This window comes from Camelus ferus, chromosome 6 (genome assembly GCF_009834535.1).
Source record: "Camelus ferus isolate YT-003-E chromosome 6, BCGSAC_Cfer_1.0, whole genome shotgun sequence".
In the NCBI taxonomy this organism is placed as follows: domain Eukaryota; kingdom Metazoa; phylum Chordata; class Mammalia; order Artiodactyla; family Camelidae; genus Camelus; species Camelus ferus.
The window spans coordinates 60,626,759-61,594,238 of NC_045701.1; the positions used below are offsets into that span (position 1 = coordinate 60,626,759).

A 967,480-nucleotide genomic window follows, 5' to 3' on the forward strand; every position below is an offset into this window, starting at 1 on the left:
GACATCAAACGTTGACATTCTCCAGGATGCGTCGTGGCTCCAGTGAGCCTGAAACCCAGCCTCTGCCTTTGCAACATGTAACGTTCACAGAATTTTACAAATTGTTAATACCTCTTGGTCAGTCACTGTGTTTTACATCCTGGCTGTACTGTCTTCTCTGACAACCCGAACTCTTTTCTTTTCATGTAATGCATTATTTAAGTTGAAACTCCCATCTGGTTAAGTGAAAATGCTTCCCTGATAAGCCACTGAATTGATTAAATTGATAGTCCCCTATGGACCATGGAACTGGAGATTTCTCAAAAGCCTGCCTATCCTTTTGCAGCAGAGGGCTTAGTACATGAAAATCAGGAAAGAGAGTAGGAAAGGATTATTTGTAGACGACATAAAACCAAAGGTGGGCATAGCCTTTAATGATAAAGAAACAGGACTAAGAGCTATCTCCTTTTACACTTGAGGAAGCTGTGGCTAAAGAACAGTCCATTCTGCTTGATCCACAGTACAAGCAAATGATAGATAATCTTGAAATGGCAAAAGTGTTTTTTACTATATTAAAAATCATATGTTCCAAAGGAAAAAGCAAAGCAAAACTATAGAACAAAGTATATAGCACGGGTGTGGAAGAATTAAAGAATAAAGAAATACGCTTGATAACTTCAAACATCTACTGCATATATGCAAGAAAAGTGAACACGTATAAACCAAAAGAGATTACCCATTAAACCATTTGAGATTAATTAGCCATCATTTTTCACAACTTGTGGAATTTTGGGAAATATTTAAAGCTGGGGAAATGAAATTGATCTAACACAACTCAGAGAAGTTGGCACAGGCTGTAGTCTCAGCCTGGATTGGGGTGCTGCTCTGCCTAGTGTGTGGCCTTATGAGAGTCACTTAACCAGACTGTTCCCCTGTTTATTCAGTTGGAAAATGGGAATAATGCCTACCTCAACAGGTTTTTTTTTTAATGAAATAAAAGCATAGAGATTGGCATGTAGTAACCATTCAATATTCTCTCCTCACAATCACAATTAAAAAAGAAAAATGCATTTAGAGTCATTTCTCTTTCTAGTGAAAATAAAAGTAATACTAGAGAAAAAGTAAGAACAGTTCTCAGATATTTTAATAAGGCTGAGCATATGAAGCTAGTCTGAATTTGGGGCAACCTAATCGAGATAAGCCTGGTATGTGGAGGAAATGGAGTCTTAATAAATTCCCAATAAGGTATAATAACCAAATCTTGTCTTTTATCCACCTTGGTTCATGGACAGAATTCTTTTTTTTTTTTTTTTTGGCTTATATATTCATTTTATATCCTTAGAGGTAAAAATTTTTAAATGATCTAGTCAGCTATCAAAACTTACCTAACTGTTCAACTGAGACGTAATATTTAGGGCCAATTATTTATTAGTTTCCTTTCAGAGGTCATAACGAAAGGAATTCTATGAGGGTTGATACTAACTCCTTTTTAAAATGGCTTTGAAGAGTGACTTGATGTAAGAGAAAACGTGTTCAGTTGTCCTCCAGTGTTCAAACCTTAAGAGGAGAGTTTCCTGAGAACTGAGAATAGCCTTTGTGGACATTTGATCTGAGAAAGTGGTCAGCAGCAGTCCTCCTCACGTGGTGGGTAACCAGGTGCCATGAACCAGTCATGCGTTACTTCTGGTTTTAAACTGAGGGAGGTTCTGGGATGGGGAAGTGTGAGGTCTCATTCCCGACGTTGCCAAATTGCCAAAGTGCTGACTCAAGTTCTAGGATGCTCAGTTCAGGAGCAACATGAAGCTGGAGAAGAATCACTTAGCTTAGGGGTTTCGGCTGGGAATAACTCAGCATGTAGGGAAGTTAAAGGGGTTGAGTGGGTGTGGAGAAGGCTGAGGAGTGATTTCTAGAAACAGTTATCCAGAACGTAAAGAGCTCTTACCAAGAGGATGACTAACTCCCTTTCTTCTTGACTATGTTGGCAGAGTCAGAGCTTCCACCTAAATCAAGTCAAGAGAGTTTAACTTAGATCTGAAGGGGGTTTTGCATTAGTTTACAATGTGTCTAGCACCATGCTCTTTGGGGTGGCATAGAACTTACAATCTTTTTGGAGGGCTATGACTATACTTTAGAGCACTTATTCACAATAAAAACAATGCTTATCAGCATACAGTTGTCCAGTTAGTCTGCTCATGTACCATAGCAAGTCAAGCTCCCTGTTGTGAGTTACTGAAAATAGGTGAAACATACTCATTTGATTTATTGGAGAAAACACCTGGGAAGCCCGGGACTTGGAGTTGGCCGTGGTCACATTGCAGGGGGAGTCGCCAAGCGAGATCACAGAGTCATCAACGTTGGAAGTCTTTTAAAATAGAAACGTCTGCATGAGCTGTGGGTTCTAACTGCAGGAGAACGGCAGGGCATCCAGGAAGTCAGCCTTTATAAAGTTCCGTCTAAGGCTGATATTTTACATGTAACCTCCAAACAGGATCAACAATAACAGCCCTCCAGGCCTGCCCTCTTCCCCTTTGGACATTTTCCACATTGCTTTTTCTCTGCATCATAGGCTTTCTCCGGCCAGCGGGGCTTTGTTTAGGTGACTTTGGGGATGCCTGCAGGCTCCAGGTAAGTTTCCTCTGGCGTGGTGCTTTGACTGTTTTTGTTTCCCTCGGGTCACAAAGCAGTATCCTAGACACCCAGACAATCATCAGCTATATTTATAGCCACTGTGGAACCTGTGAAACAGCTGGAGGCTTTACAGAAACAACTCAGAGGCAGGCATGGAGGCCGATGGAAACTCATAGAATAAAACCACGCTACCTGCTCTCCATTGCTCGCTGATGCTGCCCTTAGGTGTCTCCATGGGAGATTTTACATCATGCCTTTGGGTGACAGTGTTACCAAGTCTATTTTGAAGATGGTGAGGAGGCTGTCTTCCCATTGGTATCACCATATTTATGCTGTATTTTTGTTTACTTCACTTTCCCCTTCAAGTATCTACTTGCTCTCTTTTATTGTTTTAGTTTATATAAAATTTATTCATTCAAACAATGTTAAGTATCTTATGTCCTAGACTCTGGGCTACGGGCTGGAGAAGGACAGATGAATAAAACATCTTAAGCTCAACAATCATTTTTGTTTCTAAATATATATATACATTTTTTTTTTTACTGGATTCTGCTAAGAACTCTAGGCAAACAGTAAGATCTTTTATTATCCTTTAATTGTTGGGTATCTTCCCCCGTCCCTTCCTCCCCCCTTGAAAGGGAGAGAATTTAAGGAAAGTGAGTTACTACTCTGACTCTAGTTAAGAAATAAATACACTTGTCAGTCTATGCTTCCCTTCAAAATAAATGGGTATGTTTTGCCTCTGAAGGAAGAAATACAGCGTTCCATTCCAGTAATGTAATGAATTATAGCATGAAATAGAAGTTGGGTATTTAATATATTTTATTTATAGAATTGAATATTGAATGCCCTTTGCAAGGAAGTAAGTTAGACCCTGGAATGCTAGGTCTATACAAACAGATGTGACACAGTTCTTCTAAGCTCAGTGTTTTAATAGTTGAAAGGCATTGCTACGTTTTACCATTTTGAAAAAGTGAGCTGGAGACAGTAGCAGCTAGATAAAGGGGTGATGGTGTGAACAAAGATCCCTGCTTACTTCTCTGTTTCTTTTGATTAAAACGCGTCTTAGATACTATACACTAAACACATTTGGGGCATCCTATGAAATGGGTTAAGGTCAACAGTGGGGGTGTCCCTACCTTGGCAGGTAGGCCAATAATTGTGTCTTCTAGTCTCAAACAATTTAAAATCATGTGAATCTAACTCTCAATGCCTTCAATTTTGTAACAGGAGGCAAAAATGGGGTTTTTTTCCCAGCAGACTTAATACTTCTAATTCTTAACAGCATAAAACTTCTCTCACATACCTACTACACATGTTCCAATCCATGTGAGTTAAATGAAGTCAGAATGTTTGGTGGCCTAAAAATTCTTACTGAAGACAGAGTGTTGTCCAGTTGATGGCCCATAATAAAAAACATTAGCATGTCTTATTTGGTAAAGACCTTGATATTTGGAAAAAGATATCAGAAGGCTGCTAATAAAAAGTCTACTTGGTGAGGAACTTGTACACTAAAATAATATTTCCACGTAAGTTTTTTCTATATTCACATTCTAAGTCTGCACGTCTCTCAAGAGTTTCTTGGTCAAGTTCTTTATAGTTGGCACCTCCTGCAAATTTTACTAATGTTGCCACATTCCCTTGTGGACTGTGATAATGTTTATTAATTTACAGCTACCTCAAAATATAATGCTCTTTTATTATGCCACTATACTAATGCAGCTAGGAATTATTTTTTATTGTTATAGAACAGTCTTTTCTAGTATTTTAAATGTAGTTTTATTGAAGATTCTATTATTTTAAGTCTGTGAATAAGAAGTTAGTATTTGCATACTTTACAGTAACTGAGAAATTTCTGTAGTATTTTTTGGAATAAGATTTGACCTCTATTTTCAGGAAAAAACATGATGGTCTTTGTGCTCTATTTATTTTTAAAGAGATAAACTTAATTTTTAAAGCAATTTCAGGATTCAAAGCAGAACAGGGCAGAAAGTGTATAGTTCCTTTATATCCTCTTCCCCCATGCTTGTAAGACCCCCCCCCCCCGCCACTATCCCCATCCCCCACCTGCGTGGGTACAACTGTTACTATGGGTGAACTTGTATTGACACATCATTACCACCCAAAGTCCGTAGTTTACATTAAGATCCATTCTTGGTGTGTCACTACCTTAAAAGTCCTTTCATGAACCTATTCATCCCTGCCTGCTAACCCTTGGCAACCAGTGATCTTTTTACTGTTTCTGTAATTCTGCCTTTTCCAGAATGGCATATAGTTGGAATGATCCAGTGTGTGGTCTTTTCAGATTGGCTTCTTTCATTTAGTAATATGGATTTGTTTCCTCCATGGCTTTTCATGGCTTGATAGCTCATTTCTTCTTAGCGCCGAATAGTAATATACCATTGTCTGGACGTACCAGTTTGTTTATCCTCTTTTTGCTTCTATTTGCGGTTCTAATTGCTACGTTACATTTTGTTAATGTGCCTGATCTCAAGGAACATAGTTGGGTTGATTCCCGTGATTCATCAAATAAAATGTAGCACCTTGCAGTCTGGAATCAGTTTCACCTATGTGATACTGAGCTGATTTTACATTTGGAGAGAAGAAACAAAATCACATACTATTATCATTTATGTTAACGTATCTAAACCTTGTCTCCCCTCCACTGGAATCTAAGCAGAGAAAGTTCCGAAGGCTGTGAGGATGTGATTACCAAATTTAGCGACTCTGTGGTGTTTTCTGTTGTTGAGCAATGATTTAAATATACATCGACAAAAAGTGCTAATTCCATTATTACTAATTCATGACAGAAAACCACCTTCTGTTACTAGTTTATATGGCTTTGCATTTACCACTGCTGCCAAGAGAAAGGAAGCTTTGTCATTGTGCCCTGTCATAGTCAGTTGTACAAATTAGCTGAAAGGGGTATGTATGCAAGCATCCAGATCGTACAGGAGGTCTGAAATCTGAACAGAAGGATGACCCGTGATAATGCGGAGGCTGACTGAGCAGGTAGCGGATGTTAGGGTGATAAAACTGATAATCACCTGGGTGAATGGGGAGGCCTGACTGATGATGGATATCTGGTAAACATTTGATACTGTTTATACGTGTACTGACTGCCCTTTGCTTTGTAGCTGCAAGAACTGGGCATTATTGCAGAGACGAAGTTGTGGTTGTAGAAAGGATATTGGATTAGATTAAAATTAATGAGTTCTGTGTTCTAGTGCCGAGTCTTACCCTAAAGAGCTCTAAAGTGAATGGCAGGTTCCAAGGTCTCTAAGCCTTCGTTTTTGCATCTGTCAGATGGGAACAGTAATACTCAATTTACTTATTTTCATCAGGTTGTTATAAGAATAAGAGTCATTCATTCCTTCATTAATATAACAAACACTCTGAATCCCCACCATGTACCAGGACCATAGGCCTGACAGAGTAATAGATGAAAAAACACCTTGCAGAGTTAAGAGTTTTGACAATTGTTAGATATTATTTTTATTTTATTAATTCTTTATGTCAATATATGAAAGTAATTGACACTTTATATCTCAGCCAATCATTGAACTATATTCACAGAATGTTAGATTTTGACTGAAAGTTGAAGTTGGAATGATCTTTAGCCATTCTGCCTCTGAGAAGATAAAGTATTAGGTTTTGATTCTTTTGCTCAGGCACCCTGACCACAGAATATATTACAACTATCTGTCTTTTCAGTAGGCTTCCCAGTCTTTGAGTTGAACAGATCTTTCTTTTTAGAACATTTTACTTCAAGGACAAGAAAACTATTAAATTGAATAGCATTTTTTCCCCACAAAATGGGATTTGAATACAGTATTTAGAAAGATGCTTCTTCCACTAAAAAAGTCCTTCAATCTACATTATCATTTTTTTGAAGAATCAGTCTTTTCCATATCTCCTTTCTCAAATGACTGTCCTCATCCACATAATCATTTTTTTCCTAAATAGCATTTATTATCTCCTAGAAAAAAAGTAAAGATTAAAAGAAGTATTTTTAAGGCACACTCAAGATTTCATAGCAATATTTTGTATTCACAGTGCAAGATAAATCTGACTCTCAATTTTTTGTTTTTTTTTTTGGTCTTCATATGGCATCCGAAACAGTTGTTCAAATTCACACATTCATGTTTTACCATATGCATACTGTGTGCAACTCTCTTGTTTTAAAATATTTTATTGGTTTTCCTTTTTATCTCAACTTTTGATGGGTGTCCTTGAAGAACTTGCATGGAAAAAAATATATAAATGTGAATGATTCATTCATTTTGAACATAAGTAACTATTTTGGGAAGATCTTACCCTGCATGGAGCACACTGTTCTTAGCAGGGGGTGCGCTTTGTGTTTCTGCTCTAGCCACAGCTGGATGCTGGAGTGGTGGTGATGTTGGAAACCTGTACCGTTACTCTCCCATGTTTACTTTAACGAGTTACTTATTTGTACTAGACTGTCCTGAGGCTTTGGCGGTTGTGAATGCTGGTCAGTAGTTTCATGGATTTCTGTTGTGGAGACAGTTTAGTATGACATGGTCTAACAGAAAAGCTAGTCTTCCTGTAGATTCCCAAGCCACTAGCAGGTGTTCCTGGGCCAATTCGATGTGCAAGGTCAGGCTCGTGAGTGGTAAGGTGGGAGCTGCCCCAGACCTCTCCCCCTGCCGCATGGGCCCTTTCAGACCCAGCTGCTGTCATCTTACTTTCTCCTCCAGACTTCCCAGCAGAGAATCAATCTCTAGGTGGTTCAGAGAAAAACGAAAAGTGTCTTTCCCTCCAAAGGGCTGGACTCCCATATTAGAAACTTCTGAAAATCTTCGGAACATTCCATACAGGTGTCCTTGTGTTTCTCACAGCCTGACTTACTGACTTACGGCGTCTCGCATTTAAGAAGCATGAATGTATCTCTAGCTGTGACCAGAACAAACAGCTATAGAATGTGATGACCCACCCCGTTTCTAAAATTACTAAATTCTGTCAGTCAATAGTGTATAGTAAAAGGTTTGGAATTTTTTTTTAACTTAAACTGAAAAACTGGAATACCTTTCTACCTTTTGGAATGTTCACGATTTCATAACAATGACTTTAATGTATTACTCTTGTGCTCTGTCTCGTGTTTTAACTGGGCAAGTCAGTGAAATATTCAACACCGATACTCAATTCAGTATTAGTATCCTTGTATTAGAAACACCCTTTGAAAATATCTTAGAAAATGTAAAATTATTTACCAGTGATAAAGAATAAGTTGGTGATTGGAACAATTACACTGTTTTTCTTGTACGAATAATGCACAAGACAGATGTTCAGTCTCACAGTGATGTTGGAAGCATATTTTATGCAGCCTAAAAACTATTTCTGTATTAGATATTTAAATGCATGAGGATAAACTCTAATTGCTTTTTGTTTAAAACAGAAACATAGAAGCATTAGCTCTACCTAGTTCGTGCAAAATGTCTGCTGCACCTGAACTCGTGTTAGTTCAAGACTGAAAATCATTCCAATTTTGTAAAACTGCTGCTACTGGTTTTATCAATAAAGTTTAAGCAGATGGCTTATATGTATACATGTGAAATGTTTTGATGTTAAAAAAGATACAGTTGTGCAGCATCAACATGCAAATTATATGGGCCTGAATGATATTGCTTATTTTAGTATGTACAGAAATCATTAACTCCCAAAGCATACCAATTGAAGACATATATATTAGAACTCTAAGCATTACATTTATGCCCCATATAATTTGTTTTGGTTTTAGGGTGCTGTAGACTTTTATGATGAACGCATATACAAATCAATGTATGTCAACTCAAATGCTAGTTTAAAGTGTTGAATTTAAGTTAAGAATATTAGGTAAGTAAGGAGCTATATAGGTAAAGATCACCTGAAATAACTTAATTTCATCTGAGAAGGATTCTGAGAAGGCAAAGTGTAGGCATTTCTGTACAGAAGTATAGCTAATTACTCATCAGAAAGGCTTTTGTCCAGAGTCCTATACCTTCTAATAAGTTTACAAAGCTCAGATGCAGCAAGCTGAAAGTAAAAGGAGCAGGGCTGTTATGAACAGATACCTTCACAGCAGTAAAAACATGACTGACATCACCAAAACAAAACAAGAAAATAGAAAAAAAATCCATAGATATTTCAGGGAAGATCTATTTTTACCTTTTTGCAGATTGCATTAGTTGAGGTAATTAATGCTATGTATTATAATAAACCTAAACGTCAGTGAGTTAGTGTAAGAAAGTTTATTTCTCACCAAAATGGTCTTGCCCATGCAGCTTGCTTTTCTAGCATCTGAGGGATTGGAGGCTATCTCAGAATCCTTGGGGCCTCTGAAGGAATATGTAGTCATGCAAAAACAGGGGGAAGAATCGGCCTGAAAAGTAAATACATGTTTAAAGAGCCATGTTTAGAGGTGGCAGTCTCTACTTCTGTATGTCCATTGGCCAGAACTGGTCCCTTGGCCACCTACATTTAAGAGAGCTGTAGTTTATTTGTGCATCCAGGAAAATGAAATAGTTTGCTGAGAATCTTCTAGACAGTATCTAGAACACATATTTTTTCCTTCTCTTAAAAAAATTTAAAAATTACCTTTTCTCAAATGTTGTGGTAGTGGTGATTATTTAGGGGAAACTTGCTAATTGCAAGCTTGTTTCTTATGTTGCTTAAGTGCTTCCTAACCCATGGTGGCACTAGAACGTTACCAGCTGATTAAGAATTCCACCTGTTCGCCCTTGTCGTCATAGAGCATTTCAGCACTGTTTTGGGTGGTGGTGGTGGGTGGGGGATTGCAAATAAAAATGATTTGAGTTCACGTTTCTAACACCACAGGGCAGAGTTTGAGCTGACAGACTGAGTATAGCTGAGCATTTCCACATGTGTCTGCGCACTGCATACATATGTGGTATTTTTAAAACACCAAAGAAAATATATAAAATTGTGAGCCAAAGCAGAATATTGCAGAGGGAACAGATTTTTAAAGTAAATCATCTGCAGAACCCAAAACTTGACAAGTGATAGCGGTCTTCTGACATTCCTTCAGTAGAGACTTAAATATTCTTAAATGTTAATTGAGACAGCCATCTATGACTGTGGTTCTTAGAATCTTTTGTAGTAATTAAAAAAAAACTTAACTCTCTTGAGTAACATTTTATTGATGAATCAAATCACATTATACGTCTTGTAAACTTTATAGTCTCTTTATAGTTTCCCTAGGGTTTCTCCAGGGAGATTCAGAGACATGGCTCAAGAGGAAGCTTGGGTGACAATTCAGAGCTCTGATGAATTTTAACGTGCATTCTACTACATGATAAAACAACTTACTCTTTCAGCAAACAGATAAGGAGTAGGAGACAGGATTAGCATTGTAGCTATGGTCTTCTCAAGGAGGGACAAGATGCAGTGGTAAGAAGATTAGAATTTAGATGAATTCTAAGGTGGATTGTATGGTATTTTAATATTAATTTTAGAATCCAAATTGTTTAGTGAAAGATATACTCTAATCACTTACCAGGAGAAGTGAAGAATTCATAGTCCGGTAAAGGTTAAACACTTATACCTGCATTCTGCTTCTGACTTTGCCACCAAGCAACTCTGTAATCTTGAGATTAACTTGACCTTTCTTTCAGGTCTTCAAACATTTGTTATTTTTCTTGAGGTGGTCCCAGATGAAGAGGAAATTTGGCAATAATTTGGTGAGTTATATTGACAATAGAGAAGATGAGTTCCTGGTCTATTCTAATAAAATATACTGGAAGTGCTGTCCATGTTGGTCAAGTTAGATAGCTGCTTCCAAATAGATTTTTTTTTTCCTCCACAGAGATGCAGCATGTGATGATGGTGGCTGTTTTTACCTGAGGTGGAGGAGAATTTTAAGGAAAGATGAAACAGTTCAGCTCAGAGGACTCAAACCTACTTTGGAGGACACAGAGAGAAGAGAAGTAGGGAAATAGATAAAGAACTTTTACTTCCCAATGCCATTAAAATCCAGGTAGTGACCTGTATAAAATGATCTGAGAAGGAAAATAAGTTGGTGTATCAACACAACGTCTCATTAAGGGCAGAAAACAGTTTTCCATGTAATGGGCTTTTCTTCCTCTCCTTCACTTAACAAAAAGGAAAGCGACTAGTAGCTGCCCTCCTGGCTTCTGTAAGTTCTGAATAGCTAAATAGCTAAGGTGAGCCTACACCAAGACATAATAGAATGAAAATAGCCGAAGTCAAAGTCAAAGAGAGGATTCTAAAGGTGGCAAGGGAAAAACAAGCTATAAGTTGATTTCTCTACAGAAACGTTCTTAGCCAGAAGGGAGTGGCAAGATACATTTAAAGCCCTGAAAGAGAAAAATCTGCAACCTAGGATAGTCTACCCAGTAAGGTAATTATTTAGAATAGAAGGAGAAAGAAAGAATTTTTCAGACAAGCAAAAACTTAAAAGGATACAGCAATACTAAACCTATCCTAAAATAAATATTGAAAGGTCTTCTCTAAATAGAAAAGAAGCAAGAATCTATAAAAAAGAGAAAAATCACATTTAGAAATGCAGTAACTACAATGAACAACAAAAGAATAAGCTTGGAAATGTAAAAGAGGACATCAAAATCATAAAATGTGGGGAAGGGGAGTAAGAAAATGTAGATTTTTTTCTTTCTTTTTAGAATGTGTTTGAGCCTATATGGCTGCCAACCTAAAGCAAGTAGATATAGTAATGGGTTAACATACCTGAAAAACAGTAACCACAAATCAAAAACATGCAATAGAGTCACAAAAACCAAAAAGAAAAGAACTCAAGCATAATACACAGGTAAGGTGAAAACAGAAACCTTGAACCAGGCAGGGTGGCTCCATCCACTCACATGTGCTTGTGACTATCTTTGATGTACCAGGTGCTGTGTGCTAGGTCCCAAGGGCACAGTAAAAACAAGGTGAAACTAACTAAAAGCCTGGGGTGATGGCTTTTGTGAAATCGGATCAGTAGGATGATTTGGGAATGTAGTTAGCAGGCTAATCTGGTTGGTGGGAGGCTCCAAGGGAAAGCCACACTGAAGAAGTGGTAGTTAAGCTGAGACTTGGAGGCTGAGTAGGAGTAAACCAGGTGAAAGGGAGGCATGTTAAGAAGAAACAGAATGTGCCAAATACCTGGGACAAAAAAAAAAAAAGGACCTTGAAGAGCAAAGGGGAGAGCCTTCTGACATAAGCTAGCCAAGAAGACAAGGCTGATTGAGATATCAACGCCTTTTCTCCCTGACAGTGAAAAAGAAGTAGCAGTGGTGCAATTCTGGCTGTGGCTGTCGGCCAGGTTTGAGATGTGCCAGTCTCAGTGCCCCCTTCATACCTTACAGCTGAACTGTGGTCATCTGATCTTCAACCCACTGATTCTTCTAGACAATTAGATTTTAAGTTATCAGCTACCCCCCCCCAGCTTTATAGAGGTACAACTGACAAATCTGTAGGATGTTTAAAGCGTACAACATGATGATTTGATATACATATGGAGTATGATAGGTTGTCTAAAATCGAGTTCATTATTAACACAAGGTTATCAGCTTTTAAATCTTCGGGCTAACAAACTATTAACTCTACATTTTGTTACAGGTGTTAAGTTGGTACTGGGTGCCTGAGGGAGCAGGGGCCCCTGAGATTTGTAAGGCCTCTTTGTGTAGCCCCTTCAGCCTTGCAGAACGTCTGCCACCGCCGGAGTCAACGTGACACTGCATGCCAGCTCTGCCCTGGCCCCAAAGACAGCAACTTTTCTTTTTAATTGCTTCCCAGTGATGCTTTCTTCCTTCCAGGCCCTGGTCTGATCCAGGGAGCCCTGGTAGGGAGCCAAGGGAGTGGTGTATCCCCTTCTTCAATGAGATTCCTCCTCAGAGAATAGCATTGGGCAAAATTTCTGTTACGTTTTTTTGTCTTCCCTTCTTTAATTTGACTCACTGGCTACCCAAAGTTGCCTACTTTGATATTCTCAACATCCCCCCTCCATCCAAGAACAACCCCATTGAACAACAACAAAGAGAAGAAACGATAAAAAGTTAAAACATAGCTTGAGTAATATAATACAGAGACAATACAATTTTGGGGGTGAAATTATACTAAAGTATAAATGACTGAAATGTGCATACCTTCTCCTGTCTCCTGTGTGGAAAGTATCTTTTCTTTTGTATGTTGTTATTTTAACGAAGTTTGCATAGTAGCCTGAGGTTTTAATTAGCCATTGGATCAAAATGAAGTCTTTCTAACTGCATTAAGTATCTTAGACCACAAGGTCATTTCTCTGAAACCTTTGGCACCATACCAGTAGGCAGCCACAGATAGTGCCAAAAGGAATTAGACTCTCGTCTGATTTTCATATATTACTTGTTTTTTCCATCTCAAAATCTATCAACTGCTCAAACCTGCAGATACAAACAGGAACACGCTGGGGAGAAGAGTCCCAGAGGGCGCTTCAAAGATACTCTACTCCTCATCCTATGCGCCTCACCCCACTTCACACACACACTCCTCCATGTCTCCCCTTGTCGGAGACCTACCCCAAGGTGAACAGCATCCCAGTAAGTCTAAAGGCACTGACTGCTTCCTCAGCCGCTGGATGTGCCAACCCACTCCCATCCCCAAACCCGACCCTTCCACCGGACACTCGTTTGGGTCCTACAGAGGGTGAACCTGTCGCAGGAGGCACGACTAGCATCACCTGGCCAGGTCCACGGAGCAGGGCCCTAAGCCTGGGGAGCAGAGCTGCAGCCATCACCCACCCGCAGCTTCACAGCCGGCTCTCCAGGACCCAGCTTAGGCGAGCGCAGGACCCCCTGTTTGGGGCTCTTTGTTCCCCGCCCTCCTGGTTCCTGCTCTCAAACCTTCCTCCCAGCAGCCCCCACCGGAGCACCCAACCTACAGGAAAGTTGCTCCCGAGCTGTGGAGGGGCGTCATCGCCTCCTAGCAACGCTCCTAGCAACCGGGTAACATCTGCTCCCTCTGGTCCAATGCGAGCCGAGAACAGCTGCGCGCCCGCCTCGCGTTCAGAACCCGGAGCGAGAGGCGCTTCAGAGACTGGAGGGCCGGACCTGCAGGAGCCAGGGCTGCCCGCCGAGCTGCAGTTGCCGCTGCTGCCGCCGTCGCGCTGCTGCCGCCGTTGCTGTCAGCACCCTCTGAAGAGTGACAGCACCGCAAAAACGGGAGGGAGCACTGAACCCCGCGCCTTTATGAAACAGGTGGATGCGCCCATCTCCTGGTGAGTGGACCCAGCTCGCAAGGTACGTCTGGACTCATCCAGGCAGGTGCCCTCTTTTGAGACTCAGATGAGACTCGTTTCATTGAAGGTGTGGATAGGGACGTGTTTGGGGATCCCCACTGAATAACCTGATTTGATTTTTTTTTTTTTTTTAATCTTGTGGTCTTGAGGATTCCTCTGCCTGTCACTGCTAGGTTTGTATTGGGAAGTTTTCGGTCCTCCCTGTTTTCCCTTTGACTTCGCAGCCTGTGTGCAGCTAGGAGGGCTGGAAGCAGTGAGCTCCCATAGAAAGCTTGCCGTTAAGGCAAAAATGACAACAGTGTCGTCTCGACTAATTGAATCAACACCTATGGAGAACAACATTCTTTTTAGGTCCTGCTCTGGAAAAGGTCCATTTGGCCAGGAGCAGCCAGTTCACTGTTACTCAATCTCCTGAAAAGTAACCATAGTAACTCACCTCTCTTTTAATGGGATCCTCCTCATTGGCTGCCTATCTTCCTTTGGAAAGCTCATCTCTCTAAATATAGAAGATGATGAGATCTGTAAGCATACATTCCATGTAGAAAAGGTGCAGTTAAACATGGCTCTTTAAAGAAAAACTGTCTTCAAAGAAAAAGTACCATTTGGCTATTTCAAATCTTGTGAGAAATAGTGTATATTCCAGTGAATTATTGAGTTAGTCTGTTTTGAGTTAACTGCTGGATTGTTACTTTAGAGAGAATGTTTCTTGATATAATACAAAATCTGGTACTTAGAAACAAATTAAGTATATTTTCTCTGTTTTAAAAAAAAAAAAAAACCTACTGATCTCACCAAAATAATCTCCCAGTAAATGGTTGGTGAGATCTATTATTCACTTATTTCCACATTTCTTAGGATACTTAAAATTCCTATATTTACAATTAAATCTGAAGAACATTAAAATAATTGTGTGTGTTTGAAGGTTTATCTATTTATCTACTGGGTCCAGATCAACCCCACCTCAAACATCTTAGTGTCTTCCCACTGCATGCTTTCCCCTGACTTGATAACCAGTTCAAGTCAGTGCAGTTCTGACTCTTCCAATGTTACTTGTGTCTGTCTCCTTGTTTCAAAATCTCAGGTAGCCATTCATGAGCCTGAGGCTGTGAGAAATGCTTGCTGTGCAAAGGGGAACTCTCACCAGATTTTCTGAAGCTGTCCTAGAAATACACTTTTCAGATTGATTCAGCATTACCAGGTAATCACTAACTTAAAAGAAATCACTGTTTAAATATGTATCCAGAGAAATAAATGCTAATGTAGCATTGCCATAACTTACAAGATCAATATAAGAGGTTGCTTATATAGAGGGTTGCTGGGTAGAAGTCAATAGAGATTTTCTGTAGAAAGGACATTTGTGGGCTGGCAGATTTTCGTAAGACCCAAGTGAATAGGGCGGGACAAGTTAGGTAGCCTGGCTTGAGGGAAAATATTAAGCAGAAACCTTATGAGCACACGGGTGCATGTGTGAAATGAAGGCAATGCAGAGAGCTCCCCAAGTTGCAGGAAGAAATTGTGGTGATTTTTAAAATTTAACTTGTATTGAGGTCATAGTGATAGAAACCCATGAGTGGTAAGCATTTTAAACTCAGTTTTCAAGATATAATACAGTCTCTTAATGTGTGTTCAGCCCTCCAGGGTTGTATAACTTTCACATGTACTGAGCTATCAGTGTCCAGTTCCTATAAGTAACCAGCCTGGCAAATTACAATCAAACTCAAGAAAATATACCATGTCATATTTCTTCCTTTCCCTTCCCTTCCCTCTCTTTGTAAAAATAAATAATTGAACAACTTTACTTAGAAATCTATTTGAAAATGTATTCTGGTCTAGTTTATTTTTATAGTTTTTATAGATATCATGGGACTTTAAAGTTGCTACTCTCCATAGTCACTCACTGAAATATCTATAGCTTAATTATTTCAAGCATTAAAGATGACTGACTGACACAACATTGTAAATTGATGCTTCAATTAAAAAATAAATGAATAAAATTTTAAAATAAATAAAAATTTAAAAAATAAAGCGATGCCCTCATAGAGCATATTCGTTGTAAAATTAAATGATATTTCCTTGTCTCATCTGTTAAAAAAAAAAACTAAACTTGGAAAGAAGACCAAAAACAAAAGATGACTATCTGAACCATCAAAATATTATTTTCACTAGTCTTTAATACCTCCCACCCTTTTTCCTTACTCCGTCATAATTACTGCATTTTATGGTGAGAAACAAATCCAAAGAGACCAGTAAGATTTACTGTCGCCTGTCCTGAGATGCATGCAGAGCTCTAGCCATGCTATCAATCTGAGGAAAGTTTGAGTAAAGCAGCCACAAGTATTGGCTCATGTATATGCATTGGTGTTGTGCATTAGTAATTTATACACATCCTATCTCTTTGTAATATGCATAGAAGTTTAAAATCATTCAGTGCCCTTTAATTTATGTGAATGAGTCTGCCATTTCATTGAGACCACTGTCACAATCAAAAGGTCAAGTGAAAGGGGTTCTTAAATTTTAATTTTGATTCTATCATGAATGTATAATGTGTGGGATATTTACTGTGAAATTTTGATGAACATATTCTGTTTAAACAAATTCATCAGAAAAAGTTATGGAATTTTGTTTCAAAAAAATAAATCAAGTAAATCAGTATAATGTAAGCCTTTAATCCTAGAGACATTGGTAGATCCTAAGTTAGAGCATGAAATAAATTCCACCAATTTGTGGTTAAGGATCTGTCCCTCTTGTCAATGGGAACACCAGCTGTACTTGTACATATCATAGTGTACAAAGAGGGGTGTATTTAGGGTCATAAGATTTAGATAAGGCTGAGATTTAAGCAGGTTAAAACTGCAATCGAGTTCTAATTCCAGCTTTTTCCTCATATACTCTATTTGGAAGTTTTTAGGTGTTTAGGAACATTCCATGCTCAGTTTTGTGTCATATGACTTTCATGAGATTTAGCAGATGCTTTGAAACATGGAGAAATGCTGAAAGGTTTGATCAAGATGCTGAGGCCCTTGCCTCTACATCTGGGCTCTCCACAGAGGCCTCGTGCCAGCTGGCTTTAGCTGTCAAAACACTGGCATCCCAACAATAGCTTAGGTATAAAAGCCAAGGTATAACCAGCTCAGGTTGTTCTGTCAAAGCAGTCTGCTTCAGAAACCCAGAAAAGGCTAAAGTAAAGTAATGATTTCAGAAACAGAGGATAAATTGACCATAACACTGCAGCACTAAAACTTAGGAAGAAGTACACCTTCAGGTACCAGGAGGCACTAATCCTTGTCAACTCTCCCCACCCTCAGCTTTATTTTTAATAAGTTGTCTGTCTAAATAGTCTCAATACTTTACTGTTTCCCCTTTTTAGTCTAACACAATTATTTTTTATTTTTTCCTGGCTAAATATATTCTATCAGGCTAAAAACAGAGCCACCTAGTTTGCTGCAGTAATTCTCAGTGGGGTGTAGGATTTTAAAGAGTACTTAGGGTTTGCTAGTGTTATGTTTGGTAATGTAGTATAATTTAATATTTAGAAAAACTTAAACCTTTTTCATGTGATAAGTTACAGAAAGTAAAATGCAATAAGAAAAACCTTGGTGGGTAGAGATACAAGAGTCTTCTAAGTATCAGTGATGATTAGGAAGGAAGGAGCAGAGATTTAAAGCTGGGAAATCCCCTCTGCGGTGATACATCAGAGTTTGTGTTAAATATTAAATGCTTATTAAAAGGCAATGTGGGTTAAGTCATCACGAGAGGCTGGAGATACTGCAAGGAGATTCAGGACTCAGGAGCCTGGGGTCTCAGGTCTGTCCCCATGTGCTACTCATTTTACTGCTTTATGGCTCAGTTCCTCCATGTCTAACATGGGGGATAAGATCATCTCTTGGGTGGCATGCTTGAGTTGACACAATGCAGTTTAATGAAGCACCTACCGCTCTTTAGAATAAAGGTGCCTTGTGAATGAAGAACATTTCACTATTAGAACACCTCCAGGTGGCAACACCAATCGGACACCATATGAGTGAGGGCAGAGGATCAACCAACTCCAGAGCAAATTCTTATACAGTCAGCCCTCGGCGTCTGCAGACGCGGAACCCGCGGATACAGAGACGAATGCTCCATAAGGGGCTTGATCATCTGCAGATTTCGGTATCCGTGGGGGGTCCTGGAACCAATGCCCCGATACTGAGGGACGACTGTATATTCTTGGTAAAGGTAATGATTGGTTCCATTTTATGTTTTTGTACTACCTTTCTGGGATATCAGGCTAAATGTTTTGGTGATATACCCAAACTTGACAGTGGTGTCAAAGTGGAATGGCAGTGAGGGTGACACAGATGAGGTACTTCTCAAAAGACCACTGCTGTGCGCATATCAGGGATTAAAAACCCTTCTGAGGGGCGGTAGATCACAGGGTTCCCCTGCAAAACCCACTGCACTTGGTCTCTCTCCTTAATGGGGCCAGATCGTGACAGAGGTGAGGCTTCCGTGCAGCATCACGGGGAATTTCATGATTACATGGCTGGTCATATCCCATATAATGATATTCTCTTTGGTTCATAAACCATCACCACTGGAACAAGATGCGCATGTGGAACTGGTGGTCTTGTCTTTAGCATTCCACGTCTGTGCTTGGGGCTATCCCCAGTGCTGCTGGTTTCTTGAGAAACATGTTTAACTCTCTGGCTGTCAGTAGCCCTGGAAGTTCCCAAGAAAGTTTTCCAGGAGCTGCAACTTTTGGTCATTCTGTGCTGCCGGTGGAGTCAATCATGTGCTTTGCATGGATGATAATCTGAAGGAATAGATTACTCCATTGATTCAGAGCTAAAAACTGGCACTGAGTTCTGTTCCTCTAGAGCATATTATCCAGAAGGGTGCCAGGCAAGGGGTCATGAGGGGGAAGGCTGATGGCACATTGCTAAATATCAACAAAGCTGAAGGTCTGCAGAAGGCACAGCCTTCCAGCCTTGAATGTTGCATGTGTCTGCCTTCTTGAATGTACTCATGTATTTTTCATGCAACCTGGGCTCACCACTAAAGAGAGGACAAACGTCTCCTGTACAGCATAGCGCTGCCGAGTAGCATTTAGATGTATGACTTCCAAAATAAGGCCACTGCAATAACTATACCTAATATTTATTGAGCAGAAAATACGTGGATATATGAAGGCACTTAGTAAGTGCTTTTTAAATGTCATCTTATTTCATCCACATACAATTCAATGAGTTCGATATTTGGCCTGAATTAATCGATGAGGAAACTCAAGCTTTTTGAGATTAAGCGCTTTGTCCAAAGTCACTAAGAAAATAAATTGTAGACCTGGGATTTGAACCAGTGCCATGGGACGGCCCTAGAAGGTGATGCTGAAATAGTTGAAACCATGCAGCAAGGTGGTGGAATGTGGTTCACAGTGACAGATGGAATAACTCTTTCTAAACAAAAGTGCCCATGGTCCTTCAGGGAGGATTTCGGTAGCTTTGCAGTGAGCACAGCATTATTTAGATAGGAAAGGATAAAGGCTTTTTAAGGCTCGTGCCAGGCTAACACCACGCAAAGAGAAATGAACGAGAGACAGGAAGCCGGGGCCCTTGAGTTGCCTACATCATGAGTCAGTTGTTGATCTGAGACCAGAACCATCTTATTTTCCCCATTGATCAAACTCTTCTTTTGTCTTTGGCTACAGATGCACACATCCAATAGGAAGGTCTCAATTCTGGTTTCGCAGTGTGTTGATTAAGGTGTTGTAGGGAAGAAAATGAAAACCAAAATTAAGATACGTTGACCATCTCTCTGGCTCTTCATGGTCTTGGACAAAGAATGGGTTACTATGGCAGGAGTTGTTCCTTTATTACCGTCTGTACTCTCGAAGTGTTTGTAAACTAATCTGTGGATGATATTTCCTTAATGTACTGCCCGTGGGCTGTGCACCAAATGAAATCACTTTTGTACGATAATAAGATTTCAGTTGTCTGGGGGCAGAAGCAGAAGAAGAAGGAAGAGCCTTTGACCAATCATTTGTAATTACATTTAAAACATTTATTTAAAGAAATAGGTATAAATTGTACCATCAGAACTCTGATGACAGGGATGGTCATTCGGTTCTGTGACTTCTAATTTGTTGTTTGTTGAAGTCTTGGACTAGGAAACCCAGTGAGGGTGGCACAGATATTTTATGTGCCCAGAGGTTAGAGCATTACAAACAATCTGAATGTTCAAGCCAGCATTAGCCATTTTACTTTCAGAGATAAATTTAGGCTCAGCCTAATTCAGTTTTATAATTTATATGCTCAGGATGCTGACTATGAAGATTTAAGGTCATTTTACTTTTTCTGGTCTATTTCATCAGCTTTATTTGAATAACAGGCTGGTCTGAGTTTGGCTTTTTAATGGTGGGAGAATTATAGGAATAGGTTTACATATGTTTACTGGGTCATAACAGAGTGACCTTCTTTGGAAATTCAGAGTGACTTTAATTAATTCTCCAAATGACTATCTGGATGTTTTTTAAAAAGTTACATTTCCTTCACCCAAAATGTACGACCAGCGACAATAAATCCAGAAGCAGTTTCTTGGAGCTGTTAGAGAACCTGTACTATTTTCAACCTGACCATTTGAAATATTCTTTTGCAGTGTTTTAACTTTCTAATCATAATCTAGTATCTCTAGGAGGCAGGGTGGTGGAAAGAGTCTCAGGTCAGAGCTGGGAGGCCAGTCTGGGATCTGCTTCTGGGATAGGTCTGTGCCTCTTGGCACTGAGAAGAGCTAGGATTGATTGAGTGCTCACTATATGCTAGGCACAGTGCCAGTCACTTTCCACGAATTATTTCAGTGATCCTGTGAGCCAGTATTATTTCTATCCCCACTTTACAAATGAAATTTGTAAAGAATTTATGTATTTTTCTCAAGGTCACACAACTAAGAAATGTATGAGCTAGACCACTTCCATCTGACTTCAAAACCCAAACTCTTAGCCACACACCAGTTTGGAAATCATTGAACCCTTCTGGGCCACAGTTTCCTCATCTGTAAACCTTGTAGGCTGAACCATGTGATCAATAAATAGTTTCCAGTTCTGAATTTTTTGATTTTTCATCCAGCCAAGAAAACAGATGTAGGAACTTATGTTTGCTATATATTTTAGCCTCAAAGTGGCTAAAGGCATCCTCCAAAATGGGATGCTGAAAACATTGCAAATAGCTAAACAGCATGTGAGGAAGTAATTGTCAAGCTGATACCAGCTGTGAGAGCTTTTCAGCATTTCAACAACCCATGGCGGTATTTTTTAAGAGCAATAAACTAAGTGGCTAAGTGTGTTGCCTATGGAGCTGAGACACAAATCCAGACCCCTGAGAATTTACTGTGTTTCCAGGCTCTAATGTATTCTCTATCTTACGGTAACTGCCTGAATATAGCAGACAGAATCTCTATAAACCTTGGAGCTGCTGGTGTAAATTTTGGTCTTGATGTTAAATAAAAAATATCTTTTCCAGATCATCACTTGGTTTATTTGACATTTGGTTCTCCACACTGCCACCTGCCCTCCCTTGTGTCATTCATTCAGTGGTTTTTAATTAATGGTCATAAATGCTCTAGACATTGCATTACCTTGTAAAATAAAATGAACAGACATAGGTAGATAGATAGATAGATAGATAGATAGATAGATAGATAGATAGATAGATAGATAGATAGATAATATATACATTTCCAAATTTTTCCTCACCCTTTCCTGCACTATAGTAATTCATTGAACCTTGTTAACAAAAAATCAGTGACCTGTCCAGCTATTATGCTAATAAGTCATCGATCCTTCTCAACGTGAACCCAGGAATTTATGTTGAAAAGTGACCTCATTCTTCGCTGTTTAGTTAAAATGGAGTCTGGCTTTACTCATGACGCTAAAGCTTCTAAGCCAAGGTAGCCCATGTCACAATAGCAGTAAGAAAACCAAAAACAAAAATCAATCAAGCCGATTGCCTGGCATTCTGATGATCAGGCAATCAGGTGATTGGCTGAACGTTCTGTTTTTCAACTTTTTGTCAGTGTTACTACTACACTTGCTTAATGCTATGACACAGAGGCTCTCAAAATGCAGTCCCCAGACCTGCACCATCAGCTCCACCCGGAAATTTGTTAGAAATATAAACTCTCTACTGCTAGCCGACACCTACAGAATTGGAAATCTGGGGGTGGGACCCAGCAGTCTGCATCTTTAGGAGCTCTCTAGATGATTCTGTCACTCACTGACTTTTGAGAACCACTGCGGCATCAACTAAGCAGTTTGAAAAGAAATCAGTAACAATACTTAACTGTCATCACAGAACAACTCAAAGCTTTACCTACTTATTTGACTAAATCCTTAAAAAATACACCTAAGCAGATGTAGTTTACTGAAAACAGCCCCTGAGAAAACTGGGCTCAGCGATGCTTCCTTTGTTTTCATCACAATCGATTTTATTGTCCTTTTTCCTACTCTTTTGAAATACGTAAAAAAAAACAAAAAACAAAACCCAAACCATACAAACTGAGATATGCTTATTGAATTCAGGAATTGTATACAGTATAGCAATTATTGACTTTCTTTCAACTGTAGACGGTCATTTACACATTTGTCTCTTTTTAGGTCAGACACACCAGTGGTTTAAAATTCTTATTTCCCTTACAAAACATGCCAACTCTAATTTAAGGCTCTCTTGGGTTTATAGTTCACAGTGGAATGCTTTCGGTGTGATCTTTGTAGCTTCTCCTGCTGGTTCAGGAAAAACAACCAGCTATGAAAAACTGCAGGAAATGTTGCACAGATGCCACCGAGTGGAGGAAGAACTTAGAAGAGGCATGTTCGTGAAGAGCACATATTTAAGATTCAAAAAATTTAAAATGTTAGAGGAAGAACAGCAGATGTGTTCACTGTGAATTTCTTTAACCAGCACATTAATAAACTACTCATTTTGTGACTCAAATGGTTTTAATACCTAGAAATATTTCAGGCTGTGTTTAGGGGTCAAATTCATGATGCTTAAGTATGAACTTTCTTTCTGATCTGGCCCACTGAGGTTGAATGAGTAAATACCACTTGAATTCCAGATTTGGTGTTTTCACTATATCTATCTTCAGCTTCTGAGGCAGAACTTGACTCTTTTCTGTGATTTGAGCACCACCTAGCGGACACACTAAAAACTCCCTTTCAACCAAACCTGAAAATCTTTCAGAACAGTGTTTTTCCTTAAACAAGTCAGAACTCATAACAATAATATTTTAAAAGAGGGAATAAAAATTTTCACTTTCAGAAATTATACCAAGGTCAAGTTTTCTAGTCATTACGTTGTATAAACCTTTTATTTACTTACAGTTAACATCTATTAAGCAACTGTGTTATGAGGATGGTTATACCATGACCATGTCTTAGTGTTTGTCTGTAGACACGCAGTTATTTCTTTAAAGGATTAATTGGGTCACCAACCATTTTAAACAAATTTAGTGCCTAGCAACATTAAATGCCCTCTGTAATGAGGCAGTTGAACTAAAAGAATGATGAAAAATAACATCTCCTTTCATTGCATTTTGGGCATCAACTTCAAACCTGGGTATGTTTTGACATTCAATGGCATGGAATTAAATAGAGGATTGGTAAGTATGCACTTTATTTCTGAGGGGCTGCATAAGGAAATAACTATAATTCTCTGATGTAGTACATCTATTTTGGGTCTGAATAGTGTTATTTGCCTGCAAACAGGCTTTTCAGCCACGGGACAGTTGAGACTGTCTGCTTCACTACATTGTCTAGTAAATGAAGAGAGAATGTTAATTTCTGGGGTCACCAGTTTCTTTTCACCAGTAGAACTTACACTCTTTGCTACAGTAGAATCTGACTTTTCTCCAATTATTTTATTTTGTTTAGCTTATCCAACAAAAGTATTAACATATACATTAACAACGTCGAAAGTAGCCTACTTTAAGAGAAAATATGCAGAAGAAGAAGATTTACATCAAGATTACCATGGGTATTTTCCAAAAGTAAGGGTTTACTTATTACCTTTTTTTTTTTTTTTTCATTTTTCTGAGTCTGGTCAATAGCAAAGGCTCTTGTTTTCACTTTTCTAAAATGTAGATTTAATGATGTGTTTGTTTTCCAGCACCTGATATTACCCGAGGACAGGACTTGCATTCTTAAACTCTCTCTGGAGAAGCTCAGGTTTCTTGAAGACCCAGAAACCTACTTAAGAAGGTCTGTGTTAATTAACAATTTGCTGAGGAAGATCCATCTAGAGACGGAGAAGGAGAGCTATGAATACTTTAAAGAAGCTCCCTGTTATAAGACTGCTTATTCTGATACAAGAAAACGGCTGAAGTTTATGGTACAGGAATGCTGTTCTCAGTCTCTCTATTATGAAGAGCTGCATTCGTATCATATTGTGCCTTATGCGTCGGAGAATGCCATCTATGGAATGGGCTACACTAGTAGCCACTTGGAGCAAAATTCTCAGTTGCTTATTTATAAAATGAATTAAAGTAACTGTTACAGTCCATTGATACCTTGTTTCTAAATGCCTGAACTGTTTATAGTGACGATGTTAACATAAGGCACTGATTACCAGTGCCCTTGAGATCAAAGATGAGATGCATGCTGAACTGACTGGAGAGAACCCTGGTTACTATTCAGCAGTCCTTAGTATCATCCAGCCAAACTGAAAATATGTCCACATATTATAAAGCAGAGAATAAGTGCTTTAGAAGCAAACAATTTTTAAAGATAAGGTGTGTAGGAAAGGGGACCTATATCAAGTTTTAACACAGACTCAAACATTTCAAGCCCCCTATTTCCAAATTCTATCACTCTTAGTGGAAAGTAACAAAAAGTAACAGACTCAGATTGAACAGATATGTCTTGTCCCTGAGGATTAAGGATGGAACGAATTTAATTTTCTGTAAATGATGAGAGGAAGGGTAGGTTCTTTCTGAAAGGCTCTGGCTTGTCAAGCATCATGCCAAATAAGTGGTTGACACCATTCTCCTTTTACCGTTAGTGGCAATTCAAGACGGGGGCAAACATACTGCAATTTAACTGCTGAATGTAACAACCAGAACACTCCACACTGATCCATTTTACCTTTTTTTTTTTTTTTTGGCTTGGTAGATTTTTCTTTTTAAAAGTGAAATTTAAGAAAATAGCCTTGCAGGTGGGCTTACCTGTAAGTTCTAGAGGTCAGTTAAAATTTGTGGTGGGCCTTTAGTTCAGTTTAATTTTATTTGTAATGTCATTCTTACAGGCTGTGAAGCTCAGGAAAAGGGTAGGCAGATAACATTTGATTTTAACAGGCAGATAATTTAAAAAATCTTATCTGCAAAAAATTGATGAGGACAACAGAAATTCTACATGATGTTATTTCTTCATCTAAGAGTTGATTTAAGGCTGTCTGGATGAAACTTTGCACTGATTTTTGTATAATAGTCGACCATTCACTATTTGACAAAATGTTTCAGAATGCCTTGATGGTGAAGTTTAGATACGTTCCTATATTTTGCAATTTTAAAGATAATTCTTTAACAAGTTGGATAGATCCTGAAATGTTTGAAATGGTTCATAATGTTCTTTGAGGTTTGAGTAAGGTGTCTGATTTCAGTGTCTGGAGTTATGTTCTGTGGCGTATATCATTTTAAGAATTGTCATTAACTGATAAAACAGATTGGAAAACTAGGTGCCAAAGGTATATTCAAGAAAATACCAAAGACCCAAAGATGAGTATTGGAGAGACTAGGATAATGATCAGAATCTAAAGCCAGGGTTGCACGGGGCATAGAAAAATATTGTTAATGTTAAAGGGTTTGGAACGAGTTGCTTACTAATTCTGTGCTTTCAGAGCACTTTATACTTATTGCTAATCAAGGGCACTGCCTGGACCTTCAGTGATCACACGTTTTCGCAAACCTAAATATGGTGACTTGTCAACGTTGTATCTTTCCTTGTTGAATGCCGTCTTGTAACCAAGAAGGCTTTTATCTCTTCAAGAGAATTTTGTTTTTAGTTTTGATTCACTATTTGCTCCCTCTGATAAATTATCTGGGTGATTAACATAGATGCTTTTGGTATAAAGAATATTGATGCCCTAATTAGCATGCATTGTTAAAAGATACATAATTGATAGAAGTATCAGGTTTATATTTAATTGCTCAATCAGAGTCCGGAAAAACTGCTTTAGAACAAATAGAAAAATTATAATTGAGGCTAATTTTTAAGGAAATTCAGTATGAATGGTGAGATAGCTTTGACACACAAATACAGATATTTAAAAATTAATTTAAGGACAAAATTTGTCAGCAAAGTTCAAAAACTTAATTTTACTGTTTAGGCCATACCTTATTTCTCAGAATGCACCTATTAAAACATAGATTTCTTAAACAATGGGGCTCTTAATTGAATAAACTCCAAATTTGATGGAATAATTATGTTATTATATACTTTTTAAAAAATAGAATTAGCTCTCTAATATTTTAAAACTTTTTACCAAAAGGGGCAGTTGGCTTGGGTTAGGACAGTATCAGTAAGGAAAACACACCAGTGTGAGTGGATGTGACTTACAGAAATGCCACCTACTGAAATTGCTTGAGGATAGAAATGCATATATTTCGGTATAGAAAGAGAGGGAGAGAAAAAATTACCAAGAAAGTGTAAAATTGTAATATTTATCATACGTCAGTAATCTTAAAGCAAGAACTCTTGGGCAGTGAACCTGTAACAGACATAAAGTCTGTTTCATTTGGGGACATCAGTATCCGAACTCTGTGAATCTTACATTTCTCTGCAGAGAAGGAACTATCTTAGAAACCGGTGGTATTTGTGAATATACTTTTTTTTAAAGTATATGTTGATTTCAAAACAGGTGAACACATCTTTTAGAGCATTTAATTTCTTTTCCAGTAAACAATTCATAGATAAGGAGTTGACTAACGTTATCTTGACTTATTAAAAATAATCATTTGTATTTAAAGTATGTAAACTTCTCTGAGTTATCCAGTAAGATGGCTGTCACTTTACCACAGCAAACTGATAAACAGGGAGACCCTAAACATACCTGCTCTGCTGACTCCGTCCTGCACGATCTGTTATGGGAGATGAAAGGTAGGAGACCAGTGATGACTTTTTTGAACCTGGACATCCTTTCTTTGGTGACAAGAGCCATGCTTAGAGTAAGGAAGATAGGATGGGCAATCTGATTGCCTTTTGTAATATTGATCAATCTTGTGGGTGCCCAAACAGCCTAAAGACCTGATAAAGAAGAAGAAAACGAAACGGAGAGGGAAAGTGAAGATAAGAGGAAGGAAAAAAAGGAGGCACAGAGAAATAAGGAACAGGATTACTGAGGGAAAGTGGCTTCATGTGAGGGGGTTCCTTGTCTGCTTGCTGAAGTCAGTTGTTCTTTCCTGTGTCTGCTGTGTACCCCGCACCCAGGTAGCCTCAATGTACTGATCTTTTCTTTCATTCGCCAGTGATACAGAAGATCAGATTCTATTCAGCATAGTATTGTTTGATGTGTGGCATTACTATGAAATATGCCTGAAATGGAGCCCCTTGGATAGATGAGAAAAGAAAAAATAGGAATTAAATGGGAAAGAAGACTAAAGCCTTTGTGCAAGTGGTTAAGTTCAAACACATGACCGGATTTCAATGTACATCCCAAGATTTAATAAGGTCATTGCTAGATAAGATGGAAATAAGTGCAGTTCCCCACCATTTGTTAAACAACTGCTATGAGCCGGGCACTGTGCCAGGGTTGAGGATGCACAGATGAATGATGCACAGTGCCTTTGTCCAGCCAGTTCACTGATGAGGAGGAACTAGGAGATGCTTGGTTTTGTTTTTTTAAATGTAGGAATGCTTTAACTGGAAGTTCTCTTTTCTACATTTCTATTTTGCAAATTATGGGATGGTTATCAAAGATGTGTCTCCAAAGGTGTTTGCAGCTAAGAAGGTGAACTTGGAGAAGAGAGAGTCTACTGAGCTAGATTTTAGAGCAGAAGGGGAGTACATTCTGCTTTGCAGCATGTTTTATACTTGGAAATATGACAGAAAACCAGTGTTGCAGAAGGGAAGCGTCGCTGGCCTCAGCTCATCCCTGGGGCACAGGAGATTGCAGGGGAGGTAGAGAAACAAGTGTACGTGCAGAGCAGTGCCTCCTCCCTGACCTCTCTACTTTGATGTTCATTTACAGGGCAAACCAGGTTAATATTAATGTCAAGGAGAGCCTTAAAGGAAAAGCGGAATCAGAAAATCACAGCCTGAGAGTTGTACGTAGTGTGTGCAAGGTTAGAAGGGCAGCTTTCTTTCATTTGCCTTGTGTCGGTGAATTGCTAAGATGAACCTTGGGATTTCTCACACCAGCTACTGGAGCCATGCTCCTTCTCTTCCATTGGCTTCCTCCCTGAACCACAGCCCCACCCCTGTCTGCAGTCCGCTGGACATGGAGGTCATGGTTCTAATTCTTTCTCCTCTCGCCTTCCCTCCATCACTGATACTGATTTGCTCAAAAGTACTTGGAAGAAAGCAACAATTTGCAGTACTGGTTGAACTCCTTTGGGAAAAGTTTCCCAGAGTATCTCAAACTAGAATTCATCACAGTTTCTTGATACAATTCTTTTTATAATTACTGTACTTAGTCATTAAATAATTGTTTACTAAGCTTAATCTTAATGTTTCTAGAGTTCAATGTAATAGTGATCAGTTCTACATGTTTTGCTAAAGACAATACCTTAGGTTGGAGACAAGGGAAGATCATGTGTAATTAATTCAAGCAGTCCATGAGTGTTTATTAATATTTGGAATTTAAATTTATGTTCCCCCCACCCCACCCCACCCCTTTCTCAAACTTCATTGCTACACGTCAGCATTGGGTCATGTTTCAGGACTTTAATTTCCTTATTAAGTGGACCATGTCTAAATTTGTTGTTACATTTGTAGTTAAACCTTTCAGGCATAATTTCCCCATTAAAGTTTCTGTCTTTCCATAAGGATTACTGTATAGTTGGATGGATAAAGAACATTCCTCTACATTAGCACTTCTCTACTCTTCTTGTGCATATAAGTTACTGGATACCATGTTAAAATACAAACTCTTTTTTAGTAGGGCTCGGATGGGGTCTGAGAGTCTGCATTTCTCAAGTCTCCTAGGTGATTTGGGTGCTGCTGGTCCGCAGACCACACTTTGGGGAGTGAGGCTGTACATCACTTTGAGGATGGAAATACACACTCGAGCCTGTAGTCTTACTGCTTTCAAAGAAAATGCATTCTTGTCTGCTTTCCATAGAAATTTTTTTCTTTAAAGAAATGAAAGGCAAAAAGTAAGTATCATAGTTTTCCAAATTGGCCACAAATATTACAATATTTTGCTTGGTAAAATACCTAGAAAAATGATTTCTTTTACAGATTTTATCCACATCAAGTGCAGAAGGGGAACATGGATGTAGTGCTGTACCATTCTTAATCAGTCCAGAAGTAACACGTGGTAAATTTCTTTTCTTGATTTTTTTCCCCTTGATTTTATACCCAGAAAAGGGAGGGTGCTCCATTTGGAAACATTAGACTAAGGATGAAAATTTTTTTCACAGTTAATAAGAATTTGGCAAATTCTTGCTTGGCCAAACCTGAGAAAATCTTATAAAAACATTCTATATTAAATTCAGACTTACAAGTGTCTGCATAGGCAGAAGAATTTGGTAAACTTGAGCTGAAAAATGGTACCTGGAACTTCAACTTCTTGTTTTGAATGCCTTCTTGAGCTTTATTCCCTGAGAGACCGCTTCCCCCCTTGCTGTGGGCCTTCCTCTCTTCAGCTGGCATCTGAGTAAGGTGTGGAGGATTGGTGTACACGAGGGAGTCATGTAAATTGTCTAACTTGAGCATGCCAAGTGGTTTTTGTCAGGCTCCCCTGCGGTCATAAATTGTTGGTTTAGCTATTGTGAAATATAGTGTCATAAGTTTGTTGCAAACCATTAATGGAAGGAGAAAAGCAGACATTTAATTTTGCGGGAACACACCCAAATATCAAGCAGATGGTGTTCTACAACATTTATTTGGGGAAATGTGTATCTGTTACATAATCTAAAATATGTCTTTTTCACATTTAAAAAATATTTGGGTCATGATTTAGAGTTTTTATTGGATTGTTTTTTAAACTGAGAGGGAGAAGAAAGGGCACTGTATTTTAAAACATATTTGACATGTTGCTAATAAAATTTTATTTCTGGTGAAATATAGGTGTCTTTATTAAGTAGGGGAGGGAGGAGGATCATGAACTTTGGCATTTGCTTTATGTCCCTTGATTCCAGAAGTCTCATTTTAAAGGCACATGGTTATATTTCTTTCAACAGTTCATTTTCAACACAAATTTTGCTCAAGTATTTAGAAGACATTTCCAGTCTCCTGGTGAATTTTTTCACTATAATTGACCCTGAAATGCTTTTTAGGTGGCATGAGTCGTGAGAACACATGATGGAACTCACTCCATTTAGGCCTTGTTCAAACACAAGATAGTTAATCTCAAAGATGATTTCTCTCCCCACAGAACAGCAGAGGCACCCGTTGGTCCTCCACAGATTTGTTAGGCAAAAGGCAGGTGGGACACACCGGGAAGTTAGATTCCTTCTCTTTCTCGTAGGAGTTGGTGTTTATTATCAATTTTGTGAGCCAGGTGGTTGTGAAGTCTCCCACAATCCATTGACTTACGTGGAACATCAATGCCCAACTCTAAGGTATTTCCAAGTAACATTTTTCTGTGTATATTCAGCAAGACAAAGACTTGATTAATTTTACAGTCATTTAAGCAATTCAGGAACAATTAACCAGTATAAATTACAGGGACTTTCATGGATGTGTTAGTAGAAACTTAAACATATATGGATGAACACATCTAAGATGGTAACACAAGGAGCCAGTTGGTCTCTGGAAGTCAAAAAAATGACCTTATGTGTCATGCAAGTGCCTTGGACAGTGCCTGAGATGTATTTTGTGGTAATAAATCATGTTGTCCAAGTGACTCTTGGTTTTTTCTGTTATAAGTAAATACACTTTTTTTTTTCCATCTGTGCTCTATTTTGGAGTCCAAAAGAAGGTGGTTATGATTTTCTTTTCTGTGTAAAGTTTTATGGAATGCACACACACACACACACCCCCTACACACACCCTGAGAAACCCCAGGTTACACGTGGCTTTTTAAAATCTATTATTATTAAGAAGTAAAAGAAAGGGTGAATACTTTAGGTTGCTTCTCTCAAGAAGCCTGGAATCTACATAAGAATTTCAAGCCACACTGAGAAGCTTAAATATAATAGAGTTGTTGAGTTGGTGGTAGTAAAGACAACCTCAAACAAAGATCCACCACAAAAAAAAAAAAGGCTTTTATGGTCTCTTTGTCTTGTTTCCACTCCCCCAGCATTACTTCCCCACATCCTTCCACCCCCAGCCCTGGCCCAAGCCCTCTATTTGTGACCTGATTACTGTCACTGAAATTAATAGTCTTGGCAAGCTCTGCTGGGGCAGATCTTTACAAAACTGCTTAAATCATCACAGTTCTTCCTTCCTATTGTGGCGGTTTTCTTAAAATTGTTTGATAGGAGTCCATTGAATTAAATATGTTCAGCAGTCTGAGGGCCACCCCAAAGGTATTTTTACTGTTGCCCCATGGATTTTATAGTGAGAATTGTTTGTCAGCAGTGCTGTATAAACACATGTTATGCTGAATTATCATCACTCCTCTCAAAGTAAAAGAAAACGTACAGCAAATAAACTATTAGTCCATTTGTACAACTAGAATGTAACACCACTTCGACCAATTAACAGTCATAGTATTTCTATAGTTTATGAGGAAGCCAAATACAGAAGTTCTATTGGTATGTTTCATATTCCCTTTTTCATCAATTTGTGATACAAACTAGGTCACCAGTTCTAAATTATCAAAGTAAAATGATTTCATCTTCACTGGACCTCATTGGCAGGGAGTCCAGTCTTTCTTCTGGGAAAGCCTTTCCCAAGGTGCCGTGGAGCCGTTTCCGCTGGTCACAAGCCAGCTTCAGCCTAAGACGAGAAAGGGGGACCTCCTTAAGGCATCTCATCTCACCACCAGAGGCAGCAGTGGCTCGTGTTGGTCTTGTGGTGTCATCGTGGGGACCAATCCCAGGCAGGGCTAGACCTTCCTGCTTGCGGTTGCCGTGGGATGGGGAAATGGCTCCTTGCAATGGGGCCTTACCCTGATGGCCCTATTTTTATAAAAACACTCATAGGATAAACTCCTTCTTAGGTTAAACTCCCCACGGAAACTTCTGCTGTTGGCATTAAATAATCAGGAGACCTAAATAAACCAGCAACTGTTGTCTCTGTTTAGCTTTCAGAAGACATCAGCTCTAAAAACTCGTCACCCTGCTGTAGTTGGTAGGCCACTAGGAACTGGAAAAAAGTCTAAAACACTAAGTAGTTCACTGTCTTTAGTTTGGATTATGCCCACTTTCCTAGATCTCTGCATAATTGAATGGAACTCAGCTGATGCAGTCAGCAAGGTGGAGAGAGCTTCCTGCCTGGGGATAAGATGCAGTCATGCTGCGGGAGGCAGAATCATAGAAACAACCTGGACAGTAGGTACAAATGCACCAGGGACTTAAATACCTATTTCCATATTTAGAAGAAAAGGGCCCTGGGTGTGGGTCCAAAACTTAGTGTTGTTTCGCCTGCTTTGAATTTGCGTTAAGGGTATGAGTGCATTTCAGACAGGTGGCTGAAATGATTGCTCCTCTCACTTGTGTACTTCACAGTCTATTTTCATTGATTTGGTTTCATCTGAAGAAACTTTTATATTTCTTTGCATACTACTGGCCCACTGCTTTGTAAACTTGGGCTCTATCATCTTGGAACAAAGACCCAAGAATGGCCCTGGATGTAGAGTTTGGTATTACCTGGGAGAATTCAGGTGCTATCCTCAGCCAGAATCAAAATACAGTATCGGAAAAATACTCCTTGACATGGTGATGAAGCTTATATTTTATATCTGAATTATAATATGACAACACTTCAGTAATGGTTCCAGCCCTTTCTCTAATGTCTAGTACTTCCCAAAATAACTCTGCCTAGAAAACACATCCTCAAAGACAGTTTCTAGGCTAAGTGTTGACTTTGAATCTTGGCTTCCCAGGTAAAGTTTATAGGAAAAACATCACATTAAATGTTTTGCCTTTGGGGTATTTCTTGTCGCCTGAATAATGAAAAGCTATTTTAAAATGTTGGTTTCCTTGTTGGCACCTTCAAAGCGGTCCAGCACTCTGACTGGACCTGGGACCACCACAGCCCTGGCCCTGACCTGTGCATATCTTCTTCTTGGGTTGATCCCTTGATCATTATGTACTATCCTTCTTTGTCTCTTGTTATAGTCTTTTTCCTGGGGATAGTGCTGGCTCACTGGTGGGGTGGACCCCAGCCACGGGGTCTCTGGGTGCTGGGCCCTGGAGGGAGCCAGAGTTGGTGTGTAGGCTGGCTGGTGGGTGGGGCTGAGGTCTAGGGGATCCTGAGGCTGTGCTCGTCCACTAGAGGGTGGAGTTGTGTGCTGGAGTCTTTGGTTGCAGGGCTTTTGAGGCCCTGGGGCTAGTGCCTGTGCATGGGTGTGTGGGGCAGATCTTGGGCCCTCTGGTGGACAGGGTCATGTCCTAGGGTGGTTGTGAGATCAGGAGGTCTTCAGGCAGCCTGTCTGCTGGTGGGTAGGGCTGTGTCTCTGCCTGCCTAGTTGTTTGGCCTGAGGCATCTCAGTTCTGGTGCTGACAAGCTGATTGGTGATGCTGGGTCCCTATGCTAATGAGCTAGAGGGAGGATTCCAAAATGGCAGTTGCCAGAACCAGTGTTCATATGGCAGGATGAGCTCCCCAAAATGGCTGTCACCAATGTCTGTGTCCCCATAGTGATCTCCAGTTGCTCCTGAATTTCCAAGAGAATCTCTAAGATCAGCAGGTGGGTTTGACCCAGGCTCCTTTCAAATTGCTGCCTCTACCCTGGGTCTCAGAGTATGTGAGATTTTGTGCACTCGGTTTAAGAGTGGAATCTCTGTTTTCCAAGCTCTCCGGGTCTCCTGAAAGTAAAGCTCATTGGCCTTCAAAGTGAAACATTCTGGGGGTTCATCTTCCTGGTGTAAGACCCCCAGGCTGGGGAACCCAATGTCGATCTCAGACCCATTGCTCCTCGTGGGAAACCTTTGCAGTTGTTAATATTCACCTGTTTGTGGGTTGCCTACCTGGGGTATGGGTCTTGACTATATGGCAACTCTGCCTCTCCTACCTATCTCATTATGGTTCCTTCTTTATGTCTTTAATTGTAGAAAGTCTTTTCTGATACATTCCAGTCTTTCTGATGAATAGTTGCTCTGTATATAGTTGTAATTTTGGTGTGCTCATGAGAGGAGGTAAGCTCACAATCTCCCTACTCTGCCATCTTGGGGGACAAGCTTTTCATTTAGAATTGAAGAAGAGATAAAGAACTTCTTAGATAAGGGAAAACTAAGGGAGTCTCTCAATACTAAACCTACCCTAAAAGAAATGTTAAATGGTCTTTAAGTGGAAAAAGAAAAAGCTACAACAAGAAGTCATAATCTATCAGAAAGGGAAAAATCCCAATAGTAAAGGGAAACATACAGTAAAGGCTGTGGGTCAACCACTAAAATAAGCTAGTGCAAGTATTAAAAGACAAAAAATTGTAAAATTAACTATAACTACAACAAATAGTGAAGGTATAAACATGAGATGTAAAATACAGCATCAAAAACACAAAGCATGGAGTATAGGAGTAAAAAAAAGTGATCTTTTATAATGTATTTGAATGTAAATGACTCTTGGTTCAAAACAAGAATTCATAGTTACAGGCCAACATGTTTGAACCCCCTGGTAACCACAAATCAAAAACCTATAATTGACACATAAAAACTAGAGAGAAAGGAATACAAGCATACCACTAAAGAAAATTATCAAACCACAGAAGAAGAACTGAAATAAGGAGAGAACAGATAAGAACTACAAAAAAAAAAAAAAAAAAAAAAATCACCAAACCACAAGGGAAGAACCAAAACAAGGAAAGAACAGAGAACAATGACAAACTGGAAAACAAGTAGCAAAATGGCAGAAAGTACACAGCTATCAATAATCACTTTAAATATTAATGGATGAAATGTTCCAATCAAAAGCCCTAGGGTGATTGGATTAAAAAAAAAAAAAAACGGGACCTATGTATATGGTACTTACACAACACTCACTTCAGATCTAAAGGCATATACAGACTGAAAGTGTGGAGATGGAAAAGGATATTTCATGCAAATGGAAATAAAAGGAAAGCTGCAGTAACAATACCCATATTGGACAAAATGGTTTTTAAAGCAAATTCTATAACAAAAGATAGAGAAAGTCATTATACAATGATAAAGGGATAAATACGAAGAAAGTATATAATATTTGCTGACATATATGTATCTAATATAGGCACATCTAAATATATAAAGTAAATATTAACTGACAAAAGGGAGAAATTGACATTACAAATAATAATAGGGGATGTTAGCACCCCACTTTTATCAATGGACAGATCATCCAGACAGAAAATAAAGAAACATTGGTCCTAAGTAACACATTAGACTAGTTGTATGTAACCGATATCTACAGGATATTCCCTCACACATTCTTTCAAATACACATGGAATTTTCTCCAGAATAGATTGTATGCTAGGCCACAAATCAAGTCCCAACAAATTTAAAAAGCTGGAAATTATATCAAGATTTTTTTCCCAACCACAGCAGTATGAAACTAGAAGTCAATCACAGGAATAACAATGGGAAAAACACAAACATGCAAAGACTAAACAATATGCTATTAAAAAACCAATGAGTCAATGAAGAAATGAAAGAAGATATCAGAGAATACCTTGAGACAAATGAAAACAAAAACATAACTTTCCAAAATCTATGGGATACAGCAAAAGCAGTTCAAAGAAGGAAATTTATAGTGGTACAGTCCTACTTCAAGAAGCAAGAATAATATCAAATAAACAACCTAACCTACCATCTAAAGGAATAAGAAAAAAAAGACCAAAGCCCAAAGTCATCAAAAGGAAGGAAATAAAGATTAGAGCGAAAACAATTAAAAAAGAAACAATGGGGGAAAAATCAGTGAAACCAAGAGATGTGTTTTTCAAAAGACAGACAAAATTGATAACCCTTTAGACAGGCTTAACAAGAAAAAAAGAGAGAGGCTCCAATAAACAAAATAAGAAATGAAAGAGGAGAAATAACCAATATCACAGAGATTTTTTAAAATGAGAGAATATTACAGTTTTATGCCAACAAATTGGACAACCTAGAAGAAATGGATACATTTCTAGAAACATACAGTCTTCCAAGACTCAACCAGGAAGAACAGACAATCTGAACAGACCAAAAACTAGTAGTGAAATTGAACTATATACAAAAATAAACTCAAAATGGATTAAAGACCTAAATGTAAGACTAGAAACCATGAAACTCCTAGAAGAAAACAGGCAAAACACTCTGACATAAATCAAAGCAGGAGGTTTTTGATACTGTCTCCTAAGGCAGAGGAAACAAAACCAAAGTTAAGCAAATGACTTAAAAGCTTTTTCACAGAAAAGGAAACCACTGAACTGATTGGGAGAAAATATTTGCAAATGAAATGACTGATAAGGGATTCATATCTACATTATATACACTGCTCACGCAACTCAATATCAAAGAAAAATATAACCAGATTATAAAATGGGCAGAGAACCTAAATAGACATTTTTTCCAAAGAAGATCTACAGATAGCCAACAGGCACATGAAAAGATGCTCAACATTGTTAATTAGTAGAAAAATGCAAATCAAAACCACAATGAGTTATTACTCCACACCTGTCAGAATGGTTATTATCCAAAAGGCCACAAATATCCAATATTGGTGAGTATGTGGAGAAAGGGGAAACCTTGTACACTGTTGTGGGAATATAAATGGTTTCCACTATGGAAACCATTATGGAGTTTCCTCAAAAAATTAAAAATATGATCCAGCAATTCCACTCTGGGGCATATGTCTGAAGAAAACAAAAATATTAACTCAAAAAGATACATGCATTCTAATATTCATAGCAGCACTATAATAGCCAACATATGGATGTAATCTAAGTGTCCATCAGCAGATGAATGGATACAGAAGTGATACATATGTATACAATGGAATACTCAGCCATAAAAAAGAACAACATTCTGCTATTGGCAGCAACGTGGATGGACCTAGAGGGTAATAGGCTTAGTGAAATAAGTCAGACAAGAAAGACAAATACTGTATGTTGTTACTTACATGTGAAATCTAAGAAATAGAACTAGTGAATGAACATAACAAAATATAAACAGACTCACAGATAAAGAGATCAAATTATTGGCTACCAGCAGGGAGTGGGAAGAGGTATGAGGCAAGATAGGGGTAGGGGATTAAGAAGCACAAACTACTATGTACAAAACAAATAAGCTACAAGGATGTATTGTACAGCACAAGGAATATTGCCAATATTTTATAATAACTTTAAATGGAATATAATCTATAAAAATCACTATTGAATCATTATGTTGTATACCTGAAACTAATATATTATTGTAAGTCAACTCTAGTTCAATAAAAAAAAGTTTGTTTCCCATACTTTTGCTCACTCCCACCATGGAGCTCAGAGATTTGCTTCTTTTAGCTATCTACTTGTAGATTCAGGAAACCAGTTGAGTGCTGCCTGGGATACCGGGATTTTAAAGACACTATCCTGGCCCACAGGCTAAACTCAGGAGAGATAAGAAAAAATGGTTCCAGGCACTTTCAGTGTAAGCTTCTATGCTCTAGACATCTTTGCTGCTGCATTTTTGCTACATACATATTCCCTGCATGACTAATTGTCCATAAGACACTTTTGCCATACAAGATAAAATAACTAATTAGCAGTTCAGTTTGACATATACAAAATCATGACAGATGATGATGATCTGCCCTGAGAGTTGGTTTCTTATTTTGAAACCCACTACATTGGAGGAGAAAGGCACAGAGGTGGATCCACAGTTCCCATGGAACTTTGGAACATCTATCAATGGACATGTCACAATATATCAAGAACAAACAATAGTGTAGAAGATTTTCACAATGCAGTCCAAAGTTCAGTTTACCAATATGCATCATAGTATTTGGAAATTGATACCTCTCTTAATGGAGAAAGAGATTTTAGCAAAAATGAAAAAAATGTGATACCAAACAAGGAGACAAATCAGTAAGCAAATAAATGAATAGTTAGTTAAAATAAATAAAAAGTATAAAGTCTTGTGAAGGAAAGACTTGAAAGACAAGTGCTTAGGTAAAAACCACAAAATAAAATCAGTTATTTGCACAGTATTGCTATGAGTTTATACACATTTGAAATGTATTCAAATGTTTTGTATTTTGAATAGGTCTTTTTGTGTTATTAATTTCTCGTGTTTCATTATGTCCTTTTTAATGTCCCTCTTTTCTTTTTCTTTTTTTTATCTTTTACAGCAAAATTGCCTTAGAACCAATTAGTTGTGTGGAGAAAATGTTTGTGGTTAAAGTGCTTGTGGCACAGATGATTATGGCAAAAATACCAGACACGAAGAAAAATATACACAAGATTCTAAATCGAGATAGATTTGCTTAAATTGCATGAGACATACAGGACGGTACTATGAAAGAATGAAGAAAGTCTGTCTAGTTAGGAAGAACAGGCAAGTATTAATGAAAAAGTGAGTTCAACAACAACTCTGAAGAAATGGTAACAATTTAATAAGCAGAAAAGGGGATAAGTGACCAAAGGAACAGAGCTGAGAATGTAGAAGTAAGTGGGGAACAACCTGTAGTCTGGATTAGCTGAAGGAGAGTGTTTGGAGGGGAAAAATGAAAAAAATAAGGCTGTAAAATGTGATTGGGGGCACTTTGCAGAGGTCGCTGAACACTAGGGTGAGGTATTTGAATGATTTTTAGAAGGTAATTGGGAGCCGTTGTTGGTTTCTTGGTAGCACATTGGGAAAGCTAGTCTTGCAGTAGTATATTTGATAGATTAGAACAAGGAAACACATAGATGGGGGACCTGTAAGGTAATTAAAATACTTGGTAGATGTAGAAATAATGTAGTTAATGGAAATGGCAAGAGAGTTTTAAGAAACATAGCAAGGATGTGGTCAATATTTTGATATGGAGCGTGAGAAAGAGTAAAAGGTAATTCTAAGGTCTAGACTTGCATTGTTTAATATGACAGCCACTAGCCACATGTAGCTATTAAGCATTTGAACCATGGCTGGTCTAAATTGAGGTGTACTGTAAATGTAAAACAATGGATTTCTAAGAGATTTTCACCAAAGAAGGTAAATATCTCATCTTTTAAATTATAAGGTACTGAATATAGTTCCCTGTGCTATACAGTAGGTCCTTGTTATTTATTAATTTTATATATAGTTGTGTGTATATGTTAATTCCAAACTCCTAATCTATCCATTCTCCACCCCTCAACTTACCACTTGCCCCATTGGTAATCATAAGTTTGTTTTCTGTGTCTTTGAGTTAATTTCTGTTTTGTAAATAAGTTTGTTTATATCATTTCTTTAGATTCTACATATAAGTGATATCATATGATATTTGTCTTTATCTGACTTACTTCACTTAGTGTGATAATCTCTAGCTCCATCCATGTTTTTGGAAATGGTATTATTTCATTATTTTTTATGGCTGAGTAATATTCCTCTCTGTGTGTGTGTGTGTGTGTGTGTGTGTGTGTGTGTGTGTGTGTACAGACACAAATCTCACAACTTCTTTATTCTTTCTTCTGTCAATGGACAGTTAGGCTGCTTCCATGTCTTGGCTATTGTAAATATTGCTGCTATGAACATTGGAGTGCATGTATCTTTTTCAATTAGAGTTTTTCCAGATATATTAATTTTTATATTACTTACTGTTAATTATAATATTTTAAGTATTAAGTTAAATATGATATTTAAGAATTAATTTAACTTTAAACCATTTTAAATATGTCTACTAGAAAACTTTAAGTTTTATGTGTGACTCATATTATATTTCTGTTAGACAGTGTTGTTTAAACTCTCAAAGAACTGGGACCATTGTGGACCATCAATGGACCTAAAGAAGAGGGAGCAGGAACTAGCTGAGGGAGAGAAATCACCAACACAAAATTTTAACACTTGAGCTTAGAGTAAAATATTAAAGTGAGCTATTAAGCATCTGAAACTATAAATCTGGAGCTAAGAGAGGGTTGAATGGGAGAACAGTTATAAAGACAATGGCTAAATCTTCCAGAACTACTGATAATGACTCAAACATATTATTTTGAGTGTATGAGAAATCATTTTTCTAGCATGCCTCTGATGAATCAATACTGCATATGTGGATCTCTTTGATTTTCCATATGGTCCTTTATTATTACAATATTCTCTTTAGTTTCGAATTCCCATATATACAATTAACTACAAAAGTGCTGGAGACGTGGGGTGGGGTGGGAGGCAAGGGTGCAGGGAGCTGCCACATCTGGGACCAAGCTAATTTGGTTTGGTAATCTGAGCATTAACATTAAGAAAACCCTCCACATATGTCTTTGGGGTATTTGGGAGGAAACAAAGAAGCTCTTCATGATCATATAATCTGATTTGTGAACATAAAACACCTCTAGACTGTGAAATTTCCCTCTTGATTTCAGTATGTTGAACTATACCCTGTAATTATAGGTGTTCCATACATTTTTGACTGAATGTTGTCTCTTTCATTGAAGTATCTTGGATTATGCCAACTTGTATATACTGTTTTTTATTTGAGATTCTCTCTCTCTGTTTTAAATCATTGTCTGCCTTGTATTGAATTATTTATTTACATATCTCTCTTCTCTCCCCTAAACTGTATAGTCCCTGAGTACAGACATCACATATTTATCTTTGTCTTCTCTGAAGTGCTCAATTTGCTTTCATTCAGTAAGTGCTATGCTGAATGAATAAGAATTAAAACAGCTACCATCTGTTGAGCATTTACTGTATTCCAGGCACTGAACTAAGTGCTTTGTTCATAGTTATGCTTCTGACCAATTATATGGGTTACATTTTAATATTTCCCAATTTTAAGATGAGGAAACTGAGGCACCAAGAATTTAAGAAACTTCTCCAGTGCCATCTAGCTGGTAAGTGGTGGAGCCAAAGTTGGAATCTCTGTGGTCTGTCTCCAGAGACTTCACTATGAGATAGAGTATATGGTAGTTCTTAGGAGAAGAATTTTCAGAGCCAGCCAGACCCAATTTCAAGTCTTGGTTCCATTACCTACAACTGTAGGGCTTTCTGGAAATTCCTCTGTAAGCTTCTTTAAACATTGATTTTCTTATGTCTAGAGTAAGGGAAATGATTTCAGCTACCTTGAGGTTTATTATGTAAATCACAGGAGTTAATGCACGTGCAGCATTTATTACCATGCCCAACTTAAGCTCTACAGTCAAAAATTTTTAGCCATGTGAAATAAATAACAATGTAGGAAAAGTGCCAATCCATTAAACCAATTAAGTAAATTTCTGTTATTAATTCAGAAATAATAATAAATCTTTAGTTTTCCAATTATCCTGGGTTCCCCACTTCTTCCAAAGGGCCTAGTATAAAATGGCTCCCAACAAATAATTCTGATGCTTCTCATGAAAGTTGCCAAACATGAAATATTTCTTCTCTATAAAAGATGCTTTGTTCTACCCTGCCATGTATATATTAATAATCTCTGTTGGGGGGTGGTTCAAAATAAGAGGAAACTGTCTTTCCTGCCAAAGACAATCTGAAGAAGCCTAAGATGAATATGCATACAACACCGTAAATGAATTGAAGGCAACAGATCCTGGGAGACAAAGAGTAAACATGGCTACAACATTCCCCTTTGTGTATTTTCCAGCCACGTTCTTCTGAACTAAGTGATGTCTACAACCACAACTACAGGCTTCCCAAACACAAAGTCTCCTCCCAACAAAGGACTCTAATCACACAGAGAATCTGAGTAAATACTTGGATCCAGAAGCCTGAATAACAGCCCTTCCCCAAGCTTGGCAGTGGGTGCAAATACACTCAATGGCCATTGATCTGATTCAAAGGAATGTGGTATGGCAACCAATGATGTGTCCAATTTTTAATTCCACCTCCCATAGTTCATCTTGAGAGGAGATACACTCAGCTAGGCAAGTTGGCAGCAAATTGGAACTTCAAAGCTGCTTGTTTAAAAGTACATTATTGAGAGGTTGCAGTTTGGACTAGTAGAAGAGCTTCTTCTCTAGCCTTATTTACTATGCGGTTAACATTACTGTAAACAAGTTATAAAGAATGTAAGAGTTCAGCCCCCATATTAAGCGTGTTTGAAAAAGCATGTTTCTCTTTGTGTAATCAATGATTTATGTCTTTCTCCCTCTCTATACTGTGAGATCCCCAAGAGATGGTGTCCTTTGCTTTTCTCTTTATCCTCAAGAACTAAATAAATGTTTCTCGAATGAATAAATGAATAGATATAAACCTGTCTGTGACATTCCCTTTACAGGGCACTTCACATATAGTGAAACTCAACTTGGCCCATACTTAATTGTTAGGATGAGAGTGAAAGTAGGTCCTTGGAACAAACCACACAATTCCTATTTGCTAGATGCTTGCATTCAAAGAGAATCAATATTGCAAATGAAAAGCTAACATAGAAATGAAACTACTGTGTAAAAGACCTGCTAAATAAATGTGGGTGCTGAAATGGAGCACAATGACAAATGGATGTGCTGCTAGGGAAAGTGCTTTCAGGACAGGGTAAACAGATCTGATTTCTCATCTCTGTAGGCATTGTCACGGAGAACACCTGGTGCACATGTGGTCAAACAAAATCTTCAGACAGGAAAATAAAAGAAATAGCACACCAAAATTCAATGAGTAAGGGAGGTAAGTGTATTATATGCTCATTTTTGAGTATATTGCAAAAGATCGTATTAATAGATGGAAGGATTAGGATTAAGACTGTGTGTTTATCCAGAGCCTGGAAAGGCTTCAAAAAAAAAAAAAAAAAAGATGAGGTTAAGGTGCAATCCATTAAAATAGAAGCAGCAAATGATTGTTCAACCTTATGTTGAACATCAGTCATAAGTAAATATACCATCTGAGGCTTTAAATTTTAAACCCAGGGCTCAGTTCACTACCCTCGCATGTAGAGTCTGGCATTGTACGCTTGGCGCTTGAGGCTAGAGCTTAGCATATTTAAAAAAGCAATTTATTGATAAGGATTAATTTCGTGTTGTGTGACAGAAACCCAGCTAGTTTAGACAAAAAGGGAAAAGCATCAGGCAGAACTAATTCTGGATGTTTAAAGAGACACTGTTGGATTCATAGAACTCCTCTCTCCAATGCCTGGTTCTAGCAACTGAAGATTATTGTTTCTACTTATAGTCTTTTAGAAAGTTTGATTTGAAAGTCATGTTGGACAATTTCTTTGTTGTTCTTGGCTCTATCTTTCTTCTGAAGCATCGGATGCCTCAGCCTCAGTGTGTGGTGCAAGAATTTTTGAAAATGAAAACTACATGTGGTCATGTTTCAGAACTATTATCTTATTACACTGATTGGTGACAGACTTGGGTTTCTGCTGACATTTGTAAGTCAAAATGGAACAGGAATGTTCTTCTAGTAGTAATTAGTATTCATGAAATATGAGTAGTTTCAGTAACTTCAACGTAAATTAATAGTATTTAACTTAAGCGTGTAAAATACTAACCCTCTCTTCATCCTCTTCCATCTGATACCAGTTGAGGTTGAATGTATGTGTATCTTCCCCTTGGACATGTCAAGTAATCATCTACTTCAAGAGCTTGTAGATAATGGGTAATCTCAACAATTTCTTAACACATTTACCCAAGCTTATATGAATAATAAAAGTGAATTTTGAGGAAACAGTGGGGGGGGGTGGATAGAAACTTCAGGGTTGAAATATACATGTCAAGAGTTCCTTGACTTAGTTCCTGCTTCCCACTATAGTGTCCTCTCTAAAGACACACTCAAGCTTCCTTTCCCTAAAACTCCCCTGACCCTGCCACATACACAAAGACCAAGAACTCAAAATAACTTTAAAACTAAACTGCAGCTTATCTATTTCCAGCTTCTGGGAATATTTTCTTTGTCTAAGACAAATGGGGCTGAAATAATTGTTGACATCTGCTTCGCCACCTGAAACTTAATGAAACCATCATCATCTCTCTCTCACTGTTGCTTTCTGACTGGGGACTTTATTCGCCTATCTGAGTACTGTTCCCCTCTCCTCCTATTTCCACCTGCCTCATTAGTACTCATTTTAATACATTAATTTGGGCACTGAAACTTCCACAGAACAACAGGACAAGAAATGAGAATTTGGCTGGGGAGGTGGCAAAGAGTTTTCCTTTGTTTTATTGGAGATAAAGTTCCCATAGATAAAAAGCCTGTTGGTGAGGGCAGAAACATGAATAGCCTTAATTCTCCAGTGGTTCACAACCTCAGAGAATCAAATGGCGGAAATAGGAGGGTGATTAATGATTTCACTGAAATCCAGCAGAGCCATAATAGAGGAATATCTGCAAGCCCTGGAATTGAGTTAGATGCCATGTGTACCACTATGCCTTCCAGTTATAATGAGTTGTACCAAAGCTAAGCCACAGTCCCTGTGTGTTGGAAAACATTGAGTCTGGATTATTTTTCCCTCATCCCATGAGGAGTAAACTGATAAAAAAGAACAGACATCAACAACAGCTGGGGTGTTGCTCAACTTGTAAAACGATTTCAGAATAAAAGAAATATTACGTAATTGTTACAACTCAAAAAATAGAAATCTCTTTAAACAAGTAATCCCTGGAATTAGAAAAAAGTTGAGAAAAAAATTAGTGTCCACAGTAACATATGTAAAGATTTGGCACCTATAAAACAGGAGTAGAAAGCAATGAAAAAAGAGTAAGTTGCAAAGAAAAAAAATGAACAGATAAACTCAAAAGTCTACAGTTAAAAGTGAAGATGGAGTTGAGTGGATCAGAAAGGATTACATAGCAGTTAATAATATAAAGCAGATTGAAATCAATATTGGCAACAGAGTGGAATATCAATATAAAATTAACAATGGGAATAGTAATATGGAGGCAAATTTAATGATTTCTCCCATAATGCAAAGGCGAAAGTTAAACAGTTTTAAATATTAGGAAAAAGAGTGCTTATAGAGGAAATACAACAAAGAGGAACTTTGAAAACTAGATATTTATGAGGAATAAACAGTTGAAACAGAAGTGACATTAAGAGATATAGCTAAGGAAAGCACTTCTTAGCATACAGATTAAAAGGGCTTACTATGTTTGAGGAAAAGTTGACAAAATGCCAAATCATGGAAATATATTTTAATTGTAAAGGTAAATAAAAAATATCAAAGGTTTCAGACATTAAATATAAAGACATATAAAGGACTACAAATCAGCAAATTATAATGCAGAAGATAATAGAGCAATATATACAGAATGTTGAGAGAAGAACTTTGTTAGTGAAGAATTTGAAATGTGAGTTTGGTTAATGGCCAAGTAATAAAGAGGCATAAATATATTATTCTTAAGTATATAAAGTCTTAGAAAATGTCACTCATTTATCTTTTGTATCAGTTAGTGATTGCTGTTCAATAAATCATCCTAAAATTTAGTCCCTTAAAGCCTCAAGCATTAATTATTCCTTATAACTCTACTGCTCAGCTGGGCAGTTCTGTGGAGTTGGGCTTGTCTTAGCTGATTGGTTAGACTGGCTCATGCATCGACAGTCAGCTAATGGGTTGGCTGAGGAGTAGGATGTCTAGCTGACTGACAATTGACTGGCTATGAGGTAATACCTTTGTGGTGAGGGACCCACATATATTTCATCGTTCAGCAGCCTACTTTGGCTTATTCAACTGGTGGTTTTTGGGTTCCAAGAGTGGAAGTACACAGACCTTTTGAGGCCTAGGCTTAGACTGACACATCGCTTCTACCATATTGAGTTGGTTAGAGCAAGTCACAAGGCTCAAGGGTAGGGAGATAGATAGGGAAGACCTGCAAAATTGCAGGAGTCACAGATATAGGGAAGGCATGAAAAATTGAGGGCATTTTTGAAATCTATTCCACATACATTCTTACAAAAAAAGTACTTGGAGAAATTTTGATACACACTTAAGAAATCAAGAATGGGGGGAGGAGTATAAAGAACTGGCAGTAAGCATTGAACTCCATTTAACTATAAATGAATGTCAAATATGGTTGTGAAACTGGATAAAATATAAAAATCATTCTTAAAGAGAAAGTATGTACTATGAAAGACTCAAGCTCTGTATTATCCTTTAAAATTGTTTTGGAAACATAACTTTCATAGATCACTGTGGATAGTCAAGGAAAGAGAAATAAGACTCATTTAAGACAATGGAGTATAGGAGCTAGGAGGAGACAAGTTATATGAGAGAACCTCATGTTCTCCCTTAGTTTGATGGGCTTCAACCATCTCCTAGAGCATGTATGTCTTTATGGCCTCAGAACACTCTCCTTCCTCTACCCTCTCACCTTTGCATCAGTGAAAATGGCATATATCAGGTCAAGAGTGGTCCGGGAAAGTCCTCAGCAACAGCTGTGATGTTGCTCAACATGAACAGAGCTCTCTGTAAATTTAATCAGATCTCTATAGGGAATGATCATGGGAAGCTGGTAATCAAGGATGGCTTGAGAGCTAGTGGGGCACCAAACTATAAATTGCATGCTTCACTTGGTGTTGAGGTGGCAAAGGCAAAGGCAGCATGGGCGTAATTGAGAATTAGATAACCCAGCACAACAGACAGCAGAAAGTGTGTTTCCCTAATGAGGGTGACATTTAACCAACTGAATGCGTGTCATCTCTGTTAGCATACTCTGCTATGGGCAATCTTTTATAACAGAATTCTGAGTAGTTGTGACTGCAGCAAATGTGGTCAAAGGGAAGTGGATACGGAGATTGATTTGGAATTCTGGCAGTTCAATATTCAGGGCATTATTAAATTTGAGGAAATAAGTAACAGTATATATGATCTCGCTAATTAGGCTGGGTCTTAGCCTGGTTCTTCTAAAAATGAAGAAGCTAAGTTAAGGATTGAAAGGACCAATATTTTATTTGGGAAACACAAGCCAAGGATAGGAGATCAAGGAAAAGCTGAAGTGAAGCAAGGAAAGAAGCAAAGCAAAGCAGGGGTTGTAGCTTCACAAAGAGTGAGAGGAGACATAGCAGGTCATAGAACAAGGTGTTACCTTGGCAGACAGGTATTATTTGAAAGGTCGGAAAAGAGGAGCTGCACTTTGGATAGTCCATGGAAGGGAGAAGGGAGAGAGAACATATCTGCTAAGCTCCCTCCTGCTCCTTGTTTCCCATTGGCCAAGGCTCAGCTATGCTTCCAGGATTCACCATCCTGCAGGTAAATACTCAGGAAGCTAAGGTACCATACCTGTGGCATGTCATTTCATCTGAGTCCAGAAATAGACCATATGGCATTTATGGCATGGATAAGCTCAGGAAGGCAGGAAGCACCACTGGAAGAAAGGAAACAGCCAAAGGAATCTAAGGAATGCCTACAAGGTTTCAGCCCACTCGTGTGGTTAGGGTTAGTGTCATGTGGACACTTAATACTAGGGTTTCAAGTGACCTCATAGATAACCTTCTGACCCACTGCAGTGGCAGGGTCAGAGTGCTACAGGATGGTGGCAACGATGATGGAGGGATAGGGGTTGACCACATCTGTGGGAACCTGAACGACTAGGAAACAGAGAATTCCTACTTTGACTTCTTATCATTATCAGTATCATCACCAATATCAGAACTAGATCTGTCCCTCCAGCTGGAAAACCAAGAAGCTTGCAGACCTGTCCTCTGGTCAGAGTTTTTTTAGTCCAGTCAAGATTAGCATCAGTGATTTTGCTGCCAGGAGTATAGTGTTCCCAGGCCTAGCTTCTGCCATGTCTTCCTTGCCAGTGATGAGAAGCTATTAATGAAAGGGCTTCTAGGTCTCCTGTTTTCACCAATAAGCATGAGGCTTTGGGCTGCGAACTTACGTTGTCAGGCAGTACTCTCCTGACAAGACCACCCTTTCCTGATTCTTAACATAATGCAGGTATAGATATTAAAGTATAAATCCTTCAGCATTTATCAAATCCAGTCTTTATTAGTAATTTCTTGACTTCTGGCACCAGATTTCCTTTTCTGCTTTTAAGTTAATCTAAGTAGAATAAACAAAAGAAAAGAAAAGAAAAGAAAAGAAAAGAAAGAAAAGAAAAGAAAAGAAAAGAAAAGAAAAAGAAAAGAAAAGAAAACCCTGACAATTCTAATTGTTGGGAGTCAGGGGTGTAGTTGTGGTGAGTTTTCCTTCACCTGCTTACGCTGTGGTCTTCTTCAGAAGTCCCCCCACCCCCGCCCAAGGTATTCTGTCCTATCATTTGAAATACAACTTTTACCTTGAATTAAATTCCTATGTATATGAGGGTCTGTTCTTGAAATCTCTACTCTGTCCCACTGATATGCTTCCTCATTCTTATGCCATCGCTTCACCATCTTATGATAGTTTTAATGGAAATTTCAGTATCCTGTAGGGTAAGTCACCACTTGTTGTTGTTTATTCACATAACAAAAAGTTCTTCATATTCTTGCTCAGAATGTTGGGAATCAGATGTCAAGTTCAATGATCAATACAGACTAATTGGAGAGACGTTATACTTTTACAATAGTAAATCTGTCCATACAGGGAAAATTGTTGGAGGAGGTCGTCTAGGGGATGTGAGCCCCTGTTGACTGGTGAGCTGCCCCAGGGCAATCGAAGTCTCCTCACCTCCTTCCCTGTCCTTAGATTGTAATTCTTCCCACCATTCCCACGCTAGGAGCTGTTCCAAGGACCTAGTCTTGAGAGAGTAAGGTGTTCTTGAGACCATTTGGTCTGAATATGTGACTGAACCTAGTCAAAGCCTCTGTATAAACTCAAGATTCTGGCAGGCAGGTGTGGAAATATACTTATCTGTGGCCACCTAGCACAAATCTCACATGTAAGTTCCCTTGCTTTTTAAACTTGCCACCTACCAATCCGGAGGAGTCTGCCTCGTTCTTTAGTCTCTCCTTGCCCTCCATGTTCGGGGGCCAATTTGTGAACCAACAGACACATTATGTCCCTTTGTTTATTCAAGTTTTCTTTTATATCCTCAAGTGGGGTTTTGCAGTTCATTTCCCTAAGGCTTTGCACATTCGTGTTAGCTTTCTGCCTAATTAGTTCCTGGGCTTTGTTGCTATAGTGAATTGGATCTTTTTTAAAAATTAAATTTGCTAATCTATCATTGTTGGGTTATAAGAAATCTGTTGATATTTTTTGTTGGTGATCTTATCTGGCCATTTTACTAATACTTTTCTACTTGATTTACCTCACTTACCTAGGTCAAAGATTGTCTTCAAAGATGGTCGTTTCATCACTTATTTTTTTAATGATCATTTTAACTTTTACTTACAGATTTTTCCTTGGACCTGCAATTAGTGTTGACTAATAATAGTTCTAATGGGCATCCTTGTCTTGTTCCTTGTGGAGATACTTTTAATATTATACAACTAAGTTTACAATTTCCTGTAGGTTTCTTGTTGGTGGCCTTTAACAAATTAGGCTAGTTTTCTTCAGTTAGCTTATTAAAGGTTTTCATTAGGAAGTGCGTGAAATTTTATTGAATTTTTTGGGGCATCTGTTGACAAGATGCTTTGATTGGCTTCACCTTTTTATTTTTTAGATTTCCTAATGACAAACAATTCTTAACATTCATAAGATACATGCTATTCAGTTGTAAAGTCATTTTCTCTTAATTCTCTTTTGAATTTGATTTGTTGAGGTCTTGTTTAGGAGTTTTGTTTCTCTGTTTATAAGAAAATGATTTTTTTTCTTCTGTTTTGGTATTAGGATTATGGTAACTTTGAACTGTTACACTGGAAAAGGTAAAGCAAAGGAAACACACAAATGTAGGCAAAATACATTATCAAATAAGTAAGAAATCAAAATCTGAAAGCGTAATACTTTATGGCTGAATTAACCAATATGAACTTGACATAATAAAAGCAAATGACTGTATTAGAGGAAAAAAGTACAGATGATTTTAAAATAAAGAGCACATTATATATGTATATGTATAATACATATAAAGTGATGTGCTATGGTGGAGCATATGCTCAGAGAAATATTTACAGTCATATGTGTTATTATCATTTGAAAACAGCAAGTGAAAACAGATGAATAAGGCATTCAATTCAAGAAGTTGGAATATGATGGTAAAACAAACATGAAAAAAGTAGAATTATAATTAATATAAATGCAGAAGTTAATGAATTGTAAAACAGAAAATTTGTAGCATTGGTAAGTAATTTAAGAGTTAGTTTTCAGAGAAACAAAAACATGAAATAGAAACATCACTGCCAGTTAGTTTAAGAAAAATAGACAAAAAGTCAAAATTAAAAAGAGTGCTCTAATGCCAGAAATGGGCAACTTAAAAAATTATGAGGTTTGTACAACTTTCTTTATGCCCATAAATATGAAAATCTAGTTAAAATGGATAATTTTCTGAGAAATTATGTATAACCAAAGCCAAATAACATGAAATTGATAAGCTGAAGATATATCTAAGAAAAAACTTTAAAAAATTATCAAACAAGTGACAAAAACAAAAACACTGTAGGTTTAGATGTTCTTAACAACTTGAATTATTTCAAACTTTGAAGATATGAACTGTTACACAATATAGAAAAAAGTGAAAAGCTCTCCAATTCACTTTTAAATCTAAGAAAACCCTAACAAATTCAGTAAAATATAACATAAGAAGGAAAAGAGAACAAACTCACTTTGTTTTAAATACTAAATTTACCAGTAAACTAGAATAATTTACCAAGATCAAATTAATTTTATTTTGGGCATATAAGGATGATTTGATTTAAAAACTAGTAATAAAGCATATTACATTAATAAATTAAAGGAAGAAAATTTAATATTTCAAGTTTCTGATTAGAATGAGTCTCTGAGTAAACTAGAAGTGCAAGAACTTTTTAAAGGATGATAATGAATATTATTCTGTAAAACTCTATGTCATATACTTAATGAAATCCCAGAAGCACTTTTGTTATAATCAGGAGTGAGCTAATAATGTCTACTATTAACCACTTTTATTTAATGTTGCCCTAGAACTTCTAGGTATAGGTACAGAAAAAAATAGGCATTATTATTTTTAGATGGTATTTTTTTTCTACAGACATAATACAAGATAATCCATTAAAAAGCCATTAGCAGTAGTGAAAAAATTTAAATGACTGTTAACAAATAGCATTTTTATTAACTAGTAACTATCAGATAGAAAAAAATATAAAAAAGATACCATTCAGACAAATGCCGGAGAGGCTGTGGAGAAAAGGGAACCCTCCTACACTGCTGGTGGGAATGCAGTTTGGTGCAGCCACTGTGGAAAACAGTATGGAGATTCCTCAAAAGACTAGGAATAGACTTACCATATATGACCCAGGAATCCTGCTCCTGGGCATATATCCAGAAGGAACCCTACTTCAGGATGACACCTGCACCCCAATGTTCATAGCAGCACTATTTACAATAGCCAAGACGTGGAGACAGCCTAAATGTCCATCAACGGATGACTGGATAAAGCTGTGGGTTTTGAGGTCCCACCCGACTATGGGTCTCTGCACCAGGGATGGGGTTTCTGGTAGATTGTGTCCCAGCCTCTCCTATCTGCCTGGATGTGGGCCTTCTGTGGTTCACCTGAGGTGATGCATAGGAATCACTGAGCCAGTTTTTAGGGGTTTTTTTTTTCCTCCAGAAAAAGTTGTTCCATATTTAGCTGTTGATTTGGTGTGTTTGTTGGGGGAGGTGAGGTCAGGATCCTCTTACATTGCCATCTTGAACAGGAACCCAAAACCCACATAAAAGAATATTTTAGCAGTATGATTCTAACACCTTTCTGAATAAACAAAAATACAGGGATAGATAATAAAGTTTTGAAGTGGGAGCATGGAGGAAATACTTGCTGATCCAGACGGTGAATATTATTATAAAGTCACAATAATTAGAAATAGGATGCTGAGTGATATACAACTGTAAATAAATATATTTGTTTTATATATTATAGATATTATTTATGTATCATATGATATTATATACATATGTATGCACATACATACACACAAATAATAAAGGTGGCTTCATAAAGGAAGGATTACTCAGTAAATCGTATTAAGGGCATAGCACAGTATACAATAAATGGGAACTGAAAGAAAAGAAAAGAAAACAAAGGTGGACCAGCCGTGTCACTGCAGGGAAGGGCACGCACTTTCAGGAAGACCTGCACTGGGAAGGTGAGTACAGAGTCAGAGGCGTTTGCACAGATGGGGGAGTTGAGAGGCACACATTTCTAAGTAGGAGAGTTGCTCCATAGTCAGGGAGAAGAGGTGTCAGGATTCAGAACCCCGCCCCGGGCTTGGAAATAATAAGTGATTGACAGTTTAGTCAGAGCAGAAACTGAGGCATAGAAGGCTTGGTATTGGGGATTAGAACTTGTTTCTTCACGGCTCATTAATACATTCACCAGTGTAGTTTAAGACACCTCTGGCTTAAATCTCTGCTCTGCTATTTACTGATGATAACATGGTTGAGTTACTCAGTCACTCTGAGCTTCAGTTTCCTTATGTGCAAGGTGACAATGACTCATACACACACAGAGAGAGACACGTATTCCTTAAACAATGCCTGGCAAATAGTGAGTTCTCTATAAATATTAGTTAATAGTGTTCACCATCATCATCGTTATTACTAATATTGAGCTCCTTCTATGGGGCAGGTATGGCAACTATGGAGATGTAGTCCTTAAGCAGCTCGCATTCTGGTGTGGGAAGATGGGTTCTTTCAGTTCCCTGTGCAGAATGCTATTGTGTCAGCATTCTGTGTGAGCCCAGGGACTACTTGTTTTGGAGGTGACATGTGAGCTGGGTCTTGTGATAGGACCTGAAGAAAAAAGTGGTGCTGGGAGATGGGGAAGGAGGTGATTTCAACAAGAGAGGGAATTCTGGACCCGCACTGGTGGTCAAAGAGCACGGTGAGTTCAAGAACAGTAATGTTTAAAACAAGATTGTACTGTGTAGCACAGGGAAATATATACAGGATCTTGTGGTGGCTCACGGCGAAAGAGAATGTGACAATGAATGTATATATGTTCATGTATAACTGGAAAATTGTGCTCTACACTGGAATTTGACACAACATTGTAATATGACTATAACTCAATTAAAAAATATTAAAAAAAAAAAAGAACAGTGATGTTTCTTGTTGCGAGGAGCCAGAGAAAATAAACTTGGACAGATTTTTTTTCAAGGTTCTTAGTGACAAGGGAGAGGAGTCTATGCCTGAGGTGACAGATGGTGGGGAGTCACTGCAGCTTCTTGGGCAAGGGATGAGGATGACAATAATTTTCTTCAAGATGCTTATTCTGACAGTAGTGTACAACATGCACTGGGCTGAAGAAAAATGATGGTCAGGGGAACCACGAGAGCATCGCTTAACAATCTCGGAGTCAAATGCTGAGGAAAAGAAACGGCACGAGCCTTTGCAGAGGAAGCAACTGCTGGGTAAGTATAGACTGACTAGACTCAAAGAAGAGAAAAGAATCTAGAGTGGATCCAAAGCTGCTAGGAGATGAGAAAGGTAGATTTTTATTAAGTGAATTGGAAGTGGTTGGGAAGGCACATTGAGCCAAAGGTAGATTTCTCCAAATCAAACAGATGGAAAGCGGGGGAGATGTGGTTTTTCAAAATGAAGAGATATTTCCACTACTGAGAAGAAGGGAGGCTGGGAAGGGAAAAGTAATAGGATGAGTTTTGAAGAAGAAAGAGCCCCCACTGTGGTTGGACCACATATTGGAACTTATAAAGAAAATGTCTCTGTTAGATCGTGGCCATCTGGGTCTGTGTGCTCAGCTGAAGGAGATGATCTTAGCAGCTCACACATCCTAGGTGAGAGCCAGGGGGCTGAACCGATGGGAGACCCTGACTTTGAGGAAGAGCAGGTGGCCATGAGGACACATAGTTCCTAGCACAAGTCACAGGCTACTGCTTGGAATGAAAGCTCCCTCTAGCCAAGCACTCCCACCCCTGCGTTTGTAAGTATCCCTGCCTTGGCCACCTGCTCTCTGCTTCCTCCACCCCGTGAACGGGGTGGATTGTTGTCGGGGTTTCTTCCAGCCCTAGGACATCTTGAGCCCATGAGGTTGACATGAGAGAGGTGATACTAAAGTAGAAAATACCTGATAAGTGGAACGATTCTAAACCTATCCAAAGGGGCTGTATTTTGTGGCATAAGAGACCAGATCTGATCCTGCAGCCGCGGGGCTCTTTTCGGTTAGCTGGGACCAAGTGTATGACTAGACTCTATGCCCTCTGGTTTTGCGGTAACTGGCTCTGCTTGGTGTGTGAGGAACACAAGGACCAACACTGCCAAGGGAGGATAGGTGTGTGCCTCTGTGATTGCTCCTCTCGACATCAGTGTGACCTCACTGGTCCTTGGATTTGGGCTTTTGGCTGGAGATTTTTAGTCTTTTAAGGCATTTTCTGTGTGATTTTAGAAAACCAGTTACAGGAGAAACCTGTGCTATTTTCCCTCTGTCAAATGAAAACTATTACCTTTGTGAAATGTACTCTCAACTTTATTCCCTCCACTTTGCAGGGTGTAACAGAACATCCTCTGAAGTGACAGAAGGAAACGAATCTCACTAATGGCTCCTTGTGCCTCAGGGAACTGACTTGCCTGTCTCTGTCTTCTTTTAAATTCTGGAAGGGTTTTCTTCTCTTAACAGCAAACTGCCTCGTTTTGTGTGTGTGTGTGTGTGTGTGTGTATGGACCAGATACTTCAGTTATATGCCAAGTGAATTTTTTTTTACATCCTGGAAGAAAGAAGCTGTATTTTTATTTATTCAATTAACAAATTATACAGTTTTTAAAGCTTATTTTCCATTTACAGTTATTACAAAATATTGGCTACACTCCCCATGTTGTACAAGGAAAATATATTTTTAAATAAGGTTATTGTAACTGTTGCTTGAATGTAGCGATGGAGGTTTTTTTGGCAACATGTATATTTATAATGCACATTTAGGAAGAAATAAGGAGATGAACTATAAACTAGCAGTACACACGATCACGCTGTTAACAGAGATTGTGTCGATTATCAGCAGCTGCCCAGCTAACTAGTGGGCAGCCCAGCCCAGACCTAGTTTGCTGTCTGGTTAGCTGCAGTTTCCCCTCCCTTACTTAGTCTGGTGAACTAGACACTTCAGAAAACGGCATGTTGAGTTTCACTTACCTGCTCAGACACTTTCACACAATCCAAACAGGGAAAAGATGGGGGCTCAAGTGATACACAAGTGCTGGAATTCTAGCTGGTTTGGGGGGAAACTGATGCAGGCTCAGACAACCTCTCAGACACCAGTGTTGGTGCCCCACAGGCTTCCCCTGTGCCGCCCCCGCTCACCAACCCCAGTTAGAACGGCTGCCCCGCTACGTGTAAGGGCCATGCTTTGGGAGTTGCCAAGCACTAAGCATCAGTTGTAAACTGACTGGCCAATATATCTGGCATATAAGTATAGGGGAGAATAAACATCTCCATTCCAGGTATTCAGTTAGGATAAGCTGATGAGCACATTTTCAGAAAACTGTGAAGAGGAGAGATTTCCCTTGGACTTGGAAGGGGAATAGAGGTCTATGTAACCAGAAAAGGGCAGGCGGGGATGCCCTGCTGGGGTGTAGTGTGTGGGGGTCAGGACTGAGGAGACTTTCCTGTGCCAAATGTGTCTACACCCTGAATCAGCTGGAGCTGAAGGGGTCACCCAGGCTGGGGCAGTGCTCGTCTCCACTGTGACCAGAGTGTACTCCCTGCATCTTGTTACGATGGAGACCCAGAACCACTTTGGTACAACTGTGTGTGTTCCCATGGATGACTGAGGTTGAATTCTCTCCCTATGGTATTATTTTGGGTGTAAGATGGGAGCTTAGAGTTGCAGTGAACTTGTTTGTGCTCATAAACACTTTGTCAGATTAGTGCTTTTGTTTCTATTAGAAGAACATAAACAACTCAGTGATAATATTGATGTTTCTGTTGAAAAACCTGAAACATACAGGTTAGGAAAAAGAACCCAGTTTAAAAAAATCACATTTAGTCCATCGTTCAGAGATAACTACCACCTGTATTTCCATAGAGATCAGTCTCTCTCCTTTGTCTCTGTATCTCTGTCTTTCTCCCTCTTTCCCAAGAGTAAGATGATACCAGATATACCATTTTTTTAAACCTGACTTTTACACACACACACACACATACACACTTGCACACATACACTATAGTTTATAAAAATGTTTTTAAGTCATTAACTACTTTTCCATAATATTAATTTTTAGTGATTGTAAATTGTTTCACAATTTAACAAAACCTCTATTGTTGGACATGGTTATTGCTTCAATTCTTTTGTTGTTACAAACATCCCTCTGATAATAAATGTATAAATCTTTGTGTGCATCCATTATTTAATTTTTAAGATCATTTCACAGACTTTAGTATTTATAGGCCAGTAATGTCTCTAATGATTTCTGGTGATTTGTTGACCTCAGCTTGTGAATAAATGTCTTTGAATAAATTCCTGAAAGGTGGCATTTTCACTTCAAAGGAGACCCAAGAAATAAGCCTTTTCCCGTTACTCCACATGGTCACTTTGCTCTTTACAGGGTTATAAACTGCGGTTCTGGGATTCTGTGGTCAGATTCTCTTTCAGGTGACATGCTGCAGTGTGGGCTCTTCTCCTCTAGATGGCGATGTTTCATCACGTTAAAATCCTGGTCTGCCGCACACACGGAAGGGATAAGGCTAGTTTTTGAAATTGTACACGAACACGAATCCGATAAAAGAGGAGAGACAACAGTGGGGACGTGGTCACATAAACTTTGTCTCTAAAGCATTTATTCAAAGCCAAGACTCCACAAACTCTATCGTGGCATTAGCTCTTTGTGACATGCCTCTGGGGAAGAGGGTAAATATTTACAAGGGTGCAGTGAAGATGCAGATCTTGCCGCTTGAAAAGATGGAAATATGTTCCCATCCACAAAGTTGTTGTTTTAACCCTTCACCCAACCACATTTACTCTATGTTCTCAGGGCACCTTGGCAGTGGACCACCTGACATTTCCTCCTTATGCCCAACTACGGGTCTCCAGGCAATCTTCTCTCTCCGGGTTCTTCCTCATCTGCAGGTGTCAGAATCTCCACTTCTCTGCAGACAGGATTGATGGTGTGCCCGACTCACTCACCTGCTTCTCTCTTTGTGGCAGCCTCTCTCCTGCATGAACAGAGCAGAAATGGAATTTTAATATGAAAATTTCTGGATGGACGGCCACCCTCCAGGACAACCTGAGCCTTTTTTTTTTTTTTTAATGCTTTGGACAGGAGAATTGGGTAAGAACCTCGCCACTCTTTGGGGACAATCACTGAGACAATCACCTAGTAAATTCTTTGCATCTTTCAACACTCCACTCAAATATCTCATCCTTGGCACAGCTTCTCTTGGTCCCTCTAGGTCCAGAGATAGTTAGCTGTCTCCTTTGTGCTGCCAAACACATTCATTCATTCTTCTTTGAAAAATATTTACTGAATGCTAACTACTGTTGAGGTTCACAAAAAACAAGATACACATGGTTTCTGCTTTTCAGAGCTTGGTAGTAAATTAAATGTCATTTGATTATTAATGATATTTTGAAAAATATCATAAAGGACAAGATTTATAAATACATTCTTACAGAATTCAAAACAATTTAGTTTGGGAAGCCAAGAAATACTAGGAGTTAGTTTGGTGAAGGGAGCAGGGTAAGGGAGTCAGGGAATGAGGAAAGCAGTGCATGGGGCCCCAGGGGAGAGGGAACTGAGAGTGGGTCCAGGATGGTTGGTGCCCGTTGGGGAGTGGCATGAGATGAGATGGGGGGGAATCTCCTACCACCTATCAGCCATACTATGGACTTTGAATTTATCTGAGAGCATTCGGAGAACTATGTGAAGGTTTAAAATAAGAAAATAATAAGAGCATAATGGGATCAAATTTGCTTTAGAGAAGATCATTGGCAGATATGGAGAATAGCTCAATGCATGAATAATGGGGGACAAGGTAGGAAGCTGTGCAATCTTCCAGACAAAAGGTTTTGGTGGTGGTGAGGATGAAGGCAGTGGATTTGAGAGCTAGGTAAGAGGTGGAAGAGTCAGGAGTTAGTAACTGATTACATGGGGAGTGAGGGAGGGAGTAATCAAGGATGGCATCCAAGTGTCTGACTTTGGCAAGTAGTTGAGTTTATTAAGACATAGATAACTGGAAGAGAAACAAATGCGGATGCTAGATTATGACATCAGGTTTAGACAAGTAGCATCTACAATGCCTGGGAAATATTCAAATAGTATTGTTAAATACATAGATGTGGAGTCCAGAGGAGTCAGATAGGACAGCGATCCTCAGATACGATTCCCAGATCAGCAGCATCGCCTGGGAACTTAGTAGAAACACAAATTCTTGGGCTCCACTGCAGACCAGGTGAATCAGAAACTCTGAGGGTGGAGCCCAGAAATCTGTTTTTAACAAATCTCCCAGGTAATTCTGATTTACACAAAAGTTCGAGAACTACTAGAATATATTTCCAACATTTAGCAGTTTTGTAGAGGAGGATGCGTAAGCAAAGGATCCAAAGAATGACAAGAGTTGTAGCAAGAACATTGGAAAAGTATGGAGTCGTAGAAGCTAAACAGGGGAGAGGTCAAATCGGTGGAATGCTTCCCAGAGGTCATATAAAACTAGAAATGTGTTGAATCCATTGGCTTAACATCATGAGTGTCAGTGGTGATGGTAGCTGGATTGATCGTAAGGGAATTATGGGGCAAGTAGCTTGATGAGTGTGGATTAAGGACTGAGTGGAAGATGGAGGATTGGGGGTGGGGATGGGGATGGGGATGGGGAGGAACTGTCCGCAGTCTTAAGTGAGTAGGCCCTGGGACCCAGGTCAAAGTTCACAATAACCTCCATGTGTATGAGGTAAGAAATAAATGTACGCATGCGCTAATAGCATGAGTCAGCATTATGAACAACACGCATGTGCAGGCATTATAAAAGGACAAGTGCATACACCTGCGCATGCCACCCACTTGTACTGTGATAAAGTACTGTTTTGCTCCATGCGGGCTCCTCGCGCCTTCTTCCAGTTGGGTAGCTCACCTCCTGGAATCCCTCTTCAGCCTCCCTCGGCTGACAGGCACATTCCTCTTTGATAAGCTCGGCTTAGAACGGGAAGTGAACGATGGATGGTAGTTGATGGGGAATGTGAAGTTGAGGTTTTTTAAAATTGTATTTTTAGCATATGTATGGGAAGGTAGACACGTTACAAGTACTTGGCTCAACTCAGACGAGAGGTGAGCAAACTCAGTTGTTTTTGGTCATAGAAAGGGCGGACGACCCGGAATGACACCCTTGCCCTGGAGCACACCTGCGCTCTGCATACAGCTACAGGAGCCCAAGCCTGCTCTCCACAGGATGGCGTTCACCGGAGCCCTTCACCCAAAAGGTACCTCTTTCCTCCAGGCAGCCTGTGAGGCAGCAACTCCAGGGAGGGATTCCAATTAGTTTAAATGAATCACGGGAATAGCGTTCTCCTTGCCAGTGACTGGTCCAGTATCTGGGCCTTGGCCAATCAGAGCACGTTTTACTGGTAAAAAGGGTAGGGCTAGCAAACTAAGTTGATCCAATCAGGTTCAAGGAAAGGCTTTGGTCCCCGGTTCAGGTGACGGCTGTTCAGTCTCTTTGCCTGGAAGGAAGCGGGAACGCCGGTTGCTTCTGTTGCTGCTGGCGTCTTCTTTCAGTAGTGCGGGACCTCAGCCTGAAGACGGAACCTACCTACCGAGGACGGCAAAGCGAGAGAATTGTAGAGAGATGGTGCTGGAGCCCTGATTGTACTTCGCTCGGCGTCCTCACGACCTCTGCATTTCCTGCTGCACCAGGTAAGCGTCATGATGATTTTGGTTACTTCGGTTCAAATTTTCTGTTGCTTGGAGCTGACTGCGTCGCGACACAGATATCATTGCTTTCCTTGAGTGCTGAATGAGGAAACTAAGGCTCCTAGAAGAGGTGAAATGCCTTGTTTCCGGTCATGCACCTAGCCATTTGAACCCCCACGTGCTTGAACCCCCAGTAAGCTCCTGAACTACACGGCTCTAGCTGGTATTTATCAGGAGCACGGCAGGAGACGGATGACACAGAGCGGAAAAAATGGGGCGGGGAACCGACATGGGGGAGACTGCACGCACGGAACCTCCCGCTTCCCGCCGGTTTCCCTGACTCGCCCAGTGTTGCAGACTGGTTAACCTGGGAGTGGACTCGAGAAGAGTAGCTTGCAGCATATTCAGTATGAAGTGTTTTTGCAGTTACTATCCATGGGAGAAAGTGAAGGAAGAAGAATTGGGCAGAGAGAAATGCGATGCAGTGTAGTTCCAAAGAATGCTTCAGCCAAACACACGGGGAACTCTGGGCTGGGGGTCCCTCCAGGATCCCCCTGAGTTTGGGGCAAGGGGCCTAGTCATGTTTTACCCGTGTGTTGATCAGTGGATGCCGGCTCTTTGAGTATCCAAATGTTGCTGTCAACTCAGACCCTTTGTCCAGAGTCCTTAAAACGTTTGGTTTTCCCTGTCTCAAGTGTACAGTTCCTTGAATCAATTGCCTGGTCTCTGGGAGAAGATTGGGGTGAATCATTTCTCGATATGTGCCTCAGTGTGCCTGGGTTCCTCCTCCTGGAGACCTGGCATCTCTCAGTGAGTTCTGCTTCAGAAACCTTGCTCAGGTTTAGAAACTGATAAAGGAATCATGGCTTTGTATTGAGGTGACTGCCCTCTGACTCTTAATTAACCCTCTTGGATTTCTTTTAATCATGCAGATTGAAAAGCCTCCTTGTTGACTGCCTATCTAGTTCACCCCTAACAAAGCTCTTTTCCATTAATCATCTCCATAATCTCCACCTGGTCAGCCCTCCTGCTGCCACGTTGACCTTGCCACTCATCACAAGGCTTGCGTCCAGCTGGCTTCTGCTGGTTAAGTGCTGACATAGGGGCTTGCTTGTTTCTGAGAGCGCTCTCATTGTTAACAGACGTGAGCCCATGACTGCATTCCCTATCATCCTCCCTGGCCTTTGTAGGGGAATCGCCACCAAGCTTTTAGTGATGTCTTTGCTCCTTTCAGGCCTTGTTGCTTTGGGAAATGCTATATCCTCTAGCTCTCCTGTGCAACAAAGTGGTCTGGTGGATTTTCTGGTTTTATGTAGTATATCCACATGGACATAACCACTTCTCTACGTCTTTTAATCCCTTTTCCATGGTCTGGCACAGTAATTCTGCTGTTCCACTTAGTTTGGGCCATCATCTTTCTCATGTTTTTAGAGGCTTCTAGCTGTGCTTGCATCATTTCCAGGGTTTCTTGCCAGATGGCTAATTGTTGTGTCATGAAGGACTACTCCAATATCAATGCTTTCATCCAAATTTGTTTTACCCACTTTGGTCCAGCACACTCAGAATCCAGTTCTGTTACACTTTTCTAGCTGCAGCTGCACCTGCCGTTATTTTGGGCTGTCAGCCCTCTACTACCAGCATGTGTCCAACTGAATTACATTGTGAGTTTACCATAGTTACTGGTCAAGTGGGCAGGAGGGAGAATCGGGGCAGATCCTGAGCTGGCACATGTGTTTTCCCCATGGGTGAGACCTTCAAGCGAGAGAAGAGAGCTAACCCTTCACTGAGAGGACTGGGCCACTCCCACAGGCTTACAGCCTTTGCCGCAGTGCAGTGGTTGAAGATGTTTGAATCCACCAACCTAGACGCCCCCATCCCATGTGGCAACATCCCATCCCTTTCGAAGCAGGGCCCTGACTGTGACATGGCTGATTTGCCTCAGTTGGGAGTTTATTGCATGAAACTCCACAGCTTTCTCTGCTGAAAAGATAAGAACCACTTCATTTGAGACCAAGGAAGTACTCGGCCTCTTATGCTTAGCCTTTAACTGCCAATTGTCTCTCAGCTTTTTGTTACTTTTATCCAGAGCATCAGCAGATGGCAACAGCCACCCTACTTCGTTGTCTTTATACTTGATATTTCCCCCATTTTCCCTCAAAATTTAGATAATGCCGTTCCTTCCACCAGTTCTTATTTACCACCTGTAAAAGCCTCAACAGTTGCACGGTTACCCTGTGCCAGGGGCTGTCTGTGCTGCTCCAATCCTCAGGGATGGGTCTGCATTGCCAGCAGGTGCGCAGGTGATCCGGTTTGAAATTCTCGCCTTGGCCTTTGTTTTCTCACTCCTGATACAAACTGTGTTTGCCAGTTGGGTTCCCTGGGAAGCCAAGTGTAAGAAGCAGAGAAAGGCATATAGGAGGATTATTACTGCCTGTGCTTGGTCACGCTCTTGGGACCAGTTCTTAAGACTTGAGGCAGAAGGGATTAGTTGAGCCCCAACATAGAGCCACGAAGTCCTCTGCTGACCTCACAGAGCTCCACAGCTGGCATGTCTCTTGTCCTAAGCTGTCATATGAATCGGTCTCCAACTATGGGCTGCCCCAGAGGGAGGTCTGACTTCAGGTGAAGCAGTTTTCTTCAGCCAGTTCAGCTCTCTAAAGCGGATCCACAGCTGCTCTCCCAGCGGCTGAGGAAATAAGTCCTTCCTTATTTTGTTTTCATTTCATGGAGCTGTAATTGACGTAGAACAGTGTGTAAGTTTGAGGTGTGCCAGATGTTGATTTGATACACTTGCATATTGCAAAATGACTGTCACTGTGGCATAAGCTAACATCTCCATCTCGCCACGTTAATTACCACTTCTTTTTTGTGGTCAGGACACTTAAGATTTACTCTTAGCAACATTCAGATAGACAACACAGTGTTGTTAAACTGTAGTCACCAGGCTGTATATTAGATCTCCAGAACTTGCTTATCTTACAACTGGGAGTTTATGCCCAATGACCATTTCTTTATCCTTGAAGGAGGCTCTGGGTGGCCTGTTAGAGTGTGTTCCACATCCACTTATAGTATGTCTAGCTGTCAGGTTGAACAAGCTGAAGCCAGGATGACAAAAATGACCCTGAAATGTGAGCAACACGAGGGCAGTGATTTTTGTTTTGGACCTTTCTCTCTCCTTGGCACCAGGAACACTGCCTGCCCTAGAGTATGGTCTCCAGAAGTATTTGATGAGTAAATGTTTGTTGTTCTTAAATCAGTGGACGCTGACACAGTATGTAGTGTCCCTTCCCACCCTTTTAGGGCAGAACTACTTCTAAATAAGATACGTTTCCATTGGCATAGTCTGGCCATCAGTTTCGATCCATTATATATTGATGTTAAGGAACTAGTACTTATCAACTGATGTTAAAGTGGGGGAAAAAAACCTGGCTTTTTTTTTTTTCCTGTTTTCTGAAATTCATCATCCAGATGACTGAGTCATAGTGTTAGTCCTCTTCTTTTTTTTTTTTACTTTAAGATTATTGGGCAACTTAAAATTCATTTGTATGCATGTGGCTAAGTTTTCCTTTGGTTTTTAGGGCTAATGATCCACCCACAATGGAAAATCTAACTTGTGTTAGCCTTTACCTGACCTCTTTAGAAATTTCTTGGGTTAGACAGCCAAATGGTAACACTCATTTTATATAAGGAGGGAACAAATAACACAAACTGACATAAAAGGGATTGTCAAACTAATTAGGAAATGTAGTAAAAGTGAATCCTTTAGAAAGTAACATTAAAAAAATTTATTCATAAACAGCTATCATTTAACAAAAATCACACTCACTCATCCCCTATTTTTCTTTAAACTGTGAATAGTTGCTGCAGATAGAAATATACATGTATGTGTATATGTACCATACAAAATATAATGTGGTCTATGAGTTTATTATGACAATTTGTATAGATTTGTAGATTTAAGTTCTTTTGAAATATTACCAGATAATTTCCCTTTACTCATTGTGTTCACTCACACTCTTGTCCTGTAGAATTAAATGTCTTAATACCCAAATTCATCAGTACCACAGTATAATTTTAGTTAACCTCCAAATAACAGCTGTAAGTGACAGTGATGGCGCCTGGTCTTAAGTAGTTTTGTGCCAGGCATTGTGACTCCAAAGGCCACATTCCTAACCTCAGCCCCATGTCCCCTTCCAGTGGCTTGTCTCGAGGGCCACGATTCTTCACTGCGTCAGCTCACTGAATTCACTGACAGCTACCGCCGGGGATGGTCTTGAAAAGAGCCTTTAAGTTCGGTGCTTGTACTCTTTCACGTGATGTGAATTCATTGAGACCGTTCTAGGACGTTGATTGTTGTCCATTAAGGTTCAACCAAAGAGGAAATAGGAAAAGGTTGAGGATGGTCACAGGAGTTTAGTTTAGAAGAGATTTGCTTCTGCCTTTGGATCTCTGTACACAGTGTTCCTTTAGCTGAACGTGGTTTGCCTTGTCCTCTCCATTGCTGACGTGACAGAAGTCTTCCCACCCTTCAAGTTGGGGTTCAGACATTCCTTCCTGTTTCTGCGATACCTCCTGAGTTTCCTAGGCTAACAGAGACTCTTACCTGTGCTCTCATTTCACTTGTTCATCCTCTCCCTCCTTCTTCTGTGTGTGTGTGTGTGTATATGCTTATATATAAATATATATATATACACACATATATGACAGGAATACTTTTCTTTTTAAAATGGAATTATTTGAGCGGAGGGTATAGCTCAGTGGTAGAGCACATGCTTAGCATGCATGAAGTCCTGGGTTCAATCCCCAGTACCTCCAGTAAAAAAATAAAATAAAAAATCAAGGGTTCCCCAAAATAAAGTGGTTTAAAAACATAAAATGGAAGTATTTGTAGAGCTGTCTATTAGATTATGAGGCATTTTAGGGTGTGTTCTGGATATTTTAATCCTTTCTAGCATTTTGGACAGTATCTTGCCCAATAGTTGGTTAAATGAGTAAATGTAAGAACAGATTAAAGCTCAGAGAATGCTAGGCCTAAAGGGACATTTAGGGTAAAACAGCCATCCCAGGGGCAAAAATACAGGGCATGTGGCTTAGTTATTAGTGCACAAAACCGAATATGCCATGAAAACCTTCGTTCTCCACCCCAGGGAGGAGGGCTCGCAGCTGCTTGATGCTTGCTTCTCTGGATTGGAACGGGCATCTCTTTTCTCCAGCAGCTCACACGCATCGTGTGCCAGACAGCATGACTCTCTTACACTGACCTCTCCTTTGGTCGACTAAATTAACTTCACTGTGAGCTTAGAAACATCACCTCATTGTAGAATTGTTCATTTAATGCCAACTGTTAAAGACAGAGCAGAACATTCTTTCTTAATTTTCTAGTATCTTGGTAAAATATTTTACTAAAGGTGCTCTTCCACTTTGGGGTTCTGTCAGGCCTTTGGTAGCTGCTGGCCTGTTCTCCTCCTCCTGCTGTGAAACACATGCCCACATGGAGGAGGAGCAGCTTGTGATGACCTTTCAGGCCCTTGTACTATGTGGGTCTCGAAGGAAAATCAGTACCAGACCCCTTCTCTAATTCCTTGTAGGATGAAATTACTTTGGAAATTTTTCTATGAATAAGAGACAGTAACTGGGAGATGAGGAAGAATAGGATGTTGGAAAGAATCTTGAAAAAAGTGGGCTCTAAAAAAGAGGAAAACTCCAGGGACCCGGTGGGGTCCCATCCCTCTCACCATCCTTGTGGCGTCACAGTTGAGCTTCTGCCGGGAGATGATGCGTAAGTAGCCGTGTTAATTAATGAGATGGAGAGAGAAGTTCACAAAGCTCTTCTTGTTCTTCCACGAACATTTTTTTCCCTCATCTTTCCTCTGTGCTCTCTGAAAGAAACAGCGTTGGATGTGGGAGTCTGAGTCTCCCTTTGTCTTGACCTCTGACGACCACACTGTGACACGTGACACCTCTGCCCGATGTGTCGGGGCTGAGGGGCAGGCTCTGAGCGATTCATCTGTGATGTGCAGGACAGTTATGCAGGTGATTAACTGGGCTCTAGGTCAGAGAGAAACGCTAGCCTGAGACCCCCTCAGTCCCACACAGGTCAAGGGCGTTCACCAGTCAAGTTGGATTGAGCAGTTCATGTGGGGATGCTTTCCACCTCACGCTATCAAATTGGGAATTCTTGCTCAGTCTAAGTTGACACCGGGTTTTTCTGTTTCCTGCATGATTTTAAATGAACATGAAGCAGGATGACCTGTCCTCGTGATGCCACATCAGCTCCTCTTTATGAGGAAAGTGAGGACTTTATGCCTGCCATTTCCCCCCATTCCCAGTAACTGCCTTCATTAGAAACATTGCCAGGGCCATGACAAATATTCTAATACAAAATTTAATACAGAACCGTATTAGGAGTCAGGGTGAAGGTGATAACGTGGTAGGTGACTCTTTGAGAAATAATACGTGGGTAATGTCAGTAGAATTGGGAATAAATCTGTCCTCCTTTGACGGAGCTGAGAAGGGGGCTTCTTCCTTTATTTGGTATAAAAAGCAGTGTCAGGACAAATTGTCAAGCCATTAACACAGAGTCTGAAGCTATGAAGTCGATGTTCTTTGGGCACTAATCTTGATTTCTTTTCCAGTCATGTCGATGACCAGCTTCTGTGATGCTCACTGGGTCAGAGATTCACTGTTTCTAACTGGTGCATAGAGATTTGTTTATCAGTTAGATAACTTAAACATTGCATTGGGACTTAGAAACGTAGCCAATGAAAGGCAAGTATAACATGCATATTCAAGAGGGACTTGTTTTAGGCATCTTTTTAAATTTAAAGGGATTATTTTAAACTTGGGATTTTATGAAGACCATATAAGTGATGAACTGAGGTTGAAAGAGACCTTTATGTTCATTTTATTTAATAGGTTTAAATGTACCCAGAAGACACATTATAAATAACACACAGCTACAACTACCTCTACAATATGTTCCTTCCTCACTAAAGTCTGGGAAAAGCCTTCATCCAGAGGAAGTGTCTCATTCCCAGTTCTCTGTGCATCTCCTTCCTTAGTCAGGGCTGTTCTGTTCCTGCCCTGATTCTCTCCTGCTTTGCCTTCTGGTCTGAGGTCCTTCACCTTCAATAGGTCACCTGCTAGGATCAGTTTACCAGCTCCAGAGCATGTTCAGTTTCCCTGTCTGCAATAGTTCAAAGCTTAAACTTTAAATTGGATTTCTACCAACTGTGCTTCTCTGTATCAGGTCACAAAGCTGGGGATTGCAAGGCACCTCCTCTCTGATTCTATAAAATGCTTGTTGTAGCTACTGCTGACAAAATACATCTGTAGCAGAGGTGGGCAGACTTTATAAGCCTCTTGTTTTTGGCAGAGGAGGGAATCACTTTCAGCCAGAGCACGTCTAGAATGATCTCTCCCACTGCTGAAGCCTCACGCTGGAGTTTATTTCTGTTTCGCTCTGTCAGTTTCCTTAACTGCCATCAGCAGTTAAAATGACCCATTTGCTACTTCATGGGGTTTTGCTCCTTAACCCGTTCACATATGCTATGCTGGTGATTCACAAACTCTCAAGATAGAGACCTCTCAAGGGGCAAGTGGTAGAGCATGGTATGGAGGTTATTCTAGGCTACAGACAGTGCTATATGACAGTACTGCAGGTTCCAGCATCCACTTGAGCATTGGTTAATATGAGGAAGTCACTGAACCCGCAGTAGAAATTTTGGTTCATTCCCTGATCATCTGATTATAGGTCCATGACAGAATGGGGCTCAAGGGAACTATACGTACAGGCAGGCACAAGCGTAATTACTTGAGTGTATATTATGTTTCAGACACTCTTCTAACTGCTTGACATATTTTAATTCCTCTAATTGTCTGATTATTTCCATCAGGATAACAATAATTATTAGTCCTGCCCCTTAAACTTTCAGTGTTCTCCCTTCTGAGGTCGGTGATACTATCATTATTTTACAAGCAAGGACTTAGGCACAGGAAGTTAAGTAATTTGCCTAAGGCTACATTATTACTAAAAGTTGAAACCAGGGTTGGCACCCAGGCAGTCAAGTTCAAGTTCATGTCTTAAAGCCTGCACTGATCAGCTCCACAGTCCAGTTTGGGAAACCCTCTCAGTTCAGTCCCAGCATCAGCAGTTGAGATAACAAAACAAAACCCAAAGCAAAAGCAAAAACCTATTTGCTGCCTCATGGATTTTGCTCTTTAACCCGTTAATAGTTTGCTCGCTCTGTTCTGCTTCTCTTGCTTCTTCCCTCTCCTCCTCCAAGCCCTTTACTATAAGTGTACTTGGGAAGAATTTAATATTATAATTTAGAAGTAATTTTCTAAGATCAATTCCCCCCACTTACTCTGAGACCCCTGGGTACCTATGTGTGATGGTAACAAGACAAAAGGCAGGGGTCAGAAGGAAAGTAGAAGCTAGAAGTCAGACTTAAGATAACCCCTAGGATTAGTCTCTGCACATTCATTGTCTAAACGGACAATGAGAAACTACTAGAACATGCATCTTCCTTGGGAAACTCCTAATCATTTCAGCATATCAAGGGACAGGCTTTTTTTGTGTGTATGTGTGTGGAAGATACAAAGATGCATTACCCAGTATCTCTGCCCTCTGTCCTCTAGATTTAAACTCATAAGGGCAGGAGTCTCATCTTAATCATCTTGTTATCTACCCCCTGGCTTAGAGTGCAGCAGGTTCACGGTAAGTGCTTGTTGAATGAATGCTTCAAATAATAGCTCTGTAGGTCATCACTGGTATGAGTTGAAGAGTCTGGGTCCCTGAAGACATCCTAAAGCTCGCGAATGCTTTAAGTCTGGCTGCTTTGAGTCTGGCTGCTGTTCTCTCACTGTCAGGGACTCACTTTCACCAGAAGGGGGCAGCAAACCTTTGCTTTTTGCTCCCCTCCAGAGTGCAAGTGTCTCAGCCAAATTTTAAGGCTCACTAGTGTCTTTATCTACACTATTTGATGCCTTTTGGATCTAGTGTGCTAAGAAATTCCTCTCTCCATACATGGTATTGTCAACCAGCACCCCCTTCCAGGGAAATTAGATTTTGGAAGAAGGGCTTAAATATGAATTAAAATGAGCCACCTTACGTGGCCAGTTGTTGCCCTGGTAGGTTCTGTATGCCAGGGTTGGTGGCCACCTGGGGAGGTGCCACAGGGGAGGACACTCTGGACAGAGCCCCCATTGGGAAAGTGCTGCTCCTACAGATGGGTTGTTGGCCTCCCCTGCCTGTTAGAAACCTGACTTGCAGAGAAGGCAACTCAAAGATACTACACGGTGACCATCCATTGAGGTGGCCTAGGACAGTCGGTTTTATGTCTGAATGTCCCAACTTATTTATGAATAACGCTCTCTTAATTTATCAGAGCGTCCTTGTTTGGATGGTACATTTTATGGTCGTGAGTGGTCTTCAGCTGGATCATCAGCTGGGAGTGAGAAGGGGGTTGGAAGAACACGAAGGTGAGTGGGGAGAGGTGGAAGTATGAACATGAGATTCTGGAATAGAGGCGAACTTTGGGGCTTGAGGAAACTGTTTTTCTTGCCTTGTCTTCAAAGTTGGATGGGTTTGTGGCAAAACTGTGAAGAAGGCGTGTTTGCCCTGTCCTCCAGGGTGCCCGCCCTCTGCCAGCGTTCCCCACTGCTTCCTGTTTCCTTCTCCTGAAGCCCTCCAGTGTATCCTCACTTGAAGTCTAAAGGAAAGTGCTTTCTAATGGGGACAGTCTAGCCATCGGGTGACCTTTAGGAAAGGGCATTGTTGACACTGGTTAGATCATGTGTAGAATCTTCCATGGTAAATTGACAGAGGATGCTGGAGATGGGCAGCAGTGTGTGGGGACTGGATGTGGGTCATGCGGACAGGGATCTACTTTTGGTAGGAACCTGAGCTAGCTGCAGGACCCTAAATAAATCCAGCCATCCAAGGAGGGTGATGTGGTTCCAAGAGGTGCTGTAGCATGGTGGTCAAGAGGGCCACTTTGAAGATAGAGTGACCTGGATTCAGACTCTGCCACTTACTAGGTAATGTACGTGGATAAATAACTGCGTGCTTGCTTGTCCATATTCAGTTATTCATTCAGTTACTCCTGAACCGTAATTTCTAAAATGGGGTAAGCAACATTCTTAGCGCAGTGCTTTACATGTGGTAAATGCTGAATAAGTTGTAGCTGTTATTGATAAGGCTGATTCCATAGGAAAACTATGATCAATGATGTCAGTGTTTTTCATTTTTACGTGTGTGTGAAATCAAGAGTCTTTATATGTATTTAATTTTGGGGGGGCGTATAGCTCAGTAGTAGAGAGCATGCTTAGCATGCATGTGGTCCTGGGTTCAACTCTCAGTGCCTGCATTAGAAAAAAAAAGCACTTGAATTTTTACTGAAGGCATATCGTTCTTAGCAACTTCAATAATTAATAATTAAATTGAGAAGTGTTAAAATCTAGGAGCTGGAACTTGGGCATTGGTCCCGGCTCTGCCGTGAACTAGTTACGTCACCTTTTCCAAGTCCCTGAACTTCTCCAGGCTCTAGTCCTTTACCTGCAGAGAAGTGTAGGGTCTGACAGTTGCTTCTGTACCATTTGGCACGAACAGCCTATGTTTCCCATGAGATGCCCTCACATGGTGCAGTGGGGGTGCGCTGCCCGCTACAGTGGCTGGCTGGTTGAGGCTCTGAGAGCCTGGAGTTGGAGAGGCTGAGATCCTAGGCTTGATTGCTCTGTGGCTCAGCTTATTTCCTTTTTCAAGGAAAATTTTCAAAATTTACTCTTTCAAGGTTGTCTCTCTGACCTCAGCCAGATGCCTTATAAGCACAAAGAAAAGCGCTTCCAGAAGTGTGGGGTAATCAGCCATGCCACCATGGCTGATGGAAAAGGAAAGAAAGATGGAAACGGGGCATCACCTAATGCTGAAGGGTTAGCCCATCAGATTGCCCAGGTGTGAGAAGGAGAGTGCCATCTTCCAGGGACCGCTTACCGTGGTGCTCACTGCCTTCTCATCACTGTCTGCTTCTTAGTAATTTGCTAAACTAAGCGGTGGGGGAATTTGATTAAATCTCAGGATTCTGAATTGGCTCAAAATAATTCATTCATTAAAGGCAAGAAATTTGCTAGCTAGAAAAGGAAAGTACATCAGAGATATGATTTCTGACTACCTGGGAAATCTGTTTTAAAATATAAGAAAGGCAGGTGAGGGGGGCTCCAGCTCAAGGGGTGATTTACACGTTACTAGAACGCAGAGGTGGTGTGTGTCCGGGCCTGGACCCGGACTCTCAGCAGCTCCGTGTGGGTGGGCTTTTAGTTAGCACTAGAAGCAGTCTTTGAACAGATACTTTATGTAGACAGGAAGCTGGTTGCTGGAGGTATTGATTCTTGCGCTGAGCATCCAGCCCTGGAGGGCTTGCGAGAGACCTAAACTAGGGTGTTTAATGAGCCAGAGGCCTTTTGCCAGACACCATTTCCTACTGAAAGATCTATGTTCCTCTGAATATAGTAGTTGTTTTCTTCTTTAATGAGGAAAATCTGATTTTCCAAAAAGCAGTAAATCAGGACAAAAAGGTGAGACTTTCTGCCTTCAAAATTAATGAACCAAAAGGTTGGCATGTGTGCACATCCTTCTGACCCCAGTGGCCTACAGGGGAAGATGGAGCAGCCTCCACATTTGGGGTAATAGTTTTACTTTTATCTAGGACCAGAATGGGAATTTTTAGAGTCCCCAAGCTCTGAAAGGATTTTAGTACCCACTCCTGTCATGTAATTCGATATAATGGAGGAAAATTCTAAACCAAAATACAAGAAGGTTAAGCAAGATAAACTAGTTAAGATTTCCTATAAGACTATTTTCATAATTTTTTTAAATGTCAAAAATAAAAGTCTTCGATGTTTATCCTCATCCTCCCCTCCACCCTTGTGCCCCTGCTCTGCTGGTACGCTGCTGGGCAGATGTTCCTAACCTGCCTGTTTGGTAACACAGCACTTCCCTCCTGAGAGTGGTATTTCTCCAAACGCGGTACTTGGGTCCCTGCATCAGATCATGTGATGTATGAAGAGTCCAGGGGACTTCAACTCACTAAAATACCTGGGGCTGGAATCTGTGTCTTACAGAGCTCCCCAGGGGATGGTTATATACACTAAAATAAATCTTAAGCACGCTTAGAATGTTCTAATACAGAAATTCAGTGGCCCTCGTAATCACTGGGAGCTTCTTAAAAAATGCAGACGTCCCTCACGTGTCCTGCTGATTCATGTGCCCTGGGAGAGAGCTCTTAAATGTTGAGATGGGAAAAGCTCCGTGATTGTGATTCTGTTGAGAATCAGACACTGGACTGGTGCAGTTCAACAGTATTATGTTTCTATAATTCTAGCTGCATCTTTGTTTCTACTTTTTTCTAGTAGCCACATTAAAAAGTAAAGTGAAACAGGTGAAATTAATTTTTAAAATATTTTTACTTATATCCCAAATAATGTTATTTCAACATGTAAGCAATATCGAAAATTATTGAGATAATTTACATTGTTTTTTTTTCACATCAGATCTTTGAAATTTGGTGTGTGGATTACACTTACAACACATCTCAGTTTAGATGAGCTGTATTTCAAGTGCTGAATGGGCACATGTGGTCACTGGCTACTCTCTTACGTGGGGAAATTCTAGACAATCTCTTCCTTAACTTGGGAAGTGCTGACACCGAGATGTTTCAAATAAGCTATTTTGCCTGTAATTCAGAGTCACCCTTAATTTCTAAACATTCTTCTTATAAACTTCTTGCGTTACAAATTTTTAAAATTAGTATCCTACTTCGTTCCTCCCCCAGCGCTTCCATCTTAGTTCAGGCTTCCCTCAGTTCAGGCATTGAGAAACTTCTCCCCACCTCTACTTTGTCTTCTTTCCAAGTCAACTTGCCTTATAAATGTTCCTTGTTCATTCAACATAATTCTCATCGTGACACTTTTTTGGATCCCAACACTACCAATATATAACCAAGAAATTGAAAGTTGGAATGGAGTTTGGTAACATTCACTGATACTGACTATAATGTATTAAATTTTTGCAAAGTAGATTCCCACATTGCGTGTACTTTGAACATCCAATCACCCTGTGAGCTATGTACCTTTTTGCTCATTGTACAGATGATAAAATGAGGCTCATGATGATAACCACAAGGTAACAACAGCAGTGAGAGGCAGAGCTGCTCTCAAACCCAGGTCTTGGACTCCATCCACATTCAGAGCTCCTCTGCATTACCCTCTCTCTCGGATCATCCCGTCCTGCATTTCCTAATACAGGGCAGAAAACCTCCAGTTGCTCACCCCTAATAGATCTAGTTAGCTGACATACCTGTAATGATGGAAGGACATTACATTAAGAGCAGTCCTTTCTGCTACTGATAACTGATTTTTAGAGAGCTCTGTGTCATTAAAGTTCATACTTTGCAGACTGATTCTCAGTGCTGTCCATTATCTGGCACTAACTTGCAGTTTCAACCATATTGCCTACTTCTTCTCCAGCTACAAGGCATGTTTTGCACTCTGACCCACATTCTGTCATTTTCCTGGCCATACCACTCACTTTGGTTGCTTGCTTTCTCTCCCTAGCATAGGATTCCACCTGTCCTCCAAAGACCAGCTTTGAGCCCTCTCTGTCTGCAGGAGAGCCCTCCCTCCTCTGAATCTGGTGTCATTTCGGCTCCTCCCTGACATTGGTTATGTATAATATGTTCTTGGATTTTTTTTTTTTCCTATTCTTAGTGAAGGAGCTAATTCTTCTAGGTATTAATGGTGAAAATTCCCTCCACGTTCATCAGAAGCTGAGACGTTGGACAGTATCTTTACAACCTACAATATTCCTTTACCTAGCAAAACCTAGCAAAATTCCTTTAGGTATTTGCATTAATGTGTCTACATTTTTCCCCTAAAGGAGGCCACCCCAAACTGCTTAAATCATTGCTCTGCAGGTGAGCTAGTTTCCGTGAGCCTGGATGGAATTGTGAGGATGAAAATATCTGAGGAGACTGGAACCTGGTACAAATTTCAGTGTGGGATACTTGCACAGATCACCAAGTCATTGTGCACCATGGGAGGTGTTTCACACAAGGGAGCTTGCTGGATGACTGTCAGGAGTGGCTGAAGTAGAGATCAATAAGTAATAAATGAGTTCCAAGAATAGCTCCCTCTGTCTGCAGAAATCTTCAGCACAGCAATTAGAAACAGGGTTTGCCCTCCTCCTTCAGAGAAAGTGTAGAAACAATAAGATTTGTTACACCCCAACAGACAACTGGTTCACTTGACAAAGAGTGCCTCTGGAAATAGTCAAGCATTTTCTCTTGAGAACAAAGTGGGAATCACTAAACCAGGGGTTTCAAAGGAAAGAAACAAAACAAAACATTGGGAAGCCTTTTATTAGTCCTCTGTTCTCTCTTCCCAGCCATGTAATTAAATCATATTAAATCAGTAGACTTTTACTCTACATTGACTATGAGGAGACGTTATGGGAAATACTGAAAAAGAATGTCCTGTACCTGCCCACATGAGGCTTATGGAATAGTTGTATATGGAGACAGAACTATCCAAATACCATGGAGAAGATGGTATCAGGAGGGTAAGGAAGGGTCAGTGGAGTTTGGAAGAATTCAGATTGAGGTAGGCAGGAATTTGTAGATGTGGAAATCTTAGAATGGTTCGTAGTGGACTCATTTATCTTCCAGGTAACTCATCTGAGTTTCAAAAGCGGATCTTGAAGACAGAGAGAGAAGGCAACAGAAGTTGTGAGTGTGCTTGTTCTGTCTAGAGACAACAGAAGAAAAAGTAGGAATGCTTCTAGCTTGAATGCCCTTTACCTGCTTGCCTGCCCTGTAGACCAAGAATAAAGGGGACTTTGCACTCCACTTAGGGCCTTTGTGTGAATCACAAAGGCTGGCACATTCTTCCAGGTGAAGAAGCTGCCTCTGCCCTCTTTGAAAGTCTCTTTTAAGCTTGAGTGTTCTTACATTTCCCTATTCCATTGAGCACCAAAACCCACAATCTGGTTCCAGCCATGAAAAATGTACCCACCAGTATTTTGCACTTGCTCTTGTCAGTTGATAGCCCTGATTCATTCCGTTTCTTCAAACCCTGATTTCTACCCACTGCTCAGCTCTTTAAGGAGGAACTCCTGAGTGATGGCATCCATGTGGATGATTGTGGTGAAAATTCTCTACGGGTGAGACAAAGGCAGGGCATTCTTGGTGTGTCTGTATCTACAAATCTTTCACCCCACAAGCTCATTAAGTTTCTTGTTTCTCAGGTTGCTAGAAAACAACAAGTTTGCCTTGAAATTGGATTTATGGTGGCTGTGGATAAACTCCATGGACTGGAAAGTATTCTTCTTTTATTACCTATTCTGAAAATCTTAAACTAGAGCTCATCTTCTCTACCAAACCCTACCAGATACTGGAGAATAACTGCCTCTCTGAACTCCGTAATATTTTATGGAGAATCACAGTTGTCAGTAAGACCACTTAGATTCTAGTGGCAACACCCTTTCTCTTCCCTCAGTTCACTCTGGATGCTCCTGACTTCTCTTCTGATCCTTCGTAGTGCCTAGAATTTTCTTTCCACGTAGAGGAAGCCCTGGTGAAGCTGAGAGAGCTGTGGATAAGCAGTTAGGAGATGAGTTCTAATCCTGACATCAGCATCACAAAGCATTCTCACCTCAGGTAAGTTATATTCATCTGTGTGTATTTCCCCACTAACAAGTTGATACCATTTCTGCAGTGCAATTCCATAACTCCGTGTCGTTACTTTCACATCTGTTTGGTTATGATTTTAGATGTGAGTGACGTGAAACTAATGGCTAGTAGTGTAACTATATTAAAGAGAAATTGGGAGGCAGTTAAGTGTAGGGTTTAAGGGTGTAGGCTCTGGAGTCAGACTGCCTGGGTTGAGATCCTGGTACCACCATTGACTTGATAAATAACTTCTCTATTTGTCAGTCATTCAACTTTCCTTCTTCAGAAAGTGGAGGTAATCTCATTGTAGAGTAAGAATTGACTGCATTTTTTGGGTTACACATTTTGAATGGTGTCCAGCACATGATGTGCCATTAAACCTTAACTGTGAGCATTGTGATGATGATTTCTCCCAGAGTCTGAGAATTAGGGAAGGTTGCTCCTCCAAGATGTGGCATGACATTTAGTTTCCTAGATGTACATGGGAGTCACCTGTCTGGGTGGTAAGCCCACAGTATGCTCATTAGTGTGTTCCAGTTTGTGTGCCTCCTCTTAACAGCAAAGGAGATGCTTCAAACTCCCAAGACTTGTATCGTTATATGTGAGAAACCTCCCATCCCTTGGTGGTCACTGGCTCATTTACAAGTCTCCAAACAGAATGTGCTGCATGATGAATATTCTGTTCGCCCATCCAGATTTCCCTTCATCCTTCTCCGCCTGATTTTTGCCCTAGAGGCTGACCTCCATGGATCCCCTAGCTCCTGTGTCTTCCCTTTTCTCGTTGGGTTTAGCCAAAAGGACGAAGCAGCAGGATGAGAGAACGATGACAGTACTCATTCCTCCTCCCTGACTGCCCGTACCCTCCTCTCCTCCCTTTCAGCTGGACTGCAGTCAGGAAGAGGCTGTCTTCCTCTACTAAATGCCACGGCTCCTCTCAAGGGGCCCTTCTCCTACAGCTAATTGCTGTGTTCCTGTGTCTGGTTCAGGTCTGCAGGACTCCTCACTGTTGCTAGTTCTAGGTACTGTTTCCTATTATTCCCTTAACCTTTGACACATCTTGGTATCACCCCTTTACTGAATGCTCTTCAACTCCCTCTGTTGAGGGAGGTGGTTCACACTGATAAGGTTGATACTTCCCTACCTACTTGCAGGTGGGAAGTAATGGGAATTTTTTAACCTGACCCTATAATCCCAAGGATCAGATTCAGCCCTTTCAGAGTCCAGCTCCATAGGATGTGGAGAACACTGCTTGAAGAGCAGGAGATGGATTTACCAGATGGTTAATATACTATTCTCTCCAATGTAGAAACTCAAGAGGTAAAAGAGGAACTAAATGAATTGGGGTGAACACAAGTTTTATTATGACTCTTAAAATTCCCTTTATAACCCAGGGTATTCTGAATATTAATTCTGTTGATTGACAAACATTCAGTACCCATTGGATGAGAGGGTCAGGAGTGAAATGTCTGGTCTGGGCCAGCGGTGGTGTTCTGGTCCTCGTGGCCAGGGGACAGGCTGGAGAGAGAGATGACAATGGTCTACCACTGGGAGGACAGTGATTTAAGTACTCCAGACTAGCTGCTTTTGATAGGTTCTTGGGAAAAATTTGGTCAGTGAGGAAGTTTGAATGACTCGAGTGCTCTGATTCAATAAATATTTAGAAGAAGGCAATGTATAACATTGGTAGCCAAAGAAAAGAGGGCAGTGGTTTGTAAGAGCTCGGCTCTGGCTGTCACCTGAGAGATAGGGAAACATAAATCTTTCAGTCAGATGCTTTTATGGGAAGCACTTTCCTTGATGGATTAGTTTATATGAAATCTCCAGTGAAGAATATCACAGAAACCTCTGCATGTGTTTGGTTTTACTGTTAGAATTTGATTAACTGGTTCAAGATTGAACTGGTCCAAGCAGGATGTACTTGTGAGGTTAAAGTCAAATGTGGTTTATTCACTTTTGGCAATTTTTCAACTTGGGGTCTGTATTTCAGACCCTGAGACTAAATCTCTCTTCTGTTTGTAGATGTCTCTGGACTCCACCCCTAGAATTAGCATCATGGTTCCCATGGCAACTAATGTACTTTGAAGAAGGGGAAAAAAAGGAAAGGGACTAAATAAAAAAGGACAGAGCTGCTCCTGAAAAACAGGAATTACTTATGAACTTGAACATGGGCTCATACAGTGAGTGGTTGGGGAGAGAGGTGTTAAGCATATACGTGTTTTTGGTTTGAGACCTCTGACTTATCCACTGCTCTATTGCTTTTGGTTTACTGAGCTGCTTCAAACTCACTGCTAGTCTTCTCTCTTCCTGCTGCCCTCCTCTCAGATTCAGTAGAGGCCACGGCCAGGACTGTCTATGGTTCAGGAAAGAGCTTACCTCTCCAGGGTACATTGTATGAGCTCTCCCCAAAGTCATGTGAACCCTTGGTTACCTTCCAAACAGGATATCTAGACTTCTGTTTAGAGGCTATATCTGATTTCTTATCACTTACTTTACTTTGCCTTATCCAGGAATAGTAAAAGTAGGGTTAATTCTGTTCAGAGCAAGGTTTATGTATTTCCTCCTGAGAACTTTGCCAAATTCTTTCTTCCTTAGTCTCTTCTCAAATGTAGATGAAGACCCGACAGTAAGAACTGACCACTACTGATGAGGGCATTTTGAGATCCTAAAGGAAAATATGTCATTCATCTCAATGTGCCTGTGATACAATCAAGTCTTAACTCAGACTTGAGAATCAACCAACAAAATAGGGAGAGCTGACGCAATGATTTTGCACTTGCGGCCTGTCAGCCTGATTTTCCTACTATGTCAACACCTATTAATCTGAGATTTAATAGCTCTCCTTTTCTTCCAAGGCGTGTTATACCTGCCAGCTCAGCCTGTGCATCTTCCTCATTCTTTCTAGTGTAGAATCCCTAAGCCTGTAGTGATCAAATGCAAGTAAAATTTCCAAAACAATTTGGGGACTGACATAGGGCTTGTAGCTTTTAAGTTTGCAAAAGAAGGACATCAAAAGGGAAATCAACTATTTACCAATACTATACTCCAGTGCTTGCTTCGGCAGCGCTTACATTAATACTATACTTCATAAAAGCCCTTTTTAATACCAAAAAAGGAGGGACTAAGAATAAAGAAGAATTCTTCCAAGGAGGCTGCCTTACCCAACTCTGCACCCCACATCCCCCCAACCTCACCCGCCCTACACTCACATCTGATTTTTTTCATTTTACTGTGGCCTGGGAAATTTGGTCCGGAATCAGTAGCAGACCAAATTAATCTATTTGGAATACTCTGCTCCATCTTGCTTTCTTTAATGTGGTCCTGCTTAAGATAGTTCACTTTGTTTAAGTCAGTTTGGGGAGAAAATCCAAAATAAGAACTCTTATTACCATAAGCCCTAATTCTTAACACAGTGCCTGGTACACAGTAGGTACTCAAATAATTCTTGTTTAATAAATGAGTGAATGGGCTCATTAAGACTGTCTCCTTTCTTCTTAACTCTGGCCAGCTCATGACTTAGTGCTTCAGTTTATCTGTGGTTATCCTATGGGAACTAAGAAGAAATGAATTCTGCTTTGGTTGAAAGCCGCACTGTATCACTGTATCTGTGTTAATGGGTATCGTAGTCAGTTTGGGCTGTTATAACAAAATGCCACAGATTGGGTAGCTTATAAACAAAATCCGCCCCCCCCCCCGCCCCCAGTTCTGGAGGTTGGAAGTTTGAGATCAGGGTGTCAGCATGGTTGGATGGGGGCCTCTTCTGTGTTGCAGACTTCTCATTGTATCTTCACACGGTGGAAGGGGCTAGGGATCTCTGGAGCCGTATTTATAAAGTCTTACAATCATGAGAGGTCCACCCTTCTGTCCTAATCACCTCCCCTGAAGTCCCCACCTTCTAACACTGTCACATTGAGCATTAGGATTCCAACATAAGAATTCTCAGGGGGGACACATACATTCAGACCATAGTACTGAGAAGACATTCTTCTGGCAGATGCAAGCCTTACTGTAGGTAATACCCACACTTCCACTGCCACCTCTGCTTGGCTCGCATTCAGACTTGGGCTCCAGATTTGTCAGCTGACCTGGGTCTTATTTATTGATTTTCTGTCCCAGATGACTCCAGTTCCAAAATGACTAATCCCTTAGAGTAATAGATATGGACAAATTGCATGATATGGATAAAATTGCTAAGCTACCCTCTAGTCTACTGGGTTTAGAGAAGAGAAGAGAAGAGAATTATAAATCATGGCTTGATGTTGTTCTTATTGGTACGTTTAATTAATCAACTTTTACAAATGATTTAGCATTTAGCTTTTCAGATTTTTTTCTTGGGTTAATAATGATGCTAAATTGCTCTAAAATGGTTTGGTCCATTTTTCATCCTACTCACATTTATATATATTTTTTTAACTTCAAGATTGCTTAACGTATGTAGTGGGTGATGATAACTTGGGATAAGTGATGAACATAGAAGAGTAAAGTTTCAGACCTAGAAGAGACCAGAGGTGATTGAGTTCAGTGGTCCCCAAGCCATCTGAACGTGGGCAAAAGTCTTTCCTGATGATAGAAGAGCAGCCTTATTGTATTATCACTAAATTGGACCAAGAAGCCATTGTAAAGATGAGGAAACTGGGATCCAGTTTCCTCAGTAAGTGGCCCCCTCTTTGCCAGCTTTCCTAAGGTAGCTGTGGGGAGGGCTAGACTGCAGGTAAGACCAGATACTGTGTGCGAGCTGCTTAGCCTCCTGTTTTCCGCTTCCATCAAGAGGAGCTTTCCATCCACTCCTGGCCTCTCTCCCTGCCCTCACGTACTTCTGTTACCTGTTGGGTAAGCTGAGGCAGGAGCTGTGTGCGTCCAAGTGTTGTGTGTGTTGCCATCCCTCCCTCCTGTGACGTCTAACAGGGACCTGCCTGCCTGTGTGAGCAGACAACCCAGTGTGCTCCTCCCTGCCACGGGCTCGCTGGGCGCCTCCAGCACGACCTGCCGTTTCAGAGCTGCCTGCATCTCACTGCCTGTGATGCTCAGAGCTGTCTAATTTGGGATTCAGTGTCAAGAAGCTCAGTCTTGCCACACCTAAGGAATGTTCTCCGACAGTTCTATCAGAAATAAAGCTGGCATTTTGCTTTTCATTTTGATAGCTTCTAAGTCCCTCTGGGTTTTACACTCAGGCAAGGAAAAGGGATACTATGACTTGGATCTCCATAAACCCTAAACATAAATTGCTGTCTTTTCGAGGGGCAGTAATCCTCCTCATGTTGGCTACAGAAAGACACCCCAGGTGCCCCAAATGTCAGCATCAGAGGATCGACCAGAGACAGCTGTGACTCCCCCCCCCCCCATTTCTACACTTCTGGGCAGCTTCACAGGCCACCAGCATGCTGAGAAGAGATTCCTGCTTTGAAAGCTCTGGGCTCACCTGATGCTCCACCATCAGAGAATGCTGTAGTGTGCAAAGGCTGTTGGGGGTGGGTACTGGAGAAGCCCCTGTCTTGGGTGTGTTGCTGTCTCCAGCTGAGGGCTCCTGGAGTTCATTTGCCTGATTGTAACCCTTCTGCAGTGGACCTTTTAGAGAAGGTTTTGCACATGCACACACACACTTGCATATACATTTGTGCACATATATACACGCGAATGTAAGTACACGGATAGCTTATCTACAGAGATAGTGAAATCTAGCCTAGTTGTCGTGCTTTTCAGGTTTTGATGCCATACGATCTCCCATCCCCGTTTGCTTAGAAACTCAATCTGAAAGCCAGGAAGTGTGGTTATTGCAAACAAACAATTCCAACAATCAAATGAATCAGAATTGGACAAAAAGTAGAGTGTCGTGTCTGCCAATTTCAAAATAAGGCTATTTTTTCGAGCTCTTTTTCAAGTTACGAGGCACACCCAATCATTTTAAAATTCCCCAAGTCTGAAGGAACATTCAGACCTTTAAAATAGCTTTGTTATTTTGTGAGTTTAAAGATGTGTTGACTGAAAATCAGAAAATGCATCAGCATGAAGCAAATAAAGACAATCAATGACTACCACACAGAGATAATCGCTGGCGATGTCTTGCTGTATTTTTCTAGACTATTTTGCTATGCACGTAAGTACTCATTTGGAAGGACTTACCCCATATAGACCATTTTGTAACCTCCTTTTCCTGTGACCTAATTTTAATGCTTATCCTGATCGACAACCTCAAGCGCATTTCAGTGTATCAAGATACAGCTGGAAATAGGCAGCCCCAGAATTAATGTTTCTTGAAAAGAGGCTCAGCCTCTGGTGTTTGCCGCCCACTCACAGTGTCAGGTGACAGGGGAGTTAAGTCTCAGGATGAGAATCACCAAAGCAAATACTAATTTGGACAAGATAAAGGGGTGTTGTCAGAGGGACTGCCTTCTCAGAGATAATTAAATCTTTCCAGAGGTTAATCTGGCCAACCAGCATAGTACCTGGAGATGGAAAACCTTTCTTTCATTGTCACTGAACAGCCGTCAGAGTGATAAGAAGGTGGAGGAAAATGAGTGATAATGGGAGTTTGAGGATCTGCATTGTAAGTTTCAGTGACAGTGTTGGCATTATTCTGGAATTCCCTTGTCAGCAAAGGGGATCTTTCTGTAAGCATACCAATCATTTTGCTTTCTGCAGCCCTCAGCCCAAGCATGGCGCCCCACAAGGCTAGGGGCCCCCAGTTCTGGCTGCTTCAGAACCCCTCCGGAATTGTACCCTAGACTGAAAAATGTCAGACCCAATCCAAGCAGAGGAGAATTTTCATAAATAGATGGTGGTTTCTTCCCACTTAACTACTGATTGATAAAAGGAAGAATATACAATTGTTTTGTGAAAACAGTATCAGTTATATTTGTCCTAATTCTTTAGAAGTATGTGAAGTAACTGGAGACTTATCTGACATATATATGTATGTATTTTCCAAAGGATTACTTTCTATTATATCTAGAAATACATGGACTCAGTCCTTTTAATTGACATTCAAACTACAAGTATGACATCTGTACATGGTAAAGATTCAGTGTGTTGAGGGGGTGTATGAAATAAAAAGTAATCCGTTCCCTTCCTCTGTGATCACAAGCCACTCTCCACAGAGAAGCACTATTGTTTCTCATGCACTTAAAAAAAAACTTACTACAATATTTTACATTGTTTTTAAAAATTTTAATACCACTTTAGATGTTTATCTTTGGCCCAAATCAGTATAACTTTCTACATACTGCTTCATATTTCTAAGTGTACTTGTTGTGGGGGTAGAAATTGGACACATCCCTCCCTCCCCCCACCCAACCACTATCTTTAACAAGCTCTGTAGCCTCTCTTTTCTGATATCTTGGCCAAATCCTATAGTTTTGATCATTTTAATTGTAAGAATGGTCTCCTTTTGGTCACTATGACTTGGTTTCAACAGTTAAAATTCTTACCAAGTCTAAATAAAACTTTTTGAATCTCACATCTAATTCCTTGCTGTTTTTCTTCCTTCCAGTCTCGGGCCACACTCACAGCTGGACCCACAGAAGAGAGAGGGCAGGGTCACTGTCTTCAGTTTCCCTGTATTTCCTCTACTTCCCATTTCAGTTTTTGGAGGGGAGATGAGATTAGATGCAAGAGGCCAGATCTTTTCTCTTACCGTTTTTCTTATCTTTTTATTTTCCCCCTTCATTAAGGTTCTTTCTTGACCATTTGCTGAATGACACCCTCTGTGGCATGCGTCCAGGCGCGAGTTCTTTGTGAGCTCCATCTTTGGGGCCCTTACACCAGAGCTCTGACACGGGTGATGCATGTTCTGGCTAAGATGGCCTGCGTCCCTGTGCCTTGTCCTGCCTCTACTCCTGCCTCTGGTGGTACCCCTAGGAGTTCTCTTTTCTAGTATTTAGCCTTCTGTCACCTGGAGGTGTGTAGTGAGGTGATGATCTCTGCAGATTTGTATTAGTTGTGCAGACACGTGCTTAGCAGCTCTTCCTTAGAATGTCCTAATTGACTATTACTTTCAATATTGGGTCTTTAGCAAAATTGTTAGATGGTAAGAAAAGTCCCATTCAAATACCAAATTTAGTAAGTACCTTTGAGGTCAGATAAACCTGAGTTCCTATCTGCAAACTTGGGCAGGTACTTCATCTCTTTTGGCCTTTGTTTTCTTATTTGTAAAATGGGGATAATGACAATTACCTCAAAGGGCTGTTGTGGGGATTACGCTGCAATGCCTGGTACTTAGTGAGACTGCAGCCCCATGTGGCTAGCTGCGATGTTGATTATTATGCAAAGGATGCGAGTGATGAAGAATAACCATGGAGTGAATTACTCTGATATGGGAATAGTCAGGTATCAAAAATGTTATCAAATTGCTATGTAAGAATATGTATTTGAAGTAAGGTAGAAAAAGCACTGGTGTCAGATCCCAAAGGAACTCAGCTCTAGGACAGAGTCCAAAGTTTTTCTTCTGCCAGTGGCTGATATGAAGAGGAAATGACAGAATTTTTCCCCTTGGGATTTAGGGGTAGCATATAGCATCTGATTTTCTTCTTAGTTATTACATAATGGCAATTTTAAAAAGTTAGAATAATCTTTCTTTTAAAATTTTTGAAGTTTTTTAAATTTTTAAAAAATTTACAGTGTTGTATTAGTTTCTGGTATACAGCGTGGTGATTCTTTTTCACGTGGAATGACCTTTCTTAGACTGCTAAAAATAGCATTCCCATGCATTTGTGTGAGGGAAATAACGTGACTGCATTTAGGAGATAAAAGAAAAATAGAGGGTTAGCAATAACTGAGATGGTGGTTGTCTGTCTTTTCTCTGCTTCATACAATGTCTTATAACTATGTTAGAAGTGCTTCACCTGAGACAACTTTACCACCAGCCCTAATCCCAAACATCTATTTTACTTCTAAGAGGTCTCATTGTTTGGAAAGGACAGGAGTTGTTTGGTAGCTTTGGAAAAAGAGCAATTGAACAAATCACAGGAAGTGTTATCTCTGGAAGATGAAAATGCACTTTGACGGGACACTCTAAGTCCTCATCTGCTAAGTGCATGAAAGATTAGAGACAACTCCGCATCCAAGTGGCGGTTGTTAGAACAAAAGGAAGACTAAAAGAGACTATCTTCAATAAAGCTTTTCTGATCCCACCTTACCCCACCCACCTCCTCCAGATGTACCTCTCCTGTAGCAATTCACACCTCTCTTAGGCACTTAATTATAGTCTGTCTAGAGTAGTTATTTGTCCTTTGCTAAGCCCTTGAAGACATGGTATTTGTCTTACCCATTTTCTTTTTTGTAACCTGTATATTCTAGGTCTCACCAGCACACAACTGCAAAATAAGGTCACAGAGTTCTGTTTTTCCACAGAGCAAAACTTTGTTTTATTCCGTGGTGTTTATGACAATAAAACTGAAGAATTCAAGTTAAATTATTCTAGCATATTCCTATTAGGAAAAAAAAAAAAAAGAAAGGTCTTTAGTAATCAAACTGAGAACACTATTGTTGAAATATATTCTTGAGACCTCAGAGCCATTCTTTTGAAAGAAGGGGCCATGTTCAGAGACAAAATGATACTACAAGTGCCAGTGGGCCACCTTTCTTCCCTAGCTGGAATTGGTGGGAGTTATCCTTAAAAATGGGTTCAGAGTCAGATGCCTCAACATCCCTTTCTTCGTTCCTCAATGAATTCATCCAATACATAGTTCTGGAGGATTCATAATGTGCCATCTGTTAATCCACTCCTGTCCCCTCCCTCAGTGGACATGGGATACTCTTCCTTGAGAATCCATCACGTTCACAGCGATCTTTGGTTGCACAAAGGGAGATGCAGGTTTTACTTTCTTTCTCTCAGTGTTGACTCCCCACTGTTGGTCATCCACCATGGAGAAGATTCTGTGCCCATGAACCTTTGTCTGGCTGCCACGTGCAGCATATATCAGTTATTCAGTCCCGTTAATATTTCCTGAGAACAAGGTCAGAGCCTGAGAAGGGCAATACAGAGCTAAGCAAGACATGCTTCCTGCCTCAAGGATTGAGGGGGGTTGAGTCTCTAGCATCAGACTGTGTGTGTGTGTGTGTGTGTATATGTGAAATTTGTTGTTGGTCTTCCTCACTCTGTTAGACTTTCAGCCCTTGGAGAACAGTCTATATTTAAACATTTTTATTTTTTAGGTTACCATGCTGTAAAATTGACTTTTTTGGGGTATACAGTTCTATGAATTTTAATGCATAGGTAGATTTATATAACTCAGTTACAATTATGATACATAAAACTTCTGTCTGCAAAATGCTCATGTTGCTCCTTTGTAGTCAAACTCTCCTCTCACCCCTAACTCCTGGCAACCGGTGATCTGTTGTCTCTATATAAAGGTGTTATTTTCCCAGAATGGTATATATATAGAGTCATATAGTAGGCAACTTTTAGATCCTGGCTTCTTTCATTCAGCATAATGCCTTTAAGACTCATCCATATTGTTGCATGCACATGTTGAGTACTATTGTATTGTATAGGCATAATGCAGTGTGTTTATCCATTCAACTATTGAAAGACATTTGTTTACTTTTATGCTATGGTGACTGTGAACAGAGTTGTTATAAACATTTCCGTGCAGGTTTTAGTGTGAATGTAAGTTTTGATTTCTCTACAGTGACCACCTAGGAGTGAACTGCTGGGTCATATATAGATGTATATTTATCTTCATAAGAAACTATCAAACTGTTGTCCAGTTTGTAACATTGTGCCTTTTCTTGGGCAATGTATGAGGGTTCCTATTGCTCTGTATTCTTGTCAGCACTTGGAGTTGTCAGGATCTTTCACTTAAGCCATTATGGTTAGTATAGAATTATATTTCATCAAGGTTTTAATTTGCTTTCCCAGTATGGCTAATGCTAAATGTATTTTTATGGGCTTATTTGCTTCTGTATATGATCTTTTGTGAAGTCTCTTGCCCATTTTTAAATAGGGTTGTTTTCTTATTGTGCTTTCAGAGTTCTTTTTTTCTTGTATATCTGCATTTTTATCAAAGTATAGTCAGTTTACAATGTTGTGTCAGTTTCTGGTGTACAGCATAATGCTTCAGTCATACATGAACATACATATATTCATTTTAATATTCTTTTTCACCATAAGTTATTATAAGATACTGAATATAGTTCCCTGTGCTGTACAATATGAACTTGTTTATCTATTTTATATATATTAGTATCTGCAAATCTCGAACTCCCAATTTATCCCTTCCCACCCTCTTCCTCCTCTCCCAGTAACGTTTGTTTTCTATGTCTATGAGTCTATGTCTATGAGTCTTTCTCTTTTGTAAATAAGTTCATTTGTCTTTTTTTTTTTTTTTTAGATTCCATATATAAGTGATATCATATAGTATTTTTCTTTCTCTTTCTGGCTTACTTCACTTAGAATGATGATCTCCAGGTCCATCCATGTTGCTGCAAATGGCATTATTTTACTCTTTTATGGCTAAGTAGTATTCCATTGTATAAATATACCATAATTTCTTTATTGAGTCATCTGTCAGTGGACATTTAGGTTGTTTCCATGTCTTGGCTATTGTAAATAGTGCCACTGTGAACATTGGGGTGCATGTATCTTTTTGAAATAAGTTTCCTTCTGGATATATGTCTAGGAGTGGGTTTGCTGGATCATATGGTAAGTCTATTTTTAGTCTTTTGAGGAATCTCCATACTGTTTTCCATAATGGCTGTGCCAAACTACATTCCCACCAACAGTGTAAGAGGGTTCCCTTTTCTCCACACCCTCTCCAGCATTTATCCTTTGTGGACTTTTGAATGATGGCCATTCTGACTGACGTGAGGTGATACTTCATTGTAGTTTTGATTGGTGTTTCTCTAATAATTAGCCATTTTGAGCATCTTTTCATGTGCCTGTTGGCCATCTGGATGTCTTCTTAGGAGTGATGTCTGTTAGGTCTTCTGCTCATTTTTGATTGGGTTTTTTTTTTAATATTAAGTTGTATGAGCTGTTTATATATTCTGGAAATTAAGCCCTTGTTAGTCACATCATTTGCAAATATTTTCTCCCCTTACGTAGGCTGTCTTTTTGTTTATGGTTTCCTTTGTTGTGCAAAAGCTTTTAAGTTTAATTAGGTCCCATTTGTTTATTTTTGCTTTTATTTCCATTACCCTAGGAACTGGTTCAAAAAAATATTGCTGCAATTTATATCAGAGTGTTCTACCTGTTCTCCTCTAGGAGTTTTATAATATTTGGCCTTACATTTATGTATTTAATTCATTTTGAGTTTATTTTTGTATATGGTGTTAGAGAATGCTCTGATTTCATTCTTTTACATGTTGCTGTCACTTATTGAAGAGATTGTCTTTTCTCCATTGTATATTCCTGCCCTCTTTGTAGTTGATTAATTGACCATAAGTGTGTGGGTTTATTTCTGGACTTTCTATCCTGCTCTGTTGATCTATGTGCCTCTTTTTGTGTCAGTACCATACTGTTTTGATTACTGTAGCTTTGTATAGTTTGAAGTCAGGGAGTTTGTTTCCCCCACTGTTCTTAAGATTGTTTTGTCTATTTGCTGTCTTTTGTGTTTCCATACAAATTTTAACATTTTAAAATTCCAGCTCTGTGAAAAATATCATTGGTAATTTGATAGGGATTGCACTGAATCTGTATATTGCCTTGGATAGTATGGTCATTTTAACAATATTGATTGGTATACCTTTCCATCTGTGTCACCTTCAATTTCTTTCATCAGTTTTTTATAGTTTTCAGAGTGCAGGTCCTTTGCCTCCTTAGGTAGGTTTATTCCTAGTTATTTTATTCTTTTTGGTGTGATGGTAAATAGGATTGTTTCCTTAATTTCTTCTTCTGATATTTTGTTGTTAGTGTATAGAAATGCAGCGGATTTCTTTATGATAATTTTGTATGCTGCAACTTTACCAAATTCATTGATGAGCTCTAGGAGTTTTCTGATAGCATCTTTAGGATTTTCTATGAATAGTGTCATGTCATCTACAAACAGTGACAGTTTTACTTCTTTTCCAATTTGGATTCCTTTTATTTCCTTTCCTTTTCTGATTGCTGTGGCTAAGACTTCCAAAACTGTTGAATAAAAGTGGTGAGAGTGGGTATCCTTGTCTTGTTCCTGGTCTTAGAGGAAATGCTTTTCACCATTGAGTATGATGTTAGCTGTGGGTTTGTCATATATGGCCTTTATTATGTTGAGGTATGTTCCATCTCTGCCCACTTTCTGGAGAGGTTTTTTTTTTTTTTTAATTGTAAGTCGATGTTGAATTTTATCAAAAGCTTTTTCTGCATCTATTGAGATGACCATATGGTTTTTATCCTTTGTTAGTGTGATGTATCACATTGACTAATTTGTGGATATTGAAAAATTCTTGCATCCCTAGGATAAAATCCGCTTGATCATGGTGTATGATCCTTTTAATGCATTGTTGGAATCAATTTGCTAGTATTTTGTTGAGGATTTTTGCATCTATATGCATAAATAATATTGGCCTGTAATTTTCTTTTTTTTGTGATATCTTTGTCTGGTTTTGGTATCAGGGTGATGGTGGCCTCATAGAATGAGTTTGGAAGTGTTCCTTTCTCTGCAACTTTTTTGAAATAGTTTGAGAAGCATAGGTGTTAACTCTTTTCTAAGTGTTTGGTAAAATTCCCCTGTGAAGCCATCTGGTCCTGGACTTTTGTTTATTGGAAGTTTTTAAATTACTGATTCGATTTCAGTACTGGTAATTGGTCTATTCAAATTTTCTAATTCTTCCTGGGTCAGTCTTGGTACATGGTACCTTTCTAAGAAATTGTCCATTTCTTCTAGGGTGTCCTTTTTTTTTTTTTTCTTTTCTTTTTTTGCATATAGTTGCTCATAGTAGCTTCTTATGATTCCTTATATTTCTGTGGTGTCAGGTGTAACGTCTTTTTCATTTCTTATTTTATTAATTTGGGCCCTCGTTTTTGCTTGAGGAGTCTGGCTACAGGTTTATGAATTTTGTCTATCTTTTTAAAGAACCAGTTTTTAGTTTCATTGATCTTTTCTATTTTTTTCATTCTCTGTTTCAGTTATTTCTGCTCTAATCTTTATGGTTTCTTTTCTTCTACTAACTTGGGGTTTTGTTCTTTCTCTAGCTACTTTAGTTGTAAGTAGGGTTTTTTACTTGAGATTTTTCTTGTTTCCTGAGGTAAGCTTGTATCGCTATAAAATTCCCTCTTAGAACTGCTTTTGTTGTGTCCCAGATGTTTTGGATAACCGTATTTTTGTTTTCATTTTGTCTCTAAGTATTTTTTGATTTCTATTTTGATTTCTCCAGGGATCCATTGGTTGTTTAGTAGCATATTGTTTAGTCTCCATGTGTTTGCAGTTTTTGCAGTTTCTTTCTTGTAGTTAATTTGTAATCTCATAGTGTTGTGATCAGAAAGGTACCTAATATGATTTCAACTTTCTTAAATTACCAAGGCTTGTTTTGCGGGCCAGCATGTGATCAATTCTGGAGAATTTTTTTTGTGCACTTGAGAAGAAAGTGTATTCTGCTGCTTTCAAGTGGAATGCTCTATAAATATCAATTAAGTTCATCTGCTCTGATGTGTCATCTAAGTCCTGTATTTCCTTAGTGATTTTCTGTCTGGATGATCTGTCCTTTGATGTAAGTGGGGTTCTAAAGTCCCCCACTATTACTATGTTACTGTCAATTTCTCCTTTTGTGTCTGTTAACAGTTGCCTTTTATATTGAGTTGCTCCTATGTTGGGTATGTAGATATTCACAATTGTTACATCTTCTTGGCTTGATCCCTTGAGCATTATGTAGTGTCTTTCTTAGACTTTAAAAATAAAAACTGTTACAAAAGACGATTTTGTTGATATAAGTTTTGCTACCTCAGCTTTCTTTTGGTTTCCATTTACGTGAAATACCTTTGTCCATCCCCTTTCAGCCTGTGTGTCTCTAGCTCTGAAGTGGGTCTCTTGTAGACAGCATATATATGGATCTTGTTTTTGTATCTATTCAGCCAGTCTATGTCATGGTTGGAGCACTTAATCAATTTATGTATAAGGTAATTATTGATACATAGTTCTTACTGCTATTTTGTTAATTGTTTTGGATTTGTTTTTGTAAGTCTTTTTCCCCCCTTTCTTCTTTTTGTTCTCTTTTGTCATCTGAAGACCATAGAGTTACATTCGGATTCCTCTTATTTGTGTGTGTGTGTATCTATTACAGATTTTTGGTTTATGGTTACCATGAGGTTTGGTGTAGAAGTCTATATACATACATGATTATTTTAAATTGCTAATTTCTTAATTTCAGGTGCATTTTAGATACCTTGCATTTGTACCCTCCTCCCCTCACAGTTACTGGTTTTGCTGTCATATATTTTACATCTCGTTGTTTTATGTATCCTTTAACTGCCTATTGTGGACACAGATGATTTTACTACTTTTGTCTTTTAACTTCTGTATTAGTTTGTGTGTGAATGGTTTCCTACCTTTACTTTATGTTTGCCTTTACTGGTGAGTGTTTTCCATTTTGTAATTTTCTTGTTTCTAGTTGTGGCCTTTTGTTTTCTACCTAGAGAAGTTCTTTAGCATTTGCTATAATGCTGGTTTGGTAGTGTTGAATTCTTCTAGCTTTCGCTTATCTGTGAAGCTTTTGATTTCTCTGTCAAATCTGAATGAGAGCTTGGCTAGGTAGAGTATTCTTGGTTGCAGGTTTTCCCTCTCATCAGTTTAAATGTATTGTGCCACTCCCTTCTGGCCTGTAGAGTTTCTGCTGAAAAATCAGCTGATAACCTCATGGGAGTTCCCTTGTGTGTTTTTTGTTGCTTTTCTCTTGCTGCTTTTAATATTTTCTCCTTATCTAATTTTTGTCATTTTGATTACTGTGTGCCCCAGCATGTTCCTCTTTGGGTTAATCCTGTTTGGGATGGACTCTCTGTACTTCCTGGACTTGGGTGATTTTCCTTTCCCAAGTTAGGGAAGTTTTTAACTATTATCTCTTCAAATATTTTCTCAGTTCCTTTCTCTCTCTCTTCTCTTTCTGGGACCCTTATAATGTGAATATTAGTGTGCTTAATGTTGTCCCAGAGGTCTCTTAAACTATCCTCATTTCTTTTCGTTCTTTTTTCTTTTTTTCTGTTCTGCAGTAGTGATTTCCACTACTGTCTTCGAGCTCACTGATCTGTTCTTTTGCCTTATTTAGTCTATTCTTGGTTCCTTCTAGTGTATTATTCATTTCAGTAATTGTATTCTTCCACTCTGATTGTTTATATTTTCCAACTCTTTACTAAAAACTTCACTCTGTTCATCTGTTCTCCCAAGGTCCCTGATCATCTTCACAGTCATTACTCTGAACTCTTTCTCGGGTAGATTGCCTAGCTCCTCATCACTTATTTCTTCTTTTGAGATTTTTATCTTGTGCCTTTTTCTGGAATATATTTCCTCTGAGACCTCATTTGTTCTAAATTTCTACTTGCATTTTTATGTAGCTTAGTTATGTTTCTTGACCTTGGAGAAGTGGCCTTCTGCAAGATATTCTATGCATCCTAACAGTGCACTCCCTTCTTGTCATCCAAGGGCCAGGCTCCATTTGGTTCCAGGGTAGAGTCTGGCTTGTGTTGCAGACTCCTTCCACAGGCTGTGGAATTATTTTTTTCTTGCTTCTGGTGACTGCCCTCTGGTAGATGAGGCTGGGTCTTGGCCCTTTGGTGGGCAGGGCCATGTCCAGGGCTGTGTCTAGAGGCAGCTATGGGCTCAGAAACTTTGCCGGTGGGTGAGGCTGTCTTCCCACCTGGTATGTTGTTTGGTGTCCCAGCACTTGAGACTACAGGCTATTGGGTGGGGCCAGGTCTTGGCACAAACGACCCAAGTAAGATGTCAGTCTCCAGGAAAGCACATGTAGATGAATGCTCCATGAATGTCCACCACCAGCTTTTATGTTTCCAGGGTGAGCCACAGCTGCTCCTCCACCTCCCCAAGAGACCTTCCAAGACCAGCAAGCAGGTCTGGCCCAGGTTCATATGAAATCACTGCATCTGCCCTTGGTCCTGGCACATGCAAGGTTCTGTGTGTACTTCCCAAGAACGTGAAGTCTGTTTCCCCCAGTCATGTGGGTCTTCTGCAATTAAGTCATGCTGGCCCTTAAAACCAAATGCTATGGGGATTCCTCCTCCTGATGTCAGAACTCTGGGCGGGGGAGCCTGACATGGAGCTCAGAACTGTTGTTCTTGTGGTAGGGCCTCTGCAAATAATTTTTCTCCAGCTTGTGGGTCACCCACCCGGAGGGTATGGGATTCAGTTATATCTGGAGCACGCCCCTCCTACCATCCCACTGTGGTTCCTTCTTCTGTTTCAGTTGAATAAGATCTTTTCCAGTCTCTTTTTAAAATTTAATTAATGGTTGTTTAGCCGTCAGTTGTGGTTTTGTCATGATTGTGAGAGCAGGCTGAGCTCATGATCCTATTATGCCATCTTGACCAGAAATCTGCTCCTCCCTCTCCTCCCCTCCTTTTCCTTCCTGTGGGGTTTTATACTTAGCAAATCATATCATCTGTGAATGGAGAGAGCTTGCTTTCTTTCTTTTCAATCTGGATGGCCCCTTCTTCCCTTCCTTGTCTTTTTGGTTTGACTAGAATCTTGAGTGTAGTGTTGAATAGAAGTGTAAGAATTGACATTACTGCCCTTTTCTGGATATCAGGGGGAAAGCATTTGTTATTTTACCCTTAAGGATGATAGCTGTAGGTTTTTGTACATGCCTTTTACTTGTAGTTTGTGGAGTTTTTTTTTTTTTTTTTTTTTTTTTTTTAGCGTAAGTACGTACTGGATTTTGTCAGACACTTTTTCTGTATTAATTGATGGGATTATTTGGTTTTTCTTCTCTAGACATCAATGTAATGGATTCTATTGATTGAGTTTTGTATATTGAACGAGCTGTGCATTTCAGAATAAATAAGGATTGGTCATAATTTATTATTTTCTTTATATATTGCTAGATTTAATTTGCTATTTTGGGGGAATTTTTACATACATGTTTATGAGGGATATTGGTCTATAGTTTGCTTATACTGTTGTTGTATGGTTTTTGTATCAGGAATATCCTGGCCTCATGATGTGAGTTGGTAAGCGTTTCCTCTTCCTATATTTTCTGTAAGAGTTTGTACAGAATTGGGGTTAATTCTTCCTTAAATGTTTGGTAGAATTCTCCATTAAAATAATTTGGTCTTGGAGATTATTTTTTGTGGGAGCTTTTAAATTATGGATTCAATTTATTTAATAGTTGTGGGAATTTTCAGGTTGTATTTAATCTTAGAGTTACTGGTTAGTAGTTTCTGATTCTTAAGGAATTGTAAATTGTGTATTCCCTTATTGTCCTTTTAATGCCTGTAGAATCTGTAATGATACTTTCTTTTATTCCTGATACTGGTAATTGTCTAAGTGCATTTGAAAAGAATGTGTATTTTTCTCTTATTGTGGAGTGTTTTGCAAGTATAAGTTAAGTTCAGTTGGTTGGTAGTGTTGTTTAGTTTTTAAGTATCCTTGAAGATTTTCTGTCTAGTAATACTATATTACTAAGACAGGGAGACTGCAATCTCCAACTGTAATTATAGATTTGTCCATTGCTCTTTTGGTTTCTATCACGTTCTGATTCATGTACTTTAAAGCTTTGCTGTTAGGTGCTACACATTTTGGAATGTTATATCTTCTCTGTGAATTGGCCCTTTATCGTTTGATATCTCTTTTTATCCCTGGTCTCTGAAATCTGTTTTGTTTGTTATTAAAATAACTACTCAACTTTTCTTTTGATTAGTGCTCACATATGTTTTTTCATCCTTTTCATTTGCTTTTATCATTATATTTGAAATATGTTTCTTGTAGACAGTATATAGTTGTATTTTTTTTTATTACATTCTGGCTATCTCTGCCATTCAGCTGGTATGTTAGATAATTTATGTTTAATAACATTCTTGGCATGTTTGGATTTAGGTCTAGCATTTTAATGTTTGCTTTCTTTTTTCCTCCTGTTATTTGTTCCCCATCATGTTTTCTCCTTTCTTTTGAGTTACTTGAACTCTTCTTATCATTCCATTTTAATTTTTCTGTGTGACAGTATCACACACAATTTGATCTACAGATTAAATAGATACTTGACTTTATATAATACACTTAGAATCAATATTTTACCACTTCAAGTGGTGTGTAAAAAGCTTACACATCATACAGGGTCCTTTAACCTTCCCACTTTATGTTGTAGCTTTCTTTTGAATCGTTTCTATAAACAATGAAAATTAAGTCAATGTTTTAATTTTTTCTTGGAAACATCAAACATATTTTTTAGAATCCAAGAAAAGAATTGTCTTCTGTATTAACCCAGATAACTACCATTTATTTTGCTATTTTCCATTTCCTAAGCTCCACTTTTCTTCATCCTATCATTTCACTTGTGTTTGAGGAACTTCCTTTAATAATTCAGTTGGAACAGATCTGCTGGCAACCAATTCCTTCATCGTCCTTCATTGGAGGAGCCCTTTATTTCACCTTAATTTCTGAGGGATATTTTTGCTGGCTGTATAATTCTGGTTTGACAGTTATTTTCTTTAAGCCTATAATAATGTTCTACTTCTTTCTGGCCTCCATTATTTCTGATGAGAAATCTTAATCATTTAATTAATTGTTTCCATACAGGTAATGCATCATTTTTCCTTGGCTTTCACTACTATTTTTATTTTTTTTTTAGTTTTCAGCAGTTTATTACATGTTTGGGTAGATATTTCTTGGGGTTTATCTTTTGGGAGTTTTGCTGAATATTAATCCTTTTGGTATTGTCTCTCAGATCCGTGAACCCTGATAATTATCCTCTAAATCTTCTTTCCACTTTTCAGATTGGATAGTTTCTATGGTCCTGTCATCAAGTTTACTCTTTCCTCTATTTATCATAATTCTGCTATTGAAACCATCCAGTGACTTAAATTTTTTTTTTTTTTTAACTTTTTTTCAATTTTCCTTCTGTTTCTTATTTGTACATTTTGGATTTTTTGGTAAGACTTTCTATATTTCCATCCAACTTAAGAGTTTTACCCTTATTTTTTAGGAATACTTTTATAATTGCTATCCTACTTATTGTCATCTCACTGATGGCATCTGTGGATTTTATTTTCTCAAATGAGTTGAGATTTCCCTGGTTCTTCATCTGCCAAGTAAGTTTGGATTGTATCCAGGACATTTTGGATGAGACGCTGGGTCTTATTTAAGTCCCACAGAAAATGTTTGTTTTTGTTTCAGCATCCTTTTGACCCAGTTTATTTCAGACAAATCTTCTGTAGCTGGTGATTTTAATGAAAGTTTTGTTTTCAGATTCCCATATGGGTACACCCAGTGACCAGTTTTAGACTCAGGAGGTGGCTTTTCACTTAGTTCACTTCTTAATGTCTTTGGTGGGCTTTTAAGGATCAGACCCACACATGCACTGCTCAGGAGTGAGCAGAAAATTAACAGATAATTTTATGGGATCATTATTCTGATCTCTTCCCTCTCTGTGGTCTCTGTGGTACTTTTTGCCTGCCACAATCCTTTGAGTCCGTGGACAGAAAACTGGGGCTTTATTCACTATGGTCTACCACATGCTTCCTTTGGGAGAATGGAGAAAGAAAAAAGCTGATAGGGATTTAGTATACCCTCTTGGGGCCACAGTTCCTCTGATCAAGTTGAAACATTCCCCTGCATTTTAGGCACCTGCATGCCTCTACTTCTGCCACTGTCAAAGCTGCCCCTCCCATGGAAGTGTCTTGGGACTGGAGGGTAAGACAATGGAGGACAAAAAGCCCCAGAGATCTCTTCCACTCTCTCTGAGAATTAGGAAACCACTTCCCCATTCTTCTAGGCAGAACTAGAGAGCTTATTTGGGAATTGTTTATATTTGCGTCTATAGTCACTTTGGGGATTTGGGCCACTTTGAATTCAGGCTGGGGAATCATGGGGGGAAATTAGTAAACTCACTGTCAGTGCACGAGTACTTCAGATTCTGGTGTCCTGTTCCTAACTACCTACTACTATTTTTTTTTTTTTCTTTTAAAGACTTTATTTTTCAGATAAGTTTAGGTTAACCACAAAATGGAACGTACAGAGATTTCCTGTGTACCCTCTGCCCTGACACATGTATAGCTTCCTCCATTATCAACATCACTTACCAAAGTGGTACATTTGTTAAAATTGATGAACCTGCATGGACATATCATAATTGGGAATCGTAATTCCCGAAGTCCACAGTTTACCTTAGGGTTCACTCCTGATGTGTACGTTCTGTCGATTTCAACCAATGTACATGGCATGCATCCATTGCTGTGGTATCATACAGAGTATTTTCACTGTCCTAAATATCCACTGTGCTCAACCTATTCATACCTCCACCTCAACCCCTGACAATCACTAATCTTTCTTTTTTTTTTTTTTACTATCTTCATAGATTTGCTTTTTCCAGAATATCATAAACATTTGACCCTTGAACAACACAAATTTGAGCTACATGGATCCACTTATACGTAGAGTTTTTTCAATAGTAAATACTACAGTACTACATGATCTTCAGCTGGTTGGATCCATGGATATGGAGGAAGAACCAAGGGTAGGGTGGGCTAATTGAAAGTTATACATGGATTTTCAACTGTGAGGAAGGTTGGTGCTCTTAACCCCTGGGATGATCAAGAGTCAACTGCAGTTGGTATAATACAGTATATAGGTTTTTCAGATTGGCTTCTTTTACTTAGAATATGCATTTGAGGTTATCCATGCTTGATAGCTCACTTCTTTTTAGTGCTGAATAATATTCCAGTATACATATACCACTGATTAATTTTCCATTCACCTACTGAAGGAAATTTTTGTTGCTTCCAAGTTTTGACAATTATGAATAAACTTGCTATAAACAGGCTTTTGGTTGGACACATTTCAGCATCATTGGGTATGTACTAAGGAGTGCAATTGCTGGATTGTATCGTAAGAGTATGTTTAGTTTTGTAAGACATCAACAAACTGTCTTGCAGAGTAGTTGTATCATTTGTATTTCCATCAACAATGTGTGATAGTTTCTATTTCCTCACATTCTTGTCAGCATTTGGTGGTGTGAGTGCCTGGATTTTGGCCATTCTAATAGGTGTGTAGTGGTATCTCATTGTTTTAATTTGCATTTCCCTGATGACATATAATGAGGAACATCTTCCCATATGCTTATTTGCCATCTGAATATCTTCTTTGATGAGGTGTCTGTTAAAGTCTTTGGCCCATTTTAAAAATTGGATTGTTTTTCTTACTGTTGAGTTTTGAGAGTTCTTTGTATATTTTGGATAACCATCCTTTATCAGATGAATCTTTTGCAAATTTTTTTTCCCACTCTGTGGCTTGTGTTCTCATTCTCTTCTTCTCACTTTTGTTTACAAAGCAAAAGTTTTCAATTTGAATGAAATAAGTTTGTCAATTATTTCTTTTATGGATCATGTCTTTGGTGTTATATCTAAAATTTACTGGCATACCCAAGGTCATAGGTTTTCTCCTATGTTTTCTTCTAGGAGATTTATAGCTTTGTGTTTTATGAACTTTATGATCCATTTTGAGTTAATTTTTGTGAGAGATATAAGGCCTATGTATAGTTTTATTTTGTTTTAATGTGGATGTCCAGTTGTTCTAGCACCATTTATTGAAAGGACTATCTTTGTTTCATTGTGTTGCCTTTGTTCCTTTGTCAAAGATCAGTTGACTATATTTCAGTGTCTGTTTCTGGGCTCTCTATTCTGTTCCTTTGATCTGTCTATTATTTTGCCAATACCACACTGTCTTGATTATTGTATATTTAAAGTCCTGAAGTCAAGTAGCATCAGTCCTCCAACTTTATTCTTATTCAAATCATGTTGGTTATCTGGTCTTCTACTTCTCCATATAAACTTTGGAATCAATATATTGATATCTACAAAATAACTTTCTAGGATTTTGGTTAAGATACTTACTCACTTTTCAGACTCCTCAAATAGTTACTTTATACTTTTTTGTAGATATTTATAGCACTATTCACTGGAAGAGACAGAATAAACATACTCTATCATACCCAGAATCACCTTTCCAGACTTATATTTCAGTCAGAAAAAAAGAATAGAAATAATATAAAAACAAATGTTTACCCACCTACTCTATGAAGAAAGAAAATATTATGAGTATTGATGTCCCTCGCACTTAATTGGTAAACTTAAATGTTTATGATGCTCTACTATGGAAAGTGAGCCATTATTGAAAAGCTTTTCTCTATTCTTCTTTAAAAAAATCTTTATTGAGCTATACCACATACCATTATAATTTACTCAGTTAAAGGATACAATTGAATGGTTTTTCATGTATTCCCAGATGCAAGCAACCATGACCACAGTAAATTTTAGAACATTGTCATCACCCTAAGAGAAACCCTGTATCCTTTATCTATTACTCTCTATCTCCCTGTCTTCCCCAAAGGCTTAAGAAACCACCAGTCTACTTTCTGTATCTATGAATTGGTCTATTCTGGACTTTCAAATGAATGGACTCATTCATATGTGGTCTTCTGTGACTGACTTCTTTCATTTGCATAAACAATGAAAATATTATGCTAAGTTGTATCATATAGCAATAATTTATATCTTTTATGGCTGAATAATATTATATTGTATGAATATGCCTCATTTTGCTTACCTATTCTTCAGTTGATGGCTATCTGTCTTCTGGCTATTTTCATGAATAAACCTGCTATAAACATTTGTGTACAAGTTTAGATTTTTTCATTTTTCTTGGGTATATACCTAGGGGTGGAATTGCTTAATAATATGGTAACTTTGGGTAGTACCTGACTCTTTCCCAAAGCAGCTGTACCATTTTATATTCCACCAGCAGTGTATGAGGATTCTGACTTCTTCACATCCTCACCAACACTTATTGTCTTATGACTTTTTGATTCTAGCTATCCAGGTAGGTGTGAATAGTATTTCATTGTGGTTTTTATTTACATTTCCTGATGACTAATAATATCAAGTATTTTTTCATCTGTTTATTGAAGAAATGTTGATCACATCGTTTTTTTCCCCAGTTTTAAATTGGCTTAATTATCTTTTTAGTTGTGAGATTTCTTTATATATTCTAGATACAAGTCTCTTATCAGATACATGATTTGCAGGTATTTCCTCCATTCTATGGGTTGTCTTTTCACTTTCTTGATGCTGTCCTTTGTAGCACAAAGTTTTAAATTTCAAATTAAAGAATCCTTTGCTAAATCCAAGGTCATATAAATTTACTCCTATGTTTTCTTTTAAGAATTCTGTAGTTTTAATTCTTACACTCAGGCCTTTGATTCATGTTAAGTTAATTTTTATATATGGCTTGAGATAAAATCCTATTTCATTATTTTGCGGGTAGAAATCTCGATGTCTCAGCACCGTTTGTTGAAGAGACTCTTCAGTTTCCATTGAAGGGTGATGGAAACCCTGTTGAAAATCAGTTGACCATAGATGGATGGGTTTATTTCTGGATTCTGAATTCTATCCTATTGATCTTTATATCTCTCTCTAAAACATTACTTGGGTTTTACCTCACATGTACTTATGAAAAAATGTTTCTTTTGCTAACCTACTCTGTCCCGTTTGTTTTGCTGCCCTACTGCATCCTTGGCTGCAGGACACCCTACTGTGATGGCAGCTCCTTTGAGCATATCTGTCTTTCAGTAACTGTCTTCCTAACCTGCCAGTCTCACTTTAAAATCTACATGCTAACCTTTCAGCACCAATCTCAGGTTCTTACTGGGCTGGTTTTCTTTCTTTTTACTTCAAGATAATTCCAGAGTGGATATCCATTACTACTTCAATTACTACTTCATGGAAAAGAGCCAAACTTTAAACACAGCATATGGCCTGGTTCTGTAGCCCTGTTAAATCGATCACTAAGCAGTCTGACATTGTTCATTCCTAGTGTACATACCTTTCTAAGGAACACTTTTCCTGTCTTTTGTAAATAGTTTTCTTTTATAAAACCATCCTTTCATGAAAGTCACCAGGAATGGTGGCTTAGAGGAGTGTGGAGTAGTTATCTTCAAATTCAAGATGCCATCTGTCAGCTGGGCTCAGGCAGAAAAGGCCACCTACCCCCAAGTTCTCCTCTCATTGATGAAATAGTAGGTAGATTGTCTTAATTTGTCTTGCCCCATGTTGGTCTGTCCTTGGTATGTGAGTGCCACCGGAGGACAGCTTTTCAGCAGTTGGCTGTTTGCTGCTTAGCTGCAGAACTCTAATCTGTGGTAGTGGTCAGCTTATTTCAGCTCCTTGTATGGCATGCAGGCATTATATTGAGGTTTGTGCTTTCTGTCATTACCCTGAGCTGAGCAGTGACTCACAAGTGAGCTTCCTTACTTGAATCTCTTAGTTTGACTGCACACTAAGCAAGGGTCTTCATGTCTTAACCCTCTTCAACTTTCTGATGTAGAATTAACAGGTGGTCAATACTTCATCACAAATACTTAAAAAGAAAAAAAAAGGGTCATGAGTGTTGGGTTGCTCAGCTAATGACTTCACCCCCAGGTGCATTTTAGGAGTGAGGCAGAAATGTAACATGCTATTATATACTCATAGCACCTTCTATCTCACCTTTAATAATACTCGTTGACTCCGGGTTGGGTCTCTCTGGAAGAAAGCCTGAACTTTGGATCCCGGCTAACTGAACATCACAATAAGCAATTGCCTCCCAAAGTCTCTTGATTTTTCTGAGTATTCTAGTGGGAAATCTGTTTCTTGAGCAGCATTTCTCTTGTAACACCTGAGTGGTTTGGAATGATTGTGATGCTTGGTGGGTTAAGTTTGTGCACAGAGGGGAAAGCAATCTGTTCCCACAAACGTGCTTCCAGTTTGTGTTACCCAGCCCCCAGGGACTACGGTTTAATAAATATTAATTATAAGGGGTTTGCCAGGTTAATTTCAAGATAAACTGCCTGATTGACAGTTTCCTGTGAAAAATCTGCCATTATTCATTTTAGACCCCTCTTCCAGAGGAAAAACAAAGTCACACAGGCCTTCAGGAGCAAACCCAGGGTTTATACTGATGTGCCATTCATAGTTCTTCCTGTCAGTCTCCATTCTTGGAGACTTCACTAACCTTGTGAAGTTCAGGGCATGCTCATTGTCCCCCTCCTGCTACTTGAATCTCATTTACAGACCACTCTCTGTATCTTTCTCCTCCATTCTTAGTTGTCAAAATCCTGAATTTCCTTCAAACCTCAGTTCTTTGATGCATCTCCTGATCGGGGCCAGGGCATTGTGTGAATCTAAGTAAAAGAGAATGACCACTATCAGAAGTATTCTTAACCCTCTACTTTTTTGTCTTGACCTCAAATCCAGTTAACTCCATGTCCCTTAAATAAATGTAAGGAGAAACTAAAAGTGAGCTCAACTATGATTCATCTATATTTCTATTACAATTTATCTTTTCTCCACTAGATAATAATCCTCAAAGGTGTTCATCTTCAATCACCCAAAACAACTTTCTCAAGCAGCTCCAATGCCCGAATACTTAATGTTCATTGATTTCGGTCAATATCAGAAATGAAGAAAGTTTAGGCATACTATCTCAAATTGGCTTAGAAATCATGTTTCTGGACATTTCAGGAAGAACTAGATGTACTTGGTTAATTTAGGCTCAGTAAATATTTGTTGAATAAATGAAAAACAGTAAGAAATTATTTCATATGGCATGGATGAACATAGAACAAGTCATGTTTTTACATCTAAGACATGTTTTCTGGTTTCTCATCTTGTGATCTATCCTCAGATTCCTAGCTTTTGGAGTCATCTGTAGCTGAATGAACCAGGAATTGGTATTTTTGGATTTTGTTAGAAGGTTTTCTTTTTTATTAACTATTAAGAACTCTCTGGAGATAAGAGTCAGTTTCTTAGTAAATGAAACATTTTGTAATCCTCCTTGGGGCCTTTCTTTTGTAGTGCATTTTCAGCGCACTATTTGAACTAATCAGTATCAATAAATTAGGTGCGTAAAAGTAATAATCTTTGCACTGTGTTCACGTAAGTGAACTATGATGAAATTTACAAGGGTGGATGGAATTATTTCTATATAATTGGGTAATTTATTAGGAGATAGCCACAGTGAGTTCAAATGATTCCTAAAACTTCTAGATTCTGAAGTTCTGTACAACTCTAATTTTAACAAAGGGGATAAATTTACTTACATAATTTACAGAAATAGATGTTGGGTGAATAAGGGAAATTTTATAACTCTGAGCAATTTTACCCTTTAATCTTATATTTATATTTGAAATTCAGTATTAAAAAATGTGGGATGGTTCAAACTTTGTGCTTACTATGTTCCAGTAAAATGTAAAGGGTTGTAACAATTTTTTAAAAAGGTAAAAAAAAAAGGGATACCTCTGTTTCCATTTGGTCAATAATTCCAACCTTCAGGAAAAGTCAATTGATTTAAAGTCTAAATTTAGCCTTCCACTCAGTATGTAAGATTTATGAGTGAATTCTACTGTCAGCAAGATGTGTGCTCTCTTTCCTGCTGACTTTACAAGCTGCATCTGCTTTTGGATACCATGAAAGCAACAACATAAAAACAATTTTATCAAGCCTTTAAAATGGGGGCAATAGAGACAAGTAAATATGTAGTTTGCAGATAATGATAATTATGCTGGATTGTGTGAGGGCCTTCTCATGCTTTTCCTTTCCAGGGCCTAGTGTTCTGTAGGAAGTCTAATAGCAAAAGCATTAAAGGGGAGAAATGTGGGCAGGAGAAAAATAGTTTCAGATTTGATATCTTTTCTGGTGGGGAATAGAAAGAAACTAACTTTTCTTTCTTTTTCTGTATATATATATATATATTTTTTTTATTGAAGTATAGTCAGTTTACAATGTTGTGTCAATTTCTGGTGTACAGCATAACGCTTCAGTCATATATGAACATGTACATATTCATTTTTGTATTCTTTTTCACCATGTTACTACAAGATACTGAATGTAGTTCCCTGGGCTATATAATATAAACTTATTGTTTATTTATTATATAAATATTAATTAGTATCTGCAAATCTCAAACTCCCAATTTATCCCTTCCCACCCCTTTTCCCCCCTGGTAACCATAGTTGTGGTGTATTTATACAATAGAATACTATTCAGCCATAAAAATAATAAAATAATGCTATTTGCAGCAACATGGATGGACCTGGAGATTGTCATTCTAAGTGAAGTAAGCCAGAAAGAGAGAGAAAAATACCATATATCACTTATATGTGGAACCTAAAAAAAAAGAAAAGAAAAGAAAAGACAGATGAACTTGTTTACAAAACAGAAGTAGACTTGGAACTAACTTTTCTTTTGGTAAATACTCCTTATTGTCTCTCCAACTAAATTCAGCTGCTACCCATTTAGTTTTCCTCCAAAAGGACTAAAAAAGCTGGTTGATCAATGAAACGAGTATAGATTTGGAGGTGGCCAAAATATACTTGAATTCTAGTGTGGCCATTAACCATTAGTATGAGTTTTGGGTAGGTTTTAGCCATTTGGTGCCTCAGTTTCCTTGTATGTAAAATGAGGGTGAACTCATCACCTTACCCGCCCCTAAATTTGCTCAAATGGACCCTATCTGGGATATTGGCGATGCCATTTACCTCATAGGCCAAGACTCCTCTACTCTTCTCCCTTAAGTCCAGTTAACCCCTAGGAACTCTTGGTTCACACTGCTCATGTCTTCATTCCTCTTCGAGTCACTCAGTGCTTGGACTCCTCTACGATAGGCTTCTCCTGGTCAATCCAGTTGCCTCAAGGAAGCCCGCCTGTGATCTCCCCAGATAATTTGCTCTTCCCTCTGGCTGTGTCTGCAGCTTACATGAGCATCTCTTAGAGTCCACTCTGTTCTCATTAACGTCTGTTACCGTAGTCACTTTTGCACCCTAGCTCAGCGCCTGGAACCCAGTGGGAGTCCTGTAAATATTTGTTGAATATGTGAATGAATAAATGATTTTGCATGGTTGTTGTGAAAGTAATAAAGGCTAAAGACAGGCATTAAATAAATGATATTTATTATTAATGATTACTAATTCTCTAAAAACATCTTTAAGTGCACAGCATGTTTTCACATGGCTTGATGATAATTATTAAAGATGTTCTATTAATCCAGATATCAGTGCCACTGATTAGTAAATCAATCTTCTACATTGGGATTCTCAGAGGGGTTCATTGCTTTCTGCATCCTGGCAGATGTCAAATAATTTGCAAGGGATCATCCATCCTTTGTTAGAGTAAACACAGGAAACTTTGGAATTTTCCAGATTTTTCCTTTTTTTCCCTCCTTATACAGCCTATGGTAGAGAAAATTCTTAGTGGACACAATTTACTTATGGGCTTACTTTGGAAGTAGTCTTATTTGTATTCTCCTGGGACTCGCAGGCTGCATGAAACTTAACTCAGAACAAATCCAATGCTTCTATAAAATTAAGGACAACTCTAAGTCAAGGAAGAATGGGCCTAAAGTGGTTATATGGCAAATTCCTGCCATCATGGTGGTGGTGGTGGTGAGAAATCTTTGATAACGGGCAGCAGAAGTTCTTTTGCAGAACATAAACCAAGAGAGAAGGGACCTTGGATAAGGAAAGACTACAGCTGCAGATGTGTGTCATTGGAAACTCTGAACTTGAGCAATTGAATACAGAGGGAAGAAAAATTCATGTAAATTGGTGTAAAAATTTTTTTGATCTAAGAAAAAGTCCTTTCCAACTGAGATCAGAATGGAGAGGCAGAAGTGAAGGGGACACAGCTGATGAAAGTAAAACCAGGATGAGGAACAAAGGAGGATCCAGATGGGGTCTGGGTAGAGACAGTTATTAGTCACAGTTGATAAGGGGTTTTTACCAGTTCCTTGGTAAGGAAGAGCCCAAGCTAATTTCACAACTGCCCTTATATTATGTAACAGTGAGAGTAAGAATAAACAAATTCATAGCTTAGAAAGATTCATATGGTATATTTTACAGGGTAGAATCAATCATTTGCAGGAAATTTTTTGTTATGAAGCCTAGAGTATGGGTACCCATTCCAGGATCATTAACTTTAATAGATCAACTGACATATGCAGCCAATATTCTGATGTTCAGAGAGGAAGGATTGAGAGAGAGCATTGTCCTGTACAGTCTGTCTGCAAAAGACAGATCCCTTTCTTGAAGTGCCAGTCATATGACTCCCAGACAGAGGATTCGATCCCTCCCACCCCTCTGATATGTACTTTGTACATGTAAACCGACAGGAGGGGTGCAGTGCTGAGGGGAATCTAGAGATTTCAACAATCTGAAGTGTGGGCTTCTAATCTCAGTTGTTTCTCTTCCCTGAATATTGCTGAGCTTTTGACATTCCTATTTTTACATTCTCTTTATCCAACTTAGAAGAAATCTGAAAAGCTCAGAAAAAGTGTTTTTGTAACTCTGATTTGGCCAGGAACACCTTTTTTTAAAAGTTGTTAGTGAATATCGGCAGTCACCTCTCTTTCCCGCGTGCAGTACCTCCTGTGTAGGATGGTGTGCTCCTCTGATGAGGGTGAATCTTGCAGACTTGCACTCTGACCACTAAGGCTCTTTGGTAGTAAGACAACGATGAAGGCAGAGAAGGAGATGGGGATGAAACCAGTGACTTCAGGATGTTCTGTGTGTTTCCTTTGAAAACAAATTTCCTCACTTTATCTTGTTTTCTTGTCATTTGTCTCCTTATGAAGGAAGAGAAAAAAATAATTTCCTTAACACAAAGTCTTTGCTGCTGGTTCATCACTATTTCGCTGGAATGATTCCTGGCCTTCAGTGATACTGAGAAAGTCAAGGGATGATTTTAAACAAAAGGTCAATTTTCAGGGTATTATCAGAACCCGTAATTTTTAATTAATGTAGAGTATTATAATTATACACTTAGTTTAATTGCATATTCAATGTCCTTAATAATGCTTTGATGAACATCTTTATGTATAAAGCTTATTCTTTAAGATAGTTTAAGACAATCCCAGAATTAAAATTATTGAATCAAAGGGTGTGAAAATTGTGATATTCTTGAGTCATTCTGGCAAAGGCCATTCCAAAATGGTAGAATTCACTCTACCATCACTTCGACTAGCGGTGGATAAACCTGTGTAGTTTACCGTATTTCCTGCAACATTAAGCGTTCTCACTATTGAAGAAAAAATTATTGGTACGTTCATTGAAGAGCCAGAATGTTTTAATTGGGATTATGGGTGTTTTATTCTTTTGGCTTTAGTCTTTATCTTAAAAAATGTTTATTTTGAAGGTGTATATTTTTCCAATCATAAGAAGGAAGACATTTAAAAAATAATTCCACCTCCAAACTTAAAAGCAGTGGGTGTGCTTGAACTGAGGTGTTCTTACACTAGAGTTGTTCCCACTTAGCTTTGCAGGATGAGTCTCATCATTCCTGATCGGCTGTGTGTGCCTGAGGTTTTAGGGATTCGTTTCCAACAGTGGGAGAGAGAGGCTGCAGAGCGGTGAGGAGCACAGGTGCTGGATCCAGTTTGCCATGTATAACATCTTGACCCTCGGCAAGTCATTTAATCTCTGTGCCTCAGTATCATTAATAAAATAAGAGTGACTTTGTATTTTTATTATAGGGTTGTGTTGAGAATTACATGCGTTGATACATGTAACGTGCTTAGAAGAGTGTCTGACACACAGAACTACTCGAGTGCTGCTGTAGTTGCTAAGAGGAAGCTTCCTCTGAAAGCTGTGCTTGGAGGAAATCAGGGAAGGCACCCGCCATGTTTCCCCGTCCCTAGTCCTGCTCAGTTTCTGCCTTGAAGGCCGCTGGGCAGAAGTGGGGCATAGCTGAAGTAGCTACCAGGTCCCTTGAGGCTCAGGGGTCTTCCTGCTGACCTCTCCCAAGTAGTTGGGAAGTTTGAATGTTACAGATGGAAAGGTTTTCCTGCTTTTGGTCGGGGCAGGGGGTGCGAGGAGAGCAGGGAAGCAAACCGTTAAGAGCAGTCGATGCCACTGAGAAACTTGAAACCCCTTTTGCTTTGAAAAAGTGACATGTAAATAAGGTGGTATTAGCAAGACATATTTTTGTTTGTGTGACAGTCTGAACCATACTGAAATCCATGGTAGTCAATTAATTGAAAATTACTCACTATAATCCATAAACTTGGAGTATGAAGACTGCTGGCTTCCCACGGAGGAAGAAGTTGTGGATAAGCCTGGCCAGAATCACGGCGCTGCCTGGCACACAGGTGTGCTTGCAGGCCCTCTCTCTCGCTGTGTGTGTATGTCTTTAGCCACAAGGGGCCTCGAGAATGATGACAAATACCTTTTTCCCTCTGGAGAGAAGTGTTGAGAAAATGAAGCTCTGTTGGCAGGTGTGAGCAAAATCATGAGGGGGAGATGTGTTCCTTCCCAACACCTGTAATTCTTTCAGGATGAATCCCTCTCCCTCCCTCCACATCTCACCTTCTCTGCACCCTTAGAGTTGTCCTCATGTCATGTCTGTTCGAGGCCCCCTGCCATAGCTCCTTAATAAGGCCTGCCCCTCCAGACACAGCTTTATGCTCTGCATTTCTTCTGTGTTCTTCTCCATTTTTAGCATTTCCCCATTCTGTGTCCTGTTCTCTCAGAACCCTCCATAACACCTATTTGAAATCAGATTTAACAAATAAAAATTCAGTATGCCCAGTTACATCTGAATTTCAGTTAAACAATAATTTTTAAATTTAAGTGTGTCCCATGCCATATTTGGGACATACTTGGAGCAAACATTATTCATGGTTTGTCTGAAATTTGAATCCAGCTGGGTATTATTGGAGACTGAAGTAAAGGGGATCCTTGTTACACATACAGTAAAAGAAAATTCAGCTGAGTTGTATCCTGTTGTTACATGAAAGGCAGAACGTTGCAAGTGATACACTTGAATATTTAGCTGAGATCTCTTAAGAAGAAGTGTTGAAAGGATAGCCTGGTCTCTTTCTTGCTGCTTACAGTAAAATGTGAGAGGAAAGAGGTGGATTGAGGGAAGAACTCTAAGCAAAAAAGAGCCAAGACTTGATGCTTTTGAAAACTCTCAGCCTATTCAGATTGCAGAGATGCTACAATTAGGAGATCTACTGACGGGAAAGCACGTTCTGGAGGAAAAACCAAGAGTGTGGCTCAGCAACATTTTGCTAATTCCTTGGAGGGATCAGAAGGTCCAAGTACTCAATCAGCAGAGGTCCCTTTGAAGAGATTATGCGTGACTCATGGATCCCTTCAGTCATCTCTGGAGAAGTCGAAAATAGAGATGAAATTATTTGGAAGCATCTGAGGAGGAGCCATATTTAATGGAGTGAATCCCTGAGACATAAATGGGAGACTCTCAATGTTCTTGAAGATGTTATACTATCAGAAATACTATTGCCAGCTTGGATTATAAGACACAGAGGAGGAAATGAAAGAAAGCGGTCAGACTCTGAAAATCCTACATGCAGGAAATGTGCTTAAAAATTAGCTGCAAATATGTTCTATCCTTCATGAAAAGAAAAGGATGACACATGGTGAAGCTAAGGGCAGAGCCTCATGCCCAGAGGGTGGAATTAAGGACCCAGAGGACAGCTGTGAATCATAGAGGGTTATTCTCAGACCTTGAAATCTAATGAGTTTTCTCAGCTAGATCTTAATATTGCTTAGAACCAGTGATTCTTTGTTCCATTCCCCCATCTCAATTTTTGAATGGAAATGACTAACTCATCCTACGTCTGTCCCACCACTGTATTTTAGGATCATGTAGCTTGTTTTTTTGTTTTTTTTTTTTTTTCATAGATCCACAGACAGAAGAATTTTGCTTCAAATGAATCATACTTAGAGTTATGACCCAAACATGTTTTAAAGAATGAGATTTAGGACTTTTGGGTTGATGATATTTAAATGAGATTTCAAAATTGAATTGATGCTGTAATACGTCATGACTTTTAGAGATGTTGCAATTGGGTGAATTTATTTTGCATAAGAGATGGATGTGAAGCTTTGGGAGCCAGAGGGTGGATTGTAGTAGGCTGAACAGTAGCCTCCAAAGTTGTCCAAGTCCCAACCCCCAGAGTGTGTGAATATGTTACCTCCTATGGCAGAAGGGACTTTGCAGACTTGAGTAAGTTAAGAATCTCGAAATGAGATTTTCTTGAATTATCTTGGGTGGACTAGATTATCACAAGGGTCATCATAAGGAAGAAGATGTGAGAATGGAAGCAGGGACAAAGAGCAGAGAAGATGCTTTGCTGCTGGCTTTAACGGTGGAGGAAGAGGCTGCGAGCCAAGGAATGCAGGTGGCCTTAGAAGCTAGACATGGCGAGGAAACAGATTCTCCCCTTGGGTTTCCAGAGGTAACACAACCCTGTAGTTACATTTTAGACTTCTAACCTCCAGAATTGTAAGATAATGTATTTGTGTTGTTTCCAGTCACTAGGTTTGTGGTAGTTTGTTACAGAAGCCCTGGGAAATGAATAGACTTGGTGTCCTGTGTTTCACCTGGCAGCCCTAGTTCTGGCAAGAACTAATCTTGTTAGACTCGTGGTGTGAGTCAGAAGCCTTATATATATTAGCACACTTAATTCTTTTAACAACTTTGAAGTAGTAACTACTTCACAGATAAGAAGAATGAAGTTCAGAGTTGTAGTAGCAGAATTTAATTTGAACCCAGGTTTGAGGGACTGGAAAGTCCAGTTGGTTTCTTCCTCTTTCTTCCTTTCTTCTCCACTTCCTCCTCCTTCTCATTATTATTATTAATATTATTACCACCACGGTGTTGTCTATGAAGAATCTATTTCTCGGGCAAAGTAGAGCCCTCATCCAAGAGTTGGATGCCTCCTTCCCCTCTGTCTCTATGTACAAGGACACCTCTTTTTATAGAATAAATATTTTATGGATTTCCATCCAAAAGACATTCTACTTTAAACTAATGAGCTTCTGAATGAATAAATTTTTCACTGTAGTGAAAATGCATATTCAAAGGGCAATAGACTTCACAGATCAAATATACCTTCAGTGCCGAAATGTTCTGGCCTGCTCTGCAAGCAAAGAAAAGGATCCAGATATTATAAATTTCAACAAATGAGCCTAAACAATCAGTTTCCTTAGACAATTAAATAAGATGATAAGTGGCCAAAAACACTCTACAGTCAGGTTGGTAGAGTAGCAGAATTCACCATTGTTATTAGCAGCTTGCTTGCAGATTTTTACTTGAACAATGAACATCCTAATAGCTCAGGGGGAAAACAAGCCAAGTGCTGCAGGCTCAGACCCCTGCTAACCAAGGAGCTGGTGTTTAATTGGGGATGGCCAGCTGCACATACTGCTTCTCTTCATTTTCAACCTGAAGTCATTCCACCACCCTCTCCCTGCCCTCCAGTCCTCAACTAAAATCCTGTAAGTGCTGTGTTGGAAGAACATCCCACAGAGAGCTTCCAGCCGACTGAAGGTGTTATCTGTTCGTGTTTCTTCCAGTTGACCAGCAAAGAACATCTGGCAGGCCAGCGGGAGGGGTGTCACATGCAAGGTGGTTGGGGGCCGGGAATTGCTTCCTAGATACCCAGGGGAAGGCCCTTGACAACTGGTAAATTGCATACTATACATTTCACCAGGCCACATTTGCTGTGAACTCAGTTGTCATTTTTCAAAGATGAGCAGCGTTCCCCCTTCTTCCTGGTTCCTTTCACTGTAACAGTGAGGAACGCACTGAGTGCAGGGCTTCAGAATTAAGTGCTCCGTGGATGCCAGTTATTATTGCTTTTTGCTGTGTTGTTATTAGAACAAGACTGTTCCCTTGACACGTGGTCACTGAATGTCCCAGAGGCCAGTTGCGTGGCTGGACTGTGAGCTTTTGTGGGAGGTCAATGGACTGGGTATTTCTTGAGTCACCTAGTCTTTATGCTTTTTTAGTGACTCAGACAACACATGTTGTTTGGAATAACATGCACTAGGAATAAAAAGAGCTCTCCGTGGTGACAGTCCAATGAAGGAGGAAGGAGGAATTTGCATCTGGCAGGTGTGTTCATGGTACTTCAAACAGTTGATCTCCAGATCACAGATCACTAGGACAGCTCCTGCTGGGACAAGGACAAGTTCTTTTCCTTCCCTGGAAAGTGTTAACTTTTCCATCCTAAACGAGTGATTAAAAGAACCATTGCAGACATGGAGATGTGGGGATAATTACAAAGTTAATGTTTTCTTTCCTAATGGAAGCTGTCTGGATAAACGGGAGCCATGGGACTCCCTTCAGCCTGCACCTTCCACAGACTCGGTGCTTTTACATGAGTTACATGTGGTATTTGTAAAAGGCAAGTCAAGCAGTGCTGGTTTTTTTTTTGTTTGTTTGTTTTTTTAAGTTTTTTAATTTGATGTTCTGAAATCTGCTGGGAGCACTTCAGGTACCTGTTAAGGATGTGTAAAAACAATACAAAACTGGGAAGGTATGACCTGCAACCATGGCTCCTGACTTTGGGATGCATGAGAACTGGAGTTTGGGAACAACGTGTACATGTGGGGATATTTGTTAAAAATGAAGGTTCCTAGGCTCCACTCCAGAAAGTCTGATTTTCCATTTGGGGTGGGGCACTAGGAATTGCACTTGAATATACAGACTCAGAAGGAGATAGTGGGCCTGTGGGACTGTGAGCACTTGTGGAAATGGCTTGCTTGACATGGGTAGAGTTTGTTGCTAGGAAATAAATTGGTATAAAATCCTGGTACCTGAAGGGAAATCATTTGTTTAATGTGTTGTTGAACAAGCACCCCTTTGCCCTGGTTGTAAAGCAGAGTGGTTAGGAGCCCCTGTTCCTCAGTGCGCATCGTAGACTCTGGGTTCAATTCCCAGGCCCGCCATTTACTAACTGTGCAGCTTGGGCTCAGTGTCCCTTATCTGCACAGTGAGGAGAATCGTAGCATAACAAACCTCAGTGTTGTTAATGGATTAATAATTGCTAACAATTATAGAGATTATAATACTTAGGGAGAAACTGTGTGAGCTACTGTTATTAAGCACTTTACATATATTAGCTTATTTAATACCCACAAGACCCTATCAGGTATATAATGTTATTCTCATTGGGCAAATGAGGCAAACAATTGCTCTAAGCCACGTGGTGAGAGAGACCCCAGGTTGGGGCTCAGCTCCAGTGGGCTGACCCAGTGTGTACCTACATCACCTCCCCTGCTCCCCAGTCTCTCCAATAAAGCTCTAGCTCCTCTTCCTCCTCCACCCTCTCCCCTCCTAGCTTTTAACTCCAGATGAATACGGCTTAGTTCCTTTGAAGTAAAATCATTTTGTTAACTGGATGCATCGCCGCTTGCAGGGGCCCAGGAGATTGTGCAGGAGAAAGCTGCTTGTGGCTCTGAAGCAGGCAGCTCTCAGCTGGGCTCTTTGCATTTCTAAGGGTTGCAGAAGGGTCCAGAGTCTGCTGTCAGATGGGAGGGCACAAACTGATGGAGGCTTAGTTTAACCATTTCTACCAGTTTTCCAGTTTTCCTGGGCTTAGCTTTTTCAGGAGGGAAGGGGCTGGGTTTGCCTCCCTCCAGCAGGCAAGAAGACGAGTTCTGCATAGCCTTGCTGGGACTTGCTAGCACGGTCCTTCCTGGAGGTGTTCCCTGGGCGCCCTGGAGGTGTTCCCTGGGCGCCCTGGAGCTGAGTGGGGTGAGGCCGAGGGCCACACTGCAATAACTAGTAGAGCTACTAATTACTGAGCGTTCTGGGATGTCCCTCTAGCTTCTTGCCTTGTGTCTCTGCTCTCAGACTGGTCTGTGGCCTTGAGGCCTTTGCCTGCTCCCTTGCCCTGCCCCGGTCCCCCAGCAGCACTTGTGCCTTGCTGGGCAGGAGCAGCTTCTCCTGAATGCTTGCTGGAAGGATCAGGACTCGGCTTGCTGAGCTGAGCTGTGCCTTTTTTTTTTTTTTTTTTTTTTTTTTGCTTGCCTGCTTTTCTGTCACCAGATTGCTCTGGGAGCAGTGATGCTCTTAATTAAGCTGAGATCTGAGGTGCTTAAAATGCAAAATTCACAGGCAAGCTGGCTGATGCCTGAGGCTGTTCTTCACTTCCAGAACCTTAACTGTATCACACTGTAAAGGTTCCTTCCTTCCAGTGGGGCCGGCTCATGGGGCCAAAGAATGAGACTCATCCCAAGAGACAGGAGCTTGTGAGGGGCTCGACTCCTCTGCATCTCCTCTGTGCCAGCTGGGAGCTCAGGGGCTGCATTCAGCAATGAGAGAAACCGCGTAGGGCCACCTCCTGCCAGGTGGGGGTAGCCCCAGGCTCATGAGACGATAAATCCCTGAGTTCACAAAGAAATCCCCAAGCAGAATAATTCTGGTTTTCAGAAAGGATGGGAGACAGAGAGCCCAGGTGTGGACCCAGGGGTCACAAGTAAATAGAAAATTTGCATCCAGCCCTGAGGAAACCTAAGAATGGGGCAGAGATGACCTTTAGTACTTGAACCCACTCCCTTTGCTTAACACATAAGTTCTGCCAACTGCCCTTCAACCTCTCACTTCCCAACACGAGACAAAAGAACATGACCTTCTTAGAGGTGGGGCCATCACTTAGCCTTTTCCAACCGAGTCCCCACCCCAGTGCACCTCTCAACTGAACAGGTTTCTGGAAGTATGCACACGACATCTGCCCTGCTTTCTCTTCCTTGCTCCCGGGGCATGTTGTGTGTGTGCATTCTCAGCCACCTGTGTCTAGTCTCGGAGCTATTTACACTAAACTCATGCATGACCACCGGATGTTGACTAGACCTTGGGCCTCTCTTTGTTGGTCTTCCTGAGACAGTGACCCCGCTGTTGTGTGATCAAAGCAGAGACTCTTGAGTTGAGTGAGAGGTCTGTAGGAGTGAAAAGCAGGAATTGTGGGTGCGCTGTGGATGGGCTCCAGGTACCCCTCAGCTTTCTATTTTGCTACTACTCGCACCCAGTTAAACTGGACGTGGCGTGGCCTCTGCTAAGATAAGGGTACCCCTGCTTAGTGGGCCAGTGATTTTAAAAAGTCACCCAGTTTGGGCAGCCCAGTTAGGAAATGGTTCCCCTTCTGGAATTGGCACAGTTCTGCCTAATTGCTTGACTTGCAGAGAATTGGGTTCTCACTCAAGCTCACTTGGACTGGGTGTCCTTGTGCAGGACACAACCTGTGCAACAGTTCAGAGCAGCCCTGGCTCCTGGCCTGAGTGAAAGGGGAAGCACTTACAACTTTAAGTCTTCTATTTGTTTTTCCTTTCCCCTGCAGCATCTGTGTCCTGAATCCCTCAGCTTCTCTTCATTTTTAGCTAAACTGAAGGCTTTTTACTCCTCATGTGCTGGAGCCCAAATCCATACTTGGTCATTTTGAAAGTTCTGGTTTCTGGGTAGCTTTCATCCATTAGTCAGATGATGAGAATGTGGCTGGGATACAGATCTTTTACATTTATTGTGTCCAGAACCTGACTGTATGAGCAGGAGTTAAACCATCAACAGCATCTCAATGACTTACTTGTGCTGTTTATGGGACAATTCCAGTCAGGGCATGCAGCCAGTGGGAATGTGGCTTATCATTCCATGGAGCCAGAACATGGAGTCGCCGACCAGTTCTGAGTAATTTCAGGCCTGAGTTCTGGTCTGGCCATGCACTGCTGATCAGCCTGATACCAGAGCATCGCGCCTTCTCCTGGCTGTTAGATTTTTTTCCCAGGCATCATGAGTGCTGGTCCGGTAGCCTTTGACCCCCCTCACCCGAATAATTCTTTTTTTAAAAAAAAGACACTGGTAAAGCAGCACTTCTCTCTCCTGATAAACCTGTTTCTTGAGTAGAAACTGCTTATTATTTCCCATGCCCTGGATACACCCACAGCTCTGCCCTCTCCTGGTGACACAGCCAGGCTGGGAAGACCGGGAAGGACATAATGTGGGTCTTCCGGGCCTCGCTCACTCTTAGAGGGGTTGTGCTTTTTTCGTCTCCTAGGACAGCTCTCCTTTCCCCCGGCACTAGTCTGAGTCCTGTTCTTAGCTTTACTGGTGAGTGAACTAGAGAATTACTGCATAAATCAAGTGTTAGCTAGAATGACTTAAGGTTTACCTCCCTACAGGGTGCAGGCATTTTAAAACAGGGACTTGCCCCAGATGAATGAGGTTATTATCATCGAAGAAGAGGTGGTGGTCTTTTGGCACTTCCCCAAAATCTGAGTGCCTGTGTTCTCTAGGCTTAATTTTCGGTACTTAAAAATTACCAGTGACTTTCCGGGAAAAGGTGGACTTTCCAGGAGGCCAAGAGACCCAGAGGCCAGCCGGTTTGTACCTAATGATAATTCACTCTCTGTTGAGAGCTGTGCACGCCATTCACACAGTTCTGCATACCTTTTAGATCTTCGCCACCAACTGTGCATTACCGTCCTGTTCACATCTGAGCAGATCTTGCCCCCCCAAATGCTGGGCGTTGGTGGATAAGGAGGGTTTGCCCACAGTCACCCGTCACCCTGTGCTCTGGGTCTCTCTCTGCACTCCCCTGATGGGGATGCGGTGGGCCGTGAGGATGGTGTGTGGGTCCCATCTTCAGCAGCTGTAACTGCTGACTTCCTTCGTTCCTGAGCACATTTAACAGTGGGCTGGCACAGATTTGAACTGAAATTTCTCACAGAAAATTGGTGGTATTACATCTTCCTTTTTTTTTTTTTTTGGTGCAGTGATGGAGACTGGTATTTCTGAAGTAGATGGGTTAATCAGATCTTGATAAATGTTCCTTAGGTTTCAGAATAATACTTAAGTCACTATTATTTCTATGTTTATTTTTTGTCTCTAAGAGCAATAATTCACTAAACATTTTAGTTGTTAAGGGGAGATTACAAAAAAGTGAATTCAACTAAGTGTCTCCTAAAATGAATAGAGTCTCTTTGATCGGAACAGGCATCTCTGCCAAACATTCTTTATTCAACAATATATACATGTTTTTATTTATTAAATTGAAAGTCTACAATTTGCGAAGTCATGTGCTATAAACTGAGGTTGTAAGGATGGAGACAATGCGTTTTCTTCTCCCAAGGTCCTTGCCCTGTAGTGCAAAAGACAGAGTTCTAGAAAGTCTGGGCTTCAGTTTCTGCAGCTATAAAGTGGGGATAATAGTGGAGTGCTGTCAGGATTGAGATAATATTACAAAGCCATGAGGACACTGCCTGGCACATAGTGCTATATGAGTGTTTCAACAAGATAACTAAACTAGAGGACATTGCTGTGTGATAAGGACACAGTATGAGAATGTGGATGTAAACGTGGGTATAAATGAAGCTCCAGAAACCTGCAGTAAGCCGACTTCAGTGGGGGGAGGGAAATGGTTGGGAGCGGCTTCACTGAGGAGGTAAGACTAAACCTGGGTCTTGAATGATGAGTTAGAGTTCTGTTGGTGTGGAGAGAAATTGGAAAGGACATTTCCAGAAATGGGAACAGCACCAGCTGTCCTGTAACTCGAAGAGCTTAATCATTCTGTCTAGAAATCTTTCCTGACACTAGCCCACTCCACTGGGCCAGATGTGGCCAGGCCACCGCCTCTGCAGCATGTGGTACGTGCCTCTTATTTAGCATTGGCTTATCATTTTGCAGCTGTTTCCCTCTAATGTTCAGCATGTGTTGAATGCTGCCTTGGCGTCAGTCTTCCTGATGGATGTAGTCTGTGCCCTCAGAGAAAGTCCTGGAAAAATGAGGTGCTCTCTCTGGCATCAGTGGGTTCCCATAGCACACTTCCTGGTCCTTTCTAGTTCAAAAATACCCTTGAAAGAATTTGTGTATATATAAGTAAAGTAATCCTTTTCATCCCCTGGTTTTTGATACCTGAGAAATTGTCTTTGTGAGAAAGAGGCAAAAAAAGGGTCTGTGATTTCTGTTTCTATATTCAAAGAGTTGATTTTTATAAAAAGCTCAGAGCATTTCAAAGGAGAGAGAATCATTGAATATTATTGATATCAGTTTAGGAGGACTGTCCTTAAGGATGTCGGTTTAACTGAACAATTACACATTGTAGCTGTTTGGAGTCTAGCATTTGAAGACTGCACATTTTTTCCTTGCTTCTGTTTGTTCCAATATTGGGTTCACTGTCTGTATTTTGAATATGAGAGACTCTGAAGTGAGACTGGAAGATGGAGCAGGGGTTGAGGTCAATACAAGCGGGTCACAAAACTGCCGGGCGATTTTCAATCCTAGAAATACTGTGTTGGGGGAAAAATCAGCCTGGCAACTGCCCTTTAAAACAGTTCAGAATTTCTCATTTTGCCCTGTTGTGGTGAAGATGAGTTTTATTCACAGCGATCTCAGCTACAGCAGAACACCATGATCTTTAAAATCAGATCATAAAGAAAGAGTGGTGGTCACATGTCACATGATGAGAGGTGTATTTTCTAAAGACCTCTGACAGAGATGAGGAAGGTGATGGGGGTGGGGAGGCAGGTGGACGGAGATGAACATCGGCGGCAAGGAGACCAACAAGGAGACAGTGTAGTAATTTGCCCAGGAAGTTATAAGGATGTGCAGTGGTGGAAATGAAGAGAAGGAAAGGCACACGAGAGATTTTGATTATTTTCTGATAGAACTGGCAGGATCCAGTGGCTGAGCTGGGGAGAGAGTGGGGAGGGGGCTGTGAGGACTCTAAGGTTTCTGGCTTGGGTAATGTGACGTGGTATTCATGGCGAGAGGATGAGAGGTGGAGGAACCGGTTTGAAAGGAAAGTTGATTTTCAGTTTGGGATGTGTTGAGTTTGAAATACCTGTGGGATGTGCATGGAGAGACGTTTATAAGGTGTTTGAATAAACTGACTCAGAAAGAAAAGGGCTGAAAACATGGAACTAGAAGGGGACAGCACTTAAGTCCTGTTGGTATCTGGACCAAGAGGAGATGAATGAGACTTAGGCAGTGATTTTGTGTATCAATTCATAATACCTTTTGAATATTTATGAGACTATTATAAATACATGGGCAAATAAGGAAAAAGTCTTTTGGGGCTATTTGTTTTGAGTTTTGGTTCAGAATATGTGGTCCACGATGACAAATGACATCTCAAGGTCCCTCCCCACCGGATGGTTCTGTGAGGCCAGGGTGAACAAAGGGAGGCATTTTTAAGTGAAGCTCTATTTTACAATTACAACTGTAGGACAGCAGAGAAATCAGACTTTGAGCTGAGATAGCATTTTCCCCTCCCCTCCAATTTAAGCTTTCATTGAATTTGGAAATCATATCTTTCTTTATCTGGGTCAAGGACTTGAGAAGAAAAGACTGAGTGAGGTTAGTGCAGAACAGCATGTTCAGATGTTTGCATTAATCCCCGTAAACTCCTCACCCAGAGAAGGTGGAAGGGAAGAAAAAAGACAGGAATAAAGAAACATTTTTAACAGATGGTTATCTGTTTTTTTTTCCTTCCCTATTTACTTTAAACTTGGCTACTACACTCATTTTGAAACCACATCATGCTTCTTTGGTAAGTCGGTAACCGTATTAACTGCTTTTGTTGTCATAGCTATTTTTTCCACCCAAATCTAAGCTCTTTGTGGAAAATATGGAGTATTCTCAGGATTTCAGTTTCATTTAGTTGTTCAAAACCTAGTAAATGTACCGTAAGTACAACAATCTTTTAAGAACATATAAGCCAAGTGATAGGGCTGTTTGATTAATAAATAATAATTATGTTTAATTTTATGAAAATCTTACATTTCTAACAGATCAGCATAGGACATGCACATTCATTTTCAGAAAAAAAAATGCAAATTAGAATATAGGAAAGCGTCTTCCATAACAGTAATCAGAGACCTAAAATATAAACAAAATTTAAGGTACATTTAAAATCTCATTCAATTTTTTTTTTTAATATATAAAACTCAGTTCTGGAAGGTATGCAATGATTGTTTCCCCATTATACTCAGTTGCAGTGGAAGTTGGCCCAATGGTTTTATAAGTAGCAAAATACTACAGAGTAAAAAATTTTTTCACGCTGTTTCCATTTAGTTCTGAAATTTTTAAACAAAATATTCTAAAAGAAAAATAAAATCTATATACTCAAAATTTCCATTGTAGTGTTATCTATTGAGGGCAATTGGAAAGAATTAAAATGTCCCAAATGATTTGCTTCAGCAAATTATGAATCTTGACTCAATATAATATTAAAATGATTAAAATTGGCAATTATTAAGACTGTGGAAATAGGAACACTGGTTGATAGACACTTCAGGAAGAGGGAATCAAAGAAATATAAAGAAAACTTTATTTTATACTTTGTTGTAATTTCAACCACAAGGAAAATGTTCTGCTTGTCATGTTTCTCTTTGGCCCGAAGTGAGCTCTTCACAGGTAGCAAGTCTGTCTTCATCATCATTATTTCTCCAGTGCTCAGTAAATGTTTGCTGAATTGAACCTAGTCTGTGCAAATGTGATATGCACAAATGAAATGGTTGGGGAATTTAAACAAACTTTTAACTTAATTTTTAACTTTGATTTTTAAATTCCCTACTGTCATTTTCCACGCTATATGTAAGACACAAAGTTGTGGAAGATACATCTCAGTTTTCCAAAGATAGATAATTTTGCAAAAAGAATTACATTTCATGATACTGTCATAAAAATATAGGGGAATTACATTATTTGTTTATATATGATGCTTTATATTGCAGTCCAGGTGAACAGTCATATGTTCTGGATGTGACATGATATTATAGATATTATTCTTCTACTAATCCTGAAAAAAAATAAATTTATATAGTTAAAAAGAAATATATTCACTATGTATTAGGTAATAATAGGCAACAAACCCAGTATGTTAACTGGCAAATGAAGTTCCATAATATATATGGGGTTCTATAAAAACAAAGATTGGTAGTGCATTGCAGAATTAAGATGGGTAATTAAAAAAAAAAAACCAAGCTAAGTTATGTAAACACGTTTAATGAACTCCTTATCACATATCACATAGAGTCAAAACTAATATATCACTAAGATTGGTATAAAGTAAGTTGGCACAGATAATCAATTTGAGTGAATTCTTACACAGCAGCCCTCAGTGCTATTGACATTTTGGACTGGATGATTGTGCTGTGGGGTGGGGGTGGGGCCCTTCAGTACACTGTGGGATGTGTAGCAGCATCACTGATCTCTGTCGACTAGATTCCAGCAGCACCCACCCTGAGGTGTGACAACTAAAAGTGTCCCCAGACTTTGCCAAATGTCCCCAGGAAAGGGGGAGGAAAATGACTCCCCGGACAAATACTAAATATTTCAGTAAAAATTAACGTATGCGTATGTGTAACCATACATAACAAATAACAGAAAAAGTTTAATCTGGATAGAGATATAGCAAGACCTCCATTGCTTTTGACTCATGAATTATGACAGGAACAGACTTGGATCTCGTATGTTCCAGGTATAACCTAATCTCCATCTCAGGTCAGATGGTGGACTCTGGTTTTCGTTAAGAAAATTACTGCTTACGTGAACTCCACGGTGGTGATGCTTTGTGCTTTACTTTGAGTTTATTGTAGTTCTGGCCTCAAGTACTTGCCCTCCATTCAAAACAACAGCTCAGTTGATGCAAGGTAAATTTTGAATTCTTCTCTCTCCCTCCCCATCCTCTTTTTCTATTCCTTTGTGGAATAAAAGCATTTTATATTCTGAAAAATATTATAATTGTTGAAATGTGATGAAAAGATATGAACCTATATGCTTCCTACCTCCAGACTGTGCACAGAGATGCTCTTCTGCCTGTGTACACAGGAGCATCTTTCTCCCAGACCCTCAGCCCTCAGAGAGCTTCTAGCCTGTGGAGGTCATAGCACTGTAAAAGAACATAGACTTTGGAATCACATAGACATGTACTGAAACTCTGTTTCTGAAATAAATCAGCCAAGTATCCTTAGAAAGCTTCTTAATATCTAGAACTCACTTATTTTAAAAATGAGCTTAATAATGTCACATTTTAGGGTTTTGGGAGAGCTAAAAGGGTGATTCTTGTGAAAAACCTAGCACTGTACCCAGGTATATAGTAGGCAATCCCAGTAGTTTCTTTTACATCTTTTTAATATGAAATATACTTCATTGGAGGAAGCACCAATGTCTTCTAAAGCAGCCCATGCCCATCTAGGTTAGCTTGCTTGGGCTGCCATAAAAAAGTACCACAGAGTAGATGGCTTAAACCACAGAAATTTATTTAGTCACAGTTCTGAAGGCTTGAAGTCCAAGATCAAGGTGTCAGAAATGGTCGTTCCTTCTGAGCCTCTCTCCTTGGTGTGCATATGGCTGCCTTCTCCTTGTGTCTTCATGTAGCTTTTCCTCTGTGCATTATCTGTGTGTATTATTTCCCTTCTTGTAAGGATACCAGTCATACAGGAATAGGACAGTTCTAATCAGCTCATTTATAACTGTATTACCTCTTTAAAGGCTTCATCTCCAAATATCACATCCTGAGGTACTGGGGGTTTGGATTTCAATGTACTCATTTTCACGGGGACACAATTTAGCCCATGCCCTCCCTTTCCTCTTCAGTTGGATTTCAGAGAATTTCAAGGAGAAGCTCTGCTAAGATCCCTGCCAAACCCACATTGACAGTACCTCATCATTCACTATTATCTACACTGTTTCTTTTTATGTGTTCTAAATGTTTTGGCAGTAGTTGCAAAATCACACACACACATAAAAAGAAAATTCAGAGTTGACATGTATTTAGTGAATGTGCTGTTGAACATACTATTTATTCTTTAAATCTTTGACACACACATTGACTTGGTCTGTTCACAAATATCTATTGAGCATTCACCATGTCCTAGCCATTGCTCTGAACTTTTGGAGATGAGAGTGACACATAATGTTTGCTTTTGGGAGTTGAGAGTCAAGAAGGAGAGGAGGGAGCTGGAGAAAGAGAGACTCATAGATAATTCTGAAACAATGTAGTTGTGTAAGAGGAAGGTAAGTACAAGATAGTACATCAAATTTAAACAATGACAGTATTACTCTAATATTAGAAATGTGATTGGAAAATTTCCGACGCAGAGTGAAGCTGAGAGATAAGGGTTACATCTTGAGAACTACAGTTTAGCCACCTCTTACCCACATCCTAAAACAGACCTAACCTAGAGTACTAGCTTGCTGATTGGAAGAATAATAATCTGAAATTTATCTAATCTAAAAATTGGATTAATCTCCATGCCTGCTAAATTAACTGACTCCTTTTATTTATAATGAAATGATTTATACTTGTAAATTTATCTTAAATTTACAGGGAGCAGAACTTTAGATGCAGGATCTTATAATCTTGAGTCCATTCATCAAATACTGAAGTTCTAAAATACCAAAAAAAAAAAATACTAAATACTAAATATAATACTAAAAACATGCTAAGGATATCAGGAGATAGGGAATAGTAAGAGTGCTGGAAGGCAGCAATGATAAGGTCAACACTGAATCTTATATTATGAGTTAGCTGGACCATACACACAGTTTTGATTCCATGAGCTTTAGATGGGTGGGGTATTGAGGGGATCTGGTTGAGAGGTATCAGGTATGTAAGCATTGTGGGTCTTCTTTCAGGGTACACTGGGAAAGAGCAGCCCTAAGACTCAAAAAAGTGAGCTACAGTGGCTCCTGTAGGATCATAGGTGAGACCACTGGAGTAACCAGGAGCACACATCCCTGGGTGTGTTTGCAGGGAACGGAGTCGTTGTCTTCTATAGCCACTTGTCCTCAGTGGCTTCTCTGAAGACAATGGGCATGGGTAAGAATTAATTTTTCAATGGAATTTATTTTTTAGGGCAGTATTAGGTTCATAGCACAATTGACAGGAAGACATAGAGACTTCCTATGTACCCCTTGGCCCCTGCACAGACAGCCTCCCCCATTATTAACATCACTCACCAGAGTGGTACATATGTTACAATTAATGAACCTGCATTGACACATCATCATCACTCAGAATACTTAGTTTACATTAGGGTTCACTCCTGGTGTTAGACATTCTATGGATTGAGACAAATTTATAATGACATGATCTACCGTTGTATCACATAGAGTAGTTTCACTGCCCTAAAAGTCCTGTGTGCTCTACCTACTTGTGTCTCCCCACCAACTTGGCAGTCCCTGGTCTTTTTACAGTCTCCATAGTTTTGCATTTTCCAGAATGTCATATAATGGGAATCATACAGTATGTAGCTTTTAAAGATTGGCTTCTTTCAGTTAGTAATACATATTTAAATTTCCTCCATATCTTTTAGTGGTTTGACAGCTCACTTTTTTCGTGCTGAGTAATAGTCTGTTGTCTGGATGTACCATAGGTTATTTATCCATTTACCTACCGAAGGATGTCTTGGTTGCTTTCAAGTTTTGGCAATTTTGAATAAAGCTGCTGTAAACATCTGTATGCAAGTTTTTGTGTGGCATCAGCTCCTTTGGGTAAATAAAAAAGAGTGAGATTGCTGGATCATATTCTCAAAATAGGTTTAATTTTGAATGAAACTGCCAAACTTTCTTCCAAAGTGGTTGTACCATTTTGCATTCCTACCAGAAATGTATGAGAATTCCTGTTGCTCCATATCCTCACCAGCATTTGATGTGTCAGTGTTCTGGATTTTGGCCTTTCTAAAAGGTGTGTAGTAGTATCTTATTTTTAAAATTCACATTTCCCTGATGACATATGATGTGGAGCATCTTTTCATATGCTCCTTTGCTGTCAAGATTCAATTCTGAGTGAGTTTTTAAGAGCTCTGTTTTACCATGTCATGGACTAGAGACTGCCAGTCATTTCCTCCAAGACCTGGAAAGCTCCAGGGAATTGTGGATGCCCCTGGAAGCAGTAGCTATTTGCAAACACCATAATTATCAGTGAGTAATTGTTATCTATAGAGCTAGCTGTAGCTTGTTCCAGCTGAAAATGTTCTTAAGCTCACCTCTTGAATCAGTCTATTCCTGAGTGACAGCCAGAGATGCCTAGGTTTGCTCTTTTACTTTTCATGAGAAGTCCCAAGTCGGGAAATCAGTTTCTACTTTAGCACAGGATCTGGGAACAGGCTGATGTATGGGAGGGTAGAGGGGGAGGTTAGGGATAAGGAAGGCTTTGGCTGGCTTGCTACACAATTTGATTATTAGGGCCATAGAGTTTTATTCTTATGGAAAGGTGCAAACATCGTTATTTGTTTAATCATGATGTTCTGAAGCTGACTGGTTGTTTGCAAAATACCTTGAGCACTTTTAAAAAGTGGCATTATTTGTGTACAAGATACTACTAAATGTGCTGTTTGCCAAATAATTCACAGAAAGGTTCAGCTGACTTTCTTTGCTTTGCTGATGTAGAAGCTTTTTCTTCAAAGTAGAGGTAATGATTCTTTTAGTTAAATGTAGCTCTGGGCACAGTTACAAAGTTTCAGCATGTTTTTGCCCTCTAATGCTTCACATCAGCCATTCAAAATTTGGCATTTTTTTTGTTGTTTGTTTTCCCTAATACAAAATGCTATTTGTTCAATGTTCTTCTTGCTCGTAGTAAAATATGGTTACTTTGAATAGTGTTTGTGCTGCTAGAGGTAAATGGAAAACAGCTTTGCTGATATCTAAGTAGTTGAGTCGGGGGAGCTGATATTTTGCATTTTTATGAACATTAGTTGGATAAACACAAAAAGCAAGGAGCAGGGGGATTTCCTCTCCTGGCTCTGGAAATGTTACAGACCCTGTTTGTACTTGCCTTTGGTAACATGTTACCCTTAATGGCGGTAATACACAGTTTATATTCTGCACCATAAACTACAGAGCATTTCAGCCTCTCTCCTTCCCTCTACTTTGCCTCTCTCCTTAGTTTCCACAGATACTTTCTGAGTACCAGTTGTGTGCCAGATACACACTGGTATCACGGTATCATTCAGACAGTGCTTGCTGTTTTTATGAGCTATATATGACCATCTGTTTTTAAAATACGGAAACTCAGATTTCATGGTTGAATCACTTGCCCAGGGTCAATAGTTATTGAACGTTTACTGTATATCACTCTGATAATATTCTAAAGGCATAAGATATTTCAGATATGGATCTTAAGGAGATTTATAATCTTAATGGAAAGCCATAAAATGCCATTAATGTATCCATAAAGAAGCCCAGAGATGGGTAGATCAGTGCAGCAAATGCAGTGTGATAGAGAAGACTGACACCGACTCCTCCACTTGAGTGATTCTTCTAAGGATGAAAATGTCAAATTCCTTATTTCAGGATCCAGGTGGTAGTTTTTAATTATTTCAAGATTAAGTGATTTATTTTTAAACATTTATTTGCTCCTGCACTCACAATATTTTTGGGTACCCCCCTCATTAAAATCTCCATAAAATAGGAATATCATGTGTCATATGTATGTACATACATATCATATGTATCATATGACATAAAATATGTCACCTGATACAATTTATCAAATGCCTACCCACCTACAAACGGACTGTCCTGTATATCATGTGAAGTACCCCAGATCAACAGTATGTCTCCTCTTCTTATCTAAATGCTTACATTTCTTTTACATTCCACTCTTAATAATATGATTTTTAAGATATTTCCAAGAAATGTTTAGGGTATGAAAGCATAACCTTTTCTACCTCAGAATCTTATAATTTTATATATATATATATAATATATATATATTATATATATATAGTGTGTGTAAAATATATATATGAAAAAAATATGAACTCAACTAGGATGCAGTGCTGTGTTTGATCTGTGTGGAGGATAATAAAGTCTTTGATTTCAAAGAGCTTTGGACTAATGTGGGAGACCAGGACCTATACATTTTAGAGGCTAAGTCATTCTGAGTAAAAATAACTCTATGTAGCCTTGAGACAAGAGGTGTCTCAAGGCAGGATATGTTTGTCAAAAGAGTCATCCAGAGTGGACTATAACAGCTCAGAGCTGAGAAGGGCACCTCACTGTGAACTGTCAGTGGGAGGTGAGAATTCTTGTGACCCTTAGAGAATACCTATTGTAGGAATAGGTTCAGAGGAGTGGGGACTTTTTGGGTAGAGTGAATAGTATCAGCAGAATTGAGCAAGGTTTGAACATTAGCCAAATGAGGAGAAACCATTAGCTGGTGGAGGTGAGGAGGGAGAAGGTGAAACACAGGTGACAACCAGATAGAGGAGGACCTTAGGCAAGAAGGGAGCATTGTCTTTATTCTATCAGTACCAGACAATCTGAGTAATGATTATGAACAGGTGAGTGGCCAGCCACAAAGTGCAGGCTTTTGTAACAAAAGGTTTTTTTTTCCCCTTGTTAAAAGCAAGCTTAAAATAATAGCTAGCTTTTCAACTTTTCATCTCTGTGTTGCAAAAGATGCCAATACAGTGTGTACTTCCCAGACTATGGTACCATAGGCACTGCACGGTTTTCATTGTTCTAGGATAGTTCCTGTTTGCCTCTGCTCTGTGGCAGGGTAGCGCAATGGGGCTAGGGAGAAAGGGCCAAAGATCCTGGTTTCTTCCAGCTCTTCTAAGTTTAAATTCTGTGAAGAGGTTCATCGGCTCCAAGAAGATGCAGTTATCCACCAGCTTCATCCAATTTAAGGATAAGCTCCAACTTAACCATCCTCTGACATTGAAGCTAAGAACTAATACAGATAGGAGGAGCCATGTGTCCAGGAATTGATCTACCTAAAGATGATTCATGATGCTGTCTGTTCATTCTTCACTTCATTCATTCATGCATGAGTCTACTGTTTATGTATGCTGTGTGGCATATAACTGGGTCATGGCTAGGCTTATTCCTAAATATTAATGAGGGACTTGTGATTCAGTGCTTCAGAGTAATTTCTAAAAATATAACGACTAAGTATACATGCTATCCTTGGAAACTTTTAATATGCACACCCAAATGAAGTTGAGGAGAGGGGAGAAGATGGCTTATTGACAGTGGCTTATGAGAAATCTTGAAAAGGGACTGATAGTGATGCTTTTTCAGTGTGTTTCCTGGGATTGTGTGCAGGCTGGCTGTCAGCGTTCCATTGTCCTGCCACACTCACCTTGGTATCCCTAGAACATAGCCAGAGTACACACTGCAGGGACACTGGATGTTTGCTGAACCAAAGTAATATGAGAGAGAGGTGAATTAGGCTAGCAAGATTGAAAATTCTTGCTCAGGAGGCCCCCTGCACACGTTAAGCACTGGGAGTAATGCACAAAAAGTCCTAAATCAAGTTTCTAACTGAGGGATGGAAATGTTGCCATGGTAATTGGATGCTGGTGAGCATTTGCTTCCCTTTAGCCTAAAAGCTAAAGCATGTAGTGCATATGATTTCTAAAAGGATGAAATCCATGCATAACTAACCATACTACTAAATAAAAGGCTATTTAATTCTAATGCATCTGTCATGCATCATGAATTGTTTCTTCTCTTTCACCCTACTTCCCGCATCTCCTCCTGTCTCTCAGAGATAACAGCTGTGGATAACAGCAGCTGTGATGACAGCCTCTGTGAGCCTGGAAGTTGGCTAGCACACCACTGGGCTGGTGGGAGGTGGGAACACTGCCACCATGGCCATGAATAACACTGCTTTTGGGAGAGAGGGTGCATCTAGAACTGGTCACTTCTCATGACCATCATGACTATCCTCACCTACTTCAAGTTTGGAAGGTAGTTTGAGTCCAGAGTGCATCATTTCCTGAAGATCTTTTTGACTTGACTTTGAGATTAAACATGAGAATGGAAATTTAGGAAAAAAAAACTTGATATTTGTGGGGATTGGGCTGATAGGAATCACACAGAGACAATCACGTGTGTTCCGACACAAAGGTGATTTATTGATAACATCGCTATATAACCTTGGACTAAAATGCCCCAGGGGAAGTATAGCTCCTTTATACGGACAGAGATTAGAGATGGTGCAGGTAACTTCTAAGCCTTTTATCTCCATAAGTTACCTCCATCTAGACTTTTGGCACAGAAGTGATACGCCTGCATTCCCAGGGCAAGAAGGGACTTCATCTCTGTTACTGTTTGCTTTGAATTCCTGTCTTTTTTTTTTTTAACCATCTTATGGCCTTTTCGATTAAAATCTCCACATAAGATGGTCATGCTATCTACTCACTTTCCCTAGAGTAAAACACTGAACGGCACAGAAACTCATCCGGTTGTGCTAGATTGTTTAGACACTCTACTTAAGATTGGAGCATGGAGCAACTTCTCTTGGCTCCACCTCACCTTTTCTGCAAATTGTGGGGGCTTGATCAACTTCAGAATAACATCACAAATTTAACTTATTATTTTATAAAGTGATTCCCAAGGATCCAGCTTTTTAAGCTGCCCCTCTGCTATGGCAATTCTCTAGACTCCAGCTGAGAGATGCCAGGAAGAAGGAAGAATCCAAAGGGAGGCTCTTGATCTTGGTCCTTACCTTTTAAGATAGAGAAACCCATTTGTCTTTTATTTAATCCCTTTAATTTGGCAGAGATTGGTCAGGAACAGTGAAGAGAAAAGCCAGAATGCTCTGAGTTGAGATGCTTGAATGGAAAGCCCCCCTCCACCCCCCAATAAAATGATCTCAGAATTGGTGTACTAGTTTACTAGGGTCGCTATGATAAAATGCCAGAGACTGGGGGGCTTGAACAGAAATGTATTTTCTCACATTTATGGAGCCTGGAAGTCCAAGACCGAAGTGTCAGAGGTTTGACTTCTACTGAGGTGTCTCTCCTTGGCTTGCAGACAGCTGCCCGCACACTGTGTCCTCACATGGTCATCCCTTTGTGTTTCTGTGTGCACGGCCTTCTCTCTGTGCTAACATCCCTGATGTCTCCTCCTCTTTGCAAAAGGACACCAGGCATATTAAATTAAGGCCCCATCTTTATGATTTCATTTGACATTAATGACCTCTTTAAAGAACCTGTCTCTAATTACAGTCACATTCTGGGATATTGGGGGTTAAGGCTTCAACATATGAATTTTGGGGGGACACAAGTTCATAACAGTTGGCCATATACAATTTTCCTTGTACATAATCTACAGTGAACAGTGAGGTAGACCATCAAAAATTTTGGTTCTAGATGTGGAGCCTTAACTATTGTTCTGTTTCTCAAACAGAACCTTTACTCATTTTAGACTTACCCTGAACTATAAATATATAGGCCATAAATAAAATCTCATTATTATTTTATAAAGAACCAGGGAGTATTTTTATCTTATGTACCATCCCACTTCAATCTTCAAGAGTGCTTTTTGCAAATTGACCTCCTTTCACACTTCACATAAAACTCTCCGCTGTGAAGCGGGGAAGCTAAAAGCCTTAATTTGTCATTAGTCCCACAGTGCCTAACCTATGAAGGGGCCTGGCAAACAAGTGAGTCTAGGCCTCGAGGAAATTACCCCTTAAAAAACAATGGAAGTATACATTGTTGCTTTAAGCTATTTTAAAAAAGTATTGCCATTAGACATACCAGGTATTGGTAACTTCAGGTAGTACCTAACATTTTTACTATTTACTATTTACTAACATTTTTACTATTTATTGAAATTTCTACAGGCTGATTGAGAACATAAATTATATTTCTAAGTCCAAAAAAGTTTTCAGTAAAACTGTTTTTCATAGATTTCTCCTAAGACTACCAGAAGTGGTCGTAGCTATCAAGCAGTAATGGTGATACATCTGTGCTTCAAAGTGTTTGTTATCGATTTTTAAAAATATTTTTCATTGAGTAATAGTCATTTTACAATGTTATGTCAAATTCCAGTGTAGAGCACAATTTTTCAGTTCTACGTGAACGAACATATATTCATTGTCATTTTTTTTTCACTATGAGCTACCACAAGAGTTTGCTATTAACTGATATTTCCCAAGGTTGGTTAGTTGCAATTTGTTCTAATTTGTACTGTGTATTTTTCACCAAATATGTGAATACTATTTATCATTCCAATAATGTATTAAAAACTGAGCTGTGATATCTGGTTATTGAACACCTGTTTTCTAGAATGCATCTGGTGATAGAAAGTGACAACTCATTGTCTTTGCAGACAGCAGAGTCCCTTCACCGTTTCCATTCAGATCATTCAATGTGCATTGTAAAGTCATAATGGAGAGGTTTATTTCAGTAACTCCAAGAATACAGTCCTTTTGAATTCAAGATTGTAAAGTCCTGACTTGAATATGTATACTAAGATAACTCAAGCAATATATTCTAATTTAATTTTAACTCAGTATTCAGGATTTGCTATTCATGAAATACTAACGATTTTGAAAAAAAATCAATGAATTTGATCATATCTTGGAACCTCATTTCATTCTCCCTGGAGTTGTCATGGCAACAGAGAAACCAGGGTGCTATGGGGAGCCGGGAATTCAGACTTCTGCCGCAGTTATTCCTGTGTGTGGTCCAGACAGAGAATAATGTGGTGACTGCTTTATTCAAAAAATTGCACTTGATATGCGTTACGTTCATACAGCAGTCATGGAGAACTCAGATGCTGTAAGATGCCTGGCCTTGCCACTTTACCTAGTAGGTGGGTTCGGGTTTTCTTTTTCCTGTTTAAGTTCCTGTTCAGTGACTGGTAGAACTATTTTTGATAGTACAGTATCTAGTTAGAGGTATTCTTGGCTCTTGAAACAAAGAAGATGGAAAATACAGAATTCAAATAGTTGAATTTACTAAATGTTTAAGTGAGGCATTTGAATTAAGTACAAACCTGTTATATAAATGAGAAGTTAACTTTGATTACAAATCCTGCTCCACTGATGATCTGGGCAGCTCACTGTCTTAACCCATATTGTTAAGACCCCTGAGTCTGCCTGACGGTTGCTCATGCCGGTTATATGATGTCACAGCTTTCCCCCTCTGCCTGCGGAGCCTCCTAATACACTTTTCCTTGCTCCTTTATTTGATTTTCTTTTTCCTTCCTCTCTCCCTCCATCTTCTTTCTTCCTTCCCCACTTCCTTCTGTTTCTGTCTCCTTCCCACTTCCCCGCCTTGCTTGCCTCCCTCCCCCTTTCCTCACTTCTTCCCTCATTCCTTCCTCAGAGGCTTTACCTTGCACATTCATTGCATAGAATTTACCTGCCGTTCTGCACTGTCCCCCACTCCAGGCTGCTGCCATTCTGCTAAATAAGCTCAATTATCTTCCCTCTGTTGCCACCTCACTCTCTCACCTTCACCCTCCGCTTGCACTGAACTCAGACTCACAGGTCTACGTGTCCAGTGGTCGCTTGCTTGCTAATGTTAGGTCTCTGCTCAAAGTAAATGCAGTTCTTGTGGAATTTTGTGAAGAAACTAAGTATATGCAGTAGAACCGTATTCAAAAGTTAGAGTCAGAGAACAACAGGAAAAATTAAACTCTGTAAGGGTGAACAGAAATCACGAAGAAGGTTTTAGTCATTACAGAGAGAACTGGTAGCGCTGAGTCAGTAATGTATAAATTTCCAAACGGGCAGGGAACTCCGACCATCTGGGTTATATACAATTTAGATTTAAGATATTAGATATTAGATATTTTAACACATTTTAAACAAAGGTGTACCAGGGCACCAAGGGGTGGGCTTACAAATGCATCTTTGTAATATAAGTATTTTAGAAATATACCATATTGTTTTAAAAAATTTTATTAAAGTTAGGTGACTTATTAGTTTCATGTATACAACATAGTTATTCGATATTTTTATAGATCATACTCTAAAGTTATAAAATATTGGCTATGTTTCCTGTGCTGTATAATATATCCTTAGATTATTTATTTTATATGTAATAGTTTGTACTTAATTCCCTACCCTATCCTGTCCTTGCCTCTCTCCTCTCCCCACTGGTAACCACTGGTTGGCTTTCTATATCTGTGAGTCTGTTTCTGTTTTGCTATATACAGTAGTTTGTTTTATGTTTTAGATTCTATGTGTAAGTGATATCATACAGTATTTGTCTTTCTCTGACTTATTTCACTAAGCATAATATTCTCTAGATCTATTCACATTGCTCCAAATGGCAGAAGTTAATCCTTTTTATGGTTGAGTAATATTCTATTCTATGTGTGTGTATGTGTGTGTAGAGATATATACTTTTTCTTTTTTTTTAATTTTTTTTTATCCATTTGTTGATGGATGTTGGATTACTTCCATATCTTGGCTACTGTAAATAGTACTGCTGTGAACATTGGGGTATGTACATCTTTTCAAGTTAGTGCTTTCATTTTCTTTGGCTATGTACTGTGAAGTGGAATTGCTGGATCATATGGTAATTCTATTTTTAGTTTTTTGATGAGCCTCCATGTTTTGTTTTTTTCTGTAGCAGCTGTGCCAATTTATATTCACACCAACAGTGTACAAGGGTTCCGTTTACTCCATCACTCACAACATTTGTAATTTGTGGTCTTTTTGATGATAACCATTCTGACAAGTATGAAATTGATATCTCATTGTGGTTTCAATTTGTATTTTTTTGATGATCAGTGATGTTGAATATCTTTCAATGGGCCTTATCTATCTCTTTTTTGGAAAAATACCTACTCAGGTCTTCCAACATGAAAAAAAATTTTTATTGAAGTATAGTCAGTTGACAATGTTGTGTCAGTTTCTGGTGTACAGCATAATGTTTCAGTCATACATACATATATTTTCATATTCTTTTTCATTATAGGTTAATAAAAGATATTGAATATAGTTCCCTGTGCTATACAGTAGAAACTTATTTTATACATAATAGTATCTGCAAATCTCAAACTCCCTATTTATCCCTTCCCACCTCCATTCCTCCAGTAACCATAAGTTTGTTTTTTAATGTCTGTGAGTCTCTTTCTGTTTTGTAAATAAGTATCTTGTCATATATTTAAGTCTTTGATCCATTTTGAGTTGATTTTTGTGTGAGGGAGTGTTCTAGCTTCTTTGATTTAGATGCTGCTGTCCAGTTTTCCCAACACTGTTTGCTGAAGAGACTGTCTTTATTCCATTGTATGTTCCTGCCTCCTTTGTCAAAGATTGGTTGACCAAAAGTTTGTGGGTTCATTTCTGGGCTCTCTATTTTGTTCCATTGGTCCATGTGTTTGTTTTTGTACAAATACCATGCTGTTTTGATTACTTTAGCATTGTAGTATTCTCTGAAATCTGGGAGGGTTATTCCTCCAGCCTCTTTCTTTTTCTTCAGTAATGTTTTGGCAGTTATGGGTCTTTTGTGATTCCATATAAATTTAATTATGATTTGTTCTAGTTCTGTGAAATATGTCCTGGGTAATTTGACAGGGATTGCATTAAATCTGTAGATTGCCTTGGGCAGTGTGACCATTTTAACAATATTGATTCTTCCAATCCAGGAGCATGGGATATCTTTCAATTTTTTAGGTCTTTAATTTCCTTAATCAGTGTTTTATAGTTTTCCGTGTATAAGTCTTTTACCTCCTTGGTTAGATTTATTCCTAGGTATTTTATTACTTTGGGTGCTATTTTAAAAGGGGTTGTTTCTTTACTTTCTTTTCCTGTTGAATCATCATTAGTGTAAAGAAATGCAACTGATTTTTGTACATTAATCTTGTAACCTCCTACTTTGCTGAATTATTTTATTAGTTCTAGTAGTTTGTATGTGGACCTTTTAGGGTTTTCTATATATAGTATCATGTCATCTGCATATAGTGACAATTTTACCTCTTCTTTTCCAATTTGAATCCGTTTTATTTCTTTCTCTTGCCTAATTGCTGTGGCTAAGACTTCCATGACTATGTTGAATAGGAGTGGTGAGAGTGGACAGCCTTGTCTTGTCCCAGATTTTAGTGGGAAGGTTTTCAGGTTTTCACCATTGAGTACTATGCTGGCTGTAGGTTTGTCATATATAGCTTTCATTATGTTCCCTCTATACCCACTTTGGTGAGAGTTTTTATCATAAATGGGTGTTGAATTTCATCAAATGTGTTTTTCTGCATATATTGAGATGATCATGTGGTTTTTGTCCTTGCTCTTACTGATGTGACGTATTACATTGATTGATTTGCATATGTTGAACCATCCTTGTGTCCCTGGGATGAACCCAAATTGATCATGGTGTATAATCTTTTTTATGTGCTGTTGGATTCTTTTTGCTAATATTTTGTTGAGGATTTTTGCATCTATGTTGATTAGTGATACTGGTCTGTAATTTTCTTTTTTGGCTGTGTCCTTGTCTGGTTTTGGTATCGTCCTTGTCTGGTTTTGGTATCAGGGTGATGGTGGCTTTATAGAGTGAGCTTGGGAGTATTCCCTCCTTTTCAATCTTCTGGAAGAGTTTGAGAAGGACTGGTATGAGTTCTTCTTTGTATGTTTGGTAGAATTCCCCAGTGAAGCCGTCCAGTCCTGGACTTTTATTTGTAGGGTGGTTTTTTATTGCTAATATGATTTTCATTTCTAGTAATTGGCTTGTTCAAGTGGTCAGTTTCTTTTTGATTCAGTCTTGGTGGACTGTATGTTTCCAGAAGCTTGTCCATTTCTTCTAGGTTATCCATTTTGGTTGCATATAGTTTATTTTACCTATTTCTTCTGATTTTTATTGTTCCCTTCCTTCTGCAGACTTGGGACTTTCAGTAATTTTCTAATTACTTTAGATTGTAGGTTAGGTTGTTTATTTGAGTTTTTTATTTCTTGAGGTAAACCTGTATTGCTATAAATGTCTATCTCAGAGCTACTTTTAGTGCATCCCACAGAGTTTGGAAAGTTGTGTCCTTATTTTCATTTTCCTCAAGATATTATCTGATTCTTTTTTATTTTTTCATCAACCCTCTGATTTTTAGTAGTATGTTATTTAGTGTCCATATGTTTGTGTTTTTCCTATTTTGCTTCCTGTAATTGATTTCTAGTTTCATATTGTTGTGGTTGGAAAAAATGCTTGATATAATTTCTATCCTTTTAAATTTGTTGGGACTTTTCTTGTGCCCTATCATGTGATATCCTAGGGAATGTTCCATGTACACTTGGAAAAACATGTATTATGCTATTTTAGCCTTGGGTATCCTGTGGATACCTATTAAATCCAACTGGTCTAATGTGTCATTTAAGACCATTGTTTCCTTATTGATTTTTCCTGTTTGGATGATCTGTTCATTGATGTAAGTGGGATGTTAACATCCCTTACTATTATTGTGAATTTCTCCCTTTATGCTTAGTAGTATTTACTTTATATATTTAGGTGCCCATGTATTATGCCCATATATGATAAGGAGTATAATATTCTCTTTGTGTATTGATCCCTTTATTATTATATAATGCCTTCCTTTATCTTTTGTCAAAGACTGTTTAATGTCTGCTTCATCTGATATGAGTAATGCTACCTTACCCCTGTTTACTTATTGTTTCCACTTGAATGATATCTGTTTTTTATCCTCTTACTTTCAGTCTGTTTATTAGTTGTTTTTTCAATTTTTTTTCTACTTCTTTCATTTGGGACAAATTCTTCTGTCTTCTCATTTTGCTTAACTTTCTCTTTCTCTCTGAACTTGAGTGGAACAGTTATCCACCCCAAACCTGAATGTGTGTCCTTGTGTGGGAGTATTCCTATGCAGTCTGTGTGTGCCCAGTGGCTTTGTCAAAGAGCTGGATATAAAGTGAGCACAGGTCACCACTTCGACCAGGGTGTGCTGGCAGCTATCACTTTGGTGGGAGAGGCAGGCCTGCAGGTGCTGGGGCTAGTGGCAGATCCAGGTGGGAGGTGGGACTTCTATATTCAGTGGCTGTCACCACCCTAGTGGGGGCAAGATCAGGGTCATATCCCAAGGTGCCAGAGCAGAAGTTCTGAGAGTTGGGCCTGAGCTTAGTTCTGTTCCCTCTATGTGTGTGCTCTCCCCACTCACAGAAATTGCACTTTCACCCCAGAGAGGAGCAGTGCTAGAGCAAGAGGTCCTGGAGTGGGTGCTTGGTGGGCCAGGGCATGTGCTGGGGTGGTTGCTGCAAATTACCAGAGTCACAGGCAATTTCAATCTGCTTTCTCCACTTTGTTTCCAGGAGTAAGCAAGCATGTGTCTGTTCTTCATGAGTAGAATCTAGCTTTTTTTTTTTTTTTTTTTTTTTTTACCACCTCTTGTTAATCCCACTGTTTTTTAAACCAGCCTTTAAACCAGCCTGGGGTGACCAATACAGGGCTTTAACTGCTTAGTCCCCAGGGATGGTCTCTGGGCCCTTGTAATCTCACTCCTCTTCTGTGTCCCCTCCTAAAGCATAGGTCCTGACCTGATTGCTTCTCTTCCTTTCATACTCAACTCCCTGTGGGTCTTTTTATACGGCCTTGGTTGTATAAGTCTTTCTTCCAGGCTTCAGTTTGTTTTTGGCAAGAATTGCTCCACATGTAGATGTACTTTTGATGTGTTCATTGGGGGACATGGGCTCAGCATCCTCCTATCCTGCCATCTTGATCTCCCAAGAATTCTCTTTATTCAACTCAAAACTAAAACAGTTACATACATTGCTTCCTTGGGAGTGTTTGTCCCATTAAGGCTAATTCAGAGTCCAAAACTATCATAAATTAGGGCAGAAGAAAAAAGAAATAGATACATTTTGTTGGTATGTGATAATGTTTAGTGTTCATAGATCAAGGTCCAGATCATTTCTAGTATAAGTCATTAAAGAAGTCATAATTTGGATCATAAGAGTGTCAGGCATACTAGGCATTTATTGGAAAGATTTGTTTCCTTATTTTCCTGTTTAAATAAAGCACAGTCCATTGTTGACTCTTAACTATTGAAGAAATCTTGTGTTTTTAATGAATGCCTAATATATGCCTATGTAGAGCATTTGGAAGGACATAACGCCACAATAGATTTAGATACTATTTAGTTTAACCCGTACTGCAAAATGCACTGAATGGTAAAGATGTTTTCACTAATACAGAGAATGTGAAAAATTTAAGGTGATTAAAAGGCTTGAATCAATGATAAACTCAATATGCTGATATAGTTAGGTCTGAGCTTCAGATACACTGAAAAATGACAAGCTTTTCTAATTAGCACTTTTAAACTCATAATAGCTTTTTACTATGAAAAGAATTAAGGCAACTTCTAAAATAAAAGTACTTTGCTCTAGTCAACCCTGGTTTGCTAGATGGAATAATGGACAGTGTTCTGGTATCTGCTTCTGGTGGATAAGGCTGGCCTAGAGGCTTATGCAGGTTCCCTGGCAGGGTGAAGCTTGGTCCTGGACCTCTGGTGGGTAGGGCCTGTGTCTAGAGGCCTTTGTGGCTCCGGAGGTCTGCTGATGGGTGGGGCTGTGTTCCCACCCTGTATGTTGTTTGGCCTAAGGCTTCCCTACAGGCTGTTTGGTGGGGCTAAGTCTTAGTGCTAATGATCCAATGAATTTGTCAGCCTCCAGGAAGGCTCATGTAGATGAACACTCTTGGAATGTCCACCACCAGCGTTTATGTCCCATGAGTGAGCCACAGCCATCCCGACTTTCCAAAACCAGCAGGCAAGCCTGGCCCAGTTTCCTATGAAACCACTTCCTTTGGACCTGACACACGTCAGATTATGTGTATACTTCCTAAGAGAGTGAAGTCTCTGCCCCAGTCCCATGGGGCTCCTGGAGCTTAGCCCCACTGGCCTTCAGAACTAGACGTCCATGGTGTCTCCTCCTCCTCCCAACGTCAGAACCCTGGGCTGGGGAGCCTGGTGTGCGGCTTAGAACTCCCACTCCTGTGGGACGGCCTCTGAGACTTTATTCAGTTTGTGGGTCATGGGGCCCAATTATATTGTGAGAACACTCCTCCTACCATTCTACTGTGATTTCCTCTTTGTTTCCAGTTGAAGATCTTTTTCTTTGCCAGGTTCCAATTTTTTTTTTAATGATTGTTTACCAGTCAGTTGTGGTTTCACTGTAGTTGCCAGGAGAGGCAAGGTCATGATCCCACCATTCTATCCTCTTGACCGGAAATTGAATTAAATTATTTCAATTTCAGACTGAATCTTCCCCTGTCTACCGTTTTAAATGTATTTGGCAGAATTTGCTAGGTAGGCTTTGCATTATTTTAAAAGAAATTCTATAATTAGGGTTTCTAGTTTTTCTTTCATCTGAGTTTTTTAATAGGAAATTTCTCAAGTTTTTTTCTTTTGTTGACAATTTTAAACTTTATTGTAATGTGATCAGAGATCATTGCTTATATTACTACTTTATGGTATTTATTGCTGTTTTCTGTGTGACCTGATACATGATCAATTTTTGTAAATGTGCTTTTATTAGAGCATAAAATTTGATATGTATTAAGATTCATCCTGTTGATTATGTGATTTAATCTTATGTCCTTCCTTTCTGTCCACTTGATTTGTCCTATATTGGGAGTGATACGCTACTGTACTCCTTGGAAGTCACTATGTGCAGATGTGAAGTGAGCAGACTTAAGCAGTATGGAGTACCCTTCTTCCTTTAGGATAGATTATCTACCTAAATTATTTGGAATTCTTCTGTGCATAGTCTCTCTGCCCCTGTTTATTTACATTGCTGTGGAATCAAGGGTCATTATTTTATACCTTGGTTTATAATCCAATACTACTTTATTTTGTTGTTCAGATTGTTCCAAGTTTAGCTATTGGGCATTTTGCAGTTGGTTCCTACATCCCTTTGACATACCTTTATTTTTTTTAGCACTTACTTTTTTGCCACTACTATATGCTCCAAGTTCATCTTGTATAGTTTGCCTACCCTGGTTCTAGAATTAGTCATTTCTCCAAGGAGATTTGGTTCCCTTAATTGGGGAATGATATCAGAAATCAAGGTGTAAGCACTTGGTGTACTCATTGCTATTGGGAGTCGTTGCTTCTAGACCCTCTCAGCTGACAGAGATAAATGTGCATACTAACCAGTGAATATTCACGTATCTCCTTCCTCTAAGTATTAACTTCACTTAATTACTTTTTCTCACATCTGCATTCCATCCTTGGATTCGTTATCTCCTAACTTATTTTTTTGTTCTGTGAGGTTAGTATGAATGTGCACCATGGCATTAATCAGCCCTTCCATCAGAACTTCCAGTTTGAACTGAAGAGGAAGGAGATGGGAAGGAATGACCTATAATGTAATTCAGAGATCATCTGTGCTGCCTTACTGGTTTTAAGAGGGGGGAAATTTCAACAGGCCTGAAGACCTCTGTGCAAAGCTGACCAAAGCAGTGGAGGCAGGCTCTCCAGGCAGAGCCCTGAGGGTGACCCCCTTGCCTAACAGAGCTGTAGGGGCAGGAAACCCCAGGGGATTCAGAAGGCAGAGCATAAAGACAAAGAGGATTGTTCTCAAGTCTTTGGGTATAGCGTAGTTTTCCCTGTTAATTTTGGGACTTGTTTGAGAACTGTCACCCGTTTTATTCTTTCCTGTTTCTATCCCTTTCTATCCTTTGCCTGTCCCACCATTGTATTTTAAAAGCACATAACTTGTTTGGTTTCACAGATTCCCTCACTTTCCCTCCTCAGTCAGCTGCCACATTCTGTAGGTTTGTTTTTCACCATGTCTTCAAGATGTCCTTAAGTTGGTCCTATGGCTATTACTCTGACTCAGGCTCCTAGTATCTCTTATACGAAATACTATAATACAATTGGCCTTAATAGCACTGATGTTCTCTAACTCTGCAAGAATGTTTATGGTTGTCAAAAGTAGTCACTTCTTTGCTGTGTATCCACCTATTGGCTCGAGGAAAGTTAAGACTCATACTGTATCAAAATATTTTTATATATGCCTGCCGTTATTCTAAGTGCTTTACAAATATTAACTCAATGCTTACTGTTATCCTACTTTTTATATAGAAAACTGTGGCATAGAGATAAGTCATTTGTCCAAGGTGTCTAGCTCGTACCACAACTTAATTTAACCCAAGCTGTCTAACTGTAACAGGAAAAACAGAGCTCGCACCCGGTTGAAACTCCCCCCTCATTTTTTAGCCTATGTAGTCTATTGCTTTAGCATTGCACATCAAGGGTTAAACATTAAAGTAGTGTTGCTTGTGCCTAAATAGCGCATTAAGTTCCCATCTCAAAGTCCCAGGTGAGTTGTGGTGATTATTTGGTGTAGATGAGTGTGCTTAGTCACAAGGTTTCTAGACTGAAAGCAGAGATAAGAATGGTCAAGTAAAAATAACTGCTAACAACTTGAAGTTTTCTAGGAGCCTTGTGATCCAGCCCATGTAAGCCATGTAAGCAAGCAGAAGAATAAAGAAATGTTGTTGGAGGCACCTGGCCTTGAAGGGAAGCTTAAGTCTGCAATTTGCCTTTTCTCTTTCATCTTGAACCCTCATACTTCCATTTTTCCTTTAGCATAAAGTAAGCTTGAATTCTATTCTGTGTTCAGATGGTTCTTTAGGACAAGTCACTATTCTTTGCTCCAATGCCTAGTCTCTCGACTTACTGGTCTGTTGTTGGGCTTTCAGTATGAGCTTAGACTCAGTAACATAACTTCAGAGACTTTCAGAACCTCTCTAATTCATCTTAATTATTATCTAATTGTCTCCTCTTAAAAGATATTCATAAATATTCAACAAGTTGTGCTTAAGGTGGTAAGAATAATTTGCGTCTTATTTTCCACTTTTAAATACTGTTACTTGGGCAGGCTTGTTTTCTCTACTTCAGTAGTGATGTATCTTTGGATACTAGTGCTATTAGTGATTTCTGCATCCAATCTATGCCAGTTATTATTAAAAGCTAATTGTTCACGATATAATAATGAGCCTTCAAAGGGAATAAAATTAAGACTATTATAGAGGCAGGACTTCTGGCTTCCAGTTCCATATGTGAGAAAGTTGGAAGTTGCCACTCCACTCTAATAAAAACTAGAAAACAGAAGAGACTAGAAGATCAACAACTCTTACTGGATCTGTAAGAGAAGTGGGTGGAGATATGGCAAATTGCTGCCCCCAAGATGGGAGAGACAGACAGGTGAAGACAGATTATCACAGTTTACCAGAGTAGACTCCTGAACTGAAACTGCCATGGGAACCAGTGCTGGAGTAGGAAAACTGGACTTACAGTGGATTAATTGCTGGGGACTCAGTGTGGACAACTCTGAGACTTAAAAACTCCAGGGCAACTCAGTCATGAGGGGAGGCACAATAATTGTGAGACATTTATTGTGGGAAAATGGTCTAGTTCCAGGAAGTATATCAGAACAATTTTCCTTGCACTTCTGGCAGGGGGAAGGACAAAGAAACCATTTTATGCTACAGCACCATGTTATTAACAAGGTCTGCCCTTATGGGAAATTAACCAGAGCCTAAATAACTGGGTAAAGGGAAATAAATACCCATTCTAGCCCTCCTGTCCCACCTCAGGGGGGAGAAAAAAACTGAGATAGGAGAGAAAATGAAATCATATAAAATGCTCAAAACAAGAAAGGAAGAATTAGTGGAAGACAAAAACAGGAACAAAGACCAAAGGCAACAAATATATAGTTCGATTAATAATATCATAATAACTGGGAATGTTAATGATCTAAATGCACCAAATAAGAGATAGGAATTGTCAGATTGGATCAGAAAATAAGCCAAACTAATGCTACATTTAATCTATGTATGTTTTTATATTTAAACTGGGTTTTTTGCAAATAGGTGGAGAAATATACACTAATTTCAAGACAAAATTTCAAAGCAAGGAATGTTATCAGATATATGTAACGATAAAGAGATGAATTCTCCAAGAAGACAGAACAATTCTTTAAGTATATGTGCCTAGCCAACAGTGCACCAAAATATGTGAGCAAAAACCTATCAGAAATAAATGAGAACTAGAAAAATCCACTATTATAGAGAATTCAACACCCTTCTATCAGAAATGGACAGATGCTGCAAATCCGTAAGGACATAACTGAACTCAACACCATCTATCAACTGGATACAAAGGCTAACCATTGATTACTTCATCCAATAACAGCAATAGACAAATTCTTTTCAAGATCACATGGAACATTTACCAGGATAGAGCACAATCTGGGCCATAAAACAATGTCTGCTTACAGACTACAATGGAATTAAACTAAAAATGAGCAACAGAAAGATACCCAGAAAAATGTGAAAATATATGAAAATTAAAATGCTTCTAAATGCCATATATAGATCAAAGAAGAAATCTCAAGAGGTATTAAAATAAATGAAAACAAAACTTACCAAAATTTTGGGATGCAGTGAAAGCAGTTCTTTGATGGAAGTTTATAGCATTGGATGCATATATTAGAAAAGAAGAAAGATTTAAAATCAATGATCTAAGTTTAGTAATCTAGAAAATGAACAGCAGAACAAAATAAATAAATAAAAATTATAGTGGAAATCAATGTGATTAAAAGTAAGCAATCAATAGAGAAAATCTTTGAAAAGATCAATAAAAGCAACAAGTCTTTAGCCAGGATAAGAAAAGAAGGGAGAGGACATCAATTATTATTACCCAAAATGAAAGAGGGGGTACCTTTTCAGATTTCATAGATAGTAAAATAATAAAGGAATACTCTGAACAATTCTGTGCCCACAAACTTGATAAAATGGACCAATTCTTGGAAAGTCAGTCTTCCAAAGCCCATGTAAGAACAAAGACAAATCTAAATGAGCCTATATGTATTAAAGAAGCAAACAATAATTACCTTCTAAAACAGGAAGCACCAGGTCCAAAAGGGGTTCACTGGTGACTTCTACCAAACATTTAAGGGAGGTGGTATACCAATTCTCTACAATCTCTTTTAGGAAACAGCAGGGAGAATATTTCCAAACTCACTCTATGAGGCCAGCAATCATCCCAATACCAAACCTGACAAAAACATTACAAGAAAAGAAAACTATGGCCAATATTTCTTATGAATATAGATGTGAAAATCAACAAAATCAAATTCAACAGTGTATAAAAAGAATTGTACAACATGACCAAGTGGTATTTAATCTCACATATGCAAAGTTAGTTCAATGTTTGAAAATCAACTAATGTAATTCATCAAACAAGCTAAAGAAGAAAAATTACTTCATTATATATCAGTAGATGCAGAAAAAGCTTTTGACAAAATCTAATTACCTTTTCATGATAAGAAGACTCAAACTAGGAATAGAGGGGAACTTCAACTTGATGAAGAAGATTTATGAAATACCTACAGCTGACATACTTAAAAGTGAGAAACTGGAGGCATTCCCTTAAGATTAGGAGGAAGGCAAGTTTGTCTCTTCTCAGTACTTCTTTTCAACATCATATTTATAATAAGACAAAAGGAAATAAGGTACACTATTTGGGAAAGAAGAAATGAAACTGTCTTTGTTCATAGGTGGCATGATTGTTATGTAGAAAACATGAAAGAATTGACAAAATCCTCTTGGAGCTAGTAAGCAGTTATAGCAAGGTTGTGAGATACAAGGTCAATGTTTAAATGTCACTTTCTTTCCTGTATAGCACCAATGAACAAGTGTAATTTGAAGTTAAAAACAGTAATATTAGCTCCCTCAAAAAAAATTAGTGCAATTCATATATATATATATACACATACACACACAAGATTAGTATAAGGAAAACTACAGAACTCTGAAAGAAATCAAAGAAGAAATAAATGGAGAGATTCCATGTTCATGAACAGGAAGTCTTAATATTGTTGAGATATAACTTCGTCTCAACTTGATCTATAGATTCAATTCAGTCCCAATCAAAATCCCAGAAAATTTTGTAGATATCAACAAACTGATTATAAAGTTTACCGTGGATAGGCAGAAGACTCAGAATAGCCAATAGAATATTGAAGAACAAAATTGGAGGAATGACACTACCCCATCATGAGGGTTTTTATAAAGCTACAGTAATCAAGACAGTGTGGTATTGGTAAAAGAATAGACAACACCAAAGGCATGTATATATGATCCATGAGAGAAAGAACTGTGATAAGCTGGACTGCACTGAATTTTTTTAAATGTTATGCAAAAGATATTATCAAGAGAATTAAAAGCCACAGATTGGGGGAAATATTTGTAAGAGACAAACCTGATAAAAGGCTCTCATTTAAAATATACAAAGAGATAAGAGGAGATAGCGGAGTAGGAGGATACAGAACTCACCTCTCCCCGTGAACACATCGAAAATACATCTATATATGGAACATTTTCACTGAGAATTAACTGGAGTCTGGTAGAAAGACTCCTATATAACCAAGGCTACAAGAAAGAGCCACATGGAATTTTTATGTTTAGGAAGGGAAGAGAAGCAGTCAGATTGGGATCTGCTCAGAAGAAAAGGTGGAGATCCTCCCTAGGGAGTGAGTTGTTTCAGACACACATTGGGCACCCAGCCTTGGGGCCTGGTACAGGGACGATGAGTCCCCTTGGCAGGTTCGAGGCCCAGTGGGACTAATAGGAGGGCTGTAGGAAGCCTCAACTCTGTTTCTGAGGATCTCACAGATTCTTACCTGCTCCTGAAGCAGAGTGATTTGGGCCGATTGAAAATTTCACAAATGGCTGGTTTGTTTCCCATGACCAGCCCGGCATAAGCCCCAGCCTGAACTAAGCAAATGCTCCAGCCTCACGTGTTTCACATCACAGCTCCATACTGGGATGGGGGCCACCATGCCCAAGGAGAGAACTCAGCTGTGAGACACAGAGGTGGCTCAGACCTGAAGCAGCTTCTGGGCAGGGTTGGGGCAGCCATTCTGGCACTTACACAGTCAGCACTTCAGAAGCAGCTCCCATCTATGTCTGGACTTCTACAGCCTGTACCCTGACCCACGCTGAGACCCCACTCAGGCCCCGCCTGTCCCTTTGGGAAAGGGGGCTTAGATTCAAAGCAGCATCTGAGCAGCCATTATTGGCACTGACACAGGCATCATATCAGAAGCAGTTCGTTCTCTGACCCTGGCTGGACCTCTACAGTCCATGTCATGACATGTGCTGAGTACCCACACCAGCCTCTCTTGTTCCCATATTGCTCCCCTCTGGGGCAAGGGTGCTAGTACTCAGAGGGGAGAGAGCCAGCTCAGACCCAACCCTTATGCCTTCTGCTTCAGCAACTTGAGACCTGACCCCATCCCTGGTAGGGCAGTGATGGCCAGTGAGCCTCACTCACATCTGACTCCTGCCCTAGACACTGCATCTCCTACCAAGGTGATAGCTCCCAGCACACCTTGGGGGGAAAAAGTGACTTGTGTTTACACCAAATACACCCAACAAAGCTACTAGGCACACACAGTATAGGAATGCTCCAGCATAAGAATATCCCTTCAAGACCACAAAAGGCAAGTTTCTGTATCTCTATGAAATTAGGTGAAAGTTAAGCAAAATGAAAATACAGATGAATTTTTCTCAATTGAAAGTGAAAACCACAGGAAAAAACTAATGAAAAAGAAAGAAACAATTTACCAAAGACTTCAAAGCAGTAGTAATAAGAATGGTAACTGAATTAGGGAGAATAGATGAGCACAATGAGATTTTTGACAAATATAAAAATATAAAAAGAACCAGCCAGAAATGGAGACTACAGTAACTGAAATGAAAAACACACGAGAAGGAATTAACAGCAGACTATGTGATACAGAAGAATACATAAGTAATCTGAAAATAGAATGATGGAAGTCACCCACTTGGAACAGAAAACAGAAAGTATACCAACATTCACATGATAAAGGTCCCAGAAGGAATTCAACAATACATAAAATGGATCATACAACTTAATCAAATGGGATTTATTTCAGGGATACAAAGATGGTTAAATATTTGCCAATCAATGTGATATACAATATTAACAAAAGGAAGGATAAAAATCACATTATCAATAGATGCAGAAAAAGCATTTGACAAAATTCAACATCTATTCATGATGAAAAATCTCATCATAGTTGGTATAGAGGGAGCATGCCTCAACACAATAAAGGCCATTTATGATAAACCCACAGCTTACATCATAGTTGATGGTGAAAACCTGAAAATCTTTCTTCCAAAGTCAGGACCAAAGCAAGGATGCCCCCTCTCACCACTTCTTAAACATAGCATTGTAAGTCCTAGGCATCCAAATTGGAAGGGAACAAGTAAAACTGCCATGATTTGCTGATGACAAAGATATATGATATATAGAAAACCCACAAATCTCTACACAAAAACTACTAGAATAACTGAGTTTAGTAGTTTCAGTGTACAAGATTAACACAGAGAAACCTGTTACTTTTCTATAGACTATTAGCTATCAAAACGAGAAAGCAAGAAAATTAGAATAAAATACCTAGGAATTCTTAAGAAAATACCTAGGAAACCAAAGAGGTGAAAGACCTATACTCTGAAAACTGTCAGACATTGATGAAGGAAACTGAAGACAATGCAAAGAAGTGTAAAAATACCCTATGTTCATGGATTGGAAGAATTAATATTGTTAAAATGTCCTTCCCAGCACAATGTAAAGATTTAATGCAACCCCTATCAAAATACCCATAATTTTTTTTTAACAGAACTAGAACAAATAATTCTAAAATGTATCTGGAACTACAAAAGACCCTGAATGGCCAAAGCAGTGTTGAGAAAAAAGAACAAAGCTGGAGATATCACCCTCCCAGGCTCCATACCATACAACAGTTACAACAATCAAAACAGCATGGTACTGGCACAAAAATAGTCACATAAATCAGTGGGATAGAATAGAGCCCAGAAATAAACCCATGCACTTGTAGTCAATTAATCCTCATGAAGGCGTCAAGAGTGTATGACAGAGAAGAAACAATTTCTTCAATAAATGGTGCTTGGAAAACTGGACCAATACAGGGAAAAGAATGAGATTAGAACGTTCTTTCACACCATATTGAAAAATAAACTCAAAATGGAGTAAAGACCTAAATATTAAGGCCTTAACTAAACTTAAGTTCTGAAACCATAAAACTAAAAGTAAACTCTTTGACGTCAACTGTAGCATTATGTTTTGGATCTACCTCCTAAGGCAAAAGAAACAAATGGGACCTAATTAAACTTAAAAGCTCTCACACAGCAAAGGAAACAATTGAATAAATGAAAAGACAACCTACTGAATGGAAAAAAAAAACTTGTAAATGATGACTGATAAGGGGTTAATATACAAAATATAAAACAGATCAAACAATTCAGTATCAGAAAACATACAACCCATTTAAAAAATGGATAGAAGACTTGAGTTGACATTTTTTCAACAATGATGTACAAATGACCAACAGGCACATAAAAAATGGTCATCACTAATAACGAGAGAAATGCTAATCAAAACCACAGTATGACCTCAGGACACCTGTCAAAATGGCTATCATCAAAAAGTCTACAAATAAACAATGTTGTTGAGGTTATGGAGAAGAAGGGGACCTGTGTACCCTTGGTAGGTGGGATTGTAAATTGGTGCAGTCATTAGGAAGTGGTATGGAGATTCCTCAAAACCTGAAAATAAAACTACCATATGATCCAGCAACTCCACTGCTGGGTATATATCCCAAAGAAAACAAAAACATTAATTCAAAAAGATGTGCATCCAAATGTTCATAGGAGAATTATTTTCAATAGTCAGATACAGTAGCAACCTCATTATCCATCAAAACATGAATGAATAAAGATGTGACACACACACACACACAATGGACTAATAAGCCATAATAAAGAATGAAATTCTGTCATGTGCCAATGTGGATGGACCTAGAATGTGTTATACGTGTGAAATAAATAAGATGGAGAAAGATAAATACTGTTATCACTTATGTGAAATTAAAAAAAAAACATGAATATATATAACAAAACAGACTCACAGATATAGAGAATTGGTGGCTATTGGTGGGGAGAGGAAGTGGAGAAGGGCAAGATAGATGTAGGTGATTGAGTGATATGAACGACTGTGTTTAGAATAGATAAGCAACAGGATATATTGTACAGCATAGGGAAATACAGCCATTATTTTGTGATAATTTTAAATGGAGTATAATCTGTAAAAATATTAGCTCACTATGTTGTACATTTGAACCTAATATTGTAAATCAATTATCCTTCAATCAAAAAAGAAAAACTAAGTCCAGGTTTTTATATAAAATCTCAAATTTTAAATGTTGACAACTAGTTCAAAAGTTGTAACTATTATGTAAGGAAAACAAATCACATCTTCTGTCACGATCCTTATTGTGAATCTCTTAAGTCCATGATCTGACCAAAAGATAAATAAATGTATTTGAAGTTACATCTCATGTCTGTGAATGAGAAACTGAGCTAAAAAAGAATTACAAAAGCCACACTTTCCATTTAAATTGCTTCTTTTAGGATTTCACAATTTCCTTTTGCTCATGGGCTTTTACCATTCCCTTATAAAGAGTCTACTCATATGTGACAAGGATGTAAGCTTGGCATTATTTTGCTTGTTTTAGATTTGTTTTATTCATCTATTGAAAAATTTTGGAATCATTTGGCCAGGGACTTCTCTGCCTGTTCATGAAATGTTGAATAGTAAGAAACTATCTAAAGAAACAGCCTCAAGAGAGAAAACATAATGGGTTTCAGAATTGGAGGAAATATTAAAAAAGAGTAAAAAGGAGAAATAGGAAAGAATAAAATGGATCAAGGTGAAGCAACTCTACTGGGAAAACAGAGAAGTTATTCAAGTGCTGAGACTTGAAAAAACTGGTGCATAAAATAAGGATATGTTTCCCTAGAGAGTCATAGATGAGAGCAAAGACTAAGTTATGGAAAATCAAGTTGCTGAATTATAAAACTCCCATCATAAGACCATCATGACTCTTGTGTAACATACATTAATCACATTAAAGCTGGTGGTTGCTTTAAAAAGTAAATAGTAAAGAAATGGCTTTTCAATGAGAATCAAAATGTTCAAACTCTACCAGTTTGCTGATCTGCTACTTAACAGAAGTCAGGTCAGTATTGCCTAAACATAAATGAATGTAATAGAACTTCTAAACACTAAAATCATGATAGATTTTGGACATTATCAACCTATGTGTAAAAAGGAGATTAATTACAATGAAGTGCGATTGTATCAAATGATATTTATATAATATTGTTATGTATACTAGGTTATATGACATCACAGAGCTACAGTATTGTGTGATTGAGGGTGAGAGTGTGGGGAGAAGGGCTTCTGCCCAGGCTGGATAGGACAGTAACTTCAGAAGGTAGAGTTGTAATGACTGAGAAACTTGGGGTTAAACCAAGAGACACCTAGGAGGAATAGTTATTTGAATCACTTGAACAACGGTTGATATAAGAAGAGACATACAGATCAAAATGACAGTGGGAAGGGAACGCACATGAAAGAACAGTGGACAGGCGTGACAGAGACTGAATAAAATACATGATGGAGAATTGGCCGGCATGTGGGCGGGGGACAACTAGAACCAGAGAAACAGAGGACATTTATTTCTGTATTAGGAAGCATCAGTTTGCTTTGTCTTATGACTGCACACAATTTTCAACCGAGTTCAAAATCAGTGAACCACAATTTGGTGCCCACTCAGAATGTACAAAATTGCAAAGAATGTGCCGGTAACCTAATAATGAGCAAAGTATGGAGAAAATAAATTCATACCTTTCCTTAAATTCATCAAAAAGCTGGTATCACAAGGTAATCAACTATCCTGAAATCCTAAAATGGCCAAACCCTTTCAAGAAGAAAACTGGATCCCAAAACTGCCTCATCTGTGACAAATACAAGAGGAAGAGGCACTTGATAAAAATGGTAAACCGGCTGTCACATGCAACCTCCTTCTCCGAAGGCTCAGTTAGGTGCTCAGGATAATGACTAGTGTCAAGTCAGGAGTAGTAAAAAAAAAAAAAAAAAAAAAAAAAAAAATACCATGGCGGTGCGAGCCTGTAGAGGTTATTGGCTACAGGGAAGGGTGAAGCAGGCACAAGGGCTTATTTTGCATATTCTATACATCAAGGAAAAGCCTTATGTAACTGGAGGAGGGGCAGCAAGGCCAATCATATACAGTACACACAGGCAAAGACACACTGAAGCTAGATAAGGATTCAAAAGTTGTCTCTTCACTCTTGGAAGAGATAAGAGACCATCATGGTCTGAAATCCTGTAGGTAATTCCATTTAGAGATCTTCTAATGCAGTGGAAGGGCCAAATAACTCCCAAGCAAGACCAATAGTGGATAGAAGGCAGAGTTTTGCTGACTCCAGTTTGCTAATATTTCTTAGACTTTTGGCAACTATATTCATGAGGAATAACTTTTTTTTTCTTACGATGTGTTTGTCTAACTTTGATGTTAGGGTAATACTGACTTCTAATGCTAAGTCCTATATTGTCCTCTATGGTAGAGGATTAGTATTATTTTTTAAAATCATTTTTGTACTACTAGTTCTATCAATTGCTGAGAAGAATGTTGAAGTCCAACTATAATTGTAGAACTTTATATTTCCTTTTAAGTTCTATCAGTTTTTGCCTCATGTATTTTGAAGATTTGTTGTTAGATATTTACCATAGTTGTTTTGATAAGTTGATCTCTTCATTATCATGTAATGTCCCTATTTATCCCTGTAATATTTGCTCTGAAGTCTACATTATCAGATATTAATACAGGCACTCTGGTTCAAGTATATTAGTGGGGGTTTTGGTATATTTTCTATCCTTTTATCTTTAAACCATCTATATCTTTGTATTTAGAGAGAGTCCAGCAAGATTGAAACTATTATACAGTGTGATCACACGGGATTTATCCCAGGATTGCAAGGTTGGTTTAAAAAAATTAATGTAATACTAGATATTAATGAAGTAAAAGATAAAACCACATAATCATTTCAATAGATACAGAAAAATTTTTTGGCAAAATCCAACACCCATTTATGATAAAAACTCTTACCATACTAGAAATATAAGTATAGCAAGATAAGAATCCCCTTGTGGTTTTCTGCTTTACAATACACTAACCAAAAAATAGGAGCAATATTAACTCGTATACTTACTAGTTCTCATATTTTTCTTTGAATATTTGCCCTCTCCCTGGAAGTGTTTCTCCTACTTCTAATTCACTTCATAAATCTCATTTTCTTCAAAACAAGATTTATTCACATCTCATGCCTTACAAAGAAACTTCCCTGATTGACCTCAGGTTACTTTTATCTAGTTTTTACTGAATTGATTGCTATTTAAAAATTACTTATATTATCTGAATGTTGTAAACCTCTCTCCACACCATCACCCTCAAATCTACACAGTTAAATTCCAAGAAATAAAATGTGCTTTGCTTATAGTAGTTGCTTGACAAATTCGTGCTAGATAAATGAATGTGCTCATATTTATAAACATCTCAACAAAGATAAGTGGAATGTGGTGAACCACCTCTAATTTATCATATATATATGTGTGTGTGTGTGTGTGTGTGTATATATATATATCTTTTTCTCTAACAACCTACAATCTAGCATCTAACCCCCATTACTCTGCTATAACAACTCCTAAATCAACAGTGATTTCAATTAGCAAATTCAATTTCTCAATTCACTTTGCAGAATTTGACATGGCTATTTTCCTTCTTAAATTCTTCTCACTTAACTTCTATAGCTCTGTATTCTCCTATGTCTTGTCCTAATGCCCAACGTGGTCTTTCTCCATTTGCTTTTCCCCTTTCCTTCAGCCATTCTTTAAAAGTGTGGGTCCCCCAGGAGCTATCCTTGGTACTCTCTTCTCCCACTACCCGGTTCCCTTAGGAAATTTATGACGCACAGAACTTCACATGTACTACTTGGACGAATTAAAGACTCAACTTTCCAACTTACTCTTGGGCATTTTCACACATAGCATAGCATTGAATAATAAAATTTAGAAGCATACCTAATCACATTATTTTAAAATAAAGAAATAGAGGAAAAATACTCTACAACAGTGATGCTGCTGGCAAGAAGGCCATGTAATGACATTTTCAGTGTGTTAAAGTAAAACAATTTTGAGATTCAAGGTATAGATTCAAACAGTAAATTAAATGCAAGCAACAACAGTCTCAGTCAAATAAGTTCTCAAAAGGTCTACTTCACAAGAGTCTTCTTTACAGACATTCTTAGTAGCAATTCTCCAGGGAGGGAGAAATAAATCCATGAACACACCCTGAGATGCATTATTAAAAGAAAGCTGAATAAATAGCTTGGTGAATTTTACTTTTCTAAATAAGTAAACCTCCTCATGTTATACAGTATTGGCCAGGCTCTGCTATGATAGTAAATTAGCCCTGGCCAGTCAGTGGTTTAATTTAGCAAGTCTGTCTTCACACTATATGGACATATAATGTAATACACAACAGAAAATCTTTGTTCTTTTTGAACTTATATGGAATATTTTTTAAATGACCAAATTTAGGCCACAAATAAGTCTTTTATAACTATCTTAAAGTCAACAACATAGGGATTGTGAAATCATCACAATGCACTAAAATTAGAAATATAACAAAGTGATAATAAAAATATCCTATATTTCTGAAAGCTTAAAAACAAAGAACTCTGAACAAAATCTGTTTTAGAAAAATAAAAACTGTAAAATTTCAGGGGTTTTCTGAATTACAAAAGAAATACTAAAAAAAAAAAAATGAAGGTATATATGAGGCTATATGGTATGCAGAATTCTGTAAAGTTCCCCCAAATCCTACCCCCTTTCATAATTTCCTCCCCTGAGTGTGGGTGGCACTGTGACTATGACAGGACAGTCACTCTCTTGATTGGGTTACAGTGTATGGCAAAGGTGAAGGTATTTTGTATATTTAATTAAAGCACCTAATCAGTAGACTTTGAGTTAATCCGAAGAGGAGTTATCCCTGGTAGACCTGACCTAATTAGGTAAGCACTCCCTGCTGGTTTTGAAGAAGCAAGATGCAATGCTGTGAGAAGGCCAGGTGGATGGGGCATGGTCTCTAGGAGCCTCTTAGGGGTAACGTCCCAGGCCAACAACCAGCAAGAAAATAAACAGGGATCTTGACATGCAACTAACAGCTTGAATCTAGCCAACAGCTTGAGGGAGACAGAAAGCAGATCTTTCCCTGGTCAAGCCTGCAGATGAGGATTCAACTGGCCCACACCTTCATTTTAGTGTCTGTGAAGCTGCAGAAGGCCCAGCTGAAATATGCCAGACTTCCCAACCCAGAGACTGTGATACAATAAATACATTTGTTTTAAACCTCCAAGTTTATGGTAATTTTTTATACAGCAATAGGAAACTAATACAGGCTGATAAACTTTGATCCCCAAATCAAATAAGCAGAAATATCTGTATCTTTCTATATCCCCACTTTACTTAAGTACATAGATGCAAAAACCCTAATGTTAGTTACCTGAATTCAACAATGTTTACAAAATAATACATCACTGGGTTTTTTTAGCAAAGGCTACTTCAATCATTTTTGTCTTTTATACTCCCGATTCCAAATCCCACTCATCTGCTTCTGAGTAAACAAGCCCCAGGAGCCAGCACAAAATGAGATTGCATGAGTGTAGGAGGAGAATCATTGTGGATCTCTACTCTCCAGGGTACACAATTGCTGGGGTAGAAGAAATGATCATGGATCCTGAAGATACATGAACACCCTCCACTCCCCTCCAGGGAGTGGCTCCTCATGAATACACCTGTTTTCCTTGGTCTTTAGGAGCTGAGAAAGAACTAAACTGATGTGAGCTGAGTCCACTCCATCTTCAAGGCTTAGAGAAAGCAAGGATATTATAAAGCAGAGAGCCATCCCTCTCATCCATATTGACAGAGACTTACCAAACTTTCCTAAATTCCCAGGATGCTTCCACTGCCAGATACAATAAGTGAACAAAGAAAAACTACAACCCTTTTAGGGAGCACCACATCCAGAGAGCAAAAGACCAAGAACATAGCCCAACAAAATGCCTAAATTCTAAGGACAAAACCAAAATCTGACAAACTTCCAAATAGAAATGTCATTTACAAAGGAAAAATAATCAGAGAGCTTCAGACTTCTGGTTAGCACTAGATTATTTCCCACTTCTACTTATATTTTCTGGGTGTTACACAACTACCCTCCCCCCCCCCCCCACTGTAACACACTTAAATCTGTAAAGTTAATTTTCAAGCAATGAGATTGTATCACTATATTCTGGCACCTACAGCTTTGCTAGACTTATAGTGGGTGCTTAGTAATTAGAATTTAAACAAGTGCTTACTCCCAACCCCAAACACGATAGAGAAAAATATGTAAGTGTAAAAGAAAGATATTCACAGATAATGTAAGCATTGAAAGAAGCCATCAGCTGTATAATCTGAGCAAAATACTTGAGAAGCAACATATGCATCAGGGCAGAGATCTCAAGAAAGGACACTGCTGAGCAAAGAACATTGCAATGCATACAAAATTAAAGCAATAATATGTAGTAAGCTGTCTAGGAATATGTAACTTAGTAATTTTTTAAAATACAAGGGGCCCACTGTAAATAAAATATCAATATTACTCAGCTGTATCAGCAAAACTTAGCATATGGAAGAGAGGATGAGTGGCGTTTTAAAAGACCATGTAAAAGATCTCATCTATGTCAGGGAGGAGGAGAATGGAGAGGAAAAATATGTAAAAGTAGCAATAATTACCAGAAACACATTGGTTGGAAATGTTTTGGAAATCTTGATTGTATATAATAGGAAAGAAATACATGACTGATAAAGAGTATTGAGAAAAAGAACACAATAATTAATGAAATGGAAAATTTAATGAAACTCTCATATCACGAAAAGAAAAAGGAAATATTTTCTCCCATTCCATAGGTTGTCATATTGCAGAAAATATTTGCAAAATGATACGACTGACAAAGGTTTAATTACCAGAATATGTAAACAGCTCATACAACTTAATAACCAAAAAAAAAAATCCAAAAATGGGCAGAAGCAATTTTCCAGTGAAGACATACAAATGGCCAACAGGCACATGAAAAAATGCTCAGTATCACTATCAGAGAAATGCAAATCAAAACCACAATGAGATATCACCTCATACAAGTCAGAATGGCCATCATTCAAAAGTCCACAGACAGTAAGTGCTGGAGAGGGTGTGGAGAAAAGGGAATCTTCCTACATGTTGCTGGGAATGTAGTTTGGTGCAGCCATTATGGAAAACAGAATGGGGAGTCCTCAGAAAACTAAAAATAGACTTACCAAATGATCCAGCAATCCCACTCCTGGGCATTTATCTGGAGAGAACTCTAATTCAAAAAGATACATGCACCCCAGTGTTCACAGCAGCACTATTTACACTAGCCAAGACATGGAAACAACCTAAATGTCCATCAACAGATGACTAAAGAAGTTGTGGTATATTTATACAATGGAATACTACTCAGCCATAAAAAAGAATGAAACACTGCCATTTGCAGCACCATGGATGGACCTAGAGATCATCATTCTAAATGAAGTAAGCCAGAAAGAGAAAGAAAAATACTATATGATATCACTTATATGTGGAATCTAAAAAGAAAAGAGAAGACACTAATGAACTTATCTAGAAAATAGAAACAGACTTGCAGACATAGTAAACAGCTTTATGGTTACCAGGGGAAAGGGGTGGAAAGAGATAAATTTGGGGGTTTGAGATTTGCAAATATTAGCCACTATATATAAAAATAGATAAAAAACAAGTTTCTTCTGTATAGTACATATAACTATATTCAATATTTTGTAATAACTTAATGAAAAAGAATATGAAAATGAATGTATGTATAAGCATGATTGGGACATTGTGCTGTAAGCTACAAATTGACAAATTGTAACTGACTGTACGTCAATAAAAAAATAAAGATAATTTTAAAAAAAGGAAAAGGAAACAACTATATGATCAAACAAACATATAGGGAAAAGAAAAACCATGAACCAACATAAAATGAAAAATGACTATTAATACATAGTAACTCGTTATTTGAACATCTAGTTGTAACAGTCCTGGCAAATAGGATCAATGTTCCTAGTGAGGACTACTTAAACAACTTGACAAAAGTTGCCTTCTAAAAAGTTCAGAGACCTAACAAGAGATGGAAAAACTGCCAGATTGAGAAGAGGAAGGAAACTACACTTCAGAGTTGAGCAGAACCATTTTTGCCTCAGGGGCAAATGCCCATCTAGAAAAGGCAGCTCAGAGACAGTTTCTGGTGAAGGGCAAGAGATGTAGGGTGTATGGGTCTAAGGCTGAGCTTATGGGGATTCAGAGAGGGTGGAAGAACTTCTGTTTATAGTACTCTCTGCCACCCAGGGCTTTTGCCCTGAGATCATTTTCTGATTTTGGGGAAGTTGCTGAAAGGCTGAGTATCTTGGTGTTTTTGTGACGCTGAAGAAGTGAGGTTTGGAGTTTTGTGCCCACCAACAGCAGAAACCCCAGTGTGACAGTCCTGCTCTGAACTGGAACTCTGGAGGGCTAATTTTTTGAAATGGTGGTACAGACTATGCTTTGGCTAGTCATCTAGTTGAACTAGAAAATTCTCAGCCCGTGGTCCTAAGAATACTACTGCTGTTAAATGCCCTGCAGAAATAGGCAAACTCCTCCCTCAAAAAAGCCATCATCATCCTAGATTTGAAATTATTTCTGAAAATGTTTTTCTAATAATATACTCAGAAAATACTATAAATCATACCTGGTGACAAAATCATCCAGAAACAAGAGAAGATACGTAGAGACTTCAGATAATAAAATGATCAGATATAGACTGTAAAACACTTCTGTCTATTTCTAAGATAAAAGTCATACTTGAAAAAGGTCAGCAAAGAACTGGAAACCAATACAAGTAACACTAAAGCACTAAAAAAGAACCAAGTAGAAATGATCGAAATAACAATAAAAATGAATGAATGGATTTAACAACAGACTGATAAGCTGAAGATATATCTGTGAACTCGAAGGCAGGTTAAGAGAAACTATTTACAATTAAGCACTGAAAGTAAGGATGAAAAATATGGAAGAATGGTTAAGTGCCATATTTGACAACAGTTAGAAGGTCTAAGATGCATTTAATTTGAGTCCAGGTAAATGAGGAGAGAGAGAATGCAGAAGCAATCTTTGAAGAGATAGTGATTAAGAATTTTCAGTAACTGATGAATACATCAATTCATAGATTTGAGGAAGATATATTTTTAAACACATATGTGCGTTCGTGCATGTGTGCACACAGTACACAGAGACATATTGGAGTAAAACTTTAGAAAATCAGACAGTGAAAAATCTTAAAAGCAATTAGAAGAAAAGATAAGTTGCCCTCAAAGATATGACAAACTGATAACTAACTTCTACTACTACCATTGGAAGCCTGAAGATAATAGAAAAATACCTTTAAACTAATAGAAAGTAATTAATTAGCTAGAATTCTCTACCCAGTGATTATACCCTTAAAGAATTAAATAAAAATAGATATTTTCAGATTAAAAAGCAAAATAAACAAATACTGGGACTATGTCACCAGCAGACCCAAAGTGAAAATTCTTAAGGTGATTAGGCAAAAGGAAAATGATCCCACATAGAAACTCTGGTATGGTAGATAACTTCTAAAACTTTTTATTTGTGTAAATTAAAATCTTACTTTTAATAATAAAGATAGAGATAAATGTGACAAATTATAAAATTTTTATTTGATCAGGTAAAATTTTAAAATGCATATTTAGATGTTAAATATTTGAAATCTCATTTGATTAAGATTTATATGTTGAAAATTCCTAAAAGTGAGAAATGGCGTGAGTTACAGACATGACAGTATTGGGGGAAGAGTGATGTCACTGTTGATCACATCCATACCTGCTCTAGATCCCCTTGTCCTTGACTGTTTGAGGGGAGGAAGGAGGAATTTTAGGAGCTGAAGAGATCTTGGATTACCAGAATAGTTTCCATTACCCAACTTTCCTCACAGTTTAACTTTAGCTAAATATATATTTGATTTTGAGTTTGAATGTGGGACACCCAGGACAGGAATCTTTGGGACATCTGTTTCACCAATGTAATTTCAGAAACTAAAAGCTGAGATATCTTTAAAAATTGTAAAATTCTATACATGCTTTCAATCGTCTAAATTAGAATATCTAAAGATAGGGCCCAGAAATCTGTCTTTCTAAAAAAATCTCTCAATCCAGCACTAAACTGAGAGCAGGTACTTGGAAAACACCCATCTCTAACAAATTTGCTTGGGGCTCTGATTAGTTCAGAGCAAGGTACGATAAATAAGCAGCAAACAAGACTGTTACTCTAAAGGATCTTACAGTCTCATTTGGAGAAAAAGGTATAGAATAAGTTATATACTTATAAAGGCCATGACAAATGGAAGCACAGCCTAGGGGAAAGTCAGGTAGAGTCAAGGATGGCTGCATGGAGGAGACAGCACCTGATAAAAAGGGGTTGAGTGAGAAGGACGGACCACAAAAAATTCTGAGCTGGATTTTCCAGGCAAGGGGAACAGTATATAAAATCCATGTTATCTTTTTAAAAAATCTTAATAGTATTTTTATAGGCCCTTAAACCTGGGAGTGAACCAACTTCCCCCAAGGGAGACCCTGAGAGCTTCTATTTATAATCAAACAATTAACTCATATTAAGAATTCATGAAATTCTATGCATTAGGCTCTTTGTGATTAATATACACTTTGCGGCATTCTCAAGTGGAATCCTTTGTTTAAGTATTCCCTTTCCATCCCTCTTGCAAGTACTCTCTTTTGATTACAGCCAACTCGAGGACCAAGAGAGATTTTCAAGCTCAAAGGTCTTGAAAGAGTACTTGGGGTGGTGGTGGTGGTGGTGGTGATGATGGGAAAGATCTCACACATGAACAACATTGCCACCTGTTGCTACTCTGTCTAGAGTCTGGATACAGAACCAGAGGGATGTGAGGAACTTGGCGAGGTGGTGGAATGGGCACACAATACCATCTGATGAGTCCCTAAAACACAGATACCATGGATTAACACTGAGTGAAGACTCAAGAGGGAGACTGTCAGCCTTCATTCTTTAAATTATTTAAATGATTTACTTTATTAAATGATTTATGTATCTATTTAAAAAATAAAATAAATTCTCTCATGTTGGTTTAAATGGAGCGATGGCACCAGGGACTTGCAATTTCAGTGCTATGAGGGAGGCTGTGGCTGTTGCTATGGCTTCCATGATGTGGATGCTATAAACCCATGAAACTGCACCAATACACAATTACACAACTCTACTATAGCACATCGGAATTATTTTTCCTGTATTTTCTTTTTTTTTTCTTCTCACTTTGAGCACCAGAAAAGCCTAAACCCATAAGTCACAAATCAATGAAACTATAATAACAAAATAACGTCCTTGATTCCTATATTCTGATTACAATTTTCTATCTATTTTAGGAGGGAGTTATAAAACTTAATATACTACCAAGGTACATATTTTCATGTGTTCTACATCTTCTTTGATTCAGCATTCATTTACTGTGCCCACTTCAGGGTGCATACATTTTAATAGCAAGGAGAATGTTAGCGATATTTTATATTCTGTTGGAATTTCACCAGATATGATTCTTCATTGTAACATAAAACATGTTTGAGTACGTTATGTTCTTCCTAATAGAAATAGAGGTATAATAAATTGAAGCTTTAAATCAATACTAGTTTTGCCAATAATTCAGTAAAGTTTGACACTAATAATTAAGCAATTAAGAGTAAGAGTTCTGGTTTCCATTCTTTTTCTGAACGTTTAAATGAGTATAACATTTGTGTTGTCTGTCACTACCTTATTTCATTTGCCATAAAAGTAACTCTTAGAGAAATAAAATAGATCCATATACAGTAGCTCAGTTGTGCTGATAGTATTAATCACTATTTAGTATTGTGACACATTCCTAGTAAATAGCCTAGGTGTTTAGGCAAATACTCATTCAAGAGAAATAATTTTAAGTACATGTCATGGCTTCCTTTTAAAGTTATATTCATATACTCACATTTATGATGTTTCTAGTATCTATATTATTTCTTTGCAGCTTCCCAGTAGAATTAATCCTTAACATTTGTGTAATTTAATTCATTGGGGATCTTTAAAGAAGCTCTTAAGGAAATCATTTATTACTGGGTGCTCTAGAGCACATAAACACATGCACATATAACATAATCTATTCAGCACTATATACAACAGCCAAGACACATGGATGCAACCTAAATGTACATTGACAGATGACTGGATAAAGAAGTTGTAGTGTATTTATACATTGGAATATGACTCAGCCATGAAAAATAAAATAATGCCATTTGCAGAAACATAGACCTAGAGATCATCATTCTAAGTGAAGTAAGCCAGAAAGAGAAAGAAAAATACCATATGCTATCACTCATATGTGGAATCTAAAAAAAGAAAGACAACACCAATAAACTCATCTACCAAATGGAAGACAGACATAGTAAACATCTACAAAACAGACTCACAGACATAGTAAACCTTATGGTTACTGGGGGGAAGAGGGTGGGAAGGGATAACTTTGGGAGTTTGAGATTTACAAATGTTAGCCACTATTTATAAAAATAGATTAAAAAAAACCAAATTCCTTCTGTATAGCATAGGGAACTATATTCAATATCTTGTAATAATCTTTAATGAAAAATAATATGAAAAATATATATATAATGCATGGCTGGAACATTGTGCTGTACACCAGAAATTGATATATAACTGATTGTACTTCAGTAAAAATTATGAAAATAAATTTTCTAGCCTTATGTATCATGCACTATGTTGAGGTTACTGCTCAAATGCTGCATTTAGATAGTTCCTAGAGAATTGAGAAGAAAAGGCAATGATTTGGGAACTCATGGGTTCATGATAACAGGTCATTCTTTTTTCCTTCTCAATGTTCATCCATTGTTCTTCCACTCTTGTGAGTCCATCATCTCAAACTTTCAAAATGTCTCAGAGAAAAAAGGAGTCTCTAGACAGACTTTTAATAATCTTAATTTTTCTCTTATGTTGACAACAATGTGTACTAAGATGCTTGAGTCATCTGTTGGTTGTCTGGTCTACTGAAGCCAATATGACTTGCTTCTGAGTACAAAGCTTTAGGAGGACAGTAGGTTGCTATCTCATGCTCTGACATCTCCTTCTAGCCCTGTAGCCCTCAGTCTAGATGTCCCTCTATGTGGCATAATCAGGTATATTTCTCTACAGGTTGGGGCAACCAGTCCGCAATAAAGCACACAATCCAATCTCTTAGTTACCCCTTTTCTATTAAAACATGTTGTTAGCTGTAGTGTTTATAAAAATAGAAGTATGGGTCAATTTATCATTCTCCACTATAATTTAAGAAAGTTAATAATGTGCCCTTCATTGACATCCAGTACTACTGCAATCTTGAATTCCTGACTTCCACAGGATCTTTACATCCAGAAACTTAGTAAACCATACTGACTGTGATATTGCTCCTGACCTAATAAATGCTTGAGGTATCATAACTCTTAAGTATCAAATTCATATTAGCACAAGGCAAATTGGTCTCTCTTCTCTGGTTTTAAGGATGGCCCAGATCACATTTTATAAGGAATAACTCCTCTGTCCTTGAATATGTCAGAATGGTAAACACCTGTTTTATTTATTTGTTTTCGTGGAGTTTTTATTGCCAGCATCACTTAAGCCCCTTTAGTAACGTTTGGCTTAAGTGCCCTTCCTTTATTTCATGTGATATTAATGGAGTTATAAGTTAACATACTCCACCAACCAGCCTCTATAGGAATTAGTATATAAATCAAACCTAGCAAGTAAGATTTCTGCCTTGATACTGATATATAAGCAAGTAGCCGTACTTCCATTCCAGTATAGTTATTAAACTGCATTGGATGTTGTGATTATATGGATTTGGGGCATCCAATGGTCATTCTCATCACTAATACAAGGAAAGGCAAAATTAACATATGGAGAGAGGGGAAGAGAGCCAGATGATACTACTTGGGTCCCTGGAACCAGCTTTCCCAGATGATAGATCCACTCCTCTCTTCCACTGTGATGAGTCAAAGCATTCCTTTTTCTGCTTAGGCTAGTTTAAATGGGTATCCATTATCCATAAATGGGTATCCAAAAATGGATATCCATTTAAACTAGCCTAAAGTATGGATAATAGTTCTAAGAAATTTATCTACCAGGATTAGTAACAGCCCTACTATTTCCTGTTATTTAAAAACTCTCAATAGAGAAATTGTTTCCTCATGTCTTCTGTCCTGGGGCTATGGCTTGAATTTATATTTTACAAAATCTGGCAACACATCTTTCACTAAATAATATAATGTCAGCTGATTTTGGGATAAGGCATGGGAGAATTATTTTCTCACATTATAAAAGCTCCAGCATTACTGGTCATTTAATAATAAGCTCTATAATTTGTCTTCTAATAGAGCTACCCTATATTTGGCTTAAAGAGAATCATTTTACTCATACATACCTTGACCTTGAACATTGCTGAACATTGCTTTTACCACATACAAATAGGACTAGTGATACTTAGGAGATAGAGTGCTAAATAGAGAAGGGGGCACTTCCAGTTTCTTCACTGACCTTCTCGAATTCAAATTGCCTATACTCCTCCACTGACAATTTTTTTCTGGAAGAAATGCCTCAAAGCTGCCAGAAAAAATCCATTGCTCCTCCGTCCCTTCGATTAAAAACTAAAAAAGAATGCCTCACTGAGAAAAACCTGAAATTTCAGTCCTGCCCACGTTGTCAAGATGGCATCACACATAGAAATCATCTAATGTGCCTCAAAGATGATTACATTCAGATTGTTGAACACACATTATGATCCATTCCTCTGTCACTAATAAAAACTATCTAGCTGAGCTATCAGTAAGCAAGAGGAGGTTCTGTTGTGCCCCGTTCTCTGGCTTGTCACCCTGAAATGCTGTTATCAGTGAAAACACTCCAGTTTCAGTTGAATTGTTCTTTATGCATAACTGACTTTTTGTGGGGAATTAAAGACAGTCTAGTAAGCCAACATCAGAGTGCACAGCCTGAGTATGTATGGCCTCATTGTGCCAGCAGGCCATGTTGGGAGACTGGAATAATTTAGATTGTCATAATTCCTGGAGTATCTACTTTCCGGCTTCCTTTGGCAGCTAAGGGGCAGAATAAAAGCCAGGGTTGGGATAGTGTTCTAGGCATGACTGAATTTATATTCATGCCATTACATAAAGATCAATTTGTTCTTTATTGTTTAACGAGGGCAGCAATTAGGAAAAGCTAGAATCTCTATGAACCTCATCAGAAGATATATTAAATAATGCATTAGGATAGCCTTTCTGTATTCATAAGAGGCTTCAAACCTCATACATTGTTCTTAAAATAAACTGAAGTCATTAGTTATATAAGCATCCGTCTGAAAAAATTATGGAGCCCATAAAGCGTTCTCAGCACAGCACTGGTTGTTTTTATGTTCCTGGTTATCGAGGGGCTTACAGCTTCAGCGGTTAAGTAGCACTGATCCTCCTCAAACAAGACTTGAATTTGTATAGGAGTAGATACCAAAAAGGAGGAAGTCAGTGAGTTAGAGGCAAGAGAAGAGTGAAATTCAGTGATGAAAATGCTGTTATAAATAAGCTATAGAGACCCCCAAAATGTAATAAAATTAGATTGCAGAGAATTTAGAAAGATTGCTTTTCAAAATGGAAATCCACAAATTGGAATAAGGGCAATGAACTTTAATGAATGGTCAGTATAGTGAAGCAGTTAAGACAGTGGATTCAGGAAGCATATGCAGGGGTTAAACATCTACTTCTATCATGCAGACAAGTTAATTAGCCTCTCTGTACCCAAGGGTCATCATCTCTAACATTACCAATTTTACAGAAAATCATTGTGAGGATCAACTGAATTAAAATGCAGAGTGTGTAGAAGAGTACCGGCTCAGAATAAGTTTTCAGAAAATGTTAGTTGTTTTTAATATTGATTGAGCACTTACTTTGTGCCTGTCATAACTTGAGCAACTTACATGTTTTATCTCATTTAATACTCACAAAGACCCTAAGAGGTTTAGAAGAAACAAGAATAGAGAGACAAAGCAACTTTCCCAAAGTTACTAAAGTGTAGGTGTCTAATACTTTGAGGCAGCTTGAATCCAGAGTCCATGCTCTTAACTGCTACACCACACTGTCCAAGTTTTCTTAACTGTATCCCTTCTTCCTGCCAAGTACCATTCTTTCCTAAGAACAGTATAGCTGCAAAATACGAAGCTATTAGTTCTTACAGATGCAATCATTATTGATGGTTACCTTGTCAAAACAACTACTTGTATGGCTAGATTTCTGTTGGCTACGTGGATATACATGTTGCAAACTATCCTGCTTGGGATTAAGTCCACACTTGTCCAAATCTAGTTAGGGTAGATAGGCTGTCATATAAAAATTGGAGTGATCCATTTTTGTAAAAGGTAAATATTTAAATATCTACATATTGCCTATATTTTATAAAGAAGAAGCTCTTAAATATCTGTCACATTGGGAAAAAAAATTTTGGCCAGAACAAATCAGGATAGAAGTTCACCTAGACATAAGGGATCTGTAACAGCTCTAGCCAAAGAGGTCAGAGGTCACATCCAAGGGAGCCAAAGGGAAAAGTAAACATATTTTGAGGTTCAAGTAGGAGCTATAGTCAGTAGGTTAGCCAAAGCAGGTGTGGACAGAATTACTACTGAGTCCATGAAGAGAATCCACAAACACTGTTCAGAGTCCAAAAAAGCAGATGTAAGAACTGAAGACAGAGGGGAAAAGGATTAGAAGATCGGTAGCAAAGTTGATAAATAATCAAATTTAGCAAGACAAGCTGATAAATAATCAAATTTAGCAAGACCAAAGCTCCAAACTCTGAACAACAATGTCATACTCTAGCCAAATGGTGAGTAAAAGGCAAGCCATCACTGACTGGACTAGCATGAGGAATAAAGAGGCAGATAGAACCCATGATCCTGATGGGGCTAAGTAGCACAAAGTCACTGCCTGTAATTCCATCTACCAGGGATTCCAACGTGAATATACTGAAGAAGAAGATTAAAGTACATGGGGAACATACTTCAGTGAGGTGAGAGGTACTAAAGAAAGCAAATGAAAGCATATATTGAAATATAGGAGATTAAAAAAACAGATTATGATGCAGCATTTTCACAATTATGTTGACATTCAAATAGCCTGCGGTTTTGTGTCTGGTATTTGTAAAAGACTCTTCACATGCCAGATCTTTGCTTTTCCCATCCCTGGTTTTGGGCTCTCCCACGATGGCCAGGGCTGCCTCCAAATAGTTCAGTTTTGGAATCTTCACTATTTTGTTTGTTCAGCGATGATAGTGCAGCTGATGATTATCCTGCATTTTGATCTTTTTAATTTAAAAAAGTAGAAAAATAAAATGTTTGATACTAGAAATTAAACCTCTAGATGTCATGAATTTATTATATGTGGTAGAAAGATAGAAAAATCATTAGGTATATTAGAAGTGGCAAAACTTCAATTTCATTTGAAGGCACCTTGGACTTCAAACAGTAAAATAAGAGAACATGAATGCAGTGTTGGAAATATATCCTTGATGATTGTATCTATTTAAGAACTGAGAAAAAATTAAGGATTTTTTTCATTTTTCAGATGGAACATCCTTAGCCCCTCTCCAATCATCCCTATCCTGTGCCCCCTCCCCAAACACATATGCACAATCAAGTTGACTTTCTCACATTCCAAGAATGGTATGGAATATTTAAAATACATTTTGTATAAAAGTTAGGGATGGTCTATAATTCAACCAATGAACACACACAATAAGATTATGTGAGGACCATTAACAGTTGTCCCCACCCCAACCCTGAGTCATAAGAATAAATTTATACATGAGCTTCAAAATGTATCCTTATCAGTAATAAACTACTTTAATCAGAGATCTCTTATGTAATTTGATATGATCCATTATATTTGCTTGAGAGTATTTCTCCAAAATAAATTTTCCATAATCATTTGAATAGGCCATTTATCTACCCCTATTGTTGGCTCTCTGAGAATAAACAGAGCACTATGATTATCTTTAATTATATTTTTCAAAAAATAAATAGTAATTCTATTTTGTCAGGCATAAGGTCTCTCCCCTTTTTATAAATAGAAAGATAACTGGGAAAGATCAGTAAGCACTCAGACTTTGAAATTCAGTTGTGGTAGGAAGTCAGAAGAATTAGAAGAGTTTGACTTCATTTGAATCAGATAAATGCAACCTTTGAATCTGCCAGTGGAAAGGGTAGTGTTGTAAACCTGCTTAGTTTTAATTCGTTTGGAATTGCTAGGGGTATTTTTAACTCTTAGCTAGCCCTTTCTTGTTAGATTATGGTGAGCCAAAACCACTGAAGCTAAGTAATACAGAGTTATAAAGATCTGAATATGGCAAAGGTTCTAGCCAGTTGAGTCAACCTGCCTGATGGAAAATCAAAGGACTCATGAGCCATTCCTGTTATTGACTCCAGAGCTAGTTTCTCACTTAGTGACAATAACCTGAAGCCAAATAAAGTAATCAGTTTCATTACTGATATTAAAAATTCATTGGAGGCTGTGAAAAAATTTCTAGTTGTGACACTCCTACACCAAAAAAATAAATCAGTATTCAGTCTAAGAATATAACATATATATGACACTTGCATATCTAAATTTAAAAGGTTTTCCATGAAGCTAACGTTGAGCCTTTACTTCTTATTTTGAGGCATAAGCTTGCCATAATAATTTATTATATATTCTCTAGTTCTCACATTTCTAATGGTGGGAACTGAGATGTGTCTGCAATTTTCCTTGTTTACTTTTGGTTAAGCAACAGAAACTTAAAAAATCTAAACATGTGTTAATAATATCATTATAATATAAATTAAAATAATAGTAGCTAATGTTTTTAGACCTCACTATGAACAAACATTGTTCTAGGAATTTTAACCCTAGAGATAAATATTGTTATTATTATGATCATTTTACAGAGGAAAAAACTAAGACATATGTAAATAACTTGCCCAAAAGGATGCAATTAGTAAACTGAAAACCAGGATTTCAACTTAGGAAATTCAGCTCCTGAGATAAAGTGTCTTACTCACTGTGATAAACTGCGTTAAGGAACGCAGGCTTCTTTATATTCTACCTAAATCAAATCTCAACATGGCTGAACTCAGCTTCCAAGGGATACACTTACCCAAAGCCATGGCTCCCTCACCTTCACTAGTCTTTATCTCAACGATCTACCCCTTTAGCTGTCTTCTCTCATGACTACACCCTAGACGTAATCCTCACCTAGAACCGCTGCACTTCTACCCTCCTAATCTAAACACAATATTCCTCAATCACAGTCTCTGTTGGTTTCTTGTACTACACCATTTCTTTAACCAATCCTGGTTTTTATGCTGTTCCCCTGTTTATTTCCTTTCTATTAGTGTATTTCTTTCCCTCATTCATCTTATCCTTCATGGTCTGCCACCTCAAACACTTTCTTTCCCCCTTTTCTTCCCATCGTTCTCCTATTAGAACCTTGATTGTAGACCAGTGCAACCTTGCTCTGGTTCTGCATTGAACTACTGAGAACACCTGAAGCTTTTTCCTTGGATTCTTTGAGCTTACAGTCTTCTGATATTTCTTGTCTATTTGCTCCTTCTGTCTCCCTCACAGGTTCATCTTCCTCTTGTCATCCTTAATATGCTGTTGAATATGGTTTGTATTTTGTTAAGGATTTTTGCATCTGTGTTCATCAGAGATATTGGCATGTTATTTTCTTTTCTTGTAGTGTCCTTGTCTGTCTTTGGTATCAGGGTAATGCTGGCCTCCTACAATGAGCTTGGGGGTCTTCCCTTCTCTTCAGTTTTAGAAGAATTTGATAATTGGTCTTAATTTTTAAATTTTGGTACAGTATCTCTATAAAGCCATCTGCTCCTGGGAATTTATTAGAAGATTTTTTATTATTTCTTTAGTTTTATTACTCATTATTAGTCTGCTCAGATTTTCTATTTCTTCATAATTTAGACTTGGTAGGTTATGTGTTTCTAGGAATTTATCCATTTCTTCCAGGTTATCCAACTTGTTGCATATAATTCTTCATAGTAGTCTTTTACTATCCTTTTAATTTCTGGGGTATCATTTATAATGTCTTATGTTTCTGATTTTACTCATTTTTTTCTTATCTCTTTTTTGGTTAGTCTAGCTAATAGTTTTCAATTTTGTTATCTTTTCAAAAAAACAGCTATTAAATTTATTGATCTGTTGTTTTCTAGTCTCTATTTCCATTTATTTCTGCTCAGTTCTTTGGTATTTCCTTCCTTCTGCTAATATTGGATTTAGTTTTTTCTTTTTCTACTTTTTTGAGGTGTAAAGTCAGGTGGGTTTTTTTTTTTGAAATCTTTTTTTTTTTTAATTAATGTAGGTGGTCATTGCTATAAATTTCCCTTTTAGAACTGCTTTTACTGCATCTTCTAAGTTTTGGTGTGTTGTATTTCCCTTTTTGCTTGATTCAAGATGTTTTTTATTTCCATTTTTATCTCTTTAACTCATTAGTGATTTAAGAATGCATTGATTTCCATGTATTTGTGAATTTTCCAGTTTTCCCTTTATTATTAATTGCTACTTTCAAACCATTGTGGTCAGAAAAAATATTTGTGGATTTCAACCTTCTTAAACTTGTTTAAGACTTGTTTTGTGACTAAACACAAGATCTATCCTGGAGAATGTTTCATCTGTTCTGGAGGAAAATGTATATTCTGCTGACATTGGGTGCAGTGTTCTATATATGTGTGTTAGGCCCATTTATTCCAAACTATAGATCAAATCCAATGTTTCCTTATTGATTTTCTCTATGGATGTTAAATCCTTTGTTGAAAGTGAGGTATTGGTGTCCCCTACTATTACTGCCCCACTATCTATTTCTCCTTTCAGATCTGTTAGTAATTGCTTAATATATTTAGGTACTCCAATTTGGGTGTACATATTTATAATCATCATATCTTCTTGATGAATTGAACTCTTTTTACAGTTTTTGACTTAAGGACTATTTTGTATGATATAAGTATAGCTACCCCTGGCTCTCTTATGGTTTCCATTTGCATAGAATGTATTTTTACATTTATTTTGAGACTATATATGTCCTGAAAGCTGAAATGAGTTTCTTCTAGGCAGTTGGGTCTTGCTTTTTCACTCACTTGGCCACTGTATGTCTTTTGATTGGAGAATTAAATCCATTTACATTTAAGGTGATTATTGATACATAAGGACTTACTATTACCATCTTATTGTTTTCTGTCTGTTCTGTAGTTCCCTTGTTTCTCTCTCCTCTATTGCTATCTTTGTGACCTAATCATTTTCCATGCTAGTATGTTTTGATTCCTTTCTCTTTATCTTTTGTGGATCTAGTATAGGTTTTTGCTTTGTGGTTACCATGAGGCTTACATAAAACATCATATGGTTATAACAATCTATTTTATTGATTGCATATAAAAACTACTTTTTTACTCTTTGCATGTATTTTATGTTTTTGATGTCATAATTTACATCCTTTTATATTGTATATTTATTTACAAGTTTTTGTAGTTACAGTTACTTATAATTTTTGTCTTAATCTATATAATGCATTTAAGAGATTTACACACCACCATTATAGTGTCAGAATATTTTGAATTTGACTATATACTTAACCTCTACCAATTAGTTTGTATTTTCATGTTTTCATGTTACCAATGATCATGTTTTCATTTTAGCTTAAAGCAGGTCTAGTGGTGATAAACTCCTTCAGCTTTTGTTTGATTAGGAAAGTCTTGATCTCTCCTTCATTTCTGAAGGAGAGCTCTGTTGGGCAAAATATTCTTGGTTGGCAGTTTTTTTTTTTCTTTCAACACTTTGAATATATAATCTCACTCTCTCCTAGCCTGCAGTGTTTCTGCTGAGAAGTCCACTGACAGCCTGTGGGGGCTCCCTTGTACATGAAGAGTTTCTTTTCTCTTGCTGCTTTCAAAAAATTCTGATTTTTGATAGTTTTAATTATGTGTCTTGGTGAAAATCTCTGGGTTGAATCTGGGGACCTATGAATTTTATGTACCTGAACGTTCATATCTCTCCCCATATTTGTAAAGTTTTCAGCCATTATTTCTTTAAATGAGCTTTCTGTCCTCTTTCTATCCTCTCCTAGGACTCCCATAATGTGTATCTTATTTTATTTGATGGAGTGCCATACTTCATGTAGTCGTCCTCCATTATTTTTCTTTTGTTCTCTGACTAGATAATTTCAAATGACCTGTCTCTGAGTTTGCTTATTTTTTCTTCTAATTAATAAAGTCTGCCATTGATGCTCTGCATTGCATTTGTTCTGTTCTTTAGCTTTAATATTTCTGTTTGTTTCTTTCTCATAATAACCTGTCTCTTTATTAAGCTTGTTTTGTCCATGTATTATTTTCCTTATTTTGTTGAATTTTTTTTTTGTTTCTTTTCACTGAACTTTCCTAAAAATAACTATTATGATTTTTTATCACATAAATTGTAGCTCTCCATTTTTGATGGGTCAGTTCTTGGAAAATTATTGTGTTCCTTTGGTGGTGTCAGTTTGCTTAATTTTTTCCTATTCCTTGAAGTCTTGTGTTGCTGTCTGCATTTCAAGAAGCAATTACTTTCTCCAGTCTTTACTGACTGGCTTTGGGAAAGAAATGCCTTCAACAATCATTCTTATTATGTATTGTGGGACTTTTCAGATCTCTTCTGTGGGTTTTCCTAACATTTCTTGTTCCTTCTTTGGTGGGAATTCTTATGATTGTATGCAATCATCAATCCTGCAAAACCAGGCTAAGGGCTGACGGCTTCCTATTTTCTTTCCCTAGGGCAGTGTCCTGAAATGCTCAAGTTTGTGTACTTTCTCCCAATCTGGCAAAACTGGATCAACTTTCTTTTCATGCTCACCAGCCAACTGCACAAGCTTGTACTTGCTGCCCATGGGGTTACAGATAGATAGCTGGTCATGCTGGGAGTGTGTTGATGAGATTCAAGGAGCACTGGAGATGTCCATGGCCAGTTGAGAGACTCCACGGCTGAGGCACCCCCAGAAGCTTATGGGTAGGCTTTTTGATGCAGTCTTAAAAGTAGTTAGTAGGATCCACATATCTTTTATGATTTCCCAGTCCTGACTGTTGTGCTCTTAACCTCTACCAGACCCTGAGTCATGTAGATAACCTCAGTATTCTGGGTGGAGAATAAAATAAATGGGCCTCTTTTGCAGTGTCCTACACAGCTGGAGAAGCTAGGTACTCACCCACTCACTATGCTCTTACTTTTCCTCATGGGAGAAATTGGGGGGCCAAGGGAGTTTCTTGGCATTGAGCTGTACCTCTTTGGTGGTGGGGTGATGCAAGTATAGTGAAACTGTTCTTACTCTCTTCAGTGCATCTAGTATCAGATTTTTTACTCCAGTGGTGTGCTGGAACCTCTCTGCTGGGATTCCAGACTCCCACAGAGGTACTCTCATCTGTGAGTAATTGTCAAAATCAATGTTTTGTTGGGATTATAATACAAAACTTCTATTTCCTCACCTTGCTGATGTCACTTCTCAGTTCTACTTCTTAACCAGTGCTAAGCTTATTCTATAGTGAAATGATTGCCATAGCATTCTAACTGGTTTCTCTGACTTGTCTTTCCCTGTTCTGCTTGCCCTATTGCAAATGACCTTTGTAGCGTAACAATCTGATTTTGCCATTCACATCCTTAAAAACCATTAATAGTTCCACATTTCCCTCAGGATAAAGTCCAGACTCCTTAACTTGAACCCTTATTAATCCTCTCAGAGGCTCACTTAGCTGTTTCTAACAGATGGGGCAAGGACCAGATCTGATTAGCTCACCTTTGTAGCAGCGGTACCTAGTACCACACCTGGCTTAATAAATACTTGTTAAAGAAATGAAGAAAAGTTATTCAAAATGTTTTCTCTGGCTTTCATGCCTTGATGAGTTCATTCATTTGTATTTCTATAATAGCGCTTGCCTACTCTCCTAATTGTACTTGGCATATATAATTGCCTGTGTGTTTGGCTCCCTTACTTGAGCTTTAATTCCTTAAAATCAGGAACAGGGTCATTTATACTACATGATGAAAATAAAGTAATAGTTTCCTACATCCAGTAGGTTTTCAGATATTGAGTAAATGAATGAGTTGTTCTAGCTAAAAGTCAGAAAGAAAATCTAGAATGTTTTTGTTGAATATAGCTTATAATTGATTTTAGTCTTGTATGTAGAGAATCTTATTCATCACAATTGCAAAGGACATCAATCCTCAAGAGAAAAGCTGATTATCTAAGGAACTGATCTTCTTAGGGGTTGCAGATGGCTTAGTCATGTGTAAGGATTTTGTGTGCAAGTAATATGATGTAGAGAAAGTTTAAATGAATGGGGAGTAGTATGATTGCAGGGATGCTGCATATGGCTGGGCAGGTGGTACATGGCACAATTCCAGAAGGAATTTTTCACACGGATAATGACGTGCACATACCTTCTGGAACTATGTAGTTTGGCAGTCCTACCTGTAAAAGAACTCCATGGAGAAAATCAAAGATTCTTATTGGAAGCCATGGATGGGATATTGTGGGGAAAGAAATATCTAGAGTATTTTAAGGAACTCCTGTTACATGATGTACTATGTAAAACTCTTGTGACACTCTTCAGGATATAGTAAAATTCTGTAATATTCTCCACAGCTTTCATAATCAGACATATATTTCTTTAAGTGTAATATACTGACAATGGGCCATTGTAGCTCTGGCATTTATGTGGCATTTATACTTGCCTGGACTATTAACAATAAGCATTTGAATAAATGCTACAAAGATAGTTTGAAATGTCATATTTTTATTCTTAAAAATGTATAAATTTCATCTTATTAGAAAAAAAATCTACCTAAAATGGTTTACTCACACACTTATCCATTCACTAAACATGTGTTTAGTGATACATATATATATCCATATATATACACATACATATCCATATATATACACATACATATCCATATATATACACATACATATATATATATATATATGGCAGTATACTTGATGCTTTGAGGAATTAGATGGTAGGTTAGAGATGGTTATGTTGCTAAAGGACTTTATAATCTACTGAGCGAAATTCTGCATGTTTACAAATAACCATATTATAATTTAGATCAGGATGGGTGCCATAAGGGATGGATAAACCAATATTAGGGGAATTCAGCAGATGAAAAAAGTAGTTATGGTCAGAGTGAGAAGGTTTTATAAAGGAGATAAAATACAAGATTTGTCTTAATGAACAAATGGAATTAGTGTAGGCAGAAATAGGACAGAGGTATAGTTCAGGATTCCTGACTCATATGGTCAGACAACTTGCCACCACAGGGAGTGAAAATTGACCTCCACTGAGATCTTAATAACTTGTCTTTGCTGCAAAAAACCAACTGTTCTTTCATCAACCACATGCCATTATCCACTGGTAAATTATCCAAAATATAGGACACAAAGTACAGAATAAAATCCAAACTATCCAAAATATAGTATAGAAAACATAGCCTTATTTTTTCAGAAGAATGTTTAAGCTACCTGATTATCCACATTTTAGAGAACTGAAAACAAAAAAATGAGATTGCCTGGGATTCCTAATACAAAAAAATTAAATGAAACCTGCTCTAAAGAAGACACAAGCACTAGAAAAAATGCATTAGAGTGTGTTTTATCTATTGTATCTTTAAATCTTGTAACCAAAAGAGGAATGAAATAAATCATAGTGCACCTCTAAGCAAGACAAATAAAAAATGAAAAATTTGTTGTTATAAAATACTTTCTCTGCTTTACAATTCCAACTGGAAAATAAAAACTTTGAACCAATGAAATTCAGCATCTTTCTAAATGTATAGAGAAACATACAGAAGCTCAAATCTGTGGTAAAATTTGATAATAGTGCTATGAAGAGATTTCATCTCAAAGAAAAGTAAAAAAAAAAATACACACCTCTAAATATATAAAAAATGAGAGATCCAGCAGCTAGATTGAATATAGGAAAAAATATTGTCAGAGTGAATCAATATCATGTTTTATAGAATGCATGTATATTTTGTTAGTTGATACCATTAAAATGTTCCACCTGAATGATGGGAAATAGGGAGATCATGGGTCTGTCTAACACAGAGATCACTTGAAATATTATGTGCTCATTTGTTTTATATATTTTCCAGAGTGCTGATCAACTAGCAAAACTTATTGAAGTAACCACCTTATTCATCGTAGGGTACCTTTCTACTGACTGCAGAGTAGCAGGCAGAAAACAGCCAGAATCTAATAATCAGCGTATGATATCCTTGAGGGCACACTAACATTTTTTTCACTTTGAAGATAACAGTGGTAGTCATAAGATATTCTGAGTCTAAGCAGTTTCAGGAAGGCCTTTTTTACTCTTTGAAACTTGTAAAAATATTACTCTCCAATCTCTGTTTGAGAAAGCAGGGTGCTTATAAAAAGAGGTTGTATATCCATTAGTGAGAAAAATCAGGTAGCAGGAGAGAGCTAGAGCCATTCTGTGTTTAGTTTGTTTTCAAGTATCCCCCTTTTCAAAGTTTGCTTTAGTGAAGTATGATTTACATAAATAAACACACAAAGTGTACAGTCAAGTGCCCTGAGGAATGTGAAGTCTTCTGAGCAATTGCTTTTAATCATTGACCGTCTGCAGTTGGTGCCTCTAGGTTTATACTGACAGCAAGAGTGTGGAAGGAAACTGAAATTTACTGAACACATAATTCTTATTTTATGGCTTCACATTTATTATTTCACATCCTCCTCAGAACAGTCTTGTGGAAGCAGTATTTTTATTCTCATTTTAATCTGTTAAAAAAACAAATGGAGTCGAAGAATACATGAATAACTTGTCCAAGTTAGACAGATAGTAAAGCAAGACATAGCATAATTTGAATCTAGACCTGTTCAGGTTTAAGACCATTGATTTTTGTTTATGCTATATTACCCACTGATGACAACTTGGTCACCGCATCCACCCACACTCACTCTCCCCAGTTCTCACAGGAGCCAAATTTTCAAAGGGTTGAAGCAGTGAGTGTGGGCAAGACAATGGTAATACCTTGGTGAAATGGTTTAGGAAAAGGGAATGTGGGAAAATGGAGCTGAGAATGTGGGACTGAGCCTAGGGAGTCAGTGGTCCAGTAGGGTGGCAGTGGTATTATAAGTGATGTGTGGCAAAGAATGCTGGCATGAGTGATAGCCTTATTTAATTTAATTTAATTGAGGTAGAGCTAGGATTCTTGAGCCTGCTAGCGAGGGCAAGGAGTGGAATTTTTTAGTACTATAAGTCCTTGGGGCAGAACTCCCTCAGAAATAAGGTAGAATCATGTTCAAGTCTTTCATATTTTGGTGCTAAATAGATGACTGTGTCAGAGCACCAAATAGATAAGCTGAATGTATTCTCTTTAACCCATTACTCAGTTATCCTATACCAATGAAAGGTGAGTTAGTGTAATATGTCAAAGAAAAATTGTTTAAGAAATGTAAAACTTGAGAAGCCTTTGGCTAGACTAACAGAGAAGAAAAAAAGAGGGCTCAAATAAATAAAATCAGAAATGGAAGAGGAGACATTACATCTGACACTACAGAAATACAAGAAATCAGAGAATATAGAAAACCTGAAAAGACCAGTTACTAGTAAGGAGATTGAATCATTAATGAAGAATCCCTCAACAAATAAATTCCAAGACCACACTGCTTCAATGATGAGTTCTTCCAAACACTTAAAGAAGATTTAATATCTATCATTCTCAAACCCTTTCAAAAAATGGAAGAGGAGTGAACACTTCCGAAGACCACAGATGTAAAAATCTTCAACAAAATATTAGCAAACTGAATTCAATTATAAGGATCATACACCACAATCAAGTGGGATTTATTCCAGGGATGAAAAGATGGTTCAATATCCACACATCAGTCAATATGCTACAGCATCTTAACAAAATGAAGGATAAAAATCATATGATTATCTCAATAGATGCAGAAAAAGCATTTGACAACATCCATTTATGATAAAAATTCTCAATTAAGTGGGTACAGAGGGAATGTACCTCAACATAATAAAGTCCATATATGAAAAACCCACAGCTAACATCATATTCAATGATAAAAAGCTGAAAGCTTTTTTTCTAAGATCAGGAGCAAGTCAAAGATGCCCATTCTTGCCACCTTTATTCAACATAGCACTGAAAGTCCTAGACTCAGCAATTAGGCAAGAAAAATAAATAAAAGGCATCTAAATCAGAAAGGAAGATGACATTGCAAATGTTATTGACATTACAGAGAAAAATCTAAAGACTCCAACAAAAAAGAAATTGTTGGAACTAACAAATGAATTTAGTAAGTCACAGGACGAAAAATCAGTATCTAGAAATCTGTGGCATTTCTATACATAAATGATAAACTAATGGAAAAAATGATGAAACCAATACAATTTATAATTGCAACAAAAATAATAAAATATCTATAAATAAATTTAACCAAGGAAATGAAAGACCTATACACTAAAAATGATAAGACACTAATGAAAGAAATTGAGGAAGACAGAAATAAATAGAATGATACTTTGTGCTGATGGATTAGAATTACTATTGTTAAAATATCCATACTAGCCAAAGCAATCTTCAACACAATCCCTATCAAAATTCCATGGCATATTTCACAGAACTAGAGCAAATAATTGTAAAACTTGTATGGAACCACAAAAGATCCAAAATAACTGAAAAACCCATGAAAAAGAACAAAGCTGAAAGTATCACGCTCCCTGATTTTAATCTATATTACAAAGTTATAGTAATTGAAACAATGTCATACTGGTACAAAAACAGGTCCATAGATGAATGGAACAGAATTGAAAGCCCAGAAATAAATCAGCTAATTTATGACAAAGGAGCCAAGAACATACAGAGAAAGGCAGTCTCTTCAATGAATGGTGTTGGGGAAACGGGACAGCCACATGCAAAAGAATGAAACAAGACCATACTCTTACACCATAAACAAAAATTAACTTAAAACGAATTAAATACTTGAATATAAGACATGAAACCACAAAATTCCTAGAAGAAAACATAGGCAGTGACCTCACTGATATCAATCTTAGAATTATTTTTGTGGATCTGACTCCAAAGGAAAGGGAAACAAAAGCAAAAATAAACAAGTGGAACTACATCAAACTAAAAAGCTTTTGCACAGTGAAGAAGACTATAATAAAAATGAAAAGGCCACCTACTGAATGGGAGAAGCTATTCGCAAATCATATATTTGATAAGGGATTAATATCCAAAATATATAAAGAACTCATACAACTCAACAAAAAAGCAAACAACATGATTAAAAAATTGGCACAAGATCTAAATAGACATTTTCTCAAAGATATATTGATGACCAAACAGCACATGGAAAGATGTTACATATCACTAATTATTAGGGAAATATAAATCAAAACCATAGTAAGATATCACCTCACCAGTGAGAATGGGTATTATCAAAAAGACAAGTAGTAACAAGTGCTGGAGAGAATGTAGAGAATAGGGAACCCTCATATACTGTTAGTGGGAATGTAAAATGGTGTAGCCACTATGAAAAACATCATGGAGATTCCTCAAAAAAAATTAAGAACAGAATTATCATATGCTATTCAACTATTCAACTTCTAGGTATTTATCCAATGAGTACAAAAACATTAATTAACAATATTCATTGTAGCATTATATACAATAACTAAGATACAGAAACAGCCTAATTTTCCACTGATGGATAAAGATATGGTATATGTACACAAAGGAATGCTAGTCAGCCATAAAAAAGGGAAATCTTGTAATTTGTGGTAACATGAATTGATCTTGGGGGAGTTATGTGAAATAAATTAGAAGGAAAAAGACAAGTATATGATTTTCCTCATAAGTAGAATCTAAAAACAAACAAAAACAAACTCATAGATACAGAGAACAGATCAGCAGTTTACAGATAGGAAGGTGGCTGGGGGTAAGTCAAAATGCTGAAAGGGATCAACAGTATGGTGACAGATGGTAACTAGACTTTAGGATTTGATCACTATGTAGTGTATACAGATGTAACTATAGTGTTGTACACCTGAAACTTACTTAGGAAAAAAGAAATATAAAACTCACTGACATTAGAATATAAAGATTTTAATTCATTCATGTTTTAATGTAAATCTTGGATTTAACATATTAAGCATGTGTCTAAAATGAACTTAGATTTCATTTCTCTTTAGTAATATTTTATATTAATTAGTATAAAATATTTTAGCAGACTTTCAGTCAATTCTGTATTATATGTTAAATTAATAACTGTATGACATGTCCATGTGGGTAGTTATGTAGTTACTAATAGAATACTAAGAATTTGGATCAAGAGACTTTGATTTTATTCTATAACTTACTAATATAATATACAGGGGAATATTATCCCTCTAAGATTACATAAACAGTTCAGACCTTTAGTTGTATTTCATCTCCAGGCTTCCTATCAATTTTAGGTAGAATGGAAACCCAAATTTTAGGTCTTCAATGAAGACAAGCAGAACACAATTTTGTTTATCTTACTATTCTATTACCAAATAGTTTAGCTACTTCCTAGGCCTAGATAACTATGTCTCCAATTTATTTTCAACCAACACTCCTAAAGTCTGTCTGTCTTCATTTATCTAATACAATACGGTATGGACTTTCAAAAATACTGAGTTGATTTCAGCTGGAAGTAAAATGATCAGTTTGCAGATTACATGATCTAAAGATTCCACAAAAACAACAAATTTAGTTAAGTTGTAAGATTCAAGATATTAAAACTACTCACAAAATTCATTTGTATTTCTATACAGTAACAATTAACTATCTGAAAAGGAAATTAAGAAAAAAATCCCCTTTAAATAGCATCAAGAATAAAATGTTTGAGAATAAATATAATTAAAGAGGTGAAAAACTTGTACACTGAGCAACACACTGATGAAGGAAATGAAAGAAGATGCAAATAAATGGAAAGCCATTTCATTTTCACAGATTTGAAGACTTAATATTGTTAAAATAGCCAAAATATCCAAAGTGATTTACAGATTCAACACCATCATCATCAAAATCCCAATGGTATTTTTTTATAGAAATAGGAAAATGTCCTAAAATTCATATGGAACCACAAAAGACTCTGAATAGCCAAAGTGACCATGAGAAAGAACAAAGCTGGAGGCATCCCAAGTCATAATTTCAAAATATATTATAAAGTACAGTAATTAAAACAGTATGGTACTGGCATAAACAAAGACATAGAGACCAGTGGAATACAATGGAGAGCACAGGAATAAATCCACCCACATCTAATCAGCTGATTTTCTCAAAGTGCCAAGAACACAGTGGGGAAAAGAGTCTCTACAAAAATGGCATTGGGAGAAATAGATATTCACATGCAAAAGAACAAAATTGGACCCTAATCTTACATGATACACAAAAATAAACTCTAAATGGATTAAACACTTAAAAACTTGAAATTGTAAAACTCCTAGGAGAAAATATAGGGGAATTTTTTTTGACATTTAGCTTAGCAATGATTTTTTTGGATGTGACACCAAAAGTACAGACAATGAAATTAAAAATAAACAAGTGAAATTATTTCAAACTTAAAAGCTGCACACAGCAAAGGAAACAATCAACAAAATGAAAAGGCAACCCTTGTGCTAGAAGGAAATATTTGAAAACCCTATATATGATAAGGAATTAATATCCAAAATACATAAAGAACTCCTATAGCTCAGTAGCAAAAACCCCCAAATAACCCAATTAAAAATGGACAAAAAACTTGAGTATACATTTCTCCAAAGAAGACATACAAATTGCCAAGTATAAAAAATGATGCTCAATATCACTAACCATCAGGATAATACAAATCAAAGCCATAAAATACCATCTTATACCTGTTTGGATGGCTATTATAAAAAATTTTTTAAGACAAGTGTTACTAAGGATATGGAGAAAGGGGAAGCCTTGTGCATTGTTCATGGGAATATATAATAGTGCAGTTACTATAAAGTAAAGTATCAAGTTTCTTCAAAAGAATAAAAGACAGAATGACCCAGAAATCCCACTTCTGAATATATATCCAGAAGAACAGAGATCAAGATCTTGAAGGAATATCTAAACTAACATATTACACACAGCATTTTCACAATAACCAAGATATGAAACAATTTAAATGTCTATTGATGGGTAAATGTGGTTTATATGTACAATGGAATATTACCCAGCCTTTAAAAAGGAGGAAGTGCTACCATATGTGACAATAATGTAAGAACCTGGAGGACATTATTCTAAGTGAAACAAGCTAGACACAGAAAGACAAATACTGAATGATTCCACCTACCTAAGATATTTTAAACAGTTAAAGTCACAGAATCAGAGAGTAAGATGGGAGTTGGCAAGGGTGGGAAGTAGGGGGAAATGGGAGTTGTTTTTCAATTGTTATAAAATTTCAGTTATGCACAATGAATAAACTCTAGAGATCTGCTGTACGACATAGTGTATAAAGATAATAATGTATTGTACACTTAAAAATTTGTTAAATCTCAAGTGTTTTTACTACAATAAAAAATTAAAGAAAAAAGAAAAACATAGTGCTCTTAGTGTAAATTAAAAATCTAATTCTGGCTTTCATGGCAGAGGAAACAGCAAAAAGGCCAAGACAGGAGCACATGTAGCTGGTTTCAGGAATGATAAGGAGGTCCTGGGGCTAAACCAAAGGGAAATGATGACTGAAAAGAATCAAATTTTTATAAGGTTCTCAAGATGAGGAAGCCAGAAAAAGTCATCAGTTATGAAGTAAAATGAAAACTAGCAACCCCACTGAAAGAAGTATATACATCATTGATATAAACTTCATAGTTCACTCAAATAAAAAATACCATCAGATGAAGGTATGAGAATACAAGATGAAACGCAGACTTTAATTAATACATACTGCATAGGAGAGAGATCAATCAAGATGGTGGAGTCAGAGGATGTGGAGCTCAATTTCTCCTACAAACACATCAAAAGTACACATATATGTGGAACAATTCTCACTGAAAACGAACTGGGAACTCGCAGAAGGACTTTTATACGACCAAAGCTGTAAGAAAGATATATACATAATCAAGAAGGAAGGGAAGAAAAGCAATTGGGCTGGGACCTGTGCCCCTGGGAGGGGACTGAGGTAAAGGGAGAAGACACAAGTGGACACAAACCTAGAGAGATCTGCAGATTGTGTGCTCCAGTCCTGAGCTACTACATGGGTAAGACAAGCCCTTTGGATTCTTGGAGGATCACTGGGATGAACATGAGGTCTAGGGAAAGCATGGACTCTGCTCATGAGTGTGAGTGTGCTGACTTGCCCTGAGGCATGATGGAGAAAAGACTGCTCTAGTTTTCCACAACCACCTTAGCAGGTGTCCTAGCCCAAGCTAAGCAAATGCTCTGGCCCTACTCACTCCATGTCACAGCAAGGCACTGGATCTGTCTTTTCCTCTGTCCACAACAGAGGAAAAGACAGCTGTGGGACACAGAGGTGACCCAGTCCCAGGGCAGAACCTGGGTTGGAGTGGTGGCGGCCATTGTTGTCAGTTACTCAAGAAGTGCATCTGAAGCAGCATAGATCTCTGAAGGCAGCTGCTCCAGCACAGTTTTCATGTTGATACATGCCGAGAGTCCATGGGGGTCTTCCCTGCCCTGTGATGGGCTCCACAACAGGGCAAGAGTGTGATTAGCTGTGAGGGACAAAGGCATCTTGCACCTGAGTAGAAGGGAAATAACTGCAGACAACAGAAAAAGCAGTGCATTGAAGAAGGCTCAGACCTGTTTGCAGCTGACAAGAGCAGAGCCCACACAGGCTCTCCTTGATTCAGCAATTCTCCGCCCCACCACACTCTGGGGCAAGACTTCTAGTACAGGGACAGGGGGAAACACACTCAAAGGGAACAGAGCCAGCTTGGGCCCAACACTCAGGGCTTCTGCTCCAATGACTTGGGATCACCCACTCTTGATAAGGTGGTGATGGCCACAGAACAGAGAAGAAGTCTCATCTCTCACCTAGCTTCAGCTCGAGCCCCTTGATATCCAGTCTCATTCCCTACCAAGGTTATAGCTGCACCATACCCTGAGGAAAGAGTGACTTGCATCCTTGTCAAATCCAGCTCTCCCATCAAAGGCATTGGACACACACAGTCTGTATAGGGATGCTCCCATGTAAGAAACCCTTTCAAAACCACAATAGGTAAATGTTTCACCTAAATTCATAAAGGCAGAAAAAGTTAAGCAAAGTGAAAAAGCAGAGGAACTGTTCTCAATTGAAAGAGCAAGAGAAAACTCCACCAAAATAAATAATGAAACAGAAATAAAAATTTTACCAAATAAATAAGTGAAAGCATTAGTAATAAAAATGTTAACTGAATTAAGAAAAAGAATAAATGAACATAGTGAAAGTTTTAACAAGGAACTAGAAAATATTTTAAAAGATCCAATCAAAATTAATTGAATAACTGAAATAAAAAACATACTAGAAGGAATGACTAAGCAGACTAATTAATGCAAAATAATGCATAAGTGATCTGGAAGAATAATGAAAATCACCCAATCAGAACAGATAAAAGAAAAAAAATTAAAAATGAAAATAGTTTGAGATCTTTGGGATAACAGTAAACACATCAACATTTACATTATAAGGGTCCCAAGAGGAGAAGAAGAGAGGAGGTCAAAATATATGTACTTGGGGAAATTATGTCTGAAAATTTTCTAAACCTGAAAAAGGAAACATATCCATGCACAAGAAGCAGAGGGTCTCAAATAAGGTGAACCCAAACAAACCCACACCAAGACATATAACTAAAATGACAAAAGTTAAAGATAATAAGAGAATTCTAAAGGCAACAGAGGGTCATATGCAAGGAAATCCCATAAGACTATCAGCTGATTTCTCTGCAGAAACAAAACAAAACCCTAAAGTCTTTACCAAAAAACTATTAGTACTAATAGTAAAGTTTCAGTATACAAGATTAATATACAGAAATCTGTTGCTATTTCACACACTAATACTGAAATATTAGAAAGTTAAAAAAAAAAAAAACTTTTAAAATCACATCCAAAAGAATAAAATACCTAGGAATAAACTTAACCAAGGAAGTGAAAGATCTATATTCTGAAAACTATAAAACATTGATAAAGGAATTTGAATATTATATAAAGAAATAGAAAGATCCTGTGCTTTTGGATTAGAAGAATTAGTACTGTTAAAATGCCCATACTAACCAAAGCAACCTACAGATTCTATGCAATCTGTATCAAAATACTCATTGCGTTTTTCACAGAACTAGAACAAATTATCCTAAAATTTATATAGAACCACAAAACACCCTAAATTGACAAAGCAATCTTGAAGAAAAAAGAACAAAGCTGGAAGTATCACTCTTCCAGACTTCAGACTATATTACAAAGCTACAGTCATCAAAACAACATGATACTTGCATAGAAACAGACACACAGATCAATGGACCAGAATAGAAATCCCAGAAATAAACCCACACTATAATGATCAATTAATCTATGACAAGGGAGGCAAGAATACACAAAGGAAAATAGACTGTCTCTTCAATAAATAATGCTGGAAAAACTGGACAGCTACATGTAAAAGAATGAGATTAGAGTATCTCCTCACACCATACAAAAATAAAATCAAAATGGAATAAATTCCCTGAAACCATAAAACTCCTAGAAAAGAACACAATCAGAACATTCTTTGACATAAATTGTAGCAAAATTGTTTTGGATCTGTCTCCTAAGGCAAAAGAAATAAAAGCCAAAATAACAAATGGGACCTAATTAAACTTAAAAGCTTTTGCCTAGCAAAAGATACCACAGGGAAAACCAAAAGAAAACCTACAGACAAGTAGAAAATATTTATAAATGATATGCCTTATGTGGTTTTAATACTCAAATTATATAAAGAACTCATACAACTCAATATAAAAAACAGCAAACAACTTGTTTTATAAATGGGCAGAAAGCCTGTGAAGATATTTTTCCAAAGAAGACATACAGATGGCTGATAGGCACATGAGAAGATGATCAACATCACTAATTATTAGAGAAATGCAAATCAACACAGCAATGAGATATGACACCTGTCAGAATGGCTATCACCAAAAAGTTTACAAATATTGGTGAGGATGTGGAGAAGAGGGAATGTTGGTGTAGTCACTATGGAAAACAGAATGGAGGTTTCTCAAGAAACTAAAAATAGAACTACTTTATGACCCAGTAATTCCCTCTGGGGTATGTATTAAGAAAAATTGAAAACACTAAAACACTAATTCAAAAAGATACACTCACCCAATATTCATAGCAGCACTATATACAATAGCTAAAATATGGAGACAAGTGTTCATCCAAAGAGAAATGCACAAAGAAGTTGTGGGGTGTGTGCACACACAGTGGACTACTACTCAACCATAAAAAAGAATGAAATTCCGCCATTTGCAGCAATGTAGATGGACCTGGAGAATATTATGCTCTGTGAAATAAGTCAGACAAAGACAAATACTGTATGCTATCACTTTTGTATGAAAGCTAAAAAATAAAACAAATGAATGTATATAGCGGAACAGAAACAGACTCACAGATATGGAAACCAAACTAGTGGTTACCAGTGGCTAGATGGAAGAGAGGAAGGGCAAGATAGGTATATGGATTAAGAGATACAAACTACTATATACAAAATAAGTAACAAGGATGTATTGCACAGCACAGGGAATTATATCCATTATCTTGTAACAATCTTTAATGAAGTACAGTCTATAAAAGTACTGAATCGCTGTGCTATATACCTGAAACTAATATAATATTGTAAATCAACTGTACTTCAGTAAAAAGTTCAATTCTCTTATAAAACTAAACATACAAGTATCATATGACCTAGCAGTTACATTCTTGGGCATTTAATCCAAATAAATGAAATCTTATGTTCACACATATGCATACACGAACTGTATAAGAATGTTCATAGTGGTTTTATTTGTAATAGCCTAAACCGTGAATTAGCCCAGATGCCCTTCAACATGTGGAACAGCTGTAGTATATCAAAAGCAAGGACTACTACTTAACTACTAAAGGTACGTGCAACAGCTTGATGCCTTTCCAGGGTATTCCTGTTGAGCTGGGAAAAAGAATCTTTGAATGGTACATACTGTATGATTCCCTTTATATAGCACTTCAAAATGGCATCATTTTAGAAATAGAGGAAAGATTAGCAGTTGATAGGGTTTATGGATGAAGGGCAAACAGGAGGGAGGTGGGTGTGGTCATAAAAGGGCAATAGGTGGGATTTTGTGGTGTGGGAACTGTTCAGTATTTTTACATGTAGTGGATACAGGAATCTACAAGGGTGATACAATTGTATATGACCACACCCACACTACTGCCCCTCCCCAACAAGTACTGAGAAAACTGTGGAAATTTGAATAAAATCAATGTTTCATTATCCTGGTTGTGATATTATACCATACTTATAGTTATGTAGTGTTATAGAACTAACTATAGTGTTATAACTGGTGTCATTCTGGTTGTGATACTATACTATAGTTTTGCAAAATGCTGAGAAAACTCAGAAAGCATACAGGAATCTCTCTGTATTATTTCTTACAACTATGTGTGACTCCACAATTATTCTGATAAAAATTTCAATAAAAAATCCAGTTCTTTTTTTCAATAAGTCTGGGTGACTCATCTGTCTCCCTGTCCTAATTACGAGCCATACCTACCCTCACTGTCCCTAGTCCTACCCTAATCTTTACTTCTTCACTTGCATGAGTCCCTTCATCACAAAGGAGCTTTGAAAATTTTGTTTTCTTGAAAAGGATTATTTTGCTCTGTCAAACTGTGAATCAATTTAAAACAGAGCACCATCTCTTAACCTGGATTCTGTATCCATGACTTACTTTTGCCTAGAGAGATACTTAAATGTAGTGTGGATTATGCAAATCACGGTCATTAATTTTACCAGTAAGATACTCCAGTGGTTAGAATTTGTCAGGAAAAAAAAAATATTTCTTCGACGTTGTTTTCAATTGTATTATACATTTTGCAAGTTTAATAATTAAGCTCCACTCAGGTTGCTGTAAACCTTTCTTTCTAAATATAAGTACCAAACATAAACGCAATGATCAGAGGGGGTAAAAGACAGGTTTTTTCCATTACACATCCTGGGTTTCACTGGCATGTTACATGTTTTCTAATGATATCACTGTGAATTAAAAGTTCTTGTAATTTTAAATAACAATAGCCACTCCAGATGTTTTTCTTGGCTTCATGGTAAAGCAGTGTCCCTAATGATACCAGAATTTTTTTTTCCTGTACATATGTCTGTGGAGAAGTGGATGGTCTTTGTTCCATAACAATGATTTTGAAATAACGTCATTAAAGCTAGCCCATAAATCTCAGAAGCTGCGATTCTGATGATTGAGAAAAGAAATGTGAGAAAGAGAAGATCGTCTAGTAAATACAAGAGAAATAACAGACCTGAATCTTAAAGTCTGCTAGCCTGATAGGCTTTTTCAGAGAATTTTGGAATGCAGACCAAAATATTTACTGAAGGGAAGGACTGCATTCTGCTGGAGGGACTCAGAAAATATATCAGCTAATTGTGAAACAAGTCTACTCTTGTCAAGGAAAGGGCCTTCTGTGCCTTCAGCCAACCCTATTCATAAAAGTGGTGTTTAAAATACTTCAAGCTGCAGTTTTGCATGGATGAGAAGGATGTCCTTGAAAACTAAGAGGAGCACTCCTTCCTGTTCAAACTGTAAATTCTTTTCTGTGTGGTGAATTCTGAAAACCGGAGCAACAAGCCAAGTGTTTCTGTACAGTCTTCTAGTTTTATGAGAGAAAGGTATCTTGAGTCTTACTTTTAAAAAAGTACTGTGTTTAGCTTCTTTCCATCCTGATTAAAAGGCAGGAAGTCATTTTATGCCTGCCCTTCGTTTAGGCTAGAATTTATTATTTCCCCCCATACTGGTACAACTTCAAACCTGCGCCCAGGTAACCTACATTGCAGTACTGGGTTGTTCAGCATTGGACATTACTTGCCATCCACTGGTTCATCTGAAAATAAAAAGCAGCAGTGCTCCAGTTTTCTGTGGTGTTAACTGTGTGGGTGATGGATGCTATGGTTTATCCTGGCCTATGGGGTGGGATTGGACAACCTCCTCCAAAAATAAAACCCTGGGAGACAGGCAGAGTTCATAAAGTCCTCTTTATAGAACCACCTGGGGTCTGCGTGACTGACTAAAGCTCCTATGGAGCATACAAAGTTTTTTATGGCTTTAATAAAGTAATAAAATATATCAGCTTCTGTCAACAACAACAAAAAAAAACCCAAGTTAGACAACGTTAGAAATCCCCACATGCAACAAAATAATTCTGTCCATAGCATCTCTGTGGGGTTTCCTAGTGCCTGCTCCCAGCATGCCAGCTCAGCCTGAGATCCTGTTGGTTTGCTTTGCTTATTCAGCTCATCCTCGTGAAGCTATGTGACCAAAGCATACGTACCTCCAAAATGGCATCATTAATTGGACTTCGTAGCATCCTTCTGACATAGCCTAGTAAGAATAAGCCTTTGGGTCTTCATGCATGCAGTTATGCTGAAAAGTCTTAGGCTCTTTTTAATGAATGAAATATTAGCTTTGAAATCCATCCTTTCAGGGCAATAGGGAAGCAGCTTTCATGGGCAATTTTTAGAAGGTTTTTTGGTTTTTATTTTTTAAATTTTTTTCATTTAAACATGCTGTGCCAAAGGTTTGGGCTGCAAACCAGGTAGTCCTGGGCTTTCTTTTCCTTCTCTGGGGGTCTGGTCCTCTACACATGTAAATTCCTGAGGACAGGAATCATGTATGTTTTATCCACCGTTGCAGTCCCAGCACTCATCACAGTGCCCAGTGCCCAGAAAGTGCACCATCAGTACTAACCAAATGGGAGTTTCTTTGGGGGAGGTTTAATTTTTTAAAATTTTATTCCATTTTGTTTGTTTATTTTCATCAAAATTCCCATTTCAGACTGGCTGGTTGGTAATGGTTGGTTCTCTTTGTTGTCCAAGATGACATGAGAATTTTAAGATAAGGAAGATACAAGTGACTCTGTCAGGGTCACCAATTACATGTTGGGAAAAACAACGCCATTTCATTTGTCAGCCTCTTTCTTCCTATTTGGCTGGTGACCTTCAGGATCTCTTTCGTTAGTACACTATTTTCATAAACTAAAGCAATAAAATTGTTGTGGGCCAGAACAATATTGACATATTGGCCACTTGAGCTGTCTAGTCCCTAGAAGCAGGCTGTGCATATGTTACGATTCTGTACTTCTGAAAAAATCCTTAATTAGTGTTCTATGCCTAGCCTCACTCACATGCTCTTCAACTGGACCTGAAATTTGTTAAATTGCAGAATATACTTGACATGTCATTTTTCCATCTGGCTTTTAAAATTGCATTTTGGAGGGAGGAACATCTGTTATCACACATCTGAGTCTTTTACAGTTAGATCATCTGACCAATGTTGGGATGTTTTCTTTCTTGGACTCATCTTCTGTCCCGGGAACCCTTACAGCTTTTCTAATCAGCTATATAAGCTGTTCTGCTGGAAGCGGCGTTCTGCCAAGGGTAAATGAACTGGGCCCACAAAGTTTGGTGCTTAATTAAAAAATTTTTTTTAGCTCATGAATTATTGCAGCTTCTAAACTTAGCAAAATGTCTTTCTTGAAACCCAGTGTGAATATTAATGTGAAACAGACTAAGATTGCCAAAGCAACTGAGGGTGGGTCAGGTACTTAACAGACACTGAAAAACTTGAAGGCGTATCTGTTGAGCTATGAAATGCCTTCACGTAAATTTCCTGCCATAGCATTTTATTAAAAGGAAAAAGAATGTATATCTGCATTGGCTAAATCACATGTGGGCCAAGATGTGTATTTTGGAGAACCATCCAAAGAGTGGCTTTATATGATGCAAATTACAAGAACATATACAGGGAGACCACACTGAGGACAATCCAACATTATATAATAGATAAGCAACTCATTTAACAAATATTTATTAAGACTCTCCTATGATGGAGGAGGATAAAAAAAAAACAATCACAATCCCTGCCTTCTTTTAGCTCTACTCTTGAAGGGGAAAATAGGCATTAAGTGGTCACATAAGTATATCATTATGAACAGTGATACTTGAATGGCAAAGCTTAGTAGTTGCTTATTCTCTATCCATCTTCAATGTCTTCCTATGTAACAGGTCCCTGCACTATCAGGGCAGCAATATACTCTGTTTCAAAAACTGTATTTTTAGTTTGTAGGGAGAGATGGCTAAAACCCCCTTGCAGAGATGCCTGAAAGCAGTAAGTAGAAGTCACTGGGTGGTGTTTCTGGGAAAGTTCTTTAAAGTGAGGGTGGTTTAGCAGGGAGGCTTTTGCCTGTGCCTCTTTCCTTCCTATTACCTGCAATAGGCACAAGAAGGCTAGAGCTGCTTGAGCTGTTTCATGATGATGTGTTGACCCTGAGGATGGATGGCATATACCAAGGGTGATACAGCAGATAAAAGGAGCCTGGGACCCTGATGGCCATGGAGTTGCCACTTCTGCCTTGGGCTGCTTGCTTCTGACTTTTTTTTTTTTTTTTTAATGTAAGGGAAAAATAATACTATCTTGTTATGCTACCCTTAAAAAATTTTAATGAAACAATTTACTTTGGAATCTGTAAATATGACATATTTGGAAATAGGATCTTTGCAGACTTAGTCAACTTAAGATGAACTCTAAATCCAATATGACTGGTCCTTCTAAGAAGAAGGGCATATGGACACAGAGACTTACAGGGAAAATGGCCATTCAGAGATGCAGGCAGAGATTGGATTTATGCTGCCACAAGCCAAAAAACACCAAATATTGCTGGCAACCACCAGAAGATAGAAGGGGCATGGGAAAATTCTTCTCTAGAGCTTTTGAAGGGAGTGTGGTTCTGCTGACACCTTAGTTTCTGATTTCTACCCTCTAGAACTATAAGAAAGTACATCTGTTATTTAAAGCCACCTATTTTGTGGCAATTTGTTACTGCAGTCCTCGGAAACTAAAATACGAAGTGTAAAGCTTCATTCCACAGTAATAAAGGGGATAACTAACCAAGAGGATGTAACAATCCCACGTGACTATACACTGCATAACAGCTTCAAAAATACATGAAGTAAAAATTGATACAACTGAAAGAAGAGATACAGGAATCCATCCTCGGGTTTCTCATGGTCTAAAATGGCTGCTGAAACTCCAGCAATCATGTCCAAGTTTTGAAAATGGAGGAAAAGGCAACAAAAAATAACAAAAGGATGCTACTCCTAACTAGCAAAAGCCCTTTTCAGTGCCCTTCCCGGAATCTTCACCTCAAAACTTTTGCTTACATCTCATTGAACACCCCTAGCTGCATGGGAGATGAGGAAATACAGGCTTAGCTTTCTGGAGGATACTGGGATTAGGCTGATTAGGAAGACAAGGAGAATGGGTGGTGGAGTGGCAGCTAGAAGTTATTTCCACATATGAGAGGAAGGAAAGCCTAATGTTTAAGCAGGGTGGCTGTAGTCAGATTACTTAGCTTAACACCTAGGTTGCTCTACCACCTGCTAGTTGTATGATCTACAGCACGGTATATAACATTTCTGTAAATTATCTCTATCTATCCATATTTATAACTATATCTCAAAGGGTTATTTGGAGAATTAAATAAAAACAAAAAATGTTTGCAAATATGTACAAAAAATCAGCTATATTATTATATACTAGCAATCACTTTGGGAAACTTTAACATTAGCTACTGAGTATGTTCATACCTTAAATCTGAACAATTCCTCTCTTAGATATTTACCCAACAGCATCTCTGTACTGAGACATGTATTCAAATGTTCGCAGCAGCATCTTTGGTCATAGCCTAAAACCAGAAACTATCTGACTGCCTTAAATAGAATACATAAAAAAACAGGAGTATAGTCAAATGGAATATTATACCACAGTGAAAATGGATGCTTCTAACTGTACTCAACAACATTAATGCATCTCATAAAAGAACAGATCTATAAAAACTTCAAAACAAGCGTAACAAAATTATAGTGTTGGACCTAAGGATGGTGGTTACCTTTTGTAGTGATTTGGAAAATTAAAGAAAGCTTCCCCAAAAGTGGCAATGTTATATTTCCTGACTTGTGTGGGAGCTACACAATTGTTATTTCAGGATTATTTAGTGAGTCATGCATTTATGTCTTTTTTCACTCTTCTTTACGTATATATAACTTAGTATGACTCTGTAGTTAGTCATCCAAACTTACACACCTTTGATAGTAAAGTGGGTGGGCACTTTTACATGAAGACAGCAGGCATAACCTGGGACTGTCCTAGCAAACCAGGACATAGGATCACCTTTGTTAAATGTAATAATAAAGAAGTCACTGAAAGAAAGGAAGGATGGGGGGAAGGAAGGTAAGGTAAGGAAAGGAAAGGAAAAAGGAGATAAATGGAAGAAAAGGAAAGACTGAGGGAAGGAAGAAGAAAAAACAGGGAAGGGAGGAAAGAGGAAAAAAGGAAGGAAGTTTGAAAGAGGGAGAGGAGGGAGAATGGAATGAGGAAGGGAGGAGGGCAGGAAGGAAGAGAAGAAGCTGGCCCTGACCTAGAGCACATATCCCCTCTACTTCCAAATCCTGGGGTGTGAGGAGGATAATAAAACAGACCCCACCCCTCTCTTGAGGGAAGTTTTGCCTAGGTATGGGGGGATAGAGTGGAGAGGGAGTTTTAAGTAAAATGTGAAATTAAAGGCTTTAAATTGCTTGACCAAAATGTTTTAAAAAATCTTTGAAAATGTTTAAAGGCTCTGCCTTTCAAAAGAGCTAACTGGCTTCACAAAGTTGGGAGCAGTCTTTGGGGAAAAAAGTAACTTATTTCCATGTATATACACTTCCAAGTTGAAAACTGCTCACTCAAGAGTCTCCACTGTCTCCTTCCGCTGTGGAAGTATTCCTTCCCTTTGTCCTGCAGCAGGCACTGTGTGCTCGCCCGCCCCACTGAGAGCACAGACACTGGTCATGGGTTCCAGTCACCGGGCTCTGTCCCTCTGGAATCCCCCTGTGACTCGCCCAGCCTCTGGCCATGAGGTTGTGTACGCCGCCCTGCTCCCTCCTGGACCTGACCACCGGATTTTCAGACATGCCATTTCTTCCTAGCCCTCTGTGCCTTTCCCAGGAGAACGGAAAAGATGCCACTGTATACCCACGTCTTCCCGAAGCAGTAGGAGACACCTAGGTCAGCAAGGTCTCACTCTTCCCCTAAAAACGTGGCAGCCTTTTAATCGTCCTCGCGCTGAGACTTGAGAGACTTTGGTGAGGCTGCTTTTTAGCAGAGATCCAATGAGCCTGGAGAGACATAGGACTCCCCTACTTTCAGATCCTCAACGAGTAGTTTTTTTTTTTTTTTTTTTCCTTCCTGTGTCTCCTTCCATCAGAACTCTCCCAAGGGAGTGAGGGCAGACATCACAGTGAACTCCTGCTTTTCTCTCCCAGCTCTCCTTCACCCTTCCCCAGCTCATAGGTTTCTATCTATTCTGGGTGATGGGTATGGTGTGGACTGTTCTATTCTTCTTCCTAAATTTGTCTTTCAAGTGAATTCTTAAAATTTATTATAGGTGCCAGCAGTGTATAATCCTAACTCTCCCCTGAGATGAATGGCGATGTCCCATTTTTCAGTACAAATGAAAGATGCTTGAGGATGGAAGTATGAGAGCACACCTATTATTATTACCCTGACAGAGCTAGGACACTCATCAGAAATTTCTACAATAGTTCAGACAGTTGTTCCCTGTCTGAGAATAGTAGTATTCTAGAGACCTGAAACAGTTAATAACCCTAACAAAGGCCAAGCTTACATGTAGGGATAATTACAGGCAATGTGTAAAGCATGTGTAAAATTGCGAACGGATCGTTCCCATGTAGAGAGAACCTCACATTCAGCAATCTAGCAAAAGACCGTGTTTAAATCTGAGCGACAGAACCAAGCGAGAATGCCCTTTGTCTCCGTGGCATGCCTCATAGTCTCTCAACACACTTCAGACAGACCTTGCATGACTATATCCCCCTTCAGGGACTAATTTCTCCTTATAAACTCATCACCCTTATTTATAACTTATGATATTATAATTACATTAAAGGGAATCCACATCTCAGTCTCAAATCACTTAGTCATCCAAACCAAGTACATCCCCCTTTTTAAAAACTGATCCTAAAAATTAACTCAGCTAGAATTCCAGTAATTTTTTCTGTGCCAAAAATATTTGCCTTTTTTTTTTTTAAAGAAAAACATTTATGTATGTAAAGTTGAAATACTGAACATATTTGATGTCTTTAATACTGTTCTTTTTTCATGGACAATGCCTGTTAACTTTAGAAACACTTTTATGTGAATGAAATATCCTATCTACAAACAATGAACTTTAAACCCAGTTTTGATCTAATAGCATTATATTGGTGAAATAAATCTCCTGTGTATGTGTGGTTCCCTGTAATGTGATTGTGCTTATGGTTGTTGTTGTGCTCCAGGGGAGTGATGGATGGTGATGAGGCTTAACCTGATTTTACATCAAGTTCTTGCTAATCTCATACCACCCCTTCATAAATCTGAATAATTTGCTGTTGCTCTGCAACCCTTGTGTGAGCTCTAGAATGGTTTCGGCCTGAAATTATGTATTATTGCAACCTCCTTTGAAAATGGTAAGAGCTTTTATTGTTTCCATAACTGAATTATGTTTCCATGCCTTTTACACTCCCGTAGTGGGTATTGCTTAGCAACAAGTCTGCAAGGGCACGGGAGGGAGCATTCCTCATTAACATAATATGCTAATCTCTGGGTTCTTGCTACCACCTGGGTGAATTCACTGCTGGCCCCTCTGACTTGCCCAGCCCAACAGACTGATTCTTTTTCACCTTCTAAAGTTTGTATTTCTTTACAATGAAACGTATGACATGGCAGTAAATATTAAATATTAAGTAGTAAAGATCATCCAACAAGGACCTAATGTACATGAAAAGTGTTTTTACATGAAGATTGATCTATTTTAACTTTTAAAACAAATGCCACTTAATGCGGCAAACCCACCCCACATCATTGCATTTTGTTGCCCTTTGTTTAAAAAGGGAACACAAGTGATATCCTACAAATAGAAAGTGTTCACTGTAGGAATGGCTCATACTGAGAAATGCATGCTATTTTTCCTAGCTTGCTTTGGGAGTACAGTTTTGGGAGATACTAGAATTTAGGGTAAGCCCAGGGCAAAGGAACTTTCTGCCCTCCAAAATTAACAACTGCCTCTATGTAGTTTGAGTAAGTGACTTTGGTCTTGTTAGAATAGACAGAAATGTTCCTAAGAATACCACCAAGATTTACAGCTCCCTTTAAAAACAATTCTGAATCAACCAGAAGTTGTGTAGGACAAGCGTACAATGTGGACCTTACCCACTAAGAATTTAGCTCACAAGCTGTGCAAACCTATTATGATAATTTCTTAGCATTAGTTTCAGTTATTTTTATCTTGTTTGGTTCAGACTTCATGTGGCTCTCTGGAGGATTCCTTACTCAGTCCACCCTGTTGGCCTCTTGTGTGACAGGAATGGAGGCAATCTGTAATTTTCTCATGGGTTTAATTTTTAAAAGTGGGTTAATGTGCTTTAAAATCTGTTCATCAGAGAAGGAAAGAGTTGTGTAAGACATTATGCAGAAGCATGACATTCTCAATGGAATGTGAGAACATTTCCAAGTCTGAAGGCATCACTCTTTTGAATTAGCCAACTTCTTTTGAGAAATTTTGTTAAATAAGACATCAGCACCCATAGATCCTAATTCTATTTTTCTCTTCTTTCAAAGTACCAAATTCCTAACTTTAAAGTGGTTACCGTCCTTACAGAAATTGACATTCAACCATCATCATTACACAGAGCAAATATTAAAACAACAAAAAAGACAGTAAGTTGCCTTAAGCAATTGGAATCTGAAAGTTAAGTTTAAAAGACCCTTAAATCTTGAGATAAATAAAACTGCAGAAGCAAAGCAAAGATTAGTTAAAACTAAAATGTGAAATGTCGTAAAATATAGCTATATCAGACTGGTATAATTTCTGATAGTCTAATAAAATTTTTAATAGAAATCAAATATATCCAGTGTTGGCTTCCTACATTAAATTATATGTACAGATCCACTCTGAGGAAATGTAATTGCGCCAAAGCTCTCGGATCCTGCCATCCATAATGTATAATATATTGTGGCATGCTTTTATAAAGTTAAATGTTTCTTTTGATGAGAAACATTTATCACCTAAAAACACTTGAGGTTTTGCTTTCTTTCCCCCACTTTGTCTTCATTTAAATTTTTTTCCTGGCCTTTTCTGGTTACTCCAATTTCTGTTGTTAACTCTGTAGGGTTGAATGATAGATGATCTGACCACTGAATGGAATTTCGTTTATTTTATTCTGACATTGACTCTACAATAGCTCTACAAGCCTATATGAATATTAAGATTTCCTCAAGAAGAAGATTTAAAACTCCAAAAGCCCAGTCATACAGTTCTCTTTCCTTTTCCCTCAATCCTCAAAGACTCTTTACTATTTTTAGAAAGTCTCTATCTACCGAAGAACAGTCTTAATGACACAATGTCATAGTAACCATGTGCATTATCTGAAATAAAGACAGATAAGGGAGTAGAATAGAATATAATGAATAAAGAGATGAAACAGTATTTTTTTTTCTCTCAGAGAATGGTCTCCATTTTGAAATGTTAACAAAAAAAAATTATGTGGAAGGAATTAAAGTCCACTGTAGATAAAGAGATTGTAAAAGAATATTTACAAACACTAAACTGAACAAGGACAGATTATATCCTGTGGTAATGGTAATAATAACAGGATATAGTTAAACAATTTGATACATCATCTTGTGCATTAGCCATGTAAACACACCAGCCGGATATCCTGCCACAAGGAGCACGGCTAACGGATGGCCCCAGCTATCACTCCTCTGGAGTCCCATCTACGTTCATGCTAAGGCCACTCAGTGTCCAGTGAGTGAAGAGAACATCATTTTGAGTGGAATATGGATAGTTCCTAGCCTAAGCGGACAGCTCAATTGCTAAAAATTCCACTGCTGGTGACCTAGGAAAACATCCTAGTGCCAATGCTTTTTCCAGGTGAGATGGGTCAGGTATTTGAAGGATATGTGAGGGGAGGGCACTGGGCAATGCAGACTTAGTTGGTTAATACAATGTTGTATTTTCCTCTACAGATAGATGATGAGAAACTGAGGTCCATTAACGAGCAGCTGATCTCTAACAAGAGAGCCCCTTTGGTAGCCTACAAAGATTTGATCTCCTCTGGTAGAAGAGCAGACACTGCTCAGTAGCTGACTAAAGATCTAATGGAGTGACATAAACAAAGACATTTGAATACTCAGTGAAGGTGGATCTGCAATGCCAAGGGGAGGGTCCTGGCTGGGAAAACCCAGAACCCTGAAACTTGGGATGGGAATATTTGGGTGGACATCCCTGAGGAGGTTGGCTCTGCAGAACTCACAGGCTTACAGAGGGGGGTCCACCCTTCCCTAGTAAGAGCTAGTATTTCTCCTCCATTAGACAAGGCTACAGAGGCCTTGCCCTGCAAAGCAAGAGTTGTGCCCCTCAAGAGCTACCTCCATCTGCTCTCTAGCTAGGACAATAATTGGGTTAAATCCTAGCATGCTTGAGTTGTATTGAGCCTGATAAAGGAGGAAAAAACTACACACTAAAAGAGAGTGTAAGAATTAGGTAGTATACACTGGAAGGACCCAGGCGAGTACCATTGGGATTGGATTTTGATGGACCTTGATCAACAGATCCAGAATGTAAGATAGGATAAGCAAGTTAATTGACTTTAAGACAGTTCTCAGGGCCTTGCCTGTGCAGGGGTCACAGGGGATTAAGCAAACACATGGAAAAAGCAAAGGCTAATGTGGAGATGACTGGGTTGCCCTGTCATAGTGAAGGGAAGAATAAAGTGGCTGAGGGACATGGGCATGCTGGGATGAATAAAGTGCAAAACCAGAAGACCCAGCAGAAGACTGTGTTCCATGGAAGAATACAGAAGACACACCACTCACCAAGGCCATTTGGATTCTGGAGAAAGTCAGACAATTATATGCTTTTTGGGGAGTAGTTCCTGGTATGTTAGTTTGGCTCTGGTAGAGATGAAATGGTTTACTATGGGGCTGTCCATCATTAGCTGGGTTTGTTAGACCCCTGAAATCATAAAACTGCATAGTCCTGGAGTAAGTTTTTCATAAGATGGAAATGTACACCTCAAATTGAGCCCAAGGAGGAACCAGAGGGCATGAGTAAACTAAACAAATGGGTAGCCAGGCTCCCATATCACCTGCACAGATGGACTAAAACCCTTTCCCCAACTCATATTTGGCCAAGTTGGTTGGGCAAGGTGGTCTCATAATACTAGCTGAAGGGAAAGGAGGAAAAGCCCAAGCTTAGTTTAGAGTAACTTGGCTTAGTTAAGTGGGTACAAGCTAAAAATGGACAGTGGTTGCATTAAAGCCACCTTCAGGGGAGGTCTTGAAAGACTGGAGATGAAAGTCTCTCCAAAGGACAGAGCCACAAACAGGACACTTGGTCATCCATGTTGTATGGAAGAAGTGGCCCTACATGAAACTGTGGACTGATTTCTGGTCAATGGCCAATGGCCTGGCTGAATGGTCGGAGGCCTGGAAGGGAAAAGACTAGATGATCAGAGACAAGAAGTTCTGCAGTATAGGCATGTGGGTAGACACATGGGATTGGGCACTAAGTTATCAACATCCACCAGGAGGTATATACCATTGAAGATGTACTGAGCAACGATGTAGTCAGTATCTTGGACCACTGATGCTAGCTTTTGTTATTGGTCACATTAGAAGTGCCACTATAGGCACATGTAAGTAGTAGCCATGGTAGCAGAGACAGCCTACGTGTGAAGCCAACAGTAAGGACTTCTACTTGACAAAGCAAATCCAGCTCCTGGTGCCTGTGAATATTATACCTGTCATTAATAGAGACCAATGCTGACCTTCCAATATTATGGCAAAATTCCTGAAGCAGATAAACCAGCAACCTGTTGCAAATTGACTCTATTGGGCTTCTTCCATCCCAGAGAGGCCAATGGTTCATCTTAACAGGAAAAGGTAAGTACTCTAGGCATGTATTTTCCTTTCCTGTCCACAAAGACTCAGCTAGGTGTTTATAAAACGCCTGGTTCACAGGCATAGAATCCACACAGCACAGCATCCAATCAAGGGACCTATTTTACACAGAAGGAGATGTGGGTGTTGGCCATCATAGGATCATATCCATCATAGGATCCACTGTTTATACCACATACTATACAACCTAGTAGCAGCAAATCTAGAACTCTGTAAAGACCTTCCAAAAGCATAGCTGTATTATTAGCACAGAGGCAGCACTCCTAAAGGATGAAATGCCATCCTTCAGGATGCAGCACAAGCATCATAGACCTCTACCGGGTGCTGTGTCCTTCATGGGAAAATACATGCATGGGGGAACCAAGGGGTCAAGTAATGGATATTTCATCTCTAGAAGTTTTATTTAGATTTTTATTTTATTCTTTCATATCGTTCTTTAATGTGTTTATGATTTTCTTAACCTTCTTGGACATTAGGGACGTTGTTATAACAGTTTTAATGTTTTTTTCCCCTCTTTTTGCAGTTCTAGAGTTTATTTTTGTTTCTCTTAAAAATATGTATCACTTTTTATAGTTTCTATTTGTCTGTCAAAATTTTTTAACTTTGCTTTTATGTATATGTACATAGTAAGAGCACTTGTTTTACAATCTATGCCTTACAATTTCAATACCTCTAATTGTGGTGGTTAATTTTATGTGTTAACTTGACTGGGCTAAGCGATATCCAGATAGCTGGTAAAACATTATTTCTGGGTGTGTCTGTGAGGATGTTTTGGAACAGATTAGAATTTGAATTGCTAATCAAACAAAACAGATGGTCCTTCCCAATGTGAGTGGGTATCATTCAATCTGTTGAGGGCCTGAATAGGAAAAAAAAAAAAAAAAAAAAAGGTGGAGGAAGGACAAATTTGCTCTCTCTGCTTGAGCTGAAGCGTCCATCTTCTCCTGTTCTCAGACATTGGTGCTCCCAGTTTGGGGACTTTCAGACACAGATTGGGATTTACACATTCAACTCCCTATTCTCAGACTCGAGACTGGAACTCAATTACACCACTGGCTTTTCTGGTTCTTTAACTTGCAGATGGCAGATTGTGGGACTCGTCGGCCTCCAGAGCCAATTTCTGTAACAAATCTCCTTGTATAAGCAAAGAGAATCAGTAGGATATGTACACATATTTTGTTTGTCTGGGGACCCCAGATGCACTATATTTCTCTTGTTTATCTTATGTTTCCTTCTCATGTTGACTTATCTCATGCTTCTAGTTATTTTTAATTTGTCATTGGATGCTATATTTACAAAATTATTTGTAGAAATAACTTGATTTCTAAGATGATAATATTTTCCTCCAGGGAATATTTTTCATTTGCTTCAGTCAGATGCTGGAAGGCAGTCCACAACAATCTTCATACAACTCTAAGTTTTAAGATTTTCTAGATCACTTGGGATGACGTGCAGCTTGGCTGCGTACCATTCTGGGGCTTGTTATTCCCAGGCCGCACTTACTCTTACAGGATAGGTCTTTAGGACTAGCAGAGGACATTTATCAGAATCTGCACCACTGGTGAGTCCCAGATACTACTGAGTTTTGTTTCCCTGCACCTTTGAGGTCACCAGAAGCACAGCTCAATGTCTTGACTGTCTCTTATACATGGACAAGTGGCCCCAGGGCAAAATTTGCCCAAATACCTCTTCTTTCTATCTCTATAGGTCCTCAGTCTCTGATTTAATCATTTTTGATGTCTTTTGGAAAATGCTTTAATTTTTTTCTCCAAAATTTATAGTTGTTTTCAGGGGCAAGTTTGGTCGTAATTACCTAATCCAACATTGGCAAAAGTGGAAGCTCCATGATACATTAATTCTGGGAAACTAAATTATATCAATAACATTTAAAAGAGAAGGGAATGTATGGTTTTATAATATGAGACAGGCATGTTTACTGATATCAGTTGAAAGTTGAAGAGCTATAATGGGAAAAAGAATCTACACTTTTAAGAGGCTTCAGAAGCTAGAATGTAGAGAAACACTCTAAATTTCAAGGAAATAAAAATTTGAAGCAAAACTTGTTAACGCTTAGATGGTCAAAATGAGAAAGATTGCTTTAAGGGCTACTGAGGTGCCTAATCCTGGATAGATTCAGGTAACTAAACAATGATTTGTCAAAGGCTCATCCATAGGCCATGAATTGAACTCATTGACCTCTAGGGTCCCTAATAAGTGAGATTCCAAGATTCTTTTTTTTTTTGGTGGAGTATATAGTCAGTTACAATGTGTCAGTCTTGGGTGTACAGCATAATGTCCCAGTCATATATATATATATATACACACACACACACATATATATACACATATTCATTTTCATATTTTCATTAAAGGTTATTACAAAATATTGAATATAGTTCCCTGTGCTATACAGAAGAAATTTGGCTTTTTATCTATTTTTGTATATAGTAGTTAATACTTGCAAATCTTGAACTCCCAAATTTATCCCTTCCCACCAGTAACCATAAGATTGTTTACTATGTCTGTGAGCCTGTTTATTTTGTAGATGAGTTCATTAGGGTCTTTTTTCTTTTTCTTAGATTCCACATATGAGTGATATCATATAGTATTTTCTTTCTCTTTCTAGCTTACTTCACTTAGAATAACCACTTCTAGTCCATCCATGTTGCTGTAAATGGCACTATTTTATTCTTTTTTATGGCTGAGTAGTATTCCATTGTATAAATATACCACAACTTCTTTATCCAGTCATTTGCTAATGGACATTTAGGTTACTTCTATGTCTTAGCTACTGTATATAGTGCTGTTATGAACATTGGGGTGCATGCATTTTTTCCAATTAGAGTTCCCTCCAGATATATGCCCAGGAGTGGGAATGCTAGATCATGTGGTAAGATCATGTCTATTTTTAGTTTTTTGAGGACTCTCCATACAGTTTTCCATAATGGCTGCACCAAACTACATTCCCACCAACAGTGTAGGAGGGTTCCCCTTTCTCCACACCCTCTAGCATTTATCATTTATGGACTTTTGAATGATAGCCATTCTGACTGGTGTGAGGTGATACCTCATGGTAGTTTTGATCTGCGTTTCTCGGATACTTAGAGATGTGGAGCATTTTTTCATATGCCTATTGGCCATCTGTATGTCTTCATTGGAGAATTGCTGGTTTATGTCTTCTGTCCATTTTTGGATTGGGTTGTTTGGTTTTTGTTGTTGCTGTTGTTACTAAGTTGAATGAGCTGTTTATATATTCTGGCAATTAAGTCCTTGTCCATCACATCATTTGCAAATATTTTCTCCCAATTCTGTAGGTTGTCACTTTGTTTTGCTTATGGTTTTGTTTGTTATGCAAAAGCTTATAAGTTTAATTAGGTCCCACTTGTTTATTTTTGCTTTTATTTGTATTGCTTGGGTAGACTTCCCTAGGAGAACATTGCTAAAATTTATATCAGAAAATGTTTTGCCTATCTTTTCTTCTAGGAGGTTTATAGTGTCTTGTCTTATGTTTAAGTCTTTAGGATATTTTGGGTTTATTTTTGTGTATGGTGTGAAGGAGTGTTCTAATTTCACTGATTTACATGCAGCTGACCAGTTTTCTCAACACCACTTGCTGAAGAGACTGTCTTTACTCAACTGTATATTCTTGCCTCCTTTGTCAAAGATTAATTGACCATAGGTCTGTGGGTTTATTTCTGGGCTCTCTATTCTGTTCCATTGATCTATATGTCTGTTTTTGTACCAATACCATGCTGTTTTGATTACATAGCTCTGAAGTATTGTCTGAAGTCTGGGAGGGTTATTCCTCCAGCTTCGTTCTTTTTCTTCAGTATTGCTTTGGCATTTCTGGGTCTTTTGTGCTTTCATATAAATTTTAGGAGAATAAAAGTCCAGGACCAGATGGCATCACTGGGGAATTCTACCAAGCATACAAAGAAGAACTCATACTGATTCTTTTCATACTCTTTCAAAACACTGAAGAAGAGGGAATACTCCCAAACTCATTCTAGGAAGCCATCATCACCCTGATACCAAAACCAGACAAAAACATTACCAAAAAAGAAAATTACAGGCTAATATCATTGATGAACATAGATGCAAAAATCCTCAACAAAATATTAGCAAACAGAATCCAACAGCACATCATAAAGATCATACACCATAATCAAGTTGGATTCATCCCAGGGACACGAGGATGGTTCAACATACACAAATCAATCAATATGATACACCATATCAACAAAAGAAAGGACAAAATTCACATGATCATCACAATTGATGGAGAAAAGGCATTTGATAAAATTCAACACCCAATTATGATAAAAACTCTAACCAAAATGGGTATAGAGGGAACATATCATAACATAATAAAAGCTATTTATGACAAACCTACAGCCAACATAATACTCAATGGTGAAAAACTAAAGTCTTCCCACTAAAATCTGGAACAAGACAAGGATGCCCACTCTCACCACTTCTATTCAACATAGTCTTGGAAGTCCTAGCCACAGAAATCAGGCAAGAAAAAGAAATAAAAGGGATCCAAATTGGAAGAGAAGAGGTAAAATTGTCACTATATGCAGATTACATGATACTACATATAGAAAACCCTAAAAGCGCCACACAAAAACTACTAGAGCTGATAAAAGAATTTGGCAAGGTAGCAGGATACAGGATTAACATACAGAAATCAGTTGCATTTCTTCACACTAACAATGAAATATCAGAAAGAGAGAGTAAAGAAACAATTCCTTTTAAAATTGCATACAAAACAATACTCAGAAATAAATTTGACCAAGGAGGTGAAAGACTTATACATGGAGAACTACAAAACGTTGATTAAGGAAATTAAAGATGACTTAAAGAAATGGAAAGATACCCCATGCTCTTGGATTGGAAGAATCAATATTGTTAAAATGGCCATAGTGCCCAGAGCAATCTACAGATTTAAAGTAACCCCGAGATTCTTTAATTCCAAGAGAATATGGAGATGACCTCTGAGTTATGTCTGTAGTGTAGGAAACTGAATTATTTTATAAGGAATAACTCATCCTAGGCTCAGACTTCTAAAGGCTCATTTCTTGTGCAATCTCTCTGATTGAAATGTCTCACCAGCAGAATTCCAGAAATGGAATGTATTCTTTCTCTGCTCTGTGAACATTAATTTTTATGTATATTTGTTATAGTTCATAATCTGGGATAATGCCCTGTAAACAGGGAGTTGCTATTAGCACATTAATTAGGATTCCCTTTATGGTCCTATTGAGAAATATAATTATTTGTTAGATAAAATCCTTTGCTTTGAGAATCCCAATTTTCATGTTGAGTAAGAGACCCTGTTAAAACCACAGAAGACAATTCATAGAAAAGCACATTTTCACATACCTTCTGTATTTAAGCACTGTCTTTCTAACTTAGAAGTACAAATGACTGTAAAGAATGAAAGCACCTTAAATTCATGCTAAGTGATTCTTTGTGTTGGCAATAGGAGTGTAAACATGACCCAAGTTAACAAATTTTCTAAGAGCTACTATTCCATGTCTAAGTGCTTGAAAGCAAATCATTTTATTTCCTCTTCAAGTCTGTACAAGCCAGAGCTTTTTCTAAACTGTTGATTCCCTCAGATGCTGTTAACAGAAATAGGGGAAATGAAAATTTTTTATATCCTAAATTAGAATGTACATGATGAAATATTATGCCCTAAAGTTATCTTAATGGGCAGGGTCATCCAGAGAGAATTCTTATATCTTTATTCAATCCATGCTTCTGTGGACACACGTGTTAACTTTATATCTATCTATACTTTTAAGAAAATAAGCTGCTGCGAGTTTATCTCCGTTGGGCAGGTTTACCTAGCCAATCGGATAGGAATGTTTTGGGTTGTCATTCAGCTTTCCAAGAATGCAGCTGCCCATTATAGAGGTGTAAGAATCGGTGTAGTGCACTTTTCTAGGTGAAGCGTTGCCAGCGTGAATGGTAAAGCCCTGCTAGTTCTGTGCGGTTCTCCTATTGATGTGCTACTCGCGAGCAGAGCTGAGAAATGCATCACCACCCAGTCCTCATTATCTTTCCCTTACCATTGTTTTTCTAGCAAGAGAGACCTCCCAGGTGCTATGGATATGGTTTTGTCCTTGTCCAACAAGAAGAAAAGATTGTCTAGATGACTGACTACAACTAGTAACTTATAAAACAAACTTAGTACCTATAAGGACATGCAATGAAAACAGGTAGACATGAAAGATACAGGGAAAAGATTTTTAGGCATTGTAGATGCGCTAAGATCCTTATAGCCAATGGCTCTCCCAAGAAAGGAAGAAAGTAACAAAAAGGTTATCATTTGTTATTTATTTAGAATTTTACCTTCTGTTAGGCATTGTACTAGGTAATTTAAAAAACAATTTTTTATCTTTATGGCAGTTTTTCAAATTAAGTGATATTATTCCCACCTTATAGAGAAAGAAACTTCTCCAGAAAGATTAAATGATGGTGCCAGTCACACAACCAGATAGGGAGGGTATCTGAGCCCAGCTCCTGTATACTCAAGATTCCGCCCATCAATTTCTGTTTCAGTTCCCCCTCATATTTCATTCTACACAAGTACCAGTGAAGTAAGAGACAGAAAGAGATCTGAAAATCTAACCATCAGCAACAAATAAAAACACATAAATCTTATCAACCATGCTGTTGAGGTTATAAGGAGACTTCTTATAGGGGATATTATTATAAGAAAGAAGGTGCAAGAGAAGTAGACTCACCACGTAGATAAAACTAGGAGTAAGCACTAATAATTAAGAGTCACTTGCCCAATGGCTTCTACTTTCTATCCTCCTAAGTGGAAATTTGCCAACTGTAGACTTCCAGCATCTTATGCCACATTAGGTTTAGAGAATTCTCCATCATGTGAATCTTGTGGAAAGCACCAGTGCCTCTCACCATAGAAACTGCAAAAGGTAGATACTGTATTGCCAGTTTTCCTTGCACTAGACTTGGATTTAGGCATTGGTACATCCTGATAGAACTTATTTTTTTCCAGCTTTACTGAGCTGTAACTGACATAATATTTTGCAAGTTTAAGGTATACATTGTAATGATTTGATACATGGATATAATGTGAAATGATTACCGTAACAGGGTTAGTTAACATTTCCATCACCTCACATAATTACTTTAGTGTGTGTGTGTGGTGAGAACATTTAAGATCTACCCTCTTAGTAACTCTCAAGTATTGTTTACTATAGCCACCATGTTATACATTAGATTCCCAGAACTGACTTATCCTGTAACTGGAAGTTTGTACCCTTTGACCAATATCTATTTCCCCCACCCCCAGCCCTGACAACCACTATTCTACTTTCTGTTTTAATGCATTTGACCTTTTTTTTTTTTTTTTTTTTTTTTTTAGATTCTACATAGAAGTGAGATTTGTCTCTCTGTGTGGCTTATTTCACCTAGCATAACACCGTGAAGTTCCATCCATGTTGTCACAAATGAGAGGATTTCATTCTTTCTTATGGCTAAATTTCACCCATAGAGGGACACTTAGGGTGTTTCCATATCTTTGTTATTGTGAATATGCTACAGTGAACGTGGGGTGCATATATCTTTTTGTGATCCTGATTGCATTTCCTTGGGTACACACCCAGAAGTGCAATTGCTGGATAATATGATAGTTCTATTTTTAATTTTCTGAGGAACTTTCATACTGTTTTCCATAAGTGGCTGCACCAATTTACATTTCCCTCAACAGTGCACAAGGATTCCCTTTTTTTTTTCCAAGTTCTTGGTAACACTTATCTCTTGTCTTTTTGATGATGGCTATTCTAACAGGTATGATGTGATATCTCATTCTGGTTTAAATTTTGAATGAAGAAGTTTGAGTATCTTTTCACGTGTACGTTTGTCGTTTGTACGTCTTCTTTGGAAAAATATCTAATTTGGGTAGGTCTTCCACCCATTTTGAAATCAGATTTTTTTTTTTGCATTGAATTATATGAGTTCATTATATTTTTGGATATTAACTCCTTACCAGATGGTTTGCAAATATTTTCTCCCATTAAGTAGATTGCCTGTTCATTTTGTTGATTGTTTATTTTGCTGTGCAGAAGCTTTTTTTAGTTTTATATAGTCCCACTGATTTATTTTTTTGCTTACGTTGCTTGTGCTTTTGGTGTTAAATCCAAAAAAAAAAAAAAAATTATTGCCAAGACCAGAGTTTTCTTCTAGGAATTTTACAGTTTCAGGTTTTATGTTTAAATTTTAATCCATTTCTAGTCTATTTTTGTGAGTGACATAAGGTAGGAGTCCAATTTAATTCTTCTGCATATGGATATCCAGTTTTCCCAACACTATTTATTGACTAACTTTTACCCAATGTATATTTTTGTCTCTCTTGTCCAATATTAGCTGATTGTATATGCGAGGGCTTATTTCTGGGCTTTCAAATCTGTTCCATTGATCTACAAGACAGTTTTTATACCAGTATCACATTGCTTTGATTGCTATAGCTTTGTAATACAGTTTATTAATTTTTTTGGATTTAATATTCATCTTTTTTTAAATTGAAATATAGTCAGCTTATAGTGTGTCAATTTCTGGTATACAGCATATGTTTCAGTGTAGACACATATATACATATATTCCTTTTCATTTTCTTTTTCATTATAGGTTACTATAAGATACTAAATATAGTTCCCTGTGCTATACAGAAGAAATTTGTTTATCTGTTTTTTTATTGAAGCATAGTCAGTTTACAATGTTGTGTCAACTTCTGATGAACAGCACAGTAGTTCAGTCATACATATACATACATATATTCATTTTCATATTCTTCATTTATAGGTTACTAGAAGATATTGAATATAGTTCCCTGTGCTGTACAGTATAAACTTGTTTATCTATTTTTTATATAGTAGTTAGTATCTGCAAATCTTGAACTCACAATTTATCCCTTCCCACTCCCTTCCCCCCGGTAACTATAAGTTTGTTTTCTATGTATGCAAGGCTTTATCTGTTTTGTAAATAAATTCATTTGTCTTTTTTTTAGATTCTACATATAAGTGATACCATATGGTATTTTTCTTTCTCTTTCTGGCTTACTTCACTTAGAATGACAATCTCCAGGTCCATCCATGTTGGATAGCTTAAAAGACTTAAACATAAGAGACTATAAACCTCTTAGAAAAACACAAACATAGGCAAAACATTTTCTGATATAAATCTTAGCAATGCTCTCCTAGGGAAGTCTACCCAAGCAATACAAATAAAAGCAAAAATAAACAAATGGGACCTAATTAAACTTACAAGCTTTTGCACAGCAAAGGAAACCATAAGCAAAACAAAATGATAACCTATGGAATGGGAGAAAATATTTCAAAATGATGCAACTGACAAAGATTTAAAAGCTTATTCAACTTAATAAGAACAAAAACAACAATTAAAAAACCAAACAATCCAATCCAAAAATGGGCAGAAGACCTAAACAAGGAATTCTTCAGTAAGACACAGAAATGGCCAATAGGTACATGAAAAAATGGTCCATATCTCTAAGTATCAGAGAAATGCAAATCAAAACTACAATGAGGTATCACTTCACATCAGTCAGGATGGCCATCGTTCAAAAGTCCACTAACGATAAATGCTTGGTGAGAGAGCGTGTGGAGAAAGGGGAACCCTCCTACACTGCTGGTTGGAATGTAGTTTGGTGCAGCCATTATGGAAAAACAGTATGGAGACTACTCAAAAAACTGAAAATAGATTTATGATATGATCCAGCAGTCCCACTCCTGGGCATACATACAGAGGCAACTCTAATTTGAAAAGATACACTGCACCCTAATGTTTATAACAGCACTATATACAATAGCAAAGACATGGAAACAACCCAATGTCCATCTACAGACAAGTAGATAAAGAAGTTGTAGTATATTTATACAAGGGAATAGTACTCAGCAATAAAAAATAAAATAATGCCATTTGCAGCAAAATGGATGGATCTGGAGGTTGTCATTCTAAGTGAAGTAAGCTAGAAAGAGAAAGAAAAATATCACTCATATGTGGAATCTAAAAAAAAAAAAAGGAAAAAGAGGACACTAACGAACTCATCTACAAAACAGAAACAGACTCACAGACATAGTAAACAATCTTATGGTTATTGAGGGAAAGCGGTGGGAAGGGATAAATTTAGGAGTTTGAGATTTGTAAATGTTAACCAATATATATAAAAATAGATAAAAAACAAAGTTCTTCTGTATAGCACAGCGAACCATATTCAGTATCATATAATAACCTTTAATGAAAAAGAATATATGATATGTATGTATATATTATATGTATGACTGGGACACTATACTGTACAGCAGAAATTGACACATAGTAACTGACTATACTTCCATTAAAAAAATCTGAGATACTTGTTAAATATAGAGTTTACTTGAAATATATATATATCATGAGCCAAAAATTCTTACATATTTTGTTCTTTAATTACCTAAAGAAAAAACTCTTAGCAAACTAAAATGTCTATCTTCCAAATATTTTTCCTATGTTTTGATGACACTCTGTTGTCTAAGGAGGACTGGATGAGTATATGACCATTTGTCAAAGTCTTTATTCTTTATTTACTTGTTCCTTTTACGTGAGTCCTTATCACTTTTTTTTTTTTTTTTTTACTCCCAACAAAAGAAACAGTAATAGAAAATCAGCTTGCTTTCTTTCTACCCTGGAAATGATTCCATCTATCTATGTGTCTATACGCCATCCTTGATCAATATACTCTGTTAAGATGGAGAGGGGCTATATTCAGGAGCAAGTTCTTGATTGGGATTCCACCAGAAGCCCCACTTCCTCACTGAGAAACAACACAGATGCCATAACCTTTCCTTAGTAACATAACTTTGCACCTGGTTTGGCTGAGTTGAAAGGTATTCATGTTTTAAGTTTTTATGCCTGTTGTCATGTGTACTTCCTGCAAGCAATTTTGCCCACTTGAACATTTTACTTTATTCTATTTATTCCTTTGCTTCCTTCATCCTCAGTGGAAAAAATAAATTGTATGTGTAAATGAGTTTATATTGTTCCAACTTCAGTCATCAATTCAATCTTTTTAATCTTGTGCCTTCTAGATAAATGATGTTTTTTATGGGTTCTAGATACTAAAAGAGGAATTACAGATGGGGTACTGCAGCATGAAAGGTCTCAAAGGTAGTTTCATTCATGTCATGATTTTGACTAAAGATGGTTTGAAATTCTTATCTTTATTCTCTGAGGTTTTCAAGTTAACCCCATATCTTGGGCTCTAATGTGCTCCTTGCAGACAGCTTAATTTGATCTCTTTCTTCTCTCTGTTCTTCAGTACCATTTTGGATTTTACAAAAAAAAAAAAAAAAAACAAACAAACTGGGAGAGATTTCAAAGGAATACTTCTAAGACTATGACTTATGCCCTTATGGTAATACATAATTTAATATATTATACTTTCTTATTCATTCGGAACAGGAAATTCTGGTTCATGAAGTGCTGGACACATTAATCTACTGTTGACTTGACATGTGTGAGAGCTAAGAAAATGTACATGGCACCTCACTATCTAGGGCAGTATGGTGCTTGTCATCTCTTGTTCCCTAGATCCAGAAATATATGCTTCTGTCTGGAAGGATATCTAAACCTGCAAACAGCCACACCCCATAAAGCCCTGTCTCTCCTCGTGTCACGTGGTCACTTGGATAGTATTCCAGTGACCTTTCAGGGAGCACATCTGCATCCTTATGTGACCCACAGGCTTGCTCTTGCTCCAGAGGCAATCAGACTGGGTCTGCACATAACAACATCAGAACCTTTAGAAGAAACTGAATATACTTTATTCATCACTTTTCCCTCTTTGCTTTTTTTCTTCTGCAAAACATTATTTTACTTGCTAAGTTGATAAAGCCTTCTTTTTCCATGTTTCAGTTTTTACAATACTGTATAGAAGACTTTTTCTATATAGAAATTGACTGAGAATGGAGACAGTGATGTCTTTCTTGCTCTTCCTTTCCTGTCTCCAGTTCCTATTAAGAGTTATCTGTTCCTACCTCATCTCATATCCCATTCAAAATAGTTCTCATTCTCATGTTTCCTCTTTCAATGATTTCTCTAAAATTAGGGAAGCTGTATGTCTATCTTTTCAAAATCTCTGGCCCCTTAAGACTTTTAACTATGTTTGATCGCTGGAAAAAAAGTGACATTGTGGAGGAAAAGGAACTTGCCTCTAATACATAGAAAGGCAAGTCTGTCTCTTCAGTGTTCAGCTTCACCTGGAGTCTAGTCCAGTCCGACTATCACATGGAAAGAAATAGAGAATAAGTTCTTTGGCAAGTTCAATGGTTCTAAAGCACATGATGTTCGGCTTGAGGTACACAAGGGCTTTAAAAAAAAGAATCACTCTTGCCTGTGCTAATATCTTAAGAATTACAAGATGTAATTCCTAATCCTATGTTCTTTTTTACCCACTGCCCAGCTGCACATTTGTTTTGGTCTTTGTATATCTGGTTTGACCACTAAAGCAGTCAGTCAAAAGTAGTCCTTTAATTTTATCTGCATACATATTTATCAATATCTTTGTGAGGAAAAAGTTTCAGTGCATGCCACGAGGCATGCTGTCACCAAAAATGCATTGCTTGTACATGCTTAGACTTCTCCATGAAATTCAAATTCAGGTTGCTTTATTTCAGACTATTTTTCTGTATGTAGACATAGATTTGTGACAGACAGGTGGAAAGGAGGGAGAGAGAAAAGAAGATGAAAGGGACAGCAAGTGAAGATCTAAAGTGTCCTTATTACTATGCGATGTAGATAGGTTTTGATTGACACCTTAGATTACAGAATTTTAAGATCGAATGTGGGAAACAGAATATTAGTGAAGATTAGCCTTGATTTATATTTGTGCTCCAAGGTCAAGAGCATACAGAAACGCAGTAAAACAATCCCCCTTGTCTCTAAGAGGTTACCCAAACCCACTGACAAATTAGTTTTCCTAAAACCCTGAGGATAAAACTGCCCTGTGGTGTTAGAGCACTCATTGTGTTAGTCATTGCCCCTGTGGAAGCAACTCAAACCTGCTTAAAGGAAAAGGAGAAAGCACTAGTTCACTAAGCCAGCGTGGGTGGGTATAGCAGGAAAAGACCGGAACGAGGGACTTGCCAACTTTTCTCTCCCAGCCTCTCATCTCTACTTTATCTTCTTACAGACATTCTCTCTTGTTACAGAGCAGCTTCAATAGGTGATACTTAAAAGCTCAAAAAAAAAAAAAAAAATTGTTTGTTCCAAAAAAATTCTGTTGTTTCCAAATTGGTATTCCTATACCAATGAAATCCTGTACATTCTAAGGTAAATAAAAACTTTAAATGAGTATTAAAAAACTGCCTCAATATGCTTGCTTTAGAGCCCTTGAGTAATTAATATTATGAACAACTTACACAAGAACAAGTGTACTTAATGAAACAAGAACATTTTCCTGCTGGTTCCCCACACCAACATTTAAAACTACTATTAATTAAACTTCACTCTTACCCAGTGCACAAAACAGAAGCTAAGACTTACTGAGTGCTTATTTTTCTGGTTACTTGTATCATCTGATTTAATCATCACAACAACTCTATGATATAATATTTCCATTTTACAGATGAGAAGTTGCAGCACAAAGAGGTTCAGTATCTTTCTTGAGGACATACTGCAGACCAGGCACAGAGCTCAGTAAGTAAAAGGCATTCTGCACAGAAAGTGGTCAGCGCGAAATGTCATAAATATAGGGTATTTCTAGTCACTTGCTATCCCATCAGAAGTTACTTTATATTTTCCTTCACCTTCGAGTCATACTCTTTGATTCTAGAATGCTGACCTTAAGATGACAAAATCAGTGGGGCATGCCCAAAATAGATGTTACACATTTAACACTGTTCCCACCTTTAAAAATAGTACAATATTGAACAAATAAATAAAGAGATAGATATGTCCCAGTGGCTATCATAATTGCAACGTCAGATTAAGAAATACACTGAGAATTTGTATCTTGCACTGGTATCTTTCATGCATGTTAACAAGACGGATACAGTACATCAAAAGGACAACTGGCCCAAGAAGTGAGTTGTTTACTTGTCAGTCACTAAATAGCAGAAACAAACTGACCCTCTCTCAGCCCCAAACGTGCCACTTTCCTAAGGACTGACCATATGTGCTGATTATGTACAAAATGGCAAAACAAAACAAAGGGAGAGATTTACTTTAACCCTGACAAGCTAGAAAGTGGAAAAAGTAATAATTTTTCCACTGATTCTTTCCCTAATCTCTAGTGGTCGTCATGTTATAGTGGGAAAATATCTTTAGTTGATTTTCTCAGTATTAAAAATGAATAAAGCTCCTAAAGTAATATATTAATGTTCAGTATGACTATGATAAAGTAACTACAGGAGAGGCTACCAGAGGGAAGATTTTTCCCACTTTAACTGTACTCTTCCATTCTTCACTCTGTCAAAATATTTTGCCATACAACGGTATTTCTTTTGTGAATCACTATTTTTTTTCCTCTTAGCTTATCACACAGAAGGAGTTTCAATTAATAAAACAGCCGCCTTCCATTTGCCAATGAAGTGATTCAAGCTGATGCCACCAGCAGAGCAGGAGTGCCACGGGACCAAGCGCGACATGATTTAACAAAGTGTTGTAATTAGAAGTGTATCGTTTGGGGAAATTACCTAGGATACGCTTGTGAACTGGCAACCACCTTTGCTGTCACCAGCGCAAATGAAAATTTAACACGTATAATAACTTGTGCATGCAAATTTAGAGTGCATTATTCAAAACTCACGGAAATGAATCATATGCCATTATTTAATCTACAATGATTACTTTTCTTATTTTGCATCCTCTTACGCAGTCAAAGTGATTTAATATAGTTCTAAGTAGTTTTAAATGAGTTTGAATGAAGGTTATGAACTTAAAAGTTTACACATATTTGTATGTAGCCACCTTGAAATAATTTTTGTGAAACTTTCCATTTATAGGCACTAGCTAGCACCTCTTCCTTTCAGCCAGGTCCACATTTAGTAATCTCTTGAACCCTCATCCTTTAGTAACGCTTTTAATAAAATTCAAAATCAAAGGTAAAATAATGCAAACATTGTATTTGTGTAAGTCTTAACTAATTTTACTTAGGTCTGCCATTTTTAAAACTAGCATTATGTGGACCAATTCATACATAAGTCTTTCATATGTGTTTCAAAGGGGGCTCTTTCTGTAGACAGAGGCAGCAAATGCATCATTTGGCCCTTCTAGGGGACACATGAACAAGCTGTACAGGGATGTGCCCAGTAGAGCTTGTATGTGCATCTGTGCATATCTGTGTGCACCTACCCTCTTGTGTGAGTGCACAGGGAAGGGCAAGAAACAACTTGAACCTGATGAACCCTTCTCTCATTCTGCACCAGGTGATAAGATATGGATGATCAGCAGAAGTCTTGCTAAAAGAATCTGAGCTTCTGTCCTGTCATGAATACCTGACTCTGATGTGAACAGTTGGAATCAGACAATCAAACAAAATAATCACAGGTCCTGAATTTACCTGACTGGTTTAAATATTGCTTGATATAGGCATCTGATTTCCCCAAGAATATGTATTTAAAAAATCTTGTAAGCATTCTGTCATAAGACACATTAGGCAGAACTTTCATTTGCTCTGATAAAGTGGAAGTTGTTTCAGAGCAAAATACCAGCAGCAAATCTGAGCCATTTCCAGTAATTACCAGTAACCTGAGTAATTTCTTAGAAAATGCTCCTGGGAATCGAAAAAGCTAAAACCAATAATGGAAATCCAGAATCTGAGTATCTTTGAATCACGGTTTAGAGTTATTTTGAAATACGTTCCTCAGATCTCTGAACAGATGGCACTTCTGTAAAATCTTCAAAAACCTGCTCATTTTGTTTTCATAAATTTTCTAAAATAAAAACATAAAATTAACTTCAAAAAATCTGCATCTCAGTCTTTTTTTTTTAACTGATTAATCAATTATGGGCTCCAATAGAGTAATAAAAGCATCTTTTCAGTAATATTAAGCCTTTGATGCATAATTCTTAGAGTGATGCAGAAGACTTAACTGGTCAAGTCTAGGACATTTTATTGTTAATATTTAAAAACTTAGTAGAGATATGATATTTATATGTAAATCTTGATAAAAGTTGGGTATCCATTATCAAGATTTTTTCTGAGTAAAAAAATATAAACTCTGGCTGTTACAAACTCAACTGAAAAAAGTAGAATATAAATAAAAGTTTCCCCAAAGACATCTTTAATGCTAATATTGGCATTTACAGATCCAATCAAGGTGAGTTATTTTCATTACAAAAAAAGTTTTTTTTCTTAAACAAAATATTTAATGCAGATTTCCTTCCTTTGCATAAATGAGGATTTATTTTCAGATAATAACACAAAAAATAACAAAGGCACTTAGATATCAAAGTTTGGAAGTCACTACCAAGGAAACAAAGTGAGAAATCTAGGGCATAAAAGCATTTTATCATGCAAATCAGTTAAAAAAAAAAATGCTGAGTTAAGCATACAAAAATCCTTTGATATCCCTGGGCTGAATAAGAGCCCAGCAAACACCATTTCTGGAGGACATTATAGTGACAGGCATCAAAAGTGTTTAAAATGTTTTACCCCTTGACCCAGTAAATCCTCTTCTATGAATTTATCTTAAGAAAACATAAAACAAACGAACAGACAGATGTTCACTGATCTTTATTACAGGGTCATTTGACAACAACCCAAATTCCCCAGAATAGGGAAATAACTAAAGTACAGTAGACACACACAGTACAACTCTACAAACCACTGACGGCGATAATGTAGATATTGGTGATGCATGCAGCTTATGTGGGAAGATGCTAATGATGTAATGAGTGAAAAAGCAGGTTGTACAACCGTATATAAAATATACGTAATAAGTGTGTGTCTATTTATCAGACACATACTTACATAGGTAAAGGACTGGAAGATAGATTTGGAGCAGATTTGGCTGGTTTCAATTTTGTTTATGGGTTTTTTTTTCTAATTTTACATAATACATATGACAAGTTTAATAAAGGTATTTTTTTCTTTTAAATATGTGGTAAGATGCTCTTTCTGGGATGGTTTAAGGGGCATCACTGACATGCTATCAGATTGTGTGCTTTAGTTTCTTTTAAAGAATGTCAAGGAATCATATGATGATTTTCTGGTCTTTAACTTTTTAAATTAGCATCATAATCTGTCATCGTGGTGTGGTTTTTCACGTCTCACTTCTCTAGCTAAAATATTTGTATTTCCATGTAAATAATTTGTGCAGTATTTAAATTTTACTGTAAATTTTATTATTCTAATATGTTAAGCTGATTAATTTTATTTATGATAATGAGCATAATTAAGAAAGAGTTTCTTCTCGTCCTTTAATCTGCAATTATTTCAATAATATAAAAAGTTTCCTCTCAGTATTAGACACTCTGGATGTTAATTTTGCATACAAATGAATAGAAATACTAGAAAGAAACATTCCAGAAAACAAAGAATTGAAAGAATAAAGATATCAATATGTCTTAGACCATTTACGTACCAGTAAACAGTACATCTCTTTTAATTTTAAATTATTTTTTCAGCCTACAGACCCTTTCATTTGTGCAATCTGTTTCAAAGCATGAAAGTCTGGAATGACAGAATGAAGATGTTTAAAATTTTAGAAATATCCTAGTTGAAAGGTGAAGAATTATTTTTCATGGAAATTATGCAAGGATTATACTGTAAAAGTGATATATAAAAGACATCGTGGTAGAAATAAATCCCACAGACTGTCTTTTTCTCCCAGCATGACCCTTGAGAAATGAGGACCCCGAAAGGTTGCACACTCATGTCACATGTCACTTTTGATGCTCTTCCTGCTGCTGGATACACGAGTGTAAGCATTCTTCTCACTTCTACCTAATGTCCATTTCACAGTGGGTCGCACTGTGCTGCCACTGAAGATGGATACACAGATTTTGGTCTTAACTAATATTCTACTAACTTCTCACTTTATTCTTCTAAGCAGGAATAGACAGGATCTCTTCTCTCTTCCTCTATCTTTCCTGTGTTAACAATATATACCTTGTACTGTATAAAGTACATTTTCTTGCTAGAGGTTGCTTTCTAGAGTTATCCCTAGAGCATATGGGGTCCCAGGAAAACATTTTTGCGGAGTCCAAGCAGGTCCTCGTGAGGTATAGTGATTTATTCTAGAATAATTGAGAAATAGTTCTTATGTATGTGCGTATTATCCAGTCAGTGCACATGGAGATTCTTTTTAGTGTACAGGTACCATCTCTTTCTGTTCAGGTCCAGGAACCATTTCTCCATTTTTTTTTTTTATTCAAGGTGCTGTTCCCAACTAATTTCTTATCTCCCTCCACAAGAAAAAGATAGTAATGTTATTAACTTATGAAGCCATGGCTTTGAGAAACTGTTCTGAAAAAAAGAAATAGATTCTCTTTCCTTCGTAAGCATCTCATACCATTTTAGCTAACACTGGTAACATCATTAATCATAAAGATTCCCTCATTTTATCATGCCATCCATGGAGACTGGTTTCCAACGGCTCTTTCAAAGGTTGTTACTTACATTCATTGATGAAACCACAAATGCAAATCTTACCAAGAATATGTAGGAGAATGTGAAGGATAACTTGTTTTCTGATGTTAAACTTGCCATTTAGAATTTTATAGCATAAAGTTAGAAAAAGACATATTCCAGCCATGTCTTCTCTTAAACACTTTAGCCATAACCACTATATTCCAAGAATATAATCTTTCCCAATATTTAACACCTGTGCTTTCTGCACACTGCTACCCGAGGGAAGGAGAGATAAGAGAAGAGACAGGTGGTCCCATCTGCTCAAGAAAAGCCTTTCCCTCAACTGCATCTGGCAAGGATTACAACCCCCTAGGGGAGCACAGTGTCATCAAACAGCCTGGAGATAAGAAGGGGCCCACTGATGTCATAGAGCAAAGCCCCTAAGACAGCTGGTCACTTTAGGAGTTGAAGACAGAGAGTTGGAGAGCTTCTTAACACATGGGTCCTAGGCTGGGCTGGGATCCCCTGCATGGAGAGCACTGCTGGCCAAGGCCAGTCCAAGGTGCCAGAGGGGACTCAGAAGGAGGAAGGCACCCCTGAGTCCTGGGGCTGCGGCTGGGGCCAGCTTGCCCACGGCTAAGGGTGGCACTGCTCTCTACTTCAGAGCTCTGTGAAGAAGAACCCAGAACATATTTTGGTAACTCTTATTCAGCTAGCTAGAATTGGTGAAGCATGTACTGCCCCATAAGTTCTCTGCGTTTTGCTCGCCAGCCTAGTACAGCCAGTACGAACTGCACTGGTGGCCACTTAAAAGTTACGAAATTGTAACAGTCTGATTCCATGTTTGATGTTTGCCTGCAGGCACCTCTCAAATCCCCCTGGTCCCCACTCCTCTTCTGCCCTGCATCTAGGCAGGTTGATAAAGTTCAAATGCTCTCCCTCTTTGGCCTTGATGGGAAGTTCAAGTCAACCAATCCCTGTTTTACATCCAAGAGCCTCAGCTCAATATCCTAGCTACAAGTAACAACCCAGCCCGTCTCCTGTCCCTGATCTCTCAAGCCATTTCCGAAGCTACTTGGGAGCCTGACCTATCTCCCTCCAGAAACCCTCATATGAGAGTAATAAATATTTTCATACCCTCTTAGGGTAATGTGTGGGCATCAGTCCCAACACCCATTATTAAACCTTCGGTCAGTGGAAGTCCCTCCCAACTGTGAGGTGAGTGCTCACAAAAAATAATTTAACCTTCTGGCCTTTGCAAAGCCAAGAAAGAGATGCATCCTAACTGTGGAGAGCCTGGGCTGTGACAATTAACCAGATTTAGCAGTTAGAGCCCCTCTGCCTTTGAGACGCAGACTCATCTTACAGTGAATTTTAAGTACAACTAAATTTTGATCCACAGTAAACCTGCTCCCTACAACAACTTACTAGCAACCCTGGTGGCCTTTTGGGAGGTAATGTAAGAGGCCCTAGTTCTAACAAATTCTAGCCTGAAACAACGGCACCGCTTCAGCTACATTTGTACCAGCTGACTGCTTTAAGAAAGGAAACTGCAGAAATTAAAACCTGTCAGATAGTTTCATGTGCTTTCCGCCTGCTTCCATAGCCAGAATGGATTCTGAACTTTAACCAGAGATTCTGTAAGTGCAGTATAAATACTGACATCATCAGCATCCCAAATGATGCATCTTGAGGGCTTGGTACTATTTTTTTGAACTAGCAAAATCCACACTCTTACAAACTGTATCGTATATTGAACAGATCAGAGTACCAGGATTCTGACATGTCCTAGTCCTTTTTTTCTTTTCTCCCTGCTAAAAGTTAGGCAAACTTGGAAGCATAATTTAACATTTTTATAAGAGGATCAATAATGTCTCTTCCATATGCAAAAATCTGCCATCTATTGTCTTCAAAAACATAAAATTAGCCACAGGAAATGTGCAAGAGAGAACAGAGTATCACTGTAGTATAATAAACACAAATGTTGGCTATACATCAGTGGAAATCATAGGTCATTCAAATTTTGGTTGAAAGAAGCAGCCACATAATGTCTCTCCTCCAATATTCTAGAGAGTGCAACTGCTCAAAATCCCCCTTCTGAATAAATGTAAACCAGAATTGTTTCCTGATACACTGACTGTTAGAAAAATCACTTACGAATATGGGTCTTATCTTACAAGACGGGTCCTAAGACGTCTTCCTTTACTGTCTTTGCAGATTTATCGCAATGAGTCACGCAAGTACTATTTCGTGTGTGTCCGATTGTTAGAAGTACTAGGAAATAGGACATCAGAATGGTTCAAAAAACATGGAAATTATCTGGATCTTAGAAGATATAAATCACAAAATTATTTTGGACAAGTGCTTCTCTAAGTTGATTGTTAAAATAGTTTTTTAAAGAAAAAGGTTACTGAAAATATTGCAAAGTAACATAGTTCTTCACTGAAGGTCTGCATAAAAAGGCAACACAGTGATTCTACAGAGTGCTTTATACAGATGAACTTCCCTGCCATGAAAAGGTGCTCAACATTGTTAATCCTCAGAGAAATGCAAATCAAAACAACGAGATATCACCTCACACCTGCCAGAATGGCTATCATTGAAAACAAATAACCTGTGTTGGTGAGGATGTAGAGAAAATGGAACCATAGTGCAGTGTTGCTGGTAATGTAAATTGGCGCAGCCACCATGGAACAAAGTATAGAGTTTGCTCAAAAACTAAAAGTAGAACTATTATATGATCAAGCCATCCCATGGCTAGGTCTATATCCAAAGAAATTAAAAACACTAATTTGAAAAGATACACGCACCCCAATGTTTTTATCAGCATTATTTATAATAGACAAGATATAGAGGCAACCTCAACAGATGAATGGATAAAGATGTGATATATGTACAGAATGGAATATTACTCAGCCATAAAAAGAAAATTATGCCTTTTGCAACAACATGGATGGACTAGAGGGTATTATGCATAATGAAATAAAATAAACAGACAGAGAAAGAAAATACTCTGTTATTACTTACATGTGGAAAATTTTCAAACAAAGAAATGTTTATAGCAAAACACAAACATACAGATATAGGGAACAAATAGTGGTTACCAGTGGGAAGAAAGGGGGAGGAGCAATATAGGTGTAGGGAATTAAGAGGTACAAATTATGATGTATGAAATAAACAACAAGGATATACAGCACAGGGAAATACAGCCACCAACTTAATAAACTTTATGGTGTATAATCTATAAAGATACTGAATCACTATGTTGTATATCTGAAACTGGTATGTTGTAAACTGTATTTCATTAAAAAATAAGTTAAAATAAATAAGTAAATGCAGGCAGCAAGCCAGATCCTGCCTGAGAGCAGTAGTTTGCTCTCTTCAGATATATAGGAATAAGAATGAATAATTTAGAGTCATGTCAAGTATATATATGGATCTCACACACAGCTGAGCAAAGTAAAATACAACACAGTAAAAATATAAGTATATACAATGTAATTCAATTTATATGCACTATAAAAACCATCAAAATCACTCCATCCTGATCTAATTACTGATTAAGAAATACAATTATAGAAACATGTTCCTGTAAATTTTTTCTCCTCCTCCTAGTAATGAGTCTAAATTTAGTCTATTTTAATGGCTATAATTTTTCATATTACTCTTCTTTTAAATTTGAGGTTTTTTCCTATGTCTAGAGAGGGAATGCGATATTTGTCTCTTACTGGGACTTGAGCTGTGTTCTTAGAGATTATGTAGGGATGATTGTTTAAATATTCTAGACCCAAATGAGAGAAGAAGAAACTGGTTTAAGTTTCCTTAAGTTTCACTTGATGGATCAGAGTTCTTCCTCTTCAGGAGACTGCAACACGAAACCACTGGAAGCATTGTGAGCAAGAGAAAGGACTAACCAGAACTGAGCAAGATAGTTATGAAGAGAAGTGTGCAGGATGAGATGCCCTGGAGGGAGATAGAGGTTGGGAGACCCTTACGAGGCTACTGCAGTGGTCCCAATGAGACAATAGGGGATTGACCTAAAGCACTAGAAGTGAGATTGGAGAAGAGACTAGAAAGCAACTGAAGAGGCAGAATTGACAGACTCTCTACTAACAGTAATACCACCTAAGTAAAATGACTGGTCAATGAATCAAAGTGTATGTGTGACCAAAATCTGTCATTTAGAAAATTGCTCCCAGTTCTTTTTGTGATTACTGCACTTCTGGAGGTGAGGAAAACGGTGTTGTCTTTTAGGTATCACAGGTGACAGGCCAGTAAAAGCGCCTGTCTTTTGTTTTGCTAAGCAAGATACATAATTTGAACCAATTAAAAGTTGTTTCTACTTCAAATGCACAGGTCTTAGGGTTAAATCAGCCAGTAAGAAATAAGTTCTTATATAAAACAAAATCGGAGAGAAGGGCTGGTAAGGATCAGGCTTTTTGTTTTGTTCTGGATACTTATTACTAACCAAACAACAAACAAATTTAGTGATATAAACCAACTACCATTTTATTCCTTTCACAGTTTCTGTAGGTCAAGAATTTGGACAGGAGAGTATGTTAATGACTTGTTTCTTCTTCATGATGTATGGAGTCTCACGTGGGAAGACCCGAATGCCTAGGAATGAAGCAGATAGCTGGGAATAGAAATCATTCGAAGGTTTTCTCACTCCTATGTCTGGAAACTGGGTGGAATACCTCAAAGTTTGGACTTTTACCAAGAGGATCTACCACTGCTCTCTCCATGTGGCTCAGGTTGGTCTCAGAATGACAGATGGGTTCCAAGAAAAGGCATCTAGAGAGAGTATCTGTAGACTTAGCATTCAAAGAAACTAAAGCATAAACTGCAAAGCTTTTCTAACCCAGCCTAGAAAGTCATGCAGCATCACTTTCACTGCATTCAACAGCTAACAAGTTTGCCACTGAAGCCAGATCAGATTCAAGCAGAAGGGAATTAGAGTCTACCTTATGATGGAGAAGTGGCAAAGTTATATTGCAGAAAAAAATGGTTCAATGAATGGAAGAAATTATTGTAGTCATCTTAGAAAACATGAGCTTCTATAGACTGCAAGAAAAAGAATGGTCAGAAATGATTATAATGGTTACTGGCCATAGTCATGGCGTTGGGATGCTGAAGAAGCACCTGATTTGTTGAGGTGACACACCTGATATTGACTCAACTCTTTGTCTTGACTTTGTTCACATTTACAAGTCATTACTATCCCATCCGGTGTCTTTGGCCTTTATGCTACAGGGAGCATGCAGACTGTAGGAATGCCCTGCTACTGCAACTCAAGGCAGGAGATGGCGCAGGCGTTGCGTCTATTAGTTCTTTCTCTAAGCACTGAGTCCCACAAAGTTCTCCTCTACTGTTTAACATAATGAGCACTGTTCAATTCCTCTGGACCATGTGGTCAAATAGAAAATATTCAGATAAGCACTTTGTGACTTCCACTGCAATAAATTGGCAGATCCCAAGAAACCAGGTTTTATAATTTTAAACTTAATTATTTTTACATGATATAACACTATCACTTCAGGGACATGTATGTGGGTTAGGTAGGAAGTGTAGAGGAAAGAGTACTCCAAGATTATAACCAGAACTATTAGAAGCATCATGATTACAAAAACAAAAAAGGGAAACAGAAGAATGCATAGCAATGGTAATAGTCTCAACTTCAGCTGATGGCAGCTTTCATTTAAAGGAAAATTTTTATGCAAATACAGTTGACTTGAAACAGTTTAATTAGTATATGGAATAAGAAATCCAATCTCTCAGTCCATTGAACATAATCCCAACCATGGATCTGTTAATGCACATCAAAGTTAAAATACGTTTACATGAGGACAAAGATAGACATTAGCAGTAACCCTCGGGAACTCTGCTGCTCTTTATAACTGGTGCATTAATCTGTTTATTTAGAAGAGAACACAGCCTGATTTAAGAGAAAGCCAATGTAATGGAGCATCATGACAGCAGTAAAGGTCCCCCTCCTATTCAAAGGGTCAGAGTAATGCTGAACTCGGCAGATAATTAGAAGGAATGATGGTGACCTGATAATATTCTTCTCTACCAATAATGTTTACTGTATTCAGTATAGTTAATAATATACTTTATCTCCTTGGTCAAAGGATTTTCCATTATATCTTATTCCATTTAATGAAAAAGTTGTTGAGTTGTGTTCCTAATGTTGTTTGATAACCACTTCTCCTACCACCCCAACATCTTAGAAATAATGGGAAGCCTATGTATAAATGAGATTCCTGGTTCATCAGACGACAATAGAAATAAAATATCGTGTCCTTTATGTTCATGTCCTTTATGAATTAGTTAATGTCTTATGAGCGTCATTTATTAAGTTTTGGATATTTTAGGCAGTTATTGAATTTCATAGCCTGAGTAGCAGGACTGACTGACCTAGATTTAAATCCTGGGCCCTACCTATGTCTTCTTATGTAACCATGGGAAAATTACTCCATATTTCTGAGCCAGAAGATTCTTGTCTGTCATTTATAATAGGATATTAACCTCATCATACTATTTTTGAAGGAAGCATTGAATGGTATACTACAACAGCCTCCTCCCCCCTCAAAAAAGAACCTGGCTAAATTACAAAATCACAACTTTTCTTGAACTCATAAGAGATCAAAAGTTTAAAAGTAACAAAGTAGAGTCAAATCCAAGGAAAACCAGGCTCCACCAGGAAGCGATGTGACGTGAGCACTGACTCACCTGTTGCAGAACATTGGAGAGCTCTGGGTACCATGCAAGCAGGCGGGAAGAACCAGCTTAAAATGTTAATGAATTGCTCAAGGCTGCATGTATGTGTGAGTGACAGTATAAAAACTCTGGGAATCAAAGTCAAGAGGACAGGTGCCATCACTGTGGCTTTTTCTATATATGTCTTTTGGACACATATGGAAAATATTAGAGGCAGACAGCCTCCCTTTGTCATGAAGACCTCCATAAGGAGAGTGTGTTTTGAAACACAGGAGAGTGTTTCACAAAAAAACAGAGAATGGAGAATTCATTGCTTTGAGATTTGTGCTTTAAGAAATTTTAGTGAAAAATTTTCAGCCAGTAGGAGAATTATACCAGGCAGGAATATGGATCTACAAAAAGATTTAAAGAGTTCCAACAATGGTTAAAATAAAATAAGAAATATGTTTTTCATGTTTACCTTTAAGTGTTTTAAAAGATAATTGACTAAGGAAAAAATAGCAATGTGTTGTAGACTTACAGCACATACAAAAACAAAATGTGTAACAATAATGCCAAAGGACTGCATAAATGAATTAAAAGTACACTGTTGCAGGCTCTTATACTATACATAAAGAAGTATAATATTTAAATGTAAACTGTGATATTAAAAATGTGTACTGTAAACCATGTAACTACTAAAATTATTTTTCTAAAGAGGTCTAAATAATAACAATCAACAGTGGAGTTAAATTGAAATCATAAAAAACGTACAATTAGTTTGAAATCAGTCAGAGAAAAAGAAAATAACAAAGAAAAGAGCAAAGTGACACAGAGTAGTCAGCAATATGGTGAAATCCAACCATATCAACAATTATAAATATTAGTTGTCTATGCTAATGATTCTGAAAGACAGAAACTGTCAAATTGAATAAAAAAGCCAGACTCATTATAGTGCATCTACATAAATAGGTTAAAAGTGCTGAGATGGAAATACATGTACCATTCCAACACCAATGAAAATGAAATCTGGGTGGCTATAATAATATTAGACATACTAAATTGCAGAATTAAAAATATTATCATGTATAATGTGAAACATATAATATACGAAAGTTTGTATTTACAAAAAACAACAGAATTTCAAATGAAGTGAAAACTGTTAGAACTGAAAGGAGAAATAGAAAAATCTACAATTATACTTCTGGATGTAAAAAGTCCTCTCAGTAATGGGTAGAATAAGTATAAAGAAAATCATTAAGGATAGAAAAAATGTGGGCAAAATTATAACCAAATAGACTTTACTGACACTAATAGAAAGCTGAGTACAACAGGAACAAAACAAATATTCCATAGTGGAATTAAATTAGGAATCAATAGAAACTAATTCAACTAGAAATCAAAAGATAACTGGAAAATCCATAAATATTTGGAAACTCAATAATACAGATCTAGATAATTCAACAGCTCAAAGCAAAAGACTCAAAGAATTTTAAAAATACATTGAATCAAATGAAATATACAATATATCAAATTTTGTATGATGCAGCCTAGAGAAATTTATATTAAATGTGTATATTGTATAACAAGATAGATCTAAAATCAATAACTTAAGTTTATACTTATGAAATGAGAGAAAGAAGAGCAATTAAACCTAAACAAGTAAAAGGAAGGAAATAATAAAATTTCAAAATATATCAATAAAATAAAAAATGGAAAATCAATGAAACTAAAATCTTGTTCTTTGAAAAGTTCAATAAAATTTCTCAACTTCTATCCAGGCTAAGAAACAATTACCAATACCATAAATGAAAGAGGAGACATTATTATTGATCCTACAGAAATTAAAAAGATAAGGGAATAATACAAATAGCTCTATGCTGATAAATAATTTAGATGAACGAGACTATTTCTGTTCTATCTGAATTCACTCAGAATGAAATAAATAATCCATACAATTATATGTAGATGGAATAAATTGAATGTATAGGTATGTATCTTCCAAAAAAGAAAACTAGAGGCACAGATGGTTTTACTGACACATTCTTTCTAACATTTAAGCAAGAAATAATATCAATTCTACAAATAACTCCCATAAAATAGGAGAAAACACTTCCTCATTTTATCAGGCTAGGATCATCCTGATACTAAAGCCAAAGACATTGTAAGAAAATTAAACTAATGACCAATATCACTCATAAATTCAGACACAATGATTCTCAACAACCTACTAGCCAATCAGAGGCAGCATTATATAAAAATGATAGAGCATTTTGACAAAGTGGGGTATATCCCCAAAATGCAAATTCTAAAAATTTCTATATTCTAAAAGTCAAAGTAATTAACTATGTTAATAGACTAAACAAAGAAACCACATAACAATATCAATAGATGCAGAAAAAGCATTTCTTAAAATACTTAATTCTTTCTTAATAATCTCTCAGCAAAATAAGAATACATGGACATCTCCTTAGACCAAAAAGGGCTAAAAATTAAAAACCTACAGATAATATCATATTGAGTGGTTTGATACTGAATGTCTTCCCCCTAAGTTTAGGAAAAGACAAGGATGTTTGTTTTCACCAACTTTCTTCAATACTATACAGGAAGTCCCAAAGGTCAACGAGACAAAAAAATAAAATGCATATTGATTAGAAAGGAAGAAATAAAAGTCTCTTCTTTTCCAGAAAATGTCATTTTCTACTTAGAAAATTCCAAAAACCTACAAAAAATCTCCTAGAACCTGTAACTTAATTAGCAAGAACACAGGATACAAAGTCATATTCCTATGTAGCTGCAATGGAAAACTGTAATAAATTTTAAAATTTAAAAACTACCATGTGGATATATTAATATTTGGCAATAAAAGCACCAAAGAAAATTAAGTACTTAGGAATAAATCTATTAAAATTTGCATACAATTTGTATGAACACTGCAAAACACTAATGAAATAAATAAAAGGTTTTCCAAAGGAATGGAAATATGTATCATATTCATGGCTGTGAAGTCTCATTATTAATATGTTAATTCTCCCCAATTTGAGAATATATCAAATGCAATCCTGATCAAAATCTCTGCAAATTTTTTGTAGATATCAATAATCTGATTCTAAAATCTATTTGGGAAGCCAAAGGAACTAGATAGGCAATACAATTCTGAAAAAAAAAAAAAAAAAAAAAGAACAGCATGGGAAGAATAACCATAATCTACTACAACACTTAATAATAGACCTCACAGTAATCAAGAAAGTATGCTGATCAAGTCTGCCCACCAGTGGGCAGTCACTAGCCCTGGGACTGGCCCAAGTCACCAGTTTGCAGACACCAACCCTGGGACCAAGATGGCCCCCTAGGAGCCATATCTGGACCCAATTAACCCACCAGCATGACAACATCTTCCCTGGAACTATATGGTCCCCAGACTGGCCCACCAGCAGACCACAGTCAGCTCCAGGACCAACAGGGCCCTGCAGCCGAAGATCCCAGTACTTGGCTATGCCCATCAGTCGGTGGGAGCCAACCCCAAGACCCACTGGGCACTGGCTACCAGCAACTCAACACCAACTACAGGACCCCAGGGCCCTAAAGCCAGAGACTTAGGACCTAGTTCTGCACACTGCCAGATGGACATCTGTCCCAGGACACCTTGGCCCTTCAGTCAGTGGCCTGGGATCTGGCCCCATCCACCATCACATAAAAACCAGCCCCAGGATCCTACTGGGTGATCAGCAGGCCAACTAGCTCTGGGACCCTGAGCTCCACAGCTTTCCACCCAGGGACCTAGCTCCACATATCACTGGGTCAGCACTAGCTATAGGACTCCCTGGGCCAGGAAGTCAGCCACTTCATGACCTGGCCCTGCCCAACAGCAGGCCAGCATCAGGACTTAGACTTTACTAGCTGTGCAGCTAGCTGTGCCAGGACCCAACCCCTCCCGCCAGTAGCGAGTAGTCTCTGACAAGGCAGGTTTGGCAACTAACTGGACGTGGGGCTAGCCACACCTACAAGTGTACCCACAGTAGTCAGAGTGCCATAATAGAAGGACCCATGCAGCCCTCATAGAAGGTAACCTTAGAGCATACAGCTCTGGTCGCCAGATGAGAGTGCACTGCTGGGCCACATAGGACATCTCCTACATAAGGCCACTTCTCCAAGACTGGGAAATATGACCAACTTACCAAATACATAGAAATAAAAAAAGGGGGGGGGGCAAAATGAGGTGATCGAGAAATAAGTTCCAAATGAAGAAACAAGATAAAACCACCAAAGAAAAACTAAGTGAAGTGCAGATAAACACCTATCCAATAAAGAATTCAAGGTAAGGATCACAAAGACAAAGAATTCAGGAAAAGAATGGAAGAATAGAATGAGAACTTTAACAGAGTTAGAAAATATAAAGAAGAACCAATCAGATTTGAAGAATACAGTAAGTAAAATTTTAAAAATACATAAAAAGAATCAACAGTAGATTAGATGATACAGAGAAATTGATCAGTGAGCTGGAAGACAGTAGTACAAATCACTGAAGTTGAACAGAAAGAAGAATAAAAAGAGATGAGGACAGCTTAAGAGACTTCTGTAACATCAAACATACTAACATTCACACTATGGGGGTCCCAGAAAGAGAAGAGAGAGAAAGGGCAGAGTATATATTTGAAGATATAATAGCTGAAAAATTCTCTAATCTGGGAAAGGAAACAGACATCCAGGTCCAGGAAGCACATGAAGTCCCAAACAGGATCTCCCAAAGAAGACCACACCAAGAAACACTGTAATTAAAATGGCAAAAATAAAAGATAAAGAGAAAATATTAAAAACAGCAAGGAAAAAGCAACAAGTCACATCCAAGGGAACTCCCACAAGGCTATCAACTGACTTTTCAGCAGAAAGTCTGCGAGCTAGAAAGGAGAGGGGCAACATATTTGAAGTGCTGAAAGGAAAAAATTTACAACCAAGAATACTCTACCTGGCAAGGCTTTCATTCCAATTTGATGGAGATATCAAACGTTTTTACAGACAAGCAAAGGCTAAGAGTTCAGCACCGTTAAACCAGCTTTACAATAAATGTCAAAGGGACTTATTTAAGAGAAAAAGAAAAAGCCACAACTGGAAATATGAAAATTGCAAAAGGTAAGATCTCATTGGTAAAGACTTTTGTAAAATTGATAAAAATATACAGTGATGGTAATAGATCAATCACATATAAAGCTAGCAGGAAGGTTCAAAAAAAAGTAGTAAATCATCTATATCCACAATGAGTAGTTAAGAGACACACAGAACAAAAAGATGTAAAACATGATGTCAAAAATAGCAAATTTGGGGGGAGGAGTAAAAATGCAGTGCTGTTAAAATGCATTTGAACTTCAGAGATCAGTAACTTAAAGTAATCATGCATACTGATATCTATCTACACCCAGAGATATAGACACCTACGTATCATGTCTATATTTATATATAAACCTCATGGTGACCACAAACCAAAAATCTATAATAGATACATACACACCCAAGAGAAAGGAATCCAAGCATAACACTAAAGATAGTCCTCAAAGCACTAAGCAAGAGAATAAAAGGAGAGCAGAACAAAAAAGAACTACAAAAGTAATCCCAAAACAATGAGCAAAATGGCAATAAGTACATACTTATCTATAATTACTTGAACTGCAAATTGACTAAATGCTCCAATAAAAAGACAGAGTAACTGAATGCATACAAAAATAAGACTCATATACTTGGTGCCTACAAAAGACTCACTTTAGATCTTAAAACACAGAATAAAAGTAGTACCTAAATACAAAAAGGAAATATCAACAGATATGAAGGGAGAAATTTGCAGTAACACAGTAATAGGAGATTTTAATAATCCACTTATATCAATGGAAAGAACATACAGACAGAAAATCACAAGAAAACAGTGGCCTTGCACAACATATTAGACCAGGTGATCTTAATAGATATACATAGAACATTCCATTCAAAAGCTGGAGAATACATATTATTTTCAGGTAAAACATGGAATATTCTCCAGTATAGATGACAAGCTAGGCCCAAAGGTAAGTCTTAGAAAATTTGAGGGGATTAAAAGCATATCAAGCTCATTTTTTGAACACAAGGTTCTAAGCCTAGATATCAGTTCCAAGAAAAAACTGCAAAGAACACAAACACATGGAGGCTAACAATATGCTACTAAACAAACAATAGGTCACTGAAGAAATCAAAGAGGAAACTAAAAAATACCTGGAAAGCGATGAATTTGAAAACACAATGATCCAAACCTCCAGGACACAGAAAAAGCAGTTCTAAGGGGAAAGCTTATAGTGATACAAACCTACGTCAGGAAACACAAAAATCTCAAATAAACCATCTAACCTTACACCTAAAGCAACAGAGAAAAAAGAACAAACAAAACCTATAGTACAAGGAAATAAATTGTAAAGATTAGAGCAGAAATAAGTGAAATAGAAGCTAAAAATAATTAAAAAAAAAAAAAACAAAGAAACTAAGAGCTGGTTCCCTGAAAAGTTAAATGAAATTGAAAAAACCTTTAGCTAGACTCATCAAGATAAAAGAGGACCCAAAACAATAAAATCAGAAATAAAAAGTTCTAACCAACACTGCAGAAATACAAAGAATCGTAAGGGATTACTGTGAATAATTATATGCCAATGAAATGGATGACCTAGAAGAAAAGGGAAAATTCCTAGAAATGTACACTCTCCCAAGACTAACCCAGGAAGAAATAGGATATGTGACTAGATCAATTATCAGTAGTGAAATTGAATCAGTAAGAGAAAAAAAAAAAACTTCCAATAAACAAAAATCCAGGACCAGATGGCTTCACAGGTGAATTCTACCAAACATTTACAGAAGAGTTAACACCTATCTCTCTCAAAATATTCTGAAAAATTACAGAGGAAGGAACACTTCCAAACTCATTCTAGGAGGCCAGCATCACCCTGATACCAAAATCAGACACATATCATGCAAAAAAAAAGAAAATTACAGACCAACATCACTGATAAACAAAGATGTAAAAATCTTCAGCAAAGTATTAGCAAACTGAATTCAACAGTACATTAAAAGGAACATGATCAAGTGGAATTTTCCCTGGGATTTAAGGATGATTCAGTATCTGCACATGAATCCATGTAATACGCCACATTAAACTGGAGAATAAAAATACGATCATCTCAATACATGAAGAAAAAGCTTTTGACATAATTCAAAATCTATCATAAAATCTCTCAAAAAAGTTCGTAAAAAGGGAACATACCTCAACATGATGAAGGCCACATATGACCAACCCACAGCTACCATCATATGCAAAGGTGAGAAACTGAAATCGTTCCCTACAAGATCAGGAAAAGAAACGGCCGCGCACTCTCACCACTGTTCCTCAACATGGTGCAGGAAGCTCTAGCCACAGACGAGGAAGCCGTAAGACAGGAAGCAGAAACAGAAGGAATCCAAATTGCAAAGAAAGATATAAAACGGTCACTATTTGCAGATGCTTTGATACTGTACACACATAGACAATCCTACAGACACCACCAAAAAACTACTAGAACTCAATGAACTCAGTAAAGTTGCACGATACAAAATTAACATACAGAAATCTGTTGCATCTCTACACTAACAGTGAATTATCAGAAAGAAATTAATGTTAAAATCTCATTTAAAATCATATCATAAAGAATCAAATACTTGGGACTAAATTTAACTAAGGAAGCTCTAAGACACTGGTCAAGAGACTGAAGACAACCCAAATAGTTGGAAGAGATACAGCGCTCATAGATTCAAATAATATTGTTAAAATGACCATACTACCCAAAGCAATCTATGGATTCAGACAATTCCTTTCAAACTACCAATGGCATTTTTCACAGAACTAGAACAGATAATTCTAAAATTTGTATGGAAATACAAGAGACCCTGAATAGCAAAAACAATCTTGAGAAAGAACAACAAAGCTAAAGGTGTCATGGTCCCTGATTTCAAACTATTCTATAATGCTATAGTGATCAAAGCAGCATGGTGCTGGTGTGAACACAGACACGTAGGTCAATGGAACAGAAAGAAGAGCTCAGAAATGAACCCGCACTTATATGGGTACTTAATCTATGACACAGGAGGCAAGAATATACAATGGGGGAAAGCCTCTTTAATAAATTATGTTGGGATAACTGGACAGCTGCATTCAGAAGACTCAAACTGGAACTACTTTTTATACTATATACAAACAAACTCAAAATGGATTAAAGACTTAAATGTAGCACATGAAACCATAAAATATATAGAAGAAAGCAGGCAGTAATCTCTTTGATATTGATCTTAGTAATATTATTTTAGATATGTCTCATCAGGCAAGGGAAATAAAAGCAAAAATAGACAAAATAAACAAATAGAACTAAAGCAAACTAAAAAGATTTTGCACAATAATAGAAACTATCAACAGAAGGAAAAGGTCACCTACCGAATGGTAGAAATATTTGCAAGCGGTGTATCTGATAAGGGTGTTAATATCCAAAATACACAAAGAATTCATACAACGCAACATCAAAAAACAAATAATCTGATTAAAAAATGGGCAATCTGAATAAATGTTTTGCCAAAGACGACATACAGATAGCCAATAGGCACATGAAAAGATGCTCAGCATCACTAATCATCAGAGAAATGGAACTCAAAATTACAATGAGATATGATCTCACACCTCTCAGAATGGCTGTTATAAAAAGACAACAGATAGCAAGTGTTGGAGAGAATGTGGAGAGAAGAGAACCCTGGTGCACTGTTGGTGGGGTGCAAGTTGGAGCAACCACTGTGGAAAACATGGACACTCCTCAAAAAATTAAAAATACAACTGCCATATGATTGAGCAATTCGATTTTTGAGTATTTATCTGAAGAAAACAAAAACACATTCAAAAAAAATGTGCATCCCCCATGTTCACTGCAGCATTATTTGAGCAGCTAAAATATGGAAGCAACCTGAATGTCCATGGACACATGGGTGAATGGATAAAGATGTGATGTGTATTTATGTATGTGTGTGTGTATGTGTAGACACACACACACAGACAGGAATATTAGCCATAAAAAAGAATGAAACTTTGCCATTTGCAACAACAGGGATGGACCTTGGGAATATTATGCTAAGTGAAATAGGTCCCACAGAGAAAGAGAAATACTGTATAATTTCACTTGTATGTGGAATCCATAACCAAACAAAAACAATCATAGTGTAGAAGACAAACCAGTGTTTGCCTGCAGGGAAGGGAGTGAAGAGAGAGAAATAGATGAGAGGGATTAAGAGGTACAAACTTTCAGTTACAAAATAAATGAGTCACAGGAATGAGATGTAGAGTGTGGAGAACATAGTTAATAATTATGTAATATCTTTGTATGGTAATAGACTTATTGTGATCGTTTTGAATTGTACACAAATATCAGATGATTGTGTAGTGTGGCAGAAAATAACATAATGTTGTAGTTTAATTATACTTCAAAACCAAACAAATTCATAGAAAAAGATTAGATTTGTGCTTACCAGAGATGTGGTTGGGAGGAGAGCAGGGGAACTGGATGAAGGTAGTCAAAATGTACAAACTTTCAGTTATAAGATAAGTAAGTACAACATGATAAATATAATGAATACTTCTGTGTGTCATATATGAAAGTTGTTAAGAGGGTAAATCCTGAGTTCTCATCACAAGAAAAAAATTTTAAAATTTCTTTAATCATCTATATGAGATGATGGATGTTCACTAAACTTATTGTGATAATCATTTCAATATCTACGTATGTCAAGTCATTATGCTGAACACTTGAAACTTAAATAGTGCTGTATATCAATTTTATCTCAATAAAACTGGAAAAAATAGTAATAATATCCCAGTAATACTGCATTTAAAAATTCTCAGCACTTTATATAGTCTATCTCATTTGATTTTCACAATAAACTTGGGAAAGTGGGAGGGGGGTGGAAGAAATGACACAACCAGACTTCTGTAGGCATATCATCAACGGATTCAAGATGAACTCAAATACTCTGCCTTACAGTTTTAATTTCCCATTTCTCTTCATGTGAAAAAAACATTTATATTAGCTTTTTAAATTACTAGCATATTTTAATTACTAAGCATATTTTAACTTTAAAAATTCTCTCTTGTGTGAATTTTCTTTTCAGCTTTATTAAGGTATAATTGACAAAATGGTATGGCATTTAAATATTAAAAAAGTGAGGTAAAAGTGTAGTGTTGACAACAGGTTAGAATTATCAATGGACAAGTATACAGAGTCCAAAAATACATTCACATAGATATCAACTTATTTTTGACAGAGGTGCAAAGGCAACTTAGTTAAGAATGGTCTTCTCAACAAATTTTACTGTAACAATTGGATATAATATACAAAAACAAAAACCCTCAACATGTACATTACATCTTGCACAAATTAGCTCAAAATGGATCACATGTCTAAATGGAGGAGTTTAAATTATAAATTCTAGTTGAGAACGTAGGAAAAAAAATTTGTGAGCTTGGGTTTGGTGATGAATTTTTAGATACAAGAAAAGCATAATCCATAAAAATTTAACTTGCACTTTATTAAACTAAAAAATTTACCATGAAAAACAATTAAAAGAATGAAAAAAAACAATCCACAGATAGAGAGGTAATATTTGGAAATCACATATCTGATAGGGGACTTGCATTCCAAAATTATATAGAGAACCCTTATAACTCAACCATAAGAAAAACAAACAACTCAATAACATTATGAGCAAATGATATGATCAGACACTTCACCAAAGAAGATTCTATTAATAGCCAATAAACACTTGAAAATATGCTCAACATCATTAGCCACAGAGAAATGCAAATTAAAACCACAGTGAGATACCACTACACGCTTATTCAAATAGCTAAAGTTAAAAGACAGATCATACAAAGTTTGATGAGGATGTAGAGGACCTAGGACTCCCTTACACTGATGGAAAACAGCTTGGCAGTTTCTTACAAAAGCTGAACACACACTTAACTTATGATCTAGCCATTCTACTCCCAAGAATTTACCCCATGGAAATTAAAGTATATCTCCATTTTAAGATAGTGTATGAACATTCAAATAAGCTTTATCGGTAATAGTTAAAATCCAAATATCCATCAACAAGTGAATATTAATAGATTAACTACAGCACATCCATACAATGGGATTCTGTGTAGCAATAAAAAGAGGTGCACTGTTAATACACTCAACAGTATGGATGATTCTCAAAATAGTTATGCTGGATTTTAAAAAAGCCAGATGTATACATAGTTTATGATTTTGCTTATATGCAAATCTGGAAAGTATAAACTGATTTTTCAGAAAATAGATTAGTGAGTGGCTACCTGAGGATGTGGGACAGGGGAGGGAAGGGTGGCATTAATGGAGGCACAGGGAAATATTTTTGGATGCTGTTTGTATTTGCTGTCTTGACAATGGTAATGGTTTCAAGGGTGTATGCATATGTCGCAATTTGTCATATTGTGCAATTTAAACATGTGCAGTTTATAATATCTCAATTATGCCTCAATAAAACTATTAAAAGAGAAATATCAACAATTCTGAACTTAGTGAGATTAAACAAACTGAGTAGAAATTCTCCACCCAAAAATTCACTGAGATTTGGATGTTCACAGACCCGTGAAATACAGATTTAACTTCCTAATCAGCACCATCTCTTAAAACTTTGATTTTTTTTTTTTTTTTTTTTGGTAACATGGGAAGCTCAGAACAAAAGCAGCCATTCCTTGCTATCAGTCAGGCTTTGTCTTTAATATTTAATTAAGGTTGAAAAGAAGGAATCATTTGCTTCTTCACCCCCATCAATTATTTTTGCTTCAAACTGAGCGAGAGATAATGTACTTCAGAATTGGACACTGTTAATTAAAGCACTTAAATATGGAACAATTCACACCTACTTTCCGTAATCATTGCCTGTACTTGGTTCGCAGCTTACACAGTGGGAAGTGCGGGAGGAAGAAGACTGCTCTGCAACACAGAGGCAGCAGATAGCATTGGAAAGAGGCTTTACACAGACACCCTTATTATGCCGCAATACACGGGAGTCATTTGTATTTAATAATCGCTTATATTTATTACATACTGTATGTGCCAGACACTGTGCTAAGCATTTCAACTGCATACTCTTTTTATAAAACCTGTTTCTACTCTTTGAGCTTTTTTTTTAAATTAGGATCATAATCAGCATTTTATATGTAAGAAGTTTAGACTCAGAGGGCTCAAGATATGTGCCTAAAACCATAGAACTTATAAATAAAGCATGAGTCACATTTCAAACCCACATCTGTTTTGATTCTAAAATGGGTGGGCTGAACTACTATGCAGTACGGCCTCCCCAATTAGAGCCTACTCTGTTCTTTGGAGGGTCTCGCCAATAAATTTCAGCCGGGGGGAGAATCCTAGGTAAAACAGAAGGAGAAGAGACAAAGTACACTTTGGTGAGAAGAATATGAACTCTGTGAGTAAGGTATTCACATCTGTCTTTTGCAAACCCTTGTCTTGAGCTGGTAGTCTTCTGCCTGACATATATTAGGCACTTAATATTTGCTGCATTGAATGGCTGAAGTGGAGCGATTTCTTTATCCTCTTAACTTTTCTGAACTACTCATTCTTCATTTAAAGCCATGAGTATGCGACTCTCTTTATGGGAGAAGCAGGCATGTGCAAAATATGTCATTCTTAAATATACATACAATAGATATTGCAGTGGATGGCCAACTGGCAGCGGTGCAGATCCCCAGGGATGTGTCTATATTTGGGGAAGGTGGTACTTAAGGACCACGAGTGTGGCTACAACATAGCCAATTAAGTGGCCCTACTGAAATAACAATTCAGTCAAGTTAGTGGGCCCCTGTTACAGTGATTCATTTGATCACACAGTCAGTTCAGTTAGAAAGCAGATGTTCTGCCCACGTAGAAACACAGAGGAGACCCTTCCCTGCCAGGGTCATTGCTCACCCTAGCACCCCTTGCCCTGCTGCCTCTGAGTCACTGCTCAGTGTTGGCCCTTTCACAAATAGGGAAGAAACAGCTTTCATCTGCCATTAGTCTGGCACAGTAAGTGCTCAATCATTTTCAATTAATGTCGGATCAGTTCTTATGCCACTAAGCACTGGAGGTTTGCAGGATGGCTCATCACAGGGAGATGCCCAAAAAGGATCCTGTGGGTTAATATCTGCCTGTGGTAGAAAGAGTTCCAATTTGCACTGGTTGCTAGAGAACTGGCTTCTGCAAGAAAATCCCAGGACGATGCCGGTTGACCCACAGGCTATAGCATTGACAGGCTTCCAAAAAAAAAAATGGTCTGATTCATGTGCATCTCATTGTCACTATGGCAGTGGATATGAGCGAGCCCTAGGCCAGGGAACTCAAATTACTGATTTACTGCACTTGGAGATTAAATTCACAGACTCATTAACCAACAAATACCACTGAGGGCTTTCTATCCAACCACCCCTGTGAAGGATTCTGTAGTAAGGGAAAGGAAAATGGTAGTATTGTCGTGGAAAGAACATTCATTTCCTTCTGAATCAGACGAGGGTTTGCAACCTGAATCTACTGCTTAGTAGCCGTGGGGCAAAGCATCTAACCTCCTTCGAGTCTCAGCTCTCTTATTTACACAATGGGAATACTAATAATGACCTTATAGAAGTGTTAAAAAAATTACATTCATTAATGAACTAAAGTATCTGCTATTTAAAGTCTTAATAAATAGGAGTTCGAATTTTTTTAATTCATGTAAAGTATATGTAAAAGCTATGGATTCATTCTCAAGAAACTTTCAGTCTATCCGGAGAGATAATATTAGAGATTATCAGGAGTATGAAACCAAGTGCTAAGGAGAGTTACCTTTTACCTTATCTTTGTAAATTACCAATAATATTTTTACATTTGCCTTTTTTGTTTCTTAATCAGTCTTTATTTTCTCCACATGTTCTATGTTCTAAGCAACTGCTTAGTTTACAAAGTATTTAACACCTTTATAAACCCGGAACTAGATTTGAAAATATTTCAGATGTTTCGTTCAATTCAGCTATCACTGAAGATTTCTTTTGGCTGAAGTACTCACATCTGCCCATTAGCCCTCCAGGAATGTTTCTCTTGAATTTTCTATACCTTTTGATTGTTTAAGTAATTTGTCTTGGTGTAAGGTATGTGTTATGGCTTATATATACTGTAATAAATCTATCTTATCTTTCAGTCCTTCCATCTTTTCAATGCAAATGAACTTTCACATTGTATTATTTATTTCATGATTAAAATTATATATACCATGTAGTGGGTTGGAAAATAATAATCTGTATAATCTGTGTTGACCTGTTCTTAAACTATTTTGAAATAATTACAGATTCATAAGAAATTACAAAAAAAAAAAGTACAAGGAGGCCCTGGGCACACTTAACCTAACTTTTATCAATAACAATATCTACAGCACAATATAAAACCCAGGACACTCACATTGGCACGATCCACCAATCTTATTCAGACTTCAACATGCACCCATTTCTGTAACTTTGTCACATGTGTAGCTTTGCATACCCACCACCACAATCAAGATACAGAATTATTTCATCATACAAAGCTCCTTTCTGTTATTCTTTTATGGCCACACCAACCTCTCACCCTCATTCCTAATATCTGGCAACTACTAACATGTTCTTCACCTCCATAATTTTTAAAAATTTCAGTAATGGTATATGAATGGAATCGCATGGTGTATAGCCGTTTGAGAGTGGCTTTTTTCATTCAGTATAATCCTTTGGAGGTTGATCTAGGTTGTTGCATCTATCAATAATTCATTCATTGTCACTGCTGCACAATATTCCATGGAATGGATATCCTCCAGTTTAACCATTCACAGGTTGAAGGACATTAAAAGTTCTTCCTAGTTTTGGCTATTGTGAATAAAGCTGCTATGAGTATTCAGATACAGGTCTTTATGTGAACATAAGCTTTAATTTCTTTGAGAGAAATACCTCAGAGTACAGTTGCTGAATCATGTGGTAAATGCATGTTTAGTTTTGTAAGAAACTGCAGGACTGTTTTCCAAAACGACTGTATCATTTTACAAATGACTATGATTTTATATTTCCATCAGCAGTGTATGGGGGAATCCAGTTTTTCCAAATTCTTGCATTTGGTGTCATTTGATGGCATCACACCTTTTCATTTTCGCCATCTAATAGATGTGTAGCGATGGCTCATCATAATTTCAATTTGCATTTACCTAACGGCTAATAATGTTGGACACCTTTTTATGTGCTAATTTGTTTGCATGCCCTTTAGTGAAATGTCTGTTCGTATCTTTTGCCCATTTTCTAGTAAAATTTTTTTACTGTTGAGTTTTTAGAATTCTTTATGGTCTAGATATTTAAGATCTTCATTGGATGTGTGATTTAAAAATATTTTGAGTCCATACCTTATTTCTTTATCCTCTTTAAAACTTTCATGGAACAAAAGTTTCATTTTGACTAGGTCCAACTTGTCAATTTTCCTTTCATAGACTGTTCTTCCGAGTCAAGTATGAAAATTCTCTGGCAAGCCTGAGTGCCTTAAGGTTATCCTATTTTTTCTATAAATTTTTTTAGCTTTGCATTTTACATTTTAGCCCATGATCAATTTTGAGTTAATTTTCATATAAGACATGACGTTTAAGAATAGGTTTATTTTTTTGCCTATGGATATGATTGCTCCAGCATCAGTTTTTGAAAAAGCTATCCTTATTCTATCGTGGTGCTTTTGAGTCTTTGTTTAAAAAAAAACTCAGTTGGAGATATTTGTGTGAATCTGAGTTCTCTATTCTATTTTATTGATCTATGTATCTGTCCCTCCAGCCAGTACGCAATCTCTTTTGTCTTTCCATAAATTTTAGGATAAGCTTGTTCTACGTCTAAAAAATCCTTCCTGGGAGTTTAATAGAAATTACATAAATCCATAAATCAATCTATGTTGAGTCTTCCAATCCTGAATTTGGGAAACTTTAAAGCTCTACCTCCCAGTGGACTTGGTGACTCCAGTTCCACTCAGAGATATGAACAGCTGAAAAGAGCACTGCTCCTATACATGTAACACATAAAAAGCTGGCCAAACTGCTAATTAACAACATGTTTTGATCACATTAGAGAATTGACATCACAGATCAAACAACTCAGCAAAAATCTGGGGAAACATAGACATCTGTAGGAGAAACAGGACCTATGCATTTTTCACCCGGGGTACATACACCCTAACACCATGTAAATCAGGAAGAAGAATTCACAGGCAAAATGTTAAATGAGTAACTACAGGCCAGTTGTGAAAGCAGGAAGCTCTGGGAGCCACAGGTATAGGGGGATTAACACTCACTTGCAGGCTTACCTTTCACGAACCCCACAAAACTCTCAAAGGGAAAATATGGGAGAATGCTGGGAAAGCTTCCCTCCTGGGGTTGGCTGAGGAAGGAAAACGGCAACCTCTGATGACACGTTTCCCAGACCAGTCCCTCTCATCCCCTCTGTGGGACAAAAGCCTTAGTCTACAGGGGGTAACGGCAATAAACGCTGTCATATTAGGGCACTGTGGAAGCCCAGGGAAGCTGGAGGAAGAGAATAGAAGAGGAAAAGCTCAAGCATTGGGGAAGGGATAGGAATACATGCCAAACCGGGACTAGATCTGGCGGAGTTGGGAACACTTGTGAAGGCAAAACTCCAGAAACTCAAGGAAATGGTGATTGCAGGGGCCACAGGCATAACCAGAACATCAGAGAAGCCTCCCTTTGTTCTAACTCCTACCAGCAGGCTAACAAACACGAAGTACGAGTAATAGTGGGATACAGATGGGAGGACAGCAAGAGACAGATTCTCTGCAGGGCACAGTCCAAGGAGAAGACACAAAGGGTAAGTAGATATTGAGAAAATAATCCCTTGCAAAGCAGCCCACAGCCTGAACACAAGTGTCATGAGAAATTTGAAGTCTGTGGTAACCATAGCAACAAAACCCCTCAAATCCAGATTAACCCCTGTCAAGATTAACACAACCCTCTTACTAAATTCTAGCAGAAGAGAAGGTACACTCATGTCCAGGCATAAAAAATATTTACCTCAGTATCTCCTTCCTTATACAAGATGCCCAGCTTTCAACAAAAAATTATGACATGCATGGAAAAGCAAGAAAAACACATCACTAAGAGACAAAATAATCACCTGAATAGGCCTCAGATATGACACAGATGTTGTAATGATCAAACAGGGGATGTGAATTAACTATGATTACAATGTTGAAAGGTCTAATGAAAAGAAAGACAACATGCAATGTATCGTGTGGGTAATTCCAGCAGAGTGATGGAAACGGAGACAATCAAATGGAATTACTAGAAATGAAAAAGAAACTGACAGAAATAAATGTCTTTGAAGGCTCAGGAGTAGAATAAATAGTCAAGACAGAATCAGTGAACCTGAAAATCGGTCAACAGAAATTACTGAAACTGAAATAAAAAGAGGAAAGAAGAGAGTTTAAAAAAAACTGAATAGAACAGTCTAGAGCTGTGGGACAATAGCAAAAGGTCTAATATAAATGCAATTGGAATCCCACGAAGAGCAGAGAGAGAACAAGTCAGGGGAAATATTTGAAGAGGTAGTAGCCAAGAGTCTTCCAAAATTAATGATTTATATCAAACAGCAGATCCAAGAAGCTCAGATAATACCAAAAACAGAAATATTCAAACTTCTGAAAACCAAAGACAAAGAAATAATCAAACTTGTGAAAACCAAAGACAAAGAGAAAACCTTGATGGCAACCATAAAACAATGATATATTTCCTACAGAGGAACAAGCATTTAGGGTTACAGTGGATTTATTGTTTTATTGTCTGATACCACACAGTCAAAAAGACAAGAGAAGTAAGGGGCTCTTTCAAGTGCTTTTAAAGGAAAAGAAATCTGTCAACTCAGAATTCTAGACCAGCAAAAATATATATATAAAAAATAAATGAGAAATAAAAACTTACTCAGCAAAACAAAGACTAAGGGAATTTGTTGACAACAGACCTACTCTCCAAGAAATATTAAAATCATTTCTTCAGCCAAAGAACTTGGATCAGTCAAAAATATGGATCTTCACAAAGAAATAAGAAACACTGGAACTGGGATGAATAAAAATCATTTAAAATGTATAGTTGCTCTAAAAGAACTGATTAAATAAAAGTTATAATGTATGATTATAGCATATGTAAAGGTAATATATATATATGGAATGACAGCACAAAGGATGAGAGGGAGAAATTGGGAATACACCCTTAGAGGACAGAGTCAGATTAATTTAAAGTGCATATTATAAACCCTCAGGCAACCACTAAATTAATTTCAAAAAGAGGCAAAAATCATAAGTTTATAAAGGAGATAAAATTGAGTTATAAACAGTGCTCGGGTATGCCAAGACAGAAAAAGAACAGGTAGAGTAAATAGAAAATAGCAAAACAGCTGGCAATATAATATATTTTAATCCAAACATATCAATAATTATTCTAAATTTGAATGGTTCTAAATACATCAATTATAAGAAAAATCTTGTCAAATTGGATTTAGAAAGCAAGACCCAGCCATATGCTCTTTAAAAGAAACCCACAAAGGTATACATAGGTTAAAAGTTAAAGGATGAAGATACACCACGCAAACACTACCAGAAATAAAAAAGCCGAAATATTTATGTTAGTATCAAAGTAGTCCTCAGACATTAGACACTGGTTAAAGCAGGGAGAAGAGAGTCATGGCAATGTGACTGTGATGGTTTTCACCCTGGCACTTGCCAGGACTGACTCAGTTGGACTGGGTAGCTAAACGGGTGCTCTTACTACTACTTGGTAAGGGGAAACACCTTTCCAGGTAGGGGCACACTTTTTTTTTTCTTTTCTTTGATCTAGCTTGTCTGATAAGCCTGATGAAATAGAATTGTCCAAGAATCACCCTGTAAGAGAACCTGGATGCCCTGGACAAAAAGTTAAGAGTCTGGATTGTCCTTGCTTCCAGTCTGAGAGTCTTCACCCAAACTCAGTTTTCCATAGGACTGGAGTCTCCCTTCTTTCTGAAAAGGATTACAATTTCCATGGGCCTCCAAAGTCTCTTCCTGTAAAACTCAGTACCCCAGACTCAGACGTCTTACATCTAGCAGCCTTCGCGCTTTCCAACATGGTTGCTATTCTTCTTGCACATTGTGGTTGGCGCGGAGGGGGGAGGGAGGTCTCACTGCATGGAGCAGACCCACAGATCAGGATCCACAGAGCCCCGGTTTCAGCGTATCTCACTGTGAGATGAGTAGAATAGAGAAGGGCTTGTATTTTTCTCCGGCTTACACTTGATTCACGAGTTTCTGCTTTACCAATAAAACCTATTTTCAGCCCATAGCCAGTTAAGTTGTGCAGTACTTTCTGAATCCGGGTGCACAATAGATGGACTAGCCTTGCATGAAAACCCTGGATGAAATTCTACTGAATTAGTCACTTACTGCCTACAATGAATGGGACTTTAGGAGACAGTGTTTAACAGGCTCCAAGCTCACTGAGAGTATTGTATAAATGCATCAGAAGTCATTGGATGTGTCTAATGTGGAACTTCCCTGAGTTTATAGTGGGATTGGGAGTCCCTGGCAGTTAAATTATATGGCAATCAGGCAAAAAGAAAAAGCCCTCCAGAGATGTGAAGGGCAAAGAAATTCAATTTTATTTATATTTCACAGTTCAGTTTCGAAGACGTCCCTGGTTAAAAATAACTCATTATGGCCATGTGAGAAACTTATTTATATTCCTTTTTCACTTAAAGACCAGTAGTAGCAGATATAAATACTAGAAAGAAGGCTGAGCAATTTCAGATTTGTATTGGATATTATAGCCTTTGAACTTGAGAGCGTTCCTATCACCCCCAGAGAATGATGTGCGAACATTCACGTTGACTCCATTTCCATAAATCCTAACAGAGAGCAGTTGCCTTACAAAGGCCATCTGGCCAGGCTAAGAATCACTCACTATAAAGCATCAAAATTAATGACCACAACTTTGCTACTATTCCCACTTACTTCTTTTAAACCAAGATGATTTTGGTTCATAAAGGCCCTAACTAAAATCACCTCCATTCCTCCAACTGCGTAAAATGAGGAAGAGTGTGGTGGGGCAAGAAAAATTTAAGCTAAACAGGTTTTCCTTCTGTGAATTCCAGTAAATCCAAAGTCAAGCATATTAATAACATATAATCAAGATGGATTTGGGTACAGCCAGGCTGAAGCTGTGAAAAACTCTGAACTTTAAATACATCAAATTTAAACTGTTTTATAATGTCATTGTTTTCACACAAGTAGGCAAACACTGAAGTTCCAAGTTAAGAGCTAGCTGAGTTTGGTTCTTCCTGAAAGCAGACCTGAGACCAGGACTTGGGTAACATTAGGTTTGGGGGGAACTGATCCCAGGGAAGGAGGGAGGATGCCAGGAGAATAAGACCAGAGAGGACGAGGAGGGGACTCCCTGCCCACCACCCCCCCAACTTCAGGAAGGTTGTTCTGCAGCAAGTATGAAAATGCACCAAGCACTCAGGGTGGGAGGCTGTCAACATGAAGTTAAAGCAAACACACGCTGAGGCTGCAACTGGAGGTGCGCTGAGGGGCTGTAACTGGGGACCAGAGGCGTCTGCTCCAGAGCCTTATGGATATGATTTAATGGCTGATGAGACCAAGCATTCTGAATACCTGTAAGTATTCCAGTTGCTGGAAAGGTTTTTCATAAGGCAGTTGACTGTGTTAATCACCCTTTGAGCTGCATGTTTATAATTGAGTGTGCAAAGATGCAATCATCACACACTCCAGACCACTGAAGTTCGAATTAATAATACTTTGTTACTTCTGGATTCAATGGGTTTAATACGTTTACTAGATCATCTAAGCCAGGTTCTTTGTCAGAAGGCTTTCTTTAATGGGAACATTAAATCTCTGGACTTTTTAATTGGTGTTATGAAAAATCAAGGGGTTAATTTTGCAGGCAATAGGAATCCAACAAAATGAAAACCCCGAAATGCATTCTATTTGTTTGCCAATGGTATCAGCATAGAGAAAAGTGAGCGCAGGCCCTGCAGGTTCAGGTCCACGGGTACCGTGGCCTTACCTTCTGAGAGTGAGGTGAAGGATGCTCTCTTCTCCCCCGAGACCAAGTGAGATGCTCCTCTTACATTCTCCCAGAGCGCACTGTTCATCACCCCTGCTCCTAACTTTCATCACAGTAGTGTAGGAACAAGGAGATGGGGACTTTGCATGCCAGTGTTGTTCATTATTGTTCATGGACAGCACGGAGCCTGCCCCAAAATACTCAATACATATTTGTCTAAGAAACTGTAGGAATTACAGAAACTATGTTTAACAGAAATTGTCTTTTTGGTCCTCATAGTTTGCACTGGGATGTTCAGAGGTAAGAGGTACTTCACGAGAGCGGGTCGCAATGGGTCTTGCCCTCACTCAGGAGAGGTGATCCAGTCAACCAAGCTTGTAGCAAACAATGCATTTCCCCTAAGACTTCAGAAAAACCTCAGGTATAAAGTAATTATGAAAGCTAAGGAAAAACAGAACCAACTTCTTATAAGTAGGTGTCAAAGGATATCACAAAATTGTACTACACCATGTATTTATATAAACAATACTGTACCAGAATATTAAAAATACATTTGATTAAAGAGATACTGGTATTGTAGATTGCGGGCATTTTATTTCTGGAGGTATTATAAAATTCAAACAATAAAACATTTAAAAATGGAAATAACCTTACCCACGGCACCAAGGATATAAACACACATCAGGATTTGACAATCTTTTACAAATACAGACAGCAAATAAATGGCATTGAAAACTTAGCATGAACGTTTTCAACTCTTTCAGCACCTTAAAATAAGCATGAAGAGCACACTAATAGAATAAAAAAGGAAAGTCTCTGGTATCCTTGGTACAAATCTGAGCCCATTTCACCTTAACAGTCTGAAATTCCAGGAGCAGATGGTCCAGTGATGCCAACAGTAATCATTTTATCATCAGCATATGGAAAGGAGGCCCTCACAGCGTTCAGCCACAGTATTACCATTTCTGAGCCGGGCATGGGAATAAAACAAATTCCAACTTTTAAAACTGATTGCGTCAGACTCTGCTTCTTAGAATAACTCACTGGATGCTATTTCTCTGCCTTGACAAGAGATTTAAGTGAAGGCTCACCCTTTATTCTAATTGCTGGAAATTAATCAGGAGTGATTGAAGCTGTGTGCTACCATAGTAACCTAGGTCTTACAGAGTAGCTCTTCTTCATTTCAAAGAATTAAATTACTCCGTTAATAAATTAACGCTGAAGTCATCATCTTCCCACCCCCGACCATCCCTGGTCCCTCTGGCCCACCCAGCCCAGCCACTATTCTAAATTGCATGAAACAAAAATAACTCACAAGCTATCCCTCTGGCATTGGCAAATAGGCAGAAAATAAGTGATTGAGGGATTTACTTCCAGAATTCCATCACCTTTTCTAAACAAAGCAGGGCTTTTCAACCTTAGCACTACTGACGTTTTGGGCTGGATAGTTCCTCGTTGGGAGGAGGGTGTCCTGTGCATTGTAAAATCTCTGGCCTCTAGCTCTCAGAAGTTACTAGTAACCCCTACTCCTCCATCTCCCAATCTGCTGTCATAACCAAAAACGTCTTTCTTTAGAAATTGCCTTATGTCCCCTGGGGAGCAAAATCAGCTCTGGATGCGAACCCCTGAAATAAAGCAAACTCCAAGGTGTGAGGCACCAGCTTTAAAAATATGGACTACGGACACATCTGAGTGAACACATTACGATCCTACTAAGTAGTTGGTGAGTTACATGTTCATTTATACCAAACATGTGACTTGTTTTCTGACCACTGAGACTGCCTACCTCTTAAGCTCAAGGCTAACTTGATCAAGGTCCAATCTATTTGTACACGCTACATTTCCTTGAATTAAAAAAAGCTTTGTAAAGAAATTAGAATCCAGATTAAGCTTTAGAACGCATCTATTAGATGTCAAGGTCCCGGAAAACAGAGATGGTGTCTTGTTCATTTTGTATTTGCTCACTTGTGTTTATATTACGCTCACCGTGGTGCTTCATGTATAACACCTGGCAGAACATTTTGAAAGGGCTTTAGATCAAAAACAAGACAGCACCCAAAATAACCTTATGGCCCTGCAGATCAAACAGGTGGCCCAATTCCCAACCAACCGCCTATTGACAGGGACACTTGTAGATATTGTAAACCAAAGGGACACTAAAAAAAGAGATTGTTCCATCTGACAGAAGAAAAAACAAACCAAAACAAAAGCCCTCCATTGCTATCAGTGAGGGTGCTCCAAGAATGAAAACCATCCAATATTCTTCCTAACACTTTAAATACCTCGAGTGAGTTAACTGTGAATACAGATGGTCAGCCTCCTCAATTTCTCTTAGATAAAACTGCTACTCTACACCAAACTCTAATATTGCTGCTCAACCTGTCTAGGAGTTAACATACCAAACAGGTGGCAGGTATTTCAAATCACCCACAGGTTTTCTCTACTGCCCAGCCCTTCACTCGAACCCTTGGGCTCTAGATTGAAAAACATTCCTTCCTGCTTTGTGATTCCACCCCTGCAAATTTCGTAGGGAGAGACATACTTTGCAAATAGAATTTAATAGTAAATGCACATCAAAGGGACTATTTCTAGAGTTCAGAGGACTCATTCATTCTTAATCAAGTTGTGTCTCCTCTGGACACAACTTTGCCTGCTCCGTTACATTTGATGCACATCCAAAATAAAGGTCTTGGCACCATACCTCACGCTATGTGCTAAACATTCCACTGAAATAGGAAACCTAATTAGAGAAGAACCCATTAAAATTCACATAGATCCCACCAACTTGCTACATAAGCTTCCCCAGTATTCCTTGAAGCCAGAAGCAAAGGAAGGACTCACCTACAGCTGAAGGCCTCATGTCCTACAGTCTTTTCAGACCCTGCACTAGTTCTTATAACATTCCTATTCTGCAAGTAAGGAAACCAAAGGGATGAGAACAATTTTTCGAGATCTCAGGCCATCAACTAAATTATTATTCCTCAATCCCCAGTGGTACCTAACCCAAATAAGCATCTGTCGCCAACTCCACCTGAAGCCACTTGCTTACTGCAGTTAGTTGATCTTTGCTGTGTGTGCCCCTAAACCAGAAAAGTCAACACCTTTTCTTCCTTCACCAAGAGAAGACAAAAATACACCTGGACAGCATGCCCCAGGGGTTCACTGAAGCCCCCTCCTAGGTCCTCAAATGAGACTTACATGCTATCTAAATTTCCTTTGTAATTTAGTTTGATACAATATGTAGATGGATCTCTCTGTTCAGGAGAAAAAAAGCCTGTAACAAGAATTCCATTTACTTGCTCTCAGCCATAACAGAAAAAAGACAGTGTTTCAAAAGATAAATCACAATTTTGTCAAAACTCAATCTAGGATTCCAGACATAACCCACTTAAGGTAGAGAATCACTCTCTCCTAATAGACTCAAGATACCCAAACTTTTCCTAGACCTCTTGCAAAACAGCAACTGAGAGGATTTCTAGGCTTAACTAGATTTTGCAGCCAGTGGGGACCAAGTTTTCTGAGGTAGCAACACCTCTTTATTAATTGACTAAATCCTTAGTAAGAGACCCTCTGCTCTGGAATCCCAAATGTTAACAGGCCTTCTAAAACCTGAGGAAGGCTTTTCAGCAGCTTCCTTCCCTAGACACCCCGAGTGCTAAAGCCCTTTTGTTTACTTGTGCCTGAGCAATCTGGACAAGCTGTTGTGCGCATAGCTCATAAGAACCATCAAAAATCCGACAACACTTAACAGAGCCTCACCCTTGATCCAGCGGCAAAGGCGTCAGCCCCTTGTCTTAGAGCGATAGCTTCTGCTGTAAAAGTTGTTGATGCTTTGGTTGAGCTTGTTCTAGGCTCCTCCCTTGACCTAATGGCTCTTCTTGCAGTGCAGGCATCACTACTGATTGAGGGCGCACAGCAATTTCATCAAGCCAACTGACCTCATGTGAGATTCTGTTATTCTCTTTTTACATACAACCCACTGCCTGAAAATGCTGAATCCTGCCATTCTCCTGTCCCCACCAGAGGGAGAGAACCTAATGGTTATCTTGTTATTTAGGGAGCTGTTGGCAGCCTTAAATGAGCAGGCCAAGGGGCCCAGGCCAAAGTTCACAACAGCTCGCACCTGGTAAGGGGTAAATGTACGCGTGCGCCAGCAGCATGAGTCAGCACTATGAGCACTACGCATGCGCCACTAGCTTGCTAAAAGGACAAGTGCGTACACCTGAGGGTCGCCTGCCGCCTGCGCCGCACCGCAGTGAACTGCTGTTTTGCTCCGTGTCTGCTCCTCGCACTTTCTTCCAGTTGGGCAGCTCACCTCCTCGAATCCCTCTTCAGCCTCCTTCGGCTGACAGGAACTTTCTGTAATTTCCTCTGACTGTTTAGAGACTCATGTTTTGAATCCTGACCTAATACTACTTGCTGTTGGCTCATGCCTCAAAACTGAAACGAGGTTATCCGGCAGCTATGCTGTCACTGTTTTCCCTTAAAGTATAGACCGGAGGTAAAATCAGCCCAAATAGCAGAACTTTCTGCACTTACTCGAGCTTTTCAACTAAAAACCAAAGAGTAAACATATATACAGATAACAGGTATGATTTTGGAGCAGTACATGACTTTGGCAGACTTTGGAAATAAACCCATAAAAAAACATACCAGCTAAGGAAATTTTAAGCTGTACTCTTACTTCCTAGAGAGATGGCTATTATAAAAGTTGAGACCAATGCAAAGAGAGGTAATATGGAAACTAAAAGAAAACGCTAGCAGATGACTGTACCAAAGGCAGATTACCCAAGGTTTTGATTCTAACTGAATTCGCAAAGGATAAATCCAAGAAGAGATTCAAAGATTTAGGTTCCTGATTGTAAAAAGGAAGAGTGGAAAAAAATGTGATTGTATCTTTCACTCACCATCTCTGGGGCTCCCAAGATGATCACGTGGTGACGACAGATGATCCTGATGAACTTCAGCTAAATTCCTTTGTGAAACTGCTCATAATGGCAGCACAATCACTGTCTTAACTCAGCACTGCTGGGGGAGTTTTAAGGTTATTTTTTCAGGTAAGGAACCACCTGTCAACAATATAATCTGCAAAAACTGTAGATTTGGGGCAGGCACTGCAAAAGGCCCTTTAAATACCTTCCGATGGTAAAAAATACCTTTTTTTTAATCCAGCTTCCATCTTCCTAAATATGTTCTTGTGTTTTTTTGTTTGTTTGTTTTTTGTCTCCTTCTTGTCCAAGAGCTACAGCCTTATACTCACTAAAATTCTGATTGATTTCTTGTTTCCAACCTGAAGCATACTAGCTTTTATGTTAAGTGAGTAAGGCTCATACTTTATAGGAACTATCATAAAAGAACTCTAGTATTTTACCCCTTACTCAAAAACTACACTCCCTTTATCAATCATAATCTTCTAAAAAGTTTGAAAGAACCCATAGCATCCTTAAATTAAAATTAGGCAACTCTCAGAAACCCTTAAGTTCTCCCATTACCCCTATCGGCCCTCAGAGACTTTCGGTTATCTGCCTATGAGGTGGTAACTGGAAGTCCCACATGTTCCAATCACCTCCTATTCACCCCTTGGTTGAAGGAGGGAGCCCCCACCCTAAAAAGTATGAGATGACCAAACACATAACACCCGACACCAAACAGATGAGACTTGCAGCAGCTTATTAGTTACATAAACTCACAGTCTGGAGAAGGAAGATATCACATTCCATGCAGGGCCAATATGGGGGCTGCACTTGGGAAGAGAGTGAGCCATCAGGGGGCCACAGGAGGCAGGCTTCATCATGGTGAGCAGGGTAGGTGACCCTTGGTTCCTGCAGGAGGATGTGATTGGTTTAAATAATTTCACAGGCTGTCATGTGGCTGGCTTGTTTGAATAATTACACAGGCTGTAACATGATTGGCTTTGAGTAATTTCACAGGCTGTCAGGGAGGTGAAATTCATTCAGCTGAATACTGATGGCTGCAGCCCTTTCAGCTGATGGGGGCTGGCTGGGTGGAGAGCCTTTCCCACCACATGGAGGGGCGTATTTGGCAAGATCAGGGCAACTCACAGCTAGGCCTTTGGGGCTCTATGACCCCCAAAGATATCAAGGAGCAAATAAAATTTTAGATCTTATAATAAATCATATGTTTACGGAATTTTCTTCTGATACTGGACTCTTTCCTGCTGCACACAAACATAGCAAAAAATTGCCAGGGACTTATGTACTTACCCATTCCTATTACCAACAAATTAAGACCACCTACACATCTTCCTAAACAGCCTCTGTATTGTCTTTAGTCATGAGATTTCATCCGAGAGATGTCGGAAAAAAACCTCTCTCAAACCTTGTTGGAAGTTCTGTTAACAACAATATGGCAGTGAAACTCTGGAGAGTCAATCCTTGAATTCATGTTTCACAACTAAAGAAACAATACAGGAATCCACACAATTGGAAGACTATTCCAACAGAGAATTCAAATTCAGGATTCTTAGAGATCTTCTAGAGGCAATCTGACCTTCAAAAGTAGATTTTCGAAACAAGCAGAAAGTGGTCAGCTTCCAATACATCAGACTAAGATCCCCATCTAAATCCTGCTTTCTTCTTCATCTGCTTATAGTCACTCGTATTTTACAGTTGTTGTCCACCCATATCGAGTGACCTTTTTTATCTCTCCTCTTTATTTTAATGGTTAGAATCAGAACATATTCATTCTAATGCCTCTTAGATGACTTAAAACAGTGGCATTGATAATTTACCATCTTCTGGGGATGTCATTCATCACCAGACTCCAATTATAAAAAACCTCTGGGTAATCGTAGTCTCATCAAATTAAACCGTAGGGAATCGTAGTTGATAGTATTTCCACTCGCACCTACATGGACAAATGACCTTAAAAATTAATCTGTGGCTTTGTTAGTATCTGCCTCTCTTGGAAAAGGAATCAGTTATTACAATCTATTGATCATACCATAGGTGATTCTAATTTGAACTTAACTTTCAACGGGCAATAAGCCAATTGCTTGCCACCAAGAAAAGACTATTGGAGATTCAAATATGGAATCCAGCTAAGGCAAGACTTCGGTTCTGACTTCATGTCATGAACAACTACTGTTTTTCCTGATTTTCCGTGGAACTATCAGATGCTACTTCCTTTATAACCAGGATGCCTGGTTCTGTTTTCCCCAGACTAACACTTCATGCAGTTTAGGAGGAATATTTTAAGACTTGTCTGTATACAGAAGTCCTCATTCTATACATCACCAAGGCTGGAAATTCCAACTCAGACACAAATTCCAAAACAGGACCATCCTTGATTATTCAGGCATTCAACTTGGGGGAATTGCTCACTCATTGTTTATGCAAACAATCACAGCGGTGTTACCAACAGTAGGAATCATAAAAAGAGAGAAAAAAACCTCTAAGAAACATATCACTAACTCTGGTCAAAGTTACTAATATCACTTCTTCCCTAGATGGACTACAGATAGTTCCAATTCATTGATATAAGTAGCGATGGACAGTCACAATGCTCTGGATTTCTCCTTAGGTAGTAATGATGGCATCTATCCCGTTGCAAATATTTCTTGCTGTATTTGTATCAATAAAATAGATACGGTAGAGCAGGCTATACATCTTAAGGAAAGCACTGCTTGACTTGAGTTGACTCTCACATCCTACCAAATTTGTCCTCTTGGCCTACATTGAGAAATTATAGAGTCCCTGGTTCTGAAGCATCTTATAGGGACTTGTTTTGTTTTTATTATAGTGGTCTGCTGCATTCTTCCCACAATCTGCAATGCTTCTGTGCAGCCACTCTTCACTTACCATAATGGTGACACAAGAAAAACAACAAATCAGGAAGACCTCACAATACAGCTGACCCTGGAGAAAACTGAACAATTCCTGAGTGGTGAATATCTGAATCTCTGCCATTCCCTGAATTGGTCAACCTCTCACAAGTGAGACAATGACCAAAGAGGGAACTGAGGGACTAAATATACAGCCAACGGCCAAACAATATAGGACAACAGAACTCTGTCCACAGTCTCTTCAGCAACCAACTTGGGAAGCTAAACTACTACCTCTATTGCAACAGACCCCAAACAGTCAGGATAATCTCTCTATCTTCTTGTCCCTGCTTCCAACTCAGGATGAACCAGAGAAAGTCAAACGTGCTCCCCAGTTATATAAGAAGCCCCATGATGATGTACTGAAAGGAGAAAATATTTACAAATCATATATCTGATAAGGTGTTAATATTCAAAATACATAAAAACTTACACAACTCAATAACAAAAACAAAATAGCCTGATTAAGAAATGGGCAGAGGACCTGAATAGATATTTTATCAAAGATATACTGATGGCCAACAGGCACATGAAAAGATGCTCAACATCACTAATCATTAGGGGAATGCAAATCAAAACTGCAATGATTGTAATTTTTCCATTTTCCTTTCTTCTTTTGTTTATTTGTGTTCTCTCTCTTTTCTTCTTGGTGAGCCTGGCCAGAGGTTTGTCAATTTTGTTTACATTTTCAAAAAACCAGCTCTTGGTTTGCCTGATTTTTTTCTATTGTTTTTTAATCTCTATTTTATTTATTTCCCCCCGATCTTTATTATTTCCTTCCTTCTGCAGACTTGAGATTTGCCAATGTTAGCTACTATATATAAAAATAGATTAAAAGAAAAAAAAAGTTTCTTCTGTATAGCACAGGGAACTATATTCAATATGTTGTAATAACCTTTAATGAAAAAGAATATGAAAATGAATATATGTATATGCATGACTGGGACATTGTGCTGTACACCAGAAGTTGACATGTTGTAACTGACAGTACTTCAATTAAAAACAAAAACAAAAAATCCCAAAGAGATGTCTCCTCACATCTGTTAGAATGGCTATTATTGAAAAAGCAAGAGATAAACAGGGGTGAGGATATGGAGATGTTCATAGCAGCATTATTTACAATAGCCAAGACTTGGAAACAACCTAAATGTCCATCAACAGATGAATGGATAAAGAAGATATGGATAAAGAAGATATATAAAGCAGTGGAATATTACTCAGCTGTAAAAAAAGAAATGGCTTTTTTTAAAAACTGTGTTTTTTGTGTGGCTTTTTAATCATAAATGTTTGTTGAACTATGTCAAATGCTTTCTCTGCCTCTATTAAAAAATTTTAATTTTTTATTCTGTGTGTGTGTGAACTACATTAGTTTGTTTTTCAAACATTAATCTTATATTTATGGGATATGCATCACTTATTAATAATATACTTTTTGTGTATTTTTAATTAAATTTCTAATATTTTAATGAAAATGTTGAAGCTATGTTTTTAAGGAATATTGGTTTGCAATTTTTTCCAGTTATTGTCTGCCTTTGGTATCAGGATAAATACTGGAATTTGATTCCTCTTCCTCTATGTACTAAAACATTTTGTGTAAGTTGGCTTTATTTATTCCCTAAATATTAAATAGAATTCCCCATTGAGGCCAACTAAGCCTGATGTTCTTTTTATTTTTTATTTCGAATTTTTGTGAGAGGACAGGGGTTGTCATAGTTTTAAAATTAAATTCTAGTACTTTTGTGCTAAAAAAATTGCCCATTTCATCTAAGTTGTTGAATTTTTTGATACAAAGCTAACATATTTGTTAGTAAGAGTAGTAGTAGTAGTGCTAGTAATTTTAGTCTGTAGGGTTGTGTTGATTCTCCCCCAATTTTATTGGTGATTTTGGAAACATATGTCTTCTCCCCTATCTTTTCTTTTTCAGTAAATCAAGCTAGTGATTTATTTTTGTTTCTTTTCAAAGAAGCTGCATTTGTTCTTTCTGATTTTCTCTCTTCTTTTCTGTTTGCTTTTTTATTGATTATGCTCTTATTATTCTCCTCTATTTACTTCAGCTTTTATTTTGTCTTTTTTCTAGATTCTTACTGTAGAAGCTTAAATGACTGACTTAGAACTTTTAAAAAAATTTTTAACATACATATTTAAAATAATACATTTTCCTCTGCATTTCCTGCCTGCCTCTTCCAGAACCCTACACCCCACTCCAGGACTCCAATTATGCATATATTAGACCTATTGATATTATCTCACGTATCACTGAAACTGTCATTTTTTTCTGATGCTTTTCTCTGTGTACTTCAGTTTTGATAGATCCTTTTGCTGTTTTCAAGTTAACTGTATTCCTACAATAATAATCTGCCATTAAACCCATCAGTAAAAAATTCATTTCAGATACTAGGTGTTTTAGCCTTGTATCTCCATTTTTATAGTTTTTGCTTTATTTCTCGTGCTCATGTTTTTCTTTATATTATTGAACATATTAATAATACTTAGCCTTTGTTTGCTAATTTTATCATCTTAGCATTTTGGCTTTAATCTCGATTGAACTCTCTCCTGGTAATGGGTTATATTTTCCCACGTCTTTGCATGTCTGTCTGTTTTGTTAGATGCTAAACAGTGTAGATATTACCTTGTTGCATGTCTGTCTTTAATCCCTGGTGCATCTCAAAAACCTTTGGGCAGAAAGCCAGGTTGATTATATAGCTCACCTTGCTACCTCCCTTCTTTTAGGAGTCATAGTCCTGTAATCTCTGTTGTTCAATGTCTGTAAACTATTATTAAACAAATTTTGTCCAGTATTTTGGTTAGTTTTGTCAAAAGGGCTAGAATAGTACATATTATACTATCATGCTCTTAGTAGAAGTATGCATTTACTTTTGTAACTAATTTTTTTACCAAATAGTTGGACTTAATTTTGTGTTTAATGGCTTTTATTTTTCACATCAATATTTCATAGCATCCAAGTTCTTTTTCTCTCATTGGCTTGGGTATATTTTCAAACAGTATGTGCAATATTTTCTGAGAATATATTCTTGTTGCCTTAACAAGAAAGACAATTGACGTTATGCTAAGTGAAATAAGTCAGAGAAAGACAAATACTGTTTGATCTCACTTACACATGGAGTCTAAAAAAATCTAGCTCATAGAAATGGAAAACAGAGTGATGGCTGCCAGAGTCTGGGGCGGGGTGGGATAAATGGGGAGATGTTGGTCAAAATTACAGACTCCCAGTTATAAGGTGAGTAAGTTCTGGGGATATAATTTATAGCATGGTGACTATAGTTAATTATACTGTATATACTTTAAAGTTCCTAAGAAAGTAGATCCTTAATGTTCTCATTACACACACAAAAAGATAATTATGTGAGCTGATGGAGGTGTTAACTAACCCTATTGTGGTAGTAATTTTGTAATATTTATGTGTATCAAATTATCACATTGTATGTGTTAGACTTACACAATGTTATATAATTATATCTCAATAAAGCTGGGAAACATTTAATTGGGTATACAAACTTTGAAAGCAACTAGTACTGGATATATTTGTGTATATATGTATTTGTATATATTATTTTAAGTTTTGTTGTCTGAAGTTTATGATTTTTAGTTGCATAATTTTAACAGGGGTCTCAAAGTATTGATGCTGACAGATATTAAAAGTTTTGCTGATCTGTGCACCTACCAGAAAATTCACAGAATTTTTTCTGATATTGTTTAGAAGATAAAATCTAATATAGTAGAATAAAATTAGAAGTGTTATTAAAAGTAGAAGAAATTGAAGGGAAAAACTTTTTCAAGGGTTACATAAAGTGATAAATCACATCACTCCAGAGTGTTTACATTTAGGCAACTGTAAGGTAGAAATGAGCCAATGATAGTTGCAGCTGCTTTATACATTTGAATCTGACAGAATCTGAACTTAATGGGTTTTTCTGGTTGTGTCAATGGTATAATGAAAAAATCCATGTACAAATAAGAAATAGTAATTAGAGATAGATTAGCATGTATTGTAAATAACCTGCCCTTAAGAATTAGGGGATGGTCTGATCAGGTATTTGGGAAAGGTCTGGGTAATGGAGGGAGAATGAGATCACAAGGAGTCTTGGTAATCTGTGAATTGTTAAAATGCTTCTGTACTGTTGGAACAAAGCTCCTGCCTTGTGCATCTGTCTCAAGGTGCATCCTTGGACTGACCCATGATCCAGTAATGGAAGGGCAAACTCTTACACAGCAGTCTTCTAGCTCTCTGATCCAGCATTAGAACCTGCATCCATTTTGATCGGTATCAGTGCCTTTGTCCAAAATTATACTGTCCAAGGGGATAGACTTGGGTTGCGAGTGAGGGCAATTATATTTGAGAAATTTTTGGGCTTGGGAGACAGATATTATTTCCAAATGACATGATCATAGTGTATAAATAAATTAGGCACTAGTGCATTTACATTTTCTCTTCTCTTTTACCTGATAAACATGGCTTTAAGGGTGAAAACCAAGCATTAGGAAATGATAGAGCTAATATTCCTGGTTGGAGTGGCTTTTGTAAATTGGATTGGGTTACTAGGCATTAAGGCAGAGACCCAGATCACTCTGCCTGCCACTTGTCGTCACCAAGAAAAGCTGAGCCCACCTAAAAGGAATGGGAGAAGTAGAAGTGGGAGTCAACAAGGATGACATACATTTTTTTTTTTTGATTCCCAGCAGGACAAATCAGCAGGAGCATGTCATGTGCCAGTTATAGGAAGAGCTGATTTTATTTTTCTCCCAACATTTTTTACGTGTTTAGATGGCATATGGTGAGTGCCTTTTCACAAAGTTTATTCAAGGTGAAGTTTCCTAGTTTTGAATACTAACTCCTGTTGGAAAATTGTTCTCAGATCATTGTAATAAAATTGCCTGTCAGTCTAAGAGATTATTGAGGGTAGCCAGGAAGAGAGGAAGGCATGTTACTGAAAAAAGATACAGCATTAACGACTTTTGTTAATGTTGTTTTTCTGAGATATAAATTGCAACAGAAAAATATCAGAGCAGGAAAATCACTGTAGTACATTAAAATAAAGCTTTCTCCCTAAACTACCAATCTGTGATAGAAATGAAATGAGCACCATAATTTCTTCAACAGAAACATATGTTAGGTACTTACTTGACTGTGGGAGTACAGAGAAAATGATTCTATTTCATCTCTAATGCAAACTGGATAAAGTAAATATAGGTCTGTTGTTGGGGAATCTATTGGAGAGATTAACAAGCTGGCAAATTACATTTTCTCCACTCGTATAGAATTTAAATTGGGAAGATATAAACGAAGTTCTAATTAGCTGCATCAATCCTTAACTGCGTACCCAGGAGTGTCTTGGTCTCATGCGTGCACATGCCTGCCTCCACACGTACACCCACAGCCAATCTAGCAATATCTACTGAGGCTGAGAAGCATGGCATCAATTTTTATCACTTACATCAAAAAGCGACTTTTGAATTTAATATCTTGGTGGAATAGTCAGACCTATATTTAGGTTTGAGATCCAGTTGGAAAGACAGCATCACCCAAAATGCTGGATTTCCTAGGTTACTCTTCCTTCTTTCCAAGGATAGGAAAATCATTGCGGATGAAATAAGACTCAGAGTTTGCCAGATGATCTAATCAATATTTTCCCCTCAGCCTCAGTGCACTTCCCTACTAGTAATCAGTACAAAGAAAACATTCCACAAATGTGGAAAAGTGATAAACAACTCTGGAGGCCCACGTTCTAATATTGCTTCAGAATTCGACTGCTGGAGTGACAATGCTGAGTGATTTACCTCTTAGCCTTTTCCCCTCATCAGCCTAAGATTCCTACAATATTGAAACGCCATGGAATTTTCTGAAGCTTTTTTTTTTTAACTTGTAAAATGCCTGTTCCTAGTCAAACTTCACCATATCCAATTTATAACTGAGGTTACTTTTTTACGCCGGTCTCCGCTGGCTCCAGCGTCATACATTTGCAAGTGAGCAGTACCGTCTTCCTTCAATTTCTATGATCATAACGCGAGCAAGAAAACTCAGGTCGGTATTAACAACAGAATTTTAACAAGAATGACACCTCCTATGTGTATTAAGCACTTTCTAACTGTACTACACCAAATGTCGCTTCATCCTCACGTCATCTCTGTGAGAAGGGTCTGATTAATTATCACCCCCATGTTGCTTCAGAGGAGTGATGTGCTTTGCCCAAGATCGCTCTGCTGGTAAGGGAAGAAAACTTGTCCAATCCCAGTACTTGCTTTTGCCCCTCCTGCTCTACTGTGCTGGCTGAGCACAACTCTCCCTCTCTGCAGCTCACAGTACTGCTCCAGCAGTAAAGCATTTATGAGCCTTTCGAGGATTTCCCCCACTATTCTTCTATCCGAATGCAAAACGTCCATTTTGACGCAAATATTTGGAGTGATTCTTGCCTGTATCATTTCTCCTCCCATTCTGTCCCTCAAACCTACAAACACGCTTAAATCTCTCCGGTTCTAAAAGATCGCATTCAACCCTCCTCCCCTCCTCCAGCGCCAGCTCCCATGGCTCGCCGCTCTTCCCCACTGTGGTTCTCATAAGGCAAGTCACGGTGCTGGGCATCCCACTCTGCATTATCTACTTGCTCCTTACTCCTTGGCAGGCAGGCTTCTGCTTCTTCCACTTTATGGGAAGCGCTCTGTGGAGCATGACTGATGATCTTCAAATTTAACGGCCTTTTCGCAGTCCTTATTCTTCCTGACCTTTTCCCCAACATGATTTAATCCCTCTCATTCTTTTCGAAATTCTCTTTTGAGATCCTGTATTATCATGGCTCTCCTGTCTAAATCAAACTGTGACCCATGGGACAAATTTGGCCCTCTACCTGTTTTTTAGGTAAACTGTTCTTGGAACATAGCTGTGTGTGTGCAGCGTCTAGGGCTGATTTCACACTACAGTGGCAGACAGTAGTTGTAACAGAAGGCTGTATGAGCAACTAAGCCAAAAATATCTTCTAAATTATTTCTGGCCATTTACAGAACAGGTTTGCCACTTCCTGCTCTAAATTGTCATTTTATGCTTTTCTATACCCTTTCTTATGCCATAAATGTATACAGACCAAAGAGAATCATTTTGGGGTTTTTTTCTTTTTTCTATACCAGGTCCCACAGAGAAATCTTTTATTTTCCTAATTCCATCCCAAGTTTTCTACAGTTACTATCCAAAACTCCCTCTAGTTCTAGGTACTCCCTGAAGCTCCAGACCTACATCATGTTTTTATCTGCTTTAAGGACACTACCACGTGGGTATTTTACTAATACCTGACACTGAAATGTGTACACAACCTTCCCCATGAGGAAGGAACCTCCTGACTTCCTGTCAAGTCCACTAGTGTTTATTAATGATGCCATTAATAATTCATTTGTACCACACTTTGTAGTTTACGAAACACATTCCCATTCACAATTTTATCTCAGCCCTCCTCATTGTTCAATCTTATCCCCTCTGCCCTCGTCTCTTCTCCTAGATTCTCACATTTATTAAATCCCTCATGCCTTGTTCTTATACCCACCCTTTCTTTTTCATTCCCGTGCCCTTATAACCTCTCCTCTGAGATGGCAGCTTCTGTCTCCCTCCAGTGCTTGCCTCAACACCGCAGAGTTAATCACTTCACTAAGGGTGGTTGTGATTGGATCTTTTTCCTGGTCAACCAGCATCAGTTTCTTTGTGTTGCTTATCAAATTCAGTACTGCACTCCTGAGCCTACCATGCACCTGTACTCACAGGACACTTCCAGCTTCATGCCTCTTTCTCTGGGTACACTTTATGCTCCTATTTGGCTGGACTATCCCATCTCCCCAGACCACACCTTGTGTGTGTGTCCATCCTGCACCGTTGTCCAGATTGTGCCTTCTATCTACAATGCCATTCTCTAATCCATTCAGATGCAATTCCTTTAAGGCCCTTTTTGAACATAGGCTACTCTATGAAAGTTTTGCTAAACTCCCCCAAAGGAATGAGATCTGTTCTTGCTCTGAACCCCTACAGCATTGGGATTATTATTTTGTTTGATCCTTGCATATTCTTTCCCTATTACGAATGTATTTATTTCCCTTACTACCCTCGAGGCCCTGCACTTGGGGATCGGGTCTCAATTATCAAGAAGCTCCATTTTAACCTGGTACGCAAATATAGATAATTCCAAAGGAAGTCACATTAAATTTTTTTCTGGAACATAATTCAAAAATAGAAATAAATAAAATATAAATCCAATGTATCTGGAGAACAAGTGCTTTTGAAAAAAGTAAGTTCTTTCACTTTTTAAATGTTCCTTATCATTGTGTGAGTATAATCTGTAAGGTTACACAATAAAACCATGTTCTCAAAATGGCCTCACATGATTAGCAATGTTTAGGCTTCATTAATATGCCAGAAATGTGGTCAACTGACCAGAGCTTGAGACTCAGGAGTCCCACTGATGGATGTGAGAAATACAGATACCACCCACACGCAGTGTATCACCAGGCCCCCCTCTGTTTATATTATGTCAATATCAGTGCTTTCACTCTTAGGTTTTTCTCATGCTTTCATTTCACCATTGTCATTATGTCTACTATGCTTATGAAAGCTAAAAATATAAATATCATTAAAAAAAACATTTGCCAGTAGATCTGCTTCATCATATTGGATAAACATATGATTGCGTGCCTTTATATTTCCAATTAATTACTAAAGCCTTCACCTACCCTTCATGGAAAGAAGTCACTCTGGAAGATTGAGTTGTCCAAAAATAATTAAGATGGGGCGTAACAGAAATAACATTCTAATCAGTCTGTTTACAACTGCTGTTGCTTCTCACGCCACGTGGTTCCACTGTAGAAACCTGGCCCGTTATAACTAACTCTGCAGCCATGCCCTTGTTGGTTCAAGGCTCTCTCGATTTCATGCGTATTCCACTCTTGGGCTGAGGCACCATTTCCCAAAGTTCAGCAACACCTCCTGGTGTCAGGATGGTAAAATCCTTTCGCATCTGAACCATATTCTATAAATATATTGTATCTGAAGTAGTTTTCCCCCAACACATTCAGGTCACCACACCCTCCTTTTTGCAAGTGGAGGTAGAGTCAGCATATCCAGAAGCTATCAAGAAATGTAGGCCAAATCTGGAGAAGGCAGGGAAAGTTAGGCAAAGTTTAGAGCAGAGGTACGCTGTGAGGGCTCTATGTATAGTGGATATGTTGGGTATTTTACTAAGCTGGGGTCAGATGGATCTATGGGAGCCCATCTCTGCTTGGGAGAACTATCCATAGATGGTTGCCTGGATTACTCCTTTCTCATTCATCTCATTCTCATTATTCTCATCTCTCACATTTAGGTGTGAAATATGAACTCGCTTTTTTTGATAAACTGCATCTACTAATAATAAGAGTCTATAATAAGGATTTCCTAAGTTTCAGGTGCTGTGTCAATTTTTTTATATGCGTGATCAAATTTAATCCTTAGAACTACCCTATAAGTTAGACCTTATCTCCACTTTACAAATGGAGAAACGGAGACTTGGTGAAGTGTGCTGACTCACCCAAGTTACAAGCTATTAATAGGCTGCAGACCTGTGTGAACCAAACACTGTCCTAGTTTAGAGTTTTTGTTTTTACTTTTCAAAAAAAATCTTCAATTTGTGTTGTACTTTGTTCAGAACACTCAAGTTCAAGGGAGAGAAGGACTGTGACCTCCCTTCCAGGCACCAAACTGGGATGGTAACTTCATTAATATAAGCATTCAGGGACTGCCTTTAAGCAGTTCTCATTAGGGACCTAATTAAGTGTTTGATCAGTCCCTGTAGTTGACAGTGCTGTCCCTTATTCAATAGTGTAATTGATGGTGGCTGGGCTCAGATGAATCAGCCTTCCTCATTGCTCCTACAAGTTTACTATAAGCTCATTAGTGTCCAGTTTGATGTGGGTTTAAACAATGCCTCATCCTCCACTACAATGCCACAGAGAGGAAATGGACTTCAAGGAAGTGTGCCCTTCAGAAGAGTTTTGCAGAGCAGGATGACAACCAGGGCCACTCTCATGACAGTGTGGAGGTGCACACTCCTTGGTGGCTGCGGGGAAAGCACACTGAATACTTGGCTGTGATCAAAAGAGTGACTTTCAAAGCAGAGAAACAATAAATTTCAGAATGAATTTGTAGGGTGGCAATTAGAGGAGGCCACACTGTGGCCATCAAGTTAGGAAGTACAGAGGTAATATAAAAGTGTAGAGGTAGAAAAGAAAATACTGAAAAAAGGAAAGCCTTTGGTATGCATTAGGATTTAGTCTTGTTTTCAAATCCAAAGAATATGTTTATTTTTGAACACTTAAGTAATGGAAGGAATGGCAAGGATATGAGTAGAATAAGGGTGCTTAGTATAAAGGTTGAGAACGAAAAGTATTTGAAGCAGAATCCTATGGTAAGTAAATGGGTTTTGTCAATAATATCAGACTATAGGACTGGGCTATCTCTAGCATGCAAGATTCTCTCTCAGTCCATCTTTCAGATAAGGAAGGGCAAAAAAATCTTAGCCCCATTTTAAATGGAAAATGAAAAAATGAAGAGACTGGGACTGAGGTGGGGTAGAATGATTTGCCTTAGGTCATATGTCTATTCTTATAATACTTCTTAAGACACTGTGGTTCAGTATTTCATTTTTTCCCCCAAATATCCAAGGAATTTTATTTTCTGTTGCTGTTAATGGAGTCCACCTCCCTTCACCAATGCAAATCCACACAGATAACTGGGAACCTAAACAGAACAAGGAGAGAGTTAAAGTCTGTGATCAAATGTGAAAGCAAAGATTAGCTGGACTGGGAATTTAAATACTCAAAACCCATAATCTAAAGTAACATGCTCAACATAGTTTCTTCCACACTGTGGTGAAATAACATATACAAGTGTCAGCTTGGCTAAATTTGTTTAATACAGGAGGTCATTAACTAGTTCACAAAAATGCCTTTTCGTGTTGTTGTAAAAATGTTAGATTGTAATGAGATTGCAATTCTTTAGGTTTTTCTATGTGGAAGTACAATCTAAAACTTATTAAATAGCACCCCCACCTTTTTTTTTTTTCTCCTGGGCAAGACGTTTTATTGTCCTTTGTATCTTTGGGCATATCCGTTAAAGGGGAACAGCAAGCTTCCTTTACAACCTGGCTAGAGATTGTGGCAGTAAGTAGAGTTGGGACAGAGTCAAGTCTAACCAGGGCTCCTCAGGACTCCAACTGGGGAGCCAGGCTTACAGGCAGCCTGTGGAAGTTCAGATGCTCACAGTCATGTTTACCTGCTGTGTACCTCCCTCCCCAAAGGTTTAGTGTGTCCTGTGTCCTAGAGGCTACTGTAGTGAGTAATTCCCAGGTGATATGAATTACTTCAAAGTAAAATGCTGGGCTCTGACAGGACTCTTCTGTCCTCAAAATTGTCTTGAAGTTTCCAGAAGCAAGAAGGGGTATTGAGAGATAAAGAGAGAATGCAGGAGGATCTAGAGGGAGGGACTGAATGGTAGGATTTAGAGCTAAGTCCTGGCCATGAGATGGGGCTGCAATCTGCCTAAGAAACTCTTAACGTGACAACATCTGCCATGCCTTTGGGTAAATGACATCTTTTTTTCCCCTGTTAATGTTGAACTCAAGGCAAGGAAAATAACAAATCAAAGTCTGACTGATATGATATTTCTGGTAGTGCTTATCAATGTTGCCCTGTCTTCACATATTTAAAGGGAATTCATGCAAGCCATTTCCAAAGCAGGAGTGACTCAACTTAACAGAACCTCTAGAAATCTCTGCCTCATCACGGAATGTTTTTTTTTTTTCCCTACAGAGGACATTACTATTTTGGCTTCATGTCTCTGTCTTAGCATTTTAATTCTGATCCTGATTCCATTTGGCAGGTCCTGAGTCCAGTTCTATGTTCTGTTTTGTGTCCTGAATATGTTTGACACTTGCTGGTGTTGTTATTGTTAATGAAAAACATAATGGAGATGTGTTTGGACAGAGAGTCTCAGCTATCTTCTACCCAGAATCATCCAATTAATGAGCTAAGGAACTGGAGTGCAGGAGATGGTGGGGGTGACAGACACAGTGGTTGAAGGGGAAAATATGTAAATGTGCCTGAGGGGAGGCGAAAGAGCCCTACCTGAGATGTTCCTTATGCAGGCAGTTATAAGAGCAGCCTGGGATTTCGCCAAGTTAGAGCTGGAATTGCTACGGTGTTTTTATTTCAAATTGGAAAATTTTACACGTGCAAGTTCAAAAGTGGTCTATCTGGTTCAGTTTTTTCTTACCAATACAGATGACAACATTTTAAAATGACAAAAGTGGAAGGCGGTGTTTCATCATCAAGAGCAAGATCTCAGTCCTCTTTAGGTTAGTTAGCTTCTGCGGCAATTGCACGTGATTTTTGTCTTGTTGGTTCAAAACACCAACAGATGTGACGAGGTCAGAGATGCTCTACGTGGGTATCTCATTGTCGTGGTTGGAGGTTGTATGGCAGTCTTTCAAGAGCTCTTTGATAACTAAAGTGGCTCTATTCTTGTTTCTTCTTCGTTTGCAATTTCCATTAACCTGAAGCCCTTGTGGAACTGTCCATGGTCCTGATGAAGGGTTATTTATGCAGAAAGTGCTCAGTGGAGTCCCCTCTTCCCACCCTGTCCCCTCCCCCCACCATCACACACACAGTGAAGGAGTATGTTAAAGGGACATGGAGGCCACCTAAAAAATCTCCCAGTGGTCAAATTGGGAAAATTTGAACAACAACGGAAAGTAGTATTAGAATATATAACCCAAGTATAAAATATCCATGAGTTCATACTGATATCAACAAATGATTGAATAAATAAACAAATAGGGGAGAATAGGCAAAGCTCTCCTGCAGAAGACTTATGAATAATTTATGTACATGCTTTGCCCTCAAGGACATAACTCCCTGCTCCTTAGGTATTGACTCTACAGTCTTCCAAAGAATACAGTGTAGAAAGGGAGAAAAAGAATAAGTCTGCACTAGAGAAACCTGATAAATACCAGCTTAGCTACATGAACAAGGTTCATATCAACAATAACATGTCATGCTGATAGTATATTCCCTTGATATGATGTAATGAGAATGGCACTATACCGCTGGGGTCCTGCTTTCAAAAACCCAGTCTAATCATGAGGGAAACATCAGAGAAATCCCAAATGTGGGAAATTATACAAAAGACTGACCAGTACTAATCAAAACTATTAAAGTCATCTAAAATAAGAACTACTAGATGATCCAGCCATTCCATTCCTGGATTAATATCCCAAGAAAATGAAAGCACTAATTCAAAAAGAGACATGCACCCCAATGTTCACAGCAGCATTTTTTTTTTTTTGCAATAGCCAAGATATTGGAAGCATATCCATCAGCAAACGAATGGATAAAGAAGATATGGCATTTAAATATAATAGATTACTTCACAGCCATAGAAGAGAATGAAATTTTTCCATTGCAACAATGTGGATAGGCCTGGAGGTATTCTGCTTGATGAAATAAGTCAGACAGAGAAAGATAAATACTGTTATGTATCACTTATATATGGAATCGGAAAGAAAACAAACAAATGAATACATCATAACAGAAACAGACTCACAGATATAGAGAACTAATTACTGATTACCAGTGGGAAGAGAGAAAAGGAGAGGAGCAAGATAGAGGTAGGGCATTAAGAGGTACAATAATATACAGGGAATATAGCCAATATTTTACAACAAGTTTAAAAAAGTATATCCATTAAATATTGAATCACTATGTTGTACACCTGAAACTAATAGAATACTGTTAACCAACTATACTCCAATTAAAAAAAAAAGTAAAATAAAAAAAAGAAAGTTTCAGTAACTTAGGTGGGCTGCTGTAAATTAAAATATTTTACACAGAGGTGAATTGTTTCATTTTTATTGTCTTATTTCTAAGACACATGGTTTTAAAGGACTCTACAGATAACAACTATTAGAATTAAAAACTATCTATATACCTTCCACATACCTGAAGATAAGAGCAAGTAAATAATAATCCACATAGCAAAAGTGGAAAAGAAAATGACCATCAAGTTTTAAAGAGAGTAACAGAGCGACAACATAACTGTGGAAGTTTAACTATCAGTTATACCAGCTATCACTTGCAACAATGAATGAAAATGATTTTGGTTATGACATAAAAATTTTGAAGTTAATTATTCCAAATGATATCTGAAATACATATACAATAAAAGCAGGAGAAAAACTTCATTTGTGCAGTACGCTCACATTTTATTGTAGTACTCTTTCTCTTTGTTAAAAGATCTCCCACGAAATGTAACCTGGCTAACTGGAGAATAAGACTGTAAGCAATTATTTTCTTTATATTTTCCTATGGTGACTATTTTTATAAATATGAAAGACAACAAGAACTGTGGTGATATTAAATGCACTTCCTTTTTGCAAAGGACAGCACTGTAGCAAATATGGAAATGCATTTTCACATCTGAGATATAAACAATTTCGCCACATAGAAATAGAATTTTTTCTTTTGCATATAAAAAAGAAAGAACTTTCAAATTTGGAATTTAAAGCATTATCAAAATTTGTTTTTCTAGTGTTAAATGTCAGGAAGAGCAATTTAGAAAACCCTGCCTCTATAGTTGTGAAAGAACACAGGAACCTAGCTGCGCTAAATAAGTTACCCTATGTTTGCTATACGTGCTTCTGATTCTCATACCTCCTTCATCTCTTCTTCCCTGTTGGAAGTCAAATACCTTTTTCTAAAAGTACTTTGCCACCACAGCTTCTTATCACAGGAAGAGGTCTGTTTTAAAATGTAGAGTAACTTCATAGCAGCAAAGAAAGGTAGAGGTCTTCCTGAAATTAAGCAGTAACTCTATTTCATTAAAGGATAGTAGTAGGCAGTTAATTTCTCTTTAGGAATGCACTAAGCCCATTAAGAGCTTCTCTCATTGTGGGAATTGATTAGAATGCTTTTGAGCATTCTGGATACATTGATAGTCAGAAGGCAGCAGGATAAAGGTTAAATGTGAAGCTGATACACATTTATGCCTATAGCTAAAGGAAAGATGTTCCATGGTCATATTTAAATATTATGATTTTATAGATAGTTATATTAATATCTTAAAGCTATATTCCCCCCGCATCAACACATTAAGTGTGATAGGAACTTTCCTGTATTAAAGGCAGAAAATTAACTCTACTTTCCTTCTCCTGATGTTTAAAATTATTTACTAACATTCCCCCTTTTGATGTTTCAACTTTTTAAATGTGGTAATAGAAAGAGGGGAAAAGAAAAGAAAGACTTGAACAGAAATGGTACAAAGATCACCAGAGGTTTAAAGTTCAAGATAGCTTGCTTAGAACACTCTTTATCTTCCCAAAAAACTACTAAAATGGCAAAAGGAATATAAGCAATAAAAATAAAATCCTACCATTTCAGAAAGCTAATATAGTGGTACCACTGCCAAACAGATCATAATATTACAAATTGCAGGAAGGTATAACAAAGATAAAGAAAAAAATGATAATGTAAAACCACAGGGCTGGGGAGAAAAGCCCATAACCCGTGTCAAAAGAGAACAACAACAAAAAGAAAAGTTCAGGCATAATCCTAGAGTAAGTACAAGCCCAGAAACATCTGCCCCAAGCACTGTTAACCCACACCTGCAGGAGGACAAGTCACATAAGGGTGCACCAACATCCACTTTTCTCTAATGAATCATCAGGTGAATCTCCCATCACACCTTACATTCCTATCTGCCTCATCACATCCAAAAATCTCCTTTACCCAGGTCATCTGCTAACTCTAACCCCACACTGCAGCGTCAGTGTCCACACCCTAAAGGGCTGACTCAACAACAACCTAGAGTCCCTCCAACTTCTCACTGTGTCTCTTGCTGTTCCTGATCTAAAATAAGCAAACTCTCCCATTACCCATGGACACAAAAATGAAAAATATGAAAGAACAGATAACAGAAGATAAATACAGAAATTCCAATAATTATTATCTTTCCATAAGTCAACCACAGGAAAAACAAGGGAAAGAAGTAACATAAGAAAACATCTCTAAGCTAAACTAAAAGTCACATATTCAGATTTAAAGGGACTATTAACAGATATTCGTGAACAATGGAAGGTATGAAAGTTAGAAACACCCCAGCAAAATGTCAGCATTCCAAATATAAAAAGAAGATACTAAACTCACCTAGAGAAAAACTGTTTACCCATACAGGAACAAAAATCAGATTGATGTTAAGTCACGTAAAAATTAATAAACAGAAATATTAATTAAATACAGTCAGGAGACAAGAAATGGAATCTCTTACTTCCTATGATAATAGTAGATCCTGATAGGAAGAAGAGAGTCTCCTTTTCTGTGGCAAGGACTCAGCCAGTGAAAATACATGAACCCTGTGTTTACTACAGCCCTCCCAACTTCTTCTTCCCCGCAATAAAAGTGTTCTCCTTCCCTTTCTGGGGAGGAACTTGCATGTGGTCCACCATGATTGAAGACCCTGAATTGCAATTCTCCCTTGATACTGAATAAACTCATCATTTCTAGAGAAATATATAGCAGTCTATTTGTTTCAGGTCAATAGTCATCTTATTTGGAGAAAAAAAAATGCTGGAAGACAATGAGCCAATGTCTTCCAAATACTGAGATAAAATAGTAGGAGGCAGCCCATAAGATGGCCCCCAATGATCCCCACCTGCTGGTAGGCGTGCCCCTCTGCAATTCCCCTTTCGTTGACTGTGAACTGGACTTAGTGAGTAACTTCAAACACATAGAATACAAAAGTGACAGGATGTCACTTCTAAGATTATGTTAAAGACTTTGCCTTCTGTTTTAGGGATAGACTCTTTCCTTCTCACGTTCCCTAGCTCTTAGAGAAGCCAGCTTTCATGCTAAGAGATGCCCTATGGAAAAGCTCACTTAGCAAGGGGAAAAAGGAGGCCTCCAGCCAAGAGCCAGTACTGAACTGAGTCCTGCCAACAATCACATCATTGAGCTTGAAGTTGGATTGTTTCCTTAGTGATGTCTTTAGATGTAACCACAGCCCAAGCTGCCAGTTTCATTACAGCCTCTTGAGTGACTCTGAGCCAGAGGCAACCAGTAAAATTGCACCCAGATTCCTAACTCACAGAAATTGTGAAAAGCAAACATTTGTGTTTTAAGCCATTAAGTTTAGTGGTGGTTTGTTATGGAACAATAAATAACTAATAAGCATTCAAGTGTATTTGCAAAATGAAAACATTTTAGAAACAAGAATTCAAAACCACAAATCCTTCTGAAAGAATTACTGAGGTTGTGTTCCAGTCAAATAAAAAATTAATCTAAGGAAGACATAAGAAACTAATATATATATAATAATGAATATAATAATGAATTTTTAAACAATAAAAGATATATAATTCTAAACAACTGTCTAAAACACAGTTATGAAACCTAATTGTTAAGAAATGATTAAGCAGAAATACATAACAGGAAAAAGATCAATTATATCAGGTATTGCAAGTGATTATAGTAAATGAGTAGTATTCAAAGGCAGTAATTCTTGGATTGGATTTTTTACATTATCTATATGGTTTTTACAAAAAATACCCCAAAGTGATATGAAACAAAAACATCTTTGTGGGTGAGAATGGGTGATGGTCAAAGACGTACCTGTCAAAGGGTAACAAAAATAATCGAGTGGCAATATAAAAAAACAGATATAGTTTGAAGTAAAAAGTCTTTATACAGACAAAAAGGGTTATTTCACACAGATAAAGAAGATGTGCCACTAAACAGTATGCATCTAATAGCATAGCATTGACATACACAAAGCAAAATCTGTTACAAACGCAAAGAGAAATGAAAAATCCACAAGCATAGTGGAAGACTTAAATGAACCTCAATCAATACTACTAAAATTTTGGATTTTCTTGTCTAAAAAACAGAGATTACACATTTTTTTCTAAAATGGTCTTAACATTTACTGAAATTAGCTATGCATTAGTCCAGAAAGAATAACAGTATTTTTCTCACTGCAAAATAAGAATATATTAAATTAACAAAAAAATTGAACACAAAAATCTACCCAATGGGAAACTGAAAGGTGAAATCAGTATAGAAATTATACACTATAGAAAAATTAAAGATAATATGTTATCCATAGGTTAAAATCTAGGTTGCACCTTAGTGCAAAAGAAATTATACAGACAATGTAATTGTTAGAAATTAAGAAAGATCAAAAGTAAATAAAATATTCAATTAAAAAACCTGGAATATGGACAACTAAATACGTGTTAATAAGTAGAAGGAAGTAACAAAAATAAAAGCAGAAATTGATCATATTCAATGTTGACCAGGGTAGGAAGAAATAGGATTATACACTTTCAAGGCTTCAGATTGTTAGACTTTTGGGAGGCCAACTTAGAAAAATCTATTAAAATTTCCAATTTATATACTTATGATTTTTGGAAATCATCCTATATTCTTAGGCATCTCTGTCCCCACATATATAATGGAAGTCTTCTCATTCCAACATTATTTTTAATAAGAACGTTTAGAAAAGATATTAATACCCATCAATAGCAGCCTGATTAAATAAACTGTTATATTCATGTATAAAATATTCTATAACAATCAAAAGAATGATTGCTCTCTGATCTAACAGAAATATCAGGAATTTATTATTAAATGAAAAAAACAAGATTCAACAAAACAGTATTTGCAATATGCTGCCATTTTAAATGTTTTAAATTACATCTCTGATAAGCATTTCAAAGTATCTTCATATAAAAATCTAGACGAATATCTACTAAACTGTAAATAGGTGTTACTCGTGAGATACGGAATTAGGAGATGTACAGGCATACCTCGGAGATACTGAGGGACTGGTTCCAGGACTTTGCAATGAAGTGAATATTACAATAAAGCAAGCCACATAAATTCTGGGTTTCCCAGTGCATATAGAAGCTATGTTGACACTATCCTGTAGTCTATTAACTGCACAATAGCATTATGTCTATAAAAACAATGTACATACCCTAATTTTAAAAAATGATGCTATTAGAAAAATGACACTGATAGACTTGCTTGATGCAGGGTGGCCACAAACCTTCAATTTGTTAAAAACGCAATGTCTGTGAAGCACAATAAAGCAAAACACAATAGGAGAGGTAGGCCTATATTGAAGTAAATGAATCGTTCAACCACAAACTATACTTAGTTTTTATAATTAAAAAAAAAATCATCAGTGTTAGCTCTTTCTTGATATTCAAAAGGTCTGGGCTCCTGTCCCATCTCTACTGATTTCTTAGCATGTAACGTTTAGTGTCTCAAACTCTGAATCTCAAGTTTCTCATTCGTTAAATAGGGATAATGTGAGCTGTCCTATCTACCAAGCAGAGTCATTGGGAAGGATAAATGGAATAACGAATGGTAACATGCTTTCAAAAGCCACAAAACACTGTACAAACTCCAGGAATACAGGACAGTAAAGTAAAAACAGACATGAAATGCCTTCCGAAGAAATGGAAAATACTACAGCATGCCTTCTACAATTTTCTTCTTGGAGATGGAGACACTGATGCTTCTGACAACTGGAAGCATCATAAAGAAATGTCTCAGACAAGAGGTTGAAGAAGCTGTCAACCCTGAGAAGCAGGCTGAAGGAGGAGAAGGCCAGGACGCAGTCTTAGGGAGGCCACCGGGAAGGAGACTGGAGGATTTAACTCCTGCAGAAGTCAACCAATCAACCCTTTTTTAAGAGCCAGTCCCTCTCGAGTAAGAGTACTGTTTTAAGTCACCAAACTACCTTTGCAAGTGTTTGTCTTCACTCTTAAAATGCTTTGGTCTTAAGAGGTTAAAAGAGGACACCAAATAGCAATTCATTGGCCTATTTGATATTTGTTGGTGAGATTAAATTCATTTTTGCAGAGTAATCAGATTCCAGAAAACAACAAAGAAATGAGTTGTATAAAGATTACTCAATTTATGTGCAAATTTTCCTTAAAACTTCTACCTTAGAGAAATACTCCACGAGTGTCTCGCTAGCTCACAGCAATACGTACATACAGAAGATAAATATCCTGAGCAAGAGTAAGTAATTTTAAAGCTATATATGTTGATTAATACTTCTGTTTTAAAATGACCTTGTTATACTTGGCTTTAGGGCATTAAACTTTCAGGAACAAAGAGAGACAATAACATTTAATAGAATGCAAGCCTACAAGGCAAAAACTATGATCATTTTCCATTCACTGTATCACCTCCAGGCCAGTGGTGCTAAAGCAATGTTAAATTATTGTAAAACTTGGTTTTAAAGGAAAGGCCTGTGAAAGGGAGAATAGATCATCCTGTAAACCTTCACAGGAGCATTTACAAGTCTTCTGGTGGTTAGTGCAAGCATTTGAATAAAATGAAAACGCAAAAGCTTCCCTGGTGGTAAGACTGACCCCAGTTCTTGAGCCAAAGTTTTAGATCTCCAGTTGTGGGGGCTATGCCCATGTCTTTATTGTGCCCTGCTGGATCTCCCAGGGCTCGTGTAATATCTGGCACATGACTGGCTCTCAATAAATACTTGTTAAATTAATGTATAAAGAATTCTAAAGGGCATGGATTTTTCCCTCTTCTCACTATTGATATCAGGGTGTGAATTCATTCTCATAGCTTACTAAAACTCTGATCTTTCTTTTTTAACTGATTATTTATTCCAAATGTGAAGGTGACAGCCAGGAAATGAATTAAATGATGGAAAAGATGCATGAAAATTGATAACTGGTTGTTTTCATCTCTGATAATGCCTTGGGATGTTAGTGGTGAGCCATCACTACCTAATATCTTATTTAGATGATAATTTTTACAAGCAAAAGTTTTCAGGTGTTAGACACTGGCTAAGCAGGTCAGAGGAGAATGGGGCATCCAAAGGAAAGAGAACGGAAGTTACGAGAGAGGTGAGGAAGGACCAAACATAGGCTCTGTCACAGAGTTCAACATATCTAAAATGAATTCATCAGTGGTCGCTTGTAGTTGAGCAAACTCTTCAGACAACTCCAACTTCATTCCTTCTCTACTTGTCTTCATGTCTCCATTATGTTCCCCTTCACCCTGACTCACTGAGACATCAGCATTATCTTTGACTTTGACTTTCCCTTTCCTTGTGCTTATTCAGTCCTTCATCTTTTGAGCATCTGCCATCAGCCAGGCTTCATGTTGTGTTTTAGAGAGTGCGCAAACATGCCCTGTATGCTCAAAAAACTCACAGTCTAGCCCCCAACATATTCTTCACCTGAAGCCCTAACAATTGCAGTGGTCTCATGGCTACATTTTCTCATTCTGATATATCTGCATCTAACCCATTATTCACCAATAGCAGAGTTATCCTTCCCTTCACAGGATTATGTGCATGTATATACACTTTATATTTCATGATCTAGATATTTATAGCAGGCAGGCAATACTAGATATCCATCCGTTATGCATTATTAATGGAACCTCGACTTTGTTTTCAGCAGCTAGCCTCACACAATTCCTAGCTTTCACTGCAGCTGAAGTAGCCATGGAACACTTTCTGACCAAGGATGTACGAGCAGAAGTGACTGGGTAGGACTTCCATGAGAGCTCTTTAAAAAGGAGAAGACTCTGCTGAAGTACGTGTTTTACCCTTTATCCCTCCTCCATCTTACCATCTGGAATGTGGACCTGATGTTGTAGGTATTTGTTGATATAACCATGAGACAAGAAGGCTATGAACTAAACACACGTCCCAGGGATAGCTAAGCAGAAACACAGAACAAGCTTCAGTCCCTGATGGCACTGTGAGGAGGCTACACCAGTCCCAGGCAGCCGATCTCCAGGTTCCTCATGCACGTGTCTTTACTCTAAACCACTGTTTAGTCAGATTTCTGTTACTCCCAGCCAAACACAATCCTAACTGACACACACATCCTCCTTCCCAACCACCACTTCTGTTTCCCTCCTGCAGTAGCCCCTTCCACTGCCAAGCTCATCTACTTACTGTCACCAGAATGAACCAAGAATTTCATGCCTTTGATTCTTTTTTCCCTCCTACTGGATATAAGCTCTCTCCCCTTCCTTTCTAGACATCCAACTCCTACCCTCTTGCGTAAGGGTAAGGTTACAAGTAGAAAAAACCAGGCTGGCCTAGGTTTAAGTCTTATCTCCCCTGCTAACAAACATGATGATCCTGGATCTTAACCTCCATTCCCCTCAGTCTCTTCCTCTGTAAGATGGAGATGACAATGTTTTGCCTCAGAGGGTAGCTTTGAGCAAGGGTCGGCAAGCCACAGGCTATGTGCCAAATCTGGTTCATGGCCTGTTTCGTAAATAAATTTTTACCTGAATACAGAAATGTCCATTTATTTATGTATTGTCTATAACTACCTTCATGATACAATAGTAGACTTGAATAGTTATAATAGAGACTCTGGCCTGGAGAGCCAACAACATTCACACTCTGACCTTCAGTGTTGAGTTCAAAGGACAAAATAAATATTGAGAGCCTAGCACAGCACTGGATGGAGAGGCATACTCAGTAAATGGCAATGGTGAGGCCATGGATGTGGGGGGCATGTGGCGGGAAAAGTGCTGTCTGGAAGACTGATGGACTATCTCCTGCTAGGTCTTCCAGGAAGTCACTACAAATCGGGAGTCAGGTTCGGAGCTTTCCAGGTCCAGAGACAATTTGGCCAGTGCCTGAAAATAGGATCTTACAGCAGATAAAAAAAAAAAAAAACAGCAAAGCTGACAAGAGACTAATGGGTAAAACAGTGTAAACTTACTACAGGAAACACTTGGAATTCTGGGAAAGATTTTTTTTTTTAACCAATTGGAAGTTACTCCACTTAAGAGATAGTAACATATCATTGTTTTTGTTAAGAAGTGAATGTGCACCCCCTGAGTGTACAGAAATGAGATACTCAGCTAGTGAAGAAGCCTACGAAGCACCTGTGCACGCCTCGCTGAGACTTGCCACCACCTAGTTGGTAAATCCTGGCTTGTAATGCGGTAGAGACTTCATTTCTAAGTGAAAAAAATGTTCCTGCTCCCCTAAAATAAACATAAAAACAAACAGAAACCCCAACTGATCATGCTGAGAAAGAAGTAAAAAGAAAGTGAATGAGAAATCAAGTAAAGGGGGAGTTTCTTAGTCAAAATAAGAAAGTTTTCAGTGACCTGAAGAGTGGAACTTTCTCATATGTGGACTCATCCTACTTTTTCTAGTGGGGAAAACTATCAAGTATACATAAGGGAAAAGTACTATATTTTATAAGAAATAACAATGTGCTATAAGGTTATTTACAAACTTGAGAACTCAGGAAGGGAAGGAAGAGAGAGAAGGGAGGGGGTCAAGGAGGAGGATAAAGAGAGAGTGGTGAGAGCGAGGGGGAGAGAGAAGAAAAGTAGGGGAGAGGAAGGAAGAAAGGAAAGAAGGGTGGCATGGAGGGGAGAGAAAGCAAGAAGGGGGAGGGAGGGAGGGAAGAACTCCTAACAAATACCTGGAGGGCAGGTTCTGGTGAAGTGTCTCCCAAAATCATTTCATTAAATCGTAATCTTAAAATACGGCCCACCAAACACAAACCGACAAACAGAAAGATCTCATGGTCAAATACATTTGGGAAATACTTAATATTCATCCTCTCTTGGAGAATCACCATAAATATCAGCATTTCTAATGCTCTGAAAGGCCTGTAGGAAAAGGAAAACTCACACACTTGATTTGACCTATCATTTTTTCCAAACTTACTTCACGTCAACTGAAAAAAGCTCACACAGCATAAAAGCTGTGAGTTTGTTCAGTGTCTTACCAAGAACCATAGCCTGGAAACAGCCTCTCAGAGGGCTGAGAAACCGTTCCAAAGAGGCGCGGTGGGGGAGGTCTGTACACAGGTATGGGTCTGGTGAAGGGGGAGGCATGCCGCCAAGCACACACCTCAGCAGAAGTTTGCTGCTCGCCACAATACAGTCGCTGCTAGCAGATGTCTCCGTTAATGACTTTAGTGCTTTTCTAGGTATGAGAAAAGGCAAGAAATTGGTCTTACAAAATTTTCTCCTGAAAATATCTGACTATCTGAAGGCTGGTTCCAGCAGTTTTTCCCAGAACACAGAGTGCCTCATTCCTGATCTCCACCTGGCATTCCTCACGGGGCGTGCTGGAGGTCAGCCGCTGCAGTGACTAGTGACCGGGTCCTTGGCGAGCCTGCAGGCAAGCCACAGTCTTTGGCTGGCTTTCACCACAACGGCCTTTTAAACCAACCAACACCCAAAGCAAGGTTCATCTGAGTGCTTTTAATTAAAATATACCAACAACAGAATCTGAAACAAAATGTATCCAGAATTCCATGTGCTTTTAAAACCTGTGTTCTTGTCCACAAGTGATCAGGCTTGAGTCCCATGAACAGCCAGTGGAGGCTTGAGTTTTGCCATCATCAGCCAATACACTTAACACATCACAACCCAGTCTCAACTAAATAAAGTTTTTAAAACTATGCTTGTCATTTTTGTCTTTCCATTTCTTCTCATTTTTCATGAAGTGGTAAGAACAGATGAAACAAAATAGTCAAACCTTGCTCAAACATTTCTAGGCTGAAACAGTACCATTTCATAAATTGAAATGTTAGCAGTACACATTGGCCTATTTGTTTGTAACTGATGAAAATGTGTCTCTCAAAAGTCAAACATGCCAACATGGAGAACCTCTTATGTAAGGTAAAGGAGGAACTCAATTAAGATGTGGTCAGTGCTTCCTGGATATCAGAAGAGACTCCAGTGAAAAGATACACCTTGGTCTAGTATTGAAAGACAAGCCACTAATTCCCAGAGGAACAGGGAGATGAGAGGAGGGATTGGAGGCAGTACGAATAAAGGCAAGGGTCACAAAGCAGCTGGATGCTTTTAAGAAACTGCTCGATCAGTACAAAGTATAGCTCATATTAATTGTTCCAGATTGAGATTATTAAGTTAACACTTGATGTCAGAACATTTGATGGCCCTTATGCACAATTAAAACCTAGCATAGGCAATGTGACATTGTGATTTGTAACAAAAAAAATAGGAGCTCCCTCCCATTTCTGGCACAGAGCTCCTAAAACCCTTGAAATTTCCTCCGTGATGAAAGCCATAAAATTGTCTTTTGTTATGTTAATGAGGTGACTTTTGAATGGCACCTAAGGATGGGGGCTAGTTGCCAAGGAGTCAACTAGAGGTTGGAACTTTCAGTTTTACCCCCTGACCTCCCAGGAGGGAAGAGGGGCTGGAGGTTGAATCCATATCCAACGACAAATGATTTAACTAATCACGCCTATATAATGAAGCCTCCATAAAAACACAGAAAGGACAGGGTTCGGAGAGCTTCCAGGTGGTGAACACACGGTGGTGCTGGGAGAGTGGCATGTTCAAGAAGACATGGAAAGGTCCTTTCCTCAGACCTTGTCCAGCATCTCTTCCATCTGACTATTTCAGTTATATCCTCCTATAACACACCTGTGATCTAGTAAGTAGAATCTTTCTCTGAGTTCTGTGAGCCCCACTCTAACAAATCAGTTGAACCCAAGGAGGATATTTGGTGACCTCTGACTTATAGCCAGATGGTTAGAAATATAGGTAAGTACCTGGTTTGTGATTGGCATCTTGAGTTGGAGGGGGTTCCTAGTTAGAAGCACAGTTGACAACCTGGGCTTGTGACTGGCATCTGAAATGGGGTTGGGGGGGGCAGTCTTGTAGAACTGAGCCCTCTACCTGTGGAATCTGATGCTACCCCTGGATAGACAGTGTCAGAATTGATTTGAATTGTAGGACACCCAGATGGTGTCTGAAAATTGCTTATTGTACATATGGGGACTCACTTCCCAAAATGTTGAAATTGGGTCCAGGAACCCACATACCAGACATACATTTTGCATCTCAGATAAGTTCACGTTCATGTTTCATTCTGAAACTGCCCCTCTCCCAGGCTTTTAAACCCTGAGTCACTGCTGTGTTAGATCTACTCCTAAATCTCCTGAAACGGACTCCATCCCTTCTGGGCACACCGCCCTGCGGCCACCTGCCTTAGAGCTGCTGTCCTAAATGTCCCTGGCTCTCTGCACAGAAGGTTCCCCAAGGCCCAGACTGGTCATCTCATGTGGGAACAGAGCGTTTACATTTTCCAGGTCTTATCATCTGCCCAGTATAACCAGGGTTTCCCAAGTCACTAAGTGGGATAAAAATTAAGAGTATACATAGTCAATACATTTGCTGTAGCTCTGCTTGCAGAACTGTAATTGGACTTTGACTTCCATTCCAAACCTCCACTCACCTTTCCTTATTCCTCAACGAGTGGCTCTTCCCAGTTCTCTAAGGAGCCCCTCCTACTGCCCTAAAACAGTCCCTTCAAATAGCACATGGGATATGCTCTTCCCCCTGTTACCCCATCTCCCCATGGTAAAGCCCATTCCTGGCAAGGCACTAGGAAGGCCGTGTCAAAGTGACTTCCTGCTGCAGACAAAGCACTCACGTCAGTGCCAAAGCCTCTATCTCCAAAGCAGTGCCATTTGCCTGTGTTGGGGAATCTTTCCATATCCAAGAATTCAAACAATATTTTTCTAGGTATTACTGCCCTGATGGTAATACATTAAATTCAGTATCATCCCGTTATTTCCTCCAAATCTGGGGCATTATTCATGAATAGAGTGACCATGCATCCTGGCTTGCCCCAAACAGTTGTTTACGCCTGTTCTTTTTGCTTAATTACACATAGTGGCTCATTCTTAGAAGTGCCTTGGTTTGGGTGAGAAATTACACAGTTACTCTATCTACTCACCAGTCCTGTACATCTCATTCTCTCACCCTCCTAGCTCCCTCATTTAAATGGGCCCAAGCTAAAGTACTTCTGTATTCTGCATGTAACTTCTATAAATGTACGTCAGGGTGCAAAACTGGGCACCAGTTACATTAATGTTACAGAAACATTACTATTAGCTATTTAAATGCCAGTATTAAATTATTTAATTTATTTAGGCTTATATATTCTTAATTCAAATAATTTGGGTGGTCTAAAAATGGCAATATAAAATAATATTCAACTACGCAGTATGACTGACTTATTTTATTCAAATTTTCAGAGTAGGTAAAGAGTAAAATTCTAGCAATGACACTCGAATGACTGGTTTTCCCATGAGGTTTTCTCAAATCTGCACTCCACTCTTTCACACATCACAGTAGCAGTCATAAAATCGTAATTAAAAGGTAGTAATAATCTAAGATTGTATAAGTATACATGGCTTTGATGGCTGTGTTGACTTCCTATGAAATCAACCACCAATGCAAAACACACATTGAAAATACCTTTGAAATATCCCACTGGATTAAATATGTCTATAGGGTTTAGTGAGATATTTGCCTAAGACATAGTTTCTCAATCTGGGCACTACTGACATTTTGGGCCGGATAATACACTGTTGCTGGAGGCTGTCCTGCACACTCTAGGATATTTACAGCATTCCTGGCCTCTAACAATGTACCAGTCTCACACTTCCCACCACATCCCTGAGTTGTGGCAATCACATATATCTCCAGCTATAGCCAAAAATCTTCTGGAAGACTAAATGGTTCCCAGTTGACGGCCACAGGGATAGGTAGCTGCAGGGCAGAACTGAGCCCTGACTCGTCATTCAAAGAGCTGCAGAATTCTGTTAAATCTATAATATCTCCTTAGGTAAGAATTAATGTATTTCAAATCAGCAGATGTCCACCAAGCACCTATTGTGTACAAGGTGCTTTTCTAATACTGCAAGGGATTAAAAAAAAAAATCTGAAATACGGTTCCTCTCATCAAAAACCTCAAAAGATGAGATACCTCTGAAGGAATCAACATATTTCTATGTTTATTTAAGATCTTTGGCGGAATTTGGCAACATATATACTAAACACCTAAGCCTATCTAGGGAGCAATATGTTAGCAAACACTCTAAACAGAATGATCTGAAAGAACACAGCAACAGCCCAGAAGTGACACACAGCAGTCCATTAGCAAAGACTGGGCGAATGAATAGAGAAACCCATACAAACTACTAAAAGGAAGGCTTCAGAAGTGTTTCAGAGGAGATGAATTTTCTTCTGGGATAAATAAAACACATGGCAGAGAAATGCTGGTCCTCTTCTGGGGATCATGAAAGGGCTTACTGAAAAGCTTGCACTTCGGCTTGGAATTTATGATATTTGTCTTTGGAGCTTGGGATATTAAACTTGCAAAAGTTGGAGAGATCTGACGCAAAGCCTGAGGATAACTATGTGGATTGGTTGAAATCTGGTCTTTGAGCCCAAGGGCCAGAGAAGTACCGTTCTGGGCCCAGCACGGATAACACATCTAACAGAAGAGAACTGGCCCGGAAGGCAGGAGACCTTGGTTCTAAAGTGATACTGAGACTAATCTGCAGTCTGTTTTTTTTTTTTTTTTTTTAAGGTTATCTGAAATCTAAATGCACCCTCTCTGTATAAAATGAGAATCATTTCTTCTCAGTCTGTCTCAAATTAAATTCTTTAAATAAAAATAGGAACCAAAATTGGCTATATAAGCAGAAGCTGTTAATGATCTATAAAATTGAATGATTGTACTGAATGTCTTCTCAGGTTTTTATTCCAGCTCTAAAAAATCTATAGTGTTACCATACAGCTTGTTCAAATCTCCAAAATATATGTGTATTTATGAAAGAATAACACATAGGTATTAGCTTCCTAAGATTCACTCATCAATTTCCCTAAGCAAATAGACTGAGATCTAAATAAAATTGTCAGATGACTGGTATCTTTTTAAAGGACAAAAGGAACATATATCAGCTGACCCAGGGAAAATCCCCACTTGAATTTCAACATTTAGGAGGAAAATGCATCCCTAAATTTATTTTTACTCTAACTTCTCAACATTAATTGTTTGTAAAGAATCATAAACCCAGACCTTGATGCCCTGAGTTTAGAACGGACCACAAAGTGCATTTCATCTCTTCTAACTAAACTCTACCTTCATCTAACGGAGAAACTTAGATTTTCCCACTGAGATCCAACTAGCCAAAACACTCCAGAGTCTGACTTTCCACTGGTGCTGTCCATGCCCACCAAACATCCCAACATTTCTTCTTCAGGTAGTAAAAGATTTCTTGTTCAGGGAAGAGGAAGCCACTAGTCCTAGGCCTAAATAGAGCAAAGACAGCATATTTACAGAACAAAACGGTCAAGATGTGATTGACTTCACATTCTCAGGAAACATACTAATGGTAGCAATAGTATCACTGTCATCTGTGTCGTAATTTACAGTATCCTGACATACTTCACGTTCATCATCATTTCCAATAAATGATTGAACTCACTTGGAAAAACTGATTTTTACTTAATATATACATTGCTATTCATTAAAAGGAGCCCCTCACCTTTGTGATTTTCTCTTTCAGTTTCTCCTGAGAGAAGACAGTCTACTCAAACAAAAACATCAGAAGCTGGTGAAATATCGGTAAGAGACTTTAAAAATTATTCCCAAGGCTGGATTCCATCTCAGTCAAAATCAGTTCCCCATGGCCATCTGTTCTTCAAGATTCATGGGAAGCAGGGATGCCAGTTGGATTAGAAAGTTCTAGTGTAAAATGAAATTTTCTTCCTAAAAACCCAGACTGCGTAGCCTGTCAGCAAACATAAGGTTTAGATATTTTGTGCAAATATTCCCTCAAAATAGCCCGTGCTATGCTGCTTGGGAAATGTTTAAGGAGGCAGAATTCAGTCAGAGAAGTCTGTGATCATGGAAGACAAGATGCTCTTTAGAAGTTTCTGATTTGCCAGACCTCGTTCCCATCACGAGCATTTCCTCTCTCCTTTCCGATGCAGCAGCTCTTTGTGGGGGAGCATCTATATTTAGTATTTCTTTTGTATAAATGGGGAACCTGTAATCTCCTCTTACTTGGCAGGGATGATTCACTTCGTTGTTTTCTTACTGTTGTTGCTAATTGGAGAATCACCTCACTGCAGCTCTGTGCACAAACTGTGCTTCCACTCCAGGCTGAATTTTCATTAGGTAAGGAAGATGGTAATAAAGACCATTCCAATGCCACAATATTTTAACTCAAAGTACTCAGTGGTGAAACTCTACCATTTGATGATTTTTATGGAAGTTTTTCAAAACACAATAATGAACAACTAAAGAAAAACATTAAGCCCAAGCTTATTTTTAAGTATGGTTATTATGTGCCCATTTGGGCAGTAATTTTACAGATGGGTGAAAAGCAACACCAACAAATATTATTGAGTTCCCATTTGCCAAAGAAGTGTTTGCTGGGGGATGAAGTAGTATCTGTCCACAAAGTGCTACCTGGTAATGGAGTGAGTCATACAGCCTGAAGAGTTTAATATAAATGCAAGAATTGAATAGTAAATTAATCAAAATGATTAGAGTGCCTAAAACATTAATTGAGGAATTTCCACAGTTGAGTTCAGGAAAAGATGAATTCATTAGGGCCAAATGTCTGTATGGAACATAGAACAGCTTCATAAAAGATAGATTAAAACCTGAGGCTTAAAGTTGGCTAGACTTTGTCCTGGTAGAGGAGAAAGACAGCCCCATCTGAGAAGGGTTTTCCTATCAGTCTAATTCCAATGAATCAGTACTGTACTCTGTGCCACATCCTCCTTTAGGGCACAGGCCCACAACGATGGGCAGAACAGATATGATCCCTGCCCTGGGGGAGTTGGTCGTCTGGTCCCATAAAGCATAGCCAAGGCAAGAGCTGGGAACAGTGAACAGATCAGCAAACAAAAGTAGAAAAGTCCTGTAAGGACAGGGTAGGGACTGAAAATTAATGAGTGTAATGGGATGAGATGGGAGAAAGTCTGGTGAAAAAATGTTCCCAAGGGTCATAGGGTCAAGCAAAACTCTATACATGCCAATCCTGCTTTGATCCTGACCCCTCAAGCATGTCACACAGATGAAAGCAAGTGAAAATGAACAAGAACAGGTAAGAAGTTGGGAAGGAATTATAAAAGCGCACTCCAACTGGGGCAGGGAGGTACAGAGTTGGCACAATTTCCAAACTCTGGTTTAAACATCGTTTAACCTCAGCCAGCAGTCCTTTTCTTACTTTTCTTACTTTCTTACTCCCAGCTGTCCTTCCGCTCCACACTGAAGTGGAATCAAGTTGATCACCCTGGAATCCCTGTTCCTACTAGCTGTGTTAACACACTGTGTTCACTGAGCCTCAGTTCCTCCTTTGTAAATTGACATAAAGATACAGCAGTTGAAAGAATGAAATAAGACAATGGATGTAATGAGCACCCGCAGAAGCACAGGGCTCTGTGAGTGTTTGCTCCTCTCCTTCCCCTCCCTCCACCTCTAAGGACGATCTGGCCCCACCATGCTGATGCCAGAATAACTGTCCAGGTTCACAAAGCCCTACAAAATATTCCAGCTCTGACAGCCGAACTGCTGCACTTGAACTACTGCTTTACAGACGAGAGAGAGCAATCACACACTTGTGAGCACAGGTCTGATTTACTTCCCCTCGTTCCCATTTGGGCATTTCTAATATAGCTGTTCCATCAGAGGGTGCAGAGCACAAGGAAGGGATGGTAAAGACAGTTCTGAACCTCCTGAGCCAATCTGTTGGTGTCATAGGTATGAGGTGTAGGCAGTTAAACAGCAGGTCCTACTGTAAAAGTGGGGTCAGAATTCAGAACCACAGTCAACTGGTTTTGAGGCTCCCCGACTCTGCCCACCCCCGATGCCATACCACTTGCTTGAAAACGGATCTCCAAGTATGCCTTTAATCTGTCACTGTCTTACCATTCTCAGACTATCTGCACTTAGGACACTATCTTTAACTATAAAATGAGTTTGTTTGTGAAAAAAAAATTCAAGGGTTATGAGAAATATGGAGGTATTTTTTGATAAGTGAGAGAAACTATACAGAGTCGCCCTGAAGTCAGAGTTTATTTGGGCAAGGGGGTAGTGTGAGCAGGGAGTTCCCGGGCCAAGGGTAACGACTGCCCTGGAGGCACGCCGGAGGGTACAGGTTTTGTGTACAACATTCCTGGGAAGTCTGCTCCCCAGTCTCCAGCAGTGCTATCCTCAAGCAGTGTAGACCACTGAGAATTGCTGCGGAAAATAACTCCTTATCCTGAATCGATGAAAAGCACATCAGTAGATTAGACAGTAACTGGGGAAAAAAAAAAGCTATCATTTTCATAAAATCTAATGATAGCTTTTGTTGACTTCAGGTACAATGCACACAAGTGGCCACAAATCTCAAAGTAGCCACCCCTGCTGATCCTGAACTCGGAACAGACCCCAGGGATAAGATAAGCTTGGAATCTTGTCCGTTTTTTCCTTAGAAATCAACCAAAAATGATTAACTAAGGAGTTGTGATACATTTGAAGCATAAAAAAAATACTGCAATCTAATGCTATTCTCTATACTTCCTGCTCTTTATTAAGTTTCAACAGACTGTAAGAAATAATCAAGAAATTTCAATGAAGTAGGATCAGGAAAGCAGAAGGGGCAGCTCCCGGCTCTCGTGCCCTGTGGCCAAAGTGGAGCCCAGCTGGAGGAAGACAGACTCCTTTCCTGGTGGCAGAGACTGAGCCAATGAAAAGCCGTGGGCTCTTAGTTTGCCGTAGCCCGCCCAGCTTCCTTCTCCCCGCTGTAAAAGGGTTCTCTCTCCTTGCTGTGTGGGGGACTGCATGTAGCTGGCCAGGGTTACAGACTTCAAGTTGTGATTCTTTGCTGATCCTGAATAAACCCATTTTGCTGGGAGAAATAGCTGACAGTCTGCTTGTTTTAGGTCAACAAGACAATAAGTACTTTTTAAAAATGAAGACATGTACGTATATATTTATTTATTTATCTCAGAATTGTAGGACATAAAGTAAAAAAAAAAAGTTTAAGTAAAAATATAACAGTGCTTCAGATTTTTAAAAATTAAGATATTAATGTCTATTAGTCCTAAACCATGGTTAAAAGAGCCATGTGTAAGTCACAGGCCAGGTACTGTAAAAATTTCTTCTGGGGCACATTTGCATTATGACTTAAACTGTGGTTGTTGTTCATTATCACATCCCAATGGAGGGGAAGGAAGAGGTTCTTTTTTGCCACCCACATAATGAAATTTATTAAAAAAATTAAAGCTAAAGTAGAGCTAGACTAGTGGTGGTCTTTATGTTAAGACGCTGGCAAAACTGTCTTATGCAGCAAAACTCAAATAAAGACACACAGCCACCCAGCCTGCCGCCAGGGAGCAGCCACTTAATATTACTTGTGAAGTACTTTTGAAGAAGCCCTTGGCCACAAATTATCTGTAGGCTTCAGTGAGGTGGAGGAGGACGGGGGGCAGGGAGCAGAGTGGTGGGAAGAAAAGTACACTGTGGACTCACTGGATCTGGACCAAAGTCCCTATCTGATTGAGTGTCCTATCTGTGTGACCTTGGGTGAGTCATTCAGCTTCTCTGAAACTGGTGTCTCCTCTCTGACATGGGAGGACTGGATAAGAGCTGATGGCCCCCAGAGCTGTGTGAGTCTGTGGGCTTCGGAGGGACAAGGCAGAGAATCCTGCTGACTGGCATGTGGGAGGAGAGGGTACGTACCACCAGTATGCACTTGCTATCGTGCAGGCACCAGGCTCCCCTGTGCTAACTGCCATGGAAGCACCTTGAATCTGACAGGCACGGTCCCCACCATCAGAGAACTCAGTCTAGAAGGGAAGACCCAGAAACATCGGCAGGCAGGATGAACACCAGCAGAAGGGTGTTTTCATCAATGCTGTGGGACACAGAGGTGAAGTACGTATCCTGGGAAATAAAAGCAGACCATTGAGAAGTGACTATGAAGCTGAGCCTGGAGTATGTGTGGTCAAAGGTCCACCAACTTTCAATAAAACAGAATTTCTGGGGGGACAAGTGATCTCTGTATCAAGAGGGTGAGAATTTGTAGTAAGCAGAGCCAACAAACCATAGTATAAGAAAATAAGGCGTGTTCAGGTTAAAAACAAATATAAAACTTAAAAACAAAATCTAGGCATTCTAGTATTATTTTGGCTTCTCTCCTTTTTTTATCTTCACTCTCCAGAGTCCCTACGTGGTGGTGGGGATGAGGAGGCAGGGCTTTGAGGGAGGATGGAGGATGGGACACGGGGCAGAGGGATTTGAGGACCACAGCAGATTAGGAGAAAGCCAGCAATGGAATGTCAGTTTCTTACAGATGTGGCTCCTCCTGTTTCAGGTTTGGGAAAGCATCAATTTATCATCAAGGGTTTGAGGGTGTTTAATTAACATTGCTTAGTAATTAATAGGGCTTTTGAATGTACCTTTTCAATGTAGGGACTGCATTTAGAAAGAGTAGAACCTAAAAATCCCCATGCTCCTCAGGAGAGATGTGAAAACGCGGGACAGTATTGTTTTTCCACATGTGAGCAAAGAGGACAGAGGGTGTGATGGAAAGAATGGAAGGAACTGATGGTTTAAGGAGTGTCATGGAGGATGCTTTGCTAATACAGACATACAGAATGGCCCTTAAAGATCACCCCATTCACTGATTTTTTAACCTGTGCTCAAACAAAGGTTTAATAAGAGCCCCCAAATCCAAATCCAATTCAATAAGAAGAGTTGTAGGATGGACCTGGAATTGTCCAAAATCCAACCTCCCACCTCCACCCTCCAAGCTTCCCCTGAGACATGACCCCAGAATTCTAGGGTCAGCAGAATTCAATTTGATAAACAATCACCTCATTTATCTCTCCTTTTGAACAAAGCTCTGTATCACCTTTATTTTTAAATTTAATTTATACACTTCATTTCATTTTTAAGAAGTTGAGCTTTAGTTTTCCTAAAAATCAACTATACTAGTGAAATTTAATATGGCTATAAAAATATCAACATTTCTGAAACAATGAGCACATTGTCAAATTCTTCCTCTTTACCCAGAGAAGTAATCTGACTAAGATAATGAGAGAGACAGGCATGGAATCTAGGTCTCCTGGCTCAGGCCACTCTGCTCTGTTGCTTCTGCCAAGAACATAAACCAACTATGCATTGTACATAGTCTAATCTTTTTTTTCCTACCTTGTAGATTCTTTGAATTGAGAATTAGAGGGTTTCAGGCAAGATTTATTCACCTTTTCTAGTTGCAGTTCAAGACTCGGGGGGGAAAATGAATAAGCAGTAAACAATGACACACTGCTCACATATACTTCTGAGAAGAGAGCTCATTCTCCTGAAAGAAGACAGGGCATTATATCAAGTGGTATCTTTTTCTACTGCATCTGTCAGGAACAGAGACCTCAGATCCCTACAGTTAGAGTTCTTGACTGGTCAGTTTGTGCTTGTATGTAAAAGAAAGAACTCTACTGTCTAAATCTAAAAAAGGTATTTACTAAAAAAAAGTGGATATAAGATTCAGGATGACCCAGCTTAGAAACAAGCAGGAACCAGAGATAAGTCAAGATAGGGATGTTCACCACTGCTGGATGCTTCCCGAATTCTAGTCTTCCCTAGCCCTTCTCCTTGTGCTACCCACTCAAGATTCATGCTTCCAAGTTAGAAACATCTAATTGGCTAAGCTTCGTGCATATGCCCATCCTTGCCGCCATGAAACAAGGAGAGGTTTCCTGGCCTCTCACTCATAGCTACACAACGGGGGATTCCCCAGAGTCAATAAGGAGATTCAGATGCGAGGCATCCAAGAGAATGGCAATTGTCCACCCTCACATTCTCCAAATGATACAAGTCAAAATTTTGCATTATAGTCATCTAAAGTATAGACGAAGGTAAGAAAGAGGAGTAGAACTTTCATTTCCAGAGTGAAAATTCTCAGACCATAGAGAACAAGAGGAAGGATGTTTTAAGGCTTTAGTACATTCATTCTGTAGAACAATTTTATCCAAAGGGTGCCCTATAAAATACACTCTGTTCCATGAGATATGTATCATGTATCTCCATTTTGGAGACTCAAAATTCCAGCTAGCATATTAAAGATTCTAAAGGCTTATTTCATTTTGCATTTCCCAAACTTCTCCACTGAGCCCTCCGCATTCACAGAATCAGTTTTCCAAGGAGTGCACTTTAAGAAATGATGCTTCTGATGACCCTTCCATTCTATGAACCATTTAAGGTCATTTCATGAGTGTCAAGACTTTTCTGGCTATGGAGAGGATACTCAGTCCTTGAAATAACTGATGATCATTCTCCAGTCTTTGAAACCATGGACATGATAGCTTCTTGGCCTAAATCAGATTACAGAGCTCTCCCAAATGTAAGGGCAGGTCAGAACTTTGATTCTACTTTGAGGGCCATCTCTAATGGCCAGTGGGTAAGTGGTGACTCTTCTCCCCCAACTCAATTAGCAGAACTTGATAGAACAACAGACGCCCCATTGAAAAGGAGATGGAAATTACAAGGGGGCTTTTGGCTGGATGTGAAAGTCCTTTTCTTCATTCCCTTGTCTGTAGGAGCCCTGGGTCCTTCTTTCAATAGCCCACAGCCCATGTGCCCTACATCCAAACAGTTCTGCCAAACTTCATGCCATCTATTTTTTTGTAATCAAGAACATGACAGCTGAGAGCATAAGACACCACTGAAATCACTTCCTTTCATTTTTACCCCCTTTAATTAATTGGAGATGAAAAAAAAAATCCTTAGCAAGGACAGAGTCTGAGAGTAAGGAGTATCAAGTGTTTTATCATCCTACCCTGCCGGCGACTCTGTACTTGGCTTTGTATCCAGGCAGCAGATTATTGCAGCTTACCCGACAAACATGATTAATAACTCAGCCAGAGCTTTTGTACTAGATGCAGTGTTTGCCAAAAATGGCCGAACTCAATGGTGAAGGGGGCACTGCAGTGACAGTTACTTCCCTGCCACATGACACTTCTTTGTAATTAAAAACCAAACTCAATTATGTAGCAAACGTTCAATGACATAAGTCTTCTCCTCCCTTTAAGGGATGGTTGCTGACACTGAGATTATTTTCACAGCTCTAAAATAAAGCCAAAGGACACATGATGATCTCTCAAAATGTAGTTTCCACATTCAGTGTTTTCAGTCTCAGAGCCCTGTCAGGCTAGGGACCTTTATCGCTGTGCACGGGAGATGCAGGACTCTAAGTACCTTTGTTGGGAAGCGGAGAAGACGTGAATCTGTGCTCTGTGTCCCCTTTACCTGATACCATTTGAAAACTTGCTGTGGCAGCAGTTAAAGAAAACCCTGAAGTCACGCTAGCCCAGACGCTCTCCAGATGAGGAGGCTTGTCAGAGGCACAGTCCAGGTTCAGTAGCTGTGTCTGCTGCTGAACAGTTTGGCCTGCTGTACCGTTTTTTCCCACTTCGGCGCAGTTTGTTCCTTACTGTTTAGTGTGGTTTCTTCCCTGCTGTGGCGGCTTCCAAACAGCAGCTGGGATGCCACCCCCCAGCATCCCAACAATGTCAACCAACCAAGTAAACAGGTTGTGCGAGCTCACCCCTCCCACACACATGTGCAGGGACATGCTCAGGACATGCCCGAGGATGCAGATTTCAGCCGGAGGATGCGTTGGAGGGAGCAGCAGATCCATAAGAGGGAGGCTAAATCCTGCTTGGTTTGATTTTGAGGGAATAATCACTTTGTTTATAAAGTTCCCCTCCTACCGTTGCCCTGGAAAGCAGTCACAATGGTGACTAGATAAGAATGTTAATTAAGACATCATAAGCCCCCCTGAAGACAGCTTAAGCATAAAAATAAAGGAGGAATTTGCAAAAGTGGGGTTTCAAAAGGGTTGCTTACAGAGAAATAAAACAAAAGAGAGAGAGATACTTGGAGAGCAGAGGGCCTCAATTCCAGAGAAAGCACCAAGGCAACAGCACTGCAGCCCCCCAGGATGTCCACCAGCAAGGTGGGAGCTGGAAAAAGAAGCCCAGACTGGTGTTGTATCGCACATGTGACTGTCCTGCTACTGCCTGCCGTGTCTCTTGAAAGAGTGAATCAATAGCACATTGACACGGATGGGTCTGAATGCGCCATTATTTCCTCTAAAAGTCAGTTGGATTAACCAGGAGAATCCATTTCATTATTTGCATGACTCTGCGTAAAAAAGAAATTAGTGTCTAATTTACACTCTAAAATCTCAAGCTGTGGTTTTTTAATTCTAAGCTTGTAATCATCCCTTCCATTCTTCAAGGATTGTGGTGATTTCCCAGCAGAAAGATAAAATCAGTCAAATCTATAATGAGGTCTACAGTAGAAGATATTTAATAAAACTATGAATTCATATGTACCTACAAACATATGCAATTTAGTTTTTTCTTGTCCTGACTCATTAATATCAGATCCCTTAAAACATGATCCATTATGTAAAGAAGTGATAAAAAGTAAAACATCCTAGAACAAATTGCCATCCATCACTGCCCCTTAACTTTTACTTCCCTCAAATAAAGCAATGAATCGTGTTTCAAGTTCTTCTGAAAATAAGAAATTATGCCACAATTTTACTTAAGATAGCTACAGATTTTCAGAGTTATTATGCATCGCATCATGCATTGGGGGCAGTTCACCAAGAGTAATGGTTAGAAGAAAAGTAAACAAAAATCTTAATGATTTTTATGAATTTGTAGCATACACAGAAAAATGGGCTTCATTAAGACATATGAATGCACAACAGCCTCTTCATCTGATTTGACCTATTCTAGGCACCTATATCTTGGTGCTAATTATCATATTAGAGCTACCTTGTCTATACAAAGAAACTAGAGCGATTTTAACAGGGATTTAATGAGAAATGTAAGGCTAATTATATGCACTTTACATACAGTGACCTAAAACACTTCAGAATAGACTCAAATATCAGAGCGTAGCTCATCTTCACTCAGAGACTGTGGCCAGGGTGACCGTCTCTAAATTGATCCAACTTGTGTGTTTCTCATTATTCTTGTCCCAAGTGAGCTCTGATCTTTGTTGAGACGCCAGTTTCTTATGTTAGAGCACCCATAACTACATGCACATCTCTGCTTATGGGCTGACTTGGTGGACAATCCTGAATGACTGAGTGATTAAGACTGAAAACGCCTGTGTAGAACTGGGCTTGTGCCTTTTGTCTGCAATCCCTCTGCTTGGGTGGAGATCAGCATCTTGTGATTCTGGTGGCTGCCACTGCTCCAAGTGCCCTGCCTGAGAGGGAACTTGGAAGGAAGGAAGAACCTGTGTAGAGGCCTCAGTGAAGAGGTACCCTCTCACTAACCCCACAGGCGTGCCCTTCACGACCATGTTGTGAAAGTGAATCATGACCAGTGTGACCAAGACTGGGTGTGATTAAATGAGAACCATGAGGCTGTTTTTGCTACTACTTAAACAGAGAGGACTTAGTCTTAGAGAAAATAGACCTCAATGAGGCAAACTTGATCAAAGAAAGCAAACCCAAAATGTGGCTCACATTTTTTATTTTTAATTGAAGTATAGTCAGTTTACAATGTTGTATTAATTTGGGGGGTACAGCATAGTGATTTAGTTATGTATATATTCCTTTTTATATTCTTTCATTATTGGCTACTGTAAGGTACTGAATATAGTTCCTTGTGCCTACAGTAGGACCTTGCTGTTTAGCCATTTTATATATAGTAGTTAGTATCTGCAAGTTCCAAACTCCCTCATCCCCTTTCCCACCTGGTAACCATGTTTGTTCTCTGTGTCTGTGAGTCTGTGAGTCTGTTTCTATTTTGTAAACAAGTTCACTTGTGTCATTTTTTTTTTTTTCAGATTCCACATATAAGTGATACTATACAGTATTTTCTTTCCCTTTCTGGCCCACTTTGCTTAGTATGACAATCTCCAGGTCCATCCATGTTGCTCCAAATGGCATTATTTCACTCTTTTTATGGCTCACGGTTTTGTATCATGTATATGTGTATTACCAACAAGCAAACAGAAAAGGCATTCATTTATGTAGGATTTCTTTTGGTGGAGAAGGGGCCTGTGATCAACACCCTACATAAAGTTAAAAATTAAGTTCATTCGAAGTTTTCCCCTAATATCTGAATTTACTGACTTCAAAAAAGAAGGTAATTTTTAATATAAAAGCCTAATCTTGTCTTTTTTTTAACTTACTGTGATTTCTGCCAATATTCACTATTAGACTCAACAGTGATAGGTTTTATATAAAACTGTGAGGCTAATAACAAAAACTACATCTAAAAATCAACCTCATGATTTTAAATTCATATCTTATTGCAATGGATCATTCTTAGCTACTTGAAAGTTATGGGTTTTATGGATATAAGTATAATATTAATAATATAGTTATGATAATCAGCAAAGAGAATATTGCCTTTTGTAGTACTACTCCAAATCTCATAGATGCAAAAAAAGCTATTTTGAGCTCCTACTCTGTGCTAGCACACTTGCTCAGTGCTGAGAAAACCAGTGAGCAAGACACAGTCCTTTATCTCAAAATACTCACACACTAGTCATAGAACCAAAGAATGAGCAGTGATGAAAAACACAACAATGGGAACATTACTGATCAGAAAGGTATTTGGCAACAAGTAACCTAAAACTCAATTCACAGTGGCTTCAAGAGGAAGGAATTTAGTTGCCAACTTTAACAAGAAATCTGAGAACAGTCAACCCAGGGCTGATTCCGCGGCTTAATCATGGGATAAGGGACCTGGGGTCTTTCTATCTTTTCACAACATCTTCCTTTGGATGTGAGTTTCAATCTCATGGTTATGAAACGGCATCATTAGCACCATACATTATATTCACACTTCAAGAAAAAGAAGGAAGCAACAAAGGACAAAGAGAAGCATACAGTGGATCTGCCCCTTTTATAAAGGTTTCCCAGAAGTTTTACCCAGAAATTTCTACATTTCAGTGGCCAGAAATGGTTCGGTCACATATCAGTGAGACTGTATGGGAAGATAAGTACCTTAGTTGTGCCATGTTTTCTAATAAACGAGGAAGAAGTGCAGAGGTGCCACTGCGGAGACAACTAGCAGTGTCTATCACAGGCACCATGGAAATGCCAAAGGATTGGCTGGCATAGACCAGGGAAGTTTTCCCAAAGGAAAGGACAATTAAGTGTAGTACTGAACTTCTTTCAAGAGCAAGTGAGGGGTGCACACTGAGAGGAAGTCTTGGAAGAAAGGGGCGCGGGGGTAGGAAGGGCATTCCAAGCAAAGGACACAGAGGTATTCCTAGTGCTGCAAGAGGTTCAGTATGACTGGAACACAGAGTTCACGTCGGGGAGTGGACAAAGTGAGACTGGAGGTGCGTAAAAAGACTAGAGACGGCTAGATATGTGCAGCGTTTTAAAGAGCCTTGTGGGCTATGCCATACTAAGCCATTCCGGCTTCAAGGTGAAGTCTTAAAAGATGCCATCACAGCTGCCTTGTAGCTGGTGTCATGAGCCTCACCTCACCTCATCCTGCGGAGGGGCCTCTGGTAGGAAAACATTCCTCGTTCACATTCTCTCTCTCTCTCTCTCTTCTGAGCCAGCCTGCTCCTCCATGTGGCACTTTTACAGAGGCAAGCTCTGCCTTCGTGAAGGAGACCTGAAGTCATCCAGTCACTGCCCATGACCAGGACAGTAAATCTAATTCTAAGGCACAGTGAGAGGAAGCTCATTACAGCCTCATATCAAAGCCAACTTCTTCAGCCCTGTTCTACCAGTAGTAGTGGTGATATTTTAGTTTTTTGCTGTCTGATGCTTCTGACAGTTGGTTCTGAAGCTGATCCTCTAAAACCTCAACAGTCAGTGACTTCCTATTTCCCAGCCCAGTGTCTCTCAGTCATGCGAGCTCATACCCTTACTCTAGGGTTTGTCCTCAGCCACTCTGCTCTTCCCCAGCCTCAGTGAGCACACAGGTGCAGGGAGACCTGAAACCTCTCCAGCATGATGGATGAATTCTGCAATGCTCTGCCTGATGGTTACATGGCAGGCACTCCTCTGGGGAGCACTTTGTATGCCTGGTTGTTGATTTTTCATTAGAAATAAATTTGGTTGGGAACTCTGTGCCTGGCACTCTCGTCCTGCAGAATTTTGGCCAGAGCTCTCTAATGTTTCCAAAACAAAGCTCTGCCTTAATTGCCTCTGGCAAAATATTTGAAAATAAAATCCAAAAAGCAAGGGAAGTATATTGCTGACACTGACAGTACCTAAATTGACACATTTGCCTGGTTAAAGAACTTACGTCAAAAAATAATGAAAACAGAAATTTAAGCCAACGAGCCTTACCTGGGCATGTTCTCTGGATTTGTGCAGAAAGCTCATTAGTATATTCCCTGTCCTCTCTCAATTGGAAAACACAGGGTACAGCTGTACAAATATTGCTCAAACAGCTTCCAAGAATATCAGCAGAGAATGGCGATGTCAAATAGCAGCTTTAATAAAAGCATTGCTGCTCAGAGATAGGAAACTTGCAAATGTTGGGTGTGGGGTAGAAAATCACATAGAGTCACATAGAAATGAATGCTGAAGAATCAAGACAAAGGTTGAGATGGACCTATTTCACCCCCGGGATAGAAAACAAGTAGAACCACCTCTTCACCTCACCCTGTGCATAAATAAAGAACATATAGATATTCTTGGAAAATTTTCCAACCAATGAATTACAATTTAACTATAAATTATTTTTTAACATCAGAATCATGAGCGTTCCTATTAATTGGAATGATAAATGAGCTTGCAAATCGGCTGCAGCTCTGGTATTCTCATTTGTTCCTTTGTCATGCCATGCAGGCATTTTACTGTCATGATAGACAGCTAGAGAGAAATATTTCCTCGTCATCTCTGATTCTTATAGAAGACAGGATACATAAGCGGAGGATACTAGAAAAGGAAACCTAATGGAGGTGCCTAATTATTTCTATTGAATTTGCTATGCCATTTGTTCATTCACATGAATACAGTAATCCCCCCCCTTACCCACGGTTTCATGTTCCATGGTTTCAGTTACCTGCAGTCAACTGGGTCCGAAAATATTAAATGGAAAATCTGAGACATAAACAATTCATAAGTTTAAAATTGCGCACTGTTCTGAATAGTATGATGAAATCTTGCACCATCTGGTCAAGATGTGAGTCATCCTTTTGTCCAGTGTATCCTGTTTGTTAGGCACTGAGTAGCCGTCTAGGTTGTCAGATGGACTGTTGCAGTATCACAGCGCTGTGTTCAAGGAACTTTCATTTTACTTAATAATGGCCCCAAAGCACAAGAGTAGTGATGCTGGCAATTTGGATATGCCAAAGAGAAGCCGAAAAGTGCTCCCTGTAAGTCAATAGGTAAAAGTTCTCAGCATAAGAAAAAGAATAAAATATGCTGAGATTGCCAAGATCTATGATAACAACAATTCTATCCATGAAATTATAAAGAAAGAAAGAGAAATTCATGCTTTCATGCTAGTTTTGCTGTCACATCTCAAAATGCAAAAGTTGTGGCCACAGTGTGTGACAAGTGCTTAAGCTGGAAAGGCATTCAATTTATACAATAAGATATTGTGAGAGAAAGAGAGGGACCACATTCGCTTAACTTTCATTACAATATATTGTTTTAATTGTTGTATTTTATTAATTATTCATATTATGGTACTTTGTTCACAGTACTTGCATTGTAAACCTTATTTTGTATTGGAATGAAGAAAAGATTAGGCAGAGAAATATTTGGTGGGGGTGAGAAAGTAGGCTATGCTACTTAAATATAAAGCTAAATTAAAATATCAAATAAGACCTATGCTAAACCAATGTTTTGGAGTTTGTGATGAATATAGCTGGGAAAGATTTTCGAAAGGCATGGAGCACATTTTAGGTCCAAGCAATACTCTGTGACTTGACCACCTGCCGGGTTTTCCAGGGTGCCTTAAGATGCCCACAAAGACCACAGTAAATTAGGTCCTATTTGTTTATTTTGCTTTATTTATTTTGCCTTGGGAGACAGATTATTTTAAATGTTGCTATGATTTATGTCAAAGAGTGTTCTGCTTATAGCTTCTTCAAGGTTTTATGGTTTCAGGTCTTACATTTAGGTTTTAATCCATTTTGAGTTTATTTTTGTATATGGTGTAAAAAACTTCTAATCTTATTCTTTTACATGGAGAAGTCCAACTTTCCAGCACCTAATTAAACTTAAAAGCTTTTGCACAGCAAATTAAACCATCAACAAAATGAAAAACAACCTACCAAATGGGAGAAAATATTTGCAAATGATATGACCAATGAGGGGTCAGTATGTAAAATTTATAAACAGCTCATACAAGTCAGTATCAAAAAAGAACCCAATTTAAAAATGAGTAGAAGACCCAAATAGACACTTTTCCAAACAAGATATACAGATGGCCAACAGGCACATGAAAAGATGCTCAACATCACTAATCAGAGAAATGCAAATTAAAATCACAGTGAGATGTCACCTCATACCAGTCAGAACAGCTATCATCAAAAAGAACACAAATAACAAATGTTGTCAACGACGTGGAGAAAAGGGAACCCTCATACACTACTGATGGGATTTAAAATTGGTGCAGCTACCATGGAAAACAGTAAGCAGTTTCCTTAAAAAACTAAAAATGAACCATCATATGACCCAGCAATTTCACTCCTGGGCATATATCCTAAGAAAACAAAAATACTAATTAGTAAAGATACATGCACCCCAATGTTCATAGCAGCACTATTTGCAATAGCCAAAACATGGAAACAACATAAATGTCCATTGAAAAATGACTGGATAAAGGAGATGTGGTATACTTATACAATGGAATACTACTCAGCCATAAAAAATAATAAAATAATACCATTTGCAGCAGTAGGCATGGACCTAGAGACTGTCATTCTAAGTGAAATAAGACAGAAAGAGAAAGAAAAATACCATATGGTATCACTCATACGTGGAATCTAAAAAAAGAAAGACAAATGAATTTATTTATAAAACAGAAACAGACTCACAGACATAGAAAACAAACTTATGGTTACCAGGCGGGAAGCAGGTAGGAGTGGATAAATTGGGAGTTCAAGATTTGCTGACAATAACTACTATATATAAAATAGATAAACAACAAGTTTCTGTTGTATAGGATTGGGAACTATATTCAATATCTTGTAGTAACTTACGGTGAAAAAGAATATAAAAATGAATATATGTATGTTCACTTATGACTGAAGCATTATACTGTACACCAGAAATTGACACAACATTGTAAACTGACTATACTTCGATAAAAAATATATATATCTATATACAAAAAAAAAGAAATGATAGAAAAAAGGCAAAAACAAAACCAAGCAATAAAAGATATGGTATATACATACAATGGGATTTTAATCACCATAAAAAAGATTGAGCTTCTGCCATTTGCCACAACGCAGGTGGACCTAGAGGGTATTATGCTTAGTGAAATAAGTCAGACAGAGAAAGGCAAATACTCTATATTATCACATGCATATACGTGGAATTTAAAAAGTAAAAACAAACAAATGAATATAACGTAACAGACTCACAGATATAGAGAAGAAACTAGCGGTTACCAGTGGGAAGAGGGGAGTGGGTAGGGGAGACAGAAGTATGGGATTAAGAGACACTAAGTACTATGTATAAAACAAATAAGCAACAAGGATAGACTGTATAGCACTGGGAAACATAGCCATTATTTTATAGTAACTTTAAATGGAGTTTAAGCTATAAAAATATTCAATCACTATATTATGCACCTGAAACTAATATAATATTGTACATCAACTGTACTTCAAAAACAAGGCCAGGGTTAAAAGGCAAACATCCCAAGGTCTGGCCACATTTTAGCTGGCTCTAAAGCTGTCAAGTCAGTGTAATACATTTTTCACAATTATTTAAAAGATTTCTTTAAAAAAATTTAAGAAATAATACTTACTGAGACCATCGCCCTGCACACAGTAGGTGCTCAGTAAATGTAGAAGGGAGTCCGTTCTGATTGATGCCCTCCAAGTCAGAAAGGAAAACTAAGGGCCTTGGAAAAGAGTCAACACCTTAATGAAAAAGATTTCAGGGATTTTTTTTTTTAACTAGAAAAATATCATGAACATTGGTTTTTGACTGCAAAAAAAAAAAAAAATTGAGATGTTTCGGTTCTATAGAAACAGTAAGCTTTGCCTTTGGCAAACTCACAAAATTTCGTAATTCCACCAGAGGCAAAGTGTCAGAGTTTTCCTCATAGGAGCTACATTCCCAGTTGGAAAGGTGAAATCTTAGCTCAGAAAGATATCTGGGCATGTTTTGCAAAGAGCTAAAACTGATTGTCTTATTTTGATTCTGGGTGAGGCCAAACCATCTCATGTGGGTAAGTAATGATGAAGGACAAGGAGGAGATAAGGTCTGGAATCAGAAGCGGAAGAAGGGATGGGGAATGGAAAGAGCAGGCCAGAGATCCTGAGAAAGATCAGAAAGGACAGGAGATGATGATAGATGTGCTGTAATCTTATAGAATTTAGGAGCTTAGCGAATTGTTTAAAGACCAGGTTCAGTGTATCAAATCCCCTAACCAAGACCCTAAGACCAGGACTTCTTTTCATGGACTCTCTTTCTACCAAGTTCAACCTTTTCTCTCTGTGCTTGCCTTTGGTATTTTCCTTTGATGAAAACGGTGCCAGGTTTTATTATATAATTTCAAAGAGAAAGGATTTTCTATTGTATTTGGACTGAATTTTCAAGATGTAATTTCCTAAAACAATCTTTGGAGAAGAGCATGAAAGTAAAACTTTAAGATGTTTCACAAACATCTGATCCTTTTCCTAAAGGACTGCAAAGCCTCATAAATCTTCAGCTTTGTTCTGTGGACTCCAGCTCTTTGCCTACAGAATTCTCAATCTATATGGTGTATAAGACACAGAAACTGAACTGGGAAGGGTTGTGAAATGTGGAAATTTAAATATACGGTTTTAACTCCATTAATTAAGTTCTGTTATTGCATGTGGGCTGGAGACCATAAAATAAAGTACAAAAAAAAAACGATTTCTTCATTAAATAAGCTAGGTCTTCCACTACCCCTGCAGACCCTTTGTATCTTCATTCATTTTCTAACCCAGCCAGTGTTGTCTATTTCATTCTTCAGACAGAAGACATAATGCAAAGACTTTTAAACATCAGAAGATTCAAAGGTTTACTTTGAGTACGTGTAACCTTTTCTGGCAACAGATCAAAATAAGAACCCACAATAATTACAGCTTCTCTTGTTAGAATTGAACTACCCCTGATATCAGGAAGACTGGGCTCATTCAGTTTACCTCCACCATCAAACGCAAACTACCCATCCTAAACCAATAGGAAGCAAATCTGTGTATATAGGACATATAGTGGCATATGGCATATAGTTCTGGCATGTGGGACATTTCAGGATGCAGAGAGAATGCATGCACATGAAGACAGAAGATCATTCACTCAGAGTCAGGCAATGGGGAAACATTCACCTGGAGGTCAAAAATTAAGACATTGTCCCATCTCACAGTCCCATAAAGCTATCAGATAAATGCTCAACTACTTGGAACAATAAATCATTCAAGAAACACTGATGGTGAAGGTACCATATTCCACACCCTGAATTAGACGAAAAGGAATGAGAACTTAAACAGGAATGTCAAGCTCTGCTCCAGTTTGTAAGTAATTGTTTAAAAAATTCCTCGTAGTGGAGAACCTTGGGTTATTTCTTCCTTAGGAGGCATTTCATTAATGAGGAAGAGTTGACCATAGAGTTTGAGGAAATGGAAACTTTTACATACATGGTATGTAGTAAACGGAAAGGGAGATTCTCACATTATTCAATGTCATTAGCAACACTCAGAGAAATCGAACATGTGGCAAGATAGAGTAACGTGAGACTGGGTGAGTAGGAAGTCCTGTAATCCAGAGGGTACTCATCTAAAGGACTTTTTCAAGAGCAACTGAGCACAGATTTACTAGTAAGTCACTGAGGAAATTGGATAAAAGAAAGTGAGCTAATGAGTGAGAAATGCCAGGGACAGATCTACTGAAAACAGGAGACCATGGAGAACTGACGATGAGCAAAGAGAGGTGAGTCTTCTGAAGAACGGGTTCGGTAGATATTAATTCAGCCCTCTGGCCACCTGACATTATCCTCAGTGTTTCTCAAGCTTAATTGCGCATATGAATCACCTGAAGAATCTTGCTAAAATGCAGATTCTGATTCAGGACTTCCGGGGGAGATGTCAGAGATTTTGCTTCCAGGCGATGCTGATGCCACTAATCCCTGGACCACACATTGGATATCAAAGTACCTACAGCTGAATCTCACCAGATCAGTGAAATCACCCCCAACCAATATATGTAATACCTGCAGATACTTGAAGGATAACGGGACAGCCTGGTCTCTGGAGCATCTGGCTCACTTTCTGTCTACACGACTTGCTTCTCTTCTTGCAGGGTATACAACTGAAAGAGTGTGATGAAGGTGGCATCCAAATTTTCATTTGAACTGCATCCCCTCCATTTTCTTTACTTTCATAGACTTCACAATCTAAGACAAATTGTCTGAGCCTGAGTCCTCTAAAATGGTAATGATTATGCAATCCTCAATCATGCTATTTTAAGGATCAAAAATGAATTATGTAAGTAAAGCATAAAACAAGAACTCAACAAATATCAGTCCTTTCTTATTAGGTTAAATAAAAAGCAGTGCTATTACCACTGATACAGCTGACAATGGACAAAGCACTTTCACTGACACCTCTGTCCTTTCAAAATCCATCAACAAGATCTATATTATCACTAAGATGAGGAAACTGAAGCTTAGAGAGATTTAGTGGAGTAACCAGGAGCCTAAGGTTTCAATTCAGCACACCTCAGCTTACATTCTTAATCTATCTTAGCCTTGATAGAAACCTTATCATTTATAGAGTGGTACCTACCTTAAGTAAAATAATACATGTGAAATGCCTATCAGAACTTCCTGTTAAATACAGGTTTGCTCTGCTCCTTCCTGAAAGGCTACTGTAATGATGGAAAATAATTTGTCATTGCAGTAGCATACTAGCACTGCCATAACCAAGTACCACAGACTAGGGATGCTTAAACAGGAGAAATTATGTCATCTCACAGTTTCAGAGGCTACAAGCCCAAAACGGAGGTGTCACCAGGTTAGCCCCTTTTGATGACTGTGAGTGAAGGGCCCATTCTAGGCTTCTTTCCTTGGCTTGTAGGTGCCGTCTTCTCCCTCTGTGTCTTCATGCTGTACTGCTTGTAAGTGTGTGCCTGTGCCCAGATTTCTTCTTTTTATGAGGACACTAGTCATATTGTCCACCCTGATGACCTCATTTTAAATAATTGCCTCTGATCTCCAAATAAGGTCACATTTTGAGGTACTGGATTTATGACTTCAACATATGAATTTTAGGGAGACACAATTCCACCCATAAATCCAACCCACAAAGACAATCCATTGGAAACAAAAGTCAGAGCTTTGCAAGATGAAAATATGAACAGAAGAATAGAAGATCTAAGAAATCTGAATGCCAAGTGCACATGGGCTAGTGGTGGGGGGCAAGAGATACAAACAAGAAATGAGGCATTTCATAACACTGAACACCAGGAAATCTCTGGAAATGGTGGTAATTCATTCTCCCAAAGCGGGATCAGAAGCAAAGGGTTGAAACAAGATATTTATTTGAAAATGCATATTAGGAAGTAGTTATATCCCCTAGGTGTTCTCTGGTGCAGAAACAGGAGGTGACTTGGTGGAGAAGTTGAACCATGAATATTCTAACCACAGGGAGAATTGAGGTAGAGGAGGTATCCTATTGAAAATAGGCAGATTAAGTTAAAGTTGGCATACTGAATGACAAAACCTCCGACTCTTCACTATATCGTGTTGTACGGAATACTGACAGCCAGGCAAATACTGCCTCATGTGGGTAATTAGTAGTTTGTCCTCTGGAATAATTGAATAGATCCAGGAGGGAAAAATGATTAATAAATATTAACATGCAGGGTCCCCTTAGGAAACTTCTAGATCCCTGCCCATTAGATCTTCCGTGAAGGCTACAAGTTGTCCAGTTTTGACAATGAACATATAATTTCCAAATGTTTTTGGTTTTTGTTTTTTTTAGTTCTTCATTCTTTTTTAAAGCTGTTTTCTTGTAAAATATACAGAACGGTGCCTAAAACATAAGTTAAATGTACTCAGTGAAGTATCACATAGTAAACACCTATGTATCCAACAGACAAGCTAAGAAATAAAAACACTTGCAGCAACCTGGAAACCCCCACCCACCCACAGCCTTCCCAAGGACGATTCCTGCCCCTCCTCTCGAAGATAACTACTATTCTGTATTCTAATACCATGGTTTAGTTTGGGAACTTTACCTAAATGGATGTATTTAACACATATATTCTTTTTCTGTCTGGCTTCTTTCCCCCAATATTATGCTTGAGTGATTGATTCATGAATTTGGAAGCATCTAGAATTTGGATTTTTTACTGCCATATAATATTCTTGGATGACAATGCTACAATTTAATATCCATTCTACTCTCATCTCTTATATCCTTTTTCAGCATTCTACTTGTGAAATTTATCCATCTTGTTGCAGCAACTATAGTTCATTATCCATATTGTTGCAGTTAACTAGCCCAGATTTTTCAATGCTGTATAACGTTCCACTGTAAAAACAAAATTTTATCAAGTCTACTAAGAGACATGCCATTTTTTCCCATTTTCTACATATGAAGAATATTGATTCATATCATATCATAAGAATGTCATATTTGGACCCTCTTGCATGTATGTCTTTATGCACATGTTCAAGGATCTCTGTGGGATTTTTTACCTAAGGGTGAAAGCACTGGGTCATAAGGTTTGCAGTATTTTCAACTTTACGTGGAAGTGATTTTTCCTAGTTATTTTGTATCAATTTACGTACCCCAAAATAGTGTAGTAAACCTCTTGTTCCTTATTCTTACCAACACTCGGCAATTACAATCTTTTGAAATTTAGAGTGTTTTACTTCTTAAATCAGAGAGTAGAACCAAGATCAACAGCTATCTGAGGGAAATCTCCAATGACAAAAGATAATGACAGAGAAAAGCAAAAATGAAAACAGAGATTTTAAAATGAATAGACAATAAACAGATAAAAACATTTTAAAAAAATTTCAGTAGCCTTTAGAGAGATGAAACAGTATTAATTCCATATAAAAATAATTTTTACTGATTTAGAGAATAAGAAAATACTAAAACTCAATAGAAGGATTAAAAGATAAATTTAAGGATTTCTCCCAAAAGAAATGAAAAAAATTTTAAAAACCCCAAGATGTCCCACTACAATTTTACAGGGATTCTAGGAAGAAAATAAAACAAAACAAAAAATCAGAAAACAGAGGGGGGGGGGAAATTATCAAAGAACAGTTATAGGAAAAATTCGTAGCGCTAAAGAACAGGCGTTTCCAGATTAAAGGGGCTCATCCAAGTGCTCAGTACGTGAAATGACACAAACCACACCAAGCCACATTGTCAATTAATTTCAGAACACCAGGGATGAAAGGAGATCCTAAAAGATTCAGAACATAAATCACAGACTGTATACAAAGGAAGTGGAATTTTATAATGTCAGTAGGGCTCCACAAGAACAATATCAGAGTAAGAAGATAATAGCAGAAAAAAACCTTCAAAATTGGTAGGTGAATGAGCCAGCTATCTAAGCAAAAAGGAAGAGATCAAAAGCTCACACAGTAAAAAGCACATGTGGTTTTATCACACTGATCCACTGAGGTAAAAGTATGTAGGTGGGTGTGTGACTTTAAGAATGTATGTGTGCTTGTGTGTGTGTTATGAAATATGTAATAAAATATTTTAAAATATTCTGAGAATAATTATTTTCAACTGAGAATTTTCTCCTTGGCCAAGAGATTTATTACACATAAAGAGATTTACGTATGAGGGTAGAACAAAGAGCTTTTCAGATGGCCAGCATCTCAAACGGCGTCCCACGTACACTTTCTCAGGCAGTTACATCAGGAAAGGCTCAAACCAAAGAGGAAGACAGTGAACCCAAGAAACCAAAAAAATGGAGGTCCTGAGAGAATGCATGTGCTCTAGGTCAAGACGACAATCAGTCAAGGATTAAAGAAGACAGAAAATTCTAGAAGTATATTCCTAAGAAGAAAATAAAACCTGATCCATTAGCTGGTTTGTTGATTTTGTAGGGAACATAATTCCATGAGGTTTTACAATTCTGTTAGGGAATTTGTGAAAAATTAATGATAGGTACATAGAAAACAAAGTATACCAATGTGAGAGAGATGTACAAAGGAGAGAAAACCACTTTATAGCTTCAGGGGGAAAAGTTGTTAAAAAAAAAAAAAGAAGACATAATCAGAGTCACCTATTTGAGCAGACAACTATCTGTGTATAGTTATGATATTGATACAATTATCCATGGATAATTGGATAATTATATCAATAACTGGGATAGATCCACATTGGGTGGCAAGGAAGTGCTAGAGGAAGAGAGGAGAGGAGGAAAAGTAGATGCACCAAAATAAAAGTCTCCAACTAATGTATCCAGTGTATAAATCAAATATTTAGACATATAATAATAGAAACCAGAAGAAACAACTTAAGTTGAAAGCTTTTGCCTCTAAGGAGTAGAATGGAGTTTGGTGGGATGCAGGCAAGAGATTTTTGCTGCTGTTGAATGTCTTACTGTATTTTGACTTTTTAAACTACATAAATAAATTACTCGGATAGATTTTTAGTAAAGAGAAGTAAGAATTAAAGTTAAATGCTTAGCACAGTACATCAAACAAAGCGAGCATCGATGATGTCGATAACATCCATCATTAGCCAGATACTGCACCCTATGCATTTCTTGAATTATCTAATTTAATGCTTTCAACATCTTGCCATTTTATAGATAAGAAAACAGGGCCACTGAAAGGTTTTGTTACTTTACTCAGATGACACATCTAGTAGATGGAAGAACCAAGAGTTCTTAACTGTCAAGCTATAATGCACACAAAAATGACAGTGCCCATCATGGCAGAACTAAAAGTCTTACTAAGAAGTGACACAGTAAAGTCTTCTAATTCTAAATCCTAAGCTCATGCCAGAATACCCTATTTTATTAGGAAGCTCACATTTTATTTTCAAATCAGCTCAAGTCAATTTGGAAATGAAACATATCATTTTCAACAGAAATATTTGCTAGAACCGAGCTAGACACAAAAAATGTTTTGCATTTGACAACTGGAAATTTCTTCTCAGGAAATCCTTACTCGTTTGCTATACCTAGAATGTCTCTGTCAGCTTCCTTCAATCAGAAATCTTCATCACCCAACCGAGATAACTTAGCTGTCCAACGCAGCACCAGACAACCTGCTACTGCTGGTTAGCCTCCCCCTCACCCCCAAAACAGAAAGGGAAAGAGGAGTACTTAGAATGCTGGTACCAGAATTTAAAGCAGGCTTTTTCTCTCGAAGCATCCACTAAGACTGAGCACCATTTAGGAACTGAAGCAGGTAATTAAGCAGGTTGTACAAATAAAAAAAATGAAAAATAATTCAGTCCTTTCAACTACCACAATTTTGACTGACATTATGATTTAAAGGAATTCACTAATTTACAAAGTTCATGTGATCTGGCCTCTGCTACGTCTGCCCTCACCAGATAATGCCCCTCCCCCACCTTGTTTTTCCTCAGGTGCAGCAGAATGGCTCCCACCTCATAGCCTTCACACTTGACTTTCCTTTTGCCTGGAACACACATCCCTCAGATCCTTGTGTGACTCACTCATCACCCAGTGGTCAGCTCAGATACCACCTCTTCAAGTAAGACTTCCTGGACCATTATCTATCAATGAGACCACTTGAGATCAGTACATGTCTCTCACGGTACCCTGCTCTATTTTCTTCAGAATATTTAACGCTATTTTAAACTTTGTTTCTCTGCTCAGTTTTTCATTGTTTCTGTCCTCCCCTAGAATATAAGGTTCATAATTTTGTCCACCCTGTTCTCTCAAGAATCCGCAGAGCCTGGCATAGAGTAAGTGGTAAATACTTTTATTTGAAGAAAGGAGGAAAGGAACAAGCAGGGAGGGAGGGAAAGGAAGGTATCTACCCTTTTCAGTATTTCCCAAGGCGGGACCCAGCCAGTTCATACATGAGGGCATTTGCCCATGTCACAGCGAGCACGTTCCAGACCTGCCCTGACATCCATGTGGCCGGAAGTGAGACTTAGACCTGCAAAACACCCAGTGAGAAGAGGGGGCCCAGAGACCTATTAGCAACAGAGAAGCAAATGAAAATGGTGCTCATTATGTGTTGGTACTGAGCACAAAAGATATTTAAAGAAGGAACATCTCGTGTCTTCTAAAACAAATCAAGAGAACTTAGAAAGTAGAAAAATAGTAGTTAGAAACCAGCGACCATTTGGAAACTAGAATTTGAGGCTCAGCTTTCTGATGCTAGTGCCTAGAAATAGAGCTGATGTCTATTTTAAGAAGTAGAACTGTCAGTGAAGGGATCCAGAGCAGTAATTTAATAATAGTAGTTTGGATGAGAGGAGCTATAAAATCACAAATTTCTCTGAAGAATTCCAAGGCTTGATTTATATACGGCACCTTAAAAGGTCTAAGTCCAAATTAGAAAGGCCTACAGTAACTCCTTCCAAAACGAAGGCAAGTTTTCCTAAGTGAAGAAGTTTATTCATTTCAGCCCAGCCGAGAATACTTGGATTCAGCAGAGACCGGCAAAATCCTTTAAACTTCAACTCAAGCACTAAGTGGCAGTGAAATTTGGAGGCAGTCTGTTAAAGGTGGGGCTAGGAGAAGAGTTGCATGTCCCTCAGCTCCTATGACAGGCAGAGGATGCTCTGCCTTCTCACTGTCCCCCAAAGCTCAGTAATATCCCCACTGATGCAAACAAGACCACGTAGACTAAGAACTCTATGAGGACTGTACATAAACTTCCTTCTCTCAGGGGACTGGAAGAGCCAAATGAAAGCTGGGGAAATTAGAAAAAACCAGATGCTAGCATTGGTTAAATCATCCCTCCAAAGTTAAGCTTAAGGAATGTCAGTTCTCCCTTCTATGTGCATTTTTGTACTTAAGCTGGAACAGTGCAACATTAGGTAAAATCATCCAATGCAGCAGTACTAAATGGTCCCCAGCAGGGCTAAGTTGGCTTACTTTTAATTTCACATTTTTGGTTTGGTGATATATCCTTTGAGGCCGTGAGCTTTCCCACTCTCCCATGGACATGTTATTAGTCAGTGCAGTGGTTTTTACACAGTGTGGTCCCCATAACAGCAATAACAGTGTCACTAGGAATTTTTTTCAAAGTGAAAATTTTCAAACTCTGCCGCCCCAAGACCTGCAGAACTTCAAACTCTAAATATGTTTCTTGCAAATAGGATGATACTTATAATTCCATCTAAAACCCTTATTATGTGTCACGAAAATATATTAAGTTGTAAGTGTTTATAATCTTATCACCATCTTCTTTGGTGGGAAAGGAAAATTCTTTGTTTTTGTAATTATCGGACTTTCATTGTCTTGAGTGGGCTGAGAGATGAAGAGGAGAAATAAGGGAGCTAAAAAAGCTAAATTATTCTACCTGAGGAAAAAACAACCTGATACCAGGATGGGGGGGGGAATAAAGGTTAGAAGACAGAGGCTGGGGGGCCTGGAAAGGTGACAGTAGAGAGAAGCAAAGAAAGAAGGTGGGGAAAGGGTGAGAGATGTGAGAACAGCCTTAGAGAATGGGATTTGGGGCAGGTTTGAAAGGGTTTACTGGGAAGCATTGCTCTGTGAAACTTAACCTCCATCTTTAGAAAAAAAATCTGTTCAGGAAATATGCATCATTCTTTGGGAGTTTGTTTGAGGTGACTCCTTTTGTTTACTTTTATTAAACTTTATGAAATCACTGCTTTTTTGATAAAAAAACGTTTAATCATCAGCAGTTTCATGTGAGCTAATATTTTTAGTTAACTATAATTGTTGCAATTCAATTTCATGGCAAGAGAAAGAGGGTTCCCAATATTTGAGATACATCTAGCACCTAAGAATCTAAGGAAAGCTAGGTGGGAACATGCGTCCTAAGACAAGCGCCCAGAGGTCTTCTCACCCGCCAGCTGAAATCCAAATTCTATCCTATGCCAGGTACACAGAAGGAACAAACTAGAAATAAGGGTCCTAGGTCGGCTTCAAGAGCCAACATACCCTTGTTCCTCCTGACACACATAAGAGGGACATGGAGAGAGTGTCCCACTATGTTACTCTAGTAACATGGGATAAAGGAAGGAGAAATGAGCATGCTCACGTGCTGTCTAACACCTAGGGGATTCAGTGGAATCTGAGGGAGCAGATGAATGAATTTTTCTTCCATTTGAGGATGTGAACAATGAAGACGCAGCTAGAAGATGGCCTCCTTTGGTGGCCCTGGCCTGCAAATGCTCCTATGCATTGAGCAGAAGTACCAGGCAGTATGCTAAGCACTCTACATATGTCCATTCATTCATTTATCCACTCAGATAATGTTTCGAGCACCCATTTCATAGTATGTTCCACACTCCATCATCACATCTCATCTTCACAAAATCCCTATAAAGAAGGAAGGAATTATTCCCCCATTTATTGACAAAAACCTGGGCCATAGGGCAGTGAGTGAATTGTTCTCAGTTAGTAAGGAGCTTAGTTGGGATCTGAAATTACATCTGCTGTAAACCCCGTTCTCATCACCACAGCAAAGCAGTGCATGTTTTAACGTTTTCCAACTTAAGTCTACGACGTGCCCGCTCCTCTGCCAGCTCGCACTGTGTTCCGCGTCACGGGGTAGCTGGAAGAACGACACCGTGACGGCTGAGATGCTGCCAGAACACACTCGGGAGGAGACACTGCTGTTCTCCCCTCCGAGCCCGTGATGGTTCAAAGCTCCAGGATCTTGCTTCATTAATGCAGAACCACGGGAGTTAACAAATCCCAATTTCTATTCATTGTCCTTCTCTAGCTCCCTAGATTGACACCAGGGGGGGGAATAAGACTGAATAATGAATTTAAATAATAGGTCAGAGGATATCATCTAATCCAAGTCTTCAAGTGGAAGAGAGAGAGCCAAAAGCCACAGGAGAGGCAAGGAGAATGAACAGCAAAAACTACACAAGGAGAGATGCTTACCTCTCCCTCCATGGCCTCTTATCCTCCCTAAGGAAGTTTCAAAACCCTCCATTAATAGACCTACAGATCCTTCTAGAAGAGTATCTATCTGGTGAGCAAACCAAAAATAAATAGAGCCTCACAATGAGAGGTATGAAAAATAATAGCATTATTTCTGCAGCTAATCCTTTTATAATAAAGTTTCCCTCATCCCTGTGGCTCTTCCTTAGAGCCTTGGTTGTACAGGAATCTTTCTGCTAGTTTCCAGTCAGTTTTCAGTGAGAATTGGTCTGCATGCAGATGTATTTTTGATGTGTTCATTGGGGGAGGTGAGTTCCACATCCTCTTACTCCACCATCATGATCTTCTATCCTGGACTTCTTTTTTTTTCTTTAAAATGTGTAAGGCCTGCACTATTGGGCAATATTTTGACATGGCAACATCAAATTGGCTGTGGTTCCACAGCAAATGCCCCGTTTCAACGGGACATGGAAATCTAGCTTCACATAGTCGTCACAGCTCGTCACTGTCTCTCACTCCTGTTACGGGGCTGTGTCCTGAAGCATTTGAGATGATAGCTATTACCTTAGAGATTGGCCTCCAATAAAGGCACATGCAGTTTCAACAGCTAAAGAATCAATCAAAACAAATGATTGTCTAACTTCCCTTCAGGTGCTTGTAATTTAAAACAGATTATATATATACAAGATCTTGTGGTAGCTCACAGCGAAAAACAAAGTGACAATGAATATATGTATGTTCGTGGATAACTGAAAAATTGTGTCCTACACTGGAATTTGACACAACATTGTAAAATGACTATAATTCAATAAAAAGATGTTAAAAAAAAAACAAACAGATGAGACTCTCACTGTCTAAATTCACCTATTACTTGCTCCCATCTCATACAACTTCTCCTCAGTACTATACTTAGGGTGATCTTAAATCATCATCCAAACCAAAATATTATGAGCATAAACAGAAACACTATCAATAATTTATTAGGACTACAATTGGACAGTAAGACTGTCCTGCTCAGACCATAACCTATGGTCATGCTGGTTATATCCTTCAACAGGATCCTCATCAGTGAGCTTACAAAACTATCTCTAACTCCATCTTATCACTTAAATTTCCAACTACCTGTAGCTTCTACTCAAAATGTTTATTCACTTATTCTTTTAAGAAGTATTTTGCCCTTGGTTTTATTCTAGTTTCTGATGAGATAGGAAACACAACAAAAAATTCCCTACCCTTATAGAACTTATATCTTGTTTACAGATTTTTTTTTAAAAAAGATGCAATGCAAAGCAATACCATAAGAATAAGATCTATGAATGAAAATGAAAGAAGTTAAAGGATGGAAAGTAATATACGGTTCTATTTTACATAAGGTTGTTAAATAAAACCTTGCTAAGGAGGTGTTACTGGGACAGAGTCCTGAAAAAAAAACGGGAAAGTGAAGCCTTCCAATGTTTGGGGGAGCACTTGACATCTTCAAAGAACAGCTAGTAGCCCAGTGAGGCTACTACAGACATCAGGGGGATGAATATTAGAGAATGAGGCCAAAGATACGATGTATCAAATCAAACAAAGAGACCAGAGGAATGGATGTTGGGCTACCTCTGCCATTTGAGCTTCCCCCTGTCTCGACAGAGTAGGAAGACAGCACCAACAGGGCTTACGCTGAAACACTGCTGCCTCCGGACCACGCAGTTCTCTGGGCATTGCTGCCCTAATTCAGGCTTTCTGGGTCTGAATTTTAGACCTCATGTTTCCTCTGGCCTCCTCTGCGCTCCAGGCAACTGACTGGCTCCCAGACCTCTGGCCCTTTCCCAAAAACTCGTTACAACAGACTGCCTCCTTGATCTCTAAAATTTAGTCCTCAACCTTCCAGTTCTTAAATGGACCCTATTATCTGGACTTTGCATATGGTTGTGTTTTGTCCTGGTTTCCCAGCTGCTTTGATCTCTGGTTGAAGATGGCCTCCTGTGACTGCTCAGGCTGTTCAGCTTCAGCGTCTTCTCTTTACTACCTGCCTTTCTCAATCCTTAGTTTGACATAACAGCTCCATACCTGCTCTTTGGCCCTGATCCTGATACCGGAGTTCAGTCTCTGGTGCCGTGAACCCCTATCGTATAATTGACTTTATTAAAGTGGATAATTGATTTAAGAACACATAACACTTGAAAGACAACTACTCCCAGGGTCATGCCTGAACTTGATGCCTACTGAGGTCACGCTGGTTTCTTGCCAACAAAAACCACGTATTATACTGTCAATAAAAACAAATAGCACAGAAGATTTTTAAAGTTTCTCTTCACATACAAATGGATAATAATTTTTTTCTTCATAACGTTTTGCTATTCATAAGAAAATGATTCAAGTCAACAGCATGACTTACTCCTATGCCACAAAGGAATGCTTCTCAACCATTCTCACATTTTGGCCCATGTAGGAAATATTTGTAGATTACATTGAGGTGACTGGATGTGACTACATGATGGCCCCAAGAAGTCAACTCCTCAGCACATCTGTTAAGCATATTTGTATCCAGATCTGCATCCAGAGAGTTATTTTGTGCAGGTGTTTTTTTTTTTTTTCTTCCCCTCAGAATTAGCCTAACTATGTCTAAAATTCAATTAGTCACAGATATTTCTACTTATAATAAACTGATGCCCCCAGCTACATTTCACATACATTCCTAAAAAACTTGAGGCCAAAAAGAGAGTAGAAAACATACTACTCATATTTTAAAACTCCTTTTCACCTACCTGAAACACTTATTTAAGTGAGACTGATATGAATAGTAATATATTTCAGGATCATTTTTTATGAGCTTTGAAAATGTATTATATTCCTATCTGCTTTATTTTTCTCAAATGTTATCTAGTTTAAGCTTTTCATAATGTAAGTTTCCTTCCAGAACACTATCATTTTCAGTTTTATACTTCCAAAATAAGAGTATGCATTTCAGTTTTAGTTTCAATAAACACATGCTTACCACCTATGGCATGCTATGGTCTGTGTTCTGGGGAAGAAGAGAAAGACATAGCACCTTGTCCGGGCTATTCGTGGTCTAGAGGGCATAAACTGAAAAGGAAACATTGGTTCTAGTATGTCTGCTACTTACAGTATCAGATGTGTATGTGTAAAGAGACAGAGTAGTAAATAAGAAGGGATCCACTTTACTCACATGGTAGGAGATAAGGCAAGCGAGGCCTGAGATCCACAGACTGAAAGAGGCAAAACATTGAAGTAAGCTGCCTAGAGTCACTGCAAATTCTATGACTTTCAAAAGTAATGTCAAATCTTTATTGTGTAAAGTACATCAAACTTGGCATTAATAATCCTAGATGTGTTCCTGAATCTACCTTAAACAAGATTATTGTGGTTTTTAAATCTCATTTTTTTCCCCCACTATAGAAGGTAATTCTCCATGCAGAATGGATGACACGTGTATCTGTGGCTGTAAAGAAAATGCTGATCATTCTTGTTGTCCTGAGCGGCCAGTTTACCTAAAGGCATTGATGTGCTGTCACGGATGACGGAGCTCTTCTTAATGACTTTATAAGGAGGATGAAGCCAATGCTACTGGGGCACCAGCATCTTTTGAGAAGAACATCCATTACATGCCTGGCCAAAAATGTATTCAAACCTGTCAGGTGGTCTCCTCTGCATTTAACTTACGCCCTTTCCTCACTGCAGGTGGCATGAGTGGGTTTATAGGTAGTCATACTGCCTACCATGAAGACGCCTAAATTAGTTTGCTGATTTTGCCTCTGCTGAAACTGAAGCTTCATCTAAATCCCTGGAAACAAGAGAAACATTAACACCAGTGGCCTGTAAAATTCCAAACCAGGTAATTCTAATTTAATTTTTGCCTATCAAACATCCCTTAGCAACTTAAACTACTGTATGTAAATTTCTCACTTCATTTCTCTTTCAAACTACTGAGTATGACTGTAAGAGACTGCTAAAAGAGATGCTACATCTGATTCTGATATAAATAATTTTAATACCTATTGTAAATGTTATAATACGTGCAAAGGTTAAATTATCTTAATTCATTTTCTTAATCATTTGTTTATAATTTGGGATATTTTGAATATAGATAATTGCAACACATTCAAATCAATCAGATATAAAAAAATCAACTAGATAATTATTATAAATGAATAGGAAGACAAGTCTGTGTTGGATTTCCTATCCATAATCTTTTCCTCTCTTTATCTTCCATGACCATGATTTCAACCTAAGCCAAGAATTACCTATCCTGGATTTCAGGCCCCTGTATTCTATTCCTTAACAGATATTGTCACCTGTATATCCTGAAGACATCCCAGTCCCCCATTCCAGAAACGGTCTTGTTATCTGTCCTATATTCCTGTATCTTTCTTTCTCCTTCTATTCCCTACACCCATTCAGGCTGCCAAGTCAGAAAGTGTCAGTTATCATAGGCTCATTCTCCTTCCTCTCCATTTCTTCCATATCCAAGAATTTTCAAAATCCTAAGATTTTAATTTTAAGGCTATTTCTTGCATCCGTATCCTCCTTTCCATTCTTACTTCTGTTGCCCTGGTTCTGGAGCAGACTGTGTCTGCCTAGACCACTGGGATGCCTCCCAGCTGAAGTCTTGCACTCTGAGTTTTAGACTGCTTTATTCTCGTGTTTGCAGTGGCCAGGGGATATTCACGTTTAGCAGATGGTCTGAAGTTAGGGGTGTAAGGTGAATTTCAGGACAGATTTTAGAGATTTAGTAATTTGAAATTCTAAGGGTAAATTAGATCCAACCAGCCAATATTTTATGAGAGAAGATGGCCCAGTAAACATTAATATTTAAGAGAGATCGTCAAAACAATAGAAGAAAATAATGACACTGAAAACGTTAGAAAAGCAGACTTTCAATCCCATTAAAGTGTGTGATTACAGTTAGCCCTATTCTGGACAATAAAGAGAGATTTTCTCCCCCAATAAGTACTTGTGTGTACCGGTCCAAGAAAGGTCATCTATCCTTCAAGTTAGCCACATGCTACAAAGCACACCAAAACTCCTTAGGATGGAGTGTGAAGCATTTGACCATGTGTTCCTAGAAGTCTCTTGTAACTGCCGCCTGCCTTTTGTCAGTTGTTTCATCTGATAATTTAACGTCACAATTCACATTAGACGGACCTTCAACTGAGATGTGGAATGGGAAAAACAGTATAATGCCAGGTACAGGTGTTCAATTGATGAGTATTTGAAAGAGAAACCATCTGTGCTGTGTAGTCTCAAATCTCATGAGAAAACTGTGAAATTGATACTCTTAACATTGTTATAGGGCAAAAAAGACATACAAGTCATTTGAGGTACTTAAGTTAGACATCTTTCTTTTTAAGATCATAGAGAGGGTTGTTAAATGGAACATCCACATTACAGTCTGCAAAGGATCAGAAAAGTGAATGTTGTTACAATCAGTTGAAACAAACTTCTGAGTTCCTTTAGTGTTTATGAGCTACATATTATACTGTACTGTTCCAGCCTTATCACACTTGATTTGGAAAGGTAGTTAAACTGAACAGCAACTCCTAATCGGCATTATTAGGAGTTATAAGAGCGGGACCCTCTCTCATCTCCCTTAGATGATACATACTTTAATAAGAGAAGCCAATAGTGCATGGAACACATTGTTTTGCAAGGAACCTGATACTCCAGGCAGCAATAAGCAATGTGTTGTTTGACTCTAATGCCTGTTCCACAGTAAAGGTGTCTGGCTAAAATGAAAAGCTTATTCAAAACAATCACTTGTAATATTGCTAAACCTTTATCCCTAGATAGATAAAAGAAGAAACGCTTAATGATGTTGAAATGATACAAGGGTGTGGAGAAAAGTGTTCTCCATCCATTTTTCTTTTTTAAAGTCAGTACCAATCTTTGCAATCTTTGCAAAACTCAGTAAGATCTTTGCAATCACATGGACCTAAGCACTTAGGGAAGTCAATTAAATTTTCAGCTAAATGCACGTGTGGAGTTACTGTAAGTCAAAAGTCTTCATATTTGACTTGACTGATTTATTCAAGTTAAAACATTCCTAGAGTTGTGTTGATTGAATTGTTTGACTTACAGGAGTACAAACAACTTCCAAGACAGGTCGACCAACTTCATTTTACAAATCATTTGGTTTTCAAATTATTTCAATAACAGCCACACTAGTACTGTTAGCTTTCATGCTGTGTTTAGCCGCAGTGGTTTCACAACATCCTAGTAAGTTTCGTTAGTACCTATCTGCTTTACTCCTGTTTTAGCTCTATTCATGTAATTTCAATTATAAACCCAAAGGACATTCGTTTGGGCCTTGGATATTACTCTCAAAAGGCACAAAGAAGCACAAAGACAACTCTTCAAAATAAGTTTGAAAACAGTTGAACCCTGACTGGTGTCAAATACCAAGATATTTTCCTACCTAAACTGGTACTCATTTGATGTCCTCAGCTTCAGGCATGACTCGGTATGTGGCTGCTCACACAGACACTGAGATTCCTGTCCTGTTCTCCCTTTTTGGCTTGTGAAGGTTTGTCCCAGCTGATCTCTGTATTCCAAGAGATGCCAGGACGTTTGTTTCGAGGCTGCAGCTAGAGGACTGTCTTACTGCTTCTAGGCCACCGGTCAGCTCCACGAATTTAAGAGAGCCCCCATGCAATAAATAAGGTACCTCAGAAATCCTCAGAGCCACAATTTCACTATCCGCATCTCTTTATTCAAGCGAGAAAGTGCAAGGTGCTTATTGTGAAACCTACGTTTGTAATCCTAACTAGACTTTGGAGTACTTTTGTAAACAGACAAACCTACTTTAAAGTCTGAGTAAATTTTTCAACTGAGGATTTACTCCTTGTAGTACAGAATTGGAAATCCTATGGGGTAGTTCACACAGCTTATTTTCCTTAGATATTGAAGGATACACTACTGACAACAAAATGAACGAACCGCCTATGTTTTAGACGTTCAGACTCCTTTTTAGCCCCCTTTAACCTCTAGGAGGATCAGAGACGCTGCTTTAAGACAGTGGCCTTGGGACAGTGTGTTAACACAGGGAGAGACAAGAGACGACACTCTCCGTTAACACACCTCTTCATACCTGCTAGAATCAGGCATTAGTGAGCAGCTAGGCGGCTAGAGATTAAGACAGAGGGGTGTTTTATGAGTTACCCGAAGTGTCCAAAGTATGAAAGAATGAGGTCTATTTTGTGTTGGGTTCAGTCTTTAGGCTATCAGTAAGCAATGCTTTGGCTAGACTGGCCTTCGTGGTTCTTATTATGACTGCAAGATGCACTCTGCAATAACCGCAAGGAAACTTGAAAAAGGAAACAAAAACAGTTTATCACTTACAAGTGCTGGAAATTACACGGCAGTCCTGGGGCCACACAGCAAGGTTGTGCGCCGAGTGAGAGAGAGAGAGAGTGTTTGGGGCTGGAGGAGGTCCTATTTTTATTGGTTTTATTGGGGTCAAGTGTTGAGGCCTAGGGTTTCACGTGCTCACTCTTTGTTGGTGAATTTAAAACACATGAGTGGGAATTTAAAGCCCAGGAAAAGAACAGGTGGCTCAAATGGTCATTATTGAAATCAACCAAGATACTTAAAGGAGCCTTGGGAGGCAGGGAGGGGTGGCCTGGCTCTTTACCTAGTCCTGTGGCTGTGTTTATTCAGGATAACCATCTTTGAATTACATACTTGGATAATCAAAGCTTAAATAAGACACTTCATTACCAAAGAAAGAAAAAAAGAGAAAGAAAAGAAAACCCAACTCTCAGGTCTTACACCACAAGGTCAAAGTCAAAGCTAAAATGAGAAGAGTTGAAACTTATAGGGCAAGGCTCAAGAAGAAAGAGTAAATCAAATTTAGACACAGAGGTTCTAGTGCACTAATTCAGAACCCAGAAAGAGAGAGGCAAATCCTCTCAGAATATATTCTGAATCTAACTGAGAATGTTTAATTTAGTTCCAGGCTCATCAAATGCCTCTACCTTCTTTATGAAAGTGATCGTTAAAGGAAGTTGGCCCTGTTTTGACAGCATGCATTTTCATGGAGGTGGGATTATAGGTTCTATTTCAACCGAAATTGTTGGTCTTTGTTCCCATCCATGTCCTAAGAAATCAAAAATGTAAATCAAGAAAGCTCGTGTTATGGGGAGATAGTCTGTCCCACTCACTAGCAGCTCATGTCTTGGGACATTTCTCCTCGTCCTGAACTAGACACCCAGCTAAGACTAGAACCCTGACAATTCCTCTATTAAACATGTATGAAGTAGCCATGTGATGGAAGGTCCACATCTATTGCTCAGAACGTTTCTGTCACTACTTGTCATACCTTGACCTCAGGGGAAGTTAAGTTTGCCTCAGTACAGAACTTCAATGGACAGCCATGGTGAGTACTCAAAGAACATGCCTGGAGGACAGAAAATGGGCAACGCATTGCAAGGAATGTAAATTATAGACGTGCAGGGAGCATTGTGTGCCTAAAGGTTTTCAGCGGCAAATGATTGAGATGTGGAGGAGAGATGCAAGGTGAGTGTCATTATGGGTTGCTCTGACATGTTAAAATTTTGGAAAATAATTGAAACAGCCACCAAAGCACTAGTACAGCCTTGGTCTCGGTGTACAGGCGAGGCACGTCAGTTCTCCTGAATTCACAGTAAGACTAGCCTGCAAGGTAGGCAGACTCTGCTTTCAGACAGAGGCTTACAGATACAGAGGCATCCATCTAGAAGGGACTGCTCCTTTTGAGCAAGGTTTTAAGTGGACTGGGTTTGAAAGTACGCAAGTCATAACAGGCAATGAGTACTGCCAAGAAACAAAGGCATGTGCAAGTCAAATGGGAAGACTTGGTAGTAAAATAGAAGGAGAGGAAAAACAAAAGGAGGTATTTGCATCTGCCCTGTTGAGCTGCACCCTGCAGGCCTGCGAGCCCTGTATTTGCCCAGCCTTAAGACCGAAATAAAAACCCAGTCAGCGACAGGGACATCATTGGTATAATAGACAGGGCATCTCACACATCTGAAGCAGGATCCTGGAGTGAGCGACACCCTACCATGTGTGGCAGACAGTCTTCCCTGGGGGAAGAGGGGATTATAGAGGGTACTGACATCAGGCTGGCTTATTGGTTACCAGGGAAACCAGCAGAGGAGCTGGGATAAACTGTTATACTGGAGATAGTTCTGGTCTAATGATTAGAACAATCACTAGCCAGGGTGGGGGCAAGTATATAGGCATCTATGTTAGGCCCAACGATTAAGAGGGAAGGTCAGTCAGGTGAGTAAGTGAAGGTGAAGCAGGGACTGGTCCAGCACGGGATGTACACAAAGCAAGACAACAGCCATCTTGCCCCTTTTCCACTTTCTCTTAAGGACCTGACATTTCATTCTCTCCTTAAAGCCTAAAGGCCGTCTTATGACACAGGGACATACTGTTCCTTTTGTTTCCGAGCTAATCACTTCAGAATGAATGCCTCTCTGTGGGTCTGAATTATATGCTCTTAGAGTCAGTTACATGCATGCAAATGTATAGACAAAAGGGGAAGAATGTAGGTTTCTCCTTCCTAATATACAAAATTTCAGTGAGTTGGGATTTTAAATTCATGGACTGGGAGACTCAGTAATCTCACCATAGTTTATTTCACAAAGTTATAATTATTAAAGGATGTAAAAGCCCTTAGGGTAGAGAAGTACCAGAAACCGCTTTTGTCTCTTTTGTTATCTAGGTTTCCAAGGTGATAGGAGTTGAGAAAGAATTAGGAAGAGAAAATTTATACTGTGCCTAATCACTTTTGTAAATTTTTTTCAGGCCATTACCCTATACTCACAGCATCAGGAATTTCCTAGCCCAGGCTGTCATCTCTCTTAAATTATGCTATGGCTTTAAAAAAAAATTTAAGAAGATCCAACTGCTTGGAAGATAAATTCTAATACCTGTAACAAAATTGTTAAATAGTAAAACATTCTGGAGGTACAAATTTGACAGTTTTATATCCCAGCTTCTACCACTGTTTGATCCTGGGGAGGTGATATAAGAAATAATTAAGAAATAGATGGAATGATTATAAGGCAAATAACTTTAAAAAAAATGCTTGAAAGTGGGTAACTCTCTTCTTGAGAACTCTGAAGCCAGTATCTTTCCCGTTTCTGTCAAGAACTAGGGAGGATTATGAATTCCTCCCAATGCTTAACTAGAAAAAGAAAAAAGATATATTGTAGCAAGTGAAAGAAAGTCTTGCAACCTGAAGTTGTTGCACTTGTTCAAATCTGTACATTATCAACAGAAACAAATAGACCTTTTAAAATAATTTGTCCTTAGAAAGTCTAAACTGTAAGCACTTGTAACAGAAACTAATCAACCTTAGAACTGATGTCTACTTTCTAATGCAAGGAAGTAATGAATCTGATTTGGACTTCCGTGGATACAGTGGAAGATAAATGGGTAATAGGATAAGGATAATGAGGACAAAAGTAATTTCCCTTATGCAGTCAACACAGGGCCTCATCGGTGCAGCAGGGAAGGGAGATTTGCGGCTCAGTCGGAATTCCCACACTACCTGTTTACTGCAGTTGTATTAGTGTGCCCGTTTACATGCAGATGCAGAAGTTTGCTTAAGTTCTCTATGTTTCTACCATGAGTTTAGTTTTTCTTAATAACACATTCTCTTTATAAAGTCCTAAGTTAAAACATAGTCCTTTTAAGTAAAGTCTTAACTGTATAGACCCAAAGAAAATTAGTATTCAAAATTCTATTGCTCAGAATTGACAGACAAAATAAACATGTCCACTTGGAAAGTGATAGAACTCACACACACTCACAGGGAGGGTGTGAGGATTAGCGAGCTAACACTCAGGCACAAAGAATTACCGTGATCCTATGGGAACCTTGAACTGTAATAAAAGCCACAATTCCTCGAGGAACAGCATCACTTCAAGGCATGAACTAAAACAAGTTCCATGTGCTTATAAAATGAACGGGTGGGGTATGTTTACAAAGCATTAGCCTCCATGTACTAGCCTCTCTTTCATATTTCTGTGTTACTTGAGTAAGCTCCTGAGTATGGGATGGGAGGGTATAAATAAATGTAAAAGTTTACACTGTAAAAATCATACATTTATATAGAAAAAAATCTCTTTCTTTACTATGAAACTTACTTAAATCGTGGAAATGAGCAGAAATGCATATTGTTCAACTTTTAGAGCTTTATCTCTCTCTTTTTTTTTTTTAGCATTTAAATAAGGGTGCCCACCGAGGCTTCAATCCTGCTAAGGTCTCTCTCTTAATCTTGCCTGAATATTTTTCCCTGCCCTGATAATCAATCTTTCGGAAAACAAATGCCTGTGTTTTCTTCCAGCAGATCAGTCCTGATATCAGGGCAATGTTTACAGTGACGTGCAGCCTCAAGGCTTATTCTGAGTGATTGTTACTGATAGGTAAGCAGGTACAGTGGAGAGTCATCCAAAACTCACTTTGTATTTTGGGAGACTAGCATATAATAGAAAAACATTAACTATGACTAGATCCAATAGAGAGGCTAAAATCTCTGCATACTGCATCGTGTTTGAGGAAAGACTGAGATTGTGACCTTGAGCAGTGACCTCGGCCAGAGTAGGCACTAAGTCCAGATAGGACTGAAAGTGGAGTCTTGTTGCTCCTTTCGCTCAAGCCTAAAAGCCTGAGCCAGCATCATTCACGCCTTACACTTACTTCTCAGATACCTAAAGGAGAGTGACAGGTCTAATTTTATTATCCTTACTCTAGCAAAATACCCACTGTCATCTTGTAAGGACAAAATGATCAAGTCCCTTGGCTGAAGAATGCATTTCCTCAGCCATAATGTCCCTAAATAAAATGGAAATTCAAACTTTACTTTTAGAAAAAAAATCACTATGTTGCATTTCTAAAAATAAGTTTTGTTCAGAAAGAGCTCTCTGTAATTCTAGAGGGATGCATTCTAGCTGACGTTTATAGAATGTGGCAATGGAGTCTCTTAATTGATGTGCAGTCAACAGTCTGGCATTAACTCCAGTCGTGGGTAAAATAAAGGTAAGGGATAGATGATCTGCGACCCAGTGAGGGAAAACAGAGAGCAGCCGTGATGAAGGTTTAAGGGTCTTCTGGGCCAGACTCAAATTCCTTGAGGGACCAGACAGGCAATGCTAGTGTGCAGAGCAGCGGGTGTACTAGAACACGGAATGTTAGAAACTCTGATACAGCAAGTGCGTGCCTCTGGGGGCTAGCGCTGGCTTGTGACTTACCAGTTTGTGATCCTCTATTTCCAGTCTGGAGCAAAGTAGTCTCACTTACTGGGATCGTTTCCTTCCCAGAGGATGGACTGGGAACTAGAAAGAGACAAACATTCATATTACAAATCTCGACAATTCTCCTTTTTTTTTTTTTTTTACCTGATGTAATTCCTTAAGTCTTGCTGAGGCAAAGTCAAAGAGTTTTGTAAGTATTTCCCCAATTTTCACCAAAGCAAAGGATCATAATGTTGATGAACAACAGAAGCCTGAGAGGTGGACTGCAATTCATTAACGAGACCCTGACATCTCCTGCTATGTTCTGATCATCCCTTTGCTTACTCCTTCTGCATATCATACACCAGGAAAACATGTTCCCTAACCACTTGTAAAGAGCAGGGACTAATTACTTAGCCTTTGGAGAATCACTTTTCTTAGCTAAATTGTTTTCTTCTCAGTACAATAGGAATAATGATATCTTTTGCTAGCCTCCTTACAAGATTTAGATGGAGAGAAAATTCAGTGTTAAATGAAAATAGGGTTTCTAAAAGGAAAATAATTCCATATTAAAGTGGCATTTACTTATGTTATAATTATGAGATTATAAATGATGATTCCTTACAATGAACTAAATTTTAATTTTAATCAGCCTCTTCCTAAATTGTGAGACCTAAATTGAAAGAATATTTTTGGAGATAAAAGGAATAAATCATGTTGATGGGGCTGTTTTCTGATAAAGTGAAACATCCTCTTCTGCTTGAAACCAAGTTGGAAAAATGTATGATTTTTTGTATCATTGAACTACTGTCATCATGTGCTTAGGTGAGTAACTCTTTTGGAAGGAATTGGACCATTTTGCTGTAATCACAACATTAGAAAACAGCTGAAAATAATATCTCTTTCTTCATCCCTGGAAACTTAAAGATCAAACTTTACTCAGTTGAAAGCAGCTTTTTTCCTTTCCTTAGAATTGAGAAGAAAGTCCTGTACAATGATTCTTTGAATTGATTTATATCCTTTGATGCTCCAACAAACAATAAAAGACTTTTACACATAGGCTTAACTAACCAATATCCTTCAAGAATTCTTGAGAGAGTCTCAGAAGAATCCTGTTACATTCAACATGAAACGTTACCTGGTAATCAGGGCTCACTCTGTGTCAGCTACATCGTTTAATGTCCTAGATTAGAAATGTCCATAACCATAGAGTTTCACTCAGTCATTTATTTACCCAACAAACACCTATTGAATATTTTCTGTATGGCAGTTCTAGGCATGTCTCTGCAAACAACATCCCTGCTCTCTTGGAATCATCCAGTGCAAGAAGTGTGTCAGATAGTGTTATGTGCTATGAAGAAAAATGTAATAAAATCATTAAGGGAGATGACAGGGACTGTGTTGGAGAATGTGCTTTCATATTGGATGGTCAGGGAAGACCCTCTGGTAGGGTGACATTGGAGCCAAGACCAAAGGAAATATGGAGTAAGCCCCCCATCTCAGAGGAGAGCAGGGTAGGCAGAAGGAAGAGTAAGTTACAGTGGTCAGACCTGAAGGCAGGAGTGTGCTATCCACATTTGAAGAAAATAAGGAGGTCATTGTAGATGGAGTAGAGAAAAAGGAAGGATGACAGCCCTTGTAATATTCGGTTAGGCCATATAGTCCCTTGAAGGTCACAGGGAGGACTGTATCTTAGTATGAGTGATCTGGGCAGCACTGCAGCATTTTAAGCAGAGGAGTGACACAATCCAGTTCCCATTTTGAAATTAATACTTTGGAAGCCACATGAAGTCTATACACAGGGATGTGAGCAGAGAGACCTGCTAGGAGACTCTTGCAATAACGCAGGTGAGAGATGATGATGAGTTGAATAGGATGGAAGCAGGTAAAGATAGTGAGAAGATGTAACTGCCTAGATTTGCTGATGGATTAGAAGTGTGAAAAAAGCAGTCAATGATGATGGCAAGACTTTGGCCTAAGCAATCAGAAGAACAGAGTTTCTGTTCACTAAGAAGAAGATGGATCTGAAAGTAACAGGTTCAGGGACTGGGGGGAATTCAGAGTTCAGTTTTGGAAATAATAAGTTTGAGATGCCTTTTCCGTGTGTAAATTTTGAGTGGGCACTTGAGTACTCAAGTTTGGAAGGCTAGAGATATAAATTAGGAGTCTGTGTCCAAAGACAAATAAAACTGTGAGACCTGATAAGATCTCCTGGGGAATGAGTGTAGACAGAGATGGAGACGTCCTAGGATTAAGCCCCAGGCCACTATAACATTTACAGGTTGGGAACATGAGGATGATTCAGCAAAGGAGACTAAGAAGGAGTTACTTGTTAAAAGAAAACCAAGAGAATTGTATCCTGGTGCCAAGTAAAAAGGCTGTTTCAAAGAAAATCAATAATCAGCTGTTAACTACAGCTGATTGGTTAAGTAAAGTGAAACCTGAAAACTGTTTGATTTTTGCAGCATGCAGCCCATTGGTGACTTTTGATTAGAATACTTTCAGGGAAAAGATGAGGAAGAAAACCCAACAGAGTGAAATCAAGAGAGAATGAGTTTCATTTCCAGCCAAAATGGAAGATTTACTATCCCATTTGAAACAATAAAAGAAGAAAAGAAAAACAGACAAAATATGAGACTCTCTCCTAAGACACTGGCTATCAGGCAATGCAGGACAATGACCCCCAAAACACTGGGAAAAAAGAGGTTCTCACTTTAGATGCTCCAGTTTATTGTCTTGAGAGAGTCTGCAGGCTGTAGCACCATAGGAAGGAAAACAGATGAGAGCCTGGTCATAGGGTGACCAACTTGTTCCAGTTTGCCTGAGACCTTCCCAATTTTCAGTGTGAAAGTTCTGTATCCCACAATCCCCTTGCACCGAAATCCTGGGATATCTGGGACAGTTGGTCACTTTACCTAAAGAACCCAAATTGAAATGGAGCTGAGAGTCCAGGAAACTAGGGAAACTGCAGCACAAAAAAAGACCAAAGAGGAGAGAGCAGCACAGAGAAAGAGCTCCAAAAATCTGCACAAGGTCAGTCCTCAGTTTTTCAGCCTAGAGTCTTGATTAGAATATGCATATGAGGAAATTGCTCGAGGCTGGAGAAGGAATTAACTGAAAGGATTAGAAGGAACAGTATGTGTCACTCATATAGGTCCATGAATAGTGTCTGTTCCCATCTGCCAGATTGGAAAATATCTCACTTCATAGGGTGTTGGGTAAAGTAGTCAGAAGTGTCTTGCCTCAGTGCGGGGGACTGATTAGTTCTAGACTAAACAACGCTGTGATTCCAACTTAACAAGTCTTAAAAAGAGAACCTAAAAAGGTCAACATTTTCCCAATAATTTAACTGTATTCCAGAACAAAGCTCAAGAAGATTTATAGGAACATAATAATATGCAACATCCACTGAGGTAAAATCCATAATAAATGTCATCTGATCAAATTACCAGGCATGGGAAAAAAGCACATAAATTCAAACAATATTGAGGAGGAAAATATCAAAACAGATCTAGAACTGATCCCCTAATCACTAAAATTAGCAGATAAAGACATTTTTAAAGACAACATAATTCAATTCTGTATGATTTCAGGAAAGAAACAATGGGTACAAATGATAAGCAGGTTCAAACACAGAATAATGAGAATCTTTTGTTAAGTATCAAAATAGGCTGATTGTAACCAAAACATAGAGATTATGACAAGCTTGTGATCTGGTAAAACTACTTTTCAGTACTCTCATGGGAGCTTTATTAGACTTACTCAACAAGCTACCGTATTGGCTAATACAAATGACAAATTAGGTCCTGAATCAAGTTCCACTTCCAAGGAAACAGCATCAGCCATCTTGGTTTTGTTGAATACAACAGTTATTTCTGTGGTCACCGCAGGTTTTTGAAGCACAGTCACTCTTTAGGATAATACTTCTCCATATACGAAGTCCCTTGCTGTCAAAAGCTCCACACCACTTTTGTCTCATGAACTGCACTGCATCTTCATATTTCATTGCACCTTCAGTTAATACCAGGATGACAAGGACTGAAGCTCTGCTAAGACGCTCAATTTAGTAGCAACACAACAACCATGAATATCACAAAATTTAATTTTTTACAAGACTTAACCAGTCATCAACCCTCTGGATAGATGGTGGTGTACCACCATCAAAAGACCACTTGCGAACATGGCTGCCTTCTTTCTCTCCAAGGGCAGTGCTATCCTGTTAAGATAACTCCTTACTTCTTTAATTCCTTTATAAATGTGTTTAAGGTTGCATTGGTTAGATTGGATGTAATAGGCAATCTCATGCCTTTGTGTGTGATTTCCACAGAGTCTGGAAGTTTTATTCAAGCCATGTTAGTTCAGGGTTATAAAATTTTTTTTAAAAGACGAATACAGAAATGATATAAAGTATATTTCTATATACTCCACTTGAAATTCTCAGCGCTCTGAGTATGAAGCTGGAATAATAGGAAATTAACTTCTTAACAAGAAGCAGCCCTCCTTCAACCCAGTAATGCTGAAGCACCAGATAGGAAGCACACTGCGTGTTGTCCCAGATAGGTCAGAACTGCTGGAAAATACTCTGCAGACTTCAATTCAACAGTCTGTGTCCAGGTTAACTGCTCTTATGGGGGCTTCTTGGTGAAATAGTGATGGATTTCTGTATTTCATTTGTCTCCATAGAGGCTATCCTGTGCCTGGCAGTTATCTCCACATTTCTTTGGAAACTCCATAAACGTGGTCAAGAAAGGGGGTCATGAGGACCATGGTCTACTCATACAGCTGGAGACACTGGTGGTGGCAGGACACCAGGTTCTACCATGCAATGGGTGGCTTTGAGGAGAGCATGGCACCAAGCTGGCCCATAGCAGAGGGAGCCAACATGCATGACCAAATCCAAAGATTAGCTTTTATTCAAAGAAGGAAAAGCTAGGAATTCAAAACCACATTAATGAACTGAACCTATTTAGCCAAGAGAAGAGACTAAATGGATGGAGGCAGGATGTCTATGTATATTTTGCATGGAGAAGCCGTAAGGGTATACATGGGGCTGGGCAGGGGTGTCTCTTGGCTGTTTTTCAGCGTTGCTATAGTCTCTGTTTGCAAGGGGTAAACCAGAATTTCCTGATGGAAACGCTTCACTCATCTCCTTTACTTCAGAATAAAATTCAGAATTTTCATGGTCCCATATATTGTCTGACCACTGTCTACCTTTCCATCTTCAACTACCACTAATCCTCTCCACATTCGCCCTGTGCTCTAGCAATTTAGGTCCCTTGGTATAACTTCAAGATGTGTGCTTCCCACTTCTGTCCCTTTTTAAAAAGGACTAGTAAGAGTTAAAGTCTAGATCCTCACAAAGGTCCAAACTCTTTCTAACACATCTAGCTTCCTTCTTGCGAATTAGAATCCGACTGTAGTATATAGCTAGCTTTAGCGGATATCCTCACAGTGCTGTCCACTTCCTTGTACCATCAGTGCAGAAATATGGGGCATAATATGCCTTTAACTCTGGAGCCATCTGCCTCACCTACCAACTCCCCAGAGAGAGTGTCAGTTCCCATGCTACTGTGTGGCTTTTCCATTCAGTTCCTGCTGATGATTCTGCTCCAAAGGCTGCTTTCAGCAATGCAGAGGGCTCTAGTCGATGGAATCCTTACTTTTAGAAATGCTGCATTCTCTCTGTTCTAAAAATAGTCCCTGACAGTTCTCAACATCTAAAAGCCCCTTGGGTAATATGTACCCAAATATGCATCTTTGAATTTATAGGTCTGACTAGGAAATATTCACATGGGTATAAATTTCCAGGGATTAAAGATAAATGAGATGGCTTATATAATATTTTGAGCTCTGTGGACATAAATTGCAATATACATCTAAGGCACAGTAGAATAATAGTAGGAAAAAAAATAAGGGTAACATAAAATAACTACCCATCAAACAGGAAGGCAAGTCTCTTCACTAACTTTCAGTTACTTTGATAAGGGGCAACTGGGAATTTGATGTTAAAAGACCTGTGATCTGGGTGGATGGTTTCCCAGACTTTTCCCTTTATTTTTCCCATGGACTTTCTGTCCATTTCTCTAGTTCAATTAAGAAAGGAAGAAGGAAAAACATTTGTTTTCTCTATGTGTTAGTGTCATGGCATTTCTTAAACCAACAAGAAAGTCAAGGGGTTGTAAGTATTCCCTCTTCTTGTTTTCTTCCTCCTCATCGTCCTCCTGGTCTCTTCAAGGGACATTGAGATTCACTGGTAGAACTCTAGGGCCCCGCCTTCACTCTCATCCCACCCTAGACACTCTTTCTGCTCGATGGCAGGCAGCTAAGGCGGGAAGGGTTTCAGAAATCCTTCCTTTCCCCACTGCTTCATGCTAACCTCACAGACATCACACTTACCCTAGTTCTGTGGACTGTACCCCCAACCGCATTACTCTTCTCACTGCTGCTGCTCACACTTTTCTGTTACATTCACACGCTGGTTCTTCAGAGTCTCTGCTGAAGGAGCACCAGCAGGAATGTCCTTCTCTTGCCTTTTCCCACTTGTCCCTCAGGGAGACAGACCAACATCACCTGCTCTCACACCATTTCAAAATGGGGCAGATACACTTTAAGAAACACAGTTATTGTACCATATAAGCCTGAAAGCAAATATATCCCACTTCTCCAGGGAGAGTGTAGCTACCCCATACTCCCTCCAGAGCTGCATCTCCTTTCATCCCTGCATGCCTCTGAGACACTCATCTCATAGCTGTTCCCTCTTTTGCTCAGGAGAAAAAGGTAGATAGATGGGGGTTTTTGAAGTTATTGAGGTTCAAGGATCCTAGTTCTTCACAATTTATAGAGATAAACTCTGGAAACTTTGTTATTAGCCATGGTTCATCAGTCCCTTTGCAACCTTGGATTTCTCTTTTTCAAAAATCCAGCTTATGCAAAAAACAAACAAATAAACAAAACTTCTGCATAACTGTCTCTCATTTCCTAGGATTTTAGTTCTAGTATTCTTGAAATTCAGGACTCTTCTGTTGGGATACTACTTGTAAAAAATCTTAATGTATTTTCTATTAACAACCTCTAAATTACTGTCTCTGAGACCTGGAAACTGAGTCAGTCATTAACATATCCAAATGAGGAAATCAGAAAGAAATGCACTAAGTGTTTGCATGGAGAACTACATGCATTAAAATATATCTATGGTTTGCATATTTCTACAAAGGTACAAAAAGGATTTACAGCATCACACTGAAAAATAGTTTCTGTGAGCAATGTATGATAAAAATAATTGGATAATAATTAGCATTGCTAATTTAAGATATGTGTAATTGGTAGTCTATTAATTAAACAAGCTGTTATTATGTCGATCTAAATGTCAAGGGCATTTTTCAAAGAACTAGAACAAATCACTTTAAAGTTTCTATGGAAACACAAAAGACCTTGAATAACCAAAACAATCTTGAGAAAAAGGAATGAAGCTGGAGGAATCACACTCCTTGACTTCAGACTATAATATAAAGCTACAGTCATCAAAACAATATGGTACTAGCACAAAAATAGACACATAGATCAATGGAAGAGAAGAGAGAACCCAGAAATAAACCCACACACTTATGGTCAATTTACCCATGACAAAGAGGCAACACTATGCAATGGAGAAAAGATTGTCTCTTCAGTAAGTGGTGCTTGGAAAACTGGACAGCTATCTGTAAAAGAATGAAATTAAGTCATACCAAGTGAAGGAAGTCAGAGAAAGAGAGATATCATATGATATATGTGGAATCTAAAAAAATGATACAGATAAACTTATTTACATTACAGAAACAGACACACAGACATTGAAAACAAATCTGTGGTTACCAAAGGGGAAAGGGGGGAAGGGTTGGTTAAATCAGGAGTTTGGAATTAACAGATACACACTACTATATATAAAATAGATTAAGCAACAAGTTCCTACTGTATAGCACAGGGAACTATATTCAATATCTTGTAAAACCTATAATGGAAAAGAATCTAAAAAAGAATATATATATGTGTGCATGTGTGTATGTGTATATATATATATATAACTGAATCATTTTGCTGTACACCTGAAACTAACACAACATTGTAAATCAAATATACTTCAATTAGAAAAAAACATTCTCTAACACCATATACAGAAATAAACCCAAAATTGATTAAAGACCTAAATGTAAAACCAGAAACCATAAAACTCCTAGAATAAAACATAGACAGAACACTTTGACATAAATTGTAGCAATATTTTTTGGATTTGTCTCCTAAAGCAAAGGAAATAAAAGCAAAAATAAACAAATAAGACATAATTAGACTTAAAAGCTTTCGCACATCAAAGGAAACCATGAGCAAAATAAAAATAGAACCTACTGAATGGTAGAAAATATTTGCAAATGATATGATTGATAAGGGGTTAATACCAAAAATATATAAACAACTCATGTAACTCAACATCAAAAACACTAATTAAAAAATGGACAGAAGAACTTACTAGATATTTTTCCAAAGAAGATATACAGATGTCAATATGCACATGAAAAGATGTTCATCATTAATCATCAGAGAAATGCAAATTAATACCACAATGAGATATCACCTTCCACATGTCAGAGTAGCTATCATCAACAAGAACACAAAAAATGCTGGCCAGGATGTGGAGACAAGGAAATCTTAGTACACTGTTGGTAGGAATATAAATTGGTGCAGCCACTATGGAAAACAGTATGGGGGTTTCTCAAAAATATTAAAAATAGAACTACTACATGACCCAGCATTTCCACTCCTGGGTATATATTCAAAACACAAAAACACTAATTTGAAAAGACACATGCACCCCAATGTTCATAGCAGAATTATTTATAACTGCCAAGGTATGGAAGCATCAACAGACGATTGGACAAAGAAGATGTAATAAATATATAAAACATGCACACATAGTGAAATACTACTCAGCCATAAAAAGAATGAAACTTTGCTGTTTGCAACAACATGGATGGACTTGGAGGGTATTATGCTGAGTGAAATAAGTCAGATAGAGAAAGACAAATACTGTATGATATCACTTATATGTAGAATCAAAAAAATAAAACAAACTAGTGAATATAACCAAAAAGAAACAAACTCACAGACACAGAGAACAAACTAGTGGTTACCAGTGGGGAGAGGGAAAAGGGGAAGGGCAAATTAGGAGTAGGGGATTAAGAGGTATAAACTACTATGTATAAAATAAATAAGCTACAATGATATACTGTACAACACAGGGAATATAGCCAATATTTTATAATAGCTATGAATGGAATACAACCTTTAAATATTATAAATTACTATGTTGTACACCTGAAACTTGTAATAATATTGTATATCAAATATACCTCAATAAAAAATAGGCTGTTACTCTGCATTTAAGGGAACAACAAATAAAAAGGCATTATTTGATCTATCCATGGCCATTCTGGTTGTTTATTGCTGTGTAACAAATCATCCCAAGACTTAGTGGTCTAAAACATCAGCAGTCATGTTGTTATCATCTCTCATGGTTTCTGTGGTTAGAACTTTGGAAGAGACTGGGCAGAGCAGACTTAGCCCGGGGTCTCTTATGACAGCCATCGGACAATGATTGGATCTAGAACAGTGGAGAGCTGGAACATCCAGGACTGGCAAGGTTGCTCTCTCTTTCTCTCACTCTTATCATGTGGTCCCAGAGCTTCTCCATTGTGTCTGGTTGTGTGAGATAATTTCAGCTTCCTCCCAGGTCTGATGAGCTCAAGACAGTTGAACTGTTTATATGGCAGCTCAAGACTCCAGCATGAAACTACTAGAGAATAAGCAGAAGCCTTTTACTAACTCCCCTTGGTAGTCATATAATGTTATTTCTGCCCTAATTATGTGGCTTCCAATATTAAAAGGGAAGGAATACAGACCCCACTTCTCAGCGGGAGGAGTGTCAAATAACATGGGGTCATATTTTAAAATCTCTGTATTCTGCACTGCGGCCCCCAATTTTTTGCATTATCCCCACATTCAAATGCAGTCACTCTCTCCGGGTAGTCTTCACAAGCTTGATCTCATGACAGTGTCGGGCTCAGGCTTAAGGTCCAGCGTCTCATTATAGAGGAGCACGAAGGTCGCTGGGTTAGTTTCCTTGGACACATTTCTTCAGGTGTGCTCTCAATTTTAAGATGCATGAATTAAAACAAAAAGTTATTTTTGCCCTACGCATCCAGTACACAATGACTGGGCAGGCACGGGATGAATGCTACAGGCACAACCATTCAAAAGAGAAGGGGAGGTGGAAGTGGGACACAAAGTCACTGACACACAGCAACTTCGAACTCCAGCCAGACACATGTTTCCAGCTCCTTGATGAGGGGCCAATTCTGCTCTCCGGGACTGATTCTCCAGAGTTCTTGGTTCCATCTTGTGGGATTGTGGTTCTGCTACTTGAGTTATCCTTCCTTTCCTATGAAAATAAGGCTGCATATGCAACTAAGTCACTTTTTTAGACTGTCTCCTGCCTGTAGAGATTCAAAAATCTAAATGCTGTTTTGCATTCTGGATTGTCTTTGTCCCATTCCGGCTACACTGACACAATTACTTTAAAAATAACACAGGCTTTCCATGTACCAACTTTTATAACTGATTGCATGAGACAGAGACCAAAGCCACAAATTTTTTTGAGGTAAACTCTTTTCTACCTTGAGTTTCCTGTGAGGCTTCTATAGGAAAACACTCCTGAGATTCTTGAGGACCTATTGTTTAAAAACAGCGATGGGGGGCGGGGCACTGCCAGGGATGCTCTTTAAATATTCAGAAGGCTTTTTTGTCTGTTTGAAAGGATTTATATGACACAAAGTCAAATTTTTCTGAGGCCTAGGAAGAAATCTTATAAGTCCACCCTGGATTTGGTCTTTGCCCTGAAGCTATTTCTTAAATTAAACATTGAATTATTTTATTTATTTTTGCCTTTGGGAGAGACTGGGACTGAGAAATGATTTGCTCTTAAAGCTCAGAAAGCCCGAATGCTTTATATTTCTTCCCAATTTTGCTTGAAACATGAGTAATTCATTTTTGTGGTTTATCTGTCTATACCTGTAACTTATCACACACGGCTAAGAGAGCTTACACTTCCAATTTTCTGTCCAAAGACCTTAACTAGATACATTAGTTCATGAGATACATTTTCTATTTTTAATATTTACGTAATTAAGGGTTTTGCTAAAAAGCCTGTCACTACACGAAGTGAGTCTCCTTTCCCCCAGCTTCAGATAACATTCTTCTCCATTTCCTTTAAGCCCTTGAGGCTGGTCTAGCTTCCGCTTACAGTCTCCTCAAGTCCACTCAACCTGTGCCTGCCACTGGAGTCCAAAGCCAGTGTAAGCTGTTTTGGGTTTGTGCTACAGAAACAGTCCAATTCCAGATACCAGGTTTTGCTCTGGTTCTCTGTTGCTGTGTAAAAAATTTACTCAAAACTTAATGGCCTAATACAGCAATCCTTTGTTATGTCTCAGTTTCTGCAGGTCAGGAATTTCCAAGGGGCATGGCAGTACAGCTCCATCCTGGTGCTTGGCACGAGGCTGCGCCCGCATGGGGGCTGGAACTGGAAGAGCTGGGGCTGGAGCAGCTAGCACCGGTGAGTCTCTCTCTCACAGTCTCGGGGATTGTCCCTGTGATTTCTGCATGGCCATGTGGACTGCTCACAGCATAGCCACCTCAGGGCTCTGTTGCACAAGTGCTCCAGTGAGCAAGGCAGTAGCTTCATTTCCTTTTGGGACCAAGCTTAAGAAGTCACGTACCATGATTTCCCTTGTAGTCTCTAGTTCTCCTAAATTCACGGGGGGGGGGGGGGGCACTATGCGGATAGAGATGCACCCCACCTCTCAGTGAACTGAGGCTATGTTTTAAAATTGCCACAATGAATTTGGCTTATTTTATTCATACTCGTTAAATAAGATTTAAGTTTCTTAACCATGAAGTCTAAGTCTCCTAAAAATTTCAGGAATCCAGTTCTCACCTTGGGATGAAAGTACCACAGTATTAATTTGAATAGCTATATCATGGGCTTTTAAGCACCAAATAACACAGCACTAGGGTATCTTAACCATCTTGTCTTTGTCTTTTATGCTTTCCTAAAACAACAGTTTGGATCAAACTCTAATGACCCAGCTTCCCTATATGTGGAGTCTACTCTCTGTTCTGCTCAGTAATTCCCTGTTTCTGAACATTGCCTATTAAAACAAGGGATATTTTTAATCAATTACACTAAATGGCACGACCTATGAGTGAAAAACCTGAGAGTCTTCTCTGAAGACTTTTTTCATTATACAACTAACTTCTTTGCCCCGATAAACCACTTGAAATTGAAGGCATTTCATTATATCTATCACTCAATACAAATATCTCATTGGAGTAACGTGTTCATTATAACAGGTAAAAGGGGACATTGTTGTTGCTTAATATTAACAGGCTATAACTGCAATCCTGATGGCTATTCAATTTCCACAATCTTGATCTTATGTCTGCCTAGGGGAATACAAAACATCAACATGCAAATAAAAAGGTTTTAACAGTACTAGTTCATTCAGATTAAATGTTGGAGTTTTTTCCCTCTAGTCATTTTTAATTGAAAAGCTGACCAGAGTTTCAGTATTATAAAGCCCTTAAGTAATTAAAGGACTGTTCAGTCCTTAAGAACAGTCTTTAAATGTTATGTCATTATGTAAAACTCGTGGGTTACATGTACATTGCAAGCTGATTTCACTGCTCATCGTTCACCACAACTATCTTGATATCACAACAGGAGCACAGAGTACGGATTTAAAGTGAAGACTCTTAATCTATCTTGCCTTAAATTTTGCTCTTTTAATGAGAACACACTTTCATTTCCAGTTGGTGGCCCACTGCGATTGGTCAGCACCAGATCTACCTATATGTTTAATTAAGGGTGACCGAATTCTTCCATGACTCTAACCTTCTCACATTGTATAAAATAAGAAAAAATCAGGTAGTTAGATCAGAGGAATTGGCATTTTGGAAGATCTTTATCTTTTTCATTCCAGTTACCTGATTCTAAAATACTCTTAGCTCATACTCATGAAACTCTCCAGCTCTTCAGATGTACATGGTTGTGCAGTCTGGACTCCCATTTCATATAATTTTGTATTATCGAACAGAAGCCATTGATGATTCTTAGTAGGTGTAATTAATTACATAAAGAAAAAACCCAAAAGAAAAATACATTCCCATTATCAACTGCTCTTAACCTTATGGCCTACTCTGTTAACCAGGCTACTGTTTGGCACAGTTACCTCTAGTTTCTACCCTAGACCAGGGTAACTGAAGCAAGACTGAAAAGAGGCAAAGCTTCTACCTAGAAAATGAGGGAAGAATTCATCAGAAGTTAGATGCTTTTTCTTCTTCCACAATGTAAGAAGGGACCAATATGTGCAGATTGGTCTGATTGATTGATTCATTCATTCATTAATTTATTTACTTAACAAACATGTACAGTAAATCATGAGCCATGCAGAGAGGACCATCTATAGGTGCTCATTCTGACTTTGAACAAGTACAGATATTTCATTTCTTTCATTCAGGGTAGATGAGAATTCAGACCAACTGGATTTTGGTTGTCTTCCAGAAAGTCCTGGAAGAAACACTCAGAAAGAATGGCTGGCTTTTAATGTCAGAAATCAAAACCTGAATACAATTAGTTTGCAGAGTCAAATATGATATGAAGAGAAAAAAAATCTTTCAATTGAATACTTTTTTACATTTCCAGATCCTTATTATCTTCCATGATTATCTTCAATATTATTTTGCATGTGTCAAGGAAATTGCCCAGGGCACTTGTTTGGAGGTCTTGAGATTAATTTGAGCCTTTAAAAGCTTTAATTAAGGTAATAATTATGTTATTCCTAGAGAAAGCCAAACTCACCGACAATACATTAATTAGTATATAAAAATGTGTACACGTGTCTGTTCATACACATATATAGTATCTTTCATCTGGATGCTATATACTCTTCAAAATTTTTATTATGATATTTCTCTGTTGAATCTCACAGAATAATTGGGATGAACATAAACTAACTATGTATCCTTATTTTAGAAATTAAGATAAAACTAAGTTTACTTAATAACAGACTATCCCAATCAGGGTTGTATTATGGAAGTAGCACTGCTACGAGTGACGTAGAATGAAGAATTTATTTTTGGAGTTGGATATTATACAATTTGGGGGGCTGTTGGGGTAGCCTTTTTTTTTTTTTTCTTCTGTGTCTAATGTTGAGCCTTAAGTCGCTACAGGTTAGCTAGAGGGACAGACAGAAAACTTGATGTGAATGAGAACAAGGACAAACCAGAACTTGCAAAGACAGGAGGCAAAGAATGGCAACTGGAACCTATGAAGACTAACTGGAACTCATGTCTGTCTCTTACCATATCCAACGTCAGTGCCATTGGGATTCCAGGAGAAGCTGGTGTCTTCACAGAGTTGCACAGGCATTTGTGCATGAGCCAAATTGCCTGGTGCCCTGCACCAACCTTCCCAACTCCCTCATTTCCATCTTCCAAATTTTGTGCAGTGTCTCCTGTGGACCATGCAAACCCAGAATCATGTAGAAGGGCTGTAGAAAAGCATGGCTTAGCTTAGCTAAGTTGACCTGATGCAGAGCCAGTGTAGAGAGATGTATGATAGAACCTGGGTCCCCTCACTTAAATCTTTCCCCAGTACATTTGCCAAGGCTAATAACCAACAGCAAGCTGATGTCTAGCATTTGGCCATAGAGGAAGTAGAGCCTGGAAGACAAACCACAAGGGAAAAAAAATCCAATTCATCTGAAATGTGATGATTTCTACAATGGTATGGTAAAAGCAACTTGCTTAACAAGGAGGAAGAAGAATCTTGTATGTTGGCACCAGGCACATTTTAAAAGAAAATTAACCTTTGCTTTGATCCTCACTGTCTTTCATCATTTAGGCTAAAGTTTGTGGGTTCCACTGCCACCTGGCTGCAGTACATGGAACCCAGAGGAGCTGTGCAAGACAGAATGTCCTGGGGAAAACAGAAAACCAGTCAGTTTGATGAATCTGAGGAGAGAGAGAGAAAGGGACACAGGCACACAGAAATAAGGCAAAAAACAAGAAGAATCGGGATAAAGGTAGAAATGAACATTATGTGCCAAACCCCTTCAGGCAACCTTTGTTTTCAAATGTGCACAAAGAGAGCCCCAGGACCTTTTGGAAGAATTGTTAGGAAGAAACAAGACTCAAACCCAAGAGAGGACCGCAGGGTACAAATGGTAGTCATTTCCATACAGAGCCTAGAGGTTGGAGTTAAGAAGAGGGAGGGTCAGAATCAAGTGCTGTCGGGACTAAAACAAAGGATCAAAGCCTTGGAGCTGCTACTTGCCAAGATGGAGTTGTTAAAATTATAAAGGACTTCATCAGCACAGGACTTAATCTCTTTAGCCTCTTTTCCATCATGTCTAGGACTACCTGATAAGAGAACAAATGAGCAAGACTGACGACTACACAGGAAGTATTTCCTGGGCAGCAGCATAGCTTTCCTGCTCGCTGCGGAGGAGTGGAGGAGCAGCGGAGGTGAGCAAGAGGGTGTCAGCACCTGAGCTGGTAGCTGGGGTAGCATTTGCTGTTATAATAATGGCTTTTTTTTTTTTTAATGTAAGAGCTCACCTACTTTTTTTCCTCTTCAATCAGATCCCCAACACCCCAACCCTGGGAAAAAGAGGAGGTAAAAAAACAAACCTTTCACAATTTTATATCTGAACCTCTACAGAATCTCATGAGAGGCGAAAGCATGGAAAATAGAGAGTTCTAGAAAATATTTTCTTTTGAGGAAAGGAAAAGTTAAATTTACTCTAGAATCACCCAGACATTCAGTGGGGATTTCCTCTCATTCATCCACGGTTGGAATTTGCACAGACCTGAACTGGCAGGTGAGCTGACCAAGATCTACTTGCTAGAAGACTGAAAACCCAAAGGGAGCTCATCCCAAGAGAAGGATGATGGGCTGACCCAGGTTCAATTCCTTAACCGACGGAGAAGGCAGTAATAGGTTCCATGTGATGGGTATTCCTTGAATTTCCCATTTTCTTTGTAGCCCCTTGCCTCGTGAGGGAGAGAGAATGGCATACGTAGACATTTAAAGAGCTACTTTACTAAATTAGTAATGTTTTAGAACCCCTTTATCTCAGTGTAACACAGAAAGATTTGAGAGGATTACCTCCCTCCTTGATCACAGACCCCCCTGAAAATTTGGCATCTTGTATTCTTCAGTTTTTCAGTGACAGTTCCAGGCAAAGGATGATATGCACAGGGGCCATAAAAAGGTCTACCAGGGGTAGACATTTGTGCATATGTGAGAAACTCCCTAGCGATGCCCAGAAATATAGGGTTTTGATTGCAAGGAGGGGAAGTCTTTTCAAAGGGCCTGGGTATCTTGCATCAGAAACTGTGAGCAAGTCCCAGTTAATTATTACTACACGTGTGACTCTACCTACCCAGATGTTAATGGGGCTTGGGGAATTCTAGTTATAAAAATAATTGGGAAGCATATTAATTTTATAGGGCTTCCATAGCTAATGACTACAGATTGGGTGGCTCAAAGCAACCGAAATCTATTCTCTCGCAGATCTGGAGGCTTGAAGTCTAAAATTAACATGTCAGTAGGATTGGTTTCCTCTGGAGGTTCTGAGGGAGAATTGTCCCAGGCCTCCCTCCCAGCTTCCTGTGGTTGCCAGCAGCTCTTGGTGTTCTTTGGCTTGTGAAGCCACCACTCCAGTCTCTGCCTCAGTCTTCACATGGTGGTCTCCCCCGTGTAAATCTCTGTGTCCTCTCTTGTTATTATATGGACACTAATCATTGGATCTAGGGCCCACTCTAATCCTGTGTGACCTCATTTTATCTAACTACTTCTGCCAAAACCCTATTTCCTCATAAGGTTGAATTTGGAGTCAGTCATCTGTGCACTATGGACAATGACTTGCATTTTTTGTCAGAATGTTTTGATATTGAAAGTCCTAACTTAAGCAATAACCACTGAGTCCTCAGAGGAAATAAGTGTCTGCAGAAAGTCACAGTGGAAACAAAAGCCAGCAAAAGGCTTCTCCAGACTTCAGCTACAACATAGATTTATTATAGGAAGTTCTACTTTTAGTCAATTACTTCAAATGACATTCTCCTTGGTGTCCATTCAGAAACTGAGAATACTTTTATGTAAAATTCCACTGTTATTATGCTTAATTTAGAATGACTCCTGAGAAATCAATTCACTAAAATATGAGAAATAAAGGTCACATCAGATTTCAGAAGAAGGATCAAGGGCTGGGAAGAACAATGGCCAGTGAAAGTCAAACATGACAAAATCAGGTAAAAGGTAACAGTCTGATTCTAAAACCCGCTTTCGGTTGGTGGAATTTTTCTTCCATCCAATCAGAGAATGAAAGGGAGAAATCTATACGCAAGCAATTTATACTTCCAGCACTTAAAATCATCTTGTTCTCTCTAGCTCTAAAGGAAATGGCAAGAGACCAAAGCTGTCTTTGCTAGCTGTCCCATCTGAAGTCGGAATAATCTGCTCCGTTTCCATCTCCTTGAGTTCCTTTGTATTATTCACGTCTCTGCTTCATACTGTTTTCTATCAATTTCCTTTTGCATAATTGATCAGGAACTAAAATTACCTAGGTTTGTTAGGGGCAAAGGAGAGACTGCTAGCTCAGTTGTAAGTATGCCTTTAACATTTTTTCCTCTCTAGCACAGTCCCATGAATCCTCCCATGAACGTAAAAACAATAGGACAAAGAGAAAAGACTTTCAATGAATGACGGCTGACAAAGTCACTTGGGATACCATAAACATGCATTTCTGCTTTTTTCAAACGTGGTCACCACTTTGCTTTATAGTTAGTGCTACAGGTTTCATCTCCCATAACTGACTAAATTCTTTAGGCTCAAGAATTGTGCCTTCATATGTGAGGCTCAGGTTTGGGACCTAACAAATGTGCCTGACATAGAATAGTACTTCACTGAGGATTGAGCTGAGTTGAAAATCATGTTAAGACCATGTACTATGTTCAAAAACAAGATCTGTCTTTATGTTTTTGTTCCAAGGAGAAAGCTTGGACTATCTCCCAGGCCTCTTCAGGAGAACAAAGGTGGGGAAAAAATGCTCTGAGGAAGGTTTTTCCTCTTTTTTTTTCCTGAGTCTCTTTTTTTGTAGTAACCCGCTTTGGGGTCTGGCTCTATCTAATTAAAAGCATCTCACATCATTTACCCTTTAGATGAGGGCTCAGAGATCTGTTCTACAAAGATAGAGAAAGCTTAGGTTTTAAATTCCATCATTCTCATTTTAGTTAGAGCTTTGACATGATTATAAATATAGCTTCTTAGGTTATTTTATTTCTACTGTATTTAGCTTGTATCAATGCTATTGTTATTATATGTTTAAGCACATGGCAGCTTGAAAAAAATCCAGCTGCTTGCCATCATTTAAAGGCTCATCATCAGTTGACTGTCATATCACTAGTTTTAGCACAGGTTGATAGGAACGTGGGTTTGCTGCATAGGAAAGAAGGCTTAAGCTAGTAATTTCCTCGCTTTCATGACAGAAACCTAGAATACATCACTTAACTCACTTTCTGGCATTCAAAACAAAATAAATAAGAAGTGGAAGAAATCCTGTAAACAATGTTCTTCAATTACTGATGAGAAAAACTCTGCCTTTATTCATGCTGAAAACCAAAGTTGGCAGGGGGAGAAACTGAAGCTCCTGGCAGGTGAAGGAAGTGTCAGTTTTAGGACTTAGTGGAGGCTGCTTTTCACGTCTTCCTCTCACAGCCTCCAGCACTTTCTGAAGCCAAGTCTTAGGCTGTGTGCCAGACTAAAATCTTGACATGAAATCTGCTGCTTTAATTTATATCCTTCTAAGAAACCATGCTCTAACCATAAGAAGTTTACTTGTATATATTAAAAATAAAATGTTATATTTTAGAATGCTTTAGAATTTGCAATATCCCTGGAAGGTCCTTGAGATGACAGCATTTTAAAGCCATAGCATTGCCACTGCAAGTTTCTGTTCAGTTATACTTTGTATATTGCAAATTTGATTCTCCCCAAAGCAAAGTAATAATAATAATAATATAGCTACACCTACAATCTAGTATTTATTACTCATGATTTATCAGATGGTTGGGTTCAGCATGTTAACTATAATGTAACAATTATCAGAGGTTATAGCAGTTTCCATTACAATTATTAGCAGTGTTATAATGTTAGCAGTGCAATAATGGTTCAAGTTAAGCTCATTCTTCTAAAAACTGCATGGTTCATAAGAATGAAGAATTGACTAGAAGCTTCTCTTTTAATGGGAATGTTATGGAAAGTTAAATTTTCAGATCATCTAACACAGTATTATTACCATTAATGAGATCTAGTTCTATGAAAGAACAAAAAAATGTAAAACATAATGAACAAGAAAGAACTTTCAGGGACAGCCCACACTTGCCTTCAACTTGCTAGTGGCACATTCAGAGGGTAAAATTTACTAGTAACACATTTAGAGGGTAAAATTGTGTTTCACGTACCAAATTTTGATAGTTATTTCAAGTATTTACTCATGATTCAGTTTCTGATTGGGACTTGAAGGTGATGTATATTACCAGAGCAGCTAAATGTAATGTCAAGAAATAGATCAGTTCTTGAAATATTTTCCCATGGACTTTATAGTGTGCTATTTAGTCTTAAGTGACACTCTGACAACGGATCTCTGCATTGATGCTTCAGAGTGTAAAAATAATCTGCTGAATTGTATCTAGGGGTGAAGTTGAAATTCTGGTTATCTCAACAAGTATTTTTGAGGATTGGAAACAGAAAAAAATATGCTTAAGAAGCTCCGAGCTAAAATGTCCTTCCTGAGACCATCTAGCCAGTCCCAAAGCAGGAGGTAGCATCGCAGCTAAATAACTGCCCTATTCGAGAGACTGAAGATTCTAATGAGTTCTTTATTATCCCAACAAAGCATTCGATGGCTTTTAGATCTAGGAAATGTTTTCATCTAATCAGTAACCTATAGGCCTAAGTAAAAGTTATTTTTCACTGCTGTTCAGTATAATAAAGAGAGGCTATTACAGATACTAACTACCATATATGAAATAGGTAAACAAGGTCCTACTGTAGAGCACAGGGAACTATATTCAATACCTTGTAATAACCTATAAGGAAAAAGAATATGAAAAGGAATATATGTGTATATGTGTATAATTGAATCACTATTGTAACACTGTAAATTAACTATACTTCAATTTTAAAAAGAAAGAGAGAGAATTTTGACATAGATGGACTGTGAGCAGCACGTGGCTTTTCCATCTCCAAAAGAAAATTAACACATGAAGCATATTTGAAAAAGGCTCTGGAGGAAATAGCTCCTGAGTTCAGGGCTCCTCAGTCTTTCGTTGGACAAACCCACCCTCCATGTCCAATCACTTTTCCTCTTCCAAACTAGGACCGCACTTTCATCAGTATTAGCAACAAAATTGCCAAGTAGATAAAGTGATCTAGTTCAGGATAGAAGGATCATCCACACAAATCTCAGAGGCAAACGCTCGTCTCTCTTAGCATACATCCTTTTAAAAATAGTCACAATTTTCTTCCCAGACCATTTTTGATGGAATGAGATTAACAGACATTTTTCTCATCGAAAGCTTAGTAGCACATTGTCCTTTTGACCTCAGCTTATCTCAAGGAGTTTAAACAGGAACTTCAAACCCATTTTCCTAGCATTTGAAAATTAAATGTTTTAAAATTTAATTCTAGTTTTGTTTTCCTTTGGAAATAAAATTTACATATGGTGAAATGCGACTATCTTAAGTGTAAAAATCTAGGGGTTTTGAAGAAGGCACACGTCAGGGTAACTCTCACCCCCATGTCAAAATATAAAACATTCTCCTTCTCTCAGAAGATTCTTTCATGCACTTCTCATCCGATTTCCCTCATCAAAAGCAACTACTTTTCCAATTTGTTTTGCCTGTTCTAGGGTCTCATATAAATGGAATCACACAGTATACAGTCTTTAGATTTGGCTTGTTTCCTTTGCAATAATGTTTATGACATTCTTGCATGTTGTTGTGTGTATCTTTTAATTGTTGTTAAGCAGTAGTCCATTGCGTGATTAAATGAGAATTTGATTATCTTTACTATTGATACATATTTATATGGTTTCCAGTTTTATTACTACTGTGAATAAAGCTGCTGGAACATTCTTGTACAAGTATCTATGTGGACAGGTTTTTATTTCTCTTGGGTAAATGCCTACGGCTGAAATTATTGGATCATAGAGTAGGAGTATGTTTAACTTTATAAGAACTTTCAAACTCTTTTCCCATTTTCTTTATTACTTTATTCTCCCACTAAAAATACATAGGAGTTTCAGCTGTTATACAATCTCCCCAAAGTCTGGTACCTACAGCCTTTTTAAATTTTAGACATTCTAGTGATTTTAAGTGGCATATTATTATGGTTTTGATATCTGATGTCCTGAAAACTAACAGTGCTAAGAATGCTTGAATGTGCTCATTGGGCATTCATGTATCATCTTTTGTGATGTGTCTATTCAAGTCCTTTGTATGTTTATAAAACTGAGTTGTTATTTATTCCTGAGTTGTAGAGGGGTTCTTAGTATATTCTGCGTATAAATCTTCAGATCTATGTTATGTATATATTTGCTTGTTTATTTTCTTAAAGTTGTATTTTTATGAGTAGAAATTTAAATTCTGATTAAACATACAATAACAGTTTTTCTTTTACAGTTGTGTTCTGTGTCTGCCTAAGAAATGTTTACCTAGCCCCGGGTCATGAAGATATGCTCATGTTTTCTTCCAGAAGGAATACAGCAATAGCTTTTATTTTCAGGTCTATAATATTTCCCCAGTCTTTCTGTATATGGTGAGACATAGGAGTTGAGGTGTACTTTTTTTCATATGTATATTCAGTAATTAAGAACCATATTCAAAACCATTCACTGAAAATGGTTGACTTTGTATTGAGTTGCTCCATTGAATTGGTGTGATTACTGTATCAAATATCAGTTGGGGCAACTGAGAAGCCCTGGACAGGATAACACAGCAAGCAAAGACAGACCAAAAGGTGAAAACAGGAAGTAGACAGCTGAGGCGTCAGGAACTTCGGGAACAACAGTGATAGGTTCCCCGGTTTCCTCACTGGCTTCCATAGCTCTCTGGACAGCAAGAAGCCTTCAGCTCTGAATGCCAACAGGCACAGTTGAAAAAAAAAAAAAAAAAAAAGGCTTCAGTAAAGCCTTCCCTCTAGCCTAAGGGCCAGCAAAATGGTGTCCCAACAAGAGCAACCTTATTGGCAGCTCCTAACCTGTTCCAATCAAATACCAATGGGAAAAGTTCACTCCCACCCACAGTAATTTCAGGAGGGCCAAGTGGAATCAACCTTTACCCACTCCCCAGTCCAACAAAAGTGGACAGCACGCTAACATCCCTGCCAGGTGTTGTGGTGAGCCACATAGGGAGCTGATGTAAAACCTCAACATGAAGACTGCCTACTAATAAAAGAAGGTAAAAAAAAGAATCCATAGTTGCTTAACATATCATCCAAAATATCCAGAAGACAGTTAAAAAAAAAATCACATGCCAAGACCCAGGAGATGATTTAATTGTTGGAATTATCTGACTAAGTTTCAAAGCTGGCTAGCCATTGTTAAAATGTTTTAATAAGCACTTACACATTCTTTTGAAATAAATTTGAAAAAAGAAAATCTCAGCAAAGTAATAGAAACTATAAAAAAGAATCAATATAATTACTGAAATTATAAATCTTGATAAATTGTGGAATGGGGGTGACAGAGGATACAATCAGTGAACTTAAGCATAGAACAACAGAATTTACCCAATTTGAACAACAGAGAGAAAATGTATTTTCTAAAAATGAACAGAGTCTCAGGGACCTTTGAAACAATAACAAAAGATTTAATGTTCATTTCATTGAATCTAGAAGGAGAAGAGAGAAAGTTGAACTGAAAAATTATTCAAAGAAATAATGGCTGAAAACTTACCAAATTTGGCTAAAGACATAAATCTTCAGAGTCAAGAAGTCAAACTAATTTCAAACAGGATAAACTCAAAGAATCCATACCAAGATAACACCATCATTAAATTTCAGAGAGCTAAAGACAAAGAAAACCAACCTGAAAAAAGCCAACATGATTTATAGGGGAACGCCAATTTAAATGGAGACCAGGAGGAAGTGCCACAACATTTTTAAAGTACTGAAAAAGAAAGAATTACCAATGGCACATTTTATGTCTAGGGAAATAACATTCAGGAAGGAGGGGATAAAGACTTTTTCAGATGAATCCATAGCCCAAGTGTGATCATGATACAAAAATCAGACAAATCTCAATTGAGGGACATTCTGCAAAATACCTAACCAGTACTCCTCAAAGCTATCAAGGTTATCAAAAACAAGGAAATTCTGAGAAATTGTCACAGTCAAGAAGAACCTAAGAGACACATGATCACGAAATGTAATGTGGAAACCTCAAATGGACTTGAAACAGAAAAAAGACTTGAAACAGAAAAAGGACGTTAAGAAAAACTAAGGAAAAAGGAATAAAGTACATACTTTAGTTAATATGTCAGTTCTAAAAGTAAGATGTTAACTAATGGCAGAAGCTAGGTGAGGGATATATGGGAACTCTCCGTATTTTCTTTGCAACTTTTCTGTAAATCCAAAACTATTATAAAGTAATTTTATTTTTTAAACATGTTCTTAAAAGATAGTCTTACAACTGAGAAGACAGCAATCCAAAACAAATGGGCAAAATATCTGAACAGACCTTCTGAAAAAAAAATTGCTGGCAAATAAGTACATAAAAAGATTCCCAACATTATTCACTATTAGGGAAATGTGAATTAAGGAGACAATGAAATATCACTAGACATTCACTAGAATGGCTGTAATCAAAGAGACTGACAATGCCAAGGGTTGGCAAGAATGTTGAACAAATGTTACTGGAGATGCAAAATGGTATAGCTACTTCCCAAAACAATTTGGCAGTTTCTTGTGAAGTTAAATATACACTCATGGGAGCCAGGAATCCCATACCTAGATATTTGCCCAAGAGCAATTAAAACATAGCTCAACCAAAACACTTGTACAAAAAAATTTGAGGCCATTTTATTTGTTTAAAATTGAAAAGGCCCCTAATATCTGTCAATGGGCTAGTGGAAGAGCAAATTGTGGTATATCCAGATTATAGAATACTACTTAGCAGTTGTGATGGCTTAGTAATGTGCCGACTTGACTGTGCTGAACTACATTTCCCAGAATTCCTTTTTCATCTATGTTTCTAGTTAGCATGTGCTACTTTTGATGTTTTTGTTTTCCATTGGTATATTCTCTTGGATAAAGCATCTTTTCAAGCCTTCTACCCATTTGTTAGTTGGATTGTTTTCTTTCTGTTGAGATTTGAGAGTTCTTTATATATTCTTTATATATTCTGGATACACATGTTTTGTTGGATATGTGATTTGCAAATATTTTTCCCAGTCTGCAGCTTGTCTTTTTATTCTCTCAGCAGTATTTTATTGTGTATTCACAGAAGTGTATTCACTAGAAAAGTGTTAATTGTGATGAAGTTCAACTTGACAATCTTCTTTTCTTTGATGGATTGTTCTTTTGAAATCATGTCTGTGCACTTTTAGCCTAAATTCCAGTAATGAAGATTTCCTCCTATGTTAAAAATTGTATTATAGTTTTATGTTTTGAATTTATTTGTATGGTTAATTTTGATCTTTTTGTACAAGGGATGAGGTTTGAGTCAAGATTTATTTTTGCATGTTAAATTATCCCAACACCATTTGTCAAAAAGATGGTCTGTTTTCTACAGAAACTGCATTTGCACCTTTGTCAAAAGTCAATTGGCAAATGAACTGAATTCTTCTAAATTAGTACACTTTAAAAGTGTAAACATGATTAGTTTTATGTGTATTTTACCACAATAAAATATCAGTTAGGTCATATTTATGAGGATCTATTTATGGATTCTATGTTCAATGAAACATCTGTCTGCTCTGTTGATATCTGTATCTGCTCACTCACCAGGACCACACTGCCATGATTATTAAGCTTTTTGTAAATGTTCAAATTGGGTAATGTGATTCATTTAACTTTTTCTTTTTCAAAAAATTTTTTACCTTTCCCTGTAAATTTTAGAATCAACGTGTCTAGTATATATCTACAAAAATTCCTGTTGAGACTTTTCTTCAATCTGTAAGTTAGTCTCGGGAAAATTGACATCTTAACTATTTTTTCAGGTTTATTGAGGTATAATTGACGAAGAAAATTGTAAAATCATCTTAACTATTTTGAGTGTTTGAATCCAAGGCAGTATGCCTTCTAATATACTTAGGTCATCCTTGAATTGTTTCATTAGTGATTTGTGGTATTATGCATAGAGAGCCTGTTCATGTTTTGTTAGATTTATACCTAAAATTTTCAGGTTTTGGTGCTATTATAAATTATATTATTTTTCAAAATTTTAGTTTCTTGTTGTTCATTGCTAGTTCAGAGAAATAAGATTGGTATTTGTGTGCTGACCTTATGCCCTGCTACCTTCTAAAATGTTTATTAGTTCTAGAAACATATTGGTAGATTCCATGAGCATTTTCACTTAGACAATCGTGTAAGCTGTGAATAGGGTCAGTTACATTTCTTTATTTCTGATCTATATGCCTTTTATTTCTTTTGTCTGCTTTATTGCACTGACTATGACTTTTAGTATAACGTTGACTAGTAGTGGGGAGGGTAGATGGTTGGCTTTATTTATGATATTGGAGTGAACACATTCAGTTTCTTACGATTAGCTAATATCTGTGGTAGGTTTTTGTAGCTGTTGTCTATCAGGTTAAGGAAGTACCTTTATATTCCTAGTTTGATTAGTGTTTATGAGGAATGAATTGATGTTGAATTTTGCGAAGTTCTTTTTCTGGATCAATTGATATGATTATGTGTATTTTTCATTATGTTAATATGGTGGATTACATTAACTGACTTTCAAATACTGAATGCACCTTTCACTCCTGGAATAAACATCATTCAGTTATGTTGTGCTATTTTTTCTGTATGTTATTAGATTAGGTCTGATAGTATATTATTGAAGATATTTTGTGTCTGTATTTAAGAGAAATACTTGTCTATGGTCTACTTGTATGTCTTGACAGAAGTTATCAATAATTTGTTACTTTATTATTATTATTGATGTTTTTCAAAGTGAAACTTCTGGGTTTCATTGATTTTCTCTCTTGATATTTTCAAAGATTCATACCTGGGTCACTGATTTTCTGTTTTTTTCTGTTTTCAATTTTATTGATTAGATTCAGTCTTTATTATTTCCTTCTTCTACTTACTCTAGGTTATTTTGTATTTTTCATGTTTTTAAGGTGAAAAAATAGATTAGTCAATTGAGATCCTTCTTCTCTTCTAATATAAGCATTCAAGGGTATAAATTTACCTCTAAGCTCTGCCATAGTTACATCCTACAAACTTCCATTTATTTGGACTTTAATTTTCATTCAGTTCCAAATATTTTCTAATTTCCCTTGTTACTTCCTTTTTAATTGATGTATTATTTAGATATGTTGTTTAATTTTTAGATATTTGAAGAATTTTCTTGATATCTTTCTGTTTTGAGCTCTTTTTGAATTCCATTATGGTCAGAGAACATAATTTGTATGATTTGGTTAATGTTTGGTTTATAATATGGTAGCTTTGTTTTAAGATATAGTTTGTCTATTTTTCTGTATTTTGGTGAATAATCCATAGGATTTGAAAATAACATGTATTCCACTGTTGGGTGGGGGTATTTTCAAAATGCCACATTTGTTAGTTTGTTACTGGTGTTACCTGATTCTTATTCTATATCCTGGTGACTTTCTATTGATTACTGAGAATAGGCTTTTGAATCTCCCAACAATAACTGTGGATTTGTTCATTTTTCCTTTCAGTACTATCACTTTTTGTTTCTTCTAGTTTGAAATTCTATTGGTATGTATTATATGCAAACACTGGATTTAGATTGTTGTGTCTTTTTGCTGACTTGAACTTTTGATTATTAGTATGGTTGACTCTTGAACAACAGGGATTTGAACTGCATGGATCAATTTATATGCATTTTTCCCAATAACTGCATATTCCACAATTCACAGTTGGTTAAATCTGGATATGGGGCCACAGATATGGAGGGCCAACTGTAAAGTTACAGTGGATTTTTGACTGGGTGGGGGTTGGTGTCCCTATTCCCCTGTTGTTCAAGGGTTTACTGCAATTTCCCTCTCTACCTCTGGTAATTTTACTTATCTGACATAATTTTTTTGATAGAATATATCCACTCTAGCTTTCTACTGATTGGTGTATATATGGAATATCTTTTTGCATCCTCTGCCTTAAAAGACATTTTATTGTAGTAAAATACACATAAAATAAAACTTACCATTTTAACCAAGTTAAAGGGTACAATTCAGTGGCATTAAGTACATTCACAGTGTCGTGCAACTATCACCACCATCTATCTCTATAACTTTTTCATTATCCCAGACAGGATCTCTGTACCCATTAAACAATGACTCCATTCTCCCACCCTGCAGCCCCTGGTAACATCTGTTTTACTTTCTGTCTCTAAGAATTTGCCTGTTCTAGGTATCCCATATACATGGAATTATACAATATTTGTCCTTTTGTGTCTGGCCCCATTTCACTTAGCAGAATATTCTCAAGGGTCATCCAAGTTGTAGCATGTATCAGAATTTCATTCCTTTTAAGCTTTGCATTCTAACGTATGCATGTACATTTTGTTTACCCATCAGTCTGTTGTAGATGTTTAGGTTGTCTTCAACCTTTGGGCTATTGTGAATACTGCTGCTATGAACATATGATAGAAGTATCTGTTTGGATAAAGCTTTTAGGTATCTAATGAGGAGTGGAACTGTTGTATCATGTAGTAATTCTGTATTTAGCTTTATGAGGACTAAACTGTTCTGCACAGTGGCTAGCCATTTTATATCCCACCAAGAATGCACAAGATTTCCAATTATCTTCAACATCTTCACCCATATTTATTTTCCTGTTTTTTATATTAGCCATCCTAATAGGTGTAAAGTGGCAGATCACTGTGATTTTTTTAAATTTACCTAGTGGCTAATGATGTTGAGATATTTGCATGTGCTCACTGGTCATTTGTATACATTCCTTGGAGAAATGTCTACTCAAGTCCTTATGAATTTTTTAAATTGAATTGTTTATATTTCAGTGATTGCTGAGTTATATATTCTGAATATTAATACCTTATCAGATATATGCTTTACAAATTATTTTCTCATTCAGAGGGGTGCCTTTTCGCTCTCTTGATAGTGTCCTTTAATGGACAAAATTTTTAAATTTTAATGAAGTCCAGTTAATCTACTTTTCTTTTTGTTACTTATACTTTGGTGTCATATTCAAATTACTGACAAATCATGTGTCATTAATATCTTCTTCTAGGTGTTTTTTTTTTTTTCCCTAAAACTGTTAGGGTTTTAGTTCTTACATTGAGATTTTTAATCTATTTGGAGTTTATCTTTGTATATAGTCTAAGGTAACAGTATAATTTCATTCTTTTGCATGTAGGTATCTAGTTTTCCCAGCACCTTTGGTGAAAAATTATCCTTTCTCTGTTAATGGTGTTGACACCCTTATCAAAAATCAAATGACCATATATACAATAGTTTATTTCTGGACTCTATTTAATTCCATTTCTCTATGTATCTGTTTCTCATGCTGGTACCACACTGTTTTCTATTGCAGCTTTGTAGCAAGTTCTGAAATCAAGAAGTGTGAGTCCACCAACTTTGTTTATCTTTTCAAGACTGTTTTGGCTATTTGGGGTCCCTTGAAATTACATATGAACTTAATTATTAAGCATATATTTTTCTATCTATGCAAAAAACATCACTGAGATTTTGATAGGAATTACATTGACTCTGTAGATGGCTTTGGGTGTATCACTATCTAAACAATATTAAGTCTTCCAATCCATGTCTTTTTTAATTTATTTTTAGGTTTTCTTTAATATATTACAGGAATGTTTTATAGTTTGCAGTGTATAAGTCTTTTCCACCCTGGTTAAATTTATTTCTAAGTACTTTATTCTTTTTAATGCTATTTTTATGAAACTGTTTTCTTAATTTCCTTGTTGGATTGCTCATTGTTAATGTATAAAAATGCAACTGATTTCTACATGTTGATTTTATGTCCTACAACTTTTCTGAATTTAATTGCTCTAACTTTTTTGTGGTATATTTAGGACTTCTACATAAAAGATCATTTCATCTGTGAACAGAAATCATTTTTACATCTTCTTTTCCAATTTGGATAACTTTTATGTCATTCACTTCTCTAATTGCTCTGGCTATAACTTCTAATAGAATGTTGAATTGATATTATATGAAAGGCGAGAAGGTTAGCACTCCCCTTGACAAGGATGGAAGAGGCCCTCAGGCCTGACAACATGCATATGGTTAAGGCATTGCCACCTACTTCTTGGCATCTAACCATTGTTTTTATTTGCAAATGATGTGACTGAAAAAGGCATAATTTCCAGAATATATAAACAGCTGATACAACTTAATAACAAAAAACCAAACAACCCAATCCAAAAATGGGCAGAAGACTTAACAAGCAATTCTCCAATGAAGACATACAGATGGCCAATAGGCACATGAAAAAATGCTCAATATCACTAATTATCAGAGAAATGCAAATCAAAACTACAATGAGGTATCACCTCACACCAGTCAGAATGGCCATCATTCAAAAGTCCACAAATGACAAATGCTGGAGAGGCTGTGGAGAAAAGGCAACCCTCCTACACTGCTGGTGGGAATGCAGTTTGGTGCAGCCACTGTGGAAAACAGTATGGAGATTCTTCAAAAGACTAGGAATAGACTTACCATGTGACCCAGTCATCCTGCTCCAGGGCATATATCCAGAAGGAACCCTACTTCAAAATGACACCTGCACCCCAGTGTTCATAGCAGCAATATTTACAATAGCCAAGACATGGAAACGGCCTAAATGTCCATCAACAGATGACTGGATAAAGAAGCTGTGGTATATTTATACAATGGAATACTATTCAGCCACAAAAAACAACAACATAACACCATTTGCAGCAACATGGATGTTCCTGGAAAATGTCATTCTAAGTGAAGTAAGCCAGAAAGAGAAAGAAAAATACCATAAGAAATCACTCATATGTGGAATCTAAAATAAATAAATACAAAATAGAAATAGACTCATAGACATAGAATACAAACTTGTGGTTGCCAGTGGGACAGAGGGTGGGAAGTGACAGACTGGGATTTCAAAATGTAGAATAGATAAACAAGATTATACTGTATAGCACAGGGAAATATATACAAGATCCTGTGGTAGCTCACAGTGAAAAAAAAATGTGACAATGAATATATGTATGTTCATGTGTAACTGAAAAAATTGTACTTTAAACTGGGATTTGACACAACACTGTAAAATGACTATAACTCAATAAAAAATTTAAAAAAATAAAAAGAAGCAAAGAAAAAAAGTCAACAAATAATAAATGCTGGAGAGGGTGTAGAGAAAAGAGAACCCTCTTACACTGCTGGTGGGAATGTAGTTTGGTGCAGCCACTACGGAAAACAGTATGGAAATTCCTCAAAAAACTAAAAATAGACCTACTATGTGATCCAGCAATCCCACTTCTGGGTATATATCTGGAGGGAACTCCAATCAAAAAGATACGTGCATCCCAATGTTCATAGCAGCACTATATACAATAGCCAAGACATGGAACCAACCTAAATGTTCATCAACAGATGACTGGATAAAGAAGCTGTAGGTATATTTATACAATGGAATACTACTTAGCCGTAAAAAGAATAAAATAATGTCATTTGCGGCAACATGGATGGACCTAGAGATCATCATTCTAAGTGAAGTAAGCCAGAAAGTAAAAGAAAAATATCATATGATATCACTCATGTGTGGGATCTAAAAAGAAAAAAGAAAAAAAGGACACAATGAACTCATCTACAAAACAGAAACAGACTTGCAGACATAGTAAACAAACTTATAGTTACTGAGGGAAAGGGGGTGGGAAGGGATAAATTTGAGAGTTTGAGATTTACAAATGTTAGCCACTATATATAGAAATAGACTTTTAAAAATTTTCTTCTGTATAGCACAGGGAACTATATTCAATATCTTGTAATAACCTTTAGTGAAAAGGAATATGAAAATATATGTATATATATGCATGATTGGGACATTATGCTGTATACCAGAAATTGACACATTATAACTGACTGTACTTCAATAGAAAAAAAAAAAAGAATGTTCAATTGAAGGGAAACCATATTTGACATTAGTGATAATGATTAAGCAGCTCATATACATGTTTCCATTCAATTCTCATTACAATGCTAAAAGATAGATATTATCATCCCCATGTTAGAGATAAAGAGAAAGAAGCAGAGGCTAAATAAATTGCATGAGATCACACATCTAGAACGTGACAGACCTGGAGTTTGAATCAGGTGGGAGCGAGTCAAAAACTATACTGTGCTATACGCTTTGCCTTTATGTCAATTACACAAGCAATGTCATTAGTGCACTTTCCAAATTACGTATTTCTTATTTGCTATGTAATATTCATTTAGGTATCCTTTTTTCCTCACTGATTTCTTTCAAAGGAAATAGAGCTAACAAAAATTTACATTTTGTGGCTATTTGAAATTTTAAGTATTCGCTAGGAGGAAAAAATCTGAGTGTAAAATCTTTAATTAGAGCAGGTACATTCTACATTCTTCAAAAACTGTGATAAAACACATCAAGAGAAGTCATGAGTGACTGCTGGAGTCTGCACCATAAATGGCAATTCAGAACAGAAAATCCAAAAGATTCTTTAAGCTTTATTTGTTTCTTATCTGAATCACTAATTAAAATCAGATAGAGTGCTTCTATTTGTGTGTGTAATGATGCATGAAAAGTGAAGATAAGTAATTTTGCATTTGTCTTTTAACAGCAAATAGACCATTACAGGCAAATGCATAGATTAGCATCCTTCTTGGCATATTCCAAAAATGATCCTATTTATATTAAAGAACTGTAATTGTACAAGATAGATGTACAGAGCATTAGTTTGGCAAAGAGATCAGTCCTGTGCTCTGGTGCATGGCTGTGATGCAATCTTCCTTATTGTTTCCATAGTTTGTAATCACTCTTTCACTTAATATTCTTTTCTGAAACACTTGCTTTTTAAAAATTCTTTTTCAGTACTCCCAAGAAATTATTAACATCAGAAAGGAGCTTGCTTCTAGAAGAATTATTAACTAGCCCAAGAGTTAGCTGATGAAAAAGTCAATAGTAGTAGTCTCAGTCTTGCTTACAGTCAGGTTTCTTAAAGTTTTAAAAAATAAACAGTTCTATTCTACTAGATTCAGTACAAATTTCTAATTAGTATATACATATGTATATATCTGATTATATTATATTATATATACAATATTTAGTATAGACTAAGGATACAGCATGCTTCCTTGCACATCCTATGTAGAGACAGACCCTACAATTAGAAGGTTCTCTATAAGCACTGGGTGATACAATCTTGTACAAGCAATGGAGCCTTCCACCTATAGTTTAAGAGAAGATGAAACATAGAACTAGCTCTGCAACATAAGGGCTATCTGAATAATTCTGAATTCTATAGAAAGAAAAAATTAAACATTTTTTGTCCCACATTGTGAGATGGCTACACAGCACTGTAGCAACTAGTAGGATAAAGTCATCAATAAAGTGAATAAAAAGTGGCCCAAAGCCAGATAGTTCAGTTAGAGAATTAGGAAAGGCATCGTGAAAAGGGGAGAGAGAACCTGCAAGAGACCTAAAAAGAAAATCAGTTCTTTATATAAGAAGAAAGTTGAGAAAACTGTCTATTAATGAATGAATAAGGAATATTAGAATTGCACCTAACATTGAAAATATGGGGGCTTAAATATTACTAGGGTCATAGGTAGAAATTTTGATCTTTTGACCAAAAATAAGTAATGTAAAACTTTTAAAAAGAGCGTCATCTCTCTGCATCCATCTCACCAGACAAATATTGTGAAGTTTGCAAGTTTAGACCAAGAGATGGAGAGGAGATTGGGTCTCAAAGCAAAAGCTTTTGGCGCAACCCAAGAAATGGCTGATAATAAACAAACAGTGGTAATATAAGTTTACTAATATAAATAATAGTGAATTCTATATTACTGAAAGCATTCAAGCAGAACTTAAGTAACTATCGGTCCAGGGTGTTGTAGAGGTGGTTGCTTTTTGAGAGTGAAAAATTAGAATAAGTGGATGACTTTTAAGCTTCATTTCAAATCTGAGATATTATTTTTCTATCATGTTTAATTTCCTTGATTTATATTGCCTTCTGATCCTATTTCTTTTAGTTATAAAAATTTCACTTACTTCCCTTTGTTTGTTGTAAATATTAATTGCAAACTCCATCACTTCCTCTGGATCTACTACTGCATGTTATTTACAGCAGTAAAAATTGTGACCAAGGAAATGAAGAGTGGAAAACATTTTTTCAGGAGATAACATTAAATATGCAACTTATGTAAAAAAAAAAAAAGTCATGCTATTATAATATTTTTCTTATTATAGAATTAAAATATGTTCATTGTAAAAAAGTTTAGAAGATTCATATGAAATGGACATCATCCTGAGGGCCAAGAAAGGGAAACATTTTTTCTCTCCTCGCTTCCTCCTCTTTCACTTTCTGGAACAGAGAATTAACATTATAGGCTATAAATTCAATAAGATACATGCACTCCAATGTTCACAGCAGCATTATTTACAACAGCCAAGACATGGAAGCAGCCTAAATGTTCATTGACAGATGACTAGATAAAGAAGATGTGGTATATATATACACAATGAAATATTACTCAGCCATAAAAAAGAATAAAATAATCCCATTTGCAGCAACATGGATAAATCTAGAGATTATCAGACTAAGTGAAGTAAGTCAGACAGAGAAAGACAAATATCATATATCACTTATATGTGGAATGTAAAAAAAAAGACACAAATGAACTTATCTATAAAACAGAAACAGACTTGCAGACATAGTAAACAAACTTATGGTTACTGAGGGAAAAGTGGTGGAAAGGGTTAAACTTGGGAGTTTGAGATTTACAAATGTTAGCCACTATATATAAAAATAGATTTTAAAAAGTTTTTCTCTATATAGCACAGGGAACTATGTTCAATATCTTATAATAACCTATGATGAAAAAGAATATGAAAACCAATATATGTATGTATATGCATGACTGGGACATAGTGCTTTACATCCTAAATTGACACTTTGTAACTGATGGTGCTTCAAAAAATTTTTTAAAAAAAACAGAAGTGGGGAAAAAATTTTCAAGAGAAAACTGAGGGTCCATGAAGTTTGGAAAACATAAACAATACACACAGAATGTCATAAAGAACATCTCTCTGTAAAGGCATGCATACATAAAAAAACCCATCCCAGTTTCTAGACTTATGTAATCTGATAGAATAATCAACTGACAATGCTGTTTGAGTTTCAGAGTTTAAGCACTTTGTTCAGCATGTGCAGGGAGTCATTCCACAGCACAGCATTGCTCTGTGGCTAATGTGCTGTCCCCTAAGACTGTCACAGGAGAGCCTGAAGTATAACTGTCCCTGGAAATCTATCCTCAGACACTTAGGGCTGACTTTCTAAACTTAAAAGTCCCCACTGTCCCATCTTCTCAGCCTGCCTTCCCTGGTAAAGGTCATCCCAAAGAGTGATAAAGCCAAACATCAGCAGTAACAGGCTTAGTGCAGTGAAATGGTGGGGAAACAGACGGCAGGCTGATTACTCCAATATAGCTCAGATTAATGACAGAGCAGAACCCCATTATCAGGTTAGTTAACGGGGAGGTGAAAGAAAGGTCGAAGGTACAGAATGTCCTTTGGCGAAGTTTTAATTTCTTGATTTCTGTATGATAGCTCCCTTTGACACATCTGTTCTTCTGTGTACCCCACTGTGATTATTCCTAATAACAAAATTTATATGCTAAGATATACTTAAAGCAAAGGTCTGGGCCATCAAATGTTATTTCCCTTAATAAACAGTTTATTTCCAGCTTTCTCTAGGTTAGTTAGCAGTAGGAATGCATGGCATTTAAAAATATCTATTCACTCTAATAAGGATAACCAGTTCATTGCTACCATTGTTGACTGCTCTCTCCAGTAAAATGGGCCTGTTTACTTCTAGCTGCATGTTCAATCTGTATGCCATATACATGGACCATGAGACCATAAACATGGTCTTTGACCTTGAAATATTTACACATTTATTTTTTAGGGAGTACAAGAACATAAAGAGAGTTAACTGGAATGTGTACACAGGGAGAATACCAGGTAAAGATTGGAGTTTGCTGCCACAAGCCACTTTCAGTTTGGGCTTCTGGCCACCAGAACTGTGAGGCAATAATACATTTCTGTTTTCCTTAGCCACCCAGTTTTTGGTACTTTGTAAAAGCAGCCCTATGGAACTAATACAACTATGTTTTCCATCATACTTCTCACCATCTGCAAGTTACCTCATTCGTTTGCCTATTTACATCCTATCTCCACCACAGAATATGTTTCAAGAGAGTGAGGACCACAGCAGCTGGAGATTCACAGATGGATGAACTATAATATTTATCTTTGAGGGACATAGGGAAGTGTTATTAATGAATACATAAAAATCTTTACACACACAAATGTTTAATTTAAGCAGTGTGTGTTTCAGACACTGCTACAAATGCTAAGGTCACAGTTGGGTAACAAGAGCTTATATCCTGCAAGTAAGAAAAGTTAAATAAAAAGGTATAAACAAGATGAAGAATTAAAAAGAATAATATGTTAGAGACTGAAATTGTGAGAGAAATTTAAATGGATATCCAAGAAAGATCAGTCAAATGAGTAGGTCTGTTTAAAGAGCAGGAAGAAGGTGAATGTTTAGGTCAGGTGGATGAAGCACAGGACAGGACAAGTGAGGACAAGGGAGACAGGTGTTTGAACTCACAGGACTTGGTAAGCTATGGTAACAGTATGGGTTTTATTCTAAGTACCATGGAAAGTTATTAGGAGGTTGCAATCCAGAGTTGGCCATGTTCTGAATTATTTTCTAAAAATAGCACTGTGGCTGCTGTGTGGTAAATAGACCACAGGGAGGCAAAACTAGAAGCAGAGATGTTAGTTAGGGGCTCGCTGCAGGAGCCCAGATGAGAGATGGCTGTGGCTTTGTCCAGGGTGGTAGCAGTAGAAGTGACGAGAAGGACACGGGTTATCAATGCCCTTTGGAGGATAGCTAACAGGACATGCTGTTGGATGGAAGATAGAGTTGCTGGAAAAGAAGAAATCAGGACAAATTTCTTAGTTTTTTCCATAATCTTTTACAAAATAAAACCAAGCTATGTTGATTGAATGACAATTCTTCAATTGAGAAAAGCTTACTTACTGTTACAGAGGAGAGGGTAGACAGGTGACTGGGCTAGAGGATCTTTCAGCTCGTGGACAACTTGACTGTCTATGACCCTAATGCTCAGAGCAGAGCAGCTACTCTGCTATTGGTCAATCAGTCCCAGGAAGGGAGGAGCCCGCACAGCAAGAAGCTGGTTGGGACTAGGATGGAGACTTCATCTCTACTGGATGCACGCTGTTCATGAACTTTTCCAATCTCATGTCACAACACTTTGATTAATCACAGTCATTATCACTTCTCGCTACCCCTGTGTTCTAGACTTGATGTTAAATGCTTTATGTATGTTACCATATAATGCTCATAAAAATGCCATGCAGTAAGTAAAATTATCCTTCTCTTAAAGATCAAACAACTGATTTTGAGGTGGCAGTAAATGACCAAGACCTTAAAGTTAGGCAGTGACATAATCAGAGTTTTAACCTAGATCTGTCTGATTTCCAAGACTGTTCTTAACTCCTAGTTGGTACTGCCTCATCTCTGATTTGTAAAGATCTTCACTGAATAATGAATAAGGGCTGTGAGAAGAATTAAAAATAGGCTGGATCAGATAAATATTTTGTCCTATTTTAATGTGCTATTTGAAATCTGTCTTAATATGAAACAGTGTGAATTTGTTTTAGTGTGCGAGTACATACACGCATATATGCCCACCTGTAAAACACACACACATATATATCGACTCTTGATAGGAAAAAAATCTATTAGTAGTAAAACAGGTAAAATCCATTTGCAATGTGTAACCTGGATTTCAGATCTACCCAAAAGATCAATACTTTGCTTATTGGAGAAGTGTCCTTGAGCCAAAATGAGAGTGGTCTTTAAAAAGAAAAAGTGGGGTACCATTTTTATTGCCTGCTCTAAGTTCCCACTCACTGAGTACTTAGAAAAATAAATCAAAGTGACAATGAGTTGAAATGAAAATCAAGTTTTGCTAGCCTTTTCATTTAAAGAATTCTTCAAAAAGCTGAAAGTGGAGGAAAAAATGAAAGTCATTCTTACTGCTAATGAAATGTTTCCTTGCTGCCAAGCAGTATGTGGCTGGGAGAAAAATGACTTGGACTTAACCAGAAACTCAAAATACGGTGCATTTCCAACCTAGTAATTAAGCAGATGTGAGATGTCACAAACAGTGATGGTTACAATGGACTGGCTCTGAAATGCACAGTCTGGATTAAATGGTACCTGAGTGCTGAGGGCCACTCTGTAGTCTTGGCTAATAATCCATGTGAAATGATGGCATTAGGGAAGTCACTCCTGCTGGCTCCCACTAAAGCCTGTCCCCATGCACCTGCTGGAAAAGCAGGTGGTTTTTTTTCCATAGATCTGATTTTTTAAAATAAGGTTAAAAGATGACAGCTGCGAGAAAATGAAGCCATTCTCTGGAGAGCAGCTGCCCTGTGGGAAAAGGAAAACACTTCTTGGAAGCCAGCCCCACGGCACTTTATAAGTCAGGTGTGAAAGGAGCTGCCTCCTCCAGAACTTGGGGTGAAAGTTTCCTTTTAAGCCTCTCTTAGGCAATGTAATTTTTCACTTTCCAAGAAATAAAGGAAGTGATCCTCCGTACCAATATACTCATTTGACATTTGTCCCACAAATATTTATTGAGCAAATCACTAAAATAATATTAATGTAAATGCTAACATGCATCTGAAAAACTGAAGAAATTTGTAAGTTAAGGAAATTTTGATGCCTCATGACCAAAAGGGTTTTAATTTAGCATTGAGCATTTCTACACACATACAGTTACTTAATTACTGTTCATTAAGGTCACATGATTATACTGCTTAGGGATATGAAGATCTTTCCATGAGTAACACTTCAAACCCAAATATATTTACCAAATTCCTAATTTGTGTTTGGAGGAATTTAATGATGAATAAGATATTCTTCTCACTTTAAGGGGGCTGAGGATCTGGTGAAGAAAGCAGACATATAGACAAGTAAAATTCAAGTCACAATTATGCTTATGTGCTGAAAGTGTCCTGTAAGCACAGAACAGGGAAATAAAACCCAAATGGAGCAATTAGGGACCATCTAAAGGGATCATAGTTGAACCTGGATCTGTGTACAAACAATAAGTTAGGGTGGCCAATTCTGGCAGAAGGATTCATAGAAATAATGAAGGTCCAGAGACCATAGCATGTGGGGGATGACCACTAGTATTCTGGTTTGAGGGTAGAAGTGTGGATGGGGGAAGGGGAGATTTTAACAGAAGATAAAAATGAACTGAGTGGCCTCCAGCATCCTGCTAAAGAATGTGGGCTTTATTTTCATAGAAAATCAGGAAACATTAACAGTCTTTGAGCAGGAATGGGTCATGATCACAGTGCTTTAGGAGGATAAAGCTTGTGGCTATATTGGGGATAGAGAGAGAGGGTTTGTTTAAAGGCTGTCACAATACTCCAGGCAAAAAATAGATGCAGCCTCATATGAGTGCCATGTCAGTAGGGATGAGAGAGGAAACAGATGTCAGCAACACCAAAGAAACAGAATTAGTATTGGTTGCTAGTAATTTGAGTTTTAGTTCAGATGTGAAGATATCCTGATAATTGTTGGAAATTCTGATCTCAGGTCAAGAGAAGCCAAGGTTGGTAATGTAGATTTGGGTGTCCTCTGAACCAGATTTAAACATTGGGTTTACAGGAGTGGATGAAGATGTCCAGAGGAAGAAAATACAGCGACCACTAAGGAGAAGACCTTGTGAGATTCTAGTGCTTAACAGTCGGCTTCAGAAGTGGAACCATCAAGGGAGGATGCACAGCGAGGTAGAAGGGCAGAGAGAGGCAGGTGTGGTCCAGGCTGTAGGGAAGCCAAGTCGGATAGATTATAAAAATCAAGAGTTGGTCCTGGTAATTTGTAAGCATTGGTGATCACTGGCAAGCAGATTCAGAGACAGTGTGATGGCCAAACCCAAACCTCCGTGGGCCAGGAGTAAAGAACAAAGAAGGGAGAGGTAATGGGCAGAGATGAGTTTTTGTGACATTAGGAGTTTAGGATGAGAGAGTATATTGAATGGGAATCAGAGTCAAAGGGATGTTTTTAGGCATGTGGAAACAAGAAAATGTCCACGAAAGTCAAGGAAACCTGGAGAAGGAACCTGAAGGATAAAGTTGTGAGAGGGATGGTCTAAACAGAGTAAGGGGAGCACATAAGTGGACTGACTATATGGTTTGCCTTGGCAGGTAGAGAGAAGGTTTCAAAATGCAGAAGAGGCCAAGGTGGGTAGAAAGGAAGCCTTCAAAGTTCCTTGGGTGAGTTCAGCAGTTTGAAGTGATGGTTGAGCACAAGCCTAACCCAGGGGGAAGCAGGAAGAAAGGATGGGGGATGAAGCCGAATGAAGTTTACGTGAGGAGACCTGGTTGTTTAGGTCTAAAGATGAGGGTAGGAGCAGATGGGAACAAGAGAAAAATCTAACAACTAAATGGGTGTTTCCATCTGTGATGGTTAATTTTCTGTATCAGCTCGACTGGGCCCTGAGGAGCCCAGATTAAACATGATTTCTGGGTGTGTCTGTGAGGCTGTTTGCCCTCCCCAGTGTGGGTGGGCATCATCCAATCTGTTGAGGGCATGAGTAGAAGAAAAAGCAGAGGAAGTGGGGATTTGTTCCCTTTCTGCCTGTCCACTCAATTTGGGATGTCAGTCTCCACCTGTGTTGGATTAGGGTTTACACCATTGACTCCTCAGGGTCTCAGGTTGTTGGACTTGGACTGGAATCACACCTCCCGCTTTCCTGGGTCTCCAGCGTGCAGGCGGAAGATCAAGAGATTTCTCAGCCTCATTATCTACCTACCTACCTACCTACCTACCTATCTCCTGTCTATCTCCCATTGATTGTTTTTGTTCTCTGGAGAACTTGACTAATACTCTTCTCTACCAGTATACATGTAGTGTGGTTTTGTGTGTACACACATATATACGATACATATACACATATATATATTTTCCACCTATAAAAATGTATTGTTAACTTCTGTCCCTGCTTATTGGTTCAGAAATGAGATTACATTTGAAGAAATGCCTTCAGGTCACTAAAATCAAGTTATAATGAAAATTAATTTTATGGATGAGGGCAAAATTTAAGGCATAAAAATAAAGAGAAATCTCTAAAAGTTCACATGTATGTAGTGGTTTTGCAATAGCCAAAGCCCTTTTACACTCTATATGATCTTCTTTGAGCCAAACAGTTAAACTCTGGAATCACTCTGGCAGGAATCATTTTCCCTATTTTGCCAATGAAGAAACCTGCTTTGACCACAAACATCCTCATTTTTTAATTCCTGATACAGAGCACTTCCTGTTGCAATCCTCACATCATGTTGTCCTTCTGTTCAGATAAAGATTTTAAATAGTTTCACTTTTAAAAGAAGCAAAAATATGGAAGAGATATAATCTTCTCAAAGCTCAAGTTTTTTAAATGGTTAAGTTTAATGTCTAATATTTGTACATTAATTCACTGTTTATAAGGAGTTTTAATAAAAGCTCAATATCCATCACATGTTCCCTTGAATTCCAAGGCAAACTTTTACTGCGTGAGTATTAACATTATCAGTGATCACCTTCCAGCTTCCTCAAAGCTGTACGTTGTGAAAAGTGCTTCAGTCTGGCAAAAAATCAGACTTCAGAGGAATTACTGGAGAGAAAGAAAAACCTCACATTTTGAGAGTATTAATTATTTAGTTGAAACTTGCAGTCTGGATAGTCAAGAAGCTTTGACACATCCCACGTTACAGCCTGACACTAGAGAGAGCAGCACACAAAAATGTTCTTGTTGCCTGAGGCAAGCTTTAATTTGGGGCTTAATGATTCAGTCCTATAAATGGCAACTAAAATACAAACTTTTCTTTTGGAAGTTGTTTGTGGGGACTTTGGGGTTAACATCTCTGAATAGCGTTAAGTAACATCTGCCGGAGTAGGCTTGTTGTTTTATTTGGTTTAGAATTGTTTATAGGTAGAGAAAGACAAACTTTTATTAAACTTTGACATGTTTTCTTTCTTATTTTATAGGAAAGAAGATTTATCCTAGGCTGGGCAGCAATAAAAACAGCATTCTTCCAGAGAGTATGTTAAAGTCATTAACCTAAAGTTTCATCCTGGCTTCTTTCAGCAGGACCAGTAACAAGGGAGAGTTTCTGTTGAGTCTCACCTGAAATTTATTTTTTTACCAAGTTGTTTAAGATCTGAAAAATGGTGAAGCTGAGTGCCTCAGTGCTTTCTGCAGCTTCAAGGGGCCCATTTTCTGAGGCTGGTTCTTTCCCCACGGTTCTGTCTCAGGCATCTAATTTTAGAAGGCCGCCATATTATTTTGGAGGTTAAGCTGAGAACTTCCTTGGGTAATTGAGGTCACTTTCATGTGGGCAGGAGCTGGTCTGAGGTAATTTCATTTTTAAAAACCTTTCCTTTTCCTTTTCTCTGAAGATATCTTCAGAGATGGCAGTGAAAAAGTCAGAACACAATGCTCTATTTTGTAGCTGGTGGTAAGTTCATGAATATTCAGTTTTTAAATTCTTTGTACCATGTATGTTAAATATCTTTTATATGACAAAATAGTTCTTTTCAAAATTTTTTGAATACTTTTTTAAAAACGTTTTTTAAGTAACACGCTCTTAGAAATTAGATTCTTCCTATACTATATCCCCTGTGTTTTTCTCCCATTTCAGCACTTGTGAGGAGAAAAGCAAAATTAAATAGTCTTCTAAAATCAACTCAAAGCCTAAGAATTATGGACTGGAGAGCTCAGTGGTAGCCAATTAATTACCTTTAACATCTTAGAACTTAAAAGAGCATTTTATATAATTTTTTATGTTTTTTTTCCTCTTTTTTCCCTCTTACTTTCCCTGTGTTGTTGCAGAATTTTTAAGAGTTGCTTTTAAAATGCTGCAGAGCTGTCGCACTGCAGAAACTGGATGTTAAGCACAAGATGACCTAATGTTTAAAGTGAATTTGATTGAAATAAGATGAGAAAATATTTGAGTCTTCCTCCCTGTCCCTCTTGTCTACTAAGACATTATCTCCTTAAATTAAAGTAACCTTCCAAAAATCACAATTTACACAATGACTTCTTATTGTTTGTTTTAGGAGTGAGAAAATAAGAAAATGACCATGAAGAGCAACTAAAACTAGAAAAGGAGAGAATAAAGGTGTGTGACAGGGAAAAAAAGAGCAAGACTAGACATGCAGAAGCAATGTCCATGCAGTAACCAGCTTAGAATGTCTTTGCTGATGTCTGAAGGCTTCTGAGCCATGGGAGGGACGATCCCAGTGAGTAAGGCAAGTGTATTACAAAGAGAAGAATGAGGCATATTCTTCTCTCATTCACTGGATAGATGCAATTTAGGACGATGATCATGATAATGGTGATTTTGTAACATAAGGAAGAGAATGTTAAGGAGAATGGTTTTGACTTAGTGTGTGGAGGGTATACCACAGTCTGTCAGAGAATAAGACCAGTCCTCTGCTAAGAGGGTCTCAAAACAGGGAAGTTGGCTTTTTTTTTTTTTTAAAGTCACAATAATCATCTCAAATAAATGCTTATAATGTCATGCAATCCTACTATGCCATCCTGATCAACTCATTGTTTCACTTTCTGCAATGGCACAATTCTCTACTCTTTTCAGAATTATATCCTCCTTCCTCAATCTTGATGGAAAGCTTCAATTCATACTTCACTTGGAAAATAGAAGCTAACAACGGAAAGTTCACCAGCTCACTGCCCCCAAACCAACAAACCTACCTACACCTGTACTCCTCATCTCTTACTTTCTTCCTGTTTCATCAGATGAGTGTCCCTCCTCCTGTTTAAATCCACTTCTTCCACTGGTGCTTTGGATATGATCTTTTCTGCCCTTCTCAGGAGCTTCACTCCACTATCCCTTCTCACTTTTATATTCATCCTTCTGATGGTTACATTAAACGTGTTCATGTCTCACAGATAAAGCTTCCTTCAACCACAAATCCTTCTCCTATTGCCTCGTTTGCTAATCGTCTCCCCTTCATAGACTCTTTAAAAGAGATAGATGTACATATTTTCTGTCCCATTTTCTCATTTTATACTTATTCCTCAGTCCATCCCCTCACCAATTCACCCAAATCAGTTCTCTTGAATGTTACTGATGACCTCTGTCTTCCTCAAAAGGTCAGGTTAAAGAGTTTCTTATTGGATCCGGTTTGTTAAAAGTACTTGATACAGTTGATTGCTCTCTCCTTTTTGAAATTCTATCTTCCCTTGATTTTAATGATCCCACATTCTCCTAGATTTCCTTCTTTCTTTCACTGCTCACCTAGTTTCTTTTGCTGGCTTGTCCTCCTGTACTCAGGCATCAGGTGCAGGAGTTCCTCAAGGAAGGGTCTTTGGCTGCCTTCTCCTCTCCCTTGATGCAGTCTTCTTAGGCATTTTCTCTTAAACCATGATTCCAAGCGCTCCCCTTACACTAATGGCTCCCAAAGTATATCTTTGGCTCAGGACCATATATCTGATATCTACTTAATTTCTCTTATTGGATGTCATATAAGTACTTCAAATTCAAAATACTCAGGGTGGGAGTCTTGATTTTCCTCCACCCCAAATCTAATAAGACCTTTTTTGATGTTATTTGTATTAGTGAAGGGCTCCACCGGTCATCCAAGTGAAAATCAGGACTCTGGATGGCATTTGTAATATTGTTGTCTCCCTCATTGGCTATAGTCCATTTATTCCTAATACTTGTCAAATTTAATCTCCCAACTAGCTCCCAACCCATTCCACTTGGCTCCTTCTACTGCCCCCTAGTTCTGGACATCATCTTCTCTTTCTGCGACTTTTACAGAGCCTAACCCCTAGTATTTTATTTTTCATTTTGATAACCCTCCCCACCATAACGCATTCTCTGAATCACAGCAGGTATGATCTTTTTAAAACAGAAATCAAAATCAGGTTGCATCCACTAACTATTTAAAACATTTCAAGGGCCACCCATTGATCTCAGGACAAAGACCTAAATCCTTAGCAAGGTCAAAATGGTCTGATGGTATAGCTATTGGCTACTTTTCCATCCTGTGCCAGTACTTCTTTACATCTTTTTTCCAACAACCCTGGTCTTTCTCAGTTCCTCAACGAACCATGTTCTCTCCAGCTACAAAGCTTTAATATCTTTTGCTAAAAACTCACCCCCCCCGCAGCCTTCACCTAATTAATTCTTCTCCATCCTCAGATCTCACCTATACTCACCTATCTAGTCTCTTATACTACCATGGTCTAAAGCAGGTTGCATGTAATTCAGTGTCATAGAATAATGTCCTTTCCTTTGGACAATCTAAATTTGTAATTATTTATTAGTGAGATTTTATTGTTACTCTCTCTCCCTCTCCCTGCAAGCTCCACAAAAGCATGGATCGAGGATCGAGCTGCTTTTTTGCTCACAATCATGTCTCCAACACTTAATCAAGTGCATGGTGAATAGAAGTATATAACAATTTTTAAATAAATAAAACTCTGGAGAAGATCATCGTTATCTTCTTGTCCCCATGTGAATGTTAAATCCACAGAAATATGAGGCGATAGGGAATAGGTAGGAGATTGAGAAATGAAAGTATTACTGAGCTTGTAACATCTTTGTGAAAGTTTCCCAGGTTGAGGGTGGGCTGAGACCAGTGGTCTCTGACTCCTCTGTATTGTGCTGGGAACCTAAGTACCTCTGACTTCTTGGGGGACAGCTTATAGGACAACAGCAGTCACTTTCTCATGCAGTTCCCCCACTGGATCTTTGTTAGCCTATTTCACAGAATTCAGACACCTCATCCTGGATTGTAAAGGTTTTTTTTTTTTGGAGCTTGAGTTTATGTACCTCACTAAGGAGAAGCCCTCCGTTGCCTGCTCCTAATCTTTGTTCACTTTGCCTCATATGTTGTCTTTTCCTTTCCACTGTGCGTCACTCCCTCCCTCCCATGAGTTGGTTCCCTTCGGTATAACTAATCCCAGGGAGACCAGGCGGGGTGAAATCTTTCATTTTAAGTTATTCCTTGCCAGTGGCCTTCTCTATAGCCCCCTTAGCACCAAACCAGGGCAGGGGAGAGAAAAGAAAAATATAAATTAAAAAAAAAATCAATGTCAACCTATTTTCCGGCACAGATTTATATTTACGTACATCGCTGTGAATGTGCTGTGTTGCTCGTTCAGGCACCGTGGCAAGTTTCTACAACATACACCCTATCTTGCAGCAAAAACGCAGAAGTATTGAGAGACATCTTTGAAAACCTTCATCACTTTATGCAACAGGCTTAGGTTTCCCTGAAGACAAAAGCATCCCTTAAGTCAAGTTTTTTGTTTTAAAGCTTTGTGATCAATCGTAATACAGGTAGTAGATGTCATTACGTTGTAGAACATAAGATAGTCTTGGAAGGATGAATTTATAAAGTGAATCAGTAGAGAACCCAGAAATTCTGCCTTCTACAAATTAGTTCCCCCTCTCCTCTTCTCACTTTTAAGTGGGAGAGACGACTATAAACTTCTGAAAGCTTGTTAATGTATTATTCATGAAAGTATCCTAAAAAAGAGTTGTTTGGTGTATGCCTTTGAGGATGAAGGTGCATGTCCTTACATCTAAGAAAGAAAGCAGTGAATAGAAAGACTGTCAATAAGCACAAGGAGATATGTCATTATCAATTTGAGTATTCGCTTCTTTTCTGGAAGGTTGCAAATATATCCTTCTAAAACTGCTGATCCAATAAGGCACTGTTTATAAACTATTTTCACTTGATCCTAAATTCAAGTATTATGGATGATTGCAATATAATGTATAAAATTTAAAAAGGTGTTATCTTATTCAATTATTTCTTATTTTATGATATATGGGCATTGAATTAAAAGAATTTTAGATGAAATGTCTATACCTAAATAAAATCTTTAAGTTACATACATAAATTTGTGCCCTTCTTGTAAAACTCTTCAGAAACTCTGAATTTTTAAAAATGAGCAAATGGAAGTTGATTTTTTCGTCAAATTTATAAAAAGGTATTGTTCTGAACCAGTGGTATTAAGTTTATGGAAATAAAAATTCTTGCCTAGTGGTACAAAAGCATGCAAGTGAGTGTGAATGCTTTATGGTGCCTTCCTAGCTGCCTTACTCTAGCTCCCCTATGTGGGCTGCCATGCTGCTGCACAAGGTCTCCCCTTGAATTGTGCAATGTAGCAATACTGGTTAATATTTCCCCATACTAGAGAAATGTCTTCCCTGACAGGTGTCCTAACAATTCCCTCAGAACTTAGTTCTTCTTTTGGAATGCAGTTACATTGTCTCATAAAGCTTGATCAATAGCATTTCCTCCAATAGTTAATATTAAATGTTCAAGTGTTAAAAAATAGTTTAAAGAATATTAAAGTGCAATCTCACTCCTGGGCATATATCCAGAGGGAACTATAATTTGAAAAGATACACACACCCCAATGTTCATAGCAGCACTATATACAATAGCCAAGACATGGAAGCAACCTAAATGTTTATCAACAGATGACTGGATAAAGAAGTTGTGATATATGTATATGGAATGGAATACTACTCAGCCATAAAAAAGAATAAAATAATGCCATCTGCAGCAACACTGATGGACCTGGAGATTATCATTCTAAGTGACGCAAGCCAGAAAGAGAAAGAAAAATACCATATGATATCACTCATATGTGGAATCTGGAAAAAAAAAAAGAAAGAAAAAAAGAGGATACTAATAAATTTATCTATAAAACAGCAACAGATTCGCAGACATAGTAAACAATTTTATAGTTACCAGGGGAAAGGGGGTGGGAAGGGATAAATTTGGGAGTTTGAGATTTGCAAATGTTAGCCACCATATATAAAAATAGATTTAAAAAACTCAGATTTCTTCTGTACAGCACAGGGAACTATATTCAATATCTTGTAATAACCTTTAATGAAAAAGAAATATATGTGTGTATATGCATGACTGGGACATTGTGCTGTATACCAGAAATTGACACATTGTAACTGACTATGCTTCAATAAAATTTAAAAAAAAGCATTAATGCCAGTTTACTCAAACTCTTCCGAAGAACTGAGGAGGAGGGAATACTTCCAAACTTTTTAAAAATCAATGCTAGATAGTATTATAAGAAAAGAAAACTGTAAGCCTATATTCCTGATGAATATAGATATACTAATTCTCAACAAAATACTAGCAAACTAATTCAATATGTACTGGAAATCCTAGCCAGATTGATCAGGCAAGAAAAAAAGGCATCCAAACTGAAAAGAAAGAAATAATATAGTCTCTGCTGGTGACATGATCTTGTACATAGAAAATCCTAAACTCCACCAAAAAAAAAAAAAAATTATTAGAACTAATCAGTGAATTCAGTGAAGTCACAGGATACCAAGTCAACATACAAAAATCATTTGCATTACTATGCACTAATGATGAGCCATCTGAAAAAGAAATTAAGATGTCACTTACAAGGACATCAAAAACAATAAAGTATTTAGGAATAAATTTAACCAAGGAAGTGGAGACTTAGACACTGAAAATTTTAAGACATTGATGAAAGAAACCAAAGAAGACACAAATAAATGGAAAGATAACCCATGTTCATGGGTCAGAAGGGCTAATGTTGCTATAATGTTTATACTACCCAAAGCTATCTATCTATTCAGTGCAATCTCTATGAAAATTCCAATGACATTTTTACAGAAATAGAACAGACAACCCTAAAATTCACACAGAACTGCAAAAGATCCCAAATTGCCAAGCAATGTTGAGGAAGAACATAGCTGGAAGTACTGTACTTCTTGATTTAAAAGTATATCACAAAGCTATAGATATCAAAACAGTATAGTATTGGCTTAAAAACAGGCCAAGATAACATAATTTAGAGTCTAAAAATAAACACTCAGATATATAATCTACTAATATTTGCCAAGTGAGCCAAGAAATATACAATGGATAAAGGATAATTTCTTCAATAAATGGTGTTGGTAAAACTGGAAATCACATGCAGAAGAATAAAATTGGATCATAATCTTCCACTATTTACAAAAAAATAACTCAAAATGGATTAAAAATTTGAAGACATTCTCTTCAGCAAGTGCTGCTGGGAAAACTGGACAGCAGCATGTCAATCAATGAAGTTAGACGACTCCCTCACACCATACATAAAAATAAAGTCAGAATGGCTTAAAGACTCAAACACAAGGCAACACATGATAAACCTCCTAGAAGAAAACACAGGCATTAATTCTTTTTTAAATATTTAGTAGAACTTGCCATCTGGTCCTGGGCTTTTCTTTGTTGGGAAGTATTTGATTGCTGATTCAGTATCCTTACTCTTTACTGATCTGTTAAAATTTTTTATTTCTTTGTGATTTTGTAGTGATTTAGGTTTCTAGGAGTTTATCCATTTCTTCTAGGTTGTCCAATTTGTTGGTATCTCATTATTCATAGTGGTCTCTTTGCACTTTGGTGGTGTCAGTTGTAATGTCTTCTCTTTTATTCCTAATTTTACTTGAGTCCTCACTCTCCTTTTTGGTAAGTCTAGCTAAAGGTTTGTCAGGTTTTGTTTCTCTTTCAAAAACCAACTTTTAGTTTTATTGATCTTTTCTATATTTTTTCCTATTCTCTGTTTTACTTATTTCTGCTCTCTCTGAGTCTATGTTATAGCCTTTCTTCTAGCTTTGGATTTAGTTTGTTCTTCTTAGTTCCTCGATATATAAAGTTAGGTTGTTTGAGATTTTTTAATGTGCTTGTTTATCACTATCAGCTTCCCTCTTACCACTGCTTTTGCTGTATCCCGTAAGTTTTGGTATTTTGTGTTTCCTTTGTTATTTGTTTCAAGATAATTCTACTTTCCCTTTTGAGTTCATCTTTGACAATTTGGTTGTTCAGAAATGTGTTGTTTAATTTCCACATGGTTGTAAATTTTCTAGTTTTTCTCCTGTTATTGACTTCTATATTTTTCATATATTTGTTTCATATATTTGTGTTTGGAAAAGATATTTGAAATGATTTCAATCTTCTTAAAATTTTTAATGTATTTTTAATTTCTTCTCTTTGTTCTTTCAGTTTTTATGTATATTACATAAATACATGTGCTTTTTGTATTTTAAAGATCTTTGTTTGGTACATAATCATTTAGAATTATTTTCTCTTCTTGGTAAACTGCCAGGTTCAGCCCTGATAATTTTCTTTGCCCTGAAGTCCACTAACCTGATATTAATAAAACTACTGAAGATTGTTTTGACTAGTACTTACGTATTACATTTTTATAATTCTTTCCATTTAACCTATCTGTAACATTATTTTTAAAGATGAATTTCATGATTAGCAAGGATCTGTTCCACAGTCTCTGAACTCAGTCCCACTGGTGAGAGGGAGGTGCAACTCCTTCTGTAGTGCTTGCCTGTAATAGGTCTGATAGTCAAAAGGATACTGTTCTGTAGGTCAGTCCTATTCTCAGCCCTTCGCTAGAGTGTGGGCTTTCCTTGGGGCTAATTTTGTCTACACCTGTTATTTCTGCATTGCAAGCTGCTTTATTTACCAGGAGAAAAATATAGGTATATCCCAAGGAAATTCACTGAAAGGTCGTCCACTGAGTCTCAGTGTCCCAGCCAATTTGACTCCCTTTTCCCAATTTCAAAGTCTTCTGATAATTTCTGTATTTTTTTTTCAGGATTTTAGTTGCAATTTGTTGAATGAATAGGGTGCATTGTAGTTATTTTATCTTGTCTAACACTAGGTTCCCTGCCTTTTTTATTTATATGTAAGTCAAATTTTTCTGTTCTTTCGCATATTTAGTCATTTTTTTAAATGTGGATACTGAAGACTATGACAGATACATCGTAGAGACTCTGAATTTAGTTATCTTTATCTGAAGATTAGCTCTTATTTTGCCATACAGTTAACTCAGCTAGGCCAAATTTTTAACTCAGATTTCCTGTTTTTATCAGCAGTTTAAATCTCTACCCAGTTCCTTCCATTTCAACTTACTGCTGACCTGCTGTCTCCTCTGTAATTGCACAGTGCAGCCATTGACCAAAGAGTGCAGTGGTATTACATTTTACATGCAGATTTTGGAGCTTCTATCCTTGTGAATTCTTCTTTCCTAGACTCTCTGCCACCTGACTTTTATTTGCTTTACCAGTCTCAAATGTTGTCTTCTGACACATAAAGCCAGCCAAGCTGAAGTTTCTGATACTCTGAACAGATTTCTGATGCCTTGAACCATAGGAAGATTGGGGGATGAGGGTGAGTCACACAAAAAAGCTTTAAATTTACAAATATCACCAGGATCTTATCTTTTCTGTCTCCCAAAGGAAGACTCCCCTCTAGTTTCTGCCTGGTTTTGATCACTATCCAGAGTCTTCATACAGTTGGGTGATTTTATATATTTGTCCTAGATTTTATATCTAGCAGTCTCTGTTTCTGCTGTATCTGCTGGAGGTTTAGTCTGGTCATGCCACATTGCTGTTACTGGTATTTGTAAGGCCCCTTCATTGTGTGTGTGTGTGTGTGTGTGTGTGTGTAACGTTATTATAGTAAAAGTCAGAGAAACTATCATTCAGGCCATGGATCTGCCTTTTGACATTCTATGCTTAGTTTTGCTAACAAGGATTACAACCCCATCCTCCTCTTTAAAATTGTTGTTTAGTTCCAACTCTTGAGCCAATAAGATTATGTGCCCCAGTCTCACCCTTGAGAGAGGTATTTGCAGATGGAAGCAGCTGGCAGTCTCCAGGGGTGCTGAGATTCCCTTTTTAGGTCAAGATGGGCCACCACTTATGTCAGAGACTCACAAGCGAAAGAGTGCCAGTGTATCTGGACAGAACACACCTCTCTTGCCTTAAAAAAGAATGTAAGAGTGTTTCCTTTAGGGTGTTTGCATAGAATCCTGACCTGTTGAGGAAAATTCTAGTTATCGCCTGACAATATTCCTTTATCAAGTCAAATTAAGACATCCACATTCAAAGCTTCCATTATATCTGCTGGCTTCCTGTCCTACTCTTTTGGGGTGGGGCAGGGGGAATACCTACACTCATCAGTGTTAGTAAAGGAGAGAGAATATAAGAGAGTTATAATGGCCTGATGCTCAAACTGTGACATATGGACCAGCAGCATGAGCATCATCTGGAAACTTTAGAAATGCAGAACACCAGGTCTTACGGATCTACTGAATCAGAACGCTCATTCAGTGAGAACCTCAAGTGATTCTTAACGTGCAGTAAAGTCTGAGAAACACTGAACTAAAATATAGGCTGCCTTGAGAAGAGCTTCTTAAAGTATCTGTGGACATTTTTAATTGTTTATTTGTTTGTGGTTCTAATCCATTGCAGACCAATACATCTTAGCATACAATAAAATGTATTAATATTAAAATAAAACATACAAAACCCTGATTTTATTATATTCAAGAGACATAAAATGATACTCCAAAAATATAATTAGAACATAAAATATAAAAACTGATATTTGTTCATTGAAAGAGTGCATTTTAGATTACCAGTATTCACATATAGCATAATAAACACCTTCTGTTGACTTTATAATTCAATATTCTTTCTTTCAAATTATTATTTTTGTGTGAATTTAGTTGTAATGGTTTGTTTGAAAATTCCACTTAGGTTTTAATGGTTTCATTGCTTCATTAGCCAGTATATCTCTGCAAATAATACATTGTGGTTTTCTCACTTCATCATCAAATATGTTTACAAACCCAAATTAAATATAATTCAGATAAACTTTTTGTCTTTATTTTTTCAGAATCACTTCCACTTTTATCATTTGTTTCACTACTATTGCCATGTTAGGAAAAAGGGTGTCTTTGCTTGACAAAGAGTAGGATGAAGTCCGTTTAGCCACAATAAATAATTCAAAATTGGTTTCCTTAATTTAGGTAAGAGTTATAAACACTAAATTTAGAAAAAAAATTAACGGATCAAAAATTAAGTATAAAATATTGTTATATAAATATAACATCTCTATTTCGAAAGATTTAAGAATATGAGAAAATATAAGCATTACACTTAACATTTTCTCATATTCTTAAATCTTTCGAAATAGAGGTGACAGACACCTTAAAATATCATATCTCACAACATTGTTTTATAAGATTATATGCCTTATAAGATATATGCCTAATAAGATTATATGCCGTATAAGGCATACCAGTATGCAGTCTGCAGCACATGAAAATCATACCATGAATTCAATAACTGAACTACTCTAGATCTTTTTCAAAAAGACAAATCCATTGGCCATGCCCTTGGATGTCACAGTAATGTCAAATTACTACAAAGATGTCTGAATGCTTACACTTAGTTACAGTACTTCTCTTTTTGCAGATCTGTAACAGAGCTGGTGGCCATTATCAACTCACAGACTATACGTTGAGTAGCGCTTGTCTAGATTACTAAGACTGAAGATTAACTGACACAGCGCACCAAGAAAGTGAACGTTTTTCATTTTCAAATCCACCATTTCTTTCATGCAACAATGCTGAATAACAAAATAAACAAGGCATTGTGGATATAGCAACTTCACAATTTATGTCCTATGTCTACCTAACAGGTCTACTTGAAAAATGACAAGTAGGTTGTACCTTCAAAATTCTAAGACATATTGATTGGATTTGCACACTAAAGTTTGGATCAAAAGCCCCCTCTTCCTCTGTTGTTCATCTACTGCACCCAGGTTCTTTACCAAAGCCTCACTTCCCATGGTTATGCAGTGCTGTCTGTCCTACAGCAGTGCTTGGCCTGTGCTTGTGGTTTCTTCCATTTTCACTTCACTGCATTACAGAGACTATATATTCCCTCTACATTGTACCTCGTTAATAATATTTTGTGTTTAAAAATATCTGTATGTATTTGCAGTTTTACTCTACTTCTTAGGTAAAGTTGGCTTTTCTTAAAAACTGTTTTACTTACGTGTTTATTTCTAAACACTCTGGCACCTTCTTCAATGTTGTATTTTAACCACCATCAACATCATCATAACAAGATTGAAAATTTTATGAGTTTAGAGCATAGTCTGTTCAGGCATAATTTGGAGATACTGCAGAGTTGGTTCGAGACTACCACAATAAAGTGAATATCACTATAAAGTGAGTCACACAAATTTTTTAGCTTTCCAATGTATATAAAAGCTATGCCTACACTATACTGTAGTCTATTAAGATGCAATAGTGTTCTGCCTAAAAAAATGTACATACCTGAATCAAAAAATAATCTTGTGCTAAAAAAGGCTAACCATCATCTGAACCTTCAGTGAGTCAGAATCATTTTGCTGGTGGAGGGTCTGGCCTCAATACTGATGGCTACTGATAGATCAGGGTGTTTGTTGCTAAAGGCTGGGGTACTTTGGCAATTTCTTAAAATAAGACAACAATGAAGTTGCCATATCAATTGACTCTTCCTTTCAGGAATGATTTCTCTGTAGCATGCAATGGTGTTTAATAGCATTTTTCCCACAGTAGAACTTTTTCTTCAAAATTGGACTCTCACTGCTTTGTCAACTAAGTTCATATAATATTCTAAATCCTTTGTTGTCATTGCAACAATCTTCACAGCATCTTCACCAGTAAATTCCATCTCAAGAAACCACTTTCTTTGCTCATCCATAAGAAGCAACTTCTCATCCATTCAAGTTTTATCATGAGATTGCAGCAATTCAGTCACATTATCAGGCTCCACTTCTAATTCTAATTCTCTTGCTATTTCTACCACATCTGCAAGGACTTCCTCCACTGAAGTCTCGAACCCCTCAAAGTCATCTGTGAGCATTGGAATCAACTTCTTCCAAACTCTTGTTAATGTTGGTATTTTGACCTCTTTTTATGAATCAGGGATGTTCCTCAAGGCATATAAAATGGTGAAGCCTTTCCAGAAGTTTTTTCAATTTACTTTACCTAGATCCATCAGAGTGATAACTATCTATGGCAGCTATAGTCTTATGAAATGTATTTCTTAAGTAATAGGACTTGAAAGTCAAAATTACTTCTTGATCCATGGGCTATAGAATGGATGTTGTGTTAGCAGGCATGAAAATAACATCAATCTCTTTGTACATCTCCATCAGAGTGCTTGGGTGACAAGGTGGACTACCAATGAGCAGTACTATTTTGAAAGGAATCTTTTTTTTTTTTTCCTGAGCAGTAGTTCTCCACAGTGGGCTTAAAATATTAAACCATTCTGCAAACAAACATGCTATCATCCAGGCTTTGTTATTCTTCTAGAACACAGGAAGAGTAGATTAAGCAAGATCCTTAAGGGCCCTAGGGTTTCAGAATGGTAAATTAACACTGGCTTCAACTTTTAAGTCACTAGCTGCATTAGCCTCTAACACGAGAGTCAGCCTGTTCTTTAAAACTTTGAAGCCAGACATTGACTTCTCCTCTCTAGCTATGAAAGTCCTAGGTAGCATCTTCTTCCAAAACCTTTTTGTCTACATTGAATATCTGTTGTTTAGTGCAGCAACCTTCATTAATTATCTCAGCTAGATCTGTAGGATAGCTTGCTTTAGCTTCTACATAAGCACTTGCTGCTTCACTTTATACTTTTATATTATAAAGATGGCTTCTTTTCTTAAACTGTATGAACCAACCTCTGCTAGCTTTGAACTTTTCTCCTGCAGCTTCCTCACTTCTCTCCACCTTCAGAGAATTGAAGACAGTTAGGGCTTTTCTCTGGACTAGGCTTTGGTTTAAGGGAATATTATGGCTGCTTTGATCTTCTATCTAGATTACTAAATCTTTCTCCATGTCAGCAATAAGACTGTTTCCTTTCTTTCTTTCTTTCTTATCATTTATGTGATCAATGGAGTAGCACATTTCATTTCCTTCAAGAACTTTTCCTTTGCATTCACAAATTGACTATCAGTTTGACACAAGAATCTTAGCTTTAGGCCTCTCTCAATTTTTGATATACTTTCCTCACTAAGCTTAGTCATTTGTAGATTTTGATTTAAAGTGAGAGACATGTGACTCTTCCTTTCACTTGAACACTTAGAGACCGTGTAGGGTTATTATTTGGCCTAATTTCAATATTGTTGTGTCTCAGAAAATAGAGAGGCTTCAAGGAGAGGGAGAGAGTTGGGGGAATTGCTGGTGGACAGAGTAGTCAGAGCACACACGTTTGTCAGTTAAATTCAGCAACTCATATTAATGCAATTCACTGCACCCCAAAATAATTACCACAGCATCATCAAAGATCATTGATCTCAGATCACAATAACAAATATAATAATTCTGAGAAAGTCTGAAATATTGTGAGAATTACCAAAATGTGACACAAAGACAAAAGTGAGCAAATGCCGCTGGAAAAATGGTACTGTTAGAATTGCTTGATGCAGGGCTGCCACAAACTTTCAATCTGTAAAACAATGCCACATCTATGAAGCACAATAAAGTAAAACCAGGTGTGCCTGTAATCATTAGAAGACAGTTCCATTAAATGAAGACTGGTGGTGGGGAAGAGGATAACCCTAAATATTCACCACTTAAAAATCCACATCAAGACAGATCTCACTGCTGCCTAACTACCAGCACACTTACTGGGGAGCTTAGTTTCCATATCCACTAGGGCGTTGTCTATTTGTTGTTTCTAAGCCTTCAAAATCTTTCAATTGACCAAATGACAAAACATTCCCTGAATGCTAGAGCCATACCATGTACCTTGGAGAAAGGGGAATGGCCTCTCTCTACTATATATCACACACAGTTAAATGGATTCCAAATGACAGTATCTACAACACCCAGTCTCAAAGGATACCTAGTGAAAGGCTGTCACCTCCTTTAACGATTAAGGCATTAGGAGGGTGAATCCTGAAAAAAAGAAATAAACCAGTATGAAAATTAATAGATTGGAAGTAATGCCATTATGATACTTAGGGTTCCAATAAAAAGTAATGGGGCCTGAATTAATGTAATGGGACAAGAAAGGACAGACCAATTTTGAGGGACATTACAGAGACTGATTAGATATAGGATGATAGGGAATGTGTGGATTTCAGAGAGAGAGTGATGTGTAAAGAAGAGTAAATTTATACAATTTTGAGTAAATAAAATCTGAAGAGCCAGTGGGATTCAAGTGCAGTCATAAATGTAGAGATCTGTGTGATAAAGTTACCCCCCAAAGATTTAAAATAATAGCAAGTACAAGCATTTAGATAAAACTATAGGTAAATTATAAAAACAGCAATTCTAAGTAATGACTAGATGATGAGTCAAGTAATAAATGGATGTTTGTTATCATGACCAAAGGACACTGAATACAAAATATACTTTTAAAAAAGTACTGTTGGAGGGTTCAGATGTAGGTGGCAGAGGAAGAGGACATGGAGCTCACCTGCCACCACGAACACATCAAAAATACATCTATATGTGGAACAATTCTCACTGAAAACTGGAAACTGTCAGAAGGACTCCTCTGTAACCAAGGCTGTACGAAAGATCCACAGGTAATTGGGTTGGAAGGGAAGAAAAGCAATCCATATGGGACCTGTGCCCCTGGGAGGGGACTCACAGGAAAAGGGAGATTACATGGGTGGACACCTAACCTGGGCAGTAAGGATTCAAGCCACAGATTGGGTGCCCCAATCCTGGGGTCCTGTGTCGGGGAGACAGGGCTCCTTGGCTGGTTGGAGGGCCACTGGGACTAACAGAAGGGATGTGAGAAGCCTGCACTGAACTGGAGCTCACTGGTTTACACCCAGGAAGGGTGGAGAGAGGTCTGCTCTAGAAGCTGCAGGGTTTCCTGCAACTGCCTCACTGAGCACCCCAGACTGTGCCAAGCGAACAGTCTGACTCAGCTCAATCCACGCCACAATATGGCACTGGATCTGGGGTGGCCATGACTGGGAAAAAGACTTGACCATGGGACGTAGAGGTGACCCAGTTCTAGGGCAGAGCCTGGCTGGGCAGCTGTGGCCACTGTTGGTGCTTATTCAGTCAGTGCCTCTGTAGCAGCCCAGATCTCTGGCATCAGTCACTCTGCCACAGCCTACCCCTCAATACATGCAGAGTCCACGTGGGCCCCACTTGCCCTGCAGAGCAGGTCTGCCACAGGCAGAGGTAGCAGAGGGTGAGGGCGGTGACTGAGCGTGAGGGATGGAGGAGACTCTCGCCAGAGGGCGGTGACTGAGCGTGAGGGATGGAGGAGACTCTCGCCAGAGGCTGCACAGGCAGTGCCTCAGACTTCTGTCTGTGGCTAAGCCCAGCCAGCAGCCCACACAGGCCCCACTGCTCCGGCACTTCCCACCCTCCCCCCGGGGCAAGGGTCCCAAGTCTGGGAGAAGGAAAAGCACACACTTAAACGGAACAAAACCAGTTCGGGCCCAACTCTCAGGGCTCCTGCTCCAGCAGCTTGGGGTCAGACCCTACCACCAACAGGGGGGTGATGGCCACTGAGCAGAGGGGAAGTCCTGCCCCACACCAGGTGCCAGCTCTCGCCCCTCCATGTCCAGCCCCACTCCCTACCAAGGCGATAGCCAGTACACTCAGAGCAACAACTTACATTTTTCCCCGTACTCCTTTAAACATCTTTGCCTTTCTTTGAACATGCTTATTTATAATAGCTGATTTAAAATCTTTGATCAATGCAACATCTGATTCATAATGGGTCAGCTTCTATTGACTACTGTCTATTTTGTTGACGGTAAATCATAGTTTTTTTTTTCCTAAAAGTCTACTGATATTTTATTTCGCACTGGACATTGTCAATAATACATTTTAGAAGCTCTGAATTCTGCTGCCTTCCCCGGGAAAGTGTTTACTATTGTTCTAGTTCGATTCAGTTCCAGCTGAGCACCATGAACTTGTGTCTGCTCCCGTTTTACATTGTGTTAGAAGCTTGCTACAATTCCCAAGCCCTTCAGGCTTGATAGGACTTGACATTTAAACTCTGTCTTCCCTGTATATGTGGCCAGAGCATGGTTTTAGACTTCATTAGAGCAAATCTAGAGTACGTCTTTTTGTTGTTGTTTTTGTTGGCTTGTTTTTAATATGGAGGTTTTCCGATGTTTCAGCTGAATGCCCACCACGTTAAAAGAACATTTACAAGTTTCCTACACTCTGGCTGGGCTTAGTTCCACAGCAGCTGCAGTCTGGTGAGCCCAGCACCGTCTTGCTGGTCCATGCACAGTCCACCCACTGCAAAGAGCCCACTGGGAAACCCTCTGTGCAATTGCCTTATCTCCAGTGTCTTTCCCTATATATTCCAACGCCTTAAGCTGGCAGGAGTTCTTGACATCTGACTCCTCAACTCAGCGTGACTTCCTTGCTCTACTTGGACTCTGGATCACTGTGCTGTGGTTAGACTATCGTCCAGGTAGGTAATTGATCTGATCGTAGATCTCCCCTTCAGTTTCTCAGCTCTCCTGGATTGCACTCTTGTATTGCTTATTGGGCAATGCCTGACTGCTGTTGCTTCATAGATTTTGTTCAGATTTTATGATTATTTATAAGACGAGGACTAGTCTAGTAGAGTTTTTTCTTTATAGCTATTTAGATTTGGTAATAGCATCAATTCACGTTCGTAGGTCAATGCTACCTAACAAAACTTGCTGCAATGATGGAAAAGTTTTACACCCGTGCTACCCAATAAAGGAGCTACTAGCTGCATACAGTTACTGGGCACTTACTATGTGGCTAGTGAAACTGAGTAACTTGACTTTTAAATATTCTTTAAATTATTACACCACTAGTAGTTTCCATACTGGACAATGCAGTTCTAAGTAGTAGGGATAAAAGCACTTAACTTGAGCCAGAACAACTGCCTTATTTGAGTATCTAATCTTGATATTGTTACTTGAGTCTGTTTTCTGGCTAACTTTTTTTTCTTACTTAGAATTTATTTGGTTCTCAGAAAATTGCTCCCCCAGTCACCATGACTCATTCTTTCTAATATGTGTGTTTTTCTGATATTTCTGTTTCTGCATTGTAACTGACGATGCTGGTCTGGACACCCACTCTTCTTACCTTTCCTGATTTAGCCTGTTTCCTTGACTCTGGCCCAGAGTTTTGCTCCAAAATTTCAGTGTAAGTACTAGATCTCTAATAAATAGAAACTGTGTCCCAGTCATATTTAAAATCACAACAGCACAGTCTGCTGTGCCTCAGCATCTGCTTGTCTCTCTATTTTGATAGTTTGACTCCAAGAGTAAACTGGAGGCTTGCATTTAACAGGAGGTCAGAACTTAGAGAAAGATTGATGGAATCATCTGGATTTATCAATAAATACAGATAATCAGACCAAAGCCTGTTTTACTCCTATTGGCCTAAATTTACACCATTAGAAATACTATGTTAAAATTAGATCACTTTTATTCCTAGCTATTTTTTTTTGAAATCAGAATTCATTGTGCAAATTAAAACATAACTAAGCACATATTTTGATCTACTTGGCCAGCCTAATGTAAAGACAGGGGTATTTGTCCATTAGATTTGAAAATCTGCCTACTGAAAAGTAACAGAAATATAAAGGCATAAAACCTAAATATTGAAGTGCATGGATTATGGGAGAATTAGGTATGTCTATCTAAAAAGATAAAACAGCAGCAAACTTCTCATGGTCACTAGCTCTTGATGTTCTGCTTTCAATTTTGTGTGTGTGTGTGTGTGTGTGTGTGTGTGTGTTAGCGCACACACAAAAGAGAGAACAATATATAGGGGAACCTGATTGCTTAACTAACAATTTGGTCACATGAAAGAAATACAGATTTGCCATTTACATAGACTATTGACCATCTGTATTTTTGCATTTGTAGTACGCTCATTGTACATCATTAAATATATACGAACTATATTTATCTAATCTTATTTCATTATAGTGCTATTTACAATTCACATTCTTACCCTTCAAAGTTTATTGTTTTGTAACAGTACTTAATGCCTTTACAAGTTAAAAACGTTAAAGAAAGATGACATGGCTAATTAATGCATTTCAACTGTCTACTATTATTTGTTACCATGGAAATAAACTGATAAACTACATCTATAGATGAAAATAATGAGAATAAAAGTAATGAAGCTATTATCTAAAACACAGGACTGAAAGGAATCATGAAATAGTATTTTCCAATTTCTATAATGAAAGCAGAGCCACAGATACTTTGTTTAAGAAAAAGTCACCATCTTTTGTTCATGTCATACTCCTTATAATCAAACTTACTGGATTAAATTTATGTCCATTTTTTTCTTATTCCATAGTCAGCGGAGATTTATAAAACTTACTATTCAGATAAAAGTCTGTTCTTACTAAAACCATAGGAAATTAGTAGTATTTTGTTTGACATTTTCTTTTATATTGCATTATACCATCTGACTAAATGTCTCCATGTTTCAACTAGATGACTTTTCTTGTCCTCCATGGAACCTAGTTTGGTGTTTTTTATAAAGGCACTCTAGTTAATTGAAATGACACAGACATGCTAGCTCACATATTTAAAAGGTGGAAATCTGGACCTATCTCCCTAACAGCCTGAAACACTATGGGTGCCCCCACCCTATGCTCTATCCCATTACAGATCTGAATGTAAGCTTCTTATGCTTCTTAACCTGCCTGCTAACTATTCCCAAGTGGAGATCCTGGATTACTTCAGATCCCTCTAGTATGATTAGTCAGTACAATAAGGACCAACTATGAAACACTTAAGACAGTAAAAGATTTTGGTTTCTATGGGTTAGTAGTCCAATTTTCAGTCTTTCCAATGGTGACATGGGTGCTATGCTATTTAACTAGGAACAGACAACATAAGCAAATGTGTTAGATTGGAAAGAAGTGGAGGGAATGGGAAGAGGAGAAGACATGGTGGGAAATCAGCTTGGTGTCCATGGCATTCGAAAGACTTAAAGAACAAAGCAAAGTAGAGAATTAAAAGACTTGAGGAGGTGATTTATGCTTTCTGATTTTTGCTTCAGAATGAAATAAACACTTAATTTATAAACTTAACTTGCTGACATTGTGATAGTCTGTATTTACTTGATTTCATTTAACATAACTTGTCAGGGAAGGAAAATGAGGAAGGGTCATGGACGAGGACATTCAGGATAGAGAGGTGAAGATTTATAGAAAAGACTGAAAGGAGGGACCTTGTTGGCCAGCAGCCAGGCTTCTTGCAGGGAAAACCAGCATCCTAGGCTTGACGAGATTACTCCCAGCAGCTACCTGGTTTATAGCTTCATGCTATGTAGATCGTGTATTTTAACTTCCCTTCTCCACGGAATTAAAGTAAGAAAAAGCAAGTTTCTTTTAATAAACAACATTCCAAATATCTATGTTTATGTTTCAAGGATAATTGTAAGGACTGTTGCTTCCTTACAAACGTATAGTCAACCTGACATATATTTGGCATTGATGCAAGATAGAAAGCCAAATGAGAACATCCTTTAAAGCAAAAATAACTCTATAATTTGGATCAATAGAATTAAGGGAGTACATGACTGCCACTCTTTCTAGAATAGCTCAGCACTTGAAAATCCCAAAAAGAAAGTAACATTTTAGAATTCAGCCATATTGTTTTCACAACAGTGGTGAGAAAATTGTTGAATAAAGGCACCACTTAAACATTGTTTATCATTTTCAAACTTTTGGCTTACAAAAAAACTTATGAAAAATAACATCTTTGTAGATTGGGAATCAGCAATAACTAAGATTGGACAAAAATACATGAGTGCCCTGAGCTGTAATTTGAAGGAAAAACATGTTGACTAAAAGGTATCTTGGATGTATAAAATGCTAGATGATAATGATGATTATCAGAGACATTTTGATGATTTAAGCTCATTACTATGAATCATAAAAAGTAACTATCAGTCATACTTAACATAACAGACATTCTTAGACCAATCACCCTAAAGAAACAAAGTCTGTTCTAGTTTATGAGCTTGTGTCTATAGTAGCTCAACTGATTTGATTTAGTGTAAACATCGGCCTGGTGTTAACCATTTATCAGTGTTTTGTTTTTATAATTTAATTTTATGCAAAGCAAACTTTCCATGCTCAATAATTTGGTCCAGGCAATCAAACTCACTTATTGCTTCTATTGTCAAACTTCAAACAATTATTTATGAATAGACTGACTCTAATTTTGTAATTGTATCATATACAAGCAAAATTTTCAGTTCTGCTATTCAATTTTACTTTTAAAAACTTACTCATCAAAGTACAGGCAATTAAATGAAAGTTAATCTGAATTACTGACTCATGATGCAGCAATGCTTGTCAAGGTTAGGTTAAATACTAGCTTCTTTACCTTTGTTTTAAATGGATTCTAATCCTTTCCTAGTGCTAATTAAATATTAAAAGACTTCTCTTTCTGACCAGGACCATGGAATTAGAAATAGTTCAAAGAATGCATAGCTAGGAAATTATAACATAACCCCGGATTTAAGGAGAAAATCTAGGTATTCATAATACTTTGCAATGTGTTGCCCTTTATTTACCAAAATGGTACTTTGGGCAACCAAGAGAGCTTTGTGGTTATTTTCACAATAATGAAGACAATAATCTTCTACACTGAGCTGAGCTGAGCACGAAATCTCTCTCCTGTTGTGACCGTTTTGCCATATTTGCAAGATGCTTGGCAACAACAGAATGCTGAAATAAACCACAGAACAGTTCATCTGCACTTTTTAATCCCGTATGTTGAATTTACCTTCCCAGTATTTTAATTTCAAAACTCTTTGCTTTGTTTTGTTTTGTTTTCTGATAAGTTCTTTTTCAGATCAGTGAGCTTTTACTTTAAGAATGCAGTAGCCTTTCAAATACCTCTGAGGAAACCAACTAGAGTTCTTTTTCTTCCTCAGAGTTATCACTAATTTTTTCAGGGGCATTTGTTTTGTTATTACTTCCTATTGGACTCCTTTTGTTTTATTTGTTTACCTCAAATATTTGGTGATCTTTGGTTTTGTATTTATTAATGAAATGTAACTGCATGTGAACCTAATACAAAATATCATTAATAAATAAATAGAACTATATTTATGAGTAGACATAGAAATTACTTCCAGCTTACACAACATGTTTTGCTTTCTTTCATATTTTACCACCCAGTATGAATTAAAAATTAAACACATAGCTTGGGGAAAGAATTTAAAATTGAAACATATAGTAATAAGAGTAATAAAGGGATTTCTGTATGTCTTCTTTGGAAAGATGTCTATTCAAAACTCCTGCCCATTTTTAATTGGGTTGTTTGGTTTTTGTTGTTGAGATGTATGAGTTCTTTATATATTTTGATATCAACCCCTTATCGATTATTTACAAATATTTTATCTCATTCAATAGGCTGCCTTTTCATTTTGATAATGGTTTCCTTCAGTGTGCTGAAACTTTGTAGTTTGATGTGTCCCATTTGTTTTTTTTTGTTTTTTTGTTTTTTTCATTTTTGTTTTCCTTGCCTTCGGAGTCAGATATGCAATAGCATTGCTAACAATGATGTCAATAAGGTTACCAGCTATGTTTTCTTCTAGGAATTTTATGGTTTCAGGTCTTATAGTCAAGGCTCTCATCCATTTTGAGCTAGTTTTTTGTGTATGATATAAGATAGTGGTCTAGTTTTATTCTTTGCATGTGACTGCCCAGTTTTCCCAACATCATTTATTGAAGAGACTGCCCATTCTCCATTGTATTTTCTTTGCTTATTTGTTCTAAGTTGTCCATACATGTGTAGGATTTTTAATTTCTTTTTTTTTTTTTTGTATATACTAACAGTGAACAATTGAAAAAATGGAACAAAAAGAGAAACTAGTTGAAATCCATGTATCTGACAAAGGATCTTTTCCCACAATATATAAGGAACTCTTTTACTCAATAAGGAGGCAAATTACTAAGTAAAAAAATGGGTCACAAGAGAACTTACATTTTCCAAGCTGATATGCAAAGACCTTAGAAATTGTCATTTCTATGCCTGCACAGTAAAAACTGAACAAACTGAAGATCAACAACTCTTTTTAGGTCTGTCAGAGGATTGAGGTCACAGGTCAATCTACTGCTCTGAAATTCAAGGAGACAGACGGGTAGATGCAGAGAATCACAGCATGCAGACAACAGAAGCCTGCAGCGGTAGCCCCTATCAGTGGGGCATTTCAAGCTGTAACCGAGGGACTGCTGGAAACTCAATGTAGCCTGAGGGTTAACATTTCCAAGGGCGCCCAGTCTTAAGAGGATCCCCACCCTTTCGTGAGATTTATCTCCAGGAACCCCACCAGGTTCTCACTGTGAAAAATCAGAAAAAGATTCCCTTGTGCTCCCAGAAGGGCTCTTATATAATGGAAGGGGATTCAGCAATAAAAAGAAACAAACTACTCTGCACACAAGAACATGAATCAGGACCAGATACGTTATGCTGAATAATGAGCTAGAAACAAGACTCCATATAGTAGGATTCCATCTATATGCAACTCTAATCTATAGAGATAGGAAGCAGGTCAGTGGTTGCTTGGGGCCAGGGTAGGAGAATTGCTGCAAAGAAGCATTAGGGAAATGGGTCGGGTAAAGGAAAGGCAGTTATACAGACATCAAAACTTAGCAAAGCTTACTGACATGTTTACTTAAAATGAGTGCAATTTATGTAAGTTATCTTTCAATAAAACTGACTCTAAATAACACTAGCATAAATTTTGTGGGTGGAGAGAGAAGACTGATGAAGTATTTTATATAATTCACATGGAAAAAAATAAGCAAGAATATCCAGAAAAACTCTGAAATATAAGGATAAGAATAACTTGGCAAAGCAGTTGTCTCCAAATTGAAATAAATGGAAGTCTATGCCTTACAATTTTATTATATCATCTTAAACCAAAATTACATTATATTTCTGAGGAAACAGGTTTGATAAAGCTTCAATATAAAATATGTTAAATGAAATACTTAATATATGAATATTCCTCCCATTAAACTATTAGCAGTGTATATCTTCTGCTTGACTTGCCAATATAGCAAAACATTGCAGTAACACAATTACACAAATGTGTTTAAGTTGAATTTGAAACATTTTCCTAGATTATAGAAGGTATGGAAGACAAGTGAATGTAAAAATGCCTGGTCAGCCATGAGTCAAATGAGCAGAAATCTGGAATGATTTTTAAATGAGCTGTAAGCTTAGTGAAGTTCAGAGTTATTAAACTAACAGTTTGAATTAGGTTTTAAAACTCTTACAAAGGCTTGTTACAAAGTGTGCCCTAAAATATGTCATATACCTCATTTCACATGGAAATGAGAAAATATCTCAGTCTCAACATAGAATTTGATTGGACTTTCTTTCATTAAGTCTTGGTCCAGAATAGATCTGACTGAGCTCTTAGAAAAACTGGAAACTTTTCAGAATAAAAAAGAGAATTCTTCAGGATCTTCCATCCTTTGACTCTCTTGTCCTTGTTTGCTCTCTCTATCATACATACATGCAATCACTTATTTATCAGTTTATCTATGAATATATATATACATTCACACATGACTATGTAAAGAATATGCATATAAATTACATATGAATTGCATGTACATATAAAGAAAACCTTCACATCTAGCTAGAAAAACATTTTGTCCCTTACCAAAACATGTTCATTAAAATATGCTCTAGTGGGATTGTTGGGCTGTACCCTGAAGTCCTGCTGCAAACCTTGTAATTGCCGCAAGGCCAAAGAAAGAGCCCGGAGACAGTGACAGAGACACCCATAATTTAATGGATACAGAACCTTACACATCTGAAGGAAAAGTCCAGACCACAGGCAGGACATAGCAGCAATCTTTACTACTATGGTGGGGGGCGGAGAAGGAGGCTACAAATTACAGTGTGAATTGATAGTCAGATTGGCTCATCAGTTACCAAAGAAACAAATGTCTAGGTCCAGGTGCAAGCATGTAGGTAGGTAGTATTGATAAATTCCTATAATTAAAAGGATTGGGTACTCATGTGAGCAGGGTGTAGGTGAAGCAGGGACTGGTCGAGCAGGGAATGTAAAGAGAGAAAGACAAATGCCATTTTGAGTGGCTTGACCATTCAGGATGTTAGTGAGTTCACTGTGAACTCAGTAAATTGCCTATCCTGGAATATCCACATTGATAAATTCATATAGCCAGTAAGAATGAGAAAAGAGACTGTAGTTTGGCTTACTAAATTATTTGAAAGGAAAAAAAATTAAACTAGGACTATTACACTATTTAATAAATATTCTTATGGATAGAGCAGTTGAATTTAACCTGTGAAATATACTAATTGTCAAGAAATATTTAAATTAATGGACACTAAATGCAAAAACACAAACACTGTGTCTTTATTTGGACAAAATTTGTTTCCTAAGGATAATAATTCAGAGGCTTTCAATGCACTTTGGAAGTGCATGATTTCCCAATCATTTCTTAAATAACAGAATTGCAAATCACCAGTTCTCCACTTCGGTGGAATAAAGAATGATTTCTGACCGGTGATTATGGAAGATCTGGGTTTGAATTCTGGTCTCTTCCCCTACCTCTGACCTTCAAGTCACTTACTCCTCCTGCTTCAGGTTCTTCATCTATAAAATGGGGATGGTAACCCTTACCTTGAAAGGGTCGGTAGTGGTGCCACAAAGCAGTAAGTATGAAAGAACTTTTCAATGTGATTTTGTTTGAAAATAAGATGATTCTTTTTAACTTATATTTTTGCTTTAATTTGAGTTTATTTCTTGGAGGAAGATTTGTAGGTTTCTTTCCTTCTATTTTTCAAGGGCTCACTATTTCATTTTTAATGCATATCTGGACAATGCTGCTTTTTATTGTAGGTAAGGTGTATATCAAAGTGTTTATATCCAGAAACAAGTATAAATAAGTACTTTACTTCCTCACAGAATCAGGCAGGAATAATTTATTTTTTAATCAACACTGGGTCTGACCTGGGCTAGGTCACTTTAGGCCCCTCAGCTGCATACAATAAATAGGTGATACCCATAAATTCATCTTGGTGATTGCCATTTTAAAGATGATCGCCAATGCCACTGAAAGTGGGAATATAGGCATCCAATCAAGCGCCAAAGCTGAGAAGCAAAGTAGACTTTTATATTGTCAAAATATCCAAGTTAATTAGAGGAAGAGCATTATAAAAACAGACTCTCAGAAAATCAATTTAAAGGAAAGCTGTAAAAAAAAAAAAAAAAAAAACCTAACCTCTGGGGTGATGATGGAAATCTTACTGCTCATGTGGTGCCCATCACCACCCCAGGCACGGCTGAAACAAATCTCAATATCTCCTTTGCAAGGAGTACACTTTTTCAAAGATACATAAAGTTTAAATCCTCCTACATTGTATGTCATCTTAGGATTTCCTCCTCTTAGGCTCCTATCTACTCCAACCCCATCACCATCGCAACACATATCTCAAAGCAGTGGAAGCTTTATCTGGGAAGACAGGAGTGAGATGCAATTGTACTCGGATTCCCAAATGGGAGATATTTTTCTTTGGGGCTTTCTTATCATGATGTTTTCATCTAACAGGTACATTTTGATGCCATTTGCACTGGGAAAATGTACAATTCTGGTATGTTTGATTTATGATTTGGGAATGCTGGATATTGGAGGCAATATCCTTAGAGCCAAGATGTTGACCATCCTTTGTTTACCGCAGTGCCCTGCCGTTAGCAGATATAATATACACTAGATGCTCACCTTTTTCTTACTTCTTTCCCTATTTATTCAGCTTCTTATTTTAGACAAGCTACTCAGAGGACCTTTTCTCTTTCCTCGGCTGATTATTCAAGGTTCTGTCGCAGGCTCTCCTCTCTCTCCATGATCTCATCTCATCTCTATGCTACGATTACACGTTGTACAAGCCAGTGGCTCTCAGAGTTACATCATTAGTCTAGCGCTCTCTTATGAGCTGTAGTCCACATACCTAAATATTCAACAACCTACTGGGTATCTCCGTTTGAATTTCCCAGACCCTCAAGCTCATCACATAAATAAGAGGACTACTACTATCTACCTCCGCCAAATCTCTCCTTTCACTGTTAACCACTTCAGTCAATGAATGGCGTTATGTTTCTCCCAGGTGCCCAAGACAGAACCCTGAGCATTTTTCTCAACACCTTTTTCCCTGTCACCTCTGCATATAATCACCAGGTTTGCCAGTTCTACCCCCTACATCTCTCTCAAATTAGTCCACATATCTCCCTCCTCAACAGCCACTGCCATTTATCAAGTCCCCATCAATTTTTGTCTAGATCATTTCAAAGCCTCTCCATCACACTCTGCCTACAATTTTACTGCCCCTCTAAGTGATCCTCCATAAAGCTATCACAGTGGTCTTTTAACACTATAAATCCAGTCACATCAGTTTCCTGGTTAAAATGCTTCAATGGTTTTTCAATAGACTTAAGGTTAAAATTGAAACTCATTAGCATGACATTCTCCAAGATCTGGTCCTTGTAGCCTGTCCAGCCCCATGTCTAACTATTCTCTACCACTCACCTTGTCCTGCAGATAGAACAAATTCTGTCCTGCAATTCTAGGACACTGTCCCACTCTCAGTCACTCTCCTTTCTTGCACAAACTTTTCCCACTGCCTAGAATGTTCTTCTTTTCATTGAAGTGTAGCCAGTTTACAATGTTGTGTTCATTTCTGGTGTACAGCACAGTGATTCAGCTGTACATATTCTTTTTCATTATAGGCCATTACAAGGTATTGAATATAGTTCCCTGTGCTATACACTAGGACCTTGTTCTTATCTATTCTGTATGTAGTAGTTAGTATCTGCAAATCTTGAACTCCCAATTTATCCCTTCCTACCCTCACTCCCCCAGCAACCATGTTTGTTTTCTGTGTCTGTGAGTCTCTTTCTGTTTTGTAAATAAGTTCATTTCTCTCATTTTTTTAGATTCCACATATAAATAATATCATATGGTATTTTTCTTTCTCTTTCTGGCTTACTTCACTTAGTATGACAATCTCCAGGTCCATCCATGTTGCTTCAAATTGCATTATTTTATTTTTTATGGCTGAGTAGTATTCCATTGTGTATATATACCAACTTTTTTATCCAATCATCTGTCAATGGACATTTAGTTTGCTTCCTTGTCTTGGCTATTGTAAATAGTGCTGCTATGAACATTGGGGGTGTGTGTGTTTTTGAATTAGAGATTCCTCCAGATATATGCACAGGAGTGGGATTGCTGGATCATATGGTAAGTCTATTTTCAGTTTTTAAAGGAACCTCCATACTGTTCCTTATAATGGCTACACCAAACTATATTCCCACCAACAATGTAGGAGAGTTCCATTTTCTCCACACCCTCTCCAGCATTGATCATTTGTGGATTTTTGAATGATGGTCATTCTGACTGGTGTGAGGTGATACCCCATTGTAGGTTTTATATTTCATTTCTCCAATAATTAGCGATATTGCACATTAGAATGTTCTTGATCTCTTTCATTGCTTGTTTATCCTCTACTTGTCATTAACAATGCTGTTCAGATGTCACTTCCTCTGGAAAGTTGAATTCCTGGATTATGAAGCTCCACAATCGCATCTCAGTGCTCACCAATTTCAGTATTTGTTAAGAACAGAATGCCTGTGCCAGGCAGTGTGGGCTAAGAGCTAAAGGTACACAAAGAAGAAGGTACACCTCTTTCACGAAGCCCTTGGTCTAGGCTAGCTCCCTTTGCACACACTGCAGTGTTCATTTACATCCTCTTTCTTTATACTCTGAGCTTTTTAGGGCCAGGAAATTTCAGTCTTCAGTGCCTATCACAGTATCTGGCATTCTCCGTGTGCTCAATACACGTGTGAATGAATCACTTCAGCTTTTCCCATGTGTGGAAGATGATTTATGGGCCTTAAAAATCTGTGTAGCATTTAAAAGATAAGCATACTTATCTCTAAGTGAGCAGAGTTACTATCTGCATACCTGTGGTAAAAGTCCTTCCTGACATGCTACTCTATCTCCCAACTCCTCACCTCTGCTCACATTTTGGCAGGAGCCCACGCTGTGTTGGGGCATTATTTATGAAATGCCTCCTTTCAGTACATGCCATGGCTGAGTGTCATGAAAGCCCCAACTTTTCCATTAAATCAGGTCCTTATCTCTGACAGAATACTCAACTTGGTTTTCTTATTTTGCATTTCAGTTGCTTTAATAGACATCCTAGAGCGTTTCTTATTAATCCCCCGCTGGAGTGCCATGACAGCTGTAAACCATTAGTTACCAGGCTTGCCGGGGGCCTATAAAGCACTGTGCCATGATCGGATGATTCATCCAATTCATGCAACAACCATAATTCTGAATTTCTGATGGGTTCTTAATAGGGATTGTTGGGGAAGAATGTATTCCAGAGCTACTAAAATCCATTTTTCCTCCCAATCAATGCCAGAATGAATTGGAGAAAGCATTTTTTTTCACTCTTAACAACCAAAAAGAAAAGAAAATCCATCCTTCTTGCCTGATGAGGTAAATTGGAGATAGTTTCTGGACACGTTTTGCAGGAAACAGCTCTCCAAAATGCATGTCTATCATTAGCTGCATGCATTGTCTGTACATGGAAAAAGGAGAAGTGAGTTGGGCGATGTCCATGCACGCCCCATAAATGGCTCCCAGCTGTTTCTATGCTGGTCTCTCCTCTCACTAAGGGGGTGCATGTTGTGCTTGTACTTATGCAATAGTGTCTCCGAGATTCTGGAGTCTCGTCTAAAAGGACAGTGTTCCCAAAGGATCTCTGAAGACTAAAGCAAAGATTGAACACTTCATTGCTATAATCAGCTTTAGAAATTAAAAAGGAGATTCAAGAAGAAAAAACAAAATACATTTTTCATACATTATCTCAGTCAATAGTAGCTACTCAAATAATTGATTAAATATGAAATAGAGAAAAATACTGTTCCCACAGAACCTTGTATGCGCATCAATTCTTAATTCCCTCTCCTTTGATTCCACTTTTATAGGATGCTGAAATGAAAGGAAATATTCTTACACAAGATGACAGTTACTGTGGTACTACACTTGATTACTAAATTTCCCAAGAATACTTTATCATTCATAAATTGATTCACTAACTTCTTCTTAAGTGATTACTCTGTGACAGATACTTTGGTGCTGAGAACCCAAAAGTGCTAAAAATAGACCTCTTCTATGTCTTCAGTTAACTTTTAATGTAGAATTAGAGACTAGCATTAAACGCCTTTTCATGTGAATAAAAATGGTTATATTTTGTGATAAAGGGACTGAAGTAAAGAGTAGAATGTAAGGACATGAATTATTAAGCAGTCATCTCTTTCACATCTCCAACCCCCGCTCAGATGTGTAAGCAATGCTCCCAGAAATGGCGAGCTAACAATTTCAGAGCAGCCTACTGCTTTGTATGAGTCGAGATGCATTGGTGTGTTGGCCAGGAACTAGCTGGGGGAGCACCCTGCTCTCTGACAGCGGGTGATGACCCCTGCGCTGGCCCAGAACAGGCTATGATAGGCCACTGCCTGGGAAGGTCTGTCAAAAGAAAATTAGATGTTTGTTGCAAGACAGGAAGGCTTGAAACTTCCGAGACTGCTTCCAGACTGCCCACAGTAACAAAAATAGCATCATTTATATATCCTGTACCAGTTCCCAGCCCATCCATACACATTATGCAGCTTGAACTTCACATCCACCCAGGGAAGCACAATTTAATACTTTCATTTACAAGGAAATCAAGGCCCAGAAAGGATACATGACTTGCCTGAGGTCATGCAGTTTATACATTATGGTTCTGGGCTTGAGACTTAGCTCTCCTGAACCCCAAAACAGGAACTCTTTTCTACCATATCACAGTGTTCACCCCTCCAGGGCATTCATCACTCCATTTCCTAGGATGGTTGTGTAGATCCCCGTTTTAGTTGCCATCTGATTTTTGAGCACCTCAAGAACAATTCCAGTCTTTCTGGAAATCACCTGTGGTGAGCAGAGTGGGAGCCATGTGAAACAGATGTTGCAAAAGTGTCTTTTAGAAGGAGAGGGAAAGTTAAATGGTCAGTATCACTCTCCTTACGAGATAAACATCCAGGCAACTAAGAACTAGAAACTGACAAATAGGATCTTGGATGAAAAATCTATAAGGAGCAATATGTTAAGTGAAAGAGATGAGGAATCTTTCTATTAAGCATGCAGGTCACTGTCCTACTGGCAGATCTCATTTTAGAAAATTAGCAATTAGTCTAAACACTTCAGGAAGTGAGATTATTGTAGTGATGTAAAAAATAAAATCCCAGAGAAAGTCATACTCTTTTGAGAAAAGCAGCAGCTTTTGTTTTGTTTTGTTTTGTTTTGTTTTGTTTTGTTTGTTTTGTTTTGTTTGTTGTTGTTTTGGTAGCTTATACAAGGACCAGAGTTGAGGTATTAAAGCAACAGTCACAGCTGGCTTCTGCTCCTGCCTAACAGGGGACAGAAAGAAAGGCTTTTTGCTAGACCCAAGAAAAGCTGCTTACCAGCAAGTGTGCTTTACCTTAAAATATCCCAGTGCAGCTGGGCTCAGCATTTTTTTTTTTTCCTTTCTGGCTTTGCATCAAGTGTACAGATCCATACTTTCTCTAAGGAAGAGAGGTAGTGCTCAAATCAAACCAGTATGCAGTTATGGACTCAGTCTGAAATGCTAGAGTCTAGGAAGCAAGGTGATCTTGGAAAAGCAGAAATTTGTATTTTCACCAGAAGTAGAGTCCATTTCAAGAAACGATTTTCTTTGTTCATCTGTAAGAAGCAACTTCTCATCTGTCAAGTTTTATCATGAGATTATAGCAGTTCAGTCACATCTTCATGCTCCACTTCTAATTCTATTCTAATTCTCTATTTCCACCACATCTGCAATGACTTCCTGCACTGAAGTCTTGAACCCTCAAAGTCATCTGTGAGGGTTTCAATCAACTTCTTCCAAACTCCCATTAGCATTGATATTTTGACTTCTTTCCATGAATCATGAATGTCTTGATGGGATCTAAAATGGTAAATCCTTTTCAGGTTTTCAATTTACTTCACCCAGATCCATCAGAAGAATACCTATCTGTGGCAGCTATAGCCTTACAAAATATTTCTTAAATATGACTTGAAAGTCAAAATTACTCTTTGATCCATGGGTTGTAGAAAGGATGTTGCGTTAGGAGGCATGAAAACATTCATCTTATTGTAGATCTCTATCAGAGCTCTTGGTTGACCAAGTGCATTGTCAGCAACCGATAATATTTTGAAAGGGATATTTTTTTTCTAAGCAGTAGGTCTCCAAAGCAGGTTTAAATTACTCAGTAAACCATGTCATAAACAGACTTGTTATCCAGATTTGTTGTTCCACTTATGGAACAAAGAAAGAGTAGATTTAGCATAATTCTCAAGAGCCTTAGGATTTTCTGAATGGAAAATGAGCATTGGCTTCAAATTTAAGTCACCAGCAGCATCAGCCTCTCACAGAAGACTCAGCCTGTTCTTTGAAGCCAGGTTTTGACTTGTCCTCTCTAGCTATGAAAGTTCTAGGTGACATCTTCTAACAGGAGGTTGTTTGGTCTACATTGAGTACCTGTTTACTGCAGTCACCTTCGTTACTGACCTTGGCCAGATCTTCCGGATGACTTGCTGCAGCTTCTGCATCAGCACTTGCCGCTTCACCTCGCACTTTTTTGTTACAGAGACAGTTTCTTTCCTTAAACCACATGAACCATCCTCTACCTTCTTCAAACTTTTTCCCTGCAGTTTCCTCACCTCTCTCAGCCTTCAGAGAACTGAAGGGAGTTAGTGCCTTGCTCTGGACTAGGCTTTGCTTAGGGGATGTTGTGACTGGTTTGATCTTCAATCCAGACCATTAACACTTTCTCCATATCAGCAGCAAGGCTGCTCTGCTTTCTTATCACTTGCATGTTCGCTGGAGTAGCATTTTTAATTTCCTTTAAGAACTTTCCTTTGCATTTACTGTTTGGCTCACTGTTTGGTGCAAGACGCCTAGCTTTTGACCTATCCTAGCTTTCCACATGCCTTCCTCACTAAGCTTAACTATTTCTAGCTTTTGATTTAAAGTGAGAAACATGCAAGTCTTCTTTTCACTAAACACTTAGAGCTTATTGCAGGGTTATTAACTGGGCTAATTTCAATAGCATTGTGTTTCATAAAGAGATGGAAAGAGATTGGGGAACAGTGGATTGGTCAGTGGAACAGTCAGAAGACACAAAACATTTATCAATTAAGTTCGCCATCTTACTTTGGATGGGGTTTGTGGTTCCCCAAAATAATGACTACAGTACCATCAAACATAACTGATGACAGATCACAATAACACATATAATAATAATAAAAAGTTTGAAATATGTGAGAATTACCAAAGTGTGACACAGAGACACAAAGTGAGGAAATGCTGTTGGAAAAATGGAGCCAATGATCTTGCTCAATGCAGGATTACCACAAACCTCCCATTTGTAAAACATGCAGTGTCTGTGAAGAGCAGTAAAGAGGAGCACAATAAACTGAGTTCTGCCTGAATTTGGAGATGAGATCTTTAAAAGTGTAACTGAGGTTAACGGAGGTCATTACGGTGGGCCCTAATTCAGTTTGACTGATGTCTCCATCATAAGAGGAAATCAGATACATAGGCAGGAAAGACCAAGGGAAGACACAGGGAGGAAAAGGCTGTCTCCAAGCCAAGAAGAGAGGCCTCAGGAAGAACCAGTCATGACCACAGTTTGATCTTGGACTTCTGATCTCCAGAATCATGAGGAAATAAACTTCTGCTGGGTCCCACCCCACCTGTGGTACCTTGTTACTGCGGCCCTAGCAAACTAATACAGATGTGGCTAAGAAGGCAAGTGAGAGACTGATTAGGCAGGTCCTTCTATGCCATGTTTAGGAGTTTATGCTCTTATTCGGAAGACAATGGGGAGCTACCAAAAGATTTAAATCCAGAAGAGATATAATAAAATTCAGGCTTTAGCAATGTTTAACCTTTGTACTCAGTCATTCTATTTCTATCCCCATCTAGTTCTTTTATGATGAAAGCAAATGGGGCTGAGGGGAAATGGAAAGAATTATTCAGTGACTGGTTCCTAATCTAATCAGGCTTCAGGCTGTATTTTCTGACAATCCCAACTCTGCCTTGTCCTTGTTTTCAACTTTTTTTTTTTTTCCCTAGAGTAATCCCTGAGTCCACAATTCAGACTCTTCTTCCAAGACATGATTGCTGCCTGACTCACCAAATCTCATCCCTACTTGTAACCCAGCACAACATTTAGGGAATAGTGCAAAGACGTCAAAATAATTACAAAATGGAGTATTTGTAATAGAGGCCCAATACTGAGCCTATACTGGGATTCTCACTCATCTAGGCATAGCTGCAAACGTGGGTGATGCCTGTGGAGTGTCACGGGGAATGAATCACCTGGAAGCACCGGTCTCTGCCATCAATCTCTAGTCCACCCCTGTGGATGTGTGCCAGGATAGTGAAAGGGGAAACTGAAGAGACTGGTTTCCTGGGGTTCTAGTGAGAGGTCAAGGGGCTGCATGGGATGGGGTGGTCAGGAAGTAAGTAGGCCATGGAAGAAGAGCCTATAAATACAGGAAGCATCCTCCCCTCCCGCTCTCACATGGGCTCGCCCATGACACTCAGGGTAGAGATGGAACAGGGGTAAGTCATATGGGGCAGGTTACCAAGAGCCAATAAGCTAGCGAGGCCCAGGGAAACTAGGCGTTACCAGGTCAAGGGATTTCTCAGGTAATCATTGAGTGTCATTCATCAGTTTCCACTTCCGTTCCATCCCTGTTCCTTGTTTAGTGTGTCATTGCTCACGTGGCATGTCACATATCAAACTACTTCTTCTTCAGCTTCTGGGAGAAAATAAGACATGTGGTATGACTGGCTTTTACCCTCTCTGTATAACATGACTTCCTCATATATTTGCTCCTTAACTTTTCTGCCTGTATAAAATGGTTTGGTGATTAATAATGGCTTTATTTATAAAATTATGACAGAGTGGGAACAAGGTGCTGCTATTTCCTCATAAAAAATTATCTTTGTGACATTTGGTATTATCCCAGTCAAAGAAGGCAGTAAAGATTCACTGCTGTGCTCAGAGACACTTGCTCAGAATACTCAACAGACATGATAAATTGAGTAGAGTGGGCTTTTTTTTTTTTAACAGTTGAGGAGAGAGTGGATAGTGAGTTGGGAAGAAATTTCTTAAAGCTAAAAATATAGAGGCCTAATATCGTTTCCAAGTTATAAGCATTTAACTCATCTTCTTAGCTTCCTGTAGCTGCATGCACCATGGATCCCACCCATGGGCTTAAGACCACCATACTGCCTGTATCCCAATACATTTTGGCTCTGCTCAATGAGCCTCACTAATAATGTAGCCGATTCTATTTTCCAGAAATGGCCATAGCAGTATCTCCAGCCTCACATGTTTTAGAAACTTGCTACCCTTCACCCAGAGGTAGAGTCTATTCCCTTTGCTCTTGAAACCAGGACAGCCTTTATGGGGTAGATGGAATGCAGTGGGCGTAGTTATCCCTCGGTATCTGTGGGGGATTGTTTCCAGGACCCCTGTGGATACCCAACTCTGTGGATGACACAGTATTTTCCCTTGTATAAGATGGCATAGTATTTTCATATAACCCACACATATCCTCTCTGTACTTTACATCACCTCTACGTTACTCATAATACTTACTACAATGTAAATGCTATGTAAATAGTTGCCAGCATGAGAAAAATTCAAGTTTTGCTTCTTGGGATTTTCTGGAATATTTTTTATTTTAAATTTTAAAACAGCCATCACTGTTTTAGGGTGGCTATTCTGCAGCAACAGTAACTAGAACAAATGGGCTTATTGCCAACAAGACATGGTTTCCACTGTACTAGGGATGAGTATTCAGTGTTCTTGTACTGAGGACATAGAGGTGCAGCATTTTGCAGTTATCTTTGAGGCTAAAATTATACAGTAGGAAAGAGCAAAGGCTTTGGGAGCCGAAGAACCTACATTCAGATCCCAGCCCAGCCACCTGCTACCGGCTGGGTGACTTCTGGCTGGTTAGCAAACCTCACTGTAAGAAAGGGACTTCTTTACTCACCTCACTAAGCTGTTGTGGGGACTAATTGAGAGCCTTTAAAACACCTGAACTAGCATACACTCTCTTAGGAACCAAGATCTCTGAATGAGCAGAGCTCAATTTTTAGGGACAGAAAGCAACACTTTGGGCAATGGGTAATTAAAAGTAATAATGGAAGGAACCTCCTCCACTTCATTTACCCTTTGATTCCTGAATGTGTAGCATTTGGGGATTAAAAAGTGCCATACTCTAGTCATTTGTTCATTATGTATATACCACTTCCACTTAATAAGAGTGCTGTTGACCGCAGACTTCATTATGGTTTGGTGGACTGGATTCTATTCAGTCCATGATGGGTAACTCAGGTTGTGTGACCAGCTGGTACTCCATGGTCAGTCATGAAGTCATTTTATCTGGGCTCAGTAGCAAGCAGGAGCCAGACGGGTTTACACAACATTCCTGTTTGCCATGAACTTCAGCACGATGACATCAGCTGGGTCAAAATTAGTGACAAAGTAGCTTGGGCAGGGGCTTCTGCGGATCTTGCTTTGCTCCAGGCCTCACCCAACTGTCAGTTACTAAGGAAATGAGTGAGAACAGCACACTCATATTGGTGTATACTGTTTCTAACATTCAAAGAGAGAGTTGTGCCTCTTCCTTAATGGCAGGGAAGTTATCCTTCACTTTGGAAGGAATATCCCAACCAACAAGCCAGCCCCAGATGTCTGAACTCTTAGAAACTTCTCTAAAGAAACAGACCCCTGAATTTTCATGGTGTTCATTCCCCACCCTTTGGACACATTTGTCCTATTTAGGCCTCAAGGATTTCTCTTGTGAACTGCTCCTGAGTTCCAGTCAATATAATGAATGATCTATGGGATGTCAGAAGGGTCAAGATTCTCCACACTCTATTATGACTGAGAGGAGGAGGGTTGATGGGACCCTCTCCCCTCTGGGTTAAACAGATTGCTTCTAGTGGTCCTTGCTGTTAATATGGCAAAAAAGAAATATGATCAAAATGCATATCAGCTGTCAAGGGCTGTTTAATTTGCTTCAGTAAATATACCGCATCTAGAATGGCAGCTGTAAAATGAAGTCACCATCTAAATGGACTTATGATACTCCACAGTCATTCTCTACAACCCAACTGCCAAATAGGGCAGTTAAGTGAGGATGTGACAGGAATCCTCAGCCCTGCAACTCTCGAGTCTTTGCTGAGAGCGCTGATCTCTGTAGTACTCCCATATACAAAGCCTTGGCTCTGCTCTACTCAATGAAGAGGAGAGTTCCTGAACCAATGGGATGATTTTGCCATTTGCTGAGTGTGTTTATTCCAGTTCTGTCTTTTGGAACTGCGGAAATAACCACATGATGGTAAGATCTGAGGGCCCACTGTGAGGTAGATTCCAAACTCCATTCAACAGCTGATCTCCATAAACCCTCACTAAGACCTTAGAATCCATTTCAACACATAATTTCCAAGTTTCCACTGTTATAAGTTAATTCTGTTCTATTGTTTAGTTCAGATTCAACTCTGTCATGGTTAGAGGTTTTACATTTCCTTCTAGAACTTCCTGTACTAAGGCTCTAGCTATGGGTCTATGATTAGGAGTAGCAGAATGGGTCTAGCGGAGAACGAGTACCTTCCTGCAAGACACCTGCTCCACAGGATCGCTGAGTGTTCTATTGGCTCCCCGTGCCCTGTCTTCCACAGACATTCTTTCTCCAGTTCAAACAGATGATACTTAAAGTAACTGTGAAAATTAACTATGCCGTGGGATATCAGTAATATATTTTCAACCGGTAGTGAGGTCATCACTTTGTTCAAGTCCAATTGAGTTCTCATTTTTGATTATATTTTCCTGAGATCAAGTATCAGTCATGATCTTCTCAGGAAAACAAAACAAAAAAATAGATTTGTCAAGCAGAGGAAATTAAATACAGGAAAACAGTTCACCTGCATGAAAAAGACTAGAGGACCAAAAAGAAGAAAGCATATCAACCCGACATCAGGAAACCCCTATCATATCTCTACAACAGAGCCAATTTACACGCACTTTCTAGCATGTGGGGGCTAGAACTTCCAAAGGGAGCTACCCCTGCCAGGGCTGGAGTCTGGGAAGAGCTGGCATGCTGGAATAAGTGCGCGGCCATCTGGTCTCCACTACTCTTAAAAACCACCAGCTACTAGAGCAACTGCTGATGCCTTCAGAGCCAGAATCACAATTGTTCTTCTTTCCTCCTGCTTTAAAATCTCCCATCAGTGGCTTCTTTTTGGCAGAATTTAACAAGAAGTCAGTTGCCAAGAGTCTGGGAAATATAGTTTGCAGAGTCCCATTGCCAGTAGTTCAGACCACAGTAGAGAAGAACAGGGATAAAGCTGGTTTAAAAAAAACAAAACAAAACATAAATAGCCAAAGAAGACTAGGTAGAAAGACAGACTCTGGGATACTGGTGGCATCGAGGAGTTGCTTTAACAGCCTTGGGCTGTTCTGTTACATGAAAAATAAGATAAATTCCTGTCTTTTAAAGCAGCTATTATTTGTATTCTCTGCTGCATTTGGCTGATTACTATCCCTGCCTTAAACAGAACTTGGTGAGGGGAAGTAAGAGGCTACAATATGGAACTGCCTTAGCAGGACCTTGAGAGGGATGGCACACATACTGTAGACTGGAGAACTGTTGACCTTTGTTATGTGGTGGGGAAATATTTGGCCAATTTTTCACCTGCTGTAACTTGAAACACAAGCCATGTGCCTATTAAGGCTGTAGTGTTAGAGGAAATGGCAGGAAATTCAATTCTTTGGTGTATGCTGATTGTTTCTTGTCATTTTCAGCAAGATTATCTTGATAGAGAAATATGACCTAAACCAGACCTCACCAGTCAGAAAGCTAAGATGGAAAGAAATATGGCACTGCTAAGGGAGCTATTCTCTGCCCCTGCCTACAGTCTAATTGAATGAGAGTCCCATATTTCAGAGCCTAATAGAGTTGAAAAGGTTGAATGCTTTTTGTTTCCCAAACAGAGGAGTTATAAACTATAGCAGCAAATCAGCATCTGTAAGTAACAGATGAGGCCGATGTCCAGGTCTTCACCAAGCAAGTCCCTTAAACAAGACTGACTGCAGAGAGTTTTTGACCAGGACCCAGATTTTTAAAGTATTGCAACCCAGCACATGCATGTACATAACTAAAGCAAGTGTTTCATGAGGCAATATTCACACATATTGCTTGTGATGCTACCTGGTGCTTTGTATTTTACTCCATCCCATTTCACTCTGTTTGTTCTTAACAGTTTTGACTATTACCCACTAAATTTCCTTCATCATCCAGTTGTAAAGCATTCTTCAAACTACTGGTCTACATTTTCACAAATACTATTATATTTTCATTCATGAATCCCTTGCCTTCACTCCTCTCTTTGCCCAGTTTAGATTATGTAGTATATCTTTCTAATCATCCTCTGGCATCCCCTCCACTCTGTTTCTTCTCCTTCTTGCTATTATGTAGTTGCCATGACTGCTCAAATCCAACTCTTCACTAACTCCAGACCTGCACTCAAGTAGATGAACGTGACAGGAGAAATCACACAACCAAGCTAAACGATCTACGGAGCAAGCTTCAAGTGCTACCTAGATATCTTCCTAAATTCCTCTGTCTATTCATTCCCCTACACTTCTAATAGGTGATCTTATGTTTTCTCCCCTTTTCTATTTCATTTTGGTGATAGTTTCCTTTACTGTGGAAAAGCTTTGTAGTTTGATGTAGTCCCATTTGTTTATTTTTGCTTTTGTTTCCCTTGCATGAAGAGGCATATCCCAAAATATATTTCAAGTCCAGTGTTAAAGAACTTACTATGATTACTTCCAGAAGTTTTATGGTTTCTAGTCTTACATTTAAGTCTTTAATTCATTTTGATATTATTTTTGTGCATGGCGTGAGAAAGCAGTACAGTTTGATTCTTTTGTATGTGATTGTCCAGTTTTCCCAACACCATTTATTCAAAAAGGCTGTCTTTTCCCTACTGTATCTTCTTGCCTACTTTGTGGTAGGTTAATTACCCATATAAGTGTGGGTTCACTTCTTAGCTCTCTGTTCTGTTTCATTGATCTGTGTGTCTGTTTTTGTACCAGTAAAATACTATTTTGATGACTGTAGTTTTGTAGTTTAATTTGAAATCCAGGAGAATAATGTCTCAAGCTTTGTTCTCTCTCAAGATTGTTCTGGCTATTTGGGGTCTTTTGTGTTTCCATACAAATTTTAAAAGTATTTGTTGCAGTTCTGTGAAAGATGCCTTCGGTATTTTGATAGAGATTGCATTCAATCTGTAGATTGCCTTAGGTAGTATGATCTTTCTAACAAAATTAACTCTTCCAATCCATGAATACAGTATATCTTTCCATTTGTTTGTGCTGTCTTCAGTTACTTTTATCCATGTCTTACAGTTTTCCAAGTACAAGTCTTTCACCTCCTTAGAGTTATTCCTAGGTGTTTTATCCTTCTTGATGTGGTTGTAAATGAGATTGTTTTCTTAATTTCTCTTTCTGATAGTTCATCATTAGTTTATAGAAATGCAACTGATTTCTGTATTTCAATTTTCTATCCTGCAATTTTACCAAATTCATCAATGAGTTCTAGTAGTTTCTTGGTGGCATCCTTAGAATCTGTCCTAAAGTAATTATCATGTCATCTGCACAGAGTGACAGTTTTACTTCTTCCTTTCCAACCTGGAATCCTTTGATTATTTTTCTTGTCTGTTTGCTGTGGCTAGGACTTCCAATACTATGTTAAATGAAAGTGGCAAGAGTGGGCATTCTTGTCTTGTTCCTAATCTTAGAGGAAATGTTTTCAGCTTTTCACCATCGAGTATGATGTTAGCTGTGGGCTTATATATGGTCTTTTTTATGTTAAAGTATGTTCCCTCTATACCTACTTTATTGAGAGTTTTTATCACAAGTGGATATTGAATTTTGTCTAAAGCTTTTTCTGTATCTATTGAGATGATCATATGATCTTTTTCTTCGATTTGTTAATGCCATGTATCACACTGATTTGTAGATATTGAACCATCCTTATCCCTGGGGTAAATCCCACATGATCATTGTCTATGATCTTTGTAATGTATTATGGAATTCAGTTTGCTAATATTTTGTTGAGGATTTTTGCATGTATGTTCATCAGTGATATAGACCTGTAATGTGTGTGTGTGTGTGTGTGTGTGTGTGTGTGTGATATTTTAGTCTGGTTTTGGTATCAGGGTGATGCTGGCCTTGGGAGCATTCCTTCCTCTGCAATTTTTTGGAATAGTTTGAGATGGATAAGTGTTAACTTTTCTCTAAATTTTTGATAAAATTCAACTGTGATGAATGGCTTTATTCCTCTGTTGAAATCATTAGATATTGGTGAAAAAATAGATACACAAATCAATGGAATAGAACAGTTTCCAGAAATGGACCCACATAGTCAATTAATTTTCTGTAAAGGTGCTAAAACAAGTCAATGGAAAACAGATAATAACTTCAATAAACAGTACTGAAATAACTGGACATCTATACACAACAAAAACAGTAACAACAAATACAAACTTCAATCTAGACCTCCACTTGATATTAAAATTAACTTAAAATAGATCACAGATTCCCAATGTAAATGTGAAACTATAAAACTTCCAGAAGAAAACATAGAAGAAAAAGTTTGTAGCCTCAGATTAGGCAGAGTTCTTATACATGACAACAAAAGCATGATCACAAAAAAAAAAAAACAAACCAACAGTATTTTTTTTACTTTATCAAAATTTTAAAGTATTGTTATGCAAAAGACACTTCAAGAAAATGAAAAAAATAAGCTACCACAGAGGGAAAATATTTGCAAATCACATATTTTGAGAAAGAATTTGTATCTAGAGAATACAAAGTACTCTTAAAATTTAAGAATACGGTAAAAAAATAATAAAAATGGGCAGATGCGTTTAAAGGGCATTTCCCAAATCTTAACTCTAAATTTTTAACTTTAATCTCTTTGACTGGATCACATGCTCTCATAGCTACAGGGGAATATGGGAAGGAAATGACTTTAATTAATCACCTTGCAACCCTGAAACTGCATAAGATTAGTGTTTTCTTGATGCATAAAACTAGTATTATATTCATAAACAATAGGAATGCCCTTGACCATACTTCCATTTATTCCTGCCTCAAATATAAAAATCATGCTAGAACTGAAGCTGGTATTTTCCAACCTTGATACAAGATCACGTAGACAAAAACATGTTAATCCACTGGACTGTGAGTCATAATGAGTTCATACACATAAAAGTGCTAAGCACACAATAAATACTCAAGAATATTAGTGGTATTATTATTGTTGTTACTACAGTTATTTATCTTTGCATTCTCAGTACCTACAGTCATTCCTGAAATGAACTTGGTATTCAATGAATTCTGGTTGAGTATTCGAATGAATAAATATGTAGTGCTGTTTTGTCATGATGATGACTTTACTGCCACCAGATTGACCTTTCCAGTAACCAGTCTCCTGGTTCTGATCTTGCAACCCCACTTGCTTAGATGGGCCTCTATAACCTAACTAGGCTGCCCTATTGATAAACCACCACCACCACCGCTGCTCTCTATTGAGTGCTTTTTACATGTGCGCTAAACTGTTCTAGATTTTGTTTATTTAGGTATTAGGCTTCAATGGTTGCCAAAGCAGTAAAATACACTTTACACAGCTATGTAGGACCAAGGGAAAGAGTTGGATAATGGATATATAATATATTAAACCTCATCCACTAATTATCTTGTGATTTTGGTTTTAATTCTTAAGATGTTAATCCTGCTTAGAATGTGGTAAGTATACAGATACGGATGATTATGTAGGCAGTATCCCTATATGCTTTTAATGAGTGAAGTATTTCCACATGTCTATGTATTTGTTTTCAAAATCCTCTCTTTATAGCATGAGTTTTTGAAAAGTAATTATTTTCCCATCTATTATTTAATCATCAAATTGATCATTTACCTTGGTAGGTTTTTTCCAAATATATATGTCAGGCAATATGAAACTAACAGCCACTTCTCCTCACAGAAATGATTTTAAAAATTGAAACCTTTACTGTCTAATTTTTTTAAATGCATAATTCTTCTTTAACTTCATAATTATATCAGACATTGTCATGAGATTTCTAACAAACTTCTAAGAAATGCAAAGGATTCTCCTAGTTATTCTTCATCTTATATAAGCATTTTAAAGATTCTGATGAGTTGAAATGTCTTTGTACTTTTTAATTATAAAACTTTACAGACACATATAATTCATAAATAAATTGAGAGATATATTCCTCTATGGGAAATCAAATCTAGTCTTTCACATTAATTTTTACTCAAAATGCTATCCCAATAAAAATCAACTTTTTTGTTATCTCATAAAATTACCCATGCCATCCTGATGAGAGGGGATAAATAGGAAAGAATAAACAAAATTTTGGAAAAAAGTGATTTAAAAAACCCCTATTAGCCCTACTGTATAGCCCTATTGCTATAATATTATGAAATATTTACAATAACTAAAAGCAGTGCAGGTCTGCTACAGCAGTTGAGAGAGAGCAGTTTAAACAGCACTGATCACAAACAGAAGTACCTGGTAGATGATAAGTTTACTATTTCATACTAGTGAGGAGAGAATGGAACAGTCTTTGTATTTGCAAATTAACCTCATCCATGATACTCCCTGGCTTTAACCCTATTGCTAAAATACATTGTCTGTGAAGTATGCAATAAATGAATTTCACATGTAGTGCTACCTCTGGAGTCTTGTTCTGGAATCCTCATTCCATCAAATAAACTGCTCCATAATGTTTACTTTCACACACTTCTCATTCTTAAAATTATGTTTATTAAATGTGGAAAACATTACTAGTAGCCATCATCATTCAGTTCTCCCCGACTTTCTGGGCACACAGGAAACCATACTTCCCAACATTTTGTCATAAATGGAGCCATCAAATCTAAATCTAGCCAACAGAACATAAGTGGATGTGGCCTGTGTCATCTCCTGCCCAAGGCAATGTAAAGCCCGTGCATGGAGATCCAGCCCTCTCTTTCCTTGCTCCAGTGACCTGGCAGCCTTGTGCTGAGATGATGGAGCACAAAAGTAGAAGTACACTGGACCTCTAGGTCATTGCTTGAAAGACAGCTCCCTTGGGAAGAAGCTATTAGAACCAGAGAAGACCTAGTATAAGCAAGAAATAAACTTTTGATATATTAAGCCCTTGTAATTTTAAGTTAATTTGTTACCAAATTAGACTACAGCCTCTCATGATGAATAAATTAGATAATTCATTTTATGGTGACACTATAATCTCTGGGACATTTTCTTTTAGTGGTTCACAAAGATGCAGTTATTTGTACAGTCATGATTGAAAAAGAATCTTTTAAAAAAGCTGAGAGATATGCTAAAAATACTTTTACCCAACTCTATAATTATTCTCCCACACTGGATAATTTACTCAAATATAGTACTATCTTCTCCGAATCTGCAGGAGCAATGTTTCCCCTCCCCCACATGAGTCTTCCAGTTATGTTTGCTGACAGAGAAATGAATTTTCATTTATCACCATCCATATTATTTTCAATGTATTATTGCAGCCAACTTTGCTGTGACAAAGAAATAAGTGTTTCCCTATTAATGTCTCTCTGTCTTTTCCTATTAGGTGAGAAAACTTCAGGAGAAGGCCCTAAATATTTACCAAATTCACTGAAAAATTTAAAGTAATGGACTGAGAACCACATAAAGTTAAACACTGCTTTAAAAAGCTGAAGAGTTTGCTTTCACATTCTGCATGCTTGGTGTGCAGTATGTTTTAAATTCTGAGTGGTTTTTTTAGACAAATCACAATGGTTTCACGCATATGGGATGCCAAGATCCCCAACACACTTTAGGTGAAGTTTATGCATAAGACTTCTGGGCAATTTCAACCTTTTTATGCCTGATTTCTAATCTGATCTGTTTGGATTGTGATCATTTTAGCCATAGAAAGTGTGTGATAATGACCTCATATTGTAGTTTGGGTTTCTTTCATTATTATTAGTGCCTTCATATCATGGTTTCCTTGCAAGAATCACTTTTAAGACACTCATCTTTTACGTGAAGTTTCATTCAGTTATAATTAGATAATATAACCCACCAATCCACCTAAGCAAGAGTATATAAATTTACATACACGACAATACACTGAAATTGAACAAATGAATAAAGACGCCATATCAAGCCCTCCTATTGGTGGAACTCCCACATGTCAAAGAGTGAAGGGCGAGCGTTATTACAAGCTGCTTCTTTCTCAAGCCCTCAGTATCCTCTAATATAGACACAGTGAACAAAATAAACCAATTTCTAGTCTTTATTAATCTAGAAGTGGCCGTGTGGCACTGTTCTAACCAATCAGATAGAGTCAAAAATCCTCAGAGAGAACATCCCTTCCAAGATAACACCCTGCTGGAAGAAAGACTTTCGCTCTTGGTTTTTCCTTTCCTTTACACTGGGAACATGAAAGCAATGCTCGAAGCAGCAGCAAACACCTTGCCTGAGGATGAGGGGGCCTCAAGTACTAACTAGTACGTGTCATTGTGTGAAGTAAGACCCAGAAATGTCTGATTCCAAAACCGAAACACTCTTAACCTCTTTGGTATACCACCTCACCATAGCTGACAGGAAATGAGCGTCCTGGGAGGGAGAGGTTTCAGAGGAAAGAAGAAAGCAATAGCCATGGGGAGTCAATCATGATAAACTGGGTGGGACAAGAAGATTTTAGGTGAATAAGGAGTTTCCACAACACCAGGCAAAAAATTAACTCATGTCCTCAGAACACTTGTGGAAGCAGGGTATTTTGATGAAGCACATTTAGTATGAAATATGACACATATAAATCAACTTTGTAGCACTGAGTCTAATCGTTGGTGATGTTGTAATAAAAACGGAGATTGTTAAATGCTTCATGTACTGCAGGATTTGTTGAAAGCCCATAGAGCAGGTGAAGAAAAGAGTGGTTAACATATTTCGACATTTTGGAAAGCTTTTTTCTACTTGTTTAAAAGACAAGATTTCACGTGTTCTAGCAGCAGAGGCCTAGATAGGAATCTATTATATATGCTGGGTTTTTTTCTTGAATAAAGCTCAATTTTGTTCTCATTTTTTTCCATTTTATGCAATTTTCTTACATAAAAAATTAACATGATAATACTGCCCATGAAAAATAATTAAAACTATTAGAACTCATTGTATAGAATTTACATGTTCAGAAGGTTTTTTTTCTATTGTACAAGTCTTGTATTTCAGAGAGACTTGTGAGAACAGCCCATTTCTGAAACTTTAATTATATTAGTTTGAATACAGCAGGGGTTCACAGGCAAAATTACTGAGAAATAAATCTTGAAGGTCGTTTGGAGTCAGGCTGTGATCTAATGGAATAGATTGTGGAATTAAAGAGGACCATGGAGTTCAGGGTAGGGATTTGATCATTTCAATCTATGGAATTGTAATGGAAAGATGGTAGCCTATTCAACAAATATTTGTTGAAAATCTAGAACTGTGTATAGGACATTTGCAAATTTTATATCAGGAACTAAGCTTAAGTTTCCTGCACTTTACTGTGCATTTTTCAGATATTCCATTTAATAAAATCCTGCTTTTAATAAGTCTGCAACCAACTGCTTATAAAATCCCTCTATGCCTGAGCAATGATGACCAGAAAGTTGAACTTCCGTTCTTCCAAATCAAGGCATAAATGAGGAAAATGGGGAGAATGAGGCTCTCTGTTGGAAATTCCCTGTCATTAGTTTCACGAAGCTGGGTTTGGAGAACTGCTAACAGAAACACCGCTGCCGACCCGAATATCAGACACATGAGTAGGTTTTGAAAGGCATCCAGCCTGAAAAGCTCGTAGGAATTTCTAGCTGGTAGTTAGCACCTGGTGTTACATTCTGACACACACGCGGAGCCTGGTCATGATGCGCTCTCAGCTACATTGACCATTTTGTGTACGCCAGATGCCAAAGTAGAAAATAAACGTGGAATCAATGCTTCCATAACCCAATTACGGCAGTTTAAACCAGGTGGACCCAGGTGGATTTTGAACCACAGAAAATTCCAAAAATTCCCTTCCCCTTTGGCTCTGTCTAAAGATTTCTCAGCCTCGGCACTGTTAACATTTGGACTGGGTAATACTTGGCTATGGGGGCTGTCTGTGCATTGCAAGACATTTAGCAGCATTCCTGGCCTCCACTCACTGGAGGCCAGTGGCTTTCTTCCCTAATGATGTCAAAGAAATGTCTGAAGACACTTCCAAATGTCCCCTGAGGACCAAATTTCCCTCCCTTGACCTCTGCCCAGTCGAGAACCACTGCTCTATTTAGAGAGTCGATCTATGCTGAAATATTCCAAATGACTCTGGTCCACAGAACCAAACAGAACACAGGGGTCATACAGAACAAGAACTCAGAGAGGCCATTCTACCTGACAGTGTGGACAGCACAGGGGATGGAAAGACATAATTCTTGCAGAATGAGAGGAATGAAGACTACAGTCAGGGTTTGGGAGAAAGAGAGATGTGATTTTAAAGTGGAAATTGGCTGCTTTTCTGCAAGTTGGCATGAAGGGAGAGAAGTGGGATGATATTTGGCAGGGCTCAGGGCTCCCTGAAAGGTGTACTGAACAAATAGATATGTGTTTATTTGTTTGTTTAACTTAGGACTTTTTTCCCCTTCAAAGGAGAGACAGCTGAGCAGGTCTGGTGTCAGGAAGGAGTTCACAGAAAAGAGAATGGAGGCAGACATAGAATAGGAAACAGAAGGTGGAAGCAAGAGCCAAGAGGGAACTGGAGGATGCCCAGAAGGAAGATCAGGACCAAACAGACAGAGTCACACCGCTGGAGGACTTTAGAATCCAGAACTGGGCTGTGTGGCTTTAAATCCTGGGTTCATCATTTATGAGATGTGTGACCTTGAAGATTTTTTTACTCGTTTGAAGTTTCTGTTTTCTCATCTGCAAAATGGGGATGATAATAATTCCCAGGCTTGAAGGTTCCTGGGATGTGAAAATGTGATGATGCCTGTAAGGCATATAACACAGGACCTGCCTTAAACTAGAAATGCCGTAGAACAGTGCTGAGGGTGTCATGGGGCTCTGAAGACCACACAGGCCCTGCGCATGGTGGCTTCCATAGTGACTGTGAGGGTCCTTTGCAGTCCAGATGCAGTGAAGGTCAACAGCAAGATGTGATCATGGCCCAACAGGCACAGTAGAAAGGAGAGGGGAAGATTTAAAAGACCTAGCTGGACCACAGACCCAGACGGGGCCAGTAGGTACCAGCTTTCTTAATGAATATCCTGAAATGGGGGAACAGAGGAGGAATGCAGTGGCTAATCTGCCAGGAGCATTGGCAAGCAAGAGAGATGACAGGTAGAGAGCTGCGGGGAGTATGGGGATGCAGACAGCTTATCAGGAGAGCGGGGAGGAGTGTCAGGTGGTCCTGTGGCCTAGTGCTGTTCATACTGCCAGAGCATTCATTCCATATAGGGGTGAGGCTTTGTGCCAAACCCTCAGCCTTTAAAAGAGCATCTCTCCTGTGCAAATGCTCAATAAATATCAGATGAGTGAGCAACAGAATTGAGGAATAGATTAGGGAAATCAATAGCTTCTTTTCTGAAAGGGACTCTTCTTTCAAACCTCTTAAATCTTTAGAGCAATTAAATTTTACTCTTTACGATGAGTTACAAATTGTGTTGGTAGATTTTATGTATCACCTTGACTGGGACTTGGAGTGTGCAGATATTTGGTCAAACATTATTTTGGCTGTCTGGGAGGATGTTTTCGGATGAGATTATCATTTGCATCACTAGACTCAGTAGAAGAGATTGTCCTCTTTAATGTGGGAGGCCCTCATCCAATCGGCTGAAGGCCTCAACAGAACCAAAAGGCTGACCCTCCTCCCATGAGTAAGAGGGAATTCCTCCTGCCTGACTGAGCTGGGAGATGGGTTCTTTCCCACTGTTTGAACTTGAACTGAAACATCAGCTCTTCATGGGTCTCGAGCTTGCCATTTTGGACTGGAACTTACACCATCAGCTGTCCTGACTCTCAGGGCTGCGTACTCCAACTGCACCTATACCCCTGACTCTCTCAGGTCTGGCCAGATGCAGATCTCCATGAGCCAGTTCCTTATAATAAATCTCTTTCCATGTACGTATGCTGTAGGTTCTGTGCCTCTGGAGAGCTGTGACTAACACACATACTTCTCCTAGTGTCATAATTACTCTGTATTTGTCTTAGTTCTTTCATTAAACCAAAAATTCTTCAAAGTGATGACTCTAAATTCTTTTCTTTATAATTGAAGAATAACCAGTTTACAATGTTGTGTCAATTTCTGGTGTACAGCATAATAGTTGAGTCATACAGATCCTCGTTTTCATATTCTTTTTCATTATAGGTTACTACAAGACATTGAATATAGTTCCCCATGCTATACAGTAGAACCTTGTTATTTATCTATTTTAGATACAGTAGTATCTGCAAATCTTGAACCCCAATTTGTCCTTTCCCATCCCCTTCCCCCCAGTAACCATAAGTTTGTTTTTTATGTCTGTGACAACTCTAACTTCTTAATTTTTATATTCATTGTCTCATTGTACCTTGTTTTCAGTATCCAAGTACTACAGACATTTGCAGAATTAAAATCAATTTGAAGGCAATGATCATGTAGAAAAGACATAAATCTGTGATATCAGATTGGCTGGAAGTACATAACTGCGTGCAGTGTTTCTTCACCCAGAATCCATGCTTACATTCTCAAGAATTTTTGAGAAAAGGAGTTTTCTTTTAATCTGTAGTTTTCATTTTGATGATCATCTAAATTATTACTCTATCAGTTACAAAGACAAACTTATTTTTGAGGTGAAACGTGCACAATGGAAAGGTATTTCGATAGACTTTGAGCTGTTAAGTCAGTGCTTCTCTGTCAGACTTCCCATTCTTATCTACCATTCAAATTTAAGAAAATCTTGTTGGGGGAAGAATCCTGGTCTGAATATCGGAACAACAGAGCCTAGCCCTGGCTCTCCTAACAACATTTGGCAAATCACTCAAGACGTCAGTTTTGTGATTCATAAAACAAGAATTTTGAATTTTATTGATTTCTAAGTTTTCCCTATGGCTCTAAATTTCTGTTTCTAAGGATATTGAAGTTAGCTGGGGAAGAGGGAGAGAATAAAAATGTGAACATGATTGCACAAATTTAAAGAAAGGTGAAGACAGCACCTATAAAATCATTAAAACAATCATTTATCAAGTATTTACTTTAAAAAAAATTATATTTACCACATAACTACTATGTATCAGGCATGGTTCCAGGCTATTGATATTCATCAGTGTACAAATCGAAACCCCTGCCCTCAGGAAGCTTGCAATGAGGATATACTTCAGTAAATGTGTACATTGGTGGGATAGAAAAAAAGCAAGTAAACAAATACATGAATTAATATATAGGATAGAAACATTTCTGCTTTAATGGAAAACTGTGCGCTGTTAGGAGGATATCCCTCCAGTTTATCTGGTTTAGCCATTCATCATCTTTGAGCGATTCTTCAGTTCCTTAAGCAGTAGACAACTGAGAGCAAAGCAGAATAATTCTTGTAGAGTTGCAAATTCTGTCCTGTCTAGTAGAGAACAAGTGGCTTCTGCTTCCCATCTCTCCCCAGTCTTCCCCCACAAAAAGCCAGTTTTGTCTCCATTTGTACATTCACCTCAATATTCCTGATCTACCAGTTTGTCTGACCTACAGATTATCTTTTGAACTGGTTATATCATCTGTATGGATGTTAATGAAGGAATAGAATAGAATCTTTAAAACATTCATTTTTATGTCTGCATGAGGGCTGTGATTTTACCTTTTTCTGAAAGGTACCTTTTAATAATGGCTAAAGTCTATGAAGGAAGTAAGCCAGGTTAATGAGGCAGAGAGGGATGAGGCTGGAGGAGCGGCTGGACAGCTTCAGATCTACTGAGCAGGAAAGACCTGTTGAAGGATGGAGCCATTGAGTTGAGACCCGATTGATGAGGGACCGCTTCTCAAAGGCCTAGAGGATGATCATTCCAGGAAGAGGTGCCAAGAAAGGCAAGGGTCCTGGACTGAGAATTTCTCTGGAGTGTTCAAGCCTCCAGAAGAGGCCAGCACGTGTGGCTGACACAGACCGAGGAAAGGGGACATGTTACAAGATAGGGAGAGATAGGTAGGCAAGTGTCAGATGTTTAGGGCCGAAAAGGCCTTGATTGTGTGTTTAGATTTTATTCTCAGTGCAACTAGGAAGACATAGGAGAGAAGTGATTTGGATTCTGTTTTCCAAGAACTTTCTATGGCCAAGACACTTGACTTGCTGCTTTACGTGTATAACTTCAGTCAGTCCTCACATTAAGTTTACGGAACAGGGATTACTACTTTATTCACTTTACAGATGAGGAAAATGAGGCTCGGAGGGTAAGTGCAGAATTGGTATCTATAAGGTAATGATCGTTACTCATCAATGTAAATCACAGGTGTTTCTACTGTCTACTGTTCGTACAACGACTGGGATAAAGTTGTGAATATGTTCAATCATAATCAACAATACATCTCTGAACAATTACATTGAAATAAGTTTTGCAGATTTACGTTACAGAGTTTCTTATCCTCTCTTTTCAGATTACTTTCTGACTCTGCTTTCTAGAATTATTTGAAAGGCAAATTTTGATTGTGAGTTTGAGTTACTAGCATTGAATCAATGCTGGCTGTGAAGGCCTCGGTAAACTTATCTAGCTTCGACACTGTGTCTATGGGGTTTTATTTGTGCACATAATGAAGCATACAGTAGCTTGCAATATTGTCTTAAACACAGCAGATGATTACTGTAATCACATAATTCACTTAAACTGACATGTTTCTCAGACTTACTATGTCAACAGCCAACAAAAATACAGTAAGTCTCATATTGCGTTTGTGATAGTTTTTAGGTTGCATTTGTAATTTGATCACTATAATAATGACCTGGTCTTTTTTTTTTTTAATTTAGTGAATCTATGAAAAATCTTAATGATTCGCATTGATACTTCACTGTTTAAAGCTTGCAATAGTCTCATTGTTGGAGTAAGGAAACAGCATTTGGGGGAGAAGGATGAGTGAAATGGCGGGTAAAAGACTGCCGAAGAGTTGTGATGAGACTTGTCAGGATCTGTAATCTCTTTAGCTTGATACCTTAACTTTTCAGTAATTGTAATTCCCTTCTCATGATATTCTCATGCTTTTACCATCATGTTCTGCTTTGCTTTCTTTTCTTAGCTGGACTAGTTTACTGTGTACCCAACTTGGATGCTTTTCTACTTCAAAATACAGATGATTTTGACAAGCAGGACAACAGCAACTTGGACACACACTGAAATGAACCACCAGGGGTTTCTCTGAAGAAGCAGAATTATTATTTTGTGTGGAGAACATTTCTCCCTGAGTCCCCTGAATCATCGAGCTTGGCCGTGTCTCAATTCTTCTTTCAGCAAAAATGGAGAAAAGGAAAAAAACTGGGATGACTAGCTAAGCAAAACACAAGCTGCTTCAAGACTGAAGAAGCACAAAGGATATTTCAGAAGGGGCAGTCAACTGAAAGTTTGGAGTCAAAAGCTGTACAATGAGGGGGATTAAGTTATGAATAAGTTCACTCATAATCAGCAATACTTTTTTGGACCATTACATCGAATTAAGCTTGTTGGATCAGAAAGGTTTGGGAATTTCCAAGAGAAAATAAAATTACACCAGTCTTCCCCTTTGTGTGTGTGTGTGTGTGTCTATGTTGATATGCACACAGTCACTGCTTTTTACCTTTATTTTAAATAGATTTTCCAAGCAGATGGTCATGTTTGAGCAGATACCTTCTACACCCACAGTTGTACTGTGAGAAACAAAAATAAAACACGAAGCATATTAAAATGTGTAAATATTTTCTCCTACTGATTTTGGTAGCTGAGCACCTCAGGTGTGGGCTGCTCCTACGTCAGCCCAGTAGTTCGATTTTCTTGACTCTGCATTTCACTCAGGCTGGGCAGGATGCCTCCGAGGTGAAGACAGCTGATCTCCCCAGATTCACAAGTCGTCCCAGTGAAGGAATGCTTTTATTGCTTGCTCAAGCTTAAAAAAGGCTGCTTGTTAAGCCTCAGAGATCAGAACACTGCCCTAAAAAGCCCTGAAATAGGGTGCCCCACATCACATGTGCTCTGCTAATCTCCCTTGGAGGAAAAAAAAAAAATCAAACTGAATGGTTTTCTTTTCTTGCAAATCAAGCAGAGTACACTTAAGGAAAAAAAGTGACTGCTCTTCGGACCAGACCTTGAAGGCTTTTATCGACTACCTTATTCTACCCATAGGAGTTACTGTAGAAATTAAAGTATCCATATATTAGGGATCACTTTTTAGGAAAAAAGAGCCTACTTGGGATTTAGGTACCATTTGACATTAGAATATAAGAAGTCCCACTTAACACATCCAATAATGGTAGAAAAACATAGACTGAGTCAGAACAGTTGCTCTAACTAGGTTAGCAGTTCACTTTGTAATATCAGATCAATAAATATATTGGTTATTTTCAAGGTGGCAGTAAGAGTTGTAACCGTCATTTCCTTTATATACTGAACAGTTAACATCACTAATTACTACCAGTCCTTTTTAAAGTGTTTAATGCATTGATGAATTGTTAACATATTTTATGTGCTTGTTAATTACTTAATGCATCTTTGTAGGGCCCTGGCATTGCCTGAGGCAGGCACCTGCTATATAGCTTCTGTGAAGGTTAATGGAGCAGAAGGATGGAATTCAATTACATGGAGAGAAATACAATGAAGGGAGAAGAAAGGAGAAATTACTAGCCTTTCAGAAGCACATACTGGAAAAGCATCTTATGGTCTTTCATCGTTTTGACATATATTTTAAGATTTTCTTTAAAAAAAATCATTAGATTTTCAATCATCATAAGTTACACAACTCTTATCTGTTCCAGGCTTCCAAATATGTTTTACCTGTGACTTTAAATATAGCTTAGAACTACAGTCCAACAATTCACTGAAACTGCTTTTTACCCTAAACTCTGCTACAAATTAATCAGGACCCACACTGGGTAACCAAGCAAAAAACCTGAAGGCAATGAGATGGGACACAAAGACACGTGAGGGTCACATTGCCTTGGGTCCTCTGAATGGCCAGGAAAGCTATCCACGGCTTCTTGCTCTGTTAATGAACCCTGATGGGTCTCTAGGGTGGAAAATCAGGACAATTCCTTACCCTAAAACTACCAATTGTCCACTAAATGGCTTTCTCTGCTTCTCTTCAAAGTGATAAAATGCCCCACTTTAAATTTTAAAAATTAATAATAAAATGACCGTATAAATCCAGCTACTCCACTTTTGGGTATTTATCCAAAGAGTACAAAAACCTTAATTTGAAAAATATATGCATCCCTATGTTCAACACAGCATTATTTACAATACCTAAGATGTGTAAACAATCTAAGTGTCTATTAACAGATGTCTGGATAAAGAAGATGTGGTATATATGTATAATGGAATATTACTCAGCCATAAAAAAGAATGAAATCTTGCCATTTGGAAGAATATGGGTAGATCTTGAGAGTATTATGCTAAGTGAAATAAGTCAGCCAGAGAAAGACAACTACCATACAATTTCACTCATATATAGAACATAAAAAAACAAACAAATAAAAAAAATGAATGAATAAAGAAAGCCAAACCAAATGAATATGTAGTTACAGAGTTCAGAGTGATGGTTTCAGAGGGGAAGGAGTGGAGGGGAAGGTGAAATAGACAAAGGGGATCAAGACTGTGATAATGAACAGAAACTAATTTTTGGTGGTGAGCACACTATAATGTGTACAGAAGTAGAAATATATTGTTGTATACATGAAACTTACATAATGTTATAAGCCAAAGTTACTTCAATAAAAAGATAAAACAAAAGAAGCTACTTAGGCAGCTTCCAGAATGCTCTGTTTATAAATCTATTTACTAGCAAAACTCTTGTAGATTGATCAAGTAGAAATATCAAGACTGAACTTAAAAACTCAAACTGCTTACAGTGAGCCAACGGAACTTCGAGCCTGTTTTATAAATAACAGGAAGCATCTCTCCTAGAAATGATAGCTTATGTTTACATGGGTTTTGAACTTTTCCAAGTAATTTCACATTTTATTCAACTTGATTCTTATACCTGTCAGGATAGGATAGCTTTCACTGCAATGACAAACCCTCCAGAATATCACTGGCTTAAAACAAGGCATATTTCTCACTCATACAACTTGTTTATCATGAGTCATCTGGGGAGGGAGCCTTGCCCTATATCATCCACACTCAGGTATCCGAGCTAAGGGGCTCTCTGTGCTTCCAAGATTGCGAAGGTGGGAAAGGGGGAGCATGATGACTGGTGTGCTTCCTCTCAAGATGTCTGCTTGAAAGTGACTCACGACACTTCTGCTCATAGTTTATGGGCCAAAGCAAGTCCCACAATCCCTCCTGACTTCAAAGGAAGGGTAAATGCTTACTCTTACTCTGTGTCTAGAAAGAAAAGAAGCTGAATGTTTGAAAGAGACCCATGACTACCATGCTCCTCTTCAAAGCTCTATGAAGAAATAGAGCCAGTAAGGCAAGCCATGGAAACCCGGCAGACATTCTAAAGATAGTATTTAGAGAAAGGATGGAAAGTTACCCACATGTGGCAGTCCTTTTCCTTTATGTTCATACATATCTTCCTCTTAACATACCACCATGCCTAAAATTTCATTCTTTACTTCTTTAGATCGATGACACCTTGCTGAAAAAGCCAACACCTTTCCTCACATCCTGGTGTGCTAGTTCTTTAGAAGTGATGAGAGGATGGTCTTCAAGAGGGACAGGATGCACATTCCTAACATGTGAATCGATTCTGTGTGCACCCCTGGGCTGATTCCTCCAGCAGGGTTTTCTGGAATACAGCATGGGAGGTGTTGAGGTCTCCTTGACTCTTGCCATATTGTGAGATGAGGAGGATGGGGGTTAGATGCTCTCTTTACTGAAAGACATGACAGTCTATATATATATATTTCCTGGGATAGGAACTCTGTAGACATTTTTACAGATAATACACTATGTGGGAGTTAAGTTATACATCCTCCTGAAGTTATATTTCTCAGAACTGTGTAGAACAAACTAAAGACAAAATAAGAATTAAACAGATGATGCATTTAAATTGTGAACTTTATGAAAATGCAAAGAGAGACAGAATTTCCTTGAAATTGCTGTGTTAGTGCTGTCCAAGTAATTGACCTTTCCAGCCAAGGTCATGTGGAACACTGACACTCAGAATTAGAACCATGGAAGAGAAAACTGATGAGATTGGGAGATATACTTCCAAATACACTGAAGTAGCCTTTAGCAGAAAGAACTGGAAGTTGATACCAAAATCATTCTCTGTATTATTTTCTTGACATATGTATGTGCTTTCTCATGTTAACAAAGTGTTTTGCTGTTTTTGATCATGAAATTTTTTTTGAAGCCTTCATGAAGTCTCATATCAACTTCTGATTTTTTTCTTCTAGTGTTCTCATTAAATACTAGCATATATTTAATCCATAGTTTCTATTCATTCCTTTGGCTTAAAAGCTCAAGAGCTCCAATGGAAAGATACAAGTGGCTTTAGGCAAGTCATCTATTATGGTGATAATGTTCTTTGCTTAAACTAAAAAGTACTGGAATATACCATAATTTTAAAATAGTAAGGATTTTGTTCAAGCTTTTCATGAATTGTTGGCTTCAAGCTGATATTTTTACATTTAGGTATTTCAAACAATTGAAATTTTAAATTGTTGGAAACAAATTTAAAAAGTTACCATGAAGTTTTTAAAATATTGACTGCAGTATTGGCTTCTAAAATATATGATAATAAAATGAATGTTTTCTTCCTTGTTTATTTTATTTTTTCCCATTTAAGAATTAAAACTTAAACCGATCTATCTTATTAAAACTTACTGTTCAATTCCTTAACATGAATTCATTATACACCTTTTAGTCATTAAGCTTTTATCTTGATTTCTAGGTCCTAAATTTGCAAAGCATTTTGTAATAAAGTTTGAAAAGAAATTGCCTAACATTATTGTTTTACTATTCATACTGTATTTTTATTTTCAGAAACACTATTTACAAGGATATATTGTATTTACAAGAATGTATTGTAATATGGGAAAGATAGCCACTATTTTATAATAACTGTAAATGAAAAATAATTTTTAAATTGCATAAAATTTTTTAACTATTTACTATTTTACAAAGTATTTTACAAAAGTTAGACTATATAGAAAGATCCATTGCTGAAATAAACATGTACATTTTTACACTAATAGTGGCCTTACTCTGAATTCTTACGTAAAAATCAGGAGACTCCGTGTACTCTTTTGGCACACTGCTTACTGAAGTCAGAAGACCACCAGTATTCAAGTTTTGGCTTTGCTTCTTACTAGCTGTCAGACTCAAGCCTAACCATTTACCAGCTCAGCAATAACATGCATCAAAAGAAAATACTATCTGCCCTGCCTGTCCTAGTTTTTGGGTGGTGAAGATTAAGTTAGTTTAAAATCATAAAAAAAAAAAAAAACACTTTGACAATTGTAAAGTGCTGAAGAAGCTTAAATTATTAATATCACTGTTTAACTACTGGATATGTCTCCTCACCCTTTGGAGTAAAGAATTGACTTTAATTATAATGAAAGAGATTACTAATGAAGATTCAGTTTACTTTTGCGGCAGTTGAAAGCCTTCAAGATTACAAGTGTCAGCATTCTGCATAGATTGCTTGCTATCTTGTTTTTATTACATGTTCTTACTGAGTTTATAAGACTTAGTTAACTGTGGTAAGGGAAACAAAACCAAATTTCTTCTTTCGTATGCAATTTGGGACCTAAAACTACGCATACCTCAATAACAATCTCTTCTCCATCCTAAAGTAAAATTTATTTCTTTATGCGGAGCTAAAGAAATAGTAAGACAAGCTGGCAAAAAGGATACAGAAAGTGCTTTTAAACTGGAATGAGGGAGCCCAGGTGGATTCATACCACTCTTCTCCAAGACGTCCGGGTGTGACTGGTTCATCCAAACTCTTCAGAAAAATCTAATCCTAAATCTAATCCTGGAAGGAATGTAACTGAATCCGAATAGATACGACAAAAATTTCTCAGGGATCAAAAAGGCAAATTGAATATAAACAAAGAATTTGTTCTCAGACAGACATTTTTAAAATCCAACTCTCAGAAATATATGAAATTCTACATGAACTGATGGGGGATTGATTTAAATTTAAAAGATACTAGACTTTCTCCCTAAATCTTATTATTGGATTAACAGACTCTGCCACTTTAACACTAAATGCCCCCTGGATAATGACGGTGCTCCCAAATGTGGTTTGAGTCTTTGGTTCTTGTTCTGTAAAATAACAATAGTGTTTCTCCTGCCTTTTTCCTCCTATAGTTTCTAGCCTATGGGTAAGGCTTTCTCCTTCACTAAAGCAGCAAAACAATCATGATGTTCTTTATCTGTTGTGGAAAGAAATCAAATTACGGCTCTTTGGTTTCCAGTATCATTAAGAACGTTAGGCTTCCCATTTCAAAGGAAAAGCAGGCTGCACTTTTTTCAAACAGCCTTCTCCATTTCCTGAAAATCTTACTTGGGCCAGTCTAGTAATACAGCCACCATATGGGTACTTCCAGCAAAAAACGGAAAGGTGGAGAGCAGGAGCTGTGTTTACACGAACGTACGGGAGCTATAAGATAAGAGGACCAAACTCTACCTGGGCAGGACGTCCAGAGAAAACTGCGGTAGGTCGTATTGAAAGATGAGGCTTATGATCACACTCAGACTACGAACATATTTAGTGTCAGCTGGACTTGAAAGCAGAGTCAGCCTCCCCTCAGACATTCTCATGTCCAGCTGTGATCAGTTCTCTTTGGATTCTTCTTCCTCAGTGATTCCAAGGCCAGTTTCCTCCTTCCCATCTCCAGGTTAGACCTCTGTAAGTCCAAGGTCAGTCCCTTCCCATTTCCCTTGCTCATGCTGTTTCCTTCCTCTAGAATCCCTCTTGGCATATCAGGTCAAATCTTACCTACGTCCCTTTAAGATGTATTTTAAAATTCTCCTGCCCTCCTGCACCACTGACATCCCACATGCTATACCCCCAGCCTCCACCCCCTCACTCAGATGGTAGATATCCCTCTGCTTTACTCAGCTAATGACTTTTTTGGAGCATCCAGCCCAGTACATTCTGACATCACTTCTATTAAATCATTTACCTTACAAGCCTTCTCCACTTTCTATTCCTGAACTACAGGCTTTATATTTCTCTCATTGAGCTACCATCAAGTTACCGTTCCCTTCAACCTGGATTGAAATTTCCAACATTCTTTTAACAAATATTTATTATAAGTATTCCAGCTGCAAAATCTTATGTGATTACTGACTCCCGTGGGAGAGACAGCCGATAAGGTGCCTTACATAGGGGAGGTTCTGTCAAATACTCGGGTATCACTCAAGATGGAAGGGTTACTTGGGGTGTTTCCTTCAGCTCTCACATATTAGTTACAGAGCAGCTTGTCTCTGTATTGCTCTTAGATGACTCTTTATTGCTTTAGATGACTTGACTATGGGGATAAAAACCAGGACAGTGGTTTTAATGGAAGAATAGAGTTTGAGGAATGTGATAGCCAAATTCTGAGTGCCTGGGGTCACAGAAAGCAGATGGCATTAGAAGAAAGCACCAGATAATAGATTGTATGGAAAACAGGGAGGGAAGTGGTTAAGAAATACCTGCCAAATGAATTGGGAAGGGAGGGGACTGGGCAGGAAAGAAGGCTCTGCATATAAATATGTACTTCTTCACAGTCTGGTAAGAATTAACCCTGGTCCTAGGGAGGATATTTAAGAGGAAAGAGACATTATCAGTGACTGATACTAGAGACTACAGCATTGCAGACAGATGTGCAGACAAATTCCATGGGGGTCCTAATGCAAGTGTGTAGGGTGGTGCCAAGGAATCTAAACTTTCAATAAGCTCCCGGAGTGACTCGGATGCATGCAGTCAAAGGCCCATCCTTTGGGAAACACTGAAAAAGACTATAAGGTTTCAATGGCAGAACATGGCTAAGATGCCACCATCTCCTCATTAATTTATGGCCTGGCCTGTCCATGAATCTGGTGTCTGAACAGGAGGAAAATATCTGGATGGCTTCACGCAGATGGCTCACTTTTCTGGTAGCCACCAGAGGTCCAATTTAAGAGAAAGGAAAGAATCTATAGTTTTGACATATTCAAATCTTGAGGCCCCACATCTGCCCCATTTAGTGCTACATGTTTTCAGCTGAGCAGGATGTAGTTTTCCTTTCATACATTTTAAGTTGCTGAAAGTCTAACAGCATGAATGCATAGTTTTCATGAGTCAAGGCTCTACAGATGTCCCAGTGATAATGCATAAAACTTCTCACAAAAGCCAAACATGCAAGTACAAACAATCCTTCAGCTTTTCAACTTTCAAACTATACCCAAAGAGCACAATTAAGTCTCTGTACAGTAATTTTCTCATGAAAAATGGCCAGTAAATGCTTCCCATAGATAATTTATTTTTGCATTATTGATTTTTTTTCCCTCTTAAAAAGCTGTATTAAAACAACAGCCATTAAGGCTTATAGAGCTTTGCAACATCTGGTTATGACTGCAGACAATTGCTCTATTCCTTATTCTTGAGACTGCTTATAATACCACTGAGAACACCTTCATCAGCTGCCGACCATTCCCCTTTCAGACGGCACCTGGGGAAAGGCACGCAAAAGAGACAAAGAAGTATCTGAAGGCAAAGCAATGTTTATTGTCCATAAATTACTTATGTCATTTACCCACAGAATCTGCTCCCTGGTGTTGTGTTAGAAGAACATTTTGCTTCTGAATTCATTACTTGGGATATCTGTGCCCAATGTATTTAGTGAATTAAACACATCCATTTTAAATTGGAGGCATATTAGCACATATCCTTCCAGTTAAACAATTTTGCATAAGTAAAATTTGTTAATAGTTATTAAATTTTGTTAGCAGAATGAAACAAAAATTGGCTGGTCAACTGAAGCAGAAGGATTTTTATCAAAAAGTTTGGACTAACTCAGGAAACTCCTCAGAAGTCTAGAGAACGAAGTGAAAATGAGCAGGAACAAGGCCAGGCAGGTGCCAGGCCTGCAGGAACTGTGGTTCTGTGACGATACTGTTTCCTCTGTCCCCAGAGAGGAAACAGACATGGCGGCCGATCCCCAACCTGGGGAATGGGTGTGGCTTCTGCACACATGAGTGCAGCCTGCTGTCTCTGATTTCTGTGTTACTCCCTCAAATTTAAAATGCCAGTAGGACCTTGGTCTTGTAAGCTAAGCCTAGATTTCATTTATGAGAGAAGCATGAGTGTGAATTATCTGCACTTCCTGGAACTTTGATAGGATTCAGGCCTTGCCACCCACCAAGACATATAGCAGAAACATAGGAAGGGGATTCAGATACTGGGCAGTCAAAAAATCCTTGTGTTCACTATACTTAGTGGTAAAACCCAACATGAAGTTTGAATTATGCTTCCTCCAGAGCCTTTAGATTCAAAATGGCTAATTTTTTAACATGGACTATACATCTGAAAGAGTAAAATTAATTATCAAATCCATATCACAGGATCAGTCACTTTAAGAGGGGGTAAACTGGTAGAGATTCTTCAGAAAATCAGCTTCTAATGCCCCCAAAAAGTTTGTAAACATACAAATATGTAATTGAGTAACATTAAATAAATAGGAAATTTTTCATCATTCATCCATCCCATCTGTCAATAAACAGTGATTTCTATTAACTAGGCTCTCTGTTAGGTATCAGGAGCTCAGAGGTGACTTTAACTTTGTTATTGTCTTTGATGAACATATTATAGTTGAAGAACACACATGTGCAGACAGACAGCGCAGTAGCATAGCTTGGGTGCTTTATGACACTTTGTACACACACAGTGGAGCAACAAATATGTGAGAAGTCAAATCTGTGTAAGCAGAAGGAAAGACTGCAGGAAGAAAAATTAAAAAGAATGAACTAAGTCTTAGAAAATGAAGGTGTGTTCTCTTGGGAAAGTGGAAGAACGGGTTCCCAAGCCTGAGAAAAGACAGGGAAGCAGCGCATTGGATTTAGAAATGGGTGAGTGCATGTATGTTGGTGGGGGTGGGATGTGAAAGGAGGGAGAGGTGGAGTCATGAAATAAGGCTGGAGAAGTAGACAGAACCAAACTTTGGAGAGCCTGTCCCAAATGGGGAATTTATCAATTTAGGCAACAGAGACTCATTAAAGGTTTTTCATCAGAGGAAAATTATAGTTTACTTCTGTGTTTTATGTTTTATAAACTAGTTTCTGAAGGTTGTTCTGGTGTGAACAATGAGTTAGAGAAGGCAAGAGGAGGCAAAAAGATCTGGTAGCTTGCGATAATATCCCAGGGAAGGGAACAAGAGAGCCACAACTAGTGAAATTGAAGTATTAATGGAAAATGAGAGAAGAAAAGAATTTAAGAAATGAAAAACAAAAAAGAATTGGCAGGGCTTTATGACTCACTGCGTATAGGGAGCAGGTGAAGGATCATGCTGGGCTAACAGCCAGATTTTGGTTGAGGTACAGGGTGCCAATGGAAGATGAGTTAAAGATTTGGTGGTTTGGTGCAGCCACTATGGAAAACAGTATGGAGATTCCTCAAAAAACTAAAAATAGAACTACCATATGATCCAGCAATCCCACTCCTGGGCATATATCTGGAGGGAACTCTAATTTGAAAAGATACATGCACTTCAATATTCATAGCAGCACTATATACAATAGCCAAGACATGGAAACAACCTAAATGTCCCTTGACAGAGGACTGGGTAAAAAAGTTGTGGTATGTTTATCCAATGCAATATTCCTCAGCAATAAATAAGAATAAAATAATGCTATTTGCAGCAACATGGACCTGGAGATTGTCACTCTAAGTGAAGTAAGCCAGGAAAAGAAAGAAAAATACCATATGATATAATTCATATGTGGAATCTAAAAACAAAGAAGAAAAACAAACACTAATGAACTCATCTACAAAGCAGAAACAGACTCTCAGACACACAATCTTATGGTTACTAGGGGAAAGGGGATGGGAAGGGAAAAATTTGGGAGTTTGAGATTTGTAAATGTTAATCACTATATATAAAAATAGATTAAAAAATAAATTTCTTCTGTATAGCACAGAGAACTATATTCAATACCTTGTAATAACCTTTAATGAAAAAGAATATGAAAATGAATATATGTACACAATGCATGACTGAGATATGCTGTACACCAGAAATTGACACATCATAACTGACTATACTTCAACAACAAAAATTTTTTTTTAAGATTTGGTGGAAAAAGAAAGGATGCCCAGTAAATCGTATACATACGAGTTTGGAGTGCAAGAAAGATATTTTAGCTAGAAGTACCACTATTAATCACCAGGATGGAGTACGTGAGATCACTGGGAGAATATGTACAGCAAAGAGACAGGAAGACAAAATATGAATCATGGGAGCATACCCACGTTTGAAGAATTAATGGGAAAAGAGGAGCCTGAGGTGGGAACAAAAGAGGAATGATCAGAGAGGTTAGAGGAAACTGGGGACTATTCTCACACAGAATGGTAGAATGGAGAGATACTGAAGAAAAATGGCATGACCAATACCATATTAAACAAATTATTTTCATTGTCTGTAAGGCCCTCAAAAGAAGGGACAGTGACTTTTTAAACCCCTAACTATTCAGCATCTAACAAAATATCTGGCACATGGTAGGTACTTAGAATGCTCTTTGGGTTAAATATAAAACATGCTTGCTGCAGAGAAGGAGTTGGGATACCATTCAAAATTTTCCTCTAAGGGCAACCTACCAATTAGTGAGTTCACAGGAACACCCTGAGCTGAAACAGTCATGGTGATGCCATGATGTTTGTATTTCTACCTTCTATCTAATAAGTGGGAAAAACTGTTCTTGTCCACTGAGTATAATCGAGAAAGTTGTTCTTCTGGCCTAGAGGAGCATCTCTTATCTGCCAACCAGAAAAGAAAATACAGCTACAGAAAACAAGGGTGGAACAAAGAAGCAAGTGGCCAAAGACCTCCAAGAGTTTGGATCAACATTGGTTCCAGTGAGGCACACACAGAGCAGTCATTCCCAGAGTAATCGTGATCAGCGGTGGGCATTTTGCAGAGCATCTTACAGAGATGCTTCATTACGAGTTGATGAAGGTGTGAAAATGAACTTGGAGTATTTGTTGATTTATCAGTTAATACCTAGCAAGGGCCCTGATAGAATTACTGAGCATCTCAGGATAGACTTAAGTGGGACAAACGCAGCATGGAACACTCAGAGAGGATCTGTACAATTTATATAAGAAGAGAAGAAGCTAGACACAGCCAGAAGCAGAGGAGACTCTTGGTTAAAGGTTTTCACTGACTCCTTCATTGGAGTATTAGCTTCTTTAATAAGGAAGCAAACTAATATGAGAAGCCTATTGTGGAAGAGATATCATTTACAGTAGCTAATTATGCTTGTGATCAATGAATAGCAGAATGTGAAGTCTCCTCATTCCACATCATGGGTTCAGTGCGTTCCAATCTTTTGCTTGTGAATCCCTCCCGGTATATAGACAGATACAGACATACAAACATGATATAGAGATAGAGATACAGTTACCGATTCAAATATACTTATTTATAGGTATAGATATATAGATGCAAATGGAGATATATAGGAAGATGCATGTGAATACAGACACAGATATAGATAGGTTATAGGTATGGTTATGACTCTGAGGGTAGAAATAGCTGTTGGATTGGGTAGGTACCTCCTGACTATTGCAGGGCAGATTCCGGTGCCTAGGGCAATTAAAAACAGGCAAGCAGTGCTGTCAGAAAGTTTATTTCACATTATAAATATTTACAACTAAAATGCAATGATTTCTGAGATTTATTCTGAAGCATTAAGGGAGGGAGAAGAGGTGGTGCGTAGGTCAAACAAGACTAGCTATAAGTTGATCCTCTTTGGAGCCAAGCAACTGGATATATAAATGCTTATTTTACTAAACTGTCTGCTTTTGCACTTGTTGAAATGTTTTTTTCCACAACTGAAGGCTTTTAAACAGTGAAAGTTTACTTATGCCTCAGAGTGCTATGTATTAAAATAACTTTAATTAGATACTAAACTGCATGGTAGAGATTATGAAGTCAGAAGATGTTCTGGGGTTGGGGGGTATCAAAGAGGGGATGGGACTGGAAGCCAGATGCAGAAGGGTGGGTACAGTGTGGATAGTCAGAGTTGTTGAGAGGGCATTTTAAGCAAGGGAAAGTGATGGGGGAAGGAAAGAGGGACATGTCATTGAACAATAAAAATACCAGTTTATGAGTAACTGATGAATAATACAGATATTGAATTAGGGAGATGGTTCTGAATTGTGAAAATCTTTGAGTGCTAAAAGGTCCAATTTTGTATCTGCATAGTAAGAAAAAGGAACCCCAGACAGTTTTCAAAAGGAGAAATAATATGAAGAAATTATTTTAAAGAAGATTAAGCTAGTATAAGACAATGAAGAGTGAATAGACTAGTAACAGGAAGTCCTGCTAAAAGTCTTCTGGAAATTTCAGAGATGTGATAAAGACCTTCATGGTGCAGGGGTCATAAAAGGAACAGATGGATAAGAGAGGACTTGAAGGAAGAATTAAATGATGTAGGCTGTCCAGGGCTGAAGCAAAGGGATGCTCATAGTACCAAAGTAAAGAGAACATTGAAGATAAGTAAATCCAATTTTATTTACACTAAGATAAAACTGGGAGTTGACTTAAGGTTTTAAAAGATGCCATGTCCAGATATTTTTAAAGATACACATCCATTTAATTTTTCCAAACTGATGTTTTAGAAAGCCTGATTTTCCTTCTCGCTCCATTTTCCTCCAAATAGAAACATCTATAACCAATATTCTGAACGCATGCCGTATGTAGGCAAGCATTCTGAATAATGTAAAAGTAAGAATGCAAGGACAGGGCCACACTATTAAAAGTTATGGTTTTCCTGTGTAGACAGGAAAAAAAATTTAATGCACATTATAACACACCCACACAATAAGTCAATATTCATGAAATCACATTCTCTACCCATTTCATAAGAACATATAGAATATCTCAATTGTCACTAAATGCAGCTGTGCATCTGAGTTTATTAAGATTGAGCATAAAACCCAGCATAAAAATACCCAAGTGAATTTAGTTCAGTATTTATGGAACTGAGAATATTTTATTCTAATAAGGAGCAGCTTAATGCAATTCAGAGTCTGAACAAACACAATCCTACGCAGAGGATAAAGTGTAAGAGTGACAAGATGCCAACACATTATGACAGCTACTGTGCCACCTGACCTGGAACACTTACGCATTTTCTAAAAGTGCATAAAAAGCAAATTTCATCATTGCTTCCAGCACATCTCAACCTTAGAGTTTTAGTTTTCATCACCCATAATCCCACGGGTTCTGGTAAAACATCAGACTGAAGTTCATTAGTTAACATTTTAAAAGGGCAGGATTTTAAGATGCTCCCCCAGGTGCCCTGATTCCAGCAATTTTGCTTCCTATGTCAAGTAGCAGACAAATCACTAGTCCTGAAAACAGCCAACATCACTATTATTATCAACAATGAAATCCACTCCCAAATCGAACCAGTGCCAACCAACCACTCTGAAATGCTGACAGCATCACGGGGCTTTCCAACCGTGGGGACGTGGAAAGCAGCTGCGACTCTCCCCAATAAGTGCAGATGGTAAGAAGTTAGACTGTTTCTGCTGAGAAGGATAGATACCAATGGGAAAGCCACTAAGAACTGCCACAGATGCACCCAGTGGAATGTGCGGCATTTAGTTCCAGATATTAGTTACAAACTGATCTTTTCACCTCCTGCCTGCTCCTCTTCCTCTATTTTCTTTCTCAGATCATTGCATTGCAATGTACCCAATGGCCCAAGCTAGAAACCTCCAAATAGGCTTTTTTCTACATTCCCCAACCACCAAAGTCAGGAGAACTCATGTCCACCTCCTTCTGCCTGGCCCCACTGCCACCCTGCCACCCTTCAGGTCCTCTTAATTCCCTCTGGACCATTCCTAGAGGTCTTAATTGGGCTTGTGTTTGGACATAATTAATTGCTTATATAGTATTCTAGCTTTAATAAATGATTAGATGACACATTAGAGATTTGTTGCTAGAAGATTTAGAAACCATTAATTTACAAACTAGAAATAAAATTAGCAATCATTTTCATGTGGTGCTTAAACATGAATTCATTATTCATAGGGATGACAGATGAATTTTTTAATTAGACATTCCAAATATTCTAAAAAATGCTACTTTTTTTTTTTTTTTTTTTTTTTTTTTTTTTTTCAGAAAAACAGATACTGAGATACTTAAGTGGCTAAAGTAGGACTTAAAAATTCTGTCCTCCTGCTGTTTAGAGGTTGGTCAAGAATGTGTTTCCCAGATTCTTCACCCCTCCCCCCACTTGTAAATGTTGCAAATCTGAGTTCTTAAGAGACTATTTTTTAGAAAATAATGTATCATCTTTGATATTAAATTTCAACGTTGGTACAGGCAGTGGGCTATTTCCTTTTCTGCCACTGAACTCAATGCTTTGAGGAATTTAGTCACATCTAGACTATGAGTGACAGCTTTGAAGGGGGTTATATTGATTATTCTGTCCCTCTCCACCAAGGCCACTGTTACCAGCCTTGTCAGGGGGCCAGGCCCATTGCTATGTGACAGTCACCTTGGAGACACAGCAAGAGTGGCTTCATCTGGTGCTCTTTTCTTTAGTTCCTCAATTTGAAAGCCACTTACACTTGAATGTATTATTTAACATGGTGAAAAATGCATGCTCTTGCAGACTTTCAGAGCTCAAACAGGTTTAAAAAGCTTTAGAGACCTTTCTAAAACTAAAATAACCCTGTGCCCTTGGAAGAATGATGCATGGTGTCCATATCAGGATTAGTAGCACTGGGCCTGGATGAGTAAAAACAATTAAATGAACAGTTTCATGAAGTTTAGTGATGTTATTCCCCCACTGCCCCTACTCACTCAAGAAACTTAAAAGGGCTTCATATGTCATAAACCAATTATCCTCCACTGATGCTTGAAAGAAGTACAAAATTGCTGTAGTCAGCCTCAGAGGTAGTGTTAAATCCTAAACACACAATAACCATGGCAAAGAGAAGTGAAATAACTTGATCCAGCTTAAAGAACAAAGACTAAACTACGGTTGACCAGATGTCCAATTTCCTGACAAATGGAATAAACTGACCTTGCTGATTGAATCAGAGCTTGCCAATTCAATTAGGTCATTTAAACAAGACTTAAAGAGTTTACATATGATTTTTTTTTATCATACTTTCTGAGCTATATAGACTTGAAGCACAGATGGGGAAGAAAGGAATTTGGACACTCTGTACTATGCCAGCTTAGCTAAGCTTGAAATACATTTCCTAAAATTCTCTTCTCTGTATGATTCTGGGTGACGGCTGACCACAGGGGAAATCTGTGAAAGGAGTGGACTCTAGAGGTGAATCAGGAGTCTGGTTTAGCTTGGCCGGTCAGTGTAGCGTCAGATGCTTACCGCAGCTCATATAGGTTGTTAACATGCTGGGTCACCATGCTGGCTTCTGTCTGATCTGCTCCCTGGGCTTCTCCAATGCCTGAGCCAGGTGCATTTTTAGGATTCTGAAAGAATGTCAGCCTCTCCTGCAGGTTACCTGCCTCATCTAAATTACAGGATAGGAGATGGTGACAGATTAACTCAATGTTCAGCTTATCCTTGTGGGTCCTAGCTTATCCTCCAGGATTATAACTTGTCCTGATTCTTGTCCACTTAACAGCCATCTCTCCTTTCCAAATCCCTGCTCACAGCCATACATAAATTGTTTACCCAGCCCCTATCCTTGCAAAATGTCAAGCCCCTCTAATAAATCCCTTATTCTATCTCATTCCTGATGGTTTTGCTGCTCTGACCAAATCCTGGATGACAGAGAAGGTATGTCAGGGCCTATAACAGGTGCGTTAATTGTCCAATTAAAACCACACGAAGCTTCATTTTTAAGTAAATTGGGGGAAAAAATAGATGAAATTACTGAAGCCACGCAAGTGTCTGTGGCACCAAATTCAAGCTTTATACTATTTTCCCTGTGTCATTTAACTTGATGAAGGCTCCTTCTCCCCATCAAAGCACATTAAACATCAATTTTAGGAGTGTTGATGACAGGGTAAAGAATGCAGAGCAAAGAGCTAGACTAGAATGATAGGGCCAGAGGGAAACTGATTAGAACAGGACAGAGATGAGAAGCAGATGGTCAAGGTAAAATTTAGGGTCAGGAAATATGTTCTCAATCATTGGCTACTAAAGATTCTTCGTAAGATTTTCCAGGGAGATAAACCCTCACAAACATGGAGGAAGCATTAAGATTGGTACAAGTGACACCCTGGGAAAGGACCAGAAGATGCCAAGTCCAGAGGGTAAGCAAATGCAGAAGGGCTTGAGTTTTGGAAACCAGGTGATCAAACATTTTATGAGCACCTACTTTATGTAAAGTAAGTTTGGATGCCATGTAATTCAAAGAACAGTGTAAAGTGAAAAAACAAACTCATATCTGAGAACAAGATCTCAAGGATTGAAGGAGCAAGAAGGGCACTGGACATTCAGAAGGACAAATTCAGGGAATGGTCTTTCTGCCTGGGGGTCTGGGCTTTTTGTTGAGTTAAGAATGCTTCTCACTGGAGTTCGATCTAAGTCCATGTCTGATCTTGAAATTTAGATTACAAGGGAGCAAGATGAAGATCTAGTCAGTCGTGCAGACTCAAGCTTAGAGCCAGATTAGAGGCAAACCAGAATGCCTTGATATTGAACCATAAAGCATTTTCTTGAGATTCTGTCACTCTTGCTGGAATTCAGAGTTGGTCTCATCAGTGCTGTACACTGAGGTCAAGTGATTCCTGCAGCCAAAAAGAGCCAGAGAACCAGAAGAGGTGAGAAGCTGTGAGGCTTGAAAAATAAACTGTATATGAATAGGTGTATAAACTACACATAAATCCTAAAACTCAAAATGTTGATTATTTAGTGACTTATCTGTAATATATATAAATATATTCCATATATATTTGTATATATGATACATGAAGTCCTTAATAGAGAGAGCTCATATACACTCTATTTATGTAAATAAGGTATGCTGACCCCATTTTCATGACCATTATATTTAATAGAGTAATATATATATATATATAACTATAAATATATATATGACTGTTTAATAGTTAGCTGAAGTTCCTGAATTCAAAGAATTATGTTTTTCCTAAACTACTTACACAAGAGTAAAATAATTTTACAGCTATTATTTACACAAGTATTATTTTCCTCTTCTGTAATTATGGAGATCCGTTATCCCACATTGTTATGTTTTTCCAGTTTCTCAAGCCTTTTTTTGTCACAAACATGTAGATAACCAATTTTACTAATTAAACTTGGCTTTGGGGTTCTAATACTTCTGGAACTCACAAAATAGGATTTTAAAGTTAATGAGTTCACAGATGTGTATCCTGCCACAAGCTCCCTCCTTACACACACACACACACACACACACACACACACACTTGAAAGAAGTACAAGAAGATTCTAACACAATTATCTGCTATTTATAGCCAGGAGGGAAATGGTGTAAAAGCACGCAGTTATGGCAGCTTTCTGGCTTTTTGGATTATTAGATCCTGTGCTTAACAATAACATTTTCTGTAAATACAGATCTTCAAGACTCAGCAAATAAAAACTCCCACTGCCAAGACATGATAAAGCTTGCAAAAGAAGTCTGTTGGCTTTGGCCCCATTGTGATAATGATTCGTTTTAATATTCTCTGTCTTGCTGAATTATTACACTTACTTTTATTTGCTCACTATGTCCTAACCAGCAAGAAAGCTATTGACATAATATTCACGCATGTTCCTTTCTTTAGAGGTTCTATTTTCTGTTCCCTTTCACTGGAGATAACAGCTGTAAAATGAATATTAGATCATTATACTTTCAATTATGTGTAATTTTAATGCATTTAATTTGGACCAGGAAAATCTGTCCTCTAGTTGAGCTATGAGCAGAGAGAAATTTCTAGGTCTCTTGGTCCTAAAGCTTGGTGTGCATTAGAGAATTGGGATAAGCTGATTTCTAAAGGAAACACAGGGATAGATCACATCATGGTCAGTATTATCTATTACCCTCAGGCTGGCTGTTAGATCAGACAGAACTATAGTTCTCACAGGGAGTTTCAGAAAGAAACATTTATAGTAAAAGTTCTGATCCCATGAAGATCATTTATACTGCTGTCTGAAAGAGAGGTGTGTGGGCAAGAGGGGAGAAAGACAGGCTGCTACACACCAGAAAGTACTCACTTGACCTAGAGCGCTTCCAGTTATGTGGAAGGGCGCAGGGCATGGTCTTTGAACTACTGGGAATCTCCTACAAGCCAGTGGTACCAAGGCCAGTGTTGGGAGAGGTCTGTCCTAGTGCAGCAATGAGAGGATAAGGGGATCCTTTGACTCTGCAGAATTGAAAAATAATAATAAAACCAACTAAAAGAAGGTCTGCATTTTATTAGCACCATTGGTTGGCAATTCTTAACATCAGTGATAAATACATCTTTCAAAAACTATTTTGTTTATCTAAATTCTAAACAAATTCCTACAGTTAGTGTTGAGTTATATATGTATGTTTTATATATATATATATAAAATTAAATATATAATTTGCTTTTATTTGTGTTTGCAGCTTATGACAGTGAAACAAAGTGTGAAATATGAGTATATTTCTCTTTGTTAAGTGCAAGTCTGGGTTACATAGGTAAAGCATTTTACTGACTTTGAATAGTTTCTTTGAGTTAATTTTTATCTTTCACTTTTTAATTGTTCATTTTTGCTATAAAACTGAGAAGAATCTGAAAATGACTATTTTTGATTATTACATCTTTACCATAAATATTTTTGTCCTACAGAGGAAGAAGGTGTTAAAAAAATGCTCTGCTCTAGAAAGTAAACACTCTAAGCACACCACTGTCTAAAATAAGCAAGGCTCTAAACCTACAGTTTACACAGTGTGTCAGGCGCTCACTCCAGAGAAATAAAATTAAACCAACTTGGAAAGGGCCCTGAGGCACAGATGTGATCAGTTCTGCATATGCCATGAGTAAGTTATCATTTTTAGTAGCTAGTCTATCCCCAATGCTCAATAATTTGATTTGTGTATAGGGCAGATCTGAGACTTCTTAAAATAATAGTCTTCATTCCCTGCATTTCGGTGCAGGGAACAAATTAGAACTACACAACTCCTAGAAGCTCTGGCTAGCTTTCTGTATTGAAGGCTGTTTGCACAGCTCCTTTCTGAAAACCGTCCAGTATGGTTCAAAGATACTCTGAATCCAGGCAGAAAAGGTGGAGAGCTGCCGGCTTGCCGAAAGCCTTGTTTGAACACTGACTGTGGGGTACCAAGGGATCCAAATGATTTATGCATCTGTTATTTTCATCTCCATCTCTTTCATCACCAACTTAGCTTGATGTATGTTCACTGTTTTCTGGTATGGTAATATGTACTTAATAAATAATAGGAACTAATCTTTGAAAATCAGCTATTTTCTTTTTTTTAAACAGTTTTTTATTGAGTAATAGTCATTTTACAATGTTGTGTCAAATTCCAGTGTAGAGCACAATTTTTCAGTTATACATGAACATACATATATTCATTGTCACATTTTTTTTTGCTGTGAGCTACCACAAGATCTCGTATATATTTCCCTGTGCTATATAGTATAATCTTGTTTACCTAGTCTACATTTTAAAATCCCAGTCTGTCTCTTCCCACCCTGCCGCCCTCTTGGCAACCACAAGTTTGTATTCTATGTCTATGAGTCTGTTTCTGTTTTGTATTTATGTTTTTTTTGTTTTTTGTTTTAGATTCCACATATGAGTGATCTCATACGGTATTTTTCTTTCTCTTTCTGGCTTACTTCACTTAGAATGACATTCTCCAGGGACATCCATGTTGCTGCAAATGGCATTATGTTGTTGGTTTTTATGGCTGAATAGTATTCCATTGTATAAATATACCACATCTTCTTTATCCAGTCATCTGTCGATGGACATTTAAGCTGTGAAAATCAGCTATTTTCTTTTGCTAAAAATTAATCACCAGCCTTGAATAAGGAGATAAGGATGTTGGACATACCTGCTACCCAAAGGATACGTAAGTAGAGCAAATGCAGGACATAAGTAGAGCAAATGCAGGATTTGGGAGTTTTTTGTTGTTGCTGTTGATTTATTTAATGATAGGGAATCAGTAAATAGAGCCACTGTCAGTTCCCCCACAGACAAGCATGGCTATTAAGACAATCCAAAAGCATTTCATTCTCTACTTCACATGTGTATTTGTATACAGCTGTGGGTGATACCCTAGGAAAAAAATAAAGTTAAACTGGAAGTCATGGTCATAGCTGAGTAAAGCAAAGCTTTCGTTTACTTGTTCTTCTTTCATGTTCTATGCTTTTAATCACCATGCTTTTACATATGAATACAGGAAGTGGAGAGATGATTAAAAGGCGTCTTAAAAAGGATCTTTCTTCATGTCCCATCCAAAGTTCAGAAAGGGTTTCGAGACAATATTCATAATCTCAAGTTTGGAGTCGCAAGACAATGTTTATAATAAATGCCATCCTTAACCCTCACTTTTTACTAATCAAATAAGTCAATAGGAGGTAAAGCAGTACATCAGCAAAGGTGACATAGCCAAGCCCTGGTGGATATTATGCCATGGAGATCATATTTTCAGATATTAAAAACACAGCAAGGAGAATGACACTTTTGACCCACAGTTAGCATATTTTTTTAATAGTCGCTATTTTTAGAGTAATGTTTCTCTCCTGGTGACAACGGAAAGAGTTTCACATATTAATCTGTCTTTAGACCAAATATGGATAAACAATTCAACTGAAACTTTGTTCGAGTTTCAACCCTGACACACTGAATCATCACATGAGTGAATACTGTCAGAAATTTTGAGATTACTTAAGATTTTTTCCCCTAGAAATGCATTTCTCTATTTCTTCCCATCTCTTGACAGTGTACCAACTCAACAGGACATGCATCCTACTAAGTTATATATGATTCCTTATAAAAGGCTAATGTCATCAATACTAGTGGCATTTGCATGGCAAAAGGACAAATGCAGGGTTTATAGCTTACAATCCATTGTTTTCCTCTGAATAAGCTGAAATAATCCTTCACTCCGCTCCTCCTTTCCTCTCTTCTTACTGCCTTTCCTTGTCTTTGACCTCAGGTGCCTTCTCTCTGCTTCTTCATATAAAACACATCTAAAATATTGCACTTACTTTTAAGGCCCTCTGGTATTTCATAGCTGCCTCTAACATTCTTAACTCTATTTTCTCTTTCTTGAAGACTCATTACTTCAAGATGGCATATCTTGAACAATTAGATTTTAGTAATAACTTACCTAGATTAAATGCAAAAATCATTAATATAACTAATATCCAAAGAAACTTCATCTCTTCTGATACTGAGAAAACAAACCTGTTAAAATAACTTTTAGTATTCAAAATGGAAAGTTTCTTTAAAGTAGGAAGTAAGCCTGGATTATTCTTTCCTCCTTATGAATAATTTGTTGACTATTTATGAATATCCTTGAAGAGGAGATAATAATTAATCTTAATCAGAGAGGTTGTGAAAGGCTCTGAAGTTAGACTGCTTGGGTCAAATTATGACTCTGTCATTGTTCTAGCTAGATAACCTTGGACACTTGACAACATCTCTATGCCTCAGTTTTTTCATCTGTAAAAGTAGAATAAGGTTGTTATAAGCACTAAATGAGTTAATGTTTGTCAATCTCCTAGACTAGCACTACACATACATATGAAGATTGCTGGGATACAGTGTGATTCTAACTCTCATAGAGACACTAGGTAGATAGCAAAGGAAAATGGACTACTTCTTTCAGGGATGATCATGGTTGTGCTCACAGAAGAATGGACTCAGACCAACTGGAAGGAGAGACCATCAGTGTTAATAAGGCCAATTGTATTTAACATTTCATATAAGAGATAATGGTAGTCTGAATCCGAGTAATAGCCATGGGATAAGTTAGGGACAGCTTCAAGAGACAGTGAACAAAGTATCTACACAATGTGGCTACTGGCTGAATAGGTGAAGTGAGGAGGCAAGGAGAATTGAAGGTAACAAGATATTGGCTTCAGCCTCCAGGAGGATGAGTGTCTTTTAAAAGCACAAAGGCACAGAGCACTATGAGGTTTTGGATTGGATAAGGGGACACTGGGACATTTGTCAGCAGATAGCAGGACCACGGCAGTAGCCTGGAGCTTGAGGGCAAGAATGCATGACTGTTAGGAGAGTGGCAAGATCAAGGCAGGGATGAAGGCAGGAGACCAAGTCCAAGACTCACATTTAAGGAATGAGAAAACTGAAACAGGGACGGACCTAGTCTGGGAGCGTGAATTAGGACACAAGGTCAGAGAAGAACCTGAGGTGACCTCCATCTGTCTTCCAGGGCATTAAATTAGAGCTTTCCAAATCTCTCTTGCCAAAAGCCAAGGTTTATCCTAGAGACCAGGGAGTCCTCATCATATTATGGGAGTTCAACTAAGGGAGAAAGAAGGATGAAGAGTCCAGAAAATATGAGAAGTTTACCTCCCTACAATTCTGGAGAGGAATTGAGGACTTTAAGAGAAAGATGTTTCTTCATATTTTGATGCTCCAACATGGGGGGTGGTTTCCAAGTAAAAATGGAAAGTGAGAAGCAAAATTACCAATCACATCTTTTAAAATAACTACTTTGCAGTGTGCAGAGGTCATCAATGAAGGAAATATAGGAAAGGGGTCAGAAGATATTCAGATGTAACTATACTAAGGCACAGAAATTTGGTGAGTTGAATTTAGGCCTCTCAGCTTAAGAAGAAATACAGTAACTCACGTATATCACCAAGACACAGCAACAAATATATAGCTATGGAAAAGTACAGCCTGCTCAAAATACGCATAGTTTTTTCACTTTATTTGGTTTGATTTGGTTTGGTTTAGTTTTCAGAAGGGATATGAAAGATGTTCTCTGTTAAGAAGGCACATGTCTCTGTATAGTGTCAAGAAGTTCTGTGTGGAAACTAAGCCTTTGGCTAATGATACCAAAGAGAGGATATGAAGAGGAGAAGGAACTTCTGGGAGAACCAAGGACATAATTTGCTTAATTAAAAGTCATTTCTGGGCTCAGGTCTGGTCAAGAGGCTGCACTGAGCAGACAGAGGTGAGGTATGGCCTTACTTTTGGGCCTCGAGCAAGCCTGTAGGAATTCTGATGGTATGAAATCATGTTGTCAGTAAGAGTGCTTTCTAATGGCCCCACTGCTCAATAAAGTGTAAGGAACATTTAACAACAGACTGTTTTGGTTACAACCTGGCTTCTTCAGCCTAAATATTGAGAACACAGATTCAGAGTAAGAGATATCAGTAGCCCTAAACCACAAAAGCATGTCTGCAATTTATCTGATGCAACATTATAGTGGACAATGGTTTCAACCACAAATCAAAGCTCTGTGCAGCACTGGTGCTGTGTGGTGAGGCTCGCCACTTGGTATCGATCCTCTGAGCCACAGCCTCACACAGATGATAATTCCCATCAGTCGTGCCTACAAAGATCGGACCACAGCATTTCTCTTCCACATGTCACCATGCAGCAAGACAACATCTCTTAGGTTAATTCCACATTTGTAGCTCTGTAACTCAGCCATAAACTATTGTGAGGTAACTAATAATTGTAAAGTCACATTTTAAAATGGGGACTGATGTGTTATCTACTTATCAACGTTATTAGCAGTTTAGCAATCACAATAGTTATTTGAAAATAAAAGAGTATCATTTAAAAATATTCTATAATTCTGAAAGAGCATTTCCCAAATGAGTCACATTATAGAAGTGGGTATGTGTGTGTCTGTAGCACTGTTAAATTTTTTGGAATAAATTAATCAAAGATAAAACATCACTGAAACAATTTAAAAGCTTTAAGCAAACAACATGAACTTGCCACTAACATAAAAAAAAACATGAATTATGCTTTTTTTTAAAAAAAATAGAGGTATATTTCTCTAGTGTTTTAGGAAGTGCGTTTAAATTACCCAGATTCCAACTGTCTCATATATACAAGGAAACAGAAATCCTTTATTTCTTGGTTTCCCACTGCACCAACACTGCCTACACAGAGTAAAGGATCAACAAACATGTATTTGTTGATGAATGAAAATAGCTATGGAAAAAGAACACTCACTGCTAGATTATCATCTACATGTTGTTGAAAATAAAGATTTAGCAACCATCAAGCAAACAAAAACTTCACAAGATTATCACAAGTCTCCATTCGTGAAAGATATCCGTGTCTTTCAGTCTAAATGGTGATACAGCTATGAATCATTAAAAAAAAAAAAAAACAAGAAAGAAAAAAACAAACTGCAAAACCTCTGTGTGTACATCCAGGTTCTCTTGTAAAGTGTTTTCCTGGAAAGTCTTGGAAAAAAGCACTAAGGATAATATAACCTCTGAACAAGTGACACTTTTTCCAACAAAAACAAACCAATCAAATACGTTTCTCTCTTCTGCTGTCAGTTTTGGCTACTTAACCACATTCCTTTCCTTTCCTTAAGTACCAACTGTTTTTAAATGAGTAGGATAAATTGACTTGCCTCTACTTTGCCACTGTCTTCTTATCTCTCAACCCCTTGCAGTCTGGATTCTGCCATTACTCCTCTACTGATTCCGCTGTCTCAAAGTTCTACTTTCCAAATCTATTGACATTTCCTCTGTCTTCTTACTCTAGGAAGGTTATGACCCTAGAAACAAGTTTCCTTCTGCTTGTGGACTCCAGGCCATTGGCCCACCTCTGTCGTCCTTCTTTCTCTGTCTTCTCCAGCCTCTTATCTTCTAGACCCCGACAATCACCATGAGAATTACTGACAAATAATGATGGTTATCATTATAGTAATGACTGACACAAATTACTTACCACCAGCCAGGGGCTGGTATCCAATCATTTTACCTTCATATCAACCCAGTGAGGCAGGTGCTATTGTCATGGGCATGATGAATCTGAGACATGATGAGGTTAATTCACTTGTCCATGTTGATACCATCTGTAACTGGCCAAGGAGGACTGTAACCCACAGAGTTTGGCCCTGTAACTATCTGTAAACCTGGTCTGGATTATCATTTCCAGCACCTTTCCTGACCCTCTCATCCAAGTCCTCTTCATTTCTCACCTCTACATTTCTATTAGGGTAACTGTATACTTACTTTCTTTGTCACCATTTCTCATGATCTCTAATTCACTTTATACACTATAGTGAAGTTCATTGTCCTATGACAACTTTAATCATGTCACTCTCTTGCACCTTCAGTGACTATTTTCTTAATGAATTCAGACATTTGCCATTTAACACGGCATGTAAGCCCCTCTTTATTCTAGCCTCCCCAAGCTTTATGTCTTTCTAATAAGCACATGGTATAGTCAAGTCATTCCTCTCAAATCATGCCATCATGTCCTACATCCATAACTTTGTTTATCCTATATCATTTATGTCCTACAATACCACCCTTCACCATCATAGCCACTGGAATTCTATTTTATTCTAATCTATCCATCACATTCCAGGGTCATGTCTCTTTCCCTTAAGCTCCAAACCTTCTTCGTAGATCCTTTATATCACTACCATATCATTCCTTAAACAATGGTTAGTTATTTTACCCACCATCTCAATAAAAATGGTGAGTATATCTTACTATTACAGCCCTAGAAGCATTAAGCTTAGTATTTCACAAATAATAAACTTGGAAAAAAGTTATCTTTGAAATTTAGGGTAGATTTAAGGGGGGAGTTGACAAAAATTTTTATCTTCTGATCTTTATCTAACAATTTAATGAAGCCCTTCTTTTCTTTGGCACAGTGCTATAAACCCATTAAGTGAATTAACTATGTGTCTTTGTACAGTGAGGAAAAGATGGTTTTACCAAATACTTTCCTAATTGAAGCATTCAGTTATTTCACACACTATTTTGGGATATCAAGTGTAAAGCAGCATCACAAAAATTTTACTAGGAATTCGTGTTGGAAATTATCTCCCAAAATCCATTCTGCTGTTTCTTTTTAGCAAAAGTAACCTAGTATATTTGGCCAACTGAACTGCCACCCTTCTAAAACTCAACAAGTCCCAGTCATTCTTACAGCTAAGTAGGGTTTGTAACTAAGTCTTGGCCAATGAGATGAAATCAGAAGTGTTATGTAGTAGTTCTATGAAATCTCCTTAAAAGTTTGGAGCACCTGTCTTCTCCCTTCTTTCCCCTACATTTACTGCTTGGAATGCGGATGAAATGGGACATGGTAACCATCTTTGATAATGAGAACTAAAGTCCCACCTTGGAATAATGAATCAGAAAACTAAAGGGAACATGAGTCCCTGAAGGCTCTAGAATAGTCATACTAGCCCTGTTTGGGATAAAAGGAAACAAGATGCTTACAAGTGAGAAGACTTGCCTAAAACTGCACCCTCCTTAACAATAGAGCTAGGCCAGCACCCAGAGAGGCTCACCCAGAGTGAGTGAGCAGTCTTAGCCACCAAGCTATGTGATCTTCACAAGTTCTAGCTGACATTTATTATATATTGCATGTAATATTCTAATTGACTAGCTAAAATGATCACAAAAATTAATCTTTTCAGAATATTAGTATTTTTATTAAGATAGAATGGAGACACATCTGGAGTCAGAAAAAGCATTCTTAAAGTCACTTGAAGAAGAAAATAAAAGCACTAAAATTTGGGCCTGGTTAAGCTGCTATGATAAAGTCATACTCTTTGGTTCAAATAATGATTTGTAATTCTTCAAGAAATCTGAATATTAAGGAAATGCTTTTTAAGAGCACAAAATATTGATTTTTAACCTCTTGTTTATTTATAAATAAGATGATAATGAACATTCCAAGATACAACTTTGTGTTGATTATTTTGAATCTGATTATCTGTTAATGCATATCTGCAAAACACTATATATATATGAAATTAACACAAAGAAGGACTTTCCATTTATCTTGAAGTTATTTGCAAAAGAGAAACAAGACAACCAGCGAGGTTTCTTTTTCTTTCTTTCTTTCTTTTTTTTTTTTACATTAATGAGATTTTCAAGTAAAATAAAATAGTATGCCCAGTGGAGATTACCATCACATTCTTAACAGTATTCTCATGTTCAGCCCATATTTTCAACTATATTGGCTTACTTGTACTCATTAGAATTCATCTCTACAAGAAATAGAATGTAACTTCAAAGTCCTTTCACATATTAGATGTCATCATGTCTTATTCATTATAAATTACCTTTCAATTTAGTAGCACTTAAACAGAAAAATTTGGAGCCTTTTAAACTCATTTTCTCAGGGAAAAAAAAAGTCCTTTCTTTGAAAAGGGAAGTATCACATTTTTAAATTTTTCAAGAATATGGCTGTGATAAAGCAGGGGGCTTTTATTTAGACGTAGTAACTAAGGCTCACCTGTATTCATTGTATCAAACTCTTTTTTAATGTAATTCTACCTATAGAAGCTGAAAATGCTCTTGCAAAACTTGTTGTCATGACAACAAATTCCCCAAAGAAATGATGCAGGTCTGCATGTAAAGGAAGTATTCACATGATTTAACAGAAAGGTGCTTCTTCAACCACCCACTACAATCCCACTTTTCAGCTTGTCTATTGTTTGTTTATATTTTTAAACATTTAACAAAATTTCCACCCTAAGTAGCTCTTTAATAAACATGCTAAAAGTAGCAGTCATTTTCAGCTTTCTTCTGCCAGTTGTGACTTACAGTGAGTAAGAAAGAGGGTACTAAAACTTGTCCATCTTTATACGTTGTTTGAAAATATTTTTCTTGGTCACTTATCCTTGACTTGGTTTGAAGAAGCTCCTTCAAACATCCTCTAATAGATTTCTCTATAACAGAAACATTAGATAACTCTGGGCAAGGAGAATTTATAAGAAGGTAAGAATTTATTGATTAACAAAGATGAGAATACAAAAAGTGAAAAAAATTAAAACAGTAATTTTAAATAGCAAAGCATGCTTGATTTTGCCTTGAAAAAACACAAAAAATCAAAACCACTGCCAAAAAGAAAACTTTCTGCTATCTTACTTTTTTAAAATCTTAGAATAAACTTGTAAATGGGAATAAAATTCTAATAAATCTCAAAATATAAAATATGGATGATACCTTCCAATTTGAGGGAAAAAAGTAAGAAAAAGGCATTATGAAAAGCTTTAGTGTATAGCATTCATATGCTATGTATCATATTAATTTCTTTATTTCCTTCTTAAATAAGACCCTAGCATTTATTCTGGCATTGGAGTCGTTCTCGTTGCAACTGTAAACCACCTCTCCAGTTCCTTCCTCCACTTCTGTCAAGAATTTAATATAAGAGTATGATAATCTAGATGTACCCTTTGGTCTTACCAAGTTAAACTTCTTGTTGCTCCCTGAAGAAAGTCTTAACCACCCAATGTGTTCCTTCAGCCCTCGTCAACTATTTTAGGCAGTATACAATAAGGCAAGGAAAGGAATAAGGGCATTTAGATCACAAAGGAGGAAGTAAAGCTGTCTGTATTTGTAGATGATGTAATAGTCTACATAGAAAATCCCTAGGACATTCTAAAAACACTGGATTAATGAGGATTAATGAGTAAGTTCAGCAAAGTCACAGAATACAAGATAAACATGCAAAAATACATATTTCTGTACAAAGGCAGCAAACTTGTAGAAGCCAAATTAAGAATACTAAATTAACCACACACACACACAAATATTTAGATGTATATCCAATAAAACTTGTACAGGACTTGTAGCCCCAAAACTGCAAAACGCTAATTAAAGATATTCAAAAACAAGTCTAAATAACTAGAGAGATATATACCACAGTGATGGGTTGGGAGTCTCAAAATAGCAAAGATGTTATTTCTCCCCAAGTTTATATACAGGTTTAATGCAATTTTTATAAAAATCTCAATGAAATTTTCTATAGACATAGACAAGATTATTCTATAATTTAAATAGAAAGCAAAGGAACTAGAATAGTTGAAAATAATTTTGAAAAATGAGAATAAATTTGGAGGAACTACTCTACCCAATTTTAAGACTTATGCTACAGCTCCAGCAAGCAAGGTCATGCAGTATTGGCAGAGCAATGGACACATAAGTAAATGGAACAGACGGGTAAGGCCAGCTGATGTTTTACAAAAGTGCAAATACAACTTAATGGAAGAAGAGTAAACTTTTCTACAAACGTTCTAGAATAATTGAATCTCTATAGGCAAAAAAGATGTGAATCTCCCACCTTTTACAAAAACTAACTTGAAAACAAATCATAGATTTTAGTATAAAACATGAAAGTCTACAACTTTCAGAAAATAGCATAGAAGAAAATCTTCAGGACCCAGGATTTGGTGAAGAGTTCTTAGATATCATTTGAAAAGCATTATCTATTTAAAAAATCTACAAATTGAACTTAATAACAATTAAATACTTCAGCTTTACTAAGCAAACTGTTAAAAGGATGAAAAGACATGCTATATAGACTGTGAGAAAATATTTGTAAATCACACATCTGACAAAAGACTCACATTTACAATACATAACTAATTCACAGAACTCAACATTAAAAAAACAAACAATTCCGCTTAAAAAGTGTCAAAAAACCTGAAATGATACTTCCCTGAAAAGGAAATACTGATGGCAAATAAGCACATGAAAAGATGTTCAATATCACTAGCCATTAGGGAAATGCAAAGTAAGGCGATGATAAGATATCATTATACACCCATTAGAACAACGCAAGTAGAAAATAGTAACAATACCAAATTCGGCCAAGGATGGGCAGATGCTGGATCTCTCAGACATTGCCGGTAGCAATGTAAAATGGTACAGTCTCTCCAAAGACATTTTGGTTTTGGCAGTTTCTTAAAGTATTAAACATACACCTACCATACAACCCAACAACTTGCACTCCTGAACATTAATCTCGGACAAACAAAACTAATGTTCTCAAGAAAGCCTATACAATTGTCCAGAGCAGCCTTGTGTGTCATAGGCTAAAACGGAAACAACAAAAAAGACCCTCAATGGTGAAACAAACTATGATGCTCTCATGCTGTGGAACACTCTGCAGAAATGAAAAGGAATAAGCTATTGATACACATAACGAGTTGGGTGGATCTCAAGGGCATTATGCTGAATGAGAAATGCCGGTCTCCTAAGGTCTCCTACTGTAAGATTTTATTTACAAAACATTTGGAAATGACACAAGAATAAATATAGAGAACGAATTAGTGGTTGCCAGGGTTGGGGATGGTAGGAGATGACAGGGTGGAGGTTGTGGTGGAGGTTGTGACTAACAGGAAGAAGTACCACAAGGGAGAGCTTTGTGGTGAGAGCATGGCTCTGTATTCAGTGGTGGTTACACCAAACTACTCAAGTGGTAAAGGACTTAGAACTATAATCACACATTGTGCCAATATCAATACTCAGTTTTGACATTATACTATAATCAGGTAAGGTGTAACAATTAGGGAAAACTGGGTACACGGGACCTTTCCATACTACCTTACGACTGCCTGTGGATCTATATTTCAAAATTAAAAGTTTAATTAAAAAATAGGAGTGCTAGAATGTATTGTCGAGAATTTAACACGCATATTGAATTGAAAAGGTGTCAGCAGCCTTTGTAGCCCCATGCCCAAAGAGCAGTATGACATGGTGGTGAATTTCATTCACTAACAGACAATAAAGATGGGGGGACGGTGTCTTCTGCAATACTGGTGAACTGCTGGAACAGCATAACCCTCTTCCAAGTCAGAAAATACAACGTTACATCCTCATTTCTACAGGCCACACATTTTCAATCTGATGTCTAGCCAATAAAATAACTTGGTTTCCATAAACTTCAAATCTCAACTCATAATAGACTCTGGAAAATACTTAGGTAATATGGTAAATTAATACACCTGTGCTCAGAAAACTTACTATGACAGGTCTGCTAGACTGTATAGGTTATTCTCACATCCTTCAGCTCCCTCGAACTGAGGCAAGATGCACTGAGTATTAGATACACCACTGGGACTCAAAAGCAGTGCCTTCTGTCCATCTGCTTTCCTGCTCACAGCCCTGCATCCCTAGAAGTACAAACTAAGGCAGATCCTATCACTGATCAGCATTTTCTCTGCTCCCTTCCCCATTCCTTCAGTCCTTTGTATTATTTGTTTACCTCTGTGCCTCCCTCCTCAATGCTAAGCTTTTTTGAAAGAAGTTCTCTCTCTGAATTATTCCTATAACTCTCTCTTTCTCTGCATGAGTTTTATGTAGTATACGAATCTAATGCACGTTTTTAAAAGAAACTACATTAGCATAATTACAGGAGAATTACAGTGGCACAGTTAAGTATTGGCAATTCCATGTGTTCTGTAATGTTGTTAGCACCATATCAGAATACACAATGTTGATTTCTTCATTTTAACCATATTGCACCAAAAGGAACACATTTAAAGAAACCTGAAAACACTGAGCTAGAAGATAGTGTCTCTGGGAGTGAGCCAGTGAGGTGTTGAGATATTCACTCAATATTTCACAGTTTTAACATTTAACAATGTCAAAGTAACATTCAATGTTTGTTTAGTCAACAGATAATTGCTGAATCTATTCTGTATGCATGGCTGTCTGCCAGGTTCTGGAGAAACAAGGGTGGGTGTCCAGGAGACGTGGTCTCAGTCCTTACAGAATCAGGTCACAGAATCAGTCCAATGGAAATGGGATTTATTTTTGTAAATTAGTGGGAGCCTAGTCTGCACTTCATAAGCACAGAACAAATATATTTAGAAGTGGCACAGTCTGGGGTCCCAGGATTGTGAAGCAGCTTTCAATGGGCATCTTCCTTCAAAGCTTCACTTGTTGGCTTGAGATGGGGCAGAGAAAAGTGAGCCAAAACCCTTGCTTTGGAGCAATACTGAATCGCTCTAACCACGAGCAAGTCTATTCTGCTCAGAATAGCTCAAGCTCTTTCTCATTAGGTTATTTGGGAAAAATGAATTGTAGCTAACATGTCAAAAGGAAAAAAAAAACTTTTCTTCATAAATTCTCAGGAATGAGTTTGCACTACAAACGGTATTATAAATAACAATGGTAGGCCAGTAAATTCCGTATTACTGCATTTCATAAGCTTGTGAACTAAAGTAAGACTTTTCTAAACAGAATATTGTTATATAGCCATATCTCCTGGTTTACAGAGCAAGGAGAATCTATTTTTCTTTAACTTAAAAAAAAAAAAACCAAACCAGACAAATGTACCAATAGAAAGTACAGGCTGCTGAAGAATCTAGTGGATGGAACCAACTAAGTGACTTTCTACAAAATAAAGGATTTGACAAAGCGAGTTTGAAAAGTAAACAGGAGTTGGTTCAGACCCTAAGTTGCTTGCATTGGAAGGAACAGATCTTAACTAGATATGCAACTTTAATTTTTTAATACCTTTATTTTTAGAGCAGTTTTAGGTTCACAGTGCAGGTGAGCAGAAGGCATTGAGGTTTCCCATTACCCACTGCCCCTCACATGCACAGCCTCACCATTATCAACACCCCCACCAGAGTGGTACATTGTTTTCAACTGATGAATCTATATTGAGACATCATTATCACAAAGTCTATAGTTTACATTAGGGTCCACTCTTGGAGTTGTATATTCTGTGGGTTTGGACAAATGTATGCATGTATCCACCATTACAGAATCATACAGAGTAGCTTCATTGCCCTGAAAATTCTCTGTACCCCACCTATTTATCTCTCCCTGCCCCTAACCCCTGATAACCACTGATACTTTTTACTGTCTCTATAATTTTGCCTCTTCCAGAATGTCGTGTAGTTGGAATCATATAGTAGGTAGTCTTTTGAAGCTGACATCTTTCAGGTAGTAATATGCATTTATGTTTTCTCCATGTCATTTTATGGCTAGATAGTTCATTTCTTCTTAGTGCTGAGTAACATTCCACTGTCTGGATCACTCCATCTTTAACTTTTGAAGTGCTTCATCTTTGAGATTTCTTATATTTTAATCTAGAGTCCATTCAGATAAATTCCTTCTGAATTCCTTTTCAAAATGCTCTTTTGAGATAAACAAAATTTTTTGAGATTTAAATCTTTGGCACCATAATTGTTTTATAGAGCCTCTCAGCTGCATTTAGGAAATTGTCTAGGTGGGTTCCTTGAAATATTCAAACATATTAAGCACTAAGATAGCTTTGTAACTTCAAGTTGGTACTTCCCAAAACTGTTAGTGTCTATTACCTCCCCTCAATTCACTTAAATATCTCCAAAGGGTATACTCTTACAGCCCATAAGTTAATTAATTTCATCCTATGAGGCTGGAAAATAGCAGCATTAAGAGACAAAGGAAAAGATAAGAGATTTGAATGTTTTTTTAATGCAATATATTCAAATAGATATTTCACCAAAGAAGGTCTAGGAAGGGTGAATTACAAATGCTTAACATCATTAGTTGTTAGAGAAGTATACATTTAAACCACAAAGAGAGACCACTGTAGACACATTAGACTGGCTAGAATCAAAAAGACTGATCATACTAGGTGTTGGAAAGCATGTGGTGAAACTGGAATCATCATATACCTTGTTGGTGGGAATGTAAAATGGTATAGTCACTTTGGAAAATATTTTGGTATTTTCTTAAAAAGTTACATGTACACCTACCGTATGACCCAGTAATTCCACCACTAGGCATTTACCCACAACAAATGAAAGTGTATATCCACACGAAGACTTGCATGCAAATATTTAGAGCAGCATTGTTCATAAAAACCAAAAAACAGAAATAACCCAAATGTCTATTAAAGTGGTAAATGGATAAACAAATTGAGTGTACACTGAAATACTACTCAGCAATAAAAATGAACTACTGACGCATAGAACAGCATGGATCAACTTGAAAAACATTTTGTCAGTGAAAGAAGTTAGACATAAAAGCCTACGTATTGCATGATTCTATCTAAATAAAATTTCTAATAAAAGCAAATCTATAGAAATGGCAGATCAGTGATTGCCCAAGGCTTGGGATGATAGTAAGGACTGACTATTAAATGGGCACAAAAAATGTTTTTAGGTGGGTGGAAATGTTTTAGATCTGGATTCTGCTTTGTTCAGACAAGTGGGAAGGGATTGTTGGGTGTAGAGATTATATACAGACTGAAAGCGTTCAAAACTTTGGATGGGCTATCCCTAGGCTCCAGCCTTTATTGTGGTGTTTGGGACTATTTTCAAAATATTCTCAAGGGCTGCTTTCTGAATAAACCAATTTCTGACCCCGTCGTGGGTCAAATTATTCACATCATGGTTTTTGCAAGCAACACACCTCATGGTCTAAATCAGGGTTACTCAATAAGATCCCCAATTACTATGTGAGAGGGTGTGTGTGTGTGTGTGTGTGTGTGTCTTTAGTGGGGTGTGGCTTCTCCACACAGGCAACAATTGTTTGAAACCAGCTGGGCGTCCTACAATTCAGCTCAGTTCTGACGCTGCCCACCCGGGGAGGGCGTCAGAGCCCACGGGTTCCAGCCCAGCCCCACAAGGCTGCCCTCTGCCTCAGGGGCCAACCACAAGTCCTGGCTGTGACTTGTGCTCCTGACTGAAGAACTATGAATTAGAGGTTCCCATGACCTCCTCCTTGAGTTTGATTAGTTTGTTATGATGGCTCACAGAACTCAGAGGAACATTTTACTTCCTCCCCTGCAGGTTTATTATAAAAGGCTGTAACTCTGGAACAGCCAGATGGACGCGTAGGGAAAGGTATGTGGAAATAGTATGCGAGTTCCACACACGCCACTCTCCTCAAACCTCCACGTGTTTGCCAACCCAGAAGCTCTCTGAACCTAGTGCTTTTGGGGTTTTATGCAGGCTTCATTACTTAGGCAGGATTGATTAAATCTTTGTCCATTGCTGATTGAATTCAATCTCCAGCCCCTCTCCCCTCATCAGAAGTCGCTGGGGTAGGACTGAAGGTTCCAACCCTCTAATCACATGGCTGATTCCACTGGCAACCAGACCCCCTTCTTAGATGCTACACCAAAGTCACCTCTTTAATATAACAAAAGACACCTTGATCACTCTCATCACTTAGAAAATGCTGAGTTTTAGGACCTCTGGTGCCATAAATGGGGACAAAGACCAAATATATATTTCTTATTATAAATCACAATATCCCACTCAAGCTCAGCATTATGGATATATTGGGCTGGGTAATGTGCTTTGTGGGGGCTATTCTATGCAATGCAGGATGCATTGCAGTATCCGTGGTCTCTACCCAGTAAACACCCACAGCACTCCTGCCCCAGTTAGACAACCAAAAAAAACCCCAAAAAACAAAAAACAGAAACTGATGAATTACCCCAGGAACAAAACTGCCCACAGTTGAGAACTAGCAGTCTAAATGATCAGTCCAAACTCTTTAGAGTAGTCAAAAGATTGCATAAGAAACTTTGAAAAAGTGTAATATCTCACTATCAAACTGTCCAGATAAACTATAAATTTGTCAGTACGTAGAAAATGCAAAGTGAGCATCTTGGAAAGTGACGACAAGTGAAGACGTTTGCAAAAGGGAAAGTATCATTACTCCTGTTTTCTTGCATCAGCAAACTCCAGCATCAAGAACAGTGAATGAGGAAAACGAATTTGCTCTAAACATTCAAACTACATAAAAAGAGACTGGTTTTTACTACAGGGCTGACCCCCCAAAACAAATTGTCTTCATTATGAAATATTAGTAACATGTCAAAAGACAAAATCCAAAATTTATACCCAAATTTTATCACCATATTTGACTACAAAGCCCCACCGCATACAGAGATTGTCATTTAACTAAACCATCAAAGTGAAAAGAGACATACTGTGCTTACTTTTTGTGAGCAGTGTTAGTTGATAGACATTAAAATTCTCCTCAGTAAACTGAATTAACACTCTGTACTAGCTGCGTCCTAATCACCCTGCTGATGAGGGAATAAGCTACCATTCAAATGGTACAAGATGGTCAAATGTACAACGCCAAACACAGGACAGATGAAACAGACAGCAGTTTTAGTTACAAATACTCACAGTCTGGAGGAGGACACTGCACACCATGTCGGGCCGCACTGGAGTTGCATCCAGGAACGGAACAAGCTGGCACTGTGGGGGGAAGTCTTTGCAGTAATAAGAGGGTGGGAGTGACCCTTGGCTCCCACGTGAGGATGTGATTGGCTTGTTCGAAAAAACCTCATGGGCTGACCTGGAAGTAAAATGTGTTTAATTGAGGACTGAGTGAAACTCAGCTGTTCTGGCTGATAGAGAACCAGCATGGGGTAGGGGGCGGGGAGGGAGCTTTTCATGCTAAGTGGGGCTGGGAGGTTTGCACCTGTGGCAAGAACGGGGCACTCATGTTTAGTTCTTTGGAGCCCCACGAGGTGCAAGATATGAAGGCAGCACATAGAATTGCAGGTCTTACAACACATTCTCAGACAGGTGAAGGGGATTTCTGATGCCTAACTTATCTTGAATGCAAAGACAACACCAAGTGACCGGTATATCTTTCCTGCATGAGATAGCTGTGTTAAAGCTTTTCAAAATAAAAGTGAGTCTAAAAAGAGCAGACCTGAACGACTTCCAGCATCCTTTCAGTTAATTGTAGTAACTGCACTGGGTACAGGGCACACTTCTAAGCACTGTGGGAAGCTATAAAGAAAGTAGAAAATATGGATTTTTTTTTTTTCTTTAAGTAGCTCCTGTCTACCTCCTGGGAGTGTTCTGCACTGATCTCAGTGCTCCTGCGGGGACTTTCCACATGGATCACCATGCAAAGGAGAAACTAAGGCGGTGCTGTGAATTACAATATTCTACACCTGTGGTTAGGCAGCCCACACACCATGGGGAACTGAAGCATGTCTTCTGCCTTAGGAACTGCACGAGGCCAGACCCTGAAATTCTATCATCACTTAGTAACTTTTTGTGAAGACCACAGACCACTAAGGATCCCTCCCAAAATAACTTTAACATTTATTTCATTTTTACAAGTGCTGACATGAAAACCAGGTATCTAGTGCATATCTGAGAGACACTTTGAGACAAATAAAACTTGATTTGCAGTCAGCTCTGGCTTTGAAAGTTTTCTCTGATACCTTCTAGTTATGTGAGCTTGGAAAAGGCTCTTAATCACCTAAAGTCTGTGGCCTTCACGCTCTAACAGGGTCACTGGGGGCATTAGACGTTGAAAGTAACTAGGACTCTGACAAAGTGGTCGATAATTTTTCTTACCCATCTATCCATCCATTCATCCATATACAACATACAAAACAGTAAGAATCTTAGTTCTGTGTCAAAGTCAAGTAAAACAAAGCAAGAGCAAAAACACAGGAGATGCATCCTGTATAAATCACAGGGACCCTGTCAGGCTACGGGAGGGAGGCTTAGCAGGGAGGACGAAATTGTTGGTACTGAAATTTGACTCCTGTGTCATGTTCAGTATAAACACTTTAAATTGCCAGCTCCAGCATTACTTCCTCACTTGTATCTAAATAAGCTGGATAAGAGTCCTAAATTAACTCGACATCTGGGGGTCTCTCTACTGCTTTAACATGAACTTCAGGATTTTATCTTATAGCTCTGAATCAAAAACCAGAAACAATCCTGAAACGGTGTTTAATTTCCAGTTGGTGTAGCAGAGAGCTCGTATTTTCACTGAAAGTGAAAACTTCAAATAGTATGGCTTTCTTGAGAATTTCGGATTAATTAAGTTAGGACAATTATATATAGCCCGTAAGTTAGTGAGGTTTTTAAAAAATACATTTTCTTTCCTGGAGTGGGAGGTGGGGCAGGAGAGGGTGTGTGAGGTGTGTGTTTGCCTTTATGGTTGATGGGGAAGTAAACTCACTCTCGCTGCTCGCCATGCCTGAACGAACTTTGGTCTTGTCCAATTTTCTCTATAAATAAGTGAAAAAGCCCTGGAACTTCACTAGAAGCTGGCTGTCCATGTAGGTTACTGATCTTTACGGTTCCTTCTCAATAAGTTCTGGAATCTACCCTTGACTATTAGGAAAATTAATGGCAAATAGAAAAACCTCCAAGTTTTGTATAACCCATTATTTTCTTCAAAGCTCTTTTACTGCTACTATCTTATTTGATCCTGTCCCAACCTACTCTAGGCTGTACAAAGAACGAAGTGCCCAGGAGCAGAGGAAAGGAAGAGGAGGGAGGCCCCTGGCCGCTCCACCAGCACAGACGTGTCTCATTTGCTGCTGATGGGACTAAAGGTAGCGCCCCTCCCCGCCCTCCCCGCTCTCCGACTCCCCCATTCAGAGGGTTTAATGGTGATTGTTGGATGTCTTGCTTTCGTCCTCCCTTTTTTCCTTAGGCAGCCAGGGAGTCACAAAGCCTCCAGCTCAAGGTCACCTAAAGAATGATTCTCTTCTCTCCTCCCCCTGCTTGGAGCCCAGTGGAAAACTACAGGGAACAGAAGATAGTATGTGTGGGCAGCAGTGAAAGAACCAGGATTCTGAAAATCTCCTCTCCTCTCTCCTTGCCCGAGTTGTTAAGATTTGGGGTAATGTGAAGAGTGGAGAGCATGGGGATTTAAGAAGGTATAAGAAAGCTGAAATTCTTCCCTCTCCCTAACCTGGGTATTGTTCCCGGCACTCTTGCCAATCAGTCAATTAAATAGCACAAAGTCATTAGCCTGAAGCATTTCAATAGAATCTTCCTGTTGGTGTTAGAACAGGGCATTCACCGTCGTGGAAGACAACCAACTCGAAGTTCCGTACTTTGGGTGTAGCTGTGTTTGGTCAGCATAGTCATCACGTCATACATGGGAGCAATGCTTGTCGATGGGCTGAATGAGTCCAGGTGACAAAATGCTAGCACTTCGCCACCAGCCACTGACATATTAAACAGTTATTCAGAAGCAGTGACATAGATACGTATTTTCTTTTTATTGGAATAGTCCCAGTGAATTTTAAGACCCAAAGAGAATGTCCTCCCCAAACAATGCCCCCACCCTCCACACACACACACATACCTAAAGACTTAAGTTTGGCACCAGAAGACAGTAGAATCACGCAAGGAGGAAAGTAGTGTTTCATGCAGCCACAGGGACTCACCGGGGACAAGAGACCCAGAAATTCTCGTCTCTGCTCCTCATACAGTGATCTGGCCTGGTCAGCATCCAGCCGGTCTTTTCCCAGTCTTCTGGAACTCCTTTCCACCGTGTAGCTTTAGCCAGATACAGAAACTTGATCTATTTAGTTCTGATTCTAAAACTCTTAGGTATACAAAGTATCATGATTGTAGGACCCTAAGTGACATTCAAAATCAGAGGGAGAGTACACCTTTCATGACATACCTGCTTTTAGCATAAGAAAATTGAAATAAAGGGCACACACCTTTTTGTAAATAGCACCGTTGGACAACTGTCCTTTCAGCAACACTCAGGGATGAGACTCGCAACATTTTTAGTAGCATTAGCTGAAATGTGTGTGCGTGTGTGCATTTGTTACGCTGCGGAAAACCCATACAGCAACATAACATAGTGGTCAAAACACTGGACTTTGAATCCAAATAGCTGAATTTTGATCCCAGCTTGTATTTAATCCCAATAACCATACATGCAACTTTGGAGAAGTGCTTACCCTCTCCAACTCTTGGTTTCTTCATTTCTCAAAGTAGGTGTGGTGCCGATTCATCTGCAAAGTTTCTTTCAGCTGTAAACTGTCGGTTCTGGTTTGCTCACATTGGGTACATCTTCATTTCAACTAATTAAAGCACATTATGCTTACTTACCTACATCAAACAAAACGGCTCTGACTTGATATAGGCACACTGGGTGTTTTCAACCATCTTACAGGAAGCAAAACCCTCCTTGCTGGTTGGGAGTAGAAATATATGAACAGATGATTGAGAATTGAAGGTTCACCCACGTTCCGTTCTTCACCACACTCTCAGGAGAAAGTATCCTAGGGACAGACATTTCTGTCTCGTTCTACTCTTAATCTTAGTATTTAGCACTTGAGACATTCACTCATAAAAATCCATAATGTGTTTTATCATGTTTTGAAAATTGGTATCTTTCTCAACTGAGTTATTACCACTGAACTTACAAGGAAAGATTGTAATATATTGTTGAATGTGTTTATGTGTGTGTGCGTGTGTGTGCTTGTGTGTGTGTGTTTGTAAGGAAAGAAGGAAAAAAGGCGCAAAGAGTGGAGGAGGTATTAATTACTGATAATTTGTGTAGAAGGTATACCACCACTTTGATATTCATTTAGTTCTGTGTGATCATCATATCCTTGACTCCTGTATAAACGAGAGCTGACCCTACTCTCTATCCTCTATAAATACACCCTAATACACCCATAGCAAAGACAAAGCTTTATTTAGTTGTCTCTCAATCAAAATGTTACACTGCACACAAAACAATAGATATGAATAACTCTTCAGTGATGTCCCAAAATACACCTCTTCAACGGGTGTTTCTTCAAATAGAAAAAACTTGCAGATCTCATATAAAAGTATTCCTGTGTTACAGATTCTGCTCTTGCCTTTCAGAGCCTCAAGAGCTACTGGCAAAACCATTTATAAACTCTTCCAAAAAATGAAAGTACTCTACTGTCTCAGGTACATTCTACCTTTAAGCTTCTAAATTTCACAGACCAGGATAGACCCATAATGTTAGGAAAATAATAACATTCTTGATAGATTAATAGAACTAAGAAAGATTCAAGAAATCTCATTTTAAAATAAAATTTTCTCCAAAATTCTATCCAGATTTTATTTTCTATCTTTCATAAGAATTTTCTAATTCAAACAAATGTATAGCTGGGGTTTAAAATTTCAACTTCAGATACGACTCCACTTTAATCTTGCTACTTATGCCATCAATACAGTTTATCAGAGAAGTACTACAGGAATTTAAAATAACTCCATCAAAGCTAAAATATCAAAAGACTGTTTTCTCAAAACACATTGCTTCATCTGTTTGTAATAAGGAGATTTTTTCACTTGCTAAACCAAATTCAAAACAATAATTTTCAACAAAGACTCAATTCAAACAAGTTCCATAAAATGCACATTTTTATTCTGTATCATGAAAAAATATTCACATTTAAATAAAGTGTGGGAAAAAAAAAAACCAAAGTTAATCCTCCCTGATGAAATACAGTTTATTGTGCTGAAACCCAGAATTCTTTTGGGTTAGAAACTTCCACCTGCCAATTCACTTTTTAAAATGACTATTTCTTGAAAACAAATCTTAAATAAACTGATAATCACCACAAATTTCCCAGAAGCAATCAAATTTTGATCATAAGTATTCCAGAATTGACCCTAAAGTCACAAAGTTAAAAACATTTTCACACATTTTTCTCAGCAATCAGGTGATAGGTCAATAGTACATACAAAACTTCTATTTTACACACTGCAATGCCTTTGTTTAAGTAGAAAAAAATGGTCTGCTAAACATGAAGCAGATTATGAAAAGAGCAAACTAGTACTGCTTAGCAAAGATATTAAAAACATCACATGAAGTTTCTGCATTATTGTCTTGGACGATACATAAATCTATGGTTTCTGGTGAATTAACCCTTATAGACAGAGGCATTTTTAATACCCCCTGAGTCCCACCAGTATGGTTGCAGTGGCAAAAACACTTACAAATTTGCAAAAATAAATTCCCACAGTACCCTCAATGTTATAATCAGGAATTTGCATTATAGTATACAAAATGCTACAACTAATGTAAACAAAGTCACTAGAACATAGAATAAAAAGAAATCTATGGTTTTCAATGTATCATAAATATGCACATTTTAGTTTGTGTTGTTTGAGTACCAAGCACTTTGAGGAATCATTGCTTTTCCCATAAACTACAGTGGATATTTAGGGTAGAATCGGTTCTAAATTGGTTTCCGATTTCAGTGTGGTAACAATCACATTGTTCCTAATATGAAATGCCTGTTCTGTTTCGCTTTAACTGTGAATGGGATCTAAGGAGGAAGATGACTGCTCAGTGGAAGATGCCAGCACTCTCAACAAGATGTAAGTAATTTATAGCCTCTCTGAAAAAGAATACTGAGAACCACAACATGAAAACATTCCTGCACACATTAAAAACCACTCCTTGTCATTATTTTTCTAAATATGAAATATTTTATAAATCATCTTGATGTTAAATGAAAGTGCATTTGGCTTTTGTATAAACTGACAATGCATGGCTGTGACATAATATGCCAATATTAAAGACTCAGGTCTATCACAATGTCTGATATGAAATGCAAAATGAATCATTTTTATGATTTTGCATAGTTTCCTAACTATTCTTCTTGTTTGCTCAGTCTTGGCCTCATCAGGAATCTCTCCCATCAGACTTCAGTTGGAAAAAAATTGAAGAGCAAAGGACACCAATACCTCTGTGATCTACAGTTATCTTTACGGTGCTTTAGTCACAAAGTTCCACTTCCCTAACTCAGTAGAGAATCTGACCATGGGAGGAAGAGAGTAAACTTCATGCCATCAAAAATGATTTAGTAGAGAAGGAGGATAAAATATTTGACCATAAATTACTTAATTTGGTTACTATGAATACTCAATCTGGTTTAATCAGGCATCGACGTAGATATTTTGGCCTTGATCCTGTGCTGGTCATTCAACAGTCAGTAAATATACATGAAAGAGAGAGTGGTCAGATCCTCTTGGCTTTAATCCGTGAAGATAGAGCCCAACCAGCCAAGTGCTCATGGACCAGGGCTTCCAGGTTAGAACTAGAGATTCTCAACTTGGTCAATTGGGAAGCACTCGTCTATGTACGTATTAAAGCCCCAGCATTTGACAAGCTGTCACATTGCTTCCTAATGTTTTATTAGAGTCTTAACAATGTTTGCGACAATGTGTTATCTCTAAATAAATAAATAAATAAATAAATAAATAAATAAATAAATAAATAAATAAATAAATAAATAAATATTTAAAAGCATCAGACAGGGAAAACACACTTAAGAGGAAGCAACTACTATCCCTACGTGTCTCTATCCTTTTCCTTAGTGATAACTCTGGACCAAAGCTGTACTCTTAGGTCAACTGTTCCTTGAGCAAGTGCATTTAGATGTAGCACAAGTTGTGACCGCATTTAAATAGTACTGCAGTGATGATGTAAAATCCAAGGATGAAAGTGAGCTAACTATAAAAACCTTTATGCAGTGTCACTGAGGTCCTCCCCAGTCGTCATGAAAAAGGTAGAATGGTCTTTTCCATGGTTACCTTTGGCTATGCCATCATCAAAGTGAAAACAAGATGGTTTGGGCTGAGAATCCCAGAGCATAATGTTGTAATACTTCGTTTTTCCTCCTTATCTCAAAACATTAACTTAAAAAAAAAATCTCAAAGGGTAGAACAAATAAATTACATTGAGAAAATTACCATTTTTTTCATTAGAGAAAATTATTTAAGCTCTCTGAAGTAAATATACATACAAGAGGCTCATTAAATTCAGAAATAACACAAATTGCCATTCTAAACCAAAATAGTTCATTTGGATAATGCATTTAATTGTGGTTTGGCCAAGAAGTCAACATTGGTGTGATAAAAAAAAAAAAGAGAGATCTGCATAATCTACTTAAAATTCAGTGGGTCAAAAAATAAATTTTAAAAATAAAATCTTCCCATAGTCTCAACCAAACTCCAACATTAAAAATTAAGAGAGATTAAAGAAAAAATTCTGAATGTCTCTTGCTTTGCTTGACTATCATGCATTATCTCTTTAAGTTAAAATTCAACTGGAAAAGGAAATATTAATACCCGTGACCACAACTTGCCTCTTACTTATAACCACATTTGGCAACTTACCTCTGCAGATGCCTTTCAATTGTTGGTAAAAGTGAAGGAAGATTTCATTATTGGGATGGGGCACCTTGTGCTCCCAACAGTTATGACTTCAACGTTTGCCATTTACTCTAACCTACCATGAAAAATCAAGAATGTACATTTATATTATACAGTGAAATATTAAAAATTATTTTAATTTTAGGAAACTTTAAAAGTACATCTCTTGAGATATTTGAAATTTGTAGTTGGACTAGATAGCCCTTGCAATGTCAGTATTTTATAAGGTGAAGTTTTCTCTCCAGGGTCTGTCTGCCTGTGTTAGAATCTCAATAGCTATGCTATCCTGACAAGTTCTTTTCGTCTATTCCTTCATAGGGTTTTCACAAAAATTAAATCTGATCATCTAAAGGGTTTAGCATAGTATAAATAGAAAGTGAGCACTCAATAAATATAAGCCTAATTAACTTTTTAAACTTCTAAGCCTGAAGGTAAAGAAGCAAATAGATTCCACTCAGCCTTCTCTCAGCCTTTGCCTCCATCATTTTCCTGGTTCCCAGTCCAATTCCTCAATTGTCTTTTCCCTCATAAAGCATGCAAACACACTGGTCTCATCATAAAAATCAAGAGATAGAACATCTCAAGTTAGAATACAGATCGATACTCTTACAACATCTGGCATACAGTAGGCATCAAACAATTCTAACTCATATCCTGCTTCCGTACATAACATGACTCAGAATTCTAATTAGAAGTCAGACCAACTACAAATTCTACTACCGTCTAAACAAGTAAGTCAACGTTGTGTTCATCTATTTTCTCTTACATAATCTTATGTAATTTCTCCACTGAACAAATTCCATCATGCAGTTTAATAAATTTAAATACTCTACAAAGAATGAAAACATTAACTATCCTCCTCTCTGTAGAATAAGCTGATCCTTTTGGTTGTGTGTGTGTGCGTATGCCCCTAAGTGTCTTGAGAGGTGGAGAAAGGAAATAAAGACATGGTGGTGGAACTCCACAATGTTTCATGGTCCTTGGACTTGGGTAAGAGATGTATATTTTCTGCCCTCACTGGATGGCTGAAAATCAATTATTTTACATAAAATGCTTTGAAGATTAAACATATTAATAATAATTAGTGTGGGTCCTGTTTAACAAATTGATTTGTTTGATATAATTAGAAATTATAATTCTATTAATTACTTCATTAGTGAAGAATTTTTTTTAGCACTTCTCATCTTCATATCTTTATGGCCCCAAACTGAGTTGCAGTATAACATCTGGAAATACCAGTACATATTTTCAAAGTTCTGAGAATTATAAATTGTCTTTATCTTGAAAACCAAAGAAGATAAAATTTGTAATTTTCATAGATGTTTTTCTTCATTATTTCCAATGTAGAAAGGATGAAGAAAATTTTTTATTTTTAAGTCTCATTTTTAAGTGGTTTTGTGGGAAAAAAAGAATCAAGAATATAAAATAAAACCACTGAAACTAAAAGCAATTTATCCTAATATAAGACAAGCCTATTGATTTTTAAATGTTAAACATACTGAATAGCTCATATTTTCAGAAAGTGAATTACTAGAAAAGTCATTATTTTTAGTATCTAAATCTCTAGTTCTGGAAATATTCTGAATGAGAAAAATTGGATAAAATCCAGAAGAAAAAAAAGACTTGTAATTTGTGAAAAATTAATAGACATCTTTGCTTAAGAAAAAAAAAGTGAATGGTAATGACAAAAAGAAGTAATACATATGAATATTAATTGATATTAAGGTTATGGGTGATAATTCTGTGAAAATATAGTTTGAGAAAAATATAGAAAATCTGAATTTCACAGGAAAGAAGAATGGAAAGCCTGAACATATTATCTCTTTTCATTGTTAAAACTTCATTTTTCACAATTCATATGGGACTAGAAACATCTGACAGAAGCCCTCTTTTATTTAAGAATGAGAAAAACCGATACTGAAGAGTAATATATGCAACATAGATTTATTTGAACTTACTACTTGCTCAAGTCCTAAGATAGCATTAAGTTTAGTCATCTGCATTATTTAACTTTTAAAGTTTTTTTTTTTTTTTTTGGATACTTGGAAATGCATCTGAGTTTGTCCCTTTGTTTTGCCTGGTGATGTGCCAGTGAGAAGAATAAGTTATAACTACAGAATGGATGGGAGGTTTTATTTCTTTCAAACATCCCTCCCTGTTAGTGTTACCCCAGGTGTTTTTTTTTTTTTTCTTTTGATGACTAATGAACGACCCAGACTTAGCCACTCCTTCTCATTGAGAAGGCTGCACATCCTTACGCAGAGAAGTCAATAAAAGTAATGTAAAGCAATGCACACCAGGAAAGCTAAGGGAAGTCAACAGAACAAAAATTCTGCAAAAACTCACCAAAGTTGATCTGATTGCACCGTAAGGACTGCCAACGACCATGCTTCATTCTCTATGCACTAAACAGTGACCTATGTCATGCTCTTCTTTGTATATTCGCTCCAAACATGAAAATGCAAATCCTGATTCGGACTCCTGTGAACTCATCTAGTCTGGCACCACAGTCCTACTTAAAGCCTGACTCTGTTTTTGTTCTGATCGTGTAGTCCCACGTGTATCACCTCTTGGTACATTTTCCTAGTCCAAGATAAGAAGAGTATTTCCTGTAGTGTCAAATTGATCTGTTTCAACCCTCTAAAAAATAATAAATGCCATGTCATAGTTGTAAGAGTTTTTATTATCTAAGCTGCTAACACCATTTAGGCTGTTGAGTACAAAGTTTACACTGAGAGCAAGTTGACTGAAAATAATTTATTTGCATATGCAAATACATATGTAGTGCAGCTGTGAGTTGGAATGCCATGAACCTATCAGTGTGGATAAGAATATAAATGTTACTGACCATTTAGCAAATAAACCATAAAGATTACAATGCATAGTAAAAAGTCATGGTCAATCATGGCCGATCCCCTTAAACTTCCTCTAATACTTCTCAAATGTTTCAGGCATTTATAATGAGTCCTCTTTTAACATGAGAAATTGTGTCTATTTTCAAAATAATGCCTACTCGCTAACTTGTAATAATAGTTTTTAAGTTCTGATTTGATGGAATGATTAGAAACCCCAATGAGACATGTAAATATCTCTTGCAGTGTATAAAAATTTCCTCTTTGTTTCTATACACTCTTGTTATTTTCTTTACCCAAAGGGTCATGGCAAATGTAGTGACTGCAGGTCGGAGAACGTCTCTTAAGATATAAGACTATCTCTGCAGAATGAACAATTGTTAACAGAAAGAATCTCATTTTCAAAAATAATTTTTACATGCTGTAAGTGGCTTTCTTGAGTTATTAGTATTACTAATTACATACAACTTTTCAAAACTAAAATACTCATTAGGATACAATAACATGAGTGGTTTTCTAATGTAATTCAAATGGTTTTTGTTTTTTGAAACTATCCTTTTCCCAGTTCAAGATACACACTGAAAAACTAATTGGTCATTGGAAAGGAGTCTTTCACGGTTAAGAATTTTGTTATGTAGAGCCGTTATCTTGAGTAAGTCATGATTATTTTCATACAAAAAGTTGAAGATGAACTGCTCTATGCTTTGAATACTCACCAATTTGTGTATTTTCTCATAAAATTGAGAATTTCTGCTGAGCAGTATGATTAAGTAGAATAAGAAAAGTCATAATATATACATGTCTTTTTCTCTTCTTTCTCTTCCCAAAAGTCCTTCATGCTTTCCATGTTTATTTGATTAGTAGTTCTATATTCCCACATAATTTTCAAGTCTTATGCTCACATGCCATTGGCCGTTTAACCACTTATGCCTTTCCCCACCACCCTCTGACCAGAGACGTCTCTTCTAAAACCTAGAAGAATATTTATAGAGTGCATCTTGGTTGGTCTCCTATGAAAGAAAAAAAAAATGATAATTTGTCTTAATGCGATTTCCTTCTGAGAGGAATATGATTTTCCACTGACATATCACCTTGATATAAGAAGGGAGCCGTTCTTATCTTCATTTTATTATTTATTAGTGGGGAAACTGAAGCCCCAGATACATCAAAAAACAGTTAACTTGCCCAGAGTTACACTGTGATTGTGCAAAGCTAGATGCAGAATCCAAGACAGAGCTCAGATATTCATCCTAGGGGCTGGATCCTAGTTTTCCAAAAAATTATGCCTTCTCCTCTCCCTTTCCAGCAAGACCACAAGAGAAATACTCTTCTATGGAACAAAGTATGAAACACAACATTGATATAATGACAAAATATTCATATTTTAGAGCTATCCATGTATGATATGTACATCCTAGACAAATTTTCTCATTACCTACATAAAATTTTGGAAAAGAGACAAAGTAGCTTAAAAGATAAAAATTATACAAGATAGTAGAATTCATTAGGAATATGACAAATAATTTCACTAGCATCAGCCACTGCACACTTCAAAAACAGTCATTGCTCTGAGGACAAATTAAAAAAAAAAAAAGTTTCCTAAAAGAATTTAGTTATTTAAAATAGAACAGTAAATGGGTCAGATCTCACAAGTCAACAAAATTTCCTTAAATTTAAGGAAGGAAAGTTGTGGTTTTTTTGAGGGGCTCCAATAAGATTAATTTTCAAAATGGCATGTTAGTTAGTGGTCATAATTAATATTCCCATTAAAGTGCTGGGTACTCCAGGAGCAGACATCTATTCTTAGGAGAAATCAGAACCCCAAACTTTCTAATTCTCTTGCTCTGATCTATATAATTTTTTTAAACTGAATACTTGGGACATTTGTACTTCCATACTTAATGTGAGATGAAACCAGTGTCATAATAAGTTTTCCATTTTAACAATGAGGTATGTGTCTCTTTTCAACGTCTACGCCTGGAACCATTCCAAGGACTATTTATGTCAATGTGGGACACTAGCAGCTTCGGCACTGCCATCTGCCGTTTGCGTTCCTATTTGCTGTTTATCATAAGCTCCTCTGTCTACTAGGTCACATTTCGTGCAATCATGTCCTAACACAGCCTGACGAAACTTGCTGTTGTGATACTCAGCTCACATTTCCGTTTCTGTTTGATTTCTGCTATCGCATTACAACCACCTGTCCAGGGTCCAGCATCTAAACTTACATGTTACCATAGAAACATATCAAAGGTGTGTAAGTTGCTTTGGAAAACGTTCAAATTTTAAACACAGTATCTATTTACTCCTATTATTACATTGTTCAGAAAGATAATAATAAAAAATTTTATTCTGGATGCACCGGGAGCATCTACACTGTGTAAGAATAAAACATGCAGTCATCTGGTCCCCTCAAAGAGGATCGACTGTCTTTGTGCTGGTTGAGGCAACACAGAATGTGGCTGTATCATTACTGCACATATTCAAGCAAGTGGCCACCCTTCATTCAAATCTGTGTAAGTTCGACTAGTAAGAGTTGTGGCATCTGGGAACCTAAAAGACTACTCTATATACAGTGTTTGCTGAACACATGCATTCCTGCTGAAAACAGCAGAGTGCATTCAGCACCTCATCATATCATGCACACAGGAACAGAGGTGGCTGGAAAAGAATACTGTGATAACTGCACCATAAACAAGCAAGATACTTTTCCCTCCTTCGTGACAACCGGAAGCAGTTCAAAACCATATGTTCCTTCCCCATATATATGATCAATAACATGGCAGGTCAATTAGATGAAGCTCTGAGTCAATGTCAGAACACAGCAAATATTAGCAACGCTAAAAAGCAAAGGCGTGGATTGCAACTTCAAACTGTCCTGCTGTTTCACAGTCACCCTTAGACCTTCACACCAACTGTTATTTTTGAAGCACGCGGCTAAAGTTAAATAGACCATGTCTGTGCTCAGATTACTTTTACCACTCACTCACTTTTAAAAGCTTAGTCAAGCTTGCTTCATACATGGTTAAATAGAAAATACCCTGAAATTCAATAAATGTCAGAGGTCAAGAGAAAGGTACGATCCTCACTGCAAAAGCAACGGAGTCCCAACTTCAAGGCTGATTCCTTACACCGTGGTTACCTCGTTGCCTTGTGCCTAAGGTAGGTAGATACTGTAGCACAGCACGGAGACTTGCTTCCCTGAAAACTGCCATGACGAGTCACAGGAGTTATGGGCACAAAGAAAGGAAAATGGAACCCGTGGCACATAACATCTGTTCTGAGACTCCTGAATTCAAGAGGCACGTCTTGTGGGCACGTGAAGAAGCGCTAATAGAAACTTGTAAAATAGCAACTGTTTTTATAATTCATTCTGTTTTGCACTTCTCCAGTCTGATTGTGGTAACTTGTCTTTCGGTTCTGCTGGCTTTGTTTGGGGATGCTCGGAGATAGTTTAAAAAGCTCATACAAACGGGTACAATACAACAAAGTATCTCCTTTGACTTTCTGTCATCTTGTGTATGTTGTTAACATCTATGTACAGGTGGTCCAATAATATACAAATGGCTGCTATATACTTTCAACTTGATGGAAACATTAACTGCCCTGCTCCCACTATGAAATGTCATGCATGTACCAATTTAAAAGTATGCCTTTCTGATCGACTTCATAAACTTTAGTTAAAAGAAATAAATTTTTTTCTGGGTTCTTACTAATGAATGTGCATTTTATTCTCAATGGATTTAAAGGTCTAGCTATATACAACCTTGTTTACTTTTTTTTTTTTTTTAGTTGATAATAGGCACTTTCTAAAAAGAGGATTTGTGGCCCAAAAGACTCTGGAATTCCGTCTTTAGTACCCTCCTTTCACAAGTGGATCTGCCTGAGCTGCAGCAGTCTATTGTCTCAGCCCAGCAGAAGTCCAGCAGTAGAACTGTGTGCAAAAAAGCTTTAGAAAATTGTAACCAGAATAAAAGTACAGAAAAGCGGTTATCTGAGTTGAGCAACTTAACATCTACTTTTTAGTTTTTTTAAACCACATTTCATGTGTTACCTCTATAAGCAGTAAGAATCAGGTGTGAACAATTCCGTACCTGTGTTTCATTCTTTCTAAGTCACAGATACACTATAAGAACTTCTCTGTTTACTTCTGTTTTATTTTACATCATTATAGTTAAATGTTTTAAATGATTACTTAAATTTTTTTTGTTTGCTTGTTTCTTTGCTAAGCGCCTTTCAACTTCACCCTTGAACAAGTCTAAAAAACACAAATTTAGAACATTCATCACCTTTGGAAAATCAGCATCTCTAACATGAATTGTTAAGACGCCCTTTTACCCTGTGGTGCAGTATTTCTATAATAATATACACTACATTAATAGTTCAGTATTTATGGGGTTGATAAAATCAGCTTACAAGATGGTGGCCAGTCTCCAAGACGGAGGGAGTAGGGATATCCTTACAGAAGAGTTAATGATTACTATCTAAGTATAATGTTAAAAAAGGAGAGGTATAGTTGAGCGAAAATGCAATTCATGCACGAACCCCACAGCAATTAGTTCTCAATATCCCACACTGCTATCTGACAGAGGCAACAAAACAGTCCTTTAAATGGAGCACACACTGCCTGTTGGGGAAAATAACCTAACACTAAGTTACGGAAAAATATCCTATGGAAAGAGATCATAAAATGGCACTAACAGTTTAAAAGGTTGAATGCTTCCTTGGCATTAATTTATAATTTTAACTTAACAGAACAGTGAGGAAATGACAGCTCAATATACTCAGCCTGAGATCAGATTTGTCATGGCAACATTGGCAGGTTGGACCCTGATTCTTTAACTATTACATTGCCTTGGTTAACAAAAGTCATACTTTTTAAAATTATAGAATAGAGATTATAAACAAATGTGAAGTGTGCATGCAGTCAACTGCATAATATACAAGCAATATCTAGGTTCTTAATAATTATCTTCTTTGGCAGGCCAGAATCCAGCTGGACATGCAATATTTACATATCAAAATCCATAGTGTTCATCATATTGAAAGCAAGTGAAAATATATATATATATATGTATATACTGTATATACACACATATGTATATAGATGTATATACCGTTTTTAATATATTAACAAATATATATGTATATATGTATATTAAAAGTGAATTTCATCTTTGTCTGATTCAGGTGACTCAGGCCTTGAAACACTAAAAATATCCTGACATGGTATTTGGGGAGGTACTTGGAGCGGCATTTGGGATTTGGGAGAAGAGGTCTGGGGCATGCTTTTTTCTGAGAGTATTTTTAAAATTTCTGCCACCTGCTTCTCCAGGGCAGTCATTCTGCAGCTGAGCAGCTGGATGTCCTCTTTGAGTTCGTGTTTGACTTCCTGCAGCGTGGTCTGTAAGGCTTGCTCGGGGATGGGATAAAAGGGGTGCTTGGCATCAGCCTGGATGGGGCTGTGCTCCAGCGGGCTTCGCGCCTCTCCAGCCTTATCCAAACGAAGGTCACTTTTTGTAATGCCACTGTCACAAGAGTCCGTTTTCCTCAGCGGGTTTTTGGTCACGCTGTTCTCTGAATCGCTGCCCTTGGGGTCCTCGGACAGCAGCCCCATTGACTCAGCTTTGGTGACGTTATTCCAGTCTTCCTTTTTCTCCTCATGGGCTCCCATGTTATTCTTGAGTCGCAGCCACCCTTTCCCGTTTCCATTCTTCATTCTTATGGGGCTGTTGACTTTGAGACATTTGGGGTCAGCACCGCCACTGGGCTTGAGCTCCATGGCATCGCGGTTGTTTTGCTTGAGGGACTCGCTGGTTTTCACGTAGGCCAGAGATGTCTGAATGGGTGTGATCTGTGACACGGTGACCACACTGGTACCGGTGATGGAGGCTCCGTTCTGTAAAGAGCGGCTCTCCACCTGCAGCTGGTTCCGCTCAGGGTCACTCTGTGTTGACCCCTGATTCCGCAGCTCTTTCTGCTGCTTGAACTTCTGGAAGAGCTTCCTGACCGGGTGGTCCACAGGAATGCTGAGGGTGACCTCATTCTTCTGCCTGAGGCGCTCCTCCTCTTCTTTCTTCACATCACTGATTTTGCGGAAAATGATCTGCGGAGGGGGAGAGAAATTCAAAACGTGATTATAAAAACAGATGACCTTATAATTGTGTGACAGGATTCCAGATGTACTTTGTTTCACAAAGGAAACCCTTGCAGAAGAGTAAGACTGTTTCCAAAGGGAAAAAATACTCCAGTGCCAGTTAACAGATACAATGTCCTTAACGTCCAATGCAGAAATGCTGACAAAGCTTGCCTACTTTACTTGGTTCTACCCTGGTGCGTAGCACAGGGGCTGTGCAGTAAGGAGACAACCGAATAGAGGTATTTACTTTCTTGTTGCTGTTCCCATTTCATAGAAAATATACAAATAGGTAAAGATATACATATATGTTAGTGTATGTACAGGTGTGTATACATACATGTATAAGAAAACATATTTATCTCTTAAGCAAGGCATCACTATTTTTTATAAGATTTTCTTTTGAATCATATAACTATGATTCAAACCCACTTTTAATGTCATCATCTGTTTAGTGGTCAAATAGTAAGAGTTCTGGGCTATAAAATCACTGAAAAGTTAGACAGTTTACCAACAGAGCACCTGGGTTTGGTGAGAGCAGGGATTAAATTTATTTATATGACTTCAGAGGGCAGAACAAGGATCTATACACAGAAGTCTCTGGAAGATAAATACCAAGTCAGTACACAAACTTCATTTCAAACTGCTACCTATTAACTGAATAAACTGCCTTGAAAAGTCATGAAACTCATACTACTAAAATATTCAGACCGAAGTAAGCTTGTTGTCTGTGTAATACTTTCACTGGGTAGGAAGCTGGACTTTTCAAATTCCAATATTCTTTAAAATTCAAATATAAAATTAAATACATAGTATATGGAGTGTTAGATGAGGATCCACAAATAAGTAAGCGTCAATTTTACTAAAAATACATTTTGAAAATCGTATTGGGAAAAAGTTACAATTCCATCAAGATAAGTAAGAAAGGTTGACTATGTAAGAAATTACCACTTTTTCGAGTTAGAATTGAATTTGGTAAGCATGAGATTTTTGCTCAGAGTCTCGTTAAGAACAAAATAACTGCAGATACTCAAAAGGGAGTTACATTAATGTGCTTTCAGAATCCAACAATTTTATGATGCTAGTAAAATTACTTACCTCCGTTACCCTTTCTCATTAAGTTGTTGGTTAGATTAGAAGTACAAACAAAGTACATGGTCCTGAGCACATAATAGACACTCAAAATATGTTTGTTGTCTCCCTTGAATTCTCATAAACACTTTTTGTTTGAAAGCATTTCCATCACCTCTTGAAGATTCAGCAGCTTCCAGGGAAAACATATACTCATTGATCTTATACTGGAGACCAATACTGACAGTAATCACTGTTTACACATGTCAGGGAGAAGCAACGCTCCATCAAAGAGCACACTTTCTAAATTGAGATCGATACACTAAATATTACTTATCAAGTGGTAATAATTTGTATTTTAAAATAAATACTCTCTAAATTCAGCAACTGTCTATAAAGACGAGCATAGTTTTCCTTCTCTACTGGCACATGAAATTGGATCTTTTTAAAAATGTGCTACTAATCTCTAAGGCTGACATCAAAGCTCCAGCAGTTTAATTAGAAGTCTCTCGAAGTGTTGACATGTTTCTTATGCTTCCTAAGTAAATGAGGCTTGTGCTAAACCTTCAAGATATTAACACTCTTTGGGACCAGACAAATCCAAACATGGAAAAAACACAGATACTATCTTCTTATATCATCCCGTTTCATTAGAAAGCCACTTACTTGATTCCAGGAACCCACCTGAGGGGACTGATGTAAATGATTGGCCGCACCCTCCTTCCCACTCAACTGACCTTGTTTGTTTTTTCAAAGGTAGTTACTTAGCCTTGGAAAGATACAGCCTTGAACAAATAACTGAACAAGCAAGTTGAAGCAAGTTGAACAAACAACCGAAGCTCTGTGCTTGCTGGACAAGTGGAGAATTAACAAATGCCTGCGAGTAGAATCAGGTTCAGATCTTTGACTCACAAATCAAACTGTAAAGAACTCGAATCAGAATCCTTCAGTTGTAATAGAATAATATCCAGTAAGAACTCATTTTCTAGCTGATGACAAAGCAAAGCTTTCTTAATGCGAGGAAAGAGAATATTGGCCCTGAAATTAAAAACAAAGAAACAAAACAAACAAAACAAAATGAAGAGCTGACTTTATCATATTTCCAAGGTTTAAAGGCTAATAATCTACTGAGATGCCATACCTGGCTGGTCTATGTCTTACGTGAAAGCACGACAGCTTTTTGTTCTGTCTTAAGTTAGAGATGCATTATGTAACAAACAAGAAAATAAAGCAACAGGAATGCCTAATGTAAGTAACTCACTGTATTTCAAAAACATTAAATGTAACAAGCCTTCAAGCCTCCTCATAGTCTTGAAGATAACTTTATGACCCTAAACTCTAAGTTTAATAACAATGTATTTTTGTTTTTCTGAGACTACATTTCATCATAAAAATAGCATGAAAATTATTCTACATTACCATTACAAATATAAATATTCTCAAACAAAATATGCTGAATCTTTTCTTCTAAGAAGTGCTTTATAGCTTTAACTTTTTATTCAGGTATAATAAAATGGTTCAACTTAATAAGGACTGGAAAGATTGATACCTTTTACTTAGTTAAGCCTTCAAAAATAGTGTATTTTTATTTTAGTCAAAAAAACCTACATGCTACTTTTTGGCAATTGAAAGAATCTTCAAACAGTAAAAGTTTTCATAATCCAATTGATTCTTATATTGGCAATGTGTCATACAGAAAGTAAAGCATTTTCTGCTAATTCAAAAATTCAATACATAAACTATATAGATTAATTCTACTTAATTATATAACACGGAAATGATGATGATTTCTCTCTCGAAGACAAAGATTAGAAAACAAAATCCCCCCAAAATCACTTTAGAAAATGTTAAAGGATCTGCGTGAAGTTGAAAGAAGATCAACTTATGTGAATTAAACTGTATAAAGGAAAAAAATACAGACCCATGATTATCAACCTGGTGTTAAAAGAAATCAGCTTTTAAGAACGCAACATTTGGTTTTTTCTCAGTGTTAATAATACAGAACCTCTTACACTTGATGCATTCTGGGTCAATCTTTTGCCCAATGGCAAATCAAATCGCTGATGAACACCAAAAAACTAAGGGCATAATTAAAAAAGAAAAATCATGAATCAGGCCATGAGCCCAGCCACACATTTATTGGTAGGATGCCCAATAGCCTGTGCTGTTTCTATCAGCAAAGAGGTTTATTTCACTTAAGCTTTTCTTCTCCTTGCTTCATTATGTACTGTGGAGCCCATGCTGGAAGGTTTAATTTATTTAAATGATAAAAGCTTCTTAAACTTAACAGGGAACATGGCCAACTGAGCTTTCCATTTCAAAAGTAGGACATTTGATCATAAAAGGGATATCAAAATTGAATAATTTGAATGTGTACTGAACTTTGAAATCCAATAAAAGCAAGGGGGAAAAAAAGGGTTAGAATCATTTATTTAATGACATGGATTTAGTGTTATGTAATTTGGAGGCTAGAGGTGCGCGCTCTGAAGCAGCCCATCACTTCCCAGATTTGCGAGCCTACAGAATTGACAAGGAGTTTATAGCTTTATGTGATCAAGCAGCAGCTCGAGTTATCTGACTCTTTAGGATCTAGTTGGTTTGGTTCTTTGGTTCTTTTTAATGTTTTTATAAACTTAGTCACGAATTCTAACTCTAGTCCTTTCAAACCATTCCACACTGAACTAATACAACAAAGCAGTGCTTATTAAACACTACCATGTTTGTATCAGAGGTTATGAACTTCTCTTAACAAAGGCCACAGTGACAGACCTGTGGCAGAGGGCCAGTCAACAAATTTTGATGCATGCCTGAAGGGGAACAAGGAGGCATCACACTCTGTTGCCAGACATGGCTGCCTTGCTTCGTTTCAGCCGCTCAGATCTACAGGCTCTTCAAGGGCAAGGGATGTGTTGTAGGTCTAGTTTAGCCTCTTAGGTCCTAAATAAACTTTGAGGAATTAATAATTGATTAATGTAAAGAAAAAGGAAGGAAGGAAGGTGAGTAGAAAGGAAAAAGGAAGGAAGTGAGAAAAGGAGTATCTTTTGACTTTGTTAATGTGTTGGGAGGTGCCTGATGTGAATAAGGGTGCAGATGCAGAATGTTCTAAAATTACTGATACAATTACCAAATTTACTAATGAAATGTTCTAGGCCCCATTTTTCTTTACCATGTAGAAGATCATCCATCTTAATTCTCCTGGCTATCATAAATATAAGTTTTTTTTTCCATAGGGAACAAAACATAGACTGTAAACTCCATTACTGACATTAGTATAACTCTGAAATACAGTTGTTCAATACATGTTTTTATTACTAAAGTTTTTTAATAAAAGAAGGAAATCAAAGTCTTCAAAATCAAGAATATAGCTACTCGAAGGCAAAGCTAGACAGCTAGAAAGCTAGATTCACTGTCTCAAATGCTGCAGTAAGCCATGATTTGTCCTCCCTGCCTCAATTTCTAGCCTCATTTCCCTTCATACCATTCTTTGCTGTTATGTATCAAATGAGAGTGTCCCAGGTTAAAAAAAAAATCACAGAGGAAAATCAAAGTTCTTTTTTATAAAGTCAGCAAGCCTGCAGTGGTTCGGTTCAACCTGCCTCACCCATCTGTTCCCCTCACTCTCACTTGGCCTTCCCACACCAGCCACACTGAATTTCTCTGGAATCCAGAATCGATCTGTGATACTGTACATGTTGTTCTCTCTCCTCCTCCTCACCTGGTGGGGAGCCCCTACTTATTCTCTAATCCTCGGCTTAACTGTGCTCTTCTTCATGAGGCAGAACCAGCTCCACAATATGCAGGGCCAAATACAACCTAAAAATTCAGGGCCGCTAATAGCATGCTTAATGGTAAAATACTGAAAGCTCTCCCCTGAGTTCAGGAAAGAGACAAGCACGTACCATCTTGCCACTTCTACTCATCACTGTGCTGAAGCATCTAGCCAGGAAAATTATCAAGAAAATGAAATAAAATACATCCAGAATGAAATGGAAGAATTCAAAGTAACTGCATTTGGAGAGGACATGACTAGGTATATAGAAAATCCTAAGGAATCCACACATACACTTGTGCACAAAAAAAAAACCTCAAAAAGTAACTATTAGAGCTAATAAAGAAGTTCAGCAAGAATGCAGGATATGGAATCAATATAAAAATCAGTTGTATTTCTATACACTATTAATGAGCCATCTGAAAATAAAACTGAGGAAATAATGACATTAACAGTCATATCAAAGAGAATAGAATACTTTGGAAAAAACTTAACAAGAGACGTGCAGGACTTCTACACAAAACTACAAAATATTGCTGAAATAAATCAAAGAAGACCTAAACAAAATAGAAAGACATTTCATATTTGTGGATTGGAAGACTTAATAGTGTTAACATGACAGCATTCCTCAAATTGATTTGTAGATTTAATTCAATTCCTATCAAAATTCTAACTGCTTATTTTTCAGAAATTGACAAGCAGACCCTAAAATTCAGGTGGAAATGCAAGGGACGTAGAATAGCCAAAACAATATCAAAAAATAAGGATGTAACTGGAGGATTCCTACTTCCCAGTTTTAAAACTTATTATAAAGCTATAGTAATCAAGACACTGTGGTACTGGCATAAGAACAGACACATACAGCAATGGAATCACTCTAAGAGTCCAAAAATAAACCTCTGCATTTAGGGTCAATTTGCTTTATGACAAGGATGCCAAGGGAATTCAGTGAGGAAAGATGGAGCTTTTCAACAAATGGCGCTAGAACAACTGCATGTTCACAAATATAAACACATGTGAGGCCCCTGCGCCCCAGCAGTGGGGTAAGCTCCTCTCTCAGCCTCTCAGCCTGCTGTCTGGGATGAGCTCTCCCATCCATTCCTCTCTGTGGCTCCTGAGTCCATCTCTTTGGAGGTTCTTCTTTGTCCGTATTTCTCATAGTTCAAACCTAATATGGGGATTAGAGAATTTGTCCTGTTTCAGGGCTGTAGAGCTTCCTTGCCTTCTTGTTTGTGCAAATTTGGAGGCTTAAGATTTGGGTTTGGGCTCACATACCAAAGTCATTTTTTTAAGGCCAAGTTTATGGTTTCTTTGGCAATACAATTCTCTAAAAAAAAAAAAAAATTCAGTAAGTTTCTGATCTGTTGATAGTCAATTCCATGCTCCTACAACCTCAAAAAAAAAAAAAAATCTTCCCTAGATATAATTCTCAAGCCTGGTTTATCCTTTGCTTTCTTGGCACCTTGCCTCTCGGTCTCTGTCTCGTTCTCTCCAGGATGGAAGCAAAACTGAGGGCATCAGGCTTGGTGGGAGGTCACATCTATCATCTGATCTTTGCCACAAAACTCAGCCTCAATAGATTTTTTTTTTTGGTACAATGACTTTTCAGTCTTATTTCCACTTTTCCTGCTCTCAATTTCTTTCCATATTTGCTTACAGGCCAGCCGAATCTTGCCTGTGATCACCTCTTTCTTCTCATGCCTTGCTAAATGTAACTAGACACAACCCCCAACTCACTACTAATATTCTGCTTTCCAATCTGTTCCAAAAGAGCTACAGCATTGGAAGGCAATCTCAGGTAGCCCACTTTACCAAGTTTTGTCACTGGAAAACATCTGTCTCCATCTTCTCAAGTGTCAAATATCAATGTCCTTACTTATTTTCATTCCTGCTAAGTTAATGCCACATATTTTTAGAATTAATGGTCAGGATCTCACTATTGGTACCAATTTATGCCAATGCCCAGTGGAATGGCAATTGCCATCTATTAGTTAGCATTTGAAAATTCAGAAGAATAAAATTATTTTATTTCTAAGTTCTTAGCATAGAATTGTAGCACACTCAAGTTCAAAGGAAAAAAAAATGATAAAGAAAAACCATCACCATTATGCTCTGCTGTGAATATAAGAATCAGCCCCTACTATTTATTGCCCAAGACCCATAAGTGAGCCATTAGACCACACTGTTTTGAGGACAAAATTATTCTGGTCACAGTAGTGACTGATTCCATATGTTTTCACCTTGGAATTACTGCAATAAAAATACCAGGATTAGGGGAATTGTACCAAGTTATTCCCCATGGATTATTTGCTCATTTTAATTTCACAATAATCTATTTTACAGATTAAAAAATGAGGCTTCAAGAGATTTAAAACTCTTCTCCAAGTCTATACAGCTAATGAGTGACAAAGCAGGGTTTCCAACCCGGTTCTATTGGACTCAAAAACTAGACAACTTTGACTTAAGAATGCCTGATCTAAATTTAGGGGAACTACAAAGGATCCAAAGGATTGAAGGCCTGGGGAGAAGGAAATTCCATGATAAAAGGGGCGGAAGCACTTTTATAACAGCATATACCAAAACTCATGACTCTAGGCTGGAAGTTTAACACACAGAAGGAGATGCATTCATGGGAACGTGTAATGGGACTCTTCAGTACGTAATTAGAAAATAACATTGTTTAGCATTTGTCATATGTGATGCATTTTTTAACACACTTTAGCAAATGTTACCTCGTCTCCCCTCCACCGTTCACAACTCTAAATATCAGGCAGGGCAATTATCATTCCCTATTTAACAGAGGAAGGTCAGAGAAGTTATGTGACTTGCCTAAACTCATGCAGCTAGTAAACGGCCAAGCTGAGACTGAGATCTAGTCCTAACGCCAACTCCAGTGTTCCTGCCACTCTTCCATGCTGACGTTCCTAATGCTATGCATAGTTTTGTTTAGTAGTTCACAGTGCACTCTCAGCTATATTACCCTGCTAGATCTCATTTGATACGATTCCTTTGTCCCCAGGAACACATCTAATATGTGGCTTTAGCTTTTGCCTTGTAAGATAATTACTGTGCCTCAGGGAGAAAATTACTGAGCAAAGGCAGTTATAATACCTTAAGAAATATTTTCATAATGAAAGAAAATTTCTATGGCTTTTGTCTGGAAAAGCAGCTCTACTAATTTTGTTTAAATATGTGTTACTTTTTGCATTTGATTTCTAAAAGAAGGATGCAGCTTTCAGTTAATAACACACACATAAACTCTTCACTTTGGGGAAATACAGATTAAATAGGTAAATGATTACCTCTATTGGAATATAACTTTCTAGAAAGATTTACAAATGTGTTTCTAGTCTAGACGATATATTACTGTTTCAATCTTTTACAGTTGGACTCAAATTTACATAAAATAAAATTATTCTTGGGTATTTCTTTGTTTTGTGTAATTTGGCTGCTGAAACTCAGGAGAGTCAAGTGATTAGGTCGGATAGAGGGCCAGTCATTCACAGCTGAATTCAGAACTCACTTTTTCTGGTTTCTAAGTCCACTCTCCATTTCCCCTATTGGCATCTCTTATTTCTAGATTAAGACTGTGCTGCAAAAAATTTTTTTTAAACAATATCTCTGAGAGTCAGGAGGCAAGGGTTCGTGTACTACCTCTGATACTGTTTACCTGTACAAACTTGACCAAGACAGTAAGCCCTTCTAAACATCAGATGCGCTTAAAGATCTATTTAAAGTAAAGAATTCTCTATTTTATCAGAATGATGTAGTCATTCCACGTCAAACAGACATCAATTGCTTATGTTAAATCTAACGCATGGCATGAGTATGTCACATGTTCACCCATGTGAATCTAGAATGGAATGTATATAAGTATTTGCTGATTGCAAAACAACCACATTCCGGTGTAATCTCTCCTCTTTCATTTACCCCTTGGATTTCTGAACTTCCCATAAAAGCAAAATTAGATACACAGGAGGTTTGAAGAATTTGTTCAACACATTGAGATAATGCAAAGGAGACAGTCTTTCTCTGCCTTTCACAGAGAGTAGTGTACCATAAACATACACTATTTTATGTTTCATTTAGTCAAAGGCTACTAGGAATAGAATTGGTGATTAATGCCCCCTTCCAACTTGAGAACTTCCTTTGCAGGAGACTTATGTTTAGGGGGTCTAGTGGAAAGAGAAATGATGGAGTCATTTGAAGACTGGAGTTCCAGTCCTAGCCAGGCATCTAATTAGCTATGTGACCTTGTGTGCAAGTCCCATAATCTTTTTGGGCTTTGTTTTTTTATTTAAACAGTGGTGACAGTGTTGGACTTAGTTCTTTTCAGCTTTATCTTCAAATATACGAAATAAAAGATCACTACCTGATGGTAAAACAAACAAACCACTTTGAAATAAGACAAAGCTTCGTCCTCTGATGATTCAAACCTGTGCTGCCCTTCTCTTTTCTCCCTCTTCCCACACACTTGCATCAGCAGACTCCTTGTGTGACACCTTGAAGCAACTGAAAACTACGAGTAGACCTGAGCAGACAGACCCACTCTGTGCAGCACTGGCCTTCGCACCCCAGCAAGGGAAACTCTAGGGCAGAATGGCCTCCCCTCCGCACCTTTCCCTTCAGCAAAGCACCGGCCCTCAAGGCTGCTGCCAACTTGCATTCATTCACACCCTTCGGGGATGCTGGCTGAGCCTACTTTCTGAAAGAGGCCTCCTGGTGAGACAGATCTGGGCTCTATGCCAGAAAAGGCACAAAGAAATTAGAATGGTGTCTGGCCCTCATGCCCGAGTGAAGCTTAACTGTCAAGCCAGACTGTCCCAAGAAAACGCACCATCAGAAGACTTTTCATGGTTCTGAAATTACTCTCCTAGTGGACTGTGTTGCTGTTAGTCTTAGTTTCAGTGGCTAAGTCCGGCTTATTATCTCACTGGCATTTAGTAGACTCCACAGTTGATCTTTCACTAAACAAATTTCAGGTTCTCTGTATCTCATGTATTATGTAAGAAAATGGCAAGTAATTGGGAACTCTATCTATGGCACGAAAATAAACACCTGGTGGCTTGATTGTAAAAACAAAAACAAAACAAAACAACAATAACAACAACAAAAAAAAACTCTTTAAATTATTCCTAACATAACTTCTTGCTAGAAGATAGCACACTTGCCCCATTCTCGAAGTGTCAAAATTCCTTGCATCAAACCCTGCCCTGAGGAGGCTGCTGTGACCCTCAGAAACAATTAACAGACCTAGGATTCATGCATGTGCTGCTTTTATTTGTGTTATGATTCTGCTTCTTCCGGAGGCAACTGCTCACATGCTGTGCTGAGAGAAGATGAAAATTTGCTGCTAATTGCCAAGGCTTGTGCTTCTAAACATTGCGGGCCAGTAACTGAATCGCAGTGTCTAGAGTTGGGTATTAGCTAATAACTTTGTCCCTACAGTGCTGAACTGTAATTAGTTATTCTAGTCAAAGAGATGTACGAGAAGTTACATGGCTGTTTTTTCAGTGCTGCAATTGTCAGGAGTTGGAACCTACAGTTTTAAAAAGAATAGAGCTGTTTGTTGATTGAATGATTGAGATACGCCAGTACACTGGCCCACCAACATACATGCCTATTAACACACAGCAAAGTCAGCAGAGGCCCGTGGAAGTCTGAGCTGTCATCATTGGAAAGACTGGTTAAAGAGATCTCTACAATACCGGGGTACAAATTGTGAAAAATTATCTATAAGTATTAGACAGCATTAGAATATATGATAACTTCACTTAAAGCTTCCTATATAAATATATTTATATATTGGTACCAAATCTAATATTTGTTAATTAAAGTGTGATTTATTCTGTTTGGAAGTATCTCTACACTAGTCAACACAGATCTCTCACTATTATATTCTGTTTATTATTAACTGGTTGTGTTATCCTTTGGTGGAAGACACTCATATTCCATATATTATTGAGATTGGACATACCATCTCCTACTAACACAGGTAATGTAATGTAGGTAACCTGAGAAGAGTCTGTGCCCTGTTTTCTTAGAAAGCTCAGATTACATAGCCCAGTTGATACTTCAAAGAGTTTTGGATGTGAGTGAAAGATAACCTCTGAGAAGAAAACAGAGTATTTTTAGTTGAGGATCACATGGTATAAAAGGGGAAATTATGAGAGACCATAGTTGATTGAAGATGTAAGAGTGGAAGGAGAGGGTATACGAAAGTTTATATATCGAGGGTCAGCTGAGTTCTAGGCACATACAATACACAGAGAATACAAAACTAAGTGACTTGAATAAATGCAGGGATATATCATGTGTATGATTTGGAACACTGACTATTGTTAAGATGGAAGAAATTCTTCCCTTGATTCAGATTTATTATAATCCAAATCAAAGTCTTTAGCAGGAGATGTTGAGGAAATTAATAAGCTAATCCTACAATTTATATGGAAATGTAAAATGCACACAACAGCCAGAGCAATATTAATTGAAAGGAAATATACTAGATAACTTATACTGCCCATATTTTCCTATTAAAAACTATAGTAATTAAGAGAGTGTGGTACAGCATATATCTTATTCCGTTCAGGCCTCCATAATAGCATACCATAGACTAGGTGGCTTATAGAAATCAGAAATTTATTTCTCACAGTTCTGAAGGCTGGGAGGTCCAAGATCAAGACGTTGGCAGATTTGGTATCTGGTGAGGGCCCACTTCCTGGTTCATAAGGTCTTTCTTTTCACTGAAGAGAGAAGGAAGCTCTCTGGGGCCTCTTTACGAGGGCTCTTATCCCATTCACAAGGGCCCCACCCACATGACTTAATGACTTTCCAAAGGCCTCTCTTTCAAATACCATCATATTGGGGATTAAGTTTCAACATATTAACTTTGAGGGAACACAATTATTCAGTCTATAGCAGCACATGAATAGACAAATGAGCAAATGAAGAGAATAGACTCACACATATTTGGAAACTAAATTATGATGAAGGTAATAGTGCAGTATGCTGGGGAAAATGATCTTTTCAATATGGGTATATGATAGACTGAATATCTGAAAAATATATATCTTTCCCTTTATTTCACATTATACACAAAAATCAACTCAAAATAGATTGCAGATCCAAATGAGGAGAGCAAAAACCATAAAGCTATTAAAATAAAATACAGGAGGAAATCTCTAATATCTTGGGATAAGAAAAGATTTCCTAAACTGGAAACAAAAAGTAGGAATCATAAAGGGCAAAAAAGAATAAGTGAATCTAACTATATTAACATTAAAGCTTTTTGTTCTTTGAGAAATACCATAAAGAGAATCAAAAGACAGAATGAAAGGAGACAAATTCAACACTTACACCCAATAGATGACTCATATGCAGAATATATAAAGAATTGTAACAAATCATTAAGAATAAAGACTGACAACTCCAATAGAAAAATGAGCATTTTATCAAAAAAAGTTACATAAGTGGCTATAAATTATACGGAACAGTGCTCATTTTAAACAGGCATCAAAGCAATGCAATTTAAAACTATAAATTACACACTCACCAGAATGGCTAAAATGAGAAAGAAAATAACAAGTGTTGGTGAGGATGCAGCAAAACTGAATTCTCATAAACTGCTGTTAGGTGTACAAATTCATACAATCATTTGTAAAAATTGCTTGATGACTGTCAACTAAAGCTAAAGATAAACATACTCTAGACTCAGAAATTTCACTCCTAAGTATACCTCTCCAAAAAGAAGTGTATAAATGCAAATAAAAAGGCATGCACAAGGATGGTCACAGCAGTACAGTTCATAATGGTCCCAACTGGAAGCCCAAATGTCCATCAAGACTAAAACTGATAAGTTCAAGTATATCCATTTAGTAGAAAACTCTACAATGAATAGTAATGAGCCACAACTATGGGCAACATGAATGACTTCTACAAAACAATACTGAGTAAAAGAAGCCAGATACAAATGAGTACATGAGGTGTAATTCCACTTATATAACTCTAAAAATCCAAAAGACTTGAAACTAATCTAAAGCGTTAAAAGTCAGAAATCTTGAGATTTAATTTGAAAAGTTACAATTGATACCACAGAAACACAAAGGATCATAAGAAATTACTATGAACAACTATATGACAATAAAGTGGACAATCTAGAAGAAATGGACAAGTTCTTAGAAAGGTACAATCTCCCAAGACTGAACCTGGAAGAAATAAAAAATATTAATAGACCAATTACCAGTAATGAAATTGAATCAGAAATTTAAAAACTCCCAACAAATAAAAGTTCAGGATCAGATGGGTTCACAAGTGAGTTCTACAAAACATTTAGAGAAGAGTTGACACCTATCCTTCTCAAACCATTCCAAAAAATTGCAGAGGAAGAAATGCTTCAGAACTCATGCTATGAGGTCAGTATCACCCTGATACCAAAACCAAAGATATCACAAAAAAAGAAAATTATAGGCCAGTTATCACTGATAAACACAGATGCAAAAATCCACAACAAAATACTAGCAAATAAATCCAATAATACATCAAAAGGATCATACACTATGATCAAGGGGGATTTATCAGAGGGATGCAAGGATTTTTTAAATATCTGCTGAACAATGAATGTGACATGCCACATTAACAAACTGAAGAATAAAAAACACAAGATCATCTCAAGAGATGCAGATAAAGCTTTTGATAAAGTTCAACATTCATTTATGAAAAAAAAAAATCTCCAGAAAGTGGGCATAGGGCTCCACAACATACCTTAACATAATAAAGACCATATATGACAAACCCACAGCTAACATCATACTCAATGGTGAAAAACCAACGGCATTTTGTCTAATCAGGAACAAGACAAGGATGTCCACTCCTGCCATTTTTATTCAATATAGTATTGGAAGTCCTAGCCACAGTAATCAGACAAGAAAGAGAAATAAAGGAATCCAAATTGTAAAGAAAGAAGTAAAACTGTCACTGTTTGCAGATGACATGATAGTATACATACAAAAATAGTATACATAGAAAATCCTAAATTTGCCACCAGAAAACTACTAGAGCTGACCAATGAATTCAGTAAAGTTGCAGGATACAAAATTAATGCACATAAATCTGTTGCAACAAACTATCAGAAAGAGAAATTAATGAAACAATCCCATTTACCATAGCATCAGAAAAAATAAAATACCTAGAAATAAACTTACCTAAAGAGGTCAAAGACCTATACTTGGCAAATTATAAGACATTGATGAAAGAAATTGAAATAATACAAACAGATAGAAAGATATATTAAGTTCTTGGATTGGAAGAATTAATATTGTTAAATTGACAATCTACAGACTCAATGCAATCCCTATCAAAATATCAATGGTATTTTTCACAGAACTATAACAAACAATTTTAAAATATATATGGAAACACAGAAGACCCTGAATAGCTGGAACAATCTTGAGAAAGAATAGTAGAGCTGGAGAAATCATGCTCCCTGACCTCAGACTATACTACAAAGCCACAATAATCAAAACAGTATGGTACTGGTACAAAAACAGACACACAGATCAATGAAACAGGATAGACAGCCCAGAAATAAACCCATGCACTTACAGTCAATTAACCTATGACAAAGGAGGCACGAATATAAAATGGTGAAAAGACAGTCTTTTCTATAAGTTGTGCTGGGAAAACTGGACAGCTACATGTAAAAGAATGAATTTAGAACATTCTCTAATACCATATACAAAAATGAACTCAAAATCGATTAAAGAACTGGATACTATAAAACTCCTAGAAGAAAACACAGGCAGCAAGCTCTTTTACATAAATCACAGCAATATTTTTTTTGGATCTGTCTCCTAAAGCAAAGGGAATAAAAGCAAAAATAAACAAATGGGACCTAATTAAACTTAAAAGCTTTTGAATAGCAAAGGAAATCATAAATAAAACAAAAAGACAACTTACTGAATGGGAGAAGATATTTGCAAATGATATGACTGATAAGGGGTTAATATCCAACATATATAAACAGCTCATACAACTCAACACCAAAAAAAAAAAAAAAAAAACTGGTTAAAAATAGGCAGAAGAACTAAATACACATTTTATTAAAGAGGCAAGGCAGATGGCCAACAGGCACATAAAAGATACTCAACGTTGCTAATCATCAGGGAAATGAAAATTAAAACTACATTGAGATATCTCCTCACACCTGTCAGAATGGCTATCATCAAAAAGACTAGAAATAAGAAATGTTGGTGAGGCTGTGTAGTAAAAGGAACCCTTGTGCACTGTTGATGGGAATGTAAGTTTGTGCAGCCATGGTGGAAAACAATGTGGATGTTTCTTAAAAAAACAAAAATTAGAACTACAATATGACCCAGCAATTCCACTTCTAGTATACATCCAAAAAAACCCAAAAACACTAATTTGAAAAGATACATGCACCCCCATGCTCATAGCAGCATTATTTACAATGGGAAGGTTGGAAGTAACCTAAGTGTCCATCAACAGATGAATGGATAAAGATGTTGTGTGTGTGTGTGTGTGTGTGTGTGTGTGTGTGTGTGTGTATACATACACATACATACATATTACATATAATGGAATACTATTTAGCCATAAAAAGAATGAAATTTTGCCACTTGCAGCAACATGGAAGGATTGGAGAGAATTATGCCAAGTGAAATAAGTCAGACAGAAAAAGACAAATACTGTATGATATCACTTATATGTAGAATCTAGAAAATACAACAAACCAGTGAATAATGCAAAAAAGAAGCAGACTCATAGATATACAGTACAAGTTAGTGGTTACCAGTGGGGAGAAGGTAGAGAGGAGGGGCAATATAAGGGTAAGGGGAAAAAAGGGGTTATTATGGGACTATAATGAAACCATGTGTGTGAAACTCTTAAAAATTGTAAAGTACTGTAGAATTTAAAGAACATTCATTCAAATAAACAAATTAAGTATTAAAAATCAGGAGAGTAGTTAAATCTTGGGTGGGGTTGTCATGAATGCAATAGACCAAGAAATGTTCTGACATGTTTCATATTCTGTTTCTCAGGCTATGTGTTGGTTATGTGAATGTGTCCAGTTCGTAAAAATCTACTAAGCCATACACTTAAGGTTTATACATCTATACATTTTTCTATATATGAGTTATTTATTAATTAAAAGTTTACTTGAGTAATAAATAAGAGCTTTGTCCCATCCCCAAGGATTCTCAGTGTAGTAGGAGTAGACGCTTTCATTAGCATGTTACTACAATGCAGCGGGTATCTTATAATTCATCAAAGATTGATAGGAGTCCTTATCATGTGTGTGATAGGCTGGCAGGTGGTGATGATATAATGATGAATAAAATAACCTGGGATGAATCTTGGGAGAAAGGCGTGACTAATGATAGTCAATTCTGTGAAGTCACTAATATTGCTTAGTATGGGGATTTGGGGAAAGCTTCACAAACTTTTGAGGAGGGTCCTGAATCATGAGTAGGAATTCACCAAAGGTATAAGGGATGGAAGGAAGCGTAGGCAGAGAGGCACGGCTGGTAGAACAGTACAGAAGATGAAGATGGTGGTGCATTTAAAGAACATTGGTTCTGTTCCATTGGTCTGTATGTCTGTTTTGGTACCAATACCATGCTGTCTTGATGACTGTAGCTATATAGTATTGTTTGAAGTCTGGGTGAGTTTTTCCTCCAGCCTCTTTCTTTCTCTTTAGTAATGCTTTGAAAATTCTAGGTCTTTGATGGTTCCATATAAATTTTACTATGATTTGTTCTAGTTCTGTGAAATATGTCCTGGGTAATTTGATAGGGATTGCATTAAATCTGTAGATTGTCTTGGGCAGTGTGACCATTTTAACAATATTGATTCTTCCAATCCAAGAGCATGGGATATCTTTCCACTTTTTAAAGTCTTCTTTAATTTCCTTCATCAATGGTTTATAGTTTTCTGTGTATAATTCTTTCACCTCCTTGGTTAGATTTATTCCTAGATATTTTATTACTTTGGGTGCTGTTTTAAAGGGGATTGTTTCTTTACTTTCTTTTTCTGTTGATTCATCGTTAGTGTAAAGAAATGCAACTGATTTTTTAACGTTAATTTTGTAACCTGCTACCTTGCTGAATTCTTCAATCAGCTCTAGTAGCTTTTGTGTGGACCTTTTAGGGTTTTCTATATATAGTAACATGTCGATTGGTACAAAAACAGACATCTAGACCAATGCAACAGAATAGAGAGCCCAGAAATGAACCCACAAACTTTTGGTCAACTCATCTTTGACAAAGGGGGCAAGAATATACAGTGGAATAAAGACACTCTCTTCAGCAAATGGTGTTGGGAAAACTGGACAGCAGCATGCAAATCAGCAAAGCTAGAACACTCCCTTATGCCATACACAAAATAAACTCAAAATGGATCAAAGACTTAAACATAAGACAAGATACAATAAACCTCCTAGAAGAAAATATAGGCAAAACATTATCTGACATACATCTCAAAAATGTTCTCCTAGAACAGTCTAGCCAAGCAAAAGAAATAAAAGCAAGAATAAACAAATGGGACCTAATGAAACTTACAAGCTTCTGCACAGCAAAGGAAACCATAAGTAAAGCAAAAAGACAACCTACGGAATGGAAGAAACTTTTTGCAAATGAAACCAACACAGGCTTCATCTCTAGAATACATAAGCAGCTCATATGACTTAATAAGAAAAAACCAAAAAACCCAATCCAAAAATGGGCAGAAGACCTAAACAAGTAATTCTCCAAAGAAGAAATGCAAATGATCAATAGGCACATGAAAAAATGTTCAATATCACTAATTATCAGAGAAATGCAAATCAAAACTACAATGAGGTATCACCTCACACCAGTCAGAATGGCCATCATGCAAAAATCCACAAATGACAAATGCTGGAGAGGCTGTGGAGAAAAGGGAACCCTCCTCCACTGCTGGTGGGAATGCAGTTTGGTATAGCCACTGTGGAAAACAGTATGGAGATTTCTCAAAAGACTAGGAATAGACTTACCATATGACCCAGGAATCCCACTCCTAGGCATATATCCAGAAGGAACCCTACTCTAAAATGACACCTGCACCCCAATGTTCATAGCAGCACTATTTACAATAGCCAAGACATGGAAACAGTCTACATGTCCATCAATAGATAACTGGATAAAGAAGAGGTGGTATATTTATACAATGGAATACTATTCAGCCATAAGAACCAACAACATAACGCCATCTGCAGCAACATGGGTGCTCCTGGAGAACGTCATTCTACGTGAAGTAAGCCAGAAAGAGAAAGAAAAATACCATATGAGATCGCTCACATGTGGAATCTCAAAAAACAAACAAACAAACAAAACATGAATACAAAACAGAAACAGACTCATAGACATGGAATACAAACTTGTGGTTACCGAGGAGGCAGGGGGTGGGAAGGGACAGACTGGGATTTCAAAATGTAGATTAGATAAACAAGATTATACTGTATAGCACAGGGAAATATACACAAGATCTTATGTTAGCTCACAGAGAAAAAAAATGTGACAATGAATATATATATATATGTTCATGTATAACTGAAAAATTGCGCTCTACACTGGAATTTGACACAACATTGTAAAATGATTATAAATCAATTTTAAAAAGTTAAAAAAAAATAAATAAAGAACAGTGAGTTATTCTATATTCTTGGCATCAAAGTTTCCTGGGACGAAGAGATGAAAGGTTAATCTAGAAATGTAATTTAATTTACTTAGAAAATTTTTCATTCTTTTTCAAAAGACTGTGAGTTCCATGAGAGCAGGCATCATTTCTACTTTTTCTGCAGATTATGTGAACTTCACACTCTCCTGGTTCACTTCCTAGCCACTGGCCAGTGACCAGCCTTAGTCACCTTATCTGGATCCTCCTCTTCTTCCTAATTTCTAAATGTCAGAGTACCTGAGGGTCCTCATTTCAAATGACAGCTATACCCCCCCAAAATAACTAAAACTGTTCTGTAGTCACATTCGGTTCCTTAAACTTCAGGCTTTTATATCCATAGAATGTATCATCTAAACTAAATACATTTTTAGAGAGGAGGTTCAACTAACAGTTATTCCAAGACAACAGGCATAAATCAGGACTGTTCTGTGGAAATGGGGACATATGATACCACATATATCCAGCTACTTACTCAGAAACTCCACTTAGATAGCCAACAGCCACCTCAGCCTTAACATGGCTCAAAACAAACTCTGAACTTTCAAACCTGAGAAAGAGGACTACATATTGCCTGGAGATCCCAAACTTTGAACCGAATACAGGGCCTAGATGAGACTTGCTATGGATAAGACATACAGTCAGTTTCTATGACAGATACTAACTTATCACCAAACTGTTTCCTCTTCTTCCCTTGCACGAGGCTGGATGACATTTTCTTGCCATATGACATATGCAGAAATGATGTGCATCATGTCCAGGCCTAGTCTAGTATAATTTCCCTGCAGCTGGAAGTGCATCTAGAAGATGATGGAGTCAAAAGATGGAGAAATTATGGGTCCCTGAATCACCCAATGGAAGACTGCCCACCAAACATTTCTTTGGATTGTTACATAAAGGACAATTATCATTTTATGAAGATACTGAAATTTGGGAGGTTACTGATTTTAGTAGCTGGCATTTCCTTTACGAAGAAACTAATAGATTTTCTGTGAATTTTCAGTTTTATTTAAATACTGTCACATAAACACTATTTCGTTGAAGTCAAAGAGTAAGTTAAAATAATCTACATTTTACATGCAAACCAGGCTTTTACTTTTTCTTTTCAGACTTTGCAAGAATACAAAGCTATTCTAGGAATCTACTTTTATAGTCTGAAATTAAAATATAGTTTTTGGACTTAATGGATTGCATGCAAGAACAAGAAATATGTGGATAAAGCGCTATCTTCTTATCCTTATTTTATTAAAGCCAAAACAAAAGAACTGCTAGAGTATCATTATTTAATTCCAAGCATTGCCTTAGAATTAGTGATTCCTGCAGATAAGATTATCTTACCTCCTTTGATAGTTACAGGGAAATGGCTGCAAGAGAGCAAAATCAATAACTTTACAGCAGTGATGTCCACCATGGATCAATTACTACAATCAATGGCACGGTAATCAATTTACGTGACACATCCCCCTTCTCTTTTTTTCTTTTTGTTACTCTTCACTATTTGGAAGGAAATCTCTCCAAGTTGTTTTATCTTGTTTAACACTAACAGCATCAGGAAACATCTTTCCACATCTAATGAAGAACAATAACATGGAAATGTTTATTTGTTAAATGAATCTGAGAATGTAACAGACTCACAGACATCTTAATTTCTACTGGGATGCCATTATATACAATTAAAATCTGTCTTTATTGCTGGGCAGATTTCATCCCTGACACAAGGATACACATATCAAAAGCTGGTAGAGTAAAACTACAAAGGCACATTTTCCCAAGTTGGGTGAAATTAATTACATTCCAAACAATAAGTATAGATATGGGGTGAGGTAGCTGTAGCATGTGACACTTTTCTAACAATACCATTTTTCCATGCTCCAATAGCATGAACTTTTTTTTTTTTTTAATTGACTTTTTAACCTCAACTTTTTAGCTCCCTCCCATCCTGGTACAGTGGGGAAAATCTTCACAAAACTCAACCCCTTCCTTTGACTTTGCAGCTACTTTAACTAATATTGTATCTTCTTACTGCTCTACTCAGACCAGTTTTGAACTAAATATATTCCATTTACCCCTCCAGATCCACTCTCCACTCCTCTGTGCACTGCATACTGCCTGTGTGACCACATCAATGGGCCTATTTTCTGCCTTGCTTCCAACTGGGCTTGGCTGATGGGAAACACTAGAAGGAGATTTAATGAAGGAAGCAGAGTCAGAATCGGGTTTTTTATTACCCCAGCTCCTTCTTGGAGTGTCCCTGTGGCCTGCCTGAATTCCTTGGCTAAAGGTCACAGCTCCTGTCAGGCAGCTTTCTTGATGAAGTCTCTCTCTCTCTCTCTCTCCTTTTCTTCTCTCTCCTTTCTCCTTTCTCATTAGGTCAACGGATGGCAATGCGCTGTAACTAGCCCACGGATAGCACTAACCCTTATGTAGAGAAACCATAGTTCAGTCCTGGGCCCAATGCCCTTTTAACATTAAATGTGTTTCCTAAGTTAAGCCCTCCACTGTCAAGACATTAAGGATATCCAACACGATCCAAACCTCGCTATCCACGTGGTAGACACAACTCCCTACCCATTCCGACGTCACTTCTGGGACAGCACAGCCAATACTGTCATCCTTACAGTATGTGCCTCAGAACTGCTCCTACCTCTGTTTCCCTCTAGGTTCATGGCTCTATCTATTCAAAGGACGTCTGAGTCACCCTAGCTGCCTCTCTTCCCTGCTCCCCACCATATCAGCTTCCAGTCACGAGTCATTGAAAATTACTGTTCACCATTCCACCAGAGAGAAATTTCTGACGCGAAAAATCTGACCATGGAACTCCACTGCTTAAAAGCCTTAAATGGGTGTAGCTGGAGCTCTCTAAAGGCAAACAAGCGCCTTCTTCCTGCCCTGACCCTTACTTAGATCCTTAGTCTCGGCAGCTGGAATTATCATGCCTCGTGCTTTATGTGTTATTAATATCAAACTGCTTATAGTTTCTGGTTCAAGTCATACTGTTTTATGTCTCTATGCTTTTTGAAATCTGTCACTCTTGCCAAAGTGCTGTTGACCACGTTGTTTGATGGTGTCAGTGTTTTAGCCTAAGTACCGTTCCTTTCCAGGAAGCCCCTCCTCTTGCCCATATTTACCCAGCCCCTCCTCTACTGGCATTAATTACGCCCTCCCCACTGTCCTCCTGCTGGTAAGTGTCTACAGTTGGGCTGCCAGGACAGCATAAAATCTCTCAAGAATTTAAAATAGTATATTGAAATTATCTTTTAGCATCATCTCTCTCTCCCTCATTAAACTTGAAGTGCTCTAAGGCAGGGAACATGACTTGGTCATCTTTTAATACTGGATAGCAGTTATCTAAATTAAAGCAAATGTTTATCATAATTTTTTATAAGTTAAGTCATTATTAATAATAGCAAGCCTTTTGTTACTCCTTAACATCAATATCACTACTTAAGAAATGAATATTGAAACATTTTGGATATCCATGAAGAAATTACTATTCTGATATACTATAGGGAAATTTTTCTGAGTGATAAATTGATGTATTATATGCAGCAGCCACGTACCAGTGTAAGGCCTCCACTGTGTATTCACTCGAAATCAAGACAAGTGCAGACAAGTCCTCGGGGCAGGCCCGGCTGGATTTATATGCCTCAGGACCAAGGAAGGTGTCACACCCACATGTGTGAGAGCTGATATCCAATCCCTACACCTGAGACCCTATTAGAGCTCTTGCAGGAAACAAAGCTTAATGATGTTCAGTTTGGAAAATGGGAGAAGGATTTTGTAGCACAAAGACTTGTAGGGTCAAAAGAAAGAGTTGATGCAATCAATGTCGGTGATATAAAGAGGTGACAAGAATGATGGAGCTGCAGGCAGTTAGGAAGTGACTTGGGTGGGCTCAGGAATGACAGTGATCCCAATTACAGGGCAGAGCAGGCGGTGACGAACAGTGAGGCAAGACTACTTAGGATCACATGAGCTACCCCAGAGACCCCTTGAACTGAAGAGAGGGACTTGATGCCTGAGGTTCCTCAATTTCACAGACAGTGTTTCCCTCATGCATCAGCTAAGGCTTCTTACCATTCAGACAAGTATTGTTGCTACCGTGATCATAGTAATAATTTAATAACAAAAATAACCGTACATACAATTAGCAATTATAATTATCACTATGCTATTATGTATATAATCTATACATATATGTGTGTGTAGGTATATATTTACATATCTTTCAATTAGTCAGTAATTGAAATATCCATGTATTAATATTTTATATCATCCATCAAAAGTATTTATATATACTTTTGAAACAGGTTTATGGTTATTGAATATATATATATATTTCAATTAGTCAGTAAATATTGCTGCTTATTATTTCTACTGATACCAATACCATTCTAGTCTAAGCCACTGTTACAGGTTGAATTGTGTCACTCAAAAAAGATACACTGAAGCTTTAACCTCTAGTATCTCAGAACGAGACTTCATTTGGAAATAGTCTTTACAGAAACAATCAAGTTAAAATGAGATCATTAGGATGAACTCTAAACCTATATGACTGGTACCCTTATTCTCATTCTCTGTTTCTACACCTTCCCCTCCCCCACCCCAGTAACCTATTCTCAATGTGTAAGGTGGAAGCAAGAGTGAATCTTTTAAAATGTACCTCAGTCATTCTACGCTTCAACTCAAAGTCCTCTGAGGGCTTCCCATCTTATTCAGAGTAGAGCCCAAAGTCCTTACAGTGCACTCCAAAACTCTACGCCTTTGACACCTGCCACTATTCTCTCTTTGGCTCACCACCGTCCAGCCTCAGTGGCCTCCTTTCTACCCACCAGACATGCTAAGAAAACTCCTGTTTCAGGCCTTTGCACTTGCTGTTTCCTCTGCTTATACCCCCTGGATACCCATAAGCCTCTCTCCTTCATCTTCTGTAGATGTTTGCTCAAGTGTTACTTCTTTTATGAGACCTAATTACCGTCTATACAATTGCAACCCTCTGAAAATGCTCTAACCCCTCTCCCTGATTCATCTTCCTTCATATGAATCGTCACCATCTAATATACTGTGTATTTCACTTATTTTCTCTGTCATTTTTTCCAACATGAATTAATCTCAACCAAGACTTGATATTTGTTTGTTTTGGTCACTGATGTACACTGAGTGCCTACAACATCCAGAATCTGGTACATTAAAAATGTATAAGATGTATCTATTGAGTGAATCAGTAGGTTATCTCCAGTTCCTTACAGGTAGTACAAAGTAATCAGAACAAATGCAGACTGCCACTGGAGTTAGAATTTCTGGGTTCTATACCCCATGCAACCACTTACCAGGGGTAAGCAGACTGATGTAAGTAGTCTCTGAGTCTGCTTATTCATCTGTGAAAATGAGAATAAAATCCACTCTACCTGCTTCACAGTGTTCTGAGGATCAACTTGTATGACACATAAAAGTACATATGTAATGTGTACAGTGTCATATAAATACAAGCCATTATTAAAATAAACCCATTCAGAGCTTTCTAGAATGAAAGTGATTCTGTTAAGACGTAAGTAACAGAAGATGGCACTCTTTAATTATTGAGAAGTCAGGCTTCCTGAAAACAGGTTCTAAAAAAGAAAAAGTAAGAGAAATCCCTGTCAAGCACAATTTAAAGAATTTTTAAAGTGGGAACTGCGAAATGCAATATTCAGTATTAACTGCTATTATTTGCCCACAGTTAGTGAACATACTTAGATATGTAGCAAAAACTTAAGAACTAAGGACATTTAAGCTTTCTTGGTGCCAGAGAGAACTCATTGTGAGTGAATGGGGCTTAGCATTATTGTCTAAAAGTGTATCACTTCACAAAAAAGGAAAGAGAAAATGTTTTAAAATATCACACTGTGGTTTCTTTAATTTACCTTGCCCACTATGATCTGCATATGCTAACATATTCCTGTCATGTAAGTATTCCATGGATAATGTATAGTTTGTGTTCATCTCCCTATCAGATCCCGCAATCATACTTAGGACATCTGGTACCAACTTAAAATTCATACAACCATCCCTCGAGGGCTAGGCATTGTGCCTGATGGAGGGAGCAATGATGAATAAAACATGGTCTCTCTCTTGCAGTCTACTTAGGAATGTACAGCCATATACAACCTTAATACAAATCAATCTATAAAAGGCTCTTTAATAGAAGGAATTCACACACACACACACACACACACACACACACACACGGGCATTATGAAAGAGGGAAACTGACTGTGGTGTTCTGCAAGAGTTCTTAGAGATGGTGCTATTTTAGATGGGTCTTAAAGGACTTCAAAGGAAGAGATGTGAGGAGAATGTAGGGCATGCCAACCAGTGGGAGTAACCCGACCAGGAGGAGTGCCAAGCTTCCAGAAGAATTTAGACAGATTTGTGGTGACTTCATCTGTAAGCAGCTTTTAAGGGCAACATGCATATTTGCCCTTAAAAGCTCGTAGTATGGTGCTACAGTATGGTGCCAGAGTCAAAGACAGTGGTATGTGGCCTGTATTATAAACTAAATCAGAAAAAGCCTTCTATCTCTTGTGAGGTCACATACTTTCATGGGAATCTAATAAAACCTCCCTCAAGAGTACATGTTGCTCAAGACATGAAACATTTTAAATCTTATTTCAAAACTTTAATAGATTTCTCTGAAGCCTGCATTTGGACCCAAGGCTATTCATAAACCTCTAGTCAAAATTATGAGGCTATATGTGAGGAATTTTTGTTTCCTTTTTCATGCCTGGGTATTTAAGAATTCTTAGAGGGGAAATTTTTGAGGGCAGTGCTAAAGTAACACATTATTTGAAAAACAAGAAATTATATGTCAATGTACTGATGGACGTCTAAGATGTCATCTACTAAACATCAACATTTAGCATCTAAACAGAGAGATCTTTTGATAGGGAGTTCTGTGACCCACTGAAGCTATAAATCCCAAAGGACTGCCAGCTTCAATCACACCACCATCCTGGAAGTTGAAATACTTCGATGAGAAAGTTCCGCACCAACATTATAAGTGGACAAAGATTCATGTTCTTATAGACCCAGGGCATGGGATCTGAGTGTTACTTCTTGTCATACAAACCTGCAGGGAGCTGGAAGGACTGAAGGAGGAGTTTGCTGCATACATAGCTCATGGATTGCCAGTAGGACACTATCTTTGATTTGCAATAGCAGTTTAATGGTATTTTATGGATAGACCATAAACATAAAACATAATCAAATGTAAACCTTTAAGCAAAGCAACATGGTGTTTTGGTGGGAATGTTTTAACATCTGAATCGGCCCTGCTAAGAATCCTTTCTTTTGACAAAAAGATCATATAAATAGCTAAGCTGCTTTCCAGTCCTAGAAATCACATATTTAAATAAGTCAGGTCTGGTGAAACCAACAGAAGAAAAAGACAACCAAGTAGGAGTCAGTCTGTGATAGAATCATTACATGACTAAAATACCAGCGTTATGTCTTTCACACTGCAACATGGCTACAATATACAGAAAGGTGCATATACGGGCATTTGTGAGAATGCATTTGACTACAGAAGACGCATCTCTTGTCATTATCTCCCATTATCTCCCGTCTGCCCATTGCCCATCCTCGGGGGGTGTATGCGTGTATTTGTCTTATCTAATCTAAGTGACCATCATTTGTCTGCCTGGTGGTCAGACAGAGGTGGCCCTGTTCCAGCTACTATTTAATCTACTGCTCTCCGCTGGCTCCCCAGCTCCCTATTCCATTTTGCTCCCCTGTTGATTTTCTAACATTATACCTAAGCTTGGCCCTTGCTTTCATCTCATTCTGAAAAAGTCTTCCCATTCTGTGAATCTAGTTCAGAGAGGAACATGACATTTAAGAGATGAAACCCCAACAGGAAAACATCCCTATGCTTTAATCTCATTCTGATTTTCCTCTTTGTTTATTTTTATTAAGCATGTCTCACTATTCATATATTTTGACAAGCTATGCATAAAATAAGACGTATTTAAAATGGTAGTGGAAATGAAATTTAGTCAACTCTACATGACACAGCTGATTGTTCAGTGTCAAGAAATCACTTTTGGATAATCCTTAGTAAGGATGAAATTAATATCCACTAATATAAGCCTTCCCTTTGTCTCTTCAGAGCAATACAGACTGAGTTCTGTGCAGCAATTTAAAACAAAGAATTCACGAGAAGCCTTTAACAGTCTCATTTCTGGCTTCCATTTCTTGTTTAACTAAACTTGATCTGTTAATTTCCAGACATGTCTCATTTTCAAGTAGAAATCACTTAAACATATGCCTTGATCTCATTGAGTATGAAAAAAAAAAAGGAAAATGCTTATAAACGTACCAGATATCCCCCTCACAACTCCACTGATCACTATGTGAAGAAGGCTCATTGTTATGGAAATGACAGGCCAGCCAAGAAACAAGCACCACTCGGAGGGTTGGAGTACTCAGATGTATTACGCCGGCGGGCTCAGAGGGGCTTCTGCTCCGAAGCTCTGAGCACCTCCAAGACGTGCGCATGAGGTTTTATCGGGTAAAGTACAAGCTTGGGGTATTCGGCCAATAGGCATGGAACAGCTTTAGCAGCAGCAGCATCACAAAAGTGGAGGCGGGGAGGCAGCAAACCAACATTCCAAAGCCAGATATGTATCTTTGAAAACCCAGCTGGCTAGCAAAAAACATGAACAGCAAACCAACACTAATTAACCTAGATTTACAAGTTAGTCTAGCAGAACTCAGATCAGTATTCCAATACTTAGATTTGTGAGTTATCTTGTTAGCCAGCCCAGCCTCTCCTTCACATTCCTATACTTGTGAGTTATCTTGTTAGACCAGCCCGGTTTTTCCTTCACATCATAATGGAATTTTCCCAGCAAAACAAGTGTACTTATTGATGAAGTGGCTTGTACTTATTGATGAAGTGGCTTAAGGAATAGGTATTCCTTAAGAACTTTTCTAAGGTACTTAATGCTTCAGATGTAGGGGAGAAAAGACTGTATTTTTCAGATGAGAGGATGATTGATAATGCCCTGTCAATAGGCTAGGTTGGGATGGGAGAAAAGCACCCAGGGAAAGTTCATGACACTGAGGAGGGGTGGCCTTCCAACTCTGTACTGCAGGCTGTCCAACAGTCATCCAGCAGCACACCATGGCTCATTCCTTTAATGAAATGAACATGCCAGCCCAACCTTCAGTTATGATTGATTGAGTTATCAGGATTTCAGGTGGTGAAAGCTCCTGCATCTCTTCTGGTATCTTGTAGGACCGCTGAGCCCCCTCCCCCGACCTGATGATAACACGAGGCACGGAGAGGAGGATCCACCCACATGAGTGATATTTGCAGCTTACTTAGAATAATTTTTTAAAATGCATTGCCGGAGAGAGAGAAAGAGAATATGAGAAGAAACTTCTGGCTAAAAGAAGTTGATATTATTTTCTCAAAATTCCATTATCTATCTAATCCTTCTTCCTTGGTGATATGCAGCAATATAGTTTTGATTTCTACTTTTATTTTACAAGAGTCCACATTTGTGTTTTAATACAGATCTGTGCAAAAAAAAAAATTATGAATTTGTGATTTAAATGAAAAGCACTGTAAATTGTTAGTTCTACAAATATCATCCATTATTTTTCTGTAGCTAAAGACAGTTTAGCATAAGAAAAGACCACTAGCATCAAACTGAGATCCTGGGATTTAAATTGCACCTCTGCTGCTTATCAGGGTTATAACCTTTGGGATCTGCTTTGTTTCAGCCTTTATGGATCTCAATTTTCCAGATCATACATACAATGGAATGGTAATATCTTCCTCAAAGTCCCAATAGGATTAAGTGAAATAACATCTGGAAACCAGTGGTGCATGAAGAGCATACAACGTATTTAGAAACTTTAAGATAGCTAATATCAAAAGTAGCAAAAGAATATAAGGAGCCTATAATATATAACTCAGCTTATCTTAGATTCCTGAAAGATCTTCATTTCTTGTAGGTCTTATTATCAGACTGTAATTAAAATAAGCTAACATAACTGTATTTTAATAAGTAAAAATCTGAAATAAAGTGAATAAAAATAATTGAGTTAAATTTTTTTTACAAAAACTGAAAGCAGAAACTCTTAAAGCTTTTATAGACTGAGTCTATGTCCAAAAGGAGAGAAGCACAGAAAACATCTAATTTTATAGATGAGTGGAAAGGGGAAGAAATTTCTAAATGATTAAGGAAGAAATAGCTACATTCTCCTATCTGAGAAAGTTGATGTTAGATGTTCATTTTGGTGAATTAAAATAGCTAGTCTGGTTCCCAAAAGACAACCAATCAGATTACAAATGCTTGAAGCTCAAAAGTGGTGTTTCTCAAAGTGTTTTCCAAGGAACTTTCAGATTATAATCATTTAGGGTAGATTCCTGGGTCCTACTTCAGATCAGCCAAATCAGGATCTTTGAGGGCAGGCCCCAAGGAATCTAAATTTTAATCACTATCCCTCAAGTGATTCTTGGGCCCAGTTTTAATTTAAATCACTGACCTAAAACTGTGGTTTTCAACTCTGGCTGCACATTAGAATCACTCAGGGGACATAAAAAAGGAAATTAAAAGAAAAAGATATCTATGTCTTGTTCCAAACCAATTTAAACTAGAATCTGCAGGGATGAGGCCCAGCGTCATACTTTTTTTTCCCCAAAGCTCACAGGGTTATCATGACTCTAGAGTGCAGCCTGGGTGGAAAACCACTGCATAAAAGCACTCCAAGATCTCCTGCTTCCTCTGTCAAGGCCAAGGTCAGAAATCTGTATCCGAATATAAACTTGCCTTCATATGCAGACCCCCAGCAGGGCCTCACTGCTGAGGCCAGGATGGTCCTTTCCCACCCAAATCACTATGTTGCTTTTACCCAGGGAGGAGCAAATCTCTGGAAATGTTCTGCTAGACTCCACCCCCAACCTGGTTGGCTGAATTAACCAAATTAATTCCTGGATTAAAACTGATGCTCCAAGGAGTTTTTTTTTTTTTTTTTTCTTCACTTCATTATTTATAATTCCCTTGTAACATTTTGTCACACAGTAGTCACTCACACAACACATATTTGTTGATTGGATGTGGATCTCTGTCTTGGTCTGTTCAGGCTGTTATAGCAAAAATACCCTAAACTGAATGGCTTATACACAACACAACAGTCGTTTAGTTCTCACAGTTCTGGGGGGCTGAGGAGTCCAAGATCAAGGTGCTGGCAGATTCTGTGTCTAGTGAGGACCTGCTTTCTGTTTCACAGACAGTGCCCTCTCTCTGTGCCTCTACACACATGGCAGCGAGGGAGATTTCTTGGGCCTCTTTTATAAGGGAACTAATCCCATTCATGAGGGCTCCACCCTTATGACCTAATTATCTCCCAAAGGTCCCACCTTGGGAATTAGGATTTCAACATATGCATTTGGTGGGAACACAAACATTCAATCTGTAATAGTCTCTGTCTCTATAAGAGTAGAGGAAGACAGCTCTATGTTCCAATGCAAAGTCACAGAGGCAGCTGAAGCACCACCACACAGCCTAAGGTGAACTTGTAACTTACAAACTTGCTAAGAGTTTTATTTTTCCAAATCTACATAAATAAAATGATGTTGCCCGTGTGTTTACCTGTACAGCATGCAAAAATAATTAGACTAATTTTCCCCAGAACTGGAGGGTATATTTAAGATGTACACTAAGTCTGGGGTATACCTGCAATCCACATGCTGGGGAGCATCATGGAGAGATGCAGCCACCCTCCAGCATAGCTGAGATGAAATGGAAAGCCCAGGAAGAACAGTGCATACGCAGGGTATACACAGTGGGACACTGCAGTCCAAGGAAGCAGAGTGGTTCAAATGTGAGGTCAAAACCAAGGTCAGAAGGGCAGACGCTTTGAACGGCAGAGCTCAATTTGCAAGGAAATTGTTTCCTCACAGTGACCATTCTGCATGGCTTCAGGGGGAGCACTGTGGGGCATTTATTTATCTTAATAATGGCTAGTGTTTCTCCTCAGCACAGGTGTGAAAGGCCCTAGAAATGTGCTGAATGACAAGGGTTTTCAAAGAGAAAGCTCTCTTTATCAGGGAAGAGAAAGCAAGCTGCAGAGTGCTCACTTGTAGTTAGGAGTTGTAGTGCTGAATATCCAATGCAAGAGCCAAGAACAGCCTCAGCCTGGTTTGGAATGGCTAGTCAAGGCAAGAAATAAAAAAAAAAACCAAGTCTTTAAAACTACCATCCAAAGGCTTGCCTCTATGTTAATTTCTTTATCCCGTATCAGTTTTGAATTCTTCTACTCTCAGGGAACTAAAGAGAAAAGTAAGGACTTTGAAGGGTTTCATTAATAAAACAATCCTGCTTCATTAAATATTAACTTACATTTGTATAACCATTGGTTTTTGTAAAACTTTTTTGCTATATCTCGCTTAACTTCTCCCAATAATTCCTTGGGCTCTGTAGAACACATTCACCTAAGGGAAAAATTAGTAAACTTTCTGAAGACTTGGGTTTTGGTTCCAAGGACTGTTACTTTGCCATTTAATATTGAGGGATCTTGGCAAGTTATGTTGTTCCTGCAGGCCCTGGGTTTCTCATTTATTGAATGGATGTATGATCCCTGAAGGATACTGCATTTTAAGTAGATTTCTAAGCTGTAAGAGCTGCAGAAGTGTCAGATATTATAACTATTCCAGTCGTAAAGATAATCAAATTGAGGCACAGGAGCTTAAGGTGGTCATCCAAGGTAAGGAGTAAAAAATGTTACCATGGTTAAAACATATATTTTCCCTTAGTCAATGATTTTTTTTAGAAACTCATTCTTAGTCAATGAGTTTTTTTCCTATATTATCACAAATAGTCTCAGAATATGGCCAAACGGACTTCCTGACGTCAAATCAAGTGAAATATATCTATATCTATTAACCATCTATCTATCTATCAATTGACCGATCTATAGAGAGAGAAAGAAAGAGAATCAGAATCTTAAAAAAAAAAATCAAGTAAAACATCATAGTTTTCAGAACACTTTTGAATCCAAAATCTGGTTTGGAATCCAAGACTTTTAGGCAGGACTCTTCCATGTGATGAATGGGGAAGGGAGGAAATTGGGACAAGTAACCAGGGAGAATGTACAAGGTATGTCCTTCCAAGGACATATCAGCAGACTTACACAATTTAGTCTTCGCCTCTACATTTTGCTTTGACCTGCAGTTTAGCAGTCAAAGTTCTTCACCACTTGCTTCCCTATAAGACACTGACATTACACAAGCTGACAACAAGAGTGAAGATTAAATTCCCAGGCTTTTAATGCACAAAAGTTATCCAGTGTGGCAAATCAGTTCAGTAGCTGGTCACTCAGTTTGTCTATGTAGGTCACAAGCTCACGAGGTGGCAAGTCTCCAAGAGTCATTTGTACCCCCATCTTCAGGCCTGTGTTGCCTCAGACAGAGCAGCAGTCACGCTATAACGTGCTGTCCTCACGCTACAAAAGGCAGTCATCCTAGAAAAGGCAACTTTATCCTAAAATCAATACTGAGCCTGACTTTCCATCAAAAGCAGTATTTCCTTAGAATATCTAACATTGTGTGGAATGTTCAAAAGCATCAAGTTCATCAACTCTCTGAACAAGCCTAATCTTAATACCTACAAGATATATGGTTTAAAACTCTCAGAGAACCAATCACATGTACTTTATTCATCTTTATTTAAATAATCATTTTAAGAGGGACTTTGGTTAGAGGCCAGGGGCCAGAGAGACTCTCAAGATAAGGGCCGAAGGGGGCTGAAGATTGGTGAGCGGGTAGGTAGTCATCACAGAGACCCATAAAGAAAACAGACTGGATACTGGTTGGTGCCCTGCTTCCCACATGGCCCATATGTCCCAGGATGGGTGTCAGTGCCAGAAATCTCTTTGTAGGAAATGCTGCACACTTGGAACTATTCACAGTTCCCTTACAAAGCAGCCATTTCCCTGCTTACCCTTACTGTCAGAAGAGTCTTCATTCGTAATCTAAATAACCACCTCTGCTGTCTCTTTTCAGTGGGGAACAAGGGATCACAAAAGCTGGTCACAATCTTCTCACTACCTTAGGGTCAGGTCAAGCAACTGCCACTTTGGCAATGGCTTTCCAACCCCACTGTGCATGTGAATCACCTGGACTGAATCCTTACATCCCCCCATACCTGATAACTACGGTTCAGTGTCTAAATTGGGGCCCAGAAATCTGCAACTTGAATCACTATCCAAATGGATTCTAAAGCAGGCAATCCATGATCCTCACTTTTCTCTACTGTCTGATCTAGGTCATCCCTAAAAATGTTCATGGCCCCAAGGCATCTCCTTCAGGCTGCCTGCAATCCTTTAGGTCATAATCTCTTTGCCTGGAATTCCTCTGGTAGAGGGTAGGTAATCATTTAAAGTGTAAATATATAGAAGTGACATGTCACATATATATCATACTTTAAAAGATATGTGTGTTATATATGGGTATGTGTTATATATGTAATTATTTATTATAAATGTATTTAAATGTTATACATGTTATAAATGTTATATATTTTGTGCATATTATTTTGTACTTGTACGTCACAAATCATTCAGTACTGCGATTCCATTTGATTTCATTAGGGGAGAATACTTGCTCTCCTCTCCTTAGGTATCCAAATGGAAGGACTTCCATAAGCCTAATATTCCTGACATCTTCCTCTTTCACTTTCCTCTCCCCTCTGGAAACTGTCCTTCCTGCAGAGATGAAGCACTTGGGCTTATATACTAAGGGATGGGTTTATCAGGGCAGGTTCTGCCCACATAGGGGAGAGCTGTGGTTACTCAGCCAGATCAGTGCCTGGACGGTCCATCTGCCTGATCCAGGGCTAAGGTACTAGAGAGGCCACCTGATAAAGCCCCAAAGCCATATCCCCCAGTCAGCCTTGTCAGTAACAACACTTGTATTTTAATCTCTCAATGGATTTTAAGTATCGGATAGACATAGGGGTTTTGCACCTGAGACCCCTCTAACCTCTACAACACCCCCAAAAGATGTCATGGGCAACGGAAGAGTGAGCGTCTCTAAGCACCAAAAGGCTGCATGGAGAATAAAGCTGTGGGAGTGGGGACAGAGGAAAACTCGAAGTTCTAGGCGGTGGGAGGGAGGTTGTGAATTCATCAAAGGGAAAACTCACATTCCATTTTTTTTCACAACCTGGCTCTGCTGCTGCAGATTTTTACAGCATTAGCTTCTCTTCAACAGATTTTTTAAAAAAAATTTAACCTCTTTAACCTTTTCTTAGAGATATTATTTATGTTAGGGGACTACAATTCCATGTAATCATAACTACATTCAATCCTTCTGCAAACAGGAGGCGCTCTAATATTGATTCACACACTTGCCAAGCACTGCTTGAACAATACAGTACAAAATGCTACCGCAGAGGCTATGATTACACTATTCACAATCTTTGACCTCAAGTGGTCTATAATTTTGTGAGAACAATGGACTAAATATAAGTAGTATAATAAAAGATACAAGTAATAAGCTCAAGGAGTTACTTCTCTAGGTTACCAAAGCTTTAATGCAAAAGCATCTCATGCCCAGATGGCACAGGTGCCACCCAGGATGCAGGGTGAGGGTCACCTCCGTGGCCCAGCCTGCCCCCGCTCCTGGAGAGAGAACTTCACTGGGCTGTATTTCTGATGGGAGACTTTCTCTAATTCATGAGCTGCTCTTTTTAAATGACAGTTCTCTTTTCCTGTGCTTCTTTTAATTAATAACCCTGTGGAATGTTTTTCATTAAAAATGAATTTTACCTTTACTATGAAATGTCAGACATGAATAAAATGAGCAACTTTTTCTCACAGGGAATATTATAAAAAAACAAAGATATCAGTTCACCTTTTCTTTGACAAATTTGACTAGTGGAATGAGCTTGCTGGAGCAATGTATCTCTTTCTTCCCATTCCAGTGGCCTCTCTATTATGTTCTTTCACAAGCACATAAATGGATGCAAATAATCTTTAAAAATTAAGTCCTTCAAAGATGCCTTAACAAAAATGTTAAGGGCAGGTGAAATTAACATTTTTATGAAAACGAAATGTAGTTGCCTTTTACTTCCAAAAGTGCAGTTCAGATTTAGCTCCAGGTTCTAAATGAGAGTGCATGTAGCTCTTGGTTTACAAAACTACTGGGTTAATACTTAGCACAGATTGGAAAAACTCTTTTCCATTTTTCCCAATGCTTCCCCAGAGTGTCTCCCATTAAGAGAAACACATTTATTTAATAACCGTTTCTATGTCCACTGGGGCATAGTTAGGAGAGCAGTATTTCAATAGATAGCAGTGTTCAGACAGACTTGATAGATAAAATTCAGGATGAGCTTAGAACCTTTAGTTAAAGTACATGCTTTAGGTCCAGGTAAATTGACTAATGCTAATCTTCACACACACACGGCCAAACAGAGCACAGAAATGCGTTCATTAACCAGATTAGAGAAATTCAACTCATGGGTTAAAAGCGCCAAGAATTGGACCTGACATCACAACCCTAGCCTCTTCTCTTAATAATCTATCATTAGCCAAATAATTTGATCACATGTTAGGGACCATGGCTAAGATTCTGCCCCTAATTGAGGTCATGCTGAAAGTATGAAGTTTAGAAAAAGGTTTAGAAAAGAGGGAGATATTGTTTTGTGCTAACGGAAGAAAGCAGGCATTTCTTTTGGGAGAAAATCAACATTATTCTGGGCAAGCATAGAAGCATTTATTTCCACAACTCTTAGCATCTTCCATTGCTACATATGGAATTCCTCAACAGTTCATATTCTATTTGGCTTTTAAGAAGGGATTCTGCTTTCTAAGGGGATCAGACCTGGGTGCCTTGCTAACATTGCTCTTACTTTCATGTCACCAGTGACCGACAGACTTCATAGACTCAGTGGTAGACTACTGAGACTGAAGCCTGACCTTCTCTTCCCATTAGACTTTTGGGAGAGCATCCTGGGCACCCGTCTGGCACTGCCACTTACGACACGCATCCTCGTCAGCACCTTCAGCAGCAGCAGCAGCGACGCTAACCTTCACTAAGACCTCGCGTAGGATAGTCTCTGTGCACTTAACAACTCTGTGAGGTGGGTACCGGACCCTAAGCCCCGTGAGGACAGGAACCCATCTGTTTTATTCACTCCTAGATATTCTGGATTTAGAAACGTGTATGGTACTTAAGAGGCACTCCATGCATGTTTACTGACGATTATTAATCTCATTTAGCAGATGTATGAACTGAGACATAGCAGGTAAACACGTGTGATCAATACTCTTGAGCCTGAAGCTGGCTCTCTAATGCTTGCAAAGAGAGCTCTTGGAACATTCTCTAGGAAAGAGTGTACATGCTCCTTGACTGTGGGTATAAACAAAATTGCTTTTATTTCTGAACTGGGTGAAAATGTTGGTCCACTTCCTCACTGTAGTTGTTTAAAAGAGAAGCAGCCATGTGTTTGGGATATAGTTTCCTCTTTTGTCCTTCACCAAAACATCAGCTCAATTCCATGCCTACTGCTGGCAAAGAAAGAATTCAAGTACCTCCTGGAGAGTCCCAGATATTACCATTTCCCCTTACTATTTTGGGGCAGGTTTTAACCAGTTAAAATATATGTGCTCATAGTAATCCACTGACAAGTCCACAAATTTTCTCTTTAATTTCTCAAGGAATTTTTAAATTCCTCCAAAATGTAACCTTTGCAAATTCTTAAATATACATTCAAAATGATCCCAGTAGTGATCAGAACTTTTAAAAACAATAAATTGGATACTTCTTTTTCTTCTATTTTCACTCCTAGTACTTACTCCCCCATGGATATGGGGTTCTGCTGCCAGAAAGGGAATCAGCACACACTGCTTTAAATTAATGAACTCTGCAATATCACTACTCAGTCATTCAATCAACAAATGTCACTAGAGTGCTGGAGCGCAAAGAACAGTTGGATGCATGGGGTAACAGACATGTCTCTATCTTTGAGAGCTTGACAGGTCAGTGTATGAGGACAGGGCATCTATTCAATACATACAACAATACAAAGCAGCATACAGCAAATACTGACTAGATGATATGGTGGTGGTTGTACAGGAGTACAGAGAAAGGAGAGGTTGTGTGGAGCTGGGGCACACGAGGAGGTGAATGGAGAAGGTGGGACCGAAGCTGAGCCTTGAGGAGGATGCTCACGTCATAGTATAAGGGGATTGGTTGCACTTATAAAATAGCAGTTCAAGCAACACATATCTTTTTCCTTGCATTATATTTTTCCCAAGCTAACTTCCGTTTGTCTAAATCTCGATGATTTTGCTGTCCTATATTTTATTTTATTTATTTTATTTTATTTTTATTGATGTATAGTCAATTTACAATGTTGTATTAAATTTCTGGTGTACAGCATTGTAATTCTGTTTTTTATATATATATAAATTACAAGGTATTAACTATAATTCCCTGTGCTCTACAGTAGGATCTTGTTGTTTATCTATTTCATTAATAGTAGTTAATATCTACAAATCCTGAACTCCCAATTTATCCTATACTTTAAAGATGTGGCCTCAAATTTTTAGTTTCGAGAACAAAAGTCTCTTTGTAATTCAATAAAGGAATCCCTTTGCCCTTGTTCTCCACTAAAAATAGCCACATTTTTGGTGTGTGAGTTGTTATTGTTTGTCTTTATTATAACCCTGGTCATTCATTTTAGCTTGACTTTATTTTGGTGAGGTATTAACTGCATTTCTGACATTCTTTAATCAAAATTAATCAGCTGCATCTTTGACAAACTGGAATACATCTGAGTATTGAATATGCTCATTGTCTGAAATCTAGACTAGAGTAGCAGTTTTCTAAATTGGGCATATTTTTCTGAAGAGCATCTGGACAAAATGAGAAAATGCTTGAATAATTTGAAATTCTATGGCACCAATTATGAATTTATTTCTGGGATATGGATATTTGACCATGGAAAATACAGAGGTTCCTGTGCTTCCAGAAAGAGATTGATATGTTTGTTTTATAAAGTTTGCTCAAAAGCTGGGACTCCAAATCTCTTGTATCCTGCTTGGTATCGTAAAGCTGGTTTACCCTCCAAACATCAGATTACACTTTCATATCATTGCACTTGTTGCAAGTCTTTTCTGCTGACAGACTTGCCCTGGTTGATTTTTTGAATTTTTAAAGTCCATTTTCTCTCTCCCTCTACATTGTTTGAACTTCATTGCAATGGCCAACCTCCACAGAATTCCTGGTTCACTATTAAAATACCCCTATTCAAAGGAGCATGCCAAGTAGAATGGCCTAGGAATATGACCACAGAGATTTTTCAGCTTGGCAAAACTACCAAATCCAAATGCACTTTCATCGTTTTCTCAGCAGAGCAAATGTCCACATTAAGCCCTTTTTTGCAAACACTTTGGAGACGTCAACTGCATTACATTGAAGGGGCTGGGGCCCTGTCAGGCAGTTTTCTTTGCTTCCTACCCCCATCCCCACTCCCAACAGCCTACAGAAAAAGTCCTCCTAGTGTGTGATTTCAGTAACAAGCCACTTGGTGACTGCCAGGTGTGGAGATGTTGTTGTTAACAAGCCAGCCGTCAGCCTTATTTTATGGAATCATAAATCCAGCAGGCAGGATCTGGTCTCTAGTGCTCGTTTTTGGCTGGCACAACAGACCCTTCCCTGTGTAAAAAGCACACTCTACAATGGCTAAGTAGGTCATTCTACATCTTGGTTTCTGAATTTCCGAGCATTAGAGACCACTATTTTCTCACTCAAGATGGGGCACATATCTTCCTGTAATGGGAAACCAGCTTTCAAAGCACCTGCATTACACATTACCCATGCAACGTCCTAGAAGTATGATGCAGTCCACTACCATATCTAAAGCAGCTGCTAAGGCACCTGTTCAAAGAGGGAAGCAAATTCCTGGACAGGACCCAATGACCTGCATTCCCTCTCTGTGCCTGCTGCCTTTAGGGATAACTGGCTGCTTTTTACAGGCAAGATCAGCAGTTACAGTTTTTACTCTGCAGTTTCCTTTCGGAGTGTGAGTCTCCTAGGGGACAGAGCTTCTGCTGAACTTCTGCAGACGACATCACTCTATAGAGGATAAAACTGCAGATGGAGAGCAAACCCCAGTAAAATCAAATGCCAACTTTGAAAAGCGTTGGGTGAATCAAATATAACCTGATTCAGAAAGAAGAGGCAGAAAATGAATGACTTTCTCTGGGAGAAATTACTGTAGCCCCACTGCGTCATCGGAGTGTCTCTGGCTATTTAGTAGAATGACTTGATTTGATTCCTTTGGGAAAGGATTACTTGATTGGAATGTCAAGATCTATGAAATGCACCTCCCAGCTGGGGAAAAAATGGACATTCCAGGAAGGCAGATTCTATTTCGGTTATAACAGCCAATTATTAAGAATTAAATCTAACCACAGAGCAGCTGTCTATTTTCTCATTTGCCAAGTGTATATAATGCTTTAAAATGCATTTATTTTATATAAACTGATGTTTTATTACAATATTTACTTTAATTTATTGGCAATAGTCCGAATTCTCTGAATTTACTGAATTCACAATAATACTAAATTCACTATAAGCATCTTGAAACCCTTCCTCTAAATAACCAAATGCTTCTCAGAGTATGTCCTGTTATAAAGTGTTACAAAACTATGTCTCAAAATCAGCCTGGAAGACTTTTGAACACATGTCTTTTGAGCTCTATATTTTCTCAGGCACGTCAGAGGCCAGAAAAGGCTGAGTCAGTGGATTTACTCAAACCGTGAAGGGAAGGAATCCCTACGTTAACAAAGTGCATGATCAAATTTAGGTGTTGCCTTGGGGATTAGGGGGGAGGAACATCTCCCCCATCTCCCAAAAGAACTCTGGCTAAAATCTCATTAAAATACGGATCCAAATCTGATATTTTATATTCAACAACATCTACTGACTTCTTTTTCCAGAAGAGAGAAGGAAAAAGAAACATAAGAAAATAAGTTAGGATAGGAAAAATTGTATGCATTCCAAATTTAAATCAATACCAAAAGGCATTAGGGAATAAAATAATATGTACATTTCAGTCTCAATATTAATAGAAATCTTTGCTTTTTAATTCAAAAGGAATATTTTCCTTTAAATGAAGACGGCATGATTCAGTACTATACTTTCAGTGGTCCCTCATCAGACATTATGAGAATGAAGAAGAGGGAGACATATTGGAAATGAGCAGTCTGGCAACCAGTTAGAATGCTTCTAGAAAGGCACACCTGTCAGGCAGAATTCAGCTCTAAGACAAAACAAATGTTTCAAGTGATTGTTGGCTACTTTGAGAATTCCCAAGGAAAATAATTTATAAAATATCTCCCTTCTTAAATTATGTTAGTTGAATGCTCTTCTATTCACAGGCTTATTCATTTCCTTTTTGTTTATGCTAAAATACATACTTTCTTGCAATCAGAATCAACACTAGTTTTGGGAAAAGCAGTTGTTAAACAGCAGACAGTACAATCTACTGCCGAGTGTGTTGCTGAATGATTGAATCCAGTCCCCGCTCTGAAACCTGCGAAACTCTGCCCTTAAATAACTGCTTTGGAGGCACTATTGAAGAATGAGGATCTGTGAACCTATGTCCTGGTAGCTAAATGTGGAAAAGTGTCTTTTCTGTCTGGAAGCAGACCAACAGAGAGCTCTAAATAGAAGCAGCTTAAGGGCTCAAAAGACTGCATAATTAGGTCTCTGCTTTATCCAAATGCACATGACAAACTTCTGGAATCGCTCAAAGTCTGCTCTTTTTACCGCCATCAGAGAAAAGAGAGCCAGCCTGGAGCTGAGAAAGCAAAGCTGGCGCCTCAGAGCAGCTAACAGCTCTGTGGCCACCAGCAGGTCACCTCATATTCCTTAGCTTACTTCCCTAGGGTGTTGATTTGAAGCTCAAATGAGGTCATGCCGGTGGCGTGCAAAATGCGAGGCAGGGAGCTACGTCGGCTTAGAGGTGGAAGCTCTACAAACCACAACGTGCAAGCGCAGCTGCTGCCAGCAGGGCCAGCGGTTCCCAGTGCACGTGCAGTCCTGATGGCTAACTGGGGTCACGAGGGTTGTAACGACACTGCTCAGAGTCTGCGGTGTGCAGATTCTTCATAAGAAGCTGTGAGAAAAAAGCCTGCTCTTCAAAGTCATTTAGAGTGACATGAAGGTACTATCTTGGTAAACACAGCCTCTGGCATCAGGTGATCTGAATTCACTCAACAGCGATGTCAAAACTGCTGTACAATTCTGAAAGCACCAGCCTTGTGCAGAATCTGCAGACATAAATGGTTAGAAACTGCAGCTGGAAGTTAACTCTAACTGTGATTTAACACTAATTAACAACGGGCATTTTCATAACCCTATTTCATCAGGCTCTTTGCCAAACTTGTCAAGGGTACCCTTCATTTCTCTGGATGACAGTGATTATTCTGTGCTGGGCAGCGTGTCTGATTCACGTTTCATTCCTTCAGGTAAAAAGCAGACACTACAGGCACCATTCTGGTCATTGGCAATAAAGAGATCAAAGAAAATACCCACTTTACAAAGCTCATTGTTCTGCTGAAAAAACAAAAATGTAAACAGGAAACTACCGTACCACAATCAATGCTGGGAGAGAAGTAAGCAAAGATACTGTAGAATACTTCAGAGTTTTACGGAGACCATATATCTTTTGTTCCAACTGTGAACAATGTTTTTGTAATGCCTTTTTCATGGGAAAAACATCATGGATTTGTGCAATGAATGTGCTTCCATATTTTGTTCAGATGATATAGGGAGTGGGGAAGGGAGGAAAGAAGTAGTGAAGTTGGAACTCCCATTATTACATTCCTAGACCCTTTCTTCAAAGATGCTGGTAATGACTATTAAAATACATGCAGTCTGCAACACATGCACACTAAGCAAGTACTTGAGGCCTGTTTGATATCCAGTTCCAGTATGTTTTCCATCCAGGAAAGGTAACTGCTGTAGAGATGCTTCATTGCTCACAGAAAAAGACATTCTATGCCATCGGGTTCACCGTGATAAGAATGCTTTCAGAAAGAAAAACAGTTACTGATTCTGAGTCTGTGCTGATGCAAGAGTGAGTCTAAATCACTCTTTCTTACCACTGGAACATGGGTACTACCCTTATCCACAAAACTGCCAGCTGGCTGCAAATGCTCTCTACTCAAAACCAGTGCCATCTGTGGAAAAGGACTCTGGCTTTATGGGGTGGAAAAAAAATGCTACAAATACCTCTATGTTCTGTTTTGCCAGTTTGTAATTTGTATTGATCATTCTTGGAAATTTCTCTAAGTTAAACTGGGAATCCTTTCTTACATCACTACAGGAGTGCACGGACATTTTTGCAAGTATTGATTATTATGCACTGCCCAGAAATTACAGAGATCAACACTGAAGGCTGACAATGCTGCATGCTCCCAGTAACATGGACCTATTTCACTGCAAGCTTTGATTGTAGAATATTTCTAAAAATTACTCCTTTACATTAAATTAAAAAAAAAAACACGATGTTGTTACGAACTGCATATTTGTGTCCTACCTCTCCCCTCTCCCACCCGAAATTCACATCCTGAAACCCTACCCCCTGATGTGGCTGTGTTTAAAGGCGAGGCCCCTAAAGAAGCGATTGTGGTTAAATGGAGGCATAAGCGTGGGCCCTGGGTCCAGAAGAATCCTTATAAAAAGAGACACCAGAGAGGTGACCCTCTCTTTCAACACAAGTGAGCACAGAGAAAAGGCCGTGTGAACGCACAGCAAGAAGGCACACCTGCAGCCCAAGGAGAGAACTGTCACCAGACACCAACCCTGCAGCACTGGGTCTTGGACTTCGAGCCTCCAGGCTGTGAGAAGATACATTTCTGCTTAACCACCCAGTCTGACTCATACTGTTATGGCTATCTGAGCACACTAACACAATTCATAATTAAATGAATATCATTAGGGTGTCCCAGGGTAGCCTGTGTCTTAAATTAAGGGGTATAGAAATGTATGGTACAAAGGGGTATAAATGAGGAGCAAGACGGGTCTCTGAGGCAACAACAGAGGCATTTCTTTGAGATCACAACTTAGGGGCAAGCATCAGTTTGACATCATTTGGGATCAATGTCCACTGGGCTCCACTCCATGAATAAGTTTCCAAGGGTCCTCTCTCTAATTTCTCCAGCAACAAGTTGAGACAACGCTTGCAAAATGTTGCCACCAGGGATGCTCATCAGGGACTCAGCACCCAGGGGTTTTATTAGAACTTAGTCACATAGGTATCCTCTGTCTGGCACCTGCCAAAATTCCAGACTCCTTGAAGGAGAGTAAATGTTTAGCATAAGCCACTTTGTTTGAATAAATAGTAGGAAAGCAGGCATAGTGAGCCACTCTTATCAGAGTGGTGGGAACCCTCTTGAAATTCAAGTTCTCAGAGGCCAGCCAAGGGCCTACTTTAAAAGCAGGTCTTTCAAAGTCCAGCAGTCATGCCTGCTATGTTAACCCACACAAATGGTAAACATCATTACATAGCTACATATCCAGATGAGCAGAAGCACGATTACTTTAATAAAAGTCTGATTAGAATTCTTTAAAATTTAGGTATAACCTGTGCTGGGTGTGCTGAGTGCCTTCTTAGACCTTCTTAGACCTGTCCCTGAGGGCTGGCCTTCAAGTCATTCCAGGAAAGAGTATCTTAAATTGGTAAAGTAAAGAAATCCATAAATAAAATCAGCATGTGAGAAAAACTTCCTCTGTTATTTTCCCATGCCTTTTCTGAATATGTTTAAAATTATTAGGAAGTATGGAATTGTTTTCTTATTATTGAAAAATATTCCCCAACCAGTCCTTTGGCTCAACTTCATTCAGTTTCTGACTCTCATCTGAGGGATCATACTCTCCAGCACTCTGGTAAAGTCTGCAGAACAGACCTCCTTCCAAAAGAGCTGCTCAAACGCACAAAATAAAATACACAGTACTGCAAAGGACACATTTGGTACTGGAATTCAGTTATCAAAATGTTAAAACTAATTCACAAGATAGTGATCTATGTGCTTTTTTATTAACACAGTAGTATTATCTTAGCAACAGGTCTAATAACTGTCATCATTATTAAGGACTGATGAGTGCAAACATTTCGGGGTATCTTCAACAAAAACAGTATGATATGCAAATATCTATCATTTCTCTTGGTACCTCTAATAATATTGCAGTTTTTTGTCAACCTTCATAATTGCAAGAAAACCTAAATTTCACTTTGGAATTAAAGAAAATAACAATGTAATGATTTTTTTCATCCAAATTTATAGGATCCAGGTAAAAACTTTAAGCTTCTGGTATCATGAGATCAGGGATTCACTGACTCATTCCATTCAGTTCACAAACTGTCAACCAAGAACAAGTAGATTTGTTTTGTTTCACTGTAGTGTTTTTTTTTAAAAAAGTAATTAGTTACCAAACTAATGTGATTTCACATAAAAATTCATACTTCTGGCTTTTTGGGAAAAACATATATGCAGTCAGCCCAAGCAACACCGGGATGGCATCCAAGGCAATGTTCAATCAGGCTGAGTAGCAGCTGCCCATTTACATATGGTGTGAGCTCTCCGGTCTTCACAGCCACATAAGGCTTGCCTCGCTCATGTGTTACCTACCTGGCTCCTGCAGCCACCTCTTTTTTCGTTTTGTTTTCATTGGGATTTTGTTTTTGTGTGTAGTCACATCTCATAGATGGCATTTTCCATCTCATGAGAACCCTCTGGCTGGCTGGCAATTAGGAGAAATTTGTTTTCTAATAAAGGGAGAGAATTCTCTCTGCATAGCCACTGTCATCCCCATCAAATCTCCAGTCGTCTCCTCTCAGCTACTGACACACTAAGGCCCATTAGAAGCTGCCTGTTTTGTAAATAAAGTTTTATTGAAACACAACTATGCTTATTTATTTATATACAATCTTTAGCTGCTACTATGACTGAACTGTGTCCCTCCCAAATTAATATAAATATATGTAATATAAATACATATATACATGTATTATATCCCAATATGATGCTATTTGAAGAAAGGGTTTGGGGAGATAATTAGGATTAGATGAGGTCATGAGAGTCCTCACAATAAAATTAGTGTCTCTGTAAGAAGAGGCACTGGAGAGATCGCTTCCTCTCTCTCTCTCCCACCATGTGAGGGCACAGAGAGAAGACAGACGTCTCCAAACCAGAAAGAAAAGAGCCCTTTTTGGGGAACCAAAGTGGCCAACACCTTGATCTTGGACTTCTTAACCAACCTCCAGAAGTGGCAGAAATGAATTCCTGTTGTTTAAGCCACCCACTGCATGTCTTTTATAATGGCAGCCCAAGTTAAGACAGCTAATATCACACTTCAATGGCAGAGTCAAGGAGTTGAGACAGAAACTGTATGGCTCTCAAATTCTAAAATAACTACTATCTGGTCTTTGCCAGAAAAAGTTTGCCAACCCCTGCTCTAACTGTTGGATGAAATTACCAGTTACAGGTCTAGAAGTTTTATATAGAGGGACTTAAGGATGGTTAGTGGGAGCTGTATTTATACAACATTTATAAATTTATACTTATATAATTTATATATATTATTTTAATGGAGATGGAGGCAGACAGCTAAAGCACTATCTCACTCCTTCCTACTGTAGCCAGAGAACTACACACTCTACAAAACTCTCCACTGAGCCACAGCATGTGCTCATGTGGCCAGAGCTGTCATCTATGATGGCTGAAAACCTGGGTTCCAAATCTGCTCCCCCAACGTAGTAGAAGCATGCCCTTAATTAATGGTTATGATAACTAGGAGAAATCAATGACTAAGGACATAGTCTTGATTCTACGATTCACAACCAAGGTTCATTACAAGAATGCTTAAAATAGTAGCAATAAGAACAAAGTATTTTTTGTTAATAGCTCAATGGGGGAATGAAGTTAAAGTAACTAACTGAATGGAGAAACTCTATATATTGCTGAGAGTGGGTCTGTAAGTTATTGTTGTGGGGGAAAAATGTCCGCTATTTTGACAAACCGAAGCAACATGGTCTAAAGAATATGGGTTTTCGAATTAGACAGAGATGCATTCAAATCCAGGCTCCAGCACATAATTTATTTGGCAACTTGCTGTCTAACTCTCAGAACCTCAACCTCCTCATGGATGAAATGGAGATTATACTGCCTCATTTGTGGGTTGTTGATATTTAATAAGATTAATTATTATATGTAAAAGATGTTGAAGTGCATGCCTGTAAAATAGGCTTTCAAAATGGTAGTTATTCTCATGAATCATTGCAGGATATTTGCTCACAGTTTCTCTTTTTTATAAGAATACTTTTTTTCTGAGAACAAAGTGACTAATTAACAATACCCCTGAACCCACATTCAAGTTATGGAGACCATCCAGCAATTGCAGAAGGGCTGGAAATATTTTTTAAAGGACAAAAATAAAAAATTAATAAAATAAAAACCTGACACACGTTATAGCAAGGAACAAGTTATAAAGGGAAGAGCCCATTTGATACAACTTGCACACAGGCACGAGCAGAGGCAGGCAAACCATCCCAGGGTCCCATTAAAAAAACTCGCAGACATAATGAACAATCTAATGGTTAGTGGGGAAAGGGGGTGGAAGGGATAAATTCGGGAGTTTGAGACTTACAAATCTTATATATAAAAATAGATTTTTAAAATGTTTCTTCTGTATGGCACAGGGAACTATGTTCAATATCTTGAAATAACCTTTAATGAAAAAGAACATGTATGTATGTATATGCATGACTGGGACATTGTGCTGTACACCAGAGACTGACACATTGTAAACAACTGAACTTCAATTTTAAAAAAAGCAGCACATGTTTTCTGTCTCTAACTTCCACACCTGTTAGAGATAAGTAGGCTGGTATGTGCACTCAGTTCTCATAACCAATGTGTGCATGTGTGTGCGCATGCACACACACGTGTGTGACGTGCATGTGCTCAGATGTGTTAAAGACAAAAGAGATGATAGAGCTTTGTGATGAGCTCATTTTGAAGAACTAAAATTTATTTTCTACTGGTGAGTTGTCTTAATTATCCCTCTTTGAGACTTTGCACTGCAAATACCTCAATTGGTTATTTAATATTAATCCTTCTGGGTCTGAGTTTCCTTATGTGTTTTGAAAGGAAAATAACTGCCCTTTTCACAGGAATATTATAAACATCAGATGAGATCGTGTGTAAACAACATGCTTTGAGGAGGACAGTGACAAATAATATCTGTTCTGAGGACTATGCAGACAGATTTAGGTTTTGGTAAACTCGCAGTACGTGGGAAGCTCCTAAAACTGGCAAAATATATATTGGAAAGACTTAATAAGATGTGAGTTTCAAATATCCACCAGGCAGCCTTGTAGAAGAGGCATTTGTCACTGGAGAAGGTAAACAGACCTAAGGAGATTTATTTCCATGCAGTATTTGATGGGACTCCGAGCTCCCTAATGAATGAGCATGTGCCCTGTTGAGTTCATATTTGGCACCCGCCTTCCACATTGATCACTAACTTGACTTTCAATGTCTTGTTCAAACAGATGTTTCACATATTTGTATTTCATATAATGTTCACACTTGGCTGTCAGCTCCTGGAGCATCAGAACTGTGTATTTAGTCTTTGGCTCGCTATAGCTCTTTACATTTTGCCTTGCAGCTTGGTCATGGATGCTCAACAACTATTTGTTAACAAAATATAAACTGAAACTTCTATTCAACTATAAATCAAGTGTTGTGACACTGGTACGCATATGACTCCTGCAGTTTTATCCTCTGTTAGAACCCCGAGCAGAGAAATTACAATGACTTGCTTATGGTCATTTCTGTGTTGCTGCGGTAAAGATGTTAATTTGTCTCTTGGATTGCTTTTTTTTCTCCATGATAACTACCAGGAAGGTTCTATTTAAGGGGTTAATGGAAGGGAAGGCTTGTTATTTCAAAATACTTCATCATAGACAGGCAATCATCTTAGATGAAATTCCTTAAGTGCAGTTATCCAAACATCTATTTCATTCTTGGCAATGAAAGGGCCCTAGCCAATGTCCAACGACCTATAAATCAGAGCTAGGAGAATTCTTCATGCAAATTAAATTTGTGTCACACTCATCAATAAAAACGAAAGCAGCAATGAAGATTAAATTTGCAGCAGCTGTGCAAACTAAAGGATTCCTATATCTGTTTGTAGGATATGTCAGTATGGCTAATTATTTTTTGAGAGAGTGTGCTTTGGAAAAATTAATGGCGAATGAGCTTTATGAATTGGTTATTAAATGAGAGGGGGGTTTAAGGAGAGTCAGGAATATAAACCAAGCCACCAGTTTGATTAACCTCACCAGCTTTAAAAAATCTACATAATAAAGTAAGAGACACCAATATTAATTTTATGGCAGTATTACAAACCCCAAGAATTAACTAATTATATCATAGTAGAGTTTGTTTCTCAAGTCTGGTTTTCATTCTGCACTTAAATGATAAAGATTTAAATGTTTACCCACGTACTCAGGGTTTTTCCCCCCTTTAAAATGTGAACAAAATATTTTAAAAAAAAGGAAAGAAAATCTGTCACTTTACATTGATGGGACTGTTCTACCACAAAGTGAAATCACTTTACCAAGACTCAACTAATAGAGTGTGAAGCATTAACCCTCCAGATGCTAATAAAGGGAGTGGATCCAGACAACATACCCGTTTCCTTAGATTGCAGGTAAGAGTGAGATTCCTTGAGAATGAGTTTGCAAAAGCTGTGTAGAAGTCCAGGACTTTGAGCAAGGCTTCTCGCTTGATGATGTGGAGGTCACAGTATGTCAGTGCACGGACATTGGCACACGCGTGAGCAAGGGTGGTTTCCTTCCAGAAGATGTCTCCAAATACATCCCCTTTCCCTGGAAAATAGCATAAGATACATATTCAAGTATCTACACTAGCTTTTATCCTAATCACTGTTTTTCATTCAGTTTCACATATGGTGTTGATCTTGTAGCATAACTTAGAGTCTGAGTATATAAATCCATCTATATACATATAACAATGGACAACACTTTCATATAATACGTAAAGTAATGTCATCCTGAATTTAGCACTTGACAGAAATCTGGAGTGGCATAAAAAAATGGAATCCAACAGAGAAGCCAAAAACTTCATTTTAACAAATAGTTTCTGACTAGAAGGAGCAAAGGTGATGTCTTAGTTTCACCCTTTCTTCTGTTCTCTTCTGGTAGGAATGATAGTAAAATGCAATATACAAGGATCTACTGTAACAGCCTTTATAAACCTGGAATCAATTCAACATATATTAAACATACATTATTCAGCAACTAAGTCTTGTGCTCCAGCAAACTGAAACTCACCATAATTTATTCCCTAAGGATACCCTTTCCTCTCCACTGAGCCAAAGCTTTATGCAGGGCCTCAGAGCCCAGCACGAGCCCCAGCCTGCAATCAGAGGCCAAAGGAGCTAAAATAGGTAAATCCTGGAGCCCCAGATTAGCTCTGCCATCGACAGCTCCATAAAGAGTGAGCCACTGTAGTCAAATGTGGATGCCTTTTTAAAATTCTAGAATTCTAAAACACAGAAGTCAACCATTCACTTCAGAGCAACATCCACTGGCAACCTGAAATCAACAGTTCACCATTCTGAATGAAGAGTACTTAGTGGCCCAAACAAAGAGAAGTGAGGGAGTTTCAGAGATTAAGTGATGAAAGGCTTTTCTGCAGAGGCAGTTCTATGAGTGCCCCTGGCTTCTGAAGGGTCATCTACTGCGTCCTTTGTTCTGTGGGAAAAGGGGAAGTGTTAAAAACAGGGTGCATACCCAGGTGGAGAGGATCTTCCTAGAGCAACTCTACCAAAGACTTACTCCTTCTGCACTCTAACCACAGAGGGGAGCAAATATCTGCTCTCTCCATGAAGATTAAAGTCAGAACTGACTGAAAAAAAGGAAGAAGGTGACTTATAACACTTCAGGCCAGTCAGACAAGCAGAGAGAAAAGATAGCATGCAATCAGAGAAATGAGAAAGAGGGAGAGAGGGCGAGGGGGAGAGAGAGAGAGAGACAGAGAGAGAGGTGAAGGCTGAGTGAGTGAGATGACAGACTCTTTGCCCACCCCAGGCAGGCAGTTTGGAAGTCCTTAGAGAAGCACGAGGCACTTTGGGATGGGAAGAGATACTGTGCTGTTGAGAAGGTGGTTAAAACCACCATGCGATCAAATGATCAGCATAAAATAACCATAATGGATATTTAATAAATCTTGAGCAGTCTCATTTGTTTCTGGACCCTCCAAAAATTTCTTTTAGTTAGTGATACTGATGAACAACTTAATTGTCTAATGGCCATATATTTGTCCAAGAAAGGATAACTAGGGACCTGAGAGCAAAATAAGGCATCTGGGGTTACACACCATCACGAGTAACTTAAGTTACATCATGAGTGACTTTAATTACAGAAATTTAAAAAATACACTCTGCCTCCACTTACACATGTAAGTTTCAGAAATCTGTAAGTGGCATTCTCTTTAAACTAGTAATTCCAATTACAGTTATTTATTCTAATTGCATTATCAGAAGTACCAAATTTACTTATAAAAATGTTCACTGAAGGGATAGTTAGAATAAACAAAAAAGGTAGAAACAAGATAAACATGAATGAATAAATAAATAAATTAAGGAATATTATGCAGCCACTAAATATCACAAAATTTTAGAAAAGTGACACAGAAACGTTCACATTACGTAAAATAATAAAAGCAGGATATCAAATCACACATACAGCACGATCCCATTTTAGGAACCCTCTCGTCCCAAGAAACATACACACGTGTACACAAAGCAAGCGCATTAAACAGTAGGTCTTCTCTCATTAGGGGCTAATGGATGGGCTTTATTTTGCCTTATGATTTACATGCATTAATTTTTAAACAGACAAGATCGACAGCTGTTATATTATCATAGTCCCTGGTGCCATGGACACAACAGGGCTTTTAAAGGACTGCTTTGATCCCTTCTCGTTCCTTTTCCTCCATGGTAATTGTTACTCTTCCTGTACTGGAATTTTCCTTGAAGAAATAGAAAAAGGATTACATTTCTTCCTGATTCATTTCTGTAACATTTTCTCAAGTTATTATTTATAATACCACCTCTGACTCATTTATAAGTGTCCACTACTTTTCAACTATTTGATTTTCCTGTATAGTATCTACAATAATCAAGGCCTCTCATTCAGTGATTTAACTTCCGGGAATAAATCAAAAGATTTAGAACCAACATATGTAATATTCATTGGAGTGCTATTAATCATGACTTCAGATTGGTAAAAATAAATAAAATACCCAATGATAACAGAAATCTATGTATACCTCTATATATATCAAGTATCAATTCCTATAGAATTAAAACTAGTTTTAGAAATAACATGCAAAATTGCAAATCTTATAATGTTGAAGGAAAAAATAAATATATGAAGAATAAAATGTTCATTGTTACAGCTGTAACAAAGTACATAAAAATAAAATTGAAACTCTAAGACTAAAAGAATTGTCAACTAAAAGTCTACTATTTATTTTCTTAAAGAAAAATAATCGTGATAGAAATCAAAATATATTACATTTTATATTTTGCATTATTTATATAATATAGGCTTTTATTAATTTGTCAATTGATAATAAATTGTGTTAAAAACCAAAAGGGATACAACACTAAAAGAAAATGCATTTAACATTTACAGCGATTGCCTTCAATGATGTGTTTATTGTTTTGCTTCTTTTTTTTTTCCAAATATTTCTGTAATGAATCTGTCAAACTTTTATTTTAAAAAGGTAAATTATTTTCACAGCTGTCTTTCCTTGTACTTTTTAATAAAACTGAATTAATAATATATGTACATAGATCTATAGAATAGTAAATAAATTTTCATTGATTGATACATGCATTTTTGTAACAGGTAAAAAATATGCAATATATACATAAATTTTCCATTGCCAATATAGACCATTTTTAATTGTGGAGGCATTTAAATGTAGTGTTTTATTTTACCTAACTGATGATTTTAAAATTCTCACCATATTTTTATCAACATTTTAAAATTTAATTATTTATCTTTTTTAGTATCTGGGGAAATAAAAAGCTTATGAAGTGATAAAAATTGCATTAAAATAGAATACAAACTCATAAGGGCAGGGAATTTTCTCTCTTTAGTCCACTCCCATCAACCCCAATGCCTAAAACAGTTCACGAGTTCACCAAATACTTACTGAAAAGAAAAGAAAAAAAAAAAGAATGAGAAAAGGAGAGAAGGAGACCAAAAAACAGAAGAAAAAATTGGGAAATGTGAGATTAAGGGCCAGAAATGAGGCTCTATCACTAACAATGTGGCCTGGATCAAGTTATCAAGCTACCTGAATGACCATCTGGTCCCCTGATTCTGAAAGAAACGTGATGAACAAAACCTAATGTTTAAGGTTTCTTTACATCTATAATTTTACAGTAAATCAACTAAAAAAAGCATCAAATTATATTTTCAAGGTAGTATTTTTTCTGTCTCATTGTCAACAAGAAAAAAAAAAAGGAGAGGACTTTAAAATCTAGAGCCTCAACAACTCCAAATCTCATTATGAGATTATAAGGCTGAAAAGTAACAGGAAAGTTAGCTGACTCAGCCAAAGTAAAACCTAGCCTCTGCTCCTCTCCCCAGAAAAGTTTATAGAAGCATAGTAAAATTACTAAATGTGGATAATTTTGCTCCCAATATCAGAACATACATTACATGTAAGCAACACTATTTGTTTTATAACATAGAATTTCCCTTAGGATACACATTACACCAATTAGAGATTAACATAATCTACCACAGCACAGTGTTTTTGCTTTATCCAGTTTTCTGTTATCACCTAATAGGCACTCAATTAATAACAAACTTTTAAGGCACTTCTGGGAAGGTGGTTGTCTTGTGAACCAATTCATTAATTTACAAGCCACAGTAAGGCGGACTAATGTTCTTCTTCGGGAAATACTACGCCCATTTACACTGAGTAATGTGCAGATATCACAGGCTGTGAAGACGTGAGATTATGCATGGACTATCCACCAGAGAAGCACTCTTTTTTTCATCACAAAGATTTTGCACAGTTTCAGGGCTGGGAAATCCTGTTCAACTTTATGACTATAGCATATTTAATGCTAGTTTTTAGGTCAGTTCCCACTGGGTGAAAGTAGTCTTAGCTAGAAACGTCTTAGAGCTTGAGAGAACTAACCTTCCCCCAAAGCCCTAAAATTAGTAGAAAAGCTCACACTCAACATGAAAGTTGTTGTTTGGTCTATTTATATTTTCTCAGCTCTTTGCATCAAATCTTATGCAGTATTTCACTTCTAAAGCACAGGAAACAGGATTGTAAAATAGAAGTAAATGTTAAAGATTCACAGAGTAGAAAACTGAAAAATTTAAAGGTGAAACAGAGACAAAAGAGTTACAACATAATTAAAGGAGTAAAACAGATCACGGTACGCTTTGGATATTGTGGTCCCCTGAGATGCTGTTTTATAGACAGACTGTTTCTTTTCTAACGTGAAACACATCATTTGGTGAGTTAATGATATAGATAAAATGATTTCATAAAAATTATTTCAGTTATTCATCAGTAAGAATAGCTATCCAATACAGCCAGTGAATCCAAAAAAATACAGCATTTGAAGCTTACTGAGGTAGTTTCCTGTGAGTGTATGTGGGGGTGTAGGGATAGCTCTATTTAATGATTCTTCTACAGAATGGACTTAATTCATGTATTTACTTTTATTAGTCAGCCTTTCACTATAACTGATTGTTGTAGTTGGCTCACAAACTTTATTATGAATACATATGCACATAAATATTTATTTATAAATGAAAAACAGTATGAGTTTTTAAGTTATGTAATTTTAAATTGACTTTGATTATTTACAAACAGCCAGTGTCATAAAGTAATATTTTAAAGGAAAAGAACAGAAAGAGCAAGATGATGAGCATTAAAACTTAGAAATTATACAGGTGTAGTGTATTAGAATAGAATCTTTGAAACATTTAGAATTGATGCCTGCCAATCTTCAGTGTTTGATGTCCAAAATCATTTTGTTGAAAAATTATGATGGATACAAGTTTGACACTTTCAGAGAAGCAGATAATTCTTATCTACCAAAAAATCACTGATTTAGCTTACGAATTTTTATTCACACCCACAAAGAATCAGCTAAATAGCTCTTATTAAGTAGACATTAAAAATCAGAGAGAATCCTGATGGGTAAGTAAGGGACGAGGTAGCAGCTACCTTTGAGGAGGTAGAAGATATAGTAACAGGCAGGATGATAATCCTGAGTTTGGCACTATGAGTGTTAAGAACAAATTTGGTATATATAGAAACCCAAAGATGTGCCCAAATCAAGAAAGTTAGTAGCATACTATAAAAAAAAAAATTCAAAAAAAGACTAAATTGAAAAGCAGTTACATCTTGAAATTCTTGTTTTCTTTTTCTAAGAAAGCATTTAGAGTTGAAAACTAAGTTTTAAAACTTTCACATCTGTCAAATGGGAGCAATGATGGCTGCCCTATTGACCCCATTCAATGAATATATCTAGTATCCTAACTCTAAGCCTAACTCTACACTTAAGCTGGAACATGTGCTTTGTGCCATAGAGGGATAAAGACAGGCAGGAAAAAGAAATCCTGCTCTCAAGAATTTTTAATTTATAATAAGAAAGGACCGCCCAAAAGTGATAAAATAGGAAAAAATAAAATAAGCACTATAGGATCAGAACAGGCTAAGCACACAAGAAAAAAAATTCATTTTGAATTTGAGGGAATTTAGTTACGACCTCACAAGTCAAGTAGTGTTTGAGTTTAATCACAGCTGAGCCTTCAAGAAAAGAGAGTATTTTTTGTCAAAGAGTAGCATGAGCATGATCTTCCCAGAGGGTGATGAGCAGAGTTGGCCCAGGACTGGAAAACCTACAGGCCACAGAGAGAAGGCCAAGTCGAGAGGGAGAACCCTGAATGCCGTGGGACAGTCTGCTTAATCCTATTTCAAGGAGGGAACCACTAAAAGTGTTCCAAGTAAAGACAGCCATGGCCTGTCCTGCACTTTAATAGTATAACTAATGACTGTGTGAAGAGTGGCAAAGGAAGCACTGCTGGAAACTGTTTACATCACTGTGAAACAATCATATGATATTTCACAGATTACAAATACAGACTTCACCTTGTCTCACAATCACCTCATTAGGAGTGAAGGCAGTGACAACAAGATTAAAGAGGAGAGAAAGATACAAAAGATATGATGGTAGAAAACAAAAGCTCCACGATTTGCCTATTGATTAGAGTGAAGCAGAGGGAGAAATACATTTAAGTGACTCCAAGAAGGAAATGTGAACCAGCAAAACTGGTTTTTAAGAATAAAAGGCACACACTTTATCACCAACATAAAAGAAGTCAGGGAATATCGTTCCCATGTATTTTTTTCTACTATTAGTGAGTATCTTTCAGAAAACGAAAACACCCAGAGAGACATTGACAGAAAGACTACACGATGGCTGTGTGCTCTGACAATGGAGAGACAGTACAACTACCAAAAATAATAGTTCGCGCGGGAGAACGGAACAAGCATATGCAAAAACCTGTTTTTGTGTATTTTCAGTAACCATATTGGTGGTGATGGTATTAGTATTGTTATTCTGAGGTTGTTATATTTGTAATGTCCCATAAGGCAATTGAACAATTATGTGAATTTTAATTCTGTCATCCCCAGCATCCTCAATGTGGAAGAAAAGTAGTTGAAGATATAATACAGGAGGGGTAAATAAAGTCCTACTGTACTGAATTTTAGTTAAATATATCTGTATGAACTCATAAGAAATTTTATTTGTATATATATATGTGTGTGTGTGTGTGTGTATACACACATACACAGAGACACAGACACACATACTAGTATTTTTCTCTTCATTTTTATCTGTTAAATGAACCAAGAAACAATGACCAACCTAGTAGCAGTAAATATCTGTGGGACCAAGATTGTGATCTTAAAATATACTTCACAAACTAGAGCTTCCTGGAGAAAAGACTAATGGCTGATTCCAGAGGCAGCATTATACAAGATGAGGTTCTGGTCATACAATGTAGCCAAGACTACTGTATCAAAAGGACACAGGAGCCAACTTGAAGGGGCTCTTATTTGCCAAAGATAGGATAATCTGCACTTCAATAATAGGTAAAAACTGCAATGCATTGAAATTTATCATTTGTTTTAAATTCATTAGTACATAAGGATATTTTTTAGAAACTATGTAGGTACGCTCAGAGGATAAGAAACCAATTCATTACCTTAAAAACTGGTAAATAATGGAAAAGTGTCAAGTATGTACGTATGTGAACTGCATACTGGGTAACCGAATAGTAGTTGGGAGGAAGTATCTTCTATGAAAGTATTCTAACTGAAGCACAATAAAATTTGAGTATCTTCATTTTGCAACTCCCAGTGAATTAACGGATCTAGGCACTGTGTCAACAGTTGCTAACACCATAAAAATATGCAAGTAGATAATCATGTGTCACCTGATGAAAGAACACAGATCCTACAGTCCTGCAAAGGGATCGAACCTGAGTCTGATCAAGCCTCTGGATCCAGTTTCTAACTGACAGGAAATGCAGAGGATGGAGTAACATGCTGAACTACAGTGAGTATGCAGCCAGCAGGACCCGGACTGTGGGGACTCTGCAGGATGAAAGGCCCAGGCCCGTCAACAAACAATTCTAAAGAAAAGAATGAGCTAGAGGGGGACTTGTAGATTTAAAAATATTTAAAAGATATACCAAACTGAGAAATAGGCAAATTAAACTTGGAGTTTCAGATAGGCCACATAGTGTGACTTCTTGGGGGCTGAGGTGGGGACAGTATAAAAGTTTTATTTCTTGCCCTGTAAAATGGTTACAGGATCTTTGCATTACAAAGGTTCATTAGGTTATATGTTTATATTGTGATACTTTCTGAATCTGTGTTTTAGTTTGCACATCAAAAAATTGGGGTAATTTTAATGTGCATCTACTCACCAATAACACCTCACCCTCCACATACCAAAAGGAAGACTGAACTCTCAATGGCATCGCTGAGCACATAAGCTAACACCTACAACTGACTAGCTTTGATCTTCTTCTTAGTGACAAAACAAAACCCACCTATTAAACTTGTAGTTAGTTAAGTTTTCAATTCCTTGAAGACAAAGGCATCCTTGATGCTTTTTTAAGAAAAGATGGAACAATGGGCTTGACTAGGGGAAGGCAGGGTAGAGAAGGAGAGTGCAAACAGGACAGTGATAACGCGGTAGGTATAAGAAATCTGGGAAAATGCAGGAGAACGTTTTGTATGTGGATACCATGACCTCAGGAAAACACAAGAGCAATGAGGAAAGCAGGCCAAGCAGCCCCACTCTGTCCAGACAGTCGGCACTTAAAGGAAGAGTGGCAGATTCAGCCTCAGAACTGAGACAAGTCATAAGGCCAGTACAGACTCGAGGAGTGGAGAAGCAGACTCCACCTCTTCACAGATGAAACCTGCAAAGATCCCTGGCCATCCTTGCAATCCTGAAACGTTCTTAAAAGTTTTTCTTCCACTTTAATACCTACCAACCTGATGGACTCTGAACTCTTCCAATACCCAGATGAAAAACCTGTAAGCAGAACTTAAGGTCCTCCTTGTGTGTTTTGAGGGCTCATGCGACTGACACTCTTGAGCCAGTTCTCCCCAGTCCTAAACACCTGCCTGGTAGGAGACTAGTCACTTAGGGGACAACCATATTTTTAGATATTTAGTAGCTGATGAACCATCTTATACTCAGGTAATGTTTGGTGAAGGATTTCTGTAATATACACTGCTATAGTACTTAACAGTGTTGTTAGAAAAATATTTCTTAATAAAAGGAAACAATTTGGTAAAGTTAATATAGATACGCTGTTTTCTGTCAAGGTTAAGCCAACTAATTATATAATTTCAAAACTCTATTTTTAAATTCCTTTTAAAGAAAGCATCATGTTTGTAATGCGATGTAAAGAGAGTGGACACTGAGTCAGATAAAACTGGGCTCAAGTCCTGTACCCAACACTTGTTTCCTACCTGTGACCCGAGGTGAGTCCCTGATACTGCAGAGCTCGGTTTCCTCACCTGTAAGATGGCTAGAGTAAGTACTTTTCTTCACAGAGTTAATTAAAGAACTTGATGTAATAATGCTTATGAAACAATGAGTGTTTAATAAATATTGGTATTTAAGTCAGACTTTCAAAGAGGTCTGAATTGCATTTTTCAAAAATAGACTTTAAATGTTTTTATAGGAAATCTTAAAATCAAAACATATCTATAGAATTTAAATTTTAGTTAAACACAGTGCTCAGTTACTAACTACAAATTTGATTTTTCTTTCTCTAAGCCCCTGTTAACCTATAAATGTTTATTTTCTAATAAAATTAATTCTGATTTTTAGAACTACCCATTCCAATTGATGGCGAAAGTTAGGTAGCTTTTAGGAATTAAAACAAAATCCCCTTCCACAGATAGAAAGTTTTCCCACCATGGTCAATGGCCAGGGTACAAGTTAGATGGAGAACAAGGAAGCAGTATTTTATTAAAGAATTTTGAGTGGACTGAGGTATTTAAAATGTATCTCTTCATAGTCTCCTTGTTCCAAGTGCTCAATTAACAGTAGGAAAATACTTTCTCAGTCCATACTAGATCTATGCTAAAGCTAGAGTCTCAGGGAAACATATTTTACTAAAAGCACACAGATGAAAGAGAAATAGAGGGTAGTCAATATCTTAAGATAAAACATGAAGAAAATGCAACAGAATACAACGTATTTTTCATGGGTACCCAGAATTAAAACAATTATAAAAATAGCTTAATGGCCAAATAGAGTGCTAGCAAATTTGGCTGATTGAACCTTGACTGAGAACCTATTTAAGAGGTCCTATCACAGATGACAGAGAGACAAAAATGAGCAAGATATTTCAAGTACTCACAACATAGCAGGAGTATAAACAAGAGCTAAAAGCAGGAAGGACTGAGAACCTGGGTAGGCACGCACTGGAAATGCAGAACAGAGGCACCTGATTCAGACTGAGGCAACAAGGGAAAGAGTACAAGAAGATGAAGAAGCAAGAGACAGACAACTAAGAAGAGGAGAAAAGGTGTTCTAAACAAGGAAGCTGCTTATGCAATAGCTCGCCAGTAAGAGAGAACTCAGTGGTGCTCAGGAAACTCGCCGCAATTCAGTATGTTGACAACAGAGTAGGAATAAGGAATGGCACAGATCAGGCTGGAAAGGAGGGCACAGATCGAGACCTAAATGGCCTCATGGGCCATGCTGGAGTGACATTTTACCCACAGTGTCCCCATTTTATCCTTGTTAGCCAACCCTAACGAGGAGGCTGACGAGATATTTTATATTTTAGAAAAACGGCTGTAGTGGCAGCGTAACACAGAATCGCAGGTGGAACCGAGGACCGACTGCAAGCAGACAGGCCTTTCAGGTGGCAGCCAAGACCCAGGACCAAAATTTTAAGATCAGTGGTCATGGGAAGGGACCCTAAACTAGGGTAAAAAGACACCAGTGAGATAGAAGAAACAAGACTTGGTTTTGAAGGATGGTAGGGAGAGGGTTTGAAATTGAGTCTGAACTACCAGATTGTAAAGACGTATATTTTATCCACAAATCTACAGACTGAGGAACTCTAAAGTGTATAACTTAAACCATAGATAAATGATGTTATAACCACTACTTGGAAAGTTTAAAAGAAGACAAGCATGCAATTTTTTTAAAAAGAAAATAATTGCTTTGCTCTTTATAAAAATGTCTAAATTAACTAATTTCATCATCATCATCATATGTAGAGCAAACCTACCTGGTTCATAGCACAGCATCTCAAAACACAGAAATTTGGATGCAAAAGAAAATAATTTTCTGGGGCTTGGGAAAACCCCTTTTTAGAATTTAAAGCATGAAGCACTTGACCTCTAGTAAGTATATGGGAAGAAATCTTAAATACAACACAAAAATCACAAATTCTCCAAATAGCAAAATATTATACATTCACATCTCACATTATTTCTTTTTGGAATAAAAATAAGAGGCAGATTTTGAATTTTGGGAACCATAATTTGTTTTCTTTGATAACGCACAAATGTTTATAAGAAATAAACTGATTCTAAGTAGCTGATTCTAATTTTAAAATCTTAACCCAAGTACTAGAAATTGTCTTTTTTATATTATTAAGTTCTTTTAATTCTCTTTTCTTTCCTCTTTTACGTCCCCTTCCCCCAAACCTATAACAACATCTAACCCCACCATCCAAACGCTACATAAACAAGCACAGGTCTCCTGGGAATTCAACGTCAGATTGTCTTAGGTAATAATTTCAACTGTGTGATTCCAATAATCAGTGAATACAGAAGAGAAAAGACAAAATGTGAATGCAGCAAAACAAATATCTTAGGAGCTGGGTCTACTGTTAGTAGGGAAATGCCATTTTTATAGTCTCTAAAAGGTACAATATGCTTTGTGGAGAGACTTAGAAATAACCTGACCATTTTAGGCATACCAATAAATCTGCTCACATTAAGTAATTATAGGGTAAAAACTAAAAAGAAAGTAGATATTAAGGAATATAAAATATTCTGTATGCATTATGAACTTAATTTGGAATTCTTTGTGTTTCATAAAAAGTGGGAAGGTCAAAAGAAAAAAAAAAGGTGGAGGTGTAAGAACTGAAAGAACTTCAAATCAAAAAAAGACACGAGCTGCAATTATCTTCATATGCCCTATTTAGAAAAACATCTTGAAGCCACCTTTCAGTGTTAAAAAAAGAAGGTATTTATTGACTACATTTTTTTAATGTTTCATTAATTAGTTATGCTTCAGAACCTATTCATTAAACAACCTTAACACTTTTGACACATTAAAGAATTATGTACCTACCAAGAGACTGTATAGAGGCAAGGATCCAAAAGAATGAACTGCACCTATTTTTTTGGATTCAGAGATTTTAATTAATTTTAAAATGACCTCACCTCTCTATCCTTCCACTGGCAAATACATCAGTATAAGAGAGAGCAAGGCCTACTTATTTCTCCTATCAGGCCAACTTAGACAAATTCTCATTCTTCTGAGGTATACTCAAATGGGGGAAGGGATGCTGTTTCTGTCTGACTCTTACAAGGAAAAAATTTTTTAGACATGATGAAAAAGGACATATTTCAATGCTAAAAAACCACAATGCAATTCAAATAAAGTTACAATGGTTATGAATATCTGTGCACCAAATAACACAGCAACAACACTATAGAACACAAACTATAGGAGGTTCAAAGAGGCATAGATAAAACACATTAAAAATAAGGTACTTTAACATGCCACTCTCAGGTCAAGGATAGATAAAGAGAAAAAAATAAGTAAAGATATTGAAGACTCAAATCAACTTACCCAACAAGGTAGAAAACCTAAAGATATATGTCAGATGATTTTTGCAACTTTTCATTGTTTTTAATTATTTCAAAATTAGGCTACCAAAAAATGAGAAAATAAGAAGAAAAACAGGAGTAGAAGAGGGATGAACAGTCAGCAAAATGTCAGAAGTAATGCTGGTGAGTTACTATTTTCCCCTCTGCCTTTCCTAAAACATTGTTAAGTCATCTTGAGTGTTAAACAAAACATCTTTTTAATTGTAAAAGAACTTATTTTTAGTTTAGAAAAGTCTGAAAACATGTGCCCCCAATGGAAACCACAGCGAGAAGTCACAAAATGGAGCTGATGTGATGATCTACAAGTCAAGAAGCTGGTCTGGTTGAGGAAAGCCCTTCTAGCAGGTTCCATGCCCCTCAGGAGAGGCACAGGTGGCAGCAGGCACCGGGCTTCAGCTGCTTCAAGGGTGGAACCTGTAAACCATATGAACATAAGGGCATATCTGGATCATGGCAGACATACTCTTTGGGGCATGGTGCAGCTGTCTCTCGTGTGTGACATCACACTCCCTCTCCTGCAGAAAGTCACCATGAGTCCACACTCCTAGTCCATAATCTCCTCATATTGCCTTCCTAAAAAACCCAGAAACTGGCAGAAGGCTGAACACCAAAGCAGAATTCCCAAAGCTTTTCGTCACAACTATCTCATCATTGATGACCCAAATCACAGATTCCATGAGGATAGTGTCTTTGCCCAGCATCATGGCACCTAGGTAACCCTTTGGGCCCATTTGCAGCCTCTCCAGCGTCATGCCTCGCCACCTGCCACTCACTCCCAACTTGGGAGATCACTTCCGTGTCCAAACTTTTTCTTTTTTTAAAACAAAAACATTCTGCCTTTTGGCTGAACTAATCTTTGTTAGAGGCCCATGGAATAAAGGAAAGAAAGATTGCCAGAGAGGTGTACATATAATTTGACTCCTTAAACCAAGAGATAAATCCCAAGATTTTTGAGGAGGATAAACAAAAAGCACTCATGCAAAGAAGTAAAATGTGACAGATATATGATGAGACTGGTTCAATACCCAGGGGCCTGTGTTCATTTTTACTGTGTCGCTGGGCAAAACCAGCTACCATTTTATTTTAAAATGAAAAGAAAATGCATTTTGCCTGTCTCACTGAGCAAATGATTCCAGCTTAGCGGACCCAGCCCAGAGGCACTGCACTCAGAGCTTTCTCCATCCATCTTTTTAGAAAAGAAGCTACCAAGGTGAAGCTGCAATGAAGAAAATGGGGCAAAGCAAATGACAATGGGTGCACAGCTGAAGTAATTTATCACGACGGTACTTACTTTACGATAATATATTTGATGTCTGTTCTCCCACCCACCATTGACGTGAACATGCAGGAAAAGAGAATACACCTGTTTGAAGCTTGTGTTTTATCCTCTTTAAGCAAACAAGAATGGTTGTAGTGTATATATACTCCATTTTACCACAAAGGATTGTTCTGGCAAAACGTACACTTTTTACAAAGGATTACATAACTCCTTTATACTTCAGGAAACAAAGCAGAACAAGCACTAAACAGCATTAAACACACCCAGAGTGCTGACTATAAGTGCTATATGAATTTTCTTGCAAAAAAAAAAAGTTTCTTAAAGAAATGTGTGAATAAATATAATATTATTTCTGAACAGTTAAGGAAAGGTTTACAAACAATAGTGTTCAGTCATTTGCAACCCTGATCCATTTTCTGTAACTCTTACGAATTTTATTGAACCTGTTTTCCTATGAAAATGGTCATTGTTTCTCAGTTCTCAGTTCTGTCTTTTTCAAATAATTGTGCTTTTTGAAATTGGTCCTTCATTTTGGGGCTGGATTTTGCTTTTGCAGTTTCTAAAATACATCAGTCAATTTTTTACTTTGGAGAATAAGTGGCATTCAAGCTATGGTAGGTTGACCTCGGTAGCTAAAAAAATCCAATTGTTTAAAAATTGAGCTCATTTTTCATGAGACACAAGCCATGAACAGTGTGATCAAATGGGGGTTGACGTCCTGCAATTCTAACGTATTTTACTTGAAAAAACACAAGGCATGGTTCTCCTCTGACCTCATTATTGTTTTTTTTCTTATCTATGTGGACTTCATGCTGTAGATATTTGAGCAGAAAATGATCTAAAATAACAATTATCAATTTTTAATCAGGAAATATATGTTACACTATCCCCAAGCATGTAATTTTTAAAAATTTTATCACTCACATGTACTGTTACTGCCTTTTTTTGTTAGTACAGCTATCCACCAGATCTCTGAATTGTAGAACAAATTTATTATTAGCTAAATAATTTTCCTGGTTCATAAATACTGATGGGTAGAACCAGCTTTACAAATCTAAATTTACTTGGATTGTGATTACTCCAATGTAACGGGTCAAATGCACTTACCCCCTCATCACTTTCAGCTCTGCTTAGGTCCACTGTGAGGAGGCAGAGAGTGTGAAAATAAGATGCTCTGTAGCCAAGGCCCTAACTCATTCACTACCCAGCTGGGTCAGTTACTAAACTTTTCTGAGTCTTCATTTACACATCACTAAAGGGAAGTGTTAAACTGCACAGGTTCTGTTGTCCCTCTGAGACTAACACTCCAGCTTACTAACCTGCCAATCATTTCACAGACCATTTTCAGTCATACCAATATGGCAGTATGGCCACCTTAGGCTATGATCACCTCTGGTCTAAAAGGCACTGTCCTACTGTTGCCAAAGAAAGTTTAATCAAACCCTCATGCAGCCCATTAAGCTGTGACCAGTACTAATGTTCTTTGCTGAAACAGCATTACTAGTTTTCACTAAGATCCATCATCTCATTAGTGACCCAATTTCCAAAGTCACCAAGCAAAGGAAATTTCTCTTAAGAAACCTGAGAAGTAAAATCTCTAAAACTGTTACGCGTTTGCTACTACATTAGGAAAGTTCACAGTACCTAAAATAGCCACCACCTCATCATCCTGGATGACTTCCAAGGATCCCGACACCACAAAGCAGAGGGCATCCACACTTTCCCCAGCGTGGTAAATGAGGTCCCCGGGAGCACAGTGAATAGTCTGGAACTCTACCGCCAAGGCGCGCAGACAACCATCGCTGGCCAATCGAAAAGCAGGATGCTCATTAAAAACCTTCCGGTTTAGATGAACACAGATATCAGCTCTCATGTCCTTGGGACAGATGGAGAGGACCTGAAGAAAGTGAGAGATGAGTAAGTGAGAAGAAAAGAGAAAGGGACTATTTCAGAAAAAAAGTCATCCAACAAATATTTATTGACTATGACACAGTCTGCAAAACACTGTACTGAGGAAGAAGGTAACAAAATACAGCTCTGCTCTGAAAGAGCTAATAAAGCAGTGGGATGGACTGATGAGCACATGGACTATTACAATACAGCATGCAGTAAAGCTTCGAGGAGGGTATGGATCTCACCATAGTAAGGACACAGTAAAGATGGCCAGGAACAGTCTCAGAAAAAAATTTAATATAATGTCATCCAAAGGAAACTAAAATAAGTCATTGACATTCGTTTTAGACTAGTTGCTGTTTTAGAATTTTTCATAACTAAAGCAAAATTCAGGATAATGGACTTTACTACACATTGGAGGTGGCTTCATGTTAACAATTTATAAGACAAAAGAATCAACAAAAGTACCCTTGCAACTTGACATGCAACTTGACATGGCTGATATAACTCGACATGTTTTCTTCACTCTGAAATGTTTTCATTTTACTAATGAATTCATGTTCAGGGAGTAAACAGGGTATTCACCAGCCTTCTGTAGGGCTTGGGCAACTAGCAATGTCAACGCTGGGAAGGTGGGCACATCACGTTGCATGGCAGTCCTTGCTCATTCCAGTCTTTGACTCCTAAAGCCTACTGAGAGCAACAGCAGAATTCAAGCTCTAAGCATCCCTCAGAGGAGGGAACACACGGCAGAGTCACACTTAGAGAGACAGGGGTGGAGAGCTTTTATTCCCTGTAGCTTTCAGACAGGGTAACTAAAGACCCAAATTAAAATGCACATTATCAGCACATTACCATCAGAACATCATCAAGCGAGATATGATTATAGAACTTAGAACTGTCCATTTTAAAGATTCATGTGTAAACTCACTTAGAATCCCCTCTCAATCCCCTTGGTAAACCATTCCTTATAATCAAAAATGCATTTCTTTGATAGAAATTCAATCCCTCAAGCTAAAGTCTAAGTTGATTTTTCCTTGTTAAGTTATACTGATAGTATTTTAATATAACATAGTTTTCTTTCCTCTACCAATTGCATTTTAACCTTTAAAAAGTTACCTAAGGCTTGGAATACCCCCGAACTATTTTATTTGGGGCTCACTATCAATGAAAAGCTGGTCGCTTTCGTGTATAGAAGACAAGCCCATCATAAATGTAAAGACCATTCATTAAATTATGCTCTCAGTATTTGTTCCCTTAACCTTTCCTAGTACTATGATACTACCTCACATCACTTGAGCATCTCTGGGGTTTTTCGTTTTTTGTTTTTTCCATACTCTTTCGAATGCTTACAGGCAGTAGTGACAAGCTCACCTATCCTTCTGAAAAATTTCATCTTTGAGGAGGGAATTCCTCACAGGGCTATAAGAAGCAATTGGCACTTTCTTTCTAGATCAGTTATTTTCCGTAATGATATTACGTTCTCTTTACTATATTCCCCTTTAGTGACTTCTGACAATATCAGCCATTCAGGAGGCGCTTATTGAGCTTCCACTATGGGGCATGCCACTGCATTAAATTCCTGCAAATAGAAGGGTAAATCAGATGCTGCCTTTGTTTTGGGGGGGCTATCCATGAAGTAGGGTGAGGTAGGCACGTAAAGAGACAATTATAGTACAGTGAGAAAAGTGCTATGACAGGGGCATGGCCAGGTGACATGGGAGCATGTGCTGCCTAGAAGTCATTTACTACTTAGAGGTACCATGAAAGGTCAGCCTCAAGAGGACATAGGTCAGGGTGAACATCTATCACGTACTACCTCTGTAACCTAAGGGAAGTTATTTAATCTCTCTAAATCTCATCTGTGAAATGGGATGACAGTGTTTATTTCATAGGCTCATTGTAGGAATTAAATGAAAGGACTTGAGTTTAGCCCAATTTAGCCTCACATAATGCAAAGGCTAAAGAAAACTAGCTTTTATTCTCTCTACTGAACATGACTATTCCTACAAAGTTTACTGTTTGTTCAGCCCTCTAAAGATGCAGTTTTTTTCCTTTCCATTTTCCACTACTGCCTGAATTCTGCATCTTGGCTGTTTGATGAGTTTCCAGGCAGAATTAAGTAAGCATTCCAGCATGATCCTGAATATATTTCAAGCTCTAGCTAATGTTAATATTTTTCTCAGGTTGGAAATGAAATTGGTGCTAGGAAAGCAAAAAACATAAAAAAAATTTAAAAATACATACACACGTGTAAACATTATACTGAATAGTTTAACGGGAAAATGGGTCATTCTATTTCTATTCCATTTACCTTACGGAATTTTCATTGTTTTAAATTCATTTTGGTAAAAATAGTCATTTTAAGCCCTTTTAATAATTTCTTTCAAGATTCATACTGCAAATGAAATCTTCTAGTGTTAGCAATATACTCTGTTTAGTGATATATCAAAAGAGGATTTTTATTACATTTTAAGAACACTTTTCCTTTTCTTCACTTTTCTTATGACATTGACTCATTTATTATTTTGATTCATGTTATATACTAAAGTCCAGATGTCATAAAGTGACAAATTAAAACTAAGTGTTAAAATAGACCAAAGTCACGCTTAGTGGCAAACTCCTTCCCAATTTCTAAATAGAGCATTTGCTCTCTCACAATGTGTCTGTCATCGAAATACGAGTATAGTGTTATATTCTTCTGTTAATGAAAGCCCTAATTAAGTGTCTTAGGCAAGGCAAAATTTAGTGTTAAGTGATAAAATTATCATTTGAGATGATTCTCACACCTGGCCAATTGGTCCCAATTTCAATGCACTCTGCCTTGAATATCATATCCAATCTCTTGTGGGTATGTTCCCTAATGGGTATCTCATAGTTATAAACAAATAAAATTACATTTCAGTAGAATATATTCAGTTAAAAGTGACTTCTTTTATTCATCTCCAGAGTTGATTATTTAACCACTCTACATGTCAGGATAGTAATAAAGTAGATTCTTAATTAAGACAATTAAGTTTTCTCTTTGGAAGAACTATGGCTGTACATAAGGGATCATTTTTAGAATTCTGCAAACCAAGTGTGAAAAAAAAAAGAAAGAAAAAAAATGCCATGGTCTGAAAAAGAAAACTTTTTTGAGTATATGTGATAGCAGCTCCATTAAACCCACGATCAAGAGGTGTCTTAACAGATATCCCTTAGGCTCCAAAGATCTAGCTTCAACATTCAGACTAGAGAACTCTTAGTAGAACACAAATACAGTCATATTATCTCACTTTCTTAAAAAACTAAAGGCTTGCTCCCCCACCAGATTAATCTCAAGTTCGAAGTAAGCATACAAGGCTCTTTATGATGGGAGCCTCCTGCAGCCACACCCCTTACTACCTTCCTTCAACCCTGCACTCCAGTCTCATGAGATTTCTCTAAAGTTGCCCTGCTCTCTCCTGGATATTTGCCTTTGCATGTGTTGTTCCCTTTGACTAGCATATTCCATCATCTCCTTCTCTGCCTACTTATTCAGCCATCAAAACAGACCAACCTCCCCCCTCAGTCTCTCTCTCTGCCATAAATGCAATTTATGGCAACAGCCCTATCATCAAATTTGGTACTTGTACAGTAAAGGGAAATGAGAGTCAGAGGTGTTGTGTTCTGTATTTTTTAAATAATAGCACACAATAGTAACATTACATTATCGCAGAGTTGAAAGGACTCTACTCTAAAGATTTCAAGCTTTTATTCACAGCAATAAAATGACCTTTACTTTTTTAATGAAATCTTGCCTTATGCCCAATATGGACAGTAGATACAAGCAGGTTATGCTGGGTGAGACTCTGATGGGAAGGAAGACTCCTAGGCAGGGGTCCAAAGGACACACTTAGTCATTCCTTTAACTCACGCTCTAGTTATGGGCTAGCTACTTGCTGGCTTCTACACAGGCCCTCCAGCTCCACGAGCAAAATCTCTCATGGTGCCGGTCTCCCTGGAGATTCCAGTCAGGAACACTTTGAAAAATCACCGTTCCTAGTTGGCTAGAGTCAGACGAAAAAGGTTTATCCTCTCTCTTATTCATGCTTTGAATATACTTTATTTTTTATTTTTTTAACGGAGGTGCTGGGGATTGAACCCAGGACCTCATACATGCTAAGCATGTTCGCTACCACTGAGCTATACCCACGCCCCTGAATATACTTTAAAATGTCTTTTAAGACTCATTATATAAAGCATGGGAAATCAAAAAACCATAAAAAAGAAAATAAAACTTCTTCATTATTTACACATGTTTATATAAGTACATATACCATTTTCACAAAACCTGAATCTCTAAAGTTTTCACAGTATAATCACCCACTGTCATATTGCTATCATTTCCCATGCCACGAAATACTGATTTCAAAATGTAATTTGAATCAATGCATAATATTCCCTAATATAATTATAACACAATTAACTTAACCATTGCATTATAACTGGATGTTGAGATTTTTGAATTTCCCTTTCATAAATCAAGTCATAACAAATAACTTGTATATATATAAGACTGTCTAAGGATAGAGGTTTTAGAAGTAAAATTAGTGAGCAAAGTATAAAAAAAAATTTTTTAAGGCTATTGCCAAATTGCTTCCCAGAAAATCTGTACCAAGTTATATTTTGACTGGCAGTGTATGAGAATATCTTACATGATTTTAAAAATCTCTCTCTGAAATCTCCCACTTGCATTTGAAAGAGAAACAAACGGCAGTTTCACCTGAAACAGAAGAACTGTGTAGTGTAATGAGACAGAGGCTGGAGAGCTGCAGTCTTAGTGGAGGCAGTCTCCTACCACTGCTCCCTAGTCCAGTGACCACTAGATCACTGATCTAGACTGATCACTTCTGGGGGGATGTAGCTCAAGTGATAGAGTGCATGCTTGGCATGCACAAGGTCCTGGGTTCAATCCCCAGTATCTCCCCTGAAAATAAATAATAAATCTAATTGCCTCCCCCCACCTCCCAAAAATCCCTAACAGACTGATCACTTCTAATCAATCTATAACACATTTCTAATGTGAAATGGGGTTAATGGGGACTATTTTAAGTGTCTGAAGGTAGTGAACTACAGAAGGATCTCTCTTGAGGTTTCTTACTGCTCTAAAATAAATTATTTTACTGATTACCTACAAAATCCTCTACCAGGAATAATATAGTATCGGCTATGTTTAATAATAATTGATAAGTGAAGATGATCCCCCAGTTTTCTCTCAGGACAATGGAATAAATGCACCGATGACATTTTGATAGGCACTGAAGTCATCGTTCGCATTCTTCAAAATTCCTGTTTTCTTTGATGCAATTAAGTTATGCACTACTAATTAACCTCCACTTGCCAATCCAATCGAATTGGTATTATGTTAGTGAAAATCAGTGGGAAAAGTCAGGCAGATGGCATTAGCACACAGAACGTTTTTACAATCCTTCCTGGGAATGAGGAGCTCAGGACTGCCAACAAATGAAGGAGAGTACTCCACAGGAATTCAGTTCTCATTCATTTTATGGGAAGAAAAGAAAGCTCACCTTATTACAGATTTTTTTAAAGTATAGACAGACAGCCAAGGTAGAGCTGCTGTCTGGATGTTAACTCTGCCAATTACTGGGGGTATCAAAACCTCTAGAGAATTAACTCAGGAACAATGCAATGAAATAAAACCAAAGCAAATTAACTTCCATTATTTAAAAGTAAAAGGTCACATTTAGCAACAGAAGACTGCTATAACTAGTGAGAGATTATAGGCTAAAATTCATAGCTTTCATTTTACACATAAATTTCCTATGACTAGACTTCATATATAAAAGTGAGACCTAAGTTGTTTGTTAAAAAAAAAATACAGAAAACCAATTCTACCAAGTTTTCATGGTCTTGCTTTTCTAGTAAAGTGAGCAGTGAAAAGAAACAAATAGCAATTTTTACCAATCTTTTAACTTGTTAAAGCTGCTGTTTGGGGCTACTAACTTTCCACAGGTAGGACTCTGATGAAATTTAGAGCTTCTACTATTCTCCATTCTCTGTCTCATGTCTGCACTTTTATATGTGCATATATTTGACTAACTAAGAATACTTTTATGTATGTGAAAATATTTTCAAAAAGTTTATTTTTAATGTAATTTGATTAATTATCCAGAAAAGTGTAAACCATCTTATAAGCAATCTGGTCATGATCTTTTGATAGTCATCCATGGCAAACGATGTTCCTAGTGTCTTTAAAAGAATGAGTTCCTCTCATATACTGTGGGTGGAAGTGAATCAATACTTCCATTACCTGGCTATATTGGCAAAAGCTGAATATATATACTATGTGTGTGTATATATATTAAGACCCAACAATTAAACATCTAGGTATACACCCAACAGAAATATGTACATACCAAACCACACAAACAAGAGTGTAGCAGCATTATTCACAATAGCTCCAAACTAAAAATTGCCCAATGATCCATAAACATCAAAATAGATAAATACATTATGGCCATTCACACAATGGACTGTTATTCAGCAATAAGAATGAAAGAAGAAACACCAACAAATAACATAGATAAATCTCAACAATATAACATTGGTTGAAAAAGAGCCTGACACACAAGAGTATTCTCTACCCTAATTTCACTTATAAAGTTCAACAATTGGCAAAATCAGTACATGAAGTTCTTGAAGCCAAGATACAGGTTACTTTGGAGGGGCAAAGTTGATTAACACCTGGAAAGAACATGGGAGGGTTTCTGGTAATGGGGTTTGGGGTACTGGCAAGACACGTGTTCATTTTGTGAAAATTTATCAAGCTGTCCACTTATAATTCTCTCATTTTTCAATACATGTTTTATTACAGTTTTAAAAGTTTACTTTAAAACCACACACGCGCACAAACAGTAACTATGTGAGAATAACAGATATGTTAATTAGCTGGGCTGTAGTAGTAATTTTACTATGTGTATGTAATCAAATCATCATGATGTGTACCTTAAATATATACAATTTTAATTTTTTTAAAAAGTTACTTTCAAACAGATAGGTACTATCCAAAGAAAATAAATGGAACAGAAATTGGAGCTGCCAAATTAGTAGTAACAATTATTCCCAGAATGATTGTGATTATGAAAGCTTATGTCTCCACCTACTATTCTTCCAACAGACAGAGCACACTAAAACTCCTAAAGATATGCATCAGGTCTTTTTAAAATTATTTGTGTTATTTATTTATGCAATTAAATATAAACTATAGAAAGTAAAGGTAGTCAAAAGAAGTCATGGAGTAGTAAATGAAATAAAAGATATGTGGGTTGGCTATTTATATTGCTTCTGATTGCAAAAAGAATTTACCTTATAATTTGATTGTATAAGAGACTATATATACATATGTGTGCCAATATATGTGTATATACCTATATATGTGTATATATACACTATTGTATATGTATATATACATATATGTGTGCATGTGTGTATACAGATAGATAAAATCAAGCATATGTAAGATAGCATCTAGAAAGTTGTCTTGAAAAGATTGGGAAATTATTAAGCAGAACTAATTAAATGAAATAAAATGCCAACATTTGAACAATTGAGATCACACTGAAATATTTTTTCACAACTCTAACACTCACATATAGATTATAGATACAGTGTATATCTCAGTGAATAGATATATGTAAGATGACTATGTACTTAAACCAGAAACCTTTCAAGGAACACTAAGCTCTTTCACTCACTCTCTCAATATGCTGACATTTATCAGACTAGACCCTGATCAGTATGTTCTTACTGAGTAAAGCCTGTTGTGTTATTATTTATAGTTGAAATAGGATAGCAGTATTAGACAGAGCTTCCTCATAAATTAGACCCTTCACTACAGTAAAGCATCTCAGGAATTCAGCTCTTCTGGACCAGTGGAACAGAAAAAGTATATAGTTATTTGAGTATTTATATGCTTAAGTATTTTTCCTAGATATGCTATGGAAGTATTTCATGTATAAGTAAATTATAAGAAACAACATATAGACTATAATAAATGTAATTTAAGAAACATCTATAATAAAAATAATTTTAAAAGTTAAGAAAATGAAATGTAAGCCTTAGAGTGAAAGAAGATATTTGTAACATATGTATCTTACAAAGAAGTCACATTCAAGACACATGAAAAACTTCTGCAAATCAATAGGGAAAAGGTAGGCAACCTAATTTAAAAAAAAATAAAGCTTAGACAATTTACAAAAAAAGATTAAATGGTTTTATGATTTTTAAAGGTGTTAAAACTTTAAGTACAGGGAAATATACATTAAACCCATGATTAGATACCAATACACACACAACACAATAGCTAACTGCAAAAGGCTGACAATACACCAGATCCTCAAGAACACAGGGAGCAATAGGCACTATCATATATTCTAGTGGGAACGTCAAAGAGTACAACCATTTTTCAAGACTTTGACAACTTCCAATAAAACTAAACTCCTACCAATACTACAACACAACAATTTCATTCCTATGAACATACACTAGAGACATGTGTAAATACGTTTGTTAAAAGACACATACAAGAATTTCATGGCATCTTTATTCATAATAGCCAAACTGTAGAAGCAACCCTAATGTCCATGAGCCACAGAATGAATGGATAACTTTTGGTATATCCATATAATTGAAAACTCTGTATATACTATATAATTCCACTTATATGAAGTTTTCCATCAAAATAGTGGTTACAGGAAACAACTCAAATGCCCATCAACTGATGAATGGATGAACAAATGTGGTAAATTCATACAACAGAATATTATTCAGTCCTTAAAAAGAAATGAAATATTGATACATGCTAAACATGGATGAACCTTGAAAACATGCTAAGCAAAAGAAACTAGTCACAAAAGACCACATATCACATGATTCCACTTATATGAAATGTCCAGTGTTAGCAACTGTATAGATACAGACAGTAGATTAGTCCTCTCCAAGGGCTGGGGGGAGAGGAGAGCAGGAAGTTACTGATGATGGGGATGAAGTTTCTCTTTCGGGTAATAAAAATGTTCTGGAGAATGGTGATGGTTACACGATCTTGTGAATCTGCTAAAAACTACTGAATTGTACATTTTAAAATGATGAAGTTTATGACATGTGAATTATATCTCAGCTCTTAGAACAGTGCTTACTTCAGAGCTGGGGGCAGCAATTGCCTGGACATGGCATGGGATGGGCCTTCTGGGGTGATAAAAAATGTTTTTATCTTGATCTAGGTAGCAGTTACATGGTATGTACATATATAAAAATGTATTGATCTTTGCCTAAGATTTGTATATGTTATGTATATGTACGTGTGTGTGTGTGTGTGTGGGTGGGGAGTATCCTTCTATGATACAATAGTGCATGGACAATCATTACTATCACCATTTTACAATCACTAAAAATATTAGCATTAGGCATATTTGGTTAGAATTAAGTTGCTCTACCTATGAAAGAGAACAGGAGACAGAGCCACCAAATTTCATTCAATAATTACATAGTACTAGTATGGAGTGTCTTTTATATGTAAAACATATATAGGAGGTAGCATTAATAGTTACAGTTTTGGCATGCAGCTTGCTTGCCTACCTAACCAGGAAAATAAGACAAACTTAGCAGTCAGTCAGAGTTACAGGGAAAGGCTAGCATGTTGCAAAAAAGGAAGCCAACTTTTGGAGAAATAATGGGCAGCAGCTCAGAGGAGGGTATAATTAAGGAATGCTGGGAGAAAGGTGAGCTGGTTCACACAGGCCAAGCCAAAGTGAGAATTTGGCCATTTTATAATTAATCAACTTTATGATTGCAAAACCTCTTTTTTCACTTCATGTAGTTGAAACAGCTTTTCTTAAATGACTGGTACATCACAGTGAATTTCTATCATTAAATGTAGTGTCTATTATCTTAATTAAGTTTGTATCCATGCTGTTGATAAGACCTGAAAACACAACAATGAATACTGCTAGCTATTTCATTGTTTACTTAATAGTATACATGTTGTCATGGTGACTGAACTAGTTCAATGTTTTTAGGACCAAAAATAAACAAACTTTTCTTATTTGCCCATTTAGAAGCACAGGGGAAATACACATTTTTTTTAAGTTTCAGAAATTCCTTCAAAACTCATTAGTATTCTACAATATCCTGGACCAAATTATCATCTTTTTGATATAGCATGTTATATTATATTAAAGGGACTCTGGGGAAGTAAACCCTAAATGAGTTTTGGTTTATGTATTACTTACATTGATACTTGTCACCAATGTCTTAATTGCTGAGAAACTAGACACGTCAGTAATCAAACATGTTGCAATTTTCATTATCCAGAAAAACAGCCATGAATACAAAAGTAGATAAAACTGTCCATGAATAGAAAAGACTGTCACAAGCATGTGAGGTCTACATGTCACAGAAGCCCTCAGACGTCACTTGATCCCTCAATGACCCCTCCCAGAGTCCCAGATACTGCAAACATGATCTAGTTTCTGCCCATGGCAGATCAAAGACAGCAGATTGTTGGAAATTTTGCTGGAGGTGAGTGAGCTGACTGTGAGGAAAAGCAATAGATGAGAGCCTAGTGCCAAAGAAATATTCAAAAAACTAAAACATATGCTGAACGTATGGAAATTAAAATTTAAAAACATAATATCATTTTTAATTTATAAAATAAAATAAGTGTAAATCTAACAAAACACAGACAGGATTTGCATCCTGAAAATTACAAAATGCTGATGAAAGAAAATAAGTAACACTTAAATTAATGGAGAGAGATACCATATTAGTGAATTGGAAGATCCAACATAGGAAATATGTCAGTTCTCCCCAAATTGATTTATAAGTTTAATGCAATTTCTAACAAAGTTCCAGCAAGGTTTTTTTTTTGTAGACATAGACAAGCTTATTCTAAAATTTCGATGGACAGGTGTAAGATCTAGAATAGGTAAGGGCACTGAAAAAAGAACAAAGTAGTAGGAATCACTCTATTCAATGTTATAACATACTATCTAGTTATAATAATCAAGACAGTATGATTTGGCAGAGGAAAGACAGTCTTTTCAACAAATGGTACTGGAAAAACTGGACATCCATTGGCAAAAAAATTTTTAAAGCCAAGCTTCAACATAAATCTTACATCTTATATAAAAATTAACTCAAGATGCATCATGGACTTAAATATAAAATGTAAGACTACAAAACTTGACGAGAATGAAAAGACAAACTATAAAGTGGGGAAAAAACACTTGCAAATCACATATCCAGCAAGGGACAAACATCTAAAATATGACAGTCTCAAAATTCAACATTTAAAAAAGAAGACAATTAGAAAACAGGCAAGAGACATGAAAAAAATGTCTTTTTGAAGAGAATATACAAGTGGAAAATATGTTCCACATTATTAGCCATAAATTAAACCCACAATGTGATTATCACTGCCCACTTAAATAAAAAATAGTGATAACCCCAAATGACGCGAGGATACAGAGAAACTAGGTTGTTCATATACTGCCGGGGAGTATACAAAATTGTATGCTCACCATTACCATATGACCCAGCAATTACACTCTTGGGCCTTCATCCCAGAGAAATGAAAATTAATGTCCACACAAAACCCTGTTCATGAATGTTTATAGCAGTTCTATTTGTAACAGCCCCAAATGGAAACAAAACAAATTTTCTTCAATGGGTGAACAGTTGAACAAACTGTAGTACATCAATGCCACAGAATAACATTCAGCAATAAAAAGAACAAACTAGTGATACATGCAATAATTTGGATGGCTCTCAAGGGAGTCACGCTCAATGAAAAAAGCTAATCTCAAAAGTTTACGTGGTTCTATTTGTATAGCATTCTTGAAACGATAATGTTAAAGAGCTAGAGAATAGATTAGTGGTTGCCTGGATTTAGGAGGGAGGTGGCTGCAGCAGTGAAAGCTTAACACAAGGGATCCTGGAGACGGAACTGTTCTGTACTTGACTGTGGTGGTGGTTACATGAACCTATGCTTGTGATAGAATTTTTTGGTGTAGAACCAAATGCACACATACACACACAGAGAACTTGGCGTGTGTAAAACTGAGCAAGGTCAATGATTCATATCAATGTCAATTTCCTAGTTATGAGGGAAACAGGGTGAAAGGTAGATAGAACCTCTCTGTTATTTCTTACAACTGCATATGAATCTACAACTATCTCAAAATCAAAAGTATTTTTAAAAAGAATGCTAAAAGTTTTGGATTAGCTAAAACTAAAAGTTCTTGCCCTCCTTTTTGAGGAAGGGACAAATATTCCTCCAAACAACCAGAGCCCCTAGAACATCAACTAACAGAGCACTGCGTTCAGTGCTATGAACACACTTCTGTTAAGTGTTACTTTTCATAAATCCAAAAATACTTGAGAACACACCTCAGTAAGAGAACTATCTGTATGCTCTGGATTTACATGCCACTGCTTAGCTGGAAAATTAGCTTAAACTCATCAAGACAACTAAAGTTTGTCCCTCTGCTTCAGGGTAAACTGAATGCCAAACCTCTGACCTGAGGCATTAGCCTCTGGCACAAAGCCAAAGGCTTTCGCCCAAAAAATTTTGCTCTGGGAAATCAACTTGTAATCTTGTAATTTATAACACAGCTTTCTATAAAAATATTCCACTTTAATCTTCTTAAACGCTTAGACACTTCAAAACTATATTGAAAAATCTCATTTTAACAGTTGGTCCTTGGTTTAAACCTGAACAAAATCTTTATGCTATTATTTTTTTTTCATTTAATGAATCCTTTAATGATATGAGCTTTGCAAATTGTAACTAATCTAATAAACTGAGAAAGCAGTATCCAAGACAAGGGAATAACTCCATCCTTGCCTAAATTCACAGAGGTTTTCAGAGTACACTAAAACAGTTCTATCTGTGCTTGCTATTCATTTGCTCATTGACTGACGGTCCCTATGAATCCCAGAAACATGCTGTGTCTTTCAGGTACAGACAAAAAAATATATATACATAGCCACTACCTCCAGAAGCTTCTAGTCTACTGGTTGAGTAACAATTTTAACAACAACTACACTCCTTTATCAGCGAGATACGAGCAACATTCTGGGAAGGCCCAAATACCTGAGTGACTTAAAAGTTATCTTGCCTTGGATGGTCAGCAGCCTGATGCCTATTTGTGAACACAGTATCTAATATTTCAGAGGAGCAGCAAACCAAATATCCTTCTCCTAGGGTTCAAACACCACTAGGCAGGGATTTCAATGTTGTTTTCTTAGATTTAACTGGTTCAGACTTTGAAATAGAAAATGACACCAACATTTAAATCCTTATGAAAATTATACAATGCAAGGCTTATTATTTCCATTGTATAAAGGTCAGTAACAGATTCATGGTCTGGTACCTTGAAAGACCTCTTGCTCTTTCTATAACAGAGTTTTTATATTCCTGTTGGCCGTTTGTATGTCTTTGTGCAGAAATATCTATTTGAGTCCTTTGCCCATTTTTTAATTGGGTTATTTGGTTTTTTACTATTAAGCTGTGTGAGTTCCTTATATATTTTGGATATAAACCCCTCATCAGATATGGGGTTTGCAAATATTTTCTCCCATTCTGTAAGTTGCCTTTTCATCGTTAATTGCTTTCTTTGCCATGCAGAGGCTTTTTAGTTTGATGTAGTCCACTTGGTCTATTTTTGCTTTTGATGCTTGTGCTTTTGGTGTCATATCCAAGAAATCAGTGCAAAGACTTAAACATAAGACCCGAAACTCTAAATCTTCTAAAAGAAAACACAGAGGAAAGCTTCTTGACATTGGTCTTGGCAATGTCTTAATTCATTTTGAGTTGATTTTTGTGTATGGTGTAAGATAAATTTTCATTCTTTTGTTTGTGAATGTTCAGTTTTCCCAGCTCCACCTGTTGAAGAGACTACCCTCTCCCCATTGTGAATTCTTGACAGTCTTGTCAAAGATCAGTTGATGACATATGTGTGAGTTTAATTCTGGGCTCTCTATTCTATTCCATGGTTTATGCCTGTCTTTACACCTGTCCCATACTATTATAATTACTTCAGATTTGTATTCTGTAATCGGGAAGTGTGATGTCTCCAGTTCTGCTCTTTCTCAAGATTGTTTTGGCTATTTGAGGTCCTTTGTGGTTCCATATGCATTTTAAGATATATATTTTTCTATTTATGTAAAAAGTGACACATATTTAAGTAAAAGCTTTCTCATATTTTAAGTCTTAAAGGCCAAAATTGATTGATACGGTGGGAAGGAGAGATCAAATTGAACTTTTTCCCCATTGATCCCAATATCATTCAGTGGATGGCCTTGCCTTTCCCACTGATGTGTATTTGCCTATCTCTGTCATATATAATGTCTTCCCATATGCTTGGGGCTATTTTTAGATTCATTAACTTGTGCCATTACCATATGTTAATTTGATTATTCCTGTGCCAAAATCACACTCGTAATTACTACACATTACTCCTCCTCCCTCCAATGTTGCATCTGTTTCCACTACACTATCAAGTCTACCAATATGCTCTGTGTTGAAAAATCCAAGTGGGATTTCTCACATTTTATTTTATTTATTTTTTAGAAGACTTCAAGATAATCATTCATTTTCTCTCTTGAGTTCCATAAAAAAGGAAAAGAATATTTTATGACATATAAAAATATCTGAAATTCAAATTAATGTGTCTATAAATAAGCTCTCATTGGGATACAGCAATGTTCATTATTTTCATGTTGTCTCTGGCTCTTTTCATGCTATAATGGCAAAGCTGGCAAAGTTGGCAAAGTCCAAATTATGTACTATCTGATCCTTCATACTAAAAGTTTGCTGATTCCTGATCTTAAGCAATACACTCTACTGCTTGCAAACTAAAAGACTTCCACGACAAAGTCCTTTTTGGATTTAACACCAAAAGAACATATATAAGAACATATATAAGTTTTTTCCTTTAATAGACATTTCTCTTTTTAATTCAGCTGCCAGGAAAATCAAAAGTTCAATATCACCAAGTTCAGTAAAAATGGCACTCCAGGTGGCTGGACACTTCTGCTGCATTCAACCCTTTACTTGTATGTGTATGTGGAAGTGTTCATGCATGTCTGTTGTACTGCCCTGTTTTATATCAATTTTAATTTTATGAGAAGTCTATAGTTTTTTGTAAAAGTCAATATGAATATGATGAACATAAGGATAAATTATATTTAGCATATAGTTAGCACATATATAGCATATTTGGTATGCTATTTTAAGAAGTTATCCTTAAAATTGTAATAACCAAACTGCCTTTCTCTATTGTGGGATTTGGAATTATGGGATTAAACAAGTAAATGTCTAAATTTGTGTAGGAGGAGGTATAAAGCTCCTTGTGATGAAAGTATTTTCCTAATTTATGTAATAAATGTTCTTACACATACTTTAAGGAAAATACTATATTTTGAAAGTCTTTTCTAAAGATTCTTCTTAAATAATTGTCCAGGAAAGTAAAAGCCTCAGTCAACTGGAAAATTTACTTCAGTAAAATAACTCATGCTTTGACACTAACATTCTTACATACTGTGGCCAATAGAGAAAGGAGGTATATTAAGATTAAGTGATAATATCAGGTCACATATTTTATTAGTTAGTAAGTAAAGGTCATGACATTAAGATTTTGGTTTTTCTCTCAGCTGTTTTGAATCTTCTATAAAATACTTTGTCAAAAAGAACCAATTAGACTGGAGTTTTTGGTTTGTTTGCTTGTTTGTTTTGGTTTTGAATATTTTGTTTTGTCTTACTTTTGAACCATTTACAATAGCCCTCAGAAAGCCAAATAAATGAAACTCTCCCTTTGTAGGTTTGTAGGGAGATTTCATTACAAGAACTTTCTTAAAACCAGTTAAAGATAAATTTAATGTCAAGAATATTAGCTCTAGTATTCCACCAAATTTTGATTACAGAATTAGGCCTTTTTGACAGTCGTAAGTTTGATGGCAGCACCACTATTGACATATTCATTCAGTAATTTCTTATAGTGGTGCTGGGTATTTGTTGGCTTAAGAACTGATGGCTTTCTAACATTTGCTCATTAAAATATTAAGTTCTTAAGAGAACTTTAGTTCTTAAAGGAATTTAAGAAAATAAAATTTAAATATATTTTGAAAGGTTACATACTAAACACTTGCACAAATGAAAGCAACTTTTCTTAACCCCCAATACCTGTAAAGAGTATAGAAACTTTTTTTAAATAGTGAAAAACCCTAACATTAATCTAATATTCATCCCAAGTTAGGCAGCATAAGTTTACTAAAATTCCAATTTTTATTGTCCACGGGTATAATTATACCGAATTCAATTTAGAAAAATTACATACCGCTTATTGATTACTAGAAACAAAAACAATTTTCATAACCATGTCATTATTTGGCTTCAGAGTATTTACAAGGTAGTAATCAAAGATCACATCACTGTAACATGTTCATAAGGATTCAGAAATGTCAATATATCACAGTGCACAGTAGGTTTAGGAATAGTGCACTTAACCATTCTCAATGCAGGTAGAACCATCCTTCTCTACATTAAGAAAGAATACCAAAGTTAAAAAAAAAATCTCTTGTACCTTGAATGCTAACACGTCATAATTATTTAGATTCTTATTAGGAAATTAGAAAATATTAATTATTCATGCAATTATTTTTCTCTTTCTCCCCCACTAAATTGTACGTTTCATGAGACAAAGACCTTGCCAATTTTGTTCGCAGTGTCATCTCCAGTGTCTGGCATAGTGTCTGCAACACAACAGGTTCAGATTAAATGATGCAGGGCAAAGAGCATGGACTTTGGAGTCTGAACCCTAGCAACCAGAATCAGACCCTGACTCTGCCATTACATTCACTAAATGTGTGTTCTGTTACCCCCTGATTCTTGGTCTCCATTCTTTCAGGTGCCCCAGGCCTGAAGGCCAAGGGCCTCTTGATGTAATTACAAAACATCAGCAGCTGATCAAAGAAAGTGGAAATTGATTTGATCACTCTGCTTCTTGGAGTCCTGTGGGGCAGGCACCATTCACCATTGTCACTCCAGAGACCAGAACAATGTCTGGAATGTAGATACGGGGTTAATCAACATTCATTATTAAATACTGGAACAAGAAACACACCTTTTAACACCAACCAATACATCAATATGCCTCTAAATATTTATGAATTCTTGACTAAACTTCCTCTCAGGACTTCGCTTTCATCATAGAGAATTTCATCTCCATTTAAAAAGAATTTTCCGTTTTTCCTCTAACCGTACAATATTTTATTACAAAGTTAATAAGCCATTATTAAATCAAAATCCTTCTAACAGAACATTTAAATGACAATGAAGTGTTATTATGAAGAATAAAGAGGATTTTGGGGTTGGGGATTTGGTTTTATTTGCTTCCTTACCCTACGGAAGGATGGTTCTTAACGGTCTTGAGGATGGCTGGATAAATTACTTCTAATCATACTGAGCTATGTGATTTATTGAAGTATATGAATCATTGAAAATACACTAAAATTATGTAATCATTGATTTTATTACTCTACAAGGCACTCTGAAGCCAAGTAATAATGGTCAGATTAAATGGGGAAAGTCTCCTTGGAGATACTGGCATTTTAAATTGTACCATTAGACCAGAGGGATCCTAACTGAAACAACGGGTGTAACTTGGTGTCTGGGCTGGGTTGTCTCTTTTCTGACAGTGACAGGTTTCCCCTAAGAAGGCTGGTTCCCATTAATCTCATTTACTGTCAAGCTAAAGTTTGATACAAGGGTTATAATAGTAAACAGTTAATTTTAGACTTCTGATTTCTCCTATGTGATAAAAGGAAATTACTAATATTTCTCACAAAATCTTCCCAAATATACATTTAAATTTTAATCTTAGAAATGGAAAGATCACTAAACATAATACCCTCCAAGTCTATCCACGTTGTTGCAAATATGTGGAATCTAAAATATAAAACAAACTAGTGAATACAACAGAAAAGAAACAGACAGAGAACATACTAATGGTGATAAGTGGGGAGAGGGAAGAAGGGGCAAGACACGGATAGAGAATTAAGAGGCACAAACTATTATGTATAAAATAAATAAGAACATTTGTACAGCACAAGGATTATAGCCAATATTTTATAATAACTACAAATGGAATATAACCTTTAAAAATTGTGAATTAGTATACTGTACATCTGAAACGTATATAATGTTGTACATCAACTATACCTAAATTTAAAAAAAAATTTTAAAGAAATGGAAAGCTCGTGAAAGAATATATATTCTGAGACCAAGTGAGTTTAACTGACTGGCCATCCAGCTGGAATACGGCGACTAGACAGGGAGCCTAGCTGACTAGAACTCAAGTCTTCTTACTGCTGCTGATCTAGCATTTTGCTCCTCATAGTCACCTACACTACCTCCAGTTTGCACTCCAACTGTGGAAACTCTGATCTTCACATTGGCTTCTAGGGATAGACTCCTAACTCTGCATTAGAAGACCTATATCCAAGATCTTTAATTCTCATGATACCATCATATCTCATCTGAGCAACCTATACAAGTTTTCAGATGGCCTCTGCTGTACAGCTTAATTCTGAGATGAGGACAGTGCAATTCAATCCAAAACTAATGAGATTTATCTGGGGGGTAAGGGAAGATGATAAGTGGGAAGGGTAGGGAGACTTTATTTGGAAAAATAAACACATGAAAAAATAGGAACAATTAAGATGTGATAAGGAGATAGTTGTCTACTAGGTAATAAAACGCAACCAGAGGCAAAGTGGCTAAAAGCATTGCCTCTGTAACATAGTTCTGCGCAGAATCTAAGTTTCATTACGTGTGACCTAAGGCAAGTCATTTAATCTCAAGATTGTTTTGGCTATTCAGGGTCTTTTGTGTTTTCATACAAATGTTTAATTTTTTTTTGTTCTAGTTCTGTGGAAAATGCCCTTGATATTTTAACACGGACTGCACTGAATCTGTAGCTTGCCCTGGATAGTATGGTCATTTCAGTAAAATTAATTCCTCCAGCCCTCCCACTCCTGGACTATAGCTAGCAAATGATTCCTTAGTCTCTTCCTCAGTGGCTAGTGACAGAGTGGTGTGAAAATGAAATACAAATTAGCCCACTCTAACGCAGTAAACTAATTATAACACAGTGCATAAAAAGAATGCACTTATAATTATTTCTAGATAAGAGGTTTGAGTCATTCAGGTTTTAACTTAGTTATACAATGTCTCCCTATCCTTACTGGAGAAAAGTAATACTGCCTGCTACCCGACACACAAAGTTTACTGGCAATTGTATTAGCTAACAATAATGTAAAGCTTGCGTTGGAGCACTTTAAACCATGCCAAAAGCCAGGATATACTATATATACAACAGATGCTCCAAATTGCTATCACAGAAAATACTACTTAAAATTCTATCTACTTATAATGTTTGTAATAAATCCTTGAGTGTTATTTTATTTCTGAAACATGCAGGGAAAAATATAATTGAGGTTTCAGATAATGCCTGCAGGTCAGCTAGAAAAGAGAAATGTCAGTAAGTCTGAATGCCTACCCTGTAATTTTTCAGTAGGTAACAACTGAGAAGCACATGTGGACATGAATAGCTAAGTTTTCTCACCATAGCTAGAAAAGCCAGTTTTCAGATATTTAGGACACGATGCTTCCACACAACAGGCTGAAGAAGAGTTTCCTATAATAAAAGACTAGCCATGGTCTCTTTTGCTCAACAAGCCGTTTCCTTAAAGACCACAGAAAAAACATGCCAGTTGTCCCATGGCCTGGCCTGGCCCAGCCCCATCAGGGGTTCTGAGTCCTCATAATATTTTTAGGATGGTATTCGTTCTGTTACCTTGGAAAAACCAGTTAGTTTTATGTGTAAAACTACACAGTACTTAGATGTACGAATAAAAAATTAGGAGGAAATAATTATTGAATCATTACTGAATTTCATTCTACAATTTTAATACAGTATCTCTCGAATATATATGTCTGAATTGTAAACAAGTTATGATACATAACAGTACTCTAAATCATTCAGGTGCAGTTATGTAATTTTAGTGCCAGGACCTGTCACTTCATTTGGTATTACATTCTGTCTGTATCCTTTTCTGGCAGGGAGTTAACTTCCCCCTGAAGCAGACAGATCGCTGCTTTTTTAAATATTTCAAATACTTCAGTTAATCTGTCATACCTCTCCTCAAAGTCTTCAATTAGCCAAATTAAATATTCATATTTCCTTTAACTGTTCATTTTATAACAAGATTTCCAGAACTTTATGCCGTCATGATTTTCTTCTGGTAAGTGTGCTGCCATTTGATAATATTTCTTTTAAAATATCCAGCTGGAAGCTGAACATAATATATTATCTATGATCTGATTAACATGGACTATATTGGGAAGATTATTACCTCTCCTGATACTCAAAGACAAAAGTTCTATTAATACATTCTAAGACTGATTCAGTTTCATTTCACTATCTGCAGGGTATGTACTTACATGGCATATTTAACCATGTGGAGCTCTTCCTGGAAGGCTATTGCCTTCACTCTTGGGTTCAGCTGTACATTGCCATAGGAACTTCTTGAAATATTTAAATATTGAACCAAGATAATGATGCCATGAATGTATAAGGACGTCATCCCTTGTTTTTCACATTTAGGAATACAAAGAAATATTTAGACAGGCTTTTCTAAATTAATAAAAGATATGTATAAAAGTAAACTGATTCAAAGAAAGTTACTTTAACTCGTAGGAAAAATATATATTGCCTACTATATTTCGAAGAAGTACAGTGCTTCTGTGATAGGTTTGGTTTAAAAATAATCAATTTCTTTACATTCTAAATGCATAATTCTGCCTGAATGCTTTGCATAATTCTGCCAGAACTTTTCATACAATGGGAATCTATCTACTGATATTGTATGTTTATTAAAAAACACATAAAAAAAGAAATGAAGACCAAAGAGCTCTTTCTACTGAGTTTTTTCAAAGAACATGTTAGAAAAAAAGTTACTGTAAAATAAAAAATGTTATGGTTTTAAACTTCATTCTACAGAACATGCTGAAAACAAATCTAGTATTATGAGAAATATGTGGTCCGCACATTATACAAGTTATATATTTTTCATAGGTCCTAAAGCTGAAAATAAAGTTCCCAGCCATTTACTTCATTGGAATTATTTCTCAGTAAAGTCATTTCAAACTATAGAATAGGATTTTTTGAGCTTTAACTATCATCCTTTCTATTTTTTTCACATAGTCTGCTCTTTCCCTCTTAAATCCTTGCTCATTCCATCCATTTCTCTTACCGTTTACGTGCACAGAATGTTAGCAAGTAGCAAAGCCCAGGGGACGGATTTTGGTTATTAAATTTTAAAAGAATCTAAAGCAACTATAGTAATTAGTAGTCAATAAAATACTTTCAACCAAATAAAATTAATCTGGGTACTGTTCTATATTTTAAATTTGCCTGAGGCAGGCTTTCATGGTAAAAATGCTACAATCTCCACATCAGTACCGATTTTAATGCCAAAATTTGCATTAGAAAAAGCATTATTCACAAAAAAAAACAAACAAAAAACCAAGTTAAGACCGAAATAAAACACAGTGATTAATTTGCTTGCGGGTTAAAGCTGAATTCAAAAAATCTATAAAACTAAATATGTGGAAGTGACAGAATGAAATTTCAGTAATTGGGGCAAAGGTTTTCCCTAATTAGTTGCAATGCATCATTAAATTCCATTGCACCAGCAGCTGAAAAAAATATAGCTGTTTCAGAACATGAGAAGCATCTTTTTGGGTATATATTCATAGTTAAATCTGATGACAGCCACCATTAATAAAATATTTGAAAGAAACAATAAAATGTGAGATGAGAAACACAGAATAAGACAAATATTTGGCTCATTGAGGAACAAGTGTAATAGAGGTCTCTAATAATCAAATATGGGATAACTTAAAAATCAGATACTGTTTACTAAAGTTATCCTCAAGTAAATCCATATTTCTAAGGTTGTGGCTATAATTACAGAATTTATGTGATTACTGTTATCAAACTTTGATTTTTTTCTACCCTTGTATTTTATCAGGCTCAATAAATTTCATTCTTATTATCAAAAAAAGCCCACAGTAAAGAAGAATATGTAATAGGAAGTTAGATACATGGATGGATGGATGGATGGATGGATGATGGGTGGATAGATTAGATAAATAAAATAGATAACTAGAAATGTGAGATAAGAGAGTGAGGGAGAAGAAGGGAAGGGAAAGGAAAGGAAGGGAAGGGAAGGAAAAGGAAGGGAAGGGGAGGGGAGAAGAGGGGAGAGGAGAGGAGAAAAGAGAAGAGAAGAGATAGAAAGCTTTATTATGAAAACCATATAAGCTCTTAGCTGCTGTGCTGAGGCTAACCTATAAATGGATAAGGGGTGGAAGCACAGAACAATCAGTTGGCTACAAAATACTGCAGGTAGGACAGGATGGTGAACTTGGACCAGGTGACAGTAACAGAGGTAGTGAGAAATAGAGGTGGAGCCAATAGGCTTTAGTGGAAGTTTTAATGTTGGGGGTTTGTCGCAAGCAACTGAGGGGTTTCAGTTAACTGCACTGGGGAAGAATGTCAGTAGAGCAGGTTTATGGGAGATGATTAGGAACTCAGTTCTGGACAACTTCATTGGATACGAGTAGGCAGTTGGGTAGGAGAATCTGTGGTTCAGGGAATAGGTCCAGGATGAGTATGCATACTAGGGTGACATCAGCATGTATTTATTAAGTCATGGGATTGTATGATATCACTGAGAGAGAGAATACAGACAGAAAAGGGAAGAGGCATAAGGACTGAGGTCTAGAATATCCCCAAATTTAGGATGTTATCTTGGTAAAACTGCTTCCAAGAACTGCCCTACCAAATCACATACAGCCCAGAAGTACAGGATTGCGTCAGTCACTACAGACTTCACTAAGACTGGGCATGATTTTTGATGCTCTCTTACTCTTTCAGTATTTATTCATTACAAGTTAAAATAAGTTTTTTTTGTATGTTTATTAGTAATTTGCATTTTTGTCCTCTCTAAATTATTTGTGTATTCAGCTCATTTTTCCTCACATATTCTAATTCCGCTTATGATCTGTAAAATCTCTTTACGTGACACTTTAAATTACAATGGTAATTAATCTTTCACTTGTGATATTTGCTGCAAATGCTTTATCTTATTTCCATGGATTTGGTGTGAGAGGTTTTACATATTCTAACCAAATTTATTTGTTACTTAATTTGTCATGTATTCCACTGCATTAATACAAACAAAGATAAATGAAATATATTCACACATATTCTTCTAACAGTTTTTTTTATTTTTTACATTTAATTCTCAGTCCTTCTTATACTCATGTTAGTCATATGGGAAGACTCTCATTAAACATCTTCTTATAATATTAAGCAATATATCAATCCCATATTTTGATGTGTCTCTGATTTTCAGTTCTTACCTATAATAAAGTCTAGATCTAAGATATGTGTTCCCTCTGTTTGTTTTGGCTACCAATTCTTGTGTCTATACTTCAATACTTTCTTACCATGTTTTTAAGTTATATGTTATGTATACTACTGATTTGTCAAATAATTGCCTAACAGACATGTGAGTCTTCTGCTCTTGTTGTCTGGTTCTCTATTAAACCAGAGAGCTGGATGCCAAGTTTTGTTTTCTTCTTGCTCAATACAGCATATGGTATGTAGACTAAGAACGCAGTTTTAAATTCAGCCGCACTGACTAGGCAGTTAGTGGGACTCTCCTACACTCCCTTCTCAGACCCAGACTTCGGCACGTCTCTTTACTTACAGTGCTGCTACTGCTAGTTCTTATGGATCTGAGTGAGGATCTTCCTCACAGGCTGGGAGCAATCAATACAGGCATGGGGTTTGTTGAGGGTTTGCTGCCACATTAAATTCAACTTTAGATATGTTTTACAGATGCCTAGCAAAACTTTCATGTTTGCCAGAGTTCTTTAAATCTGCTCCTCCTACTAGTCAAAAACTACTCAAAGGATTTCCCATTCAGTTAGAAGGCATGTCCATGTTTTTTTCTAAGAGCTAGTTTATTTTAATATTTTTACTTATTTCTTTAAAAATCTTTTTATGTGAATTAAAATCTTATTTCACCCTTAACATTAGCCTCCTCATCTTTTTTTCCCCTATTACTCCATTTTCCATGGATATTCTGCCAATCAGAAGCACATTTCCGTGACCACAGATGATAAATAGCAATCAAAAAATGTCAATGAGAAGAATGAATGGTGCACGCCCTTCTGTACACGCAATGCCAATGTATTACACCCCAACTGCATCATGAAGTGGGCGGTTGCGCAGGTCCTACAGGGGAAGCTTGCGAGAATCTGTTGACCATTCTTGAACCAACCCAGCATCTGGGAATTTAGAGAAATAAATTCAGAAATCAGCCATGTACCAGATCTGTGGCATCGGCTCTGGGTCAGGCATTCTTCTAAAGTAAAAGGCTATTATTCCATTATTTCACTGATGTTTTCTGTCAGCTACCCTGTGATTCCACTGAACTTTCTAGAAAGAAAAGCTTCTGACTGAGACGGTGATTGACAAGGTAGACGGCTACCTCTCAATCTCAGTTTTATTGAACGTGGACTTCAAAGAACCTCCTGCATTTGGCGATTTAAACACTGACTCTCACATGCACCCCTGAGGAAGATTCTGTCCCTTCTCTGCATTCCTTTCCTACTGACCTGATACCAGTTCATGTACACATTAATCAAATTTCACAGACATGCAACTTGTCCTTCCCCTCTGTGGTCACACATTCCAGTTTAAGGGGCCATTTAACTGCATCTTGTAAAATGTTAAAAGAGGAGCAAATCTCAAATCTCACCCTCTTTCATGAATTCTTCCACATAGCTGGCCTCAAGTACCTTGTATTCTCTCTGAAGGCTTCCCTCCCTTGACTCTCACTTTTCAAGTTCATTCCCTTCACCTCTCCTCAATCCTCTGCTCCTAACAACACCTGCTCTGGCTTAAAACTACCTACTTACTGTTCCATGAAATTCCCCTAACTTAAACATCGACTTTGCTCATTTCACTTTGACACTGAAAGGGGTTTGTTGAGCAGGTCTGGAAGAAAGACTACAAGTCAACTTCATATGATTAAAAAACAATTAAATTTGTGGGAAAAGCAAGAAAGGTCATGTGCTGTCTGATTATCACATACCAAAAATCAGTACCTAAAAATAGTCTCCACTGATGCTAATAAAATGAAATAGCTCAAGATCCGTTTTCTCTAAAACGTGTGTGCAAGCCCTCTTTGCCAGCCCCTACATTTGATGTGAATCGGCTGGGTGTAGGAAGTGAGTTGTTGTTTTTTTTTTTTTTAATTTGGTTTTGCTTACTGTAAGGAGGACTTTGGTTTCATCTTTCGCCCCTAATATGAGTTAGATTGGAAAAATTTAAAGAGATTCCATGAAAAGACAAGCAAGAAATTAGAGATGTTTGGTGGATTAGGAGGCTGGTATCCATGTTATAGATCTGTGTGGGGAAAAAGGGAAAACAAAGAATTGTAAGTTGCTTTATGAAGCACATGAGAGAGGAGAAATTTAAAGAGAAGGTAGCATAGAAGACATGTAATTTTTTAGTTGTAAGCAAGGATGTTTGTTTTTCAATTTTAAACTGGCAAACCATCAAAATAGAAATTAAGAATAAAATCTAGCAGGAGAAGTGGCAGCACAGTTAGCATTTTAGAGGAATACCGCAAATTACTCTGAGTGGTAATGAGAGTGTTTTAGGGAAATGGAGTAATTAGTTGTTTTCGGGAGCCACAATTCCTAAATTGAGCGTGATGACTAGTACTAATTGATAATTAATAGCTGAGTGCTTTCCACCTCCTAAGCACTCCATAATATGATTGACGGATATGTTGCTTACAAAACACAGAGTCACATTTATAAAGCATTTATACAAATAGTATGTGTGGGAAAGCTTCAGGCATCTGAATACCCTATTGTAATAGAAAATAAATAAGAACAACAATAATAAGAACCCATACCTTCTCTGTGTCAATGCCTTTTGACATGGACCATGTTGAGACAATATAATCCATGACTCGTTCACTAAGGCCTTTGGGGACCTGATAGAGTTTCAGGAAGTCCCGAACATTATTCAGCATCTCGTGGTACCGGTTGGTGTTGGCATACATTTGCTGGAAAATTGTGGTAACATTTCCAAAAATAGTTGCATAAAGGAGAGCTGAAAGAGAAGAAGTGATGAAAATAAAACAAATATCCCAAGTGGAAAAAAAGGTATGAATATTGGCCCAATCAATGAATCATCTGACAGAGACGCCTTCATAGACTTTTCGGGATTATGCATGGTAACTTTTCCAGAAGCGTGCCTGGAATTTGGTATTCACTCAGTAAATGTTATTTGTAGTATAAGAAACATGATTTTATGAGTGAGCACCACTCTAGTCATTGTGGCAAAACATGAGAATGGCTGATAGATTTCATGAAGAAATAGATGATCCAAGGTTATAAATTGCCTGACACGCTTAGCTTTGTAACTGAAGTCACTCTCCAGCCTTGTCCTCCAGAATGAAGCCTAATCAATTTAAATTTTCAAGGGAATGATGATCCAGTTTAGAAATGTATATGCTCTTTCTCATTGCTTGCTTCTTCTGGCTTCTGGAATATTTCTCTGCTTACACATATTATTGACAGAACATCAGAAATATAGGGAGTGTAAACAATGTATTCCATTTCTAGAAGGTTCTAGAGAGAAACAGGGTTGGAATTAGCAGCTAAAATAAAGCTTTGGGAGTGCCTGAAAATTCTAGTTATTAAACTCATGTCAGTATCCCAGCATTGTAAGTTTTTTTATTTCATTATTTAATTAAGAGTTCAGCCAACTTGCAAACCACTGTTATTTATCTATAGTGGCTAGAAAAGGAATAGGATTTCTTAATGCTCCTAACTGCTACTCCCTCCCTCAACCTATAATTTACCAAGTCTTCTCTCTTCTGATCTGGTCAGGCTACTAATGTTGACCTGATCTTGTTAAAGCTTTCAAAAGCAAACTCAACACACATCCAATCACACACCATTCCCAGCCTATCCCGTCCCTTTGGTTTTATTCCCTTAGTTAACAGAGGGCTCTTCTGAAAAGACAGCAGCACTTTATTCCCCTTAATATTCAATAAGCAAAATGGTTAGTAACCATACACATTCCATAAGCATTTCACAAATAAGTGGAATGTCAGACAATGATCACTTCCATTCTACTTCCTCTGAGCATTTAAAAAAGGCCTTCTCTAAACAAAAACTATGGACTGTTTTCATTTTTCAGTGTTATCAACCAAATCCCATTTGATGTAAGTAGTATAAAATCCATCTAGTGAAGCAATTTAAGATCCTCAATCTATTTTTTTTAAAGAATAGTTGCTTTTTGAGTACAACAAATTATAATTTCATAATAAGAAGCTATGATTTTACAAGCATTACTCACTTTTTTTTTTAACTGTTATTTAGGGATCTTGGTGCCAGTGCAGAACAATTTTTAAGATAGACAGTATTTTGTTAAAACTGAGTAGGCAAAATATAGTGCTGACACTTCTCAACTGGGTCTTTAAATCTTTGAATCCTTATATTTAAAAACAACAAAAAAGTATAGGTAATCACAACTTAAAGCTCTATTTCATCATTGTTGATATTAAGAAAGACAAAGACACACAACACTGTAAAATGATTATAAATCAATAAAAAATGTTAAAAAAAAAAAGGAAAATCTCTTTGCATTAGAAAAAAAAAAAGAAACACAGAAATAATGCAAACAAACTAAAGGTAGAAGAATCATGTGACAGATACGAACTTTTGCATTTCCAGAAAAGAGAATTTGTTTTTACAATAATGATCTTTTTAGAGGTTGATGAAATAACACTACAATCATGCTTTTGAATAGTGCCCAGCTGTTTTAAATTGTCAATAAATATCACAGAACTATTATTCTGACATGTTCAACTCATTTGGCTCCCTAAGATGCTTGTAATATGCGACATGTGCCAAAGTGTCTTACTACTGCCTTTTAGTTTAACAAATTACCACACATTTCATCTTTGGGGTACATTAAACATGCACGTATCCTGCTCATATGAAAAGCTTAAGCATTAAAATATGAATAAAACTGCCAATGTATTTAAAGTTTTCAGCATTAATAAATGAAGACTAATAACATTCCATTAAGTTTGGTATATTACAAAGATATCCACTTCTGCCTCCCATTTTCATGTGAGTGTGGTGTCCTACAGTGGGTAGGACTAAACAAGGTCATAATTTAAGGTGAGACATTCAATTATACATATAATTATATGTGTATAATCCTATATATATAACATGTACTTACACATACAATTTTTTAACTTTGAAATGTTATAAAATCATGCAGAAAGTTCACATGTACCCACAGTATAGAACTATAGTAATTTATCAAAACCAGGAAATTGACAATGGCACAATACAATTAACCAGCCTACAGACATTATTCATAGTTCACTAGTTTGTCACATGCTGTCTTTTTTTGTATAAAATTTTATCACATGTACAGATTCATGTAATATGCATATATTTCAAAAAAGAGAAACCACTTCTTCCTTAAAAACATTTTCAACATTTAGGACTAGTACACATTTCAAAAAATATAATGAGAGCAAGTGTGACATTCCACAGCAAGCACAATATTGCTCACCACCACAGTCAGTGTTCCCAGGATAAATGGGTACATCTTTAATGAGAGTGGCCCTAGGACATGACACACAATAATGAAGAAAATTGATCTCAGTAGAAACTATCTCTACACTGCTAACTCCCAAAGCAATACCTCTCCCTTGAATTACAGACACACAAATCTTCTTGCTTGTCTAATAGCCATTCAAATCTAACATGTCTAAAAGAGAACTCTTAATTTACAGCACCTTCTCATCAACAAACAAAGGCACTTTTCATCCCAGTAAATTGCAAAGCCACACCTAGTTGCTCAGACCAATATATGGAGTCATTCTTCAATTGACTCTTTGATTCATCTCCTACATCTAATCTGTCAAAAATTCCTGTTGGCTCTACCTTCAAAATATAGCCTCAGTTCAATCACTTCTCATCACCTCTACCAGCATCCTGCATAGTCTTTACGAGTACATGCTTTTCCACTTCCTAGCTATGTGTATTTGGGCCACTGACTAACTCGCTAGGATTCTATTTCCTCTCTTATAACTTTACAATCACCGTAGAATCTTTACAAAGGAACTGTGTTAAATGAGATAACTCATATAATAACAGTTTTCAAAGAGAGTTCAATAGGAAGTAAGCATCCAGGAAACGTTATGTATTGTCACCATCATCATCACGGAAATAGCTTCCAAAGAGTTTTTCACACAGCGGCATGAACATCCTCTTCCTTCAGTATCACCCCACCCTCTTCCTATGCCCATGTCCTCAATCCTATTTATCTCTAATTTAATTTATGTATTTCTTTCTTTCTTTCTTTATACCTATATTCCCTATTAGAAATGCAAAATCCGTAAGTACAGGCATGGGCCCTGTCCTTTGTGCTCACTGCTGTATTTCCAGAACACAGACCAGTTCTTGGAACATAGTAGGTATTCAGTATTTTTTCCAGTAAATTCACACATTAAAATCCCAGGAAACAGTTTTTCAGAAAACATCCTTTTTTTTCAACTCAAAGTTTCACTACTGGTGAATACAAAAACATGGAAGGAACACACATTATTAATGTATATAGGAGAATAAAATATTTAGAAGCTAAGGTGATACATGCCTTGGCCATACTAAGAAAATAAATAAATTGGCAAGGTCTATTGTCATTCATCAAACATGCATGATCATGCTTGGCCTAGCCAGTTTTGTACAGGACTATTAAATAATTTTTCCCTTTGAATGGGATGCCATATACGTTAATTTGCCTACTTTACTAGTAAGAATTAGACTAACCTATTAAAATTTGATAAACTTCGTTTTATAAATGCCTCTGTAGCCTTTTAAGCTTAAGACAATCTAAGACAAACTAATTTTATAAGTCTATCATATTTAAAGACTTGATAATTCTGGCATATACAACAGTAAATGTCTTATCTAAAAAGTCTTCTACTTTTCTTATTTACCATAAGGGGATTATTGTAGAGATAATTATGTTAGAATAAAGATAGATGCAGATTCTCTGACACCCCTCCCACTGAGAGGCAGGGTCTAAATCCCTTTTGCCTGAATCTAGGCATGCTCTGTGCTGTTTTACCAATACAAGATGGTAGCTCTAATCATATACCAGTATCGGGCCCAGGCCTTAGGAAACCAGAAACTTCCAGCTCCCCACTGTTAGAATACCTGCTCTTGGAAAATAGTTTCTGTGTGGTGAGGAAGCCCAAACTTCTTCTAGAAAGGTCCACATGGAGAGGAATCAAGGCCCCTGGCCAAAACTCTTGGCTGAGCTCCAGCTAAGCACTGGCCTTAGGCTGAGCAATTTAAAATGCTGATATGAGAAGATGTTTCTGGTAATACAGAAGGCTACACAGGTCCTTCAACGATCACTCCCTTTTCTATTTAAATCCATACTTAATAATAACAGTTTAGATAGGAAGGAAAGTGCCCTAACAGTCTGACTGTGTGTGCAGCACATAGCTTGATAACATCAGTTTACCAGCCACGTATGTGGCTGAGCCCATTGGAAGTGAATTTTTCAAACCCATTCAAACCATCCCAGCTGATACCACAAGGGCCAGAAATAAAGCATGCCCTCCTAGCCCTGTAGAAATTGTAGGTTCATGAGTGAAATAAATGGCTTATTTTTAATAAATTGTTTTAAGCCACTAAGTTTGATTAACCATGCAACTCTAATATTCTAATAAACAGTTTTATTAATGGCTTAATAAAACAGATTGATTCTCAGCTGATTAGGGGACCTGGGAGAGGAAGGTAAGAGCTCCTTATGATGCATATCAGAACCTAATAGTATATTTTAGAAAATTCTTTTTTGAATATTTAATATATTTTATATCTTAATACTGAAAAACAACTATTATTTTTATAATATAAACATTAAAGTAATGAATGAATGTTTGTTTTCAAAAAGAGACAAAGGTTAAAAGATTGAGTAATGCCATGTAACTGTCACAGATTTCACTATTCATTCAAGTATTGCTTAATTCAGTGATCTTTATTGAACATCTATTAAATGCAGCCCCTACAATAGCCACTAAGGAACTAAGGATACGACCACAATCCCTGCTCTCAAGTAGTATCCACTACTTCCTACAGAAAAGTATTCATCTTTAATTCTCCCAAGTCACATTCTTTGAAGTAAATCTAATGACCATTTCCTTTTCACAGTTTACAAAAATTCACAAACTTATAGTCATTCCAAGTATATAAACTAAATATCATTTATTTCTCATGGTTAAACAATTTGTAGTCAAACAAAAATCTATGTTCAGCTAATTAACTGTAACTCCGCCTCCACTTAAGAGTTTCTCAGGATAGCACATAAAATTACCATACCCAGTTCTCTGAATAAATTAGGATCTCCAGTTACTTCATCTTGTTTGCTCCTCAGATCAAGCTGCATCCATCCCTCTTTTTATTAATGATTTATATTTTCTAGACTTTTTGTGCCCATTCACAATGATCCACATTTACTTTTCCTAATTATCTTCCTTTTATAAATTCTGGCAAGTAATCATTGGCCTTAGACTGAGCAATTTAAAATACTAATATGCAAATGCATTTCTGGTAACCCTTAAAGCCACATAGGTGGTTCAATCATCATTTCTCTTTCTATTCACTAAAGTCCACCTTTAATAATGATATTTAAGACATGGAAGGAAAATGTTCCATCAATCTGATTGTATATGTATCACACAGCCTGTTAAAACATTTGAAATGACTCCAGTTGGCCTCAGAACAAAGTGAAGAAGCTGATCATCAGACTTCCAACTTTAGTTTTATTCTCTTTCCAACTCCCTTATAATGGCTCCTAGTTTCCTTGGATGCTCTTTTGCAATAATCCACATATGTAAGCACACAGTAGGCACCCACTTATGAGCCAGATATTTTTCTTTCACAGTCTTCACTTGATACATGCCCCATTCCATCCAGCATCTGAACCATGTCAACTATTCTGTTAGAAATTAATCTCATTAATTACTTTCTATTAAGTGTTAAATTTATTGAAAACTATTTAATATATTATCCCTCTTAGGGATGCTGGAATTTTGAAGGAGATTTCCAGGTAACACAAGGAGCTGATTGAATCTTTATTTAAATTAACTCAACTTGTAAGATAAGTTGGGACACAGAAGGGACCATTTTTAGAATTTATCAAATTAGCGTAATATTGGACAGATTTCACCAGATTATCACTTATCCCACGATTACAATAAAAACTGACTACATTAAAATAGTTTCAATAATTACATGGCAATGATTATTATTCTTTTATTAAAGTGTAGTTGATTTACAATATCTTATTAGTTTCAGATGTACAACATAGTGATCGAGTATTTTACAGATTATACTCCATTAAAAACTATTACAAAATAATGGCTGTAATTCCCTTGCTGTGCAATGTATCCTTTTTGCTTATCTATTTTATACATAGTAGTTTGTATTTCTTAATCCTTTATTCCTAATGTGCCCTTCTCCCCAGTGGTAACCACTAGTTTGTTTTATTTATCTCTGAGTCTGTTTCTATTTAGCTCTATACATTTGTTTTATTTTTTAGATTCCATATATAAGTGATACCATGCAGTCTTTGCCTTTCTCTGTCTGACATATTTTACTAAGCATAATATTCTCTAAGTCCATCAATGTTGCTGCAATTGGCAGAATTTTATTCTTTTTTATGGCTGAGTAACATTCCACTGTACCTATTCTTTTTATCCATTTGCCTGTTGATGGACACTTGTGTTGCTTCCATATCTTGGGTATTGTAAATAGTGCTGCTTTAAACATTGGGGTTCATGTATCTTTTCAAATTAGTGTTTTCATTTTTTTCCAGATATATACCCAGAGGCGAAGTTGCTGGATCATGTGGTAGTTTTATTTTTACTTTTTGAGGAACCTCCAGATTGTTTTCCACAGTGGCTGCATCAACTTACAATCCCATCAACAGTTTACAAAGATTCTTTTTTTCCCACAGCCTTGCCAGCATTTGTTATTTGTAGGCTTTTGGATGATAGCCATTCTGACAGGTGTGAGGTGATACCTCATTGTGGTTTGGATTTGCATTTCTCTAATAATTAGTGATGTTGTACCTCTTTTCAAGTGCCAGTTAGCCATCTGTATCTCTTCTTTGGAAAAATGTCTGTTCAGGTCTTCTACAAAATTTTTATTGGGTTATTTGTTTTTTATATTGAGTTGTATCATACATTTTGGATATTAACCCCTTGCCATTCATAATGTTTTCAAATATTTTTATAGTTGTTCTGTGTTTATACTGTACTAGATAGACATTTTAACTGTTTTCCAGAAATCTTTGTTTTTCATTAATGATACCTGCAAGTCATTTTTCTAATCCTTAGCACCAGAATATGAAAAGAAGTAATAAATAGAGGATAATATTAGATCAGTTATTCTTTCTATATATCTATAAAGTGAGTGTTACTATTATACTTACATTAACATGAGAGCACTAGACACCATACTTGAAATAATATTAAATATCTGTCTTTACCAAAACACAACTATTGATCCAAGACCCAAAGAGTGAAATGGTACTGCCACCAACTGAAATAAACTATCAAGGTTCCTAAGAACACTATTTGTAGAATAGCCAAGAGCTTCTTGTATATTCTGAAAAGTAATGCCATAACCTATCTTCTCGTGAGCCTCCATACAATTTATTCTTGATTCCAAATCTTTGTTCATGAAGTTTCTTTGTGGTGGATTTCAAAATATGTCCACAAATTTTTTCTATCTTGGTATGCACATCTCTTTGCAATGAGACTTTATTGCTTCTCCCACCAAAAGCTGGAATTTACTTCCTTTAATCTGTGCTAGCTTTGTGACTTCCATTAGAATAAGGCAGAGATGATATTACACAATTTCCAAAGCTAGACCTTAAGGGGACTTGCATGTTTTGCTTTCACTCTCTTGGAATGCTGTCTTGAGACCATCATTCCTGAAGAAGCCTAGATTGTACTGACAAGACAGCAAGAAAGCAAGGATGGAGAGGTCTAGTTATCTGGTAGTCCCAGCTGAACCAAGTCCCTAGCCAAGGTGCCAGCTAAATGGAGCTGAGTGCGCCCAAGCAAAATTAACAGATGAACCAATTGTCTGGTCAACAATATGGTCATAAAAAATAATGAATCCTTGTGATACAAAGTCGCTATGTCTTGGTGTCATCTCTTACACAGCAACAGATAACTCTTTCATCTTCCCTAAATCCCAGACACTCTTCAGGGCTTATTATTTCCTCCATAAAATCTTTGATTATCCCAGACTGAGGAATGTCTCCTATTCTTCTACAGAACTTATCAATATCTCACTTAAAACAGTAATTATATGCCTTGGTTTATATTTTCATATTACTCTATATGTGTTAACATATCTTGCTATAAATATAATGGCATTCTTGAAAGCGATTACGTTTTAAACTTCCTTATAGCTGTCTATTGAAAGCATAGTTCTAAACAAGAACACAAGAAAAATAGAAGTTAAATTAACTTTAAAGGATTTTCTTCATATAGCAAAACAAAACAGCAAGTACATAAGAATCATTCCCAGTCAAATCTGACTGAGAATATCATTAAAGTATTCTGAATATCCAGAGGGATCCTTAATTCAAAAAGATACATGCACCCCAATGTTCACAGCAGCACTATTTACAATAGCCAAGACATGGAAACAACTTAAATGTCCATCGACAAATGACTGGATAAAGAAGTTGTGGTATATTTATACAATAGAACACTACCCAGCCATAAAAAAAGAATAAAATAATGCCATTTGCAGCAACATGGATGGACCTGGAGATCGTCATCCTAAGTGAAGTAAGCCAGAAAGAGAAATATCATATGGTATCACTTATATGGGGAATCTAAAAGAAAAAAAAAAAGACAAACTTATTTACAAAACAGAAACAGACTCACAGACATAGAAAACAAACTTATGACTACCAGGGAAGGAAGGAGATGGGAAGGGATAAATTAGGTGCTCAAGGTTTGCAGATACTAACTAATATATATAAAATAGATAAAGAACAAGTTCATACTCATAGCACAGGGAACTATACTCAAAATCTCCTAGTAACTTACGGTGAAAAAGAATACAAAAGCGAATATATATAGACTCATGTATGACTGGGGCATTATCCTCTACACCAGAAATTTACACAACATTGTAAAGTGACTATATACTTCAATTAAAAATATATACAAAAAAAAGTATTAAAAGGCAGATAGCAAAACAAAACAACCATTAAGAGGTATAAATCACAAAAGCTATTGCTATAGTGAAAATTAAGTGCTAATATTCTAATACCAAGAATATTACAAACTGGGGACATAAATTAGTGGAACTTAGTAGTTTATGAAAAATAAATATATTCTAAGTCATAGTATAATATTTTAGATAAAGATTTCATCAGAAATTAATCAGAAAGTTATGCCTGTACTAAGCATGGGTTAAAAGTTTAAATGGACATACTGTTTGAACCAACTATTCCATTTCTTGGAAGTTATATTATGGCATATAAAATGAGTGCACAAAAATGATCGCTGAAATGTTGTTTATAATATGAGAAAAAATAAAGATTGAGTGATACAAATAATGACGCAACACAATTGAAAACTCAGAAACCATTAAGATGCTGATGGGGATCTCTGGGGATAGATCTGAAAAGATTAACGGCGTATTTTTGTTAGAAAAGGCAGATTCCTTAATTTCATTCTTTATAACATTATATGTATCTGTGAATGTGTGGGGGGGAGTGATTTATGGGTATACATAGAATAGTGATTAAAGGATGTTTACAAAATGTTACCAGTTCTTATAATTGGACAACAGAATTTGTGCTGATTTTTATGTTCTTTAAACTTTGGCATTCCTTGATATTTGCAATAAGCACAAAGAAGTGACAAAATTTGCAAAAAGAGTAAATTACTTATATTTTTTAGAAAGGTAGAAGCTATAAATCTTTTTAAAGAGCAATTAAGTCAATTCCCAGGATATTCATAAAAGATCATCAAGAAACCCAAGATGCTACATACATTATCTCATCAAATTCACACAATCACCCTAACTTACTATTTTATCCTCATTGTAAATATAAGGAAATATATTCAGGAAATTAATCTGCATGAAGTTAGATCAGAGTTTCCATCTCAACATCTACACAACCTAACACCCTTCGGCTTTAACACTTGATATTGCAAATAATAATTATTCCACCTCATAGCAAACATCTTGCAGCCAATGTTAGTTGCTTACTAATCACAGATCTGACCAAAAGTTCTTCAGTATGAACAGCAGATCTCAAGTAATTAAGTACCTCCAGGGGCTAGATTATAGACCAAGTAGAAACTGGGTGCATGCCTTATATGATATATATGATATATACCAAAAGATGTTCTAGGCCCATCACTAAACAAAAAGCCCTTAAATCTGCTATGGTTGCCACATTACCCAAATAGCACTGAATGCTGTACAAAAGAAATGTTACTGACTAATACCTCTGTAACATAAAAGGACACTTTTAGTTTACTTTGCTTATGCTTATTCACTGGGATGCATCATAATACACTGTGATATACATCAACATGAAACAGGAGTTTATTTTAAGAGAAATAAAAATTCAAGAAAATTGGATATATACTTGGTAATGGAATGGAATTTCTAATTTGTGAATCTTAGAAGGCAAAATACCTAACATAAGTAATGAAAATCTAACATTTATCATCTCCTGATCATTATCCTCAAATTGAGCACACTTAGGTCAGTGCTGCATCCACTGGTTCTCCATCCCAATCTAGGGCAGGTGCTCTGTCATCACCCTGTAATGATGTAACAACCTTCAGTGGGGCCTCTCCTTCTATTTGCTCCAATATTAGGGTCGGCCCACTGAACTCAGGAACAAATAACTGTCTTTTAACAGCAACGTTTGAACACTTTCTTTAAAGCCCTGGGCAAAGTAACTTGCCCAGGTCCAGGGATCTGCGTGCCTGTCACTGTTCTCCTAAGTATAGGAGAATACTTCGTTCTAATTTGGAAATTACATTAAACATCAAAAGTCTCCAAACTAGATAAACAGTATTTTGGGTAGTGGAACACAAGTTTTCATTTTGGAGCTGGAAAAAGAGATGAGATGTATAAATTTCATTCCATGAGCATGTCTTCAATGTACATAATCCACAGACCCTCTACATAGTGGAAATGCACACAAAGTCACAACCTTTCAAAGATGGAATTCTGAATAGTATTATCTGGCAGACATTTTGGTCAAAAGCACCATTGCTCTTCTCAGATCCAGTGCTGGCTCCAAACTCTAGATGCCCCCTTCATGAAATCGACTACCAAGAGTTTTTCATTCTGCCTTCAGAATATCTCAAACTCATGGCCTCCTTCCCATTAACATCTCAGAATCCAGTCTTTTCATCATATGGTTACAACAACAACTTCCTAACCATTTTCCCTATCTCCAGTCTCTGGTACAATAGTCAGCACATGGCCGCCTGACAAAGTTTCCTAAAATACTAAAATTCTGTGATTTTATTTTCCTTCTTAAAAAAAGCGTAGTGCATACACACAGTCTTTAAGATAAAGGCACTCTGAGAGAACCCATGGGATCTACAGAGTGGGAAAAAGTTTCTATCTGCAAGACTCAGTACTTTGTGCTTTTTCCATAAGCTAATTTATCACCTCTCTACCTATTGGAAAGAAGAAAGTACATCCTTAACTTCTTTTCCAACCCAGTCAGAGTTCTGCCCAGTGAATGAATTTTAAAAAGTTGGTTTCGCCTGGCTATAAATAAAGGGATGGGAAGCTGGCTTTGTCTGACTATGTAGCTCTCCAGCGGCCTGTGCGGTGCACGAATGATCTTGCTACCTATTAAAAGTTTCATGTAATGCACAGCAAAACAACTCACCAAAGAAAGGGCAACATAATCCTTAAATAAATGTATTCTTTAAGCTCTTTAAGGCAGAGCCAGCATCATTTATTTCCTTCATGATCCCCAACAATAACCAGAATGTTCTTCAACGAAGTGGGTTACTGACAAAAGTGGCCAATTAACATGAAAAAAATTACAACAGCTAATCCAGACTCTGTCCCTTGTTTGGTGAAATGATAAAACTAGTTTGTGCCTGCATAGAAGACATTCAATTGTACGCACACTGTCAAAACTTCTAGGAAGGGATTTTAGCTGTTTTACAACAATATTTAGGCCTTTTGTGCATTGGCAAATAATCATGGTATGTATCAACATATAAAGCACACATTTACTAAGTGCTTACTGGGTGTAAACACAATGCTAAGCACTATGGGAGATACAGGAATTGCAATTTCATACACTTATTCTTATTTTTTAATTAATACTTGAAGCAATTTGGTTGTAAGAATTCTGTGCTCAAAATGATTATGAATTTTGTCATATTCCTTAAAAATCTTCTAAGTGATGTATCAGAAATCTGACAAAGTATCAACACAATAAGAAGGCTGATCATTAGCTATGAATACATTTGGCAAAGTGCCCTGAAAAAGTCAACAGGGTCAAAACTAAACAGGCTGACCTTACTTTCCTGCTGAAACTGTTCTACATTAAAATCTCAGGTCAGCCTCATCATCACTGACTTAATGTTGCCCTTGACAACTTTCATTACTCTTTTCTTTTTAAGCAGTGCTTATCTCCGTCATGTTTAGCACACACTGCTCCTTGACTGGCTCTTGTCCCTTCCCTTATCTAAATTGCCTGTATCACTAATCAGTCAAACCAATACTTCTCTGAGAGTGAAAGAGGGCCATCTTAGTAGTTATTCTGGGGCAACAGGGGTAAGGAGGGTTCTCCTGGGTTAACCTGGGGCACCATGGGTGACTCCTCCTTTATTCCAGTTCCTCTTGCTATGGCCCCATCCCTCATTACAAGAGACAAGGTCTGTGGGTTTCTGACGATCATCTGCATCAGAGCTCACTGCCTGAGGAAGTCTGTCCATTCATGAGATCTCAACTAATATCTAAGCTCAGATGTCTTCCCTGTTTACATGCTCTACCATCTCATGTTGCAAGGGCCTCCACAGTCACTTCATTTGGGTGATTATCTCTCACACTGTCAGATGTGATGCCTAGAAGGAATCCTGTCATTTCCTCCTAGCCTAGAATATTACTCTTCCCCTAATTCCTTTTGATATTCATCTGAATGGGCATAAAATATAAAATCAAGGCTCTAGAGGCTGAAACTACTATGTTCTTTTCTTGCTAAAACTGTATAAGGACTAATATAACTGACCTCGAGGGTTTAAAATAAACAATGAATTTTTTAAAATATATGCATAAGATGAGGAAATTATTTTCTAGAGAAGACAAGATGAGCTGGTCAAGCTGTAAGGAATCTGATTTGATGGTGCAGTCCCAAATCTGCAAACAGTATTCCTTTAGAACATTATAATACTCTCTGATGGTAACAGATGTTTGTCTTTTAAAAAACGTTTCTGGATCAAATAAGTTTCATATTAGTTCTACCTCTTGGAGAGTCCCGGTTCCCATTAGCATATCACAATGCAGATTAGCATATCAAAAGCTTGCAATAAAGACACCATTTTTCATACTTGTTTGCTCTTGGAACACTTTTTGTTCATTAAAAACCTACGAACACTTTGTAGATCTCCATGAAAAACCATTTTACAATCACTGCAGTAGGCAGGAAGCAGCAGGCGCGGACACTACACTGGAGCATAGGAGAAACTGTTGCCATAATACCAGGATGCTAATGCAGGCCAGCAACTGAGGAACCCATTTTAACAAATCTAAAAATTGGTGGCGCTACATCGACCAGTGTCACAGACAGATGTAGAGAAGGAACTAGTCATGAGAGGTAATGGTTACCTGTAGGAAAAGCAAGAGTAGGAGTGCCGGGTGGTGAAGTCAAACTTGAATTAGATCAAGAAATATTCTAGGCAGTGGCAGAGAGCAAGGTGAAGAACAGTATATGTGACTTGGAAGGGCTCCTTGCTTTCTCTAGTCTAGGCTTGTTGCGTTTTTGGTATAGACTCCCTGCCCAGCCACTACGCTTTGTGGGTCTTAAAGTGGCATTCCCTAATTGACTCTTGAGTCAATGTTTGATGAATGAGGGATAAAAGGCTATTTGAAAAAGCATACTCTTATCGTTTTAGACAAGCTGTACTGGAGTGGGAAAGAGACTAAAGACAGATAAACAAGCTACCAGGTTGGTGGCTTCACTGAGCCACCTCAATGAAGAGGGAAATGATGAGGATCTAGAAGATAAACCAAAAGGCATGAGGAAGCAGCAGCAAGACAGAGCAACTGAACTTACTAAGTCAGTGGACTCTAACACAGTTATACTCTTGCAGTCTTGGAGACCCTGGGAAGGGTCAGCTATATCTCGGCACACTGCATATTCAATCTGTTTTATTTTTGATCTGTACCTTCCCAATTCTTTTTTGTAAAGCACTTCAGTTGTATGCCTTTAGCATCTCTGCGTAAAGTGTAAATTCCTAGGAGAATCTTGCTCACTGCTTACAGCAATAAATTTGAAGTTAAGCATGCATTGTAAGCATATATTTTATATAGGGCACTTCACTGACTACTTTTAAAGATAATGTCCCATCCTGTGTTTAAACAGGATTGGATCTTTTAATGAGTAATCACCAAGAGATTATCATGTGTAAGACAATTACACCATCATCAAATTAGAAGAACAAATCCATGTGATGATATATTGAGACATGAAAGAAATCCATCATCTAGAAACTTAAAAAGCAGAATATATTACTTGACTTACAATCCCTGGGAATTATGATTCATAGAAACTTTGAGCATTCTGGCTACAGAAACGCAAACTACTCATTAGGAGCTGGCTAAAAAGTAACTGAGTTAACTGCCTATAATGACTGGAGTCAATACTAACCCATTAGGTAAACAGAAATGGCATTGATTTAATAGGTTTTAAAGGTTCTTAATTCTTGATTCTATAAAGTCATCCTCATCTTTCTAATTTTCAAGACAATGTACCTCATGAAACACTACGTATACCATAAAACAGTGCATGATATATTACTAAATTTCTTCTCTATTTCCCACATTACTAGGTTTCATTCTTTTCTAATAACACTTGGTACCAAATGTTCACCTTTTCAATAAATCATTCCTGCCAAAGTCTGACATGTATGGAATAAAGCCATACCAAGTTCATTCTACTGGGCACATCACTGTGGCAGAAATGTCAACTATAATAAGCATGTGATGAAAAAGATCTTCAGGGCTCCTATCAGGTAGTACATAACCTGACAGTAGGTTAAAACTGAATATTTACATGAAAAGGCTGGGTGACTAAGGCTGACAGCTGTCATTAACACAACAAATAAGAAGAAATATGCCACCTAAGATTTTTCAGCTTCCACAGTTTACATGTGCTTTCACAGTCCCATTTAACCCTTCTAACATATATGGGATTGGGCATTATTCCCCACTTACAAGTGAGAAATCTGTCCCTCCTCCCCACCCATACTACCACTGTCCTGGTTAAGGCACTTACTACTTCTCAGCAGAATTACTGCAACAGCCTCCTGGCTGACATCCTTGCCAAAGATCACGTTCCAACTGTAAAAACTGAATAATATTAGGCTTTTCTAGGGGAACACAAGAACCTGAAAACTCAGTTGCTTAACAATAACCAATTTTTGCTTGTAATTTACAACTACAGGGTGGATGTGGATCACACAGTTCTTTATGGTGTTACCAATTTATAGGCCTATAATGTGGCTCTTTCTGAGTGAAATAAATGGCTTTTGTAACTGTTTCAGTCATTAGGCAAATCTGTATGATTTATCTGATAATGAGAATTATACACAAATCATAGATTCAAGCACGTATCAATATGTTATACATCCTCGGGCGCTTGATAAAAATGAATCGTCCAACTGGTTAAATCATAGACATTACATTTGGGAAGGATGGTTGTCTAATGTTCCAACACTTTAAATGTCATTAACTATTGTTTGGAGGCATTTAAGAAATCAAACACTTATTTTTACTTTGCTGAGATTTGGAGTAGAAGAAGATAATAAAATTTTGTACCTATTTATCATAAATGCCAAAAATCCTCCTCCATGTTTTCCCCCAATTGAAAGGATCAGGTGGTTGGGTACAGAAGTAGTGTAAATGAGAGAGAGGAGCCCTTAGACTCTGCAAAGCACACGTCGTGACTGTTACCAGTCGGCCTCTGACTGACACAGAGTGGTGTCTGTATAAGCATCCATCAACTGACGGTTCATGCTCCAAGGGCTGATCTGGTCCTCGCTTTCTATTTTTAATTATAAACCCAGGTTCCTAACATGACCAGGTATTTTAGGGGGTTCAATAGCTACTAACTCTTAAGCATACAGGAGGCCTGAAACTCCTGAGGCTAACGATGGAAATAACTTGTATTTAAAACAAACTAAAAAAGTCCTTCCATAGAAGAAGGAACAGAGCACAGACTAGAGTTTGTCTCCTAGAACTTCATTCCTGAAGACATGAGGTCTTTTCCTGGAGACTCTGCTTGTGTGTTTGTTATCACAGAAGACTTGAACTTCCCAAAGAAGCTAGTAATAAAGAAGCTGAGCATCTTATGTATAAACATGCTTCTTTCCTTTTAAATGGCTGGTGAGATTAAGAGTATGGGATTTCTGGATCAGAGGAATCTGGATTCCAGTACCAAAAGTACCACAGACTAGTTTGTAATCTTGTAAAAGTTATTTAATTTTCTGAGTTTATGTTTACTCAGATAAAAAAATTAGTAATAGTTATAATAATATGTTTTGCCTATATGGTTTGGGGAGGGAACTGAATGACATGATGCATATAAAACAGTTTTCACAGAGGCTGCCACATATGAACACTCAAGAAAATTAACCGATAGTTCCAAAATAAGAAAGAGTAAAATTTTGTCAACTCTTTGTACCTTGTTATATGAGAAAATGTAAATCTGACTTCAATATCATATTGGCATATACAAAGATTTTGGAAGTCAGACAAATACTTCCTAAGCATTTTCATGACAAGAACTTGACTGCAGGTGATCAGCAAAATCCCAAATTCCAAAACTTTAGCAAGATTTGCTTGCTATCTTAAACAGTTTCTGGATTTCTTATGCACTATTCTTAAATAGTAGACTATTGTATTAAAAACTTTATAAAGCAAATAACCGTAAGATGACAAAGTATCAAATCTGCTTTTAAAAATATCACTACATGAAAAGCTAAGAAGGCTAATCTGGACTAGAAACGTTTACTTCTTGTGATTCTTGTTTTCCATTAAGTTCATCTCAGAACAAATTGAACTTATGGTAGATACGTTTCAGGGAACACTAAGTGACTTCCTAAAAATAAAATCTGGATTTCTTCTTCCAATCATGACATAGTAATTGATAAGAGACATGTCCTCTGATTATAAATAATGAGAGAACTGAACAAAATATATGAAAAAACAATTTTTAGAAGTTGGGCAGCAAACAGAACATAACTATCATCCTGAGGGACAGGAAATAAGCAAGATGAGCCCAACAATTGCCCTGGATATCTTTCTGGAGATCACAGAATAGGGCTGGGGGAGTAAAGAGGAAAGGGAATTCAAGTTGATGCAAGTGATCAGGATGAGTTAATGAGATTGGGATTAGAACTTGGGAAAGGCCAAAAAAACTAAAATTTTTGTGACCAAGTATCAGAAATGAATATGCTAAGCAAAGGAAAAAGCTCCGAGATCTAAATATGTCCCCCACCTGCCTTGAGTCTTTGTCTGAATACTACACTGTGTATTGAAATGGAGAAACTCCTAGAGACCAAACAAAAATAGCTGGTAAATCTGTAAACTGAATCCAGATATCATAAAGGGATGTTATAGATTTGCCTTCCAACCAGCCAGAGTGAAGAGATGTCATTGGATATATGGGACATTTACCAGAGAACCCAGAACAGTTACATCTTAGGAGTGAGTTAAACTAGTAAAACAGTAAAGGATGTTTTAGACTCATCCTTTAGACAAAGTTTTAAAAACAATCCTTAAAAGGATCAAGCTACTCTACAAATTACCAAACCACATATCAAAATAATAAAACACTTTAAGGAAGGGCAATAAAATCCAATCAAAAACGTAACATTGGCAATGTCCAGTATCTGTTCAAAAATTATTAGGTATGTGAAGAAGAAAATGTGATCCATAGGTAGGAAGAAAAATCCGTCACATAAACAGATCAAGAACTAAAAGAGATGACAGAATTAGCACATGAGAACTTTAAGATGGTTTTTGTAAACATGCTTAAGAATTTAAATAAAAATATGATCACAGAAGATGGCGGAGTAGAAGGACGCTCGCAGGTCACCCTCTCCCACAAATACACCAAGACCCACATCTACAGACCCACTCAGCCAACCAGAGCACCTGTGGAACTCCGACAGAACATCGCCCTCTTCAAAAGATAAAGACGCCAAAAATCTGGTAGGAGAAAAGGAAAAAAGAAAGAACAAAAGGCAAAGCAGCGCAGGACGGGTCCCACAGGGAGGGAGCGGCAAAGGAGGACTGGCGCTCGCTCGCTGGGTCTCCCCTCTCCAACTGAGAGGCCAGCGGGACGGAGGGGGAGCCTCCGAGGCTCGGATCTGTACAGAGCAGCCCTTGACTAACAGAACTAAGTTAAAGGGGCACAGAGCGTCCCCCCGACACCCAGCCTGAGACCCGGGCTGGCAGCCGCGGGCAAGGCCAGGCTGCACAAGCCGGGCGGAGGACGGAAGTGGCTGCACGGAGGCAGCCCCGGGGGAACGCAAGGGGCTGCGCGCCGCGGCTGTGGATGCACAGGGCAGAACAACCTGGGCCCTCCATAAAACAGCAAGGTTGATGTGCTCTCGGGGGAAGGGTGCACACCCCCATCTCTGAAAACCCGCGGTAAGTTTTCGGGGGAAGAGAGGCGGGGCTCAGGCACAGCTGCCATATCCTCCGCGCTGAGCACTCAGGCGGGGGCGGGGGCGAAACCTGCATCCGCACCGAAGGGCTTAGCAGCTGCAAAGGCCAGACTGAGACTGGCCTGCACCCCGGGGCAGATAGGAGCCTTCCATCCTGGTCCCTCAGAGAACTTGCCCCACAAAGACAAACAAGGAGCTAGGTTTTGGCTCGGAGCAGGGACAGGGCTGTCCCTCGGTCTTCCCCGAGCCCACCGGCGGAGCGCCGACCAGGGCGGAGCGCGCAGCCGCACAGAGCAGCGGAGCTACCGGCGGTGGCGCAGGTAGAGCGAGAGCGGCCCCCCCGCCTTTCGGGCAGGAACACAGCCCCTGACCGAGGTGCTGGGAGGGGGCACGACCCGCCCTCCTACCCGGCCAGTCTGCAACATCTGACTGCGGCATCCAGAGGGGCAGCGACCCGCTCGCCCACAGCAGAGAGCTGCACCTGACCCAGTGTTAGGAGGAGGCGCGATCGGCTTGCCGACAGGTGCTGGGAGCAGCACAGAAGAGGGCGCCAACGGAGGGCCTCTGAAAACAGCAAGCTGAGCTTCCGAAACAGGACGAAGACAGAAAGACTTCACATTAAAAGCACACAGACTCCAGGAGAACACCGACAACCCCCCCCCCCTTTTTTTTAAAATCTGTTTTTACCTGTTCTATTTTCTATTACTCTCTTAATCTTTACTTCTTAATTCATTTCTATTTCTCTTGGGTTTTGATGTCCTGCTATTGATTAGACACAGGTTTCAAATACATCTATTCATCTCCCCCCCCCCTTTTTTTGTAAAGGTTTCAAAAGGACGTCTCAACCCGATTAATACTCTGCTTCAACTCACTCTTCTATTATTCATTATACACTGTTTTCAAACCCTCTTTCTCCCTTCTTTTAAAATTCTTTCTCTCTCTCTTATTTTTTTTTTCTTTTTTTCCTAAGTTCTATTCCTAAATAGGCATCAGATAGATAAAATCCTTAAGGACCAAAATAAACAACTGATACTCCATAAACCACAGTGCCAAAGAGGTATGAGCAAGATGAAGAAGCAGAAAAACCTTTCTCAATTAAAAGAACAAGAGAAATCCCCTGAAAGAAAGATCAATGAAATAGACATCGATAGCCTACTAGATCAAGATTTCAAAAAAGGAGTGATCGAATTGCTGAAGGAATTAAAAGAGATAGTGTTTAGAGATATAAAATGTCAAAAATGAAATTGAAGCTATAAAGAAGAGCCAAGTAGAATGGGTAAACTCATTGACAGAGATGAGGAATGATCTAATAGCTGTGCAAAGCCGACTAGATAATGCAGAGGAACGAATTAGTGATCTAGAAGACAGGGCAATAGAAAGCACCCATTCAGAAGAACTACAAGAGAAGCAAATAAAAAATAATGAAAATAGCATAAGGGACCTATGGGATAATATAAAGCGTCCCAATCTTCGCATAATAGGGGTCCCAGAAGGAGAAGAAAGATCAAAGGGGATTGAAAAGGTTTTTGAAGAAATCATGACTGAAAACTCCCAAACTTAAAGAAGGAATCAGATATCCAAGTACAGGAAGCTCAGAGGGTCCCAAACAGGAAGAACCCAAATAGACCCACACCAAGACATATCATAATCAAGATGGCCAGAGTCAAGGATAAAGAAATGATTCTAAAGGCAGCAAGAGAAAAGCAAAGAGTAAGTTACAAGGGAACCCCCATAAGGCTCTCAGCTGATTTCTCTACACAAACACTACAGGCCAGAAGGGAGTGGCAAGATATATTCAAAGCCCTGAATGAAAAAAAGATGCAGCCTAGGATCCTTTATCCAGCAAGGCTATCCTTGAGGATAGAAGGAGAAATAAAGAGTTTCACAGACAAAAAAAAGCTGCAGGAGTTTAGCAACACTAAACCCATGCTAAAAGAAATATTGAAAGGGCTCTTCTAAATAGAAAAGCAGCAGGATGCTACAGAAATGAGAAACACACAACTGGAAAGGTGATAACTCATGAATTACAAATAAAGTAAACATGAAATTATAAAAGAAGACATACAAATCACTGAGAGTGGGAGAGGGAGGCAGGGAAATATAGAATATTTTTTTCTTTCTTTTTTAAATTTTTTTAACAGTAGGATGGGTTTGAGATCATGTTACTATCAGTTTAATAAAAACAGTTATAGTAATGGGTTGATAGATTTACAAAAAAGGGTAACCACAAGCCAAAAATTTACAAAGGAGTCACAAAAATTAAATAAAATCCATGATAATACAAAGGAAAATTACCAAACCACAAAAGGAACAAGAAAGGAACAAAGAGGATATACCAATTCAACTGCAAAGGTAAGTTCAAAATGGCAATAAACACACATCTATCATTAACTACTGTAAATGTTAATGGACTAAATGCTCCAGTCAAAAGACACAGAGTGGCAGACTGGATAATAAAGCAAGAACCTTCAATATGCTGCATACAAGAGATCCACTTTAGGGAGAAGGACACATATAGATTGAGAGTGAAAGGATGGAAAAGGATATTTCATGCAAATGGAAAAGCCAAAAAAGCAGGTGTTGCAGTACTGATTTCAGACAAAATAGACTTTAAAATTAAAAAATACCTTGAGACAAATGATAATGAAAGCACAACCACTCAAAACCTATGGGACACAGCAAAGGCAGTGCTGAGAGGGAAGTTTATAGCGATACAGGCCTTCCTCAAAAAAGAAGAACAATCTCAAATAAACAATTTAACCCACCACCTGAATGAATTAGAAAAAGAAGAACAAAAAGCCCCAAAAAGCAGCAGAAGGAAGGAAATAATAAAGATCAGACAGGAATTAAATACAATAGAGATTAACAAGACCATAGAAAAAATCAACCAAACCAAAAGCTGGTTTTTTGAAAAAGTAAATAAAATCGACAAACCTCTGGCCAAACTCACAAAGAAGAAAAAAGAGAGAGCACAAATTAGCAAAATAAGAAAGGAAAATGGAGAAATTACAACAAACAAAATAGAAATACAGAATATCATACGAGAATATTATGAAAAACTATATGGAACCAAACTGGATAACCTAGAGGAGATGGACAAGTTTCTGGAAACATACTGTCCACCAAAACTGAATCAAGAAGAATCTGAACACTTGAACAATCCGATCACTAGAAAGGAAATAGAAATAGCAATTAAAAACCTCCCTACAAATAAAAGTCCAGGACCGGATGGCTTCACCGGGGAATTTTACCAAACATACAAAGAAGAACTCATACCAGTCCTTCTCAAACTCTTCCAGACGATTGAAAAGGAGGGAATACTCCCAAACTCATTCTATGAAGCCACCATCACCATGATACCAAAACCAGGCAAAGACACTACAAAAAAAGAGAATTATAGGCCAATATCACTGATGAACATAGACGCCAAAATCCTCACCAAAATTTTAGCAAATAGAATCCAACAACACATAAAAAAGATTATACATCATGACCAAGTGGGGTTCATCCCAGGGACACAAGGCTGGTTCAACATACGCAAATCAATCAGTGTAATACATCACATCAACAAGAGAAAGGACAAAAACCACATGATCATCTCCATCAATGCAGAAAAAGCATTTGATAAAATTCAACACCCATATGATAAAAACTCTCGCCAAAGTGGGTATAGAGGGAACATATCTCAACATAATAAAAGCTATATATGACAAACCTACAGCCAGCATAGTACTCAACGGTGAAAAACTCAAAAGCTTCCCACTAAAATCTGGGACAAGACAAGGATGCCCACTATCACCACTCCTATTCAACATAGTCCTGGAAGTCCTAGCCACAGCAGTCAGGCAAGAGAAAGAAATAAAAGGGATCCAAATTGGAAAAGAAGAGGTAAAAGTGTCATTATATGCTGATGACATGTTACTATATATAGAAAACCCTAAAAGGTCCACACAAAAGCTACTAGAGCTGATTGAAGAATTCAGCAAGGTAGCAGGTTACAAAATTAACGTTCAAAAATCAGTTGCATTTCTTTACACTAACGATAAATCAACAGAAGAAGAAAGTAAAGAAACAATCCCCTTTAAAATAGCACCCAAAGTAATAAAATATCTGGGAATAAATCTAACCAAGGAGGTGAAAGAATTATACACAGAAAACTATAAACCACTGATGAAGTAAATTAAAGAAGACTTTAAAAAATGGAAAGATATTCCATGCTCTTGGATTGGAAGAATCAATATTGTTAAAATGGTCACACTGTCCAAGGCAGTCTACAGATTTAATGCAATCCCTATCAAATTACCCAGGACATATTTCACAGAACTAGAAAAAATCATAATAAAATTCATATGGAACCATCAAAGACCTAGAATTGCCAAAGCATTACTGAAGAGAAAGAAAGAGGCTGGAGGAATAACTCTCCCAGACTTCAGACAATACTATAGAGCTACAGTCATCAAGACAGCATGGTATTGGTACCAAAACAGACATATAGACCAATGGAACAGAATAAAGAGCCCAGAAATGAACCCACAAACTTTTGGTCAACTCATCTTTGACAAAGGAGGCAAGAATATACATTGGAATAAAGACAGTCTCTTCAGCAAATGGTGTTGGGAAAACTGGACAGCAGCATGTAAAACAATGAAGCTAGAGCACTCCCTTACACCATATACAAAAATCAACTCAAAATGGATTAAAGACTTAAACATAAGACAAGATACAATAAACCTCCTAGAGGAAAACATAGGCAAAACATTATCTGACATACATTTAAAAAATTTTCTCCTAGAAGAAATAAAAGCAAGAATAAACAAATGGGACCTAATGAAACTTACAAGCTTCTGCACAGCAAAGGAAACCAGAAATAAAACAAGAAGAAAACCTACGGAATGGGAGAAAATTTTTGCAAGTGAAACCGACAAAGGCTTGATCTCCAGAATATATAAGCAGCTCATACGACTCAATAAGAAAAAAATAAACAACCCAATCCAAAAATGGGCAGAAGACCTAAACAAGCAATTCTCCAAGGAAGACATACAAATGATCAAAAAGCACATGAAAAAATGCTCATTATCACTAATTATCAGAGAAATGCAAATCAAAACTACAATGAGGTATCACCTCACACCAGTCAGAATGGCCGTCATTCAAAAATCCACAAATGACAAATGCTGGAGAGGCTGTGGAGAAAGGGGAACCCTCCTACACTGCTGGTGGGAATGCAGTTTGGTGCAGCCACTATGGAAAACAGTGTGGAGATTCCTCAAAAGACTAGGAATAGACTTACCATATGACCCAGGAATCCCACTCCTGGGCTTGTATCCAGAAGGAAATCTACTTCAGGATGACACCTGCACCCCAATGTTCATAGCAGCACTATTTACAATAGCCAAAACATGGAAACAGCCTAAATGTCCATCGACAGGTGACTGGATAAAGAAGAGGTGGTATATTTCTACAATGGAATACTACTCAGCCATAAAAACCGACAACATAATGCCATTTGCAGCAACATGGATGCTCCTGGAGAATGTCATTCTAAGTGAAGTAAGCCAGAAAGAGAAAGAAAAATACCATATGAGATCGCTCATATGTGGAATCTAAAAAACAAAAACAAAAACAAACAAACAAAAACAAAGCAACAAACAAAAACAAAGCGTAAATAAAGGACAGAAATAGACTCACAGACAGAGAATACAGACTTGTGGTTACCAGGGGGGTGGAGGGTGGGAAGGGACAGACTGGGATTTCAAAATTGTAGAATAGACTACACTGTATAGCACAGGGAAATATACACAAAATGTTATGATAACTCACAGAGAAAAAAATGTGACAATGAGTGTGTATATGCCCATGAATAACTGAAAAATTGTGCTGAACACTGGAATTTGACACAACATTGTAAAATGATTATAAATCAATAAAAAATGTTAAAAAAAATATGATCATAAAGTGGAGAGAAAAGGAAGATATAAAAATAAGCAATGGAACTTCTAGAGATAGAATACACAAATTCTAGAATGAAAAAATGCACTGGATAGGACTTAACAACCGATTACTCTTTCAGAAGAAAGGATGCTTGAATACTTGAAGACATAGCAATAGAAACTATCCAAACTAAAGGAAGAGAGAAAAGACCTAAAAATATGAACAGAATATTAGTAACCTGTGGACAATGCCAAATACTATAACATACATGTAATTAGAGTCCCAGAAAGACAATAAAGATGGAGAAATATATTTAAGGAAAGAGAGATGAAATGTTCCCAAATTTAATGAAAAATCAAAAGCCAAATACTGAAGAAGCTCAATAAACCCCAAGCAAGATAAAACAGAAAAACAAAAAGCACATCAAATTGAAAAATCATTGATGAAAGAAAAGTCCGTCAATCTATAATTCTATATCCCATAAAAATGTTCTTGAAAAATAAAGACAAAAAGATCTTCATAAAAATTAAAATGGAGTAACTCATCACTAGAAAACCTGCACTATAAGAAATATTAAAGAAAGTTCTTCAGGCTGAAGGAAAATAACTCTAGATGAAAAAAAAAGATCTACATAAAAGAATGAACACTAGAAAGAATTTTTTAAAGTCTTAAAATAAATGAAGCAAAACTTGTAAGAACTAAAAGTGGAAATAGTCAACACCACAAATAGAGTTGGAGACTTTGTCTCCTCTCTCAAGAATTCATTGAACAAGTACCAGAAAATCAATAAGAATATGCAAAACCTTCTTGAGCTAACTGACTATAGAGCACTATTCCTAGCGATGGCATAAAATACATAATTTCCAGGTGTATATGGAACATTCAATGGAACATTCATCTGGACAGACCATATAACATACAATGAACTTTTACAAATAAACCTTAAAAAGAATTGAAGTTCTACATACCAAAATGAAGAATGAGGAGGAGGAGGAAGCGAAGGAGGAGAAGAAAGAGAAGGAGAAGGAAAAATTTGAATAAATAACCAATTATTATCTGGAAAAATTAGCAAATATTTGGAAATTAAATAACATTTTTTAATTTGTTACAGATTAAGGGAAAAATAAAAAAGACAACTAGAAAATATTTAAACTAAGTGAGAGCAAAAATATTAAAATTTTCTGTATGAAATGAAAGCAGGGTTTAATTAGAAATCTGTAACTTTAAACATTTATATTAAAAAAGAAAGACAGGAATAGTGATTGAAAGATGCAGCCTAAGAATCTAGAAAAAGAAGTCTAAACTTAAGTAAGTAGAAGGAAGGAAATAAAGAGAGAAAAGCAGAAGTCAATAAAATTTAAAGTTAAAAAAACAAAAATCAATGAAATACAAATATGATTATTTTTATAGAAGCAATAGAACTGATAAATCTCTAGATTGATTAAGGATAAAAGATAAAAATTATCAATATCAGGAATGAAAATGGACTTCCATTAATAATAAAAAATACTATAAGTAATACTTAATGTCAATCATTTAGATGACTTAGGTAAAATGAGTAAGTTCATGAATGACATAATTTAATCACAATGCCACAAAAATAGAAAACTCGAATAGCACAAATTATATTAAAGACATGAAATCTGAAATTAAATGCCTTCCCACAAACAAAACTCTACCCAGATGGCTTTACTGGGGAATTTCTCAAACACTTAAGAAAAAAATGTTTGGTATCATAAGCAAGTTTTTTCAGAAAATAGATTTTCAAAAAATACTTTCCACTTTATTTGATGGAGGTAGCATTACTCTGATATTAAAACTGGTCAATTTTAGTAGAATACTAATACTACAGAACACAATAAACTGATAACTCTCAGAAATGTTAGTACAAAAATGCTTAATGGATAAATGGATCAATAAAATGTGGATATATATAAGATAGAATATTATTCAGCCATAAAATGTTGTAAAATGTTGCCAGCTGTGAAAACATAGATAGACTTGGAGGACATTATGCTAAATAAGGCATACAGAGAAAGACAAAACACCATATGATTCTCTCTTACATATGGAATCTAAAGAAAACAAATAAAAATTTTAAAAAGCTTACAGATACAGAGAACAGATTGGTGATTGCCAGAAGTGGGGAGGTAGAGGGTAGGGAAAAAAAATGATCAATAAGAACAAAAACAATTCTCAAAACTATTAATGATCAGGCTAATACAAATTAAAAATCACAGTGAGATATCACTACATGCCCACCAGAAGGGCTAAAATTATAAAGACTAATTATAGAATATGTTGGAAAGGATATAGAATAACCAAACTCTCATACATAGGGGAATGCAAAGTGGTACAACCACTATGAAAAAGTTTGGCAGTCTTTTGTGAAATTACTCATATTTGCCATATGATCAACAACCCAATGTGATCTCTGTGAATATACTCTATTATTTTAATCTATAATTAGTATCAAATCATGAACATGTCATCTGTTCCCAGCAATGTCCCCAGAGACTACAACAGTGTGTTGCACATGAGTATAGACAAAATAGTTATTAAATGAATGAACTTATTTAACCAGTTCATTATTATTGAACATGAGTTTATTTCCAAAGTAAGGGTAAACCTTTACCTTCAACCATATCTCTTATAATTTAGGCACATTTTAAGCTCCCTGAAGCACATTCTGTTATTTTCTCCAGAAAACTTGTAATAATTTATATTCCTATCTGTAGTGATACATTTATCTCATTCTGCTCTCTTCCCAGTATCAGGCATTAAAATTTACTGCACCTTTACCAATCTGATTTGGAATTTACTTTCTAGCCTGCATTTCATTAATTATCAGAGTTGTTGATATTTTCCATATAAGATAACATGTGTTTCTTCTTTGTGCATTTTGAAAAGTCTATTTTTATAGTTCTGCTTTTAGTGCTAGTCAAAAGCAAATATCATTTGTGTCTTCTGATCATAATATAGTCCATATAATAATTTTTTAATTCAGAGAGTCAGGGCAGAACTTCGTGTCCTCTTTCGAACATTTTTATTACAGAATATTGCATTAAGTATACTAAGCAACGTGTTTATTACACAGCTGCTTTACAACAAGCTGCATTAATTTTTTTTCTAACAGAAGTGTATTGCTCTAGATTTATACTTTATGAAGTTTTTGGTGATGATTTTACATAAGAAACACTGAACTAAATTTTATCTCAATTCCTACTCATGCTTTCACAATCAAGGGTAGTGCAACAGTTTACTCAGATATCATTCTACATGTGATTATATTTCTGTGGACTAGATTGTGGCACACAAAAAACAGTTCATTAATAGTGTGATTATGTATTAGAGCTACATCCTTTTTTAAAATGCACATACATGCATACTCCTTCATTTAACACGCACCACTCCGAATTCCCAAAATTAAAGGGGAAAAAAAAAAACCTCAAAAGAAATTATGAGAAAAGCTTTCAAAAAAGAAAACCCAACACTGAGTTTTAAAAATCCTTACCCAATGTAAAAAAGTAGAAAGCAGGATCTGATTTACACTGTTGGTGCAATGAGAAACTAATCTAGTTGAGCACACCAGTTAGGGTATTGCAGCATTCCACAGCCAGAAGGAAGTCCTCACTCAAAAAAAAAAAAATTATTTAGTATCAATTATGGCCCAGAAATTACAAACAATCATAAATTTCTAGAAAGATATTAAAATAATGATGCATAGATTTTCCTGGAGACGCGAGCAAGAGATAAAAGAAGATGGATTATAGACAAGCAGAGAAGAAAAGGATCGTGAAGAATTCCATTAACATTAGCTGCAGCTTTAACACTGTGCCCAATTTTCACTTATTCCTTCTTTCTTTAATAACAAACAGCCACTATAAATTTAGTGTAGTATTTGGCTATTTAAAAACATCTGAGAAACGTGGACCTATTTTTTTAGAAGAAGATGAAAAATAAGTCCTGGATGTGTTTGTTGCCAAGTAGAACTAGGAACTAACAAAGGATCTGCATACAGTGCCAGCCAGCCACTGATCCATGGCTCAGTCCTTCCTTTCCCTGACACAAAGTGGGAAAAGATACTGGGAAACTGCAGCCATTTTGTAAGAGTTGAACTTATCTATATCTGCCACTTTTCAATTAGTTGAATTGGCAGTACCTAGATACACCATTAAGGTTTCAATAAAATGCATATGCTTTAGGGGACATTTAGAGCACATTTCTCTACCCAGATCTGACATTAGAGGTAGCCAATGGTACACTGACATGGTGCTTAGCTTCCAAGAGCTTAGATTTTAAAATAAGCAATAATGAGGTACATGGGAGCACAAAGAGACTAAATATGCATCACTTGTCTAAAGACTTCCATGGAAGATACAAGTAATTTTACCAACTATAAATCCTCAGGACAAGAATGTCTCACTTCTGAAATCCTTCATACTGTAATAAACAAAAAATAGTTTATTATCACTATATACATTGCTAGTAAGAATACCATTCAATAAGCACTTTTATCACAATATTCTGTGAGGCTGATATAAGCATCTATATTTTATAGATCCAGATGAAGAAGAATACTCAGTAGATTAGATTAAATAATTTCCCAAAGTCACATGGCTAGTGAGCAATGAAGACTACATTCAAATTTCAGGCTACTTTCAAAGCCCTGCCTCCTGATCAGATTTATATACAGTTTCCTAAAATAATTCTGTTGGTCTGCTATATTTCTATCACCCTCAGAAACTTTTATTTTAAACACTTAATGATCTTCTAAGGACCATCTGGAATCCACTGAAAACTCTTCAGTGTCATTCTCCTGGTCATCCTGGGAGGACCACAGGTTAAAAATCTCTTTCAGCAAAATAATAATTCCCTCTAAGGAAAGAGAATGTGAATTAAAGAATCACCACTGAGCTGCACGCTGTAATTTCTACGCTCCGTGACATGCACAACCATGGGACTGCAGCCAAACCTCACAAGCAATGTGCTCCACACTCAGAAATCAGACTCATACTTAACAGGTGACACTAATAATTTGACAGTGTCCGCAATACAGCCCTAGACTACAGAGGAGAGCCACAAGCCTGTGTGGCTGTGACCTACAGTGTACTACGTGCCCTGGAGTAATAATAGTGCCACTATTCTGATTCCCGCAGCAGTCACTTCAAAACTGAGTTTGGAATGTTCATTCTCTTGCCTTTTCTTTCTTCATGCACTTTGTTAAATTTGTTTTACCATTATAATACATGCTGAACATGTTTCCTGGGCTGATTTTAATGGCACATCATAACTCTTCAGGATTAGACACAGATGCAAATTCACAACCAATCAAGGCTCTTATTAATAAAACACGCAACTTTAGCTCAGATTGGTCAACTCAATTAGCGTTCGGGAAACTAAGCTAAAAAAAAAATGTTATGTACCTTCTGCACCACAAGCGCCTTTAGCTTTATATTACTTCCTTTCTACTATATGGCCTAAGAATTTTTTTCTAACGTCCCTGAAAGTTTTATCAATAGCTTACAATGATAAGCTTCCACAGTTAGGTTTTAAGTCTCTGAACATCAGATTAGCCTGAAATTACATTGGGGAATCACAGTGGAAACTGTTTAATGAGTTAACTGGTACTCACTAATCTGGAATATAAACAGCAGATGCTTGCTTTCTGCTCTCTGAAGTATGGCTCTTCTCCCGCATCCTCACTGTCCATTTAACTACTTGATCCAATCAGGACAACTTTTGGAGTCAGAACTGGATATAATTCCAAGCTCAGTAGAACTCATTTACCTAGGATGTGTCTAGGAAAATTTAGCTTCCCTGTTTAGAAAGCTAGTAAACAAGTCAGTCCCTAGATACACCAGGAAATGAAGTGTAGAAGTATTTCTCAGTGTGGTGTATTGATTAATTAACTAATGAGGGACTGCTTCTAACTTCAGGAGAGTGATAACTCTGCTGCTACTTGTTAAAATCAAAAACAAAAGGAGACCAATCTTGAAATTTTTCTGAGTAGACGAAACCAGTTTAGACATACAAGCAAAGCTTAATTTAGCTTATTCTGCAAGAATAACTTAACCTGGGTTATTCCTTGCTCATGCCTCTAGAAATTATAAGCAAACTTAAACTGTTCCCAAGGTTGATATGAGGTAACTACCAGCAAATTCCCCATCATTTAAGAAACTTCTAATATGGTAACCAATCACTGTGAAGGATTGTCAATGCTTTCTCACTAAACTATTCTATAATAAAATACCCCTGACCCTCCTTCCATGTTTTGGCTTGAGTGCTCCTTGTTTGCAAACTGTCTTTTATGTGTGTGCACAACAAATTTTTACTAATTACTACTTCAGCAATTCATTGGTTTTACCTCTGGTATTTCTAAACTTTTGATATTTCATGGCATCAGAAATGGGATTCAAAGAAGGTGCCCAGTGACTCCAAGACTAGTGAGCTAACAAGTGTTAATACCCACAGAGCTCACTGAGTTAACTGCTTTCTCACTGACCCTTAAGAATTTAAGGTAAGTCTTGGATGCAAGCTCTCCGTTCTCTTTGTGTTTTGAGCTCTTAGACTTTGCATCCCTATATTTTGTTTATTGAAGCTTCTTCATAAATCATCCTATTCTGTTCAAAAAGGGAGAAAACATGTGATTCCTTATGTTTTGGAACAGCTATTGGAAAACAGGGCCCCTCATAGTTAAGATGTCTCAGAAAATCTAAAGGCAAAGATGGATTCCACCTGGTCTATGGACCATGCTCTTGTGTCTTTTGGGGAAACAAATGAACTTTTGGAACTGTAGTAGCCACTTTGGGGAAACTTTAACTTAGGTAAATCCACCTTAAGGAGCACCCTTAAAAGAGAGGATTCCACACCTTTCATTGACAATGGAATGCATTCTTTGGTTGGTATGCAGAAGCTTCTAAAACACAAAATGACTCCAAAAACAGCTCTGAAAGGATCCTTACGGCATACAAATAAAAAATCTTTAGTGAAAAACTTTGGCCCTTTGAGCAGGTTACTTTAACTTAGTGTGTCTGCCAGAAACACAATTTGAATCCAACGATTGTTTTGAATTTTATACCTGAGACGTGGCTAGAATATTTAAAACAAAAGCTGTATGATCTCTGTTTGTGTCCATCTGTATACTTACATAAATCTATGTGCTGATGTTTAAATATTTAATATTCTTCTACCTTCCAATGGTATTGCCAAGATTAATTTCAAAAGAGGTCTATTTAATCGGCTTAAAGAAAAGTGTTTATATAAATTTTGTATTCCTAAAATACTCAGCAATATAGAAATTAGCCTAAATATTTTTCAAGGTCATATGATCTGGAATAATCTTTGATAAATAAAAGCTAGTTTAAGTTTGTTGGTTTAATGAAAGCAGGCATATCTTCAAAATTTGTCAACAAGAGAAGTAATTTATGATGATAATTGTTTAATGTATAATCCAAGCATAATTGTTAAAAATAAGTAATTTAAATGTGTGAATAAGATAAAAGTTTATACTACATTAAATTAACTACTGTATATTCATTGACTATCAAATCATTTCCAAATAAGATAAAACACTGAAACATTAATTATTGGACATAAGTTTATCCACCTTGGCTTCTTAATTTTTATAGGGAGACAAAGGATATTTGAGTCTATTAATAAATGTGTCTTGTCACATTTAAAAATTATACTGTAAAAGGTCTGCAAAAAATGTTTTTATAATTACATATTTATGAATTTGTTAATGCACTACAGGAGGCTGACATATGGCAATTCACAGCTGCCTGCTTCCTAGTTTTCACTGGAAAGCAAAGGTTAAAAAATAGTTAAAATTTATAAACAATATGTAAAAATGAAAGACTGGAAACAATAAGAGTAAAAGAAAACAACAGTATATAAAAAGTAATAAGAAAAATAGAAATGTGTTTTTTGGATAAGAAAGGGTATGAAGAAGGACAAGGGCTGGGGTTTGTTTGTTTTGGTAAAGGAAAAAAGAAGGTAATTTTGTCCTAAACTAAAATGATTATTCCAGAATAAGAAAGGAAAAAGACAGAACAAAATCTAAATGAATATAGAAAGTTGCAGAAGGTTTATGGAAAAGGAATCTTGAAAAAGTAATCTGCTATGTGGTCAAGCTGACTAAAATTGGAATGAATTTATTTAAGTTAAAGAGGAGAGAGTTAAGAGTATGGGACTAAGAGATACAAACTACTATGTATTGAATAAATAAGCAAAAAAGATATATTGTACAACAAAGGGAAACATGGCCATTATTTTGTAGTAACTTTAAATGGAGTATAAGCTATAAAAATATTGAATCACTATGTCACACACTTGAAATTAATAATATTATAATGTAACTATATTTCAACTTTAAAAAGAGAGTTTTAATATTAAAAGTATACTGGTGCAAAATTAGGATTTGATTTTCTCTCTTTTAAATCACAGAAACTTTTCATTGTTAATCTGCTCTCAAGAAATTGCAAACAGAAGTTTTTCTTTACCTGTAATCTGTCTAGGAAACAAAAATTCTATATCTTCTGAAAAGAGCTTCCTGCGCTTCACCTTGCTTTTATCAGATCTTTGATTACTTAGGAAAAAAACACATTTTTTCCAATATTAAAAGAATTAAGGTTTTTTTTTTTTTTCAAGTATGAAACTTCCTGTATTTATCTTTGAAATCTTTTTACTGTAACTTTAATTAAATGGATAACTAAGTATTGTTCCCCAGTGACCTATTTCCTATTTGGTAAAGTGTTTTAAATCTTTTGGTATTTTTAAGAAACTTCCCCAAATCAAATTCTGAATGAAGTATAAAAAGAACTGTTATTTCATTTAGGTTTGATATATTAAATTGCGTGGGAAATATTGTCCAGTAAAAAGTAATGTTTAGCCTTCTTAGATCACATTTATATGGGATAGATATTAAAATAAGTAATTCAAAATTATACAAAATTCTTAAAAACCTGATATGTTTTGGTATAATATGTCATAATTCCATCTTAAACTTTGAACTTTATCTTACAATGTTGTGTATCACAAAAATAACCAAATTTCCTTGACAGTTGTATTACTATTAACTCTCACCAGATCTTTAATCATGGCTATTCTTAGGTCTGTTGTCACTCACAGTTCTTTTTTTATTGATTTATAATCATTTTACAATGTTGTGTCAAATTCCAGTGTAGAGCACAATTTTTCAGTTATACATGAACATGTATATATTCATTGTCACATTTTTTTTCTCTGTGAGCTACTGTAAGATCTTGTGTATATTTCCCTGTACTTTACAGTATAATCTTGTTTATCTATTCTACAATTTTGAAATCCCATCTATCCCTTCCCACCCTCCACCCCCTTGGCAACCACAAGTTTGTATTCTATGTCTATGAGTCTATTTGTTTTTTATTTATACTTTGTTTTTTTGTTTTTGCTTTTTAGATTCCACATATGAGCAATCTCATACGGTATTTTTCTTTCTCTTTCTGGCTTACTTCACTTAGAATGACATTCTCCAGGAGCATCCATGTTGCTGCAAATGGCGTTATGTTGTCGGTTCACAGTTTTACTTTGATGCTTTTGAAAAGTCTTCCACAAAAGTGCTTCATCTTCAAAGAGATCCACAGAAAAGACTCTGACAAATACTCTAAAATGCCAAGTTTCTGATAACCTTAAGATCATAATATTGAACTGGGGAAGAATTTCTAAAAATGTTAAAGGTTTTAATGATTCATAAAGCTGTTAACCCCAAGGTAAAGCAAAACAGTAATTAATTATATAAGACTGAATGAACTGATAAAGATGATTATGATTTTTATGACTTCGTTTAAAACATTGTTAGTCATTTAATGTTTTGTTTTCCAGCTTTAAACAACCCTTTTTCTCTGTTCTTTTAAGCTTTCTAGAGCTTACAATTTGGTAAAGTATACGTTTGCAACTAGAGTTGAAATGTGTATCTTTTTCCCCCTACCTGATCCTTCCAGATTCTGAAACTCTTATTAAATATTCTTATTGTTCATGACAACATAGATACTTACATAAATTCAGTAAGAATTTATTCTCATTGTAGTAGAGCACAGTTGGACAAGTCCTTAGCTAGCTTCTTAGCCTAAAGAGAATTTAAAGGTCTAATCTGGGTTTCTCATTACCAGGCAATTCTAGAAAAAAATACACACACCTATGGTCAATTAATTTTTTATGAAGGAAACAGGAATATACAATAGAGAAAAGACAGTCTCTTAGGTAAATGGTGGGAAAGCTGGACAGCTGCATGTAAATCAATGAAGTTAGAACACTCCCTCACACAATACACAAAAATAAACTCGAAATGGCTTAAAGACTTAAACATAAGACAGGACACTATAAAACTCTTAGAAGAGAACATAGGCAAAACATACTCTGATGTAAATCATAGCAACATGTTCTTAGTTCAGTTTCACAAGGCAATAGAAATAAAAGCAAAAATAACCAGATGGGACCTAATCAAACTTATAAGCTCTGCACAGCAAAGGAAACCATAAACAAAACAAAAAGACAGCCTACAGACTGGAAAAAAATATTTGCAAATGAGCTTGATTTCCAAAATAAACAAACAAAACTCATACAACTCAATAACAAAAGACCAAAAATACCAATCAAAAACTGGGCAGAAGACCTAAATAGACGTTTCTCCAAAGATATACAGATGGCCAACAGACACATAAAAAGATGCTCAACATCACCAATTACTAGAGAAATGCAAATCAAAACTACAATGAGATATCACCTCACACCAGTCAGAATGGCCATCATTTAAAAGTCTATAAATAATAAATGCTGGAGAGGGTGTGGAAAAAAGGGAACCCTCCTACACTATTGGTGGGAATGTAAATAGATGCAGCCACTATGGAAAACAGCATGGACGTTCCTTAAAAAATAAAAAACAGAGTTACCAAATGATCCAGCAATACCACTCCTCAGCATATATATCCAGAGAAAACTCCCCTTTGAAAAGATACATGTACCCCAATGTTCATAGCAGCACGATTTACGATAGCTAAGACATGGAAGCAACCTAAATGTCCATCGAGAGATGAATAGATAAAGAAGATGTGGTATATATACATACAATAGAATATTACTCAGCCATAGAAAAGAATAAATGTCATTTGTAGCAACATGGATGGACCTATACGTTATTACATTAAGTGAAGTAAGTAAGACAGACAAAGACATATATCATGTGATATCAATTATATGTGGAATCTAAAATATGATACAAATGAACTTATTTACAAAACAGAGACAGACTCACAGACATAGAAAACAAACTTATGGTTACCAGTGGTGAAAGGGTATGGGAAGGGATAAATTAGAAGTTTGAGATTAGCAGATACACACTACTATATATAAAATAGAGAAACAACAAGGTCCTACTGTATAGCACAGGGAACTATACTCAATATCTTGTAATAAACTATAATGGAAAATAATAAAGTAAGAATATATATATATATATATATATATATATATATATATATATATATGCAACTGAATCATTTAGCTGTACACCAGAAACTAACACAACATTGAAAATCAACTATACTTCAATTTTTAAAATGTTAAAATGATTGTGTACTACACGGTGAAATATTATGCAGCTGTTAAAATAATATTTATAAAATGCTTTAATATAATAAGGCTAAGTAAGTAAAAAAAGAACGTGAAACAGTATGTTTTCAAATATGTAAAAAACACAAAGGAAAAGTACTAGGAGGGATATATTACACATTATTAACAGAGTTATTCCAGGTGGTGGGATTTCAGTGATTGTTTTCCAGTCTTCTATGATCTTTCTACACATCTCAATTTTTTTCTTTCTTTTTTTTAATTACAAGTTTGCATTATTTTTACAAGAAAAAATTTTTAGATGTCAAAAAAGTACTTGTTAATTAAAATTATAATAAAACTGGACAATAACTCAAAAAACCCCATTTAACCTGTAATGCACCTGTAATATGATACTAATACCACTCAGTATGTATATAACCCACACTTAAAAATCTGATATCCCTGAGTATGTGATTTGCATTTCAAACAACTGACTTAGAAATAAAAATTACTATTCTAGGCTTGCCTTTTACACAGCTTTGAGGTATGTATACATATGGGATATAAATATGCCATGAATATGCCAGCTGTTTTTTTTTTTTTTTAAAAAAAGGCAAATAACAAACACAGAGGAATACTGGCTAGATGATAATTCAGTAAGTAGAAAATATTGATGATATAAACCTTAAAAAATCTAAGCCTGAATTAGTGCAAGTCCAAAGTCCAGAAAATTTTCATCTGCATTCTGTAACACAAAATTATATCAATTCCAATATGAAGTAAATAAATTTAGACAAAAAGTACATGCTTTAGAAAAGCACTTTAAAAGGGAGTAATGAATTTATGAATTATTTGTATATAACTTTGTATGATGCCAGTATACACAGAACAAAGATGATCTCAAATCCTTAAAAAAAAAAGTATTCTACTTTAATGAATAAAAGTAAAGGCCAGATCTTGAAGAATGTATTGGATATGATAGTAATTGTATTTCCACACTTGATCTTAGTGCTCCAGAAAAGATTCTTGAAATACCACCAAATTAAAAATATACATAATCAAACAACCCACAGTTGAAATGAAAACCTACCAGTATGGTACGAGACAAGTCATGTCATCTCTCTGGACCTTAATTATCTTTCCGTTGGATTACATGATATCTAAAGTTCTTTTAAACTCTAAGACAACTATGTTAATTATATTTATTATTATCATATTCCACATCCTGAGAATATAGTAAGAATATAGTATTATACAAGAATGTAAAAGGGAAAAGAATTTTCTAGAACTGTGAAGAAAAGATAAAGTTTTATAACTAAGAGTTTCAGTTTCTATCATTGACCAAGCTCACAAATAATAATTTAAAAAATCATACTTAAAAATATGTCAGACAGTAGGGAGAAAATAACAAAATGATACGGCCTGTGCTCGCAGGGGTGCTAGATTCCAGGAGAGGTAGCTGGCAGTTAAATAAGTAAGTATTTTAAAATATTATGGGTCTAAGGAGAGAAGTTTATTGAGAGGATGGTGAAGATCATTACCAAAGTATCCTTTTGTGTTTTAGGGTTATTATCACCACACAGTGGATAGGAGAAGCACAATTAAATACAAAGTTAGACGGAGGAAGTATACTATATAGTGTTTTTATATAAATAAGTAAAATGTTGAAATTCCAAAGAAAGAATGTTAGAAGAAAGGGCCAGGCCTGTGAGGAAAAAATGAAGCCCTGAATCCCAAAGCACTTGTCTAATGTAATCATTTCTGCTTTGGATTCTGTGCTGCCAACACTTGTCTGTTTGCAAATAAACATCTCACAATTACTAGTCATGTTTGCTCAAGCTGAACATTTCTCTCCTTGAAAATTCAGCACCTGCAGAGAAACACACACACACAGACACATATGTAAGATTATCACCCTTCTGGGCATCCTCAGGCTGAGACTTTGGTACAGATATACCAGAACATCTCTAACTGCACAGCTGGTTTCCTCCAGGGCCCAGCAATCCAAACGATAACATCCAAGCATGAAGCAGTTTGGTCACAAACTGCAGTACGTGTAGCATGTAAAACTTCGTGCTTTGATTTTTCTATTTTGCCATGTGGTCTGCACTTAAAACTAACAAAACGAAACACACAAAAAACAGAATCCTGCTGGGTGCAGGTTTTCAAAAACACAACCAGCCACATGCACTCCTGAATGTCAATGCTGCACCAAAGCTGTGGCCCAGCAGGGCTTCCCACGGCTTTAACTGGGACTTGGGTGTGGGTGTATTTGGAAGCTCACAGTGATTGTGATACCAGTAGTACATTTTAAAAGAATATTTTGCCATGTGCTACATGATATTCTTCAAGCTGTCAAACTTGAGCTGAACCTTGAAGCAAACTGGTCATATGCTCTTTGTCTGCAAAACTGGCTTCTTCAATCTTGCTTTTCAGGAAAAATATAGTTCCTGTCAACATGAGCATTATGCTAATAATCACACATGGTTGGATGTGTGTTTCCTTCCAAAGACTCAGCTATAGGACATAATAGCTTTATGGAGTTTATGGAGCATTTTGAAAAAGGCACAAAATGGGTAAATTACTACATCTTTGTATTTTTTAAAAAAACCCTACATGAGGATCTAATATTAGAAGAGCAAAGACTGTTAAATGAGGTAGTTAAATAACATAACATTTAGATAGGAGTAGAATTGGTAGTGTCATGATATGGGATGTTGTACTTTTCAGGAGTTCAAAGTAATATTTCTAGACATAAGAAAATACCAAACAAAATGCCACATTTGGCTTACCTAATCCTCGATCTCTGACAGTAATAGTGCATTTTAAGGGAGAAAACGTGATAAGCCCCTTTGCTCCTAATTTTCCTGCTATTAATTGCTGTTATGCTATCTTATTTAAACGAGATGTTTATTTTACTATTATCACTGCACAAATTTGACAAAATACAGGTTTGATCATTTCCACATAACCTGGGATTCAGGTAGACTTCAGAACTATACCACTTAGCTGGTGTGGTCTTTTTGGCAATAGCAGGAAAGCAATACAAGCCAAACCAGTGCTTAGTTGAGGTAAGAGCTAAACAGCATTAGTTAGATATTCTGGTGCTGCTACAGACTATACCTACAAACAAGGACTGCCCAAGATTCCAGGTCTGAAATTGGGGGGCTCATGCAACTCAATGGTAGTCATTTTGAAGCTATATGGTGAATATTTTCAAATGCAGGAAGACAAAACACAGAATATAAGCAAAGAGCAACAAAAACTTGCCTCCTACCAATGCCTCAAAAGCCATTTAGGTATATTCAAAATAGAAGCTGTGGGAATAAACTTTCACCTTAAACCACAGTGCTGAACACACCAGATAAAATACTGCTAAGCATGATACAAGGTTTGAGGGTCATCAAAGGGGACTCACTTCATTAAAATGGAAGCAGCTTTGGCCCTGGGGTCAGAACCAGTCTGTTCTCTTGTTGGCTTTGCCACTGGGTAGTCCAGCATGAAACTTTTGGGGCTCCATTGCTTTTTCTTTAATTGTGGTCAAATATAGAACTTTATTGCTTTTTAGGACCCGGTTCTTCCTCCTTATAATAAAAAGTTGTAAATGAGATGGATTTTAGTCTTAGTTACCTCTGAAATTTTACAAAATCTTTCTACTAATTGTAATGCATGCTTCTAACAGCATTTCGCACTTCCTTTACGTAAGAACAATGAAAATGTTGGCATGAAAATTCTCAAGCACGAGTCTGAGGCTCTGCATATAACTTTGGGGGCCTGCTATGTTTTATTAGACTTGCTGTGCTTTGTCTTACCAAGAGCATAGGCCTTCTGCTTGAAAAAATGGCAAAACTTTTGATTTTATACTCTAATGCCATTCAGCTGAAACTATGCAGACTCAAAAGTCTTGCACACATTATAAGAAGATGTGCTTACGGGATTGCAGATTGTTTCAGAAGCTTTCTATGAAAGGAAAATTTAAACAGGAATTATAAGAACATATATTCCCTTTTGGACTATAACTCAATAGGTGAAATTTATTTTCTTTCAAAGCTTTGCTATTTCATATTTCACCCTTGGCAGGAAAGTCATTCGACCTCTTTGGGTCTCAGATGGATGCTTTGTGTGAAATTCGAATTATATCTAACCTGCCTGTAGGCAGGCATCTGAAATAGATGACCTCTTAAGGTGGCTTTTCGCTCTCAGATCTATATTTCTGTGATTTTAAGTTGGAAAATAATTTGATGTACATTCCTATAAGACTTGGTCTTATAGAATTCTAAGGTTCCCCTCAGAGAACTGTATTAGATTAATTCTCGGTGGCAGAAACAGAGCCACTAGCTATTAGAAACAAGTGTCTGTGTATATCTTGACCTACACATTAATAGCATTATTACTCGTAGACTTCCTAAGATTGCAGGATGCCTGTCATTCATCTGCATAATCCATTTGGATACGTGTCTTTCTTCCCAAAGATTATTTTTCATGCCACAGAAAAGCTCACTGATCCCAACCCAATTATATAGTACACCAAAATAATTCCACTTATCTAAGAATTTCCTGAAATTGCTCTTTGATAAAACCGAAGAACTTCTTAGTCATGAAAATAATTTGGGAGAGGCCAAAGTCATTTGGAGACTAATTGATTCTTCAGTGCCAGCCGCAACATATTTTAATAGGTGATAATACCTTATAATATTAACATCTTTGATTACACCCTACACTGGACTGCCATGGGCTAGAAGTGGCTTGATGTGCATGAGCTGTCTAAGAAAGAAGGGGTTTCATCTGGAGTCCCTTGTCACTCCTTAGGCAACACAAGTTCAATACCTGATGACAAAGGCTATTCATGAAAACACAAAGGTAAGAGAGTTAAGAGGAAAACAAAATAGTAGAGACAAAAGTAAGTAAATTTCATTCAATACGTATTTATTAATTGAGAGCCTTTCACCTGCCAGGCACTGTTCTAGACACTGAGGATATAACACTCAACAAAATAAACAAACACCTTCCCTTTGTGGAGCTTACATTCCAGCAGAAGAACATCACATGGGGACCTAGCCTGGGAAGGCAGAGGGCACCGAAGGAAGCTCAGTTGTAGGAGAGCAGAATGTCAGGAATAGCACAGCCAGGTGACAGACAGCAAAGGGAAAGGCAAGAGCTAAGAGCCAGATACCCAGAATCAGGGGGAAAGATGATGCAGTCATCTAGAGAGCAGCCAGGGATCTCATTAAGTGACAGGGCTGGGCTGGGCTTTTAAGGCAGCTGGCCCAGTTCCCATTGCTCTGCCTCTCTGATCCTTGAGAATCAAATCTCCACAAGGTGAGAGGCCAGGGCACTCAAGACTATTTCAGTACCTACAACGCTTTGGATGTCAGTTTGGCTCATTAAGTACCAAACTCTGCACATTAACAATTCTGTACGGTAATAAATTATCCTGCATAGTGCTTGTGTATTTCAACTGAGTATATAACTTCATAGGCGATAAGCTGGTTATTTACAAGTGTTGAAGAAAGTTGCTCAAAGAGGCATTAGAAGGCTAAGTAGGAAAACCAGAAGTTGAAGGGCATAAAAATGTCATGGATCAACCAGTCATCAAATCAACATGAGTCATCAAGATCTGAAACTAACCATTATGCCCCCGAATTCTGTAACCCTGTAATCAGAACACACACAGACACACGAACACACCACAAAACACACATACACACAGAGTCTAAGTATTAAAGAGAGGAGATCTATATCTCCGAAGTGTGGGAGTGAAAGGGAAGAACTCAGGCTGGTAAGTAATGAAAGTTGTCACCAGCTAAGGGGGTTTAAGTCACTTTATTGTTCTCTTGTGTGTTTGTAAATACATTTGTATTCAGCCACCTCATATAAATTTCCTCCATCTCAAGTAGCAACAACACTGAATCAACCCCAGCTTCTTATTCCAGCAAATTATTGTCTTTACTTTTGTCAGTATACTTAAACTGAATGTTCAAATTGCATCCCTCAGAAAACCCAAAAGTGAAGGTTACTAATGCTTTCCACTCTATTATAACAAAAACTGACATCCAGCCAATTCTAGATAGTTTTTGTCTGATCATTTGCTAAATTAGAAGCCAAAGGTTAATTGTAAGTCATTCTCTACTCTTGCCTTAAATCTATGCACAGAAACTTCCTCCATCTGATGGCCTTAACTAAATGAATCCACCTTTGATTTTCATTAAATGCACTGAAATTAAACTCACCAAGGCACAATAAACTTTTCAGATACGTCAAAAGATAACTCTTCTTAATTTACTTTCTAAAACACTGAGTGGAATACATTCCCCGCATCTTCTACAGCTGAGAATCTATAGATAACCAAGCTTATCATCTACTCTAATGATAACTCAGAAACAGAGCAAAAGACCTTAAATTCATAATAGTGAACTTAATAATGGAATAAAACTTGACATTCAGCCTTTCTGTAGTCTCAGACTCAGCTAATAAAATTACAAACAATATGTAATTCCTATGTGTGCAATTAAATCTTAAATAAGCCATTAAGTTCAAAAATGTGAGACGTTTCCTTCCTATCTCTATTTTGATATTAATATTAGGTATAAATGCCATTGGCTGTTTTATTTACTTCAGGCTCCCAGGAAATTAGAGGAAGATTCTGATAACCTAGTGCCCCACAGATTTAACTCTCATGCTATCAACACAGATTAAGAAACTCATTAGTCAACATTAACTCATTCAGCATAATGATTTGAATAAAGGAAATCATTTCCTGAACCAGGCTAGGAGCAAAGCACAAATTAAAATGCGCCACATGCAGCAGCGTTTATGGTCACAGTCTTCTTAATTCAGAGATGCGACAATACTTTGAAATTTAAGACAATCAGAGGACTCACGGCTTTTTCTCATAAAAATCTACAGATAGAACTTATATTCCAAAGACATGTCTTGTAAAGGTCTATCAGCATCACTGAGGAATGCCTCCTTTTAGTATGCATGGATAGCCAACATTGAACCCTCCTTTCTATGAATTCCTGTAGCAGGTGGAACCCTAATTCCATTTAGGTAAAGACTTCATTCACTCTCATAGCAGGGAAAATGATGACCAAGGATGGGGTTACAGAAAGAAGAAATTGCTTTCACACCATTAGCTCTGCCTGTAGGAAGAAATGATGGCAGTCTCTGCTGTGTCTTCAATCCAATAGTCCACAGGTTTTCCCAGAAACAGGGAACCTACAGCAACAATCTCAAGAATATTGCTTTCCCTGATGGCAATACTCTTAGACTAGGAGGGGAAAGGCAAAAGTCATAGTAGTTAGTGATGCCAAGCAAATCCTTCTCATTTGAAATGTCAGTAGGTCACTGCAGCTATAAGCTAGGAATCAACCACAATTACATTCTGTTTCGACTGCATAAGGACCTCTTTAGCAATACAGTGAAACAGTTCGATTTACTTCTGTCGGAAAATAGTAGATAACTGACATAAAAATGTTTTGGGGGTCAGGAGAGAGCTCGAGATGGAGGCCTACTATTGGTATAGCTGCTTCGTTTCCTCATTTTGCACTGCCAGCAAATACTGGGAATTGCGAGGACTCTCCCTCCCACCTTCCTACAATGGGGAGTATCCTTAAAAGAAAAGTAAAAAGGAGATTGATCCATATGTTTTCAAAAGTCTTTCTGAGGTAGATTGAGTTTAATTTTATGATCCATATAGCATATGTTGTCCAGTTATCAACAGAATTTACACAAGAAACTGCCGCTTAACTTACAGACCATGAAATGAATTCCAGTTTCTTTTTTAAGCATTCTGATCAGAATCCAAAGATTTTTCTGAAACGAAGATCTTCACGAGGCCATAGGAAGCCCTCTTTTGATCCTTTTGGGTCCTAGTAACTATATGTAACAACACAGTAAATAATCTCAATGAAAGATTTAAAACTTTTTGAGGAATGTACAAATAATATCACATGAACACATATGAGGAATATTCATAAAAAATAGTAGTATGCCTCTCTCTTCAGAAGAAAACAATTATTGAAAGTTAGTAATTCCAAATTACTCTTCAGCAACTGAGCAAGGCAACAAAAGGTCACTTTGAGGCAGTGGTTAGAACTGATAAATTCTGATCACTAACTTGCTTTATCATGGTGATTCCCTGTCCCCCATTAACAACCGGTGTTTTAAATTTTACTACTACTTTACTAACATCACAAGCAAAGTGAAAATGACTAAAGGCACTGCATGAGTCTTTTGAGCAAGCAGTCTGAGAAATAAATAGCAATAACTCCTGATTAGCATGAATTTTAGCCAGAGGTTATAAATAATGAGTAACAGATGTCTGATCAGGAGTCCTTTATTACATTATCTTAAGTGAAGTTCAGATTTATTTTTAAGCTTTTCTTGGATCAGATATTATAAGGCAAGAAAAGCGTTTTTAGTGGGAAATGTTTTTCTCGACAAACCAAGTGGAAAAGATAAGGCTGAAGAATTAACAAGGGTGTTTATCACATACTCAAGAAAGAATCTTTTTATCTGAAAGATGCTGGAATACTGAAAAAGAACAACACAGATAAGAAGAGATACATGAATTTTATCTTGGATCTACCGTGGCCTTGTTTGCCCCAAAACAAGGCCAAGGCATAAAATTTATCACTGCCTCATCTATAGCATGGGAACATGATGAGAACTCAATAGATGTCAATAACTGAAAAAGGGAAGAATATAGTTAGGTAGAAGAACAGCAAGTGAAAAATGGAACCATATTAGTTTCACTGTTTTTCACATTGTTACAAAACGCAACAATATTTTTGCAACCCCCATTGTTTCTCTATCTCTCTTTCCACCCACTACTTCCCAAACCATCTTGGCCTGGTAATTGAAACTTTCAGCTGAATCAGTCCCATGGAAATGGAGCTTTAAAAACCAATACTAACCATAGCAGAAAAAAAGAAAACAAACAAACAAACAACAAAAAAAAATCACCTCAATGTTTTAACTTGGATGTTAAATTTTCTCAGTTAATGAAAACTCATGAGTGTAATGGAAGCTAAGTCAATGAGCCAGGTAGTTATTAAGTACCTGCTAAGTACATGATGGCATTGTCTCAAGCACTGTGGATTAATAAAAAATAAATAAAACTAGATACTTGCTCTTAAGGAGCACAGAATATGTTAGGAACACAGACTGGAGAATATAATGTAATACATTCTATCTCATAATAAAGAATTAAATTCTAAGATTACATTTTAGAAAGTAAGAGAAAAAATAGTACTACATATATTTTAGTCACTATGAAACCTTATTTCTGGCATTAAAAACTAAATGGGAGTAAAAGACTAGAACAATGGTAAAAAGTTCAGAAGGGAATGAGTGAAGTTGATTTTAAATCCCTTATACTGCACTGAAAGAAAATGAAGATATTCATTAACATTAGACTGTGTTAAACATACACATTAAGATATCTAGAGAAATCACTGAAAAAATAGACATGAAGATTATACCTCCCAAAATAGGAGAGGAGGGAAAAACTCAATCCAAAAGATAACAGAAAATAAGGAAAAGAAACAGAAAAATTAAAAGCTGAAAGCACAAAGTAAGATTATATATACGAATTTAAAAGTATTAGTAATTAAAACTAATGTAAATAAACTAAAACTTTTTGTTAAAGACTGTTAAAGTAAATTTAAAAAAATACAACTATGAACTGTTTACAAGAGTATAAGAAAATTGAAAGGCTGAACATTAAAGGCTAAAAAATATATGCCAGACAAATAATAATCAAAATGAGTATGGTATTAATAGCAGATGAAATAAGAACTCTATCGAAATTATTATTGTTAGAGAGAAATGCAAATACTGCTAGAGATCTAGTAACTTAAAAATTATTGGTAGAGATATAATGGATGCATAATAGACATTAGATGTATATAGTGATATGCAGAGTAGTACATATTGATCAAAATTTCAGTTGCCTGGGAAGACATAATTTTAAATTAGTATGATTTTGTAACATATTTTCCAAATACAGAAAGCAGAAATTGCCAATGTATAAGGAGATTTTGAAAACTTTACGAAGATAATTGGAGCTATTAACACATGTCTCTTAAAAACTGATTTATCAAGCAGATAAAAATCATTTAAGATACTGAATAACATAATTCATAAGCCACAAAAACTAGAGAATTTAATTCACCTCAAACATACGAGGAATTTTAACAAAAAGTGATCACATCAAAGCCATAAAGTAAGTCTTGACAAATTTCAAAAACACTGGAACAATGCAGAATATATTTTTGAATAAAAACACAATTAAGTTAGCAGTCAACAGCAAAAATAAAACAAAATACTTATGCATTTAGAAATGTTAAAATAATCTTTTAAATAACATACTGACCAAAGAAGAAAGAACGTATCAAAATAAAAATTAGAAAATACTTATCATGTATGACTGAAGCATTGTGCTGCACACCAGAAACTGACATAACATTGTAAACTGACTATACCTCAATTAAAAAGAAGAAAAGAAAATACTTAGATCTGGGCACTATCTTGTACCTAATCTAAGGCATGCAGTTTTTCATATTTTAATTATTTCTGGAATCGGAATGTATCTTATAACCAGTGATGATTTTCAATTATAGTTGACCAGATGACATAATTGCATTACCTGCATATATTTGATTGTTATTCCTGGTGACTGATCAAGAATATTGTACCCTCCATATTTCAGTATGCAAAACATTTAGGGACATTTGAGGAAGAAATACAAATCCTGTTTGTTGACCCAAAATGATCCAATGACATTATTTCTGGTAAGATCAAGAAAGCATCAAAATTCACAGAATAGCTGTCAGCATTTTGGAAGAAAATCCCAGGGTATATAGTAAAGCACTCTTTAAGAAAAGCACTTGATAGCACAGAGGATGACATAATGTGGACAAAAACAAGAGTCCATGACTGAATCGACAAGTGATTCAGAAGAGTTGGATTCTGGATGTGAAGAAGTTTATTAAATATCTTAATCTAATTTTATATACTCTTTCATAGGTATGCACAAGAGCAATATATGGCATATTTATATGTTTTAAATGTTTAAAGAAACTTTCAAGAAGTATAAAATAAAAATCAGAAATGATGAGAAATTATGTTATAATTGTATTTTTTCTAAGTGTTACATAAAACAGTGCTTATAATAGGTGATGAACTATGGTATCACAAATAAAAACTGTGTGACAAAGCTAAGAGAACGTACTGAATACTTATAATAAAGAGATGAAAAGCTGAAAATAAATGATCTCAGCATCCAAATGAAGAAGTTGTTAAAAATAAAAAGAAATTTAATGAGGGAAATAGCTAACTTCAAAAACTAATAAAGATGAAAACCAAAAGCTGATGAAGAGAGTGAACAAACCAAAAGTTGTTTCTTTGGAAAAAAGAATAAAAGTACCTAGCAATGTTGATCAAAGAAAAAAAGAAAATAAATTTTGAAGAATAAGAAAAAACATAATAAACAAGGGTGCAGCAGACATTAATAACTTTTTGTCAGAGATAAAAAATTATATACTAATAAATTTGAAAATTTATGTGAAATAAACAAATTTCTACAGAAGGTAATTTAGCAAAACTTAACATAGCAAAAGTGGCTCAAAAAGAAAAAGAAAATCTTTTTTTGCTACTATACATATTATAAATGGTACTGTAAATACTGAAAAAATGAATCAGAATTCAAATCTTAGCACAAACTATATCACCAGGTATAGATAGTTTTTCAGTAATGTTCAATGAAACATTCAAGAAACAGATAAATTCATTCTAACATAAACTCCTTCAGAATCTGGAAAAGTTAGGAAAAGTCCTACTCTTTTATGAGGCTAGTTTACCTTGATATCAAATTAGACAAAAACAATATGTAAGAAAAAAACCACTTCTACTCTCACTTATGAACACAGATGTAAAATTCTCAATATTGGCAAAAATTAACAATCTATTAAAAAGTTATGCATCCATATGAAAATTATGCATAATGACCAAACAAGTCCATTCCAGAGATGCAAGACTGAGTCATCATTATAAACTTGCTTAAAATTGCTTAAAATTCACTATGTTAACAGATTAAAAGAGGAAAAAAATGATCTCAATAAAGCAGAAAAGTGATAATATTAAACTATTCGTTACAAAATTATCAGCAGACTAGAATAAAGGGACCCTTGTTTAACATGACAAAGGGTATTTTTAAAAACCCTACAGCAAACATCACTCTTGCTGGTGAAACAGTAATGTATTTCTTCTGAAATCAAGAACAAGGTAAAAATATTCACTTTCATCACTTTCTGCTTATCACTGAATTAGAGATTCTGGCTGGTTCCAGTAAGATGAGAAGATGAATCAAAGTGTTAGGACTGAAAGAAAAATCATGTTGTATCTCATCATATACAAAACGCAAAAGAGTCTTCAGACAAATTTTTAGAAACAATAGAAGTTTGTCATTGTAATTAGCTATAAGTTTAATAAAGAAACATTAATGGCTTTCCTATTCAATATCTAGAAGTGGTTAGAAAACACAATTTTAAAATATACTATTATAATTTATTAATTTAATAAATATTTATTAAGTGGCCATTATGTTTCATGTACTGGTCCTTGTACTAGGACTTTATAAGTTAAAAATAAGTAAATAAAAGACAAAATTTTCTTTCTGTCCTTGTGAAGCCCACAAACTAAGTAAATAAGTAAACATACAACATATATTTTATACATGATTTTTTTAGAAATAAATAACAACAGACATGTTTCTTCATGGAGAAAATTATAAACACATGGAAAGACAGACCATTTTCAATATCATGAGATCCCAGTTCTCTACCAATTGATCTATAATTTCAATGTAAAATCGAAATAGCAATAGTTTGTAGGTATTCGTGTGCGTGTGTGTGTGTGTAAGTTTACTTACTGATTCTAAAAGTTATATGGAAGAGAAAAATACCAAGTACGGTCACAACACTCTGATACAAGCAGCACTAGACTGGATGATTTGCCTTACTTTATACTAGTATTAATCATCAATCTATAGTACTAAGAGGAAACAAATAACTATTGGAGAGGCACCACAGTGTTCAGAGCCAGGCTGCCTGTGTTGAGACCCTGCGTCTGCCACGTCCTGGATGAGTGACCTTGCATAATTTAACCCTTTGTGCCTCAGTTACCACATCTATAAAATGAGGATAACAAAAGTAGCGTCCTGATAAAGATTAAATGTTATCTTAGAACAGTGTCTGGCACGTGGTAAACACATACAGATATTTGATAAATTGTGTGGTTTATCACAACTAAATTATATGGAAAGACAGGTAACTCCACCAACTCCATGCAAAGCATAACATATGAAATAGGTAGATGAGTGTGGGAAATGAAAAATTCAATAAATGGTGCTGGAGTAACTGACCATTCAGATGTAGGAAAGTGAAAAGAAATCCCTACCTCACTTCCTAATAAAAAATACCTAAATAAATAAATAAATTACAGATTTGTCTAGAATTTAAAAGAAAGTGGAAATTTTTTTAATATTCGGAAGCAAATATAGGAGAATATTTCTATGAACTCAAACAAGATGGCAAATGCACAAGCTATGAAAGATTGACTTGACCATGTTAAATGAAGATCTATTCATAAGAAGACATGATCATGAAAATGAAAAGTTATGTGACATACTGTGAGAAGATATTTCCAACACGAATACAGACAGCCAACAAAGGATATACTCAGAATATAGAAAGAACTTTTAATGAATCAGTTAAAAAGACAACTCAAGGAAAATGAACAGAAGACTTGCAAAGGTCTATTACAGAGTAGGAGACAGAGAAATAATCCCCATATATTTAAAATTCTTATTATCAGAGAAATGTAACTTGAAAACACAATTATCACATTCCCAGCAATCTGGTGGTAATGGAATAAAATTTCACATCATCTTGTAAAACTGAGCAAGTGCACAACAATTCCACTTCCAGGTGCATATGTATTTAGTGCACATGTACACTGGGAGATGTGTACAAAAATAGAACTAGAGATAATCATAACATCTACCACAAGTTAGGCTGGTTAACCAAGAACTGCGGCAGTACAATGGAGTACTATTCAGCAGTGGGGAGAAAAACCAACTACAGTCTCACGTATCAGGATACGTGAGTGAATCTGAAACACATAATATTGAGGCAAATAAGCGAGTCACAGAAGAATGCAGAGAGTATAGGAATCCATTTACACTAAGTACAAAAACTAGCAATAGTAAACAATATATTGTTTTGGGGGACACATTCCTTGCTATGGAAGCAAAACCAGGATAGTGGTCTCTAAGGCAGAGAGAAGGGTGTTGGATTACAAAGGACCATGATGACATCTAAAGCATTTGTAGAGTTTTTCCCTTTTTTCTTTAAGCTGTGTGGTAAGTACATTTTACTACTTTGATAACATATATATTTGACAACCACTCTTTAGATGTATGATGAATCACATGATAAAAATTATTTCAACAAATAAAAAGTACTTATAATTCCTGCCTCAACAAAATGCATAATACTTTTAAAAATATATGTAAACAGATGTTTATTTTATAATCCATAATACAATTTTTTAATTTTATTGTAGTAAAAACATGTAATAGGAGATCTACCCTCAATAGATTTTTAAGTGCACAACACATTAATGCCACCTGTTGGCAAGTTGTACAGCAGGTCTATAGAATTTATTCGTTTTACATAACTGAATCTCGCTAACCAATGGGTAAAAGGCTTCACACCCGCTTTTTTATTTGCATATTTATCTCCCCACTCTTGGAAACTGTGACTTAATTACCTCTGTAAAACCAGCATAGGTTGAGTCTGACAGAGGCAGTATAATCTATTTTTTAAGAGCTCAACTTTGTAGTCGGAGAAATCTGGCTTAGATCCTGGCTTTGCCACCAGTTAGCTTTAGGACTTTAGACAAATCACTTAATTTTTTTTGCTTCAATTTTCTCATCTGAAAAAAAATGTGGATAATAATATTGATTTCAAAAGACTTATAAATACATTCATGTTTTTTTCATAAACTATAAAAATTAAAAAGTGTCAGGGCCATCATTAGGGCATAATAAATAGTTGTGGATAACAGAGGAGTGCTACAGTCCTTCAGTTAATGTTTTCCAAGTGAAAATATAGACCTCCCTTCTTTCCCTTCACTCCATCCTTGTGTTTCTGTCAAACATGGGATCCTCAAACCACTGCAGCCACCACCACTGCTGTGACCACCACCACATGCACACACTCTTAGACTACCAAATCTCAGTCTATTCCTGGTTTTCATTTGGCTAAAAGTTTTCTGAGGGTGAGAATAGATGAAATGTTTATTATGGAAATTAGGTTCCTCCCAGAGAGGGAAGGAACAGGACCCCACTCAGAGTCTACCCTTTAGAAATAAGGAGGAACCACTCTTCTGAGGTTGAAAGGAAAGATGGACTGGAAAGACAGACAGTTAAAAGGAACACCGAAGGAATCTGAGTATCACCAATCTTATTGCTTTGTACCTCTGGACCTCAGTTTCATTGAAAAGTTTGGTCAGACAACTATGGTTCTCTTCAGTTCTAGCAATCTATTAGCTCATGAAGAACGCTGAGTCACTGTGAGCTCAGAAAACAAATCTAGAAGTGGCAAGGAATGTGCCAGGGTTTCTGTGATAAATAAATAAAAAGACTGTTTCACAATGACAAAGATGAAACTAGACTGCATCATATATATGGCCCAAGGAAGTAGCTAGAAAAATAATGAATGGATAGATGGATGGATGACTGGCCCCATTTGGGGGCTGTCAATAGAATGTATGATCACTAAAGCTATTACAGTAGTTTAATACTAAAAAAGTTGATCAGATACCATACATTAAAATGTTCATTATATTGTAAATCATATTTGTTTACTTTTCAGAAAATACTGAGGAAATCATAGCCATTTTTCCAATGAAAAATATTCTTATATTAGTTTCTTAAGGAATTGTAACATTTATGTACAATTAAGAGAGTAGGGTTTTCCAGCATGTCAGAAATAGTGGCATTCCTATAAAAGTACTCGAAGCCTACACTGACGAATTTGTTATAAATGCAACCTCCTTCGAAATGCAAGTCATCTTCATTAACAATGCAAGTAAGTCAAAAAGTAATTGTTTCCATAATCACATATAAATACTTTTAGTCTAAGCAAGCTCTTTATACATCAAGAATGAAACTACCAGAATATTTTCTCTGAATCACCATACATGTTTTTCCTTCATTGGCATGAATCTGCTGTTTTACACAAATGAAGGGTCTCCACCATGCTGAATTCAGGCACACTTTTATGCTATTATTACAGAAGTAAAAGCAGAAGTTAATTAGACGTTAATTTTGTTAATTAGACTGGAGGGTTTGTTATATTGGATTTCTGGCATCCAACCCGAGATCCTCTTATCTTCAGCAAAATCTCACCCATACACATTACTGCACCCTGATCCCCCATGGTCCTCAACGGTTTCCTCATAAACTATACGTGCTCTGATTTGGAGAAGCTGCCTTGGGTCACCTCACACAGGCACATACACACACATACACACTCCACAGAAATTAAGCCCTCATCAAGGTAGGAAAACAGTGTTCTTTTTAGACATGCTTATCATTTCTCAAATTTTTCACAGATGTATCATCTTAATGATCTTAACCACTGTAATCATAATTATCTTAAGCTGAGACTTAAGTGACTGCAGGAGATAACCTCTAGCCCAGACTTTGAATAAAAAGCACTGAATTCCAGCTTGGGTTGCATTTCTCCATTCATTCCTCCGCCACCACCACAAGCCAAATGGAGGACTACGTCTCAAATTTGATTATATATGAATTCCACAAACCCTACCACCAGTAATGCTTATTAGTTCATGTGTCCAAGTTTTGCTTTTCAGATAAAAGAAAGTTTAAAAGAAAATGGAACTCACTTAGATTACAATGTAAAGGACATTCATTTATAAAATTCAAAATTGTCCCCACCACTGGTCTAGATGCACTTCTACGTATCAGTTTCTTTAGCATCATTCACAAAGTCAAAGGGCTTAGGGAGTCGTCGTTGAAAAGTCACCAAGTGAGTCATCTCGGTTCAGGTGGAATTGTACCATACTAGACTTAGAAAAGAAAATACCTCCTTCTAACGACGTCCAAGTAAAGAGCCACAACTTCCCTTCTTAGCCTATCTCCAAATCTCAAAACTTCACTGGTTCATCAGATCCTTTGGATTACAATTAAGTCTCTTTTGTTTTGTTTTAGTTTCCAGTGAAAGGGAAAACACTTGGTAGCATTTGTATTATAACCCTAACACCAAAAATTATTAATGAACATGGAGAATAATAAGTCACAGAGAAAAGGCTGTAGGAGGTGAGAATCATGCATGTTTGCCCCAAAAGCCACCATCACCTTAGTCCTGATTTCGTGATGACTACAAGATGAAAGCTTGGATTCTTTCTGTCTTATTCTTCCCTTCCTTGCTAAGATCTCTTTTGCTCCCTTCTCCTTAACTCCAGGAGAGAAAATTAAAAAAAAGATAGATGTAAAATACGAGTCCTAGACTTTCCCAACAAAGAGGAAGCCATGAAATCATGAAGTCGCCAAAAGTTAGAAAATTACTCTCCTAAATGTGTTCAATTGCTGTGAAAATCGCTGCTACCTTTCTGGCTCTCCAGTAAATCAATCTCAACCTTCTGCTCAGTGAACCACTGTCAGTGGAGGGGAGTGAAAGAGTGTGACTGCAGTGAGGCTTTTGGGGTGAGCCAACAACGTCTAGTTCTCTCCTGGCTTTGATCACTCTCACTTGCTAAATCAGAAGGACCAATAGAGTGCTTTCAAAGAGGATTCAATTGCACGATGCAAGAGAAACATGCTCAGTAACAGTTAATGAAACTGGGCCGAGACTGAAGCAGGAACAAGTCCCACTTCATATCCATCTGCCGCCCACCCAGAACGTGGCAGCGTTGTCTCCTACCCACCACTCTGTCTCCTGCACACGTTTGGAAAATCGCTTTCCTTACTCAAAAGGTAGCACGCCTACTGTAAAACTTGTTACGTGAAAACTCCTTTCATGGGCAATGACCACATTTTTACTCATCCTCATCGTTCAGGGAGTTTTTTAAAAAGTACTTTAATATCTAGACTATATTCATGTATTCACTGTCTCATTCATTTACTGAGAGTCTAGCAGGTGTCAGATGCTAGGCTTCAGTTAGAAGACACTGAGCCAGAACTTGCACATTCCCTATGTTCAGAGGAGCTTACTGTCTATCTAGTGGGGAAGATTCAATTAAAAAGTCACAAATATGACCTTTCTATGCAGATGTGTGTCACACACAGACAGATATACATATTTGGGGCTGTAAATTTATCAAAGGCTGAGCTGACCTAATCCAGGAGGGCAGAGAAGAGTTCACTAAAGAAATAGTGATCGAGCTGAGAGGTAAAGGAAACACAGAAGGTCATTCTGTAACAAAACCACTTTTCTCTCTTTTACACAAATCCGTATTTCAGTTGGGTCAATGCTGTTCAGTATCCACTAAGAGTGAGAATAATTCATCTTCCCCTTTAAAAAAAAAAAGGTTGATTATTGAAATAAAACCCATTCATCTCTCTGTTGAACAAGATACAGAACACAGCTGGGCTTTTCCCCTTTGCTTTCCAATTGATATTGTTAAATTCATAAAGAGTAAATGAATAGACCACCCTTCCTATGTCAAAGTCATGTCCCTCACAAAACTTTTTTTCTCGTCTCATTTTCTGGTGACATCCATATTCCTTCTCATTCCACTTTCCCCATGAAAGTACATATGTGTAAAGACACTTCCCTGGATTGAAGATGGGATCAGAATCCAACCTACTTCAAGGCATCCTCAAATACCTTATCTAAGGTTTTTCAAAAACAAAAATTGCATCCTTCACTGAAAATTCAACAGCACTGTCTCAGTTCTTCCTGGATTCTTTTCTAAGATACAGCTTGCATCCTCAAGTCCCAGTGTGTTTTCTAAACCACACAGTCTCAACCCCTTCCTGTAATTCTGACTAATTACCCATATGTAGGAAGCCACTTGTGGTCTTTTTCAGGTAGACAGAGTTCTTTTAATTATTTATTTAACTCTGCTGCCCTGATTTTTATTAGCACAACTTATTCAGCATATCGGCTTGGATGCAGACTCTCAGGGAAACTGGACAGATTAATCAGGCCCAGTGACAAAAATCCTGTTTCTCAACTATACGGAAACATAAAATATGGCCCATCGTACCCGGAGTGTTTCAAGAGTAATTACAGGGAAGCAACATAGATCTTGTCCATTACTCCCCCTTGTTTATGAGACCTGTCACTCTATCAGAGAAGAAAATGAAGTAAGTCTGCCGTGATTTGTCTTCGCAGAGCCAAACTGACTGTCTCCTGGTCGGTCGTGCATTTGTATTCTCTCCCACGTGATGTCTCATTGACAATTGCACACAAGCCTTGAAGTAAAGAGCAACTGCCAAGGTCAGTATATAACAAGAGGCCTGGAATCCAAGGAGGTCAGTATCTAGGACCGGAAACAAAGTACCTGCAGTCCAGAAATGCCTGCAGAATCAGGAAACCGAGAGTTGATACCTAGACAAGGAGTTTGAGTAATAAGTGTAAGTAATGAAAAGCCAGTAGGATCTCAAAGCTGAGTCACATCTTTTTGTCATAACCTGCTGATTCATATACTTTCTGTAAAGCAGAGAGCAGTTCACAAGCTCCAGTTGCTTGTTGGAGTGGAAAGTGATGCGCCCAAAGTAGAGCAGCATCTGAAACTTGCTCCTGACCCCTGCCCTACATCCACAGCATCATAAATAACTCAGCGATCAACCAACAGTCAGTGCCCTCCCGCTGCTAGATCCTCCTGAATGCATCATGCAAGATGAGGGTCATCGACCACAATGCTGTCCTCAAAATACTGGGGATACATTCCTAGACTTCTCAACGGTATCCTCTATCAATATATCACCAAAAACCTTCTTTAAACGGTTTTCAAACATAGTTATGTATACAAAGTAAACAAAAACTCTTGGGAGTAATAGATTCCACATGCTTACAGCTTAGTTTGTATAAAAGTGTCATGTTTCATTTTATTTGACCTAAAAAGAGAAAGAGAAAAGAAACCAATATTTATTAAGCATCAAATATGTGGTATTAAAAGCCTATTTGTCATTCTTCAACTCATTTCATCTTCACAAGACCACTATGATGTCCATTTTACAGGTTAGGAAACTGAAGCTCAATGAAGTTGACTACTTTGCTAGCAGTCAGGGGAGCAGAGATGAGCAGATATATGACAGACATCTGACTTCCAAATGTCTGCCTGCCTCCCATTCACACACCTGCCTCCTATTCACACAAAAAGTGCTTCCTGAGATGTTGGTCAAGACGACAGCCTTAGAGCACGCTATGGTCTCTCTTCCCTACTCCAAATTCCTAGAAATTACAAAATAGCTTGTTGAAACTTAGATGAGGAACCCTCAGCAAATTTCAGATTCAGGGAAACTATTGGGAATCCCTGCAAGATGGGGGACAGCATCTAAACAAAGGAAGAAAACAAAACTGTAACATCCAGAGGAATGGATGTTAAAAATAAATATAAAGACATATTTAACAGGGCTCAGAATTGATATGTTGTATGTAAATACACATATTTTATATAAATCAAATATATGTGTTTGAAATATATAATTTTATACATTCCAAACAGATGTATTTGAAATACGTCAAAATATAAAATTTTACATTTTTTCATTGATGTTTTCCTTTTTAATTTTTAAAAAATTTTGAAATTGAACTATAGTTGATTTACAATGTTATGTTAGATTCTGGTGTTCACCAGTGATTCAGTCATACATATATATATATATATATATATGTATATATATATATATATATACACACATACTCCTTTTTATATTCTTTTTAATTATAGGTTATTACAAGATATTGAATATAGTTCCTTGTGCTATACAGTAGGACCTTGTTGTTTATCTATTTTATATATATATATATATATATATATATATATATATATATATGTACACACAAACCAGTATCTGCAAATCATGAACTCCCAGTTTAATCCCTCCCCACCCTTTTTCCCTCCAATAATCATAAATTTGTTTTCTATGTCTGTGAGTCTGTTTCAGTTTTGTAAGTTTATTTATGTCCTTTTTTAAAATTCCACATATAAGCGATATCATATAGTATTTTTCTTTCTCTTTCAGCTTACTTCACTTAGTATGATCATCTCCAGGTCCATCCATGTTGCTGTAAATGGCATTATTTTATTTTTTATGGCTGAGTATTATTCCATTGTATAAATATACCACTTCTGCTTTATCTGAACGTCTTGTCAGTGGACATTTGATAGCTTCCATGTCTCGGCTATTGTAAACAGTGCTGCTATGAACGTTGGGGTGCATGCATCTTCGAATTAGAGTTTCCTCTGGATGTATGCCCAGGAGTGGGATTGCTGGATCATATAGTAAGCCTATTTTTAGTTTTTTTAAAGAATCTTGATACTGTTTTCCATGGTGTCTACAACAAACTACACTCCCACCAGAGAGTGTAAGAGTTTAAGAGGGTTCCCTTTTCTCCACACCCTCTCCAGTATTTATTATTTGTAGATTTTTTAATAATAGCCATTCTGACTGGTAGGAGTTTTGATTTTCATTCTCTAATAATTAGTGATATCGAGCATTTTTTCATGCACCTATTGGCCATCTGTATGTTTTCATTGGAGAAATGTTTGTTTAAGTCTTCTGCCCATTTTTTGATTGGATTGTCTGGTTTTTTGTTGCTGTTGTTATTGAGTTGTATGAGCTATTTGTATATTCTGGAACTTAAGCCTTTATCAGTCACATCATTTGCAAATATTTTCTCCCATTCTATAGGTTATCTTTTTGTTTTGCTTATAGTTTCCTTTGCTCTACAAAAGCTTATAAGTTTAATTAGGTCCCATTTGTTTATTTTTGCTTTTATTTCTATTGCCTGGGTAGACTGTCCTAGGAGAACATTGCTAAGATTTATGTCAGATAATGTTTTGCCTATGTTTTCTTCTAAGAGGTTTACAGTGTTTTGTCTTATGGTTAAGTCTTTAAGCCATTTTGAGTTTATTTTTGTGTACGGTGTGAGGGAGTATTCAATCTTCATTGATTTACATGCTGCTGTCCAGTTTTCCCAACACCGTTTGCTGAAGAGACTGTCTTTTCTTCATTGTATATTCTTGCCTCCTTTGTCAAAGATTAATTGGCCATAAGTGTGTGGGTTTATTTCTGGGCTCTCTTTTCTGTTCCATTGATTCATATGTCTGTTTTTGTGCCAATACCATGCTGTTTAGGCTACTGTAGCTCTGTAGTATTGTCTGAAGTCTAGGAGGGTTATTCCTCCAGCCATGTTCTTTTCTTCAGTAATGCTTTGGTAATTCTGGGTCTTTTGTGATTCCATATAAATTTTAGAATTATTCATTCCATTTCTGTGAAAAATGTCCTGGTTACTTTGATAGGGATTGCATTAAATCTGTAGATTGCTTTGGGTGGTATGGCCATTTTAACAATATTAATTATTCCAATCCAAGAGCATAGGATATCTTTCCATTTTTTTAAACCATCTTTAATTTCCTTAATCAATGTTTTGTAGTTCTCTGCATATAAATCTTTCACCTCCTTGGTCAGGTTTATTCCTAAGTGTGTGTGTGTTTTTTTTTTTTAATGTGATTTTAAAAGAGACTTTTTTTTTTTAACTTTTGTTTGTTTATGTTTCATTGTTACTGTAAAGAAATGCCACTGATTTCTGTATGTTAATCTTGAATCCTGCTACCTTGCTGAATTCTTTTATCAGCTCTACTAGTCTTTTTGTGGAGAAGCTAGGGTTTTTCTATATATAGTATCATGTCATCTGCATATAGTGACAATTTTACCTCTTCTCTTCCAATTTGGATCCCTTTTACTTCTTTTTATCATCTGATTGCTATGGCTAGGACTTCCAATACTACATTGAACAGAATTGGTGAGAGTGGGCATCCTTGTCCTACTCCAGATTTTAGTGGAAAGGCTTTCAACTTTTTACCACTCAGTATTATGTTGGCTGTGGGTTTGTCATAAATAGGTTTTATTATTTGAGATGTATCCCTCTAAACCTACTTTGGTAAGAGTTTTTATCATGAATGGATGTTGAATTTTATCAAATGCTTTTTCTGCAACCATTAACATTTTACATTTTAAATGTATGTAGCTTACTGCTATTATATTATGTATTATTATTACATGTCAAGTATGTGCATTAAAAATTTAGAATGCCAACCAAAGAAACTTTCAAATAATTAAAAGGGATGTAAATTTCTTTAAAACTACAACAACAAACACAAACAGCTGGAAAGAAGGTGGGGAAAGAACTAAAAAAACATGATAAGCATAAAATAATTCCTACCGGGCAAAATTCAAATTAAACAGAATTATATTAAACATAGTTTTTGAACTACAAGTTTTCATTAATGCTGTTGAAAGGAAATATACCTAAAGCAAAATATCACACAAATATAGAAATTAGAGGGGGGAAAAGACATATCAAAAAAAAGTTAACAAAGTTATATCCAAACATAAAAAAGAACTTTGCAATGGTGCAAAAAAAGAGGAGGAGGAAGAGAACCAGTGGCAGGCGGTGTTGCAGAGTAGGAGAAGCAGCAATATGAAAACCAAGAACAAGAAGAAACAAAAGGAATATTTAAAATTGATAACAGCAACAATCAACAAAGAAAACCTTGATAAAGCAAGCAACATAATTTTTTTAAAGTAATAAAAATACAAGAAGAAATTCATAAATCCACAAATATACTGAGATTTCAATGCAACTCTCTAGCTAAAAAATCAAAATATTTAAACAGGATATAGAAGATTTGGTTAATAAGTTAATTAATAGAAATATATAATTGATCCAAGAGTTGGATATATGTACACAACGGAGGATGTGCATCATTTTCAAACATACAAGAAACAGCCTCAAAAGTTGAGCATGAGGTAGAAAGATTTATCATATTCCAAAAGAACTTATTTCAGGAGACCCACAATCACTAGGCAGGATGAAATAGAATTATAACTATATGACATCAAAAAGGAGAGCCAAAATTTAAATTTAGGTATAAAGTAATTTTAAATAACTGACATATTAAGAAAGAAATTTAAAGACAAATTAGAAGTAAGAAATTTTAAAATAATGAGAGGATTACATATCAAAACCTGTGGTTTGTATACAAAGAGATTCTCAAAGGAAGTTTTTCATATTAGATATGCTTAATATAAAATAAAAATACAAACAAAAAGTTTTCAATTAAAGATAAAAACAAAATAAACTCAATGAAAATGCAAAGGTAAAAATTTAATGGAATCAAGAATAAAATGATCAGCTAAATGAAATGTCACTTTAAAATAATCAGAGAGATGGCAAATAAGCACATAAAAAGATATTCAACATCATGAGCCACCAGAAAAACAAAAATTAAAACCAAGATATCACCACACACCTATCAGAATGAATGAAATAAAAAACACTGTTAGCACCAAATGCTGATAAGGAGAAACTTCATCACTCATATGCTGCTGACAGGAATTTAAATGGTACAACCTGTCTGGAAAACAGTTTGGCAGTTTCTTATAAACTAAGCACACAATAATCGTAAGACCCAGCCATTGCACTCTTGGGCATTTATCCCAGAGAAAAGAATATGTATCTTCACACAAAAACTCGTCAACAAGTGCTCACAGCTCAGTTTTATTCATAACAGCCAGATGTCTATTTCTATACACCCTGGAATACCATTAAACAATAAAAAGGAGCGAATTATTGATACAACAATTTGGATGAATCTCCACGGAATTATGTTGAGTGAAAAACATCACAATTTTGAAATGAAAATTCTTAGACATGGAAATCAGATAAGTAATTGCCAGGGGTTAAGGATCGGGGAGGGTGTGTGTGCAGGAGGGAGGTGGGTGTGCTTATAAAAGGGCGACAGTAGAGACTAATGTGGTGGTGGAACTGCTCAGTATCTTGATCACAAAGGTATAAAAAAAATGATAAAATTGTATAGAGCAAACGAGTTCAAGTAAAACTAGAGAAACTTGCCTAAGATGAATGGACTGCATCGATGTCAGTACACTGGCCGTGATACTACACGGTAACTCTGCCAAATGTGACCACTGGGGACCTGAGTAAAAGGCGTATGGGATCTCTGTATTATTTTTTACAACTTCATATTAATCTACAATTAATCTCCATTTTAAAAAATTGAAAGAGACAAACTTTTAGCCAGTACAATTCAGAAAAGTGAGAGAAGGCACAAATTATTAGAAATTTAAAAAGGGAGCAAAACCTGGGAAATAATATCCAAGTTATATGACAATACTATGAACAACTGTCAATAAATTTAAAACCTAGTTAAAATGACAAGTTTTGGAGGGGGAAATACCCAAATTATCTCATGAAGAAGTTAAAAATCTAAATCGATCAATAAATACAGAAGACACTGAAACAATGATCTACATTCTAGCTCTGTAACACCCAATTCCTCTGGGCAGAAAAGTGTCACCATAGCAGGCCTGTGACTGCTCTCCTTAGAAAGTTCAGTTTGCCGTACATAATATTCATTGGGTATTTTCTGTGTGTCAATATTATTCTAAGTGGTTTATATTCACTATATGGTTTAACTCTATGAGATAGTTAATAGTACTGTTATCCCCATTTCCTAGATAGGAAAATTATCCTAAAAGCAGATGAGCACTTGTATTCTTGGGAAACAAAGAAAACACAGTGAACACACTTCGTCAAAGGGATAGGAAACCACTGTATGTACAATGTATGTGCACAGTACCATGATTTACAAACACAGTTCAAAGATAAATGATCTAAATCACCAAAAAAGGGCAGGTGTGATGCAATATATTTAAATATTTTGATCTAAATTATCTTTAATTCAATACTTAAATGAATAAACTTCAATTTTCTAAAAAAAAAAAAAAAGTCAGTTTGCAAGGTTGGTCCTTGGTGGTGTCTCAGAACTTGACTGGTAAAGTTCCCAACACCGGCATAAAACTTTCTCTAAATGAGTGGCTCACTGTGCCTACACTATTTATGTAAACAGTACGATTTATGTTAAACACCTGCTTTCTTTCTGGGAGTCTGGAATTTGGGTGCCTGCTGAACAGAGGCTACTTACGTAACCAGCCACCAAGAAAACCCCTGGGCACTGAGCCTAGTGAGCGTCCCTACAGACCTTACATGTGTTCACCTTGTTGCTGGTGGAGAAAGTGTAGCCAGTGTAACTCCACCGGGACAGGACTCTGGGTTCCTCCAGACTTGGCCCTATACCACATGCCTTTGCTCTCTGTTGACTCTGCTTTGTACCCTTTTGCTAGAATAAATCTTAGCCACGAGTACGACTAAATACTGAATCCTTGTGAGCCCTTCCAGCAAATCGCCAGACTTGGGGGTGGTCTTAGACATCCCTGACACATCTCTCTGCTACCACAAAAAATAGCAAAGTTCCAAATGACTTTTTGAGCAGGCTTAACCAAAATTTTAGGTAAAAGAAAACTCATTTTATACAAACCTCTCCTAGACATACAAAAAACTACACTGATGCATTTTGAAGAACTAATACAACCAGACAAAGCTTACGGAAGAGCAGACAATCCTAGCATAATTTTGAGTATCACTGCCAAAGCCCTAAGTCAATTAATTATTAGCAAATCAAATCTAGCTGTTTACTAAAAGAAAGGTCGTGACCAGGTTACTCAGGCCAAAAACCTTAACCTCTCTCTTCCTCTCACACTATATGCACTTGAAAATCCAGAATACCCAATTAGCTCTACTTCAAAATAGAAGTAGATCTTCATCACCTCCACTGTCATCTTCCAGTTCCGTCCCCAACATCTTCCTCTTTTTACTACAATGGGCTCTTCACATGTCTCCTTCTCTCCCCTGCTCATTACCACCACGTGGCCTATTAGTCCAGAGTGAGCCTGCAGAGCTGCAAGGCAGGTCATGCCGCCATGCTCAGAACCCATGATGTCTGCCCACTCAAATCAGAGGACAAACCCATTCTTCACCTCTGATCCCCCTTGCCTGCTCTGCTGTCTCTACTTTATGTTGCACTTATCTCTTCCAACTAAAAATATAATTTTCTCATTTATTATATTTATTGTTTATTTTCTGCTTTCCATCGTTAGTATGTAAGCCCCATGAAGTCAGGACTCTGGGGGCATTTTGTTCACTGATGTGCCTAGAACATTGCTTGTACCTGTAGACACAATGTTTTTTAATCAATGTACATCCAAGAATTGAAAAATAGCTCTATATAAGGATACAATTCACTACACTAACGTTTTATGCACACGCACGCACGCGCACACACACACAGCCATATGAGCTTCATAATGATGCTGAAAAGCTTTTACTTTAAAAATGTGTCTTACCAAATTATAAATAGGAGAAAAATGCCCCTGCTTCATTAAAGAAGGACATAGTAAACATCACATTTTATTGTGAAATTAGAAGCATTTAATTAAAATTAGAGCAAGGAAAAAAAGATGCTCACTTTCATAGCTACTGATACATATTTTACTGAGCATCTTAGGAATGTAATAAGGGAAAGAAAAAATAAATAATACACGTAGGTTAGGATGGAAGAGATAGCCCTTACGCAGTATTGCCACTTAATAAAAAACCAAGTGGAATCAACTGTTAAAATACTAGGACTAATTTCAGTAATGTGGAAGGATGTAAAACCAACATACAAGAATCTGTAGTTCTCCTATACTCCAGCACTGATCAATTAAAAAAGTAATTTTAGAAAGAACATTAAAAAGATATTCAGAGCAAGACTGTAAAATACCTGGGAATAAACCTAACAAGAAATATTCAAGATCTTTATGGAGATAACTACAAAAAGTTCCTACCTCTCTCTACTCTAACGATGCTGGGCTCTGTTATTTGTCTTTTTGTTTTATTGTTTTTCCAGCACATCAGGCCTCCTAACTCACAGATTTGCATCTGTTGTTCCCTCTGGAGAGCAGGTCTTTCTCAAGATGTACACATGGCTCACTTCCTCTCCTGATTCAAGTCTGTTGCTTTATCAGTAAAAATTTCCCTAACCAAAGAGGGTTGCATGCATGTGCAGACACACACACACACACAGACAGACACACAGACAGACACACACACACACACACACACACACACACACACACTTACTTCTATTGTTCCCTCTCCCTATACACTATTTTTCTTCTGGTGTTTATCACAACAAAACATACTATATATTTGAATCTTATTTGTTTATTTTCTCTCTTCCTCCACTAGAATATAAGCTACTTAAGAATGGGGATATTTTAATCAATGTTATATCCCCAACACTCCTAAAAATAGTTTGTGCTGAACAAATATTGAGTGAAGGACATACAAGAATACTTGAATAAATTGAGATATATCATGTGCATGGGAGGGTTGACACTCTAACTATGTTATTGATCCCAATTTTACCTATAAATTCAATATAATCTTAATCAAGAGTCCAGTAGAATGTTTTTATGGAACTTGATAAGATAGTTCTGAAATTCATACAGAAGAGTTAGTGCTCAGGAATAACCAAAGCTTGGAATTATACCCTACCAGATAGCAGAACAGATTACAAAGATACATAAATTGATAAAACATGATATTGGTTCAGAAATTGACATCTTGATCAATAAAATAGAAAATAGAGAAGTGAGCTCATTACATGTGAAAAATTTTGCATATGAGAAAAATCAGCATCTCAGGTTAGTGGATAAAGGCTTTTAACTAGTTGCTTTTTAAAAATTCAAGAAATATAAAGTGTTTTACGTATTCCCCTATTTCACAACATATACAAATTTCAATTCATCACATAGCATACATTATATTTACCCAATATTATATGTCTATATCTCAAAGAAACTAGGGAGAAAAATACACTGAAAAAATATATATATGCCTAAAGGTTACTTTTACCTAAGTTGGCCTGCCTACCTCTTAGGGTTGTCGTGAGAATTAAATGAAATAGTACATGTAAAAGAACAATAAAATGTATTTAAATGGCCCTAACATAATAAATACTTTGTAAGTTAAGTATTAATAAGTATTTTACAATCCTATAATGATAAATCGAAAATTGAATGATGACAACTATCAAATCTTATTCCTGTCTTTAAGTCCTTAGAATGTTCACTGAATTAAATCAGATTCTTGTCTTCTATTTTCTTACCCTGCTCTATTATCTTTTAGTTCTCATATCTTTTTTTAATTGAAGTACAGTTGATTTACAATGTTGTGTTAGTTTCTAGCGTACAGCATAGTGATTCAGTTACACATTTTTATATATTCTTTTTCAGATTCTCTTCCATTATAGGTTATTTTAAGTTATTGAATATAGTTTCCTGTACTATACAGTAGGACCTTGTATCTATTCTGTACATAGTAGTTTGTATCTGCTAATCCCAAACTCCCAGTTTTTCCCTCTCAGTTGTTGCCTTTCGTAACCATAAATTTATTTTCTGTATCTGTGAGTCTCTTTCTGTTTTGTAAATAAGTTCATTTGTGTCATTTTTTTTAGATTCCACATATAAGTGATATCTTGATTTATTTTAATAATTAGCTCAAAATGCAATCTTCCATGCACAAGTACAATATAGTTAAATATAAGATCAATCATTCTTATAAGCCATTTTAAGTGTGAAAATAAGAGGGAATAGAAAGCTTCAACTGTTGGTTTTTTTTTAAACACTGAAGTAATTTACACATAGCAAGGTATGTTTCTCTTCAAGTTTTATGGATTGGTACACCTATCTACTTAAGTCTAAACCCCTGCTGGGAACATAAATTGCTATAGAGAGCAAGAAGTGTTAAGTTTTTCTTCCTCTAAACTGTGTAGAATTATGCAACAAATATATTTATTTTTTCTAATAACATCTATCTGAAAATGACTTCTAAACTGGTACTTGGTTAAAATTTCTTCCCAAGGAATAAAAATGTAAGTGGGGAGAGACTGGGGCAGTGATTTGTCAAGACAAATGAAGTCACAGAATAAATCAAATGCATCTTCTTGGCCTAGGACATAAAATAAGTCATTGAATAATCAATAGTGACATAAATCAAGAACAGACCACATGTTAAAATAAGTATGAAACTTCTATATTTGCCATGTAGTGGTGGGCAACTAACTGATTCAGAATTGTAGGTAATATAGCAATGGTTTGTCTAATTAAAAAAGACTCTCTAAATTCAATTTATATAACCATCTAGAAAATTACAGTGCTCAGAAGAAGTTAAAGAGCATGAACACTATAAAATCCAAGGCAAAATGGTTCTCGTGCATACTGGGAAAAGCTTTGGTTTCTTAATGATTCATAATCATCACCTAAAATAACATAGTTTGTCAAAGAATTTTACTCATCTTTCAAGCAACTGTAGAGCAATGATACATCCCTGAAGTTTAAAAAAAAAATTGCTCTTGGCTTTCTTCCTGTAATATGCTCAAGGAGTCTTGGAGAGAGAAGTAACAGTTTTAGCCTCAAACCTACCCAACTGAAATCCCTCACCCTGTGTATAAAAATCAAGAATTAATTCTCACTTCATCCTCAAGTCTGAGAGAGTATCAACAAAAGAGCACATTCACAGAAGGTCTGGTGATGAATACAAGCAGAGTGAAAATGGCTAAACTTTTAGGATTAGATGAACGCTACTAATTTGTTTTTTTAAAATAAGAAAATCTGTCAGGAGTTACTATAAAAAATTAAATTTGCTAATGATGTATAAAGAGCTCTCAGATGTTAACCACATTCCTTCTACAAAAATAGAAATCACTAATCACCATCTCAGTTGAGTTACTCATGATTAGTCATCATTTATGTTGGCCTAATGTGGCCTGGGATAGTCTCACTTACATTTATATTTTCTGGAGTCCCTCAAATCACGCCTTTAAAATGGAAGAGACACAGTGAGGGGATAGAGGTAAAGAATGGGATAGGGAATCCCACATCACCATAGAACTCCAGTCTAGGAGTTATCCAGAACCTACTGAATAAATTAAGTAAAATGGTCTCTGACAGAGAAACAGTTGAAAACAGATCATTAAAATCATAATTTTATATAAAACTTCATAAAAAGGGTGGTTACAATATGGCTGTATAATATAATAAGTGACCAGGACTGTTCTTTTCCTAGGAATTTTCTGCTGGAAGAAAAGGGAATCATCTCATTTCCCTCTCCTCACATGTACATGTAATCTACATGTACATAAAACATGTTACACGTACATGTACACGTGTAACAAGTACATGTTTCTATGAAGATACATAAGGGACATGCAGAGTATTAGTAGGAGAGAAATCTGACAGTGCCCAACTGTTGGCAATAGAAACCAGAGACTTGGTTAGATCATGTTGCCGTGATAACCAAACAGTTTGGGGTGAAGTCCTAGCCTCTTTTTGTTGAAAGAAAGAAATAACAAAATTTAGGCTAATCTGCATGCACTGTCTACATCCTATCTATTCTTTAAGTTACATCTCATATACCACTGATTCCACAGAAACAGTTTGATGCCTACCTCAGACCATCTGGCCTCCTGCTGTAGTAATATAGTTGAATAGTGCCTTTTATTTGCCAGACACAGTGTGGGGCACATTGCATGTGTACATTTCTCCCTCTTACCCCTTACACTACTGTAGCCACATTGTTTCCTCCTCATTATTCCTCAGCGTTAACACAGCAGCCACAATCCCACCAAAGGGTTTTCCATCAGCTGTTCCTTCTGCCTGGAAGGCATTTCCACAAGATATGCACAGGGTGACTCACCACTTTCAAGTCTTTCCTCAAACATCACCTTCTCAATGAACATGCCTCTCCCTGGTATCCACACTCCCAAACACCCAGGTCCTGCTCTACACAGCCTTTTTCTGTCTGCTAATTATCATCTGCTAATACACCATATTTACTATGTCAATATTCATCAGTCTGTCTCCCCCTTCTAGAATATCAGCTTCATGAGAAGAGGAATCCTTGTTTAGCTCACTCTTGTATTCCAAGGGCCCATAACAGTACCTGACACAGAGTGGGTGCTCAATAAAAATTTGGCAAATAAACAAATGAACATGTCTCTAACCTTCACAATGGCCATAAGATCTTGACCATTCAAGATAACAAACAAACCTTATAAAGATCAATACGCGATCCAAGGCAACACGACCAGAAGTACAGAATTAGTACCGCATGGTATTAGGGCACCAACGTTATTATACCTACTACTTTGACCTCAAAAGTAACATTAGCTCTATGCATGCCTCATCATTTTCCCCACAAGTGCAGTGTCTGGTGTCATTAAGTGCTCGGTACACCTAAGAGAGAAAGGAAGAAGAAGGAACAAGTCAAAACTATTATCCATTATCAGCAGTTCTGATTTTCGGAAAGTAAGCCATGAGTGGGAATAAGAGTAGTGCAAACTAATAGTCCATTTTCCAGCGCCAGCAACCTTAAGAAAGTCAAACAGAAGAAGAACCCATCTGTCACGATAAGAGCATCCTACACATTCCCAGCTCCCATAATTCTTTAGAAGAATGTCTTATTTTCTTATTCCAATCTGTGGGTATTATGCTAGAAAATGACTTGAAATTAATAATGTAACAGTTTTAAAGTTTGACAGTCTAGGAATCAATGACATGTTTTTACCTAACCTTTCTTTATTTGTGTCATTTTTCAGCTTGAGTGTGAAGTATGATTGCCCTGAAAAAGTCATTTATTAGAAATTATCATGAAGCTACTTACTTTAATATTTTCTTTATGTTCCCTTCTCTTACTTTTTAAGGAATTAGGAGCAATTTTATATTATATTTGGATACCCAGTCATTATATTAATACACTGCTTCTAAACATAGTAGTGTTTATTTGTAGAAATACACACATGCCCTTCATAATCTGGCAATTACCTCTGTGCAATATCACCATATGAGCTGCTACAAAGAGTGAACGCTTCAATAAAATACACATGAGAATATTCACATTTCACACATGCATACCTTGCCATCGGAGCAGTGAGAAAAGACAGGAAGTGAATTCTCAAGCATGAAGTAGCAGGAAAATTCCTATTAGATTTTGGATTGTACATTCCTTGAGAACAGGCTCTATGTCTCATTCACCTTTGCATTTTTAGAGCTGAGCCAGTGCCTGGCACAGAACAAACATCCAATAAATGTTGATGGAACCAGATCAATACACCACAGGTCTCAACCAGAGACCTCCTTGCACCAATTAAGCAGTGTACAAAGAATAACAATCTTTATGTCAAATTGGTTCTGTGACTTTGTAACTGGCCAAAACTCTTAAGAAGTTCCCACCAATTATTTGGGTAGAACTAATTGTGCTTTTGTATTTTTCCCTGCATTGAATTAATACCATCAACTTACTACATAAATTTGCATATTCTTCTAACTTGTTCTCTCTGTATTTCTTGAAAGTGGGGACTGACTGTATGTTCCGATGTGCACTGCGTTGAATAGAATACTTAGTTTCAGAACTACAGTTGTTTGTAGAAGAAATTTGATAAAGAAACATCAAAGCCAGAAACGGAATTCTTAGGGGTGCAGGCTTATACTCTTTCCTAGGAGACTTTTTAAGGGTCACAAATCCCATGAAAATTTACACACAATATTTAGACAAGTGAAGGCAGTAAAAGTACAAGTGGGGTGATCCCCGGAGCTCCCAAGCTCCCAAGAGTGGCGTGTTATTCTGCCTTTTACTCCAATGTTGGACACACAGCAGGTCCTCAACTGATGCTGAAGTGAAAGTAAATGGGGGAAAATGTTATTGTAAAAGTCATTTATAAAAGTTAGCTGTTTATGGAAGTACCAACAGTTTGGTAACAATTAGTACTAAATTGTAGTAATAAATCCTTTTTTATTGAACATTTATTAGATGTTAGGTGCTGTGAAAGTATTTGTGTATATTATTTCATTTAACCTTAAAATGCAACTTTAATGAGAGAAAAGCATTATAATGCCCACTTGACAAATGAGGAAACTGTGGTTTGGAAATAAGCAGCTTGCCCAAAGCCACTCACGTAGTAACTGGCAAAGCCAGGATTTGAACCCAGATGTGGCTGACGTCCATGTTCTTAACCACAACCAGGCCTGGAATAACTGATTGAAGGGGGAACACAGCAGAAAGGAAGACACACCTAAAAAGAAGGTGAATCAACTTCTTGAGCATCCAAATTCCTTAATGTTATTTTTGTATGTCAAAAAATTGGCTTTTTTCTTAATGTCACTGCTTTATTTTATTAGAAAAAATAACCCTGATGTGAGAAGTAATTAACTTCAGAGGAACGCCCCTGGTTCAATGAAGCCTTTCTTATTAAAACTCTAAAACAATTAAGTTTGTTGTACCACTGAGGTGCCTTTTCTGCTTTTCTGATGAGAAAAAAAAAATCTTTCCACACTGCCATACAAACGCTGGATTTTGTTCTGAAAACCTCCGAGCCAGAAAACACAACTAATGGGATTTGGGAAAACAGAGCAGCTCTGGAACTGAAAGGCGTGATTAGAGAGGAGGGCAGCCCAACTCAGCGGAGGGTCACAGCGTCGGCGTTCAGGGCAGCACAGCGGCAAACAAATGATGAGCCTAGAAAACAGTCTGCTCACCCTCCAGGTTCTCAGTCCTGACAAATGACCGACTTAACTCCACCGCGGGGGAGGAAGTCCAGGCGAAGGTAAAAATAACTAAGAACCCACACACTGTACAGCAAGGCAATTTCTTACCAACTCAGTCACTGAGAAGAATCCAGAGAGATCCCGAAGCAGTTCACATGGGAGGTGATGCGGTTCATTATCCAGAAATTCAAGAAATTAGGGTTTGAGGATTAACACCAATAAAATAGGAATACAGACTAGCATTAAAAACTGGAGCTTACCCTATGATTTCAAATACATTTAACTGCCTTGAAAGAGGTTACACGTTGTTTTGCCGTAGTCAGCGTAAGATCTGCTTTACCCCGTCTCATAGCTTCACCTTGTCATATAGCTGCTTCTGTTCTGCACTGAATGTCCTAATACGTTTGATGAGATTGAGCTCTGTTCACCTCACTGCAAGACCAGAAATCATACACTTACTTCACCGTACTCAAATTTATCCTTAGAGGGGAACAAGGGGGAAAAATGACTTGACTTTTCGCATTGTCTCAGGAACGGTGCTTGCTGAAAACACCAGTGCATTCACACAAGTGCTCATAGTTAAGGATGTGATATCAACTGAAATCCACATACTTCTTTATTCTAACAGTAAATTCTGACCTGAAGACTGAAAATGTTCTGTGAATGAGAAATTTATCTGCATCAAAATCCAGTATAAGACTAGGCATAAAATCCTTTCTAATTGTACATGTAAAATCCTGCTTAATACTTGCTCTGACTATTTACTAGAAATGAGATGAGGGAAGAATTTGCTCAATATGCCTGCCTGAAAATGGACCAAACATTCTGATGCAGTGATGTCTCATTGACCCATTTTCACAAATTCACTTAGCTACTTGGACGTCATCCTCTTAATTCTTAAAACCCAAAGTATACCCCACATTATTCTTAATCCTAACATTCCTGGCTCTTTTAATGTCTAATTGCTTTTCCACTGAAATTCCTTCCAAAGACTCAACTGGAAGCCGATTATCACAAGAAGCAACATATTAACAGACAAGGATTCAATTCCTAATCTTTCTATCAAAAGAGGGGAATGCTTTTGAGCATGAGGCAGGCCATTTAACCTTCCTACTCCTCTGCCTTCCCATCTAGGTAAGGGAGCACAGTGCGGTGCCATGGCTGACAGCATGGCTTTGGCATCAGACTAACCTACATTATAATCCTTACTAGATGAATGATTTGGGGTGAGTCATTTATCTCCTTCATCTGATTTCTCTCATCTGAGAAATGTTAAAAAAAAAAAGTATGAACTGAATTAAGTAAGTGTTTGTGAAAGCTTAGTAAACTTAAAGGTGATTGACACATAAGTGACAGTTACATGGCTGGGTTCTGTGTTCTGTTAAAAAGGAAGTCGTTTCTACAACGTTGGGGTAAAGAAAGTTTTGTTAAGAATGCCTCAAAATCCAGTAGAATCCATAAAAAAAGATTTGTTTGATCACATAAAAATGTTAAAATTTGTATGGCAAATAATAAATAGGTAAATCACAAATAAACTACTAAATAAGGCCGAAGAAGTAACCCCCAACTGGAAAAAATATATTTGCAACACATAGGATAAAGAGAAGACTTATACCCTTAGTATGTTGAAAAAAATAATAAAAATCAATAGAAAAGAAACCACACACTAAGAAAAACAATGGATAGACGACATTAATAGATACTAGGGGGTTGGGGCAGAGCATGTAGTTAGCATCCACAAGGTCCTGGGTTCAATTCCCAGTACCTTCACATAATTTGCAAAACACACACGCTTACACACACACACACACACACACATATAAATGGTCAATAAGCATAATAAATACACTCAACCCCACTAATCACTGACATATCAGAAATAAGAATGAAAAATTTTTTCAACTATCAGACAGGCAAAGATATTTTAAAATTAACAAACAACACTGGAGAGAAATAAAGAAATGGGCACACTCAAATTATACTGGTCGAGTGTTAAGCAGTTACAAACTTTCAGGTTTGGCACTGTATACCCAAATAAAAAATATTAACATCCTTTGTATCAACAATCCCACTTCCAGGAATTTGCTCCCAAATAGGCAATTGTCCACAGATCAAAAGATTTGTGGAAATCATGTTTATCATAACACTGTTTAGAATGTAAATATTCGAAGCCATTTAAATGTTCATCACTATGGGACTGCTCAAATAAAGTATGAGATAGCCATACAAAGCAGCACCACATAGCCATTCTACAACGTGACATATGCTTATAGTCACTGCCACAGAAAACACATCCCCAACACATTGTGAGCATAGGAATAAGTTACAAAACACTGTAGTGTATAGTCTTACTTATAAAAAAAAAAAAGCTATAAGCACACGTGCATAGAGAAATTTCAGAAAGCATAATTACCCAAATGCCTCTATGTAGTGAGACTTCAGGTGATTATGATCTCTCATTTGGATTTTCTGTATTGTTTCAATTGTCTTAAAAAGTATGTATTATTTTTATAATCAGGAAAAAATGAAGCTATTTTCATTTTATTAGGAAACAAATATTATAGCTCCCTCCCTAGAGATGATATCTTAATAATAATGTAACTGCTCTAGGGCTTTTTTCTGTATGTTTTATAAGGTTAGAAAAGCATTCTGGGATCCACAGGGATAAAAAAGAAAAACATAAAAGGAAATTACAGTGTTGCTGAGATGATTAAACTGAGAGCATTTCACATCCTAGACTTGAGTAAGACTGCCTAACCAAGTCCCATGTCTTACTAGCTGGGCAGCTTTCAACAAGTAATTTAATCTGTGCATGCTCAATTTTCTCTCCTTTGTAAAATATGGATAATAATATCACTTAACCCAGAAGGTTATTATGAGGATGAAATGAGTCTAATTAGGTAAAGCACTTAGATTCATACCTGAAATCCTAAAAAAAGAAAAGTCAGCTGTTCACTGTAAAATGAGATACTGTATAGTATCATCCTTCCCCATCACGAAAGTACATTAAATATTTACTATTGTTATCATCCACCTGCTCATCGTGCGTCACCTAAGGACACTGTGAGAGGATCAATCATTTTCTCTGTCTCAGAATACCAAGGGTCAAACAGTCTATTGAACATGGTTAAATTTAAATACAACATCTCCAAACCAAGGGTAGAAAGAGAGGCCAATGAAGGCTTAGGAAAGCAGACCAGACAGCCAAGGTCCCAGCACACCTGAGGCTCTCCAGTCTTGGCAAGGTGATATCAATTACTTTGACAAATCAATAAACTCCTATATAAAACTATTACTGATACCTTGCACTTACACAGCACATGACAGTTTTCAGGGAGCTTGCCCATCTCCATAATGGGTTTGCAGCATCTCTGATCACTGTGCCAGGTTTTTCCATGGGTAAACAGAGACTGGTACTTGACCAGCACTTTAGAACACTGACTCCCACTGGAGCAAATGGTACAGGGGAGTGGAGGTCTAGGGAGAATGGTGGAGAGAAATGGGGAAGACAAAGCAGATGATGGGAAGAGGAGCCAGGATACTGGTGTGTGTGAGTAGCAGCAATAGTGCAGGACCCCTCAGAGGATACTTTACATCATCTCTGGAACTCCTCTAGTGAACTCTGGAAAACTTACCTCTAGTGCAATAAAGAAAACAGGAAGAACTGAGCCTCTTGAGTTAAAGCAGGGATGGAGGGGTGGGAGGTCAATTTGTTCATTCATTTATTCCAATGTGCAGAGCATTCTAAGTGCCAGATACACAGTGAGGTACAAAACCCCTCATGGAGTACACAGTGCAGTGTCTTGTCTGCTCAGCCCCCATTACCCCTCCTCCAGTTTCATGGTGACCCCTCAGAAATCTCCAACCCTCTAATGCAACTTAAAGGCCACTAGACTCAGTGTTGTTCTGTGTTTAAAAAAAAAAAAAACCCTCACAGTAAACTTATTTAGGTTACGTTCCCAAGAAATAAAAATTACAATCTTGAAAATAAGATTAATTAAACATGAACTCTGAAATACCAATAAATTATTCAAAACTGTTAGTTTCTTGAAAAGAATTTCACTTTCCTTCCCTCCCCTAACAATGTATAATAATTTATCTCATTAGGAACTCAGTTCTGAATGTATATAATAAGAAAGAAAAATACTGTAAAAATTTTAAAAACAGAGATACATTATCAAAACTCCCTAAATCAGAGGTTATGCATTCATTTATAAATTTATAAACATTCTCGTTACACTACAGAAATCATGCAAACTGCAAAAGAGCTTTTTGTTTCAATAAAGCAATTAAGTGCATTAATTGTTCGGTATTATCACTTAAAGGCAGCACAATTAATTTGTCATTGTACCAATGAATGCCTGTATGCTTTTGTGTGGCTCTCTATCTTTAGCTATCTCCAAGTGCTTTCCCAAACATTTATTTTATTTGTATCGTTTGTTATAGAGCTGCAAAATACGTTCTGCCGCAGATTAGAAAGGCTGGCATTAGTTCAGAAACAAAAAATGGTCAAATGTGGCTCGGCATGTTCTGTAATTAAACACGGTTGCAAGGACATTGGGCTCCGTTTTCACTCTCCTGCTACCAAAAATCTACTCATTAATCCAAAGCAAAGCAAAAAATAGGACTCTAAAAACCTGTCACTTCTTTGAATAACTGGAAGATAAACTAAGCTTGTTTTTTAAAACACAGGAAAGTATGATCTGTGTTTTCATGACTTTGTGGATAGAATCTCAAAACTCTGATACGTAGTGTCTGACAGACTATTGTATTAGTAAGGAGAAGAAAATTCTTTGGCTCAGACCCAGAAATTGAATGTGGCGGGAAAGGGTATGGAAACTTCTGCCTGGTCTGACCAAGTTTTGAGTCATCAATATCGCGGGAAATCGCCACAAAGCCACATAATTTTTCATGAGCATAAATGACTCTCTTCATTTGGACACAGGTCTGGACATAGCAAGAGCAGACAACCACCCGGAGGGAAGCGCAACACCAGAGAACTGCATGGAAACTCTGCACCCATCTCATGGGCTGCACTTGTGGCCTCCGGTGAATCAGGACTGACCGGTCTCTCAGGGTCCACTAGACTGGTTATGACCTGATTTCAGGATGGGCAAGAACAGGTCCTTTCACCTGTCAGCCTTCTGGGCCAAGATAAACAAATAAACACATTCTGATTTGCCTCATTTGGACAAGGACAAACATATATGGGCTGGATTTTGAGTGTTCTGAGAATATCAGAAATAATTTGGGGGCTAAAAAATTTAAAACAAAACACGATTATTAGCAGTTCTTTCATCTGACCTCATAGCAACTCTATGATATATATAGGACTGTATGATTACATCCATCCAAAACCAAGACTCTTTTTCTGATTTATTCCAAGAGACAATGATGCAGAAGACATGCATTCTTGGATTCCACCTTATATAAGTGCACCCAGGTACCTAAACTTTACTTCTTCCAGATACAGCTTCATAAGGCAATGTCACTTTGATATCCCTGAGGTTTGGAGAGCAGGAAACAGATTTTACTTCCTTTTCTATCACTAGGCTCAGATATCTACATTTATTTCTATACTTATCTCAGGTAGATAGAGATAAACAGATAGCTAGAGAGAGAGACAGACAGACAGATAAATAAAAAGATAGTCAGGCAGAGGTACATAAAGGCACTGGGGACACACATAAATTTGTATTACACAGTAGACATACATAATAAAAAATGTCAAATAAGTGTTTGATTAATAGATGAATGAAGACCTAGAAATTCCTTCTGTTCAGTTAAGCAAAGCATAATAAGAAGGGAAAAAAACATATTCTCAGCATAGTAAGGACAGGCTGGCCTGAGTCCTCGTGGACCATATCTTTTTGGTTAGCTGGAACTCAGACCTAGCACCAGGAATAAGGGAGAGAATACCACATAAATTACTCTGTGTTTAACTAAAAAAGCATATGCTTCCCTATCCCACTTCAAAACTAATTAAAGCACATATTCATTTTAAATGGAAAATAAACCACAAAAGGTTTAAAACAAACCAGTGCACGACATTAAACCATATGGGCTTTCCTTTGTGTAATCGTAGCCTGCATATTTGAATGTTCATTTAAATGTTTCCTCCTGCTCTGAAAATTCCCCACAAGTACACTTTTTTTTCCCCTTGAGTACCATAATGGATACCCTTCAACATTAGATTTGTGTCAGCCTAAAATATATATTTACATGTAACAAGATACATAATGCTACACAGAGATACAGGCAGAGATACAGATAACATAGAGACTACATATTCATTCTGCATCTCACAGATAGAGGGTAGAGAAATTAAAGTATTAACCAACCCCTTCCTCTGCCCCGGGCACATATGCCTGGTGTCTTTAAACTATTAAATTCCCAATTAGTAGCCATTCTCTTTTGTGCTTATCTATATTACAGGGATGGTCCACAGTCTGGATCACACAGCCAAAACACAGCCCATAATCAACCCTTGTAGACATTATCTAGAATCTGAAGTTAGATTTCCAATTACGGATTTCCAGACTACAAATAACAGTGATGTTTTAGTGCTTTCTGATGCAATATTAAAGAAGAAAGGAATGCCCCTATTAAGAAAAATAAAATCTGTAACTATCAGAGAAAAGACTTCACAGGTACTGGCGTTTTCTTTTATTAATGCATAAAAGAGAGGAACAGATAAGCTTTTCTTCTTGCCACTATAGGCTTTCACAGGCTTTAAAAATTACAAAGGCTACATATTGATCAATGCTGGATGAATGTTTCAATATCCTGGAATACCATACAGAAAACATTTCAAAATGTTTCAGGCACGAAACATTGCAAGTGATGAGTATAGAAGGAAAATAAGAGGGCGAGAGGAAAGAAAAGGATGCAAGGAAGGCAGTCTTGCATCAGTAACCCAACCTTTACCTCTAGGAAATTAAAGTAATTCAATGCAAAGGAGACTGATAAGCTAGGAGTGCATCTTCATAGCTGCTCTGATAAATTTATAAAACTTTTAGATGCTCTTTAGCACAAAGTATTATATGTTGGATGCAGTTAAAGAAGCTGCCAGTATTTCAAAGGCTAAATGAGGAGCTATTGCTATGCAGACAGTTACCTGGATTGTTAGGAGATTTAAGTCCCCAAAGAACCAATGTTTGAAAAACAAAATGCTGAGGAAAACAAATAGTAGAAAGAAAGCAGAGCCTCGCTGTCTTAGTCAGTCTGTGTTGCCATAACGATATACCATAGACTGGGTGGCTTACATAACAAAAATTCATTTTCTCATAGTACTGGAGGTTGGCAGTGGGGTTCCCAGCGTGGGGTTCTGGTGAGCGCTTTCTTCCCGGCTACCAGCAGGCAGGCCACCTTCCTGCTGTGTCCTCACGTGGGGGACAGAGAGCCCTGTTGTCCCTTCCTCTTCTTGTAAGGGCATCAGCTCCATCAGATCAGGGCTTCATGCTATGATATCATTTAACTTCATATTTAACCTTAGTCATCTCTTTAAAGGCCTTATCTCCACAATAGTTACATGGGGGTTAGGGCTTCAACACATGTATTTTGGGAAGAAGTAATTCAATCCATAGCACCTGCTTCTTGGGTTGGAGGTCAATACTGACTGATGACGCAAAGGATACACAGGTCCTTGTCCCCTGCTTGGCCAGTCCTCTACATCAAGCGGAATGATATTCAGACCAGAGTATAGATTATAAAGAGCATTGCTGAGAGGACATAAGCCTGACAGGAGACAAATTGATTAAAAGAGAAAACAAAACATCAGTAGCTCTACAACAGTCCATATGTGCTGACCCCATTAGGTTTCATCCCAAGACACGCTGGAGAACCTACCAAAGAGAAGACAGTGCCTCCGCCACCTATGTTTGAAGAGAGAAAGTTGCAGAAAAAACTAGAACTAAGACAAACTCAATTATAATTTTCAAATAAGAATAGCAAAATAGGTGAATTCCAACAGAAAACTGGTGAATTAGGCATTATCTTTGGGCAAGATTTAGAATGGATAAGCACCCAGAGACAAGACGAGTGATCTCCAAGACCCAGCATTTACTCCTGAGAAAGTCATGTTGTGAAAATGACATTTTTTGCTTGAAAGAGTTTCCACACTGCGCAGATTTACCTAGATATTGGTGAGACACTAGACAAAGTCCCAGTGACAGCCTGGTGGGGAGGTATATAGACTGGGTGCTTATTTAGTTAAATGGATTCTTAATCAGTTACATTACCTCCCCAAAGGATCATGATTGACAATTAATGTCCACCTCAATAAAGGTTTCTAGAAACAACAAAAATAAATACTTATTTATCATTTACAATGTGCTAGGCACTATTCTGAGTACTTTATGTAAACCAAATTAGTTTCAACAACGACCCCGTGAAGTAAATGATATTACTACATTTTACAGATGAGAAACTGAAGTCTTAAAGAAGTTAGCAGGATATTTTGCCCCTGAGATTCCATCAAGATCACCAGTGACCTCCAGACCAAAAAATCCAGTGATCAACTCCCAGGTCTCATCCTACTTGACCAGTAAGTGGCACTTCCCACAGATGCTCATTCATCCCTCCTTTCCCCCAGGACACTTTCCTTAGATTTCTTCCTACCTCCAAAGCACTCTTTCTCAATCTCTTTGCTAGTTCACCTTGTTTTACTGACCACTAAATATTAGAATGTCCCAGGACTTAGTTCTGAGACCTCTTCTCCATTCACATTCAGTACTATACAGAGTTCAACTAGACTTCAAATATTAGCTTTATCTCAGCAATTCTCAAATGTATCTATTTCCAGCCAGATTTTCTCTCCTGAAATCCAGACTTCTCTATCTAACTGCCTATTAGACAACTGCACTTATATGTCTAACAAGTGTCTCAAATTTAACATGACTTATCAAAATGTAACTCCTAATTCTACATTTCCCTCAGAAAGAATCCTACTTTCCCCATTATCACCTCCATCCCTAGAGATGTATAGAACCAAAAAAATAAAAAATAAATAACTTGGAATCTTCTTTAATTTTTCTCTTCCTTTAACACACTGCATCAACAGATGAACAGATAAAGTAGATAGAGACAGACAGACAGACAGAGACAGAGATACATACAATGGACTATTACTCAGCCATAAAAAAGAATGAAATTCTGCCATTTGCAGCAACATGGGGGGACCTAAGAATATTCTGCTTAGTGAAATAAGTCAGACAGAGAAAGAAATAGTGTCTTTATAAGTGATATCATACTTGTATGTGGAATCTAAAAAATAATAAAAATGAATATCTATGTGAAACAGAAACAGACTCACAGACATAGAAAAAAACTAGTGATTATCAGAAGGGAGAGGGAAGGTAAGAGGAACAAATTAGGGTATGGAATTAAGAGATACAAACTACTATGTACAAAACAGGTAAGTAACAAGGATATACTATATAGCACAGGGACTTATAGCCATTATCTTGTAATAACTTTTAATGAATTATAATCTGCAAAAATAATGAATCACTATGCTGTACACCTAAAACTAATACAATATTGTAAATCAACTATAATTCAATTAAGAAAAAAAAAACCCACTTCTGATCTTCAGCAATCCTGTCTGTTCTATCTTCAAGATATAACTAGAGGTTAACCACTGTCTGTATCTCCACTGCTATGGCCTTAATCCAAGCCACCATCACCTCTCAGTAAGATTCCTGCAAGAGCCTTCCTGAACTGTCTCTTCCCTCTCTTGTCACCTGGAGTTTACCTTCAACACATCGCCAGAATGGCTCTGTTAAAATGCCAAATCATGGCATTGTCTGCTCAGAACCCTCTAGAGGCTCCTATCCACAGAATAACATGAATGGGCAGGTCCCATTACCCATACGACCTCACCCCACACCACTTTCTCCCTTCTGTATTCCAGAAGTTCTGGCTACTTGATTTATAATGAGGACACAGCCGTTAATTGTTAACACTTTTAAAGCTTACTTTTCACCACTAACCATGGTGATTTTATTAGTCAGCCTTGCCCTGATTTAAATTTACACGTGCAAATTCTATCAGACAACAAAGAACTTCCACACATCACAACAGTGTGTCACATTTCATTCTTACTCCTGCTCAGCTGGTAGGTCTGTACTCTATAAACCTGTTTAGGACCTCAGGCTCAAGCCAAGGATTTTAAAGGCAGCGCTTATATAACGATGTTCACGAGACACAGCTTCACAGGAATCCCAGTGGTTTTCACTGCAAAGCAGCCTTCATCAAAGGCACATATGTTCTCATCCAGCACTGACTGCCTCAGTGAAGTGTTCCAGCTGCCAGGACTTCAGAGCAAACACAAACTGAGAAACACCTATAACAGGTTTATCAGCAAAATCCAAACATCACTGTGCTGAGTTCACCGTGGACTACAGAATGCTTTTTATTATAAGATGATAGAACAGGTATTTTAGTCTTGATTGACTTAAAATTAGCCCACAGCACTGAGAGTGGTTTTTCCTTTCACTCCTTTATTACTGACCACTTCTAGTCCTAAGAGGGTAACAGAATCCTGACTTAAAGAAATTGAATATATTTAGGTCTGGCTTCATTCATGATAGTGGTAAATTGTATGCCTTCCTTTAAAGTATAAACCTACATGAAAAGAGGAGACACCCTCCCCCTGACTCATTCTAGCTAATGACACAGTATTTGATCATTTTTACAGTGTTAATCTATATATTTAAAGGGATGGGGAAAGATGCTCTGTTGTGGGCTTCAGGACTGATGCAGTATAAGAGAACACTTGGCTCTAATGAATACAGAGGGAAAGAATGCCAAAGAGAATGACTGAGCAGAGACTGTCATAACAGTATAGGACTTCCAAAGATCAGGGACCACACAGCACATAGCTGAGAAGCCAAGCAGACTTACAGGTTAAGTATACAGATGTTATAGCAATGGATCTCAGATGGGTTTACCAAGAATGGGACATTCCCTACTAACCAAGTAGCTTGAGACAAACGGTAAACAGTGGGAATTTTTAGATCAAGAGCTGTATAAATCTGGATAATAAACAAAGGAAAGTGAAGTAAGTATCAACAGAAATGACAGAACCATGCAAAGAAACAGAAAGTCTCAGCCAATGTGGTCAATATGGTCAGTACATAGGACTGACCACATGTATGTGCCTTGGCCTCCTCTTAAAACTCCACAAAATAATGGTAAATGGATTTTTTTAAACCATGATGCCACAAGGACAAAGAAAATAGGAGAACACACAACAACAACAAAAATTTGAAAGCTAGAAAGCATAGGACAGGTAGTAACTGACCTAGCAGATCCAAGAAAGCTAAATGTTAAACCAGCAGAGGGAAAGCCAAGAACCAACCTGATCTGCACTATAGAACCTCCAAAAATCCCAGGAATTGCTACCACCAGATACCTGGAGCGGAAACTGGAGCAACTGTTGAAAGTCTGTTCAAAAAGTAGATGGATATCCATCTCCCAGATGCCTCCTATAATTCTACAGAGCTGGGCAATTTCCCATTTCATACCTCAACTAAAGACACAAGAAGGTAACCGGACTGGGAAAACAGCAAAAGTTGGGGTAGCATACTGAAATCAGAGGGATTACTTGAAAGTGTACACATAATGTCAAACCCCCAGCTCTATTTCCCCACTCAGCTTCCAGAAAGCTGGAAGCAAGGAATATACTATCCAGACTAAAAATTGGAAAATTCCTCTCTGGGGAAATTGGCAACCCAAAAGAAATGAAGTAAAAATAGTGACGTTGAGTACTCCCCACAAAATAACCCAATCAGTATCTCCCTATATTAAAGCCACAGTCACAAATCAAGGCATAAAATGAATGCCAGGATTCCTAGATGTCTTCATAAAAAGCCTCCAACATGAGAAACAGACTAAAACCAACAAACCAAAAATCAAATAAAAGGAAACAGAGACTATGTGAGGATATGAAAACTGTATATAAACTGTCTTACATCCTCAGAGAGAAAAGAGATTTTGAGCCCATGAAGCAGAAACAGGATGTTGTAAGAAGAAACACGGAGAGAGCTCAAGAGCTCCTAGAAATTAATATAACCCAGAAGAAATAAAATTCAGTAGAAGGATTAGAAAATGAACTTGAGGAAAGCTTCCAGACCATAGTGAAAAAAGACAAAATTATAGAAAATTGTAGAAAGAGGATAAGAAAATTAGAAAATCAATCCAGAGGGTCCAACTTCCAAATAATAGGAGTTTCAATAAGGAAAATAAAAAGAGGAACTATCAAGAAAATAACCCAAGAAAATTTCCCAGGAGAAAAGAAGAGGTATTTCCAAATGATGAAACATGTCCCTTTATCTTCTAGATTCTTGGTATCTAGAAAAGTGGATGAAAACAGAACCACAGAAAATGACATCACCATAGTATTTCATAATATTGGGACCAAAAGAGATTCTAAAGGTTTCCAGAAAGTTAAAAGAGAGAAAAACATATTATCACAAGCTTCAAGACTTGAATCATCTGACATTAAAAGCCAAAGCAATAAAATCGAAAATAAAGTGGCGCTATATCAAAATAAGAAGCTTCTGCACAGAAAAGGGAACCATCAACAAAATGAAAGGCAACCTATTAAGTGGGAGAAAATATTTGCAATTCATATATCTTTTAAGGAATTAATATTCAAAATATAAAAGAACTCATACAACTCAGTTGCAAAAAACAAATCTGATTTAAAAATGAGCAGAAGATCTGAATAGACAGTTTTCCAGAGAAGACATACAAATGGCCAACAGTTACATGAAAAGATGATCAACATCACTAATGATCAGGGAAATGCAAATTAAAACTACAGTGAGATGTCACCTCACACCTGTTAGAATGGCAAGTACCAGGAACACAAGAAATAACAAATGTTAAAGAGAACGTGGAGAAAAGGGAACCATTGTGCACTATTGATGGGTGTACAATGTAAGTTGGTGCAGCCACTATGGAAAACAGTACAGAGATTTCTCAAAAAAATAAAAATAGAAGTACCAGATTATCCAGCCATTCCACTTCTTGGTATTTAGCTGAAGAAAACAAAAACACTAACTCGGAAAGATACATGCCCCCATATTCATTATAGTAGTTTTTACAATAGCCAAGATGTACAAACAACCTTAGTGTCCACCAATGGACAAATGGAGAAAGAAAATGTAGTATACACATGCAATGGAGTATTATTCAACCATAAAAAGTGAAATCCTGCCACTTGTGACATCATGGCTAGACCTGGAGTGCATCATGCTAAGTGAAATAAGTCAGGCAGAGAAAGACAAATACTGTGTGATATCACTTATGTGTAGAATCTTAAAAAAAAAAAAAAAAAAACAGAAACAAGAAAAAAAATCCAAGCTCCAAGCTCATAGGTAGACATAACATATTGGTTGGTGGTTATGAGAGGCAGAGGGCAGTGGCTGGGAGAACTGGGTGAAGGAAATCAAAAGGTACAAATTTCTAATTATAAAATAATTGTCATGGGGATGTAATGTACAGCAAGATGACTACAGTTAATAATACTGTACTGCATATTTGAAAGTTCCTAAGAGAGTAGATCTTAAAATTTCTCATCACAAGAAATAACATTTTTTGTAACTAGGTAGGGTGATGGATGTTACCTAGACTTACCATGATGATCATTTTGCAATGTATGCATATATCGAATCATTATGTTGTACACCTGAAACTAATAAAATGTTATATGCCATCATACCTCAGTTTTTAAAATAAAAATTAAAAGACTTGAATCAGTTTCCTGAATAGTTCCACTCAAAACTCAAAGGAGAAATGCCCCAAAATTCTGTCATAAAATCATTTCTAACCTTTAAATCTACCTAAATGAACTATCAATTAAGTGTAAGGATAAACAAAAGACATGAACAATCTCAAAAAAAAAAAAAAAGAAAAGAAAACCTTTTGCCCATTCTTTCTCTGGAGGCTACTATTGCAAGAGTTGTTTCTTGAGAACAAATATAGGACACAGGGAGTCCATGAAAGAGGAAAGCAGAGGGGATCCTGAAGCTCACAGGTGAAGCAAGGTGTCAGGGTGAGAGCTGTGGGACAAGGCTCTAGAGACAAGGTCAAAATGATCAGAAGGCTCCAAGAAAGGTGCCACCAAAGACAAGATTTTTGTTTATTTGGTTGTTTTTTGCTTTTTTAAAAAGAGTATTAATATATGAAATTGGCCTTTTATTTTTTTATTGAAGTAGAGTAGTTACAATTTTATGTCAATTTCTGGTGTACAGCATAATGTTTCAGTCATACATACACATACATATATCTGTTCTCATACTCTTTTTCATTATAGGATGTTGATCACTGCCTAACAGGAGCATACTGAGATAAGAGTTACACAACAGAGGAGAGTTTGGAGATGAAATAAAGAGAAGCATGTGGAAAACTAAGGGGAAACAAATTAACAACCATAATTACCCTAAGGAAAACCAAATGTTGCACAGCAAAATAATGATAGATTACTACACAACTCAGACATAGTGTTTGCATAGTCATAATAGTGAAGACAGACTGTTGATTCAATCAAAACCATGATCTAAATATACTGAAAAGACAGAAAATTAGAAACGTATATATGTTATGATATGGTGGTTAAGGGACATGGGGCATTTTCCAAAGATAGAAGTCAATAGGTAATGACTAAAACTGAAAATCCTCTCCAATAATCATGTTGCTTAGAGAAAAAAAAGATAAATATCACCCTCAAAAAAATTTTAAAGTAGTCTCTGGGAAATGGAAAAAGGCATGTAGAAAAGTAAACTACCATTTTTCAAGATAAACCTTAAAGTACTATTTGGCTCTTTATGTGTATGTATTACTTTGATCTAAAAATTAAATTTAAAAAAAAAAAACAGGCAGATAATCTGAATTACCTTACAAATTAAATTTAAAAGATGCCAGGAAAACCAGAGGTTCAGAAAATATTCAGGATTTTCTTCCCTTCCTCTGTGAGCCTCGGGTCCTTTCCTGTTTATGTCAGCTGTCTGGTCTGGTACTGTCATATTAGCCAAATCCCATTAGTCACCTTTTTTCTGTCCTCTGGAAATTTCTCTCTAGTGACTAAATTAACAGTTGGAGTCACATTGCTATAGGAAGACTTTCATCAAACATTAAAAGTTACTGAAATTTCTCTTTGGGTGAATGGAAACACTTGTTTCAAGATGCATATTTCTCTAAAATACACTTACATGATTTTGCTTTGTTAGCAAACAAAAACCAAAAAAAAGAATGTTTCTGCTTCTGACCTAATTTGAAACAGTTATACCCTTATGTTGCCTCTAAGGAATAGAATACTCATCAAATTCTGTCTATGATACAAACATTTATTTCCAAAACATTTAAATTCCCAGGTGATTCTCTTCTACAGGCAATGAAAAGAGAGAGAGAGACTGGGAGTTAGGCAAACTCACACTTATGCCTGAACCCACTCATGACTGAGGACAAGGAGTGTGTGAGGTTTCAGCTGGACGCACACACACGTATACACACACAGCATTTTTGTCCCTCCAGTTCCTTGTTCTTCCTCATGGTCCCTCTGCTGTCCTCCCACTGAAACAGTGGCAGTCCCTTTTCAAGAGGAATGCAAACACAGCTAAGAACAAAGAAAGCAGCATAGCTTTGAGTTTCAAATTGGACCTTTTTTAAGCCCACAGCCAACACAATAATCTTGAAAGCATAGATTTCCTTTGCAAGCGCCAGGCCCCTGAGACATCAAGTAGCTTTTTCTGTTGTTAGTCTTATTGTACCTTGTTTTTCTTGTTAAATCTTAGCTCTTTTCCCAGAAAACATGGGGTCAGGGGAAGGGGCAGTGAAACACAGGTGGGCAGAATAGAAAAAAATACAGGTGTGGAAAAAAAAAAACTAAAATAGGTTAAGGGGAAATCTGAAAAAAATAGAGAAGTGTATTATTTTTCCCATCCAGAATTCTGGGACGTGACAGACTTAGAGCGACAGGTACAACTACAGAACAGAAACAGCATCAAAGGGAGCTTTGAATAGTGGAAAAGAGTGAAGTGGGAAGTCACAAACTAAGCGATCTATCTATATCTTCATATATCTATTTAAACCCACCACTAAAAACAGGTCTGGAGAACCAGTGTGGTTTTTCTCTGCTCTGAATTTACATTTCATATATCAAGTACCAAAATCCATTTGTTTGTTTCTAAATTTATTGAGCACCTGTTACGCCCCTGTTATATCAGGGATACAGAGTTGAATCAGATAGACAAGCTCCCTGCCTTCCTGGCTCCTGTTTCAGCTGGAGAGAGAAGAAGCAAACATATAAAGAAAGAACTAAAGAATATAATTACAGACCATAACAAAGGGATAATGAGATATAACAGAGGATGGGGATCCTTTAGACAGACTTTGGAAGAAAATTCTCGCAGCAGGAAACAACAGGAAAGGAGCATGAATTATCAACCCTGATTATCTTCTCACCATAGAGCTAGGAAGAAAAAGTATCCTTCTTGAAGTGTCTCTTCCCTCTTGGCATCATCATCTCAGCTACTTCCTGCCCCTGCCTGCCAAACTAAGCGAGCTTAGTTTTTTCTCCAATGTTTTCTCCACTCTCCTCTGACATCTCAGCATCTCTTTTCTCTTCATTGTGACAGTGAGCTAGCTTGAAACTCAGTCTGTGCTGACATGCTGACAGGGGCTAGAGACACACCTTTCAGAGAACAAAACAGCATTTTCACAGGGGCCTTCTGGAGGGAAGGACATGCAAAGAGGGCTCATCAGGCAAAGTGATCAGGGAGGTATCTGAAAGTTGGCTGGCTCCCCATAAATCACTCTGTGTAGGGAGACACTGCTCAGCCTATCAGGAGAGCTGCCTTTGATCTTTCGATAATTTGTTCCCAGTATCACAGTGTTCAATATTTAAGAGACAGACAGAGTATAATGATCCAGCAAAGCAAACAGAGAATAAATAGCCAGAGCAGTGGGAGGGGAACCAGGGAGAGATAAACATCAAAGAAGCTGTGAAAGATGACATTAGTGGAGCCATCTCAAATAGAGCCAGAGCAGCCATTGCAGAGGAGCAGCCGTGCATGTCGGATTTTCTGTACCATTCTAAGAAGTCAGCAAGAGAAACCAGAATATCCTGTCTGTTGAAAAGATAGACATATGAACATTAACCTAGTGCCCACTTCACTGACCAATCACTGAAGTACAAATCTAGCTTTACATCATCTTTTACCAATAAACTCTTCTTAAAAAAGAACTAACCTCATCTTCCTCTCTTTCGTCTAAGAAAAAATTCAGAGCTCCTCTCCTATAATCAGAACACTATTTGGGTTTCTACCTATATCTGTATACCCCCAATTGTAATTCTTTGATTCCAAATAAACACTTTCGCCTCTTGAACTAGACTACTGATTTTTAGGTTGACAAAGCTGAGGGAGATGTTTCCAAATGGTTGAAAGGCGTCTGTGAAATCCAGCAGATGCGCTTTGAGAGGTGGTACAGGAGAAGAAGTCCACTTTCGACAGGTAGTCAATGGACGTAGTAAACAACCTTATGGTTACCAGGGATAGGAGGTGTGAAGGGATTAACTTAGGAATTTGAGATTTACAAAAGTTAGCCACTATATATAAAAATAGATTTTTTAAAAGTTTCTTCTGTACAGCACAGGGAACTATGTTCAATATCTTGTAATAACCTTTTATGAAAATGAATATGTGTATGTATGTTCATGACTGGGACATTGTGCTGTACACCAGAAATTGATACATTGTAACTGACTGTACTTTAAAAAAAAATAGGTAGTCAATGGAGATAATAAAGTAAATATACACGCTTTAGGAAGCCTGCTTAAAAAGAGAAGAATTGGTAGATAGTCAATAGTTAAAGAGAGTGCAAAGTTGAGTGTTTTGTTCACATATGTGTATTTTTTTAGGATTGAAGAGACATGAGCATGTTTATGCACTGATGAGAAAGAACAAGTAGAAAGACAGAGAGAGATGGACAAGATGGAAGAAAGAAGGACAAAAAATTGGAGGAAATAAAACATCAAGAGACAAAACAAACCTACCCACCCCCTGGACCACTTCCCAGAACTCTGCATTCATACACGTAACTGCCCACTTGACATGACAAATAACCACGCACAATTTAGCTTCACAGTTGCTTGCACCAAGAGCCCAAAAGTAAACCCTGACCTCCACTTTCTCTCAAACCCTCATATTCTGTTGGTTCTGACAATTGGTCCAGAATCTAACCAATTCTAACTACCACCACCATCATCTCTCACTTTGACTATTAACCCATCTGCCCTCTTCCATCCTTGTCCCCTAATAGTTCATTTTCCTCACAGCCGTTAGATTGATCTTTATAAAACATAAGACAAATCATGCCACTCTTTGGTCCCAAACCTTCAAAAAGTCTTCCCATCTGACTCAGAAGAAGAGTCACTTCTTTGGCCTGCAAGGTTGTGTGTGTTCTACCCACCCCCTCCCTCTCAGCCCCATCATTCCTCTAGCCTGCCTTCTTCAGAGAAGGGTCAGGAACAAAAGGAGTGTGTGTTTGCCATAGTTGCCCTTTCTATTTTGGAGAAATAAAAGCAGGGCCATCTGCTGAGATGAAGGGTGGTCATAGGTTTAGAGAAGTGGGAAGAAGACATATGGAGAGTTGCATAAGAATAGCTGCACAGCAAATGTGAGAGAGAGATGACCTAAAATAAGTAAAGATTCATAAGGTTGTGAACCATGCATTTCAGTGGCAGCTGTTCAAATGGCCATTGCAGCTGGTGCTCAGCAATCCTGAAACAGGAGCAAAAGAGGCAGGTAGATCCAGACTGGGAGTGTTCTAGGGATGATGGGATCTGAAGTGTCAGTGTGTGTAATGATGGGGAGAGGTGTAGGTTATTCTCTGCGTAGGCCCTCCTACGGGGAGGGATTTGGGGGAACACACCTAGTATGAAGGTCCTTTAAGGCCTTTTCTAAGAAAGCTGACAAGAAAACACATAAGCAGCTCAGCATAAGAAAAGTTTCTGAGTCTTGGCTTCCACCCTAAATTCTCATTAAAAGAGTCAGTGCTAGAACTATCTCCTTTGCTAAAGTCTAACTAGAGGCCTGAGTTTAAGTTTCCTTCCCTTACATTCTTTTTAAATCCGTAAGGCTCCCAAATTAGACTTTCACAGATTAAGACTTTTGGGGGTTGTTAAACATAAATTCAGTTTAAAGAAGATAGGATCTAAAAGGGTAGTTCCAGAGCTAGCTTCAGAGAGAATTTCTAAAAGCCTCCAGTATTTCCTGAAAGTCAACTTGGATATAGTTCTCATTCCATAGAAATCTTCTTACCTACACACATAGCCCAAAGGCAGGACCGTGTGCCTGCCACCTGAACTCCAAGGGAGGCCTACCTCAGTGATCACAATTTTTATAAATATTAAATAAATAAGTAGGAAGTAGTCACTGGGTAACCAGTTGGTTTAGAAAGTGTCCCACAGAAAATCCTCTCTTGGAGCATTCCAAAACATTCTTGAATCCATGCATAAAAAAAGGACTTTGGGGACATTTTTTTAACATGTTCTAAATATATTCATCTACGGATCTGTTAGTCTTCCAACCTGTGAAAAAAATCTAAGTATTTTATCTCCTGCAAAATTTAAATCCTATGTCAACTGATCCTTGATACCTCATATGCAAGGACTCTGAAAGTCCCCAGTGTTTCTCTACATCAGAGCACCACTTCTCCTGCAAAGTAACAGCCTGTCCCAGGCAATATACACATTCATAGAAATCAAAGCTAAATTTACTCTAAGGTCCCAAATCATCCTGTAGTCCTCAGTAAGTGAAATTCTCCCCTGGCTAAAACACCTGTTCTAAGAAAGTGGAATTTCATAAAAACTTCTCTCAAAGTCAATTTTTTGTTTTCTACTTTGTAACATGAAAAGAAACTCCAAGCATATGTAATATGCCTAATAATCCAAATTAAATGTATTTTATTGAACTTGAAAGTTGATTTAGATAAAAGCAACACTGGCAGTGAAAAATACTAAGTATAGCCTACCTGCACTAGGTTAATGGCTGTTGATAAAATTATTTTCCTTCACAAAGAAAAAAAAAAGTTTAGATCTCATAAAGACAAATGCCCCTATGGTTCCCTCCTTTAAACTATCCGATGAAAGTAGTCACAGAAGGTCACCAATGACCTCCTAATGCCAACCAGATCTCCCCTGGCTTGATGTCCATTGTCCTACAGTGCCTCCTTCCTTCTTGAAGTTCTCTCATATGTTATTAGCAACAAATTCTTCTTCTGGAATCATGATTCTTTTTTACCCCTCTGGGTTCTCTTCTTAATTTATCTGGCTCTCCTTCCTCTGGTGTCCACCCTTGGCCAGATTCATTCTGACTTCATCCTGCACACTCTTGACATCAATTACTTTCTCTACAGTATCTCTCAGTGCCTCTTATCTCTGGAACCCAAAGCCATACTTCTGACATCTAACACTTCTAACCTAATGGTTGTCTCCAACAAATGACCTGCAGGACCCTCAAACTCAACGTGTCCAAAGAAAAACAACCCTTTTGCCCCAGTAATACCTGCTCCTTCTTTCTTATCTTAGAAAAGAGCTTTGTCATTCACTTGGCTACACAATTAACCAGAATTAGCCAGAAATCTACAAGTCCTTCCAAACTCTTCCTTCTACCATGTCCCACTCATTTATGTCATCACCATAATAACTTAAAAAAATGTTTCAGGAACTTTATATACAATCTCTGATTGACTATTTCAAATAACTCTGTGATGTAGGGACTACTATCTCTATTTTATAGTTGACAGTTTAGATATTGGATATAAATTCTTAATAAGTGATTAAAAAAAGACATTGAACCTAGATTTGTCTGACTCCAAAGTCCGTGGTCTTGTCAGAAACTATAGTGTCTATGTGAGGCCATGGGAAATTATGGGCCATGTGTCAAATCTGGCCTGCCACCTGTTTCAAGTTGTATTGGAACACAGCCATTCTCATTCGTTCTTGCGCCATCTATGGCTGCTTTAGCACTACAGAGATGAGTAGTTGCAACAGAGACATTATGGCCTGTGAAGCCTAAGACAGTTACAATCTAGCCCTTTATAGGAAAAAACAAAAGGTGTTGCCAAGTTCTAAGCGGTACCATCCTCCATCTCCCTACCACCTCAGTTTATGTCTTCCTGGATTACTGCAACAGCCTCCTAACTGGTTTCTCTGCCCACAGCCTCTATCTGTCCCAATCTATCTTCCACACTGAAGAATAAAATTCTTATTTATATCACAACCTTTAGGATAAAAGACAAACTCCTTATCAAGCTATACAAGGCCTTTTGACATCTTGGTTCCTTTCTTCCTCTCTAGCCACAGCTACTTTCCCTTCAAGCCAAAATGCAATACACAGAGTACAGTACGAAGGTCAACCCAGTTCATGCCTATGTTTTTTCACATGGGTTTTCTTTACCCAGAATATACTCAAGGTCTGTCTCGTTTACCTAACTGAGTTCTCTGAGCTCGAGTCACTTCCTCCTAGAAACCGTCCTGGATGCCTCAGGCTGAGCTAGATGAACTTTATTTATTTATTCATTTATTCAACATATGTTTAATGAGCACAACCAACAACTAGACACAATACTTTGTGATAAGCATACGGTGAACAGAACAAACACAGACCCTGTTCTTACAGCTTTACTCTTCCACTCAAGTTCTTTATTGACCTGTTCAAAGCCTTAGTTCTTAGTTCACAGTCTAAAAAGAGATGAGATAAAGATGGAGATGGGGATGGGGATGGAGATGAAGATGGAGACAGGGATGGAGATAGAGATGGGGTTAGAGATGAGGATGGGGATGGAGATGGGGATAGGGACATGGATGGGTTTGGAAAGAACTGGAGGGGAGAGACAGAGAGGATTCAGTGATTTTTTTGTCTGACACTCACCATACCACTAACTTATTGAGGGCTGGGAAGTATCTAATTTATCTCCCTAATGACAGTAACTGCAAGAACACCTGGCACAATGCTGAATGAATTCAATAATTTTGAGTGACACAGGGACACAAGGTAGTTACAGAGAGCAAATCCTTGCAAAGAGGCCAGGCTAGTTAACAGGCAACTGAGAAAATTTCTTGTCGTCTGGGAAAACTCGAACTTTATAGAATCTGAGAAGGTTTGTGAAAATGTGACTAGGCATAAAAAGAATCCTGAGTATAAAACAACATTCCTGCAAAAGATACAAGTTCTTTTTGAATAAGAAACAGGGAATAAAGTCCACATCACATTGTCTTTTTCAAACTACTGGACTGCATATCTGAAACTACTACACCATGAAAAAAGGTGCCTATAACCCCGAACTTTGAGCTCCACAAAATGTTTTTCTTCATAGGATACTCAGCTCATTAAAGAAAAGAGAATAAAAGAAAAAGTCTTTTCTACAAGCAAGGGTAAAGCAAATACAAAGAACTGACCCAGTTTCCAAAATAAACCTTAAGCTTAAAGCTCTCTCCATCTGGCTAAAACTAAAACCAGAAATGAAAATCAACATCTTCACACTCCATCTCCTACCTACACCACGGCAAGGGCAAGAAAAAAATCAGCATATAACTTAATCCTATATCTGTGTCACTAAAGTCTCACATTAAGATTTGTAGAGGAATTTTTTTAACTATTGGAAAAATGTAACAACTCATTTTTAACCCTGCTTAGCTATCTGTGCAGGCCAAACATCCTTCAGAGTCCCCGCTGGGCACTCTCCCTGGGACCCATTCCTATGCCCTGAGGTAAATGCCCTTCAGTCTTCCCAGCTGCCTAACTTCCATCCAGAAAAACACTGCTCCTTCCAAAAGCATTACTTCTTTTCTCTGTAATATTTCCTGACAGTCTTCCCTCTCAACTCTTTACTGACTATATTCCTACAAGACACATCTTACTATCCATAAAACAAGGTAGGTACCACATATGAAAAGCCCTAAAACTTTTAAGTGACACCCCTTCTTTTTTCATATAAACCTCATCTCCAATAACCAGCCGAATTCTGTGGACAGTGGCAAAACTGAATTAGCAGAATCTTAGATATACATAATGTTAGTACTGGAAGGAACTTTAAAAGTCATTTATTTCAACTCCTGCACTTCACAAATGAAAAAAACTAAAACCTGAAGAGATCCAAAAACCATCCAAGGTTACACAAGCCTTTGTTCCCACCTCATTGTATATTCTCCCAATCTCTTGAGTCTTACCATCTTGTATTTATTTCCTTTTCCTATGGAGAGGGGTAAGGGCAATGCCTCTAATTTCAGCTTGGCTTTTATGTGAACTCCACCGAGGGTGCTAAATGAGCCCATCAACTGGGGAATGTGATATGTGGCGTCAGTCTCCCTCCCTTGCACGATGTTGAGTGACCAGTGTGTAACTAAGTGTTCCTCGGTGTCTCTTAACCACCCACATGAAGATTCAAATTTCCCATCAGACATTCCACTGGCAGATGGTCCTCCTGTTGTTCTAAATCTGCTAACCCATTTGCCTGATGCATAATAAAGCATACCAGTCAATTACACAAAGTTCATAGACTGGGCTATCAATCACATCTTATTTACAAATTGTACATTGGCATTATTATGACTGGGCTTCCTTTCTACAAATTAAACTTCAGCAATTTTCATATTTATAGTATTTAGTTTTGCTCTGTTTTACTTTTAAGACTTAGTTTGCATGGCATCCTGCTGGGACAGATTCTGGCTGTCATATACCACCTGAGTCAGGCTGCCTCAACTTAGCAACTAAGCAGGCTACAACGGACAGAGTGAAAAGTGTTTCTAAACAAAATAAATATCTAAATTTCAATCTTACAGTCCTTTGAAATATGCTGTCTACATGTTTACTAATGTCTTTAATATTTTATAGTATATTAAAATAAATCGAAGCAAACAAAACAAATTTATGGTGGACATAAATTATACATGGCAAAGAGTTATTGATAACATTTTTATGTGTCTTTTTTTATAAAATTGTAATAAAAGATGCAAATGTATAGTTTCTTATAATGACTGGATTAAATTAAAATACAATTTATGTGATTATTTAATAATGAAGAAAGAGCTAAGTAAGCACTTGCTTTCTTGATAAATCTTCAAGAGAGGATTCATAAAAATACATTAAGACAAAGAGGATAATTATATCAGAAAATTCCATACACATATTCCTGCTTTATAGCCATCAAACCAAATCATCAGTGTACTAAAGTGCTTTCTGCATAGAGACAAAATTAGTCAACCTGCTAATCTTTGAAACAAAGAAAGCAATAATAAGATTATATGAAAGAAATGGATTAGAAAACATTTCAGGAAGGCATCATTAAGTATTTACTGAGCAAATTAGCAGAGATTACCCACATCTTGGTATTTTTTAAAGAGGTATGGTATTTTCTACAACTGCTGCAGAACTAAACTTCAAAAATACCCTCTTTTACAAAAGCCCTTTAGTGTGAATTTAGTGACTATTGGCAGAGTAGTCAGGTTCATTCATGAATGAAAAGACACAGAGGAATGAGGGGGAGCTGACTGTCCTGGGATAATTATGGCTGCTACAAGAACCATGAAGTTCACTCGAGGCACAGAGCACAACGAAACTGAGAAAAGACAAGTCTGAGGTCGAGAACACATGCTGGTAGACCTACGTGGGAAAGATCCAAACAACCCTTTCAGTTTTGGAATCTGAGCAGGAGGAATCCCCACCTTGAGCAAATGTAGGGACAAAGGATATAAGCCTAGGAAATCCTAAGGCAGCCGGTAAGAGAAACACCCTGGGGTCCTACTGACATAGAAGGGGTGAGGAGGAAACAGAAGACGACTGGGACTGAAGGCAGGACATTGTCATACACCTTGTTTGAAGATTTGCCTGATACCAATAAGGAGAAGTTTAAGACTGTTCCAGGACAGAGTCTACATGCAATTGAGCATCAGGGAGAAAGAACCCAGGAGTCTGAGAGGAAAAGCTATTAGGGAAAGAAGAGAACTCAGGAAAGATCTAGGAACTGGAATTGTTGCTGCTGAAATTTTCAAATTTTGCTAGAAGGCACAAAAATTTCAGATTACTTTCTCCAGAAAAAAATAAGCTATAATTTACAAGTTGTGACTATTTTTCTCAACAGAAAAGAGGAAGTTGGTGTCTCTCTTAAATCTGTGACAAAACATCTTTCTCAGTTCTTGAGTTACTAGGTTATCATTGCTGTTTCTCAAACAGCCAGCACAGAATGACAAGAACACTAGCACAACTGAAAGCATGAAACTGTTTTCGATCTCCCTCTTCCCTTATTCTCCTTTTCCATCACACACACACACACACACACACAATTAAATCCCTGATTAGGTCTATAGCTGAAAACATATATTGGGTTCTGGGAACACTGGTGGTTTGTTTTTGTTTGTTTTCCTTGGTGTGATAGCAGGAAAAAAATGATACCAAGATTACAAACAGCTGCAATAGCCAAATTTGGCTGATATTTGTGCATCTGTGTCTAATAAGTTTTGGAATTGTGAGAAGTTACTGTAACACTTCATGGGTCCTAACAGTTTTCTACCATCTTCTTGAGTTGTTATGAAGGAAACATGCCATGAAATTACTAAAGACCCAAGGACTAAGAAGAAAATCAAAAGGCATCTCCTTGGAACACTGGCTGTAGAAGCTACATTTGTTCAGAGGCATAAAAAGAAAACCAAAGTCAACAGGTAAAAAGATGTCAGAAATTGCTTTATAACAGAAAACAACTATTCAGGTATTGAAAGGAGATGGCAGAAACTCAGTAAGGAAAGGGATCAACTTTAAGACCAGATCTTCATCTGGAAACCAAAACAGGAACTGAAGAAGAGAGGAGAAAGACATTTTGATGTAGCAATATAATTGGTCATACCTGAAGCAGAGAAGAATGGGGCCAACTCTGAACTAAAAAACTCAACTGAATCTATGTGAAAATGTCCAGTGTAAGTAGAGTCAGGTAAAAAGTGGTGGGAGAAAGTGTTGTTGGTGCTTCTACTGACTAGCCCCTCAGAACTTGTTATCCAGCCCTGTGAGAGGGTTAAAGTTGGGGCAGTCCAGCTAAGGGAGCTACTACACTATCAAAGACAGACAGGACAGGTGAGCTCACCCCAGGTTCCTCTCACAAAGGAACCAAGGCTACAATTTGAAGAGTGTGCACTTTTCTGGCGTATTTTCATCAAAGACATAACTGGAATAGATTCAAGGACAGGAGATCCTCATTATGATCATCAGAGACATCTCCAGCTTCATTCATTCATATGACAAATTGATATTGAGCATGGTGTTAAGAATTGTTTAGAAGTTGGGTATATAAAAGCAAAAAAGACAGAGAACGGCCTCCAAACTGTCATGGAGTTTACATTCTGAAGAAAAGAAAAACAGAGTAAACATGGCTTCAGGTCTTGGTAGATACAAGGAAGAAAAAGGTTAAAGGGCAGAGAATAAGGGTGAGTGGCATTGGGGTGGCTTTTTATAGTAGGGTAGCACTGGGAAGAATTTCCAAAGAAGTGATTTGAGTGGAGACCTGCATGAATTCAGGGCATGAGTCAGGGGAGGGTGTTATAAGCAGTGGGAAAAGCAAGTACAAGAAACCCGAGACAGAACTGCTTTTGTACAGAGCATTCTGTTTGTACTGGATGGAGTAGAGTATGTGGCAATGGTAGGAAGTGAAGTGGGTAAGGCAGGCAAGGGTCAGACCATTTAGGCTTTGATTAAAGGGGCAGGGTATCTGGATTTTATTTTATGTGCAGTATAAAACATCAGAAGGCTTTGAGAAGAAGAATGGTGTGATCTTAGTACCTTCTGGATAGAGACTGTGGGGCGAGAGTGACAACAAAAGGAGCATATAGGAGACTACTGCAAGTCCGGGCCAGTGATGGTGCTGAGCTGGTCTTGGGTGGTAAACTACGGAAGTGCAGAGAAATAATCAAATGCATTTTGAAGGTAAAGCCAACAAGACTTGTTACAAATAAATGTAATATATGAGAAAAACAAGAATCTTGGGTAATTCCCAGGTTTGGGGCCTGAGAAACAAAGTGAATAATGGTGTCCTTTAACTCCACATAGATTTTATTTTTCCATTATTCTTTTGCTGAAAAAATCAAACTATGCTAGTATGTTCACTCTGAAAACAATTAGACAAGTTTCTTAAAAAAAAAAAAAAAAAAAAAAACAGTTACTACATGTTCCAGAAATCTCCTTCCTGGGTATTTATCCCAGAGAACTGAAAACTTATGTCCAGAAACAAACAAAAAAAAACTATACACAAATGTCCATGGCAGGCTTACTGTAACAGTCAAAACCTGGAAATAATCAAAATGCCCTTTAATAGATGAATGGTTAAATAGAAGTATATTCAAACTGTGAAATACTACTCAACAATAAACAGGAACAAAGTATCATTACACTTAACAACTTGGATGGATTTCAAGGGAATTATGCTAAGTGGAAAAGGCCAGTCTCAAAAGGTCACATTTTGCACCATTCCATCTATACAATATTCTCAAAATCAAAAAATTATATAGGTGAAGAATAGATCAGTAGTTGCCAGGGTGAGGGAGGCTTAGGGGAAGGAGCAAGTAAAGAGGTATAACACGAGGGAGATCTCTTTGGTGATGAAACAATTCTGTATCTTGATTTCAGTGGTAGTTACAAAATCTACACACGTGATAAAACAGCACAGAACTATACATGCACATTGTACCAATGCCAACGTTGTTCTGATACTAGTTATAGAAGATAAGACTACTGGAGGAAACTAGGGGAAGGACACATCCTCATATACTAACCTTGCAACTTCCAGTGAATCTATAATTACTTCAGAATAATTTTTTAACCTAACTATGCTCAAGTATAAGGCAAAATGCATTATATAAATATTAAAAGTAGTACGGTAGTAAATACTGCATCTGACAAAATGTTGTCTTCTGAATTTACAAAGCACCTTTTTTGCCAATGTATCTTACCACTTTTGGTGTGTAGGCAGCAGTTTAATTCAGAGCGCATCAGGATCTCTTTGTATGTAAGAACATTTTCCTCCTAAAAGCCTCTGGAGCAAACAGCACTTGGAATTCATTCTCTCTGTTACCTCTAAACAGCAAAGAGAGCCTGTGTGTTCTTGTTTCTGTACCTGTACAAAGGAGTACAGAGGCAGGAAGGAGTAGGGAGGGAGGAAGGCTGACCAACTGTTAACATCAGTGCTTCAACAGCTTGCAAACTTCAGGACTCTGGTTATTACCTTGCTCAGGCCCAGGACATTGACCTTTCACGGGCCAGCTGACACTCCTGGACTCTTAACATTTTTCCCACTGGGGTCAAAATATAAAAATTATCTGACGTTGAATCTCAAAAAGGATGGTTCAGACCAAAAACCAGTGACCAGGACCCAGAGGCTTAACAGGTGCTAACAGCACTAATCACATCTCCCATATGATGGTCTTAAGGTTACTCTGGGTATCAGAACTAGGCTTGGATAAATCATCTAAGTCAACATAAAGGTGTGGAATGCAGTGAAGTCCCCCTCAAAATCTTTTAAAACAACTTCTTTGGCATGTTTTTCCTTAATGTTCTGGTCTTCTGCATCATCTAGCCTCAGTCTGAGTGTACAACACAGTCTTTCACTCATTTAGGGAGCGTTCTACTCCCAAGAACACCATCAAGACACCTATACTCAGGTATACAGCTACATCCTAGACACTTCGGTCATTGCTGAATGAGCTTATATTTACTAATCCTTTCATTCTCTCGGACTAGCATATATATTCAACCTAGAATTTTATAATGGAGACTAGATACTTAAACCTCTTACTAGTCCTAATTGTAAAAACCCACAGAAAACTGTATCCTGAGATTAACTTTAATTCAGGAATTCAATTGTTAACTCAAACATTTCCTAAACAGGGTATCTCATGTCAGATCCTGTCTGCTTTTTCAGAATTCAATGGATTGCCAACAAAACCTATAGAACATGCTAGATGCTGCCTTTCTAGATGTTGGTCTCCTTTTGGAAATAGCTCTGTCAAGTACAATGCTATGAACAGAATTAAAGAGTTCTTATTCTGATTTTCGTATCACTCTATCCACACTGTTTTACACGTGTTAATATGTTCAAAAAAGTAAAATATATTATTTCACATTTTCATTTTCTGAGGCTGGATAAAAATTAAACCAATGTAAATAATGTGGATTAAACACCTTTTTGAAGACAAAATAGTTTCATTTCACTCCTGTCAGAAACTGGAACCTGGAGAACCGCCAGCAACAATAATTTTAAAATATTATAAAAGATACTTACAGCCAACCATCATCATGGCCACCGAAAACATCTTCTCCACATCTGTAGTAGGAGCTATATTTCCAAATCCTATGGTTGTAAGGCTTGTCATGGTAAAGTAGAGAGAGGACACGTATAGTGAATCCTTGCTGGGTCCTCCTTCCCATATCCCTGCACTGGCATTGTATCGATACGGAGTCCCAATGCTCAAGGCCAGCTGGTAGAGCCAACTGTCTATCTGGATGGTGTTGGTGACTTCATCAATGACCTCGTAGTCCCCAATGCTGTACCATATGCAGGCCAGCCAGTGAGCAACTAGTCCAAACACACAAACCAGCAGCACAAGGACCGCTGCTCCATACTCTAGGTAATGGTCCAATTTCCTAGCCACACGGCCCAGTCGCAAGAGACGCACCACTTTTAAAGAACTGAAGAGACTGCTGATACCCTGAATGAAAGAAAAGAAATGACAGAACACTTTCAGAAAAGAGAAGGCTGGGGAAACAAGACAATGGCTCACCTTCATGAATTCAATCACCATTTATACACTAAGCACACACACATAATACAGTTCTGACTTTAAGTCAATTTAAAAAAAAAAGCTGAAGTGATAAAGAAACTTTTTAAAATGCAGATTCCTTCCCACCAACAAATAAGACATTTGTGAATTATTAGATTAAAAACTTTTCATTAGCTAAGGAAGACCCAGTTTATGTTTGTAAGTGCAGTATAAATAGCACCAAAGGAGAAAATGGCTCAAATGCAAATTACACAGAGTTTACAAAAGGGGTGATGAATTCAGATTTTTTATTTCTGTTTTCTATAAGACTCTTCCTCTACCCTAAAAGATTTAATTTTATTTCTTACTTTATAAAAGCTATGAGCAACAAAACTTCTGGAAAAGGAATCCTAGTTTTACTGTGAAGCAAACAGGGGATATTCTGTACATAGAAGGAGAAAAAGCAAATGTCATTGCTGGCTCCCCACCTCCTGCCACAGTTATGATAAGCATTAAATTTGTAAAGCTGTGGAAATGTGAAGAGTTGGACCTAGAATGGTTACATACCTACAAAGTCCTATCATCCTCCAGGAACAGTCACAGAAAAGAATACGATAAGGGAACAGCAGCAAGAAAATTCACATTTTGTTGAGAAGCTTAAAACACCAAATATAGCATTACCCAAATGGAAACATAGCATAGACTTTATTCAATCAACAAAGGCCCCACAGTTACTTTCTTGGAAGCATGTAATAAAACACCCAGGGAGAGAGGATAAAGGCATCCCTGATGCAGGAGGGGAAGACAGGCAGTGATCCAGGACGCCTCTCATCTGATCATCACCTCCTGGAGTCCATGACTTCCTTCCTTACCGCTAACTGTCTCCCAGCGGGGAGACAAGGAATCCAACGTAACTTACTCTGAGCTTAATTGTGATCAAACTGGAGGAACTGGGAGGTATAGTGAAACAGATATACCATTAATGAGACTCTAATTATGGCACTGTAAAGTCGTTCACAGTTCCAGTGAAATAGGTTACAAATGCATTTGGTGACACTGTATATGGTAGTATATAGCTGAAATTTTGCAAAATAAAAATTTGAAATAGAGAGAGAAAACAAAGAGAAGTAGAAACAAGAGGTCTTGTGGAAGTAAAAGAGGAGCAGGAGCATTCTGACAGTTTTCTGCCTCAGCCTCGGTATCCTGGCTATTTTGATTCCTGCTCTCAAACAGTGCAGCAGGCCTGCAGCCTTCAATCGATTTTCGTTTCACTTGAACACTTGGAGAGGTGGGGAGCAATACTGAACTTCAGACAGTTCAAAAGAGTGGCATTAATAAAATTCAGAAAATGAACTGGCACAATTCAATGACATGAGATGTTGAGAAGAAGATTCAAGGCAGTTTGGAAGTTCTCAAAAAAGGAACTATGTAATCATGAACAAGAGAGACAAAAATAAGTATTTATTGGACGTGTCTATACAGCAGGCTCTGAGTTCGGCCCTAGGGACATTAAGACAAATACGCCTTGCTTCTGCTCTAAAGAAATCCATAATCAAAATGTATTAGAAACTCAAATAGGGTTAAATTTAAAAAAGAAAACAGCATTGCTGTAGGTGTTGTTTTCCACTTAGCTCCAATTTTTAAAGGAACTGTGGTACTTCTGTTTAAATACTGCAGAGAAAAATTATTTCTACCTAAATTGTTTTCTCTAAAAACAACTAGAAACAAAGAAGAGAAAACAGAGGAAAACTTTATCTCTATCCAAACTAAAAAATAGTCACAACCCTCAACCAAAATGCAGAGAATCAAGACTTACTAGAATTAGGCCCAACTAGAGGGAGGACACACTCCCCTGACCTCTGATGTAGGCAGGTTTCTCCAAAAGGAGGTGTTCCACCTTGAGGGGCACCTGCTCTGACCGCTACTTAATCACCATTTTCTACAGCCATGTCTAACATTATTCAAATGTTACAAAATATTTTATAAGCATTCTAAACTCTGTTTGTTATGGGTTCTGTAACAACACTTTCTCCTAGATTTTAGCCAACTCCCCAACTGACATCTCTTTTAAAATCATTGTCTGGGGCTAACCTTATCCATGCTTCTATTACATGCTGGGATTGTCATCAGGATTACCGTCAGTCTCTTTAGTTGATTTACTGTGTGTCCAGGTTTCAACTGACTTCTGTATACAGAGGATTCACAGGTCTACTTCTTAGCACAAAGCCCTTTCCTGAGTTCCTGTTACAGAAGCCAAATGCCTGCTGTCCATTTCCATTTAGATAACCCATGAGTGTTCAAAGGTAAGACGTCCCAAAGGGAATCCCTCGTGTCTCCTGAGTCAGTTCTCCATCTCCTACTCTCAAGAACAACGTCATTATGAACCCGGTCTCTCAGACCTGGGGCTGAGCCCCCTCTTCCTGCCACGTCCACCCAGTTATCAAGCCCTGAGGCTCTCATCATTCAAAGTGCCCAAGTAAGTTTTTAATCTGAATAAATATCTCAAAAATTTCCCTTCTTTCCTCTTCCCAAGGCCACACCTTGGTCATGACTTCATGTTTTTTTCTCACTTGCGTGGCAGCAATAGCCTCTCCGTCAGCCTCCCTACCCTATTCTCACTCCCCGTAATTTGCTGATCACACTGTATAAGCTACCAGTCTGGTATTTTTTTTCTTTACATCATGTATGTCTAATCATGTCCCTCTCATCTAAAGTCTCTAATGTTAGCTCATTACCTATAGGATTAGGTATTCACTCCCTACTATGACGTGAAAAGCCCTTCAAAACCCAGTATCCGCCTGTCTGGTCAGGATCACTCGCTCCCACCAATTCCTCCTCGTGGTCTCTACGCTCCAGCCACACACAGCTCCCAGAGTGCCCATGCTGTTTCATGCCACAATACAGGTTGTCCCCTCTGCTTAAAGCACTTTTCCCTCTCACTCTCTGAAGGGCTAGGCTCTTACTTATAGTTTATGACAAACACTCTCTTCTCCTGTGCAGTTCCTTATCTTCCCCTCCCCCACCATCTTCATTGCCATCCCCTCACCCTCTTCCCCCACTGTGAAAGTTAGGTGTCCTTCCTATCTCTAGGGTTATCACACACTCTTTGTCCATCTCTTTTACAACAATTATCATAATAACACTTTATTACAAGTCTCTGTTTGCATGCATGGCATCCCAGGAAACTAAACCCCTGGAGGAATATACCTAGTCAGTTACAAAGCTTGGCATACAGTAATATGTTAAGCTGTCAATACAGTCAACAAATGAATGAAAAAATCTTTTACAACACAAGTAAATGTAAGTGGGGTGAATCTGTGTGTGGGGTGATGGGGAGGGCAGGGAGCGCAGTTAATAATCCTATGTGGTAAATATCATTATTAAAGCATAGCCTAGGAAAATTAGGTAATTTAACTCAGTTCACGCAGCTGGTTAAGAGGAGGAGCTGATTCACATACAGGTAGTCTAGTTCCACACTCCTTGCGCCTAACCACTTCACCACCTGACCTCACTCTGAGCCTCATTATATCTGGAGCACAATGTGTAATCTAACTGATCACATCAGTACCTGCAATGCTGGCTTAAGCACAGGCATTCACTGGCTGAAACACTGACCAAAGGAGATTAAACACCTCGCCTCCCTCTGATTTCCGCCTACGCACAACGGTGGCGCACTTGGGGGTCCCTGGAGAGTCTGCAGCTCTCTGGCATGACCAGCATCCTCACAACACCAGGACGCCTGTGTCCACCGTTCACAGGAGGACCCTGAAACAATTTAAACTAATGATTTCTTCTGCATCATATGATTTTGAGGGGAGGGAGAGTCACATTCAACTCTGTATCTAAAATAAGAGATTTTACTTACTTTATACCTCACCCTCATAACCTTTACATTGGCTTCAAATTATACTTAATCTCTTGTTGGGAATTTTAATTTAACCCATATAATACTGGATACCTGGGTGGGCCAATCCTCAATAAAACGACTACCTTCTGTACCACCACCTTTTTTGCAACAACCTCTTGAGTCTATATTTTCCACAGGTTTTATCTGCTTATTCCTGTTCTGCTTGATTTCACTCCACACTTTCCAATCTTTCTGTGCCTTTCTCTGCACTCCAGTGGCATTCTGCCTCTATCCTAACATCTGAGCTCTGAGATCACAAATCCCTGGGGTCACTGGTGGAAGAGAATATCAAACACATAAAATGCATAATAGAACACAGCGGGATTAACGGAGAACTTTCAGTCATCATCTTTCCACCTTTCTAGCCAATTTCCTTACTTGACAAGCACCTCAGGCCATAGGAGCATAAAGAACAACATCCAGGAGACGTCTCTGTGTTATTAACTCTTCAAGACTTTTCTGTGGATTCCCACATCAAAGAGATATGGGATGTTAGCGTAAAAATGTCTTGCAATGATAAGGACATTTAAATTACAAGTCAGTTCTCTCATGTGATCATCTCTAAGGACAGTAGGCAGATAGCTCAGCTGGTATTCTGTCCTACCTTCTTCCTCCCTTGCTTTATAAACAGAAAAGAAATAATCAAAGAACTTTCTTGTCTAAGGACACATGACAATTAAGTGGGGGTGATAGAGCAGGAGTACAGACTTGTAATATCCAGTTTGCTCAGTCTGCATTCTTGCACACAGGATGTGTAGTAGACTGTTTGAAAAAAAAAAAAAAGTAGCTGTGGTCATTTCCTTCTGTATCCATACCCCTTGGCAACGTGACTTTGCATCCTCTCCCATCAAAAGGTAGGTCTATTTCCCCAACTTGCTTAAGTCTAGTGTTACGATTTTGGCCAATAGCATGTGGTGTAAGTGACACCATGCCAGTTCCAAGCCTAGACCTCAAGAGGCAGAGCCTCCACTCATTGTCTTGGAATCCAGCCCAGCTGCCATATGATGAATATCTCATAGGCTTTAGGAGAATGAGAGACCATAGGAACACCCTCTGAGTCCTCTCAGATCAGATACCCACCAGCCATCCGAGCGGCCTACCACTAACACATGAGTGAACATAGTTGAAATAAGCCCAACAGAGCTAAAGTCATCAGAATCACTCGTTAAACCAGACAAATGAGTGAAACAAATGGTGATAGTCATTATCCACCAAGTTTTAGAGTAGTTTGTTATGTGGGAAAAAAAAAATACTAACCGATACAAATGTGGGGAAAGCACATCTGTGTTTATGTGCATAGTATTTCATAATTGTTTACAATTTTTAGATATTATTTACCTCTTGTATTGGGAAACATGTCACTGTTTTGTTTTGCATGAACTTATGTGAGTAAATATTTCATGAGAACAGAGAACTCAAAGTTATTACTTCATATAGCTCCTAAATAGTTATTAAATCCAACTTCACCTAAAGCTTGCTGTCACCCCCTGTAACTTCAGTTTCCATGTGGATGACTGTGCCAATAACCCGGACTTACAATTTATTCACCAATTCACCTGTGACAACCTTTTCACTTTCCCTCAGACACCCACTCCCATGGTCATAATCTGAACTTTGTCATAGCCTAAAACTTCTTCCAACTCTAAAATCCTGAATTGAACCATCCTGCTCTCTGACCATATCCTCTTCTGTGTTGAGCTAAATGGTCCAATTATACTAACTTCAATAGCAGTTCAACCTTATTGAGTTTCCAGTCCATTGCTTTTTCTCAATAGATTAACCCTCTCCATTCTCCACCTTCTTCCTTATGTGGCCTCATAATTTCAACACAACCACATTCCTGAATTCCTTAGCTTCTCTGTCTCTTCATTATAACCTGTATCAAAATTTGAATTCTAACTCAATTATCAGCTTTTTTCAGGCCTGTGTTTAAGAACTGCTCAAGAAATTCACACAATAGGGCAGACTGATTCCCCTATAAATTCATTATTATCAATCTGAAAGCATCTCCTAACCACCTAGCAATTTTACTATTTTTCTTATAAATTCATCTACTCACTGTATTTCCAACTTTTCTACTCTGCTCAAAAATCCAACCACTCCCCCTTCAACTACATCCTTCCCATAGACATTTAAACACGTCATGTCTCTCCCATTAAAAAGAAAAATTGTCACTACTCCCCTTCACCTTCCCATTCCAGACCTTTCTCCTGGTTCTTTTCTAATACCTAAGCAAAGGTAAGCACTACCCATTTGATTACACAAACCAGAAACCAAGAAGTATTCATGTCACCCCGCTCTCTGACATCTCCCATATCCAATTTATCTTAAAGCCCTATTCATTTTAACTCCTAAATATCTTTCAAATTTATTCACAGCTCTCCATCAGCACCGTCACTACCTTAGACCATGCTATTAGCATCTCTCCTAGCCCTACTGAAGTGATCTAATAAATTTTAAGCCCTTCATTTGACCCCTTCTAAACTATTCTGAACGCCACAGAAGAATTACCTTTTTGAAGTCACTCCTAGTTTAAAATTATATGATAGCTTCCACTGTTCTAAAATCTATTTTGGTTTACCTAGACTTGCATGGTCTAGCCCCTCTAATCTAATCCTTCAACACTCACGCTCACTCTCCATCCAACTTGCAAACATTTGAATATGCCATGCTCCCTCAAACACAGGGCCTATACACTTGCTAGTCTTTCTAAATGGAGTGTTGTTCTACAGCTCTTTCACACCCCTGTCCTTCTCCTGACATTTGTGTCTTTCTGATTGTGTACTCATATCTTGTTCTGTTCATTCTTTTTTCCCTAGCACACTCTCTAGAACTTCCTGGCACACTGTAAGCACCAAATACTTATTGAGAAAATAAATACAGTATTAAAGAATTAACTAATACAGAAATCTCTCATAATAATTTCTGACTCCTCTAGCACTCATAATTAATAATTAATATTTATTTAATCTTCGTGAGAAGCACTGTATCAGGCAACTGGATAGAAACCGCTCTGTTTCATAAACATTGGGTTCTTATTCCAAGCAGATTTTATACATAAATGACTACCTAGCCCATTTCCATTTCCTTTTGTAGAGCACAATTTAAAAACTAAGAGAAAACTAAATAAACTAGAAAATGTAGCAAACTACATTGGTTATCTGCATCTCTAATCCAGATAACAAGTTCTATTGCCTCCATCCTATTTGGAACTCACTTCTTCAGCTCATGCTACCAAGAGATCCATGGGGAAATAATCCTAATTACCCCTCACATTAGTTAACATGCTTTAGGAGAAACTCTCAGTTTAAATAGCTTACACGTATCACCTCTTTTAGCCTATTTATATTCTTATTAATACACAGTGGCATAGATAGATAAAGAGATAGATAGACAGATAGATGAAAAACAAATATCTACTTTCTGCAATGTCCATAATACACTAATGGTAAATGCCTCTTGCTGTGGAAAAAATGTTCTCATTAATATCCATTAGGTCCACAGTGACTATAAAGCTTGATCAAAATGTGCACCCCAAAAAGAAGTATACTAAGTCTCGATTTTTTTTCAAATATCATGCTATGTGTACAAGTAAACCAGATTCGGAGATGCTTTAAATCCCTCAGTGAAATTGCTGCCTTTACAATAATCCAGACTCCTTAAAACAACCTAAACCTACCTACCTCTACAGTTCACCTTGTGCATCTCTGTCTTCTGCTCTCCAGTTACAGAAAAATTCTTTCCTTTCTTCAAAAAATTTTATATTCTCTCTCACCTGGGAAGTCTCCAAATATGAATTTTAAAAACACTCTCTCTAACCCACCAACCACTCCTTTTGTCTGGTTAACCCTACTTATCTTTCAGGTCTGGGCTTAAATGTCACCTCTCCAGAGACCTCCCCTGACTATCCCCATCTTCAAATAGGTTAAGATCCTTGTTCTATGGTACAAATAACTAGCTCATGAAACAGTGAAGAAATGATGCAGCAGGCAGTAAGTGCTGAAGCAGAGACAGGCGGAAGTGGCCACGATGGAGCCTAACTTTAGTAACACCGATTAGCAAACATAGATGCCCTAGTCACATTGACCAACCTCCTGGCCTTTTGTTTCAGCAGAGTTGAGTTCAATCTCTCTCCTTTATTGCAATAATCTTGAACAAAGTCTCCCTTGCCATTTTTAACAAGTGTCCAGTGCAATTTCTTTTTTGATAGCTCCATGAAGATCAGGGAGGATTTGTGTGTTGGTTCACTGCTAGATTCCCAGTGTTTAGAATGAAGGAGTGGCTCAGTATAGATTTGTTGAGTGAATGGATGAACAAAATCAAGTAAGGTATTTTTTTGCATTTAAATGTCTTTGACAGAAAAATAAATCCCTTTGGGACGATTCCTATATATTTCTGAATATACTACTACATCTCAACAGTCAATCTAAGTACATGGCTTATTAATCACACTAAAGGGCAGAAATGATCAGTCCTAGCGATGTAACTTTATTATAGACACTGAGAGGCCTCTGCAAGTGGAAATTGTATTTTCTAAATATGATTACTTTTTTTGCCAATATAGGTGAAACTACCACTAAATAGATGAGCTATTTTAAACTTAATTGTTAGATTTCAATATCAAACACAAGAAGAACAATTTGTTCTAAAACTCTAGGAGAATCATATTTGAGTAAAAAAATTCTACCGGTCTAACAATTTGTAATTATTATAAAACAATTGTTGCACAAGCTCCTGTCATCTAGGTCTCTTAACTCACTGTGGCCAAAGCAATGACAACACCTGCAAAAGCTCAAACAAAAGCTGTTTGAGGATGACCACTCCTAACTCAGTGTAATTCTGTGTATTAGTGTGAATGTCACTGAAGATGGTTGACTTTTACTGACATAATGACTTAAACATAAGCAAATCACAGTGAAAACTAGCATCTTCCGGAAAAATGCACGCCAGCCCTTTGACTATAAAGTCCATACTTGTGTCTGCAATGATAACCAAGTAAACAGTCATACCACAACACTATCTTGGACCATGCTTGTTCTCAGTAGAGTTAAAAGGACAGAGGGCAGAAACCACTGCTTATGAGTGCAGCAGCATCAGGTACCTACTTCCACAGGATTTGACCTCATAGCAGTCTGGGTAGCAGCCCGTAGAGCTATGCTCCTTGTGCCCTTTCCCCCAGGGGACAACTCAGAAGTGAGCAAGTGAGACTCAAATGGCAGGTACTGGACCCATCTTAACTTAAAAGCCTAAAGAGCTGAAATTGTCTAACTCCATACTCAGCTTGGACACCAATATAAACATGTTCCTTGTGAGTTAGCATGAGTTACGTAAAAGCAGAGAAAAAAACCATGGCATAAAATGAAGTAATAAAAAGACCAAGTGGAGTAGGGATAGAGGTTTAGAACTTCCTTCAAACAAGAGTGAGGAAATGATATATTCTAAGACATAGTGATAGTCATTGTGCAGAAAGACAATAAAGAGCAATTTCTATGCAAGTATCCACAGTTAGTTAAGGCAAAAATTTTAAGGGCTATATTAGACATACTGCAATATATTTCAACCTTCTTTGCCTCTATATCAGAATCATTGCTTAATGCTTAACAATAGGAAGCATTCATCATGGTGAAGATCAGTACAGATAAAAATTTCTATTCCTGTAAGCAACAAAATCAAATAAAGGAATCTTATTGCTGTCCTTATTGCTTGTAACTTCCTATCCTTCCAAAGCTAATTCCCTTAGCTAGGCAGACAGCTTTGCCTCTGTGGAAAATTCATGCAAAAGAATACATTCCTGGAACATTATCACATTTTTCAAATACAAGAAAGATAGCAATCTTTAAATCTGTTTGCCACCCAACCTTGATAACATTTCGTACCATCAACCCCCACTTGGAGTAGAAATTAAAAGCTCAGCCTATTGCCACTATGCTCCAACTTGGAACCTGTGGCTGACTCTTACCCATTCTCCAAATCCTTTCCTCGTCTCCTCCTTCACAATCAATGACCCTTCTTTGGTTTACACTTTTGAATAATTTGTGATAAAGTTTTTCTCTAAAGCTAGAAGGTAGGTATTTGAGTAAAGTGACTATTCTTTGTACATCTTTGTACTCATTTGTCCACAATGCTTTGCACTCCTAGTGGGAGATCCCAGCTTGGGAACCTAAACCCTAAAATAATCCCTAAACATGCATGGAAACCTGGCAGGGTAGGTCACCTGACCAGAAGATTATTTACATGAGAATATTCATGGAAAGGAACTTATAAACAGAGGGCATAGTGGCCAAAGGATAATGCCCCATTATCTGCAAGGAGAAGTTTACGGCACAGTTAGGGTTACGCTACAAAGACTGCCCTTTGGCCCTACTTTTTCCATTACTAGCAAGAAACAGGTATACTTAGGAAACGTGATAAGTTTCAATGTCTCATTCACTCCAATAGACATATATATAGTATGGCAATTATATGTCTGGCACTGCAAATCCAGGATATTAGCAAGACAGAAACTTAGCATTAAGGAAGAATAAGGTCTATTTTTGATTCCTCCAGAAATGAGCAAGTGCTTAACTCTTAGTTTTCTAAAGATCTTTATTGGATTTGAATTCTTTACTTAAGGTAGAATTGAAGGATGCAAAATAGGGTCACCCATAAACGTTCCCCTGAGCACACAGATGAAAGACAAGCGTTGGTAAACCACTAATCCAATCCTCAACAAAAATATAAATATTTTTTATTGTTATTAGAAGCACTAGTGTTATTAAGGTGCTTTCTTAAGCAGAGAAGAACTGGAGGTATATAAGACTTAAAATTGCAGCTAAAAGTTTTTAAAACAGGCTACTAAGAAACTAAGAACACTTACACTAAGAAAGTTCCACATAGAGGGTAGAGTTATCCTAGAGATAGTATGTTTCATCACAGTAAAAGTTGCATACTCTTCAGAGCAAATAAATTTACCAGGAATAAAAAGAGGAGTACTACATAAAGGCAAAAGTGTAAATTCTCAAGAAGACATAATTCTTATACGTATGTACCTAACAAAATCATCAAAATATGTGAAGCAAAAACTAATAGAACTGTTAGGAGAAATAAGATGAATCCACTATTGCAGTTATTGACTTCACTGTCCCTCTGTCAGAAATGGTCAGATCTAGCAGGCAGAAAATCAGTAAAGACACAGTAGAACTCAATAGCACCATCAATCAACTAGCTATTATTGACATCTTTGACTACAACAACAGCAAAAAGCAAAAACAAACAAACAAAAATCACAATCTTCTCAAGCTCATGTGAAGCAGTCACCAAAATAGATCCCATCCTGGGCTATAAAACACATCTCAACAAGTTTAAAACAATAGAAATCATGCATTATCTGCTTTTGGACCATAATGAAGTTAAATTAGAAATCGGTAACAAAAACATAACTGAAAATCCAAAATAGTGTGGTGATTAAACAACACACTTATAAATAAGATATGGATCAAAGAAGAAACCTCAAGAAAAATTTAATATTTCTTTTGAATTAAATAACACTGTAAATACAATTTACCAAAATTTGTGGGATGCAGCAAAGCAGTTCTTAGAGGACAATTTATAGTTTAGTCTGCATATATTACAAAGAAACAAAGAACTAAAATCAATAGTCTAAATTTCTACCTTAGCAAACTAGAAAAAGAACAGCAAATTAAACCTAAGTAAGAAGAAACAACATACTAAAATTAGAGTAAAAATCAATGAAGTCAAAGTAGGAAACCAGGGGAGAAAATCAACAAAATTTTCTTTGAAAATATCAATAAAATTGATAAGCCTCTAGTGATACTAACCAAGAAAAAAAAAAAGAGGACACAATTACTAACATGAGAAATGAAAGAGAGGACATCATTACAGATGCCATAGACATTAAAAGGATTGCAATAGTAATAATAACAATAATGGAATAATATAAATGACTCTATGTCCATAAATTTGATAATCTAGATGAAATGGACCAATTCTTTAAAAGACACAATCTATCAAAACTCATACACCAAGAAGTAGATTATTTAAGGTGAACTGTATTTATTAAATTGATTCAATAATTAATAATCTTCCAAAACCAATAGCACTAGACCCAGATGGGCTCAGTAGTGAATTCTTCCAAATATTTAAGGAAGAAGTTATACCCATTCTTTACAATCCTTTTCATAAAGTAGAAGCAGAAATAATACTTCCTAACCCAGTTTTATGAGGCCAGCACTACCTTAATATCAAAACCAGACAAAGACAATATGAGAAAAGAAAACTACAGATGAGTATCTCTCCTGTACATAGATTCAAAAACCCTCAACAAAATATTAGCAAATCAAATCCAACAAAATATAAAATTAATTATATAGTATGACCAAGTAAGATTTATACTAGGTATGCACATTTGGTTCAACACTCAAAAATCAATTAATATAATCCATAACATCATAGACCAAAGAAGAAAAATCACATTCACATCAATAGATACACATAGATTAAGAAATAGAAAAAGCATTCATTGAATTACATTTACTCATGAGAAAAACTCCCAGAAAACTAGGAACAGAGAGGAACTTCCTCAACTTGAAAAATAACATCTACAAAACCCTACTGCTTATATCAAATTACATTATATTTAATGGTAAGAAACTAGAAGCTTTCCCACTAAGATTAGGAACAAGGAAAGAATGTGTATTCTCACTACTCTTATTCAACATTATACTGGAAGTCCTAGCTAATGCAATAAGAAAATAAAACAAAATAAAGGGTATACATATGGGGAAGGAAAAAAAAACGTCTTTGCAGATGACATGATTGTCTATGCAGAAAATCCAAACAAACTGACCAGTGTGGGGAAAAAACCAATAACCTGGAACTAATTAACAATTAGAACAATTGCAGGATACAAGGTCAATATACAAAAGCCAGTCACTTTCCTGTACACCAACAATGAACAATTCAAATTTAAAATTAAAAACACAGTATCATGTACATTAGCACAAAAAAAATGAAAAACTTAGATATAAATCTAACAAAGTATGTGTAAGATGTATATGAGGAAAACTATGAAATACTGATGAAAGAAGTCAAAGAAAAACTAAATAAATGGAGCACGATTCCATGTTTACAGACAGAAAAACTCAATATTGTCAAGATTCCAGTTATTCTTGACTTGATCTATAGCTACCAATGTAATCTCAATCAAAATCCCAGCAAGTTACTTTGTGGATATCAATAAACTTAGTCTGAAGTTTATATGGAGGGATAAAAATTGTACAGAATAGCCAACATAATATTGAAGAAAAAGAACAGTTAGAGGACAGTCACTCAACTTTAACACTTGCTATAAAGCTATAGTAATTAACACAATGTGATATTGGCAAAAAATAAATAAATAGATTAATGGAACAGAATAGAGAGCCCAGAAATAGACTCACATAAATACAGTCAACTTATCTTTGACAAAGGAGCAAAAGCAATACAATAAAGAAAAGAAAGGTTTTTTTCAACAGATGGTGCTAGAACAACTGGACATTCAATGCAAAAAAAAAAAAAAAAAGGAATCTAGTCACAGACCTTACACCTTTCACAAAAATTAACTCAAAACAGATCATAGACCTAAATGTAAAATTCAAAACTATAAAACTTTAAGAAGATAACATGGGAGAAAATCTAGGTGACCTTGGGTATAGTGATAATTTTTCAGATATAACACCAAAGGCACAATTCATGAAAGAAATAATTAATAAACTGGACTTCATCAAAATTAAAACCCTGTTCAGTGAAAGATACTGTCAAGAGAATAAGACAAGCTACAGACTGGGAGAAAATATTTGCAAAAGATATCTGATAAAGGACTATTATCCAAAATATACAAAGAACCCATAAAACTCAACAATAAAAAAATCAACAACCCCATTAAAAGTGAGCAAAAGATCTGACAGACACCTGACCAAGGGAGATATTCAGTTGGGAAATAAGCATATGAAAAGATGTTCAACTTCATATATCATTAGAAAATTGCAAATTAAAACAACAACAAGATACCACTACATATCTACTAGAATGTTAAAATCCAAAACACTGATGATACAAAATGCTGATGAGAATGTGGGTCAACAGGAATCCTCATTCATTGCTGGTGGAAATGTAAAATGGTACAACCACTCTGAAAGATAGTTTGACAGCATTTTACAAAACTGAACATATTCTTATATGATACACCAGCCGTGCTTCTTGATATTTACCCAAATGAGCTGTTAACTTATGCCTCCACAAAAACCTACACCCAAAAGTTTATAGCAGCTTTATTCATATTTGCCAAAACTTGGAAGCAATCGAGATATTCTTCAGTAGGTGAATGGATAAACAAACTGTGGTACATCCAGACAATAGAATATTGCTTGGCACTAAAAAAAATGAGCTATCAGCCATGAGAAGACATGGAAGAATCTTAAACGCATGTTACTAAGTGAATGAAGCCAATCTGAAAAGGCTATCTACCATGTGACTCCAACTATATGACATTCTGGAAAAAGAAAAACTGTACTAAAAGGATCAGTGGTTGCTAGTAGTTAGGAGGTAAGAAGGGATGAATAGGCAGAGCACAGAGTTTTAGGACAGTGAAACTACTCTGTTTGATACTACAATATGTCATTATGCATTTGTCAAAACTCATAAAATGTGTAACACCAAGAGTAATCCCTAACACAAACGATGAACTTTGGGAAATATGACGTGTCAGTACAGTTTCATCAGTTACAATATATGTATCTCTGTGGTTGGTGGTGTTGATCATGGGGGAGGTGGGGGAAATCTCTGTATGGAAAGTCTCCCTACCTTCCTCTCAATTTTGCTGTGAACCTAAAACCACTATTTAAGAAAAGTTTATTATCAGCTGGGCAAATATATTGATAAGAAAAATCAAACAATTCCAAGGTAGACTTGGCAGTGTTTCCATGAATTCAGTAAGATTAAAACTAGGAAAACAAAAAAATTATGTTTTTTTTTTTTTACCTATACCACTCAAACATTATTTTCAATTATCTACATACAGCCTTGAATGAAAAAGTAATGGCAATCAGACTGCACTAAATGACAATTTCTAACATGCTATTTATTCTTAGGAGAGGGTCTGAAATTCAACAAAAGTGACAAAAAGCCCCTAAAATCTATGTATATAACTAGCTTCTTTGATTTCCAATTCTTGTTTTGATGACCAGATAAGAGGTAAAAATTTTCTATGTAAACAGATATGCTAAGACAAGGTAATGCATGTGGCCATTTGATAGGCATAATTCAAGAAAAATTATAATTTAGAAAATTATTTTCCATAAACTTTTCTGGAAATTAGGAATATTTATACACTTCCACTTAGTAGTCACTGGCCCATTCATTTTGCCTCCTGAAACAAAGCATAAGTGATCATCTTCCAAATTTCAATTTGTTCTGACCTAGTTTGTCATGTTTACCACTTACTAATATCACTCACTGTCCCCTGAATTCCCCGTGTATCACATTTCCTAAGTCCACTTAGGCTACCAAACTGTGTGTTATCTGCAGCAGCCCCATCTTTCTATGACATCTTATAATTCAGTCCCCCCAGCCTGCCAGAAATCAAGCTCTCTGGACCTCCCAGAGCTGTATTCAAATTCATGCTACAAAGGAGTTTGTTTCTATTCCTTGGATTCTCAGTGATAACATCTTTTACCCCCATTATGATTTCTAGGAAATTTATAGTACTTATTTCCAAACAGAATGCTTTCCTTTAATGGACTCTGGCTTCCCTGCCTCAAAATTCTCTTAAAGAATCACATATACAGTTTGTGAATTCCTCATAAATCAAATTACCTCCAGAGAGCATGTCGACTGAGACAATCTTGAATATAAAAAGTGTTATTAAGTCCTCTAGGTCATTCTGCACCCGTATCATGTTAAAGGATTAAACTGTGATTTTCAGATTCATACTCTGCTATTCCAACACTAGCTCAATTCCTCATTTTTTAGTTCTATTTTGTTTTTATGTCATTGTACAATCTACTAAAACCTTGCTAACATTTCATTGCTTCAGGTCAGTGAGTCACTAATATGCACTAAGCAACGAAGGACTACCAAGGAGATGGAACACATTCTTCACCATCACAGGGCTTATAACTAAGCTGAGGAACAGATACATACAAATGAAATAATAATATCCCCTCAGATATGCACAATTCTACAAGCAAACATGATTCATGGCTGCTTTCCCATTTATTCCTTAAAACCCATCTTGTGAAGCAAGGAAGTCAGGCATTCCTTCTCTTTTTTTTTTTTTCTTACAGATATGGAAATGGAGATCCATCCCAAAGGTTCACAATAAATATGTCCTAGAGAAGGCATCTGATAGTTAAAAAGAGAAAATTGAAAGTAACGTGGAACCAAAATACAAGACAATACTAGTTTGAAAGATGAGAAGGCAAACAGAGGTCCTTGATTTATTTGGAAGGGCAAAGATAATAAAAAGTCAAATATTGATGCTAAAAATGTTGAGTAATCAATTAACAGAAAAACTTCCCATCCAGTAGAGAGAATCCAGGAGATTCTTAAAATTCAATCACTCCAAAAGACAGTAGAAAACAAGAAAAATGAAGCGAAAACAAGAAAAATGAAGTAAAAACAGAGAAAAGTGAAGAAAAAGTATTTTAAAATGGAAAATAAGATGCTCTAAGTAAATCAAAAAGTAATTAATTACAATAAATGTAAACAAACTAAACTTAACAGTTAGATCCTCAGAATGTACACAGACTATTGATAAAAGATACAACTAGAGTATAATAATCTAGAGTGATAAAAAGTTAAATGATAGGAATATATATATACCAATATACAAATGCTAATTTAGCTTTATTAGTATCAAGCCAAATAGATTTTAAGCAAAAAAAAAAATTTTAAGGCATTATTAGTGACAAGAAATGTTAGAAAATAATGTTGAGAAAATCTCCAGGAAGTATAGCAAAAAGATAAAAGATTGGAAAGTAAGAGAAGAAAAAAAAAAGGGATTAGAGGACCAGTCCAGTAGGTACAATATTTGAACAAAAGGAGTTCCAGCAAGAGAGAAAACAGAAAAGAGGGGAAAGGGATGGAGAAAAGTATCATAAGAAAAAATCAAAACAGAAGACATGCTTTTCCAGATTGAAAAAGGTGACCCAGTCCGTGACCAGCAAAGCTGATGAAAATCAACCCACACTAAGGCATACCACTGGAAAGATTCAGAACTCTGTACAGAGAAGATATATTAAATTTCCAGGAGAAAAAATGGCTTAAAGTTTCTTAACAGAATTAGAAAGTAGACTGTAATGGCACTATGAGTTTCAAAAGTCTAAGGAGAAATTATCTCTAGCCTAGAACATTGTAGCTAGCCAAACTGTCAATCAGCTAGGAGGGTAGAGTAAAGAGATTTGTTTAAGAAAATGAGGTTAATGGAATATTGCTTGATCGATGTAATGAGGGCAGATTTAGACAACTGGCATAGAGCTTAGTGGCTGAGTTAGTGATAAGTACAAGTAAAACTAAGCAAATGATAAAACCAGGTAATTATCAACTCTGGAAAACGGAAAGTGCAGAAAAGGAAAGGTCATCACAGCATGTTGAAGTTTCAGCTATAAATAGATATTTGCAGTCATAATGATTAAAAAACACTTAATATTTATGGAACCAAAAGGATGATATACCTATATTGTGAGAATGAGATGATAGAAAGAGTGCATGTATATAGTGAGGGCAGGGGGAAAGAGGCTAAAACCTCAAATTTCACCACAGTAAGAAGTCCAAGTCCTAAAACTGAAAAACCAAGAAGTAGATTCACAAGCTTGTTGTTTGCTGATGGAGGCAAATAAAAGAATCCCACAACTTGAAAGTGGTTACCTCTAGGGTCTTCTCTGTTTCAAAATGAGATACTGCCAATTATTCTTCATAGAGATTTTACCAGTTAATACTCCCTTAAGCAATGTATGAGAGACCTCACCCCATCACTTTATCAGTTCAGGTCCCCTACAGAGTGGTGCCAAGTCAGGGTTAGATATGCAAGAATTTTACTGAGATAAGTGCCTAGGAAGGACAATGGGAGGAAGGAGGAACCTTCACACCACAGTGCAGGTCTGAAACCTATGAAGAGGGAAGGAAGAATTCTGTTCAAAGTACCTCAACCACAGCAAGGGAAATGGGGAATCCCAGAGCAAAGCTGCTGGATAGAGGAGTTCTTCATTGGGCAGGAGTAGGCTAATCATTATACTACCACCACTCCTAGTCACTGCCTGGGTGCTGCCTTGAGGAACACGGCCTCAGCGTGTGAACGGCAGCGGATCAGAAAACCACAGCCGGTGTCGGTCAACTGTGTTCACTGGTGTACTAGTAAACCATTAGCAATTAATTCTACATAAAGTTTTTTAAAAAGTTTTTATTCATAGCATTTATGACTTTCTGGGTGTAAATACTCCCACCGTGGCCAGTTTCAAGCTACCAGTATACCACAATAGTGTGATATCACTGAATGCTGAGTTTGGAAGAGATACTAAGGATTGGCTTGACTGGCTTTCCCAAACCAGGAGCCTTTAACTTCCAGGGAGCCTTTAACTGTGCTCCATGCAGCAGGTTTTCATGAAAGGACATCTGAGTAGTGTGCATCCTTAGCCACGTTACTCACCAACCTAGTGTATGAAATAACTGATGGTAAGTGTAGTCTATAGTTTTACTTTGCATTTTCTTTAGTATGAGTAAGTCTGAGGATCTTTTCATATATTTTTGTAGTATATTAAATGCATTTATCTTATGTAATATATTTAATGTATTTTCTTTTTTATGAATTAACCCTATTTTTATTATTTTTAATTAAAATCTTTATACCTATGTTCTTAAAAATGGAAATCTTAATTCATTTATCTGAATATATTAAACCATTTAGTAAGTGAACATATAAATACTACTTATTATTTTCTTATCACATGATTAGCATTTTCAAAATTAACCCCTCTCAACCCTTCCAGAAGGTAAATAGGAAATAAATGTACCATAAAAAACTTGATGTAGGTAGAATCTAAAATTAAAAAACAAATTACTAGGATTTCTTTTTTTTTCCCAATTTTTTAAAGTAATAATTACATGTAGAACATCAAAATACAATGTCTATAATTAACTTTCAGGGAAATATTTTTTAATATCATTAAAGTTGATTGAATGCAGAAATTTTATGGAAAAAGTTACTGAAGAAAAGTTTTAATCTACTTCCCAACACACAGAATGACAACAACATAGTGAAGAATTTTCCATCTGAGCAGTCTGCAAGGACAGAGTAGAATCTTTAGGGAAATTAAGTTTGTAATTATTAGGCACAAATTTTAATAATAGATACATTCTATATTGACTCATTTATATGCATCCTTGGTGTAGCAAGTTGAAAATCATCCACTACTAAGTGAGAAGCTAAGAAGCTCTGGATGAAATGGTCTTTTAAGATATTACACATGTTTTAAGTATTTCTAGTCATGCAGGTAACAGTGAAAAAGCAGAATCTTGAACTAAACCAGCCATCAGAAGTCGTCCAATACAATCTCTAACCACAAATGTACTTGGACAAAATTTAAAGCAAAAACTATTTTTAAAAAAAGAAATCCAAAAAAGGCATAAATTCAAGAATTGCTCTTTCATAAAAGTTTTCTATCTTTTTGTTAACTCAAGGACTGTTACCATATGTATCTGGAGGGAAGGAGGTAAAAGATCTATGGATACACAGAGTTTTAAAATGCTACAGTTTTCCCAGGAAAGTACACCTATTTCATCATCTTTCAATCAATTATCTAGTTCATGATCCATGTTTGACTCCAAATGCTGTGGTTTTTCTTCTGTTCCTCCTCCTTTAACCAAAACATCAACCACAGCCATTTTCCCAGTAATTAGTATTTTCAACCAGAAATCAATAAAAAGAAGCAGATGAATATCAATTTAAGGTAATCAATTATGAAAATTTATAGCAAGTGTTTAATATGGTGAAGGTTGAAAGTGGTAGCTAAAAAGAAGTTTGGATTATCTGTAAAATTCTCTGATCATAATTTTCTCAAAACACTGATTCAAGTACTAAAAAAAAGAAAGAAACTTACCTCATCTACATTTTCAAAGGCATTGATGATGTCGTAAGGTAAACAAGACAACAGATCAATCACAAACCAAGTTTTCAGATAGTTCATCCTTATCAACTTGGGGTCAGAAATGACCTCTCCACCAGGTCCCACAAAGGTCGTATGAAAATTTAAAACAATGTCAACCAGGAAAATAACGTCCACCACACTGTCCAGCACCAGCCAGGCTATGTTGTTCTGCTTCGTTTTGAAGGAAACATTGTAAGGAACCATAATGGCGGTGTAGAAGGTAAGAATTAAAATCACCCAATCCCAAGTTGTTTTAAAAGCACAATAGTGTAAAATAATGTGTGGTGGCGTCTTTGGCGCTTCTTGCTTATACTGAGGAAGGATATCTGATCCCAGCTGAAGAACCTAAAAGAGAGAAAATGTATACATAAGTGACCTGGACATCTCTGCACAGTTAGGAATGAATTCAAATTTACTGGCAGTCAAACTACAGCCTATTTATCATGACTCCTGGTATCAAGCCCTGTCATGCTCTGCAGTTTCATCTCCATATTCTGAGTTGTATCAAAGTTTGTTTAAAATCATTCCAAGTGCAATCACTCTGCTGAAGTTGATCTGTCTGCCATTCCCTCTGGCTTTCTCTCCAGTGGCCAACTGCTGGTTCAAAAACTGGCCCCCATACACAGAAGTCAGGAAGAGACCAAAGAAAGAGGCAGACCGCTCCTGATTGGTAGGTGGCAGTTTTAATAAGCAAAGGAACTTACGAGGCCTTTACTGAGCAGAACAAGACCAGTAGATCTCTGAACCCACCCACCACATCTTAAAAGATTATACAGAGGTTTTAACAGGATTCAGTCACATATTCAGTCCAGATGGCCTCAACAGCACCATACTCTCTCAAAGAAGCATCCTTAAAAATGGTTCCCACTGGGAGAACATAACATTCCCAGGACAGGGGAGGTGGGGAGGAGCCTGCAATTGCCTGGGTCCAGCTCAAGGGTCAACCGGCAGTCACATCCTGTCAATGACCTCCTCCAACACCGACACTGACCCACAGCACTGCTGGACATCCACTTCTGGGCGTGCCTTCTGCACGCTCACTGGGCAAGCTTTCCTAGAACCACACATCTCTCACTGATTTGTCTAGCTGTCATTTGCATGACTCACCATTGTCCATTCTTCACCTATTTGGCATCTTAAGAGCATAACTGACTCTAATGCTTGGTTGGTGCTGTTGAGTGGGACCTAGCCAAGACCCTAATGGCTGGCACAATGGTATCAGGGTTGTGTATGTTGTAGCCTGCTTTTCCCTTTTACCTTTTCAATCAGGACTTAAAGAATATTGGATTTCATGCCCAGATGCAAATTCCCTTTAGGAAAAAAAAATACTAAATACTCAAGTTTGCTTCTCCATATCTTTGTGACAAGTGGAGAAATTTCAATGTAAGGTTAGATGAACCTTGACTTACTGTAATTAGATCTCATTAAAGAGACAATAAGGAAAGCAAATGACAAAGCAAGAGCTCAGACCTGGGCAATGGTAACAAACATAGGACTTAACACTTCCTTCCAGAACCTGGAACCTGGAAATTGTGAAAAGGAGTTGAAGAAGCAGGTCAGAGACCTCAGCTCCTTGCCACCAATGAAGCTAGAGCTGAGCAAACCTATGTATTAAGAAGTCTGTAAATGGGACTTTGATAAATACTGTTTCCAGCAGCTTCGCCCTCTTATGCATCCAATTATTCAGTGTCTCTGGGACTAATGGGACCCAGAAAGTAGGAGTCAAGTTCACATTATAAAATTATAAATGCACTAAACGTGTGAATGTGAAAACAAATACAGCATTTAAGTTGTATGCCACAAAGCAAAACAAGTATATTAGCATTTTTTTGAAACTTGGGAGAGACTTATCCTGAAAAGTTTCTTTTACACACAGAACTTACATAACTGAAAACTAAGCATATAACACCCATTATTACTACTTTGAAATGTGAAAAACATCACTGATATTCTCTTTAGCCATGCATTATAATTACTGTTTTAAGTTTGGGAGTTGTAAGTACTGTTTGTAAAGACTTTTACATGTTTATCCTCATCATCAGTCACCCAGCCATACTTTTCCTGTAAAGTCTTAAATTACTCAGCAACAAATTATCCTACAAGAAGGTACGCTTCATGTTGGGACGGAGCATTAAGTACATAGAATCATACAGAATCCTGGTCTCTCTCTCACTTTTCAACCACCAGTCCAACCGTACCAATTTCACTGTGTTAAACATGAAAATTTCCTCCATAACCAATAGTTTACCATCTGTATTCACACAGTCTATAGTTTGAGTACAGAGAAATCACACTTAGAAAATAACTCAGTGCCAGGGTGCATTAGGACCTTCAAGGGTCTGAGACATTTCTGTAAATACTAAAATAAAAATTATATTTTACAACTGCATTGTTACAAAGATGAAAAAATTAGTGTCATATATTCAAAAATTTTACCTAAACATTTATTTTCTACCTTCTACTGTTAACAGAAATTCAAACATCCTGTGGACCTCTGAAAGTGCCATGGGCTGCACACACAGTGCTAATAGACAAGTCAGCCCTGCTCACCGCCCCGGAATAATGTAAGGTGTCTCCTCTAGAGCTTTAGGTTTATTTTTATTCAAAAAGTTACTGTCTCAAGACATAAATACAAATTAGAAAACAGTGCAATTAGGACAACAGAATGTATAGGACAACAGGTTACAAGTAACATATAAAATATTTTTTGCTGGTTGAAAACAAAGCTGTAAGAACTGCTTTCACAAAGAAGTACTCCTTTCAAGAGTGAGGACAAAAAAAAAAAAATCAACTTAGGTTTACAATTGTATATACTGTCCTCTCAGCAGTTCTAGTAAATGCAGTGGTGTGAAAAACAACATAGGCAACACTTTCACACATAACAGTTTCTGTTGTTGGAACATCTGTTAGACAAGTCTGATTCCATTTAATACTAACCATGATGGAATAAAATAATTGTATTGTATCGTGACCTATGGTTTTTGGCTACGACAGCCCATTGCTTGTTGATTTCTGACTTAAGAACTGGAAGCCTTTTGGTATTCACCCATCTAAAGATATTCTTGTATTGCAAGCATATTAAGGCATGGGATGATTACAATAATACACCCCAAGAACTGAGAGATGACTGACAAAAGATAGACGCACATGTACTATAAGTTAATATTTTGTTTTAAATGATGTCTAGCTGCCCAAGCCTCGCAAAATGAGTTGATGTCAAAATGGCAAGTAGCCACTTTCTGTTTTAAACTAATTTATTTGTGAAAGGACATAAAATGAAGTTTAAAGCTTAGCTTTCAAAGCATACTATGGGTTATGAATTCTATTTCTTAAATCTGGCTACCAACTGGGTTCATCTGGAGAAGTTTAAAAAAAAATACAGTATATTCATGTATACTGACCCCACACCAGGAAATAATTAAATTCATTTCTGTCAGCTCTCAGAGAATCTATAGTTTCATCATCTTTCCAGGTGATTATAATGCATAGTTCAAGATAAAACCTCTGTCTTCTATTTCTTCAGACATTCATAACCCAGTTCTCAGACAGTGACTTGCGTTTGTAAAGCAATCCCAAAAAAATGCTACAAGGGAAAGAGGAGGGGAGCAGAAGAGGAGGCAGAAGGGGAAAAGAATGGCAAGGACAACAAAGAAAGGGACACAGGGGCTTCAGCTCCGACCTTTCTCACAGGCAGAGCACCACGTTAACCTCAGCCCCAGCACCGGGGCTCCTTCACAAAGCAGTGAGGAACAGCCCTCCACTTTGTTTCCTCTGTACTTTCACGAGCAGTGAGCCCTAGGTGGAGGAGGGGATGAAATCACATTTTCTGATGTATTATTGTACTGCCACAGACACATTCCTTCCCTCTGAATATCTAAGCGCACTGACGCTGAAGGATTCAGGACCTCGGACCTGATGGTGGTGGGGATGTTTACCTTCCCGCAGTACGATAGTGACAAGCAGAAGCCAATCAGCGGGATGTCAGTGCAGGTGGAAAAACAGATGAACTGCCTACATGGAGATCAGGGTCTTTGAAACTGGCGATCAGCTCCAAATTTAGAGGACCCAGTGGAATTAAGATAAAATTTTTATGTGTTGGAAAAAGTGAAAGAGCCTGAAATTCAAAAGCAAATCCAAATAATACTCAGGTTGTGTAAATTATATGACTCTGAGTACAACTGGAAAAAATTCTCTCTCTCTGCTAACTCAGTGCTTCTTCTAGGTCAGTCTTTGAAGATCTAAGAGCACACACAGACCACATCTCTTTTGAAAACCTTGTTATTCCTACATGTTCTCTGAAATCAAGCCTAAGACAGAAAGCAGTTTTGTATCTGAATCAGGCTTGTGAATTAGGGAAAAGAAACTGACAATAATCAAAAAGCAAAGCAAAAAAAGAAAAAAAAGTCAGATGGGAAGGAAAAGGAATGAAAGTTCCTCAAAAAATTAAAGTAAAAATGATGAGCTGTCAAGGGGAAAGGAACTTCCCTTTTAATGCAGAGGGGGGAAAAATCCAATCTTGAGTGATTCAGGGAACTAAGGTAGAAATTTTCCTCTATGGCCTCTTTCCTCTTGTTCTTGCCCATTTGTGTTAACAAAGAAAGAAAAACTGAATAGGGTGTAGTTAAGGGCCAGAAGGAATCAAGACTGTAAAAGTCAGCGGCCACAGAGACAAGCTCCTACACTTCGCCTTGATTTGTAGAAAGAAACTGGGCAACGGAAGGCAGAAAAGAAAGTAGCTTCAAAATCAAGCAGTGCTTAATAACAAGCACTACTGAGAAAAAGAAGCTGTACCTAATTGCTTTAATTCTTGTGCTAACTGCATATCATCTTTTAAAATACTGTGATTGCTGTGATTAGTTAACATTCAGATATGCTAATGTCTTACTTAGGCCCTTAAGACATGTCTGCACATCGAAGTATTACTCTTTCCCCAAGCTAACAGTGCTGTTTAGAGCAGAAAGTCATACAAGTCTCTCTGTTAGCAACGGTCCAAGAAAAACTCCAGAGCCTTCCAGAAAGAATGTCTGTTACTTTCTAACCCTCTCCAAACTAAATTTAATATCTGCAACTAGTTTAGAAAGTTACTCTGGAGCACATGAACTCACTTTTATCCAGCAGAGCAAACCGATGGACACAGACATTTAATTTTGTCTTTCTCTTCTGTGGTAAGTTACGTCAGAATATTTTGTGAGTGCCTACTTAGTGATCAGCATAGTTCTGGTATTTTGATTAGCTTTTTGGCATCTTTCATACAGTAAGGCACATAATGATTACAGAAGACATGTGATCATCAGAGCTTCTGGCTGCCTTGAAGTTCTGCCCTCATTCCTTTTCCCTCTGGTTTCAATACACTCTCTCTAGGTATTATCACCTGGTCCTATGGTTTTAACAGCCATGTCTGTGAGGTGACACCAAGGACTGTGACTCAAACCTAGATATCCCTCCAGAGCCAGACCCATGAACCTCCCTGCTTTTAGGGACCTTCCACTTGAATTTCCTGTCAGGCACTTCAAACTTAGTAAGCTCAAAACTGAACTTATTATCAGTGCCCCCAAACCTTCTCTTCTTTCTCTTCTATTTGATATTTTATTAACCAACAGCAGCACTATCTACCTAGTTGTTCAAGCCAAAAACACAGCGTTGTCCTTGACTCATCCCCTTTCCCATAATCATTCTAATCTCTCAACAAATGCGTTGACTCTAATCTTGCTACATCTGCAATCTGCCCACTTCTGCTGCTGGTTCCCTTGCTTAAGGCCATGGTCATCCTAGCTGAATTACCACCAGAACTTCTTACCTTGTTTCCCTACCTACCATTTCAACACGGAGCCACCAGGTCAAGCAAGGGGTCTTAATTAGAATAAATACTGTAATTAAGGCTTAAAAATTACAATAAATATTGTAATTAAGGTTAAAAAATGGACCTCTTTTGCAATCTGGTGACATCCATGGGCTCCTTTTTAGAATAATGTTTTCAAATTAGTACAATGAAAATACGGGATATCAAAGGAGACCCTTGGGGCCCATCTCTCTTTGAGAGGTTTTGTGAAACACAAACGTGATCATGTCATTTCCCACATGGACACTAGCCGACACTGTTCACTGTATACCACCTTAGCGCTTCCTTTCCTACCTGACTTCACCCACATTGAATTCACGCTCAAAAGGCATCATATTGTCTCATCTCTGAGTCTGCACATGCTGGACTCCCTGGTATAAATGACTTTCAGCCCTTCTTCACCTGCCTCTTATATTTTTCCTTCAAGATTCACTCAGCCCAGGTATAGCATCTCACTCAGGAAACCTTTCCAAAAGCCCCAAGTCTGGGTAAACACTCCTCCATGTGCTCCCACTGCACCCTGTCACAATGTTTATCACGTTTTGTTGTCAGTTTCCTGTGCTGGACTTTAACTCCTTGATGATAGGACCCATTGCTTACTCACCCTTACATCCTCTGCAGAGAACCAAGCATGGAGCAAACCCTCAATAAGTGTTTGCTGCACACATAAGTGAATGAATGGGTGGACTTCCTATCTCATTTGCTCAGAGGAAACCTCCTACTCTGCAGACATCACCTGGGATGTCATAAATCACTTTCCCATTTCCAAAGTAGGAGAGCATAAAAATAAATCTATGAAATTTCTATAATTCTGCAAGGGAAAAAATCAATCAGCAGGTAAGTATTTGTAAAATAACAGCCAGAAATATCTATATTGAAACATTTTGGGGGAAAAATGTACAACCACTACCACTTTGGGAAGCAAAGTTAGTCTCACACTTACTTCAGCTAATCTTGAATGTTTGTGGACCACCTCTGTTTTATTCATTGGCGTGAGCTGCTGCAAAACACTTCGGCTATTTGTCAAAGCCCGTGTCAATCGGGCAAATTTTGTCCAACCTTAAAAATAAGGAAAGAAAGTCTCAGTTTTTTCACACATGAAGAATACAGAAGCCAACATTCTTGCTAATATTCAAGGGATCTCAGAAAGAGCATAACATGCAGAATTAATGAAAAGTATCCATCTAAAGCATTGTATTGCTACATAGACATCATTATATATTTCAAGTGTAGCTATAAAATAATAAGTAATTTTTATGTGTGACCTTTGTGTTTTGCTCACATCTATTATTTAGTCCCTATAGCCAGGCAGCTAGTTGTCCATAAAATCTGACCTCCCCTTTACATTGTATAGTTTTGTTACTGGGAAACAGCTGCCCAGTCTGGAATACATCTCCCAGCATCCCCTGCATCGAGATGTAGCCATGTCCCTAGTTTTCATCAATGGAATGAAAGCAAAAATGACATGTGTCACTTCCACGTATGCAACAACTTAAGAAGCAAGTGAAACTTCTCCGCACTTTCTCCCTCCTTCTACTAGCTGTAGGCAAATGACAACAAGTCCCCAAGGGGATGTTGATAACCATGTCAGTCACTCTCACTAAATTGTGGTTCATCTCTCCATCCTCAACACTTGGTACAGGGCCTGGCATAAAATAGGTCATTAACTGATTGATTAACTAATTACTAAAAGTTACATATAACTTTAAAAATAACTCCATTTTTACTATCATGAACATTAACATGAAATATTATCGTGTCTTATTATCATTGGGTTTGGGTTTGGTTTTTGCTTTACTGGGTTAAAATGGTGAGGATGTCTTCAGATGACAATAACTATATTGGCAATAGGTCTATTAAAATATTTCCTGTTGATCATTTCTCTTCTTACATCAAATGAATATTATAATTGTGCTGAATATTTCTAGAAACTTCCAAGTCAATCTTATACTTACTGAAGGTTCATATTTCTAAGGTAGGTAATGTTGCAACTCTTAGTACATCTGATTATTGGATTAAAAGAGAAGCCTACTTTTACTCCCTCTGTGCAATAAGGTTTGGAAAATATTTTTAAATATTGTTCAGAAAATATTTTTAAAAAATAAAAGGAGATATTGAAGGAATAAATTCATTAACACATGGAAGAATACAAACCATCAAATGCCATGTGTTCTTTCTCCCTAGGATCATACAAGAAAGTAAATATGTGAGGAAAGAGAAACATGATGATAAAAGCTTATCATCATCCTCTGGTTTTCTATTTCAAGCATCATGACCATGCACGACTTTTTTAATGAGGAAGCAGCACTTCCTAATTTAAATACAAAACAGTGCTTCTTCAAATATGTCTCTGTATGTGTATCTCATTTTACACATGAAGTCAATATAATCAAGAAATATTTCAGCCCTTTACCTTATTTCAATTTCCTGAAGGAAGAAAAAATGTTAAACTGTGAAAATAAAACACATGCACTTTTTCCTATGGGAAAAATATAACTATCATTGATTAAATAGTAGAAAGAAACTGAAAGAAAAATGCAATGCTCATTCTTCGTTCTGAAAATTTACCCACAGTGTATTCCAAGAGAGACCACCTTCAAACATAGATGAAAAGGGAGCTTACTGCCTGATGTGACTTTTAGACGCCAAATCTCAATCTTTCTATCTCTGGTTGTCTAGTACTGTAAGTGGCACACGGTGTTGAATGAATGAATGAGAACATTAATTTTTAAAAAGTTAAATAGGAACTGATACAGCATCCATATTATATGCAGTTAAAGTCAGAATACAAGAAGGAAATATGTTCAGCTCTTGGCAGATACTAGCATGACTCATTTGTATCTGAAGGGAGGGCTTGGGCTTGGAGAAAGTAGAAAGGGCGTGGTAGAGGGCTTGGGAGGAAGCGTGGAAGATTATAACTCTGCCCTTGGAAAGAGAATTGGGGAGCTGCTAACAGGACAAAAAAGGTGGTGGCAATTGTCAAAATGACTCAGACTTACTGGAAGAGAGAAATTTAGGAGGAAATACTTAGGAAAGATTCCTTCTTCCTAAAGAAAGCAAAGCCAAAGGCAGTTGTCTAATTGAGTAACCATTTATGAGCTTTGCTATCAAAATTCCCTGGGAGCTGGAAAACCAATGCAAAGTCAAGGAGTGTTTTGTTTCAAATTTTAATCAAAGGGAGCACTCAGAAATGAGCTCCCTGAACTGCTCAGTGATCTCTTTATTTGTCTCTGGTTAGGGCTTTCTTGTAGTCCTCAGTTCTAAACAGTTAGCATTTTTCTCAAGACCCCTAACCACCCCTCTCCTCACTCTCAGCAGATTACCTTATCAAATACGTTATAGGCAGGAAAAGAAGACATAAGAAACACAACAGCCTTCAACTTCCCCTGTCCCCTCCACCTCTAGACCCACCCACAGTGGCATCCGATTCTTGCCTGTACCTTTATGAACTAGGAGAATTAGGCATTTGCTCTTTCCAGATCATGCACATATTCATGGACATGTAAATGGTTTCTAGACTTTTCACTATCACTAACAATTTCACAGTGAATTTCCTTATGCCTATCCCTCTGTGCTCTTGCACACATCTGGAATTGCCCATGTTATTAGCTAAATTAGTTCATTTGATCTGTCACCAACCCCCACTGTACCGTCAAACTTTGAAAAAGTTGAGCAGCCACACCAACTAGGTCAGAGAAAAAAGACAGATCAGCAGTTCTAACTTTTCTCAGCGATACATTTTCTGATCTCACCTTTACAGAGACCTAACTGGCGTGACTGATTATTCAGCACAGTTCGCCGATGTTACTTAGATGTGGTCAATACGGGGTAATGTGAACAGACAGCCGAATATGAAGAGCCTAATACTTGCTCTATGAGTTGTTCATGGCATTATGAGAACATTTGTTCTCCTAAAAGCTCAGGATGCCAACTCCTTCTTAATAAAACATTACTTTAGCTCTATTGGGTTGCAATTAACCTCTCTGTCATGGACTGCCTATTCTTAAAAATAAAAGGAAGTTGCAGCGGCAGTTAAATCAATCTACTAGACTGCAACACAAGACTCTAATCTACAAGAAAAAAGCTTAGGTAAACAATTATACTCTTGGCCAAAGAGACTACATGGTATAATTACTCATATTTCATCTGCTGTTTCCTCTCTAAAGAAAACCATTGGCTTCCCACAAGGGAAAGGTTGCTATTTTTGCTGTTATTCTCATTCCTAAGGAATTTTTTTTCTCTCAATTATTGGCATGAAGATGCCATAACTATTGGGAACACACTATAAGTGTCTCGGCAGTTTTGCAATCTGTTTGAAAATACTGTACAGTATAAATGGGCAGAGATTTGGGCCACCTCTTTTAGAACACATATGGATAACCAACAGAATGGATTTCTTGGCTGTAATTTTTCCCTTTTGTATTATTACAAATGATGTATCAGGCACCATTGACTGATAATCTGACCAACAGTTTCAAGACCTCAATACCAGGAATGAAAGATAGGGAAAACACTTTCCCCCTCCCTTGAATTACTATCAGCAAATTCTATTGTTTCAAAACAGTACAATCCTGTCAGAATCAGAGTGTTCTCAACCTGTGCTTCATTTTTATACGGAAAAAGGAGAGCAGGGGATTAGGGAGCCCAAGCCCCAAAAGTACGTCTCCACTGAAAGGATGAGGCAGCATGCTGCAGTACGGAGAACACTGGATCACAAACCAATCAGACTCTGAGTGTCGAGATCTTCAACAGAAAAATGGAGATGATGATACTAATTTTCAGAATTACAGGAGTGAACAATAAAGAATACAAAGCTTCTGACACATATTAACTCCTCTATCAAAACTGGTTTTCTTCCCCTGCAACGGTTTTTGCTACCATCCATCACGGTATAAGCCAAAGGTATTGATGACGTCACTCACTGTCATTTAAGTTAGAGGCAAAAATTAATCTAGAGTGAAGTTTTGGTGATCATAGGATTCATTATGAGGAAGAGCTACACTCAAGTTAGTTGTCTGTCGTCACGTTATAGTTACTACCCCAGATACAATTTAGAAATAAAATTCACAATTAGCCAGTTTACACAAGTCCTTCAGCCACATGTCTGAGTTTCCTGGTAAATATACCACTACAAGTAGGAGATTGACATCGCTTCCAAACACTTTGTCAAATCCTCAAAGGATGTGGGCCTTTGTCACTGGCCCCTTTTCACAATAAGAAGATAAAATGCCCTTGTTCTGTGATGAAAAAAGTTATATTCTGGCTTTACGGTGTGTAATTTCCCTTGTCTGTTCTGCATCCTAAAACACTATTTCCTATATCCTAGACCAAGGTTTAATTACCTAAGTAGTTGTTGAAAATTTTGGAAACACCCTCAACCCACTCCCTTGCAAGCATCCTCAACTCCCTGACCCTTCTCCCTGATTCTTGAGTTTCTTGATTCCTGCTCATCTGACCAAATCCCAACTCTGGTTAAATCCAACCCACCTACTTTGGCACCTAGACACCTCTGACTAAATATGGGTGAACTAAACGCATAATCATGCTCGTAGACACTAATGAAATGTATGACCACGAGCCTCACATGGGCCTTAGTGTTGCCCAGCAAATCTGCTGAATTTAACCTTGGCCACTCCATTCTCTACACAACCATTTCATACCTCCTCTTCCTTCTTATCCTTTCAACACCCTCTCACCTCCTCACCATTCTTATTCTCAGTTGATAACTGCATTTCCTCTTTTATACTGAGGAAATAAGAGAAATCAGCAGAAAGCTTCTATTATATATTTACTTGTTTGTGACCACCCCCCCCCCATTAGATTGTAAGGGAAGGAACTTTGTTTCTCCAAGACCTGGAGTAGGGCCTGCACAATCCCGTGCGTTCAGTCAGCATTTCTGGTTGGGGAAAACAGATAAAATAAACAAAAGGAATTAATATTCCTAGAAGAGTCATGAAAAGGTTCACTTTAAGTAACTCTGGTGCCCAAGGCTGAATTAAAAGTAAGGGTATTGTCTCCAAATACCCTTAACACTCTAGACTCAAATTACTTTGATACTATGCTGTTATCATGAAATCTCATCTGCCCTTTCCCAAAAGTTCCACGTTCCCCTTTGTTCAACTTAAAAAGTTGAAAGATGCATTTTGGTGCCAAGTTTTCAGAGCATAATTTCCTATACTGCTAGTTTCATAGGGATAGTAGGATGATTGCTTAATGGCATAAATACTTTATTTCTATTGAATTTTTCATATTAAATTTACAACTCACATGAATAATAGAAAGTAGCTTGTATACACCATTCATAGTTACATTGTGCAATACTTCTTTAGAAATCTGTTGTGTAATTTGAAAGGTGTGGAGGAGTCTCAAAATAAAAGTCTACTTAAAATAAGCTCTTCCACTACAAATTCTGGCACTGAAAAGAGATATTTTGCTCTAATGCTTTTCACAATGGAGTTTGATTTTGCCTGTAAATTCTAATTTACATGTCTATTGAACACACAGTTCAGAAATCAAGTGGTCTGAGTTGTCTGGAGTTTATTCAAATGTCATATTTTGTAAGAATAAATTACACATTTAAGAGAGAAAGAGCTCTATGATTCTGAAGGGACGATGCAGAGAGATAGGGGTGGTGGCAGATAAATGGAGAGATATTAATTTGAGAAATAAAAGTCAGTCCTTCAACATTAGCACACTCTCCCCAACCTCACTGTAAAATGCTACCAACGTTCAGTTTCCATAAATAGTCACCACCATTATTGTTTCAGCAGGTCAAAACTATGAGAAAGTATTGTGCTTTTCTTCGCCAACTTTATCTGTGGCATGAAATCATTTAAAGTAAATGAAAAAAAAAAATCATCAAATATAAATGAAAATTTAAGTATAAATATTTAGGGGAGAAATTCTGTGCCATTAAAGCTTCTTACTCAGTCAGGGTGTCATTCATGTAAGAAGGCAAGAGAAATTCAGTTGAGAAATATGTTAGGCCACAAATCATGTGCCAATCAGCTATCTTTTATTTTAAAATTTATCACTTTAGGGTACATTCAGCTGTTAGCTGTAGGTTTTTCATAGACGTTCCTTATCAAGTTGAGGAAGTTCCCCTCTAGTCCTACTTTGCGGAGAGTTTTCATCATGAATGAGTGCTGGGGATTGTGAAATGCTTTTTCTGTGCCAACTGATACGATCATATGAGTTTTCTTCTTTAGCCTGTTGTGGATTACAGTGATTGATTTTTGAATTTTGAACCAGCTTTGCATATGTGGAATAAATCCCACTTGGGTATGTGTGTAATTCTTCTAATACATTATTGGGATCTATTTTTGTTGAGGATTTTTACAACTACATTCATGAGAAACATTGACTGGTCTGTAATTTTCCTTTCTTGTAATGCCTTTTTCTGGGTTTGGTATGATGGTACACCTGGCCTCATAGAATGAGTTAGGAGAGTTCTCTGTACTACTATTTTCGGGAAAAGAAAAGACTGTGTTTTCACCAATGAAACCATCTGCACTTCTAATTTTGGAAATTTATTCATTATTAACTTATTTAATAGATATAGGACAATTCAGGTTATCTATTTCTCCTAGGGTGAGTTCTAGTAGTTTGTACCTTTTAAGGAGTTGGTCCACTTTAACTAATTTTCAATTCAGTGACTACAGAATCATTCAAGGTTTTTTGTGTGTGTTTGTTTTTCGCATGCTTTCATGTCCATGGGATGTGCTGTGATAGCCCTTGTTTAATTTCTGACATTGGTAATTTATGTCTTCTCCTTTTTTCTTGGTTAGCCTGGCTAGATGTTTGTTAACTTCAATATTCTTTTCAAAGAGTAAGCTCTGGGTTGTAGTCATTCTCTCTAATGTTTTGTTCTATTTTCTATTTCATTGATTTCTACCCTAAGGTTCATTACTTCTTGTCTTCAGCTTTCTTTGGCTTAAATTGCTCTTCTTTGTCTAGCTTCCTAAGGTGGAAGCTCAGGTTATAAATTTTATATCTTTCTTCATTTCAAAAATATGCATTTAATGATATACATTTCTCTCTAAGCACTGCTTTTGCTGCATCTCAAATATTTGATAAGTTGTATTTCCATTTAGTTCAAAATATTTTTCTAATTAAAGGCTTTTTTTTTTTTTTTTTGGACCCATGGGCTATAAAGAAATGTGTTAGTTCCCAAATATTTAGGGATTTTCTAGTTGTCTTTCATCGTTTTCTAGTTTAATTCCATTACAGTCTAAGAACATACCTGGTAAGATTTTTTACTCTTTTAAATTTGTCAAGGTGTATTTCATGGCTAGAATGTGAGCTAGTCAGTGACTGTTCCTTGTTAAGTTTGAGAAGAATATGTATTCTGCTGCTACTACATGGAGCACCATGAATTTTAAAACAAAGGAGCATTAAACCTAAGTACTATTAGAAGATTATTCTATTAAAAACAGTATTTATTTTTTCTACTTTAAACTTCCTAGACACTGGGTCTATGAGTAAAGGCAGAGGAACAGGTAGTATGGGTCCAAAAATAAATACTTTATTCAATCTTACAGGAGATGATTTAATTCACACATTTGCAGAAACACTCACAAATGAAGTGTTCTCTGTTATACTTTAAATGGTCTGCATATCACAATATTTTCCTCTTGTAATTTGATGCTAACCAGAGACTGAGCAGGTATTACACATATAATAACATATACATATATAATATATATAATTCATATATTATATGAATTTATATCCAGGGAATAAACCTAATAAAATTTTTCTATAATTATGGTTACAGCTGAAATGATTAAAACTTGTGTCAGTTTTTTTAAGAGGTAAGAAAAGGCAATGTTCACTAAATGTAACAAAAATATTTGATTTTTAGTCTCCTAAGAGATTATTAAAAATAACATTTCATAAAAACTTCTTCCAAGGGTATTTGAAATTCTTCATTTATATGACACCAGTTGCTAATTTAAACATAACTGGAGAGAATAAAATGAGAGTAAATTACACAGAAAAGTGGGTAAAAGCTCATGCCACTGACTAATGTTTCCTACAGCAGTCTCTGAGTATTACAGTCAATAAGACTCCAATCAGAACGTTTGCATTTTGCCAGCCACTCTCTGGATGACAGAACTTTTCTTTACATAATTTAGCAACATCTACTCAAGAGAATCTACAACAACCAAATAAAGGGAGAAACATAACCTGCAAAAGTCAACTAATCAAACTCTAATCAATGTAACAAAATTTAATCAACTAATCAACTGTGTTCTAACAGAACTTCACCCAAACAATCCCACAAGCTGTTTTACTTTCTATTTCTAAAGCTCAGCATGATAGAAGTTGTTGAAACTCCTATTATATTGATTTGAAACTAACAATGCTTTATGAAATCTCTTCCTTGTATCTTAACGTCAATTCTCTTATTATAATTTAAGTTAACCAACTATTATTTCAACATTCTACTTCCATTCAAATAATATGATTGAATAAAACATTCTGGACAGTTACTCGAATGAATATAAAGCAAAAGAAGGGTCACAAAGTAAAAATTTGTTTTCCAGTTCAACTAGTGGATTTTGTTAAAATAATAAAATAATAATAGTAATAATAATAATAATAATAAATTTAAGTGATAGGCTAATTCTTAAATATGGTAATTCCTTTGAAAATTACCTTTTGTTGAATCATCCTCTATTGGCTGTTTGAACAATGTAATATCCTTGAAAGTGCATAGAAACAAAACCACCTTCTCATGTTCATTTCTTATTGGTGCAATTTGCATATAAAACCAAACAGGGGTTCCTGTTAAAGAGAGAAAAGACAGTGGAGTGTGACATAGCCACCACAATGATTTGGCCTCCTGCTTTCCTTCTTCTTTCAGCTGCCAACTGCTATGCCAGGAATCAGCACCAAAACAACAGTATTTTAATTGCTGAAAAGGATTTTTAAAAAAAACTTTAATTTTTTATCAACTACCAGTTGATTTTGATACAACTACCAAAAATTAATAAATACATTTTTCAACCCAAAATATCAAAATGGCGGTTTCACTATTTAAGCAATGCCAGCATTACCGTTAGATCGGAGTCCCTACACCACTCTTACCAACTCCTTTTGATAGTCTCGCCAAGTGTGAGCATTCCTACATGCTTCTCCTTGTCACTTTGACAAGTGTTTCCATTTGACTTCAAAAATCAATACCTGATGTTCTGATAAGTATTCTTTCTGGAGGAACATCTGAAATGCTTTTCTATCTCAAGTCTCTCTCATCAGTCAGATAAACTTACAAGATAACTCTATAGGTCTGACTGCATCCCCACATCAGAGAAAGAGAACTTTAGCAACCGTTGAGCCCTGATATACACAGAACTATACCAGACACCTTTAAAGTCATGTTAAAGGGAAAAAAAATGTCCCTAGTCCTTGAAAGTCTCAGGCATCTTCATGATACACTGCTCCCACCTCTCTCACTCAAAGCATGAGGTTGGACCTTGTCATCATGTTTTTGAAACAATGGCTCCTGCAGACTTCAGAAGACACAGAGTTTCAAAGCATTCAAGGCTTAGGATTTGGACAAATCAGAAACTGGAATTATGTCAAATAATAAATATTTGAAGACACAAGAAATGCCTACAAAGGAATAATTACCCATTAAATGATAAAGCACTGAGGGAACATTCCATCAGAATCAAAAAGACACATTTTCCATTACAGTCTTTCCAAGCCACAGTGCAATAAAGCCACTCCAAACACTCTGTCTTAAAGACATTCATTCTTGTCAGGTTTGGGATATGGGGAGTGAACTGTACAGCTGTTAATAGTCTCTAGGTAAGAGTTGATGGCCTGTTAGTGAGATCTCCAAAGAAAACCAATAAGAAGCACCTCCATATCTCTGGCCAAAAATTACCAGGTAATATCACCACAAAGGGGAATTTTCCATTTACATGAGAATAGGTGACTTAACTACTGGGTGCTAGAAGTCAGAGAATTAGAGAGGAGATTTCTATAAATATTCAGTTTCTGACAACCCAGTCCTTTGCAACCTGAGGGGGCCTACGGAAAGACATGGCCTTTTCCAAAATGATTACAGGATGAGACAGGGATCTCAAAAACAATCACACCATCGCCCAGAAAGGCTTGCTCTTTGTTTTCTGCTTCTTATTTTACACAGTGTGTCCAGGAACTGTGAGTGATGTGCACAGTTTGACAAATCACCAGACCCAGATGCTGGCAGATACATGGCCTGTGGCTGTTCCAACACAGTGAGCTTGAGGCAGCACGGTCATAAACAGAGAAAAAGGGGCATTAAAAATAAGTCGTTTTCCAAGGTCTGTTAGAAATCCAAATAGAAAGAGATGATGTTACAGTTCAGACCTTCCTATGAAAACTTTTCAAATTTTGGCATAGATTCAGGGCTATTTTTAAAATTGCTTTCAGATATCACGGTAGAGTTTTTTCAAGTTGAGTTACAGAGTTAGACTTCCCTAAGTAGGCTGAGTTTTTGCTGAGTGGCTAATCCATATTCTGGATTTGGGGTTCAAGGTGATGGGAATTCCGGGAGGGTTAGGCAAAGAGGTCTGTAGCTGCTGGGAACTCAAGGCAATGCCCTGGCACAGATTATCTGGAGTTGCCCCAGCTATGACAGTTCTGCCTTTGTGTAAACACAAAGATCCATTTTCAGTCATTATCCCAGAGCCACTGCTTCCTTTCCAACAGTAGAAGAAGCTCCATCAATCAGAGCAATGGATCTAAAGAAGAGAGGCTGCAAACTGAAATGTCAATCGTGACACATATTATTAAATCAGATACCTCAATCTCTCCGTTGGCAAATGGTGTTTAGCCTAATTATTCAACGGAAGTGTTGGGAGGACTTGGCATTCAGGCATCCCCAAAACAGTTTTCTACAGACATGTGAACTTTTCTAACATTAAAAAATGTCCTAAACATACTTTTTTCAGTTGACTTTCAAAAGCCTTTAGCTAACTATTTACAAGATTATTTAAAGCTGCTTTTAAAGTACAGTAGAACTCCATTGCAATACATGGGTAATTTCTACTCTTCATATTAAAGGAAAAAAAAACTCAATGCAGATACTATCCGGAAGAGTTTTAATCTATAGTGCTGTGGGCTATAATTCCTACTGGCACTAAGCAGACAGCTACATGTATATAGATAGTTATCTGAAAAGAATCAGACAGGCCTGAACAAAGGCAAGATAATTATTTCAAGCCATCAAACTAAAGCAAACCATCCAAACTACCTTGGAAGGAAACTTTTGGGAATGAAAAATTCAAGTTACTGCTAACATGATTTAAGAGATATAAACAAAACAAAATTTTCATGAAGCTATTTTTGAGAAAAATCAGAAACTATGGACTTGTCTTTGAAGCTTTAAAATCAGAAAAAAAATTGGTTATTCTGCTTAAATGCCAGGGTGAACTGATTTTAGTAATATGGAATACTTTTAAATTATTTGCTAAACTCCAGGCACATATTTAAGTCATTCAAGGAATAACAGCCCTACATGAAAATGAAAGGGAGGGGTCGGGGGAAAACTCAAGTGGTAGAGTACATGCTTAGCATGCACAAGGTTTTGGGTTCATTCCCCAGTATCTCCATTAAGATAAATAAATAAAAAACCTAATTACCTCCCCACCAAAAAAATTAAAATTAAAAAAAAAATTTTTTAACAAAAGGGAGTTTAGGCATACAGGTCTTCTACAAATAATTATCAGTATTTGGACCTGGTGAAAAAGACCCAGAAAGCACTAGAGCTCAGCTTTTCTCTTGCAGAAGACAGAGCTGATCATTCAGAATGGATTGCTTTCTTTTTTCTTTTTAAATTTTTAAATTTAATTTATTGGGGGGGTGGTAATTAGATTTATTTATTTTAATGGAGGTACTGGGGATTGAACCCAGAACCTCACACACGCTAGGCACGCACTCTACCACTGAGCTACTACCCTCTCCCCCTTAGAATGGATTGTTTTCTAGCTGACAAGCCAACAGACATTTGGCTATGATGTCAAAGAGAAATACCTTTTCAGCCTTGATTCTAAAATGAAGGATAAGATGAAAGGACATTCCATAGGTAAAACCACTGAGGACAAATGTTCCTGTTACCAGGTGCACTGCTGTGAAGCAGTGCCTATGGGTGTTGTTACCCCTATGATAGTCTATTAATAAAAAGAGAAACCCAAATTCAATTCTAAATATTCCATAGAGAACAAATGTTTAAGGTACAATGGAGAGGATAAATTATGCTCCACAAAACCCAACCAGCATAAATATGGTACAAGTGTTTCCTGTTGAAGCTAGAATGATTCCTGAACTGGGGAAGAATTTACCATCAATTTCCACTTAAGATAAAAACTGGCTTTGCAATCATTTATCATTAACACTAAATAAATTAACTCATCCCATGCAGGGACTGTTCATTTAAAAAAAATAAAGAGGTCAGTTTAGGAATACAGCAAAAAGAAATAAATTAAGTGACTATTCAAAGAAAACATTAGAAAAGAGACTGGTTGATGAGTGTACTAGTTGCTTTTTCGTTTGGCTGTTTTTTTTTCCCTCCAAGCCCAATAGAGAGTCTTATCAGACTCTCCCGTAAGTATTTAAGACCATATCATGCCGTCTTATGTGATTACATAATGGACAACTGACCACTCACAAATCCCATCATCGAGAACAGCACACGACAGTCAACACAAAGTTACTGGATGTGAATGACCCATTCTGAAAGTAATAATTACTTTCATGAGCCTTCCACACAAAACAGTCTGAGTCTAAAAAAAAGGTCCTACTGGTAAAGATTCACATTATATACCATGTATTCACATGTCATCTATGTATGTGTAGAAAGGTAATCACACATACCCATTGACACCAATCAACTTTCCCTTTAATCATAAGAAGAAATGAATGCATTTCTCTGACATTTTTAGTTGCTGTCACATAACTATAGGATCTTTACCATGGGTATTAATCACGAAACATTTTGCCATCTGACACAAAAAAGTCACGTTCAAAATGCACTGTATTGTTCTTTCATTTCTCAAAAGGTTGCTTTTTATAAGTATTATTTATTAATTTTGCTATCTAATTTTACCAGTACCTCCTGCCAAAAGAAGCAATAAAAGTTTTATATTCTCCCTACCCTATAACTACCACTTACTGAAACATAATATTAATCGAGTTGACATGTCTTACTGGTAATTTAGATACCTACTGTTTTTCTTGTACAAAAGAACTTCAAAGCAGTTTGACTCGTAGTTGTCAAAAGTCTGCCTGACTTTCTCAATGGTTTTCTTGTCAGTCAATTCCCCATACATAAAACTGGAGAGAGGAAAAAGAAATCCATTTCAGTTTCATGTTGCTTTTCAGTGCTACATAAAATCATCTATTTGTCTTTTTCAAATTAGGTATTCAGAATTAGTTACAAAATATAATGTTGCTCCCACAAAATGAATTAAAATATTGAAACTATGTTCTAATCATGATTGTTAAACTGCTTGCTAAAAGCTAGCTTTAGAAATTATTTTGAACATAAAGAGAGAGAAAGACGCAGTCCTCACTTTACACAGGTCCAATATGCACCAATTTTAGTTAACATGCTTTAGTTAAATAATACCAGTTTCCCAACAGCACAGTCCAAACTTCAGTTTCCACAATACATTAACTGTGAATGATTGCATAAAGTATAAGATTTGCTGCTAGCTTATCGGTCTACATGTCACTAGTAAATAACAAGGACACATTACAATCAGTGACCAATGCCATCACTTCTTTCAGAGCCTGTCAGTATTACTGTGCATCTACTACTAAGTTCCTGCACAGACAGCAAAGCATGTAGCTGTGTTGTCTTTTTGTCTCTCTGTGGTAAACTCACGTGACGTTTTACAAAAATAGATAATCAAAGGCAAGAATTCTCAATCAAAGATGAAAGTCTATCAAAGAAATGAAAAATGATAATGCTGGAAGTGAAATTCAAATTAAACATAAACAAAGTGTCTTCTTCTATAAGAATAGCAGGAATGTTAATACTGTTGTCATTTGAGAGACTCTAGATACGCACCCAGAAAAACTTAGTGACAACAAACTTATCAACATAAATCAGGAAAATTGTGATAAAAAGAATCAAGGTTTCCCAAGGGAAATAATGCTAGGGTCAAAAAAAAAAAAAAAAAAAAAAAAAACCAACAAAAAAACTTCACATTAAACGAGCCCTAAGAGGTAGTTCACAATACTGAAAGTCATAGGATAAAAGAGTTGAAGTGGATTCAGACTCAAAAAGGAGTATGATTGCTAACAGATATGAAAAAATACCCTCTTAATATTATATTACAAGAATGCAGGTATGTTCAAATAACTCATGGTAGCTTTTTACAAACAAATGAAACATTTTAATTCTCAATGTCTCTAATGTTCTAAGGCTCAATGTACTAAATAAATACCAGTTTTACTATTATTTTCATTTCCGTGCAGTTATAACCAACAGAATTTTTTTAATATTTTGACAATTTTAAAGGTCACAGAACAATCACAATTTTTTTCATTGAGTACTGAGACCACATTACATGGTTTCAGCTTGCACGGTCTTTTTTATGCTCCCAAACTACAATGAAATGTGAAGACTCCATATTACACATAAACTGCATCAGCTTTCTCATTATTTATGAGGATTTTTTTTTTTGAGATATGCACAAGTGTAGCTAATGGGAGGAAAATAAAGGAAACAAATTGAAGGAGACACATGCTATTACTACAGCTAGAAGAACTCACAAAGACAGATTAAAGAGTGAGCATCCACATCCCACAAACAGTTCCTAATTTTTGAAATTATCTATTTTCCTAAGAGAATCTCACCAAGAGTCTGCAAATCTATAAAACAGGACACAGTCAAAGACTAAGCCTCTAAAACTCTGTTCACAATCATCAAGTGTGCATCTGGTTTTAGATACCTAGTTCTACTAGTTGCTATAATATTCCAGACCATGTCTTCCACCAGGAAAAAAATAGGTGGCACTTGACTAAGTTTTTGAAGGCTCAAGTATATCTTTGCTATTGCTTTTCTTCCAGTTTTCAACAAGTTAGCTTATTGGCCAGAGGTAGATCCAAGTGTGGTGGAGCCTGAAGCAATTTTAGGGGCCCTCTTCAAGGAAGGGAATACAAAATTATAAAACAAAATCAGGTAGAGAGCGCCTTGAATGGCACGCACTCAAGTGAAAACCCCTGAAGGTTAAGATTTATCATCTTTATGGGAAATCTGCTCCTGAATGTCTCAACCCGGAACATTTACAGCATGAAAAGCACAGTTTGTTAGCAAGTTGTAGCAAAACTAGCAGCATTCAACAGTGATGCCACATCACAACTAGACATTACAGAGTCATGACCATCTTATGGTAACACTAACCAAGCAACTAGAATTCTAGAAACCAAGAAAGTAGATGAGGTCAACCAAAGATCGTCCAATCTGCATCCCGCATTGTCAATGATAATATTTCTATCTTTTATAAAAAAAGAAATTTAGTTGTCATTATAATTGTAAAATAAGCTCTTGCTTATTCTCTTACATCTCAGAATAGAATGACAGACTCTAACTCCGTAACCCTACAGCCAGACTAACATACGAAGCTTCAGACAGCATTGAAAAGCCACCATTCCCGTCAAAGCCAGAATTTCAACTCATCCAAGTTTTATGAAAATCTCTTGAGGGCGTTAAATTAAATTAGAATTCCTTGGTTAAAGAGCACAAATTCACCTTCCTTCCCTCCCCCAAAATAAAACACTAGTTTAGTACTGTTAATATTTTTTACAGACAGGTAAACTTTTGTATTGACTGTTATTTTTAATCTAAAGGCTCTAATAAAGAGAAAACTTTAAGACACACATACAAAAAAAGAGAGGACTTAAATTAACTAAATGTTTGTGGTTTTAAAGAAAAGAAACACCACTCAGAGTTCTATGGTTCAATAAACGAAGACAATAATCACAACTGGCCAACATACAAACATAAAAAAGAAAGCGTCTATAACAAGTAACTAGGATAAAAATTGTGGAAAATTAACTCTAAAAAGATTAAAAAATAAGTTAACTCAAATTTTAAAAAAAAGAAACTGTCTCAGAAATTAATGCAATAATACCACTTAAGAAGAATTACAAGTTGGATTCAGCTAAAATTCTGAAAAGGTGAAAACAAGCAATTTTTCAAAAAAAAAAAAACTCTGAAAATTCTGTAACATATTCTTCTTTAGCCCTCACCATGCAGAAATAGCCTGTCCTAAGAAAGTAGACATTTTAAGGAAGAATCCCCGGTTATTACAATCTGAATAATTTTTCAAAAATAGTCTTTTATTTCTTACATTGTTTTTCTCATACTTCTTATTTTAAACTTATTAAACCACATATTTTCAGTGACAGAACACATATTGGAAGTGGTCAAATGGAGAAGTTAAATAATAAAACGTTATTTCAAAACGAGCTATAAAGAATGACTGAAATGTATTCTCCATCCTTCCAAGGCAAGCGTTTTGGAGGTTAATTCAAACTATGAAAGTATTTCCACCCAAAGTTGTCCACACCATACTGACTAAATCAATGCTTCTGCATACTCTGAGGGTATGACACATTTGCTCATTTGCTAAAGTTTTTTTTAATGTGTAAATGTTGAATATATCTTTACCCAAGGTTTCCTGCATCCTAACTCCAGATGGCTAAAGCTCAGTGCAGTTTTGAATGGTTAATGGAATTTGAACCGAACCAAGACTTAGAAATGATAATCAACAAGCTTTAGAAACTGTATATCTATATAATAATTTTACAGTTTTTATTTCTCTTATTGAATATCCTCCAGCAATACATAATAGGAATATTTTTTAAATTACAGAACTTCAAATTACTCTCTAAGACAGATCGCCAAGCTCCCCTTCAGTAATTATAAATGACTTCTAAAACGGCACTGTTATTTTATTGGAAGAAAAATAAAATTAGATGCACAGAAGCTATCTATCCTTGCTATTATATGGAGCAGCCGTGATATAACAGAGGACCGCTGCACTTAGAGGACTACTTACAAACTGGATAATTCATGGACAAGTTGTATAACTTCTCTCACTCAGTTTCCTCATCAGTAAAATGACGATAATGTTAATATAACTCAGAGGGTGAGGATTAAAAGGATAATGCACATGAAGTTGCAAATTATAATGTACTGTACAATGGCAGAATTATTACTGGAATGCTTCTTATGGGTGAGGTTAGAAGGCCCTCCCAGCCCCAACCCTTCTCCCTTGCTCCTCTGCAAGTCTAGGGTAAGGGCTGGGCCATGCTTGCTAACAGGCAGGGTCATTGTGTCTTAAAGGGATATGCACATCATTTTGTGTGTCTTCTTTGTGAACCCATGAGGTTGAAGTATAAACTCACCCAGTGCCTTCTCCTGGATAATCTGGCCACGTATCTTGCCATACAACTAACTAGTGGGAAGATTTGGTCTTGGGAGTAAGGGAGAAGATTTCCTATGGCTTAGGCCATATCTGCTCGCCTGAGCATTTGGCAATACCTTTTTCATGTATATCCAACTCAGAAAACGTCTAGAGACAGGTGGCTTTGGTTTCTAGCAGGATTTACTTATTCTTGGATCCCTCAATCTCTCAAACAGGCCTCTTTATGGTAACTAACAATAAGGATGACTAGAATGTTGACAGACTTCCAAGGGACAAAGGAACCTTACAAACTGAAAAATACATAATCTAATCATGAGTGCTGCCAATAACCTGTCTTTATCTGCTAATGGCAGCAATGTCCCTGGACTAAGCGCACAACATTCCGTCCCACGGGCAACGGGAAATATTACGCATAGGCTGCAGCTCACAGCCTAGCAAATGCTCCGTCACAGAAATCACACGTGCTGACTTAACAATACGTGGTCTCCAACTCAGCATCAGCCACACGAGTAAAGTCATCACAAAAGTTAATGACAGGATGGGCTGACGTCTGCAATCAAAGGATCAAAAAACAAGAAGCCTGAGAGTGAGGCATAAGCCTGAGAGGAGAGTGAGTTTAGAAACAAACAAGAACATGGTTTTCAAAATCTGAAAGAGGTAATTTTATAATAAATCAAAGCATTACATACTTTATACAGTGGATTACAGTCTAAAGGTTTTACGACCCATTAATTTACAGGAGCTTAAAAGGATTTAGGTAGAGTCCTAAGTGGTAGATCCATGACATGTAATTAAGGAAAACCAGGAACAGAACCGGACCGCTCTAACCTTTGGAGTGGGACATCACTGCGGCACCTCAGCCCTCCAGCACTTCCCTCAGTGCCACTGTGTGAAGCAGAGCCCTCGGCCAGATGGAACCAGACTGACTGACACCCACCATGCGTAATGTTCTCTTGTTGACTGAGAGAATCCTGTGTTAGTAAAACTACCTGTGAAATACATCCAATAAAGTGTCTCAATATCTCTGCTTCACTGTTGAATTTGATAGCTTGTTAAGGATTATTAATGGGAAAAAATGTATTTTAAAGCATCAATCTACTCCAATTCTCCTTACGTATATGATTGCTCTTCACATCCCTCTGTCTTAAAAAAAAGAAAAAAAAGCAGAATGGGCTTTTAAAAGGCTCAAGTTAGTCAAAGGTAAATTGCGAAAGTGGTTTCTACTAACCTATTACAGTATGTTTCAAATGTCAGGGCTTTCTAAGGATTATGGAATAAGATCAGATGTTTTTAAATGCCATTCCCCTAAAACCTACATATAATCTTTAAACACACAATATGTTTTATGTCCTTCAGTAAAGAGCAACAGCCCAAGGGCTTAGAAATGCAATTATTAGACAATGAAAAAAACTATATTTGAAATTCCTAGGAATCCTGACATTTTATAAAAATATTTTTGGAAATTTTATCTAAAACAAAAATAAGACAGTATATGCACACATCAGTTTGGTGTTTTTTACTTTAATAGAAATGTAGCTACTATTAAGAAGTACAAGGATGTAGGAAAACTGTAACCCACCATCACGGCTCCTGAGAGTGGAAATAGAAAGCCATTCTGGACAGCAATCTGACAGCAGTTAATTTACAAATTCTGCATATATTCTACTCTCCAGCAGTCCTACTTCTCAGTAGAGACAGACAACTTCTCACATGGGGCCACAGGAAAATGTGTATGAGGATGTTTACCTCCCAGTTGTTGGAGGTAACAAAGTGTCAGAAGTTGGAGTTCATGACTAGTAAAATGGATAAGTAACATGAAGGCTGTGAAGACACTGGAGCTACAACACAGTGCTCAGACATTATGAAATATTTTACCATATTGAAAATTAAAAAAACCTCGAACATAAGTTTGAGTGAAAAGAGTAAGAAACTATAAATCTTACTGCATAGTATGAATTATGTAGGCCTTAAAAATAAACATACACCAAGCAATATCATTTCAAGAGTACATACATTTAATAAACAAATGGAAGATGGATTAGAAAGACACAAAATAGACCACCAAAATGAGTAAATAATGGAAGATGAAGAGGGATGGAATGAAGGGGAAAAGAAAAAAAAATAAAAGAAGAAAAAACAACATTAAATTAAATAAGTAAAATTAAATAAATAGAGATTTGCCCCGAGAGATCACCAGATAATATTGGGACAAACGGAGGAGGATGTTTAATTGGATTATATGCGCCTGGTCTAATAGGAGAAGGATTGGGAAGGACAAAGAAGGGAAAACTGAAAAAAGCAGAAGTTAATTTTAGCCTCTTGATACTGCAAAATCACAAATTAATATTTTTTCATTTTCTGATAAACAGCTCATATTTGAATATTTAAAAAATAGGACATGTAATCTTTAAGCAGTTAACACTTTAATCCTATTGATTTTAATCCATCTAATGCAAATTGTATATAAAGAAGATTCTCTTTCAGCATATAAAGTATTTATATTTTTTCCTCACAAACTGATGCTCACCAATTTGTAGATTCTCATTCTGCTGTGTGCCTAAAACTTGTCACTAGTATAATTCTTTGAATTTCTTATAAGGCTATCCTCAGTGTCAACTTATTTATCTCCATATTTAGTTGGAATTCAGTGTTTCCAAAACTCTATAACATTTGGCTTTAATACTGGATTTCTAAATGTGTATATAGTTTTCTTCTTTTTTCCCTCTGTTTCCTTGTGCATCATATTCAAAGGCTTTTATAGTTTTATACAAGAAATGGAAAACAACTGTATATTTTAGAAAAGGGATCATGATGCATATAGTGTTTTGTAAACTGTTTGTGGTTTGTTTATTCGATTGGTTGATTTTTTTTATTTAATAATATACAGTTAGCTTCTTTCAGTACCATTATCCTTTCAATATATGAATTAGGAAGTTAGGGCTATACCATGATATTTTTTAATATATATGCTACTGGACATTTTGATTATTCCCAGGTCTTCATCCTTCTAAAAAGAGCTGCAGTGAATATAAGATGGGTATAGTTTAGTTTTCAAAAGGGATGTGGAAATTTGAAAGAAGAGTGTATTCAAATGAACTATACCTTAAGAAAACCTGACAGGGCTCAAATCATTTGTTCGTATATCAGATGCTAGTCCTCGTTGATCTGTGAGGGCATTCAACTGGTTGCCATTTTTATATTAGCAGAACACGTTGGGCATTTTATGCAATCAGGCAATAATTGTTTGTGTTAAGAATATTGTTATTTTTAACTAATGGTTACCAGTGAGGAGAGGAAAGTGGGGATGCGGCAAGATAGGGGTAGAGGATTAAGAGGAACAATCTACTATGTATAAAATAAATAAGCTACAAGGATGTAGTTAGTGTACAGCACAGGGAATATAGCCAGTATTTTATTATAACTTTAAGTGGAATATAATCTATAAAAGTTTTGAATCCCTATTTTGTATAACAGAAATTAATATTGTATTGTTTATCAACTATACCTCAGTAAAATTTTTTAAAGAGTATTATTATTTTGAAAATACTGTTTCTAACAATAGTGAAGAAGAGCTGGAGGAAGATTTGCATACTTCTTCCTGCATGAAAAAACATAACATAATTTGAAGCTCTCCACTCTCTCATCCACCTCAAATACCATAACCCTTGGGATGAAATACAGTAAATAAAAGCATGTTTATACAGAACCATGTGAGACCAAGGTTGGGGTTTATTGCAAAATAAGCCAATCCAATTAAACAAATACTGACACGAAACACCAAGCTGTGTCCTGTGGTGCCTAGAAAAGTGAACAAGATGGACTCCTAACCTTCAAGGCATTTATTATCTGGCACTGGTGGTAGGAGGGAAAAGCAACTCTTCAAGGGGAGAGACTATATAATTCTAACATGCCGGCATTTTTTTAGTGACCCTATTATAGGAAAAAATGCACATATCAAAGAAAATATGCTGGGGGTTGGGACAGATACATGGGAAGCAAGAAGAGACGGGAGCAGGACTTCACAATATAAGCAGATATGAAGAGCAATACTTCACACACACACACACACACAAAGCAGCAATAGCAATGAAAACCCAAGGGATAAGAATAAGTAGTTTAAGGCTAGATGATGATGCCAAATGATGGACTACAGGGAGTCAGAGGAGGAAAAGCACATCTGGTTGAGCAAATCATAAACACCTTCAGGTGGAAGTTGGCATCTGAAACGGACATGGATGATGATGGGACATCTGCAGTCTACGAAGAGGAAATGGGTATCGGAGCATCTACATTTCCTGGAATTCTCTACAGAGCCTGCTCCACGAGTCAGGTCTACCATAAAACTAACCTTTACCTGACCTAAACCCTGCTCAGAAATAAGGGAGTAGAACCTCCCAGAACTTAGAACACACACCTCAGCGACAGTGCCAGCCCAAAAGCTAATAGCCACCCAGCAGGCAAAAAGACACAAGAGACATCAGTGCTACCAAAAGGAGTTTCTCAGGGAGCACAGTCTTTCACCAGACCTGGAAGTGAAGAGTGAAGGTGAGAATGACCTTAGCAGAGAGCAAATGAGGACCACTGGGAGAGGACAAGTGAAAGAAGAAGATGTTTGAACAGATGATTTCTCAAACCTGGCTAAGCATCAGAATCAGCTGAGCTGCTCGTTAAACGTGCTGATTCCTGCCCCGACTTACCCACCTGGAGTGATTTCAATTCAACAGGTTTAAGGTGAGGTCTGTTTTGCAAAATCTCTCTAAATGACTCCTATGTATAGTCAGGCTTAGACTCACTGGTATAATATGAAATTCCTGCCCTCCATGATGATATAGAATATATATATATGCAGCACATAATGTTTCTCACCATAAATGGGTAGAAAAAAGGCATATCAGTCACCATTTCCCTGGGCAAATACCTTAACCTAACTAGCTCAGTTTTCTTTTCTGAAAAACAAAGAATATGGAGTAGAAAATAATTCAGATTCCTTGTAATTATAAAATAACATAATTTTGGTACTTACTTAAGTGTGAGCTTTAAAGAAAAATTAACTCAAGGGAAAAAAATCCCATCTGGCCTTACTGAAATATTGTGAAGTTTTCAGGTCTAAACTGGTTCCTTATATAGAGTTCCCTTTTCTTTTTTATGATCTTTTTTGGTAATATACTCTTTAAGCTCACAGATATGGCATATTATAAAAGAATTGTTATAAATAATATAAATGCCAGATTCTGTTTTACATAAGTCAAACAAAATAGCAATAGTACAATGTACCACCATGACAAAGTACGTGTGATTTACACAGGTTGTAAGAACTTTATTTTTATTCCTTTAAATGTTCATGAAGCAAGTCCTACTTGGTTGAGGGTTGTTGCCGCTACTTCATATGACAGTTTCAGCAACTAAAGTCGTGCTGACATCAGTGGTTCTCTGATACAGGATGCTCCTTTGATCACTTGGCACCTAAAATAGTTCCTGGCCCATAAAGGGTGATCAAAAAGTACTTACTTAATAAATTAATAAATTAACAGACATGCAAAAATATTCCTCTTTGCAAAAATTCTCACCAGTGGCTCTTAAACTATATATTTCCACGAACAATTTAGTCTCCTTAATATTCTAATATAATTTTTACTGTGCAGTTTTCATGTAAGTAAATAGGTTCTGGCACCAATTCCAATCCGTGGGGGTTTGGGGAGGTTCCCCACAACAACAAGCAATTCTAGGAACATTAGGTGAGTGTCCTATGATTCAACTCAATTCTGACACTAACTACATGGAGATAGCATCAGATTCCAAAAGGTTAAACATTAAGGCTTCGGTCCTACAAGAGTGACCGCCCCCCCGGACTTCAGGTGCCAGTCCCAAGCCTAGGTTGTCGACTGTGCCTCTGACCCACCTAGCACAGACTGGAGGTTCCCAGGACCCCCTCCTTAAGACTTCAGACACTAGTTACAAGCACAAGTTGTTACGTGTACTTTTGACAACCAGCTGTAAACCAGAGGTTCACACAACCTCTTCCTTTGGTGCAATTAATTTGCTAGAGCAATTTACAGAACTTGGAGAAACATTTTATTTACTAGATTACCAGTTTATTATAAAAGGATATAACTCAGAAACAGCCAGATGGAAGAGATGCATACAGCAAGGTATGAAAAAAGGACTCGGAGCTTCCACGCCCTCACCAGGCACACCATGCTCTCAGCACTTCCACATGTTGCCCAAAATGGAAGGTCTCCAAATCCTGTCTTTTGAGTTTTTATGGATGCTTCATACACAGTTACAAATGATTAAATCATTGCCCATTGGCTATTGCTTCAACCTCCAGTCTCTCTCCAGGAGATTGGGGAGACGAGGTGATACTAATCACATGACTGGTTCCCCTGGCAGTCAACCCCATCCTTAGGTTATCCAAGGGTTTCCAAAAGTCACTTCATCAACACAACATATCACAAGAAATTCCAAGGGTTTTGGGAGCTTTGTGCCAGGAACTAGGTGGAAGACCAAATATACATTTCTGATTTTAAATGACATCACAGTGAGTCTAAGTACATTTAAGCCTTTTAACCACATTCAGTATTTAGTTAAACTTCTGAAAAGATTCCTAAGCTGTTCTGTTACCTACCTGCAAGTGCTGCTTTTCTGCATGACGTCAGCTCGATGATACCCAGAGAGTTTGCAAAAACCGTCATTACTATAAACTACAGGCCAATCCACAATCTGGGCATTTCCCAGTAAGAAACTTGATTCTAAAGAAGAAAGAAGAAAAGGGAAGTTTTTTAGCTTCATTTAACAATGTACTTCTTTCAAGTAATCAAAAAGACAAATTCATAAAGGTACACAAATTCATAAAGGTAGACAAATGCAACTATGGTTTGTTATGGTACAAATAATAAAACTGACATCAAGTTTAGCAGATCATCAAATGAGAACTGCAATAAGTACAAGATTTGCATATAAAGTAAAAACTCCACTAAAAGAAGCCAGTTTACATTACCCTTTGCCCCTATGCATTCAAATAAACACTATACTATGAAAACAAAGTATTGTTGGGGATGGGAGTTATAGCTCAGTGGTAGAGCACATGCTTAGCATGCACTAGGTCCTGGGTTTAATCCCCAGTACCTCCACTAACCAAAAAAAAAGGAAGGAAAGAAAGAAAACAAAGTACTGTTAATGTTAAATAAGTATCAGTGACTATAATAATTATATCTAAAAACAGTTTAATTTATTAAAATTAGGGCTACCAGCCACTTCTCCACAAATTGAGAATATTAAACTTAATAACAGAGGCAAATGGATGATCCTTCCAAAAATTCTATTAAGGTAATTTTGACATGATGGGACAAATTCTCTGTCCATTAGATTGATCTAGAGAAGTCTAATTTAAAATAGCACGGAAGAGTCCTTTTCAAAATGAAATTATTCAAAGATGGTATTTTCAACCACGTGCTACACAGAATTTGGAAACTATCACTATTCTAAATAAAAGAAATATCTCTATTCTATTTTACATAGAGAAATGGTTTTCCTTTAGATATAAAAATTAATATAAAAAATAATATCTTGTGGCATGTACCTTGATTGAAAATCCAACAATGTTAAGCAGTAACTTTAACAATTTTATATATCAGATGATAGATATGTCCACTTTAAAGTGAATTAAAATTAAAATAACATTAAAATGAAAAACTATTTTTAAAATAAATATTTTAAGAGTAGATTTTTAAGGGAATACTATGCTTCAAAATATCTACCTAAAAAATCTCCTTTGAACTCATATTCAGAGTAGTGTACTAAAAAGAGAAATTAACTTATGACTTTAAGCTTAAATCCTGACTTACAGTTGGACTTCATATAAATAACAATGCAATTCATTTACTAAGTAGCTGCTAAGTAAAAGGAACTACTCTGGGTCGGACAATGGGATAAAATAAAGACCAATAAAACATACCCTTTACTTTCAAAAAATTATGTATTAAGGAAAATAAATATGTAACCAATTACAATTTACCAGAACAAATCAAGAAGCGTAGGATAACATATGGGGAAAAAAATCTGTTTCAAGGCACTAAAAAACAACAAAAGTGGACAGAAACTGGAAAAGGCAAACCCTTGAAAAAAGGAAGATACATTAGGTGAGATATTAATTTAACTGTCCATTCCCCTGAAAGCACTTCCCAGTTTATACAGTTCCTGGGTGAGAGAGCTCAAGCATTAAAGTATTATGGGCCTAAAGGGTCACAGGTCATGATTCGGGACTGTCAACGCAGCCTGAAGTTGAGGGGGAGATCCTTTAACATATACAGCCATAAACCTGTACATAAATCCACCTCAAATCCTTCCCTGTGACCTAAACTGCATGCACAGGATGAGACTACAAGGAACTCATCTAGTCTAGCAATGACTAGAAGGCTGAAGAGGTAGGCAGAAATTTCACCAGTGCCCCAAGGCTACAGGACAAATTTTGGAGTTCAAGTCTTATCAAGTTAGAGAAGCTTGATAAATACCTTGAGCTTTCCATTTATTCCACAGAAGGCCATGCTTCAGGAACAAAAAACAAGTCCCAGGACAAAGGACTGTGAGCTGGGACTAAAATCAAAACGTAGAAAATAGACTCACCAAAAAAAAAAAAAAAAAGAAAAAGAAAGAAAAGTAAAAAAAATCATGATTAAAGTGACCCACCAGTAATTAAACCATCTGCTAAAATAAAATGGAACCCTCTTCAGAGGGAAATAATGAAATCCAAAAATCTCTATAATGTATCGACACAATGTCCAATATAAAATTAAAAATTATTAGGCATGTAAAGAAACAGAAAACTGTGACAATAACCAAGGGAAAAAATAGGCAATAGAAAGAAAGGTTGATACGGGAACCAAGAAATAAACAATATAATCTCTGAAATTAAAAATTCATTGAATAGGTTTAATAATATATTGGACACTAAAAAGGAGGACAATTTAAAAACATATCAATGCAAATTATTGCAAACTGAAGCAAAAAGAAAGACTGAAAAGATGTCCTATGGTACAACATCAAGTAATCTAAAATACAGGTAGTTGAGTCTGGAAAAAAGAAAAAGATGGAATAGAGCACAAATGTTATTTGGATAAGTGATGACTAAAATTTTCAAATAGCTTGAAAAATAACAACCCATAGATCTTAGCTTAGTAAACCTCAAACAAGATAAACACAAAGAAAGCCCCTGTAGGAAGATGACAGTAAAATTACTTTAAAAAAAAAAAAAGGAAGGAAAAAATTTAAACACCTAAAAAAAAGACACATTTTTATATGTATTTTATGTTGAGGAGGGATGTAATAATTAGAGTATACAAATCACGAAAAATAAAGAAGGCCAGAAAGCAATGGAACGATATCTTTACAAAATACTGAGAGAAAAATATTTATCAGCCTAACCTAGATTTTTATAGAGAGCAAAGGTATCCTTAAACATTCTAGGCAAAATAAAGACATATTTAGAAATAAAAGCTGAGAAAATTTATTGCCTGCAGAATTATACTAAAACAAATGGAACAGGTATTTTAGCTGAAAAAAATTAATAATAATGGTAGTCACAACCTCTACAAAAAAAGTCAAGGGAAAAACAGACAAGAGATAGGACAAATGGAAAATAAACCACAAGACGGTGGCCCTAAATCCAACTATATCAAGCATTACATTAAATGTAAGTGGAATAATTGAAAATTTTTCAGATAGGATTTTTTTAAAAAAAGAAAAATAACTGATAGTCTACTGTTTTAAGAGAGCCATTTAAAGTATAAAGAGATAGACAAGTTGAAGTGTTTTATAGAAACTACTTAAACACTAAACATAAGAAAGTTAAGTGTGGCCATATTAATACAAAATAAAGTAGAAGACAAGGGGTAATAGAGACAAAGAGGAGCACTTAACAGTAATAAAAGAGTTAATTCATTAAGAAGACATAACACTCCCAAATGTATATGAAAATAATGAAAGACCTTCAAAATGCATGAAGAAAAAAAAAAAGCCATAACAAGTAGGATAACTAGACAACTTTACAATAAAAATGAGAGGTTTTTAACCCTTCTCCCTTAACTGGCAGAACAAGTAGATGAAGAAATAATTGAAGATAGAGTATTTGAACAACACCAACACCATCGACTAATTCAAGCTCACTGACATTTATAGAACACCCCATACTACACTGCAGAATACACATTCTTTCTCAGTGCATGTGGAACTTTCACCAGGATAAAACTGACTTTGAGCCAGAAAAATTGTCAATAAATTTTAAAATACTGAAATTATATAGAGTATATTCTCTAACCTCAAAGTAATTAAATTAGAAATCAGTTTTCTAAAATTGTCTAGAAAAATCTATAAAGTTTGGATATTACCCAATTCATTTCTAAACCACTGAATCAAAGAAGAAATTTAGAAGATATTTTTAACTGGATGACGATGAAATAACATATCAAAGTTTGTGGTATACAGTTAAAGCAGTGCTTAGGGAGAAATTTCTCATTTTAATTGAAAGGTTTAAAATCGATGATCTAAGGTTTTATTTGAAGAAACTAGAAAAATAATAGTTATTAAACCCAAATTAAATAAGAGGAAATAAATAAAGGTCAGAATGTAGTTCAATGAAATAGGAAACATTCAAAGAAGACTGAACCTCAACAAAGTCAAAAGTTGGTTGTTTGGAAAGATTAATAAAAACAATAAACCCCTAGTAAGGCTGACAATGAAAAAAAGAGAGTGAAAACATGAGTTACCATCACCAAGAAGGAAAAAGGAGAAACATTGGATATATTATGCATAGCAAATGTTAATAAAGGTACAGTGTAAGTAATTTTTTGCCAATGAATTCTAAAACTTTGATGAAATGAACAAAATTTCTAAAACAGAAAGTTAGAAAAACTGGCACAAAAAGAAATGGAAAATCTGAATAGCATATATCTGTTAATGAAAACTAAGTGCCCAAATGGCTACAGTCTCAGTGAATTATTTCAAATATTTAAATAAGACAAAATACAAATATTACACAAACTCTCAGAAAAAGATGAGAAAACACTTCTTGTTTTATGAGATTAGCATTATTATGATACCAAAAATCTGACAAGGGCTGTTGAAAAAGAATTACTGACCAATAGATCTTACTGAATGTAAGAAAACATTGGCAAACAGAATCCAGTAATATATGAAAGAGAAAATAGATCATGACCAAGAAGGGTTTATCTCACAAATGTAAGATCGACTTGTCATTATAAAATCAACCAATGTAATCCATCACATCAACAGAAAAAGAAAAAAGCCACATGATTATATCTCAATAGGTGCAGAAAAAAGCATCTGACAAAATTCACACTCATTCATGATTAAAATCTCTGAGCAAAGTAAGAATAAAGAAAACTTCTTCAAACTGATAAGAGGATATCTACTTTAAAAGATCTATAGATTATTTTTAAAGGTAGAATATTGAATATATTCCCCTGAGATTAAGAAAAAGTCAATGATGCATACTCTTAACGCTTATACTCAACATTTTATTGGAGGTCCAATTAGTGAAATAAAGAAAAGAAAAAGAAAGAAATAAACAGGAAAAATGCAAAAAATATAAATATGGAAAAGGAAAATGTAATTTTTTTCCATTTTCAGGTGACATGATTGTTTACATAGAAAATCCTAAGGAATACTCAAAGGAACATCTAAAACTATTGAATGAATTTAGAAAGGTTGCAGTATATAAAGTCAATATAAAAGTCTATTTTGTTTCTGTTAACTAGCATTAAACAATTGGAAAATGAAAAACAATTTCACTTAGAATGATATCAAAAAATGTAAAATGCTTAAGAATTTAACAAAATATATGCAAAACCTCTAGAGTCAATACTAAAAAAGGCTGCTTAGTTTAAAAACACCTAAACAGATGGAGAGTTCTGCCATGCAAATAAATTGAAAGACGGGGTATTTTATGACATTACTTCTCTGCAAATTGGTCTGTAGAGTTCAAAGAATCCCAATGAAAATACCAACAGGCTTTTTCAAAGTAATGGACAAAATAATTATAAAATGTTTGTGAAAATATAAATTACCTAGAATAACCCAAAATAAAATCTGAAAAAGAACCAAGTTGGAGAAATATACAACTATAGTCATTAATATAGAATGAAATTCAAGTGGGAACAAATAGATCAACAAAATAGATTAAAGAGTTCAGAACTAGACCCTCACATAAATGGTCAAAGGATTTTTTTGCAAAGATGCCAAGGCAGTTTCATGAATAAAGACAAGTCTTCAATGGACTGTGCTAAAACAACTGGCAACCATGTAAGCAAAAATTGAACCATGACCCCTATCTCACACCACACACACAAAAATAATTTTAAATGGGTTACAGACTTAAATACAAAAGTGAAAACTAAAAAGAAAACATAGAAAGGAAATCTTTGCAACTTTGAAGACAAAAATTTCTTAGATAAGGCTCATATAGTAATCACCATAAAAGAAAATACTGATATGTAAGTTAGACATTATCAAAATTAAAATCAACTGCTCAGTCAAGGGCACTGTCAAGAAAATGAAAAGGAAATCCACAGATTGAGAGAAAATATTCCCAATGCAGATTCCTGAAAAAGAATTCCTACCCAAAATATGCCCAAAACTCCTGACAAAGGGCAAATGACCCAATTACACAGTGGGCAAATGACCCGAACAGACATTGCACAGAAGAAGATATACAATGGCCAATAAGCACAAGAATAAGATGCTCACCACCGTCGGGCACTACGGCAAATACAAACTAAAAGCACTGCTTTAGTCTGATACATCACTGCTCAACCATTAGAGTGGCTATAAAGGCTAACACTACAAAATGTTAATGAAAATGTGGAACAACTCAAACTCTTATAAAATGCTAGTCAGACTATAAAATGGTATAATCATTTTGGGAAACAGTTTCAAGTAAAGTTAAATATTCAACTATGACCCAGAAATGTCACTCCTAGGCATTTACTCAAATGAAACGAAAACACATGTTAACAAAAAAGACTTGTAGAAAAGTGTTCACATCAGATTTATCCATAGTAGCCAAAAGCTGAAAACAATGCAAATGTCCATCAACAAGAGAATGGATTAAAAATTGTGGCATATTCATACAAGGCATAGTGTACTCAGCTCTAAAATGGAACAAACTATCGACATACTGCAGCAACACAACTTAATCTGAAAAACACTATAATGATTGAAAGAAGCTAGAAACTACGATTTCATTCATATGAAGTTTAAATATAGGCAAGGTCAATCTATGGTGATAGACTGAATCAGAACAACAGTTTCTGAAGGGGATGATACGGGGACTGACAGGAAAGAGGAGTTTCTGGGGAAGGTCATTGTTTTTTTATCTTTACAGAGATAGAAGTTACAGAGGTGTATACATTGGTCAAAATTAATTGAACTGCACACTTAAGATCTGTGTTTTACTTCATATAAAGTATACCTCAAGCTTAAAAGAAAGCACAAGGAGGACCAAGGGCTAGAGAGTTTTAGGAAACCAGTGGCATTTGAGCTGCACTATAGCTGTAAGAATGGCAATCCTACTTTTCCTTGGTACATATGGTGATTAGAGATTAAAATGTGTTTATTCCTGTAAAAATGCTTCATAAAATATAAACTCTCCTATAAATATATAACATTTTCATTTATATATAGTATCAATTATAAATATTTATAATACGATCATCAAAAATTAACTTCTTTCCTAGCCCAGGCCAGGTGCTAGTCAGCTTACTCCCCATGTCATGACTAGGTAACCGTGGCAGTGCAGACAGCTAGCTACACGGTCTCCCTGCCTTAACTCATCCTGATTGTCAGTCTGATCTTCAGACTAACATTCAATCGTCCCCCTGAAATCCTGCCTCCATTCTACCACTCTTCATCCAGATCAAGTCTCCCAACTGCTTACACTGCTGAATCTTCTCCCAGACTTACAAAGCCCTCTGAAATCCAGCCTCAGCCTCTCTACCTATACAAACATGTTTCTCATTACTCCTACAGTTCATACTACTGAGTTAAGTCAGTTTCCCCATTACGTCCCCAAAAGATACTCATGATGCCCATCATCCACTTGAAATACTTTTTCTCCATTCCTCTGCCTATCAAAACTTTTCAGAACTCATTCAACTCTACCTTCTCTCTGATACATTCAGTGGGTACCACTCAACCCAAATCTCCTGGCTATCATCATATCTGTGTCCAACCCTTCACAGGACAAATTTTCCATAAAAGTTGTCTATTCTCATTGGCTCCATCTTCTCAGCTCCTAGTCACTCAACTCACTCCTATCTGGCTTATGTCCTCACCACTCCAAGATAACCGAGAACACCAATAACCTCTTCACATCACCAAATCCAAAGGACATTTTTCTCTCTTTTCACCTAACAGTTCAGAAGCATTGGTAACCACTCCCTCCTTAAAACTTTCTCAATCCTTACCTTTACTAGAGCAACATTTCCCTGATTCTCTGGACACTCCTCTATTGCCTTTACAAGCTCAACATTGTTTATCCGGTGAGTGTATGTTAGAGTTCCTCCATGTCTGTTCCTCTTACGCTTTCGCCTACCTCCATAGATTCAATAACTCATAATTTTATATCTCCAAACAGACCTCTTCTATAAACTATAGATCTTTATACCCAAGTTGACTTCTAGATAGCTTAAATGAATCTCAGTAGAACCCATCCACAACCTGTCATTCCCCCAAATCAGATGTTTTTTCCAATGTTTACTATCTTAGAGAATGAGATCACCATCCATGCAATTATGTAAGCCAGAAATCTGGAAGCCATCTTTCAATAGCCTTCTGATTACTCTTACATCTAGTTCATTGCCAAATCTTATTAACTTTATCTCCTAAAACTCTTTCAAATCTCTCCATTTCTCTAGATCCTCACCATTATCTCCCAACTCCCAGCTTCCAACATCTCTTCCCTAGACCACGCCAACAGTTACCAAACCTACCCAGGCCCTCTCCAAGATTCCTTCAATTGATTATCCATACTGAGGCCAGGCAGGTCCTTTCAAAATTCAAATTGGGTCTTGTCCCCTCCTTGCCTTAACACACATCAATAGCTTATCATGGCTCTCAGAATGCCCCAACCTTTCCAGAGCCTATAATTACCTCAAAGTCTGTCAAGCCTCAACTCTCGCCATTCTGCACCTTGTGCTGAGTATGAGAACCACACTGATTTTTCTTTATTCTCGTAACTTTCAAGTCTTCTCCCACAATAGAAGGAACTTTTAACTTGATATTCTCTCTGCCTGAACACCATTCATTTCCCCCCTCCTCTGGTTGACACATTTATTTAGATCTTAACTCAACTGTCATGACCCTAGTGACTCCTTCTCTGACCTGACAAGGTCATGCCTAATAATTTTAGACATGATGTACCTCTCCCTCAGAGCCCTTTTCAAAGTCGCAATTTTATACCTATTTGTTTCATGACATGATTGATGTGTATCTGCCCCTTGAGCTGTAAGTCTTCTGTTTGATCCTCCAGCGCCTAACACAGTGCCTGCCACATAATACATGCTTGCTAACTGGCTGACTATATCAATAAACAAATGCATTAATAGATTCTTGCAAAGATCTCTCTTTATATAATGATACTGTGAAATCTAATATGAACTGCCTCTCTAAATGCTTCATGTATGCTTTCATATATGCTATTTTGTCTTCTCAAACAGATGATATAGTCCTCAGAATTATAACTTTAATGCTTACTGTGCGTTTAAGAGTTGAAACATAGTAATCACTTTTTGATTAAAGGAACTGCCAGTATCCCAGGAAAGAGAATCACACAGTTCTGAAACAGAAGAACCAAAAACATTAAAGGGCCTACTGAGGAGGCTTCCTTTCCCCAGAAACTATCCAAACCAATGTTTTTCAAACATTTTTTTTATTTGAAGCTCATAGTAAGAAACAATCTTACACAGTGACTCAGTGTGTGTTTACACACATGTAAACACAACTGAAAAAATTTCTCAGGTAACACTTTTTCTTACTACACGAGATGCACTCTATTCTATTTCAAAGTTTTAGTGTGCTAGTGAAAACCCATTAAATCAATCTGCGTCCTATGAGGGGTTGTATCTCATGGTTTTAAAACCATGCTTCACATTATCCCCAAAGGCTTTGCAGACAGTCTTGTTTTCAAGACATTTGTTAGGATTTAGATCAGGAGCTATAACTGTTTCTAGTTAACTCTATTAAAGATTTACCATCATACCATTTTCAATAGCTCTCCAATGGGGAAATCAAGACTCCAGCTCAGCAGGGCCCAGCTGTCACTATTTGCTGTTAATACAGTATTTCACTTCTATCCTAGCAATTCTGCGTAATAACAAAATTAATAACAAAAGCGACCATTAGCAGAGCCCTTACTCTGTGCTAGCCATCGGGCCAGGTGTCACACGTGCAACTCCATCCCACAATGAGTCAAAGAGACTCACCAAGCCCTGCATGCCCGGGGTCAGAAGCAGAAACTGGCACACTGGTTCCTTAAATTCTAATTCTTGACTGAGATATTTGCAGAGTCAAACTTTTTCTAGGGGAAATTGTGCCTCTTTTTTTTTTTTGCTTTATACGGAAAAGCAGAAAGTTGGGACTGAAAGGTAAGTCCTACAACAACTCAAGGTAGGGGGACTAATCCCCATATTGGCTTAGAGGCAGAGTGGTTTGGTGGAAAGAACACAGAAATAAGTGAGATATTGAGATACTGCCTTACCTCAATCTTATTTTTCAAAATACATACTTGATTTTAACCAATAACACAGAATATGGACAATTCAAATATTTGCCAGGTACACACTAGCGTATTTGCTTGCATAGTCAGTCAGACATAGCAACTCAGTTTTTTAATTTAAAGTTAAAAACAAAAGTCAAGGAAATATGGTCTCCATTTATCTTTATGCTTCAAGTTTCAGACCAACAGAGAGTGAAGTGACTGGACTGTGTGTTCACCAGCCCTTACCTCCAGGTCTTAACGATTACATGTCAGCCCTATGTGCTCCAGGTTTAGGAAGACAAACCTAAGAACTGCTTCTATCATTTCTAATGTTTTATAAAACCAGAATTGAGAAAATTGGCCACAGTGCTAGGTCCTTCATATAAATAAGTCATCAGCTAGTAAATATTCATAACAATCATATCACTAAAAGTCCTTTCCCCAGATTTTCTGCCAGCACTTAGATCCTGTCTCAATACTACCAAGGGAGCTACTGTGAAAACCCTGGGGAGTTTTAATTAGGTTATTGGTTTCCTCATAACGATACCTACCACCCTGGGTAGCTTATGGAGATTAGAATAATGTGAGCAAAACGTTAATAAACTAACCATTGGAGTAAAAAGTCTTTATAAACTATTAACTGTTATTGTGTATTATGCAGAAGATTCTTTTACAACTGTACTAGATACGCAGAGAGAGCTTTCTAGGCATGAGTTCTCTGTGTGTGTGTATAAACAAAGAACCTAGAAAAAAATAAATGTTTAAATGTTGACCCTACAAATCAAAACCTATAAAACTATACTGAGAGCTAAACTACAAAATATAATATTAGGAGAAACGGAGAAAGAAAGAAGAGGGGAGACATATTTTTTAATGTTAAAGGCTAAATCAGATGGAAATTTAAATAGATGATCCAGGAGCTTCTTTTGGAAATTTGTTAGTTGACACACAATATGTCTATATGAAATATTCACACAACCATTCCATTTCCCTATAGTCATGAAAATTGCTTTGATGAATGTGAAATCTGGTATGATAATCAATATTAAGAACAGGATAGCAGAGTAATTAAAATTGCTTCCTAGAAAATTTTAATTTCCTTTGGCTCTAAAACATGGCAGGGAAAAGCAATCTGATTACTGAAAGATAACTTCTCGGGAAAGGAGATAGCTGCAAATGTAGAAAATGAGACCAGCTCAGAAGTTTTAGAAACATAAAGCCATTAAAGAAATTGCCCAGAATTCTTAGTGACCATCACCACCGTCATTGCTATGGACCAAATTTGTGTGTCCTCCCAAAATTGATGTGCTGAAACAGAACCCCTCACGTGATGGTACTAGGAGATGGGACCTTTGGGATTTGATTGGGGTTAGATAAGGTCATGTGGATGGAGCCCCTAGTGACTGGGACTAGGGTCCTTATAATGATGAGAGAGCTTGTTTCCTCTGCTCTGCTTTTCATCATGTGAGGATATACTGAGAAGTCAGCAATCTGCAACCAGGAAGAGGGTTCTCAACAGAACCCAACCATGCTGGCACCCTGACCTTGGACCTGCAGACCCCAGAACTATAAGAAATAAATTTCTGTTGATTATAAGCCACCCGATTTAAGGTATTTTGTTATAGCAGCACAAATACACAGACATTCATCAAGCAATCTTAGGGAAACCAGTTCTGATTTGTCTGCACAGCTCTCAGCACACCGAGTCACAAATTTTGAAGAAATGAATCTTCCTTGGGATCCAGACTATTTCAGATTCTTGAAGATGTTGATACACATTTCATGTCCAAATGTTTTAAGTACACATGTTCCTGTATAAGGGTCCTAAGAATCGGGTAATTATCCCTACCAGGTGGTTGTGGTCCAATGAAACATTTCAGAAGCAATAATCTCACACATGGCAGGTTCTCGAGTGGATCTCTGCAAGAGACTGAGGCTTGAAAACATCATTATATTCTTTCAAGACCATCCAGTATCCTCTCAGAGATGGACATGAAATGCAACAAGCACCTTTTTTCTCAAAGGTTGGAAGATCAAAAACTAAATCACAAGCCCCTAATTCAAAATTCTCACTAGGATCATTCTGAGTGTTTCTCAGTTTTGACTACATATTCGATTGGGATGGAGATCGAGGAAAATTGGAGGAGCCACAGGAGTTACTCATTCCAGGCCCCATGTCTCAAAGTGTTTGTTTTAATTGGTCTGGGGTGAGATCCAGGCATCAGTATTTGTTTTTGTTTTTGTTTTTGTTTTTGTTTTTTTATTGAAGTATAGTCAGTTTACAATATTGTGTCAATTTCTGGCGTACAACATAATAGTTCAGTCATATACATATACATACATTCATTTTCATATTCTTTCTCATTATATTGAATATAGTTCCCTGTGCTATACAGTATAATCTTGATGTTTATCTATTTTATATATAGTAGTTAGCATCAGCAAATCTCAAGCTCCCTATCTATCCCTTCCCATTCTCTTTCCCCCCTGGTAACCATAAGCTTGTTTTCTATGTCTGTGAGTCTGTTTCTGTTTTATAAGAACATTCATTTGTCTTTTTTTTTTTTTAGATTCGTTTTTAAATCTTCTCAAACAGTCTAATATGCACTTCTCCAGCCAGGGTGGAGAAGCACTGATTTACTGCAATAACCCTAAATGCTGGCAGCTGCAAAAGAATCCTGTTATCACTATCAAAAATTCAGATAGCTAAATTCTATTGCAGACACACTGAATTGGCTCCCTGGGGTTAGAACACAAAAATACAGCCATGGAGGTCAGTCTCATGCTTAGCAGGGTTAGGAAACTTTGCTCTAGTACCTTGCTACTCATAGTGTGGACCAGTATCACCTACGAGTCTATTAGCCATGCAGAATCTGGGACCCACCTCAGACCTGATGAATCAGAACCTGCATTTCAGTGAGATCATCAGGTGATTCCCCAGACTCATGAATATACTCATTTCGTGCATCCTTTCGTTCTTTTTAAGGGCTGGAGATCAGGCCAGGGAAACTAAAGGACTCAGCAAACATAGGGAAAGGGCATCTACCGGGGGAGAAAGACAGAATTAGGCCTTACTGTTTAAGACCTCTATTCTATTACTATTATTTCTGAACTGCAGTTTAAGCTTTTGTTCTCACTGAATATAAAAGAAGTACTTCCTCTTTACAGTGGTATTTCTTCAGACAACAAGGAAAATAACTACACTCAATTTACTACCATTACAAATTAATCTCATTCCTAAAGGAGACCATATACAAACCATGAGGTCAGTAATTCTGCTGATATAAGTTTCTGGAAGAAGAAAAGTTACATTCAGTCAACGAAAACAATACAAATGTCTGTGAGATGTTTCTTCCTTTCTATAGCAATTGCAGAAAAAGAATGTTTTCCTCTGAGGTGCTCCAACATTACCTTATCTGCATGATTAGAAAGTTATTTAGGCTTTTTTGTTTTATTTTGTTCTGTTTTTAAGAAAACTATACCCTTCTCTGATCCAGAAATTCCATGGACATTAACAAGGGTGGAATACCTTTTGTGGGATTGAACCTCTCTCTCTCTTCCTCTCATCTTTTCTTTTTATGCAAATTTATGAGAGAGAAGTATTTGAAAGCACCAGTACAGAAACATTTTCAGGTATTTTAAGAAGTGAAAAGACACAAAAGAATTCTAAAGTACTGAGGAAGGGAGAAAACATGGAGTGGAGGTAAGAAGGGAGAGGACTTCACTAAAATAAGCCAGGAACACTGAGTAAAACAGTCACTAATTTATAGTTTTTCCAAGGTCTTGTGCTGCTTCTCAGGAAAGTCAACTGGATTTTCCCCCGATTATATTTATTTAGTCCTAACTTTGGAGAAGCACACCACACAGAAATCATTGCTCTTATTCTGAAAGCCCTAAAACCTTGGCAACAGAGCTCTTCCAGCAGAGGTGAAGCAGGCAGGAACCCCGCAAAGTGAGCTAAGGGCTATTTGCAGCCACTCTCTCAGATCGCCAGGGCCTCCTGCGAGGGAAGGAGCTGAGTGCAGGTACTCACAGCTCCAAGTACCCCCCTCCACAATCCTCTGATTCCAAGAGCTAAAGAATTCATGTTCCAAAAATCAGTGGCCAAGAAGGGAAATGTGGAGCTTAAAAGCAATACAATAAAATTCATACAAAGCAATCATCTAAAGGGGACTAGGGAGGGTATTTCAACCTTGCTGGTTGTCAACTATTCATTATAAATTTAGATCTGGTTTAGGATCTGGGTTTTATTCGTAAATTAACTTTGTGTGGATATAGAGAACAAACCAGCGGTTACCAAAGTGGGGAGAGGGAGGGAGGAGGGGCAACATAGGGGTAAGAGATTAAGAGATACAAACTACTATGTATAAAATAAATAAGCTACAAGGATGTATTGTACAGCACAGGGAATACAGCCATTTTACAATAACTACAACCAGAGTATAATCTGTAAAAATTTTGAATCACTATGTTGTGCACCTGGAACTAATACAATATGATAAATCAACTGTACCTCAATTTTAAAAATCCACTTCAGAAACATAAACACATATACATACCCCCTCCAATAAAGTTTACTTTGTTGCTCACCTGAACCAGCCCCTGTTAAAACCTGAAGCTACATGTTTCTAATCCCCAAGAGCCGTCACATTGACCATGCTCATAATCTGGCCTCTGATCGCCTCTGCACACAGTCACACTGAACTAAGCTCTCTTTGGCTCATTCTTATTTACTTCAAGGGAATGAAGAGGGAGTGAGATGATAAAGTGATAATGCAGTGATCTCTAGAGCTGGGAAACCTGGCAACCTTCCAGTTTTCTCCATCTCTGTTTTATCCATCTCCATCCCTACTTGTATCTATACCCAGATGCTTGAGCCAAAACCCTGATTGTCACCCTTCACACCTCTTCGTTCACGCCTCCCATTTATCACCAAAACCCTAATAATTCTACCAACAGAGGCATGCACTTCTCTTCACCTCTGCTGCTGCCATCCCAGGCCAATCCAGCATCATCCCTTGCCTGGACTATTACAGCAGTCTCCTAGCTCGCCCCCTACTGTTGCTGTTCCTCCCTCCAGCCCAACTTATTGTTACACAGCAAGTGACCCTCCGTGGCCAGGTTTTGTCCACTGCGCTTGGAATACAATCAAAAGCCTTAGTCTGAACAGCCAGGACCCTGTCTCTCCACCCTGTTTCCTGTCTTTCTCTTTTTTCGCTCACTGCAATCCAACTACACTGATCTTCAAGCTTCACAAACTTAGCCACTCATTTTCTCTTTCCTTAGGACTGTTCACATGTTTTCTCTTTGCCTGAAATGTTCTTCTGCCCATTCATCATCTAGTTACCTCTTACTTTAGGCCTCAATTTAATACTAGTTCCTTAGAAAGATCTTCCCTGACACTATCTCCCAATCAAAACTACTCTCTGTTACACTTGATCACAGCACCCTCCCCTTTTCCTTCAAAATGATTACCACAATTTGTAATTTATATTTGGTGTGGGTTTGTTGAATGCCTGTCTCCTCATCAGACTCCAAGTTCCAAGAGGTCAGGGACCATGTCTATCGATTCATTGCTGTACATCCACAAATGTTTGTTGAATGGTCAAATCAAATATAAAAATTCTTACTCCTATTTAAAGTCATGCAGTCAATAAATAATTACTAGAGCAATGCTAGACATTGTCAAGAATGTATAAGGATCATGCTAGGTGTTTCTCCTCAAAAAACTGACAATTCTGTATGTAAAAAAGAAAAAAAATTTAGGTGTTCCAACGCAGATTCCCCTCAACTCAGGAAACTTGTGAATTTAAATCATGGAGCCTATATCATTTTTTTTTCAAGCCTGTCTTCTGGGTGAGTGGTATCTATAGACATGTTTAAGTTTCAGAGAAGAGTAACAGCAGAACAATCCCTGAAGCACATACAGCACCTTTTATTTGGGTTAGATAAAATCCTGGCGCAGGTGGCTAAAGAAAAGAGTAAGTAATTTATATGTTATGCCCACGTCCACAATGTTGATTTCTGGTAGGTGCATCATCCACTTCTATTATGTCAATAATAAGACTATAAAAGGTGATATGTTTCATGTCCTCACAAACGCACCTTTATCCTAAAGCTCTCTAGCAAGGAAATTTGTGTGTGTGTGTGTGTGCGTGTGTGTGGACACATATACTTTGTACCTTCCACAATGAGACTAATTATTCTATAATAATATTGGCAACATTAAGCAGACTATCACTATGGGAGTTTGAAATATGCAAAAAATATCTGTTAATTTATTCAACTTTGTTCAGCTGTCATCAAAGATAAAAATGTGCCTCCACTTTTCATCTCCTTCAAGATCAAAGGTACATTTTTCAGTCTCTGTGCTTCTTTGATGGCATTAACGTCGTCATTTTTCCATCTAGCCACAGTGGCTCACAATTCATGAGATATTTTAACATATATTCCTGAAATTCTAATGGTAGGAATAACGGCAATTTTGTTATAGAAAATACTTCTATGCGCACACACACACACACACACACACACACAAGAATGTTCAATAATTTAAAGTTCCTACTTTTAATAGTTGATGTTTTGTCCATGAGAAGATAGGATTCTAAGAAGTACACTGGTCAGAATCATTAAAAGCAGAAGATAACTGTGATAATGGCCTATATGATTCACAGTCTCCTAGTACAGCAGGAAACCTTTACCCTGATACAGATAAGAATGAATTTTTACTGGACTTTATTACAATGATATTTCTTAAAGTACCTAAAGATGTAAGACATTCACAGTTACATAATCTTGGGTAAAAGCTAAATCAGTCAAGATGTATTTATCAGGGAGAAAATGTATTACGTATTTAATGTTTAAGCATCATTTTTCAATCCTGCAAATAAACAGATCTTGTTTTTGCAGCTGTTCTGAAGGGATTATATTTTCTTTGAAGTTAACCTTTTAAGGCAATCAAACACTAATGGCAAGATAATGAAGAATTTCAATTAAAAGACTACTCTAACTTCTGCACCTGGTAGGAAAACAGAAGCGAGGCTTTTATGAATGCATTTACAATCCAATTAATTTTCTTAAGCTTTCTCCTATTTTTTTTTTAATTTCAACTATCTATGAAATAGGAGCTAATTGTTCAAGAGAAAGATATATATCACAAATTCAATCCTTTGGCTGGATTTCACTGAGCCAGTTACCAAAAGGCGAATTTCCGCCTTCTACAGTTTCTTCAAGCACTGCCAACTACTGCGGTAAAAAGAACTGATGGTTCTTTTGCTCTAAGTGGAGTTTTTTGTTGGTGGGGGAAGAATGGTGTTTGTTTTGGTTTGAGTTTTTTCTCCAAATAAATAAGCCCTAGTAAAGTGAATCCAAATGCTTTTAAGCTCAGATCCACCCAAGACTTAGGGAAGTCTCAACTATTTAATACTTTGCTTTCTTCAGGTCAAAAAGAAAATCTCCCCTATTTTACCTTAACTAGAGAAAATAGGAAAAGGTGAATATTTATTAAGCCTTTGCTATGATGAAGCACAGTGCAAGATTTGCTACATTTATGGGTTTGGGGACTCTTTCCAGCAACCCTGCAAGTTAGTTACTATAATCCTGTAGAGCCCGAGGCTATCACCGAGAGTAAGTAATGGCAACAGCCAGGACAGGAGACTGTGTCATCAAGACAGAAACACCTTTGCTCTGTTGAAAGCACTGTTCTCTGAGGCTTGGAAATGTCCCAAAGAGTCCCAGAAAAATGACCGGTTACCCTGACTGTGGTTCCTCTGGTAGAAAGAGAGACTGCCTCAGGATGAGAAAGGAGAAACATCACGCCTCTCACTCCTCACTCTCAGAGGAGAGCTTTCGTTTCTGGGCCCAGTAACAAGGCAACTCTTCTTTTAACCTCAAATTCCTTCCTTGGTCTGTTATATTTATATACACGGGGTGCACACAATGTCACTTATGGACAAATTTCATGCCCTGAGATGAGTCAGTACAGCGAACGGGCATGAATTCACTTCCTCTGCACACAGCACTTACAGGGGGTACAAAAGAAGTACACGGCAAAATTCTTACCCCAGGGATTAGAAATCTGGTCAGGAAGTAAGGCTCATGTCACACTGAGTGGGAAGCTAAAAGTGTCCCTAAGATTTCTAGACTAAAAGATTCAAATATTAAAGACACTTTTGACAGAAGGGGAAATACCAAAGGAAGTAAGTTTGTTTGAAGCTAAAACCAATGACAAATTTAATTCTCTGGCCACCCTGAGTTTTAGATAACTGTGAGAAGTACAGGAGAAATTCTGTAAGTCCCTGGAAACACAGGACTGGAGCACAGAGAGGATAAAGTTTAAATTATGACAGAGGACAAGCTTGCTCAAAAAAGGAGGGTGAAGATATATAAGAAAGATAGTCGAAGGCTGCAAGGACTATTCATCCTTCAGGAGGATGGAGAGGAGGACAGAGGAGAGAAGGGGAGGGGACAGGAGAGAAAGGGAAAGGAAAAGGAATAGAAAGGGAATAGAAAAAGAAAGAAAACAGGCAGGAGAAAGTGCAAAGTCATGAAAGCCAAAACATGAACTTGTGTGGGGAGGAGAAGGAGCACAGTCTTAAATCCTGCAAAGCTGGAAAAATACAGACAAATAAAAGGTTTCTGGATTCACAGGAATGCTCATCTGTAACCTTCTAGGAAGTTTCAACATTACGTTTGACACAGGAAAGCGCTGAAAAGAGGTGCAAAAGGAAATGGTGGCCAAGAATTAAAGGCTTCAACTACAGATGGTGCACTCAAAGATTTAAATATCTAAATAATAATAATAACTAACCACATGAACTAACCACAATGGTATTGTTATGTGCCAGACACTTTGCATGTGTTATCTCATTTAATCCTTACTCTGGCACCATAAGCTAGGTACTACTATTACTTGCACTTTACAGGGGAGAAAATTAGGTACAGATAAGCATCAGAGCCAAGACTCTAATGAAAGCCTTCAGAACCTATGTGCACATTGCCCCTCATAGAAAAAAAGGAGAAACATTATTTTCATCATTGTGTTCACTGTGCATCCCCAGTGCTTAGATCAGTGCTAGCACGTAGTGGGCACTCAACAAATTTTTGTCAGCAATAATGAATAATTAACTAGAAAGAATATGAGAGTGAAGTAAAAGGATGAGAGTTGTTTTTAGGGGAGTTTATTCTGGGACTATTTAACCCTCAATGAAAAATTCCCCTATGAAAATAAACTAATTGTACTTCAATTTGTCCCAAGTCAAAACTATGCCAGCAGACAGAAAAGGCTTACAGAAAAGTCCAGGATAAAGATGAACTTTTGCCCTCAGTCTAAGTGAGCTGTTTGATTTTCAGTTAAATTTGGTGATCTGAGGCCAGCCCTGCAGACTCTAAAAAGCCAAAATCTATTGGCCCTCTTCCTCTGGATACCGCACAGGACTGCTTGTGCTCCTCAAGGCAAAACTCACCGAGAAGATGCATGAACTGGTTCAGATCGAATCTCAAGGATAAAACTTAACCATTCGTAACTCCTAACTGCAAAATGGTTTTTAAAAAATAATTTGATTAGGATCAATAAGTTTCTAAACAATTATTTCTTATATAAAATTATCCAGCTTTTAAGCCCTTGGAAACCAGAACAAAAGTGACAGGAAACGTTTCAGCTGTACCTCAGCGGGAGTGACGAAAGTGAGGTCACTTCCATGTTCGCCTCTCAGGGTCCCCTGAGCAGCACTGGATTGGTCCTACACGATGCTGATTTCCATTTTCAGCTTTACACACTGGTTAACCAAATATTTTATATTATGCAATCACTGATACAAGCTTACTTAATAGATTTGATCAGCACTGTTTTGGAAAGACTCAATTCTAGACTTGGTTAATTTAGGAGACAAAAATCAAAAAACATCTACTCAACGAGTACTTAGTGCTATGTGCTCTTCACAGTAGGGGATATTAAAATATGCATAAAGTATAAGCTGTATCTTCAAGAAGCTTAGTCCACATATCAACATTCCCATGATTTCCCAGTTATTAACTCATTACCTCTAGATACTGCTGACTGAGCACCTCAGCTCAGATCTCAAATCATAAGTCTCATGAAATCAACAGGACTTGTACTTTGTACTTATGTTTCCCTGATGGGACCAGACCCAAGAAAGAAAGAAAGAAATCCATTTCAATAAAATTGCAAATGGCTTTTCAACCACTCTTCCTTTCTAAATTATTTCACTTCTTGTTTAATTTTCCTATCTTTTCCCATGTGAAACTTAATATATCACAAAACTACTATCTAGAATGCACACAAATATTTCTCTTTGTTAGTGATGGTATCTACAAACAACCAAATAATAAAATAATGTCTAAACTACACACTGATATATGTGACAATATTGTTATTACCCTCATTCAACCAAATGAGGGTAATTTTCAATCGAGACCAAGACCAAGTCTTTTCAATCTTAAAACTTCTATATTATATACAATGAGAATATTTAAATTATTCTTTTTAGTCATTCTTCAATGATGAAAAGGAGTCATATCAACAAATGAACTTACTTACAAAACAGAAACAGACTCATAGACATAGAAGAAAAACTTATGGTTACCAAGAGGGAAAAGGGGTGGGAAAGGATAAAATGGGAGTTTGAGATTTGCAGATACTAAATTCTGCATATAAAACAGATATACATTTTAAACTGTATAGCACAGGAAACTATATTAAATATCTTGTAATAACCTATAATGAAAAAGAATATGAAAACAAATATATGTATGTGTATGTATGACTGCAACAGCATGCTGTACACCAGAAATTGACACATTGTAAACTGACTATACTTCAATTAAAAAAAGAAAAAAGACAGGGAGTCATATCATACATTATTAAGCTAGGATATTCAGTGGAACATACTGAGGATCTTTTTTCAGCCGCATTGAGGTATAATTGACAAAAAAATTATATATATTTAAAGTGTACAACTTGATGGTTTATTTTATATATATATATATATGGTAAAATGATTACCACAATCAAGCTAATTAACATATCCATCATCTCATAATAGTTTCTTTGTGTGTGTGTGTGTGTGTGTGTGTGTGTAGGGAACAGTAAGACTGGAGTTCTTTAAATTCTAAAATGGACATGTTTTATAAAATGTCCCTTTCTTAGAGCACATCAAGACTACTTTCTTTGTGGGGAGGGTACAACTCAGTGGCAGAGTGCATGCCTAGCATCCATGAGGTCCTCAGTTTAATCCCCAGCACTGCCATTAAAAATAATAAATAAATAAACCTTATTAACTACCCCCCCCAAAAAAGTGAATGGCATTAAAAAAAAAAAAAAAAGACTACTTTCTTTGACCTCAATTTCCACAATAATCACCACTGGTTTTGTGACTTGTTAGTTATTTTATCTGATTTCACAATGTATCTCTGTTATTCATAAAAATGCTGTATGGTATATTTTAATTTTTCCCATTAAAACTAATTTTGTTTGAGACATTTCAGAGCCTCTCTCAAAAATATGATTTCTAACCCTATCAAAAAGAAAAAAATCCCTAAAACCAAGATTCAGACTTGATGATCGGCAGAAGACAAAACCTCTTAAAGTAAAATATCTCTAATCGTATTTTTGAGAATTTAATAAGTTTGGGGAAATTTGAAGAATATTTACTTTAGCTCTGTATTTTATTTTTAAAGTTTGGATAACATCAAAGTACTAGAATCACATAATACCCTAGGTAAGTAACTGTAAATCTGTAAACTATATTTTAATAAAATCAAAGCACTATCATGAATCTACTTCACCAGTTTAATCTAAATTATATCAAGACATCTGATAAGGAAAAGATTTTGGAAATAAAAAATATATATTCATCCTTCCAGTTTGACTATTACTTACGTATCATTACTCTGCACAACTTTATATTTCACATATATTATCACCATACTGAAAAAATGTATTACAATAAAATTAAGTTCATATGCTAAAGTAAATGCTCTACTAGTCTAAAATTTATTTAAATTTATTTCCTTACATAAATGTTTTTTTGCTAATATAACTTTCATTTAGTCACAAAATACTAGTCACCATCAACTAGAACAAGATTGTAATAATTTAAAGAAATAAGTACCTTCTTCATCTCACTTGTCTATATGTCTTATGTTTTAGATATTTGCTGCCAAGAGTAACAACTGATTACACTGACTTCAACCCCCAATCAAACTTGAGGAAAAAGGACAGAGAGAAACAGAAACATATTAACAACTTGGTTCACCTGTGGCAGGACCTATAGCGACCTCTTGTGGTGAATCCTAACTACAGCACTCTGGAGAACAGTACCAGCTTTTCCTAGGCTAGACACTGGAGAATGTGGAAGCATTGTTCCTCCATGCTAGCAAACAGCTGCTATTAACAATGAAAGCAAAAGATAAATATTGACTAAATTAAAGGATTTCTTTATAGAAATCTACTCAGTCACTGTCAATTAGAACAATCATAGCTACTCCCTTTTATTAAAAAATAGAGTTTTACAAGGTTCTTTTAGTAGGGCAGTTAACAGAGGGCCAGGCACATGGATTTCTTATACACTCTACTTCTGGACTTAAGCAAAAGATAGGCACCAGAGCAATTTCTAGTGAACACAAGAGTGTCCTGGGATAAGCAACTGTCTAGCAAACAAAGTACTGCTTTCATTATTTAAGGCAGTGTGGACTCTAAAGCAAGGGACAATATTCTGGCTTACTTTTACATGTAATTTAGGAAGTGGTCAGTATAATTTCAATGTCTATGCTATTTTAAAAGAAAAAATGATACATTATAAGACCTAGGTAAACCAAAGCTTCAAAAACACTAACTGGTTTTATCAACCTTTCCTGAATAGCAGTTAAGATCCTTCAAGAAAAAAATATCAAGAACTCTATGCCAAAAAAAAAAAAAAAAAACCATTTGTTTTTCACCATTGCTTTTAAATTGGATGCTTATGAGTTATTATTCCTTTTTGTTTTGTTTTTAAATCACTAGTTCTCTATTTCCTCTCCCATAGGTTCTCATTTAAGATCTCAGTTTTGACAAATATTAATCACAGCATAAAAATGATTTTGAATTTTCCTATCAGGAAGACAGAACCAAGCAGAGAAAGTGCTTGTGCAACCAGGTATTTCAAGCAAAATGGAAAACAGTATATTGAGCTTCTCTGGAAGGTTAAGCAATTCATAAAATACTGCCTTTTCTGTTTTCTTCTTTCCTGGACCCCTTTTTCCTCAAAGAGAAAAACATTTCTAGCTTTTCCTAATGTCTAAAATATTAAAGCACAAAAATAAATTTAAAATAAAATATTAAAGACTAAATAAATGTTAAAAACTATTAACAACAGTTAAATTCTAATTTAAAAGACATTATTTTTATAGTTATAAATTTTCAAAATAGCAACCTAGTTTACTGTCACCCAAACTAATCATTTCTGCCTATTTGTTAAGGATTCAGAAACAACATACACATAAAACGTACTGCCCAAAGACATAATAATTGAAGTCCTGAGAAATGTTTTGCTTTTAGGAATATAAAATTCCTCCTGAAAGTCTTAAGAAACTGTTGCTTGCTTTCAGGTACTTACCCCCTACCCGCAAGTGTAGGTACACTCCCTACAGCCCAAAATATACTGATGAAGAGTTTACATAAATGTTAAAATTTAAATGAGGGAAGATAGCCTAATAATGTTCCAGACACAGATTCCGGTCAGTAAGCACTTTGGACAGGGGCCTTCTATGAAGACATTGCACGCATGTAATGAACTCACCATAGTTCCCAAACTTTCCCTTCCTAGCAAACTATTTTGATCCTACTAGCCAAAAATAGATCTAACTCTTGCTTTTGCATTTATGCTTTTGACCTTTACAACTTCTTGAAATAACAATGTACACTCTATATTTACTAGAATCACATGTTAAGATTGACTATAATTCCTTTTATTTGTCTAAAAATTATCTTATCTTGTCTTTTATCTTGAAACTAAAAAGAGGAATCCCCTAATTCTACAATTTTGGGATTTGGCTATAAAGTATGTTTATATCCATCCTACTCAATGGCCCTCATTATTCTATTTTATAGACTGTGAATCACCAGTAACAATTTGAAATGCTTTCCCATAACAGACTGAGTCAACTAAATAAGGAAAATAAAAATCCAATCTCAAGAGGTGTAAAATAACAGTAAATAGACTACAGTGCTACCCTAGGGCAAAGAATACAGCACTGTTATTCTGGGAAACTGCAGCTGAGGAGTTTGGAACTTTATTAGGAAATCCTCAAGTTTAAAAGCCATATCCAAATACACCACACTTCTTGCTGTTTTGTTCTGCATCAAGAAGTTGTCTGATGGATTTCTAATTGGTTGAGACGTCTGCTCATTAGTGATATCCGGGGACAAGGAAATGCCTGATGTTTTCTCTTGGTGTCCACTGCCTTTCATACCTAAGAGTGCTGCTTTCTCTTCTTTCTTTTCCACTAAAGCTCTGCCAGTACTTCACTTTCAATGTCGTTAAGTTAGTGAATAATGAAACCTTCACTGTGACAGACTCCATCCGCCTATGAGAATCCCAAAGGGAATTTTCTCTGTTCACCTCAATTAGAAAAATTTATTCTGAGAAATTGTTTATTTCTCTGCCAAATCACATAGAAATGATAACAACTGTGGGATACTCCCACATAAACGTGTACAGAAATTTAATACTGTAATTCTCAATTTCTGAGGTTCTTCCTGTGCAAGTGGCACTGAGACTTTCCAGTATTGATTACATACACATGTACATATACTTACCTCAACTATCTAACACATCTCAAAGCTTAGAGGTTTTGAGTAGTGGTATGAAAAGTCAGCCATAAACAATTAGAGGTGATATTTAAAATGCCAGAATAGATAAATTTTCATTTGTACTTGGTGTCATCCATGGAAAGAAACATTAAACCAATGAAGTAATTACGACCATAAAGTGTAAAAAAGATAAAGCATTCATTAATTTGGATGGTAGATGTAAATGGGAAGTAATAAAAGCAGACGTTTCTAAGTCACATTAGGTAAGTCTTAATTTCATGGTATATCAGAAATAAAAGATATTCTAAAAACTTGGCTCCTAGTTCCAGTCTGTATAAGTAAAGTTTCAACCAAAGATGCTACATTAATAAACTTCAACCAAGGAATTCTCATCTCCTTTGTGATTACCATGCAGAGCAACAGAGAGCCTACGATTTTATTTTTTAAGGCCCTCTCTGAAAAGTCTTCTCACAGAACAAACTGCACGAAGTTGAAATAACCCAAGAGGATGAGAAAGCTGAAATAAAAGTGATTTATCTTAAATTGCTAATTCCAATAACCTTCACATTTCCTAAACTGGTTGTTTTAATAATAATTTCCCATTCTACTTAAGGATTTTGTATAATTTTAGTACAATAAGTAATAATAGTAACAAATAAATTGCCTACCTTTATGAATTTATATTTCTATTACATAAAAAATCAAAAACATACTTGGTATGACACTAGAATGGCTATAAATATTATAGTTATTAAAAAAAAAAAACCAAGACCAGGCCTATTAGCTATTTTTTCAACTCAAAAAGTCTGTTCAAGACTTATATAGTATCAGGCATTGATCAAATTGGAAGAAATAAAGTCACAAGCCTCAAATTAAAACCAAATAACATGTCCAAGATTGATGGGGCAATTGATGGGAAAAATACCCTGGGACATTGAAAACATATAGTCCCCAAATCAGGGGAAATGTTTGCAAGCCTAGTTTTAGAAGAGATCATAACCTAAGAATTAATATAACCTAATCTACCAAATCAGGAAAAGCATAATTGTATTTAATCATGTATTATTATTTGAGTGTCCTCTGTCTTGCCCACTAAGCAGGGAGCTTCTTGAGAGCAGAAGTGTTTTAATCATTTTTTTATCCAAAAGACCCCACGGAGTGTCTGTAGTACAGGGTACCCAAATAAATATTGTTTCAATGAATGAATGAGTGAACAAACAATGATTATGAAATTGCATGGAGCATTTCCATTGCTTTGGTCCAAACTCTACTATAATCAATATGCAGAAATGTCTTTCTTATAATTCTCCAAGCAAGGGATTTCAAAATAAAATAATATGCCTCTGAAGGAAAAAAAAAATTTAAAGGATACTTCACATATCTTGCTATTAAAATTGAAAATTATATAAAAGAATTAAAAACAAGTATAAGATGTAGATTTCATTAAAATGAAGTTTGTAAGGTCCTAAAGTGTGAACTATATAATCATACCCATTCAGAGTATCTTGGAGGAAATGAATGCTTAAGTGGATGGCATTTTAAAGACACTTTAAGGCAAGAAAACCTTAATATCAGTAACATGGCAGAATGGCATTTTTAAAAATTCTTTGTCCAGTTATTTCAAAAGCACAGTAACTACTACTTCCCTTCTACGTTTCTCCTGTTTTTTTAAGTCAAACCAAATATATCACATAAATCAATATAGACCAATGCACAATGAAAAAAAGAAACTTCAACCCAAATCTGACCATAATAATACAAATTTGACCACAATAAATGCCTTCCCATTTTTCAAGAACTGACTCTCCTTATTAGGTTCAACTCCAAATACTCTCTCTAACACAAGGCTCCTTTCAGCGGTGCCCATTGGGCCTGAAAGCTATTCCAGGGACTTAAATCTTATTAAGTAGCCACTTTCACAGCCATTCCCAACTTGAGGGAAACACTTCCACTGAGATTAACTCTAAGAATTTGATCAGTTTCTGCAGCTTACTTGGAAGAAAACGTGGGGGAAAGATGAACAAGAAGATATTCCTCAACAAAGCGAAACTCAACTCTGTTCTCCAGATGTACCTACACCCTACCCGCTGCTCCTCCTTGGCTTCCTCCTGTTCCGAGCTCTGGACAGGTGGGAGGAGGTTGGGAGTGCCGTGGGGAGGGGATGCAACTAACTTTCCTTCGCCACCCCATTCCCACCCCCACCCAAAATTAGGTCCAGCTGGAAACTGAAGCCACCAGGTAGGGCTGTCTGCATCTCCCTTCCCCCTTGGGAGAAGGATAGGATGGGGAGGATGGGGGGCGCGCGTGGGCAGGATGGAGGTGAGGGGGGATGTTCTGACTGCAACTCTTCTTACCACTGGAGCGCCTGACGATGTTCTCCAAAAATGTGTTCTGCGGTGCCACCAGCCCTCTCTTGCCCCCCGGCATCCTGGGTCTGGAAAGCAGCGGCCAGGATCCGCGGCGGGGGAGGGGGGGATGCAGGAAGAGAAGGTGGAGGAAGAGGAGGAAAAGGTGGAAGAGAAGATCGAGCCGAAAGAAGAGGGGGCGCGGCGGCGGCGACGGGGTCCCCTGACTGTGTCTCCAGCCCGACCCGGATGAGCAGCTCTGGGGAGGAGGACCAGGCAGTTCATGGTAGAAGCGCTCCCCCGGCCGCCGCTGCCCAGACTGTGGCGGTGCCGCACACGGGGCTCGGGAACTGCAGGCTCCGCGGGGCACAGTGCGCCTGCGCCGCCCCCGCTGTCGCTGTCCCGCCGGTGCTGCTGCTGAAGCTGCTGCCGCGGCGGCAGTCGCCTAGGCGCGAGATCAGCATTTCCCCCTCCTGCCCCGAGCCCCGGGGCCGGGGGAGCAGGAAAAGCCCACTCAAACCCCTATCTCCCGAACCCTTTACTGCGCCTTCCTCTCCCCCTGACCTAGCCCACCCCTCTGGCGCAGCTGGATCAGGGCTGCCCGGCTGAACCTAACTTCTGCCGGCTGTGCGCCTGCTGGCCGCTCCTCTCTCCCTGGAGACCGAGGCAAACGCTCGCTGTCCAGTGGGGCCGTGGAGTGGGAGAAGTGGAAGAAGCAGGCTGGATGCCAAAGAGGGCAATGGGAAGTCGGAAGGGTCACATCTCAGTTTCTCCTGCCAAGGTCCCGAGTCCTAGGTGCTTCTGGGGACGCGGCTGCCGGGGCGGAGGTGTTGATCAGCTCCCGCTCCAGCCCAGGCTGAGGGTGGAGCAGGGACTCACTGCGCGGTGCACCGGGACGCAGAGCAGCCACCTGACGCTGCTACCGCCCCCCTCCGGGTTTCAGCGCCCGAAGCTCAACAGAGGAGCGTTTAGCACCCGCCCTAGCCCACGCCTAGGAGCCTAAGCCAGATGAGGTCCGAGCGCAGAGCAGGCGCGGAAACTGCCCCTGCGCCCCAGGCTGGGACTGATGCGCGGGGAGTGTGGCAGTACCAACACACAGGAGCTTCCAAAGGCTGCGGAGCGCAGAGGCGAGCCGCGATGCCGGCCACCGCTAAGTTGCAGAAAAGGTTGCATTTAGTGCAAGGAGTAGGGGAAGAGGGTGAACAATTCACACCGGAGAGAGGGAGAGTGCAGCGGACAGCGTTTGCAGTGGAAACACAGTGAAGGCGGTGGGAACGAAGCTGCGCAGGACCGTGGAGTGCGGTCAGGAATCGTCTCTAACAAGGCTCAAAACCGGCAATAGGAGTGGAACCGTTAGAAACAGAGTCCAAAAGCCAGAATCTACGACGGAAAAATGAAAATGGCTTAAGTGCGAAGGGAGCGGGGAGAGATTGAAAGAAATGGGGGAGCTCAAGCCGTGGCACTGGCACCTTCTTTTATCTAAGGTAGTAGTTCTCAGAGTGGTCCAGGACTGGTTCTCAAAGTGGTCCCGCATCTCCTAAGAACTTGTTAGACATGCAAATTATCAGGCTCTACCCCAGAGCTAGGAAACAGGAATTCTAGGGCCGTGGGCCAACAATCTGTTTTAACAAGCTCTCCAGGGAAATATGATGCTCGCTTATTTAAGGAACATTGATCTAAGGCTTCCCTCCAGAGGCTTCACCTGGGCCTGTCTAGAAAGGACGACAGCATAAACAGGATCAAAGAGTGACGACAAAAAGTGCGCTGCGGCACGACCAGAGGTTGGTGACGAGGCAAAGCTTTAAGTAGAAAGGTGAAAGGAGAGTTGGATGGGGTCGGTGTCTGCAAGATAACCCAAGGCTTGGTCGCCAGAAAGCATCAGTGATTCCCACCACCACCACCTCCCCGGCAGGAGTCAGAGGAAACAAGTCCTGCTAGACCCCAGACCTGGGCAGGGAGGAAGGCTGATGAGAGGGCACTGTGTCTAACTTTGGAAACAATTACCAATCATGGCTCTCCAGAGACCATCACTCCCTCTCCAGAGCAGCAGGTGTAAGTAAAGGCCTTGCCTGTAGCTGAGAGACACATAAATGCACAACCAGAATCCAGACTTCAGCTTAGGGTCATTTTTTTCCTCTCTTTGAAATTTCCACCCGTTCACCCAGAGCTTGGATGGCTGGGCAAACCCAGAAGACTGACATGAGGTGAAGAGCAGTCCGCTCTGCTAGGACTTTTTCTGCAAAAAACCAAGAGTCTCTGTGGAATAACACTAGGCTATTCTTGCTTTCTACCCCAAGCACTGCTGGTGCAAGTTTATTTCCCTGTAGCCAGGAAGTTTTCTAAATGCACTGGACTGTCTTCAATTAAATAACAAGGGCCTTGGGCACAGACTGGGTCCATGTGGTTCGCCTGTCATTAGCAGGAGTCAGAGATGTGGCTGAGTTTACAGGTCCTTGTGAGTAAGTGGGAGGGTAACTAGAAACATGAGCTTAGACACACAATTGGATTTTCCCCCTCTGGTGGGTCTTGTGTGACCTGTATTTATGGCTACTGGGCTTGTAAATAGACGGTGACTAATCAGCCATTCACAGACCAGAGTGGAAAACAAGCAAGCTAATCTTTATATATATAAAATATCTTTATATAATATAAAATATCTTTATCTTTATATATATACATAGATATATATATAGATAGATATCATAGATTGCTATCCTGGACTTCTAACATATAATAAATCCATCATCATCATCATTAACGGGAAATACTTCAAATCTGTATGTTCTTTTGCACATCATCAGGTGCCCACATCTCACCTCTGGGTATTGATATAAAATCTCAGCTTCCCAGCATTTCCCATCTAGTATAAATATCCCTGTCCCTAATCACTCCTCTGTGGGTGTATTAGCTCACACTTCCCAAAGAGGAAACTCTTTTGGACTCCATTAAGACATAGTCTCACAATTACTTGTAGAACTTCCCCATTTATTTCCATCTGCAGATTTAATTAAAGTGACATTTATCCTTTCTTCTTTGTCCTTAGTAACTGCATAGCATTATAATGTTGGAATTATTTTAATTATTGGGAAAAAAAGATTGGTAGTTATAAAGTGTCAAATCTTTGCTTACACACTTTTCTTAACCGTCTAGCTTAAATTTTCATTTTACAGATACAAAACTAAGACCCAGAGAGATGAAGTGCCTAGTCCAAGATGACATGGTGCTTTAGAGGCTGCTTTGAGACTAGAATCAGTCTCCTAATCCTGCAGTGAAAGCTCCTTGTAAATAACAGAATAATCTGATGTTGGCATAGTATGGTATCAACCAGCACCATCCAGTAACCTCTATTGCCATCACTGGTTTTGCAGCACTACAGAGAAAAGAAACCTCTGGCAATCACTTCCAACAGCTTCTAATCAACACAGAGTTAAGGAAAATGGAGCAGCACTGGCACCGTATGGACTGACTGGCCCTAAGGAATGAGCTGGCAGATTGCAGCAGGTGCCAATACAGCATTTTTAAAGTGTTTTGCAGCCAGAGTCCATATGTTGTAACCAAGCCACAGCATGTACAGGTGAGAGAGACAGGAATCAAAAAGCTTCAATGTCACACAAAGGGCTTCTTTTTGTTTGTTTCATTGCAAAGATTCTGTTTTAAAGCAGAATCATTTGTCTATTTCTTCTGTCTTAGGATATTGTAATCAGAGAGGCGTTGTCTGTAAGAACCAAGAGTTCCTCTACCCAGAGGTGTTCGCTGACTCCCAAGTCGCAGCTATAAAATGAAGGAAAGCTAGCGGAGCTGCAGGCGTGTTCCAGTTTATCAGCAACCAATACAAGAATGAAGACTTAGAAAACTGATATACTAGGAAGCGATGACTTGTAATTACTACTGGTTTGCTGAAGGATTCTTTTATCAAGCACATTCTCCTTTGAGGATTTAAAATATAGTTTATTTGATAGTAGCTGTCATTATATGTAAAGCCTCAGAAATGCACAAGAAATAGGTCCAGTCTGACAATGTTTGATCTCTTATGCAAAAATGGCCCACCCACTACTCTCTAGAGGGATGATTTTTCTCTCCATTCCTTCCCTCTGTTTCTGAGCCAACCTCAGCAGAGGTCTAAGGTGCAATTTGCAGATGCTAAATGGGTGGCTCTGATGGAGGAATGGGAGGAAGGCAGAAAGAAAAAAGCCAGAAGTTGGTCTCCATCCTGGTCTGCAGGGTTGGTGTCATTAGCAGCACTATCAGTCCAAACATTTCCTTCTTCCCAATCCATTTTCTAAGTCTTACTCTCTGCCTTCCCAGAGCCCTACCCCTGCTCTAGCAGTGAAATTTCCAAATTATTATTTGATCCCTTTGCATGCACAGAGTCCCACACTTGCATTTATAATCTTCTTTCCTCCTTCTCCCTCTCCCCCCAGAATCTAAGTTAAGAGGAAGCAGAATAGAGAGGTTGTATTGTATATAAGTTCAGTGCTTGGACTCTGGGCCCAGACTGCCTGGAATTTAATCTTGCTTCTGCCACTTACTAGCTATGTGACATATGACCTAGGGCAAGTTATTTAGCCTCAATTTCCCCTGCTGTAAAATGGGGATTAAAATGACCTATATAATAGGGCATTTGTGAGGACTAAATGAGATCCTATTTGAAAGCTCTTAAAATAATGTCTGGCATATAACAAGCATCATATAAGGGTTTATAAAGTAAATAAGCCTTTTCACCCCCTTCTACTTTCATTTACAGTAGAAGTTCTAGGCAGCGGTCACTACTAAGGTTCACCAATAACCAGTTGCCTTCTCCACTTCCTTGAATTTAGCCATAAACTAGTTCTGGTCAATGAAATGTGAACGGAGGTGATATGTATTACTTTCCTATGAAAGCAGAGAAGAGCCAGGACTCAGTTCTTGATGCTCCTCTTCCTCTGTCTCAGTGACTGTGGAATGCTGAGCAACACAATAAGAGCTACAAGAATTACCTAGACCTGTGGCAGACATTGAACAAGCAGGGAAAAACTTTTGTTGTGTTAAAACACTGAGATTCTGGCACTGTTTGTCACTGTATCATACCCTAGTCTATTCTGACTGATACAGACTATGAACTTGCTTTAGGTATAGGAAATCAGGGGAACAACAAATTCCCTGGCTGCACACTAGAATCACCTGGGGAGTTTATAAAAATCCCAATGTCCAAGCCATGACTCCCAGATCAGGTACATCAGAATTTCTGGGCATCAGACTCAAACATCAGCAGTTTTTAAACTTCCCCAGGTGATTTCAGTGTGCATCAAAGTTAAGAACCATTGTCCTAGAGCAATGCTTCACTCTATGGGAATCTCTGGGATTTTAGATATTGTGCCAAGAACTTCAACTCCCAAGGATCAGACCTATGGTTACACCCACCCAGCAAAGACTCAACCCTAATACATCCAACTGTGAGTTTCTCCATACTTGTAACTGCTGAGCATCTCAGGAGAGAATCACAAAATCTCCAAGACTGATGCACCATAAATTCAAGGTCTCCATAATCAACCTCCCTCCCAGTGGAGCCCCATCCTTCCACATATTCCTAGTCAATCATCCTGTCTATTCTCAACAATAGCTTTCTCAAAGCTTCTCCTCTCTTTTCCCACCTCAGATGTCACTGTCTCACCTCTCGGTCTCAGAAGGTGACTCACAGAGAACAGGTTATGTTGTCAATCTTTAGACTTCCCACCTTAGCTCTCTCTTCCTTTCCTTCTTTCAATTCTAGGAAGCAATTCCCTCATCATCTCTCTACCAGCAGTCTGGATCTCTCCACCTGTGCCTCTGGAGGGACTTCACTTTACTGACTGTCCCCTCGTTCCTCTCTCTTCAACATATAATATGCTTCAAGAATGCTGTCTTAACTTGCCATTCTGTCCAGCCTTTGCTCCATGTCTCCCATCCCTGCGTGTCAATGTCTCAGAGGAGTTGTCTGTGGGAGTCTCCACTTCCTTGTCTCCTATCTACTCCTTAACCCACCACTGATTGGTCTCCACCCCACTACTTCCCTGAAACTGCCTTCCCAAAGTCCACTTTCTAATTGCCAAACCCAGTGAGGCAATTTCTTTCTTAATTTAACTTTACCTGCCTATGACAGTTGACCCCATTCTGACTCCTGTCTGCTTGAAACATTCTCTGGCCTTAGATGGCCTGGTTGTGAAAACTAACTGTGGAACCTCAGCATTTTAATTAACCTATTTGTGCCTGAGTTTGTTTATTAGTAAAAAGAGAATAGTAATAGTCCTTGCCTCATTCAGTTGATGTAAGAATTAAATGAGCTAGTACAGGTGGGCGGTCTTACATCCACATTTCTGAAAGTGAAAACTCTGAAGTCCTAGACTTTTTTTTTCATAAATTTGTCATGAGAAGTCTGACCTGAATTGTCATGAAGCTATTTGTACTCTTTCTTTATTCCACCTGCTGTGAATATTGACATGTCTTGCTGTATAGATATTAATGTGTTTGATAACAGGGATTGCTGTCCCTAATCCTGATAAGGGAGATACAAACATACAGAAATCCACACATTTCTGGGTTCCAAAATACAGATCTCTTTCCTGTAACTCTCAACATGCCTACCTATATGCTGACTGGTTCTCTTTACATGGCAATTGCATGGGGATCCCAAATTCAACATATCCAAAACAAACGTTATCATTTTGCAGCCTGCCCAAGCATCCTCTCCCTCCAATGTGTGCCACCTCCGTCCACCCGGTTGTCAAGTCAATAACTTCAACGCTTCTCTATCCCTACCCCTGCCATCCAGTCCCGCTCATCCTATCACCTAGATATCTCTTAAAAGAACCCACTTGCTAATATCACTGTTGGCACTGCTCCAGGTCAGAGCCCCTACTGTGCAGTCAGCGTTGACAATTATTGTTGCCCTAATTTCCTGTACCTAAAGCATGTTCATAATCTGTAAGTCAGGACAGACCACATTATGATACAGTAACAAACAGTGCAGAATCTAATCTTAGCCACTCAGATTACTGCAAAACTCCTCTAAACTCATCTCCCTGCTTACTGTATTTCCCTGTCATACTCCTCTCCATCTCCACCTCCAAGCTCCACCCAGTTCATTCTTCACCCTGCACTAGCTAAAGCTCTGAAAGCATAAATCTATTTATGTCTCCCTTCTAAGTTCCTTTTTGTCCTCAGGTCCAAAGCCCTTAGCTCGCCTTTTTCTATCCTTCTCTATCTCGCTTACCCATTCAGTCTTCACTTCCACCATTCCTCACTGCAACCCACATCCTCATACTTCCTTGCTTCCTACACTCCTTTTTATTCCCTGTACTTATCATGCTTTCTCTTCCTTCCCCTATGTCCTATATCAGCAGGCATATTCCTTCAGATCAGAGATTAGATATCATTTCTTCCAAAGGCTTTCTTTGACTCTCCAAGACTTAGTAAAGAGCCCTTCCTGTGTCTTCTTAGTGCTACCATATGCTTTTTCTACTGCAGTATTTGCCTCACTGTTGCAAAGAAAAGATTAGAAATACAGTTGAAACCCTAGGTATCTTCTCACCAGCGCTGCCACTGGCTACTTTGGCATCTCTGTGAGAATTAAGAAGTCTTCTTTGGAGAGTCACAGGACCAAGGTAAGGACATCAATTGGTGAGATGACCGTGGGCTGAATTTCAGCCTCTATTTTCCCCCTTAATGGGTACTCTCAGTGGGAAGAAGAAGGGAGGCTTTTTAGGTGAGAGAAGTAGAAAAAGGGGAAATCCTAAGAAGAGGAAAGCTTAAGATATGTAACAAAAAATGAGTAATTCAGACTTGGAGACAAACGGGAGGCAGAACTGGCAACACAGGGACTCATCATTAAGGAGTTTGGGCTTAATCTGTAGGCAATGAAAGACATGTTTTGAGTAAAAAGTAACATGGTATTTTAGGAGAAAGAATCTGTATGTTGTAGATGTGTAAGATGTTTTGGAGATTAATCACAAAAAAATTTTTTGTAACTATGTATGGTGACAGATGTTAACTAGACTTATTGTGGTGATCATTTCACAATATATACAAATATAAAATCACTATGTTGCACGTCTAAAACTGATACAATGTTAATTATACACTGAATCACTGTGGAGAAACAAAGAACAGAATAGGAGAAATAAAATAAGAGGGCCCTGCATATGAAGAGATTATATTTTTGAAACATGAATAACTGCTCCCCCTCAATTCCCATATTTACTGTCACTCTCTTGCTGTCATTGCACCATTTCTCCTCACCACAGCTCACCTCTTCCTGGCTTTTGAATTTCAAAAGCCTAGGCATTGGAATAGAAATTCAGTAAGAAAAATCTTATAATAAGGGCTATGTATATTCCTTACTGGGTTCTAGATACTGTTCTAAGTACTTAACATGCATTTGCTCATTTAATCTCATTCAATTTTAATAGAATAAAACTGAATTTCATTCAATTCAACAAATATTTATTGAGCATTTATGTGCCAGGCACTATAGGTGTTTAAAATAATTCCCATTCAACCAAAAATGAAACTGAGGCATAGAGAAGTTAAGTAATTCACACAAGGTCACAAAACTAGTATGTAATGTAGCCAGGATTATGTACTGAGGTATTCTGTCTTCAGAGCCCAAATCCTTAACTATTCTGTTTAACCACTGCACTATACTACTTCCCAACAGGTTTGGGAAATTACAAATAAGAACCAGCTATCTCAGATGCTCCCACTTCCAGCCTAGATGGGAAAAACCTTCCCTGTGTTAAAGGAAGGGAGACAAGCAGGAATGCAAGCAAAGAGTAAGAACATCCTGTCTCTGCTGAAAAGTGGGCAGAGCCCTGGATTTCCAAGGAAAATAACAAAAACTCCAATAAGGTTATGGGAGTCAAGACAAAGCTCTGCCCCTTCTACTGGGAAGAATCCTAGGGAGGTAACAAGGCAATAGAGAAGAAATGGCTGGAGAGATGTGGCCTTAATTAGCAAAGAGACATTCCCTAGACTTTGGCGGGCAAGTGGACACAATATGGAAGGATTCTTGCATACTCGAGGGATCACCTAGGAAGCAGAGAAAGAGAAACCTAGTGAAATTATATCACAGATGCTTCTGGTTTTACCCACCTGTCTCCCTCACTATACTATGAACTTTTTGAAGTCAGAGATCCAGTCTTCTGCATATTTCTTTAGCTCTTATTCAGTGCCTGGAACATGCAAGCCACAAAGTAAATTTGATTTGTTAATTATTCAATACTGTTGAGAAAATCTTAGTGTAGAATTAAAGATTTTAATTGCCACCCACAGTTTACACCATATACCACAATAAATTCCAAATATACTACTGACATTTTAAAATTCTTAAAAATAGGTTTTTAAGTTATTTCTGAAGCATTGGAAATTATAAATAACAAAGTAAGCAAGTTTGATTACATCAAACTATCAACTGCATACACATAAAAAGCATAATGGAGATGAAGAGGAATTTGAAAGAATGAAAAAACATTCATAATTAATGTGAGTGGTAATAAACATTTTTTTCTTCAAAATCTTCTTGGAATAAATACAAATCTACAATGAACAAATAGCCCAAGGAATTAATGGATAACACTCACACTTTTCCCCTGATTCTCAACCACACCTTGTGAGATTACTAGAACAAGTATAATTATTTCTATTGTTCACATTTCTTTTTAACTGTCCCAGATGTATTAAGTGACTTTGAGAAGATACTCATCCAGTAAGTGGCAAGTCAAGGCCCAACCCAGCTCTTTGTCACCATGTTCAATGTCATTTCCCCTACATCACACTGGAATACCAATAATATAGGAAAGAGGAGTAACTCAAACGAAAAAATAAATTTACAAAAATTCTTAAAACTAAACTATGCATTCTTACTAGTAAATCTAAATAACTCAAATACTTGGATATGAATAAATCAACAAGCAGATCACAGTATGTTAATTTAATTGTGAGCAAAATTCTATTAGATTGACAAATTCAAGGACTATGTAGAAATATGGACAAGATCTTCAAAAATACAGCCAATAGAAAGAACATATGTAACATGAAGCATTACATATTCATTGATTTCTACGATACCTATTTTGACTTTTGACTTGTGAGCAGGAGCATGGGAAAAGTCTATAGATTTTATGACTCACTGGTGATTTACAGGATTGGGATTTTGTTTTCCCTTTTCATCTACTAATAGTCCATGTCATTATTGATTTTGATGTTTCTATTTAATGTTCACTATTAGTTGTTTAAATAGATGATTAAAAACCAAAGCCAATATCCGGTTGGAAGAAAAGATATAGACACATAAAGTGTCCAGGGAGTAAGAATAAAGCAATTTGTTAAAAAAGCAGCAGCAGCTAAATTGAAGTGTAATTAACATAAATAAACCACATATACTTAAAGTGTTGAATTTGATGAGTTTTGTTTGACAAGTGTGAGGTTAAAACCATCACCACAATCCAGCAGTGAACATATCTGTCGCCCCCAAGAGTTTCCTTATGCCCACTCAAAAATCCATTCCTCCTTCTCAGTCTACAGGCAATGACTGATCTTTTTTTCACTACAGTTTGCATTTTCTAGAATGATGTATAAATGAAATGATACAGTATGTACTCTGCTTTGCCTTCTTTCACTCAGGATAATTATTTTGAAGCTCAGGGCACGTTTTCATGGGTATCGATGGCAAAGTGATGCAGTCACCTTTCTCCAGGTGATCACCATGCATAACAAAGTTTGCTAAGAGAACTACAGTGATGGGGCATTAATAATGGCCAAAGCATAATTGCCTTCTGGAATTTGCAGAATTTGTCTACTGAGGTACAATGGTATTTTTTAATGCCTTTCTTACAGAGGGAAGGAGCATCAGTTAGAAAGTGGGGCAGGAAATTTGGCCCCACAGGTGCCTTCAGTGCCTGGGATCTGCCACTTAACTTTGTATGCCTCAGTTTTCTTATTTGTGAAATGAGGTTAGACTGACTCCTTTTAGTGAATAGGAACCACTTTTTATTTCCCTAAGCTGTTAACATCTCTAGATTCAAGAGACCAGAGGATTAAATGGTGAAATATATGAGAAATGCCAAAAAGGGAGCTTCAAGGAATCACAGCAGACTGGGGAGGGGGCTGAGAGGTGGAAGAAGCCAGAGAATAGATCTTTCTTTTTTTTAGGTCAGAAGCTTAGTAATCTTACAGGTGCTGATCCATTTACTGCTTAGTAACCCTATATTTGCTGAGAGGGCAGGCTGAGGAAGTTGTTTTGCAGACAGACAGAACTGGGTTTGAATCCCACCCTGCAGCAAGTCACGTAACTTCTCATGGCTTATTGGAAAAATGAGAACAAAGAAAAACAGGCATTCAGACACCTTATAGATTGTTCTGAAGATTAAATGAGACAGCATCTAATAGCCATAACACTTCACCTGTAAAATGAAGGCCATTTTAAATGGAAGTAATAAATATAAAGTACAGAGCTCCACACATTTCAGGACTATTTGGTGGCAACAAAAATCCAGGTCTAGCTAGCTAGAAAACAAAAGAAAATGGAGATAATCCCTGGGTGGTATCCCTACTGTCGGTCCCTCTCCCCACACTGCTTCCCCTGAGGAGTAGCCTGTATTCTACAGACAAATCCTCTCTTCCAGGTTGGGGAATTGTCCACATGACAGCCCTTTGTTCAGTGATGTGCTCGAACTAGCTTCTACTGGCTTGGGAGAGCCAACTTTTAAATTTTCAGGGATCTTGTGAGTGGGTGGTTAAGCATAATCATTAATAAAAATTAAATTACAGTAATTGCAATTAAATAAATTACATTAAAAAATGAAGGCAATCAATACTCAAAACTCATCCCTTCCTAATTATGTTACTACATTTTACTATGATCTCTGCTCTTGAGGTTACTGATGCCTGTTACATCTGTATGATGGAAATCTTCTGTACTGGCGAATTACTGCACGTTAATTTCCAGCCCCATGTTCAAGAGACATCACATTGGAACCTTGAAGTCAATCATGGAAATCAGCTAATGCTACAAATCAGGGTCTGACTTATTGTTCTGTTGATTATCTAGACTTTAGAAAGTGATGGAGAAAATGCAGGTTACGGGTAGTGCAGATTAAATTTAAAAGTGTTCATGTCTATAGCTGTCACATTGTAAATAGCAACAAAACATTTAAGGAAATGTTCTTCCAGTATTCAAAAACTATTACCCAATCCAACAAAGAAGTAGCTCACATCATTAGCATGAATGTATATTCCAGCGTATATCGTCATTTTTTCATTTTTAGCACTAAGATATATGAAAATACCAACCAATGTTCCTGTTGAAACTACATTATCCTCAAAGACAACCATAGGTTGACCAGACTTAAGAGTTAGGCAAAAATCAGTCAAAGTATCCTGTGAGAATCGATGGGTGATATGGAATTTACCATAAAGAGTACAAAATATTTTAAAATTGTTTGAAAATTATTTGCTACACATCTGTTATGTCAGTAGACTTCATAATAAATTTAAATTTATATGCACATATATATAATATACATTTTGAGGAAGTCAGCCAGAGACAGCCATTGGACATTTACCTGCATGCTAATGCCTAGACTCACCAATTCTGAGTTTAGCTATCATGGTTCACACAGAAATCCTCTCTTTTCTATATTTACATATCAGTCCAGAGGAAGACCCTGATGAGAAGAACCACTTGTGTCACATGTCCACATGTCTGTCAACACCAAGAACGCCAAGAACGGCTGCACAGGGTATGCAGCACAGGAACTGGCTCGGTGGGGCATGCACAGGGCAATACCATGTTTGATAATCTCACTGATTATGGAGACAGGCACAGGCCCCCAAAAGGAATAGAGATGCTGGACAAACAAGAAGAAGACGCCCATTACGGTAGGTCTTCAGTAAATGGTAACACACTCTCACGTAAAGCAGCTCTGACCTTTTAATCTCAGGGAAAAAAATTTGTGACAATTTATTCATGCTGTAGTACATCTGACATCCTAAGATTAAATAATCTGCAACTTGCTTAAATATTCTCCTTTCCCTCAGGCATCAATAAATTTCTAGCCGTTAGTTGTTTATGATTCAATCTTCTTCTAACCAGCATTTCTTAAGCTTCTGCTTTTTAAGGAACTGGGTTAGGTGCTGTGGATCCACTTAAGTTTACTCTAAATTTGATAAATGGCAGTTTAGCCTGATCACAAGCCCATCTGTTGTGTCTCAAACATCCTGTTCTGAATGTGATATCACTTCTTTAAAAAAAAAAAACAGTTTATGCCACCTCAGCTCCAGTAGACTAATTGAACCAAACATGTTCAAAGAAGCAAACTCTAAGAATAAATCCCCAAATGTCAGTGCTGTCTATGAGGAATGAAGAAACATATGGGATCTCAGCCATTCTTCAAATAATTCATGCCAAGGTGTCTGAGGGGGCTGGGCTTCAGAGAGCAGCTTTATGCCTTCCAGAAAAGTCATCTGGTCATGTAATTCTAATTGTAACCTTGAAAAAAAAATAAATTGTGCACTTAAAGATTGCAAAAAAGATTCTTATCACAAAGGGCCATTATGTTACATCCCATTTGCAGTATAAAGCACTGTTACAGCCTTAAGTAGGGCAACAAATGTCCCCCTATTGTAAGAACATCCTTTGCATACTGAACATAATGAAGGTCACCCACCCTGTACACCATCTTTGGGAAGATCAGGCCAACATCTCAGGCGATGACTATACAGTTCTATGAAAAAACTATGGCATGCATCTTACTTACTTCCAAAAGTGAACAAATGGCTCTTATGCTAGAAAGAAATAGATCAAAGTGGCTCAGATGTGTAAACCAGAGGCAGTTTAAAAAGAGTTTTTGTTTAAACGATATGGGCCAAAAAGAAAACAGAAACTCAGGAAGTTAAAGCAGTCAGCTCGGCTCAAATCAAAAGAGAAAGAACAGCCTGAAACAACCTGTGCAACTCTGTGGACAGAGGGCAGCATCTGCGTCATGGGCTAGTGGGGCAGGAGGAAGAAGCTAGGAACATGGGAGCTAGAGCAGGCAGGGTGGGGAGGCTTGAGTGCCAGCTACATGCTAGGCATTGCCATACTAGTGACACCTGTCATAGGTAATCACTGATCCTCACAACTTTTCGAGATAGATATTATCTACCCCCACAGTACAGATGGTGAAACTGAGACTCAGAGAAGTCAAGAACTTGTCTAAGGTCACACAGCTAATAAGTATCAGAATCAGAATTCAAATTCAGAACTATTTGGCTCCAAACCCCTCTTCCTGTAGGTTGGTTCCAATGAAACTAGACAGCAAGCAGTCCAACCTAATATCCAATGGGACAGGGGTGAGCTTGATTCCAGTGTAGGCTGTCATTTATACCTGGGAGTGAAGCATGGCAGAAAGCTCTAGACAACAGCAATATTTTCAGTCAGGTGGTGAAACCGGCAGGGAGGGGCAGAGGGACAAGTACAGGAGGACACATGTCTGATTACAAGCAGCATCCCAGCCAATGGCTATGGATGGAACTGGGAACAAGTCCAGGTCCAGGGAGAGCACCTGGTATGGCTACACAGGCAAACTTCATGTTTTGCACTTAGCTTTATTGTGCTTCGCAGATACTGCATTTTTTTTCAAGTTGAAGGTTTGTCGCAACCCTGTGTCAAGCAACTCTATCAGTGCCATTTTTCCAACAGCATTTGCTCACTTCATATCCTTGTGTCACATTTTGGCAATTCTCACAATACTTCAAACTTTTTCATTATTATTATATTTGTTATGATGACCTGTGATCAGTGATGTTACTATCGTAGTTGTTTTAGGGTACCATGAACTGTGCCCACATAAGGTAGCTTAATCAATGAATGTTGTGTCTTCTGACTACTCCACCAACCAGCCATTCCCCATCTCTCTCCCTCTCCTCAGGCCTCCCTATTCCCTGAGACAGAACAATATTAAAATTAGGCCAGTTAATAACCCTACAATGGCCTCTCAGTAGTCAAGGGAAAGGAAGAGCTGCACATGTCTCACTTTACTGCCAAAGCAAGAAGTGTTTAAGCTTAGCAAGGAAAGCATGTCAAAAACAGGCAGGCCAAAAGCTAGGCCTCTTCCACCAAACAATTAGCCAAGTTGAAAATGCAAAGGAGAAGTTCTTGAAGGAAATTAAAAGTGCTACTCCAGTGAACATATTAACGTTAAGAAAGCAAAACAGCCTTATTGCTGATGTGGAGGAAGTTGTCATAATCTGGAGAGAAGATCAAACCAGCCACAACATTCCCTTAAGCCAAAGCCTGATCCAGAGCAAGGCCCTATGTCTCTTCAATTCTCTGAAGGCTGAGAAAGGTGAGGAAGCTGCAGTAGAAAAGTTTGAAGCTTGCAGAGGTTGGTTCATAGTGTTTAAGGAAAGAAGCCATCTCCATTATCTAAAAGCCCAGAGTGAAACAGCAAATGCCGATGTAGAAGCTGCCACAAGTCATCCAGAAGATCCGGCTAAGATCATTAATGAAGGTGACTACACTAAACAATAGATTTTCAGTGTAGACAAAACAGCCTTCTGTTGGAAGAAGCTGCCATCTAGGACTTTCATAGCTAGAGAGAAGAAGTCAGTGCCTGGCTTCAAAGCTTCAAAGGACAGTTTGACTCTCTTGTTAGGGGCTAATGCATCTGGTAACTTTAAGTTGAAGCCAGTGCTCATTTGCCATTTCACAAATTCTAAGGGCCTTAAGAATTATGCTAAATCTACTCTGCTGTGCTCTCTAAATGGAACAACAAAGCCTGAAAACCAGTACATCTGTTTACAACATGGCTTACTGAATATTTGAAGCCCACTGTTAAGACCTACTGCTCAGGAAAAAAAGATTCCTTTCAAAATATTCATTAACAATTCATTGACCTGGTCACTCAGGAGCTCTGATCAAGATACACATCAAGATTAATGTTGTTTTTATGCCTGCTAAATCCATTCTGCAGCATGGATCAAGGAGTAATTTTGACTTGCAAATCTGATTATTTAAGAAATATATTTTGTAAGGGTATAGCTGCCACAGAAAGTGATTCCTCTGATGGATCTGGGCAAAGGAAATTGAAAACCTTCTGGAAAGAACTCACCATTCTAGATTCCATTAAGAAGATTCAAGATTTATGGGAAGAGGCCAAAATATCAACATTAACAGGAGTTTGGAAGAATTGATTCCAACCCTCATGAATAAGTTTGAGGGGTTCAAGACTTCAGTGGAAGAAAACTGCAGATACAGATATGGTGGAAATCTCAAGAAAACTAGAATTACAAGTGGAGCCTGAAGAGGTGACTGAATTGCTGACAAAACTTGAGCAGAAGAGGAGATGCTTCTTATGGATGAGCAAAGAAAGTGGTTTCTTAAGATGACATCTACTGGTGAAGATGCTGTGAAGATTGCTGCAATGACAACAAAGGATTTAGAATGTTACATAAACTTAGTTGATAAAGCACCAGCAGGACTTGAGAGGTTTGACTCTATAATTTTGAAAGAAATTCTACTGTGGGTAAAATGCTATCAGACAGCATTGCATGCTATGGAGAAATGGTTCATGAATGTCAACTGATGTGGCAAACTTTATTATTGTCACATTTTAAGAAATTGCCACAGCCACCCCAACCTTCAGCAACCACCACCCTGATCAGTCAGCAGCCATCAACATCAAGGTAAGACCCTCCACTAGCAAAAAGATTATGACTCACTGAAGTTTCCGATGATTAGTATTTTTAGCAATAAACTATCTTTAATTAAGGTATATACTATTTTTAGACATTATTCTATTTCACACTTAATAGACTACACTATAGTGTAAATATAACTTTTATATGCACTGAGAAACCAAAAAGTTCCTGTCACTCACTTTATTGTGATATTCGTTTGACTGCAGTGGCCCGGAACCAAACTAGCAATATCTCCGCAGTACACCTGTAGTCAAGGAACCATCAGTCCCAGCTGGAGCTGAAAGTCAAACCCAGACCACTGACTGAGATGGGGAAGATCTGTGAGTGAAAGACACATTTCAGGAGAGAAACCAGAAGATGCATTTTGGACATTTTGATTTTGATATATTCAAAATGGAGATGCCAAGGAAGGAATCTGATGGTTGAGTCTGGAGTTCACAGGAAAGGTTTTGACTCCTGGGAGCAGATGAAGATATCTCAACCAAGGGAATCCTGCAAGGATTTTCTTTAAGGCATCTACATTACCTCTGTGTCTACATTACCAGTTCCACAATTGCTCACATATGTTACAGAGTATGTTGCTTTATATCTTTTCTGTCTTAGTAAATAAAGAGATTGGAAGTAGAAAGAGGGATAATAAGACCAGAACAACAACAAAAAGACTAAATCCTCACAGCACTATTCATATTAGGAAAACACCAGTAAGGGCTAGGATAAATAAGTTACTGCGCATTCCTTAAATGAAATATAATTTAGCCATTTGAAATTGCTACTATAAGTCTATATTTATTTTCCAGTATGGAATTACATTAAATGGAAAAAAGCATATTACAAAAAACAAATGTATATAAATCATGTCATTTATTTGGTAGAGATAAATTAATAACCATATTGATATGATCCCCCCCCCCCCACCAAAAGCCTTGAGAAATATATATGTACCAAAATTTGAACAGTTTTTACTTTGGGTGGTAAAACTCTGGGTGAGTTCTACTTTCTTTTTCATATTTTGATGCATTATCAGGTTTTTTTCTATAGTAAACACACATTTCTATATGCGTATGTTTTTACATCTGTATGATAAGAAAGAACAAAACAGCTATTTTTGTTTGGGGAGAACCAAACAAACAGCAGTCTGGAAACTTCAGGTGGAAACCAGAAAGAGTCAGGCTGGCAGCCAGCTGCTCTGCCACTGCCATGATCAAAACACGGTTTGTGTTTCTCCAGTTCAATTCAACAAACACTTCGCATGCATCTCCTACGGGCCAGACTCTGGTTGGATGATGAGGATGCAAAGATGAATCCACCCTATTGCCTGACCTCAGTAAACTCACAAGGAAATAACCAGGCCTTAGATACACATTTCTATGTAACTATGAAACCTAGAAAAGGAGTATTTGAAATAAAATTTCCAGGGAGTGATACTATGTTTAATACAATAGAGCTTTACAATCTATTAATAACTTCTCAATTAACTTTGTCTTCTGTGTAAATAAGGTGAATCAAGCTGAAATAAATCAGGAGTTAAAAAGCTGGAACTATAGATTTAAAAAATACTTTTCCATATGTGATGTTCAAAATTGCCACTCACTTTATTCAAGAATGCTCAAGATCCATTCTGCCCTAAACTATATTCCATATGAAAGGAAACAGAAAGCACTTCTTAGTTGGAGAAAAGAGGGTTTCCCAAGGGACTTAACTGAGCAAATGCTCAAAACAATGTCGCTGCCAGGTAACAAAAATCAAAAGAAAGAAAATGACTCTATTCTAAATCACATAAGCAAGCTCATGCCTTCTCGACAACATTTAGTATAACGCTACCAACGTGTCCTATTTAGCACACTGAAACCAGAGTATCCCCTTCCCACCTCCTCTACATTCTCTTTTGTTCAAGGTTCTGCCTGTAAAACAGGAAGAGAGCCAGCAGGGCTGTGACAAAACAGCAGCATCTGCCACCACAGTGCCAGGCAGAGAGCTGATAATCAGTGGATGTGTGAGGGGCATTTGTTTGCACCTTCTCTGAAGCGTACTCCCCTGGGCCCCCTCTCCTTCCTCAACTGCACCCAAAGCTCCTTTGATAGCATCCATCTCCTAGTCTCTGTCACGTGGTACAGACAGCCATGGCCCCCACTGTACCACAAGCTCCAAGAGAAGAGTCCATCTGGCTTCGGTCAGTCAGCATTCCCTGTCCACTTTGCCCACCATGGTTAGTTTAAAGATGAGCATATTACTTAGTCATAACCAAAGAGATGTGAACAGACTTTACTGAACACTCCTGGGAAGAAGAAGCTTTCTCTCTCTTTCTCTCTCCCTTAGTCAGTAGATTAGGAAGCCTAGAATTAAAACAGCCATTTTGGTACCTAAAAGGAAGAACCTTAAATAGATGGAGTTTGCAACTGACGCCCACATGTGCATCCCTGGCATATAGATCTGGTTATTCTGTCTGGGCAACAGATCATTCCCTTGATTGTTTAAGCTAGTTTGAATTATGTTTTCTGTCACTTGCCACTGAAAGATTTCTAACCAACTGAAGTGGGAAAAAAGTGAATGAAAGAAGTGATAAACCAGGCATCCAACCCCAGCAAACATGACTGCCCTAAGTACACTCTATATTCATACTCTGTGGACAAGACTGCGATTCGACACTGTGAATGAAAAACACTGCAAGCCGTATCAGTAAACAAAGAATGCTGAAGCCATCAAGACCTCAGCCACTGCCACCACCTCCCAGAGTGAAGACAAGCCTGCAGCCCAGCCTCTGCAGCCTGAGGGGACTTAAAATATGAAAGGACAGGGTACTGGCCCTAGATAACTAGATGTTTGTCAAAGGAATGATTTTAATAAGCCCAAATGTTTGCTCCCTCCCATACATAGAATAGCACTAAATTCTTTAACTTGAGATGTCTGGCTTTCTTCAGTTAACAAATAATCTTTTAACATTCTACCTGGTCTTTGTTATAAAACTCCCATATATCCTAGCTCCTCCCCCACCTCTTTGGAGCAGTCCCTCTGAGAGATCTGAGAGGCTGTCATCCCGGCTCAAGTTCTCCCACCAGATAAAACGTAACCCTCAACTTCTAGGCTGTACATTTATTTCAGTTGACACATGTTAAGACAAAGGGAAAAATTCCTGCTCATTTCCTCCATAAGACAAAATTAAGGTAAATCTACCCAATAGTCCTATTTCCCACCTCTACCCTTGGATGGTCAATTTTCAATCAATTTTCAGTGTAGATGATTCACTTTATAAATTCCTAGTAGCAAATATCCAATTGCAACATAACTTCTTTTTCTCACATTCCATCATCAGTTGTTATATTTGATCCTTTTGACATAACTAAGCCCATGATGTTTTCTAAATGCTGGGAATGGATCTACTTTTAACTATCTACTAGAAGAAAGATATATGTTAAACTCTGTTAGAAACTGTAATCTCATTAAACTGCACAATAACCCTGTGGGAAGATTATAATGTCCTCATTGTAATTACTAAAAAGGAGATTCAGAGAGGGTATGTAGCTTGCCTAAGTTTACACAGCCAGTAAGTTGAAGAGTTGAGATTCCAGCCCAAGACTATATTAAATCTGTGATTTTGAATTATACTTTAAATCATTCAATAAATATCTTTTGCATGTCACCGTGACAAGCAATAGGAATGCAAAAGAGAGCTATTACAAAGTTCTCCCATCAAAAAAACTAACAGTCTCACTGAGGAAAAATGCATATACACAGCTGAATTATCACAATACACAAAAATTGCTTTTACAGAGCAATAGACAAAGTAGGATGGGAACAGAGAAGATAGAGTCTGCAAGTAAAAGAAATGCTTCATAAAGGACTCAAAGGATGAATAAGCAAAGAAGAGAGAAATAACCAAAGGAGAAGCCTAGCACTGAGTCAAGAAGAAAGGAACAAAGGGGGGGAGAGAAAGAGAGAAAAGGAAAGAAAGAAGAAGAAAGAAAGAGAAAGAAAGAAAGAAAGAAGAAAGAAAGAAAGAAAGAAAGAAAGAAAGAGAAAGAAAGAGAGAAAGAAAGGAGAGAAAGAAAGAGAGAAAGAAAGAGAAAGAAAGAGAGAAAGAAAGAGAGAAAGAAAGAGAGAAAGAAAGAAAGAAAGAAAGAAAGAAGAAGAAAGAAAAGGAAGAAGGAAAAGGAAGGAAGGAGGAGAAAGAAGAAAAAGAAAGAAAGAAAGAAAAAAAGAAAGAAAGAAAGAAAGAAAGAAAGAAAGAAAGGAAAAGAAAAGAAAAGGAAAAAAGGAAGAAGGAAGGAAGGAAGGAAAAGAAAAGAAAAGGAAAAAAGAAAGAAAGGAAGGAAGGAAGAAGGAAGGAAGGAAGGAAGGAGGGAGGGAAGGAAGGAAGGAGGAAGAAAGAGAGAGAGGAAGGAAGGAAGAAAAGAGAAGGAAAGGAAAGGAAAGAAGGAAAAAGGCAAGGAAAGAAAAGGAAGAAAACACAGCCTGGAGTGTGGAGCGTAGATACCAAAGACTAGTTGTGGCTGAAGAATTAGGGGCAGGGTGTGGTCGGGGAAATAGAGGAACAGGAAATGAAACTGGAGACGCCCACGACATGAAGAAAAAACGTGGGGAAAATGTTCATATTAATATATATCTTGCCTCTTTTTAAATGGGTTTGTGGCCTGAGTTAGGCCTAACTTGGGATACCTTCAACAGTGTTATCATTTTTGCTATTATTGTTTAAGAGGAATCTGTCTGACAGCGAGACAGGAGCAAGAAACCATGTTTTAAACAGAAACCATGGTGCCATGGGAAACGCTAATGGCCCACGCTAGAGCAGCATATTGCCAATAAGGAGAGAAGGTACTTCTATTTGCAAAGGAGAAAAGAGGGTAAACGATCACATTATATATGTTATGTGCTTCAAAACCTGGAAAGCAAAATGTAGTCTTGTGAAATATTGTTGAAGATAAAAGTTTCAAAGAATATTCAACAATTACTGGAAATTTTCAAATGCAAGGATTTCTGTCAACCATAAAAGTGTCTACCTTCTGATGAATGTGGTAGAAAAATAATGGTTCATCTAATTTAATTGAAGTAGAAAGAGTCAGGTGTTAATCCACACCTGTAGACAAAGCTTTAAAAAATTATAACAGTTGCAGAGTAGAAAGAACCTTCTTACGCTCTGCGCTGTCAGATATTAAATCCCCTTTTCTTCAGAATGCTTAAATCCATGCTTTAGTTTCCTAATATAGCTAGTGACAATGGTGGATTTACAGAAAATAAAATTATTCTTCTGCTCTGTTTGCTGCCTTCAGTGTTGAAAGATAACATGGTAATTTCAGTCACCACTATTTAACAGTGTTTACCTTGGCGGGGATGATAAATCTCAGAGGTAGTGAAATTAAGTTACTTGATCAATAAATGTCATTGATGCATATTTTTAAACTAAAACAATGTAGTCCTGGAAGGTAGTTAGATAAGAAAACCATAGCTTAAGAAGTAAGTCAAAACTAACGTTCAATAGTTTTGTAAGAGGAGGCAGCCTTCTGAAAGTCATCAGCAGTACTGCGGCCTTCTGGTCAGGGCAGGGAGGCTCTGAGGCAGCTAGCTCTTAACTGTGGGGGCCTTGCAACCAGACTGTGCGGCTGAGTCCCACTTCTGTTCCTGGCTGAACAGCAATAGATTTAGCCTTTACCCATAAAGTAAAGATAATAACAGTACTTACCACATAGGGTTATGTGAGGATTAAGTGACATTTTATATGTAACCAGTGCTTCATGAACATATCATTCAATGCGTCTGTATTGATCCCTTACTCCATGTATTAGTCAGCACTCTTCAGAGAAACCAGAACCAATAGAAGATTACTTATATCTAAATCTACATCTATATCTTTATCTATAAAGAGATTTATTATAGGAATTGGCTCCTGCGGCTACAGAAGGCAGAAAGTCCCACAATCTGCCATCTGCAACCTGGAGAACCAGGAAGGTGGTAGTGTAACTCAGTCCAAGTCTGAGGCCTGAGAACCAGGAGCCAACTGAGAAGCTGCAGCCCCAAAGTCCAAGAACCAGGACCTCTAATGTCCAAAGACAAGAAAAGATGGACATCCCAGTTCAAGAAAAGAGAGAGAGAATTTGCCCTTCCTTGGGTTTTTGTTCTAGTCAGGCCCTCAACAGTTTGGATGATGCCTGCCCCCATTGGTGAGGGGGAATCCTCACTCAGTCTACTCAATCAAATGCCAGTCTCTTCTGGAGACACTCTCTTAGACACATCTAGAATAACGTTTTTCCAGTTATCTGGGCATTCCTTAGCCTAGTCAAGTTGACATATAAAATCAACCACCACATTCCACAAAAGGCTTTAAACTCTGTAGAAAACAAATCAGTGAACACAAGGTGATTCCTGGGTTATCATGAGTTTACCAATTAGTAGGAACGTCAAGACATGAGCAGAAATAACCGTAATTCTTTTCAGTAAATATTTAGCACCTGTCTATAATGTGCAACCTTTCTCCCTAGGTGCTGGGAGGAAACACTGCACTAGCTTAATTTATAACTCCCTGTCATGTTATTACGTATTATAATAAGACAAGTTCAATGAAAAGTGCTTCTGAAACACATAATGCCGGTAGAACTTGTTGCCAGTCAGTGGAGGCGAGAGAATCAGGAAGAGCTTCATGGGTAGGTACAAAATAATCTGGACCTCAAGGAATGAGCAGGATTTCAGCATGTCAAATATGGGAAATGTACAGTAAAGGGTTAACTCAGCAGGCCTGGGTGGTTCAAACCCTGCACATTCCAGAGAAAGGCTGACCCTTGACCAGCTCTTGGGAGATAACCTCTAAACCCTTGGGGTATCTTGCTGATAAGACAGTTTTGTATACCTGGGCCTCTGGCCAATGCCAGATAGTTTATGCCAACAGTGTGAATTAACAGGGTGAGTTGGGGGGCATTGTGCCACACTATATCATTTTAACCTCTGATAAGCTGGAAACTGAGTACCTAAGGTCACCCACAGAGGTGGTCCATGCCTACATAGCTGACCTACAATTACACCTCTGCAGGCCTAGGCTCAGGTGAGCTTTCTTGGTTGACAATACTCTGTAAATGCTGTCACATGTCATTGCTGGGAGAAATAAGCATTGTCCACACAATTCCACTGGACAAGGACAACTGGAAGTTTGCACCTGATCTCACTTGGATTTTGCCCTATACACCTGGTTACCTTGTTGATTTCAATCTATCCTCTCAGTACAATGTACTACAACCATGAATATCACAACTCTTCTGAATTCTGTGAGCCCTTCTAGTGACTCGTTGAACTGTAGTGTGGTCTTGGGGACCTCTGACACAGGGTGTGAAATAACCAGGAGCTTAAGGGATGGGTAGGATTTTAGCATTTCAAATGGGGGCAAAAGTCAATTTAGGAGACATAAGAACTGCATCACAGAGAGAAACTGTAAATATTTCTATGTCAATACAGTCTCAAGACTGGAAATAACTTTTAAGCATCTGAGACATAGAGAGTTACAAGTACTGTTATTACCAAAGAACAAATCCATTTCTAGCAGAAATATATATATATATATATATATATATATATATATATATACACACACACACACACACACACATATACATATACACACATAATGTGTACATACATATAAATACTACATATAAATTTACTTAATAAATTTTTTAATCATTTTAGGAATTTACAATTCTGTCATTATTTAGGATTCTTCCTAAGATATTTTTACTCATGCTTTATAGGACTCAGACATTAATCCTCTTTACCATTAAATACAAATGGTAGCTTTTTTTCTATAACTCTCAGTTTAAAGCTTATAATTTTCTCCATTATGTATACGATTAGATCCATATTTTAAATCCCTGGGATAGTTTTGTTTCAAAACTTGATACATTTATACTCAATAATTTCAAAATAGGCTGATATGCAATAATGACCTTTATAATATGCATTAAAATACTTTTTGCCCAAATTAGGTCATCTACAGGGCAACACTCCTCATGTAGAACTAAATTATGGCCGTGACTATAACATGTACAATCTTTGCTTTAGTTGCTGCTAGTATATTACTAACAGAAATATGATTAGATGTTGTAGAAAGGTTTAGCACAGTGCTTTGTATTTAGTGGGCTGAACAAATGTTTAGTGAGTGAATGAGTAAGTATGTAACAAATGAAAAGATGAGAAAAATTAAGAACATACTTTGGAAATACTGCAAAATGTTGTAGGAACTCAAAAAAGATGATTGTTTGCAAAAATATTGAAATATGCAATGGAAAATGTGATTTGATAGTCATTATAAAGATTATATTATAATTAAGTAAAACAAATAATTGGAAGATAAATTATCTTAATCACGCTGCTTTATGATAATAAATGTAAAAATGATCTATTTAATCCTAATCACAGAACAAAAAGGGTCACATGTCATATATATATTTAATTTTAAAAATTAAAATAATAAATGCATATAAGAAAGTGGTTATTTATAATCTTGAGTTTAAAAAGATTTACTGAGTCTGAACCAAAGGCATAAAAGAACAGCTTAGTAGATGGAGGGACAAAAAAATTACAAGTTTCTATATGTTGGAACACTATAAAATTTTTTAAATTTACAAGCTAAAGATTGTGTGAAAATTTATGATAGGTAAGTGATTAATATCCTTAATATATGTAAAACATTCTTACAAATCAATAGAAAGGTATGAACACCCCATTAATGAAAAGGATATTCAACCATTCAGTACACAACAGAAATTTTTTAAATCTAATAAACATAAGAAAGTTTTTCATGTATAACTGAAAAATTGTGCTCTACACTGGAATTTGACACAACACTGTAAAATGAGTATAATTCAATAAAAAAAAAAGTTAAAAAAAAAAAAGAAAGTTTAACTGTACTGGTACTCAACTAAATTCAAGTTAAACAATATTGAGTAAAAGAATAAAACTGGACCATATTCTCACACCATATACAAAAATAAACTCAAAATGAATTAAAGACTTAAAATGTAAGACCTGAAACCAAAAATTCCCTGGGGGAAAACAAATTTAGGCAGTACACTCTTTGAAATCAATCTTAGCAATATTTTTTTTGGATCTGTCTCCTCAGGAAAGAGCAACAAAAGCAAAAATAAACAAATTGTACCAGATCAAATTAAAAAGCTTATGCACAATGAAGGAAACTACCAACAAAAGAAAAAGGCAACCTACTAAGTGGGAGAAGATATTTGTAAATGATATGTCTCATAAGAGTTTAATGAGCTCATACAACTCAATATCAAAAAAAAAAAAAAAAAAAAAAGATCTGATTTTAAAATGGGCAGAGGACCTGAATAGACATCTTTCCAAAGACATACAGATGACCAACAGGCACAGGAAAAGATGCTCAACATCACTAGACGCCAGGGAAATGCAAATCAAAACCACAATGAGGTATCAACTCATTCCTGTCAGAATGACTACCATCAAAAAGACAAGAAATAACAAGTGTTGATGAGGATACGGAGAAAAGGGAACCATAGTACACCGTTGGAGGAAATGTAAATTGATACAGCCATTGTGGAAAACAGTATGGAGGTTCCTCAAAAGTTAAAAATAGAACTAGCATATTATCCAGCAATTCCAGTCCTGGGAATTTATCTGAAGAAAAAGAAAACACTGATTAGAAAACATATATGCACCCCTATGTTCACTGCAGCATTACTTAACAATAGCCAAATTATGGAAGCAATCTAAATGTCCATCAACAGATAAATGGAAGAAGATGTGGTGTATATATTCACAATGGAATGTTTAACAGCCACTGAAAAGAATGAATTCTTGCCATGTGCAACAATATAGATGGATCTGGAGGGTATTATGCCAAGTGAAATAAGTCATATAAAGGAAGATAAATACTGTATGTTTTTACTTATATGTGGAATCTAAAAAATAAATGAACAAGGATAACAAAATAGAAACAGACTCACGGATACAGAGAACAAACTAGTGGTTGACAGACAGGAAGTGAGTGGAGTGATAGGCAAAATAGGTGAAGGAAATTTAAGAGGTACAAACTACTTACTATACGTAAGTCACAAGGATGTAATGGACAGCTTGGGTTATAGTCAATAATGTAATAACTTTGTATGATGAATAATCTAACAAAATACTGAATCACTATGTCATACACTGAAACTAATACAGTAAGTCAACTATGCTTAAATTTCAAAAAAATATATTGATACTTGGTTTTATTTATCAGAAAGAGTAAGACATTTTTAGCTTACTAAAAAATGTTTACTCTGGTATGTAGAAATGATCCTCTACCTGTTTCTGGTGGTGGTTACCCTGAGTAATAATTTTCCTTACATCAAAATCATTTTTGTAGACTTCTCCTTCCAGTGGCAAAGATTATTATTAAAACCTGAAGCATATCCCATATATCTCATAATCTATTTTGATCTTCCATAGATAACCAATTGGCCTTTCCTTTAATTTGGGCATGAGTTTTTCAATTTTGCCGTATTTGAAGAATTAGTCACAGTCACATATCTGGTAATTATCAAGGATAAAGAGTTTGAGACAACTGTGACAAAAGAACGGGGTTGCCTACTAATACTTTTAATAACAGTACAGCAATAACAAAGAGGATAAAAAACAAAAACAAGCCAAGAAGCTCACAGCAATCAGTGGCTCTTGAAACCTGTGTCGATGATCTGGGAAGGAAGTAGCCTGCTTTATGCTGTTTTCTGTTTCTGAACCCAAATAGTTGTGGAAATCCTGACTCAGTCACCCATTGGCAGTAGGGGTCTGACAGGCAACGATATCTATAAATGTATCCTCTATACTATCTGTTCCATTTCCAGAACTAAAATCAATTCCAGTTGTTATTACTGCCTAACAAACTATTCCAAAATTTAGTGGTTCAAAACAGCATATACTTTGTTCATGGATCTGTAATCTGAGCAGAGCTTGGTAAAGACAGCTCCTCCCTGCTCTACTGGGCATCTGCTGGGATGACTTGAGGGATGGGCCTGGCATCATCTGAAAGCTTGCTCATTCACTTGACTGACAGTCAATGCAGGCTGTGGGCTGAGCCTTTAGCTGGAGATGTTGGCAAGAATGCTTTTATATGGCCTGGATTCCTGACAACATGGTGACAGTTTTCCAAGAGTGAGCATCCCAAGAGGAAGGGAGGGAGGGAAAAAGAGAGAGAAGCTGTTACAGTCCCTTACTCGGATTTTTTTCAGTGTTCCTTTCATAAGACACATTCCAGATATTAATCTTACATCAGAGGTCTTCAGGGGGATGAAAAGAAGAAGCAGAAACCTCTGTGGATGATAAAACTAAATGCTCTGGTTAATTTCTTACAAGAACTAACAATATCAGAACAGAGGAGAATGGAACCTTCTACTGAGCTATAACACATAATCAATTTTATAAAGATTTAGTCACTGATTATGCTGGGAGAAAGATTATTATGAAAAATTAGAAAGTTGACAAACCTCTAGGCCTTTAATTTATCCCATAAACTGTGTTACAATTATCCCTGACTGACAAGAGTATAAAAATCTAGAGACAAAAACTTTCTGGAGATACTATCAGCCTTTATACATGAACATGATAATGTGTATTTTACTATGAAAGATACACAATCATTGAGATCTATTCATATTGACACATTTTATATAAATACCCTAGGAAGGCTGAAATTTTCTTTTGATTTGTTGATTTCTTGTATTGTTCTTTATCCTGTCTTTGGTAAACAAAAGATCTCTCTCAATAGTTGTGAATTAATTTAAATGTAGAGAATGCCCAGCAAGCGTAAGTATTCTTATATACTTTCTCTTATAAGGATGAAGGAAGAGGAAATCTCTGAGTTTCCTGGGAAACTCAAACATAGTTTAGCCATAAAGGCCATTTTAATAATTTTATCGTTATGAATTTGGGGTTTGAGTTTGGAAAAGGCAAAATCAAGATGACTTATGAGAAAGGACAGGAGATAAGTCATAAATGTCCAAAGACAAGAAACAGTTACTTGCAACATTTTAAAATAAGGAACTGTATTAGTATTTTTTTAACTTCAAGAAAATAAATAATCCCTTTGCAAAGTAATTTAAGAGTATTCAAAAAACACAGAACTAGAATAATTTACTCATAAAAGAAATCTGTTATTGTTACGGAAACGACAGGCCAGCCAAGAAACAAGCACCACTCGGAGGGTTGGAGTACTCAGATGTATTACGCCAGCAGACTCAGAGGGGCTTCTGCTCCGAAGCTCTGAGCACCTCCTAGACGTGCTCATGAGGTTTTAAAGGGTGAAGTACAAGCTCGGGGTATTCGGCCAATAGGCATGGAACAGCTTTAGCAGCAGCAGCATCACAAAAGTGGAGGCGGGGAGGCAGCAAACCAACATTCCAAAGCCAGATATGTATCTTTGAAAATCCAGCTGGCTAGCAAAAAAACATGAACAGCAAACCAAAACTAATTAACTTAGATTTACGAGTTAGTCCAGAAGAACTCAGATCAGTATTCCGATACTTAGATTTGTGAGTTATCTTGTTAGCCCAGCCCAGCCTCTCCTTCACATTCCTAGACTTGTGAGTTATCTTGTTAGACCAGCCCGGCTTTTCCTTCATATTATCTGGATACAGAATAACTTTACTACATAAGATAAAGTGAAAAAAAAAAAACCTCAAATTCTAGTTTTATTCTTTGTGAATTTAATCTATGTGACAATTTGCCATAGAGGATTTTTAAGTCATTTTTTATGAATAAACTCATACTGTGAAGGAAAAACCGGGCTGGTCTGACAAGATAACTCATAAGTCTAGGAATGTGAAGGAGAGGCTGGGCTGGGCTAACAAGTCTAAGTATTGGAATACTGATCTGAGTTTTGCTGGACTAACTTGTAAATCTAGGTTAATTAGTGTTGGTTTGCTATTCATGTTTTTTTGCTAGCCAGCTGGGTTTTCAAAGATACATATCTGGCTTTGGAATGTTGGTTTGCTGCCTCCCCGCCTCCACTTTTGTGATATTGATGCTGCTAAAGCTGTTCCATGCCTATTGGCCGAATACCCCGAGCTTGTACTTTACCCTATAAAACCTCATGCGCACATCTTGAAGGTGCTCAGAGCTTTGGAGCAAAAGCCCCTCTGAGCCTGCCGGCGTAATACATCTGAGTACTCCAACCCTCCGAGTGGTGCTTGTTTCTTGACTGGCCTGTCGTTTCCGTAACATTTCTGGAGGCCCCAGCGAGATACAACCACGCCGGCCCCTTGAGCCGCTGGACTGGTGGCTCCGGCCGACCGGGGGACGGGATTCCAGCAGCAAACGAGGTGGCGCCGCCCGAAGGTATTTCGGGTTCTCCTTCGTGACGGCAACTCGGCCCCCGGGTGGCTGGGCTACAACCAGATCCAGACTCCATGGAGGGACGGACAGACTCACCAGGTGGCCGTCCGGACAAGGTAGGAACCCCCGGGAGATATCAGGTCCTGTCCCATTGGACAGAAGAGGAGGCTGATCCCCTCCTACAGGAAACAGGATATTGGAATTGGTGGGAGGAATGTTGTTAACCTCTGTGTGTGTGTATGAGTGAATGAGCGGCCTGTGAAGCATGAGATCAGGCTCGAGTTTGTAGCTCCACGGCATTCTGCTACGGAGTTCGAGTGAGTCCCAACCTGCGGTTCCGTGGTGACCTCATATGGCTCAGGGCAGTATCGGTCCCTCAGGGTCCCGATCGGAGTCAGCGGCTTATACTGACCAGCCAAAGCTAAGAGGCACCTTCGTCCCCGCGAGGGGAGCGGCCAGGTGGACGCAACGAAAACCCTCCCTTGTCTTGTCTGTGACACGGGCACAGGATAACTACACTGGGAGGGAAAAGGACATAGACAACCAATGAGTCAACGCCCCTGTGCCCTCGGAGGCTAGGATGCTATTTCTTTAAAAAGTCTCCTACCTGATTATGTCACAGAACACCCGAGACTTAGTGTTCCCCTACAAAACAGACCCAAGTAGTGCCCCTTTTGCCTAGCCCCAGATCCCCAGGACTCGAGTTTAGAAGACGAATTCCTTCAGGACCGGGTTTACCCGGCCTTGGAGGTCCCTTTTCTAGTCCATTTGTTTTACCATCTGCCGTCCCACACCCCTGATAGGTTAGTTCAGGATATAGAGAGGATTTAATGAAAAAAGTCCCTGGAACTGCTTGAGGCCGTGAGCTCCAGAAACATCAGCTGTGACTGGAACCCAGACTCCCTGACCAAATTAGCCTTCAAACAACTCATAAACCCAGCAAGAGAGCAGTCTCTCTGGGAACTCCGGTGTTTTGAGGAGTGAAGAAAAAAAAGATATAAAGGCTACCTTCCCAAACATCTAAAAAAATGGGAGGCTCTAAGTCGAAACCCACCACTCTAGACTGCATGATTAAGAATTTCAAAAAGGGGTTCTCAGGAGACTGGAATTCAAATGACCCCTGGCAGGCTCCGCACTTTGTGTGAGCTTGAATGGCTGGCCTTTGGAGTTGGGTGGCCCTCAGGAAAAACTCTGGACCTAGCAACAGTGTGAGCAGTCTATCAAATAATCAGTGGAACCCCAGGCCACCCAGATCAATTCCCTTACATTGACTCCTGGCTGAATATCGCCCAGACTCTACCCCCATGGATTCGGTTCTGCTCAAATGGACCTGGACAATGTAAAATATTAGCAGCCCAGCCAGTCCAGGCCAAAAAGACAGACAGAAAAAAGCCTATTTTCCAGGGAGACGCAGAAGACAGATATGCCTACCCCCTCCGTATGCCCCCGGGGCACCAACACCTCCCGACTGAGGACCCAGAGGCAAAGCCCAGCCCCCAGCCTGAGCCAGTAGAAAGGAGAATCCGCTCAGCACAAGCCGGGAAGCCAGTACCACCGGCCCTCCAAATGCCGCTGCGGGAGACACAAGGGCCACAACAAGTTGGGAAAAACAAGACTGTTCAGCCCGGGAACCCCGTAATCTGCTACCAACCCTTTAGCACCACAGCCCTTCTCAATTGGCGCCATCATACTCCTTCCTACTCTGAAAAGCCCCCCAGCAATAGCAGCAGCTGCAGCCCCTGCAGCCCTGGCACCGCCTCCACCTCGGCCGCCGCCTCCATCGGGGGACGCCAGCCCCTGCCCAGTCCCGAAGCGATGGTGGGACAGCCTTGGGGCTCTGTTGCAAAGTCATGCAAATATTTGGTCTCTGTCCAGCCCACGATGATTTCTACTTTGTGGTATATGACGACTGTAATCAGGCTGCCAAGCCGCAGGCTATGATTGACCTCGTAGAGTCTATCTTCCATTCTCATCGGCCCACCTGGGAAGATGTCTGCTTCTGACTATTTTCAATACTGAGGAGAGGAGAAGCATTCTCACTGAAGCACAAAAATGGCCTCAGGGCCGAGCCCCTGGGGACACAATGGATGTTGAGGGATGGGCCATGACACATGCCCCAGACACCAGACCAGATTGGGACTTTAACACCCAAGAAGGAAGAGTAGCACTGTGTGAGTACCAGGAGGCCATCCTACAAGGGCTAAGAGCAGGAGCCAAAAAGCCAACTAACATGTCTAAAATGACCACGGTGATCCAGAGGCCAGATGGAACCCCCACTGACTTCTATGAGAGAATATGTGATGCATTCCGAGTCTACACTCCTTTTGATCCTGAGGCCCAAGAAAACCAGCAGATGGTCAACGCTGCCTTCATAGCCCAATCATACCCAGATATACGCTGGAAACTCCAAAAACTGGATGGATTTGCAGGGATAAACGCTACACAGCTGCTGGAAGTTGCAAACAAAATTTTTGTAAACGGAGAACGGGAAGCCCAACAAAAAGCAGACCAGCGAATAAAGCAGAAAGCCGCACTCCTTGCAGCAGCCCTGAGGAAAACAAGCTTCAGCCAGAATCCTGCACCACCCCGGAAGAGGGGACCCCAACCATGGATGCCCCTGGGCCGAGACCAGTGCGCATACTGCTGGGAAACAGGACACTGGAAGAACGAGTGTCCAAACAGGAAGGATAAAAAAAGAGCACCCCCAAAAGGCCTACTTATCAGCTGGAGCCACCAGCCAGTAATCACATCAGACTGGCTGGGGTCGACTCAAAACAGGAGAGACCAGGCTCCCTGCCCCTGGGCCCCCGGGAGCCCAAGGTCAAGATGTTTATGGGGGGCCAACCAATGAGTTTTATGGTAGACACAGGAGCAGAGTATTCTGTGGTGACCAAACCTGTAGCCCCCCTGACCAAGAAAAAGGCGACTATTATAGGGGCTACTGGGGCTCAACTGCCAGCCACTTCTGCCAACCACAATCCTGTCGAGTAGGGGGCCATCTAGTGACACATGCCGTTATTCACTGTAAGGGACCATATTTAGTGATATTAACTACCCCTACAGCTGCTAAAGTTGCAGGAGTCATCCCTTGGATCCACCACTCCAGGGTTAAGAGAGGACTTCACCTCAGACAGAGGGTCCTTAAAAAATTAAAAATGTCCCAAGAGACCCGCTCAAGATCAAGATCAAGATCAAGACCAGAAAAGGATCGACAAGCCCTGCTCTAGCCACACCTGGAAGCTGGCTAGTCAACACACGGCCGAAGCTTGAAGAAAGCTCAACGCAGCTGTTAAATGTATTTCTTTTGTGCTCCCTTGCCTCTTTCCTTGTTTGCTATACTAGTCTGTGTCTTAGCAGTGGGGCTAGCAAGCGCCGCCCCACCTGACTGGAACATAGGCCACAAAATCCTGATAACTATTTTATATCTTGTTATAATTAGTGCCATCACTGCAACGTCATGTCTAAGATAATCAAAAGGCTAATGTTACTGACGCTAATGCCCTCACTCCCCTTGGCTGCACAATGCACCTGCATGGAACTGGGTGACAAATGGTCCATGTACCAACCTGTATTTTCAGCTTACAGGTAAATTCAGCCACGATCTCCAATAAATAGCAAAAACCCTGGGAACTCCACAAAATCAGATTGACTCTCTGGCCGAGGTGGTCTTACAAAACAGGAGGGGTCTGGACCTACTCACGGCCAAAGAGGGGACTATGCCTCTTCCTAAAACAAAGAGTGCTGTTTTTATGCCAGTCAATCAGAAATTGTCAAAAAGATGGTTCAAGAGTTACAAGACCGAGTAAAAGAGAAAATGTATTTTAAATAAGAGCCCATGGACAGGCCCCTGGGGCTGGACCTCTTGGCTGGCACCGTTCATAGGTCCCTTACTCCTGATTTTTGCAGTTCTGCTGTTTGGGCCCTGTGTCCTAAACTTCCTGACCCGCTTTGTCAGTGAGTGGATAGAGGCTATAAAACTTCAAATGTTAGCATCCAATTATGAGCCCCTGCAATAGATAAGTGATGATGCTTACTCCAACTAGAGTTGTAAAAGCATCAAGAGGGGGGAATGTGAAGAAAAAACCGGGCTGGTCTGACAAGATAACTCATAAGTCTAGAAATGTAAAGGAGAGGCTGGGCTGGGCTAACAAGATAACACACAAATCTAAGTATTGGAATACTGATCTGAGTTCTGCTAGACTAACCTGTAAATCTAGGTTAATTAGTGTTGGTTTGCTGTTCATGTTTTTTTGCTAGCCAGCTGGATTTTCAAAGATACATATCTGGCTTTGGAATGTTGGTTTGCTGCCTCCCCGCCTCCACTTTTGTGATGATGATGCTGCTAAAGCTGTTCCATGCCTATTGGCCGAATACCCCGAGCTTGTACTTTACCCTATAAAACCTCATGTGCACATCTTGAAGGTGCTCAGAGCTTTGGAGCAGAAGCCCCTCTGAGCCCGCCGGCGTAATACATCTGAGTACTCCAACCCTCCGAGTGGTGCTTGTTTCTTGACTGGCCTGTCGTTTCTGTAACAATACAAATTGTCAAAACTTTCAACACTTTCCTCACCGCTTTTCAAATCATTAGTTGTGGGCACTATAAGCTTATAACATGGCCTCAAATTTGTCTCTTTTAGCTTTATCAAGACCAATATCCTTCAGGAACATACGTGGAAAATTCCTAAAGAAAATACTAGCAAATGGAATCCAGCAAAACAAAAAGGAAAATACTGCATGACCAAGTGGAGTTTATCCTAGAATGTAAGTTTAACATTCAAAAATCAATTGATGCAATTCACCATGTTAAAAGAATAAAGGAGGAAAATCACGATTATTTAAATAGATGCAGAAAACACATTTAACAAAATTCAACAGTCACTTATAAATCTCTGCAAAGTTAGAAACAGAAGGAAACTTTTTTAACCTCATAAGGGACGAGCATCTAAGACCCCTAACATCATACATAATTGTGAAATATCAAATGCTTTTTCTCCAAGATTAAGAACAAGGGTAATTGATGAAATTTTAATATGAACATGGATAAATCTTGAAAACACTATGCTAAGTGAAAGAAGCCAGTCACAAAAGACCACATATGTTATTTCATTGATATGCTGTATCTAAATTAGTCAAACCTGCAGAAAATGAAAGTAGATTAGTGCTGGGAGGGAGAGTATAGCTCAGTGGTAGAGTGCATGCCTAGCACGCAGGAGGTCCTGGGCTCAATCCCCAGTATCTCCATTAAAAATAAATAAATAAATAAGTAAATAAATAAGTAAATAAATAAATAAATAAATAAATAACCTCCCCTGTGGGGAAAAAAAATTTTTTTTGAAGAATGTGAACAAAAAATACTGCAATCCGTATCAGTAAAAAAAGAATGTTGAAGCCATCAAGTCATCAGCCGCTGCTGCCAAAGACAAGCCTGCAGCCCAGCCTCTGCAGCCACTCACAATGGTGCACTCTGAGGGGACTCAGAATAAGAAAGGACAGGATACTGGCCCTAGATAGCTAGGTGCTTATCAAAGGAATGAATTCAATGAGCCCAAATGTTTGCTTCCTCCCATACATAGAAAAGTACTAAATTCTTTAACTTGAGATGCCTGTTTTTCTTTAGATAACAAGTAATCTTTTATTGTTCCAACTACCTGGTCTTTGTTGTAAAGCTCCTATATACCCTAGATCCTCCCCTACCTCTTCAGAGCAGTCCCTCAGAGCCATCTGAGAGGCTGTCATCCATCCCGGCTCGAGTCCTCCCGCCAAATAAAACATAACTCTCAACTTTTAGGCTGCACATTTATTTTAGTCGACAAGGAGAAAGTAGATTAGTGCTTGCTTAGTACTGGGGAGGATGGTTGGGTAAAGGGGTGATAGCTAAAACATAAGAGGTTTCTTTCTGAGGTGACAAAATGTTCCAAAATTGTGATGATGGTCACATATATGTGTGAATATTCTAGAACCTTTGGTTTGATCTCCTTAAAAGGGTCAAATTTATATATAGTGCATGAATTTTACTCTCAGTAAAGATGTAATTTTAAAAAATCAATGGCCCTTTATGCATGTCCTCTTTCTTGTATATACTATATGGGTATTCATCATTATCTTAGGTCATATTCCCTGGAAACAAAGTAAGAGTCTTGGATTCTAGCGTATATAACCTATTGAGGGAGTGCCCTTTGGGAAAACTTTGAAGAGAATGAGGGCTACAGTTCTGGGAGAGCAAAAGAGTCAAGCAAAGATAGAGGTTAGCTCTGGAGCCTAAACTCCCCTGTAGAATGGTGCCCACCTTGAATCCAGAGAATTGGTCTTATGTCCCCTCATATTAGTCAGTCTTTGGCTGCAGCTGCCCCCAGCAGTTGGAGTTGTGACCCTTTAGTGAGCAGGTTTCCATTAGCAGGGAGCTGTTACCTGTCTGAAAGGGGGTAGCTGTCAGTCATTAGCAGCCAAAATACAGAAGGAGGGGGGAGTTCATCAGTCTGGTAAAGGGGATCTGGGCACAGCAACTTCTAAATCCACCAGGTACCCCCAAGAAGTCCTCATGGAGCTTGGCAAATATTTAGTGAAAATAATTCATTCCAACATTGCTTATAGTAACAAGAACTACATTTAATTGCCTTACACTTTAGGAGGTATATGCTTTGTTCATACAGCAGGACGCTGTTAGTCATTAAAGACATAGCAAAAGACCATTTAGAGAAATGGAAATAAATTCCATAAATATTGTACGTGAACAGACTACAGAAATATAAACAGTAAAATCCCATTTTTATAAACATAGCAGTGCATGTATTTTGTACATCCCCCTTTTGGGAAAGATGTATATAAAAATTTAAATAGTGTTTACTGCTCAGTAGCAGGGTTAAAGCTACTTTTAAAATTTATTTATTTTTACTTATCCCTCAATGGAGGCACTGGGGATTGAGCCCAGGACCTCGTGCACACAAAGCACGCACTCTACCACTGAGCTATACACCCCCAACCCTAAGCCGTTTTTATTATGTGTATTTTATTTATCTATTTATTCTGTATTATTTTTGTAGAAAGAAGTAAGTTCAAATATTACACAATAACAAATTAATTCTCAAATTCGAACTGAAATAGTGTGGCCATGCTCATATGCTGTGAGATTAAAGACTCCAAAAACAAACCTGGTTCTAGGAGAGGTTACTGTCCTCATGTGTGGTCCTCCACTTGGCACATCAGTTTTGTCATTACACCTAAAGCTGCTCAGATTGGTGGTCACTGCCTAACGAGAGATGAATCTACAGACCAAATATCCATGTACTAATGTTCAATGGCATGACCATTATATTCCAACCACCACTGCATTTATAAGTCAGTGTTCCCAAGGTCAGGTATCTGAGAAGACACGTGAGTTAACAGAGGGCGGCTTTGTGAGTATGTGAAGCTGATGGCCTGAGGAAATATTTCATCCAGGCTTTATGCTGAGTGAACCACAGTAAACACCCCAGGGCTTCCCTACTCACCCCTCCTGCTGAGAGTCAGTCCAGGAGCTGATAGGATAGTGTGGATCTGAATCAGGAGCAGTATTCCAGGGACTTCAGTGTGACCTGGAGCAAAAAGGTGAGATGATCCAAGTTGCCTCCCTTGGAAATTTTAATTAGAAATTATTAAGATAATAAGGCTGCTAATAAGCAGAAGATGGAACAAAGCCATGAAATCTTGCCACGGCCATGGTAGGGCATGGAAAACCAATGTTAAGAGGCAAAAAAAAAAAAAAAAAAAAACCAGCAGAGAGAACAAGATACCATGAGCAGAGAGACCGTGGCAGAGCAGAGGCAGAGTCTCTCCAGGTCTCCAAAGTGGTCTCAGTTCTTGGCTGCTTTCCTTTATCAGCTCACAGATATCCTCATGATAGACTGGGGTAAGCAGGATCTTGAGTGAACTTCAGTTCCTTATATCAAAAGCACTTCACAGGCACTACGCCTGACTCACCACCGGGTAGCTACAAGCATGTCATATTCAGTATCTCTCAGGAACCAACGTGGATTGATTCTCCCAAGAGAAGGATGTATAGTGGTTCTTCAGTTTGCTTCTTTGAATAATGAGGGTCTCCCGCACTCTAGACTCTAAGCCTCCTGAGAGCAGGACCTGTGTATACCAGCAGTGGTGCCAGCACACAGACCCTTTCAGGAAACACATTTTGAATGGAGGAATCCACAAATCACTTTAAAATGTTTTATATACTTAATTTCCACAGACGCCCTGTGAAATATTTCTCTCCTAACTGTGAAGGAAAAGCTGGGCTGGTCTAACAAGATAACTCACAAGTCTAGGAATGTGAAGGAGAGGCTGGGCTGGGCTAACAAGATAACACACAAATCTAAGTATTGGAATACTGATCTGAGTTCTGCTAGACTAACTTGTAAATCTAGGTTAATTAGTGTTGGTTTGCTGTTCATGTTTTTCCCTAGCCAGCTGGGTTTTCAAAGATACATATCTGGCTTTGGAATGTTGGTTTGCTGCCTTCCTGCCTCCACTTTTGTGATGATAATGCTGCTAAAGCTGTTCCATGCCTATTGGCCGAATACCCCGAGCTTGTACTTTACCCTATAAAACCTCATGCGCACATCTTGAAGGTGCTCAGAGCTTTGGAGCAAAAGCCCCTCTGAGCCCGCCGGCGTAATACATCTGAGTACTCCAACCCTCCGAGTGGTGCTTGTTTCTTGACTGGCCTGTCGTTTCCGTAACAGTATAATATTACATGGGCCAATAGACAACAACTGCATTGCACTAAGTTGTGGTTATGTTACGGAAACGACAGGCCAGTCAAGAAGCAAGCACCACTCGGAGGGTTGGAGTACTCAGATGTATTACGCCGGCGGGCTCAGAGGGGCTTTTGCTCCAAAGCTCTGAGCACCTTCAAGATGTGCGCATGAGGTTTTATAGGGTAAAGTACAAGCTCGGGGTATTCGGCCAATAGGCATGGAACAGCTTTAGCAGCATTATCATCACAAAAGTGGAGGCAGGAAGGCAGCAAACCAACATTCCAAAGCCAGATATGTATCTTTGAAAACCCAGCTGGCTAGGGAAAAACATGAACAGCAAACCAACACTAATTAACCTAGATTTACAAGTTAGTCTAGCAGAACTCAGATCAGTATTCCAATACTTAGATTTGTGTGTTATCTTGTTAGCCCAGCCCAGCCTCTCCTTCACATTCCTAGACTTGTGAGTTATCTTGTTAGACCAGCCCAGCTTTTCCTTCACAATACTTTTTACCAGTTTCATCTGAACCATTAAAATAAAGAGCAAGAATAATAGCTAACTTTTAGTATTTAAATTAGTCCCTATAGTTGTAGAAAGAGAACAAAAGTGCGCTAAGCCATTTTTGTTATTTTAATTTAATATTCCCATCAATCATACAAAATAGTATTACACTCTCACTTTACAGGCAAAACTCAAGGCACAGAGGAGTTATATAACTAGAAAGGAATGAAGCCAGAATTCAAACATAGGTCAGATTAAAAAATTAGCTCTTCCCATCCATTTATCCTGAGCTGCTCACAGAGATCTCAGAGATCTTCCAGTTCACCCTTTTATTTCACATGCAGGGAAACTTAAAGGAGTTAAAGTAGAACTTCTGATTCCTGACTCTTAAGGTCGAGAAGATATGGATACCATTGTTCTCCTGATGTAAAAATACAAGCCCAAAGCCAGAATAATTCCTTATTGGATACATTGCAAGTACTGAGGGTTTTGTTTTTGTTTTTTTTTTTTAATCCAGATTGCTGGATATTGCTGATTACATTTTACTATTACAGTTGTTCCAATCTGTAGAAAAGTAACTTCAATCTCCTTATCTACTGTTAATTTTTCTTACGTTTCACATGGATGGATGGATGGATGGATGGATGGATGGATGGATGGATGGATAAATCAATGGACGGATCAATGTATCTACCTCTGTATCTGTCTATATGCATATATAATTTCCCCTCCATAGGAAATTATTATACTGTACTTGATCAGTTCCTCCACATTCAAGCAAAGGTAAATTTTAATAATTTTGTAGAGCCACATACTGTCCAGGTTACTTTATCTATATGCCACCTTACTAATTTAGAGCCATGAGAAAAGCCTACATTTCCACTCATCTGGGGAATTAAAATCCTCTTCTGCATAAAATCTGAGTCACCATGAAAAGGCCTAATCCTTCCATTGTTCAGCACTCATGACTCCTAATCCTTCCAAGAGAGACGGAAGTGTGAACCACTGCCAGTACTGGGTCCTGAGTGCTGGTTTCTACATTTATAACTAGACCACTGGCTTCATCTCATGCTGATTAAATTAACTTCATATACTTTAGGGCCCATAATGTTTAAAAGTCCCACCAGCAGGACAACACTGGTACTGAATTTCTAGTAACTTAGAGTTTCCTAAATCCATTGCATTCATTAGCAATAATACCCTTACACTAGAAATGAGCAGAGGGAAACACCCAAAGGCAAGATCTCTGCTCCCAAAGTCATGTGAGGACGTCATGTCCACACTGACTAAGCAGTGCAGGCAAATGCTAGACCATGTCCATAGTTTAGGTTCTGCAATTGTGATCTCTGGATATGCTGGGATTCCAAGATACCTGAAATCTTTACTTGAAAGTTGGCAGGCTATAATTAAATACACAGACACACACATCTACACATTAGTTTTATGCACACTCTGCTAACGGATGACCTCTTTAAAACATTCTTACCACCACCTGGTATAGTAGAAGGATCATAAACTTCAGAGTCTGGCATCTAATCCAGGTTCTGTCATATACTAGTTTGTTTACTATTATTCTGGGACAAGTTGCTAAACCTCTCTTTTTCTTGTTTTGTTTTTTTTTTTTTCATTTATACAATAAAGACAATCATATGTTTACTCACAGTAATATTCTATGGATTAAATAAGATAATGTAGGCAGTACACTTAGCACAGCACCCAGGACCTGGTACTCAATGAATATTAGTCCCCTTTGTCTAAGAAAAACAGAAGGCACCATTAAGGTCACAAAGTAGGCCACCAACTCGTATTTGAAATAATACTGAAGACTATATGGAGGCAAAAAACATACAAGTGCATATAAAACCGTTTAGAATATTTAGAAATTCAGAATAAAATAATCTAAATTTGAAATACCCCCTGACTGTCTTCCTACAAAAATGAATTATAACTTTCAGTTTAAAGTGTGTCTTAGGAATTCATCTCTTTGAGATATTATGCTTTGAGGCATGGATAAAGAGTTCATATTTCATCAACTTGAAACTGGTAGCACAGGACCTCTTAAATCCAAAAAGGAACACATGGAATTTATCTGTAAACATTTTTTACAGACAGATCAAACAGAGAAGATGTTCTACAAAGTCACGATATTGAAGATAAAAGATGACTATGAAAGAGTATGATTATGCTGTGAAGCGTTTCACTTTCCAGTTAAGTGTGGAGATCATGTAACTTAGGCCAGGCAATGTCTCCAGGCTACTCCGACTCTCACTGCACTCAGGCCTGGAGGGACTTAAACCATGTCAGAAAGATGGCCTCTGTCATTTTAAAAGAGCATTGCTGTAAGTCCAAGAGGTTCACAAACTTAAATCATAAACATGCTTTTCAAAAACTGTCTGAAATGAGTGAGGTCAACGGAACCAAAAAAAGCAACTGGTACTGAGACAGACATCTTTTAAAGACCATATGTCCTACAAACAAACTCAAGGAGTGAGCCACATTTAACCTTCTAGGCAGATGAGTGACTTGCGTCTTTGGTGTGCTTTCTTTACACAGTGACCACAGATAAACATACTACATGGAGGACCACTTGACCCACACAAACCACGAATGCAGAGCCCAAAGATGTGGCAAAATGACAGTTTGCAAGTCTATCAGTGGACATAATGGCTTAAACCCAAGCAGAAGTCTTGGTGACAGATCAAGTCAAATAAATTGGGTACATTTCATAGAAGTCAACAAACTGTTAGCATGAAGGTCTCTTATGAAGAAAGATGTTTCCACAGGCATGTACACAGTAAAGGACGGACACACCAGGAGACAGGTCGAAGGGTATATGGGGTACTGTCAAAAGTTTCCCTTCACTGGTGGGGTATATTCCTGAGAAATAAAAAGGAAGCTAACTGTAGAAGCTCAAAGTAGAAATAAGGACTTCTACCTCTCTGTATTTTGATTCAAAGATTCCACTGAGTTGAGGTAGAAATGCTCTAAAAATCAGAGTATTCAGTAAATGATTGGAATCTGTTTCTCACATGATAATAATTATTATCTTATAAATAATTAAAACAACCAATAACTATATTTTCCATCATGTTTTAAAAACTACTTTCACATTCAAAATCTCTTAAATCTAATAAAGAAAAGAAAAAACTCCATGCATTGTGTTACATTATACAGATGAAGAAGTGGAGGTACAAGATATTAATTAACCTGATCAAGACCACACAGCTTGTAAATGACCCAGCTAATATTTAATATTGTTTTCTCCAGTCTCACAAATTTATTTGAATGGCACAGATATAGCATATATAATAATCTCATTTTAAAATATCCTAGGATAAAAATAAAATCACAAATATAATATACAAAAGTATAACAAAATTCTTTGGAGAAGAGCGGCCATGGTAAGCCAGCACAGAACAATTATTACACATTAAGGGAAAATAATCATTCTCTGAGGATATTTCATTTGCTGTAATATTAATAAAGCTTTAGAAAACCCAAAGGATTGTTCATTGTGTGGAAGCAGTGCAGATTACACATAACCAAGGGAGCACTGAGGAGTGTGACTGTCTTGGTTGTATGGCTTTTTTTTTTTTTTTTAATTCATTGTCTTTGCTTGGCCCAGTAATTACATTTTGAAGTTCCATAGCACAAAGAAGCTGATGTAGCAAGTAAACTGATTTGAAAAGGTTTTTCATTGTTTCTCATAAAGACATGATTTGCAGTTACAGTGTTTTCCTTCACACAGTGCCTTCAGATGATCAAATCCTCCCTCAGGAAAGGAAACAGAATTAGTCAAATTGCCGACATCCTTCACCTCTGCCACCTCTCAAGACAGTTTGTTTGCATGTTGCAACAAAAGCTCTTACTAACTCTTATCCTGTCTTGTATCTAGAATACTATACTGCAATCTTAAAATAAAAATATGTAGTATCTCTACCTCTATGATTCTGATGATGCCCATCCTAGAGAGTTTAGTGATAAGCTTGACACTGCCATTTTCTCAAATTATACTCTGGGTCACTTTGCAAGTTCTTTTTAAAATATGTTTTTAACAAGTTATAAAATAACTCCCCAGTGCACAGAGTAAGCACCTAGTGGAGTTTCTCCTTATCTTAAATCAGCGTCGCCTTTTCTTCCCATCTAATCTGTGTAACCAAGGTTCCACAATACTGAGTAGACTGATTCAGATTCAAAAGGCCTGTTACAAAATTAAACTGTCTAATAGGCTGAGTAACATCTGAACAGAATCAGAGATGCAAAAAAAAAAAGAACATTTTCTAAGGGAGTTGGGGGAAAGGATGACACATGCAGAGGGTTGGCTTCTCATCCTTGAACCGAGCCTTGGAGATGCCCAGACACCAGAAAGAGGTTAACAGAACTCAGAAGACCAAAAACCATATGAAACCTCTGTGAACATACACTTCAGGACCCAGAGATGTTAGGAACTGGCTGCCCCGAGCAGAAAGGGGCCAGGCACCCTGGACAGAATACGTGCCGTGGGATGCCACATTCCCTCCTGAAGTGTTTTGTACATTAAATTAACTGGGCCAACCTGTGATCAGCCAGCTGCAGTGGGGACCCAATAACCACAGGATGGGCCAACCCCTCCTCCTACCTCCAACCACCCCTAAAGTCTGGGAGTGACAACTGTGGGAAGCATCCATTAGAAAACTGAAGTGCCTGAGACAAAGTTACACGGAGGTGCCCTCAGAGCATCACTCTCTGTCAACCAAATGAGCACAAGAAGTGCTGTCTTGACCAGAATACCAAGGGAATTCCTCTTTGCTGCTAAGCACCCCTCTTTGCATTTCTTTTCCTCTTTGCTCTCTGCTAGCAATTCCTTACCCATCTGGAACTATCTCCCGACTTCAATTCTTACATCATCCCAGTGCGAGTTAGAGCAGGAAGAATAGAAGGTAATGAAGGTTAAAAAGGGGGGAAGTGAGGGGAGGAGAAATGGGTGAGGCACCTTCATGACTCCTCCTGCCTCAACTTTAGCGCATTCTGAAGTTTCATTATAAAAACTCAATCTGTTGACGCTAGTGTAAGAGGCCGTACCAGGTCTCACACACCTACCATGTACCACGCTCAGTGCCACTTCCTTGACAAATACGATACAATTCAGTACAACACCTTGGGGCAAGGACCATTACCCCTAATTCATACATGAGGAGTCAAACATTTTTTTTAAGTCTTAAAATCCATCCATAGTCATACAGATTTTATGAATATTCAGATCCAAGATTCAAACCCAGGTCAGGGTGGCTCCAAAGATTATTCTCTAAGTATGTATGCACTTCACTACTATTTCTAGAATTCCCTTTGAAAATGCCTAACAAGCTGGCATCCACAGCCAAGTACAACTCCAATGCCCTTAGAGATCAGGAGGACGCCTCGGGACCCCCGCACTGGGGAAGCAGGCTCCCTTGCCCATCCTCATCAAGGATTCTTCCTGAGTGAGGCATGACCGGAAGAGGGAAGTGGTAAAAGAGGTTGCTTTTGTCTTTTCTACTCACACTTGCTCTGTCCTCCCAAGTCTGTGTCAGAGAAAGAACACGGCCCCCTTTGTATGATTTCTACCCAAAGCACAAGGCATGAAGTACCTTGTACCATGTGGCAAACAAAATCTGAACATTAGCTATTCCCTAAAGACTTTATGCTTTTCTGCGTCCCAAGCTCTCCTCCCTCAGGAATCCTCTGGAAACTCAATCCCCTCTTTAATTTGCAGAACACTTTAGCTCTGCGCTCCCTGTGGCTTGTCTTGTGCATGTCACTCCTTTTCTAAGAGTCATTAATGTGCTTTGCTTGATAACGGACCAGCTTCCCTGGGTTCCCTGATGCTTATGTCCAGAAGAAGAGGACAGAGGCCCATTTTCCTTTCCTTTCTTTCCTTCTCCCCATTAGCTCCTGGATAGGGGTTTATTTCTCTCACTTCTGTAAATTATTCTACCTACTTTAAAAGTCAGATGCTTCTCACTGTAGTTTGGGTTTTTGCTTTTTTTTAACTGACTCTTACTAACACTTTAATTACTTACAGCCCATTAATGCTTTAATTACACAGAAAACATCTGTCTCTTCAAATGGAGGGAGCAAGAGGTGCTCCTGCTAATTCCCCAGGGGCACTGGCAGGGCAATACAGTTCTTAGGTTACAACATTTTTAAAGAAAAAGTGTTATATTAATCCCAAACCATGCTATTAATATACTCTTAAGTTACTACTTTCCCACAAAAGCTTTAGCAGTAACAATCCAGTGCCACAGGGAATGAAAGGCAGTTCCAGAATTTCCAATCAGAGAACCTAGGCAATAGGATGCACCTCCAAGGGTGCGAGGCGAGCTCAGAAGTGTGGCTGGAACTGCCCAGACCCTCACTTGCAGGTTCCAAAGGCAACCAGGGAAGGGCAATGAGCGCCTCTGAAAGAGAAGGGGGACAGCAAAGCACAGGGCAGAGCCTTGGGGTGCCCCATCTCACCCATGCAGGAAGAGCCAAGAATATTACTACTGTCTTTTTAAAGCATGTAAGTGGTTCCTGAAACTAAGATCAACGTTTTACATAAGCTCAGCCTTCATGGCTGATGGAATTTTATATCTGATTTCTGTTTTCCTCCAAATGATGTCCTTGGAACATTTTCTGACATCTCAGAGGTCAGAGATAAAGGCAAGCCAGGACCTCCAGCATTTGTTAAAATGTTTTGTGTAATCCATCCTGGTTTGTTTGGCTCCAGGGCAGGCTGATTTTAATCCTCATATGCAGTCCATTCTGACCCTCTGCCCACAAAGATAAGAGGAGTAAAGCTTTTATAATAATGCAATATTATATCTGGAAAGGATTCCACAAATCCCCCTGTAAGATTGGTACAAAAAAATCCAATTAAGCAAAAGCTTTAAACACATGCACACACATGAGCCCACACAATACAGTGTACCTCTAATCTATGAAGCTCACGGTGAACAGGGGAGAGGTGTAGACCTGTATTCTTAAAAAAGCACACTATATCAGAACGCAAGTCTTAATTTTGCACTTTTTAAACAGACTCATTTTTAAATGAGTATTAAGAGCTTTAGATTTTCTTTTTTCCTCATTTGTTCTGAATTTCAGACTATCAAAATAAAACTAAAACTTTTTTGTTTTACCTTATGAATGTCCCAAATTTTTCTAGCAAAATGACTAGCTTTGACATAAAAATTTTGGTTTCTTCTTTTTTACAAGGCATTGCCATGATTTCAGAGTAAATTCAATTTTTTTTTCTAATTTTAAGCTTGCTGCTTTATGCTTATAGTATTATCCAGATTTAATGGAGAATTAATAAACAAACACAAAAATCAGTCTAATGGTTTGCCAACCAACAGCAGCACAGATAAAAGCAGTTTGCCTCCCGTGGGCAGACCCTGACCGACGTTACACAATGACCTTATCTTATAAAGCAGAGTGATCGGCTTCCCACAAAGCAGTCGCCCGAACTACCTGTCAGGCTAGTAATCTCTTTTCATTACCTACATTTTTATTCTGCTTTGTGTGTGCCCCTGGTTGCCTTGGGGTTGATACAGTTTACAGGTTCAGGAAATGAGATGTAGCAGTAGAGTCATGTGCACTAAAAGAGAAGACAAAGTGCTAGAGACGTGCGTGGAGTTGACAGACAGACCTTGCATCAAGTGAGGGCTAGAGAGTTGTATAAAGAATATTTTTTGAATGAAATTCTCTCTTGTCTTTGAGGAGAGCATTGTTTATTTATTCTACAGTGAGTTTCTTTCATACAGCCAGATATCACTTGGTAACATAGTTAATCTTACTCTAATTTATCCATTTTAAATCTGAATCTTTGTTGGATATGGTGGAGCAACTTTCATTTCCTCACAAGTTCTGTCTCCACCCCTTTCTGAATGCACCACACGCTCTAAGACAATCTCAGCCCTTTTTTCTTTTGCACAGGCAACAAATGCACTCACATGCTCACAGAAGCCCATCAGTCTCCATCCACCTTCCCTGGAACATCTTTATTCCCCACATTTCCTGACTTTATAGCCCTCAGGCTTCACATCCCACCTCATAATGTAGTTATTAGTTTGCATGTCTCATTTCCCTACCAGACGATCATCTCTAAGGTCAGAGCCGAGTCTGGCCTCGTTTTGTACCACCCAGGGCTTACATAATAGGTTCTCAATAATTATTTGTCAAATTTGAACTAATGTGTTTCTCTCACCATCATCAAAGCCTCCTCTTACATGGGTTCAAGCAAATTGAGTTACAGCACAAAATCTAAAATACCTTATGTAGCATACAAGACTGACCACACACTTGCCCCTGTATCAGTCTTATCTCTTCCATCCACCCCGAACTATGTGCCCAACCCATATATATTTTAAGCCATACTGATTAAATAACAATATATCATAATATATTTAAAGAACAAATTGTGTAAATCGTAAGCAGATGACTTGTTCTCTCTATGCTGTAAGCGCTGATTTCAGTGACTAACTACTCAAGGTTAGTTTCCTTTTTTAACTTTCAGTTCCCGAAACCAATACTACCTTATGCTTTTGTACTTTCACACATTCCCTTCCTTCTTAGAATACTCCCTACCCTGAACCCTTATCTACTGACTCCTGCCTTATTCCAAAGACTCTACATTTACCTCTCTACTCCCAGATTCTCTCCTGACTCCCAAAAACATACATCTAATTGCCTTGTTCATTTCCACCAAGAGATATTAGGAGTCTGTGGCATTGGCCCAGTTGAAATATTATATTGGTAGCAGTGAAGATGGGTAAAAGAAATAGAGTTTGGAATGTATTGTGAAGGTGTGTCAGTAGGATTGTCTGTGACATACAGATGCAGGTTACTTCGCATTTTTAGATGCCTACCACAACGAGACTTGAGAGCATAAGCTCACTTCCCTGTTAACGTTGCTCCTCTTTGTTGTTGAAGATCTCCTGGCTAAAGACCCGATGAGCAGACACCTTGAAACTGCATGTGTTTAGTTGTCAGACTTCTTTTTGGAGATCCAGACTTACATCTCCATCTTTCTTAAAATTTCCACTTAAATGTCTCTTAGTTATCTCATGTTTAACATGTCCAAAACTGCACTCTTGTATCTTATGCTGGCTCAATGTACTCTTCCTCTAGCATTTCTTTTCCAAAAAGTTGCACCATTATCCACCTACTGCCAGATACTTGGGAGTCAACTTTCACAGTGATCTCTACCTTACTGCCCAGATCCAACTGCTCATCATGTCCAAATGACTCTATCACTAAATTATAACCTGAAGCCCCATCTTTATCCCCTTTTCTATGGCTACCACCCTAATTCAAACCCACTTCATCTCTCACTGCACTAGCGTAGACAGTTGCCTCTACTCTAGACTTTCTTCAGTGCTTCTGCAGAAACCAGCACTGTCCTTTTAAAACTTCAAATCTGATCAAGTCTCCTTCGTTTCACATTCTTCAATGTTTTCTACCCCTCTCAGAATAAAATTCAAAATCCTCAAAACCTGGCTGACAATACCGTGCATAACCTGGTTCCTGCCTCTCTCTCGAACTGCGTCCCACAGTACTCTTCTCCTTTCCTCAGCTAGGCTCCAGCCACACTAAGTTTCTCCATTTTTACAACACTCCATGATGTCAGCTTCATATCTGTGCTCTTCTCCACTGTAACCTCAGCACCCAGCACATGCTTGGCACATGCATGTTCAATTAGTATTTATTAAATGGATAAAGGACTCAATGGGTTCCGAGAATCATCACCTTTATGTCAGAAGAGCAGCTGAATCCATTATGATCCTTTTAGCTGCAAGTAATGGAGTATCGAACTAGAAGAGGTCCAAACATTAGGAATTTTATTATGTTACGCAACTAGAAGGCCAAGGAAAGGGCAGCTTTGAGTCAGCTTTGGACCAGTTATTTCAGCTTTCTCCTTTTTTGTGTGTGCTATTCATGATGAAGCAGCTAAAAATCACCACACATAAGTTTAATCTGCTTTATTAGCCTTTCCTCCATCGGTTTCTTAGGTCTAGACAGACAATCAACAAAATAAGTAACTCAAGCCTTAATTTGCCGTGTTTGCTGATTTCCATGGTACAAGTACTCCCACCATGGCCCCTTCCAGCTACCAACACGATGTCATTAAATGCAGAATTGGGAAAATTAAATGCTGTTATCTAATTTTCATCAGACAGATAAAATAAATACAAATAATCCCAAGAGCATAGGTATAATTACAGAGTAAAATAACTAAGAAGTAATAAGTTTTTTCCTTTGTTATTAATATAATTTACTTCATTGTAAGTTTACATAAATTAGTTTTTAATGATGACTATGTTTAATAGCCAGTTTGAAAAATTCCTAAAAATTTAACAATCAACTCTTAGGGGACAGTAAAGCAGGCTCCAGCACACCACTGGTCCAGCCATGGCCTAAATATGTAAAATACAATTCTGAACAAGAGTAACATGCAGTCTCCTAGTATCCTTCAGTGTGTGAGTACACGTGAGCTTCAGAGACTTCAACAGAGCACTGTCGCAAAGAGAAACAATGCTAAAAAAAAAATTACAGAGAATATTTATAATAACCAAAAAATACAGGAATAGACACAAAGCACTGATAAGGTTAGAAAGGGTTGTTGAACTAAGGGTTTCACAGATGAGACGTTTAGTTACCCATCCAATACCTATTAGCCTGCCACCTGCCTATCAAATACTCATTCTCCCCTTCCTTCTTACTAAAAGAACACCTACTCTGTGAAGCACCCAGGTGCCCAGTTAAGAAATTATACTTTCTAGCTTCCTTTGCAGTTAGGGGAGGCCATATGACAGTTTGAGCACACGAGGAGTAAATGGAAGGCACTCTGCAGGGCTTCAAAGAAGGCTTTCTTAAAGGATTCACTTAGCTGGCATGTGATGTTTGTCCCTCAGTTGTTTTCTTCTCTATCTGGAATTCTGTGTCAGGGCCCTGAGAACTGAAGGCTGACAACCTGTGCTTGAGATACTTGAGCAGAAAGATAGAAGTCAGGTCCCAGATGACATTCTAGACCATTCTGCCATCAATACACTGCCTACCTCCAACTTTTCATTACATGAAGGAAAAAAAAAAAAAAAACATAACTAGATTAAGCTACTCTCCCTTGGCTTTTCTGCTACATACAGCCAAACTGGAAAAAAAAATGTCTAATTAATAAGGGATCAACATGAGATGCCTGGCAAAGATTGTCAAATGAGAATATGATTCAGCTCATCCATCAGTATCACTGCTCGGTTTCAAATGCATCCTGACTGAGAGTCCTTCATTAATTCCCACTCAACCTCCCACTAGACGTGTACAAGAACCAGAAAGGGAAAACGAGGGCTGACTGTTAAATGTATTCTAAGAATTTGGAAGGAATTTCAACTAATGGTGAGGCCATTAAAGTAGGAATGAAAAATAATTGGTGACCTCAGGGTCATCCTTTGCTACCAGAAGCATAGGTAACAAGATGACCCAAAAAAAAGGTAGACAGACAATCCATCCCTCGGCTACAATACCAGCCAGTGCTTCTTTGCTTCCAGATGATAGAAATTGAACTCAAATTAGCATAAAAATTCAGGCAGAGATCAACCTAGGGGCCTGAACTGTATTATTAAGACTCAGCTCCTCTTCATGTTTTGACTCCTATCTTATCTCACACTGGCTGAACTGAATGGATTTCAGGCTTCATTCGGTAGCCCCTACCAGCTCCAAGATCATATCCTCCTGGGCCCAACTGCAAAAGACAAGAGCATCTACCTCTTTCTCAGCCTGAGAAACTATGTCCTGCTGGCTCTGCCTGGGCCATATCCCGTCTTCGAATGAATCACCGTGACCAGGGAAACATGCAATGCTCTTATTTGCTGTGCCAGAGCCTTCTGCCTCCTCCTTAGAACCAGAGAAGGAGCCCCTTTGAAAACACAGGGACTATGTAGGACAGTATCACTTATTGTCACTTTCTCCCAACAGGGAGAGTCAGAACATACAAGGCTACACCTTGGCCACTGTCTCAGTGGATCTAACTTTCTGAGACAGCATCAGTTTGGGAAAATGTACTCTAGTGGAACAACGGCTTCCCTATTCGCACCCCATATCAGCCCTGGAGAACAGAGAAAGAGTAATCTCTCAAAGAAAAATTGACTTTGATACCAGAAGAAGCGGGAATGCATAAAAAGGACAAAAACAGTGTTCATTATACCTACTGTTGCCCTCCAGTTAGAAATGCTGAGTTTGCACTAATGGAAAACTGAGCACATCCCTCTTCTATGGTGGTAATTCATTCTGAGATACCACTCCCCAGATTGCTCAAACAGTCTTATATCTCTTTTTACACACCAGGGGGCTGCAACTTCAAGGAAACCACCAACTCAGAGGGTGGGGGAAAGGAGCTTGAGGCGGCATATTTCATCCTGAGAGGTACAGTCCTCAGCGTAAAGCCTTGGAGGGAGGTAGAGAAAGGAGGAGCACTGGATGAAGTCGATGTTGGGGATTATAATTTTTCATGTGCCACAATGATTCATAGAGTCAGAGGCAGTGGAAATACAATAAGATCCTACCTCAACCAGGCAGTTGCCACACCACATGAATGCCTTCCAGACACCAGGAAGCGAACTGGGAGTACTTCATGTCAAAAAAACAAGAAGATGGAGATATTATTTATCAGGTGCAAAGAGACAAAAGAAGTAAGACAGGGATACATACCAATTACAAAGACTTAAGTAGCAAAGAGAGGAATTTATGATGACAAAAGGAACAAACCACCATAAATTTTTATGTCAACCATGCAAAGCAAAAACTATTATAAATAAAAAGAAAAATTGATCAAAAATATCATTTCAGATTCACAATAACAAAAATAAAATCACTGCATGACAAAGTGTATCAGTAATGTAGCATTAACATATTAGAGAACTGTTTTAGCCAGCGAAGGAACAAACCACCCCAGGACAAAGATTTTTAAACTAGTTCTCTCTCTCCTTCCTTTTATTACCCCAACCAGCAGCTACTTGAAGCCGCATAGCCTTGAGTGGTTCTGTGCTTTCATAACATTCTTTGTTCTACCTGCTGTATTCTTTATTTTCCTTCTTCACTGCCCCCCAGAATCTATTCTACCTGCCATCTACTCAATTATTTACTTAACATGACATCTTATCGACATATTGTTTTGACTCAAACACATTTACTTTAAAGGGGAACTGATGGATAAGAAAATATAAGACAAGGGTAAAAAGTAGAAAAGACCATGCCTTTGGAGTTAGAACACAGGGACAAGAAGAGCCGCAAGAGGTGGACAGGAGAGGTACACTCGTTTGATAGGGCTGTTGTAACGAAGTGCCAGAGCGAGCAGCTCAAACAACAGACATGTACTATCTCACACTTTTCGAAGCCGCAAGTCTGAAAGCAAGGTGTCGGTGGGGTTCGTTCCTTCTGAGGGCCAAGAGGGAAGGATCTGTTCTAGATCTCTCTCCTTGGCTTGTCGATAGCCGTCTTCTCCCCATGTGTTTTCACAACACCTCCCTTTTGTGTGTGCCTATCTCTGTGTCCAAATCTCCCCTTTTTATAGGGACACCAATCACACTGGATTAGGAGTCCAGCTTAATGACCTCATTTTAACTGAATTATCTCTTTAAAGACTCTATTTCCAAATAAGTTCACATTCTGTGATACCAGGACTCCAATATATCTTTTCTCATTTTTCTAGGGGGATGGGGAAAGACACAAATCAAGCCATAACAGGAGGAATGGGTTTTTCTGAAAATGGACTAGAACAGAATTGATGCCTCCTGCTGTCCAGTGAGTGAGGTTTATATCTCTTTAAAAAGCCACCTAAAATCACCGTACTGGAGGAAAGTTTCCTTCGCCTTATCATCCCCCAATTCATACCATCCACCTTTCCTCCTCCCATAAGTCAACTGGATCTCTATTTTCCTATCTCGTATTGAATTTTCTGGCACTCAGTAAACAAAACCCATTTATAAAACAAAACAAATTTACCACCCACAGGCACAAGAGTGGTAGAAATCCCTTCATATCCAGCCCCTGAATCTACCCCCAATCTACAAATGGAGCCACTGAGTCCCTCCCAGATTCTGAACCCAAAACAAAAGCAAATTTACCACCCACAGGCACAAGAGTGGTAGAAATCCCTTCATATCCAGCCCCTGAATCTACCCCCAATCTACAAATGGAGCCACTGAGACCCTCCCAGATTCTGAACCCAACGTTGGTCCTACACAGGGAATATAAGAGTCTGACCTCAAGTGATACTTCTGGTTCCATGCTAATAGAAAACTTCAGTTTGTCAGTAATTGATTTCCTGACTTGTGACCCAGGTTCCCTGTGACTGAATTCTTACCCTGTCTTCTTATGATTCCTTATCTAAGTTCCTAATTTCTGGTCCAGCAGCTCACGGCTAGATTCTTGTTTTTCCCTTTAATAGCAGGATTTACAAATTCTGAATTCTCTGCCTGATATCTCAGTATGACTAAGAAATTATACTCTTGTCCTGGACTTCACTCTCCTTAGAACTGGATCACTGATACAGTTGTCTAAGTTGTATAATATTAAACACCTGTCCCCTTGAAACTCCACCAAGTGTTGGTCCTGTCCCCATTTGGACATCATGGCACCTGCATATAGTAAATATACAGAAATGTTTGTGATTTTTAATAGATATTAACTGGTGTTGGACACTGAACTTTTGTTAATATCACATCTTCACCACCAGACCAAGGACCAATAGCCCAAAGTACATCTTTCAAATTCACATCACTGCCTTTCCATCCCCGGAAAATCTTACTTTGCTCCCATGTACAAATCCCTGATCTTTATGGGAGCAAATGAGTCTCTACAGACAAATTCAAGACTTGCTCAGACTAGGACTCAAACCAAGTCATGTCAGCCCTGGTCAGACACTAGCCCCACCACGTGCATGATGGCCCCATACTATGAGTAGGAGCTGCTCAGTCTAAAATAAAGAAATGATCAAACATACTCCAATCAGCCTCAGTATCTCTTTCTCGTCAAGTGGACCTGTGATCACAGAACCACTCCAAAAAGGCACAGGGAGCCTCTAGAGGAAAGGGTTAACTTAGGCCTGGTTGCTTAGGCCCCTGCACATTCTAAAGAAAGGCCTGACCCCAAAAGGACTGGCCCTTGGCCAGCTCCTAGGAGACGACCTCTGAGCCCTTGGAATATCCTGCTTGATAAGAGTTTTATGTTACTGAGGCCTTGGGCCAGACTGTGTCAGTTTGACTGGGGGATTTATGCTGACAATGTGACTTTGATGAATGACCGTTTTGAGGCATTTAATGCCTGAGATCCTAGGCCATGTTCTACAAGGTTGATCTTGGGGGATGGAAATTGGGCAGCTAAGGTTAATCGTGTGGGTGCTGCATGCTTACAAGACCAGCCTGAAATATCAGAAAGCTAAACCCTGGACACCAAGGCTTCGGTCAGCTCCCCTGCTGGCAGCACTTCATACACACTGTCACGCACCACTGCTGGGAGAACTAACACGTCCCTGAGACGCCACTGGGAGAAGACACCTGCAAGCTTACATCTGGTTCCTCCTGTCTTCACCCATTCGCCCTTTACCTTTGCTGACTTTTATCTGTATCCTCTCGCTGTAATAAACTGTGAGTTTAACAGCTTTCCGAATCCTGTAATTCCTTCTAGCAAATCAAGTCTGAGTGAGATCCTGAGAAGCTCTGGTTGAGAGCCACTTGGAGTGAATACAAAAATGAGTAAGAGAAGCCCATCATTTTAGTTTCCTTATCCCTGTAAATGTTAGTACTGAGAACACCAGGACTTCTATACAGGTCTGCCCCTTTTCCTTGGTTTTCACCTCTATATCACATCCTCAAGATAAACTGACTGTATCTAGAAAAATTTTAAATGCCTAAATGCATTGACCAAGAAATTCAACCTACGCAGATTCAGCAAAAGGAAATGCTCACACATGTTTACATAGGTAGGTGTAGGATATTCATTCCAGTATTACTTGCAAGAAAAACTTAGAGGTGACTTATATGTCCTTCAACACATAGGTTATAATGCATAACTTGGGATATTACGTAGCTCAGTACTCATATGAAGTGCAATCAAAAAAGACTGTTGTGGATAAAAATCAAGTATGTAGAATACAGCTTCATTTTTATCAAAACAAGACAAAATAAAATCCTAATTCTTTCTTGGTGTACACATAGAAAAAGAGGTGGACTCCCATCAATCTAATGCCAGGGGGTACTACAGAACAAAGAAGGGAGAGAGGAGTAAGTAGAAGTTTCTTTGGTATTATTTAATATTTTTCAATCATTTCTGGCTTGGTTTGGTATCATTTTTGTAATTTTCACAGATTTTTTAGAATACCAGACTACCCAACTTTTATCAACTTTGCCTTTATCTACAATGCCTTAAAACCACCTGGCACTAGCCAGAAAAGTCAGCAATGTTAGATGTGGTGTCACATTTACCTCTCCCTCTCCCTCTGGGCACCCAAGCTGTGCTCTTCATTCAGCAGATGGGACCTGGCTCACCAGGTGTGAGAACAGGTAGCTGGAAGTGAGCTGGCAGATACCCTGCATGAGAATGAGGCTCCTTCATAGGTATTCATTTGACCTTACTGCATCTTGTCATAAAGATCTTTAGTTTCCCTAGGTCATGAAACACCCTATGACACCAGGAATTCTTCCCATAAACCCTTTCTGTACACCCTGTGGGGTTAGGGGAGCTCCCCACTATTAAGGAGCCACATGAGTACCGAGTGTGGATTGTGACCACTATGGGGTGATAAAGAGCATTTTTCCTGGCTACATTCTCGCTTAGCCAACTGGTGACGTGACCTCATGCAAGGCTACTTCTACTCTAAATATCAGTTTTCATCATCTGTAAGAATCCTGAATTGATCATCTCTAATACCTTTTATAGCACTACAATTCTAACTGCAGTATCACAATAAATTATCTCCATTTTCCTTCACCTGGACACTACTTCTTTCCCTCTACACACAGTTACTGCTTCCAGTTAAATACCCTTGTCATTCACACCAAGACAAGGAAAGGTAATTTCTGTTAAAAAAAAAAAAAAACGAAAAATAAAAAAATCAGAGTGATTGTTGGAAAAGTATCATCACTCATCATACAACTCCTCACCTAAAATAAGAATAAGGAAATATATTAAATACTTCTGTATGTTTAGGTAAAGCTACCCACCTCATATTAGTTGTATTATGTAATTCTAATTCTAACATAGCAATTTGTCTTTTGATGTCTACCAAGAAAATGAATTAAAACAATGATTAAGGAAAAGAATATGTTTCATATTTATATGAACTCTTTAATCTTTTGTGTGAATAAGGAAGGAACATCAATCTCTGACAACAAAGGAAGCCTCAGTGTAGAGAGAATAAGGACCAAACCTCAACATTAACAGAAATGTAATTCAAAGAACTCATGATCATTTTCCATTTCCAGGACCAAATTCTGGCTATTCTGAACATTTATTTTTATCTCTCAATTTGAAGTCCTATCAGGAAATACAAAAAGAAAAACATTCACTTATGGTCTTCATTTCCAGAACAAATTGAGTCTCATTATAAAATGTCTACACTTTTCTACTGCAGTTAATCTGTTCACAAGAAGGCCAATGGCAAAAGATTAACGGATTACAAATGAGGGCTGCTGTGCATGGCAGAATGACCACCACCATCACCTCAGTCATGACACCAAGTACCAGCTTTTCTACAACAAACTGTAACACACATACTGCAGCACTAACTCTGTTTCCAAAACAGCTTAGCATTATGAGTTCCTGAAATTTAATTTACATTCGATTTCACTTTTGCAATTATAAATCCCTGAGGTTAAGGGTCATGGAAAAATGTTGCTAAAATTTGTCCTAAAGCACTACATGGGAAATTGATATCAACAATATTTATGGTGTCCTTGGAGTAGCTTTCGTACTTCAAATTATTTACTAAAGGAGCTAATTTTAGGTTGAACACCAATAACATCTGGAAAAAAAGTAACATGGAAAACTATACAAATAGCAACTAAAAGGCAATGTTATATGATGCTGTAATTTAGCTGGTGAGCGCATTTATGGAACAGCTGTGAACCAACAAACTCTGTAAGATCTGAGATAGGCACAAAATAAAAATCTTTTTCTTGAAAAAATTTACCCTCTACATAGGACCCAGAGAATGGGCGGTAACACTGTAATTTGGTTAGGAAAGGTATAAACTCTTCTGAAATCAAACTGAGAATGTAAATACTGAGAGTCTATCAAGGGAAGGTGTGAAATAAACCAGGAAGGGTTAAACATGTGTGATTACCCACTTAGAGGAGCTTGTTTAGGAGGAAGATGCAGCAAATGGAAGCATTTATGGCACAGTAGAAATGGGAAGAGCCTCAAGTTTGGAGATAAAATTGTAATGGCAGTAGGAATTTGAGACGGAGATAGGAATCAGCAACATTTTGATAGAATCTTTCTGATTAATGCTTCTTGAGGCATTGCCTCAGGCAATAAACAGCAGGGATAATCAAAGTACCTGGACTGGACCCTAAGAGAAAAGATAAGGGTAGTGACATTAAGCACTCATGTTACCAGGAGATTCCAGAAAAACCTAGGGTGCTTGGGGTATCATGTGTGCATATTCATACTTTGGGGTTGCACTTTAGAAATTCTAACCATGTACAATGGTAGCCAAGTGTATCAATGCTGCAGATCTCTGACTGATCCCAAAGTAGCTACTCCTCAATCTGGTTGGTGTTTCCAAACTTATACATGAGCCTGAGTCATATAGAAAAGGAAAAGTCTGAAAGTTAATAAATCCTTGATATCAGCTTTTTATTTCCCTTGTTTCTTTCACTTAAAGGTACATTTAAAAGTAGCCATAATGGAGTAGCTGATATCAAATGAATCATCCCACTGAAAAAAATTATAAAGCATGGGCAAATATTTTTAAGTAACTATAGGCACTGGAGGGAATGCACACAGACAGGATCTGAGGGGCTTTGGTGCATGTGGGAAGGAAGGAACAGGTGGTGAGGTTTATCATATTCATCTGGCTCTTTCCCTGGGGTTGCTTTCTGGTTTCCTGTAAGCAGAGGAACAGATCCCTACCAGAAATACAAGGAACTAAATGGGCTATGGAGAAAGAGTTTGGAGTCCAAGTGGCCAAAGCAGCTAGAACTTGAAGATTAAAACCACAGAAGGTAGGGAGCCTCAGGAAGGCATGCCCCATGATCTGCATATAAATTCCCTGCAAGTCACTGACTAACACCTGAACTTCACACATGAAGAGTCTGCACATAAAAGAAGTAATTTCTAGCAAATGTGATAAGGCAAGAAAGAAATAAAATCCATACAGTTTGTCATCAATTCTCAGACAAAGTGATTGTCCATGTAAAAAATTTCACTGAATCTAAAAAAATAGCCCCTAAAACTAATAAGTGAGTTTAGCAAGATCACAAGATACAAAGTCAGTAAGCAAAAATCAATTGTATTTGAAGATACTCACAATTAACAATTAGCAATTGGAATTAAAGAAACAGTACTATTTAAAATAGCATCTCAGTTACAACTGTTACAAAATATGTGCAGGTAATTTATATTGAAAATTATACAACCCTGATCAGAGAAATCGGAGTCAGATCAAAGAAGATCTAAGTGAATGGAGAGATACACTGTTCACGGGTCTAAAGACTCGATGTTACTGTCAATTTTTCCCAAACTGATCTGTAGACTCTACATAGTCTTAGCGAAAATCCTAGCATTTTTGGTAGGTAACAAAAAGCTATTCTAACATTTATGTCAAAGGCAAAAGAACTAAAGCTGTCAAAACAATTTTTCTAAGAAGGGCAAAGCTAGAGAACTCCTGTTACCTGATTTCAAGAAAATATGAAGCTCTAGTATCCAAGACAGTAAAGTACTAGTGAGAGGACAGACACAGACCAACACAGCAGAGTAAAGGATCCAGAAATAGTCTTGTGGAAATACAGTCAACAGAATTTGACAAAGGTGTTAAGGCAATTCAGTGGAGAAGACATAGTCATTTATATAACTGGACATGTGTATGAAAATAAAGTATTCTCAAGCTAGAAATTACCAAATGTCCGTCAACAGTGGAATGGATAAATAAATTGTGGTATATTCATTCCTTTGAATATTACACAGTGCTGGAAAAGAATAAATTCCTAAATACTCAAGAATACGGATAAATTTAACAGACTTAATGTTAGAAGCCAGACATAAAAGACTATGTACCCATATGATTCCATTTATATCAATGTCCAGAATAGGCAAAACTAACCCATGAAAATAGGCATCAAAATAATGGTTTCCTTTGAGGAATGCTGACTGAGGAGAGACAACAGGGAGCCTTAATGGATGGAGATAAATTTCTTTATCTTGATATGATAGTGGTTACACAGGCATATACATATGAAAAAATTCCATGAACTGGACACAGGATTTGTGTACTTTACTGTATTTATGTTGTTATAACTTATAAAAGGAAGGAAGAAAGGGGAAAAGTAGAGGGAGAAAGGAAGAGCAGAAGAGAGAGAGGAGGGAGAACGGTGTATACTGCTGTGGTGCGACGATGTGACCTCCAGGATACACTACCAAGTGAAACACTGAAACAGCACAGTATTTATAACATGACACATTTCATGTAAAAATGGAGATAGGAAGATACCAATGTGTGTATTTATCAAAAAGTAACAATTGATGAATAAACCAAGAATGAATAAACTGCTACCTATAGGAGAGGAAGAGGACAGGGTGCAAGCGACAAGAATGAAAGCTACATCTCTGAAAGGACTTGGCTTATTGTTTTGATTTTGGAACCACGTAAATGCTTTTACATAACTTTTAAAAATAGACAGAAATGTAGGGAGAATATAACCCAGTGGTAGAGTGAATGCTTAGCATGCATGAGGTTCTGGGTTCAATCCCCAGTACCTCCATTAAAACAAACAAACAAACAAACAAACAAATCTAATTACCCCCACTGAAAAAAAAAACTCTGTAAAAAAGAGTACTCTGTAAAAACAACAACTGAAACAAATGTACCTATTCTGAAATACTATTGTATTTCAAATTGATAGTATAAATATAGAGAGAAGAATTATTTCAAGTGACCCTAAAACATTGTATTTGAGTGTATCTCCCTCTGGGAATGTATACAAAAGACAAAAGAACTGCCAAGAAATCACAAACTGCATTCAGCTATATTCTTTTTAATAGAAATGTTGCCACTGTTACTTATAAAATACAGTAAACAAGAAACATCATTAGGAAATATTATTATTCACGTAAGAGAAAGAGATGCAAATATAAATCAAGAATTATCTGCTTTAGTCTGAATCCTTATCCCTACATTTCTTCAAAATAACTGTTATCCATCACCTCGAATGTGGTTTGAGGATAAGCTTGCAGGTCTGGGAAGTGGGGAACCAAGTCTGGGGTGAAGATGAACTTGAGGGCTAACAAGCACTACATTATATTGATTCTGATTCTGGTGAACCATCAACCGAGAAGAGTTCTAATTCAGGTAGGACCACAGGAGCATCTTAGTTCTGGACTTTCCTACCATAAAAAACAGCAAGAAAATGAAAATAAATGTGTAAATTCTATTTTCAATGAAATTAGGAGACAGAAAAATCATAAAACTTCAAACTGCAAATAACTGCTGCCCAAAGATGGAGCAGAAACAGAAGGAAGAAAAGTTGTGTAGAGAAGTCAAGAGGGGGAATGATCTCAGGAAGAACCAGCAAACACAAGCAGTATAAAAGGCTGGGCTGGCCTGGCAGGCTCTCTCTTGCTGACTACAGTCTAGGTGAGCTCAGGGCTGAAGAGAGCAGTGAGTAAAGGCAGGACTTCACAGGACACCATCTTTTAAGCCTTTTGCTACAGCAGCAGAAGTGGACACCCTTGAGAGCTGTGAAGCATAGAAACCTACCCTGGCCCCACGCCTCCACAGGAGCTTCCTGCTAACCACAACAAAAATCTATCTCATTAAAATACAAATGCAAAAAAAAAGTCTCTATTCAAACAAAGATACGACAAAGAAAATGTAAAAAGATGAAAAAGAGCAAAACAGCATTCTTACAGACAGTGAAAACATAAAAATATTGACACAAAGCAGGTTAAAAAGTGCAACCTAATATTCCAGCTGAGAATTTTAAACCTTTATGCAGCAACTGAAACTATAAAGGAGAGATACCAAAACTCTGAGAAAAGATGATCAGACAAAGGCAAGTGATTGTGATAACAGGAAGATACGCAACAGGAACTGACAGCAGTCAGAAAAGCAACAGCAGAAGAAGACAGTCATTTCAGAGATGAAGACTAAACTACAAGGAATACAACGAAGAGCAGACACCGTAAAAAGCACAGTAAGGATTAAAGAACAGAAAAAGAAAATCAAACAAAATGCAAAATAAAGTAGAAAGGAGGAAAAACGACTACATTAAAAAGTCAGAAGTATAAGATTATTTACAGATAGGCATCCATATGTAGATTGATCCACATAAAGATAGATGAAGAAACAAAATCAAACTGATGGAACATCATAAACATTTTAAACTATTTCAACAACAGCAACAACAACATAAGCCTTTCCTGAAATGAAATAAAGACTACAAATTCTAGGTTCTTCTATCTAGAAAAAAAAAATCCTGATCTCTTAAGCCAAACGGGAAATGAAAAGAGAAACTACACAATTTCTAGAAAACAACAGTAATGAAGAAAATACATACTAGAACCTATAAGCTCCAGTGAAAGTAATAATCAGGAGAAAATTCACAGCCTTAAAAGCACATAATTAAAACATGAAAATAAGTAAAGCATGGAGTCCCCCAAAATGTAAGAGAGTAACAAAATAGACAGAAGGAAAGTAGTTCAAAGGAACTAACCAAGGCAAAAGTAGAAACGAATGAGTTGAAACAGAAAATCAATAAAACAGATACCTGAAACAACAATGATTTTCATTAAGAACCACTTTATATATATACAAGCATTATACTAAGCCCTGGGGGAAAAAATAATGCAAAACAAAGTGAATAAATAAATAGATGAGAAGAGAAATAGTTCCTGACTTCAGGGAGTTTTGTTAACTCTTCTTCAAAGATACATTTTATAAATATCTAATATTGATACTTCATAATTGAACACTTGACCAACTACTGTTTGTTTTTGATTGTCACTGTAAAAGACGACTGAGATAATTTTTAAAACTTTAACAGAGTCATAATTCTTTGTGAACTCCTATATGTATATAAATAAAAATCTGTCTTTTTTCTTGTTAAAAAAACAAAACAAAGCAAAACACTTTGACATAGACCTTTCTAAACTAACAAAATCACAGGCTCTAATTTTATAAATCTCCCTTCTTCTGATGTCAACAGTTAACATTTGCAGAACAAAAACATTTTCCTAAAATCATAAAATCAGCTACTACTCATGGGAAAAAAGCTCCTATTTTCCAGTAACTTAATGTGAGCTAGATAAATGAGAGAGAGAGACTAGGGAGTTTGAGGAAAGGCTTCAGTTTTTGTGTATGCTTTATTTTTCCATTGATTGCCTGAAAGAACGTGTCAACAAGGTAATTTTTTTAAGTAAGAGAAAAAAAAAAATAAGGATTTGAGAAGGCCCTGGAAATGAACGCAGTAATCAAGAAGACAAAGTATCTCCCTCCTACTGGGTTTTTGCCATCAGTCTCTAAGCATGCCTTGAAATGACTTCAGTGACTCACCACTTTCTTTGTGAGAATGACCGTGATCCATACCAGCAGTACCATTTAGACCTTCTGCAAGGCAGGTAGTATCAAGGGGCTAAAGTCAGAAACACAGAAACCCTGTGTACGCTACAGGGTTTGCAAGTTGGTTTCAGACTGCATTGTCTGAATGGAACACAATGAGAAGGGGAGCCAAGTGAAGAGGGAAGTGAGGCAGGACCTGAAGGGAGGTGGATCTTCAGTAGTAAAAGGAAGGATGAATTCTCTGAGTGAATTCTGGGGCTTCCTATAGCTTTCTAGGCACTCCCTTCCCTCTCAAGCATGGTGTGCTTGAAGTGGGCAGGCTGAAAAAAGTTAAAGCAGAAGGACTCCTCATTTCTATCTGGTGGATCAGAAGATGCCACTCTGGTTCTTCTGAAACTAATATACAGAAGATGTCAAAAGCAGGCCACCTGAGGATCCATATCACCTTGGGGTTCAGATTAGATAGAAGATAGACATACAGACAGATAGATAGACAGACAAATAGATAGGATAAATTTTTACCCTTAACCGAACTTCCTCTAGATAAGTCCTCTTTTCCACTTCGATCAGCACAACCTTGACTCTCTCCATCATGTTTATTTCCCATTCACTTTTCAACATGGTCTGTGCTAGCCTCTGCCCCCTCATTCTTCTGAAATTGCTTCCATCAAGGTCACTCATGCCTTCTAACAACTGAAGTGGGTGAAGACTGGTGACTTCTTCAGCAGAATGTTCTGCCCTTGGCACTGCCCACTGCTCCTTATTTGTGAAGCTCCTCCCTCAGCTTGCAGGGCACCATCTGTCTGAGCTCCCTTGCCCTCTGACAGCACCACCTCAGCCTTTTAAACCATCTCCCTTTCATCTATTTACATGGTGGCATCTCCCAGGGACACATATTTGTCTCCTTACCTCACATTTTTTCCAGGGCCCTTACTGACTCCAACTACCACTATGCTTATTTTCCAAATTTACATCTACATGCCCCCTCATGCCTTATTTCCAGTCCATCTCATTATTTTTATTTTTCATGGAAAGGCAGAGGAGTGTGGGGGTTAAAGCATGGACTCTGGAACCAAATGCCTTGGCTACACGGTCTCAAGGGAGTCACCCAAGCTGGTGCCATAGTTTTCTTATCCATAAAATTGTGAAGGGGGGATAATAAAGGTGCCCACTTCATAGGATTATCATTCAGATTAAATGAGTTACTATTTGTAATGTCTTTAGAATAGTACCTGAAACATAATAAACAAAATATGTTTGCTATTATTGTTTGTCACTGGGCATCACTTTCTAGAATTTCCTGCAAGTGTATTAGGCTTATTTCCTAAATCTGTTCCTGAAATACTCATTTCTCTTCATTTCTAGTGCTAACATACTACCTGATTCCAACTATCTGGATGGTCAGACCACACTTGCCTCCTAGTTTTATTTCTGGTCATTTTGTCACTCCAAAGCCCATAAGCAACTCCTGGGAAATAAAAATAAAATCTGAGTAATAAAGTCTAACCTTTTTTCCCTTTGTGCTTAGTCTATTGTCACTTGCTCATGGGGGCTGCATGCAGAGGCCTTGCAGCTGGCCCTTCAGACCAGAGTTCCTGGTGCAAAATGGCTGAGCCTGACACTTCAGCTCAGCAGGCAGTGTGCAGGCGCCGCGCCTGGTACTGCGATCTGGAGCCGGAGCAGCACAGCTGCAGCCAGCCCGCAAGGTCTTCACCCCCTCCCCACTGACGAGAACCTATAAAGCAGCCCCCAACTGCCTGTGGGGAGAGCTTGTGCTCCAGAGCAAGAGCTCACACCTCTCCATTCTCTGATCGAAGAATAAAATTCTTCTTTGCTTCTGAACAGAACTCAGTCTCATTATATTGGCTTGAGTGGCACCAGGCAGGAGGACCCTTGTTGGGGCCCAACTCGAAAGGGTTGATAACAGCTCCCCGATGGGATGACGCATGGCCCTTTTGGCTGCACCTATCCACTAGGTTCCAGGCTCGCCCTGACTCCAGTGGGAGGATGGCAGAGGCTTTGGGAGGTTCACATGAGGATGACTGACTGGTCTTTGCATTCACTCAGACTGGGTAGAATGGTGCATCCTTCAGCCAGCCTTGAACAACTCTGCCCAACAGCCTGATTTCCAGGTGTGGTGTACACACCACGTAGCCCCCAGAGTAATCAGGAATGCACCCTTTGTAAGGATCATCCTGTAGCAACACTGGAGACCAGAGGCTGAAACTCACGTGTGTCTGTCCATTACCTCTGGCTGGCCTTCCAACAGTGCTGGACACCAGGGGACTGCGGGTGAGAGGGGGCCATGGAAGCCTCGTCTGCTGTCTCGCCAGCTGTGCTGCCCTCTTGACCCCTGTACAAGACAGCAGTGGCCACACTAGGGCTTTTGCCCTCCTCACTGACCTCCAGGGGTCAATGGTAGCATTCTCCATTGTCACTTTCAGTTTGGTAAATGAAAATGGCCAGCTCCCTGAGCCAAGATGCAAGACCAGGGAACAGCCTAGGTAACAAGGACTGCCTGACAAAACAGCATCAGGGCTCTTAATCCAAGTTCAAGAAAATGCACTGGGGATGCCAGAGTGTAAAAGGGTCCCAAGTTAGGTACATGACTGGTGACTTGACCTCTTCCAGTCAGTGCTAATTCCTCTGAAGTGGGCTGGGGAGCCTTGCGAGCTGCTGGCAAGACCAGGAACCCTATCATTGGGAAGCCCTGTGAGCTGCTGGTAAGAACAGAAAACACATACCGCTCGACCTCTCCTCCCCCCTCTGCTTGTGATGGGGGCCTTGGGTGACTCTTTAACGACCAAGATTCCACAGGTTCTCCTCCTAGTATCAGCACATGACACCAGCTGCCCCAATGATTGGGTGAGTACCCTGTGGGGATCCCTTGTGCTTTTAGCTCTCACTCAGTGGGAAGTCTAAAGACTCCTCCTTTTCAGCTGAAAGGAGGAAAGAGAAGATCCCTGCCTCAAACAGCTGTGCCATTCTCCAAGGGACTAAGTAGACCAGGATCTAACATGGCTAATGGCTCGGGCCTTGAAGCAGCCCCGTCTACCCTCCTGTGGGACACTCTGACTGAGGAGGGACTGTCTCAAACGTGGGCCATTACAAATGCAAGGGAGACCCCCGGCTGTATCTGAGTCCACGTCACTTGGACGCCTCCTATTTTGGTCTTTTGAGGAATCCATTAACAGTCTGGTGCTGATTCCAAATTTCCCGAACTGGAAATCTTATTTGGGTCAGATCTTGTGCCAGCAAATCACTCCAACTGCCCCCTCGGTAGTTGGAAACAAATCCAAAACAGAACATGTAAGGCCTGGGGAACCAAACATCTACCACACTGAAGGACAGCCTGTCAGGGTGCAACCTGCAGAACGGGAAGTTTTTAGGGTATCACTCCTGACCCCAAAACATTTAATCCTTTTATATAATATGGCCTGGCCTCAATACTGGCTGGGAGATGGGGAAAACTGGCCCATCAATGGGTCTCTAAATTATAACACCATTTTGCAATTGGACCTGCTATGCCAGAGACAAAGCAATAGCATGAAATTCCCTTTGTTCAGTTTTTTATGGCCTTATATCTGAACAAAGACCCACAGAAGGGATGTGGGCTCTCCTCAACTGAGGTAACACCAGTCCTTGACCCTCCCCCCTGAGGACCTTCTTGATCTCCTCCCTGACCCTCCTCCTACGGTCCCCTCCCTGCCCCCTTCCTTCATATGTCCTGATTTGAGCTGCTGGCCGGGGGTGGGGGGCCCTAATTACCAGCCCCCTTTCTCAGAACCCAGTTCAGCAACTACACAAAGCAGTACTAATTAACAGCCGTGGTCCAACAACTGGCCAGGAAAAGCACTCACTCCCTTTGAGGCAGGTCCCTGATGGGGAAGGAAGGCTCATCCAGGTACATGTTCTATTTCCTACTTCTGATCCGTGTAACTGGAAAAGTCATAGTAAGGGGTTGAAGGAAGATCCAGAGGTTCCTGAATCTGATTAAGGTTATCTTTCAGACACATCACCCAACTTGGGCTGACATCCTAATCGAGGAAGAAAAGGCCACAGGCTTCTCAAAGAAAACAGAAACAATGCAGGTTGTGCTGTTTTCAGTCAAGAGAATCAAGTGGCCCCAGATAACAAATGCAACGGACCACCAAGATGCTGGAGAAGTGGGTGGAAGACTGAGGCTGACCCACTGTAAAAATGGAATTCTAAAGGGAATCCAGGCAGCGGAAAGAAACCTGTTAATTGGAATAAGATAAAGGAAATCAATCAAGAGCCAAGAGAAAACCTTTTGGCATTCCTAGAGCACCTCAGGGAATGCCTTTGAGTCTACACCACCACTGACGCTGAGTCATTGGAAAGGAGTGTAATCCTGAGGTTGGGTTTCATTTTGCAAAATGCCCCCAACATTAGGTGTAAACTTTAGAAGCTGAAAATAGAACCAGATCTACCTCTCCCACAGTCATAAACCAGGTATTTAATAACTGAGACGTAGAGGAGGAAAAGTCAAAGGCTAAAAAACCCCATCTATGGCTATTGCCCTCCAATGTAAACAAGTTGGCACAGGAATCTGATTAACTGCCCACAGAAACATTCAACTCTGATGAGTGAGCCCCAGCACCCACTGAGGAATAGCAAGCCAAGGAAACTAGGACCCAGTCAGGGCACCATACATGAATATGAGCAGCACAGGAAGAAAGAATGCCCGCGCCACCCCCGAAGGGGGATGGAAATGACAGGTCCTGGCCATCATCCTCAAAGGCAGATGGTCCAAATAGATGATGAATGAAGGAGTGGGGGCTCCTAGGGTGGCACTCCTATTGACCCCCTGAGGAGCCCTGGCTAACTCTGGACACAGGGGGAAAGTCTGTTGAATTCTTAGTTGACACCAGTGCCACTTAAGCAGTTCTGAACACGACATCAGGCAAACTTGGTCCTAAGAGTTGTAAGATTGTGAGGATATCAGGGAAGGCCCAAGAACAAAGAGCCATTAGAATGTAAACTGGATGAAAGCATGCTCACCCATTCCTTCCTATACGTCACCGAATGCCCTATACCCCTGCTAGGAAGAGATGTATCCTACGTATTGGGGGCTAACATCCACCTAATGGGAGACAAACTGGAGATTGGTGTCCCGTTAAACAAAGGGCACAAGACAATAATGGCTGAGGACTAGACCTCCCTGGCAGAGCAAGTCGACCTCCCTGGAGTGAATCCTGCAATCTGAGCCCAGGGACAGGTAGGATGAGCTACAGGAGCCCAGTCCCATGATAGTCCATCTAAACCCTGACATTCATGGCCCAATAGAAAACAGTACCCTCCCTGTCAGGAGGCCTTGTTGGGCACTGCCCATTATACCAGGCTTAACTGACAGAGGCCTTATTAAACCATGCCAGTTAGCCCACTCTCCCTGTAAAGAAACCCAATGGGGAATAGTGGATGGTACAGAACTTCAGGGCAGTCGATGAAGACGCGGAGGATAAAGTCTAGGAGTCCTAATCCCTATGCTCTGCTGGCCACTCCACTGTCCCCCAGGACCTGGTATTCTGTGTTCCATTTAAAAGATGGCTTCTGTATTCTATTAGCCCCAGAGTCACAGGAAATTTTTGCTTCTGAGTGGCAGAACCTAAACACGCAACAAAAACAATACTGATGGACAGTCCTGGCCCCAAAGTTCAAAAATTCCCCCACCACCTTGGGGAAACTTTAGCTAAGGACCTAAGAGATCAACGTCTGGAGGAGGGAGCCGTCCTCCAGCAGGTAGATGACACTGATCGCCAGTCCTACTAAGGAGGCCTCTCACAAAAATACTGTGATCACCCTGAACCACTTAGCCAATGAAGAACACAAAGTGTCAAGAAAAAGGCTCAATTATTACAGCCTAGGGCGAGGCACCTAGGCTTCTTTCCCATGGAAGGGCAGAGAAGCCTACCCCAGGAAAGGGAAGAAATCTGCAGCCTCGCGGCTCCTAGAACCGGAGGACAGACAGCTTCAGGGTTTCCCGGGGATGGCGGTGTGGCCGCACCTGGATCCTGTGGTCTCATAGCGAGGCCTGTGCATGAAAAGCTGAAGGGAAGGGACGACGATCCTTTTGAATGGAATTCAGATGTGGAGGGGCCTTTCAGGAACTGAAAAAGCAGTTACTTCTGGCCCCTCCCCTGGCCCTCCCAGATTTAGCTGCACCCTCTGACTTCACATTCATGAGAGAAGGGGAATTACCCTTGAGGTATTAGCTCAAAAACTGGGACCTCTTATTCAAGTGATTGCATATTTCTCTAAACAATTAGATCAAACCTCTAAGGGACGGCTCCTTGCCTCCAGGCAGTAGCAGCTACTACGACCTGCTAAAGGAGGCTGAGAAGTTAACGTTTGGTCAGCCAGTCACTACGTGGACTCCACACCAGGTGCAGGCTTCAGTAAGTTCTAAGGAACAGAATGGCTATCCCCCTCGAAGTTCGATTCAAGTCCAGGCTATGCTTTTAGACAACTCAGTGCTACCATTAAAAAAAAAACAAAAACCTGTCACACTAAATCCTGCCACCCCGCTCCCCACAGAAATGGGGCCTGTGGAGCATGACTGTATAAAGACCAAATGTGGAGCCAGCTGGTACTCTCTGGGGTCACAAAACCCCCACCCCCAGTCTCTGTGTGCCTGGAGCCACTGACATCTTAACCCCGACTCCCCACTGCAGGATCCCTCGCATACCTGAGTTTCTGCAGAATATAAAACGTCTTCTCTTGATGTGTGTTTACCCTAAGAAAACTCATCGCCCCAGGAGATAGCCAGGCTCACAATACCCTAGGCTGGACAGGCCTCACATCCTGCCCTTATCAAAGTGGTAAAACCTATAGTTCAGAGAAGTCCCTGACAGATCTTACAACAGTCAGGTACCCGTGCACAAGTTGATCACACAGCCCCTGCTCCTTGTGTGCATGGCCCCCTCCCCCCAGTAAAAGACCCTGCACGCCCACCCTTGGTGCTCACGCAGGCACCTCTCACCTGTGTGGCTTGCTGTTGCCATAGCAGCGTACTTATTAAACTTTCCTAAACTTTTCTCAGTCTCTGGTAATTCTTCTAACAACCTGTGTCACCGTTGCTATGTTGTGTGCCCACAACACCATGGACACAATCTATCCCAGTTGCCTTGGCCTAGAAGTGAATCTCCCAAACGCTGAAGAGGAATGGTTCCCAGACGGGAGCAGTTTTATGGGAGAGGGAAGAGGGCTGGATACGCAGTGACCGCCCAGACTAAGTCATAGAAGTAAGGTTCAGTGGGACTTCCACCCAAAAGGCAGCGCTGATAGCCCTCACCCAAGCCCGAGAGCTCAGGACAGGGAGGATCTTAGATGTGTACACAGATCCCCGGTATGTGAATGCCATCGTACACGCACACGGGGCTGTTTGGAAGGAAAGAGGAATGCCCACTGCGGAGAATAAACAGGTGAGAGAGAGGAGACTATGCAGGCTTCAGCTTACAGAAGCTCTCAGAAGCAGTACAGCTTCCAAAAAGGGTGGCACCGGTTCACTGTAGGGGTCACCAAAAGGGGGGCTCAGAGGTAATAAAGGCAAACAGCAAGGAGGGTGCAACTGCCAAAAGGGCAGCCCTAGAACAAGTAACTTGGCCACTACTCGTCATACCTCCAAGGCCAGATCCATCCAATTATTCCCCAATAAACACTAAGGAAGAGTTAGACAAACCCCGAAAATGGGGCTTCAAAAGAGATCCAGGAGGCCACAGGGGGCTACTCAATGAACACAGGAGGAATTTCTTTCCACAAACTGCAGCTTGTCAGCCATCAGGGAGGCTCATCAAAGAACTCACTATGAGAGGGAAGCCCTACATAATTGGTTAGCTGACGTCATTGTAGCTCCTGGCCTGAAAAGTATAGTCAGTGGGACAGTGAGAACCGCCCCATATGCACAATGAACAACTCCAACACCAGACCCCCCAGAGCCCCGAGATAAGGCCCATTCAGACCAGAGGGACAGATCCTGCAGAAGACTGGCCAATTAATCTCGCTGTCCTGCTGAGAGCACCTCCCATTACTCTTGGTGCTAGTAAACACGTTTTCTGGGAGGACATTCTCTGCTAGAACTGAAATGGCAGCTGAAGTGGCTAAGGCATCACTAAAAGAAATAATCCCCAGTTTGGGGCTCCCAGGATCACTACAAACGATAATGGTCCAGCATTTGAGTCCCAAGTGACGAAGGGGACAGTGAGCATCCTGGGCATAAAATGGACTTTGCACTCAAGTCTGGGGACCCCAATCGTCAGGGAAAGTAGAGAGACCCAATCAAACCTTAAAATGGGCCTTAGCCAAGCTATGTCAGGAAACTCAAGAAAATTGGATTCAGTGGCTTCCAATTCCCCTGCTCCGCATACCGTCAGCCCCAAACAGTAAGTTGAAGTGCATTTCAACTCACATGTGGTGGACCCACTCCCCAAGCCCGAGAGAAGGGACACTTTAACCCCCTTAAAATGGTACAGCTCAAGTGTGCCCTCCAGGTAGGCGAAACCCTGAAAGCCCTCATGGAATATGGTAACCAGGTGCTACCCGCACCCACCGACCTGGCCCTACACCCCTTCCGGTCAGGAGCCTGGGTGAACCTAAAACCCTGGAAAACTGACTGTCCACAGGACCAGCTCACTCCTGAGTGGAATGAATCCCACTCGGCGTCCTAACCACCATTCTGCCCTAAAGTTGCAGGGACCACCCTGTGGGGACATCGCACTCCAGTGAAGAGGGCCCCGAGCCCCAACCTCCAGAGAGACAACCTGGGGCAATGGACCCCCTCAACTACTCATGTGAAACTCTCTCTGACCTGAAGCTTCTCTTCCCAAAACAAGAAACGTGTGACCAGGGAGATTCAGGCAAGGGCAGTGAGCCTCGACAGCAGGGCACACTTTGCCTTCAGGCAAAAGATCCAGACGCCGTCATTTTTAGGAAAAATATGCCATGTGACCATTATTCTCTTGCTAATATTTGGGCCATGCATCGAAATTGTCTGATGTCCTTTGTCTCCAAAGGGTTAGACAAATGGCATCACTCAGGGACACGAACAGTCAGGACTAAGGCCTGATGACAACCCCACGTTATCTAAAGGCAGCTGGGGAGAGGCCCTGCTCCCCAACCCGGGGTTATGACGGTGCCCAAATCTGCAGGAAGCAGTCACAGAAGACGGACCTGCGCCCCTCAGTGCCCCTCAAGAATAAGGAGCAGGACACAAAAGGCAGAGGAGGGATTTATCACCAGGAAAGCCCGTTAACAATTCGTGAGAAATAAAAATAAAATCTAGGTAATAAAGTCTAACCTTTTTTTTTTCTTTGGTGCTTCATCTATTTTCACTTGCTCATAGGGGGCTGCGTGCAGAGGACTTGCACCCCTCCAGCCCTTCAGACCAGAGTTCCAAATGCCAAACGGCTGTGGCGACACTTCAGCTGGGGGTCCGTGTGTAGAAGTGCCGCCCGCCACTCTAGCTCAAGATGGCGGCGGGCTGTGTGCAGAGCCGCCGCGCCCCCCGCCGTCCGGAGCCTGAGCCGCACACTGCGCCTGCTCCGCCAGAACTCTGCCCCCTCCCCCCACCGCCGCTGCGCTCAGGGCGCCCACAAAGCAGCCCCCCCCCACACGCAAACACACACGCACGCACACACACACACGCACGGCCTCTAGGAAAGGGGGAGAGCGGGAGCCGGAGTGCGCACTGCCCCATTCTTTGATCAAAGAATGAAGCTTTCCTTAGCTTCTGAACTGAACTTGGTCTCATTCTGTTGGCCCAAGTGACACCAGGAAGGAGGATCCCTGCTGGGATCAGCTCAAAAGGCTCGGTAACAATAACTCCCCTACATCCCCATCCTGTTCTTGACTCCACAACAGAAACTGGAATCCACTTTTGGTTCCTTGACCACGTCGTGGTTTCTCCTGCCTCAGAACCTTCTCTTCTCTTCTGGCCCACTCTGTAGAACCCACTCCCTGTTTCACTGCTTTCTCCCTAGAACACCCAGTGCCCATTCCCACACAGGTTGTGCAGGATGGTTGTACAGGATGTGCACTGAAGAACTCCAGGAGAGCTCCATTCACGTGAGTCTAGGTGACCACCTTGCCCTGGCGTTTTGTAGTGTCTGCACAGTCGTACATGATGGCCCTAGTCCACCAAGGTTATCCAGGTGATTCTTGCCCTTTCCTTAAGTCTGAGTAGAGGTCCCTCCCTTCAGAAACCTTTCTGGACTCCTCTCTTAGTCAAAGTTAGTGCCTGTCTTCTGTCCTCCTTTGGTACCTCAAGCTATTACTTCACAAAATATCGCAACCATCTGTTCTCCTATATTGGCCCCCACTAAACTGTGAGTGGTTCAGCACTCCAAACCAAACTCAATAACTTCTCCTCACCTCACCCCTACTCACCCCACCATTCACTCTCCATCACCCAAACTTCCCTTTATCTATATTTTCTATTCAGGATCTATTCACTCAATTCTTCAACCCATCCTTTGACAATATTCTCACTTTCCACTCAGAATTAATTAGTACCCACAGCACTTGTATATAGATTTCCATGATAGCACACATCAACCTGAGTTATATTATAATTATTGATTCACATGCTAACCTCTCCATAAACTTGTTAAAGGCACAAGACTCCCTCCCCATCACTAACACCTGACATAATGCTTGAAATTATTCTGCATTAATATTTTTAAATATGTAAAAAATAAATTAAATAAAATAATTTTGTAGGATTTAGAGCAAACTACAAATCCAAATAAACCATTTGTTAAGACCCTGTTAATTCATTCATATGCCTTGAAACATTTATTCTTTTCTTTTTAATATATTTAATTCATTTGAAATACTGGTTTTCATTCAGAAAAATACTTCAATGGGAATTTTTCTATAGTCAAATAAACATATTTCCTCACATAAGTAAAAATAATTTTAGTATACACACATATGTCACTACTTGCAAATTCTACTTCATCGTTGGAAATTTAACTGGCATAAAACAAATACTGGCAATTATGGTGACAAAAGGATGTTGCCTAGAAGAATACTATAAATAGTAAAGCAGTCCAAAATAAAATCAAAATTCTAAAAACTTCTTTTAAGTAAGTTCCCATCACTTTTTGATAACGAAACATTCTTATTGTTTATATGTACAAAAACACAAACGTTTCCTTTTAACAATAAAATATCTCCTCCCAAAAAACAAAAAATTAAATAACTACTGTGTTTGAGTCAGGGCTCTGATGTTTACTGATTTTGGGATCTTGGACAAGTCAATTAATCTTACAAAGCCTCAGCTTCCTTATCTGTAAAAAAGAGAGCAAGTAATAATAATATGATCTCACAAAGTTACATATCAAGATTAAATGTGACTTGGTACATGAAAGTGATATCTAAACTCTAAAGTGTTAGGTCACCATTATAAATAATGTTAATATGATTTGTTCCAGGCAAGTTGCTTTCCAAAGAATGACCAAGTCCCTATTATGAATTCAGTCCTCACTCCCTATATCTCTTTATTATTGGAAATGACTCTGAAGATAAGTTTCAAGATAGCATTAACATGAAAGTAGAGAAGAAAAAGTTTAGAAAATGTACAAACAAAATGTACACACACATGAGCATTTTAGTGTACAGTGAATTTTCACTGGACATTTTAACAACTTTTAGAAAACAAAGACAGTGCTCCAAGTCTCAAGCTCAGCCACCAAACAGTATAAATATTATAAATATAAATATAAACAGGGTAAATATTTTAGGCTTTGTGAGCCATATGATCTCTGTCACAGGTACTCAACTCAGATGTTGTATAAAAACAGTTATAAACAATATGCAAATGAATGAGTATCATTGTGTTCCAATAAAACTTTATGCATACTAAAATTTGAATTTCATATAATTTTATGTCATGAAATATTATTCTTATTTTGACTTTTTTAACCATTTAACAATGGGTTTTTAAACTTTTTTTTAACTTTTTTTAACCATTTAACCCTTAGCCCATGGAATGTACAAAAACACTTGTCAGGCTGGACTTGGTAAGTGTGCCAACCCCTGGTACAAAAGAAAGCATCTTAAATTGAAGATGATATGAAGAAATGGAAAGATATTTGGTGTTCATAAATTGGAAGAATTAATATTGTTAAAATGGCCATACTACCCAAAGCAATCACAGATTTATGTAATCCCTATCAAAACACCTGTGACATTTTTCACAAAACTTGAACAAATAATCCTAAAATTTATGTGAAACCACAAAAGACCACAAATTGCCAAAGCAATCTTGAGAAAAGAGAACAAAGCTAAAGGTATCACACTTCCTGACTTCAGACTATACTACAAAGCTATAGTAATCAAAACAGTATGGTGCCAACATAGAACCAGACATGTAGATCAACAGAACAGGATAGAGTGTCCAGAAATAAACGCATCACCCATAGTCCATTAATCTGCAACAAAGGAGGCAAGAATATACTGTGGGAAAAAAGACAGTCTCTTCAATAAGTGAAAACTAGACAACTACATGTAAAAGAATGAGATTAGAACATTTCCTCACACCATATACAAAAATAAACTCAAAACGGATTGAAGATCTAAATGCAAGACCTGAAACCATAAAACTTATAGAAGAGAATATGGACAGAATACTCTGCCTATAAATTGTAGTAATATTATTTTGAATCTGTCTCCTAAGGCAAAAGAAATAAAAGCAAAAATAAATGGGACCTAATTAAACTTAAAAGCCTTTGCAAAGCAAAGGAAACCACTGACAAAACAAAAAGACAGCCTATAGAATAGGATAAATTATTGCAAATAATATGACCAATAAGGGGTTAATAACCAAAATATAGAAACAGCTTATACAACTCAATATCAAAAGAAAAACCAAATTAAAAAGTGAGCAGAAGACCTGACTAGACATTCTTCCATAGCAGACATACACATGGCCAACAGGCACATGAAAAGATACTTCACATCGCTAATTATTAGAGACATGCAAATGAAAACAACAATGAGACATCATCTGACACCGTCAGGATGGCAACAAATAAAAAATATTGAAGAGGATGTAGAGAAAAGGGAACCCTTGTACACTGCTGGTGGGAATGTATATTGGTGCAGCCACTATAGAAAATGGTGTGGAGCTTCCTCAAAAAAAAAAAAAAAAAATACAGACGTACCATATGATCCAACAATTCCACTCCTGGGTATACATCTGGAAAAAAATGAAAACATTAATTCAAAAAGATACATGCACACCAATGTTCACAGCAGCACTATTTACAACGGCCAAGAAATGGAAGTAAACCAAGTTTCCATCAACAGATGAACAGATAAAGATGTAATATGTATTTCTCAGCCATAAAAAAAGAATGAAATTTTGCTATTTGTAGCGATATGGATGAACCTGGAGGCTATTATGCTTAGTGAAATAAGTCAGACAGAGAAAGAAAAATACTGTACATTATCACTGATATGTGTAATCTAAAAAAATAAAACAAGTGAATGAATATAACAAAATAGAAACAGACACAGATGTAGAAAACCACCTAGTGGTTACCAGTGGGAAGAGGGATGGGGGAAGAAGAAGATAAGGTTAGGGGATTAAGAGGTACAAACTACTGTATATAAAATAAATACAACACAAGGATACAATGTACAGCACAGGGAATACAGTCAATATTTTATAACTTTACATGGAGGACAGTCTATAAGAACACTGAATGACTATGTTGTACACCTGAAACTAATATAATATTGTAAACCAACTATATTTTAATTAGAAACAGATAAAAGATAATAACATTGGACATTTTTCTGGTAAAATCAATACAGATTAACTCCTTTCTGTGTAATAATTTTGCCAAAGTTGGTAGTTTTCTAAACTAGAATACTTTTGAGATTATATTACATGTAAAATTCTTGATTGCTCCTGTGAACATCATCAGAGAAAATTTGGAAGTCGTTATTCTAAGGGAGATCATTGTCTACTTTCATTCAAGGTCCACCAAAACGTACTCACGCATATCCTATACCACAGCATTGGCCTTTAGGTGGCGTATCAGTAACCTGAAAAGACTCAGACGTATTGATTTCTCATTGTAAGTCTGCATCTACAAAATCCTTGCATCCTGCTTATAGATTCTATTTCCCAGGCAACGCAATGAGTATGGTTTGGAGAGTCACTCAAATCAGGCTTAAACCCCAGCTTCCCGCTTATTATCTGCGTGACTTAAAGGGAATTTGTCAAATTCTTTCAGCTTTATTCCTCGTTTGCAAAACAAGAAAAATGACAAGAATATTTGCAGAGATGCTGGAACGTGAAAGGAGATCACACATTTAAAGCGCTTAGGGCAAAGCATGGTTCCTTTTCCTCATTCTACTTCCAATTTCAAAAACGTTTCAAAATCCATCTGCTGCTCTGAATTAAGGTAAATTTCTATCTTTGATTTCTCTTTTGTCTAAATCAGTATGATTATACAAGGAACTATTAATTTTTCTAAAATTTCTATCAGGCATTAGTATAAGTTATTGCATTTTGTCCACATTTTAAAATACATTTTCACAATGAAGCTAAGTAATCATTTTATGGAAACATTTTAGATGTTTCTGTTTTTAAAGCAAAGAGATTCACAAGAATATCCACGCATTAACCTCAAGTGTATAAACTGTCAAAAAGTTTCAGAAATCATTCGTATTTTCCCTTGTAAAACATTAATATTCTTTAAATTTGTCCAAAAAAATGCAAGTCTACTTTGTTTTCTTTTTTAGATGTACAAATCTTTAAAACTGTCCATTGTTCCATTCTACTTGATAACAAACCAAAAAAATCTCCTGAGAATTTTCATCATCAAACTTGAAAAAGCTGAGGAAAAAAAATCTGTTGACATTGAAGGGCCAATGATACATGGATATCAGAGCCAGTCAGATATCCTTGCCTGCCTGTTTTCTCAATGGCCCTCACATCAAAGTTTTGGCAGACAGAAGGTTCTGGAGACAGACTGCCTACGCTCAAATCCCAGTTCTTTACTTACTAGACTGAATAACCCCAGGCAAGTTTAGTAACCTTCTCTGTGCTCAGTTTCCTCATCTATAAAATGGGGCTAAGACTAGTATTATCTCACAGGAAGGTCTATAGTGAGGATCAAATGTGTGTGTCTCCATTTGGGCTCTCCCAAAAGCAAAGCCAGGAATGCATTTGGGTTCAGGTAGCTTGCTTGGGAGTTGCTCCCAGGGAGTGGGGATTGTAAGGCAAGGGAGAGAGAAATCCCAAGCTCACTGAGGATGCCTTGTTGGACTGGTTACTACTCTGAGCAACTCAGGCTTAGTCCCACAGGGTCCCTTCTGAGGACCCTTACAGAATGGCCCTCAAAGTCATACCTTTGAAGGATGGGAAGCTGGGGCATTAATCCATCAACTCCCACTCCTCCTTTGTTGAAGTTCACTCCTGGGAGCTTAACTCCCCTCTCCCAACCTGACTGGCATGTTTACTGGCTGAGCTGCCTTCCCTAGAATCAGAGGAAGCCCTGAGGCAGGAAAGCTGAGCCCTGTCTTTGAGGTGGGATGACAGCAACCACCTTAGAACTTTCCATCACAGTTACACTCAAAACTGATGTAGGCAATAGGGTGAGAAATGTTCTAGCACAACATATGAAACACCAAGCACAGCATATGGAGAATAGTAACTGCTTAATAAATCATAGCTCTTATTATTAATACTAATTTTGTTACCAGGAAGCTGCAGGAAGACAAACACTATTCATCCTCTGTTTCCCGAATACCGAATAATAATGGTATATACCCAGATGGGAAATGCCAGCAAGAAGAGTCCAAGTGGCAGAAGGGCTCAAAATAATGAGCTCAGTGAGGACCTCCCATGGTTCAAGGGACTCCAGGGCCCTGTGCTGGAAATAACCAACAATCATACAGGAATTGGGGTCTGGAACTTAGGAGAGAATGGGTGAGAGCTGGAGATGGAGGCTTGGGAACCACCAGTATCCCCATTAAGCGTTCAAATGTTGATACATGATCTCAGAGGAAGACAAGTTGAATGAAGAAAAGAAGAGACCGTGAAAGGAGGGTGACGCTGGAAAGTAAACACAAAATAAACCTGCCAGGGAAGTAGGAGGCAAGCAGGAGAGGGTGGTGTCATGGAAACCACAGCAGAGAGGAAGAGAATCGTTTCCAGGGGGAGGGGGTATTCAACAGGGTCAAATCCTGCAGGAACCGACATGAAAACAACTGGCAAATGCTCATTACATACCAATTTTAAAATATGTATTTATTTTTCAAGGAATATGATTTTAGTTGGCAAAAGCAGAAACAGGAGAAACATAAAAATTGGGGCACAGGCGGATCTATCAAATTCAATTCAATGCAAAGGCTCTGACTGAACACCTCTAGTGTGCCCAGAGCATAATTGAAACTGACTATCCAAAAATCACATAAAACTAATCATTTAAGTTTCTTTGAATCTCTTCTTCTCATCTTTTTCTGTCCTTGAAAAGTCTTATAATGTGATTATTTGATATTATGAAACCAGCCTCAAGCTTTAATTCCATTTGCGTGCATTACTTTCCAGCGAGCGTTCCTGACTGCTCTTTCTCCACTAGAACGCAAAACATGTCAACCGAACAATGGAAGCTATGCAAGCCAACCTAATTATTAATATGCCCACTGGCTTTTCCAAACGTATGCTTAAATATCTTCTTCATTCTAAGATTTGATAGTCTAGTATTGCAAAACAAGAAAGCTTGTTTCGCTGCCATAATAACCAATTGTCTTTTAGCTTTGTGGTCCTGAGCCACTGGCCACTAGGTGGAGAAAGATACCCATTGACCCCCTAGGCAAAGGCACGAACTGAATTTTCAGTTCCCCAGATTCACTTAGTGACTTCTCCAGAGAGTAGGTTGGATTTATTTGTGAACAAACGAAATCTCTGTGAATGGTGATGCCAAGTATTCCATGCACTTGGGGGGTCATTATTCTTTTCCCTGGAATCTATGCATTCACTTTCCAAGAATGAGTTCCCTGCCCTTAAGATCAAGATAACCCTCAGAATTTGAATTAATGGGTCATTGTTCTGCCTCTCAGCTTTAGCCTTCCACATGGCCCTGGCAACACAGTATTAGCTACATGGGTGAAACAGAGGGGATTACACCCCTGTGAGTCCTGCTCCGGACCCTGGGCCATGCTCACATACAACTCTTTCCCTCAAAACACATAAAGGTCCAACCATACCCTCCAGAAATATTTGAATTTTCACTGGGACCTCAGAAGGATGAAAGATCTTCAGGATCTAAAGGAATAAAACTCTCAAGAGTGAAATTTGAGAACTAAGACTGGCACACCCAGAGCCCTAAGATTTGTCTTGATCTGTAATCACAGTAAATTTACCATTATCTATGAATAACTTATAAGAATAGCATTTTATAGAGAAATCAGTTCCTCTAGTCATGACATTTGTAAATTAAAAATGAAAAAATAAATGTGGAATAGTGGATGGACAAAAATAGGGAACATAATAAAGCTAAAAAGGAAACATAGTGAGAAAACAAATGAAGTAAAGACTGAATGGAAAAAACAGCTAATGGGTCTTGGGATTGTATGTGAAGATTTTGGGTTTTCTTACCCCAGACTCGTCCCTTTCTAACTGATTTGATTCCTTACTCCTTCCATCTCCAGGTTCGCTGCATTCCCTGATGTTTTCAATCTTGTAGAGATCGCAGTAGACCTAAAGATAACCATTATCTGATGATTTCGAGAAATCCCTATAAGTAATTTAGTGATTAATTAACTACTAATGTATTACCTTTTGTAATTAACTCAGTTGGTCTGAAAATTGCAAGATCAAAGCTTTTACTCTACTAGATTATTTAAGAAAGTATGCCCATGCATATGTGCCAACTCAATGTACACACAGGACTATGGACACTTAATGAGTAGAAACCTCAGGAAGAGCTAGTCCCAGCCCCATCACTGGAATGTCAGGACACCGAAGCCTGGCTGGAAGAGAAGCACCTTCTTCCACATCTCCTAGTGCTGGTCCACGGATTCACACCTTAAGGCAGTGCTCCTCCTCCTAATCCAGCGCTCACTCCACGTTAGGATTAATAAAGACGAGTTCAGCCTACATTTCTTGTGTTTGTTACACTAATAGGAGAGCAGCAGACACTCTCCAATTTCTAGAAGCAGAAAAGATCTACGCAGCTCAGATTCTCTGACAATTGGAGCTCATCACACGAGGGGTAGGAGGGCCACAGAGCCCAAGCCTCAGATTTAGACTTTTCACTTTATTCCACTTTATTTCCAATAAAGTGACTAAACATTCAGTTACAGAAAGACACAAACAGAACTGAAAGTCATTCCCACGACAACTTTAAACTTGGGTGCCTTCCAGACCACCCTGTAGGGCACCAGGGTCTGATGAGTAAGACAAGTTGCATGATACTTCTCCTGAGCGTGCATGTGTTTGTCACTAACATTTATTTCTAAATGCTCTTATGGAAACTGTGTATCTGCTTTTGTATTTCACTTCTTCATTTACCAGAAGGTTCAAAAATGAAAGTGCTCTGACCTCTTTGGACATCTGAGAAGCTCTGCTGACAGGAATACCAGATTGTGTTGTGAGGAAATAGGGAATTCCTCCAAAACAGAAGCACCAGTCACCATTCACAGACAGCTTCTGCTGGGCATTCTATTTGGATCTCTGTAATATCATATCATTTAGTAACACAAGATCCCGTGCAATCCTCACAGTACCCTCTGACATAGGTACTATTATAGCACCCGTTTCACAGATGAAGAAATTGAGGCTCAGGTTAAGCACTGTCACCCAGGCAACCAGCAAGTAGTTGAGCCAGGACTAGAGAGAACCCAGTTCTGGCTGACACCAAAGCCAAGTGCCAGCTCCTCTGGTTCACCACCTCTCAGCGTGGATTAGTTTCCATGAAGCAACCCTAGTGATTCAGAAAAATCAATGGAAGGCCTTTGGTCCCCATTTAGTGACCTATCAATCACATACCGAGCTCTTCCCCTCAGCCTGTACGACCCTTGTAACACGGAGGAAATGAGGTGCTCCACCTATGCCAAAGAGGCAAGTGTTTATGTGAGAGTCTGAGTGTATACATTACACTCAAAGCTGAATGTTAGCAATGTGAGAACTGCTAGTTGACACACCTGTAATCCTGCATCCTTTCCCTGACCTTCGTTCCTACTGCATCTCTGCCGCTAGCCATTTTTTGGTCCCTGTTTCACAAGATAATCTATTGAATTGGTGCAATTATGGCTTTTTCCTCAGCTTTTCTGCCCACTTCCAAATAATAACAAGACCCTGTTTCTGTTTCTTTCTCTTTTAATCCTAAAAGACAATGCTGTTGTCCAGTGTGCTCTCAGCCTCCATGAATAAACCAAACCACATCAAAACCTAAAGTTACGTGAACTGTTTGCCCAAGACTGGCTCCAGGTAAAGGCAAAATAGTGGGAAATTTGTCTTCAGTGCCTCCTTCTACTTCCTCCCTGAATAAGCCTCTTCCTCCCTGAATAAGCCTCTTCTGCTCCCTGAATAACAGACGTCTTACGCCCACACACTACCCTGGATTCTTGCAGTTAGGAAAGATCATGACATTAGTAAGCATGGTCTTAAGTGCTTGTGACTGGCTGCTCACTGTTCCTTACCCTTCCAGAGGACTCCTGGAGGGAGCAATGCCTTTGGCAGAATTTCAGACACTGCACACCTGGTAGGGAGACACTTTTAAGAAGGAGTATTCCATTTTAATATTTAAATGGTTATTTGCTCACATAAAGTTGGCCCTTCCTGGAGCTAAGCGCCCCATCTCAGAGGATGGCCAGCATGTGCCTTCTGACGCAGCCTGAGGCAGCCAAGGAAACAACACAGAACCAGACCCACCCAACAAAGAGAGCCTGGCCTCAGGGACAAGCTCGGGCCAAGAAACAAACACGGTAGCCAGAGGTTTCAAGGCAACAGAGAAAGGAAGTGGTCAGGCAAGCTGTCGACTTAAGGAACGTAAGACAAATTGGCAGAACGTCCAGACAGGCAAGTGGAACAATGAGGGGAGATTCTCCCTTGAGTGGGTCATATTCTGAGACCCAAGCAGGAAAGGGCCATGGCGGGAAACTCGGAGCAGCAGTCAGGCTGCTTGAATCCCTGGCAGGCGGAATTGCCAGACCAAAACAGGTCCCTTGCTCTAAAGGGACCAAGATACCAGGCATGTACCTGAGATATCAATTTGGCTCAAAAAGTAAGACAAGAATCTATCTCTTAAGGTTAAGTGAGAAGCCTGGGTTTCAGAGCCAAACCTCCCTTACCAGAATGGAGACATAATTCAAAACCAGACTTGGTATTTAGACCCCTGGGCAGAGTCCTACAAGTCCTCTGTTTGCAGTCAGGATGAAGACCTGGGTGCTACCAGCCCACCAACTAAAAAGACGGTGGTCCCATTTTGGGGGTCTGCGGGTCAGGCTTTAAGTCCACATAATGAGGAAAATGCACCCTGTTCCTGCAAAGGTCAACCTGTAGGCACAGCTCTTGCAAGTGGACAGCACCTTTGAATTCTTTATAAAAAGATGCCCCTCCCAGTTGGACACAGACTTGTGCAGGGCACAGCCTAGTGTCTAGGACACAGGTTAGATTCTAGCTTCCTTCTTATTCCTCAATCAGTCACCCTTGGGCAGTAAACAACTTGTCCAACCATACCCAGCTGACCTGGAAAATACAGTGCCTTAACAGTAGGAGAAGGTCTGTTCTGGAAAGGTCTAGAATCGAAGGCAAGGAAAGGGTTTTCTTTCTCTATTCTAAGGTATAACCAAACCTCCTCTTCATACCCTATAGGAAACAAAAAGTAGAATCAAGAGGAATGTGCATCAGCAGCTGATCAGAAGACTTTCTTCCTCCCAGAAAGGATGTTCAATATGAATTCAAGCTAAGAAATCTGAGAAACTCCAAAATAAATGCTTTGGCAAAAACATGTATTTCGTGATTTTCTTTTCATAGCCAAGTTATGCTCCTTTGTTTTATTCCAGGCCTCCTTAGCAGAATTTGCATTATCTACGGCCAGGTGGAAGATAAGCTGGACAGATGCACCCTTCAGAGGCCAAGATCCGCACAGCATTTTTTTTCTAGAAGTAATATCTGGCTCTGTGGCACTCTCCCCTGGGAGACTCAGCGGCTGTGGGCGTGGCTGGCGCTTGGTGTGCTCTGCAGCTGTGAAACTGCGTCCCAAGTCGTTTCTGGCATAAGCTGCAGCTGGGCAACATCTGACTTCGTCCTTCCACATCCTCCCCGCATCCTTTCACGAGAAGCAGACCCCAAAGGAGTCGGGGCAAGATTCTGGATGGTGTCAGTACTCGGGCCCTAGGGCCTCGGTGGCCACTGGAAGTGAGACCCAGGTGTATGGGGACCAGCATTCTGTACTGTGTTAAGGTTTAGGAAAGAGGTTTAATCCCTTCAGTCAGGCAGAAGCTGTGGGGAAAAAAAAAAAAAAAAAAAGAATTTCTGTTCACAGGGGAGATGAAATGAAGACTCTTTTTGGAGAGTGGGGACTTTCCTGTCAGTGACGCCTGAAGATAAAGAATGAAGAGAGGAGCCTGTAAAGATGCTTATGAGAGAAAGGAGGCCAACAGTCCCCAAGGGTTCCAGAAATCCCTTTGAGTTGGAAGGATTCCAGTCTGATAATTCTTTGAAAACAATGTTTCCATTTTCCAAATGGTACATATTCACTAAAGAAACTATAGAAAAAGAAAAAAAAATACATACCTAGAAGAAAACCATATTTCCATCATCCAGACTCAGCCCATTTGGGGGATTTCCTTCCTGCCCTTCTTTTCCCTGTAGACAGCATGGGGGGGGGGGTGTCCTCCCTGGATTTACTCATATACGATGTACATTTTCACATTCATGATGTTAAATTATACAAAGTTTGCCAAGTTAATATTCTTCTTAACAATTTTACATAATCAAGCAGTTATGCCAATTTTCTAAATAATTTAGGTTCAGAGGTCACTGAAGAGACATTTTCAAAGAGGAAACAGAATCAGTTAAAAAAAAAAAAAAAGATTGGACTTAGACAATGAGAAGGAAGAAAAAGCTGATGTAAACTGCAAGATTATACAGCCTGGGAAACTAGCGGATGATGCCAACAGCAGGAGCAGTGGAGCTAGACCTTAGAGCCTGAACCACCAGCACCACCTGGGAGTGTGTTAGGAGCGCAGAGTCTCATCCTCCACCTCAGACCTACCGAGTCAGAACCTGAATTTCGCAAAGACTTTCGGGCAGTTAATGTGTGTGTTAGAGACTGAGATCCCTGGTTCAGAAAACCCCGTCCCCTAACCAGAGAGGTAAAATCCGGCCTCAGTCACACAGCTATCAGCAGCAGACCTGGTTTCTGCCTCTTTCTATTAAACCAAAATCGATCCTATTCCACTAATAATAATAGTAGATGTTACTTATCAATGACCATGTGCCAGGAATTATTCAAATTGTTTTACATCTAATCCTTACAACAACCCTATTAGTGTCCCTATTTTATAAATAACTGAGTTTTAAGTAATTTGCCCTAAGGTCACATAGCAATTGTCAGCTGCGACTGAACCCTAGCTCTATTACTTGTGCTCATAACCACTGAACTAGATGGATGGATGGACCATTTTGCTACATGTTAGCCCAGTTCATCTGACACATAGCATCCTTGAGCATGTTAGAGACATACACACAGGACAGCATGCATAGCTCTACGGAGCTGAACCAATGGAGTCTAGTTATAAAGCCCCCACGTGATCTTACTCAATCACTATGCCAGCAAAACTGCAAAAGAAAAAATTACATCCTGCAGGCTGAAAATCACTACAGCCAATGTAAGGACCTTTACAGCTACAAGAAGTTGGTTCTATGTTAGGCTTCCCTCCTCATTGGATTTTCTATTAAATTCTCTTTACCCATCATTGATTTCTTTTCCCAATTTATTCATTCACCTTAATCTTTATCATGCCCATTTGTTCTTTATTAGCTATTATGACACAGCTCAGAAGTCTATGAACATCAAAGCAGTCTCTGCCCTGGCAGATTTTGCAGTCTAGAAGGAAAGACAGATTAAATAAATAATTACACATAAATATAAATATGTATTATATGTTATCCATATAAATGTATCTTTAACTTCAAGTAGTGCTAGGAAGGAAAATTACAAGCGCTAAGAAAACCCAGCAGGGGTTGGGGCCTCATCACTCAGTTCTACCCCTCCCTGTAGTTTTACACGGACATTATTGTCTTCCTCCATCATTGTCTCTCCACCTAACCATCAAACTCATTTTGTGTGTATTCACATTCTCTCAAATCACATAACCTCCTAACTCCCCCATTAAATTCGGCACCCACTTTCCTACTGCTTCTAAGTACCACAAACTTAGTGGCTTAAAACAAAACAAATTTATTACCTTACAGTTCTGGAGGTAAGAACTCCAAAATAGATCTCCCTGGTGGCTAAATGGCTTAAACTCAAGGTGTGGGCACGGCTGCCTTCCTTTTAGAGGTGCTGGAGGGACTGATTTTCTTCCCTTTCCAGTTTCTGGAGGCTGCTCCCTCCCAGCGACAACTGCGTAACCCCAACCTCTCCTGCTGCTGTCACATCTCTGTCTCTGACTGTGATCCTTCTGCCTCCCTCTTTCACTTATCAGAATCCCTATGCTTATGTTGAGCCCCTCTGGAGAATCCAGGATAATCTCTGTAACTCAAGATTCATAACTTAATCACATCTGCAAAGCCCCCTTTGCCACGTGTAATAACATAGGTTCAGAGGCTTGGGACATGGACATGTTTGGGGACCGTCATCCTGCCTACCCCAGCAGACTCATTCCATCTCCCTCATCCCGTTCCAAGGCTCTGTTTGCACCTCTTCTCTTCATCCTATGACCTCTGTCTCCTTCTCATTCTTTCCCCTCGTCATACAACCACATAATGATTCCAGTAACACACCAGCCAAACAGGAAGAAGGAAGCGTGATGGGTCAACCCCTGAGCCACACTTTTCCACTGGAGCACAGCCTTTCTTTTTTTTTTTTCCTCCAAACAAAGCTTTTGTCTTGGACTTGATTTTTAAAAAACCAAAACAGCACATTTCCTGGTTCAGAATATGCCTACAAAACAATAGAAAGACTATCATTTTTTCCAGGTAACTTTTATAAAGGAAAAAGTTACACTGAAACAGTTCATTATATTGGTACAGGCATTGGGAAGGTCAATTCGCGTATGTCAAAAGGAATTTCAGTTCCAAATATCTATCCCCAAAACAATTAGAGATGAGCACAAAGATGCACAATCATTCATAATGGTGAAGAGCAGAAGACAACATAAATATTCAAGATTACAGGACTAAATTATTGTATGTTTATGCAGTGTTTCACTGTGTAGCATTTTAAATAATATTGTGATACAGATTAAGTGACATGGAAATAGAGTAGTGACATCAATTTTCAGAATAGTACAACATAGTTAATATACCTGATTATGTTCAGAAATCTATAACTAAGATAAATACATGGCTTTTTTAAAAATTCTTTTGGCTTTACTTGTGGTTTTCTAATTGTTCCACTATAACTTAGATTACTAAGCAATAAGAAAGCAGAGTTTTTACAAGTAGGGTTTACTGATGAAAAAATACAAATATTTTCTCATTAACAATAATAGTCATAATAACCAGAATGCATTTAGTCATTCTGTTTGCAAAGCATATTCTCATGCAAATTCTATACCCATAAAATGATTTGGACACTGGCCAGGAATATTAATATTCAAAACAATCAATGAGAATCCACATAGCCATAAGTAGCAGATATGAGATAACTCTTACGGTCCACCGCCTCCCCACTGCCCACTGTGCTCTTGTCACATGGACCTTCAGCAGTTCTCTTAATGTGCCACACTCATTGTCACCATAGGACCTGTACACTGGCTGTCCCCTCTGCCTGAAATACCCTTCCCACAGATCTTCACATGTTTGGCTCTTTCTTATCATTTCACACTCAGCTCAAATGTCACCTCCTCCTCAAAGACGTCTTCCCTCACTACCTCATCTAAAATATCTCCCTCCCAACCCCTTCTCCCAGTCAGTTTTCTTCACGGCACAGACCTGAAACTACTTTATCCTTTAAGTTGCTTGCTTGTCTATAGTTTGCTTCTTCCCCTCACCTTCATCCTTCACTTCCCCTAAAATGTAAAGCACTTGAAAATAAGGCTATTTTTTGCTCTGTTCACCAATTCCTAAAACACGCCTCATACACAGGAGGTACTCAATACATTTTTCTTAAATAAAATAATTACCAATCCAGGTTAACTTTGAAGAAATTGTATCTATCGCATTATAGAACGTGAGCAACAGGAGAGTTTCTTTTATTTTTCTTTGCAATCTTCAATTCCTTACTATGATGCAGGTGGGAGGTTTTTTTGGTTTTTTTTTTTTTAATAGAATTATCATTTCCATACAGTGAAATGCACAGATCTTAAGTGTACAATTCGATGAATTTTGACAATTATATAGGCTCACTTAAGTGCAATCAAGATACAGAGCTTTTTAATCACCCTAGAAAGTTGACTTTGCCCCTTCTAGTCATTTCCACGGAGGCAATAATTATTCTGATTTCTATCAGTATAGATTGGTTCTCTCTGTTCTTGAACTTCATATAAAAGACGTAATACAGGACTGTGGACTTTCTTGGCTGGCTGCTTTCACTCAACATCATACCTCTAAGATTTGCTCATATTGTTGCATTCAGCAATAATTTATTCATTCTCAATGCTATGCAGTATTCCACTGTAGGAGTATTTTTCTATTCTTCTATTTATGGACATGTGGTTTAGCCCCAGTTTGGGGGTATTATAAATAAAGCTGGTATGAACATTCCTGTACAAGTCTTTTTATGAATGTAGATTTTTCACTTCTCTTGGCTAAATACCCAGAAATAAAATTACTGGGTTAATAAATAGTTATATTTTAACTATATTTTAAAAACTATCGAACTGTTTTTCCAAAACAGTTGTGCTGTTTGACACTCCCACTAGCCAAGCATGAAAGTTCCAGGTGTTCCACAACCTCACCAACATTTGGTGTTGTCGGTCTTTTTAAATTGGACCATTCTGATAATGCGACTTGACATCTCACATGATTTTAAATTGCATTCTCCTGATGATAAACGATGCTGAGTACTTTCCATGTGTTTGGTATCCATTTTTATATCTTCTTAGTAAAAATGCCTATTTAACTATTTTGTCCATATTCTTATGTGGATTGTGTGGGTTTTGATTTCTTAGTTATAGTAGGCCTTTGTTACATTCTGGTTGTGAGTCCTTTGTCAGATACATGGATTACAGATATGGTCTCCCAGTCTGTGACTTATCTGTTCATTTTCTTAATGATGCCTTCAGATGAACTAAGGCTTCTAATTTTTCTGAAATCCAGCTTATCAAATTTTATTCTAAAGCAAATGCTTTTCATATTCTGCTAAGAAATCTTTGTGTACCCCAAAGTCAGAAAGATATTCTCCTATTTTGAATCAATTTTGTGTATGGTACATGGTAGAGCTTGGTGCTCATCTTTCTCACAGTTATCTTGCTCTTCCAGCACCATTTGTTGAAAAACCACCATTTCATCTACTGAATTACTATGGTGCCTTTGTTGCAAATCAGTCGACTATGAACAAAAAAAAAATAGATCTATTTCCAAACTATTCTATTTCATAGATTTATTTTTCTATCCTTAGTTTAATATCATGCTATCTTGATTACTATATCTTTATAGTTAATCTTGGAATCAGGTAATGTAATTCCTCCAATTTCATTTTTTATTTTTAAGGACTATTTATAATTTCTATTTCTTATACAAGTTTTATAAGTTGTGTCTTTTAAGGAATTTGTCCTTCTCAGTTAAGTTCAGTTCAGTTATCAACTTGGCATAAAGTTGCTCATAATATTCTCTATATTTTCAATGTCTAAGATCTGTTGTGATGTCCAGACTTTCACTCTCACTAATAATAATTTGTGGAGGTTTTTTTTTTAACCTTCATCAGTTTTCCTAGGTGTACATCATCAATCTTATTAATCCTCTAAGAGTTAATTTGGGCTTTGTGGGGTTTTTTTCCTCTCTCTACTGTTTGGCTGTTTTTTCTGATTAAATATTTTCTCTTTGTCTTAACTGGTTTTCAGCAGTTTTTCTTGGATTGCCTATGTATGGTTTTCTTTGGGATTTGTTAAGCCTCATGGATCCATGAGTTAATGATTTTCATAATATGTGGAAAATTCTGGGCCCCATTTTCTCTCTCCTCTCCTTTTGTACTCCAAATATATCATTATTGTGCACTGGTTAATGTTATCCTACAGGTCGCTCTTCTGAAACCTTTTTTTAATCTCTCCACCTCCTTTGGGTCATTTTTATTGGTATGGTTTAAGTGCACTGGTCTTTTCTTCTGCAGTGTCCAATCTAGTTTAAGCCCATATACTCTGTTTTTATTTAGTTCATAAATTATATTTTTCAATTTTATAATTTTCATTTTGTTTTTATTTAGAATTTCTAGTTCTCTCCTAAAATGCCCTATCTCTTCACACATTATAACCATTCTGTCCCATAAATTATTTGAACATTTATAATGGTGTTTTAATGTCTCTGCCTGCTAATTTTAATACCTGGGTCATCCACAAGTCTGCATCCAGTGGCTCTGTTTCTCTGAATTAAATGTTCCTTTCTTTCAGGTCTCAATTTTGTAATGTATTCCAGACACTGTGTATCAAAAACAGTGATGGCTGAGTATAATATTTTTGGTTTGTTTACTTTGGATTTTTTTTTCTCCAAAGGTAAAAACTCGCCTCCATCAGGTAGTTGAATTGCAGAGCTGATGTTCAAATAAGCTGAAGCTAGGCTCAGCTTTATTTAGTTTATATTCACCTGTAATTGGCCCCAACCCCTAATGCCCCTTTAGCCTCTGCCTTTTTGGTCATCAGTACTGGGAAACAATTTTCCATGAGTCTGTGATTCTTCTTTTTCAAGCAGACACGCTGACTGTATTCCAGACTGATGATCTCTCAGACTGTCTTTTCAAGGACGTTTGTACAGCAAACAGCCTTGGAAGATGGAGATAGCTTCTCTACTTGGAACAATGAGCAGGTATACTCACAGCCCATTATAAAATATTTGGGTTTTCTAAGCTCAGTGTTACTTTCCTGTAACAGAACCCATTGCATGTTCAGACATCACCTGACCCTCTTTGCATCATCCTGTGGGAACTGGGGCTTAGGGAACCAATGCAAATATGTTGATTCTCTGGCTAGTGCTCTTGCTGCAAGTATGAAATTATCCTTCTTCTCTTACCAGGATCTTTGTGTCTTCTACCAGCATCCGTGAAACTGTGGCAGGCTAACTTGTTAGTTGGCAAGTATGGTAAAATCTCAGACCCTCACAAGTCTTTGACAACAGGTATTTAAGCTACGAAGGGTTTGGAGACAGCAGTGATAGATTTTTTTTTACTCACCTTTGTATTTAACCCTGGTAGAACCCCAGAATCCACTCCCACAAGAACGTGTGAAACAATAGGATTTCCCTCTGTTTTTCAGCTCCTCATCCACTGTAGCTTACTGAACAATATTCAAGGACTACTGGGAAAGGGTGAATTTGGGGATGAAGCAATTTGCTTTTGTCTGTAGGACTCTTCCAGATTCCAGTCCATCCCACCTGCTCATGTAGTCATCTAAGGCTTGACTGATTTTTCCTCACCCCTACAAGATTTCTCCATCTATGGCCAGTTTGCACCACCATCTGTTCAAACCTAGATTAGTGACTTGATCCAAGGTATAGAAGCTGCCACACTTCCCTGTTCACCCATAAAGGGCTCCTTTCTTTCTTTCTTTCTTCCTTCCTTTCTTTCTCTCTCTCTCTTTCTTTCTCTTTTTTCCTTCCTTCCTTCCTTCCCTCTTTCCCTCCTTCCTTCCTTTCTTTCTCCCTAGAATTTAGTTCTTCAAGGGTTCCTCTGTTCACCTCTCTCCATTAGCTCCATATCAAAAAATAATTTTTACTTCATGTGGCTTTTTAGTTATTGTTATTATCATAGGAGCAAATATCTTTCTTATTCTCTTATATCATGACCAGAGGTAGAAGGTTTTGACTCTAATTCTGATATATACCCTTGCAATGTAGCGTATAGGAACTCCAAAGGTATTTTATACAAAAACTCAGCAGCTGCATCATTGTTCTCGGGTAAATGTGTTCAAATTCAGCTCAAGCATAAGAACTTTTGAATTTAATCAACAAACCTTAAACCTTAGAACCAGTATAGCTAAGAGACAACAGCTGCTAGCAGTGCTGCTCACTGAAACCCACGGGAATTTTACTTAGAATAATTCTTAGTGCCAAAAAAATTAGAAATTTAAAAGCTAGATTTTATTGCATGCTTAAAACTAAGGCCAGAAAGGAACTATAGAATTGATGTTAAGAAAAGGCCTTTTTATATCACCATAGTGAAAGGAGACATAAAGTGTTGGACTAATTGTTGAAAATCAATAATTCTGCATAACTGAGATAATCCACCTTCAGAATTGGGAATTCAGCTGTATACTTTAGTAAAGTATCTTTAAATGCCCCACTGTTTTATGAAACTGGTTTTTAAGGAGAAATGAATTTTATCCTACAAGTAGCCATGGATAAATACATAGAGACTTTATTTCCCATCAGATCAGAGACTGGTATCGCAGACTGGTATCCCATCAGATCAGAGACTGGTACCGCAGAGAATACCATGGTTCTTTTAAGCACCTCTTCCCACAAAACCGGAGAGGACAAATCCCATTCTGATTTTCAAAATCACAAATTTTGACCATCCACAACCCACCAGGCTCCCAGCTTTTCGTTAGCACCCACTACTCCTTGACTTTATTGGTTAGGAATTTTCTCGCTTCTTCTTTAGTATAAAATTACTTTATTTAAATAAATAATTATGTGTATCTACTACATGCCTAACACCAATTTGCCTCTAAGGATGTGAGAGTAAATGAGAGGCAGTCATTACCCTTGAAGATTTCAGCGCTAACTTATCTCACATTTCCACCTGAAGTTTCAGCTCTTCTAAGTCTCTCCTCTTCCATGCTTCTGATCCCAAATGATCCTCTTGCCTGTCATCCCCAGTGAACTTTACTTCCCACTGTTTGTTGACTGCCTTCCAGATCTTTGACTCCCACTTGAAACCATACTGGCCCCTCTACCTTGCTCTAGAGAGCTCAGGTTCTCTGCTTCTCACAGACTCTCCCTCTGAATTCAGAAGCATCCTAACCACAAGGTCTAGATATTTTTATTCAGGAAACAGCTCTTGGTTATGCCCTAGATGAAGTCACTCCCAACCTCAAGCCCTCTAGTGAACACAGCTAACACATATTCACTCATTAAGCCTCCTAGTTTGTTAAAAAAAAAAAAAAACACTAAAATATAACACGTTATACCACAGGAGGTTAATGGTATGTATCATCCATTCCAAACCAGATTTTCTCCCTTAATCTTTTAGTCTAATCCTTTTCGCTTCCTGCTCTGATCTTCCCTTAGAGCAGAATGAAAATGGGAAGACCACAGATCCCAAGTAGCTTTTATGTGAATTTCAGACCTGGATCAGAGGATCTCTCAGACTATAATTTCCTCAGGTGCTTTCCAGTCCTAGATTTTGAGAAGTGCAATTGCCTAGCATTTGTAGTAAATTGTTTAGAAAGATGGACATAACCATATCTCCCATCCCACATACCTTTTATAATTAGAGTTTTCTACTCCTCTCATAAAGCTGAGGGGGCCTCCCATTAAATCTGCCCCAGGCCTCTGACTTGATTTCACCAAAAGAGTGCAGTAGAAATGAAAATGTGTGCCTTCCAATGCCGGGCTGTCAGAGAACATGTAGCTTCTATTTCTTTGCTCCTGGAACACTCCCTGTTGGAATCCTGTCTCACATGCTGTAAAGCAGCCTAAGCCAGCCATGTGGAGAAGCCACAAGAATAATAATCAAGGTGCCCTACTTGCAGCTTCAAATGAATCCAGCCTTGAGCCAATCTGCTAGCTGAATGTAGCCATGTGTGTGACTCCAGGCAACAGAAGAACCACCAAGCCAACCCACAGAATCATAAAAAAAACCAAACTTCATTTTGGGATGATTGTTTTATAGCAATGAAAACTGAAACAGTATTTAAGGCCAATACTTAATGAACAAGACTGCCTGGATTTGAATCCCACTTACTCATTCACTTACTAGCTGTGTATCCTTAGGCAAGTTATCTAGCCTCTCGGTGGAGCCAGATAGATGTCCACCACCCCTTCTTCCACAGTAATACAATTTTCACTGGGCACACTACTGCCCAGCCAGACTACATTGCCCAGCCTCCTTTACATTTAGTAACTATGTAGCTAAGGAACATGAATAGAATAAATGGGCATCATCTTCTGCTCTGGACCTTCAGACACTGGACATGCACTTGTTCATACTCTCTCCTCTTTCTGAAGGACTGGAATGTGGATGTGCCCATAACCTAGCTTCACCCAGTCAAAGACAAAGACAACAACAACCTCCCAGGAAACCGCAGAAACAAGGTGAAAGGTACCTGGTTTCCTCAGTGACTACGTGGAGCAGAAGTGCCCATCGGTCTAGATACTCTAGACCACAGCACAAGAGGAATGTGCTTCTACACTCTTTAATCCACAGCATAATTCAGCTTCTTTCTTATAGTACCTTAGCCTTTGTCCTAACTAATACACCCTCTGTGTCTCAGTATTAAATAATGCTTGAGGTCAGTTTGAAATTGGTTGATATTCTTTCCATGAAGGGAAAATAATAGGAACATTATTATAAAATGATGAGGGTCTTTCAATATTCTCCTACAGGAGAAGTGTCTTGCTGCAACTGAACACTGTAAAAGAGTCTAAAACCAAGCTGTGCAATAAGAAAATTTCTTATAATTTATTATAAAGTACAATGTATTCAAGGCCACAAAAAAAAATTTCTGTAGTTTTGATTTAGTTGAAAAGTATTCTAAGAGTACTCAAAGTATGCAACCTACTGTTGGGCTAGGATTAGTTGCTCATGTTAGCAATGTATATTTTTAAAGTATCCAGTCTCAGTACTGGGCCAAATGAGGTGAGGTTCCTGTTTCAAGACGGATATTCAATATTTTTTAATTGAGTAATAGTAAATAAGAAAATGGATTACTACCAGATGTGATACTCTACTAAAGAGCATAAGGCATATTTTTCTTTCTACTTTGTGGTCCATTCCATTACCTTGGGGGTCAGTCATGAAGACAACAAGACAGAATGGAATACATTTTCTGTAATTATTTTTAACCCAGTAGAGCTCATTTGAGGGTTAAGCAACCAGAAATACAGGACTAGGAAGCCAATTTTTATAGGAAGAAATTAAGCACAAATGAATTATTTGACTATTTGTGCTTAATAGGAATTCTCTCTGAAATCTCTCTCATTTAGAGCAGCCCTTATACAGCAGGAATTTTGGTAAACGTGTTGTAAGCTTTGAGCAGATGTGGAACAAGACAAAATGTGGCCCAATGCTATCAGAGTCTGAAAAATCACAGAACTGTACTATTTCACATGAATCTGCCAAAACTTCATACTGGATGACTCATAGAAGTTTATAAAATAAACATACGCACAAAACCTGACACAAATAAGTTACTTTTCACGTTTTTATGGCTGTTTCAGAATTTGTGTTAAAACTGATGATAATAAGTCTAAGAGAATAACCATTTGCTTCAAGAATAAAATGAAAACAAGCTTTGTTGTGCATTTCTTTATGAATATATGAATAGATTCTTGATGTTTAAGGCCTATTTTGGCATTCCAAGATTGATAACTATTGGGAGTAAGAGACACGGGAAAAGGCCAATATCCAAGTCCAGGATATTAGGAATATTAAAATCCTTATGAAGGGGACGATAAGGCAATGGTAATTTATGTAAAATAATGTGGATGCGTATTGGATAATAATTCAGCCTCTGTTTAGATGTGGACTGTGAGGCAACGCAGGGGTGGCACAAAGGCCAGATGTCTTCTTCTGTCTACCAGAATGGGCTGGAACCACATCAGGAATGTGACCTCATATTACCACCCTTCCAACTTCTAACCCAATGGTGTGGCTGAGAGACTTAGAATGCAGGCTAGAAGCTGAACAAATTAATACTGGTCCCATTCCAGTTTCAGTTAGCTTGCTTCTCGATTCCTAGTGCATCTTCCTCCTAGAGATCTGGGCAATTACCAAACCAGATTTTGAGGTGTAGATGTAACTTTTAGGGGGAAAGTTTTACCTTAAAATCTCTTTCAGATTACTTAATATTTTCAAGGGATAAGTTACAACTTGATTAGGAAGAATCCTCGCAAATACCACTTTAACCAAGTGACCAAAATGAACAGCACCAATAATCAGATACCCTGGAATCATTTGCCTGACATGGTGCACAGGAAATAATGCAACCCTAACTTGTATAGCAGTTCTAACAAAAATGCCTCATCTGCACCTGATCCTGAGGAAACACTGGCTAAATCTAAAGCGAGAAGCATTTTATAAGACGTCGATCTATAGTCTTCAAAAATTACATCCTGGAAGACAAATAAAGGCTGGGGAAGTGTCCAAACTAAAGGAGATTTAAAGAGACATGATGACTAAATGAAATGCATGACCTAAGGTTGGATCCTTTACTGTGGGGGCAGGGGAAATTGCTATAAAGAAACTTGAATATAGACTGAAAATTATAAAATAGTATTATAAAGATGCTGTTATTTCCTAAATTTGACCATTGTACTATGGCAAAATATGAGAATGAGCTCATTCTTAGGAAATACACACTCAAGTATTTAGGAATAAAGAAATATGATGCTTGCAACATATTCTCAAGAGGTCCAGGAAATATTGTGTATATATAAAGGCAGAAGGCATGATAAAACAAATGTGGCAAAATGTTGGGTCGAGATTAAGAACGCATGGGAGTTCTTTGTACTCTTTTTGTAATTCTTCATTAAAGTTATTCTAATGTTTAAAATGTCTAAACTTAATTCTTTTAAAACATAAGGTTATTAAGACTTGAATATAAGAAAAGTTATTGTTTTCAATACCCACTATCTTGGTTAATAATATTGGTGAGTACTAGAATTTAAAAAAAAAAAAAAAGATGTTTATCTCTTAGCAAACTAAGAACACAGAATCATTAGAACTACTCATTAAACAGACAGTTGTTAAGTGTCACGTGTATGTTCAAAATGGATACTTTTCAGAATGTTTTTCTTTCACGGTAGTTTCATTGGAAATGTCTGAGGAGTGAGAATGTTTTGAGTGGACATTATTAATCCCCTAATATCCAGTAAGGTAGCTTTGAATAGCAGGAGTCTGTACTGTATATGGTGCACTCCAAATCCAGAAGAACCATGGCTCCTCTACAAATTCATTCAGCATCACTGGGCTCCCCTGGTGTGTCTGGTACTGCATGGTTTGTGAGCTGACTCAAAGCACAACTATAGTTTCCAGTAAACTGCCAGTTCCCAGATGGATATTTGCAAGCACAGACCTCTCTCCTGAGCTGTAATTCTATATGGGCCACAACCTACTGTGTATCTTCACTTAGATTTCTGACAGGCATCAGAACCTGTACCTGCCAAACCGCACTTGATGTTCCCCTCCAAATCTGTGCATCCCCCAGTCCTTCTCTGTTTCAGTAAATATGGCATCCTTCTAGGTGATTCAGGGAGAAACACAGGAGTCACCTCTGCATCTTCCACTTTATCACCACACACAGATGATCAGTAATCAAGTCCTCTTGATCCTATCTCTAAATATATCTTCATCTATTTTTTCATCTCCATCTAAGAGAGGTAAATTAGTTTAGGGATTAAGATCATAAATTACAAAATCAGATTATTTGGATTGAAATCCAAGCTCTAATCTCTTAACTGGTGTCCCAAGACAAGCTACTTTGCTTCATTGTGCCTCAGTTTCCTCATCTATAAAACTGGGACCAATAATATTTCTATTTCATAGGATTATTACAGTTAAATACCCAATACATGTTAAATATTATTGTCTCTTTCGCCACCACTCCAGTCTAAGCAACCATAATCTTTCAAGTAGACCAGCCTTTTATTGATCTCCCAATTTCCACATTTGTACCTCTCTAATCAATGCAATTAGAGGGTCTTTATTTAAAACACTGATAAAAGCATGTCATCCCCCTGCTTCATGTGTTTCAGTGGCTTGAATACAATCCAAACATTTTTCCAAAGGCTACATGACCCTGCATGACCTAGCCTCATGTTTCTCCAACTTTTTCTTTTTTTTTAACTTTTTTTTATTGAAGTATAGTCAGTTTACAATGTTGTGTCATTTTCCAGTGTAGCTGGAATGCTTCAGTCATACATGATATACATATATATTTCTCCAACTTTTGACAGCTGAAACCACATGACGAGAAGTCTAGACACAGTACTACAAATTTTAGGTTAAAAAAAAAGACAAAACTCATCCTAATATTAAATAATAAAAATATAATTTAAAAATAAAATAATAATGATTATATGTAAGTGAGAAGTAGAATATTGTTTCTAATTTTTCAACAAAGCATACAGTTCCACACCAAGTTAGATCAGTTTCCATTCGCATATGGGTGATTTATTTTCTTACTTTTTATCTCTAGTAACTGTCAAGTCCTAAATCACAACTGTAGATATCAGGAATGGGGTCGAGGATGGATCTGTCAGAGATCTCATAATTGAATTAAGCAGAGAATCCAAAAATTATAATGATGATTTTTCACTGAAGATCACTTTCAAAGCTCTGTTAGACACTAAGTCAAGGAACACATCACACACAAGAGCAGAAAGGTTAGTGATATGAACCAAATTCCATTCCACTCTGACAGCATCCAATTCTGACAGCATTTCATTTTTTCAGGTTCTACTATAGCATTTAGACATGATTTTCACATATACCCTAATAATACATTATCATCTTTTTCTGGAGCCATTGAAGAACATCATCATGTCCTGGGAAAAAAAACCAGACTCTCAGTACAGGGGCCCTTGTCATTGTAAGTCAATCTCTGTAACAAATTCTGCCATCTTATCCTCAGCATTAGAAATCTCTATATGCCAGCTTTGGAATAATGCATCAGACTATTTGAGATTCTGATGTCACTAAGATACATCACTTGAAAACATAGTTCAGTGACATAAAGCTGTCATTATCAGATCATCAAGAACTATTTTTATCTTTTTCCTCATTGCAAAAACTTGTGAACACCTTTCCTCTCACCAACAATTCTTCCTCTGTCTTCTATATCAGTTTTTTTCCTTTTTATTAGATCATTCTCATCAGCATAAAAAAACTACGCTGTTAATTCTTTCTTTAAAAGAAAAAAACACCCTTCGATTTCTCTGATTCCTCTCTTAAACAAATCCAGTCAGGTTTTTGTCCCCATCAGCTCCACCAAAACCACTCTTGTCAAGATCACCAATGACCTTCACACTCAAAATCCCATGGTCAGTTGTCAGTTGTAACACTTGAACGTCAGCAGCATTTGGTACTGTTGATTATTGCCTTCTCTGGGAAACACCTTTACTTGGCCTCCTGGACACCGCATTTTCTTAGGTTCCTCCCTGAGGCATTCTCCTTGCTCCTCCTCAATCTCCTTTGCTCCTCTAAGCTGAAGAGGCCTCCCCTCTCTCCAGAGAAGCAAATCTACATCTCCGGCTCCAGCTCTCTCTTGAAATCCAGGACCATATATGTCTCAGTCTAACAGACACATCATCTCCAAAAGCAAAATCTTGATCTTCTCTATCCCCAAACCTCCACTCACAGTCCCAGTTTATGGAAGTTCCACCCATCTAGTTGTTCAGGCCAGAATCTTTAAGGTTCATCCTTGATTCATCTTATTCTCTCATAACCTACATACAGTCCTTCAGATCCCTAGTGTACCCAGAATACCACCTCTTCTCCCCACTTCCTCTCTGGTCCAAGCCACTGCCGTATTTCACTTGGATTATTACAATTGATCTCCTTGCTTTCATCCTGCCCCCCACTCCCAGTCTATAATCCTCACAGAACCTGGAGTGATCCTTTTAAAATATGCCCAATCACATCACTCCACTGCTCCAAGCCTTCAGTGACTCCCCATCATACTTGGCCAAAGTCCATACCATGACCTAAAAGACCCACAGCCTGGAAACTCTGCTTCCTCCATCACTGTATCCCTCACTCACTCTCTTCCAGGCACACTGGAGCTCAGACTTTCCTCGGACACCATCACATTAGGGCCTTTCACTGGCTTCTCTCTGTCTAGATTATTCTTTCTCTAAATATCAGATATCCCCTATTAAACATTCAGTCTTTGAGAACAGCTCCCCACTCCCACCTCTGGTGGACAATTATCCTTATCTTACCATCATCTTCTATATTTTCCCATAGCACTTTTCACTGATTGATATAATTTACATATCTACCACGTTTATTTTTTACTATTACCTCTTCCTACTAGAACGTAAGTTCCACAAAGGTAACAATGTTTTTTCAGTCTGATTTTTTCACAATATCCCCAGTACCTGGCAGGTGTTCAAAGGATCTCTGTTGCAGAAAGAAATAAATCCACGGTAAACTATACTCCCAGGCATTTTCCCAAACCTGTACTATACATTTAAACTCATATAAACAATGGGTTATCACAAATGATTCTAAAAAGGCTTAAATAGCAAGTGAAATACGGCCTTCAGATTCAGGCTTGGACCTAAACCCCTGCTTCATCACTTAGTCTACCAGCTCTGTGACTTTGGGCCTGAGCCTCCATTTCATTTGAAAACAATGGAAACTATGACACATACCTCTCCGATGACTGAAAGGAATCAATGTGATAAGTGTGCAAAATTTCTCAGCACAGTGCCTAACATGTAACAGCTGTTCAGGAAGTGTTAGATGATCCACCTCCCTCTTCTCCCTCCTCCTGGATTACAGGAAGAGTTATTTGCTCTACCTGCTGAAGGTTGAGCAGGGCTGGAAAAGGACTTGACTTTGCATGCCAATCAGTTTGCGGCAGATGCTGGAGCATTGTGTTGAGAAGGACATGGCAGCCACGTCCAGACTCGGCTAGAACCAGCACACCACGACAACGTCTATCCTGGCACTGGCGGAGAGAATGGTGGCAATGGAGCAGAATCCACCATCCAGGATTCAATGGCCTGCCCTACTGCCTCATAGAAGAACCCTCAACTTCTCAAATTGCTCATTTGATTTTTCTAGCATAACTGTGAGGGGAGCTATGTTATACCAGTGTCAACTGCAGAATTATTTCTGAGGTTAAGGAAAGGCTTAAGGAAAAACAGTGGAAAATCTATATTTTCTACAACGGCTTATCAAAACCAATTGAGCTGTCACCTCATTTTATGGAGTCTGCTTCTTTCAGTATATTCAGGCCTGGGTCTAAAAACCACAGAAGGTTAGCTAATCAGGCTTCACAAATCCCATCTCCTCAACCAGATTTTCAAAGCTCACTTTTACTCTAAGGGAGCTTTTCCCAAAGACATAAAGGGAATGTCAACATTTTTTTAAAAAGATCTTCAGTCCAGAATAATTTAAGATTAAGCATGGTATGGATTCCAGTGGTATAAGAAATACTAAGTATAAGTGCATGAAACAGATGTTAACTGAAAAGGATAAGAACTTTAGAAATGGATATAATTATTCTCCTATGATCTGTTATTCACCAAGTTGACTTGGCCTGGTAACAATCTCTCTTATGTTTATGGCATAGAGAATGTGATAGCTTAATTTTCTAAAACATGTATTATGTCCAAAATATATTTTGGAGGAAGGAAGGGAGTGGGTAAAATTGTATTTAGTTCTTTAAAAAAAAAAAAAGCGGTATCAAAGGCAATCAGCTTATCTGACAATAAGCTTTTGTAGCCAAATTAGAAGGATATAAACGTTTCCTATTACGTGCCAATTTTACCTACTGGGAAAAAGAGAACAAAATTAAACCATACAAAAGGTTAGATGGCTCCTCTTCTACATCAAAGCAAGAAACATGTAGCTAAAGATACAGTCACAACATCCGAGCATGTTTCACACTTACAGCTCCAATCCTATTTTGATTGTGCAAAAGAGAGCCATGAAAACAAACAGGGGAGAAGGATATCTAACAGTCATCCTTGATTCAGGTGTGGTTGGAATCAGCTGCAGAGATGATACACTAAGACGTATCATGCTTTATCAACACCTGCAGTAAGAATAAAGGCATATAGATAACAGCCTGAAGTACCAGAGTTCAGAAACTGATAGGTGACCACACTTGGCTTATAAGTTTCCTCCTTCAGTCTCATTCTCCACTTTCAGCCCTGTGATTCAATGGGCACCAGGGATGGAGCTTGATTGGCTTAAACTCATCAGCATATCTCATTTAACCCAAGTCAGAGAGAAACCTGGTCCTTGTGAGGAAATGCTGAGATACACACTCTCCTCCCTACAGGGCTAGGTGGCTGAAGAAGTGACGCTTACCTCCATTGTGGCTGTGGAGTGGCCCTGAGATGCCAGGGGCCCATTTATGGAGCCTGAGGATGAAGCCAGCCTGGAAGTAGGAGGCCAAGAGTAGAACCTAGTGCAACGTAGATTCCTGGATCAGCCAAACCAGTTATAGCAAACCTCAGTTTCATGACTATACATGCCTTTTAGCTAAGACTAAAAGGGTCCAATTGTGTTCCTTAGATCTTTTATATATTCATAACTATTTCTAGAAGTGTGATTAGTTTATTTTTATTTAAAAGACAAAAAGTCATTATTTAATGAAGATTCTCTTATAGTCCACACAAATAGGGGCTTAAGTGACTTAGACCTGGTTCTAAATCACATGTCTTAGTCTATTTGGGCTGCTGTAACAGAATACCATAGGCTGTTATAAACAACAGAAATTTGTTTCTCATAGTTCTGGAGTCTGGAAAGTCCAAGATCAAGGTTATGACAGATTTGGTCCTGGTCCATAGACAGCTGTGTTCTTGCTGTGTCTTCACATGGTAGAAGAGGCTAGGGAGTCCTCTGGGGTCTCTTTTATAAGAGCATTAATCCCATTCATGAGGGCTTCATACCCATGATCTAATCACTTCCCAAAGGCCCCACCTTCAAACTCCATCATGCTAGGGATAAGGTTTCAACATACAAATTTTACACACATTCAGTCTATAGCACCATGTAAAATCAAAAGCACAAATTTGAAGAGAAAATCAACCCAAATTATAATCACATGTGTCCAGAATGCTCGTCCAGCATTTCATAGCTTTGTTAAGCAAGCAGAGATCTGTAGTTAAGAAGTGCTCTTTATAGACTCTTTATAAGACAAAGCATAGTTTACCCAAGACTTCCCCATTGCTCTTTCAGGCTCGAGCCAGACCCCTTTCACGCGCAAGTAATAGAAATCCATCCCAAGTTAATTTCAATCAAAATGGGAATGTATTGGCTCATTCAAAATGGAAATTTGGTGCCGTGTTAGGAATAGCTGGATCCACTGGCTCAAGTTTTGTGATTGGGAATCTGTGTTTCCGTCTTCCAGCTGTATTGTTCTGTAGTATAAGAGTAAGAAGTATGAACTCCAGAAGCCAGCTGCCAAATTTAGAATCCTGGATCCACCACACTGACCAAATCACCTGATTTCACTTAGCCTCAGTTTCCTAAATCATAGAAATGGAGATAATAATAATGTTCAATTCCTAGGTTTGGGGGGAGGATTAAGTGGTTGAAAGATATAACTGCTTTATCATCATTATTATTATTAGCATCAGGTAGGATCTTTATACCCAGTGGCCCCAACAACAAGCTGATGTGGTCCTTAGTGAGAGACATTCCAGGGGGAAAGAGCTCCTGTCTCCAGCGAGCATCACTAAAGCCCCCAAAATAATTCTCATTTGCCATACCTGGATCATGTGCCCACATCTACATTAAAGGGTGGGGTCAGCCCCAGATGAACAATTGGACTGAAGGTAGGAAAGAGGTAGATGGTAAGTTGGGGTGCTAGCACCAAGAAAAGGAAAGATAGATAGAAAAAAAAACAAATATCCACAACAGAACCAACTGCACCCTGATCACTAAAATAGTAAATAACAATTGTTGCTGTTTTATATAGTGAACAGTCAACACAGCCTGTGAGCCATGTTTTAAAAAAAAAAAAAATTCCTTTATTGTTTGGAAAGTTGGATTGAATAAATATAAAAAGGTCCTTCCAGATTCAATGAGATTGAGATTTGGAAAGACTTTGAAACATAATAAAAAAATGCAAGTCTAATAGAAATAAATCTTTGGGTACTTGGGGTTTGCTCTACATTGAAATTAGCCAAGAATGCTTCACAGATGTGGGCATTTTTGAGGGATCATCTTTCTTTGATATGGAAAAGTAAAATAAAGAAAGGTTGGATTAAAAAAATATATGTGTGAAATTTACAAAAACAAAATTTTTAAGCATATCATCAATTTTCCCACTATAAAGTCAGTAAAAAATTATATTATTTTATGGTATAAAATTAAAGTAAAAAGAAATTACCTTTAGAATTCCAGAGGAGACAAAGGAGATCCACATCTCACAAAATCAGTTACAATTTTTTTAGTTTTCCAAAAGTGAGGTAAAGTACAATAGAATGGACAAATATGATCAAAACCAATAGAAGCAGATTAAAGAACACTATTTAACATGTTTGAAGTACCCATGGTGCTTTTAAGAAGTCAGCACAATAAAGAGTGGATAGAAAAACAACAAAAAGAAAATTGCATAAAATTGTCTGGAATTCTCACTTCACAAGAATTCTCCATCTTGACAATTCTTACTGTCATGGGCTGTCCTTTCTAGGGCTCTCAACCCAAAACCCATGTGTCCTTTTACAGAAAGACTCCACTCATCCTCTGCCTACGGTTGTTGGGGTTACAAGCATGGAAGACTCATTCTCTGCCTTCCTCTGTCCTGGAGGGTTTCATAGATTTGTCTGGAGGTGTTTTCTTTCCCCCAACACTCTCTCTCCACTTATCCCACTAGAGTCAGTTTCCAGATCTTTCCTCTCGGTCCCTACCATGCATGAACACCAAATCTGAGATTTGATCTGTGATTTCAGCCTTGCTAGTCTTTATGTCTCTTTCTTCTGAGGCATGCAATTTCTAGATAGAAATTAATTAGCAAGTGGGTGTTCAAGATATAGAAAGAGACACATTAAGTCTATGGAGTAGAATTGCACTTCCCTCTGCATTTGGTGTTTCACCACAAGGAGTTGGCCAGCAACCTGCAGTCTCTCAGGAGGACTCGTTTTTGTGCTTAATGCAGTCACAACAACCAAATGCCTCCTTGTACATAACAGATATCCCCTTATGTTTTGTACGTATCCCATGTCCCCTGTTATGTTGAGAGGCCCTTCAAGTCCTCAATTTATGTACTAATTTTTTTAATATGACAATAATGCATCCTAAGCAGAGGTCAAATTTTGAATTTTCTAGCAGAGGTAGACAAGTACACCAATCTCACACTCTCCCGACAGATCCCCCATGCAAACTGGGCAACAGATGGGGCATGGCCCTGAGCCCAGAGAAGTTCAGCCTGTAGTGGTGACACCGTGATGCTCATCCACTAGACAATGACCAATCCAATGACTGTAGGCTTTTGGGGCTCATCTCACTCACCAGTTGAAACAATCATCAAGAATCTTTGTTTGGGGGGAGGATATAGCTCAAGAGGTAGAGTGCATGCTGAGTACACATGAGGCCCTGGGTTTAATCCCCAGTGCCTCCTCCAAAAATAAATAAATAAAGCTAATTACCTCTCCCCCCGGAAAATAAATAATTTAAAAAAAAAAAAGAATCTTTGTTTGACTCTAAGGGCTATTTCCATAAGCTATTTCCTACTCCATGACCTTGATGGAGGAACAACCCAGCACCCCCTCAATCTCAAACTTCTCCACCTTCCAAAATATACCTCTCCAACGGGGAGATCAGGAATCAATGGGAAATTTCTTTCTAAATTTACTGTCATCTTTCTCCAGATTTTCTGAATAGAGGGACTCTTTCTGGAACAAGGCTTTGTATTCAGAATTAAGATATGCAATTAGTGAAACACAGAAGAAACACACACACACACACACACACACATGCGTGCACGCACGCACACACACCCCTTGACCATTACTGGCCAAATCAGCCTCTTCTTTCCTAAGATGGAAAGAAGTCCCCATCTGCCTTAGATTTGCAAGTAAACTATTTCTATCAGAATAAGAGATTTTGGCAAAGACAGAAAATATCTTCAAGCAGGAAAAATGAAAGCCATTTCTGGAACGATAAAAAGATCATATTCAAGAAAACATAGCTGATATGATTATGATATGATATATGATATGATAGGAAACAGGCAACAGCCAGAGGCTGAGTGCAGGTGGCCTGACAGGTAACAAACACAGATACAGAAGCATCCCTGATGGCAATGACTCACTGGCCTTCGGAGGAGCAGTTCCAGTCCAGGCCAGTCTTGGGACAGCCTGTTAACTTTTCGCAGTGCCCCAACTAATCTTGAGGTTTAGTCTCAGTGGGAGATTTGGGTCAGAACCCCTAGAACTACGCAGCCCTCCTGCCTCACACCATACCCTCCACCAGAGGCCTGACTTTCATATTAGCCCAGGGAGGGCTTTCTCTGGAATGGGGCTGAGTCCTGGCAAGGCTGGGCATCCTGGAATCATAGTAACCACAGCATATCCCACATTTCTAAGACTGGAGTTGAAAAAGTCTCTTACACAGAGGCTAATCCAGCATCAGGGTATCTGATACAATTGCATTATCTCCCTGTATAACTTCTAGTTTCAAGCACAAAAGGAAAAAAAATAGACGGGAGAAAGTCTAAGCGCTTTTATTAAAGTCAAACAAAAACTGGAATTAATCAGAGGAATTAGAATTTTATGCAAAAATGCACTGTTGGCATTTGGGAAAATTCATGTGAAGCCAAAGCTTAGAGGACCAGACGGAGCCAGGGAATTAAGACCTCTTGGAAAAAGCAGGAAAAATCGTCCAAGAAGATCTTACCATGTACTGGTCAGTTTGTGTAAACTTGGTGCTTGAGGTAAACCAAATAATTAATGGCTACAAACCACCACTCCGTCATTGACATGACTGAAGATCCTAAAGTACAGGCATCTAGTAAGGAATATTGTAGCAAATAGCCTTCAGACCACTTAACTCATACTTATAAACTTTTGAAATTAAGTATCTTCTTGACCATTTTATCTGGACAAGTAGTCACAGTTCTGTGGACTCAAGGACCTATAAGAACAATATTGAATTGTCTTTACTTTTTTTTAAGATTGCTATTATTCTGATTCAGGTCAATTTTTTAATATTTAAGAAGATTTATTCTTACATGAACAACATGATTCATATAATTAGCAGGCTAATGAAATTCTAACTTGTTTGACCATTTTCATTAGGGCGTCTCAAACATTTTTCCCCACAAATGTTCAATTTGGCAGTGATGGGTAGAAATAGTAAACAGTGATGAAACAAATTTATCTTGAGAAATACAGCCAACATTCTCAATGGACATGATCCATCTTTGCATATAATCCAATCTGTCAGGTTGGATTTTGAGTTAGACATAAAGGACCTATAACTGGCTGCTTCAGGTCTCTTTAAATGTCTGTTAAATTACAGTCCACATAGCAATTGGCATGGACTTAAGTATCTGTGCCTGATGGCACAAGGTTTAGGTTATACACAGATGTGGCAAAATTTCATCCAATCCAATCTCTCAGTCTTCCCCTGGCCAAGTGCTCAGTGGGCTGGGGCATATTTGTGGTGTAGGAACACAGGACGGGCAGCCATGTTTAAGAACTCCATATTTGAACGGAGTATTTACTCCATGCCACATTTACTGCCTGACTTCAGGAACCAGGTCAAAGGCAGAACCTGTATAAGGTTCTGCCAAACACATCATCACCCCGTGCTCAAAGTGGTCTTGCTCGTTCCCAGGGTGAGGCTCTTGGCACGGTCAATCACTCCTTCCCCTGCACAGATCTGTTTGGCCTTCACACTTGAGCCTACTGCAATTTTATTATTGCACGTTCCAGACGTTTCAGGTAGGCTAAATGAAAATAAAATTCCATAAATCACATGAAGTCATAGGTGGCTTCCAATGCTGCAGAATGGCACTAAACCTGAACAATTCAACTCTCGCACTTACTACTGAACCTCAACTAGACTATCTCTGGTTGTCTAAACTATCTCTGAACTATTCAAGCTGCTCACCAATATTTAGTTCTCTCCTTCCTGGCACACGGTGGGATTATGCTTCTGATCCTGTTGAACCTAGCATGGGTATGAGACTTGCTTTGGCTATGTCAGCAGGAGTGTCACCTCCAGAAGGAAGCTTTAAGGGCCAATGCCACTTCACTGCATTAATTTCTTCCTCTGCCAAAGGGATCATCAATGTTCTCAATGTGGCTTATCCACCAGCTTAGATCCCTGAATGAAGCTGACAAAAATACACAGTACAGATACCATATGAGCAAGAAATATACAGTATTTTATTTCTTTAATCAAACTACAGTTAATTTACAATATTATACTAGTTTCATTAGTTTCAGTTGTACAACATAGTGATTCAGTATTTTTTCAGACTATACTCCATTATAGTATTATATATATTATTACAAGATAATGGCTATAACTCCCTGTGCTATATAGTATATCACTTATCTATTTTGTATTATAAATAGATGTAGCAGTTTGTATCTGTTAATCCCTACCTACCTCTAATTTGTCCATCCCCCATCCCCTCTCCCCTTTGGGAACCATGAGTTTGTCTCTGTTTTGCATGCACATTCATTTGGGTTTTTTAAGGTTCCATATATAAGTGATAATATACAATATTTGTCTTTGTCTGGCTTATTTCACTAAGGGTAATATTCTCTATGTCCGTTCATGTTGCTGCAAATGACAGAATCTCATTTTTATGGCTGAATAATATTCCATTGTACATATATACCACATCTTCTTAATCCATTCATCTGTTGATGGAAACTTAGTTTGCTTCCATGTCATGGCTATTGTAAATAGTGCTGCTATGAGCACTGGGGTATATGTGTCTCTCTGAATTAGTCAGGGGGGTTTTAGATATATACTCAGGAGTAGAATTGCTAGATCATATGGTGAATCTGTTTTTAGTTTTTGGAGAAACCTCCATACTGTTTTCCACAGTGGCTGCACCAATTTACAGTCCCACCAACAGTGTACAAGTGCTCCCTTTTCTCCACATCCTTGCCAACATTTGTTATTTGTGGACTATTTGAGGACAGCCATTCTAACAGGCATGAGGTGATACTTCACTGAAATACATCTTATTTTAAATTATTGAGCATTGGGAGTTGTTACAGAAACATAATCTAGTAGATACATAACAACATGACCAAATCACCATTTCTTATAGGAAAGAAATATTAGGACACTAAACACTATGGCAAATTTTACTATAATCCAACACAGAGGAAGTGTGAGGCTATATCTATTATACAGTAGCATATATGTGTGGATATATATAATATTGACAGCCACTTATTAAAACAGGCTTCTCACCCCATCCACAAAAAAATAAAAAATTAAAAAAAAAAAACCTCCTCAAATCAATCGGATAATCTAGATAATCTGAATTCTTAAAACTTAGTGCTCAAAAATCTCAAAGAAACACACAGTTCCCCCAACAAAAAAGTACTTTACCCACTTGTCAAAATCACTTGCAGAATTCTGCTTCTTTTCTAAGACCAAGTACATTAATCAAATGCCGAGCTTCAAAGGGGCTTCGTTTTGAGTGAACCAGCAGACAAATAAATTAGCTGCCAATGGCTCCTTTGTAATTGAAGAGGGCCAGGCTGAGGAACAAGAGAAAACTAAATAAAAAAACGGAACTGTTCCGGCAAAAGCAGCGTTTGGGGACCTGAAACAAACCAACACAGCCGTCCCACACACTCTCACTTCCAGGAGTAAGGGTGAGCCAAGCACATGTGTGTTTATTCGCTAATGAGAAGATGCAAGCATCCCACATCTGATTGATTTCTTATGTGCTACAACCATAAAAAGGGTTGTGTCTGGAATACACGTTTGAGCGTTGTGCTTAAACGTGGCAGCTTACAAACTTTATCACAGATCTCATACCTATGATCTCCAAGAACCTTTCCTTCTGAAATAATGAAACTCTGGAAAGTTTTCTTCTTTACTGCCAGGACAACTTGTGTAAGGTTTCTCACTTAAGTGTGCAAAGAACTGACCATCTTTAATTTGCAGAGCTTTTAACTGGCGACTCAGCGAGGGATGATGTCATGTGTTATGCTACAGCGGCTGGTGTGGTTCTCTCTGTTCATTTAAACCGTTCCCTCTGTTCCTGGGGCAGAGAGTCCTCCCCAGTTTCCATCCTTTCGTCAGCTTCTTCCCAGCCAGCCACAGGCAAACAGCCTCCCAGCCGCGGATGGAACAGGAAGTCTGACAGCTTGAGTCTGCAGCGGGACCCCTAGTGTTTCCCCACTCCACGTCCTGGCAGCGTTCCCCAGAAGTACAAACACACACACACACACACAGAGCTCCCATTGTTACAGCCTTCTCCAGCCCACTGATCCTAATATGGAATGCAGCAGGAAACCCATGATTTCCTGACACTCGGCAAGCTGGAGGAAGCAAGGGAAAACTCCATGAAAAAGCCCAGCTTTCCTCCATGTTAGATATGAAGTGGAAAATGGGGAAGATTTAGCAAAATTCCACTGTGTCTTCAGCCAGGCTGGGAGAACAGGAGAGCAGAGTGAAACCCTCAGGCTGTTGACACTTCTAGACGGACAGGAAGCCCCTAGAATCGGTGAAAATGAGGGTTTCTTAACTCAAACTGCTGGGGAAAAGGGACAGACCCCTTTCATCAACATCAGCGTGTTACCTTTCTTGACCAGGATGGTCAGCCAGAGGGCACATGCCAGCCACTTGGGACAAGTCTGCGCCACCCGAGGTGCCCAGAGTGAGACAGCCTGATCTCAAGCCTGCCGCTTGTGCACGGGCTCTGGGAGAAGCGGGAGAAGCAGCAGCAGCCGCGCGGTCACGGTCACGGCAGCCGGAACCGCCAGAATGAACGGCAAGGAGGCAAGCGACGGCAGCTGCGGCTGCGGCGGCCGCGAGGAGAAGAAGATGCTCAAGTGCGTGGTGGTGGGGGACGGCGCCGTGGGCAAAACCTGCCTGCTCATGAGCTACGCCAACGACGCCTTCCCGGAGGAATACGTGCCCACTGTGTTCGACCACTACGCAGGTAAGGAAAGTGGAAAACCGCCCCCTGCCTCTGGGGTACCACCCTCTGGGATGAGGGGGGCGACATCCCGGCTCCAGAGGGGCTGGTTTATCTCTACCATCAGTCCTGGGTGTGGGCCTGGCAGGAGCCAGGTAGCTGGGCGTAACGTACAACCAAGGTCTTTGCTGGACTTGTTAGAACAACTCGTAGATCAATTTTATTGCAGCCCTTTTTACCCGTCGTAAATTAAATGAGTAATGCAGGGAAAAACCCTGAACTGCCCCCTAGGCTTTGGGGCCAGAAATTTTACTCAGCATTTGCCCGAAGATTCATCAGCTTTTTACTGTGAACATTTTAAAATATAGTGTAACTGCATCACAATTCTTTTCTACCAAAAAAAAAAAAAAAATCCCCACTAACCACACAACTGGTGAAGGAAGTGTTCTTGCCACTTTTCACATATTCACCGTGGGCCATTTATAAATGAAATGCTGAGATTAACAACATTAGAACATTCCTTTTTCTGTGAAAATTGGTGCTGTGCTTATACTTTCACTTTCCTGTGGAGGTAGTTAGAGGGAAGAGAATTAAAAGGTTTTAAATATCTATCAGACAATCTGTATCTGGAACTAAAAATGGTATTTTTAATCAACATGTTTTTAAAGTAAAAATAAACATAAAAATAAAATTTTAGTATTTCAAAACCTGTCTCAAAAGGACAAAATATGGCACAAAGTATTTTAAGGTCTGAGAGTTAAGATACTGTAGTCACTACAGTCTTCCAGGTACATTTTTTTGAGTGTTCTAAAGTTTGTAGTGTGATAGCTTATCTAAATTTTTTGCATCTTGACTCTTCCTTTTTCTCTTAATCTACCCCCTCCCCGCAAGAAAACTTACTAAATTTCTTAGAAGTCAACTCATAAAATTCTCTGAGTTTACAATAGCCTAGATTGTATAACTTTTTTTAATACAGTGATCAACTTGATCACTATATCACAGTAAGATCAGCTTGAGTTACCAGAGATTTGAGGTTTTGTGAGAGGAAAATTTCTCGTCTTCACTTTGGCTTTAGGTCCGGCTCAGCAAAGGGGAAGCGGCCCACAGGAAACCTGTGTGCACGCTGGCTTTGCTGTGGGGCCATTTGAAATCCTTTCTATAGGAAGTAGCTTCTTTTCCAGAACTAAACAATCACCTATGACTCCGCCTCCTACTACGCGTACATGATTTATGACACTATTACATAGCAGACCGGGGGGAACCACAGTGAAAACAGTCTTCACTTCCCAGCAGGGTTTTCTATATTTGTGGAAATTAAGAATAAATTTGAACACTGGCTCCCTTAAGCTTTTCTGAAAATATGGTGACTATGCCCTGAGAAAAAACATCTTAATGAGAACAGAATAAAGAGAACTACAGGTAGACTTTCACCTTGAGGGAAAAAAAAACTAATTATAAAATTAGGTCTGCAACTTGACCTGTAAACATCTCAGCAAAGGTTATTTTTTCTACACCCTCTTTCTGCCAGGATAGGGAACTGGCTGGTACCTAATTTCAAAAACTTTTAGATCAAAAGTGGAACCCAAAGTCTATCAAAAGGAGAGCTTTTAAGTGCTTTTAAAAATTATATCTCCCCTCCCCATCTATTGGAGAAACTGATTACAGTATAGTGTCAGGAAGAAAGAGGCTAAAGCCATCCTTAGAGACAAAGGCAGCCTATAAGAAGATACATTAGCGATCAAACAAAGGCTGAACCATGGCTAGAGTCCAGTAGGATCAAGCTGTTTTATATTTCAGTCGTGTACATACTTACTGTTATTTGAGCAACAAACTCTCTTAAAGATTTTGGCTACCCCATGTTTGAGCTCTCAAGAAATCTCAGCCACTGTACCCAAAGCAATACTTTGCACATAGTAGGCATTCCCAAGTGTTGTTACTTTGGTTTATACTTTGTACCTTTGTAAGTACACAGTCATCTCATGGGCTTGCAGTTAGTTTATAAGGGAAATGAAGACACGAGCCACATACATTTAGGAGCGCAAGGAAGTGAATATATCCATTAGTAGAGGGGTCTTCTCCCACAAAGACCCTAACTCTTTCTACTACCCTCCTCCTCATACAGGAACTGATTGAACGTAAACCCTTACACAGTCACACTAGAATCTACAATTGTAAAAGAACTCATGCTCTCTTCTCCACTGTCCAGTCCCTGGGTCCTGTTGGCTCATTCTGCAACTGGTTTACTGAGTCTAGAAAACTGCAGGCAAAGAATTTTAAAAAATTCAAGTCAAAGAGAATCTCTCTGTTAAAGAAGATTTTTCCCTAATAGCCGCCCATCCCAGGAAGGTGAAGATATAACAGTAAGAATGGAAGTCAGCATACTGTTCAAGATAGTGAGCTCTGAAGCCAGACAGCCCAGTTCTAATACTGGCTCTGCCATTACTGTGTGGCCTTGAGCAAGTTACTTAACTTCTCTGTACCTCAGTTATCATGAATTTTTTAAAGAGACGATAGAGGTATTAAGATCATGAGAACAAAATAAAGTAATACATGTAGTTCTTAGAACAGAGCCTTACACATGATAAACGTTAGGTACATAGTAGCTATTATTATTAAGAATAGGGTCTCTACACTTGCCACACAGCTAGGAAAGGGAATTAAAATTAATTAAAAGATAAAGACTACAACAAGGAAAGATAATTTCAAGAATATCTTCCGGTGGGGGAGGGTAACAGCTCAGTGGTAGCGTGTGTGCTTAGTGTGCAGAAGGTCCTGGGTTCAATCCCCAGTACCTCCATTAATCAATAGAAAGAAGAAAAGAAAGAAAAGAAAGAAAAGGAGGAAAGAAAGGAAGAAAGGAAGAAAGAAAGGAAGGAAGGAAGGAAGAAAGAAAGAAAGAGAGAGAACTTCCTCCAGATGGAGTAGGGTATGACAGAGTGAATGTATTGTCCCTAGAATATAGACACCGTGCTTACTGATAATTAATAAATATGTCCACGTGGAGCAATAATAGTGGGATATTCACTCAAGAGAGAAAGTATTAGTTTTGCATGAGTGATTGTAGAAAAATCAACAACCAAGTAGAAAAAGCTGTTTTTAAGTTCTATGAATCTTGGTTATTTTCCCTTCTTCCTACCTACCAGAATCCAAAATTACCTCTCCTTGATAGAGATTTCCTTGACAGAGCTTTCCTTGACTCCCCAAAGAGAATTCCTTGCTCTATCTTCAACACATCTCCAGAAATGTGCTAACACTGCTAGAACACAGCTCCCACCATTGTATGACAATTTATTTGTTTCCTTACTTTCCCACTCCCACTGTACTGTAAGCTCCTGAAGGAAAGGGTCATGTCTTGCCAAAACTGGTGTTCAATTCTCAGTCCTCATCTTACTTGATCTCTTGAAGGCTTTTCTTGTGGTTTATTACTCTCCTTCTTGAAACACTTGCTTAGTTCCTAGAATACCACATTCTCCCAGTTTTTATTCCCCTCTCTGGTAAATCTCTCTCCATCTCTTCCCTACCACTCTGTGTTGGCATACTTGTGTTCAGTCCCCTTCTCTAGTTATGCTCTTGCCCTGGTTGACTGCATCTACTCTCATTACTTTAAATATTATTCATACACTGATGACTCTCAAATGTATATCTCTACCACAAAAAAAAGTCCTTGACCCAGACTCAAATAACCAACTGTCCATTTGGTTATCCAATAAGCATCTCAAACTTAACCTGTTCAAAACAGAATTTTTTAATTCTCCCAATCTACTCCTCCTCATTCTTTCCCATTGAAGTACATGACCACTATCTTTTACCCAGTTGCTCAGAACAAAAATTTTGCTATTATCCTTAATTCCTTTCTTCCTTTGACAATACCTACCATCCGTCTCCATTCAAACCACCAGTTATTATCCCTTCCTACTATCAATCAGGTCAACATTCAAAATACATCTCAAACCTGATCACTGCTCACCATCTCCACTGCTTTCACTCTTATCCAAACCACCATCATTTCTCACACAAAGTACTGGAATCACGTCCCAATTCCCTGCTTCTGGTCTTGCCTCCTGTAGTCAATTCTTCACACAGCTAACAGAGGGACTATCTATAGCCCCAAATCCACCAATCACTTCCCTTCACCCTAAGACCTCATTTATCATGGTCTACAAGGCACTCCATGACTTGGTCCCTGATATCTCTCCAACCTCATCTCCTAACACTCTGCTCTTCAGCATTTCTGCTCTAGCCACACCAGCCATCTTGATATTCCTCAAACACACCAAACTCCTTCCTTCCTTGAAGATTTTGTACTTGTTCTTCCCCCAACATGACCTTATTCCCCCCAGATCCTCCTCATCTTCAATTGATCCCATTATCAAAGCATTCACACACACAAACACAAACACACGTACACACAGAGTCACTTTCTATCCAGCTTCATCTTTTCTCATAAGATTTAACACTACTTGATGTTATATTTATTTGCTTACCAGTTTTTGTCCCACACTGGAATATAAATTCCACGAGGGCAAGGACTCTGTCTTGTTCACTGCTCTATCCTCATCTCTTAACTAGAACTCAACATATAATAAACTCTCAATAGCTAGTTATTGAATTAATTAATTCCTATGTCTTAATCATCTTAGATAAGTGCTTAGATAAGTCCTGGTCCATTAAAACTTTGGCAAATAAATGAACAATTTGTTGGTCCAATATATGTCTCTTCAGGAAAGAACATACAAAATATTTATCAAATGTATTATATTTTTGAACTATTTTGCTCACATTTTAAATAATCATTTTACCCCTACAGGAATTAAATTTTTTTGACCCAAGGGGCCAGCATCACATCTGTTAAATGGTGTTAACTATATAATGTAAAAATTTCATTCGGAAACAGATGGGATGCATTCAAATTCCTCCATTTGAATTACATTCAAAAGCTTACCTAAACTTTGAGTGACCCACTCAGACATTTATAGTTCTTAATAAAGGAGCATCTTCCAGAGTAATCCCAAGTTCAGCTAAGGGCTAGGTCTAAAACTTGGGGCCAGCAGGAAGAAGGTAGAATGGATCACTCATGCTTTTTACAAGTGTGCCTAAGAAGTATCTCTGGGCTCTGCTTCCTACTCCCTTCCAGGAATGACTCAAGAGGTCCTAACAACCTTTAGAGATTTCACATCTTACCATGGGACAATCATATTTCTTCTCCCTTCCTGTCTTTATCTGATCTTCAGCTTTGAGTTTTACGGCAGACCTCTCACTGACAAAGTATTACCAATTAATGTTTCACATGACAGATGACATATTCCATTTTGAATTTAGATTGTATGTTGAGTTAGATTATGCTTGTGGTTTGTACATTTATGTGCACGGCTGTGTAAAATAAGGCCATTCAGGTTGAAGCCTGTGCATGATGGACCTCATTCACCTTGTCCATCATCCTCTGTATTATAACTGGTCTTGTCTATGACTCTTTTTTCTATCACCCACCCTTTTAGGAAAATCCCTTATGTTTAAAAAGTTGAGTCACTATTTGCAGATCTAGGCTGCCTATGCAGGATATTAACACAATTTGTGTAAAGGGGAAAAAAATCTAGTTGCTCTATCAGCTGAGTGAGACGTAAAAGGAAGTTGTTTTCCCAGAGAGCTGAACATCGATTCTCAACTTTTTCCACCTAATTAAATGGTTATCAGTCCAAGGTAGATGCAATCAGAACCTTAATGGCCAGAGCAAGGGGAAACTATGCCCAATCAATGAGGGGAAAAACTAACATAAAATAATAAAAAGTGAATAAAAACAAAACCCCAGGCCTATCAAGTGTGATGACATAGTTCTGCCCACTTGGGAATATTTACTCAGGAGCTTCTCTTTTGTTCGTTCTGAAGACACCCAAGAGTCTCTGGAGAAGGGATGAGATTCTGGGCTTCTCTGTAAGCCAAAAGCAAAACTAAAACGCCTCTCCTCGGACACTGAAATAAATCACCAGGTTTCTAACCTTAGGCAAAAATATGAAAGAAGTATGTGAAAGAGGAGACAAGAATGGGCCCGTTGAATCACTTCCTTCTAAATACCATGATGCTCAGTACCCAACGGCTTATAGGTGTTCAACCTTCCAGTGTCCTTTTCTGAGGCGGTGAGATGTGTGTGTGTGATGCTTTTTCTGGACTTTTCGGAGGCCACATCAAAGATGCAGTGACAGGAATTATAGAAACAGTCCCTTCCACAATCTCCACTGTGGTGCCTAAGAGTGTAAGCACATGCAGAGAGTGTGAATCGTGAGCTTCATCTCCCAGGAGTAACAAAGAATAGCAGAGGGAAAAAGAAAACTAAGTATCTGTGACCAGAGTGACCCCAGAAAAGTCACGCTCCCGGGATCAGAAGAAACTGCATCTGCAGTTCATAACCCTTCTGCATTCCAGCTTCCGCTGGCGACAAACCAAGCCCTGCAGCCAATTCCGGCTTCAGTGGACAGGCTCCCTGTGACCAAGACTTTCATTCTGCAAGGCCTGGCCCCCTACACTGTCCAAGCTAGGAAATCCTTCATGCATTTTATTAGTACCTAACTGCCCAAGGAGGTTGGGCTTCAGGTAAACAGTATTGTATTTCCAGGATAGCATTTTCAGAATCTGCCATCACTCCCTATTCTTGAGGGGCAAAGAACAAATTTAGCTCAGAGATGGCTCTGTACATTGGACATCTATGTTTTGGGATATAGTTGGCTTGTTCTACAAAGGCAGCTTGAAGGTGGGCAACTAATGTGGACTTTGAGGAAAGGACAGGTAAGAAAACTCAACAGAAATGACCCCCCTCACCAATCCCAAGCACAAGGTCACAGGATATACAAAGGTCCTACCCTTCATGTAAGGATACAGTTTCTGATAAGGCTGAAAATGTATTTTCCCATCAACAGAAATCCATGCCACCCCTTGGGTTAGTTAGCAGAATCTAGATAGTTAATTTTCCGGGTGTAACGCAGTCAGAATAAATCCCATCAGTGAATTCAATAGGTACCCACTGTGAATCATAGAGTGGCCCAATATCATTCCTGAATTCTCTGAAGTCCACCAACTTTCTGGATGTGCCCAATATTCACGAGACAAAAGGACCTGATTCATGTGTATTCATTCCACGTTTTGTCTTGGTTCACACCACAGCTTCTATTTATGGTGTCTGTCGTTCACAATCTCAGTGTGAATTTCATTATGGCCACGTGTGATCCTACACGCAGTGTGGTTGAAACTCAAACGCCACTAGAACATGTACTCAACAACAGTAGCAATAGCTGTCCACTTACATAGTCCTTGCTACGATTCAGGCATATTTGACACATTTTCAGACGTAGATTCATTGCCTCCTCACAGTGTTCCTATGAGGTGTTATTATTTTCTCAATTTTTACTGATGAGGAAACCAAGGCACAAAGTTAGTAACCAATTTGCCCGAGATTAAATAACTTGTAAGGGAGTAAGTGGAGGCCATGAAACAGTAAATAAACAGTGTAAGCTGTGTACAGGTTTACAGCTAACAGCATTAATTGAAAAGCCACTGTTATTTAGGGTATGCTAATCTGCTACAACAAATAAACCCAGACATGTAACGGATTAACACCATAGCAGGATGTTCTTTGCTGATGTTATGGTCCTGGGCAGGTAGTCAAGTCAGTGGAGCTGCGTTCTGCCATTCAGTCATTTAGGGACCCAGGCTCTTTCCATCTTGTGACCCTGCCATCTCTTAAGATCTCATAGTTATCTGCATCTGCATCCAAGCAGCCTAATGAGAAAGAGCATAGAGAAACCTGAATTTTGAAAGTTTTATGGGCCAGGCATGGAGGTGACGGACATCATTTCCCATCAGATGCCATAGGAGATAACTTAGTCACCAGGCCCCATCTCGGTTTAAGGGAAGCTGGGAGATAAAACCCACCTACATGTCCGCAAGAGAAAGAATGGATTTTGATGGAAACTAGCCATTTCTGTTTGCATCAGGCTCTCTAGCCACCAAATATCGTTGCATTCTTTTTCCCACATGTAAAACAAAGCATCTTCAGGTGATAAGTGGTCCTTTCCATCTGATGGAGATAGAAGACCACAAGATGTGCCCCATACACACACTCACCCCTTAGACAATGATAGAACAGGGATGGGATAACCAAAAATATTCAAACCCCCTTCTGGAAAAGGGAAGAATGGGAGAGACATAGCAATAACAGAATCCTGATGGCAAATATTGAGAAGACTCCATGCCCTGGCAGTGGGGGAAGTTTCTTGAATTGACATTCATCCTATTCTCTGGGAGCAATTTCTTCATCCATTATTCTCAACTTTCCCTGGCTTGGGTCTCCTGGGAATTTCTTCTTCCTCATCAGTTATCTTCCATAACACACATCTGAATTGGACCTTAGGGACTCTGTCTTTCTTAGGAGCTATGCGGCTTTCACAGCCAGCTTCTTGCTTGTGCAATTTTGAGGCTCAAGTGTTGTTTTATAGTCATAAGACTGTTTAGTCCAAGTTTGGAGTTTTCTTCGGAAATGCAATTCTCTCAAAAACTTGTTTGGCTTCTGCTAAGTTCCATGTACCAGTAACCACATCCAAGATTAAAGTATGTCTTTCCCAGACGTACTTCTTAAACATACATTATTTGCCTGCTTTGTCTAGCCAGTGCCTTTTGCCCTCAAATTAACAATAGCTACATAGAGGCCATATGAAGCAGAAAACTTAGATGAGTTCCCTGGAACTTATCTTTGCCACAGAGTTGATTCCCTGTTTAAACACAGAAATGAACATTTGTTGCTCAAATCCTTTTTTAATTGTATCTTCTATTTGTGGAATCCAAAAATGGTCGATTTTCCTTCTCTAGAAGGCCATTAAGAGTGGCGTTCTATCAACCTCTGCTTAAAAAACAACCAACTCAATTCTCTTCTTTCTTATGACACCTGGCTCAATACAGCAACAACTAATATACTCTAATATTCTGGCTTTTCCCAATCCTTTCTTTGAGTGCTATAGACTCAGTAAGAATTAGGTTTACCCTCCAGATTCGGCAGACAATAGCTGTACAGAATGTTCTGCCACGGTGTAACAATGTTCTTCACCTTTCTAGTCTGTTCTGTTTTCTTATTACCTGCCTCTTAGTGGTGGAGCTAACAGCACACTTGTTTTGGTTTTTGTAATAATGGAACCACACTAGAAAAGCTAGTGGAACAAATAGACTCAAATATATAATGATTCAAACTGTTAGAATTCTATTTTTTTGCTTGGATAACAGACCTGGGCAAGTGTTCAGATGGATGAGATGGTTCTGTTCCACATGGTCATTCAAGGATTTACTTTTTTCCATCTTGTGACTCTGCCATTGGGTAGGACTTTGTAGTGCTCTATATCTAGACAGGAGAAGATGAAAGAATACGGAAGAGTGAGGACAGAGAGTCATGGTCTGGGCCAGGTCCTTAAGTGGCAGGCATGACTTCTGTTCACATTTCATTGGAGAGAAGTTAAACCCTAGGCCACACATCACTATAAGAGAGGTTAGCTATATGCCCAAAGAAAGGGTGAACAGATTTTAATGGACACTTAATAATCATCATCACACTAAGTTAAAATTTCTTACATCAAATAGAATCGACCCATAAGCAATATAAATTGCCCTAAGTGCCATATTTAATTAGATGTTTATTCAACTATAAATGACATACCTAAATTTCCCAAACTTGCCTGGTTATTAGAAAAACCTGCCTGTTAAAAATGCAGATTCTGTAATTTGGTGCAGCCATGATAGAAAACAGTATGGAGTTTCCATATACACACACACACACACACACACACACACTCTCTGTCTCTCTCTCTCTCTCTCTCTCTCTCAATGGAATATTACTCAGCCATAAAAAAGAATGAAATATTGCCATTTGCAACAACATGGGTGGACCTAGAGAATGTCATACTAAGTGAAGTAAGTCAGACAGAGAAAGACAAATATCATATGACATCACTTTTATGTGGAACCTAAAAAATAATTCAAATGAATCTATATACAAAAGAGAAACAGACTCACATAGAAAACAAACTTATGGTTACCAAACGGGAAAGAGAGAGGGAGAGAGACAAATTAGGAGTATGGGATTAAGAGATACACACTACTATACATAAAATAGATAAACAACAAGGATTTACCGTATAACACAGGGAATAGTATTCAATATCTTGTAATAATCTATAGTGGAAAATAATCTGAAAAAATATATATATGACTAAATCACTTTGCTCTACACCTGAAACCAGCACAATATTGTAAATCAACTGTACTTCAATTTTAAAAGGGAAAAAAAAATACAGATTCTTTGGTCCATACCAGAGCTGCTATACCAGACCCAATAAGAGAAAGAGCTGTAAATGTAAACTTCAACAAGCATCCTAAGCATTCCTTTTTAGGTGGAACCTATGAAATTACCATTTTGTAGTTCAAAACCACTGGCTATCTTAAGTTCCTATTGTTCAATCTAATGTAATTTAGAAAGTTCATAAAACCCTTCTCTATGATATAAAAATGCCTAGAAATCAAGTTAAGAGGAACAATTCCATAAACAATCATCAATCAGTAAAAAGCAATTTAAAAATAGGTATACATATATATAGAATTTCTTGAGTTGGTAGTTTCTAACAGGAGAAATTGTGTAAAACAGAAGAGGCCCTCAGAGCCTCTCAGAAACAGCTAGCAAATTCCTAAATGAGGAGTCAGAGTGCTTTTTAGAAAGACCTGTGCCCATGGCTGGGACACAGAGAGACCCTGGAAGAAAGAGAATGCACAAGGCTGAGAAGCAGAGGTGTTTGCAGAGGCTGGCGCAAGGTGGGGAAAGCCGCAGAGAGCTGTAAAACAGAGCAGGAAGAAGGCTAACCAGGCAGACTCGGGCGCACGAGCACCAGCTGCTGGGAGAAGAGCCGTAGGCAGGACTGGCAAAGCTGTGTAAGTGAGAATCGCTGTTCACTGAGCCTGCTGTCTGCAGAACAGCCATCAGCATGACTGTGAGACCTTTGGAGGGGTCACTGAGGGAAACTTAGAGAACACCTAGTCTCATGGGAGGAGGCAAAGGAGTCTTAAGCAAACAGGAAAGAGACTGGAATCCTTGGGGTGGTTTTGGTGCAGCTCTGTCTTGGATACTGTTAGAGCTCTTCCATATCCACCGGGCCCATGATTGTGAAATGAACATAAACATCTGTTTCCCCTCTGCAAATCTTTCTGTTCTTCTTCATGCTTTGACCTAACATTTGGCGGAAAGGAGGGGGGAAAAAACAAAAATGGATCGTTGCCTAAAATTCAACTTCTCAGAGTCCCAGAAAGCTTCTCCTTGGGCTAGAATCTGGCTCCTGAAAGAGATAACATGTAAATTCTGGGAGAGACAGACATTTTGTAACTGAGTCTCAGGCATCCTCATCTGGACAACTAACTGACCAGCACTCCTGCTCACGGGGACCAAGCCTTCCTTTGGAGTCTCTCCAGCTGTTTTAATACAGATTAGTCAGTCAGGCCTCAGAATGCGATCCTACTTGCCAACAAGAGAGAAAAACAATGCTCTGTGTGGCCTGAGCAGAATGTACTCTAATGAAAGAAACTGCTTCCTGGTCCTTTTTACAGTTTACTAATAAAATAGTAACTAACTAATATTAATTAGCTAAGTATTTAATATGGGCCAAGCCTTGTGTTACTTTGCTATCTTCTTTGAGCCTCAAATTATTTCTAATTAGTAAGTATCTTCATTTCACAGATGAGAGAATTGAAACTCAGAGAAGGAACCTGTCCAACACCACAGGACCAGGAAGTGGTAGAATTGGGATTAAAATCTGTCAGTTCAAATGTTACCTCCTCAGGAGGCCAAATCACCCTGATTAAACTGACCACCTTTTCAAAACCTGTTTATTTTCTCTACAGTTATTATCTTATGTGTTTATTTATTTGTCCAGTGCTTGTCTCACCCTAGAATGTATACTTCATAAAGGAAAGTTTCTTTCTGTCTTATTTACTCTTATGTCCCCAATGTCTGGAATTAGCCTACAACACAATACACACCCAAAATGTCTGTTGAATGATTGAATGAATAAATGATTGAATGAATGGATGGCTGACATCCGAGAGTCTCACAGTCTTAACCACTGCACTGCACTGAAGTTAGCACCCCGGGTAAACAGTCAGGATAATTTTCTATGTTGAAATTTGATTCTCCTACATCCTCAAAGGATCTATCCTAAGCATCATGGACATACACTCGAGAATAGTTTATTGGCTTTCTTTAAAAATTGTAAAACAATTTTATTTTTCTACGAAAAAAATTCCAAAAGCTTTTGTTTCCAGTCCAATTTCAAACTTGTGAGCTGAATGATTTAATGAGGCAAAAAAAAAAAGTGTTTTCCTAATTATATTAGAGATAGGTTTTTGGATGCTATATACTAGAGGCAAAAAGAAAAATTTAATTCCCTAATGTATGTATTGTGTCACTTTTTTTTCAAATAATTAGAGTAATTAAGAGAAAAACAATAAGTCAATAATGTCCTTAGTCTATACCAAGTGTAAACTTCCTAAAAATTATGAATGCTGTTGATAAAATGTAACCATTCACTTGCTAGAAAGTATACTAATTTTCAGTTGGTATGCTTGTGAGAAATACAATGAACATGTTCATGTATATTAATAATGGGGCGCTTTAGTGATTAAGAGGAAAATGGCTGTGCTCTCTCTCCTCAAGCCTCCTCTGCTCAAATTGGATAAGACTGCACTATAAGCCCAAATACTTCTTTCCTCAGCTAAAATGAAATTTCATAGGACATTTACAATAGTTCAAGCTGGTAAATTAGAGCCTTAAGAATTTTCAATAGTAAACATGTTTTCAACCAAACTTCTCACAAGAGACAGAGTGAATGTTAAATCTTAAGTGTCAATATTAGGCATAAATTTTTCTGTAGAGATTGTACTCTGTTCATTTCATTCATTTACCCTCCAAATAACTCTCCCCACCAAGTCCTCCCTTTGAGATAAGCTGAAACTTTCAGGCTGCAGATCGAAGCCATTTTCTCTCACTCAAGTTAACATAGATGGAGGAATCCTCTTTATCGTCCTCAGAATAACAGCTTTCAGTGTATCTGAAGACCAAGGAAATTTTCATCCTTATCATCCTCAGACAATACACGCAGATCTTTCCAACTCCCTTCATAGATACTTGACCTATTCATTCCTCGTTCTTACTGGGCAACTTCTCATGAATTCACTTCAAGTAAAGCATGAACAACTTACATTTCAAATCTGTAATTTCAAAGCACACAGTAAGTAGGCTTTGTAATTTTTTCATAGTAACGGGTACTTCGTCAACATGGTTAGATGTAGTACTAACAAGATGTAGAAATCTAGGCTAAATAATCTTTTAGATCACCTCTATTTTGGGGGTTTTGTCCTTGTTATTAGGGAATTAATGTGTCCTTAGGTTGACATACTCTTTGGTATTATAGGAGACATTTTGGTCCCTGAGGTTATCACAGATCTGTATTTTATAGTACTGAATATTCTATCATTGTAACAGATATGCTAGTCTTACTAGGATTTAGTATATAGTAGATTACAAATGAATAATTTTTTTTTTACTTCATTCACTTCCTACCAGTCAACACATTAAATGCTTCTTCAGGGTAGTGTACAGCAGACAAGAATCCTATTTAACAAGCTCACCAATTACCACTGACTGAATTCCAGTTTCACAGAAGACATTCTGTTCCAGGGTAACCTAGATTTTTCTGGACACAGAAAGAAATCTTGAGTTCCAAGGTATAAACAAACCCTGAAATACCTACAAGAGATCATGAGTTATTTTGGACCCTACTACATCATCAATTAAACTTAAGTAATCTACACAGTAAAAGAAATTACTTCATGTTGTGTCTACTTGTATATGTGGGTCCTCAAGTGATTTCCAAAATTTCAACTGCTATCCAAGTGTTGACTCTTCCAGTGGTAGGGGAGGAGTAAAAGGGACCCTCTTTGGGAAGATGGATTCATAGATGCATAGCTTTCAAAGCATCCACACGGCATTTGGAAAAACGCATTTTATTTGTGTTCCATGTCACAAGGAGCCAGTAACCCTATCATAGTTTTCCTATCTGATACTGCTGCTTCAGCCGCCTTGCTTTTACAATTCACGGACAGTTTAGAAGCCTGCTCCCTGTGAAATGAGGAAGAGAATTTCTATTCCACTGACAGACACTTAGCTCCACTTACAGAGTTGACATCTGGTTACTCCTACAGACCCTGATAATCACCCAAAGCCCAGAGAAAAAAAGCACCAAGTAAAGCATTCTGAGGATGAGAAGGGTCAGTCAGCCCACAGAATGATCCATTTGTCCGTTAAAAAAACTGTTAGCATTATTCTATTTCTTTGTAAATGGGCACCAACAACCTGTGAACAAAGTAACTGAAAATGATGACTTCAGAGGATTTCATGCAGTTTTGTTGTTCTTTTCATGGTTCTTAAAATCAATAATCAGCTATTGAAAGATAGATGACATACTCGAAAAAAAGCCTCATAAAAATTGTTTTTGTTCTTATTTAGTCTTCTTATTTTAAAAATCCTACACTTTCTTTGGTATGTGCACTAGGGCTTTCTTCCACCTCTCAAGTCCCTCTATCTGGTGAATTCTGCAGAAAAGGGAATAAACATCTTCTAAGAGAAAGGCAGTGGTATACTAACTTGACAAGCAGCTCCTGATAAACCAACTTTCATACTCATACTATTTAAATTGTATCCTCTATTAAGGAAAAAAATACTTGAGAAATATTTAAATGGTTCATGTGAGAATCATAGAAATTCAGTGATGGAAATTATACCACGATGCAAGAGGACTGAAGAAGGACAGGGAACTGTATTCAATATCTTGTATAACCTTTAATGAAAAAGAACAGGAACTGAAAACAAATACATGTATACATATGCATGATTGGGACACTGTGTTGTACACCAGAAATTGACACAGTGTAACTGACTGCACTGCAATTAAAAATAATAAAATAAAATAAAATAATAACAGAAGGACTAATGCAAGTCTACCCCTAAACAATGTCTGTCAAATCTATGGAAAGAGAAAATTAAGTAAAATTTTTCTCTGTGATTCTTCAAGGACAAGGTTCTTTCAGCCCCAAATCCTTGGTCATTTTTCCACTAGGATCCATTAGGATCCTTTCTTCAGTACATACAATGATCTTCCTCTTCTAATATCCTTATTTCTCCTTTTTGCTCATTTTAACATCACGTCTCAGAGGCAGGAACATTCCTGTATTCGAAGGATGAAGACTAGCACAGGGAATTCCTACTCCCTGGGCTCCCTGACCAGGTAACTCCATCTTACTCCCCAAGAGAGGTGCTATTTAAAGCAGGATCTGCATGGAGTCTTGTTCCATTAAATCAGAGCAGGCACAAAAAGTGAGAGCTGGGTGTTTTTAGCACAGATCCAAGTGTTCTTGAATCATAAAAGACTGTGGTTTTAACTTGACTTCCCAAACACCTTCCTTCTTTTATACACATTATCACTCAATGGCTAAAGATGCAGAAATTCAAAGAGCAGAACTATAATTTTTTACTAAAGAATCTGGCATTATGTCCTATCTCTAAATATCTGTATTGTTATGCAGGTCTCTTAAGGCAATAAGACCCCCATAGCTTCCCCACTCCTCCTTCTCTGTTGTCTCTCAGCTATGTGAATACCTCCCTTAAAACAGCTGCTTCTCTCCTCCTCTGCCAGGCTGCTCCCATAAGGCAAGGCTCTTTCCCTCTATCACACTTGGGCTTAGAGTCAGCACTAGGTTACAAGGGCTGATTATATTTCTAGCACCAGAGAATAGTGATAAAGGATGTAGCACCTTTTCCAGTGTCAGGAACACAATGGATGCCCCAGGGATGAAAATTGCATTATACATCTCCCACGGACATGCTCAAAGAGATTGTCTTCAACTACAAAATAAGGGATCTGGACAAGCCCTGGTTCAAATATGACATTGCTGTCCGACTTCCAAAGTAACTTGGGCATCTTCTCTTTCAAAGGATCGGAGATGATTTCAGGGTGAATGGATCCATGCCATCATGGGAGCAGCCTGATACTGTGTTGGGTCCAGGTGTCAAGAGAACAAAGGCAAAGGAATGCAACTTCCTTAAAAGGTGTTTTGTTATTTCTTTTTTTGTTAATTTTTTAAATTGAAGTATAGTCAGTCGACAATGTTGTGTTAATTTCTGGTTTACAGCATCCTAGGTGATCCACAGAGGTACACAGAAAAGGGAGGGAAGGGAAGGGCACATTCAGTGAGTTGATTATTGCCCTGAAGCCTCATTCTGTCACCCCTGGATGAGTGTTTCCCTCACGAGGAGGTTACTATCTGGAGAGTTTCATAGGAAAATCGTGAAATATTCAAAGAAGGTGACTTCCATACCTATTTTATCAGTTCAGCGCTGGCGGCAGTGTTTTCACTATGAGCATTCCCATCTAAGTTCATGGACACCTCTGCAAGATTAAAATAAGTGCAATGCAACTCACTGTTGATCTTGACTGTGTGTGTTTGTGAGAGAGAGAGAGAGAGAGAGAGAGAGAGATCCAGAGAGACAGAGAAACAGAAAAACCCCCAACTCTTTTGGTAGAAAAAAGAAGGAAGGATATACATGGCTACACTCCTCAGGTATTGCCCTTACACAGCTCTGCTTTTCCAGATTAGGGTTTAATCTCATCCCTACAAGATGATTTCAATGAGTTTTATTTATTTTTAAGAAAAGATCGGCTTACCTATAAAAGCCCGTTAAAAGTTTCTATAGTCTCATTTCACAGTCTAATTTTACTCTACCCTGAGAGCCTCTAAAAATATCTTGTTGAGCAAATTCATTACCACTATAACTCTCTCTAACATGTCATTTTACGTTGAAACCAGGTATCTAGGAAGTAACCTGTCTTCTTGATAACACGGTATTATAGGGGTCCCCAGGCAACTATCTGTATTTGCCAAACATCCTCAAGAAATTATAAATTATATAATGCATATGAAAACATTTTGTGTGCTGGAAAACACTACCAAAGGTTATTGTTTCTTATTAGTAATAAATCACTTTATTTATTAAATGCTGCATGACATAAAATGACATGGAGAATGACACAAAATGTAATTAGACACAAAATACAGCAAAAGCATGGAAGTAACACATCCTCTTTCCCCAGGACCGCATCTCTGAGAATGCAGTTAATCCTTATTTGTTCCTTTACACATGCATAAGCAATATGCATGAGTGCCAGAAATAGGGCTCAGAACCAGCGGTCTCTGCTCCACGTACTGTAACTCATGCACACAGCCTGCTCACTACTCTTATGGGTGGAAATGCTTCCAAACTGTTGGCTTTATCTCACAGCAGGTGTGGGGAGGGGGTGGTCTCCACAGCCCAGATCACCCAGCTGCAGCACCAGAAGAATCGTTTCTAATCAAGCATGTAAATCCATTCTTATGACCTTAAAAAGACTCACCATAAGAACATTTGGATATTAAAACACTCTATTCTAAAAAATAATTGTAATTGTACTGTTTACTGTTGAAAATAAGTCTTAAATCATTTATTGCCTAGTGAAAAATCAGAGCCTACTTCATACCAAATTCACAGAGCAGTTAATAAGTGCAATTAGTTCCTACTAGGATAGATTCAGAAGTTCGTTGTTTGGAAGATTTTGTTTGTATTTTTCCTGGTTGCCCTAGCATTCTCTGACTTCTGAAGTTAATGCTCACCCTCATCCCATACCCCTGCCCTGGGGCCTCTCACTAACTCCCAGTCTGGTTCCTCAGCTCCTCAGCCCCAACACAATTTTAGAAGTGATTGAGGTCCGTCTTCAAGGAAAAGCATTTTCCCCAAGTGAATCCAACTATCACTTAAGCTCTATCACTTATACAACTATCATTTAGACATTTTTAAGCTACAGTTGGAGGTTGATGGAGGAGAAAAATTTTCCTTTGGAGCAATGTAAATTACCTCTAGCTTTTCTGGAGAGGGTTGTGTTTGCCAAAGAAAAGAAGGTAAATCGTTAACTTGTAGTAATCTCATCCCTATGCCCATAAATACTGAAATCTTTTATTTCTCAAGCAATCTCTAAGATGTCTACTGAGAGTCTGTGAAAATCAATTTTATATTTTGATATTTACTTCTGTAAAATTAGTAGTATTTCATTGGGACTTCTGATATGACCATTAGTACATAAATCCAGTTTTCTCCTCTTCCTGAAAACCATCCAAAGGGAAAAAAAATGGAAAACAAAAAGACAAACTATATTTTCAGCAAAACTAAGACTTAGATCCCAAAATATTTTGAAAAGGATGCCAAAAACAGCAGAATTCACAGAAGGAACAATTGAAGGAGAAGCTTAGGAGACAGAGCCCAGTTATGACTGGTCTTAAACACTGCCAACAATGATATAATTTTCAAAGGTAAGGGCCACATCTGGAAGGCAAAAGAACTATATCCCATGTACATAAAACTGTACAGAAAAGAGAATATCTGAAGGTTCTAGAAGACTCCATACATCTGATTCAAATCGTAGACGCTAGACCTTATGAAGTCATCCAGATAAAGCCACGTGCAAGAGAGGTTTATTCCAAGCATTTAAAAAAACTCAAGAGTAGAAAATTTATTAATAAATTGTATCATATTAATAGGTCTAAGGAGAAAAATAGTATGATCACCTTCACGAAGATTGAAAAAGATTTATAAAAATTAATAATTAAAATTTGATTTAAATAATAATGATAAAATAGGGTATTAATGATATGACAAAGACAACCACTACCGATCCCTTCCTTCCTCCATAAATGTGTCACTCCACCATCAAGCGGTGGAGTTTATTCCTCAACCCTTGAGTCTGAACTGGTTCTGTGATTGTCTTGACCAAGCGCATGCAGAGAAATTGATTTTCTGGTACATCAGAGTCTTGCCTCATTGTTCTGGCTAGGACTTCCAACACTCTGTTGCATAAAAACGGTGACAGTGGGCATTCTTGTCTTGTTCTTGATCTTAGAGGAAAGCCTTTCGGCTCTTCACCACTGAGTATGACGGGAGCCATGTGCTTGTGGCATTTATTATGCTGAGATACATTCCCTCTATACCCACTTTGTTGAGAGCTTTCATCAGAAACGGATGTTTGATTTTGTCAAATGTTTTTTCTGCATCTGTTGAGATGGTCATATGATTTTTATACTTCATTTTGTTAATGTGGTGTATCACATTGATTGGTTTGCAGATACTGACTCACCCATGCCTCCCTGGATTAAATCCCACCTGATCTTGGTGTATGATTCTTTTTATGTATTGTTGAATTCAGTTTGTTAATATTTTGATGAGGATTTTTGCATCTATGTTCTTCAGGGATAGTGGCCTGTAATTTTCTTGTCTTATCCCTGCCTGGTTTTGGTATCACGTAATGTTGCCCTAATCGAATGAATCTGGAAGTGCTCCCTCCTGTTCTGTTGGAAAAGATACTTTTTTTCCTTTAACCACACTTTCTCTTATAAGCCCCAGGCCAGCATTCTCAACCATTTGCTAAATATATCCACGGAGGAATGATCACCTGTTAAAGAAATCAGTTCCCTTTCTTTTGATTTTAAAATATCTAAAAACCAGTAAACTCAGAAGCATTGTGCTCCCAAAATACTACTATGTTTCCTGCCGAATTCATTCTGTCCAGTCTAAACCTCCTGGGGTTTCTGTATTAAAATATATTAATACACAAGCATTCACCACTTTGGTAATTATCTCTTTACTAACATACTAAACTAAGTTTTTGGCTGCTTCTTTGGTGATTCTAAATGCTCAAAAGGCATATTAAAACTATTACTAGTTCCAGAATGTAATGTTTTCCACAAGAAAACTGGCCTGGACTTAAAAAAAATAAATCAATAACACAGAGAGGGGGAAGAGAAGATGAAATGTTAGGTTTTAATCCGGACTGGAGCCTGATTTTGAAAAAAAGAAAAAAAATAAGCTGTTGAAGGCATTTTGTGGGCAATTAAGGAAATTTCAATATGGAATAATTTAGATTATATTAAGAAATTAATGTTAATAATCTTGGGTATTGTGGTTCTGTAGGAGAAGGTCCTTTTTTTTTTTTTTAGGAGATCCTGCGAAAGCAGTTATGGGTAAAATGTCACTATGTCTGCAATTCACTTTCAGATAATTTAGAGGGAAAAATTATGTGCATATAGAGAGAGGCAAAGCATACATGGCAAAATGTTAACAGTATTAAATCTAGGTGGGGGTAGAGGTGTTCATATCATTCTTTCAACCCTTCAGTATGTTTCAAATTTTTTGAAATAAAAAATTGGGAGAAAATCCTCTTTAGAGGAAGATTTTTTTTTTTAATGATAATTGTGCCCTGTGCTACAACACACACTTTTTCAAACTGAGATAGTCATTTGGGATTAGGGATAAGTAAGTCTTTTGTTGGAATTGCAGCTACAGAGATGGCAGCGCTTGTTTTCAATTACTAACTTTGGAACTGTGTTTAAATCAGAAGATTAAATTCACTAATCCTACGTTAGAACCCACCAAAAGACCTGAGGTTAGAACTGTTTTCTCCCAGAGAGGAAATATCAAAATGCAAACATATGACCATCTTTAATAAATTCTTTTTCTTCACTTGGACAAATATATTTCCCCAAGAGAAAAATGTGCATATGGGACACATGGAAGAAATTCTCCTTCATAAATACATTTCTTCAGTTTTTCAATGTTCTAAAAGCTAAACTCAGCACTCACAAATAGTTGAAATTGTTTCTGCATTTTTCTGCATAGAACAAATCTCCCCTTCGACATCCTTTCTTCTTATTCTGACTCCAGAAAGCCACACACGCAAACACACACACATACTCATACACATGCTGCAGGAAACTCCTCCCCTCCTTTTTTTTTTTACTGAGTTAGTCAGTTTACAATGTTGTGTCAATTTCCAGTGTAGAGCACAATTTTTCAGTTATGCATGAACATACATATATTCATTGTACAGGAAACTTTATTTCAATGGACTTTAAGTAGACAAAAGGAGGATATTTCGTGAGATATACTTCGCCTACAGAAATAAGAGAAGATATGAGCAAGAGAAGAAAAAATGAGTTTCTCTATTGTTAGACAGTTTGGTGCTGGCAGGAACCAAGATGACATAACGTAGAAAGCATGATCTGACATTGACCAACTCAGTTTCATCTCATGAGAAAAAAATTTAAAATTTAAAAAGAAGAATTCTTTTGTTTGCCAAAGACGCTACACAACACTTGAGATCGTTTGAATGTCAGATCCATATCAGTCCCTGGAAAATTTTAATTTTAAGCATTAAAACACATCTTCTCTTAAAAGTCATTATTATTTCTTAAATCCTCCTCATTTCCCTCTTAGGCCAACAGCAGGAGAGCGGTGGGTGACATGGCATTTCTGTGAGCTAGCTATTTGTCAAAAACCCCAATTACACACTTGTGAGGTTTCAGTTTAATTATGGCTCCAAGGGGTAATTTCTTGTTCCATTTTCCAAATATCTCAATATGTTAGAAACAAGAAATATAACTGGGAAATGCTGATGACAATTTAGGTAGACATTTTGTTAAGTTTGATTTTATCGTGAACTTCTACTGTATTTGAAGGTGAGGCTGAATTAATTGATACGCGTCATCAGAACATCTTCATCACACCTGTTCGCTTTAACGGTACAGTGAGATCAAGGGATGTTTCACATGCTTCTCATTCTTTAGCAAGTACAGCTTAGGTGTGAAAGGAATTTTTCTTGCCACTTAAGCCTGGCTGTTTTCCCACCCGGCTCTGTCCTGCTGGTCCTGCAGCTGCCAAGCATTGGCAAGCGTCAGACCATATTCAACTCGCTTAAGATTTACTCTAATGCGTTCACCTCTTGGCCTTGGTTTCCACCAGCAGTAGATCATGGCCTAACATGGCAAATCTTTCACATAGGGAAAAAATTTGTCCTTGATAACTCGTAAGTGAGAGATGGTGGGGGAGGGTATAACTCAGTGGTAGAGCATGTGCTTAGCATGTATGAGGTCCTGGGTTCAATTCCCAGTACCTCCATTAAAAATAAATATACCTAATTACCTCCACCCACCTCAAAAAAAAAAGAGAGAGATGAGGGGGAAAAACATTGTAGAGTTCAGGTGTATTTAGAAAGCGAAGTCAAATCCATCTTAGAAGTGTTACTAAAAGTAACTCCAATATGTTGCTTGCTTGTTTGTGTCTTTGGGTTTTTTTGTTTTGTTTTTTTTTTTTACTCTCAAGCACAGGGGAAAAAAAAACTTAGTTCAGACCAGACCACTTGGGAAGTTGTGGAAATTGTTAAAGCCACAGTCACCATCAGCATAGTACATAATGAACTTTTCAAAAATCAGGGTCGAGAGAAGTCTTGAGCTGTGTACTTTTCACTCTGCCTAGGATGATGACAGTCAGCATAGAGTTTGTGGGATGCTGCTCATGCTTCAGGAACTGCAATGAGGACTTTCACATATGTCAGCACATTTTCATGGTGATCCTGGGAGGTAACTGTGATTTCTCCATTTGTGGAGATGAGACAGTGCCATACAATTGGGAAATGCGCCCACTGTCATCAGATGCAGGCAAGCGACAGAGTTGATATTCCACCCCATGCTCATAACCATAAACCCGCACCACCCTGTCACACCCCTGGGCTGGTGCTGGGGATATCAGGAGCCCAAATTCAACCCACGGTCTTTCTAGGTCATTACACATGGCTGAGCATGATTTATTCAGGATGAATAACAAATTATTTTAAAGTGGAAATTAAAATGGGAACTCCAACGAAGTTGACCCATGTTACTAGAAAGACTTCGGGGGATGGGGGGGCTCGTAGACTTTCCGTGGTTCCCATGTCATTCTAAGAACATTAGAAGTCAGAAGTCCAAGTACTTTCACGGACTCTTTGGGGACATTTATATGGCTTCAAGTTGTTTCCAACTGTCTGTTTCAGCAGTTAAGAGAGGCAGGTCAGGGTGCCTTGGCTGTAATTTTGTGATGGTCACTGCTGTTTACTTGCAGGACAGGGATATGTGAAAGCAGACTTCTCTCAAGATGAGAAGAGGAAGGGAGAGACAAGGTTCTTTAACAATGTGTGTTATTTGGTATTTTCTGGAATTAAGGACAGTGAAAAGGGGAGGCCATCAAGCAAGTCAGCTCTATGCCAAAAGGCCAGAGATGAAATTCTGAAGAACGAAAATCGAAACCTTTGTGGCTATCTGAACCTCCCTACTTCCGGTCCTCAGGGGCGATGACCCTGACTTGCATGTCCTTTATAAAGTTTCACAGAATTTTATATTTTATTCTGGATGGTAAATAGCCTGTAAATATAGAATGATAAAATGAAGAACTTATAATATTGAAAACAGGGTCTTTAAGAAAACTCTAAAGGAGCTGGATTTGGTTAATAGGAAGAAGCAGAGGCTGGAAGGTGATTCATGATTAAGCAAAAACAAAAGAAGTTTTAATAATAAGAGAATGTGAATAAAATCTTGCCATTTGTGACATGGCAAGACCTTGCTGGACCTTGAGGGCCTTAAGCTAAGGGAAATAAGTCAGATGGAGAAAGACATGATGATCTCACTTATATGTGGAGTCTAAAAATACCAAACTCTTAGACACAGAAAACAGACTGGTGGTTGCCGGTGGGGTTGGGGACATGGAGTGAAGGGGGTCAAAAGGGACAAACTTGCAGTTATAAAATGAGTAAGTCATGGGAATATTATGTACAGCATGGTGATTGTGGTTTATAATAATGTTTTGCATATTTGAAAGTTGCTAAGAGACTAGATCTTAAAAGTCCTCATCATAAGGAAAAAAAGCTTTTTTGGAACATGTCTGGTGATAGCTGTTAACTACACTTAGCGTGGAGATCACTTCACAATATATACAAATATCAAATCATTATCTAATGCACACCAGAAACTAATATAATGTTACATGTCAATTATACCACAAATAAATAAATACCCATAGAGTCAATTTCAAAAAAAAAAAAGAAAAGAGTATATGAATATCCTTTCTTTCTGGAATAGTGCAGTTGTGTTTAAAAGAAAGAAATTAATGATCCCATTCTTTCCTAAGGTGTATATTTATTAACGTCATCAACATCATTTGGTGCTTTTTGGGATGAAATATCACTACATTAACGGCTGGATGGTGCAATTTGGACAGAAATCTTTCCCCTTCCTCTAGGAATTATAGCTTAATCCTCCAACAAAGCCTGTTACAGCCACAGGATAACAAATACTTGCTGGTTGACTGATCTTAGAGGGAAAAAAAATTATATGGCTGAAGATGTGGAGAGCTCAAGGCAGCAGCAGAGAAATAATGAGGAAACAGAAAGATCCGTGAATATTTACACTGAGTACAAGGCAGGAGCAGTGAGGGAGGGACTGGATGATCAACGCCCAGCACGAGCTGTCAAGAAAAACAATCAAGCCCACAAACTATGGGACCACCTTATAATCATCTTGTTATTAAGCCTCACAGTGGTTACTTCATAATCACTTACTGACTTTACAGAACAAGTAAAAACATAGCGAAATCGAGTTATATCAGGATTTTCCACCCTATAATAGATTTTTCAAGGAAAATTATTTAACTCATTTAGTGCAACTGAGATGTTAATAAAAGGAATCCACTGTTTTTGTTTTCTCATTTTGCTAATGGTTCCATAAGATGAAAATGGTTCCATTAAATGAACTATGTTTTGTTAAGAATGAGTTCCACCATGGACTCAGTAGCTAAAGCTTTTGATTTCAATTTCAAATCCATGGCCAGTTCTCTCCCATTATTTCACGTGCTTTATTCCCAGAGGACTCATGAGAAACAGACTAATATGATACAAATTCCAGATGTCAAAGACATTGCCCAAGAAAGTGCCTTTGAAGTTATTATTGGTTCTAGAGGCTCTCACAAAACTACTCAGGGACAGTTCCAGCACGGCAGGGGGCCACTCCACACAGATGTTTGTCCCACGATCATCGATGTACATTTTTTTAATGTGGATTTTAAACAGTGAGTCAAAAACACAATGCCATCCTAATAATAATGATTATCTATCCTCCAAGCTTTCTGGGAAAACAAGGACCAAAAAATTCTGCAACCTCCCAAGCTTTGATACACAAGAGAAAGAGGGAGAGACAAACAGATTTCTAATCCTGTCAGTGATTTGCCAGCTTTCTTTTACTTTCTTTTTTCCTCCCCTCCCTCCACCCCCACCCCCGAGTCTGGGTCACATTTGCCTTTTTCTTTGCGTGTCTCCTATTTGGTTGAAAATTGGACATTCTCAATGACATAGCAACTGTGGGTACTGATTTCCCCTCCCCAGCTCCGGGCGTGTTATTTTTGTTGTTTGCTGGTTGGTTGGTTTTGTGTCTTGGGTGGACTATTCTAGTGAAGTCTGTTTCCCCTTCTGTGGGCAGCCTCTGCTGTCACTCCTCTGAGGGCACTGCCTTGGCCTGTGTCTGATCACTCTCGGATGAAAGTGGATTTTGTGGGGCTCTCCTGCCCTGATTCCCCTCTAGGCTGACTGCCTCTGTGGACACCACGAGCTGCTGCTGCCTCCACTCACTGAGGGCTGATGGCACTACCGTTTCTGACACCTGGGGACCTAAATGGCCCCACAGTCTGAGCCAATAAATTTGGTCCTCCCCGCAGGGGTTGTCTTTGGGGAGACTCTTTGGAGTTTGCTTCAAGCCTCTAGCTCTCTTCTTAATTTAATGTCTCTTTCTCTGGTTCTCCCTGTTAAACTTCCAGTTCATCTCCTACACAGCTGTCTCCCCCAGGAGCCACTCGCCTCCTCTTACTTGCTCACCACCAAGATCTCAGTTGTTTTCCACAACACCCTTAGGTAGGAACCTCCCCTTACTCTGTTCCAAATCAAGTCCGTTACCTTAAGCGGAGGCATGCTCTTTGTTCTTTAAGTATGTCCCTCCCTCTAAGCAAAATTTCTGTGCCTCTGCACTGGAGTTGCGGTGAAGCTGGTGGCCCATTTGTCCAAGAATAATACCCCTGGTCCATGAACAGAGCTCTGAGTGGGGACGTGGACCCTCGCCTTCTTGGTTTGCTCCTCCTGGCATGGAATCTTTGCCCTGTAAGTGAGCTTTGGCGGAAGCATTTAAGACTCAGTATTCTCAGCCTCCTGTCCCTGGATTAGAGCTTCTTTTCTGAGCGGAAGATGTGTCAGGAAAGGAGACAGGTTCTCCTGGCCGTGTCTGTCCGGAATAATGCTTCTGCACTATGGAACTGGGGGCTGGGGCTGAGAAGTGCCAGTGGCCTACCCCACCCCCAAGAGGGAAGCCACATCCCTAGATGGGGAACGAGGTGGAAGGAGAGCCCTGCCTGCCTGGCTGCACATGCCTGGATAGTTTTATATTTTAAACAAATACTTGTTCCCCCTGCCTCTGGGCACACGTTCAGAAGAATGACTTGCCAGTAGTTTTTCGTGACTTCAAGGGAGGATTTAGGATTTATTGACATAAAGGAAAGTGAGTACAAGCCAAAGACACTCACATTAACTACCTTTATGTGCTTTCTGCAGCTCTGCAGATGACAGAGACATCAATATCCAGTTAACTTTGCAGAGCAGTTAGTTATGCTGTTGGGAGCTTAAGAGGAAAAGCACAGGCTGGTACCCAGAGCCAACTGGGAGGTCAGCCTGAGGCCTGCAGGGTGTCGGCTCTGGTTGATTCAGTAGCTAAATGTCAAGCTAATTTATTTATTTATTTATTTTTAACATTTTTTATTGATTTATAATCATTTTACAATGTTGTGTCAAATTCCAGTGTAGAGCACAATTTTTCAGTTATACATGAACATATATATATTCATTGTCACAATGTCAAGCTAATTTATATTCAGACCAGGAGAGTCCATGGTATAACGACAAAGGACTAAATGGTGTAAGGGGACCACTTTCAGAGACCATGATACCCTCCAGTGAAATAAAGGGTCATGGTGGAATCCCCAGTGCTTCTCAAAATTTTCCACCAAATGTCATCTCTTGAAAGCACTGCAAAGTAAGTCATTTGGTAGTGAGCCCAAAGGGAGGAGAGTGCCTTGGAAACACTGGGGGCATGGGGGGAAGGGGAAAGCAGGGGTGTATACCCAACAGTGACAAGTGGAAATTTCTTTGAAGTCCTATGGAACATCCTTATCAATTCAGCATTCATAATACAGTCTTCTTTGTTTTAATGTGAAAATGAAATGTTGTCGTTTGCCTGTTTTGGGGGGAGTTGATGTGGCCAGAAGAAGCTCCACTTTTCTCTCTGTGCCTTATTCCTCAAGCCCAGTGTGAGAAGCCTGGTCCTGAGGGAAATGCACACAGTAGCAATCACCGTAAATTTCTTTGCCATAGTTCTCTTTAAATAAGCCATTCCCTGTAGTTTGGGGCAGCCATTATGGGAAACAGTATGGAGATTCCTCAAAAAGCTAAAAATAGACATACTACATGATCCAGCAATCCCACTCCTGGGCATATATCCAGAGGGAACTCTAATTCGAAAAGATAGATGCACCCCAATGTTCATAGCAGCACTATTTATGATAGCCAAGACATGGAAACAACCTAAATGTCCATCGACAGATGACTGGATAAAGAAGTTGTGGTGTACAATGGAATACTACTCAGTCATAAAAAAGGATAAAATAATGCTATTTACAACAACATGGATAGACCTGGAGATCATCATTCTAAGTAAAATAAGCCAGAAAGAGAAAATATACCATATGGTATCACTTATATGTGGAATCTAAAATTTTTTTTTAAAAGACACAAATGAACTAATTTACAAAACAGAAATGGACTCATAGACATAGAAAACAAACTTACGGTCACCAGGGGGGAAAGTGGGTGGGAAGGGATAAAACAGGAGTTCAAGATTTGCAGATACTAACTACTGCATATAAAATAGATAAACAAGTTCATACTGTATAGCACAGAAAACCATATTCAATATCCAGTAGTCACCTATAATGAAAAAGAATATGAAAAGGAATACATATATGTATATGTATGACTGAAGCATTATGCTGTACACCAGAAATTGACACGACATTGTAAACAGACTGTACTTTAATTAAAAAATCAATTAAAAAAAAAAAGCCATTCTCCACTCCCATTTTGTGAGAAAAAGCCACAAGCTCTTATCCAAACTAAACACAACTGTCAACAGACCTATATGAGCAGTTACATCATATGGGTATACAAAAAAGATAACTCAGAGATATAAAATGAAACGATGCAATGATTTGCTACATGTAGTATTTTTATACAAATGAAAAACTCTGTAAAGGTTCACTCTTTATTGAGTTTTACAGTTCAAACTGATAAGAGGACATATGTTGTGTCAGCCCCATGACCAAATGCAAGGAACCTACCAGATTCCAGGGAGCACGGGAATGTATAGTGTGGGAATTCAGATATTCAAAATGATAGGGTGGCCAAATGGAACTGGAGTACTTGTACCTTCTTGTATTTTTAAAAAATTTATTTAAACTAAAAACAAATTGAAGAAAAAACTTCCAAGGAAAAAAAGGGATAAAATACACCTTCAGGCTCTCTCAATTCCCAATCTGAACAAGCCCCTCTAAAAGCCAAGGAAAGAAAAGTATGTCTTCGCTGTGTGTCCCGAGGTAACGCAGATGGCATCATTAACTGGTCTCTCCACTGGGCTGATCCACCGACGATCATCAAGGCTAGCTCCTCCTATCCCCCTGTCCTTGGTAATGACACACTGGCAAGAAACTTGCTGTTTCTGAAGCACCAGCAAAGGATTTGACCCACATCATATTTTGCCTAAAAGGTTAGGATAGCCTAAGAAGGAATGCCGTGAAACAAACAGCTCCTCAGCAATTGAAGAAGGCTTAACTCATGCATGGCTCCTTTAAACATGATATGGGGAAACTATTCTGGAGTGCTGACCTTCTTTTGAATTAGGTAGTGAGAGCCATAAACTCTTCTCCAAGATGAATCAGTCATTCGCACAGTTGCCCAAAAGGCACTATCTCTGATGTGATGCTAAAATAGTAGCATCACGACCAGCGTATTTTACAGATGAACTCCTGCAACAGACTAATATCAATTAACAGCACCTATGTCTGCTCAGAACAGTTACAACACTCATTTCTGAAACAGATGGTTCTATTAATTTCTCATCCTCAGTCTCATTATCTCTAAGATGGGGACATTAGAGTTCTGATTCCATAGGCTTTGCCGGGAGGAACATGTGAGATATAACACGCTCATAAAAAGTGCTCGGTAGTTTGTACATTGCAAGAAGGCAATAAATTTTAGCTATTAGTGCTATTATTATTGTCATTTGTGAAACTATTAGGGACATTGTCAACCCAAGGTAATGCCTGATCAGAAATGAGCAGCTTTGGAAATTAATAACGGACGCTTTTTTGGGAACAGCTGTTGAATCTCAAGCATTACATTAGTGAGATAGATACCACCTTTAATCCTTTCAACAGTACCACAAAAGTATTAAGATCCCAATTTCAAAAACAAGGAAACTGAAACTCAAATACATAAATTAATCTGCCCAGGGTTTTATAGCTAATAATAATATAATTAGCTGGTTTGTTACCACTAGTATTAGTTTGTTATAGCTACTATTAGCTTGTTACAACTAGCATTAGCCAGTTTGTTGGAGCTAGCTAGTCAACAATTAAACTCTAGTAGTTTGTTTGTTATTGCTGTAACAAACTCCTGTACTTCATTGACTGTTCACAATAAAAGCTTATTTCTGGCTCACTAAAATCCACAATCAGTGTTTCTAATCTGTAGGTACTTCTCTTCCATGTGGAGATTCAGACATCTGGATTTCTTCCCTACTGGGCAGTACCGAGCATCTTTTACAGACTAGGTCACTCAGTCACCCCTACAGCAAGAGAGGCTGGGAAACAGGGTCTACCAATGTGTCTGGAAAAAAAATAGATTTTGTGAAAAGTTAGAAGTCTCTGCTACAAGCTTTGAAGTCAAACAAACCTTGGTTTGAATCCCGGCTCCATAACTGACTAGGTGTGTGATCAGGAGCAAGTTACTTAAACTCTGAGTGCCTTCAGTTGTAAAATGAGGATTACAGTATCTTCATATGGTTGGTTGTGAGGATAAGTAATATGATAATAATAACAAATTTCCAACATTTCTTAAGTGCCAGGTAACATCCATATTATCTCATTTTCCCAATCCACCTACAAAGAAGAATCTATTATTACCATCTCTGTTTTACAGACTGAGGTTGTAAGAGATTAAGTACAAAAATCGCCAACAATTGTTCCAGCCCCCTGTATCCACACCCCGTACAATGTGATTCTGCAGTAACTGTCATCAAGAGATGGAATCCCTACCCCATGAATCTGGTCTGGCCTCGTGACTTCCTTCAGCCAATGGAATGTGGCAAAAGTGGCATTGCCAATTGTGAGCCTCCATTACTAGCTATTTTGGACCCCCCACCACCACAACAACAATACTAACAAGAACAAAATTTGCCCAAGATCATAAGACTACATAAAAAGTAATTTTCAACAAATAAGGGAGTTTTCAGGTAAGCAAAGCCTTAGCTTTGATGTCATTATACTTGACTCTGAGTCCACTCACACACGGGTATCTGTGAGTACACAAAAGCAGCAAGAGCTAACTGAAAGCAGCGTGAGCTCTGGAGTCAAACAGCCATGAATTTAAACACAGTGTCCAGAGTTTACTGGCTGTGTGACTCTTTGTGCACATCAGGGTCCTGAACTGTAAAATGGGAGTGTCTGTTTCATGGACACTGTGACATCCTTCCACCCTCTTCACACTGGCTGCAGAAGCTGCAGGGCCGAATTTGTGTTCTGCCTCTCACGGGTCAGTATACAGGCGCTTATACTGTGTATCTTGTATAATGACATATTCTTTGCCTTCACTTAGTTTTTTCCTTCATTGATTTTCTTTTCACCCTGATTGCTTCACTTTACAAAAATCCTCTATTTGTTTTAGCAAACCCCTTTAAACCCTTTCTGGAAAAGCAAAATATTGAACACATAAAGAGTAAAATTGCATAATTTATCAATTATTAATAATTGGTCCAGCACAATGTAATATCAAATCACTAAATAACGAAAAAAACAAATATTTCCTCATCACCTCAATCACATCTATGGACATACTAAACCCAAACTGTTTCCATCTAGTTCTTCAGAACTCTGTACTAAACCAATTAAACTCAGTGCCTTTGCTTCTGAACATGACTTTGCCTTACCTCCAAGTCATCACAGTGGAAACCCAACAATGGGAAAATTTTCAAGATTGTTTTACTTCATTGGAAAGAAAGGCAGAAGACCCAATTGGCTACATTAGGACACAAGGAAAAATATTTTGGAAGAATATTTATTTTTTAAACTATACAAATCTTACCTAAGTGTAGACCAATGTATAAATCTGGGACTATGATCTCTTCGCAGGTAAATGCTTACAAACTGAAGGGTCTGGAAAATTTCTAAAACCCGTAACTCCGAATGGCAGGGACCTCATAGAAGACATTCACAGTCAGACCACCAGAAACATAAAAGAAGGGAGAAGCTAGAGCCTGGGTTCTAATCCTGGCTTTGCCACCTATGAGCCATGTAGCTAATGAGCCAAAGGAGACCCCATAGCGCAGGGCTTCTTGACATTGCAAAAACCCAGATCAGGAGCGTCTCACGCTTCCCTCCCCCACCGCTAGCTCTCTCCTGGCAACAGCCGAGGGAACTGGGCCAGAATCCAGGGAAGGGCCCACCCCAAGTCTGTTTCCCATCACCTTCTCCAGGACTCCCTTCCTCTCCTCCCTGCTCCTCATGCTTGCTCTTCTCACCACTCAGCTCTAGTCCCCACCTTTCACCTCTGTCTTCAAAATATTTCTCTTTGAGCCTCTCCTCTCCCATTTCGTGTATAAGCTAAAAGCACAACATGCAATAAAAAAAATCAAGAAAGTCTTGAGTGTTTAGGAAAACTGGGCTTAATAATAAGCCAGTGACATCAGGAGGCTGGTAGGATTCCAGACATTTTCTTCAGAACCTCTACAAAAACCACACAGCAGATAAAGCCCGGGCTTTGAAATCAGACAAATCTATCTTCTACCCCCAGTTGTGAGTCTTACTACTGGTGTGTTCTGGGAAAAGTCCTATAACCTGAGACTCCTTTTTCCTTAACCGTTAAAGAGAAATTAAATGAGATCATTCACATGAAGCACTTAGTACAGTGTCTGTATGGCAAGCATGCAGGGAATGTTCAGTATTATTAATCCTGTTATACCCCCCTCTTATTTCTTGCACTTAGCTTTTCTTTGATAGCTAGATTCAAGATGAATTTTTAACAATATTTTTTCTGTAACAGTATGTGGAGTAAGAAAACTTTCTATTGTTTTTTATATACATTTATAAGAATTTAGCTTTATTATATGCTATCTTGGGCTAGCCTAGAAACCTAGCCATTGATGGGAGGGAAGGAGGGAGGCACGTTGGATTCCAAGTTACTAATTCAGCTTGACAAACTTCAGATCACAATCTGTTTATAGGTTTATAGGAGATGTTAGAGTCAGCCCCTAGTGGAAATAGACTCATTCATTCCTTTTAACTATTCCCTGGGTTCTTATCATGGGAACTATGTCACAGATCTGGAGACAGAATTGGAAGGGGATGTGGAACAAGGCTGGAATCAGAAAGAGTTAACCAGAGAGGCTCCTAAGAGGCATAAGATCTTGGTCCTAATTGTTAGATGAAGTGAAGAATGGAGTAGCCAGATCAAAGTCTAAGCAAAAGTTGGTGTATCTGTGTTGAAATAATCACTAAGGCTTTCTCAGTGTACACACTCAGTATTTCTTGGCTCCTTGGACCCTCAACAAGTCTCTTGAGGCATGAACTTGGAAGGGTACATCCCACAGCCAGTACCTGGTTCTAGAACAGCATCTCCAAAGGTGGTTAAGGGTTCACCAAATGGACCCAAATTTTCCAAAGCATGAAATTGGACGCTAAAACCTTTCCTTTAGGCTGACTCCACCCTGTTTTTATCATCCTTCTGTTTCTACTTCCCTCCAGCCTCTGCGCCTAGAACCTAGTGTGTTCCAGTAAATAGATTAAAAACAGAGAGAGAGAAATCAGTAAGGGAAGAAGTGATGAAAATTTTCATTGCTTTTTGTCTGGGAAGAAACTACATAAACTTCCACTGGCAAATGCAAACTACCTTTTTCCCACTTGTAAAAGTGAACTGTCTCCTCAAATTTGAATATATCCTTGGGTAAAATCATCACAGAGGTCACTGGTCAATCTTCCTTCCTTTGCCTTCTTCCCACCTGTGTATTATGTGTGAAATGAAATAGATTTCCACATAAAGCATGCTTGTCATCCCCAGGAAAGCATCACATAAGAAACTATGATGTGGACTGTTGACTAATCTTTATCTTTTGATTCGTATATTGAGACGTGTGAACGTATTTTCTTTCACAATATGGTGACTCTAAAAATTCAAATATGGGCAAGATTTTAATAATTTATGTCAAAGTAAATGTGATTAATTGAAGTGGAACATTTGTAAAGCTAAGGAAATAATAAAATCCTTCAGTTTGGGAACTCATTGATTTACATGCCTTAAATCTGAGTCAGATTTCCCCTGATACCAGTGTTATGGAAAAAGGATTTTCTCCCTCCCTTCCATCCCATGGCCAGATTTATTATTTATTACTGCTCTTTTCCATTTTAGCTCCCTCTGTCATTGTAAGGTAATCAGAAGGAAATTTCATATTTTGCTATTTCAAGTAGATGTCAGAATCAGAAAAGTGATGGGAGTGTGGCCTCTTAGGTAATGGTCTTTTCTTCTGCAATTACATAAACTCAATATTGATTTCTATTTCCTAACATTGCTCTTTTTCCTCTATTTCCCATTCATTTGACAGATGTTTATTGTCAGGCTGGAGCCACAGTGAACGAGGCAGACGTAGTCCTTATATCGTTGCAAGTTACAGGGGAAGTCCCAGCTTCAGTCAGAAAGTGGGTCCATCCCCCTATACCACAAATAAAGAACCTGGAATTGAGTCTTGTTGGTCCCAATTGGTCTGGCTTGGGTCATGTGCCAACTCCCAACCAGTCAATGTGATCAGGGATAGAGGGTATGTGATAGGCTTACAGTAATCACAGCCCACTCTTGGAACCAGTCAGAGCCCACTGAGTGGTGCTGAGAACCTCCGAGCACTTTTGGGAAGCAGAGGAAGGCATGAAATTGATGCTGGAAAGAACAAGATACAACTGCTGCACTTCCTGTCCTTATGGAGTTAATAGCCTCTGCAGAATGGGCTGGACAATGGGAACCCACCGATTCAGTGCATGCATGAATCACTTCTGATACATGAGGGCCAACAAGTGTGTAGCCCTGGGAATCTTCCCATAGCAACAGGATGCAGGCCAATTGTTCATGGCTAACCAGCCACCATGTGCTCACAACTGCCAGCCTCTGGCCGTGATTTAGAGATAAAACCTTTCATACCCCAATTAGCCTACACTTTGATTCATGCAGTGCCTAAGAATTCACCTTTATTTATAAAGTCCATGGTTTCAGATAAATTTGACAAGAGCTGCTGTAAGTTAGTGTTGCAAGGATGTTAGTTTCCTCACTTAATCGTGATTTAATATTCCGCATGTATAGCCAGTTAAAGAAAACTGCAGAGTTGGCTTCATTCAAATCTCACATTACTAAAAATATTCCTTCTTCACCTTGTTTACAACCTTGAGTATTGGATTTAATTCTAATCTCACATGTTACACCTCATCGTTAATCTAATGCTCTACGTCAGTAGCTCTTAATCTTGGCAGCAAAATGGAAGCACTTGGAGAGTTTAGAGCATGTCTATGCCTAAGTCTCAGCCCCAAAAATTCTGTCATCATTGGTCCAGGGTGCAGCCAAGGTTAAGAACTGCTGCCCTAAGTAGAACCTTGTTAGGGATGATGATGTGTCTCCTAGGAAACGTGCCCAATTTGCACATGTAACTAATTTAAATGCTCAAGCCAATCAGTTGAAGTTGATTTAGGATTAAATTAAATTCAGAAACAGGGAGAAACATTCCCTAGATCCACAGCAAAATAGCTCTCTGTGCCTGCTTTTGCCCCCCACCCCCACCCCCACCACAGACACATCTCCACATCTCCACTGCCACCTGGTCTAACCACCAGCATCTCCCTGGGCCATTGCAACAGGCTCCCAGTTCTCTCTTGTGTGCTGTCACACAGCAGCCAGAGTAAGCTTCTTAAAATATGTATTAGAACACATCACTTCCTTCCTCAAAAACCTTCAAAGGATTCCCACTGCTTACGCTAAAAAGTACACAAACTCTCCAGGCCATTGTCTGCTCACTCCCATCATTCATGACACGTCAGCCACACTGACCGATTTCCTCCATCTTTTCCATCCCAGAGCCCCTGTGTGTGTTGTTCCCTCTGCCTAGAATGCTCTGTACACACACACACACACATACTCATGATCTCTTCCCACTACACACACAGTGTTTGCCTTGCTCAGTGTAAATGAAGGAAGTGTATTTTATTGTACCATCCACTTACACTGAAGGATATTATTTTTAAAATAGCTTATCAAGGTAAGTACAGCCATATTTACTCAAGATGATGTTTAGAGTCCTGTTCACTACATAAGATTAAGTGTTCTCTTTACAAAGAGCCATACGAGAGTTTTTCCAGTTTCAGTTCTAGGAACAGTATGGTTCTCTTGAGTAACCAGTTGGTGTTTTGCTACCATATTCCATAGATCATTCTATTTTGATTCTATAATGATTCTATTAATCATTAACCAGTTAAGCTTCCCTCTTTGCTTTGACTTATAAGAAGTTTAGAGCCAAATTTGTAACCGTCCCCAACCCTATCCCTTGTCAGCTCCAGAACAGATGCTGGTGAGATGCATTTTGCATCCTAACCTTGTTCCAGTTTAATCTAATCAGTCATTCTTTCATTTTCCCTCTGCTCTTCATTTTAATTATAATGTGTTTGTAAACTATCTTAAATACTCTCTGGAAGTAAGCAAGACAGTGTAAATAAATTAAATAATGAAAAACAACTTATTCAATGAAAAGAGAAAGAGTATGTGATGAGTTATGTTTCAAGGGTTTCAATAAGGGACACCCTTTTTTTCCACTAGAGGGAAACAAGAAGGAGGCAAACTGAGAGAGACCAGAATGGGTTTAAGCACATAACCCATCACAAACAGCACTGGAAAAATAAAGGCGTATGGAGCGGGTGGGGCAGAGAGAGAGGAGAGAAACAGAGCTTTCACCTCTCTGGCAGACAGAGCTCAAAAGGAAAGGAAGGGCTGAGCAGTGCCCGCCCAGTATGTTCTCAGATATACCAATCAGGGCATTCTCTCCACTCCCCTGGGGGCAGTCAGGCCAAGAGTGTTAACTCTAAGTGATGCCTGTCACATGGGAACAGAAAGTCAAGGGCAAGGATGCTTTCTCTCTGCCAAATATTATTGACTTTATAACATTTATTTCAGCTAGTAGATATTTTATAATGAAGTTACTGTATTAGTTGCCTATTGCCTCTGTAACAAATTACCAAAAGCTTAATATCTTATCACCTTATTTCTGACCTCTAGAAACTTATCTCACTAAGCTCCAATCAAGGTGTCCACAGAGCTGCGTTCCTATGGGCTTCAGGGGAGAATCCATTCCTTGCCTTTTCCAGCCTCTAGAGGCTGCCCTCATTTCTTGGTTCAAGGTCCCCTTCTCATCGCTCCAACCTCTGTTTCCATTCTGACATCTCCTTCTCTGACTGACTCTCCTGCCACTCTCTGTCCCTTATAGGGACTCTTGTGACTACATCGAGCCCACCAGGTAATCCAGGATCTCCCCAACTCAAAATCTTTCACTTAATCTCATCTACAAAGTCTCTTCTGCCATATATAAGGTAACATATTCACAGGTTTTGGGGATTAGGAGGTGGGCATCTTTGGGGGACCATTATCTGCCTACCATTGTTACTCTAAATAGATAGGTGTCTGTGGACATCCCAAGGTATGAATTCGGGATGTGCTTCAAACCATAGCAAAGAACTGTCTCCAGCATCTGGTACCATCCATTCAAACCAGTTCATGTATTTCAACAGTTCAGTCCATGGATGTGATATAAAGCACTTTTTCACCCTAGAAAAGTAGTCCAGGGATATTCTTCAGATGCTTTTAACCCTAAGAGAAACATCACTGCTTCCTAATTAATAGCCCTCTAGCATGCAGCTGTGATGAAAGAAATTATTTTGTTATTCCTCCTGCCTGGAATTCACCATTCTCTCCGTGGTCCCCTAAACCCTCTCCACCCCCCAGCTCCTAGAGCTTTCCAACCTCTCTTCACTCCTCCACTCCTACTCCCAGAAATGCAACTGCAACATAAAGATGGGATAAAAAGCATCTCTTAAAAACAGGAACATGAAGATGGGATCACATTTAACACAGAAATAAGGAAATTCTCCATAATTGTTCAAGAAGGATTTGCCTGGATTTTTAGACAACTTTTCTAGCCCTGCTGCTAGCTCTGTATTACATATATATCTAGTTCATTCCTCTTGCCTTCCCTTACTCTCTTACATGTATACTTACTTATAAGCCCCAAAAGGTCAATGCCTCTGTAATTCTCAAGGTGAAAGCCTTTGGGAACCCAGCGTAGTGCCATGCGGGGTGGGGGGGCATTCAATAGTTGCATGTTTGTGAATGGATGCTTGTTGTTCAGTAGATGCATCGTTTGTCTGGGAGTTCCAATTCCTAATTCCTTCACATGCCAACAGTACCCTCACCTGAAAATTTCAAAAGCACGTAGGTTTCAGACAGTGTTTTGAATTATTTGTTTAGTATTTTCTTTCACTGGTTTAGAACACTGCCCACTCCTTGCTTATCTCTGCTTTCCTCCAGGCATTTCTGTTTTTAGGCAGGTCAGCACTTACCGATTTATAAGGCTATTCCTTTCTCACTCTTCCTGAGATCATATACAGAAACAGCTAGTTACAAATGCCCTGCCTAACCAAGAGCCAGAAGACCTGATCCTCAGACCAAAGTCTAAAAGAGAAAACTCTTTGCTGACTGTTGAAGGGCCAGCCAATGCGATGATTAAAAAAAAAAAAAAAAAAAAAAAAAAACTGTTTCAATTTGTCTCAGGAAATATGGTTAATGTTCATTTACACTCATCAATTATATATATATTTTTAAATCTGTAACGTAATTAGCAGGTGAACTTTGCTATTTTTCTCTACACTTCTTAACTGGGGGTCACTTTTGGGAGCTGAGTCGGCAGCCCAGCATCTCCCGCACAGGGCTCCCGGGCAGCCCGGTGGTTGGGGTGATGGCAGAGCCAGTCCCTGGCAGAGACTAGGGTCAAGGGCTTGGGCTGCTCTGCACTCCAGACTATGAAACTGACAGCCTCAAAAGCTGCCACAAGCCTGGATCAGAGTTGTCTCAACTGTCAGTGCTGGGAACTAGCCAAACACTCCATCACTGTCTGTCTTGGAGTGTGCCCAAGCCATGGGTTCAATAGCTTTCCTTGTTTCCTGGAATTGATCAGTTTCAATTCAACAATTATGTCTCTGTCATCCACCCTAGAAAGGATCACCAGGACCTCCTGCTGTGATTTTCTGAGTGCTAGGAAGGCTACAAGTCTCACACAAACGTCCCTCCAGGACACCAGATGCTCCCAAGATCCCTATTAGAGAAACATTGGTTTGACGTGATCCTCCCTAAAATGTATACCCTCTTGCTGGGGGCGGGGGGGCAGACTTTAAACTATTCATTTACTCAACAAATACCCATTTATCAAACACCAATTACCTTCAAGACACTCTTCTGGGCCCTAGAAGTTCTTCTCTTCCTATACAGAGTTCACAGTCTAGTCAGTTATTAATCATTTGTAGAACCTCAGTGACCTGGGAGGAAAAGAAAAGAGGACAGATTTTGATAAAGAAGAAGAGGAAAGAACGACACCAATTACTAGGCCAGGGAAGAGGAAGCAGGGTGAGGGGAGCTCACCCAGAGAAGGTAAATTTGTCTGACTTCGCCAGCTGACCCTGAAGCCATGCCCACACAGGCCCTTACAGTGGACAGTCAGACAGACAGCAGTAGCAGGTACCTCCACAGGTCCAGAAACACGCTTTTTCAAATTAGATCACAGAACTTCACAAAGACACTCAGAAACCCCATATAGAAGAAAGCACATTGATTTTTATTATACTCAAACTGCTGGGTACAATCTACTGAAATATTGAAATAAGTGACTGAGAAAATCAGCCCTTTTCATGGTTTAATTTGCCCACATCACTCGCCTCCCTCCTTCACCCATGTGCTCACATTTTGAGGTCAATTTCCCCTCAGTAATGACCCAGGGGAGTGAGACAGAATTTTCCAAGCCTCAAGATTACTTGTTTATAATTTCATCCTTTTTCAGTCCTCTTTTTTTGGCTGCAGTTCCTTCCATGCCTCAAATCCCCACCAATGAAACTGGCAGCCAGTCAGAGGCTTCCCCCACGGCAGACGCCCTGGGCTCTTTTGCAGGACCGACAAGGTGATCACGCCCCACTCCCTTGATTTCTGTGGGCAGGTGAGAGTGGTACTCCAGCCGCTGTCCACAGCCAGTGTCCTTTCTGCATCTCCTCTGTGGGGTATATTTCCCCTCTGTACCTGGCAACCACCTGTAGGGCTCAAATAAACCACATTTACGGTAGGGATAACAGCCTTGTCACTTGAAGAGTGACCTGCACACCAGAAGCAAGAGCACCACCTAGAAGCTTACTAGAAATCTAGATTCTTAAGCCTCACCCAGACCAATTGAATCAGAATCTGCACATTAATGAGAACCACATTACCACCCAATCTCACCTCCTCATCCTTAACCACCACCCTCATGATTCAGAGGCACCTCGTGGTGGCAGCATGGAATGAAAACAGCCCCCGCTCTGCTCTCTCCCCGTCTCACACTCAGTTGACGGGCCACCCACTCCATATCTGTCCCTTCCATCTCTGTTTTGGAGCTGTAGCTCCTGCCTTGCCTTCACCAAGAATGCCTCTTCTGCCATTAACAGAGGGGTGCTCTGAGCCATTCACCAATGGCCAAGCCCTTAGCAAATCATCTTAGTACATTTTTTAATCAACCTCATGCTTCTAGAGTACATGCTCTGTGTCCCTCACCTGCCACACTATATACCAATTGGCACTAGCGTCCGTTGTCACCTAAGAAACCCTGTCACTAAAAGTATCCTTTTATTTATTGTCCCTTTGTAAATCGCTATGGACAGCCATACTCTATGCTAGACACTCACCATCTAGCTGAGAGCTTGTAGACCAGACTGTGCAGTCCTACCAGATAGCCCTTGTACTAGACAGAGTTCTCCAGAGAAACAGAAACAATAGGATAGAGAAAGAGATTTATTAAATGGAATTGGCTTGGGTGATGACAGAGACTGGGAATTCCATATCTGCAGTGTGGACCAGCAGGCTTAAGACCCAGGAAAGCCAACGGTACAGATGGAGCCCAAGGGCAGTGTGTTGGAGAATTCCCTGTGACTCAGGGGAAGGTGAGTCTTTTCATTCTATTTGGGCCTTTGAGTGGTTAGATGAGGTCCACCCACATTATGGAGGACAATCTGCTTTACTGATTAAAATACTAATTGTATCCAAAAACACCCCCACAGAAACCCCCAGAATAAAGTCTGACCAAATATCTAGGCAGTCCATGGTGCAGTTAAATTGACTTATGAAATTAACCGTCACAGCCCTTATTAGAAATTCATAATGGGAGGAGAGGAAGAGGCACAGCAGCACAAGGTGGGGCAGCAGAGCTGCAGCAAAGGTAACAGACACGTGTTGGTGAGGCCTCCCTGCCCACGTCAACACTTTGGTCTTGTGCAATGTCCCCCATCTACCTTTGTCCCTTTATCAGCACCCTCAGGGAAGACAGGACTCAGTACTGCTTGATTCCATCCAGAAAAGAACAGGCCAGACAGAAGTGACAAGGATTTCTTTGCCAGCCCTCCCTCCACCCCACCCGAGGCACCCCTGACAGCTAGCCACTCAAGAACCCAGCCCAGGCCCATATGTCTTTCCTGACCCAGCCTGCTCAAATCAGGAGTTTAAGAATCCTTCAGAGCAAGTGTGGGTTTTCCCACTTGGAGAGTCATAGGTCAGAATGAGGGAAGGACAGAGAAGCCACCAGTCAGAGAGCTCCCACTATCCTTCCCTCCCCCTTCTTATGGGGAGAGAAAGTGCCTTTGGCTATTCAGCTCTCCTCCAAAGGAGAACGCCAGTCAAGTCTTGGCTTTCTTGTGTTGGCAGAAAGGAGACTAAAATATTCATGGAAGGTGTGCTGGTGATGAAAGGAGGGGAGAGATAAGCCTTCAAGGCTGTGGCAGACTAGGAAAAATACTGAGAAGAAGATGAGTTTAAGAAGCTGTACTATGGTTTATAATTTGAATCCCCCTTTGGTGTCTTTATCTTTCACTTAAGGTCAGAATGGTTAATGAGGACTTTGGGTTGTCAGTGTTGTGTGTCCTTGAATATGAAACCACACTGAGACCATACCATATGGTTCCCCTTTTATTTCTTGCATTTCTTAAATACTTGAAAATGCACAGAAATTCTACTAAATTAATTGTACCTTGTAAAACCTGACAGAAAAGCATCAGCAAAACCAAGAATAAGAATTCAAAGCCTCAGAGTGCTAATCCACTGAACCAGTCGAGCTCAGGTGCCACGCATTGCACAAAGCCTCTTTCCAGCTTTGGGTGACAGGCATACCGTGCGGTCTGAGGGTACCTGGCATTCAGGACATCCCTTTACTGGCTATGGACCCCTCCTTAATAGAACTGACTAGCCATGAACGTGACACTGCTGATAAGCATCTCCAAAATTATACTTTTTATTTTTAGATGGTTTGAAGAAAAACAATTGGAGAAAAACATGTGAGCAGGGACATAAAAGTGGTAGATGTTACTGCATGCAAACTCTGAGAAAATAATAAAGTTATAAGATAGTCTCTTAGATATCATTACAGAAAAGATCCAAGAACTGTTTTATCTCAAATTGTCACACATAGATCCTCCTTTGACCATAATTAATGAGCAACTATTAATATTTCTTGACAATTCTTAAGAACTAAAAAATAAAATTTCTACCTGAAAAGAATCCCATATTACACTAAGATAAATGAAATAAAGGGGGAAAAAAACACAAATACATAGAATTCTTGGACCCTGAATAACAAAGAGGCAGATGAGCAAATATAATTTAGAACAACCATAACAGAAAAAGCGCTTAATGTTCTCCAAATTATCTCGTAATACTTTGGAAAAGAAGTTATTGGGAGCAGAAACAAACACTAAATATTCACTTGACTAGTTTATTTCACTATGCCTAGATATGGTCAATAAAGGGCTATATTTAGAACCAATTTACTGTTGTTGTCTTTACAGCTCATATACTTCTTTCGGTTTACAACGAATACCCTTGGCAGATTCCAACATTCTCAAATGCAAAATATTTTCTCGGTACCTTCAGAATGCACGTATAGGTAGAGTATTAGTGTTTCACCATAATTCTCGGAAAAAGACGAGTTGCTCTGTGATGCACAGTTCATAAACCTCCACTGCAGTAGACTTATTCATCACGTTTCTCCTCGTGAAAATATAAGCTTGGTCCCACAGCTTAAAATAAATCTCGATAAGCCCAAGACAAAATCAGAGAGTGAATCAAGAAGAAACGGTAGAACACAAGTGATGGGAGACAACTTAGATGACACTGACTCCAATCCATATACAACAGTAATGATGACAACAAAATAACCAAAATTGTTGAGCACTCGACTATCTTTTCTGATTTACATGCTCATGGAACCAAGTAAGGAAAAAAATAAGTGTTTTCTATAAATATTTTTACATATGCAATGGAGAATTTTATCTCCTACTCTCCAGACATTATATCTTAACTATTTTACCTCAACATTCTTCAAAAGGTTCCATTTGTAAGGCCGTTCCATAATGAGGACTGATGAGGGCCAGTCCCCCCAATTATGGAACATTTAGGTTGTTTCCAATTGTTAGCTATTGCAAACACTTGTATGATTGTTCCTGGGGATGCATTGCTGAGTGACAGACCCTGGTTAGGCTTTTGATCTATATTGCCAAGTGACTTGCCAGGAAACTTGAACCAATGTATGTTTTCTCCAGCAGCATGTGAGTGCTTCATCGTCATGTGTTCACCAGCCCTGGGTACCATGCTCTTCATCTTTGCCAATTTGGCAGGCCAAAGATGGCATCTTGTTTAATTTGATTTTTTTTTTACTCTAATATTCACTCGCCCTTTATTTGTAAATTGTCTATATTTCTTTTTCGTTTTCTTTTGGAGTAATTATTATTCTTATTAGCCAGAAAGCACCCTTATGCATCAGAGATAATAACCTTCTTGACTCTCATATATTGTGACCATTTTTCACAATATATGTGAACATACGTGACTTTATAAAAGTCAAATGTATCAGTCATTTTCTTTATGGTTCTCTTCATTTGCTTTTACATGTTGAGTCCTTTTTTCCTTTCCAAAGAGTAACCAACTATCCACATACCATATACTGAATACTGCGCCCTTCCCCATTGCCACTTATCACATACCAAATCCTTACGTATGCAGCGCAAGTTCAGTGGCTGAGATGCCTGCTCTGGTTCACTGATTCTTGTACCGATGCTATATCGCCTTGATAACTTTACAGTACATGTGAACATGCATTAGCTCAGTTATCCTGTCGTTCTTTTAAAATTATTAGCTATTCTCACGAGCTAAATTCTGAATATAACTGCTATAATCACTTTGTCATTCAATTCAATTCCAAAAGCCTATTGGAATTACTTTAAACATATTAAATTCGGGACATCTAACATGAGAGCTTCCCAATCAAGACCATGAGCTGTTTCTCCATTCATCATCTTCTATGAATTTCAGCAAAGTGCTTTTTTTATTATTCTTCTCATTACTAGACACTTTAGAGTTTTTGTTGTTAATGTGAAAAGGATATTCTCCATCATATTTTCTAAGTAGTAACAGTGGGTACCTGATAGACTTTTTATGAGCCTAATAATTCTTTGAAAACTCTTCACAAGAACACACTATTCCACTTGTATCATCACCTCGGTGTTTGAATTTCCTTAGTGACGATTTCCAGAAAAGGAGAGGGAGAGTACTGTTACACACAGACCGCCTTGTTCCTGTGTTGTGTGTCAGATAGGATCAAAAGATAGTATCTGTGTAGCACTTTATAAATTTTAGTTTTTCCCCTTATATTACCTCATCTAACATTCACAAAACTCTAAAGTCGCTGGGAGGGTCGAAAGTAATCAAGTTATTATTATTCTCATCCTAAAGATAAGAAAACTGAGGTTCAGATCTGAATCATTCTCTGAGAGAGTCTGATAAAAATGCAGACTTTTGGGCCCCACCCCAGACTTATTTCCTCAGAATCTTTGGGGTGGGGTGTGAAACCAGGGAACCTATGTTTTTAAACTAGTGCCCCCTGGTGGCTGCCATGAAAATTCATTTCACCAAGTTAAAGTCAACGCTGAAACTGGACGTTTCTGCCTCTAAATTAGATATTTATTCTAGCATACCTCAATGGCAGCTTAATTATTATGAATTTCTAGTGATGTATGAGTGTGACTCAAGGAACCGGCATTTTTTTAAGTATCTCCTTATACAGAGGATCCTGCAAAAAGCACACCCTTGTTTACAGACCACACACCTCCACATGTAGGCTTCACTTATAATTCAGTCACTTCTTCCCAAAGTCCTAATCAAAAGACAGTTCCCCTGTACTCTGTGGCTCATGCCAGAGAGCCTGGTACTATGGCTTACACAGTCATAGTGACCTTCAGGACACCTAGGCAGTGGTCTTGATACAGGAAAAATGGGGTGTAAGAGGATGGCCATGTCCCAGGTCTCAGGCAAGTGCCTGGGACGCACATTGCCAAGTGAGGGTCCTTGGTTTCGCACAGGAAGGAATTCAAGAGTGAGCCATAGTTGAGTGAAAGTAGATTTATTCAGAGATGCACACTCCACAGAGTGCAGGCCAACTCAGAAGGCCAGAGGGGACACCAGACGTAGGGAGCGTTTTAAAGTAAAAGTAGACACACTCTCTATAGGCAGAATGTGGGCCATCTTGAGAGGCAAGAGGTGACAGGCAGCAGCCTCGGAACATGGGGTCCTATAAGAAAGTGAGATCGGACACCGGGTGTAGGGGTGATTAGTTTTCATGGGCTCAGTAACTTCATATGCTAACAAGCAGGAGGATTATTCCAACTACTTTAGGGGAAGAGGTGGGGATTTCCAGGAATTGGACCACTGATCACTTTTTGATTGTTTATGGTTATGGCGCCTGTCAGTGTGTCATTTACCATGCTAATATATTACAATGAGTGTATAATGAAGCTGTGGGTCTACTGGGAGTTGGATCTTCCACTATCTTGGTGCTAACTGCTGTATCATTCTTTTAATGGGTAAGCCCTGTCCCCTTCCCTCCTGTCTCAGTCCTGCACCACTGGTGGAGTCCAGCAGCCCCATAGCTGGTGAGTTACCTGCAAAAGTGGCAGAGTGCACTGAGCACAGCTTCCACCCAGTGGAGCCACGTTTCCATGGCAACCCCCATAGCAGGCAGGCCAGCTATAGTGCAGAACGTCACTGCTGGTGACCCCATCCGACCACTCAGTGCCCAGAAAAGCTCATGGTGACCCTTTGAGAAGGGCCAAAGACTCATCCAGAGAAATAGATGCTTCAGAGAAAATCTCCACTTTGGTTGAGATGAATTCACTTTTCAGTCATCCAACCAATATTCACAGAGCTACGCACCAGGCCCGTGCAAGCTGCCAGGACTTGAAAGTAAATGACACATAGAACTTTAAGACCCAGTGGGCAAGTAAGCATGTAAAGAGGCTTAAGGTATTTGGGGAGGGGGCATCAAGGAGGGGTTATGGAAGTGAGTTTTCCAGTTTAGGGAAGTCTTCCAGGCTGACAGGTGTGGGGAAAGCATTCCAGAATTTCTTTTCCAGATTTCTAGAAGGAACAGCTTAAGCCGAGGCATTGTGAAGATGACAGATTGCAAGAAGCTTGGATTGTAGGAAGATTAAAAAAAAAATAGAGGAGATCTGAAAAGGCAAACTCTCTGGTTTGCAGATTACAAGGACTTTGTCCATTCTTGGGAAGTATTTGAATTTTATCTTAGAGATGATCAGGAGCCACAGCTGTGTGACTGCTGGTGGTGGTGACAAAAAAGCAGCACAGGAGACAGAGCCTGGGGACCCAAATGTGGATTACAAGCCTTTTGTAATTTTGCAGTTGGAGGCAAGGGGCTGCGTGGGGACAGCTACAAGAATGGTAAAGAGGAGCCTGATTCTAGACATACTTAGCAGGTAGACCTGGCAGGATGTGGAGACCAAATGAGTGCTGAGGAAGGAAGGGTGAGGCCAAACAAGACTGAAATCCAGGATGTGAATGTCATGGAATCGTGGCTTTGTCTTTGGTTTGGCCTCATCCTCAGTTTCAAGAGTCCTGGAAATGCACAAGCTGCTCCTCTTCCTCTTGCCTTTCGTGTCCCTCCTTCTCCTCCTCCCCTCCTTCTTCACCCTCTCCCTCTCCCCCATCATCAAACAAGTACTGACAAGGACAGACCTTTCTGAACCTCCACCCTACGCCCAACTTCATTCCAGCAAGCTCTGTTCCCGAAAGTATTGCTTGGGAGCCATTTGCCCAGTGATGCTAGGCTTACATTTGTGTAAGCTTTCTTATACAAAATTTTTATACTCATGATCTTTTTTTTCCTCCTCAAACTTCCAGTAAGAAAATCAAGACTTAGGGAAGCTATGACCTGCTCAAGGTCCCAGAGTTCATTCACAGTGAGCCCACTTCTTCTGCCCTAAAATCCAGGGTGGTTAAAACCCCAAACAATGATAAACCAAATCCCCTGTCATGATAGGCATACCTAAATGAGAAAAGAGACATGACCAGGGATAGAAGACACTTGGCAGATACACAGTTACCCTGTTCAAATGGAACTCTTGTTGCTGTAGGATGAATATCAGACCTAACAAAGGAAAACTCTCCACTCAGAGTCCTAATGGATTCTCAGGAAGCCTGTTTTGTTTTCTCCTCAGTCTTTGTTCTGCAGAAACAGGACCTCACACCAGCACATCAAGTAAGAAACTTGCCTGAGCAACTTTTATCTCACACACACACACACACACACACACACACACACACACACACACACACACACACAGTCTGCTGCTCAGGAAACAAGAGGCATTCTTTGCAAAGAAAGGAAATGAGCTGGCTGAAGGGGCCAGTGTAGATGGATAAGATTTTCAAGCCACCTTAAGAGAAACATGAGAGCTGGAGGGATGAAACCCCACTAGGAAAGAATTCACCACCATTCGTATTTGTGAAAATGTACTGTCAATTTCTAATTTCATTCTATTTTCTAACTTTTTTCTTTCTTTTCTTTATTTATTCAAGTATGGCAGGTTTCCAATGTTGTGTTAGTTTCAGGTGTACAGCAAAGTGATTTCAGTTATACATATAAATACCTATTCTTTTACAAGTTCTTTTCCATTATAGGTTATTACAAGATACTGAGTATAGTTTCCTGTGCTACACAGTAGGTCCTTGTTGTTTATCTGTTTTATATATAGTAGTATGTATGTTAATCTCAAAATCCTAATTTATCCCTCACCCCCTTTCCCCTTTGGTAACCATAAGTTTGTTTTCCATGACTGTGAGTCTATTTCTGTTTTGTAAACTAGTTCATTTGTATCATTTTTTTAGATTCCACGTATAAGTGGTATCATATGATATTTCTCTTTCCCCATCTGACTTGCTTCACTTAGTATGATAATCTCTAGGTTCATTCATATTGCTGTAAATGGCAATATTTCATTCCTTTTAAGGGCTGAATAGTATTCCACTGTGTATATACCCCCCATCTTCTTTATCCAATCATCTTTCAATCTAACTTATTTTAATTTGAGGGGACTCTCATCCCAGGTGCCTCTGAGTTGCTTCCTTATAAAATGTACATGTGAGTTTGTGAGGCTTAAACCACACTGCAAACATGCACGAGCATCTCCTAAGAGTGGACCCTGGCTCTAGGTGAGCCACTGTCCCAGATGGGATCTTCCAGGGAGGAGGAAGAGCAGGGATGAGGGTCAGTTCAGAGAGAGAGAAAGGTCAGTGGCCGCTGCTAAAGATACTCAGTCAGCAAGCATGAAGAGGGTCAGAACTGAGATTTTTCATTTTAACACTCCATTTCTTGCAGCCTCCGAGACAGAGACAAACTGTAGTGAAGATTACCTCTGACTTTTAAACAGTTTATAAAGAGTTTTTATACCCCTTTAGGGTACACACAATTTGTTCATTTTCCACGTGAGGGAAAAACCCACTGACTCGCCCCACATCTCACCACATGAGCAGCTAGCTAAGTATGGACTTGAATTCAGACATGAAGAATTATCTGGAACTTGGATATAAGGCCAAGAGCATGCACTGTCCTTTCAACTTTATGGGGCCGTGTTTAACACCCCTCCCCCGAAGATTAGTGATCTCGGGGAATACACTTTTGTTTGATTCTGCTATTAACAAAAAGTTTAGACTTTTCTGAAGTTGCACATCAACTTGTAAATCCTGTTGGGTAAAGATGCAAACGATTACTGTTTAGTAAGAAGGAGAAAATCAAAGGTGGTCTTTTCCACAGGACAACAACCAGTTGTCCACTGAAGGATGGAAGGATGAAACCCCACCAGGAAGGAATTATTCTAGCCATTTTATTCTAAATTCTGCTTTTTAAGTTCCTATAAATACCCAGTTCTTCAAAACGCTCTTTGAACAAAATTAATCATCTTACTGATTCTCTCATTAACAAGTTAATAAATCTTTGACATATCCTCATCCTACATTTGCATGACAGCCATGTTTTTAACTGTGTTAAAATAATCTCTCTTGCTGTGTCTAGCAAGTGTATCTACACACCTAGTCAGGTCTGCCTCATCCTATCTGCCAAACAGAGGACACTCGATGTGAGTGATGCCAACAGCTGGCTGCGGGCTGCGAATGGAAGGGCAGTGGGAGGCTTCCTCCTAACTGAGCTGGCATTTCCACCACTCCAGTTCTCGGGATTCATCATTCATCAGACTGACTTCAAAAGACTGCTCTTGGCAGATGAGATGGCCAGCCCACCACCCAAAAGGGAAGGGGCTGAGAACCAGGTTCCTAGTGCTGCTGAGGGGCTGGACTGGTGGTCTGAGCTGCCTCACAGGGAATAACCAACACTTCCTCATCCAGTCTTGCAAATGACACACAGTTGTGTGAGGTGACCACAATGCTGAGGGCCATTGGCTCAGGTCCTGCAGGGACACTTTGCTCTCTGGGTAAAACCAGCTGACCCTGGAGAGAGCAAACCCATGATTTCAACTTCATTAGCACTTCCTCCACCTCATAAAATGACCCACTAATCCACACAAAGAACAAACACAAGGAAGCAAAGAGTGGAAGGGATCTGGGGAGGAAGTCATTTAACACACCTAACAGGTCACCGACAACCTTTCACATTTGATGGAGAGAACCATCGGAGCCATTAGCAGATCATTCAACCCTCTCTTTATAACGTCTCTAAGCTCAAAAGCGACTCTAATAGCTCCAAGAATAGAAAGGGCTCTGGGATTTTGGCCTGACCACTGTCTGCTGGGCAGCGTTGCTGGCTGCAGGTACTTGCCGGCAGTCAGCGCCTTGCCAGGGAGCGTCAAGCGGCAGCTCCGCACTTCCGGAGGGACCTCCTTCTGCCTGAGCCGCCCCTGGTGCTTCAGTCCTGCTCTGTATACTCAGCGTCCACTACGTCTGCCAGGCACTGCGCTGTGGGCCGTGGAAGACACGGGGCACCGAGATTCCTCCTCAAAGGTCTTCCTGTCCAGTCAGAAACACAGACATCGCTCTAAACAGCTGTCATTTAGGGTAGAAAGTGACCGGTAATTCAAAAATATTAGAAACGCTTTGGTCCATTTCACGTGCACCGAGTATACAGGGGAGACAAGACAGACAGGCGTGGTCCTTAGAAGAGGGTCATAAACACTTGCTGAAGGAGGGAACCTGTTGACTGAAAAACTGCACAACCCAGAAGTTGCGTTTTATTCGGCAGACTTTCTGAGGACTCGAACCGGGCAGGCAGCCTCTCAGATTGTTCTAAGAGACTGCTCCAAAGAGGCAAGGGAGGAGCCAGGATATACAGGGGATTTTGCAACAAAGACCAGGTGGTTGGAACATTAAAAGATTACTGTTAATTAAAGAAAGCCAGGTTTATCTCAAGTTAAGGAATGTAGCGCTTTTCTATACATGGGAAGGTACGAAAGTCTGGGCTCATTGAAATCACCCCTTTGATATGCACCTTTAGCTATCTAGGGCCAGCGTCCTGTTCCTTCCCGTCCTGAGTCTCCTGGGGGTGGCTGCAGAGGCTGGGCTGCCTGCTTGTCTCCATCCTGAGTTCCCTTCACTCACTGTCAGGGGCAGCGGTAGCAGCTGATGACTTAATGGCCACAGCATCCTTTGTTTACTGATATGGCTAGCAATATTTTTCATCCACAAAATTAACAGTTGTTCAGCACCTACTGTGCTGTGTGCCAGGCGTTTTCTCATTTAACATCACCCTTACAAGTATTCTCTTTGGTGGGTGAGGTTATCCCCATTTTTAACAAATAGGGGAAGAGAAGCTCAGAGATGTTAGAGGACTTTCCCAAGGTCACTCAGAAAAGTGAACAGCAAAGGTAGGATTAGCACATAGAGCCGCCCGACTGCAAAGAGCCTGCTCTCCCAGCCTCTACGTTTCCCGTTAGCATTTGAGGGCACACCTTCCTTCTGTGCTGATGTGACTGATTGATGTCTAAACTGAGGAGCCTCACAGGACACCGGCTGGCAGAGATAAGGCATCCTTGGTAGTCCAAGATAAGGACTCCCGAAGCCATCTGTACATCCCACGGTGTGTCAGTGATGCTTGGATCTGTCTCCCTAGCATGAACTGTGTGACCCACTTATCTTCCTTCTGATGACATGGGAGAATCAAAGGGCAAAGAAGAGAGAATAAAAGTGACTTCCAGAGACAGGGGCACAAGCGCTGCCCCATCTCCCTTAGGATTCCTCCCGCAGGGCTGGTGGAGCAGCGCAGGCAGCCACCACGGCCAAGCTGAGAGCCAACCTGGCTTCCAGCCCAACGTCATCCTCCCTCCTCCCACCTCTTTGCCTTAACCCAAGAAAATTATGGTAATTCCTTCTCTTTCACTTACTTTGGGAAAAGGAAGAATGCAGGACTTGCATAGCTTAGCAGAGCATTCAGAGTAAAGTCTAAATTAGTGAGTCAGGGCAGCCAGACCCTGCATGCCCACCTCTTCAGCCCCATCTCCCCCAGTGCACCCTGGGTAGCGCAAGAACCAGCCTGAGCCCCTCTCCCAGGGCACCTTGGGGAACTCTCGGCCATCCTTGGGATGCAGCCTGGACGTGTCCTCCAGAAAGCCTTCTCTGAGCACACCCTAGCAGTGCGTGTTCCCACAGCCCACCAGCAGACACACAGGCATAGTCATACCCCTACCACGTGCTCCCACACCCACCCACGCTGCCTGGCATCGGGTTCACTGCATGCCATTGTGCCCTCCCCTCCAAGCCCCATGACAGGAAGAACTGTATCTGGTCCCTATACTCCCAACACGGAGCACGGTCCCAGAACCCAGTAAAAACCCTTGAGGAAGGAAAGGACAAATGGAGGGAAGGACAAATGGAGGGAAGGCTGGGCTCAGACTCTCAGCCTGAAGCCCAACCTTCCCAGGGCTGGCGTGCGCCTCCGGCCCTGGTATGGTTCCCCACAGTCAAAGCTGCCAGGGAAGAAAAGGGTGAGGCCTGAGGAAAAGCAGGCTGGGGGGAATGTTCGTTCTCTTCTTGAGAAAACTCAAGCCTCAGGGCCCCAGTGACAAAGGTCAGAGCCATGGCTTTGGCACGTCTGCAGTGCCCAGTGGGGCCGTGAGGATGAGTCAGCTTCTAGTGCTCACTGCACAGATGGCCTGGGGTCTGGAGGTCAGGGGCCTGCCCAAGGGGGTCCCCAGAACAGCTGCCCCCAACCTGCATGTACTGGGCTCACTGGAGGCAGGAAATTCCATGTTGTAATGGCTGGATTTCTTCCCTTCATTCCTGATCCATGACTAGGTGGTGAACTGGCCATTAAAGAAACCATTTAGGCAGATTTCAGGAACATCTGACTGGGCTCCAACTGGGCAGGAAGAGGAAAATATAACAGGACACAGAGCTCAGGACTGCACCATCTCGCCTTCACTTCCATCGCCAGCCAGACTTACAAAAGGAAGTAAAAATGTTTAAATGCCCCCTCTCCTATCAACTGTTGTCACCAGTGCTGGATGGAGCTGGGTTCACCACTTAAAAGGACACATTTCAAAGCTCATCTCAGTGGCTGCAGCCATGTTATCAAGCTGAACACATGTTGATCTGAGTAGATTAGAAAAATTGTTCCCAGGGTCTGGGGAGCCAGTGCTTTTAAACAAGTGCTTTTCAAAGAATGAGCCATGAAGAAGCACTTTGCCTACATGTAGCCCATGAACCTGAAAACAAATAAAAGTAAAATCAGCAACCAACTCAGCAACTCTGAGCAGCAAACGAGAGAATCTGGCTGGCGCATGTTAGAGATATGGTTATAAAAGCTGCTATTCCATTTATCTTTCATTTCCTGCACGGCTAATGGGAGGAGGAATCAAAAATCATCTTTGCACTGGGTTTGCACATTTTTTATTGATGTATAGTTGATTTACAATATCGTGCTAGTTTCAGGTGTCCAGCTTAGTGATTCAGTCATTTTTTTCCTGATTATATTCCACTATAGGTTATTACAAGATACTGAATATAAATCTCTGCATTGGTACATTTTTTTAATCAACTAGGAAAAAAATCACATTCTCCTTCATAATTTACTTTCTTTTTCCAAGAACAGATTAAATTTTTTTGGAAATTTAAACTCGCTCTTTCCATTCGCAAGAGAATTGTATTACTCTTGCATTCGATATGTTCAATCTCAGTTTAGCTTCGAGTTGAGACTTTATTTCATTTCCAGCCCTATAAAGAGTGGCTGGTACCCTCTATTACTTCTCACTTTCGGACATAATTGCTTGGCGAGGCAGGAAGCCTGCTGGGTAAATAAAACTCTCTTACTTTTCACTCTCCATGCACCCTTCAGGTATGAGAGACTAACTCTGTACAATATCTCCTTCTGCAACTAAGGTTCAAATTGTAATGAATTCACTGAGCAACAGCACAGAGATATTTCATAAGAATAGTTTTTAAATAAATGTTAAGCCTTTCTCATTTCATTATTGGCTCTGTCTTATAGACTATAAAACAGGCAAGTGGGAGGAGGATGTAGTTCAGTGGTAGAGTGCGTGCTTAGCATACACAAAGTCCTGGGTTCAATCCCCAGTATCTTCATTAAATACATAAATACAAATACATAATAATATATTTTATATATACATATATATACCTAGTTACCTCCTCCCAAAAAAGAATTTTAAAATTTTTCTAAAATTTTGAAAAACAGGCAAATGGGTTAATATTCTTTGTTTTCAGTGTTTAACATTCCAATGACAAATAAAAGCCAAACGATTTCTAAGGAAGCTGCTTCCATGATCCTATATCCCAAAAGGCGGCTCAAACCAAACAAAAGAAAATAATCTAACCAAGAAAGAGTCTGACATCCTTTTCCTTCAGAAGCATGGTAACACAGGAGCTAATGAGGACCGATGAACAGCTTGCAGAGTGCCCCAGTGGCACCAAGTGTTCACCTTGGTTGAGAAATTTGGACTTGACTCAGCCCACCTGCTCTCACTGCAGCCCAAGGTTGCCTTTCATTTGGAAATCACGCTGTCAAGTTGGTTTGGAATATACTCGGGTGAGGCATATGCTTGTCCCTGCTGCCGAGGGAGATGCTGGCATGGAGAAACGCGAAGTCTCCTGATTGAAGCTTGCATTTATAGACTTTCTTCTCTTCTCCTCTAGTTACTGTGACAGTGGGAGGCAAGCAACACTTGCTTGGACTGTATGACACCGCAGGACAGGTACACTTTTATTTTCTTGACTCATTAAGGGTTTGGGAGGGGGGAGAATGATCCTTTGGCTGAGCATATGGGGACTAATGTACAGGTATTACCTCCGCTGATCGCTTGTGACAAATTTACTGTGTACCGAAGTGGCGACCAAAGTATTTTTAATATCTTAAAAATATGTATAAGTACAAAGAACTAAATCACTGCGTGACTCAAGGTGTTGACAGGCAAATAATGATTCATTTACTGATTGATGACTATCAATAACCAATATCACATTTGGGCCAGAGTTCCAAATTCTACCCATACCAATTCCAGATCCAGGATTACTGAGTCAATTTTACAAACTTTAGTTTCACCCATTGTTTCTGTTGAAGCTATAGCCTTTGCTCACTCTTTATCTGAATTGCCTAATGAGCTGTGGAAAGGTACAAAAAGATACAGTGGATGGGGACTGAGGAGCAGGAAGGAGATGGATTAAGTGTTAGAAGGAAGAAAAGCCAAGATCCTGGATTTTTTCCCAAAGTGAGGGTCAACTCTTGAAGAAACTGGGGTTGACTCTAAATTCTCTAAGATTCTTGAAATATTCTCACTCCGTCAGAAATGTTTCTTCAAGTTGGAGGGCCTGGCCAACCAATAATGTAAGGCAATGGACTGGGACCCTCAATGCTTAATCAGTTGGCACACACTCTACTTGGGTGAAAATGCTACCTTATCTTTTCTCCCTCGCACCCCATAGTGCACTTTTTTCCACTGCACTACAAAGTTTCTGATGTTACAAGTTCATGGGCTGGAGGGGACGTGGTTAAGCACTTGATGGCTGTGGCCTGATTTCTTTGACAGAGCTTTTGTGACCAGACATCCTGGGTCATTTATTTAGGTCAAAATCAGCGGGTTGTTTAGTCTGTCCAAATGCAAACGTCTTAAGTCCTTCAGAGTGAATGTTTGACCAAGTCCCACTGCGAGGTTCCTGGTAATTGTGGTTTGCATTTGTCTAGGCCATTTTTCACAGTTATCTGGAGATATGTCTTTTTGCTCAGCTTGAAACCTTTATACTAGAAGACGACAATAATAAATAAAATTCTCTTTGGGATTTCTGTGTGCACTGGCAAGAACCACTGTACAAATGTCTGTGGGACTTCAAAGGCTGGTGTTGGGCAGGCCCAGGCAGTGGGGAACTTGGAAAATCTAGCACCAGACTCAAGGCTCCTCAAAGCATCCAGGTCCCCCTCTCTGGCAGACAGCGGTTCCGGCCAGCTACTCTCAGGAGCTGGGGAGTGGAGGAGGCCTCTCACATCATTACCGAGAAAGACATAAGACCAGGAAAGGATGCCTAGGTGCCCATGTGGGGAAACTGACTGGCTCCTCTGAGCTAAGGTACAGGGGCCTCAGTGCACCTCATGCTTGGTTTTCCCTCCACCAGAAAGCATCCCAGGAAAGAGGTACGCTGCTCTTTGGGCTGCAGTTGCCTGTTCTCATTCAATCGTGCAGTCGTTGGGGTGTCCGCATTCATCAAGAGCTCACAGCCTGAGAGAGAGGACCTTACACCCTTCTCCCCCATAGTCACATTTTATGAATATAATCCAGTTTGAAACGTTCAAAACAGCAAAGGATTATTGCCTGACTCTGAAACCTCTGTTTCCCTTGCCTCCTGAAAAAGCTCTCTGGCCCCTCGTGCCCACCCAGTCCTCCCCTCTTCTAGAGAAATCCACAGTTGTTAGCTTCTGTGCATTAATTGTCCCCAGAACAATGTTCCCCAGCTTCTATTTAATTTCAAATCCAATACAACTGCAAAAAAAAAAAAAAAAAAGTTCTTGTACAGTTTATTCTTCTCTGCTGCTGTCTTTTTTAGAAAATTTTTTAAAATAATACTAGTAGAGGAGTTGAGGCTCTAAGGCAGTGGGAAAAATTTCTTTAAACTCCAAATGGACCCAATCCCCTGACCCAGAAGAAAGTGATGAGCGCTGATAGAATGTCACAACAAATGGGTTATGGATACCTCTTCAACTTCACTTTCACTTCATTGCTTTCCACCAGCTACTTTGAAAGCCGGGGGGGGGGGGGGAACACAAGGTTCGCAGGGGAGCCTAAAGCATGGGGGAGAGAAATCAGAACACATCTTAAGGTTCCTTCTAGGATGAAAATTCTATGATTAGGACCTTAAAAAATGACTTCAAGAACACCTAAAACAACTGGAGTAATTAAGCAAAGCAATTTGAGGCTCGACCCAAGGGAGACCTCGCAGCAGTAAAGGACTGTTAGATGTTGGAATGCGTTTCACTGAAGGAGGACACGTGATTCATTTCCTGGAACAGTGGTTCTCAAACTTGAGCAGGGATCAGAGTCACCTGTAGGGCTTGTTCAACCCCAGCCACTGGACCCCACCCCCAGGGTTTCTGCTTCTACAGGCTGGGATGGTGCCCAAGTATTTAGGTTTCTAACAGGTTTCCCAGTGCCACTGCTGCGGGTCTGTACACCATCCTTTGAGAACCACCCTTCTAGAACCTTGTCATTCAGAGTCTGGTCCAGTGACCAGCAGCATCAGCCTCCCCAGGGGCCTTATTAGAAATGCAGAATCCCAGGCTCCATCCCCCGCCTAAGGATTCTGAAAGTGCATTTAAAGATCTCCAGGTGAGCTGTATGCACATGGAAATTTGAGGATTACTTCCTTTGAAGTCTTGGGGGTTGAAACATTGTGCCTAACATTAGGAGGAGGCAGTGGAAAACAACCGTTACTCAAGTTGATTCCTGTGGTCCTATGACTCTGCCAAGAAGGCTTTGTGACAAATTTAATTTAGAAGCATTGTCCCAAAATTTCCACTCCCAGCCTCAGGGAGGCTAATCCAGCCTCCTCAATTATAGTCTAGCAAATGCTGCTGAGGTCACGTGGCTAAGAGAGATCTATAACTAATTCAAAATTACTCATTCGGTTAGAGTTACTAACAAGAAAGAGAAGTGATCTCAAAACCAACTGATTAATCCCTAAACCACAAAAAAGAAGTAAGTCTCTGAGCCTGGCTGTATATAGTTCCAAATTGCTGTAAATAATCAGATTTTCTTACATGAGCACCCCTCGGCTTTGTCGTGAGCTAACTGTGGGTCGGAGCTGGCAAAAACAACTTCAAGAAGCACGTGTTCGTAAAGAGAAAGTGATAGGAGTTCATTATTTCTACCCTCATAGTCAGCCCTGGACAAAATCATTTGACCTGGTTCCCTCCACCTGCCCACACCGAGTTGCCCCGGGCACCAATGCAGCCCCACCGGCCGCGCCTGAGACACGTTTCCAGCACTTCACAAGCCAGCCGAGCGTTTGCTAAAGACGGTTGACAATGAAGTCACATGCATACACTGCCAGCCCATGGCCGCTGAGCTCTCTCCCCAAACCCCTAAAACAAACTGATATTTGGACTTTGAGTGGAGTCCTTTGGAGACAAAGAGTCTTCAGAACTCTGGTTCTTCTATTAGGTGGAATTCCAAACATTCGGTCAGGCAATGAAGCAAGGGGCTTTTCACAGGGTGACTCTGCACGTGACCCCTCAGCCCACACTGGGGAGACAAGCAGGACAGGTCCGTAAGCCAGATCTATTTAGGTGGTGCCAACTCAGCCTGAACGGCACATGCCCCTGGCAGTGTGTTACCGAAAGTCTCTATGAAAGGGATTTCTAGAGCTCAGATCTTTGGCTTGACTACAGAGAGTCTGAGAATCGACTTTTCCACGACGTACTTGCAGGCCAGTTTGTTTAGAGGGTGTCATGAGAGACCAGCGGAGAGCAGGAAGCTGGGGTGGGGTTGCTGCCGTGAGCCTGGGCGTTTGCCTGCTGGGAAGTGACAAATCCCGAGAGGGGTCTTTCCTAGGTCAGGGCCCTGAACCAGGCATCCTCCCACCCCCGACACCGGCCACCTAGAGTGGAACCGGCCCTGGTACTAAGATGCCCCCAGGAGCAATGTGGGCAAGACACTGCTCGGATGGCGGCCTCTCTGGCCAAACTCCACATCTGGACTATCTCAAAGGCAACATGCACAAAAGTGGCAGTTAGCAGCACTGCCAGGGAGGAGTGAGAGTCTCCTGGTGTCAGGAGCCTGGCTTATCAGCAGGATAAACGCCCAAGCTCTCTGCACACAAGCCCCACTGGCTCAGGGGCTGTCTGCATGGGGGCAAGCAGAGAATGGTGTCTGTCACTGAGAAGCCACAGCAGCTCAGCTGACACCAGTGACCACAAAAGTGCAGGAGCAGGAAGGCCAACAGCTGCCCCTCTCACTCAGCCAGGGCTGCACGCCGCCACGTGTCTTCACTGGCCCTGAGTTCTGAAGCCCTTCCCTATCCCCTAAGGGCTGAAGAAAGAGACATACGACCAAGGAAGGAGGCAAGTACATCTGGGGCTCACTGATGGCAACCGAGGGTCCACTTAGAAGGACAGGAGCCTTCCCCTTTGCTATAGGCTGACCCAGTCGGGCCATCTGGAGTCCAGAATCTGATACCAATCCTCCACGGAAAGTTTGCCCAGCACTTCAGAACAAATGTTCTTCTTCAATGAGCAACTCAACCTTTCTTGCTCATATGCACCTTAATGTGGTTTTAGCGGTGTTCAAATTGGGGGATGAGGAAGAAGCTGGCCCATGTGACAAATTATTAGTAAAAGTAATCCTAGGACATGATCTTACTTCTCTCCAGATCATGAAAAATGAAGCTGTGGGAACATTGATTCAGAGGAACAATCAGAGTTCGCAAACATTTGAGTCTCACTGCTTCTCAGTTTAGAAAAAGTTCATTTCTGCTTCAGCCCTTGTATCCAATGAGGGTCAGGACACCATACCAGGACCTGGAGCTGTTGATGTGGGATGGAGGTTGGACCATTAAACACTCAAGAACTTGCTGTGTTCAAGACACTGTTCTAAATGGTCTACACACATTTTATTCTCACAGCAACCCTCCGAGGCCAGCACTATTATCAGCCTATTTTACAGATAAGAAAACTGAGGCAGAGAGAAAATACCCAAGGTCCCACAGTAGTCACAGGTGGGGCTGGGGTTTGAAGCAGGAGACTGTCTCCCCATCCCATGCTCTGAAACACTCTGCTGCACTCCCACTCTATGTGTGCCATCCACATTTTCCAAACGAAGCCTGGCAGATATGAGTATATTTACGGGAGAATATGAAAATGAAACTCTGCTGAAAACCTGGGGTAAATGTCACTAAACCTAAGAGAACTTGGAAGCAGAATTCTATTTCCAATTTAATGTAGGTACGGGCTGCAGGGGTGCAGAGAGGGTGTGGGGAGAGACAGGGAGAGTGTTCAGTGCAAATCCCCTTGCCACTCAAAGTGTGGCTCAGTTCCAGAACCAGCAGCATTAGCACCACCTGGAAAGCAGTCAGAAATGCAAATTCTCAGACTTCATACCAGACCTGCTGCCGGATAAGAATCTGTACTTTAACAAGGTCCCCAGGTGATTCAAATATACACAAAGTCTGAGAAGGGCTGGACTCATGGTATCACTTCCTCACACCTGTGCCATCTTGATGAGGCTGTTCCAGACAGATTTGAACCCAGGTGTCTGGCCCATCTGACACTGAGGCTGTCCCTGAACTTATCTTTTTAATAATCACCCATAGCCACCCCAGAACACTAGACTAGCCTTCAAACCAAACCCTCTCCTACTTGCAATGTGAAGCCGGGTGAGAAGCACTCAAAAGCGACCCTGCCCAAATCCCTCCCTACCCTCCTCCCCAGCCCCTCCCACACTCCAGCCTCAGTCCACGTTGGCCCTTGAAAGCCCCTTCCGAGTCACACTTTGTCTTCCATTCTCAATCTCAACATTGGAAGGGACCTCAATACCAAACAGACCATGGACTCACTGCCCCTTTCCATCATCTCAACATGTGAGCATCCAACCAAGGCTCAAAACTTGCCCCATCGCAAAAAAAAAAAAAAAAAAAAGCCACCCAATCATCAGCTGGTACAGATTCAAGTTCCCCAGCCTCCCAGGGCCCAGCCCCGTCAGTCCCGAAAGGACACTTACTATTATTCCTGAAAACCCGCCGCCATGTTTCATAGCTGCAGCCAGCGGCAAACGGGGGCTGAAGTGAGCCCGGCCAGCCAACGGGTGGAGCCTTCGTTAAAGGTACGTTTGCTCTGTACCCCCAGTTGAATCATTCAGTGTCTAGACTTCGGTTTCTAAAACTATCAGACTGGCCGACGGGCCAGGCAAGCACAGCACCTGCCGTTCTGAGATGGAGTCACCCCGGGGGCTTGCAAGGACCCGGATGGAGCGGCCCCGCCCCCAGACCCTCGGCTTCTGGGCCGCTGGGCGGGGCCTGGAACGTGCATTTCCAACCAGCTCCCAGCTTATGCTAGCGCTGCGCGTGGGGACACTCCTGTGCCAGCCGCTGCCCTAGCTGAGCCCTCAGTCCTCTCCCAGCCTTCAAACTGTATTTTCCTAACTCAGTCCAGCACCTATTGTACATTATTCTATTACCAGAGAGCAAATTAAAAGCAAGAGAAACTTCACCTGTCTCACTTTCACACAAATTGGATAGTTTCTCACATTTTCATTTTCTTTCCCCCACTGGATTGCCAATTCTTACTCACTTCATACGGTTCATACAGCATCCTTAATGCTGGACGCTAGACGGTCAGTGGGAAAGTAATAAACCTTTTTTAATGGAATTATACAGGAGGACTCAGGTTTAAACAGAAGAGAGATTCAGAATACAGAGCCGGATAAAGGACACAGTCAGAAGTCACTCAGCTGGAGGGCGTTGGCTGCTCTACCAGGAGGGCAAATCTCAAAAAACCAAACTCCCTCTGATCTCCCCACCTACAGTCAATCCAGCAACCCACCGTCTTCCTAACTTGTCCATAATGTGAGCGAATTCCTTTAAGAGTCTCTGGGTAAAGGATCAAGTGAACACGATCTTTTCAGACCACCAGTCATTTGCTTATCTAGTTGGGAGACAGTCTTACCTAGTTGTGCCATTTCTCCAAGGGTGTTTTGGTTTTGGCTTTGAGGTTTTAAACATGCAGTGTCTGCTGCCATCTGGTGGTAATTACTAGCAGGTGCAGGCCTAGAGACGGGCCTTTCTGTAGATCTATAGCTATACCATACCCCACGGTCTAACATTTCTTAGATCCTCGGGTAAAGCATGAATCCATATTCAGATTCCTGGATAACTGAGTTTTCAAGAAAATTCTTCATCTGTCACTTCAAATTCTGGGCTGAAGCAAATTGCATGGTCACAATTAAGAACTAGACCTGGATTCAGGCTAAATTCCCCATCCTGGTATCTCGCAGCTAGTGACACTGGTCTGTTACCAATCTTCTCTAAACCTTAACTCCCTCTTCTGTGAAATTCGGGTGTTGGTGGTGACATCCTTTCAGTGCTAGTGGGAGGGTCCAACTAGATAGTGCATGTAGGAGCTTGAAACAGTGCCTGGCCCTTAGCAATAAGCCCTTGATACATCCTCAGCTAACAGTGATGATGATGTTAATGTAAATCAGTTATTCTCGACTCCATGCCAACCTCAGACCAATGAAGTCAGAACGCCCAGATACCCAAGCCCATTCTCCAGAGATTCTGATTCCATTGGTCCCAGAGTAGTGGGGCAGGTGGGAAGAGGCAGGTCGTTGGCTACCAGGGCATCAGGATGTTTTTCAAGCTCCCTGGGTGATTCTAATGAAAACTGCTGCAGTAAATGACCCACAGAAAACCCATGTGTTCATTTGTAGGTCACTGCAGACCTGGTGTCACCCAGTCAATCGACAGCATTTATGGGATATTTGCTCTGGACAGAGTATAAGTGGGGCATGAGGGAAAAAAGCCAACACGGCCCCTACTCCACTTATGACAATCCTGGTGAGAGGTTGAAATGGTAGGGGCGTGTGGTGTCGTGGACAGTTGTAGATTATGGCCTGGGAAGGAGAGGTCCTAGTTTGTGGGCCTCATGGCTACTCTCAGAGAGAAAGGGGAAAGGCAGAGAGACCCTGGGAGAGGTTTGGTTTCAGGGCTAGTTGTGTAAAGAGAAAGAGGTAGTGAAAAGAGATGAGCTGTCTGCTCCCACCACCCCAGCCCCGCCATGAAGACACACACACACACACACACACACACAGACAAGGGCACAACTCAACTGAGATACAATCAGTAGGTGTGGTCCCACCAGTTTTTCAGCCAACGTACGCAACTCCCAGTTATTTGCTTTAATAGAAATGTGGTGAACGAGCCACCACGACTGATTTTTGTCTGTATATGTCCCTGTAGTTCATTTTTTAGGATTTTAGGATTTTTCAGCATTCTTGCCATTTTGCATTGCATTTTGTTTAGGTAGCTAAAAGTCTTTGCTTAGGTTTTGATAATATTAGAAGTAGTAAGAGTGCCGGCCATGCATACTGCACCCCTGCATGCTGGGCACTTTGAAGAGGTAAATGACAGATAAATACATACCCACCAGCCAGAGATGACCACGCCTGACATACCAAGGGGCTTCCTTCCAGTCACGCGTTTACGTGGATGGTGCACCCCCTTCTTACAAAGACGTCATTAGAGTCAACAGAAAGATAGTGGGGTTGATATTTTAAAATATCCCTGACATGTTAAGTTTAAAATAACAAGTGTCACAAAAATATGAGCTATAGAATCTATTTCTCTTTTAAATAAACATGTGTATGTTATGTATGTAAATAAATATAAAATGCCGGGAAGGATGCTGTTACGTAACTGCTCCCTCTGGGAAGAGAGGAAAAACTATGGGACCAAGTAGGGGATGGGAGCCAAGTTTTACTTCTACTCTATGAACTTTCATAATGTCAGAATTTTTGCAATGAGCATATATAAGTTTTATAACTTTTTAAATGTCAGGAAGTGTAGTAAGGACAAATCCTGATAAATGAATTGGTATGTTGTCCATGTCTATGTGCACATGTGTTAAGTGTGAAAATACAGATTTGGTTGCACCAATGCACGTATAATTACTGCCTGTATGTAGTCTGTATACATACATGAATTATATGTTGTGTGTATGGACGTTTGTGTCACATTGTGTTATGTGAGAACATTGTGTGTGTACCTAGTAGGTGCATATAAAGTGTACACACACACATAATGTTTCTTTGGGCTTATGTGTTACTAAATTCTATGAAAATATATACAAGCTTCTAGTGAAGTAGCATATTTCACCTTGGAACCTCCTAAAACACTTTACATGCAATAACAAGTAATCACTGACATTTTCTCAAAGCTTAGGTGATCCAGTGTTGACCTCTACCATCTCCCACTAGAACAGCATATACGTAAACATCTTATGCAACCAGGAACTCTTCAACCAGAGCATATTCTGGTCTGAAAAGTCTTTGGGGAAAAATAATCTGGTATTTTATTCATTAGGCCATATTATGGCTTTAGGTAGACTTAGAAATAAATCCCTAATTCTTAACTCTAAACCCCCACACAATATATTTCTTTAAATGTTGTGGTGCCTGATTTGGCAACAGTCCTTTGCTTTGCATTTTAGTTAGCTTATTTGAAATTAAATTTGCATGCAATTTTTAAAAATTATGTCTTGGCCAATGGCCCACTAATTTAAATCCATATTCAATACAATACAATTCCCATGTGGCAGAAGAACTGCAATAATTCTAATTGAGTTACACACATTAAACAGATGAACTTTACGGTATGGAAATTTTCTCACTAAAGTCATTAAAAATATTTTTTAAAGTTTTTTTTTTTTAGTTCATCTTAGAAGGGGGCATTTCATAATCTCTATACACAACCATCAGATGTTTTCTTAACCCATGGCTCCTTTTTTTCTGGTGATAGAAGGAACCATCAGATTCAGGGCTGAGGGAAGGAACAGGGTCAGAGGGTGCTGCGATGGAACTCCCTTGGAACCCCACGGGACCTACCTCACCCTGGCGGTACAAACACACAAACTCTTTGCTCTTCCTGTAGGAGGACTACAACCAGCTGAGGCCACTGTCCTACCCCAACACAGATGTGTTTTTGATCTGCTTCTCGGTGGTAAATCCTGCCTCTTACCACAACGTCCAGGAGGAATGGGTGCCGGAGCTGAAGGACTGCATGCCTCACGTGCCTTATGTCCTCATAGGGACACAGGTGAAAAGGTGGAGGGGGGAGGGAAGGGGTGGGGTGGGATGGGAGTGGGGCGCTGGAAGGAAGGTTTGCGAAAAAGGAAAGACCCTTTAGGTATCTCACCAACATCCTATTCTACCAAACACTATAGAAGAGTGTCTCAGATGTATCAATTCTATGAAGGGGCTTTCTTAAGCTGCACGATTATTTAGCCCATGGTTGAAAAGACAATAGCCCAATTTAATATGAAGCAGGAAGTCTTGATGTGGCCTTTAAAAACTAATCTCTTCACTTTTTGTTTTTAAATAACAGAGAAATTTTTACATAGACACCCTTCTCCAGGCCTGAGCCAAAGGCATGAGGTGCGAATATCAGTTACACTCATTACCTAGTATTTTTTATATCTAAAATCCCTGATTGTTTGAAAGTCACAAAATAGGTGTGAATGTCAAAATGACCCCAGCAATAGAATAGGCTCATTATGGCAGAAACTCCTTAACAACACTCCTTGAGAAGGAAGACAGAAATTCACTGTTCCATATTCCCGTTAAGCCCCTTGGTCTTCCAGATCTTAGAAAAGAAGTTAAAACACATATATACCAGAAAGAGCTGAGATTTTAAAAGCCTTTAAAGTGTTTTGAAAGCTAATAAAATTCCATAGTTCGAATCTCCAACGGTAAGCCCATTGTGCAAATGTATTAAAACTTGTTCCAACTTTTTATAGTTTTAAGTAGATTTTTTTCTTTGCTATGTTAAAACCCAAATACCTATCCCAAAGACATATAAATGTAATAATACCAAAGAGCTTTCTTGTTATTTGTTCCATATGTTGCTCCTTTCTGTTTCTCATTTTATATTACACTTCACAAAGAGAAATTTTAAAAATAAATAAAAGAAAGAAAAATATTTCCTAGAGAATGCATGGAAAGATAGTTAACACGCCCATAAGTCAGAACACAGTTAATGCTTCTGCTCTGAAAGATCATTGTTTGTTAAATGAAGTCTTTTGCCTTAATTCCAGATGATCATGTTTGACCGTATTGATGGATAAATATTTGATGGGACAGGTGAAGCATCTTCGTATGATTTGGAACCTATTTGATAACAGATGGGCTCTAAGTTAAAAAATAAAGGCAAAAAAAAAAAAAACCACACACACCCACAAATGAGTAAAGCTGAGAAATGTGCTTACAAATGAGAGCCTAATATATGAAGATACTGTTTTTTCTTTAAAACACAAGTCTTAGGGGAAGGTTTAGCTCAGTGGTAGAGTGCCTGCTTAGCATGCATGAGGTCCTGGGTTCTAATCCCCAGAACCTCCATCAAAGAAATAAATAAACCTAATTATCTCTACTTTAAAAAAATAAAAAGAAATTTAAAAGAAATAAAATAAAACACAAGCCTTTAGGTGCTCACGTTTATACCCATTCATGTACGCCTGGATTCACATACACTGAGATTTTGAAGCAACTAAAATATTTAAGTTATCAACCCTAATCCAAAAACTGATTCTGTTTTTGAAGTAGTTCTACCTTTGAAAAGATTAATGCTTATTCCTTGAGCAAACCCTTTGGAAATTCCTTTTCAGGACTTGTCTTCAGAGCCTGTGGCACATGCGTTTAGAATATCCTCTCAGGTGGCAAATCTTCATCCCTTTGAGGGTAAAGATTTGGTTTGGAAAACAACCCCCCCCCAAAAAATGTGTTCAGAGCCAGGAAATAAACTACAAAATAATGAGTCATAATTGGGAATGAAATGAGGCATCACTGTAGAGTAGTAAGATTGACTGATTATTTGTATAGGAGTACAACTCCTATAAGTGCGATCTAGAAATAAATAGGAAATTTCAAAAAACACTTGAGACAGCCATGGAATCATTGGAATAAGTCCTCAGCTCCCAGGGTAATAGCTTTGAAGGGGAAAGTGTAAGGAAAGCCTGATGTATACATTTACAAAGAACTCACTGTAATTTTTAAACATACTATGGGCACGTGTATGTGCTTCCTTAGAGAAAATTTGGCAGCTTCATGAGTGTCGAGGGGAAAAACATCTCTATGATGTCAAAGTTTCAAATATCTGGCAACGCCTGAAAAAATAAATGAGTGTATCACATGTGTGTTTTTTGCCAGATTGATCTCCGAGATGACCCCAAAACCTTGGCCCGTTTGCTGTATATGAAAGAGAAACCTCTCACGTACGAGCACGGCGTGAAGCTTGCAAAAGCGGTACAGATTTGAATTTAATTTGAAATGGATGTCAAGGGAAGAGTCTGTTGCTCTGGGATGGAAGGGCTATGTAGGATTTGCTTTAAAATGCAATATGTTCAGAGTCTTCTCACTGCTTTATACGCCCCCCTCTTTTCTTGTCGGGCTGGAAGGGACCGTTTGGTTTGCATTCTTGTCAGCCAGCACTGTCTGTTTCTCATTAAGAAAGAAACTTGGTGAATTTAAACAGCTGAAGGACTTATCATTTGATTTAGCAACCTCTAGAATATTCATTGGCCATATTCAGCATGAATAAAGGGAGTCATTAGATATATATTTGTAAACCTCGCTGCTTATTATTGGTGTAACTCATTTATATGACTCTGTAAAAGGCAGGTGATTTTCCTGGGAGAAACTTAGATTTGCATCTGGCAGGGTTATAGTCAGCATTTCTCACCCTATGATGAATATCCACTTATAGAGGCTGGGTTATGTCACATAAGCATCTAGAAGAATAACATAGCCCAAAAGGTAACTAGCTGAAGATTCCAAGTGGCTATTCGACAGATAATAGCAACTTGCTCACAGCTGGAACTGTTTCCACAGACCTTTCTTCATTCTTGAGAGTTTAACACGAATAGTGATTTGGCTGGGAAACGATTTGGACCGAATCTTTGTCTCCCATTTATCACCAAGATGTGTACAAAAGTAGACCTAAAAGTGGACATGAAAGGATCAGGTACTGGATGCAAGGGGAGGTTTCTAATCATATTTCCGTTACCTGCATCCACTTCCTCAGTGATGTAGTCACAAACCCGTCAACCTCCACCGGAGGGTTCAGAAATGTCTCTTTCCCTTTCTACAATAACTAATCCTGCAAAGTGTGTGCTCTGGACAAAGTTAGAGGTCACCTTTAAAACTGGCCTAAGCGCTTTAAAAGCTCTGTCTCATTTCAGCCTCACACTGACGCTTTTAAGCAGAGAGCATTGGTCTCCTCTTACAGGTGATGAGTCTTAGGGAGATGAACGTGTGTGATTCACGCAACTGGTAGTAATACATTAAAACTCTAAGCCAGCTCCATGGACATGCTCCCCGTACATCTGACCATAGTGTCAACTGTCTCCTCCAACCATTTCTTTTTCCTCCTATAAAATGAGTACCTGTCTATAGGTTCTTCTACCTTTTCCTCAAATATTCAGCTTCCATTCTCTCACAAAGGTGCATAAATATATGTCTCCATAAATGATTCTGTGTGATTCCCAGCTGGACATCTTTTACGACAAGAAGGTCCCGGAGGCGCAGCGCCAGCTTTTTTTGCAGGAGCTTCTTTTCTGTGTCCCTGGCTTCTGGCCTCTCTCCTGCCACCACCCTGTCAACTTCCTAGACTGCCTTCTCACTTGGAAAGTTGTTTTTCCCCCTCTGAAAAGAAGTCGTTCCAAAGCCTCCCATCTCATTTCATACTTATTTTAGGAACAATGGCTGAGTTCACCACTTCACTGCCTTTTGCCAGTTTCTCCTAGCAACTGCTCTCAGATACACAGAGAGTCATGTTGCGCTTACAAGATCCAGTTTGGGAGAAGACCAAGCAAGAGTTTAACTTGTTTCATCACAATTCATGTAATTATAGAGATGCTTTAAGTTTCTCTGCTCCCTGACTTTCCTGTCAAGTAGTTTATAATAACAGTCAGTATTAATGGAGTGTTTGCCGCGTGCTGGGCTTCATGCCAAGCGCTTCACATGCCTCGTCTTAATTAATCCTCACAGCAAACCCCTGAGGTGTGTATATTATTACCTCCAGTTTCCTAGAGGAAACTGAGGCTCAGAGAGGCTAAGGTCACACCACTGGAAAGTGGCAAAGCCAGGATATGAAGCTGTGCTTTAACCACCACGCTCTCCTGCGTCCCTCCTATAATCTGAAAAGAACCCTTAGGTTTGGAGTGTCTTTGTTTATAGACTGAAGCCTCATCTTTTAATGTGTAGGTTCTCCCTGTAGCTTAAGTACCTTGAAAGTTCATATTCTTTTACTATCTGATTCCTTTTTCCCCCCAGTGAGGCATTTTGTTTGCACATATGTATCACAGCTCTAGAAAAAGAACCCAAGGATTTTCCCTCCTGTGTGTTCATCTTGCTGCTTCATGGTCCATGACGCCATCTGAGGTTGTCAGTACGACGAAACCAAAGCAACGGGATGGGAGCAGCAGGTTATTCTGCCATTTTTCTAGATCTTTGAGTTGCATTTCAAATCCGGGGCTGATCACCCCACATGTATTTAGTCTGCCTGTGAGGTTCACCATAATTTTTCCAGCTCTCTGATCATTGATGATTTCAGATTCGCCAATGTAACAATGCTTCATCATTTTTCTATCTGATTCCTTTTGTTCAAGTACCTTTTAATTTCCAAAACATTTTGATCTATCATCTCTTTCTTACCTCAAAGGCCATTTTATTTATAAAGGCCATTTTCATATCCTACGTTATTCTTTACAATCCAAGGTCAGCTACATCTACATAAATGTTTTGTATCAGTTTTTAATAAATATTTATTGTTATCCCTTTACTTGTTTTATCTTCTCTCTTCTTTTCATTTTTCTGTTTTTTATATCTTCAGCCTGCTTTTCCCATGTTTTCTCCTTTGTGAATATCCATACTGCTGCTGGACATGCACAATTATTTGGCAATAACTGACTGACTACCCCATATGTGCCAGGTGCTATGCTGCACTTCAGCTCTAAGAAAATACTTCATGCATTCTCTTTCCCAGTTCCACTGAATACAACCTAGATGTGATTTCCTAAGCTCAGACCTTCCTAAGGTATTTTTTAATAAAACACTTGACCATTTTTCCTCTTTCAGTCCTTGGCCTTCTTTTGGCCTCTCTTGCCATCTTTTTCACCCCGCGCCTTTTTTTTTTTTTTTTTTTTTAATTGCTGTTCTAACTCTTTGACTTAGCACCTGTTTCCCGCTGGGTTTTTAACCTGCACTAGCACGGTTTACAGGAGCAAAATTGCAGCCAAAATCCTGTCATCAACGCTTGGTCATGTTAATCAACTGGAATCTTTGATACCCTCCTCCTGACTGCAAAAGTCACCATTACTCTCCTTGTTTTGTGTGCCAGCCGTTTCTTCTTTCTCCTGTGGTCGCTGGAAATCGGTCACCACCGCTAGGGTCTGGGCTACACAGGTGAGAGAGACAGGCCTGCCCTCAAGAGGCCCACAGGCCAGAGGACGAGAGAGATAGGCAAACAAAAGCAGGCCAACTGAACCCTACGATACACACATGTGCAAAGGACTGAGGGAGCAGAGAAGAGAGAGTGATGGACATTCAGGGGAGGAGGACTCAGAGACAATTTCCTGGAGCCAGGTTTGAAGGATAGGGACAAGTTTGTAAGGTGGACAAAGTTAGAGAACTGGGGAGACCGGATTCAAATAAGTAGACCAATACATGCAAGCAATGGGCCAAATTTCACTCACAAATGGTTTGATCGATCCACACAGGTATTTTTAAAGTGATTTAGTGGCTAATATTGAACAGTCTAGACACTTTATGTAAATAGACACATTTTTGGCTTCTAAAAAAAAAATCAGTAAGTTTGGCAACACTATCCAGCATCTCCTCACCAACTTTTAGTCTTTTAGATAAGGTATATACCCTTCCGTGAGCCACAATCCCCGCCACTCCATAATGTCCTACACTCCAGCAGTGTACTCACATTATCCACCCTTGAATTCGCAGTTTCTACCAACTCTTGAAAAAACATTAGCAGCAAATACCTCCAGCCTAGAAACCCTTGTCCTTGTCATTAATTTGTTCATAATGCTGATTCACTGAGATGGAATTTCCTTCACAAGCCATTTGGTTCGCTTTCCTTTGCTTGCTCAAGTTGCCCTGTCTCTCCGTGTACCTTTCCCAACACCTAAATGAGAAACAAAGAACTTCTCTGCTATTAGTCGTTTCTTTAGATGCCAGCATACTGTTTATTCCACCATCATCTCTTTTCTCCATTTGCAGGAACTGCCTTATTTTTCCTTCCCTTCTCTGATCACCCTCACTCAGTCCATAACAGCATCTCCACCTGTTCATTAGTTTTGCTCTTTCAGACACATTTCTTCATGTTTGCTAGAGAGAGCTCAACAGAACAGTGAAGACTCTGGCTCAGGAGGCAGACAAATTCAAATCTCTGCCGTTTTATTAGTTGTGTGGTTTTAGGGAGGTTACCTAACCTCTCTGGACATCAGTTTTCTGAGCTGCAGAGGAGGATGGTGACAGACTTAACTTCATAAAATTTTTTATAGCAGTTAAATGAGCCAGTGTACCACGAGGTCTAGCTCAGCAAGCTAGAGTTGTTGGGGAAATCTGTGTGCCCTCTCAGGACACATCTACAGCTGGGAAGACCTCTCTGCCCTTATTTCTTTCAGTTCCACTTTATCTTATTCTAGAACATGTCCCACCATCCACAAGGATGGCCTGGAAGAAGTACTGGGGTTTCTTCCCCTTGATTAGTCATCGTGAGTGTTTGCTTGTTTTTTTAGTTTCTTCTTGTTGGACTCTTTTACATTCTGTACACCTCTGATAAATTTCCCAGCATTTGAGACAGTAAGGTTTAGCTGTTATACAGTTAGTAGGAAAGTGTTCTCTCGATTTACATTTCTCAATCTCTATTTTTTTTCTTAAAAATAAATCATTTTGGTAAAACACGTCCCAGATTGCTAACACATGTATCTAAACAAAGATGTGCGAATCCTGAGCTCTTACAGATTGGTTCTAAATATTTGACTGTGTACATCACTTTGCTCCAAAAGGCAGGTGAAGCTGCTGCTGTAAGAGAGGCTGTATTTCCTTGAGACTGTTTTGCATTTCACAGTCTTTGAGGGCACAAATTTTTTTTAGCCATCTGTATACCACGGCCATGCCTTTTCCCTGGACCTGGATGAACTCTCTCTGACCCTCAAAGCACTTGATACATGGTTAACGATACTCACTTCATAACTGGGATCTGTTTCTCACACGTATTTCCCACATCACACACAAAATCTGTTTGCTACTTTTCCTGGAACTATCAATATGAAATAATGTTGTATTAACCCAGTTACACAATAAGGCCTTGATCAACTATTAAATTACCTTCAGAAATGTCTGAATTGGGAAAGACAAGTTTGGACTCCTCCTGCAGCATCAAAAGACAAACCCTGACACACCATCAGCAGCCCCAGTGGAGCAGGGGGGAGGGGGAGGAAGGGAGGCGGGAGTTGAGGGGTGGAAGAGAGCGTGCACTCACCCATCTTGCAGGACCAGGAGACCCAGAAGTCCATGTGTGAGCCCAGCTCAGCCCAGCTCTCCTGTAATTTCCAGAATCAACTGAGGTTTGTGATCGTTACAGGGGAGGTATTCTAGACAACAGCCCTATAGCGCTTTCCGGGTATTTTTTCAGGATGACTGACAAGAGCCAGCACTTTACAAGCTCTCATTCAGTTGACACTTTCATTAGATTAGTGTGCTTCTCATGCATGTTCATATCAAGTACTGAGCACAACCCCAAAACGTTAACAGATGACATTTCATGATGTTATTTGGACAAATTTCTCTATCGTTTATCCCCCTGTAGCATCCAACTGTTCTTAGTTATATCAAAAAGCCATTTTATAATCCAAAGCCCAAATCATGGTCAAAATTTAACCATAAAATAAGTTTTTAATATCTAATATCTTTTCTTTGGGCGTTTTTCTTTGGCTCATACAGTAAGCATTATTTACAGGACAAACTAGTACGTAGTATCTGGACCTCATCAGAACGATTTTACCTCATGCTTAATTTTCTTGTCTTTGGACTTTCAAAGGAGTGGACAACTTCATTTCATGAACTGTCAGCTTGACCAGCTTCTTGCAAAGTTGAGTGATGAGGGTCACAGTTTCCGCCAGGGAACCAGGAAAAGAAGACACACCAAGCGACTCAGATTCTAGGTCTAGATCTTGCACTTTCTGGTTGGATGTCCTTAATACATTTTACCTTCCGGGGCTGTTCTCACTCTGTTCTAAGCTAAACCAAAATCCCTTTAATCCACATATTGCAAACTTGCTGGTTGCTGCCAAAGACATCCCACATCAGTGTTTTGTTTGGCCCACAGCGTGTTTTTAAATTGGTAAATATTAACCAAAACCCAAATGTCCAAGTGCTCTTAAAAAATACAAAGATGGGCCACAACGAACCAACATTCCTGCATGGCAGCAACTGTCCAAAGTCGAGTAGACTGCCAGTGTTAGAGGGGGTAAGCTTCCTCACAGTCCACCGCAGCCTCCACCTCTCCCTGTTGTCTGGCACGAGCCCCGCTCTACTCCTGTACATAAGCTACTGGCCTTAACTGCATGTGACTTTGCCACCCCACTTTAGTCCTTTATCTGCTCTTGGTTTCCAGAAGCTCACCATCCAGCCACCCTCTTCGGAATATGCTTTCATTCTTCAAAGTGATTCTTATAATGTGAAGCATCTAACAGCAGCATTTCTCCAGATGTCCTTAATATTCAAAGGCCCACGTCAAACTGTTAGCTCACTAAGCTTGGAGTAATTAAAATCCCAGGTCTCCCTCACATGAATTATCTCATGAAGTTGACTGCCAAACATGGTCGGCTCTGCCCTGCAATTTTTTTTAATGAGAGTCTATAGTTCTGGCCTGAATTTCTGTATTTCTCATTGAGATTTTGTGCTTATCAAATATACCATAGTATGAAATCATCAAAAGCTTTGAAGTAAAGCCCTAAGCAAGCACAAAATATTTTATCATTTAAATGCATATAGACTCTACACTGACAAGGAGGGTGTCTGTGTCAATAAATGTGTTTTATTATTTTTATTTTTATGTGTTTTGGGTTTTTTTAACTGCCTAAAAATATGCCTTTTAAAGTAAGTCAAGAACCGAATATCAACCAGACATTACTTTGCTGAGAGATACCTTATCAGAAGTGCATTTTAATCAAAAATGATCTGTGAAACCGTATCACCCACTGTCTTTCAAGGTGCTTTATCAACCAGTTTGACATTTTGCCCTGGGACCTACAGAAGGAAAACCATTTCACGTGTCCCAGATTTACATGTTCTGCATACAAATGAGACGGTACTAAAAACATCACATATCATGTTGTTCACAGAACATATTTAAACTGTACCACTGATTTTGAATAGCCTCTTAATTTTTACATTTTTATGTTCTTATATTTAGAAATAAATGGTTATGGAGCACTTTCAGAATTTACTGCTTATCAGAAGCAATCCACCACCATTTACTGTTAATATCAGAAAGCAAAAAATGTCAAAATGCCAAACATCAGCATAGCAGATGCAAACTGAAATGCAAAGGGAAAGACCAGCCCCCAGGCTGTTTGTGAGACAAGCAGCAGTAGCACTTGGCTGGACAGACGGCAGACACCACTGTGCTTTTCTCTCTTCCTTTCCCTCTCACGTCCCTCTCTCTTTTGTGTTTAAGATTGGAGCGCAGTGCTACTTGGAATGCTCGGCCCTGACTCAGAAAGGTCTCAAAGCAGTTTTTGATGAGGCGATCCTCACCATCTTCCACCCCAAGAAGAAGAAGAAACACTGCTCTGGCTGTCACAACTGCTGTTCAGTTATCTGAGGCGGCTGGAGACCCGCCTCCACCCCATCGAAGGGTGAGAAGGGCAGCCAACCTCTGGGACCAAGCTCCAGCCCAAAGGAGGGCATGACCAGAGAGGAAGTCTCGGACACGGAGACCTGCTCCTCCACCCTGTGAGCCCTCCTGAGCACAGCACACTATCAGCCAACTGCCCCGTCCTGCCAACCAGCCAGAAGCATCCACGCTGCACACTCTACGAGAACACTGAGCCCGGGTTTCAGCCAGTGCCGCTGCTGACCATGTTGGAAATGAAGTCTAAGGCCACCTTGCATTTGGCATCTCCCCCTCCAAGAATAAGAAGCTGATAGGAAATCATCACAGGAAAACTAAAAACAAAACTCAGTTCCATATTGGCGGCCTTACTTGATGTCTTTTACAAACCGTGGAAATGCAATACTAACCTTTTTCCTGAATCTGCTGTTCTACTCTGTGTCTTACATTCATTTGTATTATTTTAAGAAATTTACTAATTTACCAGTTTACTCAGGCCTTACAAATCCATACAGAATTAGCCTAAAGACAAAGGATTTTGTATTAATTTCTCTTTTCAGCACGTTTCTACCAAAGATATTTGAACCAACATGTACCTCTGAATACCTGACTCTAAGAAGATACAAGAAAACATTGAAACTTTTGGAAATATACAGAGCCATGACTTTTGAGCCTGGTTGAAAGAAAACACCAGCTGAATTGCTGTAGGTCCACATTTTTGCCTAAGATTCACCCCAGAAATGCCTGTATTGATAGGTAGCTTTATTTTTCCCACATTACATTGTCATGGAAAATTACAGATGAACTGTGTTTAAGAAAGTAGTGTTGTTGCTTTTCAGTCAAATTGATTGGGGGGAGAAAATGGTAGGCCTCTCCTTTAAAATACTCTTTATTCAGCAAAGGGAATTTTCTTGCTCCCTACCTTCCCCATCGCATGCCCTCTTCCTCTCTTGATTTCACGCTCTCTCCCACTCCCAATAGTAACCTGACTCCCAAGAAGGACCTGGCCATGGGGCATGAAGAAGCTAAGTGTTTAGAAGGTCCCAGAAGTTAAGCAAAGTGCCTCTATTTTCCCTCTAGCCTCAACTGAAAATGCTTCTCGGCTTGCCCCGTGGGAGCTCCCGTTCTCTTTAAATGATGTTTTCCAAGTACTACTGGTACTAAAATATTGCCTCTCCCTCTTTCCTGTCCTCATTGTCCCAAATGTGTATTTCAGGGCTAGATCCCTGGGTGCTGAGCTCTGCATCCATCTATCCCCTGCTTCCAAACTGATGTGCTCCCTGGATCAGGGACTTTGGCCTTGGGGAAGTGACTCTTCCAAACATCCAGGGAGTTTTGTGTCGCAGAGTGAGTTATTGCCTAGCTTTTACTTAGAGACTGTGAAAGTTTCTAATTGGTCTTATTTGCTTACAGTTACCCTGAACACACCCAGGTAGGCACTTTATTTTTTTATTTCAATTGCATAAGCAAAGTGCCTCTTTGCCATGTGAAATTACACCAGTTTTAGTTTAAGAATTACCAGATTCACACTCCTGTTGGAAAAATCCAGTCTTTCCAGTCCCTTCTGCTCCTAGAGGAAGCACATAAAAAAGCATATGGCGTGGGTCTTTTCTGTTAAGACCCTCCATGACACCCCCTCAGTTTTTTGGGTTTTGTTTTTTTAGGATTTCTTAAATGTGCTTTCCCTTCTTCCACATTTCAAGTTTGATTTCCCTTTTCCCTATCTGGTTGCTAAACATTTTCTTAGACACACACACACACAAACCTAAAAGAAAACGGGAGTTTTGTAAGTCAAAGCTTGACATGTAGAGAAAACAAGGACTTTCTCTCTTTGTAAATGGAAATGAACCGTGTATAAACTGTAACTCTGCAGAGGGTATGAATTCATCCTTTAGAAACAATAATGAGCATTTAGCCCTATAATAAATGAAGTGCTGTTAGCTGCTTTTGTTCCATTATTGCGTGGTTACATCTTGCTAAAGAGCCACTCCTCACTTCTCATTGATGTGGATGAAAAATTGAGAACAGTGTATTTCCTCCACCAAGGAGAATTTTCCAGGTGTGCGCACTCAACAGGCAAATGGTACCCCAGGCCATCACCTCCCTAGTGGGCCACAGAGATTAGCTTGTTCATGGTAGGAAGATCACTCTCTTGCCTAGAACCAGAACCTGGAGAGAGACTGTTAGTGTCTGGGTGGCACACAGGCTCTTAGCAGTCTTACAAGCTAATTGTGGAATAAAATGATGAAGAACAAAGCAACCTAAATGAGTTAATGTCATTCCACCAAATTAATCAGGTACTCTCTGTTTCATGGCCAGTGGTACTTCATTTCACTAAAAAAAAAAAAAAAAAAAAAAAAAAAAGTTTTCTTCCAAAAGATTGAATAAAAACTATATTCTGAAACCAAAGATAAAAAGACATAGAAATCTCAACAAGGATATTTTAAAGGTCTACACTCTCTTCCAAAGTCAAGAAGGGGCAACCAGTATCTATTGGAGGGTAGAGTCAGCTTTTCAGAGAGAGAAGAGGCTATAGTCTAATGCCCTCATTGTTCAGATGAGAAAACTCAAGCCCAGATGAGTTAAAACAGATGCAATGCTGCAAAGCTGGGGTAGACCTCAGCTTTTCTGCTTCCCATCTGGTGCCCTTCAACTCCATACTATAATCTGTTCAGTATCAACATATCAAGTTGGAGTTTTGTAGGTGTATCACTCAGGCTGCATCTGTTTAGCCTATAGATCCTAGCCACATTTCAAATGTGTGACGTGGGCTACTATAAATAAGATAATCCATCAAACTAGTAATAGCCTAGAGAAAAGAATTTGACCTGTGTGCTAATATGCCTGGAATCCACAATACACAGTGTAATATAATCTCAGTCTAATGGCTTAATCAAGTAGCTATTTTGACAGATTTTTTTTTAATCAGATCGTTGGTTGTTTGGTAGAATTAATGGACTCCTTTGAAAACACAAAAGGACTAAGACACTAGTCAGAGCCTTGTTGACAGTAGAAATCTGGGCTGCTTTCTCGCCAAGAAAATTTATACTCAAAGAGCAATTACCGAATGCAATGACTACAGCAACCCTAAACCAGGAAGCACTAAACTGGGATATCAAAAAGTAAGTCATTCACATATGACAGGAGGAGAGATTTAGTCCTGAGACTTCGAGAACAATATGTCTGATGAATGACATGCAAAGAACCATTCGGAAGATTTCCACTCTACAAGAGAAGTATAGATGAAGTGGATGTAAGCTTACACAACTTTCACAGAACACCAATAAAGAAATAACATTTAAATGGTAGGAAAGAGGCACTCATAAATACACTCACAATTTTAGGAGAAAATCTGAAAAGTTAAACCCAAAATTGGAATCCAGGAAAAAATGTCATAATTAGTACTGCAAGTTCCTATGAGCAATAACTGCGCAAAGTAGAGAGTCGTCAAGAACTATCTGACTTGAGGTCAGCCTTTAAAGAGGCAGAACTGTATTCATAAAGGCGAACTCACCCTTAAGACGAAAGTGATAGAAGGTTTGAAACTGAGGTTATGCTTTAATGGAATGTTTGACACCATACTGGAGGTGATTAACCATTTACATCTTCATTTTAAAATCCACCCCTATGTTTAGATGCCAGAATACAAAATGTGCATTCTCTTCAACAGAGAGAACCACAGGTCACCAGCTATTCCCTTAGGAGTCATTGGGTAGGCTGCCCAGGTACAAATAAGGAAACTCAAGAAAATATTTTAGTTTCGAGGACCATCTGAAACAGAGAAGGAGAGATAGAGAGAGATCAGGGAGACCAAGTTTCTTGCAAAGAGAGTTAGGTACTTTTAAAAAGGAAATATTTAGAGGATGGAGAAAAAACTAAAACCAAACACAAGGCAAAAACATGTAGCTGACAGTCCTGCCAGAGAATTGCTAACTTCTGCCTGGTCTCTAGAGGCAGAGGGCAGATAGCAGGACCTGTCACATGAAGGGCATTCCATGACTCTGGGCATCCAAGCGAGTCAGCCAACAGGGTTAATCGTGTGATAATGCTCGATACTTCCACCTCCTGATTCATTAAAACTGGGTGAAGTGAGGGACAGTGGTCTTTGGGTCTTTAATAGCAGGTCAGGTCATTGCCCTCACACCTTCCCTGCTAACACAGAGCAAGTAGTCAAGGGAAAGGTCCCAAGAAATATGAGTGAAGAAATTGTTTTTGAAAGTTTCCTTGAGAATGAATGTGACTTAAATCCTGAAAAGGATGATTTGGGGATATCTGGAAAGACAATTACTTGTGTGAAGGATATTTATTCATCTTGGTGTAGTATCTCTGAATAGAAAGATAGCATTTAAAATGCACAACAGCAATAATGGAGTACAGAAATATGAGCTAAAGTTACAATTCATGGCGCTTCCATCATCAACAAAGGCCAGAAAGGAAATTAAAGAGTGAAGCTCTATGCAGAGGCTTGCCAGGCGTCAGAGGCTCGGCCCTGCTCTTTGGAGATATCACTGGGTTAGGACAGGAATGAGTCAAGGAGGGTTTGGTTCATCTGTGAATCCGTGGGATCCAAGTTCAGTGACCGTTCTTGGCTTTTAACTTCCACTACAGGAAATTAGAGTAAAAGCTGCATGATTAATCTTGGTCACAATCTATTTTTTTTTTCTCCGTAGGGAATATGATGTTAAAATCCAGAGTCATTTTGTGCGTGTGTGTGTGTGTGTTATAAACGTGTTCTACCCTGGTAATGTCATTTTGTTCTGAGTTCTGCAGTGACTCAGAAACTTCATGATACTATAGCTGGTGTCATTTTGTTGTATTTTCAGCCATGTCCTCCAAGCCTTCCAGCATATGCAGTTAACTTTTTGATGAAAAGGATCTGCTCAGTGTTTTAGGGGATGTGATGTCCAGGGTAATCTGCAGAGAGGGTCCCTAAGGCCCAGAGCTGACTCTCAGCCTAACAGCCATAGTAGCACACTTCACCTCAGTCATTTCATGTTAATCCTTTGGAGAAAGAAATAGAAACTCTCCCGGCAGGGTGGTATGTTCGAGGCAACTTTGTAAACACACACCTAAAAGTACGATCACCTGCTATTTTTAAATCAATTGTTTTGAGCAACTGGAATTTTTTCTCCTAGAGGAGCTGTGGGTGGGAAGATGAATGGTTTCCATTCTTCTCACCACCCAGCTTAAATTGTTTTTCGCTCTGAGTAAACAGTAATTGCTGTTTAAGTACATCTCAGCAGAATTTCATCCCGATGGAAAGGATCCACACCCCTCCCCACGTAACCTCCACGGAGAGATGACAGACAAGGGAGGCATGGCTGGCCTGCTCCCAGGCTGGCTTTCTTACAGTCTGCTTCTGATGTAACGGCTGTTCTGTGTACACTTTTCATAATTAACAGAATGTTATTTCATGTCCTCTCACCGTGCGGTTTATTTTGTGCCATGTTCTAATTTTTAACTCATTGAACAGTGTTTTTTCCTACTCTCATTTCTGGGTTATCTGAGGGGGTCTCCATCAGCCAGTCAAGAAAACTGCTTTGCCCAGGCCTCTGTTAGAATGGGAAATTTGCTCCTCAAAGTGTGGTCTGGGGACCAACATGATGGACACTCCCTGAGAGCTAGTTAGGACTATAGAATCCCAGGCCCCGGCCAGACCTACTGAATCCAAATCTGCATTTTAATGAGACCCCCAGGTGATTTGTGTGCACGTTAAAACTTTAGAATACTGATCTATGAGACAACGAAATTTATTGTCAGTCTTAACACCCAAACAAATAGCTGCCAAATGATGAAACCATCGGCTTCGCCTGTCTGATATTACCTTCTGGGTATTCCTTAGGCTAATGTTTGAGTTGTTCACATTTACTGAATGAATAAAGACTCAGAAGTCCTTTCTCCTGTTCATCCTGGGCTTCCCAGCTGCCGTAAAAGAGAAAGCATATTTTAGAATCAAAAACAGAAAAAGCAGCATCTGATTTGGAAGAGCTGGTAACTCTACAGTGCTCCTTTTCTGAAAGTCTTTCTGGTGTTTATAAGGGAGAGAAAAAAATACCCTCCAAAATTATTTTCCATGAAGAAATAAAGGTTTATATCACTTAAAGTTATAAACCTATAAAACGAAGATGAAACAGATTTCTGAGGCATAACTCTTGGTGAAGCTTCATTCTTCATTGCTTAAGACGAGACTCTAGACAGTGCCCTAGGTGACAGAATAAAGACTGACCACAAACAACTTGTCCTCTAAAAAGGGTATTCCACAGATTTGCATCTTTATTGCCCTGAGCACAGGCCAGAGTTGTAGTCACTTAGTCAACATGTTTCTACTAAACATCACAAGGGACCATGCTTTGTTCTCCACACCCACACCCCACCTTGTGTACAAGAGCCCTTGAAAAATTAAAAATTGTACACACATGTGCACACACACACACACGCTGAAGCCTATCATCTTATTCAAATTCCACTGTTGCTGAAAAAGTTGCGAAGGCAAATCATAATTACTTTCAAACAAATAAAGAGGACAAGGACTACTATTTCCCTTATGCCTACCAGTGACCTACTAGTTTTCTGGCTAGGATATCAATGATCCCATCCCAGAATAAGAACTTGATGTTACTGTGCGGGTACCGTCACCAAAGGACCACCTTCTCCTCCGAGGTCAACCCCGCCTCCTGCAGCAGGCTGCTGTCACACTGTCACTCAGGTGCTTCTTCACATTCAAGGCTGCAAGAGCCCACTTGTGTCCCAAGGTACCCTTAAATCGGGGACAGTGTTAAACTGGGACGTCTTTTCCATCCGTAGCAGCTTGGCTACCCAAAGCAGCCTGCATTCTTGGAAGAGTTTAAGTCAAATCCCAAAACAGAGTCTTACCAAAGATGATTTTCATTATTGCAAATGAATCACTGACTCCTTGCTCATAACCACTGGTGTGAGCTGCCAAAAAGTGCTTCTTACCCCAGGGACAGCACAGCCTCCTACAGCCCTGCACCCCCACCCACTCACTTCCTTCCCCAGATCACAAAATTAAGTCTATTTTGTCTTCTTCATAAAAAACTAATGGCAGGGGAGGGTATAGCTCAGTGGAAGAGTGAGTGTTTAGCTTGCACGAGGTCCTGGGTTCAATCCCCAGTAGCTCCATTTAAACAAAAATAAAGTAAATAAATTAAAATTTTTTAAAAAAACCCAATTACCTCCCCCTGCCAAAAGAGAAGACAATGTAAAATAAGTGAGTTTCTTTTTAAACTAATAGGGCAAAAACGTGGCACCATCAGTCTCCCAATCAGCATCACTGCAATAGTGCAATGGTCTATGGAAGGGCAGAGTGCTTCAGTAGACCAACTGGTCTGCCCAGTTATGGAAAATAAAAGTTGATGTTTTCAACACGTGGAAAAACACTCTGATCAATCTCTCTTTAAAAAGCCATTTACTTATCATTTTTAAATGCTTGATTCCCAGCCCCTCTACTTCAACAGTAAAACAAAACCCCAGTCCGGGAAATTGGAAAGTCCTCTACTGAATTAAGCACATTAAAATAATCACATGCCGAGGAAGAGAAGCCCCCTGGTCAGAGCCCACTTGCTTCTGCTCCTCCACTGGTCTGCAGCTTGCGTGGACAGATCCGTATAGGCGAACTTACAGTACATTCGTTCCTCTCAGATTTGTCCTGAAGGTGGCTCAGATTTTGTTAATGCTGAAATTTGCTGCTGATTTCCATCAGACTTTCTCATTAACATTAGTGTTCATGTCTCCATGGGGAGATGTTTCAGCATTAGCTTCCTGAGTTTGCTCAAGCAAGAGACACAAGATGAGCAAAATCTTCCTCTTACAGATATTTCCAAGAATATGAAAGAAATTATATGTATGTATATGTATGACTGAAACATTACACTGTACACCAGAAATTGACACATTGTAACTGACTATAGTTCAATTTTAGGAAATAAATAAAGACATTTCCAACATAGTTTAAAATGCTGGATGTCTTAAATCTGCTCAGTAAAATTGGTGCCCCACCCAAATAGTTTAATTTTGATATGCAGATGCCTAGAAGATAATGGAAGATGGAGTTTGAGAACCACCTAGAAGTTTAGACCACTCTCCTTTGAGGGTGTACCTCTCCATGTCGCAGTTGTCTTGCTAATATCTGCACAAGCAACAGAGTGAGGCCTGGAAAGTGTGATCTGTTCATGTATTTCATGTGGAAAGAATTTGCAAACTAAGAGGATTAAATTTCTGTTTTAATTGCTTAATTCTGCATGCATACTTCCTCGAGATAATGACCATTAATAATTCATCAATATCCTTTATTGTGTCTATACAGAATCTATTTTAAGTGAATAAATGCTCTTTCAAGTGATTTTAAGGTGTACAATATTATTTGTGACTCAGGGATATTTACATTCATTCCTTGCTGGTTATCCTCTCTTCAACATCACCAAAAGAAAATTAGCATTCTCATCTTGGTAATATTGATTTATATTTTTTAACTGTTTTTTTAATGGAGGTACTGGGAATTGAACCCAGGACCTCGTGCATGCCAAGCATGCGCTCTATCACTACCCACTCACTACCTGGTAATATTGATATTCTTTGTTAAAGCAAAATGTTTTTTTCTCCTTTGGGGAAGATTATTTCTGTGTGTGTGTGTTTGGGAGTGGTTGTATTTGGGGTTCGAATGAGTTTCCAGAAGCACCAATGGCCCACAATCAAGGTCAAAACATGTAAGCAATTTTGTGTATCAGGAAGCCTTTTTATTTTTTTAACCCAGTTATTCAGTATGCTAAAGAAATTGTACAGCCAGACGAACTTAGAGGCAAAAACAAAGCCAAAGAGCTTAGGATATGTTTACTTTACTCCTGATAACGAGGGCCTGGAAAAGAGAACAGAATAATCCCTCCAAATGCCTTAACGCCAGAACAAGTCTCTGCTCCGCTACCAGTCACAGTGCTGTGCGCCTGCTCCTTTTCTCATCCTCTCCCGCTTTCTTCTTCCTGTTGTTAGACATCACCTCCTCAGAGATCTTTAGCACCCTCTTCCGATACTCCAGGATCGCAACAACCAGCCCCTGAGTCTTTTACACCTCCCTGTACACAATTCCAGCCAACCCCATTCATGGAAACAAAAGGAGATCATTGTAAGAGAAATGCTAGAAGACTCATCTTGCCAATAAGGACCAAAATTCTTCTAACCCAGTAAGCTATTTCTCTAGTAGAAATTTTCAACAGAAAATAAAAATTTTCCAAATTTGCTAAAGAATCGCTTAAAAATTCCTTAATAATTTGCTTTAATATTTTGAAGAAAACCAGAAAGGATAAGGTGTATATTATTTTTCCAAAGATGTCTCCGGCGTGAAAAAGATTATCAGTACTCTTGGAAAACTGTATGACATGCAAATTTTTTTCTCAATGCCACAGTCTTTTCAATTAGATAAACAGTTCATTTATTATCTCAGAAATGCTTTGTATGACATTAAAAATCTCATTAATTTGAAAAGTTAATTGGGTCACTGCAGCAGGCTTTGGTGCTTTTCTGGTGGCTGATTCATTTCCTAACCTTTGGAAGGAGGAAAGCATGAATCCAGAAAATTCCCCCTTCTGCTTACCTTTTGTTAATTGTAAAATAAATATATTTCCAAGAGTAAGGAGTTGCTGAGAGTTTTATCTAGAGCGTCCCCAAAAGGCGCTGGACTACCGTCCCTCTGCACCCAGTGTTCACATTGCCTGGCAGATGAGTTGAGAGAATACAACCTTCATTTCTGCTGCAGTCTCTTTGAATTTCCGTTTGAGGCTCTTCTCCTTTTCTCCCTCAGTCACTCCTGTTATAAGATTTGAATTGAGCTGTGGCAAAGCATTATCTTGCTAGAGGTTAGAGAGGAAACTAGAGAAAGATTGCAATCTTCAGAAAACAACCCAAGCTTGCACTGAGCCACCTCCAGGAGAGACCATAGACCTGCTAATCAATGCAAGAGACCATCTGACAGCAATAAACTCAAAGACTTCTCCAAGCAGGAATGACTTGGGAGGAACACTCCAAAAAGCCATCGTGTTCCGGGGCAAGAATTTGGCTCTGGGTCAGAGAAGCCTGGCACATGCTGTCAATCAGTTCTCTGATTTCTGGCAAGTGACTTGAATTCTCTGAGCTTCGATGGCATCATCTGTAAAACGGTAATAAATGGCAATAACAATGCCTACGAACGTGGTTGACACAAGAATTACAAAGAATATAAAGGGTCCTGCTTATAGTAAGAAATCCAAGCATGGTAGCAATATTTATAAATTCACTTTGCAAACACAGTGCCTTGTGCAAAGTTAGAGTTAATAAATATTTGTGGAGGGGAGGAAGGAAAAGAGAATGGGAGAGAGGGAGACAGGAAGAGGGAAGAGAGATTTGAAAAAGATTCAGGTTTAGCACCGACAGAGACATTTTCCTCTTTTTCATTAATAATTTTTCTCATTATAATAAATACTTACTGTAGAAGTTTTTGAAGTACCAAGGACTAGGAACACCGTGGACTAGCAGCCGGCACCACGGATCCTGCCGATTAGAGCCCACCAATTGCCTTTACAGCTTTGCTGTGTGTTACAGCAGCCACGTTCACCTTGCCCCTTACAGCTATGTCACCACCTGGTCTCTGCTGGTCCAGACCCCTCTCACCTCTGCTGACACCAGCAAGCCTGGTCCACGGCATTTTCTCCCGCCCTCAACCCCAGTCTACAAAGGACACCCACTATCGGGCTTTTCTGTGATGAAGAAGCCCCTCACTCATCCATTCCTCATTGCTTTAATGAAGGGAGTGTCCACTGAACTCTCCATGTGGGCACACCAGGCCCCGCTCTCTGAGCCTTCGTCCTCAAATATTCTGCCAGGACAGTTCTGGCATCTTCTCTTCAGTGATGTAAACCACTATTTCCCCCAAGCACACTGAAACCAGATCCAGGTGCCCTTGCGAGGATGTTACATCAGGGTCATGGGAAGGTGGCCCCAATAAGCTCTCCATACCCAGTCGTATATTCTGCCACCTGCCCCCCTCATTCCTACTCTGACACCCTCAAGATCTACTCCTAAGCACATTCCCCTGATCCCTGTCTGCATTAACCAAGTCCTATGGCTTCTTCATTGGAAAACCTCATTCTTCCCATCACAAGGAAAGTCCTTCCCCAGCCAAGTAATCCTGAGACTTGCCCCTAATTATTCACATAGAATAAATGAGGGCTGCAGGCGGTGTTTAAGGAGGGCATGCATCACCAAGTAAAGCAGCCTCCTGGGCCGGGGCCACAGCCTGGTCTCCAAGCACAGGCAGCTGATCTCCTCTGGCAGGGAGGAGCCGGCCCCTTGGGCAAGGGGACCTCCCGCTCACCCAAGTATTGTCCCCACTGCAGGTTGCGTGTCCTGCTCCCTCCCTGTGAGGGCCTTGCCTTAAGCACCAGAGACCGCCAGGGTGGTGGATACTGCCTGGTTCAGCCGCTCTTCTGATGAGATCTGAGGCTGATTCTCAGCACAGTCTGCCCTCCAGCTCCAGGAGAGAATCTCTTCAAACGTGGCTTTCATACCAAGCGCTGGGTGCTCTGATTGCACTTAACAACCAATTGATCCCACAGTCCTGACCATCACCATTGTTCCCACACTTCTCAAATGTTGTCGATATTGCATTAGCCAGCCCAGCCCTCTCCACGTGGATCCCATCCTGCATCTGTGTAAGCGGAGTCTCAGTAATCACTATGCTCCTCCACCTTACCACTCTCACAGCCGTTACTGCCTGTGCATTCCAACTAAGGTTCCCAAAGGATACCTGTGGGGGATTTTTTCCATTAGCCCCCTTAGATCCACTCTCCACCCGCTTCAGCCTGCTTCCTAGGTGGCCAACACTTATGAGCTGAACCAATGGGCTCCCTTCCTCCCCGCCTCCCCATTTGCTTCAGCAGATCAGGGCATGGAAGACAGTGAGGCTGGACTATTGGCCTCCCCACCTCTCGCCCTCCCAGGCCTCAAATTGGTAACAGCTGCACCCTCCCACGGACAGCCACAGCCGCTGGCAGGCGTTCCTCTCCTCCAGTTCTCTTCGGGTTCTGATAATCACTTCCTCTTCTTGGTCCTTCAGCCTAGGTGGCCATTGCTTCTAAACAATGATTAGACGTGTTTCACTGCCCCCTTGTTGGCTTCCTTAACTCTGTCCTCACGTTTATAAATAGTCTCTTCATTTAGTTCTCAGCAGTCCATTGCGGTGTATCATTGGTTTCCTGCCAGGACCCTTACTGAAGCTGCAGTCATCTTTTCTCAAATTCTGGCAAGACCTTACTGCTTCTGCTTCTTCCCCTAAGTTTTTTAAGAAGCAGCTCTTTCTCCCAGAGAGTTCTGAGGGAAGTCCTCAGGGATGGGTTGAAAACACTTGAGTGGTGCCTTCCAGTCTTATCCCTAATCACCACTCTCTACCCTAGTAGAGACCCCAGGCATTCAACCACTTCTCACGTTAGAGTGACTTTCTTGCCTTCCAATAGATCTGCACTGAAGGGTGGGTGGATTTTGCTCCTGCCCTCTGTTCCTGGATGTCCACCTCAGCATCCCAGTCCTTGACCATCAATCCCAACATTTGCTTTACTGTTTCCATGGAGACACACTGACTCCTCACTCAAGGAGGACTCCTGGCTCCCAGTTATGATACACCAGGGGTATACATACAGATGGGGCCACTTTTGGGACTCCTGGTACCCAGTCATCTGTCTGTGTCCCTTACTAAACATGACATCCTAAATTAATATGCAAATAAAAATAACCTTGTAGTTCATTTTCAGTGTGACTGTTACCATTATTCCAAGTATATTAAAGACAGAAAAGATGCTTTTGAAAGTTTTCATGAATTCAAAAGGCAGAGGGCATGCTTTATTGGCATTATTACAGAGTTTCCTGGCGTAGTGTGAAAAAGGAACGAAGTTAACTTCAACCCCAAAAATGTCAGAATTAAAAACACTTGCATAGCAGAGTGTTTTTTTTTTAAAAGGTCACAGAGAATCAGCTGCTGTAAGATTTCAGCGAGGACAAGAGCTAGGCGATCACAGACTTTTTCCTCTAAGTCAGCAGTGCAGTCTTACCCCTACAAACACGTACAAATTTTAAGTTTAAAAAATTACAATTTAAATTCAAAATATGCTAAATGGGAAAGAATATTTGTAATCAATCATTTTTGCTTGAAGCTCAAATAATCGCTCTGATTACATACTTTTTCTGAGGTTTTTTTTTTTCTTAATCACCAAAGGGCCTCTTTATTAAGGCTCTTAAAGGGACTTTCAAAATTTTGCTTGGGGGAAAAAAATCACCCAACTCCAGACACCTTTCAATTTGAGCTACTATTGCCCTCCCTTTTTTAATCTGAGCCGGGGCTATTTCTTCTGTAGATAATTGCTCAGTTAAAAGAAGAGAGTATTTTCTCCAAGGGAGCTTGCAATTGGATTTTCTTTGAGGGCATGAGGACTAAAGCATTGGTTTTATTAATTCCTGGCACTTTGATCATAAATCTAGTTGGAGACCAGTCATTAAATAAGACATGAGAACTTAAAGACTTTCTAACCCCATTTCCTAATTAGGCCCAATGCATTTAAAACCTTGGCTGATTATAAATTCAAATTGGAGGAGGATGGTGCTACGTGAATTGTGTTCTGAGATTCAAGGTAAAGAAAAATTAATTTGCAGTGTGTGGACCAGAGAAATTATTTTAGTGACGGCACAAATATTGTTCTGAAGTTTCAGCATACACTTGCTGCCTCTGGGTTTTGTGCCTGAGCTGGGTGTAAGGGAGACGGGTCACCTCCTCCACAGGTGTGGTCCAAATTGAACAGTCCTTCAGTCCAGGGGATAGAGCTGCTTGTGCTGCCCGGACAGGTGGGTCCGTGAGGCTCAAGGCTGCCAGCCATGTTCTGCAGGTCACACCAGCTTCAGATGGTCTCACACTCCGTGGTGGCCGTGGAGCAGGCCCCGCAGTCACAGCGGACAGCCACGGGGTAGGTGTAGAAGGGGTCGACCCCGGGGGCACAGTTGGGCAGCTTGACGGTCACATGTTTGGTCTCATTGTAGGTGCAGACGCTGTGATGGGCTTCGATGTACGGGGGCTCCAGAATGGGCTTCTGTCCCCACAGGTAGAAAACAGAAAACCCATTAGAACAGACCATCCTGTTTCATGGTCTTGATCATGTATCACTATCCGAAATGAGCTTCTTATTCATTTCTTTACTTGTTAATCAATTTCCTCCCAGGAGAAGGCAAATTCCTGAAAGCAGGGGGCTAATTTTTGTTCACCAGCTTATCTTGAACTCCCAGAAGAACCCATGGCACAGAGTAGGTGCTAAATAAATATTTAGCAAATGAATAATCTTAGTCATTGCAAAAATCTTCTAGTTGGTCTCTTCACTTCTACTTTAAAAAAACTTTTTTAAACTATTTTTGGGAGAAGGAGGTAATTAGGTTTATTTATTTATTTAAATGGAGGTACTGGGGATGGAACCCAGGACCTCATGCCTGCTAAGCACATGCTCTACCATTTGAGCTATTCCCTCCCCACCCTCTCCATTTCTACTCTTACTCTCTATGGTCTATTTATGACAGGGTAGCTTCAAGTGATCCTTTTAAAATGTAAGTCAGATCCAATCTGTCCTCTACTCAAATCCCCTGTGATTTCTCACCTCACTCAGAGCAAAACCCAAAGACCTTACAATCACCCTCAAGACCCAACATCACCCTCCCTGGGTCTTCACCTTGTGACATGTCTCTGATGAGCCCATCTTGCTGGCTTCCTCATTCTGCTCCAGCCACAACAGTCTCCTGATGGTTCCTCAGACCCACCAGGAACAGTGCCACTCCAGGATCTCTGCCTTTGCTATCCCCCCTGCCCAGAATGTTCTTCTCTCTTGTGATTCACTCTTTCTCCAACTTTAGGTTTTTGTTCAAACATCACCCTCTCAGGAAAGCCTTTCCTCAACGCCCTTTTTAAAGCTGCAACAACCCCCCCACACACACACACCCTGCCACTTTCTCTCCCTCTTCCTGCTTTATTTTTCTCCACAGGACCTGTCAGTACCATGTGACATGTGTGCTGCGTTTCTCCCACTCTGGAGGGCAAGCTCCATTAGAACAGGAATTTCTGCCCATTTTACTCATGGCTGTGCCTTGACTACCTAGCGTCATACCTGGCACCCTGGAGGGTCTCAACCATGTCTGTTGAATCAATGAAAGAAAACAGAGCAAGGCAGGTTCCTGAATGCCCTGTGTGCTAGTTCTGATCATTGAAGGCCTCACTTCCTTCCTCCACCTTTTATAAATCATGAATTCAAGGATAATGTCGATCAATAAAGCATCTAGATCAGGAAATCAGCAAATTCATAGTTAAAATCTCAAACCCTGCAGTCAGACCTGCTGAGCTGGAATCCCTGTCCTGCCACTCGCTGCAGACCTTAGAAAATCCATTTAACTTCTTGAATCCTCAGTCTCCTCATCTGTGAAACAAAATACCTACCTGCCTAGGGCCAAGTAAGTGTTCAGTAAAGGTAATCCCGTGTTCCTATCAGAGTTCTAATAAGAGTAAGGAATTAATCATCAAAATAACAACTCACAAGCTTGTAGAGGACAGCGTCCTCACTTGTCCTGGGCAAATGAAGTATGTTTAATGGAGGCCCAGGGTGAAGCTCTTACATAAATATCACAGAAATAATGGTTTTGCCTCTGACAAGGACCATGTAGAGCAGCTGAATTCAGTATCAACTGCTTCCTCCTACTTCTCAGGTAACATTGTCCCCTTGCTCAGTTGTCTTTGTGTCTTCTTACCCTCAGTAGTCTGGGACCCCAGACAGCACCGCCAGATAAAATACAGGATGCCCAATAAAATTTGAATTTCAAATAAATAACCTTTTTTTTTTTAGTATAAGTATGTCCCAAATATTGCATGGTTCACACTTATACACACATCCTCCCCCTCCAGGAAAGGTTATCTGACATTCAAATGTAACTGGCATCCTGGTTGGTTTGGTTTGGTTTGGATTTTTGCTAATTCTGGCAACCACGAACCCTGGCCATGAGCAAAGGCGATTTCCAGCCACAGTCCTAGCTTCACTTTGCCATCATGCGTGTCCTTATTTTCAGACATACTCCCCTTTTGAGTTATCAAACATAAGTGCTTAAGAGCTCACCCCTCAAACACCTCCTCATCTCAGTCCAAGAGGATTCTAACTTAGTTGGAGATTTTTTATCCCATTTTAAATGCACTGTCTCTAAAAAGACTGGATATAATTGCATTTGAAGGGCCTTAATGGATCTATTAGTGATAATCCCTGAGGGTCCCCAGGAGTTACCCCCAGGGGGAGGGAAGAAAGCAGGGCTTGTTGGGGAGGCTGAAGACCTGCCCTCACCTGCTCTTCAGCTTAGGGCCTCTCTTGGCTTTTTCACAGGTGGAGGAATAGGGAGAAGGGTTTTGGCGACAAGTTTGAACCAAGAATTTATTCCGAACTTCCCACTAACTCCCTACGTGACTTTGCAGTCAGCCACCCCCTTGAGTTCTTCCATAGCATCTGTAAAATGGGTAGAATAACAGCATATCTTGATCTCCCAGAGATGATTCCCAAATAGACACTGGGTAAATCAAATGATCAACTTGATCAATGCTTTGTGAGAAGAGCAACATCATGTTCCTTTTGGATTACTTTTGGATGATGCCATGTCATTGTTTTTTGTTTGTCTGATTATTTTTAATCCACAGGAAAGGGTAGATACCCCAGCTCTGTCTCGTTTCATTAAGAAGTGAATACTTAAGAATCAGGCCAAGTATCTGGCCCAGAAGCCATTGCCCTCTCTTGGGACTCACCTCCCAGGTTTCACAGCGGCCCCAGCAGGCATCCGTGGTGATCCGAAGACCCCGGCAGCCCGGCTTCTTGGCCAGGAAAGTGAACTCCCTCACTGCACAGCCCACAAAAGTACGCAGATTCTCGCTGGAGGTGCTGAGGACACAGCCGCAGCCAGCCAGGAGGAGGAGGGCCACGGGGCCAAGGAATAGGTGTGCCAGCCTCATGCTGTTCCTCCAGAAAGGGAAAAGAAAGAGGACTTATTAACAGATCTGGCTGCCTCCACGAGGCTGCCTGCAGGTGTTGGTCACTATCAAAAGGACATTGCTTTTCCCACTTCAGCAGAAATGAGCCAAGAAATTGTAAATGCTTACAGACTCCAACAAAGATGCCCGAAGTTCCAAGTGGCTCCAGGATGGTTTCCATGGACCCATGGAGCTCACTAAACACCCAGCCCTCTAAGGGCATCCTCAGGCTTTTCATTACAGCATCCCAAGCCCATCCTTACGCTGGACTGGACTTGGGTGTTAAAGAAATATGTTCCAATGGTCTCTTCAAAATGAACACAAAATATGAGTAACACCAAAAGGAATGCATAGCCTAACATGATACATGAATACACACAAATTATTTTTATTCAGATCCAAGGTATTGGATGCTATGGTACATGCTTTGCTCAAAATTATATTTCCAGTGTCATGGATGGGGAATGGGGAGGGGTAGATAAACAGTAATTGTATGTCCTGTACATACTGTTACTAACTCAACCCACCACAATACATGGATATGTGGAAGATATGAAACCTGGCCCCTGACTTGGTGACCATTCATAAAATGTGTCCTACCTGCTACAAATTCCCTCTGTTCTGTGCCTCTGCTGTAACAGGCTCCTCGTTGTGATTGACATTAAGTCCAAATGATGGACAGCACCAGAGGTATTTAAAACATAACCCCAATCTACTGCCAAGTCAGTCCTCTCTGGGTCTTGATCATTTCCTATGCTTTTTCAGGAGCCAGAATCACTCCTTTCACGCTTGGCCCACCAGAAAGAACATACTGCATGTTGAAACGAGGGTGGACACTGCATTTATAGGACCCCTCCCCCAATTCATCACATAACACGGGCTGCAAAGTTACTTATTTCCAAACTGATCTCTTAGTTCCTACTTTTGATCTATCACCTTAGCAAGACTCTCTGGACTTACTCTCAGGCAGTATGGAGAGGCACTTACCTGATTTTGCTGAAGCTAACTTCTTTTAAAGCAGAAACTTGCACCCAAGATTTCAGAAAGTCACAATGAGTGACTTTGCTCTGGGTAAATGCTTCTACCCTCTGTAACTGGGCTCCTTGATTGCTCAAATATATAGGAAAGGCCTTGTCAATCAAAACAAAAGGGAGGCAGAGCATTACAGGAACCGCTAAACACATCAAAGCCTTGGGATATAAAGCCATCCTCTATTTTCCAAAGGTGATTAACTTAAAGGGTGTTGTTTTGTTTCTTAACATCAACTACTGAAACAGAAAGTTACCTTTGGTGGGTGACATAATCCTAGGGAAAGAGTCAAAGGTAGTTCACCTGGCTCCGGGAGAACAAGTGCACTGGGGCAAGATGGATTAGATTTTCCTTTGTGGTAACCACGAGTTTCCTTCGAAACAGGAGGCAGTCACCAGCGGCTCACGGTGAACTCTTTCCCTTAACTCAGAACACACTTCAATACATTGAAAAATAACAAAGCAATAATTCTTCCTGGAAAGAACATGGGATCACTAACTGAAAGGATGGAAATCACAGTGAGAAGGAACATTGTGAATCTCTTTAAATTAGTTAAGGATTAAATCGTATCAACAACACTTTCAAATCATACAGGAAAAAAATATTAAGATGTTCAAAGTGATTATCTTCCAGCATGGGAATTAAAGATGACTTCTTATTTCTTCTATGTAGTTTTCAGTATTTTCCACAATTTCTCCATTGGGCAGGCTTTTGTAACAGAAAGTCAATTAGTATTGATACTTTAAAAATTAAAATAAACCAATAAGTGTACATTTGTGCTGTATGTAAGAACAGTCAATGCTGTTCTAATGGAAATGTTTTATTCGATTTCTGCATCTTAAAAGTCTAAAGTAAGAATGAAATAGCATTCTTTATGAGTTTGAGACACAGTTAACATTCCAGTCTGCAACTGTAGCACACAAATGGATTGAAAACCTCATTGTTCACGGCATTATTCTGGGTGCGCTAAAAAATAAATGAAGCAGACTTCATGCTTGCCTTTAGGAATTTACATATCATAACAAATAATGACATAGCCCAAGACATTGAAGATGCACATTAAATAAATAAATGTTACTAAATAAAGACGTTAAAACATTTCTATTTTCTGCAAAGAAACGTGTTCTTTAAATAAACGTGCTACTCATTAAGGGTTTGATGTTTTTCAAAACATAACAACTCTAAGTGAATCCATCATGATACCATCAACATATCGATCTCTGGAGTCAGATTATTATATGTATGTTATAGAAATTGAAGGAGGCTTGGAATAAAGGACTTTCTTCAGCCCTCCAGCCTATGAGTAGCACAACCAGACCTGGGCTACTATGTGTTCAGACTGCTTACCTGGCGTGATCTTCCTAACTTGCCGGGCCAAGAGCTAGCCAACCAGTGGCGAGCTGCTGTCCTGACCTGAGACTGTTCAAGCCTTTGAGATGAGACCTGAAACATACATACTTGTGTCTGCAATGTCACAAGATAAAGACAACAAAGGGAGGCCAAGAGTCCCTTGCTTTCACAATCCCCAGCTTCCTGACAGTGCAGAGCTGTGGCATCACACCTACTCCTCATCAGCATTAACTTCACAAGAGTGACAACTCACAGTCCCCGAGCACCGACTGTGTACCAGGCTGTGGAATCTGCTGTGCTCTTGCCTATGTTATTTTTAAATCTTACAACACTTCTGTAAATCAAAGATTAGTTTCTCCTTTTTCCACTGGGGGAAATGGAGGCTCAGTTATTTTGTAATCTACCTGCCTCCAAAGCCTTTGACGACACTGAGGATGCAGATAGATTTGTCTCATCCCTGCAGACAACTGCAGTCAACTGGAAGGTGCCACAGAGAACACTGTGCTAAGAAAGGCCTCTGAGTCCATTCCCAGTGCAGAGGGCAGTGGTCCATTAACTTCATCATGAGCATAGGAAAGGGGGGTGGAGAACGGAGGCCACGTCTTTGCAGTCCTTCTCTGTGCCATGCCACCTGCCTCTCTATAGGCAGTGAGAAGTCACTGTGTGACTTCCAAGGCTCCTTAAGGCCCTGAGACCTACAGAACATCTTGGCCCCTTGGTCTGTATCTGCCATCTTCCCTTCCATTCCCATTGTCGTTCCCACCATCGAAGTCACTCTCCTGATGTAGCAAAGATGTGGACAATGTCTCCATGCACAAGTCCTAGAGAATCTCCTTTCATCTTGTTCCATTATCTTCACGTGGATTCACTGTTACCTGGAAGGATGAGTCACAAGATACAGGTTCAGTAGGGGCAAGGAGAGGGGAGAAGGGGTGCAGGAGAGCAATAACTTGAAGTCTAAGGGAGCACCACAACAGAGGAGCAATGAGCTGAGTGGCAGGGTCTTGAAGGGGTGAGGCCTGGTCCAGGGCGAGCAGCAGGCAGGGAGGACCTGGGAGTTCACACTCCGTGCAGGCAACGGAGTCATTGCGAGAGCCTGGAAACTCTCCTCCCTGGCTCGGCCATGCTGATTCTCAGTGGCACAACTTTCTTCGTGACTGCCTTGGGCAAGTCGCTTCCCTCAGCCTCAGTTTCCTCATCTGTAGCATGATAAGGTTGGACCCTAGGACCATGAAGTCCCTCTTAGCACCAGAATTTAAAGGTTTACAAACTATTTATGAACAGAACAAGCTGAGGGCAAGTCAGCTGGAGAATCTGATGGTTCATATTATAATAAAGTCATCCAGCACTGTGTTTGTCCAACTTTGACACTTGCCAACTTGTGATCTTGGACAAGTAACCCGCTGGGTCTCAGTTGTCCACACAACTGAAAAGTCCTCCTTCATAGGGATCTTGTGAGCATCTACAAAATAACGTCCAGAAATTGCTGATCTCAGCGCTTGATACATGATAAACAAGCAGTAAATGTTTTAGCCTTTTTCCTACCATCATTAAGTGTACCCCTAAAAAATAAAAAATTATGTCACTCCATTAATTATTAGGCATATCCTGATTTCAGGAAGTCTTAAATGTGAAAAAACAATATGTCTCAAAATAGAGGAAGCAAAGGCTTTGGGGGCTATAAGACCGTATCAGCATTCCAAAGCCAGGAGACTTGGGTGGGCACCAGCCATACTTCCCCATGGTCTGTGGTGCTTTGACCAGACACTGAAATTACACACTTTTCAGTAGGAAAAAAAGGCTGATATGTTAGATTTAATTTTTAAAGTCCATGGAGATCGTCATTCTAAGTGAAGTAAGCCAGAAAGAGAAAGAAAAATACCATATGATATCACTCATATGTGGAATCTGAAGAAAGGAAAAAGAAGACACTAATGAACTCACCTGCAAAACAGAAACAGATTCACAGACATAGCAAACAATCTTATGGTTACCAGGGGGAAAGGTGGGAAGGGATAAACTGGGAGTTCGAGACTTGCAAATATTAACTACTATATATAAAAATAGATAAAAAAACAAATTTCTTCTGTATAGCACAAGGAACTATATTCAATATTTTGTAGACCTTTAATGAAAGAATATGAAAACGAATATACGCATGTATATGTATGACTGAAACATTATGTTGTACACCAGAAATTGACACATTGTAGCTGACTCTTTTTCAATAAAAAAATAAATTAGAAAAATAAAATATAAATAATTTTTAAAGTTCAAAGCTCACACTTTGTGGGTACAAGCTTTACCACAGTACCAAATTTTAGTATGTCCATAAATCTTCATGAAGATTCCCAAATAAATTCAGTTCTGACCAAGAATGGGGTGAAACTGAGTCAACCAGTGCGTACTGAGTAGCCCCTCTGTCCACAGGTAGTAAGTGCGGGCCCGAAGGAACTCAGCTGTCTGCTGCGCCAGTTACAATGATCTCTGCAGAGCTGAGAAAAGGTGGGCATGCTCTGCAGTGTGTCTCCCCATTGTCCTCTGGGAATACACAACGCTCTGTCCAAGGGTCAAATTCATTAGCATGGTGCCTCCTGTGGATGAATAAAAAAAGCCACAAACAAAGCTATCTGTTTCAAGGAAGTAATAGAATTAATGATTTTCTGCAAACAGATACAAGAAAGGTCAGTCTGGGATTTTACAAGGGTGTACTTTGCTTTTAATATCCCTCATTCACATGGCAAAAAGAACTTCTGGGCTTATAAATGAAGATATATGGTGAAGTCGTGGAAGAAATTAATTTTATTGAAAAGTCATTTCTTTCTTTCGAAGCCCTGGGTATTTGTGGGACAGCTCCTCGTTTTATTGATTTAAAGAGATAACATTTGCCCTAGATGATTGTGCCGTTGCCATGGTAACCTTTTTTTTTTTTAACAAGACTAAAAATAATGAAGCCTGTGTCTGATTTACTAGGACAAGTCAAGCCTTTCTCCACAACTGTCTGAAAGAAGTATCTGTCAGTTGTCACAGACTTATCTCAGATTAAGGGGCACATGGTTTAGGCGCTGAAGTGGAATGTTTTTATTTCCGCCTGACTCTTCCACTTGTGAATGTCATAGCTTTGCACGGCATGGCAGACACATGCCTAATAGAGAGGAACAGAGAGGAGCTTAATGAGTCACAAAGAAGCGTTCTTTATTTCAAGTGTATCCTGTTATTCTCATTGGAATGAGTCCACAAAGCTGCTGGTCCCCAAATCCTTCATTTGTAATTCCCTAGGCAGCCGCACAGACAAGGCCAAAGTTATTGTTAGCTAAGCTTTGAAGCAACAGCACCTCGTTTGTGAGCTATTGACTTTGTTCTAGAAGAAGTTTCCTAGGACCATGGGCCCAGAGCGTGAGCGTGTGTCTGTGTGCACCATGCTTGTGCCCGAGTGACTGAGCAGTGCAATGGGAGAGTGGAGAGCTGTTCTGTTCTCCAGAGTTCTCCTTGCATAACTTAACACATAATTATTAAGCAACTACTATGTGCCAGGCACTGTCTAGCACTTGACTCACTGGGTTCATTAAAAATAAAGAAAAAGATTATGTTGGGAGTCATGGAGATGGCATAGCTAACAACTGAGGGTAATGATAGATTTCTTTCCTCCTTCCCTTTCTTTGTCTCTTCTCCATCCCTTCTTTCTGTCCCTCCATATTTTATTGAGAGTTACCAGATGTCAGATACATGCTAAGTACAGGCAATGCAAACATGAACAGAGCTAAGAACCTGCCACCAAAGAGTCGTTAGTCTGGCGAGGATGATAAATAAGCCAACATACACATGACCCAGAAATTGCACTCTTGGGCATTCGGCCCAAAGGTATGGAAATTTATGTTTACACAAACGTTCATGACAGCTTTATTCATAATAGCCCCAAACTGGGAACAATTCAGGTGTCCTTCAGCAGGTGAATGGTTAAACAAACTGTGGTCCATCCATACAGTGGATTCCCACGCAGCAATAAAAGGGAACAAACACACAACTCACATGAATCTCTGGAGAATAATGCTGAGTGGAAAAAGCTAATCCCAAATAGTTATATACCATCTGATTCCATCTATATAACATTCTTGAAATAATGTTCCAGAGATGGAGAACAGACTAGTGGTTGCCAATGGCCAAGGAGACCCGGAGATAGGAGGGAAGTGGATGTGGTTACAAGGGGCAAAGGTAGAATTTTCGTGATGGTAGAAATGTTCTGCTCTTGACTGTGGTGGTAGATAAATGAACAAAATATGTAATAAAACTAAATATACACACATACACGAATATGAGTAAAATTGGGTAAACCGAAACAAGATGGGTGATTATATTGCCATCAATAGCCTGGTTATAATATTTATAGTTTTAAGTATAAAAAACGTTGAAGGGAAACTGGATAAATGGGACACAGGATGTCTCGGTATTATTTCTTACAATTGCACACAAATCTAAAACTCTCAAGATTAAAAGTTTGATTTAAAAAATAAATCAGGGGGAGGGTATAACTCAGTGGGAGAGTGCATGCTTAGCATGCAGGAGGTCTTGGGTTCAATCCACAGTACCTCTATTAAAAAATAAATAAAATAAATAAACCTAATAACCACTCTAAAAAATCTAAATAAAGAAGTAAATAAATAAACTTAATTACCCCTCCCCCCCAAAATAAAAGAGAATGCAGTTTAAGAAAAAAGAGAGAGAGAGAAAGAAAGAGAGAGAGAGAGAAAGAGAAAGAAAGAAAGGGAAAGAAAAGAAAAACATTTTTAAAAATAAATCAACATTTTATTTAGGGGTTGGAAAAATGGGTGAAGTTAGTCAAAAGGTACAAAATTCCAGTTGTCAGCTGGACAAATCAGTCCTGCAGATGTAATATACACAGTGCAGACTATTGTTAGCACTGTTTTGTATATTGGAAAGTTGCTAAGAGAGTAGTTCTTTAAGTTCTCATCACAAGAAAAAATTTGTAACTATGTGTGTAGTGATGGATGCTAACTAGACTTCATGTGGTGATTATGTCACAAGATACACATGTATTAGACCATCATGTTGTACCCCTAACACTGAGACAAAGGTATATACCATATATATCTCATTTTTTTTAATGAAAAAATTATTCTGCATTAAGAAAAACAAAATAAAGAAGTTAATTTTTAAGTATTACTACTAGGAAATTAAAAGAACCAGAAGCTTAAAAAAATTAATCAATATAACATTAAGCAGGATAAGCACGGTTATAAAAATGGAAAGAAGATGTTACGAGGGCTTAGACTTCCTGCTGAGGTGCCTCCAGCGAGTTGGGAGAGAATTCATGCTGGGCAGAGGAAACCTCCCATGGACTCCACCAGTGGAATTAAGAGCAGAAGCTTTCTCTTGTTCAGTGCTCTCTCTCCAAGGCCTAAAACACTTCCTGGCTCACAGTTAATTATCAAAAACTGTTTGTTGAGTGAATAATAAAGACACGGAAGAGGGTGTGGTGAGTTTGGGAAGCTACAAGGAGCCATCATGTTGGAGCGGAGAGTGTGTTCGGGAAGAGAGGACTAAGGACAGTAGCAGAAGATGGGCTTCAGGTCAGGGACTCCAAAGGGCTTAACCTCTACGCCAGTTTAAAGCAGGAGACACGTCTGTGTTTCAGAAAAATTCTCTGGGCATAGTGAGGAGACAGACTGGAGCAAAGACACCACCTGGGGAGGTTGCTGTGATGATCCAGGTAAGTGGTACGTCCTTTGCTTACAATCTTATATGTTGGAGGTCCTTCAGGATAAGTCCTATGTCCAAGGCAGAGGTGTCCAATAGAAATAAAACTCAAGCCATATATGCAGTTTTAAATTTTCTAGTAGCCATATTAAGAAAACAAAAGGAAAAAGGGGAAATTAATTATAGAAATTAATTCCAGTTAAGTGCTAGAAATAAGATTGTACCCAGTATTACATAATCAACATGCAATCAATATAAAACGTTAATAACGAAATACTTTACATTCTTTTTACATCTTTTTCTTAAACTAAGTCTTTGGAGTCTCATCTGTATGGATATATACCATTGATAGCTCATCTCAGTTCAAACCAGCCACATTTCGAGGGCTGAAGAGCTACCTGAACTGGCTACCATATTGGATGGCACAGGGCTAATGCATAGATGGTGCTACCCATGGAAAGGAAAAATTATTTGAACTCCTTCTAGACCCTTTTCATGTGGCATATCTATTAATTCTCACAACAACAACAACAAAAACCCTATGAAGTATTATTACCCACCCTTTATGATGAAGAAACTGAGGCCAAAAGAAGTGAAACAAATTGGCCATGGCCTTCCAGCTAATGAGGGATGGAGCTAGGATTCAAATTCGGCTCTGCCTGCTTTTCCCTGTATCCAGCTGCTTTAGCCACTTTGCTATGCTGTTCCAGAGAGAAAATGTGGCCCACGGTGAGAGGGCGTTAGATCAATCTTACGGAAACATCTGAGCCCTCGCCAGCTGAGCCCGTGCAGCTGAAGCATGTGAAATTTCAAAGCTTAACGCAGCAAGGAGTCTAAGAGATGATCTTTTTTTTTTATCAGAATCTATCAAAATGCTTATTTATCCAGAACCTGACTCCTGATCTGCTGTGCCTAATTACTTGATTTGAGAGTCTCAGTCTTTAGAAATGTGCTGCTCTGCCTGACTGAATCACTGTTTCTTACCTTAACGTCCCTGAAGAGCCTACGTCGGAATAAATTACGGAGAGAAGATTCCCCTAAGTAGGGATGGCCCTGACGTTTAGGGAACAATGAAGCCCAAGTGGTAATCGGGTCCAGAGAAAGGAAACTAACATAATCAAGGAGATGGAAGAATTTCATAATTAAGGAGAGGCTTTGGGGAAGAAAAAAAAAAATCGCCAGCCTAAAGGATAATCTGAACAAGTAAAGGCTGAGGAAGAGGAAAATACAATATAAGATCTTGAAGCCATGACGGCAGCGGGGACAGTGAACAGCAGTGTTTTTAAGGCTGACCTAAGACCCATTTCTCTCTGTAGTTGCTGCCCCTGGGTCATGGGTTTCTCTTGGAACCAGTGACCCGCCTTTGCATAGTGCTGGCCAAGGATTAGAGATGTAGTTTGAGATTTTTAAAAGCTGAATAAAGTACAAGTCTCAAACCCATGATTCTGAGTTAACAAGCCATGGATAGAAAGCAAACTAAGGCCCAGAACATGAAGCTGAAATGGTCTGAAGATTATGTATCTAAACGTCTAATACCATTTGGTGACTTCCTCACTATCGACAATGACTTCTCTATATGGATGTCACAGAAACACCTCAGCCTCATTATGTCCCAAAGTTCATGACCTTTCTCTCCAGGGTCTTTCCCACCCCCTCCATCTGGCATTTCCCATCTCTGTAAATGACACCCTTTGAGATTCAGTCTAAGCACATCCCTGTCCCACACTCCTCCATACCCTCCCAGCACCACCCCACACACAGTTCTGTCAATTTTATCTCCAAAGTACCTGTGACTCCGTTTCCTAATTCAAAACCCTTGAAGACCCTTCTTGCTGATGCCTCCAACCCCCTCCTCTCTGTTCACTGTAAGCTGGAAAGCTCTTTTGTAAATGTTGGTCAAACCCAGATTTGTACATTTCTGGTTTAAACTCTTCACTGCTCCCCACAGCCCCCAAGATAAACTACAAACTCCTTAACAAAGCACTCTTAGCCCCGCCACCTCTTCTCCTGCCCCTCCCCATTCTCACCCCACGTTCAGGTCTTGCAGCCTGAGTCCAGCACCACCCCATCTCCCACCCCTTAGGACTTGGCTTAGCTACTTGCTTCTTTCAGGAAGGCTTCCCCATCCTCAGAGACTGAGATGGGTGCCCAAGACAAGAGCTCTCACCATGCCTCCGGCCTCCCCAACCGCAGCTCCTTCCACATTGGGTCATCATCCATGGTCTGCTTGGCTCCCACCCCCACCAGACTGTTAGCTCCGAGCAGCTGCTCTGTCACTCTCCTGCTCACCCTTCCACCCCCAGTGCCTGCACATCGTAGGCAATAAATACTTAAGTAAATGAGTAAAAGATAGAATGATTGTGGAGAACACCAAGTATCACTTATTCCCATTTTCCCCCAACTCAAAACTTTGTCAGTCTCCATTCAAGTTTGGCAAATATTTCCAGAAGAGCAAACAGTCAATCCAACAAGACTTGCCTTCCCATATGTAAATGAGAACTCAGTGGGCCAGCGCAGGTGTCACCATGAAGTGCTTTGAGTTAGTGCAGTGTGGAGCCCACGGTGGGGTGTGGATTTACACAGGCAAAGAGCAGTCCTGGAAGCATTAGGCCCAGGGAGCAGGGTGAGCACCCACTTCCCCATTATCGTCTTTCCCATCACAAGACACTACACTTGATGGCTTCCACCCCAGCACCCCCACCAATATGAAGACTCCTTCATATGAGTGGTCAGGCAGGGCACATATCTGTTTCTTGGAACTCCTTGGCACCTTGGTCTGTTTGTTTGGGTGTTATGACTAATTTCAATTACTTGGAGGGAAAAAAAAGCATTTTCCTTCTTTGCAGCTTGAAATAGCTCATCAAAGATATGTGGAGAGGATGGAAATCAGATTTGATTGGCAGCTAGCTATTTGCTTCAATCACTTCTGCTATCCTGTAGCTCTCTTTGGAAAAAGGAGTTTAGGCTTTTCTGACAGCCTGATGGGCAATGACATAATTTTTAATAATCCTCTCCCCTCAAGGGCAAAAGTAAAGAAGGAAACTTCATACTGAAATTACTGTGCCTCAGAGCTGTAGTCACTAGGTTCATCCTTTTCGCATTGTTCACGTCCAGGACTCTGGAAACAAGATGCATATTTCAGGCATGGCTAATACAGTTGTTGATGCTCTGTTTTCCGAACTGCCTGGAAGACCGATGAGGCCTGCGGGAGACTGAGCCAAAAGCATGATGCTTTAGAAGTACTATCGAGATTTGCAGATACTAATATATATAAAATAGATAAACAAGTTCATACTGTATAGCACAGGGAACTATATTCAATATCTTGTAGTAATTTATGGTGAAAAAGAATGTGAAAATGAATATACGTATGTTCCTATATGACTAAAATACTGTGCTGTACACTAGAAATTGACACAACTGACTATAATTCAATAAAAATATATTTTTTAAAGTACTATCAGAACACACGCACACGCACTCAGTTCAATTCTGTTCATCACGTAAACTCATGGCTCTAATTCCTCAATTCAAAAAATTACAAGACCCTGGTGTTTTCAGACTCTGATCTAATCTTTTCCTCCTGATGCGATAATCAGGGTTGGCTGCGGGGAAGGATGCTTGTCTCCCATTCCCACGTGTCTGCAGTGGGCAAGGGGAGAAAGCGTGGCTGGAACTACTTCAGGCCTCTGTCTCTCTACGTCACACTCCCACCCTGTGTCTCTTATCTGGTCGACTGATGAGACGGGGAAGTAAACATGGTGATTCAACACCTGGAGCTTTAGAGTCCAGGTAGATTATCAGTTGGAACAGATTTGGCTGCAAATAACAAGCCACTGAAGGTGCCATCAGCATACTTGAACAAAGTAACAAGGAGCCCAGAGTCAGGGTGATTTGGCGCCAGGTGTGGCTGCTCGGCCGGCGTCATCAAGGACCCAGGTGCTCCCCGTTTCAGGTCTGTCATCCCCCGCATGTTGATGTACCTCCTTTCATGACCCACCCCAGCTCCAAACTGAGTATTCTAAAGCAATAGTGTCCAAAAGCAAAAAGGAAGGAAGGGAGGACGGGAGGAAGGGAGGAAGGGAGGAAGAAAGGGAATAAGAAGAGGAAAGTACCTTGTCACAGCATTTCTGTTTTAAGAGAGGAAAGGTCCTGCAAAAGTTTCCTGCCAATTTCCTCTTTAATCACATTGGCCAGAATCAGGCCACACAATCATGCCCTGGCTGTAAGGAAGGCTGGTCCTGGGAGTACCTGGCATTTCCAGGCTCTACCGTGGAAGAGCAGTTCTCCTGGCAAGGGAGAAAGGCACTTACTGGGGTAGGGTAGACAGCTACCAGTGCCTGTCACACACATCGCTTCAAGTCTGAGCAAAGGCCATGTCAAGTCGTGCTCTCTAACTTAACCTCATTCAGTAGGAAAGCCAATATTTTTACTTCCTCCTGTCAGATGCCTGTGTCTTATTTTTCTGTTAGTTTCAAGCTCAGAGCAAGCAGAGAGTCATGATTACTTATTACCCTCTAACACTAAGTTACTGCCAGGAGCACTGTTGACTGTGGGAAAATAAACCACCACCCTCAGTTTCTCTATTTGCAAAGCAAGGGATTTGGATGAGAGCATCTCTACAGCCCCCTTCCAGCCCCGACAGTCCTTGGTTCTATGACTGTGCATTCAAATGTCTCAAGCAGTGAAGCAAATCACACGGAGCCTAAGAAATGTTATGAAGGGAAAAAATTTGACTCACATTGACTTATATTGGCCTTAAGGAATCAAAACTAGTAAATAATGATGCACTTTGAAGCCAGTGTCAGTTTAATAAAAATAGGAACTTGTGAATATGCCCTAAGCCTGTTGTTCAGAGTGGCCATGTAATGGGCTTACAAGAATTTAGGAAAATTGCTGTTTCTTTGAAATTGAGTTTTATAAGACAAGCAGCGTGACAAGGCACTAAAAACAGGTCTCTTCAACTCTGCATTGAAATAATCTCTGCTGTCTACAGGTACAGCCCGAATGCTCGGACATAGCTTATAAAAGTTCATTCCCAGCCTAGCATCAGCCTGTATTCACACACACACACTCAGTAATAATAATAACAGCTAATGTTTTTAGCCTTACTCTGCGCTCAATACATATAAAGCACTTTATATTTCATTGTCTCTTTTAACCCTCACACAAATATTGTGATAATGTTATCATCTCCATTTCATATATGAAAAAACTGGAATTAAGTAACTTGCCCGAGGTCACACAGCTAAAGGTAATGGAGTTCAGAATTTGAATGTAGGCAGAGCCCATGCCCTCAACCATTCTGTTATATTTCTCTGACAGTATTTAAATAGTTTCTTCACTTTTGTTTACATTTCTAGTTCTACCACTAATCCACAGGGGCCATTGTCTTTCCATCCTCTAGTATTGAACATGACAGCAAGTAGACACTTAATAAATACTTAAAGAATGAATGCAGAAAGAGAAGGAAAAATACCTACCATATGATATCACTTATATGTGGAATCTAAAAAAAGGACAAAAATGAACTTATCTACAAAACAGAAACAGACATAGAGAAGAAACTTATGGTTACCAGTGGAGAAAGGGGTGGGAAGAGATGTTTGGAATTTGCAATTTGCACCTCTTGGGGAGTGATGGGAATGTTAGCTATCTTGATTGTGGTGGTGGTTTCATTGGTGCATACATCTATCAAAACTCATCAAATTGTTCATCTCAAATATGTGTAGTTTACTGTACAGGAATCATACCATAATAAAGGTGTTAAAAAATAAATACTTAAAGAATGAATGAATGACTCCCTGTGCAGACTTTTCACTGCCCTCCAAACATACTCTGTTCCACTGCTGTGTCCTGGCTTATCCTGCTCCTTCTGCCCAGCAGACTCCTTCCTCCATCAGGAATGTGATGAGGTGTCTTATCCTGGCTGTGTTCTTCCCATTCACCTTCCAAGGAGAAAAACAGATCATATGGAAAACAAGTCATATGAGAAGGAACTAGAGTCACAATGGCATAGGATTTACTTACTAATCAGGATCAGCTAACAAGAGTCCCTGACTCTCAATGGCTTAACACAAAGAAATCACTCACAGTCAGCAGAAGCAGAGGGCAGGCCTCTGCAATCATTAAGGGACAGAGGGTCTATCTTGCAATAACACTATCTTCAAGGTGTGGCCTGTAAGACCACCATGAAAGGGGAAGAGAGAGCCTGGAGGACACTGCAAGCTTGAAGTGGGCACATCACCTCCACCCACATCCCACTGGCCATAACACAGTCTTCTGGTCCCTGACCTAACTGCAAATAAGGCTGAGGAATGAGGCTGTCCTGTATACCCAAGAAGATGAAATAAATTTGGTGAACATATACTATTGTTTTCACCAGAGCTTCTTCACAGTAATACGGAAAAATGCCTTTAAAATTCTAATGAGAAGCATTTTCAACTTAGGAAATTCTAGATCCAGACAAATTTTCAATCAAGCATCAAAGTAGAATAAAGAAATGTTCAGGCGTGCAACATCTCAAAAAGTGTACACCCCGTGGACCCTTTCTCAGAAACCTACCAAAGAATGTAAACAAGGAAGTAAATGAAGGAAGAAGAAAACATCAAATCCAGGAGTCAGGGATCCAGGGCAGGAGAGAGTTGAAGAGAAGTCCAGAAATAACAGCTGTACAGAAGGCTCAGAGAGTGGCAAACCCAAACCGGAGCAGAAGGGTGTACGGTGATGGCATTTGAAGAGGGGAAAAGAGGAAGGGGGCTGGTGGCATAAGTGTCCACTATACCACCATGCCCTGCTCCCTCATCTGCATTATACAAAGTCAACAAATAATCTAAAATGTATAAATCTAGAAATTGCATCATAAGCATAGTACTTGGAAATGGAGAAGTAAATTACAAAACAAACAGTTACAACAAGTTGAAAACTGTTGCTCCAGGATGGCTTAACTTGGAAGTGGGTTGGGATACAGCAAGAGAATGCCATTTTTTTTTTCAGTTGAAGTATAGTCAGTTTATAATGTGTCAATTTCTGGTGTACAAAATAATGTTTCAGCCATACATATATTCCTTTTCATATTCTTTTTCAAGAATGCCATTTTTCATTACAGCCCTTGGTATAGTATGTGAGTTTATAACCATGTAATGTGTTCCTTTGCTAAAAATTTGCATATTTTTAAAATAAAGAGGCAAGAGAGACAAAGATGTTTTCATAATTTTTTCCTTTCATCCTACCCAAAGGTCCCACCAAGGACCTCACGATGACTTCAAAATGTCAAGGAGAGAAGAATGGGGTAGGGCAAGTGTGCCCTATAGGGTACCTTCTTTGAACCCCAAGTACAGTATTTTCTCTTTCACTTAATTCTTTTTAAAAACATTGGTTGGTGATCCCATCTTCCTGAGCAGGTTCAAGGAAAGAGGGGAAAACAGAAGGGGCCATGAACAGAGCACCTGGGACAGCACTAGTGACCATCACCAGTGCTGGGCCTCTCTTCCATCTTGCCCCCCAAAAAGGAAAAATAAGACATTTTAGGCATTTTTCTGAGATCAATATGCTCTATATCCTCCTTATCCTAGTTGGACATGACTGCTTGGTGAGCTCACGTGGCATCACCAATGAGTATTGCCTTCCAAAGTGCTTGCACATCTATCAATCTTACCTGTCTAATTTTGAAGAATTCACCATTACAATTATTTTAGGCAACATTTATCCCTTTCTTGGCTCTCTTGCTGCCCTCCATTATTTCAAAAGTTCACTAGCCATGGTTCTGGCGTTAGTTCTGTAAGGTATACTAGATTAGAATGTCATTTACTTGGTCCGAAGTACTTGACCATAGTTTTTGGATGTGGGGGTTTCAGTTGCCCCTTCAACAACAGTCATCCTATGGTCAGTAGATGTCATACCGTTCTAGGTGTTGGGGGGCAGGGAACAGAAATGAAGAACATGTTAATAGTTCTTGCCATTGAGGAGCTCTTGGTCTAGAGGAATAGACTGAAAAATAAGTCAATAAAGTTCAACAGTGACAAGGGCTATGATATGCACAGAGGCTGTGGGTGAGGAGGGACACTTGAGCCAGCCTGCAGGAAGGAAGAAAGGCTTCCTGGGAAGAGGTGCCCTTTGAGCATGTGAAGAATTTAGGAGTGAACGTGTTGAGGGGAAAGAAACAGAATTCTGGGTAGAAGAAAGAGCATGAAGATGTTCAGATGTGAAAGAGAACACAGAAGGGTCAGGGAATCAGAAGTCATCTGGGCATGGGGAGGAGCGACAGGAGGTGGAGGGCACACACACAGGGGCGCAAGGGCCAGGTTCTGCTAGGCAGACATTGGAAGGTTTTACTCAGAGGAGTGATGTGATCAGATATGAGTTTCACATGGATCCCTCTGACTTAGGGAGCTAAAGTGTGTGTGTGTGGTAGGGGAGGGAGGGTGAGACTGCAGAAAGGAGACTCTGACCAGACATGAGACCACTGAAGTAACGAAGGGAGAAATCCTGAGTGCAGACCAAGACAATGGAAGTGTAGGACAAAAGAGAAAAGAAAGCAATTGAAATCTGAGAGGTTAACTCAAGATCTAGTTATAAAGGATGAAGGAGGGGAGATATCTCAGATGGCCCACGTGTCTGCCTTGCTTACTCAGTAGATGGTGGTACCACCGGCCGGCAGGGCACACTGTAGGAAGAGGTTTGGGGAAAGGTGAGTTCACTTTGGATTGACTTTGAAATATCTGTCAGACATTTGCGTGGGGATGTCTACCCACAGGTAAACACATAGGTCTGCAATCCACAGAAAGTTCAAGTCATCAGAGAAAACAATGGATTGTCTGGGCTCACTCTTAAAACTAAATTTAAAAACCATAGAAATGGTCTTGATTGGCTTCTGCTCTCCAGTTAATCCTTCTCTGAGGCCCTGGCAGGAAGGGTGAGATCAGACTCCCTCCGAGGGCTGGCACCAGTGTGACAATTCCAGCAGCGTGGTTACTGTATGTGAGGCTTGTAATCACAGCCTCTCCCTCGGGAGAGTGTACTGACATTGGAATTTCATCATGGTTACAAAGTCCTTTGATTTCACAAAAATAAGAGGACTTCTCTGCTAAGGTGGCAAGTGGTGTTTTGTTTTGTACAGATTTACTGGGGAAGAACCACAAGCTCAAAGAGCCAAGATTTTCCTCCCCTCCCCGAGCCAGCTATCCTGCTCAGCAGATAGTGATTTGTTTTATAGGCACTAAATTAAGTTTGAGAGAAAGTTAAGCCGGAAGGCATTTTGTCTTTGAAAAGAGGCCACCAGAGGCAGGCTGCTGCTCCATCTGCCCTGGAGAGGGCCTCCTGTTCCCCAATCACTGTGTCCTGGTTAGTAACTAAGCAAATGCAGTCAAGACTTTGTGCTTACTATATTGTGAGAGCTCAGTCAACATTAACTTAAAAGCAAAACAAATAAAACTAAAAGGTGACCAAGTCTGAGTACTGGGCCTTGGTTTCAGTCAGTACAATGCAGCCAAGAACTGGGGCCCTGGTCCCAGGCAAAGCTCAAGAATGACTCTTGCTACACTTGAGAAAGGACAGCAACTAAGCCAACTCTGAAATCTCAGTGGGATGGTCAGTGTTTCATGAAAAGTCCTCTACTTACCCTCCTGCCCCTCAGACCAGAGACTAGATGTTTATGGCGCTATTTCATACCTGACAACAGAAAAAATGTATATAAATAACACCCAATACTGACAAGAATGTTGTGCAAATAACGCATCAAAATGCTGGAGACCTTGTAAATTGGTACAAACCTTTTGGAAAATAGTTTGTCTGTAGGTCTTAAAAGTCATTGAAAGTTTTCTGTTCTCTCATTCCTAGGAATTTATCCTAAAGGGGAAAAAAATCTAAAATGAAAACACAACTTTGCAAAGTGCATTTATTACAGCATTATTTGACAAAAATTGCAGTAGGGAATATCCTCATCGTGCAAGGATAGGAAAGCATTCAATTACAGTCCGTCCACACAACGGAATAGTATTTATCAATTTAAATTATTATAAAGACTGTAGCATTTGGAAGAGCTTTTGAACTAAGTTAAGGAGAAAACTCAAAATGCAAAATTATACATAATAAATGGTATAACTACATCTGTTTAACAATTATGCAAGCCTATGGGCAAAAACTGAAAAGTCATATGAAAAATAATTTTTTAAGGTGAATAGATTGTGTAAATCATAAAAACTGAATTATTTCAAATCTTCAAGGAAAGAAAATTTTGGCACTATGTAAACAAACCCAGAGAGAAGAAAAACACCCTAATTCTTTTTTTACCAAAGTGTTAATACAAAAACCAGAACAGAAGAGCATGAGAAAAGAAAGCTATACTCTTATTTTTCTTATGAATACTGATGTAAAAGTGACAAATAAAATATTAGCAAATTGAATCTAGTAACATATTCAACAAATAATATACTGTGGCCAAGTTGGGTTTATTCCAGAAATGAGAAGATGATTCACTAACAGAAAGTCTGTTCATTAATTCTCCATATTAATCGATCAAAGGAGGAAAAACACATTATGTCATGTCAACAGAGACTGCAAAAGCACGTAATAAAATAAATTCAACAGTTCTTCCTAATTTAAAATAATGTGCAAATTCTTGGTAAAATAGGTATTTTTTCAATATCATCTGTATATTCACACATATATATGTAGTTACACTGAATTTTGGTTATTAGAATGATCAGAAAATGCAGCAACAGTTAGTTGGTCTGATGAGTTCCTTAAGGGCAAAATGAGTGGACTGACTATTTAAAGACTCAAAAGCAAGCCCTGCTATCAGAGTGCCTTAGTCTTTGCAGATTGCACCTTCAGGTCCAAGTCACTTTACCTCAATGTCCGTTAGGATGCTTTGAGCCACAATTCACTCCCATTCTCAGTAGTTTTCCAATAGCTTTGCTTCATGTAGACAGGCAATTCCACGTCTATCAACACCCATGTTTTTACCACTGCCTCCGTCTTACCATCAATCTCCATCTCAGTCAGCTGTACCAGTGTTTTAGGTTTTTTCTAAAACACACCAACCACATTCCTCCCCTGGGACCTCTGAAGTTGCGGTTTCCCCTGCCTAGAAATTTCTTTCCTCCAGTGTTTTAATGGCTCCCTCTCTCACTTCATTCACTTCCCTGACCAAATAGCAGGCCTCTCAGACATATGACCCCCCAATCAACCCTCCCTACCTCCTTTCCCTGCTTGATTACCTGACATCATATTATGTATTCATGTGTGTATTGTTTTCTCTCCTACCAGAAAGCATGTTTCATGAGGGTAGGCACTTTGACCATATTGTTCACTGCTGAACAGCCAGTACCTAGGACAGTGCCTGGCACATAGTAGCTACTAAGTAGATATTATGTTAAATACATTGTTGAAAAAAGAAGTGGACTCACAGAGAACAAACTAGTGGTTACCAACAGGGAGAGGGTAGGGAGAGGAGCAATATAGGGGTAGGGGATTTTTAAAAGGGGTATTGAAATCATGTGTGCAAAACTTTTGAAAATTGTATAGCACTATAGAATTTAAAGAATCATTCAATAAAAAAAGTTAAAAGAAAACACAGAGGAAGAAAGTAATAGAAGGGAAGAAAACACATTAAAGGTAAAGAAAACAATAAATAAATAAGTCGTTGGAAAAAGAAGAAAATCTGACTCAGATTTAACCAATTAAGGAATTTATCTCACACAGCTAAATCCCCAAGGTCGGACACTCTCCAGGAAAATTAAGCTTTTCCCCTCTTTCTCCGCAATTCTCTGTGGTCTTCCCAAAGCAGAGTCCAGCAAGAGTGGACGGATTTGCCAGAAAGGAACTAACAAGAAGTTTAGGAATTAGATATTTTATGGTTTATGTTATCTCTCTAAAACAGAAAGTAAGCCGAAGAGAAGGTGGAAGTGGACTTGGGGTCTACAGAAGCATAGCAAGAGTTTAAAATAGCCACTGAGGAGACAGATAGGTTTCAGCTGAGTAAATAGACAGACAGGCTACAAAAGAAAGTCAGATAAGACTGAAGCTACATATAGCAGAGAAATTACTTTCCAGGTCTGCATGATTTTATTCAGCAGAAATCAGTGACCCAGGTCAGCCAAACTGCAGAAAGCAGAGAGTTGAACTGAGGCAAGATTAGGAGGTTTCCAGGACTGCTGAAAGGCAAGGGGCTTGAGAGTGTTGTCAACAAAGTGGGTGAGGAAATGAAGCAAGAGTCTGAACTGGATGAGGGAGCAAGGACAAGGGAGAGCTGATAGGCCATGGCGTGCTAGCAGCAAGGGCCATGTCATGCTCATCTCTGAATCCCAGCACCCAGCATAGGTGATGCTCAGTACATACTGAATTTATGTATGAATGAAAGAAAGGAATGAATGAATTCATACACAACCAAGAGTGTATATATACATATACACACACAGAATGAGAGCACAAGAGAGAAAGTGCGTTATATACCAGACGACCACGGTCATCATTAGAAAAAATTCACCATTATTATTCATCCTTTTTAACTCTTCTTGCCTCAGATCGGTAATTCTTTGCTTTCCCTGCTCTACTCTTTAAGATCTAAGATTCTGACACTCAGACCTTGCTTTCTGGGGAGCCCAAGCAAAGGCAGGTAAGACTCCTGTGAGGCTTCTAGGGAAGAATTTTCCCTCTAATGAAAAGAGACTGCTAAGGAGAAATTGTTCTTCCTTCCTCTGGATGCAGTAACATGCAGACATGATGCCTGGAGCTGAGGCAGCCCTCTAGGAGGCAGGAGAAGACAAGGCTTGTGACCAAAAGCCAGCGTGATGAGGACAGCAATATGATAAGATGGAAGTCCCTGTATCCACTTGTTCCATTAAACTAAACAAACTTCAAGCTTCCTCTTATGTGAATTTATAAATATTTTTATTATTTTAGCCACTTTTAGTCCAATTTATTGTTAGTTGCAGCCACATTCCATCTGATACGGGACCAACATAGTGGAATCCCTCACCTGCCAGCTGTCATTCATACAACACTGCTGCAGTGAGGAGGTAGCACTGAATTACTTAAATTGAAGTATTCATGTATTTAGGTCAGGAAGTTCAGAGGCACAATTACTTAGGTGAGTTCATAAGTACATTGTTGATAATATTTCTGACCAGCTAATTCAGGAGAGAATGATGGAAGCAAAGATAATATCTAAGCCTCATTTCAGCCAGTAGTTTGACCTCCACGTCCCCTCAATCAACAAAACTAATTTACGTAAAATGGTTTACAATTCGTATCTGTTGATCTTACCTTGTACCAGGTGCTGTGTTAAGCACTCGACACATATTATGCCTTTCATCCTCAGAACAACCCTATGAAGTAGAGGATATTGTCACTCTCATTTTTCAGATGAGGAAAGGCAAGCTCAAAGTAATCATTAGACTTCCATCTTGCTTAAATTTCTTCTGTGTTATAAGCTTCATCCTTTGGTGTAAACATTAATGAGTAATGAAAGTAAGAGAAGACATAAAAGCAAGAGACTTCAATAATCCAAAGTTAGAATAAATTAGTCACTGTTTAGGCAAATAAAGCCCACTTACTCAGAACTTAGAATAAGCTAATATGGAAAAATCAACTTTGCATAAGTTTCTTCCAATTCCATTATCCAGTTTTTCTCCAGCAAGCTCTAAGTGGATTTCTAATCTCTTGTATGACTAGATACTAAGAAGGTTTCCTTCAGAAAGGATATCTACTTGTTAATGAAACATTCTCCAGTCATCTCCAAAGTTTCCCCTAAAGAATTAATCTTCTTCCAGTTCATATTCATAAGCTGCCAATCAGCTGTCATCAATGGTAATGAAATCCATATCATTAAAAGATGAAACTTTTTAAAACCCATCTGTGAAAAGAAACCACAAAGACAACAAAAGACATGTTTGTTTACTTTAGAATAACATAGTAACTCTGTGTTATTTAGTCAACTTTCCAGCTAAACCAGGATTTCTATTATTCATAACCATGACATTTGATCAAAGAAAAATACTAGAAGGACTCCCTGTGGCTTAGTTCTCCATACTCTTTTCCTTGGTAGTTAAGCCAAACACAAATTTCATTATTTGGTTTCTAGTCATAATAATGAGCCAGACTGTTCTGAAATCTCAGATATCACAGCCAAGGATTTCTGAGGGGGGTTGTAGGTGAATTTAAATTAAAAAAAAAAAACCTCACAGAAAATAGTAGTAATGGTAATGGTTTTAGGAATAGTTTGTCAAGTGGAGGGAAAAAGAAAAGATTGTGAGTAGGGACTTTTCAATGCAATAACAGAATTGCTTAATCTCTCCTCTTAGGAACTTGTCACTCAAATTCACTAAGGTTCCAAGGTAGCTTTAGGATAATGTGGTGTCCTAGCAGGCTTTCCATTTTACAATATGGAAATATTGTATATACAGAATATATTCTGTAGCAGTCTTCATCACTTTTTCTGTTTAGAAAAGCAAAAATTGTTGCTTAGAGGTTACCACTTGGACTCATTCTTCTTATGGGGCATGAAGAAAAATATCTAAAATATTCCTTATATGGAATTTTCATTTGATGATAAGGGGGAGAGCTGTAGGACTGCACATACCACCCAGGAAAGGGCTAGCAAAGCCACCAGCAAGAAATATATGACCCAGATAAAGTCAACATGTTTAAGTGTATTTGTACATCTACTTGAAACATAATCATCAAGACTACTGAGAGGCAAGTGGAATCATGCCATGCATTTTACATACATCATCTAATCCCAACAACAACCCCATAAAATTGGTGATGTTAATGCTGTTTTACAGGAAGAAAGAATAATAAACTACCAAGAGTGATATTTAAATTTTTAAATATCTCATTGTCTATCCCATGTACATATTAGTTTGTGCTTCACTTCAACTGAGAATTTTGAAATTAAAGACTTTATCATGTGAAATCATTGAGCACAAGAATAATATTGGATGTGCACATGACAGAACATGAGCTTTTTTTCTAGACCACAAGTTCCCAAACTCTTTGGTCTCAGGATCTCTTTCTTCTCTTAAAAACTATTGAGGACTCCTAAGAGCTTTTGCTGATATAGTTCTATCCATCAAATCCTCAGTCTTCATTTTTATTATGGTAAATATCCACAGATATTTTAAAATATCTAATTAGTTTTAACATAACAATAATAAGCTCACTACATGTTAACATAAATAACATTTTTTTGTGGAAAAAATTCCATGTTCCCTAAAAAAAAATAGTAGGGGAAACTGCTCTGTTTCACACATTTACAAATTGCTATAATATCTGGCATATAGAAACAGCTGGATTCTCATAAGTATTTTTATATTCAATCTGTTGTGATATGTTGTTTTTGTTGGTGTATATGGAGGCAATCTAGCCTCATAATAATACACAGCTGGGAATGAGAGGAATATTGCAATACCCTTTTCAGATAAGGTGTAATTTTTGATACTAAACCGAAACTCAGCAAATGGTCACTTCTTAAAGGTAGGGTGCAATGTAGACTCTGAAATCACATCAATGAACTTTTTATAATGAGTTACACTGAAATCCATTCGTATGCCTTCACTTTGAAGTGACTGTTTACCCAGGCATGATGTCACGTACTGCATTGGTAATTCAGAAAACATTAGTTGACTGAATTTTGCAAATGTTCGAAATGTTTACACATTTCATCATACAGTATCTAAAAAAAATCACACTCATTCATTTCACCAGCACCCTCAGCAGAAAAGTCTTTACATTTTTGGAGCCTGACAAGCTCACAGTAGTAGATACAAGTTTTCCAAAATTCTAATTTTCCTTTAAAATCTCAAAATTCATTTTGCCAAGCAATACTGATAGTTATTTACCTTGAAATGACAGGTTCACTTGAAATTTTTGGCAGAAAATATATGCCAAATATCCAATTTTAAATAACCACAGTCTGTCATTCTTTCAAGTAAAAATGTTGTCTCATGCTCATGCAACTCAATAACAGAAAAACAAACAACCCAATCAAAAAACAGCCAGAAGACCTAAACAGACATTTATCCAATGAAGACATACAGATGGCCAACAGGCACGTGAAAATATGCTCAGTATCGCTAATTATCAGAGAAATGCAAATCAAAACTACAATGAGGTATTACCTCACACCAGTCAGTATGGCCATCATTAAAAAGGCCACAAACAATAAATGCTGGAGTGGTGTGGAGCAATAAATGCTACACTGTTGCTGGGAATGTAATTTAGTGTAGCCGCTATGGAAAACAGTATGGAGGTTCCGTAAATAAACAAAAAATATAGACTTACCATGTGATCCAGCAATCCCACTTCTGGGCATATATCTGGAGAAAACTCTAATTTGAAAAGACACAAGCATCCCAATGTTCATAGCAGCACTATTTACAACAGCCAAGACATGGAAGCAACCTAAATGTCCATCAACAGATAACTGGATAAAGAAGTTGCAGTATATATATATATATATACAATAGAATTCTACTCACAGCCA

At 38.3% G+C, this 967,480-nt stretch overlaps 4 protein-coding genes, 2 long non-coding RNA genes and 2 other non-coding genes across 12 annotated transcripts; 4 read left to right on the forward strand and 4 right to left on the reverse strand.

Moving 5' to 3' along the window:
* Window positions 1–8,790: 8,790 nt before the first annotated feature.
* Window positions 8,791–30,040, forward strand: LOC106729758 (SERTA domain-containing protein 4-like). 4 transcript variants are annotated; one of them, XM_032482149.1, is made up of 5 exons: window positions 8,791–10,307; window positions 13,011–13,837; window positions 14,940–15,056; window positions 23,757–23,872; window positions 23,992–24,009. In XM_032482149.1, the coding sequence occupies exons 1-3, from the start codon at window positions 10,281–10,283 to the stop codon at window positions 14,941–14,943; spliced, it is 858 nt and encodes a 285-aa protein (XP_032338040.1). In that variant the 5' UTR covers window positions 8,791–10,280; the 3' UTR covers window positions 14,944–15,056; window positions 23,757–23,872; window positions 23,992–24,009. The 4 variants fall into 4 exon arrangements, 3 of the variants coding, with proteins under 3 accessions (XP_032338040.1, XP_032338041.1, XP_032338042.1); XM_032482150.1 differs by lacking the exon at window positions 23,757–23,872 and having other exon boundaries at window positions 23,992–24,006; XR_001366170.2 differs by lacking the exon at window positions 8,791–10,307 and having other exon boundaries at window positions 11,372–13,859; window positions 23,992–30,040.
* Window positions 30,041–74,761: 44,721 nt separating this feature from the next.
* On the forward strand, window positions 74,762–214,837 carry LOC116664299. The gene is made up of 4 exons (XR_004320738.1): window positions 74,762–74,797; window positions 75,316–75,727; window positions 212,523–212,593; window positions 213,429–214,837. It is a non-coding gene; the product is annotated as an uncharacterized LOC116664299 (long non-coding RNA).
* LOC116664300 lies at window positions 108,307–453,697 on the reverse strand. The gene is made up of 3 exons (XR_004320739.1): window positions 453,664–453,697; window positions 322,583–322,666; window positions 108,307–108,372 (listed from the first exon to the last, which is right to left on the reverse strand). It is a non-coding gene; the product is annotated as an uncharacterized LOC116664300 (long non-coding RNA).
* Window positions 352,085–352,210, forward strand: LOC116664599. The gene has a single exon (XR_004321120.1). It is a non-coding gene; the product is annotated as a U6atac minor spliceosomal RNA (small nuclear RNA).
* An 11,736-nt stretch (window positions 453,698–465,433) lies between the features above and the next one.
* Window positions 465,434–741,173, reverse strand: KCNH5 (potassium voltage-gated channel subfamily H member 5). The gene is made up of 11 exons (XM_032482152.1): window positions 740,370–741,173; window positions 713,064–713,187; window positions 702,226–702,332; window positions 697,668–697,796; window positions 688,951–689,066; window positions 682,121–682,513; window positions 661,606–662,032; window positions 560,877–561,076; window positions 534,525–534,777; window positions 518,768–518,964; window positions 465,434–470,424 (listed from the first exon to the last, which is right to left on the reverse strand). Exons 1-11 carry the CDS (start codon window positions 740,440–740,442, stop codon window positions 469,477–469,479), a joined length of 2,967 nt encoding a protein of 988 aa, XP_032338043.1. The 5' UTR covers window positions 740,443–741,173; the 3' UTR covers window positions 465,434–469,476.
* A 36,102-nt stretch (window positions 741,174–777,275) lies between these two features.
* On the reverse strand, window positions 777,276–777,347 carry TRNAT-UGU. The gene has a single exon. It is a non-coding gene; the product is annotated as a tRNA-Thr (tRNA).
* A 73,550-nt stretch (window positions 777,348–850,897) lies between these two features.
* RHOJ (ras homolog family member J) lies at window positions 850,898–927,775 on the forward strand. Its single transcript, XM_006188008.3, has 5 exons — window positions 850,898–851,715; window positions 905,871–905,929; window positions 915,861–916,025; window positions 918,131–918,226; window positions 925,680–927,775. The coding sequence occupies exons 1-5, from the start codon at window positions 851,538–851,540 to the stop codon at window positions 925,824–925,826; spliced, it is 645 nt and encodes a 214-aa protein (XP_006188070.1). The 5' UTR covers window positions 850,898–851,537; the 3' UTR covers window positions 925,827–927,775.
* A 10,925-nt stretch (window positions 927,776–938,700) lies between these two features.
* On the reverse strand, window positions 938,701–944,317 carry GPHB5 (glycoprotein hormone subunit beta 5). 2 transcript variants are annotated; one of them, XM_032482153.1, is made up of 3 exons: window positions 943,888–944,317; window positions 942,679–943,207; window positions 938,701–939,952 (listed from the first exon to the last, which is right to left on the reverse strand). In XM_032482153.1, exons 2-3 carry the CDS (start codon window positions 942,880–942,882, stop codon window positions 939,764–939,766), a joined length of 393 nt encoding a protein of 130 aa, XP_032338044.1. In that variant the 5' UTR covers window positions 942,883–943,207; window positions 943,888–944,317; the 3' UTR covers window positions 938,701–939,763. The 2 variants fall into 2 exon arrangements, with proteins under 2 accessions (XP_032338044.1, XP_006188069.1); XM_006188007.3 differs by having other exon boundaries at window positions 942,679–944,317.
* Between the last annotated feature and the right edge of the window lie 23,163 nt (window positions 944,318–967,480).

Excerpts from the sequence above, each read along its gene's own strand:
- KCNH5 (XM_032482152.1), bottom strand. The coding sequence starts at position 740,442 with ATGCCGGGGGGCAAGAGAGGGCTGGTGGCACCGCAGAACACATTTTTG. Across the intron at positions 697,797-702,225 it reads TCTTTTGTACAAGAAAAACA|GAACCCCTGTTTGGTTTTAT; the intron begins GTAGGTATCTAA and ends TCTCTTTAACAG. Across the intron at positions 682,514-688,950 it reads AACATTCAAGATTAGCTGAA|GTTCTTCAGCTGGGATCAGA; the intron begins GTAAGTGTGAGA and ends TCTCTCTTTTAG.
- GPHB5 (XM_032482153.1), bottom strand. The coding sequence starts at position 942,882 with ATGAGGCTGGCACACCTATTCCTTGGCCCCGTGGCCCTCCTCCTCCTG. Across the intron at positions 939,953-942,678 it reads GCCGCTGTGAAACCTGGGAG|AAGCCCATTCTGGAGCCCCC; the intron begins GTGAGTCCCAAG and ends CTGTGGGGACAG.
- RHOJ (XM_006188008.3), top strand. The coding sequence starts at position 851,538 with ATGAACGGCAAGGAGGCAAGCGACGGCAGCTGCGGCTGCGGCGGCCGC. Across the intron at positions 851,716-905,870 it reads TGTGTTCGACCACTACGCAG|TTACTGTGACAGTGGGAGGC; the intron begins GTAAGGAAAGTG and ends CTTCTCCTCTAG. Across the intron at positions 918,227-925,679 it reads GCGTGAAGCTTGCAAAAGCG|ATTGGAGCGCAGTGCTACTT; the intron begins GTACAGATTTGA and ends TTTGTGTTTAAG.
- LOC106729758 (XM_032482149.1), top strand. The coding sequence starts at position 10,281 with ATGAAGAGGAAATTTGGCAATAATTTG. Across the intron at positions 10,308-13,010 it reads GGAAATTTGGCAATAATTTG|ATACAAACAGGAACACGCTG; the intron begins GTGAGTTATATT and ends TCAAACCTGCAG.